Here is a 1,108,526-nt window from a genome sequence, read left to right as displayed (position 1 = left end):
TGATAAGCACCTAATATGCATTGTTAAAAATGTAAATCCCAGGAACTAACCTCTTATGTCATTACTTAAACGCCTCCTTTTAAGAATTATTTACAGAGAACAAATGGCACCTGTTAACACAAAAACACATTCCTCTGCTTCACATCGTCAGCTCACGTGTTAACTCTCAGCGTTAAAGCAGAGGGCAAAATTCACACAGCACATTTTTAAGAGCCTTTTATCACCTGTGAGTTGAAGTATGTTTACAAAAGGCAGATCTGTAAATGACTCATGCAGTTCTACATGAGGTGAGAACTTTTGGCAACACTTTAAGGACAATCATGTCAGAGTGGATTAAGTTCAGAGGGGGAAGCTGATAATAGATTGGGATGAAAATATTTAGAATAATAATTTGTGGAATGCTCTGATGGAGCAGGGGGAGACGGGTTTAATATCAGTGAACATAGATACACGTCTATCAATGTCATACTATATGCGTCTGAGCAGTTTGGATAAACCATTGTCACATAAATAAAAAAATATTTATAACCGAGTAACGAAGAGGACTCCTGGTCCTTTATCTCCTTACAAGGAGTAAAGACATTTATAAGAGTGCTGAAGACATAAGAATCACTGCAACATGACCTCATTTCCTCAGAAACGCCTCACATTTAAAAAACTACTCAAACCTCATCTATTCACCTTCAATACCCGAACCCTGTCATTGGTCTCAGTTTGTTTAGTTTGTCTGTTTGAATTGATTTTTGTTTTCTATTTGTGTAAAGTGTCCTTTGTGTAAAGCGTTTCTTGACAGGCGCTATATAAATGGAATTTATTATTATTATTATTATTATTATTATTATTATTATTATTATTATTATTATTATTATTATTATTATTATTACCAGCTGCAATATTAAAATTATGCTTACACATTCGTGTCGCAGTAAGAATAACTCAATAAATAATTTAGTATAACTCACACACAGCCACATTGCCAGCACAAATCATTTATTTTTCTGTGATTTTACTTAAGTGAAATTTTAAATCTAGGCATTTTACTTGTAGTATTGTAGGAGTATTTTCTATATTGTGAAAAATGTATTACAACTGTAAATGATCTGGATGTAATTCTTTCACAACTCCTGTTCAGTCTAGGAAAGAATCTGAGATGTAAAATAATAAATTAATAACCAAAATTATGGTTGAAATGTGTTTTGCTTCATTGTCATTCTTGTGTTATTCCACAAGGGGGAGCTGTCATGTGAAAAGATATATCTCTACCTAATAAATACTCCCTAATACTGCAGAAGATAAGAAGCATCCGCTTCCAGGATTGGGATGTTGAATCAATAAAGTAAAGATAAATAGCAGAAATTAATGAGTTAGCATGACATGGATTTTAGTCTGAAATCTAAAACCTGTACTATCTTTTATATTTATTCGACACTTATGGCCTTGGAAGATTTGCCTGACGACATCAAAATGAAAAGTAGAAAAATGCGGGGAAACATTTTTTTACATGTTGTATTTTCATTACATATGTTAATTAATTCACACAGTACAAGTAAATTACTTCTTGGCTACTAAATAAAGCTTATTGTTGAGTATTTTGTCTTGATCTTAGAAATAAACACAATATCGTGACCTCAGCCAGCTAATTATTGCTGTTTGTGACACAACACGCAAGTAAATTAAACAGGGTGTATACGAATCCTGGATCCAGGTCAACAATATTAAATATGGAGACAGGAAGGCTCTGTACACTCAGGTCCCGTGGCATTCATGAATAAAAGTGTGTGTGGTTGGAGTGAGTGAATTGATCTGCAGGGATCATATATTCCTTGGGCCTTCCAGCTCTGCATGGTGCCCTACTTCTCCCTCCCCGCCCTCTAATTCCCCCTATTCCATCAAATCCTGCCGCTCCCAATCATCACCCCACCCCTAAGCCCCAATAAAACACACTCATGCACACTACAAACACTCACACGCCCTCCAACGGTGAAAAATAAACATCCTGGCATGCACAGACATTTTATGTCTGACTCAAAACAAAAGCATTTTTTTTTTTTTTTTACCATAACTTAAATGGCACCCTTCTGCCTGTGTGAACCTAAAGGCAAAGAGCAGGGAGTGGGTCAAAAGTTTCAAGGTGTGGAGCCTATTGGGATTCACATGAGAACCAATCTGCGTGTACCATCAATAACATTCACCATGTTTGTTAAACAGTGTACCCATCTGCAAAATGTCCAAACAGCAGCGAGAGAGAGAGAGCAGCAGCATCTCCACCAGCAGCAGCGTTCGTTTCAAGAAGCGCCAAGAGAGAGTGTTTGACATCAGGACCTCAGGACATCACAACCTGCAGACAGAAGAGGCTCTGTCCCAAACGCCCGCCGGGCCACTCACAGAATGGCCGTCATTCTTTCCCACTGTGGAGATGGTGCCACTCAAAATCTATTTAGAGACAAAAGCTGTCAAATTAAGCACCGCATCCGGTACCACCCCCTCAAAGTCACACTAGCCAATGGGTGTAACCCCACACTCTACTCCAGACTGGGTTTTAACACAGTTTACACGTCCAAGGTCATTTATCACAAGTCCAACCGGCCAGTGAATAGCTCTTTTTCCCGAAACATAAATCGTATTCTTGCAATGTCATATTTCTCAATCAGCAGTCGTATGAATCCAGTGAATTATTAATGGTTATTTAGGTTTTAGGCTTTTAAATATTTATGGAATGCGAACAGCGAAATGCACATGAATAATGAATGAACACAAGGAGCCAACAATCTAGCTCTGTTGTAAAATGATGACCTCGAATGTTCCCCCCTCAAAGCAATTTTTGTATAAATCTTAAAACGCAATTAAAACGCCCAATGTCTTAATGCAATAATGTGTTCGTCCGGCCGGGATGAATGTGTTTGGAGAGTTCAGAGTTGCTCGGGAAGAGGAGAAACACCTGCTCGTAGCAGTTGTTCAGGCTGTTCAGGTCCTCCAGAGTCACGGCTGCATCCTCCGTCCTGCTGTCTCCGTCTAAAGATGGCTGAACTCACCAACATGCTGCAGCTGGACATGGGAGGAGGCTGTAAAAACTTTGGCATATTCATTGGAGATCTTGTCAGTGCTGTTACCAATAACAGATGTCTTCTATATACCAACACTGTTATCCTCCAACAGTGTTGATGTGAATATTAAGGGCTTCCCTTGAAATCAGCAAACACGTATAGGCCTAACGGTTCATTTGAGCGGATAGGATAAGGAGAGGATAACAGGTGAAGTGACTTAGTCTTTCTAAGCAGCGCCGCTGTTCAATTTCAGTCCCTATTTGGCAAAGCTAATGAACTCCTGTTGGCCCAGGGTCTAACCCGCCATTATCACCCCATGAAAAATATGTCAGGAAAAACAAATAAGCGTAACGATTTTTTTTCTTCTTCTTTCTTTGAAAATGTCAAACCACAGTCGAAGTCTGGTACAAATTCCTGTAGATGAATCAGACTTTGCGTTCAAAATGGATGCCATGTGTTATTTGTGCAGTTTTATTTTCTCACTCTCATTAATGGTCTTTTCCTTCCCTAGGGTCCCGCAAGCTCTTTGCTGTGGGTGTTTAGACGTAACGGTTGAAAGCCATTTACTGCAGTGGCAAGTAGCGGAAATATCTGTTTACATAAGAGGTAAAGTGGTTCCACTTTTATTGCGGTTGTAAACATTTTGAGCATATTTTGGGTTCTCCAAGTGTCAAAAAAATACCAAGAAAGGACTATGTAAATACAACAGACTGGGAAATGCTTTCCAAGTCCTCCTCTTTTGCTCTTGCTGTAGTGAAACTCGCCACTGTTGGGGACATTCTTGCATATATCAGGTTTCATTGCATGTATACGTTCACTCACAAACCTCTGTTATTCCGGTAGACGGCTTTAAAATATGAAATTGATCAAAATACAAACTGCTGAAGTCATTTCTCCCCCCAACAGCTGTAGTAAATACAGTAAGTCACTGTCGAACCAAAATATGTGCTCCACTTGGCGAAAATAAAACCCCAAAAGGGAAAAAGATGATTTTTTTTTTTTCACTCACAAAAAAAAATACAAACAGTGACCCCCGGAGCATCGTTCAGTGTGACCTGACTCTGATTGACTCTAAACTCAGATAACTCAAGCTGACTCCTGTGTTGCCTCCACACGCCTGCGGCCGCGGTAGAAGAACTCCGAGGAACAGCGTAGCCTCATTGGAACTGTGCAGGAAGTTGTGTAAGTTGTGTTGTGGGACTTGTTCTGGACTTTTTGTCAACAAGCCACTAAGTGTGCATGCAAACATAAGTCTGGCCTTTTCCGGCTCCGTTTCACCGGTACTCGGGAGGTGAAATACGGTCATAACATGTCCGGCGACGGGGTTTTTAGGAAGGGGTGGGGGATGGAAAGCAGACCCTCCACCAAACAGCTGGACCACCATCACTTTTCACTAGACCTTCAGCATATACTTCATTGATTCAGAGCTGGCATCTGCAGGACCAGCATATAGCCCAAACAAATAGTGTTCTTGAGTTACCTCCACATGAAACGGTTATTTCCCAAACAGCGCTGTAGATCTTGTAGATGGCTGCCAGCACGCGAGCAGCTTCTGACTCCACATTCGGCGTGTTTAGTGTTCTGACTTGCAGAGTTCCTCGGTACTCAAAACACTGTTGTACATGATCGCATAGATCGTTGTTGTTAGCGTTTCTAAAGAAACCACATCCCCTTAGACCACCTCCTCCTTAGTTACGACCAAGAGTGCATTTCATTGCTTCCAGGAATCATATGTCATAGCCAGCGTTTTGAATTTTGACAGGAAAATCACAGCTTTGACTAATATAATAATTATATTAATTATGGCGTTGTTCCTCGTAGGCATCCCAGTGAGGCATGTCACTGAGTCAGTATGAAACATACCTGGGCCCTGGATCAGACACGTGAGAGGAATGCAGCTGCAATTAATGATATCAATTACACAAGTGCTTTACCTGCCGTGACAAGTCAAAGAGTTTTTCCTTGGAAAAAAGTCAAACGTTTTGGCCTTTCTGTCGAGAGGAAAGCTGTATTGTGGCTGTGTAGCTCCTGCTCAACTAATTTGACTATTTGTTGTGTGAATTGCGTGAAATTCACATCTCATACAAGTCTGATGTTTGAATGCCAACACTGGATAATGGACTCTGGTCTTGATTCGTCATTTCTACATCTAAGAAGTGTTTCAGAACAAATGCTTGAAATCATTTTCATTCTGGTTTCTCAAATAGGTGAAAATAGTGCATTTGTTGGGGACTATTTTCAGTCGCGCATTCGCACACATTTGAGCAGAGTAGCTGCCACGTCCCTGCTGTTTTCGGAGGGATCAAACTGCCTGGTCACCAGCCCCGTTGTATAGACTTATGTCATCACTACGGTTCAGCACCTGGGCTGCTGTATAATATATGATTTCAGAACCTCACTGAGTGAACCAGCGTTATCGAGAGGCGTTCAGGTATTAGCATGACAAAAGTGTTGTGTTTTTAATCTGCCATATGGTGTGTCATCTGATCTTCAACTTTCCCCCAGAGGGATCCCCTTTTTTTAGCAGTTTATTTCATTATTAACGGCATCTCGCATATTTATTTATTCATTTTAAATCGATCCAAGTACAGAATATTGGAAAAGAGCAATCGTGGAGGAGAAATGACGAACATTCATACCTCTGAAATTATGTTTATTCAGCAGTCAATATAGAATGTTAGATAAAACATTTTTGGCACAGTTGCTTAATGATAATAAGCTGTCCCGTTTCTGTGTGGTAATCTAAATAAATACGCAAGACCATAATTTACTTCCCAAATAAATACAATATAAACTACAATAAAAGATGCACCGCATCCGCGACCCACACTGCACCTCCTCAGGAAAAAAAAACAAAAAAAACATAATTTATTGTACTTCAAGCAAAAAGTTGCAGTGGGTTCAAACCAAATAAAGATTGTCGAAGGTGAAAAAAGATGCTTCATAATTCATTTAAACAGCTTATTTTTCCGCTAAAGATCTACCAGGCAATACAACAAGGAGGCATTTGATGGGCTAATAGAAGGCTATACTGTGGGCTTTTCATCATACACATATTATGGATGGGTGCAAATACATTTCCAGATCCTCTCTCTACGTCATCGGGTTCTGTCGGCAAGAGAAAACATGCCACTACTGATTAGTCAAACCATTATTCTCTTTCACACTTGAGCCTCGGATTAGCTAGAAGTGTAAACGTTCATAAATTACACCCAGAGATGATATTAAAGCGGTTACACCACCTGGTACATGAGACACGACATGTTTATGAATTCGTCACGTGTGTTGAATTGACTTGGTGTGTTTTGGCAATTCTTCGAGGAGCATAATTCCAGAGGATTATGGGTCATTACAATAATGGGTTATTTGGGGGAAAAAAGTATAAAAAGAAAGACTCGAAATGACAATTTCTTCGCGTGTGATGAGTTGTTGTTATATGTGGCGCAGATGGGATCAATTTTCGTGTTCTATTACTAAAGTGAGAGTATTTTAAACAGGCCCTCATTGTTAATCTACACAACATCAATATACACAATAATTAAAGGTGGGTATCAAACCTGGAGCTCTGGAAAAGGATTGTCTTTCCTCGTCAAATTCTTATTCTCTTACCTGTGTGATAACACTGTAATCAGTAACAGCAGTACGAGCAGGGAAACAGGTCACAGGGTCACGACCCGCAACCATTGATCGCTGGATATCATTTTAGGTCAGTGGGCCGATGGTCTGGCAGGACTTTAAGTAAACATTGATGCGTTATACGTCTAGAATTTTATTTATGGCTTTGAAATTGATTTTTGAGCACTTTTTCTTTTTGTTGTTGCCTGAAAGGTGATTTACTGTCACCGCTATAATTACAGGAACTACAAGGTTTGGACTCACTGAAGTGAACGCCCATGGATATGAAGTGTGTAGTAACAGCAACAATCCCTCGCGGCTCGTAGCTCATCTATGGCATGACGCCTAACCCTACTCAAATGTAATATCACAAACATAACGTTGCTACATTGTTGTTGCACCACAGTGCACAGTGTTACTAGACGGATTTAAAAAAAAAGAGATAATAAAAATGTGTTTTTGGTGTGAGCAGTCGTAATCTGTGTCTCTTGACACGGAAATCCACACAAACCCTCGCTGTCCGTGTGCTTCGTGTCCAGTTTGTACTGGCAGACGCCCGCAAGAGGTCAAGTCTGCATGTCGCGAAAAAAAAAAGGCCGCCGTGGAGCAGCCTTTCCTCTTCTCCTTGAGTTTATATTCCACAGTTTGTCTGGCATTCATGTTCAACTCTTCCCGCCAGAGGCTGAGAGCAGCGTGAGGAAGTCAATATCTCCGGGTCATACACACCCACAGTTCTTCGCCGAGACGTTTTTAAGCGTCTGATAGCGATTGCTGTTGTTCAGGAAGGCAAAGTCCTTCTCGTAAGCCGTGGGTCGGCAGCACGGCCCGTTGCTTACCTTGTCCTTGCGGCCCTTCTTCCTGAAGCCCGTCCTCATCATGTGCTCCATGATGATGTCGTAGTTGAGCCGGTGGGCCGTGCACTTGCCGCTGCAGTAGCGCAGCACCACCGTCTCGTCGCTCTCGTAGCCGAGGCCCAGCTCGCTCACGGTCAGCTCCAGCTCCCTCACGGAGCAGGGCTTAGGCCTCCGGGCTCTCTTAGTCCTCCGGGCCTGGCTGTCGCCCAGACGCTGGCTCTTCCTCCTCTTCCTGTCGAGCAAGGCCCCGACCACGTGCTGGAGCTCGCCCTCCGTGAAGCTCTGGAACATCATGGAAACTGGCAGAGGAGAGAGGAATCATACATCCATCGACATCATTTCTGTGACAACAATCAGGCTACTCCAGTCGGCTGGATAATGATAAGGTGCAACTCGTTCAACCAGAAATACACACGTTCATTATATCTGACATCATGACAGCTATACGCACTATCAGTGTGGGCGATCTCAGATCAGTTAGAATTCCTCGAAGCCTATCTGAGTTGAGGAATGCCACTCAACCAGGGGAAAGCAGAGGATATATCGCCCTCTCCAGACGGCGCTACGGGGAGCCAGTGAACTATGAGGTGCTAATTGACCGCGGGTTATTGCGAGGCGTTAAAACCTGATCTATAAACAGCAAAGTCAGGCAACTAAGTATCCCGTCTGAACTCCAGGCGCCCTTTCACCCGACACCTTATCTCAGACCAGACGGGGAAGGAAGACAATAACAGTTTATCTTACACTCTGAGAGGAGGGAGTTCATCTCGTCCGCTGAGCGGGTCCTCCGGTGGGAAACACCCATCTGCCTCGGCGACGACGAGGGCGGCGGCGGCAAGGTCCTGGATGTCGATTGCGATGACCAGGAGGCTCGCGGCGAGGACGAAGGTGGGTACGGGTGTCTTGTCTTGGGTCTGAACTGTCCGATGGTGGCCATGTTTCTAACGAGGAGAATGGACAGGGCTGCGCCGCAGAGCATGAAGGCAAAGGTAGCACCTTTCCATAACTTCATCTTAGAACGTGGAGGAGCATTGAAACTCTGGAGGGGGAAAGGCAAAACAGACACACGTCAGACATGTTCAAACAGTCACACCTTCAGTTATGTCACATTTAGAAAGCAGGGGCCGACAATGCAACAAACTGTTATCTTCTGTGCCGTTTCTTTGACCTCCCCCCCCCTGCGGATCCACTTCTCTCACCGGGCCTTTTTATTTTACCGTCAGTTTACTTTCTCTGATTCGGCTGTCAGCTCAATTTCACTCTAAGTGGGTTCATGATCCGCGAGCTTGACATCCCTCGCTGACATATGAGAATGCAGTGTGTGTTTAATCGCGGCTGCCTGAAAAGGAAAAAACACACCCGCAATTTTCTTATTTGGGTTGAAGGCAGGCTGGATTAGTTTTTTAAACCCCATGCCCCCCTTGAAACCTTTTTTTTTTTAAATACCTGAAGCTGCTTCACTTTTCTGAAGGGGAAAAAAAGACACTTTTTCTTTTTGTAAATGTTCCCGAACCATCCTACTTAAAGGAGGTAAATCCATTCCTTCCTTTACAGGAACCACACCTATTGACACTGCTATGTACGTTGAGGCCTGAGTGAACATGCGTCTTCATCTTATATCGCCCCTCCCTTCCCAATAGAAACCACAGCAGCCGCAAAAAAACTCAATCTGCAGGAGTACCACAGGTATTTGAGAGGTTTTTACGACCTCACGTCTTTGTATTTTTCATATCATGTCACCAGTGAGCAAACATTTTCCCCAGAGTCGGAAATGGTATACTGGCAGCGACTAACGGCAAATCCAGACCGGCCTCGCAAAGTGTTTTGCCAGACTGGATTCTGTCGTGAATTCTACATATACAGGCTGCTAAAATGTTTACAACGGGACTGAAATGTCACGTATCTTTGTCTGTTTCACTATAGAAACAAAAAATCACAAAAGTTTTTGTTTTGTTTTTCTGCTCTGGTTGAAGTTTTTTTTCGCAACGCAGTAAGTAAAACACACAAAAAAAGAAAAAACGAGACGCCAAACGTAAGCGTCTTACTGTTTTGGAGACCGCAGAGGGGAAACTACAAAGACGCCGCATGCATGAGATGCAGCGGTGTAAACAGCGTATAAACAGGTGTAACCAGTCCTATCAGTCATAGCTTGACTCATCACTCATAATTCCATAGGGGTTGGACGTGGTGAGCAATGAAAGGGGCAAGAACGGTATTCATTTGAAAGTCAAACATTTCAGCTAACAAGCTCGTTTCACGCAGTCTTTGTGGAGCCGCGGCAGAGCGTTCCCCGCTGCCCACCTCCACAGTGTATCTGATGATCCCTCCTCACAATCGTGCAATCAGCCGACACGACGGAGAGAAGCCTCCATGGAAAGTCTCACTTTGTTTCTGTTGGTTGAACACCAACTCCTAACACCAGAAAACCCGCTCTAAAGGTGATACATTTCAAACGAGACAGTTTGTTATGATAAATATGGCAAACGGGTGAGATCATTGTTTTCTTGTGCTATTAATTGTCCAGTTTGGGACTTCTTCCATACATCAGTGTCTGCGGCCCGTGAGCTCCGCGGCTCGTCTTGATAAAACAATTAGCTCGTAAAGAACAGATGAGCCCCTTCCGACGTCTCGGTCGCCGACACTGGACGATCTCATGTCCCTGAAGACACTTCGATACTCATAATTACTCCACTCAGAAATACATTAGTCCCATCTGCAGTCAATTGGCGCCAATAAAAGTGCCAAGGAGCATTCTGTAGCTTGTTCAGACGGCCGCCGATGATTAATCAGCACAGACATTTAATACCTACCACTGCCCCCCCCCTCCTCCTCCCCCCGCTCTCTTGCACATAAATATACGGATATTGATAGGGGGAAGGGGGCACCGGTGTTTTCTTAGGAGAGCAACGGAAAGACATGAATGAGTAGTCCCACTTCCTGTGAGGACAAATGCTGCTGTTCTCCAGCAAACAGAGAAGAGCAACAACACGGAGGATATAACGGACCCCCAGAGGACGCTGCAGCAGACGGAAAATCCATCTTCAAACTGAGACATAAAAGTGCAGATGAGTCGCAAAGACAACAAAAAAAATAAAAATAAAATACGGCTCCTACACAGGCCCGACATGTCCGGCCCTCACGATGTGCCCATGCATGCTCCTGTGTGCCGCTCCAACGTGGGAGGCCCCAAAAGCAAACGTCAACAAAAAATCATCTATTCACAAGAAGAAGCAAGACAAACAAAGCTCACAGGCATGATCGCTCTCATTAGGATTTGTGTGTTTGTAGTACAAGAGGGAGTGAATGCGAAGGTATGTGAGGAAAATAGTACACCTGATGTCGGCTGTCAGACTTATGTCACCTGAAGCGCTCCCAGCAGAGTGAAAGCAGGCCCCCAGGATCATTGAGGAAAACCATGAAAGTGAACAGCTTGTCCCTCATTTCCTCAGCCTGTGAAAGCCATTCCTGAGACGTTATGTATTTTCTCTGCATCGCACAGTCGGGAGGGCCGTCCCAAACCCTCAACCGAGCTCCGAACCGAACTCAAAGATGGCATTATTTCACATGGCACAATCAAATTGATGTTTTCGAGGAATAATTGGTTCAGTGGCGGTAGCGCTTGCTAAGCTGGCGGTAATGTAATTACGGCAGCATGGCACTGGTGTCCTCCCATGCCAGAAGGAGACATGCCACAGCCTAGGGAAGATGAACTAGAGATCTGTCGAAATGGGGATAAGGGGCGTCTGTGGTTAACACTTTTGAATGAAGCCGGCGGGACAGGGGGAGCCTTCTTGTCAGCCGGCTTGGATCTTGACCAGTGTGACATAATTACAGCGAGAGAAGATCACAGAAGAGAGGAGCGAATGAAGAGCGTCTTTGTGCTGGGAAAAAAGCAGATAGCAACTTTTTATGTCTCACCACTCGCTGTAGAATTTGCTCCTATACATTCCCCCGCAATACAGCGTGTTGTGTCCAACTAACTCCTCTCATGCCATAAACACGCACGAGCTGCACTCTGCCTGGTTTCACTTTTATTCACCAAATCACATGACGTAGGCTCGTGTGGAAATCAAGACAAAGTCTAACCTTCCGTCATTGTCCGGACGCCCACTTCTTCTTCCGCTTCTTGGGCGCACGCAAACACACACACTCCCAGCAGCACCATCACATCACACTAGATAATCCAGTTTGCATAGTACTGCTGTTCCTTCACATCTAGACATGTCCACAGGCCTGACCATGCTTTATGTGCCACCTCTTCCTACAGAACGTGATTACCACGCTGTGTTTCGGCTCCATGTGACCGGCTGTCTCTACGCTACCCTGAACACACCCAATAAATACCTGCACTAAAAAAAGATAACAGAGGAGTGTAACAAACAGCGGGAAAAAGGCACCTACTTTGTTGTTCCATGGAAACAACGTGCGCTTTAGGGAGTCCTAGAGAGGCCTTGTCTTGTCTTTTCCCTCTTAAGTGAGCATCAGGAGGCCTGGGGACAGCTAGAGAGTGCTTGGAGAGGTAATAGGGACATATTCCAAAGATCAGGGCAGGATTAGCACTAATGCCTGCCGGCTTTATCTGCAGTCACGTGGGTTAACACCTGGCTGCAGTGTTGGTGGCGGAGAACAGGCCTTGCTGTATGTGCGTGTGTGTATTTGTGTGTGTGTGTGTGTCCATGGTAATCCATCAGACACCTCTAACTCAGGGGTTAGGCCAGCCATGCACGGCTCACCGAGAAATCACCAGCAGGCGTTTCTTCTTGTGCTGCTTTCTGTCAGAATGATCAAGAGGAAAAGTGAGGAGTCGGCGGTTAGTTAGATCTCTGGCGTTGGCACCAGTGTGGGCCAAAAAAGGCTGTAAAATAAAGTGGATGTTCTGGGCCAGGATTGGCTGCACTAAATCCAGCATCGGTTCTAACGCAACTGCGACAGGCTTAGGTTGGACGGTAAATTTGCTGGGCGACTGCTTTCGGTTGGTCTGGCGTTCTGTCACTCAGGAACCAGAGGATAATTAAAACAAGCCCGTTCCTTGTTAATGAGGAAGCTGCTGTTCATTATTGAGAAGAAAGTAAAGGGGGCGGAAAGAATCCGCGGTTGATGCCAGGAAAAACAGTGATCACTTTTACGCGCATTCTGTAAACTTGTCATGAACAAGATCCCTTCTAATCCACCGGATGGAGGCGAGCGTTTGGAAACATTTGATTTTTATCACAGAAGCTCTACTATCACATCCGACCGCTCCGTGTGGATTAATCCAGTGACCTAACAGCGTAAAATCTCACGACTCATACCCGTTGTCGTCACGGCGGCGTTAATGAGGTGTGAGGGTACGGCAACACATACAGATGCTCGTTCGACTCCCAGTCCCAGTTCGTCTGGCCTTTGCTATTCCTGGAAGGGATGAGTCAAGGTATAGTTCCAACATGCATTTAAATAGCCTCTCAAACAGACAAAGAGGTTACGTGGGGCTTGGCAGGAAACACGTCAACCTTGCCTGATCATTTTCGTGTGAGCCGCTAGTAAGATTGATGACTGTTGTCTCGGTTACTTATAAAGAAGAGTCCATAAGCTGCTATTCTGGCCTGCTAATCTGTCTCCTCTATTAACACAGCAGCATGGCCTGTAAACCCATGTTAAACACCTCGATTTGTTGCTGTTACAAAAGGCTGACTGCGATCTGGCACACTCTGAATACCACTTTGAAAATATGACCCATGCGAGCGTGCACAAGCAAGTACAAACATCTGAAATATGATGACATTTTACAAGTTTGTAAGCCTATGCACTCTTCAAACTGCTAACATACTAATTATTTGCATGCACAATGCATATTTTGGCAAGGATCGGACGGGAGCTGCCGATGAGACAATGAGGAGTGGTGCAGGAGTTCCGGTTTTCCCTTCGCTGTCCTCCTGTTATGATCACCTTTGGCAGGTTATGACAGTTGAACAGCTCAATTGACTTCAGGCTTAACCCCCGATCCGGCCTCTCGGGGCTCCGCTGGATTCAGAATAATCTCTAAGTATGATATGGGCTTAGTGGGAAGAGGGATCATCACTGCATCAAAATGACTATAGTGTGTATTTATCAACTTCCCGTCTCTCAGAGTACCTTCATTTTATTTTTAGGCAATTTGGCCACACTCCTCTTAATCATTTAAACTATTAACACAGAGAACAATCATCTGAAATCACTACTAAATAAGCATTCAAAGTAGCACAACGTTTGGGAAAGGAAAGCCAGAGAGTACTTGAGGAGCAATTACGCATGATAATGAGGTAAGCCACCATGTTGGAAAAGTGACAGGGAAAGAGAATATTCCTCCCTGATGAAACAAATTTGTGGTGAGAGCTTCAATTCTGCAGAAATTCTTGTTGTTGTTGCTATTCCAGCATAGCAACATGCCCCCCCCAGTCTTCAAACGTTTCGTGACAGGCAGCTCTGCACTATTGACATGCGGCTCCAGCGAGGGCCGCTTGTTGATACAGATAATCCAACATGTGTTTTCTGCCACTCAAGCACTTGGGGAGGCATCCCTGTCAGTGGCACCTAACGCCTTCCCCATAAGCCGCCGGCTTAAACTAACAAAAGGAGATGCGGTGTCCTTACCGTTCGGCCGGCTAATCCAGACTTAGCTGCGTGGCGTCGTCTTCAGCTGACCTCCACAGGCAAGTGCTGGCTGGGTAAGTCCATCATTATCGCAGGCAAGAAGCGAGGGCAGGACTTCTGCTTGTATGATGAGAATCATCACGGCTCCCTGTGCCTGCAAGTTGGGGAGGTGTCCTGGCTTGATAATACGGTCCGTATTATTCTTTTATCATATTTTCATAACCACACGTTACGTTGCAAAGATCAAGATCAAAATTCCTCCGAATGTGAGCGTGAGCTTCATGGCACTCGGGTTGATCCATTCAAAAAAAGGCTTCACTTGGTTGACTTCAGAAAACTTCTGTCATCACGCTTCTCCATACACAAAAAAAAACTTCTGGTCCTGCTCAAACCTGAAACAGAACAGAAAGACAGTGCCATGTCATAAACAGATCTTACAGAAGCTTGTTTTTCCCCCCCACTCCACTCCGGATCGTTTCATTTCCGTACCACGAATGCTGCTGGGAAGATAATGCACATCTCCTTACCTCTTTTGCAGCAGCAGGTCTTCTCTTCAGCTCCAGGGAGGGGAACTCTGCGGGTTGAGAAGATGGGTCAGGGTGAGGAGGGAGAGCGTGGTTACCGTAAGTGGAGCAGAGAGCTTCTCTGATGCCTCTGCCTCCTGCCTCCCCCTCTCAACTGTTGCTCCTCCTCCTCCATAGTTGTGTGCTTGTGGGCCGAGTCGGATTACTCCTGACATGATAATCTCCCTGGCTCGAGCTCCAGGAGCCCTAAAGGATGCTTTGGCCTGAGCGAGGGCTAACATTTACCTTCTGCCGCAAGAGAGTCTGCCATCTTAAGTGGGCGATTGGTAAGAGCCTGGATTGAGCCGATCAGAAGGGTCTGCTGAAGCAAGTGTTTTTCAATCTTTTAGCGGGAATTAAGAAAGCTCACAATTGGTTTAAATGGCGCTAAGACAACGCTCACCTCAGATAAATAGAATTATCACAGCGGTGTTGCATAGTGCAGTTGGCTTGAGATAAAAACCCGGGGTGTTGTTGTTGAGAATCTCACGTTCACGTCCCTTCCAATACAAACCAGTGTGTTTTAGCCCTTGAGCCTCGAGCGGCAAATGAGGAGCAGATGGTTGCGCTTTTGGAAGCGATCAGGCACTCCAGACTGCAATCTAAATAAATACCCCATCCGTGGGGGGAAATGCGTCAGGTGTGTGGGGTCAGTCATATATATAAACAAAGGCCAACCAGTGTGGAGCTACACAAGGTCGTACACGTGCCGTCTGGGAGCGGACACCCAGTCAAATAAATCAACAGGTCCAACGTTGATCCAAACAGAATCGATGCTCTCGGAATTATGTCGACAGCCAGAGATGTCTATCTGCCCCAGAGTAATGAGTTTAGAGGCACAACAGGAAGCAAATTATTTGCTAACAAACATCCCATTCTAACACCATGAGTCACTCTGATGTCCTCTTGCCAAATTATACACAAATCGAGTTGCTCCAGTGAGGCGGAGATGTAGTCAAGGGGCGAACTTTCTAGGACTTCAAATTCCCCAAAAAAGGAAAGAAAGAAATTAGTTTTCACCCGAGCTCTCCATCGTACCAAACGTGTGAATTGATGGATATTCTCAGGTTGTTATCTCAGTGACCTGAAGTGTAGATTCCATGTACATTTTGAAGCGAAGCCAACACTAACCCTCCTCTTCACTTAAACCCTTCAGCGCTGACCTGAAGGGCGACGCCGCGCCACAAATCACGAAACCATCGGCGCTCTTCTTCACACTGAGACAATATTTTTGACAGCAGGTGCAAATTCATCCAGATCCCCCCCCCTCCCGACACGACTGAGAAAACACGGGAATTATAACTACAAACTTGTTTGACATCCCTCCTCAATTATCAGCCAGGGGTAAATGTAAATGCATAATGACTTCCAGTTAGCTGGGGATCTGGTGCTTTTCTAGCCTTGAAAAGGAACTAACAGCACAGAAACATTTCCTGACATCAGGCGGGAACATTTCTACTCTATACATATTGTTCACAGATGTGTAAAGTTTTCATAGGCTGGCCTCCGCTGCAATAAAAGCCCAACAGCTGTTAATTGCTAACCCGAAGACAGAGACAATAAGAGCGAAGCGCTTGATCCGATCTGTATACAATGCAAAGTCTCACTCAACAGCTAAGATTACATTAGTCATGAAGACAGCGAGACGTTCGGCATATACAAGAGGAAAAAAAACACGGCAGAGTGCATGTTTCCAATTTCAGTACGATAGAAAACGCATACACATCGGATTGAATCTTTTCCACTGGGTGTGGATGAGTGAAGAAACACATTTTGTTTAGGTTTGGGCAAGATTTTAAGGAAGCCCTCAATCAGTTACACTATAAACACACCATTCCAGTTGAGGTGTCATTAGAAAGGCTGGAAATAAGGCACAAACGTTGCTGGTATTGCACAAGATGTGGTTTGATGATTGGACAAGTAACCTTAAGCCAAATGTCATCTAAGAGAATGGAAAACTACTTTTTGAGAGAACCAGAATCTAAACAGGCAGTCAAAAAGATGCAGTGGGACAATGAGGGGCTTTTTTTTCTCCTCCTTCTCTAAACACCTCTTTCTTTGGGGAAAGTGGTAACAAGGTAAATCCATCGTGGCCCAAGAACAAATATACATCGCAATTTGAAGTTGACCAGATGAGCCGAGGCCCCAGGATTGCAAAAAAAAAACCCCAAAGGGCCTGTATGGATTCTGAGACTCTTTTTACTTCGGCACTCAAACACCTCAGATTGTGTCACAATTTGTACCTCCAGCTAATACGTGTCTATTTACATGCTTTGCAGTGTATTTACTTCCTACGCACCTCCAGCCTGACAAGGACAAAGTGAGTGTTTAAAATAACACAGCTGAATGCTGCCCCCATCTGTCAGCGGTTTACAACTATTTGGAACCCAGAATATACAATCTCACCATTAGACACATCAAAAACCCAACCTAGCTGGTTTTTTCGTTGTTTAATACAAAAAATATAATTTTTATTTCCACCATCTTATAAAATTTTGCAAAAAAATCAGCAACTTTTATTCAACACAGGTGGTGTTCCTACTTCCGAGGGCGAGTCGGAGCTCGGCCTGCTGCTGCTTGCCTCTGAAAGCCCTTGGTGCCGTCAGGGCTAAAGGGCTGACGCAGCACTCTTGCCACCTTGGGGTTGAATGCATTGGCTGCAAATACACGCCTCAGCACCCAGGGGCTCTGAATGTTCGTTTTATCGCCGTCTCCAGAGCAGCAGCTCTCCGTACTGTACCTCCGATTCAAACCGGGGAAGGACTGGCTGTTACAGCTGGTAGAGATCTGCTCAGAGGCCCTTTGGTTATCCACAGACTTTTGGGGCTGAGATGTGTCTGGAGTCTTGTCACAATCTTTAACCGGCGCCGAGGGTTCCTCCTCGACTGAATCCTCGGAGGTTCTAAGTGTATTTTCCTGGGAAGGTATGTCCTCAGGTTGATCCTTGTTTTCCTCCGATATTTCATGGTGTACCGACTGGAATCCCAAAGGTGCTACATGCATGCCCTCGCCGTCACAGTGTCTCCCCTCTGCTTTCAGGCCGCTGTAGGCCTTACGAACTTCCTCCAAGACTGCTCACAAAAGTGGGCCAAGCTCTTTGTGACGCTTGACGTAGCACTGCAGCTCCTTGGGAAGCTCCTGGCCAGGATGCAGGATCCAGAATGAAGAAACGTGGCTGTAAACGCTGAACTTTGGGAGGATCCTCTCTGAGAGGGAACGGGGCTCCGTGTTCTCCACAGAAAGGCTCCAGGTGAGGAGGAGCCTGCTGGTGGGGGAACACAGCAGCCATTTGGGAAGCGGCTCTATCCGCCTCACTTTGGTGCGTTCATGGTTCACCTCCAGAAGGTCCGAGCACTCTGCTGCTGCTCGAGTCACGTGTTTGTGGTCAGGACTTTTATCTACGACAAACAGTGGCAACTTCAGCTTTTGTTTGCATTCTTCTGGATTGTATTTATTCAGATTGGTGGAATGCAAACGTGGAATGTTGCTATTGTTCGAACCAACGTGTGATTTTTTTCAATTTTCAAAGAAGTGAGGAGCTTGAGACGTGATGTAGCCCTGCTTGTTCTTCTGCACATGCTTCAGCAGGAAGCCGTCCTCTGCCAGGTGGCTGTCGGAGAGCAAATCCTCAAACCCGGCTTTAATCTTCATGCAGAGAAACTCACCTTCACGGTCTTCATCTCTACATCTCAGCATCATTACACACTGCAATGTAGATCAGTCAGACATGTTGTCCAACTTCCTTATCCAGCCGGATTATTCATGTCGCCAAAGGATAGTGATCACCGGACTGTGCTGTTTCTCAGTAAATACGGGTATGAAGGAGAAGCAGCAGATCCAGTTAATAGTCCTGATGGAGAAAAAAAATGCTCATGGACGCAACACAGAACCATGATGTCAGCTGGTTCTGTGGGATCCAAAACAACTTTTTCATAAAATGCATACATGACACAACGCCGCCTCTAACACCATGTTAAAATAAATAAAATTAACCTTTTAACTCTGATAAACACAAGAATATTACCACTGCTTAAATCAAGGCTCACATGATTATATACAGCAGTGCTAAAGTATAAAAAAGCTACAGTGAATATCCCTGAAATCAGCTTCATATTGTTTCTGTGCTCATGTTATCCTTTTTTCATCACTTTACGTTTGTTTCCATGTTTCAATTAACATCTCTTCCACATGTTACAATCATCACAATCATATGTACAAACAAACCTTTGCAGGCCTTTTCCACAGCAGTGACTTAAGGGCTGCCTTTCTTTGAGTTATACAGTTATATAGCTACATACACACAAACTAAATATATTTGAATTCAAAAGTGCTAATATCATATTTAGACATTATATAATAAGAGGTCAAGATTCAAATACCCAATAAATCCACTGCATCAGGCCTGTGTGTGTGGTTAGATCTGATTAGACTGACAGCTCCACTATATACAGAATGTGTAATCACACACACACACGTTACTATACTTCATCCTCAAAATGACCACTATTATATCAGTTACTCACCCCATTGCCTTGATTGCTTTTTCACATTAAGGTCGATGGTAAAATGAAAAAACAATGAAATGAGTTATTGGATTAGATGAAGAAAATACGGTGAGAAACAACCCAACAACGGGTTTGTCTAGGAGGGTCTCTGCCTCAACCATCCTGTGGGTTACCCTCTATACACGACCCCAACAGAACATTCAGATTCTTTAATTATTAAGTTGGACCGTGGAAATATGTGACATCATCTTTGTCAAACTGAGTCCTAAGTCTTAATTGAAGTGACCTTAATAATCAGCGATGACAACTAATCCATCTATTGTTGAGGACTGACAGGTGGTAGAAAGGTCTGGAAAAAGTTAATAAGGGGACCTTGAGTTTTTAAACATTGATTCAGGAAAGTTTTTTGGGGAAAAACTGCTTCAAGGTGCAGTTTTCATCCATCGTCTGCCAAAAAACGTCACCACTTCATTTATCCCGCTTTAATCCATTCGAATGATCCTTTTGTCCAAATGGAGGTTTGTGTCAGATTTAAAGAAATCCCCCACAGGTGTTCCTCAGCCTTTATGAGGATTTTATGTTGACGAGAATGGGGCGGACGTACAGGCGGACCTTCTGACAGACGAACATGTGAACATACAGACAGACGGACAACACAACATCCAGGCTGTTGCCAGTGCAGTCACAAACATAGGAGGGGTGATGAATTCCCAGCTAGAATAAGAAGCTCTTTAAATGCCTTTAACAAAGGACACAATGGCCGTATATCAGGAAACATTTTTGGGTAGAATAATCAAACATTCCTGGAAACGAGAGATAAAGCTGTGAGTTTCCAGGTTCCCCTGTGGGCAAAGGGAAAAAAGAGCAAACTTACACTACAAAGGATGTATCAATCAAGACTTTTACACTTCGTAAACAACAGAATCAAGAAAGGAATCGTCACAGGCCGAGATTTGTACAAAAACCCAATTATTTAACTTTATTAACATCAATGTTTTTTCTTTTTCATCAACAGTTTCTTTTTAAATTCCAGTTCTTTATCAACAAATAGAAAACAGACTGTGTGTACAACAGATCAAACCCCTACAGCACTAAGCATTCACAAGGTAAAAATGAACATTTTTAGTTTTTTGCCAGCGTATTTCAAGTCCCCCCGTCCTCCCACCACCGTCCTTGCCGCCGCCACCACAACCTTTAGGTCTCTCGCCGTCAGACGCTTCCCTCCTGCGGCTCGCGTTGGGAGAGGATGTGTGCTTGAGTGGTGCGACGGGGTGAGGAGTAGTCCATTTTGATGGGTGGGGTGGGAGGTTGTGCTGTTTTTTTCCCCCTCATTCAGACGGACAACCAGCTGTCGAAGATTACTATGGTAGTACAGTAGATACAACGGTGTTTCCATTAATACACACTCTAGGACAGCAGGCTCTCTGCAGTGTCTCTAGGGTTGGTAGATCAGCAGAATGAATCCTTTTTAATAATATACCTTTGAAGCTGTGTATATATCTATGTGTAATTGTACATATATATAATCAATCATAATTATATATATATATATATATATATATATTTATAGTTCTATTTCTGTATAAAATAATATCAGGGTTCAGTCCAAAGGGCCGAGTCTCTTTCCCTCTGGTAGGAATGGTTGATTCTGTACAGGTGCCGGCGTTGTTGGCTCTATACTCCGCTGCCCATGTGAACCACTTCCGCTCCTTTCGGTCTGTGTGGCTCAACTCCAGCAGACTGACCAGGCTAATGGACAGCGAGGAGGAGATGGGAGGGACTTGAAGAGCAACTTTATTCAGAGATCGGGGATTTCGTTTTCTGTCGACTACCCTTCGGGTACAAAAGTCAGTTTTTTCCTCAGGTAAGTTCTCCGCTGTGGAGTTTGAAGGCCTCAATGCCATAGGCTTCTGATGAAAAACAAAACAAACAAAAAAAAAAACACGTAGAAATCATGTGCTTTCCATTTCTGTACACCTCCGGATTAGTCTTTTGGAAGCTAATTCGCTTCTTGTTTTATAAGTAGTTACCACGTTTACAGGTGGAGCAAGTGTGTGCTCTGTAATCAATTTTCTCAACGTTGATTTTTTTTTATATATATATCCAAAACGGCAAGTGAAAAGGCAATTTCTTTTTGAGATATTGAACTGAGTAAGACCAAACACAATATATATGAGACAAACAATGAATAAAACAATAATGTCATATGATAAAAGAAATCTGACAGCAGCTCAGAGAACAGTGGTCCTCCTGTATTAGTATCTAGGAACGTGTTAAAAATACATGTCCCTTGTGCTAAAGTACCCTAAAATAAAAAATAAAAACAAAAAAAAGTACCGATTATGAAATAATGCACGCCCCAGGCTGGGCAGTTTAAGACAGAACAAATGTCTGATGTTAAAATGATTATTAAAAAAAACCCAAAATATACTAAACAATAACATTTGACATAATGAATCATAATATTGACAATAAAATGAACAAAAAAAAAAAACAGAGAGAGGGCTCTCTTAGTGCTACCAGTAGCCTTTGACAATCAGGGAGGTTTGGCTTTGACGGAGCAGAGAGGCGAGCTGCCGGTCTGCGCTGTCGCATCTGTACAAGAGTTGTCATATTTGTCATAGTCATTGTAATGTTTCTGTTATTATTTTTAAAGCAAAATCTCATGTGGTGGTTTAAGTCGGCGTGGATCTCTGTGATTGGTAGAACCCCGTTGCCGGGTCTGTAAGCGCGTCCATTTCTCCCCGACCCCCCCGACGGTAGCTGCGAGGGGTCGGGTTTTAGGGGTCAAGTGAGTGGATGGTGGCTGAGATGGGACACTTGGCACACTCCTGAGAGGTTTGACCAGGGAGGCTGCGGGGTGGGAGTGGTTATGTTGCATAGTGGTCAAAGCTCCCCAGGTACTCCAACGCTGCCCTGTAGCACAACTGGTACTGGTCCTGGAGGAGGAGGAGGAGGAGAAGGAGGAGAAGAAGGTTCTGTAAGAAAGTCTGTCGAAACTGACATTTATAGTTATATAAATAAAACTGATTTGAATTTGACTTCTTGGGGTCATGGCTACATTTTGGCTACATTTCCATATTTTTCTTCTCAGCAGGATCTCAGCAGTGAGGAGACGTGAAGAATCTTACTGATACATTTTGTATTATAAAATAAATGATTGAATATAGTGTGGTGAGCTTTACCACGATTATATACGTTTTCTTTTATATAACTTTAGCTGTAGTACTGTGGCTGTTTGCACTAGAAGCACCAATGACATTTTCTGTAGACTACATAAAAAAAATTAAATATGACCTCACGTAAATTCACATGATGTTATATAACGTATTTATCAATTCTTCATTTGAGAAAGATTTGACACTGGAGTGATAGCACCAGATGAGTCTCTCTAGAACCTCCATTAAAGGGAAAAAGGTGAATAATATTTGGAATCCCGTCCTGTCAGTGTGAGGTCCAGAGCATGTCTGTCTTACCTCTGTCTGCACCATGGCAGGCCGCTGGGTGCGAAGCGTCTTCACTGTCTGGAAGAGGTCGACCACTCCTTCGTACCTCATCCTCTCCAGCACGATGCTGAGGGTGATGAAGACTCCGGTCCTGCCCACCCCGGCACTGAAGAGCACACACACACACAAGAGTCCGTATAACATCTCCTGTCTGAGGCTCCTGAACCTTTTTATGACTTTAATACTCAATGCAACAGAATGATCTTGTTGAACACAGGTAACAGCAGACAGAATTATAAGAACTCCCAATCATCCACCTTTTATTCCTACAGATTTGTCTCCATTTTCAGATTCTAAACGGTATTTATTTTCTCCTTACCTGCAGTGTACAGTGATTGGTCCATCTTGTCCAAACTGTTCCTTGGTTTTGTGCACTTGTCCAATGAAATCAATGAAGCCTTCTCCAGTTTTTGGCACTCCTTGCTCGGGCCAGTCAGTGAACTGGAATTGGCGGATCGTTCTAGACTGGCCGTCCTGGGGGGGGGGGGGGGATAGCAAATAAGTCCATTTACCAGACACAGATGTACAGTATATTAGCGAGACTAATTAAGCTGAGCCATCTTCGATGTATCTCTATGAACAAATGATACTCTGCAGTTTCAGCTTCACACATCTCTCTCCTGCAGCCTTCCTTCTAAAATATATTCTCAAAATACAACACAAACACCACAGCAGGTCCTCTCACTCACTGTCCTCGACGACCGTAAACCTGCTGGTTTTCACCGCAGCCATCAAATCGTCTAATTTATGCCTGGGATGCAATATGAATAAAGCTGATGACCTGGTAGCAGAGAACACCAGCATGGCACTCGAGGACCAGGACACACACACTTGACACACAGTCCCATATTTTACAGCACTGTGATGCACATGTGAATTTCATGGTTTTTATGCATATTAAGGATGTATTTCTGAACCCATCTCTCTTTCAGTGCACATACTGTGTATGTATATATACACACATACATACAAACAGAAGTATATGTGGAACAAGGAGTGGATGTGGGATTAGAGTGCAGTGCAGTGCTGTGGGCCTTCGGATGACAGTAAAGTGTATTTATAGCCCATTGAAACTACTGCATCACAGGGAGTTGCAGTACTGACCCTCGGGGATTGAAGGCTACGCTTTTCATGTATTTTCACAGTGATCTCGGGAAAAACACAGACGCGAGCACGCACACACACACACTATCCATAGAGCAGGCGTATTGTTACTAAATCCGGGTAAACATGTTTGATGGTGCATTCACTTGATGTCAGCCTGTCAGGAGAAATAACACGGGACGCGTTCTGATCACTTTCTACCTCGAAATCACAGCCGGTATAATTTTTAACACTTAGAGCGACTGTCAGCATTTGTATGAAAAGCTAAAATTAAGATGGATTTGGGTTGGAAGGCGCTATTTGTGTAAAAATGCCAATCAATCCTCACCCACGAATATAGACACACACACGGGGACAAACCCACAAGTATTGAGATGCAGAGTGAAGCCAACGTACCCTGGCATCTGTGACTTTAAACTCTCGGAGGATGTACTGGGGCATGTTGTATTCAGCCATCGGATCCACCACGAAGTACTGATACCTGGCTGAACGCTCTGCTGGCCAGTACTGATGGCACTTCTCCTACAAAGGGAAAAAAGAGGCAACATTTGTTTTTTTTCCAAACACATTCAGGGTAAAATAGACTTTTACATAAGGAGTGCTTGGTATAGAAGTGCAGAATATTATATATTTTTGTAAGTCATTAGTCATTTTCAGTGATGAAGGTCTCAGCTTACAAAATAAACCTGAGGAGAGATTAATCTGTGGTTGGAAATATCTACAGCCATGATGTTCATGCAGGGTTTTGGGAGAGAGATTTTGAGAGGGCAATAAAATCTATGAAACACAGTTAAGTGCTGCCGAATCACTTGTATAATCACAAAGAAACAACCACAACCCAGGCACAGATATTATGGATGGAATCAAACTGGTGACGAGATGAGGACACAGAAAAACATCAACACTGAGAATCAGGAAATCATAGGCCTTATGTAAGAATTGGATGTTGTCACTGTGTTTCGTTTGTTTGTGGACTACAGCTCAAGGTCAAGCATTTTAAACCGTGGCCATCTTGTTATTTTGGACCCAGATGTGACATGAGGATGGAGCCATGTACAACCAAACACTGAATTATACATTTCTAGGTGACGGTGATGTTATAATTATCCCTCATGAACTGAAAACACACCGTGAAAGGAAGGAAAACATGGAGAACTCCCAGACTGGACAAGGTCATCCTAATGCATGCACTGCTTTAATGCCTATTTTATTATAAAATGGGTCTTAAATATCCAGTCAGGCTCCTTTTTTGGGTAATTTTTTTTTAATTAGATGACATGCAACACGGTCCTCAGCTGGAATGCAAACTGGGATTTTATTGATGTGCCTTATGAACTCTCCCAAAATTTCCCACATTTTCTTGAAGGTCACTATTGCTTTTCTGAGTTATTTTTCTATCTTGAAGTCTTAAGTATGATGGCTGATATTTTTAACTTATGACTGTGCATGAGTAAATATCTGCCTAAAATATATAGCAGAAAACGTAGCCAAAACAGATCCATTTTTTCACAAAGTGTGAGTTATGCAGAACGGGGATTATCAGTATGCTTGGAATGCAACCAGTCATTGACACATCTGACCCAGTAGTATGCTCGATGTATTGCAGCTGTGGTGATAAGGAAGTTAACATTCAACCAGAGTTACTGTTCGTGTTGGAATGAATCCATATTTGAGCAGTGTGACACAGTAGCTTAGCTGAACCAACCACGCATATAACATTTCCCATCATCCCCTGCACTGCTCCCTCGACCTTACAGGCTCTGCATGCTTTCGTGTACAGAATGAGTTGGTGTATTACCCGTCCCATCTCTCGTAGCTTAGTGAGCATGACCACGATGGTGGAGTTGTGTTCCCACAGCATCCTCCAGAAGTCCTCGGTGGTCTCTGCCAGCGGGCCCTGTGTGGCCAGGTAGGCCTTCTGCTGTCTGAAGACACAACACACACAGAGAAGGCAGAGCGTTAAAACAACACATCATAATTATAAACTTCATGGTGCTTTTAAAACCGGTGTTATAGAGCACGAAGCAATAACCCAAAACGGATTTAATGATATAGTTGTGCTGAGTTTGTAGACACCCAAAAATGTAATAACATAGAAGATATAAGGCGTGCAACAAAAACTGGTGTCTTATAAAGTGCTCCGAATACATCCAGACACAAATGTATTCAAATAAAATTCAAGGGCTATGGAAGAGGTTCCTGTGTTACTCCTCTTTTGTTCTATGAAAGCAATAGGGACCATTTATTGGACATTTATATACGAGTTGTAGGAAAGGGAATCATAACCCATTAGGCCATGCCGCTTAAAAGCATCGCTTCTCAAAACTGTCCCTACCTAAATGTCAATAAGACACATTTCTACACATTTAATGAACGCAGCAAATCACCCATGGCAACCATCATCATCATTGAGCTATTTAAACCTGTATAGATCCTCGACACTGTTTCTTCCTCCACAGAATGACAGAGAGACAGGGAGGGAGAGAGAGAGAGGGAGGGAGGGAGAGAGAGAGCTTGATATGCTCACAAAACTAGGGATGAGCTCATCCACTGAGCCAGAGCTGTGCTGGTGTCCTACGTGACTTTGACTCAGCTGAGCAGTTTTTCTGTTAAACAGCAGGTGGCAGCAGCGCACTGATCAACAGAGAGAGAGAGAGAGAGAGAGAGAGAGAGAGAGAGAGAGAGAGAGAGAGAGAGAGAGAGAGAGAGAGAGAGAGAGAGAGAGAGAGAGAGCTCCAACACCAAGCAGAGGAAACTATCGTACGCCTTCACATGTTTGCAGCACATGTAAGTTGCATTCAGGTGTATATACACACACACACACACACACACACACACACACACACACACACACACACACACACACACATATATATATGCGTGCAGTGCGTTCACATGTATATTTAGACACGCTACTACACACACCCAGTCCCACACTGAGCTACGGCTGAACGACTAATGAAGGTGCTGCAGGCGAAGCACTAATGTGGAACCGGGAGATTAGAATATGCTCAGGGCCTCGCTCGCACAAATAAAGAAACAACAGATTGGTTGAGAGGAGAGGAGATGGCGTACGAGGAGGGGAAGGCAACAGAGTGAGGAATCAAATTAAAAAAAGATGAAAAGCGAGGGGGGGGGGGGGGAGACAAATGCAAAGTAAAGCGAGGGGGCGCACAAAGTTGAGGGAGAAGACTTGGGGAGGAAAATGTGGAGGAGATGAAAAGAGTGAGCGCTGCTCTCTCCAGCTGGTCGTCAGAGTGCAAAGTAAAACTGACTGCTGAGGAGGAGAAGATAGGAGGGGAGAGCAAAGGGAAGAAAATGAGAACGTATGAAAGGGGAATGTCAGAGCAGAGGAGGAAGAAAGGGAAGGCAAGGAAAAGCTTATCAGGGGATGAATGCTAAATTTCAAATTGATATGGTGGACCCCTCTAACCCCCCGTAATTCAGCCCCTAGCCAAAATAAAAACAATTCCAACCGTATCACACAGTACTGACTTCTCTGCAAACAGCGTCCTGATGAGCACGTTGCCAAACAGCACAAAGCACTCTCTGCATCATCCCACATGACTGCAGCGCTGGAGGACACAGCGTTTCATTTCAACCTCATTACAATGCTAAAACTCCAGCCTGCATCGGAGCATATCCAGGGCTCATAGCTGGAATCAATGGTTCGCCTCTCATTAGCTTAGCATATTATTGGCTTTTCTTGAAGACGCTGGGGTGAAGGGCACTGGAGGCCCCTGTTTAGTTTTTATTTATGCCCAGGCTTTAAAAGTGGCTTAATCACACAGCGCCGCCGGTGAACACAACAGGTCCCCACCCGGATATGTCTGTCTGCCATGACGTCTGGATGGGAAAATTAAGTCGCATAGGATGGCATCGGTGGGAGGAGAGAGAGTGGGAAGAGGGTTGTGGAGGAGACGGATTAAAGGGGGGGAATAGTGAGAGCCGGAGACAGAAAGGGGTGAAAAAAAAACAAAGAAGGAAAATGAAGGGAAAAAAGGAGAAAAGCAGAGAACATGGAGGAGGGAGGGAGGGGTTTGGAAACACTTCATTACACTACTCTCTTGCTGCAATTATGCTATTTACACAGCAACAATAGAGGGTCTGCCTCTGCGGAGCAGTGTCTCATTAACAACAGCACTGGAGGAAGAGGAGGGGGTTTGGAGGGTGGGGGTGGGGGAGGTGTCGTCTCTGTCACGGCCCGGGAACGAAGCAGAACCCCCCGTTTGACTAAATGGCATTTCAGACTGGCTAAATCCATCCCCTCGCCGCCGTACACTTCAACCACAGAAGAGTCGGCTCTTTCTGTCTCGGCCGCGGCACTCAAATTGATATAAAACAGAGAGCTGCCTTTTCATCTTCCTCCCTCGAGGAAGCAATTTGGACTCTCGGAGCAGACAAGAACATGCGGTAGCTTCGATATGAAAGTGTTAGTTGCTCCGCCACATTGACGGAGCAGGCCAGTAATACTTGCAACTGGATACTGCCCACTGCGGACTCATCTTCAGTCCCCTCCCATACATTTTACTCCTGTCCACTAGGAATACTGTGTTTTTCACACCTGGAACCATCTCCAATGCAAGTAAATGACTGCAGACAACCAGTACAGTGCTGTCCGGATGGTAGGACAGGCTATGTATTCCACAACATTTAAAATAAGGCAATGACTGCGAGGTTAAAGTGTAGACTCTCAGATGTAATTTCAGGATATTTACATCCACATCAGAGGAAATGTGTGGGATTATGGCCCTATTTTAGGAGTCAAAAACTAATTGGAAAAGTTATTATAAACCTAAATATTGCCTTGAAGTCTGTGACTCATTAACACCAACACCACCAAGTGTTGGGGGGGAAATTATGGTTCTATGTTTAACTGGAATTATCACCTTGTGGTCTGTTACCACAAAATTGATGTGAACGTCCTCAAGCCCCCTTGGAGGATAAGGAAGGTGATGTTCTACATTTTCAAAATTTCCCAAGAAAAGATGAAAACCATCAGTTAATAGAGTATTGAAAGCCTGATACAGTTTATCCATCTGTATTATAGGGCTCCATTGCTGTTACTGGGTGACCTGTCAATGCCACATCCACCATCCTGCTACATTTATTACTCACTAGAGCACCAAATGTGGACTAATCCCTCACTGAGATAAGTCCCCAACAAAGACACCATTTACTCCCGTTTGAGTAATGTTTGCTAAAAACTACAGTGCCCAGCTGTTTTGGGGAATTACCGAGCCTTGGGAAGTATTTGTGAGACACTTTTTAAGATCTACATCTTCAGTGAGAACAAACGGATTTGGAAGTAAGATAGTTGTGGTATGGGTAGTGAAGTTATTGGAGTATTGAGAGATGGAATAACACATTATTGGCTTTGGTCTTTTCATAGCGTGTCTTAATAAGAAATATATAGAACGATGCAGCCTTGTCCTTTAAAGGTCAAAGCCAGCACTTAACTTATTGTCATCGGGTTGTTCACATCATCTTGAAGTTGCAGCCCTTTACTGACCTGTATCCATCAATGCAGCTGGCGTTGATGTAGTCCGAGCCCTCGACGCCACGGATGGGCTGCAGGCAGACCCGGGTGGACTCAAAAGGCATGATGTTGACCAGGCGGTTCTTGAACTTGTTGCAGGGTAAGTTGGCGCTGATGAAGCGCGACGTGTGGGCTTTGGAGTTGGCCAGTCTCTGTTTAATGAAAAGGTTGGAAGGAATCAGACAGGGAGGGAGATGGAGAGAGAGAGAGAGAAAAAAATGAGTGACCTGTGACCTGCAGTAAACTAATTGTCTGCAAATCTTCCCTGACAAGTCTCTGTTTGGACTTAAGGTGCCCTGTCAAGACGAAGACGAGATGCTGCTGGTAGGTTAACTAAAGGCAGTGGACTTGTCTCCCAGACAGTCCCAGAGCGTGGAGGAGCGTGGGTGTGACAAGCTCCTGTGTGTATGGACAGTCATAGTACTCCGGGAGAATTTGTGTGTGTTTGTCGTGGCCAGACTGTGTGGGCATGGAGGCTGTGGCAACCACATACGCCGCAATCATTCTCTCACTCTTTCATTCTCCGTTGTTGGCAGGAGTGTAGATGCTATTATCACTTCAAACAGAATGGATCATGGTCATAAGAGGGCTAATGGCAGCGCCGCACTGGGAGGAAAGTGTGTAATAACATCACAGTCGATGGCTTTTGACAGAAGGTGCGCGTGTGCGTGTGACTGCGAGTCACCTTGAACGCCAGCTGTGTGTGTGTGCGAGTGTCAGTCATTTTTTGTAAATCTCCACAAATAAGTGCGTTGTTGTGATGTGTGTTTATGTGCGTTTGTTCGGGTCCATTTGTCCCTGAAACGTGGGATCCTATGTACTGATGCTGCACTGCTGCTGTGGATGTCTCAGCGGAGACAAACGTGCACTGGCTTGTGGGGTGAATTCATTATTTCAAACTGGTTTTAAACCTCGGTGTGATCCCACCAGCGCAGTACTGACACCCTGGGCAGAAGGTCAGAATTCGCACCTGCAGCCTGGCGCCCTTATCACAGCGTTAACACAATAAAGGTGTGAGTGCAGCCAGGTGCTTCCAAACCATAGTGGATTGAGAAACGGTTCATTATTATGAAATACTCACTTCCTGTACAGTATTACAATGTCACCTATGCAAACTATCCGGAGCATTATGAATGAGAAAAGGCTGTTCTGAAGTGTTTCTCATGTTAAATGGTCCATTATATCCTGCAAGAGAGCATTTTTACACCACAAAAAGGTCATCAAGCCTGAGATAACACCTTGTCTGAGGAGTGTTTTCATCAGTTACCTTGAACTCCAACTCCATGGCAGTGACTGTCTCGCCGGCGGGGGGCTGGGTGAGTTTCTGGATGTGGGCGTACAGGTTTCGCGCGGGAACCTCGGTGTTGCCGCAGGTGGCGGCCTCGAGCAGCGCTTCGTGGATGAAGATGTACTGGTCCTCGGTCTGGACCATGTAGTTCCTCTGGGCACGCATGCACGTCACGTGGCCATAGATGTCGACGGACTTCTCGTGCTTCATGCGTTCCAGCATGGCGTCGATCACGATGAAGCAGCCAGTCCTGCCCACGCCCGCACTGATGGAGACGAGGGAGTCAGAGAGAGGAGGGATGAACAACTTTATGTTCCACTAACAGATAGTTGTTCACACAGTATAAGAAGATCCACGTGTTGTTTCACGTCTGCAGAGACAAAACTAGCACCAAGGTTATCAGTGTTTAACTAGAAATCTAAAGCACTTAAAAGCTTTTCAATCACAACTCTCCTCAGTTCATACATCTTAAAAGAGCGCATTATTATAACGTGTCAATTTTCCCATCAGAATGTGAACTCTGCTCGTTTGTTGTTAAATCAAAATGCAACTTCACATTATATGCGGTGATTATGCATGGAGAAATGTTCATCTGAATGTGGTCAAAAATGTTAAACAACTTGAGATGAGTCACGACGCACTGAGAATGTGTAATGTAAGATAAGTTCTCCAATCCTATCATGTTCTCGCTGCTTTGAGAGCTGAAAAATGGACATTTTACTTCCCAGATTATGTGATTTACACCCTCCAGCACAAGAGCTGCTTGTTGCTGCTGATTGTGCACAACGCTTGTGATTGTCGAGGCAATTTCTCGACCGGCTGGAATGCAACGCGAGGCAGAACTGTTGAGCCAAATTCACGGAGGAGGTGTTGACCCCAAAAACAGGATTCAATCACCTCCTGTTGCATGTGGTGTCCTTTATGGTGCATTGGCTAATCTTTGATGAAAGAGGACAACTCTGTTTTAACCAATCCTTTGGAAATACATAAATGTAATGGTGACAATTAGAAGTTAATTGTCTGTATGTGATGCTCAGCTGGTTCCAGTCTACACCCACCTGCAGTGGACCACCATTGGTCCGGCATCTGGAGGATTGCAGGCCTTTACCCGCCGTAGGAAGGCCAGGATGGGGGTGGGGTACTCGGGCACCCCATGGTCTGGCCAGGCCATGAACTGGAACTGTCTCACCTCTCTCTTCTCACTGGAGCCATTCTGCAGGACAGTCAGAGGGTCGGTTAATTAGAAGGATGGAAGCTGTCAGGATATCCTGGCATAGTACATTTTGATTGGCTGCACTCAACTTTCAACAGGTTAAAGTCACATGGTTTTAATGAAAGGGAGCTGAAATTCTACAATTGAATTTAATCAGAAATGTAGCAAAGGTCTTGAGCTAACTCATAACTTTGATAATACCAGTGAGTATCACTTTGGGATTGAACTCAGCAGTTTCTGGGAAACGGTTACTTGGCATTGTCACCGTTCCTGACGGACACCGCTCAGTTGGAGACGTGCATTTAATTAAGAATTATAATAATGAAATTATAAGGAAGTAATGGAAAAAAGAATGGGAAGAGGAGAAATAAAGGACACATCAGTCACATCATCATGGCACGGAAGTATATGAATCAAAGTAAAAAAGTGAAATATTGTATTGCCTTTTAGAGAACAAGAGACCAATCTTGGCTGTTAAAAACCAATTACAGCAGTGGAAAAAAAAGATTCCGGTTGTAATAGCCTTTATCTTTCTTCAGAAAACTAGAAAAGAATTACATATTAAAATGTGATCCCAGTAATGATGAACTACAATTACTTACTGGGAACAGGTCCTTCATGAGAAGAATATATATATATATAAACCCAAATAACACAGTATGATACACTGAATCCAACGTTTTCAGAGATGACCTTGCATGCATGTATAAAATATCGCCATAACCAATAGCTGATAAGATTGGTGCATGATTTAAGGTTTTCCTTGCAACAAAAAAACAGGGTGAAGTTAGGTTTCTATTTAAACATATGATGTTTAAAAGACAAAATGGTCTACCAGGAAAAAAATCACAGGTATTTATAAAATGAAACCCATTTAATCCCCATATTATTTAAAGCTACAATCCCATATATACCTACAGAAGAGGATTAGGGCCATATGTGAATTTTGTTTTTGAGTTTCTGAGATTAAAGTCAGAACTCTGAGATTAAAGTCAGAATTCTGAGGATAAAGTCAGAATTCTGAGATTAAAGTCAGAACTCTGAGATTAAAGTCAAAATTCTGAGAATAAAGTCAGAATTCTGAGAATAAAGTCAGAATTCTGAGAATAAAGTCAGAATTCTGAGAATAAAGTCAGAATTCTGAGAATAAAGTCAGGACTCTGAGATTAAAGTCAGAATTCTGAGATTAAAGTCAGGACTCTGAGATTAAAGTCAGAATTCTGAGATTAAAGTCAGGACTCTGAGATTAAAGTCAGAATTCTGAGATTAAAGTCAGAATTCTGAGATTCTGACTTTATTCTCAGAATTCTGACTTTATTCTCAGAATTCTGACTTTAATCTCAGGATTCTGAGAATAAAGTCAGGATTAAAGTCAGAATTCTGAGAATAAAGTCAGAATTAAAGTCAGAATTCTGTCAGAATTCTGACTTTAATCTCAGAATTCTGAGAATAAAGTCAGAACTTAAATAAAATTCACATGTGGCCCTAATCCTCTTCCGTATATACCACATAGTATGTCTCCGTGCAAATGTAAAAGGCAGTACTGTACCTTGTAGAGGGCAAAAGTACGGACGCTGTAAGTGGCCAACTCCACAGTGTCCAGCATGGTGACCTGGATCATTCCATAGGTCTCTGTCCCTCGCACTGGCCAGTACTGGTCACACTTCACCTGGCAGAGCAAGAGAGAGGGCACGCTGTCAGGAGTGAACCGCTGCTAACATCTAGCGCGAGGCTTGTAGGATCACACTGATTAACACGGGGGGAACATTAGAGAGGTCACATCAAAGGCTGTGTCCACCGTCTGATTAAGAACCGGAGACTCCGAGTCAGCTCCCGTGTCTGCTCAAAAGTGAGCACAATGAATGAATTAAGCATGTGCATGTGTATCCGTGTGTGTCTGCATTTGAAGCAGGCTTCAAAAGGGCATTAAAAAAAAAAAGAAGCCCGCTTTGTCTTTTACCGGCCTGTGATCATTTTCAAATAGCTAATTGCCGGGTGGTTTGCAACCCTTTATCATGTTTGCTTTTGACACATTCGTGATTATTAGGCACTGCACTTGTTTCACTCCGTGTATCTATCAAATTGACAAATTGGCCTTTGACACAATTTTCACTTTACTCTCTTTGAAAGGATCAATTGTTGACCTCCTATTTACTTATTTCTACACTTGAATCTCATCAGATTTAAGAAGACTCCTTACTGGCTGTCGGCTCTGGTTTGAAACCAGCAATAATAAGGTGTCTGTTCTTCAATCTGGTATCAAAATAACGACTTCTGAATAAATTGTATCTGTAATTAAGTATCTGGAGGTGATGGGTCACATCACTTTCTAAACACTTGGCGTAGCCCGCTGATTGGTCCTGCTTCTAGATTCTGGGCTCAGTTTATTCTCTTTGGACATTTTTTTAAGACTAAAATCTTGTTTGGAGAAACAGTCCATAATAATTTGCTTCACCTTCTACATGTCTTAATGAGAAGATGACCCCGTTTTCAGTCAGTCAACAGCAGTCTGAATAATACCACCGGGGATTGACTTGGATAACATTAGGGGAAGAGATGTGGTGCGGATAAGCTAATCATATTGATACGGCAGTACCGAGCTGACATTTGGAAGCACCCTGGCCGTCTCAGTGAGCCGGTACAAATCGACAAACAAAATGCGTTAAAATTCTCCCCTTCACATTTCACCTTCCCCCGGTGACAGCTCCCATTCAGAGGCAGAGGTAGACCTTGCAGGAGAAACTCAACTGAGTGATGGGGAACCGCTTGCAGTACAAACATATGGATTAGCAGTCACCATCGTAATGAATATCTCCGTGCTGTTGCAGGTTTGGTGGCATATTCTCCCTCGCAAAACACACATAAACAGGCACAGACGCACCATCGCCTGCTTCGGCTTTGAACCTCGCTCCTCACGTGACGTCGCCTGGCCTTTTGCAGAGGACACAGACCTCTTATCTAGACACATATCCACACAAGTGAGTAATACCTCTGGTCTCGCTTCAAATCCTGACCTTTTAGGGTTTGCTAACTGGTAATGATAGCGCTAGGGGAAGCTAAAAGTTTCCTGCAGCTGGATCTTATCACATATGTCAAGCTCTTGCCATGTTTGGCATAAGATATTTGTCTGGCTGGGTGGTGGAGGTTAAACTCACCACACGGGTAGGTCCATGTGGGAGAGAGAACGAGACAATCACAGCTTTGGGTGAAAGCGTCTGCTAAATGCCCCGAATGTCAACGTAAATGACACAAATTGTAAAAAGACACAATGAGTCTAATCATGAGTACAGCTGGCATCGAGTGGTGTCTTATTTAATGCCCATTCATTATCGACTTGCAGTAGTTTGTCTGATGCACACGGATGGGATTTTTCATTACATTTCCTCATATTAATTCATTTTCATGTTGGTAACTGATGCAGATACAATCAATTTAATTCACAGTTAGACGCCGCATGTTGAGTATATACTGTATATCACAGACATGCGGCCAATTTTTTATTTAACTCAAAATAATTAACATGAAAGAGAATTCTTAATTTCTGTAGCGTAGTTTTTAATTGGGATTTATACACACCAGTGTTCAAAGAGTAAATAAACACTACAAATATTCAATTAATATATACTGTATATGGGAGAATTCTTCTTACAGTATAAATGTCAGCAATGCAGATAAAAAGTCCACTCATATAATCGTATTAATTAACGTACATTCCAGCTCTAAATGCTCTACTAAATATTTAAAGGCACCCAGATGAAACATGGTTCAACCCCCATTAGTAAAAGATGGGTTTTTGTTTGCATCTCTCTCCAGGAGGCCGACTCATTCTGAAACGTGCGCGGCTAAGAGGCCGTTCCATTTATCTTTAAGGTTCTTACGTTGTGGTGAGGGGATTTTGTTCATGGATGCATGGATGTCTAAGATCAAAGCAGGAGGGCATATTCGTCCTCCACAGCTCTGAAATTACCACTAGGGCTGCAGCTATCGATTCTTTTTGTAATCGATTAATTTAGCACTTTATCGATCGATTAATCGAGGAATCGGATAAAAAAAAATTGCGTTTTTAAACAACCAAAACAAATAATGCATAATGAAAATGATGTGGCTGTAAAATGATCAAGCATTTCTAAAAAAAAATAAACAGAGGTATTCATTCCAACTCCAAAATTTGGCTCCAAAACTAAGCCCATTTATTAAGTGCCAGTGAGAATTTAACAATACAGTTAAATCAACTTGGATAAAACATGGATAACATTTAATTTACGTTTTGTTTTGCCAGCAATGGCCCTTTCCTCTCCCTGCCCTAAATATGTGTGTATATAGTGTACTTCTTCTGTGCCATTTATGTATTTAGCTTTCTCTATCACTACAGTAACTGTTTGACCGTTCTTTTCTCTGCTCTGAACTCCTCCGTGTCTCCCGTTTGGGCAAACACAACAACTCACAGCCAAGCGTAAATCAGGCTTTCCGATTGGCTGTAAAAGCCGCTACGGGAGCCAATACGAGCGTCCGATGCATAAACGTAACTCTATACGTCACTCGCAAGATGGCGGATGAGAAGTGATCGATATACATAAACAAAACGGATAAATGCGCCACGGAGACGAGGAGACATCTAGTCACATATGTTACAACTTTACGCATTCGTTTTGTTGTCAGAAATAAATCGCTCACATGGGCAAGCAGGATACCGTTGTTTAGCCCCGATACTCTCTGTCGTTTACGGACATTCTGAGTCTGACTTTCCGCCATCGCGCCAACTAAATTCAGAATGAATGACCGTGTATGACGCGCTGGTGTGCTTCCTGAACAACGGTCCGTGTGGAACAATCGGATCCCTGCACATAGGCGCGTCATAGGAATTTAACGAGGCTTCGAGGCAGATGTTTTGCCTCGAGGAATTTTCATAATCGAGTTAATCGAGTAACTCGATGAATCGTTGCAGCCCTAATTACCACTCAGACACACCGAACGTACGGAAAGTGCTTTTGCGAGGATGTGTACATGCCATATAGAGAATGTGTAATAAAAATCATCTCATCAAGCATATCCACAAACCATATCTGCAGATATTCTCCAAGGTACCAATAAATGAGCTCTGTTCCAAAAAGACCTAGCGTGCCCCAAAATTTGCCTAAATGATTGATCGCATCGATAGCTGAAAATTGAAATAGATGATGGTACGTTTTGAAGGATGGCGAGTCATTTAAGTCTTCACTTGACATAACGATAGCTTTTTTAAAGACACTATAGATACTGAATAATGGACTGAGCCTCCTGTAACGACCCACACACACACACACACACACAAAGAAATCAATGTCTAGGTTTTTGGCAATGAACTATTTCATTTACAATCCCTGTTACTTCCAGTTCTCAGTCTGGGGACTCTTCTTCATTAGGGCCCACGCTAATAAAGAACACCACATACTGGCAGGGCTCCACACTGATTTATTTCCTCCAAGGAATCCGTGAGCATGTTCTCACAGTGGTAATTAAATAAACCCATCCCAATTTAGAATCTCAAGTTGCCCATGTGTTTTTCGCTGCTTTTATTGTCTTGAAGGTATTTTTACGGGCGCACAGGAATTGTTGGTGACGAGCCTCTAAACTCAAGCACTCAATATCTATCTATGAAGTGGCATGGTGGTGCCAAAATAAATACATAGCAATCAAGGACTGAACTGTTTTCTTATTTTTCCTTAGAGGGTATGTGCATGTTGTCATTAGGGGTGTGAATCTTTGGCTTCACAGCGATTCAATTAACGATACAGTAGTTGGCGATTTGATTCAAGGACGATTTTTTTTTGTAACGATTCGATTCGATTCTGTAAACCAAGATTTGATTCAGTAACTTGTAACCAAAATTCTTTATCCATTAAATAAACATGCAATAATGCGAGTGGGACTATCTGTATTCTTCTGAAAGGTGAAAAAATAACATATTTATTCTATAAAAAAGTAGTCCTGCATAATATTTTATGCTGAATACAAAAATGTAATTAAACATTGCTCAGTTATTTTTAACATTTTTCAGTAGACTACATGCTGGCAGGGGAGAGAGTGTCTTAAACGTATTAAAACATTAATCATAAGTAAGAATCACGATTCATCCAATTAAATGCATTTATATTGATTATTGGTGAAGCCAAAACGATTCATTCTATTTATTTATTTTAGCAGATCGATTTAGTTGAATCTATAGGACTGACAATCCATCGATTAATCGAATGAATCGTTACACCTCTAGTTGTCCTCATAAGCCAAGTTGCCATGGTAACTGCACCATAACAACCAAACAAACAGCATGATGGAAAAAGATAAAATGCATTTTTACTCCACAAACAGATTGAGAAGGAATTCATGGGAAAGTTTTGCTGAAGACTCGGGAGAAGAGAAGCAACACGAGGCGATACTGTCCAAAGACAACCAAAATACCCTTTGAAGTGCTTGTGACTTTGATCAGGCTGACAAATCCTGCTTTAAAGTAAGAGCGGATGTCTATCTGCCTTCAGGCATGGTTTGGTGCAACATTACTTCCCCCGATATTGAGCTACATAAATCTATACCTACTGTATATATGTCAGTAAACTCCCTTTCTGGCCACAGTTCAACTTTCAAACACCGATCTGATACGACTGATACAGTTGACTTCAACGGCCTTCAGATCTACAAGAAAGTGATCCGTCGTCCTCCTAGTATCTCAGCCCGCCTCACCACAAACCACCTGTTGGTTGATTTGGTCCAATCAGAATCAGCTCATCTGCTGCATCAATGGCTTTTGATATTTCACAGCAGTTAAATGTATTTCTGGCTTCTTTATTGACTGGTTTATGATTAATATATGATCATATATATTATTAGGTAGTAGTCATTATTTTCAACTTATCATTAACATTTAGAGTTATTGAATTGCTCATTACAGTACCGTTTCACTTGAACTATCTTTTATTGTCTTTTTTTTCTTCTTTTCATATTTTACTGTGCGTAAGAGAAAGTGGATTTTTCTGTTTTGAATTGACTCCCTCCAGTGTTTTTAAAATATAAATCAACTCTACCAAGAGTTAAATATTGAGTTAATACTGACATCTTCTAGAGGCAATTACTATTTAGTGTTACAAAAGAATATACGGATTAACACTACACGACCTGATGATTTTGATGTGTATGTTGTTTATTATCAAAAAAATGTCTTACCCGTGACTTCTCCTCCAGTCTGGTCATCATGACGATGGTGTTGGATCTTTGCTCCCACACCATCCTCCAGAAGTCGCTCAGTGTCTCTGGCAGCGGCCCCTGCGTAGCGATGTAGGCATTCTGCTTCCTGTAGCCATCGATGTAGTTGGAATTGATGTAGTCGCTGCCTGGAACGGCTGTGAGTGACATATTACACAGTAGGGTTAAGTCGATCTAATTAGGAGGCTCGTAAACAGAGATCTGATTACAATCCGAGTCATTTTAATCAAAACGCATGATAGATCACATAAGATGCACGGTGCTTTCCAATCAACATGTTATGGCCAACACTCTACAGAGACGTGAAGATAAATATGTAAAAGATGTAAAAATATGAGACAAATAACTTCTTGATCCTGTTTGAATCGTGGCATTTATTACACATATGATTCTTGTCAATTTGAAAGCTGATTTTAAAGGTTTTTTTTTGTCATTTAACTGTTGAAGTATGTTGGAGTGACACCTCTAGCTCCTCACAGGAACAGCAGGTCTAGCATCCCGGCTGAGAATCTGACAGATGTAGTTCTACTAAAGGATGCAACGACAAAACCTACTGCAGACTGCAAGTTTTTGGACTTTCTTTCAAATTGAAAAACATTATGTGTGTATAATTCACAGCGCAATTCAAACAGGATGAAACATTATTTCTGGTTGGCCGCCGGCGCCAACTACTATTGTACATCTTTTCTTCAAAATAAGGTACCGGGGGAGAGTGGAAGGGCTGTGACTTAGCCTCTCTATATCGAAGCAAAAAGGGTACATGTGTTTTGTGTTTAAACAGGGGATTTCTAAAGCAGCAGCAGCTGCAGGCATAAAACATGTCCTTGGTAGTTGTGAAGCAGGTCTTCAGCGACGGCAGCCTCAGTGAACGGTTATCTGAGGGGTTGAGTGGTTACATGAGCTCTTACCATCGACAGAGGTGAGCACCACTCTGGAGTGGTCATAGGCAATGACGTTTGCATAGCGATTCTTTGGCTTGTTGACCTCCATGTTGGAGTTCTCCCAGGTAAACTGCTGGCCTGGATCAATGGACTGTGAGAGAGGGCAGGACAGAAAAGAGACAAGAAGACGGAGGGAGAGAGAGTGGGTGGAGAGACACAGACAGCGGGTAGGGAAAGAAAAAAGAAGCACAACATGAGGCTCTTGAGCATTGAATGGATCATAAGGAGCAACACAGGGAATCCGTATATCAACAGGTTGCATAATATCATTGCATTTAACCTTGAATGCTAATAAAGCAGACGTATCAAGGCAACTGTTTTGGTCATTTAAATCAAGGACAACAACACAAAGTCCATCGTCCATTGACTGAGCCAAGAGAGTATCCATATACCTCCAATTTCAAAATCCAACATAATAAAAATGTTCATTTTCACTGTGAAATTACTGAAGGTTTTGGTGAAGTTTGCAGGCAAAGACCTATTTTTAGGATGGTCCTATTGAATTACTGAATTCTGAGAAGTCAAACGCATGACTTGTTTCGGTAACCAAGATTATTCTCATCCTCCTTCTTTCTCTTCTCATCTTCTGCCCTTTCTTATCTTGTATTTTGGTGTCACTCACCCCCCTCTCATCCTCTCTCTGTTTCCAACCCTTTTCCCTTTCGCGTCATTTGTCTCTCGGGCCGAGACGACAGCGGACTGCATACATATTGATCCGGGGAGATATGTGACGGCCTCCCCATCCCTTGGCTCGATAATGTCACAGAGTCTCTTGTTATTCTGGATCGATCTCCCTCAGCTCGCACCGGAACCATGTCCACTAATTCCCCAGACCTTTCCGCCTCGCAAATCCAGTCAGAACGACACCTTCGAGGTTCCTTCACTTACTTAACCGGGCTGCAGTTCTAATTGAATTATTAGAGGTTATCTTGTGTCAAAACGCGACGGCTCAAACAACATGATTATTATTGGATAATGGCTCAAATAAAGAACACGAGGTGAAGCCTGGAGAGGCCTTCACTACACATAACGCATGTGTAGGTTTACCCTACTGTAACAATCAAGATGCTGTACAGGTACAGACAACTGTCCTCCACTATGCCGTCCTATGGAGTGAAGTGGCACCTGCATGGGTGAAAATATGGCTTTAAAAAAGAAAGAAAGAAATCCTCCAGTACAGCTCCAAATTGCTCAGCACTAAGAATCATGTGGACACAGGCCTATTGCTGCTGATGAGCTCAGCGCTGCCAATTTCTCTGCCCCATGTCCTCCAGTATGAAGAGAGGGATTTCATTTGCAGTCTAAACATGTCATGTCCATTAGGAAGCTCAGTGAACACAGCAGGCACGCGAGACTGACGACAACGAGCTGACGCGTCAGCTAGAGATGGTCGAAAGAGGTGAAGAGCAAACACCTCGTGTGCTCCCGCTGACACACTGGAAACGCTTTCAAATGAGCAGAACGATGCCGTGACGACAGCAGCGTGATAATGCTTCCTAGCATTAAAAAAAAAGACTATCGGGGGGGGGGAGCAGCAGCATGCCCGATTGTCAAACCCTGCTCATTAGCCAGTGTGCTCATTGCTCAGTGTGATGGGGACCGGCGTTGGTGGTAAAGGAAGTGTCAGGCCGCCTCAAACATCTGGGAGGGGAAAGTTGTGAAGCCTCGACAAGTTCTGTGCCTTGGGGTACGGCGCGACGGGAGCAGCCGGCGAACGTGACTGTGACAAAGCGCCGTGAGCTCCGCCACAGTGCCTCGGCTGGCACGGAGACGGTCGGCCATCTGCCGGGCCGTGGAGGGGGTCTTCCCTGGCTTGGAATGACTGGTGCAGAGGGGGGATCGGGGCCGGGCAGGTTGCCTGCAGTCGTACAAGCCACTTCTCTGGCTCGATTCGTTTACACTAACTCAGCAGGCCGGGAGGGTGATGTGCTTGGAGAGGCGCTGAGCAACACAAGAAAGCACTTAGTTGAGCGCAGATATTTTTCACCAAGTTTGACTCATCTCCCGAGTTAGCTGCTAATTTTGTGGATATGTATTCATATCATATTATAAGTGTATTTTGTCTTTATTACAAGGACTCCCTTTTACAGAAGGGATGCTTTTATACTGTATCCTCCAAAATGACCATGAAGTTGAATAAAATAAGAGAAAAGAAACAAAAACTCGGCCGTAACCTTCTTGAAGGTGGGATTTTGTTAGTTTCCGCTACAATCGAGAAAAACTCATGTATGAAATCTGAATGAATTCAAGGTTTCAACTTGCTTATGCTTGACAAAGTAGACAAACATTGGATGTTGGTGGAAGCACCATATGGTTCTAAGTGTTTTTGTGTTTTTTTTCATGTGGGCAATGCCACCGGGTAGATGGTAGAGCAGTAATGTAAGTTTATCAAACAGATGTTATTTTCACAGTAAACGCTGGACGGGGAAGATAAAAGGCCAGTTATACAAGTGTGGGCTCATGGTGATGCTCGGGGAAAGGTCACGAGCCCAGCGAAATAAATTAGCTGTTTTTCTTTGGAGTGTGACATTGCACTGCAAATTCCATGCAGTCGCAACATATGCTGGTGGCAGACAAACAGACGATCACATTACTTCTTAGGTAGGTCAATGGATCCCTCAATGTGAGGAATAGAGCTGATTAGACAAAACAGATTGAACATTCGAAACAATAAATAAAAGACGGCGCTTGTTTTCCTGTTTTCAAGGATGCCTCGGCTCTTCATCTGGCATCGGTTCATCCCCAAACCAACTATGTGGCACTTTAAATGCAAATGTGCTCCCCTTTTTTTTTATTTTTAGGAAGAACACTGACAAGAGATAATCCCTCACCAAGTTGCATCGGGGAGCCCGCCTGCAAAATACCATTCTTTGGGAAAAACATCAAGATGCGCACAGATTGCTTAAGCAACTCGCCACCTGCTAGCTTTGTGAAAAAGTATCTCGCAGCTTTCCACGTAAGTGTTGGTTTCCTGGTGGGATTGGTAATAGAGCTGTAAAAATGACTGAAGAATGTCTATGAAAGAGGTCTTCCATAATCCTTTAGAATACATGCATATGGGATCAAAGAGGCATAAACACAAAACTTCCTCCCGGACACGACAACAGAGGAGCACATTTCCATGTTTGAAAAGGGAAGAAAACGCTGCTTCAGCGTTAGTGCGCGGCTCTTACCTCGTACTCCTGGGAGAAGCGGAGGCCGTCATTGGCCTTCAGTCGCTCTATGTGGTCGGCCAGGTCGCTGACGGTAATGGGTGGGTGCTCCCTCATTCCTGGTAGAGGAAGAAGAGAAAAAAGAGTGAGACCTAGCTTTTTTTCTACATCGGAGGTGGTACTACACAAACACTGGTTGGACCACAGGGTGAGTGAGGCTGCCGGTGGGACCATGAAGTGGCTGTGTAACGGTGAGCAGAGTGCAGTTTGTTCAACAATGCATGAAGAGAGAGAGAGAGAGAGAGAGAGAGAGAGAGAGAGAGAGAGAGAGAGAGAGAGAGAGAGAGAGAGAGAGAGAGCGCACACAAGTTGAAACAGGCTGGTGACATTTGGTGATATCATCATGCTAAGTGAGGAGGACAGAGGTGGGCTGGCACAGTGATGCACATGAGTGACTGGGTGAGCATGCTCCTGGAGGGAAGCAGGAGGCAGACATCGCTCTGACTCCACAACGCTCATCTGGTGGCAGAGGTGGGATCAGAGCAAGAACCCACAAGTCTCTACAAATCAGTCACACTGCCACTTCCCAGAAAAGGAAAAAAAAAAAAACCTGACTGGTCACCGGCCAAAACTCATTTCTTTGAAAATCCCTTTCCCTACAATGGACTATCTTTCAGCCCAGCCCGGAGCGCTTGGGCTGGATTAATTTCAACTAACCCCCCCCCAACCCCCGCCGCTCTCTAGATTCCTCATCGCCGAGTTATTGGATGATTTATTGCTAATCTACCGACACAAATTTCCCCCTGTGCCTGTGAACTTGGCAAGGCTCTGTGCTTAAACGGATTGCTGGGACCTTGCCGTATGTGTTAAAAGTTCACCGTAAGTGACGCATGACAAGGTTCCAAAGTTCTACACGGAGCATTATCAACCTTACATACATGGATATCCTCTAAGTCCAACACTTAAAACACTTTAAAGAAGGTACACACATTGATATAGTGCCTTTGGCTGAGTGCATCTATAAGGTCATGGGTCACACTTTCAGATGAGAGACTGCTGCACGCTCATTATTCCTGTAATGCTAATGGCTAATGGCTGGTAACTATGGCCACTGCACAAGATGAGACCGGGCCAATTACACTAATTTAATACTATCACACCGAGGGACCTATGAGCACATTAGCATCAGTGTGTATGTGTTTGTGCGTGTTCACCCAGGTCTTTTACAGCCACGTTGTTGGGTAAATGGAGAGTGAAGCCCTAGTTAATGAGGCTAATGCACAGCAAGAGTAACTGTCCGCACTGCTCAACTATCCATGAAACCATCTAGTCCTCTGCTCCCGCACAGAATAAAAAAAAAGGTGTTGCGGGAGGTTCCCCGGCCAAAGAGAGGACACCGCTGCATCCGCGGAGCACCGGGGGGCTACAAGCTTGTGGGCTTGTGATGTCTGTCAGGATTGCGTCGGGGGAATGAGATCAGGAGCGAGTGAGAGGGGGAGGAGGAGAGACTGCATGTGTGGGAAAATACACAGTAGGTCAGAGAGCAGACTAACTTGGAGTGTTGGGGCAGCGATGAGTGCTGGGACCTGTGGAGAGAGGAGAGTGAAGGAAGGAGGAAGAAGAATACTCAATCAATGGGGGATGGCTCAGGATCAGACCGGGGCCCAACAGTATGTGCAAATAATCTTCCAAGCAAGTTGGGAAGTGGGCAGCGGGTGGTGTTTGCTCTCTCAGGGAAAATTCAAGTTGTGTTGTTTGGGCTGTTAAAAAGAAGTAAGACTTAAAAACACTCTTTTATTGCTCAGAGTGAACTACACAACTGAGAACAGGGGACCGCATGTTCAGGAAGTTTGACTTCTAGGGAACTTTCATTGTTTTGGCCGAGATAGAAATTGGTTATGACAACATTATAATCGCCAAAGTAATCTGGGAATGTGAGTGATTATGTTGTAAACACGTTTTGCCAGATGATCTAAATCACGAAATGTATAATATCATTAAAATACACCTCTGTGACTCCGTAATTGGAACTACATGCTATATCTGAAGTGTAAACCTCAAGTGATCTCAGTTTGGTATTTGCACATACTATCTGAACCAGATCTGCCCAGGATAAACCGGGTCAGGCACTCATAGGTGGGGCCGAAGTCTGTTTAACAAAAACCAACATGCTGGAGACACGAGCTGCACATCGGCTCGACCACTTAACGGCAATCAGAATCTGAGCAGCGACGTTCACCTTCTGTGGCTGAATCACAGGGAGAACGAGCTACTGAGGAAAGACCTCGGAATCTCACACGTTTTCACGAGGCAGACGCAGCCATGGTGATTTCTGATAATCACCCCACTTGAAACAAAACAGCGAGGGGAAAGGGGAGAGGAAGAAGGAGAGAAATATTGACGTACAGACAGAGAGAGAGAGAGGGAGGGGGGGGGGGGTCAGAGCGAGAGAAAGAAAGAGAGAGAGATTACCCTACGGGAGGAAATGGAAGACAAAAGAGGAAAGAGGTGGAGTGGGAGGATGGGAGAACAGGGCTCTTTTAGCGGCAGCGCTGCTTAATTCCTCTGCAGGGGTTCAAAGAGGCTGTGTGTGTGTGTGTGTGTATGCCGAATGGGATCTTTAATAACCCGTGAGAGGAGACACACACACACACACACGCACACACACACACACACAGAGAAAACACACAGGCGCGTACAAACACGCTTGCTCCGGGTTGACATTTTCTCTGAGCTATATTGTTCCCTTCGCCTGGCTCACCTTGACATCAGAGGCAGCAGGACTCATTACCAGCTAGGGGGAATGAAAGGATCTCATGGCAGGAGGAGGAGCGAGGACCGGGGGGAGGAAGGAGGAGATCAGGGAGAAAAAGGAAGAAGGCTGATGCTGAGGCGGAACCCTGACACAACACCCACCCCGCCGCGCGTGGATGGAATGAGAATTCACTCGGCCTGTACTCCAATAACACCGTCCAGAGCTCGGTGTGATGGTGAGCATGATTTGTGAATTTTCTATATTGACCGATTTTCTTTTTTTCTCTTTTTTTTTTAAGAACTGGTCAGATTTACAGCCCTGAGGATAAATTACAAAATAAGCAAGACACATGAATTTCATACAGCAACATCTGCTACAAAGCCCTAATAAACAAGCGATCCATCAAACGACGGGAAGGCAGGCGTTTATTGCAGAAGTACGTTGCTCTTGGAAAGGCTGAGCTTAGAAGAAAAATCATTCCAAAATGCAATATATATAATTTGAAAAAATCCTCACTATTAAAAGTATGATTCCCCTTAGATTTATTCGTAGTATATAGTAGATATATAGTATAAATCTCAGGGAATTTCGGAATGAAGCCATTTCAAATCCTCAGTCACAAAGGCAGCATAGACGTTTCACTCATTTCTAATGAAAGGAACGCCGACTGAGCCTGCAGTTTCACCACTATGCGAGTCATTGAGAGGAACTGGAGGTTGCTCATGTGTTCATGTCTTAGCACAGAGTTTCCGACTTATAAACGGCATCCATGTCAACATCCAAGTGGTAACTACATGTTATATAAATGGTGCACAGCATTTAAAATCGTTACGCAACCAATTCCATTATCATACAACCATCAAGTTGACAACACAGACAACCCATCCCATCTGACATGAACACAACTGTTCATTCGAGGGCAGTCGCGGAGGGAAAGCAGAGCAAAGTCAGCGTAATATAGCTGCATGGATGATGGTTAGAGCGTGGCTCATTACCTGGAGTCTGGTAGTTGAGTCTTCTCATCTCGACAGGGTCAGAGGAGTTGGCCAGCAGGGAGTCTTTCACCCCACCTGAGTGCTCATCTTTAGGTAGGGGTGACGCCCGCTTCCTGGGGTGACAGAAACAGACAGGAGGTCATTAACCACATCATACCAACACCACCTTCATGCTCAATGCGAGGGCTCTAACTCAAACATCAATTTATCCAGCTAAGTGCATATGGACATGAAGAATGACATCAGTGTATCCATTATGTATTTAAAAAAAAGGACTAAAGGAAACACTTAATTCACACTGAATTCACTTAATGAGGTGAACGGCATAGTTAATAGTTCTAGAAACTAGTTGTGAGGGTCGGTAACTGAAGAGACGCTAGGTACCAGGGCATTAGCCCCATTAGTTTGACAACTGGAGTTTAATGTGTTTGAAGAAATGCCATCATTTTCCTGGAGTGGGCTAGGTTGGGTTTGTTTGCTGCTGGATAGGTGACAGCTGCTGTGTGGGTGTGTGTGTGTACACGAGCCTGTGTGTTTGGGTGTAGCAAAGATTTAAATGTGTGAGTTTCGCTGCTGTGTGTGTGTGCTAACAACACATTGTGTTTACTGGCTTTCCAGATTGAGAGGAAAACAGGCGGATGCTGTAATTAGCTCATCAGCTGGGTGGCACAACACTGGGTAATTAGACCCATTTCTGCAGCACCTGCACTGCCGGGCCCGGCCTTGCCGAGTCGAGTGCAGCGCAGAACGGCACAGCCCAGCTCGGACTGGCTCAGCTCAATTGAGCGTGGTTTTGTCCATCAGGTGGAGAAAGGAACAGGAAGCACAGCCTGTCTGTATTCTAATATCTAGACAGCCAGCATCTGTTTACACACACACACGCACACTTTCCTTCCTCGCTCACTTTCACAACTACGCACACTCGCACAGATGCAGCTGCAGACTCGCATGCCTTCTGACTGCAAATGGAAATGGGCGAAAGGAGGCATCAGGGCGCCCTGTGGAAATTTCACATCTCATTGCACTCCTTTGTAAGTGGCGAGCGTGAGTTTTAGGCAGGAGCAGGGCCTTCTGTTGAAGCCAGGCGTGGAGGGAATACATAAAGCTGGTGGTGCATACACAGCCTTAACCCCGGTCCACGCCAGCCGCTGGGCCTCGGGCCTCACCGCCACCTGTTATCTTATACTGCAAAGGGCTTAAGCTAATGCTAGCAGCGTGACGGCTAATCTACGACAAGCATCTTTTCCTCTCCAGCCGAGAGCTGAGCCAGACCGTATCCGGTTTTCCCAGAGATCACTGCTGGTGCTGGGCTGGAGGGGGGGGCTGGGCATCTGAGATGTGTTCTCCACACCCCTCATCTCTCCCTCTGACCCAATCAGATGTCAATCTACATCATACTTAAGTGCTGGGCCAAAGTAAACATGGCAGTGATCTCAATGGGGTTATTCATCTCAGGCTAAAAGTGAGGGTTAAGACGTGTGAGAATAAACTACACTCACTCACACACACACGGCGCGAGTATATGAGTGTGTGTGCGCTACAGGGTGTGCTTAATGAGGGCAGAACAGGGCCCTTTGTGGAGACTCCTGCCACAAGGAAGGAGGTGGCTGGGGAAAAAAGGTTGGAAGTGGAGGAATGGGTCTCAGTAGAAAATGTCAGCTTAAAAGATAGGAACATTTCTTTTTCAGCAGTTTCCCCATCTGGCATTTCCTTCACAATGGCCCATTCAGCAGCAGGTGATGCCGTGGCATATTCAGATGGGGCCAATCCTGAAGGTGCACACTGACACTGGCTGGATAATGAGACACAGCACGGAGACGAACCATGGCAGACAAGGACGGAGGAGGATCTGAGGAGGAACACTGGCACTTGATGTGGAACATGCACGGATACATGGACGTGACCCGGGGGTTCCTTTGACCCCAGTTATAAAGGGCTGCAGAGTCAGCCGCCTCTCGTGTCTCGTAAAACAGGAACAAATCAGATTAGAGATATTTCCTTTCATTTCTTTCGGAGCGTACTGTTTTGTGTAATGCCAGAGCGGAGAGGAGGCGGACCCTGCAACCCTAAAGGGCTGACGAATACCACCAATTGCACAACACATACAAAAGGGATTGGGTGGTGGGAGATGATGATGTAATTGCGACAGTACCCACCTTTCCTGTTTGCTGCTTTCAAAGAGGGCAAAAAGAGAGGGGGGAGGGTTAATATGGAAGTGCTATAAGTAAGGACCTGTACCTGTACTTCTTCTAACTCTGTACAATTTTCAGAGAGCTAAATCCAGTTCTTCCAAAAAATGTGATGGACATCTTGAGAGCACTGCATAAAAAGTTATCTGAACACTAGCTGGGGACTTTTGAGAATTGCCTCATCATTGTTCACTGCTCGTAACGGTCTTGGGTGAGTATGCAGGTACCAATAACAGCCCGAGCTATAGTGCGATTATTCCTTTTGGACCTTTACTGCCAGTCTACAGTGAAAAGGGCACACGGCCTCCTCCCCACAGTCCGTCCTGTTGATCTTTCTCTACATGGAGAAAGGGCTTCCAGACAGGGGATGTGCTATTCAGCAGTGTGCTGTCTCAAGGCCTATTATTAACCAGTCCCTTTGTAAGTCTGGGCAGCCATGGCAGCCATGGCAGCCACACAGCAGTCCGCAGGGCTGTGGATGGCAGGTTGCAGAATAGGTGCTTCGTGAAATAGAGAATTTGTAATGGAGCCATCAGGAGAGGATGGAGAGGTGGGACCAATCAGCCAATCAATCAATTCCCATCTAGATGGTGTTATCAGAGTGTCCAAACCATATGATTATTATTATTGTCTCCTCTGTAATAATACTAATAATTGTTTAATACCAAAAAGCCTAAAGGCAGGCTAAGGGCAGAAGCTAATGACTATTTGATCAGGCTTAAACAAGTAGTTAATTAAGTGATTAGTCGATGGAATTGTTTTATTATTTTTGTTATCTTCCATTTGTTTGATTAACTAATTAATCTTCATCTCAAATAACACAATAATGAAAAATACATCACTTCCAAGAGCCCAGTGCTGACCGACAGGCCGAAACCCAAAGATATTCAGTTTACAAAAAAAGAGTTAAGCAGAAAATCCCCCCAGTTGATATATATATATACGCACAGCTGTCTGTTTTATTTAATAAATAATACTAATGGACAAATCATTTCAGTGCTAGCTGTATCATTATCCATTTATCTGTACCTCTCCGGTACCTAGCTGGCCGGCGTGTATCCAGCCTGGTGACAGCTGAAGTGCTTTTAAGAGATATTGACTGAGCTTTTAGTTAAGCCCTCGGTTGCAGCCTTGTGTTTCTTATTTGAAATGACCATCGGTGTTGGCCAAAACACATTTCTCACCCCTAACTAAGGCTTTTTGACAGCCAAGCTGTGCTTTTCATTAGGGAGGCGATGTCAGCTGCCATTTCAACTGACACTTCATAGTAGTGTTAAAAAACGACCAACTGCGTCAAAATCTTTGGGGGAGAAATGAGGATTTTCAGAAAGACAAATCAATCCGGCTTTGGTTCCCTTCCCCGTCACACTGTATATTATGGTAAGGAAATTGAATGTTACAGTTTGGTGTGTGTGAGCAGCCCGGTGCAAGTGGCAGAGGGGAGCATGTCTCATTATCATTCCTGATGCAACCAAAAGAAACCTACAATCACAAGTGTCGTTGCAGTTCAACCTCATCTAAACACGGAGGATAACGACCGACAACGGCCTCTTACTTCTTAAAGAGCAGGATGGCGATGACGATGATGATGATGAGGACCACGGCCAGCACTGGGCCCATGACCCACAACATTTCGGGTTGATCCATCCCCTGAGTCAGACTTGTTTTCACCTGGATTGGGTCTGAGTAGGGACTGGCTGAAAATGTCATCTGTCAGGGAGAAGAAAAGGAGGTGCATGAGAGCCAAATCAAGTCAGGGTAAAGGGTTTTCAGACTTCCTTAAAAGCCTAAAATAGTCCACACATGACAGTAAAAAGACATGAAATCACATTAGGAACCACAGGAAGTCTCGAAAGATATGTACATGTTTATGTGTATATGTATTTTAAAATGTTCATAACTTTTGTTGTTTTTCACAAAGGGTTATACATTTCTTGTCATACATTTGAGAAGTGGGAAACAATTAGAGACAAGCTAACTGGCATCCAATTATAATCATGAATGAAGAAAAGAAACAAGATAAATCATCCAAAAAAGGCAAATAACAGACATTTAATATACAGTATTTTCTGTTGCTGTTGGAAGCGTAAACTATGTAGGAAAGGGAATCAAAATATCTGACTTATGTCTGCTAATAATAGACAACGGGCCACGGATGCAGCCCAACAAGCCACAAAGCCATCGAGCAACCTTAAAAAAAAAACACTCTCCAACAAAATGACAACAATCTTGGCTAATTAAGTGATGGTTCTCCTGCATGGCGTTAGAGATGGTGACAGAGCAAGCGTGAGACAGCGAGAGTAAGAGAGGCAGAGAGGCAGGGATGAGTGTGCATGTCCCCTGGCCGCTGAGATAAATGGGGGCACAGGAGAGGACTCATCTTTTCTTCATTAGTGTTCACACCGTGACGGAAGAGGAGGAGGAGGAGGAGGTGACGGCGAGGGTGCGTTTCCACCTTGGTTGTAAATGAGACATCTCCATGCTCCTTCGTCTCCAAATGAAGGAGAGGAAGAAAGGCGGGGATGGAGGTGTGTGTCTGCGTGTGTGTGTGTGTGCCTGAGGAGTGGATGCACGAGGCGACACCGTATGGTGTTTAAAAAAAAGTGTCTGAAGGAGGTGGAGAGAGGGGTCCGACTGCAGGGGAGCAAGGTGAAAAATTAGAGCGAGGAAGAGGGAGGAGCAAGGCATCCGTCATTAGAGCTCAGCGTGCCTCCTATTGAACCATGATGGGAGACGCAGGTCCTGGGGGGGAGGGGAGCTGGTGGGTGTGCCGGGGGGCATGGGTGACAGATCACAGCCCTTGAAAAGGAATTGGGCTCCCAGCATGCAGCGGGAGTGGCAGGGCGGCAGGCAGCAGTAATCCGGATCATTAGCCGCACAGCAGCCTGCTCTTCGGCGCCCAGGCAGATATTAATTGGAAAGATAAGCGGAGATGAGCTCAAAGAGTCCTGCGTTCTGTCATATAGTTCTGTTATCTCTCATACTCTTGGGCAACTGCCGGAAAAATGTACAGTATGGGTGTTTGAGCGTTACAGCGTGTCTCAGTCGCCTACGTGCGAACCAGCGCGCCCGGATATTAGGCACGGGCACGAGATAACTCAAGTAGGGAAGTAAAAAAGATTCACATTATTACATTACAGCAGTAGTGCAATGTTTTTCATTTATCTTTGTCTTTGCACACACACACACACACACACACACACACACACACACACAGTTCCCTCTCGTTCTGTACGCCTTTGGGAGGAACCTATTATCTAAGGACAGAGAGAGATGGCACAGCGGTGGGACACTGTTGATGGCGACGCCACAAGGCTCTCCGTTCCTTTGGGAGGGCCAAAAAAAAAAAAAAAGGCTGTAGGATGTGGCCCTGCAGGGAATCCTGGGAATATTTTTTTTTTCTTCTCCATAGTGTAACAAATGATTGCAGCTGTGCTTTCAGTGACGGATAAGTGAGGAAGAGCGAGAGGAGAGGGACGGGAAAAAAAGAGAGGGCTTTTTGTCTGTTGGTCACGGCAAAGTAGTGGGATCATCCATTTGAACGGCCCTAATATCTGATAAAAGCTCAGTCACGCAGCTCCTAATGCTTTGCAGAGTGGTATCACAATGGAATGATGGTGCACTGAAAGAATGTGAGAGTGAGGGAGTCAGAGACAGTGAGAGACATAAAAGTAAGTCTGTGTGGATCTCTTACCACTCTGAGGCAGAGGGAGGATTTATGTGTCCCAGTATGGACACGGGTGGGGTTTTTATATGTCACAGCTTGGCTCAGCTCCATGTTGGGAACATACCAACGTATATAACGTTCAGATAATAGGCTTTGCCTTTTTAGCCTAATTAACTTTGATTACATAAAGAGATGATTTGGCTTTTGTCTGTTTAAGCTGGCTGGGGACAGGTAGAGATAGAAAACGGCCCTCTTGCATGCAGATCAATCTCATTTTCAGATTGTGAACAAGCTGCCACTCAAAACCGAAATAGTATCAGATCTCAATTGATATTGTTAGTTATGTATAACTGTGGTTTTAAAATGTTTAGAGCCAAAAGCTCAACAGATTTAATAAGGGAATCAAATTCGGAAATTGGATAAGATTTAACAAAATCCCATTTCGCCTCATCCCTACTGAGAAGAGACGGAGTAAATGACTGTGATTGTTAACGCTGCACATGAGTGTTATTACTGTGTGATATACAGTATACAATGGTGGACATTATGCATGAATGATTGTGTCGGCTTGCATGTCGGTGAGAGAAAGGAAACACGTTTGATTGTGTGCAAAGACAAATGCGTTTGAGCCTACATGAGCTTTTCAGAGCCTTTTCTCAAGATCTTGTGAGACCCCATGAGTGTGTGTGTGTTTGTCTAGGTAGCTACCGCTGAGGGAGTGTGTGTATGATTGCAAGTGTTTGTCTGAGACAAGAGTAAGAGAACAAGAGAGAGCGGGTGATGAGCGACGGTTGGGTGCGAGGAGACAGAGAGACACTGAGGCTGAGGTGTTATGGAGGCAGCAGTATATCGAGTCAGCTTTCTGGCCCCTGGGCTGCGTAGCTTCCCCAGTCAGCCGCCACTCCGTCGTCCCCTGAGCACAGAATCCGCTACGCGCAGCGCAGGCACATTTATTTCAACTCGCCGTTGACCCTGCGAGCGCCGCGTCTCTCCAAAAGTGGCTTAAATGAGCCGCAGGGTCGTGCACCAGACAGGCAAACAAACACGCAAAGACAACCGTTGTGTATCCGCCGATGTCTCTGCCTCCTCGGGGAGGCTGAACAGCCCACACTCTCCATTGTTGCATGACACAGACAATGACAGCAAGAAGGAGGCAGAAGGACATCGTGAGAAAGAAACACCAAAAAAGAAAAGGAGGAAAAGATGATGGCATGTGTGCCTTTATCTATGAGGAACAGAAATGTGGGGGGTTTAGCCTGTACGTTGACCCTTCTCCTTCATACCACAGTTCTACCGTACCCCCCTCCATACGATTTCCCCTTTCATGCCCTCGTTCCCATTCAGCACCAGACGTTTCCCTCTCTGGCTGTCTGAATGCCAAGCATCCAGATATCTAAAGGGGACGCTAGAGGGAGACGCCTCTAGGAGCGGAAGTGACACAGTTGAACAGAGAATCCCATCAATGCCTTTATTCCTACCACGCGTCGGTGAAAAGTTGGACTTGCTAATCCTCTCTGCTAAAAAGAAAAAAAAAAACGAATTTTCATCATTTGTCCTTGATATTGTTCTTCAAAGCATTTTACATTTTGAAAGAGGTCTTCCATGTTTAAGGGCGTTTTGAGCCCAGAGCACCAACAGAATTAGTGCTACAAAGCCAATCCTTGTCCAGCGAGTGGAATATAAATGGATAACACTGCAAACAGAAAACTGTGGCATCTGAACTTTACATTCTCTCTGCGCCGTGAAGCTCACCTCTGTCTTATCGAAAAGCAAAGCACACATTAGCACAGTCTCCTCCTCTTTACGCCGGTTCACTTCACTGGACGGGACTACGGGACCAAAACCGGTGCTTTCCTCCCCATCCTCTCTCCCATCACACTATATTTCATGCTACCTCCCTCCCTCACTCTCTTCTCGCATTAAATGATACTGTTTATACACACCCAGCATCTATCATCCCATTTCACACTTCCCCCGGCTTGTTTATCTGCCTTGGGTGCTGGGGAGACATGAAGGCACACTCTCTGCTTCTTTCTCTCTCTCTCTCATCCCCCCCTTCGCCGCCCTTCCTTCTCTTCTTCCCTCCAACTACTGCTGGCTGCTCGTGGCCATTGATATACGAGGACTTATTAAGCCCTGGCGGTCCTGTTTGATCTACGCTGAGGGAGTTTGGGCGGCAGCGAGGAAGCGTAGTAAAGACACAAGTCATTTACTTCAGTACTTGTTGTCTTATTCTCCTGGGTCTGGTGAAGATCCTGCTCGAGGCAGCTTCTGCCAACTGCTCGATCTCACTACACGCCTTACCTTCTGTACCCGCTCGCGTTTTTGGTAATAAACGTTCGCAAGTGCCGCGTTGGGGGCTGACAAAAACAAACACTGCTGTGGTATCCGACTTTCTCAAAGAGAGCGGTTGGGGGATTTGCGCGGCGATCAATGACAGCCTGCCTGTAGTCACCGCCTCAGAATATGTTTTCATGCACGCCAGAAACCAGGTTACTCGGAGACATGAGGAAATCAAGGCGTCACAATGCACTGCAATCGTCTTGTTACTGTAAATCCTGTGTTTAAGACATGCAGCAGGTCAGTTTTTGCTTGTATTTTCTATCCACTACTGCATTTTTGAACCAAGCATGACATATGTTTAGTTAATTTATGATACAATATGATGCGACAGAGCCTGAAGAGAGTTTTTCTTTTAAGAAACTGCCATTTTTTTCTTTCTATGTGCACACATTTTTTTTTTTACAAATACTCTACCGTTCAGCGGTGGATGTCTCAACTTATTCAGGCTTCTCTTTTTATGACTCATCGTAAGCCTGACTTTGGATATAGTTGTGTCGGGTACAAGGATGTGCTGCGATGTGTAATGATCTTTTCCCGTTGGAGTTACATACGCGCTCATTAAAAAGTTTCTCCAACGATGAAGGTGAGCACACTGATTGACTCACCCTGTGAGTGAAGCCTGACTAATCCCAGCGATTTAGTGTAAAGGTGGGAGGAGGCTACACAGTTTAGGGAGGGGGAGTACACAGAAGAAGACAAACGTCGAGCGCCACTGATCCAACCTGGTGCGTCTGGCAGGTGCAGTGAGAGTGTTTGTGCAGCGACGGGGTTTAAGCAACTCCTTTGAAGTCAAGTGTATCACGCTTCCCCACTATAGCCTCCTTTGCACCACTCTCCTCTCCTCAGAATGAAGGAGTGGGGGTTTACTGTGGTGTGTGTGGCGGTGGTGGAGGAGGAGGTGGGGGCTTAGGGACATTTAGAGCAGCATTTCAAGGGAATCAAGCCTGCTTTACAGACTCCCTAGGCCATGTGACCATGCCCTTGTCTCCCTCTTAACTCCAGCCACACTAATCAATCTCCTCTGCTCTCTTCACGGTCCAGAAAGATGAGGACAGGGAGAGAGACAGAGTTGCAGAGAGTGCGCGAAAGGAGAAAAAAAAAAGCTGAGAGGGGAGAGAGAAGAGAAAGAAATAGGTTTAAAGTCAGGGATTTGATTTCGGACATGGAAAGCTTGGTCTCTCTCTCCCTCTGTGGTTGCCCAGGGCCCATCTACTGAATATGCATGTCCCGGGAAGTGGAGGAGCCCACAGCGATCACAGACTCTCATCCTTCCTGCAGTGAAGTTTACTCCAGAACATTCTATGGAGAGCTGGGCCTCGGCGTTAGTGCCGTTTGACGAGTGCATAGGGCCTCCACTTAAAAAGCCCGGAGTCTTGTATAAGCATTGTTAAGAGATCTGTGTGGCGCCCTGCTGGCTGGCGAAATGGCAAAGCTGGGTAAGGGAGTTTTCAGGATAAGCTGCAATGATTTTTAGTGCAGGCCATATTAAAAGTGTCTTTGTGTTTGGAAAAGCGCTATAAATTAAATGTATTATTATTATTATTATTATATAAATAAAACTGAAATTTGGGTTGCTGCTGCCATTTTGGAAACACTTGAGCCAGAGGATGGGTGATTAACGTAAATAGCTTGTCCGAGAAACCAAGAGGTGACATGCTCAGGTAAACCAGGAGGAGCCTTGACTTATGAACTCTCACTTATGCACTCATGTGTGACTAATGTGGTCCAGAATGATCTGTCTGTTCTTTCTCAGTGAATGGACATTTGCATGAATGTGTGTGTGTGTGTCTTACATAATTAGCGGTGCTGTCTGTCCCTTCGTATCGGAGCACGGCCAGGACAAAGCAGAGGTACTCCTGGGGACTGGTCAGCAGCTTGTTGTAGAAGCCGTTGTACATCTCCCCATCCCCCACGGTGAAGGAGGTCGGCAGCGAGGCCAACTTGGCGGCGATGTAAGGTTGAGAGGAATCCAGGTGACGTCGGCGCCTCAGAGCGGGGCCTTCGCTTGACTTGAGCAGCTGAGGAAAAACAGAAAGAGCAAAGGTTAAGGGTGATGTTTGGCAACAAGGAGCCAAAGTGAGGAGCACCCTGACCTCTGATCACCTTTCTGAGATGTAGTATAAACCGACTACATTTACTGCATCATATTGTAGCATGGAGGTCTAAAGCTCAACCGCCACAATCAATGAGACTTTGGGCAAGAACATTTTGAGTTGCGTGTGCAGTGTTTCCCCTAGAATTTTTTTCAGGCCCGGTGGTACCCACCGAAAAAACCCTAAACAGACGAGACGCGTGGGATGGTGTATTGGTGCAGTTGGATTAAGTCAGGTGGCACAGCAAGCAGTCTGCAATTCTGCAATTATTATATTTGCATTCAACATTTTTGTTCAACCAGAGTGTATTCAAGATCACAAGGAGAGAGTGACTTATTAAGGTGCTGGTTGATGGAAATGGTCCAGAAAAATATGGCTGTAAAATGATGAGCATCACATTAATAGCTACAGATACTGTAAAACACTACAACGACATATGAGTGCATATATTGTCTTATTTTATCAAGTAAAATATAAGTTATAGGTTTACTCAACAGCAGTTAACTCAAAGTTCCACATCTTATCAAAAACAATCCTCCCCCCTGGGGAGGGGGGGCAAACGGGCTTTGGCCGGTTGTACATACGTCATCACGTCCTTATACTACACACACATGGCGTGATGTTGTTTTTAAGGAGCGCCGTCTCTGCTTATATTTCTCGACAACACTCGACCTGCATCAGCGCATGTGCGCACGAGCGGATCTGTGCGAGCAGACAGCGCGAGCGCAGCGGGTTTTGGACGGAGACACACAGCCGCATTTTTATTATGTAAAAATAAATAATAATGTAATAAAATAAATATTATGGACCCTATGGACCGGTTCTGCTCACACCACGAGTCTGAAGAGTGCAACAGCTTATCAAAATACAGTGTCAACGTTCCGTGTTTTCAAAGTAGAAAGCGACATCGTGGTGGTTTAACGAGGCGGAACGGCATCAGAACAACATCAAGAACGTACATGAAGAAGAACGTAGCGGGGGCGCGCGGTGAGGATTGTTGCGGCCGCGCGTCTTGCGGAGCAAGTCTGCTGTGCTGCGCGGAGGCGCTCCTAATGTAAATGATTATTGATTTATGAATGAATTGATAGGTGGCTTATTTTTGGTATATTGATTTTTTTTTTGGCCTGGCGGCAGGTCTCCTTGGCCTGGCGGGCCGCCAGACCTGTACAATGGTAGGGGAAACACTGGTGTGGAAAAAACCCCACAAAACTTAACACATTTATGTGCATTAAACAACTCCTCAAATTAAAAAATAAACCTTTTGCATTTATACTTCATATCCACGTCTGGTTCTTAGTATGCTTCCAAAATAATGCATACACACAGCTAAAATGCCTTTTGCTCGGTGATATAACTTTGCAAACAATGCAACCGAGTTACGAAGCGAGCAATTAGCGCTTCCTCCAGCACACAATATCAACTGACTGCCAGGCTGCTTAATAAATGAGAAGGAGCATGCAGCACTGCGGCATTGTGTTTTCAGCAGCATTTTGTTTTTTTTGTCAGTGATGTCTCATGTGCTACTCCAGATGTAGCTTTATTAAATCATTATGTCGGAGGGAGGAGACAATGGCCTGCTCAATGTTTAATGACTCGGGGAGTCCCATCGCTCTCCCTCTCTTGGTCGTGTCTGCTATTTCTTCAGGGAGCTCCAACAATAGCGATCCAAACCAACGAGCCTCGCAGTTTACTTAAAAATGATGCTATTAATATTTAGGCATGTCATTTAGTTTGGATTCTCTTGGGGACAAGGAAGACCTTTATTCAGTTGAATAATAACGCAGTCATGAATCTTTATTCTCATTTGAATACCTTATGTAATACTCTGTTTGGACTGACGATGAAGACTATATTAAAAATGTGTTGGAGTAATTACTTCCTTAACATTTACACCAAGAACTATACAAGATTATATTCCGGATTATTCTCTGGGCACCACTTGGAGTCAGCAGATGGGTACTCTCTACAGACCTGGCACACAATCAGGACATTCCCACCTGTCCGAGTAGAGCTAATTAGCTACAACCGGTGACTTCCTACCCAGTTGGAACGGGAGAAGCTATCGGTGACCCCTGACCTGCCACATTAGCATATCAGCCACCAGCTGGCACTCACATCGTCCAGGTCCATCTCATCTGGATTCTTCCACTGCTGCGTTGACTGAGACACCGGCACCACCACGATGTAGTACCACCTGCCAGGAAAAAAAGGAAAATAAAGTCTGTGTTAAGACAGACCGACTGAACACACTTGAGATCAAAGCGGGGCCAAGCGCATTAATAACACAGTCCAAACATTTAGCGAGACATACTTTCGCTGTATGGCTTGCTGGGCTGAATTCAGGACTGGAGTGGTGTACAAGCGGGTCTTAGCAAGGTCGAACACTAACAGATTGGCACTGCATCTCCAATTAATGGCTAATCACTAAGAACATCTGCCACGTAGACTGGAACAAACACTATCCCGGCGAGAGGAGCCTTCAGCTAATAGAGATCCCCATAGAATTCCTCAGGTTAATAGGACCAGCTATGAGACTTATAAAGACCAAAAATAGAAGGAGAAGAAAGACATCAGAAAGACATTTAGGAGTTGAGGGTCAAACTAAGAAGTAAGGTAATGGATGAAGGAAGTACACAATGTACAAACATCTACGTCAGCGGTTATTTATGTGCCGGTTCTCTCTTGCCCTCCAGCTCGTGTTCTCCCTTTGTCTCTTCTCAAAGTTTCCCCCCAATGCAGACTCCAACCACTTGTAAAATCAGCTGCTGCTGACAGTGTAAGCAGCTGCTTCTCTCGCCTCCTCTCCAGGCCTCGACTCTGTGATTCAACAGTCAGTCAAGTCAGGGAGTGGGAGAGAGGCATGTATAACAAGACTCCTCAACCAACCCAACCCCCTCACCTACACACCTACACACACACACACACACACACACACACACACACACACACACACACACACACACACACACACACACACACACACACACACACACACACACCTCCACTCTCCCCATCCCCAATCATGCGCGCTCTTTGCCTGTCAATCTGAGCTGGAGCTCGGCCAGCCCTGACAGCCCTGTAATCTTTTTACCAATCAACCCTGTGCACTCCCCAACACCGATGTGTCTGTAAGTGTGTGTGTCTGAAGGAAAGGCTTTACTCGTCGGGGTCGGCCACAATTCTGCTCTTAACAATTTGAGTCGAAAGATAATACAGCTTGACCTGATGTTAAAAGCCTCGATTATCATCAGCCCGGCGGTGTTATAAAATTGGCTCAGATTAAAAGCTGAAGTTTCAAGTTTTGAAACAGGTTTAGTATTGATCGGATACAAGTGCGACCACTGCTGTTGCTGTTGGAAAGGTTGCTTAGAGTTGCAGTAGAATTGGGTCCCGATTGATCACATTTTTTAGTGGCTTTTTCGGGGCCCAGACCCAAAATGCACACATTTCAAGTAAAATTCCTGTGTTCATGTCTAATCGTTTTGTAGTGTTAATAAATTCTAACTTTTCATAAAATGGATTCACTTTTGGTCAATAATGAGAATAAATTTAATTGCTGGTGATTGTTGTTCAGCACATTTGGACAGACATATGTCATAACAGCACTGCCTCATTTAAATGTCACTATATCCTGAGTGCCACTATGTGTCTTTTTGAAGGGATAATACTTTGAATATTAACTGGTAATTATATATAGGCCCCTGGAAGGGCTTCACAAGACACTTCACTGATCCACGATAGAAAGCTTGGCCACTACTGCAGCCAAGAAAACCAAACGGAAATGCAGCTATATTATCTGTGATGCTAATGAAATAAAAATCGAGTCACCCGCCTGACGACGACCATCATCTGTTGGTGGATTCATGCCCGGAATCAGAGCAGGGCTGTGGGTTCGGTGCCATGTGTACTGACCTGACACGCGTGGTAGTCTGGACCTTAGGCAGGTTGATGGTCATCTTGCCACCCTGAGCCTGCAGCGTGCTGGGCTTAGTCTTGATCAGGTCAGGAGCAGTGCGGATGGACACCTGCTGCTGAAGACCCCCGGCGATGTTGCCCCTGCTTGTCAGCACAAAAGAGTAGTCTGTGTCCGGCTGCAGCTGCGCGATCAGCTTCCTCTTCAGGTTCCCCCGCACCTCCACGCTTTGCTGGTTGTACAAGATCTGTGGGCACACGAGGGAAAAATGTGAATCCTCCAAACAAATGCATTACTCTCCTCTAACTCCCCCCAACACACACACACACACACATGAACAAAGGCATGATGGTCCTAAAGGAGGCACCCATCTCATCCGACACCTCATCTCTATGCTACAGTGCCACACTTTCCCACTGGTGCATATCCAATAGTTTTTTTACTCCATTATCATGGGGTGGGAATTTATATAATAACATTCGGACAGAATATTACGCCTCGTAAATGAGCACAGCTTTTCAGGGTTTTCAGCGCAAATGGGGGAAGTCAGTGCATCACGACCTGCTGGAAGTGTGCAATATAATTATATGACAAATATATGTACTTTGCATGTTATACATTGTGTGTTATACAATGATAATATGATATATTATTATATAGTAAGTAGTGAAGGCTCCAGCCCCCCCGTGACCCTGAATACAGGATAAGCGGTAGAAAATGGATGGATGGATGGAAGTAGTAAATATAGTATTATAATTATACATTTTATACTAGAGTAGTTACGAAACCATTGAAAAGGCATGCAAATTGTGTGCATAGAGAAACGTTTTGCATTTGTCCTTGGCTAAATGGATGAGGATTTTTTTTATTTTTTTTATTAAATATTGGCACTCACCTTGAAAGGCACTTGGGATTTGTAATTTGGTGGCAAATCCCAGGTGAGTAGGACAGATGTTTTCATGACTGCTTTGACACCAAAGTTCAGGGTGGGGAAATCTGTGAGTGAGAAAATGATTTGATTAACATCTAAAGCAAGACATCTCAAACGCCACAAAATGTGTGTGCGATAACATTTCACACTACGGTACAGCATGTAACCCCCTCATTGAACAACGTGGACATATTACATCATAACATGTTATACAATAAAGTGAAAAAATAAATAAATAGAAGAATTAAATTAAAATTAAATATTAATTAAAATTAATGCATTACAGAAAGACAAGGAGAATAAAAACATATTTGCAATAATTAAAAACAGTGCAGACATTAAACGATTTAGCAGAAAGCTACAGTGCACATAAAAGTTTTCAGTCTAGTTTTAAAAGTGGTCAGAGTTTGGGCAAGTCTTACATCTCCAGGAAGTTTATTCCAGGTATTATAGATCACACAAATAGCCTTCACCTCCCTAAGCCTATTCCATTTACTCCACCCTGGTTACAAGGAGACGTGCGCAACAGGCAGAGATCACGGTGATTACCGAGAAATGTATATGACAGTGGGAGGAGCAACACGTGTGTTAAAATAGACATTTGGCACAGCCCAGGTTATAAATAAACCATCTTACATTATAAGATGATAAAATGCATGAGGAGGTACATGCTGGGCATGCTTCAGATTTGTGTCTAATGGGAGGGAGGATGAGGAGACATGGTAATGTGACTGTAGTGTGTAATGAGATTAGCACTCTATGAATCAATAAACACTGTACTGTACTGGGTGCTAGATAGGGAAAGACAAGGCACCTAAGAGGCAGAAAAGGGGCCGGCTATCCTGTTAAATATAAGCAGATGATATGTTGTATATGATGTACATGCTTATGCATGATGTGGGCAAGGATGTGAGTGTGTCATGAATATGTGTGCCTGTATTAAACCCTCATTCTATGTTTTCAAAGCAAACACCTCTGGCTTGTTGATGTATAAATGTCACCATGTGTCCTACCGTTGGACATGGTCCTGCTCTGGATGCTGGGGCTGAGAGGTCCCGGGCCCTTACTGGTGAACGCCTGCACCCGGATGTCGTAGGTGGTGTCAGGATTGAGGCCCTGGATAGTCATGCGCGTGTCGGCCGTGCGGTTGGTGCTGTTCTGCTGGCTGTTTATGTCCCTGTACACGACCAGGTAGTGCACGATCTTCCCGTTCCTTTCGGCCACCAGCGGGGGCTCCCAGGTCAGCTGCGTGCTGGACTGGGTCAGCCCCGTGACCTGGAGGTTGAACGGGAAGCCGGACGGCACGTCTTCCGGGGTGCTGATCTCCTTCACGTAGGCCTCTCCGATGCCTGCGCGGTTACGGGCGCTGAGGCGGAAGACGTAGGTGGCGCCTTTGTGCAGCCCGGTGACAGTGTAATGGTCGTCGGTCTTCCTCAGCTCGCGTGACGTGTAGGTTTCCTCATCGGTGCGCTTGTACTGCAGCTGGTAGCCCATCAGCTCACCCACCATGTCCTTCGGCGGCTGCCACTGGATCAGTGCCGTGTTGCCCATGGTTGTGCTGATCATCATAGTGGGCCTGCCTGGCACTGAAGAAGAAGATTAAAGTTGCAAGAAAAGTAAGTAAGCAGGAACTTTTTTTTAAACCAACTTTAAAGGAAATTGAAGTTCAAAGTTGCTTATTTTCTTTAATGGTGAAGAATTGGATGTCAAGGCATTTATGTGTGCAGCCTTTTTGTTCCTTAGATACAGTATCGTATAGAAAATTAATAACATTCTCATATCTGTACATTTAATATAAAGCAGACGGTTAGCTTTGCTCAGCATTTAGACTGGAAACAGCTCGTCTGGCTCCATCAAAAGGTACCAAAATCTAAGCACCCCCAGTTCCTCTAAAGCTCACTAATTAAATAGATATGAAGATATGACAGTCACATTGTCTTGCTCATAACACTTCAATAGCACTTAGATATGCTGACTTTTTCCTGGGTGTTAAAGCTAACACGTCCCCCTAAAATGAACATGACGTTCCAATCAACACAGTCTTCTACTCAACATACAAGAACATTATCATTTTAAAGGCTTAAAGATTATCCCACAGTATTCACTGTAAACACGTTCGATGTTTCTACGTGATAGCCGTGAGATCAAATGTGACTCTGACCTGCTCCGGTTGTGGTGATGACTTTAGCCTTGCTACGAGCGCCGTCTCCCTTGGTGGTGTATGCTGCTACAGTGACAGAGTAGGTCGTTTCAGAGTGCAGTCCACTAATGACGGCCTCCTGCGAAACGCAAAAAAACCACAATGTCAGAGATTCAAAAGGAATAGGTGAGTCTGAGCAGGACCGCCTCAGTGACAGAAGACCCCAAACCCAAACCCAAAACCCCCTCACAGCACACAGCACCACAATAAAAAAAAACAGTGAGATTAAACCCGCGCCTCCATCCACTTGTACTTCCTGGATCAATTAGCCTAAAATAGGAAACAAATACATGTGAAGCATTTGACAAAGAAAGGCTTTGAAGGCACACGGACAGGACCAGGAGCTTTTCTTTGTCAGGAAAAACTCCTGGTCCTCATCGTAAGGCACACTCCGAACCCATGAACCAACAAACCAACCAAATGAACCAGAACGTCACCAGTGTATCAGTGTTCATGCCTGCTGCATGGGTCAACAGCAGAGTTTATAAAAGCCCACATATGGTACACTTTTGACCGTGGGACATATTGTAGAAACTCATTTATAAATCTTTAAGTTAAAGCTGTTACGTAGTTCTTTTTTTTTTTTATAATTCATTAGATTCTTGGTATTTATTGTCCTCTGGATTCCCATGCAAGTCGGGCTGACCAGTCTCAAGAACACAGACACACTAAGGCGGTTGAACAAATCAGTAACTCAAGTCAGGAACAAACAGACAGCAGGAAAAAAAAAAACACAACAAGCAACTTAGGTAACACAGTGTTATTGGTAACCTGCTGCAGTGCTGGCACTCACTTCACCAGACTGCATCAGGCTTAATAAAAACACACCCACACACGATGGAATTAAACACTCTGAGCTCGAACAAAGCCCATATGTAAACAGACATACGTGAAGGCACACACTCGACGACGTACATACTCAACACAAACACGCATGCATACAGAGGAACCATAATTGTTCACGATGATACGCGCAGACGTGGGCATACACTGGATACTAAGAATAAATGAACGCCTGCGGCTTGAGCACACACGCCGGAGTTAGCTGTTTCTGTCTGGGGCCACGGAGAGGAAAGGATACGCCGATGCCTACAAACCTTCCTGCCGGAAGTCCTCGCAAACTTCTCCTACTTGTTATATTATACAGCTTTGCTCTAATGCTGTTTCTCTAACTAATGAAGTTTTAATTTCCTAACCATAGAAGAACATTTAATAGTCTATATAAGCCGGTTCTGTTTGACAATGCTTTTTTACAGCCCCTCTCTTTAAGGGACATTTGGTGCTCCCATACTAGCCTTTAAGGGAGACGGGGGAGAAAATGCTAAATTACTGTATCGTAAAACCATTTTAACTTTATGGAAGAAGTCTCATTACTTTAATCATACAAAATGGCTTTAACAGTCTCAGCAGTGGCAGCCGAAGAGATCTTTTTTCCCCCTTATTCTGGCAAGGTCAAATTGGGTCTAGCAATACTTTTGAAACTCAGCAGAAATAAAAAAGCAAGGATTTCAAAAGTTTCCTTCAGAGCAAATGCTTACAGCAGCACCAAAGGGCATTACGGAGATTATCAAGTCGACTAGTTATAGAAATGGATTCTTCTCTGCAAGCCTCCCTACGCCACTATCCTCACTAGGGCAGGAAATGTCAGGGGGGAAATGAGCAGCATTGTCTGAACAATGCCTCTGACATTTTTTTTTTTTTATCGCTAAAGCACACCATTTAAGTTTTATTAGTGTTGATTTGTATTAAAAATGCCATAACTATCTGAAATCCGTCTCTCTGTGAACATGCCATGGGTCAACAAGAAATGCTAATGTTGTTGCAGCTGGACACACTACAGCAGATACCTGACAAACAGACTGCTATCGCCGAAACATGGCTGCTAAAGAAATAACAAAGACGTGAGAACAGATGTCTTCCTATGACGGCGTCTAGCTCTGTGTCTGTCAGGTGTTAATCAACACATTAAGAGGAGAGGGAGAGGAGGCGGGCCTGACTCATGCAATGTGGGTGAAGCTGAAAGAATCTGGCCATGGGTGCCGTGCAGAAAGATTTCCACTTAACTGGCTGTTATAAAATAAAAATGATCTCTTTGGAAAAGGAAGAAAACATCCAGCGACCAAAAAAAAAAAACTCCATCAACCTTTGCAGGTGGTCATAGAATTGATTAACCAGTTTTCTTCGTTTTTCTGTGAGAGAGGAAATTAGCATCTGAGGCCGCTCCAATTTATTTCTTTTAAATGATAAACCTTTTTTTAAACAACCTCCTTGCTCTTGACAACACTATTCGCTATTCTGGCAGGTTTCTATTGAATTTCCGACGAGGAACCGTAAGTGGCTCTGCATTTTTCGCTCGTGCGATATGACGTCTAGGAGGTAATAAGTCATAACAAAGGGCTTTGTGACAGCCACGGAACAGTGAGCTGCCATCCACGCAAACGAAAAGAACATGAAAGGCTGGTGGCAATCTTGGGAGATGTGTGGAGCTGATAAAACACACGGCTCCTCCCCTCAGATAGACATGTCATGTGGAACAGTAGGGGAGACAGCAGGTTAGGCGAGCCTGATTAATGTCAGCATCACACTGGGATAGTGACACACAGCCTTTGACTGCATGGTACGTTCAATGACGGGGAGGGGGGGAGACGACGACACTGCAGCGTCTGGGATGTGAGTGAATGCCCAGCTGTTACTACGAGTTTGTCTGATGGTAAAATGTGGACGTGTCCGCGATCATCATTGGAAATAATCCTCATGCTTTGTGGTCATAGCTCTTAGACGCACACACACACACACACACATATATAAAAACCAGGAATCATTAGGACACACATTTCTCGCTGTGGTTATGATGAGGTTATGATCTTTCATGAGGATTCACACCACGCGAATTATAAGCATGGCTTAAACACACACACACACACGCAACTCAAAATCCACACTAGCAGCCCCGTTTTGCAGAGGGGAGAAGAGCCTGCCCTGCAAGACAACCCAGCAGCACACATGAGGGTTACTCACATGCTCGGTGGACTCCTCAATATTCCACTGATGGGAGAGAAGACACGGGACACGGATGGGAAGAGAAATGAGTCAGGGACAACACAACAGGAAAAAAAGCACTGGTCTTTTTTTCGCTCAAAGACAGATGACTGTAGGTGTCAACAGAGTCATGCAGTAGAGAAAACACAGAGGGAGAGAGAGTGTGATGGAAGGGAAAAAGGGAAGACTGGTGTAAAACAAACTGTGAAGCCAAAATGAGCAATGGTTGTGAAATTCATTATTGGTGGTGATGCACTGCCTTGTTTCCCATTTGCCTATGAATCCAATAAAAAACGCTTTCTCCCTTAATCACAGGACACCTCTATTCAGCATGATAACTATCTCACTGTGGACATAAAGCATAAAATATGCAGAATCTCTGAAGCATTTCCTCTCTCCTCTTCTCAGATATGGAGGGAGGGCCTTTTATTCATTATATTTCAATATGTTTTCAAAATGTTCTCCTTGCTCACTGCGCTCGGCCAAGTGATTCCCCGGGGAAGTGAAAGCCCATTTCGTGCCGCGGGGCTCCGTCGGTGCCGAGCATGAAATCCTATTACCAGCGCTGCTATGCTAGCCCTGTGACATCAAACCCCATCGATGCAGAACGCAACTGCTGGTGTTTACCAGCAACTCGCGCCACAGTTCAGCTACTGCAGAGGAGTTCACTGATGGGTGGCTCGGCTGACAAGGGAGGAGAGGTGACACTGATGTGGGACAAAATGGAGAACGCAGGAGGAAGGTGGTGGAGGCAAACAATTACATCTGAACGTTGCTGCTGGTGGAGACGTGAGGGAATTAGGGATGGAGGCGGAAACCTTCTAATTAAAGGTTTGGTTCAACTAAATTTTTAAAAAATATAATACTTGGTTGAGTTTAGATTTTATTTTTCCAGATTTGAAAAATCCAAGTTGGCAATTTTCATTGTTCACCCTCTCACAATATGAATCATGGAGGTGAACGGATTTTCATCATTATAAGCTGTTCATCATTATTACCATATTTGTAAAATGCAGCTGTTATCATAAAATAGTTTGGAATGTTATATGACTACTTAGAAGATTACAGTGTGATGTTGTTAAATAAGTTTACTTGTAAGTTGCAGCTCTTCTGCAGTTCTGTTCTGCAGCTGAAAGCTTTAATAAGAAGAGGAAGTGCCAGAAACCACAAGTAATCAGCTTATTAGATGTTTTCTTGTGGAAATAAGCTTATGCCTGTGCTTTGTTTGATCCAGACCAACAATACACGCCTGGAAGATCAAATCGTATCTCAATCTTAAGCAAATAAAACAAAATCTATATTTTAGATACAATCTGGATACCACGAGGGACGATTGAGAAAATGTGTTCTTTGTAATTTAAGTGGACTAGTCCTTTACGAAGAAGAACATGAAGTTCAAACAGTAGAAAAATGCCATCAAGCCAAAAGTCAGCACAGATTTCTGCCTTCTAGCTTTCCCCTCTCTCCCTCCTTGTGTCTCCCGTCTTCCCCAAACAAAAGAAGTGAGCCTCATACTCTGCTGATTCATTGTGCACTGGTCCGACGTGTTCATCATCCTCCATTGACTGTTGGCGTATGAAAAGACAAAAGGCCAAACTTCTCCGCCCTCCTCCCTGTGGATAGGTAGTCATCAACCACCAGCTAACTGGAGCATAAGCAAGGCCTTTGTACGGTCTCAGTGGGGACTGGTCGAGGCACTCGCGTCAAAAAAACTGCTGCCGCATGCCCCCCTTATGTGGCGGGGCCCTAAAGAGTACCATTTAAGAACAGCTGCTACTTAACTCCATGAAAAACAGTTTGCGATGTGCCTAATTGCTTAATTTGTTTACCGTCGACTCCACTCAGTATGTCAACAGAGCAGCGAACACATTAAGGTTCGCAAGAGTTCCTATCTCATCTTGGGCTTAATCCCTTTCTATCGCAACTGCTTTTGCTTTCTGCTTAAATCCACGGGAGAATTATAAATTATCCCCCATTTATATTTCGAATGCCAACGCAAGCTGAAAACACATCATTGCTGATAAGCGTCGTTTGTGGAAACGGAGCGGTATAATTTGCAGGCGGGTGAATGCAAATGTGATGACATGGGCTGAGATGTGTGGCTATAAAAATGGGAACGAGGGGGGGGGGGACGAGTGATGTGGAAGAGAAGGAGCTGTCATGATTGATGGAGTGAAACGGGCCGAGGTGCTTCTTTTCTCTTTTTTTTTTTTTCGCTCTCCCCGACTCGCATTCAACTCCAATCCGAGGCAGCGAAGGCCATAGACGCAGTGAGGCATCGCCTCGCCTGATCGCTCCGACACACAAACGCACGCACACACCGCCACAACGCATGACTGGTCGGACAAAATGAACCTGGAATAGCCGTGCCAAATTAAGGCAAACTTGTGCAGAAAAGGCATAGAAACATAGACGGTGGCTGATGGCTTCAAACTCAATCACGTCATTTTTTTTCTTTTTTTATAGATGGCCGTATGAAACACATGAGGCTAGAGGTTGCCAGCGGTGGAGCAGGCTATGTGGTGTGGACGTGTCCACCCAGGTCCAGGCCACTTTCCCAACAGAAACACGCTTAGAAACATCCCGCTGTTAACGCGGCCTCTGGTTTAAATTTAGCAGGGAAATGAGGGCGCTGTGTGGGCTCCTGCTTGAAAAGAAAAGAGGCGCTTAAACCGCCCACGCACAGGCAAGCTCTCCTCGTTCTCCTCCCAGCGATTCAGCTAACCCTGAGCGAGGGTGAAGAGGCGAGAAGGAGACAGAAACAGAGAGACAAAGAAAAGGTGAGAGGTGATTCTGACAGAATCTACAATCCCACCGGTCTGCTTAGATTTGTGATTGAAGCCTGGTTGTGCTGTGTTGTAAAAGCCACCGGAATGTTTTATTTTATTTTATTGTCCTCCCGGCAGTTTCACTGCGCATCCAGTGCAGGTGCAAATTTCTTGAGAAAAATGACACGGGATGTGGCAAGACAGAAGAAAATAGATTTGTTTGTCATTATCAATTACAGGTGTGCATTTGTGGGATTTGCATGAGTCTACGATGAGTCATGAACTCTCCTCAGCCAGCTGGAACGCCCACCGCAACGCTGATCTAGCAGCGAGCATGTCTGCTCACGTTATCTGCACTGCTTTTTAAACTTGTTGTTGGGGTACGGGAAAGGAAAGACGTGTGAGAAAAGGAGGGATTGTTTCGAAAAACCAGTTGGGCAAACGTGGACACGGGAGCGCCGGCTGACTGTGTGGTCTTTAATGACGTCTGGGCAGGTCCTTGCAGGTTGGCTACTCAGCTGCCGCCTCACAGAAAACAATCTGTTGAGATGATTCAATCAAGGGTAACCATCCTGCACGCAAGCCTCTGGTAATTACTCAACCAGCTTCTCAGGCAAGAAGGGTGCAAAAGGAGGACAGGAGAGAAAGGGAGGGCCGTTGGAGGGAAGGAGAGAAAGGAAAAACACAGGAGGAGGGTGGGGAATGTCAGGTTTTTCTGCCAGGGAGGGAACGGTGAGTTTGAGAGGCGCCCCGGACGTCCCATGGAACATGAGAGCTAACTCGAGCACCTAATCGCGGCGTGTCTACTGTGTGAATCTGGCACAGGTGAGACATGGAGTATGGTTTGTACAACAAGGCGGGTCGTGTTGGGATCAGCTTTCAAAGCGCAGAAACAAAGTCACGCTACACATGTCCAGAAGACGAGCAGGAAGACGAGCAGCCCCCATGTTGTTGTCTTCTTTCACACCAAACGATGCTGTCCTGGCTGTCAAACACTGCAGTCCGCAGACGGATCACAATGAACTGTCAGCAGCAGCTGCCAGGAAACACTGCGGTGAAACAAAGGCCGGACTGTGTTTGGGAGTTGACCATTTGGCCAGGTGCAGAGATGTGGACAGGTGATATCAGCCAAAGCCTCACTCGCACATTTCTCAGCATAATGGATGTGAGATGTGCCACTCGGGGTGGCGTGACAACCACACAAAATAATACTCATTATGCATTCATCGCCGGATGCCTGGTTACATAACGGGGACCCACGAGCTGCTACTTTGCATCACTCGGGACGTGGTCCATCTGAAATGTTATTTCAAGGTGACTTCGACTGTGCTTCCCCCTTTCTGTAAAGATAAGACTTAAGACAGCCGAGTGTTTGTCGAAGCAAATGAGAGTTAAAAGCTCCACTCAAGGGTAAAGCAGTGTGTGCTGCCTGGGAACTGAACCAGCAACCTGTTGGTTCTCCCTAAATACTGCTGCAAAGCATTTATCAGCCAACGCCGCTCAGAGACACATGCGAGGCTGTGCAGATTTTTTTTTTATACAGTGTTCCTGCGGCCAGGGAGCGCTTACTTGCTCAAATGAGTTGTTTTTGTGCGAGGCCATCGGGGGTGCGAGCGGATACGTGTTCACGCAAATGTTACTCCCGGCAAACAATCAGAAGAAGGCTCTTAAGCTGGTCGCTCCTCTCCCAAAGAGAGGGGGGGGGGGGGAAGTGTGAGTGGGGTTTTTTTGGTTTTAAAATATTCATGAATCTCTGAATCCCTCTTAAGGATTACAATCTCTCATTCATCTCATGGTGTCACATAGCTTTGGGGCGATTTGGAGCAGCTTGCATTAATGCGTAAAAGGGCGGTGTCAGGAAAATAACTCTAATTTATAAACATGGTAACAAGGCAGTGCATATGTATTACTGCTAAAACCCGCAAAGAGAGGTGCATTGATTCCACTAAGCCTCATCCTGATGTAACACATATAAAATATTTAATAGCTATTACTGTAGAATTAGAATGGATCTTGTTACCGCCGCTAATCCAAAGCTGTGGAAGCAGGGGTACTAATTCAGAGTCAAATGTCACAGAAAGTCAGGAGGAAGATGAAAAAAAAAAAAAAAAGAAAGAAAAGAGGGGTGGGGGGCAGCAAATACCATATGTGTCACCCGGTATGGAGGAAATGAAGTGTGAACTCGGAGAATGGAAGGGAACACGGGAGCAGTGGAGAATGAAAATAATGGGAAATGAACAGAAGACAGCTATCGACAATGAAAGGGGAAAGACTGGACAGCAGTAAGACATCATCCAGTACCTGTGCCTCTGGCAAAGCAACGTCCATGATGTTAGGCTGCCCTCGCGGTTCACCGTTTTCAAGCCGGGAGAAAATGACTTGGTAGCCTCGGATTTGGCCGTGCTGCTTCCCCTGCAGGGGTGGCTTCCAGGTTACCCGGATCGCTGTGGAGTTTATGGCTTCAACCTCGAGCTTCCTGGGGGGCGCTCCTGGCACTGAAGGCCAGAAAAAAAAAGGAGGGGGAGAGAGAGAGAGAAGAAGGGAAGGCAGAATGTAAGAGTGAGGCAGAGAGAGAGAGACAGTGAGAGAGTGAGAGGGAGGAATGAGTCAGAATATGCTGAGTTGGTGATTTTCCCTACTTGACTGTGTTTCTGATGAGAAGCCAAAAACTAAATGACTCCTGAGTTTTTTTTTGTTACACACTTGAGTGCTCTGTTGAAGGAAGTGATACTATTTGGCTAATCAACATCATCTCTACACAGTTCGACCTTCTACATCTACCGTGTCCCCAAAACACCCCACGCAGGACCACAGCATGGGGTCTAGCGATGTGTCTGTAATGCCCTTGATTTCAGTATGAAATTAGCTGTGTTGCTGCAAAACTTCAAACACATTAATTATAGACGACTCTCTCAGGGAGCAGCCGCTTTCTATCACACTGCAAACAAAACGAGGGGAAGAGTGAGCGAAAGAGGCGAGAGCGACAGAACGGGACGAGAGGGAGAGTCCTGCTCCACTTCTAATCCCTCAGAAGAGAGGGAAGAAAAAGGAAGAAGGCAGTGAACAGGGAAAACAGGGAAAACACAGGGAAGTAGTGCAGAGTCATAGATGTAAGGTGTTAGAGGAGAAGGTGACCTTTGCTACCAATGTCGCATCGTCAACAACAGTGAAGTTAGTGAAGGGAAATAGTGACAGGCAGCCCCAAGCAAAAGAGTCTGAGAGAAGTCTGCTCAAGGGGGGCGGTGTCAACCTACCATCCTCTTTGGTTCTCATCCTCACCGGGGCACTCTCGGGGCCCGGGCCCACATCAGTGTGTGCCCTCACCCACACCTGATACTCAGTCCACTTCTCCAGGCCCTCCAGCAAATAGCTGGCGGCTTCGGCGCCGATGCCCGTCACCTCGTGCCGCTCCGTGTCCTCTCCAGCCAGGGCCTGGTAGCTGACTGTGTAGCGCACGATGGCGCCGTGGCGGCTAGCGGCGGGCGGCGCCACCCAACTCACCTTGAGGCTGGTGGAGCTCAGGCTGACCAGGTGTACATCCTGAGGGGGGGCGGATGGGGCTGCAGGGGGGAGGGGAGCACAACAACATGGACGGGGGGCACGAATCGAGCACACAAAGAATAAACACAAGCACAAGCAAACGTCAGGCAAAACTGGGGAAGCTTTTTGTACGGCAGTGACATTTAAATGTAATCTTCAAAACATCACTTTGAGTTTCAGGACGTGTGTTATGTGTAAAAAGAATTAAGCTACATATGAATCCTTATTTGTCACCATCAGATTGTTTTATTCGGGATGGAAGATGAAGTGTGGCATTAGTCCTTCAGTAAAACTGAACTAATGTTGCCCAGATTCAGATTTGATTCTGAGTACTTGATGTTGAAGTGGAGCTAACCCTTTCCATGTTTTGGATACGTCATGTGCCTAATAATGGAAGACGATTAAGAGTCACTTTCTGAGCTGGTGAGATTCACAAATAATTTGCTCTCATACTGATGGTGGTACATTCATTATATCTCAAGTTTGAATAATAATATTACACTGCATACAAAAAGCTTCCACACTAAACAGGATGCTTCCTCCGGACTGAGATTGGCTGCAAAAAAAAAAAAGCACATTACCAGGCTACTGCTATAGCTGTGTTTGGCACTGCATTTATGCGAGAGGCCATGAAACGACGGGGTGAGATGAACTTAATATCAAATGTGCCAACATTTTACAAGGTTATGTTTTTATAAAGACGCAATTGGTCCCTAACGGCCCTCTCTGTTGCCTTCCGCATGCAGAGCGAGCGATAAACTGGCCGTCGATGTGCAAGTGTGTGAACAAGTGCTTGACATTGTTGACTGGTTTTCACACATTGGTGCGGAAGCTGTGGGCTTCGTGGCGGCGTTTTGATAGAGCCTGCTCGGCGCTGCAGCTGAGACACAGGAGGCCGCCTCCCAAGTTGTGCTTGAAGCTATCATTTCATAATCAATAACATTCATGAACATTCCAGCTTATTGTCATCTGATTTGTAGCCACTGGAACAATATTGGAACAATGTTGTACCAATACGGTTTTGGCCTGAAACTACTGTCCAATAATATTGACAATTCCATTATATTCTGCGCGTATCACCCTGCTATGGTTTATAATTACAAACTCCTCTGGCACAGCGCAGTGCGTGTAGAAACACAAATAAGAGGTTTCCAGTTAAGAGTAAGTCTGGAATAATAACTTTAAAAAATACATTTACAACAGCCACAGCATAAAATATAAGCAAACTCTCAAGTCCAGAGGTAAAAACAGAAATGAAACCATTTTAAAACTAGAATGACCGTGAAAACAACCATAACAATGCTACACATTTCATGCTTCCAACTAAGTCACAAACTATTCACTTCTACAAAAAAAGGGCATCCTCAAAAAGAGAATAAAATGTACCACGAAAAAAAAATCAAACCAAGGTGTTCTCGCAAAGCATGACCATGGAAATACATATTTAATAAGCAGAGCAATGAACAGTTTGCTAATGCCAGAACATGAAGTTCCACCTTTCCAAAACATTGGAGCGTAGAGGGAAAATAAGATTTTCATTCTCACCCCTACCTATCCAAGCTAGGTCTATCATAAGAACACCACCTGAAGTTGCTAATGATGTTGCCCGAGTGTGTGTTACTAGGAATGAAAGTTTTCACTCGTGTTGGAGACCTCCTTAAGGATCCCAAAGACAAACAGGAAGAGACAACCAGGACCAGCGGGGCGTTTTTTGGGTGATTTTTATTCATTAGAATTTGCTTTGATTTAATGGTCTGACTCCAGAAGAGTGAGAGTCGGGGGGCAGCTGGTCTGTGGGCAGCTGGAGAGAATCAGTGGGGGGAAACGCAGCATATAGAGCTGGCATATTCTCTTCTTTTCTCACTCAGTGAATTAAGGATTTATTTCAATCAAACACAAGTTGGAACTGTTTTTTTTTAAAGTTTGTAAAGTGTGTTTTATAATGAGTTAAGCCTGTCTTATTTCGGTGAATAAAATAAACTTTAATTCAGAGGTCGTACAGTTGAATTTTTTCGAGTTAGTGTTAAGAATATTTCCTTCTTTCACATTTAGAGGATTTATTTTGTTTATATTACAAACATAGCGAACCCTTTCAATTATCTTAACCACTGTTACTGACTTGCTTTTGTAGGTCGTCAAGTCCTTAACTGAGTAGCAGAGTTGCGGTATTTCATTATAAACACACAGCAGAGTTATGTTCATTGCTCTGAATCTTAAATATATGTATATATACGAACCATTTAAATGCAGCACTAGAAAATGTCACCCTTTCCTGCTGCCTATTTGCCTCAGAATCTTCCCAAGGCTGCGGCTTATTTCATGCACACCATCCCTCCTGCTGCATGAAATCCAAATTCAGTTTTCCAAATTCTGTGTCCTTGTGACTCCTGCCGTCAAGAGGCCCAAGGACACAGACTCATCACCACTCATGAGCTCAATTGACAGTTATATAACTCGGTGGTTGTCAGAGGTGTTAGCTCTTGGACGGATTTGTCAGTCCAAACAGGCAGAGACTTCTAAAAGAGAGATCCACACCCTCTGTCCAACTGACTTACTTCTTTTCTAGACTACTACAATAATGTAATATGATATTTAACCCGCTGTAATAAAGCTCATCTAAATCTGATCCTTCCTTTTACGGTTCTCCACTGTGTTATGAGGCCTCCACAGTGCAGTATTTAATTACATGTATACCATTTACAAATTAAAGGTACAACAATGTGAACCTTTTGTTTATAATCAAATGTAGCTCTGGATAGGGCAAACGCCAGGCACAAATGTAGGGAATAGAAGCCTCCTGGGTGAAGTGGTGCAAGCATGCTGCCACCGCAGCAAAAATAACAGCAGTCAGCTGACGGAGTGACATTTTGAGTGCTGGCACTGTAAAAGCACATACTGATATGAGAGGGGGAAAAAAAAAAACAGCACAGCTCACAAATGTGGGAACAAGACACATTAAACGTACCTTTGACACTGAACACAGGGTCTGCCCTCAGATAGATGGACAGGACGGTTAGTGTAGGTGACAGAGGGGAGGTGGTGGAAGCGCGAGGCTGACCGCGTCGGCTGCACTGTCAGCGTTTTATGTTGTGCTGTAATTGACTTGACATTGCCAACGTTGCCTGATTTAACTCGACGAAACTCAACTTTCCCCTGCCTAGACCTAAACCCGCTTCAGCCGGCCGTGGGTGACCGCTGCTCTACAAAATCTCTGGTTAGTGGACAACAAGGACATGAGACAACGGAGAGAGAGAGAGAGAGTTGACTTACTGGACTGTGCAGTGCGGGCCTGAATGGGCTGAGTGTAAACGCCTAAACCCATCTCAGAACGGGCTGCCAGCGAGAAGCGGTACAAGGTGTCAGGCTTCAGACCCTCCACAGCGTAGGAGCCAGCTGGGTTGAAGGTCACATGTATCTGGAGGGTTTAGACAGAAGGATGTCACTCAGTTAAGATCACAGACAGTCATACAACTCTTTGTGTGTTTACGGCTACATGAGGCAGTATTTGTTGTATTGTTAGAGCCAAGATCTCTTTCCTATATGCATACAAAGTAGAGAATGAAGCCAAATGTGAGAGCGACTTGTTCCAACAAAAAAACGTGTCCTCTCATCAGGTGGGGAAGGTGCATTACAACAATGACATTGGTGCAGCCGAGGCTTCACATTCAGAGAAACATCATAAAGAGCAGACGGACAGATATGTAGTGAGGAAGACTGTATCTAGAAGAGAAAATGAGGTCAGACAAAAGTTAGAACTCCGTGTTGTTATTCTAACCTTGTTCTCCGAGCCGTCCTCCCAGTACTGCAGCTCATACTTAGTGATGGGGTCCTGTACAGGCCACAGCCATGTTAGCAAGATGCGGCTGTCCAGCTCAGCTTCAGCATCAAAACTGGACGGCTGGGCGGGGACTGGATACAGAGGTTGAAGAATTAAAAGAAATCGTCTCCACATTGTCAGCAGCAATAACCACATGTTACCTGTGGTTACCTAGAAGCCCTGAGGGGCGTCATTGGGCATCTTTCAAGAGTATATGTGAATAAATCTCTCTCTCTCTCTTTACCTGCCTTCCTTTCTAGGTGAGGACAACCTGAAGCTAATTAGGATGGTCACGTAAAAGAGGGGACATTTTTTGACTTCACTTTGCTTTGTAGAGCCTGCACAGCACAGGCGTTATTCACCTTTTGGGGATTTTCTTGTTTTGTTCCCCAACTCTTTCCCGACCCCAATCATGTCTTTAGACTTGCTGGGTTTTGTTATTTTAGTTTGGGTCAGAGATGGTAGTTTAGTTATCGGGTCTTTTATTTGTTCAGTTAAGTCATTTCCTATTTTGATAGTTTAGGGGTGGAGAGCTGGGTTCTTACAGCCCACTGAGATGTTGGCCCAGTATCTTTTGGTCTGTTTGGCCAACCCCTTTTGTTTCTCTGATTTGTACCTTGAGTATGTTTTGTCTTTTTCAGTAAAATATCTTGTTTTTAGGTACAACAGAGTCTTGCGTCCTTCATATGTTTCGGTCTCCACCCCTACTACTACACATTTAGCCTTATGAGCCCTTTTCACATGTGTTGTAGGTAAATACATGTAGCATTAAAGCCTTAGCTGTGATAAATACATTCCCAATTCTGCAAGCAAAATTCATTGAATGTACGTTCAGTTATGCAGGCTGCTACTAAGTTCCTAACCCGTTATACGTTGAGCATAACATCTCATAACACACAAACCACATGATCGGGTTCTTTATCAATGAAAAGTGTATTGAAGTACACAAGTAAACAGACAAATGGATACATAATGAATGAGCACACTGAATACAGTGATGAACGATTAATGAATGATTGCGGACGTGCGTATGATAAGTATATGATATCCTTAATGTTGGACTATGAAAATGATTTCATGCAACATTCAACCACTGAGACTTTAAGAAGAAACAGGGATGATTGTGAAGCAGTTCAATATTAATTATCATTTTAGGGGAGATATTACTTTTATATATCTTCTCACCATTATCACAATACGATACGAGATCTGCTGTCGGACGATATATGTAAGCATAATTGGAGGCAATTACATGAACATACACTTTGATTAAAGCAAAGAACCACACACAGTGACTGGCTGCTCACCTCCCTGCTGGGTTTTGACTTGCAGGATGTCAGAAGGTGGCCCGTCACCAACAGAGGTGAAGCCCAGCACCCTGAGGCTGTAGGTGATATCAGGGGTCAGGCCTGAGATGGTCGTCAGACTGCTGTCGTCGGTGTTGTGTTTCTGCCAGGCGCTCAGTGGAGCCGTCAGGTCCGAGCTGTAGTAGACCCGGTAGCCTCTGATTTGCCCGTTGGGTTCCTCGGGCGGCTCCCACTGTACCAGCATCGTGCTGGCACTCAGCATGCGCGCTTGGACGTGCAGGGGTGGCGAGGAGGGGGCCTGTTCACCGGTGCGCGTCTCCACGGGGTCGCTGGGCGGTCCGCGGCCAATGTTGTTGACGGCCATGACACGGAACTCATACTCAGAGTAGGGGCTGAGTCCGCCGATGCTGTAACGGGTGGTTGCCACACCTTCCACCTCCTGAAAGCCGTTGTCTGAAGACTTGGCTCTGTACTGGATCATGTAGTAGGAGACAGGTTCTGGGTTTCCAGAGTCCCAAGTGAGAGTCACGCTGGTGGCTGTGGTTTCCGTCACAATAAGGGAGGTGGGGGGCTTTGGCAAGGCTGAGGAGAGAGACGGAGGGTATTAGCTTTCATATCAAGAATAGACATTTAGGACTTGTGGGTAATTTGAAAGAAATTGGATGTCTGACACATTTGAAACCATGATTCTCAAAATGTAGGCACAATACAGCTCTCGTGGAGAGAAGGCATGGCTGGTCATGTAATTCTCTGTTCTGTATCTCATAGCACTGAAATGATTGTTTCATAAGCTAATCCTTATAGTGCTGTCAGCAGCCATTATCCCCAAATGAATAGAAACGCCAGACTGAAATTCCAAATTTGTCTTTCATAACCGGCCTGGACATGACTCACAATGCAAGAAAATTGCCAGAGTGGTTGTCGTTGTGACTGCATAACACATACAAACAAAACAGGGTCTTCATCACGTCTTTCTTGAAAGAAGCGGGTCTGTATTACTGTGGCCCCATTAAACGACTGTATATCGATCAGTTGAGTGGAAAGTGGGATCAATACAGAGGACAACTGATAAGAGGGGCTGCAACAGTTAGACAACACACTCACGTAGCTATATTCACACAGGTGGGTAGGAACACAAACACTTTAATGCAGAAGGGAAGGCCTTCACTAACATGAAGAAAGGCCCTTTGAAACTGGTATATTTTGTTTCATTATCGAACTGTGGGTGTCTTGAATAAACAGCAAAGGTTGGTCACGCCGACAGCTGGTCTGAACAACAGCCCTCACCTTTGACAGTGACCTGAGCGGTGGCTTCGATCATGCCCAGAGAGGAGATGGCCACGCAGGTGTAGTTGGCCGACTCGCGGATGTTGGTGACCTCCAGCACGTTGCGTCCCAGCGGCATCTCTTCCTCCTTGGTCAGCTCCACCTGGCCCATGGTCCACTTGACGTAGGGCATCGGCGAGCCCACCGCCACACACGTCAGGTTGACGCTGCCGCCTGGCATCACCTCCTGGTTGGTGGGCGGGATGGAGAATCTGGGTGGGACTCGTCGCACTAAGGGGGACAAAGAGACGTATAAGTAGGAGAATGTCAGGTGAATATGGAGGTTTTTATGTGATCTGATGAAGGGTCTTAGCCCCACCACGAGGCTAAAAGCTAACTCAGAAAAGCAAATTGAATGGAGGGCAGATCGCTTTTGTCCTAATGTGCAGGCGGGCACAAAGGGAAGAATAGGACTGTCACAAAATGGCAATGGAGATTCATAAGAAAACTTTGAGGGGGTGTTTTATCCTCTTGCCTACAAAAGGGGATATAATCAAAAACTAGCCTAGAAACTATGTCTGGCACTCTTTTGTCAGAGTGTCAAATGGAAGAGAGAGTTGCATCATTGAGAGACCCCGTGGAGACGGTATTGTCTGATTTCTCCTCCTGCTCCCTCTCTCTGCCTCCTTCTGCTCAGCCTGTCTTTCTCCCTCCCTCTCTCTCTCCCACTCTTTGTGCAGTTCTGATATGCAGATAGGCTGACATTAAAAAGGGTTCCCATGGAGACAAGAAGGGCCCGTTGACGTCGCCAGGGACAAGGCAAACACCGATGCAGCAGCACCATGCAATTCTGGAAGGCTGGCCCAGAATAAACAGGCAGCCAGCATTTACATATCACTTGTTTTCTGTCTAAATAAAGATACCCGAGAAATGGCTCCCGTATTTACACACTTCAGATCTTTTCCCTTCGCAACTTTTGGCAACCATGACAAACTTACCCGCTTGACATGGCAACGGAAACCTGACTTGACAGTGCTATGTGAACATCCATCAGTGTCAGGCCACGTTAAATTTATGACATGCTGAGCATTTCCGTAGCAAGTGCTGAATGTAAGAAGAAGGTGCCATTGCTTCTTTAACCTTGATTATGGAGAAAATGAAGCCAAGCCAAACATTTAGTCCCCTGCTGAGGACCCATTAATGCTGTCCCACGACTGCCGGTCGTATGTATTCAAAACACTACGGCAAGAAACTGTCCCAGCAGGATTTATACTGCCGGTTTCCCTTAATGCACTGCAACATCTCTGTGTCTCTCTGGGAGGAGAAAAAAAACCCCTTGACTGTAATTGCTCTTTTGCACCAGTCTCCATGAAAATTCCATAGACTAAACAGTGCTAAGAGCAGTCAGTCAATGGGGCCTGTGTATATTGAACACTTAATGTTGTGAATAATTCATGGCGTGCGGTTAAGTTTGGAGAGGTGCTGTGGAACAAAATGACTAGAGGGCAGGTAATTGTTATTGATTCCCCCGAAGCCTCTCTCCTGTTGAGAGCGGCGTGGAGAGACGGGCTCCGGGACTCTATCAAAACCACAAAATAAGCCCCGTCTCCACTCTGCATGCCTGCTTGCTGGATACCTATAAATTTAACTGCCTTGACAAAGTGCCCAAGGATAGCAGAACCTGTCCAGTCAATCTATATCGGAGCAAACTGGTAGAGAGTCAGCGGGCTCCCAGGCTTCCTGGCAGCAGCACCGGGGCTGTGCAGCAGCCATGATGGCCGATCATCCCCACCGTCAGCACACTGCCAGCTCCTTCTTAAATATTCTATAGGTCAGCACTTTGAGCGGCAGTGTTTTGCAGATGGTACAAGGGGAGACATCATTTCCAAAACATTAACTCCCTCTCTTGGACAATGTCAGTGTCACCATCCATTAACTTTAAATCACAGGTTCAGTCTGTGAATGTGTGGACATAACAAACTCATTAATAATAACTGGTGTGCTGCAGCGTTGTGTGTAGATGAGGTGGCTTCTCGTTAGCCTAACAAGTGGCTGTTCTTACATCCTTCAGAATCTTGGTAGAGGATGCCCATGGCGGTAAAACAGACATAATCCCCCGAGAAGAGCTTTGTCAGTTCTGATACCCATGTCCCTCAGTGGGAGAGAAGGGGTATTGCTTCCTAAATACCTGACAGATCCTGATGCCGCATGAATACAGGAGTAATCCATCACACATGTCTGACGGGCCTACAGAGGCAGATGGGAAATCTGAAGGTGAAAGGAGCTATAGCTTTTGGTGGATGTGCTCGATATTGACAATATGGCCGCAACTGGGAATGCACGGCTGCACGACACAACAGAGATCTAATAATGATGCGAGCAAACGTCACGGGCACTCCTTGTGTGTCTTGGCAAGGCTCATTGAAACACAGTTCAGGGTGTGGCGTTGGAAGGCATGCAGGTGTTATTCAGGGATCATGCAAACAGTATCACTATCACGGAGAGCTATAATTAATATTTTGTCAGGGTAGGGATGTCGTTGTCTTCATCACAGGGTCTGGAAAGGATGACTGACCTCACCTAAAACTCTGAAGGAAGGGGATTAAAAGTGAAAATGACAAACCTTCCCGCTGATCTGTTTGCAGGTGAAGTGATGTGATGGAGGGAAGCGATGGAATGAAAAGATACAAAGTGGAGAGGAAGACAAGACACAGTGAAACAGAACAGTGTTTCCATAGACACAGTGGGGTTTCGTGATATGGCACGGATAGGCAAAGTAATGCACACATCTGGTGACAGGGAGGACAATCGACTAATTATATCATCATTAAAAAGAGACTGAAAGAACTTTTCTTTCTTTCAGTCTTTTCATTCAGAAAATGTACCTGTGTAGATCATTTTGTAAGTTTCCCTCCCTGACACACACACACACACACATCATAGAACAGTCTGAGGATATTTGGTAAGAGAAAAGCCCAACTGCAGCACTTAATCCTCTGTGACATATTGTCATGTCACATGGATATATGAAGGAGTGCCAGCAGACAGAAGCTGACATCCCTCCTCCGTTGTGGGATAAACACTTGACAAACGAGTGCTCATGCTCAATCGCAGGACGCTTGTGATTCTGCCCACGTCGGCGGAGTCCACCTTTAGAGGAGGGTCACCGAAAGCGTCCCGCGGCAAACAAGGTGCGCAACTAAACACCTACAAACAAACACACACACTCTTAATGGATGATAAGTGGAAGGACAGAAATAGATGTACAGACAGAAAGGGGAAAAACCATCCATGAGCAGACAAATAGTGGCACCGTTATTGACGTTTCAACGCTAGAAATGAGCGTTCTTACCAGGGAGGATGGAATTCTTAGAAGGTGCTGAATTTAATCCAGTGATTGATGCTTACAATTTACTCAAATGTTAAAAAACGAATATTTTTCTTTTACATCACAATGGGTTGACAATTGTCCCATTGTATTTATTAGTTCACAGTCCAACTGTCGTTTTAATTTTGTGCTTCGGCACCCATCAGCACTGCAAACTGTAACAGTTGTCAAATGACACGTTTGCTCCCAAAGCTTGCTATGTTTACAAGTTTGAAAGTAGGTGTCGTAAGTCCCTAAATCCCCCCCCCTGCTGTCTCAGAATAAAAAAAAACAACAACAAGGAACAAGAAATGAAGAGGGTCACGTCAAAGGCCACTTGTCTTGAGTCCCTCCAGTTTTAAACCCTATCAAGCAGCCCTGTGATAGCACAGCCCCAGGTCTCGTCTCCTCATTCCTGCAGCAGTAACAAAGACGGAGTGAAAACATGACTAGAGCCTTTGTTCTCCATTCCAGACAAGTACACTTTTAAAAGGTTACGGTTGGTTTGATTTCTATCTCTCCACTGGTGTGGTGAGGCTGGCGGAAAAGTTGTTGTCGGGGCCAACGGGTTGACAGCTACCTGGGTGGTGTTACAGACAAGCCGGGCCTGGGGCCCCTGCTGGCGCCACGCCACACAACAATTGTAATTACCTCTGTGGGGGGAAAAAAGGCTGCGTTTGCACCTGTGACAGGCATGCCCTGATTAATAGACAAGACTTGCATCCCTTCCTCGCCTTTACGCTTTGGCTGACTCCCACCCCCTGTCAAGATTTACTGTAAGATCTAAACCTTCTGGATGCTGCCGTGGTCCTTGAGGAGGATTTTACCTCTGATTCCTCTAATGCAGGAGGAGGTTCTGTCTGTCGGGAAAAACATTATTTGGATACTTCCTATAAGAAAAAATACTGATTACATACATTATTAGAGCCATTCTTAGTCAGATTTCTTTTTTTTAAAATAGCACAAATTAATTTCCTATGCTGTGGTTTGTAATTTTTTTGTCATGGGACAGAATAGAAACATTGGGCACTGCTTCACTAATTTTATCTCGTAGATCAAAAAAGTAGCTTATATATCACACACTACTGTATATGCTTTTAACACAATTATGAGGTGATAGCCGAATATATCTCCTTCTTTCCATGACACTTTCACTCCCTCCCTCCCTCACTCCTCCACCCACACAAACCACTGGAGCAGCTATTCTGTTTCATGTACATCAGACACAGTGGTGTCATCCACAGGGGCTGACCTGGACTATTCTCTCTCCTATACCAGCTCTTTCCAGGATGGCTACAATGCTTTTCCTGTGCCTTGAATTAGTCTGCTCACAGAGTCACCACAACACAAACAAATCCTGAAACTCCAGACCCCTCCATGCCTTTAGGAGCTCTGGGTTGTGCTTGAGAGGGGGGTAGGGGGGGTAATAGAGCCTTTCGATACAGTCAAAATAAAAAAGAAAGGAGGCCCGGCTTTCAATGCCAGTGGAGGAAATGGTTTCAATGCAGCTGTTTCACAGAGGCTGCACCTGGTGGGATTCACAGCCAAACAGGAGGTTGAGGTTATTCCTACTATTGGCATGTGAGGAATGGCAAGGCAAGGATAATGGTTAGAGATGTGGTTGAAGGACAGAAAAACACAGAGAGAGTGGTATATGTGTGATCATCAAACGTGGAAATTACACAACCATCAAATGCCCTGTGTTTTCCGCTCCGTTTTCTGCTCAGGTTGAAGGTGGGCAGAATATACTAAGATATTACCCCGATAACAATTAAAAAGGTGTAATTTGTCCGACCTTGACAGATGCATCCAAGCTGAGAATGAGAAAGATGTCAATGAAACACAGCCTGCACACTCCTACACACTCCTGTGAAGAGTTCTGAGCATGCACAGAAACGGCAGAGAGAGCCGTAAAGATGCATGGTCACCGCTGAGCGAACGTATAGAACGACGGGACGTTTCATGGCGGTTTGTGGTTTGATAACATACAAGACAACAGACACAACAAATTCATTCAAGAGTTGAGAGAGACATTTGACTTTACCTCGCACGTAGAGATTGGCAGGAGCGGAGTAACGGGTCCCAGCACTGTTCATGGCAACGCATTCATATTTCCCTTGGTCCGACTCCTCGCTGTTCTCAATTTGTAGAGCTCCTGCATAGAGGATTAACAACGTTAGCGGTCTTGACAGTCGTGGAATAGGAGATGTCATTTGGCATGACGCCAAAGCAGATATCTGTACAGTGACTGGTAGAGAGCCTGTAGTCAACTAGTCTTACCCAGTTCACGCTTAATTAAGTGTCTCGGACATGGACGCGGTTTTATCCAGAAAATGCTTACGACAACATGAGCGTTTAGCTGATTTGGCGAGTTTAATGGAACCGCTAACAGAATATTTGCATAGTGATGTCAAGGAGGAAAAAAAAAAGACCACGACTGAATGTTTTTTTAATTAATTATCTGAATAACATGTCACAACCGTCAACGTCTGATTAGGCCTTCTGCTTATGGAAATACTTGACAAGCCAAAGTGTTTGTGTCATGGAGGATTATTTCTAGACGACGAGGCTGAGCTACGCTGCAGAATGACCACAGAAAAAGCAGAAGAATAGACCATATCTAATCAGAGGAACTAATCAATCTGCTGCTTAATATCAACAACCGTGCATTAATGTGTTTTACACAGTTCTAAACTAAGGATTTTACTTCAAGATCAAGAGGAATTTATTAGAATTTTGAGCCGAAGGTAATTCATTTTATTAAAAATGCAACCAAATTTAACCAAAATAAACTGTAGACTGATGACTCAACTGTTCTTCTAAGTCATCATTTTCTTGATGGCCTAAGATTTTGCTGCAAAGCAACTGCCACTATCTTTTCCTAAATGATTGCTGACTATGCATTTAGCAGTTAGGTCATATTAATTGTGTTCTTTCAACACCAACTATTTCACCCTGTCTCACAGCAGCCCCCAGGGGAAACGCTCCTCTGCCAGATGGCTTGGATTTGCGTTTCACCAAGAAACTGTAATCATGAGAGAGAGGGCTAACATGTTGTTTCTAACAGAGCATGAAAGCCCAGGAGACCTGTCCCGGTGTGGTCCTTTCCACACCCCATGTCCATTACAATCATTGCGACTGCATTGCAAATGGTTGACAGGTGAGACGAGTTATAGTTTGAGGAGGAAAAAAAAAAAATCACACTTAAAGCCGCAAAACTTACCTGCGTCCCACAATTAAAAAAAAAAAAAAATACACGTTTAAAAGCAGAACTAGTTCTCTCTGCAGTACATTTATAGTTCACAAGTGAGTGATTTATTCAAAACAGCATGGTACTAGCATGAAAGGAGCCAGACACCATGCAGTTTACAAATGACAAAAATACTCAGCATAAGATGATGTGAGGATACTTTTTTCACATCATGCAGTATGAGATGAATGCAACAAACAGGTTCACCACCAACCTAAGGGGGGGGCTTGGATCACGGTGAGGCCAAAAAAAGAGGAGTGAAACAGGGCGGGGCAGCGCCATGTGATGATATCACCTCAGATCTCATGACAACATATCTCTCCAAGGTGTTTGCTCTACAGGCTGAGCTCATTGCTGTCTGATTCAGCACTGACATGCACCTGCATACTAATGCCGGTGTCACCAATCTGTCAATCTGCCCATTCTCTCATGGGAGAAAACAGCGTGAGCACTGCAGGAATGTGGAAGGTGACTGCTATGGCAGTTGTCATAGCTGCAACACTAAACCCCTTTTAATTACATCCCAACAACCCAAACACTGGCAGATCTTCTACAAGCTCATCTACATTTTTACAGGTGTAGAAATTACATGAAGGGCACAGAGGCTGCCATGAGCCTGCCTCTGCCTTAAGCCCGAAAGAGTGAAAGATCGAATTGAATATGGGTTGTATTATGAGCCAAGGATGCGCAGACGGTGAGGGAGACAGCTGGTAGCTCCAAATGCATTCAGCTTACCCCAGAAGTCCACTATTTACCCCACTGTTGTTGAAGGGAAATCATGCTTCCACTCGGGGGAAAAGCACATGATTACCATAAAAAGGGGCTGAAGCTTCCACCTTTACAATCTTGACCGGGCATCCTGTTCCCATGCTGGGGGGGGAAGAAACGCTGCATAGGCTGTATGCAAATGCAGCCATTTCAGTTTACATTGAGGCTGTATGGAGGAGGCAGCAAGATCCTCTTGTGGCCACAGTGGCCTTTAGTTGGAAATGCAACTCCTCGCCCCTTTTTTCGCTGAAAAGGGCTGAAAGCTGAAAGATGTCTCCGTTTGAACGCGAGTGTATTGTGTGTTCAAAAATGTGGTTAATTGCTTACACTCTCAGAAGAGTTGTATGAATGCTAATTGACAAAATAACACCTCGGACTTGCTTTTGAATGTCCATTCTCCTGGCATGAGGGTTGGTGATCATTTGCTTGTTAGGGAGCAGACAGCAGACACGTTGGGAAGAGACGAGGGGGGGCGTGGAAGAGGGTGGGTTTGGCGTTGACGCCGCAGATGAACCTGGCGATGTGGCGTTTGGTTGGGGGGGGGGATGCAAGGGGTCTGATGTGGATGTGAGGAAATGGTGTGGATGTGAGGAAATGGTGTGGATGTGAAATTACCCAACACACTTGATCATCCTTACCTCTAATTGGTGTACCACCTAGGTGGGAGTAATTTTGATGCAAACAGGGTTGAGAGATTAGTTAGTAATCCACTTATAGTGGGAGAGAAAAACATGGCTTCTGACAGGCCACAGATAATAAAAAAAGGGATACAGAGTAGAAGCCACTTAAATGCAATGTGACAAAGTTCAATGTACTAAATCAATGCTATGAAGCAACCTTACATTGTGGACTGTACATGCTGTCTGTAAATGGTCCATTCTTTCATGCAAACATTTTGAAATATAATCCTGCTACTTTTGTATTTGCAGACAATAGTTACAGCTGCATTCTCGTAGCATTATAATAGTTTGCAATTTAAGCAGACTCTTTTATTGAGCTTTTTTAATTTTAGATGGCCTGACTCTTCGTGTGGACTGCATTTGTGCAGAAGGCAGTTAGTAAGATGGGCAAAAGAGAAGCATACACAATAAATAGAATGAAGGAAGAAGAATTCCAGTCAAAGGTATTACATTGAAAAAAAGTGAGAAGTTAGTATCTCTGCAGAGTAAATGGCTTGGATGGTGTGAAAAGATAGACCAAATGTGTCTGTGGGCTCACTAAAAATCCAGCAGTGTGTGATGCAAAAGGAAGAACTAGGTCTCTGCTAAACTGTGGCAGCAAATGAATTTGCTTTTCTACGCCATCGCAAAGTTGGCCTCATTTCAGGTCATGAGCAGTAAATGTAAATCCTGATATGGCAGCAGATGTCAAGAAAAGGGTGGTGGATAAAAAGAATAGTTAGTCTTAGGGCATTACATATCAGCATATTTCCAGGCACTCACTTTTTGCAAAAAAGAAAACTAATTAAAAGTTTACTGGTAGACGTTGACAAAAAAAATGAAGCACAGTTTATCCTTGTTATTAAAGACACGTTCAAACAATTAAGTAGCATTTGTGTTATTATAATATATGTGAGGAATCTGTAACTTATTTAGGTTGTGCTTGTGGTAGAGTTTTAATATTGCATGAATATGGACGCTCCAAGTGAACATGCTCCAGTGACCTGTATACTGCATCCACAGGGCAGCTCTAGTGCCAGGCTTTTTCTCTGGAGTGGCTCTCATCTTTACTCAAACCTCAAACCTGCAGTCTGACCTGACACTCACTAAATGAGCTAGATAGAGCGGGGAGTCACAAATCTGGTCAAAAGCCACTAATCCTTCCACCTTGCACCTTTTTCCATCTGATCCAGGTCAGGCCAGCACTCTTTATTTATCAAGTGGACTGCTGCAGTGAACAAAGAAGCGTCTGATGCTAATGCATCATCGGCTGGCCTCATTGTCACCCGGCTGCATGTTTTTAAGGGGATTAGGGATTATTTAATACAGTGAAAATGTCTCTTTCTGTAACTCTGGAGGGTCACGAGCTCATGAATCACTGTCAAAGATTGCAAACGTGCAGGAACAACTTCATTCCAACTTCTCTGTAACTTTATGAGTGGCTGCAGCTGTGAGGAATAACATTCTGTAAGAACTCAAGGTGACATACTTTGAGTAACACTTTCATGTCCTGTGTGATGAAAAGGAATGCGTCCTTCATGTCATTCATGACAACAAAGGTATTGTGTTCTATCCCATCATCCTCGTGTCTAGCACGTCTCATGTCTGTTGGTATTTGATGGCATCTTCTGCCGTGAAACTTGCCTTTGTTATATTTACATTAACTGTGTGTCGTGTACAGTAACACCATGAGGGCATTGAATTAGATCAAATCAAAGTGTACCTGAACGAAGCTGTTTAATACGCCCGTTGCTGCTGCTGATGTCCACAGGAAGCATGTCCTTGTACCAGGATATCTCTGGGTCTGGATTTCCGCTGGCCGCACACAGCATGGTGGCAGTTCTGGTCCGCTCAACTACCTTCAGCTGGGGACCCATATCGATCGTGGGGAAGCCGTGGGGGATCTGGGTCTCTGGAGGATTGGAAAGACAGATTTTTTAGTAATTTTCAGTAAATCGGACAGAATACAGGCTTTGAGGGTTGAGTGCATCAAGGCTGTTGAGCTGACAAGGAGGATAAAAGGATGAAAGAGAGCAAATGCATTTCAGATGAAACAGGCCGAACAGCAAACAAAAAGCACACACATAAAAAGTAGTGCAAGAGAGAAATATAGCCCTGTGGAATTTAAAAATTGTAAAAAAAAAAGATCTCTGATTGATTATCATAGTAGGCTTCCTACCCGGCACGGGGAGTCTCAGGTTTAGACAGAGGAAGGATTGCAATCTGTCTCTGGGCACCCATGCATAAATGAGCCGCCTTTGGCTTAGCAAGCTAAACAAACCTATTTGAATAATCCAACTCATCATCATGAAAGGAACAGCATATCCATGACAACACGTGAAGCATAATCCTTAAATCAAAAATGTTGTATTCTAAGGTGAAAGGCTTTACTAAAATATATACTGACTTCATAATCATAAGATTAGAAAAATATGAACAACATATAGTCCCGGGCTATTTCAGGCTCTGCCTTGAAATATCGGATTCCAAATGTCATCAGAAAAAGGAAACATCCCGGCATTCAGTGTCTACAAATGGCATTGAACACTTACTGAACATGCATGTGTTTGTTAGATGAAATAGCTACCTTACACACAACACACTAAGGGAATTGCTTTTCAGATGAATGTTTAATCTCCCGCTATGATGAGTTCTCACCTTTAAAATAAATGACCCAAATGATTAACCTGTTTTGTATCGGTTTTTGCAATCCACATTCGGCGTCTTCATCGAAACATAAAACTGCCACTGACATGGCCTGGCTGTGCTGCAAATCCCAAATCAGACCCACCTCCCACCTGCTCTCATAATCAACCCTAATTTCACCTCTGGACAGCGTTAATAAAGAGGAAACACGACGGCCCTCGAGAGGTCTTATTATCAGCTTGCTCTAAAATTTGCAATCTCTTTTATCTTTTCCCCCTCATATGTAGATGTGTCCCTGGGGCCGGAGTGCTTAGATGAAATCCTTACAACAGTGCTAATGATGGTAACTCCTGTCTTTGGTTCACCATGAGGAGACACCTAACTGCAGGTTAACAATAAGCAAATCTTAGTCGCTCTTCAGGGACGAACAAGAAGACGTGTGATTGCTACAGTGTGCATGTACGACTAAGAGTGTGTGAGAGAGAGAGAGAGAGAGAGAGAGCATTCTCTGCACACTTCCTAATTAATTAAGACACAAACACTTTGTTGTTCGCTCGACACTCGGGCACCAAACAAATATCCTCTGTTACACTGTCCATTCTGAGCTGGGTTACAAGAGCTACACAGTTGTCTCACATCAGTCATCAGCTATGAGAAGAACAACACACAATGCTGTCTCTTGTATGCAGGAAAACCAAACGATAAGCTTGTTGTGGCCAGAAGGGATTCTCCAAGCCCCAATAAATGGTGCAATCGATTCATGACATCAGCAAAATAAAAAGCTGTCCAACTTAAGGTGGAGCTGAAGGGCTGAACTGCGTATTATTGTCTCTCTCCAGTGGTCTGAGTCAAGAAATCCTATGTAAACTTATATGGCTGGAGCATGAATAGGTGCATGGGTGTTTTACTTTGTTCTGATCCCCAGCAGAGCAGTTGTTCCTGCTTTCACCCCTGTGTTTGGCCCGTAGCCCGGATCGTCTCATATTCAGATGTAGTTGACAGATCTCTGTGTGGCCTCTTATCTTTGCGGCGAGGCTTACTTCCTGTCTAACGATACGGGATTCGTTTTCAGACATCCCGACCCCAAATCAGGATACCTCTGCCGAACGGACAACTACAGCACAGTGAAATAATACCGTGCAATTTGTCATTGCATGAGTAATGGTAACAGTAGTGTCCTGTGTTCCTGTGCGGTTCGCTCTCTCCAACCTTCAAAGAGAAAGGAGAGGGTAGAGAGAAAGAGAGATGTAGACACCCCGTAGAACGTTAAAGCTGTGGACATTTTATGAACCCGGAATTATTTAGAAGACAGAAATAATTAAAACTAAAATTATTTCATCCTCTATCACATTACAGAGCGCTTATTCCAGATATGTGGAATCATCTGACCAAAGACTTCTGTCCGTCTCGAGAAGAAAGAATATAATTATCTAAGAACTTACAAATTGCAAGAGTACATAGTTGTAAGTTTAATTCAGTTTTCTAACGCTTATAATTTAATAAAATTGTTTGTTTCATTACTCTTAACAGAATCTTAAAATGTTTAATGGGCTTATCTTTTCACCAGTATGTCAATCAAATCATGAAATAGATGAAGAAAAAGGACAAAAAATATGTGAATTTAGAGATGTACACGCAAGTAAATTCAGCGTTGAGAAAAAGTCTGTACATTGAAGTCCATCTACCATTCCTCTGCTGATTTCCAGTGTTTATATCCCCCCCCCCCCCACCCCACATCACTCTATCTCTCAGCCAGAAAATGGTGTCGCTTCCCTCTAGGTCTAGTATAACGTAACTATCTAGTGGAAACCAATCGATTCAATGAGGCATGACAATGGTCCTGTCAATCACAGCCAGCAGTTACCCCAGGGATTGTACTGAGGAGGATTCTGTCATACCAAATTTTGAGGTGAATTTCCTAAGATTTGTTCTATTCCATCTGAAATCTACCTGCAGCAAATTCAAGATTTGTAACATACAATTTCCCACAGAAGGAAGTGTCTTGCCTTAACAGGGAGGTGAAGTTATATATAAGCTGTCAAACTGTAAAAGTAGAAGGAGAGTATCGGCTTGGGATATTTCCTCCAAACCCTCTTGTATTGATGCCTGTAGAATATTTATGATTAAGATTATTGGCAAAGGTTCCTGGCTTGTGAAAAATGCAAACCAATGGTAAAACAGGGTGAAAGACCCCAAAGGAATTATTATACGAGTCAGCGGCTCGTTCATATCGGGAAGCACAAATATGCTGCTGCAAATTTTATACATGAATCCATCCACTACTATTTAATGTGTAATGTTTGCATTGCAAGCAAATAGTTATTCCAGCTGCGGACATTTTATTCCCACAGTTTGTCTGATAAGTGGAGCGCACAGCGTAGCTTCACTTGGCTTTTTCAATTTTAACATGAGAATTTGTTGAATGAGACTGACTGGGCTGTGTGTACAGTACATTTTACACACACAGTGCATATTTCCAGTGTGAACAGTCTCACATTACAAGTCATGCCCAAGGTTAGTTACTCTTGTTATATTTGTTAAGCAAACTAAATGTTTTTTTTTTTTAAAAACCCCAATCCCTAGCCAATTTCAACTGCTGACACAAAAGACAACAAAACCTTCCACTGCCTGTTTGAACCGTGTTAAAAGCAGATATAATACATGTTGGTGATGTCAAGACTTGAGCTGGACCTAAGATATCTGTTTTTTAGCATTTGCCCCTAAAGACATGGTGTAAACTGTAATGCTTCACTTCACTTCATTTTTGCTGCATTTCCAGCGATGTCTTCCAATTTGCGATTGCACTCTGAAAGGCCAGGCCACAGACTGAAGCTGATGGAGTTTTTGACATGCAGGCCCCTCACATTTTAATACCCTGCCTCCAGAGCCTAGACTTTCTAAATCCCTGTGATCCGTCTTTTAAAAAACATTCTTTTATGTACTATACAATGTCAAATTTGACGATTTTGTTTTTAAATGTCATGCAAGACTTAGTTAAGGTGATTAACCTTAGAATACCCATAACTTTGTAACTTCCTAATGTTTCAAAATGTCTTGTAAAAGGTCGAAGAGTTGTTTAATTTGGTTAGAATGTTAACATGAAGCTCAGTATGAAAAGGAAAAATGTCTCTGTGGCTTTCTAAAGTTGTCTATGTGACTGTCTTTAGGTCAATGAACAAGAATCATTGAACGTTCTCTCGATACACATACTTATCAAACATCTAGTAGAGCTGATAGCTAAGATTCGAGCCCCATCAGTCTCTGCCTTCTACTGAAACTCCTGCGGCTCCTCCAACTCCTCAGAGGAAAACAAAGACATGCCTTTGTTCAGTTCTATTTCATTTGAAGGGAAAAGAAAAGAATTGGGGGAAATTTGGAGAGAATCCAATGAAATAGAGCAGGCGATGAAGGTTGATGTTTGTCAAGATAGGGGGCATTTTTAATAATAAAAAAAGGCCCTTTTGTGCTGGAGGGTAATTCTTCAAAAAAAGCTCCACTTCTCTGTCTAGTCCAGGCAGGAAAATATGAGTAAGGCCCACATTGCATGACTATGTTAAGCAGGCGATCCATTAAGGCTGATTTATAGTTGTAACACCAAATGCTAGTTGTTGATGGGGTCTTTACGTCACTGTGTTAAGTTTCCTCATGTAATTCAAACTATGACAAATGATCTGCTCATATTGCAGTCAGAGCTAATCAATGTTCAACAACCATGAATGTGGTGAAGAAAAAGTCGCACAAATGTAGGTATTTATTCTTCATTTGCTGTTGTAAGGCTCCACCAGTCAAGTTGAAGTTTGCATTAATTGTATCCTTTTAGACATTTGTGGTAAATTGTCACAATAAGCATACAAATTCTTGATTTGTGGTCAATATGTGTGCTGTATGAGAATACAGTGACCTTGACATATGGAAAATTAGAAAATGTGTTATTCTGTTTCTGTGCTTCATTGTGACAATAAATCCATGTTGAAGCAGCTGGGAGGTTCCATTGACTTACATTATGAGGCATTCAGGTTCTTGTCAGTAAAAGATAAATCAGTAAGGGTGAAGGTAAATACTAACGTTATCATGACGTGCTCATCTAATCTTGTGAAATGTCATTTTTTTTAGTGAGAAACAAATAAATGAAGTTGAAGGAGACGTTTCACAGCAATATAAAATAGCTAACAGGGAGGGAATTATTTCCTGTTTAACTTCCTAACAAAAAACAGTATGCACATGGTAATAAAGGAGTCCATGTTGATTCAAATGTGATTTACTGTTTTATGTTTGTTTTTTTTTAAATCAAGAATCGTGGAATATCACTGGTATTGGTATCAAGTACTCAGCGTCTGGTACTGTACATCCTCTACTGCAGTTAAATCTTCTATAAAGCTGCGGGCAGCACATTGATTCGCTCCGCCCCCTCCTTGCCCTCTCCCTCTCCCTCTCTCTAATCGTGTCTAATCATGTGGCGAATGGATAAAATCTCAACAATTCAGTGAGAAAATATCTGTCAGAAAGTGCTTCATTACAGTTATAAAACAAAACATTCCATGGGCGCACGTCCCCCCTCCCAGCGGGTCTACCGCCATGAATGGAATCTGATTCAGCGGGGTCACTGCTACGCATGCAAACCATTGCACTGCTGCTGGGATAACACAGTGTAGTAGATGTCTCATACTGGGGAGTCCAAGAGCAGTTGTGTTTAATGGAACTTATTTTGTCGAGTGTGATGCAGTTGTTACGCCCTGGATTTGCAAATGAGGACAGAGGCAGAACGGTGTCAGAAGTAAAGCCAGGTACACATGAACCGGTTCCTCCATCATGTGAAAAATAAGGAACATTGTTCCCTGGACAGCCGTTTATCACGCACAGAGCCAAACTGCGTCACTCGCAGCTTAGCAGACAAACTTGTTTACGGTGCCATAGCAGTACAGTATAACATGTGCTGCATAAAAGCCATCGGAAAACATTGGAAATATCATTATGTTAGAGAAAATGACAAACATGATAATTAGTGGAACTATGAAAACAAGATACAGGAACCATGAACTATTTTGTCAACAACCACAGGCAGGTGAGTTAAGATTCAGATGGGAGAAGTGAGGGGGGGGGGGGGGGTAAAAGAGGAGTAGGGAAAGGGGAAGAAGAGGGGGGGCAGGGGAGGGGTGCATACCAGCCTCCTGCCAGCTCCAATTACCAGTGTGAGTGGAGCGTTGCAGCTAGGGTGATGGGTCTAATCAGAATCCTGCTGAAAGAGACCCGTCCCTGTCCTCCCGTCCCACTGAGAGGCTGCTGGAGCTCAATCATACACCATCGTCAGCTAGCGTTTTCCCCCAACCCAAACATGCTCACCTCAATGGGCGAAAAACACTCAAGACACCCCCGTTCCTTCATAACAGGGGAGCCCTCACACTGTGACACAAGATACAAAAAAAAAAAAAAAAAAGCCTCATTTCCATTTCAGTGTGCCCTAGAATCTCCTCCCTTCTTATACGCTCATGGGCTGTAATGAATGTTTCAATTGAGCTACACCAGAGCACGGTCCCTTCAGAGAGAACATGCAGTCGTGAAACATATGGCGAGGAATAATCATGCAAAAACATTGCTACTACATGAACAGGAGGTGCTTGCAAGCTGCCCACACCATCTTGCTGCATTCTGTATCAATAGTTAATCTAATTCGGCAGCAACGTTTGCCATCAAAAATTAAGGTGATACGGTGAGCCATTCTGAAGTTCCTTAGCTCACATGTCTGAGCCGATCTCATTCCCAGCGAGAAAATAAAAGGCCTGTATGATCTCCACGTGTGCCAGTTGCCAAGTGATGGATGACAACAATTAAAGGTGATGTCTCCTTTGATAGTGTGAACCAAAGGACCACAGTGACAGCAGCATAGCCACTTGCCTCATGAAATATTACTGCCCTAAAATCTACCGTTTTAAACATACATCAGTGCACCGTCTTTATAGGTAGAAAAGAAAAGTTGATGCACTTCTATGGAGGTCGCCTGGGTACGTGTAGCATGTGTAGCATTTAGCCTTCAACTGACAGCTACATGTTTAAACGAGGTTGACTTTGTTGTAAAGCTATTCGTACAGTCTCAGTGTTTCTTATGTTTACCCATTAAATCCTTTCATTATTCACCCGTCCTGTGAAGAAGACTAAATATAGTGCAATAAGTGATGTCTACGTCTCAGCTGGTCTCGAGTCAATCTGGCAGTGAAACGCAGACGAGCGGGGTGCAAAAACAAAGCGCACAGCCTGCGGCTGTTTCTAGCCAAGAACATCGGCGAGACAGACATTTTGCATCTGTCTGAGACACGGAAGTGTTTGAGGCGTGTCAGTGGCAGCGGGAGCTGTAAACAGAGAGCCAAAGATAACGAGTCCAACTGAATGGGCTCTATGAATAGCTGGATCGCTGATAGTCTTCAAAACATTCAGCAAGTTCACTCGTAAAAAAATATTACCCGTTAAGGATTCGTGAGGAGCTGTCACCACGCAGTCAGGTTCCCAGGTTCAAACCTGCAGGCCGGCATTTTGTGTGGAGCTTGCATGTTTTCTCCACGCCTGTGTGGGTTTCCCTGGGTTTTTTTCCCACCCCAAACAAACACATCTATGGGCTGCAAGTGGCCCATAGGTGTGTCACATCTCTACGTGTCAGCCTTGTGATTGACTGGCGGACTCTCCAGAGGGTAACCCGCCTCTCACCCCTGTGTCAGCTGAAATCGTTGCCTGCCCCCTGCAACCCTCAAGGATAGCCGATAGATGGATGGATTTATGTGGAAACACGAAGGGGGTGGCGGTATCGCACTCTGTCGGACAGTGGTGATGGATCAAATCCAGGGGTTTCGGCGTTTGCAGCCGCCCTAAGAATACACCGTCAGAGCTATTGCTTGTAAACATTTCCCTTGGTTCAAATCTGACCTTGTGTGTGTGTTTGATAGGTATCGTAGTATTTCTTTCTGCAATCCTGCGACATTTCGGGCAGCAACTAATAAGACCCGAGGAAAGGCAGACAGCCTCAGCCAGTCAGGTAACTGCCTCTTTTGACTTGCAAAACATTGGAGGGCGAGGAGTTTTTCCTCACATGTTCTGCCATGGAGGGCATGTGAGCAGGACCCTCCTGCTCTTCAGAGAAATACTAGTTGGCAGAGCTCCCACTGCAGAGGTCTCCTCAGCAGGGATGACACGGCACACCCCTGCATCAAAGACCCGGCAAGGAGGCCATTGATGTAATACTGTTGTAATGACATGAAAATGGTAAAAAAAAAAAAGAAAAGAAAAAAAGGAATCTCCGTGGAAATGAAGGCAAATGTACACTGTGCATTGAAATACGTCTTAACATCTCGTCAAGCCTGTTGTCTCTGGCACGCTATCTCTTGAACCAGGTGTTATGGCAGTTGCTATGGCGATAGAAGTGCATCAAACAAACAGTGCTCCGGATAGATAAACTGCACCCACAGACACACCTGCACGCAGCGGACCGTGACAGAAACACAGTCATAACAAAAACAGTGTTAATGGCGCTGTTAGCACGCTGCATAGTGGTGGTCGCGCTGCAGCGCTGCTATTCTGCTGTTTAACAGAGTGTACTCGGAGTAAAAAGACTGTAATGCATGCCATGACCTTTGAAATAATACACTTTTTTGTCTGGCAGAGCAGAACATTTGGCCCTACTTCCTCGCCTACAGGCAGATAATCAATAACAGTCATCTAATTCCCCGCCAACTCCTTCCTTTGCTTCCTTCCCCCTCCCTCCATTTTTATCATCTCCCCCTCTCCACTTTCCTATTCATCTCTACTTCTCCCCTTTTCTCCTATCTGATATCATACTTCCACTGTCGCCAGGATGATCTACAGCCCTGCCAGATGCCCCGCGTCTGTTATTTATGCTGTGGCTCACCAGTTAGTACATAACCGTGGCCTCTGACCATTACGGCAACCCAAGGGTGGTCTTCTGAATTCACATGGTTATGCTGACCGAGTCACCTTGTAGGACGGGCGCTGCTGCACAGAATCACATCCTCCATTAACTACACAGTACCACAGCTGTAGGCTCTCTTTTTCACTCTTTTTGCTTTGTGGTCCTACCGACGGGAGTTTAATTGAAGACCCTTGAGATTATAGTACTGCCAAGTACACGGTTTGTGGTTTACTACTCGTTTTAATGGAACTGCCTCTAAATTTCTGTGGTAATACGATGTGGCTAATAAGACAGGCTATTCCTCCAGGTGTCTTGAGAAGAAAAAAAAAAGAACAAGGACAGGACTGAAAATCAGGAAACGTGACGTTTAATGAAATCGGCTACAAAAGGAAGCATAGAGGCGGTTTGCAAATAAATGAATTAATTGATCCTCTACACAACTCAAATTAATCATCGGCAGAGCTTTATTGTGACACGTTTAGTGTAATTACAGCAGATAGGGAAGGCTTTTATGAGTTCTGTGAAAGGCAGTGGATGTAGTGGAATGTGGCAGGTTCTGTTAATTAAATCCTCACTGACTGGGCTCCTGTGACAGCCTTTACGTATTCTCTAGGTTTGAGATAATGAATAATACACAGAGTCTGTGAGTCAATGTCGACAGCCTCAGCTTTGTTGTGCTTTGCAGGAGTGATCGGTGTTCAGAAATATAATACGGTAGCATGACCTATTAGCTGCTCACCTTAAAAGAGGCAAATGCAATAATTTCATCAGGGCCGGTCAACAGCAGCAAAGACTATGATGGAAACGTCAAAACATGCCCTTCGTCTACAAATTGCTTAATGGCTGGTATTTTTTGTGTTTATATTAAATTGGTTGGCAGCTACGAATCTACATATTGTCAGGTTGACACTAAAGCCAAATCTGATTTTCTATTTGTTCGTTTTCTGCAGGTACAATCTTGGCAGTAACCTCGCTGCAATTTCCTCAAATAAGGAAGGAAGGAACAAGTAAGTGCTTCGAAGTACTCGGTGAACACGCCTTGACACGGTGAGTGTCAGGGCCGACCTGAATCTCAGCATGCTTGCTCAGCCAACCTCCCCTTGCAAAACAGGTCAAAAATATTGATGCTGATGTAATGCATGCAAAATCAACAGTGCCTTTGACAGCTGTAAGCAGGCCGATCAACTACAACCTTGGAGAGAAAAAAAACACAGCTTAGCAGCTTAGAGAAAATGGGACTATGCCTCTTAAACATGAGGAAAATGTCAAGCTTAAGGCCAAGCTATAAGGCTGATAGTGAGCCAAGCCGTTTTCCCCTGCCTTCTATGGCCCAGTGGGTAAGCCAAGAGGGCTTGGTGTGTAAATGTGTGAGGAAAAGGGGTCAGGGTGAAAGGACTCCCATTAGCCAGCTCATTGAGTGTAGGTATTAGAACCCCCCTGACATGCAGCGGCCCCATCCATCCATAGCAAGTCAGGGCCTGGGGAGCCGTTGACTCATTGGCCCTGCAGAGCTTTAAGGTGGACCTTGCTCGTCACCTGCCGGGGTAGAGGCCCGGGCCGCCATTATTAACAAATAAAGGAATGTCAGCTGTTTTTTGTTGTTGTCGTTTTTACTTTATTATTCATATGCAAAAAACTAAACCAGAAACTAAACATTCTAGCAAGACAAAGTTATACGTCACATTCTTCATTGCATCAAGGTTGTGTTACCATAGCATGTGTATCAGATTACAGAAAAACATTAAAAAACACCATTAATAATGAATGCGCTTCAACACCATCAACAACTGTAGCCTAAAAATGACCAGTTGTTAATCGATTGACGGGACTTTCATATTAAATTAATTAATTTAAATGAATTGTCTTCCGCTGTACAGGGATTTCTTTTTTTTTTCTTCCAATATGGTGTCTAATACAAATATGATGTATTTTATCGGAATATATGAAGTTAAAAGCCTTGTGGGTCTACAACAAAGGTCTTTTATTGAGTTCTGTGCATTTTAAAATATAATTCTGTCGTAATCAACTGTAGAGCGAAAAATAATTCAGCCTATATCTGATTTACATTGTTGCCGTGAGAGGAGATTAAATGTGATAGACCTATTAAGGGATGGGGACAGGCTGAAATACGACTGAGCATACAACATTTTTATCTAAAGGAAGAAAAACAACATGCAGCGATGAACAGATTGCTTTGATTCGCCTGCTGGGCTCAGGGTTGCTCAGGTGTGAGCCTTTTAACTTGCATTTGACCCTTCAAATATCAATATGATGGAGGGGCACATTTATGAGTGACAGTTTCCATCACCCTCTGTGTTTCTATTCAGTATTCATATCTAGACGCCTGACTATTTCTCCCTGCCGGCCTCTTGTTTGGTTTAGAGTGAAACCAATAAAATGGCCTGAGCTCAGACAATCGTGTGTGAGTGCACGCAATCGTGCGGACTAGCAAAAAGGCAAACCTCGCTTAGCAATCTAACGGAGGAAGCGGCGTGTCACTCTGTACACACGCATGGTGAAACACTATTGATAATCACATCGGTCATGCTCTCACAAACAACTCTTCAGTGAAATCTGTAATTGAATAATGAAAGGCTGCTGGAGCGGCTTGTGGCAGATATTTAATAGCTGATGTCAATTCACGGATATCCCTGTCTGTTCCAGACGATGCCCAGATATGAAAGGACGTGCATGTATTGTCACATCCCCAATATCTTCTGAAGGCCGTAACAAAATCCAGATACGGTGTTCAATATGTCCTGCGGATCAGCAGTGGCCATAACTTCAAGTTAAAAACAGCGACAGGCTGCAGCTCTGCTGTCAGTAGACGCATGACAGCAGAAGCAACAACAGGAAACAACAGCCCCACTGTGATCTTCCCACAAAGGCAGTATTCACTGCAGGACTGTTACTGTACAGGTGTCACTATTATAGTGTCCACCCACCTTGTGTTGGTGACTATACACACGAGACAAAGGAAACTTTGCCCACGCATAATGAATTCACGTTTGAATGGTTTTCATGCTTTTGCCCTAAAAGACTGGAGTTTTCATCAATGGGGGAGAATTTAATCTATGTTAATTTTCTTTTTCCTGCTTCTTGCATATAGTTTGAGCGAATGTGTTCTTTGGGATCGCGAAAAAAGCTCCGACACATTAAAGCACTCTTTGAAAACCAGTGGCCCAGTTAGAACAGGATAAATACATCCCGGCTTTAGCTTTTCCTTAACACCTTTCAGGAAGTATAGATTCACAAAAGTGCGTGAAGTTATGGGGGTAAATTAGAGAAACGTAAATCCGCTCTGCAAGTCGTTAGGACAGGCTGCAAGATGTGTTTTGAGGTTTTAATACCAAATTACATGCTTTCAACAATTTAGAAAGCAGTGGGAAGCAGCCAGAGCTGTAATGATCAAGTGACTTTTTAAGAGCCGGTCTAATTCACCATCAGTGCAAGGAAAAAAAATACATTAAGAGACTCTTCAATTTTGAAGTAATCCCTATACAATTAAAGGCCTGGTGCTTTTTGCTCTCTAATATTCTATCAACCAATTTTTAAATGTAATATTGAACATTTAAACATTGAACTCTTTCTTTCTTTACCCCCCCTCCCTCTGTCTCTCTCTCTCTATGCCCTGAAGCCATAGATACGATCAGCACTGACGGCGCAGACACACCAGATATTACAGTCTTTACAGATACAGCTTGCCGAAAGCATGGAGCAATTGATGGACGACTACATGTGATAAAATGATGCCTCAAAGCAAGAATGACGCCATACAGATGTCTAGGCTGCTTATAAGAAGGAACATTTAGTCAGGTGTCGAATAAATCTCAGGGGATGCATAAATTAACCAGAGTTAGGTTGAAATTTGAAGTTGTATAACGACAATACCACATCCATCTAATAATAATAATAATAATAATAATAATAAAAGAGTTTTGGGAAATCTGCTTCTGAGTTGATATTTATCTATGAACAGATATAAAATAAGCTGGCAGGGATTGCTCGTGTCCTGCTCAAGAACACTTCAGTAAGTGGCTGCTGCTAATTAAAGCCTCCCATACCAGCCCCAAAGTCCCCTCACCTGCATTCCTCTGCATAAAGCACATGCTTGATTGATTAAAGGGTGAAAAATAATACTCAAAGTCAAGCAGCAATCAGATTTATTTTGCAATTCATTTGATTATGTTTGTAAATCCTGTGCGTTTCGGTGTGGTTAATGGGGACTACAATGTATGTGCTCCAGTCCTGCAGAAATCTAAAAAGCTATCTGCCCCCCCTTTACGATGCCCGAGTCCTTGGAAGTAAGGATGTGAGGATGCAGATTGGGTGGCCAGGAGGGAGATTCCACCCTGCCATATTGTGAGAGTCCTTGGGAGGAGCATGCATGGACAGATGCAGTTTGTATCTGTCAGGCTAGATATGATCTACGACGCTGGGCCTCCAGCCAGCAGATGGTGGGAGAAATTAAATCTGTGACACAGACCGACACAATGGAGCTCAGAAATACAGTAGGGGAGGGTACACCTGTAGGTAGGTGTGTGCGTGCATCCCTCAACGGTTTTGTGTGCGTGCGAGTCTGTGCTTCTGTATTCATGCAGCATGTTATGACAAATAACAGCCCTGCCTCTAAGACACAAGACAAACCTGTTCTACTTGAAGTAAAAGCAAACTTTCACGCCCTGCATAATTTGTTATAAACAATCCGCAGTATGAAAAGGTAAACGTGAACTGGCCACTTGCTTTCTTCGACAACCTGAGGGAACGGCCATTAAAATCGCAGCCTGAACACTGCAGAAACCCACTGACATTAAAAAAAAAAGGGGGGGAATCAGAGAGGAAAATCAAGCGAAGAAAAAGTAATGGGAATAGCAGTTACACAACAGAACTTATTTTGGTCATTGTGGATTGGATTTGAATAGCGCAAAAGGAAAGGATTAAGTTGTCGGGAGGAGCGGGGCTTGGTATTAAATCATTCCGATATAGCTTCTGTATTTATCTTGCCCGGGAAGAGGCGCAATGCGATTTCTATGCTGTTTATCCAGTCAGGTTTGTTGTCCACACTTGCCTGGCTCCTGAGATATTTATTACTGGCATTGTGTCGCAGTCATTTTTTGCCTCTGCACCAGGGACTATAATGCATGCCAAGCAAATAAAGGCCTTTTCTAACCAGTGAGGCAGTAATTTGTTTACTGCCGCCTAAATCCATTCAAGGCGGTGAAGCCAGGATACTAGTGAATTCCATTTTCAAAAATGTTCTGAACTGTGTGCAGAAACTGATGAGTGCTGCAGTATAATTATGGCCTCTTTTTCCAATCTTAAAATTAGAGAGGCATAACATGGACTCACAGGGCAGAACTCTATTAATATTACAAGGAGGCTTGTATCACTTCAGAGTTGACAGATGTTTGACATGTTTTCACCGAGTGAGGGGCTATTTTTCTCCACGGATAAGCTTTGATTCCTTGCATATTTCTCATTTGACCTTTCCAAAAAAAAAATGTTTTTTCCCCCCGACATTACATGTTCAGAAACCAATTGCCAGGGAACTTTAAAAGGTGTGGAGCTTGTCTGAAGGAGAACTTTTCTAATTGAAGCTATGACGGCGGAGGATTACGGTAATGATGAAGCTTTTGATCTGGTGCCGTTAGATAACATCCCTTTTTTCTAGAGACAGGCCCGCTGTCTCCCTAAGGACAAGAGGATGTTCTCCAGCACAGCAGAATAGTCAGTTTCTGCTCACACTTCGGGAATGTTCTTTCTGGTCGGTTATCGGTTTCTTATGTTTGCATAACTTTTTATTTTAGAGAGATTTCGCTGAAAATATTGAAAAGTCACAGTGGTTAAGCAGATAAGGGTGGAGGATTTGCACTCTCCCGGGGCTCGATTTGATTACGAATGAAAACAACTGCTTTGTCTGGAGGTACGAGCAGGTATTGCGATCCATTTCATTCTCACACCATAAACGGAAATACGAGCAGCATTAATGTTTGTACGGTGCCTTTTTCCCCTCTGTGATATATGACCTCCAGTTGGACGTTTGTGTTGAATCGCCAGAGTTTCTTGCTGATTCGTTTTCACTTGGAAAATATGCATTATTATTCATAAGTTACAACTCTCAGTCGATGCAGGCCTTTTCCTAGGACTTGACAATGCTCCAATTCCCTGGTTGCCAACAGAAGCTGATTATAAACAGGTACTTTTAAGGATTTTTCTCACGGATTTGGCCCTGGTTTGGGAAATCCATTCCAAATTGTGAAAACAGTTGCTCTATTAATTGCCCCACTGAGCCTCATCGGTTTTATCATCACCATTAGTGTCATGACATGGCTTTGACACCACCTTAGTCATTTCTTGATCTGAGTCATTGCATTTTACATTTTTTTTTTTACATGCTCATCAAATGATCACAGTGATGAAAATATGAAATATTGCCTTGACACGGAGAAGTGGCAGCACACTGCATTTAAGACTGATGTCGTGAGCAGAGACGTCTTTTCTGGCCGGCAGTAGTTTATTTCATACATCACCGAGACAAGCACCATTTACCTGCACATTTACTGAGGCAGTTCAATTCAAGAGGGGCACTCAAGGTCAAAACTTCGGCATCGTTACCCAAGTAATGAGTCATTGTTCCCTCTGGTCATCACTGCGGTCTACCCTACAACGTCAGAGCCACGCTGTCCACTATACTTAACAGAGAGAGAGATAGAACAGGGAAAGGGAAAATAAAAGATAGCGAGACAATAAAGCGGAAACAGACATGAAAAAGGGGAAGAGAAAGGGGGAATGAAAGACCGCAGACAACAATGATATTGCTCAATCAAAACCCCCTCTTTTGTCTCAGCATAATCTGTATGGATATTATTTTTCCATACAGGTCAGACTGGCACATAACTGTCTCTCTTATGCACACAGTCTAAGCAGGGTTGTACTTTTGAAAAGTAATTTCGCATCTAGACCATTATTCAAAACATCACAGTGTGAAAAAGATGATTATAGCAAAGGGTGCTTGGTGTTTCATTTATGACCGTCTAACAACAATAAAAGAACACATCTCAATCTTTAACCATTCTCCCGCTGTGTATGTGTGTGTGTGTGTGTGTGTGTCTCTAATGCTCACACAAACACTTTGAGAGATGGCTGAGCTGACTTTGGGCCTGTACGTAAGTCTCAGTGGTGTGACCTTTCGGGCGGGGGCGTGAGAACTGCCACAAACAAAGAGCATGGCTGTTACAGCGTGACAGAACTGCGGAGTGACTCGAGACTCATGACTGCAAAAGTGCTAAAGCCCGAAAGCCTTTGCAACACCCAACAGGTGAACGGCGCTCTAAACGATATGGCCACAACGCCGACGACGGGGGGAAGCACTGGTCAGACTCCGAACATAACATCCTACGTGGACAAAACCCCCAGAAGAGATCTAGTTTGATACACACGTTCAGTTCTATACAACTGTTAACATTCGTCATTATTTGACAGCCTCTGACCCGGTTACGCTGACTCAGAAAGAGAATTAACTGCCACCGAAGTCAACTTCAAATATTAAGTGAGAAACAAATTGCATAAGTCACTCGTTTGACACAACACTTGTGTTTCTGTGCAAAAATAAATCCCTCAAAGGGAATTAATGAAGTCCACTGGCGATATACAGTAAGAAGTTGGCAGTACTGACACAATATTGAATAAGGCAAAAAAAGCAAGCGATCCAGCCGCTATAAATCACTTGGTATTTTCCTGGATACACTACAGCCTACCTTCGAGTACAGTGAAAGTACATGCAAAGCTGCATCGATATGACATGTCATAATCCACATTTTGCAGAATTGGCATAACAAAATAAAGATATATGAAGCATATGAAAGAATCATAATTAATGCTCGACCTTCCTTTGCTCTGCTAAAACCTATAATCCAGATCGACTTAGTGGTATAATAACTTTACCATTCCCGCTGCCTCGCTGGACGGGGGCGCTCAATGTACGACTTCATGTGGATGTAAAGTCACGTGGACACTGAAGTCACGTGGGATGTGAAGGCTTCTCTTTCGGAAGGCAAAAACAGGAAGTTCATGCTGATGAAGACATTTTTACAACTTTTGGTCGACTGAGACGTGTCATGTTTCCAAGCAATGCTCAACTCAAGTTTCCTTGTGAAGCGACACAGGACGGGAGAATTCAGTGAGCAGCTTTACTGGTTCAGTGCCTTGCTCAAGGGCACCACAATAAGTTAAGCTCACAAAAGCTCAGCTGGTTTTTTTAGTCACTTTCTCCGGGAAAAAAAATTAAATTTGATTCAAAGCAGCAACAGACTCCTCGAACCTTCAGGCTACCACCACCCTATTAAGGAGGAGGATCATTAGTCTCTGTCTGTTTGCTGTACCCCAGTGTTTTCTTGTGTACTGTTGCTGATATCAACTTGATGTATCACTCGGCTACAAACAATAGTCTAAAAATAGAGACACGCTAACATTGCTCCTTGACTGTGTGTGTCTTTGTACTGAGGGCCTTGTTTGAGTGCATATGCATGATTCTGCGTGTGTGGTTGTACATGTATGGACAGGCTGTAAGCTGCCCGGCGCGGCCTCGGGGTTCTGGGCGAGCAGAGGCGTCGTTTGATTAAATACAATGTCTGGTTCTGTTCCCTACCCGCCTCTGTGACACCGTCCTCCGATAACAAAGGAAAACACGGCGGAGAGGTTATCACAAATTGTACAAATAATAATCATTTGAACCATATGTCTAACTGATTCATATAATTACAATTTATTTACAGTAGATCTGGATATTTTAGACGATTTTAAACACTTCAAAACAATATCACAGCAATAAGGAATTATGGTGTATCAGATAATAAGTTTATTATTATCAGTTTTAGCAGAGCTTACTTGCAGCAGATTCCTGGTTTGGAAATAATACTCTGTGTCTCTTCGCCTTGCTAAATGTTCAACGCAGACTCCGGCTTCACCAGCCGTTCCTTTGCTTTGACTGTCTGCCATGTCTCCCTGGACATGTAGCATAAAACTGGCTTGTTTGAGCTTGTCGGCTGAGAGCAGCTGTCCACCGGTTTTTTTATAAACCTACATTGTTTTGGTTTGGCAGTCTGAGACTGTGAGCTGAGAGTGGCTCGCCGCTGCGTGGAGGTGCAAATTAAGGCCTTGATTTTGGATGGAAACACCAATACTCGCAACCCTTCCATATTGCCGTTGCTCAATTTAAAGGATATCGCTTAATGTAGCTCGATGTGACGAAAATGAAATAGTAGGTATCGAATAATAAACATTTTCAAATCAATTTGATTATAAAGATTACGGTTCAGTGTTAAAAGTCTGGTTCCTGTGCTGATAAATGTATGCCGTGAATAGATAAAAGCATCCATCATAAGGCGTGTGTCTGTGTGGCACTTGACTCTGGGGTTTACAGCTACATCATGGAGCAGAAGATCAGAGAGAGAAGACGACTTAATGCATAGCACGTCTGCTGGCAAGCATAGTTACTCGCTGTTGAGTAAGGCTGGTGTCCGACTTTCTATTCCCCCCCGCCCCGGCGCTAAAAGAGTGATTAAACTCATCTCATTCATGTGCGCTTCATGTCATGTTGGTGCTGTTTGTTTGTGCAGCATTCCTCACGATACAGTGCAAAGGAGGGCTAGAAAGAAAAGCTTTCTTTGCGCAGGAGAAAAGTCCCTTCGGGGAGATTACGCAAGCCCAGCCGATGATATCATGAAATCAGCGTGGACGGAGAAAAAAGAAAGGGTGGGTGTAAGAAAGATGGGATTCAAACGGGGGGATAGAAAGGCTGTATTTGAATGAGAGGGGATCTGCTTTAATGCCAGTGTAATGGCTATGGACGGCCTTAATCCTCCTGCTGGCGAGCATCGCAGTTTTTTTTTTTTTCTTGAAAGTTTCAAATGAAATCGACTCCTGCTGTGACTAGCGCCCGCACGGCAAAAATTACAATCAATTAAGAAAGAAATTCACGCTCACAGCTCGGTGATAAGGAAGGCTGTTCAGGGAGAGGTGCAGAAGCTCTATCTACATAAATCACATACATAACTCCAGAGGAAGTCCATGGAGGTCAAAGTAGCCTGCAGGCATGGATGGTATCCCTATATTTGGAAAGAAGCTGGACGTGTTTTATGTAATCAGATGGAGCATTTTTGCTAAAAGTGGCACAGACACAGACACGACCTTCCATCAGTCATTACTCTCTATAACTATAACTCTCTATCTCTTTTTATTTAGCTGATTATGGGATTAATTTGCTGTTTTGAACAAGGCTGACTGACTGAAATATAGCATAATATAGCCAACAAATGTCAAATATACCTTACAAAATACCTGGATTCCAGGTTTTACATTTGCTGAATCGCTGATCTGTATGCTATCTTCTTTAAAAACCGGTTCCTTGCGTTTTGTTTGACCTTGTGGAGTTTACATTAAGAATGGAGCTGCTCCTTCGTGACACCAATACCAGGAATCCTCAGCGTTTTTGCAAACGTTTATGCATGAATTATTAAGGTAAACACTGTATATTTGCTTTGGGATATATTGGAATAAAAGCTTTACAAACCAGCAGAAGCAGCAGGAAAATGAGAAGGGAGGGAGGTGGAGAAAGAAACCAAGCGAGAGAGAAAATACTTATCTTACCTTCAAGCACAGTAAGCTTGGCACTGGTGTTGATCTCGCCAGCACTGTTGGTGGCTGTGCACTCGTAAATGGCTTCGTCTCTGTGTGTTCGCAGTGGCTGGATCCGCAGTACCGAGCCCGAGCCGTCATCAAACTCAATCACCTAGAACAGACAGAGCAAGCAAAAGGGTGTGATTATTGTTATTTTTAGGGGCCAAGCATATAACGTTATTGAAACATATCAGTAGATGGTGTGTTTGTTTTCTGATCAATTTCATGTCAAATGTAGACTTTTCATAAGTGGAACGGAAGTCTGTAAAATACGACTATAAGTATGAATCGATCGTGGTGTTTGGAGTGAATGATATTATGATATTATATCCAAAAACACTGTGAAGCCCGGCAGAACCACAACAGGTGTCATAACAAGGAATACCAAGCAGTTGCCACAACTTTGTACTGTTACAGAGCAAAGACTGGTCAGAAAACAGTGCGAGTTTCCTCCTAGGACACTTCCGTCTGTTCACACGGGTTCAAAAGAGGGAGGGGAAATAGAAGTAATACATCAAGGGGGTGTATGACTGGCGACGGTGGAGCTAAGGAACGGGAGGGGAAAGATGAGGGTGTGAAAAGCGTGAAACAGATGAAGGAGACTATATAAATCAAGATGGAAGGAGATTAAAGAGAGGGTTGGCCTGTCTGGTCTCGCTTGGAGAAAAGTACAGTTGGTGCGATGCTCAATAACAGGGCAATTGATTGTGTGTGTCGAGCGAGCGTGTGCTGCGTGTAAACGCTGTTAGCGTGCACGCATGTGTGGGTGTGTCTGTGTTAATCAGAGGGTAACAGGGGCGGTCGTAAGCCCGCGTCTTCAATGTTGTGTCACGTGTGTTGTGTTTGTGCCTGCTTGTATTTATCTGTGTACGTGTGGGCGTGTATGAGAGTGTTTCTAAAGATCAGTGAGTCGTGCATGAGTGCTCACCTCGAAGCGCTGGGAGCTGACTTTCTTGCCTTTCTTCATCCAGGTGATCCTGGGTTTGGGCTCCCCGGTGGCCTGGCACACAAACGACGCAACCCCTCCCGAGATGCCCGTCTGGTCCTCTGGGGATTTGACGAAACTTGGCAAGCCTGAGAAAGCCGGGGCGAAGAAAGGTAGAGGGAGAAAAGGAGGGTGGGGGGAGCAAGGGGGAGAGATGAAGGTGACGTTAGTGCCTGCTGCCAGTCACATCGGCGTGTGAAACTTGGTTATCTATGGGTATTACTTTCTCCGCACAAAGGCAGCAGCGACAAAAACCCACATCGGGCATTGTTGCTGCACACACCTGCAGCTCAGTCATGGGAGAAACAGCCAGGCTTTGTGTGCCTGCCTGCCACTGTATAACGTTGAATTTCTCACCTCTCATTTTGACGCACCATTTGAAACGACAAAGTGTGTCGCCCAAAGACAATCGGGTTGCAGTTCTACCTCTTGAACATGAGGGATTGCATTAAACCCGATAGATTAAACAAGATAAACGTCTACTCTTCCACAAACCCTCCCCCCCCTCCCACAATTTTTGTTTTATGGAGCATTAAAACTTCGAACAAGACTGCCAATATGTTGATTCTGAAACCTCCTACGTTATGTGTGTTTACAACAACACAGTGGACTACCTTTGAAAACCTATTGACTTCCCCTGTTTGCCTTCGGGGTGTTTTTACTGAGCACCGCACCACACCCAACATCACTGTGCGCCAGACAATAGAGTGTGTGTTTTAGCGACAACAACGTCTCAGACACGATGCTACAATAAGCGCGCCTTAGCTCCACGGCTATCGCCGCCGCGCTCAACGCTTTATTTGTAGCCCCAGACGTTCCTAATCCAAGAGCGGCTACAAGAATATGACACAATGTCCTCATTATCAGCTCCGTCGGCTCTTGTTTCATCTCCTGAGTCATTACAGGGGGAGGTGGGAAACACCTAAACCGCAGTGGTGACGAGTGGACCACCCTGAGGAGACACACACAATGGGGTGAATCACTATGCTGCGTACACAGAGGAGATGCCAGCCGTTTCTCTCTGAGCACACACTGGGAGGGAATCCAGCCATTCCTTTCTGTTTTATGTGTTCTAATATAACATCAGTAGGAGGAGGAAGGGGAGAGGAGCATATTCTCCAGGTCTACCTGCTGTATCGTCAACCTCTGCCCTCACTTGGCTAGAGGGAGAGAGAGAGAGTCGGTGAAGTCTCTCCTTGCTCAAATGCCATTTCTGAGAGGATTTCTTGGAGTAATATACAATAAAATACATACTGCTAGCACGCAGGCAGAGAAGCGTGCATGCATACATAACACTTTGATGTGAGATGATTACACATCATACATCAAATTCAATCGGGAGGAGGGAGATTCTCACAGTCGCAAAACCTGCACGATCTGGAAAGGTTGCATGTCTCATGTGATTTAAAGCCTACATGCTCCCTTGTTTAAAAGCCAATCATAATAAGCCAACAGTGACAAGAACACAATGAAATCCGCAGCATTTTACGTAACACTGATCGACTGAAGTGTGCCGAATTCGCAGTGAGAGTGTTAAGTTATGTGCGCTTGCCGATACACCGTAATCCAACGCACACATCCATCCATCTGCGACCCGTGACCCCTTCATATTACCTAAACCCGCCTGACATTTGAATGGTATTTCCGTCCTCCCAGGGACAAGATTTAGTCTGCAACGGCGCGGTACTAAATCATGTTCTATAGCGTCAGAATGTGACTGTGGCACGCACGCAGGCCGCAGCAGGAGAGCCGCGCTAATGATTCAAACCTGATAAGCTCTTAAGAGTGTATGTCTGAGCATGCATTAGTGCATGCATGGGTGGGGAGTTGGAATCCTCAAGACCCGATTATCACCATTCTGACTTCCAAGAGTTCCCGAAAAACATCTGTCCACAGCCGTTCCATTTAAGTTGATGTGAGGACTTGCCACACGTTGCTGAGATGGAGGATCAGGCGGCATTAAACAGTCCTTCAAAATTAAAGGACGTAAGCTCAAGTGTTGCCACAAACATTAAAGTGAGCAACCGCTGGATCTTAGAAATCAACAGGATTTTTAGGGATAAGGGTTGGAAAAGGGTAAACTGGCCCTCGTTGAGCTTTTTCCCCATATTGAGCCTCTTAAGAAAAAGCACCCCCTGAATTTCCATCGTTAACCTTTGGCTGAAAGGTGAAGCCTTGGCAAATTCAAAGCTGTCCATCGTTAAGCCAAATCTCAGCAAGCATTCAATCACAACATCTAAAAGAAGGTCTATGATGAAACCTCTGCGGTTGTATTCACAAACATTCTGGGAATACTCTCAGAGGGCAACTTAACATTTCTGGCAAGAAGTCTTAGCTTGGGAATGATTTAAGAAACTTCATGGAGCAGCTCTAAACAAGGAAAAGTATGAGGACACATTCTTTTAAAATCCTTGTGAAAGAGGTGTGATTGGTTTATTTACCGTTCTGGTATAATATTAACAGGTTTTCTGTGATTGCTGGCCAGACCTTATGAGTAATGGCAGTGGTCAGCATGTAAATCTCTGAGTCAGCTGTTGTGTTGTGTTTTTTTTTTCCCAGTTGCCAAATATCTTGGTGTTGTGTTGACTTCCATTCCTGGCACTGTAGCGTTGGGTGGGAGATGTGAGCGCATCTCTAATGAGATCGACAACAAACAGTGTCCTTGCACGTTCTAATCCGCAGCATTTCATCACCTCACTGTCATTCAGCGCTGGGAGAATATTTCTCCTACCTCTTTGTCCCTTACGCTTACCTAAGCCTCTTAAAATTGCTCCCCCCTACTCCTAACAGTTTTCACTTTAGGAGTTCTCTTAAGGGCTAAGATGCTTTGTGAATAACTTTCGTATTTACTAGGATCTTGTGTTCATTCTAAGAATTTTCTCTTTGTCACTATGAGCCATTCCTGGCACTAGGGAGCTTTATGAATAATTCCCCAGACTTACAGACATAGTTAGTAATGGTCCTTATATAGTCCATGAAAGGGCAAAAGTATTTATTTTTGGACTGAGACTCCGCAGAGTTCCTCCATCATGTACCACCACTGGTGGGTAGGGACATCAAACTGGTTTGTCACTTCTTTTCTTAGAGAGACAAAATCCAGAGTCAATCCTTTTTTCTCTGCCTGTGTCCCATTTTCCTGGCTGTCAGGCAGTTGTCACGGGAAAACAATGGCAGGGACGAGGTGGAAAACACATAAGCCTACCTATGCAAATCCTTCCCTCAGCCAGTGACTGCAGGCTTTGAGCTCCACTTTTTCCCCAGCTTTGATATATCACATTCAAAACTCCTATCTTGACACCCGAGACTTGAACGCATGCTCTCTTCTCACTAGCGATGTGTAGGAAGGCCTGCCACAACTGTCAGGCCCGGCGCTGGTTGCCGTGTGCCAGAGGGTTGAGGTTATCGACTCGTGAATACTTCCCGTTCACCGCCTTTAGTTTACTCGCGCAAATGAGATTAAGGCGCTGCTCTAATTACCGAAGCCATCATGTAAACACCTAAACTCGGTTAGAAAAATCAAAGCAGATAAACATGTCTGCATTAAAAGTCAATCATTCAATATTTTGGTTATAATTACAAATTAATGGATCAGAAAGATCAAAAAGTGATCCGCATACAAAACAGTGCGCACATAGCAGCATGGCTGGCTGGCGGGGAAAAACACAACAAAACACATTTGTTGTTAATAGAGCAAAAAAGGCTTTCATGTTCCAACTAATGAATGGAATAAGTTAATTAAAGCACACGCAATACACAGAAGTGAAATCCCTCCGTTTTCCTTCTCTTATTTTACGGCACTAATAAGGTGTTTTTTTAATACAGCCACACTTCCTGACAGACAGTAGCCTGATGATCAAACACATCAAATGTGTCTTACGGAAATTAATGCAAACCCTTTTAACACCTACGGTAATTATGGCATGCTCAAAAATGTCATACAAAGTGCTAGTTTCATTTAGCAGTAGTTGGCAGTAATAGCAGGGCTCTAGAGTGCAACCATTTTGGGCGCACATGTGACCAAAAATCAGTGACGTGCGACTAAATATGTTCCTTGGTCGCATCGGTGCGCCTAACAATTAGCTGGTCTGTTTTTGTGTGTAGCGTTTTCCCCCACCAGCATAGAGAAGAAGGAATACCACGGTCTGAGCCAATCAAAGGCTGAGAAAGGTCGGGTCTTCATCTCTGATTGGCTCTGACCCTGTCTCTTCTTTGCTGAATGTTGCTGGGAAAAGGTAATCAGGCAGAGTGATTTGAGCGATAACAATTAAGACAACTGTTGATCTTTTAATTTTTTTGATACACAAAGTGCCCGTAACACCTGTCTCCCCTCACTTGTTTCAGTTGAGATTTAAATAAAGAAAAAAGCTTTCACCCCTCTTTTTTCTCATCTTTATTCCTGTTTATAGTCACTGGCCGAATGTGTTCAGAAATGACCAGTGTATATAGGAACTATAAAGAAAATGTATAATAGGTGTATTATTGCGGTGCAATAAGGCGCAGCGAAAAATGTTGGGTGCACCTAAATTATGTGTGAAATGAAAAACCAACATAAAAACTTACTCTGGAGCCTTGAATAGGTCGTAATATTTAGAAATTATGCTGCATTGTGTACCATAACCAGGTGTATTCTCATTTAAAAGCACAACCATGCATGTGCTCAATTGAGTATTGATAATATCTGCATGAATCCCTGGTTTAAACCCTACTGAGGGAGCCTCGAGGCTGCTGACTGCTCTGTGTGTGTGTGGATTAAACAGTTTCCCTCAGTAAACCTAATGCCAGCAGCAGTACTTGTGTGGTCGGAGGTCATTAGAGAGATGAAAGGTATGGGGGGTTCCCGAACTCCGGTAGCACTACAGGCGTTTTCATTTTCACTACATAGATCTGAAGGTGTCAGGACGGGTAATCAGATTGAGCTGTCGATGTACAGCAAATGGTAAACAACTTTGTCAAGGACAGGACAAGAAAATGGGTCTGATGAATAAACTAATGACTACGGGTCTCATTTCAGCACAAGAGCAGAGGTGAACGTTTAAGAGACTGGATGAAGTACTCAAATATTTATTTATTCCTTTATAGTTTTTTGCTGCTCCAACCCACTCGACGCCGCGTGGCTGTATGGTATATTTCCGAAGTGGCTTTACAGTTTTCTCTTTCATCCTCGTCAGGGGCCTCAGAGCGGGGCTTGTAATAAATGCAGAGACAGCAGGGAGAGTCGTGTAAATGGCACTTGTGTGGCTAACAATTAGTGTATTCCCAAGCCTGCCAGAGTGCCCAATGAGAGCTACTCTGGGGTCTAGAGTATCAGGGATCGATACACACGCGGCAGAGAGAAAACCATTAATTCTTATTAATAATGGATTAGCAAGTTATCATTTTCACGAGGCAACACTTAGTGGGAGTTTGTGTGATGGCATCAGCACTGGTTGTTTTAATGGAACACTTCCATTAAGACCTTTTCGGCCCATTAGCATGCAACTTGTTCGCAATTAATTCCATATAACGCTGCCTCCTCTGCAAGTTATTTACCCCAATAAAGGCAACTCCACCTCAGGCTGTTTGTTTAAAACAATGAACATCATGTTTGCTAGCCTTACTTCGGTTTTAGAGCAGAACACCAAGAATTGAGCATTGTGTTCCTCTTTTCTTTCTTTTTTTTTTTTATTTCTGTTGAGGGACTCTCAGACTGAATAATGGAATAATGGTTCCCTCCCCTTGGTCCCTGTATTAAAGGTCAAAATCATTTATTTTTATCATCTCGTTTTAAAATGTTATCTCAGACCTGTCAAATTGAGTTCACATTGTAAAGAGATAATGCAACTGACATTGTGCAATGCACAGTTCAGCCTTCCAACCAGCCTGTCCACTAGTTCCTGCTGTGTCAATCACACACTGTTATTCCCCTGACTGTGAACTCGATAAACATATACAGGGTAAAGTGAGTGTGACGCAGTGTGAATGTTTTCAGCTCAGGTAATTAGACCTACATCTTCAGCCTAACCTTTTTGTGACACAAAGATTCACTGTCTCGTATTTTCACCTCACACCCAAAAACATCCTGTTATTTTTTCTAACAGTTTGAACCGGTTTCTTTCTGGATGATCCGGTTTCGTTGCACTATCCACTCCCACTCATTGCCAGTCAGTTCACTCGTGACAACACAGAACCCAAAGAATATTTTTTGTTGTTTTGTTTTTTTTCTGGAGAATGATAGCATAGCGGCCGAGAATTGATGGAGCTTTTAAAGCGTTATCAGAACTTGAGCGAAATCGCCGGAGCGACACCATTCATCATCTCGGAGATACTGTACTTCAGACAAAAATATCTAAACCTATGAAAGAGAAAAGGAAAAAGAAAAACATCAAACTTTCAATACCCTCATGGACCGTGAAGCCGGGCTTCCTATCAGGCCTTCCAGCCTTCAGTGAATAATTCAAGACAGTGGAGAAGAACAAGAACTCTAAGTGCAATTACCCTTCACTCCCCTCTTCCCAGTGTGAGCAACATTAATGTAATGGCTTTCATCTTCTCAAGCCGATTATGAATGAGTCTGCTCGCTCTCTCTCTTCTTATCTGTCCGTCAATATATGACATTTGGAAAGAAAAAACAACACACAATGTGCTTTGGTGACCGATGTCAGGAGTGGCCATTTAAGAACAACTGTGATTTGCTTCATTGTGTACTTTGTGATGGTGATGGTGAGGATATGGGTGTTTCTGCTATCGCACGATTGGGAATCGGAGGTTTTGTATTAGCCGTGGTTAGGGATGGCAGAGAAGTTGTTATTGCAGATCGTGATAAAAATAAAACACTCACAATAAGTAGATCGTGGCAAATTCCAATTGACGGGATTATCGTGAGTATCCTCACGCGAGTGACTTGAAAAAGCTGTCTAGCTCGCTATCATAGAGAAGTGAAAAACAGAACCTCATTTTAAAAAATACAGCAATTATCATGAAACAAATAAACTCACAATGTCGCAATGTTTTTTATCCTCTATTTATGCAGGAGGGCCTTATGATTTATGACTACCTTATTTAGGATTGTTTGATATTCATTTTGTTTTCTTAAAGCTGTGCATCCTATCAAAAGATAAGGTAAAGTGATAACAGTATGTTTTAGTGCCACATGAAGAACATAGTTTTATGATTAGCAGGATAATGTCATGAAGTGCAATTATTTTAGCGAGGATAACTGACATGAAATGTGCATATCTAGTCAAACATGACTCACTATCTGTGGCTTTTTTCAACCCACCTGATACCTTTTGGGGTACCAAACACTTATTTCTTTGTTTTACTTTCTTATGGTGAAAGTACTTTTGCTGCACTGTTACCTAAGAAGAAATATGCAATTTTAATGAAAATTAGAGTTAAAAAATGAGTTAGAGCTATACTATATGTTTTACAGTCCCTTTTCTCAGCGCTAACACCCATCACTCCTTGCTGGTTGGATGGAGACTCACCATATCATTATCAGAACGGATAGTCTGCCACACAATGTGGACGATGCAAATGTGCAATATCACTCCCTGTCTCCAATGAACGGGCTCTTTATGAAGTATGTGGCCCCAACCTACAAGACAAGCCTGCTAATGTCTCGGTTGAACTGCACAGCTCATCTGCATAACCCTGGGGCTACATCACCTCCAATGTTCATTTAGTTCACTTGATGAAATGTTCTCATTTGCCCTGTCACGAAACTAAGCGTTTTTCCATTCTGAACCTTATTGCTGAATTTGGAGGCATGTGTGGGCGGTGTAACAAAATACCAAGAAGGAAACCAACATTCAGAATGCAGCTTGAATATGGAATAAAGCATATTGTGTGATATCTTTGTAATGGAAATCCAAACTACTCTGTAAAGTTGCTGTGGGAATAAGGAAGGAGATTCAAGGCAAATGATTGGGGCGAGCAGGGGGGGGCTTTGTTAATGTTGCTGGGTAAAGTCCAATGGTCACCTTGGCTCGGACCCTGAAATTAATAGAACGGTGTGGGGAAAATGTTAAGTGTGCTAAGTGATCCCGGAAGGGGGTGCGTTGGGGGGGTCCGCCGCTAAGATGGCTCCTAGCTTCTGCCCAGATCTCATTTTGTGGTTAGCTCATCATCCATCACCGCACACCCCCATGCGACCCCGCTAACCTCATTAATTTGCCTCCCCTAGATTAGCCCTCCCTCAGAGACCACAAAGAGTCCCTACCATTGTTCTCATCTTCTAACCCGCACGGCCCGCAGGTCTTAAGTAATTCAACTCTCCACTAGACGGAATTGAGGGAGAAATTAAATGATGTTACTGTAGGGACATGGGACAACAAAGAAATGCCGTCTTTCTTTCTCCCTTTACACCAACGGGCTCTTTGTTGCTTCCCTTATGATTTGGAATCTTTGAAAAGATCAGGTGACCATTTACCCATGAAATCGCTCTCTCACTTGAGAACCAAAATCGCTTCCTGCTGCAACATGCCCACAGGCTGTTTGCGTTGAGCGAGATGACTTTGAATGCATCTCGGAGGATGCTCCTACAGCAAACAATACGGTGTATGGCAATGTGCCTATATGTTACATGATTATGTCCTACTTAATGCCAGCTACCTTGAATATCTCCAATCTCAACAGTCTGATCTAGAATGTAACAAACCAGCTGTTTTGCAACAAATAAAATTCACATCAACCCTTCAAACTCTCTGGTAATATTGGATTATTAGCCAGCGATTAGTAGCTGGAGATTAAGTAAGAATGTAGCAAGAAAAAATTAGGAATTTAAGGGTCTCTCGTCAATAACGCCCTTGCTATGAACACAGAATTTTAATGGCTCTCTCCATCTGCCCTTTTCTGGAAGGACACTGGCAGTTCTTGTTGTCCTGTGGCATTGCCGAATCCGGGACACAGCAACGGGTTTGGGTGACTGCCTCTGGCCCTGCTTTTGAGCTCCCTAATTAAACTATTAATCTCACATCATTAACCCCCGATGACCGTTTCCTCCCTCCATCCTGACATTGCTGCACTGGCTTATGAAAACAACTTCCCATCAAATCTCCCTAACCTCTAAATTGTGTTATCTTGCAGGTGTTTTTTCTCGCATATACACTGCTTCCTCAGAGTGCATTTTCTGTTGTTTCGTTCTCCATCCAACCTCCGCCTCTCTCCCTCTCTCTCAATGTGCCTCTCTGTATGATGTGTGGGCCACAGCTGTGTGCTAACTGCATTACTCTGCAAGTGGCTCTCCAAGGTGGACACGAGTACTTTTAATTAAAAAAAGAAACAATTTCTATCAATGTCGGTTTTGAACTGGGTGACCATATGGACACTTAAAAAAAAAAAAATCAAATCCGTTTCCATATTAAGTTGATTATGGCCCATTGTAATCCTTGTGCCACTGGGAGTAAAAAAGAGCAGGCTCGGGGGTACAAAGGTCTCGGTGGTCTTGCCGAAACCTCCCATGAAAAGCAGCCCCAGATTAGAACATGAGAGGCTCGAAGAGACACATCCATCAAAAGCTTATTAAAGCCGATGAAATAACTCACAATGACAGCACTACAAAAAGATAACCATTACATTTATGTGCTGGGTATGTATGACTTTGAGGCTGACCTTGCGGGCCGGTGCCTTTTGTGTACCAGGAGGCTATATAGAGAGCTGGTTGATTAGGCCGAGCTCCCGAGGGATCGATGAGACGTCTGCGATCAGCACTAAGAGTAATCACACTGTATTGTGAGCTCACTCAATGCCGATATCAGATGAATTATGTCACGGGGCTATAACACTGATAGTGCTGGTGGAGGATTTCTTGTACTTATTTGTGCTTCTAAATCATGATGAATTGTACCATCAAGTGTTACAAACAAACTAACACCACGCCACCCTAAACCAACAAACAATGCACTGTGAATGGAATAACCTGTGGTTTTTTTTATGGAAAGGGAAGGCCTAACACTGCTCACACATTTGCTACCTGTGGTTGCTTTGCCTGCTGAACTGTTTTCAAGGGGGAGACAAGGACGCCTGACTGAACCCATGTAATCAGAAACTTGCCAGGCACCTATAATATCTGTCTGGTGTCTGCCCTGTAATACAGGAAATCCAAACCAGAACTATCAAGTTCACATAACTAAGTTGCATGCAAATTATAGGCTGGATCAGATGCGCACAACCCTGTCGTTAGTGGTAGGTGTTATTTTTGCCCCCCAACTGTCTTATTTTAATTCTATGTCTGTTTGCTTCACAGTCTGCGTAATAGCAGGTCTAGGTCATTTTCCCACGTGTGCTTACATTAAACTACAACCACAAGTTAACCTCGGACTCAAGCCAAACTTCTCTAAGTCTATAAGTAGGTTTGAGCTTTCCATTCAGCTGAAATTCCTTATTTATGTGTGAGTGTTTGGGTGTATCGTCATTCAAATGCTTGTACCAGCTTGTCACAGCTGAGTATCGTTGTCTGTTAATTAAAATGCTTGCGTCTGGGTTTTTATCCGTAAATGATATGATTACAGAAATTAGAGAACAGGGCAATCTAACCACTGACTAGACAGCTAGAGGGTTAAAACAGTTTTCTCCCCATGCATTTAACACTGCGGGGACATTGAATAAATGTAAGTTTTAATCATCTAATTATTTTTCTTTTTGTGCCACAACGTAATGTAAATAAATCCTTCTAAATCGTCTCTTCTAAAGTTTTGAACAGCAGTATGGATTTAAAAAGGCACAATAGCAGCACAGTAAATAATCAGCGCTGCATCCAAACTCTCGGCTGCATTTGGCATCTGAAAGACTCAGCATGCCACATTTAAATTATATCTTGGCACATTGGATATGCCTGGCATTCGCTTTTTTTACCTTCAGGATCTCTAAAAGGCACAGGCATTTGAATTAATTCTGTGCATCCCCTTGGTGGCAATTAAAATGCAGGAATAGAGGAGCACAGGTACAGAACATAGCATGACATTAAACATGGTGCACAAACAATAGATAAATTACTCACACTGCAGTTCAGTCAAGAGAAGTGCAATGCCAATAATTCAGAGACCAAAAATTGTCTTAGTTATTCTTAAGCACTAGTTATTATTCCAAGTTAGTTATTTTTATTTTATCAGTATGCAATAGAGGGACTAGAAAAATGCAGCTTATGGCAATAGTTTTGGAAGCCTAGGAAAAGCAGCACAAATGGACCTGAAACTCAAATGCATTTCACTGCGTTTAAGAACTGGGGACGGATTCAGTGCAGTAGGGCACATCCTTTAAGCCTTACTTGATTTGGTCTGATCACATTACAGGCAGAGCAAAGACCTGCCAGGCCACAAAAAGAGACAGGAGTGCAAAACTTTTCTGCAAGGTCAAGCTCACAGTGCTACTGCGCAAAACTCCAGACACACGGCGAGAGACAGATGACAACACAGGGCTGAGTGAGACATGGCAAAGGGTACAGAAAAACAAATCCTACTGGACCCATGTATGAAAGCACAGGGCAGTTGGCGTGTTCTGGTGAGGGAGTGGGAGGGGTTGGGGTATAATTGAATTACAGTGACCCCTTGACAGCACTATAGGTGAGGTCATGTGCTGAATTAATTCTGTCCCTGACCCGTCTTCGGCAGGGCAGTGCTTCTTGGCTGCCCCCGAGACCCAAAAGCATAGCGGCGGTGACACATCCTTCTGAGCGCCTTCTTGCTGCCAAAACCGTCATTCACATTGACAGCGAGGCACAGAGGCCGATGGAGCATCCCTTTGTGCACTGTAACGCTTTCTTCTGGTGCAAATGCTGAAGCCGTACTTTGATACATCGGACATGCTGCTATTTCTGTTTGTAGGAATCCACCAAAGACACCTAAAATGAACTGATCTATATTACATTTGAAACGAAGCTCTGCGGTGTGCAGCATGTAAGCTTGTTCTCTGCTCTTAAAGTCAAAATACTTCAAGTGTAATCAGATTAAACAGGTAAGCAAGGCCGATCTTCACAGGTGAATGAGGTTACTTACTGTCTGCCTGGGAGGAGAACACCAAGCAGCTGAGTAGTAGCAGGTACATCGACGCCCCTCTGGGCAGGAGGGGCGCTGCCAGGTGACTATTAGGCCCCATGTTCCAAGGTGGCACTGCTCCCTCCTCGGTCCCCTGCTAGACGCGTCCCACTCTGACAGGATCAAAGACTAACACCTGGGAGAGAAAACACATGCAGAACAGGAGCAGAGAAATATTAGTATTCAAACCCACTATATATTTGCATATATTTGAATGAGCATAATAACAAAGTCAAGCAGAGATATGAAAAGCAAGTAGCAGAGCAGAACCAAAAGGAGACGGAAATTCTGCCTGCTTGTGAGAAACCCTAACCCTACACTTGTAAGGAAAACAACAGCAAACAACACTGGATCTTTGGTTGCAATCTACAAAGCACCCAATACCCACAACAAAATCCTGCTTGGAGCAGAGGAATATACATGTGAAGCAAATGCAAACAAAAAGAAATGCAGTACAGCGTGCAACGGAGAAATCATGGGAAGAAATAGCAAGAACAAAGGGGGAGTCAGGATGCAGGATTAAACTCGTCAGATACCCTCTCACAATGGGGATCAGTTAAAAACCCAGAGGACCTCCTGAACGGTACTCCCAAAGGGCCGCCGCCCACTTAGTGTTCCCCATTAAGATATTGAAAACGGTGTCTTCCAGATGGGTTCAAATCACACAAAGTGCCATGATCTCATAACATGACAACATGTATGCATGCGTAAACATTTACATGCCACACGACCCAAGGGGGGACACGGTCGGTCAACAAATCGGCAGCAGGTGTACCACAAATTAACCATAATTAACCAGGCAATAAAACAGAAAGGATTGCTCAATCGTCTTAAGTAGTGGGCGGAGACACAAAAACAAAAGCTGTCCTTCAAATAAAATGCTCCAGCATTGATTCTTTGTCTTTTTAGGAATTAGATTTAGTGTAGGAAATGACTAAGCCAGCTGATAAGATGGGGATATATGACCTTAAGTTTGTTATAGCCTGCAGTTTGGATGTCTAATGCTATTACAAACAAAGCAACTGTGTATCCCCATAAATTGAGCTAACTAAATTTCTTATCCCTCCACTCTAGCCCGTGGCCATCTGCGATGAGTAATCACAACGCTGTAAAGTAGACCACAATATGGTAAGGATAGATATCTCTCTTTTGATGGAATTAAAGCAGTATCTCCAGAGGACCTCAGAACAAAATTAACCAAAATGAGAAAACTTTTAAAAGTTTTACAGTAAGCGTACTTTTGTCTTCAAGGGCTCCTTGACAAGGATTCTCTATGCAGCTTTTACAAGAGGCCTATTGGAATTGCATTGAAAATGTCCTCAGCCAGTCTGTTCAGTCTCGCTGCTGAGTTTATAGCGGCAACTGAACAATACTGATTGCTGATATTTGTGAAAAGAGAAAGAGAGGTGCCCACAATGTGGAATATATCTAGAGGCTTGCTGGGTGGCCGGTCAGTCTATTCAGTTCAGCTAAATAAGTTAGAGTGTCAGGAACACAATGCCTCTAGTATCTTGGAGAAAAAAAAAAACCTTTCCATTCTTAAGCCTGTGGAGGTGTTGAACAGCCCATTACTCATGTGGCTATTTCAATGCGTGTGGAAATAGTGAAAAAACGCACACATCGCGTGACTCTTTGACCGCCTTCTTTGTGAAACAAGACCAAGGAAAACACTCAGTTAGGCAGAGATCTTAAGAAAGCAAACTATTAAGAGTTCCCCCTTGCTTCATCTTAACCTCTTTCGACAAGTCACTTGGCAAAGGAAAAGACAGGCATGGCTGAGTAAAGTGATGTGCTACGTGTGAGTCACAGAGCCGGTGCCTCACCTGGGCACAGTTGCAGACAGGTATCATTCACGGCCCGCTCTTCATGCCACTTACGGGAATGTGCCTCCAGGCTTTCCTGGCTATTGAACTCATTTCCGATTGCAACACGTCTTGCATCTTAGGAATTTAACATTACCTATCGTCATTGAAAAGTTCAAGCTGTGATCCTATCTGGCTGCGGTATACTCCTCTGCTCATTGTTGGTCTGTTAAGCTGTGGCAGTCTGGAGAAGAGAAAGACAAATACAGCTGTTCGGGGTGCCAAAAGGACCGGATCTCACCCCCGCTCTGCAACCACGATTAAAGGCGGTTAGGCCCACAATTTTTACTTCAACTAAATACCCCAAGTTTGCTTTGCAAAATGAGTGTAACTCACATCAAGTTTGTTGGCTGACAAATTTGTTTTGACACTCATTTTTATGTACGCCAGCGCTGCGTTGGTTCATGTCGTTGGGTAGAGAGAGAGGGAGTGAGGCTGATAGAGTTGGCTACTTGCCGTGCTCCAAACCCTTGGCAGTGGAGGGATATCTTTTACAGCAGATGCCAGAGAGAGGCAGATGCTTTTCATCTTCAATGAGACAAATTCCTAGAGCGAGGTTTATTCTTTATTTATATAGCTGCTTATTTATCCCAGTGTAGCTCGCTGCCTCCCAGCTGCACACAAACACTATGGGAAAACACTCGCCGCTATGTGCACGCCGGGGATGTGGCCGTCGCGCTGCCGAGAAAAGGACGGAGCGCCGACGCGGAAATGGTGCAATGTGATCCAAAATCTGAGCAAGTGGCTCAGCACACTATGTAGGAGAGCGGGAGGAAAACAATAAGAGCATGTAGGGGTGGACGTCTGCCGTTATGATTGGATGTGAACGCTTCTGTCTTGGTAATGATTTCATTTTTGAAGCCTGGTAAGTGTGTGAGAGCAAGAGAGGAGAGTGTGAATGGCAGAGAGAGAGAGTTAGCACTGCATTATTGCAGCTAAAATGATCATCTAGATTATTTCACCAGAATTTGGTTAATAAATAATCACATTAATTAGACTGGATGAATTCAGGAGTGGAACTGTTTTATCACTTGAGTGTGTTTATTTAAATTAATACAGTTCCAAAACGCGGTTCACAAACTAAACTTTACAATGTACAGTACATCAAAGTTCTACGTATTTGTCTTTTTTAGATTGGGAAATGTAAAATCAAAGCATTCCAGCTTACAATTTAATTGCCACTCAATTCTGCAATCGCCTTCTTTCTCAAATAGAGTTCTGGCACAACGTCACGTACTTCCAATGTGAGGAGTGGAAAATTCTTAAGTGGTCAAAACCCCCGGCAACACTGGTTGTATGAACTGGTTTTACTGCATTCCTGTTAGCCATTTTCTGGGATTTGATTTTGTCCTAACCAATCAGTAAGCACAATTAAGTGAGTTTATGGAGGACAGAATTTGGTGTCCTGAAATAGGAAAATAACAGACATGACAAGGTTCCGTCCACCTCATTATGACTAAGAAACAAAAGGCTGCGTTTAATACATACATACTTAACACTTCTTGGGCTCATGATTAGCTAAGTTTATGAGCAACTATTCATTAGAGCCCAAAGCATTTTAAACCACACAACAATATATATGTAGCTCTACAGTGGCAACATCTTATCTAAACAAACCATGAATGGGAACGGAAGGTAATTAAACTGATCCTGAAGTTGAAATGACTCCGGCCGACTGGCCACTCATCAGGTTAGGAAGAGGCTTTGGGGTCTTGAGTGGCTCTCTAATGCGGTGCTACATACTGCATACACTCGCTGTATTATAGGCAGACGAGTAAGAGGTTTAGTGAAGTACTTAACAAGGGAACAATGGGTTGTGAACGTCCCAAACTTTACACTGCGGCGGACAAAAGAGCTTTTGAGTGAGGGGAATGAAGCAAAACATACACACCTATCCTGTTTGCTTGTCTGCCAACCACATAAGGTGCCTGTCATTCAAGTCATTACCCCTAGAGTGTGTGTGTGTGTGTTTCTGTGTGTTTGTGTGTGGTAAGGGAGTGGCCACCCATATAGAACTGGTCATCTACAAACACAATGTGGAGATGAAACGTGGCACAACCGCGCAGAGAGCGCAGAAGCCGAGTAAACACTACTATTACACTAACTACAGGTAGCATCCCTGCACTCCGTCGTCTCCATCCCTCCTGCTACTCATGTTCTCTCTTTTTCTCCGTCTCTGTTTAATGGGTCATCCTGGACAGGAGAGGGGGGGGGGAGATATGTGGCTAGCAGTGAGGAGAGCTAATCATGGCCGTCTCTGGAGGTGATAAACCCAGACCATAGGGGTTTGTGTTGGCGCAGCCTGCAACGGCTCCATAAACACACTTACAAGGTGAATTTCGACAGCAGTGTTTTGGCTCATGATTAGTTTTCCATGCCCTAGAAGGCAAACCCTCACAAGTCTGTGCTCCTTTTTTTTTTTTTTTTACCACATCGGCAAACACGCACCACAAGACCCCAGGAGAATTCCTGCAAGCCAACGAGTCCCGTGTTGTAAAATGAAAGTGTAAAGTAACTAAATGAGGTTTTCCCTCCAAGTCTAAGAGCCCTTTCTGTATACACAGACTTGATGGTGCATGTCCTTTTTACAGGGCTGCAACAAGGCCCTGCATTGAAACTCCACCTAACAAAGGGTAATGTCCTGTGACCTATCAAGTTTTACAGCACTTTTTGTTTACAAGCGGATTCTACGGAGTTAATTGTTAACGCCTTACTGCCGAGCCGAAGACTGCGATGCTGAAAGGCGCACGTAACAGATAAATGCACTTCCTTAAGTTGAGCAATAGAAAGTGAGGATCACTGAGTATGCTGACCTACAAGGAAAGCACACGTAATAAATCACATGAATCAAGTGTCTGCTTGGAAGAATCAAAGAAATCCATCACGCAGTTACTTCACTCCACTACGTATGATAATACTACATCCATGGGAAATGTATGCAGACGTTTACAACATATGACGCACCGTGATGCAATCTGTGACGCACCAGACTTCTGATGCAACAACTCGCCTCGCAACAGAATCCAAAGCCCATCGCACATTGGCTTCACCCACATGACACAATGTTGATTGGCATTTAGTCCGGCTGAGTGAACATTTAACAAAACTCGAGCGCCTCCATAAATTGCCTCTAAAGTGGGGGGATTTACAATCACCTCTGGGGTGCCAGCAATCTTTTCAGCTGCAAATCAATCTCGGAATGAAAGGTGATATGTATTACACTGATAGTATTACACGAGCGTAGAAGAGACATACCAGAGTGCCACTTCCATTTGAATTTATTGTGGAGTGATTATTGGCGTTGTCGAGCTGCAGAGTAAGGAGAAAATGGCTTGCGCTACAAAATGCTGGGCTAAGGGCCTGCAATAAATAAAAAAGCAGACATTCATCAAATAAAAGCCATGTTGTGCATACCTGATGAAACAGCGTCCTACAACCTCAGTAGGCATATTTTACAGAATTTTGATTGAGTATAATTACCATTAGGATTATAATATTACCTATAAATGTTCTATAAGTTGTGATTGTGAAGCACCATTGTTTAGAAAAGTCATACACAAGTAGAATATTTTGCTGGTTTAGGACAACCTCATGGTAGAGCCTAAATAAAACTAATGGAGAATAATAACACAACAGAGCTTTGTATTCAATTCAGGGCCTTGAATAATATACACAGCCGATAGCCTTGCCCTAGATCAAGGATTGAAAAAAAGTTTCTATATTTTGTTTACAATTCCACAGATGAATTACTTTATAATTACGAATGGTTCTGTGCTATGGCCAAACATTCAATTTGCAATAGAAACCGAGACACATTCTCAACAGCAGATGTGCATAAATATCAAAAGGAAATTCACACTGTCGAGCAAGAAAGATGGGAAAGACGTCACCACTTGACGGTTTAGCTTGCGGACAGATGGTGCCATAAAATGACGAGGCAGGCAGCACAGAAGGCATAGCCTCCCCCCCCCCCCCCCTCCTAACACTACAACTTCAACTACCCCACCCCCACCACCCCCTGGGCAGAAAGCCTCGTCTCCGCCAGTAAAAGACAAACAGTGAAGGCATGAGAGCAAAAAAAGACTAACAAATGCAGAGCTCCCTAGATCAATAGACGACCAAACAGTTGCAGTTGTAAAAGTTCGGCTCAAGCCGTGTTTATACAATACAATACAAACTGGAAACACGTGGTATTAGCAGGTTTTCTCACTTGTATCGCTCAATAAGTAAAGAAACCTTTAACCGTTTATCTCTGTGTAGAAGTGTGTTGATTTTCTAGAGGGGCCAGTGAGGTGCGCATACTGGGCCAAACTTTGTATAGGAGGGTCGAAGCGGTCTTTTGAGGGCTTCATTCTATTCAGCAGGTGTCTACACTGTTCTAAATCAATTACCTCTCGTGAGTCAGTGCTTAGAGTAGGGGGGTATTGTAAATCAGCTTTGTGTCGGGCCAGATTAGTGACTGTAACGGGCTGGGAGTGAAGCGCTGAGGCCAACAGGGACCCTCCAGAGGCCTGCATGAGAACCAAGCAGTGGCCTCAGTGCTCAGTGACAGAGCAGCAACTCTGGTAATTCTTCGCAACAATACTTAGTACTAAGGTTGTATACTGTGAGACTGGCAGAGAATTTGCTATACCCTTCCCATCCCTTTGATACGTCTGGTAATTGGAGAAAAATGATGCACATCAATGAGCAGAACAGCTCCAAGGCAATATTGAATTTTCTGTATTTTTTTTCATCAATGATCAAATACCTTGATTTGTCAGATATTTAATTCACCGGATTAGCAAGAACAAAGATTCCTATTGGTTGTCTTATCTAGGAGTCTATCAGTATTGCACGTCCCCGACTTTGTACACGCATGTTTATAGTTTTACAGTAATTAAGATTTGCCTACTCGTACTAGGAAAATTCAAATTGGCTGCGGAAGGATTAACCAGACTGCTATGCACCGCACTGGCTATTAGTCACAAAGGTGGCTATTCACTTGCTCACGGGAACTGTGTGGATGGTCTGTACTTGTTCAACTGCATGCATGAGAGCAGCCAATTATCTCACTTCATCCTTCTATGCAAATCTAATTCTGAGGAACCGTTATGTCAGCAAGGAAATCGCTAAACACGGAGGGAAGGACACACAAGTGTAGTCGAAATTCAGTCGAAATTCACTTGACACAGAATGTCTAAGATTTTTCATACTATTTAGATGGTTTGGGGCTTGTTTGCCTTCACTCAGTGCCGAAATGGTTTCATTATTTCACCGTACAACAGAGCAGTTAAAAGGAAACAAGCCTATGTGGTCCAAGGTACAGAAGAAAAAAACCCAGTGTTGACACAGGGAAGGGTTAGATTTACTCAGGGAAGGCTGGGGAAAGCACTTCCTATATGACCATGTGGTGGGAAACAGAAACATTGGAGCTGATGGCCTCAGCGGCAAAGTGTAAGGTTCTATTCAGAAAGGAGGAGGAGAAACGCGTTTGGAAGAAGCTAAAAGGTAGACATAACATATGCTATTCCTAGACCTATCGTGAAAAAAGTATGTTACACAAAGGAAATCCATGACTCCTAGTCTAACTGAAACAGCTGAGACACAACAGATTCAACACGGGTTAGTTACCCTCCCAAAATGTTAGGGGGGAAAAAAGAGCATCCCGAAGTCCTAATCCAACTTCTTGTCTGCCTTTTCTTCCAGACAGCTATCCTCTCAGCCCCCGTCTAACTAGTGAAAAGAGGCATATTCTAATAAGCTAGTCCGTCTTTCTGTCCGTCTGTGTCTCCCTCCATCCCCTCTCTCTCTCTCTCTCCATGTCTCCTTCTCTGTCTCTTTCTCTCTGTCTGAGCCACGAGCCAGTCTGTTGGAGCAGATGGAACCATATATCCCCATCGCTCTCTGGAGGCCTGGGGATTTAAAATGTAAAAGAGATGAGTGCGGAATATGCAGGGCCGAGTCGATAAAGGGCAACAGAAGCGGGCGTATCCCATGTTCCTCAGATGCTACGTCTCTGTAGTTTACTGCTCTACAGCAGAATCATAGTGTTTGTATAGTGTCTGTTTCTGAGTGTCAATTTCAACACTGTTTTAAATTGTTTTAATTTTTAATTTTCTCCTGAGGCATTCCCTCTCAAGCTACATTGGCCGGAAAAATGTCAGAGTCAGACATGCCTTCCCCTACACCTCACCATGCCACCCTTCAGGTAATGAGCGAGTATCTGGACACTGTATCTGTCGTCCGGGAAGAGATTCTGCTTCGTCCTCCATCTCTGGGTGGCAGGTTGACAGACAGGAAGAGTGAAGAACAACAGGCAGACGCGATCGTGAGCAGTGCAATCGATTGCCAGCTGACTAGCAAGGTCCATTATACTGACAGGCCGGAGCCACAACACGACAACTTACACTCCACCAATGCCCTCATTACTACCTATGAATCTCTCACCGGGACCAATCTCTCTAGCGCTCTATCCCTCTCGTGCCTTCTCTCTCCAGTGCATCTCCCTGAGCAAAGCATAGGCCTGAATTTTGCACTGTCAATCTGATGGAAACCTTTTAAAAGAGGCCAAAGCCACACTTAAGCCTCTGCACTTAGCTCCGTGTACTAGGCAAGCAATGGCTACAGGACAAAGAGGACACGGGGTAATACACTGTACTTCAGAGCAATGTTCTTGAGAAAAATGCGGCCCAAATGTATATTTGAGCCTGTGAAATCTTGAAGAAATTTCAACCGTTAAAACCTCTGCCATATTTAATATTTCTCCCCATCTTTCAGCTACATTATCTGCTCTCCTCGTCCTCTTCTCTTCAAACATCCCCTCTAGTAATTCTGATGAAATCCTTAGTCCTTGGAAGACTTATTTATACTCTCTCCCCCTACACCACCCCACTTCCTCACAGTATAGCTGCAGATAGGATTTACCTGCGGCCCAGGCAGCCTCCAGACTATCAATTACCACCAGTGTAGAGTCACTGTTCTGCAGCTTGGCTAACAAGGCATAAACACACACACACACACACACACACACACACACACACACACACACACACACACACACACACACACACTGAACACACACACACACACACACACATACATCTCTTGAACACATCCAGTTAGAGAAATTCTACATTGGCTGTGAGTCACAGGATTTTTCTGACTAATCAGATAGTTTAGTGAAAATCCACTTCATCGAAAACTCTAGACAAGAGTACGAACACAGTTAGTCAAGCCAACTGGTATTTAGATCGAGTGTTTTATGAAAAAAGAGCAGAAATTATAGGTGAAGATGCCAGAGATGTTATCTTCAGAGAATAAACATGTACCACCTTTGTCAAAAAATGTGTCAAACTGAACAATTACATCACTTCGGGAATTACAATCACTAAATCATCAAAAAATCACAATCACAATCATTAAAAAAGGAATCAGGAGCACTAAATAACAGCATTAACAGCAGAGCTAGTGTTGTGGTTAAACAATATAGTAGGGCTGTGTATTTGCAAGAATCTGTCAATATAATACGTATTGTGATGCATCGGTTACGATATAATACAATGCGATAATGTGAGCAAGGTGACATTTTGAAATGTTTTTTCTTCTAATTTTAGGACAACTGTCATAGTCATCATATCTAAGTTCAAAACACGTTCATGCAAATACAGTTGGATCAGAATTTGCATTTATCCCTGTCCCTGTAACATTCAACATCATGGCACTACTTTTTGTGAAATCTCAGGCACAAGGGTATAAAGGTGTAGTGCCTTTTTTTGATTGCAGATCAGTACAAAGTGGAGAGAAGAAACAACACAAAACAAAAACAAAAAACTTGGAGGACTCAGTTTAGTTCATGTGTATGGTCGTCATATTTGACTGGTCTGCAATTTGCTGAAAAAAGAAATCTCACCAAATTCTTCCTGACATGTCATCTCACTCTCTGACAACGATTGGACTGAACACCAGGCGGTTACACGTACAGACAGACAGGCGGGGACGGGACCCGTCACTCACCCCACCAGATTCACCCTGACACCTCAAGTACCTCTGTCAGGTCAGCGAACGAAACGCCATCATGGCCAATGTTGCCGTCATCAAGCTGAAGTCGCCCCATAGACTGGTTAAACACTATGTTGCCAGGTCCTGTTAAACATTGATGAGCATATTTTGGGCCCGAGACGTCAGTTTTGATTGTCCGGGCCTTTGTGCTTTGTTGATGCACAGAGGTAAATAGAAATCACGTCAGGGGCATAGGCTAACGTGCCCTAATAAAACTCTTATGAGGATCACAGCCTGCAATCTAGCAGCAATGCTTGGTCATGTAGTCCGTCCACACAGACCAGTGTGAGCCTGTGAAGAAAGATCTGAAGAAGTGAATTCCTTTTAAGTGAGCCGTCGTGTCTAGCTGCGGCAGTAGCGCAGTGATCGTTAAGATAACATACTCGGGTCAAAAGGGTAATGAATGTGCATCAACAATCGACTGTATGGTAACGCTAACACATTCGCATCTCACCATGAAACCATTATAACCATTATCCTCATTAAAAACAGAATAAGGGGGAATTTTTTCTTCATGCATTGACCAACATGTACAAAAAGTATTATTTAACTCATACATAAAATTAGATGAGCTTAAAGGCATTTCAGCCATGGTTTAACTCTTAATTTTCCAATTATGAGAAGAAAAGAGGCTTTCATATGAACTGGGTATCCCTCTACTTCCCCTTTGCTCAACCAGTCCTCTTGTCTGACTGTAAGCCCAGGCAGCCAAGTCTCCCATGTTTAATAATGTAGGAGCAACCCCTTTATCAGGGAAGAGATTTGTAGGGAAGAGGCAGGGGATTAGCCATCAAATTACCAGGCAGACAGCGTCCCTGCTCCAGGGTTGTGGCGCGGTAATCTCTGAGGCTGAAGGGGGAGATCCAGATAAAAGTTTGGGATTGGTGCTGTGGAACTCCAATCTGTGCATAAATAATTTATGAAAGTGTGTTTCATTTTTTCTAAGCAAGTTCCCCCTTACCTTTGCTTGTGTTTTTAGAACCATTATATGGTTCCTCCCATGTTGTCGGGGTACGTGGTGTCATTGCATAGCCCAACACTAGTGTGCACTCTTGATAGGTGCTCTGCCACAGGAATGCTGTAGCTAGGCAGGGCTTGTGGAATTAGATTTCAGCGGCCTTGCCCATGGTTCTTGCATTGTCACCCCGCTGCCCTCCCTTAAACAAGCAGTGCTCTCCTCAGAGAAAACCCCCCTGGACACAGGAATGTTTCATCAACGCTTCAGCCCCCAGCATCCTTACAGGGCCACAGTGGGCCAACAGGCGCTGCACAGGCAGGCTATAAATAAATCAGGCATTATAATGAAACAAAATGAATCTCCATCCATCTTTCCAAAACAAGCCAGGGACCTCTGAGTTCTGCAGGAAGAAGCATCTTTGCCAATGTTCGAGGATGAACCACAAGATGAGCAAATGTCAAATGGTATACTGATGCTGCATACGCCTCGTTGCAACACATGGAACACACGCACCATACTCTGAGATGCTGGTATTATCACTGCATCCAAGTCTATGTATGGGTAGCCAAGACTGCGAAGACTTATTCCATTATATGACATGTTATTGATAGCGGGAGGCCAGTCCTCCTTGAGGTTATTGGAGATCAGCAGCAGTGGACTGTTGAATAAGAAGTCATAACTTCGGGGCAAGTGACAGGAGGGCTGATAAAGTAATCAAGTAGAATGTCATGTCGAAACCCGGCATTTGTAGGAATTGGTAAGCTGAGCAAACGGAGCGGTGGTGGAGGCAGAGAGGGATAAATCAGCCACATGACTTTACTCCCAGAACTAAGCACCAAATAAATCAAACCTTCATTCAGTTTTATTTGCTTTACTGCAGATTAACATCAGTTATCCCCCTCACACTCAGGAGCAAGGTAAAGCTGCAACCTTTAATTCCTTTTCATGGAGTCCTCAACCAACCGAGCTAAGAAGCTAAATAAGACTATTAGCAGCAAATCATACGGTGATGCCATGTTAGAACATCAAGGCATCATGCAACACAGCAACTACAGTGATTTATGGAAATAATTGAATGCATGGCAGCATTTACATTTGCCATAGCCACTGCATACCTCCAAGCTGCATCACTGCACATTTCATCTACAAAAGCATAAACTTTGGACTTGTCATACATACAGAGTAAAAATCCTGCAGCTGCCCCTGAAGATGGAGGCCGTTTCAATCAATGTGGATTCGTAATGGGTGGGATGATGTGGAATTTAAATGAGTATTGTGAAAGGAGGGACAATGTTCCCATTGAGAAAACCATGTAATGAACAGAGCTAAGGTTTACATGAAAGGTGCAAGGCTATGAGGACAAAACAGATAGATTTAAAAGTGCAGAATAGAATATACTGTATTAATAGGACACAGAGGGCCACAGCAGGTAAGAAAAGAGCGGACTCATCTCAACCTGATCAACTCTAATTCACTTTAAAGAGGCAATGAGCTACAGCTATACTGCCACAGATGCATCGGGTTTTTAAAGGCCAATTCCTATACATCACTAATTGGTTCAAAACTTAAAAAAAAAAAAAAAACCCTGAACAAACATCACCTTCCCTAAAACAAACCTGTCTACCGATTAAGAAATGATCTTGTCTAAAACTTGACGTGTTTAATAAGCCTAGATATCTAGACATACCTTCAATCAGATGCGTTCTCTGCTTGGGGCAACTGAGGCAAAGCATTCTTGTCAAAATACCGCTGATTTTAGTGGTAAACAAAAGCCTTCCTACTAAACCTTCTCCTCAGCACCTGTCACAATGAATGAGCGATTGTCTGCGGGAAACAAGTGCCACTACCGAGACAGAAAAAGTAGCTATCAGTACAGCTAACACATCACACAGGCGGCGGCCTCTGATTGACACTGCACATTATGCGGGACACATCACCCCTAGCTGCAAAAACATGTTATTTAGTACAGAACAGAGGATTGACAATTAGGCCTTGTCATCATTAAACAACTACTCACCACCTTGTCACCATCAGGCAACGATTTCTGACACAAAATTAAATGAGAAAAAACTTTCCTCCGCTTGCAAGTCTGAGACCAAATCATAAATAAGGCTTCACTGCAGCTACAGCGTCAACGCTTTGGACTGCAATAACCAAGCAAAAGCTAGTGAGTTTTCTGTCCATTTACAGTACGCGTCATAGACAAATGTCTGGCTCCACTGACGCAATTGCCTTCACAGACATTGATCTGTGATTGTAAGCAACTTCTCTCATGCCCCAACAGGGACCGGAGTGATTAAGCGGATCAATCATGCGTCAACGGGCCATTACACATCTCCCAATTCAACGATGATTAGAAATCAAGTTCTATGGAAAAATCCATATGCTCTGTCCATAATTACTTTTGAGGAATCCAATGGGGAGCGAGATTGAATGATTGACTGTTCCACACAGTGGAATTTATTCACCAGGAAAGACCTCAGTCGAGGTAGTTAACTGAAGGATATGTGATATGTTTAGTCAGGGAATCTAATAAGGACCAGTGGTATACAAATGGCCTTAGTTATTTCCTAAGGTCACTTCCAAGACATCCCATAATGTTTCTCTGGAACGTTACTGGTGACAAAGTGACTGAAGCAAAGTCGTAAAAGTGGAATGAAGGGTCAGTGGCCTGCATGGCGGAGGTGAAGGAGGACGACCTGCAGGTCACGCAGAGTGGACATGGAATGGCTTTGTTTGAACAAATCACCATGGGTGACAGTTTTTTGCCTAGTCTGTTTATGTTACGGAGCAGCTGAACAGACATTTTAACAAAGTGTCCATCTTAAGTTTCACCTCAAGGTAATTGTTCAATCAAGTCTAAGTTAGCGCTCCAGGAAAAGACTAACAGGGGGGGGGGTGAGCTGCAGAGTCTGGGTTTCAGCCCTGAATCATTAGCTAAGAAGGAAAAACATAAAAACAATAAATAACTAAACTCAGCTTTGGTGCAACAAGAAAGAAAGCACATACACCAGTTCCCATCACAGCGAGACAGACTGGAGGGGAAGTCTAGCCGTTTTCAAAGGCCAAACAAAACGAGACAGACATGTTGTCTACACTATGTTCTTTGAAAGCTTAAGACAGCTTTGATGGAAAGAGCCAGTTGCAAAAAGGATATTTTTCCCACTGACACCAGGCGCCTTGTATTGAGCAACATATTTATTGTGCAACAACCACCACATTTATTGTGAACATGAACGAGATGAACACAGTCCAAAAGTTTCTCATACAAGCGCATAAAAGTTTTATGTTGCGATAAAAGAAAGGGAAGTAAATATTTAAGAGATAATTACGGCTGAGGGGGCACTTACAGTTGGTTATTCTTTACTGAAATGAAAGAACAAAATGGTTTCAGTCTTTCAACAAAGTGTAGCTGATAATCCCAGCAAGAGAAAAGATGACTTTCACTTTAAATCACACTTTAAGACACGTGTTCGGTTAAACTTAAAGAAAGGACAAAACATTCACCCATAAATCATAATTTGTGACTTCCAAAAGTTCTCCCCTACAATTATCTTTGATTTCAAAGCATTTCCGTGTCTCCTTCCAACTGGAATTCTTGTTGCTGTAACTTAACCCTCCAGATTGCCCAGGGAGATAAAGACAACTGGAAAAACAGGTTGTTTGGCGACAGTGTAGGCCTAATGCAGTGGAACGGCAGGGTGCCTCACCTTAGCAGCGGTAGCTAGGGGACATTCTATGGCCCTTCTATTCAAAGTCCTCTGAATACGTAGGGGAGGGCTTGCACCAGACAGGGCAATTTGCCAGAGAGCCAGCCAATAGAGCTAAGCCAAGACGAGGTTAAACTATTGTTTTGGCTTAACAAGCAAGAGTGAGCAAGGACAAAAGAAAAGGGGACAAAAGAATAGTCAGAAAATACCTGACCATTGAAGTGTAACACATCAACTTATTCTGTTACTTGTATTACAAGAGGCAACTGGTAAAAAAAAAAAAAGGAATTTCCTGAGATGAAAAACAGCACATGGGACGGGGATAAACAGACAAATAAAGTTCAGAGTCTAGGACGGCGCGGCATGGTTTCAAAAAATGCACCTGTGCCTCATCTGTTTTTAGGAAACAATAACTTGTGTTTAGTCCGCTGCCAAGTTCTAACAATTCCGTGGTAAGAAACTCACACTTACCAATGCATCTCAATTTGTTCCACGTATGAATAAATTATTTTTTATTCCTTATTCCAGAGAGAGAGTGCGAGAGAGAGAGGGTATCCAAATCAGAGTAAAGGAAATCCAGAGGTATCCACGGAAGCTTATCCCTGAACGAGAATCTTATGAAAAAAGTGTGTGAGCAAAAGTATTCTCCGGTTCCTGCCCGGTTATTCCTTTCACAGCATTTCTTTAAAAACCGGAGGAACTGTCTTCTGGCTCTCCGGCAATACGTTTCCAGCTGTGGCTATAGAGAATGTGGCTAGGGGGAGAGATCCTTCTGAGGCAGAGCTTGTTCACACACTGAGCCCGGCTGCTCGGGGACTGCCTGCGAGAAGCCAAACCCACCGTGTGATGTCACTGGTGTCAAGTTTCAGTGTGAAGAGGGAGGAGGCTGCGGGGGCCTTACCTTTTTGAACCTTGACCAATGAGAAACTATTTTTTTAAGTGCACCTGCATAATAGAGTTTGAGGTACACGTGATGTTATGTATTCCTGCTGCTGAGACTCCATTATGTCTTATCTATTGACCAGCTTCCAGGGGGAGAATGTGACCTAATATGCAGACTTATTCTAAACCTGACATTTTGCTGGAGAGCCGGGGTATAAATCGCCTCCGCTTCAAATGAACCCCATAACAATTTGGACACACGGTAATCATATGCTTCATTGTCTTTGATTGTGTGAAGCAAACAAACAAATCTTCAGTAAAGTTCCAACTAAAGGAGACGAACGTGCTGGAGCTTCATCCATTCATGTCAGCTATCTGCCTTCGGCTTCACCAGCTGTTACATACAGCTGCTAGACGTTACATTTCCTGTCTCGATGTTGGACCACATGGACACTTCCCCCCCCCACAATAGCGCCAACGGTTTGTTATGTATAACACAATTCTACATAGCAACATCAGGCAAAATCACGAGTTAAACGGTAGTCCCGGAGCAGTGTTTTAGCCCTTGAGGTTAACGTTACGGTTAACCATATGTATTTAGCAGAATGTTAACATTAGCTAGCAGATTAAGAACTGTTGACAGATATTAGACTGACAGTTAAAATAAGTACAACCCTCTCATCCACACTCGTTTAACTCGTTTTTTTTTTCCCCTCACAGCAAAGTAGGTTTATGGCTACAGCAACTCATTGCACTTTGTCAGTCCTTTTGTTGACATATGTTTACCGAGAGACGCGTTGCGTGAGGGATTCATTGTTCCCTCTGGCACGATAATCTTAATAACATCCTGTAGTGTGTGATGCCCCATTGTTCTCAAATCTTGTAATGTGTGCGTGTTTGTGATTAGAGACAAGGACATCTGTGGAGTTTCTGCTTATGTGTGTGATGCAACCCCCATTTAAATGTCCCCGTTTTGTGCGGAACTCCTGCATGTATTTCAGAAGTGTAGCTAAGGGGTTAAGAAAGTGTGACCTTGAAACATGCAAACATTCCCACGGTGCTGTTCCAATGTAACAAGTCCCGTAACATGATTTGTGGATAATGAACTTGTTTGAAAAATAATTTGTCCCTCTCTCTCTCAGGAAAAGGCAAAAAGGGAAAGCAATAAATATGTAAAACCCCAATTCTTAAATCAGCAAGGCGTTGAGTGTGTGTACACACACACACACACACACAACTCCCAAACACGCTGGTTCTCGCTCCCTCCGGTCAAACTCTGCTAGCCGTGGAGCTAATCATCCACAACAGATGTTCAGAAATGTTCAGTTGGATTTATGACAGAGCTCAGAGGAACAGCCAAGTCAGCCTCTGGTGCTGTTTTTCTCTTCCGTCCTACAAGGACAAGGGATTGCACTGAGAGAGGATGTCAGCACAACCATTCTCTTCCCCCAAAATTTCCCCCGCTCTCTGAGATTCACCATCCGAGACGACAGCGCCTTAATAGATCACAGAGCCGCGGGACCTTGGGGAGTGGTTTGCTCATTTATCCCAATAATACTGTGCGGACTGTAACTTGACTCATCCAGCAATGCTTCGACAATGTTTCACCCTCGATGTAATGATGGGTTTTTCTATCGGCAGCGTTGCTGATGCTGCGAGCTGTGACCTGAGCGTCGTCTGATGCAGCCATATAGAATATCATGTTGCATTAATAATTCAATTAAACATTACAACTATATCGTAACATGTACTTTCAGAAAGGGAAAAGGAAATGGAAGAACAACCATATTGTTGGCTAGTGTAAACCTATTCAGTACAGGAACTAACACAACAACAGATACTCTGAGTGAGATTCTAAAAGGACCGGATGAGAGTTTCCACAAAGAGCAGCAATGTTGAATGTCTTCAAGGCGACTTGCATTGTCTCATATTTCAGTTTGTTTTTAACAATGGGAGACAGTCTTATTTCACTGGAGGCTGCAGATTTGTGCACACAACTGATTTTTCAGCAAGAGAAGGCATTGTTTTATCTTTAACTTTTCTTCTAGTTGAGAGCAAATGTGATACGGGTCATTTGATGCGAAAGTAATTACATTTGTACGGCCTAATATACTGTATAAATACACTCCGTTGTTTTATTAATAAGAAAGGCATGCACCTTTAACAAAGCTTCCTCAAATTTAAACCACAACTAGCTGCACAAAATCCAGCCAGTCTGGATATGTGAGAAACCTTTTATTCCCTAGAACTCATGAGAGTTTAAGAGAACCGTCTGGAGACTAATTATCACACCCACAAACCCCCTGCGGAGAAGAGAACATTTTTGTGGGTGTAAAACGTCTGTGCCCGCTCAAATGTCACATTCACCTGAGATCATATCGCAGAACAAGTCACACAGTGGTAAACGGTAGCTGTAAAGATTATTGGCTGGTGCTCTTAGTGGCAGAGTGGGAGAGAGAATTAATTGTTAGCTACGGTAATGCAGTGTAGTGTGTCGGTTGCACAACCTGAGCCATTTCATCTAGCGGTAGGCTAATTCTATTTTAGCACAATGTAAAACTCAAAGCAGGAGGCTGGATGGACTCGAGCAGGAACCCTCTGTTGATGACGAGTGAGTCTTTGTAGCACGGGCAGTTTTAGGACTTATCTTCTGCCCCACCCCCCAAGAGTGTGAATGGAGTTGGAACCACCCCCTACTAAGGCTGAGAATCTATAACATTGTGACAACCACCCATCCCCCACTCATTTCATTAGACTGAAAAAAAGGTTGACAAGCCCTTCAATCTGAAGGAGCCGGCTCCTCCCTGACTTAAGTCACTCCTTAATAGCTTCGAGTGAAAAATTGCTTTAGTGAGATCAATGTTTTGGCTTTTCAGGCTTTATTTTGTGAATTATTGTACGTACAAAATCGTGTGTGCCGCTCCAGGGTTATCTGCGGGTGAAGAGCACCTGGATTAAGCCAGTCAGCTCAGCTCCTCCGTGGTAGCTACAGTCATCACCTGATGGGAAACGGCGCTGGCTGCTGAAGGATGGGATGAATCACACTGGCCCTGGGCTTTATCAATATAACTGTCTGCACCATCTAACACGTCTGCCAAAACATTTTAACAAGGTTCAGCTTCAAGGTAAGAAAATACGATCCAAGGTCTGGTCATTGACTGAATAAATGATACGTAGCTTTACAACATTACGCTGCATTTTGGGAACACTGTAAAACCACATCTCCACATGTTATTATCTATTATCTAACGTAATAACGTTTAAAAAAAACATCCTTTAAATTGCATCCAAATAAATGTGCTTCATGTCCCTATTGAGCGGGGTCAATGATGAACACAATTCTGGCCGCATGCCAGTGAAGAAATGCTGACCTGTGTCGTAAACGCTGAGCTGTGAAAGTCAGTGTGCTGCTGCTGATGGGCTCTTAAGTCTAGCACTGTGTTATCATGTCCAAAAGCACAGCTGGGCAACACCTGTTAGCTTAGAATTCCCAGCCCAATTCACAATTTACTGAGGGCTTGGCTACTGTCATTGTCTGCTTGCTAATTTACCTCCAGATTGCAATCAGGAGGGATCTATATCACACACATGGATCATATTATAATTTACAAACACGTGTGAAGCGGCACTTGCAAATCATCAATGTAACATTTAACCCCGGTGTTTGAGCGAGGACAAGCTACACGGGAAGCATGTCTAGGCTTTACATCTAATCAAACTGTCACCACATTTTGTTCCTCTCCAATCAGTTAAGAGAATAAAATAGCTGCATGAGTTGATGGTTACGAGCTCTGCTGTGTAAAGCAATATATCTGTAAGCCACGCAAAAAGCAAGGAGAAAGTCAAACATCGTGTGAGCATCACGCTTTTGCACAACAACAGTCCAAACACCAAGGGCACGCTTTTGGCCCTGAATTTTTTTTTCTCAGAACTGTCTGCAGATAACACCGGCTCCGGCGCTGAGAGGGAAGGCGATGGCACATGGCGACAGGAGGTGTGAAAAAGACAAGGACAGTGGGAAACACAGCACATAAAAACACCGATAAGATTGGCTTCACGGCGCTGACCTTCAATGGGCGCCTGGGTGTGTACGTGCCGCTTCAGATGTTTATGTGTGTGTCGAGCATGTGAAATGGCGCACGTGTCCCTGTGCCTCTGCGTCCATATAGAGGTGGATGCGTGTGCCTGCATGCCTATATTGACTCATTAGTTACACACAGAGACAATGAGAGAGAGAAAGAAATGAGACTAAGACAACAGGGGCAGAACTGAGAGAGACAGGGAGGCAGATATTTCCCTGCTTCTCGTTTGAAAATCAAAAAACAACGAGCGCTCTCTTCCATTACACTCTGGCTGACAACTGGCGGGGGCACACTCTCTGAGGGGAACAGCCGAGCATGCCGCCGAATGCATGAGACAAATCATTTTTATCTGGGATCCTGGCGGGTATTGACAAACCGGGGGTGCATTTAGATAGCCCAATTAAAATGGGGAAATGAGGCGACATTGAGGCACTTTACACCACCGTGCCCCCTCTGCACCCTCTGGCCCCCATGCGCTCCCCGAACCTCTCCAGAGACCAACTTCTTGCATACTGCACTCAGCGGGGGGTACGGGGGTGGCAATGACAGGAAAGGAGCGGGTGGCTCACAGAAGTCACTTTGAGGTGAAATCTGCTCTGTGGGAGGTGGTAATGTTTGAGGAAGGCGAGGAGGAGCCCCAGTGACGCAGCATCATTTTTATTGCCATTTAGATACCCAATGGGTGACGAGGCATATAGCAGGGTCAAGAACAGCATGCAAGACAAGGGACTCAATGCAACTTCAAAGGGTAAGTTGGCGATCGATGGTATGGATGTTGGCTCCATTTGCCCAAACGTGTCTTAGCGGATGACCTTCGATGTCATCCACTCCCTGCTCTGAAGCCGGCCTGGTTCAATTCACTTCTTTTCTCACCCGTTTCCTCATGCTCTAATTTCAGGCCCCTATTTGTCTTTTTGATCAATGATCATTCCACTGAGATTACAGTCCGGTGCATTTTGGGAGCAGATAGCCACCTCAGCACTGTGGTTTCGTTCAAGTTTACTAAAAGGTTACACGACCAGGATATCAAAAGACGTCTCACCTTTTGTGTTAGTGGAGAGAGGGACAGCAGAGGCAGCATAGTTATTCTCCAATCAAGGAAAAGTCGGCATTGAGAAAGAGCGATGCAACGGTGTGCTTTGGCCAGCTGTTCGGCAGTGTTACATTTCACAGGCTATCATCAACAGATCCGCAAAGATGCAAGCTGTTTCTACAATGCCTTCTGCTTTGTGATGTTATTGTCAGTGGAGGAACGGATATCTCTGCCTCTTTATGGTGCATTTCTCCCTGAATGTTTTCAAACCACGTCTCATGTTAAAAACTGTCTGCTAAAAGTTAGTCATTTTTGCACGGCAGTTTGTAAAATGATGAAAAATTATCATTTCCATTCCTCTTAAGAGAATGAAAACCACTAACAAAAAACAGGATGTGAAGGCTACAGAGATTAAAAACACGATACAAAATGCTGTCATTTATTTAAGTGTCTTAGGGTGCATTTTTCCTCTAAAGCAGATCATATAAAATCGAGAGAGATGAGGCCTGACACTCAAGCACCCAATGTATGAAAGAATAGGGCAAGAATGCGATCCAAGCAGGGTCCACTACTTTCTGCAGTACGTCGGATGGAGTGAGTATGCTGTGTAAGGAGACTTTGATGAATCTGAAGAACTTTCAGCGAGAGGTTCCTCATAAAAGCCCCACAGAGCAGTCTCCCACAACCTGAGGAGGCCACACTTTGTCTCTGACAAGACAGCCTTCCAGATGCTTTCCCACAATAAATAGCTGCCTCACGCAGAGGATAAGATGCTAGTACTCAAGAAGATAAGTAACCTGACCGGCTACAGTGAAAAGTGTCATGTGCTTTTCAAATACACTATGCTGCGCAGATGTTCAAAACCAATATGTTCAACCACACAAGAAAAACCACACTGTGATTCTGTTTCTCTGGAAATTGCTTTCCAGAGAACAAAGCTTTGTAATGAGCATTTTATTATTTTAATAATTTCCCATTGGCATGCAGGAAAAACTACTTGGACACAAAGGGATGCATTCAAAAAACACAAATCAACTTCAGTGTTGTTAATAGCTCTCATTAGGAAATCTCCCCAAGCTTGCACCAGAGTGCATCACATTGCATGGAACAAAAGAAGGGGGGGTATAAAATGATTCCCTCTGTTGCAGAAGGCTGATTCCAATGCTAAAAGGAAACAAATCATGAAGTTAGCTTCGTGCATGAGTAGTGGTCTACGTACCTATGGCTTACACTGTATAAGGAACCAGGTTTCGTCACCAATCATTTCAACCAGAAGAGGGCAGTCGTTTTAAAACAAAATGTAGATGTCAAGATTAGGACCTGAATCCATCACCAACACGACTAAATGCCCACAAATACCCAAACCAAAATAGCTTTGGGGGTGTAAATACTTAATCAAAGACATTGAGATTCTGAGTTGAACTGCATGTTTTAACGCTTCACATTCATAAATTATGACCATTTTTGCAGAATCTGCTTGTTATGTTCCTCAAATGTGTAAAACAAACCTAAAAGTACTCTGAAAAAACTCTCCCATTTGTTCAAAACACACACACACACACACACACACACACACACACACACACACCATTCTCAACACATGAAAAGCCTGCCAAATAAAAGAGTAATCCATCACTTGTGCTATTTTGCATTTTCAGGGTCCCACTCTTCAACAATGGCTTGACTGACAGGGAAAGATAAGGGCCCTCTATTGACCAAAACAGTGAATACACCAAAGCAAAAAAGAACTGAAAAAGTATGATGTTTTGCCAAGGTATCCAAAAAAGTATAAAATAATCTGAACAGGAAATCTTAGTGATAAACCATCCATAGTGGGGAGTAACACATTTCTGATTGCAAGCCACTGACTAGAAAGCTAGCCCAAGAATAATTAAGGAAATTAAATATTCAACAAAAAACTTCTAATTATAGCAACAGTACCTCATAAATTTATAGAGAAGAAATGCGTGGATTAATGGGACCGCTAATGGGGAAGAAAGCCAGTCATTTCCCTTTCCTCCCATTCAACTTCATTTAATCTTTTTAGATTTACACCTTCTATTACTTATCTCTGGGATTTCTGGCGCATGGCAGATCAGCCAAACTGTGTCCAGGGCATTGGTCTCTATCATTATAAAAGAGTAATCTGAGGCTGCGGGAGCAAGCTAATAATGACAAAGATCTGAGTTTAAGTGCTCCAGGGGGAAAGTACCATTTTAAAAAACGCTCCAGAACCCTCTGTGCCGTTCTTACCTCTTGATGTGGAGGTTTTTGCCAAATGTAGTGCTAAAGTGCACTGCTCTTTCAAGCCGAAACAAAAAAAGAAAATAAAAAAACCCTGTACCTCATGGGCCAATATGCCTTTGGAAAGAATGGGGAAAATACCCACACATCTCCACATTACTTCAGACACCAATACAAAAAAATCTAACCTCTCCATCCACTTATATTTCATATCTTTGAAATAATGGAAAATGTGCAATTATAAAGAAGCTGAAAATAAAATGTTTCCCCAGAATGCCTTCCTATTATTTCTGCCTTCTCTTGCCTAGAGCATAATGTCTAATCTTAACACCTCTGGCATTTGACTGTCAAGTCAGGCCAACTGTCAGGTTCTCAGACGCCAGTGGACACAGTGAGAGGAGAGTCTTGTTTTCAAGGAGACAGTAGCATTACAGCTGTAAGTTACCATTTGACTTCAAGTGGTAAATTGTTTGTATAATGGAAAAAAAACAGTTGATGCAATTAAGTGAATCTTCTCAGAATCAAGAGCTCATTTAATGCTCCCGAGGACTCATTCAAGGGCACCCCAAAAGGCAACATTTTTATGGGTTGTCCTTGATGATGCTCAGCACAAATTAAAATATGAAATCTTAAAATTAAATTAGACAGATTGGTTCCTTGGGGGTTTTCCTAGCACCAAGTGTTTGCACTGGGTGCGGCAACAGGATAAGCATTCCTAGAGTTACTAAATTCCATTTAGGCTCCCTCCAGTCTGGCCCACCAGCATGGCGTTACCAGGGCCACTACGTGGGCAACACTGGAGCACCCTGGAACAATCCCCACTTCCTGCAGCAATCAAATATTTCAGGCTCAGGTCAAAGTTACACAGAAGGTCACAGTGTGGGTACTGCTACCCAGTAAACACAACATGCCATCGTGTTCACAGATCGGGACTTTAAGAAGCGCTGCATGGTTTAAAGTTAGACTGTAAAAAAAAGAAAAGGTAAAGCCTCAACTTGTTCCACAAGTCGATCTCTCTGCAGCCATGCAGCTGATATCATTGGACAGCACAAAAACCGAAATGGTAGGTGAACCGTGATGTGATTCCCTCCGTCTCCTAATGCCTGCTGTTCGCCTATGAAGAGGCTCCCCGCTAGGAAAACGCTCAGATCACTTCTGATCTCTGTAATGAGTTTTGCCACTGCAGTTGTATCTCTGACAATGTAAAGAACAGCACTGCAGTGGACAAATGCCAGCCCGCTGTCACTGTGTCCACAGTTGCACTTGTCTTTTCAATGTGGCCTTTGTGTTTGAACGTGGCAAAGGTGAAGACGTGCCTGACCACGCTGATGCTTCCACATGTGTCACTTAAACGTGAACTCTGTGTACAGATCAGTGGACACATTTCTCAATACAAATACTCGACTGTAGCCAAAGATATTTAGTCAGGAATGCAAGCCAGGCCCTCGTTTGATTGTTTGCCTTGAAAATACAAGTGGAAATAAAGCCTTTGCTCTTTGCAACATCTTACAACATTCAGAGTGAAATCCATGTGATGCATAATGATGCACAGTTATTATTCGTTTTTTATATATTTGTAATTTTTTAACAAACCCAGTTGTAACACCCACTAATTGGCTAACAATGTTACAACTATAGGAAGACTATGAAATAAATAAATATCCCAATTTTGGCCTCATTTGTCAAACAGCATGATTAATGCTATACATAATTAAATTATGTGTGTACGGCTAGATTTATGTTTAAGGGCTCAGTGGGTAAAACAATATTAGGCTCCAGGAGGGGTAGAACAATTTAAAAGTCTGTAAATGTCCTTCTCAAGTATAAATAGTATAATGCAATCAAATATAACATCCCTGCAATAAACTATCACTGTGCTCCGCTTTGTTCTTCACCCATAAATACACAGTAGGATAACATAAACTGAATATCCTTCAGTATAATGTATTTAAAGAAACAACACAGACATACAGTCTTGAAAACTGCAACTAATTGTAATCTTCACATAGACCATATTTATTGTTGGTCTATTGTATTAAATTCCATTACATCGTACAGGTGTTTGTTATTGTGTCCGATCCCTGTGCATTAATGTGATGATTTCAATGTATTCCTGGGTAAAATAACTCCATAAATCCTTTGCTTCATTTTCCTCAGGAAATGTTAAAAAATTGTGTCACCAGATGGCCAACACTTGTGGGCGGACAGGCCACCATGGCAGCGAAATATGTTCGCTGCTGAATTAAAGTAACCCTGTGTCCCTTAAGTGTCTATGCAAATTAGTCTACGTGTCAAATGCCCTAAACTAAATTGGCAATTTAAAGCAAGAAGCTAAACAGTAACTAAATAACAGAAGTGGGGGGGGAATGAGAAAAGTCTCCGGGGCAAGATATGACTCAAATTTTAAGCAGCAAGTTTGTCATCCAGATGAAACATCTCACAATTAAAAGTGTCTGTGGTGTCACATTAGCTTGATATACTTATTTAAAGGGTAAACTTATATAATGCCCTTCAGTGTGCCTTTTGATAGCATATCATATTACACTTCAGTATTCATTGTTTAGCAGACTGAGTGCTTATAGCCTACACTTTTTTTCTATGTTTATATGTATACATTTTCTACCGTGTGCAGCTGAGTGACCTAAAAAAACAGTATCCTTTCCGAAGATGCTGACAGATGCAAAATCCTTACTTTAAAGAACACAAAGGCTTCCATTTGCAAGTGCAAACAGGCCAGTAAAATCCAATCAATACACATTATTGGCTCAGCCAGGGCCAGGATTTGTAAGAAAACAGAGATCCAGTCTGAGGGGAAATCCTTTGAACTCCTTAATTTGAAATTTGTACGAACATTTCCTGTTAATTCTACTACAACACTTTTTTTTTTAATCACTTATGTCAAAAGGAGACCACACTATCATTTCTGAATATAAAGCCTACATGACATCAGCTTCGCAAAGGCACAGCACCACAGTTAAGGTGAAAATAATCAGAGCCGACAAGAAACTACAGAAACATGCTGTGACCTTTCAAGTCTGAGGGGAAAGGCTGTGTATACATTTACAAAATGTGAGGGGACAGTAAAAAAAAAGAATTCCCATCACAGAAATGGGAGTGTGACTAATGGGTAGTGAAAGAGCTGGTCTGTAACCTGAACTCCAAAATAATCTTGCCCAAGTCTCCATGGCCACTTTGGGAAAGCAGTGGGGGGTTTGACAAGGGGAATGGGGGACCACCTGCACACCCAGCGGAGCCAGCTCCATACTGGCACCACCATTTGTTACGCTCCAGATTCACATTACTTGAGAGCTAAGGTTGGCTGGGAAATCCATCTCCTGGTGTCAGGTTTATCAAACTTCTATGCAAACTGCAATGGTGGAAAGGGGGAGAAAGATTACAGTCATGCGAGGAGCCTGCGGAGGATAGGAATGTCTTCACTTAAGGTGTGGGAAATCCAGTGCATCTAAGTATGCAGGCTCACCTGGCGCTGATCTTGTTTCTTTATGTTAATATCATTTTAGGGCAGTGTGAAGCGTGAGATACAAGCCTCCACATTAAAAGTATAAGTAGCACTATTATATGCATGCAAACCAGCCTCAGCAAGCTTAGTGTCAGCCCTAAATTTAATAGGCACTTGACACGCATAGAAAGCTGCTAACGGAGTAATATATGCCCTAGATTAGGAGGGTCGCATTAGTCAAGTCTGGCTTGAATGCCAGCTGGGAATGTCCGCAGTAGAAATGCACTGATCGATCGACTGCCGATCAAGAACGTACCAGTTTTCAGCTGATCAGCCATGACTGGTCAGATTTTTTGCTATCGGGGAATGCAGACGACACAAAGCTCACAGTTTGTCACAACTGCAAGTCCAAAGTAAGCCGTAGAAAACGTCCGTAAAAACATTCAGCATGACTAACTTAATCAGACAGTTATTATATTGTAATTCATTCTCTTGCATGCTGGTCAGAGTAATCGCAGTGACCGACATGTCAGCACAGGCTCTTTCCCTAGCACAGTCCCGCTAATAGCAGATGAGTAGAGTCTATGAGACTGGATGAGAGTATTAGGCAAGGTAAATTATAAGAAAGAACTTGCATAAATATAGTTGGTCGTTTGTTTTCACAGCAGTATAAACTAGATAACATTTAGGATTTCTGAAGGTTTATACTAACTTCAGGACTTCTGGAGCCTTTCTGTCAATTATACTTCTTGGAAAATTGGAGACTATATATAACTATATATATAAATATGGAACTTTGGTGAATCGTTGATGGGTTTAGAAAGGTTGGAAAACAGGACCAAAAGAGACTTCCTTCAGGCCTACGGTTTCTACATGGTTCTCTGCATCAATAATACAGAGTGACGTGCACAATATACTCTCAAGGAGAGCCAGTCAGTTTGCGTCGCCAGAGTGCTTGCCGTGAAATAAACAAATGAGAAGTGACAATCCTTGTGATAGTCCATACATCCTCATGAAGGGGATACAGCCTCGTCCACTGCGTTCAATCCCTACGGATTCGACACAGAATCCAGGTGGCTTTGTTTTCTGCTGCAGAGGAACATTACCGAGACGGAAGGAACACCACCACGATGATATAAAAATAGTTTGGAGTTAATTGAAGGTTCTTTGTAAAATGAGGGGAAAAAAGAACATGAAGTGTCAGAGAGTGTGCGGTGTAAACGGCTATGAAATACAAATCAGATGTAGTGAGCATCTGGGAGCAGCAGCACTGAGAACATGAACGAGTAAAATGTCTGTCAGGAGTTGAAACGGGCCTAAAAGAGCGTAGAAATTGTATTAGTTGCAACAATATGGCTCCCAGTGGGATTTTATAACAGAAGCGTGGGAAAGAACAAGGATGTGCTACAAATGTCTCTCACTGTACCACTGATCAAATTTGTATGAGTTTAAAAGTGTTGCAAAATGCCATGAATAATGCTGACACATCAGCAGATCACCACAACAGGAAGACAATGTTGATGGCATTACATCCTATAGCATGGACACCGATGTGATATTAATTAAATATATTAAAAGCCTTTGTGATTGGTAGCAGGTTCATATATATGGCTAGTTTAACTGCACAAATATAGGTCTTAAAAACAGATTAGCGCAGTTAAAAGAGCGGACCATTTTTAAAAATACTAAATTAAATTAGAGCAGAATTCTTGGCAAACGTGGGATATTGGCTCCCAAACACATGAATTCAAGATTTGTCTCCTCCTGCTGATACTTTTCCTTATCAAACCCATCAACATTTCAGATTTCAGCCCTGTAATAAATAGCTGTTAATCCTTCAACATAGGTAGATACAAGAAAATGTATTTGAAATTATGTTTGATCCAAATACAGTATCTATCAACATGGATCATCCAATTAAATTCATCATAGAACATAAAAGTCATATGAAAATCTGTTGTACTTCAATTAGGATGAAATTATGAAGGTTTATTTTAGATCAATCTGACTGTTAATTGGCTTGGTTTTCATATGAAAAAGTGAACGATGTAAAGCCAAAATATAAGAGCAATAGAGCAGGTCTGAAAAAATAAAGTAAAGGAGGAAAGAAGATATTAGTCATATGATGCATTTCTACAGCTTTGCTCTAAAGCTCCTAATTAGTTGAGACATTTTTGCTTAGTGGCTTGGCATTTTAGCCACAGGGGGGCTGATACAGTAGATTGTATTGGACATACTAACAGAAGGACACAACCTAAAAGGCTGATTCAGGAGTCTAAATCCTGTGCTCTACTAAAACTGTGTAAACACACCACCACACAACCGGGGGAGCAGGGAACACACTATTAGAAGTCTCTGTTAAATGTGATGGAAGTAATTTGCTATCCTTCCTGTGGAGTCATGGTATTTTAGTGAAGGTGTGGAAAATAAGCATCAAACTTAACAGCACAAGGACACTAGCAATTTGCAGGAACAAGCAATTACCCTTCTGAAAAATTTCACACAAGCCTATCCTACATAAACTTGGTATCACAAGAGTTATTCAACAGCGGCAGGGCCTAGATAGAGATGTTCATTAGCCTATTGCTGAGACAAACACATTTGATGGATTAAACAGTCAAATATAACAAGATGCTTGAACTGCTGTCCTGGTTGTTAAGGGAGATCAAAGTGGGGCCTGAGGGTCTGGTGAGTACGAGGAGCAGGATTGGTTCAGCGGAGCTCCCAAAGAACAAGTGCTGGACCAAGGAGATACGACGACATCAGACGTGTGCACTGCATTCCCCTAGGCCTGTTCTTTCAAAACTGTCAGCCTGCCCTGCACCAAATGAGCTGCAAAGGAGGAGGGCATAGACATTCTTTCAGGAAGCACTTCTAATCTAACAATATGCATAAGCCTCATTTGGTAATGTGCCATCTTCGTGAAGCTGGTTGAATATGGAAAAATCAATTCAGGTTGTTTTTTTTTTTCATATGCCACCCCCTGTAAATTCTCATCCCACTGTGAAAAATGTGACACATTTGAGAGAAAATAGAATCCTAGAAGCAATAAGCAATTATGGTCTCATGTATCATAATAGGTATGCTTAGGTTTTATTTCCATACACACATTTTTTTTTTTTTTTAATTAAAAATGCATGCGGTAACAGTGAAATGCTTTGTAGTGTGAAAAGCTTTCACCAAATGACACGTTATGCTTGGGAGAAGACCCAGGGTTTTGAATTTCAAGCCAAGCACACCAGACATCACATATGGACATTCAAAATATGGATGTGTGTGGCACTGACTCTGCTGCTGGAGTACTTTTCGCTGTGACACACACTACATTTGCTTGCTGATGGATTGCCGGTCTGCGTGCCTGAACTAGTGCACAAACAGTAAGGAAACAGAAGTGCTGATTAAATTTTTTTTTTTTTCGTTTTCGGACACATCATAACAGTCAGGCCTAGGTTTTCGTTTTCCGTGACATTTGAGCAACTTAACAGTATCAACTTTTTTTTTTTCCTACTGCAGATTCCAAATTAATTAGAACTGGCTGTGTTATTTCTCACTTGTCTGTTAAAGGCCAGAATATAAAGCTTCTGCGTGACATTCTGAAAGCTGTGAAAAGCTCTTTTGTACAATAGCGCTCTCAAAAGTCCCTTTCAAACATGTAGTCTATGCCTGAAATGTTCTGGAACATTTCTTGCATGGGGTCGTGTGAATGGCAGGAGGGAAATCTGTACTGCCAATTTGTCACCTCAAGACCTGGTGACATTTCAGGGGAAATGCCGGTACGGAAAGACAAGGGGAAGCACATAAAGATTTAACGCTCGCCTGATGAGAGACACTTTCTCGTGGAGGAAGAAAACCAACCACGACGCTTTCACAGGTTGATTTTACTTTACATTACACTCCTCACGCACCATGTTCCTGAAAAATAAGAAGAGTACAAATACATCCAGCATTGGCCCATCTTCTTCTTTTGCTTTATGGCAGCTGGCATCCGTAAGTGTTGCATTACCACCACCTGCTGGACTGTCCCTTGGCCCATCTATTCTGGTACTACCAAAGCATGTGTGAAAAGATGCAAGATGGCATGTAGTGCATGTGTGAAAAAGAATATATATATTTTTTTGTCATTCATTTTGTATTACAACAACAACATAGCATATACAGGACATACAATGACATTACTTTGTTGTAACTTTTACAACTTCTCCTGCCACCTCCCCACTGAAAAAATCTATTGGTGCCTGAAAGGTAATCCCAGTCATATGCTATGAACTATGAGTGAAAGAGGCTAAAGAGTAAACACCATATTGGATTAGTACTTCCAGCTTATAACCGCCCCCTTGACTTTTAGAGGGAGTCAGCCTCTCAGTCCACCTTTAATTGCATCCATTTGGAAAAAGTATAAACAACTTGGCTTCCCAACGTGGTAGATGATGCAGCATGTTCCTTTCAAGTTCCCGCCCAAGAAATCGTCCTCCTCTCACTTAGCAGTTGCACTATCGGTAATACTTGAAACAAAATTCAAGAGAAGCCACACAGCACAGGTTAAAGGGTGTAGTGTGACTATCCGCTGATAACCTGTTGCATTGAGTCTAAATCCAACAGGGATTCATGACGATGCGTCTGAGGAAAATGGCTCCCAGCACTACAATGTTGCCATAGGAGGACATGCAACCATAGTCCTTGTGCAAAGTGTGACAAATCAATTCCACTTCCTCCTGAAAAACAACACGGCGAGTGGAGGAAATCAGCATCTGTTATGTCAGACGCTCAAAGGACAATTCAAAGACACATGATATCATCCAATGCTCCGTTTTTGAGAGGAGTAAGCAGGCGAGCAAGAAAAGGGAGGAAACTGTGTGAAAGGGAAGGAGAGGAGGCTTTTGTCTCCACATTTCTCATGGTGGGTATCGGAAACAGCCAGATGCTGCCCATCACAAGTGAAGGCCAGAGAATAGACTGCCCTATTTATCTAATGAAGAGGTTAAGGGGTGGGGGCTGGGAGGTAAGTGGGGCATAGCCAGAACTGTCACAATGCCATACTCAAAGAACTCATTCCAAAGGAGCCACATTACCCACGGAACGGCAAGCCGTAATACATAAGTGAAATACATTTGCATGTCCCAATAGATATAAATGAGCTGGTGGCTATACATTTGACCAAAAATGTGTCTAGGATAGAGTATTACGTTTGTGTAAATTCGAGCCAGCAGTGCAATTTCAGCTTTTCATATTTAGTTCAACATTTGGTGCTCATACTCAGTCAAGACTTGCTTTATTTTCATGTTTTACACAGCCTGAAGGTCCATCCATTGGTGGAGAGAGTCAGGAGGCAGACTACTCGTTTATACAGGGCAGGCACATTGGTAGAAAGTGAAGGAACATTTTTCAAGCGTTTCCAAACACTCGCTCACCCTCATTTGAATAATGTTGGTACGTAGTTTGACAACTGATGGCCCTCTGAACACCTATAACCATCACCACCATATTCTATAGCTAAGGTTGCTTGACAGTAACACCTCACACAGGCTTTCTGGCACTCTTACCTCCTCAAGCTCAAGGCTCCAAATCTTAATGAAAACATCTTGAACCTCTTTCGTAGCAGAAAACACTCTGAACACACTTTTGTCATCTCTGTTATCACTCGAGGATCAATGTCACACAGTACCTAAAGTCTGTGTAAAGCAGAGGTGGGAGGAAGTCACACATGTGCAAGTCTGGAGTCTCAACCTGCAAGTCTCAAGCAAGTCTGGAGTCATTTTTCTGAGAGTCAAGTCATAGATTAATTATAAGTTGGAAGAGAACCGTCTAACAGTGCTGGGCTTTTATTTGCAACAAATATTTCAATGTCGCAAAAAAACATTGCATCAAAAAATGAACTTGAACAAGAATAACTCCCATTTCCATTACTCCTTCAAAGAGGCCTCACTCTTTTATGTGAGAATGAACCTTTAATGTAACTTGGTGTTATTGTCATGATTAAGCATGTTTGCATCGTGCATGTGAGAGTGAGAGAGAGACAGAGAGAATCAGTGTACAGTGGAGTGTGTGTGCTGTGTGTCAGAGAGAAATAGAAACAGTGAATGAGGCCTAGTGTGTGTGAGTGAGTGTGTAACAGTGCAGAGTTTATATTTGCGAGTACATTTTCACACACATTTCACTGACAAATATATTTGTGGGTATACTAGAATTTGGAAATCTATACCGATACCCATGAAAATACTCGATACTTGATATTTTCGATACCACAGGGAGAAAATTAATAAAAAATGAAGAGGCAGATTTTTTCAAATAAAAATTAGACCAATACAAACAACATCAATAACACTTGTTATTGACATGTTTCTGCTGACTTGGCTGATTTTTATTAGCCGTTAGCCAATAGCATAATGACAGACTCACAGACTCAACCGTTTAAAACTTCAATGTTGTTGAAACAGGAGCTTTACTGACTCTCTTAAGGACCCCATAAAGACCGGGGAGTCGTTTTTTTTGTTTTGTTTGTTTTTTAAAAAGCTGTAACAGTAGCAACTGGGTAGGTTATGGCAGTTGAGCTTAACTGGAAGATGCATGAAGCATGGTCTCATGCACACCCTTAACAACACCCCACTTACCGGCACACAGAGGGCCGGTAAAGAGACAGACAGGGCCAGACAGCCAGTAAAAAACGTTATGGATTTTTTATCGGTCCACCAATGCGGCAGCCCACTGGGATTTGTCCCAATATGCCAGATGCCCAGTACACGACTGCTGGCTCTCCAACGTTAGACTGTGTTAAGTGTTAAAACTCCCGGTTGGGCAACACTGATGCCATGTGCTCATGTTTTTATATAGTGAGGGAGGGGTTATGCAAAGAGGTGCACCAGTGTGTCATAATTTCAGGCATGTCCAAAAACGAAACAATGAAAAATGGTGAAACTCTGCAATAACTCAGCTTTTAGTTTACCTGGACTTTAAACTATGAACATCCATCGCTAAAAATCCAACTCATCTTCATCACCTATTAGCCTACCCAGAGACAAATGTATTTGTGTGTGTTTTGTGAGTGTTTTATATTAGCATATGTAATGTTATGCTGCAGCAAGGCCAAAATAGGTAACACTGGTTTGGATGGAAACATTATTTGAAAAAGTATTTGAGTAGAGAAAATTAAATGAGTTTAAGGTTTAAGCAGCTCTGATTGTAATAACTTGGCCTTTCTACACAATAACAGATGATTTAATTTCTACCGATTGCTCCGCTGGTCACACATTTTTATAAAACCAGCTCAATGCATGGAGGAAACTATTTTGATGCCTCATATCAATTAAACTAGAAATAACTTCCATAGAAAAGAGAACAGATCTCATAAATCCTGACTTCTTTAGGTACTGTAAGTTGCACTAGGTGTGACGTACATTTGATTGCAACATCTGCATAACGGCGGATGCTATTACCATAGTAAAAGCTGTGATTGATGGCTTTGTTAAGAGGAATAGTTACACCCCATTAAACTGCTGTAATAGTGCATGGCAGTCATCTCAATAACCAGGGACAAAGCAATTACCAAGTCATTAGAAAACGGAATAGACTAATACAACCTGGTGCACATGAAAATGAGTGACATGCCTCGAGATCAGCCTGTGTGTCTTTAAAAAATAAAAATGTTAGTGGGGACGTGGATTACAATGAACAATATAGCATGGACTAGATACATTCTGATTATTTCTACATACAAACATAAACATCTAAATCGCTCTTAGTTTCACGAATGTGAAACAAAGTTTGCCTGCTATTTCACATTGTGTGTGCTTCCTCATCTTAAACTACAGATGCTCTTATAGTGTCATCTTGAATGCTCATTTCCACTGGGATGACATTCAGCCGTGTCTTGACAATAATTTGATGGTTAAGGCGAGAACACTCGTTCGCAGGGCTACCGCCCCACTGTAGCAGCCGGTAAGCCAGCAGCAGGCGGCGGTGCTGAAGATGATTAAGAGAATTCAAAATTCAAATGAGAGTGAGGAGATGGAGTGACACAGATGTGCCGTTGTTCGCGGTGAGCAGCATGCACATACACAGCCGCACACCACTACACACAAAGCTATATACACGTGCATAGACAGCAGCGCCACTCAATCATCCCGGTCGAGGGCCAATCCATCTATTGCTGGTTGACTGGGATCCAATCACCATTCCCAACAGGGCCAGAATGAAAGAATGGCAGACAGCCTGTGTAGAAGCCCACTCTCTCATAGTAGATTGATGAGACAAATCTCCAGGCGGTTCACGAGGGAACCTGTATCGAGATGAGTATACAGTAAAAAAATATCTGATGTCATACAGCGCTTGAAAACATGCCTTTAAAAGAATACCTCACCGATGGAAACATTAATCTGTATTGAAAGTTGGTCATATAGTTAGTCGAAATGTAAAATACATTTAGAATCTGGTGCCTTCTTGACCGAGAAAAGGCAGACAGTGACTTTTTGGCGCACGTGGATGGAAGACAACAAGTCCCACAATGCACAGCTCTGCAGGCCACTCCCACTGATCTGTCCCCCCTGACGATATTTGCGTAATCGGAGGCTCTTTTTCAGAATAGGAATACAGATATCTCCCGTCTCTGGGGAAAATGAGGGAATGATGTAGACCATTCAGAGATGCTACCGGGTTTCTAACGATACAAAGTTTAATGCAAACGGGTGAAGTATTCCTTAGACATCACTCTGTGTACATAGTATGCATTTGTTGCCCTGCGTTTTTGTAGCAAAAAACACACGTCATGTTTTGCTAAGAAGGTATTTTTGCCATCCAACCATAAGTAGCCCATTAGGATGTTTCATGGGTTTCCGTTTTATTTGTCCCCAGTGGATGACACTCATGTTCTTGGGTTTAATGCTGCAAAACATTCTCGTTCTCTTATAACAATTCAGGAACAGCTTGAGATGAGTGCAACATGGAGCAACAGACAAGAAAATAAGCTTTTGAAGGACTCAAAGCTAAAAAAAAAAAAGTTTTTTGGTTACCAAGTAGGGGATTAAATGGTGCGTTTCATTAAAGATCGTTGCCTTACTTGTCAAAGGGCTCAACATTAAGCAGAATGCCTTATGCAGTTGTCCAATCGGGGAATAATTACGATATTAAATAAAAATATGTGATTGGGAGATCTGCAGTAATGCTTTCTAGTCGCCTTTCCTTGATAATTGTGAAAAACAAATCAACGTTGAAACTGGCAGGAGAACTATAGTTAACTGGATGGAATCAGAGTTGAACCGGATCATATCGAAGTAGTGCTATATCAAATCATTACACTGTTACTTGTATCAGTTTTAACTGTATGTATCGAGATGCGTATTGAACAGTCTTGAGAGGAAACGATGCACACCCCTGACCAGATTAATCTTTTTATGAATTATTATGTCACACTGGCTGTTTTACAGGGCAATTCAGAGCCTTTAGGGGAAATCTTTGGGAACATCTCTTAGTGTTCCTTTAACTGACTCTGAATAATTTAAAATATATTATTTTTAACAACTACATAATATTAATTGGCCCTTGCTGCACATTTTGTATTCATGAGTGAGCAATCTTACCTAACAGTTAGAAGCCTTTCCCGTAAATGTAATCAACACTAACATAAAAAAAAACAAAAAAAATCCCAGAGAACGGCTATTTATGAGGATAGTTAGTCTCCACATTTTACCACTACATTAACGGGACCCGATGTGGGAGTGTGAGATGGATGTGGTGCCAACATACAGACTAGGTGCTGCTGGCTCCAGTTACTCGATGGCCATTTAGTCTGTGTTTGCAGTAATTTCCCTAAAAAGTCAGCCAGATACATCCGCCATAAACAGTAATCATTTTCAACCTTGCTAGTGGTTACACAATGAAACAAACATGCAGTATTCCCATGTTTGTCAAAGTTCTTAAATGACATGACGTCATATTTCCTCCGAGTGTTGACCCTGACTGACTCTAAGGTTGCATTCACTACGGCTGTCACAATACATTTATATTCAAATTTAAGTTGATTATGTACAGGAAAAAACAAACCTTGTTTTTTTCATGTGTGCCCAGCTCCTAATTCTCTCGCTTGCACTCTTACAGCCTGTTCCTATAAGTAACAAAACAACATTTTGATTCCACCGTGTAAAAGGCAACATTTATCAGGAGGTCAAGTCAAACCTTTCAAGAAAAAGACCACGGACAGACAGAGTGTACAAAATGGACTCTATTTATAGCGTGCTGAGCATTCCTTGTGTCTAGCTTCTATGCATCACTGGTTCACAAAAAATCACAAAGTCCAAAGCAGCTTGCATGGGCTCATCCACAAAAATAAAAACATCCTCGATTTAATTTCATCCAAAATAGTTTGTATCCTGGTATATTATATTTAGTTGATAAATAAGCCAGTAAGCCGACACACGTTTTGGGTTACGCAACATGTATATCTACAAATCCTATCATCCATAAGAGTAATCATTTATTAAACTTAGAGAAATATTAAGTTTTAGTTAATTAATTAATAATTGCTTTTTTACATTAAAAGTAGGTCAGTGTGAAAAAGCTTGGAATGCAGAACTCTAATTAAGGCATGGTCAATAATAAATATGCTTAATTGCAACTGAAAGAAAGACAACATAGGGATAGGGATACTTTTTTAGCATCACAGCAGTGGCCATGAGCCTGCCAGACGGGCAAGCTCACAAGCACCAACATGCATTAAAAGCGCGTGTGGCTGGCTACCCGGGAATGTCAACAAAGCATGGAGAAGCTCAGATTACAACACACACAGAGGGAGAGCGACTTCATTCTCTGCTCAGGCAGACAATTCATACTCTGAATTCCATGTATTGCACCTTTACTCATGTATTTTTATACAGTAAATCATTTTGATAAACAAGATGTTTTACGGAGTTTGTGAGGCAAAAAATGCATTCCATGAGCAGTTGATGCACTCATGCAAAAACCTAATACATTTCAGCCAATGCACAGTAAAATACTGTTTTTTAACACTGTATACTAAAAATGGATCGGGTGTACAATATCACTGTTAAGAAAAAGGACAAAACAAGTGAGTGGACAGAGCAGAGAGATAAAGATAAGAAAATACTAGACCAAAAAACATTTCTTTTGTACTGGACAGTACAATTGTTATTGTCAAACCCTTCCTTATGATGAAGATGAATGACACATACAACATCCAAGGGACTGCAATGTATTGCATTTGGAGCTGCTCTCGTGAAATAATGCCATTTACTTCTCCTGTCGGTCTAGAATGACTGGAGCAATATAATCCTCATCTTCCTGACTGTTTATTGACACGTGCTAGAGGATCCAACCCTCCGACAGGCTCTCACAGTTCCTCTTGTGACAGCATCAGACACAAACATTGCGCCGGCCTGTTAAACAGCTCAGTGAAATGGCAGCTGCACTTTTGCTCTTGCTAATGTGAAGAAGCACATGCTCACATTAGAGTGGTGCACCAGAGGGGAGAATTGCCCGAGGACAGACACCTACTGAGCTCTGGTCCTGTGGCTGCCACGGCGCTCTTTAAGATCCGGCATAAACCCTGAAGTGTCAGTCTCTCCCGTCGTTTAATGACAGAGATAACCTTGAAATGTATCACACAGAAGAGGAACTGTTTAATTTCACAGCTTTTCGTCTCTGATTTGGATTTGGGCAATTTGTGTGTTACTCATCAGGCTTTACTTGATTTGTATTCCGTTCATAGTCGGATATATTATGATGAGTGCAGCCTGCACTTGACAAAATGCTTCTTGAGTATTATGACTCCTGAATTACACATCACACTGATACAGCTATTGTTCTGCGTGCTCTGATTTGGTAAATAGCTATAGCTCACTCTATCCCTACGCTGGGATTGAAGGAATATGGGCTACGTTGATGATAATGGTACTGCTGAAAAAAATGTTCGTCTATGTTTACTATTTTGCTTTTGCACAGGAAACACACTGTAACTGAGAGTTAAGCTGTGTGTGGTGAAGCTTTTAAAATCAAAACTAGCAATATATGATGCAGCTGATACAGATCAACTCTTGTTGCTCCGACACTATAGTTGAAATTACAACCCACACCATATTTTAAAGAATGATTGTTGCGCAGATATAACATAATCAGTTCAGACGGGTATATTAATAGCAATAATCTGTAATTAAAACATTTATTTTCCTGATTGTCCGTTTCACATTCATCATTTCTCCTCAAACTGCCTTTAAGAGAAAGCCATTGCCTTGAAAACATGCAGGCTAACCAACATCAAATGCATTGCCCGATGATACGAGTTTGGTTGCTCTCGATAGCAACAAAAGGCTTCCAAAGTGTTAGGTAATGGAATTTTCCAGGAGTACATGAACGCACCACATACCATAAGTGTCAGTCCCCGAACAGACTGTTGAAAGGAACCAAGTTGCACTGCTACAAAGCTGCTACATCACACAGCATTAGCACATTTCAGAATGAGCTATAACATCCCAAAACACCAGAGTGGTCTTTGCACATCAGTATTAAAGATGCAGAAGTGAAGAAGAAGTAGCAACAATAAATGCATCATTCTGTAGCCGAGGGTGCTGAGCAGCACCGAAGAGGGATGCACTCACAGAAACAACTCCCAATGAAAAAAGGGTTTTCTCCAGTCTCGGAAAATGCTCAACATATGTTGAAAAATACAATATCCCCCTGAACAGTGCAGTATCTAATATCGGTTTTAATTATTACCTGCTGAAATTTCATTATTGGAAAAATAATAGGCTGGTAATTATATTTTCCAATTTCTCTGTGGATAATTTATCAGACTTGTGCCCCCATTGTCACAGATATATGGATGTCCAACACGTCTCTTACATATCAGCTCATCTGCACCCCTGAACAAATTGCTTTTCGGAGATACTAGGATTTTAGTCACTGCATTTTAAAACCGGCTAAATCTACACAATTTGTCCTTGGCTCAAAACCAAGAATGGTGTGATCTCATCTCACAACCAATCATTAAGACATTTCACAATTCATGACAGTCACACTTGTTTAGATTGTCACACATCCACAGCAACACATGTCATATTCATCAACCCAGACAGACCATCATATTAATGACAATTAATATTTACTTGAACTTAACATCTGCGACAAAAAGTCCTGCAGACGAAAGCCGGAGAAAGCAAGATAACTGGGGGAATCAGAGTTTGAAAGGCCTGCCTTTCCTTAAAAAATGCAACCAATTGATCCAACAAACCCTATTAAGTTATCAATACATTTGAAATGATGATTACAAAATAAACGCTCACTTTGTTGTTGCCTTAATTGTGTTTGAACAAAGTCAATCACAGCCGCGTGTCCCTTTGAAGCTTTAGAAGCCAGTGACTGCTCATCTGCTTCCTCCACAGGTCAGGCCGTCTCTAATCAATAACCTCATCTCTTGCCTCAAAGAGTAAACTCATTGGAATGCTCCAGAGGCTCATGGGAGGAAGTACACACAGTCCTTGACCATGCTGCTTAAAATGTAAATGAGCCTTTGAATAATGGGACAAGTCAGCAATGAATATGCAGACAACCACGGATTATTTTGGCCCATCTTATAAATCATTCTTGGTTTGGTGGCATGTTGGAGGACTCAAGATTGTTGTATTCTAAACAAAACCAGAGGCCTTAATTCAATTAAACCCCCGAGGCACGGAAAGTCCCCTGTCCCTTGTATAACCTTGTTCCCTATTTCGCTTGGGTGATCAAATCACAAGTGAACAGCTACAAACGTAGCAGTTGTAGGTTCAAACCTCTCAGTGGTCAGAATTTCCTGTTTGGCTAGATGAATGCCCTGAACCAGGATCAGGCCAACCCAGCCATTGTTGATGGGTCGATATCAGCCTTACAACACACTATCCATTTCCAATCCTTTGTTTGCAACACCAGCTGTCGAGAATGTTCAATGGCTTGCCATTAATACACCATTGCTCATGAGAGCGAGAAGCCTGTAGATAGAGTTACTGATGATTATTGGCATTCATTGGCAAGCAGAGCTGCTTTTTTCTATACATTTATTTTGTTCTTGCAAGTAATGAAGGTAGGATGTCTAAATCCTGTACACAAACGATCTGCCACATCAGTGAGGAGGCAGTGGTCACAGAAGACTTTTCGTAAAAACCAAACACTAAACACAAAATTGAAACAGACGTAAAATTATTTTATAGTCTGAATTACAGTGATTTCTTTTAAACCGATTACACGTTAGAAAATGGCTTCTGAAGAAAATATGTGAAATGAATAGTACTGGATTGTGACATTAGACAATTGAACTGTTTTTCCCAATTTTTTGGACACGATTATTTTTGAGCAGGCCTGAAATCAGGGCTCAATGACGCACTGGAGCCATCCTTTGCATAACAACTCACCTAACACTGGGTTAAAACTAGAGCACATAGAAAAATTGATAAATTGGATAGAAAATGAAAGTGGATGCATTGTTATAGCGTACCAAATAGCATGCACATTAACACTGGGATGGCCAAGATTTAATCATGTCATCAACATTTACCCATGATTGGGCATGGTTGCAAAGCCAACAGCGATCATGCCCCCAGTGATTCAGAGCCGAGAATACAGCCAAACCTTTTCACAAACTCATAATAATTGTTGCTTTACCCGGACTTTAAATCAGACCCAGTTCAAGTTATGCTTACACTTTGGAGCTGCATTATCTCAGATATTGTAAAAATCCGATTGGATTCAACCCAACATCATTGGACTTGTGGACTAATAGAAATAAAAGATAGCGAGTCTGAACATAGCTCTTTATCGTCTATCATTAAAACTTCCAACCGTATTAATGAACTTCATTTCTGTGGACTTCTGTGTTGACAAATCAACTAAGTAGCTCTCTAGGCTGTTTGTTCAAAATTAGACCCTAATTAACACAGCCATTACAATCTTTAACCTTTTATATATGACTGTTTAACATCTGACAGTGTTTCCTACTTTCAATGTCTAAGAGATATCATCCAAAGGTTTACCTTAGAAAGTCAATTATAACTCCAATTAATTTGTCAATTAAAATAATCTTACTTATTTCCCACCGCATTGGACTTTACTTTGATGTTTGTTGGTTTGGCTGTGGTGCGTCCTTTGGCAGATAAAATATGCCTGCACATTACTTTCAGATCAGATCAAAGTGTGCTGACTTCTTTGTGCAGGCACAAAAGCATAGATAAGACTTGTAGCAGGCAAATGTGAGAACTACCTTATTTGGCCATGCTGCTGCATATTATTGGTGAGTCTTGTTACGAAGCAGTTGTACTTGAATTAGCTTTATTTCTTTTCTTTTTTTTATCAGTTTTTAGAACAAAGAGCTGAATATGAAACAAGGCATGGTGTCCTGACAGTCACTACACACTGTGAAAACACAAGAATAAAATGCAAATTTCTTCTTAAATCAATGCCATCTCGTAAGCTTTGTTTGTCTTGACTTCTCCCTGTCACTTCATATATGAAAAACAACCATGGTTACCTGAATATCACTGAATAAATGCACTTTTAAAATATGACTGCTTACTGTATATTGTTTTGCCTTATCTCCAAAGAGCCATAATCAAGGGTGAAGTTGTTTTGGCAAGCAACAGTAAGCTGACCAAAAGGTTAAACGTGATCAGAATGAGCACTTCTGAAAATGCCAGAATGGAAATAATCATCATATTCTCAATTCCATGTACAACACATATGGCTATGCTTTGTTTGTTGGCCCATACCAAATGAGGTGCGTTAGCACAGAATATTTCACAGCAAAGCAAGGAATAGGGAGGGAAAACAAGCTAATCAACATGCAGAGACAGGACGCAGAGTGAGTAGGAGTCAAGCTGCCAGGCCGCCAGATAAAGATCCGTCTGACACGTAGCCTTTTAAATAATCCACTTGTAAGTACACCATTTAGAAACATTAGCATCCAGCTTGGAAAAGGTGTTTTTTTCGGATGGCGGGGTGCCGGTAGAGGAGGTTAAGAAGATGGATGATAGCTTGGAAAGACACCATGTGGAGACCTCTGAGACATACACACTTTATGAGACAAACTGCAGCTGGTCCTCTAGAGAGTTCCAGTGACTCCTTGGAGAGAAGAGACCTGAACTCCATCTCTGGCTTTATGTACATCTTTCGTAACAATGATAAGACAGGACTGGGAATTTCCTAATAGGGCGGACTGCAACACTAGAAGCAGGTGATGTCGGCTAAACCATTCTCTGTCAGTTTGCATTTTAAACGCTTCACAAAGTAAGTCAAATCCGGTTTGTGCATCCCTTGTTTGCAGTCAGACTTTCCCGCCCCCCGGTTCTGCCAGGCCTCGCTATTCTGATGGGAAAAGGCTAAACACAATCACAGGAAAGGACATGCCTAATGTGAAAACATACTGGTTATTCTGTTATGATCACTTATGCTCCGACAGTTAGTAATCCTTTTTGACTCAATAATGAGTCTAATGCCTGCTTGCGTGCGAAGCCATCTCCGTGTAATGCAGAGGAACCAGCGTGCAACTTATAAAAGGGCTGGAAAATTCATAGCCCTTCTGAGGGGCTCAGTGAAGTTGTTTGCCATGTTAATTGCTTTGTGACAATAGGAGGCTTTAAATAAATCTGCACCATTTCGAGTGACTCAAGCTTTTCCAAACATTTTCAGTTTACTCTGTCAATTAATTATCTCAAATATTGTCAGCAACATTACCTGGGAGTAGAAATGCGGAATTGCTGGGAGGCTCCAGAGCTCAGACATGGATATAAAGCTTATTAGGCAGGAAGACTCACAAAGCAATCAGCAGCCTTTCTTAAGACTCAACTATCCAGAAGGGCTTAACCAACACTATTTCACACTATTTCAGAGACAGCAGTTTTATCTGCAGATTCAAGATTAAAATGAACAATTTTATATTTCTCTGACAGCTGCTCCTAGTTCACGCCAAGGATAAGGTTCATATCTATATATATAGGCCTTGACAAAGAAAGATATTGGTGGAAAAACTGCTTATCTTGGTGTTTGACATATTAAGAACAATAGGCTACTTCTTTCACTCCAATTCTTGGTGTTTTCGCCGTCCTTTTTCTCGTCTAAATACATGCCCAGAGGAGTAAACGTAAACTGAAGATGCACAGATTGTGAGCGAGTGAAGCAAGCTGGTACATGCAAGTGTGTGTGCATGGTCGTGCCTGCAGCGGAGGAGGGGGCTCGTTCCTATGTTGGAAAAGAGAGCCTAACCGCTCAGAGCTTCTTGAGCTATAAATCAGTGCCCTGGTCAACCTGGCCAAGAGCATTTTCAAACCCATTTGCAGAAGATAATGCCAGCTATTCCTCCCGGCCCCAGGGACATGGGAGCCAGCCTCATGAATCATTGCCCCTTTTAGAGGTGCTGCAGCATGGATCTCACCTTGCTATGTCCATAGCGTTCCCTGACTCTTCCTGGTGGGCAGAAACAAAGTGTGTCAGTGACGGAAAACAGTTGAACCATGACCGAGGAGTTCCAAAAGTCAAGTCACGAAGCGGAAACGACTCAGTTCTGAAACTAACCAGGTGGAAGAAGATGAGTATGGCTCTACAATAAACTATTGATAGTAGGAATACAATATTGACAAATGCCTAAAGGATATGTACTTTATGTCAATGCTCAAAGCAACTTCATCTATATTAATTAAGGGTTTTGCATTAGTTCACTAAATAACAAATTTGAAGTTTCTTTCAACTAAAATGTATTGCTTGTACTGTCACAATGTATTATAAAATAAATGTTAAGGATCTTTATTTATTTATATATATAGTTTAAGTGTATTTTGTGTTTTGTGTAAGTCATAATAGTAAAGGGCAATATAGGTTATTAGGATTATAATTGAACAAATATTGATTTTGGTCTATGCTTCAACAATCAATAACACCATTCCATTTATAAAAGCTAACTTAGATTACGAGGATATCCTACTGCAAGGTGAAACACGGTTAAACATTTCTGGTATGCATATTCTGGGTTGATCCATGGGGGAATTGTAAAACGTTCTTTCATAAAACCTCTTTTGGGCAGACCTCTTTCCGCCTTCCCCTTATCCACATAACTTGCAATGGATCAAAACTAGGATCACTTTAAAGCCAAACCTCTGAATCTAATCAGGCATGTGGTTATGGATGATCAGGTGTCATCCCTTAGGATTTTATGTCCTTTTATGGCACATTTATTTTAATGTGTATTGAATATTTATGTTTGTGTCTTGTGTAATGGCATATGTATTCTGTATGGCACTGTTTTTCTATTAATAAAACGCCATCCAGCTATAAACATCGCAAATTAGCCCAGGCCGTTAATGCTGATATGTGGTGTTTGAGGTTTTAGGAGAATGTTTTTGCTTGTATATCTGTCCCTAAGAATATAAACATAAACCTGTTTATTTATATAAAAGACGTACCACACCCATGGGTGTGCTGCAGTGGAATATATCCTGTAGACCTTGTTCAAATGGAAAACAGCCTTTTATCTTGTGTCCATAAACATTAATAAATTCCATTTATTACAGGTAAAGCCAAATGAGTTCCCCTCCCTCCACCACCTTAATCATTCTTTAACCTCATGCTGTGGTATTCCATTACTTTTCCTGACTACAGTTAGGAAAAGTTGACAGCTCTGCACTACAGGGTGCAACCTTGAAACATACTCATGGTGAGACTGATGAATGCTGGTAATGTGCAACTACGTAATGGGTAATGTATGTTATTATATAGTATGCTATTATAGCCCATATTTATATATAAACACTATACGGGGAAACAACTTATCATCTTGGTCTCTACACTTTCTTTGAAAAGGACGTTCCACGTTACGTCCCTGGGTGACTTATATAACAACCACTGGAGTAATGTGTCTTATATAACCTCAAGCATGCAAGAGGTTATACAGTACACCACTAATATTGATGGGCTAAACAGACAAACTACTGATAAAGATTACATTATTTCAACGTCAGTAATTATAATAAGTACTCAAAATGTCAACGCAAAGTGTTTACATGTGCATCACCTTTGATGGAATATTTTACCATTTATTTATTCATTCCTACATGCATAGATGCAATTTCTCACAAATTAAAGCCACATTACTTGTTTACAGCACGAACGTTAATGATATGCCATAGGCTTCTTTACAGCCTGACCATATGAAACGTGCTTCACATATTTCAGCATTAGACAAGCAACAGCCCTGAGAGTGAATTATTTACAGTAAGTCGCCTCATACTCAAGTCTTTGCATGCTTTCTTGTTGTGAGAACAGCACTCTTCTAAGCCTTGCTCAGCCCTTAATTCACTTAAGTCACTGTATTATTGCATTACATGGCTTTATTGGAGTCACTTGTCTTCACTTCAATGGCATACATTTGGTTTAAGCAAATCACAGCATCTAGAAAGACATCTCCTCGACTGGCTGTGAAGGCTCACGCGACAATCTTTGCTCAAAGCAAAAGCCACAGGCCAAGGCAACGTGTGGAGAGGAGGGGAATACCGCAAATGAGGTATCATCTGTACAGCTTATATGTAAACTCAGTCGAGAGATGTAATGTAATGTAACAGTGATGTCGACCAAAAGGGAAGAAATCATCAGACTGGCATTAGCAAAATCCTGCTTATGAAATGCCATCTTTATTTTTTCTTGCTGTCCCATTGCCTGACCATGAGGTCCGGTGTGACATGATGACATGCTGTCAACACTAATGGTCTATGATGGCATCAAGGCTCTGTCAGGAGGACACACTAGGTGCTCAGAGCCAAGGCCCTTGGTAGTCCTCCACAGACAAAAAGCTGTCATCTCTGTCCCTCACCGCCAAAGTGCCCCGCCCCCACTCCCTAAAATCCTATCCATCTGCCTTATCAGCGGGGCAGACGGAGTGCAAGGCATGCACTTTTCCACCATTAACTGTTCCAGCTAGTGGCAATAAGGGTTCCTGTGTCTACAATCAACACATGGCCGGCTACTGAATTTTTTGTTTCTGTAAGCAAAAAAAAAAAGAAGCATTTGGCTTGTCTTGACCAAATTGCCATAAAGTCATCCTTCTAAAAGGGTTATGGTTCCAGCTGTCAGTCATGAACTAGATTTATCCCTTCCATGAGCTAAGAGCAACCTAGTGAAGTGTCTTGACATTGATTTTTAATCCTTTTTTCAAACAGTCAGCATGATTTTTGCACCTGAAAGTGCATACAAAATCTCTGACTTCCCATGTACTTGTATAACTGTATTCTTGACAAAACTTGTAATGGCTTGGACAGAGATTCCCTTGGGGGAAGAAGCTTTTAGAGAAGAAAAAAAATAACAGGAAAAGCTATGATTTGCTGACATCCTTCCAATGAAAGGAGTGCAAGATAAGTCACAATTGCTTCTCTAAAAACATAAATAAAGAACGTCTGTCAAACCACAAATATTTCTACCCCATCATCAGTTATGTAACGGTCGTACAGCTTGTTAAATGTCAATAGTGAATTATAAAGTAAATGTAAAAAGACATTTTTTCATCTCTCAAAGGGTGGGTTTGCTTGCCTCCATGCGCTGCTCATAAAAGTAATGTTGATGAACATTGAGAATCCAGGCCAAGCTCAGTGTGAAAACTGGCTCATTGTTCAGTGCATTCAACGTTTAATCTGCATAAGCTATGTGGATTTGTCACATTTCTTCCATTTTTGAAGCATGGAGTTACGTGCCATTTAAGTCCAGCCTGATAAGACAGCTGACTGTTTGACCTTCATGTAATGTTCTGCATCAATTGTGGTGCAGCCTGTGTGTTTGTGTGTGTTCTAATTAGATGACAATCTCAACAGAATAGGTTGACAATTTGACAACGACAAACAAAATGAATGACACCAGCCGGTGAGCCGTTGCTCCAATTTGTCTGTATCGAGCGTTTTGTCTGAAATGAAAGAGTGCGTCATCTCTGCACTTGTGCTGACTGGGCACGCTAAGGCACTGAGGTCTAACAAGCGTCGTAGCGTGCAGGTGTCAACTCCCCGGTACATTTACCAATACACGAGATGTGATGAAAACCGTCCATAACCCAGGATGAGCATCCAGACAGAATCTATGTGAGGATCTCAAACGGAAGGTGTAATAACCCACAAGAGGCGACCGTAGGACACGAAGCTATTTGGGCTCTAATGATTCATAAAATTCACAGCTGGATTTGATGCATTATAGAGGCATAACCGTTTTATATATTCTGAACACTGCAACAATAATGACCGCCTGAGAATGAGTCTCATATTTCAATTTACTATGACACTCAACTTTGTGAAAGTATGCAAGTATAAATATTTAAGAGCACGATATTAAACTGAGTTTTTGCCCCATTTTGAGTGGTTTTCTCGGGAGTACAACCCAAAACAAACGCAGGGCTCTACAATACAATAATTACAAACTACATGTGGTGTCAAAGCGCGAAACGACACTTGAGCTGAGCAACCGCACCGCTGTATTGTTTGACAGATACTGATTAAAGTGTACGGTCAACTGTTTGAGTCATCCCGTGTATCAGATCAAACACACTGCACTCTAAATGGTATATTCTACCCCGAGAACTCATGTTACCATCAGTCCAGTCTACACAGACCATTGGTACCATTCACTGATGCCCTTTGCAACAGTCCTTTGCAACAGTCCGAAACCCCAGAATATTCAAAAATGTTTATAACTCAGAAAAGCAACACATAAAAACCAGAACATATTTGTACCAATTAATAGAAGTGTTAATTATTTCAGGCACTTTCCAGCTGCAGTGAGCATTCAACGTGAAATGTTATGTTTCACATAATTACTCTTAAATGTCAGCGGAGAGAAGTAAAGTGAGCAATGACATATGCAAGCATCCTCTATATGGGAAACAAAGATAAATACACAAACAATTACAACACCTGTAAACAATCCGCTGTTATGTGTTTGGTGGTTGAGTTTTTTAATTAGATGGCCTGTGTGGTGAATACAAAGCCGTCTGTGACCATCTGAGATGACAGGGGCCGTGGATGTCTAGCAGTAATTTCTACATCTCACTACAGACTGTGTTATGCATAGCAGTAGGCAGCAATGTGCACATTGTGATTGGGTTATTCCCCATTTGTCTGAAAGTTTAATTTCTCACATCAGAAAATCTTTCAATGCCAAAAAGGGCCGTGACATTTTTGAGCTGCCAGCAAGTAATAAATCGAGGAGTTGAAACCTTGACATACTTCTTATATTTGATTAAAAGGAATTTAAAGGAATTCCAAATATAATACAATTATGGTAATCTAATGCTGATTGTGGTTATGTTAATGCTGGTATTTTTTACAATGTCAAATGAAAATATCACATTTAACATTTAAAAAACCCTAATAGAATCAAGTTTGGCACCGTCAATGACTGTAACTGAACACAGACTCTAGTTGCTGTCTTTCCCCCCTCTTGCTCTTCAGCAGCACTTGGAATTTGTAATGAGTTGTGTGTTTTTTTAAGGCTTAGGTGGTGAAAAATGTAATTAAGCCTGCTTGGTTCATTTAAGTAATGGCTACCTTCTAACATATGTTAATACGGAACAAGTGCAAAGAAGTCATAAGGTCTCGACACAACAAATTGCCCACGCTAATTTTCACAGAATTTGGACTGCAGTTCTAATTCACACATAATGGCTGTGCGGGGGGGGGGGGGGGGGGGGGGGGAGCTCTACCTCTACAGAAAAGGCTGCATAATCCAAAGCAGATTGAGCCCCTATGTCTAGGAGGGCCTTCTGATTAAATGACAAACAGGACTGATTAACATTTGACCTTTCAATATCATCTATATTCGCTATTTCCCTCAGCTGCACTAACATACTTTGAAGTAAAGACAACAAATCACACACGGAATGGATAAAAATAGGCCTCTAATGGTTGCCTGGGCGATTTTTAGGCCGTGTGTCTGTTTCCACTTTCCCCATTGCAGGGGTGCCCTGTAAAACATTGGTGTAAATGGTTTATAATGCCACCAGTGGACTCTGAAAGGGGAGACCTGGTTTCAATCAGCAGTCAAATTGCTCCTGTATTACCCTTGCATACAGAGTAGTAAATCACTCATTGCCTTTATGCTGCTGATGTTGAGGAACAAGCATTGTTCAAAATCCATCAAGCGTGCTACTAAGTGCAGCCTGTCTATATGTGGGGATGGGATGCTAAACAGGACAATGGTGGTTGCTTGCAGTGTCTCTTTGGACGCAAGAGTAAGAAATCCTGAAGCAGCACACGTCTTGTCTGTAGCTGAATCTGAATCTGGAAACCTACGGTAACTAGCTTGACTTGCAGCCTTAATCTTTGAGTTAAAGGCTGGCTCCTATAAGCCCCGTGCCTTAAAAGAAGAGACCCATCACAACCAGTTTGAACCAGTCTGCCTGGTTAAAAAGAGTCCTCGGTTTCTCGGTGCCAACGCCCTGACAGTAGGCCAGTGAGGCATCTCGGAGCAGTTATAATCCCCTATAAACTCAAGAAATGCTGACCCCGCCCACCACAGACCAACACACAGTAAGCAAAACCTCTCATTATAACTCCAGGGCCCTGAAATTACCACGATTTTACCCATATGGAAAGCATGAGAAAGCGTCAGTTGGGAAAGGGTTGTGCCGAGTGGTTTTTCAGTGTGTGGCCACAGAGGAGCTGCTTTTCTTTAACAGTGCCGTTCAGCCCGGCCCATGCCAGGGAGCTCCTGCATATGAGGAAGCTGAGGCAGATGCTCTGGCTACTAGCCCGAGACCAGGACTGCTAGAAAATACACAACACAGCTTCAAGCAAATGCTCACACAGGCCGGGGATTTACCCAGGACAACAAACACAACAGATGCAGCATTAAGAATGTTAGTTAGGCTGAAATTGTCATTCAAATGTTTTTTTTTTTTTAAATGGTTGCCATTGTTGCATTCAATGTCAGATATTTGTCGAACAACAACTGAAACTAAGTTGCTATGGTTATCTGAACCTGTCTAATGGATATTTACATCATTATTTGTTTGAATTGTAATCAGTTGAGAAACAAACAAGATGTTGATTCTCCTCCAAGTGAACCTTTGTTATGTTAAACAGAAATTAATAAAGATTTGCCATGAGTCGAACCACATTACAAGCATTATAGTTTAGCTGGCTGCAATGTCACCTAGCTGATAAATGATATGTCCTAGCAAATATGGATGCCTAGCAGATGACGTCACCAGCTAAGCGCCTTGGCTACTTTCAATTCTGAGACACTCTTTCCCACCAAAAAATCCCAGCAGACACCAAATGAGTTGTTGACTCTTCTGGCAAGAGACAAAAGAAGAAAGCACTTCGGCGATGCACTTCCTGTACTCTCTCAGGAGTCACGTTGATTAGGTCAAATAATTCATGTCTTCCATTGAATCATTTTGGGTTTGAAGTGGTAGAGTATAAATGCCTGATAGCTCGTGGGAATGTGTCAGTATTCAGCAAATAAACACTAGGGCTCCAACCATGGTAGAATATATATTACCATATTTTACAGAAAATGCCAGAACGATAATTGATTGTATAACGGCTTCAACAGCCCACAAAAATGTAGAACAAATAGGAAATGAATCAGGATAAGCACAGCAAAGGAACCCTGCAGCTTCCCAACAACACTTAGCCAACATGATTGAAGAAAACCTTAATGCATCCGCAGCATGGCACCTAACTGCACTGTCGACGAAGGTTTAAATGATAAAATATATAATGACAGTTAGCTCTCGAGAGCCAAACAAAACAAGAGAGTCACTGACGTAATGAGAGAATTTACAGTGCGACTCTGCCGCTGAAAGGGAACGTATTCTTCGGTGTAAATGGAACAGCCCACATGTAAAAGCCATGATGTTTTAAAGTAGGCTGCCCCACTGAGGCCTCTGCCACGCAGGCCACAACCTAAAGAATGCTTTACTATCCAATTACCCTGAATCTAGAGTAACAAAAAAAAAAAAAAAAGCATGTCACTATCTTTTTGAGTAGGCAGAAGCTGAAGGTTAGACGCACAAACATGCAGCAGGGCCTGCAATTCAGCTGCAGAAAGCCTCTGATGCAATTCCAAGAAACAAACCCACCCTGTATTATCCCGTTGGGCTCGCGGTTAGGTCGTTTCATTGTGTGCTATAGAGCTATAATCAGATTCACGTATTGATAAAGGACAGCTACTTTGGCACGTCACTCTTGCTTCCAATCCTTTCTTTATACACACCAAACAGAGCTGCGGGCTTGATGCAATGCTGAGGATCTTTCTGTATATCCACGCAGTGGGGGGAAAAAAACACCATCCTATTCTATTCCTGCTCAAGACCGAAAGAGGGCTTTGGGCTAATGGCAATCAGACGAAGCAGCGCACCTGCAAAACCTGTCAAAAAAAAATGCTTTTTACAATAATGAATGACTGCTGAAATGTAGCCATCCGCAAGGAGAAAATGCATGACATGAAACCTGTCTCCACGGCCAGTGCTGCAGCAATACTGTTTTCTTTTTTTCTTTTTTTAAGGGCAGATGAATGACACATGCATCACTGGTGAAACACATCGCCATACAATAAGTCAAAAATGGTGATGATAAAGAAAGAAGAAGGAGCATCTCTGGCGCTGCTCACTGACATGGCCACGCTCTCATGCACGCGCACACATGAAGGAGAAGAGAAAAAAAAGGGCAGGTTTGGAGAGTATGGCACCTCATGGCAACGCATGTCTGATGTAAGGTCAAAAACGGGAGCAAATCCTTTACATTGCAATTAGACAACACAAAAAAAAAAAGAGGGTGACGACAGGCTCACGCCCCACGGACCACTGCTGCTCCCTATTTATTATTCCATTAGTGATTCTCGACAGATTTTCTGCTTGGTTGAAGCTTTCATCCCCGCAAAAAGACCACCGTTACGTCAACGTGCTCGCTGAAAAAAGTGCCTGCGGTCAGTTTATTGTCAACTCTGCGCATGTTTTTGTATGTGGAAAAATTCACTTATGAAATAAGTGATACGCGACGAAAAGTAACGTCCACATTCACCTTCATTACTGTGGACATTTTTTTGTGTGTGGAAATTAAGAGGCGAATATATCTGTGAGACTCGCACAAGCAGACCGGTTGTTATTCGCTCTCATTCGGCAATAAAAGTTGCTGTTAGCTATGTATTCGTGGTTAGCCTAAATTAAAAAAAAGACAGCAACAAACTGTGTGCGTGGCCGTCTGACGTTAGCCGAGGACCGACTTTGCCAGACGGAGCCGACTTAACCGTTACACCTTTTTTTTTTTAAATAAGCGTTTCAAAGTAACTGCAGTTAATAAAACGAGCTCAACAAACAAGATAAATCAACGTCTCGGCAAGTTTGCTAACGGCGACGCTAAAAAAGCTGCGTCTCAAGTTCAATGGGGGACATTGAAGGGAAAAGATAACGGAGCACACTTACTGAATCTCCTCTTTGTCACCGCCGTTGGCATTTCTCTCTCCGGCTCCCGAACCGCCGCGTTTAGTCCTTCAGTCGGTAGCGAGCACACAAATCCACTTCATGTAATTAACAGCCGCAAAAACACGAGAGTTAGAACCAAAGAAGACAGGGGAGGAGGCGGAGGCGGAGGGGGGTACGAGTCCACTGCCAGAGGAACACGAGGTCCTATATCCCGGCCGGCCGACCGGGGTCGTGGAGACTGGATCTATTCGTGGCGGCTCCCGTGTCTCGCTGCTGCTAACGGGTTAACGTCAGCTTCGCTCAAGTGTTGAGTGTCGCTGCGTGCGCGCGAGGAGGCGAGAACAAATGTGTTGTCGGGGGGGGTTCTCTCTCTTTCTTTCTTTCTCTCTGTCCTTCTCTTGCAAGATTTCTTCTTTTGCAAGTTTAATTCCTAAGCACACGTCTGTAAAACAGAAGGCGCCGTGGAAGGTTAGGGGAGTTGGTAACGTCTCGCTCCCTGCTCACAGTCACGCTTCTTTCTGCCTCTGTGGAGAGAGAGAGAGAAAAAAACACAGGTCGGTCAGGCAGGATTTTTTTTTCGGATTCACTCGGCTACACTCGCTGCTGTGTCCATTCATTGAGTCCCTCAGCCTTCTGGGACACACGAAGAGGATCTCGCACCTGTCATTTTAATCTCTCTGTTTGCACTAAGCACTTGCTAAAAAAAAACTAGCAACTAGAAAACTCTGGTGATTTTTTTTTGTTAGTCAGAATGCATGGTGATGTAGGAGATATGACAGCAGGTCGGAGAGACAACCCAGGGTAAACACACACACCTCATTATAACAGTGGGATTAAACTATTGCTCATTTTCCAGGGGAGCCCCCCTCTAACTCATCCCGGTGGTCCCTCCAGGCACCACTCTGGGAGCCATGTGCAATAAGCAAAGTCGTGAATCATCACTGAGAATAGAACATGTATAAATACTGCCCTATTATCCCCATTTTCAAGAGCAAAAATAAAATGCATCTACGGTCCCCCCCACTCACCTTCCTCATCTTCGCTCTCACCTTGCGAAGGCTCAGGACAAGACTGTGATTCATAATTTATATGTGTAGGCCAACTTGCTGCTTCTTTCACCAGCGCTTCAAATAGTTTTTTATTGTTGTTGTTGTTGTTGTTGTTGTTGTTGTTGTTTTACACAGCCTTGGGAGAGATTTTCAGAAAATATTCCCCATGGTTCAGCGACACACATGCATGTTTACAAGCTGTCTTTGACAGGCATATTAATACTTAAACGACTTTTTTTTGCAACTTGTTCACATTTGAAAAATGAAGAAAGGCCTAAAGCTTTGCGGTCCTTTGGGATTTTGCAGATGGTATCAAAACACTTCGAATTTTGATTTGGCATTTCCAATTTCAAAACGACAAACTGACAATCGAGGACAGGTTTTGGGAACGACAGAATTCCAAAGCGAAGCAATGTGACGGGCACAGAGAGAGAGAGAGAGAGAGGGAGAGAGGGCCTTGCTTACAGTGCAGCTCGGCCGTTAGTGCATGAGCACTCAAGCGACTCAGTCGAACGTGCAGGGCATGGATGCTGTGACCCCCGGTAATGAGGACCTGAATATCTTTAGGATTCTGACATCCCATCTACTCCGCCTCCTCACCTTACCGGGATCAATCGTTAACTTAGCAGGACTCCCGCTGAACTGCAGCCCAGTTACCGCACCTTCCCCTAATGACTGGCGCAAATGACGTGCACACAAGTTTTACCTCGTCTTGAGTAATCAGGTGGGTCCCTTTATTCCGCCACGCACACATCGCACGTGCACAAACGTGCACACAAACACGAATGAACTCCATGTGACAAGATGAGCTGCTGTGGAACTGGAAAGGGAATTCTGCTGGAACACTGGACAGAGCACAATGTTGTCAGACAAATAAGACCAGCCAGCGCTATTACACTCAGAGGAAGGCCAATGTTTTCATACAACAACCGTCAATACGCAGGTGCCAAACAGAAATTGGTGCACGCGCTCAATAAAGTTGTTACGGATCTCTGGCGGCCGACTCCAGACCAGCTCCAGACATCTCATGTGGAAAATGGAGCAGCCCTATAAACAGCCTTTGACTGTGAAGGTCAAATAAGATGCCTTGTTCTGTTTTGTTTGGGGGGCTTTTTTTAGGGGGGGGGGGGGGGGGGGGGGTGCTTAACAGTGCTTAACGTTCCTACAAGGGCAACCATGCTTTGAAAACCTTCAGCTTTCTTTGCGTATGAATATTGTAGTAATTAAGGAATGACATTTAGGATCTTAAACCCATTTTTTCCCCCCAGTCAATTAAACAACTCATATCCATCAGAGTATTAGAACAAAACTCTCGTTCTAAACCGGATCCTGCTCTTAATTATTGCTGCAATTTGGAATAAGCGGTTGGTTAAATTACTGCAAATCAAAAAAAGGGGTCTGAGGTACCAAATCAGCCCCTAACCATGACACTCCTGCAATGAAGCTTCATACATGGATCCTGTTATCAGCTGTTCCTTCTTATTAATTTTTTTCCCCCTCTGTGGGGAAATTAGTTGGGAAAAATTACTTGTAGAGACTCATTTCCATTAAGAAGCCCCTCAGTTGGTACTTGACGGTCTGAAGGCTGATTCACTACTGGTGCAGTTACTTTCCACTCCATGATCCATATTGCAAAGAATCTTTGAAAAATAACTATATAGTCTATGAGCATATTTTAAAATAGTAACTGTACATTTAAAAAGAAATACATGTATCAGATTAAACGTCCCTTGTTATAATAATAAACGGTATATACACGATCCTCTGAACTTTGAATTCAATTACCTCAATAACAAGTGGCATTTACATTGTTTAAATGAGTTACAGAGCACAGAATTAAATGAGCATTATGATGTCAGTTGTTCAGAATTCTATTATCACAATAAGAAACAATTGCCGTATTAGTCTATAAAACAGCGGCTGCGGAGTGGTCGCCACATTAAGGGATGAACATAACATGTTTCCATGTAATAGGAAATGTGTCCCACTCTACAAAGTAAGGAACTACAGTGTATTTCTGTCACACTGACACGCATCGTCGGCTTTGAGCCTCTCGAGGAATTCATTTTGTTCTCATGTCCTTCATCGGAAAGGAACTAGAATTACTGCCTTGCAGTTTACACCCATGTACAAAATGTCATTATTGTATCCCATTAGACATCCGTGTGAAATTCTAATAATTAGCAGATGAATTATTGAGTGATGAATGGGAACGTATTCTGTGAGGTCACGATGATCTTTGACCACCATAATCTAATCAGTTCATCCATGAGTCCAAGTGGACAGTGCCAAAGAGGAAGTCATTTGCTCGAGGCACTCCTGAGATATTACAAGAAAGGGGACGGATGTTAGCTCATAATGACCTTGACCATTGACCTCCACAATCTAATCAGCTGAGGTGGACATCTGTTGCATTTGTTGCAGAAATTCACACCAGACGTTCTGGAAACAACGTAAGGCCTCGGGTCACTGTTGCCGGCATCAAAAAACAAACTGATATTAGTGTTTGATGACGTTACTCGCCTCCTTTTTCTCGTTAATACGTTTCAGATAAATGCATTTTAGCTACTTTTAGCTCAGAGGTAAGAGTTTTCTCAGGCCTTTACAATTGTTATCATTTGTGTTTGCTCTTGTTTTTTGTTTGTGGTATTTCTCCTGTTACCTAAGTGTCACTGACCCAAGATAGATTCTGCTAATTCCTCCATATTTGTTTCTGGATTTGACCAGAAAAAGGATTTTCTCATGAGACTGATTGAGGTTGTTCGTGTTTTACAGCCCATCATATCATCAAAAATACATGAGATGTTCCCATTTTATTCTAATCAGTTCATTCTCAGACACAGCATGCTGTAAAAGTCTTAACTCATTTTGTCAGCTTGCTTGCAGTTTGAATAAAACATATTTTTTTGTGATAATACTAATTGATTTCGTTCAAAGAGAAAATGGTTTCTCAAGAACCAATCCACCCCTATCACCGACCCAGTCCTTGTACTTCCTGGGATCCGTCGTCACGCAGCACCTCAAGTGGGAGCTGAACATCAGCTCCTTCATGGGAAAAAAAAAGCACAACAGAGGATGCCTCAGCTAAAGAAGTCCAACCTGCCAAAGACAATGATGGTGCACTTCAACGCTGCCATTATTGAGTCCGTCCTCACCTCCTGCCCCGCCACCTGGTACGCTGCTGCCACAGCAGAGGACAAGGGCAGACTGCAGCGTTTCATTGGCTCTGCTGAGATCACCCTGGACACCAACTCTGGGAGCGGTTCCCCTCTGGCAGGAGGCTGCGGTTCATCACCTCGCGCCACAATAAGGGTTTCTTCCTATCTGCAACTGGCCTCAACAAACCACTGACATGGACTCTTACCTCCCCCCTTATACACTACATACACACATGTCTGCACAAAACTACCACATTTTTAGATTGTACATATTTGTATGGTACTTTCTGTATATTTGTAATAACTGCTTTTATTATTAGTTACATTTTCTCGTACTATATTTCCGTTATGAACCAATGCACCAAACCTTTTTTCTGTGCTCGATTTCACCAAGCTTCCTTTAAAATGCTCAAAATTTTTACTTTTTAATCACTGTGATATATAAGTATACTGTACAATGTTATTATACCGAACAATAGTGCTTTGCCCCAAATCCTAACCTCAAATAAATCACATAGAGTTGATGTATAATGATCAGGGGACCTTACATAGACTACAGAGCAGGATGCATTCATCTTATAACTATTGCGCAATTAACGCAGGATTCAATGAGGCAGGAAAACAGTTAATGGAAGTTAATGATGAGAACACACAGAGCTCTTTGTATCATTAACCAACATGCAGTCAAACATGGTAATGACTGCGGTTTCTATCTCAGCAGCTGGACAGAATGAAGACCCCAATTCAAGCAGGTCCCTCGCGGAGGTCTCGAGGTATTTCTTTAGAGGAAATGATAGCAAGAATAAAGTCACACTCAGCACTGAGCAATGTGATAATAAGTGATACCGTGGTTCCAGTCTAAATTCCAGGCGTAAAATGCACCCGTGAGACGCAGCACTGATGCCACATTAATGAGCAGGAAGTGCTCGCTGAGATGAACATTCAAACACAGAACAGAGAAATCCAACAGAAATATTCCGCCATTTAAACAGTGATGAAGTGTTGCGTTCCCTACCGGATTAAACATTTTTGATTAAGTCTACGCCGTCACTCATTTCCATCATTTCTGATTAGTTCAGGCAAATAATAAATTGTTTGTTTCTGTGCCAGACACAGAAAAACGGTTCCAACAGTGACATGGTATTAGGTACATTTGAATTCTTCAGAGCAGGTGCCCATAATATAACAGTTTCATAATTAAGACCTTTTAAAAGCTTTAACAATCACGAAGTAAAAAAAATATTTTTTTCATTATCAGTGTCGGAGATTAGGTTTAGTCTCTTTGTGACGACGCAGGTTTTTGTTCTCAGAGTTTGTGTCTCGCTACTCATGTCTGATATCGACTGAGTCATGCAAAGATTTAAGAAAATTCCATTTATGAGCCTAATTGTAGATAAAAGAACACGATCAACTGAACAGCATTTTTACCGCATCATAAGGAGAGAGAGAGAGAGAGAGGTAGAGAGAGAAATGAATTATCTGAAAAATGCTGCTACTTCAAAGACTGGAGCCACAAGAAACACATAGCAGCGTTTTCACAGAAGCTATATTTGAAAGGGGGGAATGCAGAGGAACAAAGAGGAAGAGACAGCAGCGGTGTGTGTGAGAGAGCGAGGGAACGAGTAAGAGAGTGGTGGGTTGGAATTGGATGAAGGACACATAAGCTCTCATTGAGTTGGCAACAGTGAAAAGAGCCCTTGGTTATTGAAAAAAAGAAGAAATCAAAGGCAGAAAATTCCTGCAGAGGGATGGGGGCAGAGAAACAAGCCTGTCCTCCTCTTCTTTGTTTTTTTATTCCTTTCTCTTTTTCTCCCACTGTGGTTAGAGTAGTTAGCCACTCAGCAATAGAGGGGAGATGCATGGTAGCCAGCAGGTTGGCGAGGCCCTTGAGCATAAGGATCTAAGAAGGAATAGGAGGCGACGCAGCACAAATAGTTTTCTATTATGCGACGTGGAGGGTTTTGCTGAGTGTCAGAAGCTGCTGGAAAGAAAAACAGCAACACGCATTCTCCAACATCTTATGTGATGATGCGCTAATTATTCATGAAATGTAAAATATATACGGTGTGTGTGTGTGTCACGCATGGGCTCCCCCGCTCTAACTGACAATATTGCACATGTAAGGACAATAACAGCAAGGTCGCGACGCGGTGTGTAGCACAGGATACAGCATGGATTAATGTGCGCGCCGTGACAGCTCAGGAATAGACTCCAGTTTTTATGGACGGGGTCATCTCGCGGTAGCCAGCTGTTACAGACGGGAGTCGGCCCGTGATGGATGTGATGGACGGGCATTATCCCGCTGCGTCTTCCTGCCGTCCCTGTCAGCAGTTTCCCTGCAGCAGATTGGGTTCCACGAGTCATCCCTCACGGAGCATCGCTTTGGGAATCTGCTGTTTCAACCGCGCAGAGCATCCCATCAGACAAATGGATATTAGCTGGTTAATTTTTAATTCCTGAGATGCAAGGGAGCCGCGCTCTTTCATGGCTGGGAGGAGAGCTAATGGGCCTGGATTAGGTATCACGGGCGGATATCTGGGAACGGCCCCTTGGGAATGTTGTGTAGGTCTCTCCATTGAACACCATTAAGAGTCTTAGAGCAAGGCAGAAATCCTCTCAAAGACACACTGTCCAGCTATTGACCTTTTGGAGGCACAATGGAGGTCCTCACTGAGGAGATATTGAGTGGATGCTGAGAGCGGTTCATTAAGCCGTGGCGAGAGTGAAAACATGGTTGTACCTGAGGTCTGTTGCCGATCCGACACAGCCAGGCATAGATTTCTGTCTCCCACCGAAACGACTGCCCCGAGCCCACCAAGAGAGATCAACATGCGGCTTCTGCATGCGGAAACAATGGGCCTGTTTGTTTGCGAGGCTGCGGTCACCTTTGCATCGACGAAGAAAATCCCCCCCGCTGCGATCGTCGATGTGTTCACGCAAAGGCAAAACCAGAATACAATAGGGTTGACTGGCTAAGTGCACATCAAGCTGCTCCCCGGACAGATAGATTTAAACACCGCGGCCGTGTTTTCCTTGACCACCGAAAATAATTTCCTTGCTTTCAGTAGGATTGGCAGTGATGATTGTTTTTATTGACTCAGATGTTCCATTAGGCGAGGAGCTGCTCGGGGTAAATGGCTCCTGACAGCAGCACGGAGCCGGGGCTGATGATGCCCCGTCACCAGACCTCACACCAGGGTTATTAACTGGCCGCCACTGCTGCAGAGCGCCAGCGCTCCCCTGACAGTGACACACACACACACAGAAAATATAACGCTGTCCTCGGGTGCTTCCCTGCTCCTAACAGCATGTGGGTGAACGCAGAGGACTGAGGATAGGGACGGTGGCATTTTAGATTCAAAGGAGGTTGACAGAAGGAAATGAACTGAGACCTGGGGGGAGGGGGGGCAGACATTCATTCATTTTCATGCAGCGACTATGAAAAAAAAAAGGACAAGAGACTCAATCCAACAGAGTGCATTTAAAGTGAATAGCATTAGGTGGTATTACACCTCTTTTGTTGTTACCTGCTGCGTTATTTAAAAAGGGCTTCACACCGATAAATCATTTTATTTGGTGATCAAAAAGCCTGACAACATCTAATTGGGTGCACATATCACCTGAGTATAATTTGATGCTTTGTTGTTGGAAAGAGAGCGGGAATTTGCATCAACATAAAATCTTCTTTCATCTTTTGGTTTCGTCTGGTGATTCATTCATTGTTTAGTCTATAAAATGTAGGAAAAACGGTGAACAATACCTGTCCCAGGGCCCAAGGTGAAATTGCTTGTTTTGTCCAAAACAAGAGATAATCAACAGCGTTACGAAACAGAGAAAGCACCGAATCCTCACAATGGAGAAGCTGGAAGCAGTGAATGTTCAACAACTCAGCTTCACAAGTGACTTAAAGAAAAACACAACAGTGTGTTTGGGAGTTTAGGTTCCTCTGCAAATCATACACCCAGTGTGTTTTATGCTAATCAGTTAGCAGGCTGCTGGAAGTGCTGATTGATTTAATTGATACTCGTGCTGATGCTTATAGATTACCATGCTGTACCTAAATTAATAATAATAATAATAATATTAGAATGGCAGGAAACATGTATGTGATTTATAGTAAATATAACATTCAAAATCACTGTTGTGGGGCTGCACGGTGGTGTAGTGGGTAGCACTCTCGCCTCACAGCAAGAGGGTCCCGGGTTCGATCCCCGGGTCGGCCCCGGGTTCCTTCTGTGTGGAGTTTGCATGTTCTCCCTGTGTAAGCGTGGGTTCTCTCCGGGTTCTCCGGCTTCCTCCCACAGACCAAAGACATGCAGGATGGGGATAGGTAAATTGGTGACTCCAAATTGCCCGTAGGTGTGAATGTGAGCGTGTATGGTTGTCTGTCTCTACATGTTAGCCCTGTGATAGACTGGCGTCCTGTCCAGGGTGTACCCTGCCTTCGCCCAACGACAGCTGGGATCGGCTCCAGCCCCCCCGCGACCCTGAATACAGGATAAGCGGTAGAAAATGGATGGATGGATGGAAAATCACTGTTATGTTCAAAGAATTCTTGATTGACAAAATGATGTTTATCCAGGAAGCTCATCAAAACTCGAAATTTAAGTGACAACTGTAGTTGATGTAGTGGTTATGTCTATTGCCATTTCATGTCAGGGTGTCGGTCATAAATTGAAATGCTGAATAGTGTGTTTACCGGGATGTCGCCTGATCCTGTCAGCTGAACTCCACATGGGAAAACAGACATGCAGGTGGAATACGGTGAGTGACAAGTTGCAGTCGTTCAAATTGGGAACCGCGCATGCATGTGCACTTAAGCCTTGTCAGCATTTCTTAATCCCCCCCCCCCACACACACACACACACACACACCGGACTGTCCCTCCGTGACGACTCCACCTGTGTGAGGCAGCGTTACCGCCTGTGGTACCAGATAGAGCTATGCTGTCACACAGGAGTGATTAGAGCCTCCTCTTACAATCTCCCTCCTCTGTCCTTTCTCCACACATCATTACGGTAATACAGCAGGCTTTATTACCCCTCAGCACCCTGTCGCTGCCCCACGGCGGCCGCCTCCCTCCAGCCTGTGAGCGGCGGCCCCGGAGGGGTGGTGATGATGGCGGGGTTGGGCCCAGGGTCCCTGCAGCCCGGCAGCTTTAATTTCACGCTTTGTTAATGTCCCCATTGCAAGTGCTCGTCCTGCCTGATGCCCCCACAAACCACGGGCACATCCGTCCTGGCTGCCCTGTAGTCGGCTCCAGGGCCGGCGTCCAGGAGGGAACGACGGCACTCTCCTGTCTTTTCTTTTCTTTTTCTTCCTACATCTGTCGCCCATTTGTTGGAAATCTCTCCCTCACAACCTCCGCCCCCCGCTTACCTTTATCTCATTCTCTACCCATTGTGCACTCTGTCACTGTCTGTTTCACTCTTGACCACCCCCTCTCTCATTCCCTCTCCCCCACGTCGATTATCTATCTCTCTTCTGTTGCCGTCTCTTTCTCGTTCGCTGCCTTCCCCTCTCTCTCCGGTAAACAGCTCTCTCACTCAGCTCAGCCCACTCGCTGGCCATTCACTGCATCTTCCTCGTGTTCTCTCGCGCTCCACCTCGATTGCCGCTCTTTCGGCCCCATTATCTCCCCCCCCTCTCCCTTTAATTCCGACACACTCCTGTTTTCCTTCGGCTCTGCTCACCGTCTCAATTTTGGAGAAACACGTCTCATTGCATCTCCCCCCCCCCCCCGTCTCTTTGCATCTGCCTCCGTCCTGAAAACACCATCCACACCACCATCTGCATTCGCGAAAGCACTGAGAGGCTGAGAATCATCAGTCGCCCTGCTCCTTCTGCACGAGTCGGCAGCCAACGACTAAGGCGTCCCTAAAAATGCCGGCGTAAGCACAAACTTGTTGAACAATAGCTTTTAGAGTCAGCTTGGATACGTCTCTCAAGGGGTGAACCAAAGGCCTCCAACCTGATGCCCCATTCCGTCTCAAAAACAATCTCCCTGCTTTAACGATCCTGTTCTTCCACAGTGTTCCTCTCTTTTGCATCCTGTTCAGCACTATTGTGACATATAGTCACAGCTTTAACATTTACAAAACGCGGAAGAATATAAGCAACATGAGAGTAAACAGTCCCTAAATGTCTAAGAATGTGTCCTACTTGTCAGTGGGTGTACCGCCTGGAAGAAAGTGGCTCCCCTTCTACCGAGTGTTGAACTGAACATGGTGTTTACGCCTGTTAAAGGAGCTGGTTGAGGCGCCCCTAGCCAAATAGGATATTACGCTATAATATCTATATTTATAAGATCATTCTGAGGCTGGCGTGTAGACTGTCTCCGATACTAATCATGCGACGCCACTTTAAAAGGATAATTCCAGTTTATTTTCCTGTGCAGTGAAAGATTATTACTGACATTTTAACCACACTCACTATCAGTTTTATCCCCAAATAAAGTGATTGCGATAATCTGGCTAAACCCGATGGTACGTTTACAACTTCTTTGATTGTCTTTGCAGTTCTTGCCACATCTGACTGTTGTAATGATGCCACGATGTTCACAGATTTCTGCTATTACTGTGGCGAGTGCAATTTCCCATAACTGATAGAAATGATAGCCAAAGCTACACAAACAAAGCCAATGCTTTAATATGCTGTAATTAATGTTTAAAGGAACTATGAAGACATTTACTATCTACTACTACAGTATGTTGATCATAGTAAAATTCAAATATTCTCACAGCTAACATTATTACAGACTGATGTACGATTAAAAAACTAATTAAATAGATGGCGTTTCATATTTGTTGCATTAATTGTAATTTTATCCGCAGGGTTTGGGCGCCCAGAATTGGAATTGGACCATCGGAGGAAGCTATTTCACCTTGTTGCAGTTGCTATGCAGTAAAAGGTAACACTAATGCAAATATGTCATTTACTGAAGTGATGAAATTGGACGGCAATTCAACTGCAACTCGACAACAGCATTTCGTAGTAGCGTATAGCAAACATTTCCAGCCGACAATTAAATTTAGGTCCTGCCCATCTAACGGCAGACAATTTGGACGGGAACCAACCAAAGGAGACGAGTGCATCGCACCTTCCGAACATTATTTCCTGTGTTTTTGTTCTTTCTTTCTTATTCTGTGCATTTGTACATATTAGTCGGGCCTTCTAACCAGATAAGCATGCAACACAAAAGACTAGATAACGACATGGAGGCTTTCCAAAAGGAAAAAAAAAAGAAGCTATTTGGTTTGAGGAGGGTCTTGTTTCCTAGACAGGGGGGGGGGGGGGGGGGGGGGGTAACAGAATCTCTTTGTGAGTGAAGTCATGAGGTCTCCAGTGGGAGGGAATTGATCGGTGAAACACTGAGGAGAAAGGGAGCACCTATCAGATTTTACACACACACACACAGACACAGACACACACACACACACACACACACACACACACACACACACACACACACACACACTTATTGGCATTCAAGTCCACAAACTTTTCCGCCTACTCGACACCACACTCGCATATACAGCACCAAAGCTATTCGCCGATATTCATCAGTGTTAAACTAATCAGACTGAATATCTATTCATTAGATCCACGCTCTGGAACTCACATTCTTTGCCACAGGCTACGTTTTTATATCCAGAAACCCACCTAACGCCACTGGAAATGGGCCCACAAAACAGAAGCTCACTGTTTTAGCTTCCCCGCTAATATTTTGGCAGACACAGCCGAGCCATTAACACCGCCATGATTGTTTGTCCCAGAATTTGACTTGCCTCCCTTTGCTTAATCGTGACAAATGGTATGACACTTGCCCGCGGAACATGGGTTACAGCTATTGTTTGAGTTCTCTCTAAGCTGCTTGTTGCTAGGTAACCGGCATTTATCAACCCCCTCTACTATTTTTTATTGGACTTTTTTTTTTTTTATACTTTTTATTGCACGCCTTAAATTGCCGCATGCCACAAATGCCACGAGGCATGCTTCACATTTGCAATGCCGTCTTTCGTAGTTACTGGAACACACAGCAGATACAGTTCCATACCTCGGGGCTGCGGTGCTGTGACACATCAATACTTGATCTCTCATCCTAATTGTCTTAGATGGTATTCTGCATGACTGTTTCTCATGTCTGATTGTATGCCTGGCTCCATGTGTGTGTGTGTGTGTGGCGTAGACAGTCCAATCTTTCATGTGAAACAGAGAGCAGGCAGTTTTTTTTTTGTTTTGTTTTTTTTTATCTCTGGACCGCTGTAGAAAATATTATTGTTTTTGCAGAACACTGCAAGGATCCACACTGAGTTTATCAGTTTTCTACTATTTATACTGATACACCCAGAGATGCTGCGGCAGGTAAGATATATGGCAGCATGAAGTATGGCCTTGTCCACAGCGAGAAGGTACTGAATGCTATTTTGTGATGAGATGGGGACTGGGCCAAGGTGACCCTTCAGTAATATATGGGCTGCGGCTGCCAAGGCCTCCCAGGAAGGTATTTGTCATCAGAGTCCCCCAAGTGTAAGGTTACCGACAAATCAGGTTATCAGTCTACTGTTTTTGGCAGGAATGGCACAAAAACACAGATTATCTTTTCAATGTAGCTCAGCGCTGTAGGAACAGACACAGATACACACAGACAAAAACAAATACCAAAGCACATACACACACATAGGCATAGGCACACACACACACACACACACACACACACACACACACTGTGTTAGATGTACTGTCAGGTGTTTCGTAACCTCTAACCTTCAACATCACATGCCTAACCTTAACCTTTACCTTAACCCCTAATTCTATTTACAACCACGTCACTACAGCATGTAATCCTATATAAAGCAATGATGGAGACCTCAAGAGATCTAAAGTGCAGGACATTTGAAAAGTGTTGCTAATTTACTTCAAAAAAGTTGAAAAGATTGCACAAAAAGGAGGTCAAATCTGCTGGAATCAACATTTGCGTAGATAGATTGCATGTAAAGTTGATTTGCAAGCTGCAAAAACTATTATTTAAGTAATTCACCCCTTTTATTGATCATAATAACGTTATCTCCCCCGATAGCTCGGAAGTGCACAGCCACAAAACACGATCACACCGAGATGGGCGTCGCGCTTTCATAACTAGGAATATGTAAATCGTTTATTGAATAATGAACACGTCGGCCGGCGAGCGCGTCGGCCCCGCGCCACCCCTGTTGCTATAAAAGTGAGGCTGCCACTCCGGAGAGCGTGAACTCTCCTGCACATCAGCGGCAGAGCTGGTGGGCGGGAGCGGGGGTGACAAATGTGCAGCATTATGTGAGAGGAGGCAGAAAGCTGCACAACATGTCAGGATACAGATGCTTGCGTCTCCCTCACATTGCCTCTAGTGATGCGTTTCAACCCACAGGTTTGATTGTGTTTGCCTCGGATATATCTATCTGGCTTGTATCAGTGGTGGCAGAGCAGGGGTTAATGCAGGGGTCGGGCACTTCTACACTAAGTGCTGTATGGAGCTATTCAGGGTTGTGCAACTGATACGTTACATATCTACTATACATACAGGTATCCCTTATGTCTATGAGTTAATTAATGTGCTGCATAGCACAACTGTTATCCTTCCACTCCAGAGAGCAGGGCAGAGTCATTTTAAAATAAAACTAGTCGTCAGTCCTTCAGATGAGAAGTTTGAAGAATCCTTGAAAAGTTGAAAAGATTCAAATTAGAAAACTACTATTCTGGGAAATATGTTTCACTTTATGCCCAGAAATTGGATGAGAAGTTTGATAACGCTCTCCTGACGATTGAGTTTATGGAACTAGAGCAAATAAATGTTATGTTTCTGACAGCGTGTTGATTAAAAGATGCAATTTGTTGATTACTGAACGTTAGAGGTGTTGGTAGGCATATTATTTCAGGATAGCAATTTCCTCCTGCTTCCACTTATTATACTAAGGTAAGCTAGATACTCCAGCTCTGGGATCCAGCTCCATACTTAATACACAGACATAGGAGTGGTTATAATGCTCTCATCTAACACCTGTCATAAAGCAAGTATGACGGCATATCAGGATCATTGCTGTATGGAGCCAGAGGAAGGGGGTGTGATGTTCTCAGAAAAAAAATCCAAGATTAAAGTCGTAAATTTAAGAGGAAAAACATATGATATTCTCAGACATTAAAGTGGCACATTTATGAGAAAAACCCTCAAGAACAAAAAAGGGAAAAAAGAACATTGTCTGATATTTAAAGACATAAATTTACGAGATAATAGCTCTGACTTTCCGTTGCTCCTAAAGTAACCTAGTTATCTTAGGATGAGGATGGCTTCGGACTGAGGCGAAGGCCCTGAAAGATACATATTTGCTTCTTTTCTGTTGTTATTTGTTATTTCATGAACATAATGCTGACATTGATACGCTCTTTCCTCATGTTAGACCTGCCAATGGGTTTGCATCAGATGCATCCTTACAAATGCACTTCCTGATGTCCTTGCTGATGGTGATGATGATCAGCCAACTGTTTGAGAACAAACTGCGTTACCATAGTTACACACTGATGCTTTTAAACCCAGTACAGGCCGTGTTTAGTACTGAAACGAGCTCACAACTCCTTCTGGCGCCTCTTGAAAATATTTTATTAATTTGTAGTGTCCACACTGGCCCCTTTGAAGCGCTTTGAAAAACACATTTTTTTTTTTTTTTTTAAATCTAAATTTAACCACAGCCAAGCGTTGATCTTCCGTCTCACCACCACAAGCACCAACAAAGCAGCCAAAGCTCCCAAACACAGCGGGCAGCCCGGTGACTGATGAAGACGCAAAGTCTGCGGCGGCCTTTGTCTCTCCAGGGATGTAAGCTGCACCAACCTAAGTAAGGAAATAAGCCCTTCTGCAAGCCAGAGCTGACCCGCAGCCAGCTAGGTGACAGAACTAAATAAAGACGAAAGCTGTCGAGAGGCTTTGTAATGAGCAGCTGACCATACAATCGAGTGACATTCGGGGTTTTGCCAGGCTGTCGGAGCAGGTCGTGAGCTGGGCAGGCACATGCGTCTTTGTGAGTCACTTAAGGTCCTGCCCTGGGAATGGCACAGGCCTTGTGTTGTTGTTTATGTATGACAGTCGCCTACTTGTATTTTAGAACGAAGGATGGAAAGCAGGTCAGCAGTGGGAAATGTGTTTGACCTGCAATTGCTGAATAAATGCCTGTTAAACAGAGCAAAAGTATGTGTTGTTTTATCACTGCAGACACCCGACCTCTCTGCTTTGAACGCATAAACATTGCAATCACAATATTTCTCAAACATGCTTATTAAAATAATTACCCAGTAATGAGAGCAAATGAGGAAGGAGCAGATACGATAGTTTACTGCAAACCGACTAACTGCTTCATCGCACGCAGAACCCAACAGGCAAAACTGTACGAGGTGTAATATCATCCAGAAAGTGGGACACAGCGCTGGAGTCATGGAATAATGTCTAAGAGGCTTGGCCAGATCCTATTAAACACAGCTTCGTGACACCTGCTCCTCTCGGCCCCGACCAGGAAACGACCGGCTCCGTTGACCTGCATCTTCAGACTCGAGGTGAAGAGGAGTTCCAGGAAACGCAAACTGGAGGAGCTCGGAAGAGCTAAAGAGAGGCAACGCTCTGCACTTCTGGGATCCCACATCAGAGTCCTTCCGTCTCTGCTCGTGTATGATGAAATTGAAAAATGTAAAGGGTAATGTGGAGCATTTTTCTGAAATGGTTCTTTACAGAGCTGGGCTGAAGTGGGCACTACAGTGGGAGAGGAGGGGGGGCATAATACACAAATTGTTCAAAAAGCAGCAATAATAATAAAAAAAAATCTTTCACAGCCTTGACCTTTTCTTGTAATATGTCTTGTGCGGTATTTTCATTAGAGTTCTATTAAGATTCCTTTTTTTCTGTGTGTGCATTATAAATGGCCTGCTTTTAAGGCTCTGAATTAGCACGACATCAACGTACTAGAAGCATTTTGCACATCGGAGGGGGAAAAAATGAACCGCTCCGATTCATCAGCTCAGTTAATATTAGCTAAAACCTCATCTGTCCAGCGGTAGCAGCTCTGTGCTTGCACAGTAACCGCTCCTCTGCTTTATATTTTGGTATTCCTTCAGCCATACTTTAATCTCTATTAGCTAACCCCTCTCCCGCGGGGGGCGTGTGCATGAGCTTTGCACACACGACGATAACAAGCTGTGTTTACTCCACAAACACCATTATGAAAATTGTCTTGCACAAGGCGTTAGAAGAGATAGTGGGGCGATGCGGAAGGTGAAATCAGTATGGGAGTGGCCTACCCCGGGGTTAAGGGTGGGATGAAGTGACTCGGAACAAATAGAATGATGAGCTCAATGTCATCAATGTCTGCCGTAATTGAGCCAATGACATATTGATCTTTGGGTTAATGAAGACAAAGCACACATGAGATAGGGTGTTTAAATCCACCACGCTTAATTCCTCAGAATCCTAGCATGAGTCTTAACATATTCACTCTGCACACAATGAGTGAGTTTTGTAAAAAGAGATTTTTTTTTTGTCTGTGGGGGAATACTATAGAGGAGAGCAGGCTGCCACATATTGATTAGGATTTCTACTCTATGCTGTATTTCAAGTAGGATTAAAAGGAGGATTCCGGTTTGTTACAATTTGGTGTTCTTCTAGTTTTGGCATTATCATTTCATTTTTTATCACTCATAATAACACTGTACTCAGGACCAAAGTAATTGCTGGGATCTGGGAACATGGTGACAGATGGGGTACAAAAACGCTAGCCAATGGGACAATCAGAGAGGTTGTAAAATCCAGCCAGAAACAGTTGAAACTGTTTAGCTAGATCATCTGTTCTAAACCACTTTATTTGGAGGTAAAAATCTAAAGTGAGTGCAATCTGAGTGTTGGTATGCATCCCAAACTAAACTGGGTACAAACGTAACTCGAGGTTTAATCAGGATGTTCGCCTGAAAAGGTTGACGTGGAGGTTTGTGCAAAACCTGTTAAGCAGTCGTCTGATTGCTTGTGTTCCTTGCTGTGATTGACTTCTTAAAACGATGGCGCCTTGTCCCCAGACATCAATGTGTGTGTCTGCTTTTCAACACTTGGACCAAGCCCATTCATCCTATTAAAGCTGGAAATGTTCAAAGAACTGCTCACAAATTCACGTATGCAAACTAGCTCACATAACTGAAGGAGGAAATAAAGCATTAGTTGGGGGTATAGTCTTAGCAGTGGATTAGTAACCATTCACATGGTGACTATGTACCGTTGGTGTTGGTAATTAGAGCTCGTCACCAGTAGTGCAACCGTGTGGTTTACTGTTATTTGACAGCAAATGAGGTCTTTGGCACAGAGGAAGACTTTGGCTACAAACTAAATTCTTACCAACGAGGCAATGATCAGTTCATGGGATTTTTTTCAGCAAAACATAAAACATCCCCAGCCTTATCTTTTAAGGACATTTGTTTAATATTACCAAAAAAAGGAACGACGACCAAAATATCCCAAGCTGTTACAAGCAGAAATTGCTCTTATGTCCTTTGCTAGCCAACACTTGTCTGAGCTGTGCAGAGAAAGACAGAGTGCCTCAATTTCTGCCACACTTGCCTATGTTTTTAGCACACGGCCCCTGTCACCGGCTGAGAGCCGCCCAGTAAAGAGAGTGTCACAGAGAGCGGCCGTCCATGGAAAGCTCGCAGCAGTAGGGGCGATGAGACAGAGATGAATCACGCCGATGTCCGTTCCTGCAGCTTCCAGCCCACGACTTATTTCCCTCCTTGTGTGACATCAGCAGGGGCACGACCTTCAAAGATCACAAATCTTGCAAGTGTCACCAGTCATTAAGCAAAGCAATATGTCCAGAGTCCTCTCTCGGTGGCCAGGTCCACAGCAGCGAACAGACAGAGCCCTGATTGCCGCTATCGAGATCCCCTCATTGTGCATCTATCTTTTCCAAGTGGTGTGGGGGCTGTAAAATGCTGTGTAAACTATGACCTTCAGGCAATATGGACCAGAAAAGTATGAATTTATGTTGTATAACATGCATCCATGCGATATTCTTTTCTCTGGGTTTTTACACGTCCTATAAAGAAGCCGTTAGTTCTGCAGCCACCGGAGTCCATTTTTCTCTGCATGCTGCAGTAGAATTCATGAGACATATTTAAATGCGTCACGTGGTTATTTGTCAAACCACTTCTTGAGCTTCATGACCTCAGATACGAACAGTCCTCGCTATACGTCTCATTAATAATACATAGTAGATATTCCTAATCAATTCATCACGTAGCGGAGCAGAAGTCTAGCAAGATGTAAGCCGGCGCATACAGCACAGGCATTAAAATATATATAAAAAAAAGTGTAGGATTTCAGTCAGTCTCCCCTCGGTTAAGTTGAAGAAATTGCCCTCTTCCTCTTTTGTACTTTTTTAATGAACTGTTTTGGGAAAAAAGTAATGATGGCAGAAAGAAAAAAAAACAAAAACGTATGCAATTCTATCACCGATATTTGTCTCTGTGATGCTAACGTGGAATGGGAAGCTGGCTCGTGGATTCTCGAGCTCTTACTGTATTTTTGAGGACAAAAGTAATTTCACAATGAGGTCACCTGACCCACCTCCACGCACACGCACAGCTCACTGGAGCTTCTGTTTCGAAAAATCCAGAGACAGCTTTTTGTTCGACGATTGATTCGCCTCCTCCCACCTGGTGGAAGCAAAGACAAGTATGTTGAGAGCCATGTCTAATCAGGGCAACGTTCACCGAGGGTAAGATTAAGACGAGAGGGGGGTGAGGTCAACGTGCCGGATGTGGGTAGACAGATAAACTGCCTACAGACACCGCACAATAACACTGATTGAAACAGTAGCAGATGGAAAGAGGTGTTCACAATACGACAGGCATTCTTTAGCACTTAAATGGCTGCCCACTGCTGTGATGAAGTCAGGAAATACTGCAACCTGGAGCCAATCATCCCTCTGCACCTGCACCATAGAAATGTCTTGAAGCCAAAAGCCCTGCTGCTATTATTAACAAGTCTGAGTGTTTGAAGAACCCTGTCTGCATCATCTTGTTTGCTGGGTATCAAAACTCAAAATGCATGGCACGGTGTGACAAAAACAGTCCTAACAATAAGCACATTTGGTGCAGTCTGTATTTATTTGCCCTTACCAGTCAATTTAGTCCGTTTTGATCAGACAACTCCTACTTCAAAAAAATACATTTGCAAATTTCAGACTGCATTGTGTTTGGGCAAAGAATATTTAGCTGCTAGCATGCTCCCAGGTTTGTTCACCAGGTTTTGCTGAGACCGTCTACCTGCCACAGCTGGAAACAAGTACTGTGAGTAGGAAATAAATTAAACAATGTAATGAATGGAAAAAGGTGCTCATTCTCCCTTCACTAAGCCCCGCCCCTTTGTTGTCAGCCACCGCAACTCCACCAGAGGTAGCATGAACGAGCACTCCTTGAAGAAATATCATCACGTTTTTTTGGAAAACAAAAAAAGGGGGGGATTTCAGAGGGGAACAGACAGAACGGACTACAATATTTGAAGGATATATTCAGGATGTCAAACTGATTCAGTAGCGAAACAATAAACTTAACAATGAAATTAAGGAACAAAACTATTCCTGTAAAGCCGGCAGGTCTTTATTCTCTGTTCCAGTCACTGAGGAGCAAAAGCAGCTTGTGTATACGTTCAGTGTTCCTTCAGTAGCAGTTCATTATCGAAGCGCTAATGCAAGTTAATGATGTGCTAGCATACCTTGTTAATGTAACACCGCAGGTTTTTCACACACACACACCTCCAACCTCTGCAGAGTCTCACTACAATGCAACTTTTAACTAGCTCGAAATCCACAAAACCAGCAGGAAAACGAAGAGAATGTGAAACGATTGCATTAGAGAGACCGCGGCCCCAGTTGGAGCTGCTGCGCTATGATTGGCCTGTCTCTGTTCAATTGGTGGGACTTAGCAAAGGGTCAATTACAGTATATACTTTTGAATTACACCTACTCTATAATTAATACCTGCCACAGTGACTCACTTGTAAGGGTATTACTTTTCTTTCCCAGCGGGGTCAGACAATCCCAGCAAAGTGAAAGATTTATCTGAGTGTTATAACCCTGCCCCACTTCTTTCTGATCATTGGGAACTTTCTAGAGCTTTTTTTGAGCTATGTGAGCAAAGTAATTTCCTGACTGAATCGGATAGAGAAACTTTTTTCTCCCCTTGAGGCAGCTGTATTTCAACTGGCCTGTGTCATCAAACAGAGATGTGCCGAGCCTTTGGTGAAGGAAACCATAGGAGGGAAAGAAAAAAAAAAAAAAAAGAAGAGGTATGCAGAGAGATAGACAGCGACAAAGCTGGGAAAAGGAAGCTGAGAGACAAAGAGACGAAAAAGGAACTGTTGCATGCAATGTGTCTGACAATGACAGCAAGAGCTCATACACAGTTTAAAAGCAACTGCGTTGTCAAAAGTCACACTGTTGTACTGACGTGAGATCAGGCAGGTCACCAGCTGGTTCCTCTCTGGCAGAGCCTGGGTTTCATTTGACAAGCCGGCAGTGACAATGGCATGACAGATCTGTTTCCATGGGAACATATTTGTCACTTCTGTGCGTGGCTGAAGTGTTAGAGGGGAATCGCCAATGAGGACTGTCGGACTTGAGGGAAAATGAATCACTCTAATGATGATTCAAAGTGTGAGCCGCGGCAGAACGGAAAACAATTTGCTTCCGTTCCTCTAGTTTTCCTCTGCATCCCCTGAAACCGAAATCTGGCATCTTTGTGGGGTGGCTTTTCTTTAGAAATTATATTCCAAATAATTTGATGTGGCTGTTGGAAGTGAGATAAAGCAGAAAGGGGAGGGACTGCCAATGCTGTTGAGGGATGTAAGAAAATTGTGGCGTTGGTTTGGCTTTCAATTAGAGAGACCAGCAGGAAGAAAGATGTTAAGATGTTAAATCCCTGGCATGGACTGAGGCGTGTGTTCCAGCTGCAAAACGGTGAGGACTGATGTGCTGTGGCGAACTCCCAAAAGGAAAATGTGTGGTGAAAGTCAATCTCTGCAACGGTATTTTTATTTTTTATTTTCAAACACAGATGCAGGATTAGTGCTAAAAGATTATTGAGGAAGTGTTGAAAATCAGCTGGGTCTGATTGAAAAGTATAATTTGTACAAAAAAAACCTGGTGAAAATTGGATTTTATAAAAAGAGCTCAAGCTTCTAATTGATCCTCCCTTCCCCTCTTCACACCAGCACTGTGCATATTGGATGTGGCTTGACAATGAGAACAGTGGCAGATTTACCAATGGAAATGTTTGACATGTTTTAATACAATGGGTCCTTGACTCGACATGGATTTCCGACCTGCTGATTTTGCCAGTTGAAGGTACTGCTAATTAACATGAACTCTGTGACTTGGTTGTAAACTCCATCACGGATGTATAAAGAGAAGTGGATACAGCATTGGATGCTGTGCCCCATTTGTTGCTAAGTGGCTTATTAAAAACAAAACAAACAAAAAAAGAATAAAGATTGTCTTCCGACTTTAAAATGACCCGGATCTTTTGGCGATCTTCCGCATCGATGCGATCAATAGAGCAAACGAGCACTAGCATTTCCTTTAACCCCGCCTCCCAGCCTTCGTTCTTGGGCTCATTCACATGAATGGAGGAAGCTTACTATCAAGTGTGGCATATACCAAGGTGATGCTCTGTCCCCGCTGCTGTTCTGCACAGGACCGCCCACGGGGGAAACAGGGAATTTATATACATATACACACTTCAGGGACGTATATTTATCCTTTCTTTCATATAAATGTCTCAGTCAGATAGTGGTCCTTCCTACATCACTGTGATAGCACTCCAACCTGCTTAGTGCAATCAGCTTGGAAAACTCCAGCGTCCTTCTGTATTGTATTACCCCTTAAAGGCACTTCACTGCTTGGAGAGCCTCTGCTCATTCATTTAATATGTAGTTGTGTGTAATTTATGCTAACTCAGCATATTAACGTAATACAATTGCCACAAATAAGTGTTCGTAAGAATACCCATTCTTCACGTTTGATCCATGAATACTGAATAACGAGAACGTTTCAGGCTCCGGGCATCGAAAAACAAAAGAAGTCGATAAATAATTTATTGAAAGCCACTGAGCTGACCATCTGGATGGTGTCTATCCTCGGCAGCACTGCTCTCGCTGAATCCTTTCCGTCGTCTTTACCATTTGTGTCATCTCCCTCTCTCTGTTTCCCAAGCTGGCATCTCTCCGTTTGGCTTGGCGCTCCACACTTTTGGCGCTCCTGGTTCTGCTGGTGAAGAAAAACTTCTGGCATCACTTCCAGGCACTGCAATTCCTCCGCCTCATTCTGAATCCTTCTATTTTTCCCAGACATGTTCCCAGAAGCCTGTTCTTTCATGGCATGGCCGAGCTCTCCAGATTCCTCCATTTGGTCTTGGTGAGAGCTGATCTGGAGCTGTGCTGAGAGGGTGGTGCCGTGGCCGCACTCCAGTCGCAAGGCCTGCCAGGATCCACAAGTCTTTCCAGTTAAGGCGCTGGTGCCAGGGCGGATGGGGGTGGGGGGGTGGGGGGGGAATCGGCAGAAGAGGAGGAGGGCAGGAAACGAGGGTGAAAAGCAGGCAGTTGGATTGTGGGATCACTTCGCTGTGACCCATATCCCTCCGTTCTGCTCTGAATGCCTCAATACGAAAACAACCCAATTACTGTTGACCCCTGCGCCGCCTCCAAAACACAGCAGCAACGACTAATTAAAACTGAAAGGGTTCCCATTCCCTCCTTTGTTTTTGCTCAGTGTGCAAGTTGGAGTGTGTGTAAATACACTTGTATTTAACTGAAAAGCCTTCATTTATGCGTCTGCGATTGTGAAGGGAAACGATTGCTAACGGCCGTTTGTGCCGGGTAAAAAAAATACGATTGTCCGTGTGTGTAGTTAGAACCCACTCGCTCAGGGCGAGACAATTGAAAGGCAAAAGCAAAGCACGGAGCCATCCAAACAGGCTGTTCCTCTCTCACCAGTCAGACCCTGGGGGCCCGAGGCGACGAGTCATCAACCTGCCGATATGTCTGGCAGTGACAGGAGCTTCCAATCCAATCTCTATTTCATTCAATTACCATCCCCTGCAACAGGCCACTGCGTCGTTTGCCCCGGAGAGGAACTTGTGTCGTACACACAGTAGCTAGCGCGGTTCGTCTGCACTGCTCTATCGCCGAACCTCAGAAAATGGCTTTCCGTTCAAACACACAGTGATCCGGAGAAACAACCTGTTTTACAAACAAACCCGCCTGAAATGAGACTTCAAAGTAATTGTTTCTTGTTAAAAAGTTAGCATGTTTATGGGTTGTGTGAGTTCAATCTTCAGTTGATAAAATGAACAAATGACTATCGAGAAACTGGACAGGAAATCGTGTGATCTGTGAAAAAGCAATCCTGGAGCTACTCCATTCACAATTAATTGCACTTTGTTGCTCACAGGATGCTTGTCTGAGCTTTTACACCCAAATGGTTTCACTGTTAACAGGGAAAACAGCCCACATCCACTCATAGCTAGCCTGTGTGGCATCAATGCAGCTACATATTCATCATCAGATGTCCACAGATTTTTCTCTCGTTGCCACAAAACAAACAGAATCTCTTTGTATCACTTTCTCAACTTGCTAGCACTTTTTCTCCCCCATGACATCTTAACTTTCAGGCAGAGATATTTCCAAATACAATTGGACTGTGATCTGCAAGTTTTACTTTCAGTTGCTGAAATATTTTTCAAGTACGCTGCTGTCTTTATTCTCAATATGGATCTATTGTACTTTATTGTATGAAACGTGTGTTATATGTCTGCCTTTCTGTGGTGTGAGGTATACACCGCTGTGTTCTCTGTGAGGGGGTTCTGGTGGAACCTTTAGAGGGTTCTAGCTTAACCTGTTATGTTAGATTCTAGGTAGAACCTCTTAAAGGTTTCTAGGTGGACTGAATGGATCGTGTGGTTTTATTGTTTTGTTAAAGTTACGGATTATGTGCATCCCTGAGGCCTGATAATAATATATGTTTGTATATTTTGCAAAGCCAATTGATTGGAGATAATCACACATTACTACTTTCCTTGGTGCATTATCTACCACGTGTTGATGATGATGGCATGTGTATCGCATCACCTCCATGCTCATGGGTGTGCAAATCAGTGCATTTGCGCTATATTTGTGATCAATTCACAATCCCAAAAGTCAGTTTGCATGTGTTACCACAGATGTGTCTTGTCATGATTGCCAAATGCATTTCATGACCTCTAAATATGGTTTGAATATATCATACCATATTAGACCCTGATTTAAAAAAGGGCCGTATGAAGAGTTTTACATTTTAACATTAAATAATTACATTATCTGGCCTTAATATCAAATTCTCAGTCAGTCTGTTTGGTTTCTCTTTCTCCTTCAACCCTGGCAGCACCTCCGCCTGTCCTCTGGGAGACTTAAGCCCTTCTCCCACCCAGCAGATGTTCAAGGTCGAGTGCTCAACTAGACTCCGCTACACATCAAACTGAGAAAGTGAAGTCACTATGAAACGTATTGCAGTAATTCTCTGATGAATATTACCCCTGGGAGTACAACTGAATAATTTAGACTAACTTCTCCTTTGTGTATCCATTGTTGCCGTCATCGTTTTCTTAAATAAAGTATGAGTGTTGTGACATCGATATATTTTGAGACACATTTTCGAACGATTATCAAAAAGCAGAGGAAACTGTTGGACTGGCAGAATCTTCCTGCCACTGGGTTTTCTGCTGTTCATGCAGCAAAAACAGAGTGAAACATTTCAGGGAATTCTCATTAACAGATGGTGAAATGAGGGAGAAGCAAAGTGAGGGAAAACCGGAGTAGAAAAAGAACAACAAACTCCTGACACGCTTATCCCGTTCACTCTTGACAAGGAAAGAGATTTTCGAAGTAGCGGCAACATTATTCATGAGGAATGAGGTCTTAGTTTGAGAAAACATCACCGCAAACAACACCCCTGCAGCGAGGGATAAGATACCGATAATCTTGACCGTGGTTTTTGTTTCATGTTAAAAAATGCAGCAACATAAATGATTCAAAGGGGCAAAATGGAATTGAAATTGTTGCAGGAGGCAACCGGTTAACCTGTTGCTTGTTACAAGGCTGTTTTTTTTTTTATAGTGGGAGCGAGGGAGAGGTTGGCTGTGTGTGTGTCAGATCTGGTCCAGCCCCCCAGGAGCAGAGGGCTTACAGAGCACAGTGAGGACAGCCACATCAGGGCAGCCCACAGACAGCTGGCTCCCTCAGATGATGCATCGGCCTTGGCATCCTAATTGGCCCCGACGCCTCAGCCAGGGGGGCCTGGCCTTGCTGTTCGTGCGCCCATGTGTGTTCGTGCATATGTCTGCCTTTGTCTTTCCTGCAGTGTGAGGTATACAGAGCTGTGTTTATATTCGCTCCCTCAATGCATCCGTTGTGTATCTACATTCTGGGGTTGCTCCTTGTATGTGCTTTCAGGTGAATGTGTGTGTGTGTGTGTGGCTCCCTGTCTTTTTAAATGTACACCACATACAGAGCTGTGGGCCGGGGCGTACTTTCCTCTGACCTTTCATCTGCTGCAGGATCCGCACTGAGCATACATATGCACAAATCCACAGAGGACACGTGGTGTTTTTTAATTGTGCCCATGTGAGAGTGTAGCTTTACTGCATGTGTGTGTCCTCTTGCATGTGCTGGGAAAATATTCTATATTGTATGCATTGTATGGATTCACAAAATATCGCTCAGCAAAGGCACCTCAGTGGTGGAACGAACCCCCGACCAATGTCAGGACAGCAGAGTCATTTGCCGTCTTCCATAAAAGACTCAAGACTCACCTGTTCAGACCTCACCTCGACTGCATAGCATGACTCACCCCTACTACTTTACTCAGATGAGCACCCAACACTCTATTTTTTCACGCTTACTTTATCGCCAATGATATCCTGTGGTTTCTTTCTTTCATCAAATGTATTTCTTGTAAGTTGCTTTGGACAAAAGCGTCTGCTAAATGCCCTAAATGTAAATGTAAATGCATGTATGCATCATATACCACATGCTGTTACTCCGTTTACTGTTTATATAGGTAGAGTTGTTACGATATTGATACCGGCATAAGAAGTGCGTCTGATACAGCCTAGAAGACTGGATCAGGTATCGTTATGTACGCGAGTCTATGCACCGATCTGCTACCACATTACCATATCATTTAACAATCAATTTACCAATCATATATCCATACAGGGTTTGTAGTGTACAGCTGTTAAAAAATAATAATATAAATAGTTTGATTAACACACTGGTATTAGATCAAGTTTCAGATATTGGAAACAGTTGGTGAAGAAAAAAAATGGTATTGAAACATCTTATATAAATATAAGCTGTGGCAACATGTTTTTAATCAAAATCCCAGGCCAATAAAGCATAATTGAATTAAATGGAATTAAAAATAGAGTAGCTCCAGAAGTTTGCATAATTTCACTGCATGTGTGTATGGCATTAAGCAGTTCAGCAGTTAATGTTCGTCTGCGTGTGTGTGTGTGTGTGTGTGTGGTGTGTGTGTGTGTGTGTGTGCCCTCTCGCTGTCACGACCAATATCAGTCAAGTTAAGGATTCATAAACAGAAATGACATGAGACATTTACATTATCCTGGACTATGTAATAAATGGAGTTAATTGTTGTTGTCGTGCTGTCTGTTCCAGAATCGTCCGGTCACTTTAAGTGGCGGTGTTGGCCTGGTGGGCAGAGAGACTGTAAATGAAAAGGTCACAGGTCCAATCCCAACAAACAGTTTATGTGAGCATCACTGCGGAGGACATTTAAGCCGCACTCGCCATGGGGATCGAGGCGCATCATGCACGCATGGCCATCTCGGAGGAATATGCAAAGACAAATAGACCATCCACTACTTTACATTATATTATATATATATATATATATATATATATATATATATATATATATATATATATATATATATATATATATAAAAACGTCAGAATGTATGACAGAAAACTGCCCCACATGTATACGGCTGATCACTTTGATAACTGCTGGCGCAGTACCATGGCCCCCCCCCCCCCCCCCTTCTTGTTCAATCTCAGGACCTCATCCGGAAGCTGCAAGCTATAATAGCAATTTTTACATGGACCAATGTCGACTCACTGGAAAAATAGGCTGCGACTTGCCTCGGAATTGGAAGTATATAGTGGACCAATTACCCCTGTGGTGATGGCAATATACTAGTGTAGCTATAGGCTGGAGCTGCTGTGGGTGTAATTGATGTTGCTCGGTGGCTGCCAGAGCGGTTGGAGGCATGTAGACCACAGAGACATTTCCTCTAATAGGCCCTGCCAGGGGTCATGGCACACGCTGCAGACCAAAGCACTTACAACCTGACCAGCTCTCCGGTGTCTCCTCCAATACACACTGTATCACACGTGTGCAGCAGGCTCCCTGTTGTCGGACCGTCAAACCCACCTCATCTCTCTTGACCCACCTTCTGTACGTGGAGCCAATTCACCCTTTCATGTGAATAAACTTTGTTTGAGCTCAGATTTAGTATCAGAGTTTGGGGGTCACCTGCCACTTGTTTCGTCTGATGACTACTCTATATTTATGAATTGTCTTTCATGCTTTTGGGTTGTACAAAGTCCTCTTTACAAATAGATGTTATTTTTTTATTGGAAGGGAAAAAAAGTTGTTTTGTATATGGAGAACAAAACGATCTACAACAGTTCAACCAGACCGACAACTGAGAGGGCGGAAAGAGACAAAGATCCCTCTGAACAACTGTTGAATAAGAACAGAATAAATCATCAGTCATTGGTAAAAGAAACTGGAAGCTTAGCTCAAAATGTTTGCATATTTAAATAGGAACAAGGCCCTGTTTCAGTGTCAAGTGCACAATAATTTCTGTAACAAGCTGGAACATTGTGGTTCAACAATGATGTAGGGTCACTTTTTTGGACTGGAAAACAAATTCAAAAACTGCTATTAAAACACTCAGTAATAGGTACCTGATATTTTTAAATCTATACACACTCAGTAATGTAGAATGACAATATATGTGTAGTTTGCAGTCTTACTAATACTTACCAATTTTTTTTCCTTTTTCTGACCATACGAGGTAATTCAGAAAACGCTGCAATCACGACACTAAAAAGTAACCTCAGCAAATAGTTGCCTATTTTCTTAGTTTCTCGCTACACAACAAATGCCAATCCCATATTCACCATTGTGTACACTCAGCTTTGGTCTCCACCACCTTCTGAGGGAATTGTCTGGCCCTCTATCTGCTAAATCCTCCACTTTCACTAGCTAGCTGCCAACTTGACGGTCTGTAAAGTGAGTTTTTAAAGGGTTTTTTTTTTTTTTTTGCAGCTGTCTCCTGTGCTACAGATGACAGTGGATCAAGTTAGTCAAATTGTCAGCTGAAAAAAAACAAAACAAGGAGCTGAAAGAGGTTAAAGTGCTACAATTGAGGAGATGAAAACTGCTTGTGTTGGGTAATAAGTCCCTGTTAGTTCAACCATACTAGCGTCCCCTTCCACAATATGAAAATATGTATTCAAGCAGCTTTAAGAAAGATACAGAATACTGTTTATCGGTACAACAGACTACCACAAACTCATAGTTGTCCTACAAAGGACAGAAAACTATTCTGCAAAGATAACAGAGCGGACCCCCTTTTTACGAGGACATGAATCACCTAAATGCAAGTCTATGATGGACTGTGTTTATGTGGAAGCTAATGAGCCACAGATGATAGATATCACGTTCATTAAGAGCAAGCCCATTTGAATAACTCGTTTTTGGAAAATGATTGATTCCACTCAGGAAACCTGCACCTCAGGGTTTTACAATTAACATGCTATATCTGCCGTACCTTGGAGAACATTTATAGTTAGTGTCTGAACATACAGCTGAAGTCGACATCCGAAACATTTCAAAATTAAATGCCCTTAATGTAAATTTATTATTGTACTGATTCTTCAACAGGAAATAACTAGCGGATCACAATCCTACTACTTAAGATACTTTTCTCCACACCTCAACTTTACCACCGTGTGCTGTGTGTTGCATTTAGTTCATACATTTTTTAGATGTAGTGTCCAGCTCCAGGTAACCAAGGCAACCACCTGTGAGCATATGGAAGGCTTTTAGTTGGATGTGCAGCTGCCATGTGCCAAATATGGTTACCTGGTGAAGAGAAAATCAGCCAGAAGGCTACAGCAAAAATATCTTACGTTTTACACCCATCAGGGATAAGTATTTATTTTCCAGTAGATTCTGCTTTTGGCACGATTGTCAGACCATCCTGTACAAGTAACTTGTGTTGCAATTCCACGAGTTTGACTTTGTGAACTATGCACCACGTCTCAGGCAATCACGAGTCAGGTGAGTGTTCAACCTTCAAGGGTACGATTGCCTCATGGTTATTAGCATAATGCTGAAGGAGGAACAGGTCCTGATACAACCTGAGGAAAATATTTCAGGACATATGAAGACACGTTCAGTCTTGCGGATTAAAAAGAAAAAATACCGATCTTTATTTTATGACTGTATTTCTTCATTGTCCTGCAACACTAAAGGCACACCATTCCAGCAGTAAATCAGGACAGACTAATGAATGGATACCTATCAAGTAGTTTATGGAATATAAACAGTGAAAACTCAAATTGGAGACGCTGGAACAAGAGTTTGTTGATTTCCTTGAAAAATGACCTGATTGCTTAAATTATCAAGACGGCTACCAATTAATTTTCTGTTGCTCGACTAGTTGCTTAAATGACAAATCATTTTAGCTCTACTTGTTAATGCAGCTACTTTTTCATTAGAAGTTACCGATTGAATCCTTTATTGCTTACAACTCCGGATTGTGCTTCCTTTATTGTAAAGTGTCACTGTGATTTATTCTCCCACCCATGCCCACCTCTACGCTCTCATCTTGTGTTATAACCTCCGAACGACTGAAGGTATTCTTTATTATGGACCTTCTGTCACTGTCTACCCGCTGAATCATATTCTGTCTCATCCTCTCTAATACGAGGTGCTCTCAGACGTTCCCTTCATCCATCTCCTCGGCTCTTTCTTTTTCTAATTTGGCGGTTATTCCGCCGTCGTGCACGTACGACGTCCCCGTGACAGCTTAACTGAGGAAGCTGCAATCAACACTGACTGTAGTCAGCTGCAACGCCATGAGTTATCCTAATAAGAAACTAAAATTCAATACTCTCTGAGGTTAACCCTGTTTCCACGTGTCTGTCGAGGGCTGATCAAACATCTTGCAATGACCCTTCCTTACCTACTGCATTGGTTATATGACATCACATGTGACATGAATTTGTCCTTCAGGTTGGAGAAGTTTACGTCACGCGACGCAATTTCATAGAACTCCCCCCGATGAAATCTGACTCTCGTTTCCCACTCTCCCTGGCTGTCGTTTTCATACATTTTCTGTAAGCATATAAATGTTCTGAGTACATGAGAATACGATTCACATCTTCTTTTGGAGTGTTGTGGCTTTGACCTTTGCCCTCCTCTCTATTAAAAGCAGTGGCTTTTCTGTTACAGCCTCCAGCAAGCTACTCCAGACGAGAAAGAACGTTTAAATGCAAAAATATAAATGTTATTTTATTGACATATGAACCTCGCTTATGAAAGTGGGGCCTTTAAAAACAAAACACACACACAACCATTCTGACTGTGACTACATCGCCATATGCTTTGATACCATTTGCCTTCAGCGGTTGTGGACAAAGCACGTATGACTCAATTATTTTTTGGGTGGTTGTATTCAAGCTTGCTTCTTTCAAGCCCTCCCGCATTCTGAACCAGTCTACTGTTCCTCATTAACATTTACTGTGGTGGGTGACCCTGCCATTCATTTACAGACAACTGCTTCCTGACAATGTTTCTTTTTCTTTTTTTCCTCCTCCTTCCTCTCAGCCCATTCTCTCCGGAATGCTAATGCCTTGTAAATCTAGCAGTGAGGCTGAGTTGAGAGGGAGCAAACTAAGTTCTCTTCTTTTGGTGAGCATTATTAAAAAATTCAATTAGGGTGCTGAACCGTAGACAGGGAAAGAAACACGGCCTTCAGTATTGGTGTGCTTTATTTATTTATTTATTTTCTTTCTCGGAGCACAAAGTCGTTTTCTCTCATCTGAAAAGGAGACATTTGCCAGGTTTGTACTTGGCAGAAGATCCAGGCGACACAAAAAAGGGATCGATTCTCAGTCGTCTGCAGGCTGAATTTAGAATCAATGTCTGTTGTGGGGCAGCCGCAACAATGGGAGAAGGTGCGTGTATCAATGAGGATGCCTGCTTGTGAATTCCCGTGGAGTCATCATCAGATATTTTCTTTTTGTTTTCTAAATGTGTGCAAAATGACTCGAAATCAATTACGGTGGTGACTGGGTAAACAGAACAGTTTTTCAATGTCATAAAATCCTTGCAGGCAATGGTGGACTGTAACAAAAAGTACTATCACATCCCTGATGAAAACATGTACTTTATTTTCTCTGACGACTACAATTCTTTATATGATTTTACAAGAAAAAGCTACAGGCTGAACGAGCCAACAGTATGGAAAGCAGCTAAAATTAGCTCCACTGGCCAGTGACAACAGGGAAAAGATCTGCTCACACACTAATGCATCGGTAATAACAATCCAATAATATAATAATGATACAACACTGAGAGGAGATGTTCTGCTCCATAATGAGCACTTTCACTGTTCGAGCGGTCTAAATGTGAGCAGCAGCAGAAGGAAATGTCTGGTTTGCATTAGCAGTAATTCGATACGGTACAGTGTTAGGAAACTGAACAGTATACACGCTAATATCTGTGATCGAAAAACAGTCATACCGGATTGTAAATATAATGATACATTTTATTTATAAGTGCCTTTCTTGGCACCCGAGGACATCGTACAATATATGCATTATTTCCTATGAATCCCTCGTCCTATACATAGTTGATGTGAAGACAACGTGGGAATGGCAGACGTTATCATAGCATTATAATTTAGCGTGCATCTCCAATATAAACGGCTCATTGTAAGGCAACAAATACACAAATTTTGTAGACTGAAAACATTTCAAAAATGTAAATTCTTCACACTGTTTCCTTAAGTCCATTTATTTTACTTACTTAAGGAAAAAAGTAAATTTACTCCACATGTAATGTGACTTTTACATGTCGTGGACTAAATTTAAAGCGTGGTTTTCTCTGAAGTCACTGAAGCTTTGCTCTTCCACCATTGCATTGCGGCTTCCTCCTTGACTCCGCGTCAAGGGCAACGCGATAAAAGACACACTCACCGAGCCGTCACACTTCGTGCTCCTACGTTCCGCTCGGACGCACTCGATGAACACGACAAGTTCAGCATGATCGATCAGACGGTGTACTATTACCATGCAACGGATCAATGCAGAGCAGCGGCACGTTGCTCACCGGCGTGCAAAGAGAAAAGATGCGCTCGTGCTGCCTCACTTTGGGAGCAAATAAAGAAATTACATTTGCACTGCATGAAAAACTATTTCATGACAACGTGAAATTTATACACAAAGAATATGGCACTAGGGAATGATTATGGCGCCACTGAAGGCCACTGACAGTCACTCGCCAAGCTGCCTGTGCTATATACTTTCCTCCTGTTAGGTACGGTGTATTTCCTGAATAGCATCTCTTTCTTTTCTATTCAGTATTCTGCCATGGGCCAGCCTCCTCCTGTTTCCTCTGCTTCCTAAACCAAATCTCCCTCCTGGGGGACGTCGTCAAGCAGCCTGTTGCTGGGTAACTAAAGAGGATTGTGGGTCAAAGATATTATCAGTTGAATACAAACGAGGCATGACGATATTCTGACCGAAATGATTGTGATTCACGATATCATCCTCAAACTATCATCATGGAATCATTGACCATTCACCATGATCTACTTATGGTGAGTGTTTTTCATCCCCATCCGCAGTAGAAGCTCACATCGTCCCATCCCTAGCACCAACATCACCGTCTCAGCCCTCAGTGCAGGTAATGGTATCAAAGCCAAATCCTGATCGAATAGGGTTTCACCTGACTGGCCGCAGCCAAACATGGTTATGTTTCTCTAATTCGCACTCTCTCACCTCATCAGTTTTCTTTCTACATGGGTTCACTTAATTTGAAGTCAAGCACACCTAAACAATTAACATCACACGATTGGTTTGATCTTGAAGCTGCTTATTTGCTTTCACCCAGCATTGTTTAGAGCAGGGAGCCAGCATCCCTTCTGGTATGAAATTAATTCTTAATGTTCTTGTTAGACAGTGTTAAAGTTAAGGTAAACATTGAGGAAAAAAGAAAAAGAAAAAAGCACAAAAGAGACGCGGAGCTCAGACAGGAAATCCTACAACTTACTAACTCAGTTGTAGATGTATCAGCAACCCAAGGCAGACGCCCTGGCATTGACACGGGGAAACAGACGGTCTTAATACATAAGAGGCTAATCAACCAATGACACACGGGTATGGTAGAAAACGGGCAGGAAATCAGGAAGAGACAAAAAATCCAAGATCAAGACAGAAATCATTAACAACTTTCCACCAACTGTGTTCATCAGCAATAAACATAACAAATTCTGTGAAGATGGCAACGGATATTAGCCAATCAGAGGGGGGGATGTGGGCTGGGGGAAAAAAGTAGTTCCTTCCTGGTGGAGAAAAAGGCGTGGCAGAGGGCTGAGGAATCTTAAATCCTGGAGCCACATCATGGGGTCAAACCATGTGCTGCCGTGTCATGGGAGTAGTTACCTCTTTTTAAAAACATCTCGTTTTCACAGTCCACAAATGTTTGTCTAATTTAATTGAGTTTTGAATATCGAGGAACATAAAAATGTACGAATATCACATCATCAATTTCAGATTATTTTATGTTTTAGATTTGTAATAATGATTGGATTATCAATTAATACTGTGGGTCTGTTCATCCCACTTAGAAAATAAAACCTAGGATGATATTACATGCGTGAAATCACCTCAGTTCAGTTAACACCTAAGTTGCTGTGATATTGAGTATTGTTAGATTGCATTGACCTTGTTTATAAACCGGGTTATCAAATTCAGGGTTCATCATGTTTTTGTATTTTTCTGGTAAATAAAAACCCCTGGTTTCTTTAAACACTGTTACTGCTAGTGTCAGCAGAGATGTGTTAATTGTTCATTTCCACTCTTTTTGGTGACTTTTACTGTAACAGAAACATGATTTGTTTCCAAACTGCTGTTTAATGCTATTTGCTCATTGAAACACTGTTACTGTTTGGTCATTTGTTTGGTGAAGTCCAATCTATTACATAAAACTGGTGTTCAGAAACGATTTGATGAATCACAGATGAGCGTAAAACAAAACCTTATGAGATTACATCAGATCATTTCTAAGATTTAAATATTTCCAGAAATGATGTTGTTATTAGGTTTAGAAACAGCAGCAAAACCAGCAGTGAACCAGTTTCCAATCAGCTCTATCCATCTGAGGCATGAAGCAACTTTGGCAGTAATCCATCTCCAAGCTGTTAAACACAAGTCTGGCAATATCAGAATGTGAGATAAAAACGAATGGCTTTAAATAAATGTGGATAAAATATAATAATTAGCCAGTGAGTGTATTAATACCATGTCTGAAGGCATTAATTAGTGATGATGCATTGCTACTGGTCGGATCCAGCTGAATAATTCTGGCGTCCACATTGCACATCTGGAAATGAGTGACAAAACATGAGAGGATGCATTCTCTCCTTTTCCAAAAACACATTTCACAGTTCCAAGCTTCGACAGAATAGATTCTTGTAACTTCTCCCAGTTCATTGGACTATGTAATCGAGTTTAGGCGGTCTACCTTTATTCAAGTTTTTGGCATGAATAAATGCACATTTTACTTTTTTGTTTTACTGATTGATACGACACTGGTAATGCTGTGATTCATTATGGTACATCCTGTATGCTACAAGTGTAGATTGTGTGACTTAAACTTAACTTTTTACTTGGACCTGCAGCTACGACTCAAGGAGAATAGAGCTGGTCCACCTTAAACGTCATCCCAATTTAAGTGAGCCTTGGCCGGAGCAGTCGGAGTTATTGCTAGCTTCGGGGCTAACCCCTTACAATTTAATCAGCAGGTGGCTGGCAAGTAAGACAGACTGAAGTTGGTTTGGGTCTGTCAATGCGTTTGCGGATACTCTGACAGGTAATCTTACACCAGGCAGACACACGGCTGATAAGCTCGCAGCTAAACCAGCGTTAAATGAGATGTTGGAGAACAGTGGCATCACTAGGCTGTTTTATTAGGGGCTAAAGCCCTGGATATTATTTAATTAGCCCCGAATATAATTGTTTTGTAAAAAAAAAAATAATATCCTTGACCGCCCCACGTTTACCGCACGACAACAGAGCAACAGGTGAGTCAGTACACTTCAGCAGTCGGAGTCAGTGTTTACAACAGGTTAGTAGTGAGCACAAGCTCTAGATTTCACTATGTCTTTATTATATGTCAGTAATTCATTAGCATATGTATGTCCGAAAAATATTTGTTAACAATGCTGCAAGGAATTGTGGGGCAGTGTCATTTCCTTTCCTTTGCTAAAGGATGGTTCAGTGCTTCCTATGCTGAAGAAGATAAGAAAGGAAGCATGGAGGCGCATTTCCTTCACATTTAGAGAACTGGAACAACTCTTCAACCTGACATACTTCCGGGTCATTTCACTCACTTAGCAACCTTCTGAAGAAGAAAAAAGACTTTTTGACTGGAGCCCAGGTGTTCACGTGTCAATGCACACAACACCGGGGATTTTAACTCTCCTGTACAAGTGAACTGCAGCTGGAGGAAAATGTTGGATTTAACTTGTTTGTGCCGTTTGGGGTTATCATTGCAGCTGGTCGGCTTCTTCAACCTTCCACCTCCACAGCATCCCTGCATGCAAGGCGCTAATCGTGACGGCTAACGGCTAATGATTGTTTAACGAGGGGTGGCTATCGGTCAGAAAAAAAGGAATTAGCACCCCTCAAATTGAAAGTCTGCCAGTAATCCCAGTTTAGCTTATTATAGGGAGCAAAATTTCAGAAATACGGACCCTCTCAGCTAAACAACCCAAGCCACCACCCACAATGTGCTAAAACACCCCCGAAAATACCAAGGACATCACTAAATTGTCTTCAACGGTCACTCCAGCCCTGATTTGGAAGTAAAAGTGGGATCAGCACATCCCTAATTTACATAAGGGATACATATTGTTTGCCAAACGAGTTCTGGATTCTACAGTGAAGTAAAGATGTCACCATAATAAAAAACAAACAGTTCACCTTTAAACTGTACAAGTATTCTCAAGACGACCCAAAGCCAGTGCATTGCCTTGCACGCCAGCGTTAGCCACCGTTGAACAACATGTGGACACAAACAGCTTGATGCCGGAGCCAAGGGAAGGTGAATCATCTGCTGATCCACTTCAGCATTCTAATCAGGGGCCTTAACTTGGTGATCCAATCCAGGGAGCCGTGCTCAGCCAAGCGCAAGCGGCCCGAAACACGTGACCTCGGCCATTTGAATAGAGATTGCCCCGGCTCGGCAGCGTGCCACTGCACCCTACATCCGTGTATTAGAAGCGATTGTGCCATTTACCCCACGAGACCCAGTCTGCTTTCTTTCTATTCTAATGGTGCTTTAGTTGGGCACATTTGGGTCAACCGTTTAAGCGCTTTCACCTCGTTGAATGAGTGTGTTCACAAAGCGCCTCTGTTTCGTCCTGCACCCGAATCAGCAAAGAGGTGGATAAAAACCTCTTCCAATCAAGGCCGTTTTTATATCGGGACCTGCTGCTGCAGTCACACAATGACAATGTCAGTTGGCCGTGGAGGATATTTCACAATTTGTGCTTTGGCTGCTGTTTTGTTATGTTGCTAGTTAGAATTTTTATTTTATTTTATTTTTTAAAGATGGTTTAATTCCCCTGTGCAGATAAGATTAATGAGGCTAACCAGAGTGTTTTTATTGTGACCACACCACAAACCACCAGGACTCTAAACTCCTACCCACTAATTACTTTGTCAGTGTGTGTGCACACATGCATCCGTTTGAATGTGCATTCCTGAGCATGTCCATGTGAGTGTGTGTGTGTGTGTGTGAGCAGGAGAGTGAGCAAGAAAGAGACTATGATAATATTTGTCTGAGTCAATGAGTTACTCACCAGAGTTAGTAAAAGCCTCCGAGCTAAAGCGTGGGAAGCTCCACTTGTGTGTGTTTGGTATGTACAGTATGTACAGATGGGGAGATATGGATGTGGTATGTGTGTTATGTGTGTTATGTGTGTGTGTGTGTGTGTGTGTGTGTGTGTGTGTGTGTGTGTGTGTGTGTGTGTGTGTGTGTGTGTGTGTGTGTTTGTATAGGGGAGGGGGTTGAGGAGGGGGGACTGCTCGGTGAAGCTGAAAGAGGAGAGATGACATGCTGTCAGTCTGAGTTGACGGTCACCGCTCAATGCTTTAGCGCCTCCTGACACTTTCTATTCAGACCAGGGAGACCGCAGAGCGCCTCCGGCATGCCGAGGGTTGCCGCCTTTTAATTGAGCCTTTACCCAAGATTCATTTCACTCTGTACCTAGGGCCTCACTGGGAGCGGACAAAACCATGAGACTGACAAAACTGGGCCTCACATTGTTCGGGCTTAGAGGCTGAGGCAACCTAGACCTACATAAAAGTGTTAACCTTTGGAGATGTTATCCCAGTTTCACAGGCATTACAGCCTCACTAATCTGAACCTCGACCACATTAAAGTCGTTTTTGAATCAGAGGACCCTATTTTAAAGTAGTAAGACCTCCATTAACCATCATAGCTTTACAGTTTGACTTGGATCCCTTGAAGCTGAAGATATTCTTGATAAAAGACAAATAAAAAGGATGAGATGACCTTGGGCAAGCTACGTTAACACTGTGATATGGATTTAAGACGTAAAATACAAAATGTGCTGAAACAGAAAATGAATCCAAAACTATTTTATAATTATTTTAAATTATTTGGCAACACTTTACAGGTTTTAAAATTCCTAGAAATCTACCATTGAGTTTCCTGGAGAAATAAAACGACGTCATTTGGAACAGATTATAGAGAAAACAGACAGTGTTCAATTAGTAAACTTCCAATTAATTAATTGCAATTTATTACCAGCGTATCATACTGAGTCTCTTAGTCGGCACAGGATGTCAAATGAACAACAGGAAAACAGTTTCTCCATAATAAGCTCCAAATTACATCCATATTAACCTCCAAGGATGATATTATATAATACTATTATTATTATCAAGCAGAAACATACCAAAACAGTGGCTCGATTAGGAGGATTTGTTCATTTTCTCTGTTTTTATATCACTGTAAATTGAATATCTTTTGCTTTTGGAGCGTCTGACAAAACAAACAATTAGAAGATTATCACAATGAGCTCTCGGAAACTGATTGAGGTCTGAGATACTGACATTTTTATTCTTTATGAAGAAGCATTCTCGTTGTAATTATTAACGTCATCATACTCTATACTAATTAACTTTCCATAAAGGCAACGCCACATTAAGCCAGGGTCCATTTCAGAAGAGTAATCACATGGAAACCCCCACGGACTCTCAGCAGGAGGGGGTTGATGCAGACGCTTTGCCCTTGTGGTCTTACGCAACTCTACTTCAAAAAGAGAACTGGATTTCTATGTGATTTAATCTCTAAAGCCCGTTGTGACAGTGGAGACGAGATCCTACAAAGCGGGCTTCATTAGCACCAGCTGGAGAGGAAGGGCCTCACCTGCTGGGGCTGATCTTCTCAGACCTCTCAGAACAAACAATGTGCTTCGTAATTCCACTTCCTGCTAGAAGAACGATCACGTACAAAGTTGAATTAACTATATTGGAGCAGAAATACTAAGCACTGGAAACGCTCTGTGTCTTGTTTGACTGGCAGACCGAATTAAGGAAAGCTAAGTTTAAAGACTCCACAGAAAGTAAGAGTAAACTGAAAATTCTCATTTTGTAGATATTGTATTATACAGATAATCTCAGAATGAGTCAAAGATCAACTGCACCAGAGCTGTTGTTAACAGTATGATGGATACCTGGACAAAAAAAAAACGCATGCGACAGGATGAATTACAAGTCCCCCCTCCTGCTCTCTTCAGGTGGTCGCACTTGTTGAGCAGGGATTTTAAGACTGGACGAAATAGATAAATCGCTTGTTGAGATGGGCGAGGTTTTTTTTTTGCAGTATATGGACAGGAGCAATTTCCCTGGTGACAGACAGCTCAATAGTGATCCCTGTCTCGGTGTCTCAGCGTGTGTTCTGACTCCCCGCCTGTTAATAAGCAAAGCTCCCCAAAGGCACAGCTGGCTTCTCGGTTCGCCTTGTTACCAAGGTCTGTCCTATCAATACGAAATTTAATGGAGCGGCCAGAATGCAAAAAGCACCGCAAACCACAGGGCATTTTAATGTATGTACATATACTATACAATAGCTTACCTGCAAGATATAAATATACATGCAACACTTTAATAGCCGTGTGAAGCCGTTGCGAGCTAAATGCTATTGTCAGGATGCTAACATGTTCAGAGTGACGTTATAATGCAGTGTTCACTGATTCACTGTGTTAGTTTAGCATTTTGACCGAGCTGCAAATCCCATGACAACACGGAAGGTCGTTAGTTTCGCAGGTATGAAAGTATGGACAAACTGAAAAGGTGGCTAAAAAGTACACCAGCTATTGTACTACAGGACGACACTGTTACTGTGACAGAGATGTATTATGTGCATTACTTCATAATCCAGTGAAAATATTCTGATAATATGTCTTTCCAGCAATTACAACAGACCCAGGGTCCACCATCAGCACATGTCTATAGATAGCTCCGGTTGAGGAATGTTATAATCACTCATATACCACACTATGCACATGTGCCCAGACTATATTATTCAGGGGGCCAGACTCTTTCTCTGTCCTACTCGACCCCTTTCTGGCCTCATGAATTAACACCCTTCATTTGATTTTTGATTTTTGCTTTTGTGTTTATTGCGTATACGATTTCTGAGACATACACATATTACACATGTTTTTCTTCAAAACAGGATAATAAAGATCTCTGCTCTTCACCCTGGGTGCGGTTATGTTTTAAAATAAAATGATGGATACTGAAAAACAGATTGTCATTTAAAACACATTTCCTGCAGCCCCTACACTCGTCTTGATCAGTTAGATTGAGGCTGCTATGGAGACCAAGTATGCATCCAGAATTGTACATTAACAGAACATATCTGAGTGACACGGAGAATGCATGTAACCATAGTAACTCTGTCATTTCTGAATGCGTGCGGTAGTTAATCCTTACATTAATAAATATGAGGGCCAAGCCATTTCCCTCTGTACAGTATTGGCCAAACACTTTACAGCTTAAGAAGTCAGAGACACTAAGACAGAGAGAATTCACCATAATAATGCTAATCATATAATGTAAACTACTATATATTTACTGAAAGTTTTAGATAGGGCTGGGGGCGATATGGAGGACATCAAATATTTTTTTCCAAGTTACCTTGGTGTCAATATTGTAGGGTTGACAGTTATCACAAAATATTTACACAAAGAGAATGAATCGGTAATGTTGATAGGTTGAGATTGCATTACTGTAATGTTTATAACCAGGAAAAGATTCATATCACAATATCAATGTATTCAAATCATTCATGCCAGGCATCTCCGGATAGCTTTACTGCAGAACTGGACCAGACATCGTCTTTCCAATACTCAAGAGAAACAATGTCACAGCATGAGGACATTTAGAGGACGGCAAGCACAAAGCCATCGAAAAATGAGTCTGTAGTTGCAAAACTGAACAATAAGCTTGTTGTTCAGCTTAACAGACTGGAAATCACCAGACAGCTACAGTGCATTCTCCTTTAGGTGGTGGAATCGAGAGTCTGTCATATTTATTCGTACATTATAAGATGTGAAAACCGTGGTGCTTAAATGTTGTGTCTTATATGATTTTCTTGATCTACAATATTTATGTTTATATGTGAAAATGCATTTAAAGTGTATTCAAGTCTTACAATCTGGGTAGTTTTAGGTTGAGGATAATACAGTACTAAAAGTTTTCTGATTTGTTGTTCAGGTTAGTTTCTCACTGAATTTAGCTCTTAATTGAGAATAATGTACGTCTAGTATCATTAACAGTTATGGAATTCACCAGGAGGCACAAACTGCAGTAAAAATAATAGAATATGAAGGATTTAATTTGCGCATATTCATTTGAGTTTCCTGAAACCAATGATGACGGATGATCCCATTCTTTCAAATGTTATCTCCACACCAAAGGTTGTGAGACGGCTAATTACTTTATTAAAGAGTAAGTTTTACTTTCACTCCAGTAGTCACTTTTTTGGAACAGTGTCAGTCTACCAAATGGTGTTTCGCTCCGTAATGAAACTTCCCCTCTTTTTCAATACTACACACTTTTTTGGTGCTCAGATTTTTCATTATGATGAGTCATGAGGACGGGCTGTAAATGGTTGTTTCCGGCGGCCCGAGGTGCTGAGACAATTCATGGGGATATGGCTGTGCTTCTTTTTTTTTTTCAGTTCACAGAAACAGCGGGTGCAGCAAAATTCCCTTTTCCTTCAATTTAGCAGATTTTTAACCACAAAAAAAACGTCCATCCTCTGCAGCGTCGTTTTTCTTTCGCAAACACACACATAGGACACACAGGGACAAAGGTGGGAATGAACATTGAAATGCATATACAAATGCAGTACCTTGAATTAATATACTGTTTCAAGTACTCCTTGAACCACAGAACTCCACTTAATGCTATTAAACTTGAACCTACATCCTTCCAATGAATGAATCCCTCAAACACTTTGCAAGTAGTAAAATAAAATCAACAATAAAGTTGTGTTTACAATGCAGCGTGGCGGCGAGCATGATCATTCTTGAGTGTCCCTGCCACTGCAGTGATCTAGTGTCCTCAGCTGACAGAGGTGTGGAGCTGCCAGGCTGCTCCGCTATCCTTGAGACGCTGCCCATCCCTGCGGACCTCATGCCAGTGGACATTAGTCTCGGCCCCATCCCCTGTTTGGGATTTATACCCATTAATAATTCATTCGGTGGGGCGGACTTACGAGGGGCCCCTTTTTTCCTTAGTGCATTGCACCGGCCCATTTACACGCTCCGAGATGACGCACAGTGCAGAGCCGCTTTAGTGGCCGTCGCATTTAAGCTGCAAGAGAGAAAGGGAAAAGAAAGAGAGGAGATAGAGAGCTCCCGCTTTCTGTCTCACACACATACACACACACACACACCCATGGTTGCTAGGCTACACCACAACTAATCAACGGGAAAATTATCTTCATTCAAAACCATATCTCTCACTCTCGTATGAGGACATACAGTATTTACCCTGCAGTTTAGATTGAAGATATGAGAAAATAGAATTTGTAAAGCAAGCAGGAGGGTTGTGTTTATGAATATACTTGTGTCCAGTGGTTAAGGATGATTTAGTTGACAATATGCCCGAATAAATCACCAATTCAGTGCTTATCAGTGTTCTCAAATTGAAGTTTAATATCCTCTGCTCCCGGCAATTTCCTACATCTTTTCGAGCCCTGCGCGCTGCCAACCAGACACCCAGGACTCGCATGGAAATCTTTCCTATCACCGTTCACCACCTCTGAGGGAGAAGATTATGAAGATTAGATTTGCCTTAAATAGATTTTTTATGGCAGCCAGAAACAATGCTATCCTGGAGTCACTCTATATGCAATTCACTCCGCCGAACGGCTGACAAAAAGCACTCGCCTTTCATTGTGCGTGAAGCATGGCTTTGTGCGCTGGTGATTGAATCTCGCACGGGAAGTAATGGCAAATGTTATGACCACTGACGTAAGGGGAAGCAGACTAATACTGTTCCCCGCCTTCGTCGGCAAACCACAAGTCTACGCAATCCGTCTGCGGGCGGTAAAAAATGCTATACCTGTACGCTGCACGGCCGTACGTGTGCGTTAGTGAGTGTGTGCAGGGATGTAAACGTGATCGTGACATAAACGTGAAAGCTGTTTGTGTGAATGCGTCGAGGCTTCAGTGCTGACTTTGAGTGCGTAAACCTCAATTTGAATGTTGGTGATGGGGGTTCTGAAATTTAAACACGTTTCTTGGAGTACAATTCAGATTTTTCTTTATATTTTGAAAAAAAGAAAAGAAAAAAAAAACTTTGCACTGACACGATTTCTCTGAAAGCCTCCACACATTTCAATCCTAACAATGTGCACTTTTTAGATGCTGGTGCGGTTTACTCTTCAACACCAGTAACAACCCACAGCCTGCCCATGACATGCAGGCAACAGCACGACTTTGTTTACTTTGTCTCTCGTTTCCCACTGTGCAACGCTGGCACTCCGGCAGCCTGCCAGCTGTTGTCAATCAAACACAGACCCGCCTCCCCAGCCGGCTCGGAGGAACGGCAGCATTTCAAAAAAAATGTTCCAAAGACTTTTCCCCTTCCCTTTAATAAAACAAAACATAAAAAAACAATAATGTATCGACTTTATTTCTGACAACAACAAGGGATGAATCAATGTTATATGTTAAGAAACTTAGTTACAGTTACAATTCTTGAGGGAAATAAAGGCCTATTTAGCTGCTGAATGCACCACCATGTTCAACAGCTAGTCGCTAACCGCCTCTTCTATTCAAATTAAACCCATCTCCATTTTTATCTGAATGAAAATCAAAATGAAAATACTCCTTTGTGCACCAACACAATAAATGTAGATAAGAATAGTGAACACACACACACACACTTGGCAGACAGGTTATTATAGCTCTTCAGTCATTAATATCAGGTGTTCTTGCAGAGGTACTGCTGCTGCTGGTGCTGGTGGGGTTTAGTCTCTGATGGTGGCAGTCATTACATCTCGCTGGCTCTTGTCTACCTGACTCTGCCACCGCGGGATACTAACAAACCACGCTGCCTCCAGTGAACCGTCCAGCACAGGAGCAACTGGATAGAAAATAGGTGTTGTGCCAGTCTCTGCTGTTACTGACACAGTTGGGTTCAAGGGGATAAAATAAAAACAGCTGCCCCCTCATCACTGTAACTTATGAATAACGCTCATTAGACCCGCTACCATCACGGGACTCCAACTTTTGGCGGTCGTAACTTCTGACGAGATGCCCATAAACAATGCACAATGTCACAGGGCTAATTAGGGCTAATAAATGTTTATGTGCAGTGACATCTGTATTAGTCTGTTGCATTTACACTGACTTGACGTATCGAAGCCCCAGCAACCCTTTAGTGAAGCAACAAGATGCTGACAGGTTTGAGCCTGTTGCCGTCACGGGGCAACACTTAACAAAAGACATTTGAACAACTGTCTAAATGTCACATCATTACTATGATTATGATGTCAAGCTATTATTAAATCAGTTGTGCAAAACAAAGACTTAAGTAGCTTTTTACATTTTTGTAATAGTTGTGACCAATATATGTACTGGGGAGGAAAAACACAAATTTAATAATTGTGACCCTATTTCTGATTTCCCTTAGACATATCTTTGGTATATGTTATGTTTGTTTGTGATAAACTCATATCTATCGACTAATTTTTAAACGCAGGACATGGGAGACGTGGTCAGATTTAGACAACACAAAAACTTGGGGGGTATATATATATATATATATATATATTAGAGCCCGACCGATATATCGGCAGGCCGATATTATCTGCCGATATTAGGCATTTTCCAAACTATCGGTTAATATCGGTATCGGCATTTATAATGGCCGATAAATTAAATGAATATTTTAAAAATAAAATAAAAACGGACGAAACACCCTCATATAACTTAACAGAATTTGTCTCGAGTCTTTTTCGAAGTTATATTTATGAAGCTTACCAAGTCTTTTAATACTGGTAACTTTGTGTTTGGTTGTTGTTGTTATTGTGTTTTTGTTCAAAGGACTTTAAGTTTTATATCTTAAGTTTGTATTTTTATACATTTTATTTATCAGAACTTTAATATATTTTGATGTCCCTCTGTTCCATTGTGACAATAAAATAAACAAGTTTATTTTTAAACTGCATTATCATATTATTTTACTGAAGACTCATAAATAACTTCAAATAACTAATGTTAGGGAAATCTGTTAATGTTTTGTTACACGTTTCGGCTGATATATCGGAATATCTGATTTTTAAATCAACAAACATTTGTATCGGTATCGGCTTTCTTAATAATTTTATCAGTCGGGCTCTAATATATATATATATATATATATATATATATATATATACACACACACACACACACACACACACACACTTTTGGTTTGCTTTAATGTCTCAGAAAGTAGAAGACTGAACTTGTGTCTAAAAGTTGCCGTAAAAGTTCAAGATCAGAACAATACTATACATCCCCATATAGCTCAGCCTAACCCTTCCAGATAAATTGAGCAAAGCCCAGAAGCCTATGATTATCCTAAACCCAGAGAGTTCATTACTTCAAAGTAGAACCTCATTAGTTTAGATTTGCCTTTCAAGTTCACTTTCTCTCAGGATCCTGACTTTAACCGTTAATTACTGTTCAATTAATTAAAGAACTGGTACCTTAGAGGCAGGTGCTGATACCACATGAAAACTGATCAAGTTCAGCTTATTTCCACAATTTTGAGTAATATCACTACTGGGAATACAGAAGAAACATAATAGAGATGGTAGCCTATCGTCAAACTGATAGGGCACAGTGTGAGCAAATATTCCTACAGCATTGGCGCTGTTTGATGTAAATCTTGATTAAACATCACAGTTATTAATTTCAAGGCAGACCCTGAGTGGATAGTTAATTACACAAGCTCTGTTTCAACGAGACTTATGTTCTCACGCAATTAATCAAGACAGTCTTAAACCAGGACACAGGAATGCCGCCCCGCCCCGTTTCCACAAGAGCTGACCTGCTTCGAGCACTGGATTTTATTCTGAAGGGAGGCGAGTGATGTGTGGGTCAAACCAAAGATGCGGGAGGGTGAAACAACAGTCTTCAGACAAAATGTTACATGTGTTGCTGAATTCAAATGAGTGCTCTCATGTCACTTTCTGTCTCCTCGGGTTGCAGCTTGCAGAAAGACCCTGTCGGAGGGATGCACATGCTGGTTGGAGAGAAAGATGTGAGCCGCACTGTGAACAGGCGAACATACTGTAACAAGCGTGCATGCTTGCCCGGCTGTACATCGGCTCCGTGCACACAAGTGAGCTGCAAGCTGTCACGACGGTTTTACCTCCTCGTTTTTCACGTTACAGTACTGTTGAACGTGCTGTTGCTCGGCGGCGAGGAGCGATTACGTGCGAAGATTAGATAGAGGGAGAGGGAGATATAAACCTCAAGGAAAAAGCGCCCAAAATCTCTGCATCGTCAGGTGCATTATAAGCAGGGCTGTGGATCAAAAAAACCCTCCCAGGTATGGAATTTCTCACTAAATCAGACTTGCTCTTCTTCATCCTTGTATTGTGACTTTATATCAAACCCACGGAGAGGAGCCCAAAAGGCCCACAGTTCCATGTATCTCCGAGGGGATGCCAAACGGCGTCCACTCCTCTGTTCATCAACCACAAGGGCCGCAGATTTTGAGTGATGGGCTCAGTTTATTTGATGGAAAAGGTTGCCTGGAGACTTTATACTTATTGCTATTTTCTGCTGTGCTGTATCGAGTTCTGCTACAGCAATTTCACTCCGGCGATAATCCCAGTGACAAGTAAGACTTTGTGACTCCAGGTGAACTCACGCAGGTGCTTTTGGAGCTTTGAATGCTGGCATCTTGCACAGACACACCCGAGCTGCTAAAGGGACAACTATGGAGCAGCGTAACACTCGATGCTGAAGCGCTATACTCACTCAGACAGTAGGTTTTTAACTTCCATTACCAAGCAGCCTAACTGTCCTCCACTATCAGGAGAACATTCGCAAAACATCTCGCAATAGAGGTTTGAGAAGTGTTGGGAAAACGATTCAGATCCTTTACAAGTAAACATTTTTTTTAAATAGGTAAAGTAACTGCAGCTGTCAAATAAATGAGTAAAATGTACATCTCCTTCTGAAATGCAGCGGACAAGAAAGTAACATGAAGTTGAAAGATGGTTATTTGGTTTGTGCTATTGTGTGCCTTTGTTGTTGTAAAGGGTTGGTTTTCAGATTCACGGCAGTCACACAATAACACAAATAAAGTAGCCGATCCAGGCAGCTGTAGGGCAGCTTCTTCGAGGGTAAAAATGACAATGGAGACTGGTGGTTTTAGATACAAAAGCTGCAGCTTCTGGCCAGAAAGGACGGTCTGACTGCAGGGTAAGAGTATTCAAAATACACTAAAACTGATATACCTAATAAAAACCAAGTGTCATTGTATCATGAGTTATTATTGAATAATTTTAAAATACTATTAATAGAAATTTACAACGGCGTATTAGGGCCACTGTTGAAAGAAAAAAAAAACGGAGGCGAGCAATATTCTGAGATTAAAAGTCACAAATTTGCTATTTTTAAAGTGACAAATTTGCAACCTTCACTTGTTGTCATAGCAACGGCAAACATCCGGGTCAAGCTACGTGATTACTTCCTCTATCACCGCTAGCTTAGCCAAACACCCCGATAAACAAACACACATAAGATGACAATTTGGCCCATATAAAATTAACCAACAATAACGATTGGATAACAGCCAACACCCTAAGGACCTTAGTAAAGTGTTGTCAAACTTTGGGATGGATTAATTAGAAAGATAAAAGCGACATTCATGGGAAGTTAGCTAGCATAAATGTCGGTTGTTAGCATCGTAATAAACTAGCAAATTTTATATTGCCCCCCTCTCTCGGCTCCGTTTATTTTTTTTTCCGAAAAACTCTTCAACAGTTATGTTTAGGTCTCATCTTCCTTAGTCGACTAAAATACGCTACAGTAACACACTGCAGGTCTTGATTTGGATCATTTGGATACCGTCAGAATCCAAATCAAAAGGAGGAGACAAATTGAACCAAGTGGTGTGTTGGTAGCTCGACTGTCTAAAGCTCAAAACCGAGACTTGCCCGAGTCAACTCCAGTTGGAGACTTTTTGTGATTATTCTTGTTTCTTTTCCAATAAAAGTAAAGACTTTTCACCTAACATAAATCGATGAGTAGGCTCTCTCCGTCAAAATCCTCTCTGTGAAAGCATCAAATGGCCTCTCTTGTTTAAGTGATTTGCCGTGCGACAGGCTGGAGTGTATTAATTTGATAGATTCTCACAATGACTGCTTAAATCACATTTCTTGGAGTTGCCTTGAGGCAATTACGGGACAAAAGTGCATGACAGAACCGTTCACAGAGTTGAAGATGAGGCACTATTTTCTAATTACCATCTATAGTGCTGCTGGTTTAATTATTATATTCTGATCAAATGCATTAGTCTGCCGGATAGGCAGAGTTTACAATGCATTCCTTTGGAGATAAATTGAGCCACAATTAACAATTAAATATTTAATTATTTAATGCTACCTCATCAAGCTACAGCTTATCATGGTTCCCACGATGCAAGTGTTTCTGAGCGTTCCCTGCACGGTCTTACTCCACATCTCCAACCACGTCTCCAGATTTCCTTCTAAAGCACAACATTACTTGGTTATGATTAGGCAGCAAACCTGCTTTGGTTTGGCATGAAATAAGTATTTTTGTTACATTATTTAAGTTCAGGGTGTAAATTAAAATACACACACATCACTGCAGGATGTCTCCCACTCTAACCCCCTCCCGCCTTTCTGCTTTTACAAAAATGTTCTGACTTTAACCCTGGCAGCTTCCACACAATTCATACATCAAAACATATATTTTTGTCTTCTTTCAGGGGATTTCCCCATTTAAATTATACGTTTTACAGTTTTGGAATATGCTGCCTAAAAGCCTCTGTTATTTTACCTGTTAAAGTCTTGAACAAAAACACACTGGGGACTTTTAAAACGGTGACATCTCAGTATTTCTCAGTAATTTCTCCACAGAAATGAAACGTCTATGTGTTCATCAGAGTCGTATGGGGCTTAAAGTGAAGACATTTCTGGAATACAACATACAGTTTTTACTTGTGAATGTCTTTTTAAGGTAGTGCCTTAAAAACTCTGCACTCTCATACATAAACACACAGAGGATTGGGAGTAGCTAATCAAACAGCTTCTGCCTGATTCTGATTGGTGCATCACTCTCAAGCTCTTTTTTGGGACATCTCATTACTTTAAAATTGCAGACGGATCCCCACTTTGTTTCAGGTTTTGAACTACTTGCCCAAACACTGACACATGGGGATATTTATGCTTCCTACCTCCCGGATCTCCTTAAACCAGACAGGAACCCTGTATTCTGAGAGCCTAGAGTCCTGATTGTCCCCAGTGAGTGAAAAAGGAGTCAGCAGGCCAATTGCCGGCCTAATTCCAATGTCCACACTCACAGACTCAGACATGTTACTGCAAAGTCCTTAAGGGCTTAGGGCTGTCCAACTGTCAAATCGTCAAGTGTTCGAGGGCTCTCTCACAGACATTTTGAGCCCTTAATGTGAACTTGCTTGCAGACTTACTTTTTTTTTTTACATGATAAAAGATCTAAAAAGTTGACAGCGCAGGTCTGTTGCATGGGAGCTTATTTTCAAGGAGATCATGCCTCACTAATGACCATAGTAATCTCCTTCTGTATTTGAGACGTGTAGATGCTATTATTCAAACTTGCAGGCAAAACACGAGTACTTTGAAACAGTGCAAAGATCAGGGCCAAGAATATTACGGTGACCGTAAAGCGGTTATTCCTCAATCCATTGCTTATTTTGAATTTACTGTATTTCTACTTTTGTCCAATGTTATGAATATAGATTGCCTATGTCCTCAACCCATTGACCGCTTTCTGTGCAGACCATGCAGTCCATCGCTCTGGCCACCTTGAGCCAATGACCTCATCAGCGTACAACACAAAGAAACAGGAATGACAGGCTTTTCATTATTGCTCAGCCATTGTGCCGGAGGGGGAAATCAATTATAAAAACACGACTAACAGCAAAGATAACAGCAGTGTCCTCTATTGTGGTGGAACAAGCCAACTTTTTTTTTTCCTCAAGGGTCTCTTGACCAGTCCGGCATCACCTTGGTGCAATTTGCTCCCCATCTCAAATCCCATTGCCTTTTGGAATTGGATTTACCTGACTCATTCACACAGTGAATGGACTCTCCTTCCACTGAAAAAAACCCAGAGATTCTGTGTGAAATTGCCTGAGGAGTCGGGAGGTTTTGGATTCGTCAGGTACCTCTCTCTCTCTCTCTGCATTTAACCTTCCAACAGGAAGAATGTCCTCATTATGAGGAAGGACTGGGGGCATCTGGGGGGGGGGGGGGACAAACCAGGAAGGAAGAGCTGTGCAAAGAAGCATGTTTATGCTAGTGAAAAGAGTTAACGGCACCACGAGGCAAGGAAAGAGGCTCATGATTCAGGTATCTTCTGGGAATTACAAATCAAACCAATCAAACTGTCACACCTTCATTGAATGTTTCTAGGTTTGTAGGTTTTATAAAAGCCTGGGTAACAACACCACATTTCATGTTCATGAGGAAATATGGAATACACTTTTGCTAGGATGTAATATTCTACTTTAACTTAATATTAAGGCACAAATGCAACACAAGTGGATTTCCCGCAGGGGTAAGTTTTTAAAAAATTGCATGTTGTTCTTTGAATGAACAACATGAATGAAAAATAAAAATAAGTCCTGAAACTTTTGGCGAGCTCCGGGACCGTCATTCCCAAACGAATGGCTTCTAAATAAGACAATGAAATCCCCTCACAGCTGGAAATTAGGCTCAATCGACATGAAGCTAAATTTACACTGATGCAAAATTCTCTAATAGTCACTTGCATAGTCACATGTCACTGCAAACCCCAAACTGAGAGAATAATAAAAACTCATGTTTAAGTTCTTCTCAGCATAACCCTAACCCATATCTGGTTAAAACAATGTCTTTTTCCCTTTTGATGTAGAGCGATCACACCGGGTTTGCGATTAACAAAGTACTGACTTCCCGTATGCAGCATGAAGCTCAACACGTTCCTGTATTACAGTCTAGTTCAATTTTCAGTGTTGTTGGAACCCTTCTATTGTGATACCGGCATATTTTTATCGTACTCTATAAACAGTCAAGCTAATCATGGCAACAGCACTAGGCAATCAGCCAACCATGTTGGAACAAGCAGTACAAGCCATTATCACAAAAGTCTGCCCATATCCACAAAGCCCACTGCCGGTTAGAGATTTAAAGTACCATGTTTCCCACAGAGAAGCATTATGGTTTCAAAAAACGGTATATAAATGTTCAAACTCCTCAAGCTCCCAGTTCCTGTGTCCTGCATGCCACCAGCTGATCAAGGTGATGCGGGTTTGCCCTGAAGTTGGTCAGCTTTTGAATCCATTTTGTGTCAACCTCCTTTTGGGTTGCCCTGAGGTCCTTTTAGGATCCGGTCTCTGTTCTGGACAGTAACTCGGTTTTCCAGCCATCTCTATTGGAACTCGACCTGTGACGATCTCGGGATGGAATATCCGGCTCAATCCACCTACAGTGGAAGTCTAATTAAAACAGAGTCGATATTATGATCCTGTTTTATAACTATGCTACATATGATTACCATGCATTAGCTGTAGAGAGAGAGAGAGAGAGAGGGAGAGGGAGAGAGAGATATGGCTGAATGGCCACCCACACCACAAACCACTGGGAGAATATATGCAGACAAGCCTGGCATTATAATGCTCTGCAGAATTACTTCATGACTAATGTGCACTAGTGAGAGACAATGATCATTTCTACACTGAATGCATTTCATTTGATGACTGTTGTAACCCACTGCACTGGCTCTCTCTAACTACCCTGCACCTGCAACCCCACCACCTCCTCCCTCTTTCATCCCGACCAGTTTAAGGCCCCTGACTCATATTCTCGTCTACATGTTTTTGTCAGATTTGTTGTGGTTGCTCCCCTGAGGTCCGTCTGTTTGTTGCTTGCTCACACTAGCAGATTGCCAGCAACGTGCGCAACTTTGGTTTGATGATTTTCTGGCAGGCTCACTGCGTTACGTCATCCACGGGGGGAAAGGTAATTGTTGGTTTAAAGAGGTAAATCTGTAATCGTCTGAGAGGTTATCTCGCTTTTATCCCGCTGGGAAAGTCCTGTCAGATTAATGAAAATGTTACCCATCAGCAGTGACTGAATGAGAAGCAAGCAGCGCCCCAAAAAACAAATGCTGTTTACCATCGGAATTGGAGTCGGATCCGGATTGAATCCCATCATCAACTGTATAGCTAATTCAGGCTGACAGGCTGTGACGGAGTAAACAAAGAGGTTTTACTGAGGGGAAACCCATCCAGAGTCATTTCTAGAAGCCTCAGTCATTGTAATCTTTAAAAAGAAAATCTAACACAACAGTAAGTAGGTTATGTTTCTTGCTAAATTTCATTTCACTGTCAAACAATTTAGCGCGGCAGAAGAAACCAATGTGATATCCAATGTATTCCATTATATTTTGGATACCAGGGGAGCCAATATGCTGTGTTTCTCATGGGTTTTCAGCTAGATTGACACTGTTTCAAAATAATCTCTGGTGTAGAAAAGATGCTGTGTGTTTTGGAGTTGCCAGGTCACATTATTAGTTATTTTCACTTCAAAGTTTGTGTATTTTTTATTGAGGAAACCACAAAAGGAGCGGAAAGATCAGAAAGGTGACATTTATGAATGACTTACGCCTTTGACAGTATTTATTGTGTACAGTTACCAATATCACTAGTTTTACAGGTAGAAATATCACAAAAAAAGTTACAAAATCATTCATTCTTCTTGGCTTCATCTTGATGAGAATGACAGGCAAATTATTTTTATCGGTTATGTCCATATGGCGCTGATGATGTCAGTGTGATCCGATCAAACACTGAGGCAAAACGCAGGCACAGGCAAACACAGGCACACAACCACAGCCCGGCACAGAACAAAACAGATGCAGGACTAATGACCCACTCGCAGAGTAAATGACAGTTGAAATAGGTTTAGAGCAATCTGGAATCAGATAAATGGACCTAATCTCGTTCTGGTCGGGACCCTGGCCGGGAAATGGCTCCTGACACCTGAGACCCTGCAACACGTCAAGGCTCAATCGAGGCTGGCTGCACAAGCCCATACATCTCCATTTTAGATGACAAGACACAAATCTGAATTCTCAAGCAGATGAAAGCCTGGGAGGGTCAGTTGTGGTGTAGTGTGAAATTTTTAAGAGGAGGAGAAAAAGAGGAGGCGGCCGCGGTCGACACAGATGTAATGTGTGCGTTTTACTAGATAACGGTGACAAGAGAAATAGCTCTAGTTTAGGCCTCATTAAAGCTTAAAGGCCGACTAAACCAGTCGTATTTCTGAGAGTAGTGCTTATTTATGTCTCCTGCCAGAGTCGGTCGGAGTCCTAACTTTCCAAACTTCCAACATCAAGGGACCAAACACAAAATTAATTTAGATCTGCGGGGAAAACTTCTCTTAACAACTTTTATCTAAAGATTTATTTTCTTTGAAACATTCTTTTATGATCTGAGATATAAACCACAAACGACTGCGTGTTATCCGCCCAGAAATATCATGTATGTATTGTTCTGTAATCGCATCAATCTTGTCCAGTTGATGTCAAGATAATCAGTAATTAATCAAAATCATCTTTTAGAAAATCCTCCCTGAGGGTCTGTGAAGAGTAATGGAGCGCTATGGAAGACAGGTCACCTGTGTCGGCAACGCTGAAATGTGGCGCCTGTGATGTCAGATGACAGATAAATGTCAGTCTCTAATATTCACCCCATCACCTTCAATCACCGCCCCAGACACACCTCATAAGAAGAGAGTCAGATAGCAAAGATCAAAGTTGGGGAAATTGCTGGCAGCAGACACACAGTTAAGGCAGGAAAGAAGGGGAGCGCGGGTCCACAAGGACGGCGAGACTAGACGGCAAACTGTTGGTTGACACGGACGTTCGGGTCAGGTGTCGCAGACAGCTGACGTTCACGGCTGATGCTTTTAATTCTCCGAAACAGTTTAAAAGTTCCAGGTGATACAGCGTTGGAGATGAGGTCACGTTAGGGTTGATGTTACTGATGCTAGAGAAATGAAGTGGAGATCAGGTTTTACTTTTATCAGTACGATCGACTATATATTTCAATTTTCATCAGTATAAAACTCAAACACACTGATTACGGCATTTTAAAAACGTGTTTTAAAAGAGGATTTGTAGGTGGGGAGAGTGAAAACAACAGCTGAAGAAGCTCTCGACACCATGATGGCAATCAAGCGAACAGACGGTGAGTCGGAGAGCCGAAGACGAAGAAGTAGGAGGGGGCCTTAAAAGTGAGAAGCTTGAAATCAACACGGTAATTAACAGAGAGCCAACAAGCTTGTTGAAGAGCAGCGGTGATGTGATCTAGAGTTCTGCTAATAAACGGGGCAGCTGGACCAGGACGTCTGAGAGGGAGACTAAAGAGGAGAGAATTGTGTGCGGTTAGGTCACCACGATCATCTTCCTCTGACTGACCTACATAATATAATTTTGGAAAACTCGTCTGCTCTTCCTAAACTTTGCTACGGTAACTCTAGTTATAGAATTAGTCCACCACCTGTCAGATTTAGGGCAGATTTTACTGAAGCTGTAAGACAGACTCGTGGAGTTCCTCCCACACAGATCCTCAGATAGGACCCTTCTGATCCCTCCAACATCTAGGCTTGGAGAATAACAGGGACCTGCTTTTTCTACCGGAGCAGACTTTCATTATGGCTGATTTACTGTGAAGCAGTTGGTAAATATAGTTTGAAAAGTGCTTTTTAAATGAAGCTCATAATTGATGGAGGACTAGTGCCCACAATCATCAAAGTACTGCAATCCTGCAGTTTTTCCAGTGTGAGAACCATCTATTAATCCGCTTGTTATAAAGTCTTGGTATAGAGACAATAGCGCATTTTTTTTGTTCACGTCATATTACATTTTCACATCACAGGGTATAACCAATTAAAGCACATATGATAAATATGCTCTCCACCCACAATGCCAGTGTCAGTAAATATTTAGGTGTTTACTAAAGTAATTGAGAGGAAAAACATCTCTCTGCGTTGCTGCTGGTCATGAAGCCGTATCGTTACATACCGGCTTCATTTGATCATTTGTCCTCAAACTTGAGCGATAATTGATCAAAAAACATTTAAACACACGTCTGTGCCAAGAAGATAACTCCGTTTGATCTAACAAGGTGGGAAAAAAATACACGGCTCGCAGATTAATACAGTCATAAATCGAGTGTAAAACCGCAGTTCTTATCAGATACAGACACAGTGAAGTTCATTACTCTGGCGGAGCACTTCACCCATAATGCATCGGAGTTGACGACCTCTGAAACAATGTTCGTGATCAGGTAAAAAGCACTATTATCTGAGAAGATATAATACAGATTTGAAGTATTTTCATCCCTTTTATGTCTTCATGTCATCGGCAATTTCCATTAGGAGGCCTTGACACCTCCGAGATGTATTTATACAGCTCTAGTGTGCGTGTGTGTGTGTGTGTGTGTGTGTGTGTGTGTGTTTGTGTGTGTGTGTGTGCAAAGATACGGATCAAACTTGTCTCATTCAACAAGGGGACGGATTTTGATCCACTTTCATTAGCATTGTTGGCTTTGCGATTCGTTGCACGGGAGGGCCGACTTAAAGTGATAATAGAGAGTGTGACACATGAGGGTATTATGATTTATTCTTTTAATTAAGATGTTAAATGTGACAGATTAGTTGTGGCAATTTCATGCTGATTTGAACATATGTAAAGGCGGTAGATTGCTCCAGATGCATTGCTTCTGTATGCATGGCGTGTGGCATTATTAAGAGCTCCGAGCCACCTTATTTGAAAAGCAGACTTTTCCCCCACTGTAAAAAAAAAAGAAGCTGCAAGCACGGAGCAGAGGTTGATGTTTGCTGGTCAACTCTCAGTGGCTCATTAGCTCAAGTTTGTGAAAAGTGGGAAATGCTATCCTTCCACCCTTTTTCTCCCCCCTCCCTGCACAGTTTCTCTCCTAGAGTGGCTAATGTACAGCGAAGTATCACATTCCATGGCAAACAACCCGATATATTCCAGTTACTCATTAGAGCTAAACAATACCGGGACGATGACTCAAGACTAATATCACCCTGCCAGCTAATTGCAGTGGAACATTCGGCCGTCTGGAAGGAAGCGGACGACAGTCTGAACGACGTCTCAAACCTCCTCCTCCTCACAGAACCAGACGTGACGATTATGAAACATTCTGAGCCAGTTCCTCCAATTTCACGGCAATGACTCTTGCACAAAGTTTAAGGTGACAAGTGTATACACACGCACCGACATCAATGTCATTTTCCCCCCTACTTCATTATAATTAATCGCATATCTCCAGGGCACACACAGAGCGCAGGCGAAGCCAGTTGAAGGCAGGACGGCCGTAATCTGACATTGATGTACAGCAAAAAAAAAAATGGAAGTCCTCGTTCACCTTCCCTTTGTTCCGGGAGAAAGGGAAGCGGTGTGTGAAAGGGTGTAATTAATGAACCTACAAATAGCTCCCGTTTCGTTTAATGACAATCTATGTGTTAAGAGGCAGTACCCTTTGTTACCGTGGGTGTGGGAGTGCTGGCAAACGCCGGCTCCCAGTAGAGTTCTGACAGGTAATTCTGCATTTTTTTTTAAAATGTTAATGAAGCAGAATGCATCACTGGAGTGCACCTAAGGCAGCGACATGTTGAGCGTCCTTCAGGGTGTAAAAATGTAACGCTCTTGATCATCAACGAGGCCACGGGCAACGGAGCATCAGCGGGTGAGAAGGTCGGAGAACCGCGTCTGTGTGACTTACCCCTGGGCCTCGCCAATGCAGCCAATTTCTAATTGCTGCTTTAAACGGGGCAAATGGAGCTGGCATGACGAATTGCGTCAAAACAAGTCTGTAGGCTGGGCGCTGAGTTAATTTGCGAGACACAGAGATGCATTCGGTGCCAGGAAGAGCTCACGCGTAATGAATATCATTTCCCAGGTAGCGACTTGCAGATGTTGTATTACTGCATGCTGGGCTCAGTGGCACCGCACGACAGGCAGGCTCCTTGTCTCGTTCAAACTGAACCTGGCCAATGCTACACTGCTAACATGATGAGTGTTGCAAAAAAAAAAGAAGAAAAAAAGTTATCATTATTGGCTTTTCCTTTCATTAAACATGCTGTGGTTTAATTTATGTATCAGACAGTTACTGTAAAATGAAATGTTTCCTCTTCAGATAGATTTCACACATTCACCGTTTAATTAATTTTTCACATCAGACAAATTCTAAAACCATTTCTCAGCCGTCTATAGTCTCTTATCTATCAGTCCAAAAAGAAAAAAAGACGTTCCTGGCACCATCGCTGGCCATCTATTTTTCACAATATGCTTATCTGAGTCCCTGAAAGATTCTCATTGTTCCTCCGCTAATCCACCAAATCTCCAGCATGACTCAGAAGTTAACCACACTCTCTTGTGCCAACACAATTCTGTTCTGCATTATCCTCCAACAGGAGCCACACGTCACTTTCCCCCTCGGAGACAATGCGCCCAGAATGACTCCTTGTCTGCCAAACAGATGATAAAGTGCCCAGCTGTGAGTCCTAATAATGCTGGCTGGCAAACGCGAGTCAAAGGAGCGCCGAAAGATAGAACGACGCCTTTCTTATAATGAAGCTCATTGTCTTACGCCACGGCGGGTGACCTGATACAGAAAAGCTCTGCTTCTCTTGGATAACTTGGGAGTGCTGAAGTTCGCTGAGTTTTGTCTATAAGTCACATTAAATACATGTCACTGACAGCTTCGGTGCGTGACGTTCTTGATCCCCTGACCAGACCTCGGCAATTCAAAACCTTCAGTTGCGTGCATGCATGCATTGGGAGGGGTTGGCTAGTGGGAGTTGCCCGTTCACCGTGGCAATCGCAGGAATTTAGTCATTATGGTAAAGAACGCCGGCAGCCTTAATATAAAAATCATGCCAAGCTGTGACATTCCAGCACAAGTGTGGGTGCTTTTCAGCGTGGCCCCCTAATCTCCAAGGGGCTATTTTGGACATCACATTGGTCCCCAAGGCCCCCTTACACCATGTCTCTCCATCTCCATCTGACCAACTGCACACTGTCACATAATACACTGTCTGCCTTTAATTACTGTCTGGAAGTATCAAGGTTAAGGGTCACACATTCCATCAGGAGCCCCATGTGCGCGCGGGTGTGTGTGTGCCGCGAGTGTCTGGACTCAAATGTGCAGAATGTCTTTTGTATGACAGGCTGACGTATTGAGGGAAGTGCTGAATTCCACGGCACATTTTCCCCTTGCTCATCACGTATCGCACACCCTTGACCCGCGACTACATCAGCCGCTCTGACCCGTTTTAGGAGTGCAAATGGTTTGCAGGGAGCCGGCGAAGGAAGCACCCGAGAATGCATCGGTGGGGGGGGGGGTGTAACTGCAAGAGTCCAATTTAAGTATGAGACAAAATTCTGAAATTATATCGGGGCACAATTTAATCCGCTGTGATATGCAACCCAAAGCCAAAAAAAGGTTTGTTGTCCTTGAGGTTAAAGCTCTGCTATCCCTGGGGCTCAACTTCTACTTTCACCGATAAGCGACAAGATTAGCCAGCTGTACTAAAGACCAAAGCGCTCTCGGCAAAAGCGGCTAATTTGAGCTCTTATCTAAGAGTGAAAAAGGTAAAATTATTTCCACATGGTGGTACAGGCCTTTAGCTATTGACTTTAACAGGAAAACATCTCCGTAAGTGTGTCCTACACCCCTGCTATCGAGACTGTGAGGGCCAATGCTGTATGTGGGCATAAACAAAGGAGGCAGAGATATGAATAAACCCCCGACACCACACCCTTTGATTGCAAATACGATGGCATAAATCAGCTGATGGCCTTTCATGCTACCGCACTGTGTCCAGTAAACCATCATTTTTTTCCCGGCTATAAACTACAGCAAACAAACTGAGGTGTACAGCAACGGTAATTAGGTTTGTTGTCTGTTGTTAAATTTCCATATCTGGCGAGTTGTTAAATCATAAAATGCAATGACTAAACATAATAGGTGTTAAGGCAAGCACAGGGGTGGGCTTGAATAGACTTTAGCTGAGATTTAGCAGCAATCGTTTCTGTCAAAAAGGCAAAAATAACATATTTGTTGATGTTGATGCTCTCTGAACTACCAATCGGGACAGGAAAGGGTTGATTATCATGGATTCGGTTGACTAACCTGTCTCACACCATAAAGCTGATCCCTAAGATATTAATTACTGGGGAAAAAAACTGACTTCAAGGTGCAGCACCACGATGCACATCCACTCAAAACAATGACGGAACAAAAAAAACGGAACAAAACCAGACAGTCTTCACGCTCGCAGTGAGGAGTTAGACATTTTCATGACAAGAAGGTGCACAATAGGACATCAATCCCACTCATTGGTTATTCAATACAATATGCATATATACAGCTGCTGAATTATAAATGATGCACTTTAAGAGAAAGCATGAGGGCATCTATTGATTGGGCCTTTTACGTCTGTCATATGACCCATAGCTTATCACATGAGCTGCACAGATTGCCTTTCTCTCAGTGCTCCTCTGGCGACAAAGCGGAGCAAAGGAACCTGCCGTTGACCCACTGATGAGGTGATCCTTACGGTTTATCAAGCTCCCTTGACCTTGACATGTTCGGCACAACATGTGGCACAAGCTATCAGGAACAACAATACATGGAATCGGAAGCCACGAGTAGGAAATTCGGTCTTTTTTCTGTGTTTTTTTTTTTTTTACACAGACTAAGCTTAAACATCATCCCATCACAATATCTACATGCAGAATAGGTGGTGACACTGTAGACGCTGTTCCCATACAGAGAAGGGTGGGATGATAACAAAAAAATATTTCCAGTGAAGGAATCTTGCAGATATAGTACAGTGTAAAGTCACACTTTTTTTATTATTATTATTTTTCTCCTTATCCAACCATGGCTTAGGTGCCTTCTCCCCGACTGTGTTGCCTTATCCTCCTCAAGCATCTGTTTTTGAAGCCGGGCAGCTTAAGCACAGATTAATGGAGAGTCCCGGAGTTCTCGCGGCTAGGACACAAAACAGAAGTCTTGGCTTAGAATTTGGGCATCAGGACCTGCAATCCAGGGAGTCGCCATTATCAGCGACATATCTGTCGGGCTGCTGAGATGGCAAGTTTTCTAACATTGCCACCTTGACTTATCTCAGCGTTGTACTTTTCCGTTCTTCGGGGAGCAACACCTTGAATCTAGTAAACAATGGGCGCCGACTGTCCAGTAGCTCCACTTCCATTCGGTCCATTTGCTGCCTACTTTTGTTTTTATTGGCGTGTGATACATTGGCGTTAATGTAATGTAATGAGATCGTTGTCCTGCACTTTCATTGCCACTTTCATTGTCTTCAAGGAACGCTGAAACTGCTTCTGTGGTAGATGGTGCTGTAGCACAGGCCTACTGGCATTTATTACCCAATCAATACTCACCTTAATCTAATTTAGTGGGAAGTAGTGGACTCTTTCACTTTATCCCCTCCCCCCCTTCTCATTGAGCCAGGCTCTGGTAAAAAAAAAAAAAAAAAAAGGCTTCATTCTCTCATTCTATTGCCAAGCTTTTCATCCTGCAGACAGATACAATGTTCCCGAAGCCCTGCAGTGACTGTTCTCACGCTTTCTCCTCCGCTGCTCTGAAAAAAGGGGGAAAAAAGAGGGTCTTTTCCCAAGCCCTTTCTCTTTCTTTCCCCACAGGACAAGAGGGTTGGATGAGTTGTGATGGGGGGAGTGGCAGAGATCCAACCCCCACCCCGCCCTCATATGTAGCTGCGACCCCGCACGCCATGCTTGGGTCCCCCACATCCACCCAATTGCTGCAAAAATCCGTGGAGAAACAGTTTTTTTTTTTTTTAAGCGAGCCAAAGTGAACAGAGTATGAAACGGCAGCTCTGACACAGTGAACGTGCGTGGACTACCAGCCGTGATGTTTAAATACACGCAGCATTACCTTCCCCAGCCGGGCACAATGACAGCTCCCTCATCATTCTCAGGATATACAGACTGCAATGAAGCCCCCCCGGAGGTCAGGTCTTACTATGTTTATATCTGTTGATTATCTGCTTTTTATCTCCCTGTTGCGCGTTGTTATTTATTTATCTCCTTTTTTTGAAGAAAAAAAAATGTAATTAGAAGTTTCCTTTCATTTGTAATGTCTCCTCTCTACAGTGCACCAGCTAGCGTGAGGCCATCACTGGACCACATGCTGTGCGACTACCAATTCAAACCATTAATTCCTATGCAAATCCTGTATTCCAAGTAAAGCCATCAGGCTTAATGCATTGGAAACATTCAAACATCAAACACTAATATCTCATCTCCTCTAATCTCATAGACTGGTTGACTTGTTGACAGTTGACTAGTAGGGGAGACCGGGGATGATAGTAACACCTTTTGTTTGAGCAAGTGTAACTCAGTGGTTGTTGGTGCTAGAGATCTCAAATTTTGACAGGTGGTACCCATATTTGTCTGCTGTGAATGACATACACTTGGACTTCTACTACACCATCACAGATTATGTAAATTAATGTCAAACACAAAGAGGTATGTTGTTACAACCTACCCCAATACCGGGGTGAATTGTAACACTACTTGAGGATGGATGTAACAATTAAATTATTATACTTAAAAAAATATCTACACTAAAAATGTATGCAAGAACTTTAATGAATAATAAAGAAGGAACCATAAACTTGGCAGAATACAAAAATAATGATAAAAAATAAATAAAAAGTATAAGTAAAATACAGTTAAAATAAATACAATAAAATAAATACATATATATAACATAAAATAAAGAAAATAAAGAATAATAAAGTATAAACTGGTGTCTGTTGTTTGTGTGTTTTGTAGCCTGAAACATGTTAATGTGAAAAAGTATTTGAACACTTGAATTTCTGTGGAACAAACCACTTTTGAACAGTGTGGTGCAAAGCTGCACTAAATACTTAGTAAGAACTAAAAGGCGTTTGAATAGTTGAACTGCCTATTTTGAACAGTGTGTTTTTAAGGTGCAGAAGATAGCAAACTGCCTAAGGCACATATGTTTAATTAGATAGGCAGTTGTGGCAAATGTAGTTGTCCTTGCCTGGGGTGCAGGCTTCATGGGCCCAAAATCTACAATGCTGACATCTGATCCACACTTCCCTTGGCCGTGAGTTATCAAAGTGCTCCAAGCACACAATGCAGACATTTTCATTGTCTGAGGAGTTGGCATCTTCAGTGTCATCAGGCTTGGGCCTTTTCTTTGCCGCTTTCTTCTTGCTTATCACAAAATGTCAACATATGGGGAAGGTTGTAACACTTTTTAAGAACAGTTACAACCATCCCCATGCCAGGCAGCCATTAAAAAGCTAACCATTTTTAGCATTTAGCTTCAAAGCTAGCACTAATGCAACACATCAAATTAAACTACAGAAACTACTACTTGAGCTTATGTAAGTGAAACAACTGTATCAACAACACAATGGACACTATGCAAAAAATAGTTGTGATGGAAACTTTTACTTTCTTACCTGAAAAATAGTTTTTTGGCTCCAGAACAGACAGTTTTCAACTCAGAGACATGAGGCTTCACCAGTGAGGTCAATTTGTCAGTGGACATGGACTGTATTGATGACATCACCACAGCTCGTTTCTGATTGGTCAAACTGAGAGCGTTACAACTATCCCTTTGTTGCAACCATCCCCGGTCTCCCCTAAAGAGGATCCGTGGTTATTAGCCTGTAACCTCGGATTAGTAATACCTTAAACTTCTAGGAATGGATGGGCCGACCGCCACGAATCCATGTTTGCTGTGATATTGCATCTGTCAATTGGTGTGTATACAGCAGGGAGCCAAAAAAGGTAAATAGAAATCCGCTTGAACACCACTCATACCCACAATGCCTAATTTTGCTTTCAGCTCCCCCCTTCGTCTTCACATGTGGCCATTTGCATTCAGGACAGAAGCGTGCGAAAGTCTGATTCGCGCTGATTTACACTGATTTTGTTCCAACCACAGCACTCAGTGGATACTGATTGCATTTCAGATTACCACTACAAGCTGTCATCGCAAACTAGTAACCGTTCAGAGTATTTATTTATTTTTTTTAAAAATGCAATGAATTATATTAAAGCGCATATCCCATTTACGTTTTTCAAGCAATCAAGCCCAGTCTCTGGTCAGAGATTACCCCTGCGATTGGTGTTACCGTGAAGTGAGATTTATGGCCCGGTGAAGCTACTGAATGAACAAAATCAATAGATTTGTGTCTGATATAGTGTGTTGCATTCAGAAACACCTCCACACACCATTGTTCCGCGTCCACCTCTAAGACAGACAATTCTTCATTGTCATCTTGTGAGACATGACATTCACAGCACACCTTCCATTATAGACCCCTGTGTCTGCTGTAAACAATTTGAGGCAGCTGATTTTGACGTATAAACGGTCATTCTTTGACCTGCTTATGATGTTATAAGTTAACCAGCGCTGAGAGGAGCAGTCACATCTTTTACTTAAGCATCGTTACAACAACAGAAAAACCCTCAATTTAAAGGTAAAAACCTTACATTGAAGTTTTGGTTTAGTATGAAAGTTTTTTTTTTACTAAAGCAGGTAATGAAATGTTTGACATTTTTCTCATAAGTGCACCATGGACTGAAATTATAGAGAGAATGATTTATTTAATGAGGAGTGGGACAAAATTTATTTTCCTCCCGTCAGCACAAAAAGGGGACAGCTAACTAAGCAAAAATAATAATAGTAATAATAATTTAATTGGTATAACAGAGACATGTGCTAACTTTATAGAAATGTTTAAATTCTGAGCATAAATAACGTACGTATATAGTTACGGATCCAGCTGACACCATGCCTTGTGGATATTTGAACATGTCTTTACATCTGGCATGTAAAAAGGCATCCAGATCAAAATGCACCAGAGATGAAACGAGAGCACATCCATCTGTGGCGTATACTGTACACGGTAACAGAGCAGCTGTAACGCCTCCCCGTACCAGACACCCTGCATATCCCATCTCTATTAATATGCAAACATCTGCCTCCGCTCTTTACGAGGTGTGAATTTTAAGTTTCCTCAACAGCATCTGCAAGCCAACGGTGCTCACTTGGGGTTTGGCCCGCTAAACATTTAGCAGCTGTTGACCCTACGGATGATGGCTGCGTGGAAACAGAGCGCCATAAGAGAAGACAACAGTTACACACTGGTCCTCTGTGTCCACTTTCACAGGAGCCTCTTTATCCCTTTCTCCCTCTCAAGCAGATCAAACCAGGGGAGATTCTCTCCTCCACAGATGTTGTGTTAAGACACATTGAGGGACCTATTAAAAGCTTTGTTGCCAGACTCTCAACACTTTTTTTTTTCTTTTAAAAGTTGTATTTAACTGATCCGTCTCTGGCTACTAGCTGAAATTGTTTCGTCAAGGTCACGTGTTGCTCCCCGACATAATTACGTCGTCCTCTTTTCTTTCCAAGTTGATGAATGATTGCGTTATCGACAAAAGGCGAGAGATTGAAGACGAAAAGAAGAAAAAAAAGATGCTTTGTGGTATCTTCATTGCGGGAGCAAGCATGTAGAAAGCCATACAAAAGAAGCTCTATTCATCGGCCACGGTGACAAGCTCCTGTTCTTTACAACCTCAAAGACCGAATCAATACCGCGTGAATGTAGCTCTGTATCCCTCCGCAGCCTTCACCCACAAATTACACCCAACATTCAAGTGCAATCCCATGTACTTCATATTATGGGAGCACTTCAAGCCGTCCGCGTGCATCATCACGCTGTGATGAGCATGCTAAGCATATTAGAAGGCCCGTTAAGTGTCTGATTGGAGAGAAATCGTCGTAGATGTGCTTCCTGTTTGTTGTTCCTGCTGAATACACACCTGAATTCACGACTCTGCCGCTTTTTGATGATGATGAACATGATGCACTACCAATTCAGGCTAGAGATCTGTATGCTAATTGTGCATTTCAGAGAGAGAGAGATCAGCATTCCTAGTTAAGGTGTTATTAGTAAAAGGGAGTGACAAAAACAAACGTGTCATTCCAAATAACTTAGGCAGTGAAGTCAATAACATATATCCATGAAACAAATACTAGTCGAGTGATAAGAAATACCTGGGGAGTGGTGCGTTCAAAGAAACAAAGGAAGGACTAGGCAAAAATCAAATTAACTCTGTTTTGTTGTTTTATAATGACTCGCATGGCATATTCTGCATCATTAACACTGTTGCTTATTAATTACATACAAGAATGAGAATTTCACAATCTAGGCATTGCATGAAGGGAAGGGATCATGAACCACTTAATGGCTTTTAATGTTAAAGTGTTGAATTAACATTAAATATACATATTTAAAACAGACACGCACATGAAGCCCCGGACGCTTTACTTCACAGCCGACATTCCTATTGGAGAATTTCTACAGACGGAGGCGATCGCCTCCATCCCATCAAGTGAAACGTTTTACAGTTGGTCCTTTGAAATTTAATTAGTAAACGGCTCTGTGGGCTCCAGCTGTGAGCCAGAAATGTGCCCTTACTACAGTTAAATCACTTTGGTTGCAGTCGTCGTCCAAAGGAGTTGTTTCATAATACAAGAAATGATTTGTCCCCAGACTTTTAGAAACATCATGTGAATTGTATTCGGGTGAATTCCTTATTTGAACTCCAAAATGTAATGTCTGTCGCCATTTGTTTGTTTCTTTACAATGTGACTGCATCTGAATATTTGATAATTTGACAGAAGGAAATTTAAGAATATGGTGGCGTACGACAGCTTTTAAATTATGATAAAAGTCTGAAACTGTATCTAAAGTATTCGGCCGTATTATTAGGAATTACAGCGGGTAGACCTTTAAATTGACGGTAATTGCTCCTAAATGTGGGTTCAATGCAGAGGTCACATTGCATGTATGTAAAAATAAAAAAATATATATTTTAGGATGAAAGCTCAAAAGATAGAAATCTACTTTGAATAAAAATGACTACGTTTAGATCTGCTCATTGCGGAGGAACTATAAGGCTTAGATGTAATTTCTGTGTTTATGAAAGTAGCTTTGAATTAATTTCCCTGTGTGTACTGAGGCGCTACCTTCTAGGTATTCAGGAATGTCATAAGAACCGTTTTTTGCACCATAGGGTGCTTCGGTTGAATGGCGTCGTATTCCTTGGTGGTTATATGACTGTGCAGGGTGATCATCACTTCTAATGTTTCCCATGGCTGCTTATATCACTGCAGATCTACCACCATGTTTAACAGCTGGTAACAGACTGAGCTGTTGGTATCCACAGTGGGTGTTTTTTTTCTGTCCACATGTAGGGAAAATGGTAAAAATGGACCTTAAGTGCATGTAATGCTTATATTCCACTGCACAGGGGTCCGTGTTTCCGGCTTCTTGGACAAGGTTGTGTATTTTTCTGTGAAAAGTAAATAAAATGCAACTCTGCCAAATCTAGCAGGATTGTGAAGCATTAAAAAAGCAGTTTTAGATAAGATTTTGATTCAGGTCTTTGTTTATTTTTGAGGCTATATTATTGTTTAGGAACTGCTATGTTAAGTGTCAACTAGTGACCAACGTTCCTCTTTGCATGATGCATTTTGTCTTTGGTTTATGATTGGGAAGCCAGCGTTCCCTGTCACATTTCCTAGCTAATGTTTCCTCACTAAAATTCAAGCATTATTTTTGCCCCTTTGATGCTCTTTTTTCTTTGCCACTTATCTTTGAAAACATTGAAAAATGGTATATAAATTGGTGGTGTCAGACTTTTTAAAGAGACAGCCTTCTGGATGCAGCCCACTTTGTAATCGTGATTTATTTTACCTCGCACTTTCAGTGTCTGTGGCGATGAGAATTTGATTCATGTTTCGGATATGACAGTCACTCTTGTCCTTTCTCTGACCTGCTGCATGTCTGCCTTGTAATTGTGGAGCAGGAATTTTTTTTTTTTTTTAAAGAGCTTCATTCCAAGACTCGGAGGAAGCCAAGAACCACCGAGGGAGTTTCCTCCTCGGAACACCACTGATCAGAAACCACATCAGAACTCATTGGATTTCATTGAAACACAGTAAAAACGAGGGCCTAGAATTAGCCTTTAAATGTTAACAATCTGGAGACTGAAATAGTAGTTCAGCAGTTCCTATTTTTGCCATGAGCTCCGGTTTCGATTGATAGAGGGGTTGGATCTCAACAGAAGAGCTGTGTTTAGTGCAAACATTTGTGCTCGTTTATTTGGCCACATGTTTTCTAGGAACCTCACAAAATGTCCCTTTTCAGTTCCAGTAAACAGACTCAAACAGTAAATCCACCCATAAACACATTCACATGCATCATATTATTCCTCGTCCTGTTGATATGCAGTAAGTTCCTCCAGCTTCTATTCATTAACATGCAAACCAGGTTTTTCCTTTCTTGATGACTTTGACTATTCGTTGTTGTTGTTTTATTCTTTTATTTTAGAGAGATAAGGATTTGCATGTTCGCATTGAACAGCTTAACTTTGAAATCTCAAAGAGGGTCGTTTTTTTCTGAAGAAAAGGATCAACGATGGTCAGCAGGAGTCAATTATGCAGAGTGAAAAGTTTGTCTGATAATCTGATGTGCGTGTGGTCTGAAAATTAAGCCTCTGCTGTGTTGACGGGTGAAAATGTTTTTCAAAATTGTGGCAACTTGGCTTTGATCTCACAGATTAATGAGCTGACCTAGCTACCTCAGTCAGTCTGCAGAGTGCGGCGTTGATGTACGGAAGCTGCCTAAATTCAAAGATATTGAAGCTGGCCACTGATAATGATGATAATGTTCAGGGATGAAGACATGGACATGTTAAAATGTGTGTTCAAATAAAGGGGGTAGAAAAACAACAAGAGAAAGTGTCTTACTAAGACCAGAACAGCTTCAATGGTCCTTGGCCATGTCTCTGAACACTACTGGAGGTATCACACACCATTCTTCCAAAACCTATTCACGAATTCGGTGTTTCCGATAATTGCGCGTTCGGGGAGAGAACACCGGGAGAATCACAATCGTGACACTCTTTCACTCCGAATGCCTTTCCAGTGATTCTGCCCTCGAAGGCTGTGATTACAGCTAAGATATGTGACAATGTTTTTGCAGGTCTATGCAGGGAGGCTTGCTATATGGGTTACAAAGGCTTCCAGGAGAACCACCGCATGGACCTGTGCTGTAAACAAGGTGTTTGGTTGATAATACTGTTTTGGCTCAATAATCTGTACACGTATGAAAAGAAACAGCCACGCAATTATGTCTGAATGATCCCTGTGCACGTTTGCCTGCATGCGCCGTAGAGAAGCTACGACTGATGCTCCTCTCCAAATGTATTCAGGTTCTTAAATTTGTCTGTATGTTGTGAAAGCTAAAGTCCAAATAAGGCCCACTGACATTTTTGAAGCGAAAATCATGGGTTAAATTATTATATGGAGCAATGTTCCTTACAGGCTCTCTCTGCAGATCTTCCGAACTTGGCTCACTATAATTTAGTTACGACATATGGATCATCAATTTTGAATAATGATCCTGCTCAGTCTCGAAACAACAGCCTGGAGTTAAACATCGACGCCATCTAGTTCTCTGCTGATTGACAGCTTTCCCCTGCAAATAGCATAAGCATAACAATGTCACAGACCCATTTGAAAGACGTATAAGGCCCTGATAATGTTCCATTTTCCGGCAGCTGTACTGAGTCCAATGAGCATTTTCCTATTTCTGGCTTTGTGTTACTGTTTTTCTGATTTGAGTGGAAATGTGAAGTGTTCTCTTGCAGAGTTGATGGGTTGTGTTAGCTCATTCTTTCTAGCCGGCTACTTATTACCCTCCACATACCTCAAACATCAATATCAAAGACGTCACCGGTGACAGAAATACAACAGCGGACTTTCTCAAATGTCCCTCAAACAGCTTCAATCAAAACTACTCAATATACATTACGTCCTGCTCCCAGGGAAAATATTGCGGCCTGCAATTTTACGGGCAGATTAGGGGGGGGGGGGGGGGGGGGGTGCAAAGAGCACTCATCCAGTCGGCACATGTAGGTGAGACATGGTGCGCGATGGAGATCTGTTGATTGCACAGTAGAAGAGGTTTGGGAGGGAACATGAGAAGTTTGTAAAGCAGGCGACTTCAATCTCAAATCATCAAATCTCTGTGGCAGAAACCATTTTGAAAATAGCTACAAAAAGGGACAAAGCTCATGTTAGGAATAAAAAAATCACTGGGGAAAGAAGAAAATAATATTTAGCATTAAAGCGGGATTCCCTGGAGATTATTTTCCAGGACATTTTCAATGATGTTCTCGCTCATACGAAAGTGCCAAACACTAATGAAACCCTTTTTTCCTCATGAATTATATAAACCGGAAATTAATGTAGTAGCCTACAGTTTTGCTGACGGACAAATCGAGACTTAAAATACCTAAATGTACAATTCAAAGTTAGAGACAAGTTGGATATGATAATTACCCACCACTGACTCCTATAATTTTTCACAGCATACTTTAGCCCCTTTACTAGTAATATTAAGCAGAGTCTTTAATGAGGCAGATCACACCCACTGTGAGCTAACGCTACAAAAAAAGATTTCATGTCGTGCCATAGTCTGGATTACATTAATACAGCATTACGGCGAAATTCTTCAGCTCATTTTTATCCAACTCTCCCAACACACATTTGACTTGCTAGTCAGAGTTGAATCACAAACGTCAACTTTAGAAACAGACAAAAATGATCAATTTAACATTATTTAACCGCTTAAAACAAGTTGAGAAGAAAGCAGCATCATGCAATGACATCCAACCTGCATATATGTGATGTGACTTGGGGGATCACATTCACAGCGTCTTTCCCACAACATTCCCAAGAGCAGCCTATTGAAAAAACTCTCATCCACAGACGTCCATTGGAATCTGATAGATGAACGATAGGAGGATGTTCCCTGTATCAGAACGACAGTAGTGATTCCCTTTGTTGCCCTATGATTGAGGTTGAGGGATATCTCATTAGGTCTTATTACATGTGTGAGCACACATCGAATTGATTCATTGATGTGATGACCTGGAAGCCCACCAGTGACGTTTGGGTCACTTCTTCAACTGTGATTAATCAGCTTCTTAGCTTTGCTTGACAGACATCAGACAAACCGATATCCCCGAGACAAGGAAGAGAAATGGCTTTCAAGTACAACCTATCTTTTACAAGAATACCAGCATGTTACCGCAGGCGTGTGACGGGCGCTCAAAACGTCCCCCTTTATTGGTTAAGTTTATAGCAAAGAGTGTCACAGGTAATTTGCAAGAAGTCATTAATTCTGCATAACCGCCTGCTTTGAGTTGTCTTGCTCTACTTTGAACATCTCTGATAAGACCATATGCCTGCTCAAATAATCCATGTCGAGAGGGAGGGGGAGGGAATGGCTTATTGCAAAGAGCCCATCATATCAGCAGAGATTCTGCCAGGATGAACGGCTCCGTCTCAATAAATTGTATTTTTGTGTCGGAGGAGCACGTGGGACCCTCGCCTAATGTGGCGTAAAAGTCTCTTTTGTGGAGCCTCCAATTCATTGTATCAGCTTGTCAGAGCTAAACTAGGGAAATTGAAGCGAACAATAGAACCAGAATGGAAAGAGAGGTCAGGGCGTATAGCTTGTTCCAGGAAACAACATGTGCTCTCTCCAAAGGATGACAATAAGGGCTTGACTGAGGGATGTTTTTTCTCTCAAAAATTATTCTTGAAAGATACAATCTGGAATGTATCCATCACTGTCAATTGTTGGGAGTATCTGTATAGTATAGAGGCTACAATTAATCTTTTATACATCAAAAAATATGAATCTGTAACACTCTCATAAGTTCCATGCTCCATGAAACAGCATCTTCAGAGTGATATTGTTTTTAAGGAGGGATCTTTTTCAGGAAATATGTTCCTAATAATGTCATCTTCTGACCCTCAGCGCAATACACTCTTCCTAATGGATTCCAGACGCATGCTGAGATGAATGCCAGCAACAAACAAACGATTGATCTTTCTGAAATATGATTAAAGAACTTTAATCCAGGATTCTGATTCTTGTCTTATACTAGAATTCAATCGGTGGCGCGGGCCACATTAGCTCGTCGACAGTGATAAGCACCGGAACAAACCGAATCTTGTCCAACACGACCTCCATTACAGTTCCAATTTATTTTGCCACCCACCGTCTGAATCAAAGTGAACCTTTTCGCCCAAGCGGATATAAAAGGACTCGTTAACGAAACAAGATGTTGCCCACTTCCCCCTCATTAAATAACGGCAGTCCATTGAAAATCAACAGCTTATTGACGGGAACGTTCTACATGTTAAAGGAATCTAACTTGAATTGCCTGCGATTGTTGAATGCATCTTTAAGTCGGCGGCTTTATTGAAACTGCCTTCCTTTTCACTTAGGATCATGGAGAAATGACGAATCCTGCAGCCTAGAATATCACTATAAGCAAGTACATGGTAGCTCCGGATCCCATGCTGCTGGTATTCCTTCCTGTCCTTATTATTTGAATATAAAACCCATCAGCTTAGCTCGGCGTGCAAGACAGCGTTCTTTGTTGTGGGTGATTGCCGCCATGCTTGGGACTGATACGGTTGTAGGCTTTTATTTTACCCGGCACTCCAGTGGGTCCGTTGTGATTCAACAGTCATTATCAATGCTCAACACATGTCGGCCTGCCTCTAACTCTCTAGTAGCACACTGACCACAACAGGGAACCAAACACACTAATCCATTGTGGTCTCAAAATGGATCCCGAACAATTGCTTGGCATTTGCTGCCTCACATGAGGTTGCTAAGACTACGTCTTATTCCACGCTAGGAATGAACAGTGAGGACAATTATTTATCCCGCTCTGAATGCGGGCCGGATCAATTTGATGATCCTCTGCGACAATTCAGCAGGAACCACACACTTCAGTGCACAGGAAAATTAAACACAAATGCAGTATTAATCAGGACACGCACACACGAGTGTCAAACCATTCCATATAAATTACCGAAGGGGCTTCCATTCTATGGATGCATCTGGTGCTGCAGACGATGGATAGAGCTGCCCTTCACAATCCATTTGCCCCTCTCTTCCCATTTACACATTACGGAGGGTGTCTAAACTGAGCCGATTATTACACAAGGAAATCAAGCCATCTGACGCGGCGATCAATGGCCGCCTTGACTGATGGATCTCCTATCTAGATGAACGGCCCCCTAGAGGGATGCTCACACTGCCTCGCCACTGTTACACAGACGGGAATAGATGCAGCGGCGCTGAATGTCAAGGTCACCTCGCAGCCGCAGCGACATGAGACCAAGCCGGAGGAGATCATACAGCAAGATCTGACCAGGGATTGAAGGATGTAGAACATAAGAAAGACACTCCTTCCCTTTTACAAATGTTGATATTTCATGTGTGGAACCATGCGAGGCTACACTGTAACACACGATGACTGTGGTTCATTAAAAAAAAAAGACCCACGAGAGATCAGAAATGCCCTTGTGGTTTTCTTGAAGACCCACTGGAAACCTTCAGGGACCGTCGGGCTCATTGTGATCCCCTCCAGCAGCAGCAGCAGCAGCAGCCAGCTGTCCCTCATTCTGGGGACGGAGTAGATATGTGGAGATTCTGACATTGAATACAGCCTGAAGATGTTTGGATGGCACATTGATGATGCTGGTCATCTGAGAGGTCAACATGAAACTACTCACGGCGAAATGAAGTCAGCACACATGGTATATAACACGTACGCACACAGCACATGCAAGATGAAAAAAAAACAGAACATTTTTATAGTAGTGCCAGGATGAGGTTGACATTTCCATTTTTTTAGTAGTATTAGTTAGAGGTGTGCATCTTCACCGATATTCACCAGTCTACGATGCGATTCGATTCAATTCTACGATGCATCTTGATGCATCTCGATGCATCTTCTTGATGCATCTCGATGCATTTCATCCTCAATTTTCTATATTACCACAAATGGCTTTTTCATCAATTAAAACAAACAGTCAGATAAATATGAACTCTTTATTTAGAAAGCTGCTTTTAAATTCAGATGTTAACAAATTTCACATGTTTTGTTACATTAAGTTGTAAAGAAAAATATAATTATAGGCCAAGCCTACCAACGTGTTTTAATTCCTCATTCACGTTAATGACGACGCTATAAAGCCGTAAGTCCTTCACTATAAGCTCCTACAAACCGAGTTATCCTCTGGGCTCTCTCAGACTTGGATGGCTTTCTCACGGACTCGTCGATCTTTGGCTGTGCTGGGTCAGTAGTTTTCTTTCCGTTGTGACCAGAGGCTAACATTAGCTCAGCGTGCCACGGGCTAATGTGGTTCCCCATATTAGCGGTGTTACCGAAGTATTTGAATTTAGCGTGGCAAGTTTTACAAATAGCATGGGTCTTGTCCAGTTGTCGTTGCGTCCCAGCAGCTTCCTCCATGTTATGATGGTGGCTTTACGGTGTTCGCTCGCTTGTCCGTCCTTCACCCACAATGCAACTTGAACTTTACGACTTTATTGTCCAGCAGAAACGGGAAACGCAATAATCGATTATGTGACGTTACTGCATCGATTCAGAATCGTCCCATTAAGCATCTCGATGCATCTTTGAATCGATTATTTTCTGCACCCCTAGTATTAGTATCATTATTTATGTTGTGTAACTTAATATGCTTTTCATCCATCACCACTAGCAGGTCATTTATCGTGTGAAATATTTTAACATCTACAATATGGACGGACATGCAACTTGGTATGGCCATTCGCCATTCCAAGGCGGTGACTCCAAATTATGGTGATTCCATGATTTGATCTCTAGCGCCACCAAAAGGTCGACATTTGTAGTTTTGGTTTAAATGTCGAGACAACAATGGAATGGGATGCCATAACATTTGACAGTCAAGTTACTCTCAGGATGAATTGGAATCAGAATGTGAATTGTGGACTAATGTTTTAAATGGATATAACAGCCTATATTTAAACAGCGATGATCTGATTTCCAGAATGGTCAACAGAATGAACGCTTACATAAACCCTGGTTCCAGTCTGTGTTGTCAGGACATGCTAATCCCAATGCTAATGCTAATAACTAAGATCCCATAACTTTTCAATAAGTGTCACCAACAAGTCAAAATACTTGGTATTAAAGATCAAATACCTGAAGAAAGAATGACACTGCCATCAGCCTCGGATGCACTTTGTTTGTTTGTTAAACTAAGTTCAAGATCAAGTTGAACAATATAACTGCAAAACAATAGCAATTTTAGCATCATCCTTGTGAGCATGGCAGCATGCTGACGTCAGCATTTAGCCCCTCAGAGCCCAGAGAGTGTGGCTCTAAAAACACAAGCAGTGAACAAGAAAAAAAAAGTGTACATCTGATATGAGGTTTGTAGTCACCAACCCCTCTCGAAAAATCCACAAACAAATCTCCCAAACCAGGACAGAAACCTTCAAAAATCCTGAGTGTCTTGCCTTGATCTAACCGCATGACTGACAAGAGGAGTGTTAACAGGGTGGAGAAGCAAGCGTTCACTGTTTGAAGAGTGATGGTTCGGGACTCCCTCCGTTCAGCTCGGTACACCGGCTGCTTAGTAATTGACAGGACATGAATTATACCTTATAGGATTCCTACAAGTTCAAAGCAGCCATCTTGGTACAAAAACAGGCCCCGTTACAAATGCATGCTGACACTACAAACACCGCTGCTCTTCTTCTTCGTAGCATTTAAAGGGATAGTTTGAGCTTTTGAAGTGGGGTTGTGTGAGGGTACATATCCATTGTCACTGTACAGTGAAGTTACTAAAGCAACTAACAGAAAGGCTTACCAAAATAAATCAATATCCCTATAGCTTTATCTTGAATATTTCACAGGCAAGACAGCTGTTTCAGGGAAATTAACTGAAAGTTAACCTATTCTCTCTCCAAAGCCTCAAGACTCCCTTGCCAAAACTGTACAGATAAGTTCCTCTTTTCGGTTCAGTTCCCTATTGGAGAACATTCTAAATATAGTTTACTCTTAAACTGATGTTGTTTTTTAGCTGGGCCTAAAATACTGCTGCTGCCCCCTTCCACAGAACTACATTACTTTGCTCCCACGTCAGTACTCCGACCGTCTACTGTAAGTAATAGACTGATGATGGATAATACAACCCCACTTCAACTCATCTCAACTATCCCTTTAATGTGAGCGGCTCTTTGCTCCCTTACAGGTGCAAGTCCTGGTCTACAATGCTGCGGACCATGTTCTTTGTTTCTCTTTTCCCATTCATTCTCCTTCGAGAATAAATACAATTATCTTATAATGGGATCCCCTTTGATAAAGAGCAGCCTTCTGTCATTTTGTTGGAGGTGCCAGAGTGTTGGATGGTGAGAAACTCCAGGTTAAGTACTTTCTTTTTATCACTGCTCCTTTTTATATGCAAATCCTCCTGCCCGCCCATCTATTTACTGTTGCAGGTATTCAGACAGGTCCTCAAACCGTGCCAGCCGCAGACCGCAGCCTGCCATCCGGAGCCAGCATGGGACTTGAAATAGATTTGATTAGGATTCAGAAAATACGCCTTTGATCTCACGTTTGTTAGGCAAATGCGGCCACATGACAATATGCTTGAGAGGATGGAATGATTCTGCTGGCGTTTACAAAATAATGGACAATCTAATTGTACTGTAATGCAGGGTGTGCACAGTTATTAATTTGCGAGGTGCAGTGAGCCAGAAAAACCGGGGTTCATTTGCATCCTGGTTCTGACAGGCTGAGAGAGAGGCGCCGGTTCGGCTTCAAACAAATACACTGCTCCCTATAGATAATCAGCACTCTGTTGCTCTGTGGCACAAACTCACTACCTGCTGTCAGGATGAATAGACTGTCATTGTGTCAATAAATATGAAATGCAGGGCAGAGGTTTTCAATAATTAGATTTACCACTACATAGTAGGATGCTCATTGCTGACAATACTTCTGTAAATCCACGGTACCGGAACTGATTTGGTCTGTGTGACCAGAGAGGGAGAGAGAGAGAGAGAGAGAGAGAGAGAGAGAGAGAGAGAGAGAGAGAGAGAGAGAGAGAGAGAGAGAGAGAGAGAGGGACGGGGGGAGAAAAGGCTTTCAGCTGCAGTCATCTAAATTGAGGCGCGGATGCTGTCAAGACTGAACATAGAAAGACCAATATACATAACTGTAGTCATTCCAGCAATCTCACTGCCTTCCTGACACCATCTGACTGTATAATTTGACATTTCTGCGGTTCTCCAGTCAGTTTTGAATGTGCGCACCAGACATACCAGATATGAGCCGTTGTCATACACCCGAAAGACCTCAATGACACAGATTAAGATCAAGCTCAATATGCATTATTTAAAAAAATGTGGAATGCGTCTAATTGGAGAGTCATTCGACAACGGGCTTTAGTGTTGCATAGCTACAGATTTTGAATTCCATGACGATTGTATGTTTGCAGCACATCTCTTTACATTTCCATTAAACTGAGGCCAGCCATGGTGATTGCACCATTTAACCCACTCCACATGTATTATTACCTCCATTACATGCTATCCACTGATGAGGTGTAATTCTACTTGCATGGACACAGCTAGAGGGCCTGCACAAAAGGTTTTTTTACCCAGTTAACTTCATCCTAGCTTGAATTTGCAGTGCCAGTCTATTAAAGGAAGTCTTCTACCTAGGTAAACACCGTGAGATGAGTAGCAGCTGGCCATCTCACGTAATTAAATTGTTGTCATAGCACAATGACAGTCAATGTTCTTATTCCATTTTCAGTCATGGCTATACAAAAGCCTATTTCCCCCCCCCCCCCACACACACACACACACACACACACACACACACCCCGACTTTAAGCTTTTTCAGGCTGCAATTGACAACACTTGATGCTCAGGCTTTGGAAAAGACTGTGGATTTTCCTGGATTAAGAGTGTGAGGGCCAGGGCTATTCCATCCTCTGGAACTGGATTAAATCACTTGATTGGTGAAGAAGCTAAGAAGACGGCTGTGGCGGTTTGCCAAGATATAAGGTGCTTGCTCTGCATTCAAGGTGAGAGGTTAACCGTCCTGTCCAAAAGCGCTTCCAAACCGTTCACATCCCATTTTCACTGACAGGGGAACAAGCATCTTCTACCTATATCCTCCAAAAGCTAATATTTCTACCCCAGAAAAGAAATGGGGCGTATTAGAACCCATGCAAACATTTATACTACACACACACAACCACACAAGATATGCTCCAATACACCCAAGCCTTTCATTTCTTAACTGTTCTCACTCAGCAGTCACACAACCCTGACTTGTTTCTTCCGCATCGGTTCATGGTGTCATATGCCCCCTCTCGCTCTCCCTCTGGATCATCCTCTGCACCACAGCCTCCTTACTGCTCGAGGCTTTGAATAGCTTGGGTGCAAAAGTAGAGTCTGCTTCAAATCTCATTTCATGATATATAATGCAGTGGTCCTTTAAAGTTCTAATCCATGATGGGATTGCGGCGGCATTTCCATCCGATATACAATTTCTGGCTCATGCACACAGTGGGTACACAGTGTACTCTACAGTCTGCAATTAAAATGTTGACCATGTGGATTCAGCACTGGAAACTTAGGGGCTTTAAAGAACCTTGACCTTGAGGTTATGTTGTTAGTTTGTTAGCATGATATCTGAAAAACTTGCCAACCAACACTAATCAGGTCACAGGTCAAGGTCCAATACACATCACACATCACAATAGTTTCTGGTGCAGATCCAGGCAGTGGTTGCACCAGAGATTTTCTTTTGCTGGTTCAACTTTTCTGTGAGGGTGATGTGAAAATGAGGGTTTCTCATTAATATGCCAGCAAATAAAAGTAGGGAGCAGAGAAACGGATACTGACACGCACTTCTAGTGGGTCATAAGCGATGACTAGGAAAGATTATTATAAGTTTTCTTTATATTTATTATATAATATCTGTCTATACATTGATTTCGAGCAAAATGCTGGATTGGATACCTTTAAACGGATAAAAAAAACCTAATTAAACACACGTATCACTTAATTAACTACAGTATAATGTGGATATCGATCCAGATCTGGAGCTGCAATTTCAAGATCAAGATTTTCTATGAATATAAACAAATATAGCAGATTTTTGTCAGCTTTGAGCTGTGAGCTGGGTGTTTTTTGTTGAGGTGAATTGTTTGAAATGTTATCATGAGGCTTTAAAAAAATAATTATGAAACCATCAAGATTTGCTGTTAAAGAATTCCAGTCAAGCAGCTGTCTGGCCCATTCACACACTACATGAATTACCCTTTTCTGGAGCAAATGAAGCAAATGCTACAACAACCCTCTGTCTTTGCTATAATACTGTACATCTGTCATGAGATAAGGAGACACACAGAAGCGGAAACGCCAATGAAATCCTGAGAGTAAAGTCCCACGACACCTCCGAGAGCCATTTCAACGTCCAAAGCTACAGCAAAGGAAGTAATCACACGGCCTCTTTTTGGCAGTTCTTATGCAGTCATTGTCTCAGGGGTGATGAACGGCCTCCATCTCAGCCACAGCCAACCACAGCCCAAACTAATTACCGCACTGGCAGGTCCTGTATTCATCGTGGGGCCGTGCAACTGCACATGCCCAGTTTTCTATCTGCTCCTCATTCATGCAAAGGCCATTACCACAAAGCCCTCAGTCGGGTGAAAGAGGAATGATGTAGTATGATGTTTTCTCTGTAACAATGGAAACATGCAACATATCCCTGCTATGTTGAACGTGTGGACTGTTTTTTGTTCCTTCTTTTTCCCCCCCAATGTTGTCATCACCTGAGGGAGAGTTAGATATCACAACCTGCGAGCCATCAGTGCCTGTTTACGCCTCACTGAAGTAACGTTTACTGAAAATTTTCAAAGGGACTCACTATAAACTTAGACTGATAATGTGTTCCACTATAAAAAGGGTCTTTCGTTGAGATTTAAATGCAATTCCATCCCCACCATTCTGCACATTATGCAGAGAAAAACATCTCTAATATTACCTCTTACTTTCCAATTGTATACTATAAACCGCATACTCGTTGAGTACGAGTGCTGCTCTTTTTCCTCCACGTTTCTTGTCGAGTCAGAGGAAGAAAAGTCACATTTTACTTAATCGTCCGTGGTCAACCTATTTAACACTGAAAGCAGGCTGAAATGGTTGGAGTGAAAGTGTCATATCAGGGACTGGGAAGGCGTCCAATGATGCTGGAATTTATGATTTCATTAATGCATCTACTAAAGATCTGTGTGTGAATCTCTGCTGTGAACATCTCTGTGCATCATACTGCTGATTAAGATCACTTACACTGGTGGTCCAGAGAGGAATATAGAACAGCTACTTTATCTTGATATTTTACAAAAACTGATGCAAAGATATTAGAATAGCAAACAATGTTTATTTGCTTGCCACGTTTCCACTTTATCATAGAGTAGCTCAGAGTTGGAGGAGAGCAAGAGGAAATTGCTAACTACACTATAGAAAGTCATATCTGACAGATTGCATTTTTCGACCCATAAAACATTTATGCAATGAATCACTAAAGATGTGGAAATACAGGAGAGCGGGCCGGGTGCAAAAGAATATACTTCTATTGCATTCCTATGAGAATATAATGTCACATAACTTATTTCCAGAAATCTAAGGAGTGAAGAAGAATGCATAATGCATCTGAAATGTGGCGAACAAAAGCGATGCATATAACAGGTGCTGGCGCAGAGCTATTAGTTTCTTATTAAACTATGTATCACGACGCTTCCTTCAAAAGGCCAACAGATAGTGCTATCACTCCAATATACTGACCTATAATGTGGACATCTTGTCTAGACTGTGTGCTGGAGAAACCAAACGTTTCCAAATGCCGGGGAAAATAATTCACTTGGAAAGGTATTTTTTCATCTCCGCCTCTTTGGTTCCTGTGTTGTGTTTTGGTTAAACATCCTGCAATGTAATTGTTTTGGTTCTGTCTAAGCTAAGTCTCTCATCAACTCAATTTCCAGCTACAACAGGCTCTTTTGCAGAAAAAAAAAAAGCTCTGATGAACCCACCGCACAGAATTTGCCCTGCATCAAACAGCAGACGAAGTTAACAACTAGCTGGGGAACAGAGGAGCATTTAGCAGCTAAAGAGCCAGATATTTGCCTCCCAAAACACAGATAAAAGGAGAATATTAAACGTTCTGCTGCCTGACTAACATTCTGTCAAGTGTCCATGAACATGACTCCAAATTAGGATGAGGGGATAAGGTATTAAATAGGTCAATATGGCAGCTGATAACTTACCTATATGGCCAAAGAAATCAAATAATGCAGGTTTAACAAGCAGGTTTAACCAATATGCTACTTCTAATCCCATTAATTCACCCCTATATGCAGTAATTTAATTAAGATAATAGCCATTTTTGACGTATTGTTACTGCTGTTATGAGGGATTATGCATCACAGCTTTATATGAAGCTTTGCGAGGTATTATGAACATAATGGTGCTATCCGTGACATCAAAGGACAGAGTCTGGTTATGGTTTGCTCATTGTCAGCTTCAGGTAAAGTAATGGTGTATTGATATCCAGCGGATATTCTCTTGAAGCTCCAACAGAGGCAGGATATGAACATCACACTGTCACCGCAGGCACTTTGTTGATCCTGACAAAAGGAGTCCAGGTTCAAACCCCGGAGAGATCATGACAGACATTCAAAGTGGGAATGTAGCCGCGCGGAGGAAAAACAGAATCGCAGTCTTGTTTGAAGACCATCTCTGAATTAAATCGAGTAGAAATACATCGCTGGCTTTGCAGGACAAAAAAGACAGCACGTCCTTACAGCGAGCATCAGAGAATCACACCCCTCATTATACCTGCCGTTGTGTACTATTTGTCTGATTACACACTGCATACACATGATGATATTGTATGTTAATGAGTTACACTGTTCCAGGCACTCTGTTAAGGAGCTCGGGTCACCTGGCAGCGCTCAGAGCCCAACACGCTGCAGTAATGTGTGTAAAAACATAGGAAATGTAAACAATCTGCTTTGGGTCACACATATGTGCATATAGTAACCTGTTATGCAGCTTGTGCAGACAGCTGTATTAATTAAGTGTCAATGGATGCAGGCAGGACGGATGACTGAAACGCTCCCGTGTAGTCAAGCCTCTAACCATTAGGCCCCTCATGCACCCACAGTACTGTACTAGTGGTACAATTCGATTATCAAACGAAACGTTTTCCTTCAAACCAATTCCTAATTGTATGATACAGTTGATGTGCTGAATTACTTATATAAAATGTGGAAAGATTGCCAAAAAATAATAATCAATAGACTTTAGTAGTATAGACTTTACTGCATCGACGCAGAATATTTGCACCATAGAATCGAATATTTCTCCCACCTCTATACTGTACCACAGATGACTCATCAAAAGAAACAAAGAAACAAGTTCTAGCTTCTCGATAGTGACCCTCTGCTGCTTTTCTCACTTACATAATCAGAAATGGATGGAAAAACAAACATATGAATATAACGTATGATTAACAAGACCTTTATGATAATTTCAGTAGACAAGAAGCTATTACGTCAGGCTGTGTCCACCTCTGTTATAGGTGAAGAAACTAATAATAATGTTCATAACAGGACTGCCCATGATTTCGATATTGTCATTTGTCGCCCCTCCGTGGAAATGTCTCGTGGTAATATGATCATACGTATCGTATTGTGTGGCCTTGAACATCAGCTCGCCTCACACAATAGTTCATAACACCATAAAGCATTTCATACAAAGATGACCGAGCTGCAGCATGAGCAACTGTAACCTGAATCATGATGTATTACGTGCTATTATGCATGTTTTGCGCAGGTTAATCAATTACAGACATGATCTTAGAACGATGTGACACTGCAGTTGCTTGTTTGACTGCAGCTAAGGTGCCCTGAGACACCGTCTGAGAAACCGTCTCAGCTCGTCTGGCTTGGGAAGCTTTCTCACTGTGCAGCCAGTTTGAACTCACAGCTACAGAGAGGCACTCCACTGTAACGCATAAGCATTTCTACATTTGTCTTAGAATCCTCACAGGCACCGTTTCTTGCAATAAGTCATCATTCTTTCAATACGAGCAAATCCTTTGACACAAGGTTATGTTGACCCCCCCTCCATTTAGCCAAGAGCGATGGATCCCACAGTCAGACACCGAAGACGTGTGCAGGCATGCTTCACTGTGACAGCTCCATCTGGACTCACCACACGGACCTTCTAATGATCACAGAGCAGGATTCCCTCTCAAGGTCTCGCTCCTCCTTTATTGAACACTGACCAGTGTCTACTTTGCTATGCCTTTAATCGTGATATTTTTCTCTTTTTTATGATATGTCACTTTATCATCCTCCCCCGCGAGGGATGTTAAACGTATATATCTCGGAGAGTTTAAGCGTTTCATCATAATCACTGTGAAAAGTACACAACAGGACCCTCCCCAGTCTGTCCGTCCACGTGCTTGTGTGTGTGTGTGTGTGTGTGTGTGGATGGTGGTTGTGCGGTTTGATTGAGACATGCCACAGTCGCAGCGGCTATGGTGGACCATTAGATGAGTGTCCTTGGGCTCCTCTCATCACTCACATCACATTGTGTGACTGTCAGTGGCTGGCTGTCCCTGGGCGGTGTGAGTGGTGCAGGTCCCTGCTTGGTGCCATTACTTATGGCTCTGTCAGTCTGACATCAGGATACCCACCTGTGCTATTAAGCCCACTACACAGAGCATCAGCAGAATGTGCCGCAAAAAGATAACAACAGAAAATCGCCGCGTTGCCTCACATCCATCCGACGTCTAGGAGCCGAGAGACCGACCAATGCACAATCTTTTCTGTCAAATCAAATGTAGAAGCTATATTCGAGTATTTCCCTCACATGTTAGGATGTTCTAACAATACGTTCCTTTGGCTTTGAGCCTTGTGTGGGCTTAAAACGCTGACAGCCAAGCGGGCTAGGAACCAGGAGGATGATGTGACTAATGGATAGTGATCTGGTAGGTCTGAGACCTTTGACAGGCGCAGGACTCAGTTTGAGCGATTGTTCTGACCTGCCCATCCATCAATCAGACCCACAGCCCTGACCTGGAAGGATGGAGCTACTGTATCCCTATAGCCTCATAAGGCAGCCACGTCTCCATACCGCTGGGGAGAGGAAGTCCTGCCGGGCTGAGAGAATAGGTGTCCCAGCTGGATTGTAATTTGAGATTTTTTGTCGAGTGGCTCCGGATGAAGGATTCCTTCACAACTGGGTGCACATCGTGGATAAAGAATGTCACAGACGGGCAATTTGACAAGCCCTGTGCAAACAAAAGTGACACTGTAAGTTCACTTGATGTATTCGTGTTATAAATGTCTTCTCTGAAAACGGCTTTGTAATGTTGATGCATTTGTTTGCGTGATGAATCGCGCCACCATCGGCTCAGAGTGTTGAGGAAAATTACATCTGCACAAGTCGAGACACGGTAGTCTGCATGCAAATGAAGGAAGGGGTATTAATCAATACTGTATTTCCCCCCACTAAGTGAAGCGTTAACTATTGCGCTATTTCAGGAACAAGGCATTTGAATAAATATTTGATTAAGCTTGAACAGAAAACATGCATGTTTGACAAGAAAAATCCATCACCATTTTTGGTTGATGCAAATGGGATTTACTCCGCTATTAATGAAGGAGATTTTTCTGCATGCGCCAACAGGGAAGCTTTCAAGCGAGACTCACATTAACACGTTGTTTTTGACGTCTCCATGACGCGCTTGTTGACATGAAAAGGTGATTAGAAGAACAACGGAAGAGTGGGGGATAAAAGAGAACACGTTAAAAAAAAAAACAACAACAACTTGAAAAATCACTTTTTTTTTCGCCTGCCATGTTGCTATGGTGACCTTAACATGTTGAGTATCTTTGGTGTCAATATGCTGTGAATAACCTTGGTCATTTGTTGAGTGATATAAGCAGAATAAGGGAATATTGAAGTTACCAGATGGCTTGTGTATTTTAATAGGAAATAAACTGACAAAGAGAATCAAGGGTCCTATTTTTGAAACGGTGAATGACACGCAAAGTAGGTTTTAAGCTTTCCGCTCATTCAATATTTTTTATTAATCTCTGTTTCTGATTCACTGCTAATTCTAAGACAGCAAAACAATTATCCATCCATCCTGAACCTTTCATTCCGTATTGCTAGGCTTCTATTAAAGGTGCATGTGTAATATATGGCCAGAATTGAAAAATCAACATCAACAGAATGTGAAGAGGGCACAGTGTTGACTTTAGGTCAAAGACCTCTATGTATTGTGTTGTAGAGGCACAAATTACCATCTGTTGGTGTGTGTAAATAACCCCCATAGGACAAAAAGGAGGGATCTTCTGTGGAGATACAGTAAAAAATCTGACCATTGTTTTCACAAGCTCAGTTTAGTTCATGATAAAAATGAAAAAGTCATATTTAAACGCCTGTCAGACATTTGATGTATATGTTATTATTCATTCAAAATGTATGAGGCGATGTAAATGAAAATGTCAGTCGGAGACGCAAGCCTCTGTGTAAAAAGGTAATACAGCTCTTAGTGAAACATGCAGTCATTTGTATAAATAAGACAGTGTGTATGTGCTTGTGCATGTCACAGCACAGATATAAATCTTTATCTAGGACAAAATGTAACAATTCCTGTCAAGTAAAACACGAGTCAAAGCCTTAAATGAGTGTCGCCACAATGCATGAGAAGGTCAAAGCCCAGTGTCGTGAATACATACATGGAGTCATTCTTTGGGTTTACTGCTCACTGCTTTTTGAAGCTGTTGGTGGACGGAAAATTATTAATTAAAGATTGGCAATTAGGTAGAGCTGAAGTGGCTATATGAGCAGCTTTCATGGCTATGAATCCTCAAAGTCAGAATTTGAGGAAAACACATTAAAAAAAAGAGGTGAAAAGGTTCCAGCAACTAGTGTCCATTAGATAACAGCATCTGAAGTAGGGATGTTCTGTACACTCCCTTGTATAGCATTGGTTAAACGTATTATTTTATTAATGTACACATTAATGTACCGTCCTGCCACCTACTCTACTTTCTGAAATAGCCACAGTCTGGTTCTCTCCCGGTCAACTGGATTTGCCAGCAGCACACTGGAACTACAGACTGAAGCTAGTGACCTAGCGTGCTATGAATGTATGTGACCAAAAAGCCAGTGGGATTTTTTTTTTTTGATTATTGCAGAAAATAAGCCCTGTAATAACGTCAAAGTTTATGCTCATGTTTTGTTCAGCAAATTGATTTTTTGAAGCATGAATACAATCGCAGTATTCGCCAAGTAAAAAGCTAACACTAGGCTATAAACGCATACAAGAAAATTCACAAGAGCGGTATTTACTGGCATATTTTAAATTGGATTTTAAAAGTCTCTAAAGCTTGTGTTAACCTTATTTCAGGCATTTAACCAAATAACTTACAAACCATTTCTGTGCTTTAATTCCTGCACCACTCTATAGGGCCTATTTAATATTATTTTCAGACATTCAACCTACAAATTGCTAAATTATCACTGTTGTCTGAGCATTTTCTTACTTTCAAACTTTTAAATGTCACCCAAATGAGTCATTAGAAGATCCCTAATCTTGCATCTTTACTATTTGCTTCGGTACAATGAAACATTTGACCTAGCTTGGGGACCTTCTCCATGCAGATATTAAGTTAGTGCATGAAACACGAGTAAAGCACTAGAGGACCCAAAGAGCTACAATACAGGGCTCTGAGAAATATTCAAGTTCCTCCATCTCCAAACCACAGCGGGCCAAACACAAAGTAACACTTATGTAACCTGGATTTAACATTCAGCCATATTCTTCCCACAACGAGTGTGGCTCCTCAGTTAGCTTAATCGGGATTGATGGTACAGCACATTGGGTCTAAATTTAGTCTCTCCAAGAACATTCCTCTCCTTGCCGTTGCTGTGGGGCGAAGCTGAGGTTTTCAGATCCTCCACGGTCACACGCACACGATGGGAGGCAGTGGAGCTGAAATGCACTCCTATGTCACACTCTGTCCTCCCCCCCTCCCCCCCTCCACACCTCACCCCCCGCCGCCCCGCCAACCCCTCATGCCACACTCCCTGTTTCTTTTTTCTCTCCCTCCTTTTATCTCTCCATGCACTGGGATTTTGTGGATCACTTACTCAGGGAAAACCCCCCGGGGAAACAGGATTCTGTGTTCAGAGGTTCCACTTCTAAAAAAAAACAAAAAAACACTCTCATACGGATCAGCTCAAATGTAAAGCACAAATCAAGAGCAGGAACATTAATAGCAGAAAAACTTGCTAATTCTCAGAGTTTGACACATCATACATTCACAAAAAAAAAAAAAAAAATGTTGAAACCCAAAAGCATTTTTCAACATGGGTATTTCACACTGCACAGCTTTAGTAGCACTCTGGGGAGACATTCTCTGTTTTTTTCAATTTGCATCTGTGCCTCTGTCTAAATTGCAAAAATATAAAAAGACGCTCACTCAAGTAGCTTCAGGCAAACCATTACAATTTTGCCATGATTTGATTTTCAATCCAGAAACAGTAGCAAAAGCCATCTCATTACAGTACACATTTAAATGTGCCTCTGGCCTATAAACTAACTAGCAGTAGTGGCAGTTCTTCTTTTATTGTACCTTTAAATTAAGTACCTCATGTAGAATAACTTCTCGTCTCTTTTTAAGGAGGATTTCTAGCATTACAACAAGTCCTCATTTCTTATAACTCAACGAGGATATTGAAATAGTAGTGTATTTCAAAAGCACTGCCCCAATGGTGACGGGGTTACACAAAACCTAAATAATCTTCATTCAAATCAGTTATTTTTGTATTTCAGCAGATTTTGTTTTGGTGTGTCAACACGTCTAATATCTGAGGTCAGATCCAATAGATTATTTAAAGTAAAGGTTAGTGGAGTGGAGGATTGCGGTCATGGATTGTGGTTACGAAGGTAGACTGTTTGTTTTCTTCAGTATCAGAGTTCAACAACAGACTCCACCTCCACAGTCCTATTTTTTTTTACCGGGAAGAAAGGATGGCAAACAACTTTCTGCTTTGGAACTGAATGCACATAACTGGTTGTTGTGTTAAAGCGGTTTAAATAAACAACAGTGCCATTTTTTTTAAGGGGAGAGTCTCAATATAAAATAAGATTTATTTCCCATAAAACATCAGGCGCAGACAAAGTGTTTTTAAATTTGGTTGCCAATATAGAGATACTGTGTGCGGAGAAACAATGGAGTGTGCTTAGTAATAAGCTCTGAAAGTGGTATCCACTCAATAATAAAGTACCTTTCGGAAAATTAAAGTCTGGAACATGAAACATTGTTTTTGTTTTGATCCATGTCCTTTGAAATCTACAATGCAGAGGATTAAAAAGTGAATGTAATTAGGCAGCAGTTCCATTTAAAACACTCTGATCTGCTGCTGACTCTTTTGTGGTTACATTTTTGTCATTTTGTTAATTTGTTTAGTAATAAATAACAAATAATAAATATTTTCTCAGTAGTGTGCCGTATGTCCAACACACTGTGTATTGTGTATATGTGTGTTTGCCCTATACAACTGGATAAGAAGATGCTTCTGCAAAAGACTAGTCATAGTAACGTAAACTGCATCCTGAACTTGCTAGAGCCTAGAAAAGGGAGGTTTACGTGCATGACATCATCCCATTGTAAAGTCCACGGCAAGAAACACAGATGCACATGTGCAAACCTGAAAGAACTGATCCGTATATTTGGCGGAGGCTTATGTGGTGAGCAAATTGTTTTTATTCAAAAGGATGCCATCATAAAGACCGTTGCCCCACTCTTATTATACAGCATTTTTAATATTATTTTTCTGGATGCAAAGGGCAGTAATATCGAATTGCAGTGGCAGTTATTTGCTGAAATAGCAAATAATAGTTTTCCAATAGAAGAAAATAATGAAAACAAAGCAAGTTTCAAAGCATTAAAAAGTCAAATATCTTTATAGGATAGAAAATACATTCAGTGGAGTAGTGCTGTGCGATATGGACAAAATTTTATATCCCGATATAGCTAATTTTATATCCCGATAACGATATATATCCCTATATAGTATTTTTTCTTAGAATTATATATATATATATATATATTTTTTTTTTTTTTTTTTTTTGACGTAGTCAAGTGGTTTTATTAACACAAGTGTTTTATTTTGAAAAGTTTCATTGTTGAGTATGTACCGAACTTCCTGTTTCGCTATATTTGCCCTGTGCTGAATTGCTGCGCCGTGGTCCGGCATCCGCCAGAAATAGAGGTCCGTATTTGTTGCGGAGAGCTGCGGACTGCCGGAGCTGAGACGCAGCGGACACGCAGCGCAGCGGACCTGGTGGGGATTGACCCATAGACTAAAGTGAAACGTATCTGCTCCGCTGGCGTGGCGGAGACGCAACGCAGCAGAGACGCATGCAGTGGAAATGCGTGTAGCAACAGTGCTAAACAAGTAGCCTACACGTTAAAATTACGATATAAACGACAGAGGGTTATATCCTACGGTAGACATTTTTATATCGTACTACGATATATATCGTAATATCGCACAGCTCTACAGTGAAGTATTTGTTTAAGCGTTGAGGGTGCACGGAAGGTATTTTGGTGAGAAATATTGAATGTAAATATAACTGTTTGTTTGAGATGACAAATCCACAGGGCACCTTTAAAAAATAAACCTAGAGATCCCTTTGAAGAATGTGACACTTGGAGCAGTATGATTAAAAATAAATCCATATTCTGTTGTGTGTTTCTAAGCTGGGGGTATAATCATTATTTGTTTTTCATTTCGAAAGATAACCCAGAAGTGAGACTGATTATTTTTGCTTTCCAAGCAAACCTCACTAGGTTTGCTTGGAATACATTCATTCTCAAAACACAGAATACATTCATTCTCAAAATACTCAATCAGGTTAGAATTTCCCCCTACAATTCAAAACGCAGACAGCATAGACTTTCTGGATGAAAACCTGTAATCATACTCTTTTTTTATTATATTGCAACCAATTAGGCTCACCTACAACTTTTGAATGCAAATTTAAAACAACTTCTCATTACCCAGTTTAGTAATAATTTCTAGGGGGTCAGGAGGCCAACACTCCTGATCTCACGGTGAATATAAATACCAGTGAGGGGGCTAATCAATGATAAATGAATGCATACGACTTGATTGCTCATTTCCACTCTGGAAAAGGCATTTCATCCTATTGTATATCTTGATCATGATCCCACCCTAACCAACACACACAGACCCCTACTGTTTCAACCAGGCATGTTTCTCCGCTGATAGAACAAATAAGTTATGTTCTATTGTATGATGCTGCATCCCAGAGGCAACTAGTCAAGGTTATTGATCAACACTCACCTTCATAATTGCATTGCCGTCTATTTAATTTGCTGTTAATCTCCTCATTAATTACCCTTTTTTTCATCTGAGCATAGCTATTAATCTCTTCGTCTTTGATCTGTTTAATATGCCTTGTGGACTAGACTTGACATCTTCCACAGTCATCCGAGCACGTTTGGAAGTCCGCTGACTCGTTTCGTTAATGACGACGGACTAGGGGAAGAGAAATGTACGAAAGCAAAACTACAAAAGAAAAGCAGTGGTGTATATTTCGAGGAAGTGAATACTTGTGATAGAGAGATCTTTGAACTCTGACAGCAAAAAAAAAAATGGCTCAGTGTTGTCATTTACTAAACAGAGTCACGAGAATGTGGGATGCATCCAAAAATTGAGATTTTCTTTGAGATGTTTCACACATGAGGGACGAGGAAAATGTACAAAAATGAATCTGGTCTCCGTCCAACCTTTCTCTTGCCAAATCCGAACGCATCTACACATCATTTTGAAAACTAATCTTGAGTGCCTTATCCGCGGTGAAAACTGACTTTCAAACTCAATCTCCCCGGCAATCAATCTTGCCCTGGCAACTCTGTCGAAACTAGCAGCCGTGACTATGAAGAAAGTAACATTTCAATTTCTCTCTTCAACTCTTAGTGGCACCCGGCATATGTTAGCCTTGGCACTGGATGGGACCATTATGAATGGGCGACAGGGGTGTTCTTGCGGAAGGAAGTAGAGGAATGAAATCATTCTTCTGAGGTCTTTCTCAAACAGGTAGATGAGAAAATAGCTCTGTGGGGGCTCCAGTGGCCATGACGTTACAAAAGGAGTTTGTCATTGAACTCGCTACTTTATGTTACCTGGAACTAGAAAGCAAATAAAGTAAAAATGCTGCAGGTTTCAACGAATGGCTCCGTATACTGTATAGTAGGCATGTGGGTGTTATTGCATTTATTGCTTCTTAATAAATAACTCTCGATTCTGATTAATGATGCCTAAGGCCACCAGAAGATCCAAGGATATCAACAAACTTGATGAAAATGTCATGCCAACCTTAGTGCTGAGAACAGTTTTTGAGGTGAGTGATGAATTCAGATGTGGCGAAATAGTTTCTGAAAAAGGGAGGGAGGGTTTTGATCAGAGGCCAGGCAACTTTTAAGAGCAACTTTTTATGTTGCTTTTCAGAGCCCTTCTGTAATTTCTATCAGCAAGTCTTTCATGACCAGCTCACATTGGAAGATGTGATTTTTTGTGAGCAAGGGTGCACCTTTTAAAGAACTGGGATTTTCAGTCAATCGGGCAAACAAGTGAGAAATCGGAAAATGAGATGATAATGTCGAAGATATTCTGCCTTTCTATGACACATCAGTTAGCAATGACTAATCCAGTGACAGAGACCAGAATATGTGCTGTTGAGCATTGTATGATAATGCTTTTTGCCTTGAAACAACCTTTTCTTTTGGATATTTATATGAACAGAGAGGACAGTGACAGAGTGAGTGGGGGAGAGAGACGGAGTAACGCGCAATTTGATATTCGATTAATAATTGAAGTCATGTATCAAGCAAAAGTGTGAAAAGATTTGATTCCAGTTCCTTAAAGGTGGAGGTTTGCAAGTGTTTCTTCAATTTTATATTGTTGTAAATTAAACATCATTGACTTTTTGTCTGTTGGTCTGACGAATAGAGCACTCTGGATGGACTCCAAGAAATTTTGATGGGCACATTTTTATTTTTGCTATTTTGGTCATTTTCTCATGAAAATAGTCATTAGTTGCATCCCAAATAATTGTCATAATAGTCACAATTACGTAATCAAATAAACAAAATCCATGCTGATGGTGTGCACGTAGGGTGATAGCAAGGAACTGCTGTGTATGTCTTAATTGTCGGCTCTGGTTGGTGCTCCTTGGTTATCGGCCAAATGTCAAGAGGAAGAGAGAGAAACCCCTTCCAGTATATCCATCTCAAAGGAGTGACAAAAATCAATGGGTGAGATGCTTATCGCGGGCATGTTAATAATTCATTGCGAGTCCATGGCAGGTGTATAATTGATCAAGGGGCGATAAGTTGTGGTTATAAATATTTCAAGCATGGCTGAGACAGAGGGAGAGAAAGAAAGAGCCCCCACTTGTCAACAGACCCCAAGAGTTCGCAACAGGGGACTGGGCTTATTGGGTCGCCCCAATTGTGCAGTAATTTTCTTTGAATGCCCGTGTGCTGATAGCGCTCCCAGAGATGATGGAGACGGCTCCCATGGTGAAGATCAAAGGGCTGGAACATGCACAGGCTGGCTAACAGTGTATTGTTCGGGTCTATGGATCAACTCTGACGTCCCAAGGGCCAGACCTTTGGAATCAGTCGGTCTGCGGGGGGGGTTCGCTTCGAGTGGACACACTGGTAAGAGATATAGCACTTGTAAAGCACTGATGGATGGTGACTCTGAATGTATTTTCTCTAACTGATGGGCGTACAACATCTGTGATCTCACAAGGCCACGCTGTGACAACTCTCAAGATCCTTTTTTGAGAGGTGTATTATGAGACTTTAGACCGACAGAAACATTCCAGCCACTTTATATTGGTAAAGTACATCGCTTTCATGTCTTGCAATGTTGTCGGGGGAATATGAAAGGTCATTTTTCTTATGTATGTGTGGGCATGGTCACTGGCAAGCCAGCATTAAGTTTGAGCCCATTCCCATGTAGGGTGAAAGCTGCGATGCGAGAGAGTACACCTGTACATCATCAATTTTTCCCCCCAAGATGGCATGAGGCCAGGTCCTAGCTGTACTTGCTATAGCACAGAAAGCTGGGAAAAGAATGTGACTGATGGAATTTAAGAGAAAGACGTTGGCAAGGAAACTGTATAGAATCCATCACATCCCAGCGGATACCTGATCCACATGATCAGATCAGTATCAGCAGCAATACCTCTCTGCTGGATCCGATTTGTCCATCCTTATTTCAAATTTTAGGCCCGGCTCTGAAACAGAAATGTTAAAAAAAGAAAAACCCTACACTAACTGAAGTGTGTGAAGCCATTTTCAAGAAAGCCCCAACAATGGATCACGCAGCAGACACATAAGTGATCATTTCAGCACAGAACTGGCGAGATGTCCCTCATTTGTTTTGTTTCCACTGCCCATAATTGTTACCAATAAAACACATGACACAACTCATTATAGATGATTAATTACCATCAGACAGTGAGCTGAGGTGTGGAATGCGAGAGACAAATGAAAAATGGAAAAAATAATCTTCACAGCACCTGCGAAAGCCTGTGTTTTATGTAGGAGTGCATAAATATTTATTCTATTGAATTTAATACCTTTATCCATCGCCGGTACTCATCAACTATGAATATTATGAATATTCATTGGTGTGCATCATGAGTGAACAGAATTTAATTTATAAAGTTGTTTTCTGAAATTTCCATTTTGATTAGTTCACGTTGCACCAAACGGGGAAAACAGCAGCTATGTAATTCGTTAACGTAGAGACAAAATTAAATGTCACGTCGAGGCAAAAACAGTGTGGCTGAGAAGTCCTTTCTAAACACTGCTCGTTTTGAGGACAACACGGATAAAAAACTTTCAAAAGGTAAAAAGTAATGACGAAATATGAGATAAAATTCAGCGTCCTTGCAAGTAACCTAATCATTTATGTAAAATATGACGTACCTTTCTTTTACCCCAAATAAATATAGAATTGTTAATATTTGCCTTGATGTGAGAGTTAATGCATCACATAGGAGCACGTTGACCTCTGATGGAATGAGCTAATCCCTCATTGTTACTGGATTTACAAAGACGTCGCTTTCCCCTTCAACTGCAGCATTCATTGAATGAATCATCCTTCATGAATTAAACAAATGTAAAACAAACACTCCTTATTAGGGGCCTGAATAACCATAGATTAAACCTGGACATCTACTCGTGTTTGTTTTTTAATCACAATACATAGACGACGTTCGGCTTTCTTTAGCACGCATTCTCTGTGGGGGGGATGGGAATGCCATGTAAAATAGCAGAGGAGAGGGGGGGGGGGGGGGGGGGGGGCAAACAAAGCTTAAAAAATACTAATACAAGGCAACCCGGATGTTACACAGGCAGAGTTATCTTATTTGGTTCATGCATTGTAGGAAAAAAACAGACTATCTGGCTGGTAATGAAGAACAGGATGAGTAAAAGCTGTTTTTCCAAACAAAATATATCTCCTGTGTGCAGGCTTTGTTAATGCATGCTGTGACTCTCGCATGGACTTTTTAAGAGCACGTCTTCAGTGAGGTTCTAGATTTCTTTAAAAAAAAAAAAAAAAGGCAAGGTCACCTACGCATAATAAACACAACACAGCTTTGAATCGTGGGAGTAAAATGTTCATATTTTACTGACATTTCTATTGTATGAAGGCTACACATTGTGAAGTCTGCCTTTTGACGTCACACAAGCAAGGTTAAGTTCATGTCACGGGTCTATAGTAGAGGGAATGCGTAGAAATGATGCCACCGATGCAAGAAGAGGAGCACCATGTGTATCAACTGAGGTTTATGATTCTTTATGGAATGTATTCTTTATGAAACCCCCCCTCAAATCTAACATGATGGCAAACGATTCAAATCAAGATGAAGTTCACATGCTCTTTAATCACTTCCGCATATTCACAACACTCAAAGGCGTGAAAAATCTTTGAGATAGAAGTGAGCCCTGCTCTGATACCACTGGATTAATTTTACATTCTGATCTGCGGAGTTGAGCAACAAGGCAAAAAAAAATCTTTGGCTGCTTCTCTCTCTCTGCGCACATTTGAATGACCCCCCACCCCCCACTGTGTAAGAGAGGATTAAACTATAATATGAATCCTTTATTCTCCCTTTAGTCAATTCAACTCAATTATGCCCAACCTGGGCAAAATTCTTTTTTATGTTATAATATAATTGAGAGATCATAACTCAGCTGGAAGACGCAGATGGAGATTGTGAAGTACCTGACCTTACCTGATGCCTATTGACAGAGCTTCCTTTTTAAGATTGAATTATGGCTTTGCCATTTGTGCCTTGGATTCCATTTTCTGGAGCCATGGGCCATATGTTAATGGATGATTTTAATTAAATATTTCCAAGTTTAAACTTTTTAAAGACTTTAAATGACTTCAGCTATGCAGCTACAGGCACAGTTATATTCTTTTTTACTGCTGTTGGTGGGATGTCTGAACTACTGGTATCCTTCTGGGCAGGAGCATCAATATCTCTCTAATGGGGGCACGTAATATGATAATATTGGGCAATTATCGGTGCAGGGGTATGATTACTATCATCGTTTTTATCCTCTCAGCTTTCGACAGAAAAATATCTGGCATCTCATTGAATATTTCAAGAAATGCAGGAGAAAAATGAATTTGGCTCGTCACAAAGGGACCGTATCTCACTCTCGCTGCCTCTGGACTGTTATTAAAATGTGAGAGCAGAGCACCGTATGCAGGCGACATATTACACTGGAACAGGTTAACATTGTTATGGCAGAAGCTCCACTGATACAGGATTTTTGAGGCAGATACCGATGTTATTATCTGCAAGTAAGAAAACAAAAAACTGTCAATATTTGTTCTTACTTTTTTAACATAAAAATATAAGTTACACATTTTGCAGCAACAATAATAAAAATATATAGTCGACGGGATTATTCAATGAGATAAACAGCAACCATGAATGCCATTGTCATTTAAATTATGTTCATATTTATGAATACAACATGTGAAATCTACATTATTTTTTATTACACTTGATTTTTGACCTGGAAAAAGTAGTCGGCAAGCTTCACTTGCAAGCTTGTTCCAGAGCTTTCAACTATGGTCTTTTTTAGCAGATGCAGTTGATCGTTGACAAACAGATGGACTTGTTGGCAATGCAAGCTCGATAGTCATTCTGCCATTATGATTTCATCTATTTTCTTGACATTGAAAATATTAGTTGGGCAAAACAATCTTAACTATGATGGTTAACTGATACAGTAGAAAGCTCAGGACAAACTAGTAACAGGATGTTGAGTTGGGTTTGTTTTGCCAAACTGAATTGAACCAAATGCAGCCAATAAAAGACTGTTTCCCAATTTCTTTCAGCATATACGTAAATATACGTGCTGATCCCTGTATGAATTATCCAACACTGGCTGATAACGGGTGTCTGATGTATCGACCAGGTTGGAAAATTGGAATAAGGAGGCTAATAATGACTTGTAATACATACAGCGTATGTCAAAAACAACATGACCTTGTGGACGAGCAACATTATAGCCCACTGATGAAATAAAAAGGAGCGGGGCGATCCATAAACCTTGCACTCATCTTCTCACTGCAGACGGCCAACTAAACACATAAATGGCCACCTATTTTGTGCGCTCTCATAAACCTCTCGCTGACATTCCCCCCGTGGATGACATCCAAGCAGACAATATCACTCAGTGCCTCTAGATCCTATTGGGCTTAGATGACTGATGACTATCTCCAATTTCAACAGGGCTTCTCAGATCTTTCCTTGGATTGCCCATGATTGGATAAGTGGTGGAGAATATGATCAACAGTCTCTCTTTACCAACAATGCATTGCAGTGAGCTAAACGAATCAGAGGTAGGACCCTCTTCCCCGTGATAAACCTTGGCCATAAAAGGTTCACTCATCGGGTAATTAATCTTGCAGCGGGTGGTAAAATTTCATACCAGTGCTTAAGTTCAAAAGGCAGAATCCACTGCGTTTACTGACCTCAGCAGCTTTTTGCAAGGCCGTGGCTGTTTGTGCGGTCTTTGTCGAATGCGGTAGCTGAGTCTGGGGTAATAAAGAAAGAAAACTGACAACGTCGCAGAGAGAAAATAGGGAATAAGTTGTTTTGCTGACCCAAAGGCTTCTACTGTTTCTAACAGACGGAGGGAAAAAAGTTTCGCTGTTTTCCTCTCATCGACAGTCATTGAACATCATGCTGGGAACGAAGCTTTGCGGTGCTCCAGACATTTTTTGCAGTTGCCTTTCATTCATTATTCACCGCGGTTATAAAAGTGTAAAATGACTGCTCCTTGCCAATAACAATCTCTTCACCCGTTTTCACACAGTCGCACTTATGCTCTCACCTCTCGCCGACCCGGGTCCAACCGCCTACTCTGAAATAGCTCCTGCACCGCACTGTGGTGCCAAATCTTCTATGTGGCACATCTCTGGAGGTGACTGGTGCCACTTAAACGTTCACACCCTCTCTCAATGTCGTGGTAAGCGTCGTCCAACTCCCAGCTAAGGGACGGGCCGACAGGTCACATCAACGTTGTCCCTGTGTATCTCTATTGTGTTGCCGCTGTGCAGCCCTGAAGCGTGGGCGCATTGTTGGGCTACAAAGCAAAGTCATTCATCTGACCGACCGAGTATCAAAGACGAGCATTTCCTGCCTGAGAGGAAAATATCACTCTGTCAATACGCAATCAGTACATTTCACCACCCGATCATCCAATTAAACTGACTGACTGATGCAGCTGATTCATTTTTTTTAATCCATGTGCCTGTTGCATCCATTATTTTTGTCCTAAATTGATGTAACTGTGAATCACTTTGTAAGTATTATTTTGAAAAGTGCTTTCTAAAGATATCATATTTTATTTCCATTCTTCCAAACCACAATTAGATCTGTGTATATGTTGGCAGATAATCAACAAGAAATCGCAGATACCGGTATGTAAGTAATTCAGAAAAAGGTTGTCCATCACACAGCACACATCACATTTTTGCAACTGACCGACCCATTACATATCTCATATAAAAAAATAAGGAAATCCTTATCCATGTGTTGATGTTTTGTGCCAATGATCTGTATCCGAAATATCTGGGGTTACTGATCTTGTGTATTAGCATCAATATCAATGCTGACACTGGCATTAAAAAGCACATTTTGTGATATAATGTGTGACCGACCCACATTAATTATAGTGTAATTATAAAATCCTGTGGTTCTGCTGTCGATAACATTCATTCTCTCACTCCAGGCTGTCTACTTTAACTACTGTGAACGGCCACAGGGTAAGCTTACGATGAATTCAAAGAGTTCCTTGCTGTGAATTAATTGGGAAAAGAATTGGGGGAAAGTGAACACTGTTAAGCTAAGCTGAGGTAATAGAATCTGTATCCAGAGAAAAGAAAAAAAGTAGGATTGCACATATAATCATCAGCCTCAAAAGATCCAGTTAAAGCCGGGCTTCACTGTTTTGCATTACGTTAGGGGAAATAAAACTTCAATAACCATTTTTGCTTTTTGTTTGGAATTATTTATCCGGGCAACCGACTCATACCTGCCTTAATGAACGATTGTGTTCAGGTATTTTTTTTTTTTTTTTAAAGAGCAGTTGTGGATTTCAGAGAGTGACAGTAAAGTTAGGACAAAGGAAAGAGAACGGATAGTTGAAGCTGTGGCGCTAAAGGGTGGCAAAAAGAAGCTTATGGTGGGGTTGGGGATAATGTACAGCAGACCCCTCATTCCAGATAATACAACATACAATTGGACCGGCTTTCCACAGGGGGGAATCCATCCATCTCCTGCCATCAATTATTCATTCCACTCACCCTCTCTCTCTCTCTCTCTCTCTCTCTCTCTCTCTCCAACACACTTACAAGACAAAAGCTTTCTCTTGGAATCGCAGCGGAAATACGAGAAACGGCTTTTCCCTTCGTTCTGAAAGCTTCCAACAAAACGTGCCTAGAAGTTCCTTAGTAACGGACAGAGAGAGACTTTACCCGAATAGATTTAACAGTTATTAATCAAGTTAATATCATGGAGAGCAAATATATGCAACTCTACAAAGTGCATGCAATAATAGAGAGTTCAATATACCCTATAGCTTTACGTCAGCGAGAGCTTAAAGCGCAAAGCCAAGCAAATCTCTCCGAACAGATCAGTAGATACACCGTGTGGGGGGGATATTATTCATGAATGATAATGACCTCTCATGCTTATCATGTGAATCATCTGAAAAGTGTGGATTTGTGTTATTGTATGCATCACAGCAATCAACCTTAAATAATGATGCACTGCACTGTGGTGTCAAATACATACCGGTACAATACGGTCGTATCTGATTGTCCTTCGCTCTTAAGCCGTTGAACGCCACTGGTCATTACGGAGACACGACTGAACCCCTCATCACGCTGATCCTGTTGTCGCTGTAATTAATGGAGTCTTGCTGGATCCGTAATCCTTAATTATTTGCCAGTGAACTAAGATGATACCATTTATTGTTGTTATGGGGGAGCTGTTAAGAAATCTCTGATAATCAGCCCGGGCAAGAAATAAAGTTAATTCCTAATTTAATTGGCATTTCAGACAGAATGGAATTAATTCCATATTAACTTACTTCATACTGGGGAACTTCATGAAGGTTATTCAACTTCACTATCTTCCAGGGATGTGCCATGCCTCCAACTGCTTTGCTGGGCTTAACTGCCCTTTCAATTAAAATCCCCTCATTAAAGCTGGGGGAAGATCTTTGACTAGACTGTTTACGCTGGAAAAACTAGCCGTGGCGGCTTCCTGCTGACTAGACAATAAGAGAAAAGGGCAAAGGTCAGAATCCAATGCAATAAAAGATATATCATATGTCCAATAATACAACCCTAATTACCAGTGAATAAAATCAATACTGGATAATTCCGGAAAACTGAGGATAGTGACCGTAGAGCTGAAGCTGACAATTATTTTCATGATCGATTAAAAAATAATTGCAGATTAATCTACTTATCAATTAATAAACAAATCGTTTTTAGTGGAAAACCAATGTGTTTTTTTTAATTTTCACTTTCTAAAATATTTGTGCATTTATATAGCTATAGAACAGTATGAATGGTTGGAAAACATGGTGGTAATGGATAATACACAATGGTCAGGCTATATTAGGTAGGTATGGTAAAAGACCTTACACCTGCGTATACCACCTCTGGGATACACCATCATATCCTGCTGTCACTGAATGTTGGTATTGAACATGCAATAGGAGGTACGTAATCCTCCAATATAGACATATACTTCCAAAGCCATCCATTCTGTCACTCATTATTGGTCATTTAAAATCGATTCTCCTCATCATCATTGTCTATCTGTACGTTGCCTTCTCCCTCCAGTTTCCAAGGAGGCCCAGCAAGGCGAGGCTAGAATGAAAAGAGGAAATGCAAACCAACATGCTTTTCTGTCTCACCATGAGAATCTTAGCAACAAGGAGGTTTGCACTTAAGTCATGTCTCCGAGGACGGGAGCCTGTTAATTCTGCACTTTACATTCGTTGAGGAACATTAATCCCGGTGGATTTACATGCAGTAGACACCACTTGGTTCGTCTTTTATGTGACCATAAATCTACCCACCCTACACATTGCTTATTGCCCTTGATGGGACATTAAGAAAATCTTGATTTTTGTGTGTGTGTGTGTGTGTGTGTGTTTGTGTGTGTGTTTTGGATTTTGAAAATGGGTTAATCAGCTCCGCACTGACAGATCTCTTCCCTACAGCCTGACCTTCTCGGTAAAAGGCTTATACATGTTCATCCATCAGATGAATGTTAGAAAGGGATATTTCAGGGCTCATCAACACATCTCTTGGATCCAGGTTGGAGGATCACACCTCCTGTTGACCCCCCATCCACTGCAATTAGTGACCTCTACAGGCTTCCCGAGTAGAGTGCCGAGATTCTCTTCAAATCCACACGATCAAAATGTATGATTAACGCTTACTGTCCATCCCAGCTAAGGCTAATCATCCGAACATTCAGAAAAGCCATTAATACCTCTCCAAATACGGGGGACTAAAAAGCTGCTTTCTGCCAGCGACATCTAAGATACCTCTAAGACACTTCCTGTATACAGCATCTTAGAAGCTGTATTATGTACTGGATGCAAGACTAACTGAAGAAGTCAGTTAAGCCGTGATGAATGTGAATCTGATTGAAATGCGATGTTTTAGATGCATCACCCTTTTCTAAAAGTGGCCACACTTGGCACGGAAAATTAAGAAGCGCAAAGATCTGTGATTACAGTCCTCATTTTCCACCGGAGGCCTCCAGCTCCATATCAATTGGTGGAAGAACAGCATGGCCTTCAGAACACTTCAACTAATCACCCATCTGTGGCCATTGTCTACCAGAACCATATGTGACTGTGATGCCTGTTTATTATAATGAGGATGAAGATAAGTAGCATTTGATTACTTCCTTGCAAACTGCACAGTGTGAAGTACTGTATGTGCCCGAGCGCTCGCACATCACTCTGTGCAGAGATGCAGAAATTACAGCCACTCTTAAAACTGACAATATTCAGAAACCGAAATTAGGGAAATTCTGATGCCGGGAATTTATTACTGCTATCTTTGTTCCAGTGTGTATCTCAAATAGTTACACAAAAAGAACAATAAATCCCTTTTTCGCTATCTGGTTTGCTACAGAAGTGATTAGATCACTTGATACCATCATTGCCCTGCTTCTATTATCTCCACCATAGGACCTTCCCCAGGGGAATACACAACCATAATGGTTTTCGAGAAATATTATCGACCCAGCCTGATGTTGAAGGTGGCTTCTACTGTAATGATGCCTTTGCCTTGTGTGCTGATGAGGTGTTGTATGTGCTATATTTGAAAGTAGTTTGGTGTTTTTTTAGATATTCCAGACCCCGTCTGTTGAGAAATAAACACCCAGAGACATATTTTTCCAAGAAGCTAAGATTGCTGAATGTTGGGCTTATTTTATTAAGCAAATTTAATGAGAATGGTGTGATACCATTTGAGCGTTCCTCTAAATCCAATGCCATTCATTATGTATTGAAAATTGAAAACATTTTCTTTACGAGGATTTATACTAAGTAGGATCTCTTTGTAGCTTTTTGATACTTCTGAGGTTTGAGAGAGTAACATGGAGCAGAACTACCGTTTCCAATGTTTGAAATGTATTATACAAGCAACTGATCAAATGACTGTGTGCAATATCAAAGGTGTCTATTGACAAACCTACAGAGATTTATCACTCAACCCTGCAGTTCTTTGCCCTTTACACACTGGGAACGTGTGTGAAATACTTGCCGATGAATATTTTGTGTCAAAACTAAACTTCACTGACAGCAATGTGAATTTGGGATGCAGCACTTTTTCAATAAAAGATGCCCATAGATTCAGACAGCCAGAGGACCAACTAGTGGGATCCTTTTGTCCCAAGGCAGCGTCTGCCAGTTTATCCGGGGTAAACTGTATAGCCTATGCTAATGTAAGCTATTTTACTGTTTCTTTTATGTGTGAACATGAGTTTATCTCTTGTTAACAGCGAGGTCGTGTATACGTCTAGGGCTTTTATTATGAAAAGAAGGAACGTAAGGAGCAGACATGGTCTGTTTTGCCTCCCTGTTGCTGGACACTATAGTGTATATTCTGAGTATGTCTCTCTACAAATGAAAGTTGGCAACTGTTTGCAAATACTCAGCTCAAATACTCATCATTCAGCTGGATTATGCTTAAAATAGAATTCAAAAGTATACTATTTTCTCTAGTTTTCCAGCATTTTGTCTCTAAACCATAGTAGCTAACATATTTGTTGAAAGACTTCATCATGAAGGTCTTTGTTATATTTCTTGTGTAAGTGTCAGCAGTTAGGAGCTTGATGAACATTAGAGGGGTACTTGAAGAAATTCCACTGTGATTTGTACTCCACTTAGTGCCCTGTTACATAAAGAGGTCTATGGAATGGAATAGGCTATTGGGACCTGGAAAGCCAATTACATAAAAATGAATCAAGAAGTCACTGTACTTAGATGTTAGACCTCTCTTGCAATTATGATTTCCATTCATGCCCTCGCGTGATGTCCAACTAAATGTGATGTGTATTGCATTTTCACTAACATAATGCATATTGCATGCATTATAAGGGCAGGCCTGCTCACAATGGGTGTGACTGCAAGTTAAAAGGCTTTTTTGCATCGCTGGGAGCCCAAATGACGACAGAACACTGACAAAACAAATCTCCGTTTTCTTCTCGATCTGATTAAGAAAGAATGCTCCTATTGTCACTGTCAAGCTTAGAGGATACCCATTAAGGATATCCATTAAGGCCTGGTTTCATTTCACTGAAGAGATACTTTTATCAGGAGAGACTTAACAGTTAGTGCACAAGGAGAGGTCTTATAAATCAGCTATTTTAAGGCACACAAGACAGCGAGTGTTAGAGAAAAAGGGAAGGAAATGTGATATTTATGCCTAATTTTCCATAATGCATTACTTATCTAAAATCAGTTTGAGCACACACTTCCATGATTCCCATTGTTCTTCATTGATGAAAATTGACTTATTTTTTTATGGAACAATAAAATGTGAGGTCTATTCAGCAGCCACAAAGGTGAAATGATTGCAGATCACTCTTTGTTAAGGACCAGCACAGTGTGAAATTAAGTGTTGCTGTTGCATGCAACGGCGTCTATTAGTGTTTATGCCTGCTAACCTCTGTTAGCTTATCGGGGAATCATAAACATTCTCATTTTCCAACAGATGCTTTAATAGTATAGCAGCATGAATATTCAAGAAGTGAAATTACACACTGTAATTACTTGGTGTAACATATTGCAAATACGCAGTGACTGGCCAGATGATGTGTTGTTAGTAAATTATTACAGGACATGACTTACAACAGAAAATGTCAGCTGTGATTCAAACAGGGCCTCGTGAGAGAAAAGCAAGTGGTAAACATAAGGCTAAAGGGTTCTTTGGCTTGTTCTCTGAGAGGAAAGTCTTTTAATGTCTCTAGTTTGTTATGATTATTTACATTAGACGTGATCCTGTCTTAAAATGCCAATCACAGCCTACACTAAATGGTACTAATTATAACTCATATGCTGAGTGATTATATCAAGCATCCTTTAAGAGGGATTCAAGAAAGGCAAACCATAGAGTAGTACAGTAATCTTAAATGTACTAAAAGAATCTCTCAGGAGAGAGAACGAAATACGTTTCTAGCCTCATGGTAATGATATACACATCAAAAACGCACAAAAAACAACAGCAGTCAAAGCGTGTTTCATTCTGATCCGTGATCAATGACAGAAAAAGAGAGAAGTTGAGATTATTTTAAGAATAACAAACTGGATCTGAGCAGCTCTGAAGATGGTTTGGAGACTTCAGGCTCCCCTCATTACGTTGCAAATAATCACAGAAGTCGCTAAAGCAGCGGTTTGTGTTCATGCATGCTTGGCACATCACATCCTTTTCATCTGGGGACTTCATATAGTCTCCCAGCACGATAAAGGGGGATAAAACGATGGTTTGTTGGTGCATATTGAGGCCTCTTTAGCTCAGCTGGTGACGCTGTCTTAGCTAATGCCATGGACATTATAGTCAAATGAAAAGGGCTCAACATGAATAGAAATGAGAAGGTGCTCAATATGCTGCACACTGAAAGCAAAATAGACCCCAATTTTTTTCCCACTGGCATATTGCGGTACATAAACAGGTAAATAAAATAACTTCTGTGCTGTTTTTAATTGGGCATAAGGGACATTTCTTATACATTAACACATTCTTAGAGAAGGCATCAGCAGAATGATTAAAGAAAGACACTTTTGCCAAAAGCGGTTTCATTTCTGTATAACAAAGAACACAGGGAACCGTTTTCATCGATTAAATTGTTCTCCATTCAACGACTCAAGCATTAAGTGTAATGTTAATTTGAACTCACTTTTATTGTGAGCGGTTTCTGCCTTTCGTGTGTCCTTGAATGTGAGTGAGAGTCTTCCTCCCACACCTCCTCAACTTAAAAAAGTGCTGACTGAAATGTTACCCATATACAGTATAAAGAGGGGATGATTGCAGTCTATTGGGCAGTTCTCACTGGGGAAAGGAAGACTCCGAAATAATCTCTCATCAACCACCCTTATCAAGTTGTTATAGCTAATTGCACATCCAGGAAAAACAGAGCACCGTAGGCATCCCGCTGATGAACACGTCAAATATTCCATGGATGCTGGAAATGTTTTTCAATCTGCTTGTTATAATGACAGCGAGGGCCCCATATACTAACTATATATGTGTGTGTGTGTGTGTGTGTGTGTGTGTTTGTGGTTATTTCACATTTGAGATTTTTCTTTTTTCGTCCGTGCTATCCTCCCTGGTTTGAAGTGGGTGGAGCTCCGTTAGAGATATTCAGATCCCTTTGGCTTGTTCGACTATCCTTCCCAGTCAATCAATCACTCGGAGTGCTTAACATTTTATTCATATTCATGTAACCATTCCATAAAAGTCACAGAGACGGAGGGTTTTACACTTACAGGTGATCCTGTGAAAAAAGGATTCTTCTTGCTGCACGATAAAGATATTTCTAACTCCAGTTGCTACAAGACTTCCTCCCCAGGTAGGCGAAAATGACAGTTATTTCTCATTTTGTACAACACAAGATAAATATAAACACATCATTTTGGATTAATATTGTTACAAATTATAATCAATATGGACAAATGCTGATAGTTATAAAAACGAATGCTTAGCTCTCTGATTCAAAAGTAAGGACAATATATGAGAGGCACAAACTAGGGCCCGGTTGGCTCCTGGGAATTGAACTGAATTCAGAGACATAGAGAGTGGTTGGAGTTTGTATCATCGCTGTTGCTTTTGTGGTGTTACACACCAAGAAGTGTGAAATCCAACCACCTTTTTAGGACGCCATCGTAACCACGAGACGCCCTTCAATTGTCAAACATTTATAACAGCTTTAAGAAACACTGATGTGACCTGAATCACTTTAAATGCTCCATATAGGTCGAACAAAAGGAGTTTTTGAATTGAGCACATTCAAAAAGCTTGTATCTCATCTCAAGAATTGAAAAATATGTTTTAGAGGCGTGCACATGAAAAACACAAAAGAAAAAGATGAGAGGAAGACAAATATGAGCAGAAGAGCTCGATTGAAATTAAAGCCGGGGGAGGTAACACATTATTAAAATCCATCCATCCATCCATCCATTGTCTACCGCTTATCCTGTATTCAGGGTTGCGGGTGGGCTGGGGACGATCCCAGCTCATTGGGCGAAGGCAGGGTACAGGACAGGTCGCAAGTCTATCGCAGGGCCCATTATTAAAATATTTTTCATATATTTGTATATGTTCTGATGAAAAAAACAAAATAATAAGGCATCTGTGGCTGTGGCAGGACTGTAATAAGCCCATCTGCTCATTTCATTCAGGCTGAATGGCTGTCTACCTGCCTGCACACGCTGCCCGAGCAGTCGTTGCATCGCATCACCAGAGTCTTCCACAAGCTGCTAGCTTGACAGCTGTGTGCACTAACATTAGCCACGTTCGTTTGTTTACGTTCATTATGAAATGTTTACGTTCATAGCGATAATTTGGGGGGAGTCGCTTTGGAGGGATGCCTGAAGCGACAGGCTGTCAGTGTTGCCAATTTGGCAACTTTTCTCCCTAGATTGAGCGACCGCGCTGAAATCTGTCTAAATGCTGTTTATGTTGAGTCAAAAACGCAACAATGATGTGCCATCAATGCCACCTGCATGTGTCTCATACAAAAAGTAACATTACAACCATATTTGCTGATTTTTAACTTTAATAACTATGAAATGCATAAATGTTCCCTAATGAGGCCTTCATGCGCAGTCAGCAGTTCTGTATTTTCAGGGTCTTGAAACACAACGGAAGAAAGAGAAAAATAATAATCTTAATAACTCTCTGGGGTCAGGGTTCATAAACATTGTAATGCTAGCATATCAGCAGACACCTCTGCTGCAAACCAGGTGCAGGTTTGCTTTTTCCATCCTAGGATATAAAAAAGGTAAAGCCATGTTTGTATTTGATGACAGCTTCTGCCACTTCTCCTTGGCAAAGGCCACGGCCAGCTCAACCCTCAGTGTGTGTACTGTGTGACGAGCCGACAGCAACATCTCAGACTGCGGAGGCAGAAAAGGTGCCTGAAAATTAGGTGCGAGACAGTCAAGTAGCAGGTAGAGGCGTCATTGTTGGACTGTACTACAAGTGAGAGATCGGGGTTGTGTGGTGAACCCCAGAGATACCTCACTTAAAGAAAGAAAAAAAAAAGAAAAACATACTGACACAGAGACTTTATAAAGAAACACAGAGGGGAAAAACTGACAGCCCTGTGAGGGCTTGAAGTGCGGCAACCCACAGAGGAATAATACATCAAAATGAAAAATAATATATATATATACACAGCACACATCTAGACACACTTATAAATATATACACCGCTTCACATGAAACTTTGAATTTGTCTAAGGTGAAGATCACACATACAAAACACACTCACTCTCCAGTCTTGACAAGTGCCAGTCCCGCGAAAATCATACATACATCAAAACATCAGTGCTTAGGCCTGTCTGTCAAGTTTAGTTAATGCTTTAGTTTTGCTGCCGTTGCAGTGTATCTACCCGGCCACCTGACAGGGTAATAGTCACAATATCTGTGACAGCGGTCTGTCATAACTTTGTCACATTCTCAAGATTCAAACACTTTTCTAAATACACAGAAACACCAGAAATACCAGCCAAGGGAGGTCCCATTAGATAGAAGTCCTATTCATGTGTCGAATAGACGAGACACCAAAGTGACAAGCCATTCAAGTTCATATAACATTTTAATGATCATCAAGTAGAAGTGCAAAATCTTCCTTCAAAAGTCTAAAGATACACTACTGTGTTGAATATAAAGACCTTTAAGAGAAAAGTCAACTAAAGCTTCCAAGGCCCAACAACAACAACAACAAAAAACTAATTACCAAGCTTATTCTCTTGTATACACCATAGTGGGTTGGTGCTAGACATTGACCATTGTATAATGTGATATATCTAATAATATAGTTTGAACGTTTTCGATTTGGATTTACATTTAGAATTATATTGTGCTTTATGTATCTGATTGCAATGATGAACAAAAATACTGAAGCATTGTAGTATTACATTCAACATAATAGACAAATGGGGGGAAAAAAACTTCAGTCTTAAAAGTGAAGCTGGAAGACTAATAAAGCTAAGAAAGATCAACAGAGCTGAAATAACAAAATATGTTATGGAAAATACCTTATAGGAATCAATTCCAAAATAATAGAGCAGTCAATGGTCTTTGCCATGCTGGCTTAAAGTTGGTTTAAGTGTCTTCAAGTCAATTAAACAAACAATTCCTTTATTAATGCAACCCAATTAAACTGCCGTCTTTTAGTGTTGTGAATGAATTTACATGCACACAACTCTCTTTTTGAATATCCAACTTTTTTTTTGTCTTCTTTTCCAATTGTGATATATTTCCACATTATTCGCACACAGCTGACACTTCAGTGGTCGTCCTCGTCGGCACCAGCTGTTGCTGGAAGATTTGCTTCAAAGGTTCTATACATCTTCAAGGATCCCTCTTGTTTGTGAGGAGAAAAACAAAACAAACAAAAAAACAGAGTGCTTATACCACTGTGTTACCAGCAAGTGTCCATCCACCGCATGCAGACCGAGGAGTGAATTCTCATCGGTGGTGGTGCAGTCTGGTCTTCACACAGCACAGGCACTGTGTCTAGATGAAAGATGTGTTTTGATGAGGGCGGTATGAGAATTTAATGAAGCAAGATGGGAGTAAGCCTGAAGCTATGGACGGGACGCCTATTGATGCATTATGTTTTAAGGGGGATTCCTCTTTCTTTGCTTTTTATTAGCTGGATACCTTTTGTTGGATTCTGCTGAGTCCTTGTACGTGTTTTGCATATGGTAGTTTGTGATTTGTTTTTCAAAGGACGGCCGCTTTTGCTGAGTTGCATGCGACCCTCGCTTGAACTGCTTCATAGCCATCATTTGACCCAGAAGACCATGCCGCATATAGCTATAATATAGAAAATGTTTTTGTCAGATAACACCATCGCACCTTAGCGGAATCCCCCTTGATTCATCTTTAGTTGAAAAGTGAGCAGGTTTCAAAGGTATGCCTCGGGCAACACACATCTGAAGTAAAGGAAAATTAGCTTCTCGGTGCTACCCTTTGAAAACGGGACACCCCCGCTGGAGGCCTTGGTTCCTTACTGTATTTATTAGCTGCTTTATCAGAACCTTGACGGTCTCAAATGGGAAAAAGCAAGAACCCTCCTTACGGGTGAGCGTGTGTGTGTGTGTGTGTGTGCTGAGTCTTGTTCTAATGTTCTTTCCGTTCACTTCCTCGCCGTCCTCAGTATAATCTCTTATTGTTTCTGTCTGTATACAGGCATCCTCTCAAGCAATCCAGTAACAGGTCTCCAACAGGTCAATTAACAGTAATGAGGCAATAACGTGGTTTACTCCAAACCTAATTAGATTTCATTGAGCCAATGGGCTCTCAGATGTCCTGTGTAAGTGGCTAAACTATGCATATCCTTTACTGTGTGTTTCATTTCATTTCACTTTACTTGGACTGAAAGTGGCTCTCACAGAGGCAGCAGCAACACCCAGCCATCAAAGATACAATTGTTTGCCGTTTAAGTTTCCATCATTCCAGCTACTGTGAATGTTCACAAATCCCTTTAGACTACGTTTGCGTGTCTCTAACATCCAATTACACGCCGCCTCCTGGTTTACACGTTGCAATCAGACATTAACAGTCAGGTATCAAATATGAAAGAAATTCAAATGAGGACAGAAAGATGTTGACGTCTTTTAAATTCCCGCTAAGATTAAGGTCGATGCGGTGTGCTTTAAAAAAATTCTTGAACTTATTTTGGCAGTTTGGCCCAAACTGTGTGGGAGGATGATGCACAGGAACCGAAATTAAGAAAAAAGGTGTGAATCACTGTTATTACTGGGGCCAAGCCGGGGGGCAGGAGACCAAGTCAAGAGCCCCGTTCTGGTGGTTTGATTCAAATAAATGAAGAGGTAGGCAGAAAAGTGGTGCTTTAATGCAAATTCGATCAGATGAAATATTACACACTCAAATCTTAAGTGGCCTTTGAGGTCAATTGACTGGCTGCTGAGTCGAAACGTGGCGCGTGTAGTGGTGGTGGTGTGATGGGAGGGGGTCCATATTTCACACGCCATTCCACCGCGTGGAGCTTATAAGTTATTACACGTGGGGAGAATAGCTTAGCTGCGACCCTGTAGCCCTCGGCACCGCCGTAACACAGACTGCATTCGTCACGTACCAAAGCAGGAATGAGGTCTTTTCATGGCAATTTGTAACACAAAAAAACTCAGTTATTGGGAATTATTGGGGACCGACGGTTTCACATTCATAACGAAAAAGTAGATGAATATAGATATTCAACCAAATTCAATCTGAGCTCATTATCTCATTTGGAGCTAATATTATATATAGCAAATAACATGATTTGGGTTCACAGAGGGAACGTTTTTCACCAGAAAAGATGCTGCAGCCGAACTATTTCCTTTTGTTGTTGATTAGTTGATTCTTAACTTCCTTGGAGTGATTCCCTCTTAACAGATGAAAGGGCAATTTCCATGTAAAGTGGATTGCTTCCCTCAATTGGGTCTGGAGAGGCAGAATATCTATGTGCACACGTGTGAGCGAGGGGCTTTTCGGCAAGTCAGATGTGATAAGGTTTTGCGGCGGCTTCCATCTATTGGATTTCTTTCCCTGTATGTAATTCTTCCAACTGTACTGTGTTTAACACAGGCCCAACAATTACATTATTCTAACTGAATTTTGAGATAATCATACAATACTGTAATCCATGTGCATTGTGGATTATAATACATATGTATGGTTTGGTTTGTTGGAAATATCCTTGGAAAGCCAACAGATTGCTCGGCACATCTGTGCATAATTGGATTCTTGTCACATGAAAACTTTTTCAGATGAATGCTGCATCCTCTGTGCTCTGTGCGCGGTGACAGGAAAATGAAAAATATCAATTAATTATTTTTTTTTTCTATTAAGGTTTTCCATCTGCTCCAGCAAAGTCATAAAAGTATTAACATTCCTGGATGTGACAAGTGGAAAAGAATGGCTCTTAGTTTTGGCGGAGGTACAAAGAAGTGAGGGGGAAAAAGGAATTAAAAGTGAGACGTCTGCAGCATTTAAAAGATCCACTGCTAAAAGCATGGGGCCATGTTTTGTCTTCCTTCTACTCAAGAAGCCTATACTGTTGGAGACCCAGAAAGCTTTTTTTTTAGGCGTTACAGAAACATTGCTACAGCTTTTCGAAAGTGGACTGTGGAGAACGTGTTTGGCCTTAATCTCAAACTTGGACTTCACGCCATTTCATCAGGATAAACTGATGCAAGTTAGTATCCCCGCTGTCCAGCTCATCCCAAGGGACACTGGGCTTTTTCTTTATCTCCCACTCTCGATCTGGTCAGAATAGCTGTAATACCAATTGTGTCACCCATGTTCTATATAACTATCCCTCCGGCTGCAACAAAGAGCATCAGCCTCCCGAATCCCATAACAGATGTCAGTGGAAACAAACCATTCACTCACACTGACAGGTTTATCTTTCTCGATAGCAACCTGTCAAAAGAAAGCCAATACTTCACGGTTCCAGCATGAACTGTTGTCTCACTCCTCTCCGAGTTAAATTTGTAACGATGATGAATAAACTACAGAAAAAGTAAAAGGTAAAAGAATGAACCCAAAGGACGTGTGTCAAAATCCCCAAATGGACAGGCTTTGTATAGACACCCTTAATTAATGTGGTATATGGTGTTTAAATGATTTCCTTTCCAGTTTAATATTTCCATATTGAATCCATATACACTCAAACGATGTTTCTCACACATTAAATTCAATCTTCATGTTCAGACGTCGAGTTATGCATCAAAATATGGGACGTTTCTAAGCAGACATAGTTTAACTTTTGACCTTTGAACTTAAGCCTGAGCACGCCCTCGCTGACAAAGTCACTAAACTCCAGGAAGAGCTACTGACACAATAAAGAGCATAATTCATACATCATGAGCCTACACCCAACTAATCAGGGTTCAGAGTGAGTGCAACTCTGCCTCATGCACACCAGAGACACATTTCCCAAAGGAGAACTCAGCACTCTGGACTGTCAGTCACAGCCTTACTGGAGTATTACAGCAGCATCATTATACAGCAACAGATGAATCCGAAGGGCCGGTTTATCACATTAATTTGTTTGTCTTTGCAGAAATCTCCATTTCGTAATGCATTGGTTATGAACATAAACATGCATGTGGGTATCAGGAAGTTGATAATATATTCCATAGCTTCCCTGGTGTTCCTCATTTGCATTTTGCATCTGATTACAAAGCAGTCATCACTCAATACGGGCCGCTCTGCTGATCCAGAATCATAACAAGCAACGTGTTGAGCATAAAACATGATTATTCGTGGCTCGTCATGAATGTGCTTCTCCAGTTGATTCTATGCACCCAATTAACTTCAGCACATCAGGCATGAACATTCTACAAATGGGACTTTTCTTTTTTTAAATCTTACAAGTGACTTGAATTTTCACACATATCAAGATTGACTGGAGGCATGGGCTTTCCCATTTTGGTTTAAAGGGGGGGAAACAAACAGCATAATCGCATTTGAGTAAACAGAGAGACATAGCGGATATGGACACACATTGATATGCACCATCTGTTATGTTGCTGCAATGGAAAGTCGATAAATGCTGGTTGTTAATATTGATGTTTAGGCAAAACTGACAAATCCATAGATTAGTTTATGGTTCACTAAAAAACATCTGAAGAACCAAAGCTTGCCACACTGAGAGTCTCTGCATCATCATATCATTACAAACAACAGAGCACCACTTACTTTCTCTATTTGACATGAGTTAATCCTTCCAAATACTGTACATACATTTGTACAAATTTGTTGTTCATGGGGTTGTCCTCCACTAGAGATATTCTTAGTCGACTAAATCTCACATGATTATGTCTACTAATTGATAAGTTGATTTAATCAACAGATATGCAAAAACTGAGTTTATCCACAAAGATTTGCAAAAATAGTACCACTTTAAATCTTGAAAACGACAAAGACCAAAATGGCCAAGAGGGGACAGCCCTAGTTTTTCTATTAACAATGGGGGAGGACATAATTATAACTCAGAGTTATATAATAAGGAGTTATATAATAGGACATGTGCTATTCACAGCAAATGGATGAGCAAGTATGAAAAAACATTTAGTTCAACTTAGTTTTGACCTAAAACAAACTCAAGTGCAATATTCTTATTGAGAGATGTTGCTTTGTCAGATAATATTTCAATTGGTGCAGTAGAGTCATAACTGGGACCAAAATCTTGACAGATGTGGAAATAAAACAAAACCACCCCGAAGCATCAGAGCTACATAAAACCAAACAAAAAACGTGCAGAACTGATTTATCAGAGAATGGAGATTATGGAGTCAAAACGGCCTTAAATAGATAGTTCCAACTAAAATGTCCCCATCATCATATAGCCACAGGTATGAAGAAATATCCTGCTTAAGAAGAATTACTGATACTGTGCTTAAGTTGTACTTCAACAGAAGTAAGGTGTGTAGAATAAACAGGAATATTATCAATGTTTAAAAAAAAAAAAAGCTTCTGTGCAACGTTAACTGCAGTCTGGCAGAGCATCATACAGCCGGAGCTCAGAAAAACAAAGATAAAGTGGCCATCAGAAAATATGGCATGTAATTGGCAGGTGATGTACTGTGCACTGGAGACCGCAGTCAGTTGAAGCATGAATCTCTCCTCAAACAACCTGTCAACTTCTCCACCTTGATAGTTATTCACTCTAATGCACTGTTGACATTATAACACATTTTTTATGGGCTCTGTTGAGCAGTCTGTATAACATGTTGAAAGTTATATCATTATTCAATCTTTGATTTAAGAACTGGTAATATGCATTATTCAGTAATGCACTGATGTTACTTTTGCAAGATTTACAAGTCGCAACAGTTGGACAACAACCTGCAATTGCTTTTTGGCCAAATATTATCTGTCTGCTACGGATAAATGGGAACATTTAACGGTCCAGTTGCTTACTAGTTGCTTTTACTTTTACGCTGCTTGCAAACGTTTGACACATGCAATATATTTATGCAAATTAAAATCACATCCAGGGTTAATAGTGAAGACAAAAGTCTGAAATACATGTCATTTCAAATAAGGGGAATTTACTGCAGTTCCAATAAACTTAAGTGGAAATACAACTGTTGTACAGTATGTCACGGTTCAAGGGCTTCTATTTTGAGGGCAGTGAGTTACGGCCAGTGACGGTAATATCCAATTATCCCAGTGACAAAACATGTGTTTGGGGAACCATATTTGCTATGTATTATGTTTTCTGGTATTGCTCAGAGGTCAGACAAAGTGCAGTGGCTTTGACACTGGAGTTTATGTCCTAAGCAGTACATATATGTCCTAAAAACTACATATTATGTTAATTAATTAATTAAGTGGTATTACGTTTCTAACAGTAAAAGTTAAATTGATATTTTAGTGGACAAAATAAACGATTGGAATCTATGATCTAGTTCGGTAAATATGATTTGTTGCCTGGAGATTGTTGGTTCAATCATTGCATCTCTACATGTTATCCGATTCATTTTCCAATTTTGTTGAATGTCCGACCTGCCCTTTCCGATTTTCTGTCTAGGAGCTATAATTGACAGCAAGGCTCAAGACTAAACTCTGTGATTGTCTGTGTAAAATCATCAGGTGGAAATGTGACGGACAAAAGCATCAGAAATATGAAACTGACCAGCTGATCGACAGGTTTCTATCAGCAGTCGATCGATCGGTGCTCTAATCACAACGATAACATGGTTAACTGTGTTCATCACTTATTTCACCCTTCAGCTGGAAAAGCCAACTCAAACTTTTTAATTGGTGCCCCCTTCTGTATATAAAAAATAATATTTGAAGAAAGCAGCATTATTCATATCTAATACATCAGCTGTACATTACAGGTTTCCCTGTCGAGCAAATATGCATACTGGCAAACATTTTTTCACCCAATGGCGGCATAACTAGCAGAGAAGTCAATGCAGTAACAAGACATGATGCACATGCAGCACAGAAAGTGCTCTGAAAAACTCTCTGGCTGTCAGCTTCTTATCAATCTCCGCTTGCACAGAAAACCCATATCTAAAATCACGCCTGCTCTCTGGGATTCTGGGGAAAGTAGCAGGTTGATGAAATCGGTTACACCAAAAAGTGTAAAACAAACTTTCTCACTGAAAACACCTGAAAAACACGAAGGTCACAGCGTGTTAAGATATATATATACTACTTGTGCCTGGGCTGCAGACCAAGGATGAGTTATTTTTCCATTAAGGTTGCATTTGCATGTTAAACTAACCTATATGCTGCAGGCAAAGAGGACACTTAAGATTCCTCTTGAATGTTGTGGGAAGCTGCACAGGAAATTATGCTCACAGCGCCACATAAATCAGAACTTATTTAACAGTAATTTAGTCATAGCACAGTTGTTGTTTACTGCACATATTTGTTTAAATATTTTCAACCCAACGCATGACTAAAGAGTCCTTTAACAATAACTATATAAATCCCTCCCAGTGCAAAAAACCTTGCACTGGAGGAAACCTTGTCGGGCATTTCCTCATTACTTCCAATTAAGTTAGCTTGTACATCACTGCATTTCTTCAGCCCATATGCATTCCCACAGGAGTGTGTTGAATCAGATATTCTTTGCTTATTCACATTCAAAGCGATTGACCTCCCTTTCCGCCAAGACAGCGGTCCAAAATGGAAAGCATCTAATTTTTGTCTCAAACTTCCATTCAGCCGAAAAAGGACAAGGGAATTAATTTGCAGTGGGTGAATGGGTTTTGACAGTGAGTCATTTCATCGGACAGTGTCAGTGATATACCGTCTGTGCAATAATGCAATAAGGAAAACAATCAAACGGCGCGCCGCAAAACATCTGACCTCCGATTCTGTTTTGATATCCAATATAATTGCTTTGTGCGGAAGACTTGCACTGGCCTCTGTGTTCTGCTGATTTCTTAAAATAAGTTAACGTTGAAGCACAGAGCCCAGAAGCATGGTTATTTTCACACTGCCTTTGTTCTGCGAGATCAGTCAGAATGTCTCCAACATGGAGTGCTAGTCCCTTTGAAACACCCGGATAAACCTTCATCCTCGGAATGTTTCCCACTTTCTCTCACTTCCACTTCACTCTTGCCGCGGTAACCAAAGCATTTCATAAAAGCAGAGAAAGAAAAAAAAAAGAGTGCATGTCATCTAGTTTCTGCAGTGAATTTTCATGTTGTTTTTCTATTGTTTTCAGGAAGAAAAAAAACTGAAAACAACCTACTAATTGCCGTAATGATGCTACATCAGCACATTCATTGATGTGTTGATCACAGGAACATCTGCAGTGTGATGTTACAGAGTGATGTGTCTTTTGTAGTCAGTGTTTGGAGAGAGCAAAACAGATTCATTGTACCTTAACATTGATTAGCTGAAGCTATTATTTACCACCACTGACATTGGTCCTTTTAACCAGTCAGCACTAGAAATGAGAAGCATTCTAAAGTTACCTGCATGCTTTCAACATTTCAAATAACAGATAATCAAAGAGGGATAAAAGGATGGAAGATTTGTTGGCATTGGAGCTGATTAAATCTGGGTATTTACCATGAACCAGATTCAAATTGAACCTCTTATTAAAGCTACCCCTAAACGTTTTTCTTTCTTAAACATTGTTGAGATGTGAGTATTAGGTTCTATATTGTTTTCAGTATGGGTATGGTAAGGAATGCAAATTCTGTATGAGTGACAGTCTATTCTTAACTCGTAGTGACATAATTGACATCCTTCATATGAGACGGGGAAACAATTAGGCTTTCACTGTGTCCCATTGTCACGAGACAAGCCCTTTTTAATGCTAAATACATTTCCATGGATCAGAGACACTGCAGAGACAGTACATCTAAAAGTGGATTATATTCACTACCGCAACAGTCTCTCTCCGTCCCCAGCATTTCCTCACTTAATCCAATCATGTCCCAATTTCAAAAACCCAAGATGAAGTCAAGGAGAGACAGAAGAACGCTCTAAATGCAAACTTCATTTTTTTTTTTTGCCCCCATTTTGTATAGATGAGCTTGTGACTGCTGTTTTGGGGGTGTTTACACAGGAGCCAGGAAGGTGACCCGAGAAAACGTCATCAAGGCTGAGTGAAGCACATGGAAAATATCATAAATGAGTTTGTGACCATCCCCCAGAAAAGAGGAAGAGAGTCATCAACTGGAAAGATAGGTTTTCTACAGGGGCAAAAGGCACCAGCTAATTCTAAAATTGCAAAATAAACTGAATCTTATACCAATGTCTGAATTGCCAGATGGCTCTGAGCACCGCTGATGGAAAACAAAGCATTTTCATCAGAGATGCGGGGATCATTTACTGGTTTACAATATTGTTGTCTCAACTGCAGCTCTGAACCATTAACTCCTACTTAATTTCATTCTTTTAAAGGAAAGGTTATTGCTTTTAAGAGGCAAAATCATTACCGTTTATGGGACCTGATAGACGCCGTTTGAATCCTTCTTTATGCTTTGGTCACAGGAAATGTTCTTTGACATAATAACTGAGAATTGATTTCGATTTGTTTTTAGTGGCTCGTTCTGCTCCGGGCAAAAATGATTCCCCCGGTCAGGGTGCTTATCTGTGTACATACTGTACAACTAACCATCAGCTAACTTTGAGAGGGAGCCTCATCTCACTTCTCTCAATAGTGGTCCCAATCAACATGGACACATTGAGTGTCAAGTGTGATTTTTATTTAAATGTGAAGTTTTCAATCCATCTTGTTTACTGAATCACTTCAAATATATTTTCCCTAGGAAGGAACTTTGCCATATATATATTTGGAGGAAACATAACTGCTGCCTGGATTATGTTTAATGCTATAGATTTTTCCAATCCGGAGAGTGTGACCTTGTTATATAGATCATAGAAAAACGTTCAGGATGGATGGTTTATGTTTCATGATTCATATGTGGCAAGGTTTCGGCTACTAAAACACTTAAGATTAGGGAAAGAGTGTGGTTTTGGTTTAATATTAACATAGTCAATGTGTCTCATGTTGTGTTTTAACTCAGCATTGACTTTTTTTAAATATTTAACCAAAACTTTTCTGTAACAACTGCTTTACATTTATATATTTAACCACAAAGACATTGTGGAAATAGATATTGTAGGTCAAAGAAATTAACACATTGCTGGTTAATGTTTTGTAGCTGCAGTCTGTATGAACATACACAGAATGTCACACATGTAGCTTGGATATATAAATCTTAATTGAAAAAGTAATGGTAGCATTTTTTCTTACATAACGTAATTGCTGAGACAAGTTAGTTTTATATTAATGTCATTCAGAAGACAAGGCTGCAGGGGTTATTGGATTCTCAAGTAATTCCATATATTTGCCACATTTCTTCATTTCTATTATTCATGGAAAAAAGCTAAAGGATAAGACACTTGTGATTTGTATAGTAGGGCTGTGACTAGGGCTGCACAAAAAATCGTAAAAAAATCGCGATCTCGATTCACACATACACGTGATCTCATTTCTACACACAGCGATTCTGAAGCATTTTATATCTCGAGCTGCATCACAAAGCGCCACATTTTTGAAGCGCCCCCAAACGCAGCACTGCCGCTGCCTCCTCCCTCAACCTATGGTAAAACGTCTTTACAACACGTGATTCAGTGGAGGAAGCCGCCGGCAGTTGAGTGTTGGAAAGAGAGAAGGTACGTGTCCACAGGCAGCGGTGTTTCCCCGCGTCCCGTTCATTGCGCCGGGCTCGACTCGCCGCCTCGGGAACGCTGGCGAAAATCTTCTAAACTGAATGTTGTCGATCTAAAATAAAGACAGATTCAGCAACTGCATAAAATGTTTTCAGAAACACCTTTCGGTGAACTATTTTCGTAGAATAAGAGAAAGTTTCCAAACGAGCCGCCATGTTGGTCTGCGTGAACTCCGGAGCAGACAGGACAGCTGTGAAAGCGATCGTCCAATCAGGTGCAGCCATGAAGTGTGCGCGTGATTGTATGGAGGAGAGCGCCTGTCAATCATCCACAGTGGCAGCCCACCAAGCGTGCAATACTGGGAAGCGGTGCGTCCACTCGCGTTTAAAATCGCCCCTGTGGACATGTATTAGGTACGTGTCCACAGAGAATTTTTTTTTTTACTTTTGTAAAATGTACTTATCTTCCAATGATAGAACTACTACTATGCCTCTGCCAAAGCAACAAACGTTTTTTATGTTTTGTTAAAGTTCATCATGCAATAAACATTTTGTGGAAAAAATCGTGCAAGAGAATCGTGATCTCAATTCTAAGCAAAAAAATCGTGATTCACATTTTTTCCAGAATTGTGCAGCCCTAGCTGTGACTCATGCTTCGTTATTTGTTAATCAATTAATCATTTGGTCTACGTAAAGTAAAAAAGAAAGGAAAAATGCCAGTCACCCTTTCTCAGAACCTGAGGTAACGTTTTCAATCTGTTTCTTTGTCCACCCAATGAAGAACCATCTCAAAAAATGTATTCTATTTAATATAATACAAGACAAAAGAAAAGGAAATCTTCTTCACATCCAAAAAGCTGGAACAAATTAATTTGGAGGATTTTTCAATGTAAAATGACCAAAACGATCAATTGTTTACCAAAATAAATACCAATCTATTTCCTGCCAAACCCACTAATTGTTCAGCTTTAGTGCATAATGATCCACTGTTACAATGAAGATAGATCTTACACAGGCCCTATTATAGTGTACCTGAATAGTATCTGTCCTTGTATTGTATGACAAATTAAGGTGCATCTTTATCTCCGTAACAAAAGGCACCACAGCAATTTATATTTAGTTATTGTACCTGAAAAATAGAGTTGGTCCGATGCTAATTATTCAGTGTGGGAGCCCAGTTCTTCAGGCGTATATATTTTTGCCAAAATGTGTGTGCAGCACTATGGCTCCGTACATCTGAGCCATTATTCCTCACAAATTAAGTTGTGAAAGACAGGAAGACTTTGGTTTACGTGCCTGGGGCCCCTTGTTGACCTGATTCATGAAATCGTTCTGCTGCAGCAACAGCGGTGCACTGTGTGTGTGTGTGTGTGTGTGTGTGTGTGTGTGTGTGTGTGTGTGTGTGTGTGTGTGTGTGTGTGTGTGTGTGTGTGTGTGTGTGTGTGCGATGCTTAAAAAGGAGCCTTGGCTAGCACTGAATGCAGGTCAGTAATTACGGTTAGCTCAGTTGAGCAACACTGTTAATCTGCATGTCACTGTTAATCCACTGTTGTCTATATATGGACGATGCACCTGAAGGCACAACAATCACTCTTTGCCTTTACCTTTGAATTGGATCATTAAGCATTCGGTTCATATGAAATACTTCTACAGCTTTACACTCATGTAAATGCCATAGAAGCCTATTACACTGATGCAAAATTTAAAACGGGCACTTATTTCGGAGATGTATCCGTGGCCAGTTTTGACAGCAGCATCGCTAATTAGACTAATTATATGACTTCATTAGTGTGTGAGACGGCGTCTTTCCAACGTGACAATGGGTAATCAGATTTAGAGCTCACATCTCTGACAGTTCACCGTTCACTCACCCTCATTCCGCCCCCTTTTGTCTTTGACATCACCTCTTTAAAGATTCATAAGCCAGGGCCGATTTACATAAAAGTTAAAGCGTCTGATTAGTCGTATTACAACCCACTCTGACCGGCATGAGCCCTGCAGGGACTGGAGGATTGGCCAAGGTTACATCTGAGTCATGTGCTCAACAGCAAGCGATGGGGCCCACCATGATGCCAGGCATGGGAGAGATTATGAATTTCTTTGAGGTTAAAAGCATTTCTACAGTGTTTTAGTTTTTATGCTTCCCCTAATTATTCATATCACTATGTGAGGAACGTTTCATAGCAATATTATCATGACACATTACACAGAATTAATCAACACTCTATTTTGTATAAATGATAATAAAAGACTGTGGGCATGTTCACGAAACACACACATTTGTTTTTGTTTTTCTTTGTTTGTGTACTGAAATAAGTGACCATGATGCAATGCTGCAACAATTTCAATGTTTTCATGCACATAAATAATGGCATAAAAACACTGAAATTTAAACTATTCATTGCAATGCAATTGGGGTCATTAAGTCAAAATTTGCATTTAAATAGCAACATTAAAATGTTACATAGTATTGCTGAATAATGTGCTCATACGAGAGCATCATAATGAATATGTGTTTCCAAGGAAACCTAAGAAACCTAATTGCTCACAGGGTGGTCTCATTATAGCAGCAACACAACACTTTTGCAAGTCTGGTTGACCAGAGCCGGCTGCTAATGCAATCAGAATCAAAATCTCTTTGTGTTCTATAGTATTTTCTATTTCTCCATTCTCTGTGAAGGTCTTGTCATAGAGTAGCTTCTCCCTGTGCAGGCTCATCTGTCATTTTGAAATAATTCTGTACTTTAAACGTGAGGTGTGTGCTGATGAATTTTGCAGAGGACCCTGGAGCCAACTCCTGCCCGGGCAACATCCCCAAGGCTGGGCAGAAATGCATCAACATTTATAACCACTGCCTTTTCTTGTTTCCCCAAACATGCCAGCTGCAGTCCACACCATGTTCTACTTGGTTTAAGAGAAAGCCCCTGCATGCCAATACAGACCTCTTTTATAAAAGACAAAGAAATATAACCCCTTCTCACAGGTAAGGCCCTGAGGCATTCTTGCATGCATGTCTTGACAAGGAAAACAACCATGCTTGACTGTAGGTTATGGGCTCGAGAGGTTTATCTGGAAAACACAAGGTCTTTTCTTGGGTGGTGCAATAAAACTCATAATAATACGCTATGTAGAAAAACAAAATGCCACTGAATAAAACTTTCTACAACCTGCTTTAAAATACTCTAAAATAGACCACTAATAATGCATTTTCAGGCCATTGTACTTTAGCAAGGGCAACAGAGCGCCTATGTGTCCGACATCGCCTCCATTACCTGCAGTAATGCAGGCTATTATGTGCAATGGGGACAAATTGGAAGGGATATGGTGCTCATGATGGACCTAGGTGGCACCATTGCAGTAGCGGTGACATTTTGTTGTTTGTTTTGCAGGATGGAGCAAGAGGTGAGGAAGGAAGCCATATGGTGGGTATTTATCAGCCGATGGCTGCCAGAATGATTGAATGGGAGCTGAAGGTGAAGCTGCAGACAGCTGAGAGGGAGAGCAGGGCCTGAGGCCCGGGGTCTGGTACCAGGTTGTTCATCATTTCCCTTAAAGGAAGGTCAACAGTCCAATGAATCACACTCACCACCAAACTTACAGCTTGTTCTCTGTCAGCTTTAATGCATTTCGCTGCAGTTTTCAGTGTTGAGCTTGAACCAAATCCACTCCCTGTGTCCCTGCATGAGATTCGTTGGAGGAGATCATAAGAAACCAAGATCCCAAAGCCTTTTTCATTCTTACAATCACATGTTCTCCGACGTCATCACAAATCGACAATTTCATATCAGATCAGATACAGAAACATCAAGCCTGTTCTAAGATTTGCCCTGCAGATGTCGGACACTAGGGGGATCCAGGGGCACGCCCCCCAGGACACAAGTTTGTATATTTGAAAACTTAAATGTATCAGTCCTTTTCACTTTGAAAGCAAAATTAAGAGTATATAGGGTTATGTCGAGTAAAAAGTACAAATTCTGTTCACTATGACACTGTGTTGGAACAAAATAGACGTTTGGCAGGCTGCCACAGTCTGTGTAATTAATGAGAAACACTGCAGCACATGTGGTACAAAGAAAATGAGGCAGTTCCAACACTTAAGCGGGGTCAAAGGGCTACTACCCATTCAGCTGAGCGCTCCACCGGGATACCTGCAAATCCCAAGGAGCATAGCATTTTAATACAGTTATTCAACCTTTTTCACCAATCACGAGGAGGATGTCACAAAAACGCAAGGGAGGAACATACACTAGAGACCGGGATTTGGCCCGGAATACTTAGACTATAAAAAAATGTGACAAGGGCACTCATGTTTGAAGGAAAGTAATCCTCCTCCATGTGAAACCAGAGCAACAGTAAGGGGGCGAACATGTTATACCATTTTTTTCACTCTCTGGAAGACACACAAATCTGAAAACCTTGGTTCAAAACATGTCAAAATGCAGACATTAATTTCCATTTTGACTGACTCATCTCATTGTTAAAAGCACCCAAGGTAGATCCGAGTGTCCCAGGGGGGAAGTGTGTGAAGTGCATCCCGTAAGTGCTGCAGAGGCAGCAGCTACAGACTTACAAAGGGTTTACATGTAGACAGTGACAGATTAAAGACAGAAAACTGAGCATGCGCAACAATATCAAAGGGAACATGTCCACTCGTCAAATGTTGTTTTTCCGCAAATAATCTGCACAAGCATAGTCCAGTTAGCAATGGTGTTGCACTGGGTTGCTTTGCCATTAAGCAGAAAATAAAGAAGAAGAATGAAGAAGGTGAGGGAGAATTAGAAAAGAGACTAAAATTAACCTGAGCAGCAAACGTATTTCCAACCACGTCTCATGGTTAATAGTTGAGATTTTGTTGACATAAGGGGATATTGAAACACGGGTATTAGTTGTCCCGGATAGAAATATCCCAGGGAGCGAATAGCTTGTCAAACAGAAATGAACACGACAATTGTTACCTGTCATCCCCACTCTGTCCCCTGCCTTTGCATCTCCGCTCACCACTTGTGCAAAATCTAATAAAAGTGGGAATGTCATAGCACGAAAATATGATTCTAAAAACAGGACACATTGATATGGAGCAGCATCATTTTCATTTCACTTGGTGTGACACTATCACAGTTGCACAGGAGGCTTGTTTCGTAGCAGGTGGTAAATACTGCAGCTCCCCTCCCGAGCGGCTCAGCCATCGACCCCTGAGGGTGCAACAAGAAGACTGGTGCTTTTATAGTATAGCACACGTACACACCACTTTATCTGGAACACTTGGGTGTTTACACCAACAGTTCTCCTTCACATTCCTGTGTGACTAAAGCTTAACTACAAATAATGAAGGGAGGGGAAAAAAAGTGTGTTTATTTTTCAGGTAAATGTTAGAAGTGTACCAAGAATTTTGGTTTGATACTGGCTAATGCATGACTCCCAAACAGCCAAAAGTAGCAACGCTCCAAAAAACAAAGTTTGAGTCTTGTGAGCTGTGTGACTTGGCCATTAGAGATGGAAGGAGAGAAGCAAGACTTTAGGCTCGGTGCACACACACTGGGGGGGACAAGGTATGTATTGTACATTCCAGCTCTGTACTACAATAGTGTGCAGAATCTCCAAACAAACAACTCATCACGGCTTGGAGTGGATCAGACAGCAGGAGATCATTGCTGGCTCGCAGCTAAGAATACGAGTAGTGTATTGTGGGAACATGAGCGCCTTCCAAATAAAAGAGTGGGGGGAAAAAAAGGCCTGATAATCACATTACATATTGTGACACTCAAAGTAGGGTCAGCATATTGAGTTAATGACATCAGCTAGGTCTGAGCCGAAAACAAATGTAACACGGTCTGGAATGCAAGCGTAGGAAAAAAAATAAAAGGAAAAATAGAAGACAGAAAGAACACAAGCTGCTCCGTCTTTGTAGCTGTGCATTCGTATGCTGGTGTGAAGATCTGGACATCCGAAAAAGTTCAGTGTCAGCATCCTTTGCTACTTTGTCAGAAAAATCTAACTCAGAACACAAGCAACAAGTAAACAAGATTGCCATCAAAAGGACTACATTTCATACATTTAAAAGGCAGCTCTTCCCACAGCTGGCTGTCAAGTTTTAAGTCGGAGGTTCCCACAGCACATGAACGCACTACAGCACAAGTGTCAGCCGCGCACACGTAGCAGCCTGCAGCGAACTTTCTCAACCGAATATGAGAAGGCATGCAAAACACAGGTACTGCATGGTGCTTGAACATCATTATACAGTAAAAAAAAAAAAAAAAAAAATGTGAGAGTGAGGGAGAGGAAGCAGAGAATTTATCCTTCTGTAGCTAAGAGCTTAGCAGCACCAGGAGGTGGGAGTTAACAGAAGTAAAGGGAGCAAAAGGAAAGCGACAGAAGTGCTAAATACGTCTAATAAGTGCCATATTAAACTCCGCTCGTGCATCAGGGACAAATGCTAAGTGTCTCACGAGATGTTCGTTCCTTGTATTTGTAGAGTTGTTGGTTTTGAAAAAAAAAAACGAAATGTGATGCCCATAGTGGAGAATAGTCAATCAAAAAATATATATCAACAACAATTTTGATTACTGGTTGATTGAGGCTGACGTTATAGTGAATAAAGCTATTAATGATTAAGAAATAGCAGACTACTGTATGGAGATATCTTAATAATATGACCACTTATAAAAGCATACATCCAACAGATAATGCACCATGTCGCTTTGCATGCTATGTCCTAAGATTACGATTTTAACAGCAGAACATAACTGTGACCAGTCCCCATAGGCGCACCTTTGGGATAACATAAAATGGGATGTAAACACCCAAAAAGAGAAGTCAGAGTAGAACAGGATCCCTGTGCGGCGTTTCCACCACTTTGGAGAGTCAACGATTTGAACAATTCCAACCGCATTGGTGGTAAAAGATCCTATTGGATGCTAGTTAGGCGTCCTCAATAAAGAGGCTATGGAGTGTAAAATGTTTTGTGCTTTCTGCCTAAACACTGAGCTATGTTCTAGGGATCAGTTCTTTGTTCCAAAGAAAGGAAATTACTCTCCTCACTCTGTTGGATATATGCAAAGTCTCTGTCTCTCTTTCTCTCACACGCTCGCTGGCAGGTTATTGATTCCCAACCTCCCATTGTGTTACATAGTGAAACTGACACCTAACTCGCAGCACAGATTATGTGGAAGTCGCTGCAAATGGTAAGGGAAAGCAAGGGATAACAGAAAGAGACAACGAAAAGCTCCTCTTCCCCGTACTGATCCCCAACCACAGATTACCAGTGAAATATAGTAAATTATTTGACAGATTCTTTTATTTGTCTTTAAAAAGCACTGCAGGGGCTGGCAGCAGTTTAAAGCTGTGATTTCCTCAGGCCCTACTCCACCTTCAGAAAGCTCACTATCTATTGACCAACCACTGCACTAAAATCTTCCCTATCCACTCATAATATCATTATTAACATCTCTAAGGACTCACGATTGTGTTATCTTCTGGCTCTACCATCTGTCTGTGTGATATGAATATTAGATTTGGATTGATCAATTGGCCATTCTGATATATCAGCTGGTATTAGTTGGCGTTTACTGCACGTCGGAAGATCATTTACAGGAAATGTGGTGCAGAAATGCCAGTATTTGTTCGAGGTATTGGAGAAACTGTCATCATTCTACAGTTTTTCCACCAAAATGCACTTACAAAATAATCATTTCTGTCTTTTAATTTCATTTAATTTAAATTTTTTTTTACTTTAGCCTATTTATTGTCAATTTTTGTATTTATCCAATGATATATTTTTCTTTCTCCTATATATTTTCTGACATTTGTGCTCTATGAATAATACATACAAATGAAATGTGTCATTGTTTGCTCATCAGCTTATTGTGAGATCTATATAGGTCTGAGTGGCTGTGTTACCAGGATAGAAAGGTCTAACCCAGACAAACACTCATACCAACAAGTTGAAATGAAAGAGACAAACACAGATGGGGTTAAGGGCACATGTGCTGCTTCTACTGTGGCCTGCTGTGGACGTTGCTCACACACCAACCAGGTATAGGGCAGTGGCTACAAGGTACATCAAACTAGGGCTGAACGATTAATTGCGTTTGCGATAATCTCGCGATATGATACAACGCGATTTGCTAACCGCAACTTGCGCGATTACAAGGTGGTCACGTGACGCGAGCGAAAGAGTGGAGAACTCGGCAGCAACAACTTTTCATGCTGCCCCTGAACCTGTTGCGCAATGGCCTCTGGCTCGACGGAACCGTCAGAAACTGACACAGCTGAGACTTTAGTCTCGAAGAGGAACAGCACGTCGGTGGTGTGGAACTATTTTGGTTACAAAAAAGAAGATGCTGCGCAGCGTCAGGTGTTGTGCAGAGCATGCCGTGCTCCCGTTGCTACTTCACGGGGTAACACTACAAACTTGTTCCAGCACTTAAAAAAATACCACAAATCAATGTATGACAGTTGTATGGCCAGAATGCCGAGCACCAGTGCGCCAGACAAGCCAAGTACCTCAAGACAGGCATCACTGACCGACATGTTTGAAAGTGTCACTCCATATGAGCGTAATTCAAAACGACACGGAGAAATCACTCGGGCAGTAACCGAGTTCATAGCCAAAGACATGATGCCTATCAGCACGGTGACCAAGCCTGGGTTTACGGCATTGATAAATACGCTTGATAAACGGTACAGTATACCCTCCCGTACATACTTCAGTCAGACTGCCATACCGGAGCTGTACAAAAAGTGCAAAGAGAAAGTCGCCGCGGAGCTTAAAACGGTGAAGTGTTTTGCTAGCACTACTGATATGTGGTCAAGCCGCACAGCTGAGCCGTACCAGAGTCTTACAGTCCATTTTATTGATGAAGACTGCAACCTCAGAGCTCGCTGCCTACAAACAACCTACTTCCCAGACGACCACACAGGGGCGAATATTGCAGCCGGCCTGAGAGAAGGGCTTGCCAGCTGGGATCTCCTCGAGGAGAATCACGTCTGCATCACGACGGACAACGCTTCAAATATGGTGCTGGCTGCACGGCTCAATGACTGGACGAGGCTCCAGTGTTTCGGCCACAGATTACATCTTGCCATTGGTAAGTTATCATGTCGTGTGTGTGTGTGTGTGTGTGTGTGTGTGTGTGTGTGTGTGTGTGTGTGTGTGCGTGTGTGTGTGCGCGCAAAAGAGAGAGATGCGTTGATTAGTAATCAGGAAGCTGAATATACAAATATATAAATTATGTTGAGTTTTGGAAAGTGGATGGGATTAAATAAATTCATACTTACTCCCACTCCTTTTTATAATATGTAAATTGAAATATTATGTTTTGATTTTATGTGCTTATATGTCTGTCTGTGTTGAAATGCCCACCTGCATTTATTTTCTTTTTTTGTTTTTACATGTTCGAAATTAACACACACACACACACTGTTGATGTGTTGTGTGTGTGTGTGTGAGAGAGAGATAGAGGACGGGTGTGGATATGTGTATTTCAGAATTACAGAGAATGTGAGTGTGTAATAGTGATAGCCTTGTATCACAAAACTCAAATTGTGTGTAATACACTACTTTTTATTTGTTTCAGAAAATGCACTCAAAGATGACAGAGTTTCAAGGGCAACAGCGCTGTGCAGGAAGCTGGTGGGGCACTTTTCCCACAGTTGGAAGAAGAAGGCAGCACTGACGGAGGCACAGAGGGAGCTCAAACTCCCTGAGCACAACCTCATAACTGAGTGCCCAACAAGATGGGGATCTAAAGAAATGATGATTGCCAGAGTGCTTGAACAGGCCAAAGCCATTTCTCAAGTATTGTCCGGTGATCGACATGCACGCTCCCTCATCCCAACCTGGCAGGATATTGACGTGCTGGAGTCAATTCACAAGGCACTGCATCCTCTACGGGAGTTTACTGATGCTCTTTCTGGAGAGGAGTATGTGAGCATCTCCTACCTCAAGCCAGTTCTCCACCTTTTTGCCACATCAGTCCTGGCTGAAGATGCTGGGGACACTGACCTGACTAAATCGATAAAAACCAAAGTCCTAGCATACCTCAGTAGCAAATATGGAGACCCAAACATCCAGGAGCTTTTGGATGTTGCCTGTTTCCTTGACCCTAGGTTCAAAACACAGTACATCAGTACTGACAACATCCCTGCTATCAAGACCCGACTGAAGACAGAGATGGTAGAAGTAGCCCGACGTACATATCATCAGGTAAATGATAGTTATGTATTTCACAAAAACACAATTTTTCTGTAAAATGTAACTGGAAAACTAATGGCTGTTTTTCTCATCTAATAGGAGAAGAGGTCTCGTACTGAAACTGTTCAGATGCCTCAAAGTGCACAGTCCTCTAAGAGGTCTCTTGGCAGTTTTTTCAAGACCAGTGCAGCCTCTCCTTCTTTGCCTGTAAAACCTGAAGATGTCGCAGAGGCAGAGGTAAACAATTACCTGATGACTCCTGCCATTGATGGAGAAGATGATCCCTTGGCTTGGTGGAGGGTGCACAAGATCAGCTACCCACAGTTGTGCACCATGGCCCGCAAGTATCTTTGTGTACCTGCCACAAGCGCTCCCTCAGAGCGTCTTTTTAGCACAGGAGGGAATATTGTGACTTGCACTCGCTCATCCTTGAAGCCAGCAAAAGTTAATATGCTGGTTTTCTTAGCAAAAAACCTGTGAGCCACTGAAAACAAAACTGTTGGATCATTATGGCTGGCAGTGCCATACAAAAAGTGAACTTTAGTCTGTGTGGTGTGTTATTGTTGTGTACTTGATCTATATATTATGTTATTTATGTTGTTTTTATTTAAATTGTTTTTTTACTGTTTAATTTAAAAGTGCATTTCTCCGTTTTTTATTTAAAACTTTATTTACTTTGATTTTACAAAATATTTTAGTAGTAGAGGCAAATTCTATGTTTCAGTTGTGTGAAATGTTACTGACTTGGGAGCAGTAAGATACATATAATTTTAAATATTTTTTTTCTTAAGACTGTAAATTTTGCACAGTGTTTACAAAGTGCATGCCTTTGTTTACTTAAATGCACAGTGGCAAAGCCACAGATGTTTCTGTAATGAGCATTTAAATAAAAATGTCATTTGTTTCAAGTTATACATCTTTTAATTTAATTCTAACAAATAGGCCCAGCCTATGGTAAAGAACATTTTACACTAAATTACATTTAGTAAATGTATCTAATATTGTGTTGGTCATATTTAAATCATTCATTAGGCTTTGTTGGGAAAAAAAGAGGATAAAATAAAAAATCGCATATTAAATCGCAATTGCAATATTGGGGGAAAAAAATCGCAATTAGATTATTTTCCCAAATCGTTCAGCCCTACATCAAACATGCTGCGCTTTAATTCAAGCATAACTGAAAATAGAGGAATATTCTCGGAGAACTCTGTGTCCCTGTGCCTGTGGAAAATGTCAGGTTCACAGTAGATACCTTGCCACGCCATACATTCTCTCACTCAGTTGAATAAGCACAGAGACGCTTAAGGGTGGCAGCATGCATAGTTAAGTTGCAGTCGAAGCGACACGCTTGACAGCACACCGTGTATATATTCACACAGGGAATGCACGCTTCCAACCGTCTGTCTTTTTTCCTTTCCCCCCCCCCATGCATGGATCAGCCGGGACGGGCATATCAGTACAATGATGAATGTTGGAGGACATAGCATAGTAGCTTTTACATGTAAGCTCACTATTGTTTGCGGGAAAGACACACTTGCTTGAGAGCATCTAAATAGCAATGCATTTATGTATAGAAAGGAGTATATGTGCCCGGCTGAGAAAAAGGCAGTAGAGAAGTAACTCCGCTATTACATCAGACTGCTTATAAACGCAGAGCCTCAAAATAAGCCATGCATCCATTGGTTCATGAACAGGGCAGATTTATAGGGAGCATTTGAAGAGATTTATTTGAAAGAGAAATATTCAACTTTTAGAAGAAGAAAAAAAGAAAATGTTAGTGTGAAGGTAAATCACATTTAGAGTTACTGATGAAGCTGAGCACAATCCCTCCTTAGCTTAAAGAATAGGAAATGTTTCTGACAGAAAAGAAATCCTCTGGGGTTTATAGCACAACATTTCTTTTCCAAAATACTGTGTTTTGAAGTGACAACACTTGATTTCCCTCAGTTGTACTCTGACGTGCGGCCTGAGTCAGGACAGCGAGTGCCCCAAAAAGAATCATCTCCCTCATTTAATTCTACATGTGTGGGCGGATCAGATGACTCTCAGACCAAGCATTCAAATGCCTGCATGTCTGAAATTTAGCCCAGCCTCGGGGTGTACGCCTACAATTACCCAACACACATAGGGTGGCTATGGGAACACATGAGTCACAGAGCACAGAGACAGTGCAGAGAACTGGAGCCTACCAGTGAAACCAGTCCATGAATGCAAAGGGTCTGCAGGTGAGATATTGCCCCCTAGTGGTTTGTTTGCCCAAAGCAGGGACTTCTAAGACAGTTCAAGTTGAGCTCCAAAGAGGGTAAAAACCAGAGTCCCTGGACAACCTTAATTATTAACTAAAGCATTAAACTGCATTTCATTAAATTGCTGTTCATTTTTAATCGTGCAAATTCATAGCTTCCTATATAAAACGGAGCAGGGCAACAGCAAGTTAAAATGGTGGGAATATGAAGCATGCCTTTACATCCAAAAAGATGAGAAATTGAATACATAAAACCATATGCTGGAGTGGGTAGAGGATTTTCTCCTTCTGTGCCGGTAGAGAATGTGCAACGGTTCAGGAACTGTGCCAAAAACCCGCTAAGGTTGACTCATATCCAGAAGCTGCTGTGTAGAATCATCTGGAGACTGGGGAGTCGCTGGTGCTGGGGCTGACTGGCACATTGTGCTGATTTATTTATGAAATCCTAATAATGGTTTTATAGAGGGAAGAATGAAATGCATCCCTCATTCTAGCCTTGTGATATAAAGTTGATGGTGGTACTATAAGAATATGTTTTTCATCTGTAACTTTCCTCTACCCTGAATTTCCTGACTAGACTTTCTTTGGCGACAGTTCAGATCAGAGGCATCTATTTGTTAGCACAATCAAAACAACATGGTAAAAGACATAGAATCATAGAGCTTAATGGATGAAGTCGAGGGGCATGTGCATAGTCCTCCTCAATACAAAAATATTCATCTGGTGTCATCGTGAAAATCAGGTGATGAAAGAAAGCAAAACAAAAACAAGAGCAGATTAAAGAAACAAAAAAAGGAAATTAGAATCAAAAGCAAATTGGCCCATCAATTCTAACAGAAGAACCATTAATAACAATACAACAATGTGCACCTATTCTCCCATTTGTTGTTGCTGTTTCAGCGACTAAGAAGTGCATCTGTGTCTGTGTCCCTCTTCGTTTATAAAGAAGCAATAGCAACAAAAATGGAAAATTGTAAAAGCTGACATGCTTGTCAGATCTAATTAGAGTGTGACAACAAACCGGGCCCCGTGGTAGCATGGCCCTGTAAAGCCATCCATTTTGTTGCTTAGTTACATTTCTCATCATCTGAGAAACAACAAAATTACAAGTGACAATTGTCGTGATCCCTTGGAAACTCTAAGATCAACTGATATTTGGCTGGTTCTTCTCAAGCAAAGAACAAACGCCATGGTAACATTGCACATAATTGCTCCGTGTCTCATGTTGAGGCTTCATTAATGCCGGCTGCCTCCTCCGCTGCCACCGCGTTGATGGGTTCACTCTGTTTTCACAAGAACATTTCCCATTGTATGCCGAAAACAGCCACACAGTAATTGGAAGCTTCCTGTGGCACTGTTTTTGGTTTCACAGACAAACACAAAAAAAAACGCTGTCTAAAGGCACGAGCCACACAATACACAGTGATAAAGTAATTCTACAGCATCCTCTGCTTAAAAAAAGTATCTAAACTTGAAGTAATATAGTTCACAGAAACCTTTGATGGTAGAAATTCTGAGGCTTCTTCTGTACAGAGGGGCACAATTGAATAAAAATAGGTTCTTCAGAGTGATTTAGCTCAACGGCTGTTTGTGTAATGTAGCATGAATAGTACAAATTGCTACAGAGGCCTGTCTCTTATCCTCTCTGTATTCCACTGGTGCTCTTCTGAACAGTCAAGGTCCTTTAACACATATTCTCTTAGACTCTAAAAGGTGAACAACCTCACTCACATGTCCCCTATTCATTCTCCTTAAAAAAAATCCACCATGCTGTTTTCCTCAAATTGGCTGTTTTTTTTGTTTTTTTTGTCAAACATCAGTCACAGTGGAGCCAATTAAGCTTCAAATACATGTTCGCTCGGGATGGGGAAGACACATTGTGTGAATCGAGAAGAAATCATTTAAAACACTTTTATGAAAAATCCATGCAAATAACGACTGAAGAATACGTCAGGAACAGAGTTACATAGAGAGACATGAGAGAGCTGAGTGGGAGACAAAGGGAGGAATTTAGCTGTATAGCAGCCGGGTCAGTGGTCACATGGCTGGCATGCTGCAACAGGTGTAAATAGTGGCAGGAATGTTATATTACCAGTTCTTTGCTTAGTGGCGTTAAAACGTTAAATTCCTATACATTCGATGTGAATGATGGATTCAGTTCCCAGTGACAGATGGTACAATTATATTCATTTAGAGCTGGCTTAAAGATTATAAAAAGAAGACTAGGTCCTTAATACATACACATGATTCAGGTTGCCTTCTTTAAAAAAAAAAAAAAATAGGTTTCGGGGATCAGTTCAGTTGGAGAAACAACTGAAGCTTGATGTTTGAAGTGTCTAAAAAGCTTATATAAAAATGTATACCCAAATTATAGCTCCTGTGAGGGAAATATGTAAATGTTTACATTTTTAAAAATACTTTAAAAACATACATTCACATCGTCTTTACTGCAGTCAACCAAAGCCTGTTCCAACGCGATTAGTCACCACTACACAGACTACAGAAAAAACATGCAATGCCAAAATCTCGTCCAGTTGCCTTCATCTTGAATCTGTTTATGAACAAATCCCAAAAAGAAAAGACCAAAACCAAGGATACAATAATACTACCAACAAGTATGAGGTAATTCCTCAAAGTAACTTCAACCTCAAAGATTTACACGTTTAATGTTTACCATTTTAAACATCTTAGCTTAGTGTGTTCACATGCATTTGATAATCAAAACTACAAGTACAGCTGAGTCTGATTCGTTTTTTTAACTATTTGGTCATAAAAGTATCACACAAGTTAAAAAAGTTGATCTGATGATGCCACCAGAAATGTCAGAGGATCAACAAAGTAATCAGGATTCATCCCGAGGTTGACAAGAATGCACAAAAATGTCACGGCAAAAAAGTAGTTGATACTGCTGTGGTTAAATGCTGTATCGAGCAAACCCTGCATTTGCGATTTGGATTTGGTGACGTCAGGCTATGCAGCCATAGGTTGTTTTGGAAAATGCCTCAATGGCGCCTCCTGTGTAAAGCCATTGTCTGAAACATGCCCCATATTAGAAAAACATTTGTGATTGCTCCGTCAGATGTCCTCAAGTTGCTGGAAATCTGTGCAAAGCAAAGGATGACCAGATTAATCTGCCAGAGCAAACAAAAGAAAGAAATAAAACATGAGCTTGCAGATTTGACAAGACAGGATAGGGAAGTTGGAAAAGATTGACTGTTAATTTTAATCTCTTTGGGATTTATTTCACAATTGATAAATATAAAATAACACCAGATTTATTTACTAAACATATGCATAAAAAATACTTAATCTACTGCTGCTGAGTAAGAATTTAATCAGCGATAGAGACATTTTTAAAAATTCTTCCAGGAAATATGCTGAGGTTGTGTGCTCTTTTTAAGCTATGCTTTACCTTGAATTATACACATACAGACACTTTCATTATTTATATTTCTATCTGCCCATACACCTGAGAGCCACTACTGAGCACAGATCAAGAGCACAGAGGTGCTGTATATCAGAGAAAAACACAGAGGGTGCACAACATTACAGCCGTCCTATAGGATCAACTAGAATTACAATATGTTCTCACCACTGGGTGACACGGCATCCATCTCCAGTGGATACAAATCTGCTGCTGTGGAAATATGCAGGGAAAGGAAAAACAATCCAATTTGTGTGGGCTGTTAAGGATAACCTCTAATTTGGTGGTCCCTTGAATATCCAGAATGTAAAAATGCAAATGGAAAAAAAAAGAATGAATAATAAACGGAGTACGATAAGCAGGGGAAAGTGCTGATAAACAGAACATTGTTACAGAGACTAATGTGCTTGTGTGCTGGCCAGTTGTTTTCCACGCCGCCGCCTCATCTCTTTAGATGACCATTTGCTACTTTGATTGATGTGAGAGAGTGTCGGCAGCCAGAGTTTACGCCGAATGTTGAAGGAAAGAGGAATGGAATCTGTGAAACGGGGCAGCAGCAGCTGGACACGAGTATTATTCACAATTCCCAGCTCTTCCTGGAATCCCTGGGCTGATGGACTGTTGATGAGTGGTGGATGTTGTGGCGGATGAGTGGAGGATAGAGAGAACCCACTGAGGGGTCAATAGTTCTGCGCTGACCTGTGAAGAACTCCATTATACCTCGATCACATCTCCGACTCGCTCCCCTTTTTCCAACTGGTGCAGGCAGCCAATACAGAGCAGCGACAATATCGTTGTTGCCAACTGGACTAGAGTACTGATTCAATCACAACCCTGCACAGAAATATATCGCACAGACCTCGCTCGGCGAAAGTTTGCAAGCAGTTTGGCTGCAATATAGGTTGCAATTCGATGGTATGTCGGTCAATGCCTCGCCCATCTGTTTGAAAAAGAAAAAAAACCTGAGAACACTTCAAAAGTACAATGCCTCAAAGAGCGGCAGATTATTTAACGGCACGTCTAGACTAGCGTAAGGCTGATTTATATGATCTGTTATGAACAAGAGAATGGATGCCGCCTCACTTTCAATGAAACACAAAGAAAGGGAAGCTGATTGAATTTCATCACATAACACCTTTGTCTCTTGTTGAGAGGAGCAATCGGATAATGCTGAAGCTATGCTTTGCCACTGCCATTACAGCCAAACAATTACATGCCTGATTGTATTCACTTTGCCCTTACACACAACCAACACAATTCTTTATCTTCCTCCAGCTGACTGAAATGCTTTGCTTGATACAGCTGCTAAGTTGCATTATTGCATTAAGAATCAGGAAGACCTTTTATAAATCTAAAATCTTAAAGAAAGATTTAACTGACTTAAGTGACTGTACTTGGAATCTTTGTTCATTTGCATATGAGTGATTCTACAACTTACAACACGATGTTCATAAATTCAATATCTCCAAGAAACTCTTTAAAGAATATTATCACATTATTGCCCAGCCCTTTCAAACCCCCGAAATAAAATTCAGTGGTATCATAACCCATGCAAACATGCATGCAGGTCGTCTTGAAAAACAGAAGATGGACAAGTTGCAACAGGTCTTGCTCCTCATCTGGCAGGGTAATAACAAAGAATCCTCTCTAGAATAAAGGCATATAGATGGCAATTTTTAATATCCCCAACAGAACATCAAAATCACCACAAATATTGCTTTTCTCAACCTTTCTAGATAGCAGCAAATTGATCAAAAGGTGTCTCTACAGCTGCATAAGAGAATAGTGATTATATTTTATCTGGTTATAGGGAGATGAGCCCATGGTAGTGAATGAGCCTTAAAGGCATGTTGAGCGATTTTATTCAGAACACTTTCTGTTATATTGCTTGAAATCAACGTAACATACCGATGGTGTATATACATTAAAAGCATACATAAAAAAATTCCTCGGCGGGGTCAGGACTGTAAAAAGCATGTCCAATTATTTTCTCTGGCTAATTGGCTGTCTGTGCATTCTTACTTCCTGATTAGCTCACCCTGCCGATCTCGAGCACTCGTTGGCTGTGTGCGAGCGGCGTCTCTGCAACACGGCAGACTGAGGCAGTAGCTACAGCTAGCAGAGGTCTGAATGAAGTGGGCAGGATCTTTCCGGTACACTGATGTGTTCAAACTAAAGTCAAATTTTGTTTTTAATTTTTCAAATCACCTATGATACCTTCAAGGGATGCTTGGCTTAATCTTATAAAACTGCACTCAGAGAAACGCAGAGTCACTCTACTAACACAAAAGAAGACATCCATCCCGTTACACTTTGTTGAACACACCTAAGAAAAATGCTGATTGCTTCAAAGCAATTATACGATTCCAGTATGCCATTATCTGGTCCCTCTAGGAACAAATGAGAAAACAGAACTACCATTAAAAAGGAAAAAACATGAAAGATGGATAACAGGCAGAGGACACATCTGATTCAATTAGGATTCAGAGCATTTAATGAAAATATGGAGGAGAGTAAATGGTGCCGCTACAGAAAATGTTTGACTCGGCACAGAGCTGTCATACCTGCACCGGTGCTCATGGTTTATGTCACATGGTGATTGATACCACTATCATCGCATACGGAAGCTTTCTTTTGCTATTTCGGAAAAAAATGTGTCGTCTTCTTAACACACCGTGCAGGCTTTTTCCAAGTCTCCCCACACTGAGCATGAGGAGAAATCACAGACAAGACTATGACAACTTTCTTAAAGCTTTGAGACAAGAGCATAAGTTGCATTTCACCCCCTCCCTCATTCCTTTTCACTGCGCCAGCCTCAAAACCTTTGAAGAACTTCTGAGGAATTCTTGAGGTGATGCATAGGACGTTTCAGCTTTCAGGAAAGTCTGAATTTCTTGCATAACTCCCAATCCACTCAGACAGCTGTTATCAGTTTTTCAATTCATTCATTTCAGTTACTCTGTCTATGCAATCCTGTGATAGGTCTCTGACTGCACCCTTCTAGAAAAGTTGTTTTTATTCATTCATGTGTTTTGATTTGACAAATTCAAAGTGCGAAGTGTTGGAAATTGTTACTTTTCAAATGTAAAATACAATATCCGAGACCTTTATTTGGCAATCACAGGCCTAATACAGTGCTTACTCCATTCAATAGCGGCTCCTGTGAAATATGCCGTTAAGTGTCAGAAAAGCAAGGTTTTTAATGAAAACTCTGCTCAAGTGACAAGTCCTTTGATGGCTGCTAAGGTCCATTTGTGACCATTTTCCACAGGAACTATTGTACCGCAGCTTATATTGTGGTGCCCACAGCATACAGTATATGACTCAAAATGCCCCATTTCCCCAACACAGCAGTAGAAAGCCATTCATCTTGGCATCATTTTAATATCTGATGTAGTGGATAGTAAAATATTCCTTAACTGAAGAAGTGAATAATCTACTAATGTAGTAGACAGCCATTTATATTAAGCATAATTTTACATCTAGTATAATAGCTGGAGCCATGTATATGATTTGTGTTTCAGGGCGTCATGCCTCCAAGCACTAGTTGTCATATGGTACATGCTGTAGGTGCTGCTGACTGGAAAAAGCAAAAAGAACTTTTAAAGAACACCTACTGGTAATGACGGACAAAAAGTGTCATGGACACTAGAGAGAAAATAAACGCTTAATGACATAAAGTATTGGTAAAGATTGGTAAAGAAAAAAAATCATTATGATCAATGAGCAGCCAGTCCTACATTATAGGACTTAGTCACTTGAATAGTAGATAGTCATTTGCCTTATAATTTTACTATGAAGTACAGATGAGCATAATTTTACTAACTACAACAGTAGTAGATAACCATTCATAATTTTACTACTCCTTTACAATAGCCCTTTAGCTTATACCCAGGAACACAGAGCAACTTTTCTGAAAAACTGATGCTTACAGAGGCTGGTGGAATAAAGTCTAGCGAGAAAAAGAGTGCATTTGTGAATGACAACATATAACATATTATATATTTGTCTTAAATTAGAACTGATATGTAGTCAATGTAGTTACTGCACAAAATGTAATGAAAATGTTATGATTAGAAAAACATATCATCAACTCGTATCTGTGCATGTTGCCATATGTATGACAATATATATATATATATATATATATATATATATATATATATATTATAGGAATATAAGGAATATAAGAAATGGAATGGACTCGGATCCAGATGTCTGACTGGCCGAACTCATTCTCCAAGTCAGTATTTGTGTCAACGATGCGGCTCTGCAGTAATCTCCATCCCACAAAGTGCGGTGTCTCTCGGCTGAGACATCAACAACGTTTGTCAACATTTTGTTTTCTTAAATAAATCCCTTGATCATTTGCCTGTAATTACTGTTTCACTACGCTGGATAATTGCTTGAGTTTAATTTCTTTCTAAGTATTCCAGCCTCAGTGCTTTCGCTTTTCATTTCCCCCTCACCAGAGCTACAGTGCATCTGTCACTAGTTTTGTTTTAGTCCACTTGGTCTGCGCCGGGGACTGACAGTGAATTAGGGCGGAGAGAGACGAGCTCGGGGAGGAAATTGGTACAATTACGTTCATCTTTTCAGAGGATGCCTCAGTGAAAGTTTCTCCCCGGGGAATTAATCACCCCGGTGTTTGCGCATCTTACCTGTTTAATAACCAATTTAATCACTTCCTCACAAGTTTCAACATTACTAAAAAGATACAAGCGGTTGATTTTTTTTATTAACACACTGTGCTTCCATTATAGGCCGATTAGGAGCCATGAATCAGTTGTGCGCTTGTGGTTGTGTCTGTCTGCTGTAATTCATTTGTTGTAAATAAAATGAGATGGGGCTATTGAGAATAACTCAACATAGCTGCACCCGGATTAGCAGTATAATTTACTATAATAGCAGACATGTAAAAGAACAGGTGGTGCTGCATAACTACCTTATAAATAAATAAATAACGTATTTGTATTTTTCTTCAGTTGTATGTAATCCACAAACGATTAATCTTGAGGTGGCTTGAAAGCCTTAACATTCAAACCAGGAACAAAACAAAAAAAATAGTCCCTCTCAAGGTCAATGACACACTTACAACAAGCCTAATTGAGAATTTGATCTAGTCGCTCTGGACAAAGTGCTGCTGTGAATGTTAAAGATGAGCTATCAGGATTTGATCAGAAGTAATCAAAAACGCTGGCCTACTTTTGGGTCACTTCCTTCTTCACCGGGAAACTGTGGCAGCAGCAGACATGCTTTTCTGTCGGATTTGTATTCCACACACCTGCCAGACTTTCTTAAGCACAGCAAGCACATAGGCGGCCTCTATATCAGCGGATATAGAAATAAATCGCAAGATATGTTTTCAGACATCTGGACAGCGGAGAAATAGGATGACAACAACTCACTGCCTGGTGAAAGGAGGCTGCTCTCCTCTTCAGAACCCAGTGGGAATCGTGGCATGCTGTGATGACCACACATTAAGAAGGATTTACACCAAATCCATTTGTTGACAAAAAATTGGTTTAAAGTTTCATATAACAAAAAACACCTAGAAACAATCAAAGGAATTACCAGGAAAACACAGCTATATGGTTTTAACATACATGACATTCATGCACAATAATCAGCATCTGCCATATATAACAGGACTAACATGCTAGTGACACTGTGCACACATTCTTCTCAATAATATGTTGACATGCTGATGTTAAGTAGGTCATGTTTACCAAGTTCATCTTGGCTTAGTAAGTCAACATGCTAATATTTGTTAATTAGCAATGAACACAAGGCACAGTCGGGGGTTTTCTTTGGGGGGGGGGGATGTATATACAAATATGAAGCAATGGACAATCAGACATGCCAGATGGGGATATGTTCATTGATGACTCCAAATTGGCCGTAGGTGTGAGTGTGAATGGTTGTCTGTCTCTACATGTCAGCCCTGTGATAAGACTGGTGAACCCTGCCTTCGCCCAATGACAGCTGGGATCGGCTCCTGCTTTTAAATTCAAGGATACACAGAAACGTACATATGCAGGAGTGAACTTCAATAATAAGAACTACAGCGCATTCAGAAAGTATTTCGACCCCTTCATAAATCTACACTCAATAGAATATGAGAGCAATGATCCTGCAGCATAAAGTTCTTGATGAAAGGCAGCTTGTTTTCAGGGAAACAAACGCCACTCAACTCTGATTTAAGGCAGATGTCATTGAATATTTCATTGCAGCTTCAAAATGAACTTGCGTTGCTGCGAGTGGCTTTGATGTAAACTTGCCGTTTCAGCCAGTGGTGGCTCGTTTGACAGGCAGCAGTCACACGGAGACAAAAAACAGCCTAGAGTTGAGCGGGAGAAATGTGTCCCCTTTTTCTACAAGCTGGCAGAGTGGTAATGATTAGCTCTCGAGCAGGATTCTCCCAATGGCAAGTGATTACGACACGCTCTGCAAACTATGACACCTCTTACCTGGAGCCCAAACAAAGACTGCATCCCAAGCTATTTCTAGAGCGCTGCTAAGAAGAGCTTGAGCTGAGATGTTGTTTTTGCCCTCTCCCTGCAAGAGTTTGTGTTTATTATTCTGGTTGAGAACTTAGGGAGGGAGGGCGGGGATTGGTTTTGCTAATGAAAATTACTTCCTGCAAAAACAAATTAACTGTAAATGCAAGCTACCAAGACTTCCATACCTGTTTTTCTTTTCTGCTGAGTTGGATGAGAGCTGGTTGAGTATGAAACATATTTCTCATTGTTTCACTCTGTTTTGCCCCTTACCCAAGTTGTGAACAGTGCTAAGCCTCCATGAGAGGAATAACCTGAAATGGAGGAACACTTCAATGTCGCCCTTTCCTCCTCTCCTCCACGAGTGATTATACAATTGATTTTTTTTTTTTCCACCAGTGGTTCCCGCTATAGGAGCAGTAATAACAATTTATCTTGGCTCCTTGTTCCATTACACCAGAGCTGCAGTGAAACCAGCGGGAAAGTGCTGTATTTTATGATTTATGGAGGCTATTTGACCTGTGCTTATTAGAGGGATCTACCAAACGTGATGCAGACTTCGGAAATAGACTATGAGCTTTGCTCTGAGATGGGAGCATGGCTTTCGGGAGAAGATGGAATGGGTGTCCCAGCTGATTGAAAAACAAACAATACCCGGTCTGAACGGAGTTGTTTATAGATACATTGTCCGTGCTGCCACATTTGAACACTCCACTGGTTACCGCCTGATTTCAATCTGCAATTTAGAGGTCAATAAGAAGAAAGTCTCAGCCTGAATTCCCTCCTGACTGTCATTCCGAAAAGGATGTAAGAGTATATGTTTTACAGCGTCACCAATAAATAACATATTTGAGCTCCAGTTGTACGGACTCATTTGACATGGATGGATTTAAGTAGATGAGTGATAAATTAGATGCCTATCACTGTTACCTTACCCTGGTCTTAGTTTTTGTGAAGAGTGATGCCTGAAGGAAACTGGTGTGGCTCTAAAGGGGCCCTTGGTTATTCCTCATTTACTGGTGTTCACGGAGCAGTTTAAGCATGGTGGCTACCTCCCTAACTCCCTCCACTGGACCCTCCAGGTCTCTCTCCCGTGGCTGTGATAAGATTTAACTGCTGACCTTATCTTCTTTCCCCACATCTTCTCTCCACCGGCAAATGGGGAGCATGTTAATGTCTGACACAGCCCTACATGTAGCATGCTAATCCAGCTGTGGCCTTGGCTGATTAAAGATGAGTATCGGTAGGATGGTAAACACAGGCATGCCCCAGGCAGCTTCACTGATGACTACATCTGCACAGGACCATGTAAACGGTTACACTCCAACCAGCAATATTACAGATCTTGGGGCTAGATGAATAAATCAGGGGTCCCCATTTAATAACAGGCAAACAACCTGCAAACTTTTATTGTCAAGTATGCGAAGTATACCCGATGCACATGTTTCCATGAAAAATATAATTCCGATATCCCCACATCCATCACCATTTAACGGGCTTTTTTAATTTAACAAAGCAGTTATGTGACTACATTTTAAAAGAAAAAAAGATATAAATCACTCCATTATTCACTGTAATCCGATAGGGATACAACCTGAGCAAACCATCACTAAACCATTGTAAATATTGTCATATATATCTATATTATATTTGATTTGTGTGTTATACATACATGGGGAGATGTACACTGTACATAATTGCAACAGAAGGTTACCAGGCCCAATTAAGAGTGTAAAGGTTTATGGCAACAGCAGCCAAAGGCAGTAATCAATCTACTTTTACTACATTACATTATCGTGATTGTTATTTTGGACTCAAGTCTCCTTGATGACAAAGACTCACATATGTCACATTTTGCACGGAAAGATGTGTATGCATCTCCTGTTGTGCGGATCTACATAATCCTGGCCCCACAGATATTAAAATGCTATTAAAAGTACAGTAAGCCTAACTTTCATGAAAATTGTTTTTTTCTAGGGCGAAGTGCTATATATTTGTCTAGATGAGCACTGTTTATTTCCAGAGCAGTCAAGGGGTTCCTTTACATGCTGCTACAAACGTCTTCTCCGGCTGACAAAGATAGAATATATATGCCACCTTCAGCTGATCGATAGCGGACCGCCCGAGAGTTGGGCCCTTTCTCTGTAGGCAGAGTTGTCATCATTAGGTGGATGAGAAGCAAAAACCTTGGAAAAGAAATGATAATGTTGGGAGTCAAACTGCACAAAATACCTTTGAAAACAACAGAAGAGGTTTAAAGCTGAACTATTCTGTGAAAGTGATGGTTTACTTTACTTTATAAATATCATCAGAAGCAATCATTATCTCTGTTGTGCCGGGAGGGAGAGCACAGCGCTCTGCTGGCATCAGATCAGGTAGTTCTCAGTCTCAGACAAGCCTTGGGTTGGCTACACAGGAGAACCACTTACTCTGCTAGACTACTGATGAATCTGGGGGGTTGTTACCATCACCCATATGGCTAGTTTTGGCTCATGCCATAATCTCCCCCAACCAAACATAACACTTTATGAAGCACAATGGTCAGGAATTGAACCTGAGAAGCAAACCTTCTCAGAGAATACTATACTTAATGCAATAAACACTGCATGTTATTCACATGGCTTAATTTCTGTGATCTACAAGCAAGAAAAATACACCAGGGGCAAGATTCTTAATACGTATGCCTGTATAAATAGTCTTCCTACAAGAAATTTGCACTCAAAATAAACTAATTTCCCTCTACCGAGTTTGCAAATACTCCGTCAAGGGTAGTTCACTCAAACAAGGGCAAATCATTTTGACTGACATCTCAAAGCAAGAGCACAGATGCTGCAGTTTGGGAATCCTTCCAAGGGATCATGTAAAGTGTTCCTCACCACCAATTACCATTGCTGATTTGAAAGAAAAGAAATAGTAAGAAATAGAATTACCCTCTGGTGAAAATATCCTTACTCCACAAGTACACAATTTTGTTGTTGATTTGTGTTAAAATGACTTCAAGAGTGCATAATCTGCATCTTATTTGCAAAAAACATTTTTTAAACAGGTGGCAGAAAACTGTTTGTATGTTCAGTAACATTGACAATATTGTTTAGATGGGAAAGAATTTAATGGGAATACAGACTAGGGAAAAACACTTCAGAAGCCATATATCATGAACTGATTGAAGCTACCCCATCCATCATGTTTTTAAACATTACTTCATCAGCCAAAAGATAGCCAGAAAATGTAATTTTTCATTTCTGTAGATAGGCACACATCAACATGGTGAGAGGGATGTATTGTATTCTGTTTAATGTGTAAGTCATGGACACTGCACATTAATCAACCTTAGAACGTACCGTAAATGTGCCAGTTAGCTAATATTCATTCATTGTCATCAAGGGTCTCTTTTCCCGAGTGTTAAAATGACTCCACGCTCAAAGAGGCTCACATATTAATTGCAGTAAACTGAGCAGATAGGGATGCAGAGTTTTACTCAAAGGCAAGTCAAGTAAGCAACTTTGTAATTAGACTGGTAGTTTAACTTACTCATGTTATAATTCTTTATACCCCGAGGGACACTTTTCTCTGCATTTGTTCCATCTCAACGGTTTAAACTCTGCTCTACCACTTTTGGCAGTGATAGCTCCCACCGCATTAGTGTTTTTGAATTTTTGGGTGTCAGTACTGACAATTTGATTAATACAGTACCTGTGAGGGCGAGCAAAAATTTCATTAATAGTAGCTTTAATTCCAATGGTCACACAGACAAGCTTACCAGTCGGGGGGACTTTATACTAAGTCATATATATACTGTCCTAAGAGCCGGGTTAATTCACTGAGTCGGTGGAATCGAGTGTCAGCAGCAAATGAGTCAGAGACAGGTAACCTTCCTTTGTATATAATGAACACAGCTAATGTCAACAAGCTTTGCTGACCAGTCCACCCTTTCTGGACAGAATCTAGTTGGCCTCGCTTGCTTTAAATTTCCTCACACAAAGTAAAATACAATGATTCTTGAGGAGGTTGGCATTGTGACTGTCCCCGATTTGAAGGAAATAACACCAAAATGCAAATTTTACCCCTTTACAATGTCCTCTCTATTAATCCAAAAGCAGCCACCCTCCAGATACCAGCTGGCATCTGGAACATGCCCTTATGTTGATGTTGGCAACCAAACTAGCCAAGCTTTTGCCGTTAATTAGCCCCTCCACCACTAGGCCAATAAGCAGCAACCATGGCACAGCATTTATGCACTCAGAGCAACAGATCACACTGGTCCAATTTTCGTTTTTATATTTCAGAGCCTCCATTGCCACACACGCGCATCAAAACCACCAGATGCCAATATCTTCAGTCTCAGTTTGGGAGAAGGGGAAGGGGAGCAGTACATTAGCATAAATCAGGATTACTATGCATGACTGTCACTTGAAAGATAATCAAACAAATTAGAAAATTCTTCAAGTGTTCACGAATGTTAGAATGAGTCACAGATAATCCACTTTGCTGTTATTTATTTTTTATTTTCTTAGCACTCAAGAGCATTTTGCACGCTTATGTAACTTGTGGTGCTTATACAGGGGAAAAAACTGTCAGAAAAGGGAACAGCAATAAAGAAAATATACAAGCAAATATTTTTTTTTTATGACCAACCACATTATATTTTTATGTCACTAACAATAATAAAATACAGAGAAATGCAGAATCACGTCTTAGCATTTGAGAAACTCTAACAGACAAAAAATTAGCATATTTTCCATATTAAATGACTCAAACAATGAATCATATATCAAATTGCTGGTTATTTTTTGTCTTTCCTCAAATAATGGACTAATTGTTTCATAATGCCATGAAATTAGAACAAAAAGAAAGCAAAGAAACAAACATGAATAATTTGCATAAATGATAACTCTCCATTGCATTTCAATAGGGTCCTCATATCAAGGTAGTAGATGCTTGAGCCCTAAGGTCAAATCTTCACAATGTTTTCTGCATTTCAAATGTGAGAACGCTGTGCCTTTCTCTGTTTTCATGTTATTGTTAATTGAATTTGTTCAGGCTTTTGGGCTGTTGACATCACCTTTCCAAATCTGGGGAAAAAATAGTTTTTACTTTTTTCTGACATTTTATTGACCTGAATCAAAAAAAAAATATCAATAATGAAAAATAAAACCATGAACCAAACAGAACTAATCCATTACAGCAATGGCAGCCTGAGGATCAGAAAGCTTATGAAAGATGAGCTTCCACTCATATTTGTAGGCGGGAATAGGTGGGCGGGAGAAATTATTGCTGATCCTTTAATCAATAATGGTTAACTGCTTGCCCTGCTGCCCCGATAAAGCTACTCACTCTACTGTACAACACACAAGTGCTGGGAATTTTGAAGGTGAACATGTGACATGTGTAAGAACTTCCCTCTGGCCATTACTGCAGTCAACTTTTCCCAATTAACCGTTTACTGTATATGAAAATGAAGAGCACAAACTTCCATCTCCCAACACTGTAAACTAATGACATAATTTCTAAGAGCCGTGGGCTTCTCCAAGCAGACATAAAGTTTAATAAATCACAATGAAATGTGATTTTCACATGGTGCCATTCATTTCCATAAGCCCTGCCTTTACTACTCTCCCATGTCGCCTCGGTGTCCCAGTGGGGTTGTAGAAAGTGGGGCTCGCGCAGGAGCGGAACACTTTCACAGCACCATTTTCATTTAGCATCATTAGAAATTCAATTCCCAGCAAATGACTTTTTTGAATTTCACAGCAGTCCCTTAAGATGTTCTCGCATGACCCACTTTTGTCTCAAGCAGCACGGGCTTCTCTTCATCACCACAGTTCACAACGAACATGCATATTCCTAAAACACAAACTCCAACCCCAATCCCCAGTGTTCTCGTTAAGTGTGGGTTTTTCAGGACACTTGCTAGGACTGCTGCGGGGTCACAGCAGGGGAAACTGGTCGTTTGTTTTAAAAACTCCCAGGGTGACTACTGTTGCAGCTGGGCGTTTTCAGCTTATCATATTGGCGCCTGCAACCTATATGTGACTGTGTTAAATGGGCCTCCATGGCTAGACACAGAGAGAATATTAACAATGACACTGTAATACATTGTTCCCCTGGAGATCGGGTTATACCCATTCCACCGTGATTTTATATGTCTCGGAAAAATCCCTAATCATGCTTATGCGGAGGTTGATTTATCGGGATCAGGGTGTGATTACAACTGGTGTATCAACATGGATTCCTTTCTGGTCCTGTTGATTGCTGACTTCAGGTGCAAAGGCACCGTACATCAACAGTTAAGCATGCTGAGATTATGTTCTGTGATCCGCCCCATCTGTTAAAAGGCCGACGACGATAAAAGCAGATCTGTCGCGGCTCCCGTTCAGAGCTAAGTAGGAAGTTGGTACAGCTGACACTTGTAACTTTAGGCGTGAAATGAACACACTCACTTTTCTGTCTGTGCAAACAAGGCTTAATAAAGGATGGGCTTTGTATCTAGTGCTTTGGCTTTTTCAATTTCCTGCTTGGCTGAGCATCCTATGGAATCAAGGGCCCACCTATCCCCAGGAAATACCCCCAACAAAGTGACATCACACGTCTAGTAATGTGAGATGTGAAATGTGTAGAAACGGTGATTTCACACGAGGGGATTTGGAACGCTGACCAAATGTAAATTAAATCGTGTCATAAAAGAAGATATGGGTCATCAGCTAAAAAAGAAAGTTGAGTAGGACCCCCGGAGGAAAGATCGAAACACTACTGGACATTAAATGAGTGATGATTTCAACAGAAATCGCTCTATTCAGGTCAATGACGCCGTCAACCTTTTGAAAGTTTAAGCCTAATGGAGCTAATGAATGCTCTATCGTTGAGTTTATGAAGCGTACATCCTTGAAGTGAAGTCCACTGCCCCCAAGTTGATCTTAAACATCAGCGGTTGTGAGCCCGCTGACTCTGACAGGTGGTCCTGTGTTGGCGAGCGGGTGACCCCTCCCTCCCTTCCCCCGACGCCGTCAGTCACAGTGACAAAGGTGACATTAGGAGCAGATCCTGCAATGATGAAAAGGGCATCTGCACAGCGTGTACATCTTTTAATAGCCTCTACCTGGATCAGACAGGCAGGGAGAGACACGCAAATATACCCTCTTTGAGTGAGTGCATGCAGTGAGATACAGGGTGCCTCTCGAAAACAGAAAACACACCCTACACACAACAGTATTTACGAGTTCAATGTGCCCTTCTGAGAAAAGAGGACAAATACTTTGCACTTGATGAGTAGAAGAATAATAAGTACCACAGGTGGGATGTCACAATGTCCTCAAATAATTTTTTGGGGACTTGAAAAATAATTCCAGTTTATTACAACGGACATTTTGTCTTGTAGTTTTGGTAACATATCTATCAGTAATAAAAAAAATTGTACTCAATAAAAGTAATTTACCCTTTGCTAATATATAGCGGCCATTACTGTTTAACAAAAAGGATTTCACTCTTTATCAAAAGGCTTTATATTTGTAGAAATCCTTTATTTGATTCAATTTTACAATTCACTAAAGAAGCAAAAGCAGCGTGTATATATTCAGTATACCTTCAGTAGCTAGCGCAGTATAGAAGAGTGCTGTACTATTTTCATTAAAGTCTATGTATAACAGCCAGATAGTTGTCGGACACTGGTAAGAGCGTGCTGATGCTATCCTACGATTGGTGTATTAGTGAAGGCTCAGTTGCTAAAATCTGGCATCACAGCATCATCACTATTATTTTGAAAAATCTGTCTAATTATTTTTCTTGATTTATCGCTTTGTCTCTAAAATGTTTTCCAAGATCCCATGCTGCTCAATTTATTGATTCACTTACTTATGTAAGACGGAGAAAAAGCAGCAAATCCTCACATTTGGAAACTAGAATGGCCAACTGGCTGGTATGTTTTTTGCTTAAAACTGAGAAGCAAACAACTCCGGTATAAATGGTGATAATTATTTTTAACTGATTGCTTAAACACCCCTTCAAAAACAGGGCAAGCCACATGAATAGCCAAATGATCAGGCAGGCAGGGGAAAACGTTTAGCCAATTCATCTAAACCGCTTTATTTGAAGGTAAAAGTGGAAGCCCATAATGCAAGCAATATTACATGTGACAAATGTTTACAACGAACAGAAGGTTTTTTTTCTTCTGAACTCTTTCTCGGTTGCTTGGACAACTTACAGAGTGAAATACCCACACAGGGAAAGAAATAGTGCATTCCAGAAAAAGATGGATTGTGAACATGCTGAATCTTTAACAACTTTGCTCCGAAAATAACAGCACACTTTGAGGAAATGTGAAACGGCTGATGTGTTGGAAAGCTCAAAAAGAGATACTGTGCGAGTCTGCGCCGCAGGAAAAAATATGGTCTCCCAAGAGTAACTAGAGACAACAGCAATCACTTCCTCCTTTTGTTCTTCCTGTCATCATACTTCAGATCTGCCACTGCTGAAAACATGCTGTGGGCTGTAATGGATGTCTTTTCATCATTGTCTCCACGCTAATTGCAACACAATCTGTGGGTAGATAGGTCCATTTGGTCAGGCTGGGCTTTTAACTCCAGTTAATGTACATAGCTATTTGTCGGAGCATATGCTGGAGTCACTGAGTCAAGGGAGAAGTTAGCTTGCTTCAGTCATGGATGGTGAAGATTCCTCGAGAAAAACAACTAATTGCTTCTTTGCTTTAGGGATTTTTCATGTTTGTTCTAACCACATTGCCAGAGGCGATAAAAACACAGAACATGTAATGTTCTAGTTGTCAGAAATAACACATTTTTAAGTTAACATCGAAACGACAGGATCTCATTATAATCTCATAATTTCAGCCTTACAGTAACGTCAAGTCTCTCAAATATATTTCATTGAGTATTTGACCTATTCCTGCAATTCAATGTGGAAAGGAAAGAGTGAGAGCCCTCGAGAGATTATTTTTTCCTATCATGTAGACAAACTCCTCAATTAATAAATAATAGATGGTGTCATGCATAAAAGATAATGATAGTTATAATATTCCAGAGGTCCGATGTTTGGTAGAGCACAAATAACAAATCCAGCTGATACTTCTCTATGAATATTTCATTAGAGCTGAGCTGTCTCAATTATTCATGTTTATTGTAATGACGTCTTGACACGAAAGTGGACACGACTTCTTCCTGGATTCATTGAGTTAAACTGAGAAGAATCTTTTCTGTAACAGAATTAGGAGTCACTATCTAAAATAAAATGTTTAATGTTCTTTTTAAAGAATATAATCCTCAGTAGGAACGAATATATATGGCATTGTTGGTTTTGGCTGTTCCATTGGAGTTCTTCCATCCATCCATTGTCTACCACTTATCCTGTATTCAGGGTCGTGGGGGGCTGGAGCCGATACCAGCTTACATTGGGCGAAGGCAGGGTACACCTGGACAGGTCACCAGTTCATCACAGGGCCAACATGTAGAGACAGACAACCATTCACACTCACATTCACACCTACAGGCCATTAAGAGTCATCAATGAACATATCCGCATCCTGCATGTCTTTGGACAGTGGGAGGAAGCTGGAGAACCCAGAGAGAACCAACGCTCACACGGAAGGAAAAAACCTGGGACTGACCGGGGAATCGAACCCTTGACCCTCTCGCTAAGGGGGCTAAATATAAAATAATGCCAACGTCATCCCATTATCTTCAAGTTATGCTGCTTCTGCTCGGACAGCATCCTCTGCTTTGCTCTCTGCCATGTTTTCATATTTCAGAGAATTTGCCATAATTAACATTTTCCTCATTAATGATGTATTATTTTATCCACCCACCACCAATCTGCTATTAATCAGAAGGTTAATTTTTATGACCCGTGGATATAACTGCAGTCTGCAGTGCACAAGTTGAAGGAGTCAACAGGATTGCACTCCTCTGGAGTTGCACCTCGCATGTTTTCAGCGGATGGGTTGTGGATGAAATAAATTGACTGATTGATTACATTGAGTTTGCATGCAGCTTCAACTTTGCTATAGCTTTGAGGAATATGAAATTGCCTGTGTTTAAGATTTGAGCAGGATTTGTTGTATATGCAATTGGATTTCATTAAAAAGTAATGTATGTAAGTTTGTTTTAAAGTAATAAGCAAAGTATTTTCATCTTTCTGTCATTGATGCCTATATTTTGTATCTATCAGTCTTTTTACATTATTAGTTTTTTTCCTGTTTTACAGTTATATTTCCCAGGAAACTGGAGAAACTTAGAATGTATATTACAGTTCCCAGGATTAAACCCTAACCTGTGCACAATAACTCCTAAATAGAAATGTCCTGGTCAAATAATATACTTAAACAATTATTGTGAATAGAAAGGAGCAGTCAAATGTAAATGAGTGACTATGTGTAGTCTCTCGTCCAATTTCTCCCTGTGTCAATCTAGCCACAGGCTCTCAAGGACCAGCTGAGAAAACACAGGTGAACGTAGGAAATCCACACATGCTCCCCCGGTGGGAAGTTGATGAAATGGTTATACGATATAGCGAAACATCATCCACACATAAGCTAAAACACATTTCCATATTCCATTCCTTGAAAGAGAAAAAAACCACACATTTGAATGAGGAAGGGAAACGTGGGGCATAAGATGTAGAGCAGGGAATGGAATAATCTAAGCTCAGTGACTGTACAACCTTTCGAAAATAATAAGGTGACTGGAGTTGTAGGTAGGCAGGGAGGGAGATTCGCCAGATTTTATCACATGAGGGCAAAGGCATATTAATCATAGTCTGGGAACGCATGAGCACAACGGTAAGGAAAGGACCCGGGAAAGGTTAATGTGTGGAAACGGGTGTAATAATGTGCGGCGTTGGAATACTAAAATGGTGCGTTCAGTATGCAGCAGAGCAATCGCATGTCATTGTACATAAGGCAATGCTATGCATATACAGCTGGCAGAGAAATACGATGAAAAAATGTACACCATCTGCCAAACGGCATGAATTTAACAATAAAAAAAAAAGAAAGAATTGTTTGTGTGTGGGAAGCTCAGCTAGTTAAGGCTGTCAGTTTGAATCTGACTCAGCCTTTCCAGCATGTCATCCCCTTTCTCTCATATTGCCTGCATCTCTGTATAGACAAATAATCACAAGCATAATCTTAATCGTCATCAACAACCCACACTTTAGGCAAATAATCCTCCACAAAAACCGCCTCGACACAAAATGACAACACTGTGTTTACTATTTTCAGTTCCGTTCCTGATTCACTTATGACCTTGATAATGACAATAAAGAGCCACTGTGGAAGAAACAAAGCGAAGCTGGCATAAAGCAAATCCAAACTTGAGTTATTCAGCTCGGCTTCTTTTTTGACAGTCCGGCGGGCTACAAGCTTAACATCTCTGTTTCAAATGCAAAATCAAAGAGACTGTGTACTCATCAGCAGGCTACAGAGCCGCCGATCTCCCTCATTGTCTCGCGGCATGGAGGTTTTTGGCAGCTGGCTCTGGTACTCATGGTGCCATTGCTTCCCATTAATGACTGCAGACAACAAATTCAAAGGCCATATTGAAAAGTAGCAACATAACTCAAGCATATATTTTTTTCAAGATGTCGGATTTCACTGACACAGAGACAAACAATAAGGAGAGGAGGAAAAGAAATAAACTGAGAGAAAAAAAAATGTCATCAGTGAAACCACATCAGTGTCTGATCTCATAATCTAAGCGGGACCATAACGAGACTGGACCTTGACTGTCACAGCTCTCACGATAACTGCTTAAATCTTTCCACCCAAGCAGGTTTGTGGCATTTCAACTGACACACCTGCTCAAATGTAACCACTTAGCAGCTCTGAATCATCTGAATTAGGGGAGCTTGTCATGTCTGTCTGTCAGGGTCCAGCACCGTTCCACATGAAATAACTTATTCTTCAAATTCATTTGAGAAACACCTCTAATATCTAAACTGCCCTGTTTCCAAAAAAGAAAACATTATTTTTTCTCAGAGACATCATACATTTGCAAACAAACCCCTCAAAAGCAAATCATCTTAGACACTTGCTGAGCTCACTATCAATGCAAATCTGCCCCTTGCAACATCAGCATAGCAATTTCCTTTCTTTTCTGCGGTGAAAAGGTGTCGTAATAAGCATGTCGCTGGTTCAGAACAACAATCCTAGCCTTCCAACACGGTATTGTGCGACATCAATCAGAGCCGCGGATACTAATGGAGCTTCAGTGGCCATCAGAGAAGGGCAGCCTACTGATAGATGAGGGAACACGGCACAAACAACCCCATGAAAACACAGAAAAACCACACAAACAGACTTCCATCAGTCTGCATGCGAGAAACGATAATGTCTTATGAGAGGCATTGACGATCTAACCACAACGCTGTGATCCACGGATATGGACAGCATAGGAGTAATAAAATATGAGAAACAACAGGTAATATCTTTATAGCCTTTTATTATATGGAAACATTCCTTGGGAGGGAGACTATTTAATTAGACCCCTATTAATCACAGTAATTGGCCATTCTGCATCCCAGGAGTTTAACTGGCCAATAGCCGTTAACCTTCTGTCTCCATCTCTGCTGTTGTCCCCCCCAAACTATTAATATACTGGTGGGCATCATTTCCAAATGACTTTTGGGGAGAATGTCCATTGGTTCTCAATAAGGGGTTGATTATCTCTAACTGTTTACTCATGCGAGGTGGAATTTTTCAGAGAGTACCGACTTGGTCTCTCGCACAAACACACTTCATTTTGTTGTGCTGTGAACGCAAGTATCTCACGGATCACACCTTATTTACTTTTTCTTCAAAGCCGCATCTAATATCAAAGACAGGAATGTCAAAAAATATTTGGCTGCTCTTTGTTTTCACCGCCTTGTTTTGTCAGATTACTGAAACATATGTAAACTGCTCAGATGGAACACTACCAGCATGGCCTGTGTCAGGTACTACAGCATGGCTGGTGAAATTGGTTTTTCATATCGCTGGGCAATGCAAGACAGCACATGATTTGCAGCTAAATATAGTGTGAATGTTGAATGAGAGGTACACTGTGGGTATTCTGCATGTGCCCAGTCTGTACATACAGCTGGTGCCCTCCACCAGACCAGGAAATTACTGGTAAACTAGGCCATCTGTCAGGAGGTAACGAGCAGATTCAGACCCAGGAGGGCCACCAAGGCCAAAAAGGGTCAATAATAGTGCGGAAAACTGTGGCCAGAGGCAGGTTTTTTATGGATTTCATACAGTAAGATGACAATAAACGTAAAGGCCATGTTGCTGAGCATGTTGTTTTTGTGCTTTTAGGTTGAGCTCCAATGAGGCAAAAGTCATATAAATTCTCTTGACTTGGCAGTGAGGTATTAAATCTTTGACCTTGAGCCACAGGTTCTGAGTATGCAGTGTTATAGCTGCCGTCTCAGCAGGATACTGGCTTTTATTAAGCGGATAACCCTCCATGGTCATGGTGACTTTTGAGTAGTACCCTGAAGGTATGGGTACATTCATCCCAACCAAGGTTTGGTTGGGTGTTTCTATTCAACCACTCTAACCTTCTCCCTCGAAGGACTTTGTGGCTTTGAGACACTATTTCTTTCTTCCCTCCTACTGGGCAAGAGACATAACTCTTAGTCACTTGTACGTAAACATATGTTGTTTTTTGGGCACTTGCTTGAAGGGCCATTGCTTCAGTTTTTCTTGGGGATGCGGTCTCAATTTGTTAAACTGACAGATTACTTCAAAAGATTATAAAAAAATCATTTTTTTTTTCCATTTCACTGCCCTCATATTCGTCATCACATGGCTGAGCTGTTTGTGTCACCGATTCCTCTCCTCATACACTTCATAGCTCCATTCCTTTAATTGCTTGTGTGAATGTTTATGCAAGATGATAGCAAGAGCCATCTTCTGAAATACAGTAGCTGATGCATTGTGAGTCAGATGTTTAGTACCCAGTGAGTAAAGGGTACTAAAACAGCTTAATCAAGTGCTCTTGCTAAGGGCCATAATTGTACTCTGTTTATGTGTCAGGGTGCTCTTCTCCCCCCCCCCCCCCCCCCCCCCCCATTGAGTTCCCGTTATCTGGAGTATTTACACTGCAGCATCACTGCGTGAGTGATTAATTAAATTGCTGTCGCATTTTGCTCAAAACAACACCGCCGTCTAGACGCCTCAGTTGGAATTGATTTATAGAGCTAGGCTTGTGACGCTATACTTCTGTGTGTTTGCTCTATGAAAAGCTGAGATACACACAGTATATTATAATCATACGGAAACATGTCACAGATGAAAGTGCATCTCAAACTGTGCCTTTTAAAAAATTTATTTGCAAATTAGTAAAGCTGAGGCGATATTGAATTCACTTAACGGCATCGGTAAATACTAGAAAATTGTCTGGTGTGTGCGTATTAAAAGGCCTGTGAATCAATTTGAGCAGGGCGCTGGATACCATTCTTGTGTTTTGGTGACATTTTCTTTCTAACAGACTGTGCCGATAAGAAAAAAATTTGAATTTAATTCCACTATTCAACTTTCACTCACTGTGAAGCATGTGGAGAAAATGTTTCTGACTACCTCTCCATGTGTGATGTTGAGCTTCCCATGATGCCAGTATCGCAGGTGAATAACTATGTGGGCTGTGTGGAAAACAACAATGTTTAAAACCAATGTAAATATTGTACTCTACTAGAGACGTAGTTTGACGTAAGCAAATAGGAAGCGAGCAAAAAGAGAGGCAATAATAACCTTTTAATGCATCAAAAGTGCAGCAGGAGGCCATTGTGTTAGCACAGCTCAGAAGACGCAGCTCTATTATTTCTTTCACCACTGAACTGACACAGCAGACCTCAAACGCAAAGGGCCCTGGTAGAAAAACATAGTTCTCCTGGCAAAAAAAAAAAAAGTTCAACCTGGCATCATCTGGCAACTCACTGTGTCAGCCAATTAAAATACACGCAAGCCACTCTCCTGCCACCTTTCTTTGAAATCTGAATTGAACAATTCCACTGTGTACCTTGAAGTAATTGCAACAAAAGGGATAAAGCGATTGTCTCCATGACAATTTTTCAGAGTTATAAAATCTTTCCTCATAAACTGCTGTGCTGTGTTGTGTTTTTGGCGTCTGGCAGGCCTCACAAATCTATTACTCAAACCAAACCCTTACCGGATCATATTCCATCATCTCACAGTTTCCTGCAAAAACATGTGCTTTTTTTTCCCCCCAGTCTTGAACGCCCAACACTTCAACCGCACGGCAGAACTATTATCTGGAGCATGTGGAAATCACACATATTCATTGTGGGAAGGAAAACATTTCTTCAATGAACGTGGCATTGATAAGCAGCGTGATCAACAGTGTGACAACCAATCTGCGTTGCTAAAGCTTTCAGTGACGCCAATATTACAGGAAAATAATTATATGTAGAGGCTGAAAGGCAACAAGCATGTTTACATCCCAACAGCAACACAATCCTAGCCTCGATCCAGGTGTACAATGGGGCAATAGGAAACAACTTGCACGACCCATCCAAGTTATTCTTCATCTCCTCACAACAGCAGCAGCAACACTTCATTATATACATGCCAAACAAAAAGGAGGTAATACATTTTTTAAAAAGCTCAGCCACTAGAGGAAAATTGTTCCACCATTGCTCATAGATAGCAGCAAAACAGCAATAATTTGCAAACAGAAAAAAAAAAAAAAAAAACAGTGCAGTGTAGCAGTATAGTAGTACAATTATCGAGCACTTACATTAGCTTGGTATTTGTTTGAGTTGAAGGCCCACAGCTCAGACAGGAAATTTTACGGACCTCTTGGAGACAGTTGACGACGACCACCAACACGGTTATTTCTTCGCAAAGCCGTGCTGAAAGTGACATTATGGACAGTTAGCAGGCTAGTTTCTTCTCAAATTAGCTAATAAAAGCAAATTAGCTAATAACAATGTAACTTGAGCAAACAAGAGCTCTTTGACAGCTCAACCCTGCAAAACCACACGGCCACTTGAGGGCAGCGGGAAAAAATCGTAAACATTGACATAAAAGCATCTTTAGCTAACTTTTTTTCTTCTTCTTTTTTAGCAATTGCTTACTTACATATCCAGCAGTTACGGAGTTGGGTCGTTCTTCTGTCGACCTGGCGAATGTAAGTCCAATATTCACGTCTTCTATTTTTTAGCTCTGTTTATTTATTCTCTGCCAACTCCTCTAATGGAAATATAGCTCCTTAGCTGCCCCACCCTATTCACCAGCTAGCTAGTTGCAAACTGCGTTTTAGTGCTGGTGGCGGAAAACGGCCGCGTGAGAGCGGTGAGAGTGACGCAAACAGTGACGTTACCGTTAAAACAATGAGCTGAACTCTATTGGGCTCCGCGCATCTCGTCTACACGGGAGCAGTTTTAGCCCTAAAAGAGCGTATTTGATTTTCTTCCGTTTTGCGCCAGTGGCGTAGCCAACCATGAGGCTCCTCCCACAAACCAACATAGGCCTACCACTCACTTTGCAGAATTAACTGCGGAATTCCACATTCCTTGACTGGCTGTCTATGTGCCTACTTTACATTTATGTTTTCTGTATATGAAATTATTAATATCATTATCGAAATAAATGTCATAGGAGTGCTGCCAATTGACCTAACTCGCTATTGTGCTTGAAGCTTCTTGTATAGACACTAAAACCCAGATTCAGTTGATAATGATCTTCAGTGTTCATCACTACGAACGGCCACTTTCACATTGTCACACTGGTTTTCACATTTAAAAAAAATGGTATTATAGTCAACATGTACAACAAGGTCTATTTAGGCTACGTTGTGAAAGTAAGTCACGAGGGCGTAGCATCCAACCTCAGCTGTCATGGGAAATCCGGCTCTTTTTAGTGAACCAGATCATTTGTCTCGGCTCAGCAATAAAAGACGGCTACCACTTGTGACTTTTATAGCCAAATGTTAGCAATTGTTGACCTCTGATTGGTATGTGTGCACATGTCGCTTAAACCATTCCGTGTAATTATAGCTTACTACCTTATAATTTCCAGAATACCATAATTGTACGTGATGTTTGGTGTACAGCCAAATATCCAGACATATTGATGAAACATATGATGAGATAATTAGATTCACAGTATGATTGTGAGATAGAACCAGGATGTAGGATGTCATTTTCTATTCAAATACAAGCTGCAATGTGTGACCCTCAGCGGTAACAGAGAGGGACAGGAGCATTCCTCAAAGCAGGTACTTATATTTTTGATTACATTAAAATACAAATGCTGCAACACTTTTACAAAAAAAATGTAAATACAAGATGAGTACTTATCGTGGAATATTTATTTTACCATGATTCGCAAGTCCATCCATCCATCCATCCATCCATCCATCCATTGTCTACCACTTATCCTGTATTCAGGGTTGCAGGGGGGGGGGGGGGGGGGCTGGAGCCGATCCCAGCTGACATTGGGCGAAGGCAGGGTACACCCTGGACAGGACGCCACCAGTCTATCGCAGGGCTGACATGTAAGCAACCATTCACACTCACATTCACACCTACGGGTAATTTAGAGTCATCAGTTAACTTATTGATTCATAAGTGTACACATATATTACTTAAATTATTCAATCCAAGTATACTAAACCTTATTATGTCATTAGGTCATTAGGTCAAATTGATGGTTAAAAAGTGGGATATGATGACATAATAAGGTTTAGTATACTTAAATTATTCAATCCAAGTATACTAAACCTTATTATGTCATTAGGTCATTAGGTCAAATTGATGGTTAAAAAGTGGGATATGATGACATTTGTATAACAAAAATAACACTGCTAATGAAGTAGAACGGTTTATTAAGAGTTGCACAACTCTCCACAGACACAATTTAATTTGATTTGAATGAATGATTAAAACAAAGAATTCTGCTCTGTTCAAAAATGCAATTTGTTCATCGTCACGCATTTGTTCTTCTGCGAAAAGAAAGGAAATAAAAAGAGAAATCGCCTAGGAACCGGCTCCTGTTGTTCACTTAAAGGAGCAGACACCTTCACCACCGACACCAGGTCTGAATGAATTAGCTGCAGCCTTCCATCCACCTCTGTCTCGTTAAATCACGTTGACCTCCATGGTTCTGAGCCCAAAAGGGGTAAAAACCGAAGGAGTTAAGGAGTTAAAACTGCAACGAGCTATGACACGTTAAAGAGTGGAGTGCATGGATAACATTAGTTAGAGCTGCTCCCTGACGAGGCTTACTGATGCACTCAAATGTAACGTGCTTAACAATATCAGTTACACCTGCGCTTTTGTCTCTTTAACCAACCTGATTTAACATTGTCTCCTAGAAACGACCTTTATATACAACAAATTAGTTGTAGTCGAGGTGGTAGAAGACCTATTGTATTGCATTAAGTGGATATTTCCCAGAAAATACATTCAATACAATGACAGACAAGGTTTCCTTCACTACTTTAACATTTTGCAATTGTGCAGACCATTGTTCATCAACAATGTTTCTTCATAATCTTAGTTAAAAAAATATATAACTCAGGTGATTATCTCTTCACGGTGTTGTCATATGTAGTAGACCGAAGCCTAGGAGATACGGTTGCCTGATTGGAGGTTAAGAGGGGAAAAGTGAAGCTCTCCCTACTCTTTATTTGTTTTTACATTCTATTTGAATTATATAATTGTTTACTTTGGTCTGTTTTGGTGCTTTCCAACCAGGTTGTCAATCAGTTAATAATCAGTTGAAAAAAATCCTTTATTGTACAGGCGTTCTATATTCATTTTAGAAGTTATGTTATTATATTATTTTGTCAAATGAATTTCTCAAAATCATTATGGTTTTTCCTATTTGCAACAATTGTAATGATTTAAATGAAAAATTCCAAACACTAATCTTTGAGAGAATGCATCTTTGTTGAAGCTGTGACATCCAATCAGTGTTACATGCAGTGTGTTTTATGAGAAAATAGCTTGCAATTTTTTGTTTTTTAAAGTTCCAATTAGAACAGTTAAATCTTTTATTTAAGCCTCTGAGCAATGACTTCATAATGTCTCATTATTTGCATTTAACTTTGTTTCTGTGGTCATTTTCTGTGATGGTACTTCCCCACATTGTATGCAATTAAATTTGGATAAATGAGAAAAATCAGTCAGCAACATAAGACCCATCTAATGAAGGTAGCAGTAGAGGAGGTTGTCAAGGGAAGTCGATTTTTTCTCCCCTCTGTCGCTTAACCTAGATAACGGATTTCATTGCCCTCATAACTATAGAGGGGGGCTTAGCTCATTATGGTCCATAATCCAATCTGTGAGCTCCCTGTATTGGAGGTGCAATGGCGTATAAATATTGCCCTTGGTAGAGAGGGAGGGTGGGAATGTAACAAAGTGGCACAGAAAAAATGTTAACAAAATCACTACGAGGGTGGAAAAAAACAGAAATTCTGGCTGTAAGTGAGCACCAGCTGGGAATACAAGGTACAAGCTTGTAGCAATGTTTGCTCTGTATTCATTCAGTTTGGATGGTCTGCATAAAAATCGCCACCACTGCTATAGAAACGCATTGTGATGCTGAATATTCAGCATCACAATGTTCAAAAAAATTTGCTTTTACTACAATCTGCACTAAAAAAAGCAGCAGTCAAAAATCCAATCAGCAGGCAATGCAAAAACAGTGGATGAAACACTGTTGTACATCTAAACAGCATGCAGTATAAATTGATTCAGGAGGTTATCTTCAGGCTGTCTTTGCAAAACCCGTGGATGAAACAACAGCATGCAGTATAAATTGATTCAGGGTTATCTTTAGGCTCTTTCTGCAGAAATACACCATGCGCTAAAAAATATTAAAAGACAAATCCTGCAAAACCAAGACAGCATGTCACCCCCAATACACTTGGAGACATTGGGATGTTCTGCCAAGCTGCAGGCTGCATCAAAAACATTAACTTTTTATTGTCCTGTGACATATAAGCTTATATACACACACACACACACACATCTCATTTCCCCCCCGACTGTCAGGAGCTTTAGAGAACATTCATCAGAGTGAGCAGTTACCAACAGTTCCCATATGAGCCGCAGGAGAATCTAACATAATCTGTTTTGATGTGGAAAAAGATGTAATCAGATTACGTTTCTTTAAGAAATCTTCATCTGGATTCTTGGATCAAAATATGCCAGATGCCACAGATTTAAGTGCCCCACCCACAACAACAACAAGACACATGCATATAGACACTATACTATACTATACTATACTATACTATACTATACTATGGTATACTACCATTCAAAGACCTATCAGAGGGCTCCGATTGGTCTTTTCCTGTATTCTGCGGGAAGGTTCTAACAGTTTCAGCCTTATTTGTTTTGTTATATGAGTATTTATTGGCTAATAGGTGATTTAATTGCACTAAACAAACAATATCTCTCTGAAACACATTTCATGACTGCCCAGTGCTCACATCCTTGAACAATGACAAGCTTTCCGAGAGGACAGAATTAAAATTCAAAGGCAAGGCGGTTCATTTTATTTCCAGGAACCGCTGTGTGAAAAACACTCGACTGATTTTAATCACATTCTTATTTATTTCAGCTTAGAGCTCGGCAAGACTTTTTAAAAGCCGCTGGTGATTTTCACAGCGTTTGGGTGGAGCAACAGCACCATCTAGAAGGTCTCTGTGGGTATTAGCTTTGCTCACTGGCACCATTAGATATTCATTCTAAAAGCCCCGTAATTCACAGCACTGCTGGAATAGCAAACACTTCCTTGCAGAGCAGGATTTTGCTGGAGTACTTTATCTCCCTGTCTGTTATACACTCCACTGAATCGGGATTATTGCTGCTTACATGTGTTTGCACGGTTCAGTTATAAGAGCAAGCCAAACCAGGAGGAATGAGTCAGGGGACATGATTGACATTTGGCAGCTACAAGAAAGGCTCTGTCTGAGAGTCCTTGCAGTATTACTCTCAAAGACAGAAATCAGAATGCAAACAAAAATTTGCATCAAAAAAGCTTGTTATCTTTGAGAGAGGTGACCTTTCTTATGAGTCACAATGCAGTGACTTCTACTGTTCAATTTGTTGTTTGAAATCGAAATATAGAATAAATCCGTAACTAATGGAACAGAGGTGGCATTTTATTCTGGGCACAGTTCTGTAAGACTTTACTTTACTTTATACTTTTTGCTCGACTACATTTATTGGCCAGCTGCCATCGGGTACTTTACTGTGTGCAACACATATGATGATGAGGTAATTAGATGCACAGTATGACGGCCTGTTACCTGGATAGGATGTTATTTTCTACTCCATTCCAAGCCGCAGGTGTGAGACTCAGCGGTAACAAAACAAAAAAAAGAAGACAGGAAGCTTTCCTCCCAGCAGGTACACTTACATTTTGATTACATTAAAATGCAAATGCCTAAACACTTTAAATGTAAATGTAAGACTTATAATGTATTATTAGAGTGGTGTTGATACTTAAAGGATCAGCAGGAGATACATCGCTCGAGAGTTAGATGAGAAGGTCGATATCACTGAATATGAAGATATAAACTTATCATCCCAAGTTAAACAAATTGCTTATAAACCTTTGGACAGAGCCACACTAGCTGTTTGCCTCCTGCTTCCAGTCTTTGTGCTCCTGGTTCATACTTAGCAGACAGACATGAGAGTTGTGTCGATCTTCTCATTTAACTCATTTAACATATTCCCCAGAATGTCATAATATTCCTTTAAGTGAAGGATTTGTGAATATTCCTCATCTGCAATAATTCAGCTGCATCTCATGGTTTCATTTTCATCTGATGCTCTATAATATGCCATACTTAAATTCAGTGACAGGGCTAAAACCTTTGTGGTACATTTACATTTACATTTAGGTAATTTAGCAGACGCTTTTGTCCAAAGCGACTTACAATAAGTACATTTGTCAAACGAAGGAAACAAAGAAACCACAACATATCATTGCCGATAAAGTAAGAGCTAAAAATAGAACAAGTGTTAGATCCTAGTCTGAGTAAAGTAGTAGCTGTTCAGCAAAACATACCTTAAGAACAAGAGTGCTATGATCAAAGTGCTATAGGTAAGGTTTTTTTTTTTTGGTTTCTGTTTGAGGCCACCATCACAAATACCTCATGTTAGGGCCAATATTTGGCAATACTTTAATTTAGAATGGAAGTTTTAACCATCTTGCAAAGATGCGTAACAATGTTTCGTGCATATTTTCTTGATGTGTCTTAATCTATTTAACCTCCTTTGTTGATGCATGGACTTTAGTTTGTACTTTTCTGCCTTCTCCGCCAGGTCACCAACGCAAAAGAGGTTTTTATCTCAATTGGTTTTACCTGGATAAATAAAGGTTAAATACATTTTTAAAAATCCAAATAGGCTGAGATGTTTATCTTTTTTTTCTTACTAGCCACATCTAACACAGCGGTGCATTTCTTCATTAGAAGTCCATTCAAAGTTAAGATGTTGCTGCCTTTCTAAGCTGCCATTACACAAAGAATAAAAACCTGCACAGAGCCACAACAACACCAGTCTTCTCTCCCTCACATCGCTCTGATGAAGCCATTTATACTGGTGACAAATGTGATCCGCCTCTCTTTCTTCCTGTCTCTTTATCAGCTCCACTTGCAGCTCTTGTTCAGTGTGTGTGTGTGTGTGTGTGTGTGTGTGTGTGTGTAACCATCATTAAAAATGTATGGCATCCCTCCAAACAGTGTCCTTACAAGCCACTCATGCTCATTGGATATCAGTCATTAAAATTTAGCGAAGAGGGCAAAGCATGGCCTACACAGGTATCAAGTTTCTCATTCAGGCAGCGGATGAATTTTTCAAAGTCCTATTACCTCTACAGGCATCACTGCTGATGTCTCAAGGCTGTGCGCTCTGACACTGCCGTTGTTTGTCTCCGCCGGTATTGTCGCTAAGGCGTGACAAAAGCCGAATCAACAATAACAACATGAGTCTCTGGGTGGCTATACTGATTCATTTACTACTGCGTGTCGACAAGGCTGATTCTAAAAAAGGTGAGTTGCTATTTGTTATCTTGATGGAGCAAAGCTTAAATTTGATGGAAGTGCTTTATCTTGCAGGGACTGTATATACTGGAAAAAGTTGGCTCTCGATTGTTCAATGTCAGCTTTTAATGCACTTTTCAAGGGGTTGTACCAGGTTGCTGGAAAAAAAAAGGCAAATAAATAACAACAGCAAGGAAAGAGCCATGAATCGTATACAGTATATTTTTTCTCTTGAATTTAAATCTTTTTTCTATTATAAGGTGTCAAATGTGGAGGAATCCTCTCTGCTCCATCTGGCAACATCTCCAGTCCAAACTTCCCAGGCCTGTATCCCTACAACATCGACTGCTCCTGGCTAATCGTGGTGGCAGAGGGCTCCTCCGTTCTCCTCACCTTTCACCACTTTGAGCTGGAGTACCATGCACACTGCGCTTACGACTACATCAAGATCTACAACGGCATATCCGCCGATGAGGGCAACCTTCTCGGGACATTTTGCGGCGACATCTCCCCTCCGCAGTTCACCTCTTCTTGGAACGTCATGTCCATCATCTTCCATTCAGATCGCCACGTGGCTTACAGGGGCTTCAGTGTTGGCTACAGGAAAGGTAGCCTGTTGCATTTGCTGCAATACCACAGGGAGGGGTGGGCTTTACTGTTGTGTTGTTTGATTTTAAAAAGAGTTTTCTTCCTTCTGTCCTTTCCAGATATGTGCGGTGGAGTGCTAACTGGCCTGTCGGGTGTGATCTCCAGCCCAGGCTACCCTCAGGAGTACAGCAACACTGCTGACTGCTCCTGGGCCATCCACGTGTCCAACACCAGCGTGGTCACCTTGGTCTTCTTGGACTTCCAGCTGGAAAACAACGAGGGATGTAATTTTGACTTTGTCGCCTTGTTTGATGGGCCGACAGTCACCCATCGCCACCTTGGCAAATACTGCGGGGCTGATAAACCCCCCAACGTAGTCACCACCTCCAACCACCTTCTGGTTCTCTTCAAGTCTGACTTCAACATTGGTGGGCGTGGCTTCAAGGCCTACTATTACTCAGGTACAAAAGTTGGATGGGATTAGCTGCATTACCAAACCCTCATGCCTTTCTTGTTGTTTTTTTTATTTTTTTACTTTGTTTTATAGGGTTAGGGTTAGGGTTAAACTTCAGCAATAGGAAATGAAAAAAGAGCAGTTACTTTGTCAGATTCTGTCAGGTTTACATGAAGCAACCTTTTCAGAACAGAACAGAAACACTACCATGAAATCTAAGAAAGACGGGGGGAAAAACACATTCAATTATACTGGTTTAAAACAAGACAAGAACAGAACCTGTCATCTGATGACATGAAAATTGAACACCTCACTGTACAAAGATTCATCTCTGAATAGGGAAGAGCTTGTCACCCCTCTCGCACCTTCCATACCACGTACAAGAAAGAGTTCCCAAATTATAATCCTTGGGGGTTCTAGCCGAAGCCCAGATTTGAATTAAATTAAAACACTGTAGAACTTTAAGACAGCTGATCAACATTTGACCTTGTCGGCCATAGACCAATTGGCCAGAAGGTGAAAATGCAAAGAGATATAGGAGAAGATTTATACCACAAATGAGTGTGGCATCGATCCTCTCATCTCACTCTAATAAACATTTTCCTAAAATGTGAAACTAGTCCTTTAATTTGTGGAGGAGTTATCTTATTTTGACCAGTGAGATTCTTCTATACACATTGACTTTTACTATGGTGAGAGTCATTTATATCACACAGTGTATGCAGTATCCTATAACCCCAATAGTGAACTATACTCATCAATGTATCTGATCAACTTTAACAGGTGAATGCCAGCAGGTCCTCTCAGCTGTAAATGGCAACTTCAGCAGCCCGCATTTCCCAAACATCTACCCAAATAACATCAACTGCCACTGGAGCGTCACTTTAGCAGCTGGGTACCGCATCAAGCTCTTCTTCCCCGTCATGGACTTGGAAGACCGCAACAGCCTGTCAGACGAGTGTGACTACGACTCCGTGGCGGTCTACGACGGGGGCAGTCAGACGGACCCCCAGCTGGGCCGCTGGTGTGGCAGGGAGCAGCCTCCCTTTCTTGTCTCCAAGGGCAACAAGATACTGGTGGTCCTCAGCACGGACAGAAACGAGGCTCACCGAGGGTTCACCGCTTCTTACCTTGGAGGTAAATGTTCCCTGTGTAGTTAATTCCACTTTAATTACTGTGGGTGCTGTGGTCATGCACACCCTACTGCTTACAATTGTCACAGTCTTAAATGTCAGCTAAACAGATTATTACTCTCATTGCCTAAAATGCAGAACATTTACTCTTTCCCATGTCATTCAAAAAGCATGTACTGTCCCCCCCCCCCCCCCCCCCCCGCCCCCTCCCCCTCAATCCAAGTGGTGCCTGTAAACATTAGCTGCACCAGATCAGAATTCACCATATTGATACCACAGCAGTCCTTACCTCAGCTGGACCGCGAGAGCATCTACCTGGGAGACCCAACCTGCACGGCCCAGTTGACAGCCACCTCCTATAAGATACTTGCTCAGTTTGTCAACTGCGGGACTGCTGGTCAGGTGACTAGACACAGTCTCATATCACTTACTGGGTGCATCACAATGATTTACCATACTTCAGCTGTCGGAAGACATTGATTCTAGACAGGCCATTAATATTGCAACTCCCGATTCATTGCAGAAATATCGGAACATCACCGTGCTGGTAAACAAACTCTACATTGATTTCTCTGACGGGAAGCAGCAGAATGTGCAGGAATATAAAGTGCAGTGTGACGCCCTGCGGAAGATCGCATCGGTGTCCATCATTACGGCAGAGGAGCGTCGCCTCGAGGAGCAGGCCCAGCAAACTGACAATGGCAGCAGTGACAGTGAAGAGGATCCAGAGGCTGTGTCTCATGACTTCAGCGATATCGTGTTCATTAGCATCTGCGTTTTGGCCGTGATTCTCATGGTGATAGCCATCGTTTGGCTGGTGCTGCTTTAGTAATATATAGGGTCTTAAGAAAGGACTTATGTTGTCATATTTTTCAATTATATTTTGTAGTATAAAAACAGATCATCAACCAAAAAAAAAAACCTGATGGCAATTCAAGTAGAAAGGAATGACATTCTCATTACAACAATACATTGAACGTTCTTGACTGTGATTTACATGCATTTTTTAAAACGGTGTGAGAGTGCTAATGTGCCACTAAGTAAAAAAAAAATATATATATATATTTCCTTTACAGACAATAAACATGGTTTTAAAATGTAAAAATGTTCATACATCAACGGAAGCTTGACATATTTCAAGTAAAATAATCAGAATACCAGTCTTCAAGACCAGTTATTTCTTGTATTTAGCCACCAACTGGTTGACTGACATTGTGTTGTCCTTAACTTGAGTTCTGATATCAGGGTTGTGCTTGAAGGCAAACACCAGTGCTCGAACCGTCCGTCTGTATGAACTGCTGACTAACCGGGAGCTCTGGTGAAACACTTCTCTCTCAATGTTGTCTAGAAGACCCGAATCCTCCTGTAGGTCAGATAAGAAAAGAAAAAAAGGGACAACACAAGCATAAGCAAACGGATAAATGAGTACTAGTTTTTTTAAATATTATATCAATTTATATTCCAAAGAATATAACCAATGTAAATTAGAATTGGGATGAGTAGAACTCATTATTGGACTCCACTCAGGCAGTCTTTCTCACCTTGACCTCCAGGGCTTCAGACATTAGTCTTCTAGCGTTGCTCCTGAGTCCTTCAGATTGTTTATCGGAGCGCACTTCAATAGACGGCTTATTGGAATTCTCCTCGATGAAAGTCCTCCACTCAGTGTAAACCTTTGCTGCCATTGAACTCACCTCGGGGTCCAGATGCCGCCGTGTTTTGTTGACAGTGTGACCTTAGAGGTTTAAATTAAAAAACATTATCAATATGACCTTTAATACAGTATAACGGTCTAACTTTACTTATGTGCACTAGATTCTATGATACTGCTACCTCAACAGCAGATAAACTACTATACCGTATAGTGTTTATATATACACATTATGTTCAAACATTACTTTGTTACATTTATTGGCATTATTTTATACTGATATACAACTTATTTGACTCTAACTTTCCTGACTATTGTGAAGCAACTGCAGCTGTATAACTTCCCGAGGGATTACCATATAATTCTGATTCTAATTGCCACAAATATTTTTGAACATATAAATAAATGCGAATGTGATCGCAAAACTACACGATAGCCTACAGATCGTGTCTAACAGGGTGTAACTTTTTCTATGTCTTCCTGTCAAATCTAGAATGGCCGATTGAAACTATCTGACTGGAGCTCAGCTTTTAGGCCCCGCCTCCTGCTGCTGCCGCTTGCTCTACTTTCCAGGCGCAGTTCATCTTGAACTAGCCTATTTTTTAAAATATTTTTTTCAGAGCATTTAATTTATTCATTGCTATTGGTATGTTACTAGGATTTAAAGTAATATAAGAGAAAGTTTTTTTTCTGAATAGAATGACCTACTCAACCTTTAAGATAGAAATTGCTGCTGCAAGAAGAGACAACTCGAGACTTGTAACCATGCAGTGTACAGTATATGGCCTGTTCATTAAACTGTATTGAAAATAATAAAATAGAACCTTTTTACGACTTTACAGTACGTGTTTATGCTTTTCATGTAAATAACATTGACTCTACCTATTTTAGTCGACTTGAGCACCTCCCTGGACGGGATCTTCTTGCTCAGCTCCGTCAGTGCAGTCAGCAGGTTGTCCTTACTCTGCTCCGGCAGCTCCAACATGGACTTGCAGCGCATGATGTCCTCAATGACGACCACTCTCTGTAACAATGCAAACACATGGCCTCACGAGTGGCTGGAGCTTCAGTTGTCACACAACAACGATGACTTTAAAAGGACCGATTGCTCACCTTTAAAGATTCAATTGTAGCTTGTTTGTAAACTTTCCCGTTGCTTGTCGATTTTTTCGGCGTCCCTCCCTTGGGAAGCCGAACTACAAACTTGTCCATCTCCAAAATACAAAGTAGCAAGCCACACAAACGTTTGTAGACTGGTTGGTTTTGACGAATAATAACTATCAGGTCAGGAGGAGGATGCAAGGACCACCGGTGCTAACTGCTATTAGCGGTTAGCTACCTGATTATCGTTACCTAGCTAACAGCAATCCCCGTTTGAGATTCTATGAATCAAACGCTTTGCTAGCTTGGTTGAACTCATCCGTTCATACTTCACTAATTTATCGCTGCCTGTATAACTGCAACGGTGACTAATCTGGTTTGTAAAGTAAGCTAGCTGCAGCTGAGTGTTGGGATGGTAAACAGCGACCAATGTTGCCTTTTGCGCGGTCGGAAATAACACATCCGAATCTAACAACATGTGAAATAAGGAAAGTAGAGCGTTTTAGGCATGGTAGACAATTAAATAAATTAATGAATAAATATCATTCATATTAACTATTAACAAAATAAATTCTACTACCACGACTTCTACTACTAAATATGTGCAAATTGTGTCCGCATCCGATTATACAAATTATTTATTTCACACTCAAATGCAGTTGTTTGGATGCGATGTGCAAAAATATTCTGCACTAAACTTAGTTTACTCATATTATTATTTTATATTATATGTGCTGCTACAGAACGTATTTCTGTCGATATTGATTTGATAGGGTAATAAAACAACATACATGTCCAATTAGACACAAAACCAAGAACAAAAACAACAGAATCGAACAAGCAGGGGACAACAAAACGAAATGAACTACAAATACCATGCAACTCAAACGTGTATGCATGAAATTGAAGTGAGGCACTAAAAATTACCCTAATAGTTAATACTTCTTATTTCCAAAGTGGTCGATTTTATACTACTACATTCGATTGATTGGGGAGATTACGATTACCCTTGAACGCAGCTAAAACATTTAGCGACAGTCTCGCGGAGTTCTCGCGATACCACAGAGCGATTAAGGAGGAGGAAGAAGAGCGTGTTGTTTGTTTAGGTTTTCGCAGACAAAATGGGGACTCCCTGCTCCTTTGTCTCCGTGTTGGGACTGTTCGTCCTGTTTGCGTTCACGTCGGCCTCTAAAGACGTGTTCGACAGCGTGCTGGGAAACACCGCATCCTGCCACAAGTCATGTGAAATGACATACAGTTTGCACACGTATCCGCGGGTGAGTACTGCTCGATTAGGAAAAGCCATGTCTGCTGGCGTCAACGTAGCTAACGTTTGGGAACTTGACGAGGCTAAAGTTGGCCTTACGTATCCGCGTTGTTCCAACGGCTTCTATTTAAAATTAACGGGTTGCTTTTATGTGAGAAGTGACAGTGAGTCATCTTTCCTGGTTGTTGTTGCTGCTGTGTCGAGGCTCTCACCTGATCCTGTTTGCTTTGTAGGAGGAAGAACTCTACGCCTGTCAGAGAGGTTGTCGTCTGTTTTCCATTTGTCAATTCGTGCGTGACAGCGAAGATCTGAATCAGACGAAATCCGAATGCGAATCAAGTGAGCTATGCACCCGAGCCCTTGGCCTATTTACTTCACCAATGCACAGTGGTGTCCGTGTTATCATCCATTGAGCTATAAACAGTTATAATGCATATATAATCAGCCCCACGTGTACACGCCCAATTCCATAATACATGAACTTCTTGCATTCCGTTTATCTGCAATCCTGTTATACCATAATGTTGCCTCTCACCGCCTCAAAACTCCCACAGCCTGTCGCGAAGCCTACACCCATTCTGATGAGCAGTATGCATGCAACCTGGGGTGCCAGAATCAGCTTCCGTTTGCTGAGCAACGCCATGAGCAGGTAGAATAATCACTCGGTGGTCTGAATGGATGTACAGATCTCTTAATAAAGAACAATGTACTCAGTATTTCTTGATCCGCCCCCCCCCCCAGTTAGAGGCCATGATGCCCAGGATTCACCTGCTGTACCCACTGACTCTGGTCAGAGGGTTTTGGGAGGACGTAATGAGTCAGGCCCACAGCTTCATCACATCCTCGTGGACATTCTACCTCCAGGCCGACGATGGAAAAGTTGTCATTTTCCAGGTAATGCTCTGAGTGTGTTGGAGGAGAAAACTAGGTGATCTCATCCAACATTCTGTCATGTATAAAGAAACACACTGCAGAATCTGGCTATCTTCTGTTTAACAGACTGAACCCCAAGTTAAATTTTTCTCCCAGTTTGAAGTGGAAAAAGACGTTGGAGAGGAGCCACTGAAGAGCTGTAAGTCCTCCAATCTTTTTTCTTAAAATCCACATAATGGATAAAGTTGGTGATATTTGTTATTGTTATTTTTTTAAACAGTAATGCATGTATCTTTACAAGTATTGCTTGTATATAAGAACCTGATTAGGTGTTATCATCTCTGCAATAGACCTCCATTGTCCCCAACAAATTAATTGTTTTCTCTTGTTTAAGTAAGATTTCCTAAAATCTATAGTGCCCAGCTGTTTTAGAACATGTCTGAGCCATGGGAGTGAAGGATTGGAAGGAGAAGGAGAAAAGCTGGCAGTCATGTTGAGAGGGGAATTGCAATTTTAATTGTAGACTTAATTTTCAGTCAGTCTCTTCAAAGACATTCACAGGAATGCACTTGTTCACATGGGAAGTGCCAGAAATGGTCGTCTACAGAATAAGCAAAAGAGAGCTTGAGAGACAAGTTCAAACCCCAGCTGCTTTCTCACCTACATATGGCTGACCATTGATGGTGTGAAGTGGTTGGGAAGGTCAGATCACAGATTTAGGGAATGTCACAGAAAAGATTGGACACAGCCCTAATACGACAGAAAGGTGTGCAGGAAGCGGTAGTCTAAAGTTCAGATGGAGTGCCACAGACAGGGTAGTGCAAGGGACAAAAACCATGCTATTAAAATACCTACATCAAGGGTATATTTCACAATCCACAAGGTAAATAAACGGATAAGGTGTGTCCACAGTCCATGTCAAGTAACTTTTATTTCTCATATTTAAGTCCCCGGGATGAGCCCAGTTTACAAAGAATACCAGCGCACTTTAATCCAGGAGAGGGACAGGGATCTGACCGGGGAACGCAGCTATGACGACGAATACAACCTCTTCAACTGTCTTTCCAGGTTGGTTACATATTTATCTATTACGTCAAGGAAATAAATGGTTTCCTTTTCAATCGTAGAGCATGACATGAACATTTTCTCCTCAGAAACCCTTGGCTCCCAGGCTGGATCCTAACCACAACTCTGATCCTATCTGTGCTGGTCCTGATCTGGATCTGCTGTGCCACTGTGGCCACTGCTGTGGACCAGTATGTACCTGCTGAGGTAAGTTTTAATTTTCACATTATAATTAAGTGGATGATTGTGGTCATATTCAAAGTTGCAATTATCTTTACTTTTGAGTAATGAAAATGCTGACAATGTTGAAGCCAAAGCTTTTTTCTTCTTCTTCTTACAGAAATTGAGCATCTATGGTGACAGGGAGTACATGAAGGAACCGAAACTGACTCCATACCCAGCATCCTCCCTGCTGATCATTACCTCCAAAGGGTCAGAGGACGAGGCTGGGCCACTCCCTTCCAAAGTCAACCTCGGCCAGTCCAACATCTAGAAGCCAAAGCTGAAGTAGAAAAGGGATTTCCTCTTTTATGAATATTATTTAGTTGATTTTTATCCTCTGGCACGGGACTTGTGCTTCTTGTGGGCTAAACAGGAATAACTACTTGCATTTTTGTATTCCAGATTTACTGTCTTGTCTCCCTTTTTGATGCTTTTAAAATTGGAGTGATGAAAAGGTATTTTTTTTCTGTATATTGGTATAATTGAGGCATTATAGTATATGGCAGTACAAGTAAAATATATTTTGGGATTTTTCTTTAATTCCGATTAGCTATCTGTTGATGAATGATGGTTAAATTAACTCTTTGTGACTTGAAGTGATTTTAACCCATACCCTCAGTTTTTGGTAAAATAAATACATTTCTATGCTCTTAATTTCAATTAATTGTGACGGTACACACAGTAGGTCTTTCCTTCTTCACTGTTGTCTGCTCTCATAATGATGATCAGAATTAAACACGATGGAGTGAAGTTGTTGACATGGGTGTATTTTTTTTTTCCTCCCAATCTTTATATACTGTAGCAAACGTAAGTCTATCAGTGAACCGTTTTGTTCAACACAAGAATGAAGCTCTAGGATCAATCAGTGCAATCATACATGCAATACTGCAGACAGATGGGATAACTGAGGTGGTTTCATGATTTCTGTAATACGGTAGTGAAATTTTCACCAATGAATCATCACACAACTTGCTTAATGCAGGAAGTGAAATGAGAAATCTTGAGTCTAAAAATCCCAGCTGTTATTGTATGAATGTCCTCAATATGTGATCGTTTAAATGATTGTGGGCTGCTTTTGAGTGACATGTCAGACGCAGCAGAATCTGTTCAGGGCCTACGGGCAGAAATGATCCGCCAGGTTTCCTATGAACCCTGTTTTCCTTACATGCTTTGTGCTGTGTGCAGTGTTTTTGTGTTGGAATCCTACCTTGCCTCTGGGTTTAGGTACAGTGGAACTGCACCAATTTGCACATCAAAGTCTATTTTCAGCTCTTGGGGAATACTATTGCATGTGGAGAAAGTTGGTTGAAGCTTTTTGTGACTAGAGCGATGATGTTTTAGATAGAACTGACCTTAACCAGACCTCTGTAACTGGCCATCGTGTGATCAACAGCGTAATAGGAGTGAAATGCTAATTTGGTGCTGAATTATTTTACCACAGTAATTTGGAAATATGCGACATATGAGCACAGCAATTTTGGCAACCTCTTCCAAACGAGGCTGCAAGATTAGGTAATAAGGCAGCCACTTGGAGGTTCTTCATCATGTCTCTTGAGGTTTAGTGCTGCATATTCCCAAACAAATTCTCAATTAAATTAGCATAAAACCAGTTCACACACCAAGTATGGAGCTGCTCCAGGGCAGTTTTGCACAGTTATTGATGTAATTAGCCTACAACGCTGCTATATTTGGACTTATCTAAAAAAAATCAATTGGGTTGTGTTTTGCAAACAACAAAATGTCAGGCAAGGACGTAGACACATACAACATACCAAACTTTATTTATAAAAAATACATATACAACACAACCCAAATTCAAGAAAAGTTTACAGATGTCGAGTTTGAATCATCTCTGAAGATAGTGTCCATTTGAATATTACCAGTTAACCGACACACTCGAGCTGCTCTCTGTTGAATGCTTCGTGGAAACATGCCTCAGTAGCTGTTCAACAGGTCAATGTCTTCTGCAGTAAGAGCTGATGAGGACAGACGCTTTGCTGGAGGACTTGGTTGCGAACTGTGACACCTTTCTGACTGACGCTGCCTTTTTTTGATATTGTACCAGGAAGGCTTAGCGTGACGGTTCGTTGTGGGAGGAGTCTGTTTCTGTGGTATGTGACTGTTTGCTGCAGGTCTGAAGAAATGCAATGTCTCTTTCTTGGCCTCTTCCTCACGCTTACATACCAAAGGGGACGCATTCAGTACTTCTCTGACAAACTTCTGCCTGCCAACTAGAGAACAAAAAAATAAAAATAAAATACACTTTTAAGACCAGTTTCAATAATGTGTCATGATATTGTCTTAAAAAAATTGTATAAACTTACAAAAACGAAGTGCTGATGTTCTGGATTCATCAATTTTCTTCTGTTTTGGCATTTGTGAGCTGTTAGTCTCCCACTGGTTTACAACCTGAAAATGAAAGAATGCAACTCATAATATGATGTCAAACAGCCCGACCTACATCTGCCACATCCAGCCTAAATGAAAGAACATCTGACCATATTTACCTGCTCTGCCCAACCTTCCGTTTTACATCTTGCGTGATCAAAGATGTCCAGTGGTTCCTCAGAATAAGCGAGCCCCAACAGGTCCCATACGGACGTCTTCAATCCCGTGCCAAGCTGGTTATATTAAATAATACAAGATAAATAAATACAATTGTATGAAATACATTAAGATGTCAGCGTCACAATAAGATGCAGCCAAGTGTTACGCACAAGTCGTACCGTCAAACAGGTCCCAGACACATCAAGATTTTCAAGTTTGGGGAGGCACGTGAGGTATTTTAGAGCCCGCACTGAAATGGAGTTATCTGTACAAGAAACACAATAATTGACCAACATTATGGATGTCAGTTTGTTGTTGGTGGTATTTGCATTGCCACTATAATGTGACGGCAGATAATGTTGTGCTTACTTACAGGAAACATCAAGAAGCTGAAGACAGTCCAGTCCCTTCCCCAGCATCCGGATAGGTGCGGTCAATCGTTGTAGGCCGATATCTGACAGACTGTTACCACCAATGAATAGCTGAATGAGACTGCTGAAGACAAAAAGGCACACGTGTTAGTACACTTGCTTCTTAAATTCTTCACATTGAGTCTTTGGCACCGAGAGAGCATGCATTACCTTGTCAATGAGCTGGACGTTAGATGCTGGAAGATCACATGATCATCACCCAGTCTGCAGCCAAACAGATCTAAAGACTTCAAACTATGAAATGTTTTTATTTCATCCATCCTCTCGTGCAAGAGTGGAAATCTGCAGAAATGAAAGGGACGAGATGCTGTTGCTGTCTCTGGCAAAGAAAACTGTGAGGCTGGAGATACTTTGGAACTGGGGATGGGACGATATAGGATTTCATCGCGCATCGGGATAAAAAACACACAATAATGGATCGTGTTGAATTTCCATTATCGGGATAAATCGTAAATATTGTCACGATCGACTTTAAAAAGATGGCTAGCTCACTAGACCATATGATTCATGGGCATCTTATTTACAATTATTCTTCACTAAAAAGTCCACTCAGTCTTATCTGGGATGCAATAGAAATATTTGTTTCTCAACTAAAAGTAGTGATTCCAGTGTGTTCTAGTGCCATTTTAAGAGAGTAATATCGTGAATCGTTATTATTTTCGGCCCGGTTAATCGTGATACGAAATGTTCATATCGTCCCATGCCCAGTTATTACTCACCTATTTCTCAGACAGAGGGATCCAAGCACAATCTCCCCATATGCGTCACTGAATAACTGAAGGGCTTTTGGAGAAATGTTCGCGTTTAAAAATACACGATTCTCCTCAGCTGCTGCAAAAAGCCTGTCTCCTATTTGCTCGGGGAAGCCCACCAGAGAGTCCACATGGTGGATGTTGTCGGCAACAAACAACAGGGTGATGTCAAAGAGAGACTTTGTGGTGTATCGCAGACTGCCCTCTGCATTGTAGGTGAATATGAAATGCTCCTTTCGAAGCACAAACGGATTCGTCCTCCTGCACGACGACACTGGCTTTGGCTGTGCCAGGACTATGTCACTGACACGACGAAGGCTGCCCTTTTCTCGCACATAAATGGCGCTATTGTCCATACCAAAGTCGGACGTGTTAATATCCCCGTGACACGGACAAAAGGCATATACTTTTGGTCAGCTAGCCGGCTAAACAGCTGAAGCATTAAAAAAAAACTCAAGGTAGCTCGCAAGTTAGCTAATCCGTGGTGGTTGACTGAGCTAAAAACAAGACCAAAAAAGACTCCCAACACTAGTCTTAAAATACTAGTGTATTATCTTCTGTCGTTTTTCATCAACGTCGCTTCGTAGCGCCAGGTAATAAACCACTTGCGCGTTTTTACAAGTTTATTTAGAGTTCCTCGTAGCCTACCGTGCAAGTTACCGCTGTTGTGGTTCGTGCTTTACCACCTTCAAAATAAAAGTCCACTGCTAAGTTGAAGCTAATTTCAAGATACAAAATTACACAATAATTAATAAAAAAAACACCACAAAAATACACGCTTTAAAGCACGATGTGTAACATATCATGACGCAATTAAGGCCATGTTAAAATCATAAAGCGTCAACCAGACGCTTACTTTGAAAATGTTTAGAAACAGGAAGGAGTCTTGTTTACATGACTAGCATGTCCTCTTCGAGATAAAGCGAACCTAGCTGAGATAAGTGAAATGATTTTTAGGCTGTTTTGGTAAGTTAAAGCAAATGGCCGGAGTTCATTCTATATTCCCCTCTGCTAAAGTAACGTTTGGTAGTTTGCCAATGATAATTGTTCGTGAGCTGTCAAGTAGCTAAGAAACTGTTGGTTTGGTGGCTAATTCAAGCTAATGTATATGTATAACGTGGTTTCCCTTTTCCCGCATTGCTCATAGTTTGCAACGTTTTAATTTGAACTAACGGACGTGGAAGGGATAATTAGGTCGAGGGGCGTACTTGCTTACTTTCTAAGTGTTACTTGTTTTTTTTTCCTCCACAGTTTTCTCAAATAAAGTTGTCCAACTTCCTGATACGTTGACGTAAGGCGATCCACGTCACGGAGAGTACATCTGTGTCAATGGCGTCCTCCAATGATCCATTCCAATTTCAAGGTAAGGCGTCCTCCACAGTATTTTTTGTTTGATTAGCAAATTAATAGTGGTATTTTTTCTATAATTTACGCTGCTCTTCCCCAGTCGCTATGGCATCTGCCACCCACATCTCTGAGATATCTTCCTATGCTGCACACAACTCATAGTTCACTCAAAAACTGTCCAAATTAAATTGGATTAATCTTCTCATTTATCCATGTTATGAAATTAGAATTTGAAGAAGCCGGTAATCTGTTGGAAGCCAACAGAGATGCAATCACCATTAGCATTGAGGATGACGATATCAAACCTGAGAAGCAGAGACAAGCTGCTGGTTTCACTCCTGATGGTCATGACGAGGACCCACTTGGTGATGATACAACTGAGGTCTGCACAAGATCCCCTTTTTTTTTTTTTTTTTTTGCATTTCCTACTACTAAATGTGGTTGCATCAAATATTTTACTTTATTAATTTTGCTTTTCTTTGTTTTCTTTTCAATTCAAGCTTCTCTCCGGGCAAAAGAAAAATGCCCCTTTCTGGACATTTGAGTACTACCAAAAGTTTTTTGACATCGAGACCCATCACGTAATATATTTACGCCTTATTTTGTATTTTGATTACTCATTTTTTCGTGTGGATTGCTTCAGAGCGAAAGTAGCTTCGATTAGCTAACATGTGCAATGTAAATAACATTTCTTTCAGGTGAAGGAAAGAATCATTGGATCAATGTTGCCGTGGCCTGGAAAGAACTTCATTCACGTCCACCTTCGTAGAAATCCTGATCTTTATGGTAAGCAACTTAAACGTTCATGTCCTTAGAGTTTGTCAGACATGTTTGGTTTTGGAGAATTAGCGGAAATTGTTCTTAAATATTGTAATATTTGCAGCAAATGTTGTTTAAAGAAACCTAATAGGCACACAAACTGAAGTTCTAATGCTCGATGTGTGTGCTTTCAGGACCATTCTGGATTTGCACCACCCTTGTGTTTGCTATCGCCATAAGTGGAAACATATCAAACTTTCTGGTGCACTTAGGCAAGCCAAACTTCAAGTATACCCCAGAGTTTCAAAAAGGTAAGTTGTTATTCTTTGGTATTCGTGGCTCACTTGTTCAGTTTGAATGTAAAAGGAGACTGTTCATTTTTGCTTAAACACTGTTTAATTGTTGTTGTTTTATAGTGACAATAGCTGCAACAGCGATCTTCAGCTATGCTTGGTTTGTGCCCCTTGCCCTGTGGGGTTTCCTGCTATGGAGAAACAACAAGATCATGAACTTAGTGTCATACTCCTTCATGGAGATTGTCTGTGTGTATGGATATTCCCTTGCGATTTACATACCAGCAGTGGTAAGAGTTGCAATTTTTATCTCAGAATATCAGGTGTACAAGTCTTAGTCTGTGGCACTCAACCCCAAGCTCACCGGTTCCTATTGAAGATAACCTTTTTAATAAAGATGGGTGACATAATCATAGTTTAATTAAAAAAAAAAAAAAAGGCTCAGTAATTTTTAATAACGAAGTGTGGCACTGCAGTCTTTAAGCAAACATTACTCAAACGAGTGCAAACGGTGCATTCAGCTGTGGATTCATTGGTGTAATAATGAATACTTAATGAGAGCAGGACGGTGTATGTGGGATTGGGTACACAGACAAGAGTTGTTAGTCGAATCAGTTAATTTTTTATTTGTTTATAACAAGAAAATATAGACTATCACCAGACTTGTATAAAACATTGTGATAACATTCACCTCTGTAAAATGTAATATTTGGTGCCTTTCTACACATCATATAGTTAATTTTTGAAAACGCCATGTGAATTCAGTTTACAACACTGTACTGCCTAATTGCATTGCATGTAGCCTAATACAACACATTGTTACCTTCCCTTACAAATCATGACAGTTGATTAATACTTATTTCCCCCTGTATCATGAATACATTTAGAGCATTGATTGTGTCTAATAATTCTCATAAATGCAGACACATATTATATAATGCACTGCTGTTTCCTGAATAAGGTCCTTTGGATTCTCCCATATGAATGGGTGAGGTGGTGCTCCATCGTCGTGGCTCTCTGCCTCTCTGGCTCAGTTCTGGTGATGACTTTCTGGCCTGCAGTCAGGGATGACCACCCCAAAGTTATCATAGCAATCATGTCGGCCATTGTCGTGCTCAATGTCCTGCTTGCTGTTGGCTGTAAGGTAATTGTGCTCCCTATATTTATGATGCTACTTTGACATCACTTTGCGTTTAGGATTAATTGCACATTTGGGAGATATGGAAAATAAATCTGTTGGGAGAAACGAGATACAACATTCATTGTCCTGCTTTGGCAACTACGCCTTCATTAATCCAGTTGATTCAAGCTGCCTGTCCATCGTGGCGTAGATAACAACAATGATTGACCCACTCTCATTTGTCCTCGGCGATCTCAGTAGCATGACCAGGCTTTGACCCGGCTTGGCTATGTCAATCACGCTAAATGGCCATTTTTTGCGTGTCTCTCCCTGTGCGTTTCTGGAAAATGACAATACCTGATAGTGTCAAGTTTACTCCCTCTGGGGAGACTCTTCATTGGAAACTGTGACCGCATTGGCTAACTCATGTGAGAATGGGCCGTTAGTGCAATACTGTCAGTGGCACAGAGGTATCGTATATCTGGTCACATTCGTGTAATTAGTCTACAAAGTAAGCCTGTGTCTGAAGCTTGACCAAGATGGATGTATTGCAGGAATGATGTATTCTCTCTTGTAACACGGAACATTTACTGCACACTTACTCACAGACACGCTGGCTTTAGTTCTTGATTGATCAATAGTTTCTCTTTATGCTGTAATTGCTTTTTTTTGCTTTTACTTTACTCTCCTTCTTTGGTTTTTCAGGCCTATTTCTTCAGCACACCAGAACAAGTACTACCTGGCAATTCCTCTACAACAGTGGTTACCAAGGCACCATCTTCGACTTGAAAGCCTTTCATTTTCTAAAGGTAAACAATAGTGACCCAGAAGCTTTTTAAGCCATTGTCCAAATACAGTAATAGCCTGATACGTGTAAGGCATATTCCTCAAGCTTGTTCATTCTTTGCCTTTTGTACATTCACATTCATTGTAACAGGAATGATGACCTCCTACATTGTTGGCCTGTTTTATTGGCTTTGCCTCAAGCGTGTGTTTTCCCCCCCTGCTAGAGCAGAACATCTGATACCGGATTTCCTTTACATGATTTCTCCTTGTAGTGAAGTGCTATTCTTCTTCTTCTTCTTTTTTTTTAAATTGCAGGTTCTCCTGTTGCCTTATTAGAGAGAATTGGGTTGCCGTGGTGAAGTCATGGGGCGTCTGGATTTCACCTGCACTCGGACAATCTGGTTCAAGACCTTAATACCCAGTGTGCTTGCTTCAACTGCATGACCTCTGAAAATTAACACTGGTACTAAGTAGGTTCTTTCTAATGGGATGGGTTCTTAATTTCCTTAAAGATAAAGGGGGTGTGATGTTACGCAGTACATAATATAGCTTGTAGTATTGTAGCTTTCCTTTGTAGTTCTTATGTTTAAATATTTAGATGACCATTCATGCAGTAATGCCGGAGGCATCAAAGGCATTTTGTATATGCATTTTTTTATATTCCGTTAATTGGAACTGGATAGCATTCTTTCTGTAAAGAATATTCTGTATGAAAAGCACAACAATTAGGTGTTGGTAAGATATTTAAGGCTTGGATTAGTTATTGTATTTTCCTATAACTAATTTAACCGCAAGTGCCCTCAACTAATGCCAAAGACCAATTCTAAATGTCCAAGGCATTTACAATTTCTATAACCTTTTTTTTTTTATTAATTTGTTTTTATTGTGACAAATTGCATTTGATAAAATGTATGAAATTTAATATGTCTGTTCTCAATTGCATTCCACCTCTTTATTCCTAAATCATCATTAATAAAGGTGTTGTGATAATGTGTTGATAGTTAACCCGACGCATATGTTGGCATAAATTAAACTTCATGAACAGATTATTTACCCACTTGTCTTTGCACATTTAAGAAATAATTTCACATTTAGCAAATATGCTTATTTGCTTTTAATGTGTTACTTAACAAGTTTTTTTTTTTACGCCAAATTCTCACCAGGCAGTTGCGGAGTCTGGTTTGCAGAAATAATAAATTGTTCTGCAGCTGCGAGGTGAAGAAATAGTTTGTCACATATAGGAGCGTATTTCACCGCTAAAAGTTAAACAATCTCCATCTTTTGGTTTGGCTGAACTTCATTGCAGAATCTAAACAGCTACAGTTTGCTGATCTCAGAGCAGTAGCCGCCACAGGCTGCACATTGCTGCCGCTCGGTGTGGTTTCGGTGTTAGAGGTGCTGGTCGGTGGATTTTGTTACCTTTGGATAGAGCAGGCTAGCAGTTTCCCTATGTTTCCAGTCTTTATGTTCTCATCTAAATATTTCCCATTCAAATCTAAAATATGGAAAACCCTAGGCTAAAAACCCAACTGCTATTTAAATCAGTTTCTGTACAACTACAGTGTATGTTTGATTTCCTAAATCTTCTGGATTCTGAGTAGTGACTGTATAGTCGTATCGTAATCGTATTTCAGCAAATAATTTGTATTCACTTTTTCCAGTAAACTTTTAGTCTTTAGTTAGGAGAAGTCACCCTAGCTCCCACACGTGAAGGCAGCGTGACTCTTTTCCACCCTGCTCAAGACAGCTGCCAGCACATTTCAACAGTTAGACAGTTTAAATATTTAAGGGCGAGATTGCAGAGAGTGGCTAACTTAAACAGTGGACATTTGGCTGCTGCTGCTGCTGTTTTTCCCAACTCATCCATCTTAACTGTCGTGTGATCGAGCAAACTGATGGAATTACCGTGTCACTGTTTGGATGCACAGATAACCTGCAGTGGAAAAATGTTACTTATGTATGAAAAGCTTTTTTTCTGGAGGCACACAGCGTGTTGTCAGCACCTTGCATGCAGGGGAGCTCTGTTAATTCTTTGTTTCATATTTGCATTGATTAACAAGGGCAAAGTTCTCCGATTTAATTAACAAAATAGTAAAAAATTGTGTCACTTGAAACGGTGTCACAGGGATGGTGGCGCCCTAATTAATGGTCATTCTAGCCCCAGCTTTGAGTTACACAGGTGCTGCCTGTCAAACGGATAACCCTGTTAGAGGAATGTCACCTGCCTCAGTCTTAGGCATGCATGTAGCTGCTCGTGCTTGTCAAGTGGATTTACCAACACAATGCTTGAGGACTATTTGAATAACGTTTTAATTTTTTTTTAACTATTGTGATTTGGAAATCTTGCCAAAGGATGGCCACTTCAAATGGGAAAGGTGAAAAAGTGTCCAAATTTGAGACATTGAAACTTTTGGAGAAATGCAGAAAGGAAAGAGACGATTCCATGCAGAGAGAAAGTATTCTCAGAGAGAAACTCAGACAGTATGAGTCGAGAATGCGTTCAACTGAGGCTGTGAGACAGAAACTGAAGACCATGACGATGGACAACAAGGAGCTGAGGAAACAAGTGAAGGCTCTTCGTACTGAGATTGGACTTGAGTGCAGCCCTAAGTTCAATGGAAAGACCACAAAGGACATCATCAATGACTTTCATGAAAAGGAACGCGAGTGCAGTTCCCTGGTGGAGAAGGCTGGGAAACTGAGTCTCACCATTGATGATTTGACTTCAGAGTTGGCTAATACGGTCACCTCTAAAACCCTTTTAGAGGATCAAGTTCAGTCATTGCAGCAAAATCTCAAGGACATGACAAATAATCAACGGCGCTTGCTGAAGTTGTGGGAAGACAAGAAGGTCCAGAGGGAGCAGCACGCTCTCCCTGCAATTGGCCAGAAATCTCGACAGAAACCATCGGTCCATAAAGCAGTTCAAACTGAGATGTCCGTCGGTTCATCCCAAAAGCTCCCAGTCAATGCTTTTGAGACCAAGCCATTCTCTCTGGACCATGACAAAATGACAGTTTTGGATAAACATAGTTTTCCAACTTATGGAAATGGCTATCATCACGACAAGAAAGCTTTCATGCATGATGAAACTAAAGGAATACACAATTGATTTGACTCATTGACTGATAAGACAATAACACTCTGCATTGAGGAAGTAAAACAGAAATATGGAAAATAAATGTAAATAAAAAGACAAGTAAAAGGAGATGCAATTAAATTAATGTAAAGCTATTTCATGACTTGTGTTGGTGCATTTAATTATATGACAGTGTTATTATTTCAGTATTTGTATCACTCAACCTGACTTAAACTATTGTTTGTGAGCGTATTCCATTTGACTAAGCTTTCATTGGCCAGACTGCCTGACTTACAGTTATACATATTTTATTATTAATATTATTTTTTTTAACAAGCTCATTAAACTAAATTCGTGCGGCTGCGTTACTGGTAACAGGCAGGAACATGGACAACTTCTAATCGGGGTCCTTCAAGCCGAGGTCCTTTGAATGCATGTGGCGCGATATGGGAAACTGGAAAATAGTTTGACAGCCGGAGAGCCGAAGAGATTATTTTTCGCCGTTTGGCTCTCCGTTTATCCAAACAACATGTTTTCCGCAGAGCAAAGTTGTTGGTTTGTTCGCAAGGTGAGTCTTTAAACTCAAGTCCTCTTTCATAAAAGAGAAAACGTATCGTGTGTGCTAGCGTGCTAACTTCAGTTAGCCTTTCTGTTTATGCTAGCTCACCGGTGTGTGATGGCAGCTAACTTTGCTCATACAAATACAATAACACGTTTTAGAACAAGAGACATTTAGTTAAATAAGTAGATCAATAAATCGGATACTTTGTATTTAATATTTAACGTAACTAACGTATAAAACGAAACTCGGCAAAGAGACCTCTTAAACAATGTAATTAACGTATTAAAGAGGCAATGAACCGTTACTGTAACGTTTTTCCATTAATCTTATTAATGGATATTTATTGTTTAAATAAACGTGGTTGTGAAAAGCACTCACTGAATAAACATGACATCAATTCAGGGTAAAAAAAACACGGTATTATAACTAAACATCCCCCCCCCCCTCGATACATTAACACAAAAGAAAGCTTGTGTTGTGAACATTGCTAGTGTCTTCTTTAAACTTTTTACAGAGAAGTAAAACGAAATTAATATCCTGTAACCCAGAACAGCTCAAATCTTGAGCTAGGTAAGAAAAAAGAGGTCATAGACATAAACGCCAGAAAGGCCTTTTGTAATCACCGACATAGACAACAACGCAACAGAATACTTTATCAGTTTTAAGTTAAGGTTTATTCATGATTTTGTGTTTTTGTATGTATTTAAAGACTGACTTCCCTGTTCAGGTGATTTGCTGGAGAGCTGTGGCCAGTATTGCTTGGGCCGTCCTGTTGTTGCCACCCATCACAGCGGTTTTTGTAATCCTCAGCAGGTTCAGTCTGTTTTGCCCCATCCAGACGATATCTGGTCAGTCACCACGTACATCGTGACGTTTTACTCATGGTTTACAGAAGTTGTGTGAAGCTAACTGTGGGCTGATTCTTATATACAGATTGCCTCTCCTTCTTAACATGTGCAAGTGCGATCTTCTCCTTCATCCTGCTGTGTGGAGTGAACATCATAGTGGGCTTCCTCAACCTGGAGTATTATACAGGTGAATGGCCGGATGCTCTAAATATTGAATATTTCCTTGATTGAAGGCATCCTCCACATCTTGGAAGATTAATTAATCGGCAGCGACTGCTAACCCTAAATGGAATACAAGTCACTGCATGTATCATTTACACAGGATTAAGTCATTTGATACATTGTATCACTGTTATGAGCATTCATTGATTGATTAAAAAGTAATTACAAATGTCCGTCAGGTTTCTCAACCCCAAGTAATGCGTTTAGTTTCATAACATTGTAAACAAACGAGGAACTCAACATTTGTGAAAGTGTAATGAGGTTATTTTTTTATTTATCATAAATTCTCACAATAATGACTGTTTTATATATAACATATCATTTAAGTCAAATAAATCAATATGACGCATATACATTGCTAAATTTACATTCCGCTGAGTCTTAACTGATATACCTGCACATTCATATAATGCAGTTTTGGGAACTGTGTCTCGTTGGGTTGTAACTGATGGATTTTTCTGTTTCTCTTCAGTCATACCAACTATTGCATGCTCGAAAATTGCTCTGTTGGGTCAGCTGCTCCACCCTCGTCAGTTTGTCAACTCTCTGGCCCACTGTATCATGGGAATAATCGTGGCTTGGTGTTGTGCCATCACGATCGGGGGCAGATATGAGACAATAGGCTACCCTTGCACACAGCGTGATGGGTAAGCAGCTACCACATACAACGCATCATGTTGAGCTATGCATGCTTCATCTGCAGTCTAATTTCCTTAATGTGTTTTCAGCACCAACACTTCCCCTCCAATGTGTCTAAATGAGTATCACCTCAGCCTTCTGCTAGCTGGAGCCTTTGTTGGATTCTCTCACAGTCTGCTGGGTGTGATTTACAACATTAATTATGTCTCTTTTCACACTGTTCAGGTATGTGATGCAAGTTTATTCATTTATCTGACTGATACCATGCAAAGACTGAATATTTAAGAACTGTAGTCTCAGTGCCTTTTTGTCTTCATTTTGAGTCGGCCTCCATTTCATTTTAAATCTGTTTTATGTTTCTGCCAATCGATATGCATGCTTGCAGTGTCATAAACCCTGTTATCTCCAACTTCACAGATCAACCCAAACTTCAGAAAACTAACTTACACCTTTAGTTTATGGTTAATGTTGCTGTTGATGTTGACCTACTGTTGTTTTCCCGCAGCAATACAAATACCTTCGCTTTAAAGGATCCCTACCTTTGGTGGTGAAGTGCAGCGCCACTCAAGCACTTTACTCTGTCAGGAACTACATTGTTCTGTATTTCTTTTTTGGTAAGTGATCTCCGTTTACACATGCAACTTCAATAACAAATAGCTCTTACTGTTGTAACTGCAATAGGACTTGAAACTTTCATGATATTCTCCCAAAATGTCTCTTTATGTAGACATGCTTTTATATATTATTCAATTATTTTACCTAATCTCTGTTTTTAAAAATTTTTTTGTTAGAAGTGATAATGTTTACATTTCTTATTAACAGGATATATTCCAAAAGCATGGATTTGTAAGACACTAAATCTTCATTTGAACAGGTCAGTATGGATTTTGTTATGTGTCACGTAAATTTTATTTCTACAGCCCAATATCACAAATCACAGTTTGCCTCAAGGGGCTTTACAATCTGTATTCACACACATGCATGTAGCCACACGGTGCTGCATTAATGTATTTTTCTGTGATCTCCACCTCCAGCTCTGTCCACCCACTGGACAGCATAACTGGATTGCTGGACCTCTCCCTGCTCTACCACCAGTGGATTAGTGCCAGCTTCCTCCTCTTCACATGGCACATCACACTGCTGCTTTTTAGGATATACGTCACTGAGGTATGCCTATCAATAAAAGACAAAATGTATACAATTTCTAATATTGCAGTAGTGACATCTCTACACTTCTTGCATATTTTCCCCTTGGTATCTGTATAATGATAATAAAAATAATTTGATAAATTCTGGTTTTATATTTTATTTACCAGAATTAAGATTACCACCAGGACTCGGCTCAGTTCTGATTATCCCATCTGATTGCAAATTTGTGACAGTAATTGGCTTGAAAGTGGAGTTTTGGATTGTAGAGATGACTTCTGTTTACCTTTTTAATTATTTAGAGACACTAGGGGGCCATGTTGCCTCGAGTGGTCAAGTATCTAAAGAGTACCTGACTGAACTAGATTCTAATGTTCATGGTGAAAACGCCCCAGAATTCTTATCACCCGATCAATAAAATAACACTTGAGGAGTGCGACTTTGAGGTAAAATATGATGTAATATATTTCCTTTTATCTGCAGGTGTACAGTTTTCCTTTGCAGTCGTCTTTTACCGAGGATGCCCATCAGTGTCTTCCGAAAGTTCTTACCGACAAGCAGCCAATGATATTGAAGGTAGACAAAACGCTTCTCTTCACTTCTTTGTGCTTACTGACAATCACATTTGGGTATTGTAAGTTATCTTTTCCCATATTTTAGTTTCTAGCTCTGCAGGACTTGGCTCTTCTGTCTCAACACTCCCCGGCAAGACGCTGTGAGGTCTTCAGTCTGAGTCAGCCAGGTCTGTTATGTTGTCTACACAGGCAAGAGGTCATTGCCTAAGCTGTTATTGATTTATTTGTCTTGTGTAAAATGCATTTTGACGCCACATATTCAGATTTAGAAGTACCTTACAATACAAGTAATATATATATATATATATATATATATATATATATATCTTTTAATTTGTGTCTATCCCAGGTGGCCATCCTCACAACTGGAACGCCATCAGTAAGGAGTGCCTGTCTCTGCTGGCTGATCTGACCCAGAGACTCGTAGCCTATCATGACACTGTAGCAACCAACGGGAGGGCCAAATCACTGTCTACTGGGAGTGAAAGGAAGACTTCCTCTGAGACATCATGTATGTTGTGATAAAAACAAATAACTTAATTGATTATGCCCAGGCCCATTTATCAATTCTATCCCACTTTTTCTTCTTGAAAGTAACCCCAGGTAAAGAAGATCTGATGATCTCGAGGCCAACTTTCCAGATGAAAACCCCAGCGTCGGTCTTTGCACGCTCTATTGTTGGCAGCCAGCAGAGCCCTCTGATGGCCCCGTTCACTCCTGACCTGGACAGCCCTTTTGTTTCACCTGGCCTTCGCCGTCTTACCGCTCCTGTGGACCCATGCTCGCCGTGGTTTGGCACAGTGCAGAGCCCACACATCATGAGGAGAGCGCCAAAACTCTGGTCCACCTCCACAGGTGAGAAGAAGCTAATGGAAGACATGAGATCAAAACAGACACGTTATGGACCAAATTACTTTGTTATTTACCATCTCTCTTTGCAGATTCACAGGTCAGTGGCAGTCCCCTGGCATCCCCTGCCTCTGTTCCCAGTCCAAAGCAGGAGCCGTCCAAACCAAGTCGCCTGGCTCAGTTCCTCCAGAACAGAAAAGAACAGGTACTTCAGTCATGTCACAATATAGAATTGCAATATAGAGTAGATATTAAAATGCTTATGCAGCTTTGACAAAAGGCTTTTCATACTTAAACAGAGGGCTCTGTCAATTATCATTTTTTTTAACTTTCTAAAATGATCAATCAGAGAGTTGTCTCTCTTACAGTGATTGACCAGGAAGTGCACAAATCAATCACTCTAGTGAGACAGCAGTCTGTAGCCTTGTTACTAAGTTTTTATTTTATTTTATTTATTTATTTATTTTTTACTAATGATAACTTCTGCTTTATACAATAAAGATTACATCATCCGTCTTTTTTCTCAATGAGTGTACACCCATCTTAAGATTGAGAATATTCCTGATTTGTTGTGGTGCTCGTAGCCTAGGGTTGGGCCTGAAAAGTTATTCTGTCTACATTTCTGTTATATCATGTTGTCATTTTTGAAAGCAAAACAACTTTATACTTAATTGTCTCATTCAGGTTAAAAATTTCTTGGCAAAGCGCGTGCTGATAATGTATTTGTTTAACAAGGTAAGGATGTGTGGCATGTGCATGCTGTCTCCTGTAGATTTTCTGAACACTCTGAGGGTCTCCAAGCATGCTCTCATCTGATAGTAGATTTTCATTCAGTTTTACTAAATCTTAACAACCTCACCTACCAAGCATCACTAATTTAATTCCTGGTTTTGGGCTTAATTGTGCACACATTTCTCATTCACTTCTTTTCCATTCACATACCTGTTACAATACAATGTTAGAAATGATTTGTAAAGCCTGATTTTAAGGAGGTATGTAATGTAGTTTGACCCAATAAAATGAGAAATAATGTCCTTGCGATCATATGAGAAGTATGGGGTACTGATATGTTAATCATAGCCAAATATAGTTGCCTATTTGTAGAAAGTAGATTTAGTCTGTTTATGCATCCTCCATCGATCACATGCATGTTGTAGTGTAGTCTCACTAAAACCTGTCCAATCTAACAACTTGTTGGTTTGTCAGTCTGCTATAAATATGCATCTGTCTGTTCAGAAGAAAACTCATGCTAGTTCACGTGGTCTCTTTTAGCTTCCAGAGGCCTCCAGTCAAGCTCTGTTTGCAGACAGCCAAGCTCACATTTGGGCTTTAGAAGGTGGGAAGAAATTGTGGACCTTTTAATTTCATTTGATATGTTGCCGTCTCTCCCATTGATACATGTAAGTGATTATGTCCTCTAATATCCTCCAGGGCTGTCTTACCTTGTTCAAGCCTCCTTCTCAGAAGACCAGTTTGGGGTTGTACAGACTACATTACCCACTATACTCGGCTGCATGCTGCTCTTACAAGAGGTAAGCTGTCATGGTTTATTGCAGCTGCCCTGAAAGCACATAATGGCGTTGCAACAATGATTAAAAAAAGTGATTGCTGTCAAACATCATAGTCCCTGCTGTATTTTACTGGGTGTGTGGATTGACTTCGTAACTACAAACTAAAAACTGAAACTGCAGTGCTTTGGTTTTAGACACTTAAGAGAGTAAATGAGGCAGGTGTCACCTTGCATCAGTGTATGAATGTGTGAGTGTGAATCTGTGAATGTAGACATGTAGTGTAAGATTGAATGTAGGAAGTGCTCTCACATGTTTTTGCATGTTAAAGACTAGCTTTACATTTGACAAGAAATGGAGGCATCATGGAAACAGTAAATTGTACAGCTACTGATCATATTGTCACAGACGCACCAGATCATTATGCACCCACTGACAGCAGTTCTTTCCCGTCCTCCTCATCTTCAGGCCGTAGATCGGCACTTCAAGCTGCCTCACGCCTCCAGTAAGCCCGTCAGATCGGCCAGCAGCTTGGGAGACTCGACTCACAAAACATTGCGCTTTGCTCTCAGGGCAACTCTCAAGACTGCCATCTACAGGATAACAACTACTTTTGGAAATCACTTAAAGTAAGACCTGTCATCAAAATGGACTTTGTTCAAATCACAAACAATACAACGCAGAGTACACATTTGTAATACTTCAATTTTGAATCCTCAGCGCTGTTCAGATGTCTGCAGAGCACCGGAAAAGATTGCAGCAGTTTCTGGAGTACAAGGAATGACACACCGGACACTTGGCCCTTGTGCCGTCACCTTCTTATTTGTGTGTGTGCGCGTGTGTTAGGATAAGTGAGGCAACAAGTGAAAGCCCATGACAGTGCCTCTTTTAATATTTATGTCTGCACTATGTCATGTCGGATTGTATTTGATAGTCTAGATCGTATCTCTGACATGGATGAGGCGTGGGCTTCCTGCCCAAATGACAGACTGAAACGGGTTGGAAGCCCAGCTGTAACCTCCTGTGTTGTTTGAGATATTTGAACTAGCTCTCTGTATACATGAGCAACTCATTCCTAAAGATACGTTTACTTTGTATTGCAAAAATATATATATCAAGTAATCATATTTGACTTTCAATAATTGGGATGAGTTGTAATGGGCACTGCATTTGTACAATATTTTTTTTTTTTTTGTATATTCCATGTGATTACCAAACGTTTTGCATTTGGTGTGAGGAGCGAGAGAGATGTTGTGTCAGAGTGATGACAAAGAAGCTGTTTTCTTAAGTTTCACAGGTGTCTGAAATGTGTTCCGGATAATACATCCATTTTTAAAATCTGGTTTTGTTCTAAACACCAGCCCGGAGAAGTAGTTTACTGTAAGCTGTGCACATCAGGTCAGGTACTCCAACTAGAAAACACACCACAGCCACGCTAGCTATTTGTGTTCCTCAGTTCTGTTCATGTGAAATAAGGGCCGTCTCTCATGTTGGATCACTTCCAACAAATATTGAGTTTAAATTCCCACTCCAACAAACTTGAATAAAAGAATGATGTAAATACTATTTTTTTTTATCATTTATCTGCTGAAACAAGTAGATCATGAATGATCTACTGCTCCCATTGTTTTTAATTCTATATATAGATTAAGTTCTAATGGAAAAAAAATAAATGAGAGGCCATGGGGATAAGAAAGTGGAGTGCATTGACTGAACTGAAGATGGCTCTTGTCCTCCGAAGTGCTTAAAACAATACAATAGGCCTTTTCCACAACAGACCCGACTTGTCCTTGTAGAAAGGGCACAGCTGCTAATGACTTGAAGACTCCAATTTATTCAAGCGTCTCAGTAGGCTGTGACAGTGAGCCAGCTAAATGAAATGGGACACAATCTATTATTTACACCGGTGCCTTTCTGACTGTGACGTCAAAATCGGACGGAAAAAGTGAAAAAAGAGCTATTGACTTTAAAGCAAAATGCTTTATCAGTAGTTATACAGGAGACTTAATTACAATCTATTGTTCTTCCAAAAAAAATCTGCAGAAAAACCCTGATGGTAATCCTGTAATGTTAAAGCTGTTGTGGATATTCTGTAGTTGTATCACTCTAGGATAAGAGTTAAACTGTTTTTATAAGAACATTTTTTGTTACGGTTTTTATATGAACATTTGAATAAAAAGCTTGTATTACATACCGACTATAGTTGCACTATGGGAAATGCAGGACCCAGTGTTTTGGCCTAAACTTCTAAATTATGAGTCAGTCTGCTAAACTAGTGACAAAAGCTCAAGCCTCCACATGAAGAATAGGACATTGGACGGCCACCAATGTTAATCACATAAAAATGAATACACATGTTAAAATAACACAGAATGAGACCATAACATGACAACAGCATCAAGAGCACTGTCATTTTGTTTATTGCACGAATCGTACACATTTCCAACTTAACTGGTAGAACGCAATATTAGGCAGTGATGGACAAAAAAATTGTTCATCGAATGCCTTTTTATGTATACAAGATGCCAAAAATAGCCAGTGGGAAAATCTGGATACGACTGTCTCAAATGATAGTTGAAGATTTAGAAAGGAAATACTGTTTTTTTTTTTTCTTGAAAGAGAATCAGAACATGCATACATTACAGCTGTTCTGTTCATAACAGAAGGATGTCATTCATAAAAAGGAAAAACTGAAGAAAAATGGTGTTTTGGGTCAACTTTTTTTTTTCTCTGGATTTTAAAAGTACTTTGTCCTCATATAGAATATAAACCTCTGCATCAATACCAATCAAATGTTTTGACATCTTTTTTTTTCTTCATTTTTTTGAAGTCAAACAGCATTTGCTAAAGTTGATTTTGTTTTTACAGTTTTAATATACATTTATATATGTACATAGAAATTCAACTAACTAGAGTTCTCATAGAAAATGAGAAAAGCTGGACTTTATCGCTCTCACACAACAAATGACTGGCAAGCATATTGACCCCCCACCCCATCCCTCGTCTTTGAGCTGTTCAAATGTGTCTGAAAAATGTCATTCAGCGATTGATTGGAGACTGTTAACAACACAAGAGTGGTTTTTCAGGAACCACGTGGTTATTGCTCCAGTCTCAATTGGCACATAGGCAGTGTTTCAATTGGGATTTGATCCAGGTTGGTTCTGGCTCTTTTAAATGACACAGTTCCCCAACCGAGCCCCACATCAGTCCTCATCCTATGCACATGCTGAACACCATCCGGGATTTCCTGTCAAAGGTGGAGAGCGAGAGTGAGGGAGGAGGAGAAGGAAAGGCTGGTGGAAGCAAAAGAAAACCTCTTCTTCCTTAGTCAAAAAACAAAACAACAAATGCTTAAGTGCAAAATATCTCCCACTCCAAAAAAAAAACAACTTAACTTGACTGTGGGGTTTCCAATGAAGCATACAAGACAAGAGCCTCCCTGCCCCCCCCCGAAATCACACACAGTCAGTGTCACATATTTGTCTGCGTCTCAAACTAAAGTGTCCCTGATTCAAAGTGCACCAAGTAGTGAGGGCGAGGTTGGTGGAGACAGGAGGAGAGGGAGGACCTTGAGCATGTCGGGTGATGCAGCATGTAGGGATCTAGTAGTCCTCGGAGAGAAAACGTGAAAAATGCAACAGGTTTCACAAGCTCAGGGAAAGAAATCAGTATGAGACTGGGGTGATGCAGTGAGGTGTACCTGGGGTTTCCCTCTACGAGATCAAATCTCAAAAGTAAGTCACATTAAGGGGATGAGTCCGAGAGCAAAAAGGTGTGCTACTAAGAGAAGGGGCATTGTGTGCTGGTGATGTATAGCTTCCTATGGAGTACCTAAAAGAGGCGCTTGTTGCCATACACGCACTGTACATTGTTGTGGGGCTAGACAGAGCATATAGATAATGTATGGACAAGCAGCCGCCTCCAAGTGGTTTATAGGGATGTACACACTCACTAAACCTCTTTGTACAATCTCAAAAAACACAATTCTAGAAGTTTGTATGCAGTTATTATATGCACACTCAAAAAACTGCTGGGAAACCAGGCGTTAAGCATCTCTGTCACTCTGCTTCAAAAGTATCGTAATCATGTTTTTTGATCTGTGCGAGTTTGTATGTGTGTAACAAAAAAACAAAAACAAGTTGTTGACTTGTTTGAGTACCAGTGTGTCAATAGTGCTTGCCTATGTGCATCAATTCAAGGGCAATAAAGTGTGTGTATGTATGCGTGTGTGTGTGTGTGTGTGTCTGTCTGTCTGTGTGTGTCTGTATGTACGTGTGTGGCTCAGGAGGACATGCACTGGACATGGTCTGGACCTCCTTCCTCTTCATCTGAGGAATCTGGAGAGCTCCAGGACTCATCTGTGTCTGCTGCTTCTGCACCCTCACGGCGGGTCTGTGTTGACACAAAGAGGAGAACAGACACAAGTAAGAGACTATTTTGGCCTCAAATAGTAATATCAACTGCATCCTACATGCTTTTGAACTCCAAAACATAATTCACATTTGTTAGTGTATTGCAGCGTTTGAGAGCTCACCCTCTGAGGTCGTCTGTTCCTCATGTGTCTCATCAGGAACCATAGCAGCTGGGTGTCGTACTGGTCACCGTGGCGCACGCTGTCCTCGTCGCGCTCTCGCTTGTTTTTCTTCATCACCTTGACAAATGCAACAAGACTTCTCGTTAAACTGGGTTTGTTTAATATCCGTCGATTTAAAACCGTACAGCATGCAGTCATAACTGGCCACCCAAATGCAGTTTAATGTGAGATTAGCTGTGGACAGACAGCGATAGAATACCTCTTTTAGACCCTTGAGTCCTGTGGGGCTTTCAGCTGTGGGAGCCCACAGTTTGATGTCATGGTCCAGCCCACTGGTGGCCATACCTGGCAGATGGGGATGTGGTTCCAAACAGTTCACCTGTAGTGGTGGAGGGTAGACAAAATGACTGATATGACAACATAAAGGTGACGTTTGAATGTTGGTGAAGCTAGAAAGAGAATATTCTTGGGATAGATGTCTCAGCAGCAAAAAGCCAACTCTGCTGTCAACATACAACCAGTACATAGTGCAAGTGTTTTTTATCACAATAACATGTAAAAAAATTGTATTTTGTTGCAACTGAATACAAATGCTGGGCAAGAAGATTAAAAAAAAAAAAAAACACTACCAACCAAGTGTGTTTGTACAGCCTTTCCTCAGGGATTTATAAACCCAACAAAGGGATATATATCACTCACCACTCCTCCCCTGTCTCCCTCCATAAACTGGACGATGCGAGCAGAGTACTTGTCCCACAGATAGATGTGTCCACAGTCACTGCCACTGACAACAAACTCACTGCATGGCCCATAGAAGTTCACCCCCTTCACTGGAAGAGAGAGGTGGAGATGAGAGAGGATAATGCAGAGTTTTCATTGGTCAGATCATGAAAGCATAAATTCAGGCTATTGCCGAGTATGGTTTTTATAACGGTGGATAGATGCGAAGGGCATTACTTCATTACTGTTACAAATGATTGGGAACCGAGTATAACACCTGTAGCATTATTGCGGTGTCCCTTGTATCTCCTGCGATAGTCAGCCCCATCACTGTGGTTGGAGTCAAACAGGTAGATGTCCTCGTCATTGTAACTGGCCAGGAGCTCTGCAGGAGGTCAAACAGTCTTTTTTTTAATTCCCTTTATAATAATAAGCTCAGCTATGTTGCAGATCGCAGAAAAATAGATTTGATTGGACAAGTCAATTCTGTAAAATGTTTCTGCTTTTTTTTCTTAAAATATATTCAATAAGTAAGTTTTTTTTTTTTTACCTGTGCCATCATGACTGTACACAAGGCAGGTAATGTTGGTTTTGGACTCACTGGATACCAGATGTGAAGGACAAAACTTTTTCAGTACCCCATTGTTATCATTCTCATTGATCTTCCTCTGGTCATAGATCCTAAACAGGGTGAGGCGATGAGGAAGTGAGAAAAAGAAAAAAGGAACTCAGAAGAAGCATCTAAAAAGAGAGTAAGCGACAACATCAAAGATTATTATCTAGAACCTCAACCTGCTCCGTACCTCACATACTGATCTCTTCCGCCCACCGCAAAGTGTTGTGTCTTCGCCGGGTTGACAAAGATGGTGTACAGTCCCACTTTTTTATCACCCTCCTTTACCACCACCAGTTTACTGCCACACAAATTTAAGGAGACACATGAAAACAAGAATGTTAGCTCTGGAAAGGTTGTTGTGTGTATGGCGAACAGGAAAGTTGGCAAAGAGGAAAGTGTTCAAAAGTGGAAGTTGTCAGTTGTGTCGTAGTTTATGATATTTTGCCCGCCTATTGTCATTTTGGTTAAAATCCAATTCCTGAGGTGGGTAATTTAAACTTCAACAATGGTATCACTCACTTGGCGGGACGGTCAAGACGCAGGTCAATGCCAAACACCACGGCATCTTCTCCAGCAGACAGAAAGGAGCAGGGGGAATCTGGCTCAAGGGCCAGCTGGAACCAAACAGGTAGAAACTCAAATTACTGCCTCGCAGTTGTATGCCTCCACCAAACAGTGAAGTTGAAGTTTATCTATGTCTATCGAAAAAGTCATCACCTCACCTTTTTTTCTATTAGACATTTGTGTGAGATTGTCATAATTAGCATATAACTTAAGTTAAAACATGCAGCGTGCTCTTCATCAACACATATATTAACAGTTCATATTTGGGTCCAAGTAGACGTTTGTTCCAGTTGAAATTAAATTCCCTTCAGGCTGAGATGTGAATGGGACAGATGTGAGGTCACGGTGACCTTGGCCTTAAAAAAAAAGCCCTGCAGGTGTGATATCGCATTCACAAGAATGGACAGGCCGAAAACACAATGCCTCCAGCTACAGCTGTTGCCGCCACAGAAGAACACACACAGATGGGAGACTTTACTTAATAATTAGGACATGAGGGTAAATATATTCATCACAACTGCAATTTATGGCATAAACACCTTGACACTTCCATTCGCACATGCGGTACAAACACTCACCTTGTGTGCTGCCCCTTTGTGCTGCGCTACCCGCTTGGTGTTCTTGCAGCGCTGTGTGGCAGAGAGCTCCGCCACCCTGATCTGACCATCTCGAGCACACATGGCCAAAGTGGAGTCTCCACTGTGAGGCAGGAACTTTGCCTGTGGACATTAAGGACGGGGGACAAGATTAATTTTCTGATTCTTTGCTCGTGAGACGTAACTCTCGTCTTCCCTTACCTGGAAGACATTGCTCTTGTGGCCACTGTCGAACTCCAGCTCAGCGCGGCGCACAGCCCAGTCCCAGATGACCACCCGCAGGTCATCGCTGCCCGATGCCAGGCGCGTGCCCGATGGGTTGAAGTGCAACGTGTTGACGCAGCCCGTGTGCCTCTCCAGTCGGCCCTGCAGCTCCAGCCTCTGCACAAGACCACGGGCTCCACACACGCGCCTCACAAACTGGCGCGACTCCCTGCCGATCTCCCTGGAGCGCAGCGAGGGAATCGCCCGCCATATGGGGCCACGCAGGTCACAGAGCTCCGCCCCCAGCCACGCCTCCATAGCCTCGTCGTCGTCCTCGTCATCTTTCTGCTCCTCTTCGTCGTCGTCCTCCTCGTCGTCGTCCTCGTCTGAGGTGCTGGAGTGATTGGTGCCACCGCCGGGTCTATTCCTCTTTCTAGTTGCCCTTTTCCCACCATCTTTAACCCTCGCCCTCTCCCGTCTGCCTCCCTCACTCTCTCTTTCGCCATCCTCAGTCAGGGAGTAAAGGCCGCTGCCATCCATGCTGTCTGTGTCTTCTTCTTCCTCCTCCTCCTCCTCCTCCTCCTCCTCCTCTCGCTCTCTGTTTGCCCCCATCTCTACTTCCACATCTGGTTTCTCTCCAGATGCCTCTCCTGTTTCTTTGGGAGCTACAGAAGTAGGGAAAGCCAGAGCAATAATAGATACATGTAAAACATGGCTGTCTCACTGGGAGAAAAAAATTATAAAGGTACAACTGCATTAATGCATAAATTCAAAAGAACAAAGATTCAAGCAAAGTTTTTTACCATCACTTTTATGAAGAGCTGTTAAATTACAAGAGTGTTTGTTACCATCTTGAGAAGAAGACGGTGTTTGTCCCTCTGTGCTTCCAGAGGCATCCGTCTCCTTGTGTTGCTCTTCATCTGGTTCTGGTTCTTCAGAGCCGCCTGGTGAAAGCAAACATGTCCTCAGATTACCTGTCTGTCTGCGCCGAGGAGCATGACAGCTCGCACAGTGATGGTCACAGTTATCCTTTACCCTTAATCGCAGTGGATTTGCCGTCAGCCTCAGCCATTCTGTCTCCCTTTGTCCTGCGTCGACCCGAGGAAGAACCTCTGGAGAGAAAAAAAAACAACAAAACAATATGAAGGTTGTTTATTAAAAACAAACACATATTAAGATAACGGACAACCTGTTTGCACAAGTGTGCCGACGCCATCGCTTCAACCGCTGAACTATTGTCAACTAGCACGCCGCACTGTGTGCCGTAGGGCACAAGTTACCTGGTAGCGTCGTAGCTTCCGAACTAACAGCCGGGTGACGTTACGACCGTCTACCGCCGACATAAACAAACTAACCCGCTTGGTAGCTGGCTCACAGGCCCGACTAATGCCATATTTCTGCTCGGTGGTGCTTAACAGTGCATTGTCCTCTGCAATGCTACACTGTTGTCAACGCGAGCGAGCGCGACCACAGCCTGCGCCAGGCTAACGTACGTTGAAAGCAAACGCTGCTGTCAGTCCTGCTTAGCAAACAAACAGCCGCTTGTCCAAAACGGAGAAACGGCTAGCGTTGTTTTGGTGGCTAACTAGCATAGCTTGCGTTACCTCTACTCGAAGGCCCGACGAGGCGTACTTCTTAGTTTAGTCCTAATCTTTATTGCAGGTTTATTTCCCCCACCTCACTACTTAGCAGTAGAGCTAACTTAAGTGCCTCGGCTAGGAGTTCTCCGACCGTGGGTACACGACATTAGGAATGCGTGCACAAAGCTATTTGTACAGGGCAGCCTATAAGGCAAGCTAACTGCGTTCACACAAGGTTGACTGCTCTGTTTATGTTTTGACGGTTGAGTTTTTATTGGTTCCATTTCCGGTGTCGTGCTCGCTTCCTTTTTTTCTCTCCGGAAGTTTACAGAGGAGCTCCGCGAGGCATAATAATAACAACAATAATAATAATAATAATAATAATAATAATAATAATAATAATAATACTACACCTTATGAAATAGCACGATGTGTATTAAAATTTATGAATGTATTAATATGTATCTAGTGAGGAGGATACATTGTGACATTAATTAATTTAAATACTTTCTTAGTTTATTTTCCTCATCTATGCCTGGGATAAAAATGATCTACTGGGAACTTCTTCCTATTCTCTGAGCAAGAGTGTACAGAAATTTAGTAATATGCAAAAATCTAAATCTAGTGCTCATAATGATGGCCGTAAAAGTAGCTAGACTCATCTCACCTTCTTCAAGACAGGGAAGCATGATTAGGCAATAAAGCCAGATTTTGACACATTATTATCATATGCGGTTGCATGCTTTACATTTAATTCATGATGAGCAACCACTTTAACATTACACAGTAATTTTCTCTATTGTTAATACAAAACGATATTGATTTGGTTAGCGTTAAACACATTTCCCACCAATCCCTTTAGAATATATTAGATTAACCTGCTATAGACGAGGGTTTTCATTGTTACACTTTTCCTACCTCCAATTAAAAATGTCCAATTCTTAACATCTACTTCAGATCAATTCACAACATACCTGACACCACATCCTACAGCACAAGATGTGTCCTGTTGGTGGGTATTTGAATTGCAGTGTAGTGTTCTTTTGTGTTGAAGTAATCAAAAGAGCATGTTGTCCTGCATTACTTGCTTTACTCTTATACAAGTTGAAGTTTATGAGCCTGTTCAGTGTCTGAGGAAACATCTGGATCCCTCATTCAGACTAAAGCAAGTTGGGATCCCCCAGCTTCCTTCCTGTGTTTATGTCATGGGCTTAATGACAGTGATCTACATGAAATCCCATGCAAGGACGACATCCTTCTCCCTGTCTCTGTTAGATGCCTTGATTATTTGCTATCTAACTTATAGAAACACAAACTAGCTATTGAAAGAGAGGTCACAGCTTCTCAGACATATATAGAACAAATAACTCAGATTAGTCACCTGTCAAATAATCCACATGGAATGTCAGCTGACATGGGAGGCTGTGAGGGGAAAGGATTACTCAGCAACACACACAATTGCCCATAGAATAAATTGGATCTGAATAATTAAATAAGTGTTGAAATCTTTAGTCGGTTAACCAGTTCGTCAACCAAATGCTGGTTACAGCTTCGAGACTGTGAAGATTTGCTACTAGGCTAAATATATGTATATATATCCTATTTCGATGGTATTTGATTCTTGGTCAGGCTACTAAAAATAATTTAAATATGGAAGCATGGGCATTTAGAGTTTATAGAGCAAATCGCTTGAAATAATAATTTGAATTGACAATGAAATAACCATTAGTTGCAGTCCATGAAACCAACAGCCATAATGAATGAGAGTTTTAATGGCTACCAACAGCTGGAGGACCAGCATAAATAAAGCTTTTGACGTGCGTTTTGCCCTGATCGACTTAACATTTGCATTCAAGGTGGAAATAACCTGCGTTGACTTCTGTATAATAGATCTAAACAATAGGTTAAGTTTCACATAGATGGGGTTTTGCAGGCCTAGTTTCACTGCAGCTGTATACATTGACTCATAACCAATTTCGGAAGTAGGGGCTTATTTTACGACCACCTCTGTGTAATCATGACAGAAGAAGGAAGGGGAAGTTCAAGCAGTCAGAGAGGGTTTGGCGACAGCTGTGCAGCGCTCATAAGCCGCAGCAGCTCTCTGCGTCCTCCAGAGGCGATGCTGCTGCTGCTGCCGCTGCTGGAGTTTGGAGAGACGAACCGGAGCCGCTGAGCGCAGCTATCATGCCGCGCACGGGCTTTAGATAGAGGTCAAAGTTGTGTTTTTTTTAATTATTTTTTTACATGTGTCAACAACTTGCTTGGTTTCGCCGACAACATGGAGTCCTGGAGGCAATGTGCGCTGTGGCTGATCAGCTGCAACGTGCTGCCCGCGAACCACCGGGTGACCGCGGACAAGGCGCAGGTGTTCGACCTGGCGCAGACCCTGCGGGACGGGGTGCTGCTGTGCCAGCTGCTCAACAACTTGAGACCTCACACCATCAACCTGAAGGAGATCAATCTCAGGCCGCAGATGTCACAGGTACACGAAAACTGTTTTTCTGCGCTCCGTTCAAAAGCAACTTGGGGCTCGTGACGTTGTGCAGAGAAACGGCTGCGAAATCCAAAACTAGTGTTGTGCCGGACGTGGAAGGGATTTAAAAGCATGCCACAATGGCACACAACGTTAAGTTAAGTTGCCTGTTTAGACATGATGATGGAGGAGTCCAAATCAGTGTCACTTCTGCTTTTGGAACTCTGACTGTGGTATGCGTGAGGTAGGCTAGATTCTTACGTATACACAGTAGAACATGTGATGGGAATAAAGCACACTATAAACCACATTCAAACACAGCACCACAGAAAAAGTAGAATGCATGCCATTTGTGGTTTGTTTAAACGACTACAGGCACTTTGCATAAAGAATCCTTAGGGTCCTTAAAAGTGTGATGCAGAGGTATGGGAGGGGAGTTTTACTCCCTTAAGGTCCATTCACGAAAATAGCATTTGCAGCATAAGCCAATGTAAACATTTAAGAAAATAGGGCCACATGTCTTATGACAGATACGTCTTCATCAGTCTGCTTCATCCATACATTTGACAATTAATCCAAAGTGATTCATTGTATGCCTGTTTAGCGTACATCTTTTAACTGATGTAGTGTTAAATGTCCAAGGTGGTCCAAGGCTTGACCTCTCTTTACCCATAATTCTTCCCTCTGTCGCTGGAGAGGCCTGATAAAATCCTGGCTTTGATCCACCCATAAGTGAGGGAAGGTTTACTATGTGTGCAGCAGCCTGTAGTTTGCCTGTGACTGACTTTAAAGCCATGTGTAGTTAGCCATTAGGAGATGAGGTGATTTCTTACACTTATCAATAGTAAACCTCAACATTTTTATTCAGCTACCTGTCAGTAGACCAACGAGCTTTTGAGAGATTTTTTACATCTCAGAGATTGAATATAGGTTAAATGAAACAAAAGTGCAAAATCTTAATATGGTGAAAACCTGTTTTACGTGATGAAACTGAGAAAGACATTTGTAAGCTAAACCTTATCTGTTGTGATTACCAAAATGCTCACTAATAATCTTCATGCCTTTTTGTAATATGACACTAAGAACGAGACTTCCTGTGAAGCGACTTGTTTCTCAGTTCATTCACGCAACGTTGCAGGTGATTAGATATTTATCTGCTTTTCTAAAAAAGTATCGTACGTGTGCCAGATGTATCATCTAGTCAGACTCAATGCATCACATCTTAATAAGGTCAAAGGACTCATGAATAAAAAAGGCCATCTTGTGAAACAAGCGGGCTTAAAAAAAGTAACATAAGCAGGTCTAATCATTTGTTAGTGGGCTTCACATGGTTAGTTTGTGAGAGATGCAGGATTTGAAATGCTGCTTCATCACAGATTCCTTCAAAATGATTTCCTCAAAGAAAGTGGTTTCATTAGCCACACATTAAATGTAGAAAACTAGTAAAAATGACCAATTTTGCCTTTGAAAATCTTTGCTTCGGCAGTAAGCCAGTTTCTGAGCCGGGCATTACATCACGCTCCGTCTCATAAACTGCACTGTGGTCCATGTGCTCTGTCAATGCACGTCCACGTCATCTTTTATCTTTTTGACAGACGGTAAAAGCAAACCCAGGGCATAATGTGCCGAACAATAGAGAGTCAGAGCCTGCAGCTGTAGGCCATCTGAATATGTAGTGTGTCAGTGGGTTCCAGATTTAAAATGGCCCTTTCATTGTGCCCCGCTGACCCACGATCTTGGAAATGGAAACAAGGGCATGAAGGTAATGGACGAGAGTGCAGTGTACTGTAGCGAAAACGGGCCCAGAAGTGTTATTTTTATCATACTGTTGGGCGACGGTGCAAATGCAAAACATGGAGCGCGACAGTAAAATTCTTATGCATGGATGGATCATAAAGGCACTTAACGTCATCTCTTTTTGAGATTTCATTTTTTTTTTTTTACAGATAAACTGAGAAAGTGACATTCAAAGAAAAAATGTCAAGAGAGACTTTCTCATCATAAAAATCTACACGGCTTAACATATGAGCACAAGCAAGATATCTAATAATGTGAAAAGTTACAAAATAAAAGCTTGATCAAATATACAGGAACAGCATTTACACAAGCGATTCTATTTCAAACCCTGCTTCAATCATTTCAAAAGAAAGACTTTTACTTTATAGTTTCAAAATGAACACGCACCAGGACTGACTGCAATCAGGAGCGGTGCACAGCCGTCATGTTCATGCACTTCCTCCGCAGACAAACAGAGCCCCAGGGGAGCGGTGGAGTGATTACAGGCGTCTCCACGATGAGCTGACGTGATAAAAAGGAGCATATCTAGTCTCAAGAATCAGCTCAGTTTCTAGTTTAATCACCACTTAATAGTGTGCAAAATTCCAAGGTATGCTAGTGTAGCTGTTTACTGCATTTCTGCTGTTTGAATGCTGTAGGCTACTGTGAGCCTCTTTTTTTTTTATAGGGCTATTTGTGTAGATAGATTATTTTCGAGGCCCAAGCCCCGAATCACTGTTTTTATGAATGTTCTTTGACTCCACTCTCACCACAGAGTCATAATAGGAAGTGAAACAGAACGAGCACATGCTTACAGGTTTAAGTCGCACCATAAACACCATGAACACCATGAACACCATGAAACTTTTACACTTTCAATTGTGTGTTTTTGTGTGTGGTTCACCCTCACTTTTTCAAAGGCAACGTTAAGTTCTCTGTGATCACATTATAGTTATATAGGTTTGGTTCTTCCAGATGCCCCCCAAAAAAACATTTTTTCAACCCACGTCGGTAATATCCAGCCGAGCAGCTAACACTCTGAAGCTGCTGCACTTGAGGCACATATAAGTCTGTGCTTATTTGTGACGCTCAAAGCATTATATCTAAAACACTGAACAGCAACATCTTTCTGTAGGAACAATGGCTGTTACATAATCTACAGATCATGTTGTCAACAGTTCAGCCGGGACTATTTATTTGGGGGAAAACAAATTAGTCTCAATGAAAACTGTTGTGTGACATTGTTTCTGTGAAATGTGTCACTGCAATGCTAATTTCGCATCAGGTGGCAAACAATACTACTTTTGGGTAAACTTAAAAAAAAAAAAAAAAAAAAAAAAAAAAATATATATATATATATATATATATATATATATATATATGGTAATGCCTCACATTCTCATATATAGCAAAAAGAAAAATTTTAAGCATTTCAAATATGGGCATCACTAAGTACCACTAGAAATATGTTTTTGTGATTTTTAAGGAACTGATCGTTCCTAGAATTATAGTCAATTGTAGTCATTAAGTGTCATTTTTTGCAGTTCTTGTGCTTGAAGAACATCCGCACTTTCCTGACGTCTTGCTGCGAGGTGTTTGGGCTGAAGAAAAGGGACTTATTTGAAGCCTTCGACCTCTTCGATGTTCGAGACTTTGGAAAGGTAACACCCTCATCCATCATTTTGTTGTTCTGATGAAACAATCCTGTGTTTTTTCACATAACACGCACCTTTTTTCTCTACTTGATTTTCTTGATTCTCTCTATGATTTATGAAAGTCTTCAAAGGGACAGTTAACCCCCAAACCCTCTTACCTGTGGTGCTATTTATCATTGGAGATTCTTTTTGGTGGGATGTGCCTTTTTTTTTAGGATATCTGCTGTAGAGATATCTGCCTTGTTCAATAAAATAGTTCTATAGGGCCAAAAAAATAAATTTAAAAAACTCAACATCAGTGTCTATTTCCAGAAATCATGGCCGAGTTACTCAACATTATCTACAGACCTCGATGTGAGCAGCTTCATGTAAGAACTATATTCTTTTTAATGGTACCGGCTCATGATTTCTGAAAAGAGACATTTTTTCAACCACAAGGAGAGAAGGCAGACATGTCTAAAACCGATATCTATATCTATCTATATTGATAAATAGTGCTGCAGGTTAGAGGCAAAATATGTATTTTGATTTGTCCCTTTTATGCTTTTCTGTATAAAGCACTTGACCTTTACGAGCTGTTTTCAAGGAAATCTATGTTCAGATTTACTGTCTGAACTTAAGGCAACTTACTGTCTGAGTAAACGATGGTTAATTTTTCAAGTTTTTCAACATTTTTCAGATGTTTAAACTTTTTTAGTTTGCAAAGCAAAATCACTTAATTTAGTCTAAAAAGAAAAAAAAATACTTTAATAAGAAGTTGTTTCTTTCAGGAGGTCTTTCTTAAAGTACATCAAATCCTTGTTTTGCAGCTGCACTTATTCAGAAAACAACTGTATTAACAGACTTTTACAGAGAAAAAAGGAAATACAAAAATAATATTCTGTGAAATCAGCACCACATATAATTCAACATTAAGTGAATTGTGATTATTTGCAATCTGCGTCTGTTCATTGTAGAAAATGGAAGCATGGTATGTGTGTGTGAGATTCAGTATGAGTCCACCCATCACCTGGTCTTTCATTTTTCTGTTGCGCTTCAAAAGGGAACTGGGCGACTTCTTTTTTTGTTTTTTTATTGCTGTGTTATTGCGGGAGCTGGTTTTTAGTGTGTGTCCACTGTGTTACCAGGTCAGTGGGTTTGCAGTGTGCATCTGCAGCAAAGGAGCACTCTCACTCTGAACCAGCAGTGTTGTCTGAGCATCTCTCTGTTACCCGTGAGGAGATATAACATGGTTGTATAGTCTTTGTATTAATCTGCACTGAATAAATTAATCCTATAATTTAGTACGTATGATAAAAGAGATATTCAATACTTTATGAAGTGCATCTAAAATATGTTCATCATTTGGGTCAACTATTATCCCCTTATGTACAAGATTTTCTTCTTATAAATTCAATCATTTTGTCGGAGAGGATATTGCATCTGTTTTAAATAATATTGTACCCCAGCTGGTTTGATAACTATACTTATTTAATATGTTTGAGCACATTTGAATTAAAATATATGTTCCCTCAGCAAAAGGTATATCAGAAGTCCTTTTGTCATGCATATAATGCATGATTCAAATGTTTACTTGCCTCCCCTGCAGACAGTGGCCATTGGTTTTCTCTATGAGTGTGACGGGCTGCGTATTGACTTCTGCGTGCAGTTTCCAACACAGTCTCTTTTCTTCAGTTGAGTGTGTTGCATCCTAAAGAAGCTTCCAGTTAATCTGGCTGTTGATAATCCCGCAGGGGAGGTGCTGCCTGCAAATATGTACAGTACATCCAAGCTGGGCTGCATAATCTCAGTCATGTTTAAGAGTTGTCCATCAAACAAACAAGCCTCCGGAGGGGGAAGATTGTACTACATTATTACTTGTATTCCCCCCCCCCCCTTCATCATTAATTAAAATAGGGGGGTGTATGGGGTTGGATCGGTTCCAGGTTGGGGTTGTACGGCCAAACAAGAAACGCTCAATCTCGTCCCTATTTTCCAGAAAACATCCAAAAGAGAACATCTCAAATCTCAGCCAGTCTAATCCACTCGCCCTTGAGTTGTGCCAACTCTGCCCGTAGACTGAACATCAGTCCACTGAATATCTAATGAGAGCTCTCTAACCTACATTCCTCTGCTGAGTTACTACAGGCTTCAACCCCGGGCAGCCACGCTGACATGCAGCAGCCTGCAGGCCACAAGTGTGTTTTTAATTACTCCACATCAAAATGACATCAGACTTTGATTGGAAAAGTTTGTTTACTGAATTCAAGTGAATAGAAAAATACATTTTACATCGCTACATGCAGTGGAGCGATTAGCTTAGCTTAGCAACAGTTAACAAAATCCATCTATCCTATAAAACTCACAAAATGAATCATTTTGATCTCCTGGATTCTCTGTTGGACGCCTGCTCAGTTTATGTACAAATAAACAAAAACACCTTTAATTTGCTCTTAAAATGAGAGATTTATCAACAATTATTGTTTAAACGTGTAAATGCTGTAAAAGCCAATGGAGATCCTAATGCTGCTTATTTTCTTGGATCAACTGACTGAATGTGACCCTCAGGACCAGTCAGGTATTTAGTTGTAGAATAATACACAACTAAATATTAGGGCTGCAGCCACATTTCAAATGATTGAAATATTCTCACTATCAAAGGCAGGATTTATGTTTTGTTACAGGAAAGACACATTTCCAAATGCTGTAAATAAATCAACTAAAAAGGCAGAGGCTTTTGTTTGTTGCAGTTTTAAAGTCTTGCATGTCAATACAATCTTTCAAGTCACGAGCACACCTGGGTTCAACCAAAGCCACAGGACTCATTCACACAGGAAGAGCACATACACTGCAGTAAGACGTGCTAACCCCATTAACTATCTCTCTTAACAAAGCCTGCCGATTCAAACGTCAGACTTCTGCACACCAACCAGAGGAATTATACATTTAATCTGGGCATTTTTGGGGAGATGGAAGCATGCATTTATTACATTGTTTGTTTGTGATGACACATAAATGACACATTGCGCAACCTTCTTCATGACTTTCACTTTGGCGGCTTGTCATCTTCATTGAACACACATTATATCTCCTTTGACTGTTTTCTCCTACAGCTTTTTCTGACTGCACTCCGTGAAGTGACAACACTGTATCGTCCCAACATCCCCTTGTCCTTGTCTGTGAACAACACAAAGGATTATTATAGCACAGATTCAAACCACTTCAGCTCTCAAGCAAGTTCTGTCAGACTTCAGACACAAAAATGTACAACAAATGCTCATACACTGGCTGTTGGTTTGGGAGCTTTACTTTTTTCACATGCAGACTTTAAATGTGTTTATTTACTTAAAATATTACTGGGAAATAAGTAACTACTCAGCATTTAAATATTGATCGTTTGGATTGTCGGTGGAAGCAGCAATGTCCCCCCACTCACACACACACTCATTTCCTGCAGACCAAAGCCTACGTGTCTTCCTCCACCTCTCTCTCCCTCCCTCTCTCTCCCTCTCTGTCTGTCTCTCTGCTGTCAAATGGAATATTATCGATTGGCACAATAATGATGGAGTAAGGCTTTGCTAAACAGATTGTACAAGGTCTAGTAAAATGCATAAAACAAAAAAAAACAAACAAATGGTTTGCACACGACTGTACGACAAGAGTGCTGAGAAATGCAAGCCAATGCTGATGTGCCACAAAGGTGCAGTTCCTCAAATGGCCACTTGAGGCTTGCGACAAGTACCATCGGCCACTATGTTAAAATGCCCAGTTAACAGCAGATATAAGCATGTTTACAGCCTGGTATAGCTAATTTCAACTGTATGGGGATGAATTGTGTATCTATACTGTATATAATCTATATAGAGATGAAATGAGGCTGAGATGGATGCAGCATACAGCTCGACTAAAGTGGGGTTCAGGGTCAGAGACAGCACATTTTCCCAGTGACGTTTTGCTGCCTGTTGAATCAGATGAATGCTAAATGGTTGCTACGGTGTTACGAATGTTTCCTATGCTGTAGTTGGTTGGTTGCTAAGACGTTATAGTTTGTCGATGACATGATACTAGCATAGCATTTTCTCTCTGTCCCCCTCCCGCTCTGTCTTCCTGTCGCTCTCTCTCTCTCTCTCTCTCTCTCTCTCTCTCTCTCTCTCTCTCTCTCTCTCTCTCTCTCTCTCTCTCTCTCTCTCTGTCTCTGAGCCATCCGAAAACAATCAATTCACATCTTTATGTTTTCCTCCATCAGGTTATGGACACTCTATCCAAGCTCTCATACACAACAATTGCACAGCAAGGAGGATTTAAGTAAGTCACGCATTATTAAATAAATAAGATAAAAAAAGATAGAGGATGTGCTTAAAATACGCTTAGATTTTTAGAAAATGTGCCCTCCAACTCCCGAGTGCCTACACTTACACTTTAACAGTCTTTCTTACATTCTTCTTCTTATCTATCCTTATATACATCGCACGACCACAAACAATGGCAATACATCATAATGAGATGTGTAATAGTTAAAATATCAGAGGAAAAGCAATTAAAGACGGTATATGCTACGAGTAAATAAATGAGGGTGTTTTTATTGTTTTAATGTGGTTAGTATTTTTATTTATTTATTTATTTTGCCATCTTTAATAATTTGTCAGCATTATCTGAATGTGAGAATGGAGGAGTTGCAGATCTCCATCTCAATTAAATGTGTCTCATGGCCCCTATTAGTAGACGTGTCCAATTTGTATCACTTTCTGCTGTAAGCAAAAGCATATTAAATCTTTTATGATAGTTTAATGCATTTGAATACATCAGAAGTTAGTTTCTTGCAAATTTTCTCATTGATCATATTTTCTTCACAGTGATTTTTCTGTTTAACACCTCACACTGCTCTGCTGTCATTTCCAGGCCGTTTCCAACGGAGGAAAGCCTAAAAGACGAGGACATTTACAACAATCTGGAAGACTTGCTTGAGTATGTATGAGGCTCCTCTCTGCGGCACCATTACTGCCGTTGATAGAACATGATTATTTTCGCTCAGTAGCAGAACCAGCTCTGCTCATTATCAATGATCCCAGGGGTCCGGACACACACACATGCTTTGGTAAAAGGCTCCGTTTCTCTGTTACTGTCAGAGGGAACGAATGAGTAATGCTGCATGTTTTTGAGTATTTGAGTACTACAGACATCAATCACAGTTGATCGACAGATAGAGATGATTAAGGAAAACCATGTGTAGAATATGTAAGATATTCTATTATTCTATTTCTATTAACGTCACATTAGAGTTTAATTGAAAGCATGTTTTCTTTAAATTGTGCTTTATGCCTTTCATTATCTAAGACATGCATGATGAGATACTAATGATTAAAAAGAGGAGCCCAAGTCTTGATTCTTCATGTATTATTACTACATCACTACATACTTTATCGTTTTTATAATAGAAAACAATTTGTAGTCATTTATATGCTGTACAAAGTATGTTGCCTTTTTATTTATATCTGTATATATTTCTTACTGTTTAACATGACATTTGACATATTGTCGTTTCCATTATCCACAAATTGTTGGCCACTGCTTTTTCATAAAGCAAGAAGTGATTTGTGACTAATAATTAACACGTTTGTCTGTGTGTGTGTGTGTGTGTGTGTGTGTGTGTGTGTGTGTGTGTGTGTGTGTGTGTGTGTGTGTGTGTGTGTGTGTGTGTGTGTGTGTGTGTGTGTGTGTGTGATAGTGAGAATGCCCCCGACGATGAGGATGAATTGTATGCAGCGGTCTATGGGCTGGAAGAAGACTACGCAGGTGGAGAGATCTACGAAGACCTCATGAGGACCGAGCAGCATCCGCCTATGGTACCACGATGAGTCACCTACACACACACACACACACACACACACACACACACACACACACACACACACACACACACACACACACACACACACACACACACACACACACACACACACACTTCAGGGAATGGACATTGTTGGAATTGATAAAATGTCAAACTTAAGGGGATGAAATCCTCTTCTTTAACACAAGTGTGGAGACTCCTTCCTTAAAAGTACAAATACGTTAATGTAAAAATACTTGTATGCGTGAAAGTGCATTTAAAATTATATTTATTTTATATATATATTAGTACACTTTTAAAGAAATAAGTATGAAGCTGGATACTCGGTTCCAGTAGAAATAGAAATAGTCAAAACTGTACTCAATCACTGTCGTTGAGTAAAGGTACTGATTTGGTTATCTCTGAGCACCACAGGGATCTATTCTTGGTCCATTGTTACTTACAGTTTAGACCTTGCCATTACTTGTCAAGTGTGCTTTGAATGCATGCGGCCGACTTCATCCTGTCGCTGCGGCCCGTCTGTCTTTCTTTGTGGGTTTGGCTGCACTCCGTTAAACTGTCACACAGCAGCATTCTCCACACAGCAGAAAGGAGAGACGAAGGGCAGCGAAACACTGAAGCCCATTAAAGCGCAGCAATGTGTGCCGCGATTGGCTGGCCGTTAGACACCCATGTGGCGCCCAAAGGCTATTTGTTGATGCCCAGTATCATCCCCCAGATCACAGCAGAGAGGGAAAAAAAAACACAGACAGAGACCACCTCACACTGCCAGTGGGCTGGAAGGGGGGATTGAGAGGGATTGTTTTGGTATCAGTTTATACTTTGTTATTTTTAGGAAAACTTTTTTTAATAATTCAAATGTCAGAGTAAAAAAGAATTAAAGGTATAAAGACCAAATAACTGAAAATGTACAAACCATCTTATTTTCTTCCAAATGTACCTGTGATTAATTAGCCATAGTATCATACATTTAGACAGTTCAGTGGTAATACACACAATAATTTTGCATAATGGTTCTATTATGTATTGAAGCAAACAATAACCCTTTACTTACAAATGCATATATATATATAAATACCATGTAAATATTTATAATTATGGTAGGCCTAGAGTGGCTGATACACTCGAAAATTAACCTTTTATTACAATTATTACACACACGGAAGACAATAATGTTGAAGTGACATTTTTCACTGAGGTGTGCGTCTTTCTAGAAGCAGGCAGAGGTGGATGTCCGGAGCTGCTGCCTCTCAGAGATCAAACAGACGGAGGAGAAATACACAGAGACCCTGGAATCCATCGAGAAGGTTCATAAACTTCCTACACGTCTATGAAGCTCTGAGATCAGAAATGTTGTTGCATGAAAAACATGCTTTTTCTACAACAGTTGATTCATAATCAGTGGGCAAAGTTGAGAGATATCACAGACTGATTTTACGCCATCAAACTTCTTTTAGAGAGAATAAATCAGCAAATAAGACAAATGATTTTTAAATGTTATTAAAAAGGGGATTTTCAGGGAAATTCCTAGTTGGCATCTTATCTTGCGTCTAATTTGATGTCTGTTATTAGTTTCGATATGTATGCACCCCAGCTGTTATCATTATTTCAAATGACTTCTGTAATGTTTCTCGGTTCCAGTTAACTAATCAGTGAGTGAAAGTTTGAGGGGAGGAGCTGATGTTTCATTCAGGTGTTGCGATTGTTTCCTTCCTCAGTATTTCCTGAACCCTCTGAGGAGATTTTTCTCAGCGGCTGAAATCAACAAAGTTTTTGTCAACATTCCAGTAAGTTCCCTCAAGTTTCCCTTCTTCTCAAAGACGTTGAGAAAAGTTTCCATCCAGATCCCGATGTTCTCTTTTCTCTCACGCAGGACCTGGTGAAAGTTCACAAGAGCCTGAATGTTGACGTGCAGGACTCGATCTTAAACAAAAATGCCTTAAATCTCTACCAGATTTTCATCAGCTACAAAGAGAGGTATTAATACATTCATTTACATTTATTGACATGTTGCAATTAAAGCGTTTAAGTTGAAACTATCCCTAAATTGAATTAAGCATCTTCATGTCACTATGCGTGGGAGAAGCTTCGTGCAGTTTGTTCGATTCTCAGAACTCTATAAAATTCCGGGTCAAACTGAAAGTACTAAAAAAAGAACTTCTCCAAATCGCTGTCTCTCTTGTGAATGGTAGACTTCTCATCTACGGGATGTACTGCAGTCAGGTGGAGATCGCTATCGCTGTTTTAGATCTCATTTGCAAAGAGAAAGAGGATGTTCGTCTAAAGCTGGAGGTGAGAACCCTCATAACACATGAATGAATGTACACACAGATGCAGTTTCCAGCGGCCTCTAGTGTTTATTTTGTGCACTACAGAAATATTACATTAGATTATATATACATAGTATAAATTCATTAGAAAAGCTGATTTGAAATAAAAGTGAATGTTATGTTAATGATGAATAAAATTGGGTTTAAAATGGGCAGTATGCTATTTCTTTCTAAACTGTGAGCTTGGTGCATGTCTTATAACAGAATCGATAGAAACAAAAGAAATTCCATGCCCAGTTTAACCTGATTTGGGACAAAACATGCACAGATACTCATTGTTTTGTCTCTTCGTTGACCCGTCTCAGTAACACCCAAGCCCGATGATGCACCGTTGCTCATGCTGTTCTAAATGTGAGTCTTGTGTTTGTTGCAGGAGTGCTCAAAGAGAGCCAACAACGGGAAGTTTACACTGAGGGACCTGCTGGTCGTCCCGATGCAGAGAGTCCTCAAATACCACCTACTTCTTCAGGTACAGTCAGGCGAGGTCTGATTCCACTCATTTATAGCAGGAGTGTCTTCAGAGTGTGCTCAGTTTATTTGAGAGATCTTCCCTCTCTGGTGTTAATCACTGAAATCACCTCGGGGCTGCTTCACAAGAGCAGAATTAAGAATTCATTCATACCTTTCACGTTGACTAAGCGAGGTTAGAGGTGTGATTACACTGTAAAAATGTTTTCGAGCTGTACTTCATCCAATTTATAATTGTCCTTCCATGCAGTTTAATATTATTTGTTTTATTTTTCCAATTAATAATTTTTCATTTATTAAATTGTTTAAAATAAATATTTTTACATTCAATTTTGCAAAGAGCTCAAACCAAGAGATTTCTGTTTTGACAAATGCATAATTTTAGGATTACGCATAGGTTCGCCGCACATGCGCATTCGCACTTAAAAAAAACTAAACTTGAGCAGAGACCACGCGGCATCAACCGACCTGGACCTGTTCCTACGCCAGAGAGAGAGACTGATAGCATCATATTCACATTTTACGGATTATATTCTGGTAAGTGAAAACAACAATGATCATATGCTGCTGTTTTTAATGCTGTTATTTCTGTTTGTCACTGGCTATTTCTCTGGTAGGTGCTAACTAAATGTAGCTTGCTAGCTAGCCTAGTGTAGCTAACGTGACCTCGACGTTAATTAAAAGGGAATATAAGTGAAACTCATTTAATATGTGGTTTATTTGACAGTGGTATGCGGTTTTATTGCAGTGTATTTCTAAATACTCGTAGGACGTTTGTAAATCGGCACATATTTTCACAACACATTTTCACACAAATCTATGTATTATCGCGCGATCGCTAATCAGCTGCTGGGTGAATGGTCTAGCACGGGGGTCACTAACAGGCGGACCGCGGTCCGGATCCGGACCCAGACGCCGTCCTATACGGACCCGTCAATAAATTATTCAAGTATTTTAAATTTTGACGGGGCGCTTCTATTTTGACCGGCGCAGCGTTTCTAGACTTTACGGTACTGGTTTAGCGAATCAGGAAATCCACTGACCAATTGCATTCGAGTTAAGCCATCCCACGTGAGCTACTCAGCCAATCAAATCTGTGCATTCCCGGCGCTGCCTGCCTGGCTCACAGACAGTGAGAGATCATGCGAGAGATGATAGAGAAAGAAGTCAGATAAGAGTGAGAAAGACAGCGGGAGAAGAGTGAGAAAGACAGCGGGATTTAAACTCCTGGCAGGAAAAGCTAGAGCTCAGTTCTCTCACTGAACAACAGAAAGTGGGGGAGTTGGATAAAAGAGGGAAAGAAAGAGAAGCTAAAACTGTTCAATTGTTAAAATATGTTGAGATATCTGCTTTTGAAATTGGTTGAGACTGTTAAAACATTCACAAAGAAAAAGGGGAAACTCAAGCTGCTGCTATACTTTATTTAATTTTTCAAAAATGAAGTATATATTTTATCTTTATTTTAAGATTATTATTATATTTATTTTCACCATTTTGAATTTAAATGCAGCCCTTCTTTTCCATGAAAAGATTAGTTTCAGATGAGTCAGTTGAACCTCCTTAAATAATACATATCTTCATTATCTGTTATATTATCTGTATAAAACTGACAATAAATATTGTCGAAATGTTTTTGAATTGTTCTTCCTATATTGATCTGACAGTCAGTTGTTGATTACATGCAGACGTTGATACAACTACTAGGCTACTTCAATACATATCACACTGAATCATAACGCAAGTTAGACATTATGATGTTCCGGTCATTTTCCAAATAAAGCTCTACAGCTATAGGTCCCCAAGTGCTTCCATAGGAAAAGACCGCAGCGGCAACCGAGATTCCGGCTACCTAGCTGCGTAACATTGTAGCTAAACAGCAAAGTGATAGGGGAAGTTCTCTTAACCACGACTTTGGCCTCTATTATGCTCAAAATATCACTACACATGCTTTGCAACATCCACCAGTTCCTTACCACACAACACTGAGTGTGCATAAACTCTGTTACTATGAGAGAGCAGTGTTACATGTGTGTTTCTGTCACGTACGGTCAAGTACTGCTGTTTACTCTAGTTTCCAGGGTAGACCTTTCTAGTCGACTGTCGAGCTCAGGACTGTTTCCACATCATTGTCTTTGCTGATATGGAAACAGTCCGGAGCTCGACAGTCGACTAGTAAGGTCTACCCTGGAAGCAAGACTAAACAGAGGTACGTTACAGAAACACACACGTAGCACTGCTCTCTTATTAACAGAGTTTGTCCACACTCAGTGTTGTGTGGTAAGGAACTGGTGGATGTTACAAAGCATGTGTAATATAGCCGAGAAAACAGAAAAACCAAACATAGTACACAATCATACAAAATATGTGAAAATGGTGTTTCAAACACAAAAAAAAAGTTGCCACAACTCCTTGTTTGTCCACAAACATCACAAACCTGAAAAAGATCCACACATAACTCCGTTTACACTCGGCCATTGTGTCTACACAGACTGAGACATTACTGACTGAGGAAGCGCGCCACTGCATTACGCACTTACCCAGGTGGAAGAAAAAGTAGTTCCCACCAACCGCGGATCATTTAGACAAGATCTCAATAGTTGAGTTACTTTCCACTGTGTTCCTGTTAATGATATACTTAACCTCAAATGACTAAAGTATCGATATTTGGATTTGAGAATCGATTTTAGAGCATAAAGATCTGGTATCGGAGGTATCGATATTTCAGTATTGATCCGCACATCACTACTTCGCTGTTTAGCTACAATGATGTGCAGCTAGGTAGCAGGGGAGCTCGATCGTGGCTGCACATATTTTTTTCAGGTCTTTTCCTATGGTAGCACTCGGGAACCTAGAGCTTTATTTGGAAAATGACCGGAATTCTCCCTTAAATGAGAATTTTAGTTGAAATGAAAGCCTAATGTCTTAATTTTAAGTGTCAATAATTTAGTTATACCTATTTCTTTGTTTGTTTAATTTGTCAATCTGGTATGGGGTTAAGGGGTACCTAAGGTGTCTCTCCCTCTCTTTCCCTCCCACTCACAGGATCTCTAGACATGGCGAGTGTCACACGGCTCCTGGTGATTTTAGAAGAGGACAGTCGCATCAAGCTGGAGCTTCCGAATGGCATCCCTGGCTCCGTTGACGAAGTCATCGAAGAAATAAAGAATATTTCTGGTCTAACTAATGAAATACGGCTTCAGTACTACGATGCTGACTTTGGCAGTTGGGTTAACTTAACTAAAACTTCAGACCTCAAGGATCTTGCCACTTTGAAGGTTGTTCAACCCCCCCCTGTGACATTAGTCTTTGAGCCAGTTTTCTCTGTGAATGAGGCCAATGTTCACAGCCAAGATGATGCAAGTATCTCTTCATCTGCATGCTCAGATGTTACATTACCTGTAAGCGACGCTTCCTCGGACACCTTCAGAAAGGAGCAGTGGCCCAAGGTGTTCATCATCCCTACCTTCTCACTTTCCACAGAATCTCAACTTGAGGCTGGAAATGCAGAGTATCAGAGAAACCAGGTTAGACTGACTCCCAGCTCTAAAATGATTTCCGACATACTTGAAAGACTCGCTGACAAAGTCTATTCGTACAGATCCTATCCTAGTGATGCAGACTTGAGTGAAGTGGCACAGGCGCTCACACAGACACACCCCTGTCTGAAAGAACCAGGGTCCTTCAACCACAGTTACGGATGGAAACAGAGGCTCAAGACGAAGATGTATAACTATCGCACATACCTAAAATCACACAGTTCATCATCTGACGAGCTGACTGTGAATTCTGTCAAAAGAAAATCCCCCACCGACGCCCACCCAGCAAAGAACATAAAAAAACCCAGGAGAGCCGAGTCTAACCATTACCCATCTCTACCTCATGGCGAGACCCCTGAGTCCATGGAGCAAGAGAGAATAGCCCTTTTGGCTGAAGTAAAGAAAAGGAACAATGGCAAAACAATAAGAGAGAAGATGGCTCAGACGTTCGCATTTCGGAGGCAAGAAATTGTCAACAAGAAAGCATCTTTGGAGGATATTATTGAGAGATGGCCAGCACTCTTCGAAGTCCAAGAGGTACACTAGCTTTATTCATAACATGGATCAAAATGTATAATGTAATCAAATGAATGTAAAGCTAAATCACATGCTTTTGCCTGAGGCACATGTCATTTATCCATCTCTCTCTATACTGTATATATGTATGTTCCCTAGATAAATGCAGAGTTCCACAGAGTAACCACAATACCCCTTGAAGCAAGGTTCATGGAGAAACTTGACGAGAAGTGCTTCGAACTGATTCAGGTTGTCAGAAAGAAGGGTGGAGCAACTCGGGAGAAGACAAAGCTCCTGCCAGTTGTAGAAAAGGTATGTACAGATGTTTTGTCAACTCACACTGATTGAATGGATGGACTGAACAAGTATTATTAATCATTGTCACTGTCTTCATGCAGGATACTGATATCGGTACAAGGAGGGAGATCGCTCTCAAATGTCTCATCATCAACATGAGAGAATCAATGGATGAGCTGGTCCAAGAATTCCTGGTAAGGCAAGATTACTGTACAGGTGTTGTAATGCTAGCTAAGACTGTCCACTTGATATGAGTGTTTACGAATGCACTGTATATTCAACAATCAGGGTACATTCTATTCAAACTCAAATCTGAAACATTAGTCAGGAGAAACTCAGTGGTCCATCCACATCTACTGCATAATCTTCCGGGGTTCCCAATCAGATATTTCAGTTTTTAATATTTAATTTTTCACAAATTTGTAAATATGAACCCTTGTGTTGTCCTCCCAGATCAAAATTCCTCCTGCTGTGCTCTCTCCTTCCTTCTTCCCTTCCTCTTTTCCAACCCTCTTTTCATCCTCCTCTACTCCCTTATTTTTTTCTCCTTCTTCCCTTCCTTCCTTCTTTTCTCCCTTCCTTCCTCCTTTCCTTCTCTCCTACTTTTTTCTTCCTACCTCCATTCCTTCCTACCTTTCCTTCTTTTCTCCCTTCCTTCTTCTCCCTTTCTTCCTTCCTTCTTTCCTCCCTTCCCCCCTTCCTCCTTCCTTGACCCGAAGACGGCACAAGGGTTAAAAAAAAAGTTTGCTTTGTCATGATGGGATATTGTTTAGATTGATGATAAAAAAAATGAATTAATTGAATCCATTTAAAATTAAGTCTATATGGGGGGGGGGGGTGTGAAGGTGTCTGAATACTTTACGAATGCACTGTATGTTCTTTACTGTTCGTTCTGTTCTCTTCCAGGTGTCGGAGAAGGAAGAGGCTGAACACATTCTTCAGGGGGCAACCATGGCAATCTACATCATCAGAGATGCACAAGCTGCACCCAAAGACATTGGCATTATACTTGAGGGACAAGAGGTTGTGAACGAGTTGCCGTCTGTCGCAAATGCTGTCGCCATTCTCATGGGGCTCCTTTATGTTCTCAATATGGAATATCCAAAGACATTGAAACAGACATTTGAATATATCCAGAAAGTCCTCATGGAGCTGGACCCGAAAGGCATGACCACCAAGGTCAAGAAGCTCTATGACCAGCTATACAGTACAGCTTAGTTGCATCGTAACAGTAGCAAGTAAAGTAGCATTATTCAGTAGTAGTGTTTGCTTTTGCAGCTGACTAGCTGGCATACATATGTGGTGTGACTAATTTGAGAGCTGACTGACTGACTTGAGACTTGACTGACTGACTGACTTGAGACTTGACTGACCAACTGACTTGAGACTTGACTGACTGACGACTGACTAACTTGAGACTTGACTGACTGACTAACTTGAGACTTGACTGACTAACTTGAGACTTGACTGACTGACTTGAGACTTGACTGACTGACTAACTTGAGACTTGACTGACTAACTTGAGACTTGACTGACTGACTTGAGACTTGACTGACTGACTGACTGACTGACTTGAGACTTGACTGACGGATTTTACATTTCAGCCAGGTTTGGCATCTCACTGTTAATGTCTTGGGATTGTACACTGTTTGGTTAAATCAGGAGGATTTTACACTTCAGCCAGGTTTGGCATCCCACCGTTGATGTCTTGCAATTGTACACTGTGGTTAAATCAGGACGATTTTACATTTCAGCCAGATTTGGCATCCCAACGTTAGTAACTTGGAACACTGTTAATTTAAATCAGGGTTTTGACTGTTTTTGAATTCCATTTCTCAAGTGTTAAATTACAACCATGCAGATACCCTGTAAAATGTCATGTTTTATCATTTTAATAAGTTAGTTAATTGATATCAATGTGTCATTAGAATTATTGATGTATATTTTTTTTATTAACAAATAATTTCTATTTAGTTTTATATTTTAAATGATAAATATTTGTTTCATAAAATATATATATTTTTGATTGGATAAAGCAAATAATTTCTATTTAGTTGTATTTCTGAAATAATAAATATTTGTTTGATAAAATATATATCTCTTTGATTGGATAAAACAAATAATTTCTATTTAGTTGTATTTATTAAATGATAAACAATTGTTTGATAAAATCTATATATTTTTGTTTAGATAAAACATTAAATTTAAATTAATTGGCTTCCTTTTAACAAGAAAATATGATTTTGGCCAAGTCTTAAAATATAGTTTCCATGGACATAGAAAATACAGTTTGAGACAAGTTTTATTTTTTCATTGGCTCAACTTATACAATATAGATGTGAACTGTTACCCTAAAAATTTTTAATTGGTTGAACTAAAAACTTTTTTCAGTGTAGGTTAAACCAGGTGTTGGTAATGTGCCTTCAACAGACAATCTCAAAGTCCATCACAAATGTACTGATGCTGTAATGGGCCACAGCTACTGATGGATAATTCTAATAAAACATGCCATGTAATAGTGGACCAGCTGAATGCGTAAGTAGCCTTAAAATAGACATTTACTCACCACTGATATGAATGGAAACCATAATTATATCATTCAAATTGAACAGTTGCCTTAAAAGTGAGCAGTGGAAGCTCATATGTTACTAACATGTTGCTTTAATTCACAATTAATACATTGTGTTACAGATGTGCCAGTCTAATAAGGCAAAAATACATATATAAGAACGTGGAATAACTATAATGATTATGGATAGTGCTTCATTTATTCCCTGCATTATTACTTTATACATCTACTGCCTTGAATTGGTAGCTCCACTGGAAACATTAGGGCCGTGCTGGCTTCCTCCAGGACACAAGGGTCGATGTTGAAGCAATAATAAGCATCAACATTGCTGTGATTTGTTGTTTAATTCATTCAAACTTGCATTTATATATATATATATATATATATATGTATATATCACATGCATGCCAATTTTATGAGATTGCCCCGTTTTTCCTTTTTCCTATAAATAAAAGTTTTACTCGTCTGAGATTGACCTCTCAACATCATTGATGATTGAGTGTCAAGTTGATTCAGTGGATGATGTTGTTCTGTCAGTGGAAAAGTGGCCACTTGAGGGCGACATTCTCCATCACTTTGCCACCCTTCACATCACCTCAGCAGATTAAAATTGAAAAAAAAACCCCGAAATAAATTGACAAGTCATTTAGGTTTTGCATTGACTCTTTGTATCTCACATCTGTCAAAGACAGTACAGCGAATGACTGATGCAACATCATTTATATCTGCCTCAATAACACGTTTTTAAATGGGAAGATCAATATGTCCTCGCGCGTCCGTCACCTGATTGTGAAATAGATTTCCGAGTGAAATTATCATTATGGATTATTGACTACTCAGGATTGTATCTACATCTTACAACGTTGTTGCACTCTTGCTTCCCCGTAGAAATCAGACAGCTATTTCAAAAACCCCCTCCAATTTCACTACCGACTGCTAACTGTGTGACACCGTCTCTCCTGGTTCGTATGAATCAGAGGTCAGACTATAGCTGGCAGGGCAGCAGAGGGCAATAACTAGAGAGCGGTTTTAAATTGTTGTGGAGGGTAAAGGTCTCCGTGGTAAATGCTGGTGATCCTGGGTGTTCTCAACCCCTGAGAAGAGACTTTGGGAAGTGGGTAAAAAGATAGAAAGGGAGGAGGAAGAGTGGATACTCCTCATCAGGGAAGCAGCACGGTAGCACTGTGGAGGAATACACCCTCTCTCTATTTGTAGTGTTACTAGAGAGGTAATGGAAGTGATTACGCCCACCTTTAATATTAGATATTATATACAAATATACAAAAGGTTACACACCAAACAAAAAATACCATGCATGTGTGTGTGTGGAAGATGGAAGGATTTTCCTCCTCTTCCTAAAAGGACATAGGTTGTATGACACTATACAGCTGCATGAAAATGTGCTTATGCATGTTTTGTTGATTGTTCTGCGCATCCAGACGGCAGACATATCCTAACTGTCTACATAAGAGATCACGACATTCCACTTAGGCTGACTCGTCGTTCCATCGAGCCCCGAGGAGGACTCAGTGAAAGCAGGCGGCTTTTCCTTTTTGCATTTATTAATTTGATATCAAAGGCTCGGTGCCTGGAGTAAGCCCAATGGCTCCCCGTTTCTAAAGACGGACAAATCCTACTCATCAGTCTTTCTAGCTTTATTTTTCAGTGTAATAAAAAATGTATGCCACTGAAGCACACGTGCCAATCTTTGCCTAAAATTATACCCGCAAAATAATATGAATTTAAGATAATTAGCTGTTTGTGGTTGCTTTTATATCCTTTACTTAAAAGCAAAAGTAGCAAAAACACATTGTGAAAAAACAAGAGTTTTACTGTTCTGTATTATAGGAATGGATTATTATCACTAATGTGTTACAAAGCATTATCGTGCTCTAGCTGGTTGAGGTGGAGCCATTTCTACTTACTGATCACATGTGAGTTAAAGCTTAACTTGCAAAGTAAGAGCATAAGATGGAAATGCTCAAGTAAAGTACATCGTACATTGAATGAATGCACTTTGTTTCATTCCATCACCCATCTTTTGATCTAGGGCGTTTTGAATTATCTATGTCTGGCTATTTAGCTTTATTCTTTGATTACTAGAGCATAAAAAAAAACATTTTCTGTTATAAAAACCAAATGATGGCTTTTAAGAAAATATCTATAATGAAATCAATAACCCAAACTACTTACTGTATGCAATATGTTGTGTGTTTGAGCGTCCTTTCTTTTCTGTCCTCCTCCAACAGGAGCTGGTCAAACACACTCATGATGCTGCAGACAAGAGCAACTTGAAGATTGCTCTTGATGCCATGAAAGTAAGTGCAGTGCTTGTGGAAGATGTGGTGTAATCATTGTGATTTCAGCTTGTTACCAAATAGCAGGTTGACTTAGTGGACACAGTCGCTCTGCGGAAAAAAAAAAATGAATAAGTCATAAATCACACATTTTTCTCTCCTCCAAGTGTGTGTGAATTGATAGAACTTTGTTTGCCATCACGTGAGGTAAAAAACAAATTAAGTGTAACAACCTGGTTTTCTGCGTTCGACTATTCCCTGGAACTCCTTTTTACACCTTTTTACACACTTTGTTGGCAGTGGTGTTGATCCTCTCATCTAACTCTCAATAAGAAAGTGAAGAAATATGCATAATGACAGAACTATTCCTTTTAATACGCCATACAGAACATCATGTGTGCATATCTGTGTGTGTCTGTGTTGCCCAGGACCTGGCTCAGTTCGTCAACGAGGTGAAGAGAGATAATGAGACTCTCAGGGAGATCGACCAGTACCAGAGATCTATTGAAAACCTGGTAAACCAAAGACCTTTTTCTACAACTATCGGCTGATAGTGTCCACTTTATATGGGTGCAAATTATAAGGAAGTCATGTTGTCTCCTTTGGTTTCAGCATTTCCTGGTTCCAGCTCAAATGTGATTGGTTCCTTTTTTATTTATCATACGACATAATAATCATATTTCAGTTTAGACTTCCAGTCAGACAAAAAACAGACATTTGAATAGGTTGCCTTAGGCTTTGAGAAGTGTTATTTTCTCACATTTCACGGAAAACAATTAATTTGGCAAATAATCAGCAATTAATTAATAATCCACATATGTTAGTTGCAGCTCTAAAACAAGTAAATAAATGATTTCCACCATTAAAATATCAAATCAAACAGCTTTTACATTTCTATGAAAGACACAAACACGTGTTTCAGTGTAGAATATCCCATAAATCCCAAGCGTATCATATATAAGGTGGACTATATGGAACACACCTCATACATAAGGCAAGAGCAGCCATCACCCAGTGTGATAATAAGAAGATGGAACAGGAGGAGATGAGGTGGTGAAGGAGGATATCAGTTGGCAGAACCAGTTGCAGGTTCGAAAAAAAAAAAAAGTGTCGTTATGAGTGAGTGAGCGTGACCTTCACCCTCGTCTCGATTGAACAAAATCAACAGTGAATGTCATCGATAACGAGAGTTTGCCGTTACTAATCAGCTGATTGGAACCGGGAAGGAAATACGTTGCGTTGGCTTTATGGGTTATGTTTAAAGTAAAGGACGGTTAATGATGTAGATTTGTCCCTCGTGACACATTTAAACTATTCCACTATTATGCTTTTGACTCATAAATGCGTTTATTTCAAATGCATTTATTTCATGCATAATACATTTTCATTTTAGCATATGACCTTTAACCCCATCTCCTGTTTTACTTTTAGAATCAGCCTCTGATCAGCTTCGGTCGACCTAAAGGTGACGGAGAGGTGCGCATCGTCTCCAGCGTGGACAAACGGAAACAGGACAGGTTTGTTCTCCTTCAACGTCATCGTCCCGGAAAAACAAACCATGAAAAATAAACATGAAATGTCGCTTTTATTAAAACGTACATACATACCGCTATGTATTTCCTTTTACAGACACATCTTTCTATTTGATGTGGCCGTCATCGTTTGCAAGAGAAGAGGAGACAACTACGAGATGAAGGACATACTTGACCTCAACAACTTCAAGATCACAAACAACCCCACCACCGACAGGGAGGGCAAAAAGGTCAGCGGCTGCCGAACACAACATACTTTATTACCGTACTCATTAGACAGGTGCTGCATTGCATATTAGTATTCTGTCATATCAGTAAAATACACTTCTGTACAGAAACGTTGGCTGCAGATTTTATTGCAAAAATAAATGGCGGATGCCTAACGAGAGCAATCTAGACTGATGTTCTCTCCCTCTCTGGTGGAGGGTCAGTCGCCCCCGCACACTTTGGACAGTATGCTATTTCCTGCCTTTGCTCGCGGGCCGTATCGTAGCGGAGGGGACTTGTTGATGTCCACAGATGGCGTCTTCTCACTCCGCTGCTGATTGCTAATGTGAAACTGACAGCTTGCCAGAGTGGGATGGTTCTGTGTTTTTTTTTTTTTTTATCCGAGGGACTCCATTATTATCTTAATTTGCTCTATTGTGCAATCATGTCGTGTGTGTGTGTATGTGTGTATGTGTGTGTGTGTGACATGTGGATAGCAGTGATTGGAATTGATGGTCATGATCTTGATGTGTTTTGGATAATTACGTGTGTGGTTGGCATTATTCAATGTTGTCTCGAGCATTATTTCTACGCTAAGCGTTTTGGAGTAAACATGTTATGTCATAAACATAAACAGTGTAATTTTGCTTCGATACACCATCACATTGAACCCATTAACCGCTCTCCATTTTTGCTGTACAAGGGAACACTTCCACGTGACACAGAAAGCACAGAAAAAGACAGATATTCCCACACAGACTCATACTGTGTAACTACATTTAAGCTATATAAGCTACATTCACCTCAACACACACACACACACACACACACACACACACACACACACACACACACACACACTCAGGCTGCTGGACAGGGATGCTAATAACAGGTGATGAATGTGTGCAGTCCTCCAAGGCTGCTCATAGCCATATATCATTTTCTGCTAAATGAAACTTCAGAGTATGAATGTGGTGCCACTGAGCACCCACACAGTCACCCATGATTTAACACTCGCCAGAGCTCTAAAACACTCAGGACTCTGCAGGGCTGGCCAATCACTGACGGGTAAACCCTGCCACTTCTTCCTGTTATAAGATATGACACAAGAAGCTGCAACAGATGGAGTGGCAAACGCTGAAAGGTTCAGGGAATTGATTGAAAATCATTCCCTAATAAGCCCGTGGGTAAGGCGCTTACTAACGCGTTAAGTGCTGCAGTGGTATATTTGGTAGCCAGCGGTTGAAAGACGGGCCTAACGACGCTGTGTTATATTTTACACCTTTTCGAAACAACTCTGGCTGAAAACTTGTTCTGGTGTTTCTAAATATAAGATCTATTTGAATGTTTTGAATGGCAGATAAGGTGTCATCACAGCTCAAGTCCTCTTTGAGGAGAACTCTACATTGTGAAATATTTGACTGTATTTCCAATCAGTAACTGGCTTCTTGTTACTTTCACTTTCAAATTACTGCATCATTTTTTTTTACAGTAAATGATTGTGAAATGACACCTGTTTATGACCTCACAGTAGTTATACCAGTATATTGCTGTGAGTTAGCAGTGTTACCTGTAACTTCCCAGTACATGTCCATCAGATTACTGCTTTTTAGCGTTTTTAACTCTAACTTCACAGTTAATGTCCAGGTTACTCTGGTTTAATTGTATGATAATTAACCTGAACTGGTTGAGCTGTGAGCCTGATGGCACCTATTTTATTTATTTATTTTAATTATTTATTTATTGGGACATGTTTAAGACAAAATAAGACAGTAAAATAAGTAATAAAAATAAAACAAAGCAAACAAGCTTTTTTTTTTTTTTTTTTTTATTATTTTTTTTATTTTGCCTTTATTTAACCAGGTCGGTCCCATTGAGACACAATGGCCTCTTTTTCAAGGGAAGCCTGGCCAAGACAGCAGCAGAAAAGTTACTACACATACATGACACAGAAATCACAAAACACACAGATAAAATACAACACAAGATAAAAGCAACAGGACTAAAAGTTCGGATTCACATTAAAACAAGAACAAGTGCGGTATGAAGCTGCTCCAATTTCTCTCACACGAGTTTTCAAAGATCCAAGGTTGATCAGCTCCTTTAGCTTTAGAGTTTTCTGCAGTGCATTCCAAGCAGCAGGTGCAGCGTACTTAAAACAGTGCTTACCAAGTTCAGTGTTAACTTTGGGCACGTTTAATAAATAAAACTCATTTGAACGTAGGCGGTAATTGCTTTGAGATTTGGAGAGATAATTACATAAATAGAGGGGGAGCAGACCCAAAATGACTTTATAAATAAAAATATGCCAATGTATAAGGCAGCGTGCTGCCAGAGATGGCCACTCAACTCGGGCGTATAAAGTGCAGTGGTGAGTGAGGGCTTTACATCCAGTGACAAACCTTAAGGCACCATGATACACGGTGTCCAGAGAGCGCAGACAGTTTGCAGGGGCATACATATACAAGAGGTCCCCATAATCAAGTACAGGGAGGAAAGTGGCAGCAACCAACTTTTTCCTGGTAGAAAAAGAAAAACAAGATCTGTGACGGAAAAAGAATCCCAGTTTCAGTCTTAATTTTTTTTACCAGGTTTTCTACATGTGGTATAAAAGAAAGCCGATCATCGATTAAAATGCCGAGATACTTGTAACAGGTCAGAAGTTCAATCTCACAACCTTGTAATGACGAAATGCTGGGAGGAGACACAGGTACTTCCCTGCCATTAGAAAATATCATCAGTTTAGTTTTGACAGCGTTTAAGACAAGTCTTAGCTCAATGAGCTGACTTTCCACAAGGTTAAAAGCAATCTGTAAGTTGCCAAGGGCCTCAGCAAGAGTGGAGCCACAACAATAGATAACCGTGTCATCAGCATAAAAATGAAATTTGGCATTTGGAATGTTTCTGCCCAATGTATTTACATAAATAACAAACAAAATTGGTCCCAGAACTGAGCCCTGAGGCACACCGGTAGAAACATTTAGCAGATTGGATGAACTGCCTTCAAAGTGAACACATTGTTTTCTATTTAACAAATAATTATCAAACCAACCAACGGCCTGCTCAGATAAACCTATGTTGAGCAGTCGTCGCTTCAGAATAGAATGATCGACTGTGTCGAAGGCCTTAGAAAGGTCAACAAAAAGAGCTGTGCAAAATTTCTTATGATCCAGCCAGTCTATTATGTCATTGGTGAGTTTGAGGGTGGCCGTAATTGTGCTGTGTTGTTTCCTGAAGCCGGATTGATATGGAGAGAGAATGTTGTAAGTATGAAGGAAATCCTTCAACTGGTCATTTACTAGACCTTCAAGGACCTTCGACAGGATGGACAACTTGGAGATAGGTCGATAATTATTCAAACAAGTAGGGTCCCCCCCTTTCAAAAGGGGAAGGACGTAAGCAACTTTCCAAATTTCAGGAATACAATTCGTAGTGATAGACAGGTTAAACAGATATTGAAGAGGCTTGGCAATAAAATCAGCTGCAAGCTTTAAAAAATATGGTTCCAGGTGATCTGGGCCTGCAGATTTAGTAATGTCAAGAGAGAGAAGAGCTCTAAGGACCTCTTCCACTGAGAACAACCTAAAAACAAGGGAAGGTTGACCAGCAGAAATATGGCCTAGAGATGTGTTACCAACATCTAGGGCAGAGGACACAGGATTAAGGGCAGGCATAGCAATCGTGGAAGAAGACCTAGAAAATAACGAACCCGAGGCAGAAAAATGATTATTAAAACAATCAAGTATTGTAGCCCTGTCAGTTACAGTGGTAGCGTCATTAGCAATACAGGATGGGAGTTCACTATGATTATCAGTGGCTGAGATAGATTTGATCACTTTCCAAAATTTCTTAGGGTCGTTTAGATTTTTCGTTATTGTAGAGAGATAAAAACTGGACTTTGCTTTTTTGATAAGAAAGGTAAAACGATTTCTGAGTTGCCTAAATATAAGTTTATCAGCCTCAGACTGAGTCTTTCTGGCCTTAGCCCAGGCAAGATTTCTATGATGCAGTAAATCGGCTAAATCAGGCGTGAACCAGGGATTATCCCTACCCTTAACCCTATATCTTCTGAAGGGAGCATGCTTATCAAGCAGGGAAGAGAAACCCTCAGAGAAGAATTGCCATGCAGTCTCTACATCATCAATCAATTCAATACGGTCCCAGTTAAAATTATATAAATCATGGAAGAACCCCTGTTCAACAAAGGCCTTCATATTACGTTTTATCAAAATACGAGGTTTGGATTTTGGAATTTTGGCATTTCGGCATTTCTTTGAAAAAACATCCGGCATACAGCAAATCACGAAATCCCAGAAAATCAAACAAATATTTCGGCAAAAGACACATGAAGTAAAGCCAATGACTATTGATGATGGTATTAATGGCGGTACATCAGAACATTGCATCAGCCTGCAATTCCACATGGTTTTCCTTTCTTTCCAGTTTTAACATATTAAAAAAAAAAAAAATCAAAGCCACATCACACTTCATCACTTCTATTTGAAACATCGTATTTATGTAACCCCCAGTTACACTCAAACTTACAAATACATCACAACATCCTGCCGTGGGTATCTGAGATTTATTATATAAATAAAAAGAAGTGTGCCCCACCATTTAAAGTGTAAGTTGTGAGATGATCATGTACATGTAACCATGGTTTCCCTTCTTATGCACGTTATCATTCGTATTCATGAGACAATGTCTGACTGTTACCTTCTTCTTGACCCCCACAGTGGTGCTACGGGTTCTACGTGACTCACCATCAGGGGCTCACCGGCTTTGAGCTCTTTTTTAAGACCAGAGAACTGAAGAAGAAGTGGCTGGAACAGTTTGAAATGGCCATGTAAGTACACGGACACATGGACGCTGCCGTCGGGACAGTTTGTACCCGACACAAAAGGCCAGGGTGTGTATCACAGGAAGAACTAACTGTGTGTGTGTGTGTGTGTGTGTGTGTGTGTGTGTGTGTGTGTGTGTGTGTGTGCTTATTTGCCTTTGTTTGCATGCATGTTATTCCAAGGCCAAGAGAGGTGTTGACTCTTTCATGTGTGCTGTTTGATCAGGTCTTTGCTGCAATCAAACACACACACACACACACACACACACACACACACACACACACACACACACACACACACACACACACACACACAACTGTTACAAAAAGCTGCAAAACTCCCACGAAGTCACTCTGCCTTGATGGTTCTTCAAATCAGTGCTTTATGGAGGTTTATGTTTTGTATTATTTGTAACAGTGGGAGGTTTTTTTTCTCAGGGAAGATATCCTGTCTGCATCCTTTGTTATGTTGATTCAGTATCCAGTGTTGTTTTGACATTACACTCTGACTGAACAAATGCTTTGTGTTCTTGACAAAAAAAAACAGTGTGAACGCGATATTAATCAATGTGCATTTTTTTAGTGCTCCTCTCTCTCTAACTTGAGCTGGAATGAGTTTACATGAGTTCATAAACCTACACGACCATGAGGCCCTTGTGTGTCTTTTCCACAGTTTAAAGAAGAAATAACCATTTCCCTCTTCCTTCTAGTCTGAAGCGTTTTCTTTCACAGATACGGGGTTGGTGTCTGATAGCGTGCCTCTGTGGTAATGATGCGAGGAGGGATCCGTTCTGAAAGTCAGAATCCTTCCTGTAAAGAGGACGTGGGCTCATGATGACGGCCTCACTCATAGGAGCAGAAAGACGTGTCATGTTCTAGAAAGGCTGCTTATTTCTGCTGTGCATGTTGCCCTCTTCATTTATGCACTGGGAGTGAAATAGCTTTTACTTCAGCCAGAAGAAGAGAGAGCGAGCAGGAATGAGGAAATAAATAAGATGGTTTTTGACACAAAATATGTTTTTTTTTCTTCAGTTTTTGAAGAATTAATTTAGAATGTTTTGTATATTGAGCAAATTGAAATAAAATTATTCCCACTACTAAGACACACTGCAATTACACCAGTTATGTCTATGAAATATCTCCATAAATATTGGATGGGTTGCCTTTAAATGTTAGACTCGTGGTCTCCAGAGGATTTCTTTGTCCAATAACTTAACTAATAGCATTCCCATTAACTTCTACTTTGCGTCAGTATCAATTAGCAAACTTTAGCGTGCTAACACATACCAAGCTTTTTAACATGGAATGCATTAGACCTGCCTATCATCAGCATGTTAGCATTGTCATCTTTAGCATGTTAGCAAGCTGAAGTTATCATTAGTAGGCTACAGCACTGTAGAGCCGCTGTGGACTATTGTTTCCATTTAAAGTTCATTTAACCACTTTTGTTATTTCCCCTTGTCTCAGATCAAATATCCGACCAGAGAAAGCCAACCACAACACCCACCAGTTCATCATGCACACCTTTGAAAGGATCACTTCCTGTAGTTTCTGTCGCCTCTTGCTCAGGTAATATTCATGCATTATGAACAGACTGTTTTAGATAATTATGTAAACCTGATGTCCTTGTAGACCAAGAAGGAGACAGAGTGAATACATACTGTCCCTGAATGGTGAATAGTGTTATTGCACTGTGCTCAGGAAAATACACTTTCCAGTATTTTTCATATTTAATGTATCAAATGATAACCATGGCATTTAGTCTACATCGAGTTTTCCTCGGGCACTTTTTGTGTGGATTTAGCCTCTCATTTACCCGGACATGACTTATTAGTCCTGCGTTTAATTGAAATAACCAGGGAACACTGACTTTTAGCGGTCTCCGTTTTCAGCAGTATCAGTTTTATGGTTTTGGAAAGCTGAAGGACATTTCCTATGTCATTTTTCCCCTTATCTCAGCTGTGACAGAAGCCTAAAAATTCAAAATGTCAAGGTATTTCTCGTAAGGGCACTGCTATACATGAGATATACCATGTGGTTTATTGTGTCCAGGGGCATCTTTAACCAGGGTTATCTCTGTCTAAAATGCGGGCTGGGGGCTCATAAGGAGTGTCTGGGTCGCCTGGGGATCTGTGGGAGAACAGGTGAGATGGAAGCCTCCAACACCGGATTGTGTTTCACTTCTTGACTGCTTTGTTTGCAACAACTTATCGTTAAAACCAACGCCATGGTTTCCATGATATTTGCTGTGTGTATTTGCTCCGGTGACCTTTCCTTCCAGCGCCACCATCAAACCACAGTTTTACACTTACACCCACAAAATATCAAAATCTAAAAGGCAGATTGCCATGAAATTTGCAGAGCCCATTCATGCTCCCTAAAGGAGGACATTTTGGGCACACATGCCATACTGTCAACCTTGTATATAAGATATTTAACAGCTGGTATACTATGGAATTTGTATTATATTATAAAATTATATTTTAAAAAACAAAAACGTATCTCTGGATGATTTCAATAATTTGACCTTCCCCTTACTTTGCCAGCCTCAGGCTCAAAATTCCTTTTATTTAATTAGCCCACTCAAAGAAAATCTGAATTCTGTTATTAGAAAAACATGCACATGCTGTTTAGCAGTCAACGCTAGATTATGCCACAATATTTAGCTATTTGTCTGCAGTCTGTGGCATCAGCCCGGCTACATTACCTTCCCTGAATACACAGACAGCGAAAGGCATCTCGGGCCTTTTTGACAAGCCTTCTCAAGCAGATGCGCTGTGGTCTTTATGTATTCTGAGGCGTGATGAGGGCCAGCGGAGGTTGACAGCTGAGGTTGTATGTCAGGAAGCCACCACACGCTCATATTGTATTCTTCTCACTGTGTCCGTCTCTCACCCGACTGCAGATTCTGCCAAGCCCAAGCCCAAGGTAAGTCCTGGACCGTTTCTCCTCTCTGACTTAGACGCCAACATAATAAGTGAAGCATAACATAACAGATAAGATAATATGACACACATGAGCAGCGCTGATTGGCCAGACTCCTGTCAACACATAACAGCTGGCTAATGAGATCCCCTGCTGCTCCTCTTTAAATGTAATCGATAGTAGAAGCGGAGCCGTTGCCAGGGTTCCGATTTTTTTTGCTGCATTTCTGGAAGAGCAAAATGACAGCAGCTCACCATTGTCGAGGTGGTGAATTGAAGCCAGATTGTAAAAATGAGATCTATGAGGCATCATTACGGTAGATTTTGAGCGTCAAATACTTCATTTACTGCATTGTGATGAATTTTTATGTTCCAATTTATGGAGGAAATGCCTTTATTTATGAAAAGGGAAAACGCAAAATTCAGGCGCCAGGTGACATCTCAAAAAACATAAATACAATGGAATATAATGCTCTCGGGCATTCTGTATTGCTTTTTAAATATTTATTCTCCTGTAGATCGACTGCTGAGTCAACACGCATGTAGGCATGATTTACTCTCCTGCTTAGTGTCTTTTGGGGGGGAAGTGACCTCACGTGGCATCACTGATACATTCATTCATTTTAATGCATTTATGAACCCCTGGACTTGAATAGATCATGCATTGCAGCAAAGATTTATGCTCACGTTGAAAACTTTCCGTCCCACACATCTGTGTTTTGTGAGAAGTCGTATTAATGAAAATGTAATATAATCAGAATAAGGTCAGAATTGAATGAGAATAAAGTCATGATATTTTCACATAGCTAGCTATGAGCATGAGTGGGACATAAATCATAAACAAATGTACTATGAACTATTACTCACATTGTAAAAGCCATATTTCTGTGGCCCACTGTGCCTACCAGCGAATCTAGAAAGTGAACTCTATGATACCCAGGTGACTTTTGGACTATTTATTAAAATGCTCAAAAACTCTCAAATGTTACTCTATGTTCACTTTAAAAAGGTTAGACCACACACACACACACACACACACACACACACACACACACACACACACACACACACACACTGAATTAAGAGTATGACTCATTCTCCAAGTCAGGATGAACCTGCCGAGTATGAATGGCCTCTCCATATTGTCTTCCTCCCTCCATCATTTTTCTCCCTTCCTGTTTTCCTTTTTTCGCCATGTTGCTTACGTTCTCTCTCCATCCACAGGAAAGCACAACGCCACCAAACCCAGGTCAGTACGGCTTGACCACTTTCATGAACCTGCTAAGGGCTTTATGCTGTACCTTTTTTTTTTTTTAAAGCTGTTTTCTGTAAGAAAACACAAACGCAGACGACTAGTCAGAGACCTGGAGGATATAGATGGGGCTTCAAAGCCAACCCTCAGATGTTATCATATCATATGCCCCCCCCTCGTGATCAAATATTAACCCCCCTGCACTGACATGACTCTCTCCTGATAACACACAGGGTTCAAAGGAGAAAAAGAGCAGCAACAGTTTGCTTTTGTCAAATATATATGAGTAAGAATAGCAAATGAATAATAGGAGGAAGGAATTCTTATCCAATGCACAACAAAAAAAAAAGCAGTTTTCTTTCGGCGTGCTGTGATGCTAAACCCGAGACGGCATTGAGATGAATCGGAGTGGGTGGAATCATTACGAGGACTACAGCAGCAGAGAGGCTGGTGGTGGAAAGCACTTCCAGCAGTCTATATGCCTCGGCCTCATCGGCTGAGCTGTGCCTTTGTGATGAATCAATTCCCATAAGGGGCTTTATGAGGAAGACAGCCATGCTTATTGTTCTTATTAAAAACATGAATGTGAGATATTCCATTCATCTGAGGTCACTGGCAGCTAATAGTTTCCTCGGGCTAGTTTGCGGGGGAGCCGTGGCCGGAAGGGAGATGTGTCTGAGGGGGGCTAGATGTGTGAGTCTGTGGAGAGTAAGTGGCTGTGTCTTTTAAGTTGGCAGGGGTGTTTAGTCTTAGCTTTAGCCGGATGCTTCCGGCTGTGTTTATCTGCCACGCTGAGAAAAGATTGAAGCCGCAGCGTACAGGAATCGAAGAGATTAATTTCCCGCAAGAGCAAATTGCTGCTTTAGGATGGCGCCATTCTCATGGTTTGGACATTTATGTACATGTTGGAGATTAATTGCGCTGTAACATTTAGGACAATGACGGCAAGGGGATTTGATTTGTATACATGACTGGTACAAGAAATAGAAATAATTACATTTATACACCTAGTTTGGGTTTTATTTATCTGTTGTCAATAAATTAAACATTTAAAGGGTAAAATTAAAAATGCAAGAAATTGAAACCTCAGTAAAAATAAAATAAAATGCATCTATCATTTGGTTTTGCATGTCAATTAGGGCTAAGTTACACTTGGCTCTAATGAAAGTAGGTAAACATCTGAAATGGCACACATCTATCAGACTACTTTCCATTTTATTAAAAGTCAGAGCAACATGCTGTATTCAAATTCCCTCTGTTTACTCCTAAATGTCATCAGTGTCGCCCTCATCTCTATGTCATTTTTCAAAGAACTTCTCTATTGCATTATTTTTTAACTATTCCCTAAAAGTAACAATGAATCCGAGCTTTCCTCCCTGTTAAATGTTTAAAAATGTGAGTTGAAATGTGTTTGTATCCCCCCGTCTGCTAGGTTTACCCAGGATGCTTGTGATCAGAGACTACAGTGGCATCCCCTGTCCCCAGTGCGGGCCCCCACTAAGCATTCATGCGGGGGATGTCATTGAACTGATGTTTGCCGACCTGCACAGCTCCTGGTGGCAGGTGCGTGTCACTCCGCTCGTCCCCGTTTTATCTCGACATCTGTGACTCTGAAAAAAAAAATAACATGTCACGGCTCACCGGCTTGGCTCGGTGCACGCAACATCTCATCGGCATCATGGGTTTTGAAACCGTGCTGCTTTTTGTCCGCTCCTTCTTCCTGGATGTCCCACTATCTGGGCAAAAACAGCTTTCAAAAATATATTAATGGGGTGACTTCCACAATTCATCTCCCTTTTGGCCATTAATTGTTAATAAATCACAAGTGGTACCGTGGTTTGTTTTATCACATTCTGCGTCCTGTCGGGGCGAGCCGTAAAATATGACATTATTATGATGTCAGCGCTAATTAGAAATATCAATCGAAGATCCATATGAACTCGGCAGAGGTTACAATCAAACTGGGTCCACGTCTGTTCCTTCACACCTCAGATTGAATCACAGCCTGCATCAGATGATCTAACCAATTAGTGGCTCCACTTGATTAATTGAGTGCCACAGTGAGACAATAAAACAGCAGACAGCGGAGCCTCTGGAGGATGCTTTTAATGGTTGGTGCTCAACCTCATGTACGGGCACATTTAGCAACCATCTCACGAGGTCAGCCAAAGGTTGACAGTGTTTGACCTTATCTATTTTTGAAAGGATGGGCGATTTATCTGGGGTCTTCCGGCAGCCTCCCTAGCTGTTTCTCACTCTGCTTTACGGTGGCATTAAAGCCTCATCCTCCAGTTGGTGCTGCTCCAATCAGACCGCCGTCTTTGCCAACGGCTCCGACTGGGAGTTGGCGGTTAGCCCGATTTCCTATGCTCCATGTTTCCCTCTGTTGTGACAGAGCACAAGGTGGAGGGTGAGGACATGAATGCCAGGAGACTTCTTGTAAGCCGATAGAACTGCTAGCAGAATGTCACGCTGCAGACCTGATGGCGCTGCATTATTTGCTACCATGGTAACCGTGCTGGGAGAGGATAATTAAAGGAATTAAATGATTATACACATTTGTGTCTATCTCTGTCCCGCATAATGATGCTGCAAGAAGGCTATCCACCAGGAGACAATGTTTAATTATGTTTATGATTTGGTGTCAGTGCTTCTTTCACATTTCTGCAAAAATTCTGCAGCGACGGAGGTAATGCATATCAACAGCTGGGGGGAGGAATGAGCTGAAAAATGTAGCATGCAGAAATTAAAAAGAGAAGGTGATGAAGAAGACTACAATCTCAAACAATACAAATGTCAAAGCATGCAAAAAAAAGGGGTCTCAACAAGTTTGTTAGGTGTTACGATCACAGTATTTTGTAGGGAAATAGTGAATCTAAAGGAAACCCTGTTTGTTTACAATGAAACCTCCACAGGGTTCCTTTAATCTTCAGTGTCCCTAGTGGCGCCAGAGGATGGAATTACAGAACATTGAGAATTCATATCTCCTGTTACCCAGGAGGCAATTATCCCCCATCCCACTGGCAGAACAATACAATCAATCACTGTAATTTCATTTGATCCTTTGGCGGCTCCCTATTTATGCCAACAGAGTAATAAGTTTAATCTTTATCATACGCTTATCGGAGGCATAACAAATAGAGAGGGGCTCTCAAAAAAAAACCTTTGATGAAATGTTATTACACAGAATGAATCTCAGAGATGGGTGAAGATTCGCTTTCCAATCTAGGTACTGCCGGGGCTTGCACGGTCCCAAAAAGCATTTCAGACTCTAATAAAGAGGAGTGAGGAGGAAAGCATAAACAGGGCAGGAAGCTGAATGAGGAGCTCCACATGCCCTCAACACTTACTGTCTTCTCAAATTGACTCAATGGACTTCAAATTGACCTCAAAGTCAGAACTGGGAACTCAAATGATCTGTGTTGTGTGTGTGTGTGTGTGTGTGTGTGTGTGTATATATATATATATATATATATATATATATATATATACATGATAGAGAATTGTGGTTATGAAATAAACTCCACGTAGGAGCAGGTTTGTATGAGAATGTTGTGAATTGTTTAACCAAAGTGGTTTTATTTAGTTGGATGAAGAAAATAAAAAAAGTCTACACCATGTTTGGAGAAAGAATTAATGATTTTCATACAAAGCTTGTGTTGTGCTTGAGGCGGGTTAGCTAAAATGCAGTTGTTAGTCTTTAGTGCGAGCCAGAGAGCTCACGCTGTTTGGATATTCAACGACCAGAATAAGATCCATTATTTAGTGTTAAACGAGGCTCTTGTTTTGATGCAGCACAAATCTAACTGCCGGCAGAGTTTGAACCATAATTAACTTGGGCTGCAAATTAGATGCACTGCTTGTTGTGTGCTAATTGCTGAGGATTTATAGAAGTGATTTTGTGTGTGTGTGTGTGTGTGTGTGTGTGTGTGAGAGAGAGAGAGAGAGAGAGAGAGAGAGAGAAATATAATGTGATTAACAGCCAGTTGCCATTGCAGGGTAAAATTCTGGCGACAAGCAAGATTGGCTTCTTTCCAAGTGACGCTGTGAGGCCGTGCCCGTGTGTAAGTGTGCATATTTTTCGTAATCAATAAGACACATTTACTGTGATTACAATGCATTCGGTGGATAATGGCTGCTATTGATGTCTTGGCAAAGAATGTTGGTGCTGTTAGTCGCTGTAGAAGAGTGATTTTAGCCATTAAATGGAGCTTGACTATCACATTACCACAAATGACCTCCACCCCTCCGTATCAACTCCATAAAAACACAAAATAACCCACAATTCTTTCCTATGCCAGGTTCCAAAACCCGTCGACTACTCGGCACAGCTCTGGTAAGCGGTGAAAGCGGATGACTGATTTTTTGACGATAACCACAAGTCATTCTTACTCCATTTGTATTGATTGTATCGACTGTTCTCGTCAGAATGATTGATTGCAGTGTAAAGTGCAGTAGTTGTTCCTGGGTGGTTCAGGTTTGCAGGGCCTATGGAGAGATACCAGGCTGAGGTGGAGCTTCTGGACCGAGGAAACAGCACTTATTTGGTCCGGCACAGGAGTAAAGAGTGCACTGAGTACGCCATTAGTATAAAGTAAGTGACACCATGGCTTGTTTTTCCATTTACTTCCAAACGAAATCTACAATTTTCATTTACAACAGTTTACCGAGAATGTCAGAATAAACGAAAACAGCCTTGTGGGAAAAAACAACTTATTGCGAGGGCTGAATGGTGAGAATCATTCAAGCAACCAAACATTCATGATTTTTTGTTGTTGTTTTTGTTCATTACCTTTGCAGTTTACTGCATGGGGGATTGGAGGAGGCCACTGGCATTATACCCCAGCTGTTGCCAAAGTTTATTAGAAATACTACTATTTTTTTAAGGCCTGTAAACACCAAGACAGGCACAGTTAGGCATATAATATATGACTTGAATTCTGTTTTACTCTCTTCAACACTAAGTGCTCAAGCTACAGTTTAAAGACTTACAGTTACACTTTGAGGTGGAGGTGAAGTCCACGCCTTTACTTGAAAAGTTCACCACCTTTTTTGGTGTAAACAGCGTCACAGCTCTTTGTCACAGTTTTATTTGTCTTTTTAATATAAAAACCCATCCACATTTAATAATTGATTCATAAAGGAACAATTAATAAGCAGTTGCTGTTTCTGGACATAAATTGCTTCAGTATTGTGCTTGAAAAATGATTTCCTGTTACTATTTGCCCTGGATAATTCCCAGACCTGGCAGTGAACAGTTTTAATTGGATAGTACAGAAGAAATAGTCCCTGTGATAACTGATGACAGTGAGGCATGTTTCTAGAACCAGATGCTGTTGTTAATGTAGTTGTTGTAATTGTTTTAGGCTCTGAGCATCAAGCAAGTCATTCTGCATCAATTATATCGAGCTACACTTAGATAAATATCCCTTTTAACCAAATATCCCAGTTACCAAAACTCAGGTAATTGAGATTTGAACCCTCTGAACCCGACATCATACCTCAACATTGTTGTAGTTAACTTGAGTTCAGCCTGATGATGGGCTCAGTCCACACATCGAAGAGGTCGAATGGGATGATCTGTTTTGCTTTCTATCCATTGTCTGTCTTGTCTGCTCAGACACGCTGTATGTTCAAGAAGAGCCCGATAGCCTTGCATCATACCATTTGCTGCTCTTTGGCTATCAGGCTTAGAAGTGTATTTCAAAAGAAGGCTAGCAAACGCACTGGAATTGCAGATAAAACATCCATCTCTGTAGGCCTCAATAAATGGCTTCTTTATCTGCAAGTTCGCTTGCTTCGGTAGCTCTCTTTTGAAATACAACACTGGCCATTTAACTAGTGAATATCTTTCAAGCTACATCAAAGCTTATTCAGTCTTTAAAAAAAGAGAGAGAAAAAAAAAAAGAAATATCGAGTCCTCCCGACCTGACATGATGGCTCTAAGAGATTATAACGATTGAGGGTGTCCTCCGAAATAGTATTTGGCTGTTAAGACTATTTAGCCGGTGACACCACCATTCCAGCCCATTTAGTTTGGTGGACTCACACCGTCCCCCGTTCAAAGCTTTGATGTACAGGGCCCGGTTTCTGAACACTCCAATCCTAATTGCCTGTCTCACTGCTTAAGATCATTATCAGGATGGCCTTTTGAGATAATGGAGCTTTGTACAGAAAGCTGCTACTAATCAACCGGAACCGTCTAGTGTCACTAGACACTACAGTTTGTATGTGTGTGTGTGTGTGTGTGTGTGTGTGTTGAATGATGTTTGTGTGCGTGTGTGTCCAGCCTCGGGAAGCCAATAGGAGGCACTGAACCGGGATAACTCACCACGCATCAATAATGTATTACTCGTCATATATTCATCATCTATCTGTGAATTTGGAACATGATCGTATGCCTCTCATCCATTATACACCGGGAGATTTACAATGCAGATCTATTTGCATCGTAACTCGCACATCACCTTGTGGGAGACATGCGATGTATACAGCGCGCCGCCATCGGAGCCTACAGTATTCATGTGTGTGCTGAACAGCGTATGTATGTATTTTCAAGGTTGCTCCCCATTACTTTCCACCAAAGTAGTTGGCCTGAGCTGTGATTCTCACATGATTATTAAATGATTATTTAATCCAGCCTATAGCATACACTTTCACGTACTATACAGTATGTTTTACAATTATAATTATTTATAAAGTTTTGATAACATTTTCTAGGTTGTGAGCACACTAAATGGAGTCTTCCAGGATCTGGTGGCTTGGTTTTTTAAAAAAACAAAACGGGACCAAATAATGAAAGGCAAAACAAAATAAGAACATGTTTTCAACTTCTCATTTATTATCTATTGGGAGGGAGGGATCCGATTTCCGCTAACCACTTACTAGAGACCAACGTATCCGTCTGAAACATCAGTGTCCACAGGTGATGTGTGGCCATGACAACGTACCTTTGGCGTAATTCTCCCATGTAGACCTGGCATCTTTTCTGGTGGGATTTATTGAAAATGTTTTAGATTACTTACTAAATATACATCAAAATATATATAACGTTACGATTCTGGACACAAAAGTAGAGGGGCCTTGATACGCCATTAAAGAGAGTTGCAGAGTTTTGCAAAGGTCTTGAAGGTAAAAAGAAAGAAATACTTTTAGTTATATATATATGTTTTTTTCTTGTTAATAACTTGATTCGTTTAGCTCCTTCTGCCTCAAATGAAACCATCTAAGAAGGAAAACCACTGTTTGGTTTTACTCGCGACTCACGTCGCCTCTAAGACATTATCTGTGCTGAAGGGTCGACACTGATTAACATTATGAATTCATATTACAGTCTTAGACTGGGGGGAAATCCTATGAGGCTTCTCTTATTATCTGCTGTGGGTGAATTGGATCTGATTTCCACAGCAGGGGAAACTGGAGGTGTTCCCGTCAAACGGAGTTGCTCGGCGTGGCAGCCGTCAGTCAGCTGAGACAGACCTTCGTGACGCTTCGCCATAGAAACGCGTGTATAGTGGATTAGTGGCCCATGTCTTATTCATCCTCCACAGGTTCAACGAGAAAGTCAAGCACATTAAGATTCTGACCAAGGATGGCTGCTTTTACATCGCTGAGACTCGGCTGTTCAAGACTGTGCTGGTAAGGGCTTTCTGTATTTGTACTGTCTGGATCTAAAGCACTGTGGCATTGATAAACCCCCGAAAGGTTTTTGCTTCACACAATAATAAAAAAGTGCCTACTAGTGGTTTATATCTACATTCCTTTTCACGCTCACAAAGCTACAATGGCATGCGAGCAGCTGCCTGTATTTCATATATCAATATTGGCTTATTTCGGGTATTACACTTGAAATGAGCAGATCACAAAGTATATTGTGGTTTGGAGCCCTTCTGAAGAACACTGGCTCAGTAAAGATCAAACAAGCAGCTCCTTCCTCGCCAACTTGCCCGCACGTCTTTGCTTTCTTTACATTTGTACACAATAGCATCTAGATCAGGATTACCATTGTTACGGGTGTGTTTTTTGTTTTATTGTGCTTGTTTTACACAGGACCTGGTGGAATACTACAAGCAGCACTCTCTGAAGGAGGGTTTCAGCAGTCTTGACACCACTCTGCAGGTCCCCTATAGGGAACTGTCCAATGGATGCATGCCAAAGGCCATTATCAAGGCTGGCAATGGTGAGTCCCAAGTTTTTTTTCTTCCCCGACACTGTCTGACAGGAGGAAATGATACCAGATCAGATCAGATCTTGAGCTGGTTACAGTTGAAAGTAATTTGAAAGCATTTGTTTTGACCTGTGTGGAGCATGGGGGGGGAGGGGTGGGTTTTTGCTACAAGTGCCCGATCAGATAAAGTAAGGAGAGTTGTTTTTTCGCTGGGAAGTAGACGTGCTTGCACAGCCTCTCTGTAAACAGTCAATGGAAACTGATATGACATGAAATAGAAAACACAAGAAAAAACTGAGGACAGTTCGCTGAAAGAGGTTTCTCACTCGCTTTGTTTTATTTCTGCAGAGCAGCTAATGCACTATATGCCTGCCCTTCTGAGAGTTGTAGGAAAATGGCCCTCCTTACATTACAAAATCATGATGGCAGAGCAGTTGCTTGGTTATTAATTCAAAGTGGTGTTTTAATACCTGAGGTAGTCCTAAATTTGATGATCTGAGACATGCGAGAAGCTGTAGATGATTTTGCTAAATGTGAACTTCAATAGAACATGATAAAATCATTTCACAGGGAATACTTACGTTTGAATTGAACAGGAAGAGATTTAATCGATAGTGACCGGCTGTGTCGTTATGTTAAAGCGGTAAAGCAGCATCGTTGATTTCAGCCTGTTAATCTCCATGAACAGGCGTGAATAAATCCATGTTTGCGCTAAAGTTCAACAGGTCCATTCCCTGCGTCATTACTAGTCCTTGGAGACGAGGCAGACGCTCATTCACCTGGAGGAGGCATGTGAAAGACAGAGAGGTCTCGGGGAAGAGGCAGGTTAGGAATGGAGAGCGAGAGAAGGACCGTGAATGAGGTTAGAATGAAATGGACAGAAGTAGGGGATGAGAGGGAGAAATGAAAAGTAGTGAAAGAGGTGGAGATATACAGCTATTTATGCTCGTGTACAGACTGGAAAACCTTGATGTGTCTGAATGTGCCCTTCCTTACCCAAATGAATTACAGAGGCATGCTCATACCAAGTGTGAATGGGGTGAAGGAGAGGCACGGGGGTACAAAAGGGAGAAAAAAAGAGGGAGAGCAAAAAAGGAGGCAAAGGAGGAAGTGAGAGAGACAGTGAGTGAAAGAAATAGAAAGGAGCCTCGGCAGCTTACCAGGCTCGGCGGAGAGGACTCAGTTAGGGCCCAGTGCCCCAGGCAAGCACCAGGAGCCCGCTACTCCAAACGTCACACTCCGCACGCTGCTCGGCTCCGAGATGGCTTCACAATTTTCCTGACAGGACATGACATTTCACTTGGGCTGGCAACGGAGGAAAACCGCGTGACAGCCGCCTGCTGCCGACACACCTGGGGGGGATACCCCTGGTCCAGCTGAGGGACTGTTTCCGGCGGCAACAACAACAAACAAACAAACAAAAACAAAAAAAACTGGGGAAAAGTTTGCAAATATGATCTGATGTAAAAGAGCAGAAAGCAGCTGGAGGTAAACTGTCTCAACTTAAAGAGAGGCGTTGCGTGTAAACAACCGCAGCCGCTGCAGCGGAGGCAAGCAGACAAAGCGGGAACAAAGTCAAAGTTAGCCCTTTGTGTCTGCTCGGATGTAAAATTCTGCTACATCCTCGTCCCTCTGCCGGCTTTCGGCAGCGTCGGTCTCCCGGCGCATCGGGGGTTTCAAAGCAGCTCCGCGAGAGGTGTGTTTGTGTTTCGCTGCCATTCACCCCGCGCTGCCTTCTTTGAGAGAGCCTTGACAGATCCTCAGTGCATTCTGGGATAGATTATTATTGCCTTAAGTCGTCCACCCCCGTAGACAGACTTAGTGTGGGCACCGCCATTCTCTGTCTGGTAAACAGCCTCCGTGGAAAGGCAGATGTCATACCGAAACACAGAAAAAAAACAAAAGCACACACAAAATGGTTTTGAATCTCAAAACAGACACATCATAGGAAAGAAAACTGAATGCAAGGCTGAGCAAACAATCGCAAGATACAGAAGTATGGAAGAAGCGTCAAAATTGGGAGTAATTTGCTCAGAGAGACCAAAGCCAGCGTCTTTAATTAAGTCCAGCTGAGTCGATGGGTTATAATTTAAAACCATTTTTAAAGTATCAGTGTTATTGGGATATACAATTCTGTTGTCTTAATTATATGTAAATCCTATTCAAATTAGAGAATCTATACTGTATCACATTGTAGTATCAACCTCCAGATACTGTTTGTTTGTGTGACAAACAGTTGACACATATTGACCTGCGTTTACTTCTTCCTGTGGGGGGGGAGGGAGAAGGCACAGCGCCATATTGTTGTGATGACAGCAGGTGGTTCTCTGAGAGCGAGAGTCTGCTGGCTCAGATGGGATTTCGTACGGGAGCAGAAGTCGTTGGCTCCGCGGCGCCGATTGCTTTGTCGGAGCGCCGTGCTGTGCCCAGACGCATGCTTAACCCCACACTGCTGCTTTTTGCTCGCTCAAAAAGGTTGTTATTGCCGTGTTAGGAAGCGGGTAGAATAGCTGCACAGCCAAAGGTATGTAACAGCTGATTTAAAAAAAACATGGGAATCGATGCTGTGACATATGCTGCTACAAACACTTTTCAATACCTGGCTGCAGGGATTTGCTCCCATTCAACCACGAGAACATCAGCGAGGTGCTAATAAGCGGACGTTCAGACCTCAAACAGTCATGTCTTAACTTAAAGGTGCAATTTGCAGCATTTTCCTAAAAAACAACAATATATTGTCAATCACTTTTTGGGGTAACCAAAAATGTTGTGATTATAATGGAACACACAAAAATGTGCTATTTCGTATTTTCACCAGGAGAAGATTGTAGTAGAAATTGTACATATTTTATCTTTTGAATGTAAACTTGTCCTTGTTATATATATTTTATCCGCATTATTGACGTATCGCATTAGAAAAGCTGAGTGGAAACAGCAGAATTCTATAAAACATCCTTTGTGCCTTTGTTGAAATATAGTTAATGCGATAAATGGATTATGGAAACTCCGCCGATTAAATCTAAAAAACATTATCAAACATTTAACTCACATAACTGATCAGCTGTATTCACTGTATTTGACTTCTACTGTGTTGCGCGTGCCACAGCCTTGCGTTGCCTATAGCGCCAACTTCAAAACCAAACGACACTGTAGTCGAGTTTGTTCGCTCCAAACTCAGGAGATGGAAACGCCTCTTATTCGCAAAGTTTGCTTAAAATTCTCTTGACGATTGAATGGATACACGGCTGGTGTTTCTCCTGCTCTTCATTCCTCTCCACCGCTGTGTGCAGAGAGCTGCTGTGTGCTGCTGTTGGTGTAACAGTTTGAACCACACAAACACACACACACACTCACACACACACACACACACACACCACCAGGCCCCACAGAGACAGGATGAAGCGTGTGCTTTGGCTGCATTCATTCAATATCCGGTAATGTGAGTGTGCTTTTTTGAGTTTTAGAACGTAACGGCTGTGAAACAATCAGAAGATAACAATGTATTTGTCTGATGCACTAAATCCTCCCGAAGGCTCATGATGGGACTGAGGTCAGGTTCGCTAGAAATTCTCTTGACAATTGAATGGATACACGGCTGGTGTTTCTCCTGCTCTGCTTCCCTCTACCAGTCAAGTTCTTCCACTCAGGGAAATGCATTTCTTGATGGACCTGGCTTCATTGAAAGGGTCCTCTCCAATCTTTTACCAAACAGTTGGAAGCGGATTATTGTCTCAAATATCATTAAAATGTATAATAACATAATTCAAACTAAGGGGTTTAGTCCGAAACAGCTCCAGACAAGAGTATGTGAACATGTGGGCATTCTTCTGGTTGAGTTAAGTGTGTACGTATGTTCGGTCAGCGCTACATATCAAGCTGAAATGGCAAACTGTCTGATGCTTTCACTGTTCTGCCCTCCTCTCTCACTCTCCTCTCAGACCCGTTGCTTCGCTTTTTGCTTGTTTTTTGACTTTGCCAACTTTTCCTTCCTCTCTCTCTCTCTCTCTCTCTCTCTCCCTCCCTCCTTTACCCTCTATCATACTCCCTTTCTGTCAAACTTGTGTTTACTTTGCTTATGTTCTCTCTTTGCTCCCACTACGGCCTGAATCCCCCCGCCCCCCCTCCCCCTCACCGCCCATCACTCGCTTCCCGTTTCTCTGTAGTTCCTCTTGGCGGGTGCAGCTTTGTTCCTCCCTCCTCCTCGCCTTTCTGGTCAGGTACAGTTACATCTTTTCTCTTTTCATATCTCCCTTGCTGTATGCCCACATTTCCAGGCTTCCAAAGACACAAACTGTCCTGTTTCTCCCCGTGTCTGTTAAATATTTTACTAATGATGCCGCTTTTACGTCATATTGCGAGGATCCTACGAATTGCCATGGAATGCCCATCATCCGCAATATCTGACAGCTCTGATATCTCCCCATATGTGAGCAATAACTGAACTAAAATTCAACAATCACATGATCAATTCAGCAAATGTCCTACACAACACAAATCGCTGCTTTAGACTTAATTTCAATGTAAAAACAGTACAAGGATAGCAATGGAAGTAAGTGCACACGCACACACACACACACACACACACACACACACACACACACACACACACACACACACACACACACACACAGAGGGAGTAGATCTATACCTTTCATCCGGCATATCTTCCCAGTCGTGTCGACTGTATTTGCACTAATAAACCCATGCACACCTGTGTCTACAAGCATGTGTGCTCATGGCCTTGTATAACCTGATTAGTGCAGCGTTGAACATTAACTTTTAATTTGATTATCACATGACTACGATAACCCATGACCTGTCTTCGCCGAGCTGGGCTGCTCTGTATATTTCTCCTTTCTCGTCTTTTTCGTCTTGCTTTTGCACTCGATATGACTCAGGTGCAAGCGTTTGAGGTTCTTAGTGATTTTTCTGTGGATGAAACCTGTGAGAAATGTGGTTCACACCGTTGCAATGAAAACCTTGAACAAAACACAGAGAGCCTGAGTTTGCTCGTACTTGGTTGGTTTGGAGTGGTCCTTGAGTTTACTCAATTGTCAAAGTGTATCACAATATATGTATGCATATAAGTGAAGTAGGGCTGTTCGATTTTGCCCAAAAATAAAATCCAGATTTTTCTCTCTCAAAATCCGATTTTCAATTACGATTGTGATTATTTTGTGAAATGACAAAAGGCAAATAAATAATTTCAAATATGCTGTTTTTTATTGAACATTTTGCAAATAATTTCCCCATTGGGATTTGAGTGCAAACCTTGCTCTTATTAAACAAAAAATCCCTCAAGGGATTAATATAAAGAACAATTAATGAACTTTAGCCATCTGGCTTTGCTCCATGTTATCTTCTTGTAGACCTCTTGTAAACAAAAAAAAACCCGTTTTTTTTTATGTGTCCATTAAACAAAAATGAATGAATAAAGTGCAGAACTTTAACTTAACTAAAAAATCGATTTTACGAGTTTCACGTTTTTAACATCGTCCTAACTACATAATCGCGATTAAAATCGATTAATCGAACAGGCCTAAAGTGTAGTATATTGTGAGCATTTTTAAAGAGTATTGAAATGTAGTTACGCTGTCTAATGAAACAAGATGTCTTTGTCTCAGTGTTTTCTCCCAGGGTGGTGGGTATTGCGGTGGCACGCTATGACTTCTCCTCCAGAGACACACGGGAGCTCTCCCTGCTGCAGGGAGACATCATCAAGATCTATACCAAGATGACCAACGGGTGGTGGAAGGGAGAGATCGACGGCAGGGTAGGTCTGCTGTAGGATCCCGGCAAATAATGTTACACATTTGTATCCTTACTCGAGTGTTTTTGTGCCATCTGCTCGTATACACAGTGGTAGTTACGCATGTATTCTGATACATAATAAAAGTAACTTTCTACCCTCTTTGAGCTTAAAGCTAGGGATAGTAATGTTCTTCCAAAAATCCCAACAGCAATTAATGAATCAAATGCTCTGACACATGAAAAAAGAAAGCTGCTGCAGGACTGTAATAAGCCCGTCCAGTCATTTCATTTTGCCTGAATGAAACCTTACCTACAGGCAGGTGTGCACGCTGCTCATGCACTCACCGCGTCTTCCACAAGCTTCCAGCTCGAAGGCTCTGCGTACTCACAATAAGACACACATAAGACTATTTTTTTGGCAACTTTCCCTCCCGATTTAAGGACTTTTGGAGCGAGGGCTGCTCGCTACTTTCATTAGAAAAGAGTTGGCAACACTAGGCTTGGTTTTTGGTCAGGTAATTAAAACAATGTAGCATATTCATTAAACGTTTTTTATTTTTACTAAAGGAAGTCTTCATTATGGTTTAATTATCTGAGCAGTAGAGTTCCAGTGCATGTACAGACTTAAACAGGCAACAAATATTTTAAGTGTTTAATTAAAGCTGGGGTAGCACTGTCGGGTTGGGGTCGGGTTCCTTCTGTGTGGAGTTTGCATGTTCTCCCCGTGTAAGTGTGGGTTCTCCGGGTTCTCCTGCTTCCTCCCACAGTCCAAAGACATGCAGGATGGGGATAGGTTCATTGATGACTCTAAATGGCCTGTAGGTGTGAATGTGAGTGTGAATTTGTCTCTACATGTCGGCCCTGTGATAGACTGGCGTCCTGTCCAGGGTGTACCCTGCCTTCGCCGAATGATAGCTGGGATCGGCTCCAGCCCCCCCCCGGTACCCTGAATACAGGATAAGCAGTAGACGATGGATGGATGGAATTAAAGCTCAAATGCTTGATACGAGGGTGCCTGGCTGGTGCCGCGGTAAAATACTTGTCAGACATAATTGAGGCTGTTTGGTGGTGGGAAACTGGTGAGGGTTTGTGGCACCTGCGTAGAGGGTTGTTTGATCTCGGCGGGGTGGGAAGGGGCAGTGTGAAACTGTCTGTGAATCTGGGCATTATGCAACCTCTGGGTAACTTCTCACGGTACGCACCATGTGTAGAGTAAGAGGGGTTGACGTGAGGACAACGCACCATTCAAAATTGAGAGAAAGTGTGGGGAAATACAAAAAGTGCATGAAATATATATCCTGTCTAATAAATGTGCTGCTGCCTGAATTGTTGCCTCTTTGGTTGCTTCTCAGATGGGCTGGTTCCCCTCGACTTACGTGGAAGAGGAGGACTGACTCCGCGGGATGAACGCCAATTCAGCGTCGACTGAAAGCCGGCCACTCAGTGCCCTGCAAGTCAGGTCTCTTTCATAAAACCCAGACACTTAGACTGAAAGAGGAAGTGGCGATGCCCTGGAAAACCTCCTCCTGCCCTCTGACAGACTCTCACCCAGAGCAGATGTCAAATCACAGATTCCTGGAGCGTCACACCATATCTTGCCTCTCTGCGGCCCTGTCTGCCCCCGCGGCCCACTGGGAAGTGCACGTGCTGTACCTAGATAACCCTCCCCACTCCCTCACCTTGTCTTATTATTGATGACTCCATCGGCTGGTGTGAGACCTGCCTTCACTGTCATCATGTTCCAATACCAGCAAGGCTCAGTCACCCAACTGGAACACAGATCCCGCTGACAGCGCACTGCCCAGTGACCGCACCGAGTGTTTTGTGTGTTCAACTTTCTGTCTAAGACTTTTATTTTGAACTGTTTCAAACACTGGACCGAAACAAACGTGTGATATTTAAATGCAGTCACTGAAATGATTGGAAATAAAAGAGAATGGAAGGATTTCAGTAGCACAGCGTGGAGGATCGATCTGCCGTGCACATGCGGCGTGTGTGCAATCTTAATGACTTTAGTCTTGTGGCGCCAGAAGTGATTTTGGCCGTATCGTTTCAGAACAGCACATCTTAAGACAAAGTAGTTAATAAGTGTTGAAATCCAGCAGCATAAAGCTATGTCTCCAAGCTTTGATTCCTGTCTTTTCTTTTCAAATCACTGCTTGAATCCCTACCTCAACATGAAGGAGCATATTTGTGAAACATTTGTCAAAATTTTAAATCTACTTCACCCTTTCATTTTTCCCTCCTTCTCTGGGAAAATACACTTTTTTTGTGGTTTTGATTGATGCCCCTCTCTTATCTATCGATTCAGTGTGAAGATAGTGGTGGTTTAACAAGGGGTTATGTCTGTTGGTTGTTTGGCAACCTCACAGTGATGACAGGACTGCAGGAATAAATTAAGCTTTAGTGGTGATATACTACATCTGAACCAATTTACTAAGTTTATACTAAGTTGAACATAGGATGGGAATAGTGAATTATCTTTTAAGTCGATTTTGTGCACTTTTTTGAAAATCCCATTAAAAAAACGAGATTATGTTAGAATGGAACAAAATAAAATAAATCAAATTATAATTATGATTACTTTCATTAGCAGCTGCCCCAGTGAAGTTGCTGGTGTTTCTGTACACCCGTCTGTCTGAAGTAGCTGGTGTGTCTGCGGCCACAAGAGGGCAGAACACTCGGGTGCATGCTGAATATGCACCTCGACAGCCCGGGGGAGTGGGGTCTTCAGTAGCAACTGGTCCACTTTATCAGTTTGTGAACAGTACAACAATGCTTTTCAACAAAGAATCACTTAATTTACGCTTAGCATTGTTAAAAAAAGAATCTTCCGAATTAAAAAAATAAGTAAATGAATAACTGGTTTGATGCTCCACCTGGCCAGCAGGCTAAGTGACCGAAATCAAACACACCTACTTTGATCAACAGGCGCTCTCTGGATCGGCTACGTATATGCTAAATGCTAACATGCTAAATGGATTTTACAGCGGTGATGTCAGCGTGCACGTGCACTTCAGCGAGATGCGTTTTTGAAGTTACTACTGCACAGCCTTCAGCTCAAACATGTTTGAAAACTGTGGGGCGCGTGGGACGGAGAGCCTGAGTGGACAATAACGTTTGTAGCACGAACAAAGAGGTAAAACGCGGAACAGACTGTGGCGGACCTTGACCTGCGTAATACTTGCGCGACGGCATTCAGACAGGTAAGTGCAACAACAACAACAATACATGTGAATGTCTGTGCAGCTCCCTGTTTGTTTGCGATGCGTTTGTGGCTGCAGCCGCGGTGGAGTTTATATTGTTTATGTTGTTTGTTTCTGTGCTGGTGATGTTCTAGAAGCGTCAGGTTGTTAGGTTAATTGACGTGGCTCTTTACATTCATTGTCGGCCATTTTTGTTGAATTATCTTGAATCTTGTCTGGTTTTCTCGTTAAATCCAGTGAGGCATCACTGAGAAACATGGTTGTGTTTACAGTCTAATCACTTGTCTGTAGAAAAGGCATTAAGTGTGGGGTGTGATGTGTATCTATCTGTATATGTTGGTGTATTCTTGAATGTAATGGGCGTTTACATTGGTTTCCTTTACTGTCCTTCAACCCCATTCTTTAAAAAATCCAACATAGTTTATTCAGAGTCCATTAAGCGTATTCAGACATTTTACTTTACCCTTGTATACTTGGGTAAGATAATCTCATATTCACTCATTCATATTTAATGGACAGACATCATTGTATCTCCTCCTCTAACTCTTGTCAAGAAAGCGACTAATCATAATTCACAAAATGATAGTCATCAAAAGGAAGAAGGAACACACACTTGGATGATATTTCGTTGTCCCCATTTAATGACACTCGAGGAAAGAAAGGATGCCCGGTTCTGTGACATCATCAAGGAGGAAATGACAGAGCCAAATTAATTTTAAAAGGGATTGTGTTGAGTTATCAGATGTAAAGCTTTGTAGAGAAACTGTAGAGCATTTTCTAAAGCACTACATTTTATTAGTTTATTATTAGTTTCTGCTACCACTTGTAGACTGCGTGTCACACAATTGCTTGCGTTTGTGAAACAAAAACCCTGTCTTTAGCCCATTCTTATCCTTGTTCCCTTGTTTGAGCAGAAAAGCTTATAACGTTTAAGAAAATGAGTATAGAGATTTTTTTTTCCTGAACGAGGTAAGAGAGTTGTTGATGCATTTGTTGCATGCATTGTTCACTCTCATATCACATGCAGAAATGAAGCCTAATGGCTTGAGCTGTGGCAATATATTTATATGGAACATTTCTTTACACATGAACTCAAAGTGCTTTTTATTTAACAGTATAATATGCAACATGGTCAAACAACGCTGCTTTGTCAAAATTGTCACAACCCCAGGCTTGCTGAGACTCAGACCTCACAGGCTTGAACCAGGCATAGAGAGAGCAGACAGGCCGCACCAGGATGAAGCATGCTTTGGGCTGCTTTAATTCAGAATCTTGAACCAACCATTTACATTTACATTTACATTTAGGTCATTTAGCAGACGCTTTTGTCCAGAGCGACTTACAATAAGTACATTTGTCAAAAGAAGGAAACAAAGAAACCACAACGTATCATTGCCATCCCGTGGGTTTGTGAGGTGCTGATGTGTTTATTTGTGCTAGGGGTTAATTTTCGAATGCTGTGTTTACAAACTGCACACAATGTGACTACATGTTTGAAGGTGAGTCTGTGTTGTACTGGGAGCCAGTGATGTTATTTCATTTCTGGAATAAGTTCACATTTTCGTGCTTGTGTAAGGACTCTGGCTGCTGGACTGTTTGTATAATCCTGCAAGTAGGGCATTGCAGTAGTCTATCCTGCTTGAGATACATGCATGTATGAGTTTCTGAGAGTCTGTTTGAGTTCCGAAGGTTTCTGACATGCTCACTGTGTTTCCGAGACAGCGATGCCAAGCGAGAATACATTTTCTATCGGCATATTTCTGCGTTTCCTGTATGGTGTGAGGGGAGATTTAACTTATACGATAGTGATTTGTACCATTCTGTATGGAAGGATTCTTCACAGCTGTTGAGTAGGAAATAAACTATATAAAGCAAATGCGGATTTGCCTTTAATTCTTTCCAATAGCCAGCAGGGGGCAACTTGATTGTATCAAAGCCTATGAGAAAGATAGGCTTGAATTATTACATCAGTAAAACCTTGTAAACATAAGTTTATGGTCTGAATCAAGTCTTCTTTCATATATTATGATGTTAATTTTGTAAATGATGGTCCCATTTAGAGTAAAATGGACTCTAAATCAGACATGCTTTAGGCGATGTTAAGCATTTGGTTGTACTAAAACACTCAAAGGAGTTGGTTGTTAATTTTTTCCCTTACCTGCACATTCATTGATTTAATCCTCACCAGCTCCACCCTCACGTCCAAATGTGGTCACTTTTTAAAGATGTTTTCAGGCATAGACGCCTTTTATTAGCAGTGGACAGATAGGAAAGTCAGGAGAGAGAGAAGAGGGGGGGGGGGGGGTGACATGCAGCAAAGGACCTCCGGCCGGGATTCGGACTGGGGTCGGCTGCGTATGCGTACGTGCATACATGGCATGCGCTCTTATTTTAGAGGAAGTCTCTACAGTCTCCAGCAACAATATAATATTATATAATAATATGATATTTTCCAGTTGAGAGAGAGTTTGTTGTAATACGGCTTTGGCCATTATAACTCTTTATGTATGTCCTATCTGTACTGGTTTTCGTCGCACGTTCCTGCAGTGATCTGATGCAATGCTGTCTTCATCAGTGCTGTTTGACGTCTGTTGATGCACCTGTTTACTGGTTTCATACACTTATTCATTTAATGCATTACTTTTTATGTTTTATTCCTTATTAATATTAGCGTACACAAAAATATATGCTGTCAAATATGAGAATGTGTTTATGTAACCAGTGTCTCACAACTCAGTATTCTGGTAATGTAAACACGCCCTCAGGCTTACTTTCCCCCTACTGCTCTGCAGCCTCTCTAATGACCGAACTCAGCAGAGGGAGGGCTCTGCCGCGCTAACAGCAACCCTCCCGTCACAAAGAGGTAGAAAGAATGGCTCCCTTAATACTCTTCCTCTCCTTAATCTGCCTGTTCCTGTCTTAACAAAAGAGATGAAAGACGACGACAGAGAAGTTGGACAGCAGCCAGAGAGAGAGAGAGAACGAGAGAGAGATGGGTGTACAAGGTTGCATGAAGTAGATAAAGTGCAGAGAGAAAGAGGATGGTGTGTGTGTGTGTGTGTGGATCTGAGAGGAAGACAAAAGGCAGACATAGAGAGCGCAGGAAGCCATGCATCATCTTCATCTGTCTGAATGATCTCCTTAACCCCCAGTCTTTGCCAGTCAGCCCCTCAGGATCTCTATATGGGGTTTAAACAGGGATTTAGCAAAAGCTGAAGCTGCCCTCAAATACGGTGAGCTCTCACTTCCTCTGAAAAGGGCTTGACTCTCCAAAAGACTTTATCTGTAAGATTTATATTCAACTGCTGACCATCAAACCCCCTTACACTATCATGAAACTACAACTATAGTGTTTTTTCTGTATTCAGAGAAGGTACAGGTTGCAAGAGAAAAGAGGAATGTAGAAACAAGTGTCCCAAGCTGTTATAGGTGACATTTATAGGTGACATTTACTATTTAATGGCCACATGAGGCCATATAATCATTGTTTGACTTGAAAGGTGACTTAATCAAATACAACTATTATGCTATTAGTTGTACCAATGGAGAACAAAAATCCTATTTATCAAAATCTGCAGAACCTTTCTGTTTCTACTCACTTTTGTCCACTGGATGTTCATTTCCTGCTCCTATCAAGACTCACCATTGACTTCTTTAACCATAAAAGCAGTCCTTTTTTGACCTTGATTTTCATTCAGAAAAATACAGTATTTCTTGACATGGCAACGGAGAATCATGACTCATCAACGTGAATCAGTGCAAACCAATAAAGATTCCTGAAAGGATGTTTTGGTGGCTGGCAAAGGATCGCAAAGATATTTCAAAAGAAGCATCCAATAATTGATTGGCTCATTGGGGAATAATGATCATTAGCCAGATTGGATAATGTAAGAATGTATGAATGAGTAGAGGGCTGGTAAAAGGAAAAATATTCTGGAGCTTCCTGAAAAAGCAGAAATTCAATTAGAGAAAAGATTTTCCTCACTAAAATCCGAAGCCTCATTAGCTGACAAATCTTAAATGTATCGCAACAATTTGGGTGGCAGATCAGAGAACGCTCATGGGGTGGTTTAGTTTTTCTTTGAGAAGTCTTGACTCATTCTGGAACTAGATGTGTTTTTCAGCTATGAGGGCTTTCTTCTAGCACAACCAGCAAGTCCAATATAATCACTTCAGGGAAGCACGTCCACATCTGCAAAGCTACGTTTTTTACTGTCAGCCTGCACTTTGTGTTTAGTAAACATGATCAAGCCAAAACCATACACTAAGATGGAGAACATCACTTGCTTAATATCAGCATTTTGCTAATTTTAGCTGCTGTGGTCGTCACCTATTCTTTCTCATCATTAATAGAAACGCAATGAAATCTTAATGTCGAGGAATTGAAATGAGTTTATCCAGACAGAGAAATGGGATGAGGATGAGAAGGTAAGGACAAGACCACCCTCCTCCCTCCTTGGATTGTGTTGCTAAGTCGCTGTGAGGACTCTATCAGTGCTAGCCAGCAATTAAGATCTCGCAGATCAAAGCAGTCTAAATGAGCTAATCCTCAGAGAACCGCTGCTGCTCCCCCCCTCCTCCGTCTCTCTCTCTTTCCCTCTCTATCTCTCCCTCACCCTGGTTACTTCCTCTTGACTCGTGGCTCCATGGGCTGACTGTGCTTTGATGCTTGACAGCGGTGGGTCTGCTAAATGCAAAATGGTGAATAAATGTGCATTAATGGCTAACACTTTCATATCCTTAATGCCAATTTGCACAGGCTGGGGAGCGTGTTTTCAAAGGTCTTAAGACGTAATTGGCGATCATGAATCTTTAGCTACCGTCTCCGAGGCCCACATGCAGCGCCACAGAGTGCAGAGACGCTTAACGCAAACGTACGAGGGCCATATCGCCAGAAAGGCGTCTTCCTGCACACCGTTTGATAACCATCAATTCTCACACATCTAGGCCCGCATTCAAAACTTATGGTGCAACAAGCCCCTTGTGAGTGTGGCGAGTTGGAACCGGCGCTGGCGTGAAACCAAGTGACAGATTTGAGGTCAATAGTTGTGCAAAGGAGCGTGACGCCGCTAGCTGCTTAGCAGCTCGGCCATTATCATAGAAAAGCAGAGCATCTGCCTGTGATTCCTGCGGACAGGTTTAACGAGGTGGCGCCGGCCGTCATGGGGGTTGATTTGGCAGAGCCTGTCTTGTCCCCCCCCACCCCTCTCTTGCTCCTTCTCTCTCCCCCCCTCTGTCTCTCTTTTTCCTCATTCCCTTCCTCCCGGTCTGCCAAACAGGGGTGTTTACTGCCGCCTCTTTCCATCAGGGAACCATTGTTTCACGGTGGGTTTTTGTGATGAAGGCTTCTGTCTTCACTCCTTTATTTCTCCCCACCGTATCTTGAATCTCTTTGTTTTTGTGTGCCCCGTTGTCTGACTCAAAACTACGGTTCTGGTTTCCCTGTCGGTCTCTTTCTGCTCATCTGTTTCTTCTCTAACCGCTTCTTTGTACCAGCTCTTTGTCTGGGGATTTTCTGCCACCACCACCACCACCACCTGTGCCTCTCTTTCTACTACTACACGAGACAACAGTCTCAGTTGATCAGCCAATACCATTGCCAACACTGGTTTGCAACACATTTGGAACAAATACTATTTGTGAAATTAAAACTTGCAGAAATACATTTTCTGTCTATTTTTGCTGCCATCCTACCTGAATGGAGTTTTTTTTTTTTTTAAAAAAAAGGGGGATAAAAGGCAGTTTAAAGGCAGTACACAGGGGTGCTCATCAAAATACTTGCGGCCATTCTTATGGTGAAGTCTTGACCTGTGTCACTGTAGGAGGACATGAGTCAGGATATTTCCCAAGTTTTTTGCTCCTCCTGAAAAGCAGCAGTTCTATCAAAATCCCTACTCCAATCAGCGTGTTCTGTCTGCTGTACCTTGATAACTTCTGTGTTTTTGGTATTTGGATAAACCCACTGGTTTGGGGTGGTGTGGAGACCGAGAGAAAGAGAAAAATCCTGCACCTCTGATGCAAAATGTAATTAATCATTTACACCCCATTCACAAAATAGGTGCATGCTTCCAGCCATTATTACAGCTTAACAACCCTTTGCATTAATTTTTATCAAGCAGATTTTAATTTAGTTTTATCTCAGTGAATCCCTACTGTTAACATTTAACTAAACCAAAATCCATGGTATGAATTACTAATCTGCTTCTAAACTCAATTACTTCCTTAGAACGGCTCTCTGGTGCCTACCTTAAGACGGGTAGAGCAAAAATACCAAATGTTAAAATTGGCCTAGGTGTTATGTTTATGTTCTGTAAATAAACTGACATCAGCGACAATCTGTTTCACATTCTACCTGTATGCTATTTTTGTTTATGATGCAACCCAGGGACCCAACACAAACCCCACGCCGCCTACACGCGTGAAAAAAATGAGGATAAACCATTTTCTTCCAAGCTCCGGGAACTCTGGAACAGACTGTGAATGGTATCTTTTATTTATGGACGGCGTCGGTGTGATGCATAAATAATTTCTTCAACAGGGTGTTGGGGGGGCTTGCAGTGCCAATCCCAGCCGTGGCTGATTTGCAATTTAGGTGTGGCACTGAAGGCCAGAAGTGCTGGATTTGGCATTGAGAAAAAATAGACGGGAGCTGTGATCGTATGTGACACTGCATGGGATTACCATCTGTATCCATAGAGCCGATTGCTGCCCCAGATTGTATTGAAATGAGGGGACATCAGATTGGTTTGTGGTCGTGACAAGAAAGCTGAGTTTTTTTTTTTTTTATGGCTTTAGCTTAGAGCCTCTAAACACTTCTGCTTATAGCTGCGTATGTACTTCAGATATATTATTTTAATGTCATATTTATTCAGCAAAAATTGTAGTGCAGATTATCTGAGACTCCATCACCTCCTACACAGTTTAAAGTAGAAGTCCTCAGCGATAAAAGCATAATTTCAAATGAAAAAGGTGACCTATACCTTTTGTGAGATACTAGTATTTTTCACTAGAACAAAAATAGTAAATCACACTGAGAGAATGACTCCTTACTGAAGGGGACAGGGACCGAGGGCTCTGGGCTACAGGCCTGCAAACGGATACCCAAAGACGTGATGGCAGCGGAGGTTTTTACTCTGACACAACCCGTCGCAAGAGGAAAAAAACCTGACTTCTGACTGAGATCTGTCTCTCTTACTGACTGGGACAGCCCTATTTTCCACATCTCTAATGGATGGTGGCATAGTGGAAGCATTGCTGCCTGTTTAGTCAGTTCCAAGATCTCTCAAAGAGCAGTAGGGAGAAAGAAAGTTATTTTCCATTATGTGCCAGCGGAGGCAGCTAAACTTCCTCCGTGGAGCTTCTCTGCACTTCCGCCCTTTAATCTAAGCTGGCTGTTCCTCACAGGGGAAGAAGTCAGAAACTGATTTGCTAATGTGCTTGTTATTGAGTGAGCCTGAAAATCACTATAAGTCTCGGGTCAAGTCAGCACTTAAAAGGACAAAATTTGCAGAGAAATCACTTGATTGCAAGGGTTAATTCGCACTTGGGAACATATGGACACATTAATCAGTAGCAAGCCGCCTCGTCAGTGCTGCCGTTTGAATGACCAGAGAGGTTGCACTGAACCTATAGTGGCTTATTTGGTTTGTTACTTTGATTCAGCCCCTCTGTACGAGTACAAACCCCTGAAAAGAAATAGTTTGCAGACGGTTTTAATGAGACAGTCGATGGTACAAATTCATCCTTAGAACAAACCGAAAGTTATTTTTCCATCAACAACTGAGTTAACAAGCTCGCCAACTGACAGTTAACAATGGTTACCTGACAGTTGGGTTGCTCGTGCTGAGCTTTTCATCCCCTCTTCTATCACTTTAAGTTGAATGATATTAGGTATATTTATGAGAACATAATGCCAGGAGGGACTAAAATAAAAAGTATCTCGGAGAGCTATTGTAACTGTTCTGTGGTATTGTTCCCAGTTGGCTGGCATGCTGGAGTTTAGCTGGATTTTATGTGTTACCAGGTCTTTATAGTTGTATGAATTAATGTTGCACATAGAGACACAAACAAAACAAAAATACAAGAAATTCAATACATCTCAGAACTACCTTAAGTATGTACTTTACTATAATTAATCTTCATTTGGTTCTTGCAATCATTTTGCAAGACCAGGTGTAACTTTTCTCCTAATGCTGGATCTTTTTTGCAGCAAAACTTTCTGAACAAACAAACAGACATAATATATAAAGAAAGTGACTCCCATTGTCAGGCAGCAGACAGCTTTCACTCTATGAGAAAAGTGCTGCTGCTCAAAGGAAGAGAAGGTCTTTGTGTAAACTGCAGCTCTATGTATGGAGACCCACTTGCAGTTTTGTTTCTTTTGTGACGGTGACAGTTGGGCCGGCAGCTGAAGCTAGCTCAGTGATGGGTCAAGGACGACTTATTGTTAAACGACCCTCCTTGTGAGAAGACTCTGTGCTGTAAATCGCTGTATATCTTCTAAATGTGATTTTAACCGGAGCTGCTCTTTTTTTTAACAACCCTTTGATTTGAAAGCAGCCATGGGAGGAAATATTAATCAGGTTTTTGCTTTTTCATTTTCAGCGTAAACGTTAGTAAAAATCAAATGGAGAAAAAAAAAAAATGCATGCAATTATTTATGTTGTTGACTGGCAGAAAAGTTTATCGTCGTGTCCCTGAGCATCACGGCGGTTTGATTTTGGAGTCGTACTTCTGAACATTTCAAAGAGTGTCATTGACGAGCTAAATATGGATATTGGATTGCTAATAAGCTGAGTGCTCCAGTCATGTTGCTGAGCCTCGTCTTTCCTAGATACCGAATACCCCTCGTCTTACGTTATGTAACTTTCTGTTGGTGCCACCAGTGCTGACAGTGGCAGAACACAAGGACTGCTCTGCTCATGTCTAAAACGGTCCTCCTAATACCCCTCCTGAGTCTTCCAAGTGAAAGGAGGAAGGACACGCCGTTGCTGCGACACAACAGTGGTGTTCATAACTAGAGAACAAAATCGGCAGGTCTTTGTGCACTGAATTTACAAAAAACCCAGACATTATCATTAAGTGTTCTGCTGCTGCCCTTTGTACATTTATATGTCAGCATGTTTGTGCAGTTATTTATGATGGTACCAGAATATATATGCGACAGTAACAAGTTGGAGTTGTCACTTCTTTTTCTATCTCTAAATCCGGCGTAGAAGAAGAGAAAGTTGCTTTAAATGTGTTAATGCCCGTACTCCAGCAGTAAGCAGGCCATGTAGAGGAATTATCGTGCTCATTTTTCCTCAGTGGGTAAGAATGTCAGTGTTGGCAGTGAGTTGCACCTACTCTAGAGGCAGAGCAATGCTCTCAGTCCAGTTGTTCATCAACTTTCGTGCCGTAATCTGCAATTAAGTGGAAGAGACTTGGGTTTAACCTCAAAAACTTATTTTCGCTAACGGCTAAATGCAGCCCAAAGCCAGGAGCAAGTGTCATAAAACATCAATTTTATTGCACTAACATGTCATGAAGGTAATTGTCTTTCACACACACACACACACACACACACACACACACACACACACACACACACACACATACACACACACACACACTCTGGTCCTTAAACACTGCTCTAAAGCTTTGTTTCCTACAACCGTCGCCACAAAGCGTCTCAAGAGTGCCACTTCACATCCAGCAGAGACAGGAACCTTGAACACAACTATTAAATCACAGAAGGCAATATAATTGTATTGCTGGATAGATATGTTGTTGTTGCTGCTCCATTTGTCAGTCTTTAGTCACATCTATGAGCCTGAAACAGCAGTTGACCTTTTGCTAAGCCTATTGTCAGTATCCCGTTCAATCTTTCTTCTCTGGCGTGGCAATGATAACCAAGACAGAGTTACCGTTATAGATTTGGGTAATTTTTGAAACAGTAGGTCCTTGATTTCAGACAGAACCTATACAATAATTTTTAAATGTCAAATTGAAATAATGTGAACATTTTTAGGTGGACCTAAATTATTTGTACTAGTAACATTTAAGAATGGCTTCCACATAATGGATGTGTTATTAATATGTAAATGAGTATTAGGTTGGCTGTGGCTTAGGGTGTAGAGGAGTTTGTCCTTTTCAATCACAAGGTTGCTAGTTCAATCCCTGACTCCTCCTGTCTGCATGTCAACGTGTCCTTGAGCGACACTGAAACCCAGGTTGCCTCACAGCAGCCCACTGCTGCTAAAATGCTCAACTTAATTTGATATCAAGATATGAGAATAGATTTGTGATATTGTAACGTGGCATTAGAGTTCTTTTCCTGGTTGAAAGGCTGCATTACAGTAAAGGTATATACTTGACTTATTGTAGCTGTTCTATTATTTGCCTTTATCCATGTAGTCATTACATTCACATTACTGAAGACTATCAATCAATAAATCTCATTGTGTTAATACTTGTGAAAGCACCAATAGTCAACATTACAATATCGTCTTAATATCAGTATCAAGGTATTTTTAAAACATATTGTGATTAGGGGTGGGGAAAAAAATCGATATTGCAATATATTGTTGTGCTCTCTGTCGCAATAAATAAATCGATACACTGACGGCAAATATCGATATTTTGGGTCTACGGGTTTTTTTTTACTCCCGTCGGTGCGTCTGAGTTTACGGTTCTCCGGAGCGGATCCGCGGGGGCCGCCCGCTGCCCGGTCTGATTGCCTATTTACGGGCAGGATTCCGAGCAGCGCGCTAGAGTTTAGAGGCTCACGGACTCACGGACTCTGGCATCGGGTACCCCGAGGCGGAGGAGGAGGGTCCGCCGACGTGACCCGCCGGCTCCCCGCCGGCACTGCCCTCGTTTCCCCCGCTAGAGCAGCACCGGTTCAAAAATGAGCGTCATGCGCGAATGACGCGAATGAAGCGAATGAAGCGAATAGTCCAAAATGATCAAGCGGCTCGATTGCCTATTTACAGGCAGGATTCCGGGCGGCGCGTGTTTACCGTCCGCCGGAGGGTCCGCATGTGTGGATCCGCGGAGCCGTGTGCTGCCCGGTGTTGCTGTGAGCTCCAAGCGGTTTTCACCCAGCTCTGAGGGCATGAGGCCAGACTTCCCAGGTACTGGATGGGTGAACATAACTCTGCACATAATTGGTTGCATACTGAAATGTGCCCAATATTTCATTTAATTCTGATGTTATTCTTATCTTGTTTAGCTATTGTTAAACTAAAACGGGCCCAAGTTTACATAAAACAAGTTGCTACTGACTTTTCAGTATCAGAAAGCACTGTCCTGGTTTACATAAGACATGTTATTAATGTTCATGCACTTTAATGTGTCCAGCTGGACAGTGTTTATTCATTTGTACATTGTACGAAGTTTTGGAATTTATTTTTTATGCATATTTTTTTCTTTTTCAGTCACATATCGTGATATATCGTTGATGAAATTTCTTGCAATATATCGAATATCGCAGATATCGTGTATCGTGATATTATCGTTATCGTGGGCCAAATATCGTCACAGTATCGAATCGTGAGTTACCCGTATCGTCCCACCCCTAATTGTGATATTAGGTTTTTTTCCCATAGTGCCCAGCCTTACGATGAGCGTTTAACAACCACTTCTTTCCAGTACCCATTTCAAGTACCTCATCATTAGAGTCCAAAAGTTGCTTTCCAAGGCAAGAGTCTCTGTCAAAAAATGCATTTGCTACTCCTTTCATCAACAGTGTCATTTAATGAGAGGCACTTACAGTAGACTCTAACACAATTAGGTGCTTCATGACAACCTCGGTGAGAAAATGAATCTCTCAAATGAAATTGGTCTCAGTGCTCGGTATGTCACCCAGTGGGATGCGACTTAATTTCGATTCATTGACCCTCCGTGAATTAAAGCTCATTTGCTGAACGTGTCGCTTCTCGGAGGCTCCCGCAGCGGGATGCAGGCTTCCAGCCGTACCAGCTCAGAAAACCTTCCCCTCTTTCCATTTGATTCAAGGATTAGATTTGATTTCAGATCTGAGCTGGACAACCTCTACGACAGCTGTGCAATCGCTCTTTTTTTTTTTTTCAATCATCTTGTTAAATTTACAAAAAAGCTGATGGGATTTTGGCTTGTGATTCTTCAGATTCTCCCATGTTTCATGGGCACAAGGATGATTACACCACGTTGGGGGGGGGAGAAAAACAACTGTATGTGTCATAGAATTAGAAATTAATTTGTTGACTGATATATTGCTACCAGCAACTGTTGCTTTAGTGAGTAGGTCAATGGTTGGCATTGATCACTTTCAAAAATCCTTTAAAATGACATTCAGCTATTGTCATTGGCTTGTACCTATCTAGTAACAATACACTGTTTCACTCTACACATGTCGCAAATGTTACTACTTAATAAACATACTACACCTCAACAACAAGACAAAGACATGTTTTTCTTTTTTCCCTTTGGTGGAAGTGTATTGTGTAAGTGTGTACTGTAAACATAGTTTCGACAGCAGCTCTCAAATCAGGAGAGCCGTGCGCCACACAAGCAAAGAAATGATACAACCAAAGTCTTTGTGCACTCATAGTCCACATCTAGGACAGCTCGGCAGCAATAGAAAACAAGTAATACATCTTTTTGTTTTTGCGTAGTCATGAAAATATCTGTTTTTATACAAAAATTAAATACAGTTACAGTATGTTACAACTTTTTTCGTTTTTTTTTTCATAGATGAGCTCAAGCATGACTACAGAGCCTCTGAAAAAGAAAACGTACTAGATCGGTACTTGCCGATGGGCTTGATAATAATACATGTGCAGCATTTGGCAAAACAACAGACGCCCTTTCAGCAAAGTAAAATCACCAGAGTCACCAAAGCACAGGGAGGAGAAGGTGAAGGAAAACAGGACGAGTGAGGAAAGGACAGTAGAAGAAGGGGGCAATTAAGGAAGGAGGCAGTGAGGCAAGATGTTTTAAGATGTCCCCGTCCACATTATTGTTTTTTTTAATAACGTCAGATGATACTTAGAAATCACGTGTCTAGTTTTGTACAGTTTGCTGTCAGAGAGTGAGCGAGCTCTATCCGAGTCTCCAGTCTGCTGTTAATGAAGTATCAGCCAAATGACATAATCACAAAGCGAGGGCTCCAACCGCATCCTCTGCCTTTCACATCTATCGTTCCATATAACAGATGAGCGCAAAATCTGTTGCACAGGTCACACTGTCATCCGCCACTGTGGTCTTGGATATACAAAAGAGTTACTTATATTGTATGCTGAGCACATTGTCCACGTGTCCTTTTGTCCTTTTTCTGTCCTTACAGTTGAGAGTTAAGTTTCAACATGTGGTCTTAGGGTTTTGGTTGAGGATGGGCGGTTCAGGTCTCTCAGCAAAGGGAAACAATCAATAGCGGGAGCACTACAAGGGTAAAAGCGAGCTGGCGGCTGATGGGGGAATGATGGAAGGAGGCCCGTCCAGACAATTGGTCATCACACTCCCCGGGGCCCTGGCAGCGAGCTCTCTCGCACAGGACGCCCGTGAAGCCGGGGGAACAATGGCAGCGCTGATGGTGGTGGCAAGTGCCGCCGTTCTGACAGCGCAGCATCGCGTTGTCACACACCCGAGCTGCGGAGAGAGACGAAGCAAAAAGGGCAGGGGGAGACAGGAAGGGGGTGATTAATAGATCACTCAGTGATAGGGTGGCAGAGAACATAAACAGGCAAGTTCACAGGGCACAAGCTGCCTCTTCTTGTCCTGTCTGCTTCGCTCTGTGTCCTCAGAGCACAGCTGACACATTAGGGAGGGCGCAGCCAAGGACTTTTATGAAGGAGTGCACAGAGGAAGAGGAGACCGGTAACCAGGGCACATACTGTATGAATACCAGCCCACACAAAACCCCTTTCCCGTGAATGATTGTTTATGACAAAAGAACACAGACATTTAATGGAGCAGTGGATATTTTAGGAGAACCAAAGGGACTGTAGAGCAAATAATCCTGGCAAAACAAAAGAGCAAATAAACCACAGCAGTGATGAGGTGAAATTAATGATTAGTGAATCAAAGGATGCCGGCGTATTGTGAAGCGGCCCCACTGTGCAGGAGAGGAGAATAACATTTTGTGTTCCCTCTGGCACAACGACATTCGAAAGAACAGAAAGAGGGGAAGGCATGGGATTGATACCCGCCCCCCCCCTCCCTGCACCACCACTAGCTTTTGATGTGCAAATAAGCATTTTCAGTCATTCACCAATTGCTGGTATTATATCCCCTGCGGTTAACCTCACAACAAACAATACTATTCCCTGTTTGAGGAAATGATGTAACAACCCGGCTCTGCATTGTTCTAGTGGCCACCCAAACATTTCCTGGTGTTGTTATAGATTGATTAGGACTACAACAGCCGATATTCACATCGCTAGACAAAAACTCACAACTCGGTTATCCCTGGAAGCCTCTCTGCTGGCAGAGGTGACATCCTGGAAGAGGTAATATTTGCCTAGAGATTTCAGTGTAATTGGATATCTCTCCTTGCATAAATACTAATCACATTTTTGGTTTTCAGTAATGTGGCTCATGCATCAGAATAAACGCAACAAATAGCCTAATCGTTGCTCCTGCCGAAGCTGATTAAAAAGGCATTGATATTGCATTTAACTTAATAAGATCCCCGCCCTCTTCACACACACAATGCTGCTGTTTTGTGCTTAAATTGAAAATCCACCTGTGGAAGGAGGTTTTTTTTATTATAATTATGGAATTTTCAATAATTTTATGATTCAAGTGTATTCAAGAATTACTCTTTTACTCACTGCCCTTGTGTCGTCTGCCTCTACTTTCAGAAACCCTGAGACGTCTGGTTAGACAGCCTTGTTGTGTTCAACTGTATGTGTTTATTTATTTATAGACAGGTTAATAATGATAGCATTATAAAAGCAACTATAACAGCTCTTCCAGTCAGACTCCTTATTTAAAATGCAGCTTGGGGGTGCGTACTGTGTGATAATTGAACACTGGTGCAAATATTATGAGTCTAGCGTGAAGCTACTGCTCTTGGATTGGAGCCCGACAACAAAGCCTGACATTCCCAATTAATGTTTTAGATAGATTACAAATATTCGTCCACAAAACATGGAGATCAATGCTGGAAATATGACAGAACCTGATCCTGCTCTCTGTAGAGAGAACCTGCAGAACAGAACCTGATTTGCAAATCGTTTGTTTCCATTCGGGTCAATGTGAAGGGCAAAAACGGCCAGCTTAAATATGTCTCAGGCCCTGACAGCACTGGTCCAAGTCTGACTGGCCAAGACTTCTAGACAGTCCATGCCCCAACTAGGGCAACACTGTCTGTACCTGAACTCTGCATGCATGATAATGGACTGCGTGCAGCTCTCCGGTCCTCAGTGGGTTCGAGCATTAATGGTCTTCTGGCTACACCCCAATCAGTAATGTCAAAGTGGCTTTCTCATTTTACAGCTAATGGAAAACACCTGCTCTTTGTGTTTTAGTCAAAACTACCATGGGATCAGCTGAGTCTCTACACATTAACTTTGTTTCCTGTGGCCGAAGGATAATCTCTGTGTCCTGCAGCAGACCCACAGGACCATTGTCTTTCTAAAAACATCTGTAGCCCAATTAGTTTGCTGATGCCCAGGCTTAAGCCTGTGGCGTCTTTGTGGAGCCACAGGGCCCGGCTGTCGAGACATAACAGGAAAAAACAAGTCAATTATTCGGTGTCGCTTCGGAAGTAAATCTCACATTCACGAATGTGTGCAAAAATAATTAACAATTTGTATGTTGGTATCTCAAGTTACTCTCTATTATAGATAGCTATACGTTGCTCAACACTGTTTGATGTACAATAATATCCATTTACATGTGTAGAGCAATCCTCATAGCTAATTTAAACAATTGAATGTAACATTTAATTTTAGATATGGAATATACAAATGTTTTGCTTCATGTGAAAAAGCCAAACATGTATATTTAAACAGAAATATCTTTTGTCGATATTGTATTTCATTATTATACCATGATTACAGCATTAAACTTGTGCCGGCAGTGAGGTAAGTTCTATTGAATAGCCAGCCGTTTTGAATGTGTCAATTCATATCAATAGATCTAATATTACATGATTCGCTGAGTTGGGTTGCAGTCACGGGCAGCAGCACCTCTATTTAATTACATACAGAGGAGAGGTATTTAAACTATAGTTATTCATAGTGATTCATTGAATATTTCAAAAAGCCTTTATAACGATGGATTCACCAGCGCAATTAACTATAACTGGAGACAGTTTTCGGATACAGGATCTGCTAATTATATGCTTTGAGACAGAATGGTGTTCCTTCAATTACATTGGATCAATATCTTTTGCCGTCGTGTCAGGGTTAGCTGAAACATGCAGCCATGCCTCCTGTTATCATATTAACATGAAGCTTTGTCATTAGTCATGCCTCCAGAGTCTGAGGTTCGATATAAGGTGTCAGCAGCGTGGTAGCACTCGACAGTGGCGGGGATACAACACTGAAGACAGAAAGAGCCTGATTTAACTTTCACTCAAGGGCTATGTTTGTAAATGCTTGTCAAGTCAGAATTCACAGATTGGAAAGTTATATAGGAATAGTTTAAGGGGTTATATTAATTAATAGTTTGCAATAGATGTATGATTTTGTGTTATTGTGGTTGTACAAATGTAATTTGTGGTTCTGTTTCTGGGATTTCACATCGGAAGCGAGTCGTGAGTGGCGTGTAAGCGGTCAGCTCCAGGACAGCGGCCCACTAACCTGCCTTCACCAGGCTGACTGGCTTAGTTTTCCCGTCGGCTCCATGGGAAGGGAACAACAATGTCTGTAGGACTATGTGTTGACTAATTGATTTTATTTCCCTGCCCACCATAGCGAGTTTGGGGAATCTGCCTGAAGTTAACGGGCGAGCTCCCAGACTACTAAATCCAGCCGCATGCAGGAGAGTTTACTGCTTTCGACCACAGTGAAAGTGTTGTTTTTAAAGGCTAAACGTCAACAAATATGGATAAAAGCAGAATATTATTTGATTTTTAAAAATCTTTTGGACTGAGATAATTACAGAGTGCCTTTTTGCTTGCTGTGCGTGTCTGTTTGAGAGTGACTGACAGAGAGGGAGAGTAATAAGTGGTGGACTATTGCAGGCAATGTTCCTGTAGGTCACTTATGATTTTACGAATGTTATTGTTATATCTGAAGCTCAGAAGCTTCAATGTGTTCGGTACAGCACAAGTTATTACGTATAGGTTTTATTTAACAACCAGTGCAGTCGTGGCGTGCACGCTACTGTGAAACAATCATAGGACAAATCCCACATTGCCTATTAATGTTAATGTGTTAATAATCATGTTATACACTACAAAACGAGCTGTAACTACCTTTATTGAAGACTGTTAGTCAGATGAGGCAAGACATTTAAAGTTGTGACCTTTGAATTTGAGCCTTGTTTTTCTATGATGTATAACTAATGATTCATCTTAAATGTATAGATGAATCAATAGCCCACATGTTACCTATTGCAAATGCTTAATAACTTCCTTTTGTTTATATGTGAGACACTGTTTTTGCAGTATAAGATGTCACCTCCTCGCACTAAAGGATTATACTCATGAAAACTGTCGTCGGGCATTTACAGCTGCTATACATGTAAACGCTTTAAATTGTTGTATTTCAGTTGTTGTGGTGAATAGTTTCGTTCCACCTCCGACTGCAGCCAAGACTGGATTATTTTCATAGGTGCGTCTCGTTCCCAGCTTTGTGAGTTCAGAGAAGCGGAGGAAACACCCTGTCTTGATTGTGGAAATCCTGAAAGTCCCCTTCAAATGTCTTTTCTCTCTTGGCTGTGAGAGCAGTGGTGCAGATGCAACTTAACACTCACTACACAGGGTATCTGGGCCTGAGGATTAGCTGGAGATAGCTAGAGATCAATCTACATAAACCTCCCCGAAGCCTTTTCTCTCCTTCCCGCTCCTTTCCCTCTTTCATTTCCCCCCCTTGTGAACGTGGCAGAGAGGTTGCACCCCCAGAGAGCGTTCTGGGTAATTAAAAAGAGGGCGTGATCAAAGGGGTTAGGAGGATGTGGACTGATCATGAGGCATGTTGTCCATTCCCTACGGTGTTCTCAAAACGAAATAGCTTGTGTTTGTCTGCATGCAGGATGAAAGCACCTGGGCTTTGGGGAAACAACCTATTGCACACCTCTCTTTGTAAATTCTACATTACACTTTTGTTTGTTCTCAAATTGCCAATCAATAAGAAATCAGTTCTTTCTATGTATTGTTAATGTCATGCTGAAGTTACAAAGCCTATAAGCCTACCTTGGTTACGATTTGCAACACCAAGAGATGAAGCATTTGCTCGATCTGTGTAAAGATGGGAAAGGTTATATATTACACTGAGTTGTCATATACTGCATGCTGTTATGTAGTTAAAGCACAGGGACAGCATGCATAGATTCTGGGGGGGGGGGTTCAGTCTGTGAGTCGTCTGGGCAGATTTGCCTCAGAATTATTGGAGTGTTTCTGCCACGTGTTTTGGAGTAGTAAATGGGCGGACGTAGAATAGTGTGCATGCAGCATAAATGAGTGATACTTCCACAAGACAAAGGCAGAGACATGTACATACGGTGGCTGCTTTTGTTATCCAGGATGAGGTCTTGCCTTCAGGCATCAACATGCTTAAGTAAGGGTGCATGGTGGGAGCCATGTCTTCATGAAAAATGTTTTGAGCAAATATCTGTCTGCGCGCTTAGAGCAAATATTCTAGTGTGGATGGGAGAGAATAATTCTCAATAGTGACTGCTGATTCACAAGCCAAATCATGCAGGATTCCTAGTGTTTTATGAACTGGCAACTCCCTTAATATTGAAGCATACTTGTGGTTTTCCAAGCTTCAGCTTGTTGTCTACAAATTATATTTGATATTGCTGCTGACCATTTTGCAAAGCATGCTGCAGGATATTATGGTATTTCCTCCCTTAAAACGATGGATGCCGGGAAAGTAGAAGACATCTCAGGCATCCATTGTTTTCCATTGATCTGTGCATGTATAACATGAATATCTAAATGCCTCCTAAAACCAGAGTCCGTCATTCAACACAAACAGCTCTGTGGTCATTAAGATAACTGCTCATTTATTTTAATGCTACATGGAAATTAGCCATTGGTTTCCATTCATTTCCCAGAAAGGCAGGAAAACAACATTTCCAAATAACAGGAAAGCATGGTTTGCAAGACGTTAAGCAGGAATGAAATCAATAAAATATTCTCCTTTTTAAAATGCAATTTATTTGCTAAAAAAAAATGGGATGAGAAAATTGTTTCAGATGCAGTTTATTTTGTTGTAAGTCTTAATATAACTGCCACTATTAAAACTGCATCGGAGAACACTGCTCTGGTTCACTTCCATTCATAAAAGTGGCTTTTTCTGATGTAATTTTATATGAATGCCTTATTAGGATGGATTTTTTTTGTTTCCTCTGTGGAAAACATTCTGATGAATAATAATGGCAATGCACAGCACCATTTCTCACACCACCGTCATCAGTCAAACAAAAGGTATTCATCACTGAGGGAGAAAACCATTAGTCGGCATGCCAATGTAGAAAGCCTGATCAACTTACGCACTGGTCCGTGGTTACTGGGGATACCTGCAGAAAGAACAAAGAAACAGTGCGTCATGAAAGTATAGACTCATGTCATTTTCTTCTGGAAACTTTCAGAGAAGAGAAAACATTGTTGCGTCCCTTTGAATAATTCAAAGCCCACGAACACTTATCAAACCGGTCTCCACTGATTAACAATGGCCATGGCTCTGCAGTGACCCTGCTGCATGGTCCAACACCCACCTACTTCTGATGATAATAATAGGGCTGCAATCGACAAAATGTCAGAGAAAATCAAAACTCAAAATATGGAGGATGTTTTCACATCAGGGATTTCATTTGTGTGTCAAATATCCATGCTGTCAAAGGTATGCTTTTCTGCTATTGGCTTATAATAAAGGTGATTTTCTGTATCATTTTTGACTCAATGAATATCTGAATCAAACCAGACAGACATAATCTTCAACTAATTCCTAGTTTGTTATTATCTTCTGTGTTTTTCAAGTTAGTGGGAGTACCTCGATATGGAAAACAGAGAGGAAGCCAATCAAAGAAATGGAAGAATCGCAAAAATGCTTTTAGACGTTTATATTTGCAACATAGGCTGGACAAAAAAAAAAAAGAATTATGTTTCCAAGCACCAAAATAGGCCCCCCGTCTGTGAGCTGGAGCTGACTTTGGCAACCCTGTTGCAGGCTTCGTCTGAAGCCTTTGTTTTATCAGCATCTGGCGGTGGATTCACCCGCTTTGTGTAGCATTTATGTAATCAGCAGGGAAATCCTACCCAACAATTAGTGTAATTTCTGATCATTTACTCATGCCACATCATTTCGTCCATATGTGATTATTTTTTACCGGGGTTTTCACATTGTTTGCACCCATTCATCACTTCATTACCAGTTTGGGGCTGTCATAACAACTGTTGGCAAGTGCACAATACTGCAGCAGCAGGAAGAGCACGGATCTTATGCTCCTATTTGCAAGAAAGCAAGCGAGCCGTAACTCCTACGCAGCGGTTGTTCTGGATGGAAAATGGAGGGCAGAGAATGTTGCCCTTTGAAGCCAAAGCAAATTCTACAGTCTGATCAAACTCTGGGCCCCAGCCCCTCTTAACCCGTGAACCTGCTTCAGAACACAAGATGAGTTGACGCTTTCTGCAAAGTGGACTGTCAACAAAATTCCCAAAGTGATTCCTCTTCTGCTCAGCAGGTAACTTGCAGAATTTTCTCCTCCTTCTCTTTAAGGGAAGCCTTGGGTTTCAATCACTCTCACTCACTCTCTGCTGCTGACAGCTCTGGCCCGTAGCAAGGCAGGGCTCATCTTGGGCTCTAATTTATTAGATGAAGGGTCATGTATGTCCATATATCTGCATGTGCAGGGGTTTGCATATGTAATGGACCTCGCCCTGTGCCTACCTGTGAGATAAATGACTTCCATGATTAAAGAGGAAGACATGATGACAGATGAAAGCTATTAAACCATAATTACATTTTGCACATTCAGCATATTTGTCTTGATACGAGGCCTGTATGTTTAATATCCTCATAGGAAATATGAGCTTCCCATAATGGATAAAGGCATGTTATGGGGGGCCTGGGCTTTACTTATGAGAGAAATGAGAATAATCTGAGACAAAAGTGTGTTCATTCAACACCTGGGGGACCAATATTTTGCTACGTCACTTCCATGTGCGACATTATTGCATTTTATGCCACCGCCAAACAAGTGCTAATATTGCTTTTGATATGGCTAGACCTCAGTTTCATCAGTTCAGCGCAGATGCGGCCAAGTGTTGGATTTTTTAATAACGGCCTGTCAATCCGACAGTGAGCTCCACATTGCTGGGAGACTCATAACACCCAAGAGGTGCAGGGGTAAATCCAGCAATATCTCCTTGGAGTTCAGACGCTCCCAAAAACAAACTCCCACTCGCAATCAAATGTGTTGCACCCCCCCCACACAGATTTGTGCACATACATGCACACACAACCACAGACTCATCAGACACATATAAGACTCATACAAATGACTGCCTAATGCTCCAATTCACAGTTAACAAATAGCCCAAAGAGGAACAAGAACGAGCACCGTCAGTGACTGCACAAACGTGCAGCAGATCAATAGCAATATCGCATCTCTCTACAAATCTAATCAGAGCGCAATGGTTGTGAATTCAAGTCAGACAATCTGGGCATTTGAAACAAGCTGCTGTCAATCCTCAGCAGACTGCAGCCGTGAGAGTTTCTGACTGCACGGCTGAATCAGTGTGAATGCAGGACCAGAGGGCTAGATCTTCCACCATCTGGCCTCGTCTGGCCATCCACCACCACCACCACCACCACCACATCCCTGAATGACTGTTTTAGATTTATTGAGGCAATGAGCCCCCTGCCTCAGGCGTGGGATTTGATAAATGTGACTCGACCGCCGTCCAAGATTATAATGGGGATAATGCAAAAGAGCACCTTCTATCTCAGAAATACCACGCGAACAGGCAGAGAGATATCCAGGATCAGTTCACAATTGTCATGCAGTTGGGGTAGGAACAGTAGGTTTAGTGTTTGGAAGGAAGTTAAAATCACTAAATTCATTAATAAAACACACTGTGACTGATCAATTTGAACTGCCTTAAAAAAAAGACCCATATGACTCTTTTAAAAATGACCGGGTTTCATCAGGTTTTCCGATCGAAGTATAGGTTAATGTTTAGACACCTTAAACCTGCTTGAAAAAAAAAAACTTTGCCGAAGGCTCGCTTACAAGCCTTTTGAGGAGCTTTCAAATGTATCATACTGTCTTACTGAAAACCCTCCGCCTGTTGCCAAGGAAGGACTCGGGCCATCAATGATCAATGAGGAGTCGGTGTACGGGCAGACAAATATCAAAAGGGCCACTCACATCAAACACCAAGGACAGCCGAAACAGTCTGCAGCGAAATGATAGAACTGGAGTTTGTGGTGAGTTCTGAGTTCAGTCAGAGTTGAACACAGACGCACTCTAACAGGCGAAATCTGCGTCTGTTGCTAACTAGCTCACAGCTGATATCTGTACAGTTTGTAAATGTAAAAAAAAGTCCAGTGTTGTATAAATATGTCCTGATATCTGTACAGTTTGTAAATGTAAAAAAAGTCCAGTGTTGTATAAATATGTCCTGCTACTTCCATCTTTCCTTCTGAGATATAACGGCTCTTATTCACATGATAAAAGAGGGAGTTTTAGGTATCTTTTTGGGTTGTCCGGCTGTTTGTCCATCCATCTTCGGAGAAAATTTCAAGAAATTCGGCACAAATGTCCATCTGGACTCAAAAGTGAACTGATTGTAGTTCAGAGGTCAAGGTCACCGTGACATCAGGTCCATCCTACTGTCACATTATCTCTCAGAATGCCTTGAGAAAATTTGTCATTTAAGTTATAAATTAGTCCACCACCCAAAAGAAACAACATATTTAGCAGTATCAGAAATTAAAAATGTCCCCAGAAGCAAATAGGTAATATGATAAGGAGATGCAACAACATCTCAAGAGTAAACATCTAAGCATAGCCACCTTATATCGACCAAACATTAGAAGCATAGATATACTTACATATATTTGCCGTTCCTTTGGGTATAGGGAGGTAGGAGCCCACACTCCAGGCTCTTCCGTGGTAGTGCCTCTTACAGCGGCTGCAGTCTGGCCCTGTAGTGTTGTGTTCACACTCACAGCCCAGCTTCCCCTTGTCAAAAACACAGCTGTTGGCATGCAGGTTACACTTGCACCTGAGACAGAAAGATAATAACAAAAAGACAAATGCGTGAATAAGCATCATCCTGCAGATATTGAATTGAAACCCTGTGGAGGGAATACACAAAGCCTGCCCTTGCTGCGGCGTGTGTTTGTGCTTTTCAAATGATTTGACAGCGGTGAATTAAAATCCTGGTGGGTTATCTCACGTGGATCGTGCCTCCATAAAGCTTCATTATGCTCCTTTAAAAAAACAAAACAAAACAAAAGGTAGCCTCATTTGTTGCTGCCTCTGTGGAGAGAACAGCAGTGCAAATAAGACACTTTTTCCATCTGAGAGCTAAATGAAAGGCACTCTGCGAATTGAGCACGAAACATGAATTTGATAGGGAGGCGATTGCACAAAGTGAAGCCGCATAGCTTGAGAATTCTGTTGTTTTTTTTCCCCCCCTTTCTCTTCAAAGTTTCTGTGTTATTTGGCAAGGGAGCCTTCAGGCAGGAAGCCCGGCCGGTCGACAGAGCTGGTTTATTAGACAGAACTGTGGCAGAGCTGACAGACGCTCCTGACCGGGGGGAGAGAAGGCCTGACATCTTTCAACACTCAACCAAATCCATACCCTCTTCTGACCACATGGAACAAGTCTGCTCATATTTCCAAGCTTGTGGAATGTAGTCTCACTTCTATGTTTCGAAGAACCCGAGGAAAATGATGTGTTCTTTTATTTTATTAGTAGTGAGATCTCTGTCTGAGACAGAATGGGTTTGTTGTCACATGAGCTATTACAGTTTCATATTCCACGTGTATTCCAAATATAATTCTCTGTATTTGATTTTATTCCTAAGAGGGTAAAAGGTTACAACTAGTGACCTCAGCTTCTCGGGAGGTTGATACAGAATGAGATGGAGGGTGCGGACACAATCCGGGGGTGAAGGATCTGACACACTACCCGTCCCCAGGGGTTTGGGCAGCTTAGGGTTTCACATCAGGGCCTATGTTTGTTTTTACAAAGTACTTCCGAGGGAATATTCCTCCCGTTTGAGACCGAAGGAGTCAGGTATCTGTTGTATTCAATCGCCAATGAACATGAGACAGAGAAATGACAGCAGCAGGCAGAAATACATGCATTGTAATTGACTTCCTGGACTCGCTGGGACAACTCACATTAATGATGGATAACTGCGGGAAAAGGGGGATAATGTAGCGTGTTGATGTAGAGCTAATAAGCAGCAGTGAAAAGTCAGTCAAAGAGGCCACACGTAATGTGGATGTCTGGCAGATCCACCCATCAGTGACACTTTATTTAAACCCAGTTTCATCATATGTATACTGAATACGTGTAACACATTATTGTGTTGTAAACATGTCTCTATAGAAAGTGCTTATTGAATTAGGGTTTGAATTGTTCACATGTGAATATTAAAATGTATGTGAATTAAAGACAGCTTCAATTGTAGAATAAATTCAATAAATGATTATGCACAAATGTAGCATGCATCAAGCCTTAACAAAGAGATATTCATATACTGTTTTGAGTAATAAGCATTTTATGGTGTGTTTCTAAAGCATGTATTACCTACTTGTTTAAAGACAACTGTAAAAGTAAGGCATTTAATCACTGCTGAAGACAAATATGTTAAATAGTTTTGTATATGTAAAGTAAAGATGGTTAATGAATACATTTATGTAGGAGTTTTGGAGTTCCCTAAATAGCACAATGATTAGTAGCATAACAATCGGTTAATAAAAGACATGGAACATTTACGATATATTTTTGAATATTTTCAATTACTCAAAGTACCAAAAACTAAATTCTTACATGATCATGCAGATTTTCATATAAACCTTAAAAGGTGGAAACCATTCAGTTAAAAACCAGAAAAGTAGAAGAAGAAGTAATTGTCATTAGAATTTGCACAGATTTCCCATGCTACAACCACAATTAAGTTGATAACAACTTGTCAAGTTTATCCTAAAATTAAATCATCATCATTATTCCTGGGGTTAAGTGCTGTCTCACAACGTTGGCAGCCATAATGGATGCGACTGAATATGGGCCCACATTCACACAGCTAAATGCTAGTGCCTCTTCCACCGCATTCCCCCTAGTCCTAAACTTTTTAATCAATTAAAGTCCCTGCTCCATAAAATTAATGACTGGGGGTGTAGCACTTCTGCCATGCCGACAGCAGCAGCTCCCTCAAGTCAAGAGCGATGAGATTTGACCTTCCACTTAATTAAAAACCAGCGAAATCTGGATCATCGAGCCCAACCGGTGCATAGCACGCTGATAGAGCAGAGGACGTGCACTCAGGGGAGCTCTGGGATGTGATGCTTTTGCCGCTGGCATTGTCATATTGAAATCAGAGAGTTTTTCCTCTTACCTGTTTGGGCCACAAGAGGGATCCCCTGTATGTCCAGCCTTTTCGGCAGGGACCATTAAGAAATTACATTTCATAAAGTTTTAATGACCTTTTATCCATTGTACTCCCCAATAACAATTGGTATTATCCAACCAGGAGACCCTGGACATTATGAAGCGTCTTTGTTCTTCCCTCATCAATAGCATTTCTCAGAAAGGATGAACTGCTATGAATGCCAGTTATTGTTCAGTGTGTACAAGAAAAAAAGGGTAGACACTGGATCAGTTCATCAAAATCCCAATTATGATCTCCTCAGCAGTTGTTAATGGTACTATTTCTTTGATATCAAGTACTTTCAATGAAAACTGTTCACAGTGAGGTCCCTAAGTGACCAGGACATTGTCTATAGAAAGACATGCTGTATTGATTTTGTGAATTCATCACTGCTGCGAACACCACAAATTAAATTTCTGTACCTTCCCTGAACTAGTGTGGAAGAAAAAATCTCAGAGAGGGAGAAACCTGGGCAAATAAAATGAAAAATATCTGCAGGGCAAAGTTCCATTCTAGTAAGAAAATATGTGCAGCCTTTGTTGTAATTTTAATGGACCAAAGATTTTACATTCTCCACAGTAGACTTGAGGCTTCATCTAATTATGAGTGTTGTCATGACCTTCTTATTACCTTAAATTACCTTATTTAATCCTCCCATTGAAAAAAAAATAAGTAAAAAAGCATACAAATCTTCTGCGTCTGATTTATGCTGAACCTGGTGAGTAATGTGATAGGGCCTGCAGATTCAGGACTAAATTATGGCGTGTGCTAAATGTAAGTACAAATCTTACAGTTAAGTGTAGATGAGGCGAGGGGCTAGTTTAAGGTGATATTACTGAGTAGACGGCAGCAGTGCCCCGTGTCTGCTGCCTAACCTTGGCTTCTCCTGAATGCTTGCCACTGTGTTGACAGGCTCACTATGTCTAACACAGCTTTTCTTCCCCGTGACAGCTTCTACCGTAGCAATCTCTGATTCAAGACAAGAGAGGAGCATAGAACTCGTTAAATAAGCACCTCAAAGTAAAGGAGCTCAACTGACAGGTTGGACAAACTTTCACTTTCTTTGGCAAATGTTCCAAGTTTAACCTTACAGTGACTTCCATGAAAAATCCCATTAAAGCTACTGATTTCATGAAGTGTACATTTTGCTTATTACAGTACATATTACAGTTTCTGGTCTTGGCCACATTGACATTTATCAAACCTTCCATGTTATCCATGGAAGTTATCCATAACAGTCTTTGTTACTGTGAAAGCATACAGCCGTGAGGTAATTATACAAGACAAAATGGTATGATATAACTTCCATTTTTGTCTGCCTGAAAAATATTGGGATTGATTTGACTTTGAAATCTATAATTAGCTGAATTTGATTTTAGCCGGATATGTTCCTACAGGTTTTTAGTACATTTCATTGCTTTTTCGCAGGAGACGTTTTGGAAAAGCACAACTAATAAAACGTAATGATTGCTGAATGTCAGTTAGGTGTTTTGATTTCCGTGTCCTTGTATGGTGCGGCATATATGTAGAATGTTATTAATGTCATTCGTAACTTAAGTCATGTTTTTCTTATTAAGATGAGACAAAATTACCGTTTTGACTGTGGGTGCGCCAGGTTTTTAATACATTTGTGCAGAGCAATTGGCATCAAATAAGAGAATATAAGAATCTATATTTTTTCACTGAACACATTTGACCTATTTGCTATATATAAAGCACATGTGTATTAAATAACATTAATGGCATTCCACTCCAGGCCCTGGTATTTTGCATGCTGACTCTCTGGAGCAGCTTTCTGCCACAATTAATGGAACTGAGCCATTTTTTATGTTTTCAATTTCATTTGTGGTTTTCCTACTTTGACAGGTCACAACGTCTATTGTAAAAAAGGTCCATTGATAGATGTTTCAGTTCTTAATGGGCTAAGTTTAGAACAAAAGTTGCTTTAACATCATGTTTTTATATAACCAGAGCTCCAACAGCATTTCAGTGTAGGTCCTCCTAACAACATGAAATATAGAACTTGAAATGCTGTTGAAACAACTATGATATGTGACCAAGATGCACCACAAAGGTTTACATATGAATCAAAATTACTCCCAGAACTCTTGTGAAACCACACCTGTGCTTTTGGGGTAATATTTCACTTTTCCATGGCGCAGTTGCTATTAATTAATCTGGGATTATATTACGTGAACTACTGTGTTTCATGTTGGTCCCTATGGTTCAACGTGGGCTCTCTCTCTTTGTGGAGGCAATGATGTGGTTGACCTAATTGATTGTTTGCACCTGTGGGTATAAATCCTGACGCTCACAGGAGCAGGTCATACACTGATGAAGGGGGTAGCTGAAATGTCTCTCTGTGCATTATTACCCCACTGCATTGAAGGGAAGGGAAATTATGAAGATAAAGTGCTGTTTTTGTCACCGGTACTTTCACACACAACATAATTCTTCCACAGTGAAAATATCTCCTTTTTTGGAGCAAAGTCCATAATTTCAGAGCTTTCACACCGCAAGTTAAAGCATCAACCAATCGAGTTGGATGGAACAGAGTCATTTAAAAAAAAAACGGTGCGTACCGGATCCAATCCTTCTGTTCTTACCTTTCATAATAAAAGCCCTAACATATATATAAGACATTATTTTTTGAGAATTTTATAAAACAGTTATACAGTATTTCCGGTTCTGTCTTTTTTCCCCATTAGAGATTCCACCCATGGCTGCCACTCTGGCTGCTAAGACTGACTGAGCAAACCAGCTCAGCTCTATACCTCACCTGTTCCCTTGCACAAGTTGCCCATGGTCAGAACCCCTAATGTGCTTCCATGCTGCATAAATACATACTAAGGTTTCCTGAAACTTTCCTTGACAAGACACTTTGAGAGCCTCACATATCCTGACCAGTGATAGCTCTGACAGATATGTAGAGATCAAGGCTGTTGAGGGGAAACTTTGGCCTTGCTGAAAGTTTTAGATGAATGCCAATGTGTTACCTGGACAAACCAGAAGAACCTGCTAACACCTTACAGGGAAAGAGAGGCTGTCCGATGTCTTTTATATGAGATGTTATGTTGTGGGATCCTGTATCTTGCTGTCCAGGAGGAAATGGTTAAAATTCCTCTTGGTAAACAAAGATAAAACGGAAATAGTTTTTGCAGCCAAGGAAGAATGATTATCAGTGGTCAGCTGCAATGTTATGAACATTGAGGCTTCTCAGATCTGCTGGGAAATGAGGCTTAGAGCTTTTCTATTTGCCACTGCCTTTTTATTGACCGAAATGTGGGACTTTATCTTGCACTGGACTGTAATTATTATTCTTTTTTTTTTATTTGAACCCTTTTATCTCTTATTTAATTTTGCACTGTAAAGCACTTTGAGTTACCTTGCCTGTCAACAATTTCAACAAACAGATCAGATTTAAAGGCTGTTCCCTGTGTTTATATTTGTGTGTGTGTATATATATATACTGTATATAAAATTGACCTATACAGTATCTTTCCACAATCATTTTAGTGTTTGGTTAAGTCTTATGTGTGAATAGGGTTTTGAAACTGCATTAATCTTAATGGTGATGGAATAAATGAAAAATGAGTGTTGGAGGGATTTGGACTCATGACCTGAGTGTTCTTAAAATCATGTGGTCCTGTTGTCTAAACTTGCAGAATGGAGTTAAATATTGAGTTGAATGTTTCTAAAAATGTCCCTAAAGCTAAAAATAATCTTTCCCGTAATGTACATGTACATTTTTAGGTTCATTACAGGGAATTAAATATATATCCATGGGTTTCATGAACAAGTATTAGGTCAAAGCTAAAGTATTTCCAGGTTGCCTTTAGAAAAGTCTGTAGTTGCAGGGATAGGGAAAGAAAAAGATTTACGTCAACATCAGCAACAATAATATGAACACGAACGAGGCGAATCCAGCTGACATAATGAGTTTGACAGTGTTACTTTACATTAACTCCTTTTACATTTTTGGATGGCATTGAACTCGTTCACGAGGAGACGACGGGAGTCGCAGTCACCTCATTACACCAGGCTGTCTCACCGTGAAATTGAAGAGTCCGATTAAGCTTGTTTTCGTCGCTCTGTGCTGTGGCCAATTTTGTCATTCTTCGGGGTGTAATGTAATACATCTCAAGCAAATTGTTTGCGTCCCCCCCCGTCAAAATATAAAGTAGCCACGCCAATGCTCCCCAAATTGTTGGAGAAATATTAGGAACGGATCACAAGTTAATTCCCCCTGCTTCAATTTTCTGCCGAGGCGAAATGAAATTTGAATTTACGTGGCTTGAGCCTGTGCCACTGAAAGCCTGTGATTTGTTTCAATGACAGGGCCTATTATTGAGGTTGTGCATTGATGTAGACGTACAGTATGCTAATGTCTGCCCACCTCAGCCCTAGGAGGGCCGTCTCATTCATGTGATGTAAGCCACTGAGACAAGGAGGAAGCCGTGAAGAAATCGGCAATGGGAAGATATATTAATATGGAAATCGGAGGGCGGCTGCATGCTCTCTGTTCTCTCTCTCTCTCTCTCTCTCTGAGTGTGTGTGTGTGCTTGTGTGTGTGTGTGACCATAGAAGCATGCAAGTGGTGCTTACTGAAGCGTGCACCCAGTGTGAAGGGTGAAAGTACAAATAAAAATTGTTTTTTTTTTCTTTCAGAAAAGTATTTAATACTAAATGTAATGTAAAAAAAAAAACATGCTTTGCCACTGCATTACGCCAGTGAGGACACTTGTCACAAACATGCCCCCACATCGAAACAGCATCTGAACTCATGCAGCCACGGCAACCTTGTCTGTTCCATTACCATTCTAGTTTGATCGTGCAATAAGTGTTGCAAAAGGACACAATGATGATTTTACTATTCAGAGCTGCCGGCTCACCAGAGACAGATTATGTTGATGTACTTTCTCTCCATATATTATTTACAAAGAAAGCCCGGGCCTTAATGAGCACTAATTAAACGCTGGAGACGGGGAGATGACTGGCAGAAAACATCGCAGCAGGTGACAGACATCTGGTGGAAGATAAGTGATCAGGCGTCGGCGGAGCTGGAGAGAGCCTTACGGTGGTAGCTGAGTAAGGCTGGGGCTCGTGCGAACCTGCACTTGAACCTGACTTTCAAACTCTGTCAATCAAGCTGGCTACAGCTGTCATGGTTCACAGGGCACGGGCTTGGAGGATTGGAGGCGTGTGTGTGTGCGTGTGTGTGTGTACTGTATGCTAGAGGCTGGATAAGAACCACAGTGTATGTGCATGTGGGTGTGTGTGTGCAATTTGTGTTGGCTGGTGTGATTTTCTGAAGACCGAGACGTTGCAATGTAGCCGTTTAAAGGAAGACGCCAGTCCAGTGCTAAATAATGAGTGTGTTGTGTTTGATTGACTTGGTATTTACTGTGGCTGTCAGCCATATCAATTTATCTCTTCATAAACATTTTTTTCTTACCTATTTTTTTCTGTTTGGAGGCACCATGTCATAATTGAGGCTATATATTCAGTCACTTTCTATTGACAATATGTGAACAGATAATAAGGCAACTTAAAACGCAGTCCCTCCCCCTGGTTGCCTATAACAGCCTGTGGACTGATTCCTACGTAAAGGACGCTTCTTCCTGGAAAAATCTAAAAGGTGCGATGTTTCTACATGCTGTCAAGTGCCTTGCCTCAACAGTGTATAGCTAACGTAGCAAAATGCTGTATCATATGGATAACACGAGTATTAAACATCAGAATTAATCCGGCTCCGCTTTCTACTAGCCGAGAGCCATGCGATGCTCGAGCACAGTCCACCCTGAGCCATCGCTCAGATGAACATTAGCATAGCATATCCAGCATAGGGCCTGCTACTCCTAGAAGGACAGCATGACCCCCAGTGGACAAATAACATGAACTATGCCGCCATGCTCATTAGCTATTAAGAGGTCTCTGACATACTGAATTTGAGTTACAGCCTCGTGCAACTCAAAAGGACCAGATGCAATAACTTTCTGTCACCAAATAGGGAGATAGGCTGTATATAAAAGCCCCTTACTGTACAGCATTAGTTAACCACGTAGTTGATAACTTGAATGCAAATGGTGGATCAGCGATTGAACATTGGCTGAAATAAGCAGCATTTTGAAACATCCTCACTAAGACACAAAAGCATCCATCTGATGGATGGCAGGGGAGGAAAAGCCAGATGTGCCATCTTTGCAGTAGTATACTTAGTAGCAACAATCAAAAATGATGAAATAATTAGTTTCCACCCACTGAGCTACAAATCAATGACAAATCCCATCAAGCTGCTCTACAACATCCATCAACACAAAGGCTACTTCTTCAGGTAGACGTTTCAAATAAATCAGGGTGGGATTGTTTATTATCGTCTACTTTATTCTGCACAACATCAGGACACTTGATTTTCTTGAATTTCTATATCGTAACTTGTGACTACTGTAAATGTCCTCCGCATATCTTCTACATGTGGTTGAGCGGGGAGCGATGCCCGTCCTGCGAATGCACTGTGGAGCTACATTTAGATCGACTCTCCTTTTAAGTGCAAGATACAGTTGAAGTGTGTGATTCGGTGCATTTATGAGCTCAGGATTTCCTCTGGGAGAGGGGGATACAGAGTTTGTCTGTAGCTCGAGGGGAACATTGGGGAGCATAATAATAGTAAAATGTTTCAATCTTATCTTAAACTGTTATTCTTATGTATTGAAATTGCCTTTGAATAACTCGCATATACCTCAGAGGGAAGATCCACGGTATGTTTTGTTTTTCTTAAATATTTGTCAGCCTAGAAAGTCAGAAGGGGATAAAACATTTCTCTCTTTTTAATTTTTACAAGCCTGCAGTCACGTTGACAGATATGAATTGCACAAGACTTGCCCGGGTCAAAAATAGCGTATTGTCCCATCCGTGGAAAATGATTAAATGTCCTTGTTTCATGATCAATAAGTCTTTGAGAAAAATCAACATAATCCTGGAGGTGCTCCAGCTTTTCTTAAATTCATGTTTAGCCTTACCATAATGTAACGCTGAGTGATAAGTAATGCATCGCAGGTTGCACTTCACAAACTGTGTGTGTGTGTGTGTGTGTGTGTGTGTGTGTGCGTGTGCGTGTGTGTGTGTATAGAATGAAAAACAAGAGAAACGGTTTGGGAAAAATAGAGAATGACATGTGGGAGATGAGAGAAATAGCACATTAGCACTTATGGATTAGCTGCCTCTCATTCCCAGGCCCCGCTGCAGCCCTGCAGATGTGCAGCTCTGACCGCACAGCCAGCCTGCAGCGGTCATGTCTTAATTAACGAGCAGACATCTGATCAATAATTGAGGAACGATGGAGAGGGGAAACGTGAAAGGTGGAACAGCCTGCACAGTTCAAGGTTTTTGTTTTCCGTTGATGTGGAATAACTTTAGAAATCAATATGGCCAAACATGACTCTCCTCTCGAGAGAAAAAGAAACCCCTTCTATGTTTTCCTCATGTCTTCTTTAACAATACATTTTCTACAATACAAGGATTTTTTTGGGATTCTTGGATTATTAAAGGAGAAATCTTCTCTGGCTCTCTAATGTTGGCATGTGTGCCATCTCAAGCATCCAATGATGTATTTGTGGATCAAATGCTATTCACTTGTTAATGCCGCGCCTGCTTTGCTTCAACCTGCCCTGGGCTCTTAAGTTTGGGATTTCTCACGATGGCCTCTGAAAGCCGACAGGTAATGAGCCTTACTCATTTAATATCTATACGTGCAATTTCAACGTATTCTCATGAATTTTTGTATGGAAACGTACGAAAATGTAAACATTTTTCGTGTTTTATCCTACGAATATTAAAATGACGCCAGTGCGCATGCGCAATTCCCTGCAGTGAAAAATGACGTCCATTCCTTTCATTCATAATGGAAAATGCAGCATAATGCAGTATTTTAAAGCTATTTCGGCATTAAATTACGTTTTGATGACATTCCTAGCGAAAAATATGCATTTTGTTCTCATATTAATCCTTCAGTGAATGTATACAATCTTTTGTTTGTTGGTTAGGGTTAGGGTAAAAGTTAAGGTTAAGGTTAGGGTTAGGGTTAGAATTGGAGGAGCCTGGGATCGAACCGGCAATCTTGCCGTCGCCGGCTAACCCCCTCTACCTCCTGAGCTAAACCCCCCGAAGGTTATGGTCAGGTTTAGGTCTGATGGTCTCTAACTCCCAGCATAAAGCGCATCGTTTACGTGACTACGGCTCTGTGTAATACGTAGGAAATCACACGAAAATATCGTGCTTTACTTTTCGTACTTTTTAGTACGAAAGCTGAGTGAGAGCAGCCTGGCAATTTGCACAAATAAACAAACATTGAAGATGCTGTTTTTTGCTGTGTGGTTTCACGGCATCACCACCAGAGTGATTAGTTCCTACAGTACCTGAACACGGCATGTACAGTGTGGTTAAGGCAGGCAAAGATCGTGATTCTGACAAATAATAAGTTGGATTCATGATGGAGATTCCTACATAACTCTTTATGGTTAAGGGTCGGATCAGCCTCACTGATTGGAACTCTAGACGAATTGGATGTGACTCCCCAGCCTGACGTCTACATCCATACCTAACCTGTTTACTTCATTGGTCCTGACCATTGGCATTGGATATAAATCATGAGGTTCAGGAACATCCAATATGAATGCAATTCCTTACAAACTGGTAAATCTTCTGCTGCTGATGATTTCAATTGCTGAAGGTTTTTTGCGTTATATGCATGTATCTGGAAGTATTTAAATGTGCCAACAAACTGGTGAATCAGTCATCCTGCAAAAAAGTGTTGCTATTAGCTAGATTTCAATAAATTCTTCTTGGATTGATTTTTCTTCTCCCCCAAATAAATGACTCATTCCTTTGGCTACTTTTTTATATATTTCTATCATTGCAAAGCACTTCTTGTGAACCAACAAGTCACTTGCATTTCTGAAATGTGAAATGAGGCCAAATCATTCACAGATCATTGTGGAAATCTAATTTCACATTTCTGTCTCGTGGCGGCGTCCATCCATTCAGAGCTGTGACATTCACCAACATATCCGCAGGTTACCTGACACTGCACATATTCAGCGGTTGTATGAGTGAAAGTTAATCAGCGTTTGTGGAGTATGCTGGGAATTCTCGGACAGGATGGCCATTCTGTGATAAGGCTTTCACATTTGCTTGTAGCCAGAAGGCTGCTGAGTCTGGTGGGAACTCTAATCAGTCTCTCCCCACCGTCTCCATCACCCTCTTTCAAGTGAGTTACTGATCCACCTCTGGACAGCAATCGTATGTTTATTTTCTTTTCTTTCTCGCTGCAAACTTTTGTGGAAAATTGAATTTGATGCCCAGGGGCAGGATGGAAAATTGGGCAAAATAGCTTATTTTCCTTCCATCCAACCTCTTGCTCTTTCTAATGAATGGCAAAATAAGATATCTGCGGGAGATGCTATTCTGTGCTTGGGAGCGAGCCTTGCAACGTCGAACTCATCAATTCGTGTTTACAGTACGAATGTGAATATTGGAAGAGCGTGCCCGACTGCAGAACATGTACTCTCTGATTTGTGAATATCAATTCCCACCATTGTGAAATCTCGTCGTTGCATGCAAAGATGATGAAAACATACTAGAGATGTCTGAAAATGTAATATTTAATATTTAAAGCATAAAGTGTAGCTTGTTCAGAATGGAAGCCTCATAGATTGAAGCGTAAATCTCATCGTTATTAAACGGGACAGGGCTACATTTGGAACCCCGGCCTGGCAATTCTGAGTGTCTCCATGTTTCACTGATGTGTCTCCGATGATTACCATTTAATCAGCTGCAAATGCTCTTAATTACAAGATTAGTCTCCAACCAATTAGCCTACGTGCTAATGGTTCTAATCTGCCATTGAAGTCAACTGAATTCTAATTAGGGTCTAACTGTTTCAATTCACCCAGGGCCCATCTGATGGGTCATTACCAACCTAGTTATCCTCATATAAACCAACTGCAGCAAGCAAAACAGGTCCCATTTGGAGAGCAGCTGTAGAGGCTTTACGACCGTCATGTGGGCCATTTTCATGCATCATGAAACGACAATGTTTCCCTTCCCTGAAAATCACAGAGGCTTTCTGATGACTCACTGATGAATATATTATACGTGGCCAACATTGCACGCTGTGTTATGCCGGTGTGTGCAGAGAAAGTCTTTTCAAAATTGAAAATGGGTAAAAACTTTCTCCTGAAGTAGGGGAGGAGGAGTTGCTGAATGTGAAGAGGTAAACAGGATTGTCTCTTAAAAGCTGCACTATTATATATGTGTTTATGTTAACAATGGAGCACATGAGGATCTGTGATGTATAAGGTAATGCGTGTGGTGACAAATGATTGGTCCAACTCTGCAGTCCCCCTCAGCTCTACAAATCCTGTTAATGTATTTTTGGATTGTTGCTTTCCTTCATCCTGCAGTGTACACTACCTGCTCACTACTTAATGGCATACTCTCTGGTGAACATGGTGATGTAATTGGTACCTAAAAAGTCAGATTTCCTCCCTTGCGAGTTGGTGGAGGCCAGATCACACGTAAATGGAGAGTGAAAACTGTTTGCTAACACGTTTTCCATGAGGACTTTATAAGCTGATTAAATGTCCATGTTGTGTTGAAAGCTTGTTCAGCTGCCCCCGAGTGGCCAACATCACTTAATGCAGCTCTCTAAAGTTACACATTATGTGCTTAATTGTTACATGTACTTAACTCTTACATAACATTGCAAAAAGGAACTATGAAAGAAGCTTATTTTTCTTATAATTATTCATTCAGTAGAAGTCAGAAATTAAGGACATTTCACTCAAAGAGCCCTTAAATCAGCATAATGAGCAATACATCTTTCAATCAAAACCAATCTCACCTAAATCAGTCTTTTCTCTTCGGGGAGACCAACCTGCCGCTTTCTAGAGCTAATGGTAATCTACCTGAACATGACTCTGTTTGATTTTTTTTTAACTTAAATTGGACATATTATGATCATTTTCAGGTTCATACTGCTGTTTTGGTTTTCTACTAGTAATGTTGACCTGTTTTAATGTAAATAAAACACATTATTTTCTTTCTGTTTACAAATCTTAGCTGACTACTGATGGAGAGTCAGGAGACGGTTTATGTAACAGAAAAGTTTGAATTGGAAAAGCTCATTACAATAACATTACAAAACCAGCATTTGGTAACTTACTTAACTGACAAAAGTTGAGTTATGATGCCAAAACTTTAATGTTTATCAAAAGTTGTTGTAATCAAATGAAAATATCTGTTATTTATTAAATCAACAACAATGTTTTAAAACAAAAAAATGTTAAATGTTAAGGTCAGTTCTCCAGAATGCATGTGCTACATGACTCAATAATGGTTATATCATATTACGTGATTATGAGACGTCTGTGGAATCTTGATGTGTGTCTGCAATAAAAAATGCAGAGAGACATGCATTAAAGCTCGTCTCTTAACCTCGGCTCACAGGAGGAAATCCCAGTCCTCTGTCCTTGTCGAGTTAGGGTTATAATAAGTAATTTAGGAGAGTAGAGTTCAGCAGCTGCTCAGGCGGCTCCTTTTTTCCTGATTCAGACTCACTTTAGAAAAGGAAATTTGGGTTGGGTTGAATTTACTCTGAGCCACCTAAAGACGTTGGCTGCTCTAGAAGTGCAAAAGTTTTGCAAGACTTAAGCTTCAATGCCTCCCATCTTTTAGCCTCTTTTCTTTGAGTTTCAACATTTTAATCGGCAATATAATATGTCAATTCCCTTCATTTGTAATCCTTATCTAAATGCATTCACAGGGCCCAAGTTTCCAGACTCACAGAGGCTGTGTGGGTTTAACGGCTGTCTCACTGTCAACTGTTGCCAACACTTTAAGCCCTTTTATGAACACTTTCCATAAGTCCGCGTTTCTGCAGACTTTGCCTGAGGAAATAACCCACAAACATAGCAAGCATGGGGTTGCCAGGGGACGCCCGGAGGTGTTAATAAAAAAAGTAATAATAAGGTAAACTAATAGGATGACACATGGGTATTTAGCCTGGCATTTTATATGGACAAAAATTAATAAATTCATTATTTGATAATGCGTTTCGTTTTGTAAGGGAAGAGCTTGGTAGATGTTCATATCAGGCAGGAAAATGTGAACTAAAAACCCATTGTATATAATGTTTTGACGTTGTCAATGTAACGTGATATGTTGCTGCAAAGTGCTGTCCCATTCGTAATTATACAATTTTCAGGCCTTAAGGCCTTTGGGGACATTGGGATTGTGCCATTGACTTCCATTCATGTTTAGACCGTGGCAATTTTCTTCTTTTAAAACATAGTCAGCAACATGTTGATTATAATCCCATGAATTTGATCAATCCATCCGTAAGATCTTGTTTTATCTGCTCATCAGAACTACCTTTAAAAAAAAAAAATTCCCCAACATAGTGCAGTTTTAGTTTACAGAAAAATCTGAGGCACTTTTTGTGAAAGATCTCCACATTGGTGTTCAGATTTTCTTGACAACCGCCCAAAGAAACGCAGCAATGCACCATTTAAGGCAGTGGAGAAGAAGACTGCAAACAAGTAAACATAGATGTAACCCATGCACGATTTAAAAAAATATTTAAAAATCAGCTCTATAAATGTTTTATGAGCAAGGACTTGAACTCAACATGTTTGTTTGGACTTAAAGAAAACACGCAGTGCTTTTGGTAAAAGAAAAAGAGTGCATGTAAACAACTTTTGTTTGTTTATCAGCAAACTCGGCACCTTTTTAAATACAATCTACAAACTGAAGCTGCTTTAAAAGACAACCCAGTAATGAATATGAATGGGTCTTACCTGCCCTGCACCTTGATGTCAGAGATGGCATAGAAGTATCTGGACAGGTTATTCTCATCCACCATGGTGGCTCCCGTGGCCGGCTTCAGCAGCTTAATCCTCAGATCAGTGATGGTGAAGAAGTCCCTCAGGTTCTTGGTGGTATCCAGCTGGCCGTACAGCGAGGCCATGTTGTGTAGCCGAGGCCCGGCAAAGAGGGCAAAGCGGTCCTTTATCTCAAAGCGCACAGTCTTGTCGTTCTTCCACACGTAACCTCGGGAGTAGTCCTCAGTGCAGATGATATCCAGCAGGGTGCGCTGTGTGAGGTCGTTGACTGTCTTAGGTTCCATGGTGAACGCGTCCAGACAGTCGGTGGCGTAGAACTGGTACGGGGTCCAGGTCCGGCCGTAGTCGAGCGACTTTTCCAGGACCATCTGCTCCGGTCGACCTGACTCAAAGGTCAGCACGATGTCGTCGGTCAGCTCGATGGTTTTGTTCCACGACAGCGTGATGTTGACCTGGAGGGGCTTCGGGTATTTCTTCCATGAGCTGGACTGCCAAAACGTTGTGGGGTTGCGACCCTCAAAGTCAAACATCAACTCTGGGGGATGAGCCAGTTCCTCGGTGGTGGCGTCACATTCATTGTTGCACATATAAGGATTCTCCTATAAAACAACAGAACAAATAGATGCACGTTACAGTCAAGCTATACGAATGTGTACGCTGCAACTCTTAGATATTAGATGGTTACAATTTTGAAAAAAAATGAGTAAGTTGTTACAAAATGCATTATTTTTCAAAGTGCAAAGCCCATGATGAAAAATGAAGTGGTTTAACTTTAGGGTTGAATTCAGGGACACTAGCCCATACAATATGAAGAGAGATGTGCAGCCAGTGAGCTAGTTCATTATTCAAAAAGTATATCTGCCAAACGTTGAAGTGCATCACTTGTTGAACTCTGGGTGGGTGTTTCAGTGTTGCTTATTATATAAATATGTTATTGTATAATAAGGCATCAATAACCAAAGTCAAATGACATTTCCTTAATATAATAATAGAATTGCAGAACACACAGGAGGCAGAAGGACTGCTACAATATTTTTATTTGATATTTAAATTTTCTTTTATATTTCGACGTACTTCCATGTCACATCACACAATTGATTTGCTCAAGTCGACTCAAATTTTGTCTATTTGTGTCTTTGCATTGACTTTGTATGCAATCGCACATGACAAATTAGCTTTGTCTTTGGTGTGAACACACCTTTAGACTACTTTGACTTTCCTGTTGACTCTTATAGCCTGAGAGCAACTGTCCCCGGTTGCTGGGGAGTAACTAACTCTACGGTAAACTAAATAAAAGTGCTTGATTAATAATGCTGAAAATATTAGAAATCAATGCTCACACTGAAAATATCTGAAATTATAACCAGTTTTATCTTTGCGTCGGAAGAGTTTTGTACAATAAAAATGGGGACAAACTGCACTCTGTAGTTTGATGAAGGGAGTCGTCAAGCAGTTGAAATGTCAGAAAGGCAGTTAAATATTTAGTTTTGGATAAAATATTCAGAGATAAAGTGTAATCCTCGGACACGTATTAGTTATAAAGCAGCTTGCTGTAATGGTCCCGCCCTCATGAATACAAATTCTAAAGTATCTCCCAGGTCGACTGTTGGTCCACTTTGCCTCCAAAGGTTGTTGGCTTTTTCCAGCACCCCGTTGGCTCGTCATCCTCATCATCATTTCAGCGCCGTACTCGAGAGCACTTCTATCACATTCAGGCCGACGTGTATTTTTATAATCTGCGTGAGTAATGTCGGCCCTTGAGCTGCAGGAGACAGTGACCCTCTCATTACGATGACACCGTGGATCCCATAGTCTTGTTCAGCGCCATCGCAGCCGCCACTGCCACCCACATTGCCAGTGTAATTGATATTCCTGTGCGGTGTTTCAGCTGAGATGGGAGTGGAATCCCGATGAGTGTTTCTTATGAAACACGCAAAGGGACATGCATTTTTCATGGGCCTGCGTCTGCTCTATGGACATCCACCGAGTCTGGGTGTTTGCGGGAGCGTGATGCGTTTGTGTTTGTTTGTGAGAGGGGTGCAGAGCTCTGAATGTGTTCGCTTGTGTGTGTGTGTGTGTGTGTGTGTGTGTGTGTGTGTGTGAGTGTGTGAGTGTGTCGGGGGTGGCTAAAGACAGAGGGAGAGGGAGCTGAAACCGAGCCAGAGAGCACAACGCACACTCCAATTGACATTCCTGTCACCTCTGCTCCAGGAACAATGAGGTTAAGTGCAGATGAGATTCAGATCAACTGTAAAGCGGTTCGATAATCAGCAATCATCCGACACTCTACACGCAAAATTATCTAAAGGTGAGAACGGCGCTATCTGGAACATTACTCTGTTATCTCTCCGGTGCGTTCAACGGAGACTGCCACTTTGTCGGGTGAAGATCACTGGCAGGAATACTGATAAGTAGACGCCATTATGGTTTATTTGAAAAGAGTGATGGCTTTTTTTTTTTTGTCTTTGAATAAGTACCCTAAACTCCCTCTCGCCTCAAAGGGGAAAAAAAATGCTTGTGGTGCTTCATCTTCTTCACAGTTGTATGTGAAGTTGATTTATGTATGACTTCGCTGTTTTTAGATACAGATCTTCTCAACCCTTTTTATTTCCGGTGGCACTGTGATATGTTATCAGTTCCTCGCTACAGTACAGGCGATAACTATGGGGTTGGGAAGTACACGGCCGAGGCATTGTGGATCACTAGGCCTGCTCGGCTGATTCAAAGGAGCATTGTATGATCTAATGGTTATGCTGCTAGAGACTGAGCGGTTAAGAGAGTGGGAGGCAGCGAAAATGTAAAACAAGTAAAAAATGTTATATATAGTATATATGTTTTATTCATATATATTTATATATAAATTGTTTGTAGATCTTAATTTAGCTCTAACATCAAATTGTTGCTTTTAATTTAAAAGTGTCCCCAAATTCAAATACAATATGTAAGGTCAGTTTTGTTCCAATATCGTGCGGACAGAGTGTTCTTTGCAAGTTCCATTAACAACCCTTCCCATCCAAAGTACCATTTTTGAAAGAGAGTTCTTTAAGTTGTTTTGAAAACATGACTGTGAAAAACTGTTCCTGGGAACCATGATTGTTGTGGATTGTGCTGCACCACATCAGTCCTGGTCCTTTAAGGTCCTTGGCAGACAGCGTAAGAGGAGGTGATTTCCCTGTTGTCATTCAAGAGCATGAATTTTCACTTACGTGTTTTATTTGTTGTCACGGTTATGTTCGGTGCAGCGGCGGGGTGTCTGCCTCGCATCATCTAAAATGTGAGCCTTATTCACAGATGATATAAAAGAACTCGGGTCGCAGCATTCGGGACTAATGAGAAAAAACATTTCCTGTCTGAACAGTGAGAAGCAGAGTAAATAGGAGTTTTAGAAAGAGGGACGTTTGCTTCATCATGCCAGCAGAAGATTTTCCGAGACGAGTGGAAAGCAACTCATCAATTCAATCCCTAATCATTCTCTCGTTGCGTGCCTCGACTTTAGGCCTTCGGGGAAGTGATCATTCTAACCATTCACATATGGGAGCTGGCTGGAGACAACCCTTTCATAAAAGCCCCTTCCATCATTAATAACACTCAATAATGTGAAGGCACTTTTCCAATCTAACATGAATTGACGTGTACGGCATTTACTTTCTCCCAATAAATCCACCCATACTGGGATGATTTAAACAGCCCAGTGAAGGTGGACTGATAGAGGCCGAGACTAAAGGTGAGGACCTTTCATCAGATTTCCTGTGGTGGTTATTTAACAACAAAACACTGCCTTATGAAGATCAATACCTTCTGTGGTCATTTAAGACCCAGGGCTTCAGTACTCCGCTGCAGGGCAGCTATTGAAAAACAATAAGCCCTCTCAGCTTGATCCTTTACCTGTGATCATGGCTAGGGGAGAGGGAAATAGTCTGCAGAGAATTAAAAAGAAACAAGACTTTTGTACCAAAATGAGATATCGACCAATTGAAAAATGTGACCTGCCATAAACAAAAAATTGCTGCCATGAAAGTATAATTCAGCACGGGTTGTTATTAAAGGTTATATTTTAATGTTGTCTTACAGAAAATGTTATATGTCGATGATGTAAGTATATTATTGAACTAATTATTCATGTTTTGTAAATAGTATAGTAGAAGTAGAAGTATTGTAAATCTGTGTTTCAGTGTTTTGATTAGAGCACTTTACTTTCTTAGATGTTGTTATAATTATTAATGAGTAGAATATCATATCACAGAATTACTATACCTATCTAATTGTATAATAATATATGATGCATGTTTCATGCTACTTTTACCAGTTATTATGTCATCTCATATGAATACGCTGAAATAGGGACACCGATTTTATCTGGTGATGACGGGCCTCAACCTAAGCTACATGTTTATATCGATGTCTGGTAGAAACTGTACTTTAGTGTATCTTTAGTGTATTATTCAACACCACACGTTTTACAATACATCCAAATCATTGCAATTCGCCAATTATTTTGTCCTAGGTTAGTAAGTTTAAAGGATCCCCATTAGGTCTGATCACAACAGTCAGATAGTCTTGCTTAGTCGCCACCTATTGACGTTAAATAAACAGCTGCAAGGGCTTCTAATGGCCTGTCTCTTCTCGGTACTGCTGACATCTCTATTGCCACCATGGCTGCTGTGTAACGGAGACCAGCTGGTTTCTATCAGTGCTATATGATCTGTCCGGAGGCAGTGGTTTAGTGCAGGAGGCCTGAGCAGCAAGTCTGCGGCTGGTCTCAGCTAATGATGTCCCGATCTCTGCAGCCTATAAGGTCAATCCAATATCACGGTGTCACCCAGTAGGAGAATGAGAGAGAGACAGAGACGTGAGCCTGGAGTGTGTATCAAAATGTCATTCATTGGAATATAAAGGACATTCAGGTATTCAGATTGTCATGAAGGCTCAGTGGATGTTTAGATGTAATTTCATGGTTGTGTTCAATAGATTAAGGTTTCTATTATAGCAATCAACGAACTGTGACGGTACAAACAGCACAGAGACAATTGATCTGTTTCACACCAATTATATCAGTAAGGTGAAGCCGTACTTACTTGCACTGCGATATTAACGCGGCGTTACATTTTCCCCAGTGGGACTCGGCCACATGGGACAGACAATGGGGCGTAATCCACACGAGCACATGATGATGTGATGCGAGGCAGATGTTTAAATGAGTGACGTACAGCCTGTGAGACTGACAAAGCCTAACCTCTCGTTGATGCGCCTTTTGACACAGGATGTGGCCCGGCAGATAAATTCTCTGGCCAAAGACAGCTCCAGTTGAAGGATGGGTACAGGCAACCCAACCAATCAGTTTGGTTGACAGATTTCTGGACTTGAAGCTCAGATCACAGATTGAACTCACCACGGGTTTCGACTCGAGCCATTTCCTTTAAGGCATGCTTGCTATTTCAACATCGTGACATTTTAAAGTTTGCTATGTTTTTCTGTAAATCACTCGGAGACTGACATTTTTGCTCCATAAACTGAATTTGGTTTCACTTTATTTGACTGACGCACCCTTTTTTTTTTAAGGAAAATAAAGAACCATTGTGCTATCAGTAACCAAACAGTCCTGGGGGAAATTTAATTTTGGTATAAACAGAGGCCCACAGCATTAAGAATTCATTCTGTACATAAATTGATAAGCAGTTCAGTCAGAAGCCACAACACTGGAAGGGTATTACCATGATAATTCCATAGCACATTTTGTCAGCAATTATAACTGTGGGTCAATCAGCTAATGACTCATTCAATTTCCATTAGGTCTTCATATGCCAGAGTTTCCAGCGACCTTCCTGTCTACATAAATGCAGCACAAACTGTACACCTGCACTGATGGCGTACATTCATGTATACGTGCAGTAGATAAGATTAAAATGTTAGAGCCCTTCCAGTGCAGACGTGTTTTGCAGGAGCGGAAAATCAATCTGAAGTTGATGATGATATAAACGACGATCGACTTAACATCCATCCTCTCGCACTCTTTATCCTCTATTACACTGTTACCTGACGAGGCATACACACAGCTCTGTAGCGTTGCATAAATTGCACTTTGTTACCGACGTAATGCTCTTGTATTACATTTTATATTACAATACATTGCTTTAATGGTATAGCTAAAATTGTGGATTGATTAAGTAAAGACCTTAGACTTTGAAGGACAATACAATTGTATTACTACTTACTATTACTATTACTACTACACTGTATGTATACTCATCAGAGCAATTGCTTAGATAAAGCAACACATCGGTAGATTGTACAACAAAGTTTGAGGGGGTAATAATGACCACAAAGGCAACAGTTTAGATTTTCTAAACCACTTCCTCTGGATATATAGCTGAAAGTGAGAGACTCCCTTAAGGCAAAGGAACAAAGCCATTTCCCAGGTCAAAGTGGAAAGTAGGAAGTTGCTTTGTTAACTGTGATCAAAGTTTACAATGGACACCATGAAACATGGCCAACATTCTGATAGGAAGGAACAATTAAAACTTAGAAACTAATTCCGATAGACCTTTCTCCTTTTTCCGCCTTAATTTCCGTTGGGTTAGATGTTTTGTTTGCTGTCAGATTACAGACATGCGTGGCCTCTACTGCCAAATGCAGACCAAACTACACTGTAGCCAGGTTTAATCGCTCCAAACATGCCTAATTCTTTTTTTTTTTGTGACATTTAAAAAAAAAATCCTTACTCTTCTCACTTGACAATTGAAGAGAAACATACAGTAATACAGTTTGTGACCTGTGTGCACTCTACTAGTTTGTACCGAGTAACTTCCTCGCTGCAGAGCCTCTGTGGCTGTGAGAGAGATCCCACTGGACCCGAGGTGTTGCTGGATTAATCAGCCCATCATCCTGCTTGGCTTTACACCTCCTAACCTGACGCACGACACCTGCAGACCTGTCTCTGGCCCAAACCCCCTCTATCACACCTCCAGATGCCCATCCTCATTCACGGGGCGCATCGGAGGAGGAGAGTTTGACGAATGATAGCTTGGTGATATCACTCGTCTGTGATTCAGTGTTCAGGGAGTTGATCCGGGACAACAAAAATGATGATTTGGTGAGCTGAAACTACCACAAGATCCCCATTTTCAGGCCACAATAATATCTCAACTTTCAAACAGTGCACAAAAAGGCAAGCCTTCTATGCTCTGCACTCAATATAACTAACGATGATACGTTCGTGGTCCAAAAGGGACGATATCAAGGTAGATCTTGGTCGGCTTTTTAGAAGAACGGATGCTCGGGTGTACAGCAAAACCCGGGACTGGGCGCTGATCCTTTCTGGGCTTGGTATAAGCCCTGATGGAAGAGACAGCTGAGATGAGCCATGGTGAGATATTGGAAGAGTCAGAGCTTTGGCAGAAACTCAATAGAGCTTTAATGACCTGCAGTCAGGGCCAGCAGTGGCTCACAACAGAGCGAGGCTTTTCATTCTTCTGACCTTCAGAGGATTGAAGGGCAGGTGGATTGCTCATCTGACCTATGAGTGCACCATCATATCACATCTGAGGTTTGAGGTTATGCACGTCTGAGACCTGACAACAGATAATGGCAATTCAATATCATGCAATTACAGCACAAATGTGCACCTTTGCTAAAGGCAATCATTGGCGTTAAAATATATTTCTGTATCGTGTAAAAATCAATGAGCCCAAAGTTGCTTGAGTAATGTTATCCAGCAGGCTACTTTCATAAATTGTTTGTACCAATGCACTGTAAGCAGTATATCACCCACGCAATCAATTCAGAGATAATCCACGTAATTGTGAGCCCGCACAGGTGACTTATTAGAAGTGTTGGTGTTAAAGTCCACATAGCAAGGTCAGGACTTTCACCCAGGAGACCGCTGTTTGTGTCACTAGTAACTTATCTCTTACGTAACTTCTGAACTGGTTGCTCGTGTTGCTGGACATTTCTAGGAAAATGAAGACGATAACATTTCATAAATTATGATGCAATCTGTTTGTATATGTATGAAGGATAGGTCATGCTAGGATCACTTCGAAGGGTTATGAGAAGGAATAAGAAATAATAGCAATTAAATTTAAAGACTTTTCTTGTGGAATATTGGATAAATTAAGCTCTTTTGGCTAAAACAATCAAATAATGGGCAAACAATTTGTTAAACTGCTAAAAAAAACTGCCATAATGACGTTTCACAGAAACTTGGTGCTATCAACTTCAATGCAACCTGACCTTTAGGCTGTAGTATTTTGACCCTATATAAATAAATCACAACAGTTATAATGTTAAGGTTGTGATTTGAAGGTAACATTTGCAAAGACAGATCAGTATGTTTCTCCAAGTGTAATGTGTGAGGCTGCACATGGCAGACAAAATAAAAAAACATGGATCAGGTTGTTCAGTAAACGGCACACAGCAGAGGGTGCAGAGGTGATGGCTGTAACTTGCTATCGGCGCTGACGGCTGATCAAAACAGAAACACAAACTTCTCCTGGCGCTCGCATTTTTTTTCGATTTGCCACATGCCAAGCACTCCGGCCTTTGGAACGCAGCCCTCGCCAATAGCAGTCCCTTTGAGGGACTGCAGTACAGCCAGACTGGGCTCATGAAGTACACTGCTTGGCAAAATCCCCCCGCGCTGCAATCCAGCCTCGATTGGGATTCAGGGGACGTCGGTAGACGAGGAGAAACGCACTCCACGTTAATTAACACGTGGCCCCATTGTCTGTCCCATGTGGCAGAGTCCCACTGGGGAAAATGTAACGCCGCGTTAATATCGCAGTGCAAGTAAGTGGGCTTCATGTGTGTCTGTGTGCATTTGCTTGCATGTGTGAAAATCTGTTTACATACGGGGAATTTACTTGACACCATGTCTACATGTGTATTTGTTTTTTGTTGTTGTTGTGTGTGTATTTATGTGTTTATCTGCATGTTCGCATACCTGCATATTTTCCCCGAGCATTAGTGCGCCCGTGTCTGCGTGTCTCTCCTGTGTGGGATTAGATTCCCTCTGATGTCAGGATTCAATAAAACGCTTTAACATTGCGATAATGAGAGGATGTTTAATTCTCTTTGCGAGATGGCTGGCTCTCTTTGCGGCGCTCTGTATTCCAAAGCAGCCTCTGGATGAAACGCTGCCTGCTTGTGTGGTTAAAAAATGATATCTCTCTCTTGTCGAGATACTTAAGAGAGAATACTAAACACATGCAGATATTTGTGTGCAACATAAACACATCAGACGAGTTTTACAAGCAACTGTTTTGATCCAGTAGAGATAGAGCATCGCGCTAACAATGCCAGGAGTTGTAGGTTTGGTCTCATTTGCTTTAGCTGCGCTGGAAATATTTATTTCTTTATCTTTGACAATATTCACAAAATTCATATTATATAAAGATTTTGAATTGCACGGCACAGCCTTCGGGTATTTTGTCTAATATAATGGCTGTGGAAAGGTTCCCTCCATGCCTTCCCTGCATTTCTTACAGCAATCGTCAATAATTTATTTCTAAGATAATCAAGGATATATGAAATGGGTATTCCTTCACCAGGTTTATATTCTTGTTAATGCGCTCCTTTTTTCTTACATTTTTCTTACAAGTGTCATAATGGTCATTAGCGATCTGGACTGATGAGGTAGTAACTCTTGAATGCGACCAGACAAAGTCTCAAGGTAATTCAAGAACGTAGATTCTTGTACACAGACACAACATTTTTCCCTTTTTTGTGTCACTCAGCACGACAATTCAAACTAAAGTATTTCAATTGGAACTCAAAAATACAGTTAAAATTTGGGCAATAAATCTTAGGTTTAGGAAAATGGTCCAGTGTCCACGTGCAGTGTAACTTAACTACAATGTTTTGGGAGACGTGGTTTTCTAGTAGAAAGTCCTGTTTTTGTTTGAGACATCCACATCGCAACTCACTCACCAAAGTGGACTTTTTCAATATTAAATACCACTTAACGAGCATAATCCATATGTTCGGCCAGAATGCCCCCCCGAACATTACACTGATATTGATTAGACTCTTGCTACTTTCATAAAAGCAGCTTTAAAACACATAAATCTTCCATTCAAAGTGCTCTCTTATTGGGAAGAAAATCAGAGGACACGGACTCTCCCTTTTCACAATGAGATGCAGGGGTCATCGCAGAGAAATTGATAGAAACTGGGATGAAATTGAGAGAGCGAAAAGAAAGAGCCGAGAGATAGCGAGAGTGAAATTGCGGCATTGTTCATCGGCGTGTTGGCTCATAGTGTGTCAACTCGTCCTCTATCTTTTCAATCTGCATAGTTATTAGAGGCTTTTATTAATTTGAAATGCCAAAGTGAGGAAGAAAGCATTACTGAAATGTCACCCTTTTCATTGAGCATGATAAAATCACACCAGTCACTTTTGGGGATACGGGCGTTCTTCCCTTCTGCACCTCTCTCCCTTTCCCTAACTACAGCACAGTCCCTTTAACTCTCTCTCAGAGATCGATATGGCCTGACAACATGATGGCTGGGTTTCCTGAGGGGAGGTGGGTCACAACAGTTGCCTGTCACCTCGCCATTATTTCTCTCTTTTATTTCTTGCCCCTTCGACACAGTTCGTGATTTAGAAAAATAATAAATAAATAAAAAAAAAGAAGAAGACAAAAACATACAATTCAGCCATGTAATGCTTGACCTTTTCAAAAAACACAGCCATCATTTTGACATCTCAGGGATTTGAGAGGGAACAAGGGGCAAAGTTGATGTGCTGCACATATTACACTAAATCCTTTGAGGTACAGTTCAACATTTTGGGGAATACACTTTTGGGAAATGTGCTGTCTTTTGAAGAGTAAGATGAAATAATCGATATCAATCTCATGTCTGTGTGTTGGATATAGAGCTGAAACTGGGCTGCATTTAGCCTAGCTCAGCATACAGACATGAAAACTGGTGTTCTCCTGCTAAAAACAGATGAGTTGAATGAACAACAATATTAAAAAGGAAATCCTATTATATTAGATGTACAAGTGAAACATATTGAGTAAAATAATGTTCCAAAGCTTGATTTCTAGCATAAATGAAATTACTTCTTCTTTCACTGCCGGAGACGCTGCACAGAAGCAAAGGGAAATAACTCCAGTATTCTATTTCTGTTCATAATCTTTGGGAATGAAAGGGAAATAGCATATCACAATCATGTTGAACATGTCCTTTGCATGTTCATATAAGAAAATACCAGGAACCAGGAAGAGATTCTGCTGTGGTTTCATGTAAAATAGGGCCTTTTAAAATAAAAGGACGTGACACAGCTCTATTCACACCGACATCAACTGTTGATGTTTAAGCTTCCAAAGCGTTCCTCTCCTGTGAGAGAACATCTTGATTGCTTTACACGTCTCAGTCTGGCCGACACTATAGACGGTGTCTTGCGGGAGGGGAAAGTCCTTCACATGCACCTCCACTGAGCTTTGTGTACAGCAACAGAGAGCCAGCTTTTGAGTCATTTATTTATCTTTTTTACAAGAATGCCATTCAGCTTGTCAGGCAAGAAAGGATGCTGAATTGGTGTACAGACACCGAGAATGCGAAGAATTCAATTCAAGGGCGAAGGAATTCCTTTTTATTTTTAAAATTACAGTATGGATGATGTTGCCATCCTCTTATTTTTTTTTTGTATTGACAAGGACACAGCAAAACAGGAGGGATAGGAAGCACCCTGAGAGGGGGAGTCTGTTTGAAACGAGCTGTGGTCACTAGGGAAGTACTTCATTCGAGAACTACCGTCTTTTTGGTATTGAGACACCACACACTGAAATAAAAATAATTGTAGATCTCGTACTGACGTGTAAGACAAAGAAACGATGAAACATGGATGCTTGTATTACAATTCTTAGCCAGGCAAGCAGCACAAATGTGTTGGCATGTGAATCTACACCCAATTAGTTAAATGTGGCCAGACGACTGGAAGGAAGGGAGCTGAGTCATGTTGGGAAGTAAGAGGATTTCCTCTGAATCCTTTACAAAATACCATCTTATCTCTTGCAATGTGGGTCCCCGAGGAGGAAACGCTAATAAGGTGCGTCTTTGTCGCCCCGTTTTTTAAAATTCAAACCTAAAGGGAACAAAATATATTGTTGATGTTGTTTGTTGATCTAGTGTTTGAAAAGCACTCTCACTCTCAGTTGGCTGATTGTCACATGCAAACTTAAAACTTAATATCTTTAAAGTCCAACTGTCAATTGTTTCAAAGAGACTGCGACTTTGTCCCAACAGTTTCCCAATGGACTGAAAATACTTTGTAACAAGTAAAAGTCATTCAAAATATTACTTGCGTAAAAGTACTTAAGTTTTAGCAGCAAGGTATACTGTAACCATTATACCTAATGTCCTATTTGAAATAATATGTTTACGGTAGTGTTGGATTTCCCTAGAATAATGGACCAGTTCCTATTTCTTCACAGTGGTTAATGGGAAGGCAACAACTGAGAACAGAGAAGATCGAGGAAAGAGCAGTCTGTTTTTCGTCAAGTGATCAGCGATGCAGCTGTGAAGCTACCGAGCCATACTCTGAGGCTGAGTTTGTGGAGACATGAACGCTGAAGGCAGCAGAAATCGGAACATCTGCCTCATTAGAAACTCTGTGGCAGAAAGGATTTGGGATCTTACTGGAGATTTAAGAACAAAGTTGTGTAATTTGTTTCATTTTGGTTGCAGTAGATTTGAGCACAGGCATTACACATGTTGCTCAACTGGCTCTTGTTGTTGATGAGACTTTGACTGTCCAAAGGGGAGTACCAATGGTGCAGATCATAATCGCCACACTGCAAATGAGGTTTTCATCCCTCGTTAGAGTGCTGGACACAGTAGGGGTGGACTGGTTTTTATGTAATGGTTTTACTGGTCCCGCCCCTTTGAGATCAAATCAGGCTCCCTATCAACTAAAAGGAATTTGATCATATGATCTAGCCGTTTAATTTTGCTCTCAAAGTTCACCAGATTGGTGTATTTAACGTAATATAATAATTTCTTCGGTTGCATGCTGCAGGACCACCTTTGAGGGTCTGAGATCGACCCAGCATAGTCTCAAACGATCCCGTCTGGGAAAAAAAGGCACATGTCGCACCCTCATCTCTAATGAAGGTACCCGGGCTGTCGCGCAAATCCTGATACAAGTGTTTTGGTTGAAACAGCTGCTTATCAAACTTCAGCCTACAGTCCAGCTGTGATTTCTTTTCTCCCCTACATCACCACCACACTGTGACTGATTGGTCTGCTTTTCTACTTTTCCCAACTTGTATAAAGTCTGCTCTAATTAACTAAAGCAATCAATCAGTCATCTGTTGAGCTGAATCTTGTTATAAATGTAGTCAGTCTCAGTTAATGTTGTTTCTCATTGGTTTAGACAAGAATCCTACTCACACGTGAATATACTGTAAATATGTGGCTGATGCTATGCAGTGTAGTGGTCCTGCTTTTCCTCAAAGCTTAAAAGAATATAAACTATTATTTGATGTATGTTTTCTTCTAACGTTAGGGAGGTGTCACTGCTCTAAAACGCTGCGGAGAAACCATAAATTAGTTTTGGTTTTACATGTCATAATGATGAAATGTGTTCCGATATTTCAGTACCACTTCAATGGATGCGCCTCAACTCCTGCTGTGTTAAATGGAAACATGCGTTAGTTTCACCGCATCATATCAAACACTGTGGGCAAACGGAACATCAAAGTCCACAAAGGTTTGACAGGCCGCCACGCAGATGGGTTTCATCGTCAGTGAAAGTGGCCGAGTGTAAAATCAAATATAAAACGTATGATGCGTTTCACAGAATAAAATAATTTCACTATAGATATTGGAGAATTTTAATAGGTAAACAATGTAAATTGATATCAGATATTTGTATGCAACCTGCTGCTATGATCATTTTTGCTGAGAAACCAATTCTAGTACATAAAACTGCAAAAAATATTCCAAAAAGGCTTTTCAAGTGTTATGTCTGCTTTTATTTTTTATTTCTTTAAAAGAACAAATGCATTTAGGTGCTCGGTTTCAGACAGCAGACATGCATTCAGCTGTTAAGCTGTTCAGAAAGACTCTGTCTAGTTCAACTACAAAGCCCTTCAATTTCCTTTGTGTCTCCATGCATAATTCATCCCTGTTTGTATTTACAGCCCACTAAGAATTAACCCGTCACAGATCCCAGGGAGTAATGCTGACATATCTCTATCCGTCAGGTGCTCACCTCGTATGGATCATCCAACCTCCACATGTTCAAACAAGGCGTGGATATTATGCATCATCAGCTGACAGGAAACAAGGGAGGGGGAAATTAAAAAGCCAGGAGACAAAAGAGGTGGCAGGCGAGTGAAAGAATAAATGATGACTCCCCCCCCCCCACACTCTCCTGGAGTCAGGGGACATGTTGCATGTCATCTCGGTGTCTTTGTACGCAGTGGTGCGATGATGATGTGCTGGGCTGGGCCAGTTCTGACCGGAGTCAAGGGCACGGGGTTGACGGGAAGCTAAACGCTCCAACTGTTTCCTGTCCCCAAACAAAAATAATAAGGGAGGGGGACAGGGATCAAAGAGGCAGTTACTGGTGCGACCTCTGAACTGAGATGCTCAAACCTCTTTGTTTGCCACAGATGTGTCCGAAATCACTTCCTGTTGACTACATCTAATAACTCCCTGCCTTTTTTCATTTGGGTGCCTTTATTCTGCGTGAAATGTTTGTGTTATATAATAATAATAGAAAAGAATGGATAAGTAGTAGTAGCATGTACTTCTACTAGGTTGTGTGACACTTCACTACACTCAGCATAATGAAGGCACTCAAACCTTTATCCTAAAATGTTGCTCTTATGCGACTAGTTTGCGATAACAAATATATTTTGTAGGTCACCCTAAATATACTTTTTACAAATAATATATAGGGCCCTAGTTTCGTAGACCAGGCGCAGTCAGCTCTCAGCGCACCTGCGCCGCACCGACGGGGTGTGCTCGCGCAGGCACACCTCCCGTCACTCCCACCCGCGCAAGTAGGAAAGAGGGAGGAGAAGAAGGCGTGAGTGGGAGACAAGGAGGAGACGAGGCGTGGACTGGGATTAATACAGCCGATTCAGATCTTCACCAATCAAATGAGCTCCTCTCCTCACCTTTAATGCGTTAGGGGAGGTTCAGTGCAAGATCCGTCACTTGACAACCCGATGACAGAAGCACCGCCGCCGCTCCCACCACGCGCATCACGCGCTGTGCGTGCGTCTCATAATAATAACAATGCCGATATTATAAAAAACAGGAGATAGAGAGGGAGATGTTTTGGTCCGGGAGGCTGAGTTTCCGTTACGCGTGCCATCCGCCTTTGATCTGACGTCAGATGTGACGGGACAATCTATATAGATATAAATTCACGTGTTGATTCAATTAGTTGCATTAAATAGTGTTTGTTGTGATTATTTATTGCATTTAAATGTGCCTGGAACTGTGGAAACCTGCCTGTGAGGTCTCGGTGACGTGTGCGCACTGTGCGCAGTCAGCCAAACTTCCGATCCGCCAGCTGTGATTCGCATTGAATGAATGGCCTTGCGCCGAGAGTAGACCAGGTCGGAGCTGGCGAGCTTTCAGCGCAGTCTCGGCGAGGCTTTTTGCCACGAAACTTCCGCTACGCCAAGCTGAATCTGTGACGCCTCCCCCTGCTGCGCCGCCACACCCATCTTGGCGCAGGCGATCCACCAAACTGCCAAACTGACCGTGCGCAAGGCTGCGCGGGTCGAAACTTGCATTACGCCGAAACTAGGGCCCATAGTGTTAGTGAACCAAAACAATGAGCTCAAAGGTGCTAAAAGGGAACCTCAAAGCGGGTACATCACTACAATTGACCACTATAATGTACTGAAATTCTGGGTTTAAACAGCATGAATGGACATGAAAATACCACTGTCACTGTGTTTATTGGTGAGATGATTTTATCGGCTGATATCGACATCACAGCCATGTTGGTATTGGTGAATATGTTTCCTGATATTCACTAAAAAATATTGTCTATGGTCAAGAAATGTAACAGCCACTTCAATAACGGTTAAAAATATAAACCAGCACAATAATTACCAACATAAGTTCTGAACAGACACATTGCATAACAAATACTCGTTCTGAACACAAACAAATGTAATATAATGATTATATTTTGGACCAGACTGGCGTCCTGTCCAGGGTGTACCCTGCCTTCGCCCAATGACAGCTGGGATCGGCTCCAGCCCCCCCTGTGACCCTAAATACAGGATAAGCGGTAGAAAATGGATGGATATTTTGGACCATGAAACATCCCACAACCTTTCCCTAACCCTATCCAAGGGTTAGTAGCTGGCAAAGCAAGTTCTAAACACATTTTGTTGGAAAAAGAGTTGAGACACCACTTCTGTCAAGGATTTCACATGTAGCAAAGGTTACTTTCCTTTCTCTGCTCTACACTCATTTTATCACTTTCTTAAATATTTTATTTCTATAGACATTTATTTCTAGTGTTTGACGTCAATTCTTTTGGCCATATGAGACGCAGATTGAAGTTCACAATGACTCCCGTCATTGCGGGGCAAAGATAAGTCTGCTCCTGCATTGACTGTCAATAACGTGGCGGTCTCCGAGCAGCTTAGCGGGAGCTCTCGTCTCCGCTTCCCTTCCTAAGCCTCCGAAGGGGCCGCGTGGTGAACTGGCAGCCGCAAAACCTCCTTTTCAACCATTCTGAGAAGATTGAATAAAGTTCAGAAGAATTACAAGAATCTGCCCGGTTAGACGAGATGGAGTAAGCACCGTTACTGAATCGGTCTCACAAATGTTTGTACAATTGCCAATTCGATGCGGATGAATCAGCGCGGCTGCAGACACTGTGGAGTACGCGGGCCGGAGAAGCCTAACTCAAAAGCCCACATTGGTGCATTTAGATCTACTGCCAGATCACTTCAGATGGAGAACAGATTGTCTCTGGATTTCTCCCTTCACATGAGATTTTCCCTGCCACGTTTCAAACCACTGGGTGAAAAGTTGTCTAATGAGCCAGGTACTAAATATCCAAACGCTACTCCACCCTGGCAGTCTCGGTAAGAAATGCTTGACAGAGTGGTCTCTTTAACAAAACAGAATGTCTTTACCCAGGAGATTCAGATTGTGAAATTTTTAAGACGCTGTGGCAGCCATCTGCCAAATGGTAATTTATGATTTTGTGGAATAAACACGCCCGTGCCCATTACTTGGCAACTACAAATGATTTGGTTCAACTGTGAATTGCATGAAAATTAAACCTCCCTCTCAAAGAAATTGATGTAATGGCCCGCCACTTTAACGAATTGCCATTAAATCCACTAAAGCTAACTTGATTTGGACTTAAAAGGGGGAGAAAAGTGCTGTAATTAAATACTCTCATGTCTGTTAACCATATCAAAAGCGATTATGAGGGGTTTTAGGTGCAAATGACGTTCAGCAAGTGCTTTTCTGCACTTACAGCTATTGTTCATTAGGGCCCATGTGTTGCAATAGTGTAATTGTTTCACTTAAAACTATTCAAATGGGTCAAATTGGATAATAAATCTATTAAAATGCTGAGTATTAAAAAACAAATCCTTTAGAACAGAATGCATGATTAAGGAATATTGTACAAATATGGAGAAGTAACGATAATTAATCCAGCTTCATCTTAAACAACATGTATTTCAGTGTTTTAGCTTGCTCACTGCCTCTTGGTTGAAAAAGACCTTAAAAGTGTTGAGTGATAGTGAGTGACAGTGCCACAGTGCACCACAGGAGAATAGCCTTAATACCAGCACATAGCGGAGAACCCCTGAAGGTCTGCGGCTAAAAATAAAATCAGGGCTAACTCCCTGATGCAGAACACCTGTCCTAGACACTGTTTATTCTGGACCCTCTTGTCCTAAACATTCAAAGAAAGCCTGCTATTAGAATCTTTACCATTTCATCCAAAAAAGTACCTCGAACGTTAATGTATAAAGGACTCACTGTTAAGTGATGAATGCTTCTTTTCACGAGCAAAATACTCATAACTATATTCAGCAGAGCTTAGTTTGGACCCCGAAAAGAAAAAAAACATCCTCGAGCGCCAGAGATGGGAATCATAAGCATCCAGGATTCTTTGACCATCGGCAATGAGGGAAACCAACTCCTGAGGAAAGTGATTAGACCGGGCTCACTGCAGGCAACTTGGTGATTGACTAAAAGAGCTCATTTGCATGCTGCTCTCATCTCCGACAAACTCTCAGGAAGCACCGGTGGATAAGGTCACCGGTGTCAGTCTGCCTGTGTGCCAACCGAGAATGTAAACAGATCAAACGTACAACAGCCGTTTGAGTGAATGCAGGAGGAGCCTGTGTTTTTGATCATCTGGACAATGATGACCTGAAATTTATGTCAGAGGTGATCCTGGCATCGTGAGGGACGTCTGAACGGTCACATAACAAAACATTTAAGTCAAGTCGAGGCTTTAATACCCCAAAGATGCAGGGATGGCAAATGCTATGTTCCATCCATAAACAGGATCACTTATGTCTTGTTATGGCAAGTCGATAATCTTTGTCCAATAGTGCATTTATTGCACATGGAGATGAAACTGCTTCTATTTCTATTTGGAACTTGACTTTCTTTGTTGACCATTAAACTATATTGTGTGTTAGTTGAGAGTTCTTTCATTCAGGATTTCAGTTATTTTTATCTATATTTTTTTTTTACTTTTCAGAGAGGAGTAAGATGAAAGTATTCTTTGGAGTCATAACATCCCATTTTATTATTTGATAAGGCTCGGTGAATCCAGGAGGTGAAAAAAATTGTGGGCAACCAACTGGAAAAAATACAAGTAAAATATAATGGAATATAATCCAACAAGACCAAGAATTCATAACCGTATAATTAATTTTTGAGGCTGAATCGAGGCGCAGCATTCCTTTGAGCTAATTAGGTAAAATGTTGTGCATCTGTAATAGTGATACTCGTTACCTGGAAAGTTTGGAAAATATGTAAAAATCTGTGGAGCCAACATTATTAATGCAAGTGTTGCTGCGATACTTCAGTGTGGACTGACTGACTGACTATTTGGTAGCATTCTGCTCCCGTGGTGCTTCTCTTTCAGTTTCAAAGCAGACTCAACTTTCATATTTCGTTACCGTTAAAATTCAACAAATGTCCAGCAAAACCACGTAGTTATTTAATTGGAGATAGCCACTAACCACACAGAGTAGTACAAGCAATGGGTAGGCAAGCATGACGCAACACAAAGTAACCATGAGTAATGAGCGTCCTTAAGCATCTGACCTACAATACTGGGAAGTTATCAGGTTTCAAAATGTACTTTATAGTTTTATATCCAAATGCGTAAATGAAATGTATATTTATGTCATAAAAAAACAGCCTGACAAAGAAATATATATATAAAAAAGAAATGTAGTCAGTTTAAAGTGGTGAATCATGAAAATAATGAAGGCAATATGTATTCAGACTAGTGAATATGAAATTATAGCTCCAAAGAAATAAAAAAAGGGAAAGAAAATTGTGACAAAGCATCTGTAAGTACCAACAGAGAGGCTACTTTAGTGAAATTACATAGCAGTCATACCAATTTGACTCCCTCTGTCTGTGTTTTTCTCTTAACACTCCCTGCGTTACGTTAATGTTGTGTATTCGGGGGAAACCATTGGGCTGATCGAGATTTCGCCGTTTCAGTTTTGATATAAAGCTTCACAGAACGTCACACACGACTGGCGGCCGGCTCCTTTTTCATCCTACAGTGGCATTAAATGTCTCAATGCCATCTGGTGCTCTTAAAAAAAAAAAAAAAAACCCTCTTCCTTTTAAAGATGCCCATTTTAATTGGTAAATATTTACTTGCAGGAGCTCTCTGCGGGCTCACACACATCTTTTAATGAAGCCCTTTAAAGCCTATGGGCTCTCGCTGCCTGTTTTTTCAGTGTGATTCTAAACAAATGCAACCTGGGGTTGAACTGTTCATAATGGTTGATAAGGGCCAATAAATAAAACAAAGCCGAACACCGAGGTGAGCATGTAGTGCATAATAACTGTGCCAGCACAATTACGCTGTCACTGTAGACACCGATCCCCCCTCTCAGTGTGTCTGTGTGTGTGGTTCTGAGTGTGGTCTGAGGTCTGTGTGCTGTCATATATACAAGTGTGTGCGTGTCTGTGTAGAGCGGGTTGGCTGGCAACCGCAAGATTGCCGGTTCGATCCCAGGCTCCTCCTAGCTGAGTGCCTTGTGTCCCTGAGCAAGACCGCTCACCCTAATTGCTCCTGACGAGCTGGCTGTCGCCCTGCATGGTTGACTCCGCCGTCAGTGTGTGAATGTGTGTATGAATGGGTGAATGTCAGTCATTACTGCAAAGCGCTTTGGACAAAAGCGCTATATAAATGAGGACATTTACCATTTATGAATGAGGGGCTGGTCCAATATATTAGCTAATACTATGCAAATACTGTATATTTATACAATTATTTGAGTAGGAAAAAGCAACAATATTAAAGGTGCAGCCAGCAAAAATAAATGTTTTCTCCCATCTTTAACAAAAAAAAATAAAAAAAATAAAAAAATCAGCTAGAGCAGACATATGAGTTCAAAGCTGTTTGTACTATTATTCATGCTCAATGCATGTTGCGTGTATGTACTATACATATATGTGGTCATGTATGCCTGTGAATCTTCACACCTCCGTCTCCAAACATATGTGTGTCTAGCTTGTGACTGTGCTGCTGCATGTTAGCACTTGTATCCTAATGCACAAGACCGGGCGGGCACATTAATCTCTGCTGCAGTGGCAGCACGCTGCCTTGTATGCACTGCTCTCTATCCCTGACCCAGTATGCTGTGTGATCCTGCCCACAGTCTCATTTGTCTCCATCACGGAACAGGCGAGGTTACGACTCACCAAAGCGCAGTACGTTTCTGGCGGATCTCCACACGTGATGTTTGGGGGGTCGAGGGCCACTCGCAGGTACTTTGTCATGTCGGTGGCTTCTGGCTGACAGGCCATGTAGTCCCACGCCAGGCCCTCCTCTGTATAGATCTGGGACTTGCAGACGTCATAGTGTCCCCAGGCCGCCGGGTAATGTTGCATGGCATGTGACACGCTGGTGCACACAGCTTGCAGAGTGAACAATACAGGCCAAAGCATCGCTGAAGTGGTTCTGTAAGGTTTCTGTGGAACTATTTACTTTGTTGTCCGTACAGCTGCTGCTTCGTCACAGAAGTGACAGTATTGCTGAGAATATTCTAAATGAATTGCCGCTTTGAACGGTGCAATGGTGCATTCGGGAACCGGGGCAGCATGTCACTACTTTTGTGCGAGCAGCTCCGGGCAACAATTAGCCCCCATTCAGTTCTTTCTCTCTGTGATTGCTGCCACTTCTGCCTGGCTGATGAGGTGTGTCAACAAGGGAGCTACTTCACGGGTGTTGTGTGTTGATGAAAGGGTCAACCGGCGGTCAGATGTGCTGTGCAGAGAGGAGTGACACTCCTCATAAGTCGCTGGCAGTCAGATGTCTTGCCAATTGTTGTTTTCGCAGCAGGCAGCACCCTAAAAGACGGGAGAAAAAGACAATTTGGTGAATTTAAGCAGTGGCATAAAACTTTACAAACACTGTTTTTATTGTTATATTAACATACTTGGATAAGTAGTCTCGCTACCACTCATACACGCATACATAATGGATACGCAAACACAGCATACTCCACTGTTTATATGTATCCCTCAGTAATAAGAAACCTTGCCAAACCCACTGTATACAATTCAAATCCAGCTTGTTCTGCAAAGTCTTATCTCCGTTGATTTTCATGCAAAAAGGCTTATTTCCATGTGCCAGGTCACAGCACTTAAGTTATTGCTTTTTCCAATTCTCTTGCTCCTTTATAGCCGAATGCGCGAGTCGCGTTGGTTCCAATGCCTTCAGAGGCATTTGGGAAATATTAAATTGGGAGACAGAGATGGTCTATTTGAGGGATTGTGTGGTTCTCAGAGCTATCACAAGCCATCAGTCGGATGGACTAACTCATCAGGTAATGGTGCCCGGCAGCAGCCACTGGAGACCCGCACAATCTCTTATGTATCAGGTCCAACATGTACACGATAATGGAGAAAATAAAATTGAAGTGCTATAAACAGCTGCCTGCAACGGAGTAATGACACTGTAAATAGGAGTTAAGTTACTGTTGTCTGTCTGTGTGCTCATATGGCCTGAGGTTTTTCCATCTATCCTGTGAGTGAAAAATGTGCTTACATTTCAATTGAACCGTTGCCTACTTAGGGCACAATCTCAACAAGCGTGTACAGTTATTGTCTTTAATAGACCATTACAGGTTTGCGATGTCACATTGCATTTTTTTTCTAAAGCAGATTCCAGCTTAAACATTGCCTGGCACGGGCAGCTAATTCACGCAGTTGAGCCAGTAAATTTCCAGTCCTGCTGACTGCTGACTTTATTCTCTACCCTTCAGGCCACAGCTGTGACTGACAATCACTGCTGACATTAAAAGTTTGAGGTAAAATGTGTTTTGAAGCATGTGGAGTCTTTTTTGAGAGGAAAGTGCAACCTCTGGATTAGAGTTTGTATCTACAGATTATCAAGTCAATCAAATCAAATTAATTAAGAGAAGGAAATACATTTCAATCAAAAGGTTTATCGTGTGAAATGACATTCAGATGGAGTTTTGGGAAACAGAAAGTCTTAATGAGTTGCTGCGGCTCTCACATGCAGGCTGGTGTCTGTGCTCCCTGCTGAAATCCCTAGGCATTAGAATCCAGTATTTTAACTTGGCCATCTCGTCTTGGATTGAAAATTGTGCCAATTTGAATTGGGTTCTGACCACATCTAAGGCAATTACTGCTTCCCTTCTCCCAACCTAATGCCCCTATTACAAAATGACTACAGGCTTGAATACATTCCAACTGTAATAACAGATGTTCATCTGAGCCAGAAAAATGATCTGCCCTGACATTCAGGCTCGACAGACCCTTCAGAGTGAGCCGTGTCAAAAGGTATGGATGGTGGGCTTCAATTGACAGACCTTCTGGTGGGACTGAGGGGGAAGAACCCATAGAAAAGAATTGTGGCTCTTCAAATTTGCTCATGTCAATCAAGGTGAATCCCAAGAAAAGGCCAATTACAAATTTGATAACAACATCACTCATAGCTGGAGCTCTGAGTGATGATCAAAATTCATAATGTCAGTGCCTGATCAAAGATGTGTCAGGGAATGGACTCCATCGCACTCGCATGGTCACATACGCCCACGCTCGCCTAGAATATTGAGGTTGGCTTTCATTATAAAGACAGTTAAATTAGGTACCAGCTGCGGTGCCATGGAGGTCGCTTATCTTATTTTTATTTAATAGGGGACATTCACGGCTATGCAACAGCAAATGGAGCTGACCACAGAGTATTGGATTTAATTCATAGACACTAAAGTTATGAAATCTCTGCAGATGACAGGAATGTGCTTCTCAGTGAACCTGCGTGAACCGATACCATTCAACATCATCAAGGCACTAAGGTGACAGGAAAGGAGGGGGGGGGGGGGGCGGACTTACAAAATAAAATCTGTATTTTGCTAAATAAAGTATTTCTGCATTGAATAAGTGTTCTGATACCATTTAGAAAGTGTATTCATCTCCTGTAGAGACTAACCGGGTCAAAACATCAAAATCATCCATTAAAATGACCCGGAGAAACTAAAGAATGCAATAAACAGCAAAATTGGAATCTTCCAGCCTTGTTGCCTGCATCTATACCTCATACCCAGTAGCACTCAAAATGCAAGGAGGGGCTCAGGAATGTCATAATTTCTCAGAGAAAAATATGAGGTCAGATTCTATATTAAAAGTCATCAATATTTGAGCAGCTCTCCGTATGCAGGAGGGAGAGAGAGAGAGAGAGAGAAAGCCTCGAGCTTAGAGTGACCACCTCATCCCCCAACCCCCTCCCCTCCCCTCTCTCCCCGTCTCTTTTCCTTCACTTGTTTTCAAAGCCTCTGAAACACCCCCTTGTGTCCGCTTGCATTCCATCCCCTGGGCAGCTCAAGCATGGCAGAGTGTTTTAAAAGTCAGCAGGCAGCCGTGCCCCATGGCTTATATTGGTTACAAACTCCCAGCCAGTCTCTTAAAAACCATGGCGGATATATCCCATTCAGTTTGTAGTAATCCTGCTAAAATGTGGGTTTGCTCTCTGTCTCGGAGTGTGGCTTGCTGATTGCCGCTCCTATACGGGGCCAAGCAGAGTGGAGCTGTCCGTGGTGCTGAACTATGGGACATCAGATATGCTCCACAGTGGATGGACACTGCTTTAAACGCTGACACCAGTGATTTATGCATGTCACTTTTATTGAATTTTTTTTAAATAAAAAACAACAAAAAAAGCATCTGACAGCCTACACAGATGCTCCTTCTGTTGTTGATCCTCCCAACAATTGCTATTTTGTTTCTGAATCGGGCACCTGGTCAGGATTTTGGATGTACACTCGTATAATACAGCCTCATTGTTTTTTATTGATTTTGCTGACTTCCAACCAATAACTTCTGATCCACAGCCAGTTTGAGCAGACGGATGCTTTGTGGCTGGCTGATGAGTGCAACAATAAACAGGTTAATGCTTCCAACGTTCTCCGAGCCAAGAACCAAGCCTTCCGTATGAGTCACATGTGGGATCTACTGGCAAACAAAAGCATGTCTGGACTAGAATGCATTTGTCTTCTCATTGTTATCCACTCCTTCATTCTGTCTCACTCTCTCTGGGTCTCTCATCCAGTCTCTCAGACCTGGCCTTTCTCTCTTAAAACCCTCTCCAAGTATTTGTCCCTCACTAGATCCATAAGGACGTAAAAAAAATACAATGAATGTCCAAGGGCTGCATCTTTAGCCGCTGCAATTGGAGTCACTTCTTATTTACAACAAGGTTGTTCTTTCATGCTTTTTCCGTGAGATGATGCAGGTGATGTGGAGACAATGTGAGGGTCCCTGGATGTGGAACCAGGGCCAGAGAGCTAGCCTGCCTGCACCGCTGCCACACATCAAACCTGATGCCATGCATAATTCAAAGTTCTTCTCCTGAACAACTAACATGCAAAAAAAAAAACCAGAACACGTTGCAAATATTTTAAAATCCAGGACATGTCGGCATCCATGCAATGAGAAACAGGGAGACCAAGGGAAAAGCCCAGTGATTTAATGTTATCCAGTCCATTTAAATTCAAATAAAACGACCATCTGTCACAACTTAGACATTTAACAGAAGCTGCTCAGTATGCTGTGGGTCAGATTTTGCGCAGAGGCGAGGCACACCTCTTTCTGACTCTGCTGACCTGCTGCGCAACAGGTTAAAGTCACATCGGCGAATTAATTCAACGAATGAGGATAATGGGGATACACGTAGTGTATACGATTCACATTCAGATTCATAAGTTCCCATGAATTGCGAAACAAAGAGCCATCCCAATACAGTAAAACTTCTGAAACGAAACGATTGAAACGCTGGTGGAACGTAAAAAAACAAATCTATTCCATGAGCCGCTCATTCCTTATTCATTTAACCCACTTCAAACGTGATTGCAGGTAACGTTCCGCCCATGAAACAGCCCGATGCAATTACCCGATAATTGCCCATTCAGTCGCAAATGTCAGCCTCATACAAGTGACGGTATGCAAAAAAAAAAAAAAGAGGCTAAATGAACAAACCAGCTCAGAACACAACAATACTCACATGGAAATGCGCTCCTGGGACGAGCTGCTCATTCAACAAGTTATTTACAGCAGTTGTTGCAGGACGATGTTTATACGCCTCGGACTGCTTCTTCTTCTTCTCTCTCTCTCGTTTATTCTAATTGAATCAAATGGATCAATAAAAGCTGTGTATGCGCAGAAAGCGCGCATTCACATGGCGAGCACAGCGTCTCTCTTTCTCTCTGTCTCTCTCTTAACTTTTTCTTTAAACTTTTACGCGTCACAAAAGCAGCCTTTCCTTCTGAATTACGTGTTGGGCTCACACCGAGACCTTTTTTCTTCCCGAGTATCGATCCACACACGCCGCTCGGCTTTACGCGCCGCTTGGCGCAGCGTTCATCGGAATGCCGTACGAGGACTACTTAAGGGAGGTCGCGTGTTCATTAAAGTCCAATAAACGCGCAGTAAAAACAAATCCAAGTGGAGAGCAACTACTCGTTGGGATAGATTTTCTCACCCACGCCGATGTGTGGACTGGAGAAGAGGAGAGATAAGCAATCTTCCTCAAATGGAGCCACTATGTCCAGCTTCATACGACCGCTCCGCCGGGTCCTAAAGATAATACTGGCTTGATCGTAAATCTCAACTTCGACTGTTTTTTTTCGCGGTTATTAAACTCGAGCAGCTGGTCAACACGTCCTGCCTTCCCTGGAGTCGTTCATTCTAACAGGAGATTCAGCCTCCACGTCTCAGTTTGTCTTTTTGTTTTATTTTTTTGATAGTGTGTTTAAAAATGCGCCTCGTCACTAGAATGAAACAAAGCAAGTGACTTTATGTCGCTGCGAAAATGCGTATTTTCTCCCCTTTTTTTTATGTATCCTGAAGGAAATCGTCCTTAACACACCTGCAGTGGCACTAAAGAGGAATCTTCTATTTGAAGTTGCCCGATAATTACTCAAACAGCTGCGAGCCCAAACGCACTGGTGTCATGTGTCCAAAGTGTGTCGATCACAGTCTTCAGCTATGATCAGATGTAGTCCACATACATAACGACGTTGCATGATCACATATCAGACGAACACAGTAAATCCACCGAAACTTAACAGAGGCAGGAATTCACCGAATCGGAATGCAGCCCAAGTTGCAAGAATTGTATCCCCGTAGAAATAAACAACTCTACACGACAATATCAATATCATAAATAACCACCCGCAGGTGATATATATGAGGCTACACGTATAATGTCCACCGCTACAGGAAAAAAGAAAAGTAGAATCTTACCTTCCATTGTAAGAATGTGTAGAATCGGATCTGTGCTCGCAAAAGAAAAAAAAGAGAGGAGAAAAGCCAAACAACTCCTGCGGTCGGAGTTGTTGGTGTAATTATTCGGCGGGGCTGAAAGAGTAAGTACAGTTAGGTGCGTCTGCCCGGCTCCCTTGGCGAGGAGTCATCGTCACCCTCTCCTCCACTACAGGGTGCCAAGCAGCGCGGCAAACAGCCGCGGTGACAGCTCGCTTTGAACACGCATTTTAATTATGCCGTAATGCCAACTGGTGGAGATCGCACGATAAGAACAACCGCGCCCATCTGAAGGTCACCGCAGTCACCGAGTGGACCCGTCTCCCACCGAGCAGCTCACTTGTACAATCACTAACTCCACGCTTCTATTCTCCATTCAGATATATTTTTAGAGGTGTGTAACGTGATCGCGTTGCTTCAAAGACGCACACCAAACTGGGGTGTTTTTTTTTCTTCTTTTCTTCCTCCTTGTTTGTGAGAGAAGAAATGGAAAAAGGTGCTTTTCACTTTTCTCCCCTATTCTGCCGTCTGCTCTAATAGCCGCCTGCAGGTTCAGCACCCTGGACAGCTCTTCTTGTAGGCCACTCCGAAGTGGATTTTCAATGAAGAAAATGACTTATTATTAATTCAAAGTGAAAGCACTTTGTAGATGTTGTTTAGTGAAGGAGTTTCTGATGAATACTGGTTATAGTAAAAACTCATTTGGGGGATCTGAGTGGGTTCCTTCCTTCATTCAATCCATCCTCCTTCTCCCCCCCTAACATTCATTTGTCCTTCGTTTATTTCCTCTTTTCAAAATGTAAACCCAATGAAAAAGAACAATTTCCTTTTAATGGAGCCCATTTGAACTCTGTTCCCTTCCTTCCATCTCTTCCTTTCAGAGCTCCAAACACACAAATCTACATCTCCCAACCTCTCTTCCTTGCTGTTCGTCACTCGCTAAGCAGATAAGTGTTTGAAATGCTCCCAAATACACAGCCCCGTATTGATTTCTGGCAAATGAATATGCAATGAAAGAGCCGTAAACCCATTAAAAAGTGACAATGCCATTTCTGTTCTGATAAAGGCAGATTTTGGTCGGGGACCGGAGCTGAATGACAACAAGTCTCTCATCCCCACTGAGCTAAAGTGGCTCACATTGTATCAGAGGGTTCAGCCTTTGCTTGGAGCGACTGCTGCACTTGACATTTCCATTAAATCATTCCTCCTGGAAACACGACCACGCCGCCCTGACAGCCACATACATGACTGTGCTCGGCCATTTTGATTATAAGCAATCTGGATGGATGGATATCCCGATTTCTCTAAAAAAAAAAAAAAAAAAATGTGCAAGGCGGCGCACCAGCATGTTCACAGCGACAACGCTAACATGCTGAGCTGTAGCGTAGCTTGTTGCCATGTTAATATTTTCAAATGAAACATTCTGATGTGATGACGTTTGATGGCAAGTCAAAGCCTCACCAAAGTGATCTGCTTTTATTCCAAATGTCACGTTAACCCTTCCAACAGTTTTTGACCATTTAACTAAAGAGCACAAATGTCAACCTCATGGTGGCGCTAGAGGAAAAAAGTCAAAATGCTTTGCCAATCAATCCATGAGTTGAATTTACTCCAAATTCCCCATTTTACAAACATTGACATGCGAAATTCAATCACAATGACCTTGTGGGTGGATGTCTTTTATTTTCCCTAGTTTGATTCCACCGACGGTAGAGCAACAACTATTAGTTCAGAGTTCATTGAATTTAAATGTTCACAAACTACAGTAGCTCAGCATAGATGGCTGTCCTCACTCCTCCGCAGCCCCCCCACCAGTCAAAGGCTGCGGGGGTCATCTGAACGAATCCACAAAGCCTGCTTGAAATCCCATCAGAGAGTCAGGAATTTCCTCCATAGCTCCGGCCTTTCAGCAGCGCGCTGTGGTGTACGATGAGGATACAGAGGCGGAGTCTGCCCTTTCACCCTCTGCATGTCCTCTCCCTCTGTGCCACTGAGAGCTGGCGCTGACAGAGACGGAGGGTTTGCTGTTTGATTCAGCTCTCGGGGGTCTATTGATAGTTTCAAAGTGGAGTCCACCTGCCACTGCTTTAATCATCCGTGACCCCGGTTGCATGTTGGAAGACCGCAGAGGGGGACGGGATCAGCGGCTACTGTACGCGTGTGCATTTGTGTGCGAGCGGTCGCGAAGAAAAGGAAAAGGAAGGAGAGAGAGGATGAAGAAACGTTCGCATCTAAAGAGATAAGATGAGGAGAATGAATCAGTCCGTCCAGCCACTTTTCAACCCTGTTGTCATGTGTGGGTTGGGATTTTCTCTTCGCGCTGCAAGGCAGAATAACACCGTTTTGATTCCATCCAGCTCCTGGCTTCTTCTTCTTCTTCTTCTTTTTCTTCTTCTTTTTCTTCTTCTTCTTCTTCTTCTTCTTCTTCTTCTTCTTCTTCTTCTTCTTCTTCTTCTTCTTCTAAGCATTTCTATCTGGTTTAAATGTATTATTAGTGTATTTAATCAGAGTTTTCTCCAGAGGTGGAGCAGACTGAATCAGCATGCAGGCACAACTTATGGCTGCCAAATTAATTCAATTTATTCCAAAGCCCTTTTTCTTAAGGCCAAGGTTGTAATTATGGCATGCAATTAGAGGGGGTATAAATATTAGACTAGTTCCCAATTCCCAGTGAAAGTTAACCCATTTTTATTTTCAGGTATCGGTGATTTACATAAAAATCCTGTAGTGCTTTGGGCTATAATTAAAGCGAAATTCACTTACCGCTGACAAACATCACTCATCTATTGTAGAGTTTGGGTGAGAAGTCTGTTATAACTATTTACCTTTCGCCGATTGCGTCACCAAGAAGACGACTGATAATTGAAGTGAAACCTCACCTTTTAAGGTGGCAATTTGAGCAACCGTTGCCTTGGCATATGACGGTGTATCTTTTCACCTAGTGAGACATAGTTGTGAATTTGAGTGGGTTGTTACCACACATAAAAGTCTCTGTGTACAAGGAATATGTGACACTTTTCTGGAGAGTATATGCCAAAGCCACTGCAGTGCAGCTTAGAACAGGAAGTGATCAGGGTAAGGAAGGAGACGGCAGAGTCAGAAAAACACTCTTTGGAATGAGTTCAAGCGCTGGTTTGTGTGTGTGTGTGTGTGTGTGTGTGTGTGTGTGTGTGTGTGTGTGTGTGTGTGTGTGTGCGTGTGCGTGTGCGTGCATGCTGAAGAAAAGTAATGCTGATTTGAGACACTGAGCAGAAACGGTATATATTAAGTTTGTAAAAATTCTTAGTTACTTCTGTGTTCAAATGTAATACCCTGCAATTAATTCTCTGTCTTAAAATCCTCTCCTCAATCAATTACCACTACAGTGAGCCAATTACTATGTTATTATAAGGGGGGCTTTATGGTTATAACAACCTTTAAATCAAGTATTGTATAGTACTTTCCCCACCAAACTTTAACCTTTTGTTGAAATCTGAATATAAAGACTTCAGTGGCATACACAATGTCATTCAACTAAACAAAACTTGTTTAGTTTAGTAAAGTAGAACATAACAGAGATGAAGAAACATTTACAGGTTTGAATACAACATTAAAAAACACATTCTACTACACTTTGCAGGCATGCAATAGAGTTGTGGTGTCCCATATCAGGATTTCACTTACAGTTTAGATGATGTTAATAGTTTCAAACAAAATAATAACGTTATGGTTTACTTGGTTTAGCATAATTTCACTAACATACGATTATGTAATAACAACTTAAAAAATGAAGTGGGTGAAAAAAGCACACATTTTACTGGCATGTACATTTAAAACGAATGGGGGCCATTCGTTCTATAATTGAATGCAACGTTTTCAAAATGACAGCGTTTCCAGTCTAAACACACTGGCTCCCAGTAGGATGCACTGATGGTACCTGGGCTGGGCTTTGATAGAACCAAATCCAATTTGAAGACAAAGGCTGAGTACAATACGATATTGAGTGTTTACTACTTAAACATTTTAAATGACAAACGGGGATGGATTTGTTTTTGGTATACGTCATCATAATTCAACGATATTGATCGGGGACATTCAAGACACATCGACGCGCAGACGGATAGCAGACTCTAGTCTTTGTGCTCCTGGAATCATGAATCAAAAGTCTTGCTGCTGGTTGAGTGGGTGGCAAACTTCCCTTGGCAGGTATGAGAGAGGCAAGCGGGTGGCACCTCAGCTGCACCAAAAAACCAGGGCATGTGAGCAGCTGGAGGCCGGCATCTCTCGCCTTGAGAGAAGCAGGCAGCACGCCAACCTCTCTGGGAGCTGTGCTACATTTCACTACATGATGGATGGCACGAGTCACTTAAAAGCGTAACAACAAATCAGCTCATTAACGGAGATGAAAGCATTCTTTTTGGATAATTTGAACTCCTCCCATCTGAGCGATAGGCCAATCGACACAATCAGATTAGGTCCTGCCCTTTTACATGACATGATACGATTGGGTGTTGTACTGATGGCTCATATCTGCCACAGGCTTATTCAAATTTATACAAATTAATTCATAGTCATACACTCAAAGTGCTTAACATGTCATAAAACAAGCTTGAAGGTAAAGACATGATGATCGCTGGTTTGGTGGTGGAAAAAGATCATCCCGCTAGCTAATAGACTGTTGTTTTTCCCTTTTGCTGTTTATTCCAACAGCTCTAAGTTTTGATTCACATGTCTACAAACCCATGTGAGCCTCTTGACATTTATTGGGTATGGCATGCCAAAAACGTCCACATATTCCCTGAGGTTCTCTTGCTTTGTCTTGACAAGGTTTAGACTTTTTTGTGTTTGTGCACAGGAGAGCTGAGACTTTGTAGCAAGACTTCCGGTGGATTGACATGCTGATAAACACACTGCGGGGCTACAGAACGGAGGGTTCATACTCCAGATTACAAATGTGTAATAGCTGACCATAACATGTTAATTGCTCGTCTTTGCCAGGATGACATTTGGTGTGGTTTAAAGCCTCATTTACTGGGAAACCGTGGTGTCAGTTGTTGGAGCATATTGTAAAGTTTATTAAATCACATCCCCTCGTCAGGGGGAATGAAAAAGAAAATCATTAGAATGAATCAGACCAAGATAGTATTTCTTGGCTTGACATTTATGTCTTGAAGCTTTTCAGTAGTTGTGTGACCACAACGCTACTTCCCAGAAGGCGGACTTTGATGGAATATATCCCAGAATCAATTATCTATAAATTGGATTGTATTACAGAGAGGCAGTAGCGCTGAATACGTCTAGTAGAGGCACTCGGGAGACGGTTAGCAGAGTGTAACCAACCAACGGTGCGAGCATGTTAACACAGTTTAGCGCAGACAAACGTTGCCACGGTCATTAATTAAAATTCCATGCAGCCATCCATTATTCGTCGTCGCGTGTTGTCCACAAACATGGAACTATTAATGGATTGGAGTTTTCTTGTGTTCTGCCTTATTAATCACCTGACTATCAATTAGGCTCGCGCCGCCTGTGTTACTCTCATAGATCACGCCATTTGTGTCTGTCACTTTCTGAGCGGTTCATTATTTTCAACATGGGCCATTGGCAGCCGACAAGGCAGCCGTTGACCTCTGCCTAATCTGCTTTTGATTGAGGGTTACACATTTTGATGTGGAGACTGCTCGCTAATGTTTAGGTGCACTCAGAAAATATTGATTTAGAAGCCAAGCAAACACTGTAAAATAAAGTCCACTATCTTGATTTGTGTTTGTGTGTGTGTGCGTGTGTTTGTGTGTGTAAATGCTTGACTAAGCATTCACTCAACCGTGTCTAATCCACTTTTCATTGAAGTTAACCGGTTGGGATGTTAAAAACAACAGGGACTCTGTTGCTCATAAACTGAACTTGAATGCGGAGGCTGCTGGAGTATCAGGAGGAAAGAGATCACATCTTCAAAAACTCCAGCCAGCTCAATGAATTACAAAGCTCTGGCTCCGGCTCTGGCTCTGGCTCTGGCTCCCTAAACTGCACACGATTCACTTTGAAATAAGAATAGCAGAGAAATCGGAAGACTGCTATTTCTCAGATTATTATCCTGCTTGTTTTTTTGCCAATAAACATGCCAAGATATTATTTTTTTAAACATAAACCTAAAAAATTTCACCTCCTGCATTTTAGAAAATGGTCATAAATTAGCAAACATCGCTTCTGCAGACTCCGGGATGGAGTCCAGACAACCTTAGTTGTCAAGTCAGTTCAGAGGGCAATTTATGTGCCAGACTTTAGTCTAGTCCAGACCAGATTATGTTCAGATTGAAATCACCTTTAACTCAAAAGCATCCCTCTATGAGGGATAAAGATTGTCAGTACAGGCAGGTTATAAATACAGACGTGTGGAGGTGTAATGTTACTATGGCCATGTAATCACAGTAGCACAACTGTATGCATCATGTTGCATGTTTTTTTTTTTTTTTTGACACGGAGTTCTAGATCAGTGATGCCGAAAATGTCAGCAAGAATACTGTTTTATATCAATTGCAAAGGTTGTTGTTGCCCTCGCTGAACTACTGAATACATGTGTATGGTTCTCTGGTCAAAGAAGCCTTCTATAAAATGATTGTTAACATACATACATTTTTAGTTATATTTATTTCACACATATAACAAATAATAAGAAAACAAAACATACAACAAATTCTTAATAAGAGTTGAATAGTTTTTTTTACTGCAGTTGATAGAATAGGAAACTGATTAGAAAATTGATTAGTAAATTGGTATTTATCACACCTAATATTCAATCATTAAATGAATTTCATCTTAATTTGGCCAAACAGTGATTTCCACATATCTTCCATAATGGGCCAGCTTCAATGCAATTCTTGAGTACAATGTTTAAGTGTAAGAACTGTAGAAGGTGCAGTCGTCATGCTACAAAGTAACGGTAGACACTGAGAGCTTATTGAATGGTAACATAAACTAATGAATTTAGACATAAGTAATATTCTGCAAACATTCCACTCTTATTTACAGCGACACTGTGGCACCAAACCTCCAATTTAACGTAAAGTAGAGAAAACCTGGTAATGTGGGGGTTTAGGCTTTGTTGAGGCAGCTACATGCATTTAAAGCATTTCACAAGTATTGTCTTGAAGTGGCAGTCTGTAAGTTTGCTTCTAGCGGCCTCTTTGGCGGTAGATGGAACTGCAGGCGAGCCTCTGACCGAACAGTGTCGACTGTCTCTCACCTGCCTGATGCCTTCAAATGCTTCACACTGAAAGGAGGTCCATGGTTTTCCCTCGTTGGAGGTCACTTTGCTTCTTCATGACTTGACCTTCTTCACTTCCATTAGTTTTTTTTTTCTATTTCTTGGGACTGGAAGTAGAATGGTCTTCTTTCTCTGCCTGTTGATCCTCCATTGTGAGTCAGCAGTAATAAAATATACCTGGTCAAATTCTTTAGACTAGAGGGAGCCTGACTCAGCAGTTACCGATTTCCGATTACAATGAAACGCAGCATGCTTCCGTGAGTAGCCCCACCTGGGCAGACCAACCGCTGCTGACTGACTCACTAATTTTGAATTTTTCGTGGGAATGTCGCCACAGACACGGAGATCCTATTTCTGGGCAAAGCAGCGAGCAGCTCTTTGTAACTTAAAAGACAATTAAATAGATGAAAAAGTTACGGACTGCCACTTTAACCTCTACTTGTCTGTCTTGTATTATTCAACTTCCAGCTAAGCAGCACAGAGGAACTGACCAATTAATTCAATGACTTTGGATGTCAACTACATCTACAAATATTTCTAGAGGGGAAATATGTCGTAGGAGAGAAGATAAAATAAACCGCTGCTTAATGTGTTTTAATCAAGTAAGCTTTCATCTGTGGCTGCGATATGAGGAAAATATATTAATCACAAAATGCAAAGAATTGAGAGCAGCAGCTGTCAAGTTAAATACGATTTGATCAGATGTTGGTAGCATAATCATTAATTCATATGAGTTTTACTCTGCAGTATGCAATATAACAATATTTCGACTTAAGATGACACTTTTCTATATTATTTGTATCCTCGTAGCTTCCCCCTTTAATATCTGCATGCGTGTGAGGCCATTGTGAATGTTCCTTCATGACAATATGTTTTTTTCTGATTTTAGCATCAATGTAATGAAATATCTTGATTTGCCTGGTATTTGATTCACTGAATTGCTAAAAAACAAACAATCAAGATCTTCATGTGTGCTTAATCTCTTTTTTTTTCAATTAGTCTTTGATTAAAAATCTATTTTAGGAAATCAATAAATATTTAAATATGAAATAGCATATAAAGAAATCCCACTCCCACCCCGATATATATATACTTTAATGAATGATAACGGCCTTGCTTTTGCTAATGACTAATGATTAGAAAGAAGGAAGCCTATGAGCCTTGATCAATGCTTCTTAATAAGACTTGCTAACATTTATAGCTGGCACCCATGAATATTTAAGAATGGATTTCCAACATTTATAACCGCATCTGTTTATACATTCAGCCATTCATTGTCATGCTGCAGTCGGAGAACAGTTGGTTCGTCTTAACTCCCAGTATTATCAGGCTTTGACATGCCTCCAGCTAAGGTATTTCATCAGAAACTCAGGTGATTAAAAGTGGAGTGGAAGCAGATTTCGGATAGTTGGAATGTCTCAGCCACAAGTTTTTCTGGAGCATTGCTTGAGCACACTTTTATGTGGAAGATAACTGTCATCACATATTTTTTCCTGCCAATCTTATCTCTCCCCCAAAAAACATGATATTTTTGGAGATAGAGCTACTGTACTTTACAGGCTCACGTATCCACCCATAGAGTTGTCTGTTCTCCCTCTATACTACCCCTAACATGTATAGTGCCTTTATTTATTCCACCCACACAAACAGATAAATGTGTACACACACACACACACACTCGCACATCATTCCAACAAAAAGACACATATTTGTAAACAGCGCTCTCAAACGGAGGCATCCTTGTCAAATGTTTTCCTATTGTTTGCTCCTTGAAGTAACCTTTCTCATTCTGAGAATCTGCAATGCAGGCTGTCTTCATTTAGGTGTTTGTTGGGTGGGCAGGGTGGAGGGCTGCATTATTTATGATGAGGCAAACCAGCAGCAAGTGATAGGCGCCAAACAGACACGAGAACAGCCAGAGCGAAGCAATCAAACACAGTCCCCGTGCGTTTAGCGACGCCTCGTGACACCTCTTTTCATTTTAAACAGAAAACATTGCGTCCTCCCATGCCGAGTGGCTGGGAGAGGACAGAAAATGAGAGGCTTCAGAACGGGGAGTCCTGAGGGAGCGTGGCAGCACACCCCCTCCCCAAAATGTCGGTCTGAAAGTGTTGCAGTTGATTTGTCAGAAAAGAAGGTATCATGATAAACATTTCTCCAGATGAACACGGACGCCTCCATCTCCACCCGTCATCTGGAGGCAGCTTTGTCGTCCGCGGAAACAAAACATCACATCAGGGGCTGAAATAGTCAGCCGTCTCCTGGCTATAGAATCATCTAATGAATTCACAATACAACGTAAATAGCCCCCCTATTCATTATCACCCAGCGCCGAATCCTCTTTGTTTGCCGGGATTAATGTTAATCTCAGAATCTGAAGTGGAGCCTGACCGACAGACAGAGACTTACTTGCTGTGTTCATGTTATGGAAAAATGAATAAAGCATGAAGGCGAGTGTTTGGTTGCAGGACTGCGAGGATGGGGGTGAGAGACGTGTTGGCGGGCGGGTTTGTTGGGAAGGGTGTTGTCGGATGGAGGCAGAGGTGGTGCTGAGGCCACAGGGTCGGCAGGCCAGGTCTGCTGAGAAATCCTCCTTGTCTTGACTTGAGTATGCAAGGCAGGTGATGGAATCCAGCGAAACCTCTTAAATATTAAACGCCAACCACCTGCAGTTTCTCTCTCTCTCTCCATTCAATAATAGAGGACGGCCGTCGAAGCTGTGATATTTCAGTGTAAGACGGTAATGGTTGCATAACACAGAATGGTACAAAGAATGTTTACAAGAAAACCAGACATATATTCTCATGGACGATAATGATGATGAATAGTTGAAATGTCACCGTTACGTCACGAAAGCTTCTCAAGGAGCTGACTCGCAGGTTGTTCTTTTCATCTTCTGATGGCTAAAATGTTCTTAAAATCCCTCCTAGAGACATGGCCATGGTGCAGCCGTAGCCTTTTATGTATACTTTGCTTCATTTGATAACCACAGGCTTAATGCTGCAGTCCTAATCTGGTGCACTTTTCTTTTTTTTTTTGTCGAATACAGCAAATATCTCCTCCCAGTCTTCTAGCTGTCTGTTCTGCTTGTGTGCTGGGAAAAAAAAAATCAGGTATTCATACACAGCCCTGGCTCTGTAAATGGGAAACAAACAACGTGGCTCAGATCGAGCAGCGCAAAACTGTTCCAGCCAATCAGCAGCAGGGGTTATTCGTGCTCGAACACAGGACGGGGGGAAGACTGTGGATGTATCGAGAGAGTGGCAGTGGGAGCAAAAGGGACAGTAAATCTGGAGGGGAGTATTTTTGGGGGGGTTTTGAATCGCTAAATCCGCCTTTAACATTTGACAAATAGATAGTTTGTTGATCTTTTAATTCCCAGAATTGACTTAAATTCCCAAAATGGATTTGGCTATTTCTCTGGAGGCCCAGTGTTGGCCTCATTTCCTGATCAAAAGAGCTCTCTCTTCCTGTCTGGGACAAATCTGGAATTAAATGGCTATCTTTGATGACTCACTTAGCAAAATTACAACCCTGTCTCCAAAGATTACCCTCCCAGCTGCCCCCCCCCCCCCCCCCCCTTCTGAGGTTGACTTCATTTTGGATGTCAACTTAAAATCCAAGCTTTAGATATTTAGAGTCTGTTTGTTAAATCTTAATTGCCTATTTTAATTAGATAGTAACATCTAGGAAAAATGGTCAAAATGACATTAATGCTTTTTATGTCGGTCAGGTGAAGTATGAGTATCTTCCCTTCAGAAACATGCTCACACATTTTGGACGTGTGGATATAAACAGTTATGAAAATGAATTAAACATGTACAACAAAATGGCCCCATGATGGCGGTCTCAAAGTGAAAGCAAGAGTTAACAGTTTAAATATTTAAGACTTCAGTACCCAGAGGTCCGAGGGAAGAGTATGTTCTCCTGATTCCAGACTGAAGCTTTCTCTGGAGGGAGAACTCATTTACTTCTGCTGCTGCTGCTGTTTAAGAAACAGTTTGGGACGTTTTGTCACCTCCTGTGGAAAAAGTTGACCGGAATTGAACAAATAAAAGAACAGTTTGGCATATAAAATGTTAAAGAATTCTTACTGTAGTTCACTTTTTGCTGCTTTAGCATTAACTCGTTTTTTAACAGATTCAGTTCAACAGAGTTGCATATTCTGCTTTGTGCATTATGTCACTTATTTTTCTTCAACTTATTTTAAATGTGTTATTTAAACAGTTGCTCATGGATACTTCTCTCATACTCTGTACGTTGATAAGGGAGCCAAAAAAGGTGGACCTGGGAGGTTTGATGCAACTGTAACAGAGAATGTCATTTACATGAATGTCAAAGATGTAAAGAAGTATATCCATACTCCTCCATAAGAGTACACTCTTCCACCACTGTGGGGACGAGGGGGCCAGCCTATGGAAATGAGCTTCCTTTAGGCTTTTGTTCTCCTATTATTGTGGGTCCTCTTGAATTAGTGTCTGGCAGCCGTTGGGAATATCATACACAAAGAGTGAGTGCGTACGAGAAAAGCGAATGCAGACTTCCTTTAAATATCTGTTTTTTCTTATCAAGCAATGCATTGTGTCCTCTAACCCCCTGAGTCAAGGGCAGATGTTTATGTTGTTAAGTGTATCCTGGATGTTTTCATGCTTACATGTCACAGCAAGTTAAATCATGGATGTTTCACCCCTATATGGATAAGTTCAAACACTTACAGAAGAAGCAAACAACAACAGCACAGTGGTATGTGGAGAAGGCAGCAGCATGAAGGTTAGAGAAGCTGTTATGTTACCTTCATGTCAACAGCTTGAATCTAATCTATTTCCAGTCCTGTGCGTTAATTGTCCACTGTTGTTCAGAACAATCGGCTCCTAAAGAGGTTAGTGTAGATACCTCGAAAGTATCAGTTATATCAGAACTGGAACAAAGAATGCTCCTAAAGGGAAAGATGTTTTTGCTATTGTCTGACTTGCTTTGTCAAGAGTTTGATTGATAGATTATTCATCCAATCAGCTGTATTTGTGTGCCTGCCTTATTCCAAACAGTTGCCAATGAAGGCTTCTCAGATGGATCATTAACGTCCCGAATAGCTCTAAACATATGCAATATTTAAATATTTTGTGTTAGTTTCAGGGTTTCATTCAACTGAATTTGTTAATGAAGAGCCAGGACTCAAGTGATGTTGAATTGATATCATATGCTGTTGTATGTATTTTTTCAGGGTTGTTAAGTGATAAGATGAAACCCAACTAAATGTCCTTAAGTGTGCTTTAATGGTCATGTTAGATAGAGGACAATGAACAATCCCCGTGACAGCAGCCTGATTCATACCCATCAACTCTTGAACCTTTCAACATTTTCTGACCACTCCATCATATCTCAATAAAAGAAAAGTCAAAAACATCCGCCATTACAAAGCAGTCTGTCCATTTCCCCTCGTACTTTGTCATCCCAGACGTGTACTGTGTGTAAAGTTAATCCCATTTCGAGGGGCAATTGTGTTGAACGTGGCACACTAGTGAAAGGCCATAAAGCCGTGGCGGTAGTGGTAACAAGACCCAACAGGGCACCATTAGGCTGCATTTCAAATGTCGCTGTTGTGTCATTGTGTTCCTTGACAGCTGTGAATGGCAGAGACAGAGAGGTCATAACGGGGGATTTCATCCGCTCTCCGGCGACTAGCAAGCCGACACATGTGCACCTCTGTCAGGGCAATCCAAAGCTCGGCTGACAGATAACTGATACCTGGGCTTTAAAAGAAATGAGAAACGAGAGCAGGTCTGGGGCATTATAAAAAATTGGAAAGGTTTTCCATCTGTCACAAAACGGTGGTGACCAGGCTCTGGTAATTTCCCCACAGGATTTACAGAGAACATAAAAAAAAAAAAAGAGCGGCATTATATTCCCCTTACCTCAGAGAGCCTGCTGGGTAGACAATGGCAGCGATGCCAGGTATGGAAGGATATACTGATCTGCCCTTTTCCTTTATTCTGAAAAGAGTTGTTCGCATGGCTTGGCGGGCGTAACTATGCAAGATGACAACATATTCTAAAAGTTTTAAAGTCACTGTATGCAGCAGACAAATTGGACAGTGTCATGTAGGAACCTTAACCAAAGCGCTTTGTTGCCTTACCCTAACCACAAACAGCTCCACCTACTCTGTGAGTGTCCAGTGAGGTTCATAAATGTAGCATTTCATCCACTCTAACAAATCGGTTGTGTTTTTGGGACATTATTGTAGAACACTTTTGTGCTAGGAGACAAGGTCTCAGTCTCAGTCTCAAGGACTTGGCCCGAATTCGCATATCTACAGACTTTGCCTGAGGGAATTACCCACAATTCATACCAAATAATAATAATTCAAACAAAAGGAGCAGCACATGGGTATTAAGCCTGGCATATTAAATTTACACAGAAGCATTGACTTTAAGGATTTAAGATGATATCTAGGAAACATGAAATCAAAAGAATGCTAGCGCTGAAACTGTTTTGACAAAAACGAGTAAATAGAATGTTTGATAATTCCCTCTCGTCTCATAAGTCAAGGACCTGGAGGACCAGGCAGTAAAAATTATAAAATAAAAGCCCACAATTGTAACTTTCATCAAGGTAATGTGATAAGGGCAGTCCCATTCATATTCATACAACTGCAATCCCTTGCAGCTTCTCACTTAACCATTTATCAGGTGACATCAGTTTAGTCTCTAAGGGTTCAGGGTTTGAAACCTTAGGGCTGACTTTAGGATTTGGCCCTTGTTTGTGTTTACTTGCTTGTCAGTCACATGAGGAAGAGACGGTACGATGTAGTTTCCCGCTTGATACATCCATTCTGCAGCATCTGTTGGAGGCAACCCAACTTGTCTGACAAGGGGCTTCCCCCTCTGTGTCAGTTTGTCAGGTCTACTAAAATCTCTTTGGCCGATTTAAAGAGAATGCCGAATTACTCATTACATAGAAACCTCATCTTTGGTACACAGATTTAAAGTGGTGCTTTTTCATGAATCATTATGGATTAACTTAGTTTTTCTGATGTGTTGAGTAAATCAACTAATGGTTTAGTCTACAAAATCGTATCGAGTGTTAGGTATGAGGTTAGAAGTTGCGTTTTTCTTGCCCTATACTCCCGAATCCACACTTGATCAGCTGTTTCCCCCAACGCGTTTTTCAAAGGGGCGTTTTTTTAAGTGTCCGCGCCTGTTGCGACGCCTCTTGGTGTGATCGGGACCTTAGTCGACTAAGCATTTCTTTAGTTGAAGACAGTGATGTTAGCAGCTAGCATTAGCATCTGTGTAATTTCAAAAACGATCATGTTAGAAAAGTATCAGCCCAGAGCATTGTGACCTGCGCTCGCAGAATCAGTTGCATAGACATTAAAAAAACACATTTTGAGATTAGCTAAATAACAAACATCGCTAACTGAGTGACGGCGAGTGCAACCACTGACGGTGGCAGCGAGCAGCTGCCGTCACGTAGCTGCCGAGCTGACAGAGAGGTGAGGGAGTCTCTCAACTGTAGACAGAGAGCCGTTGTGACTGTGGTGACACATGACGGCTACGTGACGGGAGCCTGATGGGTGCCTGATGGGTGCCACTTGCCTGCCACAGGCTGCCAATGACTGTGGTCATGAAAGCCATGAAACCATTGGTTAGGCCATAGAGGAGCACGAAAGGAGCATATTTCAGCAATTTGATATATCAAGTAAAAATTACATGATATTGCGCCGTATTTTAAATGCAAACCTAATCATTTATAATAGGTCTGCTGCTTCACATAGGTAACAATATCCAGCAATTACGAGTCCTTAGCAATCATTTTGAGCAGACTTTTTCTAACTTTATGCCCAACATTTCAGGTGAGACAGATATGTGGGACATGTTTTGAATGTGCAGAAGGTTTTCAAACATGAGCATGTACATGTTAATTGATTAGAATTCATTAATTTATCACTGAAGTGGGTATTCGAGATGTACATTTACAGAGTTTTTCTTCTCCAAACAAAACACACAAAAGAGGAGGGAAGAGTAAATTATGCCTACAGTGTATGTGTTGACTCTAGAGATAACATTAAATGAGAAAAGTTGGTGTACAAGAGAATAAATATTTGAAAGCATTACAGAAGGCTGGAGAGCTTTACTGCATTATATCCCATTATATTCTGAATTGTCACCTGGCACATGAATTTCGTGTTTTCCCCTTACAAATAAAGACATTCACGCCTTAAATTGGTGCATAAAAATCCACCACAATGCACTTAATTAAGTGTTTGACACCCATATTTCCTTGGGGATGACCCTCAAATCCCCTAAGTTATATGTATCTCCCCCTGCCCCCTACTATTTTCACCCAGCTGGACATTGTATGCACTAGTGGAGAACCCTGCAAATCAAGATGAATATATCAGTAAAGTCTTAATGTAAATTTGATAATTTGATGCCGGATAAATGACTGAAAGCATTGTTTGAACTTCTCTTTACTTTGCATGACCAGTGAGAGAGTTAAATGGCAGAATGTCACCACAGCAGTGATCTGCAGCAGCATATCGGGTATTAAGACATAGGCACAGACAAATGGGCTGTGTGGTCAGGGGTCACTAGGGCTCATTACCCTTGACAAGCTTCTGCCTTCTATAATTGGAAACTGCATCATAAACGTTGTTCTTCCACTACAGAAGGAAGGAGACAACGATCTGGCAAAGGACTTGCCTTTGGGTGATATTAATGGTTCATTGCTTTCTTTTGTGTAAAGAGAGCTCCACCCGAGAGGCAGTTTTAATTATTTTTTATATGCCTTCTAAAATACTAAAACAAACAAACAATGTTTAGGTCTGTATATTCTCCATGGTATGGTATATATTTATGGGAAGGTTGTCCAATTTCTTCTGCTTTGGAAAATCCAAAGTCATTTTTAATCATTTGGATAGACTTTGTATCGGCCAATAATTGCATGGAAGCGTGCACATTAGTTCTCCAAGCTTGTTTTATGATACTTATTTTGCATGTACATATTGTAAGTGATGTTAACAAATAACACCCAGGGCCTCTCCCTGTGTCCTTGCTTGGCACCAGGAGGACACCTTTGCGTCTAGGAGGCTGGTTTCGTGTTTTGAGCTGTTGTTGTACTTTATACACCTGCCTATTTTGCTTCCCACCACCTACTGTTTGGCAGCTGGGATAGCTGGTGGGTGGCATTTGCTAGCGGAGTGTGGTTGATGTGTAAGAGGCCGACCGAGAAGAGCCCTGAGGGTGTATGAGGCCTGGGCTTAGAGTGCTGCACACTAGGTCAAACCTTATGTGATATACTGTGTGCCTGCACCACCTTTTCCCGAGAGGCGGAACTATGTAGGTGGTGGCATATTTCCCTGTTGGACGTTGCGTATCAGGTACAGTATGCTCTGCTCCAGGGAGAGACCTGCGGGTAAGAGAGACTGCTGCTGTTGTCTTCTTTTACGATGTGGTGCACTTGCACTTCCCACCACTTTCTTTATGGCAGAAGGAAAATGTGGGATGTGATGATTATTCCGGTTAAACGTCCTGTGAGGTGACGGATATTAAGCTGTGTGTTCAAAGCAGGAAGTTGCTGCCCTCTTGCTCTCTGCCCAACAGCTCTTTGTCTACAGCAGTGATGTATTACAGTACGGTCATAGACTACAGCGCTGTGCCCATTCTGGTGAATGCCGTCAGAATAGAGACAGAAAAACTGTTGATGGGACACAACCTTGAACTGCTATTATAATAACTGTAGACCATGAATATGTAGAAAGCCCATTGATCGAGCAGGCAAAGCAGGGAAAAACAATAATATATGTTGGGAGCCATGCAATAGAAAAGCAAACCTTGAAGAGAAAAAAACACAGGGAATTCATTAGAATGAATGGCTGTTGTCTAGTATCCACTTTTCATACATCTATGTACCTATACTTAATGTATGATCTATAGATCTGAGCAACAATGTCTCATACCCAACTTAATAGATGCTCACAGGAACTGACGTAGTATAAAGAGCAAGAAAGTCCACTTAGGAGGTTAGGCTGGACAGTACGGCCGTTTATAACAGGTGTACTTGTCCTACGTAAGGAATTAACTCAAATCACAAACCTAATAGCTAAGTAAACGAATGTTGGAACCTTATTTTGAAAAGACAGTGTATGGATTTAACGAAGGAAAAATGCACGATTGCTGTGAACATGGAAGTTTATTTTGAAAAGAGATGCATGTAGCTGCATGTAGCGTAAACTCCGAAAACTGTAGTTTCTAGAGGCAGAGGCCTCTACATGCCGTCAGCTTTCCTGCCGTCCTACTGCCCTTCGAGCTCAAGCAAAATGACAAATGAGACAAATCAGTTCCCATATTTTTGAGGCTGAGCTCATCAACAATGGCTGAACAGGCACCTGCTCATTCTCAGAAAACTGAGTTGGGAAGACAAGAGGCTGAATACGGTAGATAGATTCTGAAGAACCTGGATTACAATAATGTAAGTGTTTTTGTATGTTCTCAATTTCCTTGTTTCCTCCGTATTCTAAAGATATTCACGTCAAGTCAAGTAGAATCTTGAATTTCCCTCGGGATCAATAAAGTATCTATCTATCTCTAGGTGTGAACATGTGTGCATCTTTAAGCACTAGAGTGTTTTCTGCCCAGTAGATCCCGGCATATGCTCAAACCTCTGGACTCTCAAAAGGTCACGGAGTAGGTCTGCAAAAGATGTTCACCATAAATCATTTATCCTGCTGTCAAAATGTACAGATCATGATTTCAAGGTTCCAATAACAATATAGGAAACAAGTCCAGGTAGCTTAATTGATCAGACGTCATTTCATTCCTACCTGTTCAGTCTTCCCACCTCCTGCTAAACAGGTAAATATGGCTGAGAATAGTAATGAGAGCAACAGTGCATAGCCTTGAAATTATGCCTGTCTGATACTCACCCTTGAGACACAGTTGAACAGTTCAGCGCTGAACCAGAGCGGAGCAGCGTGAATGAATATGCACTTTGACTGGGTGAGTGGAAACCGTAACCCCTTCAACCGGGCCGTCTGACAGCCCCCTGCTGTTCAGCACTTGACTTGTGGCAGCTTACAAAGTTTTTTGTTTTTATTATGGATGGTATGTTTTGGTGGATCACAAGCTAAGCCACTCTGAGATGAGATGAGCGAAACTTTTTTTTCAGATTAAAGTTAAAGCCCCTTCACTGCTTTATTATTTGGAGAACTGACAGGGAAGCTGTTTGTCCAGGCAGTACACAACAAAACATGGCCAAATACTTTTTTGGATATCTTTCTGGATATATACTGTATATTTAACAGGCCCTTAGGAGTCCGAGCCCTGCTTCATTCTTTGCCTGTAGCGGCACGTGAATGCAATTATTGTTCTAGTAAGAGAAAGCCAGCAATACAGTGATATATGATATATTGATATATATATTTATTTCTTATTGGGGGAGTGAACTCTGTTGGGACTGCACCTTGAGTCTTCAATTTTTAAATTGTATTTTAATTTATTACAGCAGGAGAAAAGGTTTTTGACATACATTTATGATAAACCAAGATATCTGAATAATTAACAGGAACACAAAGTAAAAAACATGAATATAACACTTGCTCAGGTGTTATATAAAGGTTGTAATTTAAGGTGCACATATTGTGAATTGGTGCATGGCTGTATTGATTGGCTCGCAGCAGCACTTTTAACACCTTTCTCAGAAATACAACCCTTTGCAGTAAAGAGCATGTTGCCTCCCTGTAATGCAGCGGACTGTATGGCCTGTCACAATGATCCCAAGCTCAGTGGAGCGGCAGGAGAGTGGACCAGAGGGGGGGACGTGGAAGGAAGGACCGGGGGCTAAGTGTTATGTTGAGACGGGCTGTGAACTCGTGGGAAAGGTACACACCATCTCAGTTCAGGAATCTGCTCCAGATGGGAACTGGCATGTGGCAAAATGTAAGAGAATTGTATCGACAAGCCATGCCTGGGCAGGCCCTGGAAAGGTCATTAGCATTGTGGCCGGGTCACCGGGGAAAGTGTCTGAGATTTCACTTCACCTGAGTGTTGATGGGAGATCTTTCCCAGCCGTCCAGCTAAACACTGAGGCAGAGTCCCAATCAAGGTGCTGATGAGAAAAACAGCACACAACTGAAGCAATAAATACATCTAATGCAGGGAAGGGAGCGGGATAATGGTCTAGTCCCTGTGCGCATCTCCCTCTTTTTAATGAGATTATTACAAGGTCCTATTACCCAAATGACTCGTTCTGTCCTTCCTTAAATTTACTAATTCACACCATGTATTGTTGGTAACTGAAAGTTGGGAGGCTATTATCACCAGAGGGCAGCCAGAAGGTAACTCCCAAAGTACATGCTGCAGGAACGCAGCATGTACTTTGTGAGTTACCTTCTTGCTGTCTCGAGGGAAACAATGCTTAAATGGCCCCAGAAAAGGTTGTTAGGACTGATGAGAATTTTTAAGTTTAAGTAATTGAATCAAAATAAGTAAATGAAGCATACAATGAAAAGACTTAAAATTAATATAATATGGAGAGATGCATGCAAAAAGATGGCGGCACATAAATGGAAACAGTCTCATTATAGCTGGTATCTGTGTTTTGGTCATAATGATTCATTGTGGATATATCTGCTATATATCCTCAACAATTTTAAGTTTATGACTTGGAATTTTATAAAGTCAATCTACCATATCTGTGTCATACTTTTGTACTAGTTAGGGCCTGATTATTTTCTGGTTTAGACACATGAATGCAATATCTCATCAAATTTGGCACGAATGTCCACTTGGGCTCAAGGATGTGTGATCTTTGTGATATTATTTTATTACCGTAATTACTATAGATGATGTGTGAAGTGCTATCTTCTTCCTTTGGTCTATAAATGGAGTCTTCAGTTTCTCAGGAGATCACGACACAGAGGGAGATCAACTGCATACAAAGCAGTGTTTTGGGGAACCAATCTAAATACTGATGGTGTCGTTATCCTAAAGCCATTACATTGTGCAATCAACACTTACTTTATAAACATAAGTTTAAGTAAAAAAAAAACCGATTGCCACTTTAAAGAGCAGCTGGAAACCTTGATTTGGCTGACGTCCAGTGGTTGAACCTCTCACCTTGCTGCAGTGATGTAGGATTTGATTCCAGGGTGTGGTCAGTACACTGTGACATCACTGTTGACAGCGCACACGTCCAACCACAGTCTGGTTGCCTGGTGTTGCTTTTTAATATGATTTTGCATAGTTTAAGTCTGTTGTGATACCGTCTAATCTCACCTTTAGAAATATATACTAGTAAATGTAAGTGAGTTAAAGCTCACCTTGTCATCCTCCTTCTAGTTCAATTTCCAGTTTGAAACTCAGTTCTGGTAAGAAACTCTTTTCCCAGGTGTAACAGTCGGCCCAACGGCTGTCTTGGCTCTGCTGTTATTGACAGGATTCAGAATTACACTGGTATGGTCCGTTAACATCACAAAAACGACAATGTGTAATGAAGCTGCACACAGGTCTGTTCCAGTTTATGTCTCATGCAAAGATAAGTGTAATATTTTCTACCTGAAATGAAGATTTTTTTTTTTTTTACATCAATTCATACAGAATATTTTTAATTTTTGGCCTTTCAAACCCACTAAATATTTGATTGTGTACAGAAGTCAGGACCTACACATTAACCATGAAGACATATCTGAGAGTTCAACAATCTGTTACAGGCCATCTCCATGTCGTTAAGTGAGCATCCGACTGCAGTGCCTACTGTTTGACAGTGGTGACAGACTGTGATGTGGAGCTCGCTTAGCAATGCTGAGAGAGGCATCTCTTCTGATCAGCTCTACTCGGAGCAGGATATTTGGAGAGAACACTGTCAAAACCCTCTGCAGTCCGGATCTCAGCCGAAGACACCTCATGCCACAGCACATCAGTCAAAGACAGGCCTCGATGCCTCTGTCGCCACGAGAGAGAGTTTGGTGTGAGAGTTCTCAGATGACATTTTTTTTTTCTTTAACGCGGCGCAAATACATCTGGAGTAGACGAGCCTCAATCAATTTTTAATCAACCCCACATGCTGCTGCAAATTGAATAACAGCAAGTTGGGTATGAAACATTCCTAAGCAGAATGCTAAAAAAACATTTGTATCATTTTAAATGGTACCGAGACTTGTCACATTGATAGAGAGGCATTTTTTTGTTTTTTAATGTAATAGGATTGTGTGAGTAATAACAAAGAGCAAGATATGAATCGCACTTACAGCACATTTGTCTGCGTCTTGCTAACTCCCCATCCATCCATCTGCCAGCATCCCTATGCATGTGTGCCTGTCTCTCACCACCTACGGTATGTGTTGGCGTGTGCCTGTGTGTATGCATGTGTTTGCTGTCTGACTCTATAAACCAGGGGAGTCGAGGGAGTTGTCAGAAGGTGGTTGCCCTGGTTTCCTTTGCAAGAAAGATGAGCATTTCCTGCACGAGCCTTTGGGGTTGCGCTGGAGATGCAACCTGCTTGATTGTTGCAGAGGGGGGAAAAAAAATAGCCATCAGAAAATGCTGCCAAACAAGTGAAATTCACCACCAAGCCAAACAAAATAGATCTGATCTGACAGACACCGACAGGCTCCTCTCCCTTTTCTGCTCCTGTGATGTATTTTCGTATGTGACTGATCAGGCCTCATCTGATGCGAAGCAGCCATTGTGACAGAAGATTAAAACCCCTTCCACAGACTCTTTGCAGATTTCTTTTGGAGGCATTTTGGCGTGCTCCCGCCTGAACTCTTTTTCCAGCAGCTGATGGATTTTGCATAACCCGAGCGCAGCCTCCTTGGGCTTCGCTAAATGAATTAGGGAGGCCTGAGTAGGTACATTTTTAGCTTCATGCACTAGATGCACATTATCCTGAGCCGTTGAAAGCCTAAATACCTGCTGGGCCTCGCCGTGGCCGTCCGGCTGCCCTCAAGAGCCCGCAGAGAGGTCGGACAGGAAGAGAGACTACACAGGATAGAGGGAGCACCCGGGAGAGAGTGGATGATGACAGCGGAATCGATTAATTGAATGAGTGGACAACTCTTGCGCGGATTGAGTTGCACCGCTGTGATAAAACAAAGTGCACATTATGTTTTAAAATGAGTAAAAAAAAAAAAAAAAAAAAAAAAATGAGTTAAGATGCCCAGCAATAATAGGGAGTGCATTCGCTACTTCACATCTTTTATAGCTGCAGAAGCTCCCCGTGCTTCGCTGCAGCTCCGACAGACGCAGAGGCACCAGAAGACGCCTTTGCTTTTCCTCCCGGGAGACTCGCATCCTCCATCAATATTTAACTTTGTTTATGTTTAGCTGTTCCACTTCATTGACCATGCTCCGGCTACTTTTATATTTTCTTTACTTATCCTTGTTTTCATAATGCAGAAGCCCTCGCCAGTCAGACGTGTTGTTGCTCTCTGCAGAACTTGCAGTCTTATATATATAATATCATCTGTACTGCGCTGCAAAAGTATATATTCAAGGTTTTCATTTCATCTCGGTAGTCTGGCGATTCCATAAATACCAGCGGCACTCTTTTCCCCTTGAACGTCTGTTGCTTTCCCTGAAAGCATAACATTCACTGCGCGCTGCGTGGCACGACTGTAACCATCACCAGCATCTTCATTAAACTCTGCCACACATTGTTATCCCTAATAACATCCCCGTTTAATGCTCACTTAGCTAAACACTAGTCAATGACCTGTGACAACCCTATAACTCTCACAAGAACCTCGCTGGTTTGCTGCCAGCTTTTTTATCCGTGATCGAGATGGGGCGAGATAACCAGATCACAGGTGCACTACATCAGTCTCTGCTGGTGTCAATGGGATTACCCGTCCTCTGTAGGCCGAGCTGTTCGGCAGGGAGGGTTGGAGCAGAGAAGCTGGGGAAATAGGTCAAGCACACTGATAAGGGCAGGTGTTCTTTTGAAGATGTCGTTACAGTCTCTGGAGGGACCAAGTACAGCGAAACATTTCTACTCCAACGGAAAAGAGAAAGTGTTTCTGTTAAAATCAGTGCAGCGGTTCAACGGGTTCTTTTCAATAAATGTTGAAATCTAAAGTGAAACTACAAATGTTACTGCGTGTCTGGTCTTTGTAGTTAATAACATTAAGAAGACACACCCAGCAGCATCCTCTCTTTCCCTCTTTTTCCTCAAACACGCAGATAGCCCAAGATAAATACAAATTACATGTACAGCTTGTTGTGCCTCGGAGATGCATTTTTCCTGAAGTACTTAGGGACCATTACAAATAGACAGATCCCATCGCTCTGATCAGGATCCAGATAAGAGTGCTGCAATGTTGGGATAGCGATCTGATAAGAAAACCCGCTTGGTACCGACTCCGATAATGCGATCGTGAGGGGACAGTAGAGAACATCAGGGAACAAAACTACTGGAATTGAAAATGCAATAGATTCTAGTGCTGGGAGTTTTGAGTGGGATACCTCATGTTTTGGAGTATTGGCTGTTGCATGTCTATCAGGACACACTAACATGATATGTGAGTATGGAGTGGAAGTAAGACAATATGCCTCATTATCCCACCTAAATGTTACACTGGGTATTGGTGCTCTCTCAAAATATTACACAATGAGATATATTTGATAAATAATAATCAGTAATGTGGTTATAGTAACTATATCACTTTACTGATGTAGTAAATAATCAGTCTGTACAGTTCTGAAAAATACATCACTTTACTGTAATGCAGCTGTCGGATTACTTTCAAACTTGCAAGGTTGCCGCTCAGGGTGTTACTCTTCCGCTTGTGTTCATCAGATCCACACGTTGCTCCTCCGCAGTCCAAATATGGTCACTTCCGTTCACAGGTCACGAAAAAAATCCAAGATGGTGATGGCCAAAATACTTGAGGCTTCAAAACCACAGACCAATGGGTGACTAGTCACTTCTTATATACAGACTATGCCTTTGTTTACATCAGCAGCTGTGAGTATTTTTTAGGACGCCTGTTGTAACATCTGGTCAGGTCTATAGATGGAAACCTTTTGGCTAAATCTGGCACATTTAACAGAAATGTTCATTATTATGAACTGTTCCTGTTAAATAAAGATAAATTGGAGAATTACAGTGTGCTACGCTGATAATGCCATCCTGATTCCCGACCGACAGTGTCGTCATGGTAGCGCAGCACCCAGGTTCCCTTTTAGGTAAACATGGTTAGCTATGTCATCATAGTTGGCCCTACGTGCTGTTAGCTGTACGAGCCAGTGACTCAGGCCAGTTGAAAGGCAATAAAAATGCTTCCAATCTCATATTTATTACCTTCTACATTACCTTCCTACATGACCTAAAGTACATGCATATTCTTTTAGCATGTATGGGAAACTCCGAGGGCCCGGTCGGGAAAACAGAAAATAACCTGTTTCCCATTCACTCTTCATGCAGTCTCCCAGATGATATCCCTTATGTATAAACAGGCCTGTTGATTATCCTTTCGTCAACAATAGGTTTGATATATATGATTCTTTCTTAACATACAGCATACCACTTTAATAAGACGAGTTCTCAGGTGTAGCCAGAGGGATGATGCCATTGTGATGAAAGGCAAAATGGTCATGTCTTTCATGTTGGCAATCCCTCCATTAAATAACAGATGAAAGAGCAGCTAAAGAGAAAAGGGAGCCGGTCACGCCGGATAGAAAAGACAAAGCTAATGCTTAGAACAGGATTTCAAGGACAGGTGGCATTGTATCTCTGCACCGACAATGAATCTGTCGACCCCTCTGTCATCTTGGGAAGTAGCTTTGACCTCGGTGACGGATTTTGCATTTGGCATGCTTTTGACTTTCCTCCGACATGAAATAGAATCCAGATACTTTGAAGTGAGGTGTCAAAACACAAGTCCTAGCTTGCTGGTGAATAAGTTATGGCAGTACCTCTTGTGGTCAAAGTTTTTATTCTTCAAGGTTTGTTTGGAAGTTCAAAAGACATGTACTGTGCTGTGCAGTCGGCTCGCACTTGAAATGATATGATAGCATACAATCTGAATATCAGAATTATAGTAATGTGCTTTGTCAGTTCTATGATGCGTGACAAACAAGACAACGTTAGGGTTAAAATAAATATCAAATAAATAATGCTGAATTTTGATTTCGCACGGGACATGAACAGAGGTCTCCCGGGTTATATTTCATACATTTTCAAACACAACATACTTTTACTTTTAATACTTTAAGACATTTTGATGATAAGACATCTGTTCATTGGTCATAAACCAACTTCAAGGTGTCCCTTTGATAACACCAATGAGATACAATCCTACTCGGCTTTCTATACAAGCGCCCATTCATGAGTGGCAAAAAGGGAGGGGTTATTTCCATCTGTTTCTGTAAGAAGAAAATGGCTACAACACTCTACATGTAGCTCATTATATTGATTTCAAACAAGCCATCGTGATGGTGTGTAGCAGTTTAGCTTGCCAAGATCTAATTGTCTATTTCCCCAATGTCACTGGATGGTGCGTATTTGCTGCAACCTCCCGTCTCATCATCTCAACGTTCCCATCCCACCCCCTCATTAAGCCAATCGCTTCTTGAGATGCGCTAATGGTTCCTACAAATTGTTTATGGGGCAATTTAAATTGCGTGTAAGGAATCCTAATTAACACTCTTGGTCTACAGACGAGTAATTATACGTTTGGCTAAATAGATAATTGAATGGGCTTGAAGATAGATGAGTGCATCTGTGGAATATGGGTGTCGTTGGAAAATACTGTAACTTTTGAAAAAATGCAAACAACTGGATTTACTGTAATTGGATTCCTTACTCATACAATGAGAATAATTGAAATGTTGCTTGATTTGCAAGTTAATGAAACAAAAAGAAATTGCTTTTTTTGTTGTTGACAAATTAAACAAGTACATTTTTAGGTTTAGCTAAATGATTCGGTATTTTCATCCTGTTAGCTCGGCAAAGAGCAAATATTCAACCACTTTTGCTTGGTGTGTTTGCAATATTAACACGCAAGATTATAATATATATATTATTCAATAAGATGAACTCTCTCTGGAAATCTCACATATTGTTTCAATTCACACAGGAATACTAACCTTAGACAGAGAAAGGAGTCTTTCACTGTTGAGGTCCAGCACAATATAAGACTGAGACTGTAAATTAAGTTATTGTTGCATCAGTCTATGGATTCACAGTATTTATTTTTAAATTATATTGACCAGGCCAATAACATCCTCAAGTAAGATGCACGAATGTTAAAGCTTGTAAAGATTCCACCGTGTGGTCAAGCCTGTATCAACGTGCATGCACAAATGGGCATCTCACATCATCGATGTAGATTTAACAACACTGACCATTTTAGCACATCTGAGGTGGCATGAATCTTCCGTGGGCTTCCGTGGAGGTTTTTATCAGCCGAGCGTCAAACATCCTGAGACTGTCAGACTGAAATCTCAACGCGACAGAGCCTGAATGATTTATGCATTTGTCATTTCTCATTTGTTGAAACAAGGTGTCAACGTTTTTGTTCCGTTGCACCAGTCAAGCCTGCAGAGACGAAGAGGTAAGGATGGAGTGATGCCCTTGAAGAGAATAGCAAAGTCAACCAGGCAATTTGCCCAGGCGAGACTCCTTTTTTTTTTATAGTTTTTTGTCGTGAAGGTGCAGCTTTACAGTACAGTAGAAAATCACCTTGTGACTCATTTTGTAAATCTTCCAACATGTGATCTCACATTGTGCACTTGTGCATGTTCATAGTGAGTCAATAGTAAATGGAATTGCTGTTTTCAGATAAATGATCTCAGTTCCTAAAAAGAACCCACTCAAGGCAGAAACTGATTTAATTCATTCTTTGATAAAGAATGAATTCATCATCTGCATAAATCTGTCTTTGGCTTTTACATTTGAATGAAATTGCTGAGTGAATTCTGCCTTTGGAAAATATTTATGTTACTCATATTGGAAACTGCTGTGTATCACCATGCCATGCTATTTCTAGTCTTCGTCAATACAACATAGTGTGGTTAAATGATGGTCCCATTGACAGTAAAATAGACCATAAATTAGGGTATTCTTTAGGGCGTGGCTACCTTGTGATTGACAGCCATCTACCACCGCGTTATCCAGTCAGAAAGTTGTCTGTGTGTTTGTCTTAGTGTGAAAACAAGATTGCGACGGGCAAAACCAAGATGGCCTCAGACTAAATACTAAACTTGAGGCTTCAAAACTGCCGTCCACAAAGCAGCGGTGACATCACAGTGATTACGTTCACTTCTTATATACAGCATATGCCTCAAACTGAGGATTAAGCAACCCAGTCCATTAATCACACGATGAATCATGCTCCTTGAGGACTTTCAAACTTGGCGGAGGGGAATTTGAAATACAAACCCACCACAGCCAGCCAGCAGTCTTCTTAGTGACTTTTAAGACTAAATAAGATCGAAACCATCAACGTCTTGAAGTGACAAAAAAAAAAACACGATGGACTCCAACCGAGAAGGATGACTTGAGTTAAAGTCAGTGTAACCCATGTAATATTAGAAATGACACGGGATTTCATCCTTGCATGCAAAAGCGTGGAAGGAAGGAGTGTATTCCTGCAGATACTCACGTACACCCACACAACTTTTGGGGGAATCTTGGCCTCATCCTGTCAGTGCAGGCGCTGACAGACAGGCTTTTGCTGTGTGTGTCAAAGGAAGTGGTCCGGTATAGACTTGAGGGATTCACTAACTGAACACTGAACAGAGGAAGAAAGAAGGTGAGAGAGGGAGAGAAGAGGAGACTGAAGACAGAAAGGGAGCGAGAGAGTGACAGAGAAATAGAGACAGAAGGAGAGGAGGAAGTGTGTGTGTGTGTGTGTGTGTGTGTGTGTGTGTGTGTGTGTGTGTGTGTGTGTGTGTGTGTGTGTGTGTGTGTGTGTGTGTGTGTGTGTGTGTGTGTGTGTGTGTGTGTGTGTGTGTGTGTGTGTGTGTGTGTGTGTGTGTGTGTGTGTGTGTGTGTCGTCGTGGAGGGGGTTTAAAGTGCCCCAGGCTAAACCAAGTGTGAAGATGGCAGGGCCTGAGAACTCCCTGCTGCTGGGGAACAAGACAAAACAACAAGCCCAAATGTATAAACTTTAACACCCTGTCCTTCCTTGTAAATGCATGAGCAAAACCCAAAGCCCACCTTGACATTTCACTAACTCAGTTTGGGATAGAGCACTTTGAAAATTGGTTCACATGCAGGTACGGCTGAATTGAAATACCCTGGGTTAAAGTGAAATATGCTGCAGAATTTTACAAAGAGAGTGAGTTTTCCCTTCCACTAAACCTCTTCCCCAAGCAACGATTGTCCGCACATTGTTGAGCAACAGTAACTAGGCACGTCAGCTTTGTCAGGCTTTGGATTTTGCTGCTTAATTGTTTGAGAAAGTTACACGCCACCAACCCAAGTCAAATGTTACCTAGAATAGCGCTAGTACATGTAAGACTTCATCCTAAAATTGTAATTGTAATACATGATAATCATACTGATTATTCTAGGACTAGATAGCTTTTTAATGCAGTGCAAGAACAGATTTTTTTTCATGTCTTCTACATCGATCACCAGCTGATGAAGGTGCTGAGTCTTTGCTTGGGACAAGGAGTTCAGTAAAGATTGACATGTATCCCCCGTGGGCGCTGTTAATGGAGGGGTTGCATCAGGAAGGGTATCCAGCATTAAACCTATGCCCAATCAGATATGCAGAGCATGAAATCTGATTTCCATGCCGGATCGGCTGAAGCCTGACTTACCAAATGGATAGAAGTGGGCGATCTGCTGTGGCGACCCCTGACGGGAGCAGCCGAAGAATATTGTAAGATTCTTGCTTATTCAAATGTGCTGCCAATAGTCGGCAAAACCTTCCTCTATCTAAAATACAGAACCCAACGTTACCATAGAGATTACCTACCTCCACAGTAAACTGCATATGTGTATGCAGAAGGAACATTTTCAGAGGGGCAGCAACAGTAACTAAGGGCAAGAGCTCCGCAAACTGTCAACTAGGTAAAGAATATAAGGAATTATTTTATAGTTTAAGTTGGAAAGGCTTATTTAAATGCAGACCTCAAATTGACAGCTGTATCCTGTAGCACTGAAAGAGAATCTCTCAACATCCATTATCAGAGCACGAAGGGAACATTTCCAAAATCTGAGACAGGACAGACAGACAAGATACTTTGAAAGTCAAAAGGCTAAGGGCATAGGAAATGACTCCAGCACAATAGGAGTCTGCTCAATGTTCAATTATTGCTGATGAAAGGGACATTTTGTGGGGCTGACATCAGAGAGTGGGATTAGTGAAAGTGATTTCCTTGTCCTGGGTTGTTTGACAAAGTCTGCCTGTAATCCTCTTGAAAACTTTGCCGTCTTGGCTTTTCCTTACGGTTGGCTTTCCTCAGAGCTGAAGATGACACACAGGGCAGAAATAAAGATGTCCACTTATGACTTGAGGAAAAGTGATCCAAGCCATACACACGCATACATTTTAGAGGGTATATATTTTTTCATATTCTTTAATGTATTTTTCAGCATCAGCTGAAAAATGATGTGTGACCTAAGTTCCAAAGCTGCAGTCTGATTTGTTAGCAAATTCACTGTTGCCCACAACTGGCCTTACTTCTATAGTCATTTATAGGATTACGACTGGTTGAATTCTTTCTTTAAGTAAATAGGAAGCATGTAATAAAATACTGAAACATGGGTGAAATGTATCATCATCAATGTGTCATGTATTACTCTTAAAAGTAATGGTAAGGGCAACGGTTTTGACACAGTCGACAATATATGCAAAAGTGCATTTGGTTCTGACCTATAAGGAGGCCATGAAACAATGCAAATTATCCCAATGAGCTGATGAGCTTTCCTAAATGAATGTTTAATGCAGCACATAAGCACTGATGCCTCCTTTTCCAGAATCATTTATGCATGAATATTTTAGCAAAGGCACTCTTTTTCTGGGTAATTCTTCCCAAACACCTCCTTTTAAGTATTTACAATATATTCAGATTGTATTAACGCTTCTATTGGAAAAAGTGAGAAAATGAGATTAGCTGAAATTGGTTTCAGCCTAATTCAAATGTAATATCAATACATGTCTAAAAATGGGATTGTTTTTTCGTGGCGGTGTCTCATCCAGTTCCATGATGCAGCCGAGTGTATCCAAAGACACGAAGATTTAATAGAACATACCAACATTTGGCAAACGGCCACCGTTTGTATAAGGCAGGATTATAAAGATGAAGAATGCTGTTAGCATTCTTCATCTTTATAATATCTTTATAATATCTTTTCCTGCCTGAGGCTATCACACCCTGTCTATGAGGGAGGAAGTAAAATAATATGATGGAGGGATGGATGGATGGATGGATGGATGGAAGGAAGCTGCTGCCTCGTTCAGGCCCTGCTGGAGTGTGTTTCAGTGAGATCAAGACCCTTCTCCGGCTGACCTCGAGCTCTGACCTCACTGTGTGAGGGACAAGAGCAAAGACAATTTCTCTACACTGATCAATACAGCATCACAGCATCAGGCCTGACATCCTACCGACGGTACCTCCGTTACCACGGTGAGCACTGGTTGGCTGCAGGTTCACTATAAACTGTCAGGGAAGCCTGCCATGCAAATCTGTGCCATTCATTGTCGATAACAAAACTAGCGTTGGAATTGTCTTTCTTAGACCCTCCCTTTAAGGGTGTAGGCAATTTTTATGTTTTTTTTTAAGAAGACGGTGTAACCATTCGGCTACCAAGAAACAGAAACTCTAAACATTTTGGAAACACAATTGACTTCCAGAGTTACATGAGACTATCAGTATCAACAGTGTAGTGCTTAGTTAAGTCCAAGCCATCTTTAACCTAGCTTAGTACAAAAGCTAGAAACAAGGAATCAACTTAGCCCCATTTGTGACCTTGCATTTTCAAAGGCATTTTTGTGACTTCACAGGGGTTTGTCTTCCCAGGATAAGAATATATTTGCCTGGGATGAAACTAGTGTTAAAATATTAGGCAACGACACCACAACATGTAACATAGGACGAGGTGCAGTCTATGGTGAAAGAAACGTAAAGAAACTATTGGGAAAGATAATTCATTGAACTAACTCTGAAAGTGTGACCCACAGCATGCACATCCACAAACTCAATCCCCCCCAGCACCCCCCCAATATAAGTACTGGTTCAACATACCTAATTGAGGTCAGGTCTTTGTCCCTTCAGTTTCCTTCATGAACTTGTTGTCCCTCCCAAATTAGGCCCCCATGTTCCTCCAGCATCATTCTTGGCCCAAGTTAAAATCTTTATTGTCATGCTAACAAAATACCTGATGACAGACAGACAGACATTTTTTCTGCACAAAATGTAGAATACAGGAATACATTTAATGCGGAAGGTCTTTCCTACTTCACTGAAATGTCAATTCTCTGTGCATGTGCTCTGGGGGTTCCCAGTTTTCACATCCCACTTTTTTTTGCAATTTGCAAACATGACCACGATTGGCCTCCAAACTAGCTGCAATGTCATAAAATCCCACTTGTACGTAAATGTCTTAAAGTCAGATTTAAGGTGGGCACAGAGAAACTTTACTTGTCAGCAGGCTCCTAACTCTGCACATACATCATTCTGCAGAGTAAAGCCCGAGCATCAAAGTGAAGAAGCAAAACAGTGTTTTGACTGGAGGGGGACTTAAAGCTGAACCAGCAGTCAACATTTATCTGCGTCAACTATGACCACCATCTTTTCTCCTGAAGTTATGGCGTAAAAAAAAAAAAGTGAGATAAAAACAAAAATAGCAAGCAGATATTTAATCCCGGTTATTGTCTTGTTTGATGCCTCCTAAAGAGGGGATGGGCCAGCATGAGCAGAAACGGCACCAGCAACAAAGCACACAAGACAATGTCACAACATTCAGTTCTGTAGCTATCTGTGTCACGAGGTTTCGAGTAGTTAGAGACATTCGAAGCAACAGCTAAAAGACAGGTCTATGTTTTGCCCTCGGGGCCTTAAACATTGGAGCTGAAAGATCCAAAACTCTTTACTCTGAAACATTTGGTGTCGTGCTCCACTGTGGTGCAGCGAGGAATTTTGAGTCGATTCTGAACTTGGCCACATAATACTCACTCCGATGACTGAAATAGGCATGCTTCACCTTTAATACATCGTTAGCTGCAGGGATCTCTGATTAAATACTGAAAAGAACAAAAAATCATGTCAAATGCACCTTTTAAACATAAAGTGCAAACCCATGCTAAATGTATATTAACAATCTTGTTGCCTAGAAATAGAGAGGGTGCTTTACATTGCATTTGCCCTTTGATAGAAATGTACACAATACCTGATATACAGTAGTGTCAATTTATTTGAAATGAGGGTGGATTACCGCTCTAATCTCCACACTGGATTAAAATGCCAGAGACAAAGTCTTGGCAAATCCATAGCTCTCTATTCACAGAGGAGTGCTGGCCCCTACGCATATGTATAATCTGTTTAGTATGCCCAGGCAGGTCCAGTGTCTTTCCTTCAGATGCTCATCCCCTCTTTCTCCCCCTATTGAATTGTAATAGGATATTTAAATTTAAAGAATGATGTTACACATTAGGGGGTGAAGAAACAATTCCCTATGGTAGCCATTACTCCGCGGACTAATGGGGGAGCACCCTGCTGAGATGGGCCTGTACAGCACAGTGTTATCTGGTGACAAATGTTTATTTTATGCATCGTGGTTTTTCACACAAGTCCAGTGTGGGCTGCAAATCCATATTTTCTTAAACGATAGGGATTAAGTCCTACGTGACTCTGCACCTGCAATAAAAAGCCTTGAATTCATATCTTTGTTTAGCGTTAAAGCTCAATTTAAAACTACTTTATAATATTTAATTTAGGATCAAACCAGCAACCCGATTAATAAACTTGAATGTACTTTCCGCATGATGGCGTTTCACAAGCCTGGCACAATTGCTGAAATGCAACAGTAATTACTTCTATCTTTGCTGAATTCATTCTTGTTGAGTAAAAAATATTAATACGATTTCTAAAAATCCCCAAATGCTTCTGAATGATTTTTATATTTTCATGTTCCAGGCCGTCACCTTTCCAATAATCCACCCTTAAAAGGAATACTCCCCCAATAACTCACCGACAATACATCTCAGTGCATTCTGTATCACAGCCACTGAAACCTTTATGCTACTTAACAAAAGAATAAATGTGTTTGGTCAACAAATGTAGTGATTCCTCAGCTCACCACCGTTCATCCACTGAAAAACTGCACTTTGTCTGATCTCTTTGTCTCCTTTTGGGAACATTAGTAAGATCCACAGACCTTTTCCACGGCGGACGTTTTGACTTGTCACAGTCGGAAAAGCACGGGTGTAGATGATGAAAGTAATGATGGCTGATTTCAGGTTCCTGGTATTGAGCAAATGAAGGCGGGGGCAGGTTCTTGAGCTTTAAGGTATGATGCATGCACAGTGTAATTGGAGGTGCAATGTTGGAGGGCTACAGCAGAGGGTGCTAGAAATGAAGGGATGGTGTCGGCTGAGGAGCCTATTTTGGTTGCCATGGCGGCCAATGTACGATTGCGAATTTTCCAAATAGATAGCATTTGTTAGCAGTTTTATTAAAAATCTTTTCAATAAGTGCGGAATTGTAATTATTCAGGTGACTATGGCACCCTCCCTGCAGACTCCTCAGTGTTTTTTCTAAAATATTCTCATCATAAAATGTTAAACGGTGTTTGTTAATTAATTGAGTGCCAGTAACATTTCAGCATCCTGCCGAAGGTGTCATGTGTCCTTTTTGTACTTGTTCATTCTCCTCCTCCATCCATCTGACATACTGACATCAGTTGTTACTTTTGACCTGTCCTTCCACACCTGCCCACCAGGGGGTTCCTTATTCGTGCTCATCACCTGACTCAATGGCCTGACTCATCCAGCTGCTCCTCATCAGTGATTAGTCTCAGTATTTATAGAGGACAGCTCCATTACCGCTGGCTCCTCGCTGCTGGTTCTGTTTTCTGAACTTCTCAACCTTAATTCCATGACAGTTCTTCTCATGTGTTGTTCTTTGCCTTTCCTTTTTCTGGCTGCATGCCTCCATAACAATCACGTTCTTGTGGTTCTCCCTCTGAGAAAACGTTTAAACATCTAGCCAGCGGGGTAAAGACGGGTACTGAGCTGGAAGTGCCTGCTAATGCCAATCCAATTTGCATCTTTTTCACGTCAGACATTTTGGCTTGTCATAGCAGAAAAAGCACAGTAATTGCTAGATGTATCTTAGTTGCTTACACTGTAAGAAAAAAAAATGTAAAAAAACGGTCAATGACTGTCAGCTACGGCTGCCAACCAAAAACCGTAAAATTAAAGTAAAATATTTTATTTCAAATAAAGTTCAAAAACATTACTATTACAGAAAATTTCATTAAATGTTCTGCAGGAAAATACCGTTATTTTACAGATTTTTCCTCAATTTTTATGATCAAACACTTTTAATAAAGTGAAAATGCTATATGTTCTGCAGGAAAATACTTTTATTTTACAGATTTTTCTTCAATTTTTATGATCAAACACCTTTAATAAAGTGACAATGCTAAAAGATCTGCAGAAAAATACTGTTATTTTACAGAATTTTCCTAAATTACTACAATCAAACACCTTTAATAAAGTGAAAATGCTAAAAGATCTGCAGAAAATACTGTTATTTTACAGATTTTTCCTATTTTTTTTAATGATCAAACACCTTTAATAAAGTGACAATGCTAAAAGTTCTGCAGAAAAATACCATTATTCTACAGATTTTTCCTAAATTATTACAATCAAACACCTTCAATAACAGTTAAAAACACCTTAAAAACAGTCAAATGACTGGCATCTACGGCTGCCAAACAAAAACCCTAAAATTAAAGTAAAATATCTATAATAATACATCTAATTCAGATTAAGTAACATTTTCATTCTGCATAAAAATACCACTATTCTACATATTTTTTAAAAAATGTAAAAAAACGGTCAATGACTGTCAGCTACGGCTGCCAACCAAAAACCGTAAAATTAAAGTAAAATATTTTATTTCAAATAAAGTTCAAAAACATTACTATTACAGAAATCTGTAATAATACATCTAATTCAGATTAAGTAACATTTTCATTCTGCATGGTTCTGCATAAAAATACCACTATTCTACATATTTTTCCTATATTTTTTTTTTACAATCAAACACCTTCAATAAGTGTGTTACATGCTAAATATTTAATGATTCAGTTTTTGTTATATTAGTTTTAATGTAATACATTGAATATTTTAACTACTGAAAATATCATGCAAAAGATTATTGTGAAATATCCTCAACTCAAAACATACTTAGGAAATTCAAAATCGATACATCTAAAGGTTTTCACTGTTTCAATTAAAGTAGGTTGTGAAACTTAATTATAAATAAAATACACACCAATATTGATTCTAAAACCCCTTTATTTAATGTATTGAGTTGTAAATTTACAATATCAACCAATTATTCACAAACAGTTCTTCAGAGACCCCCAAGGAAGAACTGAAAAACTAAAAATTCTATTTCTCCATGTGTCTATCTTGTCTGATAGCTGTACTATCATGACGAGGTGATGGCGTTTCACTTTTGAAACAGGTGGAGAGCTGCTGGGCTGAGGGGGTTGTTGTCAGTTGTTTTTTAGCTTGTATTTTCCAATTCAGTTTTATATTGTTTTCCACAATGTTTTCCTGTCCCTGGGGGCTCTGTAGTTCCAATAATAGTTGTAGTATTTGTGCACATGCATTACATTCTTAATTTAGCCTATTCAGCCCTCTTAATTTAACCTTAAATGTACAGTGTATTATCAAATAAAATCAAAACATACCACAAAAGGTCAATTAATCTGTACCAGAGGTGACAGTGCAATGTAGCAGATCAAGAAGAATCCTCCTCCAAATTGCCAGTAATCAGATGGATCTTTGGTGCACCTGGGGGAGGGGGAAAGGAAAAAGGACAAAGTAAGATCGACTGAAAAATCCTTACTATAAAAAGGATTTTATTTATTTTTCTATTATTATTAGTTGATCCAGAGTCATTTTTTTTGCCTATAGATATGGCAGTGCCTGCCCTGGGCTGGAAACTGTTTATTTTATTTGGGTCTTGTTTTTTACCTCGGAGTGGCCATCACTCTATTATTCCTATCTCGGTTTGTCGATACAATTCAACCAATCCAATCAACGAACAAACGTGCTGGCCAATTACAGGGGCTGGGGAGGCGGGTCATTGAGTCAGACTCATGAGAGGGACGCTGTTAGTGCTTGACGTTCATGGTCGCTAGTTAGCTGTGGTGTTCGGTATGGATATCCGTATTTTTTTCCCAAAAAATACGTGGACAAGTGACGACGCGAACGGGAGCGAGCAGGAAGCAGCGATATTCACTTGTACTGGAAACGTCAGTAACACTGGAGTAACTGCATTCATGCTAGGAGAGCTAGCTGCCTAGCTGCTGGAGCTAGCGCTCCCAGTATGAATGTTTATTTCAGTGTTCAGGTTGACATCAGTGCTTCTGTTTCCAGTAGAAGTGAAGCTGTATGGTGCTATCTGAATGCCACAGACCTTATTGCTGTTCTTGAATTAATGCTTGAGTTGAATAAATGGACACAGCACTACACTGTTTTGTTTGTTTGCCTGCAATGGCTTTGCGTCACGGCGAGTTTTGAGAGACGGGGCGCCGCCTCCCGCAAGCTGTCGAAAATCTTTTAAACTGACCGTTGTCGATCTAAAATAAAGCAACTGCATAGCTTATTTCTCGCATAAAATGTTTTCAGAAACACATTGTGCTAAAATAACGTTAATCACCGACGACTATACGATAACGTTAGTTAACGGTTAGCTAACAGTTTGACAAGACCATCACTGTAAATTAAGGGAATGAACACAAACACTGCGTTAGGTTATGATTTTACAAAGGGAAGGGAAATTAATTCTTACCTGATACAGCAGAACAGTTATGTAGTGACGTCCAAGTAATAGCTGACCAAACAGATCCGTCTGACCCTTCAACTGTGTCCATACTCCACGTTTCTGTTCTCCGTTGAAATCCCACAACTCAGATTCGCTCCAAATGAAAACATGGCGAGCAGATGTAAAATAGTCCAGGTAATAATCCAGGTAATACGTTAGTGGTCAGGTAGTCCACTAGTGCACGACTGCCAGCGCGTACCCATTCAAACTGACGTATTTTCAAAAAGAAGGCGCGCACAGTTGTCATTGGCCAGTTTTCGTGACGACAGCCACATCAACCAATCACATTCAAAGCAACTTGGCAAGACGGCCAATAGCAATTGTATCAGCGTGGTATCTTTTTCTTTATCAAGAAAATATGATAAAGAAAATAAATGTTTATTTATTTTTATTTGTAGGCGGGTATATATTTAATTACATTAGCATCTCTCTCTCTCTCTCTCTCTCTCTCTCTCTCTCTCTCTCTCTCTCTCTCTCTCTCTCTCTCTGTCACACACGATCTACTGCATTATGTGTAAAGTACTATATAAACAAAGATGAGTTGACTTCACTTGATTTAAGCAAAATATCAAAAGCATCAATATTTTTACTGGTACTTGCATTACTTGCTGAACAGCAGATAAAGGCCTATTCCAGTTTAATGTAACATAGATATAATATTAATTATTTTAATTGGAATGTATAAATGCTAACCCACTCATATTTTGCGATAATCATTGTTATTGAAGCATCATCCGAATTCAAGCTTTACCCATCAACAAGTTTACCGATTGCCGTCATTGACCTGTTTTTGACCTCCCCACACATTGCGCTGCTTCAGCCACTGAAAGACGCGCCATACCTGTCTGCACAGACAGGCTGACCTGTACGTATTTTTGTTAGAATCATTGCCATTATATCCAGAATTACAGTTTGAATATTAAAGTACTCACTAGTCTAATACTATCTAGTCTAATCCAAAGTCTATACAAGTACTTTTATACATACATAGTACTAGTGAACTAATAAGATTTACCTTAATCTTACAGAGAAAAACGTTAGTATGGACATAAATGTTAATATAATGAGCTACATATTTAATTACAGAGTTTGAATGTTAAAGTACACATACATTTAAAACTAATAAGATTTACCTTAAAATTACAGAGAAAAACATTAAATTGTTAGTATGGAAATAAACCTTCATATAACAAGCTACATATTTAATTGCAGGTTGAATGTATAATTACATGCAAATGTGAAAATAATAAGATTTACTGTAAAATTACAGAGAAAAGTGTTAAGATTGTTTTTATGGACATAAACCTTTTTATTACAAGTTACATATTTAATTATAGAGAATTACTGTCATTTTACAATATTTGTATTTAATTTAAGAAAACAGAAAGATCATGTATAATTAATATAGTATTTTTCTGTAAAAAAATGAGAAATAAATGTAATTTGTCATTACTGTCATAATACTTAAAATAACAGGCAGATTGTTCATTTACTGATAAAGTCTGTAATTTTACGGTTTTGTACACCATTTTCAAAGAACAGAAAAACTACTGTAAAAAATTAGAGTCATATACCGTAAAATTAGGATTTTTTTTTACAGTGTACTGTAGCTAAGTAGTAGCTAATTCTCAAACCAGATACTAATACTCTAACCAGATAAGAATGGGTTAATCCAGGCGTGGTCATGTGGTCACCGTTACATTCAGGCTGTATTCGAAACCGCATACTATACTGCTAGTACGTACTGATTTGGCCAAAATGTAGTATGCAGTATGCAGTATGCAAACAAAAGCTAAATCTGCAGTATGCGAAAAGTTCCCGGATGTCGTACTGATTCGGAGAATATTTCCAGTATGCATCCGACCAGTCTACTCTGCCTACTGTTTCCCACAATGCAATGCGCTGGAGCCTGGATAACTCGAGTAATGACGGAGCAAGAGAGCGTTTCCAGGGGAATACAAACGCCGGAGCTGGGACGAAAAAAAAAAAAAAAAAACGCCGGAGCAGTACGGCGTTTATATTTGTTATATTTGTTTACATAAGTACAGTGCATAGGCTACTTGATTATTGTAACGAAAGCTATATAGGTACAATAGAAATCCAGGCTGTTGTACATATGAAATGAAAAAAAGTACTCTGTTAATTGAAACTTTTTTTTATTCATATTTGGTGATTTCTGTACATGCAGAGCTCCCGAGACAGCGCTATATACTGTATACTGTCCACTACAAACAGCGGTTAAGATAACTGGCTTGCTGTCTCCCCCGGGACGACGACGCATGTTGGCCGGCGGAACACCTCTGGAGACGGGCTGCTGCCTCTGAGACGACCCGCTCCTTCCGGAGCTTCACTTCTCCGAAAACATCGAGGCAAATTACTAAACAGCCGTCATTTGGGTAAACTAACCGCACATTGGGGATCTAAACGGTTACTTTCTCGCATGAAAAAATATTAAAATGTAATAAAGTGACATAATAACAGCGCTACAGCGGGAAATAAAACAGCTTTTCGCCTGTTTTACAACTACCGCTGCCGGTCGCCACGAAATGCATTCTGGGAAACTTGCATACTGCATACTGCGGCGTGAACGGCGTCGGTCTGCTGAAGTAGCATACTGAATCCCACATTCAGTACGCAGTATACAGTATATACTAACGCAGTATGTAGTAGGCAGTACGGTAGTATGCGGTTTCGGATACAGCCACTGTGTCAATGCTGCTCAGAGTGACATCACCTTTCATTGGCTCACCTGCATGAAAGGTGTGAATTGTTTGCTTAAGATACAAACATTAATCAAGTTATACTGATTAGTACTTGAGCAATTGAAAATATGTTATTCAATCTGACTTGGCACTGGATTCTAGTTTTTTTTTTTTTTCTTTATTTGTTTTTTTATTATATGCTGTCATCAGAAACATTAACCTACTGGTGACAAAATGTGTTTCCAGCAGATAGGTAGGTTCTGTTTGATCTGTTCTGTTGGCTGAAAAACACATTAAAGCCATACGTTGACAAGTACACACTCAAATTTTGACTTTTCACTGGTTTCATAGGATGGAAAGGGGCGAAGTGAAGCAGAGAAATGACCTGAAATACATATTTTCTACTATAGTGAAACTCATAAAGTATATAAGCCTCATTCATTCTCCTAGAAAACTCCACGATAATCCTTTCGTAGAGCTCCTCTCCCAACAGGTGTAGTTCCATTACCGTAGACAAATATGTGATCAAACATATGATGTTGTGAAGAAATTTGCTCTCAGAATTGACTCGACATCGTGGATGATTACCTGAGTGCCTGAGTGTGTTCACAAAAAGCTTATATTTCTGTGGGGCGACACCCAGCTAATCCAGCTTCAAGAGTTGGGGGGGGGGGGGGGGGTCACACAGCAGCAGAGGTTGGACTCTACAGTAAATGGTAATGACAAATAAATGCCTATGATTTCAACACCTTAGCCTTAACGACTTTATAAGGTGATAACTTGTCACCTTTGTTTATAGTTTTTTCCTCTGCTCCCAAGAGTTGAAAAATCAATTGTTGCTCCTTTTTTAGAACAAAGCGAGAGTCACAGTTTTCACGGTTTAACGTGAGAACCAAAATCGTTAAATCTGTTGGACTCTTTCAAAGCAGCATCGATATACAGAGTAAACTAACTCTTCATGGAGTGAATGGACAAAGTGTACACCAGTGGTGAAAACCATTTTTAAGGACACAATTAGGGCTCGGCAATATATTGATATTATATCATAATATGAGACTAGATATTGTCATAGATTTTGAATAATATCATAATATGGCATTAGTGTTGTCTTTTCCTCTGTGATGTAATATTTTCTGAACTTACATCCACATTATTCACCAAAAATGTCCTTGTGTAAATATTTTGAGAAAGCAGCGATTGTCAACCGGACAATATTGTCTCAATATCAAGGTTTTTGGTAAAAAAAAAAAAAAAATCGGGATATTTGATTTACTCCATATCACCTAACTCTACACGTAACTCAGTCAGCCATATTTATCTCTGGAGAGAAACTGCAGATACACAGGTGAACATTCAGCATTAATGCACCATTTATATTGTTCGGTCAAGCTTTAATGGTATTATATGCTATATATATATAGTCTGAAACAATAATAACCCCCTCAACCATCACTTATGAAACCACTGTAAGAGTGTTGCGGTGTCTCTCCCTCCCAACTGCCTCTATTTTGTGTTATTTTGCTGTGGTCAGAACTCTTCTGGGCATCAGAAACGAGCATCTGGACCCCACGTGGGGTTGTAATAAGCAGGGTGTGTGTGCAGCCCGTTCTCATTGACAGGTCCAACACTGCAGCTTTGTCACACCCAACGAGGCTCACAGACCTAACAGGAAGGTCTGTTTCATATCACACGAAACAATCAAAGAATAATGTTTATTGTTGTGATTCAAGGCTTTGTTCTTAAAGCAATTTTAACCTCGTAATCAACGTCAAACATGCATTTTTAAGTCAAGTTTAAAATAAAAAGTTTAAAATATACTTTCTCTTTGACTCTGTGCCCTTAAAGGTCCCATATTATGAAAAATAGGTTTTCTCTGGTCTCTACACCTATAAACTGGTCCTCCCCAAGCCTGCCAACTCCCAGGATGAGGAAAACGAGCAACTCCTGCATGGTCTCTGCAGCCCACCCACTGGTCCAACGGTGTTCCTACGGGCTGTTCAGATTCAGCTCCTGTTGTTACATAACGAAGGGAGTCATTTGCATAGGGTGAACTTCTCTGCGCCATGATAGGAGATATCCGAGAGGGGGCGTTTCGCAACACAGCGGGGAGATTGCAGCTTGACTTACCGGTTGTGGCGCTGGGTGATCCAGCTGGTACTCCTGAATAAATCCCGGTGCAGGTGAAGCGGGAGACAATCCTCCCTCTGTCCCATGCGCGCTGGTGCGTCTTCACTGCTGCCTCCAGTCGGACGGAACCCAGGGGCGCGTGTCCGACATCACCGTGCACGTCAGTCTGGGTCTGGTCTCTTGCGTTTCATTTCATTTTTAATGACAATGTGCCTAGTACGTCTGTGTTAGCTTGTATGTGTGTGCTAACTACCTCACATCGGACTGCTTTAGTAACGAGGGGCAGTACAAAGCTGGCTTTGCCTCGACACTGACCCTCATAGAATGATCTGTCCCAACCATACGGGACCCAACAACTTCACCTGAGCCACATAGGCGAGCCATAGCGATACATCCACGTAAACATTGGCGCATGCTACCGCTAGCATTAGCGGCATCATCTCCGTCTCTCTCCGAGTAGGCGATGACGGACGGAGCTCATTAGCATTTAAAGGTGCAGACACAGAAACAGCCTGTTCTCAGCAGAGCTCATTTGAGAAACTTATAGACAGCTGAAATTCAGGACCACGGATGGGTTTGGGGCAATGCATATCGAAAACAGTGTTGTTGGACCTTTGACAGCTGTGAGGAATTGATGAAAAACAGTATAATATGGGATATTTAACAGTTGAGTCACTGTCAGGCTGTTTACAGAGTTCACCAATCTCCTCATCTTTTTTTGCGCTCCAGATATGTCACGACCGAAACATCGGGGAGCTTCCGTCAAATCCATCTCCCACTCTGGAGTCAACCAAACTGCAGGGAAGCTTTGTAAATTTGTCAATGTGTGAAAGGCAGACACAGAATTTTTCACAGGGAGAATACATGATGATAAATGATTGTATGAAAGATAAACCATCTTTTGTCAACCAATCTCAAAGGTTTGGAAAGAGAGAGCCTTGAAAGCTGTCGATCTGTGATTTAGCAGGAAGCATTTGTGCCCGTGTGTTTACTCTGACACTCGTGAGGTTCTCAAATAAAATATCCGGCGCACTCAGACTGGAGTCAACTGTGCAGCATTGCAATAACACTCTGTGTGTAAAGCCTTTAGGTTATAATACAGAGATGCTGCAAAATGAAAAATGTCCCAAAACACACAAAAAATGTGACATCGAAGTTTAAAAGGATACATTAACTATTTTCAACTGGCTTTGTATTGTTGCAGCGTGGGTATGTGCTTCATCCACATATTAGTTCAATCATGTTAATGGTCTACTCTTGTTGTTGACTGAGGTTTAATAGACTGCTCTCTAGCATTGCATGCTGGGTATGGTCTCTATGGTTCAAATTGTCCATCCCTTCATTCAATATTTAACAGAGCCAGAAAGGTAGTTTAGAGAAAGTAGACCACAGAATCAGCTAGTTATTGAATTCACAGATGTTGTTTTTCCTTCATCACACTTACACTTTTCTATGTTTTATTTCATACTGCGTCTTCCTTCGTGGCCATTAAATCTGTCTGTTGCCAGTGGTGTTGCCGGATTGGGTTGGCTTTCACTTTGTTGGACTACTCGTTGGCCTGCTTTTGGTAACATTTGGCAAATTTTTTTTTTAAATATTGTTCAAACAATACTACTTTAAAGAACCTAAAAGAATTTCGAAAATTCGATCATTGTTAGGTATGATGGAGGACCTACTTACCTTGATGTCATCAACGTTGACATGAGGATTTGTGTATTTGGTTGTCTGACTGCATCCAGTGGATGGTGATATCTATCCAACGTTTTCATGCAGGTACGCTTTTTGTGCCTTTTAATGTGTTTTCTACTGCGTACGCAATGGTTTCCCAGTTTTACATGAGCTCTGGCAAGATAACGATTGGGCTGGAAACTGATCTGGCAACACTGGTTGCTATGTTGTCAACCAATTTCCTTTCTCTCAAAAGAACCTTCCCTAACCCAAAAGAAGGAAACACAATATTAAGTGTTCGAGAACAGCATCCAGCAAACTTTGATTTAACTGAAGGCTGATAGGTCCTTTATTTCTTGGTGAAAATTGATCGCAAAGTGGGAACCATTATTCTTTTTTTATTTGCGACTGTACTTGCATAACCACACCTGGCACAAAAAAAAAACACTTGACAGGTCTTTCTTTTCTTAACTTTTTATAAAATGTTCAGCCTGGTCTCCCCAAATGGTGTATGAATGATATGCAAATTTAATTTTGCATGTAATCACAATGCAGATCTCTGATTTTGTGCCTTTTTTTCATACTGACTGCAATGGAAACCTATCTGTGGCCGATACCTAAATACAACCATTGCCGTAGTTTTTGTTACCAAGACATGACTGCTGTTAAATTATTTTTCTCAATGTCAACATACCCCATTAAAATAATGAAGGACTGCATTGGTATGGCCGTGTTTCCTCAGTAACTGTGAGACAATGAAATACAATCCAGGAAATGTAGTTTTTGGTAACAGTTTCTTACCAATTGATATGAACAAGTTCATCTTCGACCGAGTGGCTCAACATTTGGACTCCTCTGCACAAATCTCCATATAATTATATTGAGCCAGGTTTAAAGGAAATATGATAAATCTTTCCCCAGCATTGCGGCATACACACAACAGAAGGTGATTAGAAATGAGAACGTGTGCACTATTTTGCGAGACTCTCAAAATCGTAATGCTGATTGACAGCCATAAACACCTACATACATAAAGTGGGGTTCAAAGAGGTTCATTTGCATCGACAACAAGATGGGTTTTGACAATTTCCCAGCTGCTCACTGTGGGAAACTTTTATAGAGATAATGATCCTCCCTGACAGATTCGGTGCAATCAAACTTGTTTCTGCAGGTTCTTTTCATTGCGCATACACCACCATAACAAGGATGTGTTCAAAGCTTGGAAATGAGACGGCGTGCAACTAGGAGAAAGATTGTCCAAGAGAAAGTTTAAAAAGATGTGAATAAACGGCCCCCCAAAGAGGCAGTATTCTAAAATGCCACCTTAAAAATGACGTTCCCGTGCAATGAAACTCCATTGTTGACTACATTTTGAGGGAAACATATTTTTCCCAGTTTGTTTCTGATGTATCGCATAATAATAGTCAAAGGAAGTCTGCGTAGAGAAAAATTTGGGGAATTTCGCCCAAGAGACTGATGTCCGTGTCCCGTGTGAAAGCAGATTATTTTAATTTAAATAACGTAAGAACTCCAATCATTTGAAGCCAAACCACAATGTTGTAACTAAACCTAACCTAAATGTGACCAGCCTTCAAAGGGAGGTGTAGCCGGGATGTTTGAAGTATTCCAGAGGAAGAGGGAAACCCAGGCAGGAAGAGATGGACACAGACAGACAGACTGACAGCTGGAATGACAGACGCCGGTGATCCACAGCATATCAAAGAGCCTTGATGGTGAGGAGGAGGGTGGAGGAGGGGCGAGAACCTCCATCTCACCCCAAGAACAGTGGAATTGTTGTTCTTTTGTTCATTATTCTGACTTCATGTGGTGTGTATGTTGATGTGACATGGTGTTAATGTATGAACTAGAGCACCTTACATCTCAATTCGGAACAACAAAGGGCAGTGGAATGGAATTACAGCAACTGTGTTGCCAATGATTGCTGAGTGTATGTTGAGGGTATTGTTGCATTTTATTGCACTCGACAATCTTAGAAAAAACATGGTCTGCTGAGTGTTTAATTAATGTGCGGTGCAGGCAAACACTGAGTAACAGCACACTTTGAACATTTAGGTTTTTCTTTTGTGAAAAAAAACATGTCTCTCAGCACAAACATGTGGCTCACTGATTTATTATTTTGAAAAACACTGAAGGTCTACTGCAAAGAAATTGTGCTGTATCATCTTTACTTCACAGGCACTTATTAGTTACTGTAGATCATTTCTTTAGCGTTGGTCTTCAATTTGTTTTCAGTAAAAAATAATAGATTATCGTCTGCCTTAAAGTAAAAATAAATACATAAATTGAAAGCCGCTAAAAGCTTTCTAACAGATACCTTTACTTCTACATTCCAGCACTGCAAATATTAGCAGAAAAATATTTGCCAACCAAGCACTTTACCACTTAAACCGAGACTTCAGATTCCAGATGTAATATTGCTGTGTAATTGTGTTGCTTCTCACTCCGAGTCTTCAGATTGCAATCCTTTTCCAAACACAGTCAAGCCAATCGACAGCACAATTGATTTCCTGATTAATGTCCCGGCCCACCTACTAGCATTGAAGCCTAGAGACATAATTTCCTTGTGAGCATGATCAATGGCTGCATCAACATGAATAAATGCTCGAAGAAAAGAGATTTTGTTTAGTTAGGGCACTGAGGCCATAAACCTAAGCCTTTTGCCTGTTTGCAGCCTCTGAATATTTTTCATGGAATTAAGTATAGTGCATGCTGGGAAACAAAGCAAAAAAAAAGCAACAATGCAGAGGACAAAATTGATTCATTACAAACAATAAGACTTCAAGGTGTGTAGATTGTGCTAAATGCTCTCTTGCATATTGCCTTGTTATAAATAGAAAGTAGAAACGACTCAACACAGGCCGCCAGGTGCAAAGTGAACAGAAGAAGTGCAAGCTGGACCTGCGTGTCACATTTGCCGGTGATTACGGTACATGCAGGTAGTGCCTCGGTGCCGGACTGCTGACCTTTCCCTACCTCGCGTTATACACGATGAGCAGCGATAAAATATGTAGCAGGCAGTCGCCTAATTTTAGCTCCCAGCTCTGTCATCATCACTTTCTAAGTTTTGCGCTTGAAAAAGATTACTTGGGCTCCTGGAATCCTCATCTCCTGAGTATATTACGGGTAATGTCTACCAGATATGCCACTTTGGCCTGAAAAGTGAGAGAACATATAATAGTAGAGTAACATACAGAGCGGATATCTATCTGAACATGCTATTTTTATTTAATTTAGAGTGAGATATGTTTTACATCACTGAAGCATCTTTAAGGGTTGTTATCTCTAATGCACCCTGATTTCCAAATGTTCACTAAAAAGCTCCGAACATATAAAAAAAAGCGTCCACTATCATTTATTGTCGCAGAAGCAAAGAGACCCTAAACAAAAAAATCTGTGATTCATTCGTAGTATACAAGACTAGTGTTGGTTCCAGCCGCTGATGACTTTGAGAGAATAATTAAAGTGTGGGCTGAGTGTTGCTCGGGGATATTTTACATGCAGTAGAAGGGATGGGACTGGGGAGGGGGGGGGGAGCGATCAGAGATATTGATTACTGCTGGGATTACAGCACCATGAGCATCGCTCTCAGTCCAACAATGTAATCATCAGCCTTCTACTTGTAATGCGCAGGTCGCCACAGCCTCACCAGGGGAGGGGAAGTCGAGGCAGGGGCAGCAGTGCCGAGTGGACGCGGAACAGATGGATAATGTTTCATCCGCCATTGTCCTTCAGCCCTTGATGAATTTAAGGTTGAAATTTGCAGACTGGGAATTTGCTTTTAAAGAAGCTTTTAAAAGAGCCGTTTTGCACGGTAATTACTTGGATATGAGTGCCTGGTGTGAATTTATTGTCAAAAAAATACCTTCAAGAAGTAATTGTTTGGTCTAACCTGCTCTGTTAAATGAGTTACATCCATTCCTGTGGAATAAGGCTGTACTCTTGCCAGAGTTTAAGCCAATTGTTCCTTCTTTGCTCAGTGACTGTCACCGTGGCTGCCGGCTCGAGATTGGATTCAGGCAAAAGCATTGATGTAAGTTGTCACACACTTTTTTTTTTTTATGACAGTGCTGATTCAGCAGTTTCCCAAACAAATATTTTTCACATATCTCTCAAAACTATCAACTGCATATAGATCCATACCCAGATATCTTTCAAGCATTAATTCTAAGATCTCTCTGTTGCTAATATGCTAATATGCCGTCAGCTGCTCTCTGTAAGTGCTGGAGCCGCTGACTTCATACTCACCATCACACTATAGGTAACATGTGTCTATCAGACATTCAGAATGAGTTATTACAGTAATATATTAAAGTTTATTCCCACCTTCAACTCTTGAGACTTCAAGTCACATTTGTCGATGTACGGCCTTAAAACTCCTATAAAAAAAAAAATCTTTGCCATTATTGTGGACACTTCACAGTCGGCTAAGTAATTGTTCTTTGTTTGAATGCACACGCACTTTGAAGAGGAGATGCTCCTGAGACGGTCAAGGGTATTTTCTTGGAGTTCTTTGAGGCACCGTAGCCCTGGGGCGTCCCTTGAAACAACTTCCCGTCTCAGGCAGGGGAGCCGGGACATCTGAAAGCAAGCGGGCCGGGTGACATCACGGTGTTCCTGTCTTCTCCTTGCAAAGTGTCACACTTTGCCAACAGTCTGTCAAACTTTCCTGCAACTTCTTGACATGGAGTCTTATATAAATGTAACTGCTGCTGGAGTGGAAGGCTTACTTGTGTAATATGTAAAGTATAAACCATTTGCACTGTATTACCCACACAGCAGTGACTTTCTCTGTAAGCTCACACTGATTATTAGAAATGACAACGTGCTTTATTTCCCTGGGTCAATTGATGAAATCAGAGTCTACGGTGTATTGCATGCTGGGACATGTTAACTGATCTATCACCAGATGACACCTACCAGTGGGTTTATCACCATAGAGGTGAGACAGCAGTCCATACTGTCGATACTCAATCGAGTCATGCCTGGTGGTGCTGATGGTGATGGTGGAGATCTGGATTTGATCCTGGATAATGACACCATGCAGTCACACGTGGGGGGAAGTAGAGCTACGTTCCCTCAGGGCAGTGAGAGTGGAGGTAGATAAGAATCCTCTTCTTCAGCTTCTATTTGACTGCATAGGAGGACCAAGGAAACTATAGGTGTTACTGAGGTTGCTTTTAGATACAACGGAGACATTAAACCCCCCAAATGCAATCAGTATTTTCATCCAAAGACAGATAATTTCACTCTTACGTGCCGGTAAAATGTATATGGATGTTTTTACATTTCAGAGAATTAAGCTCCCCGAAACAACACACTATTTCTCGCTGAAGTACAGCTAGAATGTAAGCGCCAGTGATGGTGTGGGGTCACCCCTTACAGATGCCAGGCAGTGAGATTACACCATTTGTTTAAATACAGTCTGGTCAAAAGGATAAACTCAAATCAAACGGAACTGAATCGCCACCTCCGTTTCCCACCGTTTGTTTGTTTGCGCTGGCAGTGGAAAACAAGGACAACTGGCACGATATTGACAATCATCAAACACAGATGTTCAAACCCATGCAGAGGTATTGCTGCTTATTTGGTTGCGGTCCAATGTGCAGAATTAGATTTTTTTAAAAACTGTAAACAATTATTATCCATCGGAAACAAAAAAGTGGAGGCTCTCGAAAAATGCAACCAGTTTCCTACTTTCAAAACATCCCCATTCAGAGGGTTTGGGATCAATTATCACATTCTTTAGTGCAACAAAATTAACCTGCTGGTTTGTGGAAGTGAGCAAAAACACCCACGTCATGCTGGATCTGCATCATGAAGGACAGGTATAGCAGGGATGTGAATTCCTTTGTTTAGGGAGAATAGCGTCTGCAGGGCTTCTCCGAGGTGGCACTTGTCATTGGAGGTGTAGAGAGAGAGATAACCTGGGGGCCTGCAGATAAGTGAATCTAAAGACCTCAATAAAGCCGGAGCCAGGAGAGGAGGAAGACGCAGGCAGGTATTAGTCCATCCATCATTTCCTTCACCCGATCAGAGAGTACAAAAATATACCGCTCTCATCTAATCTGCCTAGTTCTCTTTGTCATCAGTGGCTTCAGATAACCAGAAGAGGCTAATCCCCAGATCATTGATGACTAGAGATGGTGGGCGATGTGGGTTTACTACTCGGTGGTCTTATTCTCCGGTGTTCAAGGAAAATAGAAATAAGACCTGCCCTTTCTAGTCTTTTTCTAGTATCATTATCACACCTGAAGTTTAGAATCTCATCCAAACCACTTATTTGTTGTTATGTCATCACTCTATTTGGTTACCAGTGATTTAACTGGCTTATTTAAATGGTGAGTTTTGAGGCCATGAAAGCTCTCACAATAATGTCTGTTATTTTCTGGAATTACTTTTTTTTTTCTCCATTTCTTTTAGGCGCTTTGAACACCACGATCCCAGTGCAATAGTTCCAATATATTTAAGAGAAGGCAGACATCTCTCCAGTTGATATCAACAACACTAAGCAACTCAAATCAAAGTATGCCTAATCTAGATTGAAAAATAGCACTACAGGTAAAAAAATATGTTTGTTTGTTTTTTTTATTTTGGGGTGAATTGTCCCTTTCGAGCCCCTGACAATATGAGGTTCTATATAACATAGAATTCATGGGCAACAATCGAAATTTTATTAGGAAAGTCATGATTTCAGCATCAACGCCTACTGATCCAAGATTGGACAAAACATTCTTAAACAATCCGTTATGAATCATAGGTGACCAAATGCAAAATAAAGCAAACAATCTGACATTAGTGTCAAAAATGAGGTGCAACGCAAGTCGGACTGCTGACATCAACTCGCAGTCGTATAATGTCAGCACTTAGTATTCAGCTGCTGTAGTGGCACTGGAAATGTTGTGATTACAAATAGAGCACAAACTAATTTGTAAATATGTCTGGCAAACAATGTTATGATGTATTTAATGGTGATTATATCCTCCCAGGAGGAACAGGCAGGGCGGAGTTTGGTTCGCTGCCATGCTATCAAGAAGCTGTGGTTGTCACATGCCGTGGCCAAGAAATCTGCTTTACGCTTTTGTGATGCTTCTTAGGAGTCCAGTAGGGGGCTCCACCTGTGCTCTTAGCAATAGGGTTACAATATGGTATCCTTTATTTTTACGTTTTAATTTTTAATGAATAGAAACATTAATGCATGATTACAATGCTTAATTTGCTACTGGTCCAGGACATCTAAATAGTATTGAAATAGCAGCAAACTATGTTCTATGTGAAGACAGTGTAGTCGACAGTGAAGTCGTTGTTCCTCTGTGTGTGTTGCACATGCTTTCTTGACATTTTCATGCATGTGAGCATTTCCCACTAGCTCATGGCTGCAATTCTGCTCTGTGCTTATTCAGCTGGTGATGCCAGCCAAAGCGTGTTAACTCTGTTAACTCTGTCAGCACCGATGTTGCTTTTTGCACTGTTAGCTGCGAGTGGCCGGCTCAGCCGTTGCTATGTTGAAAGCTGTAGGGAGGCGATAGAAATGCTCCTAATCTTATATTTAGCATTTTTGAATATCACCTGTTATTTGGTTGATTTTGTTCATTAAGATAATCTAATACTGATTTATTCCTGAAATGTATTTCTTTGATACATTGTCAACCACATATTTAATGGTATTTGTTGATCAAATATACTGCACTTTTGAAAAACCATCCTGGGTCTAACTCCATGTGTGTTTATATGCAGGCTACCCTTCATAGACTGTATAAATACACCCTTGCTATGTAATGGCATGCCATTAAGAAAAAGCCACCACAGGCTTACATTGCCGCCCATCAAAGCATGACAGGAAATGTTGCTGAGACTTGCTGAAGAAAGATCAATAGCAAGCGGACCTTTGTCACAACCTACACGACATTTAGCATCTTACTTTAAGGTCATTGTGAGAGATCCGGGTGGTTCCTGCCCCATTTGATCTTTTATTGTGGGCTTTGATGAGGCGTATTAAAACAGGTCATTCGCTTTACGTCCCTCTCGGTCCCATCAGCAGGCGGATGATGTTGGCTCCACTAAAACTCAAGCCAGAGGTCGACATCAGTGAATTAATTGTAGAGCGTGAGAGACGCTATTCCCAGACAGCATATTGATCCTGGGATGTTGAATATGCTAAACATTTGTCTGACAGAGGCGCTTTGAAAATCAGTGATGCTACCTCCCCAGAATACCAGGAGTGAACCTGTGGGCGACTGTGTTAAATTATACTGCTAATAAAGGATGCAGAATTGTGGTCATTGAGTATTTAATCATGCGCTCCTCTGTTGTTGTCACCAGCAATTACCATGTTAAATAAGTCCTTGATTAAATTTCTTAATACCTTTTGTTATTGGTGTTTGCTTTTGTACTGTGCAGGTTTCCAATGGCTTTTCCAGCTTAGACATGAAATCTCCTCATAGGGAAGATGTGTATGCACACGTTCTCATATGTATACTTTAGTGTATGTACTAACTCTTATTGGAGTACAACTTTCTGCTTTTCCTTTTTCTATAACTTTCCCCAAAAATGTATATTTTTGTTATTATTGTTAAAGTTGACCATTGGCATCATTTTCTTAATACAGACACCTCCTGTCTCATTTTCCATTTGTAGCTCTTAAGCTATTAAGACTTTTGCTTCCGGTGACATCTGCTGCTGTTTGAGTTTGGAGGAAACTTCACAGAGTTAAAGAAGGGTGTTTGGAGGTACAGGTTTTTTCCCCATTTTGCGAAAGTTTGGTCCCTGCCAAATCACAGCTTATTTGTGCCCAGCGACTCATCCTGTCATACATATCACCTCAAAGCGCCTTGAGCAAAAAAACGAAACAAAAAAAACAACATAAAATAAGTTCTCACTGTCAACGTGTGAGTTCTTTTTCGGTTTCAGACAACCAGTCTTGTATTTCAACAAAGCAGATTGTTTCCACCACCCACCAGCACTGCAGGGTACCGTGTCCATATCTGATGTTGAACTTTATCCCGTTGACCCGAGTGCCTGTGAGTCTGCAGTCTGTCATTAGTCTGATGTCTGAGGGAAAATGTTCCTCCGGTTCCAGCAGTGTGACTTTAAACAACCTGTTTAATTTTCCCCACTTCCATACGAGACCCGTCTCAGGGCTTTTGTTCGACTGCAGAGTGAGACACCCACACACTGTGCGGCCTTCTCTGATAGAGGAGACATGCGTTTGATAACCAATCACAGCAATGCTGTGGGAATCCCTGGCAGGGGGAGATGTGGAACATTCCTTTTGATTCTGAGAATCAAAAGGAATGGAGTAGAATTTTAATTATTAACTCCCTACTGTTTGCTTCACTGTGAAAGTTGCTGTCAGAGTCAGTGAATAGTGGTGCACTTTCTTTATGAAATCAATCAAGCAACTTCCAGCAAATTACAGTTAATCACATACCACCTGTAAACTTTCCGGTGCGTTGTCATGATGTTTTTGAATTCATATATTGATAATATTATCCATGTGTGGAAAAGCATTGTGAAACATTTACTGTGATTAAATATACGTTCTCCATCCATTTAGCATTGATTTAAAAACGAATAGCTGAAGTTGGTGCAGATAAAGCAGCTACACAACATGAAGTAACAAACTACTGCTCAGTACTGCAGATTACTGAGGGGAAAGGCAGTAACTGGACATTGTCTTTTGGAATAGTTTTGACTGAAAGACCCTAACCATAACCCCAGCAGAGTTTGGTGGTGAGATAATAGCCTCCCCCTCGATTTGAAAATCTAGGATCCCCAACAATGTCAAGTAAGAATGGTCTTCAATACTCCGTCTTATCTACTTTCAGAGAGAGAGTGAGAGGAAATGACACAACTGAAGGTATTTTAACAGCTTTTGAGAAATGATGAGACCAAGATCTAAAAAAGTGTATCATAAGAATGTGGCTTAAAATGGGTTAGAATGTCAAGCTTCTGGCAAACAACCACAATGCTGATGCACAAAGGAGCTATGACTCCATTGACAACCAAATAAATTAAAGTTAGGATAACATTTGGGATCATGTTAGTACACAACTCAACAAAATATACAACATTTTTAGACATATTAATGTGGAAAAAGTTCCATATTTTACCATCTTTAACTGTGGTAAACAAACAGAGAAGTCTTAAATTTCACTGCGGAGGATTCCAGAATACTGTACACAGGTCAGATCTAATGAGAGAATAAACCTGGTAGCATTCAGCTCATTATGCTTTTCCTACAAACTGGGTCAGAATCAAAGGTCCATTGGGGAAAGTGTGCTAACCACCAAGATCAGAGTGGCCAGAACACTTTCTCTAATAGGCCTTTGAGAGGCCTCATTAGCCGCTTATATCTGATCTCAGATCTGCAACACGTAGCCAACTTTAAATCTAAAATAATACTCAAAATACTCACAACAATCCTGGACATGTACTGAGAACCAAATGAACAAGCACACATGCATTTCTATACATTAAAATATTAATACTAAAAAAATGAATAGATGAAATATGGCAAATGAATATTAGTCAATGTCAAAATGGGGAAAATTGTGACAAATTATTGTTTTTTTTTGTGCCATATTTAGAATGAAAGACATCCTCGTTGAATCCTGATTGTTAGAATGCTGTCCTTTATTTCTCCAGCCTCGTCTCTTCCATTTCATTCATCGTGCGTTGCGGCTACTACACAATTCAAACCAGCCATTCCTCCACAACTAACATCATTGTCATGCAGCAGCTCTCAGTTCAGTCATATTCTCCCCTCACATCTCCGAACCAAAGCCCCCTCACAAAGCCTTATAAAAAAAGATGTGCCCCGGGAGGCAGCAAACTGCAGAATACCAAAGCATGCCAGGTGCTACGTTTAAAAAAGCAGGACTCTGCTTAAATAGCGATGTATTATTTAAAAGATAACTGAGAGGCATAAATAGAGGTAATGCGTGACAAGGCCTTACAATCTGTAGCCCTAATAGGCCCCTCGTGGTCTTGGTATGGTCTTCTCGTGCGAGATCAGTCGACTCGGTCCCGCCTCTGGCTCGGGATAACATGCTGTTTGTCTTAGCTTGTCCTTGAGCAGCTATTTCCCAGTCAAACCACGGTAATTTAACGCAGTCGGGCTGCAATGTGAAATCACAGTGCTGTGTTGCGTGGCAATAAATGCTACCACAGCTACCGTATTGTGCACCGTCGTCCACGATGCCACACAGGAACGTTCTTTTCTTTCAAGACGTCAAGGTCAAAACAATTATAGACACAAGGCTGTGCCGCGTGTGTGCTCGTCTCTGCCGATTGGATGAACCGTTCCCTTTGATCGGCCACATACGACGTCATTAACATTGACGGGAGGGAATGAAACTTCCATCCAAACGGTTGTTTAGCATCTCCCCCCCCTGTAGTACCTGAAACCTGGCTATCATCAACACTGGCTCCCCCTCACGATCCCATCATTGTCATGTGACACAGACGCTGCAGAGGCAGCCATGCCAAGCAGCGAGCACATGGCAGAGATGAATCGCTCGGCGTCAGCCGCGTGGCGGGCAAAGGCCCAGCTAGCTGCCGCAAGGAAGAGGTAACGTGGGCTGAGTCACGGACGCTTTTGAGTCACAACCCACGCGAGGCCAAATCCAATCTGTACAGCAGCCTACGGAGAGACGGATGACCATCAAGCTCACGCTCGAAAGAAGAACAAGTCATACATGATCAGCTTTCTGTGTTGTTGTGAAACCCAGCAGGGCTGCTCTCGTCCTAATCAGCCAAGCTAATGCGTTAAATACAGTTGTTGATGAAGTCAGAGGCACATCTTAGGTACTCTAAGGCTCTTCTGTTGCACTTTACTCAGGTCTTATACCTCGCTAGGCTCCACTGAGCAATCTTCACAGATTGCTGGAGAGCAGGTGTGCCACAGAGACTCACATCTCATTAAAATGTGCATTACCCCCTTCCTGTCTCGCTACCTCCGCTCTTAGCCAACCCTGCTGTAACCATATGGACCCCATACCGACTCTCATTATACAGCATGAACTGAATTCATTCCCCGGTAAGACAAGGAGGACCCAGAAGTGTTTGTGTGTTCAGGGTGGCATGTAAAAAAAATCAGACCTGGGCTCAGGTTATGCTGACTCATTTGATCATGTGTGATACAAGGGGATACAATAGCTTATTTGGGATGTTTAATATCTGACAGCAGCTACTGTGATCAGGTTATCCCAGGATTAATACTTTTACTGCACGTTTTGTTTTCATGATGAAAATTCCAGCAAAATGACATCACTGTGAAAAGTAATGCATTTTGTCTTATACTCTTCATTTGGACATTTGAATAGACGAAACAAAAACATTAGCCAATCACACATACATTCTGTATATTGCAATTAAAGCTACAGGCATTTTACTCAGAAAGGTTGTTTGGCCATAAATCATTTGGGAGTGACTTGCAAGTCAATTTGGACATACGCCCTTGGAAATATAGTATCTGCCAGTATGATTTTATTTATTTTTGATGTATAATGTGTGTGGTTTTCTATTTCTGAGAAAACCTGTCACACCTACTATTTATTATTTTCTTTTTTTTTGACTAAAGGATGTGCAAATCCATCTATCTTTCCATTCAATTCACTGGCGTTGCACTCAGACAGTCTTTAGCAGAGGGGTATTTAGTTGGTCACAATCTCCAACCACTCCCCTATGCCATCAAATCCTCCACGCTGTGCCCTTAATGGAAAGGTGTGAGGAAAAGCTCATGGTTAAACTCTGTTGCTAGTAGCAACCACCACAGAAAGTCATGGTCCCACGGGTACAAAATGTATGTTTTATATATCGTGTATATCCCCCATCCCCAGATTTGTATCGCAGAGTTTTTTTTTGTCGTAATGTTGGTGTGCTTTAAGTAAAAACTTCAAAGGGTGACTTCTCTTTTCAACTTCTATTGCGAGTGTGTTTTGATCTCTGTCTAGCCGTGCTCCTACATGCATAGTGAGCACGGACGACACAATATTGTATTGCATTGTGTAATCATGTTGTCCATTATTTGAGGCCGAACATTTCATAAAGTACATTATCAACAATAATCAAATATCAAAGAAATATTCATGATATGGCGCGTTGAACCAAAATGCATTAACATACAAGTGAAAATAGTTAGAGTGCATTTTCTGTATAAGTACAAATGTAGGTGTCATAAATGTTGTATACATTTGCCATGTTGCATATTTTTGAGACATCTCTAAGCATTCTGAAAGAAGGAAGAAAAAAACACACACACACACATGAAAACAGTTCGAAGAGCCTGCAAAAGGCTTTTACACGTGCAAAGACATGTACCACTCGCTCCATCCCTGCTCCTTAAATCCATTACATACTCTGAAGTTACACGTCCTGCGAGGCGGGGGCGTACCGAGGCACTCTCAGCCCCCAGTCATTAACCCCCTCTCCATCTGCTGACGCAACAAAGTGAGCGACCGCATAATCAGATGACAAGTGATGGAAAGAAATTAAGCAGGAGGGAACGGGCAGGGCGGTGGGAGAAGATGTCTTAAGCTTGCCTTAAAAGACAGCACACAGCAGGCAGCTCATCAGGAAATTGGGGTGTCAGCTAGCTGTCAGGGTGCATTGACCTACCACGGTTAGTTTGCCGGGCAGCTGTCGTTGACATGCCAATCTTGCTCTCAGCCAATCAATCTTCGGCAAAAAGGGGAGCGCCTCTCAAAAAGACGGGACGCATACGTATCCTACTATATGTGAAGATTTAAAAATGACTTACTTTATTTATCTTTGCACAAAGCAGAACAACCTGAATTTAAGCCCCTTGACCATTTCAATCGCCATTATCACCAACGCATACACTATATAAACAGCTTTTGCCACAGCCTCACTCTCTGAAATTAAAGTTTTCTCAGTCAGTACTCACCCAACAAACCCTCTCGCTGTGTCTGAAGGTCAAGCGAGCGCTTGGAGAAAATGTGTGTCGGTGCAGAGGAGGAGAACTGCTGCATGTACCCGGCTCTGTTTGGGTGACCATAGAGCTGCCTATCTCTCCCCATCGCTGCTGCTCCCCTTCAGCCCGGGCATGTCAGCTTTCTGGGGCACAGCGGCCTGGCTCCCCAGAGAGAGGAGACAAAGAAAGGAGGGGAGGGCATAAATAAAATAACACTTGTGTTTCACCTTGGAGAGGCCGGTTGCCTGTTGTTGTTTTCCTCTATGCAGATTTGGATCCAGAGAAGCGCATTAATATCCCTGGGAAATGTGACATCTTCCCCTGGGTTTACATGTTTTCAGCCCCGTGGTTCGGTCATTGTTTTTGGAGCGATGCATTGTGAGTGACAACTTATCAGCAACTTACAATGATCCACGCCGACAGGGAAGCTTGCTAATTACATTTCCATGGCATGCATGCAGTACACGACAATCTTACAATAAGAAGCAGACATAACATCTATGGACACCAATGGACATTTACATGAAAGACAATATGTGATTATTATTTTCATAACTGCGGCGTCAATTTTCCCTTTGCAATGTTACTATTCCATCCGACACAGATGATTTGAATCATCGTTAACATTATCTGATCTACTTTGAACACGTTTTTCTTCAAAAGAGTACACTTTTCCAGTGAACCTGTGCACTGTATTCAGTAGTGGTGGATGGGTTGCACGGATAATTGCTTTAAACTGACTGCTGGTCAGGTTGACTGTTGTAGGGAATATGAGAATTGATTCAAAGTTCATCGTTTCCAAATGGTTTTAACAGAAAACAGCTCGACTTTGTGTTTTTATAAATTAAACTGGGAATACAGTGGCAGAGCACCGGTCTGGCTTGGTCACAAAACAGATTTTGACATACTCTGTCTAAACCAAGCCATGCAACTTTAATGTTACGTATTGCTCAGGGCTGCCATGTATAATTAAAGTGTTTCTGCCCCCCCCTCCCCTTCAACGCCTGGTAGACAGATGGGGAATTAGGTGGGAAAAATGATTTTGAATCGCTAAAAATACTACGGACAAGAATTGTGATATAAAAATATAGCCCTAATGACGCATGAAACTACACCTACTATTTGTCAGGTAAGCAGCATGCAGTACAACCTCCATCTTCGGCCGCAGTCTAGTAGTCGTAGCAGTTTTCTCCAAGAACTTTCTAGAAGTCCACTCCTCTTGAAGAAGTCCCAGACCCTGCGTTTGTCGAGTAGCTGCGATGACCTTGATGATTCTGCCACTCGGCAAAATCCAGTGATGATGGGGGCCATTCCAGCACATCAATTATGAGAAGCGTTTGTTGAGGTAATGTGCTGCACGCAAGGCAATGGGCGGGGGCGGACGGGACCTGCTGCACTATTCATGTCACCATCTGCTCCCTTTCAGAAAGTCTTGCTCCACAGGCCCGTTGGCCCTGGAACGGGGGCCGTGGACTGCGTCCGAACCTTCCAGCAGTGCTCGTAACCACTGTATGTGACTTAGACCAGCCAGCTCCGCTGCCATCGCTGTTTTAGTCTCTGCAACACAAACGGCCTGGCAGAGCACCTGTGCAATTAAGACCTGCTGGAATGGGAAGAGAATTTAGGGGGAGCAAACGTTAGCAGCAGGGGACTTCCACAACACTCACCGTGATCAATAAAGAAAGCACAAGGGCGAAAGGGGTCATCGCATAAGATCCCAAAGCCAACACATTAAATATAAATGCTGCTGGAAAAAGACAGGATTTCTTTTTGGAACCGATCTCCGAAGACCTGCTTTGAGTTTTTAAGATTTGGATCTTTGTTCAAAAATCGAAAGCACTCCTATTGGCAACGTGACTCCAGAGGCTGTTGACCCACTGGCCAATTTGTCTTTGAGGTGATTAAGACGTGGCAATGGCCTAATTGAAAGCCTTAGTTTGCCCTCCTCCGAGTGTGTTTGTAAAGTAAATCTGCGCTCTGATTAAATGTAATATCCACAGTGAATATCTACGAGATGGGGATATGTATCCTGATGGAGGCATCTTATCAGTATGCAAATTGAACAGCTCACTTTGCTCATTATATTAAATGAGCCGCGACTGAATGAGTTTGTCTCAATTATCAATTTTCAAAGTGGTGCTCGGGTGCCCGTTTCACATATTGGTATTTTAGCTTCCTATTAGAGTCTGGGTATAGGCTTCAGGTCTAAGTAGGGCTTGTCACACTCTACATTTAGGATGCCTGGGGTACAGACCACACACACACACACACACACACCATTGACTAAATATTGGCCACCCTGCGGGGTGTCGGTGAGGAAAGATGACTTAGCCTGGCAATGATATCATTAAAGAGTAAAGCAGAGAAATGTATGAGGACACAAAAGGCCAACCTTCACGTTTCTCTGTGTGCCGCTGTGTAATCTGTTGGCGGGGGGTATGAATAAACTCACCGCAAGGACAGCAAAGGTGTTGGAAAAGGGTAACTGTCACACAGACCAATGTACTAATGTATTAACATGATTTCATGACATTTTCTTTTCTCTTCCATAGGATTGAATTGCTAGGTGAAAATATATATATATTTTTTTGATTACCCTATTCTTACTGATTCGATTTATGACTAAATTATCAGACCATCGTGTATGTAACTGTATGTGGTCGTTATATATATTTTTTTTCCGAGCAAGAATGTGTTCAGTGGTTCAGTTTAGTGCAGGTTACTTAGGGGAATATGATATTCAATTACAAAGGCACTTCTTAATGCTTGTCATGGTTAATCATTTCCTAATTTTGCACCCACCCTTTTGATAACACCATCTTTAAATTCATTTTGGTTATTTATATAAACAGGTAAAATTGCCATTGACGTTATAATCTGTTTTTGGATGCTGTAAAAGATGATCAAATTGTAAATAGTCACTACAGCGTGTTGCCGTTGGTGACAGGGTCACCACCCCGCGGTACAGTGTGACAGCTGTAGGGTGTTGGAACTTGACAGGACTCGCCTGTGACCAGAAAATGGATAAAGATACCTGGTGAGAGCTTTGGATCAATACTTCTCTGCACTTTGTCAGAATGATTTGTAGTACAAAAGAAAAAAAAGAAAGAAATGATGGTAATATCATAAAAAAAAATGAACCGCTCACATGAGCGGACAATGAAGGCGGGGTCTGTATCAGCTGGGAGCAAACAATGACAGCCCAACATTATGCAGGTTTGCAAGTATTAAGTTTGTATGAGCAATATGGTCATACATCATTCACCTCTTTTATACTGTCAATGACAATATATATAATTCATGCTAAATTCGTAGACTTAAGCATCAATCATGAATTCTTTTCGCGTCTTGAATAATTCTGTGTTGAATTTCAAGCAGTTGGGGAATAAATATCACTGAGTGCAAAACGTCTCGTTGGACCTTTTTTTTAAATCTGTTTTTCTAAAAGCTTGTTTCATAGTTCTTGCTTCAATACTGCCCCCATGTGACGTGAAGTGGAATGTTTCCCAGGTACATGTTGCTCAGTGGAATCAGGGTAAAACACCAGCATCAGTCAGGCAGCCATCCTCATTATAGTGGATTAATAGCACATCTTTTCTTTATTCAAATTATGCTCAAACAGCAAGGTTACTATTTAGCCATCCTGTAAATTGTTATAGTCCATTTAACACCATTTAAAAGCCCCTGTTGCTCATCTTTATCAGGGCAATGCACTGCATGAACCTCACCTTGTTGACTCGCGGAGCGGACTGAGAGAAAACCGAATAGATCCATAAAACTCAGTTGCTTCGTATTTAAGTTGATGGCTGTCTTTCTCCTTGGGTGATGTGACGGGCCAGTCTGGTGCACTATATGAAATATGAAACAGGACGGGGACACCGTTGACAGCCATGTCACAAAGCATCAGTGGTGATGACAGGACCAAAGAACCTGGTCCGCTAGGCTGACATCTCTGCAGCTAATCGGAAGGTACAGGCCCTCACAGCTGCCAGACCAAAAAGATGGAGAGAGGGTCAATAATTTAGCAGTTGCAATATGTTGAGGCTGGTCCAACGTTAAGGTCTCCTTCAATCCTTCTCCTGCACTCTCTGTCACTTTGACATTCACGCTTCCACATTTCGTGGAGAAAAAAAAAAAAAAAAAGATTCATCACCTGCCTTGAAATTAAACAGCAGTTCACAACTTTGGATGAAGATACTTTTAGAAGTGGCGTAGAATGCTCTCTTTTTCCATATATTGTTATCTTATTCCTGCTATGAGGCATTAAAGAAATTCCCAGGTGTTCTCTGCACACAGGACACGTTGCCATAACAACCGAGTTGAGCTGAATGTTCTGGCGGGCGTCACCTTTGCTGTCTCACCTCTGCTAGCTGGCTGGCACTCCAGTGTCGCTGTTCCAGAATTGCTGATGGCGGGGAATCAGTCGGTGGGCTGGGAGGGTGGAGACGGGGGGGTTGATGGGCAGAGAGAGAGGGAGAGAGAGGGAAGAGAGGATGGGAGGGATGTCTCATTGGCCCTCCGGGCCACGGCGCTGCCCTAATGACAGATGTCAGGATTGCACTCGGGTGAAACTGCGAGTGGCTGCAGTGTGATGGCAAGGCGTCGTCCCAGCGGAGGACACGTTTCCTGCACAATGCAGGTAGGACATTCGCACGCGTCAGGTCTTGTTCAGGACTCTCACTGACCGTGTAACTGTCTCATTATACAACTTTTGAAAAACGACATAATTCAATAATTTGTCATTCATATTCTACATCATTTGATCGTACAAACTGATCTTAATGCTTAGCATGGATTAAATGAAGAGGTCAAATTTCATGTATATTTACATATATTGTTTGAGAAGCCAATTGCTGCCCTAGTTATTATTAGAGTTTATGCTGTAACTCTTTTTAACCCGGCCTTTTAGTGATCAAACTCTCTGACGGCCCTTTACATAATGACTCACTCCCAAGAAGGCAGAAGATAGTCACTGCAAGGGCTTTAAATGCTAACGAAGTTTGGGAAACACTACTTTTTGGACAGATGACGTTCAAACTGTATCATCATGAATTTCTCTGTGCCTGATCCGACCAGATTTGATGAACAGATGGACACCTTTTATGCATATGGGTGATTCATATTGCCCTTTAATTTGGCAAATAGAGATGGTAACTTTGCTGACACAAAAAAAATGAGTACACAACCAACCCGTGTGACTGTAAATATTAAAATAAGTTTATTTTTATGTTTAGTTTAAAGACAAACTTCAATGCAGTAATGTTGAAGTTATACTGGTCTGTTAAAGTTGCAACATGTGCGCATAAATGAATGGGAAAAAAGATGAGATGTATGTCATCAGATTTATTTGACGATGAACACAATGTTTTCACAGTTTGGATTCGGCGTGAATAGCAACGTAGGAATCCTCGTCCCTGTTGCTGATTTTGAAGTGGGCGCGGCCGTCACCCCCAACGTTGATTTGCTTCCCAGTGCACCTGCTTCCCTCCTTCTGACCGGAGATGACATCACAGTAGGTGCCACCAGGCATGCCGGTGTTCAGAGTCACATCCAGGTTCCTGAAGGTGAAGACGAGGTACATATTGGTTTTAAAACCCCCACAATGTCAGAATGAAAACAGATGTGGAAGCCAATACCATATCACTAAGGGAAAGAAAGGCAGTTTATTTGATAGGATAAACTAAATGTGAAAAATGTAAATATCGAGAAGAAAATTCCAATGGAATTATTCCTGATTATCATGTATTTTATATTGCATCAATCAAGTCCTATACATCTGTTTATCTATCTACTACTTGATTCTAGAGGGTGAAATTAGTATTTTGTCAGTAGCGTTATTTAGCACAGTCCTTACCAGTCGTCATTATTGAAGACGATGAAACCACGATTGCCACGTCCAAAGGCAACCTGGTTGCTCTGGTTGTCCCACCAGTTGGATTGAGGCTGTCCGTTGACCACGTTGCGGAAAATAACCATGTTCCTAAAGGGGCGATATGAAAAAATACCATCATCATGTGTCGTGTACATCGTTTTTCGATTTTTTTTTTTTATCACCAACTGTTCCCTGTATCCGTCTTTCTGAGGACTCACGTGATCTGACGCCATCTGTGCTCACACACCCATCCGTCTCCACAAGTCTGGTCGGCATTGATGGGAACAGATTTGGTGGATCCATCACCGTGGCTGGGAGGGCCCATCCAGTCATTCTGATCCTACAAAATAATAATGGTTGAACATACACGTTATACATTGCACTTTTATCATTATTCCAACTTCAAAGAGGACCTACCTTTCCGTTGACAAAGTGCCGGTCCCATCTGAAGCTAGACATCACCCTTGTTACTCCATAAGGATGGGCCAGCATGTAGCCGACAGCCATCTTGTGGAGGTTGGAGTCCCAGAAGGTAACGATGGATGCACCGCCGGCACCGTGGCCTCTCTGGTTGTCGTGGTTGTCGACGAAGACGAGAGCGTTGCCGTTGGGCATGAAACCCCATCCCTCTCCCCAGTTCCTGCATGCAAGAGTGCAATTTGTCTAGTGAGGAGTTCACTTCTAAAACACCCAGGTTTGACAAACAATTTTAGAAAGTATTTCATTCAGAAACTGTAAAATACACCAGCTCTAACCATGAAAGTTATTTACACAATTAGTAAAAAAATAAATAAACTATTGGTCCAATCCAGAAATGTGTAGCTACCATGTTAAAATAAATATTCTCAGTTTGATCAGTAGGCAAACTTAACGGTAGCACACATACTTGGTGTAAGACAGCTTGTCGCCATTCCACTTTCTGAAGACACCTCCCAGTCTGGCACCATATTTGAACTCAGTCACCCTTCCCAGATGGAAGTACTCTCGAGATGTGATGGGCTCACCTCCCAGATCAATAACCTGGAGGGAAATCAACACAAAATCCACATCATCCCAACTATTCAAAGTAGACGTGGTTTAGATAAATTGCACCGTATCAGTGATTCGCAGATTGACAAAAAGTAATTCAATAAGTCATGTTGTTAGTGAAGACAGAGCTTTCCAATTTCTGAGATCGGCCGGTTTTGCAGCTAACTTTGTTTTTTTTATTATGGAAATCTTTCTATAATATATTACCTGCAATGTGTTCTTGGATATTGACATCTGCTCCCAGTGTGCATGTGTTTGTTTTTGTCATCTTGATTTCTGTCCTCATTTTCCCACGGCCCTGTTGACTGTTTTGCTCTATCAATCATAAATGTTGGTCACGTAGGAGGTTAATCCATCCAATCACATCCTCATATGTAGATTTTGACTGCCATTTTTTTTAACTTGAATGCTAATTAGTTATAATGATAATAATAATAATCTTTTGTTGCAGTAAATCACATTAAAACACAACTATCAAATACAGAGGTGAGTTAATCTACAGCATATGTAACACTTAAAGGTTGAGTAGGTGATTCTATTCAGAAACACTTTCTGTTATATTACTTGAAATCCTCTCAACATACTGATAGAAATGAATAAATGAAATGCTCTGCCAGAAAATATTTTTAAAAATGTCATCTGGGGCCATGGCAGGACTGTTAAACCCCGTCCAATCAAAAAGGTTGGGCTGGAGAAAATTATAAGCTTTGAACAGAGGTCAATGGAGGGGGCGGGACTTTTTTAGTTCGGTGATGTGTTCAAATTCAAAACCTCTGTGGTTTTTCCAAATGACCTACTTTGACAGTGTTACGGTGGTTGCAATCATTTCGGTGTGGAAATGAAGTAAACTTGTAATTTTGAAAAGCATGCCTCCTGGTAGATGAAGGGTTTGGAGCCACCAGAGAACCACTTGGTATTGAGGTTGTGCAGACGACCATAGATAGCAGACAAGTCACCGGGCCACATGTGCTTGCAGGCGTCCACTCTGAATCCAGCCACGCCCATGTCGATCAGCTTGTTCATGAAGTCGGCCACTTTGCCCCTGACGTAATCTTTCTCCAGGGCGAGGTCCAGCAGACCGACCAGGCGACAGTCGCGCACCTGGAGAAGCAAACAAGCATTTAGATCTCAGTGGAGTTATTTTTTTTATTATCGTTTAAGCTCTTTGTATGGATCCTTTAAAAGGGAGAAACACTATTACGTAACATCTGAGTGTCATTCATTACCTGATTGGCGTCACCATAGTTCTCAATATTGCCACTGCCAGTCCTGCATTTGTGATCATTGAAGTCCCAGTGGGTAAAGGGGACACTGGGGAAGTCCTTTCTGCCAGCACTGAACCAGCCTCCGCATGAAGAGTGGGTTCCCTCTCCACCGCCGGCGCCACACATGTGATTGATGATGGCGTCCACATAGATGTTGACCTGAGGGTGGGTGGATACAGGATTGTAGGTGCAGCAAAATTAATCAACACCTCCCTTCTTTCCCTCTTCACTTTCACTTATTTTCCCTGCACGTTAACTAAACTCTCAGACCAGTCTGCGCTGCTCACTATTGGTTTACTGTGATGGTGGAGGTCCAGGAAATGAGGCATAACCATTCACCCTCCAAGGCTGAAAATGAAGCCAAGGCAGGAGTGCCAAAAGCTCCATGTGGAAAAAACCTGGTGCAAAAAAATGTTTTGGTCTCTATAGCTTATATCTGCCGTCAAGACAACTGCACAGGGAGTGAGTTTTTAAAAACATCCCCCCTTTCAATTATATTGAGGCTTTAAGTCATGCATAATGAAAGGCATGGTCCCTCTGAGTGGCAGGTGCATGCCGTCACAGCCGTTAGCTGTCTGCTAGGTGTCACCTCAACTAATACAAGTCACTGACCTTAACCCCTCGGCCATGTTTGTGGTGTTTGGTGCCTTTTGGAGATTTTTTCATGCAAATAGTGGACAAATAATATGGCTTTCTGTGCAGTTAATAATGCCCTGTTTATCCTGCTGGTCAATGTGTGAGTGTTCCCAGTTGACGACCTCCGTTCCTGCATTAGTTTTAAGAAAATGTAAAGTCTGTGAATCTAAATCCTGGAATACCCGCACAGTGCTAACTCAACACTGAATCTTTTTATATACCGATCTGACAAAAAGGAAGGTGGCCATTAACACTGAATTTGCCACAAAATGAAGGAGCTGATGATTTCATTTGAGTTGTCATATTACCTTCTACGATGTCATATGACAAATAAAGGCATTGGTGTATTGATTGTTGCGCTCCACCTCATTTTTGGATTAGCCCGAGTTGTCACGATCAAGATGGCGATGGCCTCCCACATTTATCTTCACTTTTCAGAAACCTACACGTGATGGTGCGGAGACTAAATCCGTGTTTTATACTGAGCACGGCACGATGAACTAGAAAGCAGGGGCAAAATGAATAAAATGAAAGTGGATTTGATGATTCCTCGAGTCTTTGTTCAGAAAGCCTTTTGTACTAAAAATGCCAGGTGCTTGTGATAATGATGCATAAAGCATCTGTATCTGGTTAGAATGTGTTTGTGTTGTAAAAGGCTGCAGATTTACAAGGCGCTGTCAAATGTAGAAGAACATTGTTCCTAATGCCTCCACTAAATCACTATTTACCCCAACGTTGTTGCATCTGGTGATCATGTCTCTCAGCTCGTTTTCGTTGCCGGATCTGGAGCACAGGTTGTAGCCCACCGGTTGGTATCTCTGCCACCAGGGCCTCCAGGGATTGTCCAGCTTGATGTGCTCATTTGGAGGGGAGATCTGATTAACACAGAGGAAACACATGACAGTAACCATCACTTTTAACACAGAAATTGTCCGCAGATCACTATTAAAGAGTGTTCTATATTCTATAATATGTACTATACAGTTATTAAAGGGCAACATAAGTTGTTGTACACAGTACTCAGCCTGTGACAACGTGGTTATACTATACTAAAACACTGGAGTATCCCTTTTACTTTAAATGAAGAGGAGACAGAGGACACATAGAGACGATTGAACCCTTCAAAAAGCTCTATGTAAGGCAGCCAGGATTTCAACAGAGGAGGATTCCCATTAATGCTGATTTTCTTTATTTTTTCCAAACAAACATATTTTTGTATTTTTTATTTCTATGTAAGTAAATTGCAGATCAGACTTTACCTGTTGATTGTACTTCCCTGATCACATTTTTATGGCTTAAAGGTTATGACACAAGGAATAATAGTCTATATGTTGACATTATACTTTTTTGAACAGTGTGCTTTATGTTCCCATGTAGCTCATGTCCAGCCGTACATACCTGAACTCCTCCAAAGCCATTAGGACCCAAGAAGCGCTCGCACTCTGCAGCGATGTCGGCCCAGCGCCACTCAAACAGGTGCACGATGGCGGTCCTGCCGTGCTTGATGTGAGGGTTGTGCTGGGCGAGGCCGAGCCCGAACAGGGACACAAGAATGAGTAACTGCATGCTTCTCCTGGATGAGTAAGAAAACACTTGCCTGCTGCCTAACTTAGTATTTATACTCAATGTCTCTCTGTCCTGCACCAATGAGGGGCTGGCAAAAGCAGCATGGGGGTTAAACAGGTGCTTCTTTCTCACGGCGTCCCAGCTTGTTTCAAATAAATAGTATTGAGGCATGATACGGGTTGGAAACTGTGGAACGGGTGTGCAGGATTTTTTGACCCAAATATGAAAACAAGAGGCTTACAGAGACTGTGCCAAAGATCCCAAGGATTTCTTATTCATTTTCTGAGTTTTATCCTGTTCTGGTCAAAACAATCTAAAACTCAAACTTCAAAGAATCACACTCACCTTGTCATGTGGCAGTAACTCTCCCAGTTTGCAACGCCAGACGAAACAAAAACATTCTTTCTCAACTTTAAAACATTATCATAATATTATTTTAGGTGATTCATGAGATCTATCTCGTAATGATTCAAATGTGAAAACAAAGAAACATATTTCAAAGGCCTTACTGCTCAAAATAGGGGAGGTTGTGTTTTTTCTACTTTTATAGTTTTCTTCTCGCTCAGTTCAATGACCAGATGTTGCAACATTTCAAACTTTGATTCGGAAGGAAAAATCGATTCTGGGCAAAGCAAATACAAAGCTGAGGCAGTTAGATTCTGTATGAGGGTTACATAATCAAACATGTTTATGTAATGAAATGATTGTCCTTGACATGGAGCCCCAAAAACGCTGGTGACTGAGTTTCTGTCCAGGAGGGAAATAGTATCACATTTAATGCTAATTCTGAAATTGGGCCTTTTTTGAATGAAAATGAGGCATACCTTGGATTTCTCTCGAGGTAACAGAATGTTTGTTTTAGTATCAATCACAATGTATATACACATATTCTTGGAACAAAACAAACTATGTCTTAATGATCTATTCTATACATCTGAATGATCCTATTAAATGACCGAAGCAGTGGTCACAGCAGTTACAAAATATACCATGTCCTTCTGTAACTTCACCGTGTTATTATCCGACTGTTATCTAGAAAACCAACACAGATAAGCTCAGCTCGGGTGAGAAGAGTCAGAGGTCACATATGTTATCTAAAACTACTAAACTTAACCAGCCCTGAGAAACACAAGCATTTTCCCATGTGACCCTCGGTCTAGTTACTGTATGTGGACGGATTGTCATAATGCTGTTGGCTCAGGAGATGGTGCTGTATACGATTAATCCTCAAAATGACTTTAAATCAACTTAAGGGAGTTGTTCTGTAAAGATCAACAAATTGAGTAGATAATAAAAAAACAAAAGATTTTCTATTTGTATGTAATAGGCTACTTTGAATGCTGGACTTTTACATGTAGCACTTTTGTGTGGTCAATCTACATTAAATCAAAAGGATATGCTTAGTATGCATACACATTAAACACTATACATAAACTATAACACAAAAAATGAATTCTTTATTTTGTTATAAACCGATATGCAATGATGATTGCAGAGGCCCGTTGTAACGACCTCACATCACACTTCTTGAGTTAATTATCTCAACACCTTCCATCACTGCCTCTTTACTTTCCTACTATACCATTATTTCACAATCACCCTTTAACATACACTACTGAATATGCATTGGCCTTCCTTACAGCTGCATTTATGCCACACTGCATTCAGTATTGAGTGAATAGTTATACATGGGAGACTGTGAATGCTTCTTTGTGTATGACTCTGTTGTGCTGTGTAAACTGTAATTGTGTTTCCAAGATCATGTCCTTTTGTTTATTTACCATAATGTTCTGTTTGGGGTCTTGGAGACCCTGAGGCTCTCAGCAGCAGAACACACCTCTGTAGGTCTGTAGGTTAATGTGACAGCATGTATACATGTATCTATACATGCACATGAATAGCCCACATCATATCTAAAACATGAAAAGACGTGAATGCAGTCAGCAAAGCTAACGTTAGGCTGTAAACACAAGTAGGCTATACACTACGAAGCTGTTACATTTGATTGACATGTCAGGGCTTAATTAGAACAAAAGGTTAACATCTCTGAAGCTTCTGTTTACCCTGGACTTTATTTCAGGCATCTAACCAAAAATCCATTCAAAACAACATTGTGTTATTATGAGACGAGAGCCATTTCCAGGTTTTAGGATTCACTCCATAATGATTATAATGGGATGGCGTTTTATATTCTAGTAACTCCTCCAACGGTTCTTGAGGAAAAAGGGCTTTATTTAAAATATGGCGACACAGTAAACTGTACATGCTTATCATTTTGTGTTAACCCTCATGTCATATAACATCATCTGTAACATCTTATGTAAATGTTAATCAAATGTGTATGCTGATATGTGGACATATCATTTGTTCATGATATAAATGTTATGAATTACTTGTTAATATATCATAGAATACACTATAAAATCTGCTGTATAATTGACTGTTTTGGATTTAATTCTCAACTCAACTCAATCTTTAATTATATAGCACAGTTTAAAACAACCAACAGTTGATCAAATAAAGTAAATAGTAAATATAATACAATACAGAGAGAACACATAAAAACACATATTGATAATTCTGTATTTAAAATATTACAGCAGCAAAACAAAATGAAGAGGGTTCTGACGACACCAAGATGTACAGACCTGTGTCAGTGCAGCTGCTCTGCATAAAGAAAGCCAGTGATGCTGTACTGACTGTTGGTTTGTGTGTGCTGAAGCTTTTGTAAATAAAGCCTGGTGTGGCTCGTCATTCCTCATCCCCACCTGCTTACTATCTGACCCAGCTCCTGCTCCATCCCGCCCCCCCTGCGGAGAGTGTGTCAAATGGACATCTGACCTGCCTTACTGGGTTCCGTTCCGGGTCACTCCTCCCGGTGAGTCTGCGGGGTCAGGCATGTAAAAGTGAAGGGGCCCCAACGCGTTTGGGGCTGGAAACACTCACTAATAACTCCTCTCGCTGCAGTCTGCGAGTGTTGACACTTAAGGACTAACGGGGGATAAAGATCTAATTTTACACTTCAGGTTTAGCTCTTAGTTGTGATGTCCTGTTTGCAGCAACACTGCTCTCTGGTGTTATTTGGAGCTGTAGTACCAAAGCATTTCTGTCACGTTATCTGTGTGGAGGAACTAGATATAATATTTCCAATGAGCCTAAATGTTTTAGGTTGTAAATACATTGACATGTCATCACCTCATACGTTGATATGGTTGTCAGGAAACAATCTGTGTACGTCCAGCAGTTACAGAACTATAATAAGAGCAATTAGAATGAACAAAAACAATAAAAATATCGAATGTAGCCACTTTAAGGTTTCCTTTAAATTCCTGGCATGAGGATTTTCACCCTAATGACGCGTCATGCTCTGTGCGATGAGATGTCAGAGAGAGTTAAGCCCCGAATTGCTCACATTTTCCCATGGGCCCCAAAAATTCCAGTCCGACCAAAGTCTTTTCCTGTATGTACAACGTAGGCTGTACCTCCAGAGGCGATGAAGGCTTTTTGGGGACAAAGCTTTCTTTCACAGCTCGAGCTCAGACACCAGGTGAAGGGAGAGACGCTGGTCATTTGATTCCCGCCCCTGGTTCTGTCATGGGAAAGTGGAAGAGTCATAGCGAAGGGAGGAGGCTGGAGGTCCGACTGGAGACGAGGGGGGGAGAGAGAGGGAGGAGGAATGAGAGAGATGAAAAGAAAAAGGGAAGAAATGGGGGTCACCAGGTTAAGGGAGAGAAGGAAGACGAGAGAAACGAGTGAGAGGTGAGTTTTGGGTGTAAGTTGAAGAGAAATGAGGGAAAATAACGGGAAAGAGAAGCTGCATAGTTTAGGGCAAATGAGGAAAAAACAGAGGGAGTGAGTGGAAAAAGAGAAGGGGGAGTCGAAACCATGGAAAAAAGGGAATTGGGGGAAGGATAAGAAGCTGTACGTACCTCGTCTTCTTACACCTCATGCTGCTCTTTCAGACAGACAAGTTCAAGTTGTCAGCGAACAGATAGCATATGGCATGCTGGATAAAAGCAAGAGTTAAAATAGTGTAAATGATATTGCAGGCACAAAGCAACCATGGTTATTTAACACAAAGCTGCATCACTCCCTAATTTTGGAAACCCTTACATTGGATAAAGAGGTGTGAAATGAAAACCCTGACCACATTTATTGTCCGGTAACAGCCCGATCCAAAGCATTTGTCGCTTCACAGGGCGCTGCAAAAATATACTGCCCATAACTTTGCGTGACTTTTTAATGATCCCAGTAATGCCATCAAGTGTACTAACAAGTGTTTTCCTCCAACAAGAAGTGTGTCACTACATTTTTCCCTGGACGGTTTTTAAATGTTCTTTAATAAATTAATCTCATTTTGGGATCTTTTCAGGTTTCCTCAGTTAAACCACACATTCCAGGAAAAAAAAAGTCCTATAAAGTGAAATCCACACGCTCTTCCAAAGGAAAAAATTCAGCCCAGTATCCTCCTTTTCTTTTTTTCTTTTTTTTTTTTTCAGCCGTGATGATATGTTGTGCAGATGTTGGGAAAAGCTTTCCATCTCACTGCAAAGAATAACAGCAGCAGCGGAAGTCCCCCAAGAGAGGTTCACGTTCTGAAACTTTGCTAACACACACACACACACACACACACACACACACACACACAACTCAAACACCTTTACGTTTTTAGACAAGTCATGGATTTAGACACCCTCTCGCCATCTCTTTCTCTCACACATGCTCTCCTTCCGCTTCGAGAAGACACACATGCTTCTAACTAGAGAAATTAAAGAGACATGTAGACAGTAATCGTGACCATATAAATGACAGTGTTTGTCAAATTAGTCTTGTCAGTAAGCAGGACAACAGTAGTCTGGAATGTCATCATCAATTAATCTTTTTCTATTTTTAGAAGTTAAGCAACTTACTTACGTACTTTATTTTAAGTTGATGTTCTCGCAGCACAAGGTGTTTGTACGATTGCTTATTAAGTCTGAACAAATGTTTAAAACTCTCCCATCGGAGACGTTGGAATAAAAGAAATGTTTGGAATTTTGATCTGATTACTAACACCTGTAATAACCAACTGGGAGCAGTAGAAGCAAGCTGAAGTTATTGTACGGTGGATGAATTGAGCTTTTCACAGAGAACAGCTTCCTGGTACAGCTGAGGTGGGACTGAGCCAAAACACCAGAGTTGCAGGTAAAACCCCCAAAACGATGTAGCTGAAATGCTCTGGTGGGTTTAATGCAATGAGTGTTGGAGCGTAGACATGTGATCCACAATTAATCTAAAACGAGAGCATCGTTGATGTTAACTTGACTGACTAGCAACTCCCGCCACTACCTTACTAACAACTTGCGTGACTTATGTGACTAACGACTCTAACAACTCATCTAAGTAACAATTCAAGTGACAAAATAGCAATGTTTGACCCGTCCACCAACCCTCCCCTCCTAATACCGCAGGAGGGCTCACATTGGAGGTATTTGAAAACCTACGTTGTCCCTAAAGGAGGCTCCTTTTAAGGGACATCTTTTAATCTTTAGCACAAGCAGAGTTCCAAAAATAATAGATCTGACATTTCTTATACTACAACCAAGGGCATGGTAAACCCCCACGTTCTTTAAACGCCACACTCCCCATTTTAACTGCATCGTTTGTCATCTCAAAACCCAAGTCCAGGTAACCCTGAGGACGTCATCATTTTAATGATCAAGAGGATACAAAAAGAGCTGTCTCAAAGGCTCTAAACATAAGGTAATAATCCATGCCATCCTCATGCCATGACGTTACATATAATCTGATGTCTTTGAAAGAGACACTTACATGAAACAGCAAATCCACAAAAAAAGCCAAATTTATCCCAAAGACTCGTGCAATGAACGTACATGCCTTCAAGGAGCCTTTAATAGAACTTAATAGAAGGAATGCCATCATGCTGCTGGTGACTGGAAAGTTCACCATAAAATTACAGATGGAGTCAATTTTATGATCCTCTTTCACAGTAGTCAGCGGGAAATGAGAGCTTTGCTTTCATGGTCAGAAGCTGTGCAACAGTTTTACAGCGAGGAAAGTTCCTGAGCTCCCCTGCACTGCCGTGCTCCTGAAATGTTTGTCCTCCTTAGACATTTCTTACCTTTTATGCTACAATAACAGAGAATTGAAGGGTGCCCAGATGCGTGCCCTTTGGGAAACACTTGAATCTGCCTTTTGCTTCATTTTCTGCGATTTCCCTCCCTTAAGTATTTCACGATGTTCCTACGAAATGCGATCACTAGGCAAGATGTCATGATGAAGCTACATTATTGATTTTATACACTATGTATACAACATTTAAAAGCTCAGAATGAATTCCATATGAATGCAAGCTTAAGATAAATCCGGTTTGAAAGAAGAATCTGTGAGTCGTGAGAGAGCAGGAGTAACCCCGTTGACTCTCTCCCACACCTGACTAACTGTCAGCCTTTTCCATGATATCACTGCTGGCTTTGAGATAGAGAGAGTTTCCTTTGTTTTGCTGCTTCGCTCCTCCAGAGCGAGAAGGGAGGAAGATGAGAGGCGGCTTGGTGAAAGGGGGGTAGGGCAGGCAGGCAGGCAGGCATCTTTAAAAAAAAAAAAACTTCATACCTCCCTCGCCGCTATCAAATATGTGCTAGACTCAACTCGCTGGCCACATCGGCCCAAACACGTCCGCCGATATCACCCCAGTCTCACTCTGCTGGTAATCTGCCTCAGATCGGTCATTTCAACAGACACCAGGGCTCACTAAACATAAAGTGAGAGTGAGGGACCACTGCTGTTCGAGTGTCACACGTTTTTTGGTGAATGGAAATATAAGGGATTTAACTGATGAACCAGATGATGAAGGTTCCTCGCCAAAGTACCGCAATGTGCGGGGCAGATGTCTGTCTGTGGCACAGGAGGTAGCATTACGGCATCAAAATCATCTCTTTAAACACTCCTATGCTCTTCCCTCAAGAAGAAAATAGCAACAAGCTTTTAAAGGCGAACGCGCAGTGCTGTAGGTCTGCAGGCTTATACTTAAAATGAATAATCACAGGTTGTACAGCCGGCACGGAGAGGCTGTAAAACCTCGACTTGATCTCACAATCATGAGCGTATGAGCGCCCTGTCGTTTGCTCGCCGCTGATTTTGTTTGTTTGTCGTTAAGTGCGTAGCCCAAAGTTTTGCCAGTTCTGTCCAAGTTCCTGTCTTCAACTGGCAGCTTCTCTTCACCCGCTGCCACAACAGTAGCCAAGAACGACCTCTGTGGCATAGACACACACACACACACAGTCGATCTTGAACTACCATGCTGTAATACATGTATTCATGTGACTGTAAGATTTTAAAATGAATTTGAATTTGTAGTTTTTATCATCACAAATGATGCTAATGAACTTAAGCTCAGAAAGTTGCTTGGTATTTGATTATTCCACCTCTTAAATCTATTCGCTAAGCCACAAAAGCTGACCAACACGAACACCACAGGAAGTTTTCAAAGTGTCGATACTTGTAGCTCCTAATTGATGGCCTATGTGGGGGATATCGTACGCTATTAATCTTTCATACGCTGCGCCTCCTTCGGTCGGGCGCGCTCCAAACACATGGCGTATTTATTAAGAAACAATGGCCTCTTTCTCAGAGAGACAGAGACGGAGCGAGACAGGGATGGAGCGAGAGAGGGGGAGAAAGAGACGAAAGGAGAGACAAGGGAAGGAGGTGGAGCAATGAAGCACTCTCCTTTTCCATATGTTGTAAAACATTTAACCCATTTTTTTCATGAGAGAAAAAAAAGTGTGCCTGAAAGTAAGACACAGTGAAACTACTGCGTACGTGTTGGTGACAAAGTACAAGAAAAATAAGCAGAACTTTGTGTAGCTGATGCATGTTTTTTTCTTTTCTCTACTGTTGGTCATCTCACGACCCCTTAAGTTGATGGTGTGACCCCTTCAGGGGTCCCACACCCCACGTTGGGAACCTCTATGAGCCAATCACGGCTGTTTAACACTAATATTGTCATCTACTATCATGTCTGATCAGCTGCTTGTATTCTTCTGTTTCGTAACGCACCCTTTCTCTCCCTTCCTTTCTATATGTATTTCTATATTTATATAATACCCTGAAAAAAAAAACCCCATAAAGTTGGCGAGAGTACCATTTGGGTATGAGAATGGATGTAGACACAGAGGCCCTGTAGAGTATCCAGGAAGTTAATTTTGGAGGACTTCCACGAAGCATTCTGGAAAAATCCACTTGCAGCCAAATCAAATTAACAGAGTTGTGTGAGTTTGCAGCTGAATGTGATTCACCCCATCCAACCTGCCCATGGGTGTTTATTTTCTGTCTATTATCTGCTCATCCCAAAACACGCTGAAGTCACAGAGGACCCCGACACATCATAATCACCACACGTTTGGCCTGCGGGTGTAATTCTAGATTTCAGACGCTAGGGGTCTCTCTAAGGACTTGCTGAACAAAAGCCAAATTGCTCAGCAAACAAACCCCACAATTAGAGAACCCCTCGGTTCTAAATTAAGCTCACATCATCGAGCCGGGGGGGAGGGGAAGTAAGTAATCTGGTGCCCAGCGACTCCAGTGCAGCCTGGAAGTAGGCAGCAAGTTTATTGACTCTTAAAGCGTGCAGAGGAAAACATTTGAGGCTTTTTTTTTCTCTTACACTTTTAAATTTTCTACGGTGCATTCAATCTGAAATATGCTGCTAAATCTTATGAAAAAAAATCAGTGGGAAATAAAAACGTTTCTCAGTATTTCTCTATTAATTGGATGTTTGCAGAAGTCGAACAATCTTTTGACTAATGAGTTTTATAATTTAAATGTCTTTCCTTACTCGCAGTCCTCCTGTGGTGGAAGTAATTATGTTTCCCAAACTACTGCTGAGTACAATCTCGATGTAGCCTACATATATAGCTTCAGGAGCTTTTTGAATTCAGGATGTAGGAAAGTAAGAGATGGAAATACTTCTCACTGCAGCCTTCACAGCAAAGAATAGACGATGCTGGCAGTCTTACACCCTCATCAGCACGACAATGGCTCAAGCCAAATCACAAAATAAGTTTAACAAGTCGAGTCATTGCCTGACATTTATAGCCCGGGGTCCTTTAGAGGGATATGTTGTGACTTCTCCATCACAAATCAGATTTAGAATTATCGGTGCTTCCGTGCCGTCTGAAGTGCTGAGCGGTGCAATAAAGCGGGCCTGTCAGTCGGTTGTATTTGCTCCTTTATTGAGTGCGACCGGACTCCGGCCAAACGGCTGCAGCCAAACCTAAGCCCAGACCGATATTAAGTGTGTGTGTAGCACATATCTGGAGCTTGTCTGACAAAAACCATTGGGATCGGGGAATGTGGGTAACAGTGGTTTCTGTAACATGGCTGCTGCTAGCCATCGATGTGACATCATGTTCCACTGCGATGATTGTGGGACACTTTATCACATTTGTCAAAGGCGTGTGGCTTTCTAAGAAACCCTGGAATTCTCCTTCTCCCTGAAAAACAGATCATTTAAACGGGTTTCTCCGGGATATAAGTGCAGATTCCTTCTCACACAGATCACTCCTGTCTCCTATTCCCATCCTCTTTCCTCAATCTTTAAGAAAAACCTTCAATCTCGCATCTTATTTTAGGCGTCTCTCCCGACTGAACTATCTCAACTTTTCTTAGTCTCCGAACGACGCGCCCACATTTCTCACCCACTTACACCTAAACAGGAACTTTCAAAGTATAGCCTTTATATTCCTGTGGATGTGTGTGCCGTTGTGTGTGTGTAGCTCCATCCCTCGAGTGCGAATGGGTGTGCGCGTTTTTTTCTTTCACAGTTTATGCGTGTCTGTGATTTTCGACGTTATATTTGTTCCAAGGCATCAATTTGGTTAGCAGGGCTTGACTTGGTGGCCAGTAATAAACTTCTATTCCAGTGCTGCCTGTGCAGTGGCCTTCGCCACAGGCAACTATGTGGCCTGCCGCCCGTGGCACCGCAAGGCGAGCCATACATTTGAGGCCAGTATGAGTCACTGCCCCGTTTACTACAGCTCTCACACATGGGGCCACAAGGACGGGCCCTACGTTGTGGGGCTTCAAAGCAGCTTGGACTTTCATGAAACATTTATTTGGGGATTTTTAAATTAAATATCTTTTTTTATATTGCTGTATGATGACACAATAGGGATTCACTGAGGACAAGGGCGTGTTTTTTTTAATAAACCAGTGTTTCCCAAATGGCTTTATAAATTGCGAGGAGAACAAATTTGTGCGAATGAAAGTTCCTGATCATTTATTTACTGTAATTTCACATTATACGGTCTTAGCTATTTCATAGAGACACATTTGCTAAATCTCAACTTTGTTTTAAGTGTTATAATAACCATATGCACACTCAAGGCAGAGTTAACGGGCCCATCTCATTCTTTTCATTTCCTCTCATCAGTTAAACGATATTTAGGCAGCGTTAACAGAGCCATTGTTATCCCTCCTCGTCTGTAAAACACACAGAAACACTGAATGTACACGAGTGGCAATTATCAGAACAATTACAACATTCAGGCTCCCTTGTGGCTCAAAGGTACTGGTACTTAAACTGGCCCACAAATGGAAACAATCTTTATTAATTGTGCCTAGTAACCTTAGTAATAGGGCTCAACTATTTTAAAAGTTGCAGCTACTGAAACGTCTGATGTCTAATGTATGAACTCTCTGCTCTTCTGCCAAAAAAAGAGACATTAATGGTGGAGAAAACTTCCTTTTGCTTTCAATTAGCAGTTCATAATGATGAACATGGGCTGTGTTGTTTATTTTGAGTCCATTTCCATATTCATTCTTTTGGGAAATTTCGGAACCTTTTTAAAGGATGCAACTACATATTTGCGAGCTGTTTGTTGAGGTTTTTAAATATTCAGTAAGAACCACTGAGTTAGAGAGAAATTGACTCACACATTTTTGGTTTGAGGGTTTTCATAGCATCTGTTGTTGATAAATAAAAATAAAAATGATCACCCCAAAACGTTCTGCGCCTTTCTTTATCTGCTTTGTTGATTGCAGTGTGTTGTTCTGCTCTCACTATGCGTGATCTTCACAAACGCTCATCAAAAGCCACAACGTACAAAGCCGTTACATTATTGTATATCTCTTTCTCAGTCTTCCCCCAAAGTGGCCCATCAATCACGATTCCTAGATCAGAGCAGCGATAACTTCCTCCTGCATGGATTTATATTCCCAGCACTTTAGTGAGGACCCCTGGCAGGGGAAAATGAAATATATAGGAAAAAATGCTACCTGATTCATGGTGAAGGCAAAGCTGTCTTTGGAAACAATGACACTCCTATTGGGAGGAATGAGTCCACATGCGGGAATGTGTTCTCACTCTGTTTAAATGATTCCAGACACGCTGCTCTCCCTATCGGCTTTACGCGGCTGCAAGCATGCACAAGTATGAGCCTCAATATGCACACATGCATGCACACTCCCACCCCTGTGCACCTTCCACTTAGCACTTGAATATCTTAGCAGTCGGGGCTGCACTGATCTGCAGCAGCCGTGGCGTTTTTTGCTGCGGCATCGCTTGTCAGTGACTTGTTATGGCATGATGCGACCTGAGACCGAACGAAAGGCCATCACTGCAAAATGTAAACCCAGCTGCTCTGCCAACTCTTTCACTCTCACCCCGAAAAGAGTGTAAGGACCTCCACTAGAAAAGGCGATAGATCAACATCACTCAAAAATGTTCATAATGGTCTTTTATGTTATTGCAGGTCCACCCAGCAGCTTCCTTTCCCTACAGCCGGGATATGGCATTCTTTGACAGCCAGATGTTGGACCCAGAGGAAAAAAACGAAGGTAGTGCCAACCCTTCTTCTTAAGAGCAGAATTTGAAGACTTACACTAACTGAGATGGATATGAGTAGTCCATTTGTTGCTGTGGATTCAACCACACCTCTGTTCCAATTGTAATATAATAATATCATTGTTGTGGTTCACTCACGCCAGCTTTGTTTTCACAGATGTTTGTTGAGCACGTTGTGCCATTTCCGGTCTGAAGGTGGGCTGAATGCCGAAGCGCACATCCCGAGAGCTGAAACGGGAGGCCCGAAGAAGAAACGGTGAGGCGTGAATGCCATGGTCAACAATAAGGTTTTGTTAGGTTTGGCGCACTGATGTGTCTGACGGGTCAGTATGTGGAGCAGTGGCGGTACAATGTGACACGCAGCGCATTGAGGCAATTATGGTACTTCAAAACCCAAGTGTGCAATTACCATACACCATCTCAGAGTCATAGTTGAAACTGAAAACAGGGACACAAGACATATTTTTATCAATTCAGCGCGACGTACACTTAACGAGGATACCACTATCTCTGCTTAGAAGTCAGTGGAAAATGACATTTCTTAACTGCAGAACCTGCCTGCGAATCCTCACGTTTTTAGGTTTTCTTCGACATCAAAGTAATCTGGTGATGGTTGTCCATGCGTCCGTTGGTGCATTGCAAACAGGAATCAATAGAAGGTGATTCCGTATACTTTAAACTGCGTCAGCTGGACAAAAATAGGCTAAAAAAACGGGGCTCAAATTGTTACCCACAGCTGACTCAGTTGTAACTTTATACTTCCTGTTTACATCCTCCCATGAGCCCAAATAACGTGAAGTTTAGTTCTTGCAATAAGAGCAAGATTATCCCCCAAATTAATGATTAGGGCCCAAGCAGTGGCGGTTCTACACGGGGGCCTACAGGGGCCAGTGCCCCTGTAAAAATGTCCCAGGCCCCCCCTGTGGCCCCCCCAGAGCTGACTGAATAAGCTGACTGAATGATAAAATGAAAATGAAATAAATTGATCAAGTTATTACGATTTTATGCGCTAGCGCCAAAAGCGGAACTAATGTGACTCAGCGCTCTACACGGAATAATTAGAGCGACGCACCCAAACACTGCCTTGCCGGATGCGAGATGAGAGTGAGAACGGCACTTTCCATTTTTTAATGTGCCCCTCTGATCAAACATTGGCCCCACCTTGGCCCCCCCAGTAAAATTTGTCTAGAACCGCCACTGGGCCCAAGCACCGACAGTGTGAAACGAAAAGGCCCTATTGAAATTGTGTTGATTATTATTATTATTTATTTAATTACATGACTTATGCTGCCTTTTTGGAGGCCTTATATTCAGAAGTTGAAAAAAATTGGCATGTGCATGTGGGGACTGGCGAAAAATGTGAGATTTTAAAAAGTTCATCATTATTATCATTATTAATAATAATAATAAATCAACTGAATTGTTCATTTGCAGAGGAATTATATATATATATATATATATATACATAATGATAGAAAAGGTAAGACTGATGACTTTTGATTGCTGCTTGTTGCAGAGGCCTCTGGAGGGACACATGGCACCGCAGCTTCCAGGCACCGTGGAAACAGCACTCCATCCAGCTGGTGGTTACTGGAAGCCAAACCACCATGTTGGATGACACCCAATCCATACACTGTGGGAGGTGATGAACATGGAAAATCGTGAGCTACTGCTGCTACTGCTCTCACCTTTCCACTGTAACTGTCCGTTTAAATGCTGGTAAAAATCAGGATGGAGGGAATGCTTCTAAGAACTCCTGGCCACAGAGATGCCTGGTGTAGGCTATCTACTCATCGACCAGATTTTATTTAGTCAAACAGAGCATTGTTACACTGCCATCAATGGGAGACATAGCCAGGGCCTTGTTGCAAGTTGAACAAAATGGGCCCATTCATATTCTTAGTGTTGGAGGGGGCTGATATGAGTGCAGTACTCTTATAATTTACTTCATCTGTTTTTCCATATCTCTAGTCCAGCTGCAGTTGCATCTTCGGTCTTCCATGGGAGCACACACAAGCTTAATCAAGCTATTAAGCCAAAGTGTGGTTTGTATTTTAGAAACATTTTGCTTTGAGGTATGGAAGTACGGTGTCATAGTTTATTGGCCACATATCTCTTTCAGTGCAACAAATCTGAATATTTTTGCCTGGATAGTACGTTTGATCGTTTCCATCACTGTATTTGCTAGCCTTTATTAGCCATATTCACGTATGACACACAACGTTCGACATTCAACATTTTCTCTATGAATTATATAACATATTTCAACATGTATGACTTGGCCAAAAAAATCCAAAGAATTGGAGAAATGAATTTGTTGACCTGATGGTGGTGCTAGATGAAAACATAAACGATCACCCATGCTATGGCAATTAAACCTGTGGGGGAACATGTCTGTATCGTATTTCATGGCAATCCACCCAGTGGTTGAGTTATTTCAGTCTAGACCAAAGTGGTGGACCAACCCACAGGCAGGGTGACATTGCCAGGTCAAGTTGTCAGCACCAGCAGGACCAATAAAAAAAATGGTGACTGAGTACAACGCAGAGCTACTTATTAATCATTTTTAAATATCTTGTCATGTAGTTTCAGTCATAGTCCCCTTTTCTCTTTGGTAAACCATGTTTTGCTTTGCGGTATCAAATCCTCCAATCGCTTTGATAAATAGTCCCCACTGTTCCAGTGCAGCTGATTCAGATGTTGATTTATTAGTTGAAGCTGCGTTTGTACTCTAAGGTTCATTCATTTTGCATCATACTTTCCTCTTATTTATTCACACAATAAAAGTCATGGCTATCCATTCATGAGAACAACAAGCCAAGGCATGCTTTCAGGCTGATATCAGAAGACACCTGGAACTCACGCTGTTACTAGCTCGTAAGAGCATGCGTCCAAATGGCTTCAGGGACTTTTAAAAACCAAGCTAAAATTAGCCAAATACCAAAAATGCAGCTCGGCTCACAGTTGGGTTCAGTAAATATGCCTATATGCATTTGTGTGAAACTGTTATCTTTAAAAGGGTGATGGCTGGTTGGAAGAGGAGCCTCCCCGGGGGCTGCTTTTACAACTGGAAACCCTTCTTGCATACCCACTCATTAAGATGTCAGAAGGAACGTACCTGTTGCAGTAAAAAAAAGTCAGGCAGCAGACATTTGCTTTGTCACTAAACTGTGAGCAATAGCTCTTAAATCCAGCATAAACTCTCACTCCTGCCTGAGTATCCGGACAGCCCTTAGGAAAACAGTGGAAAGAATAACCCTCTGCCTGAATGTCAAAACATTCTCACAAACCATGAACAACATGTCGGGCCAGTTTTCTAATTTTTTACAAGTTTATCTTGAAGGATCCCTGTGGAGTTTCTGACCACTAGTTGTGCTACAGAGCAATGGATTGATGAGTAGGTCCAAGTTTTATTGGAAACGTGTGCACACAAACCTTACCATGTATTTAAAGACGACACATTGGCTGTAAGAAGTGGACGTAGTCATCATGACTTCATTGGTCTGTGGATTGCCGTCTTGCATTGATAGTGTGGTAGCGACAGTAGTGAGGCTGTGTTGGCAACGCCGTGGTAGTGAGTGGCGTTGTCGTGGTAGCTACCTGTCAATCACAAGGCAGCCACTTAAATCCCCTGATTTATTTCCATTTTACTCCAAATGGGGCCATACTTTACAAAACTGGACATCATGCTGGATTAAATAAGACTTTAAATACGTGATTGAGACCATAAACTCATGTTTATAATGGCAGGGTCAATTTCTCATAGTTTCCATGCAAACCTCTTTTTGCAAGTCGCCTCTGATGGGCAGTAGAGTGAATTTGCGAATTTAAGGCAGTTCACTTTGCAGAACCGGAAGTTGCCTCCTTATAATGCTTTCTCTGCACTATTTCTTTGCTGCTCTGTTAAATATAAGATTGTGACGATACTTTCTGTATGGGTTTATCAAAACTGTTTGGCTGAAAATGGCTTGGAAATTGTGAGATTGATCCATACAATCATTTGGGAGGTCATAAATATCCAAAACGATACACTAAAAGAAACCAAAGCGAGACTTATAGTTATGATTCATGGTTATTTGATTGAATGCAGGGAACCAAGGTTTGTTCCAGCTTTAAGGCCACTGAATGTTGCTGATCTGGATTCACATGCGGTGATTCAACAGATATCTTGAATTAAAACTTTCAAACTTTTCCCACGTCCTGTTGCCCTAAAGATTTAACTTTATCTCCACACATAAGTGCTTGTGAGAATACCAGAGTGAAATTGAATCCTCGGAATATTTCTTTTCATGCAGAGCATCATGGGTAACACAGATTTATGTTTGGCCACAACAAACGAGAGTAATGAGGAACATTCGTGGCCTATAAAAACCCCAAATGTCAAATCCCAACGTGCTCTAAATCCGATAAGGTTCATGAGTTCATGCATCTCCAGAGAATAAGCCGTTTGTCTTCACAAACAAGTTCTCAGCATTGTTTTTGTTTCTTTGCTCTTTCCTCTCACCTTTGCAACAGATCTCTTTTAGAGCTAATCTCATTTGTTGTTCTATATTACAAACCCAAAGTGAGTCACTAAACAGGGTTGTTTGACATCCTGATTCCCCCCCCCCGCCCATCCAGTATGATAACAGGACATGACGAAGTGATAGGTTTTGTCTGCCTTGGTAAGCCTCCACATTCAGTGTCGGCCCGTTCCCCTCTGCTATCACTTTTTACTGCTGACGGCTGGAGACAGGGCTCATGGAGACTTTGGCTCATGAAATACGAGATGCTTGGGGGCATGTTTAGATTATCACAGACCTCTCCACTTAACTCTCCATAACACACTGTTCACTGCTGAGAAGAAAAGGCATTCATCACAGGGACTTGACAAGAAACATGAAAATAGGATGGCCTCTTTTCATCTGTGTCACTCCTCTGGTACACTCAGAGGTTGATTGCTGTGAAATCTGATATCTACTTCTGGATCCAAACGGACCTACCTCTGCAACAGCAAACTGCATCATTCAGTTTTGTTCTTGTTGTATCGGTAATTCTGTATGTTTAATTGTTTATATATTTACAATCCGGCTTCTGCACTCAAATCATGTGGAGTATCTCTCAATCTGTGTATATTTCTGAATATTTGTTTGCTATTCTGGAAGCAAGGCTGTAGTGATGGCGATGTTGGTCCACCACTTTGGTCCCGACTGATATATCTCAAAAACCACGGACCTAACCAAGAAATTCAAAACAGATATTAATTTGCCCTAGAAGATGAATATCATTGACTGGTGATTCCCTGACTTTATAACCCTCTGAAGCTGCCGTAAGGTTGACATTTGGGCTTTAGTAAAATAGCTCAACAATTATTGGATGGATTGCCATGACATTTGGTGCAGCCATTCATGCCCCTTTTATAGTAATAACCTCTTCATCGGGTCAAAATTAAAATCTAATTTGGCATACAACCAAATACCTGCAGGCTGTAATGCAGCCTTTAAAATCTGGAGAAGCCAACACCTAAGCCATATTATGATATCATAGGACGTTATTCGGTAGACGATATCGTGCCTCATATCACAAACTAGATATGATATCGATATTTTGCCCAGCAATATAACTAGAAAGCATTGCTGTGCCTAAGTACAGCCTGCTAGTTGCTAACATGGCTGCCTGTAGCCTGTAAAGGCTGCGTTCCAAATTGCATACTTCGTCTTTTTACTGTTAGTGCGTACTGCAGCTACTTTTACATTTTACGAACTGCTGCATGCGGTAAGCATACGAATAGTGCATAATACTTGTCATAACACTGCTTGGATTTTTACCCTCTTGCTCATAAATCCTTCACAATCAGAGCCGCTAAGTTTTCACTGAGCTGTCATCAGGCTTCTATCTGTCTGTTCTCTCTCAGTAGCGTAGTCAGTGTGATATATCTTCGGCTCAGCCGAGGATTGTGGGTCAGAATAACCAGAGAAGCATGCTGGCTTGCATCCTGCGATGCATGACAAGGTGCAGTAGTACATCCGATTATTTTTGGAATGCTGGATTTAACATATCGTGTATTGGGTTTAACTAAAACTTTTTGTGGCATGCTAAATATCACGGTATCAAAAGGCGAATAACTAACTAGTTTGTGTATGTTTCAGCGGATTCTCATTCTTTTAATTACATTGTCCACGTCTGAGAAGGACATCAAAGACAGTGTTCATGGTGTGCTAAAAAGAGACCTGTGCTATAAAATTCAGTTTTTATTATATTTCTCCTGAAATATGATCGTTTGACACAGATACCAACGATGCCGTCTCCTCTGGTGTTGCACCGGCTGTGTCTTTGCTCCCTTGTGCACCGTGTCGGCGTGTAGAACCAGGTCAGCTCACAACATTTGAAAGTGAAAGCACACCTTCCCACCTCCTAGCCAACCCCTCCTAGGTGAGGCTGTCTGGGTACCACATGCACCTTTAATAAGCAGGCCCAGACAAACATACATTCCACTCAGCGGTTATGCGGTCGGCAGTGTCTAGCATGCATCCCTCTCCACCCCCAAGCCACACGCTTGCCTTCTAGCTTTATAATCTCTCGCAACGAGGAGGTTACATGTACTTGTGATCTGGCAGAGGACGTCTGAGATCAGAAGACCTGCTTTAGACTTTGTTCTTACTGCAGCTGTTTTGGCATATTGATGAAGGGAATCCTCTGGAGACTATGGGTTTAAAGGGCTGACCGTCGTTTGAGTGAACTTCGAGGACCTCCTAAATTTCTATGTGAGCCAGGGTTGCCGACTAGCATGTGGTGGAAGCAAATAACAGTCATCAGTGAGCTGCCCATTTAATAGCAAGTTGTTTCCTGGACAGCGAATTGTGTTTCATATGCATCACAAACATTGAAAAAGTGTCGGCCGTTTATTTGAGAGAGGTTTTGCTCTTTGGCTCTTGAACTCAAGTGACTGTAAAGGCGGGTCCACACACCGGACCGAAAATCGGCGTCTTTGAGAGAGTCGGCGTCCGTGACATGAGTCTCCTTGGTGTGGTCGCTCGAATCGGCCCACGTCGGCGTTCATTTCAGCCGATTCAAATGTGTAATCCGCCATTCGAGTCGGCCATATTAAGTAGCCCAACTTCATTTACCGACGCGACTCGGGCAGTCGGTGCGGTGTGGACCCGCCTTAAATCTGCAACGATGTTCATCCATCTACCATTTTTTTGAAAAGCAGCGCGAAGAATATGAAACTCGAAAGCAGTCGAATTAAAAGCTGCCTCCGATAGAAAAAACACAGCCACCGGGCAACATTTTCATGACATTTTTGTTTTTATAGCTGCTCTGGGTTGAACCTTCAGGGAGTAGAGACTTATTATAGAATAATTATACAATGTCATCTCTGCACACATTGGCGGTCAATGCATCAGTTGTAATCATATGCTTCCAACTACAGAGAGGGCAGCTCTCGATTCAAGTCTTCCTGAAAATTGTAGACTGTCCCAGGAGACGGGATTCTATAAGGAGCAGCTGGACGCCTTTCAGTAGATTTTGTTGGCTGGTCCGAGTCCTGTTTGAAGGGAAAACTGAAGACCTTGTATTTCGGCTGTTTAGATTTCCCTTCTGCCAACGCGGGAGGACTCGTCAAATTAAACCAAACATTTCGGGCCACGGTCCCGGGGAAGCAACATGAACAAGAGGTTCTGACATTTTCTGCCAAACAACTTGAAACCAAAATGACAAAAAAGCCAACCGTCTGCCAGGAAAGCAATAAGCACAGCCAGACAATGTTCAAGAAAAGTTTTTTGTTTTTTTTACTGCTGAACAAGCACGAGGTCATCACATCGGGTCATAGATAAAATAATGATACATTAAAGACTGTAGTTCAGATGTTCCATCATTAGTGAAGGAGCTGATTCTGTCCCACCTAGCATTTTGAACAGTGACCCCTTTCTGCTCATTTTTGAGTATGATTGGCAAAAAGTGCACCATTTAGCGAATAATCTCCTCCAAAGCATTCGTTCCAAAAGTGAGAATCACTTACACTAGCAATTTTCAATCCATTGATTATGCGTGTTTGTCTTTTTTAACCAGACTATACGCATTTTGCCGATCAGATTACCATAAACTTTTGTGCAGACATTCATGGTCCCCAGAGGATGAAGACTACTAACTTTAATATAAAAAAAACTTGATTTTCCCTCCGGCGCCGCTAGCAGATCAAACTTTTCACCTTCCCTGTGAAATATCACAACATCTACTAGATTGACTGCCACAGGATTTCCTAAAGTTAGTCGTAGATCCTAGACGCTCTTTTCTTCTTGGAAAACTGTTGGATGGATTGCAATGAAATTTGCCAAAGACATCCTTGTGGCCTTCAGGATGAATGTCAATAATGTTGGTGATTCCTTTCCTTTTCCTCTTGCACCACCATCAGAGCAGATTTGCTAATGTTTGTATTATTTATTTTGTTTATGTCTAAATATTTGCCTCAGATCGACTTTGTGTTTAGAACTTCTTGCAAATGCTAACACGCTAACCTGCGAACACGATCATTAATGTTTAGCTCAAAGCACAGCTGTGCCTCTGCAGCTTCACAGAGCTGCTAGCATACACCCGTCTTGTTTATAACACTAACAGTCGATTTTCCACCCATTGATAGTTGTTTGGTTGTCTTAAACATACTTTTAATGTCATCTTCAAGCTACTCAGGTCCAGAGACAGCCGTCATCTATTAAAATAAAAGTTACCAGTTTACATCCCCAGCAACTGCCACCAAAGTGCCCATGAGCAAGGTGTCTCCTTAGTAGAGCTGCACAGTGGCCCACAGTTGAAAACTGTGGTTTTACCAAGTTGCAACCAGATGTAAATGTGTTTTGAAATGTGAATATGCTTTGCAAAGTTCATGGCCCGAATAAATCCGACCACTAGCCATGCACACCCTGGAGTCTAAAACAACTTATCGAAGCCACGCTTAGCACGCACAACAGCATTCAACCTGATTTTCAAAGGAAGTCCAGATGACTAGTCATTAATCTGCTATTTTTTCTTCTTATTTCTTCATTTGTTCTAAACTGAACTATTTAATTACCTGCACAGTGCTGTTTACATGCGAAATAGGACTATCCGCTAAGCCTACGGTTATTTCTGCCTTGTGACAAAACACATAAACAGTGACATTTTTTTCCCCGACATGTGGTTTAGGTTTGTGCTACAACGGCTGCCATCGCACTGTTGAATCGTCGTACACAAGGAAAACCAAATAGAGGACTCTAAGCTTCCACCTGTGCTTTTGTCCCAGCCATCTCGTTAATTACTTTCAGGCCTCAGGAGAGAAAAAAAAAGAAAGGAAGAAAAATAGAAAGATCTAAGGGCTTCTCGAGGAAACTCCTAAAGTCTGGAAAACATTTACTTTTGGCCATTGTGGCTTTTTTTTTATTTAACTGGACTATACTATTCGGGCACTTCTCACAGCTCCACCCGACTAATTTATTTGCATTTAGTTTAGCTGTAGCTTCCCCATGGCCATCATTATAAGCTTATTTCTTCCTTTCATATTGTTGTGATATTTTCCTTTGACTCTTTGTAAAAAGATAGTACACTGCGCTGTCTCCTGTAGTCGGGCTGCTTGGGGATGATGCTCCGCTTAATGCTGTTGCACAGAGGTGGTTGTGGGCGGGGCCCTACTCAACTTCCCCGACTCATGATTTGATGAGCGGAGGATTTTCCAGTGTCAGTATCTCGCTGTCGGTTCGGGTTCAGCGTTGGGGCGTTTTGTCCAGCCTCCTAACGGTGCGCAACTCTCAGGGAACCGAGTGGTTTTGCGCTTTTCCCTCCCCTCTCCCCCCCTCTTCTTCATGAAAGCCCTTCAGCATCAGTCTGAGAGCTGGGCTTAAGGGGGAGCGCATCTGAAGGGCCCGCTCTCGCTGTGAGGAAAAACACCCGTAGACTCGCACACATGGCGCTCTAGTATAAGCACACTTTTTGTGGATTGTGGAAGGGACCGAGTTTGATATTTTTTTTTTGTTTTAATTTTTTTTTTAAGTTGCCGCGCGCGCACGTCATGGAGGTGAAAAGGTGGACCGCCAGGTGGAAAACGAAATGGGATTCGACGCTAATCGCCGCGGTCACGTTAATTTTCATTCTGCAAGCTGCCAGTGTCCGAGCAGGTAAGACGCTGCACCGATAAACAGGTCAATGTAGGGGGCAACTTTTTAATGGAGCAGGCTGCCAAACAGCTGGCTCACCAAGTCACTATAGTTAGTCAGTTAACAAGCTGCTAAGTAGAACTTTACCACCTTAAACAAAGGAACATGTTTTATATTCGAGGGGATTTATCTCGTGATGATGACTTATTAGTCTTTTTAAAGTTTTTTTAAAAGTTTTTTTTAATATATTTATTGAGTGACACCAAACTGAGCCCATGTCACACGATTGCACCTGCATCCAAGTTTCCGGTGACTTTAACTCGGGTCTACTGCGTCCCCCACAAAGTGACTATAAAATGAAACTTGAAGCATACAGGTTATACCTGCATGATGTTTGTGTATTTCATTTGGATGGATCCTTGGCACAAACCAACAGACACCCAGGTGTGGTCAGCGAGGAGAGGCCGACTGTCACTGTGGTCTGATACTCTAATTTGCATTCCCCTGGATCATTTTTGGAAGTTTACACGATAAAAAAACCCACAATCTTTGTGTATTTGTGTTCCACTTAACCACTTGGCAGTACTACTGAAAACCCATTTACTTTAACACACTGCATCTGGCATCATAAACAGTAGCCCACAAACAATGTATTACGTTTTCCTGAAATATTAGTGAAGAGCTTAATCGTTGCATCAAATTCACAAAAGGCATAAAATTGGACAAAACATATTTATTTATTTTGGCTAATTGGTTCTAAGCTGCTTTCATATATTTATTGTAGCACAGTGTAACTTTAAACTTAAAGGCTTGTGTTGAATAAAATACACTGGGCACGCAACTGTGGAATTCTGGAAGTGAAATTCATATTCTGGCCTGAAGGATCACCATCTTTCCACATTATCCAGTCTCCCACTAAGTCCAAGAAGGGGCGTTGATGGAAAAAAGAGAAAAAAAAATCTGAAGTATTTGCTTTAAAAACACATATGTGGGTCACATTAACTACTTTTTTCATATTTCCTTTTGTCTAGGAAGGACTGAGAGTCATCCATACCGCAGTGTGGCTTTAGCCAGGATACATTTGTGTGTGTCAAAGTTGGATGCATGTTGCTTTTTAATATTTGTGGTTTTGACATCAGATCGGTTATTATGCAACCTTTCAATATAATGCCTTCCTGTATCAGAGCCAAAAGACTAGTTCTTTTAAAAAATTATGGAAATTTCTAAATGGAAATGTTATTCAGAGACTAATATGCAATAGTTGGTGATTTGTGGAATGTGTCGCTTAAGCCCCACCCCATCTTGAACAATCAGTTTTGCTGCCTATGACTCATAATGAAATCAGTCAGCATAGGGCATATAGCACTGGGGCGCCCCCCAAAATATGGAAAGCTCATAAAAGCGAACACCACAGTGGCACGTCTTGCCCGTTGCCCATCTTCCTTCACCCTGACTGATATTTAAACGGACCATAATTGCATGATGTGCTCGCAAACATTTACAGCCTCTCCACTGCACTGTAATTGCTGCCTCTTGGTGCCAACTCTCAGCAGAAACCAGTGACACAGAAAAGACAGACAAGACATGCCGAGATGCTGCTGCTGCCGCTGCGACCGCAGGGATGCTAAATCAGCGTGTCACAGATTGAAAAGTTAATCACAAGCCTCGACTTAAACATCAAACCTTATATGGCTCAGATGAGTTATGAGTTGGAGAGGATCGGAAATTTTGACTTCACAGCCGAACGCGGCATTTTAACATATGAGGGGTCTCTTCTGGTGAAATTGCTGTAATGATTTTAACAGGTTACTCCTGTCACTGCATGCCTCACCGCCTCAGGGGGAAATCACACTTCTTTGTCATGTGAGTAGCTTGTTAACATGGCAGATAGAATATCACAAGTCCTCGACAGCAGTCGGGGAAAGATGTGTCATTAAAAATCAGAGAGTGGCGATTACTCCTCAGACGAGACTGTGGCTCGTCTGAGGCTGCTTTGGTACCTCGAGCATGAGAGATGCGTCTTCTGCTCTCTCTTGTGGTTTTCATCCTTATCATTAGAATATGATTTATTCCTTTTTAACCATGGAAGAAGGGTGCGTTGAGTGTATGGCACACTGCCTCCTACAAAGCCCGAGAGCGTTTTTAACATCTATGCTTACTCATTTGGGATCTTTAATGGTTTGGGGATATTGCCTGTTTTTCAGGACTTCTGTGAAGTGACGGTTGTGGAAGGAGAGGGGCTGAAGAGTCAGGGGTGCGGGTGGGCGTGAGTGTGTGGTGGGGGTGGGGGGGGTTCCTTGGCCAATTCAGCACATCTGGAATATATGAGGCCTTGAGGTATGCAGTAATGCAGAAAGGCATTCTGAAACTCACAAAGAGACCTTTAGTCCAAGCTTTCTTTCTTTTTTCAAGAACCAGTAGCTCTGTACTTGGGACAATATTCAGAAGAGCCACAGACTATTTTCTTTTTTATGAGGCATTTGGTGCGAGGTTTGAATCTTGGCCTTCGGTACCTGGGTTTTATTCTGTCTGCATTCGAGTCAGATGTGAGTCTGGTACTCTTAAGGACACAACAAACCCCGTGTCTGTTAAACTGCTCTTTTTTGCTGTGTCAGTCATAAAGCCTTTTAACTCTCTAATGATCTCACTCCATTGATCATACTTTGGAACTGAATTTAATAGAAATCAAAAGAACAAAAACCTTCTGATTTGCTTGATTTTCCCCAGAAGTGTAGCTTTCTCGATGCTAATGCTCTTTACAAGTTAAATTCATGAGCTGTGGCATCAGGTGAACTGGACTCGTATCAGGCTTAATTACTCCAGTCCTCTCCATCACTTAAAGAGAAGATCTGCACAACTTCAAGTGAGCTAAAACTCCCGACACGGCCCCTGAGCATGTGCTCGAATCAGGCCAGTTTGATTCACCACTCAAGCTGTTGTTTTTCTGGTCACAGGAGAAGTAGCTACAGGGATGGGGCCTTCTCCGTTTAGGCTCATGTATGTTTTAGTTGGGGAGGGAGGGTGTAGGGAGTGGTGCCAGCGCCATAATGGGTTCAGCATGTGGACTTCTAGCTCCACCCATCAGACCCCCTCCTGGGTACTTAAAGTGAACAGGAACTGCATAATCAGCACTTCCTGGCTTCACGTGCCACATTACTAACAAAAAAACCCAGAAAATGTAAATAAGTGCATATTTTTGTAATAAAATCCTTGAGCTCTTTTTTTTGGGGGTGCTTTCTTGCATTATATACCTTTAAATAATATTCCTACCATCAATGTTAGGTGGGAGTTTTGCAGTTTTTGGTTAATCTACATCTCTTGACCGAGTGTTCTTTCCGTTCCATGCTTTTTTCTGGAGTATTATAAGGCGGATGAGGAGATTTCCTGCAAATGTGAATTTCAAGAAAGTCTTCTGCCTGATCCATTGAAATTATTTTTCCCACAATGCTTTCAAGACGATATCAAACACATGAATCTTAAATTTATTTTCAAGGAAGGGAGATTTCACATTAAGCCTGATATCTCCCATTCCTTAAGGCCTTAACTCCCCATTGCGATTTTAAGCCGACCATGCAGACATTGTTTATCATAGCTGGGCCTTTTGAAAAGAGGACACATCCTGCCTCTTGACTCACTGCAAAGTCATGACATGAATAATGTGTTGTCTGTGCTGGTTTGTGCTGGTTCGTGCTGCCGTGCGTTTTGTAATAGTTAAACAAGAAGCTTGGGGTTGTGCTAATTTTGATTTGAAGTTGAAATTGTATTCTCTTCATTGGACCTCTGTTAACTTTTCATATTTGCTTCTTAGATGGGTTTAAAAAAAAAGGTTTCTGGCCCAGTTTGTAAATGTAAATCTAGTATTAACAGTTCAACAGCACAGAGACCTTATTACATGTGGTGAATCTCAATAAACTACAAGCAAATGCTGGGAATGCTTTTGATCTGAAATCTGTTTTAAGTGAACGCCAACATATAAGTACTTAAATCACCAACTTTCATTTAGAGGTCCCTCTGCAACAAATAAATAATCATAATTTAAAGTGTGACTGTATCTTTTAGGAGGAAGGAATTGCTGTGTATTCAATAGTTGGAGCAATAAAACTCCCTCCCTCACTTTTGTTACTCAGAGATTTTGCCGCCACAGCATTCTGGTTTGATCAATAGCTTATGGTGCTCATGTTAGAAAATGTTTTGTTTTTGTCTTAATATCTCATATTGTTTTACATTTTAGCGTTTACTATCATCCTGTCATTTGTCCAGCAGAGGACAGACAGATTTTTCAGCCATTAAATGTCTCAGTCAGTTTGCATATAAGACACATCTGCAGGAAACATACAGAAAAAAGAAAAATTGTAGGATTTCTATCGAGATTTTTTCTCTCACACTTTTCAGTGTCAACTTAAAAAGTGACCACATCCACTATTTTCTTAGAGCGCAATGTTGCAGAACTGTGTGCATGTGTGTTTGACAGCGAATGGATCACAGTTAACAATTCACACTGAAACAATTTAGTTCAAACCAGGAATTAACAGCCCCCTTCTTATTGGATATTTTAAAGTGCATTCAGCCTCAGGCAGACACGCGTTAAATCTGGAATGACGATGCGCCGCACGTCAACGCTCGCCTTAAAACATACCCTATTAGGCTAAATTCCCTGTAATCGCACTATAACTGGTGACCTGCTGCGGGGAATGGGCGAGATGGGGATTGAAGAGGAAAAGGTTCACAGAATGGGACAGAGACAGAAGTTGTGGGTAATGAGTTGGAGCAGAAATGAGAATTGGTGTTAATAACTGCACTGTACTGCAGTCCAAACCCTGAGTGCCAGGTCCATTGATAGAATAGAGTCTAGTAGTGTTAAGAGACCTGTTAAGCTGCCCCCTTCTGCACTCCCCTTGCTCCCAAGACCCAGTCATCAGCAGCAGTGAGTCTTATCATTCCACAGATGCTGTGGCTTTGGGTGCAGGGGGAGGGGGGGCACTTACGTCTTCTGAATGGTTACCAACATTTTTACTGCTCCCCCGACAAGGTAGCTCATAAACCAACAACTCGTCGAACTGACAGATTTGGCCCACAAGCAAGGGGTGTTAATAGGCGCAAATGTTGACTTATCATCAAAATGCCAGCCTCTATTCGTTTTTCTGTTTGCTGTTGAAATATGCGTACAGAGTACTGTAACATGGCATGCAGCGTTTACAGCATGTGAACTAATACTGCGTCATAGTAGATTTCTGTGTAATTAGTTTAATTTCTTCTTGTTGCAGCCTATAGCGAGTATTTTTAATACGTAATATTTTTTAATGTTCATTTTATTCGAGCAGAGAATGTCTGTGAAAGTCATGTTTTCCAATCTAAACAACAGCGTGTTTTCACATATGCCTTTGGAAGTATGAAAGCATACAAAAATACAAGAAATAAAACTCATAAAAAAAAAACATGTTTTCAGGTGGGAACAAAGACAAAGAGTGTCCCAACCAAATGGGGAACGCTGACTAAGCACTTTTGGACAAATGCACTAATGAGCTTATTAGCTATGCAGATGTAGTATCATTGGGTCATGTTATCAATTCTTTGTTCTGCCCCCAGCTGAACCAGTAGACGTACTGAAGGCTCTGGACTTCCAGAGTTCTCCTGAAGGAGTACGGAAAACAACGGGCTTCTGCACAGTCCGGAGAGGATCCAAACCCGACATCGCTTACAGAGTGGGAAAACAGGCTCAGATCAGCGCTCCAACCAAACAGCTCTTCCCAGGTAACTTCACTGCTTCCTGCCCACACATTACATTTGGCAGCTTTGCCAAATTGGCTGCTCTGAACAAAAGAAAAACAAAAAATAACTAAATTATTACTGTTGATGTAAACTGACGATCACTTCCTCACTGTTCAGTAGTGAATAAACACTATTATCTTACACCTTAAATATATTGGGGCAAATTTCATGAAATTCAAATATCTCACGATGTCTCACCATATTTTGTGATGGGAGCCTTTGCTTATACACAGTGGTGCTTTCACCTCAATGCTAACATCGGCATGGTAACGAGCTCACAATGATGTTAAGAAGGTTTTTTCCATGTTCACTGTCCAAGTTTAGCATTTTAGCATGATATCATTTGCTAATTAGCACTTAACAAAATTTAACACAAAGTACAACTGAGGACAATGGGAGTGTCATGAATTTTGCAGGGATTTGGTCATAAACCAAAGTGTTGGATACATTCAACAGATGGTTTTGTTTGTTGTCTTGAACAACGTAATGGCAAAATATAAATATAATTATGAAACCCATCAACACCTGTCTTCTAAAAAGCAATTCTTTTCTCGAAGATGTGTTGAATGCATTGGTGTTTCAGTATTCTCCAAGAGCCCAAAGGGGATGAGCGATATTTCGGTGAACCAAAACCAACAATGTATTCCATTAAATCATTGAGAGGAATATCTCTTTTGATGTCTTGTGGACTGATCTTGTGAACAAAGTAAATGTCCTTAAGTTTGATTGCCGGTAGACTCCAGTGCGCTGTTTGGCTGAAGGAGTGAAATCTAGCAGGGGTTCTTTTTTATAGTGAGTCTGTATCACCTGATTTAATGTCTACTCCCTGGCTGTTTGTGAGAAATAAAGCCACATTTTTTCATTAGGATTGAGTCCACTTAGAGATACAAACAAAAAAAAAAGCCATTGCGTAACCATTTGGTTCTACACTCACACCTAAGCTAACCCGAAGATTGAATAATGAGCTGTAGGGAACATGACTTCTGTCATTACTCTGGGCTGTAGAAAACCAATGAGCTGGTCACAGTTGAAAATTTATATTTTGTAAATTTTCAATCTTGCCAGTTGCTTTTTTTAACAGCTGAACTATGAAACATACAGCATTTAAGTGAAAATACATTGCGTTATAATAAAACAATAAAATTCACATCCATTGGAGGCCTGGTTCTTTTTTATGGGGCAACGTGTCCTACTTAAAACCAACTTGGCAAGAAAGTGTCTCGAAATATATTAGCTAAGTGCTGTTGAATAAACTGTCCCAGTCTGGTGGGTTTGGCTTGATTCTTGAAAGAAAAGAAAGAAAGAGAAAAAAAAGAAAGAAAAAATGAGATATTAGTACTACATTTCTGTGACTTTTGGCGTAAGCTGCCAGCCCACTTTATATTTTCAGACATTTGAAGACTATAATTAAGCTTTAGAGTTGAGGTGTTGGAGGAGCAATGGAAGCAAGGTGTAAAATTGTCCTCAGTCAAAATTATTTTATTTGATCAGGATTAACTATTTTGACATTCAAACCAGCTATTATGTTTTTAAAAAACTGGGTTTTTTTTGTACTTACTACACCTTGTAAAATTATTGTGGCTACATCATCACCACTGAGTCCTTTCAGGGAATGCCAAGGTCTCTCTCAGCTTCCTTAATAAACACTGCTCCTGGTCCAGTTGTCTAGACGTTGGTGTTTAATGTGAGGAGAGAAAGTCAGAGAGCTAACAAGCTTGCCATTATTCAATTTAGCCATTACAATACAATTGCCCTTGTTGAAGGTAGATTCTGTAAATAACAATACAGAATGTGTCTCGCATTGAATCGTCCACCTGAAATTTGGCGGTCAAAGGTCACTGTGACCTCACATCTGTCAGGTCCATTCTCGTGAATGCAATGTGAATAGAATTTGGCACAAAAGCAAACACACTCAAAGATGAACTGATCAGATTTTGGAGAACGCTGCAGGCAGCAGCCGCTTAACAGGTGGCAATGTGATCGCTCGGGCAACTCCTCCCTGTCAAAGCACATCCACTAAAAGTGCTTGCTTTTGCCACTGATGGACTCAGATTGAAATAAGAAAAGTGCCTCGCAACAGTATAGAAAGGACCCAACAGTGAAATAAAACGCTTTTCTATTTGTTATTGTGTCCAACCAACTCTTGCTTGAAAAACAACTCACATGACACAATAACAAACAGACCGGATCAAGCGTTCACGAGGCACGTCGTCAGTTTCCAAATGTTGTCAGACACGATCTGAACCAGTCGGTGGGAAGAAAAAAGCAGTTTTAGTCAACGTAAATTGATGGTGTGGAATTGCCCTGAGCGGTTACTTTGCAGCGTGTGGAGCAGCTGCCAGCTGTAGAGTTCTCACTGAATGCTGGACCAATTTTCAGAAATTGTTTTCCCAATTACTCACTTAGACACAAAAATGTGTGAAAATAGGGTCCGTGTTGGTAGGACCCTTTTAGTACCTTCTCTGCAACTTCCTCAGACAGTGTTACCATAATAGTATGAATCTAAATTGGAGCAATGCTGTCATAGCCTCTGACAAAAATGTGCAGTTACCTAGATGTTCTAACTAAGTAACCATTGGTCTTTTACCAACACACCAACCCACCTGCCTGCTGCTTGTTAAACCTCCAGGAGGAGTTTTCCCCGAAGATTTCTCCATCCTGTTTACCATCAAGCCAAAGACTGGCCTCCAGTCCTTCCTGCTGTCCGTGTACAACCAGCAAGGCATCCAACAGCTCGGCGTGGAGGTGGGCCGTGCCCCTGTCTTCCTGTACGAGGACCAGCATGGCAAGCCTGCCCCGGAGGAGTACCCCCTGTTCCGCTCCATCAACCTTGCTGACGGCAAGTAAGTGACCGACTGCTTCTCAAGAGGGCTTGGACACGTTGGGTCAGATGTGGGTGGTAGATTTTTATATCCCCTGTTTTTTTTTTGTTTTTTTTTGCTCGCCTTTGTCCCATTTCAGTATTGAATATAAGATATCAAGTATTTTGTGAAGCTTGTGTGAGAGGCTTAAGAGCAAAGAGGCACAGTTTGAGGCTCATCTTGAGCCCTTTATCAAAGCTTCGAGGGTATATTTTATGCTGAACAAAACCAATCTGCTTAATATATTTTCTCAAGCACTCAGTAGTTAACGCTTCTAGCCTTCTCAACAGCTCTGAGGATTTATTGTCATGTTATGTTTGTTCAGTCATTAATGCCATATGGAACAAGTCAGACATTAATGGCAAATAAATCGCTGGCAGCAATTTGATGACAGGCTTTTCTTTTCCAGAGTATTTCCAGCAGTTTTATACACTGATATGCAGTCAGGATCTTCATAAATTGCATAGCTGCCCATTGACGCTGATACAAATCACTGTTAAATGTTGCCATCAATCATTTGCACAAGTGCTAACAGAAACAGTCCCATGCATGGCTGTTTTCTGTAATAGATTATAATGCTGCACAATCATCACATTTATTTACAATTTTGATATCAACCTGATATGTAGCTTGTAGTTGAACTAGGAAAGCTTCTGTATTTATGAGCAAACCCGACAAAATGCATTGATATTAACGGCATTTTTTTATTTTTTTAAAATAATTTGTTAGTTTGTAAAGGCTTTTCTCATTCATTTAGAAATACACTTACTTACTTAAATGCAGAGAGATATTTAGGAAAGTACAATAAATATGTAGTTACAGCAGATGATTAGCTTAGCATAAACATTTACATCAGCCTAAGCTAGGCTAATCAGCTGCTAGCACAGCACAAGAGTGGTTTCTATCCCAGTGCGTTCCCAAAATGTCACAATATTCTTTTAACCCTAGGCTGTGGTCCTTTTCCTGAAAGTATAGACAGGGCCAAAGCATCCTGGTTGTATTTCTGACCTACTTTGCTCACCTGCTGCACAGATGGCATCGCGTCGCTATCAGCGTGGAGAAGAAGAGCGTCACCATCATCGTGGACTGTAAAAAGAAAGTGACCAGGCCTCTCGGCAGAGGTGACCGGGCCGTCATCAACACAGAAGGCATTACTGTGTTTGGCACGAGAATCCTGGATGACGAAGTGTTTGAGGTAAGGCTGCCATATTTCAATCCTGTTAACCTGGTTAAGCTGCAATGTGACGACTACGGCGTGAATGGGTTTCAAGGAACGGTTTGACATTGTGCAGATACACTTGTTTGCTTTTTTTTGTCAAGAGTTGGAGGAGAAGATGGATGCCACACTCATGTTTATGTTTGAAGTGTTTAGCTTGAGTCACGAGGCGATTAGCTTGTGTTAGCATTCTTTATTACATTTATTTTATTATCTTATTTTTATCTATAGAGTAAATTAGGTGCAAAGTGATAAGCTATATGCATCGACAGGACTATTTTTGAACTTAGAAGAGGGTCACGCCTGTCCAGTCTTTATGCTAACCCAAGCTAACTCCAGCTTCATACTTAATACATAGCTATATGAGATGTGTTAACAATCTTCTCATTTAAATGTAGACAAGAAAGTGAACAAGTCCATAAATGCCCCCTGGTTGTATCATTGCAGAGAACTTAAGTAGGATTAATATCAATGGCTACACATATTGTTATTATTGTCTTCATTTCTTGGAGAGATGCAACACATTTCAGCAAAGAGTCTGCTTCATGATGTGTCCATCACCTTCGCAGGATTGGCTTTCACAAATAAAATGCAGTTTGGAGGCAGCATGTAAACCTTGCCTAGATACCTACTATTTCTCCATTCTGCTGTTTGAAAAGGGACTAATCAGTAATTAATACTTAAAGTCCAAATGCCAGACATTTTTTATTTGTCTTTTATTAACATGTGCGTACAGTCAATGGTGAATTTTATTGGCCAGACTAGCAAAATTGGCTTTCTATGCTTGGCAAGAGTCATAGTGGGCAATGTCTGTGGAAAGACTACTTGCACAGCGTGTTGTTGAAAGTGCTTTTATTCCTCTAAACACTGGTTTAGATTTGTTTGTATAGTTTATTATTTTACTTGTCTAATAGGCTTCAGTTGTTTGTATTGGACAGGGTGTTATTTAAGATACATGGATTTTATCATTTTTTTCCTGAGATGATTTGACAGTATTCCCTCAAAAACTCCGCCCACCAGAGCTTGCAATCAGAGGTGTGTGGTAACTGAGGTGGTGATTATAAGGTGTCCTAGCTATGGGTTTAGCAAAGGTAGCTGTGAGATGAGTAGAAAAAGTGAGCTGAATGCTAGCTCCGAAGACAATAGCCTCTCTTTGATGTCTGCATGTGGAATGCTTGCTAAGTAGAACAGCCTGCAAAATGTTTGCCTCCAGGTCAGTCATGAATTTCCACAGAGGAGCCACTTGGATCCCACCCTTCTTCACTGAGTTGTGGCAAGCAGTTTGCATTACTAGATATAGAGTTATAAACGTAAGCACAGGTTTAGGCCAGGATGCAATTAACAAATTACATTTGACATTTGCCATTGTATTAAAAGCACAAACAGCACAACCGTATAATGAGAAGGTAAGAGTGAAAGCCACAGCGATTAGTGTTGGGATTCTAATGAAGGTAATTGGGACTTGAGTGGGGTGGATAAAAGTAGCCTAGCACTTTCACCAAGACTTTTCTATTTTTAATGCTGGTTTAGTACTGGCCATTTGGTTTTTGTGAGTGTTCTTTGTTCAAACATATATTACACTAAATTGTGTTGAATTGTGGAATAATTTGTCTTGTTCATTTTTAAAAATCCAGAGAAGAGAAAATAATTGCTTTTTCTTCAAAGGGTTGTTATTTTTTTGTGGGTTTTTTTTGCATCTTCCAAGGTGGTTTTAATCAGTGTATCACACAATAGCTATGTTGTGGTGGCCCAGCTAGAAATGCAATCATTTTCACTTTGATAAGCCTAGATGTTTTGATTGCAAACTGGCTACTTGTAGGCACACAGCACCGCTAATAGCAAAAACTCTTGCTGGCCTCAAGGGTCTTGGCTCTTTCCTGTATATTCCTATAGATAAAAACAGCTTTGTAAATTAGATGTGAGCCATGTGTTGCGTTGGAGTTTTTTTTGCTTGGATTCTACTTCCATTCTGCAGCTGTTATATGTATACTACAATCAGAAAACCTTGGAGGCTGTGGAACCTTTTGGAACACTGCTGGCTGCAACACTGTATCTACTGTATATAAACACAATGTGAAAATGTGAAACTTCCCCGCAATCAGTTAACTGAGTCCAGTTCTTCCAAGGTCTGGTATATGATGTGTTTATGTTTAAATCTTATCAAGATACATGCTAAATTATGGCTTAATCAAAATGTTTAATTCATTGTGATTCTTGGAACCGTTCGTTTTCACTGTTGGCTGTGAAGTAACTGAGTTCTGCAATGTATAACGAACCAGAGCCTGCCCAAGGCATACAGGCAAATTCTAGGTGCACCATCCATCCAAACGGGTGGAATTGGCTGCAATGCAAGGGTCAGCAGCTAAAATCTTGCCTAGGGAACTAATTTAGTCAGCATTAGCTCTGATAACGAGATACAACACGTTAGTGAGCGTCAGCGTTTTTTTTAAATAGGTATTTTTGCACGGCTTGCTGTTTCCCCCCCTGCATCTTTATGCTCAGCCACCCAAATCCTGACTCAACCTCTACACTTAAGTATTTACACTTAAATGTAAATGTTCATATTTTCATTCCCCAATGCATAAAACAACATAAAAATAAATATAATGTTTCCATTAAAATTCCTGTGGTTATTCATGGTACCAAGTGGATACATCCTAACATGTTCCACGATCCTCTGACGTGTTCTTATGGATCCCACTATAGCTACAGACAAAAATGGAAGTCCATTACTATAAACATAACCTTACAGTCACCCCATCTCAAGGCCTGTACCTAAGCTCCACTGAATGTATCCAAGACCTGGTCTTCTATCTCTTTATCTGAGGAATTGTATATTTTCAACTATGAGAAAATAGATTAAAAAATGATGTCTGTTTAGTACACTAAGCCCTGAGCTTCCTCACTTTGGAGCCTTTCCACACATTGATTACAGAGGATGGCTGTGAGCTTTCACACTAGCACATGGCTACCTTACTGCAGTAGATTGCATAAGCAGGTGTCAAAGTTGGAAGCGCAGGGGAGAGTGAAGGCTTGGGGAAAATATGATCAGTGTGTGCTTGGTTTGAGCTCAGATTGCACGGCTGTTTAAAAGATATGCTCACTGACCAGGTCTCCAAAAGTTCTTCTGCTTCTTTTTTTTTCTTCTTTTAAATAAAAGCCACACGGAATTTCAATCATTGCTCATTTTAATGCAAATCTGTTTAAAAGGATAGGGTGTGTTTTTTTTTGTTCTTTGCTTTATGTCGGTGTATGTGAGTGTGCGTTTACGCGTGTGTTTCTTCATAGGTGCAAGCATGCATGACAGTGTGTGTGTGTGAGGAGGTAGATAGTTTGTTTGTATGTCAATCATCGCTGCATGCTAGATTGTTCCAAAATGCTGTCCCTCAAGCAGGACAGTCTTTGGCAGAGGAATCTAACAAGACTCAGATGGGCTCTAAGCCTTAAAGTGAATCATTGTTGATGGTTGTGTTGGCAGGAAGAGAAACGGTCTGACTGTTTCTCATTTGCCTCAGTCACTTTTCACCCTCCGGTATTTATCACAAAAATCTTCTGGTTAGGTTTATGTAATCGGAATATAGTCATTAATTAATACTTGTGTGAGTGTCGCGGTTACTTAGAAGGTCACCAGTCACGGATATTGTCAACATGTCTTCAAACAGAAGACTATAAAGTGTCTTTGGCAACGTGTGCCTGTATCTGACCTCCTTGTCCCTTGTTTGTGACCCTCATGAACTGGTCTCAGCCCAGCCAGTAAGTAATGGACACAAGGTGCTGATGGAAAGCGCAGAGCAAGGAAAGAGAGAGAGAGAATGTGTAGAAAGGGCAGGCAGACAAGCAAGCAGATGGTTCAAACAGTTCAACAGTTTTGTGAGCTACTGGCAGACGAAAGCTTTAATATTTGAATGGTGCAGGACATTTGTATGCCTCCAGTGCTCGAAAAGAAACGTTATCCTTGTGCTGACCACAAAAGCTGCATTTGATGAAACACTGGGAGGAATCAGGAAAGTATTATGCATTTTTCCTCTTCTCTGCTTCTTGGTTGTTGCCCTTGTACAGTTTTGTAATTCCATCTGTCTATTTGTTCTGTCAAGATGTGCTCCCCTCCCATAGTCTGGAAAAGCAGGTTTTTTAGATGATAAAATAAAGGAAATACTATAGTAAGTTATGGCTACAAAAGATACAAGACGTTTGCACGCCATGCGTTTTCATTGCAGAGGCAGAAACATCTGCAATACACCGTTGATTTGAGCTGCTCTTGAAAAGGTTTCCTTTTGAACCGTTTCTTGGAGAGAAAGTAGTTCCACTGGAAGGTTTTTACAGGAAGGTGGATTGTTGAGTTGGGACGGTATTTTTGGAAAATTCATTCATGTTCAGAATACGAACAATAATCCTTTAAGCCTAGATAAAAACCTGAACGTGTGCTGTCTATAGTAGAAACTCTGTCAAAAGAAAATTGATCACGCAAAAGTATAATTTGCGATCACCCTTTTTCCCCCGCAGCATCTGTTTGTATGCATTTGTGTTTTACTGGGTCAGACTGCAGGTGCGTTAATATGCCACAGCTGTTCCCTGCAGGCAATGTGACCTGCTGCACCTGGACACAGACAGCAACCTTAAGACCACCTAATTATGTGCTATATGTGGTTCTGTAGCCATTAGTGGAAACTACATATCATTTTTAAATAGAGGATGGCTGCAAAGTTGGATTATTTTTTGTTATCGATTAATCTTCCTATTACTTTCTCAATGAATTGGTTTAGGTATAAAATATCAGAAAACGGTCATAAAAGCTCCCGGAGCCCAACACAATGTCTTCAAATGTCTTTAGCGTCAACGGTTCGAAACCCAAAGATAATCAACTTACAATAATGTAAAAGACAACATGGATTAAAACAGTTTGGGTTTTTTTTGCATCAAACTTTACAACAAATCTATTTGTTTTATTTGGCCATATCCAGGTGTAAGCTATTGTAATCAGATTGTCCTGATTATGATTTGTTCACTTACAAGCACATGCAGGTCATGTTATGTTATGGTCAGTACCCGAGTAGCCTTGAGGTTGGTCTCCCTCTGGAAAATTGACACTCTTAATGTTTATGATGATTTAATTTTCTGAGTCAAGTATGGTCTCAATTTTGTGGAGTCAAACACTACATCTTTGTTTATGCCAAATGTAAGCTGGGAAAGCCCCGGTGCCTCCTGTCATTTCTGATCCTGCGCCAACGGGAGCTTTCTGTAACCAATCAGAGTTGCGTCTTGATTTTTCGAGGTCATCCATGTGCTTCATGCTTGTGGATGAGGTAATGCGTGCTCAAAATCAGATGTCAAATCTGATTGTGAGCACACACACACCTATTCTTCTGAAGGGCATTCAGAAGCTCATTTTGACGTTCTATTAAGAATAGATTTCATGGTCCGCTGAGGGCTTTTAATACTGCCCACCACTATTAGGCAATTATCCATCTGCTAGTTGTTTTTTTTTAGTTACTTCTTTTCCTGGTGAGTGTGGTCTGTGTTTTGGGAGGGATACTCTTCACAGCCAAGGTTGCCTACTCCAGGGAGACTCGTGTGGTGTCTGTTTGCTGTTTTAACTTAAAATCATTGTCATACTCTGGGTGAAATGTAGAATCAACGGTGATTCAAGTCTCTTCTGTTGTCTTTGATCAGTCGCTTGTCTTTTTTTTAATGTACTTTTGTGGTTGTTGTGACGGTGTGTCTGATGAAGGCTAACACGTGTTGAGGCGCCTTGCTTTTACAACCAAATACACATTTGCAAGCAGACCCATTAATAGATCGATTGTAGCGTAGCCTAGACGGATGATTTATCCCATTGTGTCTGTGCCAGCGCCGAGTGCTGAGCCAGGGCATCGCTGTAGATCATTCCTGGAATTCTGAGGAGGAACCTCAACCGATGCCTGAGAGATGTGCAAGTCAATCCAGACGGTAACAACAAGCACCGAGATGCAGACGCAAGAGACACGGCTGGGGGGCGAATGAACAAAAAGGCAGACGGAGATTGAGAGTGTGCACTGGCCGAATGACTGTCATTTATTTGAGAATTTCCGCGCGCTGTCGTACTTTTAGTTGTAGTCGGAGGTTCAGGAGGTGCAGGCTGAACTCTTGTGAGCGGACTATTTTTCCATTTCTCTGTTTCCACTGAGTGTAGGTTCAATAACCACAAATTCTGTTTCTTAGAAACGCCCTGCTCCACACACATTCACACCTGCCCTGTGCAACCACAGTTTAGACCGTCGGCCATTGTACGGCTGCCTTGCTCAATGGACAGGAGAGCTGATTAAAACTGCTGGGAATCGATCTGTTGATCACGGATATTTGCTACGGGCCACTGTTATTTTAAAATAAGGAGTGGAAGAGAAATTATTTGAATTCAATGTAGGGTATTTTTTGTTTGCTTTTCAAATTATTTAACATTTTTACTGTAACAATTCTTTCCTTTACAATTCTTCTATTTTTGAGGGTTGGGAGTCAATGGTCATGTATGATGGGAGCATGGGGTTGTGAACAAGTAATGTGTTCCAGAGGTCTAAGCTTGTCCAGATGTTGCCTCCTGTAATTTAATGCAATCTGCATGTATGTGCTTCCTCTTTCGGGGCCACACTGACTGCGGCCTCCTTTCACCTTTACACTATTTTCTCTGTTTCTTTGTCGTCTTTGTTTCTTACTCCGGGTGGATTCTGAAAAAAAAAAAGAGTCAGCTTGGTTACCCATATGGTTGATGGGTATAGATAACATTCTCCACGTCACTGGCATGGCAGTTCCCCGTTTCAAAAATTCCTAAGGAGACGATCATGGAAAATGAGCCTTTGGCTGATGGAAGGGTTGGGAACGGGGATCTAATTTCCTTTTCCAAAAGCTCATGAAAAACAGACAGCCTCAGATAAGTACAGACCTTGGTTATTTATCTGCTGTGTAAGGGGGACTTGCCGTCCCTAATGGCTGAGTGGGGTGACTGTACAATAGTTCTTTTTTAAAAGCTTACAGACTCTCCTAAAGCCTCTATTTGTTCCATAAACGTATATGTAATTAATAGTCAAGAGACTACTGCCTCTGGTACTGTACAACATCTGCCGTGTTGTTTTATTATCACATTTTATTATCACCACATGGGTGGAAAGCTGAGGCAATCGAGTAAGGACGAATAGGTATATACTTCACGGACATTAACATTTGGTTTCTATTTGTAATCATGAAAGAAAAATAAGGAAATGGAGAATGTGAGTGGTCTCTGGAGTTATTTTTATTGGGCGTCAGGGCTTAGGAACGTCACCTTGGTTTTCTGATTGGCAGTTGAAAGCACCTCCAAGGCTTGGATGGGCATGAAATTCAAATTGAATCTTCAGTTAAAGTTTCAAATCCTGTGTTGTTTGTGTGGGCTGATAGCGAGGGAACACTATAGACTACCATTTGTAGAGACCTTACGCCTCGTTCAGAAAGGTAAATCCATGAGTTTGGATTGCCTTGTTTTGTTCTCTTATGTAGCTCTTATTCATGGCGCTGACTGGCTTCACCTCAATAGCAACAGTGGCTATGGCTCCTCTGTGATGAAGTATTTTGAGCAATTGCCAAACCACACTGGAAACTTAATGAAATTGATGGCCATAACATAAACCTATAGTAGATTTATGTGGAGAAACACCGTAGATAAAAGAAAACTGTGACATGGGAATTTAAAACGGGGCCTGCAAAATTTGTTGACATGGCTTCTGCTGTTGACTGACTTGCTTCTTTTCTTCTTCTCTTCCAGGGTGACATCCAGCAGCTGCTGATAGTGGAAGACCCCAGAGCAGCCTATGATTACTGTGAACACTACAGCCCTGACTGTGAAACCCCCAACCACCAAGACACCCCCCAGGCCCAGCAACCTGAGGACGAGGTCAGTGTTTGGAGGGGGGATACAACGGGGCTGGGCGAGGTGGATTTAGAGATCGGGTGGGAGGAGGAATTGTCCGGAGGCAGGGAAGAAGGAAAAAGAGAGTTGGGAGGGAGGGAGGGAGGGAGGAATGGTTTTAGCGTGGAAAGGAAGGAGGGAAATCCTGAGGGGGGGGGGGGGGTAAGTAATTCTTACTTTCTTTGTGTAAGGCAATGAAAACTGGAATCATACTACAAAGTTGTGCATATTTTCAATATTTCAAAAGAAGTTAAAACTTCCTAAGATTCAAGTCTGCAGGTGGCCGTTTCCCATGGCAACCGCTCAATGACATTTGAGGGCTGTTGTTGCTAGGAGACACGCTGTCAAATTTTGTGGTGCGCTATTGAATGGAGACCGCCATAGCCCTGTATAGATTATGAACAAGAACGACACAGATACTGTGTGTCTGTCGCTTTTATAATGCAGGGCTCCCACGCAGAAAGTAGAAGCTGAGCTTGAAATAGAGGTGATATTTTGATATATTTTCAGTCACCCAGTCACTGTCACCCGAAAACAAAAAATCCCATAAATAATGATCTGTGACGTTGAAACATTCTTACAACATTCCTCCAGGCAAAATGACTTTCTATGTCAACTCTAACATCTCTCTTTCTGTGACCTGTGTTTTTGTGGTGGAAACATTCTGATGTATCAAAATATATTGTCGAGCTTTAGCTCGCCTTCTGAAATTCTAATGTTATTGTCACTTGCTCCAAATCAATAGCCTCTTGAGCCAAATCTCTTCATTGGACAGTGCTTTGTGTCAGGGCCTTATCTTTCTTTTTTCATCTTAATTTCTTGTTATTTTGCTGTTTCAAGTCTTTTTTATCAGCTGACATTTTCCTTCAGTATTTCACTAAATAACTGATGAGCTCACACTGGAAACTTTTCCTTTTTCCCTGCCACGAAGTCTGAGCCCACTTTGGAGTGGCCCTGTGATTTATATCACTAACGAGTTCTGCAGACTCTGCCCAGACTCCCAGGGAAATTTAAGCTTTTCCTTCCCCAGCTAGACTCTCAGTACCTGGAAAAGTAGACTTTACATCCCTGGTTCAAGAAAAAAAAAGAAAAAAAAAAATCAGGAGCCGGTTCTGTATGTGAAAATATTGGCTGTAGAGTGGGTACCGTCTCCCGGAAAATATTGCTTCATCAACACGTTGCTCTTCAGCGCCAAGACAGGGAGCTTGTCAATTCTAAATAGACAGCAGGGAGCAGTTTGGTTTCAAGAACATTGTAAATGTGGTTTATTCATTGCTGGTTTCTTTTCAGCTATAATAGGAATCATTTTTCCTACATTCCAAACTCCTGTAAAACTGAAAAAAACATTTAATCAGGAGGACAAATCATTGTCTTAGACCTCTTCAGTTCTACAAAAGTGCAGCGCTTTGACCTTAGCCTGTAGAGACGCTCCGTGACCTGAGGTACGCCACCTTTGCGGTCGTCAGCCACATGTCTGCAGCTGGCTTAAAGAGGAAGAGGGGGAGCAATGCAGGAGGATAGGGGGGGGACTTTTTTCATGAGTGCATTTCAGTATTTACGCCTTTCATCCGAGCCTGTGGTGACGGCCTTCAGCTCAGCCAAACACTTCACCGCCATAAATCTTTAGAAATCCCTCCTTCCTTCTCCGTCTCTCTCTGTCTTTCTCTCCCTGACCCTCTCCGTCTCTCATCTCAGTCAGTCTGGCTGCTCTGGCCAAGGCTTTCTCCTGTGTGACCTCTCTCCCTCTCTGGGCCACTTAATGGAGGCCAGACCAATATGGCAGCAGGCCGTGGAGCTTGTATTATTTTTATGAGCTCAGCAGTCGCCCAGGGATTAATATTTATCCCATCGCTGATAGAGCGCATATCAGGGGCTCGTCTGTTAACTTAATCTACCTTCTTCTTCTAAAAAAATAAGAAATTGGTGGTAGAAATTAAAAGAAAAGAGCAGATCAGGAGGAACCTTATGTTTTTGATTTTGGGCTAATGTGGCTAAATTGCATGATATTATAATGGCTGTGGACAATGAGCCAATAAATGCTCATCGACATCCGTGATTCTCAGGAAATAGTTTGGACATTTGTATTAGCTTTCTTGCCAAGAGTTGGATGAAAAGATCAATACCACTCACATACCACTGGCTAATGTGAACCTGCTTCCATGAGACGCTTAGCCTAGCTTAGCAAAATGACTGGAAGCAGCTCACTTTGTAAAACCTCAACTTGAAGTTTTCACTTTTTGTACGGCTTGAACAAATGATGACTCAGCTTTAGAGAAGCTGGTCAGAAGGCTAGCCATCTGTCCTGCTTTCAGTCAAGCTAAAATAACTGTCTCCTGGCTCCATTTTCATAATGAATGGCCACAAATGAGCGGTATCTTCTTCTCATCTAACCCAAGTGAAAGTTATTTTCAACTACTTTTTTAAAGTAAGCCACTACTGCTTGAATTAATTCTCAAATGGGGAAACATTTTTTTTAATTTTGTTTAGATCCAAAAAGAAATGTGTGAGGTAACGCATGCTGCTTTCCCAGAGATGGAGCATCAGTGGTTTTCATTTTGTGTGCTCCCCATAATTTAGCAACAACGCAGTGAATCGGGACAGCTCTCTGTTTTTGAGGGCCCATTAATGAGAACCCAGGGCCATAGTTGGCATCCAGAATTAAGCAGTAGAGGCAGATACGTTTTCACTGGCTTCACATTAACTCTCTAACATCCTGTTGGAAGCAAACAAGAATCTTAATTGCTGTTTGCTTTATTACAGACATGATCCTTCCAGTCATGTTCATCTCGAGGGGTTCTTGGGTGGAAAGGGAAACGAGGCTTACTGCTTAAAAAAATCTTCAGTTTTCTCACATGGATGTCATCATTCTTTTTAACTACATTTGAACATGTTCTTTCCAAAATAGCATGATGACAAATCATCTTTTAGTAAATCACCGTTTTAAGCATTTTTTTAAACTGTTTTTAAAAAAATGATCAGCTCTTACACGTCATGTAAATAATGTGCCACGTGTCTCCGAGACATTGCGCCACATAATTTACATGATTGCGCTAATTAATTCACTGCACCCCCTTTCCCCCTTTTTCCTTACAGTACACTAACTATGATTATGGTGAGTTCTATGACTACAATGAAGGAGAGGTAACCACTGACGCTCCCCCAACTGAAGCAGCCAAGACTGAGGTAACACTTATTCAGATACGGTTATCATGGCTGTTTTCCAAGAACAACACAACTACATGCACTCTTGTCCACCTCTCCATTGAATATTTAATCCTCTCTTTTATTCTCTCTTTCTCCATTTTCTACTTCCTACCTTATCAGCATATCTTGATATCTGCCATATGTTTTATTTGATAATTTTAATTTGTTCATATTCTACACATCTGACATGTATCATGACTATTAAAACTTGAATTTGCTCCCCAAATGTATAGACAATAATCACCCTTGGATTGGTACTGTGTGGGAAGATGTGGACATTAAATAGATATTTGCATCACAGAAGCTCTGAGAATATGACCTGAAATTGAATTGACCTGTCTCAGATATGTTAAGCTTTCCCTGTGTGCTGTTCTTGTCTGATTTCAGACGAATGAGGGTGGAGACTACTACCCGGGTGAGTATGACTACGCCACCACAGTGGATGGAAGTCAGCCTGAAACCCCCACTGAGACTACGGGACAAGGCCAGGTATTTTTCACAACCTCATTTTGGTATTATAATGTGGAAGTATTTGTATTCTTGACATTCGTGATCAAACCATTACGGTGGAAACTCCCCTTTGCGTGACTAACTTTGATCATCTCGATTTCTATTGATGTCATTACTTTTCTACTTAACTTAAAATGAAATTTAAGCAAAACTGCAACAAAGCATATCTTTTCATGAGCGTCTTTGGAGGTTGAAACCCGACGGGCTTCACTGAGATCAAACTGCTCACCCTGCTCCTTGATTTCCACGAGAAAATGCCGCCATCAAACAGAGTCGGGATTAAGGCGGAAGCAGGAAAACGTTGTCATTTAATGAACCGTGACCAATGGAAAAATCAGTAGACAGACGCATCCCCTATGTTTCTGCCATCCCCTGAATTTGGCAGATCCTGTCTTAATTTGTGCTAAACCATCACATAAAACACGACATAATGAGGAACATTTGGCGGTTAAACTAAAACAATGTGGCTGTGTGCTCAGCCGGCCAAATGTCTGCCGATTGCATTGTGATGCACCTCGAGGTGGATAAGGCAGCTTCAGTCAGCCTGATTGATTTAAGATGACGGCAGAGGCTAACCACAGAAACTAAACATGTTGGACCACTGTCTGATTAATGAGGATGCACTAGACCACTTCGAGACAGTGTCATATAGTCATATTGCCCATAAACCATACACAATATACACCATACTACTGGATACCTTTAACATAAGTGTGTTGCCAGTGGATGGCTAAAGCACTGAACCTGGCAATCATGCCATGGTCTAATATCTGAACATACAACTGGACCTTTGAGGAGGCACTGGGTGTCTCTTTGTATTATTGTTTAAGTCTCACCTAGATGTAGCCATTGATGTACTTTTTCGTAATTATATACAATAAAATCTCCAATCTAGGGAAATGGACTGTTGAACTAAAAGTTGGGGTTTGAGCCATGTTTAAGTCCGCTCGAGGAATCAGATTCCTTTACGGTTTACAGCATGGAAGCACTCTCACAGAATGATTTACCTCTAATATTTCTCACTGCAAGATCTGGGAATATGATAACATCCTACAAAGTGAATTTCTGCAAAGGGCTCGAATGAAAGTTGATTTACAAAGATCACAAAAGCATTAACTTTGAACTGACAAGAGACGCTTACAAAAGCGCATTTGCATGAGAGGCTTGGATATTTTCTCTACATTCTCACTCGAGACACTGAAGATATTTGATGTCTACGGATGTGTTTTGATGGTAACACTGATTGACGTCTTTCAAAAATCTGATTTACAGGTTAAAGCTTGTAAATCAAAGTACAATAACGTTTCCAAAGTGCCTCACATTGGTGCAAGACAGATTCTTAGACGTAGAAATGCCTTGCTCTTAGTCTTCTTATCTCTTTTCTTTAGCAGCTCTGATCTTCACTTCACTGGGACTGTAATAGTTCTTGAATAAATGTTTGTGTAAACATTTGCATTGGACCTTTTTGCCTAAGATTGAAGTATTTTAGATTACACTGTCTAAATGATCTCACCAGTCTGTCATACTTCCTGTCATTTTACTGCATGAATGTATTTTACAGTACCATAGTCTTGATCATATTGTATCATATTTTACTTTTTAAAAACATCAATGTGTCGATCTTTGGGACACCTTCATCCCTATTGCTTTGCAGAGAAACATTCCTGATATAAATTATGATTATAGAGGTTAATGGTAATAAGTTTCACATATGTTGAGGGTTGTCCCAAATGAGCTCCATGCATGTGTGCACAACTAAGTCGAAGCTTCTTTAGAGGAGTTTCAACTTAGTTGGTATCCAGTAATTTCAGTGTAGTTAAGTTCTGATTACTAATGCTTTGACTATGAATCCTGTTATGAAAAAACATGTGAATCATTGAAGCTGTTCACATGGTTTCATTTCACTAACCAAACCTCCATGTTCCCTACCCTCTGATCAACCCCTGCCCCCTCTTTGCGATTGCCTGGATTGATCCCAGAGCTACGACGGGGAAATCGTGGAGGATTACATCACCGGTGTGGAACAGGTCGGGGTGGATCCCACCGTTGGCGTGGAAACCGCTGCCCCAGTGGATCCCAATGAGAAGGTGGACCCTGCCCCTGACGCGTATGAGTTCAAGGAGTACGACCTGAAGGAATACGACCACAAAGAGGTTTTAGAGAAGCCATACGAATACGGCGATTATGGCGATTACGGTCCCACTGAAGTCAAGCCCACATCTGCAGCGTATGAGGACGAGTTTGGTCCTGGCGTTCCAGCGGAGGTAGACATCAGAGAGAGCAATGTAAGTGATGGAGTGGTTAGGCGTGATGGTGGGAGGGATTTGGGGGGGGGTCGGAAGCGGTGGCCAGGAATGTGGAAAGACTGAGAAGATACTGGTGACAATTGTTTTGATGGGGTGTTTTGCGGTGCCCTTTTGTTTGTTGTTTCTAATGGTATCGGGTTATAGCTCGGAGCATTCTGCATGCATAAACATCGAACACAAATCCTCCAGCAAGCACAAACACACGCCTTGTCTTTCTAAGTTTCTTCCAGATAAACAGATGTCGACCCCGCTGTCAGTTCAGACTCACCCTCTGTAACCTTTGGTCTCGGTGACCTTTGCTGTTTATCAAAGACAAGCTCTTCCCTGGTTATCACACCACTGCTGGGATTAACTGATGACCAACAAAGTATTTGCGCGTGTTTATTCATGAAATCCATCTAGATCAATATTTAAAACCAGACAGAACTCTCTGCTGAGCCAGTGACTGCTTGTTTCTATTCCCCCCCGACGCTGCCGCGTCTCAAGATCCCGATTTTCAGAGGCAGGAAGTGACACAGTCCATGTCTGTATTTTGGCTTGGGATCTGTCTGCCTTGGGTTAATCTGCGCGACTCTATTAGTGCTTTCTATTCTACGATCTCAGGACACCGCAGCCCAATAAAGCCCATAAATGCCAAAAAGGAAAGCTAAACTGTACAATTGAGTGTTTTTTTTGTTTTTTTTTGGAAAGACCGCTGTAGGTGGTTTGGGAATTCTTCTCATGTGAAGTCATTGTATGGATAGTGTCAGGTAACAACCTCTGCATTCGTGCACAGTTGGGGTCTTTTTTTGTTGCAGTTCCTGGCTTTAAGGAAGCTTAATAAATAGGAGTCAGACCAAAGTCTTAATTATAGCTTCTTGCAAAAATGATTCGTTGGGTTTATTTTACCAACAGGCACAGGAAAAAAAAACAAAAAAAAGTTTGCCTGGAGAACTAGCTAAATCCTTTAAAAGCATGCAGAACACTAATCAACAGTTTGAGCTTTTGTAGATATTTTGAGTATCTTCTACACAAGAGGAGACACCCAACCGGGCTGGGCATCTACTGCTGCCTCAGTATTTCCATTTTTGGTCGTTGGTGCCCTACCCTTACATGTGAATGTCTGGCCTGCTGCTGTGTAAAATGCTCACCTGGTCTGTCTTCTGTCTGTAGGTGGCTGGAGGTCAAAGTTACCTGGGAGAGAAAGGAGAGAAGGGCGACCGTGCTGTTATTGAGCCAGTAAGTAGTGTACTACTGTGATTTATGTTGCATAATAAACCTCACTTTTGTGTACCAAGTCGAATGTTAAAAATCAAATTCACATTGGCCTGTTGTGTCTATAAGACAGTTTGTGATTTGTTTCTAATAAGCTAGCCACCTTTTATCCTGTAAGTGAAAGCTAATTTGATAGGCTAGGGTAATCTAATGTATTTAGCTGCCTAGCTAGTTGCTAAAGAGCTAGCAACATAGCTAATATATGCTAGCTATTTTATCTTACTGTCTGTTGCTTGGTTCCTCTGTTATTCTAGCCAACCAAACGCTCAGATGAGTGGCATATCTCAAAACCAGTGTTGACTGGCTTTCTTTTAAACTGACTTTCCACACTGACTTTCCACACTGATTTATATGTCTATAAAAGTCCTAAATCTAAATCATATTCTCTGAATATTTTCCGGGGAATATACTTTTATCTGTTCTGTGAAAGACCAGACATCCGTTTGATATCTGGTTGACATCACGTGTATGTTTATTCACTTCAGTTTTAAAGCACTTTAAAGTTTATTTCCCTCACGACCAAGACGTCCCTCCTGATGAGGTTCATCACACATCTTTGGTCATAGACAAAACAACTGCTGTCTGTACAAAACGCCAAAGTGCATGCATTCTTTATAGAGCCATCCTGTACAATTTGCCACTATAATCTAAACATTGACTGAAATAGCAGCTGCAGTTCTCCTCCCATGCTGTCTGTACCACCACAGGCTCCCGTCCAAATCCTCAACCACACACACACGCATTATAGAATAGCACATCAGATAGCTGAAGTATTGTTAACGCCTTGAACTTGCAGCTATAAGTAAACTCCTCAACCTCAAACCCAAAGCAACTTCTGGCTCTAATTTGCTCGCCCCCATTCTCCTTTGCCCGTGGATTTACAGGCTGGCCTATAATGCTACTGTATCCACTTTTTCCCTTTTTCAGGGGATGCTTATAGAAGGACCCCAAGGAGCCTCCGGCCAAGCAGTGAGTATCACGTTCTCCCACACTCGTGTCTGCCTTCTACAGATGGAGAACAGCTAAAGAGGGGGGAAAAAAAATCTTTATGGAAAGAGCATCAGCCCTGATCGCCAGTGAAGCTTGAGTTGGGACAGACAGTCAAATTGTGTATTTGTGCATGAATGTGTGTATACATGTGTCTCTGTGTGAGTGAGTGCAAGAGAGAAAAGGGGGGTGGTGGGGGGGTCTATTTCATATTGAGGTTTATTTCTCTCTGAACCCATGTCTTTGCCTCTTGTCTTTGTTGGCCTATGCATGTGAAGTACTGGATATGCTGACTGTGGTGGGAACGCTGGTTAGCAGCAATTTGGGGTTTAATATGCTGAAGTCTAAGTGTGTCTGTGTGTGTGTGGTCTCAGGGTCTTCCTGGTACCCCAGGATTGCAGGGTCCTCCAGGTCCCCATGGAGATCACGGAGAGAGGGTGAGTGAAGACTGGCCTCATTTTTACAGCTGATTGCGGATGTTTCTGAGAAGCTCCGTCACCCTTTCAACTCGAACATTTTAGATTAAACCACTAATTCTGTTTTGCTAAAATAAGAATAAATGCACACAAATCTGTTAAGAATTCAGATAATTGCAATGGCAGATAAACTTTCTTTTTTTTTTCATGATTGATATGACAAACCTACTGAAACTATAACCTTAGCCATTCATCTTACTTATACATGCCCGTGCATTTGTCTTCCTCTTTATTGGAAAGCTGTGAAGTAAAGTCTCAATGCCATGGAATGAATAATACAGTTGGAGCCAGTTGACTACTGCAGCAGTGGGGGGATTAGCGAGGAGTGGTGCAGGGAAATGAGATGCCCATAAACTGTCAATATACCAACAAAGAAAACTCAGAAACAGCTGTGTCGGTGTGCTGTAGGACTTGTGGAAAAACCTCAAGGAGTTTGCTGTGAAATGTATAGGAGCCGTAACTTTCCCAGCACCACGTGATTCCACTCATCTATTTGATTGATTGGATGACACAGAATAAGTGCCCTCCACGACGCTGGATCGCAGCTTGTTTTTCACACATGTGATGATTGCCCCGCACCCCTTTTTCATCACCCTTTTCTTTTTTTTTTAGAAACTCTGTCTCAAAATTAACCCTTTAATTGCAGACAAAAACAAAATAAAGCACCCCAAAACGCCTCCTCCAGTATAACCAGCAGACATTCCCTGTACAAAAGGCTTATTGTTCCACGGAGTCAAAGTGATCAGAAAATATGTTGTTGGTCCAAAAGTCTCTCCCCCTCCCTTCATTTCCTCCCATGAGAAGCGGTCGAGCCGAGGATTGACGGGGGCATTAAAAGTGACTCGTTTCTGTAGTCTTGTGGTTTTCCGTTGCGCAGTCTCCGCCTGGACTTCGCCGTTTGATCGGCTCATTTCTCTCATGATCACCGTCTCCCTCCCTTCCACCCAAACATCACTTTCCCAGCCGCGTGAGACCGTCATTCACACTAGCTGCCGCTATGCTATGGAGAGCATTTACCACCTCTGGGGGGAAAAATGGCAGATGGGAACACATGGCATCAATTTGAACAGTCTGAGATTGCTGCACATGACAAGACTGCTAAATAGATTGTGGTTTCTCCTGAAAAACGGGTTGCTGCTTGGTTTTTGGTCCTGACGACAAGTTTGTGTCTTTATGGAATCAAAATCTGCCCTTTATTTAACTGTTTAGTTGCACTGTCATCATTTAGGATGAGCAACAATTAGACAGATTGCAATGTCATTTGGTACAGACATGCATGGTCCCCAGTTGATTAATCCTGAAGACTTTTGTGACCACCGGACTTTTCATGTGGTGCTTTTTCCGACTTTTTTTTTTTCATGACGAGATGAAGTCTCAGACTCACCCTATACTTTCCATTCCTAAAGCATTAAGTAGTTAGTATGCAATGAGCGTTATAGCCTCACAGGGACATAGCTGCGGATTTCTAGTCTCGTTATAAAGTCTGCGCTCTTCTACAGGCGATATCCTCAGTTCAGCTGACTGAAAATACATTATATTTTCGTGATCAAATCCCCGTCTTCTTCTTCTTGGTAGCATTAGGGAATTATAAATGCAGACTGTATAAAATCTTCCCATTGAAACTAAATCAACAAAGATGTGCTGAGAGCAGATTAGTAACTGTTGTTGCTGTAGTTTGTTAGTACTGATACTTTTTTTTTTTCTTCTTTTCAATTTGCAAGCACCTCCAGGGTATTATAGAGAAAATATGCAACTTGCTTATTGACCACATCTAATTTATTCTTCTCTTCCTAGCAACGTTGCACACTGTTTTACAAGTCAACAAAACAATAGCCGATCATTGTTTTTCAATACTTTCAGGATGCAACAATACATTTGGATAATTGCAGTTAATAACAATATGAGACATACTATATTTGTACTTAGAAAAAGACCCACTCTGTCTCTCTCTTACTTTTTTAGGGTCCTCCAGGTCGATCTGGTATTCCTGGTTCAGACGGTATCCCTGGGCCTCCGGGGACCATTCTGATGCTTCCAGTAAGTCCTGTTGTTTCCACATACCCACTGGGCTTTCTGTCTTATTTCCTTCACATACTCTACACCCTTCATCTCAGGCACTAGCCCGTGAAAATCACTTAATTTAGTAAGTCTACCTCATGGCATCACTAGTAGGCCAAAGGATCCCAACCTTATTTTCTTTGGGTTACAAATCACTTACCTTGTAAATGTCAGCCAGTGCAATGGAGTGGAACCAGTGACTGAAGCCTTGAAAGACTTGGCGACACATATTTGTGTGTGTGTGTGTGTGTGTGTGTGTGTGTGTGTGTGTGTGTGTGTGTGTGTGGCATGATGACAGCTTTACAGCCTGCTTTAACAAAATCAGAGAGAAAAAAAGGTCTGAACACACATTCACCGGGGGAGACCGTTAGATGTCTCTTGTTGTAAAAATAGACAAGTCATTTTGTTTTTAATTGTTTTTTCTTTGTTTTGCGGTTGACAGTTCCGTGCTGGCGGCGAGTCACACAAGGGACCTGTGGTTTCAGCCCAGGAAGCTCAGGCTCAGGCCATCCTGTCTCAGGCTAGGGTAAGTAAGAGTGATAACCCCGGCGCATCCTTCTCTGTGCAGAGACACTTTGCTTTAACTTTCTGTGCTTCGGAACACTCCCATAAGCTGCCATTTAACTCCAGCCGAATAAAATACTATGATTAAAATTATTTGTAAGTCCCACTCATCCTGTGAATTGTCAAAATTCCAAAATATGGAACTGTGTCAGGTGAGGTAGTATATAAAGACGTACCAGATGTTCACACTCCCTCGGGGTCCTGATAACCGCAGCACTGCTGAAAAACAGGCTGAATTATGCGGCTGTAAGCAAGGTGTGATCTATAGCAGAACACATGGAGCTCATTAAAGGTTGCGCAAACACTGAATATTCACACATTCACAACACTCTATGGAGCTGGAGGGCTGCCAAAGTTGGTGAAATGGTGTTTAGTGAGGTCTTGAAAGCACTTGTCGCCTTTCTATATTCGTCTGTTATGCCAGTGGGTTTGGCCTGAAGCAGGACCAAGACAGAAAAATAGCAAGAGTAGTCAGTTCCTTAAAATGTAAAGGGAATAGAAGGGACATTGAATCTTCTTTGATCTATTTGCAATGAAAACCTGTCACACTGCAAATGTCCTCATTCGGAAATCAGACTGTAAATAAATCCCAGACATTGTTTTTCTGGCCGTACAAGACTGCGGTCAACCATGAACAGGACTAAAGTTCAGAGTGGTAAACCTTTCACAAGAACAAAGTAAAGTTTGAGGCTTTATTGGATTTTTATAAGTGTTTTATTATCTTCATTCTTTATTTATTTTGGTGTAAATCCCAGTTATGTGAATTAATATCAATATGACAAAAACCTACCTAGTACAGGGAATCCATGCAACCTAACATCCACACCACATTCATTTTGCAATAGATGACTGACAAGCAAACTTTTGTACACCTCGACAGGTACAGATAAAATACCTATAGTCCACAATATAGAACCACAGAACTCCCACACACTTGTTTTCTATTTATTCATTATCTGTCTTCTATTAGTAGTTTGCCTAAAAGGAGTTTACCACCCTCTTTTGACTCCTTTTGACTTACCCCAGTGCACTGTTATCAGCCTCGCTGTCCATGGGCTGAGCCTGGATCAGAAGGACTCGGCCCCTAAGTGACATCGGGCAAGCGGTCTTCCATACACCACATTTCGGCCGGCCAAGGAGCTTATCTGAGAAATATGGCATATGGAAGAGCACTTGCCCGGTGCGACTCAGGGGCCGGAGTCCTTCTGATCGAGGCCCATGGACAGGCTGGTTAAAGAAAAGAAACTGAGCGGTCTTCTCGGCCCATTTCTTTTCAGAAATGTGTATCTGTTGAAAGTATCTCCATCAGACAGAGCCTTTGTAGACAAGTGGTTAGAGTGCATGCCGCATTACTGCACTGTTCTGGGTTCAATCCCAGCCTTGGGACGTTTGATGGATGTCACTTCCATCTCGCTCCCTCCATTTCCATTCTCTCTCTTTACACTGTCAAATAAAGGCAAAAATGCCTGAAAAAAATATTTAATAATATACTAAGAGCAGATGCTCTGCATGCTAAGAAAGTGACTGCGAAGAGAGCATGGAAACATGCAGAATCCTAATTCCGTATTCCTTATAAGGTATAAATGTATAAATGCAAGAGTGTGGACGTTGTTGGTCGACCACGTGGTTTATGGGTTGTTTCTGTCTGATCCACAGCTGGCCATGAGAGGTCCTCCAGGGCCAGGGGGCATGACAGGAAGATCCGGTCCTGTGGTGAGTGTGACCTTCTGAGAACTCTGCAAGATAACACATACACACCATTGATCTACTTCGTTTCACAGTTGATGAGCGACACATTCGGTGATTATCAGATTATTATCGCTTTCTGTGAAGGTTTCAACTCAGCATTTATCCTTTCCTAACATGCACACACACACACACACACACACTTGCACATGACTAGTACCTTCATGCCTCTCTCAAAAAACCCATGAAGATTTTTAACTGTAACATTGGATTGGATTCAGTGCAGACATTCATTCATTAAATCTTTTTAATAGGGCGGTCCTGGTTCTACTGGACTTAAAGGTGACGGTGGTGACTCTGGACCACAGGTGAGACGTGCATCATTTTTAATGCAAGGAAACTATTATCATTTTGTTTAACTCCTTGGTTTGTACAGTAAATTGATTTTCAAGCTTTTTTTTTACTTTTATCCATCACACCATGAGGACATTTTAAAATGTTTAAATAAATAATGTTTGCATTAATAAAAGGTTTATTTAAAGATGTCTCCTTTCCTACACAGGGACCCAGAGGCCTTCAGGGTCCAACTGGTCTATCAGGGAAAGCAGGAAAGAGGGTAAAATTACTGATCAACCTGGACGTGTTGGTTTTCATCTGATCTGAGCAACACTGTGTTGCAACAGAATATTACGTTTAAATCCATGCATTTCTAATATTTCACGCCATGAAGAGTGCAAGGAATCAAAGAGAAGAGCCTATCAAACTTTCAAACATGGCCTCATTTCAAATAAGCCAGCTGTAATCAATGAATTTCTCAGAGTGTTGTGTAAATTCACAGTAAAATGTTTATTTAACTATAAACCAGTTTGAAAAACCAGATCTTTTGGGGAGGATTAAATAATTTCTCTAATGTGATTTCCACATAGCCTGACATGATATGTCCGTGTCCTCCAGGGTCGTAATGGAGCCGACGGTGCTCGGGGAATGCCGGGAGAGTCAGGGACCAAGGTAAAGTACTCACCAGGTTATCCAATGAACCGGCGAGCGTCTGTGGGACGCATTTTAAAAACTTGCTCTGCTGAAGCAGATTGACGGAGCTAACGGTTTTGTTACTGTGCTGTTTCAGGGTGACAGAGGTTTTGACGGGCTCCCTGGTCTTCCTGGAGAAAAAGGGCATCGGGTAAGTACGAGCAGAGAGAATTCATGGTTCGGTGAATGAGGATGATCAGAGGACAAACATCATTAAAGACTTCTATCTATCCCTAAAAATAAGATCCTGCAGTCTCTTATTTCTAGACCCCAAAGTAAAAGTCCCCGTTGATGAGAGTCATTGCCTCTCCGTTCCCTGTCCTTACAGCAGAATCAGGCCACCCCCCATCCGTCTCACGTACACGCCAGCGTCGACAGATAGGATTTCTGAACCAGTGGAACAGATTAGGCCGTTTGACCCACTTATGAGAGGTGGGACCAACTCCAGAACCACTTTGCGCTGAGTTTAAACCAGGCCTGGATGCCAATGAGGAGTGCTGAGTTTGGTGTTTGTGGAATTTCAGGCCCCGAGTAGAGAGGCTAAAGAGAGGGACGGAGATCACAGAGGGGTATTTCTAGACAGGCTTTCATGCCTTATCCTATACTGACTAATTACAGGGCTACCAGAGGTAGGCATGGCCGTATAGAGCACTAAAAATAATGGAACCATATAGGTCCATGCCAATTGTGGTGTACTGTAGATTAAAGGCCCTTTTGTTGCGCTCTTTTCAACATCGTTTCTCTGTATTTCTGTAAAAAAATCAGGAGCTTTTTTTCCCCCACTCTTAGCTGCAAACTTGCGGACTCTCTCGTTACCTCACACTCTTTGTTGATATTCCTTTTCTCTCCAGGGAGAACACGGTTCTACAGGTCCTCCAGGATCACCAGGAGAGGATGGTCCAAGAGTAAGTTAGTCACGATATAACACATGCTTGCTCTCAAATTACTCTGCATTCCTTGATAACGCGCTCTTCTTCTTTCTACCCAAAGGGTGAAGATGGCCAGGTTGGACAGAGAGGTGTGGCTGGAGAGAGTGTAAGTGTATTTTTCTTCTTTTAATTGTCTGATGATGCAGTTGGACAGGGATGTTAAACCCCACCATGTATCATCAGTACGGAAAGGAGAATATCATGAATATATGGCCTATTCCTATAGATGATTTAACTACCAATTATTTAAACACACGGCCTCGCCCTCCTCTCCTCTTGCAACGGTAACAACATTCCTGTCTGTAAGAGCAATTTAGTTTTGTAATGTCAACCTTGTCGAGACAGAATGACTCTGAATAACAGTTTAGATAATAGAACTGGGAAACGTGGTGTTCCGTCATTACCCGTGAGAAACTGACACATTCTGTCTGGTTCAGGTCAAATGGACCATGGACTTGCTTTATTTTGTCAAACCCAAAACAATCCGGTCGTTTAAAGAAAGAGTCTTTCATCACACAGACCATTAGGCTCAGTAAGGCAAAGATTTTAAGCGCTGTGTTGAGAAGCATTAATGCTCACTTCATGAAATGCGCGTGCAGTTACCATATGTGGCCACAAGAGGTCAGCATTTCACACCACCTAGGTCAAACCAGTTTTCAGTCATGTGTCCGTTTTTATCACCTGCCTATTTCTAAATACAACTCACAGGTTAATAAAATGACACGAATGACTATATGTCTAAGTATTATTTCATGAATCTGTGTTTGTTTGGATGTACAGGGTCCTCGAGGTCTGCTTGGCCCCAGAGGATCTCCAGGTACTGGAGGACAACGTGTAAGTACACAACCTATACATGTTGATTCCGTTTTTGCGTTCAAGCTCACTGGAATGGTCATTTTCATTGTCAAATTTATGCCGTTTTAAGGGTCTTCCTGGACTTGATGGACAAGCTGGTCCCAAAGGAAACATGGTGAGAAATATTTATGTTTTGCTCATTTTTTATATTTGCAAGTGAGAGTTTAAAATCTGATTCTTAGAAAGGGAGTTTGTGAAGACCACCTAAGCAGTATGTCGCTTAGCTTGCATGTGGCAGATTGTAGGTCAGTGACCTTTTACTCCTCGGTAGGTCATGGGTCATTCGCTTATTAGAGATGATAGATGTCTCATCATAGTTGTCAGACCGTTTGTTTTCATGAACTACAAAAAGTCTGCTGACTTGAAAGGCGGTAAGGAGGAGGCCTTGAGTCTTAGTAAGGGATGAAACAGAAAAGCCTGTCTGTGCGTGGTCACCACGCACTCAGCTTCCCGGAGGGTCTCAGTGGGATGGGAACATATCATTGGTCAAGGCAGCTGCACAAGCCCACACGTTGTCTGTGGTTCCTGAGCTGAGGAAATAAGCAGCTCTTAATGGGACACACGAAAAGACAATGAGAACGTGGTGTACTTTCCATTAATTTCTCCAAAGTTATCTTTGATCTTTGTGTATTTAAAAAAAAAAAGAAGAACAAACGCAAAGCAAAACACTTGAAAGTATTCAGTAAAACTTTGAAAAGGTTCTATAAACCCATATGATGCTCACCCCAACCTCTAACATATGGATGCTTTTTAAGAGAGCCTTTAAGTGAAAAACCAAAGGGTTTTTTTCCACCACATTTGAATCTTAGACTGACACTCAACTTTGCCTTTTGCCCTCAAGGCCTTGCTAACAACCCCAGTCATGCAGCCTAAACTTCTCTGAGTGCAGCTATTGTATTTAGTGTTTGTTGTAACAGCTGGAGAAGACGGCTTCGCAAGGGTCTTGTCTGTTTTTGTATATGTTTGCTTTGTGACACACTAATTCTCAGCAGGGATACCAAACAACCCACGATTCCAGTCCGTCTCATTAGCCCTAATCCATAGCCAGATGGTTCCGCAGCCCCACAGCGTGTACTTAAAGGAAGCTGTATTTCATGGCCAGACTCAGATTCTGACCCGCCACCAGACTTTAGGGCTGGCTTTAAAAGAAACCTAACTTTGGACAAAGCCAGAAAACAGAGGCTGCTCTGCTTCACGAGCGAGTTCATCACATTACTCCCTACCATTTGCACAATTAATCCCAGCAAGGTCACCCCAAATTTTCACTGGTACCCAGTACAATTTTGCTGTGGTACATGTTTAATTTTTTAAGGTTTGCTCATCATTGCTCTTTTCCTTTATTCATCTACATTGTATGTATTGTTTCCTTTTCATTTATAGATTGAAAGCATGTAATAGAGCAAATAAAACATGTAAGCCCTTGCATTAAATGGAAACAGTAATGGCATTTTCTTTCTTTTTTTTTGTTATGACAGGGTCCACAAGGAGAGCCAGGGCCTCATGGTCAACAGGGTATGCCGGGTCCACATGTAAGTTCCTTGCCTTAAATCTCTGTATTTCCTTTCTCTAACCTGATGCGGCCACTCTGTCCCTTCTGCTCTGTCCCCCATTCTCTCCGCGGTCGCTCAATCTCTTCATTCCGCTCTTGTAATCTCTCGTCTTCCCTGTGCTCTCTGCCTCACGCTCTGTCCTTTACATGCTCCCACCTCATTGCTGTATCCATTGTATGAACTTTCTAACTATCTTTCATTCCTTAAGTTGCAAACACTCTGTGAGGGGTCCCACAAAACTGACACCGCAATAAATATAAAAAAATAAAAGTTCACTAACATTGTTACTTTGTGGCTACGGAGAAGAAAAACATTCTCTCCATCCTGCTGGGATGAGACATGTTGTATTCATTTGATAGCATTAACCCCATTACATTGTCCAGTTGGTAGCATGGTGAAAAATATTCCATTTTGGAGTCATCTTTAATACAAACCAGTGCAGCCAATACTGTAGCCAGGGCTAAATGACCCCTGCCAGGTAAGATTTTCTGTCCCGGTGACGCTCACAGCCTGGACAGGATGGCGTCATTCCTCTGGAAAGTATTAGTAGGGGACCTATCCTGATGGTATACAGGTTGAATAAATAACTTCATTTGACTTGAACCTGGCCAGGGGCAGATTGATGCCTTTCAGGAAAGTGAAAAAACAACACAGCTCACTTCTTTCAACTGTTAATAACTTTTTTAATAACTCAGGAAGGCTATAATACGTGTGACATTAAAATGACTAAGAACTTCACTTTGCACGGCCGACTGAACACATCTGAATAAGCAACCTGGATTCGTAGAAGGAATTACAAACACAGCACTTGAATAGAAGTTACTCTCACAGATTGACAAAACAGGTTTTCTCCTCCACTTCCTTTTTTGTGTCGATATCATGTCAGCTTGCTTGTGGAAAAGAACAACATTTGTTTCTGACTCTTCTAATAGCCGACGTATGTCGCTTGTCTTTCAGGGTCTCATTGGTCCTCAAGGTCCAATCGGGCCTCCGGGTGAAAAAGTAAGTAAAGCTGGAACCCGGTCGCCCCTTCAGTCCTCCCACCACAAGTCTGCTGCCCCGATAAGTGGATGTTTCAGTCAAGAGCTCATAAGTGATTCTGCAGATACGCTGCTGTCTGAGCTAAAGGCCTTTACTAGCTTCTCTGAAGGCTTAAACACATGTACACTTACTATATACATATAAGCACTATAGGTATTTCATTTGTGGTTGTGTAGCTATTTAATAATTCAAGCAGAGGAACTTTTGGCAGTATTTGTAATGCGAGTAGAGGTGGTATACACTCATCGATCTACATGTATTGCTTTCTATTTCTAGGGACCAGGAGGGAAACAAGGTCTGGCTGGACTTTCTGGTGCTGATGGCCCTCCTGTAAGTAACACACACCTGACTGCGTTTTCATTTTCACATGGTTCAAAGTGCCAACTGACATGACGATGAACTTTTGATCATTTAAATCTCTGCGACTTCTTTTCCAGGGTCACCCGGGAAAAGAGGGTCCTGCAGGCGAGAAAGGAGCAGCTGTGAGTAGAATTTAGTGAAGCTGTTAATTTTGGATTACAGTATGAGTAGAGTATGGTTTTTCAGTTCTTCTCCAGGATTCATCAAATTTGTCGCTGCATAGGGAAAAGGCAGACTTTGTCTCTTAATTAAATTTAGCATTTGTTGAGCCTAAAATAGCCTTAGTTGCCAGTAGAAAGAGGTTTATTATAACCACACATTTCAGATGATATCTGGTAAGCTGCCTCAGAAATAGAACAAACTGAATTGGCCTATTCGTTTTTTCCTATGATTAGCTAATCTTGTCAGTTTCAGTAATTGCCTTATTGTTCTGTGTGGTCGACTGCTATTGAGCTGGAACTGAGGGGAAAAAAAGGCAGATACAACATTTGGTCATTTGAAGACATGGTGATCATAAAATGATTCTATTCTAACAACAGATATATGTGAAAAATATTGCAATTGTTTGTACAAGGCAGCTTACAATTTACAGCAGGAGCCTGGCGGTTTATCTCCTCTTCCCTATGATGTTAAATAAAATAAATAAATAAAAAACTGCTGAATATCAGAAATCTTAATTTGAGTTGTTTAAATAATTATGGTTAGATTCAATAGTCATTGGGCTTTTACCAAAGTGCACATGTTTATTTTTACTGTATTATATTTCACTCCTTGTTATTGGTTGATGCAGTCCATTTGCTTCTACTTTTTTTTTGTATTTTCCTATATTCATAAGAATGAGTGTGTTTTCAATATATATGTCAGGGTTCACTGTTAAATAAAACCAATGGGAAATCATTGGACCTCAATGAAATCATCTCTAGTGAAGTTATCTGATATACAGCGGAAACACATTACAGTGAAGTTTGATGTATTTTCATGCAATGTTCTCTCACAAATCACATGACACTCTTTGCACACGTTTAGGGTCATACCGGTCCAATGGGATCCATCGGCTACCCTGGTCCTCGCGGGGTGAAAGTAAGCACTTTCTTAGTCATACACTACCACCTTGCTATGAAGCATTTCCATTTTCCCGGAATTTCATTCTGACTCTATTGTCCTCTCTCCCCCCAGGGTGCTGAGGGAATTAGAGGCCTTAAAGGTGACAAAGGAGAAAAGGTAAACACCCCTCCAGGATCCTCTCCTCTCACAGTTGCTTCAATAAGGCTTCCTTACAATCCAGCAAGTGGGGAAGAAGTAAACTTTTAAGGGCCCATCAGACTTGCAGTTTAGTCCTCATGCTACTGAGCTGAAATGGAACATTAAACTAGAATGAGGCTGTTTGTATGGCAGTTTGGATTGATCTGTTGCCACAGTTTTCTCGTGGTTGAACGCAGCCTGTTGCCACCTCAGTGCCATTGCCTCGACTTTCCACTCAATTGTCAGGAAATTGAAGCTCCTCAGAGATGACTTAAAACACTGAGCTTTTCATCAAAAGCTCATCTACTCTGATACTTCCATCTCGCATAAAATCCCATGGGACAAGCATACTGCCAATCCCAAGTCCCACGTTAGCTTATGGGCTTACCGTGTTTTATTGTGCTACAATTTATCGTCTCAGTGGTTTCATGTATGAAAATGTGTCCGAAAATTGGCGTACCTTGGGAAGAGATTGAAAACTGCATTCTGAATTTTAACCAGCAGATGTCAGTAGAACAACAGAGAAAGAGACTGGCTTCAAAACTGCCTCTGTGAATGCTGAATTTAAGTGACCACTAGGTGTCAGTATTAAACTATCCGAAAGGAACCTTATACTGTTGCCAATAGGACTAGACTGCCATGATAAACTTCCACCATCATTTTGTCACTAACGTCAGTGGTCTTCACTCGTTTCTGCTTTTTAAAGTATTTTGCATGTGAACTATCCAGACATAACATATATAACATAATAACCTGTTATATTTGATAAAACACTCAAACTTTTTTATCTCTTTCATCTTCAGGGAGAGGATGGATTCCCTGGCTTCAAAGGTGACATGGGTCTCAAGGGTGACAAGGTGAATCATCGTCATCCCTAAAGAGAAAGCTGTTTGCTGTTGCAGAAAGTGATGCGGGTAGGAAAGATAATAACACCGTTTATTTGTTTTCTTTGCATCAAGGGTGAGGGCGGCGTATTAGGACCCAGAGGAGAGGACGGCCCCGAGGGCCCCAAGGGCAAGTCGGGACCCAACGGGGAATCTGGTCCTCTGGGATCAGCTGGAGAGAAGGTAAATAATCAATACCTGCAAAGACTTAATCGTAAAACCATGGATTTTCACTTTGGTTAATGTGTTTTATTGACATGTTGAAGTTCAAGTTGAATCGGATAGGATAATTACATACAACAATGCAATAAACGTGTTTTACAGAGTAATACAAGGTTAAAAGCTCCATATGTAAATACTCATTAATACGTGAAGGGATGTGTCATAAACCAGACCGGGGCCCAGATTGCTTACATTAACAGGCGTCTAACAAGAGATGCATTTAACAAACTGGAAAGAAAGCAGGCTAAAGACAGTGGCTTATGTAGTTTAGTAGCAGCCCTGATCATATTGAAGTTTAGATTCTCTTCTCCTCCCTTCAGCTCTACAACAGTCCCATTTAATTGGCTTATGTGTGCCAACATTTCTCCATGGAGCTTTGATCTCGCTGTGCGTTGCTTCGCGTTGCTGCAGTATTTATTCTCCGACAAAACAACTACTGGATCAAAGATTACAACAAGATTTGGGCAATTTTGATCAAATGATTTTAATTTAATTTATGAATGTGAAGAGAAATAATAGTCTATAAATACATTAGAGTTGTGATCGATGCTCTGTTTTTCGTATTCAGTAGGTAGGCTACTGCTGAATCAATTTAGTGGTGTAAATACACAGTATTGACTCAGACAGAAGTAATTGTGTTACAAGACACCAGAGATCTAAATTGCTTGAAAATAATTAGAAATTGTGTAAAACGGGAGACTCTGAACTTCATTATTAACGTTTTTTTTCTGTGGGTCATCTTACTACAATTTAAAACACCATTTTCCACACACACGATTCACTTGGCAGCGCTACTGCTGTATGAATAATGCATTTTACACTTTGCTGACATCTTCACCCTAATTTGCTTGAAATTATTGCAACAGTGCAGTAAAAGTAGGAATTACCAGCACTAGTATTGGCTTCTCTATAAAAAAAACATAAAACTAAAAATACTAGTTACATCACATTCAGTGTAACTCTTTATGACCGTACACCATAACGACCAAATATGGACCAAAGGAAACTCACATTTGGGTGGAAAGCAGGAACGTCTCTGCACGGATGATGTCATGTTTGTAAACATGGTTAAAAAAAGATTTCCCACACCGGAAGTAAACACTTATGCTTATAACTTTATTGCTTTTTGCAATGCTTCTGTGAACTTAACTGCCGTCTCCCTAGAAACACACAATGAGAATTCATCATCTTTTGTTTCGTGTTTTCCTTTCTCCTTTTTAGGGAAAACTCGGCGTGCCTGGATTGCCTGGGTACCCTGGTCGACAAGGCTCCAAGGTGTGTGATGGCAGTAAATACACACTCTACTAATCAATTCCTGTGCAGGCCTCTACTCCAATGAGAGGTCAGAGATCACGGCCCGACTGTATTGTTAAGTGTCTTGCTCAAGGGCCGGGAGGTGTTTGCCAACTTCGTCCAGCAAAAGGAAAATCTCTGCGTTCATTCAATAAACTCAAGTCGATTTATGTAGCACAATACAAACTAATCGGCAATTCAAAGTGCTTTACAGGCGATCATAGAAAGATACAGGAAACAAAACGAATAAAAGAACAGAAATGTCTTCAGGTATTACTCAAGGCTTTCCCTCCACTGACCTGAGAATTCAGGTGCATATAAACATATCTGAGTGTTTATTTTGGTTCTGCTCCATTCAGTGATTTCTACACAAGCAGCATTGCTACAAGGTCATTTGTGTGACTTACCAGAAGCCAGCGTAAATTGGAGTAATCTGGTCATGTTTGTTGGTTTTTGTAAGAAATCTTAACGGCTGCATTTTGTAAAAGCTGAAGCCTTTGCTGGTCTTTCTTAGAAACGCCTATGGTGGAGTATTTATCAGTTTGGCAGAGGGTGGGAGTCAGATGTGAGCGTAAACTCTAGCGTAAACCCTACATGTGTATTGATTTTTCTCAGTGACCACATAACAAGTCCGTCTCATCCCCATCCGCTCACATCTAAACTCGCCCTCACGTGCTTTTCTAAAACCCGCTGACTAACGTTTACTCCAACACAAACCCAAGCGGACACCTACTCGCAACCACTCTTTCAGGAAACCCTGGAGTCACCAGGGAACCGTTGGAGTCACCAGCTGTCCTCCCTCCTTAAACTCGTCCAGACATGATCTAACAGTCTGGCATTTCAGCGCTGACCGACGCGCCACAGCTCTGCTAGCGAGATGTGCTGCTGCAGCTGCTTCCTCTCTGCTGCTGTCAGCACTGACAGCCTGGCACTGATATGATGGGTCGGATACACCTACTCTCACAACACCCTGTCTGTTAATGTCAGCGGGCTCTGATTTGAGCGCGGGCACACAAAGGGATAAAAGACCTGGACAAATTACACAAAGTGGGAGAGATGCAGAGAAAATATCATTCGAGTTACTATTTCAATATAAAGTTTTTTTCCAGTAAAAGTTATTTTCATTTACTAGATATTTTCCACACTAATGGCAAACAAGTATATCTCTTTGTTGGATTCATAAATGGTTTGGATCAACGGCTGCCCAGAACGGGTCCCAGTGGAGTCCGGATCTTCTTTTTAGACTCTTTATGCTTCAGAAAAGTTTCTGGAGAGACAGTAAAGGCATCCTGGCATTGGCACGGTATAAACAGTGCCATAGTTTCCTCTCTATAGCTGCCATTTGAAGAGTTTTCTTCTTAAAAAAAAAAAAAGCATTTGAAGATTATGACACCCACTCTGAGCTAAAGCAGGTCTGTCTTAAGAAACTTATAATGAGGATGCGTGTTGCCATTTCGCAGAATCATCAATGTTATAAAAAGTCACAATAATCCAGGGTCAAAGTCTTGGTCCATTTGCAGTCTTTATCCCCCCCCTGATCAGTCTGCGCACAAATCCCTCCACCGGCTGTGTTTTTGGCCGCCGCGCCCCATCACTCTCTGTTAACAGCTTTCCCACACCGTTAATTCGGGATGCCATTTGCAATAGCTTCAGTGGACTGTCTTATCTCTGTGGTGCAAGTCAGGCTTGTCCAGCACCAGCGCTCCTTTCAGTTTACCATAACTGCACCTCTGTGAAAAACAAATTAGGCAGCATAGATCTCCCTTCTTGCTGTCTCCACAATGTTGGGCTGTTTACCACTTGCGATTCTGCCCACGCCGCCTTCAGCCGCGGTGCCCTTGCTTATACTGAACAGTATTTTGCCTCATATACATATGCATCTCAACAATAATGAGCACTATAGATGTGCATTGCATCAAAGTGTGTTTTAAACTCAAAACACTCGGGCATGCTAATAACGTTGTGCAGCCGAGACAAAGAAATTGGTAGGATACATATTTATGCAGCGCAAAGCGAGGCTCCATTGAAAAAAAAAAAGAAAGAAAAAAAAATGCTCGGTACTCTTTATTCATCTCACAGTGATTGCCCTCCTAGTATTTGTTTGACTGGCACCATCGCTGCTATCAGAGGGCACAGCCTGCGAAAGTCCAATAACTAAATTGCTGATGAGTATCAAGGGGGATCTGCTGCTTCTCCACCCTTTGTCTTTATTTGCTCCCACGCTTTTTTATTATCTTCTGATCTTCTTAACTATGCTAACAACCGAGCAGCACATCCGTCTGTCAGGAAGTGTCTAGGTAGCGGGGAGGAGACGTTCCCTTTGGGCTCCTCTTAAACATTAGAAGAAGGCCCTCATCTGTGGGAACTAACAACCTATAAAACATAGTCCCATGGTAACACTATGCCGGCTAGTGTGGCAGTACTTATGTCAGGACTTCACAGCTGCCCTATTAATAAGCCGTGGTCGCTAAAGCATGAAGGAATAGTGCTATTTCCTCTGCAGCCTCTGTCACATTGTTACTGGACACAAACTATGGAAGACATCTTTTATTTTATACCATCTAACAATCTAATGTATTTACCCTCTCTGTCACTTCTTTCTTTCTTTCTTTTTCTCTACTTGTCTTGCAGGGCTCCAACGGCTTCCCAGGATTCCCTGGGGCAAATGGCGAGAAGGGAGCAAGGGTGAGCCACAAAATCCATCATGCTCTCTCCCATAAAGGACGTTTATACCTTGTTTTCTGTGTAGCAGCTGGGTAGATAGGTTAGAATAGCTCCCATTAAGCTATATGAGTCTTCGTCATTAAAATCCAAATGAATCTCTTTACAGTATATACTTCACTTTGTCATGTTAAGACAGGAAAGGATGTTGAAAACTCACAATTATCTTGAATCGCCTGGAATCATATGCTGATTTAATTAGGATGAAGGACCTCAGCCTAAACCATGACAGTCTGCCCCAAAACAAAACGTGATAGACCAGGGGTGTCTACATACTTTTGGCCTTGTAGCGTAATCATGATTTAGCAATCAAGCGAGAACTGTGTGGTTTGTGGAGTGCATCTGGATTTTTCTAACTAGTCTGTGCAGGTGCTTGGGGCTTTTCAGATATGACTGTCATGAATAGTTCACTGATAAAAGCACTATTAAATATATCTGAGGATTTTACACACAAGACCAATTAGTTCATTTGTACTTTTTCGCTTTAAATGCACTAGAAGGAGGTCTTAAAAATCTACATTCGAGTAAATATTCTGCTATCCGAATCAAATTGTTTACCTAATATTCAACCTTTGTTTCATTATAATGCATTTAATACTTTACTACGCTCTTTGCAGAGCCGGTATTATCATAATTTGCAGGTCACTCATTGACTTTCACAGTATATTATGTATTTATGCCCTCTGGAGTTTCGGAGATTATTGCAATAAATAGCGCATTGAGCATAAACACCAATGTAAGCAATAGTTGAGAGGTGAAGGGATGAGATGGAGGGTTGCAGAATGGTGGGTGGGGTTATAATGGAAGAGACGAGCTTGTCTCTGCTCTCAGACAGACATTGAGGGATGGACAGCGATAGCCCGGCCTGCTACAACTGACAGCTAGATCAAGCTGTCAAGTGCCTGTGGGCAACCACTTACCACAGCAATTTGATTATTTAGTTTTGTTGCTCAGATGGTTTTCCAATCCCCTCAGAGTTTGATGTTTGAGTGTATTTGTTGATATTTTATCTTAAACTTCGAAAAGAAGAGCGGGAGAAAGATGAAAAAGTACTTATATCCGCCGGTACAAGGAATTATTTTGTCGTAAATCAAAGCTTTTGTTTTTCTTTCTCAGGGAATCGCCGGCAAAGCGGGCCCTCGGGGGCAACGTGGCCCAACGGTAGGCAATTCATCTGTCTGCCAAGTCGGCTCGAGCCCTCCCTATAAATGATTTATGTAATGTGTTCAAATGAAAACCTCTTCCTGTACTTGTGTATGGGCTTTATTCTTGCATAGATATGCACAGTGGTGAATTGCAGAGAGGGGCATTGATGACCTGTTTGTACAATGACTTTCCATGGGTTTTTTTATGTTTTTTAGTACAACAAGAACAAAGTACTTACAATTACTGTATTGTGTTTTATGCTGGGCATGTAGGGTCCACGAGGAGGGCGTGGTGCTAGAGGGCCAACGGGAAAGCCAGGTGCAAAGGTGAGAGACGGGGCCTATTTAGAATGTATAACGGTGGGGCATGGAAGTACATGGAAGTGAACATGAATTATTTAAACTTTTACCTGCTATTGAGGGAAAACAATTAAAAAAAGTCTTTCTCCGCAGGGAACTTCAGGCAATGACGGAGCAGGGGGTCCACCAGGAGAAAGGGTGAGTATCACATATCTTTTTGATCGGTTTAGAGACAGAAAAAGTAAACCCGTTCACACTTTAATCTAACCTCAAAGTGAATAACAGCTATTTGTCAAATAAAGTCAAATTATGTTCTATAGGAGCTGCTGATTACCAAATTCACATTCTTAATGTGTGTTTAATTTATCTGAAGAACGCCAATTTTGGATACTTTCAAGCAGACTGAAAATCATAACTATTTATAATAATAATAATAATAAAAAAAGATGGATAAAGTAATTTCCAGTAATCATGGTTGCAGCTGGATTTGGCAACTAAAATCTAATTAACTAGCCATTAAATGTTGTATTGTGTGTGTTCTTCCCCGACTCTATTGGTTTTCTTTTCATTTCAGGGACCTCAAGGACCACAGGGACCCGTCGGTTTCCCCGGACCTAAAGGACCAAATGTAAACAGCCGCTGTCAAATTGTCTCTGAGTTGGCAACAACAAGTCTATGTTGACACTTTCCATATTAGCTTTTCAAATATTAAAACGCACTTCCGACCTGATGTCTTGTTTTTGTGAACCGTCTATCTCCCCCCCCCCCAGGGTCCACCAGGAAAAGATGGGCTGCCCGGTCATCCCGGACAGAGAGGAGAGACGGTGAGTGGGTTGTTTCGCCCATGAATGCTTTGTGTCGCGCCATTTGACCCTGAACATCATGCATCAGCGCCCACTCGCTCACAACTTGGTCTTTCATAGATTCAAGGGTCTCTCACATACAAAATATAAAGCAAGGAAGAGGATAGCTGAGGCGGCATACAAATTGTGTTCTTTGGGCGAATCTAAAAGTGGTTTGACTTCCATGGCTGAGAAAGAATGTAATAAGTATTGTTAACACTGTGCTACATTACAGAGAGATACAAACCTGTAATAATGAGCCTTTAAAGCCTTTTACACGCACAAAGTGAGCCACCTGTTACAGGAACGCTTCCCCCATTTGCATTAAGCCTTGTATCGTTAGAAACCCGGTAGTCATTTTGAATGGTCGGGCATTATTCCCTCATAGTCATTTTCTGGAGTGTCATTATCACAATGCTAGTGCAAAACTTTTCTTAAGTATTTATACTTCCATTCCATTCCATTTCTGAGGGAAATACTCTTTACTCTCAAATAGTAATCACACAACCAGAATTATTTGAATGCGTTATCCATTGTTAGTTTGTAAATTCACATTTTACATATAAAGGTAATATTTAATCCAAAAATAAAATATGATGCATAGCTTAGATTATTACTATGCTAAACAAAAAGAGCAAAATCAGAATCAGTTGACTAACAAAAAGGTGTACACACATTTTCTCTGTCAGTGTGAAAACACAGTAATATCTTCCACTGACACATAGCTCATAGTGATTTTCTGCTTTGCTCTGACCCTTTTCCATACTGTACAGCACAAAGTAGACAGAATACTATATAACCCTGCATGTGGACTGTGTTTTCTTCTTCAGGGCTTCCAAGGAAAGACGGGACCTCCAGGGCCTGGAGGGGTGGTTGGACCACAGGTAGATAAACACCACTACAGTTAGATTCCACCTCCTCACTTACTCTTTGTCTTGCCCTTGGAGAATTATGAGACACTGAAATGTATGAAAGTGTGTAGCTGTAACAACAGTTAAATCCTGGAAAACAATACCCACATGATGAGAATGTAATTGCATTAAAAAGAGTTTTGGACGCCTTCAGGGAGACCTCTTTTCTTTTCTCCTCGTGGGCTGAAAATAAATTATTCCATCTCATTAAAAATGTGTCTACAGAAAATAAGACTTATCACCATATAGCATATAGCAATCGACTTGAAACATCTCTGTTGTCCCTGACAGGGCCCAACTGGAGAGACGGGACCAAGCGGAGAGCGGGGACATCCAGGCTCTCCTGGTCCACCTGGTGAGCAGGGTCTACCTGGAGCTGCTGGAAAAGAGGGTGGAAAGGTAAAGGAACAAGTATTTTTTAATGCCACAAAAGCAAAGTGTACCAGTCATACCTGTTATGCAAAGTATTTGTGTCATAGGACCACTGTGGCACCTGGCCTTTTTACTTGCAGATTTATTCTAATATCAGTTATGAGAAAAACAAATACTTTAAATTCTGGCCAGATTTGTGCAAATGATCTTGTGGTTGAAGATCAAACTGCAATAACATCCAAATTTTTCTGCAAGGTTCTCCAGGAAAGCACAGTGTGTTCATTGAGATGTATTCTATGTCATTTTTCTTTTAACAACTCCGAATAGGACGGTGTTTTTAAAATGCCTTTTCTCTGGTTTCATGACGTTGTAACAAAAGTACACTGCTATTGTTAAAAACAAATTGATTCAAAAGATGAAAAATGCATCTGACGGTTGTTTGTTAAAAATTGGGCAGATGTTTACTTCATCCGTCACTTCATAATCACTCGCTGCTGTTCACACATAATAAGGAATAATTTCAGCTTTTATCAAGAGATCAATCACTTTAATTGTTTTCCGATGTTTTCACCTCAAGCAATTTTGCTTCATGATTACCTGACAGTATAGCAGCTGTAGGTAAAGTGGATGCTATTTTTTTTCCCTCCCTCTTTAGGGCGATCCAGGTTCTCAGGGTCCTGGTGGCAAGGCAGGGCCTGCTGGCCTGAGGGGCTTCCAGGGGGCAAGAGGTCTTCCAGGGGGCATGGTAACTAACAGACACACCCACTAACACACTTAAACAAACACACACACACACACACAGAAATGTGCCATCCCACGTTCTGAGCACACACCCGGTTGAATCTAGCTCCAAACCCCAATTACCAGGCTAACTACCTGCTGTTAAACCAAATGTCAGGCTTGGCAGTGGACACGGCTGATAGGTACAGAACGGGCTCACAAAGAAGTAATAGGAGGACTGAGCCAGGCACAATATTGACAAATTGTATCATCATTAATCTCAGAAAGGTTGCCGAAGGTTGTAGTCTGCTGTAAATGAAGCATTGGCAAACCATTTTAGCAAGCAAAATGTCAGCTATTAGCTGTAGAATGTGCACGTTAGAGGCATTTAATTCCACATTTAGTGCTGCAGCGTTTGCAGATCCTTTTTTTTTTAAAGAAATGAGTCAAAGCCACAACTTTGAGAGTACATCACATGGACCCCCATAACCTGCCGAGCAACCCCCCGTATTCTTTCGAAGAATCGGGTGAGAAAAGTTCAAGGCGAGGGCGAATGGCTGACTGAGGATCAGCTTGAGGGACCGAGGCTGAAGCTCATTTCAAGGCTGACCATTACGAGAGCAAACGACAGCACAGCCAAGACTTATTACCACCGTTATGTTTGTGCCATGTGTGCCGAGGGATGGCGTTCTCTTCATGAGGGTGGCACACACACACACACACACACACACAGTCCACACAAGCAAATAAAACTCTCTCTAAGTGCAATCACACACAGACACATAAACATGTACACCTGTTGTATGAACAACCTGCCAAGTTGATCTAGTTGTGTTTGCTGAGAGAGAGAGAGTTAATCCAAAAGAGAAAGAATATATTGATGCACACATACGCACGCACACACTTGTTCCAATCCCATCTCTCACTCTTGAGGAAAGCCACAGTAGCAATATACGAGCCAATAAATAACTTTTTTTTGTGTGTGTGTGTGTGTGTGTCTGGCAAAGAAAGATCCTTCCAGTTTTTCTAATGCACCACGGTGAAATGTGGAAACCCGGGGAGGTGGAGACTGAGAGCCTGCTTGGCAGCGTCTGTGGCCCCCCCTGGCTCCGTCGGAGCCTGTAAATTAGTTATTATAATGAAAGTCTTTACGGCCTCTGGTGAATTGTGTTTTCCATATGCAATCTCAGCCTCCCTGTGCTATTATTCAGCAGCACGGGCGCTGCGATTCAAGGGCCCGGGATCTGGAGGAGCTGACAGGGGTCCGAAGATAGATGGACTATACTTGAACTCGTGGCCCACCGCTGGCTTTAGAACCTCTTCATCCCTTTTTCATTTCCTCTGAAGCTCATTTATAGGCTCATTTTGCATTGATGATATAAATGTGTCTACAGATTAAGCAACGTGACCATTTATTAAGTAATAGCTAAAGGTTCTTTGCTGGAGTTGAGCTGCAGCCTATGTAAATGTTATGGAATGTATTTTATCTATAAGGATGTCAGTGTCATCCTATTATTTGTGAACACATTAACAGCTGAACCTTATAATAAGAACTTCTTCACTCACCTAGTGGTGTCTAACCCTGAACATAGCTTTGGTTTTATGTGCTCAGGTTCTCTGACATTTCTGCCACTAAACCAATACAAAGGATGGATTTTTGTTAGTGGAGGTCACCGCATTGAAAAGTGACATTTCAAAAGCAACATCTGCCTCTTTAAATAGTGTCCACTTTTCTCTGGATATTCGACCACACAGTTCTCGTAAGGTTTATTTTCAAATAAAATAATATAATAAAGTAATATAAGGAAATGGTGTTATTCTGAACAGCAGAAATCTCATAAAGTTATATTGCAGAGCCTGGACAAATAAAACGAAAAGCTATTTGCGAGGCTCAGAAGTGAAATGTGAAAATAGTTTTTGGTATTGTTTTTTCGGTGAAGTGACTCATTAATATCATGCTGCCTCTGTAAATTGGGAGCTAATAATATTGCGAATGTGAGCGAATATTGAAAGAAAGCAAATTGCCTATTTGCTTTGACAATACACATACATCTGGAAGGAAAACCGTTTATATATATATATAAATGCAGGTTTAGAAAACTTTATTTTAGAGTCAAAACAAAAAATCTTCATCAGCTGCTCCTATAATTACTGATTACTATCACTACTCAAATACTGCCTTCCTTTTTTAATACTGTGTATGGATCACACATCGCTAGTTACTCTCTGGAGCCCTCCTCACACACAAACATACACAGTTATACACATGGCTACACACTACACGGTAACATTTACAGGCCACTCTGACAGCTGTGATAACTGCTCTTTGAATGGCATGGAGCGGCACCCTGCTGTGAACGAGCTCTGACCCTCTCTTGTCCTCTTCTTTCAGGGTCCAGGTGGCTTAAAGGGAGGAGAAGGGCCTCAGGGTCCTCCAGGCCCCATCGTAAGTAGCCCGTCACTAAGGTTACCTCATCATCAAAGTGACTTGTGCTTTTTGGAGAATGGAGTTGTACATGTTGTGAGTCATAAGGGGTAGCAGAGTCGAGCAGGGTGGCATGATTGAATCAATCAATACCACAATAGTAAAAAGGCAAAATGAATATATGTTCATATGTTTCATTTGTAAAGAAATACAACACTTAAACCTCTGTTTTATTGTCTTAAGCAGCGATGTGAATATAATATATTATCTTTTACTATTATATTGCACAGGAGACATTAAAGTTGTGGTAGCATATTGTATTTATCAAACCGTAGTACACAGGTTCACAGCCCTGATTTTATAGTGCTGTTAGAACCGATAAGATTTATTTTTATAGGTATGAAGTTAAAAGAGAGCGATCATCACCTTGAAGCACCGTTGCTTAATTGCCCATTTGAACAACTACAGCACTTAGTCCCACTAATTTGACGTGTTCCCCTCACATTTAGTGGTTACTGTAGCAACTGTTACACGCTGACACAGATGGAGGAAGTGTCTCGTTTTTCTATTTATTGTGTGACCATTACTTTTTGGAGAAACTTGTCGTAGATAGTCACCGCAGGGATGTTTTTCTCTGTGATAATAGGTACTTGTGTTGCATCCTCTTCATAGCTGATTTACCACAGTAAGGGTCGTCCGCCTGGATGCTATAGCTGCATTCACATACTACACAAAAATAAGTGGGGCACTCTCTTTCCTCCTTTTGTCTCTGAGCAGTTAGCGATATATATAATGAAAAGTCTCCGGAGCTCCAGTGGTGAATCTGTACAGAGCGCTTGACTGACAGGCAGCTTTGAACCGCCTGACATTCTGTTCAAGCCTTAAACGCAGGCTCCCGATAATTGCCCCTGCTCACCAGTGACAGTGCAACACCAGATTAGATGACAGCCGATATGCAGAGCACGGATGAAAAGATGATGAAAGCGAAGGAGAGGGCTGTCCTCTGAATGAAACCAATTCCACTGCGACATTAGATAGTTTTCTTAAATTGGCTTGAAAGTGAGCCATCGGATGAAAACATGCGATGGACAGTGTTTCTAAAGACATTCCTTAGAAAAGGAGGCGGTTGTGGCGTGCCCACGCACACAAGAGATCTGATATTTCCCTCCATCGATTTCCTGCCAGGGATTGAGCTGCTGTTGTGGGAAAGTCTGGGAGCGCTGCGCGTTGCTATTTCGTAGTCTTTTAAGAGGCGTCTTGTGTGTGTTTGAAAGAGACGGCCCAAGAAATCAAGAAACTGCACAGAAAAAAAAGACATGAAAAGAAAGTATGAATACGACAAGATGAGTGAAAAAGTTTTTCTGTTGCAGTTTTGAATTCTAGCCAGAGAATCATATGTGGGAGAAAAACATGAGTGAAATTAGAGGGAGGGAAGCAGAAGGAAGGAACGTGCAGCATCAGTCAAAGACGTGTGTGTGTGTGTGTGTGTGTGTGTGTGTGTGTGTGTGTGTGTGTCCTGGCGGGCAGGTTGGCAGGCTGGGCATGACAGTTTGGAACTGTGTGTGTGTGTGTCACTGGCAGTGTCTGTCAGGAAATGGGCCAGGCATATGAGTGCCAGGTGGCAGCTCACATCAGCAGCTGAATCACTGTGTGTGTGTGTGTGTGTGTGTGTGTGTGTGTGTGTGTGTGTGTGTGTGTGTGTGTGTGTGTGTGTGTGTGTGTGTGTGTGCATCAGGGCCAATCTTTGGCTTGTCCGCAAGCAAGTTTGATTTGAAAGCAGCCTGAGACCTTCCCTGGGATAGACGTGCCGTAATGACTTGCTGATCAAAGATGTAATCACGGTTTATGTGATGTGGGCCACCCAGACAATAATGAGCACCCACCTGAGCAAAGTGAAGAGTGGATTTGATGTAGGTTCAGTGGTAGGGTTGCATTATGGTTAATATTTCGCAAAAGTAATGAAATAACAAGGTTATATTGTAGTATTTGTGCTTTTTTTTGCAAAGAGAGAAATGTGTAATCTGCATATTGTTCTGTGAACATTGAAAAATGGAAAAATCCAGCTAATTAATTCAGATATATTAACACTTGACATTATAATGGTCATAAAATAATCGCCTTCACGTTTTGTGACTTCCAGCTTTTTCATAACTTGAATGCAGGAAATCCACTTCTCTAGCTAGTATCCACATGATGCAGCAATGACTGATGGGCCTTTGTTTGTTTGTGACAGGGTTCTCCTGGAGAGAGAGGTGCTGCCGGCCCCGGCGGTCCCATTGGTCTGACAGGACGCAATGGCCCCCAAGGGGGGCCTGGTCCCGCTGGAGAGAAAGGAGGCCCTGTGAGTATTTCAGTCTGACTCTCACTCCTCACTTTTCCTTTCACACCGACGCGTTTGAGGAACATATTGATCTGACTGATGGGAGTGTGACGCTTCTTCATGAATGCCATGTGTTCAGGGAGAAAAAGGTCCAATGGGTCCTGCTGGCCGCGATGGCATTCAAGGTCCTTCCGGTCTTCCTGGCCCCGCTGGTCCTCAGGGTCCCCCTGGAGAGGACGGTGACAAGGTGGAGTAAAGATATGATATATTGGAATGCTACTGTAATAATCTATTTAAACATGACAACAACGAAGTATACAACATGTCTACAACTGTCAGTATTTTAAATGTGTCTAGAACTATAAGGATGTGATACAAGCACTACTTTTATACTGTCTATTGTAATGGCACCACATGGTTATTTCACATAGGCATGTCTAACTAAACAATGTATATACATATATAGAAAACATATTAACAAATACTTTTTTTCAGTCACTTATTTTAGCCTCAAGCCTTCGATGACACTAAATAATATCCATGTGTTGCATTATTTCAGTAACACACTCCGGACACATATCCTGTTTCCCCCCCAGGGCAGTAAATCCCACATTCACACCGTACCACCGTACTTTTCCATTTGTAACCATCAGGCCTCTCTGATCCCAGTCACGTCCTCCGTCGCTCCCTTTTGTCAATCAGAGTGCCAATGGGGTTAGACAGGGAGCCAATCAATTAATTGCAAACACTCGCCCAAGGTCTTGGTGGGCCAATCAAATTAGAATCTCCGGAGAAATATTTACTACCCACTCGTGGTAAAGGTGACACTTTAAGATATTAGACTACGGCTGAACATGGGAGGCGAGAGGCTTTAAAGATGGAGAGGAGAGATGAGCTCTGCTGTTTGTACTGCACCACAGGGAGAAGTTGGCGGACCTGGACAGAAGGGAAGCAAAGGAGACAAGGGTGAACTTGTGAGTCGTTATTTTCTCTCTCTATTACTTTTCCAATACATTTTTTTTTTTGTAAGGCAATGAGGTTTGCATGATAATCCATGCTGATTTGAGCAATGAACACCAATGTTAGTGGCTGAATTATCATATAAGTGGAATAAATCAAAGCACACGGGTTACTTTGCAATGACCTCATCTCAGGCTACCCTCCTTAACAGTCTGCAGCATATAAAATATTATCTGAGGTGCTGTTGTGATTCCTTAATGGGGACTTAGTTTCCAATAAAGATACCCGTGTGCTCGGTCCTCATTTTAAATATTTATGTTTTTCAATTGACTTTGGTTTTAGTCATCACAAGCATCGCCTCAAATACATGAAATGCTGCTATATATTTTCCTTCTGATAAACAGTTTTCATTAAACTCCGTTCTCCAGTGTAAATGAAACGACAGGTATGTCTTGTGTATACAAATAGTCTATGTCGGGTTTTGATATGATTTTATTGTTGGATTAATGTTGTAACTTTATTGCTTTAATGTATGAAGTTTAAGTGCAAACGACTGATGGGAATCCCAATAACGAATAAACAATATCTCATTGCACTTTTTTGTTTTCAGGGTCCACCAGGCTCAAGTGGTCTTCAGGGTGTGGTCGGAGCTCCTGGTCCAGCTGTGAGTACCTCTTCCTCTGGCCTTCTAAGTTATTATTATTATTATTATTATTCATCTCAGTTCACTTTTCTAAATTGGGTTTATATTCAGGAATAAATCATGGTTTGAAAAGCCAGCCGCAAATAACCACAGCGTAACCCATGCACGCCGATATTTACTCTAAAAATAATATTCCAACCGTTATCTAGCAGATACAGAAATCATTGTTTGCCTTGCTGGTCATGGTGGATTCTTGGTCTGAACAATGAAATGGCTGAACAAGTTTGCGATATTTACTGATATACTGACAGCGACACCAATGATGCAAAATGGCCTGCAAGTCCATGAGCAGAGCGTTTTAACTTTTTGTGTCTTCAGACCTGTAGTCTTATCACAAAGATTCAGATTTCTGTCTGCAGCAATAAACTAGGATATTGGGAAGTTTCACCACGATCCCTCCTGAGCAAAGTTTAGTCTAGACTTTACCATATCTGGCTGATGGTGTGATAATCAATTAAATGAGCTATAAAAATGTTTAAATCCATTAGAAAAGTGGACAATGTATCCCTGACCCGCCAGGAACAGCACTTAGAAGGATATTTCACCCACAAATTGACCATGTATGTCAATTACCCACCATGTTACTTGTTTTTTTTACATGCCATCACGGTGAATGGAGTATCAAATGCGATAAAAAAAAAAATCCTGATACGTTCAACAGCAATTGGTTACACAAATGGTCATCGTGTGGGTGTAAGTGCTGTTATAGCCGGGTCAGGGATACATTATGCCAGCAGTACTGCTTTTTACTGTCTCCTCTGCAGTCCAAAAGAAGGTTGCAGTCCCCATTTATTTAAGAATCCCTATCCTTTTATTATTGTAATGTCACAGAAATTACATTTTAATCACGGCTATTATTTGCAGAAGGGTCCCTCACATATAGTTTCATCATCAGCTTGTCCTTTAGACAGTTTCTTAGCAGCCAGGCATCAAGTACATTGCCGTTTCCAATTGTCTCGCTTCTCGATACAGGCTCCCAGATCACAATGGCACTCCCGCCCGCCAACGTTTTCCATGTGTTGCCTCATATGTTACCCGGTTTGGCCCAGAATGCTGCCTCCGCCGTGTGCCGCCGGAACATCCTCTATTCATTTATCTCATTAACACAAAAGGAGAAGTCCTGTTTCTATAATGGCTGATGGCCTGAGGGCATCTGAGAGCTCATTGCTGTGAATTATCAGGCTCTAACAACCATTCTAGCAAAGATTCAGCATCTGCGGGGCTCTGTGGGGGCTAGAAAAAGACCGGGTGAGACGGATTGCCGCAAGCAGGTAGTGCACCCAAGCTGAATAACAAATTATTTAACAGTTGTTTGTCCTAGTGTGTAAGTCTGCTCATGTGTATTCATGCCTTCATAACGGAGATCTGACTCGTGCCGCGCAGTTTCACCATTATCTGCCCTCTTTTTTACTATTTGCGAGACCTAATGCCGTTATCAATTTTGGCTGTACTATCCATCCCACTTCTCAATCCTGGAGAAACATTGGTGTTTGCAGGGAAAATGAATGATCCAATTTTCTTTTCAGCTTAAGGCTTAACGAGGTGTGCAACAGTTCAAGCTCATTCACCGAAATTGTCTTTAAGATACAACTAGGTTCAAGCAGTTGAAATGAAACACTATCGATCTTCATCAAGATGTTATCCATAAATGAGTTGTGCTTTTATATTTAGCAGTCTCTAATAAAAAGACATAAATATTGTATAAGAACATTTGTATTTTTTAAACGTGACTGTGCTAACTAAATATTCGTTTTTTACATAACATGAGGCAAACAAAAACCCTTAAATAATCCCATTTCTTCAGGGACAATCTCAACATATAAAGTGAGGAGATACTCCTTCAGCATGTGGAAGTATCTCCTATACCCACAGGTATCTGTTTCAATTAGCTTCACTTCAAATTTCAGATCGACCCATGCCGAAATGACTGTTCTCGTAATATAATTTGTCAGTCTTCGAGAATACTTTCTTTGTTTTTTTTATTTCCCTACATTAATATTAGAAGCAAGATACACAAACCAAGCCTCGCATGTTGGTAACGTTAACTGCTCGGGGCTTTCCTCCATGGTGTGGCGGCGGTTCCATCCAACTCCATCAATCAATCAATCCACTACGTCAACAAAAATAGCGGCGAGAGTTGTTATGATGACTGTCAAATTATGCAGCATTTAACTTCAAACACTACAGACACACTCCTTTCTGATTCTGATCTTCCATTTTTTTTTTATCACTTTATCTCTCTACACTTTAGTCCTCCTTGTCTCAGCCTCTTCAGTTCAAAGCTGTACTCGCTCTACCTGTAATCACCTAACGTTTCCTTCTAAACTGCTCTGCATTCAGCACCAGTGCCTGAGGCTGCCTACATGTCCCAGGGCTCACCGAGAGCTCCGCAAGCACTTTCAAGTGCTGACATGCGTTTGAACTGAAAACTCCAAGTTTGTCAGCACTTCGCTCCTTTCCCTGTAGTCTCCCCTTTCTATCCTCTGTAGCCCCCGCGCACCTCTGACTTCACAGATGAAGTCAGCATCTTTCACATGCACCGTTTGCCGTAACCCCATGGCGATACTCTACTGTATCCTGCGTTCTCAGATGACGAGCTTTTGGAAATCTCACTGTCGTTCCCTCAGGTAGCGAGGCACCAGAGTGGATCCACGGTTACAACTGTTGCCTCAGCCGTGTCCTTTTTTTGTTTTGAGTTTTCATTCTCCTGCTCAAATATAGCCATCCATGTTTAAAATGTCTGCAGGATGACTCAAACTCTAAATGACCCGTTAGTTCTGAATGTCTGATTATGCCAGAGATAGTCTGCTGACCTGTCCATGGTGCATGCTGGGAAAAGCTCCAGCCCCTTCATGACCCTGAGTGAGAATATGTGTGTATGGAGAATTGATGGGGAGGAGAATTTGCCATAAATGACCTTCAGAAAAGGCATCAAGTTAAACGGTCTGTCCTAATCTGTGTTTGAATATGGGCAGAGACCCACCCTCTGCCACATGAGCTTGGATATGCTCCATAACCTTGAAAAGGATTAAGAGGGCAAAAGAAATCCCGAAAGAGAAATTCCACGTGGATAACGGTGTTTGTTGAGTTGTATTTGCCGACGCTTCAGCTAAAGAGCGATCAGAATAAAGATGTTCCTATCTAACACGCTTTGACCTCCCACAGGGCAGCGATGGTGAGTCCGGGCCGAGAGGACAGCAGGGGATGTTTGGCCAGAAAGGAGACGAAGGAGCCAGAGGATTCCCCGGTCTACCGGGACCTATCGGACTGCAGGTAAATCTCCCGACAAGGCTGATTCCACGTCTCCTCTTCTCCAAACACACGACAAAACAGATCACGTTGCCTTGCACGTTGCTTCCCCTCTTGTCAGAGCCAGCCGGAGCCGAATGAGTCCCTCCGCTCACCTTAAACCGACAACATTTCACCTCTTGTTACATCATTTACATTACATCAAAACAGAGCATAATTTATGAATGCAGTCTGCTGATAATAACACTTTGTATTGCTCCAGGGCAAATAATGCTTTCCCCCCCCAAGGATAGCGTAGACAGTGCTCGAAATCCATCACCGTTGCTAACATTTTGCATTTGGCATTTTGCCGGCGCCGTTAATGGCGGAGAGGAGACTGCCGTTGGTTTTCCACTCAGACCACATCACATTATCATGCAGTTAACCACTTCCTTTCACTGTTGCCGAATAAGAGACCAGCTGCCGAGGTAGCCTGTATTCAGTCGGATATATTCTAATCAATGTATACTTTAAATTAATTACAGATTACAATACATATACTGTATTAATTTCCTATAAACAGCAACTCTGAAGCAGGTCAGGATGTTTCTGATACTTAGATTGACACATTTGCTTGGTTAAGTATCAAACCTGTCAGTCTATCCACTGTCTGTCTAGCCCTGTCTACACAAACATGAATTATGCATATTAAATGCTGTGCAGAAGAGTGATATTTGATTGCTTTTATCAATAAATGACCTGACATTTTATCTTCCACTTCAACAAACATTGATTTGTGGTGATCCATCTTATTTTAATTGTAGTAGTTCATTGATTTGCAGATTTTTTTTCTCTTGGAATACAGTAAAAGCACCCATTTGTGGTATTAAAAATGATTCTACCGGTATGTAACATTTGGGAGAAAAAATAACGAATTCTCGCTCTTGCAATTTGCTAGATCCTAGCTTGTGTTGGCTAATGTTAACTAATGTCAGCAAATGACATGGAGATACTGCTGTGTATCTGACATTGTTGAGTCATTTATTTATCCCTCTTTTCTTCTTATGCAATGGTCACAAGATAATAGTAAGTAGATGCTCAGTAGAACATGGTGTAACTGTCTCTTGTGCCTATCCTTGTATTATTTTGCATTTGCGTATATATGTTGTTCTTTCAGTACCTACTAGGATATTATTTAGTATGCCAGGAAAAAAAGCTTTAGTAGAAAGACACCACCTAATACAAAATAATTCAAATGTAATATGCTAAAAATACCAGGGCATCCTACTACATCGGGTCGTATTTTGCAGATCCAAAACTGCAACCGAGTGGAAGAACAAGCACCAGGGCACAACATTTGGCTCATTTAAGCCGATGAACTGATGTTGAAGAAACTTGCTTTGGTGGCAATGAATAAAAGACACGGCACATTTTAGAATATCTAAAAGTCAATTATCCAAGGACTCACTAAGGATGAAATTAGAGCAAAGCCCTGCTGGTCAATAGGGCTAGATAACGTTGTTATTAAGTGCAATTGGCTTCTAATTGAGCATAATGCACTCCATCTCCACTCTTTTAATTACGTTTGGCTAAGCTGCCCTTCAATAGATGGCAGCAGCCACTGCGAGCTCAGCTCTTCAATTCAATTATCTGTAGCATTAATGATTTTTGACTATGGGGAATGAATGGCTTCGCTTTGAAAGGCTCCCATCATTTAGGGCTTCGTTTGCCCCGGAATACTGGCGTCCTGGCCGAGCGGGTGGATCCTTCAGAGCACGGGGTTAAAGATGTGGATGAAGACCAGAATTAATAGATTTGATTACAGTTCAAGGCTTGGGAATGCAAAATCATAAGAAAACATTTATTATTTTCTTGCTTCACCAGTAATGCACTAGGATATATTTACAAAGAAGCCTGACAAGGCCGGCATTGATCGAGAGCTCGTCACATCTAAACATAATGCATGAAATAATTTACTGCTTTGTTTTGTTTTTTCTTCTATTCTTACTACCCTCATGCTTTATTACCGTGACTAAATTCCCAGTCAGAATCTGTTATGAATTAGCCTTTCTCTGCCGTTCCCGAGGTACATTAAATCACACAAAATGGAATGAAACTACACACATGTGATTTCGGTGATCGATACTCATGTCATTTTTGTTTCGCCGTAACTTATCATCCCGCTGCTTTCCACCCACCTATTGATTATGCACGATCCATTATCCGAGCTCAACCAACACCACAAATAGTAACTGCAATTACGCAGAAAGACAGTAAGCTACGATGGCAAATGAGAACTCCTTCCTGAGTTGTATTCAAGCTGTTTGAGCCGAACATGATTGAATCCCAAAACCGGATAATACACAACGCACGCACCGTCCCCCTTTGTTTTCCCACTCGTTCCGGGGACGTAGATGGATGGAGCTATCCCCGTTGCAATTTACACAGGCTGATTATACCCACGCTTCCCATACCCTTTAATTACATTTGGTGTCCTTTTTGACTAATTGCGTGTTTACGCTCTGGGTTTCTTCTGCTTTGTATTAATGCATTCTCCATCACAATGCATCCAGGAGCTCACTATTCAATACGCATCATGTGCAAGTGCCTGTTAATGAGCAGGAAAAAAAAAATGTATTCCTGCTGCCTCGCGTGACCCTTTTTTCTTTGTTCTGAAGAATGTTTGTGTTCCTTGCAGGGGTTGCCTGGCCCTCCTGGTGAGAAGGGAGAGAACGGAGACGTCGGACCAATGGTGAGTGTGGCCCTTTCATGACTTTCCTCTGTTGCAGGGATTCACATTGTTTTCACGTAGGACCCGTAGAGATGGGACTTTTTGCTCGTTCTTGGATTCGTGGAGGAGTTTGGCAACTCCTCACAGGCGTTTGGCAGATTTCTTGAAGTCTGTGGAAGATGCACCGACACAAACATTTCTACTCGTGAAAACTTTGCATGCTCTGTTCCCATGCAGCGTGTTTATTTCTCTCCTAGCATTTATCAATTTTTCAGTACAGTTAGACTACAATAAAAAAAAATAATACTCTCAGGATAGCACTGAAGGGTGGTGAAGTCGGCTGAAAAAAAACATGCAAGTGCAGATTTGTTTTGGGGGATGCAAGATGTTGTGCTCTTCCACGTGAACTTTGTGAATAAAGTCTGATTTAGGTTCTGATCCCCATTAAAAGAGATTTTGAATACATTATTTGTGAAATGTAGAGCATACGTTTATTTACCTTCTGCAACATAACTTCTGTTTTTGCTGACAGGGTCCACCTGGTCCTCCCGGCCCCAGAGGTCCTCAGGGTAATAGCGGCGCCAATGTAAGTTTGAATGTTGTTTCTTTGATAAGGCTTTGGTCATACTCAGAATATATATATATATATATATATATATATATATATATATATATATATATATTTTTTTTTTTAAATGTCAAAAAAGCATGTTTCTTGTTTGATTCTTACATTTTTTTGATAATCCTTAAATATCCTCATTGTGATTTATCCGCAGGGTGCTCAAGGTCCTCCCGGTGGTATTGGTTCAATGGGAGGTGTTGGTGAGAAGGTAAGAGATGACCCAGCTGATGAGTCTGGATCGTTTACTGTGAGTGTGATGATCCACATTTTCGCACATTAATCTACATGTTCACTGTGATACATAACAGGGAGAAACTGGTGAAGCTGGCAACCCTGGATCATCTGGAGAGCCTGGTATCGGAGTAAGTACAGTATTATGCTAAAACAACGAAAATATTTTCTACATTTGTGAGCACCCCTTTCATTCAGCATTTCAAGCCATTGTGTGTACAATTCATCCCATACAGTTATTGTGACTGCTCAAACAACAACTAATATGTTTATGTTTATTATTTGACACTTCCGCCATGAGGGTCGTTTTGTACCTTAATTACTGCGGGCCGATGTGCAGCAATGTTAGCAACCCAAAGGCTTCTAGCAGATATTTGGCTCTGCCAGATTTGTACACCTCCGCTGCTGGAGGCGTCATTAATCTGACTTCCTGTACAAGACTTGTTATTCCAGAAAATGCCAGAAGTTATTTTGTGTGACAAAAGCATCGCAATAGCTTGCAATTTTTCCAGTCTGTTGTTAAATATCACCAAAATTAGTGTTGGTTGATGGGAAGTTAATTTTTGTCATAACTCATCGACGTTTCATTTCGGGGCATCACCCGCATCGATCCACACAATGTGTTTCCTGATGCAGAATACTGCGTTTGCAGATGGGAGCGGTGCTCCTGTCGCATGCTGAGCACATGTTGTGTAGACCAGGGAGGCCTCACCTTAGTTCTAGGTTTGAGTTCCAGTCACTCTCCCCGAGTCTGAGTCCGTCAATCTGTATTGACGTATCAGCCGGCTGCCGCGTATCTGTTTACGGCGACAGATCGAGCCGGTGTCACATGTCACATCGAGGTTTCAAAGGTGCCACGCTGGCATCGACTTGAGAAGCTCTCTGCTCTAATGGGCCAACTAACGAGTCTGGGCTTGTAATTACGCTCCTACTGCTGCTCTTAGTCGGAGCCAGCGCTGTTGCTGCTATAAAAAAACAGAAAAGATATGGTAATGAGGAGACACATTTAGTGGATCAAAATAGGATTTTATAATGAAAGTCGAAAGCAGACGATAATACACATACAAGTTTCATTCTTTCAGCTCTAAGAGCAATAGTTTGAGTCGGTTTGGTGCATGTTTTGATGCCAGAGTGACAGCATTAATAACAAATGTGTCTTGTGCATTATTTACCATGCTATGTCAAAGAAGCATGACTGGCCCTTATTTGGTCTCCATGGTAACATGCCCGTGATGCATTTTTTTTTTTTCATCAGGGACCCAGAGGAGAGACTGGTGAGAAGGGAGAAACTGGCCCACCTGGAGCCGCTGGACCCGCCGGTGCTCGCGGACCCGCTGGAGATGACGGTCCCAAGGGAAACCCCGTATGTCACCTCCGCTGTCATTGACTCATGCATTATTGAAGCTGTCAGCTGCAGAATCACTGTCATATTACTGTGGCTGTCAGTCCTGTTGTTGACGCCATGTCAAATATCTGAGTCGAGCTCAGTCTTCTCAGTGTCTCGATCTGTCTGCAGGGTCCTGTTGGCTTCCCAGGAGACCCTGGTCCCCCTGGAGAGACTGGTGCTGCTGTAAGTGCAAATGTTTATGATGTTGTACCATTCAGTGAGTAGCAATAGATGTCTCTATTACCTGTAAGGTTGTTTTGATGTGACTTTGTAGATTTTTTTTTGTAGGAGAATGGTGTTATTGTTTGTATGTACATTTCTTGAATGTGCCCTGAATGTAGACCCGACTGTGATGTGAAATAATGTACAGAATGTACATTATGTTAAATGTATGTTGTCATTTTTTCTATTTTGTTTTAGGGTCTTGATGGTTTGTCAGGTGACAAAGGAGACGACGGAGATGCTGGACAACCTGTAAGTCTTACTATGTGATATGAAATTGTAAAAAAAAAACAAACAAAAAAACAATAATTTTCAATGATGTGCAAAAATACAGCAAGATGAATTCCAGTAACCTGTTGATGCAAAGTAGTTTCATTAGTTTGGTTTTATTGACATTATGCATTTTAGCATTTTGAGTCTAGTAATGTGATTAGGGGTTTTCAACAACATTCAAAATCTCACATTTGTATGATGAGGGGAATGGTGCAAAAGTGCCGTTTTATTAATATTGCACATTTTAAATTCAGTGCTGTTGAAATTCCCTGTAGCACACATCTCAACAGTGAAGCAAAGGTAGCAACACTACTGTGAAAGGGGTGTGAAAGTGGAGTTAAGTGTTCTATCCACTCTCCTTTAGGGCCCTGCAGGTCCATCTGGTGAAGCTGGAGTACCAGGACCTCCTGGCAAAAGGGTGAGTGCATTTCCAAAATGATGCATTAGATGATAATTCTGCCGCGCTCTCGAGACGTCCGTCTATTTTTGGATTCGCAACACTCTCTTACAGGCTTGCGAGCTATTATTCCCCACTGTAGGGCGATACACATTTATGCTAGCATTATAGTGTGTATGGCTTTTAAATTAGTTTGACAGGGAATGATGCTCATTAGTTCAACTAAGTGTCCGGAATAGACAGTAATTGCAGACAAAGATTATACTTTAAAAGAATATTGACGTATCGTGAGTTCTGCTCCCTGTAATGTGAAAGCAGCAGGACTTCTGCTGGTAGTGTCAGGAAATTAACTTGCCACTTTAATTTCTGGCGCTTGATGCCCTCTCTGTCACATCGGACTCGAGCTGACATTATTTAATTTCACTAGCGTGGCTTTTTTTTACGATGCGTTCCATTTACTGTAATAATGTTTTACAGTTAGCCATAAAACACTGTATTAATGTACTGTTTGAAAAGCTGGCACAATATGGCCAGAGAGAATAGAAAGTTTGACGTTTAAAGTGAATTAATTTAGTTTGGGGAACTTTAGCAGAGATGGAGTCGAACGTATCCGCCAGAGCATCCGAATCAACCAGTCGCCATCTATCAATACGAACATGGTAGACTATACACTAAAAAAACAACTCTTGCATTTCATGAAATATACATATGATAAAATATTTTTTTATTGTTGCTTGGAATCAGAAAATAACTTATTGCATTTACTACTCCACTACATTTCAGAAGGAAATATGGTACTTTTTACCCTTTACATTTATTTGACAGATATAGTTACTTGTTCAGATTGAGATTTTACAAAACAAAAACCATATGAACTTATTTAACACACTACATTGATTGCCTTGCCTTAAGTAGGATTTTACATTTTTACATTGCTGTATTGATGCTTTTATGTAAGATCTGAGTACTTCTTCCACCACTTTGAATATGAGATGTGTAGGAGATTGATCTGCATCGCTTTGGAGATTTCAAAGTATCATTAAAATATCACCTGCCGTGGTGGATGCACGCTAATTTCTAGAGCTTGTTCTGACCACACGGCTTGTCGTTGAATACGGTACTGTCCTGCACAGGAGATGGTCATCAGGTAGATACAGTATAGTGATCCGACGTCTAAAAAAATACCCACTCGTCGTCGCGCTGCCAAAACTGCTCTTTGTTGAGCATCAGACGCCACAGTTTGCTTGTTTCCCCTCCAACTCTGTGGCTCGCATTCAAATGCAGGCTCGCACGGTTCATCATACATTTTGAAAACATTGCTAGAGTAAGCAATTTTTAGCCCCCCCAATTTGTATTCTGATGGATACCATCCAGGTGACAGTGGCTAGAGAACATATTAATGGACTCTGTGATGTGATTTTTCATCCTTCACCGAGGTAATTCAGGGTTGGTCTCTTTCCCCAATATCTCTCTGAAATGGACTCGGATTTGGTGCTCGTCGATGCATGTGGCCGCTTGACTGCATTAGCACACATGCACGCACGGGTGCACACACACATATGCACTCTCACTAATGCACATACACAGTTGCCAGGGCTTATAACCTACATGGAAGACCGGTGGCTTTTGTTTGGCCTATTCGATTATGGTTTCTGATGGTAAATGACAGCCCACTTACAAGGTTCTGACCGGAGGCTGTTTGGTGGAAATGCTGATGTGCTTTTAGCTCAGTATATTCAGAATGTAGGGCAATTTGCTCACATTGATGCTGCCTGACCCTGCATAACTCTCTCTCTCTTTAAAAAGATTCAAGGTCAGAGTGTACATCAGCTGAACAATTAGTATGTTCATAGAACTACTGCTTGCCAGCAAATGTTGGAGACTTTTTAGAGAATAAAAACCTTTTGTGTTCTTTTCAATAGGATTATGCAAAACATTTTGGTTTAGTTATTAAGTTATATATTTTGATATTTGAAGTATTCATATACAAACTCTGATTGCATCTTATTGTTCTACTCCTCAGGGATCTGTTGGACCAGCAGGTCAGGAGGGCAGACAAGGAGAAAAGGGATCAAAGGTAAGTTGCCAGCTATCTAACGTTAACTTGACTTTTACAAAGTACGATCAACTAGATGTAGATTGTATTCTTGCTGGCATCAGGGTTGGATACAGTATATGGAAGCAAAGAAATGCCTTAATTTGATTCTTATACTTTAAGCAAGTGAATACCTAATTGTGAAATGTTCCTGAGTATTTCTTATTGAAATGAAACTCCACTGAAATAGAGCTTAGGTAGATATTTTTTAACCTAAGAAAACCGTCTTAAATCCATCTGTCTGCTAAGATGTCACTAATGTACGTGTCCAGCTATACAGCCATGGGGAAGTTGCTCAAATTCAATATGGTCAGAACAAGTCAAGTCATAAATAACTCACAGGGCTAATCAATCGAGCCTCAATATGTATCCTGATGAGACAAAGTTCCGATTAAGTTCAGTGTCAAGTCATGTGACCAACAAAGTAAAGTGATCGACTGAAAACACCAGACACTTGATTGGTCTATATCATTTTTTTAATTAGAATCAGATTCCGGTTTAATGCCTCAGTAGGTTTTCACATCCAAGGAATTTGATTTGGTGTATTGGTATATAGACAAGAAACACAAGTTAAGTATTTTAAATCCAGCATTGTTTACATTCATGCATACCAGCTTGCAATCTTCTTATTTTTTGACCTTACAGAATCTCCTCATGTAAAGAGAGTGGAATAGACCCCATAGTTAGGACTGTGCATCAGCATCAATGGGCACCCATTCATAGGAAAACACTTCCCTAGTGCTACTGAAGGTCTAAAACTCCACAGGGAACCTAATGTTTGCTTCCATAAATGGCTGCCAGACATTGCTGCCGAGAAGCAGGACAACATTGGATGAAATGTCTTAAATGATAAATGTCCACTAGATGTTTATAAAGGGCAAAGTAACTCCGATTTAAAAACCTTTCCTATAATATCCTGCATTTATGTGTTTCCCTCAGCTCCTGTATAGTTGTAAACATTTGTGAATTTGTCTCGGCGAAGAAGCAGTGGGGTTCCTGGGGACTATCAGCAGATGTGATTGCTTTGTTAAAATCCATAATATGCCAGTGTTTGCACAATTGAAGAGCATGGAATAGAAAATGTTTTTGTACGCTGTCAAGAAATTGATTTTCTCCAAATCAGTTGGTCCAAAGACGAGCGCAGACAGAAAACCTGACAAATCTGAGACAAAGCTTCACTCTTTTGTTCTCCGCTGCTCACACAGATGCACACACATATAAAAATGCACATTCTGTCCACATTGAGGTAAAGGATTAGGGTTGATTTGATGGAGACAAGACAAAGCCTGTGTGGTGATCCTAGAGGGTGGAAATCCAGGCCTAATTGGCTGTCAGAGCTATTTAATCCCTTCCTCCTATCACGCTCGTCGCTATGACATCGCTAGAAATCCAATACATAATAAACTGCTGTTCCTGCTCAGAGACAGCACACAAGTGCTGGTAACATTTGATCTGTGGGGATGTTGCAAATCCTTGAATCCTTCCAATCTGAGGGGGGGGGGGGGGGGGGGGGGGGGGGTTCTGTGGAAGGAAAATATTGCAAAATATCAAACAAAGTTCTGGAAGTTGGATAAATGTCATGTTGTTATTGGATATTTGACCATAACAACTGCAAAGTGACATTTTTGAAGCAATTTTTTTTACCACTAGTTTTACTTTAGACCAATGAGAGCGAGTCCTGCTGTTGTTTGTATGCGCTGCACAGGGACATACTTAGAAGTGCACAATGTCAAAAAATGTTTTGAGTGTTTGTGGTTTTTGTGAAGAAGAAAATGCATTTGACATGTTTGATCCTAACAACTGTAACCAGAGAAAATCCAGATACGTATGACAATTATTTTGTGCTGATGTTTTACAGGGAGAAGCTGGAGCCGAGGGGCCTGTTGGGAAAACTGGACCTGTGGGACCTCAGGGGCCTGCTGGGAAGGCTGGTCCTGAGGGACTGCGTGGTATCCCTGGCCCTGTTGTAAGTATATGTTGCTCATGAAGATCTCTCACTTTGTTTTTTTACAAAGTTTTCACATTATAACCTGATTGAAATGACACATCTCAGAATAGTCAATTCATGGTTATGGTGTCATGGCTGGTCATGTATGTTTCTTCTCATGTTATTAGTCAAATACTGCAATTATTTTGTCTTTATTTTCAGGGTGAACAAGGACTGCCTGGTGCTTCTGGTCAAGACGGCCCTCCTGGACCTTTAGTAAGACACGTTCTCCCACCTGCTCAGTAAAAATATACTTGCAGTTATTGTATAAGTAAATATTGCATGAGCTGATACTGCAGCGCTGTCTGCCGACTCCTTATTAAAAAGGTCTCATGTTGCTTTTTAGCCATCCGAGGACATTGGTCATCGGGGGGGGTAAAAAGATTGCTGTGGTGTTGGTGTGATAACAAAGTATTGTAGGGATGATAAACATCTGCTGTTTCTTTTAATGAGAATCAGATTTTTGTCACATATAATATATATATATATATATATATATATATATTGAAGTTTTAAAGCGGATACGCTTTTTTTCTGACATTTTAAGAACAAAAGAATGGATTAATTGTAAAAAATAATCTTCCGTTTCCCCCCTGAAGTATTGCAATACCTCTGCTGGATAAGTGGCGAGGAGTCCCCATCATTGCAGGGATCTGCGATGGCTGTCGCCGTTACATAATGTGAATTCATCTCACTGTCAAATATGCGTCACAAACGGATTCTTTCCCTCCACAGGGGCCCCCTGGACTTCCTGGTATGAAAGGTGACTCTGGATGGAAGGGAGAGAAGGTAAGACATCATTACCATGCTAATCTCAAATTGCTTCACTGTGTATTCGTCACATGTGCGGATGCACCTTATCAGCGGCTTTTCAAAGGAAGCAAACATCTGGGCCTCCATCTCTTTGTTCAGTCCCTCACAGGAGGGATAAAGAAAGCTTCTGCTCTGTGCTTTCACGCAGTGATTTAAGGCAGTGAATGAATATGTATAAGACCAATAATATCATCCCCGTAATGGTTATTGGTTTAATGCCAGCATGCAGTAGTCGGGACGCAGATGACCATAACTCTGCCCAGCAGCAGGCGCCGAGACAGACCGCCATTGTTAAATATGACGACCACTATAAACGCGCTAATTATTGATAGGCGGGAATAGGAGTAGGACGGCCGTGGTCTGGCTATGATGTACAGACAGGTAGGTGAAAGAAGATATATATATGTATATAAAGAAAATATAACAAGGAACAACATACAATGTCTATAAATCAAACTGTTTGTGCAAGCAAGTGGAAGTGTGCTGGAATAAATATTGAATGACTCATATAACAGGTTTCTCTATACACAAGATATAATCAATACCAATATGGTTTTGCTCCTTAAATCTATTTCAATGCATTCGTCCTCATTTTCCTTCCTTCTTTTCTTCTCTGCCTGCTCCAGGGTCATCCAGGTCTTATCGGTCTGATTGGACCTCCTGGTGAAGCCGGAGAGAAGGGAGACCGAGGATTGCCTGGACCTCAGGGTACTGCAGGTGGAAAGGGTGATGCTGTAAGTGTCAGGCACTATGCTTTATTAAAATATACTCTTCACTGTCTGCACAGGAATGTGAATCTCATTTGCCACAAGTGCCAGCACTGCATGAATGTATTCTTAAAAGTGTGACTTTCGGAGACTTGGCGGTTATATTCCCACAATAACACACTATAGTAACAGGGGAGAAAGTGAGTCTTGCATTTAGATTATTTTATCACAGATATAAAAGACATAATACTATAATTAGCGCTGGGTGTTGATTCAGGAAATCAAGTCAGGATCACATGAAAATATTGTTTTTCTGGTGTCCAAATGAAAGATTTTGTCATCATTTAAACATAAAAAATATGTTTTTATGTTTGAAATTTTGTCTCATGTTGTTAATATTTAAATCCATCCATCAAGTACCACATGTTAAGTGAGACATCTATTAACTGCATTGTGACTGATGTGCTGTATTATCTGTTATTAGGGTCTTTCTGGTTCCCATGGTCCTCTCGGCCCTCCCGGCCCCCCTGGTATTTCCGTAAGCGCCATTGTTTATTGATCAAAACATTTTTCCACTTCATTACGTCGCGGCTGTTGCTCATCTCTCCATGTTTTCTATACAACAGGGCGCTCAAGGACAGAAAGGTTCCAAGGGATCATCTGTAAGTTGCGTTTTCCTCCCTTCACCATTCTGATGCCTTTTATTACCATTTTGTGTTTTATGAGAATTGGGTTCTTCTTCTTTTCTGTCAGGGTTCTACAGGTCAGAAGGGAGACACTGGACTGATTGGACCACCTGGAGCACCTGTAAGTAGCCCATTAAAAGAAATTAAATACACATTATACTATCAACTATAGCCCTTTAATTTGACGCTGTAATCACTTTTGTTTTATCGATCTTGGGTACATTTTGAAAGAATGAGTTTCACTATATTTGACCAAACATAAAAGTTTGAGCATCAATCAACATCATATAGCATTAGCCAAAGCATTGATGTGCATGACCCCGTAACCTCTGTGTTTCAGGGTCCACCCGGTGACATCATCCAGCCGCTGCCCATGCAGCACTCCAGAAGGACCAGGCGGCAGGCTGAGATGCAGGGAGACGATGCGTTGGCAGACTACGGCGTAGACGGTGTCGGCATGGAAGGGATGGAGGATGTCTTCGGCTCCCTCAACAACCTCAAACAGGACATCGAGCGCATGAAGTTCCCCATGGGCACCCAAGACAATCCTGCCAGGACCTGCAATGACCTGCACCTCAGCCAGCCTGACTACCCAGATGGTAGGACATGTGACAGAGGAACTGTTCGACCACAGTCGTAGTAGTAGCTATCAGTAAAGGTCACGTGTCACATTTATTCAACCCTCTACTTTTACGGATTGAGTTTTATTTAGCTGCTGAAATCTCTTAAAACATCCTCTCAGTGTGCTGCTGCCAAAATCCGAGAGAAGGGAGAGAAATGAGCTGATAAAAATGTTGACGTACTCATCTGAATCACAAGTAGCAGCAAGTGATTTTTAAGAGTTGTTTGTGCCCTGGGTTTCGCCTCTCAGGCTACCTAATTCTAGATGTTGAGGATGTATGTAAGGAAGGCTGCAGGTACAGCTCAGCGTTGGTTAACACCACGCCTGTGCATCATTACTCCTTGGACGAAAATATAAAAATGGCAGGTCGCTATCAGGGAAGCAAGATGTGATTGAAAGTTATAATGCTTTGATTATGCAGGTTTTTACATGCTTATTTCTTGTTACAGCAACATGTTTCATTATGTTATTTCCAGAGTGATGTTAAGCGCAAAAAACGTCATTGTGTCGTTTGAAACGAACGTAGCGCTGCAAGTAATACATTATCTTCACCAAAATTAACCTGCTGGTTAATTTGTCAATCAATCGATTGATGGTTTGAATATCAGAAAAAATATTGAAAACATTTCTCATCAGAATATCCTGGAGCCAGTGTTGGGTAGTATGTATGTATTACTTTCCCCAGTAACCAATAGTGTAAAGAATTACAATTTTCAAAACAGCAAAGCAACTTATTATATATAATACCTTTGATATGAACAGAAAATGTTTTTTTTTACTTCCTTGTGGACTCGATCTTAAGATCTATAATACACCAGGGTATTTTGAGATAGTTGAGCTGTGGTGATGTCAGAAGTATTTATGCTTCCTCTCTGTGCCTTGGCTCTGTCTCATGGCTGTTTCTTTATCAGGTGAATACTGGATTGATCCAAACCAGGGCTGCATAGGAGACTCCATCAAAGTGGTCTGTAACTTCACAGCAGGCGGAGAGACGTGCATCTACCCAGATAAGAAATCCACAGGAGTACGTAATGGGCAAATGTTAACATTTTTTTTTTAAAACACATGGTATAAAATGTAGGAGCTCTTTGCTGTATTTGATTAAGATACGTGTACAGCTGCTGCAATAGTAAAGTTCTGTAATCGTCATTAATCTTTCATTTTTATTTTTTATTATAGGTTAGAATATCCAACTGGCCTAAGGAGTCTCCAGGTTCATGGTTCAGTGAATTTAAACGTGGAAAAATTGTGAGTCAATCTGCTTTTTTTCCATTTTCTTATTTTCTATCCTGTTACTTTCCTTGTCGATGCTCACATCCTTTTTAGACGCATCCTTCAATTCTGCTGCTTTATCACTTTGTCTCATTTACCCTAACTCTTCCCCACCAATCTCTCTCTCTTTCCTCCCCGCCCTTCTCATTCCATTTGTGCTCCTCTCCATCTCTCTGTCCCCAGTTGAACTATGTCGACATTGCAGAAAACACCATCAATACAGTTCAGATGACCTTCCTGAAGCTGCTGAGCTCCTCGGCACGGCAGAACTTCACCTACATTTGCCATCAGTCTGCGGCCTGGTACGATGCCAAGGCTGACAACTATGACAAGGCACTGCGCTTCCTGGGCTCCAACGATGAGGAGATGTCTTATGACAATAATCCCTTTATCAAGCCGCTGACGGACGGCTGCTCGGTAAAAACTCATTTTCTAACTTTTCAGGTTTTTTTTTTTTTTTTTTTTTTGCTGAATCCCACCAACGCTCACGAATATGGCGACTGCTGTGGAAGAAACTCATGCAACAATGTTTATAGAGCTAAGGCCAGAGGAATCCAGAGATCAAGCATAGGATGAATCTGATATTGTTTAAAAAACTGTTTGTAGTTGTACTCGATTTACAGTAAGATTTGGCATTAATGTGTTAAGTAGAGCTAAAACATAGATGACTCGTTGATTGATTGAAACGTAGATTATTTGAGAAACAATGCTACAAAAGAAATCCTATGAATTTTTAATAATATTTTCATGACATGCCGTACAGTGACTTTTTATAACTTATAGGCATACAATACTATACTTTACACTTTTTATGACGTATATATATGACATAATATGCCTTTCTTTGACATCCTGTATTATGCAACATTTCTATCATATCATATATAATTGTGACTCTAACTTTGTATAACTTTTCTAACGTACTATACTATATTTTTGGTTTTTCACGGCATATATGAACAGCACAGATCTGTGATATAAATATAAGACTAACTGGCAGCTCACCAGCTATTTGATTTACAAAATCTATAAAGGAGAGAAAATATTTGCAATTCAGAAGCTAATTTTACCAACAATACCATCAGCTGCTGCTCTTTCAAACTCGCCGTAGGATAATTTATATTATCTCTGCACCATTTTCTGGTTGTTACAACCCCCATTGTTTTTACAAATATATCTGAATCTTAATGATCATTATAAAACTCCCCTAAAACATTAAGTGAAGCATACCACACCGTCTAACCACACCGATGTCTGTCCTTTGTGTCCGCAGCTGAAGCAGGGTTATTCAAAGACGGTGATGGAGATCAACACTCCCCGCATCGACCAGTTGCCCATCATTGACGTCATGCTGAATGACTTTGGGGAATCGAACCAGAGGTTTGGCTTTGAGGTCGGCCCCGTCTGTTTCCTCGGCTAGAAACATACCGACTCCCCGCTGAAGGACAGGGTCAGAGGGTACATATTAACACCCACATGCTGAGATCCAACAACCTTTACCTTCTCTCCCCGCGAAGCAAAAAAACCTGTGTTTTCTTTTGTTGCCGAGAAGATCCACTCAAGCCCGGAGAAGAAGACTGCCCCAGGCCCTGTCATGAAGGCGCTGACCAGGGGGAACTACTCCTCGCCCTTGTAGGGCCAGAATCACATGACTTTAACTTACATGTAGTAATGGGAGTGACATCAGGAAAAGGACATTTGATGCCGTGGCGGACAGTGGCGCACTTTCAGCAACAGAGAGAGGATCCACTCACCCCAAGGCCCCATTCTCCCTTGTCCTTCACCTTCCACCCCGCCTCCCTCTCTGGGTGCTCCAGGTGCTGCTCTGAATACAACCACAGAGGTGCTTTTGTGCAGAAACACAAAACACTCAAGGTGCTACAAAAAGTGCTTTTTGATAAAACTGTAATTATTATTATTATTATTGTGTACAATATTGTTTCTTTCTGAATCCACTCTAAAAACTTGCATGTGCCCCCCTGCTCTTAGAGTTTTAATACGTATTTGGTAAACTATAGAAATAAATCCAATCCAATTTGGTGTGTTAAAAAACAAATTTTGTCCATTTTTTTTTTAAATATTTCAATTTGTAAGTACAAAATAATCTTTGTGTAAATAATTTAACTTACAATATTTTATTTTTTATGAGAGCTAAAACAACTGGAACATAAAACCTTAGTCTAAAAGCAGTTTGTCTTTTTTTCATGACATACTTGTTGGTGTGTCCATCAGGAAATCAAGCCATAATAAAAATGATAGTAATATAAATATTGCAAGGGCTTATTCTTCCAAGCTTAATTCACTCAGATATTATATTGTACCTCAGTTTCATCAAAAATAAGAAATAAAAGTGGGCATATTTTGCTTATCTTCCATTGTTTTTATACAGTGATAACACAATCAAATTAAACATTATTTGTAGTAACAAACTTACAAATAATCTTTTTTTTTTTTTTGTGGAGTTAAATTTTGTCCAATTGTTTGTTTTCTAAAGCAGATATTAAAAAGCCCTGTCAATTTTCTTATTTGTAACATTGAACAAAATGTTTCCATGTGCCTTGAATTGTTCATTAAATAATATTAAAACTGGATTCTGAAAAATGTTGGTTTTAATGTCTGTATTGTATTGTTGGCTTTTTGAGTGCAGGAATAATTGGTGCTCTTTCTTTGTGATTCTGCCTTATACATATTCCCTTCCTTCACATAATAATTTAAGATTAGGAGGATTAGTGACTCCAAGTGTTTAGGTTCATGTGACTGATTCTGCTGAGCTTAGGCGCTGTGATATCTTCCGCTTTCTGTCTCTGACTCAGATTTGACTTTGATCAAGATCTGTTTGCATCTCCAACTCTTCAGCATTAAGCTATAATAGATATAGATTTCTGAGCCGCTTTTAAACCTGTATAATTACAGTATGTTTACAACCTATGTACAAATGAAATAAATATTTGGTGCTTTGCCAAATGCACGCTGCAATCGTTTGCATTCACTTACAGATTATCCCATATTTATTTACATCAAATTGAGTTTGCAAAGCCAGTGTATCAAAATGCCAAGACAGGATGCATGGTCACACAAAGCATGCAGAGGTCTTATGTGCTAAAACTGGATAAAAACAACATGCTCCAGGAGGATTTGGCTTCCCAACTGCACCATTGGTTTTGCAGAAGATACCGTCAGACCACATCAGACAAAAGAGATTCACAGTATAGTAAAAGGAAAATTGGAGTTGCCGCAAAAATGCTCTTTCGTTTCAGCCGAGTGTTATACAGTGTTGTCATTCATTTCTGGGTTTTGAGTGATAACATACAAAAACAAAACAAAAAAATGTGCTACCTGCATGACAAAGTTTTTTTTTTTTTTTACCATAACTTTTTATGGCATACTAAAATTAAATCTTTATGGCGTTTTCTTGCCTTCTTTTTTTTTTTTTTTTTTGCGGTGGCTGCAGAGGAAGGCTAAACTTGTTGAACTTTTGAAAACTTTGCAGGCAATAAAGTAACCATGTAGATTCCCAAGTTTGTCCTAATTGTCTCACGTTATGAGACAATTCGATTAGATATTAGATATTTTAAGGTAGCCATGCTGAGAAACACTCTTCCAGTTGTTTAAAAAAGAATTGCATACTAATGAATAACATAACAAGAATGATTACAAACAATAGTGATGCCTTTAATCTGAAACATTTTTTAGACATGCTATAATATGACTTTTATGACTTTTTCGACAAACTATACTATGATTTTTGTCCACTTGGCTAATCTCAAGGCGTTACAATAGAAATCCTTACGACAAACTATAATTTTTCAAAGTGATGTGGAAACACAGGCAACAATAATGTCACCGACATAAAAAGAAAGTTTAAATTCTGTTCATTTATGCAGCATTACACCCTCTGTTTACACGTCAGATTAATCTGTGCAGTATAGCATTACAAAAGCCATATTTGTGCTCCCAATGTTGGTGGTGGAAAACATTCAAATCTTTGTTTTTATGGTAAGTACAATATACACATAAACAAAGCTCTCTCTGGCAGCATCATCACCTCCACCATCTCAACAACTGTATGCGAGCCGCAGCTTCAAAACCAAGACACGTTGAGGACGTGAGTCATCCGGCTACACTATTGTATTTACGGTTCATTTATGGCCCATTGATGATTCATGGTTACCGTGGTGTAATTGTGGAAGTGGGTTTCTGTTAAGTGCACTGAAGCGAATTCAAATCAACTGTGGTTGCTATGGCAATAGATGATTGAATCTTGAATCTTGGTTCTAAGAACAGAGGAACAACTGAAATTCAGTAATTCCAAATTGAACATTAAATAAAAACCAACAGAATGGAGAAACAAAGAGAAAAGACAACATCCAGGTTGTATGACAGTTACATTAATGAGCATTAACAATTTTTCTCTTAGCTGCCAGTAGGACTAAGATAACACTTCCCTCTTATTTGGGGAAATTGTGATATATTTAACTGTTACTGTCAATTTTTAGATCAAGTTAACTTTATTTGAGGAGCCCAAAAATCCCGAATCACAAACTCATCTCAAGAGACTCGATATAACTTTTACACTGTTACTTTAACTGCGAATCTGACTGCTTGGACTGTTGGTTTAAATATCTGGACTGAGCTGACATTAAGCTGATCTTGAGCAAACCATTTACCGTCCAGCTTGGTGACGAAGTGTAGAATACTGGGTGTAAAATGTTACTGAAACAAAAGACCAACAACAACAAAAAACTAGTGCATGTTTTTCTGGATAAAAGGATGTGTTTTTTTGTGCTTTTTTAAAGTTGCAGACAGCTATTTGGAGCGGAGCGCCATAAACAGCCTGCATTACCTCGCTGTGTCTCTTTTGATAATTACTTGTTCTCTCTGTTGATATTTTCTTGAATTTCTACAGACAATACATCTCCTCTGTTTTCATTTTTTTTGCACATCTATTGATTTGTTTTTGTTGTTTTCGACTTCAGTGAATACATTCTTTGTGGTGATTTTGAAAAGTCTATTTGAACTGCAAAAGATATCCCTGGCTCATTATGTCATAACCAATTTGAACTGGATGGAGGCACAAAGCAAGCGGCAGCCACTGTTATTGCTGGAGAGAATAAGACATAAGTCAAAGACACATCTTGACTTCAAGTATTCCCTGTTCAAACGGCTTCGCTGGGAAACGCTCCAACAGTACTGTGCGGCATCGGCCAACCCATCACCTCACCCCGACCTGCTGCTGAATGCTGATCTGGAGACGCCGCTGCTCCCCAGGTCCACAGCTTATACTGCTCCTGTGTGTGCCTCGAACACATTTCTTAGAAAAGAGGAAACGTTGATTGGCATACCAAAGTGAAAAGGCTTCCATCAGGATGAAGGTGACTCCTGCAGTCAAGGACTTGCTCTTGCTGCAGACTGTAGGCACGTCCTCTAAGGGAAGGTCTGAATGGCAATCAAAGAGTATACGCCGGCCACAAAGCGAGTTCAAGTCAAGAACTCTATCTGTGAATGTGGTCCAGGCTGTGTGTGCAACAAAGCTGGATGTGCTGTTACGAAACCGTTTTAGCACAATGTCTTAACTGATGATTACGGATGAAGATTCTTCGAAGATGCATTGATTTTTGATAAGGGTCATCTCATCATCACGGAAAAAAAAACTGACGTTTTACTGTTCGGTTTTGTCCCAGAATCATCAAAGACGTTTCAAAATAATAACAATAGAAGCCCGAAGCACTTTTCCCCAATCCAATCATTTCTGAAGTAGGAAGCTTGAGCACAAAAGCTGATGAAAAAGCTGTGGGTTTTGGTCCTCCGCAGAACTGTGAACTCTATTTGCATGCATAATGAGCACGCCACGCATTATTTCATACCTCGTCTCAATTATTTAAGGCGGCAAAAGTATTGTGAGAGTGTGTGACTAATGGCTCTGGCCAGGGACATTCTAGCAGCACGCCACAGAAATCATTTGTTTCAGTAATATGACAGATTTTATATTCCGATATGGAAATGAGGTCTCGGTAATGAGGACTGTTTCCCCTGTTTAGAGGGTTGGTTGGTTCAATCCAAATAAAATAATTAGTTTGTTTGTAGTGGTCACGGCTTTGAAAGTTGTCATTGGAGAATGTGAACCGTTAGCCTCCCTCTCTAATGTGCCAATGTTTTTGAGTTGGTGACGTGTGATTGAAACTAACAAACGTATTTATGAACAGTATAAGTTAAACTGCATCAAGCAAGCGAGAGTCACAAATGTAATGTGTCAATTTCAATTCAATCAAGTCTTTATGTTCAGTGACCATTTAAATACTAGTAATGCTATAAAAAAGACAACAGTGTGCCTGTCCTCTCATTGCCCAGCTGTTAAAAAAACATGTTAGTCTGCAAAGAACTGGTGAACACCAATTAAGTGGCTGGTCAAACATTGACCCTGCAGCTTCAGCCAAGCCTTCTAACAACAGATTGATGCCTGCGTGACTCCGGACCGCCAGCAGACGAAGAAGTCGTGTGGAGAAGGATCTGCTCAACATTGAAGAGTCTAGAACAAAACCCCCTTCTGGACTTCTTCTATAACGAATCACTTCAAACTCTGTTAAGTGTAATGCTTTTATTTCTCACCATGATACACTGATACACTAATTCATTCTCTCTCTCTCTCTCTCTCTCTCTCTCTCTCTCTCTCTCTCTCTCTCTCTCTCTCTCTATCTCCGTCCCTCTCCCCCTCTCTCTGTCCCTCTCTCTCTCTCTCTCTCTCTCTCCATCCCTGTCTCACTCTCTCATCCCTCTCTCTCTCTCTCTCTCTCTCTCTTCCTCCCTCTCCATCCCTCTCCCTCTCTCTCCCTCCCTCCCTCTCTCTCTCTATCTCTCTCTTCCTTCCTCTCCGTCCCTCTCCCTCTCTCTCTCCCTCCCTCTCTCGCTGTCCCTCACCCTCTCTCTCCCTCTCTCTCTCTCTCCCTCCCTCTCGCTGTCCCTCTCCCTCTCTCTCCCTCCCTCTCTCTCTCTCTCTTCCTCCCTCTCCATCCGTCTCCCTCTCTCTCTATCCCTCCCCCTCTCTCTCTATCCCTCCCTCTCTCTCTCTATCTCTCTTCCTCCCTTTCCATCCCTCTCCCTCTCTCTCCCTCCCTCCCTCTCTCTCTCTATCTCTCTCTTCCTTCCTCTCCGTCCCTCTCCCTCTCTCTCTCTCCCTCCCTCTCTCTCTGTCCCTCTCACTCTCTCTTCCTCTTTCTCTCCATCCCTCTCCCTCCCTCTCTCTCTCTGGCCCTCTCACTCTCTCTCCCTCTTTCTCTCCATCCCTCTCCCTCCCTCTCTCTCTCGGTCCCTCTCCCTCTTTCTCTCCATCCCTCCCTCTCTCTCTGCCCCCCCTGCCTCTCTCTCTCCCTCTCTCTCTCTGTCCCTCTTTCTCACCCCCCCCCTCTCTCTCTCTCCCTCCCTCTCTCCATCTCTCCCCCTCTCTCTCTATCTCCGTCCCTCTCTCCCTCTCTCTCCATCCCTCTCCCTCTCTCTCCATCCCTCCCTCTCTCTCTCTGCTGCCCCCCCCCCCCCCCCCCCCCTCTCTCTCTCTCTCTCCCCCTCTAACTTTTGTCACACAGCTGCCGGTGGTTGCTCCTCACTCACTTACTCACACACACACACACACACAACAAGCTGGCTTCATTAAAAGTGGCGAGCGGCAGCTGGATGATGTCATATCCGTGAAGAAGACTCCCCCTGCCACCGAAACTAAACGCGGCCAGGATTTTCCGCTGCATACATGCCCCAAAACTTTTCCCCCTCTCTTGCATCGACGAGGTTTTTCTTCTCCCCGCTGCCCACATGGCATGCGTAACGGGGGCGAGTGGATGGATGTGCCCCCCTCCTCCCCAGGAAGACGTGGTTTTTACCAGCGCGTAGTTGGCACGAGGCGGCGCGAGCCCACGGCCAGAAAAGCTGCGTGAGAAATTGTTGCACCCGTCGCGGAAGAAGGCGGAGGAGGTAAACCATTGTAAGCAGCCGACAGAATGTGGTCGCTGTCCGCGGTGCTGAACCCGCTGCTGTTTCTGCTGCTGTTCGGATACTGCCCTTCAGTGGTGAGTTTACCGCCCTCACAACTCCAGCACGCGCTAAGCATGCCGTGTAAAGAGCTTGTTTTAAAGTTGCCTTTAATTAGGGTGGAGTAATGCACAACGGCTGGTGAATGACTCATTTCTGGTTCCAGACGTGTTCCACTGCTATTTGGGTGTAGAAGCTGTAGCCTCTATGCGCTCCAGCATCCACAGTAATCATCAGGGAATCATCAGACACCATAAAGAGTGAAATAAAGTGGTGGTAGAGGATGAGGCATCCTCACAGCATGTTTATTGCCTGCATCAACCACATTGCACTGATATTGATCCTGGAGTATTGCCAAGAACATAACTCACTTTTAAGGAAGAAAAAAAAGTGAGGGGGGGGGGAGTAAATAAATAAACAAAACATATTCCGGTTGCGAATTATGTCCAAATTCAGAGGAGCCGGGCATAATCTTACTTGATTAATTTGTCATGTGGATGTATCGTGCCACCTTATTTGGATGATTTTAAAATGTCATGCTTTATAGGGAAATGTAGCCTGCCAAATTAGCCTTAAAGAAAAGGGGAAAGCATTTGGGAGCATTATCACAAATTAGGAAGAGCAGCTTGCAGATCACCAAGCCATTTGGACAAGAACAATGGTCGATTAGGTTCATCCCACCCATGCAGAGTAACAATCCCTGTGCCAGTGTCTTGATTGCAAAGCAGTGTCCTCACACACTGGATCACCTTGCTATGATTGAAAGTGGTGTGCGGAATTAATGTTTCTCATTTGTTAAGAGAAAAAAAAAAACAGGAAACATTTACAGGGTACTCAAAACTGGATAGATGTCTTTCAGAAAAGTCTAAATTAATGACAAACAAAAAAGAACCAGCTGTCTGAATTATGACAGAGAGACAGAGAGAGAGAGAGAGAGAGAACCCGTCTTTGTGCAGAGTTGGAGAGTGCATCTGGCTTGGCTGAGCTACAGATTGATTTAAATATGAGGAAATGTGAGAAGATGGGGAGAGGATGTGCGTCACTCAAGAGACAGAGGAGAAAGACCGTTTTAACATCGTGGAACTGGCTTCTTTTTGGGAGCCTTTCAAAGCAAAGAAAGTAAGAAGAAAACGCGCTATAGAAAGTATTTCAAGAATATAGTCCCCCCCCTCCTCTTTTATTCCATCAGCCAAGTTGCCATCAGAGGAAGATTCCAGCTACAGTCACAGCGCACCGATACATCCAGTATTTCTTTCACGACCACAATGTACCATAAATGACCTCCAGATATATTCAATGCAATGTCACTTCTTTTCTTCTGCTTCTCTTTAATGGTTTTTATCATGAAATGGATGTTAGAGTTCAGAGGTGGCATCAACGTAAAAAAAAAAAGTCTTCAAGAGGTGAAACTATGATATTTTATGATATTACATGATATTATATTATATTATATTATATTATTTTATATTAAATTAAATTAAATTAAATTAAATTAAATTATATTATATTTCCATGGCTTTTATGTAACAGTCATAATAGGAGCAATTTAGCATCAGGGCATCAGTAGAATTAGCTTTAATTCTGAGATCACAAACTTAGCAACTGATAGCAAGGGGAACAAAGATCGGGCCTGCAGGGTTTTGATAATACCTGGAACAACTTCCTTACAATCAGATAACGGCAACATAAGAAAGTTGTGCTGGGAGAAAGAATGAAAGCTCAGGAGATTGATAGTGCAGAAGGTTTGACTTCAAGATAAGAAAGCAACAACAAGATGTGCCAGAGGATCAGTTAAAGACTAAATTAGTGAGAACACAAAATTCTTCCTTGCGAATGACCAATTTATGGTTTGATCAGCCATCTCGTTCTTAAAACACTTTTTTCGACAGCAGTAATACATTCTAACTGAAAATGATGAGTCAAAGTGGGAGCTCTCTCCTTGGCGTGACGTCTTCGCCTGCTCAGAGGGACCGTGCTCTTTCATGGCTGATTCCAAATGCTCTTTAAACCGCTCCGGCTGACAGGTAAGGATGAATGGGAGAAGGAAGAGGACGCCCACACTATGAAAACAGGGCACTCCTCTCTTTCTATCCAAAAGCTTCAAAGGCTGGCAGATGCCAAAGTTCACATCTCACATGTAACTCCCCAGCCAGATTCAGTGTCAGAATGGGAAACTAAATCCAAATAACAGTTGGTTGGCTGCCAAAGACGATGGTAGTGCAGACAAATTTACCGTTAGTCAAGGGCTGCCAACATTTGGTTGGAGGCTGTGTTAATTTCCCATGCTGATAATAAACCACATTATTGTTCAAATAATACTGATGCTGTTTGTGTGCCTGATCGCCGTCGACTTTCCCAGCACTTTGGGATACTTTGATACATTTTTGGAGCAGAACTAGTTGTTTTTGTTTTTTTACTGTGTACACATTAGTTGATGGTGCTGCATTAAAATATGCTGCATTGGCTTATGATGCATAACTTTATGTTCTTCTCACTTTATACTCCAGCGCCGTGGAGCATATTGAGTGTAATAAAGAGTGGGGAAAGCTCCCACAAATCAGCTTTATCTGTGTCTCCCAGCAGGACTTTCAGTTGAGGCCTAGTGAGGAGAAACAGGAATTTCCACACTTGGGTTATTCATCAAGACCAGGAAACACTATTTATTGTTGAAGAGCAAATTCACTGGGGACCATCTACTGTGGAGGAATACATTAAAACAAAAGCAATGTATTCTTTCAAAGCCCACACTTTTTTTTTATAAGCCAGTTGAATTGGCTGATGTTAAAACTTTGGGCGCATAAGGCAGAAGAATGGATGACCCACGAGGGGGGAAATAAGAAAACATAACAGCTGTGCGCCACGGTTTCATGATAGCGATATCATCAGTGTTGCATCTCCTAGGTGTGTCTGACCGTAGGTGTGTGTGTGTGTGTGTGCTGTGTATTTACGACCGTGCCTGTGTTTTTGTATGCAGACCATCAGGCCAAAGGAGGGGTGGCAGGTGTACAGCTCGGCTCAAGATGCAGATGGGCGTTGTATTTGCACAGTGGTGGCACCGGAACAGAATTTGTGCTCCCGCGATGCCAAAGGCAGACAGCTCCGGCAGCTCCTGGAGAAGGCATGTACACACGGCCACACACGTTTCTGCTTATGCGACGACACAATGGCTCTCTAGACACACACACACACACACACACACACACACACACACACACACACACACACACACACACACACACACACACACACTACTGTAAGAACCCCAGCACACCTAAATGCATATAGACGTATCACATTGATTTCTGTTGTCATCCGTGCTTCTTTGTTGCCCTAATCCTCAGAGAGATTGCACCAGCCAGGTCCATAACCCTGTTTTCCACTCCTGCATATATTACATGGATGACATCAGCTGAATGGCTGCTCTCCATCCCACCTTGGTGTGTTCTCATTTCCCCCCCCGCAACAAACCATTGCAGGTTATTGGTTAATTATTAAACGGTAAAATGGATTTTTGCTGCATTTTTATAGCGCTTTTCTTGTCTTTCATCACATTCATGCATTCACACACATTCATACACTGATGGCATCACGACGTGAACTAATCAAACTCATTCTCTACCTACTGAGCCACAGTCGCCCTCATTCATATCAGTCTTTCAGCTTTAGATTAGTGACATTATTTCTGTCAGAAAATGGACTCATGAGAAAATCAGCCTTTCAAATATTTCTCTCTTTCTTTTTTTTTATGCAACTAAATGTAGCGCTGAAGACAACAAACAAGTTTGTGAACTGAAGTAGAAATTGGTCATTTCAATACCAAACTAAATCGTTTTTTTATGCATTATCTTCACACACACTACACATTTTAACTAGAGTCGCTTTCCTCAATCACTACGCCGTATAAGGAAACATCGCTCTAGTCTACATTTTTATGTTGTATGCCAAAGGGTGTTCTCTGTCATTCACTGGGGCCTTTGATACTAATGTACTAAGCTGCCTCAGGGCATCAGCGGGGCCATTTCAGGATCCCTCTACCAGAGCTAGAAACAAGTATGCAGAACACAATGTGCGAGTGATGTGCTCCAGTAATGTTGGTTGGTTAAAATTAGAGCCGAAGAGAGAAAGGAACACGTTTCTTCTTGTTCGAATGCCCCAAAAACCTGGTGAGCTTTTGTTAAACTAGAGAGACATTAATATTTCTGTGTCAAATATCTAGCACAGTCAATAGTTTATCCATGAAATAAAAAAATAAAAAAAACGGCATCTTTTTTTGAATTATAACTCATAAAGTGAAAGAGAGAGCAAGAAAGCTGCCATGTGACAGTTACGTGTCTCTGAGCTCTTTTCAGTTCACACATGGATGGTTAAGAGACAATCTTGTTGGAGGTCAAAATGTTGATTTGTTCTTTGGGAAGTTGGAGCATGGCAGGCTGCTGAAAAGCTGAACATGGAGGACATTTTAATCTCACCGTGGATGGAAAAATCAATGCTGCACTGTTTCATTCTTTTCAAAAGGTGCAGAACATGTCGCAGTCAATTGAGGTGCTGAACCTGCGGACGCAGAGGGACTTTCAGTACATCATGAGGATGGAAAGCCAGATCAAAGGGCTGAGGTCAAAGTTTCGACAGATCGAATCGGACAGGAAGACGCTGGTGAACAAAAACTTTCAGGTAGAATTTGGTTCAACTTTGGGAGAAACTTCGCGGGAGGTAATGTGAAAGGATCTCCACTACAGAATTAGAAGCAGCCGGATAGATAAACTCTCATTCCTCACTAGATCTTTACCAGTCTACCACTGCCCGGCAAACTTATTAATGAGAGTAACAACATCCTGATGGTTACATGAAGTACTTACATTTTCCACTTTAACCCTTTAAAAACAGCATGTAGGCAAAGAATAATGTACTTTGTGCAGCAATGATCGAGTACATTTTTACACAAAAACTCATCATTAAGATATGATATATATATATGAATCACACTGTAAAAAGTAATCAAGGTACGAATCACCAATACTGATACTTGATAAACTTTGTACTTTTCCACTGAAAAGAGAGGATTACCATAAAATCTGACACATCTGTACAATTTTCCACCTACATTACATAAGAATTATGATGAGAGCAGTTACTATATTGGTTATGATCTATCAGTGAAATTAATTTGGGGCTTACTAGAGCTCCTTGTTACTGCTAAGTTTTTTCTTTTTTGTTAATATGCCAGAAAACAAAATTATACTGGTTTCCCTCAATCAACAATGTTGTTTGTAAAAAAATAATCAGTAGGAAGGCATTTTGTGCAAAACAGAGGAGGGCGATTTGTGTTTATATTCATCAGGTTTCTTACCTTCCACTCTAAGAAGATACAATTATCAGAGTACCAATAGATGTGTCTCCACTCTGGATGTGGAGGCATAGAACCATCATTTCTTGTGAACACAGGGGAAAAGATAATACAAGATACTATGCTTCAGTTTTTTTTAATCTTGTGTTCTGCCTTAGTGAACCTCAGTGCACCATAAAACTCCCCTGTATTGGAAACAAACTGAATTATCTTTCCAGATTGAGATATCTGCTGAAAAAGGTATTTTCCAGTGGCGTATTCTTGGTGTGTTCTAGGAGCTAAAGGGAAAGATGGAGTCCCTGCAGCCGCTGATCCCCGTCCTGGAGCAATACAAGACAGATGCCAAGCTCATCTCCCAGTTCAAAGAGGAGATCAGGAACCTTTCTAGCGTTTTGATGGGCATCCAGGAGGAAATGGGAGCCTACGACTATGAGGAGCTGCAACAGAAGGTTCTAAACCTAGAAAATCGGCTGCGCAACTGCATGAGCAAACTCAGTAAGTCCAGCGCAGAAAAACGGCCAGCAGAGATGATTTTGAGAAAACCTCAAAAGACAATTGTCCAAGCTAGAGGTAAAATGTGGTCGCATCATGAAGCTTTGTAGTGTGGCTGCCAAATGAAAAGGGCAAACGAGGCTTATATGTCATTTATGTCTATTTTTTTTTATTATTATTTTTTTTAGTTGTCCTGTTTCCTTCCTAGCCATTTGAAGTTTGGCATGAAAGCTCCACTAGTGTGCCAAAGAGGTACTGCAAAAATGTCAAAATGTTATCGTTTGGTAAAGTTAAGTATTTCTATACTTCAAAATGTGCTCAGGAATCCTTAAAAAGTCAATGAAATGCATCATTTCACAACTCCAATCATGTCACATCATCCGGAGACAAGCGCCTTTTGCCAGTGTTAGCTAGCTAACGCTCCCTTGGATGAAGTGGCACAAAACGGGTTCTGGAAACAAAAAAAAGTAATCTGTAAAAGTGCCGTCGTGTGCGGTGAGGAAACGTGGCGCTGAATACATTATCTTCGGATTCATCATGGCAGGCAGTGATGCCGAGTATAAGCCACAGTGTGTTGAATTAGAGGTAAACTTGAACTTTAGCTCTGCATCGGAGCAGCTTTGCCTCTGATAAATGTTTGCATGACTCATAACTGCCGTGTTATCAACACTGATAGCCTGTCAAAGTGCCGACGTGAGTCGCTAACATGTGAATGCTAATGAGATGCGGCTGGAAATCTGTCTGAGCTCGAGATGATTACTTAAGCATTCATGATGCGCGGAGCTTTGACTGATTAGCTAGAATAGCTGTTAGCTTGCATGCAAGTGATAGCCTACTGTCATTCGGTGCGATGACACCATCTGGGAATAGGAATCAAGTGCAGCTGGCTTCACACATGTAAACCATGTGGGAGAAGATGTGCATCTAGTTGCCGATCTGCGACAGCTTCTATTCTATTTAGTTCAATAACGCCAGAGAAAAGCATGTGGCAGCGTCCAGATGCTCAGCACAAACCATCCAAACTTTTTTCTGTTTGTTCGTTAGCCACAGATTGCAGCAATCCAACGTTTTGAGATATGTTTCCAGTATTACCATCATAACACTGGCTGGAGTTTTATCATGCTGGAGCAGCTGTGTGATGTGTTTTCGCAGCGTGCGGCAAGCTGATGAAGATCACGGGGCCGCTGACTGTGAAGACTTCAGGGACCAGATTCGGAGCGTGGATGACCGACCCACAGGCGTCTCCCAAAAACAACAGGGTGAGTCGATGGACTTCGCTGGTTGTTGTGAGCCTTTGAAGCAACGCGGGGCAATTGAATAATTGACGTACGATTGCTTCCCTCCTGTTGTTCGGTGGGGAGAGACGTTGTTGGATTCCAAGTTGTACTCACTTCAACTTTTTTAGTACACTCACGTCGATGTCAGTTGCTGGACATTTTGCGCTTTCTTTTAAATTAATTTAAACAATAACTCAACACATTTTTATTCCATATGTTCTTGTATGAGAGGGCTGCACGGTGGTGTAGTGGGTAGCACTCTTGCCTCACAGCAAGAGGGTCCCGGGTTCGATTCCCGGGTCGTCCCGGGTTCCTTCTGTGTGGAGTTTGCATGTTCTCCCCGTGTAAGCGTGGGTTCTCTCCGGGTTCTCCGGCTTCCTCCCACAGTCCAAAGACATGCAGGATGGGGATAGGTTAATTGATGACTCTAAATTGCCCGTAGGTGTGAATGTGAGCGTGAATGGTTGTCTGTCTCTACATGTTAGCCCTGTGATAGACACCCTGTCCAGGGTGTACCCTGCCTTCACCCAATGACAGCTGGGATCGGCTCCAGCCCCCCCCGCGACCCTGAATACAGGGTAAGTGGTAGAAAATGGATGGATGGATGGATGTTCTTGTATGATAAAGCCTGAACATGCACTGTCAATTATCCACTGAGCACAAGACACATTAATGGCTCGTTTTTTTGAAGGATGTTGCATCTCAAACACGTTTCAAGATAAACGTTCACACAAAACAGTTAGACTACTTAAAACCACCACTCAAAACAGTCACAGAAGAGAGTTGTAGAAATGAGGAGAGAATAATCCCTGCAAAGGTCAAGGGAGGTCCTTGAGTCTTAAACATGTCAATACAGTTTCCTGTGCTTTTACAAAAGCAAATTGTTGCAGTGTTTATATTCAGTAAACGGTGTCAAGTTGCTCTTCAAGGTAAAAAAGAAAAAAACTGCAATAGAAAAGAAAAAGCTTTTAGTCTATATTTAAATAAATAATATAAAATGTGCAAAACTATCTTTTATTAAAGACCTATAAAAAAACTTTCAGATGCTAAAGTCCTTACTCATCCCACTCGATGGCAGTGTTCCATGATTATAAATTCCCAAAAAGTGTTTCGAGGGGTACTTAAATTTGGTCTCAGTTTGACCTCATCAATACCAATAATAAAAAAAAAAACCTCTATCATTGAAAGTATAGCCTCCAACAAATGTCTGGCTCAGTTTTAATCCTTTTATGGAGCCCCTGTCTTCCATCATCCTCTTTTTTTTGTGAAAGCCCCATTTTCTTTCAGGGACATATTTTTCTAATTTCACAGGAACGTTGTATTTATTTGTCCTCAGGTCTGGTACATGGACAGCTACACCAACAACAAGATCGTAAAAGAGTATAAATCCATCGCTGATTTTGTGGCGGGAGTCGAGTCGAGAACCTACAACCTGCCGTTCAAATGGGCTGGGACCGACCACGTGGTGTACAACGGCTCGCTGTACTACAACAAGATGCAGAGCAACATCATAGTGAGGTACAGCTTCGAGACGGGCCGCGTGGTCTCCCAGAGGGCTCTGGAGTCGGCGGGGTTCCACAACGTGTACCCGTACACCTGGGGAGGCTTCTCAGATATCGACCTGATGGCGGACGAGCTGGGCCTGTGGGCCGTGTACGCCACCAACCAGAACGCTGGCAACGTCGTCGTCAGCCAGCTGAACCCGGACACGCTCCAGATCCTCAGCACGTGGAACACAGAATACTCAAAGAGGAACGCCGGCGAGTCTTTTATGATTTGTGGGACGCTCTACATCACCAACTCCCACCTGACCGGCGCCAAGGTGTACTATGCCTACTCCACCAAAACCTCCACGTACGAGTATACAGATATCCCCTTTCATAACCAGTACTTCCACATGTCCATGTTGGACTACAACGCTAGGGACCGCGCCCTCTACGGCTGGAACAATGGCCACCAGGTTCTGTTTAATGTCACACTTTTCCACATCATTAAAACTGAGGATGACTCTTAAGCAGAGGAAAATACTGTACACATGAAATAAAAACAAATGCACCTGAATGTTCTTATTTATTTATTTAATTATTTATTTCTGTCATTTATTTCCATTTTGGGCATTTTATACAAATGTATTGACTTGCATCTTGTTATTTTCATATCAAGAGTTAATTCATTCAGATATTTTCCATGTGGAGACGTAACAACTAGAACGGTGCACTCAGTCGAGTTCTCCGCCAGGTGTGTCTGCAACAGCCAGAGCTGTATTGTGTGATTGGATTAATTAAAGGACACCCAGTCGAGACACAGAATGGGCTGTACAACCTAAATTAAGAGTAATGAATGAGGAGTAAGCAGGCAATCAATGGCAGTATAAAACAGGCAAAAAGCTTGAGCATGCCGCTATAACTGAGCTCCCAAAATATGATGCCAAATGTGAGATTAGTCCTGGACAGACAGGTCACTCACTCACTCACACACGATCGCATGATCCTCCTGGCGGAGACGATAAATGGCTGCACAAAGTGAAAACACATTTAGTGCATTATGTTGAGTTGCAGGTAACGTGTTTCAATTTTATAATGGCACTTTTACTTTTAGCACTCAGCACTGAACAATGAACGTTCTTCTTTCTCTCCAAGATGAAAGCCTTTTCCCAGAATGAAGTCTTCACATTAATAATGGTTTTCTCATCCTGTACTGCATTTATTAATGCCCCCTAATGTATTCATATTTTGACTCTCTTCACTAATTGCTCATTTTGTTTCCATTCTTCCCTTGCCATTTATTCGTCGTCATCTGCTAATTTATTCCTGCCTTCAACTGCCTCCATTTGGCTTTTCAATTTGTCTTTGTACGTTTCCTTTCAAAAGTTTTTTGCACTTGACCTTGTACAAGAAGAGGAAATGTGGTGACCCATAATTCACCCGCTAAGTTACTGTACATGGCTTTTTTTGTGTCTGTGAAGATTCTCAGCCATCCAGGTCATAGAATGTCTTGAAGTACTAAGTCAAAGTATTTCGGCAAACAGCAAAAGCTGGTTGCCTTTCACTTAGTATTTTGAGACATAGCTTTTTTTGTAACTTCAGCAACAGTTTGTATGCCTTATTCAGTACAGTAAGTTCTGTAAAGCCCAAGGATAACCGCTCTCGTGCATGAATGTTGGCTATCCTAATAGCATTTTCTGTACTGTAACTATATAGCTGTGTATTTTGTATCTGCACACATCCCATTCTCCTCCTCTCTAGCTATATTAAATGGTAAAGATCAATTTACATTACACAAACCGCAGTAGATAACTTTAATAAGCATTCACTTGTGTAAATAAGAAGTTATACATAACCAAAATAAAAAAAAATATTGTTTTCATTAAGCCAGTGTTCTGGGTATTTGTGTTCTCGGGGTAACGGTTTGGTGAATTTGTTCAAGAGACTTTCTGCAACCAAACGAAACAATGAGAGGCCTCAAACATTCTAACGCTGCACTAAAATTTAACGTGATGTTACTTTAAATCATAGACTTGAGTGCAACAATGCTTTTCTGCCAAAAATGTCATTTCATTGTCCTCTGAAAAGGACGGAGTGAGTGAGTTATTTCTCATTTCCTGCACTACCTTTCTCATTTTACAACGCTGTAACTCTTTGTCAGAGAGAAGTGACATTTAATTATTTTACTTTAGTAAATGTAACAATACCATAATGTGCTCTTGTTTCAAATAATAATTGTGCACTCGAATTTAAACATAATATTAACGTTAGCTTAACGTTATCAGCATATAAATTACCCAAAGTAATGAAAGTACATTCACGCTTTACACAGAATGGAAGATTTGATGGTACAATTCACAATATATTTTTGATTTAAGAATGTGTACATCTCTTTATTATTAATCAATATGCGCAGTGACTAGTAACATCACAATGTTTGTTACTGAAATATATTAATCCTTCAGTTACAGATTAAATAATCCTCAGAATTGTACTTGATTACAGTACTTGAGAAAATGTACTTATACCAGGAAAAGGACGGCATCTTTGAGCTGTAAATGTTACTTTGTACTTGAGGAGAACAGCTTGTTAGGTTCTGAGGATTTCAAAATATATCTTATATCCTGTACTGTACAATAATGCTATAACGTATATATTATGGAATAAGATTGACAGTGGACTGGGTCGCTACTTGTGAAAATGCGTTATTGATCTGATTTTTATCGGTAGATTATCTTTACTAGCAGCTCAAATGGCTTTATAACACATTGTAGATTCTTCATATTTGAACCACCATAAAAAATAAAATGCCACGGCTGTCAACGTTCTTTGTGTGGAAAGTGCTGAGAAGGAAAGAAAAATACACCACTGGTGCAGTGAAAAATGTTGCAGGTCAAAATGTTTTTTGCACTTACACAGAAAAAACATACTTCCAGCTGTGCTGCTGATGACAACATGATGAAAACATTAGTTTCACACTTGATTCTAAGGCTTATATGCTGTGGAAGTGAACTTATCTCACGACTTATCGAAATCTATCTGCTCCAAAATAAACTTGAGGATTAATGTAAGATGAAGCGATAGTAAGATAAGAACTGGATACAAATTATGTGTTGAATACATTCTTGAATACCATTGTATAGAAGTTAATTATGAGGCAAAATTCTCATTTAGCTGGATTTGACAACAATCTTGTACAATTTTCCGAGACATTGAATATAGCAGTAACCCCGTAAATAAATCTATAATCATGTGAACCACGTCTCCAGGAAAGTGATGTAGACAGGTGAGCTGACATTCAAAACAACCCAACTCTCCTGCCTTAATCAGGATTTTACTGCTCGATACAGATTCAATTTAGCTCCTTGAGATTCACGCCAGTTTGCTGTCTGTCTCGTTATAAAGGTGTGATTGCACTGTGCATTTGACATGACCTTAAGGACTTCTTTTAGCCGCCTACTGCCTGTTGCATGCCCAAAGGTTACTGTCAGAGTTGAACCAAGTGTCCAACACCGAACACACATGCTGCACACAGGAGCACGCACACATTCGCACACTTCTATGGACACGCTGACATCCACTGACCACCCACAGCTCAATCTCTGACAGGCTCAGTGCTGAATCTCTCCTCCAGGTTAGATCAATGCAGGTCAGCCAGGCAGGAAGCATCTTAAAGGTCAGAGGAGCAGCCACAGTAAGTCCAGGCCTTAGGAAACACTGTATGGATCTCCTGAGATATTGATCCCTGGAGGGCACCGGCGTCAAAGGCCTCCCCATGTATTAACTCGTGCTTCTTACGGCATTGAGAGGCATTGGATCTGTATTCTAATTGAATTGCTATAACTTCTAGTGCAGCACGCCAGCGGTCCAAGATGCTGTCAGGGTTCAGTTAAATCCTAACAGAAAAAGAAATCTGTCCAAGCTGTTATAACACTACCACTATCTATTATCATCGTACTCCATTCAGGGAAGCACATTGTGCTTTACTTTATTAGTGTGCTCGCCTTAGCGCAGCACACTCTTGTAAGAAGTTAGGTTCTTAAGTGCTCCTACACAAAGAATGAACCATATTTAGCTCGGGATCGGGTCGTCATCGTCATTGTCATCGTCATCATCCAAAACCAGCAGCATGATTACTCTGGTCCATTTGATGCCATTGTATGAGCATTCACTGGGAACCCTTATTTATCATTATTACAGTATAAACATGCTGAGCAACAATTTGGATGACTTCAGCTGTCAGTCCAGCTTTGCCAACATTCAAGGATGGAAGGAGGCGAGAAGGAGAGGAATTATGGGTTTAGCACTACAGGATGTGTGAGTCTCCTTGAAATACAAAGTATATTTCTGATCATGTTCGGTAATGGGCGATGCTACAAATCATCCACCTATGTGTGAGCGAAACCTTTAAGTGGAAACCTGATCTCTTTGTGTTAGAATGGGACTCAAACATTCCTTGCTGTACTTAAACCAGAACCAGACACAGGAAAGGTGGAAAAAGCCAATAAACAGTTAATCAATCTCTTGAGTCAAGACGGATGGCATTATGTTGACAGCAATATGTGGAAAAACACGACCTGAAAAATTACACTCTTGGAGAAATTGTTTCTTTTTTTAAGCATTTTTTTTCAGTTCTTGTGACAATTTCCGACCTTACTGAGAGAAGAAATTACTTTCAAATGTCAATTCAGTTTGTGTCAGGTGTTCTGATATGCGATCAAGGCAAGGTTCGTTTGGCAGTCAAAAAACAAATCAGTAGAGCCACAGAATAAGCTCTCTAAAACAAGTCAACTGTGGTGATTGAACTCATTAAAGTTAACAGCTTCTGGAGGCAGGGAACACTTGGACATTACATTTAAAACAGGGCCATAACAAGACAAGATTTAGTCTCCATTAAAGGCCTCTCTTTGTAGCTTACATGTTTTCATATAGTTTGTATCCAAATGAGTTAAAAATGGAAATTGTACTGAATAACCTTACATTACCATTTCAAGTTTTAGAGAACCTTTTTTTTTTTTTTTTTTTTATGGTTTATGGCTCTTCTGAACACACTGCAGAGGAAATAAGTAGAGAGGTACGTGGACATTATCAAACATCCTGTCCTCAATTCAAACTGCAGTTAAAAGAGCCAGAATAGAAGGTCAACAACGTGTTTACATACTGCAGTGAAGTACTGTCTTGAAGCAGCAACGAATCAATGGGAAATTTTACAAGAACAACACATAAGGTTGAGCTACAATGAAAACTGTCCTTTCAGAGCTCATCCCGTAATATTGTGGTGACTGGCTATTTAACAATATACTGTATGTCGAAAAAATGTCAATCAAAACCAATAGCATCACGACATCCATCCATTATTCAATCGGCAACTTTGGCTCTGCACAGAGCTAGGGAAGGTTGTGAGGTAATCTCTTGAACGAGCAAATTCGAAACGGTACGGAAGATAGATACTCTTGAAAAAGGTGCATTGTGTAGGATTTGGCGGCATCTAGCAGTGAGGGTGCAGATTGCAGCCAACTGAAACTGAAAACACATATTAATATTATATGTATATATAAGGCCCAACATCCCTAAACAGAAGACAAAAGAAAAGAGAAACTGCTCGTATTGTGGTGAATGAAATGTTGTGAATGTTTTCTTTTGTGTCAGGTTAATGGGATTTGATGAAGGGCAAAATTCTTGTTTTAAATGAGAAGTCAATGTTCAGTAACTTAGTACGCAATTATCCTACTACCGATGATGACGGACATAAAATGGCCTTCTAACAATTTGTTTGGTGCAGACCACGATACACCCTAACTGAATTGTTGTTTCAGAGAGTCTTTAACAGTGTAGCTAACATTTTTGCTCAATGTCTTTCTCATTTTATTTTAAAGTTTCCCCTTTAACCACGTCTCAGTTTCTTGTTTATAATTGTGTACACACTCCAAGGAACATTGCTACATTTCATCAAACCTTGTTTTTGAACCACTTGCCTTTAATCCCTACAAACTGTTTATCATTCCGACAGACTGTTCAACAACCTCTAATATAGTGCTTTAAAATGGCAACACTTTATCTGCATCTGCTTTTAAAAACTGCAGGCGAATCTGCTTTGTATGTACATTAATCTAAATCATTCTTATATTATTTGAAACAGAGACCGTAGTGTACAAACTTTAAGCATTGGTTGGCACAGTGGGAATCAAATCACTAGCCTGCCTCCAAAAGTTCGAAATATATAACACAAGACACGTTTTGAACAAATAAACATAAGAAAAGGACACAACAGCAACAACATTGCAGACAGCATTTTCCCCTCATGCACAACATTGCTCTGAAATTCCACCAGAAGCAGTTATTGACCAAAACGATGTACTCGTGAGCCGCATAAATGTCACATCCCCTCAAGCTGTTACGGATGATCAAAGCAACTGGAAAGTCTAGTATTTCTGTCCACCAAACCGAATTACTGAACCCAGACGCAGGAGTTATCGCCCGAGATCATCTCCGATATGTCACGGTGGGGGGAGATAAAGCAGTGGAAACAGAAGCTAGAATTCCTCTCCTGAATTTAGCAGGGTTTTTTGGGCAAGAAAACAACTTTGGTAGAAACTATCATTATCCACCGACAAACAGAGATAGATGGAGACGGATGGATAAAGAGGCAAAGAGATGGGTTTTTTTTTGTCCTTCCACACCACTTGGGTTAAATTTGAATGTCACCAGGTTTGCATTTCTCTATTTGGCTGCACTCCTCTGCAATCATCCCTTATCTGTGTGCACAGCAGCTGAGGGTTTGTCTCTCGGAATGAATGGGCTCAATAAACCTGTCACAGCCCAGACTTGTTGACGGCGTATTGACTCAGGTTACAGTGATCCATCCTTTTTATTAGCTCCAATTTGGCTACAGATTTACAATGTGATGTTTCTCCCCACACATGACAACGCCATTAAAAACACAAAGTCGGTTAATATAGCACGATTGTTCTGCTCAGTTGTTGTCGTTGCTCTCGGTCCCTTAAGTTGAAGAATACAAAAAAAGGCAACAAAGACCTACAATTCATTGTCTATTATTGCGTTGTTGTCTAATCCTCAGCTGGGCAACTACCGGTACTTAAACTAGGCGTTTATTTAAAGATATGATTCAAACATACTGTAAGTACAAATACAATTACTGAACAATGATCCAAATGAATTGGCTGGTATTTCATACACAAGATACAGTAATACAAGAAATAATGTGTTTTCTTATTGGATAAAATGTGTTTGTTGTTTATACACTGTCACCCATAAAGTTGGAATATTTTGTTTTCTGACACAATCCTCTGTTTATTCCTATTCAAATGCATCAGAAATCACTTTTGATCAAGTGCAATGGTTACATTATGTGTCCCAATTACCCAGGTGAAATGGATTCATGCATAACATTTAGTTGGCGCTATAAAAGACGAGACATTTGCAAATTATTCCAACTTTTATGGGCGACCCATATATAAACTAAGTTTTATGATCCATTGCACCCCTAACGGCATCATTTCCTGGATGTTGCCTTTCATGACAACTCAGGGAACCTGCCAAAAAGAAAAAAGAATGTCAGTAAACAGGTGCATTTCACAAATAAACACAAAAGAGCATATCCCTTTTTCTGGGTCTCCTTTCACACAGGCAGGGTTTGCGGTGCAATGTGCAGTTGCCCGACACTATTGGAAATAATGGATGTCAGAGTGCAGTTGTGCCGTTGCCATGTTCTCTGTGAAAGTCCCATAACAACAACAAGTAAAGTTATGATTATGACTTAGTTATGAATGTAGTGGACATGTGTTGTTATCATAGTTTATGATAACATATAATAGTATTAATAATATAATAGTATATGGTAGGTCATTTTTTCTGACAAGGTAAGATAAATCCTCATAACACCAGCTCTGAGTCACCGCGGCACCAGCTGGCACCTGCAGGTAACACATGCAGATGAAGGGCACACGATCTCTCTCTCCATGCACCAGCACAGAGAGTGAGCTGGTTTTAGCGGGACACTGAGCCGCTCCAGTCTGCAGACTTTTGCCAGCCGTCAAAGCCGTTGGACTGTGTGCTGGCCTAGACACGAGCCAAACACCCATGAGTAGCGTGAGCTCTGTGCACTGTGGCATGATGGGAGACCGGGTGCCCTTCATCTGACTTTTGGTCAGTATCTAGGTTTATATCCTTAATCCAAACGGAAACCGACAGTGGTTAAAATCAAAACTATTTTCACAAATTTCATTCAAGTCCCGGGCTGCTAAACAGCAACGATAGCTAACCTGTACGGAGTTAGCAAACGGTACCTAGCACATAACCTTAGTTCAACCTGAGTTCGATTTAATCTATTGTCATTATACAGATTGCACAGAGAAGATGCGTCTGTAGTCCCATTTGCTTCATAAGAAAAGTACACACACGATTAAACAAACAAAACTAAATTATGCAGTGAAGAGCGGAGGATGACTTTAGGTCTGACTGCCTGAGGAAAGAAGCTGCTCTGAAGTCTGGTGGCACAGCAGCTGATACGTGTGGATCTCTTGCCAGACGGTAGCTGGGTAATCAGGCTGTGGCTGAGTTTTGTCTTTTAATATCCTCTGAGCTCTCCGTAGGCACCTCTTGTCACCAATCTTGTCGTGCTCGGTAGATGGGTACCGATGATGTTCAGAGCGGATTTAATCACCTCCTAGAGTCCTCCTATTCTGTCCTACTAGCTAGCTGAAACCCCCCCCCCAAAATGTTTTTTTTAAAATAAGTAAACCAAGAATATTCACCGATGCAGTGTTCTTGCCTTTGAGAATGTCTGGGCCTCGTGATGTGGTGGAAGCACTAGGACAGTCATTTTTAGCACCTTCGCAGTGTGCTTTATCTTCTTCTTTTAAGAGGTGGGCTGGCGTTTGTAACAAGAGGGTGTTTATGGCATTGGGGTATTTATCAGAACACCTATGGCATGTAACCGACATAAACACACTGTGGCACATGACAGAAGATGTTACGATAAAAATATGAAATGATAAATTGATTTGTCTAAAAGTGCGCTACAGTTATAATAATCTAGTTGATGCCTCTCTCATCTGGCCGAAAATGTGTTCTACAACTATGGCCCATTTTTACACCAGTCAATAAATTATTATTTTTAGAGAAAGGGCACCAATTATGTTGGGGTACTAGCAGGAGCAGATTCGGTTATTAATAGATAATTTTTAATATATCAATAGAATTATTGATGGAACGGAGGGTCGTAGAGAGTAGGGAATGAGTGGCTTCCAACCTTATTCGACCCTTATTCGACCCTTCTGAACAAGTCTTTGGCCAGTGTCTCTCTCTCTCTCTCTCTCTCTCTCTCTCTCTCTCTCTCTCTCTCTCTCTCTCTATATATATATATATATATATATATATATATTACCTCCCGAAACCCCTTAAGTTCACTAATTACCATGATGCCTTTTGTTTGTTTCATTCAGTGAAAAACAGAAATGTAAAATGTGACTATTCTTATATTTTAGGGATATTTTTTTTTATCTAGAAACAACCAGCCTCGCTATTTCCCACTGCTTATTATCTGTATGCTGAGCTAAACTAATTATTTCCTTGCTCCAGCTTCATAGGCTAATTCATGCACAGACAGTATTGATCGTCTTTAGTAGGATTTGGCAGCATCTAGCGTTGAGGTTGCAGCTCACAACCAACTGAAACTTCTCCAATCTTAGGAGAACCTCCATGGCTGACGTCAAAATGAATGTTTGATTTCTCCATTCTTGTAGAACATAAAGAGAACCCGCTCTGTCTAAAGGGTTCATTCTAAGACAACAAAAACAAGTGATTAGAAAATAAATAGCATTATATTCCATTTCGACCAGTAGAGCCTCCTCAATGTTTTGCCCCAAAAAAGCCTAATTCCCAAAACTATGATTTCATTTCATTCACTATATTGTTAGCAGTAGAAGTTGACAGTGACTTGCTTTGTGTTGGACATTAAGGTAGCCCCTTCATTACACTCAGCAACTGCAGCAGGTTAGGTGGGACAAATCTGCTGTCAGTCTGCTCTGCATGAGGGCAGATTGGATCTGACCATGGCTGTGTACATCAGCTGTTTCTAAAAGCTCCCACTCAGCAACTATCCTGGGTTTAGTCTGCCTGTAGGCAGTCATGCCCTGTGAATTAGTGGGTGTGTGTATAGCCAGTGCTTTTGAATGTGCCCATTTTTTTGTTATCATTTCTCATGATCTAGAATTAAATCAATCAGATAACAACGAGATATGTATTCCCCCGGGCATACGATTCAATGATGTGCTGTAAATGAGGCATGACTGACCTTTGAAATTAAACAATTCACTTGTTCCATAATTGTCTCCACGGTTCTAACTAATCTATTTTGCATCCCTGATCTATCAAACGGGGCTCACAATAGCAGAACATTTCCAACAGTGTCAGGTGAAAACACAAGCTTGAAGACTGACCTAATGACTGCTCTATTCATCTTAAAACAGGAGAGTTGGGAAATACACTGTGGATAGATGTGTTTTGGATCATATAGAGATATCACCATCTTGACTTGCTTGCTAGGTAACATGTGGTAGTGTGACAGCTGCATTATTAATGAATGAACAAGGTGCAACGCACGGATGGATCACTTATCATAAACCGATGTTGGTGCAGCAAAACACTGTTAAAACACACATCTCTTCATTTAAAATTCTACTAATATACCAGATATTCTACCAAATATGTCGTGCTGGATTCTGAGAAATAAAAATGATCCACATTTTAAAGTTGGAACATGCTGATAAATCTGAATGGAGCACTGACACCAACAGAGTTGTTAAAGTCACAGTCGGCAACATTTGTTTGATCGTATTCACTGAAACCGACACTATACTCCGATAGAACAACATAAATCATCCGGTTTTAGAACGTGCACCTAGAGCTTGTTGTGGGTTTTGCACACAGATCCCGCCCTCCCCCTCACGCATGTTACAATATCACAGGCACACGCCTCAAGCTAGGCATACGCTAAATGACGTTAGCAGTTGCTATCTATGAGTAAGTTAGCCAGCCTACCTCTGTGTAGCGTGTACTCCATGCCGTTTATCGATGAGAGAAGACACGGGCGCGTTCACAGGAATCGGGCGGAGGAGCTTGGTGGTAGAAGGGGAGGGGCGTGAGTGTTGTAAACATTGGAAATTTGACTGAGTCAAATCTGCCAGACTTGCCGACTGCAGCTTTAAAAAGAGTGCATGTTAAGTTAAACAACCAAGTCAACCTACAAAGTAAAAACAGGAAACAGCTAAACATAAAAAAAATAATAACATGGGACACAGAAAAAACAACAAACAAACCTGAAAACAAAAATGAAGAATTAATCACAAAAAAAGACGGATAAACTAATAAAGGCCACTAAAAGAATATCTCGCTTTAAAGTCTGATGGCTCCAGACACAGAGGCAGAGTTTGCCAAGGCAACTTATTTCTACTTCTGTAAGTACTCCATTCAAAAAGTATTATGTTCAAGCGGTGGGATGCACCAGCACAGAAGGTTTCCATGAGAAATGTCTTCATAGCCGTTCTTTATTTTCCTGACCTGCAGGTGAGACAAAACAACCATTTGCCTGTCAGCCATTTCTCATCGTCATAGTCAATAGGCAGGGAATAGCAGTTGAAGGTGAACCATGTCAATCCATCTTTCTCCATCATTTTTTCCCCCCCTCTCTGCTACCACTGGGGTCGATACCACTGCCTTTAGAGGCAACACAGTTATTCTCACTTCCCTCCTGGGAAGAACAGCGTGGAGCTGAGGTGTAGTGAGGAAGCTAATGAATGTATTTGTCATATCTCTAATGGCTCACTATATCACCACAGCACCTTGGCTTGGGGTTTATGGTAATCACATATGCAGGGAAGTTAATGCATTCTGATTTAGGATTTCTTTCCTTTTTCTGACGAGACAGCTTCAGAGAACATTGAATTGACATGTTTTTTTTCCCCCCTGAGCCAAACTCGTGAGAACATTGACAACGTGCTGCGGTGAATGATCGCCTAAAACCAGAGTTGGGAGGTTGGTATTCGCGTCAGCGAGAGCGCAGGAATGGCACACTAATGATGAGGCCACGCTATTGATTAGAGCCGGCTTATTTTATTCCCCCCCGAGGCCCACACAAGACCACACACCCGGATCCACAATATCAGCTTATACTCTCAAGTTATGCTCAGATGTCTTCACCGATAACAACTCCAGGAACTTTTTTATTTTTTATTTTCTGCCTCGCAAATCTAATCCAGCAGCGAAACTTCATCTTCTTCCATCAAGTCCCAAGTGACTTCGTTTTTTATCTACAGCATGCACTCAAAATGCAAATGACCGAGCGTCTCGGATTCAGGTGCAGAGCTGAAGACGTCAAAGACAAATGTTACATAAATTATACATATTTAGGCTGATTAAGAAAGTCATTAGTCCACAAATTAATATTTATTCCTTTTTGTGATCGACAAGGGAGGTTTGTCTCCACGTGTTGCTCAACTCCAGCGGGAGTGCCGCCGTGTGAACAAAGCCCAGCAGCATATTTCATTTGTATGGTTTTTTTTGCAGTTTTTATGTAGCATGAATAATGGTGTGTGGGTAGGGGGAGAGGAATATTTGTTCGAGATTTCTCAAGGGCGGCTCCTCCAGCTTTCCACGGAGACGAGAACACACACGTACGAGGCGAGGAGACGCCGGCTGGCTGCACTGTTCTGATGCACTTTAAAAGCACACTTGATCAGCAATTCCTTCTATGAGCCCACACATCCTTCAGACTTCAAACGCGGCGCCTGAAGGTTAGGGCCACAGAAGTGAGCAGATAACAGAGGGATGCCTCAGCAGAGATGCATTACTTTGTTGACAGAAGACATTACCGGGGGTATTTTTTCACAAGCCTACTGCCCCCTGGTGGTCGCTGCTGGATAACGGGCAGCAACGGAAACATTTTCAAGAGTTTGACGACAGTTCTTCAGACGTACAGCTCGGCTTGAGTATCACCTGCTTAATCAGATAGGGAACAAAATGAGCCATCTACATCCGTAGATTCAGTGATTACAGTAAACGATCAATTACCGACAAAATGGCCGACCATTCCTGCCTTTATTTCACTGTAGACTTTATCAACTGGCGTATTCCTCTCCAAGCTCTCTGGTTCTACAACACTGTGGACCTTTCAGTTCTAGACGACTCCATTTACTAATAAAGCATGTGTTCAACTATTTCCTTTAACATCTCCGTCCATCATAGTAAAGGAAATGTACCTATTCTGTCAGTATAGATGGAAAGCCAGGTTTTGCTGCAGCATAGTATCTACTATTTGCAGATTTCGCAATCAAGGATCCATCCATCCATCCATCCATCCATCCATCCATCCATCCATCGTCTATCGCTTATCTGTAGGGTTGCACGAGAAAAAAGAAAAGAAAATAGGAAACGTATGATTTGCAGATCTGAGCAAACTTTAAAAGGTCTTAATTCCAAGGTTATACATGTATAAATCTGTTGTTCCTTTCATGCTTTTCATGCTTTGTCTCAGCAACTGTCTGAGCCGTGGTATGGTCATGAGACGCATCATGACAATGAATGATTGGACGCTGAATGTATATTCATCCTGTCCAGTGCAGTCAAGGCCACTTTGCATATGTATATAGCTCTTTCTCTGCCTCACTCTCTCACACAGACACACACGGTGGATTCAAACACACACCAACCTCAACACAGTTCCCTCATACTTGGACAGCAACATCTCGTCCAGAACTTTGTTCTCTGCCCGCTCATATACACAAGTAACCTTTTTGACTCCATCTTTCAACCATGCCCCCAATTAAACTTAGGACCCACAATATCCACAAGCTTAAAAAAAAGGATTAAAAAAAGTATTAAATGCGGCGACTCTTCGCAGATTCTGCCCACACGCTTTTGTCCAAAGCGACTTACAATAAGCAATATGAACACTTCTATGCAAACTACAAATAATACGATTTCTTATGTATTTCCTGCATGCTTTGGATTGACCACCTGGTCATGTTTCCACATTTTCATCCATTCTCTATTAAAAAAAGAAGGTTGTAAATGAGGCAGCAGAGGCCGAGGTAGATGGCATTGCAAGAATGATGTATTTTTGTAGGCTGACCCCAGAAGTCAAGTCTTTTATTATTATTACTGCAGAAAATAAGGTGTGTGGCAAACACAAGTTTATGCAAGCAAGATAATCTTCACAAATGAATGCTTCTTTTTCTGATTTTTGATGCGTGCTACAATCCAACTACACTGTGGTTGCATACACACAGAGGCAACTTTCTCAGCAACTGCTTTTTTTAACTTAACTTAAACGTTTGAAAATGTACAAGTAGGGTATTTACTAACGTATTTTATACCTCTTATGCTTGTGTTCCACACCTGTGTGGTGATAACTGTTTCCAGGTCTCACTCCTGCAGCACTATGAGGGTCAAACCCCTACATTTATGTGCAACTTCTCTATGATGTATTTGTCTTAACAGTTAAAAGAAAGCAGAAATCAATACTGTATTATTCCATGTCAGTTGTTATGCTGCATATTAATAAAGAGGGAAATTCAATGTTTTACATCAAAGCATTTTGGAACATTTTACTTTGAAGACACCAAATAGATCAAGAGCGACTTTTAAGTTCTGCTTCATCTAGTAATAACTGCTGGATAGATTTTGCAATAAACATAGTTGATCAAAGAGTTAATCTCATGTGTATCAATCTAAAGCAGGGCTCCTTCATGGATTCACTGTTTGGGATGAGCAGAGTTACTATAGAGGGTGATTCTGGGGTTGAGCTGAGGCTGCAATGTTAATTAAGCTTGTAGTTATTGGTCCTGTCGATGTGATTATCTTAGCTTCGCAAAACAAAGAGAAGAAGGGGTCAGCTAGCCGGGCTCGCTCTTAAGTTAATATCGGCCTACTGTTTGCTTAATCGGTACATAAATGGAAATATTACAGTAAATTTGTGGTTTCACGGCTGCAGTGTTGAATTTAAGCTAAATGCCTCTTTCTCTGGTTTTAGAAAGAGGAACACATTCTAACAAAATAAAATACAATACACTCAGATTTACCACTAATTTATAGCTAACTTGTGGGGTGTATTACAGTAGTAAGCACTAGATCCCATCATTTTCACTTGAGGTCTTCTGCACTCAAAAACTAAGGATCTGCTCACTTGACATGCACAAGATGCTTGTGTTTTAACTTTACCGTACCGCGACGTGTTGACATTTGTGTATTTTTTACGATGGCTGCTAATTCCCTTGGTTTTGGTTCTGTTGACATGAATAACAGAATGCGTCCTACGTTTTTCTCCCCTCAGTATTCAGCTGTATGCATTAACATTTCACAGCCTTTTACAGTGGGACTCATTTGCTCTCCCACGGCGGCACTATTGATGCTCATCAGCTCCATCCAGATGACCATTTGGGCAGGAAGAAGAGCATGAGATCCACACCAGTGAATTCATTAGCAGCCCTGAATTGCACCGTGCCATCATCCCTCTGTTTCTTTTGTGGCAGCCAATGAAATGCTAGGCTAGTGGGAGGCCTGAGGCGATGACACCATCACTTGCGGCGGGAGAACAGTAATTGGACCGTGGGCAGGATAAATCCAGGTTGTGACAAGGAGCTCGGCACAGTGCCGCCTTGGCTTTAATGTGACTGACCTGCAGCTTTCCAGTGGAGATCAGTGGGGTCGTTGTAGGTCACTGGAGGGAGGAACCTTTCAACTCTCCAGCATCCAGTAGCTTTAAGAGGAGCTAGGGAGGGCTGAAATATTCCATCCATCCATCCATCCATCAATCACTTATCCTGTTCAGGGAAGGGATATAGTCAAGAAACACTGAACACATACACGTTACATTATGAAACCCCGAACTGTTTTATTTGGGACCGATAATGCAGTACAAATCAGCTAGTCAAGAGCATGAAGTATAAAGTTGAATTTGGTCAGATGCAAAATATAATTCCTCTTTATCTACAGCTACATATCAAGCTAATCACCCTTTTTCCCTCAAGTTGAATCCTTGAAGAGGAATATTTTGTGCTGACACCGGAGGACAACATGACATGGCAATGTATGAAACAGACAAAGAAATACTCAACAACAGATTACTGAAAAGAAAGGAAGCGATAGAAAGTGTCTTTTTGGGGGGGGGGGAACCGTCAACATTAAATCCCTGCATGTGTCACATATATTGAGGTGTGTTAATGTAAACATTGAAAAAAAAATACGGATTCTAAGGTGCTTAAGTATTCATTACACATAGAATATGTACACGTTTATACAAACCAGTCAGTCTAAGGATTTTTTTTTCCATATTTTACATGAAGAAGCAGCTGTTCCTGCATCCGTTTCTGCTGGTGATTTCAAGTGTAAGTTACATGTCAGACATACTTGTTTTTTGATGATATAATAGAAGATGAACTCCCATTTGTACAGTTTGTCTGTGACTGGAAACATTAACTGTTCTACCAGTCACTTTGGCAGGTTAACTGGCCAGACTCGTCCCTTTTTCTAAAAAAAGCAAATTTGGCTAGTAAAATATTAAAAGTGGCTTTTGAATGTGAAAAATGATGAGCGCTGCCCTGCAGAGTAGCACCTTTACGTCTGTGTTCCTCTACATTTGCAGGTGGTAGTTTTATGTCTTCCTCGGCACCGGCGAGATCTTGACTTCTTTTCTTCCACCTGCTGTTCGTCTGTGTAACGTAACGTCCTCGTCCTCTCCCATCTGTTGCTTGGCAAAGTTGACAAACACCTGCACAACAGAATTAGGAGCAAATATAAAAAGTATATATGTAATAATATATACATATGCCCCAAGGCAGGAAAAAAAATAATTTTCATTTCCTTATTAAGATTTAAGAATATTTAGCCACAGTAAATTTAAAATGTTGCATATTTTCCTTTTTTATTTTATTTTTTTATTTGGTAAGAGAGAAAGTGGAAAGTTTCATTATGTGTTAATGAAGCAGAATTGTTGTGTTATTAATGTGGAATTACTGTTTCCTACAGCCAATCAAATTGCAATGCAAAATTCAGAACAAAGAAAAGAGGATTTATTTATTGATTTCATTTTTTAAACAAGATTATCAAATGGAATATTTATGTTTTTGATTTTTTGTTGTTGTTGTAATAGTCTGGTAAGTTATTGTTAAGTGGTGGATAAATCTGTATTAAACACCGGTTGAGACTGTCAACGAGTTCACACATACCTGGTCCAGTGTTGTCTGGGAAACCGAGTAGTCTTCGATGCTGAGCCTCTCTTTATTTGCCACCACCAGCTGAAATATCCTGGCCAGGGAGGTGGAGGCGATCTCGTACTGCAGCGTGTTGTAGTGCTTCTCTCTCTGAACGCAGCCGGGGAAACTGCTCTCTATGAAACTCTCGACAGGCTCCAGATCTGGGGACGAGCCTGCTTTAGCTGCCTTGATCTTCATGGTCACTACGTAGCCGTCACCAAATCTGGATGAAAGAAACATATGTTTCAGGATACATTTCAGTTATCTTATACTTTATAACTTCTGTGGTCGGGTTAGATGCCAGGAAACCTTTATTTATCGTGTTTAAAAGGTTTGAAGTATGAGATGTAAATACTCCCCACGCGCACTAAAAGCCTGCTGAAATACAGAAAAACTCTTACTTGTATTTGAGATGCTGGATGGTACCCAAACACTTGAAAGTCCCATTAACCATGATGGCCAGTCGAGTGCAGAGGGCCTCACACTCCTCCATACTGGTGGAAAACAAGCAGAAAACCATTTTTAATTTTTTTTCTGCGCCTATTTTCACATCTATGAGCAATGAATCATAATTTACAGATCTCTACGGGAAAATCAAGCAAAATGCCAATCTAGTTATGATTTCCATCAACAGTTGTTGGCAGGAGGTGTTAAGTGTGTTTGGTCAGCTGCCGCAGCAGATGTGGTGCGGTGAGTTTCGTTTGGCGACCTGTGTGATGTCAGCACCACGGCCCTGCCGTCCTGGATGACGCTCATGATGGCGTTCCACAGGAAGCGGCGAGAATGTGGGTCCATCCCCGTCGTGGGTTCATCCTGGACACACACACACAGCAAACTTGACTCTCTGAGCACATAATTCCATATGATCAGAGACATTTTCTCTATCAGCATACAGCAAAGATCTCAGATTTATGTCAATTTTGAATTGAACTGCGCAGCCGCCTGCCAATGTATAAAAACCTTCGAGGCCAGGCTTGACTGAACCCATATGGCTTCCCATATGGCTTCCCATCTGGATCCGTTGACCATTTCATTGATAAATCCCTGCATAAAGCCCTGAGACCCAAACAATGAGCTCCTCATCATTGGCTGACTCACCAGCAGCACCAGCGCCGGGCAACCAATCATTGCAATGGCTGTGGAGAGTTTGCGCTTGTTGCCTCCACTGTAGGTCCCTGCACAGCGGCCGGCGTACTCCGACAGGCCCAGCTTCTGGATGCCCCACTCCGCCACCTAGAGGTGGGAAAGAGGAGATATGCATTTGGTGGACGCATCCATCCACGTTGCATTTCAAAGAAAGTGCAACCCCTACTGTTAACTGAGCCCTTCAGGACAATACAGCCAGCAAAATGAAAATCAAACAGTAGCGAACACAGAGCAGTAACAGTAAAGAGACAATGAACCAAACCAGAAACAAAAATGAACAAAAGCAGATATAGCCCTCTCTATGCAGCGCCGACCAGCAGAATGAATCATCCTTCGATAATCGAAGATGTCGACCACGAGTCCTACTCACTCTGGGGATCTCGGACTCAGGCACCCCTCGGAGACGAGCGTAGAGGTACAGATGCTCCCTGCCAGTTAGGAGCTCATCGATGGCATCAAACTGTGGGCAGTAGCCCATGTTCTGGTGCACGTCCAGGATCTCTGTCAGGATGCTGTGAAACAGGACACAAGATGTTGCAGTGAGCCAGCAGAGCAAATGACACAGAAAGAAGAGAACTAAAGAGGGATAGGCTGTTAAATCAGCACTTAAAATGTGAAATCCAGATGTGCCGACTCCTCTGAGCAAAATGATGTAAAAACGGAACAAATTTATACAAAAACAGTTTTAAAATGACATTTCATGTTCTTGTCAATTCAATCAAGTCAGTAATTCAAGGACAAATGTATTTTTGTCATAAATGATTGCCATTTTATAGGTCAGTGGGTCCCTAGATAATTCTGTGGAATCACCCGATAACAAAAGATAAGAAAGAATAAATAATTTCACCTATTTGACCTTCAAAGAAAATGGACCCAGACTTCCGTTAATGTGTGTTTTAATAGAGTATTTGTGTCCAAGGATTGTGCAAATGCAGTTTGAGGGGCAAATTCAGGCCAGGCAAGAAAGAAAGAGAGAAATGTTCAAATAGTTGGCATGAAAATAGAATTTTTACAGATGAGTACTAGCACAAAAATCCCTTTGCAGTAGCAACATAATTGATTTGAGATTTCCCACAGCCCTAGTTACCAGCCTTTTAAGCAATACAACATTGTGTGTTGGTTTTATACCCAGATAGCGTCATCAAACAGAATGATGTCAGATTGACCTTCCCGTGTTTAAACATTCTAACTCAATGGACTGATTCCCGTCGCCTCCCATCTGGAACTGCATGCAGGGGAATCCGAGAGCAACGTTTGCGTGAACACAGTTTGCGTTCCATCGACCAGGGACGTTTCTGACTGATCTTTATGTACCTGTAACCAGCCACTGTAGCCTCCCCGGAGCTGGCATCAGTGTCACCAGTCAGCATTTTGAAGGTTGTCGTCTTTCCAGCTCCATTAACTCCCAAGAGGCCGAAGCACTAACAGGACAAAAGATAATCAGGCTCTCCATGTGGGGACACATTGTGCTGAAATACTGACAATAATGTTCTGAAATGCATCCGCTATTATAGAGGATGACTATTAATATCCTTTTGAAACTCTTGCTTCATATAATGACCAGAAATGTTCTTGTACATGCATGTATTAATGAAGAAACTGTGAACAGAAACGCACACAAAAAGACCAGATATACAGTAAATCTATTTTATTATCTATTTTAACGATGCTTCATTCCAATTACTGCAATACTTCTCCAAAAGTCCGGGTGCCTAAACAACATTTAGGTTTTGTTGAGCAAACACAAAAAGGGGAAACTTGAGTAACATAAATAAACCAGTAGGAATAATAATAACTCTCAATGTAAATGAACTCAGTGACTTCACCTCTCCTGCAGGGACGCCCACACATATCCGGTCCACAGCTGCCCTCTTCCTGCTCGTATATGTCTGTGCAGAGAAGGTACCATCAGTGATCACTTGTTTGCATGCGTGTGGCTTTTTAAACACTAACGAAAAGGTCAGGTAAAAATAATTAAACATGCCAGATGCTTTTTTCCACAGCATTAATCTTCCTGTATATATCGTCTTCAGCATGTAATTATTTGTTCTGCTGTTAGGGACTGTATGAAAATGATTAAGGTGGGAGGGGTTCAATCTTATATTGATTTTATAATATTATTGTTGTTCCGACTTGCAATATCCTCTGCCCAATATCTGAAAATGATTTATGGCAAACATAACAAAACAGCGAAAACACAGCCATTCTGTTTTCAATAAAGACCTGCTATTAGTGCAGAGCTGTGAACTTCAGCGCCTATTTTCACTGACGATATGAAATATAATTCTGGGATGAGAAAGTCAAAATGTGTTAAAAAAAAAAAATCCCACTAAGGTAATACTTATTCATTCTTCTTCTACTTTTTCATTCTTTATATGTAAAGAAATATAGATTAAATGATGAAAAATGTGAAACTGAGATTTGGGTTTTTTTTTTTTACCTTGGAGAGATCTCTGATCTGCAGGATGTCTGTCTTGCTCCCTCCGTTATAAATTCTCTGCCTCTCTGCGGCTACGTCATCATCCTCATCTCGTACTGAAGTCTGCGTGTAGCCTGATAACCTGCAGGGGGCAAGAAATCATTTGTGGGGAAGCAGCTGGTTCAACACTTATATCTGCTCAAAGGTGAGTACGAGTTCTGACCCAATGTGAAAGAAAACGTCCTGGTTAAGTTTGAGTGAAAAGGTCGAGACGCTGGTGTAATGGTTGAGATGCTGTGTTATTACAACCGTCTGAGACAGTAACTTACCAGCCGTCCAAGAAGAACCGGTACTGGATGAGCAGATTGAGAACGAAGTAGAGAAAGCCTTCCACCGCCATGAAAGCTATATATTTTCCCACAAAGTCCCACCGGAAAGGGTCCTGTGTGTACTCTTCACCTGGAAACAGATCAATACGGATTATTACACCTTCGTTCAGCACAAAGGCAGTATTTGTTACACGTCACCAGCAGTACAAATATCATTTTCCAGATAACCAGGAACTAAAGACCTGTCTTCTTTGAGACATTTGACAGGACAATGCCGTGGTAGAGACCTGTCAATCACAAGGTAGCCACGCCCTAAAGAATACCATGCTTTATAGTCTAATTTACTCCTGGGACCATCATTGAAAAACTCATTACACCACATTGTATTGAAGAAGACTTGAAACTAGCAAGATGAGATCCTTAAATCATGCTTATAATACTATAATATTGATGTAGGGTCATTTTCTCATAGACTTCTAATTGCAACCAAAAGAGAGACCCCTGTTGGCCATTAGAGAAAATGCAAGTTTAATGTACTCCCACGTTGGTTTCCTTTTTAGACACGGAGGGTACCATCTGGTATAAACAACTAGAACTTTGATTACCAAAGTAAAATATATATATATATTTGGTGAACCATTTCCAATGGAAAATGTATTTAAAGTGTAATATTCTCTCCCAAGTGGTTATACCAGCTATTAATAATAATAATAATAATAATAATAATAATAATAATAATATTCAAAAAGCGGGATTTTACGATTATATATATATTTTTAAATATCTTGGTATAATATATATAATATATCTTGGTATTTATCAGCTAAGAAAGTACTCACCAAATCTGGCATACACATCAGTAACAGCCTGGTTCATGGCCATGTCGATGAGTCCTCGGCCCAGGCAGAAGTGAGGGAGCACCAGCAGACCTTTCTTTAGCCACTCATTGAACATCAGCAAAGACTGGCAACAAACACAATCACATACAGAACACATTTAACACACGTTTCACTTGAGGGCAGCAGGATTACACAGTCCAGAGTGTGCACACTTATTCAGCCGCTTTTGATCAGCCAGTTTTGTGAAAGAAGTAATTGTTATTAAAGGAAACGCCTGACTCATTTCTGAAGTTCAGTGCTGTCCTGAATATTTTTGCATTACTGCATCTTCACCTCAGCAATTTGCTCTCATGAATATGCATCATATCTTATGGAATGTTCTAATTTGTCCTATTACCAGGCATGGTAGCTCATGCAAACAAGACTAATTAATGCACCGAACAAAACGTCTCTTCTAATTATGCATGTTGTAGGTTTTTCCACTTCTATTCAACTTTAGAAACTTGCTAAAAACATAAACTCAAAGCAGAACACTTATTTGCATGCGTTTGGAACTGGTGACCTGAGCTGTGTACACCTGGCATCCAGTGAGCTTCAGCTGTTCATAAATTAAAAAGACATGGTTATTTTAATTATACGTTTGATATGACATCAGGCTGCAGAAGTCCTTAAATTAAACCAACTGGACCTGATTTGTCTAGAGGACATTTCCATCAATCCGTTTCAGATTACTTTAGGTGAAGTAGAATCTCAAAGTTTAGACCCCCTGGGAAACATCAACAGGACAAACATATGGATCCCATCACCTCCCGTTGCTCTGTCGTGACTCACCTGTTGTGGGATTTATCAGTGAGGAGTACAGATGTGTGGTGCACACAACCATCTGGCAAAAAGAGCCGTTTCCGTTTGACGGAGGCGCCTTGAGAGCAGCAGCACCTGTGTTTTCCCCTCTACTTCTGTTTCCTCCCACATTCCTGTTTTTCACACCCAGCCACTTGTCACTGATCCAAAAGGTCTCCTGCTCTGCTCACCTGTGACTCATCTTCAGCCCTTCTGCTTCTCCAGCCCACGTTCTTCATCACTCTTTGTGTAGTCTACCTACTGTGGTGTTTGCTGTATTAGTTTTATCAGGTAGGTCTTCAGTAGGAAACGAGTGACAAATAATAAGGCAAGGCAAGGCATTGTCTGGACCTTATTTTGATTGCGCTGCCCCCGTCAGTCAGGTGTCTATCATATACTGTATTTGTCTGCCCTCTGGTGCCCTGAGAACCTTTGAGAATAATCTGCCTTTTTCACAGCAGGAGCTTTATAGTGGATATGTCCTTACCCGATTGTTTTCAAACAGCTCCAGGATGAAGGTGATGGCGCTGCTGTTGATGCCTATGAACAGGTTGATGCAGGACAGGGACACATATGCAGTACTCGGGATGCTGAATATGTAGGACATGGGGTACATCAAGGGTGTCACCGACCACCTACAAGCCAAAGAGATATTAATCCCATTTATTATTATATTTCAGCTCTCTTCATGTCATTTATGCATTTTTGTTCTCTCTCTGGATGTCCTCGTTGGTGAGTTGTGTTATTCTTTCTTGTTGAGAGGTGAGATACCTAATAAGGCCCTCTGGGCGCTCTCACACTATAACACTAACTCAGCCACACAATCTGCATTTCCTTTTCATGTCCTCTTATTTGTTTTTATGTTTTAAGGGGGAAAAAACAAAAACTGAACCGAATAAAATAAAGTCTTACCCGTAAAGAAGAAGCAGAGCTATTAGTGCTGGCAGGTTAGATGGTGATGTGTAGCACTTTTTGTCAAAAGCCATGAAAATGCCAACCACCATCGCAGTGCTGAGAGAGTAGTTGACCTAAGTGGAGGAACGACGCATTCACACAATTTAAACTGGGAAAACCAAATCAACATGAAGAGGATGTGATACACGTTGTATTGGCTACACCCCTGCTTGACTCACCATGTCCCAAAGGAAGTTGGCCACCCAGTACACTAAAGGGCTGACCCCACTGACAAACTGCAGGTGCTTGGCCTTGGTGGCACGCTCCTGGATGAGGTAGAGGACGAAGCTCGCGGGGATGAAGGACATGGCGAAAATAACACAGATTGCCACCACGGCGTCCACTGACGTGGTCAACCTGAGGGAGGAAGCAGATAAAGCGTGGAAATAAAATAAATTGTGTAATAAATGATATACAGTATTTGCAGCTGAGATGGTGCTATTAAATTAAAAAAGCTAATTCCATATAAAATTGCTTGAATCAAAAGCCGAATAACTCATTTAAGAAAATAAAGCTAAAACAGTAATTTGCTCATGTGTTCCAAAGGGAATATTAAAAGATAATTCATGTAAAAGTAATATTTAGATTATTTACTTTAAACATCTTAAGATAAGGACATGTAAACTAGTTTCTCATAATGATCCAGATTTATTTCAAAAGTGGGAAACTGGTGTTAAAATATCAGAGAGCTAATCGAATTAAATTAAAAGATATATATCTTTTAATTAAATAATAATACTTGTGTTATCTTATTAAATATATTATAATGGAAAAACCGATAAATAAAATGCATTTAAACATGTAAGACCACTCACACTGTGACTTCAGAAAGCTGCTCTTTGGTGAGGTTCAGAGGGTGGTTGATGGCGGTGATGCCGAACTCCACAGGTTTGGCTGATGGAGGTAGGAAGGCCCGCAGAATGGCGTTGTTGCCCACATTCATGAAGGCCACCATGGCGTGCCAGCCTTTGTTATTATACCACACCTGACGGAGGGGAACGGATTTTACTGAACACTCAACTCTCAAAACCTTCTATGGTAATTACAGTCCTGATCTACAGTATAGGGACTTTCAAGCTTGACCTTCCTTATACAAAACATTCATTACTTTAAATGGAAAGCAAAGCTGTAAAAGCAAGTCAGTCAGTCAGCATCCTGATACGACAGACTTGGAGCATAAAAGCGAAACACAGGAGGTAGACTTCAGACCAGCCGTGTTTGCACTTTATTCCGTTTTTGCAGAAAACCTCTCCCCTATCTGTCCCCCATGTACCTTTATATTGAATTCACTTTCCATGTATCGTAAGAAAGGCCCGATCTCCTTCAGTGCCAGCCCAGAATAGTAACCCTGTGAAAGAAAACGCTCATTAAAAACTGGACTTTACACACCACACTCATGAACAAAAAAAAAAAAAAAACGATGTACCGCTGTGATGTTTAAAATCCGTCCCAGTTGACGGGCGACATTCTGGATGTCTCTGGGGTTGACGTCCAGGATGGGAAGCTGTCCTCCTACTGAGAGACCTCCATATCTGAGGAAAGAAGATATTTACACTCAGTATCCCACATCGACCACACGAGAAGGAGACTGAGGCCAACAACCATAAAACACTTGTTATTACCTTTGTTCATTCACCCAGTATTTGCTCTTCAAACTGTGAAATGGAATAAAGAATTGAATTAAACAGAGAGGTAAATTATGTGTTTAATTTCCAGAGTGATCGTCTTCTTCAAAGCATTTTTTATAATCTATGTATTGTCTTCTTTGAATCAGCAGCAGCAGATTTTTTAAAATATATATATATTAATATTTTTATCGTATTTGCATACCTAAACTGGATTTAAACCTACCTGGTCCTGATGAGGCTCGGGTAGGTTTTCACCAGGTAGTCAGAGATGTTCCTGTCCGTCAGGTCCAGCATCGTGTCTCCGGTGGCCTCCAGTCGTTGCCGGGGCGGCAGGCCTCCTGCTCCGACGGGACAGATGGGCATCATGGTGAGCTTCTTACTGGTGCTGCACAGGCAGGAGGGGGACGGGTTTCTCTGGTTCCACTCTGGACTCTGCAGGATGTTGCTGACCACAGGGGAGACGCCGGGATACGCCCACTCTGATGTCTCGTTGGCGCAGGGCATGCTGTGTGGAACGCAATCACCAGTTATGAGATGAAAGCAAACTGGATGTTCAAACATGAATGTCATGTTTTTAAACATTCTCAGTCTGCATGAACTGAAGGATTTACATTTCTGTAAATGAGATTTACTCATGTAATAGTCCTATCCTATCCTCTCTTGTACCATTGATGGTCCCATTACTCACTCTAGTGGTTCTCCTTCCATGCAGCGCGTCCCCAGGCCGGGTCTGTTCAGTAAACGCTCGGTGAAGAGCTTCATTTTGAAGTCAAACGGTTGCTCGTTACTAAATGGGAATGAGAAAACGTAAAAGTCATCATCACCACCGCTGTGTTTATGCAGCACATCACTGATATTGTGTCTGGGAGAACTTCCTACAGGTCTGACCTGAAGAAGATGAACTGTTGTCCGTACATCCACGGCGTCAGAGTCAGACTTGGATATTCTCCGAACGGAGGGACGACCATGGTGAAGATCAGAGCGATGAGGACGAAGCTGGCAGGAAGGACGATCTGAAATCCCCCAAAATACAAGTCTACCATGAGCAATGCCTAGTTCTAAGAAGTAATAATATACGTAAGAATTATTCACAACATCCAATGACATTTCCAACATGTAAACACCTCCAAGCCATCTGTCACTGTGACCCCGTACCTGCGCCAGGAATTCCTTCTGGCTTCTAATGGCGTGGTGAAACCTCTTCACCAGCAGCGCGTGGAACTGCTTCAGGGTCAGAGTGGCCCCTTTCACCTGCCTGGAGCCCTTTCCTGCACTGCTGTACGACGCAGTCTGTGTCTCACCGTTGTGATCTGTGATCAACAAGAAGGCATGAATTCATTTCTCTACCTCAAATATCTGGAGAAGCTGGAGAAGCAGCAGTGGATCCCGCTGAGCCTCGTGTGGCTGACAAATCATAAATGTGAGTAAATGTATGAATTTGAATTTAAAGCAGCGCTGTACTAGAAAAGAGCAAGCAAGCAGAAAAAAAACTTTAAATAATGACTAAGAATACTGGTATAATCATTGCTCTTTAAAAGAAAAACGTACAAGCAGAGCATTTGCTCTAAATTCGAGACCTGGATCGCTTAAACTGCTTGGAGTACCAGGTGCTTACCATATTTTATACCATTCAATGAGTCACAGAAACACATCTAAATAACAAACCATTCTTGCATATGCTCTGTGATTAAAGTCCAGAAGATTACATTGTTTTTTAAATCCCAGAATTCGCTGTGAAGTCTCTGACCTTCCTCTACACCAACTTTGCTGCTGTCTTTTCTCCGCCGTAACATCCACTGTTCTAGAGGTGGGAGTGCACAGGTTAGACACAAACACACACACAAACTAGAGGGTTAAAACCGACAAATGATGCACCACATGTACATACAAGACAGGTCGCTAATGTTTAAGTTAGGGAACAAACAACGATAACACCAGCAATGAAAACAGCAATGAAACCAAAAGGATTAGCAGCGTGTTAGAGAGATTTAGAGAGTATTTACCAGCAGTGGTGGCATTATTCTCTGCTTCTCCATCAGCAGTGACCTTTATGAAGATCTGGAAAGACAAAAACACCACTTCCTAAGATTTTCAAAACGTTTCATGCATTAAATATACATTCTTCCTTTAAGTCCAGAATTAAAATCTAAAATATAAGGTTTTATTTTCACTTTATTAATGCAAAGATTCTCTCAGAAATGTATCCACTTATTTTACACAAATAAAAATATCAGAATTCACACAGCTGTAAAATCATGGTTTATCATGAAATGCAGAAAAGCTGATGCTCATGAAGTGTAAACGCAGCATCAGAACACCGTCCAAGTGAGACTAGGTGAAGTCGCCAACCTCTTCTAGCGATGTGTCGGAGATGCCGAAGCTGCTGAGGCCCATGTCGCCGAGCGTCTCCTCCAGCTCCCGGAACAGGCTGGCGTACGCCCGATGTTTGAAGCCCTTATTGGGCAACAGGTAGGTCAACTCCTGGCCAATCGTCTCGATCAGCTTGGCTTCAGGGACGTGGTGGTGGATGAGGCTAGTGATGCTGTCGATGTCGCCTGGGAACAAGACAGAGAAATCAGCATTCATGGAGGAGGGTAGTCTGTTTCACAACCTGGATAAGTGGGTCAGCGCACGCCAACGCTCGCACACAGGTTTGTACTGCTGGAGTCCCGGAAAACCCATTTTATCAACCAACATCTCACGATGAGCGATGGGGGGAAACTCTTTGGGCTGTTCCACATTGGAGATGTCTGTATTTATTTGTATTTACGTGGTTTTATGTGGACGAGGCTTTGCTGGAAACATCTGATGGCACAATCTTCAATGCATCGAACTTAAAAACTGCTATACTTGCTTGTTTGTGTTGTCAATAAAGTTAGGTACAAGCACAACCACATAGTCCAAATTAACTGACTATAGATGGGTTTTTTTTAAAGGACCAGTTTGTAGAATTTAGGAGTCATTATTGGCAGAAAGGGAATATAACAGTCATGATTATGTTTTACAGTTACATTATCCTACAATGAGCCCTTCAGGGAGCGGGCTCCTCTTCACTGAGTCCACCATGTTTCTACAGTAGCCTAGAACAGACAAACCAAACGCTAGATGTTACTAAATCCTACATAGTGGTCCTTACCCTCAAAATACCCTAATTCCCTATCCCCAATTTAAACCATCACAACTCCTTGCCAACCCAAATGAAATGTAAACCCCCCCTAACTCACTCACAGAGTCTAAATCTCAAGGTGATCCTCAACAAGACAGAAGTAGCCAGACAGAGGACAGAGGAGTACACAGTTATAGTCAATGAACTACGCAGCGTGCACTTACCATCCGGAACTCGGTCTAGATGTTGGGACTGGTACTGAGACTGGTCTTTGTATCTGGTACAGATGGAGCAGGCACAGGAGCAGTCTGAGGCACAGTCACAGTCATTCTGGTGGAAAACAGCAAAGGCAGGCACATCTTTAACAGTTCAAAACTCCCACTAGGAAGCTGGAACTCTAAGGGAAGAAAATAAGGTGTCCTCTGTTGTGTCTGTGTCTGAAAAAAGAACCAGCTGGGTCTGTGGGTGATTTCTTTTTGTGTGTGTGAAAGATCAAGCTAACCTCCTTCTTCTTGAGATCCTTCATCCGGCGAACAAGTGTCAGGTAGAAACCGACTCCGAAGCAGTTCTTGAGGAAGAGAGGCGATCCGCTGCAGTGGAGTTGTCCTTTGGAGATGATGGCGATGCGGTCACTCAGCAAGTCGGCTTCGTCCATGTGATGAGTGGACAGGATCACTGTCCGGCCTGCACAAGTGGTCAAATTCACATTCAGGATTTTGTTGAAAAGTATTTGCTGATTCGTATTTGATAACTAATGGGTTGAGTTTAGCAGCTCTGCTTTTCTTTCCTGTGTTTACGACTTAAGAACAGGTGAGGAAGAAGGTTTTGCCAGATATTATTCCCAAGATACTTAATATTTATATATTCTAACAGGTGGGAATGCAATTTTGAAAGGGCCATTTTTAATTTTTTCAACACAACACACATATTGTCTGTTAGCAAGTTATGTAACATTACTGCCATTTGTTTTCTTTTGGATTGTTTAGAACAAAGGTGAAAAATTAAGAATCTTAACAATTATTACTGTTCTTAAGTCATAAACAGGAGAGAAAACTATTTAGAAGAGACATAAAAAAGAATCTTTCTTTTTCGAACTTGCCTCTCAAAGCTTTAGTACATTAAGCTGAACAAAAAGTGCCTTTGCCATCAGATAATTGGTTTTGTGACTTCACTTTTTGCTTTTGTTGTAGCAGGGAAGCTGAATTTTTCCATTTGATCAGCTCACTACTTAATTCAAACGCCTCAGGAGAGCTGTAAGGCTGCAAAGGATTCTGCAGCATTCTGCAGCGCCTCTCCTCGGTGAGACGTGTACTGCTGGGGGTGAAATGTGGATCTAAAGAGGACTAAAAGGTGGAACTTAATGGGTTAAATGAGTTTGCTGCAGTGACATTCGTACCAGCTCTGTATTTTAGCAGGAGGTCCCAGATGGATCTCCTGGAATAGGGGTCCACTCCTGAGGTGGGCTCGTCCAGGATCACGACCTTTGACCCTCCAACAAACGCCATGGCAACCGACAGTTTCCTCTGCATGCCGCCTGCAGAGTGTGTAAGAGGCAACCGTTTAGAGCAGAAACGACGTGGAAGGGATGAATGACATCCTCTCTCGCTGTCCTTCACTAAAGCAGAGGAACGAGTGGTCCACCTGAGAGGTTCTGGGCCTCGTCGTCTCTCTTGTGAGGCAGCCCGAGGTCCACCAGCATGCTTTCAACCTCCCTCTCCGCTTCCTCCTGAGTCCGACCCTTCAGCAGGGAGTAGAACAGGATGTGTTCTTCCACTGTGAGACTGGCACAAAAACAGGGCAGCGGTAATAACAATTTTTTCTTTTGTGTAAAATTGGTGTTTTTCTTTTGTGTGGGCGCTTTGAAAAGCTGGGGAAGTCTGAATGGGGATAACTGCTATCAAAGGCAGTGCTTGAATAACGTGCATTGATTTGAACAAAGCCTGCTCCTCACTTAATTACAGTAAAGACACTCTAAACTTTAACAAAGAAAATGCAATTGATGAGTAACTTAAGTAAGTTTGTTCTTCAACATAAACAGTTCCTTAATTATGTTGGCTCTTGGTTGCTGAATAAGCTAGAAACATTGTATGCATGTACGTGTTTAGTTTCCAAGCAGCGGGTGTAAAGTAGCTCACTGGTTGAAGAGGATGTTGTACTGAGGACACATCCCCATGGAGGAGCGGATGGTGTCCATGTCTGTCCTGATGTCCCTTCCGTTAACGTAGGCTGTGCCAGATGTAGGAGGGAACATGCCAGTCAGGATGGACCTGGACGGAGCAGAAGCACGTACGACATCAATGCCATGACCAACTTTTGCTGCGCTGCGTGATTGAAGGGATTTGTGACTCGTTAACTCTGATTCAGCTTACATAGTGGTGGTTTTTCCAGCCCCGTTGTGCCCCAAAAAGGATGTGATCTGGTCTTGGTAGAAACTGATGTTGAGACAGTTGACGGCCGGACGAGAACTTCCGTCAAACACCTTCACCAGGTCCTGAATCTGCACCCCCATCACGAGGCCCAACGGGTCGGGCTCAAAGAACAACTGACCTGCATGGAAAAACAAAGAGTGAGTAAACGTTTGCATTTAGATTATATAATGAATAGCACAATAGACGATAGAAATGAAAATGAAAAAATATTTATGTTTCAATTTATGGGTATTTCACAGAACTAGAATACCGTTAGATATTTCTTTCCCTGCCTTTCACTACCTTAACTGAGGCCTGTTACAAATCTTCACAGGCAACATAACATGCAGTTTCCCTAATAGCTACACTCATAATCATCATGAGTATGGATGCATCCACAGCTTTTCTTTTTTTCCCTCGTCTCATCGCGTGGTGCGTGGCCCATCATGTCCACTAGATGTCCTCAGTAGGTTCCCCTAAAGCAGCCTGGCTGCTTCCCAACCTCCAGTCACTGCTTGCACTACAGTGTTTCCTCACCTTCCACCCCTGAGTCCTGACACTCCTCCTCCTGGTTTGCAGTTTCCTCTTGTCGTCTCAGCAGCTCCCTCTCTCTCTCCAGTTGATCCCTCTTACGTTGGTGCTTACAGGCTTTCCTGCTTGCTGAACCGTTACATGTGTGCGTCTCCGGCGTGTCTATGCTCTCTGCGTCCTTCTCCACGTGGTTCGGTTCGGGTTTCTCCGGGTCTACGGAAAGAGAGGTCACAGAGCCGTTGCTTGGTTATGATGTGTTCTCACAAGAGATGTTGTTTGCTATGAGATCTTTATGAAATATGGTGAATTTGGATAAAGGTCTACAGCAGCAGTTAGAAGAGGATTTTGTTCATTTTTATTTTCCTAAGGAGGTTCTAATGTTATTCAAACATGATATTAAACCAGGATGATGACTTGGTTTCAGATCCTGTGTTGGCAAGAATGCACTTTACTAAACTGGCGTCTCCCAAGATGCTGACTCATTTCCTGCTTGGGGAGTGCTGGAGGAGCGAAACTTTGTTCTTGTGAACCTTATATCGACATCAATTCTCCAGTTGGAATTAGAAGCTTTTCTGGGGAGTAATTCTTTTATTAGAGAATAAATAAATAAGGGCAGGCATTCACTTCTCACTCACATTATATTTGCAACGCTGGGCACCAAAGCTCCAATCACAGGGATGCTGCTCACCTATGACGCATGAGATTTCAATTACACTAACCTTGGTCGGCCGTCTCTGTGTGTGAGGGTGCAGCCGTTTGCCAGTATGAGGTCTGGAATGGGAAGTAGAACGGTCTTCCAATGCCGTACTGTCCTGTGAAGGAGAAATTGGACATAGTCCTCAGTGTAATAACTTGTGGCGCCTATAAAGCGGTAAAAGTAAATCACAGTGTATTAGCAGTTCAACCTGGGAAGACATTATCCAGATACCAGGCCAGGACGCCGTAGAGGACGCCGTCAAACACCATCATTAGGATGGAGGTTAAGAAAGAGAAGGTGTCTTTCTCTAGCGGGCTGGTCATGATGTTGTCCCACTGCAGACCTAAACCCTGCTCCTCGTACCGCGACAGGTACTCGGTCCCGAAGCCAAAGGCCACTGGAGACAACAAGCTCTGGAGGAGCAAGGGAGCACAGACATTGAAGAGTGTCTACATGGGGAAATAACACTGTGAAATCTTAAGAAATTAGAAATATCGGTGATGATTACAACCTTTACATGTGATAAACGTACACGTATATTAATCTTTCAGGGACATGCTATGTTAAAACAATGGTATACAAAATCATCATTTATGCCCTCTGCCTTTTTCTCTTCATTAACCTACAATGTGTCTACAAATGTTACCTTTAACACTACTTTAAAAATAACTCTGTGTTTTTCTGTTTTTGTGAATTATGTTACACTAAGAAAAAAAAAAAGACATACAGCAGCCATCTTCATGTTCTTGGTGATGCGGTCCTGCCAGGCAAAGCAGAGGACGTGTGGCAGATAGAGGGTGAAGTAGATGATGCCGCTGCAGGCCGCCGCCAGGTTGGCCTTGTTGAAGAAAACGCTCATCAGGAAACACTGCATGATGGTGGTGACGGTGAAAGTGAGCAGGAAAAGGAAGACAAGGATGGGGTCGCTGTAATTCAGCACCTTTCCACCCTGAGAGGGGAAAAAAAAGATATGTATGATTAAAGTTTTCTCTCCATAAATGGAGCTTTTTCAAATCATCCAGAAGAGGGCAACATTGCATTCTCCAAAACAGTTAAAACCCTCCGAACCAAGCACATAAAAAACTTGACCCCATTGTCTCCCTCAACATGGCCTCCTTCTGTCCCCATCTCCATCTTGTCTCCTCACCATGATGATGGACGTGAGCAGCACGGTGCTCGCGGTCATCATGACGAAGCTGTCGATGAAGTTGGTGTACCAAATGACTCCGTTGTTGACCCCCATGGCTTTGAGAGTCTCCTTGAGGCGCAGCTCCTTCTCCAGCACGATGCTCTTCACGGTCATGGACACGGAGTAGATCCAGGCCAGCACCATGAACATGGGGAAGCAGCGGTTCAGTGTGATCATGAAGCTGGTGGAGGAGAGAGACACCTCATTTAACCCACAGGAAATATGTCTTCAAATAATGATATGCTGTCGTTGTAATATATTTTAGGTACTTCTGGTCTCATAATAGTGTGAGAAAGAAATGGAAAGAAAGAAATGAAGGGAACAAAATTGTAAAATTTCAGACTTTAGCGCCATCCAGTGATGATAACAAGAATAACACTTTGACACACTATTGATGCAGCTACCCAACTTCCCCAAGGGATCCAAACCTTTAGACACTGAGATGAATTGGCTGAAAACAAACTTAAGTAAAAAATAAATAAATAATAATATTAAGAATACATTAAGTAATACAAAAGTTATTATTAACAACTGAACATATGTTATATATATATATAAAAAATAAAAAAACGGGTGACGGGCTCACTCACAGGTCATCTACGTAGCACGGATACGGCATCTGTTGGACGTAGACCCCGAGTGGCCAGTCTTTGCCCGTGTGAAGCTTGATGATGCCGTGTTCAATCATGTCCTGCAGGTATGCAAAGCCTCCCCAGAGGTACCGCTGATCCTCCATGGGGTCTGCTCTGGGGCCGGGGTCCCAGTACCTGAGAGGAGAAACCAGAGGGTGAATGACAGAGGTGGTCTGGGGGGTTTTATTCATTAAAATGTACGATATCATTCATCACACAAACGGTTAAACTAACAATTTATTGAAGCGTTCTTTGAAATAATCAAAGACATCTTGAATCCACAATCTCTAAAGCACACACAACACAAACACACACACACACACAACACAAGTCCACTGATTCCACTTAAGCACATAAGTCCAAGGCAAAGCCAAAGCAATCTGATTATTCAATTGTATAGCTGCAGGACTCCCACTGGGTCCATTACAGCCTGTTGGTGAGCCGTAAACAGCAGAAGCATTTTGTTCGCCCCGGGGGTTATTGACATACAGTCTGTTTATGAATGGGACATCAAAGGGAAAGGGGAAAAAAAGCCTCACATGGGAGAATGAAAGGGCAGGTATCGAGTTAATATGGAACCACCGAGAGACTTTGGGAAAACACACTGACGCCAGCTGGAGAGGTTTCTCTTTTCCTCCTTCCAGGAATGTGATAAATCCATATAAATTGCCTCATTAGTATGCCAGCAACAACATGAAAAAAAAAATGTATGAATGGTACGTTGTCATGGTGATTTGGCGGTCTGAACGTTACCGGTTGGGATTTTCGTTCACCCTGTGTGTATGCATACCAGTCAACTGCAATTAAATGTTTTTGTGATCGCTAATAAAATGTTCACAGCCTAGATGTGTGTGCTCTAAATGAACCAGTGGTTTGGAAACCACTGCCTTCAAGGAATCAGGGTGTGTATGTGTGGTCGAATGACTGGATCATAAAAAAAGACTATGTTGTGCTCCACAAATATATCTATTTTATGACTCCTCTCTATTTTTTTTTTTCTTGTGAAATATGGTCTCAAATAACACAATGTGAAAAATTCATAAAGACTGTGTGATAAGGAGTCAAAAGCAGACACTTTGCTTCATCTTGAAGGGTCACAAGCAGAAACAGGGTGAGGTCATCCTCGTTAGCAAACATCTGTCCACACAGCTGCTGCTGACCTGTCTTTGATCTTGTTGGTGCGCTCCACAGCGTCTATGTCCATGCGGATCTTGTACTTCACATGCGGGGGGACACTGGTGGTCCAGGGATACATGTCCATGAAGACCACGCCGGCCCAAAACTTGTTCTCCTCCAGCAGGTGCAAGGCCTGGTGGGTCATCATGGACTCGTCTGTGTAAGCCACAAACTTATCCAGGCTGATGCACTGTGATCGGGGGAGAAAGGACAATAGTTGAACTGTGATGTTCTTTCGCATGTTGAGAGAGATGATCTTAATAAAGATCCTGCTGTTCTATAAAACAATAATTTATTTCACAGAAGTTGTTATAAAGCTGCGTGTATTTTTGTGGCCAGAAACTTATAAAATAATAATATTATGAATCAAATAATGCTGCTATTACTCACACTTCTGTCAGATTTAGTTGCAGCGTTTGTTTCTTAACGCTCTCTAGTTTCCATTTTTTATTCTACACCATACTGACACCAGATGCCCTGCCTGCCCTATTGATCATGTTGTGTGTAGTTATGTTAATATCCATTTTTCCATCCATCCATCTCTCACTGAGAGGCGATCTGGTGACATGGGAAAATCTGAGCTGCTACATTAATTCTACAACGACACACACACACACACACACGCAGGAAAGCAAATGCATGCTCTCAGTGACACGTGAACAGAGCTCGATAGATATACACACCTACATGCAAACAATTGGACTCTCACACACACACATGCACACTCTTCCTCTCTCTCTATATAGCACACGTAATTGCCCTGTGAGACTCCCACCCTACACACACACACACACACACACACACACACACACACACACACACACACACACACACACACACACTGCTATCTCCCCCCCATACCCCTGTGTGCACCGTGTCTAACGTCTCCATTCACATTACTGTACAATACCCCGCGAGCGCTCAAAGAAGAAGCGGAGACCACTTCCCATTCATCTCTACGGGGCCGTACATTCACGGCACAACAATGTTCACTCGGAGATGGGCTGAGAAGAAAGACCCTCGCTGATACACGTGTTCCAATGGGATTGCACTGTGAGAAACATACCCCTGATGGAGTGAGAGGACCTAATGCTAAGTGCAGCAGTTATCCATATGGCCCGATGCTAGCTGACAGCTATATCTAATTGGCTGGACCCAGCGGGTTTATTTGCGGGGCCTCCGAAGGGGTCTCGGGGCTGAACTCGGAAACAAAGGGCAGATTAAGATGCCTGCACTGATCTCTCTGAAAACAAACGCAACCCCTGCCCCCTTTTAAATCAGTTGCGAGAGGAGAGAAGGAAGGCGTGAAGGATGGATAGAGTGATTTGCCCTCTTTTATGTTGCGGCGGTCTGTTTCGATGCGGGGCCGTACACTAAAACAGCATTGACCTGATGGGGGGGGGTGACTCATTCCCATCTACTCTCCACTTTATCACTGGCTGCACAATGAGAGCAAAGGAGGGGGGTGACAGCAGGCTTGTTCTCCCCACCTTTCAGCCAATAGGACGGGAGAGGGGCTCTATAGCCGTGCTAAGTGGCCTGCTCCGTTTCAAAGGAGGCCTGGCTGCAATCTCCCGGGAGCAGACCTGGAAGACTGATGCACCTGTCTGGAGAGCTGAGAGTCTGAACACTCGGTCCTGGGAATGTGCAACATTTGGCATGATGGAAAACCAGACCGATAGATAGATAGACCTTACCTCTCCATACTGGTTGAACATGCGTATGGTCTGGTCTACGTTGGTAAAGACGGTCCTCCAGTCCCAGTTGGGCATGCCTGCCTCCCTGAGGTAGTCCGGACCGTTGTGCAGGAAGTTGAGGATGTCATTGGTGGTAAAGTCAGTGTCCTCCAGACTGGTGTCCATGAACTGCATCACTGTTGGGTTTCTCAGCGTGTCCTGCAGCCATTGAGACGTACATGTGAGACGTTCAAGAACAAGAGCTAATTAGTTAACTTGAAACCTTCATATTTACCAAATCTAATGCAGTTTCAAAATGTCAAGTATCGCATAATTGAACTGAATGCTGATTGTCTGATGGTAAATTCTTTATTGGATGAGTCACCAGATGTGGTGAGTGGAACCAGCTAGCCAGGGGTATTTTGTCTACAGTCCTTAAATACCCTGCACCAGACAAGAGTCTGCAAAAACGTGCAGCTCGAATTTGACTTAAATCCATCTCTTGATAGGTAAACAGAGGTACCCACATGGTGGCTTTTCTTTGATACATATAATGCAGATCAGGATACAGTGAGAACCAGTGTTCCTACCCTGATCATGTTCATCTGTACGCTGTTGTGGAAGAAAGTCCACAGCTGAGGTCCCAACTCCTCCCAGGCCTTGGCCATGTTCTGCAACCTCTCTAGCTCCTCGAACGTTGTGTTGGCCTACAACACACACACATAAGCACAAATACACACTATATCAGTTCAATGTATGTTAATGTAAAGTCATTTCATTGTACCACAGCAGCAGTGAAGAAGCTCAGGAAAGCCCCGGAAGGTAGCATCAAGACATTTGACAGCGGTGAGATTGATGAAGGTAATAAACTAGAGGAGAGTCACAGTAGGTCATTTTCTTTTCCGGAGCAGGCTCGCTGAATTGTCATTAACAAAGCTCCTTTCCTTTTGAAATTGAGATCTGTTTTGTGTCTGGACCACTGAATGAGATCCGACGGACTGAAAAATCAAATGTTTTTCCTTTCATCAATTCATTATTTCATTATCCCCCTCCTTTTCCCTCCCCTCACACTGCAGTAGATCGCCTCCCTGTCCCTCCACCCTCCTCCGCCTCGGCAGTCAGCTCATTCCTTAGAAGGGTGGGGGGTTTGGACGGGTAAAAACACATACGTAGAGTGGTGAAAGATATGGAGAGAAAAAGTGAGTAAAGAGGTAGGGATAGGGAGAGAGAGAGAGAGAGAAAGAGGGGTGAGGGGGTCGAGGCTGGAGGTGGTCTCTCTCTTACACTCTTTAATATCTTGTGGACGGCAGGGGAGTCTGGGGTGTACAGGATCTTTCCCATCAGCAGGGGCTTGACGGAATTCCACACGATTTTTGTGACAGGGTTGGACTCCAGGGTCTTCATCAGGGCGTTGCAGGAGGCCGCTAATGGTGGAGGAAGTGAAAAAACAGAGGGAAATTATAAGTATTCAGAAGCTATCAATGAAGTAGCTGACAACAGTCACAGTTCTAGACTAGTATATGTTTTTTTTCTTTCAAAGGAGATATTCGCATATGGATTGCATTGGGAACCATCACTTGAGTTTTGAGAAAAGAAGATGCCACATGCTGCTCTTGCTCAGCAGTCATTAAAAAAAACTTCATACGTAATCCCACAGAGAATCCATTTGTTGAAAAAGATATTCCAATGGAATTGAACGAAATTGGAATATGCATTTGATAAAAGTGAACCTCCCGGACGTGTGGGTTGAGAAGAAGTCTAGTACATTGTCACAACACAGAGGACTGGGCTGAAAGAAACCAAGAAATGAGCCGTCACAGAAGAAACTACCACAGAAGAAGACACAGCCCGGGCTCAATTATTAAAAAAGATTGGACCACCAATAAAAGTCCATCAAAAACGATGCAATCTTCGAGACGTACAAGCTAAAGGAAAATCACCTCTTCCAAACAGATGCTCTAAATGCAGAAGACGTGCTCAACGTAATCAAAGGGTCAAAGGTAACTACTTGAGTCATCCTCACACGGGGTAAAAAAAAGATTTTTATCGATGATGTCATCACATGTTTCACTTCTCATGTCATTTATGTCATTTATGTCCCTGTGGGGTCGTTCTATGTTGATAAGGAGAAATGATAGAGGTGACCCGGCAGCAGTACACATCAATGACTATAAACACGACATTCATCGTTTTGGTTCCAGGGCATCGAAAAGGTGACTCTGACACAGTCAGAACAAATGAGTGGATTCAATCTTTGGGAAGAAATATTGCTTTTTAGGATGAGTCTTCATCTTGTGTCATTTAAGTTGACTTTTTATTGGCATAATTAACAAAACAATATCACTTGATGGGTTTAAAAAAAGGGACTTGTGCTGGTAGGAATATAAAACCAAAATGTGAGTATGAAAGGGGCCAAAATAATAATATAATAATAAAATAATATGAGATGCATGTTCTAGACTGTAAGTTATCTACAGTGTGCACCGTGTATCAGTATTAGTAGATAACATATACATATATGCTAGAGATAAGAGACAATTCAAGACCACGTCACTTACTGGTGGAGTCGTCATAGACATAGTTGTGGTTCTTGGTGCCGTTGACCCCCAGAAACACCTTGTAGTTGTTGTCCTCGTACCAGTTGAAGGACAGGACCCTGGAGCCGCCTCCCTCTGGGTATCCACAGAAGAGGCTCGACACCCCGGACAGCAGCTGGGTGAATGAGGGTGGACCCCCGTTTTGAAACAGAGAGGAAACCACCTTGAGGAGCTCTTGAGAGCTCTGCCGCTGCATCATCTGTAAAAAAAAGTCATGTGGAGGACCAGTTGAAAGAGATTCTACTTGTTTAATTCAGTTTCATTATTCAATTCCATTGTTTAAGTAGCTGGGGGCCAACATCCCAAAAGAAAACAAGATAAATGTCATATAAAACATCAGATCAGATTTAGACATTTTTAAAAATAGTTGTTGGCTTTTAACAGACACAAGATTAATGTGTGCAGTTTCACAGAACCAAACTGTAGAAAGAGCCAGAAGGTGCAGATAGAATACTTCAAATGTCATGTTATTCCAGTTTCATCCTGTGATAGAAATAAAATCCGTGCTCTTTTAACTCCTGACTTGGTAACACAGAAAGCACCAGGTTCTACCACACTTGAAGTCACAAGCATAGAATCAAAATACTGTTAGAATATACGGCAACAATTTTTATGCACAGTATCTGTTGCCAAACTAACTTCCTTAAGACCTAAACCGACTTATGGCACAAAGACATTCGTCATTTTTATCTTTCTGAGCTATCTGACCTGGTGTCAGATTAGTATATTTATGCCATTTATTTTCATTTTCATAAACGATCAGGAGAAAACAATAGTTTGAAAGATAAGCAAACACGTCAGACGCCTCTGCTCTCACGGGGACTAAATATCCTCCTATTGATGGAACCAAAATAGCTTCATCCAAGTGCATTTATCCCCAGTAGTATCATTTCCTTTCTAAAGAAATAGCGGAGGGGCTGCCGATCATTTGTTGGATACGTCATTTAAAATGTTCCATGAAATCTGCTCTCTACTCCCCGGCGATCTGGTTTCAGAGGTCAGGGATTAAAGTGACTCATTGCTTTTCTATGTCCAACACACATGCGTACTAAAACACACCCCTGATTTGTTTCAACCTCACATCCCCCTTATTTATCATCACACACACACACACACACACACACACACACACACACACACACACACACACACACACACACACACACACACACACACACACACACACACACTAAATTGAAAGGAAGGAGAGGTGGGTAATGAGAGCATTTGGCTCGCCTTTCTGTCACCACGGTGATGTGAAGGTCCCACCTACAGGATGTGTCACCTCAAAGGAATGTCCCTCTCCCTCGACCCCCCCCCCCCCCCACCCCCCCACCCTCTCTCTCTCTCTCTCTCTCTCTCTCTCTCTCTCTCTCTCTCTCTCTCTCTCCCCCACCCCACCTATGGTGATGATGGGATACACTACCCCCAGGACATACAGTGAACGTGCTGGAACACACAACCCAATCCCGGTCATTCTGTTTGTTTGTGTGTGTGTGTGTGTGTGTGTGTGTGTGTGTGTGTGTGTGTGTGTGTGTGTTAGTGTGTGTGTGTGTGACCATCTGAATTAGTATGCACGTATATCAACTAGCAGGGGTGTGATTTCACCAAGATGTGAAAAAGTATCTATTCTATTCTATTTCTTTAAAATATCTACTCAGCTCTATCCTAGCCTGTTCTATATCTCCACATTATATATTCTATCCTGCCTGGTCTACTTATCTACAATATTCATTATTTTCTATACTATTTATCTACATTATCTATTCTATATATTTTTAATATATCTTCAGTTCTATTATATCTGTTCTGTTCTTCTAGAATATCTATCCTTTTTATGTACAATATCTAATCTGTTCTTTTTTCTCTAATAACTATTCAATTTGATTCATCTACATGATCGCTTTTATTCTATTTCTTAACCATATCTATTCAGTTATATTATATCCTGTTTTTTTCTTCTCATCTTGGTATTCAATTTATCCATGATATCTATTCTATTCAATTTCTATACAATATATGTTGTATTCTTGTCTATTATATAACGTTTCTGTTCTATCTACTTCCTCGATTATATTATTTTATGTTACATTATACTGTCACTTTTAGTATGTCACATTTCTGTTCTATTTGAGTCTGATTTGTATTTTATATATACATGTATATATATATATATATATATATATATATATATATATATATATATATAGCACTTGAAGAGTTCACATGTAGGTTGTTAACACGTACGTACATACACACACACACACACACACACACACACACACACACACACACACACACACACACACACACACACACACACACACACACACAGGTACGCCCCACATTGTTGAGGCCATCATTCAGCCTCCTCTGTGAGTGATTTTCAAACTGGTAGCAGAGGAAAAGGCGAGTTTCCTGCAGGGCTAAAAATACTGGTGCCTCTGATCCTGCAGGACTGAGGAGAAGGAGAGAGGAGCGGGAGAAGGAGTGAATAAGGATTGACAGACTTTGGAGCACTTACAACTTGGATCTTCTCAGACGTCGCCTTAAGAACCCGGCCCCAGAAGTGCAGGTCAATCCCCTGGGAGCTGTTGTCCATAACCTGAGGCATCTGGGAAACAAAGTCACAAGACGCTTTCAGTCAAGTGGAAAATAGATGATCATTTAAAAGAGGCTAAAATAAGAGGTTAAACAGAATTTGCTCTTTTGTATCAACACTGTTGCCACTCCGTTTAAGTCATGTCCCACGATGACCTTCCAAAGACAAACACATTCATATCTAGCAAAGAACCAGTGAAACAACAAACCTAAAGCCCTGGAAACCGAGTTCCAATATGTGGGTTACAAAGAAGAACCCATTATTCTGCCCAGACAGTACAACCAGCAACATCACACCATCCCATTAGCCTTTTTTTTTAATTTTCTCATACAGCGTGGGTCTCGTCTGCATTTATGGAGGAGATGAACCTGTTTCAAACTTAAACTATATACTTCCCCCTAAACCTCCTCCCATCACTTCATCCCGAGAAACCAGGCGTCAGAAAAGGCCTGGTGAGAGTGCCGAGGACTACGGAAACCCCGAATGCAAAGACAAACACGCACATGTGACATCCTTCCTCCCACATTCCTCGCGCTTGCATTTCAATGAAGGAAGGAAGGAGGCGGTGCGTTATAGTGTGTGTGTGTGGGGGGGGGGGGGGGGGGGGGGTCGAGGGACTAGGAAGGGAGGGTGTTGAGAGGTGGATGGGAGAAGGGAGTCAGGAGTGTAACAAGTTGTTACAGCGGAGGTCTGTGTGGTAATGGGCTTCAAACTGATATGCTTCTGTCGTACAAACTACAACTATTTCATTTCAATGTGCAATATTACAAACTACAGCCTCACAAACACATCAGGGGTGAGTGGTAGAGTTACTGCGCTGGATTGCATTGTGATGCCATTTTGTACATCTTCTGTATAAATTGTATATAAAAATGTTATATTATAAGAGGTCCCACGCAAACACATGATTTCCTTCTAAACTTAGAGTGGACGGAGCTCCTTTGGGGAAAGGGGATGTCACATGTGTACCAATCAAAGTGCAGCAACATCTGAATCGCATTTTTTTTTTTTAATTAAACCTACAGTTGTTTTTTAACGTTAATGTTGATACTTAATCAATATTTGATATAATAAAAAATATTACCAAAATACAGGATACATGTATAAATAAAAATACAGAATGAAAACATAAATATATTTAAAATCAAACTCATGAATCTCTGATTTCAATCTATTTAACAAGGCGGTGCCTCTTTTACGTAACTGAACTGCTCCGGTCTGTTTACCCCTCGGTGCTGTTTGACCAGGTCATATGTCCCAACATATCATCAAGAATTCCTGTCGTGCTCGTACTGTTTTAGTCAGGCTTTAGCGGCCAGATAACCAGGTGTGCTCATTTAACTGGCACATGTTGATAATGTATCTAAACCAGACGCAGCATTACGTCTTACACAATACCTCACTATAGGCCGGGTCTGGCTAAGCCCATTACAGAAGCAGGCCAAGAGGGATAATGCCATGAGCTCTCACCTGACTCACCCGACATATATAGAAGAAATGGGAGGGTGTCAAGGACAAGACAAGTTTAGAAATATACTACAGTTGAATGAGGTTGCTCCCTTTTTAATTCTACTTTTCTGTATTATTCTATAAAGATACATCCACTTCTGAAAGGGGATATATTTCACAAATATATTCAAATTTTAAAAGTATTATCCACGATTTTTGGTCCCACAAGGAAATAAAATAAATCCTTGATGTTGAATACATAAATACATGTGTACAGTTTGAAACAGCATGAATGAACGGGTCTGGCAGAGTAAGCAGGAATCAGCCACTAGGCCTCACATGCAGTCCTGGCATCACCAGCAGCTCTACATCGACTAATCAGCCATCTGACATCACACTGCCACTCACAACAAACAAATCATTTATTCTGAGCACAAAGCACAACCGGCACAACCACAAATACACAATCCACAACGTTTGCCAGAGCTGTGAGAAGGTCCAGGGGGGGGGGGAGAAACCGTAACTGATAACTTAAGCTGTGTTACGTTTCTCTGATTGTACTGTATTCAACCCTCCATCTTCATTCTCTCTGCGAATATGTCACAGTAAAGTTACCTGGTGGCTTAAAAAATATGTGTGTCCTTGATAGATAAGTCTACCTATACTTCCTATTTTTCTTATATCCAACAAACCCCATTAAAAAGACCAAAACCAACAGTAAACTGTTTGTGTATCCAAAGAGACATGTATCTTATTGTACTGTGCCGCTGAGCTTGAATGTTGCCCAAAAATGATTAAAGCACATCAGTGAACCACACTGACACACACACACACACACACACACACACACACACACACACACACACACACACACACACACACACGCACATTGTACCCCACATATACTGCCAGAAATATTAGCTGTTCTAAAAAACTACAATATCCAGCTATAGCCTTTAAAGAATCAACCAAATACTCTTGAGGTGTTTTTAAAGATTTACTCTTCAGTAGTAACCAATGGCCTTGGAGCTGAGTACTACAGACAGGAAGTCAGAAAAGGCAGACTAAACACCTGCAGGAAGAGGGACACTATTTTACCAACAAATGCATCCTTCAGAGGATCTCTCATTAGAAACGATGACCACCATGTCAATAAAGAAAGTAAAAAGAGGGAGGATGAATGTAATGAACAACATTTTAAAACAGGAAGCAATGAAGGTCGTCAGAAATATAGGACCATTTAGGAATATTTGAATCACTAATATGAGTATATGATGAATGCATGACGTGCCACTGTTATTAATTCGACGGTGACGTAGTGACATTCAAAAATATCTGCACCAAGCACAACTCACCAGTTTGAAGATTTTGAAGAAGTCCAGATTAGCATAGAGGATGTCCTCTATCTTCTGCAGCCGTTGCTGGCTGAGGGCACACATGGCGTTGCGAACCCCGTGGAGTCCCATGCGACTGGGGAAGATGATGAAGCGCTCCAACAGGGCCTGGCTGCAGGCTATGTCTTTCAGCTGCAGGTTCGGGATACCGGAGGCAAACTATGAAATATGAAAACGGAACAAAAAGGTGGTTTATCGTGAGATACTTCTCAAACAATAGCCAAATACACGTACAATCACCTCCTAATGTTGACACCAAACCACAGAAAATAATATGAAATTCAACATTGTTTTGAATAATAATAAGATGACCTAATATGTGTCAACGTTTCCCATTCATCAGCATGACAAGCGGCACCTGTTCTAGTCGGATTTCTGCATTGACGAGCTGGTAGACGATGGACTCCGAGAGGTCGGCGTTTCGTAAGAGGAAGGCCGTGAGAACCTCGTCATCCTTCAGAATATCATCTATCTTCAGGCCGCGGCCTACACCAAACATCAAGAGCAGAAATGGTGAAAAGTTAAAAACGAGATTGACTACAGAGGAGAAATGATTCACAGGAAGGTAGATTGGCAGGACTTTTCAGGATGTTTTAGGGGAAAGCCCAGCGGAGAGAGAGGATGTACGTTTGTACGCATATCGCTGCCAAAAGTTGTTGAGTAAATTTCAATTGAAGTAATATTGAAAACAACCTTTTTTTTTAATGTGTGCCTTCAGCAGGCCTGGTCATGAACAATCCTGTCCTTATGAATGACCACGATTATGTGAATATCGCAGGGGAATAAGAGGCCCAAAACAACAGTGTAAGGGGAGTTGATACATCATTATTCTGGAGAAATCTTTGTGTGGCTGTCACACTCTTTTAGTGGTTAGCTAAACAATAATAAAAATGCATGAGTTTTACACCCACCAGTTGGAAAAGCAACACATCGCAAAAAAAAGGCTAATTCAGCAATGTGGTAGAAAGGAGACATTGAAAATCCATTAGCGAGGAGGTGGTGCTGTGACGAACACAAGATGCGAAAAGACCGACAGAAAGAGGATGTGCAGACAAAAAGGTGGAGATCAAAGTGCAGATAAAGCTTCCCGTCAGGGTGAGAGGTTATAATAAAAAAGAAATTACTTTTAAAAGGAAAATGATCTCCACCTTTAGTTTCGTTCCCCGGATGGCTCACAGAAAGAGAGATCTTCTGATTACAGTGCTGAGCGGGAAAAAGGGCTTTGACTAACCATTTTACTTTCAAGGGAAGTGCTGCCATCTAAACCATCTCTCAGACTTGTGCTTCACCTGACACCATGGACGGGTTGTTGCGTAATGTTTCCATGAAGTTGGAGAAGGACGACACATCGTGCCAAAGTCGGCCGAGCTGCTCGACATCCGCCTCGTTGAGCAGAAGCTCCTGGGCGTCAACGTAGAACCGAGCCAATCTAGAAGAAGCCAAAAATCACACATTGTATGAAATGTTAATGTAATCGTCACATCATCTGTAATCAGCACTGTGGCAATAATGTCAAATCAATTGGTTTAATGAGGTTTCTGGTTGTGTGGAGGCTCACGAGGTGTAGAGAGTGCCAGGATTCGGCTTACATGGAGTTGTTGTAGTTGGAGACGAAGCCTGGAGTTTCTCCCCGGGTCGGGTATCTGAAGCAGGGGTTGTTGACGTTACAGAAGATGCCCTGGATCCAAGGCAGGATCCCTGCTGACGGCATGGCCTTGTTGGGGAAATGACCTGAAGAGGCCGACAACACCATTACGTTATGGGCATGTGATGGCTTTCGAGGTGATTTCTAAGAGCCTAAAGGTTAACATGTGTTATGCTCTCTATGAAAAGAACAGCTGACTCTAGACTCTAGGAGGGTCATTTATTATATTATTTTGACTTTTTTTTTTAACCAAATTGAAATGAAAAGATGACTAAATAAGCTTTATAATGGAGAGTTTTGTTTTACATTCATGTTGCTGGTACAGTGGGTTGGCTTTCCTCAGCCACACCAGACCAATGAATAACAACACCGGCCAGCAGATCTCGACCAGGAAGCGGACCTGGACGGAAACAAGGAAAGTAGGAGTAACTGGATAACCACAAAAATGGAGCACCTGTACAGTCTTATTCAACACAACAGCCCTGGAACAAATCCTAGCGGTCCGAAGATTATATGTTTGGCCTCTTCGGAGCGTTTGGGCCCTTTAGTTTGTGATGTTAATGGATCGGATTGCATCACACTGAGTGGTGTTTCTAACGACATTACCTTCTGTCTCTTGCGGAGGGTCCAGTTTTTCCACAGTAACAGGCGGATTTGAGAGCCTGTCTTCATTGCTCCGCAACTTTACCCCTGGAAGGGGTCATCAGACTGTGACAAACCTGCAGATACACAACTCCATCAGTGACGACACTGGAAAAATCAGGGTTGCTGGGAGAAAGACACTACACTTCTCGGCTGTGGTCTTGAGACCACTTGGATTCTGTGTTTGACCTGATATTTGCATCAGTTATTTATTTCTGAAACATTTTAAGATGTAATTTACTCTGCCTATTACTAGTATTATTACTATTGTGTTTTTTCTATTTAGCATTTTCCCATCAGAAAAGACATTTATTGTCTTAAAATGCATTGATTTTGCTCCGACTTTGACCTGGCCTCAGCATTAAATTTGATTGTGGATTTGTGTAAAGTGGTCTTGACTACAGCCTTGGGCGGACTATCTTTCAAACCACTGGGGAAGCAAATACCCTGCTGAAGTGCCCCTGAGCAAAACAGTGCCAGCTTTAAGGTCTGCTGTGTAGCAGCTGCGATGATAGCAAAAGGAGGGGGTTTCTCTGCAGGACAATACAAGTTGGTACAACAGTCATATTATTAAAACGTATAATCCAACACTGTTCTCAACAACATGTACATGAGTTGGTATGTGATTGACAAATGCAATTTGTACCTGCTCTCTCCTGCAGACTTATTAGAAAAATACAAATTCATTTTGCAACTGAACACTGACCCCACACACACACAAAAAGCAGCTCAAATGCCATCTATGTATCCACGTTATGTGCAGATGAGCTGAGGGAATGTCAGGCATGAAGAGTAATTTGTTCACAGTGACATGTCCAATAGATTACCGCAGACTGGCAGGCTGCGGATGCAGGGACATAAATACTTGTCTAGGAAAACAAGAGGACAAAGGCTGCGAGACTAAAAACAGGAGAGCGAAGGGTATCATTATGTCTGCAATCACCTCATTACTCAAAACGGTAATTACACATGACAGGGCTTCTGACGAGATTGACAGAATACGTGTAGAAATGTTTTGGCATTGGAAAAAAATGCCGCAGGTTTAAGTAACGGATACATTAACCCATGAGGGCAAAAACAGTTTACAAGCACCCACTGGGATCTCCTTTTTTATACCATTAAATTACATTTGACTATAGGCTACAGGGAAAACTGTAATAAGCAAGCACATACCTGCCAGCTCTTACATGATCTTACATCCTATTGGGTCAACAATAGAAGAAAACATTTCCTTACCTCTAATGGAATGATATAAAAGTCGTACGACATCTAGAGAAACAGGTTCCCAAACCAGCTGAAGTAGTGGCAAACATTAAGCAAGGTGGAAGAGCTCTGTACGACACCTCGCTGCCCGGTCTCCCTCTCTCTCTCTCCCCTGCCTGCAGGTCAGCAGCACTCCTAATCTGATTGCTCTAATCTCCCAGCTCAACATGGACAGGCAGAAAAAAGACAACAGTCATCCATTTTGAGGTAGAATTAGGGGGATATCGACTGGAATGGGAGGGAGGGATACTGTAGGAGAAAAGCAAGACCTCCCTGATGGAGAAGGGTCACAGGTGTGATCACAGTAGGAGCCGACATTATCGTCAAAGTGTCCACGAGCAAGACTGTTTCCACAGAAATTGTCCCTCTGTAAGAAAGTCAACATCTACAGAATAGATCAGAGTGTTGACTTAGTCACCAATAGTTTCCAGATTCCGAGATAAAACATTGTCTGTACGTGTTTGTATTGACTCTTCTCCTCTGAGCAGGTGGAGCAAGTGTCATGGGTAATTAGGTCTGGAGAATTTGAAGCTTCGACAGTTTGACATTAAACCCACTTGAACCCGATGTGAACTCTGTGCGTCAACTCACCCTGAATCAAGAGGGAAATTCAAGGCTGAGAACCTGCACAGACAGGTAGCTCGGTGGATACTCTGTCAAAAACTCCCAACGTCCAAATACAGTAAATTAGAGTAAATAATCCAACTGGATACGCGGTTGTAATGCTCAATAGGATGCTATGCCACATGTAGTATAAATAATGCAAATTGCAAATAAGTCATTTCAGATGTAACCCTGATTCTCCGACGCACTGATCAAACATTGGAATAGAGGTTGTAAGAATAGTTGATGGGCAGCAAAATATTGGCAAATAATCCAGTTTGAGTCATTTTTAAAGACAAAAATTTGTTTGCAGCTTTTCTGCTTTTGTGTTTCACATTATTGCAAATTCATTTTCAATATTTCACTATTTTCTCTCATTTTATAGACAAAACAATAATCAATAAATTGATAAATAATTGGCAGATGCAGCCCTTGATCTACCACGATTAGACTGCCTCTTTCTACAATGTTTTCAATACAGTAACAAAACAGCAACAAATCTGATTGCATAGACGTTTGAAATACACAAAAGGCTTCAATTTAGGAAAAGGACACAGCAATTTGCTCAGTAGCATAAATAAGTCAACAAACTATAATATATGTAACTCTGGTTCTCCGAGGCACTGAAGAGAAATCTAAAAAATACCAACAACTCAACCGGAATAGGAGTAACAGTTTAAAACTACATTTTTAATTTGCAGCAAGCACTGTTGCATGTCATTTTTTTCTGTAAAGTCACAATAATGTGATGGAACAAAATGACAAACATGCAATATGTATGAATGAGTATAAAAACAACGTAAACAGATACATAAGGTTTATATACTGAGAAAAGATGTACCAATCACAGGCAACAAAGGACAAACTTAAAGGCAAAAATGTTCAATTCTTTAGAATTGAAAACCTCACGTTAAAAAATACTTCCATTTGTTTCCGTATGGAATAAAATAGAAAATTAAGCAATGTTTAACATTAAGGCAACATTAGAATTTGAACCTGCGTTAAGTGCATTGTGTGATACAATAACATAACATTCGAAACATTGTACATGAACATATAGGTTCAATTCAAACAAGGAAAATTATACATGACTATTCTTTACAGACAGGTGGTTGGCAACATTTCTTTGACATAGAAAATGGACAATTCATGTCTTTGTTATTTAAAAACATGACACTAAACATTCAGTGTTGGTTTTGAATATTTGGGAGACCAACCACTGTTGACATTTTAACTTGAACATGTAAAAATACAATATATTAGTACTTATAACACTTTCATGGTATATTTTCACAGACCGACATTTTCTCCCACTCTCAGCTTGGATGATAAAAAATGGTCCCCCCCCCAGTATACACTATGGCACAGATACATTAATATTTACAGATATAATAGGATTTTTGGCTTCAGACAAAATGGGCCTCTCTGTGTTCGAGCTCCTGCAAACGCCGAGGTCGCAGTCTTTGGTAGACGGGTTTAGTTTCACTGGGGCCGAGGTCGTCAGGGCTGCTCGGGGTTGGGGACTGTGGGGGCGATAGGGTCGAGACCCCGGGGTCAATGGCGCTGTCAGTGGAGTCTTGTGTCTGGAGCCATGTCTGTGGGGGGGTTGTTAGGGCAGGGGATGGGGTGTCTACATGGGCAGGATAGGTGGGGGTGAGGGATGGGGTGGTGGTGGTGGCGGTGGTTGTTGTTGTAACCGTTGTAGTCCAGTTTGGAAGCGTCCTAGTTCTGCTGTTGATGGAAACAGGGGGCTTGTAGAAAGTTCCCGGAGGAGGCTGCAGAGTTCTTGGTGCCCTGAGCGTTAGCGGAAGGTTTGGTGAGCTGCTAGACTTACTGACTGAATGTTCTGCATCATTTTCTCTTTTAGAAGTCCAGCCAGGCTTGACTGACACCGTGTAGGGGTTGTTGGAGAATATGGTACTAACGCTACTTGTGCTCGGGACCGGCAAGGAAGTGGCTACTGTGACAGGCACTGTTGCCTTTACAGGTTGTACTCCAGAGCTGGCAGGTGGCAGGTTGGCCACAATCATAGCAGTCCTGGGTGTGACATCATAATGCTTGTATTTCCTGTCCCACGTTCTCCTCTGCATGGTCTGTGTGTCAATGAAAGGAGTGATGTAGTAGGTGCTGACCCTTGATGAGCCACTTTGGCGTGCCTTTTCAGGCTCTGGTATCTCCTGTATAGTTTCAGAAAGAGGGTCCCGCTCAGCAGAACTTGCATCAATCTTAGCAGCAGTGTTGCGGTAATTCTTTTCGCTGGTCTGGGCGGGGTTGGGCAGGCGCTCTAGCGGCATGCTGATCGGTCGAGACACGTGTCTGGTGCGCTGGCCGCGTAGCTGGACCTTTGGTGCCACAGCAGTGGTGGAGGGGTTGGTGGTGCTGGGACGGCCAAACACCAAGGTCGACCTCTGGACTTCCCCTTCGCTAGATGTCTTGATCCCGTTGAGTCTGTCCAGGGCCGAGACCTCTGTCCTGTCTGTGCCTGGCTGGACCTCCTGGACCTCATCCATGATGTGCGAGGACGGGATTACGGACGAGTATCTTTTGTACACTTTGGCAGTCTGGAGGGACATAATAAACAATGAGGTTAAAATCCCTGAATCACATATTAAATATACATTATTACATATCATAACAATAACATGGATTTAGCCCTGTAACTCTGTCGGACGTACAATGGACACTTTGAAAAAAGAATCAAAGTCATTGCAGTGGAACCAAAGATATTGTCGTTTTTATCTCCCACGCATTTGTCCAAACCTGTTGCCTTTATTACCCCCAATACTACTTGACCGATAAAACTATAAATGGATATTCATGTGTGTTATGCTGGTATTAGCTAACATAACCTTGAGCTGATGAGGAGTGGGCTACAGAGTCTCAGTCTGGTGACCTCACTACTGTCTCCACCCCCTCAAACCTGTAGTCTTCACCACAACCAACGCTGATCACTTGAGACATTAATAAGACTTCACTCAGCTGCCCGTGGAGCCACAAAAGACTTCATACAATATTTTGTGAGCATTATTCCTCATACACTATGATGTGAAAGCAGCATTTATCCCACCCCTAAATCCCCGCTCACCTCTTTGATGTCCATCAGCGAGCCAGAGTGTCTGCTGAGCCGCTGCAGCTTCTGTTGGGGGGTAAGTCTGGGGGATGCCTGGCCACTCTGGGTTATATCAGAGCCGGACAAAAGCGATACGTCAAACACTGCTTGGAAGTGTCGCACCAGCAACTCCACCATCAGGGCCTGGTAGGGGTAGTCCACCAGGGAGGACAGGGACACCTCTGCATCTGTCTGCCGTGGCTTGACCAGCGTGGGGCCAAAGATAATGCCCAGGTTACTTGCAGTCATCTTGTTCTCCTCTGCCTGCTCAGTCACTCTGTGGGAAGTAAAGAGTCATGACGGGTTGTAAGGAAGTATATTGACTCAGGGACATATTGACATTCTGCAGACCAATATTAGCCCATAATGTGTTGAAATTGGCCAGTCTGTGTTGCCCATGGCAAGGAAGTTTCTAACATTCTTAAGAATATTAATTCTAAATATATCGCCAAGTTTGACCGTTAGTTTTATGTGCTTCATGTTACTTCCTCTGTGCTGTAGGGAAGTCTCTGTTTCCCTTTGTGTCTCATGAGGAAGTTTGTGTATCAGTTTATTTGTGGAGAGAGCGAGAGACAGAAATCCTTACAATGGACTAGCTCTGGGTGTTTGTTTACAGCCCTTACCTGTTTAGATGTGCTATCAGGAAACACAGAGTCCTGTAGTTGGCTGTAGGCAGCTGGCGGAGAAGGTCTCTGATCTTGAAGATGACTCTGTTGAGCTGAGTGCTTGCCCCCCCTTTCTCTCCTGTCGGTGTGCTCTGAGGTTTATCAGCCTCCTCCACGATCACTCTCTGGCACTCTTTGGCCAAGCCAATGATGTCGTTGTAATATCGATATTGGATCAATGGCTCTGGTAACTGTTCACAGAAGGGAAATGGTGATATGTTTTGTTTTCTTAGCAGTGGAAAATCCTATGTGTTAAGAAACTATGAATACTAAATTAAATGTTTGTTAAAAACAAGCAAAAATAAAAGAGTAAAAGCCCAAAACTCAGAACTATGGAACTATGTCAAGGTTAAGCATCAAGAATTTATGCCATCATTGAACTACTGTTTTGCTAAAATCACCAATTTTATAATTAACAATTTAACTTGTGTAAAACCACATATCACAATATCGCTGACTTACACTTAAACATAAGTTAACTACCAATTTCTGATAACCTTTAAGTGTTCAGAGAGATTTAGACCCACCTGTCTCAGGTAGAGTTTGAGGACATTGCTGATGTCGTGAGGCGAGAGATCAGACAGCTCAACCAAGTCCTTCCCGTTTTCAAACGCCTGACAAAGTTTCTCCACGCGGGATTTGGCACCATTCACACGATAAATCCCCTGTGAATACATGGGTTGGTGCATATTTAATATAACAAATGAACATGGCATATCAACGAGTGTGGTATTTAAGCCTCCCATGTACATGGCTTGAAAAATGACTGAAACAAAAGTTTACCTTGATGTTGAGGGCTCGACTCTCGATCTCAGACGCACACTTCTTGATGATGAAAGGGATGCCATCTTTGCTGTTCTTCGCTGCTTGGGCAAAGTCGATACCAAACAGGTGCAGTCTGCCTAGCAGCTTTTTATGGCCACACTGGATAGCAAGTGTCTCTAGACACTTCTTATGGCAGGCCAGAGAGCACTGGCAACGAAAATGAGTTGGAGACAGTTACATTAAGAAAATATGAAGTGGTCCATTGAATAATAATACCTTTTCGACAGCTTAAAAACGTTGCTGATTTTCATCCGGCTTTGTATCGTTGTTGAGCAGGAGAGCTCTGGGTGCTCCAGTGTGGAGGCAGGTTGAATGTGGTTCATTTGCATACGCGCATTGTCGTGGTACAAAGCTGGTTGAAAATCGGCAGCGTTTCTTTTAAAAAAAGATTATATGTACTGCACCTCCTCACACTCGGCTCCATGGAAAACCACCAGACTGTCACACTCTCGGCACTTAGACGGGGCTCGTAGTTTTCTCAGCTTATGAGTTTGAGCAGCTTTGGACATCTGAGCATTTCGGAAGGGACCTGGAGAATTGGCCGTCTCGGTCACCATTTCAGCCAGACCTGAAAATCAGAGCCGCTGATCAGGGAACTTACTAGACAAGAGTTCCTGTTAGTTCAAAGACGAAAAATACTGAGTTTCTGTGAGGACAGTCACATCACCCAGCCTACATAAATGGTGTGAAAGAAGAAAATATAAAATCCAGATAACATAATACTTCATTTGTGGAAGTCATATTCTGCTTCTAAATGCCAATGTTTTTTTTTTTTAAATCAGTCAAATAGCAGAACTGATTTGCTGCTCCATACTCAATGAGAAAATAAACAATCACACTGACGAGGGGAGCTTCACATAGACAGGAAGTGTAAGCTGAGGCCATATGCCAAAACTAACATGACCCCAATCTGTGCAGCTCTATCGAGTGTAAAAACATTTGCTGTAAGCGAAACCCACCACAGAGTCACGCTCATAAAAAAGCACGATATGTGGTGTGCTGTAGTCTCTCGCTATCTCTCTCTCCCCTTTTAAATTCCCTGTCACAGTGACTGGCTACGGTACTGCAGACATAAGCCCGACATTGCTATACACATTAGCATACATCTGCTTGAAGAGAAGGGGACAGTAAATCACACAAATTTAAATCACACACACACACACGTAAAATCACACACACCCCTTACCATTGTCCGAGGGCGACGGTGGCTCTCTCTCATCTAGATCATCAGCAGAAGACATGGTCCCAGTGGAGGGAGTCCTTGGCAGTCGTCTTTTGAAGTCACCTGCACATATATTAATATAAAAGTCATGAATATGTAACAACAATGTCCAGTGACTAATTGTAAAAGTACAATTTTCACCACAGACAATAGCCTACTGCAGTACCGAGAACAGATACGCTTTAGAGCTCTCCATGTGTGTATTTAGTGTTGAATATGTCATAGCTTTGCACAGTGCAACAAGTAGTTTCAGCTGAAGAGGGAAGTGCACTAGGAGAGGAGTAGTCCATAGGTCTGGTGTACAATAAGGAAGTTAGACTAAAATGATTATAATAATAAGAAAAACATCCTTCTTTAGCTTCGTTTGATGTTCTCTTTTTTTGTTTTTATCTTCTTGCTGTCAGTATCATCACAAAACCTTTTTATAAATACATTTTTAAGGTAAATTCCTCTTACCTGGACTGGCGGTGGGGGAGTCCATAGACCTCGACTCGCTGCTGCCTCCTGCACTCTCCGAATCACTGCACATCCCACCCTGGCTGTCCTGACTACTGGAGGCCCAGGCTTGCAGCGTTGCCTGGCTTCTCAGTGCTGCAATTAAACATACAGACCACTAGTCAGACACACAGACACAGAATAACAACAAAGAAATACAGCCGCTTCCTATTTTGTGATATAATTAACCTGGGTTTCAGTTATTCTCAGAGCCACGTGTTCACAAAGATAATTTAGACTTATGACGAGTAAGCAGCACACAACTGTTTTGATTTCAGTTCAGAGAACATTTCCATGACTCAGAACACAGGGCAAGTCCCTAAGAGGACTCGTATAAAATTCAGGCAAGTTTGCAGGCTGACTTGACCCAAAGATTGCCTTGTGATTGCCCCACATCTATGTGGGGTTTGGGAATCCCCCAGTTTCTAAAGATTCTGTGCACTTATGTTGAGGTAAAAGTACTCCCTAAGTATTTATGAAATGGCAACTCCTCTTAGCCTTTGTATTTCCAAGTTCTATGAATACCAGAAGACTATCAGTGTTTGGCTTGTGATACCTAGAATTCACATTAGAGTCCTTGATAAGCACCTTGTATGTCCGTGCTGCTGTTGGACCTGCGCTCACTGATCTTTGCAGGCCGGTGTAGGGGACCGTCCACTTCGTCTCCGCTAAGCACATCACAGGAGGTGATGGATGCCTGCGACAGGTTGCCGTGGGAGGAATGAGTGCTGCCGACTGACCTTTTGTTGAAGACATACCTGGGGAAATAAAGGCAGCATTTAAGGTTACGTGTGATAAAGATTTTGATTATCCCAAAGTCCAGTATTATTATATTACAGTTTGTCTATGGGGATTTGACAAAATTGTTGACCAGTAACTCTACCATTACTTCTCAAGGCACTTAGACTTGTGAGTTTAATTGTCTGGCATCTGATCTGACTGTTGTTCAATATAAGCAAGTATGTACTGCCGATTCATTTTGGGAAAGGTGCCTTGTATTGTATATTTCTAGCCAATAAAGGCAAACCTAAGTTGTTGTATTCCATAGTTGCAAACAGATGCTGAAACAAGTCGCAAAGTAAAAAAACAACAACCTAAATTTCATTTATTTCGACTAATTTCAAAGAATTTCTAGTTATGCAAGCTGGGCTTTACACATGACGGACTGAAAGAGAGAATTAGGAACAGAAAGTGAGATTATCCCATCCTGCAGACCACAGCAAACATATACTATTATGTCAATCATGTCGTAAAATGAAAGTACAAACTTGTCTCAAGCTCTAAATTTACATTCTAACCAACAAAGCATTTTTTCAATCAATGTCAACACTTGTGATGTATGCTTTACTGTAACGAGTAGTGTGTGTGTGTGTGAGAGTGAAGCTGGTTCTCTAATCTGGTTCTGACAATCTAAGTAGTGTGTTAGGGACAGCTCTAACCCAGAGCCAAACTCTCACGCTCACAATCTCTCCTGCTGCAGTCAGCCTGCGAAACAGATATTTCCTGAGGAAGGGCAACAAATTCAACATGCATTCTGTCTCTCCTCGATTCTCACTCTCTCGCTTCCTCCACTCTGACTCATTGTTACCTTCACTGAAACAAGAACGAGGCTATGAACAATTTCTAGATGGGCAGGAGTTACTTTAAGTAACTTCGAAAAACTCTCCTCCAATGACAAAGGTTAAACCTAAAACGATCGTCTCAGCTGGGCTCATTAACATGAACTATTTCTTATTGTGGCCTCATGTGCAACAATCTACCAAGTAATAACTGTAGAGTTCAAGTCTGATGTCATGTTCTACCACCACCACCACCAATCACAAAGCTTTCAAAGCCACCAGCCCTTAAAACGTAAAAGGTTTAGAGACAGAGTATTTAGTGTGCCATCCAGTCCTCCGTACCTGGTATTGTCAGAGGAGGTGGAGTCTAAGTGCACCCGTTCTCTGGGCAGATTTTTGGGCAGATTCCGGACGAACTCAGCGTAGCATTCACCCGGGTCATACAACTTGGCACTCTCGCTCAGGGCTTGGTAGTGGGCAGGGAGGGACACCGTCTGCAGCTGCTGCATCTGAAACCAGTTCACTGTCACCTGAAAATGACAGATCAGTTCAAGTTGAATGAGTAAGTGAGTGAGTGTCTCACTGACTTGATGAATCATGATAGGCAAATGACTACTCGAGTGACACAATAACATAAATGCAGGCAGACTAACATTCTTTCATGTACTATATTTTCATATTCAATATAAACAACCGAGTATTTGGTGCAAACTTTCGGTACCTGAAAAAATTGTACTGAAATAGATTTTTAGGAATCTGCGGACATGATTTGATAAATCACTCCATAAAAATGCATACAGTGCATGGCAAATGGCTTGGTATGTTTTTTAGCCTGTGAATGCCTTCAACAGCTTTTCCAAGCACACTGTTTAACTTTACCTTTTATACAATCTAAAAAATGTGTGTAATTTCAAAAATATAATTTGAGCCCAGAGGTTGCCACACACTAGAAGCATAGCACAAAGTACAAGTAGATCAGCCATTTATTTATCATTAATTTATCAATTTGTTTTCAAATTCATTATGGAATTCATCATTTTTGCCATTGTTCTCCATGTTCTTACAAAGAAAAAGACAAACAGCTAAAAACAAGGACAACGAAGCTAGGCAGAGGTAAAACAGAAAACATGTAACTACTAGTAGCAACATTGTAGCATAGATGAAGTGTTGTTATTTAGTGTTAGTCCTTGTATAAAATAAGCTTTCAATTAAACTGAACTTGCAGTTTGGTCTAGTGTTTCAAATTCTGGTTGTGAGGCTACGAGTTTGTTTTCAATGAATCATGAATTGTACCAATAAGATATTGATCTTATTGGACGACCCAGTTTCGTCTCCCAGTTCACTGGCTTGTTAGCTGACTGCTAAAAATATGTGCTGCCCACTCACAGCTTTGAGTGTGAGGTCACACTGGAAGACCATCTCTCGGATTTGTGCGAGGATGGTGCTCTTGGCGTTTGCCAGATCCATTTTCCTGACGCCTGCGTCAGCCATACAGCTCTGGTACTGGTCCTGGGCCTCCTCTGCCTGACCACAAGAATGGAAACAGAATAGTGTGAGGAAGTGGAAGAAATGATTAATTGCTAAGTACACTTTTAACTGCAAAGACTTGAGATTTTGAGAACTAACAGGGTGACAGAGACATGCGCCAACATTAATTAAAACACTGGCTGAAAATAACTATATAATAATAATTACAAGACACCCATTATTTCCCCATAACTTCGTTCCGGCCTACCTTCTGCAGAGCCTCCTCTTGGAGCTTCCTCTTCTTCTCTAGTTGCTTGTTACCAGCATTAGACGGCTCCTCCTGGCTGCGGTTGGTAGATGAGTGGGCTTTCTGGTACTCCTCTCTCCTCTGGGCCTTGAGCACTCGTGCCTTACGCAATGTTGCATTTGCCTCTTGCTGCCGAAACCAAAACGGATCAACCACAAAAGCAAATGTGATTACAATGTGACAGAGGTGGTTAACAGTTATCATTAATATAATCAGACGCGCCTTAATAGTGTGCATCGAAACAAGGATTCCTCACATACCATTTTCTTTTGCTCCCTCTGCCACTGCTCCTTGGTGTCTTTCCTCAACTTGTCAAGTTCATTTTTACGGGACAGAAGAGGCTGAAGAGGAAAGGGAACAATAACACTGAGTTACACAATTTCACAATGTCTAACTAACACTAAAGATAAGGCATACGGATGTTAACTATATCAGAGTTTTAAAGACTGTTGTAGAATATTACCGTTGACAAGAGGATTACAGAAATACTTTCTTTAAATTGCTAGAAGTCCAGTACCATTTGTACTGGAAATGAGAAGACTGAAAATGGCCCAAGAATAGTGCTCTCATAAGACAGAGAAACAAAATTAACAAATTACTGACTTGATTGCGGCCGCATCATGTTAAAAGATGTGCCCCGCACTTTAAGAGTGCTACATTTTGCCCAGGAGCCAATCATGATGAAGAGTGCATTTACAGGCCTTATAATTTTGTGCCTGTGGGATATAATGTGTGCGAGAACCAAAGTGAGTGGGGGGTCTCGGGGGATCATATCCACTGATCTTAATTATTGCTCATCTTAATGAGTTTTCCTCCTTATCATTACTCTTACCTGTATGAATTTATTGGTCTGAAGAGCCATTGCCGTTTGAATAAGCAGCTGTTTGTATTCAATGTCGTTCTTGAACGTGGAAACGTAGATATCACTGAATGGCATGTAGTCCTTGGATAAACAAAAATATGAAATTAACACCAAAAAAAAAACATTCATTTTAATTAATATATGAGACAATTCTATACTAATTACACATTATACATAAATATTTTTTAAAAGGTTCTTCCATTACCTGTTGACTGGCCAGTGTCTTAGCAGACTCAGCAATTTTGGCATAGTTTTTGGCATATTCAATATCTGAAAGAAAAAATATTGGAGAAAACAAAATTATGTCTGTAAGCACTGTCAACTAATGATTAATTATTGTGTTGGGATAAAAGCACGTACAGTGTATTTAATCTAATTGCATAATATTGGCCAAAAACAAACGGAGGTCACACCCGTGAGCTTCAGGTGAAACTCATTCTGGTAATGACATTGCACATTATGGTATATTACATCTATCTCGCACTGAATAAAATGAAGGGGACTAAGTGGATGTCACTATAAAGGGAGCACACAGTAAATTTAGCTTACAGGCAGTTAAATTATGTGCTTTTTAATATAGTGAACCCAAGCATACGCATACGTCGACTCTATGATATTGAGAATATGCATATAGAGTGGAAACTTAGCATAGTCACATGTCTTGCCATGTATGATCAATTTCCTTGTATTACTTTAATATTCCTGAACATAGCAACTACATGGGGAAGGAAAACACTGCCTTCGCATTATGAAGAAGTTTGCCATTGGGTATAAAGGAGTGAAGCCCTCTTTTCTAAACTTCACTTTAACATGGAACTGGGTGAATTTTGATGCCTAATATCTAGTATATGTACTGATGCAGTAAACCCCCATTTTGCTACCCAGTGCACAATCGATAGTCTTAATATCTCACCCATAGCCAGTCGTTTCTCCATCCAGGCGAGAAGGTCTTTGATATACTTGGACCAGGCCTTGGCATAGAGTAGCGCAGACTCCACCCCGCTGTCATTCTTCAGCAGGGTCAAGTCAACTTCTTCCTCCCGAGACAATGGCACCTCTGGGCCTAGAGATTCAGCGGAGGACAATACACATTTCAAAACCAAGTGAACCAAAACACATGGTATCAACAACATTTTGGATTTGTGAAAAAGTGTTGGATTTATACGTCTATCCCAACAGATGTGTGTGGGAGGTAAATGAAAAAAAAAGTTCAGGGTTAAAGTTGACAGTGTGGGAGGATATGAATGTGCCGGGCATTTTTCAAATAGTCCAACAGCGTTATTTTCTTTTTGCTGGTCACACCGTGATGCTCACCTCTTAGCCACCCGCCATGTGATTTAACACAAACCCCATGTGTTTCCCATCCCACACGAAACTACTCCGAAACAGGCAAGGAATGTCAGATATGTGAACGAAGAGGGGAAAACGAGCGACTCGTATGAAAAAAAAAAAGCAGCAGAAATAACAGGGGTGGAAGCGGAGACTTAGGGTGGGTCTACCTCAGGCATTCAAGAGTCCAGAGCCTAAATCACTCCGCTAAGTCACAAGCTTGACACCCTGGGCTACAAAGAAACCATTAAATGGTTTGTAAAGCAGCCATTAATTAAGCTATTACATTTCAAGATTCGTTCATTTTACGCCCCCGTTGCTCAGAGGTAAAGTAACGTGAATAACACTTACCCACAAGGTCAGTTTTCTCTGAGACATATCCCTCAGGATCCACAGAGAGATTGTCAAAAGACTGTGAAAAAGACATTTGAGATTATAAGGAGGGAATAGCAGACGTACAATCACAGTTAGACATCAGAAGCAGCTGGGTTTTCAACACCCCAATTAAGTGCAGAAAGCAAGTCTTTGAGGCTTTTTTAAATGGAGGCGTGGTGAAATTGCTCCTTTAAATGCACCCTTTTGAAAACTGTCATGTTTAAAAACAAAGCTTTAAAAAAAAAAATAGCTGGCTCAAAATCTAGGAGAAGAAAGGATGTCTCACCCTGCTTCTCTTGGTCTGGGGGATCCCCAACCCTGAGCCACTGTCCACATCTCCCATAAGGAAGTCAGAAACTCTGAGGGAGAAGATGTGGAAATGTAGAAGTATGTCAAAAGTACAGTGTGATTTCATCAACATTGCAATCTACTCAACAATAAGGGAGTTTTGGAAGTATGGGGTTTGTTAAAAAACAAAAAGCAGATATACATAGGACAGAAGTCAGCCCTGCTTTTATTTAACAAAAAAAAGGAATACAAATCAAGTGCTGTTGAAAAGGTATAGAAACATTGTACTCACACATTGCCGAATGTGAATGCCAGAGTGTCAATGGATGCGTGTATCTCGCCAAATATAGCTTTGGAATTTTCTTGGTTTACTTCCTTGAAGTTAATGCCTGTGGAGAGTGATAAAACACACAAGAACAACAGAAAAAATTATTAAATTGTATTACAAACCAGCTTATGCATAATCAATCATTCAACAAATGCATTAACACAACTAGGTCTTTATGTGGCTGGGTGACGAGGCCCCACCAATATAAAAAAAACACAAGGACAACAGGTGAAACCAAAACCAATAACAATGTATAAAAGTAGTTAAATTCATGAAATCTGCCTCAAAGCATCGGTTTTTGTTAAGCTTTCTGCAATCATAAGTAAGAGAGACCATAGTTAACTTCTGTGAGGGATCCGTCTATTGCCTGTATATGGGCTAAAGTTGTTTTAAGTAAGTGTTGACATTCTTCTCGAATGACTGACAAAAAGTTAAACACCTTGAGCGGTTAAACAGGGTCAAGAGTATGAAAGACAACTTTACGAAAACGGCTTAAACATCATAAAAGGTTAGAGTAGGAGTAGTCTCAGGTCAATGACATAGGCAGTCCATCTCTTCCCGCCCAATGAGGAATGTCTTCTGAATAGCATTCAAGGATGGTTTTTCAAGGAATATTCAGAAACAATCCCACGTTTTCTTTCCTTTGTTCCAGTGTGTTATAATCCCATAGGCCATCTTCCATTGTTGATCATGCACAGAAAAGGCAATTCAAGTGTACACATTCTGTAATTTGAGATCCTATTGAAAGCAGGACGTCCACTTATTTCAGAACCGTAAGGCGGTCAGAGTTTGACAAATGTTCACAAATGTGTGCACAGAGCTTTCCTTGTTAGGGAACAGTTTACTTTTGCTGACATTTGCTGAGAGCAATCAGAGAACACGAAGACGCAGCGAAATCCTACTAAGCTGAGTACTTCCTGTCTGCCCACAACAGGAAACACTCACACAGCTTGAGTTCTGCGACATGTAATACTATACATAACTGTGACGACACTTACCTTTTCTCTCTGTCACCTCTTATCGTTGTCAAGTAACTGGGTACTAGAAATTTTAAAAAAAGCTCTAAGCACTTCCAGTTTCCAGTCTGTTTTCTAGCTTTTGTGCTTCCATTTTCTCTTCATAAGAACAACTTCCATCCATGTCTGTGGCGGTTGCGTAATTGTAAATTTCCAACCTATGACGAAGCGTTGTAGGGTCATGGCATCCTTGGATGGGGAGACAACCCCACGATCCAGGGAACTCTCGAGGACACCAAAAGAGGGGAGACACCGAGGTGCAAGCCTCGCTGCCGTGCACCTCCCTGGCCCTGAATGCTAGCGTACAACTCTGCACTGACTTCTTCCTCAGGACATCCTGTGGGTCTCATAACAATGATTGCAGGGCTCTGCCCCCCCCCCTTTCACGATTGAAATATGGAAACTGCATCATTCATGTACAAGGGCCATTGTTTTCTCGTGGTTGAGCCATAACTGGGACTAAATATTTCTTTGGTGAGTAAAAACTATGCGTCATAACATTCTGATACTGGCTTGGCATAACTTTGCTGTGATGAGCTCTCAAAAAAAAAAAAATAAACTATGGAGAAAAGGGTGTCCACTATAACTGAACAACACACCTTTCTTCGATTGGTTAAATTCATCTACAAAAGATTTATCTGAATAGGGACAGACAGGGACAAGATTGACTGCAGCAAACGAATCCACTCTGTCAGCTTCAAGCATCTTCCCCAGACAAAGGGGACAGCAAGCAGGGAAAGAATTTCAATAAGTTGAGGAAGTTGACGCTTTTATTGCAGTGCCCTGCAGTTCTTCGGTAGGAGGAGGGGAAAATGAGCACTCTCTCAAAATGTGACCAGGCACAGAGACCTTGTCTGGGTTGAACCTCAATGAGAGTCTGTGTGTCATCAAAGACGTGATCTTTTCACAAACGGAGAAGTAGGGGCCATATAACAATAGCTGTCTCTGTCTAGCAATAACAGCATGAACCCCTTTTGCACCTTATATCAGAGTGCCGCGGTGCGTGTTCCCTACACGTTACAGTTAATTAAAAAGAGTGTCAGGTGAAAAAAAAACAATAGCAGGAGAACAGTTCGAGTGGATAACAATCTACATGTGAGTGGCATTTCAAACCGGTCCGACGGCCATGTGTTTGGAGAGGGAGGGAAGGAGGGAGGAAGGAGGGAGGATTTCTTTCCAGTAAATTCTGGCAGCTGTCCAAGTGCCCCAGGTGTCACGAGCATCAAAGAGCAACATGAGTGAAGAGACGACACACTCCGTAGACACGGAGACGCACAAGGCCTGTTATCATCCAAACCTTTGAGTCCTCATCTCTGATGTCTCACTGATTCATTCCTCTTTCAGCCTCTCCTTTTCAGTCCTCCTCTGGCTCGCTGTCTCGGTCAATATTGTGTTACCTACTGACCATTAGGGAGAGTCCAGCCGGGGTGTACGTTGATGCGAGGCACCCCCTTGTGGACAGGCAAGTCTCCAATCGTCAACAACATGTGCAGCTACTGTATTTACTGCTATGGAATCATACCGCGATGAAATCGTATATTGTGGTATCTTGATATTCAAATTGACAATACAAATACCAAGCACATGGTAACAAAAACGGCTCAGAAAAACGTAATGAATTCTTCTTATGGGAATACCCGAGTGTAGTTAAATAAAGTAATTGTCTTAATCCGTTAATCATGATGATGATACCCTTGAATGTCCACAGATTTTGGTTAAATTTAGAGTGATAGTATTTTTTGTATTTCGGGATACATCAAAGATCTGTATGCCTCACTGAACAGAATTCTATGTAATCATTCTAATTACATTGACAACAAAACTGTATTTACATCATGGCATCAGATATCAATTGGCTACAAGGTAACCCCAAGGGCAGACACTAATCCCCCATATGGGATTATTCATTTGATCAAACTGTTACTTTCTAAGGTCATGCATAAAACGATCACAGGCTTTCTAAAAGTCGTTATAAATGTTTATAATCGTGCATGACATCTTAAAAGGTTTATAAAGTATTATAAGTGGTGGACATGTATTATAAGTTCAGCATTCATAACACTGAACACTTTTAAATACTGGGGTCCCTTGGGCATGGAAGTATAAAGCATTATGAATGCTGAACTTATAATACATTATGTCCACCACTTATAATACTTTATAAACCTTGTAATAAGGTGTCATGCATGATTATAAACATTTATGACGACTTTTATGAAGCCTTATGAATGCATTATAATGTGATTATGATGCATATATACATGACCTTCATAGAAAGCGTTACCGTTTTGTTTTAGTATTCATTTTAGGAAACCCGTTTTGTTTATCACAGGTGTTTTGCAGGACTTCATACAAACTGTAGTATTCAAAACATGCTTTATAAGTGTGTATAAATGATAGAAATCTTCCGTTATTTGTTAGAATATGCTTGGCGCCATGGTGTCATTTTTCCAGCCCGTCACTGTCAGTCAGGTTATTAGCCTTAGTCTCAACAATGCCAACAATGCCAATAATTCCTTGACAATAATAGAACACTGGAGCTCCTTTGTTTCCTTTGTGTACTCTTAACATTGTCAATGGATTACTTTGGACTACAGATGCAGACATACATTCTTAAGCATTCCTAAGGTGTAGGTCACATCTCAGATACGGAGATAGAGCAGGTGAGTTTTCAGACAAGCACACACCTCGCACACAAACAGGAAAAGAATGAAGACACGTAGATGTGCTTGACCAACATGCAGCCTGCCAAGTGGGCCTCCTCGCTCGTTGAAATATGGAATGAAAATTACAGCCATGTAGTCTCTGCTGCACAGATTCTTGTGTGCAAGTCAGGTGGAGATATACCCTTACAGTGGATCACATGTCCAGCAGACTGAACTTGTGAGTTGAGATCTCTTTTGTTTGTCTTCATTTGCGAGACAGGAAATACATCTGTTGCTGAAGGAGTAATAACTTTTCATTCTGTGACCGTTCAGAAACAAATCTCCGAGCTGACTCTAACCAAGAATTGAGCAATAAAACATTACTTCGGGGTATTTCCCATACTAGGCTGTGAGACAGATGTAGGCTCTTAGCCATCAGTAATGAAACAATGAGATTTCATGCCAAGATATTTGGGCATCATCTGGGAGCCTGAGTGTTTCTAACTGTATATCTGTGTGCGTCCACGCATGCTAGTGAGGGATTACTGACCTTTGACCTTGGCGATTACCGTGCCAGCCGCTCCCAGGATGTCCACCGAGTTGAGGGTTTGGTGTTTGCCGATGACAGCCTTGAGGACGCGGAGTAACTCCGCCAAACGTTCCTGCACCGTCCCCTGAAGACCTTCAAGATTCTCTGGAACATAAGCGACACAGACAGGAAGTTAGCCATGTTAAGTCATGAAAGTATCAAGGCCTTGACAAGTCTAACAAAATATGATCTAAAACAAACACCTCACTACCATGCACCATTGGCAATCACACGTTTTCATCTATTACTCAAAGTCACCAACATATTGGATCACAGGTTAGCCAGTGTCAAATTAATTCCTGGCATTCCTTTGGTCTTAGCCACATGTGTTACGTGGCATTTTGACTTTGTCATTTTGGAACTATGAAACTTCCGTGCCATCTTTTTATCTAATCCAGACAGTCTGCCTCAGGCCAAGTAATACAGTACATTTTGTTTTATCTGCGAACATGCTTGCGACTTCAGACGAAAAGTAGAAGGTGGTTGTGGTTGAGAGACAGTGACTAACTCCGTTGTTGCAGCATAAAACTGTTGTGATGAAACTTCGTTTCTACTTCCTCCAGACGGACGGCGACACCTCGCACAACGGAAAAGGCATGTGTCTATGTAAACAGGTTGACAGCCAGGTGGAGTTGATTAAGAGATTATGACATGCTTTTTGTGCTCAATCGTGTGGCAAAATCAAACTTGTACTTTAAATAAACATCTCAGTTAACATAAAAGCTTTAGATTTGATCTGTGCAATAGTTCTCTTTCATTATCTTTGAGTTCTGATCGAGTTAAGAGTTACTGCTAAACGTCATCTTTATTATTATTTTTTTTTTTTACTGATCAAGCACTGAATAAATACAACTCTGGTGCCTGGGTTTATGCATGAATACATTTCATAAATAAAATGATTCTTTCTTCATCACAGGAATAACATTCTGTGAGCAGAAGTGGCCCACGTGGTAACTATTATGCAAGCATACACTTGCTACAGTCAGTGTGAGCAGAAAAACGAAGTAGAGGAAGATGCTGCATTTTTTGCAGATACCAGTGAGGTTTCTGAAGATGACACTTGAGGAGGAACGGAATGTACAAAATGCTTTTAAATTAACTCAATTGCTTTATTTTGCCAACCACATCACATTCTGTTATGAAAGGCATGTCTTTCCTGTAGATCGTAGCAAAACGGCAAAGGGTACTCCACCATTTATCTGTATTTAATTATTTTAATGAATGAACTATTTCACAACTTTAGGTATATATTTTTGCACAGCATTCCTATAGCACTTTCAATTCAGTGTTACAGTAGGTTTTACAGACAATGAAACGCTTTGGGCAACAACAAAAAAACAGTACAAAGAAAAACTTGACACACAACAGGAGAGGAAGATAGTCCGTCTGCCGCTCTGATGCAGGCTAATCAGCGGAGGCTCTGCAAGTTGGCACCAGACAATAGGTGAGTTCATGTCTAACTCACTGTTTTGGAAGTAGCAGGAAAAGTCTGGAAAAGTTGTCTGTTTTTCATCAAGGCCAAACCCACCAAGCAGGAGATGAGAGACTGAATTTATTGGAACGTTTAAAAAGAATTACAGTGGGTGTGAAAATGAGAGCCTGTGTGTGTGTGTCTTTGTGTGTGTGTGTGTGTGTGTCTCTTATTCAACAAGACACACACACACAAACTAATTCAATATACTGGTGTAAAACATAGTAGAATACCCATAATCCGCAACTGAGACATAAGCCCTGGCCATCTGTGACACTATTTCACAAGAATGGCAGGGGAGATAGACACAATATAGACACATGGCAAGAGGAGATGAATCACTGGGGGAACATAACATAGCACAAAGAAGACTTGAAGACATGCTTCAAATCTACACAAAATCAAAAGACCACAACAGCAACACCAGAAGTTAGTCCACTCCCTTTCCTAACCTCCACTCCCTAGGATTAGAGAAAATGTGTCCTGTCGACTCACCTGCTTGCCTGCCCCGGGGCAGGAGGTCCCGACCCTGCAACACACGCTTTGAGGTACCGCTCCCTACTGGCAGTGACAATGGGCTTTCATTAAGCACCCTCCTCTACCTTTTAACCTTCTTTTCAGTTGTGGTCATATGGGTATTTTTGGTTAGCTCGGCAGCGTTTGAAGATTTTCTCATCAAAGACATGTGTGATTTGGCGATTAGCATATGAGAGCCAGTCCTAATGAGGTCCACATCTGAGAGTTTTAACCTAGCATGACTTGATGTGTTTCTATGAAATCACAGCAGTGATGTTGGTTCAGATCTCCCATTTCCCTTTCCTCTGAACAGAGGAGGATTTAATTAGACTAGTCCTTTCTTTAGAGAAGTGAAAGGGGATACAAATTGTGGGGAAAAAACAAAAGCTGTTAAATTGTGGCAACAAAGACAGGGGGATGTCCTGAGCCAATCTGCTGGATTGGAACTGAAGCCAATCATGGCATTTTTTTCATGGCTTGGTATTGACTGTATCCTTTGTTTACTGTCACCCATTGCCAGCTGCCAAACATGAGCCACTGTGCAGAGGTAAAAACAATGGTGGCATAAACAAAAAACAGTCGGCAGCAATTTCAATAAATGATACACATTGACAGCGAGTTTCAGCGAACAAAGATCATGCCCATCATACTCATGAGAGTAGAGCTACAGCTTTTTGTGCAATACCTCAAGAGAATTTAGAGAATGCAAATCCTGCGTACTTCCTGCAAAAGGTTAAACTTTATGCATACTTTAATTTGTTATGCAGACCTGTCAAACATTCTAGTTCTAGCAGAGGTCATGTGAATCAAGAATTCCGATTGGGGTCGAAGGCAAAAAAATCGTCCAGACCAAAAAGCAGTAACAAATAATTTCATGAGGGTAAAAATGCAGTTTACTTCCTTTTCAAATACAAGTGTGCCCATGGCTTAACCTCCACATTGCACATGTCCATGTCAGCACAGTCTGTGTGCAATTAGGCTACTTAGATCATTGTTAATTCTTCACCCTAAAAACCCAGATTAAAAAATTAAAACAAAAGCATTGTATTCAACAATCAGAAATGGGAATAGAGTTATCAAAACAAGGTCAAATTTTGTGTGACAGCTCATAATGATCACCACCATTGTTGCCCTTTGAATTGTGTGACAGGATCTGTGCTCACTGCAGCGTGAGACAGCCGAGAGAAAGCTGGTCAAAATCAGTGGCGAGTGGTTTTGTCACAACAATGGCATCAGAAAGTGCACTAGAAATTTGCGGCCAATTGCAGGGGCATGCCATTGTTTTGGTAGAGATAACAGCACTGAGGCACAGAGTCGGGCCATATTGTTTAAAGAAGGACCCCCCGCCAACAACAACGCAGCTCAAGGCTGCCTGGTCTTTCTTTACAGTGGTGGGATGAGCTGGTGTCCCAGCCACGCTTCACGCTCGGTCTGCTTCATTTATTCTCTGCAACATCAAGACCTCCTTCTCTTTCAAGCAAATTAAGTCACAATGAAAAATAGTTCCACTATCATGAAAATGTGAGAATGCTGCCTAACAATACGCAACAACGTACACAAAATTGTACAAAAAAACTGCTGAAAAGCAGCAAATGTTAACATTTAAGACAGCGGATACATGTCAAATGTTTGATATCATTAGTATTTTGAGAATCAGTTAATCATTTAAAACACAAAGTTTCCTGGGATGTTGCAGCAGGTTTTAGTGGTGGCTCAACCATACCGTAACCATAACACAGGAGCTCAAACATTTGCTTTTTTAAATGAATGTCTCCCCTTATATTGTTGCATGTGTGTATGTGTGTGTGTGTGTGGGGTGTGGGGGGGCCCTATTGTGTCTAGCAAAGCTCATTGTGTGTCTGGTGCTGAGACCAATCTAATCCAAATCTTCAGGTTGCCTGACAGAGGTTACAGCCTTTACTCCCCCACTGATAACAGGTAATCAACTGGCCTGTCACTTGCAATCTACTCGACATGAAACAAGCCTCAACAGCTCTGGTGACACAGTGCTGCTTGGGAAACAGCCTCGGGGCTTTACTGAAAGACCAGGGAAGACATGGTTCCCGATCAGCATCCCTCCTCCTCCTTCTCTTTTCTGGAAGACAGGGGTGAAAGATTTACAACCGCCGGAGCAGATGATTTTCAGGTTTTCTCGTTGATGTGTATCCGTCTACTTCGTTCCAGGATAATGACGCATAGCTCTCTGTGGTGACTCAGTCATCACCCCAAATGCTTGCCTAAAAATGTAAATGGACACTTTTTGTCCATCCCACAGAGACGCCTGGACTAAGCGACACACAGACAGCATCCACAACTCACTTAAATCAGCCAGAAAACATTAAATACGCACTGCAAAATACTCTGCTTGCATTGTTGAGCTGCCTGCAACTTGATCTGCAACAGGTGGAATTGTTTGGTCAGGAAGCCATCTCCAAACACTAATCCCCCCCATCCAAACAAACACAGCATTGATGGGTGCCTCTCTGTTTTTTCCCCATACCTTGTTTGGAGACAAAGTGGGCTGCAGACATCACACAGACAGTAAACAGGAGGCACTCCATAAACAGTTACCTGCTCTCAGCCTATTAGTGAACTACTCTCTGTGAGGTCTGGCCTTCAGGCTACATCTTTTGACACTTCATTACATGTTTTTTTTGTTTTGTTTGGGGGGGGCAGGACTATAGAGCAGGTGCATGATAAGACTGCATTCTTAAATTCCCACACCGTCTATAACGGGGTATCAGGTACACAGGGACTTGAGACAAAACACCCGAACAACTGTTTCAAAGATTCCAGTCCAAACCTGGTTTTACACCATTAAGAAAGTCAATTAAGTCTCATCAAATTTTCAATTTCACGTTTCAGAAGCAGAAAGGAGACAATCTTTGGCATTTTTGCTTAAAAAATGACTCCAATTGATGAATAACTTAATTCTTCCCGTTCTAATTGTAATGTTGTAATGCCACCTGAAACAAAGGAAGGTTGGTATTGTTTGCATGTTTTATTCCCCATCCAGGGATGATTTCAACGTGAGAATTTGGTAGTACAAGGTTATACGTTTGAATTTCCACGTACGTGAAGGAATGACGTGACTTACTACAGCATGGGAATGTGAGCACAAGACTACTGTATTGGGCAACAGAAATGACTCATTCTTTTAAACGTGTGAAACGAGGGATCTAAGAATTTGTTGAGGCAGGCACAGCTGAGTTTTTGTTGTGTCTCTCAATTCAAAGCAAGCATTACATTAGCTGCTGTTGGTATTCTACAACAAAAAAAACAAGACTTGACTCACAAAAAAAGTACCACAAGCCTCTGCCCCCCTCTCTGCTAAGGCCTGATCCTCCGCTGTAAATTTCAGCAGGTCGGCCCAATCCCCAGCAGTGACGTCCCCCTGCTAGCAGGAGCTCCACTGGCCAATCCACCCCTCGCCATGACCAATCTCCTACACAAACATCCAAAGCCCATAACCATAAATCCCACCCCAGGAAACACACCCCAACCACAAGTTTGCACAAAAACATCCTTCAGCATCACAGGGGAAAGTTACTGCCCAACAAATCTCTCTTTTCTTTCTCCTAAGAGCAGCAGGCCATTAAACTATTATGCGCTAGAATTCGGCTTTTCTCTCGATTGAAGGAACCACCCGCAAGTGTCCACTTCAGTTGGCACAGGGGCACATGTGTGAGAAGGGGTATCCCCCCTTTTGTGGTACCTATTGCTGGATATGTTTTTAGCGAGTGATGATTGTATGAGTAGCACAGTAAACAAGTCTGCCCGTCTGACAACCCAGATACAGACTGGTACCATGAAACACTGAACAATGCAGTTTGACTGGAGAACAGCCAGATCTTATCAGTGTGTCATGATGACACCAACAATTGAAAAAAAGCCAGTTTTCATGGTGAAACAAGGACTTGTGCATCGGCTATTGTTCCCCCTACTTTTGAGACATGAAAAACATCTTCTCACGTAGCATTACACTGTATGCAGAACACTTTCTGTTTATCTGTGGTAAATAAGCTTGAAACCTCATGCTCTGCAACTGTGCTGTGTGTTGTTTATTCTACCCCGAAGAGCAACTGTAAGGACCCGGTGTGAAGCCCTTTTTCTTCCTTTTCTACCTGAGGCTGAAAGGCTAAAATAAGTAACCCAAACTCGCTTGAGTAGGGAAACATTCAAGGAAATAGGACTTCAGACAGTCTCCTGATGGCTATCTGTTGCTGTAACAAAAGCCATTTTAAGTTAAAACCTGATCCTGTTGGCCTCTACACTATCCATAACGCCAAGCACACATTCCTAAATGTTGTTGGCTTCATAATAATGGCAAACTACATTTTGTTTTCAGAACTTTTGTAAAATAGGACACATTTCTGAGTGAAACGTATACTCCTTCCATTCCTATGTGGTCAGTTAAATGAAAGCAAAACAAGGATGTCAAATGATGAAGAAAAGGGGGTTGTGCTTCATACGCGAGCTTGCACAACAGTAGAATTTTGTAAAATTATTCTTCATGACTTTAACACACAGGCTGTGATTCCACCGGGGACCACCGAGTCAATAAGCAGAAATATAGAGGTATTTTTGATCTGTTCCCTTTATTCCAAAGCTGGTATCGAATTTCAATATTTCCCAACCTGATATTTGAATTGAAAGACAACCTACAACCTACTATATTGCCTCTGACGAGTTGTATCTATGACCTGAAATCTAAGATGAATTATTTTAAGGAGTTTTCATAGTTTATCTGCCTCACACCTACCATTAGCCTATTGAAGGCCCTATAGCTACAAGTGAACATTTGTTCTAAAGGAATGCAGAGTATGCAGGAGAGTGGGGGGATGGGAGGGGGACAGCAGCTCGACTGTGTGTGGAGGACTCCTTTTTCACCCTGATTAAAACCATTAACCGAGCCGTTTAATGCAACGCAATACAGACTCAAATGACAATTTCAGAATTAAATATATATTCTGACATTTTGTATTGCTTTCCTCTTTTATTATATTGCCCCATGGTGCTGTACAAAACACTAGTTGTCTACAATTATTGCTTAAAATGCTTGTAATGTTGACATTAGGCCACAACGCGTGTGCTGGAGTAAGAAACAGTTTGCCGAGACTGTTGACAACAATTGCATACTGATACCACAATAATTTACTGAGTGGTTGTAGTTGCTCCATGATAGGATTGTGTTTTCTTTTAGATTTTGAAAGTAGACATTTGGGGGAACTTAAAAAAAGCATGGGACTAGTAAAAAAAACCCTGCTGTTTTTCTGTACTGTGTCCCCCTTCCTTTCAAGCCAATAATAATGATAAATGTATCTGAAATCTGATGGTTAAACAATGTAATGCAAATCTGAAATTTCGAGTGTGATGCAAATTGGCGAGAGGTTAAGGTTCAGTGATCAATGGCGTGTGTTGGAACGTGCGAGTGGACAAAGATCATCTTGGGACAGCACGGGGAGGGAGACAGGGGTCACCTACTCAGTCAAAACTCATACAGCCTCACATTCTTGTCATGGGTTACATTCTTTGACAGCTTGGCTATTGTTGTGCAACAATTCCTGCCAGCACAGTGCCTGGTGTGTAAATCTACACCACGATTTGACCCTGGGGAATTCAGAGGTGTGAAGTTGTTGGGCGTGAACGTGGTAGGTCTAGTCACCCTCAAGCTTATGGTCACTGAAGGAGTTCCCCTGTGGGTTTCCGTCAACCAAACGTGCAGCGTGCATGTGCCTCCGGCTAAAAACTGGCGGGTGTCCGGAGAGGAACAATAAGCATATTCCAAACTAAACTTTCCCAGTTTTCTTTGCATGAGGAGCTATGAGACACACACTGAAGGGAAAACAAACCTGCCAGATCCTAACAAGCTCACCCCTGTTGGCAAAAAAAAAAGCATTGTGTTGGTTTCACACAGTACTCCAGTAACAGAGCTTCCCAAATATGAAAAGAATAACACGAGAGCTGGCATGTGCCCCGCTCCCTACTTCCTGCAGCTTTCTAAGTCCACATATGGCGACCTGTTGCTGTCAGGCTGTTTATCATTTCAAGCAAAAAAAGCCAACACTTGCTGCTAATCACATCACAATAACACGATGAGCAGAGGCGTAGCACAGTGTAACCCTGCTTTGACTAAGTTTAGCAATATTTGTTTAGGAAATCAAGTTTACACCTCTTTTATTACATGGTGTAGTCATTAAGGGAAGCACAACCATGCTGATGGTCACGTATATAAAAAGGCAGCTTTTTCACAACATTAAACACACTTCCTTATACACCTGGACTTATTGTCCATACATATTTCTAATAAACCTTTAAGACATTTGTATGCCTTTGTAAGTTAGCATTGGAGTGAGTAATCATCAGTCTGTTGTGGATGATATCATCTTTGTGCCTTTACCAAAATACAAAATATATGAATCTGTCAAAAACAGACCGTTGACTGTATTTTTCCAGACTGTACAACCTCCCTGATCCCTTAGACAAAATGTATGTAAAAACTAGGGCTGAACGATTTTTTTTTAAAGACAAGCTTCAGTTTCAGTTTAGGCATAATACCTCACATTTCATTTTAAGTATTATGTGTTACCTTCCACAGTTTGTTACCTTTGTGAAAAGCTAATTTAACCCTTAAATAAATGTCCTTTATTTTACCCCTTCAGTTGACCCCTTTGATTATTTGTTGCAGTCTCAGATCTAAACCATAAATAGGTGACAGATTAGCTGAGTGACATTATGGGGTCATATGGTTTGATTTCTTTCCCATCTGCTCAATAAAAGCCATTGTTAACAGTGAGGCAAATATCCCAAATGTTTTTGCGTTGGCTCAGAGTAACACTCAGCACGACGCAAGCCAAGACTTACTCTCAGAGGCCTCACTCCTCCAGCCAGAGGAATGGCTAAACAACTCACTCCCACTACCAGACCTGCAGTCCCACCCCAGCTTGAATGTGTGTGTGTGTGTGTGTGTGTGTGTGTGTGTGTGTGTGTGTGTGTGTGTGTGTGTGTGTGTGTGTGTGTGTGTGTGTCTTTTAGTGGAAGTGCAGGACTCAGGAGTAGTAGTAGTAGTTGTAGCATTAGTGGAAGTCTCAAATTGATTCCACAGAAGAAAAATACCTCTGTCAGTGAAAGAACTAGAGTAAAACAGACTCAGCAAACTCAAGGAGGTCTGCTCACTGTTATTATACAATAAATAGACACATGGCATTAGAGTTCAAATGATTAGATTATTTGCTGAGTAAACTAAAACAGGTTTTCAATTGGTTTGAAACTGGGCAAAACAAGAAATGTCACATCAAGTTTGTTCTGGGATCCTTAACTTTTGACAATTTAAAGAGTAAATGATTGAATAAAAACTACACAGATGAAGTGATGATCAAAAACAAGACATAACATACAGTAAATTACTGTCAACATATGCTACTGTGCAGCCTTGTTAAATACTACGCAAGCATTTGAGTGGGTGGAGTGTTTGTGTGTGTCGGCAAACAAGAGCAAAGCCATCAAAACCAAGTGAGAGGAAGAGAGAGAAGGCGAGTAATCTGCTCTGGTGTCTGGTGTGCTTACACGTAGCAGTGTGTGGGTTTGTGTAGCTGTTAAGCGGCTAACAACATAGCAAGCACTCGAGCGTGTTGGCACTGAGGCCGTTATGATATATATAATAAAATGACACTCCACAGGTGGTTTTGGCTGTCTGTCGTGATGGCAAACAGTGGGTTTTAGTTATCTATCTGCAACACTGCCTTCCTGGACATTTCATCTTCTACAGTGCCATGGGTGCATCTGTATTTTGTGAGTATTAGCACAGAAGGCACCATGGAGTCCAAAAGAGTCCAAAACACTTGCTGTCAATACACTCCCAATGTATCTACAATGGAATTTGCTGGCAGCGGAATTTTAGCTATCTCCCGCATCACTGTATCCTTTCTAGTAAATGCACAAGGAGAAATCCTTGACAGAAGAGACTGAGAGTAAAGGACTTACTCACATGGAAAAAGCCTTGCTCTTGTCATTCTATGGATATTGCTCTTTCAACCATCTACCAAATGCTAGACATTCCCAACACATATATTGGGTTTGTTGAAAGGCTATCTAATCTCAACCAAAGTAAAAGTATGTGCATGGAAAGTGACGAGCGCACAAAAACTGCAATAAAACCGTTATCGGTATCCATAGATCACACTGAAGATACAAAATTGATTATCTGTAACCTGTACCCAAAGGTGGCTTTTCTGTCATCAACTATGACATTTTATGGTCTTTCGCAGTGACCTCCACACCTCCTGCACCAACACCTCTGCATTCCAGCTGCCCCTCCAGAACTCACCTTTACACTGAAAGGCCTCCTTGAGGTTGAGCAACACGTCGGCAAACCCCCGCACATCATTCACCAGGTGCATCACGTACTCCGGGTCCACTCCTGGTGCCCCCGCCAGGTGAGCCGTCAGCCCCATGCTGCTCAGAGGGTTGGGGTTCTTGGAGCTGCGGTCCATATCCCAGGTCTTGGTGGATCCAGCGGACAGAGATCCTGTGTGGGGCTTGGAGAGGTGTCGTGGCAGACCCTGGGTATGCTTAGTCCCACCGCCACTGCTGCTACTCTTCCGTAGCATCCCAGCAGCCACTTCGGCTGCCACCCTTCACAGGGGGGGGTACAGCGAGCCGGCTAGCCCCTGAACTTCCCACGCTGCCCTGGTCCCTGGATGGCTGTAAAGACAGAGAAAGATGTATGTGATTGTGTCTGTGTGGGCTTCCTCTTCAAACCCATTCATCTACTGTATAATTGCATCGTTAAAGATCTGTTAACTTGACTACACATAATGTTAGAATAAGAAGGAAAAAAACAAAAAAAACTCTAATAAACAGCGCATTCACGTGTCCGGTAACCGTTAACGGTAGATAACGCTACTCGTAGTTACTCGTGTGACTTATCTGCGTTTTTAAAATAAACTTCATAGGATGTTAAGACTTCAAAACAAGAATAATATACAACGTCGTGGCTCGTTTTTATCACTCAACCGCTTTAGATGTTCTTTTGTGTCGTGAAAATGTTTTACCTTTTCATTCTTTACCTAACGTCACTGCGGTTGTAACGTTGACGGCGTTTTGCTATAAACGTTAGCTAGCTTGTTTGCGAAATAACGTTATCTATCAATACATACAACGCTTTACAATAAAAAGTCAACGCTAATAAAAAATGGACACATGTAAAAGAGCACAACATCAACACAAATCTCGGGAAAATAACGTTAAATTACGAAGCGGCAGAAACGTCGAGAACAACGCGATTTTATCATGAAAGTTTTTACAGTGAAAAAGTGATGTTGTCGACCGGGGTCGTAAACTGCTTTGCTGGCACAGCCAAAAAAAAACGCGACTTAAACTCACCTGCTCTGTAGTTTACTGACATAATGGCCACGATATCCACACAAAACTTCACTAAATGGAGACCATGGAAACGCAAAAGTACAGTTAAAAAAACTCAAAAACCCCTAAAAGGCGGAAAGTTGTCCGCTTTGAGTCACTGTACATCGGAAAGCAGCCGACAATCCGCAACTCTCAAGTCAAACCTAATTTACTAGTCGGTTCGTCACGTGACGGCAGCGACGCGTTTTGATTGGCAGGATCTTCTAAACGGAATGGAGTTGTAATGCCTTCCGGTGCGGGCGGACGTTTGGGCAATTTATCAAACTGTAATAGTTTCGCTTGAGATTTTTATTGGATGTATCTTAAATGTATGAAAATATATACATTTAAAATAAATCTTAAATTTGACAGGATACGTATTGTATTTTTCTTCCCCGGGTAAAAACGTTATAATGTCATCATACCATGTCAATTACAATAGGATTTCTCGACGACCTCTGAATGTGCTGAAAAACGGTAAACATTTGAATATAATGGTTGGACTTCTGCACAGACATCAGATGAAACATGATATTGCTGGTATAAATGAAAGAAAGAAAGAAAGAAAGAAAGAAAGAATGGATGTATATATTTATACATACTAATATACTGTATGCATTCAACAGCCTTTGTTACTTGTATAATAGCTGTATATTTAAACTGGACACACTATGGATGGATGGAGTATACATGTTCTGTTCTTCTTCTGCAAGAAAGAAAAACATACGTAGTGACATTTTGCTAAAGAGATGTGTTGCCAACAATAATATCAGACACAACAGCAAGAAAATAACATCACTAGACTACTAATTCGTCATGAAAGGTTAAGCACATTTGTTATGTGTGTGTTATGTGGAAAATACTGCTAGACTACTTCTTAAAATAGATTTTAAGGTTTCCATGTCTAGGCTGGGAAAAATAATGACTAAAGTCTCATTGCTGTTTACAGTTTTGTCCCAGTCAAATACAATTAACTAGACCAAACTACTGGCACCACTACTGCCATCTAGTGTCCATATTTAAGCATGGAACACTACTGTACAGCCTGGAAGTGGAAACATTCATCATGTTATTGAGAACAAAAACAAAAGATGCCATTATAGAGGCTTTGCATTACAAAGTAAATCAGTAACGCCTCTAATTCATGTCTTTTTAGAAGCATTAAAACTTTAAAATGTTTAATTACTGTATTGTTTAGGTTGAGGTGGTGTGTGATGTAAGCATGTAAATGCAGTGAAAACAATGTGAACTGGACAAAAATCAAAGAATGCCATTTGCATGATTAATCAGTGTTTGTCTTTATTTCAATATACAAAAAGATGGATGTATTCGCATCTAGTTTATATTTCTAAGCATTTCAATTCACAGATAACGTTACCATTCTTACTGTTTTAGTGAAGCCAACCAACATACACCACACGCACGCACCGCACACACTCTTCACATAGGTCACGCTAATCAGTCAAGCATCCATTCACACTATGAGCAATGAACAATATGTTGACTGTAAAGAAAAAAAATAATTTTGTTTTCACAGGATTCACACATGAAAAGGAAGAAACCCTTTACATTTGTCAGGTTAATATATACACGATAATTGATTTTTTTTTTTTCTTTCTTGTTGAGAAGATGAGACTGACTCCATGTTAGTGTTACTAACGAGGTACTGCATGAGGTAACTGGTTTTTCTGTTCAGAAGAGCTGGGTGTAAGACAGCATTTGGAGGATACAACGATCACGGCAGATTTTCCTTCATGATCATCATTTTTCTGGCACAATACGTGAAAGCACCTGGGTTACGTTCAGCTCGCACACAAAAATTCAACCAACAGCATCTCTTCTATCGGGAGTTTTTTTTTTTTTTTTTTTAAATAATCATGTGTCCTCACCAGAACATGATCCAGGTGTGATGAGATGGATTTATCCGCAGAAGAAAACTGCTAAGTCACAGCTGAGTTTAACTATGATATTCAAGTGACTATTGCTGTATAATAAATATTGCTGGACTCTTGGACCACGCACATGCCACTGTTAACATGAATCGTAATGGGGCTGCATTATCAATCAACCATGTATTTATAGACACATTGATGGTTTCCAAACACTGAAAACATTCTGTATGAGTTGATGATTTCCCCACCCCAAACATGTTCTTTCCCAAAACTGCACAGAAGCAAGCATCACAGACCACTGTTAAAATCACCATCTTTCCACAACACGAATCAAAGCACAACAGATGAGCCTTTGTGTTGTCCAACATGGTTAAACTATCACCAGACAGGTCTGAACATCACATCAGCGGGTTAATTATTGAGGTAATACTGTTCAAACTGGCATTTCTAGCAAGTGGCCAATCACAAAGCCGCCAGCACCAAACCAGCAGGGAATTTTTTTGTTGTCGTTGTTGATGATATACACACACACACTAAGCTTTCTAATGCAAGTGCTACCTACACAGCTTCTGATTCAGAGGAACTGATACCATTAATCATAGACATCAGTAACAAAACCACCATTCTTGAAAAGAAATGAAAATAATAAAAGGTGTGTGAGTGTGTATCTATATATACACATACATACACACACACACATACATATAGAAAAATCACAGGGCAAGTTGTCAAAATTACCTTTAAATAAGCAGAAGTGGAACTGAGAAATCCCTTTCAGTTTTCTGTGAAATGATAATGCCCTGATTTTGTATTTTTAAAAAACAGATTAGTGTTCGGCAGCTGTGTGTACAGGTCTATTTACAAGAATCTGCCTCTCTTCTTTTAGGTTTGTACAGCATTAACACCATGACAAATAGTCAGGCTCTATTAAAAAAAAAAAATCTCCACAGACAAAGAGGCCCAACCGGCAATAAAATATCTCCAACTACTAAAACACAATAAAATACATAACACAACTTGATATACATGTATAAAAAGCCTGAGGTACTTGTCAGAATATCTGAGGTCAGTCTGGGTGAGTAAGCAGCTGAGGGCTTACCCAGTCAAAAAACACAAAAACAGAATATTAGCCTCACATAATATAATTAGCGTTATATTTACAAAGAATACATGTACATCTACAAATCCTTGAGTATCCTGGAATAGTCACAGCAGCATAACGGACATTCAATGTATGGTATTCATGTTATGGTTCAACTATGGCATTGCATTTGAGACAAAGGCAACCACTTGAGCTCTCCTTGCATGATGTACAGCGACTTGAGGTATCTGGGGACTGGTGTCTGACTGAGTCTACTGAACAAAACACCCATGAAAATTAAAAACAGACATGTTGCTTACTCAAGTATGGCCCGCGCAAGGATAACCCCAACTATCTGTCCATGGTTCTTACGTTAAAAACACGCTCTACACACACACACACACGCACGCACGCACGCACGCACACACGCACACACACGCACACGCACACACACGCACGCACACACACACGCACACACACGCACACACACACACACACACACGCACACACAAAATCAATAATGTGTAACATTGCAACTCCAGACAGCATCCGTCAATGCCCCTGGCACTGGCGAAGGAGTAACTCTGAATTTCTACAATTAAAAAAAAACAAAATAAAATCCAGGAATATGTCCATGATAGCTAGCTGGATAGCTTGGCTCTCAACTTAGAGAAAATGTTCCAAAGAAGCCTACTGGATACCTGAGAGGTAGTTCCCCGGGGGACAAGACACTTGTCCCAAATCTTCAAAGAGTCCAATAAAACTGCTCAGCTCCCATTTTAGCACCTCCCTTGAAACAGCTGTGCTCCAATTTAAAAATAAAAAAAAATCTTTTTTCATTCTGAGGCATTCACAGGTTTAATATAAGGGAGCACACTCGAGTTTAAAAAAAAAAAAAATCGAGAAGCTTCAACCCCTGAGGAAGATGAATATATTTTGTCTAACAGTCTCAAAACGGTTCCTCCGAGGTGTGCAGCGCATCGTCCGAGGTTTGGAGCAAAAGTTCATTTCATTTGGCCACAGACGATCATGACCAAGACAGGAAAACAACCAAGATAACGACTTATGAGGTAATAAAAATAGACTAACACAAAAGAAATACATGAGGTAATGATGACGTTTTAAGGTTTGACACATGGGTGTTATCAGATGTGCCGATCGCATAACTTATTACTACTTCAAATCTACAGCAGATGGATGTGTTAGTAAGATCCGACTTTAACACCAAAAACATTCAAACGGAAAACAGAAAATAGCAGCTGCATTAAAGTTGCTAGTTGTTGTTTTGTTTTGACGTTTTTTTTAAATATTCACGGAGATCCGCTGAGTTTGGATTTGAGAAAGAAAAAGTCAGGAGCTAGGTGAAGGATGGTGGTTTCACCCTTTCAGGTGCTGGACTCTTTGGGAGGTAGGTCCTCGTTGGTGAGAGAGGTCACAATGCAGACGGGGCTGTCCGAGGTAGTGCTGCTGATCGTCCTGGCGATCTGGCCGATGCGTTCCTCGACGCAACCGGCGGACAATCGCGCCTCTGCGTCGTGGTCCCAGCATTCTTCGATGGTCTCGGACATCTGGCTCAGACCCTGTAGCCACAAACATTTACATTTAGGTCATTTAGCAGACGCTTTTGTCCAAAGCGACTTACAATAAGTACATTTGTCAAAAGAAGGAAACAAAGAAACCACAACGTATCATTGCCGATAAAGTAACAGCTAAAAATAGAACAAGTGTTAGGTCCTCATCTGAGTAAAGTAGTGCTTCAAACAAGTTGTGACAAAGTTTCAGAAACAACAGAAACCTAACGATCAAGCTATATTCACTGGGAAAAAAGGATGCATGACATCCTGGTATTGCAGGAACCATTCTTCCAGTATTACTCACAGGATGTTTGAGCCAGCAGTCCTTGATGGCTGGGCGCATCTTCTTGTGCACGACCACATCCTGCAGATCCTCCAGGGAGGGATGCTGGCCGATTTCATCCTCAAACGGCAGCATGTACTCTCCAACTTAAGCAGGGCAGTAAGGGCAGAGGGTGGTAAGTCAATAGTGCTGCATTTGGATCTTTTTTTTTTTATCTCAAACTTGCTCTCTATTTATAGTAATTACCCACATTACACCTTTTAACCCAGATCGGATGGCTATTCCAGGCAAAACGAAAACTAATCCTTTTGTTTATTCGGTCAGCCTGAAGCACGATGACCTTTCACCTGTGGGTGAAGCAGCATTCCTGCACCATTTGACTCACCGTCTGTCTCTGTGCAGCGGGACACCAGCTCCCACAGCACCAAGCCCATCGCATACATGTCTATCCTCAGGAAAGAGTCTCGCTGGAAGTTGATGGCCCCCTCCAGCACCTCTGGAGCCATGTAACGCCTCGTACCCACCTGGCAGGACAAAGGATTCAACTATACAGTTATAAACATCTAGCAGGTTTTTTGAAAGACAAAAAGTCAGTGGCATTTTTTCTCACTTTGGTGACTTTCGCTGGATTCCCGGAGCTAAATGACTTAACTAACCGTAGTCCAAATAATCTGAACCAAAAGGCAAATCAGTAGCATATGGTAGTTACAATTGGAACCACAGCGCACTCTATTATGATGGTCCCGGTGCATGCTAGTTACTGGTTATGAAACACACATACACACAGCACTAAGTGCCAAAGGAATCTAATTTAGGGCACTTTGCAACCATCAACTCCGGGTCTTTTCTCTCTTGTCTATTCTTACTGCCTCTTTTACTGCTTGAAAAGCATGACTGCACGCTCAGCTTGCAGAAGTGCTTGTGTCGTTTTGTCTCACGCTGAAATAGAGACATTGCACCTCTGTATATGACAAACATAGAAAAGAAAATGTGAAAGTATTCATGTGAATAAAAGGGCATATATAGCAAATGGCAAACTGTTTAATTTCATTTGAATTTTTCTTTGAACGTGCATAAATACAAGGTGGAGAGAATGCTCCGTCTACAGGCCACCCCCCATCACTGCTGGCTAAACAGGCTCCACTAAAAGCAACCTTCAAACTCATCAAGTTATTCTGCAGCCAGAATAAACACCAGAAGAATTTTTCTACATGAAGAAATATTACCAATGTGTCTCAATGTCAAACAGGACTACAGGAAACAGCCTCTATGTGCTGTATTCTTACTCGTTTTAAAAACACTGACTTTTAATATTTTAATCCAAGTAGGTAATTAACATCAGTAACACAGTTACTGACTATATAAATATGAACTTTTCAATACTTATTAGGGAATCTGTTTAATATGTATGAGAAAACCTGTACATTGCAGCGACCGTATAAAGCCTATGTGAACAACAGAGTGCAGATGTGGAAATAAAAACCAGTAGTGAAATGATACCTGGCCATGAGTGTCTCCTGGAGGTTTTCCTGGTTCAAATCGTACAGCGAGCCCGAAGTCTCCAATGACTGCAGTCAGATCATGTCGTACCATCACATTCTTACTCTTGAAGTCCCTGGGAATTGAATTTCAGGACAAATTCATTAAAAATGCTGTGATTCTAGAGATGCAAAATGACTTGAATCACGCACAACCAGAAGATGGCAGTACTAAAATCAAATAAAGTCAGGTTTCAGGAACAGTTTGTCTCTACCTGTGTGCAATGGTGGGTTTGGGGCCCTCTCCCTTGTAGCTGGGAATGTCCTCATGGAGGTACGCCAAGCCGCGGGACATGGTCTCTGCTATGTGACACAGCTCACCCCAGGTCACATTGTTACCCTTCAGGTGGTCCGTCAATGAGCCCTGAACACACACACACCACACACACAGGAACAATCATTAATAACTATTTATCCATTTCTGAGAAAATCTACCGTTACTGTCTAAGGAGTTGCCAACCACAACCCTGGAATAGACTGATTTTGGTCTGGTGTTTATTTTCATTTGCCAGCTCAATGTTGTCGTCAAAGCCAGAGGCTTCTAAATCACACAATTTAGCTTAAAATATATTTAAAATAACTGACATATATGGAAACATTAAACAACACCGATGACAAATGAAAGATGGCATTGAGACAATTACTGGAACAAAATGTTTTTATGCCACCGCCATGAATAGAAGGTGCTTCGAGGACAAGCCATGAATGTCATTACACAAATGTAATGCTACATCTGTGGCTATGGTAATTATAGTCTAATCCTGTTTTGATGTATTAATACCATTTTTGAGGAGACCAATGAAGAAGATATTCTGGTAGCCTCAAGGTGTTTAATCATACAGTGTTATTTCAGGTTCACACCAGTTTTTACTGTCATTTTTATACTACATTTATTTAACTTAATTGTCTGTATTCTTTTCACACTACATGCTTAAAACATATACTGTATAAATCCAAGGAACACAATTCTGGCACTTTAAGGTATACTGGAGAGTGCAGACCTGCCATAAGTAATAAATCCACTTTAATAAAAGCTGTGATGCTCTTTTGTTGTCAAACAGTCCTGTGCAAATATTGGAAAATGTCCAGGGCTTCTAGTAAACATGGAAGCCTATACACCTCACCATGAATGTGCTGTCAGTGGGTGTATATATATATAGGAAGATGTGCACTCACCCTCTCATGGAACTCTGTGATAAGCCACAGCTCCGTCTCCAGGTTGGTGCCGTGCTTCTCTGAAGCGATGTAACGTAAGAGGTTTTCGTGCCGCATCCCCGGAGTCAGGAATATGTCCCTCTCGTTTTGCCAAGACTGCTTGTCCTTTACGAACACACATAAGCCCATAAGTGTTATGTTCTTGATTTATACGAGCACATAATTATGGGTCCTACCGGAGCCCCAGTTTGTGCGTCTCACGTATTAACATCACATTCAAGTCAGGGCTCTAAGGAGTGGCCTCTCAAAGGACATACATAAACCAAACTAATGTTTTTTAAAAAGTAATGCCCACCCTTTTGCTCATGCAGGCACTAAACAAGGGTGAACGGTGCGTGGCTGCCTGATTAAAACTCATTCCTTTTCTTTTATGGCCCAGAATGGTTCATATAACCGTATCTACTTGAATCACTTGATTCACAAATATGCAAACTACTGCAAAAATGTAGTGAAATTGCTAGATAAATGTTAATGTAATAATAGGCTCTTCTAATGAATAAATACTGCATGATATTTTTTTATCCTGTTTCCCTGAGTAGCTCCTCCTTGGTTAAACATATGTTTTATATATATTGCAACAGGCGGTATATTTACTCACTGAGACAGTCAGGAGTCTCAGTGGAAAGAAAAATCAGATGCTTGGTGCTATGACAATTCGTGATGAATAATTAAATATAATGTTAACACACGAGAGGCACAAACCGGAGTGACAAAGCAGCATTATGCAATATAAAATCATAGACAAATGCCTTGAATTAATCGACATACCTGAACTGGGAAGATCTTTACAGCAACGTATTCGCTCATCAACTGGGCCTTCCAAACGCAACCAAAGCGCCCCCTAGCTTTGATTTCCAGCAGCTGTAGTGGTTTCAGACCCACCAAGGGCGATGGAGGAGCTGGTCCAGGATCCTGTAGAACAGACGAGGAAAAGGCGTTTGTTTTTCTGCTAAACCGAAATACTACAGAAGAGGACTATGTCACTCTTTTAGGGAGCAGCAGGAGACACACGCAGTACAGAAACAAACCCGCAGACAAACACTGATTAGGACTATCACTTTAAACTCAGTTCGACGTGGGTACGCCTCTCACCTCGCTCAGGTCCACATGGCCGTAAGGAGGTTTGCGGTGGCGGTACATCCACAAAGCCAGAACGAGGGCCAGGGACAGCACGCAGAGAGGCAGCAGCGAGTACACCAGCACGTTGAGCAGGGATGGCACCCGGGGTGGAGGCCGGATTTTCACTGTCACGGAGGAACAGAATAATTACAGTGTGTCGGCTTTGTGACACTGTAGGTTGTAAGCCGCATTACGTGCGCCCCTCGCCGGATGTGACAGTCCGCAACACTTTATCTAAATTGGCCGGCGAGGACCGTTACTGACTGGGTCACTATACGGTCTGTAAAAACACAGTGCATTTAAATTCAACTTTGTCTGTCCTTCTAGTCAGCTGAAAATCCGTATTGGGACTATGCTAATAAAAGGTTATTATAGTTTTGAGTCTAATATGTTGATATGGCATTTTAAACAAACTAAAATGTCAAGAAGGTAAATGACTAGATTTCTTACAACAAGGCATCCTTTAGCATCATTTAAAAGGGAAAACCACTAACATGCATCCGTGTGATATACATATTTTTTTACTACAAGATGCAAGGAGCTGAGCTCGACTCCCACTAATCAGAGGGGTAAAGCAAAAACCTAGTTTTTGCTTGTGCTCTATGTGAGGTGCATTTGCCACTCACCTCGGTTGCCACTGCCGATCATGTCAGGAAGGTGGGTGAATCGTTCATTGCAGTAGTTGCCCTCACAACAGCAGAAGAAGACCTGAGGGTTTTCCTCCATGGAGACACACTCTTGCCTAAAAAAAGGGAAATGACACATCCACATTATTTACATTATTAAAGAAACCTCTCTTAGCTGGCACTCGGCCATGTTTGGGAGCCGCCTGTGAATGCAGACATAGAGATTTGGTGTGCTGTCTGTATGTATGTAGCTATGTGTATATAAGTGCATGTTTCTGTGTTGGACTGCCTGTGAAAACAAATCTCCCTCTGAGATAATGCATTTAAAAGTGATCAGAATGGTTTTCAGGTGTCGTTAAGTTCCCTTTATAATTATACTCTTACTGCCAACAGCGCTCCAGGCTGAAGCTTCTTCCCCTGAAACCGTCAACAAATGTGTAACTACGTCTATAAGCATACGAATTGACCAAATTCCATTCCTTAATACTGCTTTAGGTATGAAATATCCCATGCTGATCAACGCAAATGTGTCACTCATAAGAGCACTCATAATTATCCTGGCATTCTCAAAGTAAACTTCAGGTCAGGTCATCTTGTAACTACCTTTAATAAGCTGAAAGGAATAGAAAAGGACAAAACACACAGCAAGATAAAAAAAAAAACCCTGCCATTTTATTGGCGGCTAATGATTAATTCTTTATAAACACAGATGTCTCATCTGGGGCAGATTATTAGAGTTCTAGCTCGTCTTCATGAGCCATCAGAGGTCTCCGGCTTGTTTAATATTCAAGCCGCAGCATTTTGAAGACTAAAAAGTTTGATCATGCCACACGGCTCTGCATCCGGCTGCTGATAAAGCTAGTTTAAAATTCTCCTCTTGACTTACAAAATCCTGAGTGGCCCAGTGCCACCGTATCTATCTGCCACCATCAGGCTGTGGACACTGAGCTGTACTCTGCACCGTCGATATCCAGATGCAGACGATCTGGTTCCTCCCGGAGAGAGTGATTGTGAGCTCTGCTGGTTGCAGAGCATTTGCCAAACATTAATTCCTACTTGTGGAAATCACTTCCTCCCATCTAATAGTCTGGTTCTATATAAAGATGGGAAATTTCATTTTGACAATAGCTACCTAAATCTGTTTGGCTGGCCTAACAATCTTACTATCGTGACATCGTGACATGCCGTGCTGTATATTCTGTGGGGTTTTTTTTACATGTTGTCTATTGATTACTTGATTGACATAATTACGTGAGAGCTTGGATACAATAATTGTTTATTATTTTCAAGTAAAACTGCTTAACATTAGCTGATATCAGATTCTTTAATTATTCTTAAATGTGTATACATTCTGCTTCTCCGTTTCACATCATTTTAAATTGATTATCTGCTGTGTTAGGACCGCTGATCCAAGAGAACACATTAATGTGAGAAATTGAAATGGATGCAGGAATTTACCATTCCAATATTAGTGTTGTGTGCAGCGGGTCCATGTACAGTATCTGTGGAGGTGTCTGTCTTTGTTTGCCAACTTGTGTAACCTGCAGTCTAATACAACAACAGTCCTTCCTGTTAAATCCTACCTTTATGAAGGTAATGATGTTCAGTTTTGGTTGAAACCGTTTTAAAAGGTGTTGATTCATCCGATGATCATTTTGGACAATATCGTTTTTTGTATGCTGTTGTATTATACCGAGGTGCTTCTGTTATTTTGTCCACCCCATTCACATGAATGAAGACCTGCTAATTAAAAGGCACACACACCTCTGTATATTAATCTTTACAGGGATATTTTAAAAATAGAAAATTTGCTTATCCTCATTTTTCAGAGGGCAGAGCGACCACTATTTGTTGTTCCTGTTGACCAGCTCATTGACAAATAGTTTCAGCATTAGACATTTCATTTCTGCGGCTGAAAATGGTCCCAGGTCAAAGAAATAATATATGTATTTAACTACATGTGTGTACTGAGGCAGGTATTTCTGTTGGACTCGCTGCCAGTCACTCCGGCTTTCAGCCTACAATACGAACGTAAGTGCACGGTGGCGATGACCTCGCTCAGTGACCCGACCTGTCATAGCAGTTGAAGTCGTCCAGCCAGCAGCCTTTCTTCACCAGCTTGATGGTCCCTGAGGAGTTGAGCCAGGAGGCATAACAGTGCAGTCGCTTGTCCTTCTCCCCCTCGCAGCGCTCAAAGCCGCTCTGGTTGGTCCTCTCCGTACGCCAGTTATCATTGTAGTACACGCACTCGCGGGTCTCTGCTTCGCCCAGACTGTACCCTGAGATGGACAGAAGGCGGCTCGGTCAGCTCACATCGTAATGAATTGACAATCAACAGACACATGGGCGAAGGATCCGCTCGATGCCACGAGGAAATCTCTGAGCAGAGACTCGATCATCGCTCTGGCACGCGGCCAGGGTTTGGGAGCTCTCTGTAGTAAAAAGGGAGATCCTCTGGGCTCAGAAATTGTTGCTGAATAGCTGTTCAGCATAATCCCATTCACTAAAAGATCTTTTGAGAAAGTAACAACTAAAAAGGAGGGGAAATGACAGAATTTAATTAGCTATAGGAAAACAATGGTATGCCCTACTGTGATATAGAAACACACCACACACACTGGGATGCTACTTCTTTAGATAAGGACTCTTGTATCCTGCCAGAGTGTGACACATCTGGAAAGACAGATAAGACCTTCTTCTTTAAGGGCGTTTACTGTCATTTAGCAGGAAATAGTTCCCCTAACCAAGCCTGAGATATAACAATAGCTGTCAGTCTCCTGCTGTTACACAGTCGCTAATTGAAAAGGGTTTTTATTCTCCCTCTTTGGGAAAATGACTGTTGGACACATGCAAGGCACGTTTTTTTTTTATGAGGACTGAAGCAATACCCTGTACATGTCATTCACAGTGTTGCTCGGACGATCGTGCCTTATCTTTGTTCACAGAAAAAAAAATAGTGCATGTCTCTTTAAATCCCTGCCTATAGGAGGCTGCCCATCCCCCAGCGTTACCCCCACCAAACCATTACACACACACACACACACACACACAAACAGGCACGCATCCACTTACACATAAATGTAGCTGTCCGGCTGCATACAATGGATTTCATTATAGCATATAGGGATGCAAGCAGTGACCAAACATCATGCTCATTATTAAGAATGGAAGGAAAGGGAGGCAGTAAGGACAGATACACACACACACATATAGCAGTGATGCTCCATTGAACCGAGATGGCATTTCTGATATCTATGATCACATGATCCGGGAGGACTTTTACTACAAGATCATTCCCCAACCCCCCTCCCCTCTGTCACTTACCGAGGCTTACACCACAACAACATGAATTCTGGAGAAGCCGCTTACAATACACTCCCGAGCCCTAATCTATAAACCATAAAGGCATTAGTCACAGCGCCGTTTGGCACACAAGAGACAGCTGTGCCCCGATATAATGTTCATCACGGTTGTGGAAAACTACATTTAAAAAAAAAAGTGATGGGGTGGGGGTGGGAAAAAGTGGGTTTTGTTTTCAAAACAACCACAGGGAATGCCTAGCTAGGGGACAAAGGCAAACGTGTTTGGGACGCATTTAAAAAAAAAACTCACATGAGTTGCAAACGCTGGCGAGGGAGAAAAAAAACGCCCAAACAAAAGAAAAACAACCATCATGCTCAATTTCACGTGGTAGAGAGTCGCAGGCTCCAGAGTAACAGTAACCTCAATTCAGGGTAAAGAGCCCCGATTCACACAACAGCTGCTGTCTCGACAAATTAAAACGCACGTTGATTTATTGAAACCTCCTTTTTTCCCCTCAGATAAAGTGCGTTTTCAAAGGATCTTGTTCGGGGCTGTGACCACAAACAAGAGCGCAGACCTGAGATGTGGACTATAAGGTTTCAGGATGTTGATGCAGCTGCTGCCTTCTATTCCTGCCACCGTTCGAGAAAGGCGAAGGGGACGCAACAGTTTTAAATAGGGATACGTGTTTTTTTGGAGTGGGGGGCATTTCCCAGCATAATATAACGCACTCGAAGCCGTTTAGTTCATTTTTAAACCATAAAAAGTCACGGTGTTGCTTAAATTCTCCCCAGTGTGTGTGAAATAAATGCGAGAGTGACCGATAGTAGCCACCACCAACAAAGTTAACAAGGAACACACCTAAAACTCGCTCGCGGGATTTCAAACGCAATTACACACACACGCGTAAAATGTGTCCGCCTCGGGAGAAAGAAAAGACAAAAAAAAAACTGTTGCAAATTCAGAAAAACCCAACAATAGCAGCTCACCTGCGCATAAAGTTCCCAGAAGAAGTGAACAAGTCAGCCATGAAAAAGACATGTTCCGTTTTAAATACAGGACAGCTATTTCCCCCGCGGTCCGTAGCGAACATTAAAACTCAGGTTGTCCGAAACATCAGTCCAGGATCAAAGAAAATGACCACAGGCCTCCCGGTCCCTCCAGCAGCCTAACCACCACCACCACCTCCTCCTCCTCCTCCGCCACCACAGCGCGTGTCAATAGCCGCGACGCTGCAACAATGTTGCAAGAAAAGATAGGAGCGATTAACTGGCCGCCAGACTGTTAGTCCGGTAATAGGTGCAGCGTTTCGCGTCGGAAGTGGGTCCAAAAGCCGAACGTGAAGCCGTCCAACGGTCCGGGGCGTCCGCCGAGCGCTCTTTTCGAGGTTATTCACTTGAATAGTAGCACCGCTGCATCGGGAGGTCGGTCGGGGTTTACATGCATGTTACTGATCTGTGTCCAAAATGGCTTCTAAATGGGGGAATGGGCTGCAAACAAGGAAACCCGGATGTGTAAACACAAAGAGGGGAATTCAGGCAGCCAGCGTGTGACCTTAACGCGACACCGTAGATACACGCCTGAAATGACTCGGTCCTCGGCTCGCCTCGATCATTTTCACAGTTTTAAAAGCCGTTAAAAAAAAGAGAAAAAATAGATATAGCCCCAGCGGGAGGAATGCGAGGCGTTCTTTTGTGGAAACGTGTGTGCTTTTGCACGGTTGTGTTTGTCCCGGGTCCAGCTGATAGTAACACTTGCACTTTCCGTGGTCACAGTTGGTATTTTAGAGTCCACTTTTCGGTTCTTATTATTTAGCCCGGGGTTTACATTACATTCTCGGGTAATGCTTAATGCTCGTACCGGTTAGGCTACACGTAGATGGTAGTGCAGTGTGTTTTAGCTTCTTCAACAATGCACCATTCAGATATCGTCATATTTGAACTGCGAAACAACACCAGATATTAACAATGAACTGAGGAACCATGTTAACACTGTATATGTTTTCATTTTATGTGGACCACATCAACACGTTAAACAAATTCAAATAAAAATAATATAAATATGCATGTATAAACTCGTACGAAATGTGCATATATACAGTATATGTATGTATATATCTTTCAATCTCACACATAGTATAATAATATTCTTAAAATTTCTATCTGAATGATCTTTTATGCATTAGTAGCAGTGCTATTAATAGCTGACCTAATTTGGAGTAACCGGATACAATAAATGCTATTTACAATGTATTAGTTCTAATTACTCGTTTCGCCGCCAGACAGCATTAAATATAAAATACCTCACACAGCAAAACGGAAACAGAGCCAAACCATGGCTCATGATGAATTGTGCATTTTTTTTAAATCACAAAAACAGCAAATGTGCTAAATTAATGTGACTCAATTCCAAAGCAAGATATCATTTTGATAGCATTTCTTTTTATAATTACTAAATGAACTGTGACATGACATTTAAAAAGAAAAAAGATGTGCCTGCCCACTCACCAAGTCTCCCGGCCAACAGATAATCACTTTTAGAAATAGTTTCCCTCAATAAGGTTAAGGGTCAAGGTATGCTTCGTTTATGTGATCTCCCAACTGAGCAGATAATCACGGCTTATTAATGAAATAATAACAACACAATATCACTGCATATAGTTTGCTTTGTATAGCGTTTAAGCATTCAAAATGGAAATCCTCTGTGTAAAAAAAAGTAATCCCATGACCATAGAAAACCAGCAAGGACATTGTTAAAATAGCATTACGTCTCCCATCCAGACATCCAGACTAATGACATGTTAGTGACACCCAGACAATTCATGCAGCAAATGGCTCCGGAATAAGGTTAGTCCTAAGTAATCACCCTTAAACTAGTGCCACCGAGTGTAACTCAAGACAAAGCATTTCCTCATTAAACTCTCCAGTATTGACCCTGTAACTTGATAGAGGCCAAGAGGGAAACATTGTAAAGATAGGTGTCCGGTTGTCATGGCAGTTGGAAAAGAGAAAGCACATACATGCTCATTACAGGTACACCGGACACGACCACGGTGTGACACTTCTAAAAGAATGGGAGCGTGGAGGGGGAAATGGTGCAGTGGTGCATTTGGAAAAACAAAACCACTGTGTGGTGAACGTCAGTGTGTCACATATACAGCATTGTACCTATCATAAATACATGTCGTGTGCCCTAATGTCATGAAAAATGTGTTGGACACACTGAATTCCGGTTGGATGAATCCTGAATAGAAGGATATAGTGATCAATGCATTATACAGAATTTGCATTTCTGTTCAACGTTCATGAGGAATCCAGATATTTCCGGTGTGTTTGTGTCACTGCTGTTGAAAAATCCCCATTGTGTTTCACTTTGAAAAAAAAAAAAAAAAAAAAAAAAACCCTGAGGTGAGCGTCATGACTTCACAGTAAAATAGATAAATGACACTAGGTGGTAGCAGAGCTCCCCAGGGCAGGTGCAGATAGCGCTTCAACCTGTACAATATCTCCCTTCCACTCTTGATTTATACACTGCATATGTAGGGAGGACATGCAGCTTCTGTTGTTACTGCCGACTGCCGTATGACGTCTGAGTGACTGCTTCCTTCTGTCTATGTAACTTTTATTTCTAGCATTTTTTCCTTTTTTTATTTTCACTATTAACACCATAAAATGCCAGTGGACCCGTTAATGAATGTGTGTCCAGAGATATTCAGAGTAAAAGGAAAAAGGTTTCGTAGTTAACGCATTTAAGAGGGAGCAATTACCTGAATCATAGCCTGCAGCCATTTCTACAGTGCAGCGTGGTGGTTAATTTAAGACTCCCACACTGAGCGAGATAAAAGAAAAATAAATAAATAAGACTGAAGATATTGTAGGATCACTACCTTTATTTCAGCCTTTGAATAATTTGGTACAAAAATAAAACAACAAGCAATGTCAAACATGTTCTTCATCTTTTATTATTTTACAGCCCCACAGCGTGAGATTACTTGACAGTGTGGTGTGTTTTTCCTCAGTGGATGATCTCATCCCCGCTGGCACATTGCCTGTGACGGTGTGAGATGGTTTAGAAGTAGTTTGCCACCCTGCGAACAGACTGGATGTTAGGGTTCTCTGCCTGCCACTCCATGTGGGTGCAGTAGTTTCCTCTCTGCACAATGTACATGCGGCCGCGGTAGTTGGGCTCCTCGTACAGCACCCAGCTGTTGAATGAAAATAAACGTGTTATCAGGGGACAGAATATATACGTCTGATTGTATTCTATTGGCATGAGGTTGCACACACCTCTATCGGTATCTAGCTGTGCAAATAATGTAAGCTTTAATTTATGTTCCATGCTGTGAGACAGCCACATTTTCTCTCTAAAAGCATTAAAGACGTACATGTAATAAATACAATTTAATACAAATCCAAGTTCCCAGTTACTCTTATTATTCATTTCCATTCCTATTGTGATGATGGCTATGATCTTAAATATGGATATCCATGCCAAGACCTTGATAAAAGCAATAAGGAATACACAACAAGTGGATGCATGTTATCTCTCTCTCTCTCTCTCTCCTCACAATATGAATAAAAAAACACACGGTGGATGAACTCAGAACACAGTTCAACTTCAACTTCCATGGATGAAGTACAGTAAAGGACATCATTCTCCAACATGTGCCCTTAGCAGAGATACGTACGCTCCGTCTCCATAGACCTTGAGGGAGTTGACGCAGCTCTTGGTCAGGCCTCGTGCCTGCAGGAACGGGCAGTCGTCGCACAGCTCCACGCACTGGCCTGAGAAGTTGTCTCCTTCGAACAGCTCCATCCTGTAGTGCTCTCCATGCTGGGGAGGATAAATGGCATCATAATATTGCAAGCACATTCTCCCTTTTGCTCATTTCAAAAGGGAGCAATGCCTTCACCTTCCTATTGTGTGGCTAAGGGTTCAATCTTGATAGAAGATGATATGTATAGCCCACGGTCGACGCAGTGTGTCTCAAGTGCACTTAGTGATTTTCTTTCAGCTGATGACGCCAATAGGTGATGTGAAAAAAACCTAGAAGCTGTTAGCATGCAGCGCGAGACTCATTCAAAGACATACTCAGAGATATCAAAAAAGATTCTGATTTATCTCAAAAACAGATGAAGACAAATGAAGCCGAACATATGCCAGTCTGCCAGGCTCTTTTTCTCTTTTTTTTAACAACCAAATATTTGTCCGTCCCTGGGGTATCTCTCCCTCTCTCACACACTTCTCCCTCTTACCATCCTGATTGGCCTGCAGGAGCCCATGTGATCGTTATGGGCATTCCAGCGCTGGAATTCGGGGTACTCTCCGTGCTCCAGAATGTACTGTTGGCCCTTGAAGTCTGGGTGGTCAAAGCAGATGTAGGCCCCGCTCTCCACGCGGACAGAGTTGACCCTGTTCATGAAGCCACGGTCCTGGAAGTTGTCGCAGTCACTGCAGATCTCTAGTTTCCTCCCAGTGAAGCATTTTCCCTCATAGAACACGATCTGTTTTTTTTTGAAGATATAAATATGTTTCTTCCTAACAGATACTTGTATGGAAAGTGCTGCAAACAGTCAGAAAGATATCTTGCAAAACAAAAAAAGTGCCACTCAACACTGTCAAAGGTTGAAATCTGTTTGTGATTCACACGATTAAGTTTGGGAAGGCTCGGCTGCATCCCCTTGTTGTGGTACTCACCTTTCCTGAGTACTGAGACATTTTCCACTGTTAGCTGTTCCACACTAGTCACACAGAGTCTAAGAGTGGAAAAATTTGGCCACCCAGATATATATGGCCGACAGAGAGCGCGGCGGTATCGCGAGGCGGGAGCAACAAAAGCACAACAATGGGGGGTTTAGACATTTTGCCACATGGACAGTTTCCCTTACATGTGCCCAGTGCTGATATTGGAGTTTGGCTCGAGGGGGGGCGAAACAAAAGCGTGAGAGGGATTTTGCTATGATTGGGCTTTGGGAGTGATGTGGCACTGTGATGTTGTTGGGCTTGCCGAATAATATTTAGGTGGAGTCCAGACAAGGGGAGGCAAGGAGGCGAGGAGGGGGACAAACAGAGAATGAGAAGTTAAAATAGAGGTTAAAGGACACGTATCAGTGCAAACAAGACATCTCTGACACGTTGGACGAGTAACCAGGAAACAACAACAAGGTGTGGTCCCAGTCGGGACAGGGGGGGGGCAGAGCTGCCCAGGTGTCATTTTCCAAAGCACCTCTGTTGCTGATCCAGACTGGATCCCATGGATCTACTTAGACCTTAACTCATGAACATTTCCATCAATTGCAAACATCAAAGACCACCAGTTTTAAGCTGAGGCAGGTGGAGCAGGATACAAAACAGATAGAAACCTGTTCTTAATATGACCCCCCCCCTCTCTCTCTCTATATATATATATATATATATATATATATCTACAGTGGCACAGAGTGGAGATAAAACTCACCGTTTGAAATGATTTATTGCACTTGAGTGGCTTTTTGGAGATTAGAAAATGTAACAAGCTTTGGCATTCAATTGAAAGCAGTCAATCAAAGCCATAAGTAATGTAAAACATTTGTCAAGCGTCTGTAGATTTGAAGATCACACAGAATCGGACTTAAGTCCAATTTAATGGAGGTACCTTTTCTTCGGCACCGGGGAAATCGTTTTTGTGCGGAATCTCTGTAATAGTTAAATGAATTTACTTTATGAGAGAAAGGGAGAGAGGGAGAGTGAGAGAGAGAGAGAGATTCCAGTCCTTGAGCTAGTTCAATTCAATTCCGACTGTGTATACAGTCAATTCATGAGTCTGCAGCGGAGGTTAGTAAAAGAGCACTGAGCTAAAGGTGTTACACCTCATATAGGTCAGACATAATCCACCTATAGCAAACATACTGTACCTTTCACTCATTATCCTCTTGTCCTCTTAAGGTTTAAATCCAGCTAATATAAATCTTTATCTGAGTCTGTGACAAATGCATACATTAATATTTGCAAAAGCCTCATCCATTATGTACAACCGTGGGCAAAGGGTGGACAGCTCTTTGCGTAATGCACAAAACCCCCGGCCGTTGGGAAACTGTAACCCCTGAGCACAGTGTACTCAGGGTGAGCGAGGTGCTAAGCATATAGACTTAGCAGAGATACACAACTTTATATGAGGTTACCACGGCGGGACAAAGGAAGAACGGGTATAAAACCAGGGGAAAGTGGAAAAATCCATCCCAGTAACAGGCAGAAACCCGAGACAGACGAATCTGTAAGGTATGTACATGTACAACTGATTTGAGTGATCTTAATTTGTAGATTTAACAATAGCAATTCAATAGTGTGTGTGTGTGTGTGTGTGTGTGTGTGTGTGTGTGTGTGTGTGTGTGTGTGTGTGTATATATATATATATATATATATATATATATATATATATATAGATATACATATATACATATACACAGACATTTGATTATGTATACTATATATCTTTTCTATTTCATATACAACCACCTCTAACTGAATATTTCTGTCCTTTTCAAAGAGACATGCCATGAAACCCGCATGTATTGTACATATGATATGGTATAATCAAATCTGTGCGTTTATCTCCCACAGGCTGCAGCATTGAACAGAACAATGAAGTCGTTGGTCTTGGCTCTAACTGTCGCCCTGCTGCTTGCAACCGGTGAGTCATGTCACTTATTCTCCACTGAATAAACACAAACCTCTGCTGCCGCACGACGGGGGACGTCTGCCTTCTGTTTTTCGCCTTTTATTGCACAGGAACACAGTGTCAGCAGAGCTGTCACACACTCAAAGGCATGCTTTTCAGAGTCATATCAAAGTAATTAAAGCAATTGACTGAGAGCACAATATCGTCCTTTGTGGCTTCTAACGTCTGAGCAGATTACGTCTCGCTAATAACTTGCTATTCTGCCTGGAGAGGAACATCAGCGATATTATAACAGGGTGTAATCAAAGCAGAGAGAGAAAAAACAATGACTGAATTATTGCTTTTTTTCAGGTGAGACCCTGAACTGCCACCAGTGTGTCCCCAGAAGGGCTGGAGGAACCTGTGAGCTCACCGCGGAGACCTGCAAACCAGAAAAGGATGCCTGTGCTGCTGCCAGATTCCTCAGAGCACCACGTGAGTTTCTCAACATACTCAAACAATACTGCTACACTAAAATAGGAATATTATCTTCGCTGTAAATCATAGTCAAGTTAAAGGAGAAGTTACCTGAATAAAAACATACATACCATGTTGTTTGAAATTGTGAAAAAAATGCATTAAGAGAGAAACTCATGAAATCCAGTATGCATGTAATATAGCTAAAACAGCTTGTCAGATGTCTATGCATCCCATAAATGTGTGGAAATACTTTACATTGGCTCTATGACAGTGATGTAAATCCCTTTTCTCAAAACGTTTTCCTTTTTTCCCCCTTTCTTAGATGGCAGTTATCAGAAATGCATGGCCCTGTCGGACTGCGAGATGCTGAAGATGAACTCCTACATAGATATTAAGTGCTGTACAGAGGACATGTGCAACACCTTCGATGTGTGAATAATTTTTTAGAAGATCACTTCAATCCTTTCCCTTGACAATAAAACAATGATTGACAAAGAACACTTGCCCGTTCTCATTATGTCTCCGAGTCTTGAGGAGTTTTCTTTTCTTCTGTAAATCATCCTCATACACAAGCAGCAGTTATAGAGGATTCATGCTTCACTCATATGCTGTTCGACATCTAGCAGAATGAAGAAAGCATTTTAGACCTTTGACCTTATTCCTTTATTGCTTAGAAAATTCATGACCCATTTGACCTAAACGTTTAAATTAACATCCTCCAGGTATCATTTATCATTTATTAAGAGAAATACTCTGCTAATCTGCTTCTCCTGTGAGGGTGCAGTTCCACCAGATTTGATTGACAGGGAGAGAAAAAAACAGACAGTTTCTGTTTTCCTTTTCTAATTAATTAATTACAAACCAGTGAGAATCGCAGAGACAAAAAAATTGCGCTCAGAAATCTCTCCCACTGAAAGAAAGCACCTTTAAATCCCCTTCTTTGTCTCTTAATGTACCACCAATATGCAAAGTAGATCTATTATCTATTCCTATATTGAACCCTCTCAGGTCATCTGTTAGTGGGATGCTAATGCTTGAAAAAGACAACACGGAAAAGAAGCACTTAACTATTATACATCAGAGATGTATAAAGACAAAAAGATCTTTGTACTGAATCTCAAAAACTTAGATTATTCATCGCACACCCTCCCCAACGTTATTACCCTTTTAAAGTCGTGCGTGCTGCATTTACCGCTCTTTTTTTTATCCCTTCTGTGAAGCAATTTGAATAATAATTGAAGACACATAAATAAACTTGCCCTGCCTCCCGGGTGACAAAGAATCTCATTAGCAAAAAAAAAAACCCACACTCAACCCTGCATTACATAACCACTTTTTGCTTTAATGATTACAATCAAAAACATTTGTACAACATTTTCAACATTAGAAAATGGATGCAGATTTCTTCTTCTTCTTTTTTTTTTTTTGGCTGACAGTAATCGCTATGAATCAAACCGAGGAACGGAGACGTGGGTGCTGCATGGAGATGAAGTAGGGAGGGAAAAAAGGGAGCAAACAGCTGCTGATGTATCAGAAGAAACGTCCGTGATGACTTATGACTCATTTTTCAGAGCGTATATGCATGACAGACACGGCGTTTCTCTTATCTCTTCTTATTTCTGCGGAGACGGACTCCTTGCCTAAATGGGAGCTGCGTAATGAGAAGCGAAGTCACTGCATCGAGTCACTGCCGTCTCCGGCCTTAGTTACGGTAGTACTTGTTACCGAGCACAGGGAAAAACCTTTATTTATTTTTTTGATACACCCAAATTAAGTTGTGTGTTTTGCATCAGAGCTCGAGCAGAGAGGTGGAGGAGAGGTGGATTGTGGAAATATAAGACAAGGGAACCACCGCTCATCCTTTTTTTTTTCAAATTTTTTTTTTATCAAACGCACAAAGAAAAAAAAATGAGGATGACAAAGGTGAATAGGAAATACTGATAAATAACAGTGGAATCAGATCCATAAATAGACAGTATTGGATATTTAGGACCCTGGAGGGGTGGAGTCAGCTGAGGTGGAGGAGAACTGGCAGCTAGCCTTCAAGTAACGGGATATCCCAGTGCAGTGTCCTGTGTGTTGATTGGGGGGGGTGGGGAGGGGCTCTACATCATGGAGCAGGACGTTTTTCCTGGCTGCACGCCGCCGTCCATCTTCTCTGCCTCCAGGATCATCCTCCGGAAAACCTCCACAGCCGTCTAAGGGAGGGAGGGAGAGAGAGAGAGGGAGAGGGAGAGAGGGAGAGAGACACGCAGGATGCTGTCACAAGCCTCAGTCACACCATTTTGAATTTTCCAGCAGCATATGCTACATCCAGAGGAGCCTCAGTGACTTTAGGCGCAACAAAGATGGAGTTGTTTTTGTGTGCTGTGGCTTGCTAACTCAATTTGAAGCAGATCCACAGACTTCCTGATTATGAACATTATGTTGGAAAATGGATAGAGCGGGTATCAACTAAACTATATATATATATATATATATATATATATATATATATATATCTGCTTGGCAGATCTAAGAGCTGAGGGGGATGAGTCAGGTAATTCTCTGTGGGTTTGACACCGAGACTGACCCCTTTCACATTACACAAAGTCCTTCCATCAATTTGCAACACCTGCGGTTGGTGACGACTTAAGTGTTAATAATGCCGTTTTCTAGAGCTTCTCTCACATGTGACCACCAAGGGGGCGGCAGGAGCAGAAGAAGAGCAACTTCATCAATTTACAGTACACAGAACATACTTTCATATCTATGTGCACACAATAGGAATCCAGTGAGGGGAAGGCGTTCTCCGCCAGTAACAATGAAAACGGCTTTATAGAGATGCACTCACAGGCTGCTATTGATTGAGATGGTGATGCTCAAAAATGCAGGTCATAAATTATATCAATGGGGATTGATTCAGTAAAAACCTTTAAGGAGGCACTGATGTATTTATTACAGATCTTCCATAAATTTGGTGGAAAAAGACAGATTATAGTCAAAATGTATGCAACCTGATATCCTGATACTAGCCCCTGGTATTGGTCAAGCTCCAATACTGCTAGATCCTACCCACGATGCAACTTGATAGGACCTTTTTGTTAGACCCTACCTGCCTGGTAAACACCCATGTTTTTCAAACTAAAATGTTTCTGTTACAAGCCAGAAGCCCAGATATACCTGTTGACATCACCTGATTTATAATTATTCAGAGCCACAGAAGACAACGACAACCATGATAATCAGCAAATTCCTGCCAACTACTATTTCTTATACCACGGAAAAAACATCTTAAAGTCAAAAATGTCCTTTTTTTATGAGGATCTTTTAAAAAAAAAAGATAAATAGCTATTAATAAAAACCCAATACAAACCCAAACAAAGTGACCTTTGAGGCTCCAGCTCTTACCTGGTTCTCTTTAGCTGAGGACTCCATGAAGGCAGCATTCCAGGATTCGGCTAATGCTTTTCCTTCTTCACAACTGATTACTCTGAAGAAGAAGAAAAAAAAAAAAGCACACGATAAAACACATAAATATTTCAGAGAAAGGCTGCAGGGTTCTACCGACGCCGCCTCCACTGAGTAAGGAATATTTGCAGGGTTACACAAACACATGCAGATGAGTAGAACTAGGCTTTGCGTTGTACAAATAGCGTATAGAGAAACAAATATTAACATCTGCTCTGTATTTCTGTTCTGACTGGCAAGTGCTCTGCCCCTTATGTACAACTGTGCATGTGTTAGGTCATACCGCTCCATGTGTAGGTCGTTCTTGTTCCCGACGAGCATAATTGGAACTCTGCGTAAGAGGGAAAAATAAACGGCACATTGTCATTTATGTATTAGATGTTACTTCGTGGAACGACAAAACAAAGAAACAGTACTTACTGAACTTTTCCCACCATGTCCAATAGTTTTTCATGGATAACTTGTACAACTTCAAAGCTGGAAGAAAATGAGGGGGGAAAGTTTCTTCTTCAGCATTTTCAACTCATTACACAGAACTTGCATCTGAAAACGAGGAGTAAAGGCATACCTTTTATTGGATGTAACGGAGTAGACCAGAATGTAACCGTTGATATCTATGGAGTAGGTCTGTGGGAAGATAGAGTACTCATCCTGTGGAAACGCAAAACAGGAAGAAATTAGCATGGAAAGTTACAGGTTTGGAAAAGATGGGAAAATGAAAGTAAATCTGACTAATTAAAGGGGAACACCGCCTAAATGACATCACAGATTTGAATATTCACATATTCAAATCTGGATCAATATGGAAATTGGGAGATGCTCATGTTCATGAATATATTTAGCGTACTTCCCCTTTAACAAAACCCATTTTGAATGGAAATCAATCACCGTACCTGTCCTGCTGTGTCGACCAGCTGAAGGTGGTACTCTTGTCCATTTATTGTGATCATTTTTGTAAATGCTACAGTGGAAACAAAAGACTGATTAGACATGAACCAACAGACATTATGAATCCAACATTTTAATGGATGAAGAGCAAATAATAACCACAAACAAGCAAATACAGCTCTACCGTACAGCACTAAACTGTATCGTCATTACTCGACGCTTTCCGTGTGCAGATCTCCTTACGGATCCATTCTGCTACCACTGAGTTCATCCAGCACAGGAATGTCAATATCTGCCTGGAGATGGGTCACATTATCTACAGGACGGAGGGATCGCAACGCCTGCAGCATCTCGCTGACACTTCACTTCATGTTACCCATCCAGAGATTATTTATAGACACAGACCACACACTCGAGAAACGTAGGGCGCTATGTGAGCGAACACGCCGGGAAAAAGAAAAACAGCCTACAGGTAAAGTTGAGACTCAAATCTCTGGAGTGTGTAGGAACATGTGCGTTTGGGGGTTGATGAATTACTGTATGTTTTCTCATACGGCAAAATGTACCTTCAAGGCAGCGATTTCTACGCTTCTTCCACTAAAGTCAACGAGGAGCAACTCTGACCGAACACTACACAAGCCGATTCCTCCGAAGTTCCTCCAAAGAAAGTTTCATCCTTCTGGTTGAAAGTGTGGAAAGTGGGGACATCAGCTGGTGGAGTGTTTGGACACGTTGGTTTGGAGGGAACATCACGCCCTGCTGGGTAACAATGCTGTTATCATGCTTCTTCTTTGACATCCTGTTACAGAGCTCACGGGACGCACAAGTTCAACGTGATGAACGTAGGTTTGAAATAATAAAATGTGAAAAGAAGGCTATTAAAGTTGACAAATATTTTCTAGTTCCAGTTCTTTAAATGGGAGGAGTTGTGTCTTTTCTCTGTTGTATATCATTGTAAATAATATTATATTATAATATTATAATATTAATATCTTGAGTTCTTAGCATTTTTTTTTAGCAAGACAAAAAAATACGATGATGTCACAAAGGAGAAAATGTGATGAATATTTATTGCAATTTTGTTTTAAATGTCAGGAAATAGTTGGTTGCAGCCCTGTAGCACATGTTGCATGAAAAACTATAAGTAAATATTTATTGTGATATGTAGCCGCCTGTTATAATGTAACTGCAATTCCATAGTTAGGCCATGTGACAACAACTATAACATCTCCATGGCAACCTAGCAGATTCATCGGCTGTACACAATAAGAGGACCTACTGATAAGGAGTGCATTGCCAATTATATTATTGATTTCCGACAATACTGACCAACCTTTTTGTTGTTGTTGTTGTTTTGTGTGGAGTTTTTATTGATCAGAATCAGGGATCTCAGTATAGATGGTTTCATGTGTTGTTCAGATTGTAAAACCTCCTGAGACAAATTTGGGATTTTGGGCTGGGATTTGACTTTGTATAATTAAGAGCTTCCACCACCAGCCTGATAAACAAACATGACTTTACACACGATTAAGTGTGTCCATGGATAATAACAGCCTATATGCATAAAAAAGAGGAGCTTGAACACCATCTCTGCTAATGTCATCATAAAAAAATATGGAAGACAACAAACTAATAAAGCAAAAGCTATGACATTCAAGCATGGCTATAGTTATATACGGTTCAGGCAGTCCGGAACGAACTTAAGTGTTTACGAGAGGAGATGTATCAGGATCTGAGTGGCTTCCTACTCGGACTCAACAGTTTCCAGCTTGTGTATCAAGCTGCAACAGTCCACAGAATCCCCACTTACTGTTCTCTATTGTCGGGTCATAGGAGTCCACAAACTGGCCTTCCACAAACTGAATCGTCAAGGAGGACTTTCCTGCAAAACACAATGGGATGTGAAAAAACGGGCCCTTTACACTTCATATATATCATTGGAAATGAGGAAATATATTTCCATACGTTTTACAATATTGGTTCGCAGCCCTTCACAACTAGAGTTCACAAATCAAGGACTGTGGCTCAGCATAAAGGTGACAAACATTATGAAAAAATATTCTCATCATTACAATATTAGTCACACTTAAAATTACCTACTAAAGCCCACAAAACACGTAATACCCTTTATTTATACCGTGGGAAATGTTCACAAATAATAATAATAATAATAATAATAATAATAATAATAATAATAATAATAATAATGCAAGTCTCTGTGGGGATATTACAGGGTTTCGCGTTAGTGCTGGGATGCTGGCTGGGCCTAGATGCGTTGTGTCAGTGCCATCTTGCCATCCTGCACATCCTTTCCTCTGCATACAAATTGCGCTTCCTTGCTTTTCACATACGACAAAAATAAAGCGCACACGTAATAGGTCAAATCCCGTTAGCCCTTCAGCCCTCCGAAGCGCGACCCCGACCGACCAGGGTTGAGGGTCACTGATGGAAACGCATCGGTATTAGGAGCAAATAGGTGGGAGGCCTCGTGTGATAACAAAACGCGCAAGAGGCCGCGTCTCACCTGGTGGCGCTCACTCGCCCGCTGCAACACAGATCCTCCCTATAATTTAAGTTTATTCTAAGAGGCGTCAAACGGCTCACATAATGGAGTTAAATTGACCCGAAAGGCCGCTGAAATGTAGCCCCAGCGTCGCATCCAAGGCCCTTAAGGATGTCACCCCTCCTCCCTCCTCCCTCCTTTCCCCGAGCATCGTCTATTCGGACCTCACCTACGGATCGGTACCCGAGGATGGCGATTTTTCGTGATTTGGGCTGCGGCATATCTCGTCCTGGTTATCGCATCTAGTCCTCGGGGTGTACCGCAACCTCCAACCGGAATGGCATCCAAATTCAAGGGGCGCAGAGCTTCGACATACAGCCTCCAGATGACAGCAGGGATCCCTTCTTCTTTGCTCGTTTTTTTTGTAGTTGTTGTTGGATGAAGATGTCCGCGGCTTGGAAAGGAGCGCTGTTTCAGGTCATATACAAAAGCATGGAGTATCTATAGATCTACAATAACTGCGTCACTCCCCTTCGCGGTGTAATGAATTAGTAATTACTGCTGCGTTCTAATTGGCGGAATGCGGAGCGAAGGTGGGCGTCGGTGCCTGTTGTAAGGCTCTGATTGGACGAGACCGGCTGTTCATCAAGCGGTGGAGCGCCCGCCTTCTGGAATGTGATTGGCTGCTGAAAGCATCGTGACACGCTGGGTGGTCGGGTGCAATGTCATTCATCTCTTACAAGCTCCATCGAAGCAGTCATTATTAAGAAATAAATAAATCGATGTATCTTTACACACTATAGTAATTCTGTAATGACCCCACGATAGAGGCAGAGTAATATAAGTCACTAGAAAAATCGAATTACTCATACAGATCCCATAGTCATTATAGTACTCCTATTACCCTGAAGGTCCCTAGAATACATCACTATAAACTGATTGTTCAATACACATCATTGCACATAGAAATATTACACTCAGTACAGTTTCGAGGTATTTGTAGTACTTGAGTGTATTAGAGTTTCTACCAGTCAGTAAAGTACATTTTTGCATATTTATTTGTGTTGCCAAGCCAAATGAGTGATTTGACTTGTTGAACAGGCTCTTGCGTTCTAATGAGGCACCCTTTATTTGTGCTTTATAGATGAGTTATAAGTCATTTATAAGCGCAGTTTGTCCGGGTTTTCCTAATTTGCTGCCATGTTTCCCTCTCTGCTTCATTCACACATTAAAAATGACACACCTTCTTGTTATTAATTACGATGATGATTGATATTAGTAGTAGTAATAGTAGAGATGCTTCCATATTACAATATACTGAAGTAAAACTTCATCCAGGATGGACAGCACTTATGTTTTATGTTCATTTCAGTACTTTTACTCACCTGACGTAAGTTTTACAAGCAATCGTTGGATTTACCAGCAACGACCACAACTTCAAAGAAAATGATTTATTACAGAAAAACAGGATTGGTTTGCAGGGCTTGAATTGCTTCAAGCCTCCGGATGCCTTATGGGGAAGCTTCAGAAGGGAATCCGCTGTAGCACAAGGGCATGGCAAACCCCCAAAAAACCCTGGTTATTTGAGACTAGATTGAGCGGCGTGCAGATCTCAAGATCTGAGCGGATGAAGAGGAGATACGCTTGGGAGGACCCGTGTATTGAGTGTTCTTGGGATGTGATTACGGGAGGTTGAGGTTCTGCTCTTGAAGGAGTGACCTCAGTAAATGGTGGTAAGAATGCGAGGAGAGAACATGGCGGAAGTGCTGATGGAATCAGAATCCATTATCCACTCATCCGGATTCTAAAGAAGAAAAGATGATGGCTTGGGTCGAAGTGATGGGGAAACTGAACAAAAGGCGAGTAAGAGCTTGACATCTCAAGGTCAAGGTCTTCGGAAAAAACAAGTTGGGTGACGTTGATGGGAGCCTGGGCTGGAATAAGTTGCATGGGAGCTGTTGGAAGGGCTTTGGAGGAAAGGCATCCTGGTGCCAGTGGCCTCCAGCTAACATGAGCTGCAGGGACCCGGTGAGTCTGGGAGCCGGAGGAACCTGGCATCTCGGTGCCAGGAGCCACAGCTAGCTGCTGCAGTGTCTGGAAGTAAGCAGATGAATCAATTTATGAGTAATTCATATGCGCCATACAGCAGTAACTTCAAATAAATACGTTATCAGCACGTTATTTAGGTGCTCTACATCTCATATCATAGACAGTGATCAGTTTTCCCTGTGGCTTTGTCCCCCCCCCTTCTCCTCCCTTGCTGTCGGTCATGTGGGCGTGGCTACTCCTTCTCTCCCTCTCTCCTGTTTGTCGCCTAACGAGACACACCTGCAACCCATCAGCCTCATCAGCACCAGTTTATATACTCCAGTTCCTGCATTCACTCAGTGGTACAGTGCTTTCAGAGCTTGCAGATCTGTTATCTGGCCTATTTTGGTATAAGAATCAGTCATAACAGTATTATTAATCGGTTGAGCGTTATGCATAAGCATTATCAAAATAAAAAGTATTATACAGAATGCTTGAATGTGTTATGATGTCCTCATATGCAGCGTTTCTTTGCTGGTCAAACCTTAAGCATAACTACTTCACATCCAGTTGGTGGCTTATTCTGTAATAATGCAACATGTGCTAAAAGTCGTGGAGGTACCGCTACGGATACAGAGGTCAGGACCTTTGTGTTGCTACTAGCAACCTGAGGAGCATTTCCTAATTAAACACAAATTACACATCTAGAACAAATAGGCTGCTCTGTAGAAAAACTCTTCATGCCTATACTCGCATTAGCCAGTAGATGTCCCCATAACACCATTTATATCTCACACTGGACCACTTACAGTACCAGAGGCGTGCCTGTACATGCTCAAATAACTGTTACATATTCCAACAGAAAGATCACCTTATAATTATTGTTTATTTCCATCCGTCTCATATTTTGGGTTGAAACTCTGCTGAGCACTGCTTCTGGAGCGGTGCATCCTGCAAACTGTACCTCATCAACCTCACGCATAAATCAGACTGCACACATCCCTGATGAGTATTATCTGATAGGCAATTCCATTATAGATGTTAAAATACACGTCTTAATATAACCGTGGCCTTGAACCGAACCACAGGCATGCAACAATACCATATAGGAGCTCAGGCCACAATTAGTGGTTCAAGCTCATAGGCAGATGCTGGAATTCAAGGCAGGCGTGGCAAAGGTGGTGGGATGATGAGAGTCCTCTTTGCTTTTAAACTGCAATGTCTCTTATGTGTGTCAGTCGCTTCTTAGTAGTTCACACACACCAATGGCGCAGCTGAATTTTCTCGCTGACATTTTTAGAGAGTTTTCCGTCTTAAATGTCAGTTTAGAGAGTTTTGGAGCAAAACTGGAGTAATTATATACACTGTCTCAAAAATAGCACATAGACCCAAGGGTGTGTGTTTTTTTTTTTCCTGCCCCGTGACCAATGATGTCCCCTGTTTCCCTGTCACGTCCTGGGCTATTACCACTTAATCACAGAAATGTCCAACTTCCCAGGCAGTAAGACCCAACTGTTTTGCCTCCACACACACTTCTCAACGCCGGAGAAGGAGAAATCACCGGCGTCAGCAATAGGCGATTTGTTCTGCATGACATTGGGTGTCGGAAAAAAAGGGGGAAAAAAAAGAAAAAGCTGAACTGACATGGCTGAAGGGTGACTGCAATCACACACACACACACACACACACACACACACACACACACACACACACACACACACACACACTCAGGAAAATTATGATGACCAAGAATAGGTCACACTAGTAATATAACCAGGGATTACAGTGTGCTGATATAGGCCTACAATAAATACCCCGCAAGAACAACAGGTGTCTGACAAGATTGTTTCACTTTAATAAAAGGCTTAAACAAGCCTCAGAGAAATAATACATTAAGCTCTTTTAGACATGTTGGCCTTTTATTACTTCATCCCCTGTGATTGGAAAATTCCCTTTTTTTTCACCCCAACAATTAATCTCTCAGCATCTCGCACGCATCAGGGAGGGATATGTGACGATGTGAATGTCGTGGGATCGATATTCTGGCCACAGACCACGTTGTAGGTTTAAAAAAAGGAGGATTCACGTTAGATTTCCCCTGTCTCTGAGTGCTTTAGCTATGCGAGCTCGTGGACACGCAGCTGGAGCTCGTGTTTCTGAACCCTGGGTGTGTGGCACCAGCGCCAGCCTCTTTCAACTCACTGTGAAAGCACCCCTGGCTCTGTTAGTATGCCAGCCTGAGCGCCAGTGGAGCAAGTCAGCCACATCCTCCAGCTGGGCCTGTGCCACCAACGGGCACCTGGACCCACTCGCAGAAAAAAAAAACCTCATGAAACGCGACGCATATTTAACTCGGAGGAACACAATTTGTCTGGTGAGAGTCTGCAAGACGCCCTGGATGACACCCGTTTGCACCTTCCTTTCACTCATCTTTGAGACTTGTTTTTTGTTTTTTATCTACCTATTGGGTGCAACGCAGCCTTTTTTTCTTACACCGGCAGATTCACACTTCAGGCTGTGCCTCGGCTGTTGGACCGAGTCCAGAGTCACACAGGCCTGAAAGACAGCCATCGTTATCCAACTCTCACAAGGTGTCATTGTAGGGATCCAATGATTACCATATCAGCGCCACATGAAACATTTATGGCTCGCTGGCAGTGATGGCCTGGCGAGCATCCTAACGTCCTAGAACAGAGCTCGACAGATCCTATTGTTTCAAGTTTCTGGTGGACATGAGCAGGAGAACCATCAGCTATGAGACTGTGCTGTCACTCGCGGTGCAAAAAGACACCCCAAAAACTTTGTAAGACCAGTTCCTCCAACACACCTGACAAGCACACAGCTACACTCACATACCATTCTCACTCACTTCAACACATACAATGCAGCTTTTTGCAACAGGGGGGCCAGTTGTAACAGCCAGTTCTCCCCCCGTCTTCTGACCATGGATCAAATATGCAGCGACATGTCACACCCAGTGTCCTGTCTGTGTTATGGACTTTGGGAACTTGTAAAGTTAAAGGTTGCGTAGGTGATTCTATTCAGAAACACTTTCCGTTATATTACTTGAAATCCTCATAACATACTGATATCAGTGAGTAAATTAAATGCTCTGACGTAAAAACTTCTTACTTCCTGATTGTGTGCACTCTGCCAATCTCGAGCACTCGTTTGGCGTTTTTGGGGGAGCGGCTTTGAACAGAGGTCCGAATGAAGGGGGCGGGGCTTTTTCAATTTGGCGATGCATTCAAAGTCAAAACTTGTGGTTTTCAAAATGACCTATTCTGCCTTTAATGCTTTACTCTCTGGTGTACATAGGTGATTGGGGAGTCCAGAAATGAGGGTCTTTTGGGGTCACTGTAGGGATAGTAAAGCCCTGAAATGCAGATTCATCATTGGTGATATTGGACTATAATCACAGCTTCTCTTCACCAAGCTAGCGTTTGCCAATGTGTTAATATGCATATTGTGAGTGTATGATGTTCAGTATGTCTGTGTGCTTGGCAACATCAGTTAGCTTTTTCTGTCCCAGACAGAAGAAGAATACTTCTCCCTAGTTTGTTGCCACTCTTTCCAAACAACAGGGGACAGATTTAAGGCCGAGTCTGAAATTAGGTAGCAACTGTGATGCTCTGCCAGATTGCATCATACGTCGGCGCAGTAACATTGTTTTAAAGTAGAAAAGAATTTAAATGTGGTTGACAGTCAACTACAAAACCAAATGTTAGATACGACCTGTTTCAGCTTCTCCCCTCTGGTAGGCGCTGCAGAGCACTGTTAACCAAAACAGGCTGCCACTGTTGTGAACACTTAACACCAGTCTCATAGCAAACCCCTATGCAAATAATCGCAATGTAACCATGTGGAGTCATATTACTTTTTCCACATACACCTACTTGGTCTATAAAGCCAATTGTGATTCTCATTGGAAGATCCTAAAATAAGCAAGGAAGTGGCCTTTGAGTAAAACTTGATGAAAATCTTATGTAAATCTTATAAATGTTGTTATTATTATCATCAAAATACTACACTGTTACCCATAACGTTTGAATATTTTGTTTTCAGGCACAATCCTCTGTTTATTCCTGATTAAATGCATTATTATGATTACATTATGTGTCCTAATTACCCAGGTGAAAATAATTCCTGCATACCATTTGTTCGGCACTATAAAAGACATTTGCAAATTATTCCAACTTTATGGGCGACGCTGTATTTCCAAGATCAAGTACAAACTATTTTTCAGTTTTGAGTCAAGGCAGGCCCTGTGATAGACTGGCGACCTGTCCAGAGTGTACCCTGCCTTCGCCCAATGACAGCTGGGATCGGCTCCAGCCCCCCCGTGACCCTTAATACAGGATAAGCGGTAGAAAATGGATGGATGGATGGATGAGTCAATGCATTTGATTGTTTCCTTGATTTCATTCATACATCCCATCTTTATTTTACAGGTTTCTTGTGATGCTCGGAGGAGCTTTGTTGAGGCTCCTAGCTGAAGCTTGACCAGACACTACGTTCCTTGGTGGCATGTGCCCTCACACAGTAGATGCCTCGTGTATTAACTGGCATCAAGCTCTGTATATGACGCAGCCTTGGAGGAGTACATTACTGTCACTCCTGGGTCTCTGCTGAGCTTTCAGGGAGTGAGTTCAGAGCGGGATCAAATAAATCAATCGACCTCGTCCCCATCCACGAAAGCATTGACAGTTCCTCTCGTCGTGATTACTCCATAACTGCACTCCCTGTTCAGCACTCAGAGGCCTGTAGGAGTAGCAGTGAGCAGGTGAGACCCAGATAGGCCGCTCGCTGGTGCTTCATCACCCTGCTTGTTGTTGTCACAGCCACAATTGGTTTGTACTTTCACCCATCTGCTGCATCAGCAAAAATCGGCACTGATTCGGTCACTTTGGAGCCCAGTTAGCTTCGCTCGCTGCGCTTCCCCGTTGATTCCAGCCATCATTACAAATGGTATCTTTATGCGGCGGAGTTAACCCGGATAGTGTTCTCCCCTGGGTGCCTTTATTATCTATTCATCATGTTGTCCCAGTTTATCACAAGATGAATCCGGCTGCTTCACCACAGATCTAACTACAGATACCTGGCGTGTGGCCTGGGGAGAGAGATTAGGAGATTACCCGATACTCAGCGGAGGTGCTTTAGTTAGAGTTGATAAGGAGGGGAAAGATATTCCAAGAAGATGCAGAATGGTTATGAATTTTGTGTTTACGCTCTTTCAGAACCAATTTGTCTCCAAAAGTAGGCCTTGAATATATTAAAATTTCCTTGAGCTATAGTCATTTCCATGGCGACAATTTGCACTGCCAGACAGGGCCAACGTTATTGTGTCCTATTTGGTAAATGAATGAGCATCTGAAACACTGAAATTAAATGTTCTTGGCCCTGTGTTCGGCGTGCAAAGCTGAATTGGATACCTCCCCTTCAAATTTCCCTCCTCACTAAATTGCACCACTGAGTAGATCCTTTGAGTCACCTGGAGATCTGGGCACAGCACTGTTACAGCCAATTTCCAGATAGCAATTCAAACGTGTGACACAGCCTCGTTTTGGACTAAAAACGCAGGGCCGCTTCCACCGACTCCATTAGCTGGGGGGGGGGGGGGTACTCATGCACAAATGGAAAGTGGAAAGTGTCCAGTGGTGTGAATATTCACATCTGCACCTGCTGAATAATGGACGATTATCTTCTCATTCACATGCTCTCCCCCCATTCCGTGGTGCTAATTTTGTCTGGAACACTCAATGGGCTCGCAAAATGCATATTTCTCGTCACTCGGACCACATCTCGTCTCGTTTTCTGTCTAAAGACGGAACATATTCTTCAATAAGAGTGCTAGCTTAGGGGATAGTGTCTGCAATATAGACTCTAAAGAGCCTCAGGTCTTGGCAGGTACTCCTTACATTTCAACAGGAGATGAACGCCCACGGCAGACTCCGTGGCAGCGAGGCCATATATCATCTGTCATCGCCAGAAGCCTCCACAGTAATGAACAAGTAATAATGGTATATATCGTGAACTTCAGTCTCTAAAGGTAGCTCATCCGGAGTCATTTTGTGCCACGTAACCAGATGAGCTTTCCTTAAATGAGACCATTCCTTTTGTCACCACCACGACTGGAGGGTGTAACTGTTCTCGGAGTGAATAACTCATCCTCATTTGGTGCTAATGGGACTCCGTATTAAGGTGTTGTGTGAATGCGGGAGGAATGGCGAATCCCATTTTCGTGTAATTTAAATCTCAAGCTGTTTCCACACATCTGTTCCTCTGTTAGAAAAGGAGATTCGTTTGGAGAAAAAAAAAACATGCATGGGATAAAAATAAAAAAAGGAACATTTAATGAAGATTCATGCCTCGCAAGATTATGACGAAGTGCTAGGTGACAGTGTGTTATGGGGAAGTATGTCATGATGACATCTCTCTGTCGCAGAAATGAGCATTATTCGCTCCGTCCATTCATCCGACTACCTGTCTAGCTTCTCTCTCACCCCTCCCTCCCTCCATCTGTCCATCCATCTCAGCTTTGTCCAGGTATTGCAATGTGTTAGTTAACCCACAATGAGGGTTTCCTGCATATTTGACAGCATGAGGGTTATGTTTGCACACAAGGGGGGGGGGGGGGGGGGGGGGGGGGGGCTCTGACGGTTACAGCTTAGGTGTTATTTTTCATGTAAATAGAGGATGGCAGGACATGGCAATCCTGCTGTTTGTGAAATGAATCATGGCGCAACAACGGCTCCTAAAAACTGAGGGGCTGTTTAAGACTTTGTGTTTCGACACAAAGCTACTGAGCTATGGAGGTGTTAAAATGTACAAAAAAACGTCCAGATGAGACTTGCTGCACAAGCAGCTGCCTGAATGTGCAATGCACCCCACCTCCCCTCCCCCAACAGCCCTATCTCCAGTGTCCAATTCAGCAAACACATGATTCAACCTGTCATTCATAAGTGCTGATGTAGCCATGCTTACAGCAGAGCCACTGAGTCCCCAGAGTTGGATATCACTGCTAACTGTCATCCAAGTACTTTGATTACTGGGCTCGGGGAAGAATGATGACTAAGGCCACTCCAAGTCCTGGTCGGACTCAATGAGGCTGTCAAAGAAAGTGGATCAAGTCCAAGGTCCGATTTACACCCCTAACATTTATATAACGTGTTCGCGGATCATCAACGTGGACCTCTCCTGCTGTAAATATCTCGTTAATCCACTGAGTGACACCTCCTAACGATTGGTGCCGTGAAACAAATAGGAATACAAATGTTTATCCTGAGAGAGTCATTTTCTCTCCTTATTTCACAAAATAACAATTTTACTTCTATTTGTTGTTTTATAACAAGTAGACAACAAGTTAACACTTTATTTAACATCCATTTTCAGCATCTATAAGAAGTTTCTACATATTGAATCAATATTTAATATACACTATGTATTGTTGTAAGATCATACGTTTTTTTTTTAATGTGTTTATTGATGTAGTTGTCCATCCAACATCTAAAACTGTATGATGCAATATATTATGAATGACCATACAATATAGCATTATAACCTTAGCGTTAAAGGTAGAGTACGGCCACTTGGCAGGACACATTTTTTATTTTTTTTTTATTTTTTGTTTTTATGTCAGAGCATTTCATGTATTCATTGCTATCGGTATGTTACGAGGATTTCAAGTAATATAACCTACACAACCTTTAAAGTGTTTGTGTGAACAATATTTAGACCTGTAAGAGTGATCTCTCCTCTTTTTTAACTGAATTGATGCTGTGAGGGTAGATGGTGTCACATGTAGATTGTAAAACCCTAAGGAATACATTTTGGTATTTGGACCTAAAAGGACTTTAGTTTGCCTCCCTCACAGCAAGAAGGACCTGACCTTCAAACCAGACTAACTATGGCCTCACAATGTGGAGTTTGCATGGTCACTTCTGTCATCCTGAATTTCCAAAGACAAGCAGGTTACATGAATTAGGTAGTGGTGGAGGAATAGTGACATCTTTTTACTTAAAGAGGCAAATGTTGTTGTTTGTAAAAGAAGTAAAAACGACTGTTTGAAATCAGCCCTGAACCTCACGAGGGCAACGTTGCGATAGAGTTTCTAATTTGACATTTTAAAAAGGAAGTCGGAACAAAAAGCTTTCAAGTGAAAGCTCCGCAGATACTTACAGAACTCTTTGGAGAACAAGGCATGAAGAATTCCCCTCAGTGTGTAAGTTGCTGCGGGGAAAGACAAATTCAAAAATGTAAATGCACTGCAGTGTATGCTTTTACAGGAAAGAGAGAGATTCTCCCCTCGGGGGGCCACATGAATAAGATTTCCAATCGCGCTAGAGTTTTTCTAAGAACATGCCGGAATGTTCTATGTCCTTTTGCACTTGAGATTAAAGCGGCGCATGTCTGTGCATAAGTTTCCACTAATACCTTTAAGAACTGTTACTTTTTTGAGAGATGATCCAGCGTGTCCGCAGCAGCCGGCTCGGTGGCATATTTCAAGTTGAGACAGGAGATCATGCAAAAAGTGTCGGGGGGCCAACGGCGGGAGAGAACAAAAACAAGCGAGAAGAGATTATGGTCAGCCGGAGATGGTATGTTAAATATCCAAATTATTTTAAGTGCAAAAAATGCAATACACTTACAAAAGATAGCAGGTGTGGCTAACGGAATAATGTGTAGCAGGTGTGGTCGGCGACTGTGAGTGTATTTCTGTGCGTTACGCTATGAGATCATGGCGGTGACCTCATGTGATTGAGCTCGCACGGCGTCCTATCCCCGGCTCTGTCCCTCCGGTGGTGGGCGGGGAGCGGAGTGCTATCTGTGGACACGTCAAGTGACAGGGCCAGCTGGGGGTATGAAATCCAGTAAGACAGGGCAGTTGGTGTAGGAGACGCGGACCACGAGCCCCCATAGTGCTCGATTACAGCAGCCTGCAACTCAAGGGGGAAAACAGTCAGTGCTGCCAAACATCAGGAGTTTCTACAACAACCTGTAGAGCCGATCATGTTCTGCCTGGCTCGTTCAAGAACCCCGGAGATTAATTCATTGGTGGTGATTCAACTATTCTCATGCTGACATCTTGTTACGGGCGGTAAAAAACGACGGTGCTGCTGGGGCGATGGGTGGGAAGCAATCTCGTAGCTTCCACAACAAGGAGCTGAATGAGGTGAGCGTGAGGAAGAATGCCGGCAGGGACGAGCAGCCCAGCCTGTCCTCGGCTGCCGAGCGGATCCGGAGGCACGCCACGGTGCACTTCGGCTACAGCACCCTGAGCCTGGCCATGCGGGCCCTCGACAACACCCCCTCTGAGCTGTGGGAGCTCCGGGAACTGCAGAAGCTAAACCTGTCCATGAACTGCCTGTGCTCTCTGCCCCCCGCCGTGGGCGCTCTGGACAATCTGGTGATCCTCAACCTGTGGGGTAACAACCTGTCGAGCCTCCCGCCGGAAATCAGCCTCCTGAAGAAGCTGCGCGTGCTCTTCGCCTGTCGCAACCGCCTGAGCGAGGTCCCCGAGGAGCTGGGCTCCTGCGCCTGCCTCGAGGTGCTCAGCCTGGCCAACAACCAGATCACGGGCCTCCCCGGCAGCTTGGCGGCCATGCACAACCTGACCAAACTCAACCTCAGCCACAACCGCATTGCGCACATCCCCACCTGCGTCTACAGCATGAAGGGCCTGGTCTTCCTTCACCTGGCCTGCAACCGCCTGGAGACCATCGCGGACCAGATCCAGGACCTGGTCAACCTGAAGATCTTCATCGTGGAGGGGAACAGTATCCACACGCTGCCTAAGACGCTGTGCTTCCTGGAGTCTTTAGAGCTCCTCAATGTGGACTTCAATGACCTGCAGAATGTGCCGATGGAATTGTACCTACTGAGCCGGCTCGGGAGGCTGGCCTGCCACCCGCTGGATAAAGGACTTCATATAATCCACAACCCCCTCCTCAAGCCTATCCAGGAGGTGCTGCAAGGAGGACTCAGTGCCCTCTATAACTACCTCAAGCCCACGTGAGGGACGACCACTGTGTGCGCATTTGTATGTGAGCGTGTGTGTGTGTGTGTGTGTGTGTGTGTGTGTGTGTGTGTGTGCATCCAAGAGAGTCGTAACGTGGTTGTTGGCACAAATTGGCACGTGGTAGTCAAGCTGTAAGCCTGAGCCTCCAAACTGGATACTACAACTGCCATAATGACTCAATATAACTGTTATTTCCTGTTTTGTTTTTTTAATATGTAATTTAAAGGTGGGTTAAAAATAAACAACAAGTAACCGCCGGGTCATGTGTAAACATTTGTTAATCCACAGCATAGGGGTGAGGACAGGTTGTTGAGCTCACGCAAAAATTCACAGGTCTACATTTGGGGGGCTGATTACTGGTCAGTTGATCTTGTTTGGCCCGTGGCAGTGGGGGGGGGGGTTCATATCATCACCCCTCTTTGCCCCTCTTGAATTCAGGTCAAGGGGATCAGGTGTTTCAAGTCAGCGGAAAGATTGTTGGGGGGCTTAAGATCTGCAAAAATAATAAAAGAAAACCCTACATGGACTTAAACTCTGATTAAATGATGTTCCACTCCATCAGATCGGGGCAGGGCTAGTGGGGTGTCAGGTGTTTTCACACCAACAATTTGACGACTTACAATGATTAAAAATTTCATCTTAAAAATGGACATATAAGAAACACATTATTTAATTAAAATGATTTGAAACAAATGGATATGGTATTAAAACTCAGAAAACTTGTAAGTGGACATTTGAGTTTGTTAGTTTGTCTATATGCAGTTACATCCATTTATATTGAGATCCGCACTTAAGCACGCAAAAAACAAATATGTTATAAAGTATACCGGTAAATCATCTGAAAGATGGCATGCCTGTTGGGCAAGGACATGGGCAATAAAAGGCAAAAAAAGGGCCCAAGTATCACATAGTGTAGCATAGAAACATGTTTACACAGTGGCAGATCATGTAACAATAAACTCTGCATATTCAACAAGCCCATGATCGGGTATCATAATGTCATATTGAAATAATAATACACTACATCATCTTCGAGGCCAGAAGAGCAGCTTCACCACGTGACGATGAAGACTGTGTAAATGTCCATATGTACACCTCATTTCTGTGAGCACACAACCGGGGTGCTGCTGTGACGTTAAACAAAGTCTGTCTCAACTCGGCTGCTCAAACATCAACGAATTTGAGAAGTCGCCACATTGAATCCGAAACGTTTTAACAACTTCACACAAGATTGGAGGGTGCTAAGACATAAAAGTGACCTCTGTATGTACTTGTTACTACTTTAGTCTCTCTCTCTCTCTCTCTCTCTCTCTCTCTCTCTCTCTCTCTCACACACACACACACACACTAGCACAAAGAAGACCTCCTAGGTCTTTGTCCTAGATAGAGATCATGGGACATGGTGTCAAATAAGGCGCCTGTAACTGCATCAATGTGAGTCAGATGACCTGGATTCAGGTATCAGTGCTCTGGTGATGTTATTTTAGTGATAATACAGTATACAATGATATACTGTATTATCAATCTGTATTAACAATTTACCCCCCCCCCCCCCACCACTCTGTGTGTGTACAGTCGAGTCAAACTTTTAACCACGATGACAATTAATTTTAAATAAATCTTAGCAGCGTGGCAATCCACCTCATTCCAGTGAGCAGCACTCACTCACTAGTGGTCAGCTGTACACCGGGGATCACCCATGACTGCACTGAGCAGGCTTTGTCGGGTTTTGCTGATCCTGTTTAATTGCTGCACGCTCCGATACTTCCCTTTATAATGAGACGCCGTGGAAGATGTAACAGCTGTGCGAGAGCACAGATTGGCGCCCGTGTTCTTGGTTTTAAAAAAAATATATTTTGCGTTCATGAGCCAGGAAGGCCGGCTCATCGATCTCATATTTTTGAGATTAAATTTTGACAATCAAGGTACCGGGGGGGCAATCACAATGGGATTAAACGTTAAAATGGTTGGTGTTTGACAGCCACATGAGGAGAGGCTTAATAAGAGCAGGGATTTACTGAGACTCCTCACATATCGGCGTTATTGACAAGCATTATTCTCCCACTTATGTCCATTACACAACGTGCTCATGACTCCTATGTTTAACTGATTCACGATGATCCGGCAGGAAGAAATATGGAGGGAGTATAGATTTTCTGAAGGCCGACGGCGGCTTTTCCACGATGTGTCAAATGTCAACATCATCTGTTCATCAGAACAAATCAGCGACGGTGAGTCACTGAAAATTGTGAGGCCATCGTAACCTTTGAGGCCTAAATATGGAATCTTTTGATCCTGGTCTGGCGTCAGTTTTTTGGAGCCACTTCCTCCCGTCCAATCAGTGTAATGTCACAGCTTTTCTGTGTCTTGCTTTGAGAGTGCGATGAAAGGAGCCTCGGCTTGTGAAAGGTTACCGGGTTTGAAGAAAAAGTGGCAGGCACACAGCTATCACCGCAGATGAAATTGTACATGGAGGGGTACTTCAGCAGCTCAATTAATTTGGCAAAATAGGAATTAGAAAATAAAAAAATCCACATATTGAGTCAGCTGTAACATCTGAACATGACATGCTCGAGATTGCTTGTAAGGCAGCTAACAAGCAGGAGAGAGGTCCAAATAAAAAAGAGAAAATAGGAAAGGTCTAATGGATGAATGGTGGAAAAAATGTAGCTCAGGGTCTCCAGGACCTCAAATAGGGTTAAAACCCAGCTGCTGTTATGATAAAAAACAATGTACAGCCATGGACCTTATTTATCTAGCAGTTAGTTTGATGACGCATCGATTTAATAAAGCTTTACTTTTTACTAATTAACATCTGAGTACTGAAATGATGCATTATTTCCATAAAGCCAAAAATTTCAATGCACTGTGGTTGTTTTTAAATATGCTATAAAAATAAAGGTTGACTTGATGTGACATGAAAGCTCCACGATAGCTAGTAAATGGACCTTGTGGCCGTTTCTGTGATGAAAACGTTAACTTGAAACGTAACTTAAAAACAGCTTTTAAGTCCTCGTGGATGACAACTTCTTAAAGTGCTCTAGAAAAATCGTATAATCTAATAAAGAAATGCCATAGTATGTGAGCAAACTGCATTTGTTGATGAAGGTCACGTGATACGATGAAAATCAAGCCCTTTTCCATGCTCAACTTGACACCTTCATTTATTAATGTAATATTTTCTCTCTGCCAGCTGATTCTTAATCACAGTTCACCTTGTGTGTCCTTTCTGATCACATTTAAGCATTGATCCTATTAAAGGGAATCTGACCTTGAAGAGGACCCTCATCGGTTCAACTGTTAAAAGGGGGCCACGTCATCACACATACATACATACATTTTCTTTTAGCTGAATCAATAACGATGCCTTACCGAAATATATGCAAATATTTGTTCAAAATTAGTCTTATCTGAGACGGCGAGCGCAAACACCCTGGGGGTATTCTCACAGCAATGTCAGACAAAGGGATGGAGACGCAACTAACCACAAAGTCAACCAATGTCGTTCTCTTATTGTGTTTGCATGCATAAACACACATGGCGATTTCACTTGTACCAGCAGTTTTCCTCAGCTAATTAAAATGCAGCCGGATTGACGTGGGTCCACATTTAGTCTGAAAATGACCCCTTGTCATCAAGGATATATTGTGAGTGTGCTTGTTGTTTTTCTTCATAACTTCACCCGACAACGTCTGCAGCATTTTCAAACCGCGTGTCTCTCTGTGGTCTTTAGGTATTGTCTTGGCTACAACAGTTATGTTGCCAAGAATGCATGAATGCCAAGTCTGAGCTGAGCTGTCATGGGAATTGATGAGAATGTAAACTCCTCAGACCGGATGGAGGAGTGAATGGATGGCATCATTGTTTGCAGAGAGGGAGAGAGAGAGAATGTCTTGGTGAGTGTGTGATGGAGGGTTGTCTTGCAGTGGTTCTTCCGAAACACAGTCCCAAATTGTGTTCAACAAATAGGCCTATATCTAATGATATCCTACTCCAGTGTTGTCAAACTACCCCTTCATAAACACCAGACATCTAGCCGTTATTTGAGATATTTCCACTATTTATCCATTACTTTTAGGAAACTATGCCCATAATTTCTAATTATAATTCCTCGACACAACAACTTCCAAAATCCAAATCTAAATCCAAGATATAACAGGGACCACTTGGATCTAAGTGACATCGCTATGTGGGATAACAAAATGTAGCTATTCTTCTTTCTTTGAGTTTGAGGAACAACGGAAGCCTATATGTAATATGGGCTTATACAAGATTACTTTTTTCCTTATTTGATGTGCTTTACAGTGATTTTATTATTTTGTCACCTTCAGTGAATATAAGTTCAGTTTGTGGCACAAAGAAGTTCTACATACTTCACAACAAAATAAAATATTTAAAGGATATCATTGGTTGATTTGGAATTATCATTGGCTAACATACATCAGTTGTTGTTGTTGTTGTTGGTATTGCTGGATAAGACTTTATGATAATCTAAAGCTTTCGTCTAGGTTCTTACGTTAACTGCACTACTTTACCTCAACCGACTTCAGTCTCCACAGCTGGTCTAAATGAAGGCCAATAGAGTCCCAGGAGGAGGGACACCTCCGCCCGTCTCCTCTACTCGAAGGCGGGGCTCAGGCGCGCCCTCTACCGGGCACACTGCGCGCGCGCACACACACACATACACAGCCGCCGCTCTCCTGGAGCTGCCGGACCTCTCAATCCACGCGTAATTCCGGAATCAGGACTCACTCACACATTCCTCCTCCAAGTGTGGAGCAAGCCGCCAAGGAGCAAGCCCTGTCGGCGACAGTGTCCTCTCACAGCCCGACAGCACGCCGAGGGACGGAGGGAAAGGGCGAAGACACTCGAGATTTAACACTCTTTAAAAGTCGAGGAAGGGTTCAAGTTGCAATAAAGAAAGAAGAGTTGCCAGTTAAACCCCGCGGCTGGCGGGGGGTTAACGCTACGACGGCGCTGTCGACATGGATAAAGTTATCAATTGCTTGTTTGCCGCCATCACCCTGCTGTTGTCCGCGCGAGGGGAAGTTTTTAAAGGTAAGGAGGATTACCTGCAAATGTCGAAACGTACGCGCAGCCCTGTTTTTACGCCGCGAAACGAAGTGGAGGGGGAAAGGCACTTAAACTCAGTTTGCTCACTATTTACTGACTGGTAGTTTTTACTCGCAATGGCAATGTTTTAACTCGTGTTTGTGGCGTGAAATGTGCTTTTAGTGATGTTTGCGGAGGTGAATTCGAGCACGTACGGCAGCGTGTAGGTAGGGTGGCCTTTCTGTAGACACAATAAGCTTACTTGTACGTTAATTCTTGCTCACATTTGTCCACGGCCGCACCGCTACAACACCAGCTTCTCTCACCTTTTATGTGTGCCGCCGTGCGCAAAGAGAGCAGGTGCGCCGCGGCCGTCTGATCTGCTCCGCGGCTCGCGCTGTGCCCCGCGATACGCACGAGCGCAAGTTAAGGGAGTTCAATGTTTGGGTCTAACTTTACCTTGATAAGTTGCCTGTCTGATGTGATTAACATCAAAGGGGATTCGCGCGCACGCCGAATGTCGCCGCGCGCGCTGCTCTGTTGTAGCCTCCGCGGACAGGCGAAAAGCCAAACGAATACCTACTGTCATCGTTTCACCGTGAACTCCGGCTGAACTTGGTATTTTATATCCCGGTGTCCATTTCTACAATACACTTTAACTTAATTATGTAGCATTACACGGGCGGATATCTATCCATCCCACTGTTTTTCATCTCAAGTGCAAAAAAACAATTAAACTTCTATGCTTATTATTATATATCACTTGTAGTTTATAGTCTGTGACATGTATTTTTGATTGCTTTGATTTCTGTGCCCTAAAATAATGTTTAATTCCCACAATTCCATTTCTGTAGCTAGTTTAAATGAACTGATAAAAAGTACATTTTTAATACAAGTATTATGTCCCTTGCACTCAGAGAATACATGCTTTTGATGGCGTCTTCTGTAAAGTCACAGCTCTTTTGGAGTTTGGTTGCAAATGTGATGGATTTTGTTGTTCCAACATTTGAGCGATTGTTGATGCAGACTTCCCACACGCTGTAGATGCTAAACGCATCACTCCCACTCAAAAATTATGACATTTGCACAAGGGCAACTTCATTTGCAGCGAATCCATCAGAAGCTTTGTGAAGAAAGAAGAGGTTCATTAGTGCCGGGCCATGATTTGACCTGTGGCTGAAACAACAGAGCAGACTTTCACCGACAGGCTGTAGATTTTCCCAAAGTGGACTTAACATTCGGACTCTTAATTTAGCCCCTGGGTCATTGTGTTGTCTCTGCGGTGGCATTATGTGTGTGGAAAAAGGCGCATTAGCCTATATTCATGCCAATCAATATAGAGACAATGGATGTCCAGTCTGAAGGGGATCCATTCTGCCAATAAAATTAGATTTGCATTTAAAAACTTTTAACAAAATATTGCCCCCCCATATCTAAATGTGTTTGATTTTGTTTCCTGCTCAGACAACAGCTGTGTGTTTGTGTGTCTCTGTGTGTGAGGTGAAGTTGTTCTGTGATGTGTGGCTTCAGTTATTGCTGGATGCTGTGGGATTCAACAGATAACTGATGCATTTTCCGGAGAGCCTGTTGGGGGCAGCATGGCACACACATAATGTGATACCCAGATGATGAAGTCAGGCTGCTCTGAGCGGATGACCACGAGTTAGACACACAGATCAGAATCCAGATGCACTTTGTAAACTATTGGTGTTTTCCTCACACGTCTCATTTAACAAAAAGCAGAACTTGGCTGCTAATTTTTTTTTATTATTATGTATGTCACCCCACATTCTTCAAACAGCTCCTATTCATATCAGGGATCTTTTTTTTAATAATTTTTTTTTAATGAGGGCATATTTCAGACACCTACAGATGCATTAAAAGGGTTAACGATAACAAATCTTTTTTATCAAGCCGTGTGACCACCGGGGGTCAATTTTAGTGACTGAGAACTCTCTTCGCCTGCAGCTCAAAGTATTCCCACTCCATTTTTGTGCGAGGGTTCATCGGTCTTTCCCGCGCAGCCTCAGGACCGGGAGATTTATTGGAGTGGGCTCACGATGTAGGGGCTCCCGGCGGTGCCGAAACCATCGATAAATGTGCTCCTAATTGCACGAGTGTGTGTGTGTAAATATGTAAACCAGGAGGAAATCAATTGGAATGCGTGTTGCTCTCTCTGACTAGGTGACGGATTAGCCGCGCACTCCGGATGGAGAGGCACAGGCTAAACGTGAGCGTGTGCAGTGCGGCTTGAGGCATTTGTTACGCAGAGTACGCGATAGCGGCTCTTGTGATAATGAGATCACCGAGGTAACCGGAGTACCAGTCTGCTTCGACTGCGCGCAGCCTCAGTCACAGAGACGGTCTTTTAATTTGTGCATTAAAAACTCCATAATCAGGATCACACTGTATCACTTTCATCTGCTTGTTTGGTGAACTTGTTTATGCACCTGCACGTCTGCTCTCAGTGGCATGGTAAAGATGAACTGCTCTTCCTTTTTTTCCCCCTCCTCCCCTCCCTGTTGCATTCTCAAAGCCTACTGGATGCTCTAGGTTCAGAGAGAAAGCAAAAAAAAAGACAACAACACAGTAAATCACTTGTTGTGGCCAGTGCTTCTGTTTTCTACATTATGAGGACAATTTTTTTTCTTCTTCAAGAAGCTTCTTCTGCCCTTTGATATCTATACTCCGTCTTTTGCCAGAGCACATTAAATTCCAAGGAGCTGTGCGCTTTGTTATGTTTACCACCTTTTTTCCAGCAGCCATAAAACCTGCCTTGTTTTCTGATAGGGGCGAGCCGTGTGTTGGAGAATAATGCCCATGCTCCAAGTGGAGAGCCGTAGTTTGTCATTGCGGAGTGACTGCTGCTGATAGCGTCCTGGTTGACCGATCCTGATTGCCGTCCAGGCTGGGACTAAGGAGTAAAACAACACGTCGGCTGCTCGGGAAGATAAACGGCACTTCATTTGAAGTCTGGCAATAATTTAGATATTTTTTTCACTCATGAAATGTTTCTTTTTTTTCCCCTCCACCTTTCTTTTCTCCCAGCTGACTCAGATTTAATAGAGACTTTTCCGAAAGGTGTCCTGAAGGGTGGCAGTTTCCTTTGTGTGAGCCAGTGGAGAATGAAATTAAATATGCATGTGGGTTTTTTTTTTTCCTTGGTGGCTTCAACCAATGTTGGAGGAGGAAAAAAAAGAAAGAAAAAAGCTCCATTTTGATTGATGACAGTACAAAGCAGAAAGTGAGGTGTCTACATTCTTCTGTAACTTTGCTTTTCAGGCGCTTTTATTATGATGATAATGAAGGCGGCGAAACGCGTGGATTTACTGAAGCTGTTCAAACACGGCGGGTACATGTGTGAGTTCCTGGAGGAAGGGTCTGCCGCGGCAGGGCCGTCGTCAGACTGATCACAGCTGGTAGACACAGAGGGCGTGTCACTTAAAAAACGAAACTCTGAGAAGTTACAAATATTAAGCGCTATAGACTCGAGCATTCGTTTGAAGTGACTAGACTGACAGGAGTATCATCAGTACTTCACGTGTAGAGCGGTCTGACATGATTCTCTGTGTGGAGAAATAAAATCCCAGCCATCTTGTGCCATCACTCGCCTCTTGGTGCAGGACTCCTAGTTTACAAAGTGTGTGGCCTGTCAATATGTGTGCAACTTAAGTTTACGCCCAGTAAGAAATAAGGCATTTGGGCTTGGGTCCTCTACTACAGGTCTAAGTGCCTGATGGTTCTGCGCAGTAGCGCAGCTGTTCCTAGGTCTGCGTTCATCTGAACAGAGATCTTGGATGTTGTTCTTGGATCTGCTGGAGCCGTGGTCCCAGTTTGGGGGGTCGGAGGTATCATGTTCCTCCTTAGCTCCATCTATCTCTACAACTGTCCTCTGTTGGATGTCCACCACCACAATGTATGGTTGGTTAGCCATCACCAGTTTATCAGTCTTGATCTGGAAGTCCCGCAGGATCTTAGCTTCTCAAACCACCTTTTGGAGGTGTCTTCCATGTTCACCTCGGGACTTCCAGCCCACTGTGTGTGTTTTTGTTTGTGTGTGAAATCTGCTATCTGCAGCATCAGCAGCACAGCTGGTGTACTTCAAAATCAAAGGTCAATATATATATTTATTTTGTGAAAGAAATCCATCATACAAGAGGAATGATTGTAATGTTTTGCTATCCTCATTAGACTTATTATAACGGAATAACGAAACATGTTGCATTCTGAGCGAGGAGCACGCAGCTTGACGCATTATTCAGCTTTGTCTCGATGGGGAAAAGTCAGCATCTGTTCTCTGGAAGTTGCCACGAGACGTTCTCGGAAATAGGAAATCAGTAACTGAAGTAGCAGATAAGGGAGGTTGAGGAAAAGTCGAAAAAGTAAACAGCATTTCATCACGGAAGAACTATGAAGGCAGCGCTTACATCGCAGATTGATGATGCGTAGCAGTGCAAGAGCAACCAAAGGTGGACTTCTCTGTCATCAGGCAGCAGCTAACATCAGTAATGTGCAGATTAAATCAGGCAAGAATCTGTCCTCTTCAAACGGTTATTATAGACGCAGTTTGTGACACTTTAGAAGGGACATGAGCCAGTTTGTTACACACATTTTCTTACATAGGACACATTCATAGTTTGCGTTTCCACCAAAGAAATGTTTCAGGTAACATCTAGTTCTCATTTACTTCATTGTGTGTTTTTACTTTGTAAATAGTATTTAACTTTTGTAAGAAATGCACTAAAAATGAATTAAAGTAGTTTTTATAGGAGGGAAACTGAAAGCACATGGGATTTAAATGACTGAGTCTCAGCTTTAATTTGGAGCCGAACGCTGCTCAGAGTCTGGCCCTTTTAATACGTGGACGCCCAATTTTATGGCACACAAAGCAATTTGCTAATTAGGTAATTGGCTGCTTGGCTGCAGCACATTAAACAGCGCGTTAACTTACCTGCAAATACTACTTTGTTCTGGTTAGATGCTGGTGTGCGCCTTACCTTTTAAGACTGTTAACACGCCATCTGCCCACGACATGTAGGCTACAGTACTACAGTAGTTTAACTGTGGTGTCAATCAAACACCAACACACACCTCTGATGCAAACTCTTTTTCCCCTTCCTTTTCAATGGTACAAAACTAATTAGCAATAGATTTAAAAGCACAATGATGTGATTTTAGATTTCAGAAAGGGATGACAACGTGATTTCAGTGTGACTTTAATAAGCTCTTCTACTTGCTATAAGAATGTCTCTTTAAATCCTTTCTGAGCAATGATCCCGAGGAGGAATCAGCTGATCAGCTGCTTCTCCAGCGAGTCAAACGCATGATAGAGTCAGATGACTGACCTGGTCGGTCACGAACATTCCGTTGTTGACCATAAAGAGCTCTTTGAGAGCTTCCCGCTGTACGTATCAGATCGCTGTCCTGCTGCACCGTCTTGAAGATTGGGGGCTTTTCTACGAACAATGAATGTGAAAGTAAAGCTCAAATTAAGGCCTGAAGCTTCAATCAAAGCTGAAGGCACTTTGAAATAAAACAGCAGAGTAGAGAGCCAACGCAACAACAAACACGTGGCCCATCCAAAAATACTCCCAGACTGGAGGTATGGACGCTGAGTTAAGTGCCGGCTTCACGCGTTCGCTTTGTTGCAAAAAGAAAAGTGAGCCGAAGTCTCGCCGATGTGGTTCATCGTCTTCATCTCCCCGGAGTGCCACTCCACATTCAATCATTAGCTGTTGATTTGCAAGCGATTTTTATTTACATTCTTGAGAGGCAGTAATAGTTTTGAAGTTCGTTTCTCGAGGCGGCTGATGCGGCCGCGTTATCCGGGTATCTCTGCCGCGGAATGATAATTGGCCTCGAGATGTGACTGCGTGGAGGATGCTGGACAAACAGAGATGCTCTAATTATACACAGCTCCTCCTTCAAATGAAGAGGATAAAAGCTAATGAATCGCACACGCGGGCCAGCACAGGGGCGGCCTAATGAAGAGAGAGTGAGGGACAGAGAGGGGAGTGTTTGTAAGAGAGAGAGAGAGGAGGGTGTGTGTGTGTGTGTGGGCATGCTCCAACAATTCTGTGATCTCATCAACATGTCTTAAAAAAAAAACTCTTGGTAGAATAACAACAACTTATTTACTATGCGGCGGATCATGTTTACTGAAGTCTGTATTCGTTGTAGGTGGCTCAGAGAGTCCAGGCGTGCAGGGAAGGTTTCACTAATTAATGCTCCAAGGGTCCCAATTGTTATTAATGGTGACGAGAGGGATGAGGAGGGGGGGAAGTGGTTTAAATCAGGACGTCACAGTGTGTTAGGCCTCATATCTGCGTCGCAAGGTGGATATCGCCTCACTTTTATTAAAAAAAATGTTCTAAAGTGTATTTCTATTAATTTAAAAAAAATGTTCACTCCTGATATCCTTTTGATTTAAAATCTACATCAATGACTGGCAGACGGTTTTACACCCCGTATTGAATTGACCCCGACCCCGGCACATTCTCCGCTTATCATCCAAAGCTGCTGTTCAATCAGCTGCTCTCCATTCAGCATCGCCGCCTATAGCCGACGGGTTATTATGCGGACTGAAATTGATTCTGATGGAGCGCGCTTTTGATATTTGGTGCAGGTGAGCGCGTCGCCTCAACCCGAAGCGCCGTCCTCTAATTTCGAGTCGTGTCAAATGAAACTCTCCGTCGCTTGCTTTTGACGCCGGAGTCACGTCGCAGAGGGGGGGAAAAAAAAAAGGTGCAAAGTTTTCTCGTGCGATTTCATGAATAACTCAAGACGCCCTGTCTTCACGGGATGGGTGCAATTTGCTAACTTGGAGGAGACTCTGTTTCATGCCAAAAAGCTGTCCTCATAGCTGCTCCTCACACGACTGGCGGTGAAGTGTAGGTGGCTGCAGCGAGGGGAGGAGGAGGGAGGAGGAGGGAGGAGGAGGGGGGCTGCTACTGCTGTTTCACCTTGTCTCCTGTTATTTATTAGGCTTCTGTCAAGGCTCAGGCGGTAGGCAGGTGTACATCCCTCCTCCCCCTCCTCCTCCGCCGTCCCAGGCCTTATGAGTATAACCAGGGGCAAAATTCTCCATTACTGTCAGTCCGAATCTGTTGCCGTCACATTAGTGCACGTCATGCAGTCATTAATGCATTAGGCCTTGTTTGAGTGCCAGTTATTTGCATTGGCTTTTTACACTGTCTGTTTGCCCTTGTGCTAAAAGCTGCCTTGGCTGAACCTATTGACCGTTTAACTGTTCAATAATGAAGCCATCCCCGAGGACGAATCGGGCCTCGGCGGTTCTGTTGAATAATGGTTATTAGGACGTGAAAAAAAACAAAAAAACAGCATCGACGATCATATACATCGTCACGCTCGTTTGAGAGGGAGAACGAGTGCGGCTGTGTTTAATTTATCTGCCGTGAGTTTGGTTGTTAATGCAGCCGTATCCCAATACACCGTTATCCACCCTCGTCCTCCACTTCTTCCTCCCGAAACAGAATGTACCTGATTATGCTCCTATCGGTCACACTCCGCCGCCTGCTCGGAGGCCGTTATCTGTTTGCGGCGGAGACTCCTCAGGGAAGCATGCAGCCGATAAGAGACTGTTGTTCTGTAAACAGCCCTCTGACCTCTTCAGGCTGGGCTCGGCTCCTTTTCAAATGGGTCTCTTTTTGTATCGGCCCTGAGCTCAAACCGCCGTGTGACTGATTCCCCTGGGGAAGGAAGGGGGGGGTTTAATGACATTACTGCACGCTCCGCTCCGCACAGGGTGGTCACTCCTGGGCCGTCGGAGCGGGGGTGTCCGTGTCTGCAGAAACAGAGGGGAAGTGGGAGAATACGATGTTAAGCTGTGCTCTTGCTGAACATTTGGAAAATGAAGATGATAATGTGAGCCACCGCTTTTTATGAAGTAGCTTGCGGGGAACAGAATTATCTCATGATGGAGTGGTGTGTTTTCCTTTTCTTTTTAGTCGATCACCCAGTGTGGTTTCTAGCCATGTGGCAAACCTCTTATCGCAGCACATAAATGATATTCTCCCTTGTGCTCGTCCCTGTGTGACAGTCTGTTGACGCACTGAAATCTGACACAAGTCAAGTGCATTCATAGCTCTTCTAGGGACAAGTTGGCTAGCTGCTGGACCCGTCCACCATCACGGACGATCACCCGACTCGGGTTTTTAACACGTCGTTTGATATGCTTCCCTGAGCAAACAATGCACTGAGAATCAGCAGCCACGGTCTGCGGTGCAGCAATCGGTTGTGCTAAATCACTTTGGTGTTTAACACCGCTTCATGGAAGCGACTATTGAGACACACTGCAGCTGCAGGGCCCTTATTAAAGACCGAGGACACACACAAAACAATAACTGGAAAAGATGATGCGTGGCTGGAAGCCTGCCTCCCACCCTGTAATCAGAGTTTGTCACGCTAAAGAAATTACAGGGCACGGGAGTCATTAGAAGTGCGGGGCGCATCTCCACGTCATGGGCAGAAACAAAGTTGGAAACACATGTTTTTGGAATAATGCGCATCTGAATAAACAAACGGGTGGAAATCTGACAAGTTGATTATAATGATAGTTCACTGCCGGGCCGGAGAGGATGAATTCATGTTGCGTGTGATGTCTCGGAGCCTTGTTTGTATCAGGAAAGGAGTGAAGCAAAGGAGTAATTAACGCAGAAAGCCCCGAGCCTCGGTTGGTTTATCAACCATGTTATCATCAGTTTGACTACCGCAGTGGCACTTACTGTATCATGACAAACATAATCCTGCTTAAATGAGTTGGAGCATAATTAACTTTTTTTTTTCAGTTTCATTTTATTATAGTCTATGAAAATGTTATCTTCCTTTTGTTTGATTTCTTTACTTTTGAAAGCAGTTTGTCCTGTTGGCTTTCTTAACTCTATAGCCTCAAGAACTACAACTGAAATCTGAACACAATGGGCACGATTTTCTGGTGTGTGTGTGTGTGTGTGTGTGTGTGTGTGTGTGTGTGTGTGTGTGTGTGTGTGTGTGTGTGTGTGTGTGTGTGTGTGTGTGTGTGTGTGTGTGTGTGTGTGTGTGTGTGTGTGTGTGTGTGTGTGTGTGTGTGAGTGAATACCATTATCCGCTGCCGAAGTGATGGTTTGACTAAAATGCAAACACATCTTTTTCCCTGTCCTACTAAGTCTTTGAGCAAGTCCCAAGGCTAACTGTGAATTTCCCTATTGCTGTTACCAGATCTCTAAATGGGGCATTATTCATAATAGGATCCCAGCTGAAGGAAGGCAGTAGAGACATTTATATAAAAAAAAGAGGAGAAAAAAATCTGAGTAACTATATTCACATATTTTTTTTTCCGTTTTCCTGTTTTGTCGCCACGTAGGTTTGTTTAAACAAATGTAAAAACATCTCTGTCTATTATATTTTGTTTTGCTTGTTGTGGTGTTGCCTGCTTTACTCTTAATTTGCCATTTGCTTACATTTGTTTAGAAACATCAGTTTTGGCTATTTTTCGATCTTACAGCATACAGAAGGGGCGAAAAATGCAATGAGCAGGGGAGTTTCAGATTTGAAGCGGACCTTTTAACAGCAATTAAAAAAAATTAATGTCGCACATTTCTTATTTATTGTGTCACTTAAGTGTATATTACAAGTAATTTAACAAATTGCTTGCGCTCCCTTTGATAGCAGGCAATGCTTTGTGATAATGCATTACCCTCCATGCTGGATAACATTTGTCGAAGCTAATATGAATAATTTCAGTGCCACTTTAAATTAAATAATTTATTAATTCAATAATTTATTGTCCGCCATCAAGACTGGCACAATACAATGAAAGTATTTTTCTTTTTAAATAAGCTGTGAAGTGCTACACTCAGCTTGAGACTGACAGTAGTGGAGTGAATGTCGCTACATATTTTGAGTTAACTTAATGGAACACATGAACATGAGCAGAATTAAGTGTAAACATGTAGCCCCCCCCCCCTGTTTTGTATCTGAGGCGCTGCAGCAGCAGCAGCAGCATCAAACAGTGCTGATCAGGATTGCAGTGGCCTGGTGAGGAGAGGCACACGGAATGGCTTCAGAGGATGAATAATTCACTCGCATGAGGATCAGACTTCTCACCGTGAGACTAATATTCAACAGCACCTGTGTGTGTCTGGAAAATCTCTCCCCTTCAACCCACCAGGTTACCTTCCCTGGGTAAAAACCCTCACCCCGCCATCACCCCAGCTGTGCTCTCTCCACACTGTCAGAAGAGCAGCGCTGTGGCTGGAATGACAGACGTGCATGGAGGAATTGGATCATTGTACAGTAGGACAGTGGTGTGACTCGACTCCAATACTGAGAAAAGCGTGATCATAATTAAGGAAGGGCACCGAACCTCAATACCTTTTATGGTAGCGAACCGATATGTGTGCATGGCACCGAGCCTCGAAAAGAATCAACTACGAGTTACTTATTCTTTAGTCATATTTTCCCGGATTTAAATCAACATTTTGCCAGATGAGAAAACAATCTCACCAAAATGTCCATTTAGTAGCTGTTTGACAGCAACTTATCATATCATATGATCTTTGTCAGCAGAGTTGTAGATGTGATCAGCACTTTCAGCACTACAGTCGGTATTGGTATCAAAACGCTATCATTTGGCGCCAGTGTTGGAAAAATGTCAACACAATCAAACGGAGAGATGTTTGCATTTCATCAGTTGTTTTGCTTTAAATTGCTCAGCTGTTTAAAAATGGTGGGTTTGTTCAGGTTGTCCTGCGTCAAGTGACTGTTATCTCTGACCCATCAGTGGTCTGCAGTGTTTTAACTCCACCTCTCCTCTATTATTGGCACTGACTTTTGCTAATATATATATATATATTTTTTTTTCTGTTGGGTCTTGTGATCTTAATTTTGTCATTGTCTCATGCAGAACAATGGTAGATCTGCCATGACTTTAGTTTGAGATCAACGTTTTCATTTTCTTCCCCCCTCTTCCTTTCATTCTACATTTCATCATTCAGCCTTCATTTCTATAATTATCTGAACAAAAGACGCTCCAGCAGTGACAGATCAGCTGTGTCCATGCGTGTGTGGGCGTTCTATGCTGTGTGTGTACTGTGTGTGTGTGTGTGTGTGTGTGTGTGTGTTTCTCTAGCACTCGGATGTGTGTTGTCGCACATGGCCTCCGTTGGCATCTTTTTGTCTGTGTGCTTCGGTTTCCTCCCTGCGTCAGGTAGCAGACCCATCTCAGGCTTATTATGGGGGATGTGACAGAAGGCAGCAGGCGGCAATGGCGATGCCTGAATGAAATTTGGCCCTGGCTAATTGGTGACACCGTAGCGTGAGGGAACGAGAGAGGCAGTCTAGCAGACTGGTGGGACGAAAAGGAGAGGACAGCAGGTTCGGCCCCTCGCTCCATTAAATTAAGTCCGTCATGTTCATTAGCCGAAGAAGGGAGGGGAACGTGTACGCTCTTATCGAATCCTGCAAAAGGCGAAACTCCCCCCGCTGGTCGAACCAAAGATAGCCCCCATAAACCGTATTTTCAACTCGGCGGAGTTCTCCTTTTCAATCTTCTCCTTTTTCATTATACCTTGGCAAGTCTTTCTCCTTTGCTCTCACTTTCAAAGAGCTAGGTTTGGCTCGGATGAACCTTGGCCCCTTTTAGTCTCGGTGCTTGGTTTTTATCATGGATCAACATGTATTTAAGGAACATAAGTGAGTTGTGCTTTCAACAAAAAGCCAATAGGCCTTAAAGTGAGACTACGTTTGGAAGGGAAAGAAAAGCGTGCGTAAAAAAAAATTCACAAGCATAATTCAACCTTAATCAAGTATTAAGGGTTAGCCAATAGGGTGTGGTGGCTCATGCTAGTTATAGGCTATCTGTATGGTATTCATAGCTTCAATATAGCTCTCTAATGTCTCTCTGTTGGTCTGCACTGTGCTCAAATGGCGGTTACAGCTGAGAATGGCTCTAAACATCCACCCCATCACGTTAGCTGCAAGCCGCCAGCTCAGCCGTCTCTGTGTTGAGGGCAATAGAAATGCTCTTGAGTTCCACGTAGAGAATATTTTAACGTTGGACCAAGGGGTTGTACTTAAACCTTCCCTGATTCCACAAACATACTGTTTCTCCCATCCTCTCACACACACATGGAACCTATACATGTATAGTAACATGAACGCTGCAGAAATGTCACACAGATATCTAAAAAAACACCAATTTGGGTTAACCAACCCTTTGGGATGGCAGTGCCTGAGGTTGTCGGTACTTCTTCCTGCCTTGCCCTGGGCCGGCTGCCTGACCCTCCTGCCTCCACACAAAGCCAGTCTGGCTTCCTCATGTCCACCAAAGCTGGAGGGCCCCTTCTGGGGTGTCAGGGCTGACCTTTCTGTGTCGGTAGGAGGGGTAACACACAGCCGGCCTCTATCTGCCATGCCCCCAGCTGTGTTTATGCTTTAGAAAGGCCCACAGGGGGCTACGCCAATGTTACGTTTGAGTAATAGCAAATGAGGTACGGTGCGAGTTGTGTTGCTCAGCTGGTCTTCCACCGATACTGATGGCCCCTACTTGCCCCATTTATTTCGAGCGCCAACCACTATCTGTCATTGGAATTTAGACTTATGCAAGCCATTTAAAAGTTCATTATGAAAAATGACTCACTCTAACATATATAGCCAGCAGTTCATTAAGTTAAAGAAGTGTGTAAAGAAGCGATCGCTCTGCAGCTTAAGAAAGATTAATCCAGAGACTAAAAGGTGTTCAAATCCCTGCCTATCCTCCATCTTCACTGGTTCACATCTGAGGGCTAAGCTCGCTTGTCCCATAAGATCGCGATAAAAGCGCCGGGCGCTTTGACCATGTTGTTTTAAATCCCACACATGTAATGACCTGATCAAACGTCCTCTGCGCTCACGGGCTGACAAACACCAAAACAAATCAGATTTCCTTCTACTTCACTTCCCCTCCGTCTGTGACAGATCTAGCCCAAGTGTGTGATCTGGCTGTCCTCGACTACATGGGGAGATCAAAGAAGGCGAAAAAAATATTTACATAAAAGATTATGTATGAGTTGTAATTAGTGCCTTCCCTCGGCAGCGACAACAGACAAAAAAATTTGATTTTTTTGGCTATAAGATGAAACGAAGGTGGGGGTGAGATTTATAATAACCAGGTTTAAGCTTTAGTGTCACATTTTTTAATTGAAGAAATCCCCCCTCAAGATTGTCCAGGAACACCTGACTCAAAAAAAGATGGATTAGGATTAGTCTTATTAATTTTTGTAAATGCATTCATGCAAGTTCATTTTCTCCGAGATAATTGCGTGTTTTACTTTGATGGCTGCTAACTCCGTATGCCCATGTGTGCCGCTGCAGCCCCAGCAGTGCATATGTCGTGAACACAATCTCCTCAACTCATTCCTATGAAAATGAGGTTATTTCATCCCTGCAAATTCTATTCAAAATCATGTGTAGTTGTCACATTACATTACGCTACACTATGATTTAGCGAGTGACGCAAGATTATTGCTGTGGGCAAAAAACAAAAGGATTTTTTTTTTATGCTGTACTCTGCTACAGTGGGTGCCATATTTATTGCATGTGGAGAATTTTTCTGAAGATGTGTCAATTGGCAAAGCTGTAAGAGAAATCTTTTTAATGTGTCTGTGCTACAGCATGTCATTAGAGGCAATTTCCCTGCCACAAAGAGGGTCGGCAGAAGGGGTCACATTGTTTTGTGTGCTCATTGGACTATTATCTGGAATTTGTGGAAGAAGACAATTTTTTGAAATTTCATTCTAATCGTTATAAGTAGCTCGGCGAGGTGGAAGTTCATCTCGCGCAATTGTCAGAGGGGACTATTTTCGGAAATGAAATGGGACGCCCTCGGATGTTCGCACCTTATCTCGCGCTAATACACTAGCACACACACTATGGAGCAGCGACGGTGGCGAGGCGTACAGGCTTATCCTCCTGTGGGAGGAGCTGACATTTACTCGTTTTATTCACCTTTGGTTTTCTGCCTCTGGTTTTATGATATCAATCTTATCTAGATTCCCATCACAGTTTTTCATTACTCTTGTACTCTACCAGTGTGTGACTTTCTGTCATGGCATGTAAGATTTGCCCTCCAAGAGTAAAGATTGAGTTGTCTGAATAGTTGGTCTTGCACCGCTGATGTTTCTTAAAAAAAAAAAAAAAAAGAATATACGGATTGACATTTTAGATGTGTGCATTAAGCCTGTACCCAGGCCCCCTTTTTGCAATGAAGTTGGACCGGGTGCCAGACTATCCGCTGGCTGCAGGGGTGGAACGTTCAAACCCTGCGCTTAATTAATGTTTCGCCCGAGTTGCTCCAATTCTGTCAATCCCTAATTCCAGGAGGGATATTATCCTTTGCCCGTTAATACGTTTTTAAACATCTTTTCAATTTACTTGGGAATATGTAGAGGTTTGCTTAACATATTTAATATATCTACACTATTGCTCTCATAGGAGAAAGTCAACAGCAGCTGTCTTCCAGGCATGATTTCTTTTTTTTTTTTTCAGGAAAATTTCTTGGTTTAAAAAGTTGCCCTTCCTCATTTGTTCTCTTGAGTCAAACATACTTAATACACCTTGGATAAAAGTGGGCTCTGAATCACAGGATGCAGTGACAACTTTCTTACAAAAGATTGGTACGTCTGACATCCCGTTTGTCGCAAGGCAGAGCCAATCACCTGATCAAGCCCTTGGTTGTCTAATTCTGTGAAATGAATGTGACGTACGCGGCTCCGGAGAGCGCAGAGATGGGGCTGCATTCCACCTCGGTGGTCATGGGTGATGTTAATGCCCCCTAATATCTGGCGGCACACACTCCGATACTCGGTATAATGAGGAAAAACACTTGAAATACAGATAATTCCTCAGAACACGCTCTATTAGACAGATCACATTGTGTTGTAGCAAGGTCTGGAATGATCCAGTGACTTTTGGTGCCAACAAAACAAAGACAAATTGACAGAAATCTCTTAAATGATACTATTTTTTTTTTAACTCACCTCATACTGCTTGGACTGAGGGAGAGAACTGTAGAGTAATGTCCTCTATATCCTTTTAACCTCTATACTAAAATAGTGAAATGTATTTTTTGAATTACCAGAAAGCATGCTATATTGTGATGTATTGTTGTTATCATTATATGAGTCTATGTGATATGAAATTACCTATATCACCACAGAATTTTCATTTGGCCATGTTGCAAGGTTAATTGATTTCTATATTTCAAAAATCCCAATTTTGAACATTTTCGACATATGAGACATGATTTCGATACAGGAAAATGTCGCTTGAAAGATGAGTTGGTCAAAATCAAGTTGAAAAGTGAACCGGTTGCGAAATTCGGTTGAAAAGTGAAGGTTTTTTTTAGAAGCTCATTGTTGGAAACACATTTAAATGTGAACCAAGTCCCAACATCGTGTGGAGAAACAGTTTTAAGCTCCACTCATAGACGGTTTAACCTGCAAATCAATACATGATTACTGTGGAGCTCCTTGTCCTGCCTGTGATATCAACATGGTGGGGGAAAACCAGCTGTGGACCACCCGCCCCACCCCGCACGCTCTCCTCACACTAATGCCGCCACAGCCTGAGGCCACCGCGTGGCCTTCCGGAGGCGAGGTATCTCCGGCACAGAGACAGATCTGCGGAGACAGGGAACACTTGGGAGGACGGATACCTCAGCCAGGCGCTTGCTGCCATTTAACAGTCTCACCCTACTCTGAACTGACATTTCCGTTTTGCCATCTCCCGTCCGACTCATCGCCCCCACTCTGCTGCCGCCGCTGTCTCTCTTCTGTGCACAGAAAAAAAAAAAACACCGGGGTCTTAGATGCGGTGGCGGGGGAAAGGAAAGCTTATTCCTGAGCACAAACAAGAAACATGTCGCCTCACAGTATATATGCCTTTGAGTTGTCCTTCCTCTGCAGGAGCAGCCAGACTTTGGATGCTGCGGAAAGTTTGATGCAGCCTCGTTCCCGAGGGAGCGTGGTGAGCCTGATGAGCTCCCCGCGGCCAGGCCAGGTGCTTCTTATGGAGTCACAGGGCCAAGCGCAGATCTGCGGTGCCACGGGAGGGAGGATTTGACATGATAACATAGCCCACCGACTCCCGGCGCCACCCGGCAGCGCGGCCACACGGCTTAATCCTCTCTCGGCGAGGGCAGAGCCGAAACACTCGTTACCCCCCCCCCTTCCTCGCTCAATCCTCTGTCAAAACAAGGGGGTTTTGTCAGCCATGAGGGGTGTTGCATCCCTCTCAGTCCCTGCCAACGGAAGCACTACTACTGCCTGCCAATGCCTCAGGAAAAAAAAAAAGGAATACCTAATATGCATATTATTCTAATACCAGCCGTCAGTGCCTGGAATTACTCGGCATGATAACATAATGAATGCGGTGCCTTGTAGGTTTCTACATAAAGCTGTTTTGCCACTCGGATGAATAATTCATACTCGCCCAGAGGCAATGAATCAACCAGGCAAGAACTAAGAGAATTAGCCACCAATTAGTGTTTATTTATGGGGATAGTGTGTTTTTCTCTCAATCACAGTGCCAACAAAAAAAAAATACGGAAAGTAAAGTTTTGGCGACCCTCCTGACCTTGGGAATAGAAATGAGCAGAAGGGAGTGGAGCAAGAGAAGGCTTGACTGTTGGATGAATCAGATGACCCCCATGTCTCCGCTGCCCCCCCCCTCTCAGCCGCCGTTATTGGACTCTGACTCCTGTCTCAGTCGGCCTCCAGACATACAGTATCGGAGTCAGCCTCTCAAAGCAGATTGATTTAATCTCTCGACAGATGATATGTGAGGAACTTTGTTGACGGAAAAGGGATGTGATGTGAGGTTTTAATGCTGCCACATGTGAGATAAAACTCTTGTCTCCTTGGACTCCACAGCCCCCCCCCCCCACCATCTCCCCCATCCCCTCCCCCGGCTGTTCCTAGCCCAGCACACTGGCAGCCTGCCCAGATACATTGGTAGTCGTTAGTTGTCACTGGAACGATGTGACACGTCGCTCTGATTCGCAGGGCCTGTTGTTGAAAGTGATCGTTCCTGCCAAGGAGGAGCCCTCACCACGGATAAATGGACACTGAACAGCATGTGAACAGAGAGATAAAAATGGCAGGGAGAAAATAAACTAGTCTAACCTGGCTCCTCGACACCACAATCTCCTGGGCTGGTGAGCTTTGCAGAGTTTTTTAGTTGTTTTTAGCGAAACATAGACAAGATTGTACATCTTTTGTTTTTTGTTACCTATTTATTTGTCCGAAGAAGCCCGATTCCTGAAGTTGAGTGCTTTGCTCCCTTTTTACATTTGCAAACACTTAAAAACTATAAGTTTGTTTCTCAAGGTCAATGAGTGGAGAAGATATCCGCAGCCAATTCGGTGAAAGACAAACACTGACAGTGAAGGATGGAGTTTATAGGAATCAGACAAACTGTCGACAGGAGGATAAAAAAAACAAAAACCCTGCCAGATATTCATGAGGATAACTCTCAAGCGTCTGTGCTCTCCTTTTCTTCCTTTGTAAATCTTTGATTGTGAGGAAATACGCTGCTGTGTCTGTCTCGTCCAAAAGCACTTTTCATGAGCTCCAAATGTGGAGTTTTTCAGAGCTGCAATGAGTCAGACATTGTGGTGGCCAGAAGATAAGGGAGGCCAGGTGACAGACAGAGTCTCAGCTCCCTCTAACTTGTGGGATGCCCTTTTCTTTGGATTTTACACATATTGGCTGGAAAGAACTGAAACCAAATTTGTATTTAAGTTAATTTTAGTGGGCCATATTTGCATTTTCTTTCAGAGAGAGGGGGAGAGAGAGGGGATGACAATGCAGAAAGGACCCCCGTTTGGATTCCTACCCGGTGCAGCTGCGTCCCGGCACCCCCTAATACCAATTTAAAGACTCTTATTCATACTTTGCTGTTTGAAGAAATTGGATTATTTTCCACATATATAGCATGACCTGCCAGTTGGTCCCCCAACATGAAGTTGTTAGAAATTAGAAATGCAGCTTGTTGTGTAAGTGCCTTGCATTCTCTCTTTGCGCTGTAACAGGTGTGTCAGCAGGCTGCACAATCCTCTGTAAGCCGTCGGAGACGACTTTTACATGCAGAGAGCCGAGTTACTTGGGTAATCTGGCTTATTTGGCTCCGGCAATTGGTCAGAATAAGGAACAAAGAGAAAAGTATTCGCCAATGACATGCTCTTTTCCCTTTTATATTAAAAGCAGTTTAATGGGCAAGGAGGCATTTTTATACTTTTTCTATATTTATTATCATCCAAGCTAGTAGCATGGCTCTGTGAAAAGCAATATCAGTGTGTTAGTTAGTCCTTCCATCACTTTAACTGTGTGATTCATGGTCCCCCGAGGATGAATCCTGCTGACTGTGTTGATCAACCTTTTTGTGTTTTGAGGTATTAAACATCAATACTGATTGCAATGGTATACTCTTTTAGCAGTTACATACAAAAATATGAACATACTTTACCTTTTTAAAAGGAAACGGGAAATTATACGGTACGTGTGATGTTGGATGAGGATCAAATAACAGACATCAGCATGTTTTTCCTCAGATTTAATACTTTGTTTTGTTTTTTTCCACCACCACCCACAATGCATTTTAGTGTCTTCAAATGTGACCTGCTTCTTGATCTCCTTTGTGCATTGCATTGTGGGAGAATAGTGTACCTCAACAGCAAAGGCTAAAATGGAATGTTTCTGCGGTTTAAGAACAGACTTAGACTTATCTTAGAAACTTATTTTATGAGCAAATTTCAGAAAAAAACATAGAAAGTCATTGGTGAATGGAACCCGTTGTTGCCAGATAAGGTGATAGTTTCCAGTCCAATCACAAACTGCCCTATTCAATAAAATTATCTTAATAATATGAGCGAGTGGACACAACAAACTTTACTGAATTTTGTGCGATAGCTTGTTTAGTCATAATTTTTTCACACTATTTTCAAAGCCCCGCTGAATGTTGACAAAAGCAACCCACATTTCATCCACCAGCTCAACACTCGTTTTCACAGCCAAACTTAATCAAAAGAAGCCCAATCGGGTGCAAACCAGCTGGATCTGGCAACACTATAGTACGCCTATTAGCTGTTGGTGTTACCGGGTAGTTACTTGACATCTCCGCTTTGATCCAGCCTTCTGGGTTTGACACTTTTTGTCCCACCCTTTCCCTGTTTAAAGTTATTTTGTGATGATTTCTTTATTTGAATCAAAGGCACGTATAGAGGGTGTTACTTTTTGAGACCAACTTTTGATTTTAGGTTATATAAAGCAAACCAACTTGACTCTACCCTTTTTGTTTTTATTCTGGCAATGAGGGGAGACCCAGTTTCAGGTCTATCAAAGGCTCCTGTAAACAGCTTAACTCAAATTAGACCTTAACGGCTCTGTGGCCCACAGCCAGGTCGCTCCCTGTGCGTTAACACGACCGCTACATTGCAGCAGCCACATCGCATTAACAAATTGCTGTGGATTGCGGGAATACGGTGATTTTAAACAATTCTAAATTTTGACTTCTCGTAAAACATTCCTCCCATTTTAGTTGCTCGCTGTGAGATTTGCTCTCTCTCCGCCAAGTGGTAGGAGACTTGTCGACTTATTTCAGTGTCCCTGTGTCATCTCCCGTGCTACGGAGATGATGCGATTCCGTTATGAGTCATGAATTGCTGTGCTATCACGTCTCCTCCTGAAACTCCAGGGAGGACAGCTCTTGTCACAAGCCATTGTGATCTGATCCATCAGACTGACGTGCCTGTGTTGTGTTCTCCGCCAGTAATTAGGAGGCAGCCCTACAACCCCAATAACACAATTATATATCTGGGGATGGTACTTTCCCTCCACATCCACAGCAATAATGAATGAACTGCAGGTTAATGAAATGTGTGTGTGAAATGGAAGACGCCTCCCTCGGAAAAAGTTTCACACATCTAATTCATTAAGAGCTGAAGCCGGAGGCACAAGCCACCCCCAAAAAAATGATCCGGTACTTAATTTAACGCTGACTTCGCAACTTCTCACCTTAATCATTACAAAATGAAAGCTTGTGAATGTCAAAATGAGGCACAGCTTGTTAATTTTATGCGTGAGATGGATAATACCTTTATGCGCGCATCTCCTTTTGAAATACATGCTGAATGTTCATATTTTCCCTTTTTTTTTTTTGTAAGGAGCAAATGCTTCCCAGGTGCCAGTTATCATCATATTCCGATTTGTCATGTGGAAGCTGTGGGAAGTTTGCCAACTCTCAATCTGTTGGATGCGTTTGTGAGTTTTGTGCATTGTTTGTTTGCGCATGCATATGGTTTATCCCACAGAGTGTTAGTTAAAAGTTTCCGGTGTTTGCGCTTCACAGAGTCCATGTTTGTATTTGGAATAAGTGCATTTTTAATTGCTGGAGATGCAAATTCAAGTGCTTGCAGCCAGCAGTGCCCCCCCCCCCCCCCCTCTTGTAGTCAGGTCAGAACTACACATGGGCATGGTGTAAGATTCCTTGTTGGTTTTTCACTTAAACACCTGGATGTTGGAGTTAAGTCCACTCGGACGAGGCATATCTTCTGTTATCACTGGGAGTTCTCTCACATTCATCTTGCCATATGGAAGAGGGCTACGCCAGGTTAACTAGCAAGCTGTGTTTCTGTTGTCACAAGTGGGGGAGGAAAAAAAAAAAAAATTCCTGGATTTCTTCCAGTCTCCATCTAAAGAATCAAAACAACAGTTAAAAATTTCCTCCCAGCTATGTTTATAGAAATATATGAATGTGAGTCTTCCAGGGTTGGGCCGATTCACCGGTTCGGTTCGGTGTACGGGGCTAAACTGGGTTTGATTTATGCAAACCGGTTGAACCGGCATTCGTCCTTTATGACACGTTCTGGAAAATGAAAAACATCAGCTCAGTATAACCGGTTCGGTCCGGTCTTTAGCTTAGTATCAGGCTGGTTTGAAAATGTTTGAACCGGCCAAAGCCTAGAGTCTTCCTTCATTCTCTCTTTGCTCACGCCATGTGATCATGACCACGGCTATGTCAATAAAAAGCAATACACAATATAGTACAAACAACATAAACAAGGTAGACATTACTCCACTATATCTTAAGCAAATAGTTGTTTACCTGAACCAAAGTTCCAAAAACCCTCAAATCACCACATGGCAGCTTTTCCATCCATTTATCATGGTTTTTCCCTTTTATTTGTCACCTGTCTCAATTTATCCATCAGTCAATCTATTTACATTCATATCTATGTGTCTGTCTGTCTGGTATGTTCACATTCCTTTTAGAAGTGAGAAAAATGATGTGTTTCTTTGAGGCCCGTTTTGTGTTTGATGGTATTGAGGACGATGCCCCGTGGTTGTGGTCGATTCTGCAGCAGCAGCCCCCCCCCCCCCCCCCCCCCCTTTCTTTTCTGTCTCGCTGCTATCACATTGCCTGGAGGTACTTTTGTACGTTTTGTGGCTTAGTTCAATTTGTTGATCACATTTCTGCATTAGCAGAATTTGATGTAAACTTGACTGAACCTGGCGTTGGAACCCTTCATATAAAGATGCTGATTTCCCATAAAATGAAACTTCTCTAGTGGTATTTCCCAGTCAAAATAGTTTCTTTTGGTTCAAGTGTCATTTAAATGTTTGATCACTTCTTCTTCTCGTGGTCGTATTCCTGACAGCCACTGGCCCCGCAGCGTTTGCATGCTGTCCCTGTTGATATCTGTGACATCTGTGAGACCGTGTCACAGCGGCCTAAACACGGCAGTGAGTTCGGCCGTGTCGGGGTGTGAAAGAAGGCTTTGGCAGCTCTCCTTCCTTTATGATTGATTCAGCTCTTCTGGCCAAACCAATATAGGCTGAAAGGCCCGTGGGCTGGTCAAGCAAGGCAGACGGCTCCAAGTGACATTTGACTGGATGAGACTCTGTAGCGAAAGAGTATTGAGACTATCGTGACCTTTGGTGGTCATCCACGTGATGACACTTTTTTTTTTTAGAAATGCCTGAGGGATCAGTTAGATGGATTGACAGATGTCACTGTTTTTCGGAAATGACTGGCCTGGAGGTGCTGCAAATAAAACTTTTGTTTTTTTTTCACAAAAGTTCCCCTTAAATCAACGCATTCACTAGATTTCATAAGTGACATTTCATTTCGGCACTTTTTATTCAGGGCTACAGTTGGTCCGACTGCAGAGGTGTTCAAGCTCAACTATACGCAGCATGTAATTATGGATATGGACTCCTGCACTGTATTTATTCACAGAGAGTGTTTTGTTGACTAGGAACTTTGTTTACCGCGCCACATTGAGTTTGAGAAAAAATGTAAATGTCACAGAAATATGTCTATTGAGTTCCACGGTGCTTTTTGTCACAGACGGACCCTTTTCTTGTCATCTACCGGAGAAGGCTCGTGATAAACGGCATTCAAAATGCAGCAGCATGTGCGATGACCAAGCCCCGGGAGAAGAAAGCACACATTGCAGTCTATTTTGAAGTATTTTTGTTTCTTGACTGTTACTCTTTTAGAAAAGAGTTTAAGCTTCTGTTATCGGTTTTCACATTGCTCAGTGAATTCAAACTTGAATGTCATTACTCTTTCAGGGTACGCACAATATTTTCCCTTTTCATCAATTCTTTGATGCTGGTTTAATAAATGTGTGTATGGGCCAGCAGGGATGCACTTTTAGTGATTATAGTACTCAAGGCATCACAGTTAAGAATTAAAAATGCAATCTTATATCGACGATTGAAGGAGTGATCGATTATTGATTTTTTTTTTCAGGCTTTAAAACACGTTTATTCATAACTGATCACACTTTTAACACAAAGTGCGCGTGTGTGTGTGTTGGCTCTGTTGATCAGCTCACCTGGCACCGCCGCCACACCTCTCTTTCCTTCAGCTGAATGCCAGCCACGCCCACTTCCACAGATCTTTATAGAAACCGTCTCCAGAATCTGCACCCCTACTGTGCGTTTAGAGAGGCACAGCAGAGAGTTGGTGGTGGAGCAGCGTGTCCACCCCGCTGAGGCACTGCCGTTAATCAGCACAAGTGATGAGCGTATTTTAAATCTTTGAACTACTTTGCTCTGTATCTTGTCCACGGATCTGACGCGCCGCATTTTAAATGAAATGTTCACACTCTTTTATAAATTGCTTAAAGTTTTTTTTATTTCAAAGCTCCTTTAGATGCCGAGCTATGCCATACCCCCCCTGTTCCTTGTTGATATCGAGTATTCTTGATTGGACGATATAAAAATAGAAACGATCCCTTTTTAGTCAGACTACGCTTTTTTAATGCACTTTATTTAATTAATTAGTTATGTTAACTTTAACGAGTATCCAAATATTAGCTAATGGAAATAACTTAAAAATAAATACTGTTTATAGATATAGATTAGGTGTTTGCAGCTAGAATGTGCTTGCAAAGCGGCTTTGTACAGACGTTGGTCACACTGTTAATAATAATAAATTAAAAAACACGTGGCGCCATTTCTGTGCTCGGCACTATTATCAGCGATGATTCATCTGGATGGTATAGCAGCGTGATCGTAATATTCTCCGTCAGGGGACACGACGAAAGGCCAGGATTGGAGGACCAAAGTCTCCCAAAGGAGCCCGAGAACCGTCTACTTTCTGTGATGTGTTAGGTTTTGATAGGACACTTAAATCAGGAAATAGGTCACGAGCAGTCCTACAATAATTGGATTTAAAAATTAATAATATTAATGAGACTGAGGGAATTCCTTTGTTTCCTTGACTTATTAATACCACTTCACTGTCAGAACTGATAACAAACCAGTTGAAAAGTCTCATTTGTCTCATGTTATTCTGTCACTCACTCGGGTGACCTGCACACGCATTATCATATTAAAAGTGGGTTAGCTGCACAGTCGTAACCACCTCATGTGTTCATTTTAAAAGAAAACACATATAAGATGAATAGACTCGCCTTCATATTATATTTTAAAGTCTTCCGTCCCCTCAAAGCTCTTTACATGACATGTCAACATTAATCATGCATTCATACACTGATGTCATACAAGATGCCAAATGCCTCATCTAATCAAAATGATTATATTTAATTCTTTTTTTTTAAATAGAGATTAATAGGCTGGAAAGCCACCATGGCTTGTGGAGTAAACCATTTCCCACAAACTTCTTTCTGCATCTCATATTTTAGAAAGTTTATAAGCTAAACCAACCGATTGCTAGCACCATAATATGATACGAGGGTGGTATTCTCAACCACATTTTTAGCAATGAAGCAGAGGGGGACAGAAATAAGACTTTGAAAAGTCACTAATCATCGTATGTCCTTGTATGGTCAAGCAAAATCCACAGTGCAATGATAAGAAAACAATACCACCTCGCAATGTGTATATATAACTTATAAAATATTCTATAATAATTAATAACAATCAGACTGTAATGAAAATCAGCTGGTGCTTCCGAAACAGACTGATGACCAATCAACTGGGCAGCATGTTGACACAGTGGAAGTGGACTGAATAACCAGTTGCATAAATGGATTGAGATTACAGATAAAATCATGTGGCTGATTCTTTATAAAGGAGAGAAATGTCGATTGGCGAATGCTGTTGGTGATCTAAATTCGTATAATTATCTTACATTCACTTAAAATATCGTGGCCGTAAGGTGCTGCAGTTAAACAGGTGCTTCAGTTAGACAGTCAAGGCCTTTCCACACTGGCGACATGATGAATAACCCAATAATGCAAAATACTTAATATTTTGTATTGAATCTATTCCCTTTTTCAAAAAAGGATTGAATTGATTCAGCCAGACAGAGGACCAAACAGCCCTTTCCCACTGACCCAGAGCAGAGTCTGAAGTAAATACTTATACAGTTTTAGTTAAGCTACTGTAAGCTGTTTTATTGAGTTTTCCTTTAGCTCTGAGTTAATTTGAACTCCCGTAGAGCTTAAAAACTGTTAAGCAGTGTATCGTGCAGGTCTTTGACTTTTATTGTGAAAGGTAGGAACAGAAGGTGTGGATGTGGTGGGCTTTGTCAAGGTTATAGAGAGTAGCCAAAGTTTCCCATCTTGGTTTGGACTATTAAGCCTCAGTGTTGTTCACTGAAGACTACATATTGAATAGTGTATTGAAAATGTTCCGCACAGCTTGATTGGTTGATGCCTTTTATTTGCAGTGCTGAAGCTTTTTCACCCCGTAACAAGCACTAATGACAGAAATAAGAATTTGAAAAAATAAATTCACATGCAAATTAATTGCAAAATAAAAAAGACCCAAACGCCCCCGATGTGTTAAGGGCAAAATGTAAATGTTAGCCAAGATTCCTCCCACTTCTTTTGAGATTGTTACTGACCAGACTGCAGATTTTCCTGTTGCCAAGCACAACAAGACCTCAGCACACGCAGTAGATTTGAAAAGGGGGGACTCAACGCCTCATGCCTTCCATGTAGCCGCCCCCACCCTGGCTCAGGAGGATTACGCCTGGCCAACGTGGTTTTTTTCTAGGTAGCTGATTTTATTGGGCTTCGGTAAAGAAACAAAGGGTCTGAATGTGTTTGAAGTGTGGCACTTTGACAAAGCTCCCACTAGGATTATAATCTCTTCAACCACACCTGTCAAGGTAGCATTCAGATTCCCCGCTGTAACCTTTCCCCTGGACCGGGATCCCCCTTCCACCTGTGCACTGTCGGCCCACGCATCGCTCGGACCTTCTGAGCTCGACACGGCTGTTTACGGCAGGGCACTAAACGCACCCCATATGTGATTGATGATATGTCACGACACGAAAGCATAGTAATGATATTTCATCAAGCTGATAATTCTGCCTGAACGCCCGAGCTCTGCCTTGTGGCCTAGATTTTTCTCTCCTTCTCAAGAGGGATTGACTCAACCTTTCTTCTGTTCTTCTACGTTTTCTAATTAGCTTTAGCGATTTCCTAATTCTCTGACATTCAACCTTGAATTATTCCCTCCCCCACACATAAAAAGCAAGCATTTGTTCCAGTTCTGGAAAACCAACAAAGCATGTTAATGTTCTTGTTTATTCCATGATCAAACATAATCATTCTCTCCTCTGGAGGAAACCTCCCTTTGGGCTAATTTCTGGCATTGTTACTTGCATGTTTGACAAATTAGACTCTGGGAAACTCTGGGAGAACAGGGGGGGGGTGGGGGGGGGGGGTGTCCTGATACTGACATTAGCATTTCATTCCTTTTTTGTTACGCTCTGGCAGAATTCAAAGGTTTGCTGACTTAGCTGGTTTTGGGAGGATTGAAGGGGTTCAGTCTGAAGGGTCATCCGCTGTGAGATGGGGATGTTGTTTTCTATCGAAGTGAGCCTGTGGGGTTTTAAGCATTGAGCACAGGCTGGGCTCTTATTCCTCCTTCCTTTTTTCTGAGGGCTCCCTGTCCAGGTGTGGATCTATTTTCCACCGGAAACCGGGGAGCTTTCTCCTCCGTTATACCGTCTCTCATTGATCGAGGCTCAGGCCAGTGGCCCATCACATCTGGATCAAATGCAAAAGCCGTGCCAGAGGAAGTTTTAATTTCCAGCCCTCATAGTATCGAGCTACCACGGTGCCGTGAATCAATGCAGTGGGTTAATTCCACTTTAAGCCATCTTCACGAGTTGATTCTGCAGCACAGTCTGCGCATCAACAATAGTAGGGCATTCAGACACGGCGGAATGTTTGTTGTTTTTCTAATTTAGGATATTTGAAAAGCTAAACTGAGCATTTACTTTATCAGGTTTCCTCACCTCACTGATGTGTCTTCTCCTAACTGCAGTTTTAACTCGTGCATCACATAAACAGTGATTTTTTTTAATGGAGCACCTTTTATGCTCAGTCACCACATCATCGGAGGGGGCATGTTAAGTGGGAAGCCAAACAAGCCTATTTTGCTCTGACATTTAGTGTATCAACAGGCATTAAGCTGAAGAGGAATCAGCCCTATTTTCTCTCTCGGCGGCGGCATCGAGACAGACAGGCTGTAGCTCTCTCCGTGGATAGAGACAAGAATGAGGATGCTGGGAACAAAAGGAGCAGCCGCTGTTGTTAACCAGGCTTGTTGCTGTCAAGTCAGAATGCACCTAAGCCACCTCTCTTCAAATTTAAAGACCGAGCACAGCGGGGCATTTCTCTTTTTTTTCCCTGGGAAATTGACTAAATCTGATACTCAACATTTGGGAGCTCTCCTGCTTTTGAATGTAAACGAGCTTCTGAACTATATTAATTGACCTCAACATCCTTGAAAAGTTCTGGCATGCTGTGATTCAAAACGGACCCCCAAAAGAGACCAATTTACATATGTTTATCACTACAGGATACTTCTGCGTAGACGGACCTGAAGTCCTCCTTTTTTATTGCTCAGAGGAAAATGACAATAAGGATCTTTCGTGTCTTGGAGTAAGATTCCATATTTGTCTTAATTGGTGCCTGACAGGTTACACAGAATGGAGATGGATTTGAAGTCATTTACTGGAAGTTCTTGACAGGCAGCGTGGAAGGGAACGTCAAGCCCCGCGCTGGCATGCGCAGCTTCGAAAATCATCTGTCAAAATTTAGCATATCTAAGGAGAAAGCTGCCTGTCATCTTCGATGTACATCTAACCGTGTGCAAGGATGGATTTGATCAGGAACTATGTTTTACTCCTGATGTAAAGCACATTCATCAAGTTGATATTTGGTTGACAAGACAAGACAAAAAAAAAAAAAGCTCTGCAAAGGCAAAGAGATTTTTCTAACGAGATGGTTTTGAGCTGCACATAGTGCCAACGGGCTTTTTTCAAAATATTTTTTTATAATGAATTCTTGCACAATTCTTTCAAAATCCTCATCATTTTATACAAATTTAAATAAACAAACACAATGTTTTCTTTACGCCCTGATTCCGCTCCATCACACTAGATTGTCGGTTTTGTTTTGCAAAAACATTGCTGACAAGTGCACGGCTCGGCTGGGCAGATTATCAGTGGAAATCTCCACTCCAACTTCTTTATTTCCCCCCACAGATCAATGTGGCGAACAGCGAGACGTGATTGATAATGATATTGAGATTGATTGCCTAAATCCCTTCCCTCAGTTCAAAGTCCCCAAACAGATAGTATATATACATGCAATTCAGTGCAAAGATAGGACTTGGCAGGAGCTGCCAATAGATAAGTGAAATAGGGCCAGAGTGAAAAGACCTATCAGTCCCTAAGGGGCTTAGCTGCAGGATTCTGAAGCTCTAAACTGGCGGTGGTGGAGGGAGATAGTCGACATTGGTTTTAAATTACCCAAGATTGCCTTGTGGTTTCAGTCTGTGGGGACACCAGCAGACAAGATGTTTGTTAAAACAAGTGCAGACACTGAGGCAGATTGGGGCAAAGAGCAGACCTGCGATTTCCTCGCCAGACAGAACAGGTTGGAAAGCTGGTAATTGCAGAATTGGCAGAGGGGCTAAGGAGATCTTGCGGCAATGATATCTGCACTGGGACCGAAGCGGTGGCGATGCTGGGAAAGGGCACAGTTTCCTCACTGGGAGGATATTCTATCTGAGCTACAACACACACCACTAATACCACTAATGGTAGAACTGTTAGAACAGTAGAAAATGACCACTGATTATGTAGATGGTAGTAATTATCATGCAGGTGGCAACCATATTTAGTACCTGTAAAGTCAGAGTTCATGTGCAGCCTGTTTGGCAACCGACTTTATCGGTTGTCTTGCTGACAGATATCAGGGACTTCCTGGAGTCTGTGGGTTGCCTGGCAACCTCTCTGTGATGACTCTGGGAAGTCACTCCGTAGTGTGTTAGAAATAGTCCGATACACAATAACCGATAAAACCACAACTTTTCCTTTTTGCAGTTGATTATTATTTAAAGATTATTATTTCGGCTAGAGCGCCATTCAAGCCTTTTCATTATTTTTTATTCAGACAGTGTGGAAACAGGGAGAGAGAGAGGGAGACATGTGGGAAACTGATCCCGGGCCGGGAGTCGAACCCGGGACCACCGCGTCGAGGACGTTGAGCCTCTGTACATGGGGTGGCTGCCCTAACCACTGCGCCACCGGCCGCCCCCGCAGTTGATTATTTTTAAGGAATTTAATAAACAAGATAAAATGTATCAAATAGTAAAGTTAAAGGGTGCTGGTAGGTGGAAACCACCAGCTGTACAACCCCACTTTTTTCAGCTTTTGTGCTAAGCTAAGCTAAATAGCTTGCTTATCATTGAAATCAAAGATTTTTGTTAAAAAAAATGTAAAGGTTTCCAATTTTTTTTTTAAGTTGTAGCAAAATAACTCACTAAGGCAAGAACCAGAAACAGCTGTTTGCATCTGATTAGCATTCGTGGATTTGCAATTTTTTCTGAGAAACCTAGGCGACACCATAATTAGCAAAGCAAGAATCTACAAAAGCGCTTCAGAAGATTGTTCACGATTGTAATCAAGCAAACAAAACACAAATGCTGCAGAACAGAACAATGTCAGCTACAACGTCTCAAAGGTGCTCCACTCCGAACGTGTAAAAAAAAAAAAAAAAACTTATTTTTTTCTATTTTTATACCTGACCACAGATGTGCTTTTTTTTTCCAATATTCCATTACCACCCTCGCTCTCCTTCCTGCACTCATTCACTGGCATTCAGAGCGAGGACGGCGTGAATAGCACTTCGTCACCATACCCAACTCTGACACGCACGGCAGACGTGCATGCGGCTTTTAATGCTTAAAGTTTACTTTTGTTACAGGTACAATAACAAAAGGCCTTTTAAGTCTGACTTGAAAATCTTTAGGAGAAATTGGCTCCAGCATTGAGGGGTTGAGGTATTGATTCTGGCCTCTGGCTCAGTCCAGGAAAAGATGGATAGATTTCTTTGAAATGCACTCTGCGTGAGAATATAAAGACTATTGTGTGTTCTCGCTCAGGAATAAATTGTTTCATGACATATCTGGGGCCACCTTTTTTAGCTTCAAGCTGCCTGCTTCTCTTGAAAGGGGGGGAATGTTGACAGGGTGGAGCACATTCATCTGTAGTCCCAGACTACCCACACCAAATAGAAGCTCGTATTGAAAGTTAAATCTCCTTCAGAGGGTTGGCAGCCTCTCGTCGGGGATATCTATTTCAGCAGCTGTCTAGGCTGATTATATGGGGGTTGTGCCACACACTGGCAGCGATATAAACCACCTACAGAGAGGAGGACGACCGTGATGCCATTGATTGATGCGTTCCTCTGCATGCGTCCGTGCGGCCCCTCGGCTCAGAAGCAGCAGTCGGTATTGACGCCAAGCAACATGTGATCGGTTTGTTTTGGACTACTGGTCGCCCACAGTGGTGGAGTCGCACCTTTTAACCAAGCTTATGCAACATGTAATAAACAAGATGCTTTAATGTTTTTGTTCTACAACAGATCGATAACAAGTTGCAGGCGATATCGGCGAACTTCCCAATACTGAATTCTGATACCAAGAGCCGTGTGTAACAAAGCAATGCAAATTGATTTATTGCTCGCTCGCACCCTGTTACCCCATCTTAATGGTCAAAGTAGTTTGGCCAAATCAATGAATGATTGAATGAATCAATATGTTTTTGTTTTTTTCCACCCACTGTTTTCTAATACCAGATCCATATAGAATCGATAAGAAACCGTAGTTACCAAGAGACGATACTGTGCAATTTAGTTTCTAAGAGCCATGTTCTCTTTTAGGATGGCATTTGTAATTAAAGTAAAGTCTCTTAATTGTGATTGTGTCTTCATCTTCTGGTATTTTACGGCTAAAAAAAGCCCCGTTGTAGCTGCAGGTTGAACTACAGGTGAGCAGAGGAATCACACATCGGTGATGAAAGCGACTTGTTTTGTTAACCTCCTATGTATAACTGAGCAGCCAGAGAATCATTACCAGATCTGTTGATGATATCTTTGAAGGGATGAAGATGAAATTTCAAACCGAAAAGCTCAACCCTCTCATTTTCCTGATTTATTATTAAACGCCGGGTTGACATTAAAAAATAATTAAACGAGGACTGGGCTCTGCTTAGTGCATATTCTTTTTGAAGGTTTTTTTTTTTCTTTTTTTTTGCCCTCAGCATTCAAAATCCTCCCTCCGACTGGCTGAAAATATAATTTTGCTCCTCGCCAATGCCATCGATTTGAATATCAAACGCCAATAAAAGTCACCTCTTTGGGTTTTGTTTGAGCTCTGCCACGCTGCGAAGAAGGAAGGTGGGCGGCGTGGGGCAAAGCGCCTTGGAACTATTGAGTCAAAATATTGATGGAATGGAGCCAGTCCATGTGACGCTGCAGCCAAAGACTCATGTTAATGTTCTCCAAGTGTGGCAACACATACATTTGTATTTATTTAGAGAGAAAGCGTGAAGTGCACGCTCTTTTTCAGCACCGCCTTCTCAGTATTAAGGGTAGAACATAAATTTACTAGCGATGGCCGCAGAACAGCTCCAACCGAACCGTCGGGGGTTAAGAGCCATGTTGATGGAGATTAATGAGGATGTCTCATTCAGATTTCCCCACTCAGATTCTAAGGTAGTCGTGGGAATACATTTTTTTCGCCACCTGTTGCTGTTCCTTAACATTTAATCAACAACAAACATTGCAGGTTGAACAGGCGATGTGCTATGCAGCTGCGTGTGGATCCTTCGCATAACTGCCTCCACAGAATAACAAACTAACTCGCACCCAATTATAAAACGGCACTTAGCAGCTGTTAAAGAAATGAACTAAATGCTAATGAGCTTAGCATAATAGCTCAGAGGGACAAACTAATGTGAAGGGAAACATGTGGAGATAAACATTTTATGAATAAAAAAAAAGAGTAAACATACCAATACCACAAATATTCTGATACAAGTTAAATTCCCTGCATTTAAATGGTTGTTTAAGTATAATAGTATGTAGTAGTAGCTGTACTCCAACTTGCCGTGTTAACGCCTGAGAATACTATCTGTCTTTGTACTTCTTTGACTTCGTCCACTTCCACTTGTTAGCTTCTCTCTGCTGCTTCACACAGCAGGAAACCGAGCCCACACACAGGTCCTGGTAACTAGCTTCCCCTCCTAACAGGTTGCTTTGGTGATGTGTTAACTGGCTGTAGGAGGCAAGACGAGCTCTCAACAATCCCTCAACCTTTTTACCTGCGTTGCTTTGGAAATCGCTCGTCTTTTCCCATGTCCGCCCCCTCGAAAAACAAGACGAAGCTGCAAATATATCATTAGCGGCTGCCCTATGGAGCTGGATATTAATTATCCCGTGTTCTCCTCGTTTGGCCACTCATTTGCACGTGTACTGTAAATGTCACCAGAGAGATAAATGGGAGAACAAAACCCCAGCTCGTAGCCTTTATGCAGCAGAATGTCAGAGGGAGCTTGTAAGAGATGAGATATTGGTTTTGGCCCGGCATGGATTCCGGCTCAAAGGACATTCCCAGAGGCAACGCAATTTGTATGTCATCTGTGTTTAGAAACTTATTAGCAAATGTGCAAGCAAATATTTTCAGATATAACATTTGGATGCTGGCAAGAAGCGAGATAACATACAGCGCATCGGTTATCCACAAGAAGAACCAATACAGTCATGTATCCGATGCAGCATAATATAATTTAGTCCAATTCTGCTCAGAGTCATCTGACAACAACCTCCCACTGTGTAAAAACCATCAAATGTTTCACCTCAATATGAAATCCTTTCCAGCCACATATTCTGACGTGCATTCTTTTTTTGTTGTAGATTTATGAGTGGATTGAAAAGCACTTTGGGGGGAGAAAAAAAGCTCAACTCCCATTCTCTGTGTGGCCTTTAAGGTGCGAGGAATAAAGGAGTATTTGTATTAATCGATCACACGCCGAGCCTGGTTGAAGCCTGGCCCTAATGGTTGCTTGCTGTCATTTTGCAAGCAGCTTGTAAAAAGGATTAGAGTGGCTCTGTGGAGTGGAGGGCGCATGAACAGCAAAGTTCTGCGGCCGGTGTGGAAAATAAATCAATTTATCCCCGATGGTGGTGCAGTTTTGGAACATAACGCTTAACGATGATAGAGTTTGGACACTTCATACTTGTCATTGTGGAATTGGACTGCCATATTGCTAATGACGGTAATGTATGTTGTGCCTCGCCTACTACAGTAATCCTTCACTCTGTCTCACTTAAATGCATCTCATTGTCTGGCATATTGCATTATGAATACCGCTGGGTGAAAAAAAAGATGAGAATTTAATTTATATGTTCATTCATTTGAACAGCAAGTTAATGGGGGTAAAAAAAAACTGTATAACCATATGAATTTCTTCCTCTTTTCACAGGCGATTGTAACTTTGAGAAGCCGCTGGCGGCGTGTGGCTACAGCCAAGGCAGAGACGATGACCTTGACTGGGAGCAGGCCAATACCAGAGAGAAGTCTTCATCGGATCCGTGGATGCCCTCAGGTAAGGACGGTGACACCGGCTTCTTAAAGAGGAGAATGACAAATCCAGCCCTTGACCCTGTCTTTTATTCCCATGTAAGAAGCAGTATTCTGCATGAGACAGAGACTTGTTTTTTTCACAGAATGGAAAATTGTTCTGAATTGGAAGAGTTTACATAAGAGAGAAACATTATTCCAATTAGGCTATACGTCTGACTACAATCTGAATATACTATAAAACAACTTAATGTTAGTCTACTATAAACACACTTACACATTGATTCTAGCTTTTATGGACATACTTTGATACTATTTAACAATGTAAGCATGCATTTTAAAGAGCAGACGGTACTTTCTACCTGAGTATATCAACCCCACAGAATCTTTGGGACGGTCACACAAAGCCACATTTGATATCAAACCACCCAGATCCATTTTAATTAAAGACATTTTTTTTTTTAGTCAGCCACATATTGAAATTCATTAAAATGCTTTCCCTGCATTTTGTGTCTGTCGCACACAATTTGTCTCTTTAACGTTCCATTGATCGCTCTTTATTTGATTTGAAATGCAGAGATATCCCCACCACAAAATAGAAGGCACCTAAGGAATTAGACTAATGGAAAGACGTTTTCTTTTTTCTTTTTTTTTTTTGTAATATAACAAAGGTAGCATTGCACACTAATGGATATTGTTTTCCTCCCAGTATCTGACGCCTAATCTCACAAAGGCTGCAACACAGATAGATTGCACTGGGCCCCCCAGTGACAGAGGGGGGAATTAATTAGCAGGCCCTCACTAATTTTAAGCAGCCAGTGCCAGACCTGTTTGTGTGTACATCAGAATGATGTGTGTTGAGCTGCCCCAGAGAAATTACTTTCTATGGAGGAGGGAGGGGGGGCAAGTGTCTGCTTTTTCTTTCGCAATTGATTAATGTTGGGACACACGGGGGCTGGGCAAAAGGTCACGGCGAAACCTGGAAAAGCCTTGACCTACAAATTAACACAGTCTAAATTTAACATATCTGATTAAAATCCCATGTCTGGTTAAGTGGCGTCCCTGATTGTGCCTCCTAGTCTGAGCACCCTTCAGATAGGCGGGCTTTCTACCTGCGCATCTTGAATTGTGCGTAATTAACAGGTTGCAGCGCTTTCTCACATTTATCGGCGCAAGCACTCAACCTGTCGCGCGGAACTGTGATCTCTCCTCTCTGACCGCATTGAAAGGGATGTGAAATGTAGTGTACTTGACGGCTGAAATTGTTTTAGGGCTACCGGAGAGGGGGTTGATGGGTAGAAATGCATTTAGGTGAAAGGCACACTGGTGGAAAAGCTATCACACCTCTGATTGCTGTCTCACTCTCAACCTGTACTTACGACTCTTGACAAAACGACCTTATCATACTCACAGAACAGATTGTTCAGAAGCGGAAGGCATTGCTGCCTCAAACACTTTTGAGGTTGATTGTAGACAGTATCTGTCCAAATAGGGGGGTGTGCTTAATGCAGATGGGAATTCATGATTTAAATTATTATTATAAGCTGGATGTGTTTTCAGAGCAAATCAAATCCTTACAGAGGTTTTAAACATCTAGCTTGTAAACTCCAATACCAGTATCGTGTGGCATTTTGGATGATAAAGCATGTTGTGATTTATATCCAACGGCAATGCAGGAAGTAGTTCTCCCTTTATAAGTAGTGAGGTGGAAAATAAGGCTGCAGAGATGAGGGTAGTGTAGCTTGACTCTTTGGAGTTGGTGATCTGTCAGACCTGCAATTAAGATTTGACGTTTATTATAGGCATGATATGTGTGTACAATGTGTCACATTGCAAACACACATTGAGAAAGAGAGAGCGAGAGAGAGAGACCTTAGTCAAGCAACCTAGAGAGTGAAGGAAGAGGGTGATCGGCGCTAGTGAGAGCAAAGCCATTAATCATAACATTAGGTTACCTGCTTAAGCACAAAAAAAACTTAAATCCATAGCTCCACACAAACCTGCCCGTTTCATCCTTCCGTGGCCTGCCTGCTCTCTCTCTGTGTGGTCTGTGAGTGTCGGTACGCTGAGGGGCGTGACAATGCAGTGGTGTTTGACCTGAGAATGAGAACAGGCTGCATACCCTGCTTATTGACTGGTGTTAGCACCTACATGTGGGTTCCAAATTCTATTAGCGAATTCCCAAACATATAGATCATATGTGATGATTGAGAGGGGTTATTTTTGTGTCAATCTAAAAATTGTTTACTTACTTTTTCTATTTTAAACAAAATGCGATAGTTGTTTAACCCTAACCTCAACCTAAACCATAGTGTAATGTCACAACCACAAACCCAAACCATAACATATCGTAGCGATATTATAGAATGTGAGACTTAAAAAAATGTTGGCACTGGATGTAAAATAAGATGTCCTTAAATGTAATCTGGGCTTTCACAGAATTAGCCAGTCCTGACGTCTGTCGGGTTTCAACGTCAGTATTTGTAATTAGATGCCGTAACCGTCACTCGGGTGCCAAGAAGAAGTTGTCGGTATGAAAAATTGGACTAGACCCGAAGTCCTTAAAAAAAAAAAGAAAGAAATATCCCAGGTTCATTATACAATGATGTCATTTTCTGTTTATATTAAAAGTTAAACACATGCAAACTCAAAAGCTGCACACACATCATCTGCCTGCAAAACCATGTGTCAAAAAGTCAATCAGGACTCCTACAAAGCTAATACTGCCACAAAAGACCAAACTGGCCCCAATTCCATCCCAACATGTAAATAAATGGGTACCAAAACGGAAAGTGAAATCGCAACCAGGAAAACAAGCCCTCTGGTCACAAGCGGTGCCTGAAACTCTCGGTTGTTTACGACAATCCGTTCCCCACCTAATTGCTACGTCTGGACGGCGAGTCGTCTTGTTTATCCCTCCACACAGCCCTGATTGCATGCTTTGGCTCCTTTAGGGTGGCACAGCCCAGTTCTGAGGCTCACTGCGTGTCTGCTTGGGCTGTCCCCAGCGTGTTCCCTCTCTCTCTCCCGAGCCAACTGGAGAAACCCCCACCGGCAGAGCCCTCACTGTCAGTCCTGTTGTTACCAGAAGGCCTCATCGGCCCCAGACAATGATAATAAAACCGTTTGAGCCATGACGCCGCTCATTCAGCATTCCAGAATGGAGCTGGATGCACTTCTGTCAGATGATGGCTTGGATCACCTATTATTTGAAGAGAAAATGACCACAATGGCATCAAAGACATATGTACCAAAAAGGCCTGATTTATAGGTAACCCCGAGTAGTCTTATAGAGGAATGGATGGAGCTCGGTGAGAAAGTTTACAGTGTGGTGCCGTCCAGATGTCATTAAGAAGGGAGCTGTTTTTAAGTGAGCCCCAGCTGGTGCAGAGGCTGCTTCTTCTCCGATGGTGTCATGGATGTTGCCAGCAGTCGACTGCTGCTCCCTGACTCTCCTCTGGGACTCGTTGGGGGGAATAATGGCGAGAGGAGGAGGGGAGAGGAGGTCTTCTAACTGAGATTAATTAGGGTTTTTCTGTATTATGCTCAGTACAATAGTGAAAGCAGCTCCAGCTAAATGACTTATTGTTGTATTCTTAAATGTCTCCTCTAAATACGTTGTGGGAGAGAAAATGTTTTTGTTTCACTGTTGCACGGAGGTCTTTGTTTTGATAGCATGGCCTTGGTCGATAATGACGCTGAGACAATGGTGATAGATTGGCAGAATGAGGTGCTTCATAGGGTGACGGTGATCTTCTCTTTTTCCGGTTCTTTCTTGTCAGGTTCATAATGCGTTTATGCAAATGATGGCTCTCTCTTGAACCCAGATGGGTTGCCTTTTCTTGAAGTGCAGCTGCTGCGTATGGATAAGGCCGATCATTTGGCAAACGTCAAACACTTCACCTTTTTGACCATTTCAATCAGGAGGTAATGAATCGACAAAGCCCCTCTGCTTTGCCTGGACCGACGAGTGTTTGCGGCATTGTTTGCTGGAGCGGCGGCCGCTTAAAATAGGAGCGGAGAGAACACCCACTGGATGAAGGACGTCAGAAATTTAATCAGAATTTAAAATCACATCAGCAAAAAAGATAGGATTTGCTGCCGAGGAGGGAGGGGCCCTGTCTTCTGGAAATAAGCTAATTGCTTTTGAGCCATTCGCAACTTTGCGTGAAAATCACACCTTGCACAGCGTTTGGCAAGGTTGTGAGGTTAAGGAGAAACCCCATTATATGATTAGGGGACAAAACAGCAAAATACAATGTCTGATCAATTCCTGAATTATGAATGAATATAGGAATGGATGACGGACTGCGATCTTCCGTTCTGCGTGGTCTGAGCAACAAAACTATAAATGGGATTATGAAGGCACATTGCACCGTCATGATGGAGGACTTATTTGCATACCGTCCCATTAGTGTGCGTGGTATGTACAATTAAGGCTAATGATGCAGCGAGGTGACTCACATAGACATGTTCTGTTTTGTAATGGGTTTGTATTAGGCAAATGGGCCATTATATGACCCATTTATTGCAGCGGAGCGCCGCTAGTGCGTACTGCATATTAAGATGACATATTAAGCCATTAAGAATCGCAGTTGATTGACATACGGCAACAAAGGATGCTGTCAGGGAACATAATAAGGGTCAGTTGTTGCATCTGACTGAAATGACGGGGCTGAAGCGCGTCCCGTATGATGGAAGGTTCCGGGTGAATCTGTTTGACACCGTCAGAGAAACCTGGCAGGTCCTTCATATGGAGAGCCCAAACTTATTCAGTTTTACGTTATCAGCTTTCATGTTTCAAAGGACACGGGGAAAGTTCTGGGAAATTGAGCGGGGGCCACGGCTGTTCACATTAAGAGCCTAACCCTCACAGCGAGAGCATTTTTGATTGGTGGCAGGCGGCGAGAATAGCCCCGTCTTCATTGACATTTCCGAAGCGGCGGCCATGCTTTTCTGCGGTGGTGACCTCTGTGAATTTTATTAGCAAATGAGACCTGGAGGGTTTGGGTTTAAAGAGCGCCCCTTCATTCTGATTTCCCCCCCACACATAATGATTTTCACAGAGTTCAGGACCTGAGTGGAGGAGAAATAATGAGCACCAGTCATTATTGCAAATTATATCCTCCGCTCAGACCATCAATCAACCGATAATTAATCTAAATACCTTCAGCTTATATACTTTGATGACTGGGATTAGACAGTACCCTGTCTGTGGGTGAAATTATGTCAGACTGGATTCCCATAAAGATGATTTTCCTCCCTTTTTTTATTCTGTTAGTGTAACCCATCCTCTACACCTCTACACCAGCATTTATTTTTTCACGACCACCGACAACAAAGCTGTCTGATAACCAATATATTCCATGCAACAGCCCTCATTCGGACACAGTGTCCTTGTTAATAATGTCTCAAATATTCCAATGTGATGAAATTTCTATGTCACCATGTGCCCTTCATTTCTGAAGAACAGCAAAAAATGAATGTATGTGGCATCCGCGACAGGAACATTTCATCTTTTTGCTAATTCTTTTTTCATACCCACCTCTCCATGTTCAGCCATCATTGTAATGGGAGGTGAAGGTGGCATACATTGGAATAATAATAAATTTGTTCTTCCGAATGTCTCAGACAATAGCCGAGCCCTGGCCTTTTGCGGCGTTGCGGAGACGGGCCTTGAATGTGCCGAGAGCTCTCTATTTTTAATTGGTCTTGAACGCGCCATTGTTAAGGAACAAGAGATAGAGAAAGAAGGGGGAGGGGGGGGGGGGGGAGAGCGTACTTGTGCATCACTACCACATTAGCACAGCACTAACACAGTGTCATTATAATTTGCTCTTAGTCTCACTGGCTAATTAGGCTGTCATGGTGCAGCAGGTCCTGCAGAGTATGTGGTCATTAGGATCTAAGAACATCGAACCTGAATGACAATCAGTGTTCTTCTGTCATCTTCCTCAATTGAGTTGGACAGTGAGAATTACTCACACGTCATTGTCATCGGCCACCTAGCTTACATAAACCTCGACTGTGTTTACCAAAGTTGTGTGATTTTAATATTTGTCAAGGTTAGTTAAAACTCACCTCATTAAAATCCTCCTTCTAGCTCAAATTTGAGTTTGAAATTCAGTTCTTGTAAAACACTTATTTTCCAGGCGTAATAACATTCGGCCCAGCAGCTGTCTTGGATCTGTTGTGATTGACAGCTCAGGGGGCGGGACCAAAGTATTAAGGTGGTCAATGATTGGCTGAAAGTTACACCTCCAGCTTGATTTTCAACTTCTCCCGGTATCTCGTCTTCCTCATCCACTTGTTTATCTCACCACTTCCTGGTTACAAAGTCCAATCAGAGCCAGCCAGAGAACTTTAAGCCAATGGGATGCAGCTAAGGGAACGCGATGATTGTGCCCAGAGAGTGTGCTTGTTATTGAGGTTGGCATACACCGAAATGAGACTCTCTTGAACTTCATTACCAGCTAGCTCCACCCGGACCACTTACGTTAACCGAAGCAGCCAGACATTAACAACAAGTGCATAACAGGAAGTAACCGAAACTGTCAAACAAAAAAAATAATCTTAATCTACATAATTACTTCATAACGGTAAATATTACAAATAATAGTTTGATGAAAGTGATGGATCTCTGAAAAACTTAAATTGACCATACTTAATAATTGTAAATAAATATAATTTCTAACTTAAATATAGTGAATCTTCACAAATATTCAGTTAAGTGGTAAACTAAATCGTACAAGTTTGTTTTTTCAGCGTGCATTAAGCTTTTATAAAGCTGAGAGTGACTACTTACAATGCACCTGTTGTTTTATTAATATTTCATCAACGTTGTAGTAAAACAAATGTACAAATGCCGCTTGAGGGATGTGATATTTTCATCTCTAATTATCAACGAGGCAGTGCTGTGCATAAATCTCATGCGCAACACTGTCACAACATGGCTGTTTTGAAATGAAAAGTAAACAGCCTGTTTTAATCATAGAGGAAAAGCAGAAGTGCCAGCATCTTTTGTCTTCGTAACATGAGCTACAACTGAACAATTCATCAACTGATTATTAGTGCTGGTTCGCATCACACCGAGGGTTGCTGAAGCCTCAAAGGGATAAAACCCAAAAATGTTCCGGGTGCCTGAGCAGATGGTTGAATGTTATTAAAGAGACCTCCCGGCCCTTGTGTGGAGGCAGCTGATTGAGGTTGGACAAACCGGTGTCTCGGTCGACTCATCCCCTGCCCTTCCACGTGTACTGTACCTTACACAACTTCCTGCATCGGCCTCCGAAATAATTAGCCTCGACACTTGAATCAGAGACACACTGAAAGAGAATAATACATTAAAAAGCTCTGGGAGAACAACAGTGTGCTGCTCACAGTAGCGCATCACAACAGAGTGATTGTGCTGTGCAGGGCAATATGTAACACGGGGAAGCCACAAATTATACAGTAAAACCATTCATGGTAAAACCACACTAATATTGTCACGCAAACTGTTAAAACACAGTTTTTTATTTATCTATTATAATTAGGCATTTATTTGCTGAAAAAGACGCCCAAACTGTCTTTTTTTCCTCCCTCAGTGGATGGAGTTTGCTCAGTAAGTTTCACAATTTGGTATATATAGAGATCTCCACGACAACTGGGAAAGCTCCCTCAACTGACGAAATTCCAAACCAACATGCAGTTTAGTACACTGAACTAGTACACTGTCATACATAGTCTGAACAGTGGATTCTACGCAGGCATTAATATCCCATAAACTAATCAGCCAATGAGCACCAAAAGACAGTTTTGGTGCTCATTTATGACTGTATGCTCAAGGACCTCTTATAGTGACTCATAATTTCTATTGTCTCTACTATACCGTCATTGACTGCTGACTCACTTTTCATAACCGGCTGGTAAGGGTCACAAAAGATAAACAGCTGCTTAAGTAGCAAAATGCATTTCCATAGTTGGCTAAAACAGGCCTTACCTTGTCCGTTGCAGGCCCTTGCCACGGCTCTGACATCCATCGTAAAGTTTAGTCTCACCTTGAATTCCATTCTGATATGTTATGGTGCACTAAACTGAAGCGTGATACGAGACGAATAAAACCCAGTTTTGTTAGTTTTGCCACCATCTTGGCTGTAACGGAGCTGAGGGGCACAAAAGTGAGATTCTGCTGAATGCACATTACTCGTTGTAATACATTATCGAAATATATGTTCCTCAAATTCCTCCAAAAAATATCAATTCACTCTTTTTCTTGATCAATGAGAATTGATCGGATCCTAGTGTAAGCCACTCTCTGGCACACATATTCAACTATTGTTGACATTTAACTTGCGTAGTCTGCCCAGCACTGTAACATGGTTGCCCCGGTGATTATTAGTTCATTTAAATGCAGCCCCTCATGTGATGTGATGCTCATGTAATCCAAAACCTGTTAAAAAAAACAACAACTAGCTTCCACCTGACAAACAAAGGCAAGGAGGCTGACCCTGTGTCACCACAACTCACTGCTCCTCCTCCTCCTCCTCGGCTCCCTCTCCTCCTTTTTCATTGTGTAAACATGACAGAACCCCCACTCGTTATCTGAAGCTGGAGACAGATGGAATTGGTGAGCGTTACAAGTGCAGCACAACAAGACAAGTGGGCAAGCTCGAGTCGTTGATGGAACAAATAGGGTTTTGTTAGAAGCTGCTCGGCTGACATGCTCGGGGACCGAGCCCGCTGATTTAGTCGGCGTTATTCACCCTTTTTTTTAAACGCCATATATGAGCGAATCACCAGATGTTACATTTAATGACGAAGATTTATAGCCACTGCGGTTCCGCTCTGCCTCGTTTTTTTTTTTCTTCACGCCAACAGGTTGTTTGTCTCACCTCTAAGCAAAAATGTGCCTTCCGATCATTACGGCACCTCCGGAAGAAAACGTATTTCAACATAAACGGAGTCTTTTTGGCCGCGTCTCAAAAGCCGTTACGATTTGTGCCATCTCATTACAGAGCCAAGCTAAATAGGATGATGACAAATAGAATGTGTTCTGCATATCCTTGACACCGTGCCAATACAATAATTCTCACTTGTGTTTTATTGGCAAGAGGGGAGAGAATTAGATTAACCTTTAATATTGAACCACAGCGATAAAATCTAAATGGGGCTTGGTTGGCAAATAGATTTTAACTTATTGATTTCTCATCATTTCCCTTCTCGCTGTCATTGAGGGGCAAACGCACTCCTCTCAAACACCCTGCGTTTTTACGATTTTTTTTTTTTTTTTTTTTTTGGGTCTTTGTATTTTTGACAAACGATAATCATAACAGAGTTTCTATCAATCCAAAGATAAGAGCATTGTCTCATTAAGGGTCACATGCTCGAATGATCAGCGCTAATAGAAAAGGTCTCCTCACAGCCATTTACCTGCGTTCTGCACACTCTTATGGGATGAGTCCTGCCAGTTCATGTTGCCAGGGATAAAACACAAGAGTGTTAGTCTTTGGCATTGTTCTGTAACGATGCATTACATGAATCTGTTATTTGCTTCGACCTCACCGTAGACCATATGAAGCTCAACAGTTTGTGAGTAAAGGTGCTGCATTTGAAATTCAGAGCACATCTGTGATTGAGGGATTGTCACCTCTATGGGAGAATTGTTTAAGGGATCATTCTGGTGAATATTGCATATTTGTGTAAAGCTCTCCAACCTTTTTGTCTGCATAATAAAACTGCCAACAATTCTACATCTCCACTCCACTGTGTCTTTACATAGCTAACACTTGTTTGCTGCTATAACAATGCTTTGAATTTCAAATTTCAAATACGTTTTTAGTATTTAAATTTAGTACCTTTTTTAAGTTTTTACTATTTAAAACACAGAGCTCAAGTGTGAAAATGTGAGAAATATTTAAAATAATAAACATTACTTTTAAAAGTATGTATGTCTGTGTTTGGTGGACTATATCACAGCATCATGTTCTGTTCAACAGTCTAACATAACATTCACATACATTGTGTGCAATCTCTTCCACCTTTAGTCCAAATGTGTTGAAAAAAGACGAGTTTTGGTGAGCACGCATGTAAAACAGAGATGTGGGGGGTCAGATCCATGGAAAACACATGGCAAACTGGTTAAAGGTTTTAAAATTCACTCATGACGTGCTGTTTAATAGAGCTCCGCGGGCGGCTACTCCACCAGAAACACGTTTTAAATGTAAAAAAAAGTCTAGAGATATTTTTGATAACATCTTAGCTCTGATAATAGGTGAGTTAAAATCACAGCAGCATAGGAAAACAACAACCGTTGATAATCCCTAACCTGACGCCGTTTGAATAATCTCAACTCATGACTTCTCTCGTCCACGTTGCAGGTTCAGCCTTCATGATGATGAACACCTCCGGAAGATTCGCGGGCCAGAAGGCGCTGCTGCTGACACCGCAGCTGAGGGAGAACGACACCCACTGCGTTACCTTCCACTACTACATAGGAGGCAGAGACAACAGCCACCCAGGACACCTAAATGTCTACATCAAAGAAAACAACAGTCCCATGGGGATGCCTGTTTGGAACGTGTCGGGTCCGGCCACTCGCTCCTGGGGACAGGTCGAACTGGCCATCAGCACCTACTGGCCCAACTTCTACCAGGTTAGGATGCGTCGTCTCTATTCAGCTCCCTTCTGCCTAATATCCCCAAAACTAGGTTGCTCATTGTAAGCGAACCTTTATTATAAAGCCAAAGTCATAAAAGCCTATTCAGTGGGTGGAGCAAGACAATTTTATTATTTAAGGAGGTCCAAACACTTGCACAATAGCCCATTCAAAACACCTACGATTATTGATTTCTGGGGCTAAGCCGGTATCCATGGTAATCTGTTTTCTCTCTCTTCACATCTGAGACAGTTCTCTTTTTCCAATTCTGAAAACTCATTTTCAGTTACCAATGCACATGACTGCTGGCTGGGGCAAGGTGATTTCACACTTGCCTGGCTATTAGTCTTTGCCGGGCTTGTTCCTGGAGTCCACCAAATGTTAATTGATGCAGAGAGACCCTTAACCTCCCACTGTGAGATGTTCCCTTTGTGAATTATTTCATTATGGCCTAGCCCTCCTAGAGGAGCTGAGGGGAGTCCTCCCGCTCGCTCCTCATAGCCACCCTGATAGCTTATTTAACAAGGGACATTGCTGAGCTTTTCGCTGAAGCAAAATAGGAAGCCTTAATGAGTCACACGTGCAGCAGAAAGAAGAAAGAAAAGAGAAGAAAAGGAAACGTGATGGAGACGCTGTGACATAATGACGCAAAGCCGTATTGACCAAAATGCATTAGTTTGTGTTTGAAATGCTGCTTCTTGTGTTTGAGAGGTTTGACTTTAGCTGTTTCTTCATTGACATCAACACCTTCAAACAAAACTGCTATTGGACTGTTATTTAGGATCAGTGACGCTTGAACATTTTGACACGTTGTTTGTGGCAGATCTCTGCCGTGGGGCGAGCATTTAGGAAAAAAAATCCTGTCTTATGCTTTTCCAGGGTGTTCGGGGAAAATTCCCCGCATCTGTTGCCTTTCAAACCCCAGCGGAAGGTCTGTCTCTGTTTGTAATTGTTCCAGACCCGAACTGACAACATGGGACGATGCGAGGACGCTAATGATCTTAGCGCCACTCCTCAGCGAAGGGAAAAAGGGGAAGCCAATGCTTGATATTGCCACTAATTAACAACATGGCACTAATTATAGGTATCTTTAATTGCACAGTAACCTACGCAATCGTCAAAGGGAAGCCACCTGATACTTGGAAATTATTTTTTAATTACCGGTTAGGCTTTTCAGGCCTTTCCGCCGCTGGATAATTACTCTTCTGTCAGGTCATCCCTAAAACTTTTAATTGAGATTGTTATGCATTTTCCCAAAAAAAACCCTAAAAACGCTGTGACAAAAAGCTATAATACTACATATGCAATATGTCTAAATGTGTTCTGCACATTCGACTGTGCGTAAGTTGAACAACCATTATTTATCATGATGTGTAGCAGTGAGAGAGGAAAAACCCAAATGTCCTCATCTATCTTGATTTCAATACAGTAGAGCCTATGACAGAGCTAATCAATCCTGCTGTAATGTAGTACTTAGCCGAGTCCCTTAGGGATCGGCAGTGTGGCGATGTAGACATTGAACACTGGGTTCACCGTGTGTCTCTCCGACAAATGAGAACGGTGAACCCTTTCCCCGTGACATCAAATGCTTTTCATCCCATGTGAATATTTTCCGTCCTGTGGGTCATGCCCGTTTATGCGCCGCGCTATCATTGATGCTGGAATCAATTATATCACAGCTATTAGGCAGGCTGACTGATGTCTGTAACACAAACAAAGGATTTCAATTAGAGAGCGGGGGGCTAGTTCATTTGTCTGGTGGCGATATATGGAGTGGTTGGCCTTTTAATTTCCTTTAAATTAGCCCGTAATGAGGCCATAATTGGCACCCAAGACGTTCACTTTCATATTTCGTAGAGACAAAAAAAGAAATTTATAATTAGACGGCCTTATCTGAAGGCATCCTGCCTCCCCAGATGACAATGGTAACTATCTCCGCCTCCACATTCCCAGGCTACAAAAGGAATCTCAGAGATGTGTGTGTGTGTGTGTGTGTGTGTGTGTGTGTGTGTGTGTGTAGTCTAGCTACAGCTAGCAGCACATAGGTTTCTGTGTGAGACCACATATGGGACATTCATTAATATATACACCATTCACTGGGAGATATAGGCTTATATTTAGGCAATAATGGAATGCAAAACATGTGTCGTCTCAGCGCGTGTGGCGGTTTATTGGGGCTCCGTACCACACCCTAGTTTTGGGAAGGGACCGGCATTCTGTTTCCCTTTTTATCACAGTGTAGACCAGCGAGTGCATAACTCTGACATTCTGCCGGGACACGCCTTCCGTAAGGCCTTGGACCATTTGTTTTTCTGGAGAAATTGGCCCTTAAAATAGGGTCACGTTAGTCCAGCACGGCACAGTTGGACTTGATTTCGGCAACTAACGTGTCAAAGTAACACTAGACGCAGAGCAACTGTTTAAGGCAACATACAGCATGTATTCACATATGTTCACACTTGCCTCTAGTGGCCTCATGTTTCCCTTCGTCAGGTTTTGAGGTATCGACCGCTGACATTTCTGCACCATTTCTCTAATAAAAAAGGTCTGAAAAATAAGGTTAACAATAACTACTTTCATTACCAAAGTAAAAGTTTGTAAGCTTTTTTTAAAGCTTTGCCTAACGATCCATGCGTCACAAAATTGGAACACATTGGAATCTGGCCTGCTGTTATAATGGAAGTGACCGTCAGTGACTTCCTGTTTACACATTTGAGTGCTTTGGATTTTTGGAAACCGATGTTTCCTAGAAACAGCTTTATAGATTCTGCACCGGCTAATACATTTCCTGAGCTTTAAAAGCATGTGATTTAGTAAATCTGTAGTTTAAAACCAGCTAGTAGTTTAAAAGGACGTTGGAAAGACTAGTAGGAACTTTCAGAACGTACAAACAAAATCCCATTCACCTACAATATCTTTAAGGGCAAGATGTCTCAGCGGTGTCTCTTCCTGTACACTGTGTGTGTCCCAGGCTGTTTGCTAATCGTCTCAGGGCTCAAACTTAATTTAACACTTGCATGTCATAACACCTATCAACCGTGACATATTGTGGGAATAATGTCAGGGGCCTGCAGCTGTAAGACCAGCTGCAGCCCCAGCGAAGAGCGGATCGCATTAGCAGGAGCTGGACTCCTCTGTGCACACGGGGGGTAGCCTCACTCAAGTGTCATCTGAAGACATGTGCCCATTTATCACCAGTGTTATGAGTCTCTCCTCTCCTCCTCAGATTGTGTTTGAAGCCGTAACCTCAGGGCAGCGCGGCTTGCTGGCCATCAAAGACGTCGTGGTCCAGGGCCACCAGTGCAGTAAGTCCTTTTTTTCCCCCCCTTCACCATAAAAGGATATCATCAAACATTCATTGTCCTCTCCATGACACCCTCCCAAATACCTGTATCGCTGTTCCATTCAAGGCCTCCCAGTCAAACAAAAGGCCTTCGGAGAGTGCGCTACAGTCAATCTAAAGTGTAAACCTCCCTCCTCCTAACTCCCCGAAGATTTATGAGCATACAGTTGACATGCTGATGTGTGTTCAGGATTTAATGTTGGAGTAGCTGTGTGAAATCTGTCCTATGAGCGATGGGAGAGGAAGTGCAACAAAAAAAAAGGGGGGGCAAAAAACAAATAGCACCATACAGTTTGCTGCTGCTTGTGTTTGGATTCCACCATTTTCTCTCTCCCTCAAGGATATTCAGCAAAGCGAACTCATCTCTCAGATGTTGGGAGTCCTGCTACCCTCGCTGAATATAAGCACTTCAGAGTGTGCCGCGGAGCTAATGAACATGTAATCACCAGCATATTTAGATTTTTTTTTTTTTTTTGGGGCTTGGCTGCTGCCGTGGGAGAACAAGGATCAAGGGCTCTTCAGGATTCGTCATGTCTATGCTTTTAAGCACAGAGTCACGTTAGTCCACAAAGGCACTCCTTAAGTTTATACAAAGGTTTTCACACACTACAGTCTAAATCCAAATCGATAGCATGCCGGTTTTCATCAATTGATTTCTACTTTGCTGCTCATAGATGAGGTATCACGCTCTGATTGTCGAGCGCTAATGACCTGATAACCATTTGAGAGCAGCTGAATTCCTACAAATGTTATGTCAATAAGATGGATTTATATGGCGATAGGTGTTGCATATAAATGTATTTGAGTAAATCGATGAGGCCCTCGCAACGTGATCAATGTTTAAATGGGCAAAAGTACGAGGGGATCAATGAGCTGCTCAGTGGCAATTGGGGTTTCTTTGAGTGATACACAATGTGATCAGAGCGCCTCCTCGGCGAAGCGCAGCCAATTCATTTGCTTATAAGACGATGCGGAATATCAAGCACAAAGGTGTGATTACGCCACCGGGTGGACTTCCTCTCTGTGCATCACGATACAGAGACATTAGCAATAGGGTTAAAATTTAATTCTTAAGTCTTTTTTGGCACTGGATGGATTGACAAAGACAAAGTTCCAGCGGAGGTGTAGTGTAGTTCAAAGACGAGGTTTGTGGAATATTTAATAGAAGTGAAAGTCTTGATGATGAAAGTGATAGAATTAGCTTTTGCCAAGTCTTTAGAGATTTGGTTATGTTTTGAATCAAGGTCGCTCCACAATTGCCCTATTTTTCTATGCGGGGAAAAGCAGCACTAATCAAATCCGTTCCACATACACTAAGTTACTTTCTGTGGACCCTTCCAGTCGGTATGCATCAGTTGGAGAAAAGGAATAATGCTTTTTGAAAAAATCCCCTCAGTCATTGAAAGGATGCAGGTACCTGATGTTCGGTGTAGGTGCAAGAACCGCCTCAGTTGTCTCATTTCAAGGGTTTGGCTGAAATCTTCACCACAAAGCGATGCTGGACTATCAGATAGTAAAAAGCTCAATTCATCCAAGCCTAATCTCAGTTCTCCAATTGTGCATACAAATCTTGGCATAGAAGTCGGCACACAGGTGCATAGATCGTGCAGCTGCTGAGCTGCTACTCTGGACCCACGTGCTGGTGATTAATTGTGATTAAGTCCAAAACCATTTTAGGGAGGGTGAATAGTGCATCTCAGCCTGTACTCTTGGATAACTTCTCTTTTTTCTCTTCATAGTGAACACGCCTCACTTCCTGACCATAAAGGGGGTGGAAGTCAACGCTGGACAGACGGCGTCTTTTCACTGCACCGTCAATGGACGCAAAAGGGACAATTTCCGCCTCTGGCTTCAGGTGAGATCTGTTTCTCTACTTTACAGATGCTTTAGATGAAAGAGTAGATCAGAGGGTGGAGTCAGTGTTGGAAGTGAATGTGTGTGAGTGAACAGATCAGTCTGTCCGAGTATGGAATCCTCTGATGAGCAGCGTTACTGTTGTTGAAGAAGGCTGAAGGCGTAGGTCTTCTTTAAAAATGAGAAATTTAGCAAGTTCTTTGATGGGTCATGTTAATACCTAAGATGAATATCTGTTGGTGATAGCAACTGGAATGGTTAACAAATAAGTAAAATCAGGCCAGATTTTTACATCTATTAACCATTTTATGCGCTCTGGATACCACTGGTGGCAACCAAAAACAATAAAATACACCCAAAACACACAAAATATAAATTCACATTACAGAACAACCCATACTAGTTTGAGACACCGAGGAAATAGTGCCTATTTAACAACTTGCATTGTTTGGATCCAGCTCAGTAAATGCAGAGTCTAGCAAAAAAGAACTTGGTCGTTTTAAACATGTTAACCCCTAATTACATAGAACCAAATGTAAACAGTTCCACCACAGCCATTTCCATGATTGGCAAGCAGATGTCCATTTAAATTGACAGTTAACTCCAAACATGAGCCTGGTTGGTACTTTAACCACAGCTCTGAATGAGGAATTATATGAGGAAATAACTGACCAAATCTAAGTGAGGTAGATAAATGATGGGGGGGATATGTAATGTTAATATACTGTTTATCATTGCACCGTACATTCACCTTTTAACGTTGGCTTCAGGGAACACAAGTAGCTGTTGTAGTTGCACATAATTAAAGTCATCATTCGACAAGTCCTGCGAAGGCGTTCGGCGTTGCTTTGTTGTGCCCTTGTGTTTGAGATCTCCCCCGCTCCCCAGCGTCCCAGAGACCTCTGTGTCTGGGAGGCGAGGGATTACAGTTGTTTCAGATCACCGCGGTACGGTCTTAACCTATATAGATGTCGGCTCGGAGGATGCCGTGTACTATATCCGGCACGACTGAGCTGCACAGCGGTCTTGAATTGACCTTGTTCTGAGCGGGCGAAGGTAGTGCATCTGGCAGACATAACCCCGCCGGCTCTGCTGCTAAGCACGCTGTCACACATGTGATCAGTGGGAGCACGGCGCCGGGTAAAGGTCCTCTGCCAGGTACTCCATCATTTTAACAAACACGTCCTCATTAGCACCGGAGCTGGAAAACAAACATTAAGTGAAGTCCCCCGATGACAGTAATGAAGAAATATTTCTAATGAACAAATGTCCCCCATCTGCCTGCTGTGAGGGGTGACAGCTGGGGAGAGCCCACTGTGTGTTTGTGTTTGTGTGTGCGTAGTCCTGCGTGATGAATGGATTCCTGCTATCAGCCACCGATGGGAACGATAGGACACAAACAAATGTGCGCGAGAAGAGACAACAAAGTACACCCGACTAGAGTTCTGTGAAACACACAAGGTCGGGCCACTTCGCTTATAAAGCCTCTCCATTTTTTTTTTGTGCGCTCACTTTTGTGTTTTGTCTCGGTTCCAAACAGGGCATCGGTGGACGGGAGGCCCCGATGAAAGCCACTAAACCTTGGAACAACCGGCGCTTCATAGGCACTTTCGATCTAGAGAACACAACCAAGGGCGACTCGGGCCGCTACCGCTGCATCGTCCACTCAGACAAAGGGGTTGGAGTGTCCAATTATGGGGAACTAACCATAAAACGTGAGTATTGGTCCCTGAGCAGAGGGGAAAAACACAAACGGTGCCCCTATCCGCACACGACCTCTGTGCACACGGCAAAGTCAACAGGAGATAAACAGGAAATGTTCATAAATGAAAATGTACTCTAAGGCGATACTAAAAATACTACCTATTTGATGTTGATTTGTTATTCAGAGGACTTTAATACTTCCCTTGTAAGGGCTGTCCTTGACTGAGAACAATTCTACCTAAAAGATCACAAAGGGTTTACAGTAACCTCACTGATATTTCACTCCTGCAGTCATTTGATATGAATTTATGGAGTGGTCTGAAACTAAATCCGTCAAGGCCTCACTTTCCTACAGCCCTATAGCCCGGTAATGGCCTTCTATATTTCTTCACCTCAATTTTCTCCCCGTGCTCTCAATTGAATTTATTGCCCTGATTTTTTTTTTCCTCCTTCCTTTCTCTCTCTCCTCTTTTTTTTTTGTCTCCGAGCTTTATGTGATTGATAGGTTTAATCCTGGCTGTCCAGATCGAGGTCTGTCAATCATGCTAGAATGGCCGGGGCCCAGACACCGCAGAGTGAGGAGGGAGATAAAGTCTCTCTGCCCGAGTGTATCAGTGGGTTTCAGCGGTGTACTCAAAGAAAATTTACTGACACACTGGAGGCACTCCAAACCACACTTGTGCATAAATACGCCGACACAATCACTCGCGCGTTCCTCGCACTTAAACACACCCCGCTTGATGTTTTGCTGATCGCTGATTTCGATGTGATATGCTTTCGAACCTCTGTCATAAATATCTAAAATAATTTTCTACATTTAGGCATTCATCGAATCTTTTTTAATGCACCCCGCTTTTTAAATCCTGCGGAGACTTTCACACCTCGATGAGCATAAGCAGACTCGTCGCAGGAAGAAAATAGGCGTTTTCACGGTTATAAGTGTCACACATAAAATAAAAAAAGGCTGATATCTCCTCTTATCGTACCAGTCATAAAACAAGTGCTAAACCCTCCTAGCAATGTGTCTGAGTCATAAATCCTCCTTAAATGTGTGTTCATTGCTTCCGTGACTCGTTTTTTGGAGGAGTGACCATGGAGTGATTCTGTGGATTATGAGCCTGCTACAGTCGCACACCGCCCCCACCCACCCCCCACCCACCTCATTACCATACACTGCCTTTTACTTCGACATGAGGAGAGTGAATGCTTGATTATCCCAGATAATCACATCTTCCTTTCATGCCAGTGTTCAGTCGCATTTATGCACCTATGTGGAAGCGTGCTACGTGTTTTTTCCAGAGCGTACGGATCGAGCCAATGCACCCCCCCCCCCTCCCCTTGTGATGGGCTCTCCTGTAGTGCAGCCAGTGGTTCTGAAAGGGACATAATTAGTCCCTGTCCATGTGCCGGCTCCTTTCTCGGCCTGGTTAGAATCACCTGGAGCCTGCAAAGCGTCCGTGGAGCGCTGACATAGTATTCTGGGCCACGCCGCTGACTCGAGGCTGCCGAGGCGCGCCCGTGTCAGCGCTAATGAGAATTGCCACCAAAAAAAAAAATCGAAGGCCGACCAGTCAAGCTCGTCATTTTCCCGTGGCCACCTCTTCTCCTATTAGCAACAGATCAATTCTTTACTCACAGCGGCGCAATTAGGAGGAGCGCACATTGTAATGAGGACCTCTCGCATCTTAACAAGGGAGGCTCAGTGGACGTAACGGGCAAATGAAGGAATGATTCAGAAAGAGTCAGATCTTACTAATCTAACAACGGAGGAGAGTGGCAGCTCTTATTATTGCTCTCTGTGTGTTGAATGGCAAATGAGTAGCAAGACGTGTGTGTGTGTGTGTACGTGTGTGTGTGTGTGTGTAGGTGTGTATGTGTGTGTGATTTCATGAACTTCTTGCAGTGCTGAAACATTTAGTTGATTCATTAGTAAATGGAAAGACAATTAAATGTCATTTTTGAGAACCAAATAAAGCTACAGTTGGTAACCTTTAGAAAAACTTTTTTTGTCATGTGCTCAAACTGTCACTGACAATAATCTGTAAAAAAAATAAAAATAAAATGGCTCCTAATGGCATTTGCAAGATTTCACCGCGCCTGAAGGAAAAACAACCAGCAGGCGAGTCTCTGATGTCAACCACCGTTTGTGGAGCTCATGAACTCTGATCAAACTGTCTAACGAGACAGTGCTGATCAAATTTGAATCAAGACTCAAGACTGCGTTTGCCTCAAATGTTTTCACAAACACATTTTAGTGAGAGAGCTCGCTCAGTCTGGTGGGCAGTGCTTGGTTTTGGCTGGACGGTTTTCAACATGGTGTCCAGGTCGTTACATTTGTTTCTGGAAAGATTTGAGGTGAGAAATGTACATTAAAGTAACAGAATAGTGATCAGTGATTGACAGCTGCGTTAGTGGCTCGAGACTCTCATTTGGATGTTTTTTATTTGAAATGAAGCACAATCTTGCAAATGCCATTAGGAACACTAAAATGAGGCAGAGGAACCTGATTGTTTCTGTCTCATATTCTATTGTCAGGATATCTTAAAATATGACAAAGCTATCATGATCATTTATGGTATTGATTAAGCAAAAAGGCCAAGATGAACTGATTCCAGCTTGTCTAATGTGATGATGAGCGGTTTTCCTGTGTATCATATTATTTCATCTGATTAAATTCGGGTTTTAGAATGTTGATTTTAACAAAACGAGCAACGTCTACCAATTTCCTGCCAATTTTCTATCAATTTACAGACTGAAAGATGAATAAATCAATTTAAAGAAATAGACAATTGCCGCCCTAGTATAATCTTTTTCACTTCATCTTTGCCATTCGGCATTCGGTCCATGTGTGCTGTCAGGGCGATAGTTTTTCATTACTTGTGCATGAGTGTGCATTTGTGTGATTGCGTTCTGGCAAGCGGGGCAGGAGCTGCGGTCGAGTAGGACGCAGCTGTCGCCAGACCGTTCGCCTGTCTGGTCAACATCACGGCAGCAGCTGCTCACTGACCCTCACGTACGGCCGCCACCATCATCTGCGCGATGTCACCAATGTCCGGCCAGCACGGAGCTCAGTTCGAAGCCCTTTCCAGGGCCGCCCCGTGAGGCTGAAACAGTGGGAATTGAGTTGTTAATATCCTAAAGTGTTCCAGCACTTGAGTGTATTTCACACGGCTAATCCGTTATTTTTCTGTGCGTCTGCGATGGCTGTTGAACAGCGGATTACTGCACCTACAGGAATTATTTCATCACCGTAAGCTGCTGTTGCTTTTGTGAAGCAGCAACTTTCCAAAGTTAAAGGAAATGCTTATTGCTGTAGCACATTTTGCTGCTTAGTCATATTGTTACATAAACGGTCTCAAGTGACGCAAAGCTGGGATTGAATGGCAGTCGATGGATATAAAGAATGTTCTCTAAAGTAAAGGAGGAACGATTGAAAGGCTGTTGCCTTTTTGATGGTGTCACAGGTAATCCTATCACACAATAATGATATAAGCACCGTATCATAATACAGTGTATATTAGTGAGTTGAATGTCATGTTTAGTTGCTGAGTTCTCACCCTGTGAATCAGTAATGTCTGAGTCAGCAGCTCGAAACTTTCTCATATTTTTGCAGCGCGAGGTGTCACAGAATGAGTGTGTTGGCGAACGTGTCAGGGAAATCTGGTAACGACCTCGGCTTCATCGCACTCGCCTCCTTTTAATGTAGGACTGTGTGTCTTTTTGTGAGTACATTCTTTTGCAAAGTTCTTACTTTTTAATTTGGTTCTTCTGTGAATAAAGATGCATAGTATGCAAGACAATTAATTACATCTGGTCTTTGAATAGTGCGTGCCATCTGCTTTCCTCAAGTGGAAAAAGTCAAAAAGCCAAAATAACTACAAGAAAAAAACCTGAGCTCTCTGTTCCCTAAAACAACATCTCATATTAAAGACGCCATCCACCATTAACACCATGTGTTTTAACACACCATTGTTCTTTGAGGGATGGCGTTACACAGGGAGGCTGTTATTTAAATGAATCAGGGCATATCGCCCATTAACTCAATTAAACCCTTTTTTAGACACAACAACCGACCATGAAAGACCATCAAAACAAGCCGGATCCCGGGATCCCCTCGTTGTTTTTGTCTGGCTCACTGTGTGCGACCCAGGAGAAGACCTGCTGGGTTAGCCGGTTCGCTTTAGGTGATGTTTGAAGGCGACCCTGTGCGGAGCTTGGATTAGTGGGAGTTTAGGGAGCTGCGACTGAGGTCACCGTAGGGTAACCATCTGCTGAAGGAGGGCCCTCCAAATCTCTGCAGGACACCTCAGCCCGGAGACTTCTCCCTCGCCATGACAACTCCAAGAGGAGCACCCAGACCACTAATGGCGTTATTCTGGCACGTGTGTGCTCATTAGAGCTACTCACAGTTGCCTCTGGGACGTGTTACTATTGTAGTACGTGACAAGGGTAGATTCCTAAGCAATGTCTTGGCTGTGGGTCATTTGTCGACAATGGCTGGTTTTTTTTGGTTGCGCCAGGAGACGTGGTGAGAAAATGAAGGTGTCACTATTTTTAATGAATGAATGGAACAAGCATTTTTTTAAATAGTGAAGATTAAACTAGTCTTCTAGACTTCCTCTCTAATGTTACAGCAGCATCCTCTTACCTGGTCATATAATAATCCAAACCTTCAAATATCCCACAATTGAAAAACCTTGTCTGACATTTTCGAGAAGCCTTATTCAACCAGGAATGGTACAAGGTTTATGAAAAATTAGACAAATATTAGTGGTCATCTTCAAGCCTGTCATTGAACACCACATTTCTCTAAAAGAGATACATTTGTAGTGAATCATTCCGGAGACATTGAAGGCTTGAATGGCCCAGAAATATATCCATTTCCAATATTAGTTTGGCGAAAAACATTCAAACCTTGATGAATTATTCGTGGAGAGTCTGTGGAGATGTTGCTCTTATTTATTGAACAGACTGCAGTTTCCTATATTTAAAACTAAAATGATTTGTTATAATTTTGTACCTAACTTTGAAAGGACCTTTGTACAGTGAGTCGGGTTGACACAAAAGCTGCATAACAGATGATAAAACATTGGAGCTGTTTGAAAATGAAGTTGAAATTATTTTTCTGTCTGGGATGCTGTGTTTGAATCTCAGAATGGTTCTCTTTGTCTCCTCTTGCCCTCCTCTCGAACAGCAATACTGGAATATAAGTACGTTTGCTCAAGTGCTGTACTTAATACTTCTCAACTATGACTTAAGGGCTTTACACACTGGCGGCATGTAGACCATACAGCAGGGAAATGCAAAAATGCTCACCTGCAAATATTATAGGGATTTAACTGCAAAATGGAAAAATGAAAGAAGTGGATCTGCCTTTGTCGAGGTTAAAAGGAGTAATATTCGTGTTCTGTGTGAAAGTATGTCTATATATTCAATTAAATTTTATTTATAGTGTCATATCACAACAAAAGTTATCTCAGGACACTTGTCATATAGAGCAGGACGAGTCCGGAAAAAGCAGTTTGAGAATATATTGACATGGGAATTAATCGCATGAAAAAATACGTGTATAAAGGCCTTTAGAAGGAAATCCATCCATCATCAACCGCTTATCTTGTATTCAGGGTCGTGGGGGGGCTGGAGCCGATCCCAGCTGACATTGGGCGAAGGCAGGGTACACCTTCTCCACACAGAAGGAACCCAAACCGGGAATTGAACCCGGGACCCTCTCACTGTGAGGCGGAAATGTTCATTTACTGCATTAATTTGACACCCATTTACAACTCAAGATTTTAAATATTATTATCTCATAAAAGATAATGCAAGATAATTAAGTTATGAGCTACAACATGAAAATGCTGCTTACATATTAATACATTGCTAATATTGATCTCATTTAGTTTACAATTCAGAGGGGCCATACTTATGTACTTTTACTCTAATTGTATGAAGTGCATTTTTCTAATGATATGATTTCCTGATGCTACTTACATTTTCTTGAGGAACAATGTCAATGCAGGACTTTTACTTGTAATGGCGTACTTTTACACCATGGTAACGGTACTTTTACTTCCTTGTACAGGCCTCTTTAAAGTGACCCTGTGGAGTTTACTTGTAAACCAACAAAAGTTATGTTTTCATTCTTTGCCAAAACACATAGTGTGTATCCTTGAGGACCATGATTGTATCGAGAGCGAGATGCAGCGTTGGCAGCCCAGTTAATTCCTCTGGAAGTTGCTCAGTGGTGCATGAAGTCAAACGTCTATTGTATAGAATTACGTGATCTTTGGCGGAGCTTCCACATTCATGAGCACATAGAAGCAGTGTTTCCTTTTAACTCGTCTCCCTCTTGGGCTGATTCACATGAAAGGTGAATAAAACAAGTGTGCATGACTGAAAAGCAAGTCAACAACGTTAACATGCTGTCGAGTTGTGTATTAAGCTTTCTATTCAGGGATTTTTTTTAGCTTTTAAATAAAATAAATTGAGTTGAGAGATGAAACCAGTTTCTGAATCAGTCGAGAGAGATGGCAACTACAGTAGCTGTCAATTAACGCCGGCTTTTTTTTTTAGAAAAGTGCTCGGATTGAAATCAATAATGTTGTTCAAAAGGAACAACGCTGCCAAGGTTCGGTTGACTCTAGTCAGTGTGCTACTGATGATGAGATTCCCCACCATGCTAGGACTATTGATTGTTATGTGGCCCTTCTTGAATGCTTTGAGTGTAGAGAAATTCTTCATGTTCGTCACAAGGATTTTGACGTGGTTGATTGTTTGAAAGAAGAGATTGATTTTAGCGTCTTGTTTGCCAGGTACAAACATTTTTCGACAGTTTCTTTTTTTTTGTTTTTGCGGGATGTGTCGGTGCTTTTTATACAAATTAATAACACAATTGTTTTTTGTATTGTCAAGACTTTCCACTGTTTTTCAGGGGTATTTTTTCACAAAACGTTTTTGTTTCCATAGAGCCCCCAGTGCCGATTGCCCCACCCCAGCTAACTGCTGTTGGAGCCACTTACCTCTGGATCCAGCTGAACGCCAACTCCATCAATGGGGACGGCCCGATCATCGACAGGGAGGTGGAGTACCGCACCGTGTCCGGCACAATGTACGACCTGCAGCCAGTAGACAAGACCACACACAAGATCGGCCACCTGGATCCAGACACGGAGTACGAGATCAGCGTTCTGCTGACCCGTCCTCTGGAGGGAGGCACCGGAGCCCCCGGACCCCCTCTAAGGGCCAGGACCAGATGTGCTGGTAAGGCTTAACATACCATTACTTACAGAGCACCACTGGGATTTAAGTGAAATTATACAATTCTCTCTGAAATTGCTTTTTTATTTGTTGAAAAAACATGACAAAATTGGAGCGCAGTTAGTGACAGTCTGGGCTCCATGGTAGCAAAGGATCTATTGATTAATTTAGCGATCATGTGGTTGTTGAAGATGTGCATGTGCTGTAACATAAATACAGTAAAGTATAACACGCACAGATTGTACTTGAGCTTTGAAAGTGAACTACATACAAACCTTCAGGTCATTCATCTACACTTCCTGTCATATTGAAAGTTTAATTGGCTAAAGTTTCAAGGTTTTCTCTGGATTCTCTTTTATAGAGTTAAATGTAAAAATTGAAGAGGATATTTTCATTAAATGCAAATTGAACCAAGAAGGACATCTCAACAATTCAAACCATTTCAATGCAAATTCATGTTGATAGGCTCAACATCAGAGGTGTCAAAAGTGCAGACATTCTATACTCAAGTACAGATACTACTGCAAGGCTAACTGAACCTCTCGCCATATTAATCGAAATGTCTAACTAATCACTTATTCCCCTCAAATGCAATAAAACTTTTGTAACAAGCCTGTTTGAAAATGAATAGAGTATAGAAAGTACAGATATTTCTTTTAAAATGTAGAGAGTAAAAGTAAAAAGTTGTCAAAAAAAGTAAAGTACTGATACATACAAATTATACTAAAGTACAGTAATGAAGTATTTATATTTTGTTACTTCCTCTGCTCAACATGTACTATGAGATCCAGCATTAAGGTAACAGTGACAAGTCTACGTGAACAAGATATTCAGTTTTTTTATTAAGACTTATCAAAGTCTTTTCAAAATGTTTAAAAGTAGGTGTGTTTTTATATGTGTGTGTGAATCTAATCGGTATCTGTTACAAAATAATTTGTGAAACTGAAGGTTCACTGTGAACTCTTTGCACAGTTCCAACACAGTGCCTCTCTGAGACATCAGAAAGCAAATGTGAACAAAATAGAAAGAGAGAAACTGGAATTTGTAAAAGTCGTTCATTTATTCAGCAGTTTTTTTTTTCATTATTATTTTTGCCTTGGCTTGTTGCATTTGAGTTTTCCCCGTGCCTCATTGACTTTTATAAACAAGACATTTAAAAAAAGATTCCTTTTTTTAATTTTTTTTTTACAAATCTCAGCTTGCTTACAATAAATAGGCATCAGGGGCCCAATTATTGTAAAGCTCCATTGTGTTTCCTCTGAAGCCTCATTGCATTTGTAGAAAATAACTGCAGCTCGCAATTTCCCAAATTATATTATTTCCATTTTACTTTGGTAATTATTTTTTTTATAGTATGACAAAGCATACTGTGTTTTCAGTGTTTCCACCTATAGATCTTCATCAAGATTTTTAGCATATGGGCATTTCTCATTTCTAAGTAATGTATTCTACCTGGGCATCTGTGCATACCTGTTCCATTACATGTAACACAAAAAGTGACAACGCAGCAAGAGTGTAGGTAAACTCTTTTAACTTCCCTTGCTGTTGTGAACAGCTGCCTGTCACAATAACTGATGTGATTTATGGCTGGCTCCTGACATAGAGGAGAACACTGCCCTGCCACATGGTTAACTTTATAACTCCTTGTTTAATCGGTTTTAATTCACATTCCGAAGTCCCTGCACGCTGCTTAATTCATCAGCAGCACAGATTGATATCATGTGTGAGGCGGAGCGGCACCTTGAATTTGGATGATTTTATTGCTGCTACATTGCGGGCGTTCAAACTCACACATGTACGTAAACGGTTTGAGAATGCCTGATGATATTGTACAAATTGCCCTTCTCACAACATTAACCAGCTTAAATTCCCGTGCTGCGCTCGGATGCCAACTCGGGGGAACAAACCCAACCTAGCCTCAGCGGTTTCCCCAGGCTTGGTGTTTAGTGTCCAGAGAAATGCTGATGGAAACGAGATTTTTCTCCCCTCCGTGGCCGGGGTGGAACTCCCTCTCCCCAACTGTGAAGGTCATGAGCTCATTCATTTTTGAGTCCGCCTGATAGGGATGAATGGCCCTACCTGTGCAGCCTTCGGAGCCGGGCCCAGCTTCTGCGGGGGGTCCTGCACCTTGGCCACCCTGCCGGTCACAGTCAGGGAGATTGATGGCCCCGGCTCCTGAAGTGTGTTTGAGGAAGCGGCTCTTGATCTTGTCCGGCACTCTGCTGGTCTTTCCCACTGACAGGCCCGGGCCTCAGCAGAGCTCCTAATTGAACGGTTAAGACTCGCAGGGCTGTGTGATACATCACTGTTGATACAGGCGGGGCCCGGAGACTCGCTACCCCCCTCTCTCCCCGCGCCGCTGTCTGGAGGCACTAATGAAAATCTGTGGCCACTTTAGAGCACGGCCCCTCGCAATAATTATTCATAGCCATGCCTTGGTCACTTCGCAAACTGAGCAATGTTTCTGATGACAAAGGATGTTTTAATTCAATCTTCTGTAAAATGGGGAATGTATAATGCATGGCGCCACCGTTTCAATTCCGAAGCAGGAGGAAGAAAAGGGGGCAGCTTTGAAAGGCTTTCCTGGTGAACATCCTATCCGAGGCTCTGTGATTTGCTCACGGGGGTTATTTATGCTTTTGCAGAATGATTTAAACAACATTTTGCTTTTGCATACCCTCGTGTTCTCAGTTCGTTGATTTGTTATTTCCCTCTCCATTTCCTACCGGCCAACATGACTCACCAAATATTTTTCAGCTAGGAGAGAAAAGCATTCGGCAACTGCACTCCACAGGCATATGTGCAACTTGAAGGAAAACACAGTTTGATCAGGTGATGCCCCCGGATCACGGCAGGGTGCACCTGCATTTCAGCAACACTGTGGAGAATTCATGTCCCACTGACTAAGAGTTTCCAAGCCCACACAAGGAAGGATAAGCAAGACCTTAAACAAGGTCTGAGTTGTACTTTAGATCTGCCTGGAAACACAGTTTCAAAATCATAATAGGTCACAGACACATTTTAAACATGGATTCACGCCTCATTTAGCAGCAATTCGGAGCATGTTTTTACTCCAAGACTTTGCCACTTTAAACCATGTCTAAATCTGTCAACTCTTGTTATTTGAATACCAGTTAATTCTCAGTTTGAATAGTACAGGGTACACATGCATGAATGCTAGTTTCCATGGTAGAGGAACACACTGTGGCCTTTGCTGTCCCGCTGGCTCTTGGGTAGTTTTAAAAATGGCAGTACATGCTGTCTGTGCCTGGTCCAAACACCTGCTCAGACTCCAGCCTCTGCCAAGTCCACATCTCCGTCTATAAGTTCTCTCCATCTGCGCTCCGGCACCACGTGGGAGTAGTCTCGTCTGTTTGTTTTACTTTGCCATTCTGTTGCAGTGAGTGCTATTAAACACAGGGGAACGAGTGTTAATCAGGGATCGGCTCTCGCTTAAACACTTGTTTAGAACAGGGAAGACTAGGGAGGAGCTGCGCAATTATGTTCACCCACCAAGGTTTGCTATTTGCATTTAGCCTCCTGGTTAATTTTTTGTTAAAGATCAGGTCTATTTTGCTGCAAATTAGAATGACACCAGTCTCTGGTAGCATGAAAATGGTTGAATGGCTTCTTTTGGCCAAATACAATAATTTGTCTCCATCGGTGCTGGAACGTAACAACTTGAAGGTCAAGTTTGAATGTTGTCATGTGAACACATTTTCCAGCATAAGCCTTCCCTTGGAGGGAAAATGTTACACGTATTCAGAAAATCATGTTCAATTTACCCATTAATATCCAATTGTAGACTGAATTGTATAGATGTGTGTTTAAACAAAGACTTTGCCAATCAAAGCATTTATTAAACTTCATGAAAGGTCATTTCATTTAAGTATATGTTCCAAACATGGCTATGAAGAAAAACACCATTACTTCCTCATCAACAGAAAAAATAAACTTGAAATAGATTTAATGTAATATTTATTTAAAGCTTCTGATACACCAGAAGAACACCAGAGTGGCAGCAACAATGTCTCTTTATTGACGCTTGATGGAAATATGTCAAGCGGAGGACTTTTACTTGAAGTAAAATATTTCTCTACAAATGCTAACATGACTAGCTCTCCAAAAACGCTCCACAGTCTTTGCGTACGCGCCACTTGCCACCATTGCTAACATCCTACTTATTCTATATTCTGTCCTGTATTAAGATGCATATAAACCAAACATAATTATTTGCATTAAATTAATGAAAGGTTCTCTATATTAAATGCAGGGTATTCAGCAAACAACTATAATTTTAATATACAGAGGAGTAATGGCTACCTGAGCGAAGCACCGTTGCCGTTACTGTACCTGTGATATAAAGTACTTCATAAGAAACATAGAAATCAGATAGACCAGTTATATAATGTAGACAAGGTTAGCTTTGGAAAAACAGTGCAATATTCACTTGATTAACCCTTTAAACTCTTCGTCAACATTTAAGCTGTGAGCACTACAGTCGTGCTGCAGTGTACTGCAGGGAAGATATTCTTCATAGAACAAAATACATTATATACATTATGAAAGCGTCCCTGTGCCGATCTGTATCGTCTATAGCAATCCTGTCAGAAGAATACCATCACTGAAGAGGTTTTATCACACAGAATATTGTTAGATAAGCATGGTGGGCATAATAAGAGCTGTACACTCTACTATGTCTTTCCCTATCGCTATTAAACCTTTCAGCTTTCTGGCTATTGTTCAGCTGTCAAAAAAAGGCTTTAAAAGCGCAATCTACAGTATAAAAGGCCCTTTTCCACCCAGCGTATTCTTAATTTGTCAAAAAAAAAACATTAACTTTAATGGACACTATTTAATTACCATACTTACTGTGAAGATGGTCAGGGCATCAAGTCTCTTTGAATATTCTTATTCACGTTCAGGGAATTTGAGACCAGCCGCGGCCGACTCCACCAAATGAACCGGTCACATTTCACCCACGTTGAACTCGCAAAGGCATTTCGTAAGGAAGCGTGCTATAGACCCTTTTCTTCGGGAAGAATTGAACATCTATCTCCTTGTGTATAGAAGCTGAAACTGCAAGAATAAAAGAAGCCGAGTGTGAAGGATGCTGCATAGTCCAAGGACAGAGATACAGGTCGACAATGTGTGCTTGCCAACAAAGATGTGTTCGAGCTGTGGGACATTATTGTGCGCCTGATAACAAGGTTACCGCCATCGGCTTACCTTATTTCCGATCGCACTTAACCGAGCCAGTATATTTTGCCTCGCCAGTTTTGTCTAACCTTAACATTTTATTAACAATGATAGAATGATGATCTGCCAGCCATAACTGCTATTTCTTCCCTTCTATTGCTTCATGCATTTCTACAGCGCCATATTCTCTATGGCTGAGATTGAGCAGATCCTTCTCTGTGGCTCTAAAAGGAAATTGTTTGCTCGATTTGATGTGTCTAATTAATACCATTGTTGCCTCAAGGCATGAATAGAAAGCCACTTCACCTCACCATCTCAGATAACATTGGTGTGGTTTGTCACCCACAATAGCTGGCCGTCACATGGCCTATAGGGTTTATATATTGTCTGTGGCGAGGCGAATGGAAAGCCTTGGTCTGAGGCCCGTTTAATTTGTGTTCTTTTGTCAGTCAGAGAAAACGGGGGAGATTGAGTTTGCGGTGTGCGGGAAGGTTATAGGGGGGGCTGCAATAAAAGTCTTTTTATCACAGGCGGTTGGAAGTAGAATGGTGAGTTGTGCTCCATGATATTGACTCTGCAAAAGGCAAATTGTATTCTTCCCAAGGACGCGTCTTCAAACAAATGCCGTTTCGAAGGAGAGAGTCGGGGAACGAGAGACTCTGCATTTACAGCTGTTCCATTATTATTATTTCCATCATCTGCATTCTCCAAACACCAAGGACTTGAGACTCTAGGAGCAGCAAACGATACTCCAGTGACATTTGCTTAAACTTATTCTCTTCTTACTCCAGATCTGCCTCTTAGGCGCCTCACAAACAATTATCATCGAGGTTGTTGGTAACCTCAACTCTTAAGCCTCGAGAGAATGATAAATAGCTGTAGTTTAGTCAGATCCTTTTTTTAAAATTTGAACTGAAATCCTTCTCAAGGTCTTTAAATGTTTCTATTCCTCGCGTTTAATTATTCATGGTCTATCTGCTGTAATTTTTGTCACAGATTTTCTCCATCCTTTTGCTGAATTATAGATGTCCCATTCCCCTTGCTAGGCGTCCAGGAAGCACTCATTCAGTCTGGTTGTATAACTCTAACCCAAGAACATTTGTGCATCTCCTCCTCGACTAAAGGACCGGAATGTCAGAGAGGCTACGATTTATATCCTGTACCCCCTGTAGCCCCCCCCACACTCACACACACAAACACACACACCTAGATAGCTAGATCTTCGATCCCATATATCCCCTAAGTAGGTGGCTCAGAAAAATGCAGCAACAATTTCGCAAAGTCAAGCGCTTAACTTTGATTTACACTCTGGGTAACACCCTGAGTCGAGTGCGACACATGCAGGGTTTGAGGCGACAAATGACAATGCCACATGGGCCATATTGGGAGTGTTGAAGTTGAAGAATCACCTTGGTAACCTCCCCCGCCGCTCCTGTAGAGATTGCGCGCCATGTCGGTAAATGAGGGCTTGTGTTCTTCCTGTGAGTACAGCCCTAACAACAGGCGTTTTTCCCCGGGAACCTGCATGCAAAAGGCAAAGCAGAGATGGGTGTGGGGGCGTGTTAAGATGGGGGAGGAGGGGGTCATTCCTGCCCGTCACTCTGACCCCAATCACCGCGCAGCATATTGGTGGAAACGTAATGAAAGATTGATTTAACCAACCTTCCACTGCCTCTGCTCTTCCCATCAACTTGCTGTCCATTTGTTTTCATCCGGTTAGTGGACTCACCTTTTGGCCCGGAGGTGGACTTGCTAGGCGTGTTCCTCTAATCCCTCTACATGGTCAGTGATTCAAAAGACTTCACACTGACATTTGAAACTCTGTTATTTCTTGAGTTATTTATTCTATTTTGTGTTTTCATACTTTATTGTTGTACATTACTGTAGTGTCCTCTCCACCCCGCTAACTGCTAACCGTCATGATGAATAAACTGTAGAAGCCCCTTTTAGCTTTAGTGGGCCTTAAACTACTGCCCTTTCCCAGTATGAGGCAAAACATGATGGGAGTAAGTAGCCATTATTAATTCATGAAATTACCGATTCCATGCAAATACACAGTATATATGTATTATCAGTGGATGCATTCGAGGTGTGATTGTTTTTTTTTGTACCAGATTAAAATTGCACCCTTCTTCTTCCCAGTGTCATTAACCAGTCTAACGGAAACACATCTGGGGAAGCTACTCTCTCCAGTTGCAAACATTTCTCTGATGTCCATTGAAGATAAACACACAAGAACTCCTTTTAGAGATCAAGCAAAAAAGGCATTCCATCTATCTTAAGATCTTATTCGCCAATTATCCAAATGAAACCTCTTTCTCCAGTATCAAACGTAATATTGTGGATTGTGGTCTTTATATCAGGGGCAAGTGTACATAAAGGGATTGATCTTCCTTGGCACAGATTTTTCTCAAGCAATAAAAAAATCCCCCTATTAGGAAGGAAGTAAAGCAAAAATGACCCATTGGTTTGTAGTGTATTCAATGTATTAAAACAGCTGAGCTTGACGGCTTTTAGTGCAGCATACAATAGGGTGGTGGATCATGAATAAAGACAAGCGGCAGCTGGGTATGACTTGACAGTCTCGAGTCGTGTCATGCATCATCCGCCCGGGCTCTTGAGGTCTATCTTACTTTCCCTTCCTCTTCGGTGCCGTGAGAAGGAAGGTGTTCACCCATTCATCTCCACCCCTACAGCTTCGGGGGATTCATCAGACAAGGTGGCAGCCCCCGCTTCGGCCCGGCACCGGGGCTCTCTCCGCGGTTTCAATTCGATCCAGCCGTGTTGTAGGCCCCCATCCGCCCCTCATCCTCACCCGCCGTGGCAGCCTCATCTATCACGAGGCCTATAAAGAAGGACTTGATAGAGTGAGGAGCGACCACCCCATTCAATAAATCCTTGTGATTATTCACACCTCCAAGGTGTGTGTGTGTGTGTGTGTGTGTGTGTGTGTGTGTGTGTGTGTGTGTGTGTGTGTGTGTGTGTGTGTGTGTGTGTGTGTGTGTGTGTGTGTGTGTGTGTGTGTGTGTGTGTGTGTGTGTGTGTGTGTGTGTGTGTGTGTGTGTGTGTTGGCCGTAGAGAGAGCAACGTTAGAACACAAGAGGTCCGTGTACAGTGCCTTTTTAAAGTGCTATCAATTATAACATGTGTACACGCGTCAACCTCAAGGCCTGTTTTGACTTGTTGCATTTGATGAACAAAAACCTTGGCACTCCCACCCTCACCCCCTCCTCCGTCTTAGTTGTCTTTCTCCAACCCCCCCTCCCCCCACCCACACATTGACTCTCTTCATCTCCCCTCATAACCCCCCCTCCCACCTCTCATTCTCTTCCTCCAGAGGATCGCATAGAGGAGCACTCTAGGAGGGTGATGGAGCTTTGATTGTCGGTTATCAAAAGCTATCATTATGGCTCGCTTCTGCGGGATATGAAAATGATTTCCTAAGTGTAAAACCCATGTCATTACCTCAATGGCCTCAGTGCTATCGCTGAGATGTAATAGAAAGAGGCAAACAAATGTGCTTGCCTCCGCCAGCCCGCCCCGGCTCAAGCAGAACAGAGTGAATAACACACGGCAATGGAGAGATAAGTGACGGCAATTCCAGGCCTCGCTGCCTCAGAACGGAACGGTTCACGTGAAAAACAGCACTCCGGACCCAGAATTTAATCTTCACCATTGTCATGTTGTTGTGGTACTGTCTCCGACGGAGGCACCTGCGAGTGACGAGCCCTGGCAGTCGTTCTCCAGCAAGGCATCTGACAAGTCTGCTGCGCTATCCTGTGAAAGTCGAGGCATTTTCTTTTCTTTTTTCCATCCCCAAAATCTCCCTCCTCCTCCTCCTCCTCAACCTGAGCGCCGTTTCATCCTGATGAGATAGCACCCGGGCTCAGGAGCCGCATTGACTCGACGGTGGTTTCTAATCATTGGCGAAGTAGTCCTTTCTTCTCCCCCCCTCCTCCTCCCAGTCGTGTTTGCTGAGCAGGGAGACGGAAGTGTGTGCCAGCGCCAGGCTTTTCTGCTCTTAATCGATGTGGATCTGATAAAGATCCTGGCTTTCTGAATGACTCGCACGCTGCGAAGCCTGGGGAAGATCTGATAAGTAAATCGTTCCTCTGTACATATAGCCAGTGAGATGCTGAGGAACCAGATCTGCGATGCCGTAGACACTCGCACAAGAGCGTAAACATGCTAGAAAACACACATTGTCCTCACACACACAAACACACACACACTTGTCTTGCAGTAAAGTAGCTGTGCTCCGGACATGCCCAATTTGTTTCCTTTCATCCGGGACTAATGTCTCGCTGTACCCAGGGGCTAAGTGCACCATTTGAAGCCCCCTCTAGGACAGACGGCTGCAACATGCGGTTATTTGTTGTTGTTTTTTGGGGGGGGGGGGGGGGGGGTCATCATTCGGCTGCGATAGCGTGTGCGCGGATGTCCGATTCAAATGAACAAGATGCAATAATGTGCTGATAATTTTCTAAAAACGTTATTTAAATGTCACGGCGTAATGACATCACTAATAGTTCTATGTAAATGTCAAATTCAAATTATTCAATTACATTGGCGAGTGTGGGGCAGGTGATAATTTGTCCACCGCTTGGAATACCAATCTGGCTCTCGCTGGAACTCATTCTGTGTGCCCTGGCATAAGATAGACCTCAGTAATTTCCTGCTCCAAGGGATGCTTTCATAGCCATTATTATAACTCTATTCCACTAGAAATATCTGCCATGCTGGAGAGATATTAGAGTCATATTTTTTTAGTACTTTCACCCCAATGTTGCCCTCGGTGTATGATAGCTTGTGAGAATTGTGGAGAAAAAAAAAAAGGTATGGATTTCAAGAGATAGCCCTGTTATTCCTTGTTGTGATTTGTGCTTGTGCTTTTGATGCTGAGCCTCTTACCGCTCGGTCAATAAAACTAAACTAGCAGTCACAGTAGACCGGGGTAATAGGCTCATCACGTCAGCTGTCATTCATGGGCCTGTGGGCCCATTTAAAAACATGGCTGCATAGCTCCCCATCTATACACGGAAGCATTTATAAAGGATATCAGCCGTTCGGCGCAACCAGTTCATTTGAGATTAAGTGGGAGGGGGGGGGGGGGGGGGGAGGGGGGGGGGGGGGGTGGGGGGGGGGGAGGGGGGAGTACAGGGTGTTTTTCTTTCCCCCCCTTTTCCTCTTTCTTCAAAGTCAACCATGACCGGGCTCTCAAATGGATGAGACACCTTGTTGTTCACGAAAACAGATGATGTCATTCTGAGTCACGGGGCACGAGTTGTGATTGGGCGTCAGCCACGGATCCTCACATTTTACTGCCTCCCTCAGACAGCTGGCATTTGCACTGCAGGGAGCCGATGGGGTAACAAACAATTAGCCTTTTCTCCACAACACTCCAGGGAGAGGCTAAAGCATAGTCATAAGAGCTGGTTACTAAATACTATATTCCTATTTTTTTGTATCTTCACTATTAGTTTTGGTGCATTAGCACACATATGCGCCCACCATAATGTGCCAATATTGAAATGCACGTACTGATAAATATGCGCTCACCAAAATGATATTTTCCCATTCTTGTCGCCGTCTCTCCATTGGCCAGCATTAGGGTGTCGTGGACGTTATCTGTGATGTTCCGTAAAGATGGAAGTGTGACATTCTCCTTGAACGCTTCAGGAAGGAGACTTCCTTCCAGCCACTCGTGCACGTCTGGTTGAGATTCACACTTTGGTGCATTTGTCACTTTGAGAGCGTCTGGTTTAATTTGATTTCTGTGCCTGGCCACCCTGCAATTCTCTGTGCTTTTAGTGTAACCGTTTGCCTGCTGAGTGCGGCCAACAGATAGTTCCGCAAATAAAGGGGGTTTATACTTCTATTTTCGGGATGGCTTCCCCAACATTGCGACCTATTTGAAGAGGCCTGTTTTCCCTTCCCCCCCCTCCGATTCTTCCCAGTTCAGTCTTGGCAGCTGTCTTTTCGTGTGATTATATTTGTTTAAAATGGCAGCTCACTTGTGTCGAACATTCGCCGATCCCCTTTGAAGGTAGATGTCTTATATACCAGTCTCCACCAAAGAGGAACGTTGCTTTCACATTTTTAAATGCAGGTCAGCGCTGCTAGAAGACCATTTATCAGAGATGACACGCATTCTAAGGAGGACTCCTACACAGCATTTCAGACATTTTCCAAAAAATACCAGGCACTTTCATGGGATCTAGAATGCACTCTCAGGCAGTAACCTATGTAGATTCTTTTGTTTAAATTGTTATAAAAGCTTGTAAAAGATTGAAGTGGTTTGTTGGAATCTGTCTAATGTTATAATGATAAAGCCTTCTTGAAGAGAAGCCACTTGCCATTCTTTTCCTTTTAGAAAAGATGTATTTTTTTTCCAATCTTCCTAACATACTTTTATCATTTGTAGCCCTTTGTGTATGCATCATGGACTGTGTGCTGTACATTGATATCCCTTTCTTCCGTCTGCCTTCGACAGGTCTCCCTCTGTGAAAGCGGAGGAGAGATCACATCTGTTATTTTTTTTAGTCCATGTGAAATCTCAAAGTGTTCAATCTTTCACTCAGCAAGCAGGTGCCTTCGTTTAATCTCACCGTTTTTCTTCCTGCGTTATCCTCTCTCACCCGCAAGCTTCTGTCAAGTCACATGTCATGACCTAATTCCCCCCAAAAACATGAATTTCCAGCTTTTCCTTTGGTGCTACACAAACCTTGATCTCATTGTTAATCATTCCAGTACAATTTAAAGGATTCTGAAGAAAAAAAAAAGAAGGATATTATCTATCTAAAGGCGGCACAGTCAAAGGATGCCAACTGATGTTCTCATGGAGTGTTGCTTGTTTGTCGTGTCCTTTTGTACAGTCTGTAGAAATAAACAGTATGTTGGAGCTCTAGTCCAGTCACCCCCCCCACCCACCCATGCACCTCCAGAATGTTAAACATGGCTGCCGTGGCTGCCTCTGAATTGCTGGACTGTGTCTCCTGGGGAACGGGGAAATTGAGCCCTGGCTCTTCCTAATAGGTGGTAAAGTGTTAAGTTCCAGAGAAATGGACTGCGAATTTAACCTGGAATGGAAATTGATCCCATTACCTTGTGCTTGGGCAGCTTTCCTCCCATAGGTAGGAGATTGAGAGAGAGAGAGAGAGAGCGAGGGGGGGGTAGAGAAAGCAGAGAGGAGATGAGGAGAAAGAACGAGAGCGAAAATAGAGAAAAGAGGTGGAGGGAGATGGAAGGACAGAAAGGGAGAGGGGGGAAATAGAAGAGAAAAGGCAAGGAGACGGAGTGTGATTAGAGCTGATGGGATGGTAGCGGGGTTGTGGTCCTGCCTGGATTGGCAGGCTGGCTGACTCTGTATCAGTGTGGTGTAATAGCTGACCGCCACTGTCTGAGACGGGGGGGGGGGGAAACAGAGGACAAGGCAGAAGAAGCAGGAGGAATGGCACGCTCTGAAGGGATGATACACCTCCCGCCGAGGGTTTTCCACCACCAGACCCGCGGTGCCTCAGTGTGTGCAGCTGCTGTGAGACCCAGTTAGCCACGGTGATGGGACATGGCAATGCTCACTATCAGGCCCTGGCTTTTGAAAATGTAAAATATGTTGCCGTAAATATGAATTCCAAACAGAGAAAATGGTATTTCAATATGAAAAAAAAAGTATTGCCTTGGTCTCTTGTGTTATGAATAATCTAGTTGTAAGGAACATCATATTCTCTGTGCCCTACCACCTCAGTAATTTCCTTGATTTTATTGAAACTATCTCGCGCTACCTGCCTTTTTATACGGCCTAATTAATAATCTTGATGCACGCTCACACTTCCTCTCTCTGTCCACCCCCGACAGAGCCGATGCACGGCCCGCAAAGGCTAGAAGTGGTGGACATCCAATCCAAGCAGGTGACGGTGCGCTGGGAGCCGCTGGGCTACAACGTGACCCGCTGCTACAGCTACAACCTGACGGTCCAGTACCGGTCCAGGGTGGCCAGCAAGGAGGAGACGCGCGAGGAGGTGTGCTACGACACGCAGAGCCGTGACCCTCAGCACACCATCCACAACCTGACGCCTTTCACCAACCTCAGTGTCAAGCTGGTGCTACGCAATCCAGAGGGGGTCAAGGAGAGCACGGAGCTGGAGGTCCAGACTGATGAGGATGGTAGGTGTGATGTTACTTCCTGTCCAGGTCTGAGAGGAATGATGAGATGTATGGAGAGCAAATTAATAATAATAATAATAAAAAAGTCAAACACAATCCAACTGAATTAAAACTACTTTTTAAAATGTTACATTTCCAAAATGTAATTTATTTTGAACTTATTTTGCCAGGTAGTTAATTTAGAGTTTATACACTCTTGCCCATAAAATTGGAATATTTTGTTTTCACGCACATTCTCTGTTTATTCCAATTTAAATGCATCAGTAATGACCAGGTGCAATGCTTACATTATGTGTCACAATTACCCAGTTGAAAATGTATTCATGCATAACATTTGTTTGGCGCTATAAAAGACAAGACATTTGCAAATTATTCCCACTTCATGGGCGACCCTATAAAAGCATTCCTGCTCTCATTTCAATCTAAAGAACGGGTAGATATTTCTCACCTGGTCAATATTGCACTTTGGGATTCTCCTAATATTTTCAGGAGAAAACATTTTGTGCCGTATGGCTGTTTCACCTCCTTCAAAGATGAAAGATCTTCCGTGTTGCCTCAGCAGACACAGGAAACTGAATCTATGGAAGTCTCAAGGAACCCCGGCCGCCAGATAACAAACAGGCTCAGCTGACGAAAAGAGAGAGCCTTGTCATGTCTGGCTCAGATATCCGTGGTTGGAAACTTGAAAGTGGCAACTGTTTCTCACTGACTTTCTGTGTGTCTGTGGATCTGTGTGTTTAGAGTCCCGTGGGAACAAGTGTGCAGACAGGGTGTAGCTGTAGTTGTGTTTCTTGAAGATAAATCTTGGAGGAGGAGAAAAAAAAAAGACATCTCAACATCATTCTGTTTCACTTACACAGTGAAAGCAATTCACATGAGGGGTTAAAGGACCAGATCTCTTTGGCAGTATTTCAGTACGAGTAAATATTGCAGAAGGATTAAGATTCCCACTATTCCCACAGGGCTACTAGTTCATCTTTCTTTGAAACACATTTTTATCCGTGTGAAAAGTGTTCAGGGTCGCTGTAGAACGTGTCAGGGAGTTTGTTGTGAGTGACAATGACTTCTAATTTTTTTTATAAACATTCCTAGTTAGATGTTTGACTTGTGCTCATGGCCATTTTTGTACTCTACGTCCTTGAAGAGCTCCTTTTTTATTGTTTGCAGTAGGTAAATCATAATAGGAATGATTGAAGCTTTAAATTATTGGCAGCTTTTTAACTTAAGAAACATGCACAGAAGATGAAAACAAAATATCAATAAATATGTATCCATGGAAATCCTTCCCTGTATGATTTTGAGACACTTTTTAATTTCCCACAGTGCCGGGGGCTGTTCCTCTCGAGTCCATTCAGGGCAGCGCCTATGAGGAGAAGATCGTCCTGAAGTGGAGAGAACCCGTGCAGACCTACGGGATCATCACTCAGTTCGAGGTACACTTGTGTTTATCAGGATCATTATGGTAAATCATGCTATTTAATTTTTTTTAGGAAATCGGAAATACATTATAAAATACATTATCTTGCTATACAAATACATTATTTTAGTGTGTTTAATATTCCCATCTTTAGACATGTTTACAAAATTGAAGATCTCCTGATAAGGTAAATAAAACAAATGTATTGACAGGACTTGAACCCATCTTGACACCATTATTGTTGTATAATTGGTGCAGACGGAGCTGGTGGCAGGATGGGGTTAATATGTCATTATGCCAGAGTCTGGAATCATGTTTCTGCTTAAAACTTCTGCCAACTTGCCCTTGATATATTGAGGTTTTCTCTGTTTTTGTTATATTTTAAGAAAAGCTCACAACATGGCTGGGTCATGTCTGTCAGTCAGTCCACCACTTAATAATCCAGGCTAAAATATCTCAACAATGAATTAGCCGCTTCAGAATTTTATATTATCATTTTGCTCCCTGACTTTTTCTCTACCAGCACTATAAAGTTTATGGTTTTAGGTGAAATGTCTCAACAACTGTTGAGTGGAATACAAAAACCTTCATGTTCCTTTCAGGATGAATTATAATAACTTTTGTGTTCGCTTTGCTTTCCTTCCTAAACTAAACTAAGATGTTTTAAGATACTAAGCTGTACTTGATGAGCATTATACCTGGTTAGCATTGTCATTGTCAGCATGTTAGCATGATGACTGTAATCTGGACCTGTTAAAACCAGGCTTTATTTAGACCGATCACATCAGCTTAAACCTGAATCAGTTGGTTCAGGTTCACCCAAGTTGGTTCTCAATTAAAGTCACTTCCTTTGAGAAGCACCCCCCACATGTCTTTCCAACGAGGGGAGAATCATCTGCAATCTGCCGTCGTCTTCGGTTCCTTTTGCACACGGGCCACCTCCAAAGAAAACACCATCCCAGAAACACGCATCGAACACATCTCACGATTCAGCACCGAGCAAATGTTGACACAAGGCTCTGCACAACCCCTGCCAACCTTGTCCAGGAGCTGCATTGAGTCTTGAATAATAGAAACAGTCTCCACACACACACACACACACACACACACACACACACACACACACACACACACACACACACACACACACACACACACACACACACACACACACAGGAGATATATGTACACATTGATCTTAACCAGCTTACGGTGGAAGTAATCCTCCAGGCTTTCCCACAGATTGATTCTCCTCTGTTGATTCTCCCTCTTGTCGCCGTTTGCTCTTCCTTGATATTTTGACTAGGTTAGCAATCATTGACAGGGCTGCTTCTCAGAGAGAGCAGATTAAATTGTAAAGGCGATGGAAATCCGGGTCGTTGTTCTATCCGCTGCCGTGCCACGAGGTGTGAAATATGACATATAGATACTCTCAGCAAAGAGATGGTTAACTCCAAGCAGGAAAGTCCTAAAGTCCTGTTTGTAATGCTAGCGTTGTTCCCCGTAAACAGCGTTGGCACTCAGAGGTGCTAGCAGAGTGCAGGGAAACAATGTCCATAAAAACGGTATGTTTACTGCACACTTAATCACTTTTAGAGCAACATGTTTTAGTTGTTTACCTTTTTAAAATTTCATGGTACAAGAGAAAGCATTCAGAGCAAATGGCGCGGCTCGCATTGCCGCTCTGTCAGGTTCACTCATATTTACATCGAGCCAAATGTGTTTCACTTTATGAAATACCCACTCCAGGCTATTATATTCATACGCCGCAGCAATTACTTATCTCAGTCTGTGTCTCGGAAGCCATATCCATATAGTAATGTGTCAAGTTAACGTAAACAATATGTCACTGACAATTTCCCGGCATTAGAATACAGTAAAGCATCATTATGCATTTCCCAACATAACCTAGAATCCCAGGTATTATTTGAAGTAAGAAAGAGTATTAATATTCATATCCCGTCTTAAACAGGGTGATGGATGAGGAAGACCTGGCAACCAGGAGCTTGCTCCAGGTGTTTCCTTCTCACACATAGTCTGACTCTCTGGTTTTAAGAAAATAAACCACAATGTATTCTGCCGGTATTCCCCAGAAGTTGCTTCTCATAAGTCGGGACCTTTCTTTGATTTGACATTATCAAAGGAGTCAAAGTGAGATACGGCTGACAAGGTCTGATATCAAAGAGAATTCAGCTCCGTTCCTTTTTGACCGAGCTCTGCGAATGCCATTTTTATTGGCAGGCATTCAGGCCGACATGAGCTTCTCTTTAAAGGTACACAGCATATTTCCCAGTCATTTCTCATTCATCAGACATTAACAATGCAGATGAAATTAGATTTAGCATTTTGTTTATCATCAAAAACCTTGCATTACATTACCTTTTTAAGGGAAATGGCAACTATTATGAAAAAAAGGGGGATTTATTCTGACTAAAAGTGCTATTAAGTAAGACTACTTCTCATAAAAGCCACTATATTTCCAAAATCTCCAGCCTTGTTGAATCACTTAAATGTATATTATTCATGTTTACTGTAAGTCTGACGAACAAGGGTAAATCGTTAAATAGCAAAGAGTACACAGCGTCTTTCATCAACAGATCTCAGCTTTCTTTATTATTGTACGAGTAAAGGAGCCGGAGCTTATGCAGGTTCCATAAATGCTTCATAAATTCGACAGTTTCCTCCCACAGAAAAATGTAAACCAATGCAATTTAAAAAGCTTAATATATCATATCGACTAATAGTTCCATGCAAGGCCAAATTAATTTGCTCAAATATTCTCCTTTTTTTTTTTTTCTCTCCCCCCGTCGGTTCCATTATAATTGTAAAAACCTGTCCATGTGCCCAGTGTTGACAAGTCATTTCAGAATCCCTCTCCCTGAAATGTTATGATATAGGATTTGGCATCAGAGACTCATTTCACAGACAAAGACTAAATGAGAAGGCCTTGAAGCATTTCAAAACTTGATGGACACAAATTATGCAGCACTCCTAACTCCCTTTGTGTTCCTTGATTGGAATTATAATGGAGGTTTTTCCTTTAAGGGCAGAGGCATTTTCTTAAAGTGGGACTTGGATATTAGCAAAAACACTCACCTTAATGCTTCCCTCCAGAGCTCCCTGTGTTTATTAATGGAGAAAGAATACATTACGTGTATCTCCCCTCTCCTTTAAAACCACAAGCTTACATCAGCTGCGGTTGGAAAATGTGTACCGCAGCTCCGTCGGTTTCTACAGCTGTTATCAAACGGCTCCTCTCCATAGACCTTTTGTGCCTCGCTAATTTTGGAAATGCCAACTTGAAGCCTTGTTGACATTGAGTCGAAAGATCACACGCAACGTGAAAGCTTATTTTCTCAACTTCAGGCTTTGTTTTTAAAGATTGCTTCGTGGCATTTGACTTTACTGAGAAGATTCGGAGGAGATAGAGAAGCCAATTAAAAACTGTTTGTGTTTTATAAAAGCTTTTCTAATGTTGTTCTTTAAAAAAAAAAATCAAACAATGTTATGTTATGTGTAATTATCGTATAATTATATAAAATTATGCTCACAATCACCTTGCCATAGACATGAAGGGCAGCTGATAATGATATTATTAGCTCTGTCTATTAAAGTATACCAAATTCAGCTGATTATTTATAGGCATACACGTGAATTAGTATTGTACAACATAAGAATGGTTAATACTGAGAAGTACAGAGGGGAAAGAGATATTACAAAATAGCATAACTTCTCCAGCATGATAGAAAAATACCCTCAACACAGTGAGTAGAGTAAATGATTTAACTCGCCGAGCCACTTGGATGCCTCCAACATAAAACGTTTTTCATTCCATGAATTCAAATCCTCCCCAGCTGAGGAGAGATGAGCGCGGAGTACCCGAGGCCAGAATCTGAATATTTGTTTCCTTCCTTCTTAGATCTCCTACAAGGCGGTGAGCTCCTTTGACCCCGAGCTGGACCTCTCCAACCAGAGTGGGAAGGTAGTGAAGTTGGGCAACGAGACCACCCACATGTTCACAGGCCTCTACCCGGGCTCCACATACTCTTTCACCCTGCGCGCCAGCACAGCCAAGGGCTACGGCCCCCCTATCATCACCCAGTTCACTACCAAGATTTCAGGTCAGCGGGGTCAAAAGCGTGGCCTGTCAGTGTGTGTGGATGATGTGGAATCATTAGTGTATCCCGCCGCTGGAGGTTTTTCATGTCTCAATGTTTGAATGGAAAAATGGAACTTGGTTATAACTCAAACTTATTTAGATAGCACAGGTTTTACTTTTTACATTAATTCATATATATATATATATATATATATGCTAGTTGGCGAGGCAATTGTGATCCATGTGCACTACTACTTTTCTGACAGCAGGCAATATTTCAGTGCTCTGTTATTGCTGTACTTAATGATTAAATCATGGAGCTATAAAGGCAAAAGACAGGAAGAGCTCAGTATAAAAGTGAGAATTGGCTTTTCATTTTTTTCCCCCAATTTAATGTCGAGGTGAATGACTCATTTTACAAGGCGATGCTTAGCAAAACTGAAGTGTTTTGAACTCTTGCTTTGCAAGTGGAGTAAAAAACACCTTCTTCTCTCCGTAGCTCCTTCCATGCCGGCGTACGACCAGGAGACCTCTCTGAACCAGACCGACAGCACCGTCACCGTGCTGCTTAAACCGGCTCAAAGCAGAGGTGCACCTGTGAGGTAAGAACTCGCTGTCTCCTTCTCTTCTCTCTCTCACACACAGAGAGCAAAAACAACAAAACAGCATATTAAAACACAATGAACCACCATCAGCAATAGCGAATTATCAAAGAGCTCGTGTTTATCGATACCCCACCGTGAAGCATAGTTGCCAGGGAATCCAGTACCTCACACCGTACACGCATCTCATTTTCAGGAGCTTTTTATTTGTTTGTGGATTTTGATCCTGGGAAAAAGGAAGCGCTGCCTTTGAAGATGAGAACAGAGGCCGGTGCAGCCAAGGCTATAGTTTCAGGATCTTTTTTCACGTTGCATGTCTTTTATGTGCCTGGCTGCCCACACCGAGCCACCACGGAGGGTTTCCTCCTGCTTGATTCTGCACTTGTTAGTCATTATTAGGGGAAGCAGTGCAGCTGTACTGTGTACACTAAATGCCAAGCTGTTGGGCAAAAAGTCATCATTTTAGTTTACCCAAGGCAACTGTGGTTCTGACAGGAAAGCTGTGATCATCTTTTTTGTTGGTCAGAATTAGCTGGTTAGTTAAACCACTATTCAGCCTATGCAGCATTTACAGTTTTTTATGTGAGCATCCTTCAGAAACTATTATTTTCTTTTCTTCACATCTAGTTTAAGGGCACCTACCTGTTTCTATGTATGTCAACCTAAATGTTATAAAGGTTAAAGCAAGTTATCAGTAATAAGTTACCAGTAAGGGTGATAAAAGTAGCTAATTTGCTTGATAATTCTAAGTATTCTGTCTTCAAACCTTATGTTTTTGTCCAAAACGGGTACACATAGTGATGTGGGACATGTTGTTAAGTAGTGAGCTTTAGGGATGCTTCTAGAAACATGTAGCTTCATATTTGACAGATACTCTATAGTGGGAAGTCAGTGAGGGATCATGCCCATAAGTGCAGGGTCCCATGTCTGTGTTACGCCCTTAAAGAGCAGCTCCTTAGTTGAAAGCAAATAGAACCTGTCAACTTAATGTACACCAAAGGACAGAACCGCACAACAATCGGGCTTCCTGTCACCAGGACCCTGAAATAGCGAGTTAAACACTTGTAAAACTCAATTTTACACCATCGACTCATCTGAGCCGTTAAAAGATTACAGCCTGGAGATCTTTAGTCAGGCTTGTCAGCTCGTGTTTACCGTATGTGCAGCTGCCCAGATTAATGCCCCGGCGCCAAATGGATGGGACCTGAGCAAGAAGGACAGAGCGATCAGTTTTTAATCTCCTCGCAGGTACAACTCAGAAGGCCTTATTCAGGCTGCCATTCTTTCAGCAGGCTCATTACAAAACCCCCTAATTATAATTAACGGTGTGTCGTGAATCCAGAGCTTCCATTAATTAGCATGCTCGGCTCCTCTTTTGTGTACCGTCGGAAAGGCACGCTCACCTCGCCGCCAGATAAAAGAGATTTGTTCTTCGGAGACGTGACCTCAAGTTTGAGGGCCACTTCATTCTGTTTGACTGGGCGGAGACATAACTGTGTACTAATGCTTTATAGCGCTATCGTAAATGTGAGGATTGTCATCTAATCCATTTTAGATGGGGATAAACTCAGTGACTTGTTTATTATTAAATAAAGACTGTTTTTCGATACATATATTTAGTTTTAAGGCTCATATATGTTTAATGAGTCTCTTAAAACATGTACCACCATTCATCAATAGAGTTCAGCACGCGGCACAACCGCAGCTCCAAACTAATTGAGGCATCCTTTGATCACATCAGAGCCTCGACACGTCAAAACTTTCAGGGGTTTTCAGGTACACATTTTCTCTCCCCACCTCCTCCCTTTCCCGTTAAATCTCGCAGGACATAAAGGCCAGCATACTGCCTTCATCTGTGCGCCCGATTTCCGGAAAAAATATGAATTGCAAAATAAAGGGAGGCGGCGGAGGGCAGCATAACAGGAGAGCTTATGATGCGGGGCTTTGACGTGATGCTGGCAGGCTTTTGAAGGTGTTTTCCACCTCCACCTCAGGTGACACCGTCCCTTTGAAAATGTAAGGTGACTTTAAAGTAGCTTGAGTCGAGTTGAGGCCGTCTGTTGGGATCTGCTGTCTGGTCAATAATGATAAATTTAGTCATCTGAAATTCCCGAGCTAAAAAAAAAATAACAACATCTTGGATTTCATCTGCGTTAAAAGCATGACTAAGTGACATTCTCAGTTGAGACATATATAAAGAGATGTTTCCCCAAATTGTTCCATGACCTCGACTACTGGAAAAGTCCCCGAAGTCAAAAACTTGGAAACACAGCTGATTCAGTCTGTTGAAGAGTTAGCATTTTGTCAACCGAGGACTTAAATTTCACGCCGTAGTTCGATTAATTTTTTTCGTGCTGCTGCGCTGGAGTAGGACCCGTCACTTTTCTGGAGTGGCGGGCAGCTCATTTTGAAATTGAACACTTTATGAAATCAGTTTTAAAGCCCATATGTAATAGGGATTTGACAAGGGAGAACACTGATCCGCAGCACCACAGAGCAGAGCAGCATGGAGCTGGATTTTGATAACGCAATCTTGCACGCTGATTGGGTTTGGGAGGTAATAGAGCCCCAGACATTTGAGTTTCGAGCAGCAGATGTTTTGCTGTAATACAGGAAGGGAACACACTGGAAGATCACACGATACTGCTGGTTCATAAAAAAATCAAGACCTAGCAGATGACAAACCTCCGTTTCACTTCAGCAGCAGTAAAAAACAAACAAATCATATTTCAGATACATTCGGGGCAGAAGTCAACGATGAGGGAGGCAGTCAGATTTTTTTTCCTTCATATTTGTAATTGCTAATCGGTATAACGTTTCCAACTTGGATTTGGCTTCTAATCTCTGGGGACAACGCATAGCCGGGAACATGTTTTACCAGAGGGGACACTGTTCCTTTAAGAGGATTAGAGAACTGTCTATCAGTCATGTTGTGTTCAACTAATGTTTGCAATGGCCCCTCGACAGGACTTGAATACGCCTCCTCACAGCCGTAGCATCAAAATAAATGTTTACATGCTTCTGTGGGGATAAATGATTTGAGATGCTTTTCCTTATCTTCCGCACCACAAAATCAGCCCTTCTCTCTTTTCCTGACATAACCTTTGCCTTGAGCGAGGCCTCACACACACATATGCATAAACAGAAACGGTGTAAAATACAGCAGTTTGTGGTGTTGTTAGTAGCACATTGAGGAAACCGAGTTCCAGTTTAATTTCTACCCTGTAGCATCAGATTATCTGTTCTCAAGCACAACCTGAAATCAGTTAAGTGATTTTCTGCAGTCCAAAAATAAGCACCGACTTTCTTTGATCGCGGCGTAGCAAGAGCTAATAGCTGTGCCTAAACGTGACACAACTCGATGCTTTTTTTTTTTTTTTTACGTTTGAACGGCAAATGTAATCTACGACGCCTTCTAATTTGTTTGCTTTATGGACACCTGGGAAATGTAAAGAGCAAGAAGATGGACGCAGGGAGGAAGGATGCTGGGTCAGGAGAAGTGTGTTACTTACAACCGCTCTTAAATCAGACACGTAGGCATCTAGAGCCAACCGATTAGCATGAGAGAGAGAGAGAGAGAGAGAGAGACAGACAGAGAGAGAGAGAGACAGTGATTGAAATGCTCGCCATAACCCTCCCCTCATCTGCTCAAACAGCCCAGAGTTCTCCCCTATCAGCCCACATGAAAAATAAATCTGAGTTTCAGGTCACAATCCAGTCGATTCCGAGTCAATCCGCCATAATTGGTTGGCGTCACATGGCGGCAGAGCTGAAATCTATCGGGCAGCGAGGCTGGAGGAGGCCTAATTGGTGTCAGCTCAGGTTGCAGCGCTACTGCAGGAATACAGGTCCGCCCCGCCGGCCCCTCTGGCAGACCACTTTTAACAGCTTATACCGTTCTGCTCGTACGGCTGCTGCCTTCATTCTTCCTTCCTCGTCTTGTCTTTCCAGCTTCCCGCTCACAGAGGGAAGTATTTCAACAAGTTTGCAATTAAGAACAACGACACACCTGTCTGAGAGCTGCGTGTTTACTCCAGTGTGCTAGTGTTGCTTTTAATCTGTGATCTGTACGCATGTAAAGGTTACACTGTCTGTTACCATGACGACTATATGTCATTTATCTCAACTTGTTCGTTACTTGCATCAAAATATTATGAATTGGCAAGAATTAGAATGAAACAAAGTACATTTACTCAAATACTGAGGATACTTACTGTTCTTTTTGCTTCACTACAGTTATTTAACTGCAATAATTACCACTTGATAACAATTTCATATGCAATTAATATTTTCACTTTACAGACTTGATTGCTTCAGATAAAACTGCACCGTATGAAATCTGCTGTGTAAGATCTGTCCAGAATTTTTGCTTAAATATTTCAAAAATGAAAGCCAATACTCCTACTAAGCTGTTAACATGGCTGATGAAATGGAATATTCCAGTCATTTTCCCATTTTTATGCAGCGGTGCATATTCAAATTGACGTAACGTTAGTTGTCTTTTTGCCAATTCTCAAATCATCTGGTCCATTTGAGGTCAATGTCCTAACTGCTTGTTTATCACGTCAAAACATGGAAGAGTTTAATGGCAGGAGCTGCTTTTTTGCGTCTTTGTGTCTTGTTTTTTTTTTCAAAGTTTTCCACCAATGGCAGGCTGTTTCCAACCGTGTGTACACAGGTTCCCTCTTTCATTCCTTCAACCACCTGGTATTGAGATATGTGTGCGTATTAAAAAATGAACAATTCATATTTTCATTTTGTCATCTATATAGTTGTTGGGGTTGTAGCAGGAGCAGATTTGGTTATCAACAGTTAACTATCAATATCAATATGATTATCGGTATTAATAATTATATTTAATATATTATCATGATATAATCATGAATAAACGGGGCACCACCCTGGGATCAGGGAAAAGATAACCTAAAACTGTATTCAGTCTCAATATGAAGGTTTTATACTCACATGCCAATCATCGTGATCATTGGCATAGGAGTACAAAACCAATCGAACAATTAAAAAGGCGTGAAATTCAAGCACTAGCCTTCACAACCTGCTGTTATCCAGTGACATATACACAACAAGCACAAGAGACCGCTAGTTATAATATAATAAGATTTATTAAAATCAGTAATAATGATCACAATCAATAACACTGCAATTAACAAAGCCTTATTACCTAACTACCTAACACACAAAGCTAAGCTTAAACGAAGGGAGATACACACGTGGAGTGTGTGTGTGCGTATGTGTGTGTGTGCGTGCGTGTGCGTGTGTGTGTGTGCGTGCGTGCGTGTCGAGAGAGAGAGAGAGAGGGAGAGATGGCTATGGGCGGCCACCGGATGGAGCTATTCCTCGCAGCGTTCAGGGGCGGAGCCACTGAGGTTCGATGGGGTAGCGAGAGAGAGAGAGAGAGGTGGAGCTATTCCTCGCAGCGGTCAGGGGCGGAGCCACTGAGGTCTGACGGAGTAGCGAGAGAGAGAGAGAGAGAGATAGCCGTATGTAGCCACCAGATGTAGCTATGTCCCTAGCGCCCGCCCGGAACAGCTGGCTTAGGACACGTGTGTGCGGCGTGTATGTGTGTGTGTGTTAGCGGGTCACAAACAAAGAGAGAGAGGATGCGCGAGCGATATTCGGAGGGACAGAAAGCGTGCCGTTATCACACGGGCTCGCGTGAATGAACTGGCGTTTATTCCGCGAGACCGGTCTTTTAACTGATAGTAGAGGCTTTCTGAGCTCGCGAATATGGCGGAGGTTAGTCGGAAACACTGTTACAGAAATCAACCCAGCGGCGATCACGATCAGCATTCAAATACAGCAGCACATGAACAAACGGACTCGGCGGTCCGCGATCCGAACTTAAAACACATTAACAAGAATTACAAGCATATCCTACACTATCACTTGTGTCTCTGCCCAGACTGATAGCCTCTTACTGGTATCGTTGCGTAAGACGATGACGGCGTTCCGTAACGGCGGTGGTTCGTGAGTCCCCGGCGTCAGCGGGGGACGTGATGAGTCGGCTTCGTCCAGACGAGAGCGGAGCGGGTTTCCTCTCGTTGATCAAACTCAAATAAAGAAAACAGTCCGTGTTTCTTTCTTCCACGGACGGCGATATAATCGCGGCTTGGCGATTTAGTAAGCTTACTTCAGACAGCGTCTGGTAGCTGGACGGCAGGAACCGGCTTGGTTCCTCTTGTTGCAGCGGTGCGCTGCGGGAGGGGGTCGCCTCCCGTTGCAACGTGGTGTTGCGCCGGTTGTAGGAAGAGGCCAGAGTAGGAGTCGGAGTAAGAGTGAATAAAGGCTTGATTATGCTTCCGCGTAGTGATAACGCAACGGCAACGCAACGGCCACGCAGTTGCTTGGAGACCGTGATGGTTCTGCGTTGGGTTTACGTGTCGAAATGCAATTCAACGCCACACCGGTAGAGGGCGCTATGGTTTTTTGTAAAGCCTGACCGACCGACCGAGACTCTTGTGACGTATATCGTCTAGCCTCGATAGCCTATTTGTTTACCTTCCGGCTTCCTCCTAGTCACAGTGAACGATGGAGACCGATACAGAGAGACTGCTGGCATTGGAGATCGAAATTATCGAAGCCGAGGAAGAAATACTTCTATTGCAAATAAGGGCGCGACAAAGACGACAAAGGAGACAACAGCGGAGGTGGTCTGTACGTCCTTTAAACGTGCCGAGGCAGAGGACAGGCGAATATGTGACTCTTGTCCGACCAATGCGAGATCTGGACCCAGAGACACACTTCAAATATTTCCGAATGTCGGCGGAAAGGTTTGACGACCTACTTCGGCGTGTGCAGCCCTTCATACACCATCAGGGCACACACAACATGCCCGTGGGTGCCGCTGAAAGACTGGCCGTGACGCTGAGGATTTTGGCTTCGGGTGGAAGCCAACAGGCTGTAGCGGCAAGCTACAAACTAGCTTCCTGCACGGTGTCCGGCATTGTGTCCGAGGTGTGCAAAGCGTTGTGGGAGGCATTGCAGCCAGAATTCCTGCCCTGTCCTACTACTAGCCAGTGGGAAGCTATTGCTGGTGATTTTTGGCGCCTCTGGAACTTTCCAAATTGTGTTGGGAGTTTAGACGGAAAGCATATCACCATCAAGGCACCGCCGAATGCCGGGAGTGATTACTTCAACTACAAAGGAACTCACTCCATCGTCCTCATGGCTACTTGTGATGCAAGATATCGCTTCACCATGGTGGACGTTGGAGGGTACGGACGGGAGAGCGATGGTGGTATTTTCCAGCGCAGCACATTTGGAGAAATGTTGCTCAAACAAAAACTGAATCTGCCCCCGCCAGCTGTTTTTCCTGGCACCATGACCAAGGCCCCACACCTGATCGTCGCTGATGCTGCTTTCCCTCTGCACAACAATATCATGCGCCCCTATGGAGGTATGTAACACACTATACTCCACACACTTTACATTGTCCATTAAAACCATAACATCTCATGTGAGTGTGCTGCATTCTCTTTTCGTGTATAGTCAAATATTTGTAAATGTGGTACAATCATGTTACTAACTTGCAATATTTGTTTTAATAGGGAGACAATTGGGAATAGAAAAGAAGACCTTCAATTACCGCCTCTCCAGAGCCAGACGGGTCATTGAAAACGCCTTTGGAATCATGGCAGCACGGTGGCGAATTCTGGGCCGGCTGATTGAGTTCCAACCTGACAAGGCTGTGGATGTCACCAAGGCGTGTGTTGTGCTTCATAACTACCTGTCCTACACAGACGCAGCGAATGCACCAGAAAGCCGCTATGCACCACCCCAATTTACAGACACAGAATCTGGCGGAATTGTACAGCCTGGTGAGTGGCGCAGGGAGGTGGATGGAGATTCAAACCTGACACCCGTAAATCGTCAAGAGATGACCAGTCGCCGTTCTGGCCCAGCTGCATTGGGTGTACGGGAGGCCTTGACGAAATTCTTTCTGTCGCAAGAAGGAACTGTGCCATGGCAGGCTGACATTGTCTCACGTGGCACACTTGAACAGTGATGTTTATAAACTTGTGTAAATAAACATCCACAATTTTTCTGAACTTGGTGTTTTATTTCTTTGTGCAAAAAGCAACAAAGTGCAAACAATAAAATAAAACAAGGTGCAAACAAAATAAAACAAGGTGCAAACAATATAAGTATTAAAGTTTAGTTAAAAAGTTAAAGTGTAATGAGTTAAAAGTACTAAAAGTGAAAAGTAAAATATCACACAAATTCAACAACAACTATTTACAAACACAATGAGCTATATACAAGTGCAAAAAGGCAATCATTCCAAGCTTTGCAGGAGTGAACTACCTGCCATTAACAAATGCCTGTCAGTAAATGACAATGAAGTTATGGCAAATGGCTGCAAAACATGAAAATTTACATGGGTTGTGTTGGTGCTAATGCTTCAGTCTTTTTAATGTCTTCTCGTAGTAGCATGTATAGACTGTCCATGGAACCAGATCTAAACTGTGGTGCCACCCTCCGCAGCATGTCCACCACGATCAGGCCGAACCGTGAGAGCTCGTCCGAGGATGCTGCCACCCTTTCCTCCAGTTCAGCTCTTCTTGTCTTTAGCTGCTCCAGGTCAGCCAACCGCTGGTTGATGTAGTCATCTTTGTGCTCCTTCCTGTTCCTCTTTTGGCCCACCCGGGTCAGTGGAGACTGACCTGGGGAGCCTAGGGATGGTCGGGGCAGTGGAGACTGACCGGGGGTGCCTAGGGATGGCACAGCTGGTGGACAGGGGAGCTGGGGAGACACTGGTTCTTCTCGAATGTCTTGTGGTGGCAGGGAGACAGACGATGTTGATGGGGTAGGCTCAGGTGATGATGATGATGGGGTAGGATCAGGTGATGATGACTGGGGAGACTCAGCCGATGGGGGAGACTCCGACAAAGGACACGGTTGCAGACTGGATTCTGTGGGGGTGGGTGAGGTCTGTGGTAAACGGAGAACAAAGGCAAAAGTTACATACAATGTGCTAAAACAGAAGATAGGCTAGTTGGTCGTCGTCGCTGTCCATTCTGGTCATTACATACGGATAACTAGCGAGTAAAAAAACAGTTTACAGCCATGAAGGCACACTTTACATATATGTTGTTGCCAATCAGTCGAAACACTCATCGTGAACACAATAGGATAGGGTTTGATGAGATTGCTAGTGTGCTAGCAAGCCCAAACAAAGGCACGCATGGTCACGTAACAATGCTTTTGATTACATACGGACTACTAGCGAGTAAAAAAAAGTTTACAACCATGAAGGCAGAAGTTATATATACGTTGTTGCCAATCCTTCGAATCATTTATCACACCGTGAACACAATAGGCTATGTTTTGCACTCTGACGAGACTGCTAGTGTGCTAGCTAGCCCAAAACAAAGGTCGACCAGACAGATATTTACCTTGGCAGGAAAATTCGATGAGGTGGCCCGGTGTTTGATATGCGGGCATAACCAGGAGAGCATATGGTAAATTGGAGGGACTTTCTTTCCCCCCGCATCGCCGCTGCATGTGGACATCTGTTTTCGCACACGAGCGAACCGGTCCCTCACATTCTTCCACTTCGATTTACATTCCTCCACTGACCACCCGAGGTTCTGGGAGATCTGCTCCCACGAGTTGACGGACATTTGGTGGTCCTTGTAATGTCTCGCAGACACCTCGTACAGGTTCGTGTGCTTGCGAACCTCCTCCGCCAGACGCTCTTCCAGGTTGTTCATTTTCTCTTGACAAACAAAACTGACTCGAAGATTTTTAAAAATGGCGGTGTTTATGAGTGGAAACCGGATAGCGGTCTCCAGCGGATGTAGAGCGGACCAATCACAGCCAAAGCCGTTGCGTTGGTGTTGCGTTGGCGTTGCGTCGCCTCGACGCGCGTCGAGGATTTTTGGGAGGTACGCGTCAGGCCCTTGCGTTGACGTAAGGGGGGTCCGCAAGGACGTAAGGGGTCCGCAAGCTCCCTTGCGTTGTGTCGACGCGGAAGCATAATCCAGCCTTAAGAGAGCGTTCTCCGGGCGGCTTCGGTTTATAAAGCTCAGGCCGCACCAGGGGACCCCCCGGGGTTCCCTGAAGATGTCAGCCAATAGGCACTGGTTGTGAGGTGTCGCATCTCTCACCTGGGTGAGATGTGAAACTAAAATGGCGGTGTAGTTTTTATTCCCCTTTGTCCTGGCCACATGTGTAGGCTTCTGTAGGCCGCATTGTGTAGTCCTTCTAGTGAGGTCCCAACATAGTACTGAATTGTGGAGTCAAACCCAACTGTTTTTAACCATTTTTGTGGACGGATTTTCCTGTTGGATTTGGCCACATGTTGAACATACAATAACTCTACACATGTAATCAACCCTCATCCATGATTGGCTGCGGTTTCAGGGCCTATAGCAGAACCAGTGTGCCATTTTTCTTTTTAATCGTTGAAATTCAAAATGTCAAGCCATCGTTGTTCATCTGTTGTTTGCTGTTTTTTTTCTTTGCTCATTCATGTCATACTAAATCAAAAAAGTGACTTAATGACACTGGTCTGTCAAAATGACTCATCATGTAAATCGTGAACTCAGCATGAGGTGACAAGATGTCAGCTGCTCAAAAGCACATTAACGTGACAGCAGTAATTACAGGAGGAAAAACGGGGAATCACTGGATTTCCAAATTGCCAACATTAAACCAGAGTCACTTTTACACTTTCTAAGCAGTTGAAAAGGGAAGTGCAAGATACTGCTGAAAGTGATGCCAGTAAAGTAAAGTGGGTATTATTGTTACATATTTTATTAAATTGCAAATTCATTGTGAGCCAGATTTGAGAATACTGCTGCAGTGAATATTCTGTGGAAGGAAAGCGGTGGTTTGGATTTCAACGTTAGGAGAGTTCTTACCCTTGGAGCCTTATAGCCTATGGCACTTGGTATCTAGCCTGAGGCTGAAATGCAGTACCATCCACTCTGTGTCTATCATTAAGTCATGGCACAACCACATCATCATATCATAAGGAGCCACCCGGGAGGGGGGCAGCTTTTATTTTTATTTCACTATCTGCAGATTGACTTGGAATATAAAATACCAATATGGGCGAGCTCTGAGTAAGTATGCATCGCTGCAGCAAAACAAAAACATAGTTATTGTGGCTATCATTGGAACCCAATATCTGCCTTCGAAAAGAAAAATAGGACATGCACAGGATGCATCCTAAAATAGTTACATATCTGTTAGTTGGACGGGTACTGCACTCATATTGACAGCAGATATCATTCTGAATACTCCATAGTCCCATTTAAACTCGTATCAGATCTACAGTGTTTTGGCTTCCATGCAGCCTCATCGCTCATTTCTCTGCCACGCTGCAGCTACTTAAGGGGGCTCCCGTGTACCATCTGCACCTGCCCTTTGACCTCTGCTCTCAATAGAGGACAGTAATTAAAGGCTGATTTCTCCTGCAGCCTCTCTGCAGGATTAAATATTTCATCACCTCCCAACCCAGCACTAAATCGAGAGCTCGGAGGAATTGGGACACACCCACCGAGAGCAAAGGGAGATTTTCTAATGACACTGCAAGCACCTTATGATAAACTATAGGGTTAAAGAGCATATGCTGTACGCACACGGGGCCACTTAATCATCCGGTACCAACCGCGGCGAACAATTGATCATCTCCAGGGCTGTTTGTACTGCCGCTACACAGTTTAGTAGTACAGCCACTACGCCGCAGATTTTTTTTTTTTGTTGTTCTAATAATGTGGGCTAAGGCAGCGAAGCTCTACATCCTGCCAGGCCTGACCCATTGTCATGTTTATATGATATGGCACAATGACATTAATGGTGAGATTAATAGGAATCCTTCACAATGATTTCAATGGTTAATTTGCTAAATCGACTAAATTGGCAAACATGAATGGCAATGTCTTCTTTTAAGTGATCATCACAAATTGGCATCGATCTAATCCGGGATCAGCTGCAAGCTGTTTCACTGTACAAGGCAAATTGGTAGCGTGTAAACATTATTGATATCTTGTAAAGGTGAGGGACGGGGCCACCGCATGGCAAAAGTTCTATATTTGTACCTCATTAACATCTGACATTAACACGCAATCTATATGGGCCAGAAATAAACGCCTGGTGATGCCAGGTGGAACTGCATCTAGAATGCATTGTGACCTAAACGCCATTAGATCGCCTGGGGCCACATCTGGAGGATGTTCTGGCTTAAATTTTCATCAGATCTCAGCCGGGTGTAAAGGCCATCCACACAACGTGATCTCATTCTTAAGAAAAGGGGGCCTAGAAAGATGTACGGTCACCTGACTCCTTCTCTTCCTGCTGCCTTTACTAAACCACTACAGGTGGAAAATAGCAATTTGCTACAACCTGCCATAATACATCTTTTCTTGTTGTACAAGATCAATGTCTTAGTGTGCATTGTCCCTGTCTTGAATAAACCCAGTAAAAGCTACATGTTGCAGCAAAAAAAAAACATGTTGAATGCATTTCCTTCCTCATTTGCAAAGCCTTGTTGCCTTACTGCCACCAGTTGTCAATTAGTGGAATAATATTGCATTGCCTGCGTGCTCGCATGTATGTTTTTTTTTTCCATTTGCAAACATATCAAATTATGAAAAAAACAAATGTGCTAAAATCAGAAATCAGCTTTCCAATACTAGAGAAACGGAGCATGTCGCATCATAGCATTCATTAATTCCTAAATGTTTTCATGCAATCATTCAGTGAGGAGCGTTGCTCCGTCTCCCGTAATAGTAACTTGTTGTTTTCACGACTATTCTGGAAATGGAACACGAGTCCCCAATCACGGCTGGTTATTCTCCGCGGAAGCTGTACTCTTCGTCACTCGGCAACTCAATAGAGTTAACAGGTTGATGTGAGACGCATACTAACGTGAACAACGTGAATAAGACAGTCAGTCTCCCCTTCAAGCTAAGTGGCCGGCTCACAGACAATGACATCTCTGTCACGGGCACAGAGGGCTGCAGTTTTGATCTAAACACAAGGCTGGGGATGGAGGGAGAGTGGACAGAGTCGTTAACCTTTTCAGTCGTGGAATAAGGAAAATGCTAATATAGCCGGGCCAAGTCCTGTCTCACTGCTTGTACGTCTCACGATGCAATTTTTTCACTTGGTAGTGACTTTGTTATGGAATTCTTATCTGATCAATTAAGAAAAAATGTGTATTAATGTAAATTTAAATTAATGTCAGTACACTTCATTAACTTTGTGCTTAATTTTTTCATAATTACTTTCTTTCTTTTGTCCAACACAGTCTTGTGATAATGCTGGTAAAAGTTGAACGCACGTGAACAGTACTTCTGCTAGCGTGTAGCTTGTTGTCTAACTTGAACCGACGGAAAGGGTCATGTATTTATAATGTGTTGTGAGATGAGCACACGATGGTGTATTATGTTGTACTGCTTACTCTGAAAAAATACATTATTTCTCAAGAAATCTTTTCTCAAGAATATCAAATCAAGAATATTTTCTGGTCAACTCTGAGATTTGGAGCTTTGAAACATGTAATGTGCCGTTCAAAAAGAGGCAATCCTTGGAAAAGGCAAAACAGGCAAAAATAAAATAAATGCTTTCATTGCCAACAGTGTTCTGCAAATCCTGTTTCTGTGTTTGCAGTGCGTACCAGGTGGTGGTGGAGGAGGAACGTCCACGCAGAACACGAGGCACAGCGGAAATTTTGCGCTGCTACCCGGTTCCCATTCACTTCCAGAACGCCACACTCCTAAACTCCCAGTACTACTTCACTGCTCAGTTCCCTGCTGGCGGCATCCACTCGCCCCAGCCCTTCACCGTGGGGGACAACAAGACCTACAACGGCTACTGGAACGCCCCTCTGCTGCCGCAGAAAAGCTACAGCATCTATTACCAGGCTGTCAGCACAGCCAACGGGGTGGGTGTTTACTTAGTTTTTTACTTTATGCATGCAATTTCAGTTCCTTACACTAAAGCTACATGGTGTTTCCAAATGAGACATTTTTTTAATTGTTGCTCTACAACCAGTGGTGGAAAGCAACCAGGTACCTTTTACTCAAATACTGCATTTGAAGACAGAATGAGTAAGATGACAAAAAGCCCTTCTCAATCAATTCTGCCTTCTGCTTGTACTTTGTACTTCTCAAAAAACTACGGAAATACTGACAAAAACGCGTATTTAGTGAGAAGAAACACCAACAAGAAAAAGCTTTTCCCAAAACGAGAGTATTCTGGCAAGCACTGTTACGCTAACGTAACCTAACAATGAATGTGTTTACTTATTCTGCCATTAAGTACACAATTTTGGTACTTTAATACTTTGGCATTTCTTTATACTTCTACTCCACTATATTTCATAAGGACATATTTTACTTTTTACCCCCCAGCATTTATTTGGCAATTGCTTTTCACATTAAATTTTACATTAAAAAAGAAAACATAATGTATGAAGTCGTTTAAACTATAACCATCTCAATCAACTACAGCATTTAAAAGCTGCATATGCGTTTGTTTTTCAGTAACACTAATCTGGTTAGAATGCAAAACATTTTAAACGCAGGGCTTTTATTTGTTATGTAGCATCTTTACATTGTGGTATTAGTACCTAAGGATCAAAATAGTTCTTGCTTGAGTGGCTGTAACCAAAGAATGGTAACATAGAGAGGCAAAAAATAACACTTCCTCCAGATTCCACGGTGTGTGTGTGTTGCGTGCCAGCTTGACAGTTTACATTTTGACAGCATGTCTTCCAGTGTTGTGCTAATAAGTATATACAGTACCTCAGCAACCTGACAATTAGATTAGCACGGTTGAGAGAGTGTCTGATTTGTGAACTTAATTTAATGAACCTCAAGCGCTGACATCAGAAAAAATACATGCAACTAAAAAAATGAGTTTTGAAAGTTTTTTTTTTTTATGTTTCTAGTTTTTATAGAGGACTTACTGTAACATGCAGCCTTATCGAGCCTTGCCTCTTCTTTTTTTCCCCCTTTTATTTTAAATCACATACATATCCACTTTAAAGTGTACATGAAACGACGCTAAACGTTCTGATGTTTAATGAGAAGGAAAGGCTGAGTGACAGATTGACTGACTGGGCGACTGAAAGGGACTGGAGTGGCCGAGCCCAGAAGTCCCTGACTCTACCGGAAAGCAGACACATGCATGCAGCAGCACAATTGCATTTGGCCCTCTGATAGATGTGTCAGTGCCCTGGTGGGATGCACCAGCAGCACCGTCTCCATTCTTAATAGGCTCCAGCAGGGTCAAGCGTAGAATGCGGAGCTCTATGCGCTGACATGCGCTCTCTCCCTCCATTACCGCGGTGCCCCTCTTCTCCCGCCTTTTCCTATGGAGCTCCACGTCGGATGCCAGACGAGCCTTTGATCAGCAGCATTTAGGGGGAGGCAGTCGTCCCAGCGGCAGTTAAGTGCAGGAGGCAGGAAACAACAATGGGGTTACCGATCGTACAGGTCGCAGCCTCTGTCATCAAGTTGCACATGGCGAGGGGGGGACGGGGACGGCAGACAGCTCAATGGCGACTTCAAGAGCCCCAGCGGTTATGGTCCTGAATTAGAATCACCCTCAGCAGCCTCTTTGAGAAACATCAGCACGTCTTTAAGGAGGCAACGGGAATAAGGTGCGGCTCTTGAGAGTAAAGCATTGGTAGTCTGAAAGTTTCCGAGTTCAATCAGTGACAAGGAAACGAAATGAAATAGTCCTTCTATAGAAATAAGAATCCTACATAACATCTTGTTATGCTACCTTAACTGAAAAGGGCCACCTCGGCAGCTTAAAAGCCGCAGTAAAGTGAATACACATGCACTCACACGTGTTGTTTTTTTGGTCTTCATTATGCCTCCCGTGGCCTCTAAATGCTATCTCTCTCAAGTGTGCTCGTTGCTCATAGGACGGCTTATCTGGGTCAAACACAGGGACGCAGCTCTCATGTCTTTAATGTCGTATTACTCATTGCCTCGTCGTTCCCGTCTGTGTCCTTTTTTTTTTTTCCTGTTTGGGGCTGGTGTCGCTTGTCACAGGGCTCTGGTTCCTCCACAGTGGCTGACCACCTTGAGCTGCAGGCTGCCCGACAGATCGCTGTTGGCTGACAAATCAGCAGCTCAGCACCACTAATCTGTGCTGTAGGCCCCCTTGTCTAGCTGCGTTTGGTGTCACAGTCGTTGAGCTCAACAGATGATAGGGGATGGCGTGCAACTGGCCGAGCTGCTTCGTTGTAACCGCGGGTTCTCCGATAGGTGTTGCCGCCGCTGCAAGTGTGTCTTTCACATCCGTGCATATATGTCGTATTAAACTATGATTCTTTTCTCTTGCCATTTCCCTTTCATTCATCTGTTTGCACAGGAGACGAAGATTGACTGTGTTCGAGTAGCCACGAAAGGTAGGAATAGATGATATTGTGTTTTTTTGCTTTACTTAGCTCCCAACATCACTTGCATGTGCTTAACCAAATGAACATGAAACTGATATAAGCTAACAAATCACATCTTGACTCTCCTCATTTAGATTTTTAGCCTAAACTCCTAAAATGTGTGATATGGTCTCCCCATCAATACATTGACTGAGAACATGGGTTTTTCCCCCGACTGGGAGACGGCCTGTGTGCCTATTAAGGTCTGCAGGTACTTAGCTATGCAGCCTGTACGTCCTGCTCCACACATTAAAGGTGATGAAGTCTAAGCACCATTGATCCGGGAGCAGAACTGATAAGGCCAGAGGGAGTCCTAGTCACACACTGTTCTGGGCCATGGGAGGTCCTGTTACATGCCCCGACAATCTGGTATATTATGCAGCTCCACTTTCCCAGATATCTCCATCTACATGGCTCATTGGGCCGGAGTAAAAAAAAATATAGCATGTAGTGATAGAAGAAGGATCACATAAGCAGTGTCTCACTTTAATGCACTAAGTTTGTCTATGGAATGATGCTAACTTTTTAAAGCAAACTGTGAAAAGTTTTCTAATACTGTGATTGCATGATGATGGGAACTGTTGGTGTGGCTGTTTTCAGCTTCAGTGTGGCCTGTCTCTCTCTCCCTCTCTCTTTCTCCGTACTGCATGCAATCCCGGATCCACTGACTCTACTCAGCCGCCATACTCGTGACCCAGCTCACAACTCCCTACATCCGCATCGCCCCGGCGGCCGGCGACAGCCAACTAACAGGTCAGACCTGTAGCTTCCTGCTCATTCTCAGAACATCTCAGTCCTACAACTTAGTTTGACCAACTTCACGTTCAGACGATGGTTCCCTCAACAGGAGAAAAAAAGGACATATCGCACGTGTTTTTTTGGTTTATTGTCCTTCCATTTGCATAGAATCAGCGTGATTGAATCAAAGACATTGTCTTTTTGCCTTCATCTCCTCATCATTACCGGACATGAAAGACCCGTTCGAGGTGCGATCGTCATTTCATGTGTCAGTGTTGGATTTTTTTTGGTTTTTGACAGGAGTTAATCCCCCTTTCATGAATATTTCTCATTATTTTTTCCGGGGGGAGATTAAGTGTTGCTGTGCGTTGGTGACTGCATTCGCGACGACTGTAAACACACAAAGGGATGCGGAAGTGCTTATCATAAAGGATCTGGAGAGTGGAGAGGCTGACCATTAAAATTCTGCTCAGTTTTCTACTCGCGTGTAAAATATCTCAAATTCTCTCAGGCTGGAATGGAAGAATATTGACTTGTAGCAGCAAATGCGCAGCACTCACAGCTCCAATGGGGATTTGTCACTGACGGTATTTCTGTAAGATTAGCCTGTAACAATGTATTGGGACAAAGTCTGCACCACCTGTCCAGACATAATTGTTAATATGTCACCGGCCTTTTTAAATCCCTCCATAGCTCCGCCTTAAAAAAACCCATACATCTATAAATAAAGGCTTTGGCTGTTGATAACAACACACCGGAGCAAAAACAATATGTCACAACCAGCAGAGGATAGATATTTACCTTTTTTTGATAGCGAGAGAAAATGGCAACGCTGAGGAGAGCGGGAAGCGTGCTCGAACAGATTGGTCCGACATAACAATTTATCATTCTAAATTTACCCCCGGTGACAAGGAATAATGGTGTTGTTAAGGTGGACAGTTGTCATTCCAGGAACGTTGCTTTCCTGCGATGCTTCTTATCACTTCCCAGGGAGCATATGCTGTTAAAACAAGACCCCCCCTCCCCCCTCCCACTCTCTTTGTGTCTCTAGTTGTTGGCTATCTCCTCCCTGAGCTGATATTTAATGTTTTGGTTATTTCAGGCTTTTTTATCTTCTTGGGTATTATCTTTTCCACCCCGCGTCCTACATTTTTTACAGCCCGGCAACCATTTGCCCCAAACATGATTAACCAAGGGTAAAGATGGTGCACACTTATCTCTCCCAGTGCAGCTTGATCCAGCAAGTGCTGATGTCCACTAAGGACGGCGCTAAAAGGTGGAGCTTTAGAGAGTCTCTCACTCTCAGAACAAACATTACTCTGAGCCAATAAGTACGTATTGATATTTATGGTCCACCGAATGCCACGGAATATCAGTGAATTGATTAATCAACCTCAGACCTCCATACGGTCAAATCAACCAGAGGCAATAGTGAAAGTGTCTGCCCTGAATCAGATGACGTGTCCTTTCATTGTTTGATCTTTGTGCATCGTGATGATTTTTTAGGAGCAGCCACTCACAAACCTGACGCGGTGGAGCCAGAGAAACAAACGGACCACACGGTGAAGATCGCCGGGGTCATCGCCGGCATCCTCCTCTTCGTCATCATCTTCTTAGGAGTGGTGCTCCTCATGAAGAAAAGGTAAGCATATGTTTTCGTTACTCGTTGAAATACCACTTTGTCAGAAAAAAGAAGGTTGAACTGACTTGCAGAGTGCTAACGAATAAGTAGTTCCACGTTTCATCATTTTGTATATTTCCCCCCCTCCCCTCCCCCCCCTCAAATGGCAGTATTGTCAGCGTCGTGGTAAATAATTAATTTGATTATGTTGATACGCCCCATTAAGGCTGTTTACAGCCATGAGATACAGTGTGCCATGAAAAATTAATCCGTTTCCACGGCACCCTCAAACAAATGCACAGCGCTTCAATGACATTGGAGTGGGACTAGGAAGGGAAAAAAACAGTTTTTTGAGGCCCCGTGGTATGGAGAGAGCCGGGGAGGAGATAAGAAAGAAAATATGATGAAAGGCTCAAAAAGGAAAGAGGATGACCACATAGCTGAAGGCTAAGTTTACATTAGCCCTGGACCCCATGCTGGAGGATAGGTCCTCTGTACATATCCCAGCTATCGGGGCAGCTAAAGCTCAGCAAATATCAAACCCCCTTTTGTCCACGGCAAGGCTTGAAATAACAGTCAGTTTCTGTAGAGATTCTCCTTAAGAAGCAATCAAACTAAAACTGCATTACCTGTAGAAGGTTCTCCTTGTAATGTTAGACATAGTTGTGTACTAATGCAATCACAACAGTAAGACGAGATCTGTTGTGATCCACGGCAGCGTAGCGCAGCGATCAGTGGGTGGATGTGAAAATCAACCCTCCGTAATGGAATTGTTCTCAATTAGCCTTAATCAAACCAGAGATGGAGATGACTTCATTGGTTGAATTTAGTGTAATTTACTTTTACCAAGAGGGACTGAGAGTTGTGTTGAGACATTCAAAGCATTCATTTAGTTTCAACCTCGGAGGTCAGCTATGGTCATTGTTATAGGCGTATAAAATGATGTGTTCATAAATGGGGGGGGGGGGGGGGGGGTGCTTCTGATATAACAGCATATTGTAGACCAGCTCAATATCAATATAATTAGAGAGTTTTGTATTGTATTGTACAGACTCTCCCCCCTCCCCCTTGCAAAGCATGACATGACTCCAGGCGATCACCTTTGCCCTCATGATCACTAGTTTACCTCCACGTATGCCACCATATCTGATTTTGTTCATTTCGACTCTTTTTTCAAACATTAATATATTTTTACTTTTTTCTTTCCTTTCCATTCCATCCCCCTCCCTCCTCCACTGCTTAAAAATCCTACCACCACACCACTCGGCAGAAGAACCTATCACTCCTACACTTACTACCTGTAAGTAACCACTTTGTGTAATGTTAGTGCCATGCTTCTCACCATCACGCTGTTTTCCCATGCATGCAAAGAGCCATGTCACCCTCCTCCCGCTCAGAGCTATTACAGAGGGCCCGACTGTAATCTCTGCCGGAGGAGAAAAAAACAAAAAAAAAACAGAGGACGCCACTCCGATGCATCCCCATGCGACGAAGCGCATCACACTGTATGTCACATTGGCACGACTTCTGATGAAAGCACGAAAAGCTACGCCCCCACGACAGAACGCTGCCACAGAAATGTTATTGCACACGTGACTTCTGCTAGACTTTTTTTAAGGAGTTTGTTTATCAAATGATGAACTAAACTGCCTTAATGATTGTACGGCTGCCAAACTCATCTTGTGAAAGAAGAAAAAAAAAAAAAAAAACGAAAGAAAATCAATGCAGGAGCTACAGCATGAGTGTGAATTTTTCATTCGCCTCTGATGATTTCATCTCTGTTGACTTGTCAAAGTTAGATTTTTTTTTGAAGTGCCTATCACAGTGAATCTATGCTTTAGCTGTGCCCAGAACCTCAATGAGATACTCCAAATATTTCACATTTTGTCCACTTGTGTATACAAAAAAAAAAAAAAAAATGCTCTCACTAGCTCTATGTTGGATTGATCATATGAAGTAAAAGCATATACGCATGAGCTAACATCAATTTGGCTTCAATATGCATGTGATGACCTGTAGTCTTTCTCTCCCCCTACTCCATCCTCTCATTCCGTCATCAAACCAGCTCATGCTTTGTCTTCCCTTTTGCATGTTGTTCCTTTTTTTTTTTTGTTGCACATCCATTGATCTATGGTGATGGTGGAGTTGTGTCTTTAGCTGACAAGGTGTTTGCATCGCTGAACTGAATGAGCTGATGTGATCACAGAATAACCTCCTTTCTATTCCGACGTCTTCCGACATCACAAAACAAGAGTCGTCCTTCACTCTTAATAGAACAGATGATTCCGAATCGCGCCTCCTGAATGGCAAAGAAGCTTATTCTGCAGCTCTGCCTGCCGCCGCTGTAGCTCGTGGGCTCCCTCTGTTACGCTCTCTGTGATGGATGCCGACTAATCTGTCTTGAGATGGCTGTGATGAGAGGAGAGCACGGAGGCTGCCTCACATCAAAGAACATCTCGGAATGCACCTGGAGATAATATTTCTCTGAATACGCTGCGTGTCACTCATATTAGATCACAGCTGTCTTGCGTTGCGGGCCCCGGATGACTCGGAGAAGGGGTGTCATCGGAGCCGAGCGCACACATTGACCGAGCTAAGCAGGTTGTCAGCTGAACAATCGGAATTTAAGTTTCGTCATTGTACGTGTAGAAGATTAATAGCTACATTACATTTGGTGATGATGTTTGAAAATTGTTATTACATTTGAAGGACGCTACGCCTTAAAGCTGCGTTTGTTTTGAGGCGTATTTGCTTTGATTGGCAGGTTTTTAGGTTAGCCAAATTGGATGTTCTGGCTTCAAACGCACATCGGGAGCAGTAAAGCCACATCGAGCAAGTGTGTGTGACGTCAGCCGCTCCACGCCCCCGTGTTTTGCTACAGTGTCGAAATGAATTGAGGGCTTTACTGTTATGATTTTTAAAAAAGGAGGGAAAGAAAGGCTTGTGAATGCTGTGACTCCTTTAAAGCTGGCAAGATAACAACATAATATAGAATTAGATAAAGAGTTATGATCCCCCATCGGGAAATGTACCATGACAGCAGCAAATACTAATGGATAATAAGACGGGCTTAGAGAATGTGGGAATTAGGAAATAACCTGAGATTTCTAGATCTCTGTAACAAGCAATATTGTTATTTGTGCAACTTTTATAACATGAAATATGCCTATTTGAATAATTTATTTATGAATGGCTAAGGTGTAATACATAATTTCAAAAGGTAAAATTAACAAATTAAATGAAAATGTGCTTGATTTATATTCTCCTAGTCCCCTAATGTTGCTGTTTATTGTAGATACAGTATTTTTCTAATGGGTATACTAGTACTCATAGGGGTACTTTGGTGTACTGCAGGGAGTACATGCGAAAAATCCTAAATTAATTATACTATAATAAGTTGAGTAAAATACATGTAAATGTAAGTGCGATGAACCACATTTAATATTCAATATTCCTATTTTGAATGCAGTCCTGAACTGCCGCAAACACTGTACCTCAAACTCGAAATTTCACAACTTATTAATGAATTTCCTATCCTGTCATGTTTTGTCGAAGTAAATTAACAATCAGACTGTAGAAATACTCGGCTAAAGAAATGTGTGTGTTGCGTTATGAATAATTAATATTCAAAATGATGGCGCGATGAGGAAGAGTGTACCATTCAGTAATCCGACCCTCACCCTCCTCCCGTCTTCTCTTCGTATCCGTCTCTTGTGTCATTCAGCGCTCGGCACCAGGAAGCGACGCTAGAGAGGCGATCGCAGACGCGTGTTAGCTAATTGGAAAGACGATTTGCAGCTTGAGGCGTTAAGTCAGGAGCGGAGAAGGTTAAATCTCACCACAAAGTTGCTCTGTTGGGCAGGTGTTTAATCCTTTCCCCCCGCTACGTCGCTACTCTCTGGGTGTCAAAGGTCAGCTCAAACATATCTATATATAACTAATACATTGCATGAACCCAAAGTTTATATTAACAAATCAATTATAGACTGCTTTCTTAAGATGCTCTCTTCTGGAGGCTTCATCTGCAATTCCGATGACGGCCTTGTTGCCAGCCATGAGATTACAGCACCTCTATGATTGATGAGCCCCATTAATGCCCTCATGCATTCATCAAAGTCTTGTAAAAAGGCATGCGAGCATCCTGCAGTCGCCAAAATATGCACTTTGGGTCCATTGCCAGAGGTTGCTACGAGGGCTAGCTCGCAACGCACACCATCAGTCAGGCTGCTCATTAGGGATGCGGTTACATGTGTGATCAAATATATGACCGTCCTTTAATCAGGTGGCCGTACCGGCAGCTGTGTCTGCTGCTGGGGACAAGCGGGAGATCAATGGCGTGGGGCAAGGGTTGCAATTGGGCTTTTATTCCCACGAGAGATGGATTCATCCGTCAAGTAGCGGGAATGCAAAATACAAGCACACTTACCGCATCACTTTGTCACTGATCTTGTCAGGCTTGTCAAATGCTCCTCAGTGGATCAACAAGGAAGTAAAGTGGATCGCTGGATTCATTTTGGAGGGATCTATGAGGAACATGACAACAGCTGCACTACTCTTTGTATACCAGACACAGTTAACTGATCACACTTATACAAATTACATTATTTTAAGTATCAAAGACGCATAAAGAATTTGTCACAGTCTCATTATTAGGCAAATGTATAACTTAATATATCAGGCGACGATTCGGTTTTGGCAACCAGAAGCTGATGCCTGGCAGCCAGTGTGGCAACCACTTTTAAAAGTGCGTGTTGAGCCATGTTTCATTCGTGTAGAATCACCTCTGTTAGAATCTGTTAACTTATAATGAGCTCTACATATGGAGCGGGTCCTACTGTATTTCTACAGCAGCCCAAAATGGACAAACCAAACACAGGCTCTTGAGAGGATCTTTCGTGTTTTTACATGACCTTAAGGCCACTGTTGTTCTCTGACATGCTTGTGGTGACATGGTGCCGTCTCAGTGTTGTCCCTGGTGTTATTGTAGGGAGGATGGCGCAGGTCCTGAAAAATACCCAGATTTTTGCATAAGAGGTCAAGTCACCGCGGGGGGTTTTCATTTGGGTCCAACTTGCAACAACATTGAATGTCTCTTTCCGCCCTGACACAGCAGAGGGAGTTTCAGCACATTTGAAATAGAATTATGAAAATGTTGAGACATGTTTGCACAAAATATCATCTCATTAATCTAGCCTATAAATACCGGTATTATGCTTAAGGTTTCTGCCTGCTGTTCTATTATATCGGCTCATGAAAAGCAATTTAATTCAGGAGAGACCAGTTCCATTTCCGTCTGGCAGGTGGTCACATATCATAAATCTCTGCTGGCGTGATGAGTGCAAACATTTCATTTAGTGGACCTGGTGGTAAAACCACGTATGCCACTTTCCGTGCGGTAATTTACCAAACTCTTGCAGCGATGAATCAAGAACAGAAAACTATGCTTAAATTGCTTCCTTTTTTTTTGTACTGAAAACACACAGAGACTTATAAATCATCATTCATCGGAGGCCTACTAAACGCACCATGTATAACACAGTGTGCTCAGGGCAAACACCTTCATTAAACCCTACAAGAAGAACATGCAGCAAGAATCACATTAATTGGTACAAGCCTTGCAGATTTTTTTTGCACCTACAAGCTCAGAATGTTGATGAGGATGGGGAAGGAGGAAGAGCAGCTTGAGCAGGGCGAAGGGATGTCATGCACAGAATGATGAAGTTTCAGTGCATAAATTCTAACATGATGTGTCATTTACAAAGTGTGTGTTTGGTGCTGTACAAAGTTATACCGTGTATTGGACTAATACAGTACAGACCATAATAATTGCAACCTTTGGTATAGAGTATAAACATTTATTCTTGACGTGACAATGAGATGCGTGTGCAGAAATTATGTTTTTAAAAGTCAAATTTTAAAATACAGTTTTATTAGTTGTCACTTTTTTAATACAATAAAGAATCTTGCCCCCCTCTCTCGCGACATTCATGGGATTTTAGCTAGCATAAATGCCAGTTGTTAGCATCGTAATAAAGTAGCATATTTGCGACTTTAAAATTAGCAAATTTGCGACTTTTGTGTTTTTTTTTTTACTTTTTCGACATTGGCCCTAATACGCTGCCGTAGCATTCGGTACATTTAATCAGCTGTAAATAGCATTTTAAGCTAGCCATAATGTAGGAACGGGGTGATCAGAGACCAAAGCAGATTCATGCAAGTTCTGCTAAGGCTGACAATCAGAATTTTAAAGGCATAAATGCAAAATAACAGATACAAATGTAACAAACAAACAAACACTTTTGTACGTTTTGTACAGCATTAAAAGGTTGAGGCTTTTGTCTTCAGAATCAAACCAGAGATTTTAAATTTGTAGCATTTCTATGATTGAGCCAGTAGCGCTACAATACAAATAAACAACACAACATTAATAACAAAGGAAGCTTCTTAGATGCTTCACGCTCACATGGGCTAAAAAGCTCTTACAGCCAGCCTCGCTATGTTAACAGAGCACTGCGTATTCTGGAGAAGCTTTGAAATCCCAAATAATTCAAACCCACTACACCGTGCTTCCTACATTCATACATTTCATACCTCAGAGTTTGAAACCCGTCCATGTAATAAATGCAGCAAATATACTAATGTAATTGCTCACCTTGAGTGCTGTTTTTTTTAATACAATCATTTTCTAGCCATTCGATGGACGAGGAGCCGAAAAAAGAAATTTAAAACCCCCAAAGTTACGAAGGACATCCTTTTATTGCTTGTTTAAAAGAAAAATACATCCGTACAGAATCGACAAAGCAATCACGCCAGCAGATAAACTGTATTGTGTGCCACTGAATAGACTCTGCATGTTTGGATGCAACTTGTACTAAAGTAAATGAATAGATGGAGGAACGGATAAATGATGGACGACCTCAATGTGTTAGAGATGGGGAGAAGTTTGAAAATGAGACACAGTGCAAACAACTACTCCGATGCCCCCACTGGGTGAATCAAAGACGCTTCTGTTGCCCCTCCCAGCTGCATGTCAGTCATCTAACAAACGCGCACACACACACATACACACACACACACACGGCCGTGCACTGCGGATGTGTGCAGCTCATCTAATGAAGCCTTCTTTGTCCCAATGTCACAAGGTTTAGGTTGCTCCGGCGCCGAAATGAGGCCCACCATGCTGAGCTTGAGGTTTTTGAAGCTCTCCTTTCAGAAGTCGCGGCAGCATCACCTCCCACAGAACAGAGATTCTGGCAAACACACGCCGACACACAACTCACGCGGTTTTTTTTTTTTTTCCTTTTTGTTGTAGGCTGAACTCATGGAGTTAGAAGCTCTGCTCACTTAGATCCCCGATACGCCACGCCTGTCATGTACAGAACCGCAGACAATCCCTCTAATGAGAGTCGCCTAATATAGTCACCTGGAGTGTTTGCTCAGTCTTTTACTCCCACAAACACCTCTGCCATCTGTCTGTCGCATCCCCTTCATATTCCCATTCGCTGCTGTTATGTGATTTTTATTGTCGGGGCCTATCTGCAACAATCATTCCTATCATTTTTTGTTTTGTTGCTAGGATCTTTCCGTGTGCAGCTTTTACGCTAACAATCAGGGGATATGATAAATGGTCACATTCATCAAGATGCACAAACGCCCAACTGTACACTTCCTCGTACTATCTCCATCAGCACATCAGACCCCGTAATGTAGTCATCTATCATTACATTTCCCCCTCTTACAAATGAGGAGAGAATAGCATGCCAATTCATCTTCATCTAACACCCACGGTGCCTTGCAAACATCCCAGCATTGCTGGTGCTTTGCTCATTTTGGCAACGGTGCCTGGTGCAGCCTCGTTTATCTCCGAACGCTCGTTCTTCAGCTGTTACGCTGAAGAAACGTGGAAATCCGAGTCCTAACAGACGCCGAAAAAAGAATAGTGAAACAGTCATAAAAACTGGGATTATAGTGGTTCTTAATAGTCTTCTCCATGAGTGCGCACGCTGCCAAATCATTCTTAATATTGCCCGGGGTACACACAGCTTACCCCTCCCCCTTCCTCGCTCCTCCCTGTTACAATATGAAGCTATAATGTAAGAAAAAAAAAAAAAAAAAAAGAGACAAGATTGCCATTGTGTTCCCGACTCTAATTGCAGATTAAAGACAGAAAAAAAGTGAGTCCGGTAGATGAAAATGTCACTACTTTGTCACTTTGCGTTCTGAAGAAGCGGATCCACTATTAGCCTCACGTCGCGGCCTTCAGAGCAAATGACTGTTTGAAGGCAGCGGGGGCCTGTTGCCATATGGCACCAGACAGCGTCAGAATTGAATAAACAGAGGAGATTTGCGAAAACAAAGCAGCAGGAGTGCATCATTAGACCACAGTCGTACGTGAGAGAGACTCCGATTCAAATAGGCGGCGGGGTCACACGGAGAGTTACAAAGTGCCCGGATCAGCGTGAGGGCTGCCGTAGTTAATTCTGACGCCGCCTGTTTCCCCTCCAGCCACAGAGCAATGGCAGCCATCAGGCTGTATCTTAGAGGATGTCCCCCCCTCAAGCTCTATGCCATTTTTTTTTCCTTTAGGGGAACTTCTGTGGAAACGTTTTAGGGTTAACTCCTCAGAGAAATGCATTATTTATCACCGTGGAGACGTTTTCTTATGCATGTCGATCATATCGCTGAGAGGTCAGAGGTCAGGGTCAGCCTCCCCTTCAGGGATTCAGAGTCTAACTTAGGACACATCAGCAGGGCCAGAGGATGGCATAATGGAGGGAAGCTGTTTTGAACTCCCAAGCTTTTTTAAAATCTTGGTGGTTTCTCATCTGTTGCATATTTATTAAGTGAGAATGCAGAGGTTGAAGTATGGTTGCAGTCGTTTTTCCTCGTGGTTTTTCACAGTCCAGCTTCTTTTCAAGGGGAACTATGTCCATTGTCAAAATTCATTTTTATTAGTATTTACATGTTTATTTCGCTGGCCTATGCAGGCTGATACAACAGCACTACAATAAATCCTACCTTTGGCTGATAATGTTCACGTTTTTTTTGTATTTGGCATTCCGGTTGCGGTTTGTGATGCTGTTAAATTGCATTGCATTATTAATGTATTCCTCCGATGTATATCAGTGAGAATAGACTAAATATTAGATACTAGAAAACACAGCAGAGATGACGCACAAGATATATGAAAAGATGTACTTGAGTGTTTCCAGCCCTCATTATGGGACAACAGAAGAAACAGCAAGCCCTGTGCACAAGACCTTCAACTCATACATGATGTATAACAGCTCATGAATATATAGACATTGAGCTGATTGTGGACAGCTTTATGGGTGATGGGTAAGGCCTGGAATCTGACAGGAGAGCTCGGCAGCTGATTTTACAGAAGAAACCAATCAGAATTGTGGAATACGTGTTTCTTTGTCCGCGAGTTCCCTCCGCACACAAGGTTGTAGGCTCCAGCACATCAACTCAAAGTGGGTCAATAAAAGCAGGTTGACTGTTTCAGTTCAACCATTCACAACTCTAATTCTTCCACCCCCCAAATCCTATAGCTAATTTTAAATCATCAGGGCCCCTGATGTATTTGGGTTAGGGTGTCACACACTTCCACATCCTCAAGGATTTATATCACACCACTTGGAAATAAAAAAAAAAGCATCTGGAGCCTAATAAAGCCTAATGTTACCACAACCCGGGGCACATTAGCTCCGCCATCTCATTGCAATCTATGAGTCATCGCTAAAAATCATCATCAATTCAAGTGCAGTCATTGTTGCTTTTGGCTGATTCTTTTTGTTTCTCCCCCTCTTATCAAGGAAATTGGCCAAGAAGCGTAAGGAGACCCTGAACAGCACCCGCCAGGAGATGACAGTGATGGTCAACTCCATGGACAAGAGCTACACGGAGCAGGGCACCAACTGTGACGAGGCGCTGTCCTTCATGGACACGCACAACCACACGCTGAACACCCGCAGCGAGTGCGCGCTAACGCTCAACGGCCGCAGCGAGTGCGCGCTCACACTCAACGGCCGCAGCGAGTGCGCGCTAACGCTCAACGGCCGCAGCGAGTGCGCGCTCACGCTCAACGGGCGCAGCGAGTGTGCGCTCACCCTCAACGGCCGAGGTAAGACTGGGACCCCACATCGGCCCTGTACCTGTACACACACACACACACACACCATGGTGCATGGTGGAAGCAATTTATTTGGTTTGGTCAGGTGAGGAAGAAATCAGACTTGGCTGCACAGGAAATAATCTCTCCGGGACGACCTGAATGTGTGAATCGTGGTTCTTTCAAGTGAGCTGTGGCTTTAGGAGGGGGGGGGGGGGCAGTGTGAAATATCCATCATTGCTAAAATTAGGACTGCAATCATTTGTTTTCACTCCCCTTGCATAAAATATCCAAACCCAGTGTGAGACCATGTTACGTTTTTTTCTTATTACCATGATCTTTATTCGTCATTTGTCAGTTAGTGTTGAAAATGTATTTTTAATGAAGAACGGTTTGTTCTTCTAACCAAAACTTCATTCTGCTGATGCGAATGATTTGACAGTCATTTTGTAGCTTTTGAAAAACTACCCATTTTTTATTAGCAGTAACCAATAGGGAACTGACTTTAACAAAATTTGACAGAGAAGACTTTGCTTTGATTTTCAGAAAGATTTTGATCTTATTTAGTTTTTTATACTTTGTAAGCCCTCAAGGTCTGTGGTACCCCTTTCACACTTCTTTGGTTTCTTTAATACCTTATTGTTTAATAAATTAAAAGAAAACTAAACTCACCAATATTAATAATTCACTGTTGTGATGCTGCTGATACAAGCACTTTATTATAGTTGCATAGCTGAGTGAATAGTGTGAACACTTGTTAATGGCCTGTAGGGATCAATACTCAAGGCTGCTTGAAATCCTAAAACTGACCTCAAAGCTGATCAGCAAACCCAAACTCTCTGAGAAGTCTGTTTTGAGGCGCTAAACTCGACTCCCTGTCCAATTCATGATGGAAACACACAACACATACGAGATGTGCTCCTCTCTTATAACCTATTCCTTTTCCCCCGTCCCAGGTTAGACTTAATACTTTGTTGATGGGCGGCTCAGCTAAATCTGCACTCGGGGCTTGACCTGGTATAATCCCAGTCAAAACCATCAGATTAAAAAAAAAAAAACTCCACAGCAGCTTCTGTCTCCGCACCCCTGCAGGGGATGAGCCCCAAAGATGCTCTGACCTTGATTAACTGTCTGTTAGTGTGGATGTTCGATTCCGGCCCTCTGTCTGCCACCACAAATGATTTAAATGCATTACTTTTGACTCTGCCTATCGCTGTAATCCCTTCAATACTGTACCTAAACCCTCTCAAGCTCTTCATGACCTTACATGGCTGTCAATCGTGTCATTTAGGCTCAAAACATCCTGACTGATGAATTACAGTCCCGGACATACTGCACTTACATCCACATTAGCAGGGCAGTGGGACCTGCTGATGCTCCACCAGGAGTCTTTATTCTGTTAAGAGAGAATGTGACATTTACTGTATTGCTCATATTATTGCCAGAGTATTGCCCTATACTTTGGTAATTTAGCACATTTAACCAAGATATACTTCAGCAGTACATGAGCTTTCCTTTCCTGTTCTATGCTACACTCCACTACTTTTCAGAAGGAAATAACGTCTTTACGGTTTTATTTTACACAGCATTCATTTCAGTCACTTTGCGTATGTGACTGTGCAAACTGCATTATTAGTGCAATGTTAATTTAGTGTGCTAATGTCTCAGATCTCTGCTGCCACCACCATACAGTGAAGGCCCGTGGAATATAGCTTGTGTGCTAAAAAACATTTCCGATACGATGAATTATAAAATGTGTTACAAAAGTATATTTTTACTAGTCCAAGGATATGATTCTGAAAGGCAAGACGATATAGTAAGATTTGTTTTAACTGTTATAGAATAAATAATACACCACCATTTAAGTTTACTTTTTGTTTTTAAGTCATATTTTATGCAATCAGAACATTATAGTATACATTTTGTGCAATCTGAACCCCACATGTTTGCCTGTAAACTATTAATTAAAAATGATAGTGCTTTTGAGAATCAATACAGTATCACAAAACATCAAGACAGTCAAGTTTATCGATATTTTCTTCCACATTGCAGGGTTGCTATTTCTCCTTAAGCTTAAATTGGGAATACTACCTCCAACACTAAGCAACGCCAGACTATTGATCGCCTTGTGTTGTGTTCTTTTTCTCCATCTTTAGCTGGATCATCACCCTCTTCCTTCACGCTGCCTAAAGCCAACACTCTTAGTACTTCCATCCCCACCAACGCCTACTACCCAGGTAAACACACGCTGAGCCTGTATGTCAACATAGCAGTGTTTACTATAGAAGCAGCGCTGTCGAGTGAAGCCGGGAGCTGCGATATTGAATCATAAAGAAACCTGCGAGTGCAAAGTGTGTCAGGATGAATTAATAGAAGAGAACATTTCCAAAAAGCATTAATTAGTTTTATGTTCTTGCTCAGACGTACTAATAGAGTAATGGGTAGTGTTGATGAATTTAAGTGCTTTAAAAATTAGAAAACAATTTCACAAATGAGAAGGTAGATGAATTGACTTTAGATGGGGTTTTCACCCTGCTATATCTACAACAGACAGTGTTTTACATCACTTTGCAAAGATGGAATTTAGCCGTTTAATCGTGACTTCAGTTTCTCCAAATAATATGCATAATTGTACGTCTTATGTAATCAGATCACGGCTCATTGATTAGATGGAGCGAAGGGCAGCTAGATTTATAATCAACTAAACTTAGTGGATAATTAGCTTTTTTTTTCTTGGGAAATATGATATGTTTCTTGTTCTGCTGCTTGGCAAGAAACCAACATACTGTCTGTTATTTTTGTTGTTGTTGCTGTTTCCTTTTGTGGATTTATCTTGGTGTCTCTTATTTACTGCAACTCTCTTTCCTCCTCCAACTTCTGCACTTGTTATGGGGGTATGAGCAGATCCCTTTGTGCCAACCGCTATCTTAGGTGAGACACATTTTCTTTTCCCATTGCTGTTGATTATTTACTCTTACCTCTATGTTGAAGTACGCTGAAGAAAATGACATTACATTCATAAGATGGCTGTTTGAAGACTTACCTGTGAGGATAAAAAAAAAAAGCACAGATTTTGTTTTTTTTTATTCTTGGCATTTTTTGGTTTGGTTGATTCTTTTTTTTTTTTTTTTTTTTTTTTTTTTTTACTAAAAATGGCTTCCTCACCTTCATACCTGCCTGCTGCTTCTCCCCCCCTCCCCTCCTCCACCCTCCTCCTTCCTCCCCTCTTCCTCTCCCTCCCCGTCAAACGAGGGGCTCTCCTGGGCTGAGGCTGGCTTCACTCCATCCCATCCGCATTGCGTGTCGTGCGTGTGATGTCACATACGTGTTTGACCTCTCATATGCATGGACAGACATGTGGACTGGATGTGGGGGGAGTGTCTAAGGGGGCGGCGGGGAGGGTGTCGGTGGGGCAGTTGGCCCCAGCGCCGAGGCTACAGTGTGCTGAAGCTCCTAGCAGCTGCACTGAGACACAGAAATTAAACGGTGTGAGAGGGAGACAGAAAAACACTCTCTCTTGGCCTCTCTCGCCAAAAAAACAAAACAAAAAAATCCTAAAAACGGGCTGCGTTCGGTCTGAACATCTAAAGTCTTGCATTAGCTGTGCTACCCTCCCTTCCCTCCCCTCTCTCCTCACTACGCATTTAACTCCCCTCCCTCCCTTCCAAAACAACAACCTTTTCTATTATTCTTTTTAATGTCGCTCCCCCTGCCTTTGGCTAACTGCTAGTGACCTACTTGTTTTTATTTTTGCCCGTATTTATCCGTCTTGTTCAGTGATAAAATAGAATTTATTAAAAAAAAAAGCATTTTGTTCCTCTGTTAATTATTACCCGCTTTTGTCGAACATGCATAGCAGCCCAAAGTGCAGAATCTTAAACGAGCAGACGCCTTTTATACCGGCATGATGTAGCTACTAAGTGGGGCACTAGAACTGTAATTATTTAATACTCAAGGCCAAGGAAGATGTAATAAGCAACTCCTGCTTCACCACAAGCGCTGGAACAACATTCACTTGTGCAAAACTTCTAGTTAGGGCGCATTTTCCTCGTTCTGCGCACAAATGCAACTCGAAGCGGCGTCTTTCATCATCACTGGTGTGACAGCTGCGTATGTTAGTTCCATACTTAATGAAGCACGGAACAATTAGCATGAAATTACCGCGACTAGGAAAAAAAGGTTACAAGCTTTCGGTTGTGACACGTTGTGTCACAGCATTGTCTCATCAGTTGCGGTTAATGATCACAACTGATTCGATCATAGAGGAGTTGTAATGTTTTTTTATTTTCATCGCACAGTCCTATTGGAAAAAAAAACATTTAAAAATGAATAAACAAATAAAAACATTTGCTTTAAATACAGGTGTCACCACTAGCACATGCAAATATGATTATAACAATTAGAGAGAAATCCTAAATGTCAGAATGTTCGATTAAGTCAATCAAGTCAGAGATTTGAAACAATCCAGTATTTCACCATTATTTTCTCCCTTGAAATCCATCACTTCCTTGTTTTGTTTTTTTTCTTTTACTTTCCTCTTGCAATGTTGAAATTTCCCCATCCATCCACCCCACGCACCCTCTTGACTAGGCTTTCTACCTAGGCAGTTTGGATTGAGAAAGGCATGTGATCGTGCCCTATAGCGTAGCTTTAAAAAAACACTCTACTGTAACAGGTTCTCATGCTGTATTGTTGCTTATCCCCTCTCTCCTCTCTCTTCTCCTCTCTTTCTCTTTACATACGTAACCTCTTATTTATCTGCTATCTAAAAAGTGCCCATTAATGGTAAGTTTTCCCAAGTGGGCCCTGGGTTTTAGGGGAAGGAGGTGGTGTTTACTCAGAGAGCGAGCCGAAAGTGAGAGGCTGCTTCTGACATGGACATTACGACATTTATTTGCATGACCAGTGGACATGTTAGCATCTCACCACCCTCCGTATCGTGCCACCAAGCCACCATTAGCCTAGCATGGTCAAAGTACGTACGGTGCCCCATGGCAGCATCACCCCATGCATTCTCCTTCCATCTCCGCTTCCCTCCTGTTTTCTTTTTTTTTCTTCTTCTTCTTCTTTTTTCTTAGGTTTGATTTATTTATTTTTTTATTCTTATTTTTTTCATTTTTCGGGGGACGAACGGGGTGGCAGGGGTTCGAATCCACGCTGTGTTCTGTGTGATGCTTCCGACGGTGCCTGCTGCAACATGCTCACTGTGGCCCGCCGCACCCCCTCACATCCTCCTCCTCCTCCATGTTTCTGGACACCCTCCATTGTTCGCTGGCTCCCCACAGCATCTGTGCCTCATGTCTGCCACTGACTGGATTACAGTATGAAAGAGCTGGAATGGACTCTGACTCTCAACATGAGCTGCAGCCCAAACCAGCATACTGTACTGCCAGTAAAAACAAAAAGAAAACAGAAAGAAGTAAACTTGTTGTTTTACAGCATCATGTGGATTTTTTTACGACTGCTCTATACTGTTTCTTGCAGTTGGCGGCTGCTGACTCCTTTTATTCTGACAGTAGCCATATTAAATGCTAATTGTGCAAGCTGTACTCAAATGCCCTTGCATTTTAATGGTTCGGCTGCTCTACAGTACAGTAGGCCTGTAAAATTATATCTATATATTTATATTTTCCAGCCACACATTGAGACAGATGGACCTGAACCTTCCCACCACATGACTCATCCTATTACTCAAAGATGTTGTGTTGTTGTGACCATCCATAACAAACAGATTACTAGTTGAGAGTTGTTTGTCAATCTGGAGGGTGGTGACATAATGCTTGACAGTAAATGAGATAATGTGCCATCTGTTAATGGGAACACTTGTAGCCGAGATATGAAATTGTAGAAGAGGGACGACACCTAGGCAACCGAGCCTCAAGGCCTAAATCGTTTAATGGCTAACAATAACTCTATTCCTGTTCCAAGCATTATGTCACCGGAATGATGTCTGACAACACGCCGATCCTACCTCTCAGTCCTGACCTGCTCTGGCCTGTCCTTGTGGTTTTTTGTGTCCCCCCCCCCCCCAACAGATGAGAGCCAGAACATGGGCAGCGACACCAGCAGCCTGGTGCAGTCGCACACCCACTCGCTGAGGAAGCGTGAGCCGGTGGACGTGCCGTACCAGACGGGTCAGCTGCACCCGGCCATCCGCGTGGCCGACCTCCTCCAGCACATCACCCAGATGAAGTGCGCCGAGGGCTACGGCTTCAAGGAGGAGTACGAGGTAGGCCGCCGCCGTGTGTGCAAACACAAATGGAGCCTGGCAGGTCGACTTCGCAGCATCTCCACTCCTCGAGTGGAGATGCTGCGATGTTCATCAGTCTGATGCGAGGCTTCGTCTGTGTCTACACTCTCCCATGTCTCTCTCTCTCTCCTTCTGCCTGTCTATCTCTCTCTGTTTCGCACCGCACAGCAGAACTGTTTTGTTTCTCCCCAGATGCACTTTTATGATAAATTGTTAATGCACCCCGTCTCCGTGTGTTTACGGTGTGATTCGTTTTGTTGTTCATCTGTTCCTTGTTGTTTGCAGCAGTCGCGTGTGTTTATGTGTGTGTGTGTGTGTGTATGTGTGTGTGTGTGTGCATGTCAAATGCTGCTGTCCCAGTTCCCCTCAGAGACACAGCTGTAGATGAACTGAAGCCCCCCCCCCCCCCCCCCCACACACACACACATGTCCCCTTCCTTTATGTGAATCAGGTCCGCCCGCTGCTCTCTCAACACTGTTGTCACACGCATTCGTCATCTGACACCACGCCACTCGCCGACACCAAAACAGAAGAATTTGTGCCCCAGAAGAGCATCAGTCTCATTTCTTCTCATTAGCGCAGGAGGGCTGGCAGAGTTTGGCGGCGCGCCAACCCTCTCCTCGCCATCCCCTCAGCACCACACCAGCCGGCCTCATCTCACCCCCGATGCCACGTTTTAACAGACTGGCTTCCAGCTATACTTTTTAAATCCTCCTTTTGAAATCTGACATCACGCTGGCCCTTTTCCTTGGTTGTATTTCCACTTTTTTGTATTCTTACATCTTCTGTCTTTTTTTTTATAACCCCACCCCCTCCTCACCTTCTCTATTCAAACTTTCATAGCATCTTTTTTTCTTCACCCAGTGGAAAGTATTCCCTTTACCTCTTCTGTTCATTCTCTTGCTTCATCTCTTTTTTTTTTCTCTAATTTACTTATCTACTCCCCCTTTGCTCTCCCTCTCTTCATCTCCCTCCCTGCTTAGTCCTAACTATGTGTGGGCCAGATTTATCAGTAATTAACTCCCCACTTCCCCGTCATGACTGCGGAATTAAATAATGCAGCCTCCCATTGCTACCTGCAGCATCAAATCATTAAGGGGCTGGAGTGCTTTGGGCCGCCCTCCGGGCCTAATCCATTATGAATAAAGGTGTTTTGGGTTCACGCTGCATGGCATCATACGGACACATAACAGTCCATCAAAAGGATGCGATGCTACAATGGAAGATCCAACCCCATCGCCTTACCCCCGCTGTCACCTCGCCGTCCACAGCCTGTTGCAAAAAAACACCCAAAAAGGGCTTAAGGGATGCTGGAAGTGTGTAACGGAGCTCATTCTCACTCGGCTAGAGCGATTCATTTGTATGTTGTGTTCCGCTACTGTCTTTTCTATATCAATCTGTCTTATGGTTAATGCCCTTTTTTTAACCCTTTTATTATTGATGATGAGATTGGGGGCCGGTGCACCTCTAAACCTGTTGACTTACATTGTACCATATCTCTCTCTGACCCATGCTTCTTGTTATTCTGTACGTTTAACTTTGGATCAGATAAACGAGGTAAGCCAATACTTTTTGGTTCTTTGTTTTTTTTTTTAAACTTGTAGATGATATCACAAAACCTGACAGATTGATGGTGCTTGTTGGCTGTTTTTAAGGCCCTGTGGGATTACATCTTCTCACATATGTGATCTAGTCTGAAAAGGGCATTTACCAACAGAAGCTATGTTACCAAAGCATTTGGCATTCCACAGGTTATGAAATGTATGAAATAGTGCAGATTTTTAAAAACATTCTTCATGTCAAGACTTTTTTTAATTGATTTTTATCCTCATAATCAGATACTGTGAGAATCATCAATTATCCACAACTTGATGTATCTTTATAAAGCTTTTCAGAAGCATACTGGCTACCGCACCACTACAATGAAAATGAAATAAACTAATGCAATGTACATTTTGCATATTTTGGAAGATAACACCCAGCAACTTCTGACGTTACTCTAGTCGAATCCTAATTGAGGTGTGGGTCTTCAAATGCATGAGTGTGTTTCATTGTCACATAATTAAACCCACCAAACCCCCAAACTCATTTACACCAAACACATGGTATGCCACTGCACAACACTTCACACTGATTGGTGTATTCTTTACAAAAGCTTTATAAAGCCATGTTTGAAAGGAACTACAACAAAGTAATTGCATGTCCAAAATCCGTCTGCACGTTTACGCACATGTTTGACTTGGCGGACGGCAAGGTGGGAAACAAGCTTCAGCTGCTTGAGAAATGTTATGCTGTCATTGCATTGCACTTGTTTTCAGCTTGTTTTTAACGTGAAGGTGTTGCATATTATACTGTGAGAAATTCTATAGGCTCCAACCACAAATGATCACTGGTCAGTTTGAATGAGTCTCCTTTTCTCACACAGTAAATTATTCATTCAGAAAGCAACTCGCTGAACAACTCCGCTTCTTTGTGTTGCCATCCTTGTTTAATTAATTTTTCATCATTTCTTTTACTTTGCGTGGTCTGCATTTGTATGTCAAGTACTGTGTCGTCGCTCCACTGTTTGTAGGTGTTCCCATAGTGATTGTATGCAGATAAAGCACTGTGCTTTTTCACTTACTCACTAAGTGGTTACGGACAAAGAAACATCATAGCAGCTGGGCCGGGATCACAGCAGGTAGCCTGTAATTAAAAATCTACCAAGTTGGATCCGGGCCAATGGGAAGAACTGGTCACTTAACTGGAAAAAAGTACCTGCTGATGCAATAAAAAAAATAAAGTACAACACTGACCGTGACTGCGAAATAGTTTTTACAGGTTGAGTCAGCCGTTGTTTTTCAATCACTGTCACATCACTGTGTGATGAATGTGAGGCAGCCAATTAATCCAAAGTGTGGGTACATCGCCTTTAAATTGAAAGCGTTCATTTAATCTCCCTCCTCACGGGACTCTTTATCAACCATCATTTCTTTTTTTTTCCCTGAATGGAGCCTCTAAACAGCCTGAGGAATAAGACAATAGCGTTTGAGACAGATGGGGTCACACAGTTTAAGAGGGAACTATTTTAAAGTCGCCGGGTAGCGCGTCTCGGCGTGAAGATGATTTGTCTTCGGATGCTTGATATTAGAGAGTATCCTTCAGAGTGACAGAGGGAACGACATTGGCCTGTGCACTTACTCAAGACATACTGCCACAGGAGGAGAGGCCTATACGATCCATCTCCGAGACTTGCTTCTGTCTTCACTGGAAGGCTGGGACATATTTTCTATCATATTAAAGCTGTTTCTCAGTGAAATCACTAATCCTCGGGACCTGATACAGGAATGTGTCCTTGTGCGGTATCTGAAAGGCCTTTATTTGCTAGACAAACGGCCTCCTGCCTGCCGTGCAGCACTGAGACGAATGAAACCATCAAGTCCTAGAACACTGATGATTGAAGACAATGCCCACCTGCTCCCTCCGACTGACCAGCCACACTAGAAGCAGCTCTCCAAACAATCTGTTTGACCTCCCATGAATGCACCCCGAATCTTTACTTGCAGATGGTCTGCATTCTAATGTATTAGCCCATTTATTTATTTTTTAATGTGCATTAGCTGACTATCAGAATAAGCCAGAACAATAACATGTTTTTGTTCAGGCTCGTCTGCTCGGAGCCAGCCCATCCCACCACCCCTGCTGAACAGCGGTGGAAATGGCAGCGGAGATGTATTTTCATAATTTGGCTTAATTGTGCCTGGTGTGCCATCAGAATGGAAATCTCCCCAGCGAGAGATGATAAATATTTCATGAGGGTAATCTAAGCGGAGCGGTTTTGATCTGCAGACGATGAGCTGGCTTTATTTATTTATTTATTTTCTCCCCGCGTTGAACTGATTGAGTCCTTTCAGAAGAGGCAGACAGACAGCCGCCGCCGCCGCGGTGGCTCCGCCCTGCGCAGAGCGGCACAGGGGGAAGAGGTTTGAGCGTGACACCCGCCGCTTCTGCCCTAATGGCGCTCGCTGTTTGTCACCGCTCCCCGGGATCCACCAACCCTCTCTGTGTTTCATGTGTAATAATGATGTGAATATATCTCTCCCCTTGTCTTCCTTTTCCATTTCCGATGTTCCCTTCCCCTTTTTTTTGAAGAGCTGAAAGAGGAAGACTGTTCTTTAGCCTGGTTATCATTTAGAGTGCTCACACATGACACCATATTTCATCTCTTCCCCCCCTCCCTCTCTCTGTTTTCTGTCTTTTCAGAGCTTTTTTGAAGGACAGTCTGCGCCGTGGGACTCTGCCAAGAAGGATGAGAACCGCATGAAGAACCGATATGGGAATATTATTGCATGTGTGTACAAAGCACCTCCTGAGCGCTCATGAATTTTTGTGTGCCGTTCCCATTCTTCTGGCTGATTTATTGGCCAGGCTTGTGACTCTGGATAACTGTAAGCTGCTCAAACAGAGTTTTATTATCAGCCAACGAGAGCAGCTTTGACCTTTTCCAATCTACTTTTATATTCATCTTCCTGCAGCTTTTTTTGCGGGGCGTTATGAGAAATAAGCCATGCAGCATAATGGTACATAACGTGTAGCCTCTGCAAATAATTCCAGGGATGTTGAATTTGATTTCAAAATTAATTCTTATTGCATCTCTAAGCTTGCTGATTATTGCTGATTGGACAGTTAATTTTAACCCTCTTCAATCGCTCCTTTAAAGGGTGAAATCGGAGAAAATGACTAAGTTACTTAGTTTAGGAATGATGTCGTATGTTAATTTATATATATATATAATATGAGCACTATCTTGAGTCAAGCTGCATGGATTCCATTTCACAAGTGTGTCTGACCATAAATCTATGTCCTTATTCAGAATAATGGTATTGTGGTTCAGCCTATTATACAGTGTCCACATTCTGTTCTCACCTCGCTCTCCCCGCTGACCTTATCAACATTGATTGAACATTTTCCATCCTGCAGTTTTATACACCTGAGCTGCCCCTGATTTAAAACCAAAGATGTGTGCGTCATCCAAGCTCGGTTACAGCGTTTCTTATGCGCATTTTTAAGTATCACATTAGAAAATTCCATAAAACTATCTAAAGTTATGAAAAATGTTTTTACACTTGCTTGAGGTGGATTTGACTTTTATCAAAGAATAGTCGATGGGCTAAATATGGAAACACCTTTTGCCAAATATATTCTTGACGTAGCGAGCATTTAACTCATATGACTGATCAGCTGTTTTCACTATCAGCGTCTCCTCAGATACTCTCATAACGTGCAAATGCTTGTCTTCCATCTCCAGACAGTTTGAAACATGGCCACTAGTCGCTGACATGACAGCTTGCCCAATTGAAACAAAGACCTCTCTTGATGTTTTTCTCTCATGGATGGTTAGTTGGCCACGCCGATTGATTTTGTTTCCGGTTTTCACCCTCTACGTCTTCTGCTCTGTTGCCTGGCAGATTATAGACATGTGTATCCCATAACGCCAACTTCAAAACCCGTAGCCAAGGTTATCCACTAAAAGCAAGTTGATGGAAATGCGACCTTATCACGTTTCTTTTTTTGCAACACATTTCACTTGACAGCTAAATGAAAACATGGCCAGTCACGTGACTTTTCACCCGCCATGTTGCATTCCTACGACTGTAACCAGTCGTACCACAGCACGACGCCCGTGGCACAAATGGCCAGTCCTCCGTCACCACCTTCTGTTCCTGTTTTACACTCCGTGTCTCCGTCCCTCTCCCACTTTGCTTCTCCTGATGCCCTCGTTAATATGATTAATTCAACGCTGGTTTCTTCCTCTGCCTCTCTTCCAGATGATCACTCCCGTGTCAGACTGCAGGCCCTGGAGGGAGAACAGAGCTCCGATTACATTAATGCAAATTACGTTGATGTAAGTACACACACCAGCCAGTGCCACCAACGCAAAGGTCACCGCGCTTCCTCTCGGGGAGAGAGAGGGCGCTGGTGCCGTCGTTGCAGGGGGCCTGAGGGATGAAGCAGCCCCTTCTGCCTGCCCATCATACGCACACACACACACACTGCTGTTATATTCAACTTTAGAGGGCTGCTGTATCACTCTATTCATTGGATATATTAAGAGGAATGAAGATCAGAGGCTGACAGCGCTGGGAGAGAAAAAAGGCAAAGCAGCACACAGGGGAGACTGAGGTTATAGTTTTGGACTTTGCTTTGAACAACAACATGAACACGCTGTGAAAAAATAGCAAAAATGAGAAGAAAAGGAGGAGAAATTCCTGGGCTGATTAGTAAGCAAAGTTAAAACAATGGTTCAAAGTGGAAAAAAGAATATCGGCTAAAGAGAGCACAATATGGTGCCTTTAAGATCACAAATAGAAGTCAGTATAGCTACGATAACTCTTCTGTTGCTTATTTACATGATCACTTGTGGTCAAATTATATCCATCAAGTTTAAGATTCAACATTTGCTCAAATGAGGTCCTTTCTCTTTGCCGTCAGAAAAATGATTAATGTCATGTTCTGATTTCCTCCCTCTGTAGAAGAGGTTTGGTGGTTGAGGCGACTATTTGGTTAAGTTTAGTGGATCGTGGTCATGGTTAAACAAACATATCAGGCTCATTTGCAGATTTGCACATGTATTTTAGGATTAAACAAGAACATGTTAACATGCTTGTTCAAAAATCACTTTTCTCTTACTGTCTACGTGAATATACCTGTATTCATCTATACCAAAAAAGGCAGCGTTTTAGCGCTCGTCTCTTGAGGAATCATTTTTGGACCTTTGAAACCAACGTTGACTTTTGTTCTGCAGAGTCAAAGTCTTCCTGCACTTTACGATCTATCTCATTGAGATGTTTTGCAGCACAATAACACAACTGCTGCCTTTTATGTTCCTGCCACTGTTCGCACATCTTGTCATTGTCACGTCCGGCCCTCTCAAGCAATTGAACAAACAACCAAAGTTGTCATCTTCTGGTGAGAACAATCTTGAGAGATTGCAGGGCTGTTTTTCCAGCTCCACTCTGCTTCACATCCACACAAGGCGGCTGCCTCGCTCGCCGACTAGCGAATCAAAGCGAGACGCGGCAGCTATCTACAGAGGTTTTTGTTATGCGTCTTACCGCGGGGAGAGCACTCGCCGAACAGCACTCGCATGCACTTGAGTGACTTAGCATACCTATACAGTAAGTAAAAGTCATTAAAAAGTGGCGTGAGACATGCCTTATGTTGAAAAGGGAACTAACCCACTTAGCTCACACAATATAGAACCTCCTGATCCGACCTGATTTTCTGTTGATAGCGGTGTTGATAGCAGGATGTGACCAATCACAGCGGCTCTTTGGCCTCTTTGAGCAGATGCTTCCGCTCCATGCGTAATGGCCTGGTGATGTACCTGACTCTCTAAGTGGCTTTCTGCTCAGGAGAGAACTCTCTGTCTCCCATCTCCCCCCCCTCCCCGCCCCTCTAATGTGGTAATTTGTAATCTCTTGTTACGCCTTGAAACATAAATTCATAATGCAAGGTGTGCCACGGCAAATGCAGGGGGCTTAAATTATTTACCTTTCCCACTATTCAGTTTATGGCCCATTATGCTGCGGAGAAGGGCCGCTGCAGAGAAGAGACTCACAATAGAGAGGGGGCCCATTATAAGATAAGAATACGCGCATATTAAAGAGGGCTCTGATTGAAAAGGATTTCCACTGCTCCGTCAGCTTCATTGAAAAAGTACTTAGTCGGAATGCAGGCAGATGGGTAATGATGTTTTTGCTCTTCAGAAAGCTTTTTAACCCATCTAGAATCTTGTCCTGCCCAATAAACTCTTATGTGTGGAACATTTCCCACAGTGTTTGTTATTGTACTCTATTATACTGCCGATTATTTCAAGTCATGTACGAGTAAGCAGAGCCGGTGGGATGTGGTTCTTTCTTCTGCAGCTGAGTGAGTATTTTCATAAGCATTTAGGAGGCGAGGAAACAAAGCGTAATAGCCTTTTTTTTTTATCTGTGCACATGGGGCAAACCGACTTTAGCTTGGGTTGTGCAATGGATGCTAAAATAATGCAGTCATGTGCTACGGAGTTGACCATGTGCTCATAAATGAAGTCCGGTACTCCTAGCTTGTGCTCCTAATGATAACAAACTCATGTTTTTCCCACTGCAATAGCTACTCCTGACAACTAAAGCATGTTTATTGTAGGACTTGTATTATTAAGGCAACCTGACTGACGTGCTGTGATGTAATTTACCCAAACACAATTTTATTGAGAAATATACACGGTGTAAATGTTGGCACAGTCTCTTACAGCGTTTCCCAACCTTTTTGTTGTTTGGCTACAAAGATTAAAGCTGGGGTAGGCGGTATATTTTTAGCTTCGTTGGGCAAAAAAAAAAATACATAATATCTTTTCAGTATGTTATAATTCACGTGGTCTGAGAGAGAACTAGACTTCTGCACTGCCTGCTGACTCAGGCTTTAGAAAATCTAACATGTGATGGGAGAATTTTGCCTATCACAGATAATTTCAGTGAGTTCCTATTGCCTATTTTGCTAGTTCAACTGTTCGTAATCAATTTGAATGTTACTTTTAATGCCTGTGACGTAGGATAAAAAAGCAGGGCATAGGGAGGAAGTTGTCATAGGTCCAAAAACACAGGACTCTGACTCAGGAGACCACTGTTTGTGTCCCGTGTGAAACAAAAAGTCAACATTGATTTATTTGTCACGTACCTCTGTACTTAAGTAACGCCACTTCTGTAGTTATTTTAACCGGAAACCACAATCTTTTCCTCAACCTAACCAACGAGTTTTGTTGCCTAAACCTTGCAGGGGCTTGTGTAGGCTTAGTGAGCACTTTCTTTGCTGGTCATTCATAGAAAAATTACTGTTAACATTTTGTGAGAGCTCACATAAAATGTTGTTTGAGGAGTCGTGCTCATCATAGTTGAGTGTTAGTGTGAGCGAGTGATGTTTTTTTGTAATTTGAGGCCTGAATAGGTGGAAGAAAAATTAGGCAAAAGAAGAAGAAATATTATTCTGTGTCAGTTCTCCTGCCGTCAGTCATCTGGTTGGGAACCACAGGACAGCTAATGATGCAGAACCCACCTTAATTCCCTTATAGTTTTACTTTATACAGTTCATTAGTTGTGCATAATCAAAAACATTACAATAAATTAATACAAAACAACCTACACAATACATCTGGGGCTTCCGGGGCCCCTCAGGGTCTGGGGCCTCAGGGCAGGTCCTCACGTTGCTCTTTTAGCTGTCCAGCCTTGCTGGTCTCTAACTGTGTAGCATAAGAATATTACACTTGCCAGTAAACATAATAGAGACAGCACGTACTTACTTACTTTTTCTTATAATTTAGCAAAGCAAATAATTAGTGCATACATTTACTTTGTACTATAGGTTATCGGGTTGGTACCCCAGATTTGTAAACATGGGCTATTTAATGATATTCAGGCTGAAAGCAAAATTCATGCCTGGAGGCAAAAACAATTCATACTGCATACTTCTGACCCTCTACAGCCCACTGTTACTGGAAGGGATGAATGTAAATGATCATTGTAATGAGCAATGCAACAAATTCAAAGAGCATAACACACATTTAAATTCCCTTTAGTAATTTACACATCCCTGGAAACAAAGCCCTGTTCAATTAATAATTTCAACACAGGCACATTTCTGTATTCATCTCTTTGTGCTGATCACGAGGAAACACTCTTATGTACCTAATAAGTAACATGCGTCCAAAGCGCCACAAGTCCAATTATAGTAAGCTCTACTCACCTGACAGTCACTGTCAGGGCCTGCCTTTCTTCCCGTCTTCCCCCCTCTAATCCGACAGCGTACGGGGCCTCCACTTTACTTGACAGAACTTACATGAAAGCACAAACAAATCTCCTCCTCAGTCCAGAGATAAAGAAGTCATTAAAAATGGAGGACAGTTGAATGAGCTGAAAGAGCCCTGTGGATGAGAGAGAGAGAGAGTGTGTGTGAGGAAAATATCCTTTGTGTCTTTCTGCCTTCATTGGAGGAGCGTTAATCACAGTCCAAGTTAAATTGAATATGAGTGAGATAAGCAGAGCAGCAGGGGTGGGTGGAGGAGGGTGGTGGAGGTGGTGGGGGGGAAGACAATCAAGAGGAGGCAGGGCCAGGCAGGGAAGAGCCTTTAAGTCCTAATGTTTTGTTTCCTGCCTCGTATCTCCGGAGAGAAGACAAGGAATTGGACAAATAAAACTTGAAGGGATTAGAGTAATCCACGAGACTAGGGGCCTATTGTGAAGATCAGTGCTGTTAGTTGTATCTCGGGGATTATCATCACTTTGGCTGCTCACTCCAGAGGTGTGCTTGCATGATGGGGAGTGTTTGTGCATCTTTCGCATCCGGCAGCGTCCGTCACGAGCTTTCGGTTGAAACAAAGAAGTGAATGGGTGTACGGCAGCAAACGGCTGGCAGCCCGACCGTAAACATGTCTCCAACAACACCTACACTAACGTACATTTCCCATGCAGAAACGGGACATTTTTTAAATCTGTTCCGTTCAGTGGTTTGTGTGATGTTGAAATAATCTCATATCCTGATATAACAACGAATAGCTAAGACAGTGTGTCGTCTCAGAGAGAGATGATGATGATTCATGACAGCTGCTCTTTTTAGAAGTCAAAAGTAAGACTCACTTTTTTTCTCTCTGTTTTCAGGGCTACCACAGGCCCAATCACTACATCGCCACTCAAGGTAAGAACAAGAACGCTGTTGAAAATTGCCACTCTGTGTTTGAATGAGTGGGCGGTGAGAATTTAAGGCTGTCTTGTTTGTTTGGGGGGGGGGGGGGGGGTTCGATGTGTGCAGGTGTCTCTCTGAACATCTCCATTGTTGTTTACATACACTCTGTGATGCTCAGTCAAGTGTGTGTTCGGGGAATCTGGTACTGCTCGGTGCACACACACACACACACACTTACGGACCTCTGAGCAAGCAGAACAGCACGCTTCCTCCCTCCCCGTGTCTTCCTTTCGGTGGTGTGGGAGCGATTAATCAGGCAGTCTGGGCGAAAGCTGAATAAATAAATGGATTAGCTGACATGTACAGGCACATTTTGTCACCGTGTTAATCTGGCCGGCAGATTCGCGGGGCGAGGAGCACTTACCGTGACCCCCGGGGTTAAGTCTGATTGATGGTTAATTGTTATGAATTTTTCGTCAAGAGGCTCACTCCCACATGGCGGGGCTGCGTGCGTGGGGATTTTGCGTACCACTTTAGAGTGGAGGGAAAGGGAGGTATATGAAAAAAAGAAGAGGCGTTTTTGCGAAGAGGCCTTAATGGATTCACAATCTGCTTCGGCGGATCTGGGAGTTGCATAATCACCTGTTTATTAGTGCATTGCCTCTCTTCCTCGGTGTCTCAATTAAAACAACCCTCTGTTTGCTCTTACTCCAGAATGAGACGGCATACTAATCAGGCAGCGGCCGCTCTGTTTGTCTGCCTACCTGTGTGAGGCGAGTCAAGCGCTCCAAACGAAGTCCGGCTTTCCAGCACCGACCCTCTCCTACTGGGGGGGCTTGAGTTTACAAAAAAAAAATGCCACTTTAACAGGCACTCCTGAAAGCATTTCGACTGGATTATTATGACTTCCATAATTGTCCTATCATCATTAAGAGCGTTCGATATTTCATTTTCAAAAAAACATGCATATGGAGATCAGCACTCAGAGAAGCCCACTCGAAGATGAAAAGCCCGAGAAGCCAAACGTGTTGCCGTTCAAATTAATTAGCCCCCTGTTTTCTCATTGAGCTTGCATAAGAAGTCCTCATTTTCCAACAACAGTATTACAGACGCTCTGTAGAGCCATCCAGTAGGAGAAGAGGGGAGGCGGCGGTGTGTGTGTGTGTGTGTGTGTGTGTGTGTGGAAACATCTGTATTCTCTGGGAGAGCAGGGCCTTTTATAATTCATCATCAGCTCCGGCAGACTGACAGGAAGGAAGGCTCAGTCTGCTGACACCGAGGCAGAGAGCAGCCCGAGATGATAGGAAAGCCAGACACAGACGTGTCTCTCTCAGTCAGACAAACTGCATACTGTAGCACCTGAAAAGAGCACCTGGGCATTGGCACAGTTGCTGAAAATGAGGAAGTAGTCTCCTCGCTCCCATAGTAAAGTTTTTCAGTGAGTGACACTTCCACCCGTGTCCACCGGGACCAGCGGTAGCACAGAAAAGTGATGATACCCGCAATAGTGCTGGTTGAGCTCCAAAAGAGCGTTCAATTGGTGGTGGGGGCGGTGGAGGATGTGCTTAATATGGCAGACGTGTGGGATAGCGTTGCCTCTGTTCTGTTCCACTATAAACCACAATGACACTCATTAGTTTGGTGGTTTATTGATGAGTCCCTTTGCTCCGTCAAGGTGACAACGGCAGGTAGAACAGCTGTCACTCCATAAAAGCCCCATCACCCGAGCACCCGCTCCTCATTATGTAGGTCATTCTCTCATCCAGGACTTTTTTTTTTTTTCTTTTTTTTTGCCGCAGCATTACAACGACTGACTCTCAGACTCTCAGAAAATTCAACCGATGCCAACTGCAGCTCACCTACTTAGCAGATTGAGCGCGTGCATGTGGCTCAGTCCTTCCAGTCCGCCGCCTTGCCTCTGTCCATTTCTGTGTCCCCCCCGTAGATCGTTTAAATACCGATCAGACACGGGGCTTCCTTCCGGTGCCTGACTGTGAATTACGCTGAAGCCGGGGTGCAAAGCAGCTCTGATAAGTCCCAGCATCCTCCCGGTGATGTGGAAAATATTCATGACGCGTGAAAAAGGTTCAATTTCATCAAGCTTTGCCCGCCTCTGGTCTTCTTCTCTGCTCATCCCTCCCCTTCTTCACGAGTGCCAAAATGTCACCAGCAGCGCAAAAGTTTTTATTATTTACAGGTTAACATCTCTGAGCCCGACGGGCGGGGGGGAGATAGAAAGAGAGAGAGAGAGGGGGCAAATCAATGATAAGTGAGTGTACATTATGCCAAAGTCTGCTGCATGTAATATTAATGGGCGATAGAGGAAGGCTGCGCCCGCGTGCTCGTCTGCGAGTGTGTGCGCTGCCGCGCGTGGATCGAGAGTTTTGCGGCGTGTACCTGGCTGGGGGATTTCTGCAGCTGTCACCCTCCTTCGCTTCTGAGGAGGAACAGGCCTCGTCCCGAAAAACACAGCATCAGCTGCTGCAGCATTAGCTCCCTGACAGCTGGAAGTACCGGTGTTCTTCCTCTGTGAAGTGCCTCCTCCAAACTTCTCCAACTAGGCCCTTAAGAGCCCAGAGCTCTCCAGTCAATTTCTCTCCTAACTTGTGGCTAAAACCTTTAAGACGGCAAACATTCCCTCAGTGACTCCTCTTTAAAGCCGGCACATCACTACGAAGTCACCCGCCACGCTCCTTTAAGTCCAACATACTTGCTTAGTTTTTGCGATTATCACAACGTTATGTTTGCTCCTCACAGAGAGTTGAACCAATGACCAAGCACGCTATTACCTGTGGCACTTTGTGAGATTCAAATAGGACAAAATAACTGAATTTGCATTTGCCAGTTAACGACTGATAACTTGCAAATCGAGCAATTAACAGTGAATATGCGACTTCCGTCTCACTATCACGAAAACTCAAATTGTTTGACTCATCAGCCATTCTTCCTTCTTTCTGACCGTCACCAGGTCTCCTCCTCACCTATTCTCCATCTCTTCATGTAAATGGAAACATAAATTGGCCGGCGGAGGCTTGGCAGGAGCCTCCGATTGGATGATTTACCATATAATGCCAAGTGTTATTGTGTTACTGAAGTCCTACACACCAGCTGTCCTTCTTCTCAGTCTCTCTCTCTCTATGTCTCTCTCTCTCGAACTTCTCAGCAGTGTGTATCCTCCCTCTGGGACGAGTGTGGGAGGTAGCGGAGTGGGTGGTTCAATCAGGTTGGGTGGTTATTGGAGAGACTGGAAGTTACCGGAATTGGAGATTGAGGTCCTACAGTTACAATCGAAACAAAACACCTCACGCGTAGCAGGGGAAGTGTGGGAATACAAATGCGAGCTTTGTTCCAAATGTCTAGCTATCCAGTTGGGATGGAAGTAAGTCAGCACGACTTACGTTTTCAGTTTTACAAACAAAACAAAAAACACAGCTATTATGCTGCAAAACTGTTCTTGTTTTCCAAAGAGAGACACGTGAGCAGGCTGCTGTTTGGAGATGATGGTTCATTTTGAATCATTTATCCTTTTTCAGCAAAACGAAACAAAAAAAAAGTCCCCTGAATTTCATTGCAGAGTTTAAAACTACATGTCACATGAGGCTGTGCCTGAGTACAGTAGGAGGATAGGCAGTGAGCGTTCAGGCACCGCGGAGAGCAAATCAAACATGGCTTGATCAATCAAGTCATTAAAATGGTGATGGCACTTTGTTGATGCCTTGAGGGAAATTAGGTTAGGTTGCAGGAGACGTGAGCTAATAAGGAACACTAATATGGCAATAATAGCAAAAGATGCTACAACTTGTGTCTAATAGCTTCTCCTATACGTTTCCTAATGATAACATATGGTTTATGTGCAATAACACCTTTATTTAATTGAGCAAAACTATAACAACATCCATTTACAAACTCTCACCTAACTTGTGAAGTATAATCCAAGTCTCATTCATACAGTCTCTTTACTTGAACCTCCTAATTTAAAACACTTAAATAGTGCTTTTACAGGCGCTACTTGTCCCTGCGAATCAGACAAATATGAAACTTTTTTTTGAGAATTTAAGGTAATGTTGTGATAATTGATATGCAAATGCTTATTTTGAAGTATTGCTTTATTTTCATTTACATTTACCTTGTGGCTTAGTCATTAAGATGCATAACAAATTCTGTGATTGAAACAATCCATGTGCGATATATATTGAAAGCAGAAATTCCACCCCAAAAATGTATTATACTGTAAGTCTTTTGTGAAAGTCATATCCAAATTTTTAAAATTACAATTTTGAATTTCACATCCAAACTTGGAGACTGACCAAACATTGTCAGCCAGAAACTGATAATATACCAATAATAACAGGCTTGAAGGGCCTTTAGGCTGTTTTCTTAGCACGTAAATGACAAGGAAGAGAAACTATGTCGCTGTGTCTGTGCCATCTCTTAGCCTGAGTGTCTGCATAATTTGTCATGTCTCCAGGTAATTTGGGCCAACGTGGGAGAATACACAACTGCAGAGATTTGCATTCACTAATTAATTTGTCACAAGTAATTTTTTTTTCACTTGGTGCTTGATTAAAACTAATATTAATAATTTTAATTAACCAGAATAATAATTAAAATCCTATCAATCCACAATTATTGCTCAGTGAAGTTTTAAATATTAGAGGCAGTCAATGGTTTGCTGCTCATTTATTTTGATGTTCACCAGACATGGAAGGGTCTGGTTCAGTGGGAAGGTTGGTGTTGCAACAGATGAGGTGTAGTGGTAATTACTTTGAGCTACACACACACACACACACACACACACACACACACACACACACACACACACACACACAGGCTTTGGCATCATCTTTAAATGTGCGATTTATTTGTACTCCCTGGTTTTCATCCGTATTTAAGTCCGCTGTTATAGTCCGCTGCAGTAAGCACTTTGCTACGAATCTGTTGTAGGAAGCACTATAAATAAATCTGGTTTGACGTGTCGTTCAATGCTCCATCCGAGGAGTGAAAGTGGAGAGAAAATGCTCTATAAACTGCGTTGTTGCTGTAGCACTGTAATACCTCCAAATCCCCCGTGTGCAGTGTATTGTGTGTGTGAGTTGATCTGCTTCTCTGTCTGTCTGTGAAGACTGAGACGCCACATTATTGGCATCAAAAAACGTGTTGCCACAGCATCATAAACAGAGAGTAGTAAATAATACATCCAATTAATGTTTGAAAAGTAGTGCATTGACTTAAACAAGAAGATGAGAAGATAAAGATTAGAGAGAGACAGATTAAGGAGAATGATGGAACGTTTTGTGTATTACAGATTTTGACAATTATTCAAATTCATTAACAAACAAAACATACAAGGAATGTGATCCCCTCAAAGCCACCAGGCTCCAGTGAGGCCTTTTTATCATCATCAATTTAAAACACTAAATGTCCTATAATGCACCTCACTCACACGCGACAGAATCAAAATAAAACTTATCAAAACCATCTTTGTTAGTCTTAACACTGTTTCAACAATCACTAACTCTGGATTTATCCAAATAAACTCTTAATTCATATAAGAAACAGCCGTTAGGGCTCCTCAAAGCTACCAGACTCCATTGATGGAAACAACAATTTTACCTTAAAAACAAAATAAAACTCATCAAAACCATCTTTGTTAGTAATTGTTGAAAAATTGGTCAGATTTACTTTGGTTTTGTTGTTTCAGAGAAACTGAATAAGTAACAAGATAATAAGTAATACAAATATTTTAAAAAGTCGACATCACAAGAAAAACAAGCAGAACGGCATCTAGAACGCCTATTTTTACTGTGTTTTTGAAAACCTTACATGCGCTATTTCTTTTGGAAATAATGGTGTCAGATTGGTGCTGACAAATCTGGGTGCTCTACATAGAGCCCTGACCTCAACCCCCTTCAGCACATTTGGGATGAACCGGACCACCAACGATGAGCAAGGCTTGATCGCCCAACATCAGTGGCCGACCTTGTTCATGCTTCTGTGGCCGAATGAGAACAAATCCCTGCAGCCAGGTTCAAAATCTTGTGGAAAGTCTTTTTAGTGATTACATGTTCAACACTTGGTTAGATTGTTCGGTGCCAGCGTACTTTGTTTGCATCTCTGCATAGAATAAACAGCCTGTGGTTAAAAATAACACGATGCACGACAGAGTATACAAATGAAAATGGATATTTTTTGAAGGTCGGGAGGACTGAATGACTGGATTCGTCTGGAAAAAGGAAAACAGCCTCCGTTGTGAGGAACGCTATCAAATGGGACCAAAGAATGTAATAATAACATGACGGCGTGTAATGAAATACTCATTCCCTTTCTCTCACTCTCTAAGGCCCAATGCAGGAGACGGTTTTCGACTTCTGGAGGATGGTCTGGCAGGAGAACACTGCAGCTATCGTCATGGTGACCAACCTGGTGGAAGTGGGCAGGGTTGGTATTAATTAGATGTTCGCTCTTACCGCAGATCTCAAATAAGATTACCTTGCCCCCGGTCTAGTGACGGCCTGATTCCATCTTTTCTTTTTTCTTTTTTTTTTTACTGCCTTTGTGTGTTTGGACATCAGTGCCCAGATGTTGCTGTGTGTGTGTGCGTGTGTGTGTGTGTGCGTGTGTGTGTGTGTGTGTGTGTGTGTGTGTGTGTGTGTGTGTGTGTGTGTGTGTGTGTGTGTGTGTGTGTGTGTGTGTGTGTGCATGTGTGTGTGTGTGCTGGCTTAGTGAGGCATGGTTCTCGTGTGCCGCCAGCTCTTTTTCCATCTATCTGATCAGTGAGAAGTGAGAAGAAACTGATTGATGGCCTTCATTACCAGAGAGGCATCCAGGCAACTGAGTACTGTTTCATCTGAGTGGCTCTATAACAGGAGATTATACTCGGCCGTAGCCGCCAGCTCCTACCAGAATCATCTCTTAAATGTTGTCCTCATTGGACAAAAGGCTCGTGTTATTGAGTGGTGGTGGAAAGTCCATAATGTTCAAGCTAACGGCAGAGCCTTGACTCTCCTTTTTGTTCATTATAGCGTGTGGTCTGCCTCACGAAAAAAACCTAGTTCAGCCCTAATTTGTTCCACTTAACTCGCACTGAAGTTCCTCCCAATTGGGTTATAATCAAGAGAAAATGAAGGTCTTAACGTACAGTGTAATGCGTTGACTGCCGGGGGATTTTCTCCAGGAATTTTAAACACACTTGCACTGAAAGGCCCCTTAAACACGGGCACACCTCGATTTCGCTGATGTGCGTTTTTTGGCGGGGCTTAAATGTAGCAGAGCTGATAATGATTCATGGGCTCATCTCAAGGTACCTCATTAGGCCGTTCCTCTACAGTAGCTGAGCCCAGCCCGCCCCACACCTTCTCCACACCTGCTTAGCTGCGGTGGCGTCCTCGGCGGGCCCCCCCCCCTCCCCCCCCCAGCCCCCGAACCGTCTGTTATATGATCCTTGTCCAATGGCGGGCCCGATTGGCACAGTTGGTCACAGTGACGGCGGCTTCCTCGGAGGGGCCTCCCATAAAAATCACTCCGCCATATCACAGTGGGCCATCTGCTCGGCGCAGTCGCTGATGAACTCTGGGAAAAGATCCTGGCACACGCAGCCTCCGCGTCCCGCTGGTTTCACACTCAGGGGTGGCGCCCGGCACACTTTGATGTATGCGAGATTTGGTTTGGAAGGTAGTTCGCCGACGTGTGCGCGACGAGGTGACGCTACATGCGCTTCCTTTAAATACACTTTATCCATATGAACGGAGGAGTTCAAGTGCCGTGCAGTTCAGCAGCGTGCACGTGAGAGGGGAAAAAAAAGAACATCTGTGTGTACGCTGGCATAATTTAGCCCAAAGGCTCATTCCCCCCCCCCCCCCAAAAAAAAAAAAAAACAGGCGCCTGTTTCAGAGTGATCTAATAAGGTAATGGCTTTTGCCTAATTCAATCTGGCTGGAAGCGGACGGTGGATTTGTGATTGTCATCGGGGATTAGTCATCAGGGGTGTCGGGGAGAGAGAGGGACCTGAAAGCCACCCCCCACACCCCACCCCCGTCTGTGTCACTCCACAAAACCAAAAAACCCATTTCATTCCTAATCAGTGCATAGACTCCAGAAATGAAAATAGAAATCTCGTTGTGGCTGATGTTGCATTTATCCCTCATCCAAAAATTATCATTCTCTGATATACCTCCGTGATCTCGATCTCTATCGCCAGCCTCACTCCCCCAGTGTCTCCGGTTTAATTGAGTGGGGGGTGGTATCTTATGATACCTAATACATGTAATATTTCCAGTGGGGTGTTTTAGGTTTCTGTTGGGAAATCTGTTTTAAATAGTCGAGGGTTTATTATTTCAGATCATTATTGGATTGTCATTATATCTCCCTCATCCAATTGCACTGCGCTATTTTTCTTTCTACATTTTGTGCTATTTCTCCGCACCAGTAGTCCAAAATCTAAGGTAGACATGTGCTCTGTTACATAGTCTGTGCAGTCCAGGACTCATTCTCACATTATCGATGTGAGAATGAAAAAGCAATAATGTGAGAATGAGCTCCACGTCGATACATAAGATTCCCATTTACAGCAGATCCTTGACCAGGGGTTGAATCTAATACGAAGCAAATCTCATTTTGACTTCAGAGGAATGAAATATCAGGTGGCAAATGCTGGGTGCCAATTATCTTTAAAGGGAGGGGGGGGGGGGGAACTGAGCAGACATTCAAATCCTCGTGACAGAGTGTACAGTGAAATACAGCATTGTGCATGCAAATGTGAATGCAGTTAGCAACCATTGTGGTTATAAACCAGGTGTTTTTGTCCCTTTCAGGTGAAGTGCTGTAAGTACTGGCCGGATGACACTGAGATCTACAGAGATATCAAGGTGACGCTGATAGAGACTGAGCTGCTGTCGGAGTACGTCATCAGGACCTTCGCCGTAGAGAAGGTACACCTTTGAACCCCTATTGTCCACTAAGAGACACTAGACGTTTTGCAGAGCATTTACCTCCTCATCCTTCTGTCTATTGAGCAGCTAGCATGAAGAAGTTATGTGCCCCGGCACATAAGCACCTTTTAAAAAAAAGTTTCTTTACTTTTCAAACTTGTTTGTGCTGAAAATTCCTCACATTCCAATTATATTTCAACGAGCCACAACCACTTGGTTCCAAGTTACTAAAGCTGCAAAAATACCATTTACAGTAATTCATTTAATTCTTCATCTGCATGAATGAGAAGTTCTCCAGTAAATGAAGTAATAAAGCTACAGCGGCCTTGAACATCCTGTTTGCTGTTAGATAATGGAAACTTTGCCCACCAAGTGTGTTTGTATTAAATCCACCTTTTGTATTTCTCTGCAAACTGTATCCTCCGTCTCCTCACCGCATTTGTGTTTAACGACTCCGTTCCTCAGAGAGGGGCTCACGAGATCCGGGAGATCCGACAGTTTCACTTCACGGGGTGGCCGGACCACGGGGTGCCCTATCACGCCACGGGCCTGCTGGGGTTCATCAGGAGAGTAAAGTCCAAGACTCTGAACAATGCTGGGCCCATGGTGGTCCACTGCAGGTTGGTGTGCACCGGAACGAACCACTCCGTGGTGTGAAGAACTGTAAATCATGTAATAAAGTGTAAAAAGATAAATCTACAGAACAAAAAGGACAACGCTATTTCCTTCGACATGAGTGACATTTGTCTTATTGTTAGTAGGGAAAATGATTTCTTAAAGTGATGGTTCGGAGTAAAATGCACCCTAAGTAATTTCCACCATGACATCCAGCCAAATACCCCCTCGGAAGCATTTTTAGCGATGGTCAGCATTGGTCAAGATAGGGCGATCAGCCGAATGGCTTAGTACTAGCGCTATGGTACAGTGTGTATATCTCGTAAATTACCCCACTAAAAATGCATGGAATGTTACTAAACTTCTGCAGTAGTACACATAGGGTCTGTACTCACAAACGAAGCATTTGAAAGTTTGTACGTACACCAGGAGTTTATTTAAAAGAACACTTGCCTGATAGCTTCTATCCTTTAGACAAATATCTTAGAGTGAGACTATGTAACATTTCCTGAATAGCAGCCTCCGTAGCCACAAGTGGATAAGACATAATAGAAACATAATGTAACAGTAGCACAGGCTGTGGCACAGCAAATCTCCCTAACAGGCATTATTTGGATAAACCGACCACATGTTGTGAATCTTAGTGGTTAAGTTCTCAGCTGGAAAAAAAATATAAAAACTAAAGAAAGTGACATATTTTTGGTCTCTTTAGTGTTTCCTTTTTCGCCCCTGAGGTTTCCAATCTGTGCGTTTCCCTGCAGTGCCGGAGCGGGACGGACGGGCTGCTTCATCGTCATCGACATCATGCTCGACATGGCGGAGAGAGAGGGCGTGGTGGACATTTACAACTGCGTGAGGGAGCTGCGCTCGAGGAGGGTCAACATGGTCCAGACTGAGGTATGATGAGCCTGACCCCACAGTCCACAGAGGCTCATAGGTAAAAATGAAGAGGGAGGATGCAGATCGACAAGCTGCGGATTAACAAGTATCCGCGAGTAATTCCTAGCATAAGCCCCTCATCTCTGGTGCTCCAGAACGAATGCTCAGAACTCATCAAAGAAAGGAGCTCTTTTATGAAAAAAAAATATTATTTTCAGGAAAATCAATATTTCTGCAGGATAGGCGATCCACCGTGTAGAGCCATTTTGCCGGTGACTGATGTCGGCTCGTTATCTTTTAAAAATGCAGCATAATTAGTTTTAATTCCTCAAGTGTTGGTCCAAGTGTCGCATTAGGAATATATTATATTCTGTAGCTAAACTATCGCAATTATAAATGACCTCTATGTGACAGCCCGCTGTGCTCTTCTGTTTGTTTTAACCCACTTGAAATATCAGATGAGTAACGTTTTATACGTGAAACAGATGTATTTATGGCCCAACTTTACATTTTTATGACCGTTGCTCACAAAAGACATTTATTGAAGTGCACACCCTAACTATTTCCCAGGATGCTAAGCACAAGTGCTTGGCAATACGTGCGATAATAAAAAAAGGTTTAGAGGCTTGTAACCGAGAGCATTTAGCTCATACTGATGGCTGGAAACATCCCTGGCTCATCCTCCGTCTCTCTGCCAGCATGGCCTACTGAAGGACTTTGCGCTTTCCTGAACACCGGCCATCTGGAGGTATCCATAGTCTCATTGGATGCATCATTTCACCGTAATTCCCTTTAAATCACAGGCATCATTGGACTTAATGGGCAAATGTTTCATCGTTGACGTCCGAATTGGGATTTGAGTAACTGGAGACCAAATGTTGTTCACCCTGAGTCACTCTCTCTCAAATCCAGTGACCTTCAAAGCGTGTGCATGCGTGTGTGCGTTTTCCCCCTCGCAGGTGTTCGGGGCCTCGTTGGCACCGGCTCCTCAGCCCGCAGCCAGACACTAACTCTCCGACGTGGTTTTAATCTGTCCACGGAAATGAAATGCCTTGTTGTTGTTTAGAGTTTATGAGCTCAGATACGATCCATCAACTCCGGCGGGTCCTCGTTTGAGCGCCACGTTTCCCCGCCCGACCCCCGCTGACCCAGACCGAGCGAGTCAAACTCCTCGGGGTCAGCAGTTCACGCCCTGCAACCGGAGTTAACAAACGGCAGCACATGTTTCTCTGTAAACCCGTAAATCAGTGACCCCTGTGCGTGTGTGCGGATTTTGGTCCGAAGTGACAAGGGAGTGTCAGCTGGAAATGTCACTTCAGAATAGATTTGCGTCAAGCCGCGAGCCGTGTCACCACGTCGCCCGCTTGACTGACTGATGTGACGAGGAGGAAACGCGGGCCGTGATTTTCCAGTTTTGCTCCGCGTGGCGTTTAAGGACGGCAGGTGTTGTTTTTGTTATTAAGACGTTGGCCCTCGTTGATCGTGACGGTAGTGACGCGGGACGTTTTCCACCTTGATTATGAAGGTAATCGATGTTTGACGGGGTCATGGAAAAGTGAAAAAGGTAATGGAATTGAAGAGTATACCTTCATCCAGACCTCTAGATATTATAAGCTTTTTAAAATGTCATGGAATCTAGAATTTTATAGCCGAGTTAAATCAACCGTGTACCAAAAATATGCAAAAATATGTAACGCAACCTTTGAGCACAGACAATGACAAATATTAGTCACAGAAACTGCCTGAGGGGTAAAGAATAATCATGGAAAGGTCATGGAAAGATCATTGAATTCTTCTAGCAAAAATGCAGAGGAACACTGGCTCATGCCTTTCCGCTGCTGGTACAAATAAAATCACATTTATTTATTTATTTTTTGGCGTGGTCATGAGCCCTTGGAAGTCTTGACGGATCCGCAATGAGGATGCTGTTTTTTGCAGGAGCAGTATGTCTTCATCCACGATGCCATCTTGGAGGCGTGTCTCTGCGGCGACACCACCATCCCCGCCGGTCAGCTGCGCTCCGTGTACTACGACATGAACCGCCTGGACCCGCAGACCAACTCCAGCCCCATTAAAGAGGAGTTCAGGGTGAGCCGCTTGTTTGCCAAATCCCTAATAAAGCATTAGCTGGAGTGCAGGACGAGTTCAAAACAACAGTAAATATGTTGTCTCTTGATGAACGCCGTCCCACGCTGGGCCAATCAGTCACAAATATATCACCTTACTTAAGTCTGTAATAGCAGCAACCCCTCCTTGGACTAATCAGTGTTATATGAGATGCATCGCCCCCCTTAGATTCATCACAGTCGCATCAGGGGAGTAAGAGCTATCGCTAATGTAACTGATTAAAGAATTGCATTGTTAATTAGCATATTGGGAGGTAATTAGCACACATGACACCCCGAGTGCCTACCTTCCAGCATTGTCATGACTCTGCTTCGACCCCGACAGACTCTCAACATGGTGACTCCCACGCTGCGGGTGGAGGACTGCAGCATCGCCCTGCTGCCCCGGAACCACGAGAAGAACCGCTGCATGGACGTCCTCCCTCCGGACCGCTGCCTCCCCTTCCTGATCACCATCGACGGGGAGAGCTCCAACTACATCAACGCCGCACTCATGGATGTAAGCGTCGAACTAAGAATATATTCACTTCACAGTGTCACTGAATGAGCGTTCCAGCGTGATTCTTGCTAATTGAATTCCTGCGATTTTAAAGTGGTAAATTGGCACCGACTCACGAGGCAGATAATTGCAACCGCCTTTCTCTGTATGAGCTCAGACTTCCCCACATGTTGCTTTTCTTGTCTGATCAGCGATGTCGAAGCAGGTATTTTGCCTTTGACATGTAATGGAAAATACCAATTGTCTATTTAGGCTGCTGCGAGTGGCGACATTGGCCTTTCAACCTTTTATACAACAGACTTCTCTTTGGTCAGTTAATTAACTTCAACTGCTGAAGAGATTAAACAGGTTCCTGTATTTGAAATCCATCACGGCTGTGCCTGAAATATCTTCAGGCAGAACTATAATCTGAAGACATGAGACTTCAAGGATTCAGGATGTAGAGTGAGATGTAAAGAGGAAAAGCAACACAAGACAAGCAAAGAGAGAAAAAATGTGACAAAATGTCTCATGTGAAATAGGTGTGCTGCCCCTTAAGAAAGAGAGGGAGGAAGGAAGGGAGGAAGGAAGGAAGGACGGGAGGAAGGAAGGACAGAAGAGAGGAAGGACGGAAGGACAGAAGGAAGGAAGGACGGAAAGAAGGGAGGGAGGAAGGATGGAAGGGAGGAAGGAAGGAAGGACGGAAGGGAGGACAAAAAGAAGGAAGGAAGGACATAACGGAGGAAGGACAGAAGGGAGAAAGGACAGAAAGAAGGGAGGAAGGACAGAAAGAAGGGAGGAAGGACATAACGGAGGAAGGACAGAAAGAAGGGAGGAAGGACAGAAAGAAGGAAGGAAGGACATAACGGAGGAAGGACAGAAGGAAGGAAGGACAGAAAGAAGGGAGGAAGGACATAACGGAGGAAGGACAGAAAGAAGGGAGGAAGGAAGGAAGGACAGTCGGAAGGACAGAAAGAGCCATGTCATTTTAAAGCTAGCTCTGGTAAGCTTTGAAAACTATAGCAAGATTGAACTAGAGATTTAAAACCGGTCCAGTGTTTTTAAAGATTAGGCCCATTCCTAGCTTTGATTTGGACTAGCCATGATATACTTAAGACTGGACTTGGACTTTAATTAAAAAAATGTGTCATCTTTCACAAAAGTTAAAATGCACCACGGGACAAGAAAAAATGAACCCAATGAGATTTTTAAGTGTTAAATATTCAGGATGGACCTAAAAAAGAACACCTTGACAAAGTTGGTGTCCAGTGATGGAGTTTTTGGCTCTGGCCAGGGTTGAGCAGGTGATCTTCCAGGTTCAGGATCCCCCTCTGTCACAACTGGGCGAGCCAGAAACCACATTAACAGTGTGGCGTCCAGATATGATCTCAAATTGAAGTCATTTTAAAATTTCGTTTATTTTTGGTAAACTCTCAACTTTACATGTTCTATAATATACATGAGCTGTATGTTGCGACAGTGTGTCCATCTTTTTATTTTTCCTGCCTCTCCTGCAGAGTTACAAGCAGCCTTCTGCATTCATAGTGACCCAACATCCGTTACCCAACACAGTGAAGGACTTCTGGAGATTGGTGCTGGATTACCACTGCACCTCCATAGTGATGCTCAACGACGTGGACCCGGCCCAGGTAAACCCGACCTGATAAACACACACACACACACACACACACACACACACACACACACACACACACACAATTCACCAAATAATCCTCCAGCAATATTGCAAGCGCGCTGACAAACAAATGAAGCAGTTCCTTTCTGTATCTAATAAAGTCACGCAGAAGGACAGCGTGGGAACTGGATTCAGACAGAGATTGCTTTTTTTTTTGTTTTGTTTTCTTTTCGTATAAACCCAGGGAAGAAAAAAAAAATCTGCACTGGCAAACACATGCGATATTTGTTTGAAATGAGGTGGATGCTGCGGAGTGGAAGAGGGCTTGCCATGAAAGCGCGGGGTAGATGGAGAGACGGGCCTGTGGAAGGGACTATCCAGATTTCTCAGCCCGAGGCTCTGTCATAACACCCGCGGATCAAAGCCTGAAGCCAGGCTTGCTCTCCACATCCAAATCCCCTTCCCTAGGTGACTGACTGACTGGCTGGATAGAAAAGGCCTTTCATTCAATATTCTCACTGTAGCCAGCCAGCCAAGGAAACAGCACAGGTGGGAAGGGAAGGACCGGGGGGGGGGGAGGCTATGTGTAGATGGAGACCAGGGAGATGGAGGTTTACTATCGTCTCCATCAGCATCTTTTGTTTTTGCATCTGTTGAATTTGTCAAATTCTGACAGGCTCTCAAAGGGAGCTAGAAAGTGGTGCACCTGCTGCCGCAGAGACGGGTTTTTTGGTGGAAAGAAGTGAGCGTATATATTTATGTGTCCTTTTATACGGGGAGTCTGTTATTTGCATTCTCCTCAGGTAGCCTCTTTTTCCACTTGTTTGTTCACGACTCTACATGTAGGCTACATGTCCGTCTGTGCAGGATCAGTCCATCCGTGCGTGTGCACTTCCACTCGTCTGATTCAGTGCTGTGAGGCCGGCAGTGGGCTCCGCAGGTGCTTGTTCTTAACCGGGCTTTTCTCTCCTGAGAACGGGAAATACAGGAGATTTTTTGGCACTTATGATGCCCTCCGAGGGGTTTCTTTTCTCCTGCTACTGCCGGAGCAGTCAATAACACAATCAACGACTGCTTCCTAATACTTTTTAATTAGGGAGACAACTGTTGATAATGTTTTTAGTCTATATAAATCTATATTAACCAATCATATACTTTAAACTGTTAGAAGATAGTCAAAAATACAGAATGGTAACCCAAAGCCCCGCTTGTGACACGCTTGGAAAGGGAGGGGTCAGCAGAAGGGTCAACCTGAAGAATAAGTTTAAAAAAACAGCTTTCAAGAAGAGAGTGTGTTTTTTTCTGTGTTCAGAACAATTAGTCAAGTTTTTTTGAACAAATGATCAGTTGATTAAGAGTTTGCTTTCATAATTAGAGATCTGTGTTTAGGGTTCTCGCTTCTGTCTGAAGGTTCTCCTGTAAACAAGCAGTTCATCATAAAATTAAAGCACTTCACATTGAATTAATTCACCTTCCTCCTCCCCGCCTTCTTATCGTTCATATCCGCAACCTTCGTAATCCCACATAATCCTCTCTTACATCTGTGTGAAGAGTTGAAATGAAGTCACCGGCTTCAGTTGGTATAGTTGGATCTGAAACTAATGAATCATCTTCCATTTCCTTTGTTTTTCTTGTGTTTGTCTTTGTTTCGTGTGTGTGTGTGTGTGTGTGTGTGTGTGTGTGTGTGTGTGTGTGTGTGTGTGTGTGTGTGTGTGTGTGTGTGTGTGTGTGTGTGTGTGCGCGTGCGTGCGTGCGTGTGCGTGTGTGTGTGTGTGTGTACATGCCTCTTTTGTTTAGTTGTGCCCACAGTACTGGCCAGAGAACGGAGTCCACCGCCACGGACCCATCCAGGTGGAGTTTGTCTCTGCCGACTTGGAGGAGGACATCATCAGCAGAATATTTCGGATCTACAACGCAGCACGGGTACGGTCACGCTTCAAAACCCAGAATAACTTGTTTGGTGGAACAGAACAAACACTGCTCAGCTCTGCTGCCCGTTTCTTTGTAACTTTCACAACTTGTCTACCTCCTCTGTGTTCGTCGTCACAACGGCCAATTTATTCTGTGACTGCACACCCCACACGTCCCACTCCTCCGCCGGCCTGTCCATTCAAGCTGTGCAGGGGCAGAGTCCTTCTGTTCTTTAACTCTGCTGCTGAACCAGTGATTGGACGAGGTGTCATCGCCTCCAGTCACAGTCCTGTCTTCTGGGCAGCTTCGGGGATTTTTATATTGTCGAGGCTGAAAAGGCAGAACTTTCTGTTCCTTCAGTCAACACCTTTAGGGTGAGACTTGAATGTAGCTCAAAGGGACAGTACACCCAAATTACAAAAAAAAAACACATTCACTTACTCTAATGATGTATAGCCACGTAAATAGATTTTTTTTTTTTATCAGTCCAGTTATTGTCTCTGAGACTTTCTTTCTACCACAATACAAGGCACAATTCTAGATTCTATTCTAAATCTATGGGACCATGAAAATATCATGTCGGATTATTCTCGTCAAATTAATTGCGATTCATGATATTATCCCGACCAATATATGCAATACCGGTATATGCAATATAACACACTCTTATCACCATTTTTTTTTTGTCGCAGCTGAAACGCGTCTTTTTTAGTGAAATCGCTTGTGATGATATTTCCATTATCCCGATAATGGAAATTTACCACAATCAACTTATTGTCAGTTTTTTTTTAATCATGATTCGTCCCACCTCTACTTTAGATGCCACCATGTTTAATGGGATAAGATCAACTTTTCTCTAATAATTCCCTTTTCTTGTTAGAAAAAACCTTTTAATACTACTCACAACTCATAGACATATTGGACCTATGACTAGGGGTCACATGTAGAATCGCTTTGTTTTAAATGGACATGAGTCAAAGGCGTTGCAACCAGATCTCTACGTCAGTGGTCCACAGTCTTTTTCAGCCTGTGCCCCCCTGAAATAAACTCTACTTATGACCCTAAACCCACAGGACATGAAAGATGAGCTCAATAAGCTGATATAGTTTTGTTTGAATTATTTTCATCCAGTATTTCACAAGAAATATACAAATGTTAAAGAAAAGTCGGAAAGCAAATCAACCTAAATTTGTGTTTAAAAAGAAAAAAGAAAAAAGGCTTTCGTTTCCCTTTAATCATCCTGTGTCCTCTCAGATTGACCTTGTTTCCTTTGAGGGGGGGTCACAGACAGCCCCCAGATTGGGGACTGCTGCTAGACAATAAAAGACCATTTTCTAATGTAAGTACTTTTCTAATGAAGAAATGGTCCCTAAGAAAGCTATTAACAGCATGAGCAACAAGCAAGCTGATTATGTAAAGAAGTCGTTAAACCAGCTTTTAAATTTTCATTTTTTAATTATATGAGCGACACAAACCAAATGCACCTTTAATCGAGTGAAGGAAGAAATTAGTGAAAAATGTGTGTGTTTTTCTTTTTCTTTGTTTATTTGGGTGAGTTGACCTTTTTTTAAATTTTGAGCTAGCAGACATAACTGCTACAGAACGGGTCCGGACCCGAGCCAGCGTCACCCTCGGTCACCTGCGTAAGCTCCTTAGCGCCGCTGTCAACAATCACGCCTCACACCAGCGTGTCACGCCGGCGTCTGGCCGGCAGAGGCGCCACCGCCGTGCTAAGTGGAACACAATCTAATCACACATGATCGCTGACAAGCCTTATTGATCGATACGCCCCGAGTGTGATTTAGAAGCGTCTCTTAACTATCTGTCTCCAGCTGTGACTGCATTCATATATCAACCCATCTATCTGCGCATTCATCTCTCCGGTGACTCCTCGTGGCCTTATCCATCTCTTGTCCTACTTGTCGGCATCAAGGCTTAGCTTAGCCCGCATCCTTACTGTCTGATTGCATCGTTGCACAGCAGCGATTAACCCCCCCAGCCCCGCCCCACTGTGTGTGTGTTAACCTGGGATAACCGGCGTCTCCCCCCCCTTCCTCGCAGCCTCAGGATGGCTACCGGATGGTGCAGCAGTTCCAGTTCCTGGGCTGGCCCATGTACAGAGACACGCCCATGTCCAAGCGCTCCTTCCTCAAGCTGATTCGACAGGTGGACAAGTGGCAGGAGGAGTACGACGGAGGCGAGGGACGCACTGTGGTCCACTGTCTGTAAGTTGTCACTACACTCAGTGCAGAGGGGAGTTCAGCCGGCGCTGGCATTAAAAATGAAACATCTCCACCTACAGACGGAAGAGCTTCACTGCATCCACACAAAAAAAAAATGCCATGAACCTCCTCACCCATCCGTCAGCTCTATTGTCAGCTCTGACCTTTCTACGTTAAACGTAACTTTACAGATATTTGACAATGCTCACTAACGCCCGGCTCCCCTTTCTAACAACTCCAGGAACGGAGGCGGCCGAAGTGGGACTTTCTGTGCCATCAGCATCGTGTGTGAGATGCTTCAACACCAGCGCTCGGTGGACGTTTTCCACGCCGTCAAAACACTAAGGAACAATAAACCCAACATGGTGGACCTGCTGGTGAGGAGCATTGCAACAGCACTTTTGTCACACTTGATAAAGTTTATTGTAAATGTATTATAAGGGGCTATTCCAGCAATTTATTGCTCTCCCATAAAGTCTGGGGACTCACAAAAGACATATTATTAAAAGAAAAGTGCTCACTTCTTCCAAACAAAGTTGAGTAATAGTCCATGGTGGTATTTCATTGACATTCATGTGTAAAATTGGTTCACTGCCCCTTTAAAAGTCACTAAATTCTGCTTTGCTATGGTCAATAAATCACCTAGCTTTACATGATATTGTACATCTGAACCGTGTATTTGTTTGTATCATTTTGTCAAACAAAGTTAGGAAAGCGATGTTTGAGGTAAGCTGTTGACGTTCCCTTTCCAATTAAAGAAGAATCCCAGTCACGTCCACACAGTGAAGCATGCAGCTTATTAATTAAACACGGAGGGATCGCTACTCTGTATAGGCCGATACCCCAAAGCCCAGGCATTGGTATCGGGACTGAAATAGCATGATTTGTGCATCCCGGGGGCCATATATGTTCATATATTAGCACAGTTTCATTAAGCACAATATCTACATCGATGAAAGGGCCTCCAACTCTGATACCTCATAAGGGCCCTGTCAGGAGGAGGGGCCTTTGTCAAAATTAATAAGTATTCCAGCATAGCAATATGCCATAGAATATATAATATATTTATTTGTCCCCGGGGCCCCGTAGCAGGTTGATCCAGCCGTGCACGCCCCTCTAATGTCTTTGTTTGCTTTCTCTCTCGTCTCCCAGGACCAGTACAAGTTTTGCTATGAAGTGGCACTGGAGTACTTGAACTCTGGGTAACTCGGAGCTGCTGATCATCCTCAGAGACTTAAAGTTTGGGACATTAAAGAGGACTGCAGCTCAACATGTGTGCGTTGTGCTAAGTGTGCGTGCGTGTGTGTGTGTGTTACCGCGGGAACTCAGCCTCACACACGCAGCTCCTTTGACCTCCTTCTTCTTCTCGTTGGCCGAGACGGGGAACGGTGAGAGAGTTGTACAGTGTTAAATATCGCAGCCTGTTTTCGTCGGCAGCGGCTGAGGAAGCCAGCAGCACAATGAAGGTTTTTATTTTTTTTCCTCCTCTGCAGTGAGTTGCCTCTCTCTCTCTCTATCTCTCTCTCTCTCTCTCTCTCTCTTTCTTTCAGCCGCCTGTAGTCCCGTGGTTGTTGCCTTGATCCTTATTGGAAGAGGAGCATTAAATACTCTCCAGTTTTTCCGTGCAATGCGATACACTGTACATACTGTTAATGTGTTAATTTTATTCTCTCTGATTTCTGTTTTTTTTTTTTTTTTTTTTGCTCATTATTAAAAGTCATTAAATGCAGGAGGTCAAAGCCTAAATGTTACTAAATGTCCTGTAAATGTATGACTTCTAGATGATTATTGCTTCTTACTGTATGTTGGGGACAGCTGGCTCAGTCTACATCTGCTTATCTTATTTCCCATACAGGGATCCAAAGCTTTATTTGCACTTCCATTTGAATTCTCGTTGTGCATATTGTACATATGACTGTAGATTATTTATTCACAATACGTACTTTTTTTGTGACTCGCAGTAAGTGACAATCATATGTTAGAGATTTTGTTTATTGACTGTACTGTGTGCTTTTTTTTTGTTTTCTTTTTTGGTCATCTTGTGTGACAGATCAATTCCATTGTAAAGAAAAAAAAGATATGATATAAATGTATCTACAATAATAATATACATTGGATTATGTATTTCTTCTTTTTCTGAGTGGAGCTTGTAAAGATGACGTTAGGGCGACATCTGTTGGAGAGATGAGGAACAACACACCACTTTTAAAGATCCGTTAGACTGGTACACTGTGAATGATGCATTGTGATAATGTTGAAGGGTATGAGGCCAAAATGTGTGTTTTTATAGCTAGCTGATAGCTTTGTCAACATCTGAGAACATCAACTGTTTGAATCTACAATAAATAAATATTTGAGATCCTTTAAAGGACCATTGTGTAGGATTTAGAGGGCTCCATTAGCAGTAATATAAGAAAGTATGATTTCATTCATGTATCCTGAAACTAAGTATTGTTGCTTTTTTGTGAGTTTAGAATGAGCCAATCATATCTGCATATGGAGCAGGACGTCTCCCACCAACGCCGCCATGTTGCATCGCCATATTTGTACAGAAGCCTGGAACAGACAAACCAAACACTGGATCTAAGAGCCTTTTGCCTTTTTACATGATCCTGAAGCCCAGGTAGGTTCTCTGACACGCTTGGAAAGGGAGGGTGAGCGAATGCAATCTGCAAGACGTCGTCAGGCCAACGAGTCTGCCTTTAAAGTCATTGTGTATACTCACGATCGTGTGTCCAATGCGGATCGTTTGTAGACTAACATTAGCCTTTTTCCTCTGCTGATTGCATTCACACTTCAAAAATCAAGTGTTTTCTTTTGTGAAGATTATCTTCCTGAACGTAATGAGTTAGTATCATAAATGTGTGTTTGTTTCTGCAATAATCGAAACGGCAATGGAAAGATCCCACTGGCTGCATGTCAAGAGAACCAGTCCAGTGCTATCTTCCAGGTTTGGCCTACAAACGTGCATCATCCCTGCTGCACTCTGTGGTCCAATCCCAATGTCTCCTCTGAGTCCCTGAACCTTCAGAACGGAGTGTTGGAGGCTGCCAGGGCTTCAAATGTTATAAATCAAATGGGACTTTGCAGTGACCTATCACAATGATGACACCAAAACATGTTATCTTCATGTTTTAATGTCTGATCTGAACATCTTCCATTCTCTCGCCTTACCAGACCATAGGTAATCAACAATTAACTTGTTTTCTTCTCAAAAACAGGTTGAATAATTGATGTATAAACCAGGTGTGTAATATAAGCTAGCATTCCTCTGATGACATGTATTTTTAATGTGCCATCGTAAATCCTTCATGTTTCTGTGAATATTGAAGGCATACAGGCTTTTTTACACTTCCTGATTCACTATGATTTGTGGGTAAAGTTGGAAATATCGACTTACAGAAAGTGTGCATAAAGGACTCAAAATGTCTGCGAGACACCCCCCAGCGTTTACTGATTTGGCAGCGGGAGAGCCCTAAAGCCCTCATGGACTTTGTGGAAATGCGCCTCAAAATCTGTAAATCCACGAGTGTGGACAATGGGATTGTCTGCTTGGAGGACGCGCTTCACACATGCTTGTAGATCACTAATCTGCCACTTATAGCGGGCAAGAATTGTCGTGATTGTTTTTGCCAGTCGACCACTCCCACATAAAGGCCTTAGATCACTCACCTATGTGTACACAGTGCACCAAATACTCCCTCAATTAGGGTTATTATACAACATTTTTAACTGTTGGATTAACTTTGTGGTGATGTCGTCAGACTGTAGTAAGTGATGGTGTAATGGTGTGAATGATATTGTAAAGTTGCTCCCTCTTATTTAGAAAAGTAAGAGCCACAAGCTTTATAACCTTGAAGAATTGAAGATTATTTTCATTTGGCCCATCTGCAAGCTGCCTTTCATAAATGTATTTTCAAAAGTTCCACAAAAACAACATTAACGTGGCTTTGAGAAGTTGGAATGAAAACCAACAAAATGTATGAATAAGCCTCGTGACACTAAGCTTTTAGTCGTTGTACTGACTGACCCGCCAGAGTAGACCTGTGCTCTATAAAAGCTTGTCAAGGACTTGCAGCACGGTAACAAAAAACTTAAATTATACACCGAGGATGGATGAGCAAAATTGACTCAAGGTTACAGTTAAATGTCGGCAGACTTTTTGTCTGAAGTGAATACATTGATTGAATCAGTTGCACCTTGTAGTGTAAGTGAGTGGGAAAGGTCTGTTTGATTTGTGAGTGTGCTTTTGAAAAACTAATTCAATTACATTTTAGGAATAAAAGCTTATTAATTAATGGTTAGACAGCTCTAGTTACACCTCGGATAACAAAAGAAAATAGGGAATCTTTGGAAACAAATAGAGCTGTTAATGAATGTCCAGTGGAGCAAGTCAAAATTACATCCACATTTTATATACCAACATTATGAGAAAAGAAAGCACATTTAAACATGTTTTTCTATTAGAATAAAGGTTATTTATAACAAAGCTAGAATCAATTATATCTGGTGATTCTAGAGCTGCTGTATAGATACTGTGCTGTACCTTCTGATTCATTGGGGTTTGGCTCCCCCTGGTGGCGTTCACTTTCCTACACCACCTAGAATTACTCCTGTAGTGCAACATTTAATTATTATTCATTGAGTTGCATGTGTGTCCAAACTATTTCGTAGTGGTGCCAGAATAAGCTTAATGTTTACAACTAACAGAGGTTTATTAATCCTGGTTTATTTGCAAATATATTTCCCTACACAGGTGGAAAGGTTGAGAAGCCTAATTTAGAACAAAGTTAATTATATGGTAATCCTCATAGGGTCAGAGATGTATTTATTGGACTACTGGCTACATATAATCATGTCATCATAAAAAATATAGTATTTTCTGACATAAAAATGGAAACGAGAATTATCCAATCTTATATTTTAATTGATTTTCAACAAGACAGAGCTTATCCCCAGATGTTTATGCAAAAGATAAAAATGCTCAAATCTCCAGTGTCTCTGCAGTCGAGTGGAAGGTTTGTCTGAATGTTAATCCTCCTCGTTATAGTCTGTCAGTCACAGGGCAGTTCTCCTGGAGTGAACACAGTAGCGGGGAGCTAATATGACTCTGACTCTGACACGCTGTGAAGAACGAGAAAGTGAGGCAGTCACACCTGTAACAGCACACTTCTGACAACATGCTGCAACAGAATTGAGGCCATCACCACAAGAGGTCAGCGTAAAGATGCTTTCCAGTTTGGTATTATGCAACGCTTTGGGAAATAGTGAAATAAGCAGAGGCTGCATTGAAAGATGATGTTTTAATTGAGCATATTATTATGCAAACACTGCATCATTTTGCAATTCTATTGGTATTCTTCTCTGCACTAAAACCTTGGACTTTGATGGCTTATTATGTTAAAAAACATACGGTATTACATAAGGTTCTAAAAGCATCTCAATTCTTTAAAAAGGCTTGTATTGACTCGTAATGCACCAGATTGTCTCCAGGCTGCAGCATCCCCCCTGAAGAATCTCTGTTGGACAGGAAGGAGGAATCTTTGGCACATCTTCATGGAAGCTGAAGGTCTCATCTTTTCCCTTTACAGACTGTTCCAGTTGGTCAGAGCTACGGGCGCTGTGGCACCAGGGATGGGTTCATATTTCATCGCGGGGCTGCTGGTGAATTATTTCTCTGTTCACAAGAGGAGACCAGGGGAGCCGATGAGTCGTGGCGAGGAAGGGAGGGAGATGGAGGGAGGCTGGGAGTTGCTCCTGCTGCCGAGGCTTGATGTGAGTTGGGGGGGGGGGTCCACACCAGATGTTCCTTGAGCTAAAGGGACAACATCTGGACACACAAACGTGCACTAAACGAGCTGCATAGTAATTGATCTCTGATTCAATTGGCAACTGAGGTTTGTACCAGTTAAAGTCAAAAACATTTCAAAGGTCATTCATTAAATTGACTCTAGGAGTCTTCCTCTTCATTTGGTCTTAAAGCATAAACACAGAGGTAAGGGTGCTCTGCATGTTAGTGTGCTGTAGTATTTGCTACTATATCAGTGCAGAGCATAACAACCTGAAAGAGACTCCAAAATGACACGCAAAACGAGTACAAAGACACAATAGATGACCTCAAAGAGAGACTCAACATCCACAATGAGGTGCAAAATCACCACAGAGTCAAAATGACTTCAAAGAAAGGCAAAAAAAACTACAAAGAGATGCAAAATGATCTAAAAGTGACACAAAAAAAACATAGACATTCAAAATGACCAAAAAGATTAAAAACAACTTCAGATACTCAACAACCACATAGGAGACGCACAAAGGTGTAAAATAACCACAAAGGGATGCAAATGTAAAAAAAAAACACAGAATCGAGTCAACTAATGGCTCAAAATGACAATAAAGAGACATAAATTGTAGAAAGAATATGAAAAAAAAACAGCAATAGTCATCGCTTTATTCCACAGCCACGATTGTAATTTTACAGCGGGTTTAACTTTTATTCCAGACATCATATCACAAGAATCAAGTGTCACATTTTTCCAAAATGGTAGGCATTGCATTTGGAGATGAATATTTTATGAGCTGCAATTGAGAAGAGTAAGGTCCCTGCTGCAGATGCAGATGCTTTTTGTCGTCACATGTCCAGCAGATGGCAGTGTAGAGCAGCCAACGCTCTCAGACACAATGTCGGCTGCTGAAGGCAACAGCAGCTGGTGGAGAGCTTCTTTTAGGGAAACAAATGTGCCTTAAATCTCTGTTTGCAGCTCATCTTCAATCCAAGTGATTAATATGGTTTTCCTTAAAGCCCATAGTTCATGAATCCTGTTAATAAAAGGAAAGACAGAGAGAGAGAAAATAATATACAATGGCTAAAGAGCAGGTCTTTCCGGTTTATGTCCATTCACTCAAGGTAGCCTTTAATGCCCAGCGTTATAGGATTACATGTTTCTTTGTCCCCATCTTGAATATGCATATTGAATTTCATGAACATCATAATATTTTCTCACACTCCCTCTCCTCTGCTCTGACGTAACAATGTAATGAATAAACCGATGAATAATTAATGGCTCCGCAATTGCCGACGAAAGATTAAGTGGTGTGTTTTCTCCTAATCAAGAGCGTCGCTGAACCGCAGCCTGCAGCCTCCTCCAAAACAAGCCTCCAGCACCACCTCGCATCCATCCCTGCACGTTCTCACACGCACGCACGCGCAACGAGTGCAGATCCACACACAGGTCAAAGGGTGACTGTAGCAACTGGAGCACAACAGCCTGTTTGGCTCCAGAGACTGGATTATTCTCTTTTCTTTTGTCTCTCTCTCTTTCTCTCTGCCTCCTGCCTTCATCACTTTACCACCCCCATGCTTTCCTACCACACATACACACACACATGGCTATATGATCAAATTCATCACCTTAAATTCACCACTCACACTTATCTCATGTTTAAAAGCTTCTTATCAATCCTACATCTCCGTTATTCTTTAGGAGGAATGATGCAGCAGCTGTTTTGTGCCGCCTTCCAATAATTCAGCGTATTTGCTTTCAGTTCTTGCCCTGCCATCGAACGTTCTGCCAAGGGGGGAGCGAGCGATCAATCAATGGACTGGCTCAACATACAAAAAAAAAAAAAAAAGAAGCGGCCCTGTTGAGCTCTCGCATCTGAGGCAAATCCATATCTCATGTTTCCTTCATTTTCATGCGAGTGGAGGGGAGAGAGAGTAAGCTGCCACCGCTCCCCTGACATCGGTCCTATCCCCCCTGACATGTGATGTGATCGCAATGTCAGCCCTCTTGTGTTTCCTGGTGCTGTACTACTCTTGGATAGAGGCTGCATGTGGAAAGGCTGGAGAAACAGAGTTCCTGCGCACAGATGTGACATACATATTTCAGTAGTTTGAGACTACATATTTTAGAAGTTGCAAGCTTAGTGTCAGCCCACAAGTGGAAAGCCTAGTTCACTGTATGGCATACTGCATCACTTTCAAGCTTTTTTTAAAATTATTTTGATGTACAAAAACACACGTGCACACATACGCTGGTGTCAGAAAATCAATCTCCATCATGTCAAAAAATCCTTGAGATGCAGAACAATATTGTGAATCTGCCCGAGGTCAAGTCCTCATCAAAGTCAATCTAATTTCCTGCAACTCAGGGGGAAAACCGGTGACTTGGCCCCCATGTTGCCGTGGAAGCCAACAGCCCCCTCTCTGCATATGATCAGTCTGTTGCCATAGCAGCCCCGTGGAGCTTTCCTGCCAGTCAGTCTAGCAGAGAAGATGAGTGAACCAGCGGTGCCCCCATCCAAAGAGGCCTGGATGTCTTCATCTGTTGCCATGGCACCGTAATAGCGTTCCAGATAGATTTTGCATGGCAGGGAGTCAGTCCCTTTATCTTCCAACGCATTATATTGAGCTGAGCTCGCCTGTGTTCGGTAAAAAAAAGGAGCAGGACGGTGAGAAGGTAGATGTCACGATAGTGTATCTATATAGAGATCTAGAGCGGTGCTGGGCTTGGATGTGCAGCGTCCTGATTGGATGCTGGTTAGGCGGTGCGTAGCGATGGTGTATGTTGGGGAGACGGGCCTGACAAGGTAGCCTGGAGTGGACACTCCAGCTGACTCACTTCCTATTAGAATGAGTGGTTGCGGTCATAGTGCATTTGCAGTGATGATGCGTGAAATCAACCAGGAAATCAGAGAGCTACTTTAAAATAGAGTAGACGATTTTATTTATAAAAAAGGGGTTACATTGGAATTATTGTCTACTGGAGAAAGAAAGCAGTGATTTGGAAAGTAATGTAGCTGTTTAATTTTTTAATAGGTATTTTTTCACTGTTTATAATGCTACAAATGACGTTCTAGACCCCTCTATCCAAACAGTGAAAATAAGATGAAAGATTTTTATCTTTCTTTTTTGCCCCACAGCTTTTCTCATGTTGGAAGAGAAAATACTGCAAGGCTTAATGTTTGAATTAGTGATGAACAGTGACAAAACATTCAAGTAACATCACATAACTGCTCACCTTGAGACGGAGGGTGCTTTGTGAGTGTTTTATTTCATCACTCTGAAAGTAGAGATATGAGATGATGGTACATGCTGGAACTGCATCCGTCGCTCCCATTGTTAGGTAACCTCCCTGTGAGGACAGACGGGAGGTTGAGCGAGACCGACACTGCTGCTGCTGCTGCTGCTGCTTGCAGGGGCAGAGTGGGTGATTTGAGGCCACCAGGTAAACACTTGGTTGTTTTTCACTCCTTGTATAACTGAGAATGTCAGTTTCAGTATTCGTAGAAGTAGAAACTTTTTCAAAAGAACAACTACATTTTTACTTCAAGTGAAGAGCAAAAGAGGCATTATCAGCACAATGTGCTTCAAGATGGATGTTTCAATTCTAATGATGCTGGAATAATGAATATAATGCATTGTATTTTAATGATTTTAATGTTGTGCTACAATGTTTTTGCTGAGGTAGTTCGGGGGACTTTTGTGAGTTATTTCATGGTGCAATGACTTAGAATAGAAACGTAGATCAATATGTTTTTCATATCCACACATCTTAATGAATCTATAGCTTTCTGCAGACATGTTTAGTTGCACACATCCGGCCTGGGTGGCCTCGGCCTCCAAGAGAAGAAAATGGCCCAAGAACCTTGTTTCAGCCGACGCAGGTCTTTAGACCCCTGGAGTGATTCTTTCCAGGGTGGAGGATGCTGCTCTATGCTTTCCCTGCTGTCCATCCATCATCAGGACCCACGGGGCTGCAGCCTGCACATCCCACTATCACACCTATGTGTCAGCAATCAGCAGTTTGTGGGCCACTCTGTCTTGAAGCATTTCTCTCCAGATGTCAGGAGGCAGCATCTGGTATTACATTCGAACTGCCTTCGGGAACTTCTCCTTCTTCCTGTTTTAGCCCGTTCAAAGACAAATCTGTCCTTCAGCGGAGAGCAAGTAGATGAAGCTACGCTGGCAGCACTGACAAATTAGTGGGAAATGGATCCTGATGTCGGGATCAGATGCTGCTGTTAACAGTATGAACTGATCAATCCAGCCTTGTGTCAAAGATGCAGGCTGGTGGCTGGAACATAATGACCCTGACAGGCTTTTCTTGGCACACGGCAGTGGAACACTTGATTATTTGGCGCTTTTAAACATGATTGTTGACAGAGTCAGCTCTCTTATTGATGGATGCAGCTAATTTCAATGGAGCAATAGTTTTAAGTGAATGCAATCGCTGCATTAAAGGATATAAACCTGAAAAAAACTGAGCATTTATATATCACCACCTTTTAATTGAATTAAATGTTGAACTTGTTCGCAAACAGAATCGAAATTGGCTCTTTTAATTCTCTTTTTTGCTCTTTACCAACTCCTGAAGCTCTAGCCACTAAATGCTCCACTGTGTCCACCAGCTATAGTTGCTAACTAAGACTGTCTGTCATTTGGTGCTCAGCGGGAGTGCTGTGGATTTTTTAGAATGCTTATCGCTAAAAATAGCTGCCCACTGCGGCGGGAAATAACACTAGAACAACGGTGAGTGTGAACAAAAAACATAAAGGCAACTTCCTGTCCATTGATTTTTATACACACATCCATGGAGGAGTTAGCGATGCACAACAGAGATGTGTGTGTGCATTAACATAAGGCAAAGTCAGCGCACACAAGCAACCGTCTGTGTCTTTAATGTAGTTAAAAACCAAAGAGCCGATCGGTCAGTGTCCTGCCACACTCCACTGCTCTGAGTGTGTTTCAGAGGAAAGTGATGAGTTGGCACTCTCGCTGGCTAGTGTGCAGCCTGCACTTCCACCAACTCTCCATGTTTTTTCTGTCTCCCACTCGCGCTCTCCCGAGCAGCAGAAGGTGATAACGAGTGTGAGTGGTTTTAACATGTTGTGCTGCCTGCACTCTGAATGTTTGGGAGGGTTTGGCAGTGGGGATTGTTTACTTTAATAACCAGCAATATGACAAAAAATATTGCATTTACCAAAATGGTGAGACTATAGGTTTTTGTTGATTCTGACCTTTTAATGCTCAAATGTACAAAAACAGTCCATCCAGTTATGCAGTTGAATGTGTGCTTTTAACCTGTGATTATTACTGTGATGTTTACTGTTGTTTTTATTTTATTTTATTTATTTATATGAAAAAATGTCTTTGAGTACCTTTAAAAGCACTATACAAATAAAATGTATTATTATTATTAGTGCTGCTAACCCTGTCAGCATGGCAAACAGATATAGCTACCATTTCTGGTCTCAGGTAACTCCAGAGAAATTTAAAGGTTGTATTACTGCAATGCCCTACTCGGAGGATGCTTGTGATTTTTATAGGCCACGCTGCAGTGTGTTACTCTATTAAAGCTTCATCAGCACTTTTATATTTAAAATGTAGAAAATTCCTCGACACTGAAGTTCAGCATCTATTTAATGTTTGTTGAGAGAATGTCGAGTATAGCTGGTTAACATGGTGGAGGATTTAGCAGCGAAAGAGACGGATATTTCCATGCAGACCAATAATGGAGCTACAGGGAGGATGAATACTGGACTTATGATCAACTGGCCGGAAACACAATACCGAATAGATGCTAATACTACTGTGGCTCGGATGTTTGTTTGCTATATTAAGGCGATAATGCCTCAGACTTGTGTGTCATGTTGCACAAAAATCAATTAATGTGAGTTTAACGTTGTTTAAAAGCAGGCTGAAAATGTTCCCTTTCCCTTTGATGTTCTTTGCTGGCTTTGTGTTTCTTCCAAACCACCACCTCATATTTGTATGTCAGCCTTTAATACAGAAGTTCAATGACAGAACAGGTTGTGTATCAATCAGATATTTGATCTGAAGACGTATATGAGAATCAAAAGATCACAATCATTCCATTAATGATTCATTCGTTTCATTACATTGCTTGTTTGTGGTTAAGAAAGGTCTGAACGTTGGTCAATAATCCACAAATAATGTATCACCTATTTGAAACTGAAATGTTCTCTTTAGAATATGTTGTTACTCAATTCATATCATTCAATTTGAAGAGGTAAAAACGAAATAGACTGTCTTCTGGATACACTCGGAGTGTTAGGATTCTGTCCTTCCAGCAGTGAAGGTTAATTTCCCCGATAACACAAATGAGTCTGAGCCCCGCCAAGCCCTTAATTCACTGAGAAATGCTGATTAAAATATTAGCATATAAAAAGATGAATGACCTCAAAGATGCCCTGGATAAAAGCAGTCAAAAGTGGTTGTATTAGGGACGACCGCGGAGATGAAACCCTTTTGATTGGAAGCGCGTTTTCAGGCAGTTGCTACACGGCTGGGAAACGCTGCGATGGAGGCAAGTGATTAATGTCCTAAATCTATGTATTAAAAAAAGACTGTATGGTCTCAGTCTTACTTTTGGAGAGCATGCATGGCATCAAATTTATAGCACATGTGACCCTCCAAAGTCAAAACAATACTCCTCAGTCCTTTATCCCAGCGGCCGACTCTATCCATCATGTCCTGATGTCTTTGTGTCACTCACTCTGGAGACTCAGTGGAGCCTTTTATTATGATTAAATAACCTTTAGAATCCTTTTTCCTCTCCCATCAAATACCACTGTAGTCTCCAAAAGTTCAGGTAACATGTGTGTCACACAGCTGAAAATAGAAAGAGAAGTGGAGCTGTGAAAAGAAAAAGGCAAACTGACCACATTAGCCAGAAACACACTTATAGGATTGTGCTGAAAAGATGCATGACTTATTGTGCAATAGCCTACATATTTTTAAGATTATTCTGGTTTTCTTAGTTTTTTTCAGACCCAATGTTCTTATGTTCTCCCCAACTTGTTTTGAAAGCAGAACGGCATAATAATCACTTCTGTATTCCTCCATCAAAGAATGCTTTAGCTACTAAGCATCAAAGAAAATACAGAAAAAATGTCAATATTTTTTCGGTCTCACCCCGCAGACTGTTCTGAGAAGTGGTGACGTAACCGAAGGTCACGTAGTCGATGCCAAGATGCCACATTCCTTCCACTTGGTTTACCTGCTCAGGTAATATCATGTGACTTTGCTGTATCCATGGCGATGAACCCCTGCAGATGCCCTCGACCCGGGCTCCTGTGACGGTGCTGATTAGCATGCATGGATGAGGCCTGAGCTCTTTCCTGATTGGTCCTGTCAGCTCCTGGCATGGGCTCACCCCTGCAGAAGACCCAGCTGGCTGTATGCCCCCTCCCATCATGCTCACGCCTGCTGAATTCCACATGACTGGACTTGTCCTGCAGGACCCGAAAACCATGTTGCTGTACAGTGAATGTCAGCGTCAGACTGTCTCAGTGAATCACATGCAAAGATGGTATCTTTCTAAGTAGAAGCTTCAAATTTGTGACCAGATCTAGGTTTCCCTGGACATGTTCCTGTTCCTGTAAAAACTCATCTTGTGTTGCTCTCAGGGTGAGCTCTTTTCTTTATTTCCTATACCCTTTGTGTGTGTGTGTGTGTGTGTGTGTGTGTGTGGAGGCTGACGTCTCTTTACAAAGACGTCAGCATAAAAAAAATGATTCTGTGTACAAACCCGTCAGCTCTCACTTCTGCCCTCTCATTTGAGTCTCCGCTGCTTCTGTCCCAGCCCTCCAGCCCAGATAAAAAGGCACCTCTTCTGAGGTGTTTCGCGAGGCATTATAAAACGGTTGCCATGGTTACCCAGTCTGAACAGGCTCCACATACAGGCAGCAGAATAGGACGGATGCAATATTTCACTTATTTTTTTCTTTTTTTTTAGAAAAAAAAAAGCTTTTTCCTCTCGTCAACACAAAAGCTGGACTGTTGGGTTAAAATGCCAAAGATTAAGACCCTAATAAATGAGACTATTGGTTGTGCTCTGTACATGGGGAGGAGGGGGGGGGGGGGGACTATTTGCTTCTTGCTCCAAGGTGGGTTCAATGCTATTTTCCACCTCATTTGGTCTTTGTTGTTTTTGTCCCTGAAGAGATGACCTATATTATCGAGGATGGAAGATCAAAGAAGGCTTTCTTGAGAGCCCATGAAGCTTGCATCTTACAGACCCAGAGAATTAGCTCTGATTGCACAACTGCCTCGCTGCACTGCAAAACGTGGCCATGGAGCTAATCAGAGAGGAAAACAGCTTCTTTGTAGCTACTCGGCCTACAGGATTCATGATCCTGCAGTTTAGGCGGGACAGAGCTTTTGATGTTGAGGATTTGCAATTACTGTCTCTTCTCGAGACAATGCACGCTCCGCTCGCTGCTGTTTGTTGTTCTCTTCATAAGCATCTTCGGAGAAAGGGGTGCAACAAAGAAAGTTCTTCCTTTTTTTTTTTTCTTTTGGCAAAGTTTGGGACAACTCAGTTGAGTCTTAAAAGAGATGTCCGAGTTCTCTATCTAGGACAGTCCATTACGTTCTCCACATTTTACCCATGAATTCCCATTAGTGTTACCAGCTGATGATATGTGAGCTAATACTGGCCTCTATTCCTGTTCAGGACCTCGGTTGCCTATTCATCAGCCATTTATACAGTAGAGATGAGACAAGGTCACTAGAGGGAAAGCGGCTACCTGCTGCTCCGCACTCCCATCCTCCCTTTCTCCCATCCTCCCTTTCTCCTTGGTAACCCAACTACCGGTCCCCGTGCCTGCTACAACTGGCCGTCTTGTTCCATTTCCAATCTTCCACGTGATGTCAGCGGCGCATTGGCTGCTGAGCATGGAAGGATGGACCAGAAATGCCCATATGTCTCCATGACCTGCATCAGTCGGTTTGCCGTCGCGCATCTCATTAGCTGCAACCACTAGCTGCAGATGGACCCTAGTGGTCATTCATCAAAAGGAGGTCTTCTCCCTGCAGTACCCGAGCAGACAATGGTGCTGAAAGATAGTTACGGTGGGAAACTCTCGTGTGATGTATGAGGCAGTCCTTCGTTTCACTGTTTGAGTTTCCCGTTGTGCAAGATAATGAACGTGGCGTGGAAACCAAAGGTCAACAGATTGATGTTTTGTGTTTGATTATTAATAATTGCATCCTGGCTCGGCGAAGAAAACTTTATTTAGTGTTGTTTCTTCTTGGCCCTGTTTTGTGCACTGAGAGCATCTGTGGTGATTTATGCATGAGGATGTTTGATAGTGTGATCCTTTTGGGAATTCGTGGAGTTCTAACGGATAATTCAGGTTATAAAACAAATCAGGTATAACAAATGGGTCATAGACTCTTTTTTTTTATAACTCAATCCCACACATCATTCTGCCGCTGTTAATGCTGAACACCAAATGCATATCAATCCAGCTGAAAATAGTCCCTTACAAATACACAATTTATTCCAATTTGAGTAGCCTTTTCCAAAAACTATGCCCATCTGTTTAGTGAAATAATTTGTAATTAAAAGATATACTTGTGACGTATTGTTTAAGATCTTTTTGTGTTGACAATAAGGACAATATATAATAATGTCAGCTGCATTATGGTTGCCCTGATTGCCCTTCTAATTAGAGAGGATGCAGATTTTTCATTCCTCAATAACTCATTCCAGAGTTTTCCTTCCCACTTTAACTGATGGCCCATTATCCTCCTAGAATTTGTAAAAGCCCTTTATTTTTAAGGCCTCAAAGGAAACACTGCTTTTATCTCTCCAACTGCAAAGCCCTCTGACTCCTGCCGCAAATACGACTGTAATGATGACAATGTTTCCCAGAGAGAGTTGATCTCTCACTGAGCCCGTATCCCAAGTTCCCACATCCCCAATTAGCCAGTACAGCCCAGGCTGATAGTGAAATGAACCCCCCCCCTTCAGCTCCGCACGCTGCTTCAGATATATATTCTCGCTCCTAACCAGCATATTGCGCACAGACAGCGTGTCTGACAAGTAAAGGAAGCTAGAGGGCAAAGTGAACGCTTTCTTCAGTGTTCTGGCTGTGCAGATACACAAGCGGAACAAAGACGGTTAGATTTCAGAAGGAGATCTGCTGGAACTATTTTTGACACTACAGTATGTGCGAGTGTACTGACAGTACTGCGGTGCACCTTCATCACCTGGGAGCATGGATGTGTGAGGGATGATCTCTTTTCTTTCTTATTTTTTTGACAAAGATCAGAAAATGGTATAGGAGTCGTACTATAGGAGACACATCACTCACGAGGGACAGGACTGGAGGGCAGTGTCTTAAACAACCGTGACGGATGATCATAGAGAATTAAATTGAATTATTGAATAACTGCTGCAGTGTGGATGGGAATGCCCCTCCCAAAGATGAAAGACCCAGTATTAGCAACGTGTGACATAACAAAAAAAGCTGAAAATCTCTCCAGTCGCTCCCTCCCTGTCAGTCTTTTCTCTTCTTCATATTGCCTTCCTTTCTCTTTCTGTGAATAAGAAGGCCCGCTCCATTACCGTGCTCTAGGTGAGTTTTATTACCTGGGAATGTCTCGATAAGAAATTGTTAAAGTCATAAGGGCAAGTTGGACAGTCTGCAGGAATGGATGCTAAATCTTTTGCAGCTTCTGCAGGAGAACGCAATCTAATACTCTTTCACCTGCAGGTCACAGGAACGACTTCCCATAACAATGCGATGGCAGTAACATGAGTATTTCACAAACGCAGCATCTTTGCCGGTAGCTGGATTATTTTTCTACTGCCCTACATTGTGGGAAGTTTTTCTTCTCCTCTTATAAAATCAAATCATAAAGCAGAACAGGTGCCGGCCAATCTTTGGCACAGAGCATCCATAGCCACCGTCAACAAAGATCCGTTTGAGGCAGCTCATCCGAGACCTTGTTTTGTGGGTGGCAAAGAGGAATCCGACTTTGTTTGTAATATGGAGGAGGTAGAAAAGATGTCAGGCTGAACTGGAGTGTACTCGCAAAGTGATTGGAATCAGGATTTGCTGAGTGAAAGTAATGTTTTTCATTCATTGGTGTGGTTATGGTTGGATTCTGCAGCTTATAGTTTATTTCCAAATGTATATTTAGAAAGTGTGATATGAAAATATACAGTAAATTGCATTTTTGGCACCAGCTGGCTTATCCACAGCTATACTTAAAATGAGTGAGATATGGATTTAAGGACACTTGGGACAGGCCGCCAAGGTTTCCACCTGTGCATCCACTCAGCATTAATCCAGTCATAGATTTCATATTATTTCTAAAATTACCAAACTCAGACAACGATTTTGTAAAATGGCTCCTGTCTTTCTCTTTCTGATGTCTTAGAGCAACCTATTTTGAAATATTTGTTCACAGAAACAGAGGTTTAAGAGGGTTTAAGCTCCTGTCAGAGGCTCAGAAACATCTGTTGTGTGTCAGTATCTTCCTATATTGCACAAGCTTAGAGCTATACTGAACGTGGCCCCAGACCTACAGGACTACACTGGTTAGCAGCATGGATTAAAGACAGCTCTTTAAAAATCCCCGGATTATTCCCCATGCCCACGTATACTTTGACTACAACTGCAGTGTGCACACTTGAGTTTTCTCTGTTCCTTTATTCTAATTTATGCCATGAACAAAACACATTTCTGGGTCATAAATCTGCAGTCAGCTCTCTGGAGCATCAGCTTCGTAACTCGTGCTCCCCCCCCTCTCCTGTATAGCTGCTGCCTCTGTCTTCAGTCTCACATCACTGAAACACATCTGGACTCTGTCATATTTAATTTTGTTAAACACGGGGATGCAGCGTACAAGCAATTACAGCAATGCAACCCGAGGGAGAAAGGTATAGGGAGAGGAATGCACGTGTTGGAGATGATGAATTAGTGGCTTTTACATTTCCATGACCTCGCCTCACTGGATGTGCTATTTGAAACCCATAACACCGTAATTTATTCATGCATTGTATTTTCCACCTATATTTCTCAGAGATGTGTGTGTGCAGTAGACTGTGCATGTACTTTGTCACCACTGCCATACATATTCCCAGAGCGTTGTGCAACCATTATTAAAAAAAATGCAACTGGCATCCATATGCTGGAGTATTAATTGACACGTTTAACTCAGCAGGTTTCTTATTTGTATGTGGAAGGAACCCTAGGAGGAGAAAGAAGATGTGGAAATGTTCGGAGTACAACCCAAAGTGTGATAAATGTCCTCAGCAGCCCTCCTTTTTCACGTTGCCCAATAATCGCCAATAGAAACGCAGTTGGCCCGCCCCTGCCGGTCTATTGTGAGTCCGCGTTCAACTGGAAACCACTCTTCCAGACTCAAAGTGGCGCACCACGACACGCACAGCTGAACGAGGAGTGCGCCTTTGAAGATGCTTGACTGACAAGCCGCGATATCTGGTAAGAGACTCGCATGTTTTGTGATATTTATTTCATTTCTTTACCTCCTCCGTCTCCACCTAAACATCCGCGCCTATTTTCGGTTTCATCTAATTCCTAGTTGATTGAAAAAGAGGCTGCGTCGAGGTTAAGGAAGTCTTAATTGTGGTACAGATGTAGGTTTAGTTAGGCAGCGTTTTTATAGCCTATATATATTTTTTTATCTCGATCAAATCGACGTCCAAGAGTTTGGATGTCAGGGAGGCGTTGGACTTGGAGCAATGCGCACTTCAGTCTGTTTACTTTATCCGTGAGATTAAAAATAATGATTTTGCTGCATGTTATATAAATATCTGTCTGTCTTACATATTTGATAGCCTACACCGATTTTAAAATATGCGAGAGACATAAAGTAAAAAATATATTTTTAAGGCAGATATTTGTATCCAGCTCAACTTTTTGTTCTTCGCGGCTCTTGGTGATGCGATTAAAGACAGATTCTATCATAAGTTATGGAGACAAATGGCTTAAATAACGGCGTAATGAGGACCACACGGCTCCTTAGTTGCAGCGCTGGTTCTGGAAGCATGGGCTTCGTCAGGCCGTGGAGGAGGTGTGGATGTTTGTCATCTTGTCTGCGCCTCGTGAGTCCAAGAAAAAACACAGTGTTTTGGGGGAGATGCGTCGCCGTGTGCTCTGGACATTTTCAGGGGGCACCAGCGCCTCGTATAATATGCTTCACGGTCTTTTTCTCCCCCCCAATGGAAGGGAAACAGATGCGCCGTCATGTCAACAGTCGATTACTCATCGCAACATTGCGCGAAAAAAAAAAAAAAAAAGCACGCGCGCTCCGCAGCTCGCGGACGGAGCCCGCGCGCTGAGACCGGCCTCCTCCGCGCCAGACGAGCGGCAGCTTCCTCGCGGGGAGACGAGAAAGCGAGTTTGGCAGCTTCCTGTTCAGCACCGCAGACAGAGACACGGTCCGACTCGTCCACGCCCACTCTCTCTCACCCCCGCTCCACGTTACCGCTGCGCCTCTCTCCGTTCAAACACACACACACACACACACACACACACACACACACACACACACACACACACACACACACACACACACACACACAATGAGCTCCACCTACGCGTTAGCAGTTTTTAGTGCGGGTTGACTTCCTCTCTCGCCCGGGAGGCATCTGAGTGCTCGTTGGACGCGGTGTAGTGGGAGAGTCCTTTCTATAAAACAGCGGCTGAGCACCGGTGTGCTGTTTGCTGAGGCTCTACTTTCTGCCTGTGATAACTTGGGTCGTAAAGGTTCGTCAGACCTGTCGAGGATGAGGGAGCAACACCCATAGCAACCGTCGAAAAAAAAAAAAAACGCCTCTTTAATTGTTGCTGTGAACGGAATTTGTGGAATAAGTTATTCATGAACCATAAGCCCTATAGTCACAGACAATTAGGCGTGATTAGTCAAATTAAATACCCAGCCACCAGCGCTGTCTAATGAACCAGCCCCATCCTCCCATTATCACTCACCACGTGTGGTTGGAACTCATCATCTGATGTCTGCAATCGTGATAAGTGTTCAGTGCCTCCGTTGCCCTTTTGGACCACGGCTTATTGTGTAATCAGAAGGCAAACATCTTACGTGGCAGAGAACAACCTCGGCGTGTAAACAAATGGCTAATATCTCATATTTGCCTCCTGTGATGTCGCCGTGTATGAAGGGGGATGTCGTCTTGGAGAGCATGCGTTGGGCTGATGAAGTGGTTTTGGGTGGAAAAGCAGGAGGAGGTTAGGAGAGAGTGATGCAGAAGGAGAAGGAGAGGTGGAGAGAACATGCCTGCTGGCCTCCTGTCTGGACACATTACATTTCCATCGGCTGATATCGCACCGGCACAGCCAGATATAGATAGCACTACTTGTTCTCTGCTGTCCGGTTGGGTATTTGTCTCTTGTTTCGCTTACATCATTGTATTTACAGATCCAGCAGCAGCAGCAGATGGATGTTATCTGTTGGTTTACTGACCATCTGATGACTAATATTCCATCTGTGTAGATTCTACCTGTGGGATAATCTCGGATACAGGGCCGGACTGATCCTCTAGTGGATCCGGGACCCCCCTCCCCTTTTCCCCCTTCCATTTTATCCCACGCTGGAACATGTAAGGCCGTGAGAACTTCACATCTTATTTCTCTACAACGTTGAATCATATATGACAACATCAAACCAAATTTAGGTTTCACTGCTTCACGTCTGCGTGGGTGTTGTTTCCTCAGATTTGACTGACAAACAACCCACGGACTGTCGTCGGATTTTCATTCAGCTAAAATCCTTATTGGTGCCTGGAAGTATGCGTGACAAAGCGTTTTTCATTCATTCCTTGTGTCCCAGACATTTCAAGCCAGTAGAGCGCAGAGGAAAAACAAAAATACGTAAATACAAAGCTGTTGTATCTGTGGTCGAAATATGTGTGTTCATGTTGGAGACCAGCACTCATAGTAGGAAGACTGAGAGAATAGGTTTTTGGGCCTTTTAAGGGTATCAGAACTAGATTTTTACACCTTAACATTTAAATTTGATGGTGTTTTATTTGTGCATGTTACCAACACATTTGTTATAAATTGTCGCAGATCAACCCCTGAGGGTTAGTTGCCAGCTTTGCCTGGTTGATAATCCTTGTATGTAAAACAAATCTGGATTACATGTGTAATCTCTCAGTGAAATGAACATATTCACTCCGTGTCTCCACTTGTCTGAACCGTCTTCTCATCATGTGAATCATTAACCTAATGCTCTCTCTCTCTCTCTCTCTCTCTCTCTCCCTTTTCAATTTCATGTCCCGCCAGGTTGAGTGACAAGCCTGCTGTCCAATCGCCGCCATGATAGCCACGGGCGGCTTGCTGCGCATGAACAGGCGCCAGGATTCGCTCCGCTCCAAGAACCGGGCGGAGAACAAAAGGAAGCGGAAAACCAAGAAGAAGAAGAAGAATGACGTGGTGGTGGTGAAGGGGAAGCTCAACCTGTGCTCCCCGGCCGGTTTCGTGGCCGCCGTGGGAGTCGCCGTGCTCATGGTGGGGATTTCCATGGCGGTGCTCGGCTACTGGCCCAGCCAGAACCAGCAGCAGTACCAGGAGCGCCGCAGAACCGGCGGGTACCACAGCAACAGGATGGGTTATTCCAAAAGTCTGCCTGTTTCCACCAACTTGACCCATAATAAGCCCCCCTCCGGACAGAGCGGTTTATACAACCAGAGCCATTCTAACAGCAGCGCCCCCGACCCCTCCCCCGGGTGCGGCTTCCTGTGTGACTTCCTGAATAACTACCTGTACTCGGACAATCTGAAGGTCTTCGGACCGCTGGTGATGGGGATTGGCATTTTCCTCTTCATCTGTGCCAACGCAGTCCTGCACGAAAACCGAGACAAGAAAACCAAAATCATCAACCTGAGGGACATCTACTCCACGGTTATAGATCTACACAGCATCCGGTCGAAGGAATACTCGCCCCTCAACGGGTTGGTGAACTACACTCAGTCGAGGAGCGCCGAGGGTCCGCCGGGCTCGTTCCCCGCCAGCGGGATGCTCACCCGGGGCTCCTGGCCCTCCACTGGACTCGGCCTCCAGGGCGAGTTAGGCGGAGACGACGTGTTCAGGCGGCCCTCGTTAGCCAGCAGACCTCGGAGCTGGTCCCGAGACGTCCAGACCTTCACGGACACCGTCTACAGCATCTACAAAGACTACAGCAATAGCGGCGAGCAGGCGCCGCAGCCGCGACAGTGGGAGACCACCTCCATCGTCACCTCCTCCGTGAACGCTTTCACCCTCCCTGTGATCAAACTGAACAACTGTGAGGTGGAGGAGAGGGCCGAAGCAGAGGGACGCTCAGAGGAAGGGCTCGTTGTGGAGGCTGCTGCTGCTGAAACCATTTGCAAGGAAGGACAAAGCAGCAGCAGCCAGGCGGCGGACATGGACACAAAGGAGGTGGACACCTCGGTGGAGGATTCTCCCCCGCCCCACCAGAGCCATGAGGACATAACCGCGGACACAGCTGACCAACAAGGGTTATCGCAGGCCCAGCCTCAACCACCATGGACCCAGCTGTTTCCTCCATCACCCGTTGCCAGGGCGATGGGGTCGCGGCTGTCGCTCAACTCCCTCACGGATCAGCCCAGGTCTGCGCGCCGCTGCAGCCTGTCTGTGTCTGTGTGTCGTCAAGGCGACAGAGCCAGGCGCTTCAGCTGCCCTCGCCTGGAGCGTACCAACAGCAAGGGCTACATCAAACTGGCTGATCTGGGGGGCGAGTCCTTCGAAGCCCCCGACACTGCTTTAGTGGACACCGAACAGGAAGTAGCAGCAGACGCAGCAGACGCAGCAGGAGACACAGCAGACGCGTCGGAGGGAGAAGCTCAGGGAGAGGACGATCTGGTGACACCCAGCCCCTCTGCAGAATCCTAGACTTTTTTGCTTATGAGCCACTAAAAAAAACAGTTTGATGTCTTGTTCTTTGCTTCATACCTTCTTCTCTGATTGCTGATGCGAAGCTGGCCTTTACAGAGGAGAGGAAAACGTGGAGAGCAAGCAGCTAAAGGACTATTGAAACATAGCCATGAACACTCAAGAGCAAAGCTCTTTATTAATTCCACGTCCACAGCTCCATATTCAGATGTAATTTTTCTATTTTTTCAATGTAGCAAGAGCAATACTAAAGACTTGTAAGAAGGTTTAGTAAAGATTTGTAAAAACAAAAAAAAAGGAAAATCTGATCCGAAGAGTTTTAATTTTTTCTTTTGTATAACAGTAGGGCAAACAATGTAGCTTGTAGAAATTGCCAAAACTGTCACTGAGAACTACTGTCTGACATGGTGTACTGTAGCATTAAAATATGCCACAGAAAAAGGAAATAGTCTAGAATTGTTTCTCTACGTCGTTCTGTGAATATACCACGTGAATAGTTGAACTGAATTGAATCTCAGGTAGACGTTTTGGTTTAGGATCGGGACCTTGAGGACAAGGCCTTCCCTGTGCACACTTGTTTATATGAAACATTCATGGTTGAATAAACTTGACTGTAACACCTCCTGCAGGGTCTCGTAGGTGTCCTTGTGTGATGTTGGATTAAATGCTGACTGTGCAATAATGTTTTCCAAATTGGCTTTTAGAAACAATAAATGAAAAAGATGAAACACCGCGGGAATATAAATGATTAGGCCTGCAGTTGGTATAGATTTTGTTTCCCTGCACTCATTACTGGGAAAGACTGCAGTGGTATTGATGCCACGTTGTCTGTACTAACTGAACCGAGACCAGTAACCTATAAGTGACATTTACAACAGCTTTTTTAATAACGGTCTCCACTAATAAAAATGGGAAATGAGCAGAGGGTTATCTGCTGATTCAGATGGGTGACAAAGGTCAACAGTATGAGCCCTGTGTGAAAAAAATCTGCAATACTTTTCTCATAGCTTTCAGTTATGGAAAGTAATTTGTATTCAAGTCATGTATTTAGGTACAATTTTAAGTTATTTTTCTAGATTACTTATATTTTTATTAATTTATTTTAATCTAAACTTACCCAATACAATGCACTTTTTACTCCACTGCATTGATTTGACTGGTATACTCATGAGTTACTTTGCAGGTTAAGCATAAAAAATACACTTAGTTGCAAAAAAAAAGTTGTGCAAAACTGACCGACATAAAGACATCTATGATACGTATAATCATACTGCAGGGTGTGTGGGTGATGAAATATCAAGGGGCTGCACGGCGGTGTAGTGGGTAGCCTCACAGTGAGAGGGTCCCGGGTTCAATTCCCAGTTAGGGTTCGGGTTCCTTCTGTGCGTAGTTTGCACGTTCTGTGAGCGTGGGTTCAAATTAGCTTCACCTTGACTGGCAAATTAATTCACATGCTACTTAGTATTTCACCTAACACTGACAGGAGCATTCTGCTGCATGAGCAGAATGACTGATTTTGCTCACTTTCTATACTTTCCTTATGCTATTTACTGGTCATTTTGGGTGTTACTACCTAAAGAAACTGAATACTGCTTCCGCCATTGAATTTACACATTTCTTTATCTTCTTGTAATAGCCTGCATGCAAAAAAATACAGTTTATGTAATCAACATTACCTTAAAGTTCGGCCTTTGGTTTGCAGCCTTTTATCTTGAAGCAGCAACATGTAGCTCAGCCTAACGAGGCCATCTAGTGGTCATGTGACCATAGAGACGATTATCAAAGAGACAGCTCTTCCTGCAAACGTCCACCAGGGGGCGATGGGACTACGCTGCCTCCGTCGTCATCGTGGGCGTGCCCGTTTAAGAGTACTATGGGGGCCTGTTTTTGTTTTTTTGAGGCAGGAGGGGCGGGGTTTAGCTCGGTCACCGTCTCTGGGAAGGTTTACCAAAGCAGACGCTTACAGGTGTCTGGTCCTTTCGACCCGGACGAGACCCGCGTCGGGATTCCTGGTCTTCAGTAACACACACGGGTGTCACCTGGCGTCAGGCAGTTGGTTCCTCGTCGTAACCGTCAGGTAAAGTGTTTTATTTCAGTTGGCTGTGCTTAACTTAACTTACGTGTGAACCACTGGGCAGCGTCAACGTACAGTTAGCGGCTATTAACGTTGTTTTAAGTTCGATTTCCACAACCTGACGCGCGTATGTCCACTCAGTTGTGTTTTTCATTTTCGTCTTTTTGTCTTTCTGTTTCAAACACCGGGGGTTTCCAACGCTGACCTGCTGCTGCTTTCCCCGCTGACTTTAACATGGTGAGTACAAGCGTGTATTCACAAAAGAGGGAAGTGTGACACACAAACAGTGAATCAGTTAACGCAGGAAGATAAAGACGGGCAATGTCAGAAGAGACATCGCTATCCTAACGAGGGCTGTGGGGTCAAACAGAAGGCCAGCGTGTTGCGTTAAGGGTCACAAATGTTGCTTTCCCCATGTTTTTTTTAAATTACTGGGCTGTACAAAAGGTTGGTGTAGCAGCTCTTTAAAAGTGAATGTATTTCTAAACCACTACTTGGCTTTTCTGGTGTTAGGATGACCAAACAAAACCCTCAGCTTTTCTTTGACCTTTGGTCTGAAGCCCTTTTTTTTTTTTACTTAGGTCACTTCTGGGGACATTACATTGACTTTCATTCATTTCCTGGAAGCTTACCCTAGCCCTAACCATAACCACTACTGGCCTAACCCAAAACCTACACTTAACAAATGACCAAAAAATCGTTTTCCCACATTTGGACAAGCCAGCGCCAATTAACTGGTCTATAGGCTGAAATGTGTCCCCAAAGGTAACCTAAGTTAGCAACACACACACACACACACACACACACACACACACACACACACACACACACACCCCTGATCAAAAGTTTGCTGGTCAAAGGCAGACAGTTCGGAAATGGGAAGTCATCACAGCATGTGTTTTCCGCTGCTGTTCTCCCCCAAAATAGAAAATGTGCATGAATTGATGAACGAAGAGCTCTTTGTTTTAATACTCCGTTTCATGGACTCTTAACTGTGCACATGCACTAAAAGAGGTACTTAAACTTTACTGCGTGGTCATATTTTTGGGGTAATTTTTGATCCATACGGCTGCAATGAAGTCCAATCATATATTTCTAAGATGGACTATTGCTTTTTTATAGAGCCACATGGTCACTCTTCCAGTTGAGTATACAGGTTTTATGAGTTTTTAAATGATGATGGTGAATGTACAGGGCCATGGAGATAAGGCTGGGCAAAGTCTGTGGGACTTGTCATGTTCATTGGCTGGTGGTAACATGCATGGTCCTGCAAAGTGCTCACGAGGGATTGGAAGCATTTGCTGAGCTTGTACTTTTAACTGTGACCATGACTGACTTTACTTGTCTTTTAGAGACAGTAAGCAAAAATGCAGTTACTGTATATCATATGCCTTTTTAGGCAATACCTCCTTCCGTAGTTTATAACTTGAAATTGTCTGTATTTAGAGGTGGCTACTTAAATGATAGTGTATTGCCAGAGGGTTTGGTTGCTCCTTGAAATTCTGCTTAAAAATAGAAAACAGAACCCAAAAACTCACATGCTAGATATATAATTAAGTCATAAATATCAACAATGCAAGTGGACAGCCCCTGCTAAAAAAAACCCCGAAATGTGACTTCAAACCTTTAACCTCCCAATAAAAGAGATGTTTGTCCTCCTAGCAGTAGTGGAAACAAGTTGTTAACACTGAAGTGATCATTTGTTGGCAAACAGTTGCTTATATTTACCCATCATGCTGTTAATGAGCAATATTATCCCCAACGTGTGTGAGTGCCCACCAGGCAAATTTAAGTTCTATATTAGCCCTCTCATAGCTTTTGGTTTCTACCAACTCCTGAGGGAAATATCTTGCTCTTTAGCTGCTTAATGCTCCGATATGTTTACCAGCTTGTCCCACTGTCTGTTTGGGACCAAGCAGCTAGTGCACAGTAGGCTTTTAGAGTGTTGAATTTAACCATGAGAGTTAACATTAAGTGGGGCCAGGGTTCAACTCGGGTTCCATGTGGAGTTTGCATGTTCTTGCCTTGTTAGCGTGGGTTTTCTCCGGGTGCTCTGGCTTCCTCCCAAAGACAGGTTAGTTGACTCTAAATTGCCCGTAGGTGTGAATGTGAGCATGAATGGTTGTCTGTCTCTACATGTCAGCCCTGTGATAGATTGGCGACCTGTCCAGGGTGTACTTCGCCCAATGTCAGCTGGGATCTGCTCCAAATCTGAAAGTTGCACTCACAGATTACAGCTTGCCAATACTGTCATACATACTGTAAATGATGTGATGCCAACTGTGACATGGGGAAAGGGTTTGAATCTGTGTGGATGACCCTGTTTCTTGGCTGTTTTTTCCAAAACAGGCCACAACACAGGAAGGTTGTAATTATGGGAAAGCAGCGGGGAATTTCCAAACTCTGACTTTCACTGGAATGCAGCAGCATAATGTTTAAAAAACTGTCTGTTTGATCAGGTATGATGACGCTGATTAGGTGTTACAGTTGAAAGGCCAGTTTTGGTGACCTACATCTTGTGACCCCGATGACCTTTGCACAGAATCAGGGAATGTGTTCACTTTTGAATGTTATTTCATTCCTTACTGTGTGGCGTCAGGATGACATAAGGAGATTTAATCTCAGGGTCATTCCTTCATTCATGTTCAATTACTGCTCATTCTGCCGCAGCCTTCACTCTCCAGGGGAGATTTCCTACTGTTGTTTTCATGTAGTGTTGCCAGTGATAAAGTCTATCCCTGCCCATTCGTCTTAGGAATTTAAATCCTTACTACTGTCAGATCAATTCATGATCAATAGCACTGCTGGCATTGTACTGGAGGAGGAGACATTGCTTCACCTGATGCTCTTTGATGCTGTGACTCACTTTGCTGTGTTTGGCAAAATGAAGGACACGGAAGGGCTCATGTGTGTCAGTCAGAAATGGAGGTTAAAGGTTAAAAGAAATGGTCTGCAAACCTCTGGCAGTATAAGGAGTTAGTGATAAGATATGCAAAGGTTGAACTCAAGTTATTTCTTAAGACATTCTTCGGAACGAAAGTGCTGAGCCAAATATTGAGTTAATAGATTTCACCCATAATCTTCCTACAGAGCAGACATTGTACGGTCAGGATTGTGGGTGGTCGGTTATCAAACTGGGTTATCAAATTCCCAGTATCAAACACTTTAATCTCTGTAGCTATTTTTCATATAATATGACCTGTCTTTTAAAAAAATGAATGAGAAAAAAAATCACATTTCCTTTTAATTTTTTCTCACAACTTAAACCTATTTATTCAAACTCAATCAAATTTCCGCATATTGGTAAACAGTACAGCATGCTATTTTTCATACATTCACATTGTGAGGATTACATTGATACTTTGAGGCAAGCACAATATTTAAAATAGTTTGTACTATTTTTATTATTGATTTTATCTTGCAATATTATTTTTTTCAATATATTGATTAATCATTTTGTCTGTCAACAAAATTTCTCCCTAGTTAACATTCAAACAGTTCGACAGTTAATAATACATATATATAAACAATAAATCAATTATCAAAATAGTTAGGAGCAGTTGCTGATTGATAGTTAAGCATAATTTCAAATCGAATAAGAAAACAACTTTTTTATAATGACTTTCGTGATGAGCTGTAACCACCATGTACTTGGAAGTTCAGTTTGGATTACATCAACAGCCAAAGTGTGTATCCACAAAAAGACACCGAACTTCTCCCTGCTCACTTATTTCTAACATCACAAGCATCAGCCCACAAGTGCAAAATGCAAATGAAACCACCCATGGTCAAGAAATCAACCCGTTTTTCTTCCCCTGGGGTGTGCAGTCATTCATTCAGTGAGTTGAATTGAGCTCAACTTGACACGTGAGTGCAGTACTGCTTACGATCACTAAAGCCTTTGGGGAGTGGCAGAGATAACACGTATGACTCAATCTTGTTGAGTGGAGAGATAAGCTTGTTGGGAGTAGTTTGGTTATCTACCAGCGTTGCCTGATCACTTGAGAGCAGCGTGGGGTTGCCTTATAAAGCTACAACACCTGCGATGGCACCATGACAGTCCCAGGGTATTTATAGTGGATCCCAGAGAGTTGTTGTTTGTCGGTCGGTCCAATTGGTACAGGTGATCCCCATACTTTTCATCTAGCAACACCATCAGGCCAAAAAAATGTTGCTTGACATCGGCACATTTGCATTTAACACAGAGCTGCTAGCGTGGCTGCAGTCGGATAGTCCTTTTTTTTTTGCTTAAGAAGGTTCCTAAATGAGTGGAATGACCTGGAAGTATTCAAGGGGCAGCCTTGATAAAAGCTGGTCAAATTGAATTGCCAAGGAAAGGTAATTAGCAGGTGCTTGCAACAACTCAGAAGCTCCGTAGTCCAAACCACATCGTCAAACTTAATAACTCCTTCAACCTTGGCAAAGGTCGATCCTCCTGTTCTTAACCTTCACAATAAAAGCCCATGACGTATAATATTTACAGGCAAGTATTTTTCCTTCCCATCTCATTCCCTTGCATCACGCCCCCGGTGTGTAAAGGCCTTTAGTCTTGTTTTAACATGAATACAGAAGCGTATTTCATTTAAGGTTTAAGAAAAAAGGAGTTGTAAAATAAGAGAAGCCTGATTGAACATCACCTTTGGTTTCAAAAGAAAAGGGAATGTGTTGTGAAAATTAAATCTATATAGTGATGCTACTGCCTCAACCACTTTCTACACTGCTGCTGAGTGCTGAAATGCTGATATCCATAGAAAACTCTAAAAGGGAAGAAGGATTCTAATTACTGCTGCAGTTTTGGTTTTTTTTTTTTCCAACCACACGTGCTGCCCCTCCCTTTCCCTAAAAAAATGCCTGGTCTGCAATCACTTGACGGGCACAATCATTAGCCTACTGCTTTCCAAAGGTTACAAATGCAGATCGCATTTACGATTGCTCAAGATAAGATGTGCCTCCTACGTGGAAAAAACAAGAAGGGGAGTGCTCCTCATCATAGAAATAATCCCTTTTTCACATTAATCAGCATTATGTCCCCTTGGCTTTACATGAAAGGGTGCCACAGATGAAAAGACTGACTTTTCTATTAGGAGGGCGTAGTGTGAGCAGGCAGTGCACTCAAGATGGGGGGTGGATTTGGGAGCTTTGGCCCAATTTGGGGTGTCAAAATCTGACTCTAATTTGGCATGTTTGCTTGCTGACCTACAGCCCTTTGGGAGTGAATGCATTCACAGCTGAGTAGAGCTGGACAGCAGGGGATAGTAGCTTTGGTTAGTTATGGGAAAATGAGAAAACAGAGCTGGAGCCAATTCACTTCGAGTTCATTGAGTTCAAAGTGTAATAAAAACATGACAAATAACATGATAAGCATGAAGTTTCCCTGCTCCGTAGTAGATTGAAACATTGGACAATGGAACTTTTTTAGATTTAAACATCAGCCTGAGAGTGCTCTTATTAGAAATACATTTATTTTAGGACAACATAAGCTAAGCTAAGATGCAGTATACATCATCTGGTGTGAAAAGTCTGTGTGTGCGAAAGGCCGAAGACAAAACTGGAAACATAACGCAGTGTTTGGGAAGAGATCTTTTTTGAACAGCAGTTATTTCCCCCCTGGCCCCGTGGATGGCAGGCAATGCTGGCCTGGACTTGCTTTTTAATAATTGGATCACATGGGTGATTTGCCATGTATTATAAGGGACATGCTTCAATATAACTATGTATTGATGAGGTGCCAGCTTGCTTGTTCTGACCGCAGCACTGGAAATTAGATTGCTGTAATGAGGTTCGTAAGGTTACGGATTTAAGAGACTTGAGTATATACATATTTTCACATCAGGATGTTATGTTTTTTGTTCTTCCAAAACTTGGCCTTGCAGTATTACCTTTTTTTTTCTTTTTATAAAAAAATGTAATTTGATTTGCTAAGTGCCAAATTGCTGTGTAAGCAGAAGATCCGTATAATGCAACTTCCCTCCTGTAAGTTTTTTATAATAGTGTAAAGTTAAAGAGACAGTGGCAGCATTGATTGTGAATTTTGCGTGAGAGGGAAAACATAACCTTCCAAAATTATGTTAATACTTGCGAGAAAAGACATTGTGTTCAAGGCTAAATGAGTTCAAGGTCGGGCTTCGGAGCGGATGAGCTGCACAGGAACTAAGTGTCTGTACGCAGCAGAAAAAAGTGAAGAGTTAAGCAGCCACATAAGCTAAGTGGAGTACAGAGATCACATGTTGTCTGTCTTGTGTGCTATTAATCATTCTGCTGACCAAGGGCTCTTCTGGAGGCTCTAAAGAGTCATAGATTTGCACTCACATTTATCGGCAGGTCACTATACATACAGAGAGTGAGAACTCATAGACAGTAGAAGCTGAATGCTAGATATCTCTGTAGGGGCAAACATTTCCTCACCACGTCAGTTATCTTAAAGAAATTTCCATTTAATCCAAACTTTCCAGAGATTGTTTGTCAATCAGGTACAGTGGGTAAACACTTTCTGTGCAGTGGAGATTGTCAACATTTTACATGAACAATATAGGAAGATAGAGACTAGAAAACAAGTGAAAACGAATGCCTTTTTATCAGTCAGGAAAAAAAAGAGAAAACCTGGTTAGGAGTTGCACACTTTCACACAAGTCCTGAGTGAAAATAGAAGTTTGTGTTAATATTTTTCAGCTTATACTGTAATATTTCATAGGTTGTGCCGCTTTGGCTCTTAGTAGCTGCCTTGTGTCTTGTGTTTTTGTTGGTTTCTTTAATGTTTTTGTCCCGACTTAATCTGCATAAGTCATTAAAAATACATCTAATTGACCAACATATTCATCAATTGAAGCTCCGTTGCAAGTAGAGACTTTTAATGATGCCAGTATGTGAACATTGATATTCCCTTTTTTGGAGACGAGCTAATCCTTCATCTTCAATTAAAGAGTCTTTAATGCACCCACTGGCCAGACGGCCCACGATGAGCAATGTCTCAGACAACCAGTCTGCTCATGACAATACTGCACCAGTCTCCACCTCCTCTAAATGTAGATGACTATTGTTTGGCTGTGCAGAGGACAGACATCCTAGTTGTTACTACTTAATATACAGTGTGTATTCTCAGAGAGACGTGCTGTGGTCTAGCTCATCATGTCTGTCCTTTTAAAAAGATGACATGAAAGGGGAAGTGAAAGAACCTGTTTGGAGAAATGTTGGATTTTACAGTATGTGAAATTATTAATGCGCAAGTATTACAGGGTCACAAGAGCTACCGTAATGATCCTTGAAGCTGTATGGCTGCCTCTTCTCATATTGTCGCCCACATAAAAACACATTCTTAGACCTTTTATGGTTACGGGAACTATCGCATTAGACTCCGAAAGGACGCTGCCGTGAGTTATGACAGTGTCACTGTGAAAAAAAAATTCCTGACAGCCCTTCTCGGCTATTATTTCTCCTCCCAGCGTCGAGGGTTGCAAGAATATTTTTTACTGCTTAACCTCAATGATGGTTGCTTGTAAAGTTGGTGTTTTAGGAATTTAAACTTGCACGTGAAGGAGCTCAATCCCCTTTGGATGGTATTGTGAATTGTATGTCTTCAATGTAAAACATTCGTTGTTGTTGTGCTTGTTTTATGAGCTGTGTTACAATTAGCTAGAGGCTGAATGAGGAGCCTGCTGTCTGCCTGCTGTATATAAGAGTTGCACTGTGTGTTATTACATTTACCCTCTATTTTCTGCAAAGCATGCCTGCTATGCATCCGTCACTATTTATGGAATTTGTGTACAGCTGCAGCAGAAAATTCTCTGAAGCCGTGAAGTGCACGAATGTGTGTTTTATATCTGCATTGTGTACTGTAATGTATTGGCATGTGGCATACTACTTGAGCATGAAACCAATTAGATGAAATAAAAGTCAAATGGGTGACCGAGCTGGGTCAAGTTCCCACTGGGAGGCTGGAGGCAAAACCCTCAAATCCCCAGAGGGAACAACCCAGACACTAATTAAAAACATGCTTTTATGTCTGCATTTGTGCACACACAACCACATGTATGAACCTCGACGAGGGCAGCAGATGTGTGTGTGTGTGTGTGTAAGTGTGTTTGTGTGTGTGTGTTCATGTGTGCACTATATTGGCTTGTTTTAATATGTCTTGTATAATGCTTTTTGTCTTCGATAAGCTTTTTTTGTGGCTGGTCCAGGATAAGCTACTTTTAACAACTTTCTATACCGTTTAGTAGCTTAATGTACAACAATGGATCCTATTTCATTAGTTCATCATGAAACATTTTAAGAATTTGAAATATGCTGGTGAACGAAAATTTGAATGGTTGTTCTCTTTAGATGTTTTAAGTTTGCCTACTTTTTTGTCTGGAAACAAAGCAAGAATAAATCAATTTATGCTGATGTCTCCAGCATTGTATGGTAGGCTATATGTTTTGTAAGTGATGTTTTTTTCAGTTAATTTGGTTGTAAATAATGATGGTCTGAAAACATGATTTGTTTTCGTTTACTTTTTTTGTAGCATACTTTTACTGACTTTTCATGAATTTGTGGCATCTACATATGCAGCAAATCATCATTTCCATTATTGATCAGTCTGTGGACTTGTTTCTCGATCATTCATATGGGCTATACAATCAGAGAAACTGAACAATTCTGAAGGGATTTAATCGAATTGCATGTTTTGTTCAACCAATAATCCAGAATCCAATGATATTCTGTTCACTGTTACACAAGAGACAGAAAAGCATCAAATCCTATTTTTTGTTTTTGTTTTAATTAATAATTAATCGATTATTACAACAGTTGCAAATTATGAAATGTTTTATCTAATTGATCAATTGATTCATTGTTTCCATTCTAGTGCAATGTAAGCTTGACTTTAGCTGTAGAAATTGGAAGAATTAATTCAAGTAAAGTACAAGCATCTCAATACTCCACTTTGAGTACTGTGTGTGTGTGTGTGTGTGTGTGTGTGTGTGTGTGTGTGTGTGTGTGTGTGTGTGTGTGTGTGTGTGTGTGTGTGTGTGTGTGTGTGTGTGTGTGTGTGTGTGTGTTGGGGGGGGGGGGGGGGGCTGCTAAGATAATGCCCCGGCTGTACTGATATCCCACAATTCTACTCAGCTGCACGGGGAAGCCTGATAGGCTGGTGGAAAGGGGGAACTGCAGCAGAGTAGTAGCACCGCTGTCAGGAAGCAGAAGCCCACTACGAACGCAACAGCTCGCGTAAACCAGCTGAACGAGGACGGTTTAAACCTGGTAATACACCTTTTCCCTTTGCTGCTTCTCTCCTTTCATCTTTTCCCTCGAGGCCGCCCTACGACCCATGAGACGCGCGCGCGCTTCCCGGTTTGTTCGATTCTCTGTAATATTTCCTCTCGCCATATTCGGAGCGTCTGACCGCAACACCCGTGGCCGATGATAGGTAATTTACATTAAAATACACTAACGTAGTCGGGCGGAAAAGTCGAGTGTACGTGGCTAACCGTGTCGGAAAAATAACCTTTTTTTTATCCCGTCGTTTAAGCATGGTAGCATTACGGTGCGTAATAACAGCGTAGCGACATGTTTTTGCTGAATGGGCTGCCTGCAGCGGCCGTTATTTTGAAGCTAAAAGTCGGATATTTCAAAGCAACAAGGTACCGTGCGCTAATGTGCTCCAGTTTCGACGCTGAATGTGGAAAATGGGTTTCAAAAACGGGGCGATAGAGATGGATTTTCCCATCTTAACCGCCACCGTTTTCATCAGTGAAGGACAGCGCTGAGTCACTGGCGGACACGGTAACATTTCAGGACAGTTAATAGATTATAATGGTTAAATTGTCGGAAGGTTAAGACGACATACTTGGGTGTTTTTGATCTGCAGTGCGGTAGGCGTGGTTAGGGGCAGGATGACACGGTCTGGATCCACTTTTAGCATCCTGACATCCTTGTAAGCACGAATTGCAATGGCCAGAGCCTGACTGGACAATTTAATTAAGATGCACAGTAAGCTGTTGTTGCAGTAGCATCGAAAGGCAGCAACATCGCGGGCCTCGTTTGCAGGCTTCCGTAGTACAGTCATTGAGAGTATATCTTTTTTTTTAAATCATAGTCTAAATAACATAACCTGTTAACAATGTGTTTGAATATTGGGATGATTATGATTATTTCTGTTCTACGTGTGCTTTAAACACTGCTGACATTCTTTGATATTTATGATGAAGATCTATCTGCCAAACCTAGCGTCAATTCAAATCAGCTTTATTTATACAGCACAAATTCACAAATGTATCTCAGGGGGCTTTAGAAATTCTAGTACAAGGATGACCTTTATCAGTAGACCCTTGATAAGAAAAAAAACAAACTACAAATGATATGATTAGGTCACAGTAAACTTGCTACTGAGAACCACTGAAACACAATGGGGTCACGTAAAGGTAAACAGAAACAGATGACATTGCCTCAGACTCACCGCAGACTATATTCTCACATGTTGTAGACCAAATGATGAATTGACAAAATAATCAGCAGATTTTGTGATAATGGAAATACCCCAACTTAGACTCTGGGAAATTGTGATAATTATGAGTTGCTGTCCTATTTCATAAGTGTATAGCCCTTTGGCTAGGATGGAATTTTAAAACAACTCACTGTGATTGGGGTGTAGGGATGCACCAGCTGATGTCAACAACCTATTTTACACGACGCTGTCCTGCCGACATTATCAGTAATCAAGTCACAGCTGATTTACTGATTACCTTTTGCTAATCTCATAAAATGCTTAATACCTATTGGCCCGTCTCAGCCACAGTATTAGAAGTTATTAGCTCCCAGATTTAGTTCTGATCTTTGACATTAGCTGAGGATTTTCCATTTGTCAAAGAAGCTATACAACTGAACTGAGTCCTGCTATATGTATTCCAGGTGTTTACCCTCCCAGACTCATTGGGGATGTCTGTGCCTGGCCTTAAGTGACTTCATGGCAACAAAGACATATTGATTGTGTTGAATAATAAAGTGCACAGTCAAGTTGAGATAACAATTAGTTTGCTGGTCTGTCTGTTGTATCCCTGAGTGCTTTGCTGCGAGTGACAGTAATGCTAAGAATGTAAATGCAGCAAGCAGATAGGATTTATGGCCTCCTCAGCAAAAGTGCTCTCAGCTTGGAGTCACCTTCATGCGAACAGACTGCCTTCCCCAATTTCTGCTGTTGAGTTATGGAGTGTCTAGTCTGGTTCAGTCTACTAGGGTTCAGCAAAAACGTGTTTGAAAAGTCTCTGAGATGGCTACTAAACAAAAACAAAAAAACCTCAAACATGTAAAAACCTATTTGTTGACATGGAACCACCATCATTTAATAGTGGATGATCTGAATGGCTTGTAAACTGAGTTTCCAGTTAATTAGGTACACCTAGGTGATTTATTGTTGTATTAAATTGCATTTTAGCTCAGTATGCCTAATACACTGGCACCTGAGCATATATGCAGAATATGTCTTTATCCCAACACTACTTAAGTGATGAGGTAGCAACGCATCAGTGATGTTACTTTTACTTTTTATGCAGCTTGGTATTTTTATAGAAGCTTTCGTTTTTGGTTGGCTGTGTTGGCTCTATAAATGAAAAATTAGTTGCCTCTACACTGTGCAGCACCAGAGCTGGAGAATATTCTGGCTGAACCCGCTGAGGTTGAAAACAGATCTGTTTAGCTGTTTACATTTTTTAAATTGTTACTTGCAACACTACACTGCTAAGCTGCGAGATGTTGTTGAGAAACAAACATTATGACAGCTTGTTGTAGGTAAAACTCACTAGAGTCAGACTAACAATGAGATCCCCCTTGTATTGCTGGTTACACCAGTTTAGGTGGACTGACTACAGGGAAGACGCGTTGGACGGCGTCATACTGTTGCCACCTCTTTACTGTCCAATCAAGTTAAATTTTAGCTCTGTCCATGCCAGTCTTTTCTCTTTTTAATTGTGTAACTTTATTCTAGTGCTGCAGGATTATTTTCAGTGTGGATTGGTGTGGTGATTATTTTCTTGATTATTTTGCATGAACAAGTCATTAAACCAAGAAAAATGTCCATCATAGTTTATCTACATCTGTAAATCTGAGTTTTTTCACAAAGAATCACAGAAAACCTCCACTTTCGATGTCGATTTTAAAGAAATCTTAGAGGGGGCAGCCCTATAGTCGGTGCACGCAGAGCTAATGTTGCATCTATTGCATTGTATGTCACTGCAGTTGAAAATATTCACTGAATGCCTCAAATCTAATGTAAATGTTAAGTGACTACAAATGTAGGAATGGACATAGCTCACCTTACAGTGGAACATCACATTCATTATAAGATATATTGATACTTTTGTTTAGTTGTTTTTAGTTGCAACACTTTGGGGATCTGTAGCCCTTCAGCAGAGGTGTCTCACTTGAGTGGCCAGACCAGCTATGTGGTGTCCAGTTACAGTAGCTGGGTTTCTGTGTGTATGACAGCTGTCAGCCCTGCAGCCATGTAGAGGGGTCTCATCAGATGCTGCAGGCCTGTTCGGGATGGGCCGCTCGGGATGGGCCTGGACGTGTCAAAATACAAAAAAACGCCAACCATTCCCCTCCATGTAACCTCCGTTAGCTCCTGGGGGGGTTATGAGTGTGGGGGCCGGGGTGACGGGGAATCGGCCCAGCTGTGGTGTAGTCCGGCTAATGGCACTCAGCACAGATGGCAATCCCTCATCCTCCCGTGTGTGGGTGTGTGTGCACAGGCCACTTTCCAACAGTATGCATTACAATCACAAATGGACCTTAAAATGGACGTTTGCATGCATGGGGCAGCACCACAGTGTTCAGCATCAGTGATCAATTGTGTAATGCAGCTACATACTGATAAACCTCTGCTGGGCTTTTAGCACGGGAATTAATATCCACTGCAATGGGTTGGCTCACCAATCTGTCTGAATGTGATTTGGTTTCTGATTAAATGGTTTTGTGTACTGGTACGCAGTGGGATCAAATAACTGTAGGTTACTTTAATTTGTGTAGGAAAGAAAAAATAGGAGTGTAGTATTAATTATGTAATTGTTCTTCTGAGGAAAGTTTGTTTCTGAAGGAAGACAAGTGATAGCAGGTTTCTCCTTGTCCCTCCTTGTTATTCACATCAATAAGAATGAGATTTTTACCTGCACTCAGAAAGGAGTCAAGTGAATAGTTCTGTTAAATGTAGTAATCTGACAGATATATTTGATGGCATCTTTGACACTAATTGCTTATTCTTGTAGTGTTGCATTTTCTGTAGCCAATGTTTGCGTTTCTCACCATTCTTCAGTTTCTTCAGTCATGGTGGCTGTTCATGATAAGTGTAGAGTTCTTAGATGTACAGATGTGAGAAGCATGTGCGTGGCTGCCTGTTAGGGTGGTGGGTGACGATAGCCAGTTACATTTTGGATCCGGTTCCCAGTCGGCAAAATACCTTGACTGAAACAACGATTCTATGATCAAAGCTTTTTGGGCACCTCCCTCTTTTTATTTGCAAGGAGCAATGAAAATATATGGCTGAATGATTGTGGAAAAAAATATCTAATTGAGATGATTTATTTGCAGTATCGGAGTAATTGATCATTTTTACATAATTTTTCGTTAAATCGGTTATGGTGTGATTTTTGTGGGGATCTTTACCAATTAAAGATGTTTTCTTATGTCCGTAGGAAGCAATGTGTAGGCCAGGACATCTCTGGAGCACGGAAATATTTAATTTAAATATTGTGCTTCCTGAAAAGCATCGACAGTTATGCAATATTATTCAGTAGTAGAGCAGCAAAGCATGTGATTGTTTATTTGAAAATCTGACAAATGCTTAGCTTTAAGCTGTAGTCGATATGATAAAGCTATATTGGTAGCATCATATGCCGCTCCTGTATACTAGCAGTAATCTGGGACACCAAATGAGTTGTGAATACGGCTTTCTGAATGGATAATGTATGTGCCAGTCCATGCGAGGGCTACACACAAGGCTACTGTGTGGTCTGTTATGTGGGCCTGTGAAGAGTGCCTGTCACCAGTGACTGAACGTATTCTTCCTCCATTTCTATGGTGCTAAGATGTTCCTTTCCTCCCCTCCTTCCATAGTTCCTGTTTCATATGGGTGTAAAAAGAAGCAAAGGTTAGCTGTGCAGCCATCACTGATTATTGAGCCGCTACTCAGCTCTGCCGAACGTGACACGACAAAGTAGCAGAGCGGTTGTGAAAGGACTGTCCTTCAATATCCCTAGTGGTCTTTTAGCCTTGGATATCCTCACTTGCACACGTTGAAACTTGGATCATGTGATTTCATCACTTCATTCACATTTCCACTAGTCAGGCCTGTAATTTTAATATACTTTTGCCATCTTTATGGCCTTTTTTTTTTATAGCACCTGAATATCTTGGCATAAGAGAGGTTGATCAACATGTTGTGTTCACTGACTCTTGATGTTCCACCAAGCAAGGGCAGAAATCGACATTTCCAAATCCAGACTCACTGCTGTTTTTATCCTTTTAAAAAAATGAACAACTCTGTTCTGGAGTGTGTTTTTGTTACTTGGCAAAGTTTGATTTGGCGTTGTATTTTAATCCTATTTTAAGTTATCCCACTGCTCATTATCAAGGTTGAATTTTCCTTTGGCTTTCAAAAACATAATTCCCTACTTAAGTAATGTATCATTCTGCATTACATGCGGTATTACCACAAGATATTGAATCAAGATGTTGTAGTCTTTTGGTGAGTCTACATGCTAATGATCACACCTATGGCATTATAGGAGACAACAAAACTTAATTTCAGTTCAACTTGAAGTATTTTAAAGTAATGCATCCGTCGGATTGTAAGATGAACAAATCAACACAGAGACATGGAGACGGAGTGCATGGACTCCAGTTATGTGCCTGCTAGTGCTGGCCTTAAGGACATGTGAAGTTACACATGTGGGCTGCATTTAGTCCTCGGAAAGCCTTCAAGAATTTTTGAAGACTGAGACAGGTTTCAAATTACAAATACAAAAAAAAAAAGCAAACTCTTGCTTGTGGCATTTAAAAAATAATCAATAGCTGATGGTTTTCCATTTTTGTGCTTTGTTTTTAGTGGCATATTTGAAGTTGTTGCAATTTTTCATTCGGCATGTCAAATGTTTTGGGGATCACCTCGGCCCACAGTGTTGCTTTTGTTGATCCAGAGGCTGCTGTCCCCAGCTGGAAGTCTAGAGATCCCTGAATCCTCCCACCCCGGAGTAAACACGGCCCTATAAATAGAGCTCAGGGAGAAGCGGGCCAACAGCAGAATGACAGGCATCCACACTACAAACCCCAGGCTCCCTGAAGCAGAGGCCCAGTGTGCTGTCCCGCACACACACACACGCCAACCCCCCCCAATGTCAAAGCCTATGTGTGCGGTTAGCATAGGGGCCCCCAGTGGGATCAGTCCTGTCTGTCATCTTCGTTTGGCAAAACTGGCCATTAGATGTTTCCTCTTGTTACAGATTTAGGCCCTTGGGACAGCATCTGTCGCTGGTATACTGCTATTCACAGAAGGTCATGCAAAGAAAGACGTGTGCTACTGGTGCAGTTCAGATTCTTTGGATGGTTGTTTCCATCATATTCTTATTATTTTCATGAGCACTGCAAACATGCAGTGACTTAAACACTGCTCTCACATGGTGTAGAAACTGTGAATCTCACGGCAATAGCAGTCTAAGCACTATCCATTATCAGCTACTGAGATTACTTAAATCAGGGCTTGAGTGCACCTAAGCCACAGACATTCATTTCACTTTTTATTCTGCTGTCAATCTATATCGTCAACAACATCTCTGCATTTGCATTAGAGAGGAGCTTATCATTACACGGGGCTGAAAAACAACAGTGCATCAATTCATAGCATAAGGTCAGCTGACTCATCTGCTTCTCCTTTTTTACCCTCCTCTTTCCCCAACCCCAGCTTGATTTACCATGACAACTGAATCAGGCGCAGACTCGGAGGCCAAGCAGGCGCAGGAGAACAAGGAGACAGAGAAGGGGAAAGCTAAAGCCGAACCCACCTCGCCTCAGAACCAACCGGAGCAGCTTCCCGCCGCCGCCGGAAACAGCACCCCAGCCAGGAAAGAACAGGTCAGCCTCTTCATAACCACAGTCACCACTTAACGTCTTTTTTCCCATTGAACGGGGCCTATTGAAGGAGTGTCCAATGAAAATCATAACGTTTACATATTTTACTATTCTTGTATAAAAAAAAAAAGCACTCTACTAATTCAATTCAGGGTGTTTTGTATGGTATAAAGACTGTAAATATCCCTTTTAGATTAGCTGGAATTTGGGAAACACACACGCCGTTCTTCTGACTCCTGAATGAATTGTGGCTTTGTGTGAAAAATGGACATGAATAAAATAAAGACTAATGACGTGACCTCACTGTCGTCAATGGTGTTTATGGCCCTGCATCAGCTGCATTTGTTGACAAGTGAACTTTTTTCCAGTCTTTGCTTTTATTTTGGAAAATGGGGGGAAACAGATTGGAAAATTGTATTATTATCTCACTCATCTGATTATACAGACCTCTAGGCTTTTTGCAGTTCATGGTTTGAGATCTCCGGTTAGGGCAATGGAATGAACACATAACATTTTTGCTAAATCCAGCTTCTCAAAATATGAAGATTTGCTTTGTCTATCATAGCAAATTCAATATCTTTGTTTGTTTTTTTTACTTTGCACTTTGTTTTTCTATTTTCCAATATTTTTAAGACTAAACAATTCAGCTATTAATTGTAACAATAATTTGCAGTTAAAAACAAGATATTCCCTAGTTGCATCCCTGCAATGCTTGCTTGGTCGGGAAAAGCATGCTATGGCTTACTCAATTTACCCGCAGTAAAGACTTAAAACCATCCGATCGCAGCAGTGTAGCTTCTGAATGTTCCCAACAACATTACTAGTGGTAAACCAGAAGAACAAAATTACTGCGTTATTCCTGGCGTTGAAAAGATGGACAGGGCAGTATAAGGTTAAAAGGAGAGTGTGTAAGCTCAGTGTCTAACCAGTGATCTCTGTTATGGTTAAGATTGTAGCCTGCAGTCCTGCAGGCTAAACACTTAAGTGCTTAGCCCTTCTGGGCTCACAATCTAATCACTCCACTGATTGGATTTCCAGTGTGTCCATACTGCAGGAGGATTGTCTCAGATTTTAGACAGATTCCTCTTTATTTCTATAACTGGTAGCTGGTGGTCTTCTCTGAAACAGAAAAAAAGATCTACCGTGGATTAAGTTTAAACTTGTAGAGTTCTTCCATTTACAGTGAACCAAGGAGTCAAGTCGCCACCACCAGATGTGGGCGGGGGTGGGGCAGTTGGTTTTCAAATCTTGTGCCTTGTTGTGATCTATCACGTGTTTGAGCATTAAATGCAATTTGACCATGCTCAGGCTCACAGTGCCACTGACTTAACAGTATGGCTTTTATCATCATCATGTGGAAATATTGAAGTATGGAAATGTTTTTTGTGTTTGATGAGGGGAAGAAATAGACATATGAATCAAAGTGGGCTGTAATGAGGGAGCAGCAGAGGCAGTGTGTGGTGATGGATAGATTCATTATACCGGTATCCTGGCTTGGCTGAGCTAAACGGCAAAAAATATCCTAATAACATTTTAATGAAAGAATATTTATGTTCATTCTAACTGGCCATGGTTACTTTATTGGATAATATTATACAATATTATTAGAGATGCACCAATCGATCGACTGATTTTCAGCTTGATTGACCATGACCAGTCTCGCAAATTTTATTTTTAATCTCCTTTATAGATAATATATAATTCCCCTTGAACGCATTAAAACTAAAGTTAATTCCATTTCGCATGCCTTTTTTTCGTCTAGTTAACAACAGAAACCTTGCACACTGAGTCCGATCCATTTTTTAATATATATTTATTGGGAAAATTCACAAAACTAAACAAAGTCATTCAGTAGTAAGAGAGTTGGTGATTGACACAACGTGAGTCGGTATGCAAAGGCCTTAAGTGCTGGACCCACGGACAGACCCCCCTAGAGTCACTAGCATGGCTGAAAAGAAAAAAAAAATCAGATTATCTATTAAATGGATCCATACGAGCATGCCTGTAAATGTATCTTGCATTAAACAGCCCTCATGTCACACAGCAGATGAACGGCTCTGCTGTTGTCGGAGCTGTCTGAATTGGCAGGAACAAGGCTGAGAGAAATCACAGCACTGACACAACACAGTCCGTTTTTCCTGTGAGACACATGCTCAGGCTGAGATATTTCTCTGGTCCAGTGGGGTGCACATATAAGAGATCAGTCATAAAACTGTTAACTTAGGCCACAGAGTTCATATTGTATCTGTGGTGCTTATTTCTATCGGTCACAATCTTTCGTAAAAGGTTTGAATACGTCATCCTTTGGTAATGTTAAATTATACTGTCACTTGAATCCTGACGTTCTCTAACGTGTGTGGTTTTATTGTATGGTTAAGCACACCATCTGAGGAGGTCTACATGAGCTACATTAGATAGAGGAACAATGTGATGGATATAACCTGAAGAACAAGATAAGACAGTTTCAATATAAAAATAAAAAAGGCGTATTAAATTCACTCGAAGAAGGATGAAAAATGTCTCTAAACCAAAGACCTCTTTTCCAACATAAAGTCAGTCAGGAAGGCTTTGTTTTCAGTGAAGTGGAAAATTGGATTTTCTCTGTTCAAGACGAAATGGCAGTACACCTAGTTATTCTCAGTGGGACCCGATTACATTCACTCAGGGTCCCAGTCTCTATATATAGGTTTTGGACATGTGACAGAACTGGTGGTTTTTGTCAAAGACAACTACATTAAGTAACTAACATTTAGGTCAGTTGCAGGCAATTGGTAGGGAAGGAGGAGGTCTTTTTTAATTTATGTTCTGTAAACACTTTCATCCTAAAATTAGAATACCATTCCTACAATGAAATCATGTGGAAGCGTCTCACTGCTTAACACAACAAAACAGAGGGGGGAAAAAAAGAGTGCAGTATGTGTAAAACTAATGATACATGTCAATTCATCATTCAACTAATTACTGTTAAATAACACGTCTTTTTTTTTCTCAGGATCAGCAGGAAGGGGACCAGGTATCCCACAGGTCATCCACCAGTCGTCTGTCCAGGTCTCCTTTGAAAGGAGTGAAGAAGGTTAAGATCATGGAGTGTAAGATCACCCTGTTGGACGGCACCGACTTCACACTCAATGTGGAGGTGAGAGGAAACGTTGTGTGTTATAGCAAGTTGGTGGTTTGATATCTAGCTCCTTCACATGATGAAGTGTCCTTGATCAAGTGCAGTCCATTTAACAGGGACCATAATGATTAACATTAAATGGGAAGGAGGAATGGAACCAATATGATGTGTGTAGTTCAAGCAGAAGTTGCCTACCGTAACCTTGATTTCTCTGCGTTTCAGTTTTGTGATACTTGACTTGAATTAAAATGGAATAAAACTGTGCTATTCTTTCAGCCCATCATAGAAGTAAGGATTTAATGGATTTCAACACACATTTCCATTTGCATTGTGCCAAATTGCTTTGTGGGGTTTATCTTTCTTCCCATGCTTCTCTATGCAGCCTTGGAGAGTAAAAATAAATTGTATGACGGTTCCTAAATGTTTGGTTCTCACTTCAAAGCTCACCCGCTCTCCAGGAATAAACCCTGGGAGGAAAGGAGAGCCAACAATCAGTGGAAAAACACGTGTCTTTGTGTTGAAAATGTAAAGCTTGCAACCCCAGCAGTGGGGCTTTTATCATAATGTGGAAAAATTAAATATGGAAATATGTGTTCGAGAGAGGGAGAGAGATCTTTTTGCACTGGCCAATGCAGCAAAAGAGTGATATGAGAAATAAATGTTTTTAATTTGAATTGACCATGATGGTTATATCACTAGATTGTGGCATTCGGGACAAAGCTGTGGTTTTGGTACATTTCACTGTGCATTTGTATCTGTATTGTGTCAAATAGCTTTGTAAAGCTAGTGTTTTTCCCCAAAACACCTCTATGTCGCACTGAGTGGCACTGCACTCTGATTATCTAGAGTCTATCTATAATAAGTATTCATTATTCAGAAATTGGCCCGCTCATGCATGTAGAGGCTGTCAAATGTATTTTTGTTGCAAATGTCACTTTCAGAGTTCCACAACATAATAATAGCCTCTTTCTGCCTTCAAACAGTCATTCTTTATCTTGGAGCATTATAGATTCAAGAATAAATCTGAATAGTGAACTCATTTGACATTTCACTTTTACATTTTTTTGTCTACAGCTGCAACGAAAATGAACTTTGAGTTGTGGACAAACCGGGATACTTAAGGAAGTCATCTCGGTCTTTGGGAAACACCGATTGACAATTTTCTGATATTTTTTAAGCCAAATAATTCTTGCTTAATCGAGAAAAAAATCAACAGATTAGTCAACATGAAAAGAATCATTACTGGCAGACCTATTTCTCTCCTTTACAATGGTAAATGGAGCTTTCAACTTTGTACATTCTCAAAATGTGTACCAGCCCATCCTCCTCAAATCTCCTTTGAGCAGATTCCTCCCCACCTGGGGTTTGGATAGAAGGATTAGCTGACTGATTCTGTGGTGGTGGTGAGGGGTTCAGACTGTGAAATGAGTGCATTTGTTGGAGGGAATCAGTGTCATTGTGTCTGTGTGTTGATGTGATTACTTGATGCCCCACTGGGGCCAAGAAAGGATTCTTAAGGACAGGGATCTGGAAAGGGGGTCAGTCTGGACTTTTTGCCCTTGAGACGTTGGCAGAAAGGCTTTCTGCAGCGCTGTTAGTTTAGATGCATTTGTTCAGGAACGTGCACTCGTGCTCTGAAAGAAGTAAAATGGCTGCACATTGAAGAATATAATTAGGATTGTTCCCATAAGCTTACATATAATAAGCTTACATACATTTTCTGAATGAAATAAAATATTTAGATATTATCTAAATGTAAATAAAAGATTAGTTCACATCACTTAATTGAAACCTGCATTCACTCCAAAATAAAATTTGATTTATTGACACACAAATATGACATCAAGAAATATTAGGACATTCAAATCTCTATTCGCAAACCCTCATTGGAAGCTTTGTACATAAAGAACTGACATTAGTCACATCCCTAGTGCACATCCACAAAACCAACCACAAGGGGGATATGTGCTACGGATGCAGGGTACCTGTACGCTTAAATCACTGCTCCCTCTAACCTCATTTCCTTCCCGTGGGAAGACACATAGTTGGTTGCAATATGTCTTAAAATTAATTTAAAAAAAAAAGACTTTCCATAGTAACCAATAAGGCAGTCATGATCAACCAGAGTGCTTGCCTGAAAATGAAAAATATCAGTTGTATGAAAGATTCCTAACGGTTGAGGGTGAAATACAGCAGACAAGATACTGTGATATAATTGAGGTCAGAGGATCGTCGGATAGTTGCCAGGGAATCCTCTTCCTCCTTCCAATCCGCTTTGAAACCAGGCCAGAATGTCAGATTTGACACTTTTATCCTACTGACCTTGTCGTTTTTCAGCTCAGTTTCTATTTCCTGTGGGGGAAAAATGTCTACACTAATCTTTTCCTATCGTTTTCTGTGACACAGAACTGCTGAACCTCCTGCACTTCACTTTAGAGATCCCACATCTCACTGTGTTGTTGTTTTAAATCATGGGTATATTTCTGATAATAATTTGAGTTTAGATGCACGTCTTCATTCTACCTCTACAGTCTATGACGATGCATGCTAAATGTAGTCCTTTAATGAGAGCTGCACCAATCAGTGGATTAATCGATTAGTCAATAGATGGCAAATTAATCTGCAACTATTTTGATTATCTAAACAGCTGGGAAAATGTTGACGTCATTTTTTACCATTCACATTAAATTAGTCTACAGTATAATGGATAGTGGAGAAAAAAAACGTTAGTTGCAGTCCTTTTATTCCATGGGTTGGAAATGCAAAATCTATTATAACTGTATCATAATGTAATTGTATCTTGAAATTGATCAAGATTAATGTTACTTTTCTAAATTGATATCAAATTTCCTGCCAATTTCCTTCTGATCCGATTCTCCTGAACAACCGCAGGGAAGACAGAATACAAGCCTCATCGGTTGGCTGCATCTGCTGCACTTGTAATATATCTGCTGTTTGCTATAGCCCTTCTGTTGGACATCTGTGTGACTGAAGAGAGGTCTGCATATCACAACCTTTTTGCATGTGTGTGTGTGTGTGTGCGTGTGTGTGGAGGTTCTCTCAGTAAAGCCAAGTGTTGCGTTGAGAAGCCGCTGTCACGGCAAGGCGGCAATGGTCTGACATGACTCTGCTAATTCGCTGGATGGTGTTCTGGTGGGATTAACTCTGTGCAACCAGCGGCTTTATGGCTCTGTTAAAAATCACGCACAGACACTCCAGAGGATGAGTGCACACTTCAATGATGATGAAGGAGTGTGGGTGGATGCTGGTGTAAAATGTACCACATGTGCCGAAGACTACTTCCACATGCCAGCCATATGTGTGTGTGTTTATCACTATAAATATTACATGCACCCTCATGTCACAGGCTACATGTGAATCGTGACAGAAGGCGCGTTATGACTACAGCTGTTAGAATATGCTGTAGTTATTTTCCATCAATCCCCATGTGTGGAACTGGCTTTGGCTTTGTGCAGGAAGGAGGCATCTGTGTTGTAGCAACTCGGGCCTTAAAATATCTTGTGAGCTGGCCAAATGAATCCGTAAAGTCCACCGTCCTCCAGCCGGGGAGACGACGGCGCTCCAGTCGATGACATCCGGCACTCAACTAGGGACATGCAATCGATTTTGGTTTTAAGTGTTCACATTGCTGATGTTAACCTTGAGCACATGAATTTGAAGATGTATGCTAATAATTATACCAACATGCTTTTTATAGTCCGTATCGATCCAGAGAGGCCCATTTGGTCAAACGTTGCAATACCTTTTGAGAGCTTAACCCCTGCAGGAAAGACGCTGTGCTGTAGCTGTGTAATATGATGCATCAACTGACTGAACATTGTTCAACACTATTGAACATTTTAATTTTTCATGCTACTGTTTTGAGAATTTTTTTTTTTGCAAGTGTTCAATAATCTCAAGATAATGGATCCAGTGTCATCACTTGATAATTCACCCTGAGATTGTTACAAAGCATAAGACTGTCAGTATTCCATGTGTTCAATATTTTTGTTATTTATGTGCTGTTTCTTCTTCTTCACAGAAACGAGCCAGGGGCCAAGTGCTCTTTGACAAAATATGTGACCACCTCAATCTACTGGAGAAGGACTACTTTGGCATCACATGCAGAGATGTAGAGAATCAGAAGGTAAAGGCAGATCATCTATGATGTGCTAATTACCAGTTTTTGTTTAGTTATTAACTTTTACTGTAAGAATTATATATTAAAAGTTAAATATGCTAAAGGTCATTGAATAACGCAGACTTTTCAAAAGGCTGTCTACAATAATGTGCTTGAAGTTATTTAAAAAGTTTGATTTCTCTTGATTTGCTCACAAATATGTGATGACCAATGCTTTTGTCCATTTCAGAGTTGGCTCGACCCTTCCAAGGAGCTAAAAAAGCAGATCAGGAGTAAGTCTAGAAATCGAATAAAAGATTAGATTCCTGATGTTTTGTATTTTAAGGTTTTGTTCTGCACAGCCAAACGGGGTGTGTGCCATTGTATCACGCTGTTTTGATAATTCAATGTCCTTCCTACGTCTTAGCTGGTCCCTGGAACTTTGCTTTCAACGTCAAGTTTTACCCTCCAGATCCCTCCCAGTTGAGTGAGGATATCACAAGGTGAGTAAGGAGCTCATTTAGAATGATAATGTGATTGTTGGAGGACAAGTGCTTCTTTAATGTTTAAAATTGTATTGCTGTTCATCAATCCTTCTGATAAGTGGACATCAAGTTTTTTTTATTGATTTTGGATTCCTTATTACGTATCAACAAGGAAAACATCATGCACGTAATTAAAAATGAATTCATTAACTAACGATTTAGATTAGATTTAGATTAGGGTCGATTTTTATTAGAAAAGCAAAATGACTTGACTGGTTTTGTTTACTTGCTCTCTCAGGTACTACCTCTGTCTGCAGCTGAGAGACGATGTGGTTTCAGGCCGTCTGCCCTGCTCCTTTGCCACCCACACGGTGCTGGGCTCCTACGCAGTGCAGTCTGAACTGGGAGACTACGATCCAGAGGAATTAGGCAGTGACTACATCAGCGAACTGCGCTTCGCACCCAACCAAACCAAAGAGTTAGAGGAGAAGGTCATGGAACTCCACAAGACCTACAAGTTAGTCACAGCCTCAAAACTCTTTTGTGCTGAGCTTGAACTGTCCTGTAAAAGTGGTGATGGGATAAAAAATAGGATTTTGTAAAGTGAGGGGAATTCCATCCTCAGTGGAAATGATGCCTCTATGCAGAAGACATGCAAATGTCACCATCACATTTTGTCAGCAGTTACAATGCATGCCATTTTTTTTTACAATTTTCTTACTGAATTTCATTAATGGACTGTTGTGGGAAACTATGAAATTTACAACAACATCAAAGTTGAAATGTATAAAACAGTTAAATGCTCCATTACAGAACATTTTAAGATCAAGGAAGCACTTGTGTTTGATACTATACTGATTGGAAATTGGGTTTTTAAAGCCTTTCAGCCCTGAATCTGATATCTTGAAGCTAGTCAGTCCATCTGGGTGAATGGTTTACAGCCTGGAATAATACCCTGTTCTGAAAAGCAGCATGTCTCCAGACATTGGATTAATGTTTTCCTATAAAAGGATATAGCTAGCTGTCCTTTGTCTGAGCCCATTCTTCCTGTCTTACAATGATTTTTTCATGTAATTTGATGCCGTCCTGTGTAGCTTTCTAGGTAATGCAAGGCAATGACAGTGAAAGGATTAGGGTCTCTCTAATGACTCGTCCATGCTAAAAATGGATGCACTCCTGTTACTCTGTTGCACTAAAGTTAAAAGCATCCATAAAAACAACCATATTCCAAAAGCTTTTATGCAATAAAACTGAATTATCCCCATTTTAAATCTTATTCTCTACCTCTCAAGTGATACATATTCACATTGGTCAGAAAACATTGAACCTCTCTTTGCTATGCTTGTTCTTGTTTGAGCTGTTCTGGATCTGTTCAGGGGGATGACACCAGCCGAAGCAGAATTGCACTTCCTGGAAAATGCCAAGAAGCTGTCCATGTATGGAGTGGACCTCCACCACGCTAAGGTAACAAGTCACTACATACTTAATTGTCTCTCACAAGTCAAACTAATTATCTTGTGAAACTGAATTATGACTTGGAGGGAGCTCATTACCGCTGTAGATGTCAGGTTTCTTTAATCTACTTTAATATCGTGTTGGAAAATCATACACTTTTCCACTGAAGTTTCTTCCCTTCACAAGCTAGGAAGGGAAATGAAAAAATCAATCACTGGATGCAATTAGAAATATGCGATGAAAGTAATACTTTATTCTCTTTAAAGGAGTAGTTCAATATTTGGGAAATTATACTTTCATCTGTCTGTTGGTTAAATATGAAGTAACAGTCAGAAGTCTATTAGATTAGCACAAAGCCTTTCAGTGTATTGCTTACAGTAAACGGCGGTCGGCCCCGAGTGATGCTAACTGTTTCCACTTGTTTCCACTTGTTTCTTATGCTAAGCTAACCAACTGCTGGCTGTAGCTCAATGTTTACATATAAAGTCTCTCAGGGGTTTTTTTCCCATTTTTGGAACTATTCCTTTAAGTAGTGTGCTATAGTACACAGTGTACTAGAATATCACTCATAACTCCAGTAATGGTGGCCGTTCCCATGATACCTTAAAGGGATAGTTCAGATTATTTGAAGTGGGGTTGTATGAGATACCTATCCATAGTCAGTATTATCTTCAGTAGATAGCAGACAGAAGTACCAGCACAGGAGCAAAGCAATGCACTACAGTGGACAGGACCAGCATCAAAACATACTTCAGCAAACCTAAAAATAAGCCCACATAAAAAAATATCGTTATCCGTTATTTCCTGATGGAGAACTGAACTGAAAGTCAAACTTATCTAGTGTATGGTGGCTTTGAAGAGAGCCTCAATAAGTTTCACCTTCAGTTCGTTCATCAGAAACAGGTATCGGTCGGCCTTTTTTTTTAGTTGGCTTAAATACTTTTGCCTGCCGCCCTCGTCCACAGCAGTGCATTGCTTTGCTCCTCTGCCTGTTGCTCCAAACTGGCCTTGTGCAAACCACCGTCTACTGTAGGTAAGAACAGTACTTCTTACAGCCACACTTCATATAACCCCTACAAGAAGTGTGCAAGTCGTATGTTAAATATGTTTGTATTCCTTTTATGCAAGATGAGACTAACACATTCCACTCATGCAGCCGACAGTGACGCTTGCCACCACAACACCGCTGCTTCACAAACATGCCGGCTGCCACAGTTTAACATGCCACTGCTGTTTTGACATTATGTCACTGCTGCCTCTATGGATCCACTGAAGAGTGGATGGGACTGGAGCCCAGTTTGACTTGAATGGTTTTCTTGCCTTTTTCTAATCCGCCAGCCAGATGGGATCAAACACGTCATTAGAACACAGGCAGTAAAGAGAGAGCTGGATTACAGTTGAAGGACTGCTGCCATCATAAAGGAAAATAACTGTCATCAGCCTCGACATGAATCAGCTATCAAAAGAGCTTTGAAAGTCAGAATGGGTGCAGATGTGAGCGATGGAGGGGATATTGCCTTCACAGATTGAGATCAAATAGAGAAGATGACAGAGATGAGGAAGCGGCCTTGATCAAACTAAATATACATCAATGCTCACTGTTGGATATGTGAGTCAGTTTTGATACATGGGGAAAACAAATATGTACATATCAGACCAGCATCCCTCTTTTGTCTTCTCTCCTCTCTCATTAAATGCAAAGTTGGTAGGGAGTCTCTATGAATGCTTGGCTCCAGCTGAGGGAGAGGTAAGAGGCTGCATCTCATGTGCTTATCTGCGTGTGTGCGTGGTTTCTACTCGTGCATGGTCACATACAAAGTTGTCATTTCAACATCCCACTAAGACTTGATTGTTCCTGCTTTGGACCGACGCTTCCCTATCAAAAGTCATCATTGGTTTCACCTGCTCATCTCTTGCTTTGTGCAGTGAAGAGCATCATTTTGTGCTTTAGCCACCATTTCCCAAGACTTCACTGTTGCTTTTCCCACTCAGTGCCACTTTATGAGTGAGTCTTTATTCTGTCGCCACAGCCTGCATAGAGAATATAAGCGTACCATATGCCTGATTCCACCTGCCTGCTTTACCCTCATTATCACAAACCTGGCTCTGTTAAACTCTACTTAACCCTGCTGTGCACATGGACCTTCAGTATATCCTGTAGAGTTTATGGAAGTTTACATTTTGCAGACAGAAAAAGAAGAGCAATGTTTCTTCTTTGAGATTGCCAGGGATCCTTTGTTACCAAAGTGACACATTGTGAAGGAATTTCATTTGAGTGTTTAACTTTTTGCTATTTTTCTTGGTGTGTGATTTCCCCAGGACTCTGAGGGTGTGGAGATCATGTTGGGAGTTTGTTCAAGTGGCCTGCTCATTTACAGAGACAGGTTGCGGATCAACCGGTTCGCTTGGCCCAAAATCCTCAAGATCTCCTACAAGAGGAACAACTTCTACATCAAAATCCGGCCTGGCGAGGTGAGAACAATAACACTCGTAGAAAACAACTCATTATTTATTATAGGCCTGTCCAGAGAACCAAGGAATGTATTTAATCAGTATCTGCTGTACACCCTGATCCACCTCTAATTTCTTGTCTGGTTTAATATTGTGCTGCTGCTACAGCGTCTGTTGAATTAGCTTCCATTTGAGCAGCATTTTACAGGTTCACCAATCCTCTAAAGTGCTGCTGTTTGTTGAATATTCTATCCTATCCCTGTCCAAAACTTCCCGACTCAACAGATCCACACTGATATTTAATAAAACGAATCCACTGATGCTGCATATTTTATTCAAACTATATTGGCTGTGGTGGCCTTACACAGCTGTTTAATGTAGGAAGATATGAATAAGGGGATCAGGTTGCAGAATATTTGGATATCAATATTTATCCAAGCAGTTACTTTTTTTTACAGATAAAAACAACTCAGAGCGTCATGTTAGCATTTAATATCATTAAAGGTTATTTAAGATAAATGAATAAACATGATCTAAGTTGCCTTTATAGTGAATCTGACCAGTGTTATTTCCCTGTTGCAGTTTGAGCAGTTTGAAAGCACAATTGGTTTCAAGCTTCCAAATCATCGCGCTGCCAAAAGGCTCTGGAAGGTTTGTGTCGAGCACCACACGTTCTTCAGGTAAGAAACAGAGGACCTTTGACTGTGAGAGGAAATAATAGATTTTTGAAGCTGCTGTTTGTAACTTGTCAACAAAACCTCATATTTCCCAACTGAGATGTCATGTTTTCCTGCTCTGTTATCATGGTCACTAGCAGTAATATGTGATTCAAAAACAATCACCTTAACAGCAAAAAGATTGTATTTTGTTTTACCAAGTCTTTGACATCCTTTTGTTGTTAATTGGTCAAAGCCATGCCAGTCCTGTAAACATATGTTTACTGATAATCACATTTGACGATTTCTTTGTACTGAAATAGAAACGGTGCTCAGTGTGTTAGTAATTGTTGCCTTTTGGACAACATGTGAAGTTTCTTTGTGCTGCTTTAAGCAAAAAAACTGGTCTCATGGGTTCTTTTGAGTAGCAAGCCAAGCCCGAGGGCCCTCCAGAGACTATTCAAATGAGTAGGAGTTCTAATGTTTTACAGGGTGTAACCTAAATCTGCTATTGTTATTTCTTTTTTGATTAATGCCAGTGTTTGTAACTTGTGACAGGCTCATATCCCCTGAGTCTCAACCAAAGAAGTTCCTGAGCCTCGGCTCCAAGTTTCGCTACAGCGGCAGAACGCAAGCTCAGACCCGCAGGGCCAGCTCTATGATCATCAGACCGGCTCCGCTCTTCGAACGCTCCACCAGCAAACGCTACAACATGTCCCGCAGCTTAGACGGAGGTGAGGAGCAGTTGAGGGACTTCATAAATGGTTAACTAAAGTGCAACCAAATATCCATTGTATTTTGATTAGAAGCTACTTTGAGTCACCTGCTCTCATTTTTCTTAATTAATTTCATAATTTTATAATTAAATGTTATTTCAATTATGTTACAAGCACATACTAACATACATTTCTGGGAGTACCCCAGTTAGATCCAATTATTGTCTTCATCTGATTATTCTGTTTTCACATGCATGCATGTAAGCATAGTCGGTGTAATGCTGGAACTATTTATTTTACCTATGATTTCACTTGAATTCAATTTGCGCTGCAGTTCTTAATGAAACCTTGCAAAGAAAAAATGTCTGGCACACAAAGCCACAATGGGTGTTATAACAATGTGCAGAAGCAAATCAAACCCTTTATTCCACTGCTCACTTTTCCCCCTGGAAGTTAAAACGGACCATACAGCATTTTTCCAGAAAATGCCTGGTCAGTCACATCCATCTTATGTTCCTCCAGCACCCATTACGGAGAACCATGAGACTCTCATGAAGGACAGCGGCGCTGACGGGGCAGCCAAAGTCATCGCCAAGGGAGACATTATCACCACGGTAACAACAGAGAAGAAGGCCGAGGAAGAGAAGGCGGAGCAGGAGGATGCTCAGATGGATGCTGAAGAGACACAGGAACCAACTGCCATTACATCGCTCAGACAAGACACAAAGGTAAACCGCTGTCCAACCAGTCAGTGATGGTGCATTTATTGTGGAGGCTTTAGTTGTCTTCGTATTTGGTTCAAAGAGAGTGAACATATATACATCTGCCACAAGGTTGTCAAAGAACCAGATGGCGTTTCTTAGAAGCTGCTGTATGTTGTTTTTTTTTTGTTTTTTTAGAGTTTTCTTTCTTTATAGACTTCTTAAAGGCTGATGAGAATTTCCCAGTTGCTTTCAGCTTAACCCACTGCAGCAGACTACGCCTAAGTGCTTCTTCTTGTGTGCGCTTTACTAATTAGCTTTTCTTTTCTTCTCTTTCCTTTGACCCCACACAATACTTGTGTGTGTGTGTGTGTTTGTGTGCTCACGCCTATTCGCCCCCTTCCCTTTTGCTCCTCTCCATTTACAAACACTCTGTGTTGACACTCCCATCAGTGCTCCTCTCATCTGTACACAACCGATCCCCTCCGCTCTGAGCTCTCACTCCCCTCATCTCCTATTTCATCAACTAAAGTACGCCGGAGGCGCAGGGAGAACGCACGTAAACGGGCCTCTTCAGTCAGTCCAGCCAAGAACAGTGCTGGCTGCCGCCGTCAGCAAGCCCTCGCCGACCGCAAAGCCGCCCTGCTGGACGAGCAGGTGCTGCTGCTCTCAGCCCGCAAACAGAGGCTGGAGCAGGGCAAGAGCCGCGGTGGCACCCTCTTCTCCTTCTCCCTGCACCTTCCCGACTTAGCCTCCTTCCTGGATGAGGACGGCTACATCTCTTTTCCCGATCTGTCAGAGATGCGCTTCCTCCCTTTGTGTGCGCAGAACTTCCTGCCCATTAAGTCACCATCACTCATCCCCTGCTTCCTCTTCATCTTTTTCTTCCTGCTCTCCACCTCTTTCTCCGTCCCCTACGCCCTCACTCTATCCTTTCCCCTGGCGATGTGCCTCTGCTACCTGGAGCCCAAGGCAGCCTCCCTGACCGCTTCCATAGCCCAGGGTTACCATGACCATGACAGTTCAGAGGAAGAGGAGGTGTGTGTGTGTGTGTGTGCGTATGTCTGTTTGTTCCAGTACTCGCCTCTGGCTTAGAGTGACTGTTCATTATGACAGTTAACCACTACTATCCCTGTCCTGTATTTGGCTCTGCTGTTTCACCACTTCAGAGCCGACCTGGAGACTGTGTCGGTCCCAGTGTCTGTCAGTTGTCCTACTTTCAGAACCTCATCTCTGCCCAGTCACACTCTCGTCCTGTAGACTTCATCCTCATCACACAGAGATGAACCTGCAAGTCTCACCATTTCATATTTGATTGGCTTGCATTTAATCCATCTAAACGAGAGGGTTAGACACAAACATTGTCATTTTAGTCCGTCTGAAATTTGGCCTCCTCTTGACACATTTATAACATTTGTGCATAAGCTTTAATGAGCATCACTAGTAAAAAAAAACATAAAATAATATCAAGTCATACTGCAGTGTGAAACAGTTCATCATGAAAATATTTCTATTTCCATTAAGTATTTGACTGAGCGTGTTTATTAGAACATTTAACATTCCTATCTTTATTTAGTGACTAATACTTCACCAAAAAAACATAGCATTGTGCCTAACCCTGCTCAGTGTTATCATCCACATTCATGGCTTCACAGTATAGAAAGTGACCGCTACAAGATCATCAACTGCATGGAAACACGTCCATATTAAAATATGTACTCAGTCTCTCTGCATTGCTATCGGAGCAAAGCAGCACAAATTAAAATTTAAAATTATTTAAATTTAACTGCTGAAAAGGGCCAACAGTAGATAACTGTAGTGTCAAGGTGTTTGTTTTTCCCTCAAGCCACACCCTTTTAAATCACAGATGTCCTGTAAAGCATGCTGTGTTGCAGAGAGACTGTGACAGTTAAATGCATCCACATCACCCCTAGTGTCAACATGCATGGAGAGGAGGGGGAGGGCCTGAAAGTCAGGTTACTGGTTGTCAATTTCTATTATCTAGTAGTGTGCTTGACCAACAAAGCACAGCATATATACATATAGACAATACACAGGATTCAGCCCTGTCCAAATCCAATGCAAATTTAATGTTACACTTAACTGTTAACGTGACTAACCGAAGGTTTCAACTTCCTCTGAGTCTGTTTTGCTTGCTTATTTTTCTTTTGCTTTTTTTCTTTCTGTTGTTTTTGTCCTAGCCTTATCTGCAGTGTCGTCTGATAGTGTGTAGCTTACAGAAACAACCAGTGCATTTCCATTCGTTCCATTTGTAGTTTTGAACAGTCTCTGGCGATGAATGCTTTTTCAAGGGTTTTACAAGTTGGGTTCTTGTTGTTTTCCTTCTTGCCACTCGGAACGGTTTTGATCTGTTTGTGAAAGCAGACTGACAGCGAACAAACTGACTTTGCCTTTGATGGAGAGATGACTGCCACAGAGGTTTGTACATCAAGGAATAACAACATATTTAAGGCATGAAAGACATGTGGAGCAGAAAAATACACTGATGTTAAACCATAGATATAATGTCCATTGAAACATTTAGGAGAATTTGTTGAAGTCCCGCATGTGACGCATGCATTGCATCTTGATATGCCCATTTAGTTCTTCTTTTTCTCTTTTTTTTAAATGTTAACACACATCATATGTTTATCAATATGTCTTTTCTACTGGCAACCTTTCAATAGAGCCAACGTCGTGACCTTACATCTAGGCTAGTTCACTTCTGGTCTCTATAGACTGTTCACTAAACCTCGCCCCCTTGTTGAACGTTGACACACCTGTTGAGCTTCGATTTCTTTGTTAGAATTGTGTGAAAGGGGTCTTAAATATGCAGTGGATGGCTACAGACAAAATATAAAACGTGTATTCTGACTGTTTTCCTGGCTAATGCACTTTAGTCCAAGTATTTTGGTATGAGTATGAATACCAAGATCAGACTGAAATTTAATTTAGATAATAGAAAGTTATCCTATTTAGCCACTTTAGCTTACATACTTTTTGTTTTTATTTCCACACAGCCTGTTTTCACTTTAAAAGGTTTGTGAAACGCAACATTAAGCAGCGTTGGCGTTGGGTTGCTGTAAACTTCCCCCAATTACAATAAAGGACAAGATAAAGTTGCTAAGGCAACCCTAAACTCTGATAGCAAAAAAAAAAAATGGCACATGGTGGATCTACTAGTCTTTTTTTTTTCATAACTTGTGGCCCCACAAACTAATATAGCAGCTACTGATGTGTTCCTCTGATGTGCCTGTAGGTGGCAAGCTAATTAGTTGCACATGCTAAAAGTTGCAGCATAAGCTAACAAACACATTGTTTAATCCATTGTTTATACCTGCTTTTGGAAGGTACCATTTTTATTATACCTCCGTGTACACCACTTCAACCTGTAGAGAAATTCAAAGCTTGACGGGCCTGCCACGCCTAGCTATGGTTGCTAAAGCTATGATTGGACAGATGCTGTTTGGGGGAGGGGTTTAGCGAAAGCTCCATTTCTGTCACAATATTCTTTACATTTTTAACTCAAAAACTATCCTTACCCTCTCATATCTCACCACTTGAGTGTTTCTTCTTGTTCTAATGAGTCTTTTCCTCCTCACCTTACACTTTCTGTCCTCCCCTCTTTTACTTGCTGTCAGTCGGATGCAGATGAGGACTCTGAGATGCCGACTCAGGTACACTGGGCTCACTTCATGGCCCTGCTCAGTGCATCACACCAGCACCACCAGATGCACTGAGCCACCCAGACATCAGTCACTTTGTACTGTCTCTCCACCTTGGCTTGCCTGCTTCCGCTACTGTTGACATGCTCACTATCACACCGCACACACCAGCCATTCATTCTTGCCTGAATTCACTTCACAGCTGGCTGCTGCAAAACTGTCATTGCTTCTTAACACACCATTCTAGCTCATTGTTTGTAAATGGTGGATTCATATTTCCTTTTTCCTGTTGCTGCAACCAAGAGTCGTATTTCATAGTTTTCAGGCTCTTTCTAATCCATGCCTTTTACAGTGAGTTGTCTTATGCCATCATGTCATATAGTTGAAGACAAAGCTCCCAATATCTCCTGACAAGAGTCTGAAATTGAATGTGGCATAGCATCTACATCTGTTGATTAATTCAACAGTTCTTCTTTTGTCTTTACAGTATAGTTTCGTAAGACGAGTTAAAGGAGAAAACGTTTTTATCAAGCATAGTAATCTGATGCTCGAGGTTGGTAAGAGTGCATGATTGGAAAACGCATGGAGGTGCTTTTTGTATGAAGACTCCTAACTGATAACAAATCCTTAAATACCTCTGCCAGTGTTCTTTTTACTGGAGTTCCTGTGTGAGAGTTTTGATCGGTACAGAGTTCTTGCTGTGAGCATCCAAATAATTCGTTTGCGAGAAATAAACAAATGTGTGACTATATGCATGGATATCATTTATTTTCATTGATTTAAGCTGGTCCTAAATGCTCTCTTAGCATTTAAGTACAAGCCGCTAGTCGTTCAGTTGAGATGTGAGTGGACATTTTGCCAAAATGTTGCTGTTTGTGCGAGCTGTTGCACAGGTAGCCTGCACAGCCTCCTTAACAGGCCTGTGAGCAGTAAACATAAATAATGAAGCTTATAATGCAGTTGAGTTAATTCTGCATTGGTTGAGACATTTTCAGAACTGCATTTTATGCTTCCCAACATTTTTTTAATTTTATTTTTTGGCAATTCATTAGCTATGCAATCCACTGTTGCGTACATAAATCATGGCCGTCGTTCCCCTCCGCGCTGCCCCTGGCCTCACCATCTTGTATCATGGTTGACCGGCTACTGTAGGACACCTCGCCTCCGGAAGAGATGGTCAAGCACCAGACCAACATCAGTGAACTGAAGCGTTCCTTCCTGGAGACGGGCGAGAGCCAACCAGGCCTGACCGAATGGGAGAAGAGACTCTCTTCGTCCCCTGCACGCTCACCCAGAACGGATGAAGCACCAATGATAGAGCCACTGGAGCCGCAGGATGTAAGCTGCAGTCCTCAGCAGACTGAATGACGCCGTGTGTGTGGCACATGACATCACAGAGGAGATTTTTTTGCATAAACAAAGACATCAATCTGAAGAGTGTGTGCGTAATGGGTCATAGTGCAGTAAACTCAATAACCATAAAGAGTGTGGCGCTGTACATTTATATTGCAAATGGCTCTAGTCTACATTAAAGGGGACGCTCGATGTAGTAGATTTGTTTGGGGAGTCTCCGGAGTTACTGTGTTAATAAATGTGTCTTTACTTTATCTCATCAGCAACTAATAATTAACATAAATGTGTCTCTGTGATAGATGAAGTCATTAATCAGTAATACGATTGTGTGCTTAGTGACATTACGTGATGCAGTTAGGAGCAGTTTTGTCAGGTTCTTCTTCTTCTTGACAAATGAGCGACACTGATAAATCCTGAAGACTAATCACTGACATCGTGTCTGGCTGTCTGAAATGAAAATATGCTGATTCACTAGAAGACCTTTGATGGATCTGGATTATGTCCCTTTGAACATGTAGTCACACGTCCTCTCGTCCGTCTCAGTCTGAGAGCTTTTTATTGATTTTATTTTTCCTTCCTTTAGGCTCAAGACGAGCAGCCTGCAGAAGAAGAGACAAAAGCAGAGGTGGAACCTAAAGCCACTGAGGTAAAATGCTTCCACTTTGTTTTCCACATGTGAATTTTGTTTCTACCTGTAGCTCCAGACGTTATTGGAGCATGGCATAGTCTTGGATCTTTCTACTGCTTGAAAACCACTAACATTTTTGCGTATTCAAAGTTTTTAAATATGATTCAGGCCTTTTTAAAAACCTATATTAATCAAATCAGATGTATCTTTATTATTCAAACGTGTATATTGGTCAGAGGGGTGACAACAATACAAAAAAAGGAACATTACAGAAGATAGATCACAAAAATACTGATAGAAACTTCACTTTGATAGTTTGATAATAGATGAAACTAGGTCAAAAACTTGATCAAAAGTATGCATCCATGTCCAAATATTTATGGAGCTCAGTCTGTTTATGTGTCATCTCTAGATAAATAGTCTCTTCAACTTATTCTTGCTGTCTTGGCTTTGTTATGCCCCCTGTCTTATTAACTTCAACAGTCCATTTCCAATAAGCCAAGTGTCTCTCCAGGCAGCAGGATATCTGGTGAAATACGTGGCGGATAGTATCGCCACCTCCTCTGGGCCACACGGGATTAGTCCGTCAACCACTATGGATGACGACGTCTTCATGGACGGGACCCTCAGGGAGGTGGCGGAGATGCCGGAGAGGGCAGAGACGAAGGTCAGCCCCGGAGCTGTCAGACAGGAAGTGTCCCAGGCCATCAGTGACAAGAAAGGGATGCTGATTATCTTGAAGGAGGCAGAGGATAAACAAGACTCCGAGGGCAAAGAGAAGAGTGCTGTGGGGGAAGAAGAGGACACTGTTGTCCCTGGAGACACCGAAGCTGAAGAGATTAAGATGCCGTCTGCCTCGAAACTGAAAGAATCTGTCACAGACGACACCTCTGTTATTATAGAAGCCAAAACCACAGTAGTCAAGATGCAGAGCCCGAAGATGGAGATAAAAACCGATGACATGACTCAGATTAAAGGTACTGATTCGCCTAAAAAGGCCATGGCGTCGTGGATATCTGAGGAGGTGAAGACCAAGGCTTCCGAGGTCATCAGTGTGTCGCCACAGGAAGTGAAAGAGATGAAGGCTTCTGGCGCCCTGCAGCAGGAAGCAGAAATCTTCCCCTTCGAAGAGGTCCAAAAAGAACAGTCAAAGTCCAGTCTGATCACAATTTCTGAATCTTCAACTACGTCCTTAGCAGTGGTACTGTATAAAAACTAAAAGCAACAGCTCTCTTTTGGCTTCCTCGCTCCAACACCACCTTCAACCTACCCCATTGCCTTCCCAGCTAAACCAGTCTTAACAGTGTAACCGAGTGCTCTGCATGGCTAACGGTCCCTTTAACACCCAGCCGGTTTCTGTTGCAATCAAGTTGCTGCTTTTCTTTTGATACAACAGTTTGTTTTTTAAGTTGTTGACAGCTAAATCGGCTTGCCTTGCGTTAGCAGCTGGCTCCCACAGCTGATAAGGAAAGAAATGGGGGCTCTGGCTGGCTCCTGTTTGTTTTCTACCGTTTTGCTCTGCTGCACCATTCCTTTCTTTCGGCTCTGTTATCAGTTCCCTGAAAGCAGTGACTTCATAGCCCTGGCTCAGTGCCACCACTGCAGCTTTCCCCACCTCATCCTCCAAAATCCCCTTCTGCCTCCGGAACAAGTCAGGGAAAAAAATTGTATGGGTCTACCTGTAATGAGATTTCACTGTTCTTAAGTAACCATTTTTTCAAAAGCAGATTAGAGGAAAATTTTGCTGCTGGTGGATTCAGCGATTCCCAAAACCGGATTTTCGTTTAGAGGTTTTAGGATTTGTTCAACTTGGCATTTGGTTCAATGGTTTTAATGAGCTACACAAATGGTATTCCATACAATCCCTACAATATTTACTTTTCAGACCTTTCATTTTTCCATCTTTTCTCCTTTCACTCTTTGTCTGATGTTCACCGTGACTTTTGACTTTCCTCTTTTCCTTTCTCTTTGTTGTTCGTCCGTCCCTCTGTCCCATCAGTCAACGCTGGGATGGGTTTCCTCCTCTGAAAAGGTGACCACTCCTCTCTGGTCCTCACAAATTTAAAAATACAAACACTGCAATGGTTTTGGTGTGACTGAAACCTTAATTGTCTTTAGATATTTCTGCCTATTGTATGTAATTCTATAGTGAATGTATAACCTACATAACCATTTTTCTCTTCCAGGTGTGATGTGAAACCGAGTGGATTTTCTTTTTGAAATGGTGAAGCAAAAACATAATCACAGTGCAATTGTTGTTCACAGACATCCACTGAAACGGAGAAGATGGCAGTGGTTGCTACAGCGACCGAGGCAGCGCCGGCCGACTCTACAGGGCCAATGGTGAATATCCAGACCCCAGAGGTAGCAAAGACCGAGATCGTGCACACTACAGCAGAGTTCAGAGGCAATAGTTTAGAAGATCCACCAGGAAAACCTGGTGTTCCAGGCACTGCACCATCTTCAGAGCCAGTTAAACAGTGTGCATTTGCGGAACTGGTAGCAGAAATACAGCCAGAAACAACAAATGTAGGGTTAGATGAGAGCCTGTCTGGCAGCAGCGCTTCGCCAGAGTCTGCAGTGGTGACCTTAGCAGCAGAAAGGGGAAATGAGGAAGTAATAGATGAGAAGGGAGAGGATGCAAGTGTGGAGGAGGAGGCGTTGGATAGTTTCAGATTCACTGTTGCTCCTGCATACATCAGTGATTGTGGAAAGGAAGAGAAGCTGCCTTCAGAGGAGGAGGACACGGAAGATGAATTAGTAAATCTAAAAAGCACAGGACAGACAGAGCACACAGATGGCAAGAGAGTCCAGTTCTCCAATCAAGTGCTGTATTTTGAGGAACAAGTTCCCACAGAGTTAGAAAATGGTATTGAGGAGGCGGATGAAGAGGTAGATGAATGTCCAGCAGCAGAGGACGAGAGACGAAAGAGCTTTCCAGACACCTTGAAACGCTTGCCCTTTGAAAAAGAGAGATACCATGCACAGATGGACAGCTCAGAAGATGAAATGGAGAGAACAGATGAGGAGGAGTCAGGTGGAAAGATGGAAGAAGTGGAGGAGGAGGGACTGCATTTGAAACCGGCAGAAGACTTTCTAGAGGTTTCAAAAGTTGTGGCATCGGAAGAAGTGAAGGGAGAAGAAATAGTCCAAGATAAAGAAAGAGGAGAAATGGAAGAACAAGATCGGAAGTCCAGCCCTCATGAAGTGGCTCTGACTGAACCCCTGACCTCAGACGCCCAACTCACCCGTCCACCTCCAGCTGTGTCTCAGTCGGAGGTAACCCTGCATCAGTGCCAGTGGCCTCTGCCCTGTAACCTCACCTCCACCCTCCCCTCCTGCCAACACAATCTTCCACTAATAATCAAGGGCAAAACTCGACCGAAAGCATGGATGTGCATCTAACTTCACGGTTGGCTGCAGAGCAGATCAGGGGACCTTTTTTCTCATGATGTGGTGCGCACACTTGATCGAAAACCTGTGATTTGCATTCTCCAGTATCCATTCATTCACTGGATCAGGGATTGAAATGCATGACTGCATGATTGTTTAGACATTCAAGCCCTTCAATTACAGCCTTTGGCTTAGTTTATTAGCATGCGGCATTTATTTTTGTTGATTTGATTTAGTGTAAAACAGGCTGGGGCTATTTTACAGCGAATGAGTTGGAGGTTTGGAACTGCTCTACTCCTTCTGCATGCGTTTATTTGTGCCTATTTGCCTTTTTTCATTAGGGTGATGATGTCGAGGTGGGAACCAAAGAGATGCCTGTAGTCCACACAGAGACAAAAACCATTACCTATGAGTCTGCAGAGGTACAAAATGTATACATGTCTACATATTGTGTGTGCGTATGTACAAATACACCCACACACAGTTTCCGAATGGAGTGTTTTGCTTTTCAACAGGTTGACACTAATGGCGACGTCGACCCCGGGGTGTTGATGAGTGCTCAGACCATCACCTCGGAAACCACCAGCACCACGACAACCACACACATCACAAAGGTCAGGGGTTCATCTATTGTCCTCTTCGGTCTCTTAACACTTGAAGCCTCAAACACGACTGCAGCCTATGCAAATTTGCTTAAGCCTTTCTTTCCTGCAGAACTTAAAAGTGAACACCTAGGAGACGAGTGTGTCTTTGTAGTACACACTCCTGCATGGGGAAACACAGACTCATGGTGCTTCAACAAACCTTAATATGGTGGCAGCTGGCTGGAGGGAGATCGCCTGAATGTTTACTACTTGCTATTGGCGATATTGCATGTAATTTCCACTAAATATCACAATATGAGCTTGTGTTTTCTAATACAAACAGTGGAAGGTAGGTGGGAGTACAACCAGCCCATCTTTTAAGTAGCTGCGTCTCTAGTCTAATCTTGAGTGCACAGCTGTTAGGTACGTGCTTTGTTTACATGACACGAATACAACATAGCACTTCCTGTCGCGTTGTCACTCTCTGCAGCCGAGATCGCTGCTTCATTACAGCTGCTGTTGAATTATTTCTCATTCAGTGCGACATAATGTGTCATTTCAATTTCACTTGATGAAAGTGACGTGTGACTTCCATGTGGTGCTGCTGAATAATACCCATTACAAAACCATGTGCAAAACCCAAATATATTTAGTATACTATCATAGAAGACTATATTAGTCTAAATCCCTGAAAGAATAAAATGAATTATCATTTTAAGGAGATCATTTTTGCTATTAAATCCTTTAAAATCGGAATTGGATCTTTTACTTTTACAATTCATATAATCTTCCCATCCTCTGTGGCTCCGTTCAAGGATTTAGACTGATACAACATGTTTATGTGTGTGCATTGAATTTTAAGTGGTCTTTCTGTCGTCCGTTGGTCAGACGGTGAAAGGAGGAATTTCAGAGACGAGAATTGAGAAAAGGATTGTCATCACAGGAGATACAGACATCGACCATGATCAGGTCTCTCAGAGTTTTCATCCTGTTTCTCATTCATGATCCACTCTCTTCATGATTTTCGTTTTGCCTCTAAAGTGAATAAATGGATATGAGCAGTGAGTAACAAGTAAAATGCTAGTGACCCTGCCGGACCTTGTCTTGTACTTTCCAAGCATACAACCACATGATATAGACCTAGCATGTGATATTGTACACAATACATGATTAACTTGTGATGTGACTTTAACAAATACTGGAACTATGACAAATGTAACTAAAAGTGGCTTCTCCGTTGGCTCATATTGACTCACAATCAAACATCCCCGCTCCCTCCCCGCCTTCCCCGTTTTCTGTCTCCCCCTGGTGATCCCTCCTGGCACTGCACTCCTGTATATAGGCTCTGGCTCAGGCCATAAAGGAGGCTAAAGAACAGCATCCTGACATGTCAGTGACCAAAGTAGTGGTACATAAAGAGACAGAGATCACACCAGAGGAGGGGGAGGACTGACCCAGGTAAGACAACAAGGTCCCAGTCCTGGTCCCAGCCCTGTCCGTATTAGTCTGGTTTTGAATGGTTCGGACTGGGTTTTTTCAAGCTGGTCTCCATTCTTGGGCATGCTGCTTTTCCCATCAGCACTTCTTCTCACTGGTGCAGACAGCCCTGCTTCTGCAGCACTTCCAGCTAATGCATCATGCTGTTGTCATTCCAGCGCCACTCCTCCTGCAGGGAAAAGGTCGGCTGATGCGTGTGTGCACACACACACGCACCAGATATTATAGTCTCAATTCGTAATGACAAAGCCTTAAAACCCCTACCATAATGCTCTCTGCAGTCTCATGCTATCTTTTGTAATTTGACTGCAACACTCCCCCCTGCTGGAAAAAAAACACAATCCCTTTTTTTATTAGAGAGAGCTGCTGTGTCGTGATCATGTAACACAGACCACTCTGTCTCTCCTTTTGTATTCACAATTGGGTTGTCATTTAAAAAAACAACCGCAACATGTGAAAACTGCTTCCTAAAATCAGAGTCAATTATTTTATTATTTTAAATAGTACAGAAAAACACAAAAAAAGGAAAGGTTGTAATGTTCATGTCATGCAATATGCTGTCAAAACATTATGTATGCGTCGTTTTGTCCACGCTGTGGAGCCTCAAAAGTGCAGCAGCCGTGATGAGCAGTTAAATACCGGCTGAACCGGCTTCTGCTTCTCAGAGCGCCGCGTCTGTGTCTGCAAACGAACCCGTATGGACTGAAATCTGATCTGGAGTGAACACAGACGGGCTTCAGTCCATTTTCAACTCTGTTCTCACAAGAAGAACGATGCACTTTAACTGAACACTTTTTCACAAAGATGTGCAAAAATGTGTTGCATTTGCAAAGAAACAAAAAGATTAATATATGCTGCCTTGCTTAAAAACACAATGCTCAACAAAAACATGAATGTTTTTGATAGACGGGCAGCATCCAGCAGCCTAACTGGACAGTCTTTACAGGGAGAGATGTTCATGCGTGAGGTGAATCCCTGACATTTTAAAACTGTGTCTCTAGGACACTTGTGTTTTGAAACAATTTGTGACATACTGCTCCTTTCAGTTGCACTCTTCCTTTCTGCGTGGGGGGAATAAATAGGTCAGCAGTGCTTTTGGCAGCGTTTCTGCAGATACAGATGCAGCCATTTGTGTTTCAACTTGTCCGCTGGCAGCATTGTGGGGATTAGTTCAGGTGTGGAGTTGCGTGAGGGAACCTCTCATTCCATCGCACCCAGAGCATGTTGCCACCCTTTCTCTCAAGCATTTTGAATCTGGAAACGTGTCCGGTTTTATTCTAATTCACCTTTTGGCTCTGAGGCTTGTTTACTTCATGAGCTCTTAACTGAAGCGATCCCAAGGCGCCCAGTTTGGGATGACGAGCGTGCATGTGTGTACTTGCGTGACTCACCAGATGGGAATGCTTGGCTTTGTTTCTACGGCCTTGCCCTCAGTCCTGTTAGTGCGTGTGTTCGTGTGCTGTTTAATATCTGTGTGTTTGTGTGTCAGAACTGCAGCGTTTCTGAGCAGCGCTATTAACACGATGCTAAATGTTTTGTCTTTTCTCTGGTATTTTGGATGCTTATCTCTTTGCACTGTAGATACACACAGAGTGTTGTGGGCTAAACCGTATCAGAGAAATGTGGCGAGGCATTGTCAAAAGTTAAAATGTCGTCTTCCTTTAAGCACGCATAGAGCAAGGTGCAGACCAGTTTGAGCTCCAGTTCAAGTCCTTCAAAATCAAAACACATCTCCAGCACACCACGCTTTTTGTCATCCTCATATTTTAGATATTATACGATTTAATTGATGAATCATGTCACTGATAAATCATCATTAATACCATGTTTACAGAATAATATCCCGGTTTTATAAAATACATTACTCTTAGTTTGGAATAGAAATGATGATAAACATATAATATCTCAATCACCTTTTCAGACTATCCTTTAGCAAATACTATATTTCAGTTTAGCCCATTAATGGGTGAACATGTTAAATGTATTTAAGGCAACAAATATATTCTTTCAGGCCCTTTAATCTGTACTATGAGTAACTAATCTCAAAATCTAGATGCCATATTGTTCTGCTAAAAAGGATGAGTTAGAAATCCAGAATGCCTCCCTCCCTCCCCCCCCCCACTATGATTAAGACCAGATAGCAGATCTTTCACAAAGCATGGAGACCTGTGAGACATGTTTTAATTTGCCTGGACAAAAATGTAAATTCAAACCACACTCGTACAGATAAGAGAAATGATCGCTTTCTGTGGGGTTTTTTCTCAGTTGTGACACCAGTCTTTGACTCATTGTGTTTGGTCATGCTCAAAATGGGTAATAAAATAGTTAAATGTTTGTTTTTAGGTTAGTTGTAGCCGTAAAGTAGCCAATAAGCCTGTGTGTATCTATGTTGTGTTCGTGCATTTTGGTGACTCTGTGCATCTATTTATGGTGGGAAACTACCGTAACCTTTTTACTTATTAGGCTGATTTTCAGCCTTTGGGTACACTGTGGCGCTGAAGCGTCATTTCCCATTAATATGCAGAATGTACTAACTGCCGTTTCCTCTGTTCTTCCAGGAGTAACACTGAGGGCTGTTTTCTTTTCAACCTCCCAGAATCCAACATCTAGAACTCCACGTGTTATTCTGGGACTCTCTGAAGGCTAGAAAGGCTCCTACTCTCCTAAAGCTGCAGCCCGCCGCTAGTCGCAACCATCACCTGCAAATTAAGTAAATGCATCTTGCATGAGAAGGACGCAATGTTGCAAACAAACGGCAAGATTATACTGAAAAAAACGTACGATTTTTTAAAATAATGGTTTTCGATCCACCTGCGTGCCGAGTCCCTGCGTGCACAGCGAGCAAACCATTTGCTTTCACTGCCTTATGACTCTGATGCATTTTTATGATTATTGAGAGTAATTATTGTAGCAACGTTTTATTTATGAAATAAAGCCATCACTCCAGAAACTTAAATTACTATAGACTGTATATGTTAGAGAGCATACACTATTATACCTTGCTGTAGAAGTGCCAACCTCATTTGCCAGCAAGTATTGCCTCACTTACTACAACAAGCCGCTGATTTTCCATCAGGTATGCCACTACTATAGAAATCACTACGGCCCAGTTCTGTACATATCAACGCTTTCATAGGAAAATAGCAAATTATCTTTCACGGTTGATTTTTGTCACGTCTACTTGAATTGCATTTTTCCTTTTTATCTGATAATTTCAGTATTTTAATGTTTCCTCATCGATTGATTCCACCAAGAAGGTCCGTTTGGCCGAGGAATCAAGATTTCTGTGCGAGAAATTGATTTTATGTGCCTGCGCAGGCTTTGAATGTTCTCCAGGGTAGATGACCGGCTGCAGCACGGGTCCCAGGTTTGTGTGACTTGAGGCAAAGGGCTCAGGCTGCAGAGCTCTGCCCAAATTAGATGCAAAGCCAATAGAGATCTATCACCCCACACACACACACACACACACACCTGTGAACATGTCAACTGTACGCCTCCCTCATCTGTTCAACAACATTTGAATAACTGAGTATTGTTCGTGTACAGCCATGTTTTCTCTCAAAATGGTGAAATAAAGGTGGCAAATGCATTTGTTTTAATTTGCTGTTTCCTTTCTGGAATAATAAAATGTTGACCACAGTAGTGAAACTTTTGTCACCGTTGGACCCATTATTTGATTGGGCATACTGAGGTATGATCAGTGTTAAAAACATCTTGTCAACAAAGTTTTTTTTTTTTTTATCTGGCTATGGTATGGGACTTGACTTTTTAATATATTAAATTTTTACATTGTCTGTAGGCTCATTTATAAATTGAGAGGTTACCATGTAATCTTTGTCAGGTCTAAACTTGATTTTTAATTAAAAACATTTTTTTATAAAGCCACCAACAATTATATGGGCTCAAGTAACAACCTGAGCGATAAGAGTCCAAATAGTAATTCCATGTCCTCGGGCAATAAATGATGGTTATAGAAGTATTTAAGCCTAAACATTGACTTAAAATGAATAAATCGATAGCCTATAGTAATGGGAGGGGGTTGGAGCCGTAAATTGTACTCCATCTATTATTCATTAAACCAAATGCTCGAAACATTTAATTGTTCTGCTTAAAGAAGCGCCCTCGGGGTAATTAAGACGTTTTTTATAGCTAGAGGTAATTATGTTGAGCGCACGCAGGCTGTTGAAGCTCCGCCCCGCTGTGTACGTGCGCGTGTGCCAAAGAGGGGTGAAACGCGAGAGCTCTCACTCCGCTTCTCCTGCTGGGTGCGAAGGTGTCGTAAAAACGAGCACATGTTGATCACTAAATTTGAAAAAAAAACCTCATTCCACAAACGGTCTCAGTTTGTTCCACCTTCAAATTAATGTCTAACTCAAATGATCTCCTGTGTACGTGCTGATTTAAAAAAAAAAAAAAAAAAAAAAGGCTGACTCTGCTTTGACCTGCAAAGTGCAATAAAATGAATTGCTGCAATATTTCCAAGTCAGAGCTGTCCACATGAGCTGTCTTGTACCTCTGGATAACCATCATGTCTTCAGATTGTAAGTACCTAATATACTGATCAAAGGCTTAAATTAAAAATGAACAAGTCACTACACTAACCCAAAATGTCCTGCCAAAGGTTCTACAGTTTGTGGGTATTTCAACAGGGATTCATGTGAGTGCTGCTTTGGTCTTGCTGATTGGTGATGTCATACTTACGAGCAATATCTAAAATATGTGCTTGCGTTGCCAGCATGGACACAGTTCTCTTATCATCAGTGCTAATTACCAGGAGTGCTTGCACTGCCAGACCACTGCCAGTAAAATCACGCCCACATAGTCCTGATGAAGAGGAATAACTGACTTTTTGAGTGTTAAACTTTTAATAAATAGTGACGTGTTTAGCCTTCAATACATTGTTAGAGTACAGATTGCAATGGAATTAATATTGGATGTTTACTTTAGTTGAATGAAGTTCGTGGTTAGTGTATGTTGATTAAGTGATCCATGTAGATACAAAAGACAGGACTTTATTTATCCAAAGGGAAAGGATTCTTGTAGTAGCAGTTATAGTACAAAGAATGCAAATATACATTCTAATACTTATATACGTAAAAAGAGTATCAACAACATGAAAACCAAAATCATGGGTTAAATGGGTAAGGATGTATGTCCATTATACTGCCCATAATGTCCCATTATTGCACATTATCATAAATCAGAAATAGGTTTAGTTAGATTTCACATACTAGGAATTTGCCTCCGTTACTTTGGTGCAAAAATTATGGTAGGAAAAACATAAAATATGAAAAGCAAGTACTCAAAAAATAAGTCTGTCTGAGGGGCACCAGCGTGCGCACTTCGTCATGTTTTCTCCCCTGGAAGGACACCCTAGGGTGCACGTCATCTTTGTGTATCCATCATGGACATTCCAAAAGAGCAAAATATGAAAACATGCTTTTAAAGATGAAGTGATGAACGGTTTTGTGCAGGATCGTGACCCAAAGTGTCCCGTAAGTCGAATTGAATTTCAGTGTATTTATTTATTAAGCGTGTGTTTCTAATAAAGAGCCATTGAGGAACGTTTCTAGTAACAAATTGAGCGTAGCGGCGGGCAGAAACGCGCAGAGTGAGTCCTCCTCTCGTGCATAGACGATCTCCGATAGAGTACCCGCTCCGGTGCTGTAGGTGGCGGCAGAACAGCGCGGCGCTTCCTGTGAAGCCCAACAGTCACAACAAGAGGAGGAAGAGGAAAAACGACAGCTCTGGATCGTCGTCGACTGCCTTGCGTGACAACACAGGGATCGCGTTCAGGGCTTCGGGTATTAACATTTCTTATTCTGTCTCTGTCGCTTCGGACGAAGCAGGAAAACCACGCGGGCTCTCGCTTCGGCCCTTTCGTCCGCCCGGTTTTCTCCGCCGCGCTCTCCGCTTGTTTGTGAACTGCTTTAAAAGACACCAGAAACATGCCAATGGAGGCTTGCTGACCAAAATGGCTGGGCGCAGTGAAATGTGAAATATTCCTGCTAAGGTTATCCCTGCTGCACGCGACGCGACTGTCACGCGAGCTCGGCGGCTAAAACGCACGACGGAAGTTAAGAAAAGTGCATCTGTTTGTTTCTGTTGGCGTTTCTATATTTTTATTAGCGTTGCTGCGGCTTTTACCGCTATCGGGGCCTAATCGTTGTAGGGGTTTTTTTTCTCTCTTCTAAAGATTTTCTGCATGATTGATTCAGCTACTTTTGTTTACTCTCTGCATTTTAACGGACATCTGTAAACAAACGCGATGTAACTTTGCAAGTTTTACTTGTTTTGCACCTCTACTAAAAAAAAAAACCTGTATGCGTTATCATAAGAAGCGTGCAAGTAGCGCTCCACCCCTCAGCTGTGCACGTTATGTACACGCCGGATTTATTGTGGCCAAGCAAAGCAGATTTGAATCTTTCTCTGGTTTTTCTCTCCTCAGGTTGCTCCAATTTGACCGGCAACATGTCTGATTTACTGAGATATATCGACTACGACCACAAAGCCACCTTCCTGAAGATGCTCAACCAGCAGAGGATGGAGGGCGAGCACTGTGATGTGGTGGTGGTGGTGGAGAACATCGAATTCAGGGCTCACCGCTGCGTCCTGGCGGCCTGCAGCAACTACTTCAAGAAGCTCTTCAAGAAGCAGAGCGACGAGGACAACTCCATCGTGGAGCTGGACTTCATCCGCTCCGACATCTTCGAGGAGGTGCTCAACTACATGTACACGGCCCGGCTCGCCGTCCGGAAGAAGGACATCAACATGATGATGTCGTCCGGCCAGATCCTGGGGATCAACTTCCTGGATAACCTGTGCACCCAGAAACGCGAGCTGACCAACATGAAGACCCGGGAGAACCAGGCGCCCGGCGACCACGGGATGAGGGCCCAGGACGCCATCTTGAAGGAGCTGGCCATGGAGGAGGTGAGGAAGAACAGCTTCTACGACCAGGGGATGGAGAGCATGGGCCCCGGCGGCTCGCACGTCTCCCAGCCGCACAACTACAACACCAACATGAGCAAAGACCCCCACAGCCACGGCTGGGGCTCCTCGTCCTCCAGCGACATGAAGCTGGAGTACCTGCTGTACGGCCACCGCGACCACGGCTCCTGCCAGAGCGCGGGCGCCAAGCCGCTGGACCACAACGCCAAAAAGGAGCGACTGCTCACCGCCAACCGCCCCTACGCCTGCGAGCACTGCCCCAAAGCCTTCACCACCGCCGCGCACCTCAAGGAGCACCTGAAGATCCACTCGGGCTTCAAGCCCCACCGGTGCGTGGTGTGCGGCAAGGCGTTCATCCGGGGGCCCGACTTGAAGAGGCATGAGAGGGTCCACAGCAACGAGAGGCCCTTCGCGTGCCAACTGTGCGAAAAGGCCTTCAAGCACAAGTCCCACCTGAAAGACCACGAGCGGCAGCACCGGGGCGAGCGGCCGTTCAACTGCGGCTCCTGCGAAAAGGCCTTCATCAAAGCGTCCGACCTGAAGCGCCACTGGAACACCATGCACAGCGGCAACCCTCGCAGAACGATGTCCCTGTCCCCGGCCGCCTCCCAGCACGGCCAGGCCGAGGCCGCCGACCAGAGAGACTGGAAAATGGAGACCGGGCCACACTCGCACAACTCAGGGGACTGTTGAGCCTGCAGGCGCACCAGAACACGCTCATACTGACATATACGCACATATACATCCATACAACAGTCACTTCCCACGGAAAAAAAACCCCCAACATGTATACACACTGACACAACCACAACCCTGTGACAGGCCGCCGGCCTGGCATCACACGGACACTGATCGGAGTGAGTAACAAGAGACCATAGCATGTTCATAAGACTGTGGGGCTGTATTATTATTATTATTATTATTATTATTCAAAAGAGTTATGTCAAAAAAACGGTGTTTTCTTTCCACCTGTAAAATCATGTAAATGTTTTAGTTCACTCTACTATACATATATTTTTCACCAGAGCATCGTTGCTATGTAGACCCGGGGGTTCTCATAACATTATTCTCTTTTAGTTTTTATGGGATATATGTAACATTTAAATGTTTGTTTAACCTTGACTGGATTTTATGGAGATAAAAGAGAGAGAGAGAGAGAGTGAGGGCAGTGGGGGGGGCGGGCGGGGAGGGGGAAAAGAAGATTTTTCTGCATAACATTTGTTGCATTGAGTATATTCATGTGGATGTTTTTAATGGATGTGTTTAGTTGTATTGATTGATATTACACTGTAAGAGTAAGAGTCACTATTTTGCATTTGATGCAGATGATACCAAAGTCTTGGGGATTTGGTGGATTGTCTTTTCAGGCTGTCCTGCCCAAGCAACCGGCCAACTAGATTTACTGTTATACAGTATAACTGTCATCCAGCTATCAACAGTTAATGATAGATGTCTGTATATACTGTAGCTTAGTTTGTTGCACAATTAGAGTACACATTAATGAATTATGCACACATAACATTGTCCTACTCTTACACTTTGACAATAAACACCATTTGCTGTGTTTTATTGTTTTTCCCAAAGTTTGTGTTTCTTTGAAGAGAGCTCGGCAGCTGGATTTAAATCCTGCAAACTCACTTTCTTTTTTCTTTTTTTTTCTTTTTTTTTATCAGCAGAGGCATCTTTGCCACACCCAAAACAACCTGAAAGCTTTGCTTCTGAGTGGAATCGTTGTTCTGTCCTGATGAAAACATGGGGAGATGTGAAGTTTGTTAGGAGTCGGGCTTGTTTTGTGGAGGTTACCGGTTTTCAAACGTCGGATAATGAGGTGTTTGGTTTCTTGAGTTGCGATGAAGCATTTTTCGAGGTTAATTTCCACCTTTTTTAAGCACAAACGGATCCACCTGTGGCATGTGTTGATTACTGTGTGTAATATTAACTTTATGGATTTAAAATCTGTTGAGAGTGTCTGTTCACGGTCCATAAACTCGACCCGGCGGGGCTACAGGTGTGTATTTGGAAAGTAAAGTGAAGATTTTAGAGCCGTGCTGCCGTGTCTTTGTTTCCATGACGATGTCACACAGCAAAGATCTGCCCTGGACAACGATATAACACTCGGGTCTGCGGCTGATTATTTTCATTCCAGATTAATCTGAGTACTTCCTAGACGCCGTCTCCGTTTCCCAGAGCCCAAGGTGACCTTTTTTTTCACCGTCCAACTAAACTTGACTCTTTTTGATTCTTAAAACAAGTATTTAAATTTGCTGGTTAATTCTCTTTCAATGACTAAGTATTGCGGCTTCAACAATAACAGGGATCCTGAAAATTAAGGCTAAAACAATAAATCAATGGACTCCAAATTAATGTGAAACTTAATTGCCAATTAAAATAATAATCGTGTTCCAATGTCCTTGTTTTTACGGTTGGTTGCTTTTTCTTTGTGTTACGTCATCGTACACCAACTCTTTGAAATGTGTTTTTTTTCCCTTCATTTTTGATGACTAGTATATCAGCAGATGATTCTATAATGATAGTTGCATCTCTGCTTCGAATAATGGATCTTTAGCTGTAGTTTCTCTTGTCCAGAGATGCAGCTGTGTTTCAGCCTCCGGACTGTTTATTAGCCCCCTTGTGCAAACAGTCTCTCACCAAACCCAGAAGTCCACTGCACCTTCTGGGTTGCTTTCTGCTCTTTTAGTTTGACTCCAATGTGAAAGTAACCTCTCGGTGACCCGTGCGTTTCACGAGGGTGAAAACACTTTGCACACGACACAAAGCCGGCAAACAAGCACCCAACATGGCTGTGCTTCTCCGTTCAGGGGAAAAAACTTCCCAGCAGCTCATACTCTCCACACAACACTAGATGGTGCCCTGCTCATAGTGATTGACCCGTTTCTGCCCGAGTTGACCTGCTCGCGTTGACCCACCGGGACTAGAAGAATACCGGACTACGCCGGTGGCACGTTAGAATAGAAGTTACCGGGGTTCATTAAAGGAAGCCACTCTCCCCGAGAAGCCCTATGGTGGCGTTTGTGAAATGTATGCGCTCTCACGCCTCACTGTTTTCCATATATTTCCATACATCTGACCCCGGTGCAGTATCAGGGTTTCACACAGTCTGAGCTCAGTCTGACAGATCTGCCTGTTTATGACCGTTTGGAGGGAGCAGCGTCTGCAGCAGTGGCCCTCCCTGCTGCGTGTATAGATCTCCAGATTGATCTATTCTTAACTGACAACAGAGGAAGAGTTTGATCGCCTGTAATTTTGGGGTGAAACAGTTTGGTGGAAAACTGACGTCAGTGTCTAATGGAAAAGGCGGGCCTTGCTGATGCCCAGGATCTGTTTTCTGCATTTCCTGGCACTGCGTGTGTGTGTGTGTGTGTGTGTGTGTGTGTGTGTGTGTGTGTGTGTGTGTGTGTGTGTGTGAGAGATATTGTGTGCATTAAAGCCAGTGAATGATGCAGGGTATGGTTTTATTTCTCATTGTTGGACTGATTAAGGCCGAGTGTGTGTGTGTGCCTTTGTCTCGTGACTGTGTGTGTGTGTGTGTGTGTGTGTACACGTACCCAGGTTTGACGTGTAATGTATGCATGAATTACAGTATATGGGTGTGCGTGTGTGAGTGCTTGCCAAGGGATTTGAGTGATGAAGGCTTATTGTGTGTGTGTGTGTGTGTTGAAGCATGTGCCTGAGTGTATTTATGTGTGTGTGTGCACACATGTGTATGCATGTGTAATGACTGGGGAGGGGGAGGAAAGGGGGGAGTTGGTGGAGAGTGTGAGTGTGCATTCATGCGTGTGTATGTGCTTGCGTCGGAGAGTGTTTGTGTCGGTGTGCGCTTTGTGCATCTGTAATGAGTTGTGTGTGTGTTTGTGCACGCACATTCGTGAGTGAGTGACAGGCGGCGAGTGAGTGTGCATTCATGTGTGTGCCTCTCTGCGTGTACTCAGCCGTGCCTGTGCGTGAGGATTGTGCATCAGTATGGAGGAGCTTGTGTGTGTGTGTGTGTGTGTGTGTGTGTGTGTGTGTGTGTGTGTGTGTGTGTGTGTGTGTGTGTGTGTGTGTGTGTGTGTGTGTGTGTGTGTGTGTGTGTGTGTGTGTGTGTGTGTGTGTGTGTGTGTTAGTCCCCATTTGTTTTTATGTATGCGTGAGCTTGCATGCATGTCTGTGCATACAAATGCACATATCATCACTATTTAGGGATTTTCCGTGTCAGCAGGCTGAATTCTATAATGCAGGTAGTCACATGAATGAATTTGTGTGTGTGTGTGTGTGTGTGTGTGGTATACATTAGTATCGTGGGGGCTGTGCATTCAGATTCAAGTCTGCATAACTTTCTGTGGCTTTCTGTGTGTGTTTTATTCTCTCTTCAGCTTTGGTTTATGTGTGTGTGGGCGCGAGTGCATGTGTATGTGAGAGTGTGTATGTGAGAGTGTGTGTGTGTGTGTGATTGCATATGTGTGTATATGTGTACAGTGAACACCCGGTTTCCATTACCCCGGCCGGCGTGGTTCCCTCGGCCAGACCACAAACCTCCTGTCTCCACTCTGGCTCCACCCAGTGCTGCCACAGGCTTCCCAGAAAAGAACAGCGTCTAATTAAAAAACTTTAATTACATTCATCTCATCTCTCTCTCTCTCTCTCCCACACACACACACACACACATACACACATGGGGCGAATAAAACAACTGTATACAAACAATTCCATGTGATAAATGGGCATGAATGGCAAAGCCTCCCCCTCTCAACCAGAATGTCTTTTAATCAGAGTTGCTGACATTCATGAGCCATAGAGTCTCCTGTGATGTCGTCCGCCACTTGAGCACCATCTGGAGTTTTGTTGGTTACGAGGACTGCATGATCATCATGTCTCTCTGTCCTCCAGTGTCTTTTCATGAGACATTTTATATCCTTGATCTGATCTCCAAGGCGTCTTTAACCTAAAAAAACAACAACAAAAAAAGGAGAATCATCATCCAACTGTGCATCGCCCGTTACTGTACAAACACACTATTAAACTGATTTATAGGGCAGCACTTAAGAGTATGACACAACCGTAAAATAACACTCGATTAACGGCTCATCTTCGGGGGGAACGTCACGTTAATGCGAGGAGGATCCGTGAGGAATGTTCCCCGGAGGAGGGGGGCCTTCACTCGTCACCTTGAACACAGGAGCTCCTATCTGAGCAGCTTCCTCCTTTCCCATGATACCACATAGAGGCCGGTTTATTAACTGTTGACCTGCTGCGTCCGCAGACAAGGTGCGTCTTTGTTGATCGCCGTGGCGTTGACCTGCCGAGGGTTATCGGACCATCTCCGACGGGACTGGGAGCGAAGAGGCCGGCCGGATCGCTGCCATCAGCCCGCAGGAGTCATTGTGTTTCAGGGCCGGACCAGATGTTCCAGCTGAGAGATTACCATCGCATCACTCCTCAGTGGGGAGTCCAGGCCTCCTTACCCACTCCCTACGTCACCGTCTCCCCCTTCTCTCCTCCCTTATCTCTCTGCTACGCTGCTCCCTTTATCTCCACCTGCCCTGTTTCCTTACATGCTTTCCTTCTTCCTCATCTCTCCTGTTTTCTCCTTTCGTCTTTCCTTACTCCTCTCCTGTCTCTCCTCTTCTTCTCCATCCTTCTCCCTTGTCTTTTTCTCCTGGTCATTACTTTCCTGGTTTCCCACTCCTTCCTCTCCAGCTCTACCCTCTTTTTTCCCCCTCTTCTACATCCTCTCCTCTCTTTTAAGTATCTCCCCCTCCCCTCCTTTCTCCCCTATATTTTCCACTCCCCTGCCTTCTCCTCTATGCTCTCCTTTACTCTTTCCTCTCCTCCCTCTTCCAAATTCTTTCTCTGTTTCTCCCTCTCCTTCCCTTCATTCCTCCCCTCTCTTCTACTCCTTTTTTGCCCCTCCTAAACCATCCCTCTCTTATATTTCCTCTCCCCTCTCCTCATCTCTATCTTCTCCCATTCTCACTCCCTTTCATCTCTCCTCCTCCTTTCCTTCTGTTCCCATCACCTTCTCCCTAGCCTCCTTCCGTGTCACCTCCTCTCTCCTCTTTATCTCCTCCCCTCCTCTCTGCCCTCTCTTCTCTCCTCCTCCTCCTCCTCCTCCTCCTCCTCCTCACCACTCAGCACAGATAACGAGCACTGTCTTTGGTCAAACACAGTCCACACTGTTCTCAGTCTTCCTCGTCTTCCTCCTGCCCTCTTCCCCTGCTGTTATCGGTCTCAGTCATGGAGGTCTCCCTCTAATGAAATTCCCTCAGTGATCACACTGACCGATCTAAAGGCAGCATTTGTTTGGAGAGTACATCTGGGGAGTAGCCCAGGGCATGAAAAGGAATAGCAGCTGTAATCTGATTATGAAAAATGTTATCTCTATGTGCCCCAACCTGGAATCTGATACTCAGACAAACACATTTAGCAGATTACAATATAAAAAAAGATCTTGTTGAAAAACTAGTGATGAATCCTGTGGAGATCAAAATACATTTAGCAATTAGCTGTAATTTTGTTTTAATTATTTCTTAAAGATTTTGATTACTAGTATTTAATCGTATGTTTAGTGTTGCACAGGCAAAGTGCCGACTTGTTAGATATTGGGGTTTGCCCATGGATTACATACTATATTGATTCACCTGTTGATTGTTAATCTATGATATTTGCTCAAATATACGGTATTATATTAAAGAGGACATGCAGATTCTAGATTGAAATTTCCTTTTAGTGCTGTTTCAAGATGTAGGGGTGACACATGGCTGGAGGTTCTGCATCTGATAATTAAGTCACTACAATTTGTGCAGAAGTTATTGACACACAGTCATTTTTTAACATTTCAGGGCTTTTTTTCAGACAAAGATTGATAAAAAAATGACACAACAGAACATAATATTTCACTATTTAAGAGTTACACCTGCCTGTATAATTCCCTCATACACCCTTACACATGCTTACAGCCCATCTTGACTGATGTAAGTGGATCTTGTCAGGCTTTCTTCTGAACAAAAAAATATCATCTAGAAGAAATAGTTATTGGACTTTGCATTTATATCAAAATTAATCCGATCCACCATTCAAACAGTTTCATTTTCATACATCCTGTTCCATGTTCCTTAGAGCAGGTGGCTCGCGTCTTATAAATAAAGGTACAATATAATTCATTCTCTGAGCTTTGAGGAGGGTTTTTTTCTTAAAAGAAGCTAAAGCTGTCAAAAGTTAACCCAGCACATGAACACAAGTTTAACCAATGATGGGACTTGAGTGATTGCCCCTTCAACCTCACACTGGAGTCACTTGCGAAAGATTCTTGTGCCTTGCGTAGACAGCTGTGATTTACGTGCACGCCATAAGAAATGATACAAATTACATGTCACTGGAAAGCTTCTTGGAAGAGTCAGAAACATTTCTTAATGCTCAAATGTAATTGTCTCCAGACGTAACAGACTTTCTCGTCTTCTCCCACCTCCCAAGTTCAGGACTCCACCATCCCACGTTCCTCTGCGGCTCCTCCCCGAGGGGAAGAGGGCCGCAGTCAACCTCCACTTGGCAAGGTCCATCAAGCGGCACAACCTCGACAATATTATCGCAAAGGCCTGTCAAAGCAGAGACGGAGGTGAAGCAAACATCTCATTCAGCTGAATGTGAATCTGGGGTTGAGGATCTGTGAACTTATACGCGTTGGCCTGAAGTTGAGAGCTATCGCTATCCTTTTGTTCCTCAGCGGGTGTTCAAATATCAATTATCAGTGATTGTTTCTTCAGTCTGTGTCTCCAGAACTGCTTTATGTTGGTGTTCGCTCTAAGGACGTCCCCGCTGAGAGAAAAAAAACATGATAAAAGGTATCACTTCGATTTCTGTCTGCTTGGCCTCTCTCTGTGTGTCTTGTCTGTGAGCGTGGAGGGAAGCTTTGATGTCAGCTGTGTTGGGGTCTGGCGTTCATGAGAGGGGCCTCTGTTTTTCATCCGCCGCACACTCCGACTGCAGGACCCTCACTGGGCAACACACAAGGTTAGAGGCGGACCCCGAAAATATTGATCTATCACTTGAGGCAGGTCTCTGTGGGCGCTGATGTGAAAACACATGTTGCATTCATAGTCTGTTTTTGTTAAGTGTTTCAGAAAATAATGATAACGATGAAATAAAAGCCATGTATAACAAAGCCACATGACTTTATCTGCAATTTTGATCACTTTCTGTCAACAGCAGCTTCTGACCTATTTAGCCTCTATTCAACCAAGATATATTTGTGTTATCTCACCCTATCCCTCAGTAAAAAAACAGCTAAATAATAGACCGCAAATTAATAGTTCCTCAGCCATAAGGCTTAAATGCATATATGGTCTCATTGAAAGGTAAGAAGCTAAAGAATATGAATCTAAACTATATTCAATTAATTCAAGAGAAAATGGAGATGCAATAAAGGAAAAATAAATGTATCCTGTAATAAAATCTAAATTTAGGAGGCAATATCACCATTAAAATGATCGTCTATTTGATTCTAAATGTGACTGTAATTAAAAAATGAACATCATACTGTATTGAAAATCACTTCAAACTAGTGATTGATACCATGAACTCATGTTTACAATGTTTAGGTAATAAATCAAGTGAGAAGTAGGGTAATTTTCCCATAGACTTGCATGCAATCAGTCTTCTTCTTGTAAGCTGAGGAGTCGCCCCCTTATGGGCAGTAGAGAGAATACAAGTTTAATGCACTCCAATTTTGGCTTTACTTTTCAGACCGCCTGCTCCTATTCCAGCGGATCTGTGAGGCTTTCTGGTGGACTATAATCGCTGCAGACATGTAAGTAACTCAAATCTGCCATTCTGGGCCAAAATAACCTATTCCTAGGTGAAATACTTTGACAATACCATAGATTTATGTCAATGTGTCTGCAAAATGTAAAATTAGAATCTGAGGTGTATTAGAATTTCTACTTTCTAGCGATACCAAGCTAGTAGTCTGATGGGATCTTTTGACACAACTTTCTTGTATATATTTACAAAGGTTAAATTTACTTCATTGGTGAAATTACATGAATATCTTCTATGAATAGACCAGTGATCATGATTTTTTTGTACAATAGCCACCATAAGGTAATGGCTGCAGCGGAAGTGTAATTAAATGTGTAAGGGTGTATTTTATTGTTTATGAATTCAACTTTTACGCTCCGTTTTGGGGAATGCAAAGAAACCCAACATGTAACTTCATTTGAATACATTTCCATTCTGATTAGCTTAAAACAATAGCAATTTTGATTTTACATGGAACTGTAAAAAAGATGGGTGGAACAGACAAAGTGCTTAAATAAACAATTTTCTTTATTAAACCAGGGTAAGCATACAAAGCAGAGCTGGTTGGAATTTGTTATTAAAAAAAACAAGATGCAACACAAGACAAGAAGAACAAAAGCTTCAGATGCCAGAGACAATTTGATAACTTAATGGAACTTAATTTTAGAAACTGCTTTGGCTACTGAGGGGCAGCTAACATCATAGCATCTTATAAAGTTGTTATGGTAACACGTTAGCAAAGCGGTTATCTCCTGCTGACATGCAGCAACAAATAGCGTTCGCTTTGGAGTTGTTTTTCCTCCGCCGGCTGCTGAGGAAAACATCTGGCTGTTTAGCTGCCAAAGGCTCCATTAAGTTCCCTTCTTAGTTGCTAATAGAGCTGATACCCAACGTGAACCTGCGTAGTCTTTTCAGTGTGGTCTCAGACACATATCGGACATGTGCTAAATGTTTAGCACAGCCCAAAACTGTCTTTATAGTCTGCTTTTCAAGAAAAAAAAAAACAGCAACCTGACCCAATTCAAGGAGTTTTGTATGTAAGTGCAGAATCAAAGCTCTAATTGCTGACTCTGTCTGCTGTTCTGTGTTGAGCAGGTCGCACACAGCTAAACGAGGCTAAGCTTGTTAGAGCTTGTTCTGTAGATAGAAACCAAGAGATTAAAGATTAGATATAATAAAAAAAAAACATCCTTTTTTTCCTGTGAAAATAATTTAATCTTCACGTGAAATGAAACCTCTGTTGAACAAATGATTGTTGAAATGCGGTGGGGGGGGGGGGAAACGAACGCCACGGCAACGACTGCTGAGCCCCTCAGATGTCATCAAAATCGAAGCAACACGAATCTGGAGATTACCACTTTAAACTTCGCCCTCAGCGTGTCTGCTTTCATCCTTTCACACATGACTCAGATCAGTCCAGAGCCGGCGTTATCAGCAGCTGTAGCCTCCTCAGTCTGCTCTCGTACACACACACATGCTCTGTGAACAGTGGAGGCCTTGTCTCCAAACCATCACAAGCGGTCCGCACCGGCACCGCGGCCAGAAGCTTTTGAACTGGCTTATCTGGCAGCGCCCCCCCCTCCTCGGCATCGTGTAATGCCGCGGTTCAGCAGAGGCGGTTGTTCAATCAGACTGGTTTGTTGTCGCTGACGTTTTTCAAGGCGAATCTCTTAATTTTTGAGGTAGCGCCCGCCAGCTTACTGAATGACTGAAATGGAACAAAGGGCGGCGGTGGAAAGATATGAGCAGTTGTTATGTACACATACTTCCTGGGAAACCATCCGAAGCCACGTTTCGCCATCGCCGACCAGAAGTTGCCTTTGAGTTCTTTGCACTTGAAGACTCAAACGGAGGGGATGAAAGGTGGACATTTCTCTGCTGTATTCCCACAATCTAAAATTTCAAACCGTGGCTTAGCGATGGCAAGGGGGGGGACCGTTTTTACATGCCAGTGTTGGATCAGGAGGGGTCACATAGCTGGAGTGCCTAAACTCCGACCCCGCTGCCATAAACACCTCGCATGGGAGAAGGTCAGCCCTTTCAGAGGGATTTCAACCCCAGCAGTTGCTTTTTCGCCAAACAAATTGCCGCACTGTGCAGGGAACAGGTGGAGCGGCGATGACGGTGAGGCTGACATGGTGACCAATTTCTCTACGTGTGTATGCGATATGCTAAAGCTAAATATAATGCTGCATAAAAGCAACGAAATAAAGACGTGAGGTTATACCTCTTATACCTGACATTGTGGGAGTGGAGCGTGTGAATGTAAACAGGATACTCTTTAGACGACTCTAATGCTATACACACACTCACTTAGCGCATGCCTTTCTCCGTAGTGTACACACACCTATGACACAGGCCCATCGGCTGCCGGGCGGGCTCTCGGAAAGGTTAAATAAACTCGGATGATTAAATGGCGCCCGTGGTGAATAATTCACTACCTCCATAAAGCTGGCGAAAAGCGGGGAAAGAGAGTGAATGTACTTTGTGTGTGGACTTCCTGCTCGCCCATCCCCACCACCTTTCACACACAAACACACACACACACACACACACACACACACACACACATCCATAGGTGTTGGGCAGCGGAGCCAATATCTCTCTCTTTAATATCTTTAAACACAAACACGTGATCTCAAGTGTTTCCTATTCATCATGTCACGGAGGAGGACGGGGGAACATTTGTGATTTATTGACAACCCTTTATGATTCTCCACACTGCACTTGTTCACCGAGTCCCCCCAAGTTAAAGTTAACGGGGAAAAAACGCCACTCCGGAGATGGATGAGCGTTATCTTTTTTTACTTTGACACTGACTAATTAGTTCCTGTCACAAGGAAAGGCTGGTCATTATAACTAGAGGGAACTAGTTAATGATTGATCGTGTCATTAATTATTATTTTATTAGCTCTTCATCAATCATCCATCACTTTATGTCAGTTGGTTTCAGTTGAACACTCTGTTGCTAGTAGCAACCACTCCTGGCAAAGTACTGTACTTAAGTACAAATTTATACTTTACTTGGGTAATTACATGATATGCTTTGCTTTTTTTATCACTTCTAATCCACTGCTATGGAAGCCCATAAGTGACTTTATTAACATGATAATGTAAACTTGAAAATCTAATTCCAAAATAGCATTATAATTGTCCACATATGTATGTTATTTGAATTAGTTAAATTGAATTATTCTTGCATAAATGAAACATCAGATTACATTGTTTATACTGTAAGATAAGAAAACACAGCCATCTTTTGTTGAATTATTTTCCGTTTCCATTTTAATAGTCCATGCAACGCATATGTGTGTGAAAATAAAACAAATATTGCTCAAATATCACATTTGTTTGGGAAATGATAATGCTATTGTTTCATTTTCATGTTTACATTATCCCCTTAATAAAGTCCTCCTATGGGGGTTCTATAATGGGTTGAGAAACCCCCCTACTTCTAAATAAACTATTTAAAAACCCAATCCTCCTACTTGTTACGGTAGTAATACAATCTCTTGAGGTTTTCAGATATCCATCTGTTTTATCTAAGAAGCTTCTACCAAAGAAATACTCCCTATGAAAACTATTGCGCAATATTGCAGGTTCTTAGCATTAAACACAATGTAGGTCTAATACACTTTTTTGTATAAATGTATATGTAGAAAAATAAACATGCATCTCCAGCACTTTTTTATTATTCTAAAATGACTCTTTAAGACCAGCAGTCTTAAAAGTAACACATCCTGTTCATTCCGATAACATCCCATGAAGACACACTGAAAACATTAAGATTTCTTTGTTTGTTTGTTGAAATCTTCATGAAGAGGCTCCAAAAAAGTGAACGTCCGCTCCAATCTGCATCTGTGGGTTGCTGGTTCACATTGAAGCAGCCGTCTAATGAGACGCATTCCTGCGTGAGAGCGGAGGAGAAGGCTGGTCTGCAGCTCCTTTAATTCAAGACTTGTACCTTTGATTTGAGCGTCCATCAATCACCCCACTCCAACAACACCACGTTGCCTTTGTGTGTGTGTGTGTGTGTGTGTGTGTGTGTGTGTGTGTGTGTGTGTGTGTGTGTGTGTGTGTGTGTGTGTGTGTGTGTGTGTGTGTGTGTGTGTGTGTGTGTGTGCGCGTGTGTCTAAAGGGATGGGGGGATTCACACATGTGGTTTCGGGTAGTCTTTAAGGGCAAGCCACATGTTGCTGGAGTTGCTATCTTACTTGGCAAAGGTGGTGCTGAGGATGTAATGTGATAGGCAACGTTTTGTTCTGCCTCTGTCCCACAGAAAGGAATGCAGACATTTTTTGGGGGGGGGATCTGTTATATCAAATAGAGAGAAATCTAATTACGGATGTCCGTGATGTCTGGCTCCTTTTGTGTCGTGTATGAACGGGGGATCCTGTGCAGCGCAGGAAAACATCTAAAAAAAAAAAAATACTCGCACACACCTTTTCTGTGCCTTTAAACTTCAAAAGGAAGGAGTCGGAATATGATTTAATAGATGTAGATTAGTATAATTTATATAGAATTTGCCCCGGAAGGATGTTTCCTTATTGTTTAATTGCACACAATCACCCTGTTGTTCAAATACATAGAAGTCATGATTTACGTGATTTAATCTCCTCGATCCCTAATTTCCTCCCTCAAATGTCCCCTCAAGTCGTTTAATGTAAGAAAACAATATCCTCACTGTAAAGTCTGCTTGTTCCAACACTTGATCAAAGTGTTTTTTTATGGCTGTGCCAGATGTCTGAGCATCATTTTATGCACATGTGCTGTAATTTAGTGTGACGCATTTGTTTTCTTTGGAAACTTTCATATCACCGCTAAAAAATAAGTCAAATACATTTTCTGGGGAACAGTGATTGGCCACAAAGCATGGGTTTGTTACAATTCAAGGATTCACAAGATCATTTTCATATATGTGTGTGTGTGTGTGTGTGTGTGTGTGTGTTCGGCAAAATATCTAACACACAAAGTATTATGATGATGATGTTAGCAATGAACTTTAATACTTTGATTAACTTAAATATATATTAATATGACAAACACACATTTTACTAAGCTTATTAGGTGTCGATCTGTGATGTTAGGAAGTCTTTATTTTTCTGTTGGACACACTTTCCTCCAAACCTGCTGTGTTTCCTTCGCTTCTTGCAGCTGTGGGCTACAGGTGTCTCGACTCAAATCACACAGGAGGAACTCAAAACACAACATGGCTTCTTGTGGCGGCATCCCATTACAGTAAATGCTCAGTTTCTTCCTGCTGCTGAATGACATCACAGCTGTACTACTCGCTTAATCCTTGTGCTGGTTGTAGATGCAAAAATTATATTTCCACATGTTTACATCTGCCTGTTTGTGAATGTACGATAAATGCACCATTGAACAAGGCAATGGTCATTAAGAAGCTGCTCTGCAACTAAATAGACCTTCATGTTGTCCTCTGCTTATTTCCAGTTAAAGAATGAACCTTGAGCCTCAGTCATTTTGGTATTAATGGGATTTGTCCAACACATTGCTTGTGCTTTCATAAAAAAGTCCCAACTCAAGAACCACTTGCTGGCTTTCACTGTAGCTGTCAACGTCGTCACATTGTGTTGAGCTGCGGATGTTTCCTCAGGCAGTGCTCATGAATACGGACATTGTAGTCTTTTTGTTGTTGCAGTTGTTTTGTCTTTTTTTTTAGTTAGTTCTGAGTGCCTTTGTAGTTTGGCTTGTTTGTCATCTACCCGAGGAGAAAGCAGCATCAGATCAGATCACGCCGACAGATTCATTAAAAGAGCATTTTAGGCCTGCACTGGTTAAGGTTGTGTTAAATGTTTCGGCCAAAATAACAGCAGTTTTGTTGCTGGGAACAGATAGAGTCTAACATTTCCTGTCTTACTTTTTCTAGCAGCCAAAGTTTCTGCTAATTACTATGTTCACCAGCTAGTTTACATTTGTCTGTTGGCTTTGTAAAAGTTTTTTGATGTAAACAACAGCCTGTTGCATCTGGAAACGACGCCCATAAGAACAGTATAAAACAGCGTAAAACCAAAACAATGAGCTGAAAGGTGCTAAAATGCTCTGTGGAGAAAGTTGGGTGATGATCTTCTGATCATCACAATAGATTTTAGGTATTGTTAGTAGAAAATAATAACAAGTGTAGCTTTAAGTTGGAATGGGAAATTGTGTTCAACAGAGAGAGCTTCTGTATGAATCACATCAATATTAGAAAGGAAAGAAAAGTAAATCACTGACGTAGACATTACCTAACTTTCCGCCTTGACTGACATAACATGAAAATACATCATTCATCTGGGTAAAAATGTAATACTCCACTGAGGTCATGACATTAACTGGATAGCGTCAGACATTTTGGAAGGAACACTAACATCTGCAACCTCCAAATGACTATCTATGAGTATTTATCGCTCCATGTGGCTTTGTCAACAACATTTAGCAGAGAGGTTGTCGGCCCTTGGTGTCCGACGCTGACTGCATGGTGAAGCAGCCGGCAGAGTCAGATTCCCGCCGTCCAGAAGCCTCAGAGCCGAGGAACAGATGCACACGATTAACTCAGGCTACTTCAGATTAGTCGCCTTTTGAAGTTCAAGTTCCTTTTTTTGTGACATTTTCTTTTGGAGACCAGCGATGCTTTGTAACCCGAGGCGGAGGGGAGGGTGGGTCGGGTGAGTTGGGAGTGGGGGGGAGGAGGCGTGGGGTCCTTTTTGGGTGGTCCGCCCCGGAATGAGGAATGCTGAAAGTTTGCCTTTGTGCTCAGACAGATTGCTCTGTCGCTGAGTATCTGATTTGGCCTTCAAAGCCCAAACTTCGCCACCTCAAAACATGCACGCGGCCTTTGAAGCAATTCTTTTAATCATCGTGGCTCAGAAAATTATTATTTGCAACAGTAAATTAACAGAAACAAGGCTGGACTGTTAAAGAGCTGTAAGCTCTGTACTCGTGAAGTATCTCTGTGTTTTGTGTGTGTATGTGACGGCATTATTTATTATTATTACCTTTTGCCCCAGATTAATCATGTTATTGGCCTCTTGTGACAAATGTTCATGTCAAACACCCCTGAAATACTGCATTCCGTGTTTCAATCCAGTTTTTGTGATCCATTCAAATCTAACACTGAAACGACAACAGAAAAAAGCATGTCTCTATGTGTCCTGAGGATAAGGTTTAAAAAATGTTACCTTAATTTAAAATAGCTTAAAGAACCTCCAGGCATTCATATAAAATTTCCAGAAATCTCAAGATTAGACTCTAATGCAACAAACTTAGTATATGCCTCAAGACGTCTTTACGCCTCCTTAATAAGTCAGAGAATAAACCTGTTTTTATTTTTAGCGAGAAACTCACAGAGTGGGTGGTTCAGGTGCCTTGCTCAGTGACACCTTGAGTAGAAACAGATGCTAGTTAGAGGATTAGTGTGTATCCTGCATGTATATTTAAATGTGATAACAGGTGGAGATCCTAATTTGTGAGGAAGTTGTCATTTCCACTGCTCACCTTGATAGCAATACAATGTACTGAATTATTTTCCACCACCATTCAGTATGATGGACAAAGAAAAAACAGTGAATAAATATGAATAAATGTGTGATATATAGTCTCAGAAACACTGTTTGGAGCCATTATTGTGTTATTAATTAACAAAGCATGCATGCATGCAAAAAAAGTTCTGGCTGTCACTGTTGACAAATGTTGGGGACTCTTTGTCCTTTACGTAAATCTGATATGCGTTTATAAAATGAAAACCAAATGTTTATAAACGATGAATTACTTGGCTCAACCCACTCGCATATGTGTAACAGAAAAGGCTAAACCGGTTCCTCCTCCTGCATCGTGCAACAAAAAACTGAGAAAGAAAACACACAAAGCTGTTTTATCTTTATCTGCACGGCACTGAATACGCCTCATAAATCAAAGGGCGAAAGGGAGAGACAAATAAAATCCATATAATCTGATGAAAGAATGATTGCATCCATCTGAAGCAACCAAAACAAGCTACTTTTCCACTATTTTTAAAGAGTAACCTCAATGATTAGAGGTAAATAGAAAAGTTGATTATCTTTGCTTTACACTGATAATTAACAGCTGGAAAAGTATTCATCTGAATAAGCTTTTAAACCAGAATAATTAAGCTGGAAAGCATATTTATAACAATAATTATATCATAACAGAAGTTTTTTGAGGTATACTTTAACTATGCTGTACTTTAACCTGCACCAGCTCTCTTGGTTCCAGACACTCTCACTCATTGTGAGGCAAGTGTTTGAGAAGTGTTTTAGATATTGTCCGACATTTTCCTTGGTCACTCCCCCAATCTGTTTCCAACCTGCTGCAGGGAACCAGACGGAGCGGCCCCCGCCAAGAGATGGAGTCAGTGAAATGTTTGAAAATCCATTGCCTCACAACTCATCAGTAATGAAGTGTTTGAAACGGAGCGGGCCGGAGAGGAGGAATGAGACGGCTTAAGACTCTGTGACAAATCCTCTGCAGGTTTCTAATGGCTGGAGGAGTCATACAACACTCTGGCTTGGTCATTAATAATATTAGGTCTCAGGCTCTGGGACACTTTGCTTGATCAGTGTCTTCTAAAGAGACATTTTAGATGGTGACGGCGAGGGAATCACATCTGGAGTCCTGATGGGCGAATAATGTAAGGTTGCTGAAACTCATCCAAGATGTTTTGCAGTAGAAATGAAATCATTCCCAATCGTTCCCCCTTTGTCCGGCCGTCCACCGTCTCACGGTTGCAGACGGTTGATGTCGTATTTCTGGTGTTCATCCGGCCTCTTGCCAGGTGTTTCGCTGATACAGTGTTCGCCCACAGGTGTTGCTGGAGATAACATATGTAAGTGCACATAGTTGTACACTTAATTGATGTTAGAGGTGCAGGCCATTCGCTCCTCAACAACGTTGCACTGAGCTCGGTAGGTTTCTGTTAATTTAGGTTAAAGGTGCAGTTTGCAACCAATTGAAGCTTCTCCCGCTTGCAAAGCATGAAAAAGAACTACGATGGGTGAACATTTGAATGGTTCAACTAGAGTCAGTATTTGTCAGTGTCCACACAGAAGGCCGAGCCCACAACTGGGTTTGACCTGGGCCCCTCTTGCTACGAGGCACCAGTGCATACATACATCCATCATTGTCCATTACTGTCTCAGCAAAATGAGGTTTTTGTGGTCCTCACAATGTGCACTAATTCCTTCAGTAATCATGGCAGGAGTCAGTCTTTGAACAAGCACAATATGTTGCTTGTTAGAAAAATATACACCGTTTTACGTGTTTGAACAAGCAACCAATCTGATCATCTAACATAACCAGCTATAGCTAACACTCTAGTTGGTTTAGCTAACTCCTTAGCCAATTAATCTTGATGGTTAAAAAAGTCAGTTAGTCAATATTAAATGAATCACTTTTCAATAAACTACCATGATAAATTAAAGTGCTGGCTAAAAAGATATGATATAGGAGAAAAGAGGATGTACCAGATGTGGATTTTATTACAACAGGCAACCAACATTTTTATTAATGACTTTTGGTGATCTGTAAAGCATAATTAACCATTTTAAAGCCATTAATACCAATTTATAAACCTTTTATAAACTTTGTTTATGTCCTTAAGGGAAAATCAAAACCGCCCTGTTCTTTAAAAACAATCTATTAAAACTATTTGTGTATGCAGTTAGAGCCAACTCACAAATGGGTCTCACATTTAACGGCCTCGACACACACCCACTGCCTCTGCTTCACATTTGATGTCCAATGCACAAAGCCCCCACATACCCCTCGGTGATGCATAAAAGAATGGGGATTATCTTTTCAATTTGCCCAGCCCTCGGTGTTATGCAAACAAGATGGCGTGGAGAAGGGAAAAAAAAGCTGGTTAGTTGGACAACGTGGAATCTATTTCTTGAACTCAGAAGAGCGATATCTGTCAGGCTTTCTGTCCTAATGTGCTGCAGCTGATCCCCCAGCTTCCACAGCCTCATTCCATCTTTCAATCTTAAGATTATGACAGATTCTTAATGGGACACAGACTGAACATTCCTCGAGTCCATAAAGGCCCTTACAGGCATCCAAATCATATTGTTCACATTCAGCTTGAAACAGTCTGAAGATGACACACAAAGTCTGTGTGACACACACACACACACACACACACTGTTCTCATCTGGCAATGGCCGGGAGGAGAGTGAGGTGATGATCTCCACATTGTGCTCACAGATCTCACTGGTAACTGTGGAACTTAGAAGCACAAAAGAGTTGGGGAAGGAAATCTGTTATGATCTTTGGTTGGATGAGAAAATCAGGTTAGATCTTTGGAAACGTTTAGGTCGATAACTAGCAAAGTTTTCCGTTCAGTTTAGTCTTGAAAAACAACTATTGTTTGACAGTCGAATCAAATTTCCAAAAATATCAATTGTTTATAGCTGTTTTGTCATTAGAACGCCAAGCAATGTCCAGAGAATCAGGTCCAGACGTGGTCTGGAGTCTCCCTTTGCGACGTGGCACACAATAGGAGATTGTTCATGTCAGACGCCGTCTCACCTACCGGAAAGGTTTCAAGTCAAGTCTTTACTTGAATTCGTCTGATGATTCCGGTGTGGGCACTTTCCACAAGAAGTTTACGTCATTGTCCGTCCAGTTAGTCTTTGTGGAAATTTTGGACATTGGCGTTCTCGCATACAGCTCCTCAGGGTCTAAGTTCAGGGTCGCAGTCCACGTGTGAAAGAGGCTTCTATTAACCAAATGGAGCAGGTGTGCTCCCCATTTCTTACAGTGAGGGTTGCACCTCTTTTTGATTGGTATGGAGAAAATAAATGATACAGAGCTCAATAACTCAGCGTATTCATATGTGACTATTCTATCAAGAAAAACTTGATCAAGTCTGAGCGTATCTACTCAGGTGTCTGCATACTTCAAACAAACCGCTTGTGGGATTGTCCCACAGCTTTCAGAGATCAAAATTAAAGGGTTTGATTGTGACCGTTTTTTCTTTGAGAAACCTACAATCTTCAGCCACTTTACACAGCAATTTGCTTGTGTGTGTGTGTGTGTGTGTGTGTGTGTGTGTGTGTGTGTGTGTGTGTGTGTGTGTGTGTGTGTGTGTGTGTGTGTGTGTGTGTTTATTCTTCATACAACTACTTCTGTCTCTATTCTTGTGTACAACTAAGTGTAAAACAATAAAAAGTGTATCCACACTTTTACGATTCATCACTGTGTAGAGCAAAAGTCCTGACACCACACGCCTCTGTTTAACTACTGTAGCTTTAGTAGCAATCTTGGCGGTTCTGTCTCCGTTCCAGTGTGTGTCCTTGGGCTGTGCCATCTGTGTGTGAATGACTCTAGATTAGATCCTGGTGGCACCTTGCCTGGCAGCTTCTGCCATCAGTGTATGAGAGTGTGTGTGAATGGCTGAATGTTAGAAAGGTGTTTTATGATTGTCCATAGTCCATTTACATCCACTAAAGCAAGTGCTATTAAACTTTCATTTTAAGTTAAACAACTACTACTGTGCAGCATCTTGACATCAAGTTGGTTTTGTCCATATCCTTAAATCTCACCAACACTCTCATTTTCCCCATTTTTAGCTCTGCTACCACAAACTATGAAATATCTGAGCTAAGGATGTTTTATTGTCATAATACAGTACAGGATTGCATTATGAAATGTAGTTGTAGGTCCCTCCAACAGATATTCAAACGATTCAAATTAGAATAGAACATGAACAATACAATAGAACAAATGTTAGCATTAAAGGAAGCAATAAGAAGAGAGAATGAACTCACCCACAGACATATCCCTTTGTCGACATGTGAAGTGAACCACATGGCATCTTATTACAGCATGCTCCTTATTTGCATTATTTCAAATATCAATGTGTTTTTGAATGAGCTCTTCTTTCTTCACAGCATATCTATTGCCTCCGCATGGCTCTCAACATGGCTCTCAACATGGTGGCGGCACACAGCCGTTGACCTGGCGGTTTGGCTCTGTATGAAGGTAAGCTTTTTTTTGTCTTGCCTTAAAAATGTGTTCGGGCTACACTTTGCATGAACTAGTTTGTTTGAGGCATACTTATTTTTATAACTTAAAAGCTTTGAATGCACACAGAGTATGTATTAAAAAAGTCCCATCATAGAAATAACTTTTTCTCCAAAAGAAGGACTCTGTGAGGATAATGTGGTTATGCTTTGTCCCTTCTCCGAGTCAAAGAAGAAAGGCTTCGTCTAAGTTTCTATTCATGTGTTGGGCAAACACAGGGGACTCCAGAGTGACTTAAGAACGCAGCATTAAAAGGTATTTTCTGGGTCACTGAAGCAGAACTCAACACTGTCACTTCCATCACACAAACACACACACCTGAAGATGGAAAAACAGGTAGAGATTGTGTATCACTCCAAAACTGAAAGATTTCTTCAAACGGGCCCTCATGCACACACACACACACACACACACACACACACACTGAAGAGAAGTTAGAAAGCTTTTCCCTGCTCTGTGGAGTTGTATTACACACGCACCCAAAAATGCACACCGGCATGCATACACAGTGACTTATGGGAGAGGCAGACACTGCTGAGTGGTTGCATTGTTGATGACAAGGTCCCGTGAAGGAAGGACAGGCTTCCTGTCTGTGATCTTGTTGTCGTGGAGACAGCAGGCCCCAGTCAAATAGATTAGCTCAGACCCTTTGATCTTTAAGAGGGAAACCAAAGAGGATCCTTAAATCGGCACCACTTTTCCACATAAAACAAACAACTGGCATAGCTTCTTTTTTTCCCCTTTTTTTTTTTGCTCGATGACTTTGGTCTGAGTCTATGCTGGCTGGAAAAATCTGCATTTTAAATCTCTTAAACCAGCATCTTGTTGGTTTGGTCAGATTTGTCTGAGACGGGAAACATTATATTGTCAGGGTAAATATCAGTGAGTGGAGCCAGAGAATTACCCTCTGTAGGGACATGAACTGTTTTCAAATAATAATGTGAATTTATTTTTAATTTGCTCATGAGCATGGCATTCATTGTTACAACAAATTACAGCAAATCTCTCTGGAAACCTGAAAACAACATTAAAAAAAGTCGGTTAACTTGCTAACAATACAGCATTGTTGATAACTGGGTGGGACAGATTTGTGAAAGTCTGTATCGGTAAGGCAAGAAATGTCTGGGGAACATCCGATCTGACCACCGTGAAGCCTGTCCTGCTGTAGCGTAGACCTGGAGAACCGCCATGAGGAAAACCCAGCCCTTTATCAACACCTGTCTTCTATGAATCCACTTACCAAATACCTTCAGCACGGAAAAGATGCAGACTAAGAAACACCTGGTGTAGAGACCTGGAGGCAGACTTGGACTGGCCAGACATGGGGTCAGCTGGAGAAATTAGCCCAGGGTCGGGGGGCCGGGAGAGTTTTTGTCGTCGACCTATGCCCAAAGTGGGGCTATAAGTGATGATAATGAACTTAATAACAATACTGTGTGATTTGAGAGGGAAACCTGCTCCACTGCACAAAGATGAATGTGTATGTACCAGATTTAGGGCTCGGCATCAGGAGTTTATCTAACTAACATCCTAGGTTTGAGTCTAGACAGGAGCCTTGTTATACATCATTACCTTCCTCCATAACTGCTGAAAAAACATTGTACACGTGGATGCATTTTTATTGATATGATATAATCCTCTAATGTTCTCCTGAATTTACTGGCACAACTGTAGTTGATGGAAACACACACTGACTCACGTTTAATTTTGGCCAAAATCTCAGGTTTGAATTTCCATTCTCTTAAAACATGTGCATCATTTTAACTAAATTTGAACTGTTATGTCTTCCTGGGAACTCCATGTGAAGATGAATATAATCACAACATCCCCAGTTTGGTTCTGACCTGAATTATCCTCTCTCTCCCCATGTTTCATGTTTGTCTTTTAATTTCTGCAGCAAAAAAAAAATTATATAGTCTCTAACTATGTTTTCCACTCAGTTGGACATGTGACGCCATGTGGACTTTGGTACATTTGTTGTCAATAGGCCTCTGCACCAATGTCAACAGGACAGTCTCTGTATAATTATATGATTAAATTGATTCTGATCCTGAAGCTCATATACATTTCAGCAGGCTCCTCAAAAGCTATCGCTCACAAACCAGCTCTCTGTATTTATCTTTTAATAAACAAAATCAGCTCTTAGTTGTTCCTGTTTATTCTCTTCTGGGTTTCGATTGCCCTCCAATCAAAACAGTTGGACCGCTCCATTGTACTTAGCATCTAGCTTCCATTACCCTGTCACTGTATTGCCCTGCTTGGGGTTTTCTGCATAAACAATTATTTGACATGCAAGATAAACACTTCATGTAATGTCTGCCTTATGGAGGTGGAATTACTGACTTTCCTTCCTCGTCAAGTGGACAAAGATAGTAGAGCATCATTATAAAGAGATCAGATTAATCTCTGTTTGTAGCTCTCATTGCTTTTCATGTCTTCTCAGCTACATTGATGTCCCGGGTGAGTGGCGACCCGGGGAATATTGTTAATGTACGCCTTTATGTTTTTTTTGTGGCCGAAGCTGAAGACAGAGCTGCGTAGGCTTCCTGCCAAACACTACAGTGTCATAGGAGGGTCATAAATCACAACTATTATGAGGTTTGTGTAATGCTACAGTGCGAGTGGTTATGGAGAGTCGTGGAGGAGACGGGATTTGATTCCGCTTGTGTTCTGTCATGCTGCTGATGCTGGTGAGGTTGTTGGTGGCCTGGTGGTCAGACAGACTGTCAAACACAGAACCAGGCTACAAAAAGCCGCTGTGTCAGCAAATGTTCAGCCTGCCAAAGTGTCCTTGGAGGAAAAGTCAACCCGTAAAAAAAAAAACAACCTTTGGAGATGTACGGTCAGTTTTTAAGAGTCCATTTTTTTTTTTTTTGTGAAGTGTTTTTCTGATTGTGGTAACTGCCCAAATGTAGATAAGATAACAAAACAATGTTGTTTTGAATTTGAATTATTATTAATGATTTTATCAAATAAATGTCAAGCTTAAATTTAATTTTCTATAAATGAATTGCATAGGAGGGTAGTCAGCTAGGGGTTTGATAATTGCATCTAGAGAATAGTTCTTCCACAGAGTGTAGTGTCAATATAACAGTCTGATGTTGCAGTATACAAACAACAAACAGCAAAGCTGCTGCATTTTGTTTAAAGGTACTAAATTACAAATCCAGACACACAGTATCTATTGCCTCTACACTGCTCTGAAGGTGACGGCTGAGCCAGTGGCTTGCAGCTAACAGCAGCAACAGTACTGACAGTGCTAACAGTATTTACAAGCTAACAGTGGCACCAGAATAACTTCTGCTGTCTTGCTTTTACTGCAGCCATAACTCCCTCCACCTACACAAAAAACCCACAGCTGAAAGGAACAAGTTCAGACATGTTCTTTGGGTGTAGACACAAGTCTTTCTGGGAAATGTAGGAACTACAAACAAGTAGAACATGAGGCCGGTCAATAGGGAGGCTCAAGGCCAAGATCAAGGCAACACGAAGAGAAGTTAACCAGCTGTCAGAGCTACAGAAAAGTGCTAGGCTAGGAAAGAATTACCTAAGGGTTACCCTTCTGAAGAGGTTCACTAGAGACGTAGAAGCAAGAAGAATAAACAGGACTGGAATGCTTGGAACTGTAAAAAATTAACAGGACACTAGGAGCCTTCATCAATAACTCAATGGGTCTGTGGAAGACAACTCTAGAGGCCAACTCAAAGCCAATTGGATAAGTTACCATCAAGTGCGGCATATACTAAGGAGCTCTGTCCTCAGTACTGTTCTTCATAGGCCCGAACCCCCTCAGCCAGATCATCATCACTAAGAGTAACTACAGATACCGGTTTTGAAGTGGAGTAACCATCAGCCATCATCAACCATCATCTACATGGATGTATAGGTATGAATGTGACATTGACTCACTGATTCACACCATCAGGGTCAACAGTAACGACATCAGAATGTCCTCCGGGCTAGGTGAGTGTGGCCGGATGGTCTCAAAGAGAGGCAAAATGATCACAACTATTGTGGTTGAATTACCAGAAGACAGCTACAAATACCTTGGAGTCCCGCGAGCAAATGGAAACCATGAAAAGACCACAAGGAAGTCAGCCAAATACCTTCAAGGGTACAAGAGTAATGGAAGTCCTGGAAAGTCAGCTGAATGGAAAAATAACTAGATCAGAGCCATCAAGACATGTGCACTGCTGTTCATCAGATACCCTGCTGATAATCCCCCCCAATGATATCAAGACAATACATTTCCTCACCATGCATGGAGGGCTTCCCCCCAGGTCCAGCACTCTTATAATGTAGACTAAGCCGAGGACTAGTGAGTGTTAGAGCCACAATCCAGGAAACAACCAATATAGAGAGTAAAGGCATCAGTGGTACCGGTGGTAGTCGGTGCACTCGAGCTGTAAACCCTTAACTGGGACAGTGGCTCCAGCAGATTCCAGGTAGAGCATCTGAGATCTCTGTCCAGAAGAGTGCAGTCCTAGGAACAGCTAAGACACTGTGCAGAACCCTCAGGCTCCCAGGCCTCTGGTAGAGGACCCCAGCTTGAAAGAGGAAACATAAGACCAACAAGTCTGGAGGTCTACATATACATGTGGACATAAACAGACATAACTACAGACAGGAAGATTTAAACACCATTAAATATAGTAAATTAAAATATGAGTAAAATGTGATGGCTTAGTATGGGCAAGAAGTCTTCCTGGGGCAATTGCATCATGTGACATGCAATTATAAGTCTGTCCACTTTGCTTTGAGTCTGTCACTTGTTATTGGGGGCTTTAACCCAAATCTATGTATGCTGATGACTTCCTGCTCTAAAACCCTTAAATGATAGTTGCCATTGTAAGTGATAGAACATTTATGTTCTTCTCTACTGCCCTAACCCTTACCGACCAGGACACCCTGCTCCGTCTGCTTTGGTGCAGGAAACGTTACAGTAAACTCAACTGGCATCAAGGCAGCACCCTACCCCCACACCACCACCCCCTGCACCCATCTTCTCTTTCTCCTCTTTTTTTATTTATACATACGCCTCTCCACCACAAGCCAGTCCAAAGAGCATCTGGTTCCTCTTGGGCCTGCGGTCACAACACTGACAGAGTGCCACATCAAAGCTCCCTCCATCCAGCCCGCAGAGCAGAGAGGAGAGCGAAGAGGGAGGAAGAAGAAGAGAGAAAATCTGGGACGCATTCTGTTTCACACACACACACACACACACACACACACACACACACACACACACATGCCACAAATCTGTCTTTGCTCATGGAAAAAACTTGCAGGGTACATCAGTGGTGTTGCGTTGAGAATCCATCAATCTCCGCGCTCTGACCACTTCACTCGCGCAGATAGTCTGACTTTGGCTCCCACGCTCATCTTTTTACAGCTTTACAGGCATTGGTATGATGTTTTAAGCCTTTAAGTTTGGTGTCTTTTTCTTTTGTATTAGTGTTACATCATTTTTATACAATTATGTCAATGAAACATAACCTCAACCTCCGTCTCATGTGTGTACTTAGAAATCCCTGAACAAACAAATCGGCACTGTTAAAAAGATCAGCAGTGATAAAAAAAAAAAATCCACTTAATGCCTTTCCTCTCTTCAGGCCTAGACATGTACATGCACACACTCAAGCACACACACACACACACACACACACACACACACACACACACACACACACACACACACACACACACACACACACACACACACACACACAGAAAAAAGATCAAATGTCTAGGGGTGTGATGGTACGTTTTGAAACGTGACCCTCTAGCAATTTTCCCGTCACTCAAAAACACCAAAGCACAAACATGAGTGTACCTGCAGCTTCCTGCTGCCCTTTGTGTTCGACAGCTGAAAACTCAAAGAGCAACTTCACTCTGCACAGACATGTTTGTGACAAGCGATGTTAAAGATAATGAATTACCGTTAAATCACATTTTCTTTGTTCTCTAAAGCATCCGCATTAGTAACAGATGAAAGTACTTTGGAGCATCCAAGGTTACCAAGGTTGGCCGGTGGTGAAAAAGTTACCAGTTCCCACCAGCGCTACTGTGAGACAATGACATCTATATGTTACACTTGCTCACATATAGGGGACATTTCAGCTTCTTAGAGGGTAACTTCTGTATTTTCCAACCTGGATGATATTTTTAAGTTATTGTGTCCAAGTTACTGATGGGGACAAAAATATTTTTTAATTGGTCCAGTGTTGTTTTTTCGCCTGGCAGGCTCAGTTTGTTATTCTACATGTCGAGTTTGTTGTGTTGTGGACAGAAAGTGAATTTTAGTTAACTATATTTATATATGTGGATCAAACTTAACCATCTCTCAATATTTCAGAACTTCTCAGTGTGGACTTAGTTGCAAACAATAAGGAGAATCAAGGGATCAAGGTAAAGGTAAAAAAAAAAAAAACATTTATCTGGACCAATTTAAAAAATGTTGGTCCCCATTGGTCACTTCGACACAAAATGGGGTGCAGGTTGAAATATTCCAAAATTACACTTTAACAACCACACTTTTTGGGGGGCAAAAGCCCCAAAACTTGGTAACTTTTTTTTATAAAAAAAAAAAAGAAGTCAGTCAAAATTATATTTAATCAAACAGAGAAAAACATAAACATTTTTTCTCGTCTCTTTCTAGTTTACCATTAAGAACCTGTAGTCACAGTAACATTGTTTTTTGTTATTGGGTAGCTTTGTGTTTCAAACTATTCATAGTCTGGCAGTTGAGGATCAGAATCCCAGATTAAGCTGCATAATTATCAATTTACCCTCAATTTACCCTCAATTTATTTAAAAATTGCCCTTCGATCGCCTCCAGAGAAGCAACCCATACCGTAGCAACGCAACACGATAAAAGCAAAGTGTGTCTTGCAGCTGCGTCGCTGTGATGTGAAATAATTATAGAGCGCAGCCAAAGACTGTTGACCTCGTCACTCTGAGAATCCAATCAAGGGTCAAAATCTGCCGTGCTCCGGGCTCGCACGAGAAATTGTGAGGGCAGGGGTCAAATCCACCTGTCAGTCCACGGAGGGGGCTGAAGCTGACAGGAACTTGGTAAACGCCAACAAAGAAAAAAAAATCACAAATCCCAAGATCTCACATTCCCATCGAAATTACAATAAAGAGCACAAAGACAGATAAAGTAAATGAGGCATCTTTCACAATCACGCAACAGCTACTTCTTGACATACAACATGGTTTTACGTCAACGTAGACGAGAAGTTTTTAAACATGTATAATTAAATGACAACCGAGATCATTTGATACGCTCAAAGGTCCAGAGCAGCTTTCAAACTTGTGCGATGCTTTGTTTGATCATTTTTGCTTTGTGGTCTCTTTTATGGTATTCCATAATCATTAAATGTTTTGTAATTATGTGTGCAGCACAGGATGTTCCCTCTCATGGATGTTTGCAGCAATTATAAAAATCTTTTATTAACTGGCACTAGTTGAAAAAGAGGCATTTATGAATATGAAAAGTTCCTTTTTATTACTTTAAACGTAATCTTCCATCATCAACTTAAAAAATAAACGAAATGAAAAGTATTGGCGTGACTAAAAGCGGTGATGGATGCACTTTTGGCTCTGGCGGAGTGCTTCATCTCCCATCTCGCCATCAGAATCCACAGCGAGACGTCTGATCCGCGAGGCTGCTCCCGACTCGTCTTCCTGCCACCTGTGAGTAGAAACTTTCTGGATGGTCAGGAAGCGTTTCACAGCTTTCTGTTCCTCCTCCTCAGACGGCTGCCAGAGCCTTTTGAAGCATGCAGCTGCCTGTCACACAACCTCTCGGGGGAAAAACCACTTGGACAGAAATGAAATGAATTCTCTATAATCTGACTCCGTGGCAACCCATCAACAGATCATTTGTTGTCCTTTTTTCATGTTTGATGGTGCGACGCTTCCCTGCAAACATTGCTATGTTGAACAAATGCTATTAACATGTGTTACTAAAAAGCTTCAAAACTTTGACAGCATCTGCTTTATTTTTAAAAACAGTTTTTTAACAGAACATCATCAAATACTATCACTTTGTTGAGGAATCAATAAAAAGATGGTTGTCTAGGCCTTTTTTTTGTCTCAAATAAAAACAATAAATGCTTCAGATGAAGTTGGTATACATATAATTTTGTCCTCAGGCCTTTTGCTGAGAATTTGAGTCGTTCTGCTAATAACTCCGGATGTTCTGAAGAAGCATGGCAGCTTTACTTCTTCCTGCTTTTCCCCCCTTTCATCCCCTCTCTTCAAACACTTAGTATCTACAAAGTTAGGTTTTTCTGGTCACTAGAAGAATCCATCGTTATATTTATGGTTGTGCTTTCAGAATAAATCACTATGCTTCGGTGGGATGAAGGCCTCCGCTTCCTCTTCTTCATGCTGAGCAGGACGATGTGGAGTCAGCCGTGTGCGTTCACCGAGCAGCTGGCACCACGGAGGACAAACAGAGGCCTGTCAGGGAAGGCCAGAGGCCGCTGCCTGGGCCAGAACCCACAGAAACCACAAGAATCCTCACTCTGAGTATGGACGAGCAGCAGCTCAGGCCCCTTTTCTAGTTGGTTACGAAGGAGAAGGGTCACGCTGCATTATGGATTCCTGTGAATTTCAAAGATTTGATCTTTATTGGTTTGTGCCAATAATTGAGCTTCTCCCCTTCCTTCACATTTCTTCTAATGATGTTTTTCTTTCTTCGGAAGGGGCCACGAGCTGCAGCTCATTCTGCTCCACTGTGAGAAACAACCTCAGCGGTCCTGAAAATCGCCTGAAGGTAAACAATCCATCACAGAAAACACGACAGCTTATGGGATCTGTCAGTGTTTCGGTTTTAGCGTTATTCCTCTGAGCCGAGCCTGGTGTTTTCATATCAGTGCCGCGGTACGCTACGCTCTGCTTACTGTCACTCGCCTCGCCTCGCACCGCGACCTGCAGGTCTCTTTGAGGAAGTCATCACTCAAAAGCTTGTTGCCTTACAAACATTAGTGTCAAATCTCGGGGTTCCTGTGGGACAAGGAGATGGACATGAAAGCCTGGGCTTGGTAATGATATTTTAAAAAATCAATGCTAAACCAGACGAAGACAGCAGGAACCGCCTCTGCTTGTTCCCCCTTTTATTGTCTTCTTCTTTCTTTGATTTCTTTTCTTTATTCAGAGACAATTTATCCTTGACCCTGCAGTTTAACACAATGGGATCTCTCATTGCACATGGGAGTATTTACCAACATCACACAGATGAAAGACCTCTCTTCCTGCTCCGAGTCTGGATTGATTTAACTGTACTGCTTCAATTGTCTCTGCAGAGCAGATGTCGGCCATATTGGAAGTGAACTTGGTCCCAGGCCTTCGAAGCTGGGCTTAGTGCCGTCTCATATACTTCTACTCATTGTTTGACTCAACGTATCAACGTTGTGCTCCTGCAGAGTAAACGTGGGTCAAGTACAGTCGTGTTTGCAGAGATAGTTCACATGCTTTATCTCACTTTTAAGGCGCACAACATCAGTTACTCTTCACGAGAAGCACTCAGCCGGTGAGAGAGAATAACTCTGTATGATGTACATGATGTCATCGGAGTTATCTTGGTGTGGACATGTTCAGATGACTTTACAAACTGGGGTCATTCATTTTGAAAGATGTGTGTTTTTTACCAGGCTGGGAGGCTCCAACGAGACAGACTGTTGAGTTGCATTATGGAATTTGTAGGAGTCTTTGAAGCTTGCCTTGGGGTTATTTTGGGTTCTGCTGCTCAGATTTTGACCTTTCATATTTGAACCAGTCTCACATTGTCCCCCAACTTGTATGGAAGTGAAATACTAAATCGCTGGAGTACCGCTTTAAGATGAAAAGTTTGAAAGCACATTGCCGTTACTGTCAGCAACTCCTCTGGTCTGATCTACAGCGACTGACAACCAGTTCAGTTCATCGTGTGCCTTCTCATTCCGCCTTTTACCCTCCAGAAATGACACAAACGTCTCCATGAAGAAAGAGGCAAACTAAAAAACAGCGAAGTCATCCAGAACACAACTTTAATCGGAAACAGAGAGACGCCAACTTTGAAATGTCCCCACTCACATTCATCTGCTCTGACATGTTCAGGGACACTGACGATAGAAGGCTTAACGCAAAAAACATGTGACAAAAGTTCCCCAAAGGCTTAAAGAGAGAAGTTTCGGCATTTACTGGCCAGATCATCGTATTAACACCAGGAAATGTGAGGGTTTATGTTTTTTCACTGGTTTTACTGTCCCATTGAGCCTTTTGACAATCAAAGCAGTCTTATTTCCAGCTCTCATAGATCACATTCCTGCAGCGACACAAAGAGGGTGCAGCGATGCTTTGATTAGCCACACAGGACAACGCAAGGGTCAACACACCAGAACAAGCCTCCCAGTTTCACCTCCCTGCCTCCGGCCTCTCCTTCTATACAGCCCTTCTTATTAATTCCCCTTCCGGGCTTCTTGCAAATCCCATCAGGCTGTTTGTCTAGATCTCGCTCGGCGGCTCATCCGGATTTTGAGAAAAGAAGGAAATGTGAGAGAAAGAGAGGGAGAGAGAGGAGGGCCGGAGTCACTCTCCTAGAGCATGGATCCAGGATTAGAGGGGAAAAGTGCAAATACCATGGAGCATATAGAGGGAGGCAACCGTGAGGGTTCAGACGCCAAACAATAGAAATTAATTAGAGTCCCCTCAGTGGAGCATTGCTCTACTGATTAAGGATTGGAGGATTATTGGATAAGCATGTGAAATACTGTTTATGTCTTTGATGCCGCCTCCTTCACTATCATTTCTCTGAAAGGATGTAAACTTTACACTGCAAAAAACTATACACACGTTTTCTTGGTGCCTTGGCATTTTTTAAATGACTGAAGCAGAAATGAATACATTAGTAAATGTTGATTAACCCCTTATAAGCCAATTTTCCTCATTTGTTTCACCCTAAATGCCTTTCAGGATGTATAAATGATCTTTTTCCATGCTGGCTGGCAGTTTGTTTTTTATTAACTTAATTATCAAGCAAAAACACCAGATATTGACCAGTTCAAGGTTCCCAGATGTGAGGATTTGATCCTTTTCTCTGTTATCTTCAAGTACAAACTGCAGGGAAAAAGTCATTCATCACTTTAGACCAAGTTCTCTATCCACTAAATGCATCAAAACAAGTAGCATAATAGATCGCTGATGGGTTATCAGTGCTAGTAAGATGAAAGCATAGTATCGTAACAGAAAAATAAGTTTGGTGCTCTTGTGTGGATACAAGGCAGGTATAAGACAGTCAGCTCAGTGTCAGAGCGGCTGAGTGGATGAGTGAAGTCTCGCCTCAGGGTCAAAAGATCAGAGAGACAACAGCAGAGAACCAGAAGTTGGAAAGAGACGGGGAGTTGGAAACTCAAGGCCAAGGTCTCTCTCTCTCTCTCTCTCTCTCTCTCTCTCTCTCTCTCTCTCTCTCTCTCTCTCTCTCTCTCTCTCTCTCACACACACACACACACACACACACACACACACACACACACACACACACACACAGGTGTCGGGAGGAAATGGCTCTGTGAAGCTTTGTTGTTGTTCCTCCCTCCCTCCAGGCGGGCTAATGATCAGAAGGTGTATAATTTGAGGCCACAGTCAAGAAAAAATGTGCATTCATCGTGAATAACAACAAGCAGAACGTTGGACACAAATGAAAAGAACGAAAACTGAAAAACGGTGCAGGCTCAGGAAAACTTCCACCTAATGAAACCCAAATAAACAGGTCTAGTTTGATTCACTTTTCTATAAACCGTTTTAACACCAACAACAACATCGCTGTGATAAAAGACATTTATTTTGGAACAAGAGTGAGGGTTTGGTTTGCTACCAAACTATTTCTAGCTTTTGATTTTGTTTGTATTATCCAAAGAGGTACCTTCCAGCCAGTCCATTCTATAGTTTTCTCATTTTTTGTTCTTTTTGGGACATTTTGTCTTCGTAAACAACTAAAAAAAAAAAAAACCTAAGATATTCTGGTTGGTCTGTTTTAATTGGAACACAATCCATTCTCATTGAGTTTTTAGCTTAAGTTTGAGTCCTGCTGTTATAGTAATCCTCTTAACACACAAAGAACATCTCAGTAACCCTTTAGGTATGAGATCATGATTTTGCAAACCATTGTGTTTGTATTAAGGAGGAAAGAAGATCTTTCTAAAATGACCAGCAAAGAAATTCTTACCCTATAAAAGGTATGAATATTTAAAGTGGGTCGGTCTCAAACAGAGTTAATATCTGGTTTTCTTTCATTACATTTTGAAGATTTTGCTTGCAAATATAACAAATTAAAGGTAGTTATTGAAAAGACTGGTGATGAGATGATGTGGATGCTGCTTTGTCATTGATCGACACCTTGTACACATGGCTCTTTTTTAAAAGGAGTTTTCTTTAAGTTTGGATTTAAGGGGAGACGACTTGAACACACACTCCACGCCCCTAAAACGTGTAGAGAGGCGGGGGGAGTCCGCTCTCCCAACACACGCACCAACACTCGTCCGGGACGCACGGAGGGAGGACGCGCGTAAAAGCAACCGAGCTGCTCCGTTTCAAACACACACGTCGGGTCCCGTAGTGAGCTTTAGACTTCCCTTTGTTGTGAACCTCGGTGCGGGGTTTTCTTCTCCGTAGCGGACCGGGAGGCGTGTTTCTCTAGGATGCTCGGATATCTCAGGAGGGTTTGCTCCACACTTTGGATCCATAATGTGAGGATTTGTGTCGGAATAAACAAGGACGCTGCGTAAAGGAAACCATTCAAGTTCGTCTTCGCTCCTCCAAAGTGCGGGATGGGGCCGTCATCTACGCTGCTTCTCCTTGCTTGTTTGGGTAAGACACTTTTTTTTTTTACGTGTACTGACTTTGATCCGTAAAATGCGGAGAGTGGGAGTTTGGAAAACGTGTTAATTTTTTACGTGTGCCTGCAAGACAAAAAGATGGGTCGAACAACTATGAAAGAAGGCGAGATCATCCAAATGATTTATGCATTAATCCTTTATTCCATCCGGCAGGTTTAAAAATGGTGGAGCATATCTGTCACATAGCAACCTGCATGCCTCTCTTCACATCAGCAGCACACCTGTTTACCATCACGGCGGTGTGTTTGTGTCCAACAGCACTAATATTTTCTGGATAAATTATCCCTTATGCCACGGTGATGAACATGTTTGAAGGCTAAAAGGCAATAAAAACCAGCTTCCCTGGGGGCTGCGGGGCAGATGAAAGCACTTGGGGAGAGTTAAGAGCCACTTAAAACATCCATTCCTGATTCAACCCCGTCTGAGCAGCAGAGGATTATGGGACTGCAGTTGACCCAATCCATCTGCTGGCAGTGACACTGGAAGGCAACATTTGGCTGCGACTTCAAATGACTGGGTTGAGATAAAACGATATTTTGGAGTCCACTTATCCTGAAGTGTGTTTAAGTGAATATAACGTTCAATTTAGCGGTGTGTTATTGTAGCCTTTCATAGAGGCAATGAAAATGCACTGTCAGCCTAGATTAGTGCTGTAAAGTCACCGAAAACCTCAGTGCATCTGAGAGTTGAAAGTTTAAAAAATGACTTGCAGATAAAAAACATGCAGCAGCTGCAGCTGGTTGCACATTTATCTCCTGTGCTGCTGGGCCATAATGGGATATTTCATCTGCAATTCTCAAAATCCAAGAGTGAATGATTTAAACTGTTTGTTAGAGTCTTATCCTGCCACGGTTTTATGATCACCTTGATGTTTGATTGTGAAGAAGTGAAGGTATCTGTGAGTCTCTCTTACATGTTGGTGATTGACAGTGCAGTGGACGAATCCCAGTGTCTTTATTTTATGCGTGTTATTGAAAACCTGTTTAATGCTTGACAAATGAGACCATATGAATGTATTCTGGTGGAGTTATCGGGCTCATTTTTTTCCTTTCATTGTTGAAACAAACAGAATTTTTGCTGGCCTTTATATTATTAACAGGAGAGTCAATGCTATTAGTAGGCTACAATGTGTGCACAGTGACATGACCGCTTCTAAAAAAAATGAAGCCAAAACATCTTGATCGCCCCCTAGTGGCTGGCTGTTCGTGACGCGTTTGATCTGATACATTCTATCTGAAAACTATATCGGCCGATGACATCAGCATGCTAATATATCAGTGGGAATCTGTTCCAAACACTGCACTTTGGAATAGACTGCAGTGTTTTCTGCAATTTACTACCATGTTTCAGCTGTCTGGCAATTAACACTGATGTGTGAGTTTTCCAAGACCATGAACAGAAATCTAAGTCGTAGGAAACATTCTTAAAAATCACGTCAAAGATAGGGTGATCACAAATTCAAATAGAGCAAACAGAGGAAAGACAAATGGAGGGGATACAAGTGATGCTAATTGCCAGTGCAGCTCAGCATGTCCCACTTCGTGGTCCAGTGGTGATTCATTCACTGGTTGAGGAAAGTCAAACTTTGCCAAAATGGCAGTCCAACAACAGGGATGAATATTCTTCATTCCTGTGCGAAAAGCGTTGATGGCGAATAATGACCCTTGAGAAAAACGATCACACGTCAAGATACGTTTAGCAGCTGCTCTGGAACTTTCAATTATTTTGGATAATATTCATCATCAGGTGGTTTTTCGTGGAATTGTAGTGTTTTTTTTCCCAACACTTTGTTTTTTTTCGACTGCTTCAAAGTTGTGTGCCATGACTTTGGAAACAGAAGAATAAACTTGGTCGTTCTAGAGGTACTAAAAAGATTTAGTTAGTGTGAAGATATTGTTCCATTAATAATTCTTGTTTTTGTTTATTTGGTCCATCGGCCCAAACTGAAATATCTCAACATCTAATAGATGGATTGTCATTGTATTTTGTGTGGAGGATAAATCCTAAAGACTGATCTCCCAATTTTTCCTTTAGCTCCACCAGAAGATCAAACACGTGTCTAGTAAAATTTCAACATCTGGATGGATTGACACACCATATTGTTTGCAGTTCATGGTTCCCAGATGATGTATCCTAAGACTATTTACTCTTGTTAAATAACCACTAACATGGCTATAAACGCTCTGTAGCAACAAAAACAATATATTATGACTTTACTTCAAGCTGAATATAAAATCCTTAATGTGTATTAAATTACAAAAAGTACAATATTCCTCTCTGAGTACTGTATTTAAAACATGACCTCTGTACTTAGTCGTCCTACTGGCCTTAAAGATCCGTTAGTGTAATGTTATTTTCTCCACCTCTTCAGTTCGGTCACTGCCAAATGCTAAGATAACACGAAGAACAGCCCTTTGTCTGCTCTCTGCTCTGGCACTTCTGGATTTTTCTCTTCCCATAAACGATGTGGACTCTCTGGTTGTCAGGGGTCCCAGTGCTGTTACCTCACTGGTGGGATCCGGCCAACTGGAAATGTTCTCTGTGGTTTGGGGCTCTGGGAGTTTTGTGGGTGCTTTGATTTAGATAGAGAGCAGCAGTTTGGGAAAGCGGCAGCATCGAGGGACTGGAGAGCGTTTTAGTCCAGCCTGATTATTGCCTTAATGTGGGGAGTTTTTTGTCTTTAAAGAAAGCTATTGGAAGGAAAATCACACATTCAATGCCCATTAAATGTGTAGGGACGTGTCCTCTTTAAAAAGTAATTTTACAAAAAGGCTGCACACAACCTCTTTTTTTTAATAATTTCCCCATTTATTTCCATGGAAGCCTGTTTTCCATTTTAAGTTCCTGTTTGGCTTTGATGTAATGAAACTCTTTTGTAAAAAAAAAAAAAAAAAAAGATTAGTAACTGCATTTAAAATTACTCTAAATAGAGCTTGTGTTTCATTATAATTATGATATTCTCACAAAGCCACAAATTAAAAACAAGTCTGATGCAGCTGACTGGATGGGGTCTGTCATTGCCGCACACAGTTTAACATCAGATACAGAAATGCTTTGTTCACCCACATCTGTCGTCAAAAACAGTTGCGTCAGATGCAAACTGGATCTTTTTTTAATTTCTCAGAGTAGAGTATACGTTACTTTTTCCTTTGCATCATAACATGTCTTTTTAAGTGAAGAGAAAGTTGGAAGTCCCCTTGTTAGGAAGCTGGTATGGAATGTGTTTAAAGTTAAAGTTATTTATTCTACTCTGTTGACGAGGGCATCCAGCGCCGGGTCTAACCAGGTGGTTACCTCCACTCCCGAAAAGTGAAGTCAAAGCAAAAGTGCCTTAAACTTGCATTCTCAGTACTGGCCATCAGGGGGCGACTCCTCCGTTTGTAAAAGAAGTCATGATGTATGTATATAATGCTAAGCCATTCAAATAATAAAAATCGTTGACAGATTAATTTATTTATAGAACATATTTTAATTCTATATTAGCAATTCTACATCAAAATCAAAAGATTCATGTTAATGTGTATTTTTGGACATATTCTAATCAAATAATTTCGGGGACCCCCTGCAGTAACTCTGCGTACCCCCTAGGGGTCGCGGACCCCCTGTTGAAGATCTCTGCTTTAGGGCTTGGCTGTCTTGTGCTTGACAGGCCACTTTTACAGTGTCGCTACCACAGCTTCATGTTGCTGCCGAGATCATTTTAACATTGAAATTCACCTGCTATTAATCCAATGTGCGGAAACCTCCGTGAGGCTAAAGTTTATTTGCATTAAACATCTCACCAGGTTTCCTTTTAAATTCACACACACACACACTCTTGTAAAAACAACTGTTGGCAGCCGCTCAGGGTTTTCCCTCTGGTCCAGACCCGACTGCAGGTGCAGAAAAAAAAAGGCCTCACACACGCAAACACACACGGCAGACCTTGAAGCCTTTTCTTTGACTTTTGTCGTTACTAATGCCACCAGCTGATAGGGGGATCAAATCCAGTCAATCAATCAATCAATCCCCCCACTGTCCAGTGTTGCCACTGAGCAGCACTGTGATATGGTGGTATAAACACATAAGCAGCCTCGCTGGGTGTAAAATAACTGGATGGAGCTTCTTCATGGAGCTTCTTGCTGAATCAGGTGGTTTTTTTTGTTTTTCCTTCCCTCTGGGTTTCTCAAAAGCACAGAGGTGACCTCAGCAGCATTCCAATCTTGATATTGCCCTCGAATTTGGGTCAGAATAGAAAGGAATTTAAGGTAAAGTCTTAATATTTCAAGGTAGATTTTGGTAATATTAGAGTATTACACTGAATAAATCCTCACTGGAATGTGAGCTTCAAGCCTTTTCCTTTGGCTGCGGCCTTTGAAAATGCTTTCATTTCCGATATTGTATCCCCTTAAACTCAGCCCGTTGTTGAAGATATTGTTTTTTCACGTGGTGCATCGAGGTTACGCAGACAAGGTGGGAACTCAGAGTTTTCAAACTTTTAACAGTTATGGACCTGCATTTATATATAGTTCTGCTCTTAGACTTTTGTAGTTTGATGTTAGAGTTTAATTTTGTGTGGGTTTCAAGTCTGCTGTAATAGCAAAAGGCTACATATCAGCTCTTGGACATCTAAGGGTTGCCTTTTTCACCACATGTTCAGCTATTATTAACCCATAAAGACTCCACGCACGCCAGGTGTTGCAAGTCGCCGATAAAGCCCAGTAATCCTTGGGTGATGACATGAGTTAAAATGACTACAAAAAACCCTCTAAACACTTCAAAGAGGCCTGACTGATTGAGCGGAGACAGCCAGACTTCAAACTAACGAGACTTCTTTCTCTATTTCAAGTGTAATTACCTTGATAATTTGTTTTAAAGCAGTTGCGCTTCATTTATTGGGATGTAAAGATCTAAAAGAAGAAAGGTCTGCCAAACTAATCTCATTCATCTGTAGTTCATTCAACATTTCTACATCAATGAAGCACTAAGGTTCCAACAAATGGCTTTTCCAGCATCAATGTTTTTTATTCAGGATGTCAGTATAATGCATAACATTACATTAATACTCATGCATAAAGATACTAGTATCCTCCCATTTGTATAAGTTTAATAATAAGGGGATGTATAATACTCATCTTCAACATTTGGTGGCCAAATCACAGACTTGCGGACTTTGAGGCGTGTTCAGGCCAAGTCTGTGAGGGTTCAGGGCTAAAGGCCTTAAGTGGGGGCATTAGGATTGGGCCAATGTAAGATGGCTGGCTGTGTATTCTAATGAGCCTGCTTGTGACAGAAAGGGCAGGCAAATCTGAATGGCTTGTTGAATCACATGTTTTATGATCTAGGCAGCCCACAAAAACTGAATGTGTACATCTTATTTCATATTGTGGGTTTGGTCGGTCATGATATGTACCCTTGTGAATGTTCCCATGTAACATGAAAACTCTTTTTTTATACAGGGTCACCCATAAAGTTGGAATAATTTGCAAATGTCTTGTCTTTTATAGCACCAAACAAATGTTCTGCATGAAATAATTTCACCTGGGTAATTGGGACACATAATGTAATCACTGCACCAAAAGTGATTAATGATGCATTTAAATAGGAATAAACAGAGGATTGTGTCTGAAAACAAAATATTCCAACTTTATGGGCAACAGTGTAGATATTTCTCTTTATGAATAGCTGTAGAATCTCACCTGAGCTAAACCTTTTTGTTGTCTTATTGTTCCCACAGGCTGGGCTGAAGGTGGCTCCTCTCTTCACTACTCAGACGGCCGGTCTAGCCGCCTCTCTTTGGAGAAAACCTTCGGCCGGTCACTTAAAGACTCCCAGTGCCAACACATGTTGAAACACCTTCACAATGGAGCCCGGATCACTGTGCAGATGCCTCCCAACGTGGAGGGCCACTGGGTGTCCACCAGGTAAACCTTTACAGACTATTTTCTGTGAATTATTTTATAACACATGCCGGCATCACTACACATTACAACATCTTAACTTTGACCCCCCACAAAACAGTGGGTTTAAAATTCACAGTGGTCTCAAGTTTGTTAAGTAACTGCAAGTAAATTTAGGGCAAAAACTAAAGAAAGGGCTGCACACTAAAATGCTCAGTTCTGGACCAAACAAACAGAGCAAAGCAAACTTGGACGTTGTTCATCTGAAACCTCCCTTTCTCCTCTGCAGCTGTGAGGTGAGACCAGGCCCGGAGTTCCTGACGCGCTCCTACAGTTTCTACCCCAACAATACCTTCCAGGCCCACCAGTTCTACTACGAGGACAACCACTGCACCAAGCCCACCTACACCCTGGTGATCCGGGGTCGTCTGCGCTTACGCCAGGCCTCCTGGATCATCCGCGGCGGCACAGAGGCGGAGTACCACCTCCACCGTGTCCAGATGGTTTGTCACACGGCCACCGTGGCCAAAGAGCTCAGCCAAAGGCTCAACCGCAGCTGCAGAGGGGCCGTGAGGGGCCCCTGGGAGCCCAGCGTGGTCTACGAGCTGTGGAGCGAGGAGGCTGGCTATGACTGCTCCAGGGAGCTGAACTTTGCCATGCATGAGCTGCAGCTGCTGAGGGTGGAGAAGCAGTACCTGCACCACAACTTGGATCACCTGGTGGAGGAGCTGTTTCTTGGTGACATCCACACCGAGCCGTCCCAGAGGCTCTACTACAAGCCGTCCAGCTACCAGATCGCCCTGCAAAACGCCAAGGTAATCCCCTAATGATCATCTCTCAGGCAGTTTAGATTTATGAGGGGGAAATCCAGCTGTGGAGTCTTTGTAAAGGGAAAATATCAGTTTATTGAGAGCTGCTATAATTCTGTAGATAGTTCCTCTCTCAATGGATCACAACACAATTTGTGAGGTTAGAACCACAGTAGGAAACAAGAATCCTGCAACACACAAGTGTGTTCATTTTTGTCACTGTAGCCACTCGTGCATCCTACAAGATGAAAACTCTCCCAATCTGCCGGGTTTTGTATTTGCTGGAATGTTTTCTGAGCACAAAGCTTAGTGGAGAACCTCTGCTGAACTTGACTCCCACAGCGTTGACTCCCCTCACCGTGAAAACCACACTCACCAGAAACGGCATGAAGTGACCTGAGGAGCAGGGTTTATCTTAAGTGTATCCTACACAATGCTGTGAGGAGACCTGGATGAAATAGCATTTGACAGTAAGTTTTTACGGTTTGTTTTTGAGGTAGGCTATCAGAGCGCTGGACTGATTTAAAACAAATAAATAAATGAAGGCTGAATTAGTATACAAGGCTGGATGTCACATTATTGTCATTTTCTGGCGATTGACAACTTATGATACAATCTGAATTGTTCTGCGGCAGCAAACTGACTTATTTAAATACTTTTGAACCAAAATCTGATTTATATGTCAACAGTCTTGTCCTTTTGCTTTAGTAGAAACCAGAAACTACGTACATACTGACTTCATCTCCCAAAGCTGGCGTCAAGAATAAGAGCCCTTTCTTCCCTCCGCTGTGCTTACGGGATGTAATTTCTCTATTTACACTGCTGAACAGCAGTTTCACCACCGGGTGAAACCCTAGAGCGATGTTTTCACTGTCACTCTCTTCAGAGATTACAACGAAATCCTGTACGAGTCCACTGTCTAAATAAACATCCATTTGTGCAAGGATGATGGGGGGGCTTGGTGTTGCTGATCAGAATGTAAACAGAGTACGGAGTGAGGATCTGTGATCAGACAAGCTCCCCCGTGATGCTGTAATGACCAGAGCTGCTCCCCTTAAGCCCCTCTGGCCCGCAGAGGCTGCAATGTGAAACCCGGCCTATCTCTGGGAGCAATCAACACGTGGTATTCCTAGAATTTGGAATCACGCAGCCATATGAATTATTCCAGCGAGCACATACCACGTTTGATTTCATGCATGCCTGAGGCTCAAATCAAAGGGTTGCACGTGTCCCATTTCTCGTCAGTCTTTTCTGAATAAGGAGGAAGGCCGTGTAGTGGTTCAGTTGTTGCAGTCAAGAGTCATATAAAATAAATAGAGCATTGCATAGTTCCGTTGTATATGGGTGGAGGCAGAATTATCAAAGGCAGTTGCATCACAGATTCAGCATATGGATCAAAAACAAACTGCTTGGCTAAATCCCTGTAAAAATATAGCCTATATATTTTGTTATTAATGTGATCTGGCTCTTTAAAGGCAGAGTAGGTCATTTGGAAAAACCATAAAGATTTAGACTTTGAACGCATTGCCGAACTGGAAAAGTCCCGCCCCCTTCATTGACCTCTGTTCAAAGCTGCTCCCCCAGAACGCCAAACGAGTGCTCGAGATCAGCAGAGTGCACGCAATCAGGAAGTAAGCATTGACAGACAGGCAGGCCGTCCAATTATTTTCTCCAGCCCAACTTTTTTGATTGGACGGGTTTTTACAGTCCTGCCACGGCCACAGATTTGTACTTTGTTCTGTCAGAGCATCTAATTTATTCATTGCTATCAGTATGTTACCAGGATTTCAAGTGATATAACAGAAAGTGTTTCTGAATAGAATCACCTCCTCAACCTTTAACTTTGGCAATGTGCTTCTATAATTACACAATTCTTTTGAACACCTTCACTCATGGTTTGGTCTTATTTGGGCCACATTGGTCACCCGCTATTCACATACAGTAAATTCTATACTTTTTTTGGTGAAAGAGTGGTAGAAAGTACCTCACTTCTTCCTACACGAAAAGCACTAAATCCCGACCACCTCTTGAGGTTGTTATGGTTTCTTTTCAGGGATTGTATTGCCATGGTGACTATTCAATCCATTAATGTTAAGCAGTGTACCCAGAGCTGGTCCTAGTCCAGAACATTTGCTGGTGCCAACATGTTCATTTCGTGGTTATTGGGTGGATCCCAGTAGTGATGCAAGAGCAGGGCAGCAAAACCTACTTTTTAAATTACTTTCTAATCTGTTTTCTCCATTTTCACTGCCGCGTCACCGAGTAATGACTTGATAATGACACTTGTTAGGAAGAGATTTGTGTTTTTATATTGTTGTTGTTGTTGGTTAGACGTTTCGGTGCTTTCACATGTATCCCTCATGTAGTCATTTGTTTTGCTTTCGCGAGTGTGGTGTATGTTTTCTTGTCTTTTGCTGCTTCTTTTTTGGGGCCTTTAAGCCTGTGAAATATATATTAAAACATGAGCAATGATGCTAGATAAGTCTGTTATTATAAATTCCTGGAAGTCATCTTACAGGAGAGATGCTTGCTCTAAGTATCCCAACATAAGAAAAAACATGGGTGTAGTCAATGGTGGAAGAAGCTTTCCGATCATTTACTTAAATGTCCTGTATTGTAAAAAGTGAGATTTGTTTAAAAAGTGCTGTATAAACTGTGATGGTATTGAAAACAGTCATGGAAATGAGCAGTCAGTATTTCCATAGAGTTTTGTTCTCACAACTATACTATAGACACAGAACCCTTAACATATATAAACCATTTCATTTTCAAACACAAACATTCTAAGCGTGTCCCAGTTTATTTCGAGTTGAGGCACGTGTGAATGAAATCTGCTGACGGGACGTAAATGTCGATCCGAGCTGTTTTCTAGAAACTCAGTTCCAGTGAAACGCGCTTAAACAGAACATTTCAGGCTGAGATACAGGTATATTCAGACAGACATTAGGAGAAACATTTTTTAACATTAAAACATGAAAACATGTTCTAGTAGGAACCTAAAATACAAGAATGAACCTGGAATTGAGCATAATATGTGTCCTATAAGCAAAAGTACTCCACTACAAGTAAAAGTCCTATATTCAAAGCCTTACATAAGTAAAAGTATGTATGTATTATCAGTTAAGTGCACGTAAAGTATACATAAGTACTTCTTGTACAGTTACAGTAACATTTTCCCTGTCAGTGTGTTACTATTTATATATAATATTATATCCATCCATCCATCCATTGTCTACCGCTTATCCTGTATTCAGGGTCGCGGGGGGACTGGAGCCGATCCCAGCTATCATTGGGCGAAGGCAGGGTACACCCTGGACAGGACGCCAGTCTATCACAGGGCTGACATGTAGAGACAAACAACCATTCACACTCACATTCACACCTACGGGCAATTTAGAGTCATCAATTTAACCTATCACCATCCTGCTTGTCTTTGGACTGTGGGAGGAAGCCGGAGAACCCGGAGAGAACCCACGCTTACACGGGGAGAACATGCAAACTCCACACAGAAGGAACCCGGGGCCGACCCGGGGATCGAACCCGGGATCCTCTCGCTGTGAGGCGAGAGTGCTACCCACTACACCACCGTGCAGCCCCCATATAATATTATATAATTACTATTTATATATAATGTTTTTAGAGTGATATTCCTGTATGCATGTGTATGTTCATGTTGCATTTTACTGCTGTAGATGTTTATGATTGTGCAAATAACTCCTTTAGTTAAATAGTCAAAGTAAAGTACAGGTACCTTGAATGTGAAATGTTTGAAAGCCTAACATGTTTGCCTTTGCACATCATCTTCCCCTGAACTATGGCAGCCAAGGTAATTAGGTAGCATAAATCCCCAAAATGCCCAAATAAACCACTGCTGCCAAACAAAGTGAAACTCGTTTCTAATTCTCCTTGATCCACTGTGGCTTGGGATTGCACCTCGTTTGTACGTCGGTTCAAACAAAAGTGGCTGCCAAATGTAGCAGTAAAAAATAATTAGATGAATAAATATAATTTATATGAAGCAAAAGTAATAATGTCCTTCCTCATTTCCTCATCTTTTTTTTTTTCTTTAATTCCAGTAAGGATATAAAAATAAAATGCTCGAACAAGCTTGAACAGGTTGGACATTGTGTGTTATGGCACCTCTACTGATTGTGATAGCAGTATAGCTACTGCTATACTCTGTTTAAATGTAAAGTTACTAAAGATTACTGAGAGCATTACTTTCTTTTATCGGATGTGAGGGCTGTTCAGCTTCAACTTCATTTCCTTCCAGAAACGGGAGGAAATGAAGGTGAAACGTCTAGTTGATTCATTGATTCGCTGATGGACAGAAACATTAAACTCACGCTCTCAATGCTGTTTATACGTGATGTTTATATGATTCAACTCTGCCTTTGAGTTTAAGAACCATCCAGTAAAAAACATGAATTGGTTTGAATCATTAATTTGAATGTCTAAGATACGTACGGTGTTGCAACAGCAGTAAAACCTTTTTTATTTGCAATCTGCAAATAATTGTACAAATACTGGGTTGTGTTTATCTGAGGCCCCTGTGAAGCGGCATTAACGCTCTGCTTGTAATCAAGGAGTAATCACCACAGCTTACATATTTAACCTTTTTTATGTGCTTTACTCGGTGTAATTTCTACAGGGCATGATGGAAGGAGGACTGTATCAGGTTGACTTTCTTACTAAAATATTTCTGAACATTATTGTCTTATTGCCTCCAGTCCACATGAGGGAAGAGAGGAGTTGATTATAAAGTCACCTTCATTTATTACCATAAGCTTTACAAGCAACAGTGAGCACTTTACAGACCTTTTTTCCACCTCTCAGGGAGCGTTTGCAGGTGTTGAAAACAGGAACGAGCATGTCATGTTTTTATTTACAGTAAATATTCTCATATAAGACAGTTGAACAGTCAAAGATAGGATAGTGAACCACAGTGTGCATCAGAAAGGTATCAAGGAAACCAAAGGATGATTATTATGGAAAGCACAATAATCAATTTTCTCATCATTTGTTATTTGCTTCCAATGTATATATTTATAAATGTAGGAAAATGGCAGGATGAATGGAAACTAAACCTATTCATTGCCTGAGCATCGTGGAAAAAGCGGGGGGATGAGTATCAATAGATGGAAGACATGTTCAAGGCCAGGCCAGTTCTTTAAAGCTCAGACAGGCTGTCTGTGTTTTATGGCCTCAAAGCTCCTGCAGATCTGGAACACGTTTTCCACACATTTTTCTTGTTTACCCACGTGTGTTAAAATATACATGCATATTTTGCTCTTTGCATATATATACATACAGTACATATGTGTTCCTCAGACACTTGACACTAAAAAAGTGCAGTAAAACACACTCATACACACAGGGCTGCATTCAGCGGAAGCCTCCTTCCAGTCGTCCCGTGGACCTCCTCCCTCTGAGGCTGTTAGGGATCCAGAATATCTCATCTGTGTCATCTTCCATATGTCGTCTGGGAAAAGAGTGATTAGGTTGGCGGGATTAGGTCTTATGTTTTTGACCACCCTCAAATAAGAAAAACTCTACCGCCTCCCTGGAGTTGGAAGATATTTTTTGTGGAATACAGTATGATGGCTTCCAGCTCCGGATCCGTCAGGCCCCCGAGTCTTTGCTGCAGCCGTGACCTCCAGCTGTCCTGTCTGTGGATGCTGTGATCACATGCTGCTCTGGGGCTCCACCAAACCAGAGATGATATGAATTCAACATGATTGATGGTCCTTGATAGACTCTTTCTGTCAATATGAGGTCGAAGAAAGGACATCCCGCTGTTGTTTCATAAGCAGCATGAAAGTTCAGCAGCCTGTCCGCTGTCTGACTTCCCGCTGTCATGGTTGTAGTTCACCCAGACATCTGTCTTTTACTGTAAGATGATGTGATCACCCTGAGAAAATGCTGGAACCTTGTCTGGCTTCCAACACTCAAGAGATTCAGACTGAAGGAAATAGTTTTTCCTCCTTCACCTCTGAACAGATGCCAGCGTTTTTTATGATACAATATTCTGATAATGGATTAAAGCTTTCAGCGCTAACAGTGATGTTCAGTGTGAGCTTGCCTTTGTATTGTTACCTGAAGTCCACCATAGTTCCCTGACGTGCTTAGAAAGGGGGAGGAGTATTCAGTCGGTTGCAAACGGCAACCTCACCACTAGTTGCCACTAAATCCTACATACTGCGCCTTTAAGTGTGAATTTAAGGGTTTTTTAGGGATACGTAATCATGTGGGAAAAACATTCTGTATTTTTATTTACATTTGAGATTCTAAATAAATCCAGTGTTGCTATTGGCCTCAAAAGTCCAGTATCAGTCTGTCTCAGTGGAGAAATCTCACCCACCAAATGGTCAAACATGCTGATAATAGACACTTTTATACTATTCTGAACAAGATTAAATAATTAGCTGTAAAACCATGTTTTGTGATGTTAGTGTCTTTGATAAGTAAAAAAAAAAGTAATTTTATCTCCTGCTTGCAGTCATTTTCTAGTGACAATTTACTATTTTTATTGTAAGAAAACTTGGTAAATGTAACATTTTTCTAACAAAGTAATACATCAGTCACTTCATTTGCTTACTACTACCACCATCTGCCTTCATTTCCAGAAGATTGGATTACTGCATTGGTCTGTTCTCAGGGCTTTAAAAAAAAAAAAGAAGCTCTTCAGCAGCTCCAACACTTTCAGATCGCCGCTGCCAAGGGTCTTGATGAAAACTAGGAAATATGACCACATTATACCCGTTCTACTGGCAACCAGTCGCTCAGAGAATTGACTTCAAAGTCTCGCTGCTTGTCTACAAATCACTCTGTGGCTCTCGGCCCAAATGTATCTCTGATATGCTCGAGCCAGATGAATCTCCTTGAACCCTTAGGACGTCTGGGAGAAGCCTACTGGTCGGTTGGAATGTATGATTGATCCCTAAATCAATAAATACATGTTCAATACATAAGCAGAAAAAAATATAATGAAGGCACCCTGTTGTCAGACATAATATCCTAGTGTGAATATATACTGAGCCAATTCATTCAAGCGCCAGCCTGAAACTCTTCCAAGCTGCTTATGAATTTAAGATTTCCTGGCAATCTATTCCACAGATTCACTTCCATGTACAGAGAAGTTTCCTTCCCTCAGCTACTCTTAAGCCTTGAAGGAATAAAGTCAGTGGAACTGCCTCTAATGGGATAGCTATCCATGACATGTAAAGTCAGTTTTTAGGTACTGCACCTATCTACCATGCACAGCTTCCTCTAGACTCTTCCCTGAACTTTCAACCCCGTCAAGGCTCTTAAAATGAGATAGTGAGTTTTCATGGAGGGATTAGAATCATATATTTCATGCGTCACTATGCCTATAAATACACCTTCACCCTGTATTTCTACCCTGTAAAGCAGACATAGTATATGTCCCAGTAGACTCACCTTTTCTCTCCCTTTCTTTCAGAACCACGACCACGGCTGCATCGCTTGCCGTATCATCTTCCGCTCGGATGAGTTCCACCCGCCCATCCTGCCGCCGCGGGCCGACCTGACCGTCGGGCTGTACGGTCAGTGGGTGAGCCAGCGCTGCGAAGTTCGCCCCGAGGTTCTCTTCCTCACCCGTCACTTCATCTTCCATGACAACAACCACACGTGGGAGGGCCACTACTACCACTACTCCGACCCCATCTGTAAACACCCCACCTTCACCATCTACGCCCGCGGACGGTACAGCAGAGGGCTCCACTCCACGCGTGTCATGGGCGGGACAGACTTTGTCTTCAAAGGTAACTTATGGATATTTTCATGTTTTATTCTTCAAATGTTAATACCAACAATTATTTGTATGTTTTTTATTAGTAATATTATTTTTAAATGATTAAAGATGAGGCCAGATTTCAACTGACTAAGGGAACCAAAGTGTGCAAAGAATAAAATATCCTCCACACCATAACGCCACCACCACCAGCCTGAACCCTTGATACAAGGCAGAATGGATCCAAATTTGTATTTGGCAGCTTCATCTCCTCCGCATCATGAAAAGCACCCTAGAAGTTATGTCTTGTCTTTTCTTCTCTAGTGAACCACATGAGAGTAACTCCCATGGACTTTGCCACCACCTCCCTCCTCAACGTCTTCAACGGTAACGAGTGTGGTGTGCAGGGCTCCTGGCAGGCCGGGGTGGAGCAGGACGTCACCTTGACCAACGGCTGCGTGGCCTTGGGCATCCGGCTCCCCCACACAGAGTACGAGCTGTTCCGCATGGAGCAGGACAGCCACGGCCGCTACCTGCTCTACAACGGCCAGCGTCCCAGCGACGGCTCCAGCCCGGACCGGCCGGAGAAGCGGGCGACCTCCTACCAGATGCCCCTGGTGCAGTGCTCGGCGAGCAGCCAGCAGTCGGAGTCCAGCAGACTGGACGACATCGACAGGCGTCTCCGGGACCACAATGACTGCACGGGACGGCACAGAGGTGGCCAGCGACACGTCACGGTGCCTCTCGCCGTATTCGTCACAGCTCTGCTTCTCAGCTGGCAAAGCTAGAGAGCTGTTTGGTTGTCTTTTCCCTACATAAGACGAGTGTGGATTACAAGAGCAGACAGCAAATCTAGAACATTTTGCTTTTCTGATGTGAAAGAGGATGAAAACTGGTGCCCCTGATCCTCTGGACTCCTTTTTCAGCTACCAAAGACTTGACACTGTTGCACCACAGAAACTTTAGCACTTTAGAGTGGAACCAAAGACCAACCTGTCTGTGTTTCCACAAATACACAAAGATGTCTATACATACAGACCTGAGAGTATATTTTGTACAGTGTATTCAACTACAACTATCATTTCTTGGTTCTGCAAAAAAACACAATCTGATGTGTGGAAACTTTTTTGGACCACAAACTCTTGACAATAAGCTTCCTGTCTTGAGGAGGGTGCTTGTGGATAGTCACCGTCTACAGTAAATACACTTCTGTGTGTTACAACAGTTTCTTTAAATATTGCCTTACAGCAGTGATCCTCACTATGTTTTCCAGTAGAGCCACACTTATAAGACAAAGTCCACAGGAGAGCCACCTCGACTGCAAAATACCAAAAGCCATCTCCAACTAAGCATATCTGCTTTCTTATTTGTCATGCCACTTAACATACAGTATATGGAATAAGGGTCCTATGAAATCCATTTTCATTTTTTCAAGATTCCGGTTTTATTTTTTCCCAAATTCCGTGTTTTCTGTTAAAATTTTTCTAAATTCTGTGTTTTACAATTTTTTGTTTCCATCAAATGGTGTCTAATCATGTGACATTTACTGAAGAAACATTCTAGTAGTTCTAATTCTAATTCCTTGTCATTCAGTACGGAAGCGTATTGTACGGAAGCGTATTGCATTCACTTGAAAAAAAAAAAAAAAAAAACTTTTTTCGTTTTTCTGAGTAATTTATTTTTTGGTTTGTTTTTCGGGGTAATTGTTTTTCTGTTTTTCGTGGTAATTTTTTTCCTGTTTTTCTGAGTAATTTTTTTCCTGTTTTTCTGATAATTTTTTTTTCTGTTTTTTGTGGTAATTTTTTACTCCGGTGTTTTTCGTGGTCATGTTTTTTTCCTCCTGGCACCTGAAGACTTTGCGGTTGTTCAGAAGGACAGCGCATTTAGATCTCCTAGACATAGCAATGTTTCTCCAGGATCAGCTGGACATATGGCATGCTCCATGGATACAAGATGATGCATTTGAAATGCATTCAGGCTGGCTACGTGGTGACTCAAGAGACGATCAGGAGACTGCTGAAAATATTGGATCCGCACGGTGTGCAGCTGAGGCGCCGGAATCGCCTTCGGCGGCGTATGTACTAGAAAAAATTAATTATCCCGAAAATCAGGGGAGAAAAAATTACCACGGAAAACAGAAAAAAATTACTCAGAAAAACAGGGAAAAAAAATTAATCAGAACAACAGGAAAAAAATTACTCAGAAAAACAGGTGGGAAAAATTACTCAGAAAAACAGAAATAATTACCCCGAAAAACAAACCAAAAAATAAATTACTCAGAAAAAGTTTTTTTTTTTTTTTTCAAGTGAATGCAATACGCTTCCGTAATTCAGAGACCATGAACATGTGCATAAATATGAAAGTGTCTGTGCAATCATTTATGGAGGAGTCACAATATATCACCCACTTTCTTTTTCAACCACCCCCCACTTTCAGTTGTGAATCAGTTCATTTGTGATGTGAGATTCTGTTTGTAGCTGCTCATCACATGGATTCTTGTGGGTCGAGTCATTCTTATGTTGACAAAACTCAGAGAAAAGTTTTAATAAACATCTTCGATATGACTAACGATCACCGTGTGTGTGTGTGCCACTGATGCGAGCCACAAACTGTTACTCTTACACTGACTTTTTCTTGACATACTATGACTTTTTTTTTTAACTTTTTTGACGCACTATTTTATGACTTTTCATAAAAAGTCAGAGGGTGTTTTTATGTAGGTTATTTCCTGTTTTATTTTGAAAGTCACTCTCCCCATATGTCTTTTCTGTTTTTTCTTCCTGCCTTTGTCTTTTTCCCGCCTGTTTTCTCTCTCACCTGTGTTCCATTAGTTCAGTCCCTTGTGTATCAAGTCTGTGTGCTTTCCCTCTTTCAGATGTCAGGTCCTCTGTGTTGGTTCCTTGTCGGATTTCACATTAGTTCCTAACGCAGTGCTGGTTTGTTTTCAGTTCCGTTTTTTCTTTTGTATACCTCAGCCTGGTCTCTCACTTTAATTACTGGTTGTTTTTTTGGCTGATATAACATGACTTTTGTATGAAATCATACTTTGACTTTATGTCATTTTTACATACTTTATATTTAAATTATTTTTAATCCATAGTTCCATCCATTCTGACTTCTTAAATGTTCAATTAATGTCGTAGCATAGTATGCCATAAAAATCTATAAAGATGTTATGGTATACAAAAAAATAAGATGTATGTCATTAAATGTTTAGTGTGGCATCAAAGTTTCATTAAAAAGTCATAGAACAGCATGTAATAAAACATGTCATAGTATATTATACTAGGAAAGTATTTATTAAAAAAGTCATACCATAGTTTGTCAAAATTCACTCATTAAGCAAACTATACTGTAGTCCCCTATAATAAATCTCTTTAAATCATAAAAATGTTTTCAAAAATGTCACATGAAAAATGTTAGAATAGCACGCTGAAGAAAGATTCCTGGTCTGTCGCTGCCGGGGAACCTCTTCTTTGTCGTTCTTCTCATTGGTGGGTCATAACTATCGATATGCAAACTGCTGTTTCAGGGTGTTTCTACACCCATGGGAGTGGAAATGCTGCCTGCACGCTAATTTCCACAATGTTAGACAAAGCAGGTGTTTGTCTTCTGTGTGCACAGTTTTAGTTATGAATCTATCCTTTAACTTTAGCTTGATGCCTTTGGACAAATATTCATATTGAAAACAAGCCATAAAATTGAATACTGGAAAATGCAGTTTAAGACTTTTTAATATTAAAGGAACTTAATTGGAACTTAATCGGAAATAATACGCAAATATCCGTGTGTATGCAAATCCTGATGTGATAAACTAAACTCGGTTGAATATCTCAGATGCAAAAACTATTAATCCAACCACAGCTCCGCTGGCACCTCATTTAGAATTATGTAACGTCGCTGACTATTGCCATATAGACCCAGCAAAGGCTGACTGCCAAGAAGAGGAAGAAAAAATCCAGTGGGCTTTTCCCACGCTACCCTGTACTCCACGACTCGGTATGAATCATACTACGCTTTAATAAAATCATTGCAGGTTTCACTTTTAGGGAAAATAAGCAACTTGTAAAAAGGTTCTGTATTTTAGCCATCAGACTGAAATGAGGTAAAGAATGACCACTGGCAGATCCTGCCATCCAGCATGCGGTAATGTCCCAAATTACGTTGACAGAACAATCTAAAAAATACAGACCTCATTTAATGAAACGTGAAACCATGAAATGTATAAGAATCTCCTCACTAAATTTGAAAGAAGTAGAAGGAATCCAAACTTCCACTTCGATTAATCCGGTCAGTAAACAAAGCACTTTACTCGTCAAGTTTTCAAGCCCATAAAGCAGATGACTTGACCTAAGAAGCGATTCTAGTTCTAATTTTTATGTCCTTGTACTAAATATCTAATACAAAACGTGGACGGCTTTATGAATAATGAGTGCAACACTGAATGGGGAGACACAGGAAACCATTTTTTTTTTTTCATTTTTATTTCTTCAATGCTTAATACCATGGGATTTTAAGAATGGAGACCTTATTTCAGTCAATATTTGCCTCAGAAGGAAGAGATGATTTGTATAATAATAATAATAATTATAATAACAATAATAATATATAAAGTCTGCATTGGTGTTGTGAGGAAAAGGAAAGGATAGAAACATACAAGAAGGAGGCACCTATATTATCCCCAGCTGGACCTGAACATTCCAAGACAAGAAGTAGAAATTACAAACTGAACAAATTTACTTCAGAGGCAATCCAGCAACAGGTAGCGAGGTCTTTTTGATGGAAGTTCTTTCCTTTTTTGTTTAAAAGGATTTAAAAACAACATTAACAAGACACCTAACATTCCATTCAATTCCTATTAAAAACAAAGAAAAAAAATCCAATCTTGTGACTGCCTCTTGGGTCAAGGTTCACTCTAGGTGCATCTTCCATGTTGACTGATAGTATACAACTTTCATTGTCCCACCACATTAACTGTATAATCCAGCCATCAAAAAACAGAAAAAAAAAAAAGGGAGCGATCACTTTGTCGCCTTTCTTTTCTCAACTCTGTGTGTACTAACGGTGTGAGATTGTAAAAAGGCGACGCCTTCGAATGATGCTGTACAGATGTGTCGGCCACGCTACCAATGATATGGCAAAGTCAACACAAAGACTTCTCGTTTTTTTTTCCAGGCCTGTTTTATTCCGGAGCCGGGGCAGGGGGATACGGCTGGCATGCATCTACCAGTCTACAAGATGAACTTCCCTAGGAAGAATCCTATGAAGATGGCTGCTATGACGACGAGGAGGGAGGGCAGGGAAGCAGTACTGGCTTCTCGGCCGAGGAGGCTTGTTGAGTTTGATGCCATGTGGTCTGAGCGGGGTGCCTTTCTCATTCTAATACCATCATCCTGTAACAGAGGAAGAGGAGCAGAGCAAGAAACAGTCAGATCTGTAGTGGTGTAGTCAAAAACGGTAGCGACCTGGCTTCCTGTGTGCGGTGCTTATTCATTTGTGAGTTAGGCGTCGACGGCTGCTTTTGTGCATTTGCTAAATTCTCTTTGATTGCAAACATAGGTAGGTATAAATACACACAGTAAGCACTGCAATCACAATGTGAAACAAGACCCTAACAACGCAATGCTTACATTGAGCTGATTTGATTTCCTGGCAACCATTGCCGTTATTGGTAACTCTACTGCTTTGTAACAGACTTGACTCGTCGGAGTAGCAAAGGCCTTTGAAACCACAGTGTTCCGTCACGTTATGAACATCATTTCTCAACACACCTTTAATTGCCGGTTCTCATCAGTCAGCTTGTTCATCTCAGATTGCAGCCTCTTGCACTTCTCCAACACTTTCTTCATCTCTGTATCGTCCACTGAGGCAGTGGCAGGCACCGTGGCGGTGGACGAGTCGGCCTTCGCAGAGTTCATCACTGGGGCTGCTTTGGTCACCTCCACGTCATTCTGCCCAACAAACGGAGGGAGAGAGAGAACCGCTGAAGTGAAATCCAACATGCCTTGAGCTAAGGAGGGAGGTTAACCTCTAGACGGGAGCCTGTGCCAAAGAAAGAAAGCCTTGTCCGAGGCCCAGAAGCTCATAGCACCAGATCAAAGAGACCAGGGAGGAAATGCGGCCCTCCAGCAGTCACGTTTGATGTGGCTTCCTTTTGTGGGACAGACAACATGACGGCAGGAGGAAATGAAGGGCTTTGTAATGGACTTGCAACAACTGTATTGTAGATGAGGTTTGACAATCGATACACAAACAGGATATGATGTTTTTATCCATTGTACCACAATCCAAGACAAGCGTTAGAAGCCCATCGAGGCCCAGGAGTAAATGATACTTAATAGGTGGTAGAGCAATCATCAGGATCTCCTATCATATCCTACCTTATGCAAGAGCTGGTGTGTGCGTGTGACTGGAGTTCTCAGGCGGGAACTTATGTTCATAGATTTATTATATATTGACACACCACTGAAGTAGGGCTGCATGATATATCTAATCCAGTGGTTCTCTAACTTTTTTCTGCCGTTCCCACTTTGGAAGAAGAAAAGAGTTCCTCTCCAGTCTCTGTTTAGGCTGTGAAGCGCTTGCGGCCGCAGTGTACGGCTACATGACTATTTGAATGCCGATGTTGTACCGATTGCCAAAAAAGAAAACTCTGAGCCAAAATATGGCCATATAACAGTGGCCCTGAGCAGAAAGAGGTAAAATGTGCTAAATTTAAGTTGCTGCAAGACAGAGTGTTTGAGAGTGTTCCTCAATACAACAAGTCATCAAAGAGATATTAAAAAAGACCTAGACCTAGTATTGGGTTATTTGTAACCTTTTATGGGGGAGTTTTTCTTTTACACTATACATTAGTTTGCCCTTTCTTCTTAAATTAGTCTGATATGTTTTGCTTATTTAAAAAAAAGTACTACTCTACAATGAATAACAAATAATAAAAAAAGAATAACCTTCATGAATATTCTTCTGATATTCTAGCATTTCACAGTCAGAAACAAAGTGTTAACCCAAAGTCATGCACCACACATCAAGAAAGGATCGGTGCTATACCATGTTTTTCAGAATTTTTCATGCAAGTCATTCTCATTCACAGAAAATGCTTGCCGCATTAGCGGGGGTACTGGTATATGCAAGCAGATGGTGGGCCATGATGACAGACTGTCCAACACCAAGAGGCTGATGCAGGAGTCCTCGCACAACAAAATGCTTGATCCAAGGTTCTATCTGCAGACCACAATCTGCTACACATATTGCTCTCATGGCAGGACCCGAAGCTCCTGGAATGTCAGCATATCTTACCCGAGGCCTGTTCTCCATCTCCAGAATACCTCAGCACTGAACACACTGATCTGACCAGATCTAAAAGCAGAAACTCCTGAACTACTAGAGCATGGCTAAACATGACCTTCCTCAACCCAACATTCTCAACACAATTACAGTGCGTGCAGAGGAGACCCAGATCATAAAAAGAGAGCCACTAAAACGGTGGATGAATCCCAAGAGAACTCTTCCATTGACCATGCAAAAACTAACACAGAAATATATGTGTATTCAACCAATCAGCTCTGCATCACAGAGAGCTTTTAGTGCTGGTGGTAATGTAACAGCGCATCACTCCCATCTGACAACAGACAGGGTGGACATGCTATGCTGAGTCGTCACACATGTAGGCACGTTGTATGCCTCCATCCTCTTATGTGTACCTAAAATGTGGTCAACTTTCATTAATTTGAATTAGTCAACAAACCCTGGACAGGACGCCAGTCTATCACAGAAATTTAGAGTCATCAATTAACCTATCCCCATCCTGCATGTCTTTGGACTGTGGGAGGAAGCCGGAGAACCCGGAGAGAACCCACGCTTACACGGGGAGAACATGCAAACTCCACACAGAAGGAACCCGGGCCGGGAATCGAACCCAGGACCCTCTCGCTGTGAGGCGACAGTACTACCCACTACACCACCGTGCAGCCCATTTAGGCTCAATATATTAGATAAAATGGTAAAGGTAAAATTAGATTTTCTCTTGCCATTGTCTGTAATATGTGTTTTCCAAAGGTCCTATGGTGGTCCACCAGAAGGGGAGAAAATGCAAGGTGGCAGCTAACTATGGCAGACGGGTGAACTGGGGACTCAATTGCCTGTTTTTGCACATATGCTGCAGCTGGCAGTATATATCTATGCATGGGGTTATAATTGCTGCTGAGCAGCTTGTTAGGCACTTTCAACCACAGAACCCCTGCATGCAAAGCACTAATCGTATCGGTTAACGGTTAATTAACGAGGGGCAGCTAGCATTCACAAACATCCCCATTCCCAAGCACAAAAAGTAAACAAGAGAAATGCACATTCAAGGGGAGAAACCAGAAGGTTTTGTTCATTTTCTATATTTTTGCACCTGGCATATGGTGCTCTGGCCATTTTTTTCCATTAGAATAGCATTCCCTACTTATTGGACATTGCAGCTGTGTTTTTGTCTCTATGGAAAGCTGGTATTCTGGAAAATTTTCGAAGTTGAGTATATGACAAAAGTCATAGAGGTCATGATTTAAATTATGTGGACGTGTGAATACAATTTTTTTTGTTTTTTAATGTGCAGCAGCACCTCTTACCACTTTATCATTTTCAGAAGGCAGCTCGAAGACACATCTCAGCTTGGAATCCATGAGATCATCGGGTTTTGCATCTTTCCACTGGTGGATATGAAAAATAGGCATGTTATTCATCAACTCAAACTGCTAGCAGCTGCTCTCACACACACACACACACACACACACACACACACACACATACACACACACACACACACACACACACACACACACACACACACACACACACACACGCACACACGCACACACACACACACACACACGACATTACATAAAACATGTGCAACTTGATTTAAAAAAAAAAAAAAAATGGTTATAGTCTCATTTTCCAAGAAACTCTCAAAAGTGTACATTTTCCAATGGTTTTAGGTCTGTATTTTGAGGGGACACATTTCCATAAGTCAGCTCTTAAACTCTGAGATATTTGTTTTGTGATTTTTAGACACTCAATGGCAAAGGTGCTTATAATTTAAAGTGCTCATAAAGCAGATCATTGCTTTAAGGTTAAGTAAAAGAAAAAAACGATGCCATAAGTGAAAGGTAAAACACAGAATTCCATTGAAATAATGAATCTTTAAAACAGAAACCTTATTCCAGTTAAGTTATCAGGACCAGGGAGACATTTGATCCTCGACACTTCCTGGATTATGCTCATTGTGTTCATTCAAAACAAGCCAGTTCATGAACATGACTTCAGGGTATGTGACTGGCTATGCCTTTGCTGTCCTCTGGTGGACAACTGAGAATGTATCTCAAGTGTTTGAGGTTTTGCGTAATGCCATATTGATGGTTATGAACTTATTTATGTTCTACTCCATTTTGGTGTTCACTTTCTGTAGCATAAATAATATTCTGATCTGCTTCTACTGACTTCTTACAGCAGGACGCAAAATATCGTTTGGATACATGGGGAGTTAAAATCAGGTTGCACATCAGTTGGCTTATCTACTATAAAAAATATTCAAATTAGCCTTTTGTTTGGAAAACCGTTTACATTGTGACTGTTTTGGTTGTTTATTTTTGTGGGAACAAGCTAAGACACAAGCATGGGAGCATATTTGTGTGGGTCCAATTTCAGTGCATCCTAATTTCTAAAAGTGTGTGGATTTCCAAACGGCTATGGCTAGTGACACAGCTGTTAAAAGCAGTTGTTTTGTTATACACATTCTAAATAAGACATTTGCTAAAAAGTCTTAAAAAGTAAATAAAAATCACTCACCAATGAATCCATGTCAGAAACGGTTGACGGGGCAAAAATCGTTTGCACCATGAATTTATGTTTACTTTTCTCATTGGGGTCATAGTCAAAGGGCTGTAGCATGACTGCAAAGGAAAGATGAACCATGTTAAAATATTTGAGCAAAGACATTTCTGCACAGGAAAAAAAATGTACCTTAACATTCAGCATAATAAATCCCATAAATCACAACGCCATGTAAAAAATGTTGAATATTCAATTCAATTTATGAATTAAATAGCCCAAAATCACAAGTTTTGATCAAACAACCTTGTCAACATAATTTGGAGCCAGGTGGCTTTCATTAGAGCATGAAGAAGAATGGAAGTTGGGTCATTGGTATATGGGAGTGGGCAGGTGAGAGTTTGAGTGTGCTCAATGGGGGTGGTACCTCCCCTCACACCCTTTTAAAAGGATGGTGTTGAGGTTTTTATTGTGCATTTGAATGTAGGACTAAACAATGACACACATTTTTATTATTAGATTTGCTTTTACCACCATCAACTGAAGCTTTATTTTGACGAGGCTTTCCTTGCCAACGATTATTTTCCTCAATCGCCTGCATGTAACTTTTGGTTGTTTTCTCTAGAATGGTATGCGTTGCCGCACTCTGACCCTGTGTACTTCTGAAAAGCTTGGGGAAGCAGTTTTTAGTTGCACTTTATTGGAGGTGAAGTTCATATTTGCGTGTACAATAAACCACATGATGGTGAGATTTATGCCTGATCAGAAGTCTTTTCTGTTTTGGTATTCCACCTCTGATGAAGAGAAGCTGCTTTTTGAAAATTTGTTACGCTCCCAAATTTTGTATGTGCCTGTCAGATGGCATGAAGGGAATAATACCATATTAGCAGAGCACAGTTTAAATGCACAGTACAGCAGAATACAGGCCAAGGAGATTTCTTCTTTAAATATTATGACTTTATTCTCAATAAATCACAACTTTATTATCGACTTCACGAAGACCACACGTATGGGGGATACATTTTCAATGTGCAGAACATTTAAAACATGAGCGGAACCCTTCCTGAAACACATACAAGCTTTTAGAGTCCAGGGGCTGTATTCACAAAAGAGCTGCTTCTTGTGACAAAGTTCTAAGAAAATTATTAGAATTAGAAGAATAAGAAGAATTTCTGCTTACAGTTAAGACTAAATCCTGTTAGAGATAAAAGATATTTACAAAAATATCTTAGCCCTTGAGTGAGTTCCTAAAGTGAAAAATTGTTAGGGGTAGGTAGGATGACTTTTAAGAGACTAAAGAGTTATTTAAGCAGAGGAGAAAATGGTTAGAGTGGACAAAAAAAGCTAGAAGAAATATTCACCAAATACTGAACTACACAGTTATTGAAATGCTACAGATTGTGCAGGGATGTTTGTGGTCCACCTCAGTAGCAATGCTCTCACATCTTTCACCCAACGTGATAATGGCAGAAGTGAAAGTGATCACAACACTCAGACATTTGCTGATACTTAATAATAGGTGTGTGAATCTTTGGCTTCACAGTGATTCGATTCGATTAACGATACAGTAGTTGGCGATTCGATTCAAGGACATTTTTTTTTGTAACGATTCGATTCGATTCTGTAAACCACGATTCAATTCAGTAACTTGTAACCAAAATTCTATATTCATGAAATAAACATGCAATAATGCGAGTGAGACTATATGTATTCTTCTGAAAGGTGAAAAAATAAACAGACCACATAATTACTTATTTAACATATTTATTCTATAAAAACTTAGTCCTTATGCTGAATACAAAAATGTAATGCTCAGTTATTTTTAACATTTTTCATTAGAATGCTGGCAGGGGAGAGATTGTCTTAGACGTATTAAAACATGAATCATAATTAAGAATCACGATTCATATGTAGAAATGCATTTATATCGATTATTGCTGAAGCCAAAGCGATTCTTTCTATTTATTTTGGCAGATGGATTTAGTAGAATCGATAGGACTGACAAACGGTTCATCGATTAATCGAATGAATCGTTACACCTCTATTACATAGTCTGACCAGCAAACACAGAAATAGATGAAATGTTAATATCAAATATTAAGTAAAAAAATATCTGCATAGTAAATAAACACAAGGCCTACTTTGCCTACTGGGCAAGTAGGCCTGTGTGCTAGTGGTCGACCAATTAAGCGGTTGGCCAATTAATGGCTTTTTGAGATGATCAGCATCGGCCAAAGCCTGCGCTCACAAGGCCAATAAACAAAAAATGTACGCAGACACATCTGTAGGCAGCCCTGCGGAGCCCGCGAGGCGCACGCGACCACAGGGGCAGCTCTCAAAGGCGGCGTGACGAGCGTGCCATTGTTATTCTAAAAAGGCCCGGTCCAGTTCGGCTTACACCCCAAGCCTGAATTGAGGTCCCACCGCTGATCTGTAATAGGTCTCTAGCGTCAGCGGGTCCCACCCCCTATAGCAATTTTGTGTCTCATTTGTTGTAATTAATTAAATTGTTGTATTTTATCAGATGCAAAAAAACAAACAAAAAGGTTCAAGGTTCTTTATTTATCATGTGCACAGAGATGCAACATAAAATATGATAACAAAAACACGATATGGCTGCCCTGCTCTCTAAATATCGGCATCGGCCATTGAAAACCCCATATCGGTTGACCACTACTGTGTGCAGCCTGCCAAAGTATTTTGTTCCATAGTTTCATAACAAAATGGCTTGGGAGGTCAAAAAGTATACTCTGAAAAGTAAACGTATACTCATTATTCAGAAGGGCCCATTTCAAGTAATACGTTTATGGTAGGCCTATTTCATTGACATATAATTGATTTATTAATGTGTTCAACACTTTAATATTGCAGCTTGTACAGGTGGAGCTAATTTGATCTACTTTGTGTAGTTATTAGGCTCGTAAAGTCCAACAACCTTTAAACCGTTTTCTTGAGCACAAACTTCTCCCCAAGTCTACCCTCATAAATTATGCTTTCAATGAGCCCCAGATTAATGCATTCAACTTAAAGGTGTAAGAACATTTTCTTATGTGGGAACATTCCCCCAGATCCCCCAAGATCTGCACCCACCATACTCTCACAAAATCCTGTTGGAAACAATGATCGTGCATCACAGAACCTGTAACCTCAGTTAAAACTGTTAACTTGTACTCTCATACCCAAAAACATGTATATGGGACCTCAGGAGGTTAATTAACGTGTGACCCTTTAAACCAATCTCCTGCCACCTGCTGTGTACAAATTATATGACTTTTGTTGGCATGCATGTTTGACATGGCCAGAATAAATGGATGAAATCCTGATTATCTGTGTGAGTTACCTTTTTACCTTTGGGTTTTCAGTGTTGGGATTTGGAGCACAAACAAAATACTGGGCATGCGCATCCTCTCAAAATGTTACAAATCTAATTTGCCTAACCTGAATGAATGATCACTTCTGCAAGCCAAAAGGGAACAATGTTCTTTCTGTAATGTGGTCATCTCAGGTTTGTACATATCTCCAACATCTGATCGCCCTCATGTTGTTGTGGGTTTTTGATTAGGTAACCATCATCTGCTAACCATGATGCCGTGTGTCTGGTCTTCTGGTTCTACTCAACCTTTATCAGTAGCCAACTAGCTGAATCAACATGGCATGGTTGGAGATTAGCCATTTAAATGACTAAAATACTTGTTAATTTTACAAAACAAATCCAACCACAATAACCTAGTTGGACAAGAGGGTTCGTCTTTATTGCATTATAACTGCTGTGAATTAAAACCAAAAAAAAAGTAGTCAGTGTCCCCCCAAATGATTGTCTTATTGGTTTTGTTTAAGCAGAAAGATATTTACAGAAATTTGAAAATTGAAGCCATCTTCCTCTGCAGTTTATTATTTTTTTGGAAATGAGCCTCATCTCTTTGCAAGATGCATTATAGAGCATATGTTTCCTCACCCTTGGGTTACATAAATTAATATTTATTAATGCTAAAATACTGAAGGCCAGTGCCTATTGCAGTATTAACCTGACCGAGTGAATATATTGTGAAATCTTTAAGAGAAAAGAAAGTTACTGGTAAGTCACTGGTAAGTGAATGTGGCCATTGACGTGTCAAATGATGGTGTGGTGGTTACAGCCAACAACATCCAGTATATACATCACACACATCCACAGTATTTAACACCTTGCCTTCAACTTAGCAGTGATCTTTTGACCTGTGTGCTAGTGTGATCACAAAATATGAATATTATAGTCCATTAAATAAACCAATGAGGAAATTAGATGTTTTGCCTGTTGTCTCCTTTTATTATATTCCAATTTGGCAAATAAATCAGTAAATTATGTGCATGGGTATAATAGACCCTAATGCTACAGTGTTCTTACATTTTTATCATTCCAGTATAGATATCCTAAGTCCCAGTCCCCATCCCAGACAACCACTGACCAAATCCAGGTCTCGCCAATCACATGGAGACAATAAGTTTAGAGAAATCAAATAAATGTCTTATCTTTCTGAAAATGTCTCCTTTCAGATGAATCGTTTAGGCTGATAAGGAGTGTTAATGCGGTTATGTTTTATCTTAAATGCCTATTAAATACTGGTGTGTTCACTTCTTCCCTTTCACCTGAGGACCATCTGTGTTTGAATCATTAACCCATGTCAGTCATGTCCATATGACATTATAGCGGTTTGTCTTTTTTTCATGTGAATTATTTGGTCTCAACTTCTTGAGTGTTTACATTAGCCATGACAGAAAGTAGGAGTAGACTAGTAGTACTTTTGCAGCGTTATATACTTTGTTTATATATAAATCAAAGTAATTAGCATCAACACTACAGATACTTGCTGTCAGCTGGATTTTCAGTGGGTTGTGGGTCAGAATAGTCAGAAAAGCCTGCAGGCTTGCACACTGGAAAATACAACCAGGTGCAGTAAAACAACCTGGTATTTTTGGCATACTGGATTTCACATACTATGTATTGGAACACAATATTTTTCTGGTATGGTAAAGAATATGGCAGAATGGATATTGCAATGTACCGGCTAGTTTGACTCCCAGGTTTCCCCACCATGTCTCTCAAGCATGAATATGTCCTCAAATAAGACAATGCGTTCTTCTGGTTCCCTCATCTTAAAGTTTGAGATTTAAATGTTTAGTTCGATGAGAGAAAAAATCTGTTAGTAAATATCCTGCACGGGAATTCAGCAGCTCTTATATTTGGTAAAAAGGCAGTTGCTAAAATGTGTCAAAATTAAACCATTAAACGGAACCGTAACAAACAAGTCAGTCATGAGCTTAGTTGTGTTGAAAAAATGCATGAAGTCATGCGACTGTGGTGTAGTTTGCTTATAGCCTTCAGTTAGCTTTTTACTAGTGATTGCATTTTCACTTAAACATACGAAAGGGGTGTTCATTTGTGAAGATTATCTTGCTGAACAAATATGTAAGTATCTTAAACATTTCTACAATAATCGAAAGGAAAAAATCCCAGTGGCCATTTGTTGAGGGAACTGGTTCAATTCTCACTTCTGTGTCGGCCTACAAAAATACCTCATCCCTGCAGCACTTTATTAAAAACAACATTTTGTGGGCTAAAAGGTTAAAAATACATAAATTAAAAAAAGAACAGCTTACAAATAAAAACTCAACGAAAGGAATGAAAAACTTACCAGAGATAATGACCGTTGCTCCGGCATCGATGAGACCACTGTTTGGCCGTACACAGTATCGGCGTGGGGCAGTTGTCTTCACTTTGAAACACACTTTTCTGTCAGAAGGGTTCCTCAGTTTGAGGTTGGTGGTGACTACATCTGTAAAAGGACCTGATGGACAAAGAATGACAAATATTATGCATTTATATCTCCTTAATTTAGCTGCTACCCCGTCACAGCACAACTGTAAAATGGAAAATAAAACACAAAGATATATCCTTGCACCACAACTGGAATTAACTGCTGTTGCATTAAATTGCAATGGACACAATTGTTCTGTGATTTTAGAATACCAGACTTCAAAAGCTTAATGTCTTGCATCTTTAAAGTGAAACTGCAGTAATGAAGGAAATTCAATATTTCAAGTTACATCTCATTCATGAAAGACAAATAGGGCCTGCAGTGTTTTGATGCTAAGGAACAAAAAAGTACTTAAAAAGTACTGTAACTAAATTAGGCCTATATGATTAAGAGGACTAATTGAATAGTGACTTAGGTTTGAAGCTGGATTGCAAGATACATTTACTGTAATAATATTACAATCTTCTGAAAACAGGGGACAGATGAAGTACACAGAATGCCGCTGTCACTTCTACATACATCAATAACTTTCAATATATTTTGTAGTGTCTGAAAAAGAGTCTACTAATGCCTACGATTTGCCTGGTTGGAGCATTACTGATTTTTACTTCCAATTCATTTGTAAGGCAGGTTTGAGAGAACCTTGTTTACCCAGTACTGATAAGGTACTAGACCCTACAAATGTATAACATTGCATGAGACATTTATGAAGATCAGGAGCTCCATGAAAAGATCCTCCCCTGCTCAGGTCATGCATCTCGAAGATCAGTTAGCTCTCCATCTTGTGACAGAGCTTGCTTCAAATTAGGTCCTTAACCATGGTCAGCACCATCCACCTTTGATAAGCCATATCATGTCAAAAACAGAACTGGATGCCAACTAAAACAAAACTCAATCAGCACAATTAGGCTCAGAGTCTGGAAAGAAACGTTTCCCATGATCCCATGAAATTCAATCCCAACCCCAAGCACTTGACAAAACTCTGATGGGTGCAAAGCACTTAACGTGGATTTACGTAAAAGTATATATGGTAATATGGTGGTGCTGTTCTTTTCCCCCCACTTCAGTCAATTATAGAGTTTCACATAGACATAAATGATAAAAGCAAATATTTTAAATTAAAATAATCGAAATAAATGATTTAAAATGAGATACGCTGTCATAATTAAATGGCTTGTAGAAGTATGTAAGAGGGGGTAACTTAAACATCAGGAGATCTACCTTTATGCAAATAATATGTTGCCAGAGTAGAATCAAATTGTTTTACAAGATATAGTATAAATATTTGTCATCTTATTCTCAGAATTCCTTTACATTCATTTCATACATACAAACATGGAAAATGTCCAAGAAATAAAAGCATTCAAATTTTCTTTCCCGTCTCTCTCTCTCCATACGTTTTCACAGATTTGTTGTAGCTCTGGTTTTCACAAAGCCTACATTCAGCCTTCCCTCACACCAAGTGTTCAGGGAGATAAGAAGCAATGCATGACCAGATTGGAGTGGCTCCACCCAGCTAAAGCTAACATAGAGCAGAGTTATGGTAACAACTGGGGTGTTGTTTTCAACACAGGTGCGTCACAAAGGCATTCCTACGAACCTGAAAAACCTCATCTGCAACATCTGATATTTATATGCACAATCCCTGCCTCCAACAGCTTAGCTTTTTTCCTGGATATCTTTTTGGAAGCAAGTGGCACAACAGAAGGTAACTGCTGTGCATACCTGGTTATTGTGACAAAAATGATTCCTGCTAATATACAATTGTGGAAGTCCATAAACATTGTTTGTCAAAATGCATCCCATCATTATCAACTGCCTCAGAGTTGAGCAGTTATGAATGTCCAAGCCTTGAGTTTCTTAAGTTGACATAGGGATCAATTTGATGCTTTGAATTAGCAGACCATACAACTCGAAAACCATTCCTCTAGACCATGTACATGCCTGGAGCCAAGAGCAACACCAGCTCTTTAAATGAGACTAAAAAAAAAGGTTGTTGAACCCTTTTCGGTCACAAATACAGAATAAAATAATGTGGACCTAAAACGACCGAGTATTTACTACTGCAGAAAAGAATTTGAACGAGATACGTTTCTACACTATGCGGTACTGTGAGCAGTACTAAAATGAGGACCGAAACAGATAAAACACTGAAAAGCAGTTGTGCACATCAGTTCTACACCCACATAGCCTGTATCCATTGCCTCACTCTGAGATGCCACCTCAAGCAGCGTTAGCACCAGCTCTCTCATCTTGTTGCATGTATGCTGAGTTAGGGTCCCCCAGGCCAGTCCTATTCTAAAAATACCAGCCAAGGAAAGGAGGGCTGCCCCCTCTAGCCTGCTGGAGGAATCCCAGCAGAGGCTCTAAAACAGACCAGCACTCAGATACACGCAGACCAATTTAGCTCGGCCTCTGTGACAGTAAAGGTGCCATGGTCATCTTTCTTCTCCTCATATTGCTTCTCAAAGACAGAATAGGAACCATTTCATTCTCCTCTGTGATAAAACCACCCAACTGGATTATCCTTTCTCTTTTGACCTAAACGTAGATTTGATAAATCTAGTATTTAGTTTCACGCTGGGTCATACCAGGGGGTAAACAATTAGCCTGTGCAAAGGCACAAAAACTATTTGCATAACACATTGCATTCAGACTCAAGCCTTCATGTCAAGCAAGTGGTAAAGAGAAATATTCAAATTGCACTCTGGCAGATGTAGCACTGGTGTAACTTTAAGTCAGCTCTGTGGTTATCCTCCTACTAAGCAGAGATATCAATATATTTGCAACTGTTTTGCATTTTAAATCAAGACCAAGCCACTGGGATTTTCTTCAAACCGAACCTGCCAGATGGTTTGTTACACAGAAACAGTCATGTCATTGGAAACTGTTTGGCAAAAGGGCAGGCACTTAAAATAAGGCACTATTGCAGCATTTCGGCTAGCCTCTTTAGGAGCCGCAATTGTAGAATGGTCACCTCGCCGTGTCATCTTAGACACACTTAACTATGCCCGTTGCTGCTAGTGGCTCCTCATAGGAAGAAGATTGGTGCAGTCCCCATTACTTGAAGCCTGACAACATCGTTTTTATTGGGATATGCGATATAGCGATTCTGGCGTACAGAACAAGTTGTTCATAAAAGATTATCAATTAATGATTAGCTTTGTCATAACTTTGCAATGTAGCCTTGCATCCAGTATACAGATGGTAAAAGTTGAACCTGTCCTGATAATAAAAAAATGTAAATCGTGTGACTACTCAGAAAAAGTATACTTGGAGCATTGCCTAATTGTTTAAATCTGATAAAAGTAGGAGGTACACTCCATGATTAGATAAGAAAATATGATGGGCCATGTCTCTGTAATCAGACGAAAAACAATGTATTCAAGGCTGAAAAGAAACATTCATTCATGCATTTCAAACCTTTATGTATCCAAAACAAACAGCACGAAGTAGTGCAGACATAAACTCCTTAAACATCTCTTTTAGCGCTTTCACTGTGGAAGTTGCCCACAAGCACCATTAAATTAGTTTTAAACTTGACACAAATCTTGTTTTTTTAAGCTGTATCCCTTTGCAAATTGACTGGCATGCTCTAGTCACCACCACATGTCTTTGCATTGCAGTCACAGGCCTACAAGAAAAAAACAAAAAAGGCTTCCTGATTTGAATAACAGGTTGACGGTACAAAGACATAATTAATAACCCAAAAGCGATTATGGGTGTGGGGTCACGTTGGTATAATTAGGTGGATCTGACTTGTGTAATGTCGTCTATAGATTTGATAAATCACCTTTACATAGGAAACCTCATCACCAAAATCACTCTGTGACTGTCCCCCATCCTATACTATCCTGCAGGTCTGGTATTTGAACTGGTGACCTTCCCAACAATCCTGTCATGTCCAGGCTACAATCAGTATGCACTCATACTTAGTCCTAACTAACAATCAGCCTCTTAGGATCAACAAAACAATGGGCTCAACGATTCTTGGGTTCTACAACAGTGGTACATTCAGCAAAAATAAAACAGTGGCTCATTGACAACCGCGCCTGCAGCAGAGAGTAGTAACTGTGAATCACAAGTACAAGAATTGCAGATTATCCTGGGCCAAAATGAATAATGGTGAAAATAGTTCTGGCCTAGGATGGTTTTACAACACCATGCCCTTGGCAGACTACCTACACTGAAGCTACATAGATCAGCGCAATACAGTTTTGTTGTTGGTCCTTAACTTGATCACTCGTAATGGTCACTTAATAACGAGAGCAACAGTTGAAATAATACGAGTGATACACTTAAACCGACGTTACACCTGGGAGTTTCTGGAGCGACGAGAAAAGGTTGATGGGTCTGCACATGCAAACCAGGACACTCTGTTTTTTTTTGGAGAGCAGCTAAGAATGTAGCTATCTTAACATCAACTTCTGGATTAGCAAGCTAGCCTAGCTATCGTCAGCCAACGGTGAACTGACACATCATTGAACGTTATCATTGCCAGACAAGCAATCAGTAGTGAGGTGTGGATTACTTTGGTTTCCTATTAATGAAATGCGATAACTCTCTTGTCTGTTGCCATATTTTACTGAGCATATATATAACGTATTGAATGGATTAAGGAGAAAGCGAACTAACGTTAACATAGGCTACAGGCTAAATTTTGCCGAAAACTGTGTGACGGTTGTAAACCATAGTTAGCCAAGTTTGCCATTCAAACTCGCAGTTATTTAATGGTAAACAATTTAAGATGACAGACTGTATTCCAGAGGTGTGTCAGGTTTGACACCGACGTGTGTCGCTTACAAAAAGTTAATTTTGATTCTATATTACGTCCGGGTTATGAGTGTAAGCATTTCAGGGGATAGGCTGAGCCCCAAGGAAACAACAGTTTGCTGTTGCTAACATCACTAGCAACAGCATAACATTAGTGGCTCGCGCTGCTATTAAAAAGGACAGACATGGTGCGTTATGTGCTCGCTTTAATTCCATCCAACAACCACTGACAGTTTCCCCACATTCTTCCACCGCATTACTGGGTGTTGTCAGGTAGCTGGTACTGAATGATAGGCGGTCAAAAGGTACGCCACGCCGGCTAGCCACGTCACTAAAGTGCGAGGATACAGCGGCCCGTCTTGTCCCTGGCTAACTTAAAATGGCGGTGAACGCTAGCTAGCTCGCTACCAACGAAATTCGCTTAAGAACCCGTTTCAGTCAGGTAATTCTCCGCCACCGCTCGCCGGACATTCCACGCGTCGAGAAACGTCGATTCACCTACCTTTAAATTTGAGGTCGACGGGAGGGTCGAGGATAAGGATCTGATCCAACTTTGACATTTTTAGCTGAGGGGATGCACTTGATTTCGTATCGGGGAGTAACTGACAAGTGGAAATCCTAGATCCCCTGCCACTACTGAGTCAAATGCTGACTGAGCTCTGCGAACGAGCATGTGGGTACAAATACTTGAACGCGCGATTGCACAACCCTGTTGCGCGCCCTCGTGGCTCCCGAACTGAAGTGATGCGATTATGGTACATTTATCTAGTTATACTGCGGGAACACCCAAACACTTATGAGGGAGTAGGAAAATACTTTAATACAATTAGACGAATCCTTATTCGACCCATGATTATGTAAATGTAATTTTACTCGGTCCATGTTTTGTGGTTTAAATACACACTGTGAGGGTATTTGATACTCAAAATGCAGATTTTTATTTTTCGCATTAATTTCAGTTACTTCCTCCTAGACTTACTAAATAACTATGCTCTATAATGTCACATAGTTTTGTGTATTTATTGACATTAATACATAACATTAATCAGATAAATCAGCATCTTATTTATGGATCAACCATATCAAATGCTGTAAACATTTGTCTTTTATTACTATTAGATTGTAATAGATTATGTATTGTAACTAGGATATGTACTGAGCAGAACACTCTAAAGTAAAAAAAATAAAATAAAAAAAATAAACATGTACTCACTGATGGATAAACTTCCACAAAAATGTTTCTAAATGATCTCAAACGTAGCTGACATTTCTATACTGCAATTTCTTATTACATAAGGCCCTCCATATTTGCTGATGCTAATAAATCTATAAGCTGAGACTTTCTTTAAAACTTCAGTAGTTATGGTATACAATTTAGATGCAATTTTTTGATAAAAAAAAATGTACGAGAGTGTGCATCCATCTTTACATAATGAAACTGCTTTCTCTGCCATTAACCTATTACAATTAGTTGAGTAGGTTTTCATTTCCCATTCTCTCCCACTCTTAACAATTATTAAACCCACTGTCAATTTCAAACGGTACGTTATCAACACATTAACTGTTATTACATTTTTACAAAATCTTGGTGTAAGATCAGATAGGAACAGCAAATAAACTAAAATGTATTTTTCATCTATGTGACGTCTATGAATAGACTTGTAAACATGCACGCTGTGTTCAGGGCCAGACTACCATTGTTAAGCAGGTCAAACTGCAGGATCACTTACAGATGTACGAACGCTGAATTCTAAAGGCAGTGCAGAAAAGCCGCAAGGTACAGTTCCTCTAATGGGCATGAGACTAGCTGCAAGAAAACTCTTGACTGCAGTGATGTTTCCTCTTATAAAACAAAGATACTGATAATGTCAAGTCACTTCACATTTCAAAGGAAGACAGTTTCTAAGAAAAGGAACATTGTTTAGGATGTTCATGGGAATCCTGATGTTTCATACAGCGTTTGCTGCATTTCAACTTATAATATCCTTCTAGACTCTCTTAGAGACCCTTGACAACTGTGGATATGGTTAAATCCATCTCCGTGACAAGAAGTGCAGACCTCCCCTATGTAAGCTGCTGGGAGAGTAATCCTCTACAGTACACTGAATAGGACTCTGTGAGAAAGCTCCACTGCATGTAATTTGTGCCGTTTACAGCTTTTCAGAAGGTCACGTTAAACATATATGTGCAAAAATAACATAAGACTTATATGTCAAGTGTTTCCAATTTTGGATTTAAAGCTATAATAGGTTGTGGGAAAGTAGTACCTCCTAAGTTACCCTTACATAACTCCCACTTTGGAAAAGTGGTAAGAGGAGAGCAAACAATTTAATTTCAATAAAACACTGGGACCTTGCTGTAACATAAGGGGACAACGAGCACAAGCTTCCTCTATACTGTGGAACAACATAGTATAATTTTCACTAGGAGTTTAGGTTACTGAGGTGTCAAAAGCAGTTCAGATGCATATCGCGTTCCCATGACGTCAGGAGGCTAATCCAAGTTACGACCTTTGTGTGACTGAGTCACCTCCTCCCTCGCTCATATTTCTGCTCTCTTAACATAAAATCAGTGAGGCTATATTGTAATCCTTTGGTTGTTCTGGCGTCTTTGACATTTCAAGATACATATTTTGGTCTTTACAGTAGCTAAAAGTAACAAAAATAAAACATCAAAAAATATAATAATCACCACTTTATTAGACTGATTAATATACAAAAGTTAATCTGGCTATAGGGGAGCGTGACTTGGGCATACATTATAAGGATGGCTGCAGACAATTGGATATTTCAAATTTGACCGTCACGTGTACAGCTTGTATGGAATTAGTCAAGTACTTCATGCATTATTGGAGCAGTATGCACTTTGAAGCCATGTCATACATTTGTTTAGAAAAACACAAAAAAAGGCACTTGTGTGGCAATGAATATAATACTTGAAAAGGTCATCACGATGTCAACTTCTAACATCTAGCATTTATTTGCTCAATATGTCATCATCTCTTTTATGTAAATTATATGCCAAACTACAGTGAAACATCAATGTGGTTTCATAAAACTGTTATCAATCGGCTGGTAAATTTAATATACGGTACATCTGGACCACCAAGTGGTTTTGGGTCCATTTTCAACTTTAAGATTTCAGCCAATCATTGCATTGCATTTTAGTGGAAGCAATACCATGTGAATTGGCAGATTTTTGCATAGTTTGGTGTGACCTTCCATTAAAGAGAATGTACATATCAGCAAAATTGTACAACAACTGCATTAAAAACTACAAATTGAACTCATTATCCCATCAAACATCTTTGTAAAAGTGGTGCATTTAAGTTATTTTTTTAATTTGTACTTACTAACTTAAGTACAAATGTAAACATGTAACCAAGTATGGCGATGTAGAACCATACATACTGTTACATAGGAAACCGTGTTGCATCCATGTCAGCTTTCATGTCCATAAAAAAAAAAAAACACTTACAGGTGACTCCAAATTAATACTGTCGAATGTATACAAAAGTGCCGTTTTAAATTTCTCAAGTGGTCAAACCCAAGGACACTACTTCAAAAGAAACAACAGCAAACAAATTACATAATCCTAGTTTACCAAACTGCGTTAAAAAAAAAAAAAAAGTTTTATTATTCCCCTTTTCCACTTCTTTGCAAGCTAAAATTGATCAGGGCATTTCCCAAATGTTCTTTTGGAGTTTGTTTAGTATACAGACCACAACCCCTTTTGGAACTTTACCCGCTTTAGACATGTTTAAATGCACGCAGGTCTTTTCTCTTCTTAACAGTATAAATGTAACATGTCACACACAGTCATTCCATGTAGTGAAATCTCAGACAATCCATTTCAGCATGTAGAAAACATCTTTAACAAATCACCATGTAAACAATCCTAGTATTGGTCACAGTGTTTCAACAGGGGGTGGCATACCATAATTTCGATTTAGGCCTCTAAGCTGTTCATGCTGCAGCATTACAGTAAAACCCTTATACAGTTAATGTGTGTGAAAACACATGGAATGTAAAGCTGCTGCATTTGAGCTACAGAACCGAGCGTTTGTCCGAGGTTTAATCTCGACAACTTCTCATTCAAAAATATTCAAATTCAGTTCTATACATGTATACAAAAGCTCCATGAGAAGTATAGTTGTGATAAAAAATTTGTATTAAAACCCTTCATTTAATGTGTGCCATTTAAGAGCCACAGTGCAGTGAAAATGTACAGAGCAGTTGGCTCTTAAAATGAACATGTAGTTGGCAACTCAAAACCCAGCTTTAATTGGCACATCAACTAGATCCCTTGAAATGCATGTGTGTGGAATTTTAATGTTAAGGAAAATACGATAAAACGGCCCCTTTGTAATGAGCTGTGCACTATACCACAGTCAGAAATCTCAATGTAATTCAGGCAAACACCACCCGGGGGTGACAAACCGACGGTGTTGTGCTTCCGGACCTCCTGGGAGTAGAAACTGCTACAATTAAATGAAATAAGGGGGCGAATAACCCATATAATACTGTTGTTTCATGTTGCAGCCGACCACGCGTGCAAGCTGACCTTTGTCTGTCCACTGTCTTGTCTTTTCCAGAAGTAAGACACTGAGTGCATTGTGGACTATGTGCTGCGCTGGTGCTGAAGGAAGCCATCCCATCAGCCACTGTCGGTACTAGCAGCATCTCCTGATGGAAGGAGCAGTCTGCCTAGTCAGTTTAAAGGACTCGTTGCTCTCCACCTCCGGATTGTCCAGTGGTGGGATCAGTTTACCTAAACACAGAGCACAGGGTGATTTACAGAGTTACCCTGGCACTTATTTCACTATTTTAAGCACATAACATGTTGAATAATCACTATTGGGATGTATTTGGCAGTGCTTCCTGGTAAATTAACCACTACTAGAAGCCTTGAAACACTTAATACAGGACATACTGAAAAATCCACACAAGTCAACTTGAAAAGTTGTTCACAGGGACCAGATATATTTCTCTTTATATCTCATCTATTATTAATTTAAATAAATATGCAATGGTCTGCCATATATTAAGGCTAAAATATAGATACAATTTACATAAGAAATTAAAAAGTAAAGCACACTGATAAAATTCCCAAATGTCGTCTATAACCTGAGTCATGAATGAAAATATATAGTTTACATTTAAAGAATTAATGATCATTTTCCTCACATTCATGTCATGCCATTAAATCAATCCATCCCACATAGGATTATATGGCACCCAAGAAAACGACATAAATAACAGCTTCCAGCATTATTGAAAGGCCTTCCAGTCAACAGCACACGTCCCGCTTTACTGCTACAGTTCATATATAATAAGACCCACATGACAGAGATACAGCATACAGTACAGGACGTGAAACTTACTGATTTTCTGAAAGAGCTCCTCAACGTTGACAGCATTTCTGGCGCTAGTCTCGATGAATATAGCTGCAATTGATTCAGCAAACTCCTTGGCTTCCTTCATAGGAACTTCCCTGTAAAAGAGAAGGACACTAAAGTAAGCGTGGAGTGGGTTTACACTTAACAAGAGACCCTTGAAAAAGTATGCCACGTGGAAGAGTTGAGGCTTTTAATGAGAGTTTTAAAACTGTAACCAAAACAGTGCATCATGAAGATTCTTGAAACAAAAAATGTTTCCCTGTTTATTTGAAAACGGTGAAAAATTTTAAAAACACATGTAAAGAATACTGGCAAGTGTCTTGAGCCACGTTTACCAATGATGGAGGTTTTTTTTTAGTTGTTGTCAATCATCAAAGAGCAAAAATGTATGTTTAATGTTTGTGTTTTTTTAATTATTAATGAAGCTCCCGAGGGGTACCACAACAAACTGCATCTGGTGGCAGGTGAGTGACCAAATTATTTTGCTGCTAAAGCTTTAGCTGGCTCCAGTCAGGAGCTAAGAAGCTCCTGTTTTATGATAGAGATGCGTCGGTGCTGATGCAAGGCAGACTTACTCCAAACTATATTTAAAAATGGCCTTGTAGCATCTAGTAGCTAGTGTCCATGGGAGTTCTTTCCAGCTATGTCAGTCTAAGAGAAGAACCCTTTGCTTACCTGATATCTCCTAAATCATTCTTGTTCCCTGCTATGGCTACAACGATGTCTTCTGGACCATGTTCCTTCAGCTCCTTCACCCACTTCTTCAGTGTCTGGAAAGAGTCCTGAACAACAAGAGCACATTGGGTCAGACTCTGGGATCGGTAATTTATGAGCATTTGCCGACATTTTCCACAACTTAGTGTCACATATTCGCCACATTAGATGGTGTTTTTCCAGACTTTTCCATGAACAGTCCAGGAAAGAATGACATTTGTAGGTCATGGGAGTCCGGAATCCAGAGTGATGGAAAAGTGATCACATTTTACATCAGGCTTATAGTGCGAGACTACCCTCCTCTGATAGACACATTTAAAACAGGTACTGAACACTAACCCTAACAGCAGCTCTCACCATACATTTGAGGGTGACAGTCGTTAGGCGAGTTTAATTTACCGTCACTTCCTTGATTAAAAGATAATCGTTTTCTTACCAGTTTGGTGATGTCATAGACAATGACAGCAGCAGCCGATCCTCTGTAGTACATAGGAGCTAATGAGTGAAACTAAAAAAAGACAACATAAGTATAATAGTTAGCATGATCAATCCAAAGTTGTAGAAAAGTCATCTGCATGAGAGCTTTATGAAGATGTGAACTAGGGACGATCCAATCACAAAGATCGGTCTGTGGGAGCCAATCAATATTAAGCAGATACTGTCCTTTAGTTTTACGTCAGCTGTAAACATGCATTTTTTACCCACAAAGCCATCATGCACAACAACGTAATGAGTGAAGCCGCTGTCAACTCTCCACCTCTTTGTGGTCTGTCTCTCGTCTCCTCCTCTGAGCCCAGGCCCGCAGCGAAAGGTCACACACCATAAACAGCAAAACGCCCACATTCTTTATTTATGTTATTTACTAGCGCTACCACCTCTTAGTCGACTAATCTGTAATTTGGGCATAGTTCGACTAAGATATCTCTAGTCAATTAGTTGTCCTTTTATGCTTTTTCCATATTTGTTTCGTTTGATTATTTAGTGGAGAATCTCCATTTTACAAATTAAAACTAGGCGATTTGTCGTCAGAATTTTGTATCAGTGTTAGTCCACTGATGATGTATTTGTTTGAGGACAGCCACATTTTTGACCCAATTTATGTGCACTTGTTTCATTTCGTCCCAGTGCGAGTCTCCTGCGTTTTGCAGTGATCTATAGTGTATTGTGTTTCACCGCAGACAGACGTCGGTGGAGCGCTGACGACGACCACGCTCACCAATGCATTATTATTATTATTATTATTAAATTAATGTGATCCATTAAAAATAAACATTCAACAGGCAAAGAGTGCACCCAAGTAACAGGCACTGGAGGAAACTTTTAAAGGAAAGAGAGAAAATCCAAAGACAGAGCGACAAGGCCAGAAAGTTTAGAAAGGGGGTTTGATTCATACTCTGTTTGATGCAGAGCTATTTAATCGTCCTGCAATATGTTTCAAAGCTGCATTGTTTAAAATCCCTTGTACTCTTCTCTTTTACCACCTACCTTTACAGCACCTCACCATCAAAATCTACATTACCACCAAACAGTCAGCACAAATGTGTATCATATCACCTATGTGCTTGTGACAAGACATGCAATACAAACAATAAGGAGGCCCATTCATTAAAAAACATTACTCTGACGCACCAAACCCAACACAGCATCCTCTGTATTTTATGTTGTTGAAGTTTGCCAAATAGATCACAGATTGTCACATGTGATGAGTTTAACATTAGTCCCACAGATGAACACAACTTCAAAGCCTGGTAACAAGGGCTTTCAAGACATCTTTTTTTCCACAAAAGCAGGAAATACTTGCTCCATGTTTTTTTCCATGCTGTAAGCATGTCTGCTAAGCTCTAATTACCCTTAACATACCCCCTCCATGAAATTAATCACCACGATGCCACGGTCTCGTGATCTTTGAAACGTATGCGAATCATTAACGCCTAATAATAACGCCGTCATGAGCACCACTGACAGTGAGATGATTGTGTCACTTCCTGATGCAAGATGAGATGGGGATCTAAATGTTTTCAAAAAATTAGTGTCATGTGTGAAAACATTAAGCTTATAATAAGTCAATTGGGGATTTATGTTGCGGGTGCACTCACCCTTTCCTGCCCGGCTGTATCCCAGATCAGAAATTTGTGTAGTTCATTTCCAGAAGGCACCGTTTTGGTAAGGAACGATGCTCTGTGGGTGATAAAGAGCATTTCACAACAATGCTTCCGAGCGTGTTCTTCAAAAAAGGCACAGGAAGCAAATCAGTACAAGTCAGCAGGAAGCAAATAACACACAGAGACGGTCTACACTGAACCCGTGTTGCCTGGAAGCATGAATGCAGTGTTGGGTTAGAGGTGTATAAATCATCAATCACACAACAAAGAGCCAATATCATAATCAGGGATGACGGCGGGCTCAAGCATTTGTTTAGATATGACTTAATTCCTTTTTTTGGTCATCTTGTCAAAGAAATCATAACTCATGAGTCTCAGTTTATCTTAATGTTTCCTTCTGGATGACTTGATTCCACATCTCACTAGTCGCACGTTTTATAAAATGCCCTTGCCTTGGTGTGTTAGGCTTTTGTCTAGTGTACACTTTAGTCATTTGTATGTAAGTTGTACCAACTCTTCTAATAGTGACCTGAACCAGCTTTCACAAAATGCAATAAATGCAATTATTTTAGTAATTGATGCATATGTATTTCTTTCTATTTTAAAAATCGGGTCATTCATTATTCTGATGCCAGACTCAATATTGATTATGAAACGCCACCTGACTTGACACCTTGAATTTATTTTACTGCAATGTTCTTACCCTATTGTGGGACTTATGTTGTGGTCAAAATGATCCTGAACGAATCTGCAAACAATGCTGGATTTCCCAACTCCAGTGTCCTGAAAACAGAAAAAAAGGTCACATATCAGTCACAGCACTCCTGAGAGACACACATGGACACAGGCTCACTACTGAATCCTATTGATTAGGGAAATTCTATTGATTAGTTCTGATTTTTTCAGTCAATATTACTTGTTGACAACACAATGCATCCCTCACTCTCCCTGTTTATTTACAGTAAAGTGAATAAACATGTCAATGTGGTGATGCAGGCATGACGATAGCTCTTTTTCCATTTTTGCGTGCTTGAAGTAAGAAGTAATTCTGCGGAGGTGTAACAAAAGCTTGGTAAGGAGGGCAGTCTGTGGTCAACTCCTAGGCTGACTATTAAAATGCCTGGTGAGAATGTCAGTTCCTGTGGTGGACTGCAAAGGCCCTGTTAAACGTTTATGGAGCTCTCACAAGTTCCCACTTACTTGCTCGACAAACAAGCCCGTTTGCGGTTCAAACGTCCCTGTCACCGTTTACAAAAGACGGGCTGCGTGTTTTGCTAACGCAGCAGGAAATCTTACGGACAGCGAACGGCTTGTAACGGTTGTTACGACTATGACGTAATGGGTGATAAAAACTCGTCAAACCGTTAATAAAAGACAAAGAAACACGCAGAAAAGTCAAGTTAAAAGACATAGCGAGGTAGCGAACCAGACGCACGCGACGAGAAAGCAAATGTTAGAGGATTGCGCGAGCTCACGATGGTCGTCAACATTTGTTTTAAGTTTTCAGGGGAACAAGTCAACAGTTAAGTACAAAAGATAAGCGACCGACATGTTAGCCAGTGTAGCTAACGTGTGTTGTTAACGTCAAAAGTGTGTTGTCGGTTACCGTTAGTTGAGTTAAACTCGCAGCAGACAAGGACATTTTCCCCCAAAGCGGATCAACAAAAACATCTTACCACTTACCCCTAAAAGGCACACTTTGAGCTCCCTTATGGCCATGGTGAACTGTGGAAGGTTTTAAATCATACTTTTTAAAGTGTTCACTCAGTGTCTTTGTCCCGTCATGCTTAAAACGCTGATCTTTTTTCTTCTCCCCCTTTCTTTGGTAAAAAGAGAAACCCAGCCCCTGTGACAGACAGACTGACCAAAACTAAACTGGTGTCAAGTTTTATAAACGGCCAATAGAACTTCCGGCAGTGACTTTCAGAATAAAGTCCACATGACTAGACACGATTCAAGACGTGCACGATATGGATTTTAACTACAAAATAACCTACTTTGTTGAAAGTGCTGCTCTTTCTCTGTCATTGAAGAAAACAAATATATATTTTATATGTGAATAATTATGCACGTATATAAATCAGCACTGTTAATGTATAACTAAAACAAGTGATTCGAGTCCATGTTTGAGTGGAGGAAGGCTTTAGTGCTTATTAATAATAGGCTATTCACAGACAGATAGTCTGTTTGTGTTTCAGTAAAAAGCTATGAATCAAGTTTTGAAGGGACTCACCCACAAATCAGTTATTTCCACTAATATAATAATGGCGAGACAAAATAAAGCAGCCTCCAAAACTAAGTTCACCCCAACAAAGTCCGAAAATATAAATATAAATAAACGTTACGCTTTCATTTTGAAAGGACATTTCGCTTGTATCCGGTATTTTTCTGCCTGTTAATTTTGCTACTTGACGACGCTGCTATTTTCCAAATCGGAAACCAGTTAAAGAAATTATGAAAAAGTCGGGTGGTTCCAATATCTCAGATACCAAAGTCTTAATTCGGAGTCAAAGCCCAGCACTTACACGCTGCACGTCCTAAAAAATGATGCAAATATGTTATCTACACTCTCTTTACGCGCAAAGAGGGGAAAGTGGAATAGGAAATAGGAAGCACTAAATCTGGACTAGACTTCGAGCCGGCATAGCGGAGTAAAAAGGTAAACATTAGCCTGCGTGTCAGAGAAAGAGACAGATCCAGATAAATTATTCGGATCGACACTTTATTCTTCACAGCTTTATTCTGTCTGCAACAGTAAGCTACAAAAAGCTTGGAACAATATGAAAATAACCTTATGAGAAGCTCCTGAACCCAATTTATCAGTTTCAGTCAGGATTAATAACTTTTTGAATCATAAATCCAGGTGAGATTGCTTTGATTTGCCCGCAACCAATGTAAGGGCAGTCACACTAGCATACTCCATACAGGTGATTAATAATAAAACAAAACAAAAAAAAAAGAACATAAGAGCTCAAAATACAGTATATTTGCAATTTTACAATGATATACACAAACAGTAATTAAGTGCGCGCCATGCCTTTGCTTTAAATATCACTGAACAATGACAGCACTTTGCAACAGTCATGGGTCAGACGTGAAATGAGTGATTGACATGTAATTTTGAGGGTTTTTCTTTTTTTTCTTACTTCCAACTTATGCCGTGAACAATAACTCCACATATCAAGAGTTTAAAAAAAAAAAAAATTGTGGGTCACTGCACATATTGTGGCGACCATAATCATCCCTACAGATGTTCCTCCATTATAAAACTGAAGCTGAAATGTCATTTACCCACACCTTGTTTGTGCAAGAGAGACCGAGAGAACAGATGATTGCGTATTTGTTTGACGTTTATGTTTTCATCCACTGGTCAGTTGTGTTGTGTTTATGTGCGTCTGCTGTTCAAAGAAAAGAAAGCACCTACAATATATTCATACATATATTAAAATCAATGTTTTTCTTGAATAGTCATTCGTATTCTTCAGAATACCACTTAAATATATAATATATAGATAGACCAATCATAAATTCTTCATTGTTCAAAGACCGTTTGTATTAGTGGTTCTCGAGGGAAACGTGTCCAGTTTGACATCTTGGGTTATGGCACAGTGGTCTCTATCCTAACATGTCCAATTTGCGTCTAGGTGAGGGACATAGTGAGATACAGGGGCTGCCGTTATATCTGCTCTATACTCATATTTGAGACCTTACCAGCAAAAAATAATCTATATGTCATATACTGGCAGGGTGCATGACTGACTTTTTTACTCTCTTCCACCCCCTACTTTTTTATGAATCCCTTCACCTTCCCCTTCATACAGGCTTGGCACTGTGGATTTGATAATATGATCCACCCAGTCTCTCACAGCAGTAGCCAGTTGTCCACTACAACAGGTACTCTATTTCTATTTTTTGTTTTTTTGTTTTTTGTTGTGTGTGTTGTGCATGGGGAAATGCTTGCCAGCTGCCACTTGGTGGACACAATTACGAATGAACCCATTGATCCAGCAAAGTGAAGATTCCAGTGGATAATGAGAGACATTACAGGACAACTGACCAGCGGTACAGCAGCACGGAGCCACCAAACGCATCGCTGAGATGCCTCTCACATGTTGGTGTCCCTCCTGTCTTTGTTCGGTGAGGGTTTTGAAGGATCCTTAGCTGCCTTGCCGTTGGCAGAGGCAGCGGCGTCTGCCCCGGCAGCCACGGCGGCAACAGAGCGTTTGGTTTGCTCCTCGGCGCGGGGCTCTGGGCTCGGCTGCGCAGGCGGGGCCTGCTCCGCCGGCGGCTGGACAGTCAGTTCTTGCTGCAGTTTATGACTCTGCAGGAGGCGAAGCTGGACACGGAGTTCCAAGATGGCTTCCTGCTCCTCGTGGATGGCCTGGTTCAGGTGGGTGTTTTTGTTCTAAAGGGCAATAAAACACAATAAAAAACAGATAGAAAACCTGAAACTTCAGGACTAAGAATTGCAATATATTTTTATAAACACAAATAATACTCTTAAGTGTAGTTTCAGACGTAAATGTGTGAACACACTTTACTTTCAGGTAAACAATGGACTATAACGTCCAGTGACCAACAGCCCGTGTGTGGCGAATGTTTTACCCACCTCCAGTTCCTCGTTTTGCTTCTGCAGGTCTTCCAGAATCATTTGTAGCTCTTCCTCATCTTCACTCTCACTTTCACTGTCCGATGAGTATTCCTCCGTCTCACTGCGACCCTGCTGCCGACTGAGGAACACAATGCTGGTTAATGGTTGAGACCTTTCGTATGTAGTGACAGTTGTACATTGTATTCCAACACATTTAGCACCTAAAATGGTTTCAGCCTTCCCTCACCTCTGTATGTCTGCGATCTCGGCTCGCAGCCTTTCAATTTCTTCCTTCTCGGTGGCAATCTGTCTACGAAGCACCTGCTCGAGAGAGATCAGCTCCTCCTGCTCTGTTAGGATCTCATTTTCCTGATTATTGAGAGGATGTGGGGGAAAACACAAAATGATTCCGTGTAACTTCAACAAAAACAAACAAATTCAGCTCTTTAGACTCTTGTGGCAGCTTGTGTGTTTGAATGACTCACCTGTGCTAAGAGGAGGTTGATGACTTCCTCTTCATTCTCAGTCATTTCCTCTTTTGAAACATCTTCCTTTGAGAGGCTTGCGATCTCCTGGGCTATCTTACTCTCACACTCCTAAAAGGCCAGAGGAAGAAATATAAAGATATGACAGCACAAAGGTCATTTTTGAGGCCATTATTTATGTTATATATGGTTGTAATTGATTTTATTACATGGCCATCATGTTCATGTGCTTTAGCCTGCTTGAAATTCAGTACAAGCACTGGAAATTTCATCAGTGTTTAGGAATTAAACAGGCCGCAATATGTAGGCAGGGTTGTTTATTTCCTTATTAAATACAGATATAATCATATATAGTATCCAAACACAACAAACCTGACGTTTGGCCTCCCTCAGTTTGCGTTTCAGAGCAGTGAGGATTCTCTGAACCTCCCAGAGCCGCTCCTCTTTAGATAAGTCCTTCACCCCCGCTTGCAGGTCCCTGTGCAGGCAGTTCAGCAAGAACTCCTGAAACAAAGGCACAGTTTTATTGCATGTCATAATTCAGTTGACACTTAAAACGACTCAAACAAATTAAAATGAGTGAAACAGTCAAACAAGTTTTGAATTCTCTTTTTATCACAGCAATCGGTGGCAAATTAAACTCTTGATCCTTGAATGATGATCGTTAAAATAAATCAGCAGAAGAGAAAGAATAGATTTCTTTTGACAGCAAAGTCAGCATATCTGTCATAAATAATAGATTACTGGAAGCAAACTTTTAATATGCAAACATTAAGAATTATTTCTTGTGACATGGCAAGATGTCTACAGCAGGTTAAGTGCCTCCACTTTGTTTCATTTTGCAGTGTTTTGCATGCACTGGCATATTAAGTAAATGTCACATGATGACACAACAACATGTTTTGGCACACTGAGGCAAAGATAAATTTGTGAACTGCTGACATAATGTAATGTCAACATACCTCTAAATTCCTGCTGCATTACTCGGTATCTACTGTGTAAAACTTTAATCCACAATTAAAGTGGTGACAATTTATCGTCTACTTAATTAAACAAAGATATGTACATATTTTAGAGAATATATAACCAATCAAATAATTTCCAAACACCTCTTTGATTAGCAATTGATATGGGCTGTAAAAGAATGTATTATGAGCAACCAATTCTGGATTTATAATGTCTGAGAAAAGTTATCCATAGAAACATCACAGTACAAAAACCTCAAGTTGTTTCACAGAGAGTTAACAGTTTAGTACAAATCAGACAGACATGAACGTGGTATCGCACTCTGAAAGATATTTATACATATAAATAACACTATTTCTCTATTTTTTTGTCAATAAATGAATAGACTGAAACAGCAAGACTGAACCCACCTGTCGTCGGATCTCCTCTTTGACACTCTCCTGGGTCTCGGGCAGCGCCGGCATGGTTGCCATGTTTGACCACCGGAGTGGCCGCACCACCGGCCTCAGGACTACGTCTCCAAACAGCTCCCTCACATGCGTGAAGAACATGTAAAGAACACGGTTCCCAATCTGAAAGATAAACAAATCACACGGCTTCAGAGCTGAACAAACTGCGTGTAGTCTCCCAGTGTGTGAGATAGTGTTTTTATAATGCGAGTTAAACTGCATCATGAAACCCAATTTTCTCTGTGCCACCTTAAACTGACCCTGGACTCACTCATTGATTAAGAGATGTGTTTATTTAGCGGCGTTGTGGCTACTGCTGCTGTCGGCTCAGGATAAGTGGAGCAGCCACAGAGACATCCCCTATGGGAATAAATTAGATTCACTAAACTAGGCCAGGGTATCAGAGAAGAACTGACTGTTTGATCCAATAAAAACACACTTGGTTTGTTGCTAAGGGGAGGTTTCTTATCTCTGAGGTACACTTGAGCCCGAGCCCAAGACCTATTTTTCTATTCGAGGTCTCGTCTATCTGTTGCTTTCGAATTACGGCTCTCTGCAACATTCGTTTTACCCATGTTCTCCCTTTGTTATCTTTTACCATGACCCATTTACTCAGCTCGATCTATTCCTCCTCTCTGACCTGTATGGTTGGGTTAAGGACGATGGATATATTCTGAATATTCATCTTGGTGTCCAACTCCCTGGCGATGACGTGGTCCATGTGGGTGATGAGCCAGGAGAGAAGGAGTCGGCACTGCGGTGACACCTCGGCCAGAAGCCTCTGGAACTCCGTCATCTTCTCGGCCTCCATCTGCCGCCCGCAGGCGTCCTCGAAGCGCTGGGCCAGATCCCGGCCCAACAGGTTCTCCGGCAGCTCGCGTAGGTACTGCTTCAGTAGGCTGGCGACTGTGTGGGGGTCATACTCCTCCAGGCAGGGGCACTCTTCCCGATCATAAGCTGCTTTCAATTCATCCACCTTGGACTTCATACCTGAGAGGGAGAGAAGCTGATGTGAGTATTTTTCAAAAATTCAAATATCGTCATACATTGACAGACTTTTTAGAAAGATGACGCAAAAAACAGCTCATAGTTTCTTTACCTGAGACCCGGTAGATGCCTTCACACTTCATGCCATAACTTTCAATGTAGTCTATGCATTCTCTGAAGATGGCCGGCAGCTGGATACCATCATACAGAGCTGTCCTCTTGACGGCTTCGGCCAGAGGTGCTCCAAAGATGGGCCTGAACGTGGGGACCTCCACTGGGATTGGCTCTGCCTCCGTTGTCGGTTTCTTCTTCTTCTTCTTCTCCTTCCACTGTTTAACCACGTCTGCAGCCGTCAGGTCCTTGGATTTCTTATCCTTATCCTTGGCCTTGTCCTCCTTGGGGCCCTTCTCCTTAACCTTGAAGTCCTTTTCCTTCTTCTTGGAGAAGCTGGGCTTCTTGAACACATGGATTCCTTTAGAGCGCTTCATCTTCGACGGGCTCTCTGCTTCATCTGCGGAACTGTCTTCCTGGAAGGCGGCGTAGCCTTCCGCTGTGAAAGTAAAGTAAGAGGCAAAAATAGGGTTAGAGCTGAGGGGAGAAACACCCCGTTTTCCGTATCCTCCTCCTACGACAGAACCATAATAGCAGTGAATTAATAACGGGAAGGAAGATGTGTGAGAGAGAGCATATAGCAAGGGAGGGGGAGAATGGGGACTTGGAAAAGAGGTCAGCCACAGATTTAGCATAGCTCCCTCAGCAACTTGCGCCGCTCCTCTCTAGAATAGGCTTCATTAAAACATTTTTCCTCAGAGCGAACAGCTTCGCCGTCGTGTCAAAAACAGTTAGTGACCTCTTTGTTTTCTCTTATTATCTCTGGGTTTCCAGTAGCACAATCCCTTTGTATGAAGCCACTGCCTGAGACACACCTTCACCGGGCTCTCTGGGTGTGCTCTGATCTAAGCATCTCTTCCTCTCTTCCATCACACCCTGGCGGAGAAGCTAAATACAGACATGGAAAAGTCCTGATACAAAGTGGACAATAAGCCACTCAGTGAAAAACATTCTCAGGAAAGGGAAGATTTCTCACAGCTACAGGCAGCAGCACCCACCCAACAGAACGGAAACGTGGGTCATTTGCTTTAATCAACAAATCTAAAGGTGAAGCTGAGTGACCTGAAGTAGAAGGCCTGTAAGTACTTGGTGGTTAAAGAATAAGGAAGGTGATATTCTACATGTAGCCCAAACAACTCAATAAAATATTTAAGAACCAATCAATGAACAGTCGACGGATTTTGCTTTGTTCGAGATTCTTTGCAAAAGGACTTTCTTAAGATTCTATCCATTAATAAAAGAATACTCATCTGTATGCCAACCATATACTGACAAAGTATAGTATTTGCATGCAAGGTTGCTAAAATCCATTTCATAATTATACATTATAATTAATTAACAGTATATGACAGCGGGAAAGAGTATTTCGTAGTTATGATATGATATGAGAAAAAAAATACATCTCAGAGTGGGATTTACCCTCCAAATTCAGCATCGACTATAACCAAAAGTTTTACATGAACACGCCATAAAGCATTATCATAGCCATAAATATTGTTGTGTTGTATTTATAAACATGTAGCAGAAATATGAGGATTAGTCAGACAAAGATTTGTAGCAAACTTACTGAAACTTTTCCAGAGAGTTTCAGTCATTTCTCGTAGCTTTGACAATGTTTAGAAAAAGGCTGAAACATTTGCAAAATGTCCAGTAAGTGGCCTTGAGGCTTGAGCCTTTTCAAACAGATATAACCAAGTTCAATAATTAACCTTCAAGCTCAACTATAGGATTGTTTCTTACTCCTTTTCTCCTTCTTCTTGAACTTGTTCTTCTTCTTGCCGTGCTCTTTGTCATCGTCCGAGACGTAAGCGTCAGGTGTTTCGTGGTGATGGCCATCATGAGGCGGGGATGGTTCGCCGGTGCGGTACAAGCCAGGGAACTTGGTGGGGCTGATCTCCTCGGAGCTGGGGGTGCGGGCCACACCCCCTGGGTGCTCAGCCCTGCGCTGCTCTGCGGGGCTGCTGCTGGGGGGCAGGAAGCACTCAGTCATGACTGCTCTGACCTTATCGCTCCTCTGACCGGCACATCACCTCTCCATCACTCCTGCAGTGGGCGGAAATACAAATACAATACAACAGTGCGTTCAACTTCTCAGATAAGTGTGGTCCAGTTTGCACGCAGATTCTTTCATTATGCTATGTCCTGCTTGTTATCCACACATCATCTGCCCCCTTAGCTATGTGACACACATTATTTCTGTGTTTCATTGTTTAGATATGTCTGTTACTATATAACTGAATTAGGTTTGTTGCAATGTATAACTTCTTTCTGTCCTGAGTTGGACATTTTTGCAAAAGGGCTCTCAATCCCAATACATTTGCTCTACTAAGACCCTGCTTAGTGTAGCAAGATTACCTTATGGACTATGTAAGAGCACATTAGCAGCAATAAGAGGAAAATCGAATAAAACCTTACTCATCGTCTCACATAATGAAAATCTAAATTCATAGGTTTTGGCTTTTGTACACATAGTTTAGAAACCATTTAGACCAAGTGGAGAACATAGCTGTAATACAATTCAAAACGTTTTAAACCCAATAATATGATTAGCATATATAACTTAATTGGGCAAGCTATGATAATGGTTTCCATTAATACTAATAAAACACGTATGTAACAGATGTATTAATCTGCAAGCCAATATTAAACTCAGATATGTGGAAGCAGAACAAAACAAAATGTAGGCCTCTTCTTCCTTTCCTGAACCGTTTGAAGATAACGGTATGAACAAAACAGCTGCAACACTCACGTCCAACCACCAGATGGGGCTCTACGGACAACCACATCTTGCACGACACTCTTCTAATTCAGCCAATTCTGACATCAGTCAGCGAAATCAAAACTACAGTCCACTTCGTCCATCTATAGAAACGGTGATACAGCAGAAGCCCGCCCTAGTGACTGTTGATAAGACATTTATTAATCTGAATACATAATCATTTGAAACAACAGCATGCCTGTCTGCATTGTTTACGTCAGATTAATCACAAACGGGAACTCCGCAGCCATCATGCTGTGCAGGTTCTAGGAAGTAGACTAATGATGAAATAACGGCTGAGTGTTTAAAAGCTTTAATCTACCCATCATTAATCACTGTAAGAGGTTTCTAAAAGCGACAGCAGGTTAGCTCTCCTGTTACATGTTGACACTACAAACAACTTTACGTTTAAGTCAAGTGGGTGTCCAAGACAATACGATGCTGTTCCAGGAAGACTATCACAACTATACGTTCACTAACACTGTTTTTAATTGAACTCCGGGCAACTATTATAAAGGCTGTCTGGTATCATAATCTTCCGCTGTGGGCAGATTATCCTAACATTTTTTTGCCCTGTCCCGTTTCCAGGAGAAGACTAATCCAACACTCAATCAGTCAAATATAATCGATTTGATGTTAGAATACCTCTCACGGGTTCTGCGCTAAATTAATGTGAACACATTTATATTAAAGCGGTCAGAAAGTAGATGCTCTCCTCTGAATGGAGGGGCCCATTATGCTAACGCTATTTCAGCTAACTGCCAACCTGCTAAGCTAGCTGATTAGCCATCCTATCCGTCACGATTAAAGTCGCCGTTTCGTCCAAACAAAACCAACATGAGATAAACGGTCAGCCGAGGGCGCGTAACTCTACTTTGTAACCGCTGTCCTGTCATTGAACACGCAAAACACAAAAGACAACAAAAAAAACTTTACCGAGAACTATCCCGTTCAGTCAATTTCAGAGTGGAGCTTCCGGTTGTCCGTATACTAAATAAACCTCTCTGCGCTTGCGCGACAACCAGAGTGCATGGTGGGAAACGTCGTTCTAAAGTGAATGTTTAAATCTCTCGGTTCTCTCACCGCAGATGTATAGTCTATGGAGGGTTCTTGGCCCAGAATGATCTGGAATTAATGAAGAATGGTTAAACTGTGGTCTCAATTTTAGCTCAACCACAAGTTTGCTGTTATACAAGCCCGTGTACACGAGAAACTGTCAAACAACGTGTTGAAAAGCGATGATCATCTAAATTTAGTGAAACCACTTGCTATTCTGGATCATATGTACTTTCCCCAAAATGCTGCGGTTGCACTCAGAAGACTGGTGGTCATCCCGACATGTGAAAGACATTAGTGCTCTGATCTTTGTTGGCACCATCTGTTCCAAACCCACAGCTGCAATGGCGAAATGAGGTCGTGATTCAATATCATCAGAAAAAAGAGAAAGAAAGACAAACAAGGTCTCATTGTGCGTCCGGTACATTAGTCTGTGCAAACTGCTGTTGCATGCCAATTGGGAACGGAATCAGTGATAGGGCACCCTGCTGCCCTTTTGAAAATGCACTGGCATTACAAAGAGCACTTGTGTGCGGCGGTGAGAGATTGGCATCGGTAACCCCCCCCTCCCCTTGTATGCATGAGATGGTCAGTGAGCACTGGAACACCTGTGGACCAGAATGGTATAACAACAACTTTGTTTCCCCAGGAAATGATGCGTTTCCTGACTCGGGCAATACTAAGCTAAGATTAGAGCAGAAGACAGGCAACTGGGACGACAAACATTTACTATTCCACTCATGCTACACAAATTTTTTTTTTTTTTTACACATCTTTTCAAGAAATCATAAGGAAGAAAACAAGTTTTAAGCTCAGACACCTTTCTGTGAGACAAAACAGTCCATGTCACCAAACTTTTCTTTATTTGGCACGAGACTGGAATTTAGCGGACCGTAATTGTAAAAATACATTATTCATATACACCTCTAGTAAAAAAAAAAGAAGAAAAAACACTATTGAAAACATCTAAAAATATACAGTGAAACATAACAGCAGAATAAAAACAATTTGCAGGGGTAGGAGGAGGGGTGCAGGGGGTATTTTACAAGGTAACTGAGGAATGCTAACACATAACAGTCATAGTTTCCTCTGCCCTCAGTCCTCTGGTATGGCCCAGACATTTGGTACCAATATGTGCCCACGCTTCAGAAGAGACAGTTCATGCACTTCACAGCCTTGCTGCCGTAGTCCACACACTCGGGTCCGATGCACTGGCAGCAGGCATTGTGAAACCAGCGGTACTTGGATCCTCCCATTGACTCACAGTATTGTTTACACTGACCGATAGACATGCAGTCGTCAAAGTAGACCACTGTGCACATGTTTTCTGAAGAAATAGAAGAAGAAGAAAAAGACAGGCAAAGAAAAAAAAGAAGACATGAGTCACAAATCCAGTAAAAATGTTTCTAAAAACAAGCAGCATTTTAAAGTAAATACCTTAAAGCCTCAATGTTCCTACTTTAACTTCAGGGGGGGAAATTAATTTGCTGTAAGTAAGTATGACCATATGTGTTGGTGAGCTTAATGAGTTAACTGCTCGGCTCTGTGGGAACACTCCTATTATGAGTGTGTCTTTATAGAAAGTAGTACTGGCTCAGAGGTAGACAGCCAAAACACCCGCAACTGAAAATAAAATGGCAGAGGAATAACGCTTTTAACCCAGTTACAATTCCCTAAAGTGGAGGTCTTTTGGCCTGTCCCCCCTGAAATGATGAAAATCGGACCCAACCCAAACTGCAAGGAGTCTGTTTCAGCTCTGGGCAGGGCCTGGTTTTCTTGCCACGGCTTTTAGTGAGCTTACATAAATGTAAATGAAAAATTTGACTAGACTTGACAGGACCAGAAAACGATGTAATAGAAATGTGCATGTGACTAAAGCACACCTTTTTCTCATGTAGTGCAACTTATTCATGAGTCATATTGGTAATTCTGATTGAAGTTAAATCTCTAGAGGGGCTTCAAACCAAATAGCAAGTGACAAACTGATTTTTGGTTCAGGTAAATCAGAAGCACTGGATGGCTTTTATAAAGTAACATAAAATGGAAATACTTAAGTAAAGTCCAAGCAATATCTAATAATAAAAAAAAATCCACTGCAAATTACGTGTCTATTTTGGGGACAGTCTATCAAATTAGCATATGGATTAACGTGGATAAAATATGTTTTTCTACACGCAAAGCTCACGCGTTACCTTGAGTGTCGTAGCTGGCGTGGATGCTGTTGCCGGGCACCGAGACATTCTGCTGCTGGGTGTCCAGCGACTCCAGGAAGGACACCAGGTTCTCGTGATGGGACAGCTCCTCGGCGACGGGGAAGGACACCACCATCATGTTGATGGGCGCGTCGCCTTCCGTGAGGGCGCGGAACAGCGAGGGGATGGGATGGTGCAGCTCCTCCACGGTGCTCTTTGACGTGGCCGGAGTGTCGCTGTAGTTCTTGGGGTTACACATCCCTGACATGAGAAGATGGACGAAAAGGGTCGGGTCATAAAAATAACAAAAAAAATCACATGTCTCTATTCAGCCATGTAGGTTTATTTGCACTGGTTTTTGAGATAAAGTGTATATAAAACAATCCCACTAAAGAAATAGTCCTCTACATGTCTAGAAACCACTAAAGGCTACGCTTTTCTTTTGTAATTGGTTTAAACTGGCCCTTTAAGTGCATTAGCATGATTTAACAGTTAAATGGTTTCACACACACAGGAGCAGTTTTTGTAAAACAAAAAAAAACAAAAAAACGTGCAGCTGTCAGCAGTAAATGTGAGTGTCTTGTCTCAATTAAGATCATTTGAACACTTCATTTAATTTCCAAATACAGTAGTAATCACTTTACAAAGTCCCCACATCCTCTGATATGATCTTCCTAACCCCTCGAATAAGTCAAAGTGAATTACAGCTAATGGGTAAATCATTTAATGGGGAACCGAGTTTGACAGAGCAATTGGATTACAAACCAATGCTAAAAGCAGAGCCAGAACAGCTGTTTTAGATAAAGCATACATATGGATCCTCCCCTCCGTGTCCTCCCTCCCTCCTCTCTTTCTCTAAAATACAAACTGTCCTCTCCTCGCCGCTCCTCTGCTGGGCCGCTCTAATCACTCGCAGATACACACTTCAAAGTAGCCAGCGTTTGGCACAGATAACATGTTTAGAGTGGAACCTTATTTAAAGTGGTCATAAGGCTAGCGCTGCAAGAAAGAAAATCAAAACGTATAAATGAGAAATATATTCTAGCTTAAAGCTGCATGCTGTCCTCGGTGTGTTGTAAAAGGCCTGCACAGGAGGAAAGCCCCACCGCCGTAACATCTGTGCAGCAGCAGCAGCGAGTTCAGCACTCAGTGTCAGATCCTTGTATTTGTGTTCCACATGAAAGAGTTTTAATAAAGCCTCCTTGTCAGCACGTACAGTAATATCTGTCCGTCACCACTGATCCAAGAGCCCGATTTACAGGGGCGGAGCCAGAGGGGTAGCCAAGGGTGGCTTAGACCCCTGGTGCCCACCCTACCACAGTCAGAGGGTGACAGGTAGTTGGCTGGTTATGGATGAGTGAACTGGCCTACCGGGGTACAGGACCAGGGGCCCACTGGACCAGTACCGCTGTATGAACATTCCCCGTTAGAAAGTCAACCAAGCTACCGTGAAGAGATGCAAAAACGAGCGTATAGAGATGTTACAAACACAAAGAAATGCAAAAAACGATCAAACATGCTCAAAACAATGCACAAAGTAACTAAAAGTAGATGCGAAAAAGGGCACGAAATTAGATATAAAATAACTACAGAGAGAAGCAAAACGACCGCAAAGACAAAACAGCAAAAATGCGAAAAAATAAAATTAAAAAAAGCAAAAGAGCCACAAAGAGATGCAGAACAACTACAAAGAGACACAAAATAACCAGTCTGAGTGTCTATATGGGTAAGGGACCTTTAACATGTCTGTGTCCCGGAACCAAGCCTTTAAATTTAAGCCTCAACACACATTTTTCACTTATTTTACAAAAAAGTGCCCCTATTCTTTGAAGCCCCCCTTAGAGTCACAAGGTCTCTTGCCCCACCCCTGCTGGTTTGAAGCAGGTTACAGATGAAGAGAGGAGCTAACAAGCTGAATGTTTTCTTGTTTCACAAATCCGGTTGTTTTGGATCTCGCTGGGATTTACACCCCCACAGCACCTCGTCGCCCGGGAGGCTGAAAGTCAAAGTTCATTTGAGCGGGTCGACCTCCTCGTTCCGCCTCCCTTCCGGCTTCGCTGTCCTTTGATCTTGTGGAGGACCTTGAGTCTTTTATGTCCACATGCGTAGGTGCTGCTCCGTAGTGAAAATATTCCTTGTAATTTCCTACGCTCTCATAAACAGCGGCCCTCCTCGGCTCTGCTTTGCATTAACCTCCCCGTTGTCACTTCTCAGAGGCACCTTCTGTATCTGGCTTCACTCGCCGCACACTCATCTCGTATCAGAGCAGCAACACTCCGAACAAACTGGGTCCTTTATGAACCGGTGTTTCACCTGTCAAGTGCATTACGGCTGAAATCTCATTTCTCACTGGCTTTTTACTGGGAGAAAGTGCTCGGCGGTGGGGCGACCGAGACCACTGAAGTGTCACGTGTGTGGAAGGAGATTACTGCCAGAACCATTTCACATGAGTCGTGATCGCAGTATGATCAATTATAGGGCTCATTGCCAACTGTATTATCACTTTGTGTTATCTGCACTTATTCAACTGTAAAAAACTTCTTCTTTTAAGTAAAGTATTACTGCACCTGCAGCACCGTGGGTTCAAGTCCGGCCTCTATCTATCTATTAAGTATTACCATAATCCAATTGTAGGCTATGAGCTAAGAAGTATATGTCACATCCGAGAACTGCTAAAATGTAAAAAAAATGATGTGTTAATCATGGTAAATAGAAGTCCTACATGGAGGATGAGCTGATAAATCGCACCCCAACCGCCCAAAACAAACTACATCAGTCGCACATCACAAACTCAATCTCTGCTGGCTCTAATCTCTTTCACGGGTGTTCGGCGCGTAAGCCAGCGCGTTCGCGTGGGCTACAGTTGGCAAAGTCCAAAATGATATGCTGACTTTACTTTGCTGTCAGCTCTGAAATACATTGCTATTAAATGGAGATGCTGCACTCACCCACGCAGTCGCAGCACTCTTCCCAAAGGTTCCCCAGACACAGCATGCACTCTTTACAGCACGAACAGTTGCCATCGGACGGACGACACTGGCACAGCTCCTGCAGGATAAACACACACACACACACACACGGTTATTTATCCTCAACACTGTCGTTACCGATATATAAAACAGTTTGGTTGCCTTATAATTAGACTGAGTTGCCATTTTGTTTCACTTCAGTGCTATTTTGAACCGCTCATAAAAACAGAGATTTGGGCAGAAATTCACAAGTCTGGAAGCAGGCTGATCTGGAGGTGAGGAGCAGAAATTGGACATGTAATATATGTTAACATGCAATTTTTTATGAAATATGGAATATTCATCAAGTATCAAGATGATGTTAAACATTAGAGTCAAACAACAGGGTGAATAAAACAAGTAAACTCTGCAGGGAACCAAGATCATGTAACAGTAACAAGATCATGCACTCTCTAAATTTAGTTCAAATACAGATTACATTCAAAAGAATGGTATAGTATTTATGAGTTTGTTTTTTCTAGCTTTAATGTATCATTTAGCTTCTATTGTAAGCAGCCCAAGAGGTCACTTTTTGTCTTTTACATACTACTTCAAAAAGTGCTTCATAAATCCATCTGCAGTGACAAAAATAGTTCCTACCGAGCTAATCAGTGTCATTTTAAGATAATTAGTAAATGCAAACGCCCGTCCTACATTCAATTAAATAAAAAGTCGTTATGGGTATAAAAGCTCCAGGTGTGACGGGCGCAGTAGCAGCATCGGTGTACACAATCACAAAGCAGAGCGAACACAACACGTAGACCCACTGTACAAACAGGACGCGCCATTAAAACATCAGCACAAAGAGCAACAGCTGCAGGTTTGCTTCACGTACAGTAAGTGTTCCTGCACGACATGTGTTCTGCGTGGTATCCATCCAAGTATGCAACACTGCGATAGCTGCATTTGCATTCATGATCGCAGCAGGTTCGGACACGTCCGAGTTTACAGCACACGTCTTTCTCTTGAACGGTTTTTACACACTGAGCGACTGATAACTACTTTACTTAAGTGCAAATTTAAGGTACTTTACACTTCTACTCCATATTGTACTTTTTGCTCCACTGCATTTGTCTGATAGAAAGAAGAAGAATGCAACTAAATTAATTTAGAAAATACACATTGTTGTAGATGAAACTTAAATGAGCTTGACTGAATTATTCTGCTTTGACGGTAATTAATCAGGAATACATTTACGATAATGACTACACATCGAGCCATTACACTTAATGATCAATCTGTTACTAATAGGGAGAGTGGTGTCGTCATTCACCAAGACGCAAACCCAAAGTGGAAACACACCTCTGACTATTTCTCATATTTCATCCAGTTTTGAAATCTACAGGATGGAAAAAAGATAGAGTTGGAAAGCTTACTTTCTGGCCTGTTTGCCCAAGTTATTTTTTTGGTAGCTTGTACAGAAATCCAAAGCATGTCTGCTCTCCTTGGGACGGTTCGTAAAGTATTGCTGTTTATTGTTACAAATATGCCCAATTGAAAAAGACTGAATGTTTGTGGATTCCAGTTGAATACCCTTTTTTAAGAGTAATTTAAAAGAATATAATAATTTTACAAATATTTTCTTTTTCTCAAAGAAATGTGACATCAATAGCTTTCAAATTTAGACTTTTTATTTCCTTTTTTTGAGGGAAAATCACTCGTACAAAAAAGCGTGCCTTTCACTTTCAGCTCTTAAACACTTGATAAATTGTTAGCAGACTTCTGTACTTGTTCAGGGATCAAATGATTTCCATATTTGCTCAAGTAGTCTGTGAATAATAGAAGGTTGTTTGGACCGCGCTCTCCTCTACTTGTGATTTTATATGCAGGACGTTGAGCAGTAACATTTTTTATTTCGATATTACAACTTACGTAAAATTTTCAAGTTACTTCACCGCTACGGACTGAGTTTTTGGTTCAGGACAGCATTGATGTCAAGGTCAAGATGAGTCTCAAGTCATGATTAGAAAAATCACAAGGTCAAAACCAGAGTTTTAAAGTACGTGAATTCTCATACAAGTCCTGTCCAAATAAAGTCTCAAGTCCTGAAACTTAAACAAAAAAGGACAATTCTGGTTTATTACAACTTGGGTCTAATTTTCAATAGATTTCACCACCATTTATATCTTGCATAATAACATCAAATTGTTGAGTCAACTGCAGAAATCTTGTGAATGTCTCTGAAAAATACTTCATGGTGCAGAAACACAAGCACTCAGACAATCACACAGGTTTGAAACAAACCACTAAACTTATTTGGAAAACAACTGAAATAATAATTAAAACCCATCACGGTTCACAAAAAACCCACAGAACGTATTTTGTTCACGATAAGGAGATGATTAGCAGCAGTTCTACAGTTCTGACTGCTTTTATCGTAGCGATGCAGCCGTGTCACCAGACCTTAGTGACTACAATGTTATTATAGCTGCTAGCAGCCCACGTTGTTATAACGTAGAATCATCACTGTGCACTGACCCAACCAATACAGACGCATTACTATTTAATATACTATCAGAGATAGATTACAATTTTGAATACAAATAACTTGGTTTCAAAACATACATTAATAAACCTGTAATTATGTAAATATAACACAGACGAAGTAATATTAAACTAAATATCTAAATTATAATAGAATAAACAAAATAACTCCAAGTGTATAAGTGAGACTGACTGAACCTTAAATAAATGCTAAAAAGTTGAGGTGTCACGGAGAAAAAGTTGGATCGCTGTATCCCACAATAACTCCTACTGGAGTCCAAGTCTCAGGGCTCAAACCAACATATTTAGTATAATATACAACATTCTTGAGAAGTAAAAAACAGTGCAACTAAAGCAAGAAGAAATGGTTTCCACAAACTGCAGGGTCACAGCTTGTTATGAAATGCACGCAAGTACAAAATCAGCCAGTTTGAGTGATTTCATGCTATATTTTAAACATAGCTCTCGTTCGTTGGGTTCAAATTTTGTTAATATGCTTCAGACACAGGAGGAAAAAAAAGCTCTTGCAGCAAACTTCTCGTGTTGCTTTAAATAGAAGGAAGGTAATATTATTACAAGAGCTTCTGCAAACATCTGCAACCTCTGCTGATCCCATAACTCCTCTACACACACTTAAATAGCTCCATTCCTCAACGTCGGCTTGTGTCGGGGGACGCGAAGGAGGCAGCGAAGGAAACAAAACTCGAAACGTGGAGGTGGGGTTGAAAAGTGGGTGAGTTCCTCTCTCCCCCCTCTGTTCTCTCCTGACACAGAACAGGGAGCACATTCCTCCAAGTCAAGGTCACCGCGATGAGGGAGGTGGAGAGGGGGGGAGAAACGAGGGGGGAGAAGAAAACACCTGGAGATCAGAACATGGCTGCTACACCCCCAAACAACATACTTCCCCCTCTGTCCCTCCCTTTCTCCCCTTTCCCCCCATTCAGCCTCTCCTCCCTTCCAGTCGTGTCTCCCCCACCCTCTCTCTCTCCCCTTTTGCTTTCTTTTTTATTCTCTCTTCCTCCTTTATATGTTCACAGAAGCCATCTACTACACAAAAACAGTCGCGGCGATGATAAAAGGCTCTCCAATGACTCACCAAGAGAGGGATTGCAAAACCACACACAGTTCACTTAATCACCAGCCTCTCAATCCCCAAAGCTCGGATCAAGATCTGATCTCATGAGTAATTATGACTCTCAAAAGGTTGCATTTTTCTTTTTTTTTAAACCTAAACTTAACAGCTGCCCGGGGGGAAAATGTGCATCTCATATTTCACAATTCAGAAAACTACTTTAAACCACAACTTCATGGAAATAAAGGCTTTAACAGAGCACTTGAGACTTCTTGACTTGCATCGGTTTATCACAGATGGATAAACTGCTGTGTGTCAAGAAATAATTATCTTCTAAAACTACAAGTTTACGAGGTAAATAAACTTTTGACAGAGCTAATGTTGTGGTTCCCGCTGCCATCAGTTCACGCTGAGCAAGAAAACTAATTTCACAAAATGTCACATAAATTACTCCATCATATTTTCCGGCGGTGCCGCCATATATCTGGATAAATAGTGTCATATTTGATCTGAAACAGCTATAATATAACTTGAACTAATGTATTAAACAGAGACACCAATAATGTGAAACAATCCGTTGATCGCTCATTCAGTTAGTTAGTTATTCCAGTTAGGAAGAAGCGTTGCGTGTATCTGTGAGAGGGAGACAGCCAGAGAAGCGAAATGCCAAATCAAGTCTCATGCTGCAGCTGGTGGAGAGCTGGTGGATCAGGCTGCGATACATGCAGCATATCCACTATAGAGGAGCCTACCACCCACATCCCGGTGTGCACTGCAATCATTTTATATGACATTTATCAAGCTAAACATGCCAAACGTTCTCCGATTCCAGCTGCCCAAATGTGAGGATGTGCTTCTTTTCTTCTATTCTAACACTACATTTACTTGGGTCCTGGGCCGTTTTCATTGACCGTTTTTTTTTTTACAGATTCAACAAATCGTAAAACTGTGATTAATCTTAGTTGCGACCCTGCAAACAACTTCCTCGCCGAGCTGGATGAGGTTTTCTCCACGACTTTAAGAGCTCTATTAGGTTTCCCTCAAGCGGAAACTGCTGCAATCAGTCAAAACTCGACTGCAGCCAGAGACAAAAGGACAAAAGGGAGTGAAAGTGAACATGTGCCTGCCTCGTCCTGCCGAGCGACCGCCACTGTGCCTCAACTTTGAGATCGGCTGCCCCACCCTGCTGAACAGCCCGGCCCGGACACAGTCTCACAGTCAGTCTCTGCACCAAATCTGTATATTTCCCTCAGCCAACCTCCCCAAACAGACACGCACACACACACCTCCTCCTGACCCTCCCCTCCCTCCTCATGTTCTCCCACCCTCAGGGGTTTTGGGGAATTCAGACGCATGACTCGAGATGGCAGCACAGCGTAATAGCGAGCGTCGGACAAGAGCCTAATCACCAGCAGCGTGGAGCTTCTAGACGCAGGAAGAGTTCCTCCATCGCTCTCGCCTCTGACAGCTAGCGAGTCAGTGTCGGCGGGGTCACGGGAGCTACACAGCCGCAATGACTCACCCGGCGAAATAAGCCACCTGGAAATAAAGAACAAGCAGCGAAATGTTCCGCTGATCACAGGAGGTTTGGATCGTACGGGAGGAGGAACAGAAGTTGCTGGTTGTGTAACAGTGAAGTGATTAGTTGATGGAGAAAATTAATATTAACATTATATCTTTGTTTTTATTAAGACAAGCTAATCATTGGGCTCTGGGACCACTTTCGTGGATGAAACAGTTAATAAGTTTAATACATAAGTTTTAAAAGAATTATGAACAGATTTGGATCATCTTTCAGCAACAGGTGCTACGCAAAGCCAGGTGCATTCTGGGCAGTAAAGATCATTTTTTAAAGGAAGAACTTTTAAGTTTTCAACTTGGACAGAGACAAGTTGCTTTAAACAAAAAGCAACGGCTGCTTAAATTCCTTTGGAAATTTCTGATTGCAATTTCGAGAATTCTGTTTAACTCCATATATCTGAAGTATTTTTGAACTGCATGTCTTGGTTGTGTTGTTAAATGCTGTTGCAGGGCAAGTCTCCCTCGAAGCAACGCAACAATTCAGTTAAGATTGTGGTTTACTTTGACCGAATGGACCCCAAAGGGCCCAGATTCAAGGTAATTAAGTTACTGCACATTTATTAAGGAGTCTGAAACACTAAACTAAGGCAGGGAGCTCATTCTGCCAATTCTGCCAAAAAATAATCCTAAAAAATATTAGAATTCATCGACCTACCAATTCCATCTATTCTTAATCTCTCTTCCACACATCTCATTCCAAAACAAAAGCATCCATATGGCACAAACACGCTTTCTGCTCCATGAATCTGGTCTACCTCAACTACCTGCAAACAAAAAAAAACTGCAGTTCACTAACACAGCAACTGAGGTCAAATAGGTGAAATAGCCACTGAGGTTAAATACAGTACTTTAAAGATGTTAATGGGAGAGGCAGGGCCACTAAACACACAGCAGCCCAAACACACACACACCTAAAAGAGACGGAGTACAAGCAGCAGCTCAAATTTGACTCGACAGGTGGTGCAAAGACGGGCACAAAAACGTCACTCTTCCCTCAAAATAAGACTACAGAAGACAGGGTTCGTGTTAGGTAGCGGAGTTACACCCCTCTGCCCCTCAAGTACTGGCCTTCAGACGCGAGGGGGAAAAAGTGACACAGAGGAAGTGATGCTAGAAAGTCAACAAAAGTCAGAAGAGTTGCAAATGAAAACGGAAAACCTCGCATAAATCCAGGAGAGGTAGCGTCCCCCCCGGCACCAGCCGTGCAGACAGAGAGCGAGCGTGCACGGAGCCGGACAGTTAGATCACACATTTCTGCTCGTCTGCCGATCGCCGTGGGACTTCCCCGCCGCCGACTTCACTCGGCTTATCGAAGGAATGTATCTGAATTCCTCACAACAGATTCCATCTTTGTTTTCCGATCCAGATATTCATCTCGGCCCGCACAGATTTTAACCGGACTTTGTCTACGGCTGGGTACTCGTGAAGTATGGAGTTGCTAATAGATGTTTAAAGAAGTTTTGACCAACCTTCACATGAACTCAACTCCCAGCTGCAGACTTCATATAATCTGCGCTCAAAAAGAAACAACAATCTGTGTTTACAGAAAACAGCTGCGACACTGCAGGATGAAAAAGCTTGAGCTCGGCTGCACTCGCGTAAAGAGGTTCCCCGCTTTAAACTCCAGGAAAGATCAGCGCTCATCGCATCAGATTCTGTCTGCAACCACAGAGCTCGTTTGTGAGCAGTGATGCAGGGACCGAAAAATTCAGCCCGAGAACATTTTTTAAGTAATCATGGGATCTTTGGAGATGCAAACCACATGTCCGTGGAGTTTAACAGCCGTTTGACGTCGACAAACAGAACTCCGCTTCATATCACAACAGTATGAGTGATACCTGCATGTGAAGTGGGTTAGTTTTGGGTTGTGAGTGAGGATCAGTGCAGCCGTGGCTGCCGAAAAGAGAAAGACTCGTGGTAACGTTGGTGTGTAAATCCAACATGAAGCACCCGGTGTGTGTTTGAGAGCGTGAAAAAAACAACGACATCCGTTACCTGGATGAGACACTTGCTGACGTCGCTCGCACAGAGGGCCTTGTTGCAGCCGGAGGTCAGGGACAGTCCCGATAGGAGGAAGAGGAGAGCGGTGGTGGCGGCGGGGACGATCAGCTGACCAGGCCTCATCCTGACAGCTCACCAGCACGGCACTGGAAACACCTAGATCAACACCGAGACACGGGACAGGACCTCAGAGACCGGGACCCAAATAAACAAAACTTCATCACTGGCATTCCACAAGAGGGGAGAGTGGAGACCTGCAGTTGGTGCAGAATAAATAAGAGCACGTAGAAAAGGATGTAACCTGATGAATACTGGATTTCACCAGATAGATAGATAGATAGATAGATAGATAGATAGATAGATAGATAGATAGATAGATAGATAGATAGATAGATATGTGATGCACAAGAAGCACTTTGACATGTAAACATCCCATCTCTAAGAGACCTGCGTCACGTTTCATTCAAAAGCCACAAGTCGCTCACGTTACTGTGGGATAACAACACACACATCTGGCAACATCAGCTTCCTTTCACCTATTTTTCCCCCTAAAGTGTGGCGCGTGAGCAGCACGCAAGTATCGGCGCTGGTCTTTTAAACACTTCGCCACTTTTGCTGCGCGTTGTTTCACTTCACATGACGGAGAGAGAACATGTGAGGAACATTAGCTCCCTTTAGTCCACAACTCGTTTCTTCACCTTTTTTTTCTTTTTTTTACTTTTTTTTTTTTTTTTTAGGGGGGGGGGGGGGCTCATCGCTAACACCAAAACTTTCCCTCGCGCGCAGCAGCCACGGGAGACTCGAGTGCAAGCAAACGGCGAAATAATAACAATTTAAAAAGAGAGAGTTTACAAACTCACCACAACGCCGTTAACGAGTCGCAGGGTCGTGTCTTTCGCAGAGGGAGAGTGGCTGCTTTGCGCTCCGGACGTCTCCAGGGTGGTGCTCGCTCCGCCGCCGCTCAACTGTCCGCTGTGTCCAGAGGGCGTCAGTCTCTCCGCAGCAGAAAGCGACAGGCAGTCGGGCGCCTTAAAGGCACACACTCCATTTTCTAGCCAACGTCTGTGGAGGAGGAAAAGCGCCGGGCCTCGGGTCACACACACACACACACACACATATATATATATATTTATATATACACACACACACGGTGGGCTCTCCACGACCACCGCCAAAAGACGACGTTTACATCTGCGCCACGCGTGAAAGTAGCGCGTAAACTTTTAGCCCGAGCTCTGCCGGAAAGTCGCTGCTCGCCTGGCCAGGTGGGCCCGAGCAATTACCCCCCCTCCACTCCATTAAACAGCCCTTTGTCTGCGGTCTTATCGGCGGCCTTGTCGTTGGGTGAGAAAGGGCCCGTCGGAAGCTGTGAAGCCGTGCAGACTCCCCGCTGAGACGCGTCCTCCTCCCCCTCGAAGCTCATTTGTAGTGTCTGCACGCCGCTGCGGAAACTCATTCCACTCCACAGGTGTTTACACGTGTTTCCCCTTCATCAAACGCCACAAACAGGCCGCCGCTTCCCCGCCCGCAGGAAGGTCAGCGAGGAATCCAGGGCGGGCCATTACATCACATTCAGGACATTTCAACCAAGTAGAAGTGAGTTCTTTGAAAAACGACTAAGAAAGTTTTTGTTTTTTTGTTTGTTGCACAAATAAGAAAATTAGAGCTTTGAGTCTTAATTATCAAGTAGAGTAACACGTCGAGACAATTAAGTTAATTAAGTACACATTTCTACAGCTAATGCCGTTTAAAACAACAGCTGTGCAATTAAACTAAAGGAGAGGTGTTCATCTTTATAGACACATGTTGGGCTTTGTCTTATTCTGAGGAAAGTGTCTCATGTTAATCCAATGGAAGCAAAAGCACAACAGATATGCCATATTAAAGACTAGGCATGCTATTTTGTGAGAGAGAACTATAAACTGTAGGTGTTCTACTTGAAAACGTGGATTAGCCCCTGGACATGATTGAGCATCTGAATGCAATGGATACTCAACAACATGCAGTACATTCAGTATGCATTAGTGTACTTGTGGTGGAAGACGCATTAAGATAGTTTTACATAAGCAAAGCAATGATACATTGTAGTAATACAATCATGTAATAAAAGTTAAAGTTCTCCATTGAAAATATTTGGAGTAAAGGTGCATAAGTAGACTATTACAAGCTAAATATACTTAAGGTAAAAGTACATAAATAGCACCATTACGATTATACTTATCATTGGACTAATTGTACTGATGCAATAATGTGTAAGCAGCATTTTAATATTGTTATACTCCATGGTGAGACCAAATTTCTGTTTGATATACAAGGAGCTCTACAAAAATCTTACCAGTCATATCACTGCAAGCACATTAACCTGCCTGAATGACCATGTGTGTTTACAGCGACATCTACTGGCTGAGGAGAATAATGCTGCAAGAGAATGAAGATTCATTCGAAATGTTAAAATAT

General features: G+C 42.0%; 33 protein-coding genes across 75 annotated transcripts; 17 read left to right on the top strand and 16 right to left on the bottom strand.

Annotated features, from left to right (window-relative positions):
- Nucleotides 1-6,531: 6,531 nt before the first annotated feature.
- LOC311012334 (neurturin) lies at nt 6,532-15,046 on the bottom strand. Of its 2 annotated transcripts, none has more exons than XM_084007743.1 (4): nt 14,640-15,046; nt 14,123-14,504; nt 8,258-8,552; nt 6,532-7,812 (listed from the first exon to the last, which is right to left on the bottom strand). In XM_084007743.1, exons 3-4 carry the CDS (start codon nt 8,523-8,525, stop codon nt 7,376-7,378), a joined length of 705 nt encoding a protein of 234 aa, XP_083863869.1. In that variant the 5' UTR covers nt 8,526-8,552; nt 14,123-14,504; nt 14,640-15,046; the 3' UTR covers nt 6,532-7,375. The 2 variants fall into 2 exon arrangements, with proteins under 2 accessions (XP_083863869.1, XP_083863868.1); XM_084007742.1 differs by having other exon boundaries at nt 14,123-14,514; nt 14,650-15,046.
- Nucleotides 15,047-20,516: 5,470 nt separating this feature from the next.
- On the bottom strand, nt 20,517-175,270 carry ptprfb (protein tyrosine phosphatase receptor type Fb). 12 transcript variants are annotated; one of them, XM_084008634.1, is made up of 34 exons: nt 174,952-175,268; nt 122,229-122,403; nt 110,200-110,345; nt 109,242-109,383; nt 89,760-89,948; nt 85,392-85,514; nt 80,014-80,283; nt 78,727-79,308; nt 77,378-77,511; nt 76,873-77,017; nt 73,317-73,622; nt 72,364-72,557; nt 67,274-67,300; nt 64,217-64,334; nt 63,069-63,641; nt 62,020-62,120; nt 61,124-61,371; nt 59,327-59,405; nt 56,912-57,136; nt 50,664-50,818; nt 46,920-47,032; nt 44,723-44,755; nt 43,191-43,288; nt 39,985-40,108; nt 39,038-39,213; nt 33,390-33,509; nt 31,686-31,840; nt 30,607-30,892; nt 29,313-29,491; nt 25,599-25,725; nt 24,197-24,322; nt 23,016-23,170; nt 22,667-22,802; nt 20,517-22,129 (listed from the first exon to the last, which is right to left on the bottom strand). In XM_084008634.1, exons 2-34 carry the CDS (start codon nt 122,326-122,328, stop codon nt 22,061-22,063), a joined length of 5,754 nt encoding a protein of 1,917 aa, XP_083864760.1. In that variant the 5' UTR covers nt 122,329-122,403; nt 174,952-175,268; the 3' UTR covers nt 20,517-22,060. The 12 variants fall into 12 exon arrangements, with proteins under 12 accessions (XP_083864760.1, XP_083864764.1, XP_083864765.1 ...); XM_084008638.1 differs by having other exon boundaries at nt 85,404-85,514; nt 174,952-175,265; XM_084008639.1 differs by lacking the exon at nt 67,274-67,300 and having other exon boundaries at nt 174,952-175,270.
- Nucleotides 175,271-301,743: 126,473 nt separating this feature from the next.
- LOC311012271 (E3 SUMO-protein ligase ZBED1-like) lies at nt 301,744-304,358 on the top strand. Its single transcript, XM_084007651.1, has 3 exons — nt 301,744-302,719; nt 303,209-303,837; nt 303,925-304,358. The coding sequence occupies exons 1-3, from the start codon at nt 301,861-301,863 to the stop codon at nt 304,303-304,305; spliced, it is 1,869 nt and encodes a 622-aa protein (XP_083863777.1). The 5' UTR covers nt 301,744-301,860; the 3' UTR covers nt 304,306-304,358.
- Nucleotides 304,359-338,785: 34,427 nt separating this feature from the next.
- On the top strand, nt 338,786-342,235 carry cdcp2 (CUB domain containing protein 2). Its single transcript, XM_084008664.1, has 6 exons — nt 338,786-339,015; nt 339,267-339,614; nt 339,714-340,055; nt 340,832-341,185; nt 341,405-341,583; nt 341,705-342,235. Exons 1-6 carry the CDS (start codon nt 338,949-338,951, stop codon nt 342,008-342,010), a joined length of 1,596 nt encoding a protein of 531 aa, XP_083864790.1. The 5' UTR covers nt 338,786-338,948; the 3' UTR covers nt 342,011-342,235.
- Nucleotides 342,175-344,608, bottom strand: tceanc2 (transcription elongation factor A (SII) N-terminal and central domain containing 2). Its single transcript, XM_084008687.1, has 4 exons — nt 343,946-344,608; nt 343,715-343,856; nt 342,723-342,916; nt 342,175-342,544 (listed from the first exon to the last, which is right to left on the bottom strand). The coding sequence occupies exons 1-4, from the start codon at nt 344,042-344,044 to the stop codon at nt 342,356-342,358; spliced, it is 624 nt and encodes a 207-aa protein (XP_083864813.1). The 5' UTR covers nt 344,045-344,608; the 3' UTR covers nt 342,175-342,355.
- Nucleotides 344,609-344,976: 368 nt separating this feature from the next.
- Nucleotides 344,977-348,110, top strand: tmem59 (transmembrane protein 59). 2 transcript variants are annotated; one of them, XM_084008681.1, is made up of 8 exons: nt 344,977-345,210; nt 345,434-345,539; nt 345,755-345,849; nt 345,942-346,094; nt 346,230-346,272; nt 347,021-347,141; nt 347,228-347,345; nt 347,479-348,110. In XM_084008681.1, exons 1-8 carry the CDS (start codon nt 345,055-345,057, stop codon nt 347,629-347,631), a joined length of 945 nt encoding a protein of 314 aa, XP_083864807.1. In that variant the 5' UTR covers nt 344,977-345,054; the 3' UTR covers nt 347,632-348,110. The 2 variants fall into 2 exon arrangements, with proteins under 2 accessions (XP_083864807.1, XP_083864806.1); XM_084008680.1 differs by having other exon boundaries at nt 346,200-346,272.
- A 289-nt stretch (nt 348,111-348,399) lies between these two features.
- On the bottom strand, nt 348,400-351,764 carry lrrc42 (leucine rich repeat containing 42). 4 transcript variants are annotated; one of them, XM_084007483.1, is made up of 7 exons: nt 351,058-351,764; nt 350,489-350,620; nt 350,281-350,399; nt 350,078-350,172; nt 349,868-349,981; nt 349,685-349,769; nt 348,400-349,591 (listed from the first exon to the last, which is right to left on the bottom strand). In XM_084007483.1, exons 1-7 carry the CDS (start codon nt 351,444-351,446, stop codon nt 349,296-349,298), a joined length of 1,230 nt encoding a protein of 409 aa, XP_083863609.1. In that variant the 5' UTR covers nt 351,447-351,764; the 3' UTR covers nt 348,400-349,295. The 4 variants fall into 4 exon arrangements, with proteins under 4 accessions (XP_083863609.1, XP_083863608.1, XP_083863611.1 ...); XM_084007482.1 differs by having other exon boundaries at nt 348,402-349,591; nt 350,281-350,402; XM_084007485.1 differs by having other exon boundaries at nt 348,402-349,591; nt 350,087-350,172.
- A 198-nt stretch (nt 351,765-351,962) lies between these two features.
- On the top strand, nt 351,963-356,317 carry yipf1 (Yip1 domain family, member 1). The gene is made up of 10 exons (XM_084008145.1): nt 351,963-352,056; nt 352,342-352,453; nt 352,665-352,819; nt 352,938-353,018; nt 353,136-353,223; nt 353,391-353,507; nt 353,613-353,779; nt 354,451-354,633; nt 355,315-355,418; nt 355,711-356,317. The coding sequence occupies exons 2-9, from the start codon at nt 352,420-352,422 to the stop codon at nt 355,396-355,398; spliced, it is 909 nt and encodes a 302-aa protein (XP_083864271.1). The 5' UTR covers nt 351,963-352,056; nt 352,342-352,419; the 3' UTR covers nt 355,399-355,418; nt 355,711-356,317.
- Nucleotides 356,318-358,886: 2,569 nt separating this feature from the next.
- On the top strand, nt 358,887-367,524 carry ndc1 (NDC1 transmembrane nucleoporin). 2 transcript variants are annotated; one of them, XM_084008660.1, is made up of 18 exons: nt 358,887-359,042; nt 359,764-359,884; nt 359,970-360,071; nt 360,579-360,753; nt 360,835-360,970; nt 361,251-361,359; nt 361,568-361,619; nt 361,780-361,912; nt 362,375-362,467; nt 362,552-362,633; nt 362,816-362,977; nt 363,061-363,321; nt 363,408-363,520; nt 364,000-364,050; nt 364,588-364,651; nt 364,747-364,847; nt 365,292-365,452; nt 365,544-367,524. In XM_084008660.1, exons 1-18 carry the CDS (start codon nt 358,905-358,907, stop codon nt 365,605-365,607), a joined length of 2,118 nt encoding a protein of 705 aa, XP_083864786.1. In that variant the 5' UTR covers nt 358,887-358,904; the 3' UTR covers nt 365,608-367,524. The 2 variants fall into 2 exon arrangements, with proteins under 2 accessions (XP_083864786.1, XP_083864787.1); XM_084008661.1 differs by lacking the exon at nt 364,000-364,050.
- Nucleotides 367,224-373,891, bottom strand: dcaf8 (DDB1 and CUL4 associated factor 8). Of its 2 annotated transcripts, none has more exons than XM_084008662.1 (13): nt 373,662-373,891; nt 373,093-373,169; nt 372,906-373,001; nt 372,055-372,722; nt 371,836-371,976; nt 371,213-371,307; nt 370,881-370,991; nt 370,628-370,758; nt 370,355-370,462; nt 370,057-370,187; nt 369,617-369,736; nt 369,358-369,474; nt 367,224-369,215 (listed from the first exon to the last, which is right to left on the bottom strand). In XM_084008662.1, the coding sequence occupies exons 2-13, from the start codon at nt 373,127-373,129 to the stop codon at nt 369,105-369,107; spliced, it is 1,866 nt and encodes a 621-aa protein (XP_083864788.1). In that variant the 5' UTR covers nt 373,130-373,169; nt 373,662-373,891; the 3' UTR covers nt 367,224-369,104. The 2 variants fall into 2 exon arrangements, with proteins under 2 accessions (XP_083864788.1, XP_083864789.1); XM_084008663.1 differs by having other exon boundaries at nt 373,735-373,873.
- A 1,839-nt stretch (nt 373,892-375,730) lies between these two features.
- Nucleotides 375,731-424,178, top strand: LOC311013033 (guanine nucleotide exchange factor VAV3-like). Of its 2 annotated transcripts, XM_084008899.1 has the most exons (28): nt 375,731-376,119; nt 379,431-379,547; nt 383,767-383,825; nt 384,420-384,485; nt 385,246-385,363; nt 386,583-386,675; nt 387,087-387,155; nt 387,242-387,345; nt 387,561-387,660; nt 388,072-388,167; nt 397,334-397,402; nt 397,810-397,896; nt 398,813-398,898; nt 399,011-399,143; nt 403,857-403,966; nt 405,428-405,529; nt 406,013-406,104; nt 406,866-406,888; nt 408,109-408,133; nt 409,569-409,699; nt 412,135-412,200; nt 412,438-412,472; nt 412,614-412,730; nt 415,687-415,774; nt 416,186-416,315; nt 420,467-420,520; nt 421,928-422,076; nt 423,407-424,178. In XM_084008899.1, exons 1-28 carry the CDS (start codon nt 375,916-375,918, stop codon nt 423,446-423,448), a joined length of 2,565 nt encoding a protein of 854 aa, XP_083865025.1. In that variant the 5' UTR covers nt 375,731-375,915; the 3' UTR covers nt 423,449-424,178. The 2 variants fall into 2 exon arrangements, with proteins under 2 accessions (XP_083865025.1, XP_083865026.1); XM_084008900.1 differs by lacking the exon at nt 420,467-420,520 and having other exon boundaries at nt 375,732-376,119.
- On the top strand, nt 388,184-394,534 carry LOC311013034 (uncharacterized protein). Of its 3 annotated transcripts, none has more exons than XM_084008901.1 (5): nt 388,184-388,703; nt 391,209-392,239; nt 392,378-392,530; nt 392,617-392,709; nt 393,422-394,534. In XM_084008901.1, exons 1-5 carry the CDS (start codon nt 388,538-388,540, stop codon nt 393,731-393,733), a joined length of 1,755 nt encoding a protein of 584 aa, XP_083865027.1. In that variant the 5' UTR covers nt 388,184-388,537; the 3' UTR covers nt 393,734-394,534. The 3 variants fall into 3 exon arrangements, with proteins under 3 accessions (XP_083865027.1, XP_083865028.1, XP_083865029.1); XM_084008903.1 differs by lacking the exon at nt 388,184-388,703 and having other exon boundaries at nt 391,536-391,690; nt 391,765-392,239; XM_084008902.1 differs by having other exon boundaries at nt 388,184-392,239.
- Nucleotides 424,179-436,905: 12,727 nt separating the features above from the next.
- On the bottom strand, nt 436,906-490,996 carry LOC311012883 (netrin-G1-like). 3 transcript variants are annotated; one of them, XM_084008675.1, is made up of 7 exons: nt 490,883-490,996; nt 484,820-485,467; nt 463,863-464,506; nt 448,456-448,628; nt 444,890-444,916; nt 443,586-443,630; nt 436,907-438,868 (listed from the first exon to the last, which is right to left on the bottom strand). In XM_084008675.1, the coding sequence occupies exons 2-7, from the start codon at nt 485,063-485,065 to the stop codon at nt 438,630-438,632; spliced, it is 1,374 nt and encodes a 457-aa protein (XP_083864801.1). In that variant the 5' UTR covers nt 485,066-485,467; nt 490,883-490,996; the 3' UTR covers nt 436,907-438,629. The 3 variants fall into 3 exon arrangements, with proteins under 3 accessions (XP_083864803.1, XP_083864801.1, XP_083864802.1); XM_084008676.1 differs by lacking the exon at nt 490,883-490,996 and adding an exon at nt 489,642-489,715; XM_084008677.1 differs by lacking the exon at nt 443,586-443,630 and having other exon boundaries at nt 436,906-438,868.
- A 62,902-nt stretch (nt 490,997-553,898) lies between these two features.
- On the bottom strand, nt 553,899-559,001 carry LOC311011882 (alpha-amylase-like). Its single transcript, XM_084007074.1, has 9 exons — nt 558,812-559,001; nt 558,142-558,288; nt 556,739-556,936; nt 556,383-556,613; nt 555,370-555,503; nt 554,901-555,123; nt 554,702-554,823; nt 554,466-554,591; nt 553,899-554,169 (listed from the first exon to the last, which is right to left on the bottom strand). Exons 1-9 carry the CDS (start codon nt 558,977-558,979, stop codon nt 553,980-553,982), a joined length of 1,539 nt encoding a protein of 512 aa, XP_083863200.1. The 5' UTR covers nt 558,980-559,001; the 3' UTR covers nt 553,899-553,979.
- Nucleotides 559,002-580,675: 21,674 nt separating this feature from the next.
- LOC311012872 (collagen alpha-1(XI) chain-like) lies at nt 580,676-654,795 on the top strand. Of its 4 annotated transcripts, XM_084008648.1 has the most exons (68): nt 580,676-580,948; nt 586,514-586,678; nt 589,326-589,539; nt 590,590-590,752; nt 598,542-598,670; nt 601,779-601,868; nt 602,277-602,378; nt 604,379-604,684; nt 605,858-605,923; nt 606,887-606,928; nt 607,321-607,383; nt 609,385-609,459; nt 609,923-610,006; nt 611,701-611,757; nt 612,045-612,098; nt 612,293-612,346; nt 612,685-612,738; nt 612,857-612,910; nt 613,611-613,664; nt 613,750-613,794; nt 614,469-614,522; nt 614,614-614,658; nt 616,019-616,072; nt 617,051-617,095; nt 617,411-617,464; nt 617,572-617,616; nt 618,521-618,574; nt 618,671-618,715; nt 619,540-619,593; nt 619,696-619,803; nt 621,064-621,117; nt 623,767-623,820; nt 624,973-625,017; nt 625,275-625,328; nt 625,455-625,499; nt 625,876-625,929; nt 626,072-626,125; nt 626,974-627,027; nt 627,346-627,453; nt 628,082-628,171; nt 630,539-630,592; nt 632,805-632,912; nt 633,031-633,138; nt 633,812-633,865; nt 634,462-634,515; nt 637,720-637,827; nt 640,481-640,534; nt 641,046-641,099; nt 641,290-641,343; nt 641,444-641,497; nt 642,622-642,729; nt 642,883-642,936; nt 643,174-643,227; nt 643,613-643,666; nt 645,669-645,722; nt 647,599-647,706; nt 647,890-647,943; nt 648,463-648,516; nt 649,167-649,274; nt 649,732-649,785; nt 649,874-649,909; nt 650,001-650,054; nt 650,274-650,532; nt 651,467-651,579; nt 651,735-651,803; nt 652,011-652,244; nt 653,101-653,285; nt 653,380-654,795. In XM_084008648.1, the coding sequence occupies exons 1-67, from the start codon at nt 580,843-580,845 to the stop codon at nt 653,245-653,247; spliced, it is 5,463 nt and encodes a 1,820-aa protein (XP_083864774.1). In that variant the 5' UTR covers nt 580,676-580,842; the 3' UTR covers nt 653,248-653,285; nt 653,380-654,795. The 4 variants fall into 4 exon arrangements, with proteins under 4 accessions (XP_083864774.1, XP_083864773.1, XP_083864776.1 ...); XM_084008647.1 differs by having other exon boundaries at nt 653,101-654,795; XM_084008650.1 differs by lacking the exon at nt 601,779-601,868 and having other exon boundaries at nt 653,101-654,795.
- Nucleotides 654,796-659,468: 4,673 nt separating this feature from the next.
- LOC311012013 (noelin-3-like) lies at nt 659,469-784,094 on the top strand. Of its 2 annotated transcripts, XM_084007276.1 has the most exons (7): nt 659,469-659,881; nt 662,818-662,961; nt 664,359-664,514; nt 665,463-665,682; nt 666,832-666,938; nt 668,293-668,985; nt 784,080-784,094. In XM_084007276.1, the coding sequence occupies exons 1-6, from the start codon at nt 659,813-659,815 to the stop codon at nt 668,968-668,970; spliced, it is 1,374 nt and encodes a 457-aa protein (XP_083863402.1). In that variant the 5' UTR covers nt 659,469-659,812; the 3' UTR covers nt 668,971-668,985; nt 784,080-784,094. The 2 variants fall into 2 exon arrangements, with proteins under 2 accessions (XP_083863402.1, XP_083863401.1); XM_084007275.1 differs by lacking the exon at nt 784,080-784,094 and having other exon boundaries at nt 668,293-670,313.
- Nucleotides 684,621-716,983, bottom strand: LOC311011822 (retinal-specific phospholipid-transporting ATPase ABCA4-like). Of its 2 annotated transcripts, XM_084006964.1 has the most exons (50): nt 716,846-716,983; nt 715,574-715,686; nt 715,274-715,367; nt 714,912-715,053; nt 714,612-714,751; nt 713,681-713,808; nt 713,284-713,481; nt 710,402-710,491; nt 707,839-708,076; nt 706,565-706,704; nt 705,871-705,987; nt 705,302-705,499; nt 703,589-703,794; nt 702,387-702,563; nt 701,755-701,977; nt 701,335-701,556; nt 700,816-701,020; nt 700,630-700,722; nt 699,917-700,123; nt 699,341-699,518; nt 699,107-699,238; nt 698,613-698,752; nt 698,368-698,505; nt 697,474-697,655; nt 697,196-697,301; nt 696,215-696,420; nt 695,869-695,923; nt 695,613-695,666; nt 695,021-695,175; nt 694,754-694,878; nt 694,554-694,652; nt 694,089-694,370; nt 693,860-693,892; nt 693,664-693,769; nt 693,511-693,585; nt 693,053-693,222; nt 692,417-692,594; nt 692,196-692,311; nt 691,771-691,918; nt 690,444-690,567; nt 689,605-689,734; nt 689,297-689,417; nt 688,683-688,745; nt 688,171-688,277; nt 687,227-687,368; nt 686,809-686,943; nt 686,420-686,523; nt 686,112-686,204; nt 685,684-685,933; nt 684,621-685,226 (listed from the first exon to the last, which is right to left on the bottom strand). In XM_084006964.1, exons 2-50 carry the CDS (start codon nt 715,637-715,639, stop codon nt 685,110-685,112), a joined length of 6,948 nt encoding a protein of 2,315 aa, XP_083863090.1. In that variant the 5' UTR covers nt 715,640-715,686; nt 716,846-716,983; the 3' UTR covers nt 684,621-685,109. The 2 variants fall into 2 exon arrangements, with proteins under 2 accessions (XP_083863090.1, XP_083863091.1); XM_084006965.1 differs by lacking the exon at nt 695,613-695,666.
- LOC311011958 (rho GTPase-activating protein 29-like) lies at nt 718,117-746,085 on the bottom strand. Of its 2 annotated transcripts, XM_084007195.1 has the most exons (22): nt 745,928-746,085; nt 744,870-745,246; nt 734,518-734,661; nt 730,271-730,367; nt 729,977-730,049; nt 729,667-729,727; nt 728,900-729,049; nt 728,192-728,256; nt 727,957-728,067; nt 727,385-727,465; nt 727,086-727,253; nt 726,737-726,874; nt 725,693-725,880; nt 724,380-724,549; nt 723,753-723,887; nt 723,261-723,359; nt 722,479-722,642; nt 722,033-722,221; nt 721,777-721,914; nt 721,208-721,440; nt 720,561-720,861; nt 718,117-720,036 (listed from the first exon to the last, which is right to left on the bottom strand). In XM_084007195.1, exons 2-22 carry the CDS (start codon nt 745,150-745,152, stop codon nt 718,882-718,884), a joined length of 4,143 nt encoding a protein of 1,380 aa, XP_083863321.1. In that variant the 5' UTR covers nt 745,153-745,246; nt 745,928-746,085; the 3' UTR covers nt 718,117-718,881. The 2 variants fall into 2 exon arrangements, with proteins under 2 accessions (XP_083863321.1, XP_083863322.1); XM_084007196.1 differs by lacking the exons at nt 734,518-734,661; nt 744,870-745,246; nt 745,928-746,085 and adding an exon at nt 731,305-731,627 and having other exon boundaries at nt 718,122-720,036.
- LOC311011860 (activin receptor type-2B-like) lies at nt 747,225-760,052 on the bottom strand. 2 transcript variants are annotated; one of them, XM_084007036.1, is made up of 11 exons: nt 759,566-760,052; nt 757,345-757,552; nt 755,274-755,389; nt 754,621-754,772; nt 754,297-754,440; nt 753,490-753,633; nt 752,529-752,677; nt 752,276-752,390; nt 751,161-751,299; nt 750,797-750,921; nt 747,225-750,498 (listed from the first exon to the last, which is right to left on the bottom strand). In XM_084007036.1, exons 1-11 carry the CDS (start codon nt 759,615-759,617, stop codon nt 750,304-750,306), a joined length of 1,539 nt encoding a protein of 512 aa, XP_083863162.1. In that variant the 5' UTR covers nt 759,618-760,052; the 3' UTR covers nt 747,225-750,303. The 2 variants fall into 2 exon arrangements, with proteins under 2 accessions (XP_083863162.1, XP_083863161.1); XM_084007035.1 differs by having other exon boundaries at nt 750,797-750,915; nt 751,149-751,299; nt 759,566-760,050.
- On the bottom strand, nt 762,485-764,294 carry LOC311011891 (gamma-crystallin N-A-like; the record flags this gene model as incomplete). Its single annotated transcript, XM_084007083.1, has 4 exons — nt 762,485-762,780; nt 763,264-763,409; nt 763,832-764,080; nt 764,274-764,294. 4 exons carry the CDS (start codon nt 764,292-764,294, stop codon nt 762,645-762,647), a joined length of 552 nt encoding a protein of 183 aa, XP_083863209.1. The 3' UTR covers nt 762,485-762,644.
- ly97.3 (lymphocyte antigen 97, tandem duplicate 3) lies at nt 766,177-767,142 on the top strand. Its single transcript, XM_084007094.1, has 3 exons — nt 766,177-766,245; nt 766,585-766,707; nt 767,015-767,142. Exons 1-3 carry the CDS (start codon nt 766,197-766,199, stop codon nt 767,125-767,127), a joined length of 285 nt encoding a protein of 94 aa, XP_083863220.1. The 5' UTR covers nt 766,177-766,196; the 3' UTR covers nt 767,128-767,142.
- Nucleotides 768,014-774,073, bottom strand: rheb (Ras homolog, mTORC1 binding). The gene is made up of 8 exons (XM_084007836.1): nt 773,763-774,073; nt 772,841-772,912; nt 771,036-771,103; nt 770,711-770,793; nt 770,563-770,619; nt 770,426-770,473; nt 770,083-770,164; nt 768,014-768,890 (listed from the first exon to the last, which is right to left on the bottom strand). The coding sequence occupies exons 1-8, from the start codon at nt 773,812-773,814 to the stop codon at nt 768,798-768,800; spliced, it is 555 nt and encodes a 184-aa protein (XP_083863962.1). The 5' UTR covers nt 773,815-774,073; the 3' UTR covers nt 768,014-768,797.
- A 431-nt stretch (nt 784,095-784,525) lies between the features above and the next one.
- LOC311012014 (uncharacterized protein) lies at nt 784,526-786,050 on the top strand. Its single transcript, XM_084007277.1, has one exon. The coding sequence runs from the start codon at nt 784,686-784,688 to the stop codon at nt 785,574-785,576; it is 891 nt and encodes a 296-aa protein (XP_083863403.1). The 5' UTR covers nt 784,526-784,685; the 3' UTR covers nt 785,577-786,050.
- Nucleotides 786,051-790,482: 4,432 nt separating this feature from the next.
- LOC311012350 (receptor-type tyrosine-protein phosphatase mu) lies at nt 790,483-935,240 on the top strand. Of its 10 annotated transcripts, XM_084007769.1 has the most exons (36): nt 790,483-790,637; nt 823,932-824,054; nt 834,388-834,662; nt 837,892-837,970; nt 839,748-839,863; nt 841,403-841,577; nt 848,533-848,826; nt 861,877-862,185; nt 863,509-863,618; nt 867,522-867,723; nt 868,201-868,303; nt 881,942-882,215; nt 884,660-884,696; nt 885,405-885,479; nt 886,971-887,106; nt 888,356-888,385; nt 896,904-897,158; nt 897,189-897,211; nt 899,356-899,436; nt 900,104-900,130; nt 901,973-901,984; nt 903,235-903,428; nt 907,693-907,780; nt 909,258-909,334; nt 914,124-914,160; nt 920,489-920,586; nt 922,959-923,075; nt 923,541-923,695; nt 924,452-924,587; nt 926,508-926,657; nt 927,021-927,194; nt 928,691-928,822; nt 930,607-930,732; nt 932,782-932,945; nt 933,184-933,319; nt 934,095-935,238. In XM_084007769.1, exons 1-36 carry the CDS (start codon nt 790,565-790,567, stop codon nt 934,146-934,148), a joined length of 4,647 nt encoding a protein of 1,548 aa, XP_083863895.1. In that variant the 5' UTR covers nt 790,483-790,564; the 3' UTR covers nt 934,149-935,238. The 10 variants fall into 10 exon arrangements, with proteins under 10 accessions (XP_083863895.1, XP_083863892.1, XP_083863891.1 ...); XM_084007766.1 differs by having other exon boundaries at nt 896,904-897,211; nt 926,514-926,657; nt 934,095-935,240; XM_084007765.1 differs by having other exon boundaries at nt 886,977-887,106; nt 896,904-897,211.
- Nucleotides 874,652-876,394, top strand: LOC311012352 (uncharacterized protein). Its single transcript, XM_084007779.1, has 2 exons — nt 874,652-875,717; nt 875,869-876,394. Exons 1-2 carry the CDS (start codon nt 874,850-874,852, stop codon nt 876,324-876,326), a joined length of 1,326 nt encoding a protein of 441 aa, XP_083863905.1. The 5' UTR covers nt 874,652-874,849; the 3' UTR covers nt 876,327-876,394.
- rab31 (RAB31, member RAS oncogene family) lies at nt 895,794-1,084,182 on the bottom strand. 2 transcript variants are annotated; one of them, XM_084007782.1, is made up of 7 exons: nt 1,084,012-1,084,182; nt 1,083,032-1,083,111; nt 1,082,323-1,082,404; nt 1,080,663-1,080,734; nt 1,080,188-1,080,294; nt 1,079,482-1,079,607; nt 895,794-895,814 (listed from the first exon to the last, which is right to left on the bottom strand). In XM_084007782.1, the coding sequence occupies exons 1-7, from the start codon at nt 1,084,045-1,084,047 to the stop codon at nt 895,808-895,810; spliced, it is 510 nt and encodes a 169-aa protein (XP_083863908.1). In that variant the 5' UTR covers nt 1,084,048-1,084,182; the 3' UTR covers nt 895,794-895,807. The 2 variants fall into 2 exon arrangements, with proteins under 2 accessions (XP_083863908.1, XP_083863907.1); XM_084007781.1 differs by lacking the exon at nt 895,794-895,814 and adding an exon at nt 1,076,794-1,078,884 and having other exon boundaries at nt 1,079,498-1,079,607.
- On the top strand, nt 951,102-956,080 carry tmem200cb (transmembrane protein 200C-b). Its single transcript, XM_084007077.1, has 2 exons — nt 951,102-951,203; nt 954,027-956,080. Exon 2 carries the CDS (start codon nt 954,060-954,062, stop codon nt 955,632-955,634), a length of 1,575 nt encoding a protein of 524 aa, XP_083863203.1. The 5' UTR covers nt 951,102-951,203; nt 954,027-954,059; the 3' UTR covers nt 955,635-956,080.
- On the top strand, nt 966,811-1,002,221 carry LOC311013017 (band 4.1-like protein 3). 3 transcript variants are annotated; one of them, XM_084008873.1, is made up of 27 exons: nt 966,811-966,945; nt 973,634-973,803; nt 976,793-976,936; nt 980,961-981,065; nt 981,289-981,331; nt 981,466-981,541; nt 981,822-982,040; nt 982,900-982,987; nt 984,681-984,725; nt 985,298-985,450; nt 986,012-986,109; nt 986,644-986,819; nt 987,324-987,529; nt 987,956-988,540; nt 989,888-989,941; nt 991,144-991,179; nt 991,655-991,720; nt 992,320-992,505; nt 993,104-993,166; nt 993,663-994,349; nt 995,148-995,180; nt 995,414-995,512; nt 996,883-996,963; nt 997,057-997,155; nt 998,014-998,094; nt 998,468-998,583; nt 1,001,181-1,002,221. In XM_084008873.1, exons 2-26 carry the CDS (start codon nt 973,645-973,647, stop codon nt 998,576-998,578), a joined length of 3,693 nt encoding a protein of 1,230 aa, XP_083864999.1. In that variant the 5' UTR covers nt 966,811-966,945; nt 973,634-973,644; the 3' UTR covers nt 998,579-998,583; nt 1,001,181-1,002,221. The 3 variants fall into 3 exon arrangements, with proteins under 3 accessions (XP_083864999.1, XP_083865000.1, XP_083865001.1); XM_084008874.1 differs by lacking the exons at nt 987,956-988,540; nt 991,655-991,720; XM_084008875.1 differs by lacking the exons at nt 987,956-988,540; nt 989,888-989,941; nt 991,144-991,179; nt 991,655-991,720.
- Nucleotides 1,004,274-1,006,735, top strand: LOC311013021 (zinc finger and BTB domain-containing protein 14-like). Its single transcript, XM_084008883.1, has 2 exons — nt 1,004,274-1,004,426; nt 1,005,071-1,006,735. Exon 2 carries the CDS (start codon nt 1,005,094-1,005,096, stop codon nt 1,006,264-1,006,266), a length of 1,173 nt encoding a protein of 390 aa, XP_083865009.1. The 5' UTR covers nt 1,004,274-1,004,426; nt 1,005,071-1,005,093; the 3' UTR covers nt 1,006,267-1,006,735.
- On the top strand, nt 1,038,967-1,056,297 carry LOC311012764 (protein APCDD1). The gene is made up of 5 exons (XM_084008400.1): nt 1,038,967-1,039,263; nt 1,045,009-1,045,195; nt 1,045,461-1,045,986; nt 1,053,443-1,053,764; nt 1,054,058-1,056,297. The coding sequence occupies exons 1-5, from the start codon at nt 1,039,224-1,039,226 to the stop codon at nt 1,054,519-1,054,521; spliced, it is 1,539 nt and encodes a 512-aa protein (XP_083864526.1). The 5' UTR covers nt 1,038,967-1,039,223; the 3' UTR covers nt 1,054,522-1,056,297.
- Nucleotides 1,058,759-1,074,821, bottom strand: vapal (VAMP (vesicle-associated membrane protein)-associated protein A, like). The gene is made up of 6 exons (XM_084008885.1): nt 1,074,617-1,074,821; nt 1,069,219-1,069,371; nt 1,063,565-1,063,668; nt 1,062,346-1,062,426; nt 1,059,505-1,059,684; nt 1,058,759-1,059,126 (listed from the first exon to the last, which is right to left on the bottom strand). The coding sequence occupies exons 1-6, from the start codon at nt 1,074,672-1,074,674 to the stop codon at nt 1,058,965-1,058,967; spliced, it is 738 nt and encodes a 245-aa protein (XP_083865011.1). The 5' UTR covers nt 1,074,675-1,074,821; the 3' UTR covers nt 1,058,759-1,058,964.
- An 847-nt stretch (nt 1,084,183-1,085,029) lies between the features above and the next one.
- Nucleotides 1,085,030-1,093,710, bottom strand: ralbp1 (ralA binding protein 1). The gene is made up of 10 exons (XM_084008615.1): nt 1,093,612-1,093,710; nt 1,091,658-1,091,960; nt 1,089,919-1,090,356; nt 1,089,460-1,089,809; nt 1,088,781-1,088,942; nt 1,087,777-1,087,908; nt 1,087,405-1,087,515; nt 1,087,167-1,087,288; nt 1,086,938-1,087,058; nt 1,085,030-1,086,733 (listed from the first exon to the last, which is right to left on the bottom strand). Exons 2-10 carry the CDS (start codon nt 1,091,905-1,091,907, stop codon nt 1,086,434-1,086,436), a joined length of 1,986 nt encoding a protein of 661 aa, XP_083864741.1. The 5' UTR covers nt 1,091,908-1,091,960; nt 1,093,612-1,093,710; the 3' UTR covers nt 1,085,030-1,086,433.
- Nucleotides 1,093,711-1,094,571: 861 nt separating this feature from the next.
- On the bottom strand, nt 1,094,572-1,107,082 carry twsg1a (twisted gastrulation BMP signaling modulator 1a). Its single transcript, XM_084008616.1, has 5 exons — nt 1,106,930-1,107,082; nt 1,106,064-1,106,225; nt 1,098,872-1,098,971; nt 1,095,924-1,096,184; nt 1,094,572-1,095,058 (listed from the first exon to the last, which is right to left on the bottom strand). The coding sequence occupies exons 2-5, from the start codon at nt 1,106,190-1,106,192 to the stop codon at nt 1,094,877-1,094,879; spliced, it is 672 nt and encodes a 223-aa protein (XP_083864742.1). The 5' UTR covers nt 1,106,193-1,106,225; nt 1,106,930-1,107,082; the 3' UTR covers nt 1,094,572-1,094,876.
- Nucleotides 1,107,083-1,108,526: the final 1,444 nt, after the last annotated feature.

This window comes from Eutrigla gurnardus (genome assembly GCF_963514095.1).
Source record: "Eutrigla gurnardus genome assembly, chromosome: 4".
In the NCBI taxonomy this organism is placed as follows: domain Eukaryota; kingdom Metazoa; phylum Chordata; class Actinopteri; order Perciformes; family Triglidae; genus Eutrigla; species Eutrigla gurnardus.
Note: the sequence above shows the minus strand (reverse complement) of the source record. Positions and strands in the feature narration are given on the sequence as shown.

What these genes read in the sequence shown, in the direction of transcription:
- LOC311012334 (XM_084007743.1), bottom strand. Translation starts at nt 8,525, where the DNA reads ATGAAGTTATGGAAAGGTGCTACCTTTGCCTTCATGCTCTGCGGCGCA. An exon ending in GAACTCCCTCCTCTCAGAGT is followed by an intron (nt 7,813 to 8,257) that starts GTAAGATAAACT and finishes CTCCTCTGCCAG; the next exon opens with TTTCCATGATGTTCCAGAGC.
- ptprfb (XM_084008634.1), bottom strand. Translation starts at nt 122,328, where the DNA reads ATGGGGCCTAATAGTCACCTGGCAGCGCCCCTCCTGCCCAGAGGGGCG. An exon ending in GATGAGAACCAAAGAGGATG is followed by an intron (nt 72,558 to 73,316) that starts GTAGGTTGACAC and finishes TCTGGCCTTCAG; the next exon opens with TGCCAGGAGCGCCCCCCAGG. An exon ending in CCAATCACTGTACACTGCAG is followed by an intron (nt 22,803 to 23,015) that starts GTAAGGAGAAAA and finishes TGTGCTCTTCAG; the next exon opens with TGCCGGGGTGGGCAGGACCG.
- LOC311012271 (XM_084007651.1), top strand. Translation starts at nt 301,861, where the DNA reads ATGGCCTCTGGCTCGACGGAACCGTCAGAAACTGACACAGCTGAGACT. An exon ending in CAGATTACATCTTGCCATTG is followed by an intron (nt 302,720 to 303,208) that starts GTAAGTTATCAT and finishes TATTTGTTTCAG; the next exon opens with AAAATGCACTCAAAGATGAC. An exon ending in CCCGACGTACATATCATCAG is followed by an intron (nt 303,838 to 303,924) that starts GTAAATGATAGT and finishes CTCATCTAATAG; the next exon opens with GAGAAGAGGTCTCGTACTGA.
- cdcp2 (XM_084008664.1), top strand. Translation starts at nt 338,949, where the DNA reads ATGAGTCTCTGGGTGGCTATACTGATTCATTTACTACTGCGTGTCGAC. An exon ending in CAAGGCCTACTATTACTCAG is followed by an intron (nt 340,056 to 340,831) that starts GTACAAAAGTTG and finishes CAACTTTAACAG; the next exon opens with GTGAATGCCAGCAGGTCCTC. An exon ending in ACTGCGGGACTGCTGGTCAG is followed by an intron (nt 341,584 to 341,704) that starts GTGACTAGACAC and finishes GATTCATTGCAG; the next exon opens with AAATATCGGAACATCACCGT.
- tceanc2 (XM_084008687.1), bottom strand. Translation starts at nt 344,044, where the DNA reads ATGGACAAGTTTGTAGTTCGGCTTCCCAAGGGAGGGACGCCGAAAAAA. An exon ending in GCTCAAGTCGACTAAAATAG is followed by an intron (nt 342,917 to 343,714) that starts GTAGAGTCAATG and finishes TAAACCTCTAAG; the next exon opens with GTCACACTGTCAACAAAACA. An exon ending in CTGAAGCCCTGGAGGTCAAG is followed by an intron (nt 342,545 to 342,722) that starts GTGAGAAAGACT and finishes TCTGACCTACAG; the next exon opens with GAGGATTCGGGTCTTCTAGA.
- tmem59 (XM_084008680.1), top strand. Translation starts at nt 345,055, where the DNA reads ATGGGGACTCCCTGCTCCTTTGTCTCCGTGTTGGGACTGTTCGTCCTG. An exon ending in GTTTGCACACGTATCCGCGG is followed by an intron (nt 345,211 to 345,433) that starts GTGAGTACTGCT and finishes TTTGCTTTGTAG; the next exon opens with GAGGAAGAACTCTACGCCTG. An exon ending in CTCTTCAACTGTCTTTCCAG is followed by an intron (nt 347,142 to 347,227) that starts GTTGGTTACATA and finishes TTTTCTCCTCAG; the next exon opens with AAACCCTTGGCTCCCAGGCT.
- lrrc42 (XM_084007482.1), bottom strand. Translation starts at nt 351,446, where the DNA reads ATGGACAATAGCGCCATTTATGTGCGAGAAAAGGGCAGCCTTCGTCGT. An exon ending in TCCCTCTGTCTGAGAAATAG is followed by an intron (nt 350,621 to 351,057) that starts GTGAGTAATAAC and finishes TCATTTCTGCAG; the next exon opens with ATTTCCACTCTTGCACGAGA. An exon ending in CGGAAGGTTGGGCAGAGCAG is followed by an intron (nt 349,770 to 349,867) that starts GTAAATATGGTC and finishes TTTCATTTTCAG; the next exon opens with GTTGTAAACCAGTGGGAGAC.
- yipf1 (XM_084008145.1), top strand. Translation starts at nt 352,420, where the DNA reads ATGGCGTCCTCCAATGATCCATTCCAATTTCAAG. An exon ending in TACCCCAGAGTTTCAAAAAG is followed by an intron (nt 353,508 to 353,612) that starts GTAAGTTGTTAT and finishes GTTGTTTTATAG; the next exon opens with TGACAATAGCTGCAACAGCG. An exon ending in CGATTTACATACCAGCAGTG is followed by an intron (nt 353,780 to 354,450) that starts GTAAGAGTTGCA and finishes TTCCTGAATAAG; the next exon opens with GTCCTTTGGATTCTCCCATA.
- ndc1 (XM_084008660.1), top strand. Translation starts at nt 358,905, where the DNA reads ATGCATGTGGCGCGATATGGGAAACTGGAAAATAGTTTGACAGCCGGA. An exon ending in GTTGTTGGTTTGTTCGCAAG is followed by an intron (nt 359,043 to 359,763) that starts GTGAGTCTTTAA and finishes TTCCCTGTTCAG; the next exon opens with GTGATTTGCTGGAGAGCTGT. An exon ending in CCCCATCCAGACGATATCTG is followed by an intron (nt 359,885 to 359,969) that starts GTCAGTCACCAC and finishes TCTTATATACAG; the next exon opens with ATTGCCTCTCCTTCTTAACA.
- dcaf8 (XM_084008662.1), bottom strand. Translation starts at nt 373,129, where the DNA reads ATGGCTGAGGCTGACGGCAAATCCACTGCGATTAAGG. An exon ending in ACCGTCTTCTTCTCAAGATG is followed by an intron (nt 372,723 to 372,905) that starts GTAACAAACACT and finishes CTACTTCTGTAG; the next exon opens with CTCCCAAAGAAACAGGAGAG. An exon ending in GGAACAGACGACCTCAGAGG is followed by an intron (nt 369,216 to 369,357) that starts GTGAGCTCTCAA and finishes GTGTCAACACAG; the next exon opens with ACCCGCCGTGAGGGTGCAGA.
- LOC311013033 (XM_084008899.1), top strand. Translation starts at nt 375,916, where the DNA reads ATGGAGTCCTGGAGGCAATGTGCGCTGTGGCTGATCAGCTGCAACGTG. An exon ending in AATCTGGAAGACTTGCTTGA is followed by an intron (nt 384,486 to 385,245) that starts GTATGTATGAGG and finishes TGTGTGTGATAG; the next exon opens with TGAGAATGCCCCCGACGATG. An exon ending in AAGTTTTTGTCAACATTCCA is followed by an intron (nt 387,156 to 387,241) that starts GTAAGTTCCCTC and finishes TCTCTCACGCAG; the next exon opens with GACCTGGTGAAAGTTCACAA.
- LOC311013034 (XM_084008901.1), top strand. Translation starts at nt 388,538, where the DNA reads ATGCATAATTTTAGGATTACGCATAGGTTCGCCGCACATGCGCATTCG. An exon ending in TCCTGCCAGTTGTAGAAAAG is followed by an intron (nt 392,531 to 392,616) that starts GTATGTACAGAT and finishes GTCTTCATGCAG; the next exon opens with GATACTGATATCGGTACAAG. An exon ending in AGCTGGTCCAAGAATTCCTG is followed by an intron (nt 392,710 to 393,421) that starts GTAAGGCAAGAT and finishes GTTCTCTTCCAG; the next exon opens with GTGTCGGAGAAGGAAGAGGC.
- LOC311012883 (XM_084008675.1), bottom strand. Translation starts at nt 485,065, where the DNA reads ATGCTTTGGCCTGTATTGTTCACTCTGCAAGCTGTGTGCACCAGCGTG. An exon ending in CAGAAACGTACTGCGCTTTG is followed by an intron (nt 464,507 to 484,819) that starts GTGAGTCGTAAC and finishes GTTGTTTTATAG; the next exon opens with GAGAATCCTTATATGTGCAA. An exon ending in GACATCAAGGTGCAGGGCAG is followed by an intron (nt 448,629 to 463,862) that starts GTAAGACCCATT and finishes TTTCTGTCTCAG; the next exon opens with GTGCAAGTGTAACCTGCATG.
- LOC311011882 (XM_084007074.1), bottom strand. Translation starts at nt 558,979, where the DNA reads ATGCAGTTACTCATTCTTGTGTCCCTGTTCGGGCTCGGCCTCGCCCAG. An exon ending in CCAGATGCAACAACGTTGGG is followed by an intron (nt 556,937 to 558,141) that starts GTAAATAGTGAT and finishes ACCCACCCTCAG; the next exon opens with GTCAACATCTATGTGGACGC. An exon ending in GACAAGCTGTCTTACACCAA is followed by an intron (nt 555,124 to 555,369) that starts GTATGTGTGCTA and finishes TCTTGCATGCAG; the next exon opens with GAACTGGGGAGAGGGATGGG.
- LOC311012872 (XM_084008648.1), top strand. Translation starts at nt 580,843, where the DNA reads ATGGAGGTGAAAAGGTGGACCGCCAGGTGGAAAACGAAATGGGATTCG. An exon ending in ATGGAGATCACGGAGAGAGG is followed by an intron (nt 607,384 to 609,384) that starts GTGAGTGAAGAC and finishes TTACTTTTTTAG; the next exon opens with GGTCCTCCAGGTCGATCTGG. An exon ending in AGGGTATGCCGGGTCCACAT is followed by an intron (nt 616,073 to 617,050) that starts GTAAGTTCCTTG and finishes CTTGTCTTTCAG; the next exon opens with GGTCTCATTGGTCCTCAAGG.
- LOC311012013 (XM_084007276.1), top strand. Translation starts at nt 659,813, where the DNA reads ATGTGGTCGCTGTCCGCGGTGCTGAACCCGCTGCTGTTTCTGCTGCTG. An exon ending in TCCGGCAGCTCCTGGAGAAG is followed by an intron (nt 662,962 to 664,358) that starts GCATGTACACAC and finishes TCTTTTCAAAAG; the next exon opens with GTGCAGAACATGTCGCAGTC. An exon ending in TGGTGAACAAAAACTTTCAG is followed by an intron (nt 664,515 to 665,462) that starts GTAGAATTTGGT and finishes GGTGTGTTCTAG; the next exon opens with GAGCTAAAGGGAAAGATGGA.
- LOC311011822 (XM_084006964.1), bottom strand. Translation starts at nt 715,639, where the DNA reads ATGAAGACAGGCTCTCAAATCCGCCTGTTACTGTGGAAAAACTGGACC. An exon ending in GCTGGAAAAACCACCACTAT is followed by an intron (nt 699,239 to 699,340) that starts GTAAGCTGAATC and finishes TGCTCCGTCCAG; the next exon opens with GTCCATCCTGACTGGCATGT. An exon ending in TGGGCGTCCCTGCAGGAGAG is followed by an intron (nt 688,278 to 688,682) that starts GTGAAGTCACTG and finishes TTGTCCTGTTAG; the next exon opens with TGCTTCGGCCTCTTGGGAGT.
- LOC311011958 (XM_084007195.1), bottom strand. Translation starts at nt 745,152, where the DNA reads ATGCTACGGAAGAGTAGCAGCAGTGGCGGTGGGACTAAGCATACCCAG. An exon ending in AGAGAAAACTGACCTTGTGG is followed by an intron (nt 729,050 to 729,666) that starts GTAAGTGTTATT and finishes CTGAATCTCTAG; the next exon opens with GCCCAGAGGTGCCATTGTCT. An exon ending in CGCTGATGGACATCAAAGAG is followed by an intron (nt 720,037 to 720,560) that starts GTGAGCGGGGAT and finishes ATGTCCCTCCAG; the next exon opens with ACTGCCAAAGTGTACAAAAG.
- LOC311011860 (XM_084007035.1), bottom strand. Translation starts at nt 759,617, where the DNA reads ATGTCTTTTTCATGGCTGACTTGTTCACTTCTTCTGGGAACTTTATGC. An exon ending in TCACAGAGTTCCATGAGAGG is followed by an intron (nt 752,678 to 753,489) that starts GTGAGTGCACAT and finishes GTGTGTGTTCAG; the next exon opens with GGCTCATTGACGGACCACCT. An exon ending in CAGGAGACACTCATGGCCAG is followed by an intron (nt 751,300 to 752,275) that starts GTATCATTTCAC and finishes TTGTCCTGCCAG; the next exon opens with GTGGGTACGAGGCGTTACAT.
- ly97.3 (XM_084007094.1), top strand. Translation starts at nt 766,197, where the DNA reads ATGAAGTCGTTGGTCTTGGCTCTAACTGTCGCCCTGCTGCTTGCAACC. An exon ending in CGCCCTGCTGCTTGCAACCG is followed by an intron (nt 766,246 to 766,584) that starts GTGAGTCATGTC and finishes GCTTTTTTTCAG; the next exon opens with GTGAGACCCTGAACTGCCAC. An exon ending in CAGATTCCTCAGAGCACCAC is followed by an intron (nt 766,708 to 767,014) that starts GTGAGTTTCTCA and finishes CCCCTTTCTTAG; the next exon opens with ATGGCAGTTATCAGAAATGC.
- rheb (XM_084007836.1), bottom strand. Translation starts at nt 773,814, where the DNA reads ATGCCGCAGCCCAAATCACGAAAAATCGCCATCCTCGGGTACCGATCC. An exon ending in CCTCGGGTACCGATCCGTAG is followed by an intron (nt 772,913 to 773,762) that starts GTGAGGTCCGAA and finishes TGTGTTTTGCAG; the next exon opens with GAAAGTCCTCCTTGACGATT. An exon ending in GACATGGTGGGAAAAGTTCA is followed by an intron (nt 770,474 to 770,562) that starts GTAAGTACTGTT and finishes CCTCTTACGCAG; the next exon opens with AGTTCCAATTATGCTCGTCG.
- LOC311012014 (XM_084007277.1), top strand. Translation starts at nt 784,686, where the DNA reads ATGGGTGGGAAGCAATCTCGTAGCTTCCACAACAAGGAGCTGAATGAG.
- LOC311012350 (XM_084007763.1), top strand. Translation starts at nt 790,565, where the DNA reads ATGGATAAAGTTATCAATTGCTTGTTTGCCGCCATCACCCTGCTGTTG. An exon ending in ATTTCCGCCTCTGGCTTCAG is followed by an intron (nt 839,864 to 841,402) that starts GTGAGATCTGTT and finishes GGTTCCAAACAG; the next exon opens with GGCATCGGTGGACGGGAGGC. An exon ending in GTGCTCCTCATGAAGAAAAG is followed by an intron (nt 887,107 to 888,355) that starts GTAAGCATATGT and finishes ACCACTCGGCAG; the next exon opens with AAGAACCTATCACTCCTACA.
- LOC311012352 (XM_084007779.1), top strand. Translation starts at nt 874,850, where the DNA reads ATGGAGACCGATACAGAGAGACTGCTGGCATTGGAGATCGAAATTATC. An exon ending in TATCATGCGCCCCTATGGAG is followed by an intron (nt 875,718 to 875,868) that starts GTATGTAACACA and finishes TTGTTTTAATAG; the next exon opens with GGAGACAATTGGGAATAGAA.
- tmem200cb (XM_084007077.1), top strand. Translation starts at nt 954,060, where the DNA reads ATGATAGCCACGGGCGGCTTGCTGCGCATGAACAGGCGCCAGGATTCG.
- LOC311013017 (XM_084008873.1), top strand. Translation starts at nt 973,645, where the DNA reads ATGACAACTGAATCAGGCGCAGACTCGGAGGCCAAGCAGGCGCAGGAG. An exon ending in ATAGTAATCTGATGCTCGAG is followed by an intron (nt 991,721 to 992,319) that starts GTTGGTAAGAGT and finishes CGGCTACTGTAG; the next exon opens with GACACCTCGCCTCCGGAAGA. An exon ending in CAGACATCGACCATGATCAG is followed by an intron (nt 998,095 to 998,467) that starts GTCTCTCAGAGT and finishes TCCTGTATATAG; the next exon opens with GCTCTGGCTCAGGCCATAAA.
- LOC311013021 (XM_084008883.1), top strand. Translation starts at nt 1,005,094, where the DNA reads ATGTCTGATTTACTGAGATATATCGACTACGACCACAAAGCCACCTTC.
- LOC311012764 (XM_084008400.1), top strand. Translation starts at nt 1,039,224, where the DNA reads ATGGGGCCGTCATCTACGCTGCTTCTCCTTGCTTGTTTGG. An exon ending in GCTTCTCCTTGCTTGTTTGG is followed by an intron (nt 1,039,264 to 1,045,008) that starts GTAAGACACTTT and finishes TTGTTCCCACAG; the next exon opens with GCTGGGCTGAAGGTGGCTCC. An exon ending in GACAGACTTTGTCTTCAAAG is followed by an intron (nt 1,053,765 to 1,054,057) that starts GTAACTTATGGA and finishes TTTCTTCTCTAG; the next exon opens with TGAACCACATGAGAGTAACT.
- vapal (XM_084008885.1), bottom strand. Translation starts at nt 1,074,674, where the DNA reads ATGTCAAAGTTGGATCAGATCCTTATCCTCGACCCTCCCGTCGACCTC. An exon ending in TTTCTGACATGGATTCATTG is followed by an intron (nt 1,062,427 to 1,063,564) that starts GTGAGTGATTTT and finishes CATATCCACCAG; the next exon opens with TGGAAAGATGCAAAACCCGA. An exon ending in ATGAGAACCGGCAATTAAAG is followed by an intron (nt 1,059,127 to 1,059,504) that starts GTGTGTTGAGAA and finishes CCTCTGTTACAG; the next exon opens with GATGATGGTATTAGAATGAG.
- rab31 (XM_084007781.1), bottom strand. Translation starts at nt 1,084,047, where the DNA reads ATGGCCATAAGGGAGCTCAAAGTGTGCCTTTTAGGG. An exon ending in ATACAGCCGGGCAGGAAAGG is followed by an intron (nt 1,080,735 to 1,082,322) that starts GTGAGTGCACCC and finishes GTCTTTTTTTAG; the next exon opens with TTTCACTCATTAGCTCCTAT. An exon ending in AATGATTTAGGAGATATCAG is followed by an intron (nt 1,079,608 to 1,080,187) that starts GTAAGCAAAGGG and finishes TCTCTTTTACAG; the next exon opens with GGAAGTTCCTATGAAGGAAG.
- ralbp1 (XM_084008615.1), bottom strand. Translation starts at nt 1,091,907, where the DNA reads ATGACTGAGTGCTTCCTGCCCCCCAGCAGCAGCCCCGCAGAGCAGCGC. An exon ending in TCCTTAACCCAACCATACAG is followed by an intron (nt 1,088,943 to 1,089,459) that starts GTCAGAGAGGAG and finishes TTTATCTTTCAG; the next exon opens with ATTGGGAACCGTGTTCTTTA. An exon ending in TCAACCTCCTCTTAGCACAG is followed by an intron (nt 1,087,289 to 1,087,404) that starts GTGAGTCATTCA and finishes CTCAATAATCAG; the next exon opens with GAAAATGAGATCCTAACAGA.
- twsg1a (XM_084008616.1), bottom strand. Translation starts at nt 1,106,192, where the DNA reads ATGAGGCCTGGTCAGCTGATCGTCCCCGCCGCCACCACCGCTCTCCTC. An exon ending in AGAGTGCTGCGACTGCGTGG is followed by an intron (nt 1,096,185 to 1,098,871) that starts GTGAGTGCAGCA and finishes TTCTCATGTCAG; the next exon opens with GGATGTGTAACCCCAAGAAC. An exon ending in CGCCAGCTACGACACTCAAG is followed by an intron (nt 1,095,059 to 1,095,923) that starts GTAACGCGTGAG and finishes CTATTTCTTCAG; the next exon opens with AAAACATGTGCACAGTGGTC.